This window comes from Diceros bicornis, chromosome 15 (assembly GCF_020826845.1).
Source record: "Diceros bicornis minor isolate mBicDic1 chromosome 15, mDicBic1.mat.cur, whole genome shotgun sequence".
In the NCBI taxonomy this organism is placed as follows: domain Eukaryota; kingdom Metazoa; phylum Chordata; class Mammalia; order Perissodactyla; family Rhinocerotidae; genus Diceros; species Diceros bicornis.
The window spans coordinates 31,800,894-32,954,326 of record NC_080754.1 but is presented as its reverse complement, the minus strand read 5'-3'; the positions used below and the strand labels follow the sequence as shown (position 1 = coordinate 32,954,326).

The window sequence follows — 1,153,433 nt, the reverse complement described above, 5'->3', positions numbered from 1 at the left end:
GGGAGGAGGGTGAAAGGGATAATTCGGCACATGTGTGTGGTGATGGGTTATAATTAGTATTTGGGTGGTGAACATGATGTAATCTATGCAGAAATAGAAGTATAATGATGTAAAACTGAAATTTATACAATGTTATAAACCAATGTTACTGCAATAAACAAAAAATTTAAAAAAAAAAGAAATGTCAGACAGACAAAGACAAATACCACATGATCTCCCTTATATATGTGGAATTTAAAACTAGCTAACTAAATAAAAACAAGACAGAAAAAAAAAACCAAAGATTATGGCCAATTAAATTTTTAAGGCTCTCAGATGGAGTCAACCAAGATGGCAACATAGGAGTCTCTTGAATTTCTCTCCTCCCAAGGATGCGCTGAATATACAGCTACACATGGAGCAATTCCCTCTGAAAGAAATCGAGAAACTAACTGAGCAACTCTTACACATAGCAAGAATGAGAAAATGTCCATATCAAAACAGGTAGGCAAGAGTGAATCACAAAGTAATAGAAAATCTGAATGGACCAATTACTAGTAAGGAGATTGAATCACTAGTCAAAAACTCCCAACAAACAAAAATCCAGGACCAGATGGCTTCACTGGTAAATTCTACCACACATTCCAAGAAGAATTAACATGAATCCTCTCAAACTCTTACAAAAAATGGAAGGAACACCTTGAAACTCATTTTCTGAGACCAGCATTACCTTGATACCAAAACCAGACAAGGACACTGCAAGAAAAGATAATTACAGGTCAATATCTCTGATGAACATAGATGCAAAAATTCTCAACAAAATATTAGCAAACCAAATTCAACAAGACATTTAAAGGATTATACACCACAATGCAGTGGGATTTATGTCAGGAATGCAAGGATGGTTCAACATTCACAAATCAATCAATGTGATACACCACATTAACAAAATGAAGGATAAAAATCATCTGATTATCTCAACAGATGCAGAAATAATATCTGACAAAATTCAATATCCACTCATGATAAAAAACTCTCAATAAACTAGGTGTAGAGGGAATGTACTTCAACATAATAAAGGCCATATATGACAAGCCCACAGCCAACATCATCAATGGTGAAAAGCTTAAAGTGTTTCCTCTAAGATCAGGAACAAGACAAGGATGCCACTCTTGCCACTTTCATTCCACACAGTACTGGAAGTCCTAGCTAGAGCAGTTGGGCAAGAAAAAGAAATAAAAGGCATCCAAATCAGAAAGGAATAAGTAAAATTGTCTCTGCTGCAGATTACATATTATATATAATATTATATATAGAAAATCCTAAAATTTCCACCAAAAAATTGTTAGAAACAATAAATGAACTCAGTAAAGTTGCAGGATACAAAATCTAGACACAAAAATTAGTTATATTTCTGTACACTAATAATGAACTATCAGAAAGAGAAATTAAGAAAACAATCCCATTTACCATTTATAATTGCATCAAAAAGAATAAAATACTTAGGAATAAATTTAACCAAGGAAGTGAAAGATCTGTACACTCAAAATTATAAAACAATGATGGAAGAAATTGAAGAAGACACAAATATATGGAAAGATATTCCATACTCATGGACTAAAAGAATTATATTGTTAAAATGCCCATGCTACCCAAAGAAATCTACAGATTCAATGCAATCCTTATCAAAATTCCAGTGGCATTTTTTAACAGAAAAAACAATCCTAAAATTTATATGGAAACACAAAAGACCCTGAATAGGCAAAGCAATCTTGAGAAAGAAGAACAAAGCTGGAGGCATCACTCTCCTTAATTTAAAACTATACTACAAAGCTATGGTAATCAAAACACTATGGTATTGGCATAAAAACAGACACATAGATCAGTGGAACAGAAGAGAGAGCCCAGAAATAAACCAACACATATATGGTCAATTAATTTATGACAAAGGAGTCAAGAATATAAAATGGGGAAAACAGTCTCTAATAAATGGTGTTGGGAACACTGGACAGCCACATGCAAAAGAATAAAACTGTATCCCTATCTTGTACCATACACAAAAATCAATTTAAAATGGATTAAAGACTTGAACATAAGATCTGAAACTGTAAAACTCCTAGAAGAAAACATAGGGGATAAGTTCCCTGACATTGGTCTTGGCAATGATTTTTTGGATTTGACACCAACAGCAGAGGTAATAAAAGCAAAAATAAACAAATGGGAGCTACATCAAACTAAAAAGCTTCTGCACAGGAAAGAAAATCATCAAAAAAAGAAAAAAACCTATGGAATGAGAGAAAATGTGTGCAAAATCACATATCTAGTAAGGGGTTAATATCTAAAATATATAAGAAATTCATAGAACTCAATGGCAAAATGCCAAATAACCCAATTAAAAAATGGGCAAAGGACCTAAATAGATACTTTTCTAAAAAAGACACACAGATGGCCAACAGGTACATGAAAAGTGCTCAACATCACTAATCATCAGGAAAACGCAAATCAAAACCACAGTGAGATTTTACCTCACTCCTGTTAGGACGTCTATTTTCAAAAAGACAAGAGATAACAAATGTTGGAAAGGATGTGAATAAAAGACAACCCTTGTGCACTGTCAGTGGGAATGTAAATTGGTGCAACCACTGTGGAAAACAGTACAGAGTATCCACAAAAAATTAAAACTAGAACTACCATATTATCCAGCAATCCTACTTCTAGGTATACATCCAAAGGAAATTAAACCGTTATCTCGAGGAGATATCTGTACTTTTATGTTCATTGTAGTATTATCTACAATAGCCAAAACATGGAAACAACATAAGTGTCTGTGGATGGCTGAATGGATAAAAAATGTGATATATATGTATATATATATACATATATAGGCAACCCCTTTGACAAGGGTGTCCAGACTCTGACATTGTAGAAAATTTGAAATATTTCCAACAGAAATACCTTTTACTTACCTATACTTTAAAAACTATTCTACCTTCACATTGGCACCTGAGTTTTCTTCCTGAAATACAAATCTGATCATTGTGGAATAAGTGCAGAACAGATCAAATCCAGAGAAGATTATCAGCTGTATTGTTTTTTCAGTTCTTACCTCTTATGTAGCTACACTAAGAGCCCTGGGCTCCTAGAAACCAGGCTCCCTCTCTTCTGAAGTGCTTCTCTTCCTCCTTTGTATCCATCCAGGCTTGATGCTAACTCCCCGGTCTGAGAAGCCCAGAGGTGAGCTCTGTTGGCCAGCTCAGTGCTAAGCTGTGGACACGGGGGCTTCCTTTAGACGCTCTGTAGTTGTCTGCTTCTGTTCCTAGAGGAAAAGCAGCGGTGGCTTCTTGTTGCACTGAAGTGGTAAATTCTAACATTCAGGTTTGAACTTATTGGGAAGAAAACTGTTTCAGCCTCTAGGCAAGATAAAGAAACCACTGTGAGTGATAAAGGAGAGCTTAGCTGAGCTAACAAGGAAGTATGTATTTACTGGGCCTCTGTTTCCTTTGTGTATTTCTTTCCTTCAGGGACCTTAAGAGAAAAAGAGTATTTATGGATAAGGGCAGTCCTAGCATCCTAGCACTCCTTCTCTAATAGTATTTAAATACTTATGATTGTCACAATAGTATATCCTGATTGCACTCAGCCTCTAACACATGCCCTTTATAAATGCTGTGTTGGAATGTTCTTTCTCCCCTTTATCCAATTGGAAAACTCCTCTTCCTTCTTCAAGCATTAAATTACGTGTAACCTTCTCTGGAAAGTCACCTAGGAAAAAATAATAGTTTCTCATCAGCCTATAACAAACTGCATTTTAGCTTTTGTGAAGTTGTATTTTAGCTATGTACTTGCTTACGCAGCTGTCCATCTCACTTAACTGCAGTTTCCTTGAAGAAAGGAACCATCTCCTATACATCTCTCAATTTTCATAACCTAACCTAATGCATTTCATGAAATACTTATCAAATGACTGGATAATAAACAGTTTTGAATATGAAGTGAAAATTTAAAGAAAGAGCAGATTAATTGGTTAAATATTAAGTGAGATTTATTGAGCCCAATTTCTAAGGATAACATTGCAAATGGAAATACAGAGCGATGCAAGAGATGGACTTTATCAAATCCAAACTTGACTGTCTACTTGTCTATATCTATCTTCTGTTTCACTCTAAAGCCTCTCTCTCAGTACCCCTTTATACACAAACCATATGAACATATTTGTTTTTTCGGTACATGCCCCAAAGTTTGGCTTCTGTGGTTTTGCTCATGCTTTCCCTTAAAATGCTTTCCCAAAATCTGATGCACATCTAGGGCATCTCAAAAGCCTTCTCTCCGTGATTTCCTTGTTCCCCTCACCTCCACACCCAGCAAATGAATATCATTTATGTTTCATCCAAATAACACATTGTTTGTAACTTTTTGTAAGACGAATGTCATTTGTGTATGTGCCTTAACTTGCCTACTGCAGAGTAAGTCTTAGAGTAAAGACTATTCTCTTCATATTTGCATCTCTTACTGGTCTGGGAACATAGAAAGTATTAAGTAATTTTTTGTAAAATTTAATTCATGTGGCAGGCTGTGATATGAGTCCCAAATAAAAATCAAATTGGCTATGTGATCTTGGGTGAGTTATTTTTTTCCTTTGTAAGCTTTTATTATTCTCATTTGTAAATTAATAGTATTGAATTAAAATACCTTGAATGCCTCTTCAGTCTCTAATCTTTTAAGTTTTAAATATTTTCTTTCGACAATAAAAAAACATTACCTATCTCTCCTTTTGAATTGCAAGATTGAAGCATAAGTACAGAAGGTTTACCATCTCTGTACTATCTGAAAGAATCATCGTTTTTTCTGTGAATGGCTTTGCCTTATAAATATGAATTATTATTTTTAAAATTCAGCCATGAGTGCCATAAAAATTTGTGCAGCAGGAATAAATCAGAGCATAGAGGCAAAACTAAAACAGGCAAAATCAGATTACTTTTATGAATAACAATAATGTTAGAGCAATAACAAAAAAAGTGGACCATTTCAAATGCTGCTTTATTTTCATTAGCATAATTGATTAATGAATCTTTTGGCAATAATATTTTAAATTATCTTCATTTTTCGCTCAAGGAGAAAGATGACATTTTACTCGGCATATGAGTTTAGGAATGGCAGAAAGTCACAAATCAATTATTTTAGGCCCATCTCTCTTCCTGAGTTGTTCTGTGACCTTGAGAACATTTTTTCAATGACCTGATTTATCCATTTGTAGGATGTGTAACATTTGCTACTCTTATAGTCCCTGCATATTAGATTTACGTATGTTATGCCAAAACATCATGATTAAACATTAAAACATCATGACAAACAAAGATTAAAACATCATGATGGAAAATATTCTTTTTAAAAGACACTGTTAATTCAGAGGGGAGTTGGCCCCTAACTAAAAGGGTTTTGCTGCTGTTGTGTTGTTGTTATCCCGAGCAACATTAATAACAAGATGTGAGCTGAGTCCTATCACTGCCATTTCCATGCTCTTCAATCTGCATTTCTACACCCCTTTTTGAAAATGATTATGCTGAACAGCTCATCCTCTGCCATCCCCCAAATGAGCCTCAAGAAATGAATAATTCTTTCTTCGCACTGTATTTTCAATAGTTTATGGTAGTCAGTGTCTGCTACTTTAGGAATTCACCAATAAATATAAATTTTAGTAGAGTCCTTTTCTTAACCTTCCTCTTTTCCCAAGAACATTTAGCTGAAGATCTGAGAGTGGGAACCCAATACTTGTTTGCTGAATTGAATCACATTTAGATTGATGGATTTATATACTGGAAGCTTTTAATTAATATGAAGGCAGATTCTTTCTCTTAAATTTGCTCAGTTAGCTGATGAGGCAAACAAGCTTATTTGGTATCCACAAAGGCTTGAAATCAGCCGATTGTAAATCACCCCAAGTCAGCTGAAGTACAAAATCCCTTCAGATTTATTGATGTCTGTGAACGGAATATGGAGCAAGTAGAACAGGGTGAGAAAAATCATTTACCTTCAAAATTGAAAGTAATGAGAATAAAGAGAAAGGAATCCTGGGGCCTCCTACAACAGAAACCAACTATTATAGTTATTAGCGATTCACTTTTTGGATTTCTTAAATCAATATTTCTCAGTGTGGTACCTGGTCCAGCAGCATAAGATCCACCTCGAACCTACTGAATCAGACACTGGGACTGGAGCCCACCGATCCGTGTTTTAACAAGCCTATTAGATGACTACGATGCACCTTAAAAGTTTGAGAACCGTTGTCCTAAATCAAAGAGCAACTAGTGACAGGTAGGACTTGAACCTAGTCACCCGAGGCCAGGAAATTTAAATAGATAGAGCAAAAGACGTACTGTGTAATGTTGTATGCCATGTGAGCTTGTGCTCTTTACGTGGTACCTCTCCATGTGGCATTCCAGGAGACATGCATTGTAAATAGACCATTTAGGAAAGATAATACTCTAGTATCTTTGATCTGTGTGCTATCGAGAAAGTGACATTTTCAGTTTTCTGAAATAAATTATCGGCTCCATTTCTCATGGCCCCCTGCATCCGCACCCATGCCATGGCCTCACTGAGAACAGAGAGTGCTTCTCTGCCCCTTGACTGTTGTGTTGGCCACACTACTTGCTGTAGCTGAGAAAATACGGGTAAAAGTACGCTATTTATGAGCATAGGTCTTAAGAGACTTTGCTTTGGCTTGCTCTCGTCTGCTTCCGCTGTCGTTGTGAGAACATGACTGGTTAGCCGGCTGGTCAAACTAGACGTGTGGAGCAATGCTGCTCTGCTGACCTACTGGCAGTGGATAAGCTGAGCCAGGCTACCTGCCACAGTGTGAAGCAGAACTGGGTCAGCCAAGCTTCAACCAACCCAGAGATTTGAATGCTATATCCTACTGGAATTTCGTGATTATTACACAGAAAAGGCTATCCAATGTGCCCAGTTAGAGAAATTAGGGGGACAGACAAAATAATGATTTTCAAAATACCTCTCAGCTCCAACTTTGTTAACTATGAAATGGTCCTTAGATGGTAAATGTAGACATTCTAACAGAAGATAAATGCAATGACCAGCCTGTAAGAAAGATATTTCAGAGCACATCAAACCCCACAGTTACTGTCAAAACATGCTATAAAGTTGGCTATGCTTCTAAGAGTAAAAATAAAGTCTAACTTCAAATACTATTAATATAGATTCTGCTCTCTAATTCAGGTACATCAGCATATCTGAAAGGGAATAGTGGCTTTTTTTTTTTTTTTTTTTTTTTGGTGAGGAAGATCAGCCCTGAGCTAACATTTGTTGCCAATCCTCCTCTTTTTGCTGAGGAAGATTGGCCCTGGGCTAACATCTGTGCCCATCTTCTTCTACTGTATACGTGGGATGCCTGCCACAGCATGGCTTGACAAGCAGTGCGTAGGTCTGCACCTAGGATCCGAAACTGTGAACCCCGGGCTGCCGAAGCCAAGCGCACGAACTTAACCAATACACTACCAGGCAGGCCCTGGGAATACCAGGATCTTTCAAGATGAAAAAAATACATATTTACTAACTACAGTAGCAGAAAATGTTAGCAGTGACCTCTATAATCCTTTAATTCTTCATTATAATAATAGATCCAGAATTTCATGGTGTGTGCCCAAGGCAATCAACAAATGACTGTATCAGGGGAAAATATCATTATGTTAACAACTTCTCCAGTTTAGCTCCTGTCGGTTTTCCCTGAACATGATATCTGTTATTTGCTTCTTGTATTTAAATCAATTTCTTGAACTTTCATAGAGAAGGATGGGTAAGCATAGTTTTTCTAGCTTTGTGGCTCTAGAGCTCTTAGTCAATCATGAAAATATAGAAAATAAGGTAAGGCCTACTATTTTTTGAGATTTGACTACTCTGCTTCTCTTTCCTACTTTTGTCTTCGTCTGTTGAGGTTATTATACAATTTTTCTTTTTTGGTCAGTTACTATGTTGAATTGCATTGCTTGATTACCTAGTATTATAACAATTTTGCATTCTTGGGATAAATTACATGTGGTCACAATGTATTATACTTTTTAATTATTTGATGGATTCAGTTTTCCAATATTTTACTAAGGATTTTAATGTCTACATTCCTGGGTGATATAGGCATTGAATGTTCTTTCCTTGAAATACCTGAGTTACATCAGATTGCATTAAAACACTGAAATTCTTGAGTTTATTTTTTACTTTAGCATAATTTAGTCTCAATAATCCAGTATTTAATGTGGAAAAAAAGATACACTGGTATACTTTTACATGTAATAGTTTTTCTGTGAATAAAACAATGTTATTACTTGAAAATAAATATTTTCAAAATGAACTCTGGATATAACATTGCAGTTGAATCATTAGTTTGCAAGTTATGCAGACCTTCCATTATATTCTATTTGTTTCAAATTGTTGAGTTACATCTTTGATTTTTTTATCCCTAGTAGGTTGAGGTTTGTCTGTTGATTTGTTGGTTGGTTGGTCAGCTGGCTGGAATTCCTTGGCAGAGAAAATAATATTTCAAGCATCACTCTGAAGGTATTCTAAACAGTTGGCTTTGTTTTAACTAGCACCATTAGTAATACCTGTAATTTATCTCATTGTTTTTAAATTATTTTTATTACTAAAAAAAGAGAAATCTAATAAATATATACATTAATTCAATGTGTGAACCATATTTGGATTCAGTCTTAAAAACCAACTATATGAAGGTATTTGTTTAACAACCAGGGAAATTTGACTCCCCAAAATTATTGTTAATTGTATTACATTAAAGAGTTAATATCGTGATGTCATATAAAAATGTCATTTTTTTTCAGAAATGCAGCTAGAGTATTTAGGGACAAAATATCATTTGGCTTGGATTTCATTAAAACATACACACACATAATAGACAAATCAAATATGGAAAGTTAATAATCATTCTTCAATCTAAATATTAGGTATATGCTGCTTTACTACACTGTCCTCTCTGTTTTTGATATGTTTGAAGATATTTTTCATTATAAAATGTTTTAAAATGTTGACATAACATTTTGTAAAAGGAAAAATTATTCTCTGGTATTGTAACTTTTTGTTAAAATTCTGCAAAGGATCTTAGTTTATATGAGGATCAGTGGAAACATCATGGAAGATATTATAGCTATATTTTTTTTTGGGGGGGGGAAGAAGATTCGCCCTGAGCTAACATCCATGCCAATATTCCTCTGTTTTGTATGTGGGATGCCGCCACAGCATCCCACATGATGAGCAATGTGTAGGTCCGCACCCGGGATTGGAACCTGTGAACCCTGGGCCGCTGAAGCACAGCGTGTGAACTTAACCACTGTGCCACTGGGCCAGCCCCTATTATAGTGATTTTTACTGACCTGATTACTGTAAATATTTATTTAAGTTGTATTAAGAGGAAACATTATAAGTCCAAGTGAAACATTAGAGACAATTACATTTAAATAATAAAATTTTTAAATGCTCAGTACAACAATTACTAGTCATTTGTTATTTTAGTATGCATAATACTTGGGAAATCCTAGCCAATGCAATAACACATAAAATTGAGATGCTGCTATTAAAAAGTAGTAGATGCACCCCTGTGTTCATTGCAGCATTATTCACAATAGCCAAGACTTGGAAGCAACCTAAGTGCCCATCAAGGGACAAATGGATAAAGAAGATGTGGTATATATACACAATGGAATACTACTCAGCCATAAGAAACGATGAAATCCAGCCATTTGTGACAACATGGATGAACATTGAGGGTATTATGCAAAGTGAAATAAGTCAGAGGGAGAAGGTCAAATACCGTATGATTTCCTTCATTAAGTAGTAGATAATAACAACAATAAACAAACACATAGGGACAGAGATTGGATTGGTGGTTACCAGAGGGGAAGGGGGGAGGGAGGAGGGCGAAAGGGATAATTCGGCACATGTGTGTGGTGATGGGTTGTAATTAGTATTTGGGTTGTGCGCATGATGTAATCTATGCAGAAATAGAAGTATAATGATGTACACCTGAAATTTATACAATGTTATAAACCAATGTTACTGCAATAAACAAAAAATTAAAAAAAAAAAAAAGTAGATAAAACTGGGGCGGGCCCAGTGGCACAAGCGGTTAAGTGCATGCACTCCGCTGCGGCAGCCTGGGGTTCACCGATTCGGATCCCAGGCACACACTGACGTACTTCTTAGCAAGCCATGCTGTGGCGGCGTCCCATATACAGTGGAGGAAGATGGGCACGGATGTTAGCCCAGGGGCAGTCTTCCTCAGCAAAAAAAGAGGAGGATTGGTAGATGTTAGCACAGGACTGATCTTCTCACACACACACAAAAAACGTAGATAAAACTGTATCTGTTTGCATGTGAATTACCTAAAGAATCCACTAAAAACAATCTTACAATTTAACAAGTGAAGTTTTTTGTGTCCCAGAAAAATACACAAAAATTAATAGCTTTCTAGCATATCAGCAATAACAGTCAAAAAGACTTGTTATACAACATAAATGACGCATTATCTTAGAATATCTTTAAAATGAAATTTTCAAGACCAATGTCAAGAAACTATGAAATTTCATATAGTTTATTGTCACACAGAGAGATAAACAATATTACTGGAATTAATGAGGAAATATTTCATTTTCTCATATTCCTTATGAGAACTATAATGAGAGACTATTAATTATATTTTGATTTTACTCAAATTATTTTGTAGAAGTAATAAGATTTTTGTCAAAAATTCAATAAAATAATTTTGTAATTTGTCCATTTCTCTAAAGAGAAATAAACAGAAAATAATACCCAAAATTTTTTGATAAAAAATCAAACATAGCAAAATTATCTTAAAAAGGAAAAATCAGTGTAAAACTGTTGCAAAAGTAGAGAAACATCAATGCAGCAAAAAAGATAATTCAGATATATACTTTTCTATAGAAATCCTTTGAAGGTGAGAGAGGAAGATAAAGAAATTGCTTTTTTAGGAAAATATGACTGAATCTGAGCATTCTGCACAAGATGGTTCCTCAATTACATTGACTTGCTATGGAATCTATTCCTTTCTAACCAGTGCCCAGGGATCATAAGGAGATAAATTTTAACTCCAGAATGCAATATCAATTTACAAGCAAGTTTAAACTTTGGTATGAATATGGTCGGCACTTTCTCTCTACATAGTCAAGCTGTATGGAAAGATGAATCTCAGTGAGAAACCATGTTATTTATATGAAGAATTCACTGTAACAGAGAATGAGAGTAGTCAAAATGCTTCTAGTCAATGAATTTTCTCTGAAGATAGACATATAAGGGGGCATATTCTATTCAGAATTTATGCAGGGAATCACAGTAATATTAGTTTGATAACCTGAATTTGAAATATCACATTATCAGTTTCTTCTTGCAAGAGATTAGAAATATTTGACAGTTTGCGCCTCAATCCTGCTGGCCACGGCCCAGTATGTGTCTCCCACCAGAGACAGCCTCACCTTTGGGAGCAGAAGTGTGTTTAGTCTAGTGACCAAAGTTTCCTCATCTTTAAACAGTATTTAGATACATACTGCCTATATTTGCTTCAATGGCTACGCTTTCTAGATTCTGTGACTAAGAAAGCCTCCCTCTGAATCACAATTTTTATTTATATATCCTTAATACTTGAAGAAGATTGCACACATTCTTCTGGTCTAAGAAAAATCTTGTTTCTTCCAAATGGCTTTAGGTTTTCATGGACCTCGAGTCAGAACCATTAGACGATAGTTTCTGTTTAATTCTCAGAGATGAAACTTATTTTCCACCTCTTCAAATTCACAGGAGTATACATCATTGTAGATCCCAAATTCTAAGCATAGTTATCAGTAGTATATTCCTCTAAAATTCTTTATAAAGTTGAGGCATAGAGAATAAATATTTAATAAGTAGTGCTGAGAAAATTGGTTAGTTACTTGAAAAATATGAATCTAGAACCTTGATTCACAGAATTCACTAAAGATATTCCAAGTGGATTAAAGAGATAAATACAAACAAAACAGAAATAAACCAATAAAATGTATGAATAGGCTTTTGTGTTTCAAGTAACTAAATCAACCCTGAATGACATAAAAATGTTTATCAGATATTGTCAAATTTGGAGGAAAAATAGATCTCGAAGGTCTTGGGTAAGGATGGAACTGGAAGTGTTGCAAAGATTTTGGTTAGGAACTCTCCAATGGTCTCACTGGAACACGGCAGCAAAATCAGTCAACTCCCCTCTCTTTCTGTCCCTGTGTCATTCTGCTCAAAGTTCATATTCCATCGAGAAGTAATTGAGCATGTTTGGCTTTCTTCTGGATCCTCTTTTTGAGGAAACAGCACGTTAACTGAATAAATGCATTCTCTGCTCCTCCCTGTTCTAAGTTGAGCAACTCTGAGGCAAACTCAAGTTCTCCAATGGAAAGGATTACAGAGTTAGGCAGTATGTTTAATCCTGGAGAGTTTTATTCACAGATTTAATGCCACATCTTCCAGACTGTTTTTTATCAGTAGTAAGTCTGGCCATTTCATTTACATCTGCTTAATTGCTGTGCCTTCCTGCTCAATTGATTCTGAACTCAGGAAGGAAAGAAGAATATCATTTAACTGCTTCCTAAAACTCTAAACCAAAAATCTGTGTGCAAACATTAAGAATGTGGGAAATGGGACCAGCTTTTGTGGCCAACCTAACAGTGCTTAAGAATCCTGGGATGACACTGGTGCATGTACTGAGCCTTAAGACTTAGTAAGGGGACCCATGTACTTACCTTTGACAAATTGTGTGGTTGGTAGTGTCTATAGTTTGCTGATGCTCTTTACAATTTAATGGTGGCCTTTTAGCTATTGAATGTCACATGAAGACGCAACAAAAATTCACTGTAGACTTGTGTGTGAGCCTCCTCATCTTACCTGACCCAGACAAGACTAGCTTTTGCCTAAGCCAACTTGGTTTAAATTGACTAAAATTACTTTTTCATAGGGCTTACCTCAAAACAGGCATGGCATATACAATCTTTAAGATACTGATGAGTGAGATAATTTGGCTGGTTTTAATGTTTCTCAGCCACACCTAAAAGTCGTAGATTTAAATTTCAGGCACAGCAGAGTTCTCTGCTGCTACAGAGCACCAGTGGGTTAACTGGGTACCAAGCATCAATAGGTAGTGTTTGATCAGTGGCCCTAAATTGTATTTCTCTCTATGCTGTTTTTATTTGCATTCATGGCCAAGGGCTAAGGAAGAAAGAGTGGATAGAACAGTCATTTAGGCACAATAATTACACCCCATCTCCCAATATGGCTTCAAGTTGGTTCTGGCTTTTTAGTTACAAAAGATTTATCTAAGTGGCCTTGGCTTTAGATTTTGGAGACCATTGTGTAGCATCCCCTTCAGAAGGTAGCTTTTAAAAAATTAATCAGTTTTCAAAAACATCACCTCTCTTTCAGTTCCAATTCTAGTGACAATGACATCAGCCACAGTAGTATCAAGCAAGAATATGTGATCACGAGAGAGTAGAGGTTCCATTATCAGACAGGCCAAAACTCAATACAGAACCAGAGTGCTTGAAATCTATAGCTACACAACCACTCTCAGAGAAAGGGAAAATGCACACAGTGGATTTCCTCCCAGATATAGTACACACATAATGCCAAGAGGAAACAGTTGTTGAGAAATTTCTCCCACAGATTGCGGATGCCTGGTATGATTGGCAAAGATTGGTGAGGTTGAAACCAAGATTTGCTTGGTCAACTATTCTTTCCACAATTGCTACTGAGTCTCTGCTCTGTTAGTTGGCAAAAATAGCAAGGACCTAAACCGCACCATGCATTGGCTTCTGGGAACACTTTGCTTTGGAATATCACTCTCAGGGCTAGACATTGGTTTGTTTCTGAAATTCTGTGGGTTTGGGTCTGATAGTGGTAAAGTTTCCCCATCACTTGAAAGTTTACCTGACCCAAGCCTATTGTTTTTGTTTGTTTTTTTGTGAGGAAGAGTGGCCCTGAGCTAACGTCTGTGCCAGTCTTCCTCTATTTTTTATGTGGAATGCCGCCACAGCGTGGCTTAGTAAGCGGTGTGCAGGTCCACGTCCTGGATCGGAAGCCACGAACCCCAGGCCACCGAAGTGGAGAGCGCAAACTTAACTACCACGCCACCGGGCCAGCCCCTCAAGTCTATTGTTTTGGAACTAAGAACTCAACTTCGTTATTTTTATAAGCTGAAACAAGAAGCTATTTAAGAATGCCCCATCCTTGAGAACAAAACTGACCCAGTAAGAACTCAGGGAACATATATTACTGTTTACAAAAATCGCTATTTATGGAGAATAAGGAAATATATAAGTGAAAAGTATGATGAGATCTTTCGGAAATTTTCTAAAATCTAATAATTTCTCTATTCACCTAAGGCACTTATTACACAAACATCTATCAAGGGTCTACTGCAAACCAATCATGAAGATGCATGCAAAGGTGATTTAGCCTAGTCCATGCCACCAGGGAGTTTTTAGTTAGTGGGAGTGGGGTGAGGGACAATGTATAGCATCAAACCTATTATAGGTCCATTATTTAGTACACCATACGTAAATGAGTTATAATAATAATTATAACACAATTTTAATAGGGAAAGATGGCTAATATTAATAAATATATGAGAAAGTTACAGGCACTGTGCTAAACGTTTTACATTTCTTATTTAATTCTCACAATAGCCCTTTGAGATAGTTATTAATATTAGCACCTCAACTTGATGTAAGACGAAATGAGGTTGAGGGAGGTTAAATCACTTGCCAAAAATTACACAAGCTCAGAAGATGTGGCAAGAATGCACCCTTGGCAGTCAGCTTCCAGAATCCCCATTCTTCTCCAAGGCCAGTCTTCTCCATTATTGTTCTTCAGCGTATGGCTCTCTCATTCATGCTGGATATCTTCCTCAGTGTTTCAGCCATTTCCCACACCTCTCCCTTTATCCCATCTAGGCAGCCCATCCTACGTACTGGTATGAGCATAGACTTAGAAGGTAAATACACTTGGGTCCAAATTCCTTGCTGTCTCTCCCAAGGCATATCATTTGACCATTTTTTGAATGATGGAGATAAATAATCTTTACTTTGCATGTTGAGTGATGGAGATAAATAATCTTTACTTTGCATGTTGAGGCTTAAATGAGATAATACTCAAAATGAACTTTTAAGCAAAAGGACCATGTTAGCTCTGTTTCCTGAATACATCAGGACTTCTCCAGTTTTAGGTCTTTTCTTATTCTCTTTTTCTGCCTGGAAGATCTTTCAAATTAAATCGCTTCTCAAAATATTCCTTATGTAGAAAAATTTTAATCTATCAAAATCCTAACCATCCTTGAAATTTCAACTTACGTTTCACTCCCTCTGGGACTCCATAACCTATCTCTGCCCTGCCGCTGAGGAATAAAGCTCCCTCCTGAATCCACTGGTACCCATTCTTAGCACTTATCATAGTCTGCCTTGTATATAATGTATGAGTTCACGGAGGGTTGAGACCATAGCTTTTGTCATTTTGTCCTCCTTGCCCTCTCCACCAGAGCCTTGCATGGCAATTGGTTTAGAATAGATGCTCCATAGAGGTTTATTGAAGTGAGTTGTTTAGTCTTAAACCATTGGAAGCTTGATGTTCTAGGCAGATACATACAAATTAGGAGGTTCTTATCCCCTACAGAGACGACAGCTGACAGAGTCAATTGTTGGAAGACAGCTCTTTACTCTGCTGTCTCTCTTACTTTGTGGACTTTAATAGTACATAGGGACATTGACTACGTCACTTTATTATCCATCTTTGCTGCTGTTTATAGTTGGTGTTTATAGACAGAAAAGGGCAAATCAAAAATAAAACGGTTTACACAAAATAAGGCCTTGTCTTGACCTACTCCCTCAGTCATTATTCAGAATATTCAACAGAGTTGTCCTGCCCTTCACAAAATGTGGTTATGCAGCCTACTGTCTTCATAATATCATTTTCATTTGCAATATTTGCTAAACAATACTGCTAAATGTTTGCTTTGTAATATGCTTGTGTGTGCCTGGAGGATGTTAATGTGATAATTTCTGAGGGTTTGGATATAAGACCCATAATATTTAGTGGAGTTTTCAGTTTACTTAATATTGTAAAGCTTATGCGACTGGAAATCATATAGCAACCTGCTTAAAAATCTGTAGAGAAAATAATATCTAAGAGACAGCCACTACTAAGTGGTCTTTGAGACAGATTGGCAGATAAGGTCTTCCACACTCTGATCTTTATGTTTTCAGCCCCATTTCTCAGTACTTCCTCACACGAACCCCATACTCCAAGTAAACCGCAATCTTTATGCCAGTTCTCCTGCCTCCAAGCCTTTAAACATACTGCCTAGAATGACCATCTGCACCTGTCAAAAATGAAAAATCCTATGGCCCAGTTCAATCGCTGCCTCTTAAATCTTTCAACATTTAATAATAATTTTGTTTTTTTTCCCTGTAGCACTTTAAATCACCCTTATTATGTCTCTCATAATAATAATAGTAAAGTGCTAAGTACTTGAAACAGATTTTTCTCATTTAATATTTGCATTAATCCTAAAAAGAAGGTACTAATATTCTGTTTATTTACAATGAGAAAACTGAGGATTAGAAAGATCAAATAATTTGCCCAATGGCACCCAACTTGAAATTGGCAGAGGTGGGATCCAAGCCTGGACCATCTGCCTCTAGAGACCAAACTGTCAACACTATGTTCTACCAACATCCTTATAGTGAATATTATTGTGATCAGTATATTTTATCCCTGCTACTAGACTCTGTATTGCTTTGCAGCAAAACGTGTATTTTATTTATTCTTCTTTATATTGTAAATAATTTGTATTCTTAATTCATATATAAATACTCTATGTTCTCTGTTCCATATTGTAACTCTTGTTAGAATTTCCTCTTGCCTTGCAAAGGCTGCAAGGGCAAATAGGGACAAACAGAAGGAAATGTTCATTAATTAAACCATTAGATCATAGACAGAACTCCCAGTCTCCTACAATTGTTAAAGGGAAGCCTAGGTATTGCTATTCATTTCTTATATTAAATGTGTATTATCATAATTAGAAATTTAATTTTCCGAAATGATTAAAAAGAGCAGAAAATAACTTTAAAAACGGATTCAGAACATGCTAGCTAAAACTTGTTGAAATGAAACTTTACTCAAATGGGCACAGATATTAAACATTCAAATATGTATATTTACTATATCCTATAAATATTCATATAATGTGGTGATATTATGTACAGCATTTTAATTTGAAGAATTATGAAAAATAAACATTTTTTAAATTGGGAAATCAGAGTTATAAAAATAATAGAAGCATATCACATATTACTAAGATGTTGATTTTTTTTACACCACACATATTGGCATAAATGATTTGGAGAAAGTTTTATTCAAGGACAAAAGCAATAAAAATGGGAAGAGAGAGCCTGCCCAGTGGCGCAAGCAGTTAAGTACGCTCGCTCTGCTGCGGCAGCCGGGGTTCGCGGGTTCGGATCCCGGGCGCGCACCAAAGCACCACTTGTCGAGCCATGCTGTGGCGGCGTCCCATATAAAGTGGAGGAGGATGGGCATGGATGTTAGCCCAGGGCCAGTCTTCCTCAGTAAAAAGAGGAGGATTGGCATATGTTGCTCAGGGCCAAACTTCCTCACACACACACAAAAGAAATGTGAATAGAGAAATAGAAAATAAGAGCCAATGCTAACAGAAAGAGATCGATATCCTAATTTACAGAGCGTCATCTAAATATCCTGGTGTTTTGTGCAAAAATAAGAACATGTTAAACTCGATAGATTTTTATCACAAAAGAGGTAACATCATTGCTTTAAGAAAAATAAAGAATTTACTAGAACTAAGTACTTAAAATACATTTTATTTGGTATGTTATACAACTGATTTTTGTGTGTGTGTGTGTGAGGAAGATTAGCCCTGAGCTAACATCCGTCGCCAATCCTCCTCTTTTTGCTGAGGAAGACTGGCCCTGGGCTAACATCCATGCCCATCTTCCTCCACTTTATAGGGGAGGCAGCCACAGCAGGGCTTGACAAGTGGTGCATGGGTGTGCGCACAGGATCCCCACGTGCGAACCTCGGGCTGCCTAAGCGGTGTGCTCACCCTTAACCACCCTGCCACCCGGCTGGCCCCTATAACTGATTTATGAGAGTAAAAATTCTTAACTACAAATTTACAACAAATACAAAATCTTATTTATATAAAAAATTTTAATGATTTCTAGAAAGCTGAAGAATATAGTCAAAATATCTTAGTGGAGGCTTCTACAAGAAATATGAGCTGAGGGGAAGAAACTAACGTGTTCCAAATATGTAAACATACAGGGTTCAATCATATAATTTGAATCAAATTAAAACGTAGAATGTGTAGAGGCTGGCCCGGTGGCGTAGCAGATAAGTGCACGCGCTCCGCTTTGGCGGCCCGAGGGTCCTTATCTTATACTCCAACCGTCATGTTATATTCCACCTATACACAAATAATTGCGACTCTCTAAATATACTCATTATTCATGACTTTATGCTCTTTTACATGCTTGTTTTTTATGAAAGAAACGTCCATTCTCCACTACTACTCTGTGGAATATTAATCACAGTCTCTGAAAATGTCTCTGCTCCACAGATAAAAATCAGTTTGTTTCTCCTCTCTGTTTTTATATCTTAATGATAATTGTTAAGGTAATTACTTTCATGTTGGTTTCCTTGACATGATCTGTAAACTCAAGGGCATGCAATATATTTTATTCACTTTAAAAGAGTGCTTTATCTATAGAAGCTATTCATAATTGCATGTTAAATAAATGAGTCAATTTCAATCCATCAGTAATTGAACAAGTAACAGAACACATTATTAAAGAAGACTGGACGTAATGTTACTCTGAAGTAGATGTTAGGTGAAACCAAACGGTTCAGAAAAATGGGTATAGTGTAGACATTTGATAATAAAACTGAAAAGACTAACTCATTTCTTGCGATATTCCATTCAACATATGTCTATTAACTCCCTACTATGTATTAGGTCCTCTACTTGCAGGAATCCCTCAGGCCACACCAGGACATAGTATGGGTGAAGGATAATTTTATAATCTACCAGATATAGGGAAAATGGTCAATACGAATCATCTAGTCTAATCATCAATCTGATAAAGAAATCTTTTTTTTTTACACTTTCTAAGTAGCTAAAAATAATTAGAAGGTCAGCATTATACTCTAAAGTTGTTAAAGGACGATCTGTGTGGAATCTCCATATGCCCCCCAAGAGGAAAACACAATTGAGAAATCCAAAGACTTATATAAGACAGACTTTTAGAACCAAGCAGCAACTCCTGTCCCCCCAAGATCTTCCCTGTAAACACTGCAAGGAAGGCAAAACAAAAGAAATGAGAGGACGGATGGAGAGAAGTTTCTTCATGTTGCTTGAAAACAATTAGTTCATTTGTTTAGTTATTCCCTTTGCTTTGCTGACTTTATCTTCAGAGGCGTTTCTCTAAGTCAGTCTCTGAAATAACCATTTTATTCATAGGTTGCTATCCTCCTTCCCAAGGGTCTGTATTTATGCAAGTTGGGAGAGATTAACAAGTTTTACCTCTCATCTTCTCCATCGAGTATCCCAATGATTAGGGATTGCTGGTTAGCTACTTTGAGTTAAAGCACTTTTTAGAGATTAGTGCCATTCACACACAGCAGACGCTCCATAAATGTTTTGATACATGAGGAGCTTGAGGGAGAAGACTTAGAAACATATTATTTCCCCAGATTATTCTGAAGGTCATGTCTAAAAAGGTAGAATTTAAATAAAATGGTTGGATCTGACATTTTAAGATTAATTTTGGAAATGAAAGTTAATAATAAAATGAATTGTCTTAATATTATCCTTTTTTTTACAATCGTTGCAAATGGTTAAAATTTTACAGAGAAATTTTCCAACTTCTCATTAGTTGTCTTTTAATTATATTTAAAGTATAAATAGTATAGCTAATAAACTGCTAACAGTTCATACGAGATGTCAACATAGTGTCAGATTCCAAATGAACATAAAATCTGTGTATGTGCATATTGTTATAACTATATGTAAACATATCTCAGATAACAGTGTTTACATGTATATAATATAAATAAATAGGCCTTCAGATAAAGAAGCCAGGAAAGAAAGGATGTAATAGAGAAGCCACTTAGTACAGACAAATTTTCTTTAATTTATACTTTTCATAGAACCCTAGAATGTTATGGTGGAAGGGACTTGTGGCTCTCTTTCCAGGCATTTAATAGACGAAATAGATAATGTGAGACCCTAAATGGCAAAGACTGAATTGTCAGGCCCAGCTCAAATAAAATCAATGCTTTCCATAGTTTTTAAATCTTGCCGCTATCTACCTTCCAAATACCTCTCTCCATACAAATAATTTAGTATGCTTTTATTTTATTTTTTTGTGAAACTTCTTTCATTTATTCCCAGAACAGATTTTAAAAATAGTTCTTGTTATCAGCACATAGGAAATGGCAGTATTACTTTCCACAGACTTATTCACTAATTTCATAAAGTATTCAAAGCATAACCTAACTCATCTAATTTATATAATTTAAAGGTATCTTAATTTATGAGTGTGTTCTAATCACCAGATGCTTATGAATATAATTCAGGGTAATGAATAGCTTCATTAGTCTTAATCTTATTGTGAAAATGCCTTAAAAAGAGTCTTTTTTCCTTTCCTTTCCTTTGTCTTTTCCAAATGTGATCTAAAAACACTTGATAGACTAAACTTTCCTTTTCCACACCCTTGTCTAACTTCCGTATCCTATCAAATGTCAGAGGAGATGGTGAAAGCGTTTCGTCTGTTACCTTAAGTCAAGCTGTTAACAGTTCTGTGTGCCTCTTCCCTCAGCTGTGAGCCATCCCGAGGCAGTCTGAGAAACAGAAGTCACAAATAAACAGGGAGTTATGTACCATCATTAGAATTTTCGCATATGTTTCAGTCCTACAGTGACAATGTTCTGAAAAGCAAGACGGTTCCAAAAGTAGCAGCAGGCTGCAGAACGTTCATTCACTTCCCCAAAATGTATTGACTAAAATTTTATGGGAACTTGTTTGATATGTGGGGGAGGGCTTTCCAGCCAATAACAAATGACTGTAACTGAGGATCAAATCTGGAGCTTGAGGATCCACACAAAATGTTTTACTCCAAATAAAAATTCCCTTTGCTGGAACGAATAAGCTGTATTTATTTATACCTTGGCCATGAACATTTTGAAAGCTGCAAATTCAGCAGTGACATATGGCACATCCACAAGGCCTAAAAAATCTTTTTTTTTTTGTTTTAACAGAGATGTTCTTTGGCTTTTTCTCACTGCTCACATTACTAGAGGCTGCTGTGATATTATTTTCATAGAATCTTAAAATAAAAATCTGATAAAATACTATACTGTGTAGGCGTTCCCATAATACTATCATCTGTCTGCTACTTCTAAAAGTGTGATTCAAATGAAAAGGTACATGGTTTAATATATACCTACATCCCTCAAGAGTAAATAAATTTAAATTCCAGACTTCTTTGCTAGAGTTTGAAACTTCACTCACTGCCCTCATTTCTCTCTGTAGATACATCTTAGGAAAAGTAATTTTGAGTTAGCTATTCCACTGAGATCTCAGATTATCAGAGGGTCAAATCTGGACTATTACCACTATTAATCTTCTTCTCTTGGTGACAGCATTCCTTCTGGCAGTCTCTGAGTCTTATAGACACACTGTAGTTCAGTCACCCAAAGGGAATTTCAACATTAAAAATATATCTTTTTAGTGCAATAGAAGACTGTACTGTATTTAGGGTGAAGGAGTGCAAGCCATTTTCTATAAGGTCATTTCAAATGGAAGTCACCATGAAAATGTGAAGTCTTTTTTTCAGCTCAAAGAAATATCTTTATTTCTTATGGCTACAGTATTAAAACATGCTGATTACTTTTTTATCCATTTGAGAAGTTTTAGTGTAATTATGAAAAGCAGCAAATCATCCCGAAATTACGGAAAATATACTACGTTGAATAAGGACACTACTCTGCCTCAAAGCGTAGTCATCTTTTGTCTCCCCTATTTTTTGCTATTTAGTTGCTAATTTTATTTTAAAGTGATTTTTATAGAATTATAGCGTCTTAGACTGGAAAGGCATATTGAAAGCATCATGCTACCAGTAAGGAAACTAAAGCATAGAGACTTGGAGTGATTTAGCCAAGGGCCAACAGAGAAGTAGTGGCAGAGCTTCATTTTCTCCTGGATGTTGCTGTTTTCTATCACTGAGTGATATAACATGTATGTCTGTGATCCAAATAACTTTGAAACTTTAAAAAACAATAAAACTGCTATTATGTGACTAAGACAGGTACTCAAACATCCTCAAACCATTTGATTTCCTCAATGTTATACAATTTTCCTAAATTATATACCTAATCCTATATCCTTAGTAGTTTTTAAACATCTCAGCATTCTCTGCTCTGTCATTCTTGAATTTCAAAAAGCTGGTACTTTTTTGGATTTTGGTATCAAGAACAAATGAATCAATGTTTTTCTTTCTCTCTCTTTTACTAGGGAAAGAACAGAGACATTTGGTGATGGGATAATATGTTAGGAATCATAATATGTGTTTTGATACTAGTTCAGCCACTTCCTAACAGTTTCCAAATAGGACACAGCACACTATAAGAAACAATAACTTGGGAAGAATTTTATTATTATTGTTATTATTATTTATTATTCAAATTCTTGATCAGTAAATAAATATGTGGAACTCTCGTTGTCCGTTATTCACATTATTTTTAAAATGAGAACAATGATACCACTTTACCAAATTTTTGAAGATTAAAGAAGTTAGTAAATTTAAAAACCCCTGGAAATTATAAATACATCTATATTCCTAAAGCCAATATTCTGAAGTTTGAATTAAGAATTCCACATAATTTCTCATTTTTTTCTATTATTTTCTTTTTAAAACATTTTATTTTGATACCTATTTCATATGGCAGGCACAATAATAATGAGTTGGAAAATGCTAAATTGAATATAACATCATTTCTACTCTCAAAAAAGGTATAATCTATGCTTCTAAATGTGAGACATTTATACAAACAAGAGCACAGAGTTAAATAAATGATGATACCAGCAGAACACTACAAAAAGAACGTGTTATAATCCTGTGAGTAAAACAATGTAACTGTAGTGTTGGCTACATAGAGAAAGTTTTGTAGATGGAATACTCCAACAATATTCCCAATAGCTAATATTTATTCAGCACTTTCTATATGCCAGATACAATGCTAAATATTTAGCAAATAATATTTCCTGATAACAATAATAATTCCCATTTTGCAAAAGGGAAGGCTAAAGACTGTATAATTAGGCTCATCCCAAGAGGTTATAGAACTTATCCAAGATCATACAACATGTATATGGCAGAGGTAAGACTGAAATGACCATAGCCTTATTCAGAAGCCTGCATACACAACTACGTTCAGTGAAAAAGACTGGATGGAGCTAGTTTGTAGAAGGTGTTCATTGAATCTTATATTAGTAAATTTGAAATTTATTCCCTAGTCAAAGAAAAATATACAATATCATTTACTTGTTATGTGATCAAGTTAATGTTCAGATTTTAGAGATCTGAGATTGCCTTGTAAAATACTCTCTATTTCCACTCAGAATTTAAAAGCAAGAAATATTGTCAAAGGTAATGAAGCTATAAAGAAAATGTAAATTCAATTATAGAATTTTTTGTAATGAATACAGATTCATTTTGTAATGATGTTTTCCTATCATGTCTTTCTTTTAAGAAAATAAGGTAACGTCACTCCAATATTTAGTTTTTGCACATTTTAATCAAAGTAATTAAAAAAATCAAATATTATAAAGGGGCTTATAGAAGAGCAATAATTCACTGCCCTACCATGTTTTTCCACTAGTTGCCTCGTAATGAGCACTTGGTTGCCTCTGAGGAGCCAATAAGTCTAAATGAAAGTTTTTTTCTACTACTTCTTGATTCATGACTTTAGGCCTTATCTCTTCATTTTGCAACGAGAGAGAAGAATTTGCCTTATTTGTATTACCATCCTATCTCTCTAAAGTCAGTAGTTAGGTCACTATTCTAAATATCCAGTCACTTCAACGTTTAGATAACATACCTAAAACCTAATTTTTTCATTTCATCATGCATAGACTCTCCATTTGTCTCCCCACCATAGACACCCAAATGGCTCTCCGTTTAGTAAGCAACTCCACTGACACTTTCCAAGGCCTGTCTCATGCATTTACTTTCACATTTTTATCGTGATTAACGTTGGCATTCTATTTTGAAACCAAAACTGTCTTTTAAGATTTGACTATAGATTGATTCTAAAAATTGGCAACCAAATCACATCATTCACATTTTATGGTCATGTAAATACTCTTCACTAAGAAGTCAAAATTTGTGCTAGAATTATCTTTCTTCTCTTCGGATCCAAAGTTACAGTTCCTATACTTCTCAGTTCTTCAAATTTCATAAGATTATTCTAATTTGTACAAGAATTAGATTCTTCTAATTTTCTTCTCAAATTTCATAAGATTCTTCTAATTTGTACTGTGCTAGTTGCCTCGAACTCATTTGTAAGTTTCCCCAAGCTAGCTCTAAGGTGTTCTAAGCGATAATATAGAAAGAAGAAAAATAGCTTACTTTTTAAAGACTTTCAATTAAACCACCTGTTTTCATTACCACATGTTGCCACCATTATCTGGCTCATTGGTCATCGGAGTCCAGAGCCTCACTAATGTTCAACGGACCAGACTGATTCTTTCTCAGCCTTCAGTTCACCCTGGGCATAGTCCATCTTTCACCTTTCCCTGCTACTTATCAATCAACATTCTTCCATCTTTACTATGTCTCCTAAAATAAATAAAGAAATCTTTTGTTTACCATTTCTCTCACTATTGTCATTTATTTACTTAATTATTTTTCTTTTATTTTAAGTTAAGGGGAATAATATGCACATTCAATTCACCATAATGAATCAGAACTAGTTTTAAATTTTTTAATAGTTGAGGATACCTCTCCAGTTCCTGCCCCTTTCATCTATAGCTTCCCCACTTTTTGCTTATTCTAGAGTTGAAATTTCATGAAATAACTAATACATGGAATGTCAGGATTAATTCAAAAAGTATTACAATAAAAAAAGAAGAAAAACAAGAAGTGCTTATAGTTTTCCAATGCCTCTCAGCGAGAAACAGCACTCTCCTTTCCCCATCTTTCTTTCTCTCCTTTCTTCACAGCCTAGCAGAGGAAGAGTCATATGAGTCAAAAAGGCTGGCAATTTGTTCCCCTTTTAAATATACTTTATTTTTTAGTGCAGTTGTAGGTCTACAGCAAAAATGAGCAAAAAGTACAGACAGTATCCGTATTTCCCCTACCCCCACACATGGACAGCCTCTATGACTATCTAGAGTGGTATATTTGTTACAATGAACCTAAAATGACACATCATAATCACTCAAAGTCCATGGTTTACATTATTGTTCACTGTTGATGTTGTACATTCTACGGGTTTTGACAAACATATAATGACACTTACGCGTCATTATGATATCATACAGAGTATTTTCACTGCCCTAAAAATAATCTGTGCTCCCCTTATTCCATCCCTCACTCACCCCCCAACTCTTGGCAACCACCGATCTTTTTACTGTCTTCATTTTGCCTTCTCCAGAATGTTATATTGTTGGAACCATACAGTATGTAGCCTTTTTAGATTGTCTTCTTTTACTTAGTAATATGCATTTAAGGTTCCTCCATGTCTTTTCATGGCTTAATAGATCATTTCTTTTTAGCACTGAATAATATTCCGTTGTCTGGAAGTACCACAGTTTTTTATCCATTTCCCTAGTGAAGGACATCTTGATTGCTTCCAAGTGTTGGCAATTATGAATAAAGCTGCTGTAAACATTCATGTGAAGGTTTGCAATTTTTGTAACTTTTTCTTTGACATAAATCATTCAATATACGAACATTTATTTATGATGGAAAATGCATCCAGACTCTGAAAACACAAACCAATAATGCTGAGATATATTTGTTTGAAAAAGCACGGGTTTGGAATGTCCTGCATATGCAAATATAGACATTTTCAACCTCTAGATGTTCTCATGGCCTTCTTCACCCATGAAGTAAAGTTCTGACAATTCTGTCAAAGAATATCTGGCAAGAGACCTCAAAGTGGTATGTATAAACCCCACTGGTGCCAATGGAAAATAGTCAAAGTCTTCTTGTTCAAAGGCCAGACTCATCCAAATTGGATAATAAGTTTAAATTTTTTAATTTACAGATTAGAATAATTGCATGGAAAAACTCAAGGCTAGGTTATCTCTCTTTCAAGGTCCCCTTGGGTACACTCTGTTAGATACTCAGCCGTTTGATCAATGCTTCAGCTACAGACTGACAATTCCATTTCACAGTTTCATCTATTATCCTTGGTCCATTTCCTCTGGGTTTTGAGATCCTCACATACAATTACCTAAGCAAGTGGGGCATTGCACTCCCCCAATTGTGTGTCTGAAAAAATGATTCACTTTTATTATGCTGCCACTACGTACGTAGAATTTGTATAACTTTTCACAGCTGCTTCTATAGGATAGACCTAGAAGATAATTGAGTCTAAAATCTAGCATCTGTCTTGTATCCTTAAATTCCTCAAAATAATGGCATAGTGTTCTTCCCTTGTCCTGTGGGAATGTTTGTTACTCTGGTTACGTCAGTTCACCTCACTCCCTATAGGTCTCCCAGTATAATTTTGTCTTGGAAACATCTCTTAAGATCTCTTCCAGCTTTAATATCCAAGACTCACCACAAATATCAATTCCTTTCCAATGAGAGGCACCACAGTATTTTACCCCTGTGAATTTTTAGGATACAACCAGCTATTTCTCTTTATATTGTCTAAAAAAGTTCGTAAAATAAAATAATAGTCTCCATATCTCTTTTAAACAAGGAATACTTAGATCCATAATCTTATATCTAATCCTACTTCTTTGTCGACCAATAATTAGCCAGTGTTACTTAGAGCTCTACCCATAAAATCTAGCTTCTTTTCATGGCTGAGCTAAAAGTGCTGTCTTGATATTGTGAAAACGAAAAGAAAAAGGTAACCTCAGCCCTCGGTTTCTTTTGATCACACTTACCCTCCCTCAAAATATTATTGATTCAGGCTGGGAGTCCTTGTGATTATAGAGGTTCCTCTCAGCTCAAGAAAAATTTGTGTTTCAGTTGAGACAGTGAGTTTCTGGACCAAATCAAACCATGCTTCCCCAAATGGAATTCTACTCTCCCTTGGTACTTTTGAGAAAGTCTTCTAAATCTCTCACAGATGAGTGCACATAGTTTTACAAAACCAGCAGATTGAAGTATTGATATCTGCTCAAGAAAGAATTATGAAAAGTCTCCCAAACAGGATATTTCTACTCAGGAACACTGGAGACCTAAACTGATTAGTCTTATAAAGCTGAATGACACATTTTTTATGAGCATAAACAGGACTTTTAAGGGTGACTGTGATGAATATCTCTTTGCTCTAGTCTTACCATCTTCCTACTCTATAACAAAAGTTATTCCTCCTTTGAGACTGTCTTAAGACACACTTGTGGGAGCTGGCCCCGTGGCATAGTGGTTAAGTTTGGCGTGTTCCATTTCCGTGGCCCAGATTCCAGGGTTCGAATCCCTGGCACAGACCTACACCACTTGTCAGCCATGCTGTGGTGACAACCCACATATAAAATAGAGGAAAATTGGCACAGATGTTAGCTCAAGGCTAATGTTTCTCAAGCAAAAAAAAGAGGAAGATTGGCAACAGATGTTAACTCAGAGCGAATCTTCCTCAGGAAAAAAAAAAAAAAACCCCACACTTGTGTATAGGAGTAACTATTATCTGGAGAGGCAATTTTTACCTTTGATGTTTTGATATCATTCTTGTCTTCTTTGGTTTTGAAGTCCATTGCTAATAATTTGTTGCTAATGATAAAGTACATATTTTTAAAGTAATTTTAAAAGGTTCCATTATTCCTATAATAATTTATTCTATTTGCTTTCCAATCTGCTTTACTTGGTGAGAGACAAAGAGCTGAAGTACTAATAACTTCACACAACCTATGGAATTGGTTGGAATTGAGTACATCCTACAACCTGTTATAGCCACTCAGTAGTGAGTGACTACAATCCATGTACTTTATTTTCCTTCAAAACCCTGCATTTGTTTCATTAAGCTGTGGGAATGGGCTTCCCATGTGCATGCCAACTCTCCTATTTTCTCCTCACATCCCTTTGATTCAGAATACCACTTCCTTGTGCTCTCTCAGGAAACTCACTCTATTACCTCTTTACCCTCTCCATTGGATACTTCTCACAGGTATTGAAACACTGTCAGGTCTCTCCTATTAAAAGAAAAAACAAAGTCCCAGCAACAACAAGAGGATGTTCCCTTGAATCCATATCTTCTCTCTCCCTCCTCTTCCTTATCTACCTCGTCAAAGCCATTTTTGAAAGATCTTAGTTTATACTACACTGGTCATTTCCACACCTCCTTCTATTACTGCTCAAAACATTCCAGCTTGGCTTTCATTACTCTTGAAACAGAGCTCCCCAAAGTCACCAAGGAGCTCCAAGTCACCAGACAAAATGGACACTGTTCAGTCCATATGTAATGTGAATTTTGGCAGCATTTGGTACAGTTTACCACTCCTTTATTCTAGAAACTCTTGTTTCCCTTGGCTTCCATGACCCAGCACACTCCTGAGTTAACCCCTGGAGTTTTGGTTATGTGCTTGAGTTGTCCATTAAATATTTGGAGTTCTTTAAATCTTATTCAAAGATTCTTTTTTCTTCTCATAGTAAATATTTTGCCTAGGGAATTTTATTTGGCTACTACATATGTGCAGATGACTTTCAAATTGATGTCTCCATCTTAGACCTCTTCACATACTTGTCATCTCCACTTGAATATCTCCAAAACCAACATTATACTCTTGCCTCCACTCTACTCCTACCTGGTCATATCCTATTCTCTACCCCATCATCCACCCAATCATGAAGCTGAATATCTTGGCATCTCTTTTTCCTCAACTATTACACCCTACTTCCAATTCATTCTTTACATCTACCTGTTCTACCTTATAAGTTCTTAAATCCATCCTTTATTCTCTATCTGCAAGGCCATCATTCTAGCCTAAGTAAGATACCCAAATCTGTGCAAATAACTTCTGACTGGTTTCTCTGTCATCCATTCTGGTTCTTATCTACCAAATTCTCCTCACTACAGTATTGATTTTGAATCACAAATCTTATTATCTTACCTATATTCTTAAAAGAACTCAATATCTCTCTATCGTGTTCAGGATAAAGAACAAAGCTTGATGTGCTCTGAAGGGTGCTGCGTTTTCTGGGCCTTGCCTACATTTTTAGCCTCAGCCTATATCTTTTTGCCCCTCTTCCAGCCACACTCATAGAGCACGCACACCTTTCTCTATTCTGGGAATGAGTACTCATAGAATCCTCTGTGTTTTCCCATGCAGACTATGCAATCAACCCTCAATTTATTGCAATGATCAGCACTGTGTTGTGCATAAATTGCATAAATACTTTTGTCTTCACCTGTTGAGACTGATCACCTGGTAATTTAGCTACTTCTTTTAGATCGCTACACAGCATTCAATGTAGTTAGTTGGCCTTTTGCCATCATGCATTAATTTTTAAACCCATTCGTTTAACAGGCACTTATTAAGTACTACTCAGTCAGAATTTTTTTTGAGGTTCTGACATCAGAGGGAGGAAGTCAGAGGGCAAGGCCAGGCTCAGAAACTGATCCTGCTAATGGGGTGGTGATGGAGAAGGCCCATAATAAATAAATTCTGGTGTTCTATGTGTTTCATAGTGCTACCACTCATGCTTCAACCACGTACAAAACAGAAAGACTCTCACTTTCATATTGCTTCCTCTATTATCTTTTCATCAGACTTCACCCTTGTAAATCAACGTAATATCTTTAACATGCTTGAAAAGTATCACTTTTGGAGAATGTGATTTAAGGGAGCATTTGCTTCTTCCATACTAGCCCCAATGTCAACACTAGAGCCAGCTTAAAGCATAAATAAAATAGAATCTCAGCCCTAAAGCAATCACTGAATACCAGAATCATTTATAAAATCTTGTCAATTATACTTAAGAAATATTTTTTAAAATGTTCTGCTCTTCTGTTAATTTAGTGACACTACCCCATTCCAAGCCCTCATTGTATTTCACTTGCATTTATCTCTGATCTGTTCTCTTGGCCTATAGCCTCTCATTCTTTCAATATATTCTGCACACTGATGCTGTCAGCATTATCCACTCTTTTGGTAGTAAAAAAAATCTCTTTCACTGTTCTTCCAATATACCAGGTCTTTTCACAAACTGGTATCTCTAAAACGACGTTTCCTCTGTCTGAATACTCTTTCCATCTTCTTCTCTTGTCAAACTCCTACTCACTCTTCTAAATCGAGCATAAATGTCACAACCTGTGTGATGCCTTCTCTCTATGCCCCAGGCAGTGTTAATCATTCCTTCATGATTTTGCCCAGAGCATACTGTTATTTCTTGGGCATAGCACTGTTGTTTAGCTTTTAGAGCTTTTTCACCAGGCTGTAAGTTCTTTAAGGACAAAAACTGTGTCTTACTCATCTTCACGCACAAAGCACATTACCTTGCACATAGTAGGTACTCTCTATATATTCATTGACTAAATGCAAGAAAGAGTATAATAAAATGATTTAAAATGTGATATACTAAAAATCTTATCTAACTTTCCCAAAGGAGGAAATGATTCCTTCTAAAACAGAAAATTAAGTAACAACAAAAAACTCAGATTAAAAAAATGCAAAATGTCCATCTACTGAGAGCTGGCACCAGTGTTCATTATTGGGAAATTCCTGAAGAGGAAGGATCATACATAGACACTCCCCGGAGAAATGTTTGGAGAGATGATAGCCAAAATACCTTGGCCAGTTTTCCTTTGGGAAAATGAAAAGTAAATTTCATCTGGCCTGTTTTCAGACACTCATCTGAACCCTGAATAACAGAGCTCACCAGTTCCCCAATGTTTCTGCCTATTTTCTTACTAGAAAATTCAGAGTTTCCTTTTCAAAGATGACCAACCAATTTAATCTGAAAGTGTTAGATCTTTTCAACTATGGAAGAACAGGAGATACAGCAACAAATATGACATAGTTCTCAGTAAGTGGAACCACGTTCACGCTACAATAAGTTGAGTTGAGTAAAAGTTGAGTATAAATGTATAAAATGGTATAGCATTCTTTACATTGATTTCATTTTATGAGTCCCCTTTATGGATGAGAAAAGGGGGTAAAGTGGTTTGTTGAAGACCTCCCCATTAGTCAGAATAATAACCTAGATTTCTGAATTTTAACTCCAACACTTCTCCTGTAGATGTTTATTGTTATCCCTCAAAACTTAGAACGCTGATATTGCAATGACTAGAGTTAAAATATTTCTAACTAATGGTTTTCAAAATATAGAAACAGATAAAATATAAATACCATATTTCTTATAAGCTAAGAGTTTTAATTTCTCATAAACTATTTAAGAGTTTTAATTTGTGGTTATTATTTATAACTTTACAAAACACATTTTTAAAAAGTAGGAGATGTAATTTAATAAGAACTTTACAGCAATGTTTCAAAAATTATTTTCCGAATAAAGTATATAGCCTATTTTTGTTGCAGTATACATAAAATTTGTCCTTGATACTAAATACCTCATTATCTTAAGCTCAATATAATATACAAAGGAGCATTATTCCATTCATTATATTTCTGAAGGTCATTCCATTGAGAGGAATGGGCAGCTTAAATTAAGTCCTTGATTGAAGAGTACTTGTTTGAGACAATACATAGGCCTTGGCTCCAAGACAAACATTAGTACTATTCTGGGAAAAATTAGAATAACAATTCTGAACTTGGGAACAAATATGAAGGCAGCACAGGTAGTAGCTGCTAACTTTTTAACTTTACTGCGTTCATTTGATGTTTATACCTTGAAAGCTATCCCCTCTCTTTTTATCCTTCTTGGGTTGTGTGATAGGAAACCATTGGTCCAATAACACCGTTTGTCCCCAAAATCATCTTGAATGCATACATTTTTTACTTTACTTAGTTTTTACTTGCTAAGGTAGTATGAACAAATATGAGCATCAACTATTTCTACAAATTTGTCTAGAGCCCAAAAGAGAGATGTATCTACCTTTGGACCTGTTCATGGACCTTTGATATGTTTCAGAGTGTTAGACCATTTTTTGATCCTGTTCTCTGTTCAAGACAAAGTGAACTGGTTCACCAGGAACCTATTCTGTGTCTCTTCCTTTTAGGTTGACCCCATGCATTCTCAGCTGATTCAAGAGTATCTTATTTTGATGGTTTCTGTCTTCTTATAAACCAAATGTTTCTCTTTAATGCCAGTTACTGTGAGTTGTCTCTTTTCTCTATAATAGAATGGTAACATGAGATTTTTCCTCAATGTTTCGTGGAGATAATTTTTATTTATTCAAGCTAGACTATGTTCTATTACCATCAAAAAGTACAAACTAGCTAAACAAACATAGATAATGTAATAGCCTTCTCACTGATTTGTTTTCCTTCTAATTTCTTCTGTAGCTAATACATCCTAGATTTTCTAAGATATAACTTTTCCCAGGTTAATACCCTGCTGTGAAAACTTAACGTGCTGCTCAGTATATATAAAACCAAGCTCAAAATTATAATCTTGACTTGGCACGCTTCCTACACTGTATATGGTCTCTTGCATATTGCCCCATTCTTATCTAAATTTGTCAAAGACAGAAATGACAAATTTAAAACCCGGTCATTATTATTCATGCAGACATGCCTAACTCAAGGGTGTGGGCTACAGACACCAATGATCTTCATTTACTATTTGCTGATAAATAAAACCAGTAAACCTCTTCAAGCAATGATAATGCCTTATGGATTAGACATGATGCTCGTTATGAAGTAATTTAAGACAGGAATCCTCTAGCCTAGGAACTTAGATTAACTATTCTTCCAAATCAATTGGATGACAAGTAAATAGTGAAGGGTATGGTCTGGTTCTATATATTTTCAATGTGCGCTTAAAAAGAGTGTAGTGGTTCTGTGTGATGTCATGTGTTTTGTTTATTGCATAATAACAGGGAGCACTGTTTATATTTATTCCACAAATGTGGCCTCCTTTAGAGAGGTGTGAATGAATTATCTACACAACTGTTTGTGATGATCCTTGTATTCTGAAGATATTGTGTGCGGTGTCTAAGATACATCCATCATCTTCTTTTTATTGATCTTGCTGTTAACAATTTTGGTATCCTTACTGAAATTTTTGTTGCTTATTTTATCAATTACTGAGAAAGATGTGTTAAAACTCTCCACTGTGATTTGTCTATTTCCTCTTTGAATCATGTCAATTTTGGCTTATTTATTTTGAGGCCATGTTATTGAGAGCTTATAATTTAAACTTGTTATATCTTTCTGGTGAAAGAAGTATTTATCATTATTAAGTGATTCTCTTTATATTTAAATAATACATTTTTCCTTTAGATCCATTTCATTCAATATAAACATAGTCTATCAACTTTCTCCTAGTTATTATTTGCATGGGAATATTTTCCCCATGTTTTGCTTTCAGTCCTTCAGTGATCTTATATTACACATCACCTTTTTATAAATAGCACTTAGAGTTTGAATTTGTTTTCAGTCCAATCCAATAAATTTTTTATTATAAATAAAATATTTTCATTTCCTATTACTGTAATGACTTATATATATGGGTTTATACCTATTAGCTTATTCTGTGTTTCTTTTGTATACTGCCTTTCATTTCCTTTCTTGCCTTTTTGTCTTTCTTATGTTTTCTGGATTGATCTTTTTTTTTTTTTTATGAGGAAGACAGCCCTGAGCTAAGATCCAATGCCAATCCTCCTCTTTTTGTTGAGGAAGATTTGCCCTGGGCTAACATCTGTGCCCATCTTCCTCTACCTTACATGGGACTCTGCCACAGCATGGCTTGACAAGCAGTGCATCGGTCCACGTCCAGGATCCGAAGTGGCGAACCCCGGGCCGCCAAAGTGAAGCATGTGAACGTAACCACTATGCCATTGGGCCAGCCCCTGGATTAATCATTTTTTATTTTTGTCCCTTTGTTTCCTATACTAGTTCAGAGCTTACACATTTGTTATGCACTAATCACTCAATGATACTCTAGAAATTATAACACGTATAATTACCAATGTATAAAATTAATTTTCCCAACAACGTGGGAACTTAGGACACTTTTATTCCATTTACCCTCACTCCAGACCTACTGCTGCAGTTTTTCATTCTGTAATTTTTAACACATAAACCACATTGTTTTATGTGGTCAATCCACATTTAGTTTTATCTGCATACTTACTATTTTTTTGAGCTTCATTTCTTCTTACATCTCAGATCATATGTCTAAGTGTGTTGTTTTATATTTCATGTATGGTATTGGCTAGAATTCTTGAATCTGTGGATTAGATTTTGCATCAGTTCCTGAAAATTCTTAGCTACTCTCTCTTGATTCTGTTTCAATCTCTGTCTTATTTCCTTCTGAAACTCCAATAAAATATTTTAAATAATAATAATAATAATAAAGATAATAAATATCTTTCATTTTATTGCTGTCTATGCTAAACCAATTCACTAACTCTTTCTTTAACTGTGTCTGATCTCCTATTTAAATCCTTCTATTGAGTTTTATTTGGGGTTCTTGAAGTTTTTTACTTCTGGAAAGTCTAGTGGTTTGGTGATCGTTAAATAATTTTCTATAAACTTATCACTGCTTCAATATTTGTAAACTTAGACACAGTTATGTCATTATCTGGGCCTAACTATATGAAGCATTTTGGGGTCTGTTTCTGCTGATTTTATTTATGGTATATGCTTTCCCTTGTGCTTAGTTATATTTTACTCTGAGCTGTTTATTTTGCTTAGATATATGTATGAGACTACTTGGAAACCTAGTAAGCTTCAGAGATGAATTACGTTTTCTTTTTCAAGTGGCCTAGAACTGCTAGCAGTCCCTCCATCACCTTAAACAGGTTCACTTTTTTTTCTGACCATTCAGGTCATGTGAATTTGAGTTGCAATTCAGTTTGATGGCTGACTTGTAAGTGCAACATCCCAGAGATAGGTATGTTGGTTTTGTTCTTTTTCTATTGGGTGCCACAGCAATTTTCATTGTATTCTGTTACGACTGGGCTGGAGAAGTGTGATAGTTGACTTATATTGTACCCTTTGAATTCCCAGCTTTATACAACAGTGTCCTAAGGGGCTCCTCATCATGGGCTAGCCTCCCAAAGGGGATTAAGTTTGCACTCTTCAGCAAAAGTGTTGAATTCAAAAGCTTATTGAGTACTCTGTCTACCTCTAGCTTTACATTTTCACTTACATTTGTTCCTAATAGTTTCTATACTAACTTGGAGCAACTTTCCATTTGAAAAGTCTGTTATTCTGTAAGTAACCATGAACTCTATTGTGACCCTCTGCCTTTCAAAAGTATGGAAACTTGTACTCTAAGAGCTGACGAGGACTTTACGGTTCTTTGGTAGCAAGGTGCTTTTACATTTTTACATTTATTTAATGTTCCAGGCAGGCATGTTTTAATTTTCCACAAATGTCGTAAAGCACCTGAAAAGTAGATAGGTTTTCTCTTTCATCTCTATTCTCATCAGTAGTGTGCTTGGTGCCTAGCATGTACATATTTTTATTTATTTAAATTTGATAGTCTGAGTTTCCTAAAGATATATTTCCATTCCTTGAGAAGGTGAAAACATAAGAGTAAATTTCAAAGGGCTTGAATATGTCACAATTAGCTTGTAAGAAGTTTGCTTTAATTAGCAAAATACAAAGGTAATTTGACCTTTACTTTAATCAGAGAAAATGGTACTCTTTTAAAGTTGATTTTGTGTTTTTCTCTAACACTTAGAAAGAACTCGTCCAAGTATTTCTAAACTTCCATCCTGTGGTACGGTCTATGCTTGTATTTGTGTGTCCCTTTCTTATATTCTCCCCTATATACTGCACTACAACCCCAAACACATCCACACACACATACACACAAACACAAACAGACCATTTTCAAGAAAAGAATCCTATCTGGGTCAAAATGGATATTTCAGAGAAAATGAAAATTTTCTGAGCGTGAAAATGTAAGCAAGAGACAGCATAGACAGGCAGACTGGAGTTTAGAGACTGAAAATTTTACTGCCAGTTATTTGTGTCTCCTAAGATAAATGACTAATTTGCCTCGATAAACAAGGAATTGGATTACCATGGGGTATTTTAGGAATAATGAATAAAATTAGATAATAATTTATGTTTGCAAAGTATTATATAAATGCTGACATATGCTAATCTTTTGAAGAGAATACTTTAATAACATGCCCTAAACATTTTTTTTGACCAAGTCATGAGTTTTGCCTCCTAGTCAAATACAATATGATAAAAATTTCTGCCAGATGTATGGCCCACTTGATAAAAAGTCTTACCAGAGAGAACACCTGTGGAAATTCCCAGTTTGAATTGTGTTGACTTTCAGAAGTTGGAAGAAAAGTCTGACCTTTGAGAACTTATCCAAATGAAATGTTTAGAGGGATGCTCCATGGAGTTCAGTGAAACTCAATACCAAACTCCATTTCAGTTCTTTTACTACTCAATGGCAACCTATTTCTAAATACAATAGGAAGATATAATAATGTTTAGCCCCTCAGTGATTGCACTAATTTGAATTCTCAGGATATGCTTCAAATCTTCTTTTACTTTGCTTTAGAGATTTTTAATCCACCATGAGCAGTAATGATCCTTAACACTTTATAGCAGTAAGAGGGTGAATCATCTTGGCTTACATCTTGGCAACTGAAAGTTGCTAGTAAATTTAGTCTGTATTTTGTGAAAAGTAAAAAAAAAAAAAAAAAAGGCAGTTCAACCCACTTAAAATAAGCTTTGATTAGATTTAAACTAATTTATTCTCTATCACTTTTTAGTTAAAAGTTTTATTTTCTGGGTCCAAAAAAGCAAGAATAAAAAAACAAGTCTTAAAATCCTGTAGACTTAATAGCCAGCTGGTCTTTAGATAATGGATTAATGATGACAATATGAGTGAAGTAATATTGTAAATGAAAATCTAGAACTTAGATTTTTGTATGTGTGTTGGGTTTTTTTCTTTCTTCTTTTTTGTCTTTTACTTATCTTTTTTTTTTTTTTTTCATTTTTAATCCATAGTAGTCCAATAATCCAAAGAACCTGGGTCAGTTAGATGTTTGACTTCATTTCCCACTTGGAATCAATAAATTAAATGTGGTCTTGTACAAATCCTGGCAGGGATACCTAGCTAAATACAGTCTTTGAGGAGCTCCAAGTCTAAGAAAGAAAGAAGGCATATGCATAATGCCTATGACTCAAGTTTGAAAGTGATAACAACCACAAAGAAGGTTCTGCAAATGTTTGGAGAGTTCAGAGATGATGGCTTGCTTGTAGGGGTGCCTTAAAGGTGGTTTCAAACATTTAAAAGGGGAAAGAATAGACAGTGCTTTTAAGGTGGACTAAGAAGCATGACAAGTCCACAGAACTAACAAAATGCAATTTGTAAAGGCAACGCATGTCCTCAGGTTTTGGGCGGAGAGTGGTGCCTAGGAAAAGTCGTGGAAAATTGGACCAGAAAGGGAAATTTCTCTACGCTACTCTAATAAGTTGAGGAATATTGTTTCTATTCTGTACTTAAAATTCTGGTTCTCAATTTTTTAAGAAAGACTGTGAACTCTGACTCTTTAGAAGGTAAAAAGGCAATTATAATAGATTTTCCCTATTTTCCCCCTAAGGATAGCCTCGATGAAGAATACAATTCATTATTTTTCATTTGAAGTTTTCAAGACTTTCCTCAGCAAAAGTAGGGCAGAGATTGTTTTAGTATCAATCAAAACATTAAATACAAATGGTTGGCACTGTAGAGCTCGGGAATCTCCCATGAGGCTATTGGGAAGTGGAGCCCATGAATGTCTGCTGTAGGTTTAAGGTAAAGCCTTGGCATCAAAGGAGAAGATTTGAAACTGACTTGCACAAGGCAGATTGTTCAAGGAAATCCAGTATCTGGGGCATGATGATGTCAAAGTTGGCCTGCTTTTGGTTTGCAATAGACAACCTGAGACAGCCTGAGGAATCTGTGTCTATTATTTCCTCCATGTGAAAGGGTAACATTATGTGGGGTGGGCCTGTATTGCAAAGCACAAGGAGGTAGTGGGATGCTGACAGGTAGATAATTGTCTGGAACAAACTTCACGCTGTTGTTGTGAGTACAGTGGAAAAAATGATGGACTTGGAATGAAAAAAAAAAAAGATTTGAATGACAACCTCAGCTTAAGTTTGAACGACAGATCTATCACTCGCTGTGGGACCTTGAGCACACTCTGTGAATCTTCTGGGCTTCAGTTTCCTCATCTTTCAAACAGAGATAATAATTCCTGGCCTATTTATCTAAAAGGGTATTATGAGGGTCAAAGAAGATAATGGGTATAAAGTGGTTTGAAAATTTTCGGCTGCTAGAATGAATAATTATGTTACAGTTATTTCAATGGAGTCTTCTCTGTAAATTTGAAGGCCTCTTTTAAAATATACCTGATTTGTGTGATTGTGATGTGGGCAAGTTTCTTAAATTATTGTGCTTAGTTTCATCAACTAAAAAATGGGAATAATAATATTAGCTACCTCTAGAGTGGTTATGGTTAAAAGTTGTACAGTGCTTAGAACGCTACCAGGTCCGTAATAAGCTCCATTTAAGTATCTGTTAAATATATACTTAAATATATAATCAAATAGATAGATGACTGATAAGTAGATAGATAGAAAAGGAAATGATCTCAGGTGTTTCCAGCAGGGTGTAGAAGAGAGAAGCTTCTGTTATCATTGAAGTACTGACCAGATAAGACAGGCAGGAAGCATAGGATTCGCCTCTGTTCTCTCCGTGCTTCATCCTCAGCTTTATTTTCCCTCTTTACCTTTTAGAACCCTCATTCCTTTCATTTCTTCTTCTCATTTATTACTTTTCTAGGCTTCTGGGCTTTTCTTTTTCCATTCCACAGAGGTGACCCCATTGAGATAGATGGCTACAAGAGCCTATTTTAACTCCAGGTGTGAGGGGGGCATTCAACTGGTCTTTAATAACCAGAGTGATTTAGTTAACTTTTCATTTGATGAAGTTCACGGTAAATTTCTTCCAGGTACAACAACCGGTATTCACTGAGCAAGATTTCCCTTAAATCATCATTTCTGGGCTGCTATATGATGCTGTTCTCACGCACACTGAAATGCAAGAGTCACCTTTCTGGCTAGTTCACGCAAAATAGTCCACATAGAGTTTTCACTAAATTCCCATCACATCCCCAAAACTAAGTACTGGATACAAGGCAGCACTCTCAAAACTAGTCAAATTTCTCAGTAGGAATACAAAACATGTTACTCTTTTTTTTTTTTTTTTGGTGAGGAAGATTAACCCTGAGCTAACATCAGATGCCAATCCTCCTCTTTTTGCTGAGGATGAATGGCCCTGGGCTAACAACTGGGCCCATCTTCCTCTACTTTATACGGGACGCCACCACAGCATGGCTTGATGAGCGGTGCATCTGTGTGCACCCGGGATCCGAACCTGCGAACCCCAGGCCGCTGCAGCGGAGTGCGCGCACTTAACCACTACGCCATAGGGCCGGCCCTACTCTTTATTTTCCGTGTCTGCAATGACTTGTTAGTATAAGTCCCTCATGGATCCAATAGCTGAAACATTGAATGAAATGCATATGTTGTCTGATGTTTCAGCACTGAAGGAAGAGTCTCATTTGCTCCTCTCCTTCCTCACCCTGCCCTTGATAACAAAAGTGTCTGTGCTAAACTCAATACTTTGGTATTCGGCAGGCTAATCCCCAATTAGAAAGTTTTTCATTTTAAATCTGGCAAAAACGTGGAAAACAGGAGAAAATGCAAAGAATCTTTGATTCTAAAATCTGCCATTTTTAAGCATCAACAAAGCAGTAAATTTTAAATCAGTGTTCTGGGCAAATTCTCTTCACGCTTTTATAACAAATATTTTGCACAAGCCTTTGGAAATTTCCAGCCCATCTGTTTCTACTCAGTTGTTATCAGCCATGATTTTCTATCAGATTTCTCACAAGTCTGACTGTCTATCTGAAAGGATCACGTTTGATGTAAATACCACATAATATAGAAATTAATGACTTCAATTGTCTTTATAGTTAATTAAAATGACATGTCTCATTTATGGATACAAGAAATGTCTTGATTTGTTTGTCTTTGTTTTTTAGGATTTTTTATTAGAAAAACCTGTGCTCTTGAGAAAGAATATTTCAGAAAATAAGCCCATATTTTGGTATCATTAGATGAGAAATATTGATTCTTCCAGCTCAAAACCTGAATTCTTGTTTTCTTGGTCAGAAACCACAGTTTATATAACAACTAGGGCTGAACACCACTTCAAGATTTGATAAAAAATTTGAAATGATGATATCAAAGTAAAAATTATCACAATCTTCTTCTAATTAATCTGGGTCTCCTTCCCTCTGTTTTTACTACCAGTGCTCTGGTTTGAGTTTCAATTGCTCCTCACGCCAACGATAGAGACTGTTTTCTAAGTAGATTCCCAGCGTCCACATTCTCTGCCCCTTTAGCCCACACGGCCCTTACTCCCGCTAAGATAACAATCCTAAAACATAGCCTCTGTGCGTATTCCCCCAGGTACAAATGACCTCAAACTTATGCTATTTTAAATTTATTTTATAACTGGTTATTTTTCTTGTGTAGAAATAAAATAATCTTTGCAGTGATTCTATTGGAAAAAATTTTCTGATTCAGTTTTTTTGTTTTGTATATATTTTTTAATTAATAAATTTTATTTTTTAAATGATTTTAGATTTACAGAAAAACTGAGCAGAAAGTACAGAGAGTTCCATATCGACCTCCCTCCACCCCCCGGACCCCCCCGACACACACTTTCCCCTATTATTAACATCTTTCATTAGTGTGGTGGATTTGTTACAAGTAATGAATCAATACAACCAATGAACAAATACATTATTAACTAAATCCATAGTTTATATTAATGTTCGTTCTATGTTGAACAGTTCAGTGGGTTTTGACAAATATATATCATCATGGATCCACCATTATAGTATCATACATAATAGTTTCACCACTCTAAAAATCTTCTGTGCTTCACCTATTCATTCCTCCTCTCTTCCCCCCTGAACCTTTGACAACCACAAATCTTTCATTGTCTCTATAATTTTGCTGTTTTCCAGAATACCACATAGTTAGAATCATACAATACTAGTTTAAGCCAGAATTTATTTCTATTTTAAAATGTTCAAGAGACTTTAAAAAGGCCCAAAGTCCCAAAGATGTCTGGGTTTAATATAAGATCTTACTGAAGTGGTGTCTGTTTGTTCCCCCGTCGCTAGAACCTCAATTTGAACCTGGTTCAATATATGCCCTGATAATCCCTCTAGTTGGGGAGTGGTTATTTCCTCTGACTGGCTTCTTTCACAAAGCAATATGTGTTTAAGTTTCCTCCATGTCTTTTGGGGGCTTATTTCTTTTTATCACTTAGTAATATCCTGTTAGTATGAATGTACCACAGATCATTTATCCACTAACCTTTGAAGGATATTTTGGTTGCTTCCAAATTTGGGTGATTATAAATAAAGCTGCTATAAACATTTGTGTGCAGGTTTTTGTGTGGATGTAAGTTTTCAACTCAATTGGGTAAATATCTATGAGTTTGATTGCTGGATCGTATGGTTACACAACGTTTATCTTTGTGGAAAACTGCCAAACCTTCTTCTAAAGTGGTCATACAATTTTGTTTTCCCACCAGCAATGAATGAGAGTTCCTGTTGCTCCACATCCTCACCAGCATTTGGCATCATCAGGGTTTTTTTTTTTTTTTTTTCCAATTTTAGTCATTCTAATAGGTATGTAGTGGTATTTCATTCTTATTTTAATTTACAATTTCCTAATGCCGGACAATACGGGACATGTTTTCATATGCTTATTTGCCATCTGCCTAGTTTCTTTGATGAGGTGTGTGTTTACCAAATCTGCCCATTTTTACAATGGTTGTTTTCTTGTTATCGAGTTTAACTGTTGTTTGTAAATTTTAGATACAAGTCATTTATCTGGTCACATGTTCTGCAAATATTTTCTCCCAGTCTGTGTCCAGTCTTTTCAGTTTCTTAACAGTGTCTTTTGGAGAGCAGAATTCTTTAATTTAAGTTGCATTTAGGTCTCTGATCTATTTTGAGTCAATTTTTGTGAAAGATCTAAAATCTATCCCTTGATCCTTTTTTTTTCTTTGTTGCCTATGTATGTCCAATTGTTCCAGCACCATTTGTTGAAAAGACTATCATTTATCCCTTGACTGTCTAGCTATTTTAAATTTCTTTTCTGAGAATTGCAACATCTCTGTCATATCTGTGTCTGGTATTTTTCCTTGCTTTGTCTCTTCAAATTGTCTTTTTTCTTGACTTTTGGTTTGTCTTGTAATTTTTTGGAGAAAACTGGAATTCATGTAACGAGTAATAGAAATTGAGATAATTAAGCTTTTAGTATGAGAATTTATATTAATCTGGCTAAAAGCTGGGCTGTGGTTAATCTTTTCTATAGCAGTAGGTATGAGAGGTTTCAGTTTACTCTGTCTTCCTTGTTTTTCTTTTATCTCTTCTGCTGTTTTTGGGTTTCCCTAAGAACTTCTTCTTAAATAGGAATTATGTATCTTGCAGTTCTTTGCATTGTAATCCACTGTTTTTATCCCAGAGCTCTGTTGATGTTGTGGTGATGTCTTGGGGAGGGGAAGTATTCTATAATATTATGATTAAATCTCAGACTTCAGTGGGCCTGAGTCCCTGAGATGTAACTTTCAGAAATGTTTCTTAGCCTTGTTTTTCCTCCTGTTACATAAGACAAGTAGACACAATCTCTTGTAATGGAGAATGCTCTGCGTGTATTTCAACATGGTTACTTTCCACTTATCCCTGCCTGAAACAGAGAGGATTTTCCTCTGATCTTCACCATGAGAACTTGGTGAGAAAATCCATCGTAGTGTGGGATTTTCCCTGTGACCTCAATCTTGGCTGGATCTAAGAAAAGTTGTGGATTTTCTATTTGTTCTGCTCTTTTCTTGTTGGGAAAATGGGAGTGATTACTTCCAAGCTATTTATATGTCAGAGCTGAAACCAGAAGTCCTTCTGATTTGTTTTTAATTCACTGAAAATATCACATTAAAATTTTACCTTTTTATCTTGTAATCAGTCATGAGACATTGAGCAAATCTACATATCATTTCACTTATTTATATCATGTATGCCCTGCAGACATGTGACCTTGCACTCATTCATTCAGACATTCTAACACAGTCTTAATTGTTTGAGGGACATGAAGATGAAATGAGTTATTACTTACAATAACATACGACAATAGGTGAATTACATATATTAGCATAAAATTTGTCATCTTAAACCTTCCAAATAAATGGATTTTATCTCATTTTGGAAACAATAGAGATAGTAGCTATTTAGCTGCACAAATGGACGCAAATAATTTTTTATTCAGGAGAAAAATATGTCTGTCTTTTACAGCCTGTTTCCTCTAATGAAGGGTAAATTGCATTTTATAGTTATAGAAATAACACCACTTGAACTATTAGAGAATTTTAGCATTTATTTATTTTCAGATTATTGCCTACCATGACAGAAGCTCTTAAAATTTAATATGAACAGAAATCACTTAAGAAATAGGCAAAAATATATATTTCTGCTAATACACGGAAACATTTTGTTATAAAATCCTTCAATGTGAAATTGAAAAAGCAAGTATTTACAAGGATTTTTGAAGTAAAATGAATTCAGAATCCAAATATCTATAATCCAACCTTGGAATCTAGAAGTAGATGTAGGAATCTCTAAATCTCAGTTCTCTAAAATATGAAAAGAGCAATAAAAAAAATACTAGCACCCTAGAGATCCCAGGGTTGCCAGAAGAATGAAATGTGATAATATGCAAGAAAGTTTATTGTTACAATAAATACTACATAGTAAGTGAAATGTTATTATACTCAATTCCCAAAGCTATTATATCCATAAGAAGGAGATAGAAAAGAAAGAGAGTTGGTAGGGGTAGGGGAGAAGAGTGGGTTTAGATATTTCACCTGTTTTCTAATGACTATCATGATTCTAACTGAATTCCTCATCACACAAACAAATCCCCGTAATGTCATGTAGTGGCTCCCAGTTGATTTCATTTCAAAACCCAGAGATACATCTTTTCTAGGATGAAGAATTTGCTTTGGTTTAGGAGGAAGAAACACTGGAATCAGATTGTCAGGATTACAGGTTTAATATTTGGTTGCTCAGATAGAGGATGCACAATTATTCTTTTCTTTTAATCTGCTTTATTCTTTCATAATCATGGCAAAGAACAATTGACTGAAGTCTCTTCTGAGGAAAACAGCTCCCAGAAGAGAAAATGGCACACCTGGGCAAAGCTAGACAGGAAAACAGGAGAAATCCTTACTTACATCTCTCTTTTAAAAAACAAAACAAACACTTTTTTCATAATTTCAATGCCATATTCACATCAAAAAGATTTTAAAAATTCCCAAACACCCTCTAACCTCCAGTATTAAAATTATCTAGTTATTACCAAAGATCATTTATAGCTGTCTTGTTCAAACCAGGATCCAATAGTCATACATGGCATTCGGTTGGTGTATCTCATTAGTCCTTTTAATTCTAAAACACTCTTCCGACTGTCACACTTTGTTTCTTAATGATATGGACTTGTTGAAGGAAGTGGGCCAATTGTCTCAAGAGTATTTGATTGCTGATTCACTTATTTTGTTTCTTTATCACCTAGATTTCCCATAAAAGTTAGTTCAAAATTTCTGAGTATATTCAAGTTAAGAATGTGGGAAAGTACACATGGTTGCTGATGGTATATAATTCATATAGTATCACGGGAAAACCCACCTGAGAACACTTTGTTTTGCTGTGTGGTGTTTAATGTTTTCAGACATTTTGACATGTTGAGTTTAAGGTGCTTACGGACACTTAGGTGGGCATGTACAACATATAGTTGGATATTTAGATCAGGAACTATGGAAATTTATGTGAATCAGAAAAAGGTGTGGTGGATTGACGACATCAAGATATAACACAATCGTGCAGGGAGAGCATAGAGGACAAGGAGATAAAGGGACCAAGGAAAGAAGAACCCTAGGAGGGACCAATATTTTAAGGAAAAGCAGAAGATAAGGCAGCAAGAAAATAGGAAAGCTTGAAAACAGAAAGCAGGGTATCCCCAATACATTCTTGTTCCTAGAATAAGATCATAAGATCTGACAGGTATTGCTTTATTTGGGGGGATAGGAGATGGTTAAACAGTTTTATTAAGGTATAATTGACATACAATAAACTGCACGTATTTAAAGTGGGCCATTTGATGTATGTATATACCTGTGAAAATATCACCACAGGCAAGATAGTGAACATATTTATCATTCCAAAGGTTTCCTCATGTCCCTTTCCAACTTCTCCCTCCCATCTCTCCTGACCTCCGACTCCCCAGGTGTTCACTGATCTGCTTTCTGTCATTATAGATTGGTTTGCATTTTCTAGATTTTACATAAATTGAATCATATAGCATGTACTCTTTACTATTTGGCTTCTTTTGCTCAGCATAATTATTTTCAGATTTATCCATGTTGTTGCATGGATCATTCCTTTTGGTGTGGAGCAATATTTCATGGTATTGATATGCCACAATTTGTTTATCCATTTACTTGTTGATGAGACAAAGTCCATAGTAAATCATTTTATTTTAGTCAACCAATGTCTGAACTCCTACTGTGGCCAGTGATAGCACTAGGCACTAAGTTGGGATAGAGAACAAGGGGTTTATAGTTTTACCCCATGCAAAGACTGATGTACAAATGGTCATAACAGCTCTGTTGGTATGAAGCTCTATTCTACACTTTTGTCTACCAATAAGGAGTGGAATGGTTGAATTGTATGGTAGGTATATATTTAAATATTTAAGAATTGCCAAACTGTTTTCCAAATTGTACCATTTTACATCCCCACCAGCAGTATATGAGAATTCCAGTTCTAACGCGTCATCACTAACATCTCGTAAGGTCAGTAAACTTAATTTTAGTTATTCTAATTGGTGTGTAGTGGTATCTTATCATGGTTTGCATTTATATTTCCCTAATGACTAATGACATCGAGCATCTTTTCATGTGTTTTTTTTACCATCTGTATGTATTCTTTGGTAGAGAGTCGATTAATCTTTTTTACTGCTAATTCTAATATCTGTGGCAGGTCTGGGTCAATTTTTGTTTGGTATGTTTCCTTTGGATGGATTATGTTTCCCTACTTCTTTGTATGCCTGGTAATTTTTAATGGATATCAGACACTGTGAATTTTACTTTGTTAGCTGTTAGGTATTTTTGTATTCCTATAAATATTCTTGAGCTTTGCTCTGAGGTGCAGTTAAGATACTTGGGAACAGTAAATCCTTTAGAGTCTTGCTTTTATGATTTGTTTGTTAGATCTTGAGCAGTATTCAGTCTAGGCTAATGATTCCTGCTACTGAAGCAAGACTTTTCTGAGTAGTCTACCTAAGTACTCTCGATCATGAGTTTTCCAATCTGACTAGTGATAACAGTCTCTAGTCTAGGGCCTGTTTGATCTAGGGCACTGTTGCCTCTAATGCTTTCAGTCAGATTTTTCTCCAGCCTCCTAGAGTTTTCTCATTCACATGTGGTGATCATTACCTAGTTCTTGAAGAGGATACTGTGCAGATCTCAAAGCTCTCTCTGGATCTCAAGGATTGCTCCTCTCTGTTACTTTAGTAATTGCTCCTCTCTGAACACTCTAGTGCCCTGAGCTCTCAGCTGTTTCCCCAACTCAGATATTCTGCAGACTTTACCTTGGTTCCCCCTCCCTGTGCCACAGCCTGGAAACTTCCTCAGTGTGTAAGCTGGGAGAAATCATATGCTTTCAAGGATTACCATCCTCAATTGTCTGATGTCCAGTATCTTGAAAATTGTCACTTTATACATTTGTCTGTTTTTTAGATTGATTCTGGTGGAAAGATAAGGCAGCTTCTGATACTTTCTCTTGGCTGGAAGTAAAAGATGATTTGCCTAGGTTTTTAAATTGCTACTCCCATTCTTCTCCATTAAAAAAAAAATCTGACTCTTTATTTATACCTCTTTTTATACCTTAGAGGAAGGATTGATCAGGTCCATTTTTTCATATCTGTGAATATTTCAACTGAGCGTCACTTGCAGGTCACCTAAGTTCAATCATTTGAGGTATGTTAACATTTCCATGACCATCAATCAAGTAGTTAATCTCTTATTTCAATTTGCAAGTAAAAATTGAGGTGTCTTATGGACTCACCTAAAACCAGCAGCCCTAAAATTATTCCAGGCAAAAAAAAAGTTAATCTTTAATCATCTCTTATTTTTGGACGTTGTACTGGAAGGATATTTGTCTTATTTTTTAATTTGCTCACAAAATTATCATATCTATTCAAATAATCCTAGATGTAAGACTTAGCTAATCCAGTATTACTCTAGAGTCATATAGTAAACCAGACTTATAAAGATTTCTAGGTTATGTGACCAGGGAATTTGGTAGAGCTCTGCCCGTGATTTTGTCAAAATGCATATCAAGAGAAACAAAAGAGGGAAATTAGCAACAGAACTATAAACTAAATATGGAAAAAATATATGCCGAAATCCAGAGGGACTTTACCCTAATTACATTAATTATGAGGAAAACTTCAGAAACACTATCATAAACTAGTAATCTTATGCTCCATCTTCTGAGAGAAAATTGTATAGACAGCATCAAAGAAGTTAGAAAAAGACATTCATTAAACTCTGTTGTTCCCATAATTCTGACACAGAAAGGTTTAACTAACCTGAAAAATAAACTACAGTTCTCCAATGCACAGGAATTCTCTACTGAGCTAATAATAACCAGAGAATCTCATTTTCCTATCTATGTCCCCTTATACCTATCATCCTTCTCCTTCAAAGTCCCAGTAGATGTTTTGAACCCTCCAAACAATGCTGAACATTGAAATATATGGAAGGTAGTACACTGGGTCTCAGGACAAGGAACTCAGAAAAAACAAAATTTCGTGAACTGGGTCATTTACAGGAAGAATCGTAGAAGTGAGACATATCAAGAAATAAAGTCTTGAGTCCAAGTTTCAAATGTCTGCTTTTACTCTCCACTCCATTTACCAGCTACATTTTTTTTGATATTTCTTACCTTCTCTATGTCACTGTTTCTTCATTTAATAAGAAGATTCAATGAAATAAAGTATGTGGAAAGTTTAGCACAGGGGCTTGTACATAGTAAACATTCAGTAAGTGTTAATTTATAGTCATTGTCATCCTTATCATAATTGTTGTCAACATCACTATCATTTCCTTTATATTGTTGAATGAAAAAAATTAATAAGAAGAATTAAGCTTAGCAAGAGAAAGAAAGTGATGCAAGCCAAAACATAGAGCATAGGTTCAAAGCCCTGGTTAATAATATAGAATGTGTAATTATCTGGACTGTTTGTTTCCCATATCTTCCTCAGAGACTCATCATAATAGTACAGAGTCCCAGATATCTCCTTCAAGAAGATATAGCTAACAATGCCATAGAGAAATTTGATAATGTTTAATAACTATTCTTCATTAAAATGCTAAGTGAATTGAAAATAGAAGGATATTTTCTTCATATGAGAGTATCTATCATTCTGAAATTCAGTAGCCAATACTGCGTTTAACAGAGAAACACTGATAGCACACTCTTAAGTCTGGAATAAACAGCAATAAGACAAATAAATAAGAACTCTGTTGGAAAGAGAGACACTATCATCATTTTTCAATAACAATTTCTTTTACTTCAAAACCCTACAATTTTTTCAAAGAAGCCCTTGGAATTAATGAGGGACATAAATAATATGCTAACTTAGACCAAACTAAATCCCTAGTGTATTTAGTTTTGTAAATAAAACTGCTTAACTGAAAGAAAACGTAGAGTAATTTTTCCTAAGATGATGAAACACATTCTAAGCATAAAATCAATGGGAGAAGTCAACAAGGATAGGATTCAAATATTTTTATAATATTAAAAGTTAAATCTGTATCATAAAATAAAAAACAAAATGAAAATCTATAAATTGAGAGAAAAGTTGCAAAACGTTACATAAAAGGGCTAAATTTCTTGGTAATTAAAGAGTTAATATAAATTCATAGGAGTAAAATATCCCCTTATATCAATGGGAAAGGCATGGATTTCTGGTTTATAATGAAAGTACTATTAATATATATGTAAAGATAAATATTAATCAAAGTAATAAAAATTGAAATAAGAAGGAACTTTTATTTAGGATATTAGCAAATATTTTATAAAATATATAAATTAATGTTCACAAGGGTATGCTATTAGTGCAGCACTCTCATAAGTTGTTACTGATATTTATCAAGCAGTTATTGTATCAAACCTTTTGCATATAGCATATTTATGTGTTATAGTACTCCATTAAATATACACAACATATTTATGCAGTAGGTATTTATTAGTGTCACTTTACAAAATATAAATAAATAAATAAGAGGCACAGAGTGATTAAGAACTTGTCCAAGCATACGGTTAACCAAAAGTAAATTGAGACTTTAACTCAAGTGTTCTGATTAAAGATTCCATCTAGTTAATCACAGTGCTATGCTGAAAATCAATACAAACTTTTCTACAAAGTGATTTAAGCACATTGTATCAAAAAATCTTAAAAAAACACATTTTTTAATGTCTTACTTTAATTTCTAGATTTATAACCCAAGTATTCAAAAGTATAAACAAAGGTTTACACATAGAGATGAATAATACAGCATTATTTATTTAAAAGTGAAAAGAAAATAAATGTATAATATTAAAATAGTTAACAATATATTCAATCATCAATGTGTGTTAATAAAAGTTTTCATATCACAAAAATGTTTGTGGTAAATATATGACAAAATGAAAAATAAAAATGATGCAAAAAAGCAAGAGTAAAATGAACATAAACTTCAGAATAATTGTTATCTTGGATTAAAGAAGGAATGTATAATATTATTTAAATTGAAAATTGGGTACAGGTTCTTCATCTCACTGTTATTATTTACAGCTCTCACCTATGCTATATACATTCATTTATATTTATTAAATGTTTTATAAAACAGTTTAAAGACAAAATGCAATATAAAGTGATACATTGAATATGATAAAAATATGAACATTTTTAAATGCCCTGTTAAAGACAGAAGGAAGTAGAGCCAGCCCTGATGGGCTAGTGGTTAAAGTTCAGCGCACTCCGCTCCGGCGGCCGGAGTTTGGTTCCCGGGCGTGGAACTACACCACTCATCTGTCAGTCACCATGTTGTGGCGGTGGCTCACATACAAGAACCGGAAGAACTTACAACTATACACAACTATGTACTGGGGCTTTGGGGTGGGGAGAGAGGAAGAAAAAGGGAGGAAGATTGACAACAGATGTTAGCTTACGGTGAATCTTTCTCTGCAGAAAAAAAAAAACAAAGCAGAAGGAAGTAGTCCAAAACTTTCATTAGCTTGTTCTTGGTAGTTACATTAAAGTGCTTCTTACTGTTCTATGACTCAATTTATTTTCCCAATTATTCATACTGAATGAATCAGATTTCTAGTTTCTGATAATGGCAACTAGCCTGTCATTGATAACAATAAAAAAGTTCTCAAAAAGCTACAAAGAGCTGAAAACACTGAAAAAAATTTACCAAGCTAGAATCAAAGAGAAAGAGAGAAACTAAAGAAAGCTGTAGATTGAGGCTGGAAGCTGCTTTTGCACTGAGGGCATTTACTTAACCTGACAGGAAACTGACTTTTGTAATAAGAAGAACAGAGGCCAAAGGCCCAGATCTCCCCAAACTGGAGAATCTGAAAAGAGATCCCCTGAGTGACAAAGACTTATGCCTTAGGACAAACATGAATGAGCACAAAAAAGTTCTAACCCGTCTAACCAACTACCCAGCATGGTGCAGGGTCACTTTGGCTCCCATGTATCACCTTAGTCCTAAAAATATGACTTTTTCAAGGAAAAGAGACAAGTCAGGAGCAAAAGAAAGTCTTAACCCAAGTCTTGCTATTTTAATCCGAATGCTGCTTGCACTAACCCAATTGCAGAAAATTGTAGAGTATTTTATGGCTTTTTATTTTTTTGTTTCATATCTCCTACAATGGCATTCTCCCCTGTTCCAGATGGATATAAGTATAGCCCAGTGCTGAAATAATATCTTCAGAGAACACATAATTGGATGCATGTGAGAGAATGGCAATAATGACAAGAGTGTTATTAATCATAGTGGCACCTAGATGCTTTTTTCCTACCTACTTCCTTGTATAATAAGTATAGTCTTCTACCTCTGACAAAGAGGATTTACAAAACATTTTACAAACCAAAGAATACCCTTTCAAACTAGGAAAGAATTATATCTAATGAATTCTAACTAGCACTCACCCAGCTATCAATATCTTTTCCAAAATTTCAGGTCTAATGTAAATTATATTTCCCTCATAATGAGAGACTGGTTTTTTGAACCTAAAAAAATAGTAAGGTAGTACACTTGCAGACACTTATGCAGAATTAATTTAGAGAGATTAAAATTTAGATTCCTGAGACGACCAAAAAGCCACAGTTCATAGCCTTCTCCATTTAGGCCAATGATTCTCAATGGGAGGGAAGGGAAGATTTTGTCCTCCAGAGGTGTTTGTGCAATGTGAGGAGACATTTGTGGGTGTCAAAACTGGAGACACGATATTGGCAGAGGCCAAGGATGTTGTTCAACATCCTACAATGCGCAAAATAGCCCCTTACTTAAAATTATCTGGTCAAACATGTCGTTTGTGCTGAGGTTTAAACTCTACTTTAGGCTGAGTTTATCACTGATTATTTCTCACAGACTCAAGCTAAATAGAGACTGTTCAAGGATGATTTTGTTATGATATTTCACTTATTGCCAAGTCTTTGTGTTTTGCTGTGGAGGAACTTTGCTAGCATCATCTTTTGATCAAACTTTGATTTCTTGCCTTATCCTTATTCTCCATTCCTCACAAGAAGAGAGGTGATTTTCTGATTAGAAAGTTTGGAAGAAGGAACTAAGCATGCTTCTTTCAGCTCTACTTTTCCTCCTTTTTCAGAAACAGATTGCTCACAACTACGTACATTCTAGGCATTCCCCAATTCTCCATGCCTGGTTACCAAGGCAGCCCACAGCAGGGAAGACTAAAGTTATCCAGTCATGCCAGTGACTCAACGTGTAAGATCATTTAATTCAAATACAGCAAGCTGATTGGCTATAGTCTGGCTAAATGTGAACCCCACGCATTAAGCAGACTTATCTGTCTACATCTTTTAGACACCTGTGTTCTATTTCACAATTGGTTCAGAACTCAAGTAAAGGAGAAGAGTTTAATCATTGTATCCCCTCAGATCTCTACAATCCCTATTTTCCAGTCTTTTGACAACTAGCCCTCTCTACATTCACACTGCTTTCTTAATGGTTTTGTTCATCATTGCCTCATTTTTTGGACTATTCCCATCACCCAGTTAGTCTCTGCCTGTATTCCTGTTCATTTCCAGTCTATCCTCATGCTCCACCATGTTAATCTTCTCGTAGCACAGTTCTGATAAGGAAGGTCTTTTGTTTAAGACGCTTAAATTTTCCTCCAATTCTATCATAAAAATACCCAAATTTCTTAGTATTGATTTCAAGTACAGTTTCAACCCATTCCAACCTACACCTCAAATATACACTCCAATCAAATTGGAACGATCATGATTCCACTTACATGCCCACCAGTAAAGTGAATGTAATGTGAACTTAGACTCTCTAATGTGATGATAGACCAATGACTTAAACTCTCTATGCCTCTCTTTTCTCATTTATAATAAAGGACTAATTATTCCTGGCTTTTCTTTTCACAAGATAATCATGAGAATTAAAAAATATACATGAATGCTGTCAAGTTAATGCAAATGTAAGATGCTAGTATAATAAGAAGAAAATGTACATAGCTCAAATGTGTATAGACAGGACTTGAACTGTAATTGTCAATGATTGGCAAGATCCCTTATTAAAATTTCCTACATTTAATTTGCAAGAGATTAATACTAACTTAAAGATTGAATTCTAGCATTTTGTAATCATGTCATAAGTTTTACATTAACTTTTTGGCTTTGCTTTTACTTTTAGCTGAAAAGTGAAAAACTATAAATTGTCAATGTTTATTAAGTGTGCATTTATAGGGTTCATATAGATTTTGAAGTTAATACTTCCTTTAAGATGAACGTGTCTGGGAGCCTTGAGCATTCACACATCAGTGCAGTGAATAATAATGTCCTCTATTTCCATAATCCTTTTTCTCGAGAACTCAAGGAACTTTACAAATTAGAAAATGGTGCAAATTAATACCCATGTATAAACTCAGAAACTAAATACAATCAAGAAAAAACGTTGACTTGAAGAAGAAAGTGAGTCTCACAAAAATATTGTAAATTTTTCAGTGGTAACGACAGCTAACTATAAAGTAACTACTGTAAGTCATGAATTATCTTTTTTGGAGTGGGGGTCCCTGAATTGTCCCAATACCCATGCAAGTTAGTTATTATTATCCCCATTATCTCCATTCACAGTATTTAGTGAATAAGCTGAAGAATCTGAGAGGTTGTGTGACATGTTCATGGCCTTCTGGCTACTAAATAGTAACCCTAGAACTCATATCCATGGCTCACTCCATATCTCTCACACACATCCACGTGCGTACACATGGAATTCTCCAAAGTTACCCCTAGAATGTACCTATAGTGTCATTCAGCTTTGTCAGTTCTATAATGAAAGTTGCAACAATATTTCAGCAAATGTCTCCATATACCAGAGGGAAGAGTTGAAATCCAGAAAAGTGAAGTGCTTAGCCAGTGTCAAGTGTCAAGTCTGCAGTAGGAATAGTACTAGAACCAAAGTATTCTGAGTCTCGGGCTAGTGATTTTGGCTTTCTGGTAGAAAAAAAAAATTATGTCTACCTAGATACAAATATAACTCGTATGTAGTGAGCACAAAACAACTGATAGTGAAACTCCACTGAGGTTGGAAGGTGTAGAGTAGAATGCAGCATTTCCAAATGTGGGCAACTTGCAAAGGACAGACTCTCAAGTAAGGCAAGGCTCTGCAGTTGAGGAAGGAAGGAAGGAAGGGAAAAAAAATGTCATATTTGAAAAGGGTTTGGCCTCGTGGGAGATGACCTTTTTGGGAACCCTCAACCCAAACCATATTGTTTCCTGTCTCAAACTACCCCCACCCCCCAAAAAATCTTCATTTTCTTGGAAGTCTGTGTCACCCCTTTGTAAGTCATTCATAAAAGGAGTGTTGCTGAAACTTTTTGGCAAGCTAAACATATTCACGTTGAGAATATCTCTTGAATTTGCAGCATTTGTACAGATCTGAACAATAGTTACTAAGAAGAAGAGATTGTTGAGTTAATAGAAATGCAGCTGATGAAGTCTGGCATTTGTGGCAGAAGGACTTTATTTATTAAGGAATTTTGAGGAAATTCTGGCCAAAGCCTTGGGAACTCTACAACTAATAAATCATATAAGGATGTAACTAGTCTGATATAGGATCTTATAATAAATAGAGGGAGCAAAAAAGAAAGATAAACAAGAAAAAAAGGGAATGTGAACCATAACCATGAGAAATCAGCAGTCTGACAAAGTTAAGCACAGTGCTTTAATTATACCCAGAGTTGGACTGATCATCAACAATAAAACCACGTTGTAGTTATGGTTGGGTATTATTTATAATTTGATCCATTATAACTGTATGGGCGTGCAGTCATTGCTTAAAACTTGTCTATAGTCCATTCCTGTTCTCTTGACGCCTTTATATATAATAATCTTTTTAAATTTTTAAGAGGAGAAACTGGAACAAGCAAATTCAAAATTTTTTAAATTTATTTTATTTTTTAATTGAGATATAAATGACGTACAACATCGTATTAGTTTTACATGTACAACACAATGATTTGATATATGTATGTCTTGCTAACTGATTACCACAGTAAATTAACATCCATCACCACATATAGTTACAAATTATTTTTATTGTGATGAGAACTTTAAGACCTACTCTCTTAGTATCTTTTAAATATATAATACAGTATTGTTAACTATAATTGCCATCCTGCGCATTACATCCCCAGGACTTATTTGTCTTACTTATCAAATTTTTATTCAAAACCATGGTACTAGATGAGGCAGGCATTAGGAATGCACCCCAGTCATAGGTTGGATTCTCAGGAAGCAGACGCTAAGTCAGAGAGTGAGGTCTACGGTATTCTAAGAACTAACACTTTTAAAGGAAGGTGAAAGAAGCAAGACTGGGCAGAGGAAGAGGTCAAACTGAGATGCACAGGAGTTAAAGCCTGGAAATCCAGCAGGGAGTTCTGAAGAGAGCGGTGCCCAAAATGGCTAGGCCTTTCTACCTCTGTCTCACTCAGCTATGCATGCAGGTGGCCCAGGAAGAGCGAGACCTCAGGTAAGGCAGGGATCTGCAGTTGAGGCAGACACTGAAGTGACAGCGGACCTCCTGCATCTGGGCAACAAGTCTTTCCCTGAAGGACTCTCTTTATCCATGTGCCGTGCAGCAATTAGACCCTGAGGCAGAAGGAAAACTTCACTTATCCCAACTTTGTTTAGGTGTTGGTACATCATGCATTTTTGCATTAACTTTGATTTTTAAAAACATTGCATTAAAATATTTATCTTATTTACCAAGTTTTTTGGGACCTCCTTACATTTTGCAACCCTGCCCCCAGCTCTATCTCTTTGTCTACCAATTCCTTACAGAAAGAGATGACAATGATCCATGTATTATTCTGTGTGCTTTCTCTTCCAAGAGGCACATTGTCTTCCAGAAATTTTCAGTCCAATAGGGAGATACTCGACAGTTTTTTATAATGGAAAACAGTGTTAAACAGAAACTCAGAAAAATTTAGTTTATGTCCCATTTCTACTAGTTATGTAGAATAAATTATCCTACTTCCTGTGCAGATTTCCTATGCTACCAATATCCCCACTAGTCATAGCACTTGCAGTAATTTCAAAGAGATAGATGCCATACGGCTTAAATAATATTAGGGAATTTTATTGGCCACATAACATCTATCATATCAATGGATGTCAGGCAAGGTGCTGATATAAGCTTGACTGAGAAAAAAAATGTTCACAAAGATTTTAGAAGCGCCAATGTCAGAATATTCTCTAGACGCTTTCAAATCCATTCAATCCATCATTAAGCCAACTCACATAGTGAAAGTAGCAAGAGAAGAATTTTCTAGTGCCATCTTTCCAAGAACGTTTTCTCCTTTAATACAACGTGATTTTCAAAACCACAATACATTTAACATTATATTTTAAAGCATATGAGAGATAGTAGTTCCTATGAGGAAGAATGGGTATTTGAGATAAAGTGATTTTGAAACTCCTCACAATCCCATTTCCCGTATCAAGAGAGCTACCTTTATCTCTTGTACCCTAGTCTCTCTTAAGGCTTAGCTGTGAGACTAGGGTCATGCCATGGTAGAACAGAGCTTAGCACAGTGCTTAGGAGGTTAGGGGGTGAAGTTAAACTGTCTCTGTTCGAATCCTAACACTATTATGTTTTAGCCAGATATTAAGCTAGTCATTTAACTGTAATCTCATCTGCAGTGTGGTTATACTAATAGCATAGACCTCAGACATTTGTGGTAAGAATTAAACTAAGTTATATCTGTGCATAGCTTAGAACAGGGTCTAACACTTCGTAGGGCTTTAAACAGTTTCCAAAAATAGAATTAGTGGTTGGAATGGACCATGACATAGCAATCTACTCTCCTAATTTTGTATCTTTATGCGGTTTTTAATTATTTTAAAAATTCTCTCATAATAAAAACCCTTGTAAATTAGAATTGCATGCTCAACTCACATTTTTAAGCCTGATAAACAGATTATATCAACTTGCATATCAGATGGCAGTTTATAACAACGTGAGTTTCAAAAGAAATTTGTCAACTGAGAATTACTATTTATTTAATGTTTGCCGAATTGATCGACAAACATTTTATTGCTTAAATTTTAATTTCCCAAATTCACAGAGACTTGTATGTATTGGAAAGCTAATTTAGTGTTTATGTAATTCAAAACCCTTATTATAAATAAGACACTAAGGCCCAGACAGGTGAAGTTGCTTGTGAAATATCACACAGTTGTTTAATGTCCCATCCAGAAAGGAGAACTCAGGTCTCCCTCCTCCAATCTCATCTGGAGTTCTTTCCACATCACGGTGCTGTTGTCAATTATATCTGTGTTTAATCACATTTATAGCCCCTACTTTATGCTGAGCATTTTCAGAGAAGAAAGAGACTATATTTCCTCCTAGTGCCTCCCACAGTGCTTTGTACAGAGCACCTTTCAAGTAAATAAATATTGAACGATTAAATAAGAATATGAATCACATGCCAAATCAACAGTGCCAAAATAAATTATTAAGAAAGATTAAGTCAATTTTTTTTAACATTCTTACCATGTTTATTACTGTGAAGTCACAACATGAGTTTGAAGATATGTAGGACAGTTTGCAAGAGAAAAACAAAACAGGCAGAAATAGAATTTTAAAGATTAACCTGAGGTGGGGAGGGAATCAAGAAATTAAGAACCTTACTCCAAGAAACGTAGCAAATGTGTGCACGAGTATAAGTCAAACATCATAAAATGGGGGAGTGTGTTTTGGGATTTGGGAGGATTCTTTGTCCCAATTTAGACTATCATCACATCCTGCTATGACATAATTGTTTTACTGGAAAAGTGAATTTAGAACCAAGGTCAAATGCCCCAATTTTTCCTTTCTCTAATGCAGATGAGTCATGCAGAAGCAGAACGTACCCTTGAATCTGTTTGCTGTATGGGCGAACTTACTTCATTCATTCAACCCCTATTTATGGAATAGCCATTATGTAACAGAAACTGCGCAAAATTCCAAGGATAAAACAATGACCAAGATAGACAATTTCCTTGCCTCAAGGAGCAAGATTCTGATGGGAGAGACTAACATCACACAAGGAAACAAACAAGAAGGCAATGGCAGGGTGATGTGATAAAGAAGAACTAGGGTACAAGTGGGAGCAGGTAGCATGATCAAGAAGACCTTTCTGAAGAGGAAATATTTAAGCTGAAATCATATGCAAAGGTGGTTAACCCCCTACAGAGTAGGGAAGGAAGCACAGGAGTGAAGGCCAAGGCCCAGCCCGGGAGGAAATAATCTACCAATTTTAAAAACCTCAACCAGTTCAGTAAAGCTGGAGTCAAACAAGTTTCTAGACGAGTGAGGAGAGATAATTCTACTAGTGAGCTAGACAGAGGCCAGATCAGGAGAGAGCAGGCTAAACCAAGGAGCTTGGAATTCGTTTGCTGACACTGGGAATTTGTATTAAAGAATTTGTAGGCAAGGGACTAAATGTTCAGATTTTCTTTCACTGCAATCACCTATCACTCAAGTGGAGGATATATTGGAGGTGAGATACACTAGAACCTGAGAGAGAACTCAGGGGTCAACTATGCTAATTCATTTAAGAAGTGGTAAAAATAAACCTGAGATCCTGACTGGAGATCTGGAAAAGTCAAGGGAAGAGATTGAGACACTTAGAAACACCCCATTCATGTCTCTTTTATAGCAATTATTAAATTGTTCTGAGGTCATTTGTTTTCTTGCCTGTCTTCTCCATCAGAACATAAGCTCTTGGAGAGTCTTATACAGTTATGTGACACATAAGGACGTTTCGGTCAACGACGAACCACATATAAGACAGTGACCTCATAAGATTAGTATCATATAGCCTAGGTGTGTAGTAGGCTATACCATCTGGGTTTGTGTTAAGTGCACTCTATGATGCTCAAACAATGACGCAATCACCTAACGACACATTTTTCAGAACATATTCCTATTGTTAAGCGACTGCATAACCGTACTTATCTTATGGCACGTGTATTTGTGGTGTTTCTCAAAGTGTTTGCACATAGCAATCACTTTTAATATCTGTTGGATAAATGAATAAGTGAATGAAACAATCTCATGTGGAAACATATTTTTGCTCTGTGCTTTTATACACAGTGCCTCCTGCTATATGTAGAACAGCTCCGTTTTTCAGATGGGGAAAGTGAGACTGATATGAAGAGGAGATAGTCTTCTTACTCTCTCTTCATGTTCCATTTTTCTCTCCACATAACCAAAATAATTTGTCAGGAAGGGAAAGAATATCCAAGCAGTGACGGCCATTCACAATTCATAGCTATTTCCTGCTTCTTCCCACTCTCATTAAGATAACTTTTAAAGATAAGATTATCATATATGTTTAACTTTTCAAAGCATGATTTTTTGTCATTTTCACAAAATTAAAAAAGTAAAGCAAAATGAAAGTAGATTCAGTCTTCCAATTCAGTTTATTTTTGGCTCAAGACTTAAAGATATTTCAACAAATATTTTTTTGAACTAAAGATCACATTCAGCTGGAGACTTTCTTAAGTTATTCAGTGACATGAACTCCGGGATTGCAGAACTAGCATTTTCCACATCAACTGTCAAAATAAAATTTAATTGTTTGGAAAATATACAACTGATGTCTTCAGTGTAGTCTGTATTTATATAAATAGGATAATATACTTTTTTCTAAAATATATACCCATAATTGCAAGTGAAATGTTCATTTAAGAAAAGTGAAAGTTCACAATGACAGTATTTGAACAAGGTCATACAATATGTCTAACGTCTACTTGCGTCTATATCCTTTTCCTTGGGTATAGTGATATAGCAGCAAATGATATAGTAATATAGCATTTGGGTGTTGTTGTTGTTTTTTATTCTTGCACACACTGTATATTGAACCGAAAGTCATTTACAACTCTTTTCTCCCTTTCCTTCTTTTCCTACAGAAATAGTAAAGTATGCATTAGAATCACCTAGAGGGCTTGTTAAGTCCCAGATTCCTGATTCAGTGAGTCTGGGGTGAAGATGAGGATTCCTGTTCCTAACAAGATCTTAAGTGATGATGATACTGCTGGTCTAGGGACCACAAATTGAGAACCACTACCTTACAACAGAGACTGAAAAACCATGTTTACCTTCCTCAGTGTCTGTGTGACCTTATATCTCTCAAGAGGGGCTAAGTTATGTTGTAATAACAGACAACTGTCAAATATAAGTGGCTTAAAAGAACAAACACACATCTCTCAACTCAAGTTTCATGTACAAGGAAAATCATTGTGAACTCTGTTCCATGAGTCCACGGGTCCTCACTCTGGGATCCAGGCATATACAATTGTTTTCTGGAATGTTCCTGTAGACAGTGACAGAGGAGAAAAGATGTGACAACTTGTACATTGGGGTCTTAAAGGTACAGCTTGGAAATAACATATATCATTTTCACTTAAATTTTATTGACTGATGCAAGTGACTTGCCACACTTAATTTCTGAGCGGGGGAGGAGTGGTGAAGGTGCTTGGAAAGAGATGAACCTGCATACTAGTGAACAGCTATAAGGGACACCACAGATGCATTTCTGACCAATACAATATAATAGAAAGTCATTGGGTGAGGCCTTCCAGGAGGGGAATAGACTTGGTGGGCCTGCATCTTCTGCATTCCACCCTCTTCGATGTACACTTTCTTTTTACCCGGAATGTAGAGGCGATTTCGGGAGGTGCAGCAGTCATATTGAGGTCAGAGGCATCAATAAACTGGAGCCTTCCAGCCAAACCTTGCCCATCTCTTGTCTTTGTAAATAAAGCTTTATTGGAACACAGTCACACTCATTCATTTGCATATTGTTTGTGGCTGCTTTCACGCTGCAAGGGCAAAGTTAAGCAGTGGCAACAGAGAAATTATGGCTCACAAGGAATAAAATATTTATTCTCTGGTCCTTTACAGAAAAGTTTCTCAAACCCTATACTAAGGATTCCAGAGCAGGAAGACAGAGGGAACTTGGATCCTTGATGATGTCCTTGATCACCCAGACTACTGTGGATTGCCTTTTTTAGAGGTTTTTTTTTTTTTCAACAATAGAAACATTAAGCCCTATTTATTCAAGTCAGGCTAGCAGGATCTATTACTCACAGATGAAAGCATTCTTACTGGATATATCTCCCTACAAACATGCTGAGATGCTGGAACACTAGGCATTACCCAAATTTCTGGATAGTAAACAGACACAGAAGTAAAATGACTTGTCCAAGGTCACGCATCCACCTGTGTGGCAGAGTAGGTTCTACAGCCAGGAACACAGGTCCCCAAGTTAGAATACCATGCAGATAGATTGCAATATTATTTTTTTATTTTGTTTAGCAAAATCTTGGGAATATACGTCATCATGCTGAAGAAGTTATAAATAAAGACAAAGAAAATTATCACAGTGATGACAAGTTTGGAAGAGATACTTGGACATAAACACACTAGAATACTCTGATTTTTAATTCTGGCTGAAGATATAAGATCATGGTATAAATAATAATGAAGATTGTGGATATGGGAAAGTGCAAGGTCGGGGGAATTTATATAATGGAAACAGGGCAACATATTTTTTGAGAGTTTAATTTGTGCCAGGGTTTTCCACAGAGGAACATTTATTTTAATTCTTATAACAACTCACGAGTGAGACATAATTTTTATGTCCCTTTACGCATCAACAATCTGAGGCTCAAAGAGTTGTAAAGACTTCTCTAAGATCACTTAACTAAGCTCAAAAAGAGATGATAGCATGGGAAGAGCAGGAACATGTGGCACCATAGACTCCAAGGAAACAGAGTTTTGAGAAGAAGAAAAACAGTGGCAAATATAGTCAACAGGTCAAGCAAACTACAGCTGAAAATAGCTGTGGGTTAGAGAAATACAGACTAGGGACTATTAGTTGTGGTGAGGCAAATCAAGTTAGAATTGTTTGCTGAGGGAGGGAGGGAAGGAGGGAGATAGAGAGAGAAAGACAGAAAATTAAGTAGAATACTTGTATCTTAATTTTCTTTAATCAACAGTACAAAAATTTTGACAGGATATATGTGTCCATGTTTTTATTGAGTTTTTTAAAAAAATTCTATGAGGCAGGCTTTACTTCTTAACTTAGGAGAATATTCTTTATACCCCTTTTAAGCTCAATTTTCTCCTTTGTGATATAGAGCTGATATAAAACTACTCATAGGTCCATTAAATTGTATTAAATTTAATAATCCAAATAAAATACAGAGCACATAGCTTGAATCATAGTAGGCACTTAATATACGTTAAATAGCTGTAACTATTTCTTATTATTACTATTATTTGATAGCATTCTTCTTCCCTTGTTTCTATCTCTCCCTCAGAACCATCAATTATCTGTAAGTAGTTGGTTTATTTACCGGCCGTATCAATCATATCCTTCATCTTTTATAGAAATTTGCCTTTTTTTCTCCTCATTCTGAGAGTTTCAAGCTTGTGAGTGATGTCACTGGTTTGAGACTTTCAGTGAAGATTCATATTCTGCCGTTTTATTTTCAGTTTCTTTTCCATCTTTGCTCATCTTTTCTATCTCCATTTTGGTCATCTATTTTCCTCTTATGACTTGCAGATCGATTTTTGCAGAAGCCATGTCTTCTTTGATTCTAATGAAGATCATAAAACAGATTCCTGCAGTTTTCTTTTGGATCCTGCAGTAGCACATTTTCAGAAGTTATGTTATTCCTTTGAGTCTCCTGGATGCTGTGTTTGCCCTCTTATTCCTTAAAATTTTCTGTTAAAATACATGTTGATTTTTTTAACCTTTTTTTCTTAACTCGTCTTGGGAAAAAGATCAGGACTTTGTCACTGGGCAACCCTTCATGTTTCTGTCAGACCACTTAGGAAGTGGTGTAACCCTCCTCAGATCCTTAGCTGAGGAGCAGATAGATGTGCACAGCTCTGCATCCCAAGCTGGGTTGTTTTTCACCCAATGTACCACTGCACTGCTGAGGTAGCATCTTCCTCCGCCCCTTCTGGCTGGTTCTTCATTAATAAATTGATGTAACGCATGAAAAGCACAATTGCTAGCAAACATCACTGCTTGTAGCCTGCCCATTTCTGTTGATTTCTACGGTACTTTTCTCGTGAGAATTATTCCTCCTGATTGCCACATGACTGCCAGATTCCAATACTTAGAAGAGACTGAATATACAAATGCACCATGGCCAGTCTGTATATAAATGTAGAACTCTGACCCACAACCTGCAGCAACCAGCCCAAGAAGACAACTTGCTAACTATAGTAATCAATCCAGGAAAGCAGACTACTATCTGTAGCAACCAATCTAGGAAGTCGAGCAATAACCCCTGCAGCAATCAGCCCAAAGTGCCCAAGATTTGATTAATAATGGACAACTTCCCTAATATTTGCTCCTGCTTCCAACTTAGGACCAACCACAGAAAGCCAAACGTGTACCCCAAGCCAATCACATAGGATGCCCTGCTTCTAGTTAGCCTGCCTCCAGCCTTCCTATGCCAACAGCCTCCCAATCAGGGTACATCTGAGCCTTCCTTTTTTCTGCTATCAAGCTTTTGTGCTCCTCTGCCTGCCTTTGAGTCTCTGCCAAACACAAATGATGGTGGCTGACTCCCTTGCTGTAGCAAGCTCTGAATAAATAGCCTTTGCTTGCTCTCATTAGAGTGGCCTTCATTTATTTTCACACTAACTGCCCAGGTGAATTCTGGGCTATATAGCTTCTACCTAGATAAATAAATGTGAATCAACTAATATTTTGGGGAACAATGTATTTTAAGAGGAAAATCAAGGTATATCATAAGCTAAAATTTAGATAGTTTACTATTTATTTGCATCTGCCTCATTATTATAAGTTTTTTATCGATTTTATTTTTCAATTTTATTTTCGTTTTCATGGATATTTTAGTGAGAAGTTGTGAGAAGGCGCTTAATTCTGGCATTTTATACCAGGAGTAGCCAGGCTACTTTTTAGAGGTATATTTTATTATGGCACAAGTTCTAACACACTGAATTCAAGGTTAATAATGTGTCTCTCAGGCTGACAACTTTATTCTCTCTCCATACACACCTACAAACACACACACACAGTCCCAGTGATTAATGAATCCCATTACCCAGATCATTTTGTTTGCTTTTTTAAAAGTTTGCCCTCAAATGTATCCATATTTTAGACGACGGTATTATTTTCCTTGAATTAACCATAAACTGATTCACTGAACCACCTGGCTGTCTAATAAATCTTCTAATTAATGGGATGCCTCCTAATTAAAAAAAATAATATTTGTTTCCCGTGTTAGGCTGCTAATAGCTTTGTGGCTTTTATATATAAGTGAGGACCTAGCACTCTCACATATCTTTAAAAGAAGAAAGGCAGCAGGCTATTTAAAAGCAATGAATAGGGGCCAGCCCCGTGGCTTAGCGGTTAAGTGCTCACGCTCCGCTGCTGGCGGCCCAGGTTCGGATCCTGGGCGCGCACCGATGCACCGCTTCTCCGGCCATGCTGAGGCCGCGTCCTACATACAGCAACTAGAAGGATGTGCAACTATGACATACAACTATCTACTGGGGGGATTTGGGGGAAAAAAAGGAGGAGGATTAGGCAATGAATGTTAGCTCAGAGCTGGTCTTCCTCAGCAAAAAAAGGAGGATTAGCACCGATGTTAGCTCAGGGCTGATCTCCCTCACAAAAACAAATAAATAAATAAATAAAAATAAATAAATAAAAGCAATGAATAGGTCTTTTTAGCTCTTTCTATCAACTGAGAGAAGTTAAATTTCACAACTTGTGTTTGCAGTGTGAGTAGTCTGTTTTTCCTTTATCTGCTTTTCACCTCTAAACACAGACTTGTGTCCTTGAAGCACAAAGTAATTTAGAGTGGCTCTTTGCTATTCCTGGTGATTCAGCCTTGTTTTTCTATGGCACGCTCCAAAGCTCAGGGTGAGACATTTATCCTACTTCCTCATGACAATGTAGATGCCAGAAGGAATTGAGTAGAGCAGCAGTGCAGCGAGGATCCGGCCTTAGTGAGGAAGAATCCTGGCTCCTTTGCTTTCCCTTGTATCTTCTATTGCACATGCCCTTTCAGTAGCTTAATATTTTCTTCACGTATATTTCTGCCTCGAATTATCAATTTGCATTCTGCTTCGGTCTAAAATTATTTTACTTTTCAGCGAAATCTCAAAAATTTATCACATCTACTGGTGAAGTTAATAAGATGATTTCTACACCTCCAATATCCTAGACGAATTCTATGTGGTTTATTTAAATCAGTTTGATGATGTTAACGTGTTCTATGAGGCGTTTGACTTTAAGGATTTCATAGAGACATACCTTCCTATTTGAGCTGACACTCACGGTGACTCAGAGAATTGCCTTCTCTAAAGTACATAGCTAGTTTGGAGTCAGCTAGTTGAACATCATGTTAAGTCCTCTATCATTTGATTCCTTCCTCAATATTCTTTCTTTTACCAAACAAGGATACAAAACAGAAGTATGTGTTTTATTAAGCAATAACAGTTGAGTCATTTGGTTGTTATTAATAATAATAATTACTGACAATGCAGACTCTAATAATAATTATCGTCAGTGCTTGCTATGTACCAGGCACTGTGCTAAAGAGTTTATAGCTCACAGCAACTTCATGAAGCACAGACTATTATTATCTCCATCTAACAGAAGAAAAAGCTGACTCATCAAATCGTTAAGGAATTTGCTCAAGGCCACCTAACTTTCAGTGCAAGTTCTTATTTTGAATGGGGTGTTATTTCTTTGATAAGTCTTTTAAAAATGTCCTTAATTGACAAAAGTCTCATGTTAAGTTAGATTCCTTAAACTTTATTTCTTAGATACAAGTATTAAAAAATAAAGTGGAAAAAGATATGAGAGGGAGAGATATCATTGCAATCACGTATTAGCTATTTTTAAAGCAATCTTTTTAATTTCAAATCTGATGTTTCTCTGTAGAAAAGATTGAAAGGTAAATCGTAAAACACCTCACAATTCAGATCAAGCCAGTATAGGAACCAAAATTGGCTGCTTCCAGAATCTGTTTTCTTAAGACTCTATATTACCTTGCCAACACTCAAGCTCTGTGACATTATCTTTTCTTCCTGAGGCAAGTTACTTAGATTCCATGAGCCCGGTTTCTTCATCTGTTAAATGGAGATATTTAAAGGGTTGTGAGGATTAAATAAGATCGTGGCTGTGAAGTGCTTAGCAAAGTGCCCAGCATCTAAGCCTTCCATAAACAGTAGCTACTGGTTGCTATCAGAGGGCATCATAACATGGGATTTGCCCACATTGACAGCCCATTCTTTTGCTTGCTGTGATTTCTTCTCTACCACAATTCTATTGTGGAGATGAAGATGAGAACATGAGTTGATACCTAGCATGGTATAACGTAAAGAACACTGGGATGGGGGAAATGAGATCTGACTCTCATCCCAGGTTAGTGTGACACCGGGAATATTACTAAGCCTCTCTGAGCTCAAATTCACCCTTATGGAAAAATAAGGTAGGTATGATGACTTCTGACACCAACTACCTGGAGTTGGGCCAAACTTCACAGGTTAAGGGCAGAGTCCCCCATAAGACTGCCTTCACTTCAAACACCAGCCACAAGCTTGGAGGTCACCAGGCCACCCTTTCTTCTGAGCAGCTGGCCACTTCCTCAGCTCTCACTACTCCTTCAGGTTCAATAATATGCTAGGAAGGCTCACAGAATTCAGAAAAACACTATACTTAAGATCACAGTTTTATTATAGCAACGAAGGATACGCATCAGAACAAAGGGAGGGATGCATAGGGCAAGGTCTGGGAGAGTCTTAAATGTAAAGCTTTCATTGTCCCCAGGGTCTCCTTACCCTTCTAGCACATTAATGTGTGACGATACTCATGGTATTGCCAAACAGAGATGCCCACCTGAGCTTTGGTGTCCAAAGTTTTTATTGGGGATTTGTTATGTAAGTATGATTGACTCAGTCATTGACTACACAGCTGAACTCAATCTCCAGTCCCCCCCTCCTTCCCAGAGGTTGGGCTGATATCACATGGCTCAAAGCCTCAACTCTCTGATCACATGGTTGGTCTTTCTGGCATGACCAGCTCCCATCCTGAGTCATCTTCTTAATGTAAACTACCTAGGGGCCCATTGTGAGTCACTTTGTTGGTACAAACTAGCAGATGTGGCCCAAAAGGTTTGCCATGAATAACAAAGATACTCTGGGAAATTCCAAGGATTTAGAGGTTACGGCTCCTCAAGTGGAGACAAAGGTCAACCAAATTCTTTATTAAAATAAGTGATATAAAATATACTCCCTCATTCTACTTCCTAACTCACACACATGATCTTAAAATAAGGAGCCTAAGAATTTTTTTTAATGGAATAATCAGAAAAAAGTAAACCAAAGGAAGTGTATATGAAGAAAAGGCTCTCTCCTCTGTGATTGTCTTTCACAAAGCAGACACAGAGAGAAGAGATGACTCTGGCATCAGAAACACACTCTGATTGGAAAAAGAAAGTAGCTTGAAAAAAGTGGCAGTGAATTAATGTGTCCAATGGGAATAGTTTACTGGTCCCTTATCTGAAGCTTCTGGTACATTCCATTATTAACTCTTGAGTCAGACATATTCATAGTCCTCTAACTTGGGGACCTTTTAATTGTGTACCAAAGGCCTTAGAATTAGAGTAGATTGTGAGACTTGTTTTCCTCTCCAAGCTTTCATTACTAAATTTTATGGTCTGTCCCCTTTCCCATGCAAAAGTTATTGAGCATTAATGGAATTCTCCACATAATCAATGAAAAAGAGTGTCAAACCAACACACAAAACTTAAACACATTACTTTGTTTGTGAGCCATTCCTGAAAGAATAAGCAACTTGTTGCAGGAAAGTAAATATTTTAAGTATATCACAGTAATTTATTTCTTACTCCATACAGTCACATAATAAGTCATTTCAAACGTGCTGCTCTTTACTAACAAAAGATGTTTTTGTCTCTGTTTTTCTTCCCAAGCAGGTAGGTAGACTATCATCGTGCTGTAAGCGTGTGTGTATGTGTGTATATGTGTGGAAGGATACACTCTTTGTGATAAGAAGTGATTAATGCTGCAATGGAAATGAACAACATCCTTCATTGAGATGATTAATTAAAATGGAATGCTTTCACATATGTATGATTGTATGTGGTACAGAGGTGCAATAGATTAAAGAAATGTTCTCTCTGCTTTTTCTCGTGACAGAATCATCTTTTGATATTATATACTCAGAAGATTTTTAAATACCAGTTTTCAGTTTAATAGACTCTTTGTGAGGAGAAAATATTCCTAAGATATAATATAGAACCAAATAAGAACGAATCCTCAAACTCCCTTTTTCAATCACTTATTTAGTCAATATGTAGCCAGGCTAAACCAGGCTAGATCCTAGCCACTGAGAAATATGAAATGCCTTGTTCTCCTTAGACTCATCAGGTGTTGATGAAGTAGACGTGTTCTATGATTTATTTAAATCAATTTGGTGATGTTAACATGTTTCCTTATAACAGCCTTCATAATAATTTGATTTTTTTGTACCCTTAAGACAGCCTTTTATAATATATATTAAGATTTATTCTAGACTTTTACCCAAAATAGAAAGCGTGCTACCGGTTAATTGAGGAGAAAATCTCCAGGCACAGGCTTATCTTTCTTGGCACTTCAGGGAGGCATTTGATCTCAAGATCCCACTCAGATACACCTTCTTCTTTGAGCTGGCGCAAATGCACATGTTATTGGGGTATGTGATGCAGAATGTTCTAAGAGTTTTGAGTGGACTGAGAGAGTTATTCTACCTATGTGCTGTTGGAAAGTTCTTCACAAAAGAGTGTCATTTGAGGTGAATCTTGAAGGATGAGGTAGTTGTCTAAGCCAAGCATGTGATATTTCAGTGAGCGATAATTGTGAACAGTATGAACGTAAGACATCAAGGAATGAACTACCAGGTAAATATAGGGAATGGAGATAAGTAGGACATAACCAGAAACTAGGATAGATTGAGTTTAGATAACTGCTGCCTAAAGGAAGGTAGAGGAATGGAAAGCAGGACTCCAGGGACATAAAGAAGTCTCTGCTCTTAATTAGCTACAAGAGTAAAGTGCGGGATTGCTCAATGCTTCCACCTCTGGTCTGGAGGCTCAGGCCCCCTCAATGAGCTGTCTCAGAGTTTCCCCACGTGCCGTCTCCTACAACTGCCAGCCAATGAATTCATTGGGTTGACAGTGATGGGAAATGAAACACCACACAGAAGCCTCTCATTGTTCTGTGTCTTTCCATTTTTCCCTGTTCTGCAGCCCCATCCAATTACTTTCTCTGTCTCCAAGTTTACTCTGAACTTTCCTGTTTCTGGACACAATTTCTTCTCCTCCCTAGGATGCTCTGTTCACCTTCTGCCTCAGAGTCGACCTTTGCCACAACTCCCTTTAACGCCTTTCCAAACTACCCGTGCTGAGATCGATCTTTCTCTGTCCTTTGCTAGTACCACTTATGCATCTATTTCAACAAAGCATTGTCAACCTTATGTCACAATTAGCATGTGTTTTCCCTGTAGATGATAAACCTTTCAGGGGCAGTCACCATGTTTGGTTTCCCGATAGTTCCTATGACTATGTTTGGCACATAATGAATGCACAGTATACATTTGGTCAATAGAATTGCAACGCAAGACTATTTTTAATAAATATGTCTAGGCAGAAATCAGGCCTCTATAACAACTTTATTTTTTTGTACATGTAAGACAGCTTTTTATAACATATCTTAAGCTTTATTCTAGACTTTTACCCAAAATAGGAAACCTGCTATCAGTTGATTGAGGACAAAATATTCAAGTACAAACTTATCTTTTTTGGCACTTCAAACTATAAATTCATTTTCCATTTTCAAAGCCATAAACTATGTTCTTTGATAGCCAGTCCAACCAGAAGGTTTTACTATACAATTTTATACTCCCTTTGTTGATGTACCCAGATAAGTTATTGCTTTATGAGCTATAGCCTATTAACAGGCATTCATATTGAGCAACTTCTTTTGCATAAAATATGCCTGGGGAAATACAATTACTGCAACGTTATTATTAAAGCAGCAAGGAAATATGTGATCGGAGAAAAGAAAAATCCTATACTAGCTACATTCCTTTTGCTCTTAGTGTCAAATGCCTTTTAACCAATTAATAGCTCTTCTCTAGCAGACTGATTTTCCCTTCTGTTTTTTCCCTTAATAGGTGGTTTAAAAACATCTACAACCCTAATTGCTATTTCTTACTTTGTATTATAACATTCATAAGTAAACCTGATCTTTCTGTCTCCAGTTCCTTTTATTTAGTATGGTGATGAGTTGTCCTTATGATTTGGTTTAGCAATTATATGGGAGATGTACTTTTTAGGGACAGATATAGATTATTTGCTGTTTAAGTCAAAATTAGAAGCATCAATGAGATGGTAATTCTTAAATCTACCAAATTAAATTCTCTTCAGAATGATGAGTTGCCCCACTGTAGCATCGATATGATTAGCTATGGTTTCAGGAGCTAGTGTATTTTACCTTTCAATATCATATTTGAGATTATCTCCTAAGACTAGGAATGTGACAAGGAGAAAAAAGAATTAAGCAAAGTCAAAAGAATTTGATACATCATTTTAGGATTCACTTGTGCCAAATTAACTTCCGTCTCTTTGGTTTAGTTTTCCCATTTCTAAAAGGAGCTGAGATCTGATATATACGGTCCTTCTGTACTTGAGTACTAGATGATTCCTAGGAGATGGCTCTTCTTTAGTGCATCTTGCCACAGCCATTCTAGATACACCTGGTTTTCAAACATCCACCTGATTCTCTATACTCCCTTGATAAGTTATTTGATAATTTTATACAAGTGAGAACCTAAATTCGTGGGCCGGCCTGGTGGCTTAGCGATTAAGTGCATGCACTGCGCTGCTGGGGGCCGGGGTTCGGATCCCGGGCGCGCACCAAAGCACCGCTTCTCCAGCCACGCTGAGGCTGCGTCCCACATACAGCAACTAGAAGGATGTGCAGCTGTGGCATACAACTATCTACTGGGGCTTTGGGGGGAAAAATAAATAAATAAATAAAATTTGAAAAGGAGAACCTAAATTCTTTAGAAATAGCTGGCTCCTATTGTTTTACATATCTTGGGCAAAATTCCTCTTTCAGATTGTTTGTTCTATTTGGTCCAGCCTAAAGACCAATCTTCCAGCCAGAGAAATAAACCGACAGATATTCAGTAAATAAGTAGTGTGGTCTTCTCCCATTTCGTCTGGAATCTTCCTCACATAGGAAATCTAAGATACTTGGCTCATTTTTTTAACCTCTAACTGTTTAAAAATTCTCTCCATTCTAATATAGTAGAAAAGTTCCACAATATCCTACTGACCCATCTGTGCCTAATAGAAATCTACATTTTAAGTGTTGAACAATACCGCCAGTCTTCTCCAGACTGTAGATATTAATGAAGTCCCATATTTATCAATAAATCAAAATTCCAATTCTTTTCACATATACACCGCTCCTTCCTGTTTTGACTCCTGCTTCCCCCATTTTCTACACAGTGTGCTCATGTTTGACCTTAGTCCCTTAAATAAATCTCCTTCCTTTGTCTTTCAGGGAGTCCTGAATGGGTGTCTCACAAATGCACGTCAGCTACAATCAGCGTAAGATGGCCTCTATGTTATTATTCTCTTTCTTCATATAATCCATTTTCATATCAATCACTGTCTCCAAGAAGCCACCGTGAAGATAAGTTTTCTAAGAGAACACTTCTAGTATTCTCAATGCCGCAATTTTGTTTGACCCCATGTAAAAGCAGAGAGAATGCCCTCTTCCAAATGAGGAATCATATTTTGTCTTCTGGATTATGTCTCTATGCTCAGAAAGTTATAAAATACTTTATGAAGGCATATTCTTCAGTGTCAAAACTAATCTTTTTCTTTATAGAGCATTAAATCCATTCTGAGTGGGGAGGCAGAACCTACATCAACTCTCCTATTATCCTCATCTCTCCCTTCCTTGGCTCTGCCACAGGGTCAGAGGAAGGTGGAAAAGGTGGAAGCCTGCTCTCTCCTCAGTTTTTAGTCTTCAAAACCAAAATCCCTGCTACGTATCAACTCAGTTTGGGCTCAGCTAGGAATCTCAGGTCCTGCAATTTCTTATTGTTTTCAGCAATTGTTTATCAAAAAGAATGTCTTCAAGTCCCCAAGAGCATAACACTGGTGGGCTCTCTCTAAGTCCTTTAAGCATCCATATCCCATATCTTCTAGGAATTGACTATATCTGATCGTCAAGATGTCCAGAATTATATTTTACAACTTGTAGAGCTAAATTGTAACTTTTACTAGACAAAAATAGCACAGTAACCACCCATCTAGTCAGTGTCCTTACTTCTGGAAACTTTACTCCTCTTCAAAACAGCTTTGAACCTAAGTTAAAAAAAATAAGGCCGTTGAGGTTCAGAAATTATTTTTACAAAGTCTTGCCTACTACTTCTTAAGCTCTTACTCAGAGCCTTATCAAAATACTGGTAGCTCTACTACAATGCAAACTATATCATACATGGAGTCAAAAGGTTTGGGTTCAAATTCTATAGTTAAAACTCGCTGGCTATATGGATTTAGTAAATATGATCTACTTATCTGACCTCCCATTGACTTATTTGTAAAGTGTGGATAATATCTACCACTCAGATTTACTCTGATGGTTAAATAAAATCATATATATTAAAGTGTTTTGTGAGTTGTCAACTGCCATATAAAATTATTTTGCCCTTCTCATATAATATGCAATTCTCGATTACTTGGACACCTGTTTTTCTGCTCACAAAAGATAAACACAGGAAACAAGAAGGAAATGATAGAAAAGAGAAATATTCTTGGTGAAAAGCAAAATTTATAATGAAAGAAATGCCAGGTGACCCTCAACATTAGAGAAGACATTAAAGCCACCAAGGATAGATTATATTGCTTTAGAGTAACATAATAGATATTTATAATGATAACCCCCCAAGATCAACAAAAAAGTAGACTGATGCCCTGTGCTATAGAAAACAACAAAATGAGTTATCCATTTTCAAAAGCTTTTTTAAAAAGAAAATTTTAGAGTGTAAATTTGAACTATCTGAAAAATTCAATTATGTGGAATACCAAATTCTCGAAGCTTTTGAATAAATGAAGTCTCCTTGAATCTAGTTCCTAGAGATGAGTTGCCTTTTAAAACTTCTCAAGAGAAGACAGTTTGAATCCTATTAAAATTAGAATCATTTATGGAATATATGCTCATTGATATTGTCTTTCTTGTTAGAGAGAAATTCTTTCCTTGAGCCACATAAAAGTGAATTCATTCGATAGATTCAAAAACCTAGGTGAGTGGAAAAGCAGAGGAAAATAGAGAAATGAACCCACTCTGCCTGTTTCACTTTAGTTCATGTGGGCTTCTTCACTTTTATCTGATGTATTTAATAGAATCATGATGGTTACTCCCACAGTCAGAAGTACCATAGCTTAAAGGAGACTTACCTTGGAAAAAAATTAGAAGTTGGTTCATCATACCAGAGAGAAATTAACACATCAGCATAGAGTTTGTTTTATTCTAACATCAATAAATACTTGCCAGAACTGAAATACTCTCCCTTAGTGCTCGATAGTCAGTAGGTGTTGTGTGTGTGTGTGTGTGTGGTGTGTGTAAAAAAATGGATAAAGTCATTTTAAAAAGACCTCACGCCCGTCAGAATGGCTATAATTAACAAGACAGGAAACAACATGTGTTGGAGAGGATGTGGAGAGAAGGGAACTCTCATACACTGCTGGGGGGAGTGCAAACTGGTGCAGCCACTATGGAAAACAGTATGGAGATTCCTCAAAAAATCAACGATAGAACTACCATATGATCCAGCTATTCCACTGTTGGGTATTTATCCAAAGAACTTGAAAACACCAATTTGCAAAGGTACATGCACCCCTGTGTTCATTGCAGCCTTATTCACAATAGCCAAGACTTGGAAGCAACCTAAGTGCCCATCAAGGGACGAATGGATAAAGAAGCTGTGGTATATATACACAATGGAATACTACTCAGCCATAAGAAACGACGAAATCCAGCCATTTGTGACAACATGGATGGACATTGAGGGTATAATGCAAAGTGAAATAAGTCAGAGGGAGAAGGCCAAATACCGTATGATTTCCTTCATTAAGTAGTAGATAATAACAACAATAAACAAACACATAGGGACAGAGATTGGATTGGGGGTTACCAGAGGGGAAGCGGGGAGGGAGGAGGGTGAAAGGGATAATTCGGTACATGTGTGTGGTGATGGGTTGTAATTAGTATTTTGGTGGTGAATGTGATGTAGTCCATGCAGAAATAGAAGTACAATGATGTACACCTGAAATTTTTGCAATGTTATAAACCAATGTTACTGCAATAAACAAAAAATTAAAAAAAATAAATAAATAAAAAGAGCTTTAGTATTTAAACATGTTTTTCAAGGTTGTTTTCAAAGTGAGGTTAAAAGCCCTGTGATAGAAGACTGCACTAAAGAATGGTACATACTGTGAAAATTGTAGAGACGTAGGAGAGTTGACTATAAAGTATATTCAGGGAATGATGAGGGAGAAAGGTTTGGAAAAACAGAAGGGCTTAGAGCCAGGTCATGTGGCAACTGGACTATTAGACCAAAGCACTGGGTCAATATTGTCAAAGTAAAACAGAATATATATTGTCAAATAGAATAGAAAATAAAATCATCAGGAGATTTTGAGCAAAGCCAAAGCAGCGTCTTGTCGGTATTTTTGAAAACTTAACCAGATGGCATAAATGGATTAGATTAAGAAGAGCTGGGAGAAATGGGAAACTGGATGGAGCTCTTGCAATTGCTCAAGGAAGCAATTATGGTGCCTCGGTTAAAGTAATAGCTGAGGAAATAGAGCACAAGTGATAAATCCTTTTCTCCCCATTTCTGCCAAATCAACAAGATTTGGCAACTGATTAGATATCAGACTCTGGGGAGATAATGAAGTCAAAGATTATGTCAATATTTCAAGAAGGGGTGACTGAAAATTGTAAATCTATTGCAGTTTATGGCTACCTCCATTAAAAACCTTATGACTGATATGGAATGTATGATTTCTAAGGAGCTGCGAAGTAAATGACGTCTCTGTGGTATGACCATATTTATTATTTCCAAGGTATTTATATGCATTCATTGCAATACAAATTTGTTTGAGCCTGTCAGCCTCTAGTGATTATAAACTTAGGGTATAGAATGATATTTGAAGTACGTGTGTTAATTGCAGCTAGAAAGCTCTGTGATATCCTAGTTAACAAAAATAGTGCAGTCTGAGTTGTGCAAATTCATTTTGAGAGAGACTTAGTCCCACTATTATTGTTTATACATCGCTTATAAATGTTAATATGAAATACAATAGATTTCACAGCATCACTTAAAATAGCATCTACCAGGTTATTTGAAATATCATATTCCTATATGATCTTTTTTTCTGAAATCAAGTGTTTATTTCATACTACAATCACAAGATTCTGCTTTCTTCTTTGGTACAATGCTTTTTTGTGATGTCTTGCTCTGCTTTTATCTTCTTTTCCTTTGCAACTGAGTAGATTAAAACATCAGACTTGAGAGCAAAGGAAAAATAAGAATGCTTTTGGGGAGACATGAATTGTCAATTCCCATAAAAGCAAAGTTACCCTAAGGAGTCTGTTCCACAGTTTTTTCAGGTCAGGATAAAGAGCCTCAGACTTATGGAAGCTTTTGGAACTATTAGGTCACTTATGGAAAAATAATTAGAACTTTCCAAAAAATTAAATAGCCTACATTTTGAGGAAATAAATTGTAGAAGAGTGTGATTAAAAAAACCACTTAGTGGATGTGCTTAATTACTATTTAGAGGCTACTGTTAATGGGAAGCACGTAGAAATATCAGCAGAATCAATCAGCAGATTGACATCTGCTCCAATACCAACTGGTGTGAGATCTTGGGGAAGTCACTATCCCTCTAAGAACCTCAGTTTCTGCAAAATGTAAACTTAAAAACTATCAAATAAAAATTACATTGTTAAATCACTAATGGGTATAAAAGTACAGAGTGTTAAAAGGGTACTATTCTAAACAAGAAAGGCATTGAGTTAATTTCTCTAAAGAGGATAAAGATGAACAATACAGATGGGGAAATGAAACACGTACACACACACCCCATACACATTTGTACATATACACAAACACTTATTATTAAAAGCCAAAAATAATGTTATTTCATCAAAAGTCATCTTGAGGTGACTGAAAAGGCAAATTATACACTGGAAAAGACATTTGAAGTATGAATATTTGAAAAGTACTTATTCCAATTATGTACAAAGAGCTTCTTCAAATTGTTAAGTATAAAGCAACAATCCAATTTATAAAGTGAAAAAAGATCTGAATAACTATGTAACAAAAGAGGATATTCAAGTAGCCAACAAGTTTATTAAAAAGTACTTAATATTATTATTTATTATGGAAATCCAAATTTAAATCACAATGAGATACCAATACATACCCAACTGAGTAACTAATTTTTTTTAAACTAACAATACTAACTGTTGGTGAGGATGTAGTACAACTAGATCTCGCATACATCGCTGGTGGGAGTGTATATTGATATAAACATATTGGAAAATTATCTGGCAATATCTACTAAGGCTAATTATATGCCAACCTCATGACCCAGCATTTCTACTTGGATGTACATTTCCCAGAGAAGAAAGCATATATGTTCATCCAAAGATACAAAAGGGATGGATGTTACTGAAGTTTTATTCATAATTGTCCCCAAGTGGAAACAATCCACATATCCTTCTAAAAAGAACAGATTGGATATAATCACACAACGAAACGTTAGGCAATAAAAAAAGAATGAACTACTGCAACAAATAAATTAATCTCACAGACTGATAATGAGAAAATGAAGCTGAACACAAAACGCTATATTCTTTATTATTCCAATTATTTGAAGTTCAAGGATAGACAAAATTGAGAATTTCCACTATGATTACAAGTACAAAGTAGTAAGAGACAATTGCCCCCAGCCTAACAATAAGAACAAGCCAGATAAGCAAGAAAATTATAGTTTTTTTTTTAAATGCACCAAGTAATCCACCAGACTCAGCATACAGGTGTGCTCATGGCTATGATTTATTTTAGCAAAAGGATACAAAGCAAGATTAACAAAGGAAAAATGCAAGGCTGAAGTCAGGAGAAAACCAGAAGTAAGCTTCCAAGAGTCCACTCCCGGTGCAGCTGCATAAGACACGCTTACTGTCCCCAGCAATGAGTTGTGGCAGCGTGCATGAAATGCCTGCCAGGGAGGCTCATTAGAGACTTGGTTTCCATAGTTTTTGTTGGGGGCTGGTCACATAGGCACTCTCTGCCTTTCATGTACCACTTCAGAGTTGCAGAAGGAAATCAGGTGTTTAGCATAAACCATATTGTTTTCATGATGAGTTTAAGCCTAGTGAGCTATTCTTATTAGGGAAGGATGGGAACCTTCTTAAAATCCAAATTCTCAGATGGCAGCTGAGGACCAACTTTGAAGACAGATCTTTCTAATGATAGCAAGACTGCCATGTTAACTCCTTCCAGAACACCCAGAACCTGGAAAATAGCGAGGATATTGCAGAGAGGGAGGACCTTTGGATAACAGCCCAATAAAGTTGTTGATGAACTCGTGGGCTTACTTTAGACCTGTGCATATGTGAATCTAATCTTAATGAGCCTACCAGAGACTTAGAGAACTGAGCCAATCTACCCAGACTGACCTCTGGGAGGTGAGCACACAGGACAGATCTGAACAGCATTGAAAAAGCTTTGAAACCCGAACTGAAATCAGAACCACAAACAAGAGAAGGCAGGTTGGAATATATGACATGAAGCTAACCAGGTCAAATGCCTGCTAAAACAAAAATAAAAACATTCTCCATAGGATTTAAACAATACCCAGAGTCATATAACTTAATATTCAAAAAGTCCAGGGTATAATAAGAAAAAGTACTCAGCATATAAATAATTACAAAATCTTAACTGGAATGGGAAAATACAATCAACAGACACCAATATTGAGATGACATTGACTTTGGATTTTCCAACAAAGACTTTAAAAAACAGTTGCTAAAAAAATGTTTGAATGAGCAATTGCAAATCGTCTTGAAACAAAAATTATACTAGAATGTCTCAGCAAATAAATAGAAGATATAAAGAACCAAATAGAAATTTCAGAATGGAAAAATGCAATAACCAAATATAAAAATTGCCCAGAAGGACTAAATAGTAAAATGGAAATGAGAGAAACAAGAGTCAGTATAATGGTTAACTTTATGTATCAACTTGGCCAGGCTGTAGTGCCCAGATATTTGGTCAAAGATTACTCTGGATGTTTCTCTGAGGGTGTGTTTTTTGTGTGTGTGTGAGGAAGAGCAGCCCTGAGCTAACATCCGATGCCAATCCTCCTCTTTTTGCTGAGGAAGATTGGCCCTGGACTAACATCCATGCCCATTTTCCTCTACTTTATATGGGATGCCGCCACAGCATGGCTTGACAAGCAGTGCATCAGTGCATGCCCGGGATCCAAACCTGCAAACCCTGGGCCACTGAAGCAGAAGGCACGCACTTAACTGCTACACCACCAGGCTGGCTCGCTGAGGGTGTTTTTGAATGAGATTTACATTTAAATTGGTGGACTTTGAGTAAAGTAGATTTTCTTCTATAATGTGGGTGGGCCTCATCCAATCACTTGAAAGGCTGACTAGAACAAAAGGCTGACTTCCTCCAAGGAAGAGGGAAGTCACAGCAGACTGCCTTCAGGCTTCAACTAAAACACTGGCTACTCCTGGTGTCTAGCCTGACTACCTTTGGATTCAAACTGCTATTCTTTCTTGGGTCTCCAGCCTGCCAGTTAACCTTATCAGATTTTGGACTTGCCAAGCTTCCACCATCACATGAGCCAATTCCTTAAAATACCTAAATCAGTAAACTTGAAGATAGATCAACGGAAATTATCCAATCGGAGCAACACATGGAAAAAAAAAAGATTGAAAAAGAAATGAACAGCACCTCAAAGGACAAGTGAACAACAAAGTAAAACTTTGTTTCACTTCTCAACAAAGTGAAAGGGATCCCACGGAATGGGAGAAAATATTTGCGATTGTATGTCTGACAAGGTATTACTATCCAGAATATACAAAGAGTTCTTACAACTCAACAACAAAAACATCAAACAAACCAATTAAAAAATGGGCAAGGGGCCAGCCCTGGGCCTAGTGGCTGAGTTCACGCACTCCGCTTCGGTGGCCCCAGTTCACAGGTTCTGATCCTGGGTGGGGACCTTCACCACTCATCAACCCTGCTGTGGTGGCGACTTACATATAAAGTGGACGAAGATTGGCAACAGACGTTAGCTCAGAGTTAATCTTCCTCAGGGGGAAAAAATAAATGGGCAAAAGACTTGAACAGACACTTCTCCAAAGAAGTATACAAATGATCAATCAACACCTGGAAAGATACTCAACATCACTAATCACTGGAGAAGTGCAAATCAAAACCACAATGAGATACCGCTTCACACCCATTAGGAGGGCTATTATCAAAAAAACAAAAACAAAAACCCAGAAAATAACAAGTGCTGGTGAGGATGTGGAGAAATTAGAATACTTGTATATTACTGGTGGGAATGTAAAATGGTGCACCTGCTTTGGAGGACAGTACAGTACTTAAAAAAATTAAAAATAGAATTATCATATGATCCAGCAATTCCACTGCTGAGTATATATCAAAAGAACTAAAAGCAGAGACTCAAACAGATATCTGCACACCCGTGTTCATATCAGCATTATTCATAATAGCCAAAAGGTGGAAGCAACTCAAGCGTCCATCAACACATGAATGGACAAATAAAACGTAGTGTATACATACAATAAAATATTATTCAACCTTATTATTATTATTGTTTTGAATTGATGGCAAAAGTCTTTAGCAGATTTGGCAGTCTGGAGGACTGTGCCCTGAACCTTGAGTTTGGCTAAAACTGTAAAATAATTATATAATATTAAAAATTACATTTTTATTATTTTAGCACCCTCTTTCACTCTCAAATATCTCTATTTGAATAAATGATTGTCATTCTATTATTAGGCAACTAGACTTTTTAAGTTCCTATGTACTCTTTTTACATATCATGTCAATTATCACATCCTTTACTTTTACAGTTTTCAAAATTTGGGGTATTTCTGTCTGTATCTCTCTGTCTCTGTGTCTCTCTGTCTCTCTCTCTCTCTCAGACACACACATACACACACACATAATCTTATTTTAATGATTATTCTTTAGTTAGGAACAATGCATGTTGTCTAGCTTAAGTGATGGATTTTGGGTCTCTTGCTTTACCTCTGGGCCTAACGCCAAAGAGAAAAACAACCCACAGCGTCTGGAGGGAAGGTAATACTTATCTCAAATTTCAGCATCTGGACAATGAACTGCTTCTGTCAACAGGACTAGAAGAGGGCCTGTAAATTAGGCTGTGCTAAATAAATATTTGTTAAATGATGAGTTTGCATGCAAACATACATGTTTTCAGAGTCAGATCTCTGGTGTAGTGGCTTCAGACTAGGGACATACCCCTTCATGCCTTCCTTTTTTCTCCATTTTATATACTTCATTTAAATTAAAAAATATAGCCAAGAAGGGGCCAGCCTGGTGGCTTAGTGGTTAAGTTCTCGAGCTCCGCTTCAGCGGCCCAGGGTTCGTGAGTTCAGATCCCGGGCGCAGACATATGCACTGTTTATCAAGCCATGCTGTGGCAGGCGTCCCACATATAAAGTAGAGGAAGATGGGCACAGATGTTAGCCCAGGACCAATCTTCCTCAACAGAAAGAAGAGGATTGGCAGTGAATATTAGCTCAGGGCTAATCTTCCTCACACAAAAAAAATATACATATACAGCTAAGAAAAGGAGTGCAGAAGCTGGTGCTCTGGCAGTGAGATGACATCTGTATTCCTCACTATAATGATTTTAAGTGTTTTTTTTCCCCTAAATTAATAGTTTCTTCAAAATTGGAAGGTTATCACTCAGACTAACCCTAACCATTTATTCATTTACCAGCCCAATTTTTTCTGATTGTTTCTTCAATTTTTAATAAGCAATTGAGAGAGCAATGGTGAAATTCGTTGTAGGCTGGTTTGCATAGAGCAAAGATTGGCAGTTACCATTTGCAACACTGATTGGCATCAGAAGTAGGCATAGAAGTCAAGGAGATTTTTTTTTCCTCAGCACTTTTAATGCGGTTGTCTAAGAGCTCATGTGCTGATGAGAAGTCTGATGTCATTTGCTTTGCTAATTTATAGGTATACTATTTGAGTGTTGTTCCTTTGCTTTTCTCTATAGAAATTTTTAAATCTTCTCTTTAGTTAAGATCATGAAATTTCACTATATTGTATCTTTTTGTTTTTTAATCTTTCTCAACACTGGGTATGTTTCTTCTGTGGTTTCTTCAACGCCCCCCATTTTGGCTCTCTCTGTCTCTCATCTTTTCTGTCAAATTTTTCATCTTTGAATAATATTCTGGGAAATTTACTTGAACTTTCCTCCAATTCTGCTGTTGATTTTTTTTTTAATTTGATCACCATGAACTCTTTCTTTTTTCTGGTTGTTCCTTTCTAAAAGGAGAATATTTGGATTATTGTTTGTTTTATGAATGAAATATATATTTTAATTACTCCAAGAGTTTTAACAAAATGGATTTTTAGTTATTCTTTTCCATGAATTATACTGATTTCTCCAGAACCAGCCTTTTTTTTTTTCATTTTAGTAATTTTTATTTGTGCTGCTGGCTTTTCTTAAAGACCTATCCAATGATCCATGTTTGTTCATTTATGTATTTTGAATAAAAGATTGATTTAATTTGCTTAAGTAGCTGTCGTGGAATTCCACTTCTTTCTTTATAATTTACCCTGTGTGAGAATCTTGACCTTAAGAACTGTGAGTGTTGGTGGAGCAAATGGAATGACATACTTTGCTTTATAGAGGTGTGACGCACAGAAACAAGCTAGGCCCCTTCCCCTCTCACCCCAGTGCAAACATGAAAGGCTTTTCTTAGTTCATCCTAAGCAGATCTCTTCATCTCTTTGCAGATTATTTCTCCAGCTTCAGCAAGTAGGCAAACGGCCAAATAAAAAAAACAGTGCACCGAATTGCATTCATATTTCAGTGATGCTTCTATTTCAACACAGTGAGTTTACTTCAGTGAAATGGATAAATTAAAAAATTAAATGGATATCACATATTCCTAAGGACTTAAAAGAAACTCATGATAACAAAATTCTGACTTCTTTTACAAACAAGTTTGAGCACTAGAATAAATATTTCCTTTATTCATATAGATAAATTAGAAGTATATGGCTGTTTGTGGCAGGAATGAAGGAAAGATGGAAGGGGAAAAAGTATTATAATACTGTTCTGAAGTTGGCTCCTGAGAGAGGGCCTTCTGGCAGATGGTGGAAGTTTGTAAGTGTATGGCACATCCTTTTGACACATTGCACTCAACCCAAAAGGTAAACAAGGTAGAACACCTGAAATCTGAACGCTCTGTTGGTGAAATCTCATGCCACCAGAGAGTCTTAGGCCAGATTACTGTCCTACTCTCAGATTCTCAATTTTGTGAGTGTGCCTATTGAAAGCTGCAATCTTATTAAACAAAAATATAGTAGCACAATGCAATTATATGAATGTAAAAAATACCAAAGATTTGCTGGACTCATTTTCTATGATGCAATGCCAATAATTCTTTACATTTCTTTAGTGCTTTATGACACATCAAGGCTTTCATCATCCATTATCTTACTTGATCCTCACAATAGTTCTGTGAGGTATAAAAAATTGATATTGTCAAATTTGTTCTATTGAAAAGGAAAAGAGGTAACTAGAGAAACTAAGTGATTTGGCCAAAGTTACAAAAGTAGAGAGTATTGAAGCCATAATTGAAACCCAATTCTGTGAATCCTGGTTCCACATTCTTCTCTTGACATCACAATGAAGAATAGCTCAACAAGCCCCCAAATATATATGACAACAAGAGTGGCAATAATCCAACAAAAGTCATAAGACTTTGAACTGCCCTATCAAACCTCTCTGTGGCCACAATAATCCTCAAGACTTTTTAATTTTTTTCTCTTGTCCCACTTGTATGCTCTGAAAGCATACAGCTGCATTTTTCTCTGCCAGCATAGAACTAAGACATTCCCAAGATTTAACTGTGGTGTATTCAACCCAGGGCTTGTGCCTGTGCACCAGGAACCATGGCTGTCTTTCAGGACCATCTTTCATCTCACTCTACTTAGCCAAAAGCCTAGAAATTGGAGGTAAAGATTAAAGACCTGACAAAATGTAATCTCTCCTCCTATTTTTCCTCACCCTCAGCTACAGTTTGCTGGTTCATTTCAACCTCTGTGAGGTACATTAAAGCATAGAAACTTCAACAAGACACACAGCAGTAGCAGGGGAGAAGCAGGCACTTTTAAGCTTTATGATTTGTGCCAGTTTGGCATTTCCCAAAGGCATTCCTTTGGGGATCAAAGTACTTACCACAAAGTCCATGTGCTCCACAGGGAAATCAGATGACTGAGCAGAGTAAAGCCATTTCAAAGGCTCATACATCACTTTGGGAAAATCAAAGTTTCTCGTGAAACTCTAAAACTGGAGCTTAGCACATTTGACAAGTCACTTCAAACCCTACATCATAATTCCTAACCCCTTTGGAATTGCAGTTGGTTTGAACATTTCTGGATAAATAAAATGTTGTTTTACAACATGGAAACAGAATATTGCCATTTCAAAAACCAGTCTTTGGTGGTCACATTGGAACTTCATGAAGATTGTTTTCTTTTTCATGGTTGTTTTGTGACAAACTTAATCACTTAGCCACAAAGCCATTGTGTGACCAACTTAATCACAAAGTTCTCAGTGGCAGAAAGGGCAGACTAGGTGTATATTCAACCACAGACACCTTTTTGAACTCTAATTTACTGATGACAGCCTTGGGCCATTTCATCTTTCGAGGAAGCCTATAAGGAAAAGACAAAATTAAGTGAGAGCAATAAAGAGAGTCTGTGAAAACTAAATTATATTTACAAGTGTAGTTCGATTGTTAAATTATATTGCTTTGTAAAATGAAAGATGTTATATGGGGACACATGGTATTGAGAGAAAAAAACAAAACCTCTGTTTTAAGATCAATTACTTGAGTTCAGATTCTCTGTTGATTATTTTTGTGAGCTTTAGTGGGTCAAAACACATCTCTGATTTCTATTTTCCTCTCTTGAAAAATTATATTTTAAACTAATTTGAGTATAACCTAAAATCCTGAAAATGTTCTTGTTAAGAATCAAATAAGATAATAGATGTGAAAGGCTCTTCAATATTGTAAAGGGCTGTCTCAATGTACGGAATATCTAGTCATTAGTTTAAGACGCAAGGCCACGAAGAATTAGAACTTGAGCACCAGGAGAGGCAGAAGGGAGGAGTAATAGAGCTTCAGGCTGATGGTATAAGCCAGGATGCGCCAAGTTAGTAAAAGTACAGTAGTGGGTGGGAAACAGTAAATGGTCCATGTGGTGTGAATGTAAGTAGAACAAAGTGGCAGACAAAATGACAAGGGGCAAACGAAACCATAAGATAGTGTCAGATTCCAGAGGGCCTCAGATATCGTGGTACTCTTAGCCAACCCCAAACTTTTATATTGTTAAGCCTAGAGTCATTTTCCAGGATGTGAGGTGCTGCTTCTTTGCAACAGGCCCAGGAAATCAGACTGCTCTCAGGATAGCTGTTAACATACAGCTTATTCTATTCCATTCTAGGCTGACTATGTTTGGGTCCCCTACCCCTTCCTGTAACAAAGAAGCCTACATGTAAAAGTCTTAATATACTCTCAAGTAGGCACAAAGATTATGCTTTTTTTTTTTTTTAAGTAAAGAAGGTTGCAAAAATGTTACCTACTGAATTAAAATTTGTATTTGACCACACTGGAAATAGTGTAAATTATAATCATTAACACTATTAAAACTTACCTATCTAAATAGTTGCTAAATTATTAAAAAATAGTATGAACATCGATTTTTGCATACCGCACTAGGATAGCTCTCCAGAAGGGTAAAATGTTATAGCTAGAAGTTAAATCAATTTTGATATTTAAGAAATATTAGTGTATTTGAAAAAAAAGAGAAAATATTCCTTGCAAAGATTAAGATTGAAATATATTATTCTGGATTAGCATATTTGGCAAGGACAGTTCGACTTATCACTTTTTCACTTTATGATGGTGCGAAAGCAATATGCACTCAGTAGAAACCATACTCAGAATTTTGAATTTTCATCTTTACCCAGGCTAGTGATAGATGGTACAATCCTCCCTTGCGATGCTGGGCAGCGGCTGCGAACTACAGCTCCCAGTCAGCCACACCATCATGCGAGTCAACAACCGAATCACTTATAACCATCCTGTACCCACACAACCATTTCGTTTCTCACTTTCAGTACAGTATTCAATAAATTACATGAGATATTCAACACTTTATTATAAAATAGGCTTTGTGTTTGATGATTTTGCCCAATGGTAGGCTAAGGTAAGTGTACTGAGTTTGTTTAAAGTAGGCTGGGCTGAGCTATGATATTTGGTAAGTTGGGTGTATTAAATGTATTTACAACTTATGATATTTTCAACTTATGATGGGTTTATCAAGATGTAACCCCATCGTAAGTCAAGAAAGATCTGTAATTCACATGGCAGAGTTAATACCAATAAGCAAGAGCCCTGTGAAACATTTTAAATTATGAAGACAAACTATTAGCTTTTCTGACAGAAACAATTATTTGGTAGAATGTGGCAATAGAAAAAATCTTGACATATTTCTTTAATATCATATTATAGTACCAAAATGGTTGTCCTTTTATTACAGAGCAATTTGTACTATTGTAAGAACAAACATCGCCCATTCTTGGGTATAGAAAAATAGGATTAGATAAGAAAATAATTTCCGTCAGATACCTATGTTCTTTGTCAGGCACCTCTCTTGTTCGGTAGCTTTCTTCCAACCAGAGACCCAAGACTCCAAGCTGCCTCCATCTTGAGGCTCTACCATTTAGTGACTTCAAAGTCCTGCCATCCTTATCTAACTGGCAGATGGGTAAACAGCATGAGAAATTGGAAGATTGTCCACTTCACACTTAAATAATTCAACCTTAATGGATAGTCACACGTGAGCACGTCAGATCCGATGAGAAGTGTGGAGGCAGAGGCGTCTCTTTCTTCTTAGGTGGCTTTCCTAGGGATCTGAGCTTGATCAGCTGCAAACATCAAGTGATCGAAATGGTGTTTTGCTGCAACATTCCCTTGGTATTCTTGAATATGTGTTTCTTGGGCACCTTGCTCCTAGGTAGTTAGCATTTCAGCCTGGTCCTTGCACCACATGGATTTTCTTGCACTACCTAATAGGTTTCAAAATAAATCTCTTCCTGCTAACACTAGTGGAATAAGTTCTATTGTTTACAGCTAAGAACCTGGAATGATACACGTCTCAGGTGGTGAACTATCATATGTAGTGGTGATTTAGGGAGGGAAGTCTTTTCAAGCAGTGGAATTTTCTTATAATTTTTTTAATCAAATTCAAATTTGTTGGAACTTTAATCCCAGTTATTAGAGTTAATAAAAAGAGAGTCAAAAGACCACTCTCTTCTCAAGCAGACATCATTTGAGAGAAGCAGTATCCACTTTCCTCATGAATGCCAGATGTGTTCATTTCAGAGCTCATTTATTAATAACTTCTGACAATCACTCCCTCCATTTATCTTCTAGCTTTCAAATTGTTTCTTCCCTGCTCACAGATGGCTATAAAATCAAATTTCTTTTTGTCTCAGCTAGATTTTATCATAAATAAATTTTTTGGAATACCACTTGTGCTATGAGTCAAGGTTTCTATTTTGTTTTAATTATATAGTGATATAGCTGGAAAGAGCTTTAGCAATCACTAATTCAATTTCCTCAAATTATAGAAACACTGAGACCTAGAGAGAGAATGTTAATTGTCTATGATTAGTACAGTTCGGTAAAGCTTAGCTCAAAACCCCAATCTCTTGGCATCTAACTCAATGACTTTTCAATGTCCCTTTTAAGTCAGAAGTCCCTATCACATTAGTCATTACTCTGTAATTCCCCAATCATGTATCTCACATTATAATCCATGTTTTCTCAAAACACAGAACCTAAGATTAATAATTAATACCAACATAAACACTTTCGTGTTAAAGGTGTTATATCAAATAGGTGCTAAAATATAGCTTACTCAAAAGCTTTACCTTATTTGGGCTCACGTTGTGATTATTCTGGATTCTAAACTTCCCTCATCCCATTAACTACCCTCTTCAAATACCATTTTCTTTGCATTCTCATTGTTATAATTAAATGTATTGTGTCAGTATGAAGAATCAAGATTTCGCACTAAATTAATTAGTCTCCATAATATGTTTTTTAAACATAGTTAATGTATTCCTAGGAGCAACTTTGGTTACACTTTGCTGACAGACATCAGAGTCTACCATGCATAGCTAATTCCAGAGATATGTTAATTATCCCACTTAAGTAGCATGCCCAGATACCTCAATATTCCTTTCCTCAGAAAATTGCTGTTTTCGTGGAAGCTATTTATTAATATGCTTTTTCTCAGAAGATGAATTCCTGCCCTGGTCTCAAGCATTGGTAATTGAGTGATACAACAAACTGTATATAAATAAGAGTCAAGTAATAGAGGTAATAGAGCTAATCACATTTAAATGGTTAGAGGCCATTGGGCTATAACAAAATATAATATAATATAATAACAAAAATCAACGTGAAAGATAGATTAATGACTAACAAAAACCAGTCCTTTATCTGGAGATTCACTGGCATGTACCCAGTCTCATTGTGTCCTCTTTGTCCCCAAAATGCTTTGCTTTAATACACAAAACGCTTTTTCAACTCAAGATATACTGCAAACCCCAGTATGTAAAAGAGGTAAAAGTAGAGTTGCTCTGGTTGAAGTGCCTGCCTGACCAGAACCCTCCTTTCAATTCCCTTGCTGGATCTTGATGGTGCTCCTAGGAACACCGAGGATTTCAAAGAGCACAGTTTGAAGGCACAAGAAACTTGAGACTGAAAGGTGTCTTAGAGACAATTTTGTCTAGACTTAGGAAAAAAAGAACCCATTCTGCTTGAATTAGAGTAAATGAAGGCCCCCAAAGACATATAAATCCACTATCACCAGTGAAGGTAGCGCCCCCTTCTGGTACCCTCTCTGATGTTAAAGATATTCCTGACAACATGTTCCAGACTAACTCAGTTTTATTAATGACACTGCATAAAAAATTTGGATATGTGCCCTAGTATATTTGGTATTTACATTAAACATTAGTAATATGAGTTTTCACCTCATCATTCCTCTATTAAGTATTTACTGACAAATAGAGTGAGATTTTAATTAGGGAAACATCAGACACTCACAAGGTGAGATTTAATGAGCTTTAGATTCCAACCACATTGCTGCTAAAAAAGTGCTTGTTGCTCATTGGATGGTAAATGCTAAACAACAGAAAGGATTGCTTAAACTTCTAAAAACAAATCTTTTCATAGTCCTTGGTCATACACATCACCATTCATTGTATCATGTTTAAAAAGTTTTTACCAATTGATAATCGTGACTGAGGTTTATGGTCACTTTAGTCAACCAAGTCCTTATAACTGCACAGGTAACCATCAATCTGAACGTCTTGGTGAACTGACTGGTTGTTTGCGTTCCTGTTGCCCCAGCTACATAGAAACACAAGTGTCCTTCTCTGCTTCTTCATAGTTCATTTGCCTTTCCCCTCATGTGGTACGTCTTCACTCTCCACTTTAGGATTAGTTGTGTCCAGACTTGTTAACAATCCAGACTTTAGTCGAAAGCAGTGTAAGGGGCTTTGGCTCAGTACTAAAGAAACTCATGCTCAAACCACCATGACCACTGGTTCATATAACCCAACTCTAGTAAAAGAGCCTGTTAAGAATAAGACAACAGGCCCAAAATGGAGTTGCTTGTGCTAAGTCCCATGTCACCAAACTAAGACTTAACTTAGTTATAGTTTTGGCTCTCCCAGAAATGGAATTTTAAGCCAGTCGGTCAGGAATCACCTGATCATCATTAGTCAGATAATCTGCCTGATAGAACCCTACCATCCTCTATAAGGAAAGTAGCCTTACAATAACCAATCTGCTTTTTTGCCTACTACAACTTCCTTGTTCCAGCTCCTTTCTGCCTATAAAATCTCTTGCCTTGTATAGCTCTTTGGAACTCCTTTCTATCTGGTAGCTTGGATGCTGTCTGATTCATGAATCACTGAATAAAGCCAGTAAGCTCTTTAAAATTTGCTCAGTTGAATTTTGTTTTTTTGTCAAGTCCCTTCTTAGTTCAAAATCACCAACTCAGATAACTAGACTCTTAATTTGTTTCCCTGTGTCCAGGTATGCAAGATAAGTTGTGTCTTTCCCAAACACCATCTTATATGTTTGGACCCCATGTCCAGCTGTAAAGGGATGCCCAGTACTGGGACTGTTCCCTATGAAAAAAGGGCTAGATAACTCTGTGAAGGAAAATCCTTATAAGGAAATAATGAAAATGATGTTTTGGCAGAGAACTTAAACAAAAGTCCAGCCTTTCATTCAATATAGTAAATTCAACAAGTATTTATGGAACACCTATTATATGTCAGGCATTGTTTTAGACACTGAACATACAGTAATAGCAAAACAAATTAAGTCTCTATCCTCATAAAACTTACATTCAAATGGTTAGACAAACGATAAATAGATATAAAGAATAGATATAGAGAATAATCTCCGATAACAATATGAGCTATAAAGAAAAATAAAGGGGCAGGGAGTGACAGCTCTTTTGATGGGGAAAGATATTTATGAGGAAATAGCATTTGAACAGAAATTTGATTTATCCAAATCTCTGTTTTTTAACTAAGCTCTAGAAACATAGGGCTCAATAATGGGGACAAACATAGACAAGCTATGCCCCAGCAATTCAAGATGGGTCCAGATGGTCTGCTCCCCTGAGGTGAAAAAAAAAATCTATTCAGAAGAGAATTTAAGGCCCTTTGGATTCATCAAGATAGGAATCCCTGGATCTAGGACACCCTCCTTGTTAGGCCACCGATTGTCTTCTAGACAGTGTCCATACTCTTTCCCAAGAGTTGAGGATTAGGTCAGATGTATCTGAGGCTAGGGAACCTGGGTTGTTGTTCACACGAAGGCCAGGACAAATAGAAGAAACTCCCCAGACTCAGACACAATTAAAGGTCTCCTCTAGCTGTAATCACCTGGACCCCTAGCAGCCTCACCACCCTTATCTGCTGGCTCTCCAGAGTTTTAGATCCCAATTGCAGTGTCTCTGAGGCTTTTAATGAACCCAGAGTTAGGATGCTCTCCATATCTCTTAGGAGGAACTGCAGCTTGATGCCTAATATTATTATCTATCCCTTGTCTTTTGGACTATCTACGTGTCTATTTGCCCTCCCTCTATTCTCTTTCCCCCATGCAGCCATAAGGATTATTCCCAAGGGAAAATTTGATCCCCTCTCAAAAGGATATTGAATGAGATTGTTCCTTGTTGGCTTGTATGTTGGCTGGGAATGAATAAACACAATCACATTCTAAAGAAAAGTTCTGGATGCATTCATGCAGGAATTGCTAAAACACAACAAAGACAATAAAATGACCATGAGCCTCAACAGTCTGTTTGAACAGGAGACTAGGTTTCATTAGGAGAGAAATAATATGTTTTGTAACATATTTACTCCTCCCTCAAGGGAAGAGTAAGGGAGAGGGAACATTAACCTCCTGGAGCCAAGCAAGGGAGATGCAAAGGGAAACAAAACACCTGGGAGACTGGGTTGCTTGCCAGAATGTGGCACAGGCATTTTACTCTATTCCTGAAGGTTTACTAAACTGCAGAGACATACAGGCATCATCAGACTAGAGAAAGATGAGGACATTTGAGGAGAGCTTGAAATATGTCCCCTTAGGGATGGGAGGGAGTTGTATAAATTTGGAAACTGGTGCCTGTATTTCAGCTGGAGAATTCTGGAGGGTGGAGGCTGGTTAGAGCAGCTCTTGAGACCAGGGCAAGGAAAGAAGCAATAGAATGGCAAACCTGTGGGCCCACTGTATGGTGTGGTAAGAATGGTGAGTTTTCTATTGGTCAAATGGATGCCATGGAAAATAGCTCTTTTGAAGGGAAGTCACTCCATTGGGGAAGCTGACCCAAGAGTACAGGACCTCAGAGAGTAACTGTAGTGAAGCCTCCAAGTAGCGGCTGCAGGAGGAAACATTTGCGAAAGTCCTAACAGAAAGTGCATTTCCCAGATGTATGAAAACTGTCATTTGGAGATTTCTGTGGGGTCTTCAAAGAACCCCAAAATGCAACCTAGGGAGGAATCTCTGCAAATTCTGTGGGCATCAGGAATTAAGAGCACGAACCAATCAGTACAAATCACATAAGGTTTTCCCCTTTCTCCTAGTTCCCATCCCTCCACCCCGACCTCAGAAAAGTCAACAAGCTTAAGGGGTCAGGAGAATTGAAAAAGCCATACGAAGAGTAGAAGAATGGACTGCGACTTCTGTCCCACTGCAGATCCCTGAGCCATGAACTAGGCCTCAGCTAGGAAGAGGACAGAGGCATAGAAATAGACGGGAGAGTGATGATTTGTTATCGGGTTGCACTATATTTTTAATATATTAAAATAAGTCATAGTTATGAAAAGCAGACTTTTATAACTGAATGCTACTGAAAGAAACTTTCACTTTCAGCCAAGGTAGAGAAACAGAGGCCAGATTTTACACTTTCAACTGAAACAATTAAAAAAAAAGAAAAAAATATATGAAACACAGTTTGTAGACATTGGACATCAGGCAGCACAGGACAGTAATTCCTGACTGAGGACAAAACAAATAAGACAGCTGTACAATTACCAGCAGCTTACAGTCTGGAGAAAGTGCCCAGGGCACAGTGCAGGCAGAAGAACCTTGGCAAAGCCCAGTGGTCCCCCTAAATTAAGACAGACCTGAGGGTCCCAGGATGTTAGGCATCTAGATTTTTAAGGCAGAGTATGGAGAGGAAAGTGCTAAAGAAAGGAAGAAAGAACACTGGATATCTGCGGAGAATCCTCTCAGGTCTTCAGCTGAGTACTGATAACACGTGTGTCTGAGGAAATTATCGAAAATTAAGGAAAAGACAGGCTGAACGAAGCAAATATTCATTAGCAGGTGAATGAATAAACAATGGAATATTGCCTAGCAATAAAAAGGAATGAACTATTGATACATGCTACAACATAGGTGAATCTAAAAATAACTACACTGAGTGAAAGAAAACAGAGAAAAAGAACACATACTGTATGATTCCATTTATGTATATTTCTGGAATATACAAACTAATTTATAGTGACAGAAAGCAGATCAGTGGGGGAGGAAGAGAGCATTCCAAAGGAAATGAGGAAACTTTAAAGAGTGATGGTTATGTTCACTGCCTTGATTGTGATGATGGTTTCACAGGCATGTAAATATGTCAAAATGTGTTAAATTGCACACTTTAAATCTGTACATATTTTTAAAATTGAGTTATAACCCAGTAAAGCATTTTTAAAAGTTGGGGAGTGGGAGGAGGGACTGAAAAGCTATGAGATGTGCCTGGAATATTGTTTAAGAAGAGGGAAAGAAAATTACACATTTCTTAGTTAGAGCTAGTCATGGGAGAAAATAGAGGCATAGTCTATTGACACCCTCTTTAAGTTCAATTTATTCCATAAATTAGTTATAGCTATAAGTGGCTTCATGGCATGCTTAGGATAAAGTTCTGGCTTGATCTCATAATTTATAGAGTTTCTCATTGTGCAATTCCTCCAGTTTCCCTAGCCTTTCTCCTTTCAGACATACTACACTGCATCTCCACTGTGTTTTTTTTTTTTTTTATAATTTTATTTATTTATTTTTCCCCCAAAGCCCCAGTAGATAGTTGTATATTATAGTTGCACATCCTTCTAGTTGCTGTATGTGGGATGCGGCCTCAGCACGGCTGGAGAAGCGGTGCGCCGGTGCGCACCCGGGATCCGAACCCGGGCAGCCAGCAGCGAAGCGCACGCGCCCAACCGCTAAGCCACGAGGCCGGCCCTCCACTGTGTTTTTATACTGTGCTTTATAAACTCCTGAACTTGGCATACCGTTGAGTTCCCATGACAAGCGTTCCCCCAGCACACTAACCCATTGTCCTGTCCTAAGACTCACCAAATTTATATTAGTTATTTGTTTTACTCTCTGCTTCCTCTTCCAGACTGTAAGTTCTGTTATTTTTTTGTTGCTACATCCCCAAGAATACAGCCAAACAACAGGTTTACGAATGACACTCAAGAAATATTTGTTGAATGATTGAATAAGAAAGGACACCAACTTCTGAGTTTCATTTTTTTTTTAAACACTTGAACATACCTGTTCTATGTTTTGCTTCTACCAATTTACAGCAGTAAATATGTAAGCTTCACAATAGTTGGGGCCTTATCTATGTCCTCACCAATGTATCTTTGCACATAGTACGTGTTCAATAAATTTTATTAGGTGAATGGCCCTTTCCCAGGCCTTTCTCTTCTTCCTCTCTCAGGAAATGCAGCCCTTTATTTGCTTGCAATTTCAAACTCTAAGATATAAATCTATAATTGTAACAATGCTTATTCTCCTTTTGCCAATTCTCTCAAAACAGTTTCCTAATTAAATAAAACACTTCAGTTAAGCATTCTCCCAACAAACAAAACTGAGCATGTTGACAAATGGAGTTCACAATCTTCCTCTTCCATCATTCACTTCAAATTTCTATATTACATAAAAGTCCCCATCGTTCCTAGGCTCGCAACCATGAGTCATCTTTGGTTTCTTTGTCTCCTTCACCCTTATACCAAACTGAACATAAAGTCCTGCCAAATCTTCTTCTGCAAATATATTATGCAACAAGTATTTATTGTGTGCCTGTGACCTGCAAGACACTGTAAGAGGCACAGATACAAAAATGACCTCTAATACCAAAGGACTTACAGTCTTACAAGAAGAATGTTATAAACAGACGATTGACTAATATGCTATAGAATAAAGAGATTTCCATACAAACATGCATGCACAGAGTGCTCACACAGAATACACCATCCTGTTGTAGAAGCTCAAAGGAGGCTATGCCTATTTTTAATTATACAAAAATATGTAATGGAGAAAGACTTTAGCAGCTGTAGGTGGGGAAGATGTAATAAGATGTTTCTTAAATAATATGTGAACACAATGTGGGCAGTGTAGACTGAGGTTTCTGAACAATAGTCAGGCAAGAGAGTGATACATTCCAAGCAATACTATGTAAGATTGATCCATAAAATCCATCAATGTTTGAAATACACATTGGAGAAAAAAGAAATTAAAGTCAGGGATTAAAGTCCACTGGAAAATGTTTACCTAATATTTACATAAACTAAGATGGTTATAAGAGTAAACGGAAAATAGATTTAAGAGATGTTGCAGAAATTCTCAGTGTCATACTTAGAAACTATCTGGATTTGGAAAGAAAACTAATGATTTGGTGACACACCAAGTGCTTTCATGATTTTATCTCATTTTGGTCCTCACAAAAACTTTATAAGATAAAAAGGACATTATTTCATTTTATTAGAGAGTAAACTGAGTTTAAGAGATTTGCTCAGGGTCATAACAGATAACCTAGTTGCAAAGTAAGAACTCTGACCCACGTGTCCTGATTTTCAGTGTAGTTCTCTTTCTTTAAAAGCATAGTAAGACAGTAATTATAATTTCGTCAGAATTGAGCTTTTCCATTTCCACAATCCAAGAAGAAAGGAAGAGGTGTTGGCTCTAAGTGGCTCACCCTAAATAGACGTACTGCCTGCAATGATCCATTTATTCAATTCATAATGACAAATTCATGTCAGAACATACGAGCTGTGCCACTTAAGATATTTTTCAGCTCTAAACCTGCAGTACTCTGGGCAGGTGGGCCTGAGACTGCAGACTTCTGCTCTGGAGGCTTTTCCCTGCAGGCTCTGTCAGTAGAGGGCATGAGAGGGAGGCGGCAAGGTTGGAAGAGGAAAGACACGACTTGCTCCTGGCTTGTTGTCCTGAGGAATCTCGGTCAGCTTGTGGTTCCTGTGAGTAGCACCTCAGCAAAGCTTTGATCCCATGATGCAGAAGTCGTTCCTATAGCAGCAGCATCTCCTTCTGAGGTCTGAGTCCCAGACGCATGAGGCCACTACTCTGAGCTCAGAGACACCAGTGGAGGAGCAGAGAAGTCTGAGTTTCAGACCTACAGGACTCCTCCTCCCTTGTTGTCTCAGCTATAGGGATGACAGCAGCTTCCAGCAGTTGCCACCTCTCTTACACCTTAGAATTCTTCTTTTACTCTTTTAATAGTTGGCAATTTTATACCTAATTAAATTTTTTTATTGCAGTAACGTTGGTTTATAACATTATATAAATTTCAGGTGTACACCATTATACTTCTATTTCTGTATAGATTCCATTATGTTCACCTATATTAAATCTTCTCTGTCAAATTACGGATGGGGTTTCTGTCTCCTGTCTATACCCTAGTATAGTTTCCTAAGACTCCTCGACTAATCAAATATCTAAAGAGGACTTCAATTACCTCTTGCTAACATCTCTAAATATTAAATATGTGCCAAAAAATTTACCCATCGCTAACACTTCTTCCTCTTGCTTTACAAAAAATGCCTCTCACCCTCCAAGAAAGTATATTCCATCTGGTTTCTGTATATATTGCTTTAGAATGCCTTCTTTATGTTTCCTTGCTTAAACCACAATTTTCTTTCCTTCTTTCTTTCTTTTTCTTTCTTCCCTCCTTCCTTCACTCTGTCTCTCTCTCTCTTTCTCCCTCTCCCTCCCTCCCTCCCTCTCTCTTTCTCTCTTCCTTCCCCCCTCCCACTCCCTCCCTCCCCCTCTCTCTTTCTTTCTTTCATTTATCTTGGTTTATCACTTAATCAAAGCATCTTCAGGATAGCTCTGTAATTTCTACTCACTCTAAACATTTCTCTTTATATAAGTCATATAAATAATATATTATATATTGATATAAATACATATAAATCATAATTTATTTATATAACATAACAATAAAAATATAGGGAATGGTATTCTACTTTCGAAAGAAGAAGAAAAATTTCATCCTAGTGTTATCTAAAAGAGTGACAAATTGAAAACAACCTAAATGTCTAACATTAGGAAAGTGTTGAAGTGAAATTGTTTATCCATTAAGTGGACTATTACACATGTAATAAAAATGTTACTTACAAAGAATTCTAATGACATGGAAAAATGATTATGACAATATTATGTGAGCAGATAAAGATATAATAATATGTAACTATAACATGATCTCAACTATGTAAAAATGCATAGAATAAAAGCTGGAAAAAAAAGCCAAAATTTCAATAAGGATTGCCTCTGGATAATTTCTTTCTGACTTTCACATACTTTTATAATCAGAAAAAGAAAAAGAAACAAAAATTTATTAAATGAAAAAGGAAATCGGGATTAGTACATTTGGTTCCCTTATCATTTTCCTCATAGGCCATTATCATTTTTCCACTTTTTCCTATAAGCTCACATGGTCCTTAGAAAAGGAAACTTTTGTCCACAATATTCAAAATGTATTCAAAGTATCTCATGTGGTCCTCTGAATGCAGAAGTGGTGGCAAACATGTTGTCAGATGGAGTCAGTTCTCTAACCATAATCTATCGACTTGGCGTATAATTTCCAAGATGAGATCCTCATTCACATAGAGTGATGAAGATCACAAACACTGGAGCCAGAGGGCTTGGACTTTAGTTCTGAGTCTGACACTTTCTAACAATGTACCTTTAGGTGGATCACTCCAGATTTCCGAGCCTTATTTCCTCATCTATAAATACATCTTTTTCAAGACCTCACAGGATTGTTTTGAGGATTAGTGAGAGCGATTACATTTACTGTTAAAGTGCTATATAAACTGGAAAAGTCATATAAAATAAAGTATTTTCTCTTCAAATTATTTTCCTTCTAGGACTACTTTACCCAAAACTCTTAAAACAGTATCAATCCCCAAGCCTTTAAATTTTGGTCCAAATCCTCCCTTTTTGTAAACATCCATCATAATATTACATTTTGAGCAAAAAAAATTACAAATAAATGGAATTTTCCTGCAAGGAGTAGTTGCCTTTTTAGGATTCTCTTTCCATCTCTCTCTCTCTCTCTCTCTCTCCTTTTCCTTGCTGTGGAATTTGGGTGTATCCTCTAAACCTACAAGATGATATCCATAAACACAGACAAAATGTTTATTTAAGATGAAGAGCTATGTCCTACAAGTAGACTTCCCAATGAAGCAGGTTCCCAGAAGGTCTATATTGCTATAATATATCTTAATTGATCACCGTCAGCATAAGTCATTTTAATGGCCTCATTATTCCAACCTTCCCCTGTTTGGGATTCTGAATTTTAAGAAGAACATATTTCACCAAGCAGCTTTCATAAACATAATCAATGTTAGGGGAACACTTGGCTGCTTTTGTTGCCAATCCTATTTTCATACAGGCATTACATTATTTGGAGAAAATGTTTTCAATATTAATAATAAGACATGATAATTAGATAATCAATATTCAATCATTTTTATAATTCCTACTTGTCATTCAAATTGTCACCATGATTTTGATGGTATGGAGATAGCTCATAAGCAGATTATCTCCTGAGTTCTTCATAAAGAACTATATTTGTTATGGCTGAGATGGCAAGAAAGTGAAGAATGCATTTCCATTTCCCTATTTTAGACATAGGCCCATAAACCTTAAAGCTGTGAGAGCTCTTAGTGGTTATTCATCTATTTCAAAATTCTTCCCAATACTGAAATGACTTCAACTGCATCTCAGACTGGACCATGCCTTGAATATTTTTTTAATATTCCCTGAAATAGAATGCACATGTACATCAAGGAAGTCCATTCTCTTTGATGGATGAATCTAATTCCTTCATTCAAATATTGAGCATCCTCTAACACAAAGCTGTGAAGGGAGACAGATTAGATGAGGCATTTACTGTCCACAAAGTGCCAAAGGATGACTTGGTACTTATCTTTATTACAGCAGTAAGCATACTCTACTACACATGTGATAGTGTACCTTTCCTCTGGATGGAGTATAAATTTCATGGGAGTAGAGTCCGTATTTTATTAATTTTCATACCCAGCACTGAATAAATGTTAGTTAACAAATAAATAATAAATGAATGGAAGGCATAATAACACAATTTTTTTAGATAACTCTTTTATATTGAACTGAAATAAATTACCCTTTAACTTGCACATAGCTGGACTAATTTTATCTTTTGAAACTACCCAGCATAAGCATTCCCCATCTTTCCAAGGCTGACATGGTGATCATAGATACCTTATAATACATTCTCTTCTTCTACAAACTAGATATTCTCTGTACCTTTATCTGTTCTTTATATATGATCATTTACCTGCCCTTCACCATATTGATTATCCTTCTCTGGACACACTTTAGTTTGTCAACATCCTGACTTATCAAGGAATGAAATAGAAATAAGGGAGCATATTAAGGTGTTTTCCTCCATACAAAAAGAATGCTTTATTTGAGAACTTAAAAATGCATTTTGTAGCTGGGAAAGTAGCCTGGAAATGGGAAATAAAAGAAGTCTCAAGTGCAGGTAAAAATGCGAGTTGGAGGACCTACATCTTTTCTTCTGACCTTGACATAGGTAATTTATCCTCCACTTTCGATTTGTTGGTTTATATAGTCTACATCCTTAAATTGTACTTCTATGCATTTCCCCTCATTTAGACAAGAGAAGAGTACTTATAATGAGTGAGTTTCTGTCAATATAGTGGTTTGAGATTCTTGGCCTTAGACTCCATTAATTTACAGAAACAAGTTTAGTTCTCACTAATATTTGGTTTCTAGGAGTCAGAAGAGTTTTGTGGGATTTCAGTTACACAACGCATGTGTAACTGTTAACTATCGTTGTTTACAAATGCATTTCAAGCTAAGTCTGGCAGAACTATAAAAGTGCAATCATTGAACCTAATATCATAAATCAAATAAACAACAGATAAGATCATTTCATTCTCTTATCTCATAGCTCCACATTTTTCTATACTGAACCATCCTTTCAGTCTATTAAATAGCCCTTCTCCATAAAGTCTCTTCTTACCTCTACTCAAAGGTAATGATTTTTCCTTTTGCATATGGTCTCTCCATAAGATAAATTCTCAAACTTATAGATTAACAAATACTAAAAAAGAAAAACTCACAACTTATTTGAGATTTGTTTTTTTTTTCACTTTGCAATGAGATAGGAAAAATTAATTGACTATCTTTATTATATCTCTGTAGAGAAAAAGATTATGCAGGTAGCCAAATAGTATTTATATTTTTGAGAAAGATTGATGATATCAATCAGGGTTGTGGAGTTTTTGTTTTTGTTTTTATTTTGTAAGTTTTGCTATGGAGTCCACAGTTTCTTTTCTTTTTTTTTTTTGTGAGAAAGACTGGCCCTGAGCTAACATCTGTTGCCAATCCTCCTCTTTTTGCTGAGGAAGCAAATTTGTGCCCATCTCCCTCTATTTTGTATATGGGACACGGCCACAGCATGGCTTGACGAGCAGTGTGTTGGTCCGCTCCTGGGATTCGAACCTGCAAATCCTGGGCTGCTGAAGTAGAGTGCATGAACTTAACCACTACACCACTGGGCCAGCCCACAAAATTTCTTATTCTATCACTGTTGTTGAGGAGAAACTAGGAGGACAGGTTGACTAGAATATTTCCTTCACATTACAGCATTGTGAGCTGATAAAGAGTCATTATATTTACAATATTCATTTATGGATGTATAAAAACACTATTTTATAAATATGTTCTACACAATCCTTCTACTTTTCTTTCCTATATGTCATAGTAGGCAATCAATTTCAAAAAAAAATATCAAACATTCAGGGAATCACAAGTGTTTTATTTTTCACTAAGGTAGAAATGTGGCTTAATAGATCCTGGCCTGCCACGTTTAAAAATGAGTGTGACTTGCAGACAAATGGGAAATGGAAATAAGAAAGATGATAAACTTTATGATAACCTTCCAAATAAGGAAAATAGATCAATCAAAGTTTTTCAAATGAGACATTTAAATGCAAAAAGGATCAGTACAGTGAATCCCATCCTTTATACATGAAAACAAAAAACCAAGGTATGTTAAGAAATAAAATTCAAACTTCATAGGCACACGTTTCTCTAGAGAATGAGTCAATAGATGTGACAGAAGATCTGAGCTGTTTTGTCTGATTCTCTATCAGATGATTTTGATCCTCTGTTAAAGTTAATTTACATAAGTTTATTTAAAAAACCTGGTTGATAAAATGCATGTTAATATTTGTATTACAAAGGTTCTAGAACACGATTAGTTCCCATTGAGATCCAGCTTTAATTGAGACAAGGAAACCTATCATCTTCCATAGTTAGTCCCAGTCAAAAATACGAAATTTATTGACTAATATTTCTGCTTTCTGCATAATGTATCCTTTTAATCCTCTCCATTTATCAATAGTTAGAGAATGTTGAAGAATCAAAGTACTGCTAAGTTAACCTGTGTTGATCCAACTTCCACCCCTTACTAGATAAGCAATTTACAGCAAGTCTTTCTATGTCTCAATTACCTTATCTGTACCTCCTTAGTACAGTTGTAAAGACAAAATGTGAGCAAGTAAATTTATGCATACAAATCACTTAAGCTCTAAAAAAAGAAATGTTAATATTTTATTATTTTTATTTTGATATGTTTGCTAGACTGTATTAGAAGAAGAGCAGTTGATAAGTTTCTGGTAATCAATTGGCCTCCAGCCTCCTCTCTACCACTCTCTACCCTTAAGACAAGTTTGCTCTTCAGACCACCATCAGATTAATTTTCCTTCAAGCTATTTTATTTAAATTATTATCCTATTTTCAAAACTTTTAATGGTAACCCATTACCTACCAAGTAGAATTAACTGGCAGCAAAAGCGCAATCTGAAACACTCTTGACCATTCCATTAATAAAGTCTTATTTGATGCTATTCAGTGATAGTAGTTGGTATAGAGAGACTATATCTCTGTAGGAGATATACTTATCCCATGCGAGTGGGGACTACATCTCTCTTTTTCAAAGTTCAAAGCCTTGCACACAATATGACAAAAATTGGCATTCACATATTTCTTGAATGAGTGTTCTGCTAACGAGATTAATGTCAAACCCTTCTCACAGAAATTAAGAATTGCAGTTATAGATTTGGGTAGTGGGCATGCGTTGTTTTTCACTGCCAGCATCTTTCCCTCTTTCTTTCAACAAAAGCACCTGGATTTTCATTTGGGGAACTACCTCTACCTCGTTGCATGTGACCTTGGAGGCAAAGTCAACAAACGTACCCCCTCCATCATGGGAAGAGGGTTGCCCGACAAAGCTGGGTTGATTAATTATTCCAAAGGAGTACTCGGTTTTATTTTTCTTTTTGAGTATTGGTTATTCAATCTTTCCTTTGAGTCTTTAAATGCTGCCCACCATATTACTAATAAATTATTTTTTAATCTAAGTTAACTACAGCAGGTTTCTCTTTCTTACAATCAAACAATCCAGTAGATATACTACCAGTTATAACTAATATATAACTGATTTAGTTAGGAAAGTAGTCATATGGGTACAACACAAATTAACTATTAGAATATTAATACTAGTCTGTTGAAAGGATGCTGTTTATATCAGCAATACTGATAGGAAATGATAAGGTCATAATTACTGTTAAAAATTCCTCTGGCTCAACCCAATTTAAATAACATCTTCCTTCAAGTCTGAAAGTACATGAAGGATGAAAACACTGAACACTGAACCACAATGCTCCCTAACAGATGTAACAGATGCCTGTCACTCAACGTATTGCACCACTCCCATTCCTAGCTAAGAGGTCCTGAGTTCTTGGCTGTTGATACACAAAGCATGAATCTGTCTGGAAATTAATGAATCAGCTTCTGGCAGTGAAGCTTCCTCCCTCTGCAATTACCTTGACACATCCTTCCATATAGATCCCCCAAACACTACTCTGCAGGCTGAAGTGTGTTCTATAGAGGACAAAATAATTTATATCCAAATAGTGTCATAGAAAAGGCTATTTAGGAAAAAAAAGTAACCTTATCAGGAAAATTCCACCATAAACTGTCTCAAACCATTGGTGCAAATTTTTCACTTCAAAGGTGGAGATGAACTGTTTGATAAAATTTATAAGCATATCAAAGATATTCAAAGTTAAATTCCATAGTTCCTCAATTCTCATTTTTCTCAATTTTTTTTTAGAATCCCTTAAGTTCAAGCTCTATCAATATAAGACTTAGACATCTTGTAGTACTCACAGATTTTCCATCTAAGATGAGTCAGCTGGAAAAAAAGCAAAGAATTTAGAGATACCCCTGAATCCATTCCCGTTTCTGATCTTTCTTGCCAAGAGTCCATGTGGTTTTCTGTCAGATATGCCTGTTTTTGTTCTTTTTGCCTTGATTGGCATTTATTAATTATGGGAAGTATAGGAAGACTTTACAATTTCCCTTATTATCAGTGCTAGAAGAATCCTACGTATAACACCAAAAGGCTCACGAATATCTCTGTTATGCCACCAAAAGTTTGTTCTGCAATTGTCACACTACTTAAATTTTTTTTCTATGAAAATTCAGCTGATGATAATTTGGTTATTTTGTGACAGAACACAGGACAAGGGAAGCATTTCAACCATCCAAATGGAACACAAGTAAAAGCAAAGTGGAAGTATAATCGATGAATATTGTCCTGATCCTAAAAAAGGTTTTTAAAACTTGGCTTGCTGCAAGTATGAAGACATATTATATTTATTTTATCAACCATTCACTCAGATCTGTAGGAAAATCAAAATCGTTCCAAAATCCAGGATGTGAAATCTCTGCACACATCTGTTGATGAATAGGCTAAATATGAGATCCAGTCTGGATGATAAAGGCTGGAGGATGAAGGGTTTTGTAAGCCTTCAAGAATCTTTACAGTGTATAAATTTTAGTGCTATGTAAACCTAGGAATATGATTTGTAATCATTCAGCAGTGAGAAATAAAAGTACATATCACAATAGTATCCAGTTAGAATCTATACAATTTTCATTTGGCTGGTATCAAAGGAAGTACAAATGGTCATCGGATCCTAGGCCCCAACAGCCTCTTCAGATGGAAGAAGAAAATGAACAAGGGAAGAACTGGATCAATAGTGCATTCCTATCAAGTTACATACATCATTGTGGATTCTTGTGGGAATTTCATGAGCCGTTTTTAACAAGGATGGGGAAAGACTGCTGTCACAAAGTACATTTCTATCATGGCTAATTACCAAACAATGCTTCCCTGGAGATCAACGGACTCTCACACTAACTCAAGTGTGTTCCACAAATGACTGCTATTCTGACCTACAGTTTCATGATACACATTAGTAATTAGAAGTAAAGAAGGAGTTTGGGGCTCCAGGGTACGTGTGGATTAAAACTTTTGCTTTACAGACAGGGTAATCTCTTAAAGGTATGGATGGCAGGGCTCCTTTCCTGCTCTCTCAGGTCTTTGAAGGTGGTGGGAGACCTAAACTAGAGATCAATACACTTCCTATATTGAACCTCCACAAGGGCATCCATGGGCAAATATAAGTGATTCTGGAATCAGTTTTAACCCCTTGAATACCTGTACCTTTGCTAAATGTAGGACACTCTTTGATATTAGTGTCCTTGAGGGTTAGTAATTGAATATGCATCATCTTTTTTTCCATAGCCATCTTTCTTCTTAAAATTTCTCCCTTTTGTCTGCTATTTTCCTTCTTTGGGAGTATTTAAGCTCTTGGTTCCAAAGGATGACCTAAAATGACACTGCTGCGTATTTGAGTAAGCACAAAGGTTGTCCTAAGGAATTCCCTGAGAAGACTCTCCACGCTCTCTCATCTTCCTAAAGGTAAGATCAGATGAGACCCTGGGCAGACTCTTGAATCCAACTGGAGATTTAATTAAATAAACCTTAAGGCAATTTGCCATTCAGAGATTCTATGCCTTTATAAACTTACTCTTAATCATTCCTTACAAGGTCTAACTCCATCTTTTTCCATATTTTCCAGCTAGCAACACTATGTGTCACCTTGACCACAATAGACCTGACTGAGTAATAAAGAGTTTAGTATTTCCAGGACTGGAAAAATAATTGACAATGCATAGTCTATTGAAGCTGAAGGAGCAGTGTCATTTCTGTCTGTGAGGGCAGGCACGTTAAAACATAAAGGCTAATCCATGAGCTCACAGAGCCCCACTAATCCTTGCAAACCATAAGCTGCTTTGCAAATTTTATCATGAACTTGCAAAGCTTGTTTGCAACTCTCTAAAAATCACAGAATCACTGAAATGTTTGGTTGGAGGACCTGGTAAGGTCATTCACTAACAGTGTTCATTAACCTATTTCTAGTCAACTTTCCTTAAAGCATTTCTGACAGAAGAGAAAATTCTCTTAGTCTCAAGTTTCTCAGGGGAAAGACAGTCCATAACCTCTTTCGTAGTTCCTTCCTGCTCGAAAACACCTCAAAGCATAACATTTTTTTTCTTACTGTTAACTTATACCTTTGTTACAAAATAAACTTCTTAAAAATTAAATAAGGAGAGGAGGATTGGCAGGTGTTAGCTGAGGGCCGATCTTGTTCACACACACAAAAAAAATTTAAATAAGGCAACAGCCCACTAGGGTTAGAAGAAGAAATAAATCCCATAAAGAAATCAAATCCAAAGAGATATATTAAACCATATCTGCCATTTTTTCCTCAATTCTTCCTTTAAACGTTTGATGATGCTTTGATGTGATAGAATTTGATCCACATACCATATAAAGCTCTTTATTATTTGCTCCCTGACTATCTTTCCAGCCTTACTTCCCACTACTCTACTTTTCTTTCAATTATTAAATTTCAAATCAGCCAATACCAGTTGTATTGATGGTACCTGAAGTTACCATCTTATACTGCTCAATCTAGAAAATTAACATTGTTCCTTAAGACACATTTTCTCCTTTGTGGGGCTTTCCTCATCTCATTTCAATCCTCTTTGCCTAAATCATCTCCAAATACAGTTCTCTATCTATGTCTGGAATAGAACATATCACGAATGGATAATTAATTTATACATATTTCTCCTATATTAAGTCTACTCTCCTTCAAATTAGGAATCAGATCTTCTTTTCTTTTGTATCATTAATGGCTGGCAAATCATTTGTCCTCAATAACATTGGCTAAATTCAGTATGAATTGTATACCTTTTAATTATGGAGTTAAAAATTATTTAGTTTGATATGTTATAAATCTTCTTCCAAGAGTTTTCAATATCGTCCGTTTCCCTAAAGCATTTAAAATCAGTGCTGATGCCGTGATAAGAAATATTTAAAAAGTAGAGAACAGAGCACTAGTAAATAAATTTTTAGTTTTCTCCTTCTCTTTAATAGACAGACAAAAACCCAAATGGGTAGGTAGATAGAAAAGAGCAATTAAAATTAAGTGATTAAAAGTATTCCATAGTTAAAATTACAATAATTAACTTCGATGTAACATATAATACCTAGAGAAAACTTTCTTACTATACGTGTATTAATTATTAATATAAAAGATATTGGAAGGAGAAATTAATTACACTTTTAATCCTCCATAATATTTTTATCTGCATAATATACGAAATATTAAGAATTAGAAGACGTGCGAGTGAATGTCTCATGCAGGCATCAATTTAAAAATGTCATTCAGGGGTCAGCCCTATGGTGTAGTGGTTAAGTTTGGCGCATTCCATTTAGGCAGCCCAGAGTTCGCAGGTTTGGATCCTGGGCATGGACTTACACTGCTTGTCAGCCATGCTGTGGCAGCAACCCACATATAAAGTAGAGGAAGTTGGGCACAGATGTTAGCTCAGGGCTAATCTTCCTCAAGCAAAAAAATGAAGAAGATTGGCAACAGACATTATCTCAGGACTAATCCTCCTCAGCAAAAAAAAATAAAAATGTCATTTATATCATGCTCTTCTTATTGGATGGCTAGGACTCCAGAACCCAGTATTCATTGATATATAAAAAACCAAGAATGACTTCTTTAAATGTCTAGAGATTAAAATTGTCACAGAACTTCAACTTCTATATCGAATAAATAAATATTTGATGATATTATTTTATACATTTCTAGAGGTTTTTTTAAACCAAAGTGAGTTGATCTTCTCCTAATATTTATCTAAGTCAACCACTAATCTGGGCAAAAATGAGTGACTTTGTAGACTAAAAACCTGAAGCTTTGAGAGAGGTTATGTGACTTATTCACAGATCACACTGGTAGTGCATAGATCTGCATTTTCAGAATTAGGTCTCCTAACTCTGAGTCTTTGGCACATAACACCATAAATTATAGTTACCACTACTGCTAGGGTCTAAAATTAGAGTTTGATTTCAACAATAGAGAAAGTAGTCTGGACTCCTAGTTTCATCTCTGACGTATGAAGAATTTGGAAGTTGTTTCCCCTACCCTTACAACAAGAAAAAGCTAGACAAATGAAAAATCAATTACTATTCCTGGACATATCAGAGAATTGAGGTCAGGAGCATCACCTCAAAATCTAGAATGAGAGGCACATCCAGAGAGACACAGCCAAGATTTGTTTACTTTGAACAAAAGCTACTGGAGCCAAGAACTGGTAGGAACACTTAAATGGTAATTTTGATGAGTGGCTGGAGACTGAGTGTGAACTAACTCAGGTGTAAGAAACTCTTGGGGGCCACAATCTTAGTGGGGCCCTCATACTTTCATGTGTTTTACCTGAGGGAACCCCACTAGATTCTCAAATGAAAAGCCAAGAAGAAATCCCTTACTGTTCTAGGAGAAAAAGTAACCATTTTGAATTACACATAAAGTATTCTCCACACCAAAAGCCTACTCTCCAATGGTAAATATAATCCAACTACATCAATAATGACTTTAAATGTGAATGGTCTACATATACCAATTAAAAGACAAAGATTATCAGAATGGATAAAAAAAAAGAAACAAGACCTAACTAATGTTGTCTATAAGAAATCTATTTTATTTATAAAAACACAATTAGGTAAAAAGTAAAGGGATTACGAAAAATATACTATCCTAACACTAATCAAAAGAAAGCTGGAATAGCTATATTTACTTAAAACGAAGTTCACTTCAGAGCAAAGAAAATTATCAGGGGTAAGAAGGAGCATTGTATAATGATAAAGGTGTCAATTTTTGAAGAAGACACAACAGCTCAACATACATGCACCTAACAACAGGGCATCAAAATATTTGACACAAAAACTGATAGAAATGCAAGGAAAAATAAGCAAATCCACTATTATAGTTGGAGACTTCAACACACCTCTGTGACTTCAATTCACACCAGTGATTGATAGATCTGTCAGGCAGAAAATCAACAAAGATATAGTTGAACTGAATAGCACTATCAGTCAGCATGATCTAATTGACATTTATAGAGAAAGAAGTCTCAGCATTCCCAATGGAGGTATGAGGTTGGAGCACCTCATATTCACCTCACCTTGCTGGTATGAAAACATATTAAGAGCGTGTGTGTGTGTGTGTGTGTGTGTGTGTGTGTGTATGCAAACCTACTCCTGGCATAACACCAAAACAAAGTATGACTTGAGTGAATATTTATTTAATCTGAATATTTAAAATATTCTGATGCCTATCTATATTTATTGTTGAAAAGTTCCTCTTTTTGCTCTGTATACCACTAGAGAGCTGATCCTGAGTCTTGGTCTATTTTGTGGTACCATGTAGTCCTATCCTACTGACAGGATTCCTTGCTATTTACATGTTTGGAATAAATACTCTTTGCTTAATTCAAAGGATGCTGATAAACCCCCCCACTTATACCTACAGGAACTAGCCACTGTTGCCTACACCTGTTGCATAGGTCCTGCACACTGAAGACTGCTCAGCCGCTCTCTGGTTTTAGATTGGCTTCTCCATTTATTCTACCATGGGCTTCATCATTGCCCAGTAGATGTATCCAGTTCTAAGCTCTCTCCTGCTCTTATCCTTCTAAGCTTTCCATACTCTATTCTTTCATTCAAAATACTTACTGAGTGTTTTACCATACTTAAAAACTTTAAAATTAGAAAAATTAAAAATTTTATTGAGAGTCACTTCATGCAGAAACTCTGTGGCCCAATAACTAGTGACCACATTGGTCACATTGGATTGACAACTATATAGACCACTGGAAATCAGGACTAATCAATCACTCCTATAAAGTTTTCAATATCTTCATAGAATTCATTCTCTCTGAAGGTATGTGAGCAAGTTTCTCAATTTTGTGCCATTTCCAACAGCAAGAGAAAATCCAGGCAGTGCAATTTTTAGTCCAATATCAACTACTCAGGACGTTGTCAAATTTCATTAGAACCTAGGGAACAGCATTTAAAATCTGTGCTATGAAGGGAGATTTGGCATATATTGTCATATACTTGTGACCTATAATTTACCTCATTGTTAGTGGCAAAGAGATGGGTTGAATAAACTGAACATCCACTGGCCTGAAAAGGAGAAAACTGTTTCCTTTATTTTATGTTTCCTTAACCAGCACGTAAAGAATGATAGTTATGTTTATGGGCTTTGGAATAAGATGAGTTTGGAATTTCAAGTTTCTTATCCCCTCTGAACCTATTTTCTCATCTGTAAAAGAAGAATAATAAAATTACTGATATTACAGGTTTCTTGTGATAAATAAGTAAAATAGCTCATGCAAAATACTTAACTGACTACTTTGCACAGAATAAGCTCTCAACAGATGTTCACTGTCTGATCATTTTACACTCAGGAACCCAATACTAAACATTAGAGCCCGTGTGTTATATAAACTCTGGGTGCAGATTAGATTGTCATCTGCTACCCACAGGCATATCTGGCTTAGTAAGGGCTATTCATGTTGTTATATTTACATTGTTGGTCTACAGCTTTTCTCCTTCAGCTTCACTCTCCTGGCCCTATGTCTTCTCTCTGATACAAACTCTACCTCAGTGGCAGCTAAGACACTCCCAGTATCCCAGCAGGAACAGGAACAGGAACCTGCTCCACCACCGGATCTTGTGTCTGTCTAGATTCCAGGCTTGAGACCAGCACAGATATCTTAAGCCACTTGGCTGCCCAACCTTGATTCTCATCATGGGATATTTAACACTCTTCAGATGTGAATAAGCATTTTCTCACAAATTTGGTCTTATTTGGTATCCAAGCTTTAAGATTTTCCTCTTGTAAACCAGACGAAAACATAGCATACTACTTCTGTTAGTCAAAACAGAAAAAAAAATCAATTCTTCCCTTGCAGCAAGGAGTATGTTATTAGACATCCATACAACTGCGGGGGACTCTGGAAAAGAGAAAATCCTTACTACAATTGCCAAACCTCAAGTTAACCATAACTCCTGGTGGAGCTTCTTCCCATAGTCTGGAACCCTTTTAAACCTGAAGCTGTGTATTTCAAAATTTAGTGTGCATAAAAAATCACCTGACTCTGTGTGTTTAAATGTATTCAACAAAAAGTTAGTTATTGGCACAGGGCAGGTTCAGTTCTTAACAAATACTTCCTAATTAATCAGACTGCATAACTACTGGCACACTTGAGTATCTTCTTATTTGGTTCCTATGCCACGCAAGACTGTGCTAGGTGCTTTAAGGGATATGAGAAAAATTAAGTGTCTGCTCTCATAACCCAGGCAAATCCAGATTCAAACCTCAGCTCTACCACTAAGCAGCTGTGTTAGTTTCATTTTCCTATTGGGGCTTGCTTTAAAATCCACATGGCATCTTTTTTTACATAGATATCTCTTGTACTACTTGGGGAGCTTATACTGTAGCTTGGACCTGCTACAGCGCGCTTTCCTGCTCCAGACTCCACTCAAAATTGACAGCCTTCCATGTTACCAGGTAAATGGGCCAGAGCAGTAATCCTAAGTAGGAAATATGCCCTCCCCAAAACCCAAAGAAGCCGATAAAAGATGGTGCTTGCTTTCTAGTGGTAAAAGTTGCAAGATTCATTCATTTGTCCTTTACTTATTATTTATGGGATGTCCCATGATGCCCTCAACCAGGGATTGAAGAACTACAGGCCATAGGCAAAATCCAGCCTGCTACCTGTTTCCCTAAGCAAAGTTTCGTTTTCACACAGCCATGCCCATTCATTTATGGATTGCCTGTGGCTATTTTCATGCTACAATGGCAAAGTTGAGTAGTTGTGATAGACACTGGCCTGCAGATCTTAAAATATTTACTATGCGACTCTTTCAGAAAAAGTTTGCCAATAGCTGCCCTAAACCTCTGAAAACTTAGTAACTTCTCTAATGTGGCAGAAATCAGAATCTTTATAGAGTTTATGTACCATCATTCATAGACCATGTATTTTCTCAAACCTCTAACATACATGTCAAATTCCTCTCATCCACTCTGATTAAATAAGTGTATAAGCTGGCTAGGATACCCTCCAACTTTCAATTTCACCTTAAATTAATAATGAATCACATTTAGCCTTCCACTGTCTTTTTCCAGGGCATCAGTAAGACCTAGCAATGGCCATCCCATTCCATAGTCCTTTATTGTACTTTCCTTTCCCTGTACCTCTCAGTCACCTGATGCATTGTACCAGGAGAGCATTCTCACTCATTGGTGTACTTCCCCAGTTCTCCATCGGTGAAACTTTGCACAATTGCACTGCTGTAGCGTGCCAAGGCTACCAGTCTTCCACCTGCCACCAGGCAGATGATGCAACTTCCACTTTAGTGTCTGCCTCCTTGTACCACCCTGGTACCAAGTGGATTGTGTTTGGTTCCTTAGAAAAGGAGAGAGTTTTACATGCAGGAGATTTTTTTTATGGGTGTGCACTAGAGATCAACTCCCAGAAGTGAGGGAAGCAAGATTGGGCAGAGGGAGAAGTTGAACTGTGATGCAGTCACAACAGAGGCCTCAGCCAGCATCATGGGGAGCTCTGGAGCTGGAGTTGGATAGTCCTGTCAGAAATGTCCCCGATTAAGGCTAGAGGGCCAGTTTTTGGACCTCCACATTGACCAGTTTTGGACATGGTCTGCCTCAAGGGCTGGGGTGTAATTTGGATGAGCCAGCTTTCTTCAGTCTAGAGCAATTCTGGGAGAGGCTTGTACTTGTGAGCTGTTAGCAGGCAACAGTTTCAGCAGCTGGTGGAATGAAAACCTTGGTCTTGAAGGGAGGATCTCCACAATGAGGCACCCAACGAACTATCCACTACATGGGGGTAATGAAAGAAAAATTCTAAACGTATAGCGTAATTTCAGTTCTGAGATTGTTGGAAATTCAGGCCAATAGTAACAAAAGCTAATAGGTAAATGCCCTTGTATTGGGTTCCTTGGAAATAGAGACAGTTTTGCTTGCAGGGTCATATATATATTGCTTGTGGAAAACTCTGGAAAACAGTTTGGCAGTTTCTTAAAAAACTAAACTTATGATATGACCCAGTCATTAAACTCTTGGTCATTATCCCAAAGAAATGAAAATATATGTTCACACAAAAACCTGTACAAAAATGTGCATAACAGCTTTATTCATAATAGCCAAAAAATAAACAACTCAGATATGCTTCAATGGATGAGTGGTTAAACAAACTGATACATCCATACTATGGAATACTACTTATCAATAAAAGAGGAACAAATTATTGTTATACACGACAACTTGGGTGGATCTTTACGCTGAATGAAAAAAGCCATTCTCAAAAGATGACATACTCCATGGTTCCATTCATATAGCATTCTTGAAATGACAAAAGAGAACAGAGTAATAGCAGTCACAGTTAGGGATGAGGGAAGAAGGGAGTTGGCTATAGCTATAAAAAAGTAGCATGAGGGATCCTTGTAATAGAACTGTTCTCTATCTTGACTCTGGTAGCACACACAAACACACAAACGAATGCATGTAAAACTGGTGATATCTGAATAATATGAATGTATTGCATCAGTGTTAATTTTCTGGTTGTGATATGGTACCATAGTAACACAAGATATTACCACTGAGGGAACTGGGTGAAGAGTGTGCAGGATCTCTCTGTATTATTCTTACAACTACTTGTCCATCTACAGTGATCTCAAAACAGAAAGTTAAAAAAAACTTTTTGTGGGGCCAGCCGGGTGGTGTAGTGGTTAAGCTTGCATGCTCTGCTTCAGTGGCCCAGGGTGCGCAGGTTCAGATCCCAGGTGGGGACCTGTGCCCCACTTATCAAGCCATGCTGTGGCAGGAGTCCCACATATAAAATGGAGGAAGATGGGCACGGACATTAGCTCAGGGTTAATCTTCCTCAGCAAAAAGAGGAATATTAATATTCCTCTTTTTGGCAATAATAATATTCCCCACAAAAAAAAAAATTTTGTGATATTTTTTACATGTTAGAAAATGCTCAGATACAAATTTTAACAACATCCTCACTTGGAAACATTTTACAAGTTGTTTTTATTTTTGTTGCCGTTGGTGGTGTTTGCTCGTATGAGCTTGAGTGCCGTTAGGCCAGGCATGCACTCACCAGAGCTGGTGTAGGGTTACACATGGGACAGAGCACTCACATACTGTCAGGTTAGGGGAGTGAAGACCAAGAAGATCTATAAGTTCTCTCCATGTAGAGGCCAAACAGAGAAGCATAGGGCAGCTGGAAGGATTAGAGTCTTGCATCCTATGAGTTGGCTTAGTCATTAGCTTTTTAGTGTTTGTATCAAAGTAAGGCAAAACTCTTTCAAAACCCATGTAATTGGGCATAAGTTTAATTCTCAAATTATAAACATTACTTTACAAACATAGATAGATACTGTAGCATCTTCAAGAGGAGGGTAGATGATTTCAGCCAAAATTTGAATGTGAATATCAGAAGGAGCTAATCATATATATATATATTTATCCTGCAAAAGTAAAGTCTTCATAAGAAGGGGGATTAGATTGTTTTTGTATGTTCTCAAGATTCAGAATTATAATTCCAGGAGCAAATGACAAGGAGGAGTATTTCAGTTCAGTATAAGAAAGTTACTGCCCAATGATAGAATAAACTGCCTCAGAACTTAGTGGGTTCTCTCATCCCCAGACGGATTCAAGCAGGAAATGGATGGCTATTAGAGAAGTGGAACGAATGTTATATTTAATAACCTCCTAAATTCCCCTTAAAATTTGGGAGTTTACAAGTAGTGATACACTATTTCCATTGTTTCTAATGTATTTAGGATAATTGAAGGAATCATTTTTAATGAAAAGGATCTACTTAAAATTCTTAAAATAGCCAGAAAATAATTTTGGCACAAGTTTCAGTTGCTATCATTACACCTGATGCCCAAGAAGACAGATGACCTCCTCCGATATGATGAAACGTTTTTCTTCCCCAATTAAAGTAAAACAATCTGTTTCCACAGCTTTTTATGTGCTAGATGAATTTTTTTCCTCTAAAACAAGAATGTAAAGAATAATTTGTATTTTATCATCGCTTGGATTTAGAATACTAGCTACGTACATTCATTTTCTTATTTTCCATTCTTTTTCTTCAAAATTTAACAGCAACACCTCCATTTAATACATTAGTATATAATCTAACCATTATCCTTAAAATTGTCATTTTTTTTTCCATCTGTCTCCTCTTTAAGAAGAACGACTATTTACCCTCTAATATTCTGGAGTAAGTGATTCTTTTTTTTCTTTTCTTTTTTTTTTTTTTGTGAGGAAGATTAGCCCTGAGCTAATATCTGTTGCCAACCCTCCTCTTTTTGCTGAGGATGATTGGACCCTGAGCTAATATCCGTGCCCATCTTCCTCCATTTTATATGTGGGACTCCTGCCACAGCTTGGCTTGATAAGTGGTGCACAGCTCCATGATCGAGATCCTAACCCGCGAACCCCAGCTGCCAAAGCGGAGTGTGCAAACTTAACTGCTACACCACCAGGCCAGCCCCGTAAGTGACTCTTTTGAAAGGTAGAGTAAATTTAGATTTGCTAGATGAAAATAGTATTTCCAATAATTATAAGTCCCTAATGAAAATATAAGAGAAAATTTTACAGGAAAATGTTACTGCATTTATTTTTATAATTGGAGAAACATGATGTCTTTCACACAATATGCAATTTCTTTTCCTTTGTGATATATATAAAAACATATTGAGAGGAAATGCAGGTATGTCCGAGAGTAATCAGAATAAGTCTTGCCCCATGATCTGTATAGATCAAAATGCACACTAATTTTAGATTCACAAAACACTATGTCTTTTGAAAAATCTATTTAGCAATTACTCACGGTATTTTTTTTAAAAAGTGCATAGGAGCCCTGTGTACTAAATATTCAGGTTAAGAAATAAAATATTACTAACCTAGTTGAAGGCCACTCACAACCATGTCATTCCACATAACTATGTCATTTTCCTTCTCAATCAGAAGAATCATTACCATGAGTTTGGTCTTTATAACACCCATGCAGTTCATACAATTTCTTTCCAAGAACTTTCAGGAACTTTTAGGTACATTTAAGAAATGCACATTGAACCAAATATAGTTACACGATTTATTTATTATTTACCAGCAAGAGATACCAGTTGTACTTTGCAGCAGAAAACCCCCAGACTGAAATTCAAGAGTCTTAGCTCTGGTCCTAGCTCTGTTAGTAACCAACATGTCACTCATCAGTAGACATCACTCTCCTAATGTCCAAAATAAAGGGCTTGCTTTTATTCTTAAGGCAAAAAATTAAAATTTTTCCACGTGACCAAATCCTCAGGATAATTACTGGTCCTTCCTAAAGTGCAGACATTTTTCACCATCTACTTTATGGTCAATGTAAAAATTTTAGGCATTTATGAGAAAACTGTTATCATAATTGAAGTGTTGAACTATGTGTAATATTATGAATAAATGTTACAGAAGTATAAATAAATAAATAAAATATAAAATTAAATAAAATACAAGGCTTGTAACTAAATTAGTGATTCCTAGCTTTTTACCAAAACAAAATGCTTTTTTTGTTGTTTGTTTTTCAATTTGAGTTCTGTGATCTGTGACATTAGTAAAAGTAACTGGCTTACCTTTCTAGTTCCTAAATTCTCATGAAGTCATCAATAAATTTTCTGATCTGTGTAAGGTACTCAATATTGTCCCACTAAGTAACTTTAATTCTAATCAAGATGAAAATACATGTCATTTTAATATTTCTGTACATTCTTATTCTGAGTACATATTCTGTGTGTTTGTGTATGTATGTGTGTGTGTTTCATATACATTGTTTTATTTATTTTGTTTTGTTTTTTTGATAGGGATTTTTCAAATATTGAAACTACCTTCTGATTCAAGAAAGTCTCTATAACCCAGGCTGGAAACCACTGACTTGAATAATCCCATTCACAAGAAGTCAGATTGGAGAAGAAAATAGGTCTAGAAAGGAGACATAACTTGCCTATGGTCACTGACTCACAAGTTTAGCTGGTGCTAGAATGCCGGTCTCCTCATTCTTGCTCTCAAAGGCCCCATTCAGCTCAAAAATTCTATTTATGTTTTCCTAGTGATTCATCTACTCAAAACCTTCACCCACTTTGGAATCTCTAGAAAAGGACATTTTTAATCACATTTTTCTTATATATTTTTTAAATTGCCCTGTAAATAACTATTTGAAGGTATGCTTAGTTAACACAAACTTTTATAATTAATTTTAGGAATTCAGTTTGATTATTGCCTGTTTTTCTTTCTACAGAATTCCATTTCATCAAAGAACTTTGAACTTGTATTGATATAGCATGTTAATCCTTAAGTGTTCTACAGTCTAAAAATATATATACTGTGTTCAGAAACCATTTCACTCATCCTAGGAATTTTAAGTAGGCAAAATATATATGCTCAGATTGAAATATCTGTTTTTGTTTTGCCCTTATTAAATTAAAAAACAATAGCAAAGCTTCTAGAGGAATTTAAGAGGTAGCAAATGCTAAAATGAAAGTTACATCACTTCTAGAAAGTGTGAAGAAATCCTTAACAAGCTTGAGTGATTAAAATGTATGATTTGAAATACCTTTCATGTTCAATAGGGAGCAATCCTGTGTGTGTTTGTGTGTGTGTTTCAGCAACATGTAGAGCACGGTCTTTAAGTACCTAGAGTAAATTGGGTCAAAAATCTGTTATAGATTCAAGTGATAACTTGGATTTCAAAAAAAAAATTCTTTAAATGTCCCTCAGTCATTTGCCACCAATAAGTCACCTTAGTGCCCAGTTCAGGCTTCATTCTCATCTTTGGAGAGAATGATAGGTATGTATTCAGCTACAATCTAAACACAGACTTGTAGCAAATTTACATTTGAAGTTTGACTATGAATAGCAGTAGTCTACATAAATAAGTATTTTTGCTACTCTAAACAGACATATTTTCAGATGTTGATTTTTATATTAAATGATTCAAGAGCAAAGATATTTTAGAGTAATGCAATCATTATCAAAGTATGCACACCTGCATCATTCTAATGCACACCTACATCAGAATCACATAGAATGCTTGTTAAAATTTGAGTTTTGATGAATGGGACTTCGTCAGCCTAAAGACCTTCTGCAAGGCAAAGGAAACCATGAACAAAGCGAAAAGACAACACACCAACTGGGAGAAAATATTTGCAAATCATATATCTGACAAGGGGTTAATCTCCAAAATATATAAAGAACCCATACAACTCAACAACAAAGAAACAAACAACCTGATGAAAAAATGGACAGAGAATATGAACAGACATTTTTCCAAAGGAGATATATATGGCCAATAGGCATGTGAAAAGATGTTTAACATCACTGATCATCAGGGAAATGCAAATCTAAACTACAATGAGATATCACCTTATACCTGTTAGAATGGCTATAATTACCAAGACAAAAAACAACAAATGTTGGATGTGGAGAAAAGGGAACCCTCATACACTGCTGGTGGAAACGCAAACTGCTGTAGCCACTATGGAAAACAGTATGGAGATTTTGCAAAAAATTAAAAATTGAAATACCATATGACCCAACTATTCCACTGCTGGGTATTTATCCAAAGACCTTGAAATCAACAATTCAAAGAGACTTATGCACCCCTGTGTTCATTGCAGCATTATTCACAATAGCCAAGATGTGGAAGCAACCCAAGTGCCCACTGACTGATGAATGGGTAAAGAATATGTGGTATATATGTACAATGGAATACTACTCAGCCATGAAAAAGACAAAATCATCCCATTTGCAACAACATGGATGGAACTTGAGGGTATTATGTTAAGTGAGATAAGTCAGTCAGAGAAAGACAAACACCATATGATCTCACTCATATGTGGAAGATGAACTAACAGACAGACAAAGAGAACAGTTTGGTGGTTACCAGGGGAAGGGGGTTAGGGGGTGGGCATAGGGGTAAAAGGGCACATATATATGGTGATTGACAAATAATAAAATACAACTGAAATTTCACAATGTTATAAACTATTATGACTTCAATAAAATAAGAAAATAAATTAATTTTTTAAAAATTGAGTTTTAAAGATCCTACTCAGACCAATGAATCAGAATGCCAGAGATGAGGGGCTTGAGATGGAAGAAAACAACAGAGAAGTACATTTCAGATAAGTTCCCTAGCTGATTCTTTTGCTTCAGACCCTCCCTCTAGCAGAAGAGTCCAATTCTCCTCTCCAACTCCATCAGAGTCTCTGGGATCTGTCCGACCCTAAGAACAACACAATAACAGCAATAATAATAATAAAATAATTCTAGCACCTGAATTGGTACAAGCCCTCAGTTCTTCATTAGGAAGAGAATCTAATTTGTGAACTCAATGACTTAGTAGATCCCTGCTAACAAGAGTTTGAGCCTAAGAAGTACTTATACAGTTAGAATCACTGAGAGAATTACAAGCAAGTTTTGGTAATGTTAGTTGTTAGTGTTCAGAAACGATTTATCATGGGGAATAGAGCATAATTATCAAACTGCAAAGGTAAAAACTCCTCCCAGAAGCAATACGTTAATTGACTCGGCGACATGTTGCCTTTGCATTTGACTGATCACCTCCGAGGCAGGGAAGTGTGTGTGCACGTATGTGCGAGTTTTAGTGGGGAGGGGTTGGTTAATAAAACCCCTTCCAGCTCTTTGGCTTCAAGGCAGGGACCAACTGTCCAAATTAACATGAGATTCATAGGTCCAGGACCTGGCATAAATGAGACTGAGAGGAAGGAGAAAGTTTAATGGAAATGGAAAGTAAATCCCATAGCACCTGTACTGGGCTTTTTCATACAGCGACTGTTCCCAGCCCCATCATTGTCACGACTTTCTAAAGAGTGAATCTGGCACCTTGGGGTTCTTTTGTGGGGAGAGGGAAGAGGCAAGTTGAGGCAGTGCACCATATTTTTACTCTATTTGACAGGAGACCAAACAATCAAAAAACAATCAACTTGACTGTTTTTTAGCAAAGTTAAAAAAAATCACTATATTATATTAAAATTTATTATAATTAAGTCTATTTAATTCTGAGTGCAAATAAAATATTCAGATGATTAGCTGAAATTATTCTAAATTTACTTGGTTTGATTTGATGTTAGCTGGGAGCAAAAAAACACTTACACTTAATCCTTAAAATAAAACATTGGGTCATCAAAAGTGTGTCTGTATGTTTGAGAGAGACTGCATATGTGATTGTCTCTCATAGTTGTAACCTCCACAGGTACTTAGATCTTTGCTAATTAAAGTGTGGTGCTCAGACTTGTAGCATCAGCATCAGCATCTCCTGGAAGAAAGAAATGCAGCATCTCAGGCCCCACTCCAGACTTGCTGAATCAGAATCTTCATTTTAATAAAATCCTCAGATGATTCAAATGGACATTAATGTTTTAAAAGCACTGATTTAGGTCAGAAAATAAGCTGCCTTTCTTAACTGGTTTGAAAAAATACTTTAAAATTAAGATTTTATTTTGCTAGAGCCCTAGACAAATGAACAAGGAATTATGTCACCATCTGAAATGATTTTAGAACTGGAGGAGGTCTTTGAAACCATCTCATCCAGTCCTCCGTGTTCATAGATTAGGAATCGAAGGGCTCAAAAGAGGAAATGACAAGCCCAAGGTCACGCAGCTATGGAGTTACAGAGCTAAAATGCAAACTCAGATATCTTTGCTTCCGATTCAAATGTGGAAGAAAAGCAAGACTCGTGTGAAAATAGTAAGTGAAATTTGAATGCATTTTTCAGATATTTCATACCAGAAGGAAAAAAATACAACTTTCCCTCACTTTTGCCTCACAAAAATCTATACATTTGTTTGTTTGGTTGGTTGGTTTATACAATAATTGGAGCAAGTTGTCATCTGTACCTAGAAGCAGACTTTAAAATTAAATTACTCTTCACTCTAGAACCTCTAGAGTGAATCCGCTAGAGCAGAACTGCTCATCTTGAGCACTTGTCTTTTACCACCAGCCATTTTCAAGGCGAGCTGCTCATCTGACGACAGACGAGCTCGCTAAATACAAACACTACTGTGGAGACCATAGTTGCCAGGAATCCAGGGAGGAGAGCCCTTTTCAAGGCAGGAGAGCACAGAGAGTATGGCCATGGATTTCCTTTTTCAATGGTTGGCAACTAGTAGTTTAGCCTTGCTGAGACAGAGGAAAACTGGGTAAGCCCGAAACGCTGACTGCTGTCAAAGCTGCGCGCTAGTAAGAAAGAGTGAATCTCCAACACTAAGAAGTCACAGAGTTAGTGTGCTACTGAGGCGCTGTACGGTCACGTCACACACGCTGCCTTATAGGCTGATCTTTACAAAATGTTGATCAAGCTATACATGTAGCAGAAATTTCAAGATGAAGAAAGAGTCGCAGAGGAGTAGCTACAGAAGCATTTAAGGGAATATTTTTAAAATTTATTTAAAATATTTACCAACATAAAAAATATATAAAATTCTTAAAATGTATTATACTAGAATTTTAAATTCTCTTTAGCATCTAAATTATACTTTAAGAGTCAGATATTGACAAAGATGGTTAAGTAACACCCTAATATCTGAATGAGCTATGCCTCACCTCCTCTAGAGTTTTACCACGGGTCAACTTAACCATCTTACCTTTGAAGAGATTAAGGTATTGAGGCAGTGGGAGGAGAGGAAGAGGGAGAAAGAGAGAAAAGGAGACTTTTTCTGAGCTGAAAATATTAAGGCTATATACTCCAGGCTCAGGCATCAGACTTCTCTTCCCTTTCCTACCTACCCTCACTTCCTTGGTGATCTCATCCAGTCCCAAGGTTTTCCACGTCATCTTCAGAGTGAAGACTCCCCAGTTTACATCCCAGCTTACATCTCATCCCTGAACAACACGTTTCAATGCTCTAGTCTACGTCTTCACTTGGCTCATTGCTGTCTCAAACTTAATAAGGCCTAAATCGACTTCAGATTTTCTCCCCACCTCCCTTACCTGCATCTCCAAACGTGCTCCGCATTCTCAGTGCAGCCAACCTCGGCCAGTTATTTGTTTAAGCCAAAAATACTTGTTGTTTTTGATGTCTCACTTTCTCTCAATACTATATCCTCTCTCTTACCAAATGCTGTCAGCTCTACCTTCAAGAAATAGCCATAATCTGCCTATTCACCATCCCAGGCCAGGCTACCATCATCTCTTAACCCCAGGATGAGAAAACGAATGACAAAGAGAAAGAAAAGAAGATAGAGTAGAGGAAAGGGGAGGGAAGGAGAAGTGAGAATGAAAGTCAGAACATATAACCTGATTTTTAAATTTAAATAAATATACAGCTAAATTATACATATATTTTTTGTGGTGTCCTTCTAAAATTGAATTTGTTTAACTCATACGTCATACACTATGCATTTTTAAAATGATTTCTGAATATGATATTCCTCTTTCCCAGCATGCCAGTGAATACCCAAAATAAATGATGTGTGTGATTGCTACAAAAGTACGTAAGGGGCTCAGTATTATATAACACATTTGTTAGTAAATGTATCTACCGCAAGTAAATAGTAGTGAAAATTCCTAGGCAACCTCAATGTGCAACATGCGTATAACACACCACAAACTGTTTTTCAGATAGGGACACAGAAGGTCCAAGCATGTCAGTGTCCTAAATGTTCTTGGGTTCCTCTGTATATACCAAATCTTAGAAACTGGCATGAATTCCCCTTCCATCCTACCTCAGTTAAAATAGTATCTTTTCTCTCCTCCTCACATTCTGGTCCTGGGAGGCTACCAGCCTAGGAGTGGCAGCTTCTTGTTGAACAACTCTACAGCTAAAATACGAAATGCATTGTAATGGTGGTGACATAGAAGCTCTCTTAGATATACCTAGAAGGAGGAAATACAAAATCTTTCCATGGACATTATTTTGTTACTTTTCTTCTCTCTTTGTTGTTTAGTTGTTTTATATCCATAGACTCATTTACATCCTCCAGATTATAGACGACTAAGTGTGGTTTTTAGAATTAAGCCTTATAATGTAAATAAAAATACATGAGTACAGAGGACTTCTGGTTCTAAGAATAAGGAAGATAAAAACAGAAATCTTCCACAAACTGTCTAGATGAGTGCTATAAAATACAGCAAACATCTTTTTATATGCATAGCTGAATTTGCAGGAAAGAAAGAGAAATCCCAGATGATGGGAGATACAGGGACATCTAAGGACCAAAGCAGTGAACTAATGAGCTGGAGCTGCGCTGCCCGAGGGACACTGTGGGTTTGACGGTGCTGGGGCTTATGTTCGGATGTGTGGGGAGCAGAGGAGGCCTTGGGACCCATAGAAAATGAAGAATTGGAATTGAGATCCCTACATAATGTCTGGATTCATATCTGGCTGACCATTTTGTAGAATAGTAATTTAGGAAAAGTTGTCTATCTCTATCTGGGCTTAGAGTGATGAAAATATCTCTTAAGATTTGTAACCAGAAACCTGTACCTCGTGCTTTTTTAACACACACATAACACACACACACACACACACACACGTGCACATGAATGATAAATTCAGGCTAATGATTACCTCAACAACAGAAAGAAAGGGAAAGACAAGGAAGTGAGAAATTTAGTTGGATCTACACTTTTAAACATTTCTTAAAAATAGTATTAATTAAGGGCTGGCCCCATGGCCTAGTGGTTAAGTTCGGCGTGCTCTACTTTGGCGGCCTGGGTTCAGTTCCCTGGCACAGACCTACACCACTCATTGGCGGCCATGCTGTGGCAGTGACCCACATACAAAATAGAGGAAGATTGGCACAGATGTTAGCACAGGGTGAATCTTCCTCAAGCATAAAGAGGAAGGTTGGCAACAGATGTTAGCTCAGGGTGAACCATGCTCAGCAAAGGAAAAAAAAAAAGGTATTAATTAAAGACGGAGGTAAAGAAAGAAAGCATATGCAAAGGCTCTGTGGTAGGAGGAAGCAGAGCATATTTAGTGAACCACATGAGGTCCAGTGGAGACGAAGGTGAGGAAGCAACAGAGAGACTAGAATTGGAGAAACTCGAGGTAGACAAAGTGTGAGATCATGCACACAAACAGCTACAAATAAGCAGTGTTGCACAGAGTGAGCAAAATTTGAGAATTAAGACATTTGTCCATTGCTAATTACTAAAGGCCTTTTAATGGGTTACTGTATTTTGCAAAGTGAAAAATCATTTTACTATTATTTTAGACACATCCATGGCAAAGGACTACATTCATATTGGAGTCATGATTTGAACTCAAACACTAGGTTTTTGAGCTAGGGCTAATACTATGTATAGTATGGGAGAATCTTCTAGACTTAATCTTGCCTTGAACAGATTGAATACTGTGGTAGGTAGAATGCCTCCCCTAAATATATCCATTCCTTAAAACCCAAAACCTGTGAATTTGTTACTTTATATGGCAAAAGAGATTTTGCAGATGTGATTGAGTTGGGTATCTTGAAATGGGGAGAGTATATTGGATTATCCAGATGGGTCCAATGTAATCACAATGGTCTTTGTAAGAGGGAGGCATGAAGGTCAGAGTCAGAGAAGGAGATACGACCACGGAGGTAGAGGTTGGAGTGATGTTGTCACAGAGCAAAGAATGCAGACAGACTCGAAGCTGAGAAAGGCAAGGAACTAATTCTTCCCTAGGGGCTCCAGAAAGAACACAGCCCTGCTGACCCATTCCAGAATTCTGACCTCAAGAACTACAAGATAATACAATTGTGCTGTTTTAAGTCACTAAATTTGTGAAAATTTGTTACAACAGCGATTGGAAACTAGTACAGGTACCGACCACAAACTGAATGAAGGGATAAGAGTAAAGTAACTGCAAAGATTTTTTAATGGATAATATTGTTAAAGACATCCAACCCCACAATTTGCACAATTCAACAATACAGAGTTGTGTTGTCCGATACAGTAATCACTGGCCACACATGGCTATTGAGCTCTCGAAATGTGACTAGCCATGATTGAGATGGGCTAAACGTGTAATATACATAGTGGATTTAGGAAACTTAGCGTGAAAACAGAATGTAAACTATCTCATTAATAATTTTATATTGATTATATGTTGAAATGGTAATATTTTTGATAGATTGAGTTAAATAAAATATGTTGTTAAAGTGAGTTTCACCAGTTTCTTTTTACTTTTTTAATGTGGCTACTAGAACATTTAAATTACATACATGACTATCATTAGTTTTCTATTGGATAGTGCTAATATAGACATTTCCACAATATCTCCACAAGTTAGACATCTCCACAGATTTAGAAATTCTGTAAAGTCAGAGCCAAATTTAAAATTAGATATTGCAGATACTTAACAATTGTTGTTAAACAAATGAGCTCATGTCTAATATATAAATATGTGCTAGTGCAGGGTGTATCTAAGTATTTTTCACATATATTAAAATCACCAAAATAACCTTGAAGTGTTTTCTATGATATTCCTGTCAGTATCAATTTTGAAGTCTAATATTTGAAATTTTGTATAAAACATGGCTTTTCAATCTCATCTTTTATTTTGCTTCTCTGGATATCACATTATTTTTCCCTTTCCCAAGCTAAATAAACCTCCATGGGATTAGAATAATGTATCTGAAAGAATAAAGAATGGTTTTGTCCATCTTGGCAAATACCTTGCATTGATTTTAATACTACTCTCTGTTGCATATATGGCAAAAGAATAATTGGACACTAGCACAAATCAATGAAATAAATCTGTTAATTGAATAGTAGAAATATTAATGGATATGAATTTTAACAAGTCCCCTAAAATTCCAAGCTTTTAAAACTCCACAGTTGGAATATTTCTAAAGATATATTTCATACTTACTTAAAAGCTCTTTATAATCAGCCTAAGTTATTCTTACTGCTTAGTAAATTCTGTTTTTCACTTAATTAGGTAAAGTATAAATGTCCCTCCCCAAAAAAACCCATCATATTTTTGTAATGTTGTATAACTACACAATTTTTGAAAGTTAATCATACAGAATAAATGAAATAGTATCAAAGGTGAAGCAAGAAATTATGATTTCTAATAAATCATAGCTATAGCCTTGAATAAATGAGAGGTGGATTTGAAAATCATTTCCCTGGTAGCCCATTTGTTGATTAAATTTATCTCATCTGAGAAAGTGTGGAGTCACAATTATCATTATTCAAGTAATGTACAAGGATTTATTCTAAGTGCCACGTCTGTCTCCTCTGCATTTATTCCAAATGCATTTAAAGGGCAACCATTTTTAAGGATAACTTAAAAATTAGCTTTCAAGTTCTGTTTTCATTTGGAAAATCAGATTAGAATCCAAATATCTTTTGTTCACAAAATAAGTTCAGCAAAGATGATTGTACCACATTTAAAATGTCTAAGTCTTAATTGAAATTTTTATAAAAGCTGGTCCTGTTGAAGTATAAAAAATACTTCATTTCTTCTTCTTTATTCCTCAAGTATTCTGGCTTGCCTCTATCATAACCACCAGTAATCTGCTATAGAACAAGTTAGGTCTACAGACCAAAAGAAAATTTTTGAAATGCTCAGATAGTTTTCCTTCTGTTTATTTGTTTTCATGGTGTTGGCAAGTAATAAATTTTAACTGTCTTATACCAGGTCTAGTGAATGCTAACAAATTAAAGTGTTTGATAAAGTGACGGGGACTCATATACTAAAAAAGACAGAGAGCCAATGGATAAATTTGGGAGCATCATGGCCTTAAAGGGGTGGCAGGAAAGAGGGGCACATAAAGGAAATTAAGAAAAAGCAGCCAAGGGATAGAAAGAAGCCCAGAGAAGGAGAGTTGTGTCACAGAAGACAAAGAAGTATTATAGCGTAACTTCTTACACACATGGGCCTGGTCAAATGTCGCAAAGACATCAAGTAAGAGCAGGATTTAAAAGGGTCTATGAGAGGGCCAGCCCCAGTGGCCTGGTGGGCGTGCTCCACATCAGAGTCCTGGGTTGAGATCCTGGGCGTGTACCTACACCACTCATCTGTTAGTGGCCACGCTGTAGCAGTGGCTCACATACAAAAAAAAGAGGAAGATTGGCAGCTGATGTTAGCTTAGACGAATCTTCCTCAGCAATAAAAAAATAAAAGGGTCTATTAGATACAAAAATTTGAAGGTCTCTAGTGGCCTTACTGAGAGCAATTTTTGTTGGAAGTGAAAAGGAAGGAAACCAGATTGTGATTAAGAAATACAGAATCTTGAAAAGTTTCAAAAGAATGTTTATCTATAATACATGTTTATTTATGTAAGGTTTATTATGCTAATTTCCAAAATTACAGCAGCCCAAAAAGTAAAGAATCATTACTCCTCTTTCATTCTCTGCTTCTATCCCATTTCCTTGCAGAAACTCATTCTGAAAAAATGTCATTGAGCTAACAATACCTCAATATATTTCAATCTGTTTCAGACTCTTCTGCTCCCCTTTCCCTCCATCAACCTCCTCCAGACTAAAGGAGCAATGGAAAATTTGGCATGAGAGAATTGAGATAGCTCTGTATTGGAATTGGTACAAGGCTCTATTTTCTAAGAGAATTGTAGGTTGTAAGCAGCTTTATGAAAACTCAACAACAGTTAAGGGAGTCCTGTAATATTCAACTGGAATTGCAAATATCAATTTCGAACTTATTCTTTATTTATTTATTTTTTTTGGTAAGGAAGTTTGGCCTTGAGCTAACATCTGTGCCCATCTTCTGCTATTTTGTATACGGGATGCCGCCACAGCATGGCTTGATGAGCAGTATGTAGGTCTGCGCCTGGGATCCAAACCCGCGAACCCAGGGCTGCCAAAGAGAAGCGTGCAAACTTAACCACTATGCCACCGGGCTGGCCCCAAAACTCATTAGTTTTTAATATATATTTTTAGTTTTATTCACTGAAAGAACCTAGAAACAAAGACTTCGGTAGCAATGAGCATACTAAGAGGCAGATCTTGGTTTCTAAATATTGTTCTCTATATAAAGGAACTAAGGATTCTCGAAGAAAAGATGTCTTTTTAGACAGCATTCAAGTGGTACTGGGACATCTTCTTTTTCCAGAAAGAAAGCAAGTGCCCAAGACTAATTGGGATATATCAAAGGGATACAGAAGCCGACTTGGAGTTGCTCCTTTTGAGGAAATTTTGGAAAAGTTAAATATCAAAATATTACTAACCATAATAATTGTAAAATATTGAATTAATAAACACATAAGAATGAATAGAAGTTCATTAAAAGAGGGGGCAAAAAGAGAAGAGGAAAAGGAACTAAAAAGAGAAATGAACTTAAAAAAAAAAGAACAAAAAGAAAAGGAACTTAAAAAGAGAAGAGGAAAAGGAGCTAGTTTTCTGTCATTGGAGTAGACTATTTAACCAGCACTTTACTCTGAAAAGCTGGTAATTAAAGTAAAAGAATTTGTCTTATCTTTATACAAAGAAATGAGTTCTTTCTCATTTGATTGCAAAAGGCTCTTTACAGAAGAAAGCTAGCAAATATATATTATATATAATGTTACAATTTGAAAATCACAATTTTGCAGTCCATCGTGGAATAATTGATTCATGCAAAAATTATCAAGTGCTACAGCTGTTAGGGAAAAAAGTTGGAGAAAAGACATTTACACAGTGCAAAAAAATCATCCCTCCTTCTCTACACACACACACACATACACACAAACACACACACACAAGTGTATCTTTACAATGTAAATATCTGTTCATCACCCGCTTAGAGGAATGATTAAAATTTGCATCTCTAGTAGGGGTAAGAATTGAAACTATGTGCTTTCTAATTATGACACAATATAAAGTTCATGACCTCGTGAATGAAGTTATCTTGTCAAATGTGTTTAATCCAAAAACAATTAACACATTAGACCTAACTTACAGTTTACTGAAAATACAGGGGCTATAAAAGAAGTTAATGATATAATGAAAAAACTGTTAGGCAAATATGATATATAAGGTACCGTATAAGAAAACTGGTCTGCTCATTTAGAAGACTCAATGTCGTGACAAAAATGCAAAGGAACTTTTCTTAATTAAAAGGCACATAATAACCAAAGGCAGCGTTTGAACCTTGGCTATATTCTAATTTAGAGAAATAAAAGGTAAAAGACATATTTAGGATAAATGGGAAATTTTGGATATGGTCTCTATAATAAAATAATGTTGAGGAAATATCAATTTTCTTAGGTGTGACATTGATATTGTGGTTTTTATAGTAGATTGTCTTTTTATTTAGGAAATTCAAGTTTTGAAGTACTTAGAGATGAATTGTCTTAATGTCTGCAACAGCTTTTCAGTATATTGGAAACATTTTATAATAAAATGTTGGGAAAATGAATTTAAAATAATTTCTGCCAATTCCTAAATGTATATCCCCAGTCCAGATTGTTCGCTGAGCTTCACAGACATATTGTCAACCGCCTTTTCAAAATTGCAGTTTAATTACCTAATAGACATCTCCAACTTTCCATGACCAAACATGAACTTCTGATCTTTCCTTCTAAAATGCATCTATCTGTGGTCTCCCACATCTCAGATGATGGAAATTCTATCCTTCCAATTGCTTACGCCAAAATCTTAGAAAATGTCCTGAACACCACTTCTTCTCTCCAACTCCATATACAATATGTCAGGAAATCCTGTTGGCTCTAAAATGAAAGTATATTCAGAGTATCAGCACTTCTAATCACCTCCACTGCTACCACACTTGTTCAAGCCACTATCTTAACCTCTTCCTCAAATTCCTGGAATAACCTCCTAACTGCCTTGTTTCCATCCTTGCCAATTTGCAGTCTGTTCTTAACCCAGCATTAAGAGTGACCCATGTCAAAGTTCAGTGTTCCAGGGCTGGCAGGGAAGTTCTGCCATCTTAAACATCACATCTTCACACTAGTTACACTTTTTGCTATTTAATAGCTAATGAAGATGGAGAAGTCCAGCCAAAGCATCTTTAAGGAGATGACCTGAGAGTGGTATACATCAATTCTTCTCACGTGCCATTGGTCAAAATTTGGTTATATGATCACAATTAGCTGTAAGAGGGACTAGGAAACATAGTCTGTTATTGGATGATAATGACTCTAGCTAAAAATCAGAGTATCTGTTTCTAAAAGAAAGCATGGAAAAATGCATACTAGGGAGATTCAGTATTTACCCCAATTAACTAGTCTGGCTACCTGAGTATTTATGAATTTACTGCATCCAGCCCAAAATCCAGGATTTCATAATGTACATTCCTCTTCATCATATCTGGATTTGGTTCTTCAAAATCAAGCCATCTGTTAACTAAATGGAAAGATAGATGCTTCCCTCTCTCCTAATATATATTGATAGAATAGGAACAGTATAACCATAACAAAAGGAACATTCATAAAAAGGAAAGAAAGGGGAACACAGAGTAGTCAGTATTCCAGAGCAGCTATAAAAGTCTGATGGACAGAAATCACCAAGACTCGCTCCCCAGGCTGTGGGGAGGTTACTTGGTTCATCTATCTGGCTGCCCCTGGTTTCCGCCTTCTGAGTATACCTCCTTTATCCATTGCTCTCCATGATCCTTGCTTCCGGGACATCTTTGTCCCTTATCTTGTGTGACCAACTCTGAAGTAGGATGAGTGGGAGAGTGTCCCTTCCTTGGGGACTGGCCAGTTTTCATAGCCCACTTTCTGCTGGTGAAGGTTTGGGGGCTCAAGTTTGCTCTGGGGATCAATATAAGCCATGTGGTAGAAGAGGCTGTGGTTTCATTGGCAAAACAATTCCCTCAGGGGTTTAGTAGACTTCTAGCTGTTTGCTTCCAGTCAGTACTTGTGAAAGGTAGCACACCCAAATATCTCAACAGGTCATTATTGCTAAAACTGCAATCTTTCTCCTCTATTTGCTGGCTTTTGTGTTACCCTACCTCCTTTAGGCCAAAAAATAAAAATGGCTCCCATGAGGGCAACTGAAATAACAGAAACAATGGACATCTCTGATCTGATCTTTACATCTGGATAACTCTGTGCATTGTCTTATCTCTTGCTGTTTGAGGCACAGATATAGTTAGAGTTTTTAACTTTGAAAGACCTCAAGTGTCTGGACTTTCCAGCACTTTAACTTTTTAGCCACAAAGAGATTCTCTTTTAAAAAAAGTGCTCTTCTGAAGTCCATCTCCACGTGAGACCTGGAAATTCTTGTTTGTGTCCATTTCCTTCTTGTAGTCACTTGTTAAAAGTGTAAGTAGCAGCCAACACACAGAAACATTCTAAATTTTGCCAGCTAACTTCCTCAGATCGACAGTCTCAGGAGCACATGGTCTGCCTTCCAAGTTATGGCAACAATAGTTTTACCGAACAATTTGCCACAGCATAATGACATTCTCCAGTTTCCAACTCACAATATTTGTGAATTTTCTATCTGCCACATTATGCATGTCACATATAATCATAGTTTTTATAATGGCATCCCACTTCCAGGTACCTTTTTATTTCAGGGAATGTTTAACAATTTGAGATCTAGAACGATATTCCAAAATACAACGGCTTTTTATTAAAAAAATGTTTTTGTCTCTAATATAATGGTTTAGAAACAAGCAATCCAAGACTGGGAACTTACAAGTATGCTCTTAATCATTACCATTATCTAGCTTCCACAGAAGAGAAAGCATATAGTCTACGATAAGCATCTTAAAGGAGATCTTCAGGAAGTTGTACACGTTACTTCTACTCATGTAGCACAGGTATAAATTTAGGCACATGGATACACGTAATTATAACAACAACAACAAAAAATCAGTAATAGAGTGCTCACATACTCACCAACAACTTTAGTTTTCCACTGTTATTGATCTTTATCACAATCACCTGAGTGCTAGTTGCTCTGCTGGACATTAGAGATACAATAGACAAAAATTGAGCAAGATATTATCTCTAGTATTACAGAGTGATTCAACTTCGGGGGAATCACCACTAGATTCTGTTCAAAATTGCATGAAACATTAACTCTCATGTAAAGTCATTGCCAACCTTGAGAAATTGAGAAGAATAAAGACATTCCTGGGGAAAAACGGAGATGTCAGCATAGGGCAAAAAATGGAGAAAAACAAAAGAATGCCAGAAAAGAGGCATAAATCGATAGAAAAGAGGAGGCATTTGCTTGAGGATAAAATGATAAGTGAAAAAATATATCTCAATACCTAGGAGAATGAGGTAAAAATCAGAAGGGATAATTATTATGACTGTACAAACGTGCCATGGACACGGGTCATGTATGTCCAAGGAAGGGTGAATTCACATAGCAGTGCTAGTGAAGATTTCATTGTTTAGACCTGATTAGCTTGGTCTTTTTCAGTAGATGGTATGTTGCCCCATCCAGGTCTTCCTCTCAGGGTCCAGGCACACACTACAGCTGGTATGACTTGTGTTGATTGCTAGTGGCTCACAGCTATGCCCTTCTCCAGACTGTCCTCACTCTAAGGGAGCTGCCAAAATGAAATTCACAAGCCCTCCCTAAGGGAAGCCCACTTTGAATAACTAGTGGATGCCAGAGTACAAAAGCCAGACAACTTGCCTAAATTTGGGACAACACTTAAGAGCTACCCCAGCTCTGGAGACCACCCATCCATCCCAGGAGTGGACTGGGAACTCCATTTTAATTATGTCACAGTTTAAATTCTGCCATTGACCAATTAATATTGCTTCTTTCGTTCCCGTACAGTTGTTGTTCCTGGTCTGATTATCACAGTTTGGAAACTAGAATTTCTCTCACACATTACATAGCCCTGAAAATGCGTAAGCTTTACAGGTGGCGATCCAGTAATACTTTCCCTTAAGGCTCTAACACTATTCTATGACTTAATCTATTTTCAAGGCCATAGCTCATCAACAAATTAGGGTCTGGCAATAACTGCATTAGTCTTCATCAGTCTACAACATACCACGGCAATCATATAAATTTTACAATTTACAGATAAAGAATCTTAGCTCACTTATGTGATATTCACATCACTTACTTGCTTAGATGTGTCTCTTTGCTGTCTTCTTAGAGGGCAGCGTCATGTCTAAATCACTGTCGTGTTCCCAATTTCTATTTAGTACTTTGAATAAAATAGTTGTTTAGAAGGTATTTGTTCATAATGTTCTTAGAAAAGATGAGGGGAGGAAGGACTATGAATGAAAATTGGGAGCCAATCTTTATTCCTCCTTTTAAGTTACTTTCAATATCCAGTTAGTTGTTAGCCTTTTAAATTCTAAGGCCTACAGGTCCTTACGATTTATACTCTCCTCTTCCTTTACATTGTTACTGCTTTGCTGAAGCCCTCATTATTTGACGCCAAAAATATTAAACTAGCCTCCTAATCCTTTACTTAATTTATCCTTCACAACGTATCTAAATAGATCATTCTAAAAGAAACATCAAAGACATAAATAAGACGATGTAATGTCCCTGCTTTATATGCTTTCTCTGAAGACAAAATTCCTTGCCCAAATGTCCAGCCCCTTAATATTGTGAGCTTTGCCTACATCCCCACGCAATCTTCTGGCACGTCCTCTGGTGCACCTGCACTGGAGTAACACCAACAACCTTCATCCCAAATGTGTCTTCTACTGCGATACTATGTCCTTTGCTAGGAATCTCCCTCCTTTCATTGTTTGCTTACTTAATTCCTAATGATCCTTAAATTAAACTACCACCTATTTTAAGGAACATTCTCTGATTTTTTTCTTTACCTAACAGAGTTTTAAAATGTCTTACATAATACTCTAGCTTCCTGAAAGATTAAATAACGTGTTTCATAGTTGAATAAGGAATAATACTGCCAATTGGAGAATAGAACAATAAAGAAAGGAGAAAACCTTTCAGTTTTAGGTAAAGACACTTTCATTTATTGGGAGCTGGTTAAGAAGGTAGGAAATAAATGTTGAATTCACTCACAGAAGGAACTCAGAAATTTTAGAACAAAATGTAAACACAACAGGAAAAACTATCTGGTGTAGTACAGATATTATGGGCTTCAAATTAGTTTCCTGACCTCTCTCTCTCTTTATGTATATACAGTCAGTTCTAATTATTCACAGTAGTTATGTTCTATAAAGTGGCAGAGAACGCTGAATTAGCAAATACAGAACCACTGCTCCTAGGGGAAATGTAGCAATGGGTTCCTGCCAGCCCCTGGTCAAGACATTTTTGTCAACCAATCAATACACAACCTTGTTTTATATGTGTTCATATTTAAAGAAACCTTATTTAATATATATTGTTGATTTAATAATGTTTAACTCATGGCCAATAGCACTATATCCCATACACGAATGAAGCTTCTCTAACACACTATGTACTTCTTAAGGCACATCACAGCCTTCTTGCACTTAAGAACACTAGACAGCACTTTAGCACTACACGGGGGACTATTTTAAACAGTGAAAGCACCAACAAAAAGCACAAAATTTGAAATACATGGCACTAAGTAGATCAAACAAAGGACACGTTTACTGAATGACACTCGAAACAAGAAGACAGTGTCACCTTGTTCAACCTCAGTTGGGAACATGTACGCTGGGTGACAAATTTTTTCTGCTCTGCACATGTCTGAGAATGACCATGTAAAGGCTGTGAGTATTGATTTGGAGTTACAAATAAATTTTAATGAGTAGGCAAATTTACAAATACAGAATCCATGAACAATGAAGATCGACTGTGTTCAGCTCTAGTTTTGGAATATTCAGGAGAGAAATGGAGAATTGTCCTACCTTCTCTTGGCAAGCAGTACTTTTGCAAACTATAAAAGACATTATTTCACCTATTTGTTTGTTTGTTTTTTTCTGGAAAGGTCAAGTGTTTTAAGTGGAGATTATCCAAATTAGGACAGAGAGGATCAAGAGAGGCATAAAAATTCACGAAGATGAACTTGATTAGTCCTCTTTCTACCTCCACATAGAGGACGGTGAATCACTTGCTGCACTGATACTTGTAATTAAAATGGCTGCTGCTGCTGTTTGAATTTTTTCACATAAAAAAATCTTCCTTTTTTTTTTAATGCACCAACAATTCTTCTCTCAATTGCCTTAATCCCCTTTGAGAAATACCCTTTGCTTCTATAGCTAAGGTTTTTTTTAATTAAAGTGAGCCTTAAGAAATACTCTTTATTTCCCCTATAAACAAGTAGCATGAAGTTCAAAAAATCACACTAGGATTTTTATTTGCAAGAAAACATTTCCTTTCTCTTTATGAGTTCCACACAGGGACAGTAGGTGGTGGTTACTCACTAGGTGACTCTTGCTCTTTTTGTCCTTCAGTTCAGGAGGAAATGACCTCCTTCAGACTGATCACTTGTCCTCAGTGTGTTGGAAAAGGACCTTTCTCTCTCTCTTTGCTGTGTTTTCCTGTTCAGTGTTTAGCCTAGCAAAACCAAAGTCCACATGCTATTAACCAGATGCTCTGCAGAGAATTAGAAACCCTGAAATAATGGACAGCCAGGATCCCTTAGAAGGAAGCATTCATACAGACTGATTTGCTGTCTGCTTTAAACCCTAGTAGTGGGGGGTAATTTACAACCTGTCATTTCCTCAGTGAGTGGGAGGAATTCTTCACATGTTATCAATGAAGGCACAATATAATTTGAAGTGTTCTATTCTCCAGCCTTTTGGTTTCAGTTTCCTACATCCTCTGAAGGGATGGGCAATGCCTAACTAAAATGATGGCATAAAATTGATGCTTAGTAAATATTGGTCATAGCAAAGATAGTAGAGAAGGAAGGGAAGGAGAGGGAAGAGAAGGAGGGAGGAAGAAGAGAAAACACATGCGCAGGAGGGTCAGTAGTGTCAAATACTGCTGGAAAAAATAAGGGCAGAAAGGACTAGAGAAGAAGACTTTTGGTTTGACCACTAGGTTATTCATAAAGAAGGAACAATAGCAGAGTTGAGAGCCAGTAGCCAGATTACAATTTAGAAAGTGAATGGGGTGATTTCAGTAAAGATGGTGGGTTGAACACATGTATCTGATTCATCCTCTCTTGAAACGTCACTAAGACCCAAATCCCACTGAAATTTTTGAGGCATATACAAAGATGGGGAGAATAAGAGCAGAGACATCAATAACAAAACTGCAGATGCTAGAAAGCAGATGGAATGGAGACAACTGACTTAGCAGCACTGAGAAAGCCAAATGCTGAGACTGCAGTGGAAAGAGTCAGGAATCATCTTGAGGAATCAAAAGCACTAGATAACTCAGGGAGTGGTGGTGAAGGGAAGTACGATGTGTGTGTTTGGGGGTGTGGTGGTAACCCCTTCTCAAGTCACAGGAGTTCCGTCTAGGAATCCACTGTTTCTAAAACAGCTTGCAACTATCTCTTCTATTTTAGCACATCTCTGAGCAGAAGACGGCGGGTCTATCCACTGAAAGGATAAAGCTGAAGGTCTGTCAGTCAAGGTTCAGACAGGAGGCAGAGTGACTATGAGCGTTATGTGATTAAGTGTGTGTTATAAAAACTAGACTTTACACAACTGTGGGAGGAGCTGGAGAATCAGAGAAATCACCACCCAGTCAATCTGAGTAGCTAAGCATATCCAAGAGTGGAGTGGGACAGCAAAGAGGAAGCTCGTGGAAAGGTCTATGGGACGCTATTGCTCCTATGTAGCTATTACCCCTGAGAATATTCAGCAAAGCCTCTGGAAGTGGCGCCCCCTGTGGTCAGCATCGTGAACACTCAGGAATTAAAACCAGATGTGGAGCTCAGAAGAGTGAGGGCAAGTGGCAACCTGCCAACTCCTCAACGTCTATCTGACCTGTCGACCATGAAAGAGCTTCAGAATGTATTCAGCGATGCTTCACTTCTTCCTTTTAAAATCTTACTCAAGTTTCTTTTTTGGTCAAGTCTAACTTGGAACAATACAGGGAAGGAGATTCTGGTAAATGCATTTCCTGGCTTAGCCAAGTTGACCACTGAGGGTGTCTGTACTGAGGCACTCTAAGGACAGGTGAAAGCTAGTGTAGTTTATGTAAACAAGGGAATCAAATAAATCGATGCATATAAAGTGCTGATCTCTCAGCCGTCTTCTCTCACTCCTCAAATACTGGCAACTAGGCTTTTACTTTCCAGATGAGAGATGGGAAGGGAACTCTCATGGAGTCTGATTCCCAATTAAAAAAAATGCCTAAGTATTTGGACATCAGAGGTTTCCTAACAAATGACTTAGCCCAATCATGTTACAGTGAAACCACCAAGCTCAGAGTTGCTCATCAGTCTTTTAGTTCAAAACTCTCTTGAATATGAAGAGACAACCAGGATAACTAGATATCCAAGAAAGCCTCTAACACAGAAGAGGGAGTTCAAAACAATAGATTAATCAAAACGACTTGGAGAAAGCTGAGACCGCACAGAGAAAAGAAAAATTTTAGAAAGTATCATTGATATTTTCAAACAAAGAAGATGTCATATTGCATTCACCAAGCAACTCCAGGATACTATGAAAAAGAACTATTCAAAAAACAAAGATATCCCACAAAAACTAAATATGAGAAGAAAAATGTAAAATTCTATAGAATCTTTATTAGCTAAAGTTGAAGAGATCTCAAAAAGGTAGTCCAAAATGATGGAAGAAGTGGAGCAAAAAATCATTCAAAAAAAATTTCCAAGACCAAATGTTTATTTAACCAAAATTTTAATAAATCTCTACTTGGAGAACAAGATGGAAGTTGGCATATATCTTTGGAGATATGGAACGGGGAAAAAGCTAAATTCTCATCTTTCATAGTGAGGAGTCAATAAACAATGCCCAAAGCTTAAAAAAAAAAATATCAAGAAATAGTAATACAACCATGGTCTTTATTAAGATATTCAGGGAATGAAAGTACATATAAAAGGAGTTAATTGAAGATGATTGTCTCTGGAAAAGGGGAAGAAGGGAAGAAGGATCTGGAGAACACTATTTGTCTTAACAAGTCTGGTAGAATCAGTGACTCTTTGAACTGAGTAAATGCTTAACTTATAGAATTTACACTTAAAAAAATGAGTAGGTAGAGAGGAAGTAGATGCAGTCAGTTAGATTAATGTGATGTAAGCAGGGAAAATACACAAAAGGCAATATATTGACATAGGAGATGTGGCAAGGAAGAGTGTGTGGGATACTGTGGGAGGAATAGGGAAGATGTGTGAACATCAGTAGTTCTGTGGGACAGCAAGCAATAAGATGAAGAGAATGACTATACAGGAGAAGGGACAGTTGATTGATATACTCAAGAATTCTCGGCAAAATCAAAGAACACAAAAACAGTTTATCTTTTTGAAAGATGAGAGACACAATCTCCTGAGAACAAAGTAAAAGAAGAACAGAGAAGTCAGATAAAAATCTGACATAAAGAAGTGGATCTTGGGGCCGGCCCCGTGGCTTAGCAGTTGAGTGCGTGCGCTCTGCTGCTGGCGGCCCTGGTTCAGATCCCGGGCGTGCACTGACGCACCGCTTCTCCGGCCATGCTGAGGTCGCCTCCCACATACAGCAACCAGAAGGATGTGCAACTATAACATACAACTATTTACTGGGGCTTTAGGGAAAAAAAAAGGAGGAGGATTGGCAATAGATGTTAGCTCAGGGCCAGTCTACCTCAGCAAAAAGAGGAGGATTGGCATGGATGTTAGCTCAGAGCTGATTTTCCTCAAAAAAAAAAAAAAAAAAAAAAAAAGTAGAAATGGATCTTGCTCTAGGAAGAACTTGAAGCAGCCATGCCAAAGGGTAAAGGAGCACACTGTTGGCGATGGAGGCAAACCCATCGTCTGAGCACTCAAATCACAGGACTCACATTGCTGCACCTTGTGCTTCAATATATTGAAGTAGACATATCATTTCAAAAGAACAATTTCTCATGAAAAATATCCTTAAAAATTAATATAAGAATGTGTATGATTCATCTTCCTTCCATCTCTCTGATTTTTTTTAATGCCCTTCGGCTTTGAATCTCGGTCTCGATCGAAAGTATTCACTATTTAAATAATAAATGGAATAAAATTATTCGGAAAAAGTCAGATAAGAATTAATTGACCATATGGGAAGCTTTTGTTTTCTAATTAGGTAATTACATTTATTTCTATTAATTTTCAATGTTCATCAGACTGAGGGAATCAGCTTGATCAAGAGGCAAACAACAGAGAGGAAAATCTTCAAATATATAATAAAACAATTTATATTCTATACCTTAACAGAATTGTATAGAAATGGACGTTGAAGATGCTATTATTTAAAATGTTATTTTTCTTTTTAAATCTGCCTTAACTCACTTTTACTCAAAAAAATGTAAGTCTATTTATTCAGAAAAGCAAAACTTGTCTCACTCTTTGGAGTAAATGATTATGAAATGTTTATGAAATATGTATGTGAATTACGCTAGCTGTGTACCCAAATGCAAAGGGAACATGAATAATCTTACAAATGTGGCAGTATTCCCACACACCCGAGAAACCATATTAGCCAAACAGCTAGAGCTCAGTAGGCTTTCCAACAGGACAGTTTGTTTCAAGGAAGGTCAGCGTGACCTTGCCAATTGCTGAGTCTGTAAATAAGTAATTACTGAATTACAAAGCAAACGGACTCCACGGTCTGCCTAGGCGGAAAACAGTATTAGCACAGAAGAAAATCTGTTCCTTGCCCACGCATCCTTTCTCTTCTGAAAATATCCCCTAAGCTCCCAATACCTTCAGTGGAGACAAGAGGAAAAGTACCATCATTTGCTGAGTACCTACCATGTGTCTGGTACTTTACAGATATAATTACAGAGCTCTGTGTCTCATCAATAACAAATAGAATGGTGATTTCTGCCAAGAAGAAATTACTCACAACTATTATAATTAACATGGATGGCTGTAATGAGGACTAAATGCATGCTGGGCTCAGAACTATGCAGGGAAAGGGGCAGGAATACTGAGAAGGCGACACATCCAAGATCCAGGGACACAGTATCTGGCTAAGGATGAGGCTTAATCATGACGGAGAGCACCCTCCACCCCCTAACCCCCCAGACTTGCACATATCAAGTAACAAGTAACTTTCTACAGATGGAATCTCTGTGAGGCACAACAAACAGAGAATGGGAACACCAAACACACACACACACACTCACACACACACTCACACACACACTCACACACACACACACTCACCCCTAGCATATTGTGTTTGAATGGCTGAAAACAAAAAACAGAAATCTGGAAAGTAGCCAGAGAAAAGAAACATTACACAAAGAGGAATAGAGATTAGAATAATAGCAGACTTCTTTCTTTTCAGAAATCATGCAGAAAACAATGGAGTGACATCTTTAAAGTGCTAAAGACAAAAAATCTGTCAAACTAGAATTCTGTACCAAGCAAAATTATTTTACAAGAATGAAGGAGAAATACGTTCTTTACGAAAAAGAAAAACTCTGGGAATTTATGGCTAGTAGACACAATCTACAAGATATGATAAAGGAATTTATTCAGGCAGAAAGAATATGATGCCAGACAGAAACTTGGATCTATACAAAGAGATAAAAAGAACTAAAAATTAAATAAGTGAAAGTAATATAAAATTTTATGTTTTTAATTACATTAAAATATAACTGAGTGTTGAAAGCAAAAACTGTAGCAATCTAATTTATGTTTATAGCATATGTAAAAGTAAAAGACATAAAAACAATAGCACATAGAATAGGAGAGAGGCAATGAGATTATATATGTACAAAACATTTGAAGCAGTATAATATTTGAAGAGATTCTGATTAATTAAATACATATGGTAAACCTTAGGACAACCACTAATAAAACTTCATAAAAAAGAGATATAGGAGCCGGCCCAGTAGCATAGTGGTTAAGTTTGGCGCACTCCACTTTGGCAGCTGGGGTTCATGGGTTCAGATCCCAGGTGCAGACCTACATCACTCATCAAGCCATGCTGTGGTGGTGACCCACATAAAAAAAGTAGGGAAAGATTGGCATAGATGTGAGCTCAGGGCCAATCTTCCTCAAGCAAAAAGAGGAGATTGGTAACAGGTGTTAGCTCAGGTCTGATCTTCTTCACCAAAAAAAAAACAAAAAGAGAGAGAGAGATAAATTAGAAAGTCAATATAGGAAATAAAATGGAATCAAAAATATACACAACTAATCCAAGAGGTGTAAAAATAGAAAAAAAGAAAGAACAGATGAAATAAATAGAAAATACCTAACAAGAGAGTAGATTTTAATTCAATCATATTAATAATCATATTAAGTAGGAATCACCTAAAAACTCCAGTTAAAAGACAGTGATTATCAGATTGAATAAAAAAGCAACACCAGGGGTTGGCCCGGTGGTGCAAGCGGTTAAGTGTGCGTGCTCTAGTGCAGCGGCCCGGGGTTTGCCCATTTGGATCCTGGGCGCGCACAGACGCACTGCTTGTCAAGCCATGCTGTGGGGGCGATCCCATATAAAGTGGAGGAAGATGGGCATGGATGTTAGCCCAGGGCCAGTCTTCCTCAACAACAAAAAAAAAAAATAGGAGAATTGGCAGATGTTAGCTCAGGGCCGATCTTCCTCACAAAAAAAAAAAAAAGCAACACCAAACTATTTACTGTATAAAACAAAATCGCTTTCATATGAAGATATGCTAAGAGTAAAGGGATGGAGAAATATCTCCCATGTTAACACTAATCAAAAGAAAGCTAGGGTTGCTATATTAATAAGACAAAACTTAGACTTCCAAATAAAGAACACTGCCAGTGTTAAACAGGACATTACCTAACAAGATGGGGTCAATTCTCTAAGGAGATAGATATAATAATACCAAATGTGAAAGTGTCTAACAGCAGAGTTTCAAAATACCTGAAGTAAAAGCTGATAGAACTAAAAGCAGACGGCCATATACCAAAAAAAAAAAAAAAAAAAAAATCTTGATACATACTTCACAACTTTTACAAAAATTAACTTAAAGTGGATCATAAACACAAATGTAAAATGTAAGACCATAAAACTTCTAACTTTGGGGCCGGCCCAGTGGCGTAGTGGTTAAGATCGTGCACTCTGCTTAGGCATCATGGGATTGGATTCCGGGCGTGGACCTACGCACTGCTTATCAAACCATGCTGTGGCAGGCATCCCACATGTAAAGTAGAGAAAGATGGGCATGGATGTTAGCCCAGGGCCAATCTTCCTCAGCAAAAAGAGGAGGATTGGCAACGGATGTTATCTCAGGGCTAATCTTCCTCACAAAAAAAAAAAAACAAAAAAACAAAAAACTTCTAGCTTCTAGAATACAACACAGGTGAAAAATCTCCATGACCTTGGTTTGGGAATTTTTTTCCTTTTGGACACAATGTCAAAACATAATCCATAAATAATAATAATAATAAATGAAACTATCAAAATCAAAAACAATTTTACTGCAAAGACACTATTAAGAGAATGAAAAGATAGCCATAGACAAAAAGAAATGTTTACAAAGCACATATCTGATAAAGGATCTTTATCCAGAATATATAAAGAACTCTAAGAAGACCAACAATCTAAAACAAATGGGGAAAAGGTCTGAACAAAAACAACTATACACAAACACTGTACTCTAGCTGATAAGTTCCTTTCCAATAAGGGTACCAATTATCAGTTCTGAAACTGCTTTTTATTTATTCTGAGGTTGAACAGATAAGTAAATAAATGACAGATAGTGAGAGCCAGTTTTCTCACCCTCAGAGGAAGAAGCTAAAATAAAGGGGGGATAAGAGGAGAAGAATAGAGGGAGAATGCTAGAATTAATCCTGTGGTGCTAGTTGGAATTGGAGCTATCTGTATGAATTCATGCTTTGCTTTTTGGTGCTTTAAATATGTATATGCATATTGATACACACAGAAATACATATACCTATACATATACATGGGTTAATATATTTATCTATATTTTTTAGCTCTGTCCTCTGAGGGGGCCTAGAAGTGGTGACATCCATTAGCAATAACACCTAGCATACATATCTTGACTTCTTAATATCATTCTCCTACAAAAGGAACTAGAGTTCCTTGGAGAAGTGCTTGACTCCAGGGCTGGGGCATTAAAAATGCAAGATGAACTTGAAAAATCTTGTGATGCCAGAATAAATAAATAAATGAATGGAATGATGGAGGCTTGTTGAAAAGTATGCCAGAGTCAACCTGAAAGAGTTGACAATGGTCAAATTTGGAACAATTTGAGCAACACAATAAACAACTATTGGATTGTATAGGATTGTAACACAAAAAATAAAATAAATATTCATGATTTCATGCTGATATAAACAAATGGTTAAATGAATACAAGAGGGAGAAGGAGTATTGCATTTCTTCCTTACAAAACAATTCCCATTAATATATATATATAATAAAAGAGGGAAATAGAAAATCGCAATAAGAATATCACAGCAACAATTGCTGCAGGCAAGATCCATGGAATACGAAAATTAGTAGGTTAAAGTTTTAAGGGGAAACACGGTATTTGTTTAGCCTTAATGTACCTTGTCATAAATATTTATTAAGTGTAAAGAGAAGAAATAGCAATTTACAGTGCACAAATCAGCAGATACCACCTTAACCAAGTTATCACTGATACTATAACCAGTAATACATCATATTGATACACTAAGAAGGGCACATTATCTCTGTGGTATTTTTGCCCACTCACTCTAATCTTGAGAAAATATCAGATAATCCCAAACTGAGGAACATTCTCCAAAATACCTGACCAGAACTCTTCAAATGTGTTAAGATCAGGAAAGACTGAGGAGGCGTCACAGATTGGGGAAGACTAATGTAAGACATAACTACTAAATGTGATGTGGGATTCTAGATTAGATTTTGGAACAGAAGAAGGCACATTGGTGAAAAAATTGGTGAGGTTCAAATAAAGTCTGTAATTTAAATAGTATTGAACCAATGTTGATTTCTTAGTTTTGATAACTGTACTATGATTATGTAAGATGTTAACATTAGACCAAGTTGGATGAAGAGTAAGAGGAACTCCCTATGCTGTTTTTGTAACTTTTCTATAAAACTAAAATAATTTAAAATAAGAAGATTTTTTTAATGCCACATTCTTTTCCCAGATCCTGTTATATCTGACTTGGATCTTAGGCCTGGGCATCAGTATTTTTTCTAAAGCTCCCTGGTTGATTCTAACGGCATTCAGGGTTAACAACACTGTTAAAGGGGTAAAAGAATCAAGAGAAAGTGAGAATAATCATACAAAAGAGTCAAAAATTAATGAGCAGAATAAACAGCAATTTACTTAAATTTGCCAGAAATTTCATTTATACAAAATATGTTTACATAACCCCATTTATGTTTGTTTCAGCAGGATTACTGACGCTGCTCTTGGAGGAGAAGGTGACAAAATAATTGCGATGTCTGGGTAATTGCATACAAAGTATTTCTCTCTTCCTTTATATTTTTTGTTTCTCTCAAAAACAGATTTATAATTGCTAATTATATAATCAGGAGAAATAAATTTAAAAGACACAAAGAAAAATATGCCTTCTAAGTGATTCTTATGCACTTGGAACTTCAAGCACTTTTGTTCTGGCGCCGTTACTTCACAGGTCATCTGGATGGCGGGGGTATATTGCTGGACAGCACGTGGAGACTTGGATGGTAGAAGTGAAATAATCCTAACCTCTGTCTGAGTTCTGGAATACCAAGAGCCAAAAATCAACATATGCACAACCAGCAACTCTTTCAACCCTCCCTGGGAGTCGGTGTCTAGACAACTCGCTTCACTTTTAGACTGCATGAGTTATTAGAAAACTGTCAATACCATGACTCCTTTCTATTCCAATCTACTTGACCCTTGAATCCAGGCCTTTAAACATCATTTAAGTTACTATCACTTGGAGAATGGAGGACAAGAGTGGATGAGAAGAAAAGTTCAGGGTCAGTCCTTGGCTCTTATATTGACTCAATCACCCAAGGACCTCAAGTACAATTGTATAGAAGTGTAAGTTAGAAGCTTACATAAAATAAATTCAAAATCTTCCCACCTACCTTCCCAAGTCCCAAATCAGAACAATAAACACTTAGTAGGCTTGCTGAGTTCACCCCATAGAGGTGTTTTGGTTTAAAGAAAATGAACTAACATTGAAAAATGGGTAATTTTTAATGAGAATACAGATCTCCACCCTCTTTGAATCCACTAGATCCAATGGTAGAATTCAGCCAGATAAAACAAGTAGTTAGCCGCAGTCTAAATTACTCCATATTACCTTGCACTAGGGACATTTTACTAATTTACACTACTTGCCTGTATAGCTATATGAGTTTGTAACACCTGATTAGATCTTCAGAAATGGATATTCCTTGCTGATGAAAATGGTTTATTATCTTAAAAAAAGAAAAAAAACCTAGAGTAATTAACATGGTGAAAGATCTCAAGATGTATTAAGTCAGAGGAATGAGTGAGAAGCAAGCTAACAATCTTTGAGCACCAAAATGTGCTAGAAATTGTGCTAAGCACATTTGCTATTTAACTCCACTTACTATTTGCAATGATATTATACACAGGTATTATAAATCTCACTTTATAGATGAGTCCTAGAGAGAAGAGAGCACATGTCCACTGCAGCAGATGTAGAGATCGCAATTCTTCATTCTGTACTTCATCACCCACAGACTTGGCCAAAGGGAACGATGAAAGCAGGAAAATGGGGACTCAAACTGAATGCCCCTGTCGGGGAGGGGGACATTCCCCCTTCCACCCTTCTTGTGGTTGGACTAATAATAAAACTGACACAAGACCAGATTAACAGGAGAAAAACCTGATTTAATTACGTGCACACGGGAGAATCGTGAAAATGATGCTCAAAAAGTGAACAAAGCAGGCAGTATATATATCTTTTACACAAAGAAACAATAAATTTGTGAGGAATGACAGGACAAAGAAACTTAGGTTTGAGGTACATAATAAGAGAGGAATTTAAACAGAGTTTAGGCTTGAAGTAATAAATTAGTAAAAAGTAACAAGGTTTGTTTATATAGCCTCCTCAGCCTTGACTTCTCTAGCTCTGATCATAAGGATGTCTCTCTCAGCCTTCAGGCACAGGGAGGGCATCCCTCACATGGGAGATTTATTTCCTGCTTTCGAGGAGACAGAGGACGGTCAGAGTGTTCTTTTTGCCCTGGCTGTTTCTTAAATGACTTTAATTCAAAATAATCAATATGCCCTTGGAGATATTTTGGGGTAGGCTGCCCTGGGCTCCAATACCCTTCAGCTGCCACATGCTTGGACCTCTCCCTATTCAAGAGTTAGGATGTTTTGTTCTCTAACGTATCGTATTTTATCAGAGTACTGAGCAGGACACTTGCATTCTGAAAGAGTTGGCGTATTGCAACCAAAATCTAGAATATTGAGAGGAACCATGTCATCATAGGATAGCAAAGCCAGAAGGAATGTAGAAACCATCTGGTCTAGTCGTTTCCAAATCTTTTATGTTTGGAATGGGAATACCCCAAGCAAAATTTTACCCAGAAGACCCGCATGTTAATCAGATAAATATACGGCCACGCTAACTGCAATGAAATGGGTCTAAAACAATATGGCTCATGTCCCTTCTGCTAAGGAGGCTGCTGGTGTGCCTCTGCAGAAACATGGGGAAGGGGAAGGCAGATAAGGAAAAGAGAAATTTCCTAAACCTTTCATTTTCTGGAGAGGGAATCTAAAGTCTAAGATCATACAAACGGAAATGAGAAATTCAATTGGAAAATGAAGGAACTCAGGCTGAAGCTGAGATGTTACATCAGCATAGAAGACAGGAAAAACAATGACCTGGGCCCCATCAAAACCTCAAACAACTTCAGCCCACATCTTGCTGACAGTTCTTTAGAAAATGCCACAGCTGAAAAATAATTCTTCCCTTCTATATCCAATTTTATTTAAAAGATGATCTGCAGGCCTGGGTGGTAAGGTAGAAAGAGGAATGAATGGACTGGTGGTCAGAGAACAATCGCAGTTGCGCAGTTTCTCATGATCCCGGGTCCTTAATCTGCATAAAAAGGTTAATAATCCCTGCCCTGCCAACCTCACAGGGCTGTGGTGAGACATGACAGAGTTTTTTAATCTGGAAAATTTAAGAAATGGAAAATTCACCTTATTTTTTACTGACAAAAGTTCTGCAGTTTGGCAATGCATTGTTTGCATCACGCTGCAGTGTGCTGAGCATGACTAAGAGCTATTATTTCATCATCTCTGGCTATGATTATTTTAATTGTCAGCTCATACGCTTGGTGGTTCCATTTTCAAAAGGCAATAATAAAATTAAGGAATCAGAATCCCTGACATGCCGTGTTATTCTTTCAGAGGCCCCAGTTTCTGCCACCTTGAAAATTGCCTTGAAGGTTCTGAAAAACCTGGCCACTCCTTCCCTTACTGCCCTCGCGACACTGCGGGGCGCTCCATAGGCTGTTTGATGGGCCCAGCTGCAGGCTGGCTCTTCGCAACAGAGAGGTGCCTGTCAGCCTCTCACTCCCCTTGGCTGGGCTCCAGTGAGTCAGCCCTTTCCACCACCCCCTCCACTTCCAGGCAGCTGGAACAGAAGGCTGGAAGCTAGTGGCAAATTGTGGCACCCGGCTGTTTGGTCTGCCACTAATGACAGCCCCCGCTGAATCATGACTCAATAGCGCTAACTTTCCTTCATAAAGGTCCAAGTGAGAGAAAAGGGAAGGCCATTCTGACCTCTGACCTATATTCCCGCCTGCGTGTAGTATGCTCCTTTTGACTGTTCTCTATGTTTAGTAGGTGGTAGCAGACTGAAAAGTATAGGACGTTAGTGAATTTCGCCAGGCCTGTTAATCTGACCCTTGAATTTAGAAAAGAACTGTGCTACTCTCAGGAAGACAAGGAGAAAGGGAAGAAAAAGCTTTGCTTGGTTGCTGCTAAATTGCAGTAATAATATAAAAACATCATGCATACCATTTGAACTTCTTAAGGAAAAAAAGGAAGGGAATGCCCAGCAACATTACCCTGCCAGGATCTGCATGCGTGATTGGAGGTTGCCCAGTGATGACCTGATCTCTCTTCTTCCCTCCTGTCCCTCCCTCCGCCTGTCCCTCCTCCAGCGACTTGTTTCTCCATGGCAACTGCTTGAAAACCACTTATATCATGAAACTGGTTAGTGTGGATGTCGATGTCGAGACCAGTACACAGAGTATGACTGGCTGTACTAAGACAGCCTGGTCTAACCGTTAAAAAAGTGATTAAAGAAGACAATTTAGGTGGTACAAACAAACTTTATTTAACACTTCATGAAATGGATGGTATCTTTGCAGAGAAGTGCAAAATGGAGTAAAAGCAAGAAGCTTTAATAGGATAAAAAACAAATGACACAGAAGAGACAAATAGAAAATACCTGATTGGCTGGGGCTGCAGAGTCAACCTGGTTGGGATGAGAAGGCCCAGAGCTGACTTGGCGTTTCGGGATTGGCTGGCTAGATATACTGCATTTTTGGTCAATGGGAGCATTTACAGGGACACAAGACTTATCTAAATTTTGGTTTGCTGACATGACACCCTAGGCAGGAGTGACTCCATTTGGGCCTAGAAAGTTATGGTCCCCTTGCTAGAAACACATGGCACTTGGGGAAGCAGAAAGGCTCCAACGACTAAGCTAATGGCAGCTGGGGGCGGGTGAGGAGAGGCACAACCAGTTCTCCTTGCTCTTCAGGCTCTGCGGGGTCGCCCCTACCTTTGGGTTCCCTTCCTTTTGAGGGTGTTAACAACTGCTAGATAACTGGTTCTTTTCTTTCCACTTTTCAGTGCCACTTGTATTGTTTGTTCTCCTTTTTTTCCTTTACAATAATTTTTCTCCGAACACTTTCTTAATTTACCTCCACTCTTCCATTTGTTTGCATTTATTTTTCATTCCTTTCTTTTTCTTTTTGTTTGCCAAAATAATTTATTATTTCTTCCCAAGTATACCTTCCTCCACTCAATCCTCCCCCATCCACTATATTTTTTTGGATATCTTAGTTCTTCACTACTTTTTCCTTGGAATTTGTTTAAAGAAGTTTTTCTTTCTTTGAAAGTATGTTTGCTTTTTATAGCTCCCGTTTTTTCTTTTGTCCCCAAAGTGAATGTTCACAAATGCAAGGTCGATTGAGAAAAATAAAGCACATTACCAATTGTTTCGCAATAGCGAAAGAATGGATTGTGGGAGCAGGTTGATGAAAGCTTCAGAGATAGCAGTCCTGCTGGTAGCATTAACTCTGAATTTGGAATCTTTTCTGATAAACATGCCTTAGAGGGAGATAAGAGAAATCAAAGGCTGCTTTTTCAGCCGTGTAGTTTTGAAGTCGGCTAGTGCAGTTCCTGGTAGATGCCATTTTAACTCCCTTCCAGATAAAAATGTCTGAGTCTCAAAATCAAATATTTCCTTGCTATTCCCTCAGGCAACCTTGTCAAACCCTCTGTCTGACTGAAAACACCAAGTTTCACATCATAAAACATCTTTTATCCATAGAAGGATCAATGAACATTTTACGTGGAGAACAGGTGTGGTTTTGTGGATATGAGGAGTGCAGCCAGTGTGGCTTGACTTCGCTTTATGCATTAAATGTGCTCCCGAAAAAGATTAATGAACATGAATATTTATGGAGTGAAGCATATTTTGTCATAGGATTGCACTGTGACTCTGGAAGCCTAATACAAAGGTGGGAGAGGATGATAGGCCAAATTTAAATATCATAGTATGCAGTTTTAAAAAGGCTAGCTTTGATAATTTGCAATCAATGCATGTTTATTTCTCTCGTGTGAAAGCCCACAAAAAGCAATCATAGACAATCTACATTATCTTTAGGAATTTATTAAAAGATACATAGTGAAATAAATCATTCTATTACTAGCTACTCATCTAGAATTCATTCTAGCTCCAAGAAATAAGAACAACTTAAATAACTTAAGTATTAATTCCCGAGAGTTCAATAGACTGTCATATATACAATATGATGTTCTACATTACTTATTTGTCAGTGCATAGAACACCAAGGCCATAAATAGGTAAGGCCAATCACCTAAATGCCCTAACTTCAAAGCAAGTTCTAAGAAGACACTGTAAGACAATTGCGTAAATTAAATTTTGGCAAAGAACTTGGAGAAATAATATTTTTAGGAAAACACGAGGAAGATAAGCAGAATAAGTGTAGCAACAACACTAAAGCAGGAAGCATGTAGCTTAATTAATCTTTTCTTCTTAATCACCACAGCTTTTCTTTTTTTTCCAAGTGATCTCAGGACCACCAAACCTATTAAATCAATAGCCTTCGCTTTAAAAAAGTTGTTAATATCTTTTATGTCCCATTCTTTTCTAATCCATTAATTCATTTATCTTAATTTGAGACAGGTGAAAATGACACTATTTAGGAGACTTTTTAAATAGACCAGGAAAACATGATGAGATGATGAGAGTTGAAGCAAACGTGACAGATGGAGAGAAAAAGTAAATTAAAAAGAAATTGAACAGAATTAGAACTTGCTGATACATGTGTCATTGAAAAAAATAGGAAAAGGGAGAATGACTCCTCAATTTCTGGTTAGATGCTTGGATGGATGATGTTTTGCAACAGCTATAGGTTTATTTTATTTAAAATGAACTCTTTATCTTAGAACAGTTTCAGACTTACAGAAAAATTGCGAAGATAGTATAGAAAGTTCCTGTATACCCACACCCAGTTTCCCTTATTACATAGTATCTTACATTAGTATGGCTTATTGGCTAGAATTATTGAAAAAATATTGACACATTATTAGTAAGTAAAATCTATACTTTCTTCAGATTTCCATGGTTTTTACCCTAATGTCCTTTTTCTGTTCTAGGATTCCATCTGGCACACAAGCTTACAATTAGTTGTCAAGTCTCCTCAGGCTCCTCTTGGCTGTGGCAATTTCTCAGTCTTCCATTGTTTTTGATGATCTGACAGTTCTGAGGAGTACTCTTCAGGCTTCAGGATGGAGGTTTGCCCTAGAATTTCAGTTTTCTAATGGGTTCTAGAAAAGTCATTGGTTTTACTTTTCATCTTCTTGTTATTGTAACCATGGGAGTGATGACTTCCAAGTTCTTTACAGGTCAGAGCTGAAACTTCAAGTCAGCAAGTTTAATTTTTAATGTACTAAATTTGAGGTTCCTCAGGTATATCTAAATGGATTTTTTGCTAGAAGAAGAGAAGTTCCTTTCCTTGTCTTTTGCATTTCTTTGGCTTCTGCCTGGAATTATGGAATCCTTAAAAGAGACTAGGCCATGTGATCTTGTATTTGCATATTGGAAGAGAACACACTGTTAACGTTGTAAAGGATTAGATCACTCTACTGGTTCTGTTTTAACTATGCATACAAGTTGACACGGTTAGTCTTGACCAATGGTTGTGAAATTCTATGGAATGAATCACAGCAGTGAGCCCTTATGCCCACTTCCCTCAATTTTTAATGCTTTGGAAAGGGACCCACCAGCATGAGACTGTAATAAACATTTTGCTGGCTTGATCAATAAATATATGAGATGCTCTTAAGAAGCAGAGTTGAAACTTATGGCTTCTTAGAATATGTGAGTTGCCCTCCAGTTTCAGATAAATAAGGTTCTGCTTCTATATGTACCTTCTACTCTACCTCAAACTCCTTTCATATCTTCACGCCTCAATGTAGTTTTCCCTAAGCAACTATCACCCTTCTTCTCCTTTACTGATCTATTACCCTCTGTCACAAAATCTACAAAAATTTCCCCCTCTTAAAGATAAATAGGGCTTGCACACACACACGCGCGTGCACACACACACATCACTTGATCCAGCTACCAATCTAAGTTCCATTTGTTTCTTTCATAATAAATTTTTCAAATGACTGACCTCTACTAGCTTCTTCCACATCTTTACCATTCTTTCTCCTTAATCACTATGAGATATTGCCTTAGTTCATGCTGCTACTACCAAAGTACCATAGACTGGGAGGTTTAAACAACAAACGTTTATTTCTTACAGTTCTGGAGGCTGAAAGTCCAAAATCGGAGTGCCAGTAAGTTCAGGTTTTGGTAAAGGCCCTCTTCCTGCTTTCTAGTTGTATCCTCATATGACAGAGAGAGTGAGCTCTCGTGTCTTTTTCTTCTTATAAGGACACTAATCCCTTCATGATTTCTCCACCCTCATGATCTCATCTAAACTTCATTACCTCCCAAAGGCCCCACTTCCTAATACCTTCCATTGGAAGTTAGGGTTTCAACATATGAATTTTGGGGGGAACATAAACATGCAGTCCATAACAGATGTATTCTCCCAAAACTACTCTACTAAAACATTGCTCTTAATAATCTCCAGTGAAAAACAGCATGATATGAAGGAGAGAATACTAGGATAAATGTTAGACCTGAATTCTAGCTGGGATTTGAACACTTAGTCTGTATAATCTTAGGCAAGTTTCTTCCCATGGAACTTAATGCTCTTTATGTAAAAAAATGACTTATTTATAAGATTCTGAGTACTATATCAGTATAAAAAAGGGTATTAGAGAGTAAATGAGGTTGTAGGATATCATAGAGAGCAAGAGTAAGTTTATAATTAAATAAAAATCTCTGCATAATGAACATTAAATATATGAGAAGAGAAGGGATTATTTTGAAACACAGAAAAATAAATATACTTTTCTCATTTTTTTTCAGTTGTTTCCTTTGTTTTTCCGATTTTTATTTCACTAGAATAATATATTCCTCTTTTAGATTCTGTTGAAACTTGTCTGGTTAATTACTGAAAAATACAATTCCGAGAATAGTGAATTGGATATGTATGATATTGAATGTGATTTAAAAGCAACAAAAGAATACCTGAATAAAATAATTTGTATTATATATATTTTCAAGGTTTCTAGGTTTATATCATCCTGATTTCAGGAGATTACAATCACGATAGTTTTTTTCCTTCGCTTGGCCGTGGGCACCTGGCAACAAAAGTGAATTAAAATATTTGATGATTTACTCCAAGCCCAGGACTAAAAGATAGAAAATGGCCAGGAGGCCAAATATTCCTCACTGAATATTTAAAGAAATATCTACAATGGCAGGTACACAGGAATCCATCTTAGTGGTTTTGTAGGTAGTTTTGCCATATCTCCTTCAGAACCCTTTCCTTTTATAAAGAAAATAATACAAAATGGACGTTAAGGTATTGCATCTCTATCTCTTCTCCCTCCCTTTTTCACCCACGTACCAATTTATATGAAGTTTTGTTTATCATTCTCAAATATGTTTTAGATTCTTGTTTCGTATGCATGTAGCCATAAATAATATATAGTAGAGATTTGTAGGTTTAACATTTTGTATAAAGAACATTTATTTGTTCTTTAACTGAAGACATCCTTTTCACAACTTGATTTCTTACTCAAAATTTTGTTCTTGAAGTTTTGGATACGTATAAACCTAGTTTAATTTAACCTAAGCATAGTACTCTATTATATGAATAAATCAAAGCCTGCTTACCCAAATCCGTATTGAGACTGAGAGGCAGTCTAGTCGTTTTTATTTTTTTGTCATTCAAACAGTGTTGCAATGAATGTCTTTGCACATTTCTCTTTAAGTATCTGTGGAATATTTAGCTAGAAGAAAAATAGAACTCCATCATCAATTTTTTAAAGTATTGTCAAATTACTCTCCATAATGAATGCACTAATTTACACTATGAGCAAGTTATTTTTAATCTACTTAATGCCATGACACGTATATATTGTCAGTAGTTTTGTAAATTGGTAATAACAATAATAATAACAACAACAACAACTTAGGCATGCCATATGCATAAGGAAAGGAGAAAAATGAACATTTATTGAACACTTAATATAAGACCATTTAGTCCTTGCAAACACCCTTTGAAGTAAATGATATTAACATATTTATGGATAGGAAATTAAGCTTCAGAAAGGTTACGTATTTTTCTAAGGTCATAGGCAAGGGTAGAAAGTAAGATTCAAAGACAAATCTTTCTGACGCCAAAGACACATAATGCCTCTAGAACCGTAATAAATATCACTATAATTTAAAATAATCTTTTAAAATATTTTTCTTAGTTGAAGGGAACATTGAGTCAGTTTGAATTATTTCTTTCTTTCTTTTTTTTTTTTTGTGAGGAAGATCAGCCCTGAGCTAACATCCAATGCCAATCCTCCTCTTTTTGCTGAGGAAGATTGGCCCTGAGCTAACATCGGTGCCCATCTTCCTGTACTTTATATGGGACACCGCCACAGCATGGCTTGACAAGTGGTGCATCGGTGTGCGCCCAGGATCTGAACCTGCAAACCCCAGGCCATCGAATCCGAACCTGCGAAGCCCGGGCTGTGGAATTGGAGCGTGAGCACTTAACCGCTATGCCACTGGGCCAGCCTTGAATTTTTCCTTTTTCTATTCCATGGTAGCGAACCTCATGGAAAAGATCGTGTCATAACCACAGTAGGATTTCTGAGAACATTCCAATCTTATTATTGATGATAGGTCAAAAAAGACTTGTTATACAATTTCTGGGATGGTATTCACCCTGAGGGAAGGTGAGAGATTTAACAGAAAGTTAGACTTTTTTTGAAATTGGACAAAGCATGGAGAACAACTATTTTCAAACGTTGAAAAACAGGCAGCATTGGGCTGTGACCCCTAATTAAAAAAGAAACAAATAAGGTGAGTCCTGCGATTAGCTAAATTTTGTGCCTGAAGCTAATTCCTAGAATGCAATACAAGGAGAACAAACCATGATCAGAATCCAGGGAGGTCAAAACAGTTAAAATATTCAAGGTAGACTGAGAGGAGAGAGCTACACAGAGACAGAGACCCAGAAATTTGCATAAGGAATCCCTCGAGTCTTTGGCTGAATACCAATCCATGTCTGCACAGGGCAAAAGCCAATGTGTTTGGATAAAAATAACTTTTGAAGAAAGAGCAATGACTGAAGAGCTATAAGATGAACAATTCTGTGTGCTCACACACACAACAGAGAATCTTCAAGTTCCCTCCAGCCAGGGTGAGGCTACCTATGGAATGCAAGAAGCATTCAGTAATGGCCTTAATGTCATGCCTTAAAAGTGGAGCTAAAGTGGGCTTAGGTTAAAGGTTACTCTAGACCCAATGTAAAACACTTAGAAGAAAACCTCAAAATGACCAAACTAATACACAAGTAACTTAATTAACTGTCAGAAAGTCTAACAATTTTTAAATAAATATATCAAAATCCAGAGAGCCGTAATTTCAAATTAATAATGTACATAATCAAATCAAAAATTAGTAAGCATATGACAAAGTAGAAAAATGTGACCCATTAGTAGAAGAAAAATCAATCATTAGAAATAGACCCAAAAATGACCTAGAAGACATGAAGGAATTAGCAGAAATGTACTTTAAAGTGCTGTTATAAAAATCCTCCATGTGCTCAACAATGTAAAGGAAAACATGAAGATGATGAGAGAAATGTAAGGTATAAAAAACTAAAGAAAACTCATAGAAATGAAAAATACAAGAACTGAGATTAACAGCAGATTCAACACTGCAGGATACATAAAAACTATTCCAGAAAGAGAAAATATTTAGAAATATAATGGCCAAAAGTTTTCCAAATTTGATGAAAATGATAAACTCAAAATTCCAAAAAGGGCAAACTCTCTGCCCCAAGAAAATAAGCATAAAGAAACTCCAACTAGGGAAGCTTTTTTTAAACTGGTAAACATCAGTGCTAAAAAGATAACAGTTAAGGTGGCCAGAGAAAAATGATCCAAGTCCAGAAGGACAAGGAAAAGATCATAGCAGACTTGGGGCCGACCTGATGGCGTAGCTGTTAAGTGCACGCACTCCACCGCGTCGGCCCGGGGTTAGCCGGTTCAGATCCCAGGCACGCACCGACGCACCACTTGTCAGGCCATGCTGTGGCAGCGTCCCATATAAAGTGGAGGAAGATGGGCATGGATGTTAGCCCAGGGCCGGTCTTCCTCAGCAAAAAGAGGAGGATTGGCAACAGATGTTAGCTCAGGACTGGTCTTCCTCACCAAAAAAAAAAAAAAAAAAAAAACAGTTATAGCAGACTTCTCATAAAAAACTATGCAAGTAGAGATATTGGAGAGGTATCTTTAAAGTACTGGGGAAAAAATACTGTCAACTTAAAAGTCTATACACAGCAAAAATAACTTTCAAAATTAAAGTTGAAGTAAAGATGTCTTCAGACAAAGAGAAGCTGAGGTTCTTCATTTCCAGCAGTCTTGCTCTAAAAGAAATAGTAAAGGAAGTTCTCAGACGGAGGAAAGATTATAACAGATGGAAATTTTGATCTACATAAAGTAATTCAGAGAATGATATGTGGGTAAATATAAAAGGCAGTTTATTCATATTTAGTCTCCTTTTAATACTGATAATTATATTAAGTATAAAATGTGTTAAAATGCCAATTAATAGTTATAAATTCTTGGAATGGATAGAAAAGCAAGACTCAACTATATGTTTCTGTAAGAAAAAACACATTTAAAAACACACCTTTTAAGAAAAAATATTTGATACATCTGTACTTGGCAATAAAAAGGAACCAACTACTGATGCATGCGAAAACATGGATAAATCTCAAAAGCATTATGCTAAGCTGATTTTAAAATTTTCAGGGGATAATTTCAAATTTCTTATCTCACTCTTTGGCAAAAATACACAGTGTGATAGAAAGAACAAGGAGCTCACAACTGAGGGAGAAAGAAGAGAATATGGTAAAAAGTAGAAAGGCAGTGTATATTAAGCCTCTACTCTATACAAGACATTCGTGAGATTTTTCTCATTAATTTCTCACAAAATCTCTTTTACAAATGAAGAAAGAATTTACAGCTTTTGAATTAATTTACATAAAGCCAGGAATTTGAACTCAAGGTTAATGTGTTTCTAAAGCTTGTATTCTGGTCTGTTCTCCATGTTGTTTCTCTTATCCTAGAGGACAGACTTCCAGACCCAGCTCTAACACTTACTCTCTGTGAAAATATTCACATGTCAAGTATTCATAATCTCCCTGAGCATATTTTATTGTCTGTAAACTGAGATCAAAATTTATTAAACTTACAAGGTTGTTGCAAAGAACAAATTTGTGTGGTAGCACTTTATAACTGGAAGGTATTAAATACATACAATTCTATCGTTGCCATTTTTCATTTTCTTACTATTATGAATTATTAGAATTTAAATTCTGGCCCTCATTATTTACTAAATCAATGAGCATCCAGGTCATTGGCTATATCAGATAATACTGTAAAGATTCAACATTTTACGTGTTCAGAGAACTGCCCTGCCATAGTCAACAAGTGCTCTTTAGCCACTCTGCATTCAACCATGTAATCAAAATGCAAGGCCATTGAGAAAAGAATTGGGAAGGTCAAATACCACCTCCCATAGAACCACAGAACAAGGACCCAGGAAAAATTAAGCCAGTCAGAGACACGTGACTGCATAGATAATAGTCCATTCCTGGCAGCAGTATCTGGAGGAATTTGTCAACACTGTACTTCTCTTACTTTATTTACCTGAATCAAAGGATAAAGCCTGCGTATATTTATTACCACATAAGTTCATCTGGAGACAAATGTCAATAAATCTTAGAAAAAACAACTCACTGCAAAAGTTCTTGTCATTTTGTTATTTTATTAAGTGTTTGCCTGTCATTGATTTTGCATTTACAACTCCAACACTAAAACATAAATTTCAGTATATAATAGCGATGATGGCTGGATATAGTTCAGCCATGAACAGAAACAAGGAACAAAAGGTAGATCTGTGACTGCCGATTGAGCTATTTGTTTTTGCCCATGGAATTGTACAATCTTGTCACACGTTGACCAAGGTGTCCTTAAAGTTCCTCTCAGCTTGACTCCACCTGACCTCCCTTTTCTTAGAGCATTTACTTTAGAAAACTTGCCATTGTAAATTCTTTACCTGCCTCTTTGAGATGTAAATCTCCTCCCAGTCTCTTCCCTTTTAAATATAATCTTCAAGAAAGATAGGGCCTCTGTTTCCCAGTCTCGGTGGGGAAGACAGGAGTCTAACCTGAATAAGTGCCAATTAGCAAACACAGATGGCCTAATCACACTGGCCAATCTCCCCGCTAAAATCCTCCAATACTTTTCCATTAGTGCACCCTAGCATTTAAAAATCCTCCCACCTTTTGTTTCAGGGGAATTGAGTTCAATCTCTCACTCCTATTGCAATAACCTTGACCCCTATTGCAATAGTCGCGAATAAAGTCTTCCTTGCCATTTTAGCAAGTATCTGGGGCAATTTTTCTTTATCCACATACACACGTGAACTATTTTTGTGCTATAATAATGTGCAAGCATGCAAAGCATTTCAGTTTGGAAATTGATTTTGATCTAGTGTATTATTAGAGCACTGTAAGACAAAATTAATATCCCTGTGTTCAAGAAAATGAGCCTAATATTTTCAGAAATAATTCTCAGCTAACGTTGCAATTATTAACTAAGGGATCTAAAACCTGAACCCAGAGCGTTTATGTCCAAGTCCAGGGCTCTTCCATCTGTATCTCACTAATAGTTTTACTCTAAGAATTGTCTCAACACTGTTAAGTTCTGGAAAAAATTCTGATATTTAACAACATTTACTGTGTTATCAAGACATCCTGGGGCAGGAGGGCATTGATTTTGAAATCTGAGAGCAAATTCATTTAGTGGTCTAACATCATGGCTGAATAGACAAGTAGATGATGTTGTGTTCTTCCCACAACAATGTTAAAACTGAGTTTAACATCCATGATTATTACTAGGATCCTACTTATTTTGTTATATTAGCATTGTACACATTGAACACATTAGTAAATGTGTTCCATTACATTACATTGTACACAACATTTTGTAGTCTCATGGAGACTCTAGGGAGAAAAAGCCATTGCCCTTGTGTTTAATCATGGGTAGAGCTAAGATTTAATTATGTATGTTTCCATTAAAAATGTTTAAACAGTATATTTCTTTCTTATGTAATACCTTCTTCACTGTTACGTGAATAATGAGAAGCACAAGAGTTAAAAAATATAACTTGCCTTGTTCTATCTCTTCCTCCCCTCCCTACTGAATCCTCAAAGTAGAATTAGTTAAAACATGAGTTTCTTGGGGATCTGTAATCTTGATAATAAATGAGTGTGGAACTACTGAAGCATGATGCACTAGTCTTTATCCTGCTGTATGTGCAGTACAAGAAGTGCTTAAACAATTATGAGAGTGTCTGCCAGTTTGTGACGAGGACTAGGAGACAGACAGAAAAAGTAGGCTATATCATCAGCATCTGTAATTAAGCAAAGTGACTGTTGCATCTCTCCTCTCTGGCTTGAACGCTGAAATTTTAGATGCTGGAATAATGGAAAGTAAAACTAAGGTCTTCATTTTGGTAATTTAAACAGAATCCATGCTGAGAAAAGTACCACAAATAGACTATTTGGGGAAAAACCCAAATATATACACATATATAGGTACACAAAAACATTAAACTGCCTTCAGGCATATCCCAAGAATTGAATATTCAGTCTAATAAAATATTCTGATTACTTGAGAGTAACTGTATATGCCAGGCCTGGGTTACCTATTTTTCAAATAGAAATACTTTCCTTAAGATTTTGAACTTACTTTGCACAGTCTTTTCCATTAGAAGCTACTCTAAGATTTCTCAGTACCATACGGTCGACATCAAAATCATTAGCGATTACCCTGTAAATGTGCAAAATTAATATGCAGAAATATATTTATACATAAAAGATTGCTCATGGCATATTTAACTCATGCTTTTTGGTATCCAGTTATAATAACTGGTAATTTCAATTATTTCAAAGATCATTGTGAAAGTCTAGAAAAAAATGTCACAACAAATTACATTTAAACCTCGGAAGTCACATCACAGAGTTTTCAGAAGTCCTGGGAGACAGGGTGCTTTGGCAAAGAGGCTGCCAATTCAAACAGATAATAGTTTCTTGAGAGCATGACTCTTGTCTTATTTATCTCTTTATTTCCCCAAATGCTTAGCATGAGACCTCACGCAAAGTAATTGGCCAGTAAGTGTTAAGTTGACAGTGTTAGACTTTTAAAGACTTAGGAATTTTTCACCTAAATATGAGTTGTTGAAGTGTTGAGTAAGTCTAGTATTAGCAGGAATTTAGTTGTTAAAGAATAAAAGCCTCGTTGACTTCATATAAAAATTAACGTCCACTTTATTGAATTCCTTCCCAAAAAGTTTCCTTCCCATATACTGAAATCCCCACAGCAGAAGGGCCTCCACGATGTGTCAGTTAGTAGATTTAGAACTTGATCTATGGTAATTACAACAGGTATTTAGTACTTTGCTTCAATCTCTCAAGCGACAAAAGCAAAGCTGAACTCCTGAGTGACGTTACCAAGAGACTAACACAGAGAAAGTTGATTATAATCTGCTATGCTTCAGTCACTCTCCCTGACCAAAGCAGGTGCCTCTTCTATGCACCTTTAGCAAGAACTACTTGTAGCTCCATCTCAGTTAAAGTCTTCAGGAGCCAAGAAACTGAGGATCTCCAAGTACCTTTGTAATATGGAGAATTTTAGGGGCTCAAGAGGACAAATTCCACAGTAAATTCCTGCAGAGTAGGGAGAAAACACGATATAATCCCTCCAGCAGAAAACAATATGTTCATAGAACTAGATGAGAGAAAGCCTGACCATGATTTACAAGGCCTTGAGGACAAATCTCATTTTCTCAGACACTTTTCGTAAGAATACCAAACGTCCCTCAATCAGTGATTCCACTAGAATCGGCATTAGTGGACCTCTTTGGCATTTCCTTTCTGCCGAGGACTTTAGAGCACAAAAGCTTTTGAAAAGGATGGGAATGGGAAAAGAATCAAATTCCAAGCTGAGGTAGAAGGAGTGGGAATAAAAGAAATAATTGTCTCATTTTTATTTATAAATTTCTCTCTTGCATGAACATGATATTAAAAATTTTGAAAAAAAATCTATTTTTTGACAAGGTGGAGATACCCTTATTTTAATTAGTGAATGAATCAACAGATGCTGATGTTCTCTGACTGCAGCTTTAAGGTACTATTTTGAAGATCAGTGGGAGAAATCTTAGCTCAGTGATGTCCTAGATGATTACTGACACTTAGGCATACCAGCTGTGCTAAGTAAATTTTTCTTTTGCTGGTACAATTTATTCCCCTCGTGCCACCATCTCCTGCTGTTCAAGAAGAATGTATATTTTATTTTCAAGGAGGACATAGAGGAAAAAGGTCTAAAGATATATATAAACTTCCAAATGATCACTTCTTTGGGGCAATAACAAAATGTTACCTAGAAAATGTCAAGTTTATTAATATATTTACATTTGAATCATAATAGGAAGTAAATAGAGTAAATATGTTATCATATTGTATCTGTTTTATCATTTGGCTTAGAAGAAACAATGCAATTGGAAAATACAATAAAATATGTACAAGCACTAAGTAAATAGTAAAAGATCTTGGCAAAACACTGGTAATATCATATCATATTTATTTATTTATGAATTTAGAGTTTGATCTACATACGTCTTTGTGACATTGTCAGGACAGATAACATAAGGTCCTTCTTACTGATGATGGTATTCATAAGGCATAAAGATAGAGATTCTCTTTCCCAATCAGAAATATTCTACATGTGGTAATTTGAGTAACTCGTCATGCATCAATGATTGATTCTTATTTTCTCTTCTTTAGTTTATACAGTGTAATTTAAGAGTATGTACACCAAAAACAAATCATTCAACCTGGCAGTCTGGGAGCACTGGCAGTGACCCTGACATGATTCTGCCAGATATAATAGGAAGGAGTTTACATTGCAGTAAAGGATGATGTCATGTCAAGATGGCAAGAGCTACATCTGTGTGGATTTTATGAATCAAGTGTGGAGGAAGACTCACAGAGCAGACAGGGAGATGCCATTTACAGTTACTGGAGAAAAGGGGTAGAGGTTAAGAGGAAACAGATCAGAAACAGTCTCATTTACCCTGTGCTTCTTGCAGATGACACTGTATATATGTGAAGATGGATATTTGGCTTGAAAAAAATAGATGTCAGAGAAAGTAAGTACATGGGTTTTTGGTATTCAGCATACACAACATCCAGCTCTTAGAAGCAGAAGAGAACAGTGGTTCAGTGCACACGCTTTGGAGCAAGATTGTTAGGGGAAGTTGATTCAGCTTCTTCTAAAGTGTGTGAGTCTGGGCAAGTTACTTTACTACCCTAAATTTGCTTCATCTGCAGAGCCTCAGAAGACAGTTGTTAAAATTTAATTCATGTAAAGCACTTAGTTACCAGCACATGGAAAACATACAATGCATGTGAGTTCTTATTATTATCTAAAAAGGATCAAGATGATAACATTATAATATTTCCCAGAAAACAATTGTAAAAGTGGTATCTTATCATTAAAGGTTTGGTAATACACAAACCTCTGGCTTTGTCATAACTCTGACAGATTTTCTCCTTGATAAACTCCGTGACTAATCCCCAATTAACTTCAATTGAGTTACCAAGAAGAAAGAGTAGGAGGTGAGCCTCAGGTACACAGAGCGTTATGACTTATGCTCGCTACTGTCAGGAGTTGTCCACAATCCGTTATAAATCCAGAGATTCATGTGATCACAGAGTTGTACATCCCCAATATAATTATTGGTTTCCCTGTTTCTCCCACCTACTCTCCAATGTTCTTAAGATCTAATGAGGTGGGAAAAACAAGATTTTTATTGCTATAAGTGACCTGAATTGTATGATTTTAATTTTCCTCTTTAGAAATAGTGGTAATAAAACATGGGCACATCCTACCTCTCTACCTAGGACTATGGAGTTGAATAAAATAATTGGAAGCAAGCTGCCCACTTGTTTTCAACGTTAGTGTTTGTTTTTTGAAAGAGTTGTACTTATTTTTGACAATGCCCTGCTCATGTTACATGGTTCCCATTGAGAATAGTGCCAAAACCAACCAGACTCCAAGTTATATCCATGTGGGCCTTCATCCCTGCCCTTGCCATCTTCCTCATTCCAGTTCCTTTTTCTGGAATGCCCTATCACAATCTTTGGAAACCTGAGCTCAAATTAGAGCAGGCCTTGAATGATTTAAAATTTGATAATTATGAAAAAGAGCATATTAGTTTCCTAGGGCTGCCATACCAAAGTACCATAATCTGGGTGGCTTAAAGCAACAGGAATTTATTCTCTCACAGTTCTGGGGGCTAGAGGTCTAAAATCAAGGCGTCAGCAGGGCCATGCTCCCTCTGAGACTCTGGGTAGAATCCTTCCTTGCTTTTTCCTAGCTTCTGGCGGTCGCCATAGATTCTTGGCATTCTTTGGCTTGTAGCTGCATCACTCCAATCTCTGCTGTTGTCACCTGTGTTCTCCCTGTGTCCATGTCTTCACATGGCATTTTCCTCTTCTTATAAGAGCACCCATCGTATTGGATTAGGGCCCAGCCTAATTAATCATCTTAACCAGATTACATCTGCGAAGACCTTATTTCCAAATAAGGGCACATTCACAAGTACTAGGGGTTAGGACTTTAACACTTCAATACATCTTTGGGGGTGATAGACTTCAACCCATAACAAGGAATTTTATAAAGTATAATATTTATGCTTATATTATATATTATTTTTATATTTATATTTCCAAAAGTTCGTAGAATAATACTTTAAACATAGTAGGATACTAGAATACACATTGATTTGAATTTGACTTTTATCCCCATGGTGACATAAACTACATTATATTTCCTTGACACAATGTAGAATAAAGTTCTAACTTAAAAGAGATATCTGGCCCTGATGATGGCTATAATTATCTAGTAGGATAAAAGAGATTTTCTTGGAAATCATGGTTAATTTCCTGTTAAATTGAGTGTAAATTGTTAGAGACAGGAAATTCTAGACTGTATTTCTCTGCGTTTTTCTTTAATTTCCCAAATCACTGTTTCACCTTTAGAGGCTCTATTGATTTTCTTCACCGTGTCACAGCTTTGGAAACAAGACTTTGCCAATTACTTTGTAAAAGTCACCTAATCAGCCAACTGGGAAGCCAATTACATGGGTTTTGAAACCAGCTTGGCCAACTATCTAGATGTCTGATTTTGGAGAACTATCTTCATGGAGGATTTTCTTGCCCTTTCTGACCCTCTCTTTCACCATTTGTTAACTAAAGTATTTATAAATACACCATATACAAAAATTTCTTTCCCACTCAAAGTGATGTTTGCTTTTCATGACGCATCCATGCCATCACACAGTATTACATATGTGATCTTAGCAAACACATATTAAGAAAATATATTTTATCACTAGCACCAGATATTCTTAAATATTAAATTATACAAATACAGTTATAATTATGTAAGGATTAAGCTCCAGATCTTATTTTGTGTACTTACTAATATGTGCAAATATGAAGGCTTGTTTTTCAGGATCGTGTGATAATAAAGATATTCGTGATTATGGCCTTGCCAAATAAATAAGAAATTTAATTATATTTTATAATTTTAGGCCCAGAATCTGGGAATTCAGATTCTCAGGCCAGGATCTCAGGCCAGTACCGTACTGAGGCTTAGTTTTCAGCTTGGGGGCTAGGGGCCATAGTTATTGTGTCTCAGTTATTTTAAAAATATAGTTGTGTTTACAGATTCTACTTAGTTATCTGGAGTAGTCATCTAACTTGTACAGCCATTTGCCAACCCTTCTGCAATAGCAAGTGTTCATCACATTTTATCACATGCAAAACCATACCTCACTGATGCCAAAAAGTTTTTCAAACTAAGGCTCTTGGCTTTTGTAAATTTTACTTAATAAACCAATTAAGCTGTATTCATTATAATCCCTGGAGGGTTATCTGCCAAGATGACGCTCTTACAACTAAATTGTCTAATTGAAATATGTTCAATCTCTCTGAAATTGCCATTGAAGCATTTTACTGTTGCAGACCAGCAAAACTTGGATGGGATTGGGATTCATCTAACAACTTGGGAGACAGATGGTGTTAAAAAGATGCAGATGTAGCAGCTTCCACGGATTCTTAATATGCCCCTTTTTTGTTGTCTTAAGCATTTTCATCAGCAAATGAAATACTTGTTTTGCTGAAGTCAATGATTTGCATATTAAGTTGGGAGAAAAAACATAAGACAATAACTAAAACTTGGGCCACTACTGCTATAGTGAGGAAATTTTCCAAAAGAAATCCTTAATTTTAGAAAGCGTGATTATATCATTACTCATTAATTCATTTATACATTTATTTATCCAATAAATAATTTTGAGCACCTGTCGTGGTAGGCACCATGATAGCCACTTGGGGATTTGTGTAAACATAATTAAGCTATGATTCCTCCTCTTAAAGAACCTCTTAAGTGGAAAATGAATAATAAATGGGAAAACTCCAAACAGGTTAAAAAGTAAGAAATGCCATAAAAGATAAAGTGCTGCCAACATTCAGACTTGGAAGAGACTATTTGTGACCAAATTGATAGAGAAAATTACATTTAAAATAGAACTTGAATACTAGGTTGGTTTCAACAAATGGAGATGAAAATCTAGACAGATGCAGCAGTAGTAGGAAACCTAGAAAGACTAGAAATAACTCAAAAAAAATGGAAGGAAAAGTAACTATCTAAGCAAATATAAAATTGGAAAGATAGGTAGTTTTGAACAGTGATTAAAAGATTTGAACTTTACTCACTAAGCAGTAAGAAACCATTACAATTTTCTGAGTACAGGAAGGTTATGTTTAATGAGGTTTATTTGGGATGATATATAGGATAATTTGAAGGAGCAAGGAGCCTGAGGCTGAGAGATTTTAGTTCCTTAAATTGTCCAGGACTGAAGAGTAAGAATAGAAATGAAAATAAAGGTGGAGTTAAGATAAGTTTAAAGAAAAAGTATAAGGCTCATTGATTGATTAAATGGGGACAAGGTTGGAATGAAAGTGTATGTATAGTAGAGAAGGGTTGTGAGACAGAAATCTCAAAGAAGACCCAAGACTAAAGCCAAGGGGACAAGAAAAGAGCTGCTGTTCCATCCAAAATCAAAAATCAGGTGGAGGCACTAGTTTGAGACAGAACACGGGATATTTTGAACAACACTGTCCAATCAAAATATAATGTGATCCCATATTAATTTTAAATATTCTGATAGTCACATTTAAAAAGTAGAAAGAAGCAGATAAAATTAATTTTCATAACATATTTTGTGTAAACCAATGTATCCAAAATATTATTATTTCAATATATAATCAATACAAAAATTATTAGATATTTTACATTAGACTTTGTATGATGTCTTTAAAACCAATGTGTGTATACTCTGGTTTCTCTTCAGATCGTATAAATCTTTCGCCTTTTAAAACCAATGTGTATCTGACAATGATTGCAAATCTCAATTCAGATTAGGCACATTTCAAATGCTCAACAGCCACATGTGACTAGTGGCTACCATTTTGGACAAAGCAGTTTCAGAAAATTCAAATGAAAATATGCAAGAACTTGAATGGAAAGTTGTCATTATCAGATGGAAAAATTTATGTATAGGGTGGTGATTGATAAGATAGAAATAGATAAGATCATTAAGAGAATGAGGAGAAATATAAGAAGGAGACCATAGGCATATTCTTGGTAAATATCCATATCTTCTTGCGTAGGAGGGGTAAGAGGAGTGAAGTGAAGAAGAAATAAACTGTTGATTGAGTAGGAGAAGAAACAATACAAGGAAGTTTCATGAAAGCCAAAGAAAATGGAATATTTAAGAATTGAAAAGTGCAGAACAGTCTATTGACAAACATTGCAGGATTGAAAAACAAACAAAAAAAACCTTGATAATTTAACTGTACACTAGTGTGCTTGGAAAGAGTAAATTTAGAAGTAATCTCCAATCACCTGATAGAATTGTTTTGGAGGAATATAGACAGAGTGAAGCAAATCATACCACCTGACTTCCAAAATCTATTCTAGGAATCTACAGTAACAAATGAGGAAGGCAGGATGCACAAGGAGAACGCCTGAGTAGGAGCTGAGGGCTTGGAGGCAAGAAGTCTTTAAGTCCTTTCAAGTTGTTTAGTAGTGAAAATAGAGATGCCACAATAGTGTGAGCATCTATAAGGGATGAGACTGTGTTGTGCATTTGTTTGTTTAAGACTGTCAGAGATGTGAACATTTCAATAGGCTAAAGGTTCAGGAAAGAATACAGACACAAGGAAAATAAAAGAATGATAGGGAGAAAAAAATCCTAAAGTGGAGATGTGTTTCTCTTCTCAATTTAGGAAAAAAAAACTTAGTGGATGTAAGAAAATAATATAAAACATAATAAGAAGGAGAAGTAACTAAAATGTTCCAATTGCCTTGATCTTTCCCTGATATAAGAGAGACAATCATTTGCAGAAAAATGTAGGGATAGCAATAATACTCCTTTTTTCTTTTTCTTTTTTTTTTTTTTTTGGTGATGAAGATTGGCTGTGAGCTAACATCTGTGGCAATCTTCCTCTATTTTGTATGTGGGACACTGCCACAGAATGGCTTGATGAGTAGTGTGTAGGTCCGTGCCCAGGATCGAACCCTGGGCTGCCAAAGCCGAGTGTACAAACTTAACCACTATGCCACCAGGCCAGCCCTGATAATACTCTTATAAAAGTGGAAAAACTTTCCCATGGGCTAGAGAGTCAATTGAAAAAAAAAGAAAAATCAGGGAAGTAGCTGTAAAATTATAGCATGAGTTGGCGGTAAACCTAATTAGCAGTTTTATGAATTTCTTCATTATGAATTGGGACATATCTGAGTTTGGGAATTGGCATGGCAGAAATTCATCAGGACAAGGGATTGAGTAATTCGTTCATTTTTTATTTTTTAAATTTCACACAAATATTCTGTGCACATGCTATGTCCAGGGCACAATGCTGGATACTTGCAACACAGCAGTAAACAAAATACAGTTCCTATCCTCATGGATCTTACTATCTGAGGAAGCAGAAACACAAATATATAAGCAAAAACAACGTATTGTGGTGAGTGTTACAAGAGAGCACATACGCAGGGTTGTTGGGCTGCATAAGAGTCCTCAAATACTGACATAAAAGATTTCCTAGGGATAACTAAACTGTGATTAACAAAGAATGAAAATATGTGTGGGAAGAGCTCAAAAAATAAAAAAGTGAGACCCAAGTATTAGATATGTCATCAATTTGTGAGGGGGGCTCAAGTGTTTATTGAGGTTCTACTTTTGGCCCAGCTCTTTACTCTATATTATGGCCGATAAAGTCTATTTCTCTTGAGTTTGGAATATCAACATTTATGCTTTCCAAAACGAGACACCTATCAAGTAACAAAGTTACATATAACTTATGTGATTTAAGCTGCACCTACTATAACCCACAGACAGTGCTTCATAATTTTCAGATGGAAATATGTATCTTGACTTCTCTCTCTCATACACCTGCTTCCAATTTGTCAGCAAATTCTATTGGATCTACTTTCAAAATGTATCCTGAATCCAACCACTTATCACCTCCATTTTTACCACACTGGCCCAAGTCACCATCATTTCTCACCTTAACATGCAATAAATTTTTAGTTGATGCCAATATTCCAAGATTTGCCCTCCCCTTAACTTGTCAACCAGAGTGATCCTTTGAAAATGAGTCAAGTTTGTCACTTCTCTGCTTAAAATGCTTTACGGGTGACCCATTTTACTCATAATAAAAGTGAACTCTTACAAAGACTTTCAATACTGAATAGATCCTACTCTTAACGCATCTGACGTCATCTCCTGCTAACACTCCTCCCTCCCTCTCTAACCTCTCCTCAGCCATAAGAGCCTTCTTGCTGTTCTATATATTTTCCGGACACACTCTGGCTGTTCCCTCAATGATGCCTACACCAACTACTCTTATTTAAAATAACACACTACCTGCAAAACCTTCTTCTGCTCATATACCAGATCCTATTCCCTCTACTCTATTTTTCCGACTTAGCACCTTCCAACATACTGTACAATTGACCTCTTCATTATTTTTATTATTTATTTTCTCTCTCCCCTCATTGGAAAATAAGCTTCACAAAGATAGGTATGTATCTGTGTGCCAAATAAAACAACTGCTCATGGCACATGCTCCATAAATAGTTATTGAATAAAATAATACTTATTCTCAGTTGAATACAAATCCTTTTTCCATAAATGTGTGTACAACTCCATGTTCACGAGGATGCCCCATTTGTATAGAATTATGTACTACGCTGTCCCTGGACACACCAATGATCTTACGGACTCTGACTAACATGTGGTACAGCTTTAAAATTATTATGTTGAGAGTATAGGCAGAAGGTTATGGTTTTATTTTAACGAAGAGGGAAATCTGTCTATATACAAATTATCACAATCAACTATATCGGGAACAACTGTACAAAGGTGTGTACAACATTCAGGTTAGGAATTTCATCAGAATTTGCATATTGTGACTCACTCAAATAACTCACTAAGCACCTCTTCTGTGCCAGGAGCCAGATTTGGAAATAAGAGGATGAAGAGACCAAAAAAGTTCCTCTAACCTCAAAGGAATTTATATTCCAAAGGGTTGGGAAGGAGTTGTCTGAGGAAAAGATCCAACTGAAACAGCAATAGAAAGAGATTAAGCTAAAAGAAAAAAAAATAAAAATAAAAACAGCAATTTTGAAAACTACCTAAGGCTCCACAGGCTAAGCATCTTAGAAAATCCCCTTAACTCATTGGTCGTATACTTAGTTTTATTATCCATCACAAGAAGAGAAGGCAACTAAAGGTCAATCACCCTGTAAATTAGATTTCTGGGTTAGGTACAACTGGGAAGCCTAGAATGGGTACATTATTAATCCCTTGGCAATTAAAATGCGTGTTCTAGCAGAAGCAGCCTTACTTTTTCTTCCTGGGGCCTTCCACTTCTCCACACTGAAGCCATTCTGTGTTCATCCCTACCCCTGCTACCTAAATACTACTACTACTAATAATAATAATAACCAACAGTAATACTAGTAACAGCAATGATAATAATAAAAATGTGGTTCAGAAACACCTCCAGTTTCTTTTATCTAGAAAGAAAGTTATATTTTCAATGTTAGCAAACCTGACATCTTTATCCTATCCTTTGTGGTCATTTCTGTGACATTCTATCTCTGCCATTTCCATTATGACTTGATTTGACTTTTCTTTTTGACTAAGTATATATCCTTTTTTTAACCAACATGCATACCCATTTTATCATCTATTAATTTAATATATATACAATATATGTATATATATAAAGTTTTTTGTGTTTAACTACTGGCTATTTTATCTATTTAATCTATTTGTCTATATCTTTCTAGACATTACAAACCAAATCATCTTGCTAAATGTTTAATTCATCTCTATTTTAGCTGTTCATACATAAAGACTCAGAAGTCTAAATATCATCTGGTCTAATTCTTTCAGTTTCCAAGTGAGGAAACAAAGATGCACAATGTTAAGTAATTTACTAAAATCACTCAACTTATTTATGAAAAAATTATGTATAGAAAACAATAAAAAAATATTAATATACTATTTCTGGTGTACCATTATTCTTTTTATAACAGAATTTACCTTAAACAGAGCAGAGAAAATTGGATATAAATTTAACAGCATGGAAAATATTTCATTCAAGTGACCTAAACTACTTAGGATTTAGACTTTTATTTATTTTATTTTGCAAGAATTTTTTTCGTTTTTCAACAATCCTTTTTCTGCACATTGCAACCTATCACAAAACTATACTAGAATTTTGCAAGAATAACTGATTGTAGTATTTCTCAGAGATATCCATTATTCTTATGGTAAGAACAGTGCCTTTCAGAACAACTTAATATGCAAAATACTCATCTGTTTATCATAGCTTCTTCACCCTTTTCTTTGCACTTGAATGGATTTCAAGAGCCCCTTGATAATGTTTTCCTCAATGACAATTCTTCAAACACATCTTAAAAGAGCAATCGATATTCATTGCCCAAAATCAGAATTATTTAACCTTTCATGATGAATCCAATCCCCCTTCCACCTTGCTCTTTATCATTTATAAAATGCTGGAATGGTATCACACTTTGTCAAAATAAATTTGAAGTGGAAGTATCTTGCAAAATGTATGAATATGAAGCAGATAAATACACATTGTTGCATCATAAAATGAAAATACATGAACAGCCCCTATGTACTACATAGATCAGTAAACACACAAGGCCAAAAAGCTGTGATTGCAAGCTCAAGTGCATGGTAAAACCTGTGTTATAACTTGATCCTTAGCCAGAGACCACACATTTAACTTTAGGCAAACACCTCAAAAATTAATGCTTTTTCCATTGGTCCCACGGTGGTCAAAAAAGAAAATTTAATGAATTAGACAATTTTGGGACAATGGAAATAAGTGGCCTTGGGATCAAGAGACTCATCTTCCAGCCTTGACTTTGCCAACCAATCAGCCAGGAGGTTGACTCTTTCATTGACTTACTCATTGTATCATGCATCCATACATTCAATAGACACTTATTAGCATGAAGTATGTGCTAGGCACTGCACTAGGGCTAGAAATACAGTGGTAAACAAACAGGGGCCACATTGTGTGCAAGGGCTCTGCCTACAGTCATAGTAAGTTGTTTGGATTTTAACCTAAGTGAAATAGGAAATTATTGAAACTTTTCAACAGGAGAATAATATAATTTGGTTTATGTTTTCTAAGGATCACACTTTGTTCTATACGTGATGGACTATTGTGGATACAAGAGTGGAAGCAATTCCAAAACCATTTTTACAACCATTGCCTCATTAGATCACGCAAAGAAAGTAGAGAGATGATTATCAGACCCATCATCTTATAGAAGGAATTGAAATTCCCTGAGATAGAGTGTTCAGTTGATGGATACATTCTGATTAGTGACAGAGCCAAAACTAGAGAACAGCTTATTGGTTCTTCCACTGTAACACACTTGCATTTCAGTTGGCAACTAAGCATTGGGACAATGTCCCAACTAATACATTCATTCAGTTGGTCACCATGTGCATTAAGCCCTGTGCACACAATTGACCTCACAAGCATATTAAAATGTTTTTGTTTTATCTTGGAGGAGTTAAGCTATGCAGTGTTATTGGCTCAGAGACCACCATTTCCCAGTCAATGAATTTGTACTTGAAATATTTTTACTCCTATTATGATCTTCAACTAGATTGAAATTTCAGAACCATCTATCATGTCGCCAGTCACCTAATCATAAGACCTTCTGGAATTCATTCCCTCCTATTTTAGATCCCTATTAGTTAATTTTTGAATTATTAAATGGCTTTTATTTAGTCTCCCTATCATCCTACTTCTATCAGTTTACAAAATTTTAGCCCTCTAGCTTTCATACACTCTGGGCTCTAGAGATTCAGTTATGAAGAAGACAAATCTTCAAGAAATTCACAGAGGAGCAGGAGATATGTGTAAAGAAGTGGATTTAACACAGCATAGGTAAATAAACTTAGAATGATTAATGAGTAAGTATCACATACAATTCACTGAGCTCCTGAATGAATCAGGGTAAATTTCATAAAAAGGTAACATTTGAGTTGGCTCTTAAAGAATGATGCTGGAATGAATTTAAGTCTTTGTTTTATCTAATCTCTCTTTTTTACACCTCTTAACATCAGAGCTTCTAGAATTAAGTTCCCCAAATTCAGTTCTGATCATTGCAAAAATTTTTACCCTTTAGTAACTAAACAAAAATTTCAGTCCATACTATGAATCCAAAGTCCTTGATATGATGCTGCCCTCCTCCTGTTCCTGTAACCACAGGAGCAGGAACAGAATTTGCCACCCCAAAATATACCTCTTTGGCATAAGGATTATTTTGAGCTGATGATTATTAAGAAACAGTAGACACAGGAAAAGGAAAAGCTCTGAAAACCTAGTAGAGGTTACTCTTTTGCAAAGGAAACTTATATTTATAAGAGAAATCTCCATTTGTAACAGTCTCCCTCTCTGTGCCAGGAAGAGAAGGATGGCTCTAAATCTCTGGAAACTCTTATCAGTGGAGAAGGCAATGACTTAAATCTGCGTAACAACTTTACCCTTGTTTACTGTGCTTCTCCTCTTATCCCATAACCTCCTACAACTGACTCCACCTTAACAGTAGAATGTTAAAGCTGTTTTCCAGGGACAGTGAGCCAGCCAAGAGCATGCGCAAAAGAGAAAATTTTGACCTGCCAATCAAAACTCATCCTGCCAGTGCTTTGGTATACCAGCCGACCCTCTCTAATCCCTGAAACTTTACCCCAAACCTTTGTACAGGTGAGACTGATTTGAGAGCCTTGCCTCCTGTGTCCTTGCTGATGGACCTTGCAGTAAAGTTTTTTCTTTTCTCAAAAGCTGGTATAACATGGTGTCGGCTTCTGTGTGCGTTGGGTGGTGAGCCCTTGCTCGGTAACATTGCTACCTCATCTTCAATCATGGATTTGCTTAATATGCAGTAACGTACCAGTGTCGAGGCTCAAGATTATTTTAGATGAATAGACATTTTTAATATTAATAGTTTTAGATAAATTTAATGTTCACTAGGAAAGAAATGTCATTACTATATCAAGCTCAAATGCTTAGAACAACTTCAACTGAAAAATAAAAATCAGTGTAGAGTTAAATAAAAAGTAAATAATTGTATGTTAGTATATTTGGCAAAATGTTTGGATAGGGCAAAAATGTGAATGTCATTAACTCCCTGAAGTTTGGAAAAAGTCATTGTAATAGACAGTCCTAGGATATTCACCATCCAGAAACACTTGATAACACTTTAAGTAACCTTGAACGTATCTCGCATTTCATAACATTGTGTGTTTGCTCAGGCCATTTCTTCCATCTGGAATGCTGGTTTCCTCCACTCAGTTATCACCTCCTTTTCTAACATCTAGTTTATATCATTATTATAGGACTTTGCATATACTCTATCATGTATTAAAATAGTTTTTGGTATAGTTGTCATCTCTGCAGTGCTGGAAACTCCATGAGAGGAAGGCTTATGTGGAATATATCTCTGATTGTAAATTCTAAGTAGAGGGCTTGGCTCATGCTTCCCAATGAGTGAATGGATGCAAAAGTACAATGTAGGTGATTAGTTACTATTTGCTGAATTGAATTGATTAGGCCACTGAAAGATCTAGCTCCTTCAAGGTCTCCATTGTTAAATGTCAATTCAGATTTAGACAGCAGTGATGAATCAGGGCTTCTGAAAGACCATATTTAAAATAAGCATCTGTTGCCTGGGAACAGAGCAATTCCCACCGGCAGTTTTATAGATTATTTTATCAAATTATCTCATATTAGCAAGAAACCCCAATGAGTACGGATAGAAAAAGAGAGAAAAAAGAAAAGGGGAAATCATCATAATTATGATGGTCATTTGTGCAGAATTTTACCATTTCCATATATTTTCTTCACCTCTAGATCATTTTATCCATGTGATAGATACGATTATGATTGGTGGTGGTATTATTATAATTACTATTCCCATATTCCACTGAATGATATAAATGAAAGTGATAATGCAGTACCAACCTTCTTGCTTTCCTGCCTTTTTTGTGTGTGTGTGTGTGTGGATTTTCACTTTTTATCCTATTCTCACACCTCACAAACCATAACTCTGCTTTAGGTCAAATTTTATATCAAGATGAAGACCAGTCTTACACATGGGTGAGATACTCCCTCTTTTCATAGAGACATCCCATCAACTCTTCCATTTGACTAAATATTCATGTAATTCACTAGATGAAATTAACTTTTATAATTATTTTAAAGCTAGTTTTCAAATTATCCTCTTTAGATACATATTTAAATTACACACATATTGTCTACACATATCCCCTTTAATAAACAGATTTGGATATGAGCTGAAAATTATTTTGAGGACTAAAGACTAATTCTAAGCACTTGATATATGTGAGTACCTACTTTTTTTCCCAAAGCTAATTAGTGAAGAAAATTTCCAGGACTTTTCATAGGGTATGTGTGTAATATTCTTTTTTTTTTTTTTTTGTCCCCCCTACACTGCATAGGTCAAGTAAGTTTTCACGGAACTGAATAAGTTTCTTCTAAACCAAAACTGTCATGGGGATCATGAGTCAATGAGAGACTCCGTTAGTTAAAAGGAAAGTGCTCAGAAGAAAAACTATTGCCTTTTTTTTACTAAAAGCTGGAATGAAATTACTCTTAAGTACTGTATCAGTCAGAGTTCAATCAAGGAAGTAGAAACACTAAGAGTGTTATGGAATAAAGGCTTTATTATAGGAACTGGATGTTACACAACTGTGGGAGAAGCTAGAAATTAAGGTTTAGAATGGAGGAGCTAGACTGCTACCAAGCAATGGGCTCACTCTGTTCCCCGTGATCTAAGCCAATTAATCACAATGAGTTAGGGATCAAGAAAGGAAGTTTTAATTTGATTAGCCAGCATAATTGGGAAGATGGCAGACTAATGTCTCAAAAACACCATCTTCAAGGATTACAGAATCTTGAGGCAGTTATATAGGGAAAATGGGCAGTAAGGTGGGGGTTTAGAAATATCAGCCTTCAGGCATGAAGAACTCCAGGGTCTTTCCTTGTTCTTTTCTTCTTTTAGTGATGATGAATATCTTGTAGGTGTGTTTCCCACCTGTTGTCAGCCTGTTCCTGGAGAGAAACTCATAGAACAAAACTTAATTTATCAAGCTGTAGGGGACTTTGAATGTAAGCAGAGGCCATAAATCAGGAAAGCATGTGAATTTTTTAGAGTATGTGCAGAGCAGTTAGTAAAGTCACAGAGGAGCGGTCATTTAGTGCAACAAGATGGCCTTACTTATGTTCACTTACAGGAGGATCAGAGTAAAGTTAGTAAGCAGCCCTTCAAAGCACTAGCAATGATGGACAAGTTAGGGCCTGCAGAGGAATCTGGGAAGACAGGCATGCCCATGGAATGGTGTGTGACCACGACAGGGAGCTGATGGGAAAGTCTATGGAATGCTGTTGCCTCTGCATCTTGTGGTGAGCCTAGAGTTGCAGCTGATCAGCAGAACTAGCAGTCAGAAAGAACTGGACACAAAACCTGGGTAAGTGAGGACGCACTGCAACCCACCAGCACTTCAAGGTCTATCTCTTAAAGTGCACCTAACCACTATGACCTTCAGAGAGGAGTGACTCCTGTTTCACTTTGACCTTCCACATCTCATGCAAATTTTGATTTTGGTCAACTCTGACTGGGAAGCATACAGGAAACGAATCCTAGAAAATGTATCTAGCTTTGTCAAATTGACTCAGAAAAAAAAAAATCACAGACTTTTTGAGTTCAAGTTTCTTTGAAGCATTAGTGTATCAAAGTTATCAAGTGAATAAAACATATGTTCTAGAGAGATTCTGATTCTAAAATATTTTTAGTAGAATCTAATTTCTAAGGCCAGGAGAAATTTTAAGTAAATATTGATTATAATTGATATTATTTTGTAATCAGAGAGGAAGATTGATACCAAGATCTCGCATTTATATCAATATAACAAGAATTTATGGTAAGTAAGACACCATGGTTATAGAAAAGCAATTGTTTGAATCATATGGTATGTTGACTTTCTCAATTTGTCACATTTGGACTAATCCTACCTTATAGTCCAATTTATCCACAACCAAGAACCAGCTTTCACCAGTGAGAGGATTTCTGAATTTTCACCATGGAAACTGGAAATGAATGGCCCCTAACATAGCCAGAATTGCAAGATGAAACTTATCCAAGAGCCGTAAGTGGCAATGTCAATTCATTTGGATTAATACTACATACTTAGCCACTTTTATTCTCTAATGTCTTAACTTAGACAAATTAAAATGCTCTTTAAGCCAATCCTCAGGGTACTGAGTATAAAAACACTAAATGGACAGTTTGATTCGAGAAAATGATGAAGGAATCTCAAAAATAGTGAAGACAGGTTGAGGGTTACAAAAGAGGAGCTTCAGTCAGCTTGACTGAATGACAAAAGAAGGATGCTAACCATTCTTTCTTCCCATGAAAAGGGAATCAAGAGTGTGGCAATAAACTTCAACTATATAGTGTTACCTAGAGGAGACTTTGGTCAGTATCAAAATGCTGTATAATATAATGATTAAGCATAGTTTACACAGTTATGATTTCCAGGGTCCCTTTTTTACCAATGCTATGATGAGGTGTGTCAATCAGTTATAAATGAAGCAGCATTCCCATATCCCTGTTACTGTTATTAAAATTATCATAACCTGTTTCAAATATAACATGGATCTCTGTTATCCATTCTGTCATTAATGGCCTCGCAAGATCTGTCTCTAGCTTCTCTCTGCAGGCTTGATACTGTGCTTCACGCATCTCCTCTGAGTCACAGTAAAGTCTCTCTCTACTACTTTTCATACATGCCGTATACTTTCTGGCTTCTGGGCTATTATGTGTTTTGTCCTGGTGTCTTCCTACCAATTCTGCTTTTCTGATTCAAATGCCACTCCTGCGTGAAGCAGTCCCTAATCCTCTGAGCAAAACAAAATGTCTGTCTTTTTTGGATCAACACATCAGATTATTTGTGTCACAGCTAGTTACCTTTTTTTTTTATCTCTGTCTTATATTTTTATTATTTTTAGATATGTTCTTAACTTCTACTAGATATTTTTCTCAATCAAGTTGAGAGAGTGTCTTAATTTTTCCCCCTCCATCTTGAAAACATAGTATATAAATGGCACTCTTTTTAAGAATCAGTGCTGTTGGTGGTCTGTTCTTAACTCCTTGGCATTTGATCCCTGGCTATGAATTGGGCTTCAGTATATGAAAAATTAAATTTGTGGTCAAAATGGTTTATGTCAAAAGAACCGTATCAGAATATCATGTAACCAAGCCTATAAATTTTAGTTTATGATGAAATCAATTGTTATATGCTTGCCACTACCATGGGATCTTCCAGAACTCTGGAACTATATCATATCAATCTTTATATGTCTATCTTCTAGGATGATGACGATTTTGGTTTGTTCATTGCATGATTTTGCCCAGAGCATCTAACAAAGTAGGATTAAATCAACACTTGAAAAAAATAAATTGATAACGTGGTACTGGGAGTGGAGTTAAGAAGGAGGAACAGGTAGGGGAGGCGTAGGCATTGGTTTTTTTTATTATTATTTATGTATTTTTTTGTGAGGAGATCAGCCCTGTGCTAACTTTTGCCAACCCTCTTCTTTTTTTTACCGAGGAAGACTGGCCCTGGGCTAACATCCATGCCCATCTTCCTCCACTTTATATGGGATGCCACCACAGCATGGCTTGCCAAGCGGAGCGTTGGTGCGCGCCTGGGATCTGAATCTGCAAAATCCGGGCCGCCGCAGCAGTGCACCCACACTTAAGCGCTTGCACCACCGGGCCGGCCCTGGCAGTGTTTTTGCTAGAGGATAGTTGGGCCAAGTTATTTACACAGACACCATGGTCACTGTGTCCATTTAACAAGCTTTTTTATTAACTAGGTGATTGGCAGCATGATATAGAGCGGTCTTGAGCATCTCAAACAGCTGTTTATCTCTAAAATGACCAAATTAGCTAAAGATGAAACAAGAAAAGGAAGAGAGATAGGCAGACAGATAAAATGTTGGTGGAGGGCAAGCGAGGGGATGGGGAGAGGAGGAGAGAAAAAGGAAGGGAAGGGAAAGGAAAAATGGGAGGGAAGGGAAAGGAAAAATGGGAGGGGAGGAGAAGAGGAAAGAAAGGAGAGAAAGAAGAGAGAATTTTTTGTGTGTGTGTGAGGAAGATCAGCCCTGAGCTAACATCCATGCCAATTCTCCTCTTTTTTCTGAGGAAGACCGGCCCTGGACTAACATCCTTGCCCATCTTCCTCCACTTTATACGGGACGCCACCACAGCGTGGCCTGAGAAGTGGTGCATCAGTGAGCGCCTGGGATCAGAACCCAGGCCGCCAGCAGCGGAGCGTGCGCACTTAATCGCTACGCCACGGGGCCGGCCCAGAGAGAAATATTGTAAAAGAAGTACATCTCAAAAAGAGTGAGTGAGTTAGACAAGGTAAATATTTTAAATATATATATAATATTTTATAGTTTCTATTTTCTTTTTAATTTTGCTTCTAATTTTTGGATCTCAGTTTCTGAGGGTCAAATTCATTACATTACTCATTTATGACACATTGTCAATGACCTTATAAGGCAATTGCTTTATTTTCTTTGTCCCTATTTCCCATTACCATTATACCCTCCCTCTATAGATAACAATTTTGATCATTTGATATGTTTAATGTGTATACTTATATATTTTTTTAAATATGTTTCTTTGTTTTGTGTATACTTGTGTATTATTAAATTATATGAATGGTGCCTTACATAAACATCTCATTCTGTCCCTTGCTTTTTCGTTAGTACTGTTTTTAAAACCCAGTATTGTCACTGGGTGTACGTCTAGTCTGTTGCTTCTAACTTTTGTGTAGTATACTCTGGTGAGTGTCCACTATATTTTATCCACCTCCCCTACCACCTCTCCCAGCGAAGGAAAGCTAGATTGTCTACAATTCTGGCAAACATAAATAACACTGCAATGGACCTCCTCATCCCTTTCTCCTTATGAATCTGTATTAGAATTTGAGATATATACCCAAACACAGCTTGACTATACTGTAGGTATGGTCTAGGTGCTGACACATTGCTTTCCAGAATACCTGCACCAGTCTATAACCATCAGCAGTTCATATTTCATGCTATCTTCAGAAATAGGAAACTTATTATGACCAAAAATTCCAGAATGCATGGATATCTGTAACTCTGCTGTCCATACTGTAATGACTGCATCTCCTTTTATTTGCAATCTCTTTAAATGTTTGAACCGTGTGAGCTCAGTTGGACTAGGGCCCAGGATCTACCCCTTACTGACTATGAGACCTTTAGCAAGACACTTTCTCTTTTTGATCTTTCCATTCTGTCCTTCTTTTAGACAGTCATGCATTCATTCAAGTAAGACTAATTGAACACCTACTATGTACTTAGTTATGACTTATCACCTGATATACATGTTTCTTCACTAAAAGGCGAACCTCTTTAGTAAGTGCTATGAAGATGATAGTCAATATGTTAGGCCATCTTTGTTCTTGGAGAGCTCTTAGAGATTCAGAGAAGTCTTCCTTGAGAAAGATAAATTTAATTTGAGACCTAAGAGGAATTGGTTAGCCAAAAAAGTAAAGAAGAGAGATAATTGTTGGGTTGAGGATGGCAAGAATGAAGCATATCCTGCATAGAGGAAACAATGAGTGCAATATACATGGGGAAACATCCCCCCAACCCGGGATCCAAAGACGGAAAGAGGCGCTACAGAGCAAAGAGACAGACAGTGGCATTCGCAGAAGGCTCAGAGAAGCAAGAAGGTTGTACTAGACCATGTAGGGAATTGCAGGAATTGGAAAACATTTTTGGATTACAGAAAAATTTCTGTGGATAGTATGGGAATATTCAAATTCTAGATAAGAGTCAGAGTGAGAATTTCAATGATCTCTTCCAGCCCTTTCATTCTGTTTCTTCTAAATCTATTGTTTTAATAAGGTAACTACTAACCACATGTAGCTACTGAGCAGTTGTAATGTGGCTAGTCTGAATTGCAATGTGCTCTTAGTATGAAATACACATCAGAATTCAAACCCTTAAAATAAAAAAAAGTAAAATGTCTTATTAATAGTTCTTTTTTCTTTTTTTGCTGACAGAAGATTCGCTCTGAGCTAACATCTGTGGCCAATCTTCCTCGATTTTGTATGTAGGCCGCCACCACATGGACACTGATGAGTGGCGTAGGTCTGCATGCAAGAACCAAACCGGTTGATGGAAGCAGAGTGTGCAGAACTTAACCACTAATATCTTATTAACAGCTCTTATGTTGATACATGTTGAGATTACATATTTTAGATATATCGAGTTATATCTATTATATTATAAAAATTAATTTCATCTGTTTCTTTTTACCTTTTTAATGTAGCTACTAGAAAATTTAAAATTGCATATGTGGCTCTTGTTATTTATCTATTTGACAACGCTGTTCTAAATCATTTGCTTTCTGGGTAACCATAGAATGCTGAAGATTCATCTGGAGTGAAGATTTTGCTGACCAAAAGGGGGAATTTTCTTTCTATTAAATCTGAACCCTACAGAAGTTTACATTTAGCTCTGAGATGATTTCAACTAGAATCCCAGGCAGAAATGATCTAACGAGATTATATGCTGCACAAACTTCAGGAGAGCAGTTTAGAAGATTATGTCGGAGTTAAATATATGTACATATCCCATTATATATCAACAAGATATGTGCTCAGAGAAAACTCCCACACACAAGTTAGAATACTGGCTTAAATTTTTCCACCAGTAAAGTAACTTTGAATAAAGGAGAAAAAAAAAACAACAACCTAGCAGTAGTACAGTGAATGCCACATACTGTAGTTAAATGGCAAGGACTATTTTGCAGAAAATGAATTTTTCATGAGTGTTCTTTAAAAAACATCTTTCCAGGACTTTTTTCTTTGATATGGCCAGCTAAAAAGTCCATTACTTCTCATTGAAATTTTATGATTGATCTTTTGCGCATTTGCAACAATTTGAAGAACATTTATTAAATTCTTTTTTTGCCAACGTAGCTGAACAAACTTCATTACTGACCTTCAAAGATCTGACATTTCGATAGAAGAGATTGGTCCACAAAGAAATAAAATAGTGTGAAAATTTGAAGAATAAATTACATCTAAAGATACAAATGTAACATGAGTCTGTCTGAGAGGAACTTGTTAGTTTACTTACCTATACTGTGTATGGATTTTTTAAAAACAAAATGACTTCATATAGTCCAGAAAATCTTTAGCTACTTTTTTTTTTTGGTGAGAAAGATTGGCCCTGACCTAACATCTGTTGCCAATCTTTCTCTCTTTTGCTGAGGAAGATTGGCTCTGAGCTAACATCTGTGCCCATCTTCCTCTATTTTGTATGTGGAATGCTGCCACAGCATGGCTTGATGAGCGATGAGTCTGTCCACATCTGGGATTCGAACCTGTGAACCCTGAGCAGCTGAAGCTGAGTGCGTGAACTTAACCACTACGCCACTGGGCTGGCCCCAAATCTTTAGCTACTTTTAAAAACTGTCTTACATGCACTCTATATGGGAACAGACCTTTAATTTGAATAAATTAATATTTTCTTTGGAGGATTTGTCAAGAATGATACAGTGCATATATGCTTTTACTGGCATTTTGTATTTCATAATTATTATGTAGGTGTCAGAGAAGTAATATTTTTCCAATCTTTTTGAGTCTTCTGTAAGAGGATTTTACAGACTGCTCTAATCAGTGTGGCTCTGACATGATCATGTAAAAAGTGTTATTGACTTGTGGAAGAAATACACCAGGAATGGCAGTCACTGCAGACATGCCCCTCAGTGTCCCACTTTCTCTAAGCCACTCTGTGGATTTTGCTAGGGAAAAGGAGGCTAGGTGTTTTTACTCTCTGCATTTTCTACAGTGGCCAGCTTTCATATTTCTTCTGAAGCACTAAGCTATAAACATGGCTTGTAGGATGGCTCTGTGACAATCTTCAAAAACGTCCAAATAAGGTCTATGTTTTTCCAAATTTCTAAATCTGAATCAGTGAACTGAACAGAAAGGTTGAAATGAGCTATTTATGTCTTCTTACTTTTTAAAATATGATTTCAAAAACCATATTTTGAAAGTCATACAATATCACATTTTATATTCACGCTGCAACTGGGTTGGATGGGGACATTTAACTTTTCTTCAAATCATACAGAATTGGTAGAGTATTGGAATATTTGATATTTTATTTCCATTTCTCCTGGGTTTTACATTTTTATTTGATACCTGAACTTTGAGACAAAAAAGAGGAAGACTTTCATTTGGTAAACTGCTTAGGCAGGATAATTAAAATATAAATAAGCATCATTAAATTTTTGGAGTCTAAAAAGTATCGAGGGTCCAGTCTGGATAAGATGGAGTAAGTACCAGTCACTCTGTGTTTGCACTGAATAAAATCTGGATAGAATACATAGAGCAGCTCTTTGAGGACTCTGAAAAATAGCAGGCAAATTGGGGAAGAGGTCCAGAATTCGATTATAGATGAATGAGTGGTGACTTTACCATTTTTTTCCTCTAGTATCCCCCAACTAATACTGCATTGGGTACAGAGAAGTAGACAGAGAGACCTCAGGAAAAGCCCTCTAGAACCGGCTCAAGGAGCAGGAAAGGGAACTCACAGTGTTCAGAGTGAGTGTGGAAATCTCTTGTATTCCTCTCTCCTTTTTCTGTTCTACCATGGGCCACCTCCCAAGCAATCCTGTGGTGTAATGAAAGCCCACAGGAGCTAAAGCTCTGAGCAGGAGAAACCTTCCTCTACCTTCAGCAAAGGAGTTGTAGTTCCAAGAGAGTGGGACCAACCATTGTCTTGCTTGTCCTTCCATTGTTTGTCTGGGGATGTGGGCACACTTCAGAAGTGCACTGCAGAGCAGGATAACTAAAATCTCAGCTTTCTACTGAAAGATGTAATAGAGGAGCCCCAAGGAACCAGAAAGTATGGGAGGTCATGGAGAAGAAGGAACTCAGGATATCAACCTCAAATAATTGTTCATAAGCTTTGAACTCATTCCTAAGCTGTGTACATGTGCGTCTAATACTATTTAGCATACAAAAGACTTTGAGAACTGAACAGAGATACACCACTGCCCATGCCCAATGCTGATCACTAGGTGGTACACGCACTGGAGAGATCCAAATAGCGCTGTAAATGCTTTGAAAAGCATACTGGCATTGGAACCATAGACACAGGAGGCTAGTTGGAACTTAAGGTCTGAATCTAACTAGATTGACTGCCTACACAATAAAAATGTCAACATTCTCCACAGGTTTAATGAGACCTAGAATCTCATAATATAATATAACATTTAAAATGTCCAAGGTATAATTAAAATATTACTTGGCATGTGAGCTACAAGGAAAATCTCAACTTGCATGGGAAAACATAATCAATAGACACCAGTGGTGAGACGACAAAGATGATAAAATTATCTGACTCTTGAAACTAAAGGATAAATAGAAAGGGTACCAAATAAACAGAAGATATAAAGAAGAACCAAATGAAAATTTTAGAACTATAAATACAATAACCAAAAACAAAAACAAAAACCTCCCTTGACAAGCTCAGTAGCAGAATAAAGACGACAGAGGAAAGAATTAGTGAACTTAAAGAGAAATCAATAAAAATGATTCAATCTCAACAACAGAGAGGAAAAAAAAGACTGAAAAAGTAAAAAGAGCTTCAGAGATCTGTGGGAAAATAACAACAATAACAAAATATAGCATTCATGTCATTGGGGCACCAGAAGAAGAAGAAAAAAGGTGCAGTGCAGAAAAAATTTTTAAAGAAATAATGGCTGAAAATGTCCCAAATTTGGAAAAAGAACTAGGCCTACAGATTCAAGAAACTCAGTGAATGCCAAACAGGCTAAACACAAACAAATTCACATCCAGACATATCATAATCAAAATGCTGAAAATTAAAGGGAAAGAAAAGAAACCCAAAAGCACCCAGAGAAAAGTGATTCATTACCAATAGGTGAATAACCATGAAGGCCAGAAAGAAGAGGCACAACAGTGTTAAAGTGCTGAAAGAAAAGAACTGTCAACCCAGAATTCTATACCCAATGAACATACACTTCAGAAATAAAGGTGAAACAAAACACTTTTAGATGAAGGAAAACTAAAGGAATTCATTGCTGGCAGACCTGCTCTAAATAAATTGCTAAAGAAGTTCTTTAGACTGATGGGAAATAATATCAGAAGGAAACTTGGGACATTAGGAATGAACAAAGAGCAGCAAAAATGGCAAACATCTGAGTAAATATAATTGATTATTCTGCTCTTGAGTTCTTTAAAATATGTTTGTGAGTTGAAAGCAGGGATTTCAACGTATGTAGATGACCATAATATAAAGGGAGAGGCTAAAGGGACCTCTATGGTGGTAAGATTTCTACATTCCATCCAAAGTGGTAAAATAGTAATTCTAAAGGGACTGTAAAAATTTAAACATGCATACTGTAGCCCCTACAGAAACCACCAAACAATCCAAAAGAGGTCAGGAAAAAGGAAACAAACAAATGTAAAACAGAGGGTTAACAGGGAGCAAACAGAAAGCAAATAATAAAACAGTAAAACCCAAATCCAAACATATCAATAATTACATTAAATGAAAATGGTCAAAACATACCTATTAAAAGACGTAGACTTTCAGGATGAATAAGGTATATTAGATGGTAAAATTAATCCCTATTTTGCAAACTACGTCCATTTTATGATGAGAAAACAGAGATTTAGAGGGGAAGTAACTTGCTCAAGATCCTACAGCAACTGGATTTAGACTTAACTTTTTCTAACTTCCTAGGTATCATCACCTACTACTTTCGCATATACTCTAGTATATTGCTGAGTATAGGGTATTGCTGAGTCTAGGGTATTGCTGAGATTAAAAAAAAAAAAAAAAAAAAGAGAGTGAGGGAGAGAATGGAGACACCTAGGCTGCATCCTGTCAAGAATGAGTTCAGAGTTCACTGGAATGGAAGTCCTGAGCCTGTGCCAGGGGAGTGTATAGCTAGGAGATTCATTGGAAAAACCAATAACCATACAAGGAGAGAGTCAAAGATGAATGAGATGGCATCAAGCCCTATAGTGATCATACTAGGTCTGACCCAGTTTCCAGTCTCCTCCTGTTGGAAAATAAAGGACCAAATTTCCCTAGGCTTGTCCTGAGAAGAGTTGGCTGGCATTCTGACAGAGGCAGAGAAAGTGAGCCAGTTTCCAAATACAGTCTTTTGTTGCACACTCCTTTCATTTAGCAGGTTCTAAGCACTGGAACTCAGGACAACCTGAAATAAATTTCTAACTCTCCATTTCTCATCATTGGGGCAAGTCAAGGAGGCTTAGGAGCCATGACAAGCTGTGCTTCTAATGGAAAAGATAAGAGCAAGGCCTGGGGAAACATACTGCAGATGGGCTTAAATGATAAAATACAGAAACAATCACCACTGAGTTACTCAGCTTTCCAGAACAGACACAGAGTACTCTTTTCTTGCTTGTGACAGTGTCAGCCAGTGGACGTGTAATAGAAGAAGAGTCATATTTTGCCTCTTTAGTTTCTAGAGTATAGTGCTAGGCAGAGAAGAAACTATCAGAGGTGACAGTTTTGCTTGCGAGGGACAGTGTGCTCTGAGTGAAAGTATGGGAAAAGCTACTGTAACTTAATTCTGTCCTGAGAATTGATGGTCTAATTTAAGAGAATAAATAAGATAGACCATGGCACTAAGAAATATCTCATAGCCAGGACCGCACTGTCAGGGAAAATGAACTTCTTTCCAAACAACAGAGAAGGCTGTCTTAGCATGTTCCCCCTAAACAAAATGGCATTGTGAACCATGATAGTAGAGGCAAGAAATAAAGCCAGTTTTCTATAAAGGTCCAGATACTTCATGGATGCCCTTGATGTCTTTGGGGACTACTATTTCAAGACAGCAGCCGCACTTATTGGCCTCATCCAGAGCCAAATATCTTGTTCAGAAAGTAAGCACCCATTTAATGGGGCTGTTTAAACAAACATCTCTCTGGACTCAGACAGAAGTAACTGTCCTTGAATCAACTCCAAATACATAGACAAGAGTTTAATATAAGGCCAGGTTCTTTATCAAGAAATCTCTAAATATACCACTACGATATGAAGGAGATTAGGCAAGATGCCAGAATATGGCAGGAACATAGATTGGCTTAGCATCTAATATCACCTGCTGTTCAAATTGTCTAAGCCTGGTCAGAAAGGGAGGCTTATCATAACCCTTATGGATATTCATAACTTACAAGTAGTCTGGAAATTCAGTTTCATCCAGATAAATAATAGCTTGCTTTTTTAGAAGTACATTTAGTAAAGTGGTTCTCAACTCCTACAGATGAGAATCACCTTTCTTCATTCCAAAGCAATTATATCAAGATTTCTAGGAGTTGAGTTTGAGCCCAAGTAATTTTAACAAGCAATCAGGATTAGGAAGCACTGACTAGGTCCTATAATAGGAACCAAATAAGTGCCTTTGTTTCCTTAAATAAATGGAAAAGGCCTGAAGATTAAATCACCTTATGCATTCTGATTGATGGTTTAATTGTTGGAGTCCTTCACCTGGAAGACAGATACATACACTTGACCAGGAGCTAGGTCTAGTTGTAGAGGGAATGCATGGGGGAAGCAGAAGGGCAGAGAACTAACCCCTCCAATTTTTGCTTTTAGAACCAAATTCCAAATAACTACATAGCCCACATCAGAGAAGTGGACAGCCACCTACAAATCCACAGACAACTATGTTGGCTGTATTCTAATAGGTCACATTCGTTTATTTTGAGCCAAGTCAGAAAGAGTGCTAGCATTTAAGATAAAGAGTAAATTAGTCAAGGGGGCTGATATCACCGTTGTCTGTTATTCCATGCTTAGTTTGCATGTGGGCTGAGATATGCCAGTCCAAGCTATCTGATAACGGTGTGGTTGGGGTTGTACCTTAGTGATACTATTAAATAAAGGTATTGTGATGTACGTTCTCCTATTTAACCAGAGATGCTGAGCCAATAGAATCTGTACTAGTTCATTCCAGGGTTATTTGGCCAAGAAAAATAACTACTCAAAAAGTTAAGGGAAAAATTTAAACTAGTTCAGAGCTAAGTCAGTCAACCAAATGGTGTGACAAACTGGAAATGCATAGAAGAAGCAAAAAGACAAAGCAAGGAATGAAAATAGGGTTGACAGAAACAAGCCAAAGCATAGATTGGCTAAGGTGTAATTCATATATTAAAGACCAACTTTTATTGTGTTCTCCTTGTGTCTGTCTTTGTGTGCTTCTCTTGGTCAGGGATATATTTTTAAAGATAAATTGCAATGGTGAGGCAGAGCTAATACATGAGTATGTATACAAGAGACATACCACAGTAATTAAGATATATTGTCTTTTAGATAAGCTTGTCAAAAAGAGTTAGAAAAATAAAGACAGTACTGATAATACTGATAATATTTTAATTTCCTAAGAAAAATAATTGTGAAAGCTTGTGCGTAAAGAATGAATATTACTTTCAAATAAAGTATATAATCTCCTCTGCAAAACACAAAGGTGGAAGTGAGTGGAAAATCAAGGGTATTTTATGGAAGAAAGTAATCCAAGGATTTGATGCCTACACAGTTGTCACTCCTAGGAAAGGTGAGCAAAAAGCATTCTCAGGTCCTCAAAGTCTCAGAAATGTTAACAGCTTAGGAACTTTAGCGAGTGTGCACCAGAAGACTGCAAATTGAGCCAGAGAAGAAAATTTTGAAAAGGAATTTGAAGAGATCTGGAAATGATTATTAAAACAAGTAAAAAATTTTAAATTACAGAATAGAATAATGAATCAGTAAGAGACTAAGTAATGATTCTGATAAGTTTAATTAATGTAATTAATTGCTAATTACAATTAGCAGTTGCTCATTGAATTAATGGAGACTAATTAAATTAATGGAAGGGGAATTTCTAATTGAATTGATGAAGACTAAAGAGAGGAGAGAATTTAAAATGGAGCAAAACCATGTATCCTCTATAAGAGCATATATTTCCCAAAGACAAAGACCTTCCATCAGAATGATCACCTCTGAAAAGATCTTCACATCAGAATGATCACCTCGCCCCAGGTAAGTGAGGTGAGAAGATGAAGTGCATTGCAGTTAATCCCTAAAAACAGATTGATCTGATCACACAAAATTAAGTAGAAGATTCATGATTAATCATTGAATGGGAATTTTGCAGTATATCTGGAAAATTTTGAACATGGTTCTGTTGGAGTTTATGCTTCTCAAAGACTTAATCAGAATAGAATTATAATTATTAGTCTATTAACAAACTTCCACCTTAGTCTGTCATAGAGATGAAAAGGTGAAAAAAATGTGTTTTACTAGAAATGAACTTGAATGTTAAAATTTTTTTTTGATGAAGTTGTCAAAAAAGCAAATGCAGTCTTAATATAATATTGTTACAATATCAAGAATGAGAGAGTGTCTCTGAACCAGATTATATCAGGAATATCATGTTGGATTATGCACTCCAAGTTATCAGAGTTTGTTCTGAGTAAAAGAAACAGAATGGTAAAGAAACAAAATATTTAAAATATCTGAAAATATTTCACATGAGTAGAGAATACTTAAAGAGTGAGAAATAAATGACAATGATCTTCAAATATCTGTATGACTTTCCTGTACGTGGAGGATTAAATTGACATTGAATAACCCTAGGGAGTGAAATTTGAAACAATGGGTAGAAGCTACAGAGGAATGAGTTACTTCATATAAGGAAGAACATTATAAAACCAATACTGCCCATAAATAGACTAGGTTGTTCTGGGAGATTAATATATTTACCATCATCCAAATTGTTCAAACATATGCTATAATCTGTAGAAAAGATTCATGAATAGCATGTACTGCTGTCCCAGGTGATTTTGAGGTCCCAAATAGCCCTGAGTTTAAGACCTGGAATGGGACTGCTTGGGTGACATTTTGAGAAGCATTTTCTAATGGCCTAATCCTAGCACTGTTGTCATGGGTGTGAAATGGTAGATATGATATAAACCTCTGATCTAGAATAGCCAAGCTGTATTTTCTAGTTATCTCTGTGATGGTTATCCAAAAGCATTGACATGGCAGATATATTGAGTTATTGTCAAATGCACCACTTTTCTTTAAAATTGCAACTGTTTATGTCTTCCTCAGTGACCCACACAGTGCCTTTTGCATTTAGTTTAATAATTTAATAATGCGTGGGGAATTGAATCTTTAGTGCCTTTGTTTGTCTCCCGTGGTTTATGGTGGTAGCCATAATTCATCAATTTTTGCATTTCTCTGTCAGTTTTTAGACTATCCAATGAGCTGTGATAGGAAATATATTCATTAACAGATAATGGAGATTTGCCATTTTTTTGCCACTGAGCATTCATTTCCACTTCCTCTTGATAAATGGACTCTAAATTTCATTCAAATATTCATCCCTCATCTAGGCAGACCTGTACCATTGGGAAAGTACATCCAACCTACAAGTCCAGGAAAAGGCCCTGGTTGACTTAAACTAGTCAACACATCTCAAATTCCCGGCCACAGTGGCTCATTGAAGTATAGACACAAGACCCACATTGGTCCAATGAGATTTGAGGAGATGTTTTCTGGGGGATTATAAAAGAGAATAGGTGATATAAATACATGGTGTCTGCAATTTGTTAAAGAATTCCTGACTCGGAGAGGGAAGTTATACCCGGAGGTGGGCAAAGCTGAGAGAACTACACACAAATTAAGCTTCAATGGTGACGGTGTGAACTACTAGATGGTGTGCCAGTTTGGCTTGGGGATTGTTATGAGGAACCAGAAGCAACCTAACAGATACAGAGGCTCTAACAAATCCAAAGAGCACAGTGACAAAACTTTGAATAACTTTTTATTTTTATTAATATCAACTCAGTTTTTTTTCCCATTTCCTCCTCTGAACATTCTTTCCTTGTTTCATTCACAAGTATTTCCCAAGTAAGTCATATTTTCCATGCCTTCGTAACTTTTATTCAAACTATTTCCTCTACTTGGGGGGGGCCTCTTGTCATCTCCCTTTTATTACTCAGTAAATATCTACTTTCTTTTTAATCCCTGTCTTCCCTCTAGGCTTCATTGTCACATCATCAGTTGTATATAAAATCTTAGTAACATACCTATTGCAACAGATACTTTTGGGTATTATTATTTATTTATGGGTCTGCTTATCTTGGATTTTTTGAGACTATATTTTAGTTTATGATCTCTAAACTCAACCAAGTCTCCAGTTAGTAAATTATGAATAAGTGAATAAATGAATGTGCTCTAGTACTTAATCCTCAAAAAAGAAAATATTAAGTTTACCATAAGTAGCTTCATATTTAGAAAGTAATTTTTACTTTTGACTATAGTGTTCAATAAAATTTTCGACTTATTCCCCACCCACAAATCCATTTTCGATCTTTTTTGTAAGACACAGCACTTTTTCAGTGACACATTATAGGATAAACACATTTAAAAAAAGGCTAGAGACTTCCCAAAGAAGTTTAATATTAAAAAAAAAAAGTGCAAGTGTTTAGTCTACATGCATGAGCATCTCAAGATTTTAATTGCTTTTTACTTCAGGAAGGTTGTGATGTATAAACATTTTACAAATCTGATCTCAAAAAACAATGATTTGAATAATCTGTGCTTTAATGCAAAAACAAAACATTAATTTGTTTAGTTTCTCATACAACATATTTATTAGACATTTTGGTGTCAATAATTTCTCAAGTTGTAACATTTAGCCTTGTAATGGAGCTAATACCAATTCTATTCATGGGAGTATATTTTTGCACTTTTGCACAACTTTAAGTAAAATGAATGCCACTGTCTTTAAGCTGTGCTTGAAGCAAAGACAAAGAAAACAACAACTTATTCTTTCCAACTAATAAACATTTAATGACGCAATTTTTAGTATGACATTATTTTAATGCTATTATCATAATGTTAAATATATTTTTGCTTCTGTTACTGAAGCTCAATATGTCATCTCTGAACATTAGCAATTTTCAATTAATTTAGATTTTGAATATTGAATTTTTAACTTGGGCTTCAGGAAAATTCTGAAAAATAAATTTCTGAATTTAGCATCTTTTTCCTGTCCTCGACCATAAATTTTCAGGCTGATATGACTTACCATGAATCTGCATCTGTAAGTATAGCTTTTCAAGATAACTTTTTAGAAATAAAAAACAGTTACCGCTGCATCAAAGAGGGGATTCAAAATCACTAAAGTTCCGAAGGAGTATGTGCTTTGATTATTGTTCCCACCTGTTTCTTTTTTTATTATAAAGTGGCAATTTATACTATCATTAGAAATATACATTTATATATAAAGTTTTGCATTCAAATCTCTTTATTGTTTGATTACCTATGACTAAAGACCACAAATCAAATAAAAACTCTATATAATATATCCCTATTTCAGAAGCTTATGTATATATACACATATATATTTGTAGAACAATCCACTGTTTTAAATGTGATTCTGATTTTAAAAAATGCTATTTACAATTTTATGACAGAGAAATAATCTCAGCCTTTTATGATATTAAAATGAACAGGGAATTTTTATGTTTGAATGTGTTTCACCTTGTGCAGATGAAATTAAGCAACATCATGGAAAAAACCTTCTCAGAGCAAGGCCTTGTAGACTAAGCCATGAAAGGTGGAAGCGTAGGTTTACTATTTCCGGGTCCAAGTTTAAAAAAGTACTGTTGATGTAGTCACGCTTCTTCACCAAGAAACAGTGGCCCTAACTAGGACCTTCAAACAATACACAATAAACCATTCTTCATGCTTTCCTTTTGTCTAAATTCCCTCATTTCTTGCTAGTAGGACCACAGGACCACCAATCTACAAATAATATCTACCTACAGCACTGTCATTTTCTTAAATAGAAGAATTCTTCTAAAAAGCTATCTGGATCAGAAAGAGGCCCATAAGGCATCACAATGTGCAACAAATTGATGTCTCTTTATTGTGCCAATTCATAGTGGCTAAAAATGTGCTATGAAAATTCATATGAAAAATTCAAAACCCAAACTATTACTGTGATCAAGAATAGGTTGGCTTGCTGTCCTCCAGTTTCCTGAAGCACAAACTTCTCTGAATTAGCAAATGGAACTTCAGCACCATTATGTTTCTATACCTCAAACTTCTAGCTCAAAAATCAAATAAGGTATATTGACCAGGACACTATTTTATGAGATTGTCAAAAACTTTGTTTTCATCCTTAAGCCCATTGATTTCAAAACACATTACAATACAGACTCATAGAACAAACATGTCTTAACTTATATGTACATAGCCAGTTACAAAGCTTTACTAAAAATCATATTTTTCCTGAGAATATTCCAATGCATTTCAAAAAAAGAAAAAATGCTTATTTCACTTATAGGAGAATAAGTGATGGATGAATTGAGACCCAGAAATTAGAATGATGAAAAAGTAAAGAATACTTTTACTTGGAATAACCTGGAAAACAAACTATTTAAAAACTGGGTCATATTTTTGGGAGTAAATAGGACAATTGTATGTTTATATTTGATAATTTTTTTAAAACCTAGACAGTGAATACTGACTTTTCCTATTAAAGGTTTTACATACGTAAAAAGTAAGCAGCAATTAAGCAAACATTCACCCTGTGCTCTAAACCACAGTTTTTGTCAGGTTAATATGTAAAAGAAACACGAGGTTTCCAATTTAGTCTCTGAAATTAGCTGTAAATAAGACAAAATAAAAGCTAATTTCCAAAAACATTTTACTGCGGTGAACATTTGCTTAAATGATATGGAGAAAAACAATATACACATTGAGTAGTTAGAAATCTGCTTCTTAATTGCAATCAGGAAGAAGACAAATGTGAGTCTAGATGATAAACAATGGATGGTCATGGACACAGAGGGAAGAATTTTGTTGGAGATTCAAATCTCTATCATATTTTTCATAGTATTTAACTGGACTAAATATATTCTGTCATGAAATCATCAGTGTAATTGGTAACACTTTGTGAAACTATCAATTGTATTACTGATAAGTTTGTGGGGTGTGTGTATGCGTGTGTGTGTGTGTTACCACAAAAGCTCAAGTCATTTCATGCTAGATGAGCCTGTGACCCATTTTGTAGAAGCCTCTTTTTTATTTTTTCAAAGAAAATAAGGCTTTGTGCTTGGGATCTGTTGGGTCCTGGAAGTGACAGATGCATTTATAATCAAGTTGAATCAAGAGTGAGGAGAAATACAACCAGATTTGTATTTTTCACAAGGGTATTCTTTTCCTAGAAGAGTAACATTCCTTTTTTAAAAAAATTTAAATGTCTTTATTTGTTACTTTCCAAATATTTTGGTTAAACAAATATCTCTTGCAAATGTGGTTCAAAATCCTTGCCTAGATGCATAACTTTTATTCTTTGCAACTGTTTAGGCAAATTCCTCCATTTCCTTTTCTGCTAACTTCCTAATAACACAGACCGGATACTTAGTGAAGGACACAAACCACTATGGAAGAATAATGATTGTCTAGATTGAGGGAAAGTACATTGACTTTGAAAGAATACAGCAACCAATTGCAAGGTCATTGAAGTGAGGGCCTAGAGCTTCTGCAAAGTGTATATATTTTAGGGAGTCATATTTGGAACAATACATGCTGGACAGTAGAGCTATAGGAGAAGTAACATGCTAAATCTTCTCATTGATAATATCCATAAATCTGCATACATTTTTTAACATTCTGTTTTGTTTTGTTTTAATTTGGGTGTCTCTACACCATTCTTGATTTGTAGGACTAAGTAGATCTATTTTTTCCAAGGCAATTGTATAACGTTCATTTCTTCCCCAACATTTTTCTAGTACTTTAGTATTCCTAACTATGCATTTGCCTAGTCTTACACTGAATTTTTTTTTTTCCTTTTGACTACTTTAAGCCACTCACCCGACCAGAGTCTGTCGGAACCATAGCTGTTAATTCCATATTGTTTCCCTATGCCCCTTGTAAATTCAATGTATCACAAGTTCCCTTCTATGTTCTAGGAGACAGACTTATTGTCAACTAGACTTATAAATGAAGATACATAGCAACAAACAAGGCACTGGCTTCCCAAGATAGTAAGTTTGGAATTTTACAGCCATCCCTCCCAATCTCTTGGCGGACTTTGGAAAATGCTACATACATAAAACTCTGGTAAGGTACAAAGGCAAATACAATTTGCTCTGACCAACTTCCTAGGACTTAATTCCTTATGTAAAACTCCTCTTCCTTCTTTCCTGCTGAAAGAGATGGTATAAAACTCTCAGCCAGGCATACATCTATACCCTCAAAGGTGTCCACACAGTACAAAATCAGACCAAATGGTAAGACCGTGTAACTTATTCATCACTGCTCAGGCATGGCAATGACAAATAATTCCCAAAAGTTACTTCAGCCTTAGAACAAGAATTTTTTTTTTTCTAAATGACAAAAAGAATGAGATCCTGGAATAATACCTTTGATAAAAATATGATATTCTCCTAGGAGAATCTGAAACTCTTTTTATGAAGGAATGAAATCAGCTCATTCCATCAGATTCAACAGAAGACTATCGTTTGCATAAAATAATCTTAAATAACAACTTCGAGAATAAAATTTTAAACTTTTCTTAATGTTAAATGATTCCTGGCTCAATACCTTACAGGCATCAGAAGAATCTATAATTCATACATGTTCAATGTCATGGTAAAAAAAAAAAAATCCTGGAAACAGGATGTAATTATGTGTCAGTTCCAAATGCCCAAAGAAAACACAGATTCAAAACAAAGCACACATCACAGCATTATCCAGAGTTTAAGCTATTGAGGGTATTACATTGATTTGTAAGTTCAATTTCCAAAACCCTTTTCTTTAAGGTAATAACTTTATTTCATCTTTATTATAGTCATGTCTTCATTACAATTAGCCCTCTATTAATAACAACACAGTTATTTTAATGTTTGTGAGTCTCGATTTATTTTTTCCCTTGCTTTTATGTGTGCTAATCTTGGTGCATGTGCATTTTCTACCACATTGCAACAGGCAAGCTTTGGTTCAATTTTCTTGTCCTACACAAAGGAAGATTTTGAGTGCAGAATCTTAGCCACTAGGTCCTGGGTTGCCATTTTATTTTCCTCTCCTTGGGTGGATTTATTGGAAGGAAATGGGTAAAGGGGAGGGGGAGAAAGGGAAAGGATGAAAGGGACAAAGGGAAGAGTTCTCAGCTATGTTGAATCTTGATTCACGACTTTGCCTCCGTTCATGGTGGGTGTTCCAGAACTTTTCCTCGAACGTCCTTGTTTTTCTCCAATTTCATGTAGTGATGGCTCTCTGTACATACACACTGGAAAGGAAAATCACAACAATTACTTATTATAATAGTGGACATCAATTTGGCCTCAATAAACATTTCAAATTTGATTTTATAATATTGTCCACTCTCATCACTAGCTCTTCTCCCAATTGTAAAAACGAGTTTTAACTTGACAATATATTTAGTGCATAGACATGGCTCTCTTCCAGTTCTATCGGTCACAGCCTTTTAAGTCTTCTTGAACTGCAGACACATGAGTGGTTTCTGTGCTCTTATAGATAGGGCTTGAGTCTTTACGGTCTGCTAACCTATATAACAGGATTTTCATCTAGACTTAGAGGAGACATTGGGCATATAATATTTAAAGGATAGAAATAGATATTTTGGTTTTTAGTCCTTAGTCTGCAAACTAGTTTGGGTAGGAAAAAAAATCCTTATTTACATGTTCCCAATCTTTACCCTACTATAGAAGATATGACATTGTTGCATCACATTGAAATATTTATTGCCAATTTTCAGGGTATCCTACACAAGAAGTGATAATGGGAGTGAGGGCAGGGAAGAGAAAAAAAAAGTTGCAATTTTCCTGATTGCCTCAGATTTCCTTTTCCCAGATTTCCATTCATTACTAAGGTAATGAACACACTCCGTGGCTTTTTAGTTATTCTTCAACAGGAAATGTGATTATGCAACTGTGAGATTTTAGTTCACATCTATATAAACAGTTCCTTTTCTCCTCTATTGTTTTGTCTGGCTCGAAAGCTCAGTCATCTGTGAGTTACCATGGCTGTTGCTAGATTACTGCATAGAAAGAACAATGTTTCTCAATTCATAGTTATTCTTGTAAGAGAGACTCTATCAGCCTATTGAATACATTAAAACAGATTCATTATAGTGTTGTGAGATGGGCAAATGTGACTGTATACAAGCATGTGAAATATTTCACTTAAATATCAGGAGTTATTTTCATCCTTGACTTAGGAAAAAACAGTTAAGTACCTCCATCTATTGAACCATCACTACAATGCCTTGGTAATCTGAAAGTTATTTCCAAATAGCTTTCTCCTTTGAGCTTTACCCTGGTACTGGAGACCTGAGCATAGCTATGATCGAATAGATGTCATGTAGTGGTTACGAGCACTAATTTGGGAGCCACACTGCCTGGGTCCCCATCCTTACACAGCCTCTCTCTAGCTCTGTCAACTTGGACACCTTTTCCTAACTGAAAAATACCATTTTTATGAGGATTACATGCCTGACACATAGTAAGCATCCAAAGATGTTTAAGAAAATGAAGGAGCTGGGCCGGCCCCGTGGCTTAGCGGTTAAGTGCGCACGCTCCACTGCTGGCAGCCTGGGTTCGGATCCCGGGTGCGCACCGACGCACGGCTTCTCCGGCCATGCTGAGGTCGCATCCCACATACAGCAACTAGAAGGATGCGCAGCTATGACATACAACTATCTACTGGGGCTTTGGGGGGAAAAAATAAATAAATAAAATCTTAAAAAAAAAATGAAATTGAAGGAGCTGATCTCTTAATGAGAATTTTGAATAACAGATTTCAGGGAACACAGTTATAAATTGTTTTGGCTGAAGGTATTCTAAATCCAAAACTAGATTAAGAAAGTTAAGATACAAGTAAGGTTCTCCTCAGACTAGTTCAGCAATGAAGACAGGTTTCTTCCGAAATCTCAGTAGCAGAGCTTCTTAAATGTTACTGTGCATTTGAATCACCTAAGGACACTGTGAAAATGCCAATTCTGATTCAGAAGGTCCATAGGGGTCTTGAGATTCTGCATTTTTAATAAGCTCCCAGGTGATGTTGATGCTGGCGAAACCCAACCACACTTCGGCTAACACAAAATACATACACAAAATATGTTTGTAAGTATATCATGCAAAATTATTATACATATATATATATTTTTTTTGGTGAGGAAGATTGGCCCTGAGCTAACATCTGTGCCCATCTTCCTCTATTTTTTTTTTTTGTATGTGGGACGCTACCTTAGCATGGCTTGATGAGCGGTGTGTAGGTCCAAGGCCAGGATCCAAATCTGCGAACCCCGGGCCGCTGAAGCGGAGCACGCAAACTTAACCATTACGTAACCAGGCCAGCCTCCGTATATATTTTTTTAAATGATATTTTTAAATATTTCAATTATTGCACTAAATGCTCCTCCAGTATCCCCAAAGGACTAACAAAGGACTTACACTTGGGCTTAAGCAGCAAAGTGCAGAAAGGAAACTAGTTCCAAAAGAATTGACCCTGTAATTTTCAGATGGTGCTAGTAGGTAATTCCAAGTTTCTGCTTTTCTTTTACAAAAGGCAGATCCTTGTTGAAGATTCTACTGAAATCTTGATGTTTCTCAAGTCTATCTAATGTTTCTTACCTATATTTCTGTTATGAGCAAAGTGTCAAAATCTCCAAAATTAAAGCATACATTTATACGTGCAAAATACAGCCGTTTATTTATAACTGGTTAGCACACAAGGTGAACTCAGAAGTAATGAAGTGATTCAGTTGAAAAGCTATTCATATGATGCCATAAAGCAGTTTTTGCCTACTCTGTTGCCTAATCACCGGTGACAACCCATTCATCCCCAGGCCAGATTACAGATTGCTAAATCAGTCTCAAAGAATGAAAAAAATAGTCTTTAAAAAAAATACACAACAGATTTTGACCTGCAAATTTCTTGAGCTTCCAGTTAGAGGTACTTGAAGAATGTTATTTTCTAATTTCCGTTAAAGAATATAGTTTTATAACTTTTGTAGCTGAATTTTTTAGTGTTGCAATTTCTTTTATAGTTTCCTTATGTCATAGATTCTACTCGAGACATTTGTTTTTAACTTTTACCTTTTCTTTGCTCTTTCTCACTTACACATAGACTGTTTCGGTTGTAACAACATGAAATGTTACCATTATAATCACCACTGTGGATAACTTTTCCAATAACTTAACCCTGCTGGCCATTCTGGTATCAAGTCCCCAGAGAGTTTACCCGGAGAGTAGGCCATAGAGAAAAGTGACTATTAAAGCCAGAGATGTCCTATTTGCGTGGGAAGAGCTAACAATTCCCCAATAGTGAAAAACATTAGCCTTAGGACTATACTAAGAAAGAGAGAATTGAGATATAATTGAGGGGGTATAGGGTTAGTAAAAGGATAGGAGAATCTGATGAGAACATCCTAGGACTGTGTTGCCTAATATAGCATCCATTTTGACATATGGGGTCATTGAACAAAAATGTGGCTAGTCCTATTCAGATATGCTATTAGTATAAAATAAACACTGAATTTTAAAGACCACACCAAAAGAATAAACTGTCTCAGTAATAATATTTACTTATTGAAATGATAATATTTTGGATATATTGGGTTGGATATGTTATTAAAACTTACGTCACATGTTTGTTTTCATTTTTTAAATGTGATTACCAGAAAATTGTAAATTACATATGTAGCTCATATTATATTTCTATTAGACAGTGCTGTCTTAGAAGAGTCCGCTGTTCTCTGGAAGAGAAGTGTCTTGATTAGAGCAAAAGCTGTGCCACTGTATGATGGGGAGGACAGCTGGGAAAATTTCTGACCTGACTGGACCTGACCTCCACATGCAGACTTAGGAGAGGCAGAGTATCTTGGATTCCTGTGATAGGATGAACTGGTTCACAAAACATTTATTGACCCTTTTAATTCGGTTTAACTAATACTATATCACTTTAATCCTATTATTGACTTTTCATTTTCTTTTCTCTCCTCAAATTTCAATTACCCCTTTGCAAACTAATACCCAAAGATGAATTTGTTCAAGCATTAATTTGTTCATTTATTCTACAATCAGATACATATTTACTTTGTGCCAGGCATTCTGCTAGATTCTGTAGCAACTGCAAGGAACGACCTCGTGATTCTTGCCTTCAAGGAGCTTAAGGCTAAGAGAGCAGAAGTATGCAGGCACACCAATCACAGGGTAGAAAGGGCCACGGGAGAGAGCTGAATGGAAATGAGTAAATGAAAATAGCGATTTGATTTTGACTTAGGCTTGAAGGAGGCAGAAGATTTAGAGAGATGGATGGGCTAACAAATAAGGAGATGAAACGCAGGTTATATAAGAAAAACAGTGACTGGTTGAAGAATGGGGTAAAATAGAGAGGTGGCGAGGCATAAGCCTGACAGGGCCAACTTGTGTCAGGCCTCCTGAATTCCATGCCAGAAGACTGAAACCGTGATTATGATATATATTAATCTCAATCTGATAGTGAATGAAGAATTAATAATATGTCCATCAAGTATATAAGTGTATAGAGAAAAATCTATTTATTCAATCTCTTTATCTAGAAAAATGTCTAACTATGTTTACATGATATGAATACAGCCAGTCAAGTTAGTCAAGAAGAATAAGTCAAATGGAATCTTACTGCACAGATTCTGCAAGAAATGGTTGGCAGCATTTGAAACTTTTATGAGTTTTCTGATGCCTTGCAAACACAATTTCTTAGGAACAAACCTAGCTGAGGCACTATTACGTACGAGACCGGCTACTTATCTAATATATACCATACCTAATATTCTCCAAGTACCATAATTTTGACTGCAATTGAAAGCTGGAGTTCACTTGGTCAAGCTAAGTAACATGTTAAGAAGGGTTATCCTTTTGTTTTGTGGGGAGTTTAATTTAGCACTTAAGAAGAGTAAGAAAACAACAAATGATATACCAAGAATTACTAATCCCACATATGAAAATCACATACACTTTACCATACAGTAAAAATTAATCACAATTTTATACAGCTACTAGTATAGAATTTGGAGTTCTGGTGTTAGTTTCCAATCATATACTACTAAGGAATTTGGGGAAACCCCTAAGAAGCATGTCTAGGGAACTGTCTGGGTTCTGATCTTCAACAGTTATATAAATTCCACAGCTCCTAAATTGTGCTTCTCAAATCATTTCTATCCCATGCAAGATTAAGTTTTTCTCTTCCTAATAATCATATCCTTATTAGTAATTGCAAAGAACCACAGTCTCTTGGTTTGCAGTAGTTCAAAATACAATGATATTTAAGAAGGGGGCTTTTCCATCACTTTCTGTTGCAATAAGCTATTATTTCATTAGGAATAGATTAATTTTGCTTTAGGAGGCTCTGAATTTTTTAAAAAATCTCTTTGTTCTTGAATATTTTCTTCCCATGCCCTCTGTTTTTTATGCATTCTGGCCCACCACAGCTATGAGAGCAAAGTCTGATATTCTAGTTCTTTTGATGAGGAGTAATTTCCAGACTGGGCATAAAGTGAAAAAAGAAACAAAACAAATCCAACTCCCTATCTTTCCTGTCCTCCCAGCTCCCCAATCCCGTCTCACAGGAACTCAGATTCCGTGCCACTGCCCATTTAACAATTGGAAACAAATCCTCTGATTTAGGCAACTTGGGATGTTACTATCTAACCATGTCTCATTTAGGACTTTGTGGGCTACACTTGTGATACAGACTTCATTTTCAGTGGGCATGATTTAACGGTTAGCTCTTGGTGTGGAACTGATTTGTAACTGTTTCTTTCTGATTTCAGTTTACACTATTTTTCCAACAAAATTTCAATATCCAAATTTCAGGAATGTTCAGTGTCCTGAAAATGCAATACCTGAATGATTAACAACATTACTTAACGTTACTTAACAACGTTACTTTTCTTTCACCTGGCTTGTCTGGGTTGTCCTTGATCACGTTTCTTGCCCTCTTTCCTCTTTAAAGTAGGAAAAAAAAATACTTGCCCTTTTTTCACCCCACAGGATATTTTTGAAATAAACACCATCGTTTCTCTAACACATGAGGTATCATAACAGTTTTGGATAAACGGTAAAAGGAGATAATGCTCTGAAAATGGAAGTATTTCTGTTTGGTTCTTTAGAACCCTTTCTTCAAATCAGTTTTCTTCCTATTTTGCCTCTGTTCTGATGAATGTTTTAATTTCTCCGTCTTCTTCCCCTTCCTTCTCCTTCCCCTCCTCTCCTCTTCTTCTTCTGGACGTTTTCTTTCATTCATGTCTTGACTTTTCTTTATCTATAGTACATTTAAGCAGAGGAATTCACCCCAACTTTCAAAGTAAAAAGGAGGTAGAGACATTTGATGAGAGAAAACTGCTCCTCATTTGCAGACACAAGAACAAGCACAGGTTTCTAATAACACAGCCCACATCATGCATTACTTTATAACACAGCATTCACTAGAAATCCCCAGTTCAACCCTTTAATGTGAGCAGCACACGCCTGTACGGTGGACACTAGTCACCTCGTGACTTGGCATAGTGACGGTTGTCATTTTCACAGCTGCCTGAGATGCACTGGCCATATTTCTGTAGAAAGCCCTGCAGTTCTGGTATCACAAATAAAATGCTACACTTGGCCATAACAAGACCATAAGCTACCAACTTTGCAATAATATACACTATTTGCTCTATTTTTTTACTTTATTTTTAAGTGCAAGATTGTCCCATTAGAAAAGAGTAAGATCAAATATATGTCACTGGGCTTTGAAGTTTTAAGAATAAAATCCATCCTCTCTTTGTAAGATTAGGTATGGGTCTTTCCAGGGAAGCCTTTCCATTTAATATTTTTCTATTATAGTCTTTTCACTGGTACCTCTGTGGCAAATGCCGTTATCAGAATATGCAGGTGTTCCTTGCATTACAATAGCTCAGATTCCCTGTGTGCAACTTTTAACATTCAACAATCACTTTTATTTTAGTTATCATAAATTTCTTTTGGAAAATTTAAACAAAAATAATGCCTTTCTTAAAAGTATGAAAAATGTGGAATCTCAGGAGTTGCTGTTATTTATAAATCAGTCAACTATAATAAACCAGATGCCAAGTACCATCCCATGGGTACTCTCCTCCTAGGTAATCGCTGTCCTCATTATCATAGCTAATATTAATTGAACACTTACTATACATCTGCACTTTATATACGCTAAGATTATTTTAAATGACCCTAAAAGGTAGACACTTTTCTTGGCCCCTTTTGCAGCTGAGGAAACTGAAGAGCAAAGAGTGTAGTTTGTTCAAAGCAGTGCACTGATACCCGGCAGAATCTGCATTCAGAGTCGTGTGGTTCACTTCTCGTGTGGTTAACCTCTCTTGTGGTTAACCACTCGTGTGGTTCCTGCTCTAAGCTGATAGTTGAACATGTCTGGAGAAAAACATAAAACTTCCGTTGACTGGTCTCAGTCAAAAACTTGACCCCAAACCTCATGGGGGTGCCCAGCACTTTCTGGAATCCTACTACATTTCTCTAGCCAATTTGCTCTCCCATTCTTCCCAAGTGACTATTCCACACCTTTTTTCTCCTCCTCAAACTTCCAACACTGCCTCAAACCCTCCTTAGACTCAGGTAATAAACCTGCCTTCTTTCTTTCTTTCTTTTGTTTTCCTTTTTGTTTCTTTCTCTTCGTCTCCCCCTCTCTCTCTCCTTGCTTCCTCACTCCTGCCCGCCCTCCCTTCCTTCTTTCCTTTTTATCAATAATCTACCTTACTTTGTATTTCACGTAGAAAAGAGAAGAAGAGAAAGTTTTCATATTTCCACCACAAAAATTACCAACCTGCACACATCTGCTCACACATGTTCTGGCTCTCTGCTTGCTCCAATGCTTGAACTCTTCCTGCCCCTCTCTCAGAGGAGCCTCCACTTGCCACCTGGGTCCTTGATCCCAGCCCCTCTAGTCAGTGTCACTCAGTGACTCTCTCTCCTCTAATGCCAATTTTTACTTCCCCCCATTGTTCCCGTGAGCCTATAAATATGCTGTAGTAGCTTTAAACAAACAAACCCCACTAAACCACCATGGTAACCACCATGTTTCTCTCTAGCTCTCCTCATTTCTCTAGTTCCTTTATATAACAGAACTCCTCAAAAGTGTCATTTCATATTACTTTCTTCTTTTCTTTACCTCCTGTTATAACTTGAATCTGCTCCAATTAGACTTATTCCCCACTACTTCACAGAAATCACTCTTCTCAAGTCACTATTGACCATGTGTTAGAAACCTATGGTCAATCCTCATTCAGCAGCTGACAGATGCTCTGGCAGCGTTTGATAAAGATAATGGCTCTGGTCATAGTTTTGCCTCTTTCTAGATGTATGGACCTGGTTGAGTTATTTAACCTCTCTTAAACTCAGTTTCCTCATGTTTAAAGTTGGGATGACAATCTTGACCTGAATACTCCCAAAGTGTTAGTGACTATCAAATGATGCTCTGGTTAGAGAAGCACGTTGAAAATAACAGTGAGTGATGCAAATGGAATATAAAGTCATACAACTGCTACTAATTATTACTTTTATGTTACTGCTGGATTCTCGCAAATCATTTAAAAGTTGAGAGTTCTGGTAGTTATGGGGAGAACGAGGTGTAAATCTCTGAGCGTCGGTATTGCTTTGTAATGGAGAAATGGAAATCCTGCGTGGAGGACAATTGTAGTTGTTGCTGACAAATTCTGTTTTCCAAATGAAGGCAGCATAACTCCAGTTTCTGATAAAGCTCATCAATGGCACTCTGTACAGAACCCCGATCCTAGATCAGCCTCTATCAAAGAAGAATGAAATATGACTACACGATCTTTTTATTACTGCCAACTTCATCAAATTTTCCTTGGCCCTCCGTAAATGCTAAGAAGTGGAAAGGTTAGATTGTTCTGTCAGTTAATGTACCATTAAAGACATTTAATTGTTTTAATAGCACATCATGGAAGGGTGTGGGCAATTAACATAAAGCAATTTCACACCTTAATTAATGTCATGTGGAATCCCTCTGGAACTGTAAGAGAATTTTAAGTGCTGGTTCAGAAGCAATGTATTGCCAGAGGAACGCACGCAGCACGCCGTAAATATTTATTATAGAGAGTTAAGAGACATTGTGAACAAAAAGATCTATATCTTTATTTAGAAAGAGAACAGAAGCAATATTTGTGTGTGAGAGAGAGATAGATATGGAAGAAGAATGTACAGGGGAGAGGTAGGAGGATTTTATTGAAGACTAAATTCCAAGCCAGAAAAAAAAGCCGCTTTGAATGAGTTACAATGGTGTGGGGGAGGCTGTCATAGGCCGGCAAAGATCCAAAACTCAAAAGATGGGGAAAGAAAAAGAGAGAGAAAGAGAGACGCAGCTATTATCTGTTCTGTAATTCAAACCATCAGGGGCATCAGAGGTACCTTTTTGCTCTCTTCTGTTTTCGTCTTTTAGTACGGTGGAGTCCAGAAGAGGATTTTGGAAAACAAATCATTTAATTCTATAGCAGTTAATTGAAATAAAAACATCAAAATAAATTGGCCATTTTAGGTATATTCTCAATTGGGGCTTTACAACTTCAGGACTCCTGAATTGCTGTGTTCTTTGGTGTCTCATCATATAGTTTTTGAAGAGATTATTTTCCCTCAAATTCAATTTTCATTGTCTCTAATCCCTTATTCAATGCCACACCTCACAGCGTTTCTCCAGCACACACACAATGTCCAATTTTCCAGGGAAAATGAAAACGGCACTTTGCATTGATTTGACAGATTTGAGAAATCCAACTTTCTCACAAAGTCTAATCTTCATATTATTCCTATGAAACAGATGGAATTTATAATCAACTTCATCTTCAGAGATTACTGAGGTTTAAGAAGGTAAATTATTTTCTCAAAATTACTTAGCAAATTGTTGGCAAAATTTTTATCAGAAGAATTAGATATGTATTTATCCTTGATTAATTGATTTCTACTAGGTTATTCTTTCTCAGTGATCAATTTAGTACAATAATTGGTATTACCTCTACTAACTCCATATAGTAATTTAACTCAGTACTAAAATACACCCATGTTAATAGCAGTAGGAAATATAAAAATGTAACATGTTTAATATATTTAATTCCATGGTGTCATAGTGACAATTTTCTCCATACTAGATTAGGCTTAGTCCAATATACTGATCACAGTAATTTCAATAAATTTAAATAATTTCCTATGACAAGATTTGATCAAAATGAGCCTAGAAATACCAAATTCAGCTTAGAACACTGAGTCTCAAATCTGGTTGCCATCAGATACACTTGGATAATAAATCAGAACACTTTGGAGATTTGGTCTGAGAATTTGTAGCTTTTGAAAGCACTCCAGATAGTTCTGATACTGATGTTGAGAAACACTGATCTACATTATACTGCTGGGCCTTAACTCAGGTTCTATTAGCTTAAAGCAGCAGTTCTAACAGGGAAATGGATAATTTGTAACTGCCCTATAGGGGTGTGTGTGTGTGTGTGTGTGCGCGTGTGAGACCTGTCTCCTCACTAGAAAATAAATTGGTGGAAATTGGTAAATGTTCCCTTATTCCAAGTTTAACATTGCTGGCAGCAATGACTCTAAATTGATATTTACTAATTTTAACCTTCGAAACATATTTCCCTCTCCAGGATTAAGTTCTTGAAGCTTACATCTTTGGAAAGCGCACACACTCTTTTCAGGGGAAAGGAACTAGATTCTGAATACTCAACCACCTGCAGGAGCTGAATAATGAGCTTCCTGAAGGAGGAAGGAGGAGAAAAGGAGGAGATTGTATCCTGCTCTTTGTTAAAGAGTATTTGGCTGCTGTATCTGAAGCTAAAAGGGGAGGTCACCACCAAGACAATTTAAATCTGGGAGCGTTACTTCTCTGTGGTGTGAACAATGCTCTGAAAGGGCAAAATTGGGAATCATGAAGCCTGTGCTGTTGTCTTAAATTCCAGAGGAGGGGACCCATGTAAGTAAAGGTTGATGTGCATTGTACATAGTAATGGGTTTAAATATCAAGTCCATCCATCTGTCTGAATAGATGCCCTTGCAACCCCTCATTACCACCTCCTATGTTCTAAACACAGGATGGAGGGTGAAGCTGTGAAGGGAAAGGGGCTGGTGGATAATTATCATCATGTACTCAGTGCAGGACTTTAAGATCCTCAAACTGGCAGAGCTTAATTTTGGGAATCCTGACATTCAAAGTGATATCACCATCACGAGTGGGGAAAAGGCAGAGCTATTTGAAAACCAAAAACCAAAAAACCTTCTCTGACTTTTCCTCCCTAAGGGGCCGATTCCCTTCACAAAAGAGGGGGGCATTTACTGTCTGCCTTACTGGACTCTGTCAATAACGGTAATAGTGGTAGGCTTACAGGTTTACAAAAATACCTTTAAAAAGTAAAAGCAGTTGACAATCTTTTTTTTTTAACCAACAATATGGCTAACCTCTTACAAAGCTATTATTTTCTTTCTTTTCTAAAAGTGTCTTTTGGTTATGTGCTTTCTATTTGGCCTATGGAAAAAATATTATCAAAAACATTTTTTGCAGATATGAGTTATGCCTAGAAAGCCTTGCATCTTACCCCCTCCAAAAAAAATCACAAATCACCTATTTATGGCAATAGCTCATAAAACTATACTTTATTCATTCAATAGTTCAATAAAAGAAATGTGTTTAGAATTATTTTATATGTAAATCCTATGCCAGGTTCCATGAAGGGAATATGGTTTTACAGCAAAGTGCTTATAAAGACTGCCACAGGATATCATTGTCAAAGAACTTTAGGAATCATCTGGCCCAAAATCTTCTCTACAGAATAGGAAATAAAGCCTGTTAAACTTCATCAGAAATGAAGTGACGTATTCTTAATTCTTTCTTGCCTAGTTTTAACTTGGCATTCCCATAGCAATCCTATCTGATCATCTACCAATACGAATTTATCTCATCATATTACATTTATCTGTCTCAACTTTGCATGGTTTAGAATTAGGTTACTATTCAAGTTGTAGCACGGTATCACATTTCTGCTTTGCTGTCATTGACTTTTCTTGGTATGTGCATATCCAAGGCTTACTTCAGATTGAAAGGCAATATAGTGTAGGGGTAAGTGCATAGGCATTGGCACTAGGCTTCCTAGATTGTAACCCCGGTTTTGTATTTATCTAGCCCTGTGATCTTAGACAGGTTACTTAATTACTTTAAATATTAGTTTCCTCGTCTTTAAAATAAGGATCATAACATAGGGCTGTTGAGAGGTTTAATGGAGATAACATACACAACCTGCCTAGCAAATGGTAAACTGATAAATTGTATATAGAAGTAGTAAGACTAGTAATAGCAGTAATAATAGTGGTAGTGAGAGTAGTTTTGGGATCCAGCAGGGAGAAAGAAGGTCTCACTGCACAGCAGAATAATGCCTAACCAAACCTCAAGTATACATGTCTTTGATAATAAAGGTAACCTGTAAAAACCAGTTAATCATAATAAATATAATTGCATGGAGAATCATTGGGTAATTCTTCATTATTTTTTGTATTATAATAATTAGATCAAAGTACAGATGAGGCATAAGAGAATTGACCAATTTCACACATATCAGGTAAGTTACAATATAAGAACATGAAGGTCTCATGAATCTGAAAGGGCTTTTATTTCTAAGGAGCAGGTATATTCTAGATTTAAAACAAAGAGAAGTAATGAGGAGACATTTATTCAAGAGGACTAGGGTCTTATTATGCTATATTGAGGTTACATCTCAGACCTCGGACTGTAGTCAATCTCACCAGCCTTCATGGAGATTAAGCACTTGATCCCTCAAGTCAGAATGTCTTGGTTTGAATGCTGGCTCTGCCACTTACAAGCTGCTTGATTTGGGACAAATTACTTAATATCTCTGTGCTTCGTTTTCCACACTTGTAAAATGGGGATAATTCTAGAATCTACTTCACAGAAATGGAATGAAAAATAAGAGTCAATAATTGAGACATGCTTAGCGTAACACCTGTGCAAAGTAAGCATTTATAAAACTGTTAGCTAATATTATTCAAAAAGGTGTACCTTGTTCTCTAAGACAAAAGGCAAAGACATTTCTAGGGAGTTAAAAGGTCTCTGGTCTGAAACAGATTAAGTTCTTGTTTTCATGTTTGGAAGTGATTCTCATTATATTCTATATACTTCACACTTAAGTTTTCGTTTCCACAATCTAAAGGGACAAAGAGCCTTGCAAGTAAATCCAAGAATTAGTGAATCTGATTTACAATGGACTTTATTTTTTTCCCAGAATAAAAGGAAAGCTACTCTAAAGCATCAATAAATAAGAAAAATAAAAACAAAACAATCAACCAAAAGCTGTCAATAAGAAAATTAGGAAATCAGAGCTATTCTCAAGTTAGGATGTTGGCAGGCTGAAGCAGAGGCTCTTAGTTGTCCCAGTCCCATTCTGCCACTTTCTCAAAATAACTGAACATGTTTTTGGTATGTAGCCATCCAGAAAAAAGACTACATTCTTAGTCTCCCCTACACCTAAGTGTGACTACCTGACTGGGTCATGTCAGTGGGATGTAAACATCATACGGCAGCTAATGGGGACAGTCTTGAAGAGAACATTGGCACAGACTTTTGCCTCCATCTTTTTCATCCCTCCCTCTGCCCTCTGACTGGAATGAGGATGCCGGTTGGATGATGGGGATAAGGGCAGATCCATGGCCATTGTGTGTGGTTGTGCTGATAGTGCAATGCACAGTTGTACAACACACTAGGGAGAGGGGCACTCAAAACTGGACACAGATGATGTCCCTTCCAATTGGGAAGCCACAGAACGAGCCCTGGATAGCAGGTTTCTGGATTTGGCTTGTGAGAGAATAAAACTTTGTATGATTAAGCTGCTCTTAACATGGGTTTTGGGTTGTATGCAGCCAAACCTAATTCTAATGTATACAACCAGGAATGTCTAGTTGTTTCTTCCCACATTTGCACTGAAATGCAGCGATAAATGTAGAATTAAGGCAGCTCTGGAACTAAGAACATGGTCATTGTATATATTTCTCTTGGAAATGTGTACCTGGTCATTCAGACCCAAGAGGAAGCTGGACCAGCCAAAGCACAGACAGCAGTCATGATTAGAAGAGTAGGTTATAGGTATTTCGTTTTGGGGAGAGGGGTTCAGTACAGAAGGCATTATCCATAAAAGGAATAAATAAAACACACACTTTTTTTCCCTTATTCTTTATACTTACTTGGATTTTCCCAAAATTGTTACTGAGCATGTACTATTTGCATTACAACAAAAAAATAAAATAAAATGCACAAATAAAAATGATGCAATAGTTTCAATAGTTTACTCACACTGCACCTGGAGTGTTTTTGTTTACTTAATCCCCACCTCTCATCTCAAATGGTCTGAACCCGGCCTAGTCCTGAAGGTACGTTTAAATATTAGCTTTTCAATATCTTCCTTTTGGTGGAAGAAATAGCTCTTTCCTTAAATCACAACATCATTTCCAGCAACGTGTAATACATCACTTTTTGCATTATACTATTGCCATTAGTAAACATATTTCATATCTCCCAGAATGTTATAAAGTTGTCTGGAGCATATAGTTCTCCCTTGTCTTTATCCTTACCTATTCATTCATTTGTTCATTCATGTCTTCACTTACTCAGTTGACAACTGATTATTGAATATCTCTCTATGAGATGCCAGATATTGTATAAGATGCAAAGAGATATGAGGAAAAATAGAACATATTCTGTTCATTCAAAAAGTGATCTTGGGCCATGCCTGGTGGCCTAATGGTTAAGTTCAGCATGGTCCACTTCGGCTACCTGAGTTTGGTTCCCAGGCATGGACCTACACTGCTCTGTTAGCAGCCATGCTATGCTGGTGCCCCACATACTAAAAAAAAAATAGAGCAGGAGTGGCATGGATGTTAGCTCAGGGTGAATCTTCCTCAGCAAAAAAAATCCAAAAAAACAACAAGTGATCTAACCATGGATAAGAGGAGACAGAATAGCAAATAGGTAAATTTAATACAATGTGATAATTTCTAGGGGAGAGAAATGTAAACAATAAGATGACAGAATGTTTAATCCTACTTGAAGAAAGTCAGAGGGGGCCCTCACAGAAGTATTGGCTCTTGAATTAATTCTTTACAAGAACTAATAGGCATTTTCCAGGCCCATGAGTGGATGGAAATTATGGGGAGACAAGGGCAAAAAAACTACTTGGGGCCAAAAATAGTGGAAATATACCGCAAGAAGGAAAGTTCAGCTTTGTGGTTAAGAGTACAGAGTGTGAGGGGAGGCTTGAGAGGGACTAGCAGACTTGAATGTCACATTTCCCCCAGTGCTTTGACATGGTATTGATTCGACAAATGTTTGTTGACTGATACAGTCATACGTACTCCGCAACAGGCATTGCGTCCCTATACTGGTTGACCTGACCACATCTTATAGATATTTAGGGGACAGACAAGTCTGGCTAAGTCACAGAATTGCAATGCACTGCCTCAATTTTCTAATTTCCTCAGACAAGGAGTCCAAACTAATGTTTTAAGTGATTATGATATGACTTTTAGAGACAAACGTTATGTTGGTGAAGGTCCAGACCTTCAGACCTTCAGCTGCTTTCTTACCCTGTATTAAAGACCTTGACTGAATACAGTAAATGTGGTCACCCAAATGGTATATTCTCATCCTACTTAGGGAACAAGTTGCCAAAAATGGGTTTCCTCAGCATCAAATTATTTATTCCACTGATCAATTTGAAATAAGTGAATACTATATTAAATGATCAAGGGAGGGGAGGTTATAGGCTCAAATGAGAAGGATAAATTTAATATCATAAATATTTATTGATCACAGTAAATAGCATACTATTTTCTTCCCTTAAAAAATACAAAGAACAATTACTACATTATATTTTTAGATTTGTTCACAAAGATGTAGAGATCAGAATATAAACATATTTCTGAAAGCCTTTTGCAAACTTTAAAGTACTATCTCTAATAATATTATTGGTTTTTCATGAGTGTATCCTGAGAAATTAAATTATTGTATTCAACAAAGAGGGAAATTACATTCCAAATGGTAACCACCACTGTTTTTCTACTTTCAGGAATTTTCTAGAGTCTATATTCAAGCAGCTTTTCCTAAGTGCCAAATATTTGTAAGTTATTTTTTTTTTGATAGAAAGACACACTATTGTGTTTTCTGAAACTTTTTTCTGATATGTTGCATTCCAAGTAAACTCTAATGTGCGAAAGGACAAGGAGCAGAATTGGCATCAACACACAGATCAGGGTCTAAAGAAGAAAAGAAGTTCGTTTCATACCTTCAATAGGTTTTGGTACAAAATGTGATGAGGGCTTGGTTTTCTTCACTCTGTTCCCTTTCATAATTTGGCCTTCTTTATTGAGTCCCAGAAACCACGCTCGGCCTGATTCTTGCTGACGGTACAGTGTGGAAGAATAGATCACGTAGTAGTTTTCAAACACAGATTCTTTAAATTTGCATTCTGGAGTGAAAACATCCTGCAGACAAAAAGAAGACACAAAAGAGAGAAAAGATGTAAGAATGAATCAGCAAATGCTTAAATCCAATGAGCCTGAAATATAGGTCTTCTGTTAAGAACAAATGAGAGGCAATGTCTAATTCTATTAGCACTAGGTTCTAAAGATTCATCATACAGAATCAAGACACAAGATTTCCTTTCTAAACAACCTTTACTCCACAGAAGACAACTGTTCAGGTTTGAATCACTCATTAGGCTTATATCACTCAAGACTGTGCCCAGGTCCAAACTGTGATCCCAGTATAATGTTTTGTAAATTGAAGAGATTGGCCATTGTGCATTTTCATGGCCCTTAGCATGTAAAATGTATTCCTGGGAATCAAAATCAAACACAACCACAGCACACACAAGCTCACCAGATGTTTTTGAAGGGAATACCCTATATGTACACAAACCTGTTATACAGCCAATGCCTGTTCCATAAAATCATCAGTATATTACCTCTTTGCTTAATCTCAGTAACTTTCCTTTGAATTTCTTTGAAACTTTTTTTTACTTGGTAATCAAAATCTCAGGTAAAAATACTTAAGAATAAGTAGTAGGAAAAAAATATTACTATTGCACTGTATGACCTTCAATGAAACATAGAATAAGAGTTTTATTTCAAGAAGGAATCTTAAAAATCCTCCACTTCAACCTCATCATTTGATAAGTAAGACAACTAAGAGGTTATATGATTAATTCAAATTTACACCAAAAAAAAATTACTGCATCAATGCCAGAACTCACATTTATTGCTTTGCAATCACTGCTCCTCAAGCTTACCTTTACTGCCTGAGTCTTGTTTAGTGACTTACAATGAGATTGTATAATCAATACAGTAAAATCAAATCCTAACATGTCAAATGAACAAAATGTTTTTCATGGGAAGAAGAAATTCCTCCCCTTCTGTGATAAGCAGAAGAAAAACAAATGCGATAGCATCTTCTTTGGCTACAAGTAAATAAAAATCCTACAGGTCAAATATATTCACAATAGTCACTACTGTCTTTACCATGTACTAGAAGAACCTTTTCCTTGCAACCCTTTCGATGCAAGGCCCCAAGGATATAATGTAGTTACACCAGGAGTGAAGTTACTGAGGAATACGTGAGACTAAAGCTGGCTGAAATCATATCCTTTACACATGGGATGAATGTGCAATGAATGCATGAACACTCATTGTGCTGCAGCCACTGGTGTCCTTGCTGTTTCTCAAAAACAACAAGCATAGCCCACATCAAGTCCTTCACAATTGATATCCTTTGCTCTTGAAAATCTCTTCAATAACATTAACACAGCTTGATCTCTCATTTCATTCAGGTCACTGCTCAAATCTCAGAGACCTCCCCTGACTACCTTACATATTTAGGATCTCCTCTAGTCACTTTCTAATCCTTTAACTTGCTTTTCTCTTCATAAATTAACACTACCTGACATTATATGACATATGAGTCTGTATAAGCTCCATAAAGATAAGCACCATGATTGTTATATTCTCCCTGTATTCTCAACAGTTCTTAGAATTAAAAAAAAAATCTATTCCAACAAAATAATTTGGTGAAAAGATATCATGAGACATGGATTTTTATTCTTGTATATGTCTAACTTGTGTTCAAATCAGAAAGATCACTTTCCTTCTTAGGTTCCCTGTCCCCCTAAATACGAAAGAGAAGTGTTTGTTGAACTAGGCCATCTCAAATGTCCCTTTTGACTTAAGTCTTCTACAGCTTTATCATTCATATTAAATAGTTAAATAATTTCTTGAAATTGAGTCAATATAAAATTTGTCATTTCAAAAATAGTGCTTACCTACCAAAAAATGGTAGTAATACATTATTATTAAGAAAACAAAATGTAAAATGTAAAAGAAAATGTAATCAGAGAAAATAAACTTTGCTATTACGTAAATAGTTATGACTAATGATTCTCCCTATGATATGTAAAGATTATTGATTTTTCAAACATATGCTAGATACAAATGGCCCTCTCATTTTGACTTTTTTCCTTTCCGATTAGAAACCAAAATGTAAACCCTTTTTAATGCACAAAACCATCGTCTCTGTTTGCTGTGCAATCTTGTTTATTGGGTTGTATATAACAAAGAAAGGAATCAAAAACTCAACGATTCTTGCAACACAATTTGCGTCCAACAATGCCAGAGATAGATAGCTCCTTTCGTTATAAACTTTGAAAATTTGGCTGTGAAGCTTCTGCTTTGCTAACTTCATTAATGGCTTCTAGATGCACAGAACTTGAAAATACTTGGTATATTAGCCGTTGCTCTGTCAATTGCGTTGTCAGACATAACGATATTAAATCACGCATGAGAACTGTTGTTTTCCATCCTGACAATAGGCAAAGAAAATGCTAAAACACATTATCTCAAATGAAGTATTTTTTTTAAACTGTGTTTCTTTGACTAGAACAAGTCTAATTTTATAACTTAGAAAAAGAAACTCTGCAGATACAGGAATCTTTATCTATAAACTTTTGAGATCATTTTTACTGGAAAATTACTGAGCTAATTTCTCTAAAAATAAATGTTCTTTGTTAACACATTCTGCACAATATCTTACACAGCGACAAGGTAAATTTATACCATCACAAAATAATGAAAGCTATAGGGTATTGTAAACATAATTTTGGAGGCAGATAGATGCAAAGATTCATATTCCTGATTTTTGAACTTGGACAAGTTACTTAATTTCTCTGAGGCTCAACTTCATCATCTGTAAGTTAAGACTAACTATACCATCACTATACGGTTGTGACTATTTAACAAAGACAACAAAAGTGTGCCTAACGTAGTATCCGACACATTCCTCACATTCCTTACTTCTAGTTACAATGTTCAGGTGACACCTGATATCACAAATGAGAATCTGTTGAGAAAAGTCACTTTACTGGTGGAATCCAAATAATGTGTCCTAAGTTTCTCTTCTCTGTAGCAGGGTAATTGCTACATTTGCTTAAGGCTCAATTGGCCACCTATTTATAGAGGACACAGAGAAATCTAACCATTTCTCTTTTTCTGGTAAAGGATGTTTTTGACATCAATCTGACATGAGTGATAGTTAATTTTCAGATTCTTCACACCTCCTGATAAGACATAATACCACCCGGCCATTTGACTTAGCCTTTAGCCAGAGCCTGCAAATACAGAAGTGAGGTGGGAGTGGGTAGTGGAAGAAGGGCAGTGCGTGAGAGGATACATCATATTACAATTCACTGTTATCATCCAAATTTCTTCAAAAAGTCTCAATGTTCCAGAGACAGAGAGCAGATATTGGGGGAACAGTACAATTCTCCATTCAAAACACCATTGATTATTACGAAGTGAGCATGTACACGGTATGTAACCAAATGCCCCACTCTGAGTGAGTCTGAAAATCTAGGCAAGAATGTTGAATACTCCAACACATTCATGAAAGAGGATGTGCGCCTCTGGTGCCTCAGCTTTTGTCTTCTTTTCTGGGGATAAGGATGCAAGTAAGGATGTTGTCAAATTCCCATATTTCAACTTAAACATTGTTATATCTTTCGGAAAGTCATTTTGAATTCTCTAAAGGGCCACAGAAATTATCAATGCAGGCTGAAAAATATATTTTTTACATGACATTTACCAATTTTTAAAACTCCATGTGACAACTTCCATGAAGTCAGAATAACTAGTATCAAACTTAACTTCCTGATGTAAACAATTATAAAACTGAACAAAATATATGAGGCAATAGTTTCCAGGCACTTATCAGCTGGAATTGCAGGGTTCTGATCTTTGAGAGAAAGAAAATACATGAGGTAAGCACCACATTAACTCTGGCTTTCTGCAAGAGGCACTTTTCAACCTGGGAATGGAAAGGTGATGTTGAAGTATAGCACTGTGGGTTTTTTGAGCTGAGGAGGCAGAATTTAGAGTTTGAGACTGCTAAAGTGACTTGAATTTGTGGAGCAAGGTGCCAGAGAAAAGGAACCTGGTGTAATGAGGGGGAAAGAGACTGTATGGAAATTTCTTGAGGATCCAGGGCTTATGGATAGACTGCACATGCTCAGGATGAGATTCCTCAAGGCCTACCATACAACAGCTATTGCAGGATTGAGAGCTGAATGGAGATACCAGAGATTGCGCAGGGCTGGGATATGTTGAACTTCCAGACAAGCCAGAAAGAAGAGACGTTAATAAGTACATCGGACATTCATTGGAGACCTCAGAGAGGCCACAGTTTATGATTAATGACTACACCTTAAGTAAGGTCCCCCCACCCCCTGGACTAACGACAGAAGCAAAATAGTCAAGACCTAAATGCACAGACACACAGACATACACACACACAGCCTGACAAGACCAAGAGGATCTGCTAGTTATTCCTCTAAATGCCAGAAAGACATGCCCACATTTTTTATCAGAGAATAATGTAAATGTGCTCTATAACATATTATACAAATGTCTAACACACAGTAAAAAATTAAAAAACATGAATACAAGCAAAACAATGTAACCCACTATCAGCCAGCTAAACAGTCAACAGAAAAGATCACAAGATGACTCAGATGTTAGAAGTAATAGACAAGACTTTAAAATAGCTCCTATAAATGTGTTATAGGACTTAAAGAAAAAAGGACATAATGAGTAAACAAAGAAGAAATTTGAGCAGAAAAAATGAAAATGATGAAATAAAAAAACAAATGGAAATTTTAGAACCGAAAAGGACAATATGTGAGGGAAAAAAATCCCTAGATGTACTTATTGACAGAATGGAGACTGGTGGATGAAAGCATCAATGAGCCTGAAGGCAGCTTAATTGAAATTATCCAGGTTAAAAGAGTCAGATAAATAAAGAGTAAAAAAAAAAACACACACACACAAAGAGACTTAGTAACCTGTCAACAATATTCAACAGTCTAACCTATATGCAAGAAAAAGAAATAGAATAAAGCAGAAAAAAATGAATCAACAATAGTTCAAATTTATCAAATATGGTAAAAATAAAAATTCCTACAGATCTAGATTGAAGAAGCGTAGCAAATTCCAAGCAGGATAAATACACCAAAACTATACTCGGGTACATTATAACCAAACTTCTGAAAAACAAAGATAAAGAAAAAAACAAAAAAAATGAGCAGAGAAGGGAAAAAGACACATCAAACACAGGTAAACAATGGAGGCCAGAAGACAATGGAATGAAGTCATGAAAGAGCTAAAATAAAAAATCAAATTAAACCCATAATTCTGTATCCAGTGAATATATCCTTCAAAATTGGTAAGATACAGTAAAAATATTTTCAGATAAACAAAATGAGTAAATTCATTTCTAGTAGACTTGCATTGTAATAAATGCTGAAAGATGTTATTCAGGCTGAAGAGAAATTACACCATATGGAAACTAACGTTATTTAGGAAGGGATGAATAGCACTGGGAATCATAAATATGTTGATAAATATAAAAGAATGTACTTTTTCTTCTTTTAATTTTTTTTTTCCTGAGGAAGACCGGCTCTGAGCTAACATCTATTGCCAATCCTCCTCCTTGTTTTTTTCCCCCCCAAAGCCCCAGTAGATAGTTGTATGTCATAGTTGCACATCATTCTAGTTGCTGTATGTGGGACATGGCCTCAGCATGGCCGGAGAAGCGGTGCATCCGTGCATGCCCGGGATCCAAACCCAGGCCACCAGTAGTGGAGCGCACGCACTTAACCGCTAAGCCACACGGCTGGCCCCTCTTCTTTTAACTTTTAAAGCAAAAATTATAACATTGCACTGAGAGGGTTATAATGTAAAAACATATATAGGACATTGCAGAAAGAACAAGGGTTAATTGAAATATATTATTTTAAGGTTCTTATATTTTATGTGAAGAGTTTTAATATTTATTCTAAGTGTGCTGTCATAAAGATGCCTTTTGTACTCTCTAGAACAAAAACTATAAATCTAATACAAAGGGGTAGAACTAAGCAGCCGATGTAGGTTTTAAAATGGAACATAAAAAGTATTAATTAAACAAAAAGAAATAAGAGAAATAGAAAAATAAAAATCAGATGAAATAAATAGAAAACAAATAGCAAGATGGTAGATTTAAATCCAACCATATCAATAATCACATTCATTGTAAATAAACACTCCAATGAAAAGGCAGAGTCTGTCAGACTGAATAAAAATGCAAAACTCTACAATATTCTGTCTATCAGTGACACTCTTAAATCTCACAGAGGTTGAAAGTAAAAGTATGGAAAGGATATACCCAAGTCAACAGTAAGCATAAGCAAGTAGATATGACTATATTAATATCAGACAAAGGATACTTCAAGACAAGGAATATTACCAGAATTAAAAAGGAACATCTCATAACAATCAACGGTCACTGCATCAGGACCTAGACATAATAATCCTACATACGTATGTGCCTAATAATAGTACTTCAAAATACAGAAAGCAAAAAATGATAGAGCTAAAGGGAGCAAAGAAATCCACAATCATAATTAGAGATTTTAATACTCTTCTTTCAGTAATGGATAGAAAACATCAAAAGTCAGTAAAGATATAGAAAATCGGAGCACTATCAAACAACTTGACCTAATTAAAATTGTAGAACACTATACCAAACAAGAGCAGAATGAATATTTTTTTGAGTGCATATGGAACAGTCACTAAGATAAATGCTGGCCCATATAGAAAGTCAAAATACTGATATTTTACAGAGTATGTTCACTGACAACAAAATTAAATACAAAATAAATAAAAATTAAATACCTTAAAAATACTTCATATTTAGAATTAAACAGACTTATATAGAACCCGTGAGTCGAGGAAGAAATCACAAAGGATATTAAAACTAGTTCTAGGGATTGGCCCAGTGGCGTAGTGGTTAAGTTCACGTGCTCTGCTGCGGCAGCCTGGGATTCACAGGTTCGGATCCTGGGCACGGACATACACACTGCTTGTCAAGCCATGCTGTGGTGGCATCCCATATATAAAATAGAGGAAGATGGGCACAGATGTTAGTTTAGGGCTAATTTCCTCAGCAAATAGAGAAAGATTGGCAACGGATGTTAGCTCAGGGTTGATCTTCCTCACCAAAAAAAAAAGTACTCCTAACTGAATAATGAAACATGAAATACCAAAATCTGTGGGATGCAGCCAAAGGAGTGCTATTAGGAAATGGGAATAAATTCTCATATTACAATGCACATACCCATTGACCCATTTCTGGAAATTTGACCCACAGATGTAGTAACACACGTGCAAAATGGAGTATGTTCAAGATTATATTCATGGTAAAGATGTTTGCAGTATGAAAATACTGAAAACAATCTAAATGTCCTTCAATAGTGGATTGGTTAAATCAATTCTAGCATATCCACACAATGGAATATTATACAGCTGCTGACGACAATAAAGCAGCTCATTGTGCATTGCTATAGAAAGATCTCCAACATGCATTCTTAAATAAAAGAAGCAATCTCTAAGTGTGTGTGTATTTATACATACCACCATTTGCATTAAATACCCCGACATCCATAATGCAAGCACATATGTATTTTTACATACTACAATTTGTGTTAAATACATACATATGTGCACATACACACAAATAGGTATTTGCTTGAATTATGTTTAGAAAGTTTCTTGAAGAATACACAAGAAGCCACTAACAATGTTTGCCTCATGGGCAGGGATTTGGATGGTTGGAAAATAGAGCTGTAAGAAATAGACTTATTTTTCTCTATGCATATATTACTGCTTCAAACAATACATTCAATCAAGGGGAAAAACCTGTGGGTCGAGTAAAATTAACCTACTAGCTAAATATGGCCTCCAGACCCCTAATACAAAGTACAACTGCTAAAATAGTTCTTTTTTAAATCTGATAAAACTTAGACTCTGCAATGGGAATTTACTTACCCAGACTCACACAACAAGCAAAAGTCTCACGACTACAAGGATATACCATAAAAATGCCTGATCCTATATAAAAGAATGATACTTTCTACGAAAAATTACTAAAAGAAGAAGATCAATGAAGGCCCCATTAAATAAACAACCCAAAATGGACTAGTTGAGTGAAGGAGGGAATGAGAATAAACCTGATTACTTATCCCATCTTTCATGTCCTGGTGGTTAGATCACTAGAATAACCTTGGGCCTCAGTACAAAGGATATTCATTTTAAAAAAGTCCTCATCCTTATTTGGACCCTACTTGTTTCATTTTTCAGCCTTTCCATGATTTGGATCAATCCCAACATCAGAGGACCAAAACTTTCTCCTCCAATACTACCTAAATTTCATACCAAAGCTGGCATGAACATTGTGGGCTTTCTAGATGACAATGATATTTCACCCGTGAATATGCAGTAAAGGGCTTTTATTGGGAGTGATGTCACTGTAGGCATGCTATATAATGATCCCTGCTGTCAGAGGAGAAACAACCCCAGAATTTGCTTGTGTTGCTTGCTCATTGGGTTTAAATTACACTTTCATTTAAAGATATTCCTGGAAGTGATTACAATGCTCAGTGACTGAAACATTTCTCAGTGAGAAATGACTATAATAGTCAATGAATTAGAAATGCAGGCTGGGATGCATGAGGACTACAGAGCACCTGTGATGCAGGGTTGCTGTGATGATGCTTTGAGGTACAGCAGACACCACAAATCCTTTTATTAATCTAGAAGGAATGTAAGATTAAAAAAAAAGCAAAGCAAGAGAATCCTGGTATCATGTAGGTACCCAGCAGGTGTGAGTAGACCGAGACCTGACATTATATCCTTAGCAGTGCTATAAAATCACATCTCATAGATGTGTTCTGCTCTGTCTCAATCAAGCCTGTGTGTACCATCACACCAGTCACTTTCATTTCAACAGCTTAAAGAGTAATCTGCTAGACAAACATCCTGATAGAACTGAAAAGCAAGAGTTGTGTTTTTTTTAAAAAAAACATCTTTGCTGCAATGCTTCTTGTTGCAATGATGAGCCTTCAGAAGGATAATTCAAAGTAAACACGTTCGCCAGTAAAGAGGAATGAAGAGAGAGGGGCCTAGTTCACTTTATGCTTTTTTCTAAAGTCCTATGTTATCGAATATAATTTATCTCTATTATGTTTTGAATATACCATCACTCAGACAAAGGGATGACAAGCACATCTGTTTGATTTCATAAGAGGTACTAGAAACAAAGCAAGTTCATAAGTTCTTTTGTTCTGATGAGCATATAATCCTTGAAATTTAGAGCTGCAAATATATAGTCTGACTCTCCATTTTACAGATGAAGAAATCAAGGTCTACAATCAAAATTATGTAGCTAGATAATAGCAGAGTCAGGATTAGAACCCAGTCTCTAGTTGTGGATCCTCCCTCACTATGCCACATTGCTTTGGTTATGATTTACGCCCTTTCATAGATTAAGAACAGCCAAGTAAAATAGGCTTTTACTTATAATTCTGCAAGTGACTTTGACCAATGTGCTTCAATTACTATAATAATTATTGTCACTTGGCAGACGTGTTAAGGGAATATAATTTGTTTTTAGCCATTTTGGTTGCAGGTAGAGAGTGTTTTGCTCTTATGATTCCACAAAGCAGGCAATGGTAATATAACAGGAGGAAAAAGGCAAAAAGGGGTAACTATTTTTATATAAATAGGGAAAAAATAAAACAGAGTAAATTTGACTGATGGTTTCAACTAGGAATGTTGAATGGAGAAGAGTCTGTATTCTTCAAAGTGGAATTGGCATTTGTGGACAAAGAGCATTGGGTGAAAGGGTAGGGGCAGCCCATCCAACTCTGAAGCTTAATAGCCACCTACCACCTAATAGTCCTATTAATGCACATTTTGAGTTTGATTCATTTGTGATTAAGGACTCATGACTTAATCCTAGAGTAATTTTCTTTTGCAAACTAAAATTTGGCAAGTCACTTACTCAAAGCATCTTCTCAGACCCTACAAAAATGGTAGACCAATGACATGGTTCTGTAAGCACAAACGTTTATCTACCTATCTTCCCATTTGTAATAGTCTTTGATTACAAATCTATAAAAATAAAAGATTTAGACATATGTGGATAACTCATGTTCTTTATCTTTACCATCAGGCTGCTAAATCACTTCATACATATGCATTTATCTTAGGTTATTTGTTATATACCTTTTCATCTCCCACATATTCTGTCACAATTTACATACACAGTTCATCTATTATTTCTACCATGCTTTCACACATGGTAAGTTCTCCCAACTCTTATTTGCAAATCCAAATTTCACTTAGTCTTAATGACCTACTTCAAATTCAACTCCCTTCACAAAATCTTCTCATCTTGTCATCTGAAAATCACCTCTTCCTCTTCTGATCCCCATTACAGCAATTTATCTGTGGCTCTCAACATAATGATCACTTTTTATTTTGTATTATACGTATTTGCAAATATGACCTTCCTAAGTACAACTTATTTGAGATCAGGGTCTCTCTCTTATTTCTCCTTGAATCTTGCATAGTATCTGGCACCTGGTAGCTTCTCTATAAACGTTTGTGAACGAGTGAATGAATACAGCCTGTTCCAAATGTCTGGAATAGTCTGATGAAATAGCCTTTGTAATGGTTCATCAAGCCTAGTACAGATAGCTTCCAAAGCTAAGCTTCCTTTGAATCAACATGCAAACAAAATTCAGAATCCAACTATTTACATTTTCTTATTTCCTTAAGTGTTTTATAATTGAAACTTAAAACTTAAGCTAACAATCAACAGATCAATAGCCTAAAAGGAAATAACCAGTTATTTTTTCAGAAAACATCTGAAAGAGAGAGAAACATTTTTTAATTTAAAAATTAAAATATGTAAAAAAATAAAAAGAAATACATTCTCAAGGAGTCTACAATATGATAGAATAAACACAGATATGAATCAACATCCTTTTTACATTCTATGTTAGCTTATAAAAGATAAAGATTTCATTCAGGGAGTCTATAAGAGATACGATTCCTTTCTTTAATTGAGAACCAATTATGTAGAAATTCAAATATATTTTAACTTAATAAAAGCCATTAACATGAATTAATCAAAGCAAAGAAATGGTATTCTGGACCTTGAAGAATATAAGTAGAATACTAATGCTTTATTTCCGATGTTAACACTCTCAGAATTACAAGTGAATCATTCAAGGGTAAGTCCATTCTTTTGATATGCTCCAAAATGTCATGGTTCCTGTTCAGTTTATGTCTACATACCCCTACCAGTTTAGATAAAGTCTTACATAACATGCTGTTTAATACATAGTAAAATGTACATAATTTATTCATCTATGGTTCTGTACATATGAAGCTGACTTGTAAGAAGGCTATACACTTCCCTTTTTTATAAATTCATTCTAGTAAAGCCATTTTTAGGAAATATCAAATGAATAAACAATTTCATTTCCAGATCACTCACTACAAAACCATCAGTTCAATTTCTGTTAAATTTTTTTACCTGAAAGGGAAATTATGGACTCATTTCCTGTTTTGACTTTCATGCCCTTATGTAAAAAAAAAAAATGGGTTAGCAGTTTAAAAAACAATTGAAAAGCCATTGTCTATTATGAGTCACATCTCCTTTTCTGTTAATTTCAAATTCTTTTACCTGCCTACGATTTTAGTTTCAAAGTTTGGGGTTCAATTATTGATAAGCAGTTAGTATTTGACTCAAACGTGCCCAAAATGCTCAGACCCTTTGCTCTTTTTAGATATTTTGCAGCTTGGCATTTTAAATTTCTCTTCTCCTTCACAGAAGTCTGGATTATTAGAGATGAACCTGAAAGGAAACTTGGAATTTTTCTAAACCAAACCCCACCATTTTATAAAAGGGAAAGACCCAGCATTGGAAGCCAACCTCAACACTGATGCTGTTCTCTTAACTTGAAGTCAAGTGACAAAGTGTCACAGCATCTCACCAATTTAGCTTGTGTTCAGTCTGAATAGAATCTGACCATTTTCCCTAATAGAATCAGCATGCAAATTTCTAGCATTCAACTTTTGAAAAGCTGTATTTAAAACTACTGTGTGGGAGAGCAGAACAATATGTGAAGGAGATATTATGCTAGACTCAACCAGTTTTAGTTTCTGACACATATAGTCTTTATTTGAGCAAAGGCAAAAATTTATATAGTATATCTTTTTTATAATTTCTCATAAACAGGTCAATAAAACTGTAAGCATATGTTTGCTTGTATTCTCAAGTTCAATATATATTTATGGTAAATCAGCTACAGATGGACCAGCCAAGGTAGGTAGAGAAAGGGAAGGTTAATGTGAAGTCGACCAAAACAGCATATTTGTTATTTAATTCCTGGGCAGCCATTGAAATAACTATGTAATTCAAGTATTCTTTCAGCTAACATAAATTCTGTCTGTGTTCCAATCAGTTAACAAAATAGAGATTAATAGGCAGTCCTCGTAGTCAGAGTTTACAATATTGTGAGGCATAAGATTGAGTAATAAAATCTCCTCCTTGAGCCAGGATGAGGGTCAAGAAAAGCTTCCTGGAAGAGGTTGTATTCGACCCTTGAAGAATGCATAGGAACTTAGTAGGTGGAGAGTGAGGGAAGGGAAAGGAAGGGGAGGGGAGAGAAGGGAGCAGAGGGGAGAGAAGGGAAGGAAAGAAAATATTAATCCAATTATTAATCCAATAATCAACTCATAATAATAATTAATTATTAATCCAATAATCAACTTATAATACTCTAATATTCCAATAATCATGTGATTCTGTATATGAAATCTAGAGTCCAAAGAATCACTAGTGAGATAGCCTGACCTAAGAGATGGCCAAAATGGCATGAATTCTAAGCATAGGACTTCCATGCTCTGTGCTCCATACAATCTAATGCATTTAGGAAAAGACTATTCTGACCTTTCCAAAGGTTAGTGTGGGATTGCAGACTGAAACTATGTACATGTTTTTCTTTCAATTTTAAGCTGTTTTCCAGAGGTGATACTTAACCTCCAATTAGAGAATACTGCCACTAGGTGGAGCGGTGGTGACTTGATTCAAAGAGGCTTCAGTTGGTGTGACCGAGAAAGAGTGGGTTATGGGTCTCATGATTCCTATTTCCATTTCTTTTCATTTTTCTTTCAAAAACTATATCAGAAAGTTAAGAAATATGCTTCAAAAATAAGTTTTTAGAAATAATTAATTGTGTAATATGATACCTGGATTAAAACACATTTTCTGAGAGGTACAAAGAAACAAAGGAAAACTCAGAGCTTTGATATTAGACACAGGGTTTTAATGCCGCCTTTACCATTTATTAGTGGGGTAAAAGTCACCAAGTTCTTTAATTTCTATGAGGCTCAGTTTTCTCATAGGTAAAACTTGAATATATACTTATTTTACAAGTTTTGTTATAATATAAATAAAGCCATATGGTTCTATGTGCTTTGGGAATAACATGGGTAATCACCCAGATACGACCCATGGATATGCTTGATTTAACCCCAACAGTTTTTTAAAATTCATAAAATTTCTTATAGAAATATGATATCTAACTTCTTAAGGAAAGTCTGACTTTCAGGCTACATTGGGTCTTCCTTCCCCTATCTAAGAATTATTGGAATTATTCTACCTAGGCTCCCCTCCCTCCACCATGGGCACTCAGCGCTTGGGTTTGCTAACATGATTTAGAGTAGACTTGCCTGGGACTCTGGTGCATTAATGTCAAAAAACCACTTCAGCATTTTCACATGAGCCAAGAGCTTGCAGCTTTTCTGAGCCTCAGCCTCACTTTCATGAAATAGCCTGTCCTGTGGGAGCTATCTACAAAGGGCTTTTTAATTCCCCTTGATTTCCCTGTTCTGCTTTCCCATTTCACTTCCCACACTTGGAGAAGTCTGACAGAGAAAGACAACATTAATTAGATAATCTCTTTAGGAATAACACTCTCTTCTGTGACAAATTCATATTTTTCAGTTCCAAAATGAGAGAGAAACTTGACCTATCCAAGCAGGAATTAGTTGGTCATCAAATTCATTCATTTGTTTGAATGAATTCATTCATTAATGAGTTGGATTTAAATGTGTAAATCTGAGGAGTCTCTCTCCTCCCTTTGCCCTCTATTACAGGCTGAATTGTGTCCCCCAAAATTCACATGTTGAAGCCCTAACCCCCAGTATCTCAGAATGTGACTATATTTGGAGATGTGGCCTTTAAAGAGGTAATTAAGTTAAAATGAGCCTGTTAGTGTGGGGCCTAATCTAACCTGGCTGATGTCCTTATAAGAAGAGAAGATTAGGACACACAGGGAGACGCCGGAGGCCCGCATGAGCAGAGGAACAACCAAGTGAAGAAACAGCGAGAAGGCAGCCACCTACAAGCCAAGCAGAGAGGTCTCAGAGGAAACCAACCCTGCTGGCACCTTGATCTTGGACTTCCAGCATCCCAAACTGTGAGAAAATAAACTTCTGTTGTTTAAAGCACCCAGTCTGTGATATTTTGTTATGGCAGCCCTAGTAAACTAATACACTCTCCAAAGAGTATTCTGGTTTGGCTACCCAGTCTCTGCCATTCCTCTTTCCTTTGAGCAGGATGTGTTAAAGCCTTTTGGGTTTGAAAGTCAGGAGCAAGGAGGGAGGAGAGGGAGACTATGTGCAGCATAGAAAAGGACTATGTCCATTTCGTGGGGCTAAGGGCAGGTTGATGGAAAGCATGGGAACACCAAGCATGGGGTACATAGTTTATGTGAGTTAAGGAAAAGGGTTTGTTTTATGAAGAATAATCTTGAGAAAAATAAGGAATTTAAGTTATTTTGAGATTATGCTGCATAGTCTTTGCTTTTTTATCCATGTCACTCATCCAGCATTAAACACAGTGGTCAAAGCTTCATAATTATACAAATAATACATTTCTCAGTAACAAGCAAACAAACAAAAACACCATTTACAAGTTGCAGCTGGCATGAAGTTTTATGTTTCAAAAATTCCCAAATATATAAAAACCTATTTTAAAGGACAAGTGATTCATTCATTGAAAATATTTTTAAAGCAACCACATTTTAGAAGAAAAATTTAACTAATTCTTTATCAGAGCTATAACATGCTTTTCACATAAGCCAAGTTTATACTGATAATTGGATTCTGACAAATTCAATCCCAATTCTCTTTGAAATACTCTTCCTAAATCCCAGTAGGTCAATATCTCCCCCATGAAAAGCATCAGAATACAAATGTGATAACGTTAGTGAAAAGGTCTTGTAAATTATAAAGTACCATATATGTGCAAGGGATTATCATTTATGCCAATTATTCTGAAGAATGATGACCTCTTCAAAAACATATTCATTATTTCTTCTCATGTCTTTAGGCTTTCATTACAGTGTGCTCAAGAGAAAGCAAAAATAGATCTTGTAAAATTAGACAAGCTTGTTGTAGCGACACCCCAGCAATTTTTTCTGGAGGTACATCTTCTTCATCAGGACTTCTAGCATTCGTGACTACCCTGACATAATATGGAGAAGTATACTAATATTTGCATAAGTAAAATGATGAAGCGCTAAACAAATAACAGGGATACAGAGAAATGCACAGAGTAGGAGTCAGTTTCTCCAGAAAATAAGAAAATTATATTGAAAATCTTTCTAGGCTCTTTTTATTCTGTGTTTGTCACATGGACATGGGATAACATTGAGTACATTTAAATACAGTGAGTACACAATAGTGATAATCTCTGGTGTTCTCGCACTAATTTTCAGGACAAACTCTGGTAAAATCATGCTTCAATCTCATTTAACACAAAAACTTTACATGCTAAAGACAGATCTATCCTGGTTACAGCTTGAAGTCTTGGTCTCCAAACTTACACTTAGTGGAGAGAGAATCAGATGATTACTGGTTTTGTGATTTTCTTACAAACTGACCAGAATGGAACTACTCATTATGAACTTCTCAGTAGGAAGAGAAATTCTCTTCTCTCTCACTCTCATTGTCTCTTACTCTTATACACACACTTTTCTCAGAACAAAATTGAAATATATATTTAAAAAGATAGGCAGGCAACAAGAAAGGTCTTCTCACTCAAAAGAGTGTTAACAATGATTTATCCCCTCCTCCGCACTTATGTTATGCATTTTGTTCATGGACTCATAGAATTATAGTGTTTCAAAACTTAAAAGGGAGACCACTTGATTTTAGAAAGCAATAAGACCCAGAGTGGAGAAATTATTTCTTCAAGGTTCATTTTCAACATGAAAGAAGCATCTTTAGTTTTATACTGCTGTAATAAGTGTAAGTTCAACAGGTATTTATGAACACCTGCAGCTATTTCTTAGCTACAAAATACATCCATATAAACATAATATTTTTGTTGTTAGTGCTATCGAGTTGATTCTGACTCTTAGCGACGCTGTGTGCAGCAGAGCATTGCACCCTGCTCAGTCTTTCTTTGCAATACTCTTCGTAGGGTTTTCATGGCCAATTTTCTGGAAGTGGGTGGCAGGTCCTAGTCCGTCTAGTCTGGAAGCTCTGCATAAATCTTTTGTCCACCCCGGGTGACCCTGCTGGTATTTGAAATCCCAGTAGCATAGCTTTCAGCATCACAGCAACATGCAGCCACCATAGTGTGACAGCTGACAGAAGGGTGATGTGGTTCACCCTGCGCTGGTGAGGGAGGAAAATCTTAACCGCTAGACCACCAGGGCTGGCTATATATAATATATCATTGTGTAAATACAGCATTGAGATGTTCGTCATTTTAAACAGGAAGCATTTGTATCATGGACCTGCCAATAAAACAGTGGAATTAATGACAATACAGTAACCTTTTAAATAGCAATGTCAAGAACACTTTTAGCACCTACACACTGAGCAGCATTTTATTAGATTTGGTTGTTATTATTGTCCCTTTGGGTGGTAGGGATACATAAAGCAGAACATGACTTGCTCTAGGTGAATAAGAAATTTGGTCTTAATGATCTGGGTTCCCATGGCTGACATTCTTCAGAGACCAAGTGCCATATGTATTCTTAAATATTCTCACTATTTCAACAATTCTACATGATATGGTTTGACCTACCACATGGTCTTGCTTGCCTTCCACCAGGTATGTTCTGGATCGCCAATGTGCCTATTAAAATATGGCTCCAAAAAGTGAATGTCTACTTTAGATATAATCTGATCTGAGGGGAGAAAAGAATGATTTCAACTTTTAAACTTTGGATCCTCTACTGCCACTGTCCCTCTGCCACCTCTTGGACACTAACCCTGGACTGCTGGCACACTCAGTAAGGGCACTCATTTTCTTTTTGAAGCCATCAGGGACCCACTCCTCCGCAGTGATTCAAGTTTCTTTTTCTTTTAAGTAGGTCACCATAGTCACTTTTCTCTCTCAAGAGTCTTAGTATTATAATTCTTTTATTTGACTCTCTCTTACCAAACACATCTCTTCCCTTGAAGACTGGTGATGAGAATTATCTTGGTTAAGATTGGGTAGCAAGGCTATATACTTCATGGTCTCATCCTATGTCATCTGTCATTTTCAATACAAGTGAGTCTCATATCATGACTCTACCTATTCTGGGATGAGGTCCCAATCCATATTGAAATACTTTCAAATGTTGGGAAGTGGCCTTTGTTCTCTCTCCTTTTGAAAGGCATTTTGATTCCAAATATTATAATTTGTATATGTACTATCACTATGTCTTCCAAGAGTACTATCAGCCTCCCAGGCAAAGTAATTGCTATTGGCTCACTCTCGTGTACCCACGTTTGGCTGTGAGTAAACGGTGTTGGTCTTTCTCAAGTTCCCATTCTACCAAATGGTACACACTGGGCCAGTAGGTGTGTGCAGTATGCGGAAAAAAGAAAAGCAGCATATTTCTAGCTAGAACAACATCTTCTCTCTTCATATAGCACTGGATTTGTGCTTCTTTCTCCTGACATAGCTGTTGAAAATAAACTTGAGAATTTTAAAACGGAGGCATACTTTTTATAAAATGCATAGTTTTCTATTACTTCAAGAAGTTGATTTATATGAAGCAGAAATTCATCCAAATAGGTCAGAAATTCGTAAAACGGATAAGAAGAAATTTAGCTCATTATGCTTATTTTGTGATCTGCCTAAATTGCCAAAGCACGTGCTTAAGAGTGCGCTGAGCCTTTTCAGCACACTGGCCCAGAGATTAGTACATTCTCATCTAGTGCAGGAATAGTAAACTCACATGCCTAGAGGCAGCAGGTGGTAACCTAAATTAGTGAATCAGGCTGGGTGGGAGGTATGGAACCCTGGAGATACTCATTTCTCCACTTGTAAAATGAAAGCGTGGTCTAGAGTCTAGTTGAGTGACAATACCATAGAGTTACCCATTGATACTACTCCTTTTATGACAAGGATAAAATTTTCCTTCTCAGCTGTAAACATCAGGGCATTTCCATATGGGCTTATTTTCCTACATTTAGATGTCTTGGCACCCTAAAAATAAAATACTGGATAATTTGTGGAATTTTTCTCTTTCTATGAATGAATATGATATAGATGTTTCTGGAGTTGTGTGCCGGTTTCTTCCTGAGGAGATAATCATAGAAATGCACCTTTCTTAACAGTCTAAATATCAATACTACACTTGAAACCTCAATTCTCTATTCACTTCACATTGAACTGTAGTCTGAGGCATTCTAAAAAACAATATGTATGCTTTTTAGTAAGGAACTCAATCATTTTTATATAATATATTTTTTTCAGATTTCTCACCAATAAAAACTTAAAATATTCATGGAGCAACCGATATTAGATTTTAAGGTTATTTAATTCATATACCAAGGATTTATAGGATTCCTGCTTTGCGTCAGATATTATGCCAAGCGTTAGGGTAAATGAGTAACAATGACTGACTCTTGTCCTTGTACAGCTAAGAGTTTAATGGAGAGAAACATCCCTACCAGGTATACTCTCTACCATTGTGGTTGTCTTGCAACCAGAACTAGGATGGATGCTGGCAGTCCCATAAATGGCCAGCAGGGTCCACTAATTGCTTATCTATTTCAAAAAAGGCATCTTAAACCCTCATTCTGAAGCAGGAACAAGACAAATTCTCCTTTTACATTTAATTTATGATGGGCCTTAAGTTTAACTTTTAATAAAGGGCTTATTTAAACCAAAGTAGATACTATTTAAATGATCAAAGAGAAAAATCAGAGTCAATTAATTTTAAAAGATAGCAAAAGGCTATTTCAAAGATCATACCTAAAAAATTGAGATTTTTTTTTAAAGGCCTGAATGAATACCACATTTTATAATGTCTCGGGGCCAGATTTTAAATGAGAGTGTTAGACAAGAGTGTTAGAACAGAACGAGATGTAGAACCCTGACAGTGAGAGATCATTATGAATAATAGAGAGATGAAATTCCACCTTTCTTTTTTAGCCAATATTTAGAGCTTATTCAGTAAGAATACTCAATGGTGCAGTAAAATTTTTGAATTGGCCAGGAGACGAAAAATCCCCATCTATATAGGAAGGTGGGTAGCAACACGTTTGGCTGTTAAGAATGTCAAATATAGATGGAATTAATAACTAAAATATTCTAGGCTGCACATTTCTTACTTTCCTTCAAGAATAACACTCTAAATGTGAACCATCAAAGTAGACTTGACAGCATTTTATAGTGTTCTTTTCCTCCTTTTGAGTCTATTTAGTTTTCTGTGACAATTTGACAGTATTAAACACTCTTTTTTTTTTAACACAAAGTAAGATACAGAATAAAATTATAGACTAATATTTCAGAGGGCATATTAGCAAAGACAAGTGTCCACTTTTGTAATAAATAAAGTAAGCACTAGTCATAGGAAATAATAACTTACTATGACAGTGGGCTGAGCCTTAGGGAAAAAATCAGTATTGACTGAATGGACTCTGCCTTAAGAATAGAGATCAGATATGGGATCCTTGGGGTTTCTGTTTTTGTTTGATAAGAGGTACAATTACTAGAAATCTAAGGAAATGTAACTTTCTAACAAAAACTAGTTCCAATGGAACTAATTATCTAAAAATAGTAATAAGTGAATTATTCTTCTTATTTATTGCTTTGAATTGGCCAAGCACAGTCTCTACTTTGATAATACACATGCAATTCTCTATAAATCTTTCTGGAAAGTCCTAGTATGAAAGAAAAATGCATTTTTAGTTATATTTTTGTTTTTAATTCTGTATTCTCAGTACCTATACAAAACACTACGGACAGTTACTATTAACCGCAGGATCAGACAAGCAAGTTTAAATATTTATCATGTGTCTTCCTTTACTAATTTTTAAAAATGTTTTACCTTCTGAATAAATATATAAAACCTGAAAAAAATAATTAAAAAATGTTTAATATTCAGCTAGAGTTTTTTATATTGGGGATGAAATTAGTCTGAATTGTATGACATTTAATTTTGAATGTAACATCATTTGAAGAGCTGTGTTTCTTTGTTATATTTTCCTTCTTGCCAAGCTTTTATAAAACACTCTCAGGTAAGCACCACTGAGATTATAACATACTTGCTAGCCATTGCATTTGAAAACAATGGATGGAAATCTATAGGTTTCTCTACTGTCCAAGGAACCCCCATAGCGCCCAAATGACCAATCAGGACAGCATGGTAAAGGTGCTCATGGGAGGAAGGAAGATTATGTCCTTGACAAATTACTTCAGGGGCTTTTGAATGTCAGTCTAGAAAGCCACATTTTTTCTTTATAATTTTAGCTCTCATAATATCTACATATTTGCTGTCAACAGATTTCTTAATCCCATAGCTTTGTTATAAATTTTGAATAAAAGGAAGAATCCAAAGATAATTCAGAAAAATGCATTAATCCCAAAGACAAAGAGCTGAGCATTTTGCATTATGAGAAGAAGATACGCTAAGTGAATTAATCACATAAATAAGATTATGAGAGAATGTTCAACTTTTTTAAGACCAAAATGTTTTCAAGCACCTAATTAGAAGTGAAATGTTCACTGATGGCCAGTAGGGAATTAATTGCCTTTAAAATTGATGATATATTTTTTTCATTACTTTATTTACTTACTATTTATTCTCTAACCTGTAGCCTAAGTAAAAATGAACCTGCACATTAGAGTGAGAGTGAAAACCACTGAGCAAATGGGGAGAAAAACTAAAATCAGTAATAATGCCCACTAAATTTGTAAATGTTGAGATGTTACCTTACCTCTCATGACTTCAGCTGCACTATCTGTAAAGGGGGGTGAGACAAGAGATTGAACAAGATAATCTCTAAGAGCTGTTCTAGGTACAAGAGCCTATGAGTCTAAAATGGAGAGCTAAGGATATTGGAAAGGAGCACTGAGTAGAAATTGAGATACTGAGGATATAATAAAAGTTCAAAAAAATCAGCTTTTTAAGTCTGATTTAACTCTCCAAATTCCTGAAGATTATAATAACCAATATCTTCACTCAACTAGCCAGACATATGCAAACAACTGAGGAATGTTTTTGGGAAATCCTAATCATTTATGAAGAGGTACATATGATCAACATGCTAGTGTCTATTCTCAAAGAGAAATTTCATGTTGTTTTATTCAACTCCTCTTTGGGTGCTTTCAGTGGCAGAAATCTTATTACTTTTTAAGGTAATTTCTTCATTACCAGCAATAGTTCATTAAAAGACTGTTTCCAACTTATGTAAGCTGTCCATTCTGGAAAATTTTAGGCATGTGCTTTTTAGATAAATTAGAATCAACTTATCTAGTAAGCTAATTAAGCTTGTCCCAGCACAAGATCAAGGAAAATATGTGCAATATATGTGAACAAATGGGAAACAGCTGAAGTCAGGAACAAGGCTAACTAAAATTGTAAATGTTGAGATGTTACATCACCTCTCTTGGCCTCACTTACTTTATCTGTAAAACAGGGCAGGAGAAGAAAAGGAACAAGATAATCTCGAAGATCTGTTCTAGGTGTAGAAGCTTATGCCTAAAATGGAACGTTTGCAAGGCTGGAAAGAAAGCTGAGTAGTGAGTGCACCCAGTTGTGCTCCTGCTCAGTCTTGTTCTATTCATTTGTCTTAACAGTTTATCCAAGGCTAATATTTCATATACGACATAGATCAGATCAGATCAGATGTCTTCCCTATTTGAAATTTCATACTTTTTTTTGGCAGATGGGGTGGGGGAGGGGGAATTAAGATAAAAAAATAGCACTGTCAAAAAATGCCAAGTAGCTTTCTGAAGCCAGCAGACAGACGGAGGTCAGATGTATCTGTTGCCTTTCTTTGGAAGCATGCCACTGAATACAGAAAGCCCCCCTAAACCAGTGATTGCTTTAAGAGTCAATACATAAAGTTTAGAAATAAAGGAGAATTATTTGGCCATCTGAGAAAAGCTAAATCTTGTAAGCGGCCATTAAAGGCACAATAAACAATATTCCTTGTCAATTTGGAAAGGTGAAGAAAAAAGATAGTCTAGCTATTTGTGAGATCTGACTGCTCCCTTTTCCTCCCTTTCTGAAAACAGTGCAGATGCAAGTAATTGTATCATGTACTCTTAGGCCAGGAAAGCTCAGGAATAAAACCACCACAATCCAGATGGAATGAAAGGTATTTTCTTGGTTGATGACCAGAATGATTCATATGTTGAAGGCCAATCGTATACATGTACCGGCTGAGGGATTATCAAGTCAATTTCCTAGAGATGAAAGGTTTGTTTCCTGACTCTGGGAAATAGCAGTGCTAAAGAGATCAATCAAGAAAGCAATGGAAATTACTCATGTTTTGAAACATAGAGATATTAAAGTCATAATGAAAATGAGAATGCTAATCAAGCAGGAATGAAAACACTTGCTATGTACTATTTTTTCTTCTTCAGTTGAATCCAAAAGAATACCAGACTCAAGAGATATACATATTAGACATTAAGAAAGAAATGGAAACATAGGAGGCAAAATAAATTCCCAAATTACTTTCCCCTTATGTGTACACTAATTCCTGTAGCATGTTCACATGCCAGCAATTAGCAAAGCCTCATGAATGTAGCACAGTGTCAACGAGTGCCTGGTGAGGTGCTTACTCTACCTGTAATATGCCATGTGACCCTGAACAAAACATATCCCCCCTCTCTTGGCCATTAAAATCGGATAGGGAATTGGGGGTAACAAGATAATATCTAGACTCTACAGCTCCATGAATTTAGTTATCTCTTGATAGGCCTGTGTTCCTTAAGTTTCTTGACGTCAAAGAGAAGCTCTAGGGGCCGGCCCTGTGGCTTAGCGGTTAAGCGCAGGCACTCCGCTACTGGCGGCCCGGGTTAGGATCCTGGGCGCACACCGACGCACCGCTTCTCCGGCCATGCTGAGGCCGCATCCCACATACAGCAACTAGAAAGATGTGCAACTATGACATACAACTATCTACTGGGGCTTTGGGGAAGGAAAATAAAGGAAGAGGATTGGCAATAGATGTTAGCTCAGAGCTGTCTTCCTCAGCAAAAAGAGGAGGATTAGTATGGATGTTAGCTCAGGGCTGATCTTCCTCACAAAAAAAAAAAAAAAAAGAGAGAGAGACACTCTATGTTTTATATTATTGATCAAAAGATCAGTAATAGACTCCTACTAGAACCAGAAGCACCAGACTTTTATGTAGATAAAATGAGTGGGTAGGATACCTGAATATTCTAACAGATGGTGAAAATATCTTATTTTTGACAACTAGGTAAAAAGCTAATAAAAGCAAGCAAAGTTTTCATAAAAAGTGCCACAGTTCCAGAATGTCCCACCACTTTGTCTGTTATTGTGAAATGTCATCTAGAGAAGGTCATTGGTATTTATTTGTTTACCAAGATAGCTAGTTAACAATGTCAATACAATGTCAATATCTGTTATTTCACTTGATTCTCACTCCAACTCCATAGGATAAGCACAGACACTAAGACTTAGAGAGCTGAGATAGCTCAACTCGGGCCACAGATCTGGTAAACCGCAGAGCCGGACCTGGAACCTAGTTTAATATTCATCCCTCTATGTATATACCAACAGTGGCCATAAATACGGAAACTGTATTAGCACAGAAACTCATTAAAATCATGTTTACACTTTTATTAACTTAAAATCATATTTATTTAACTAGATGTCTCATTAGCTCATTGAAGTCATTACTGCCTGTCAGTCAGAGAGAGCAAATGAATGAATATCCTTCACAACAGAGGAACAAGCAGGACTGTAATTAATGACTTTTTTAATAACAGCTTCGTGTTTATGCAGATTGATTTTCAGATATGGAATATATATATACTTACAACTTCTGGGGAACAACAGTCTTCTATTTACCAAGAATAAATCTACTAATAGTTGTTAAAAATACAACTTTTTAAAAATTTTATTCCTAATAACCTCTTACATATGGACATTCCTTCAATGTCAATAACTTAATTGGCTTGGAATAATTTATGCTGCCAAATTTTTGCATTTATTTCTTTCAAATGACACAAGTAGATATATCAACGGTACTTCCTACGCATAATGAGCTTTATAGCTAAGGTTTCTCTATAGTCAGCCCTTGGGTTTTTAATACATAGTGGTAAAATTAGAGGATATTTAAATATATAACCTCACAAAACCTGTTCCCATTATAAGAATTTTATAATTAACAAATTCAAATGAATTTTGAAAGTCTGAAATGTCTACACTTTAATGTGATATAACATGATTCTCTATAACCCTTTATACAACAAATGGTGTGAAAATTGGATTGAACATTCAATTCTCCTTTATTTTACACCTCAATGAAATAAATTCTAAAAAATAAACCCACAAAAAACAAACAAAAAAACCCCACACAATTTTAAGCATATACAATATATTTTAGACATACTATCAGCCATGACAGCAAAGGCCATGTTTTAATTAGCTCTGCATCCCCTAAAATGAATAAAATAAGGTCTAGTAAACTGTAGACACTAATAAAATGATAAAAACGTAGCAACTTAGGAGAGATGAATTCATTGCTATTTGCGGATATAGAAGAATTTCTCAAATGGAAGTGGCATGAGAGTTGGGCTCTTGAAAGAAAAGTAAGATACACAACAAGAAGATCAGACGTAGAGGGGATGCAAGATGGAGGAAACAGCAAAAGAAAACACACAGAGATTGAGAAGATGGCATAGTTCCCAAGAACAGAGATTGGCCCCGTGGTTCTAACGAAAGTATTAGAGAAAAGACCTAAACAGAGTTTTGATGTCAGGCTTTGGAAAGTTATGGGTGCTTTGTCTACATGATAGCAAATATTCAAGTATTTGAAGGTATACACAATTGTTCAAATTAAAATTTCTGTGTTTGGATAAAGAATATCTGTAAAAACCCTGCAGCTACCATCATGCTTAACAGTGAGAAACTCAAAGCTTTACCATTAAGATCAGAAAGAGGGCAAGGATGCCCCCTCTCACCAATCTTGTTGAACATCCTACTAGAAGTACTAGCTAACGCAGAAAAAGGAAGATAAGAAAAGGAAATAAAAGTTATACAGATCGAGAAGGAAGCAATAAAACTGTCCTTGTTCTCAAAAGATGTGATCTGAGAAAATCCAGAAGAATAGAAAAAAACTCCTAGAACTAATAAGTGATTATAGCAAGGTTGCAGGATACAAGGTTAATATACAAAAGTCCATCACTTTCCTATATACCAACAATGAACAGTGGAATTTCAAATTAAAAACACAATATCATTTACATTAGCACTCTAAAAAACAAAATACTTAGGAATAAATCTAACAAAACATGCACAAGGAAAACTACAAACTCTGATGAACCAAATCAAAGATGAACTAAATAAATGGAGAAATATTCCATGTTTATGGAGAGGAATACTCAATATTGTCAAGATGCTATTTCTTCCCAACTTGATCTATAGATTCAATGCAATCCCAATCAAAATCCCAGAAAGATATTTTGTGGATATAATCAAACTCATTCTAAAGTTTAGATGAAGAGGCAAAAGACCCAGAATAGCCAAAACAATATTGAAGGAGAAGCAAAAAGTTGGAGGACTGATACGACCTAATGTCAAGAATTACTGTAAAGCTACAGTAATCAAGGTAGTGTGGTATTGGTGAAAGAATAGACAAATGGATCAGTGGAACAGAATAGGGAGCCCCGAAATTGACCCCCAAAATACAGTCAACTGATCTTTCATGTAGGAGCAAAGGCAACACAATGGAGCAAAGATAGTCTCTTCAACAAATGATGCTGGAACAACTGGACATCCACATGCAAAAAATTGAGTCTAGACACAGACTGTACACCCTTCACAAAAATTAACTCAACATGGATCACAGACCTAAATATAAAATGCAAAATTATAAAACTGTAGAAGATAACACAGAAGAAAATCAAATGACCTTGGTTGTGGCAATGACTTTTCAGATACCACAACAAAGGCATGATCCATGAAAGCAATAATGGATAAGCTGGACTTCATTAAAATTAAAAACTTCCACTCTGTGAAAGACAACGTCAAGAAGATGAGAAGACAAACTACAGACTGGGAAAACATATTTGCAAAAGACACATCTGATAAAGGACTGTTATCCAAAATGTACAAAGAACTCTTAAAACTCAACAACTGATTAAAAAATGGGCCAAAGGCCATAAAGACTCCTCACCAAAGAAGATATACAGATAGCAAATAAGCGTATAAAAGTGCTTCACGTCAAAACATCAGAGAAATGCAAATTAAAACAACAATGAGATATCATCACATACCTATTAGAATGGCCAACATCTGGAACGCCAACAACACCAAATGATGGCAAGGATGTGTGGCAACAGGAATTCTTATACATTGCTGGTGGGAATGCAAAATGGTACAGCCACTGTGGAAGACAGCTTGATGGTTTCTCACAAGATTAAACATACGCTTACTGTATAATCCAGCAATTGAGCTCCTTAGTGTTTATCCAAAGGAGATGAAAACCTACATCCACACAAAAATCTGCACACTATGTTTATAGCAGCTATATTCATAACTGTCAAAACTTGGGAGCAACCAAGATGTCTTTCAGTGGGTGACTGGATAAACTGTGGTATGTCCAGACAATGGAATATTATTTAGCACTAAAAAGCACCGAAAAGGTTTCAGGGCATACAAAGGTATGGAGAAGGTTTAAATGCATATTATAAAGTGAAAGAAGCCAATCTGAAAAGGCTACATACTATATGGTTCCAAGTATATGACCTTCTGGAAAAGGCAAAACTATGGAGACAGTATAAAGATCAGTGGTTGCCAGGGACTGAGGATAGGTGGTGGGATGAAAAGGGAAAGCACATAGGATTTTTAGGGCAGTGAAAATACTCTGTATAATACCATAATGATGGATGATACATGTCATTATACATTTGTCCAAACCCGTAGAATGTACAATACCAACAGTGAAACACAGCGTAAACCATATGCTTGGGTAATTATGATGTGTCAGTGTAGGTTCATCAGTTGTAACAAATGTACCACTCAGGTGGAGGATATTGATAACAGAGAAGGCTATGCATATGTGGTGTCAGAGCATACATGGGACACCTCTGCACTTTCCTCTTAATTTTTCTATAAACCTTAATCTGCTCTAAAAAATAAAGTCTTTAAAGTTGAAAAAAATTTTCTGTTTAGTCTTAGGCATAGATTGACTATGTACCTGCTGTCACAAATTAATGTGGACAAAGATGCTATCTTTATTGAGGCCCTTAATATCTTGCTGTTTTCATACAATCCTGAAGAAAATGGTAAAATGAAGGATGGTATTTTATTTTTGTTGTTGACAACTTGTTTCTTCAACTGAAAGAAAAAAAAAATCAAGAAAATATTTAATTTTATCTCATATCCAAAGAGTAGCAGAAAGATCACATTAATTGGAATGGAGCAATGCAAACTACATCACTCTGCCTACATGAGTTTGGAAGTTACTAAGCACCAGAACGTGATGAGCAGCTGTCTATGTGGAGCTGATAAAGACTAAAAAAAATAAGGTTAAGAATTTATGATTATTCTATCTTTACTTTCTATATTTCTAACATTTCCTCCATCAATGAAGGAAAGTGAGAGTGATTGCCTGCTAAATGGTGCTTGATGGTGACAATATAATGCTAAAATATTTTATTGATTCAGCTATTTTTTTAATGGGTCCATGTATCAGAGGGAAAAAGACTAGTCAAGATAGTGTTTGGATCTTTAAAAAAATGTTTTAAAAAACTTTACCTATGCGTATCTGTTTGTGCATATGTGTATGTGTGCACTAGGCAAAAATAATGCTTTTCTCTAGTCTAGACGACTAGTAGGACTCATTGGGTATTTTCTTTCCTAATAAGTTGTAACTTTAAATGCATTTGCCCTATAACCTGTTTCTCATCTTGACCTAGCTTATCTTTCTAAACAAGATCTTCTCTAGTGAAAAGTAATTAGAATTATGTGAAATTAACTGATGAGGTACAACGTCATTTTCATTCATTTGCACACAGCTTTATTGAAAAGTATCAACAAAATTAAGACTTGGAAGACCAAGCTGAACTTTTCTGTAAATATCAAATGTCTTATGTCTAAGGACATGGATACACGTTGCATTTGAAATAGCTTAAGTATTTCTAATAAATGAATCAGCTTGTTCTTAACTATGGTTTCAGTCTTAGAGTTCTGAGGTCTCTCTGAATAACTGATTGTACTTCTAGTAAATAAAGGTCATGACTTTATGAAGCCAAAAAGAATTAGTCATATCAGTCAACTGATTTGAACAATTCATCAAACAGTAAATAAAGGAAATCTGACAAATTGTTTATAATTGTTTGATCCAAATTACTAACCATTCATAGATGGGAATTTTCACTTTTCAATAAGTTGAAGCATCAGACAAAGGCCACCCAAAAACTGAGTTGGAAAAAAAACTTGAAAAAGCATCCATCTAGTCCATGTCAACCCTTGTTCATCACCCTGGCAGATCCGAGTACCCAGACGGAGGAAAATTCTATTTTCCTTCACACAAAGAAGGTAAGAATCTCAACATGCAATGCTCTCTAATAGAATTTTCTGTAATGATGGAAATGTTCTATTTCTGCACTGTTGTGTATTAGTTTAATATGATTTCAAATCCACTTGTTTATGACCTAAGCGAAGGTTTTTTTTCTCCCCCCACTTATGGCTTAAATGAAGTTGTTTTATTCTAAGAGTGAAGTTAGCTGTATCAGGATGTTGTCACTTGGCTTCTGTGATCCTTGATAAGCACTCAGTAGCTCAGCTGATGTCGGACACTGCTGGGGGCTTATGATAAGAATATGTGGGGAAGCAACTACGGCTAGGGGACATTTAGCCTTTAAATATCAGGAGTTTGTGAGGACTTACCGAGAGTTTGGTCTGGGCAAGGCGACTCTTTGCTGACCTAAATAACTCTACCAAAACCCTTGGGGCACTAGCCCCTGCCGTGGCCAGGCACTCCTAGTCAGCAGTGGTGAAAACTGTGCAGTGGCCTCACAGAGGAGATCAGCCTGCCATCAACACCAGTGCTGCTGTTCCTTAGCAACACGCTCTAGCAACAAGGGACTTTTATTTTACACTGGCAGCTAGACACCAGCTCTCAGTTAGTGAAAATTGTCTCTCCTGAGGACCAGTTTAGGAGACAAGGTACTCCTCAACTGAATTTGGGCTTTATTTCTGTCAACCCCCCTTGCCTGGAACAATAGTGTGATTAATCTATCATTGGTATGGAGTATGTTATTTCTTTACTGACTTATTAAGAGACATTATCCTGTGTGCTATTGGCTTGTGAAATTATCATAATTCCCACAGCGAACCTGTGTTAAATAAACTGCTGGCAAAGACAAACTCAGTTTCTGAGCATTAATTTGCCACCCTCCGAAACAAAATAACTGTCCAACACGGTAGCCACAAACCACTTGTGACCACTGAGCACTTGAAATGTGGTTATTATGATTGAGGAACTAAGTTTTTTATTTTATTTAGTATTATTTAATTAATATTTAAATTTAAATAGTCATATGTGTCTAATGTCTACTATACTGGGCAGTTCAGCTTTAAAGTCTTAGAAATGAATCACACTTTCCTGGAGCTGGAATTATGAAGTGCCAGGCTCAAATCAGATAAATATACTGCCTTTTAATAACCAGTGAAGTCAGGCTGTTGCCTTTTATCCAGGTCCCATAATATCAGGGGTTCACCTTTCTTCAGATTTGTACTGGGACTGCCCATAACCCTTCAGAAGTACACACAACTTTGTTTCATTACCCTCTGCATTTCTCTTGGTTAGAGATGGTTACTGTTGGCTTTCTACTCTAAGCTTGGGCTGCTCCTTGCTCCTAATACAGATGCAGCGTAAGAGTGGATTCTGGTAGGAGTATTCTATACTATCTTTTGGAAGGACTAATTGTGACAGTCATTAGAAAAATATTTAATTTAATCTAGTTTAGTAAACCTAAATGTAACAGGCTGTTGAATGGATTTCTGTGTGGTCCCAGAATTGTAGCTAAATCCAACATTAAAATATTCAGCATTAAGCACCCCATATTCTAAATAAGATTCCTAGAATTAGAGCCATACACCCTTTATAGCACTTACTAAGAGACTGAAGAATTACTACCAAATACTACCACCAACCACCATCTCTCTCCTTCTTCCCAAGTTAATATAAGAAAAGGACTAGAGATAGGAGAGGGTTTTCTTGCAGCTAGGCCTTTTGAGGAATGCAGTGTTCATGAAAACAATCAATTCCTTTCCCTCCTTGTGGTTTAGGGGAAGGGAGAATATCTCCCCTCCCTGAAGCCAAAAGAGGGAGGCTCCAAGAGTATCACTCACAAAGCTTGAGTTCCTGCCAAGGAGAGACTGGCATCTTACTCTCTGACTGGATGCTTGCTAAACTGAGTGAATGAGTATCCCTGTCTTGACAGTGTAGCCTAAGTAGAGAGTGATTAACAGTTCTTGGTAGACTATGACTTGTGTCATTTGAAGTTTAGGGCTTATGAGAATACAGAAAATGGTGCTCACTTCTGATGTAGAGACTTAGAAATCATGTTGTCTACTGAACAGATCATGAAGGAGGCCTTGCAGTGGTGTGGTGTGAAAGGAAAGAAGATGCAGGTGGCACCCACTTCATCTCAGTCTCTACATCCCTTGGAGGACAAAGAGGAAGACTCTTGGATTTCCCCTGGCTCTATATGTGGAAGTCCCAATTGGCTGTAGGCAAGGAATGTGATGCTCTATCCAGAAAAGTTGTCATTATTGTGCACCATCGATGGGGTCAATCGATACATAGTTGCCATTCTGAGAGGGTCCTCAGCAGTAGAGGGTCCCAGGAAATTGAACATTTCTCCAAGACAACCATGCATATTGCTTATAAGGAGACCACTGCACCAGCTGAAGCCCTAGCAGCAGACAGAACCAGGCTAATCCAGAGCAATGCCATGGATACCGCTCCACTATCTTCATGTGTCTTCTCATAAGGAGATCTCTGCCTTCCCTAGCCTTTTCCTCTTCCCTGAACAACCAAAGGATCTAGATAGGTATGGGAGAATAGGTAATAGGTAATAGGAGTTACCATAGATAACTCTCTTTTCCTCCACTGCACAAAGCTAAGGATCTTAGTTTTAGTTTCCAAAGGAGAAGAGTGATCGGCTAAAATCAGACACGAGATTACAGCTTTATGCGCAAGTAGACTAAGTGGTTGGAGAATCATAGACTCTATCCAGCATGTCATTAAGAAGCAGGAAAGGGGATTTGACACAGTAAACTTAAAAGTTATGACAGGAAGAACAAAGCACAACAAAACATAAATATGTTTCATGTTTATATCCACCAAGTTGAGACTACTCAATTATATAAGAAATATGGCTGCATTCTTTTGTCTTTTGGTCCATTTTTATTATTATTATTATTATTATTATTTTTGTGTGTGTGTGTGAGGAAGATCAGCCCTGAGCTAACATCTGTGCTAATCCTCCTCTTTTTGCTGAGGAAGACCGGCTCTGAGCTAACATCTATTGCCAATCCTCCTCCTTTTTTTTCCCCCCAAAGCCCCAGTAGATAGTTGTATGTCATAGTTGCACATCCTTCTAGTTGCTGTATGTGGGACGTGGCCTCAGCATGGCCGGAGAAGCGGTGCGTCGGTGCATGCCCAGGATCCAAACCCGGGCCGCCAGTAGCGGAGCGCGCGCACTTAACCGCTAAGCCACGGGGCTGGCCCTTTTGGTCCATTTTTAACAGCACTTAATCTTGAACTACATTAGTAAGTAAATGTTCCCAAACCATATCTTTGTAACAATCTTTATCACATATCATACATCACTAATATTTTACTGTACACTTTACCAAAAAGAAAAACAAACTTTTCAATAAGGCAGGGTGGACGATGGGGAGCCCATCTGTAAGTTTTATTTCTTCATCTGGAAAAATCTGCTTCATTGTTGTTGAAACAAACACTTGGTGGGGAAAATGAAGTAACAGTTTAATGTTTAATGGAAAGGGTATCTGCATCTAATTTTAAAGCATGGCCCTGGCTCTCAACACTCCTGGTAGCCCTTTTGGAAACTGCTTCTGGAGCTTCCTTCAAACTAACCTCACTGGTGGGAAATCTTACCTCTGATAGTGAATACGATGTTTTGGAGACAGCTTAAACCAATTTCCTACATTTTTCATGTATCAAATATCAATCACAGTGCTAAGTTCCAAGGATAGAGCATGTTATATGAAAAAGAAAAATATCTAGGCTTTGGCATTAAACATGGGTGTAAAGGTAGACTTTATTGGCAGTATGGCCATGAAAAAGCTCCTTAGCACCTTTGAACATTCGTTTATTCATCAGTGAAATGAAAATAATACTTTATAATTGCATTGGGAGGACTTAATGATATATTATTTGTAAACTATATAGTATCTGGAATTTAGTAAACATCCAAATGTTACTGACCCCCAACATAGAAAGATTTATGTCATGGCCCCTGAACTTAAATTCTAGTTGTGGAGACAGGCATCCAATGATAATTACAATAAAATGTAACTAGTACTCTCAGATACGAGCAGATTGCTATGGGAATAGACAGAAGATTGACTTTCTTTGGGAGCTGGAATGGAGATATTTGAGCTGAGGCTTGCAGGGAGAAATTCTTCAGGTAGAAAAGGCGATGGACACAAGCAATCCAGGCATAGCCAAAGGCAAATGCAGAGAAGTATGAAATGTTCGGTGTATTTGGAGAGTGGGGAGAAGTGAAGTGTGGCTGGAGCATATGGCATGTAAGGGGGATGGCAGGAAATACTGCTGGAGAAGCAACTGGGGCCAAAATGTGAAGGGCCATCAATGCTCTGCTAAAGGTCTTGGCATTTGTCCAGTAAGCAGTGGGGATCCAGCAGAGGTTTTTAGCAAGACAGTGAAATGAGTGGATTTGTTTTTTAGGAAATATTTCTCTGGCTTCAGAGTGGCTGAAGAATTGGAGTGGAGAGAAACTGGCGTCAAGCTTTACAGCAATAGCCTCCTAACTGGGCTCCTTGCCACCATTTTAGACACGCGGAAGTTGAGGTGCCTGCAGGACACCCAGTGCAAACCACGCTCACGGAGCTAAACATAGGAAAATCCCACGTAAGGTCAGATAAATTACAGAGAAATTGTTTCCACTGCAAAACATTCCTTGCTTTACAAAAGGATTCATTTCAGGATCCCAGAGTTTCTTTAAATAGGAAATTTCTTAGTGCATTTAGGCATCCCTTTACAGCTCATTAGCTGCTAGATAGAGGTGGAGAAAGTTAAGAAATCTTAAAGATATAGTTTCATGAGTTCTGATTAAAAATCATCATGGAATGAAAATAAAACTTTTGAAGTTATCGCTTATCAGCAGGAAAAGGAATTTGATTTACAAAAGTGTTTAGATGTAATTAGAAACAGCTATTTCCTAAGATGAGGACAATGTATGTTATACTATTCCATAGAGTGTGTCCCACGAATTTCAATCACAAAAGCTCAAAACATTGTTGGTTTTGGAAATTTCTTTGAGGACTGCCTTCAGAACATTCTTTGAACTATCCTAACTTAGCTATTTGTCTATGAATGTCTCACTATGTATATATAAAATATAAGTATACAGTCTGCCTTATAAAGTATCTTATATTGAACTACTTCAGAGAATTCCTTGTTGCTGAAGAAGTTATGTGGCAGAAACTGAATGTCTTTCAACATTCATTCTTATTTTCTTCTCTGATAACAAAATATGTATTTTTAAGTGGGAAAATTATAGAAAAAAATAAAAGCCACCTTTTATCAGCCTTCCTTGTAGCTATATGTAGCCATCTGTCTAAATTAGAGTGTAAACAAAAATTAATAATAGGATGTAAACAAAAGTATGTTGGGGGCCCTCAGAAAAGCTGATTAAAATTAGCTCATTTGGCTTGGAAGAAAATATTTTGTTATCCTCTGCTTTTTCCTGCTGCCATCATGGAATGCAGATATAATGACTAGAATTTCAGCAGCCACCTTGAATCAAGAGGTGATGAAAGCAATTACCGAGGACGGAAAAGCAGAAAAATAGAAACATGGGTCCCCAGTGTCCTTTTAAAATCCTATGCCAGCTATGACTGTATACTTTCAGACCTCTTTTATATAATAGAAATAAACTCCTATCTTGTTTAAACCACTAATATTATAAATTTTTTTGTTACATTAAAGTGAAAATTAATCCTAACCAACACGTGTTCTATCAAAACAGAATGTATCCTTGTTTATGTAAGTTATCAGGAGAAGCACGCACAAAATGAATTAGGGAGACATGTTCCATCATTCTGAATTTTCTAGTTTGACAGATAATGATGATGAGAATAAGAATATCCCCTCATATGAGTACAGGATTTTAGAGATAGGAAGTTTTATATCCATGACCACATTTAATCCTTGATGGAACTCTGTGATAAAGCAGCAGGACTTCTACTCCCCATGTAAACAGATGATAAAATTAAAACTCAGAGTGACCTACCCAAGGTCAAACAACTGCATGGGATGGAGTCAGAAGTCAACCCTCTGACTTATAATTTGTTGCTTTTCTGTGGGTAACTTGCAGGTTCTATATGTGAAAATTAGTCATATTGTCACACGCCATTCATTACTTGATTCACTTATATGCTCCTTTGCTTAATGAAAAAAAAAAAAAAAAAAGATTTGTCTTCAGTAGTTTTCCACCAGGCTTTTGTTTTGGCCATGTTGGAGTAAGAGTGACTAAATTTATCTTCCCACCTTAAACAACCAAAAACCAGACAATGGTTTTCAGACACTAGAAAACACGCAGTGAACAGTAGTCATCCTCAAGAGAAGGGAAATAAATATGGTGACATTGCCATCGCTCCGGGAGGAACTTTCTAGGCAGCAGCACAAAAAGGAAGAATACAGACAGCGCACAAACTCAGTGGATTGAGGAAACAGAAATTGGAGTTTGGGGATCCCAAGTGGCTGTAAACTACAGGGCAGAGTACCAGAGAGGAGGAGGAAAACTCTAGATTTCTGCACAGCTCCCTAACTATCTGGATGAGTACTCACCTGCACATGTGTGAGAGGAAACTAGGCAAGGCTAGGGAAAGAACCACTAGAAAATAGAAAGTCAAATAATTCTTGGAGCTCACACAGAGCTGAGAGTAGTTCATGTCCCCACGTATCAGAATGGAAAGACCTGATACTACAAGAGGCTTTGGAGACAGCTCTAAAGAGAATTACCTTGTATATTTTCATGTTAATAAAATTCTGGCAAAGTCAACACTATAGTCTCAGGAAACAGAAGGAAGAATGGACAGTTGCATAGCTACCTAGGACTTGATGAAGTTGAACATAAGTGACAAATGCAGTACTTCTACTTGACCCTGGTACCTATCATAGAATTAACCAAATAATTAGTAGCCATTATTTCTGAGCCAAGCACTATTCTACCGATTGGGTATAGCAAGGGAGAGAGATAAAAATCTCTGTCCTATGGAGTTTATATTCTGGCAGAGAGTGGAAGGGAGACAAGAAACATAATAAACACTATATTGGAGGAAATAAGTGCTATTAAAAACATAAGGTGCTGGGATATGTTGGGGGGGGGGGCGTGCTACAATTTTAACAGGTTCATAGATTCATCAAGGTAGATGAGATTCAAGACCAGAGATGAGGCCCAAGGTGGCCCAAGGCCCAAGGAGAGTAATAAGCAAAGAGGAGCGCAATGAAGAGATGAGGTCAGAAAAATAGCGAGCGGTCAGATCCCATAAGGCCATTGCAAAGATTTTGCCTTTTAGTACAGAGGAGACATAGGATTTAAAGCAGAGGAACACCATGATGTCTCACATCTTTTGAAAGGATACTCTGGCTGCTGTTTGATTAAGGTCCAAGGGGGCAATGGCAGAAGCCAGAAGACCAGTTACTGGGCTACTGAAATCCTCCAGAGGAGAAATGCTGATGGTTTGGATTAGAGTAGAAACTGTAGACAAAGAGAGAATGCTCAGATTAGGCTTATATTTGAAAAAATAGAGTCAGGAGAATTTCCTAGCATATTCTATGTGGGGTACGGAAGAAGAGAGGAGTTAAGGATGATTTCAAGACTCTTATTGTGGTTTGTTTGCTTGTTTTTTAACCAACTGGAAGGGTAGAGTAACATTAACTGAAAAGGAGAAGACAGTGAATTGAGTGTATTTGGAACAAAAGATAATTCTAGACATGCAAAATCAATGACAGCTGAGTTAGCGATGCCACAGAATCTATTTCAAAGAGAAATTCTAAAGAAAGTATAAGATCTGCTGCATGGTAATTTCTAAATGCTTAAAAAAAGTCACAACACAAAATCTTTTCTCCTTCCAAAGAACATAATAAACCCTACATAATTGCATATTTTAAAAGAAATAGGGAAACACAAAAGTTTAGACTCGTGCTGCAAAGTGAAGTCTCCCAACTTATACACAGGAACATTAAACAGCCTACACTGGTCCCCCAAATAGCCCACTGTGCCACTTGAGCAACACGTATTTGCAATTTAACTTCTGTTTTGCCTAACTTCTTTTGTAAATGCATCGTCTTCATGTTGCAACACTGTCATTTATATACACTTGCACAGCAGGGCCTACCTTTAAGTACTGAGATCTCAGACAAGTTGATGCTCTTTGCATCACTTATTGGGTTGCAAGCTGCTGGGCTGTCATGATTAACAGCTATTCTTTCATAGACAATAAAAACAGGAAGGTTATATAGTCATAAGATTTGGAATTGCAAACAAAGACACTGAGCAGGTAGATTGACACGGTCATTTTACAGATGTGGAAACCGAGGACGGAGCAGGGAAGGGATTTGCCATAAATGTCAAGGTCTGATTTAGCTCAGCCAGTTGCTTGCAGGAAAAACTGTATTTAAATATGTTATGTAAAAATGATGTGGGGAGAAGAATGGTTATGTTCAAACAACTTGTTATTTTGAAGACTGTAGGTGACAAGAAATAGTTTTTGCTGCGTCTGCCCACCCCCTCTCCCTCACTGCTTGAAAATGCAGTGAACTAGGCCAATAATTTACAGTATAATTTGTACAGCTAAAACGAAGGTTTCTGCTCGAGACCCATTAAAATCAAAAGTCGCGTTTAATACCAACCTTTTAAGTTGCCAGGACTCCAAGCAGTTTCAGAATTTATCATTTAAAAGTCACAAATAATGTGCCTCCTTTTGTGGCATCCTGGAGACTGATAATCTCTCTTTTCGCATTTTCTTCAACACAAAAATTCACAGAAATGGAAAGTTTAAGAAAAAAAGAAGGAAAGTAAAAGAACAAAGATAATTTGGCAATTTCCACTAATGATTTCAAAAGCTGGCATTTGAGCTTTGGTGGGGATAAGCTGGTTAGCATCAATGACGTGTAACATAAAGAGAAATACAGAAACAAATGATCTGTCTGCTGTGCCAACTGCTCTTGTCAGAGCTGTGTGCTCTGAGCCAGTCCCAGAAGCACTATGACATCAACAGTCTTGGTCCCATGTTCTTCCTACAGCATAACTCGTCAGGATATGATGTGCCAATCCTTAGTCAATGTTGAAAGTTCTATAGAAGAGGGTTCCATACAGAACGTTCTTATCCTTCTAGCAAGGAAATGCTGCATGCTCTCACTCTCCCTTCTTCCTTCAAAGCATAGCTCTCCCAGTAAGCCAGAGCCAGAGCAGACAGTGTGACTCCCACTCTTTTTTGGAAGCTGCATTTGTAGTCAGTGGGGAGCTCTGCATAAATCAGTAGAGGAATCACCTTTTGAAAAGGGAATACCCTCTTGGTGTTCGGAATTCCACATTCAATAAGAATATCCTCCAGTGAGAATTATTAAGCTCTTGTATTTTACAAATGCTCATCTCATTTTGTTTCCTCATGTATATATAAATAATTATCTCATTTCATTAGCAAAGCCATATTTTTTTTTTTTTTGAGGAAGATCAGCCCTGAGCTAACATCCATGCCAATCCGCCTCTTCTGTTTTTGCTGAGGAAGACCGGCCCTGAGCTAACATCTATTGCCAATCCTCCTCCTTTTTTTCCCTTTTTCTCCCCCAGGCCCTAGTAGATAGTTGTATGTCATAGTTGCACATCCTTCTAGTTGCTGTATGTGGGACACCACCTCAGCATGGCAGGACAAGCGGTGCCTCAGTGCGCACCCAGGATCCGAACCCGGGCCGCCAGTAGCAGAGCGCGCACACGTAACCGCTAAGCCACAGGGCTGGCCCCAGCAAAGCCATATTTTTAAGGTAAGTATTATTATGCCACTGTCATGATAACAAAAAAGTTTTCAATAAGTCAGGTGACTTATCCAAGATCACTTGGAAGGGGCAAGATCAGATCATACTTCCAGTCTAGCTCTCGTTTGACTACATTTTAACATCTTCATCTAAGGAACTTACAGTATCTATTATTACACGATTTTACATTCCTAAGAATTGATTTATCAAATATGACAAGAACTGTGTCTCCCTGTGGTCCAACAGATAGAACATAGCTCAGACTACACAGAGAACTTGTGATGCAATTAAACTGTCCCCCATTAATGTGACTGGGGTGCCTCTCAGTAAATTGGATGTCCCTGGTCCATTTATTCCAATGGGGCTTCCAGTTCCACTGATTATTGTGGAGGCTGTGGCCATGTGACTGAGAGTGAGTTCAGCCTGGTCTCCAAGAAGTGAGTCCGTGATTGGGGAACTTCCTGGAGTGCCAGGGCAAGACAAACCCAAGTAAAGAAAAGGGAGTGTCATATTTCCTTAAGCAGCTACATTCCTCCCTAAGTGTCTAGGTAATTTACAAATATTATGATGCATATTAACTAGACTGTCAAACTCTTAATTAGGCCATTTCTCAATCCACAGGATGCACTTTCTTCAAAAGAGACAGGGGCTGCAATATTAATCAAGCACCTAAACGACTGTGCATCACGCTTCACAAGCATTTACTAATTCACTTTCATTTATTCTTCACAATAACCATGTGAGATCAATATTATATTCATTTTACTAATGAGGAAATTAAAGGTCAAAAAAGGCAAAACATTTACCCAATATTTCCTGTTTAATAAGTGAGAGAAACAAGAATCAAAGCTAAAATTGATAATTAAATGTAATGGTGAATCTTCGAGCAAGCACAAGAACTTTTCTTCCACAAGTCTTAGTGTGTTTTACTTCTTTTATTTGCAAATGCTCTTTTTGGGACAGGTGATGGTGTGACAAATATGTTTTGCTAAAGGAAGATCTGGAATGAAGGGAAGTGACTGCATAAAGCCAGCATCATCATATACTACACGTGTTTGTAATTACAGTAGAAAAGGAGCTCACACTACAGACTGGCTTCCAGTTCAGCCACATTTTCCTGTGTTCCAAATAGTTGTTATGATTAAGCAAATTCCACAAGCGTGAAAACCAACATAGAGAAAGGAAGTTGGTAATAAACTTGTTAAAACGTGTTAAAATGTCAAATTATAAGCATCATTAGATTATCCAGCTTGAAGTTGGGTCAAATGGCCAAACAGTTGTCTTAAATATCAACATTGGGATAAAGCTAAATAGCATGGATAGCCATGACCATGTAAGAACGACGGGAAAGAAACGACTTTAGGACTTTTCATTCTGCTAAGGATATTTGCCAATTTGAATTTAGTTATATGAAAACAATTGCTCTAGACACTGTTATGTGCAACCCAGATCCTCCTCAGGAAGGAAGAACTTATTCTTTTTTGTGTGTGTGAGGAAGACCAGCCCTGAGCTAACATCCGATGCCAATCAATCCTCCTCTTTTTGCTGAGGAAGACTGGCCCTGGGCTAACATCCATGCTCATCTTCCTCTACTTTATATGGGACACCGTCACAGCATGGCTTGATAAGTGGTGCGTATGTGCGCGCCCGGGATTCGAACCTGCGAACCCTGGGCCGCCGAAGCGGAGCATGCAAACTTAACTGCTATGCCACCAGGCGAGCCACTGAAAAACTTATTCTTCAGCTGCTGGGAGCTCTGCTGGCAGAAAGAAATTCCTCATGTTCTCGGTTCCCCAAAAGTCCTCGGAAAGGGGTTGTGCCACAGGTCACAACCCACTAATCTCCGTTTCAGAGTCTGTTTTCCCGAGCCAATCACGCAGGGAAAGGGGAGTAAGTCTTAATGCTCATCCTCCAGCAATCTGAGAAGCCTTTCTCACCCTCACCCAAATACTGCAAGGTGATAGCCCTCAGCCTTATAATTGATGGACTTCACATGGCAATATTTCACCAAAATGGTTACGTTTCTTCAATTAAGATTTTACAGTTCATTACCCCTAGTATTGGGCCCTAAACTTAAGGGCCTGACTCATAGTCATATGGGCCTTAAAGGCCAAAAAAACCCCAATAAATTCAAGACTATTTAATGCTTGAACCCCCTTCACAACACTCTTGTTGATTTGTGTCTGTTCTCTCTTAGTAGATCCCAATTGTGAAGTTCTCACAGCCTCACCAAATATCCAAGGGCCATCTTTGGACAGCTTAGATTGCTCTCCCTTATTTCCTCCAAAATATTTTTCCCTGATAGAGGAGATTCTGCCAATTTTTTCTTGTTCTATCCCTCAAAATCATTTAAGCAAATCCAACTCTTTGATGTATTATAATTCTTTGGCTACACAAAAACAGCTTTCTAGTTTTCCTGAAAACTTCATCCAACACTCAATTTTTAAACCTTTTCTCACAGGACTTAATTTAAGACTCCTTCCCATCCTGCTGTCCTCCTCTGATGCACCCCACTTTCTTATTATCAGTATCAAAACATTAAATATAGTCATGATTCATTCATTGTACAAGTATTTGACTTTCTACTATGTACAAGGCACCATTCTAGACCCTAGGAATAGAGTCTGCAAGGAGCTCAGAGCCCATAGTAAGTTTAGGAAAATTTACTTTCCTCCCTGAAACCAATTTCCAGGCCATTGTTACAAAGACAGTGCAGTGTATTGTTATACTCTGTGACAGAATAACCCTAATTTTTTCCTACGTAAAATCGGTAATTTATCTCCTCCCATTTACATTCCTCTAAGTGACTGTTTCTTTGGTTTCCAAGCACAAAGAACTACAGTCATGCGTTGCTTAACAAGGAGGATACATTCTGAGAAATACATCATTCGGTGATTTCTTCTTTGTGCAAACATCATAGAGTATACTTACACAAACCTAGATGGTATAGCCTACTTCACACTTAGGGCTATATGGTACTAATATTATGGGACTATTGTCATATATACGGTCCGTCATTGACCAAAATGTCTTTATGCGGTGCATGACTGTATTCCCAAATTACTGTTAACCTAAGCATCTTAGAAACTGGACAGTGTCACATTAAGCCATTTGCTATCTATGCACTCAGGTAATGGAGGTTATTCCTCGTTAACTCTCACCCTCCCTGTTTTATGTCCATCGTCTTTAACAATAAGAGGGAAATTATTTTCCTGGCTCTTAGTCTGAAATGCAAAACAGGATCCCTCCTGCATGGAAAGTAAATGAATTTACACATTGTTCTATAAAATGCAAAATGTATTATAATTTACATATATTAAAACAAGTTGCTCTTCCTTAAAATACAAATGTCTTCATACCCTATAATAAATAATACCTTTAAAACACCTGATAATCAGAAACTTTTCCTGTGAAAACTTTCATATTAAAGAAAATTATCAACAACTTTTTCTAGGAAATTGCAGTCAGGGTTCCCAGATAATGCATTTGTCTTTTTTTTTCATTTTACCTTAGAAATAATGTTTACTTCATAAGATTCTGGAGCTTAAAAGAATCTTTAAGACCAACATTTTAAGGAGAGAAAAATGAGGCCCAGAGAAATGCAGTATTTGTTTAATCTACAACAGACAGTGTACAGTAGACCTGGACATAAACTCTGGTTTCCAACCCATCACTTCATTTCACAATGTTTTCTTTGACTGCACTGGGTGATAAGTGTTTTAATAATTGAATATTAAGGGTGAGTCAAGATGAATTCATTGAAGCAGATAATTTGATGTTTCTACTGTGTTTGTTTTATTTTATAATCTATGTCTCAAAGAAAACATCTTTACTTAGTACTTGCTATACATTAAGAATACAGTAGGATAACGGTTAGGAACATTTGCTTTGAATCACATAGACTTGGGTTCAAATTCCCACCCTGCCACTTACTAGCTTCCTGACACAGGGCAAGTCACCACTCTTGGCCTCAGTTTCCTCATCCATTATAGGTTTGTGTTGAGGATCAAAAGAGTTAATATGTGTAATGCACATAAAACTGCCTGACACAGTAAGTGCTACGTGAGTGTCTGCTGTTGTTTTTGTCATTGTTATCGTCATTATTTCTAGACTCAAGAATTAACTTTTTCAACACCTTTTCAAGTTCAGTTTTCACTGTCACCCTTTTCTCTTGGTACCAGCTGGCCATCAACATCAAGCCAAAGCAAAGGAGCCTAATCCAGGGCAAGAAGTGGGCACAGGAGTTTGTTATTATAAACAAATGCTCTCTACTAGTGAAAAAACATAGAAATCAAAGAAAACAGATGGAACTGTACAACATCTGTGGGCATGTCTCAATGATTACCAAATCTTTTTACCATCATTTTTAAAGTGCTTTTATGAATAGCATATAATTAAGCCTCAGTACTTTATTAAGAAAAAGCAGCAAAGTCAAATTTGAAGATATTTTTCTACATGGCTTTGCTATAAACAGTTTTGTAAACATACACATTGTGTCTAGTTCTTTCTCCAAACTTATTTTAAATGGATCAGGATCTGTTTATTTCTATCAGTAATCCATGACTTGTGACATATTAATGAGTTCTGGCCAATATTCTATGTCAGGAAGCCGAATCCTATTAATGGACCCAAAAAGTGAAATTTTTACAGATAAATGGAAAACACTAAATTTGAACTCATCTTGTGACATGTGGGGAGTACACGGAAAGGAGATAATGACATCATTTAGGCCAGTTAATCTGGATGATATAATTTATGGTTGGGTATGTAACAAGGTCTTTTGACAAAAAATAGGCAAAGGCAGAAAAGAAGAGTTTTTTTAAATAATCATTTTATTTGGACAATATAAAACTTTCTGGTTTTCATTTGGTTGCTGGATTTGTTCCACATTTATAAAGTTACATATATATACCAAATCTAAGGCCACAATCCAAACTTATCTTCCTATAGGTCCTGGCCCTACATTTCAGCTGCCTATTGTGTGCCTAAGCTGGATGTCACACCTAGTCTTGTAGCTGGATTGGCAAGCTTGGAAACCACACATTTGTTTTATTTGGATGATGCAATGTTATAAAAATTAGAAAAATTTACATAAAATCCAAAATTTTAACTTCTTAAATAGCAGAAGATCTGGCTAACGGTTTTCAGTCTGGTTGCCCAATGGGATCACCTGAGGAAAGTAAGAAAAAAAGGAGCCACCCTGCATTGTTTAGTAGATGTGGTATGAGCCCAGGTATTGGTACACTTTTAAGGCTACTCAGGTGATCCTTGGATGCCTCATGGTATATTGAGCTGGGGCAGAGTACTAGAGCTTCTCAAAGTTGTTGACCAGCAACATTAACATCACCTTGGAATATGTTAGAAATGCAAATTATCAGGCCACACCTTGACCTACAAAATCTTTTTCCTTTCACAAGAAACTCTGGGAGTAGGGTTCAGGAATCTGTGTTTTAACAAGCCTTCCAGGTGATTCTAGTGTATTCTCAATTTTAGAACCATTGTACTATATCACAGACTCCCTGCATCTCTGTTGGTTATTGTAGCCTGTTTTCACCCAATTAAGTGACCTACCTAGTACATTAGTTTGCATTTGAAGACCCTTAATTGAGCTCATTCTCATTTTCCCACACCTAATCATGCTCTGTCTGTTTATGACAGATAAATTTAAATTCCATGTTTCTGATTACGACAATAAGACACCAACCACGCTTCAAGCATCATTTTCCTTTTCTGTGCTGATGCTACCTTCTCAGTATTACTCACAATCATTCTTTTTTTACAGTCCTACTGCCACTGTTCCAGTTCAGACTCTCATTACTCCTTATCTTGACTATTGAAATTGCTTTCTAACTAGCTTCCCTGACTCTAATACCTACTCACTCCAATCCATCATACACATACTGTTGACAATTTAATCTTCGTAAAGTGCAAGCTGGGTCATAAACTCCCTCAGCTCAGAATTCTTCGGTGACTCACCATTGAACAAGTTCACTCTACTCCGTCCAGCATCAAAGACCCTCCATGACCTGGTTCCTATCAACCTTCCTACACTTCTCTCTCACCATTCCACTTCTTTTTTAACCTTAAACTTGAAATGATTTACTATCCCTGAAACTTTCCTACTCTGTATTTGTTTTTAACTTTATGTTTTAGCTTATGCTTTTTTTCCCCTGGGATTGTCCAAATTTTGTTTTCTGTTACCCCTTCTCCAAATTCTTCTCACACTACAAGTGTATCAAACATCATTTCCCCCTGAAGTCCTTCCTGATCCACCAAATCTAAAGTAGTTTTTACCTACTGTATACTACCTTAGGTTTTTATCCCACCTCTCATATATCACTTGACATTCTGGGATACACACACACACAGACACACAGACACACACACAACATATTTATAGTCCATGAGGAATTGTCATTCATCCATTCAATTAGCAAAAAATTTATAATTGCCTTCTATGAGCAAAGAGCTGTGCTAAGCTCTACATGATTGGTGAATATTGATTCATGGAATAAACAATGTCCTAAAAGTCTATGGACAGAAATATGTTTTCAAAAATTTCTTTAAAGGATTAAAAAACAGTTGGAAACATGATATTAAATATTTCAATAGTTTACTGAAGAGGATAACTTGGGAAACCTCTCCTTTCCATCTTCAAGGTGATTCCTCTATTATCACTCTCTTTATCGGGTAAAATGAGCACGATGAAGTCCTCTGCACATGTGTCAACCACAAGTGCCTTAAAGGATCTTGCCCCAAACATGTGAAAGACAAAGGAGCAAATTAACATGCTTATGTGATTCTATGAAAAGCTGGTTTGAAGGGAAGTGTACTAGTAACAAGATAAGACTGGGTCTTAGCCCAATCTGGCGGTTTGTCTACCTTTAATGCTGCTCGGATTCTATCAAGAACAAGCGGTTCTCCAGATTCCCTCTTTATGTGAGTACGGTGAATTTTTCTCTTTGACAAAGCTCCACTCCCAACACTAACTCCCTATTCATACGTAATTAGTGTTTCTTTTTCTTCTAAACATTTTCCTTGTTCTGGAGATCAGCCAATGGGAAAATGGTAACTAGGTTTAAATGTTATGCTTACGTAATAGCAATTAGAGTTTAACAAGGCTTGTTTAATGAGCCATAGGTCCTACTCAAATGAGAGATTCTAGTGTGTCCATGGGCATGATGACAGCTCAGGGAGCTTTTCAGTATCTTTAGACTATGACACATCTACAAACACCAGTGGTGCTGGAAGGTGGGAGAGATACCAGGAACAGTGCAGGAACCAACTGTGTGGGCCTTTAGAACATCATAAGTAGTCCTTCAAATCACTAAATTTTAGATGAAATGATTCAGGACAACTTAAAGATGGAGAAAATTGGGGGAACAATGTGCATGGATAATATAAAGAAAGAAATATAGTCCAAGTCTTAGAAATATAAAAGTAAAATGTAATTCAGGTCGACAAACATTCACTGATCCATAACATATAGAAAAAAAATTACAAAGATATTTGAGATGCAATCCTTGTTTCTAGTGATATCTAGCAGTAAAAAGGTAGAATATAGCAATTATAAACAACAATTGTAATTTAAATACCATAAAGGCTAAATGGTGTGAGGATTTGAAGAAGTAAAATAAACAAGGAAACCAAAAACAAAAGAAAAAAGCTTTTGATAAAAGAGAAAGCTGGGCATTTGAGATGCCTTATAATTCAAACTCAATTTTGACCAGTAAGAAAAGGAAACCACAGGAGCAAAGAGAGAGAGAGAAGTGCCAAGAGTGATGCATATTCAGGTACTAGCTATAAGTTCAGAGAGAATATAAGTAAATTGAGACAGGAAGTGAGAGACAGGACTGGAACACTCTGTGGGGCCACACTGAATAGGATGTGAATGTGGGAACAACTTAGTACTAACTGCGTAGGTGAAGGAAAACCAATGAAAGCCACATTTCTTGTTCTCTTATGCTCAACAAAGACTCCTGAGACACAATATTCACGATAACCAACTCCACTGGAGAGACTCAGATAAGGTTCTTTGGCTGAGCACAGCTCAACAGACTGTCCAGAGGAGATTCAGCTTCCATTTCAGATACTTTTATGTCTATTCTGAAGAATTTTATAAACTCCTTGGACATGATTATGCTTGGATTCCAGATTTGTTTTTTCAATTCTAAAATGTCAGCATCTGGAAACCCAAAGGGAAATAACAATAATTAGTATTTGTTCTTGCACATCAGATTTCACCTGGCCTTAGTGTAGTGTTCCTTGGGAGGCAGAATTGAAAGATACCAACTGAACTGTGAAAATGTTTTTTCTTTTCTCTATACTCAAGAGATAAAAAGGCTATGTCAATGCACGACACTTTTATGGTGTATGACACAGGCAAAAATTCAAATGTATTTTTTATGATTATATTGGTTGGTACCTATCCAGTTATCCCAATACAATAGGTTGAAAAATGGAAAATCTATTCAATCAACCGGTTTGGCTACTACTTTCACCAAATTGACTGCTTATTCTGGCTCTTTTCATTACTTTTCCTGCAAAAAGCAGTAGGCATTAGAATTCAGAAAAATGAATGTTGAATTAAAACTCACTATCTCCATTACGATGCAGTGGAGAATCTCCTCCAGACATTCTCCTTCTTCCCTTTTCAGCTGAATAGACCATCTTTACCTCCTCCCTAGATATTCTGCACTGCACCTCTAATGACACTTTCCCCTAGACTAAAGGTAGGTAGCTTAGTAGAGTGAATCTGAAATCATGAATATTTTCAGATCAAATAAAATCACATTAAAGGAATCTTAGAATCGTCTAAGATAAAACCAGTTTCTTACAGCTATGTACCTTCAACACATTATACTTATCAAAGGCGCCCGAACACTGAATATTACAGGTTACCTAGGAAACTTAACAGTGACTACACTTAAAAACAACACAGAGCCCTGTTACTGAAGCAGAATGCCATTTTTAAACATTCTATTTTGGGAACGGTAAGAGAAATGGTTAACAAGTAAATATTAGCATGTAGATACTGTTCTATCTGGGTTTTTCTTTCTCACATTATTCTTCAGTTGCCTTCTATTTCTGCCACTGAGTTGCTCTTAAAATAAAGAACTAAAAAATATAATAATGAATCATGAGCAATGGTTTCTAATATCAGCTATGAAGCAGTTCATGAAATCCAACTCGGTGGTTCCTCAGATAATAAACTGTGATAAATAACTTTTATGCCTTTTTAGCATTTATTAATGTAGGGTGACCATACACACAGTTTGCTTGGTACAATCTTAGTTTTTGCCTGTAGTGTTGGAAAAATTCTTAATGGTGCCCATTTTACTTGAAGATTATCCAAGTTTGGATGATAAATTATATGGTTGCTTTAAGTATCTATTATATGCAAAATATATCAAGGAATATAAAATTGAATCAGAATAATCAGTGTCCTGGAGAAGCTAAAAATGTATAATGTAATTGCAAACATAAAAAAAGTAGCATATTATATTAATTATTTACATTTACTACTAAAATAATATGATGTTATATTATTCACTATTACCAAAGTGACAAAAATAACTTTTTCCAAATCTTTTTGTCTAATGTAATAAATTGTGTCAAGAGGACACTTCCCCATAGCCCATAAAATGAAGAAAGATACAGTGTATACAGAGTAAGTTGTTATGATTCTGCAAGCCCACAGCAGCTTGGTTAGCAATAACATCAAGGTCACCTTGGCTACTGCCCAATCCTAAATCTACTACTGAGAGACTGCCTCAGGGTTGGGATTTTGTAAGATGCCCTGAGAGTTGTTGCAGTGTTTTCTGAAATCCAATTACCAAGTCCATTATTACTACCAGGCAAACTGATACAGCATTTCTATACTTGCAAGGTGCAGTGCGCACACAGCTCAGCAAAAAGGAGCTTGCAAAGCGCTTCTGGATGATGATGGTGGTGATGATGAGGATAATGATGTAGAATTCCATTTCTTTTAAATCTACATTTCTACTTTAGGCAGTTAAAAACAGACGTGAAGGAACCCTACCCACAACTGGAAGAAGGTATTTTTCTTTCCTTTTCTCAGCAACCCTTGTTATATATAGTAAATAAAAATTGTACTAATATGAGTTGGTAAAGTAAAAAGACATTTTAGGGTTTAAATCTCAATTCAGCCATCTTTTAGTTCCGTGTGCTTAACCCCACATGGCTAAGTTTCTCATTGTTACAATGAAGATTATAATAGTCCTACCTCAAAAAAACGTGCGAGAATGAAATGAAAGAAAAAGTGTGGAGCGTCTGGCATGATGTTGGTCAAACTTGAATCTGAATGGCAGTTCTCAACTGTACAGAATCCCCAGAGTAGTCAGGGTTAATACTGTCAATGAGGTTCTTGTAATGACTCCTTCTTATGCTAGTAAGATAGAGTGCAAGTTTTAAACTCGAGTATATAAACAAATCAGCTGAAGTACTTACTAAAATACAAATTCCTAATCCCACATGCAGAATTCTGACTTTCTATGTCTGGAAGATGGCCCAGGACTTTTCATTTCTTACTAGCACCTGCCCTCCCATTACCACAGACCACACTTGCACAAAGACAAGTTAGAGAAAATTAAGCCTTGCCGCAATCTCAGGGCTGAAATTTCACAGTAAAGAAATATAGTTAACCATTTAGCGTCTCTCTCTGGATATCCTGCCAGCAAGTCAGTATGTCCTTAACTTAATTTATCTTAATTCTTAAGACTGTTGATGCTTCTGGGGCCGGTCCCGTGGCTTAGCGGTTGAGTGCGCGCGCTCCGCTGCTGGCAGCCCGGGTTTGGATCCCGGGCATGCACCACCGTGCCACTTCTCTGGCCATGCTGAGGCCGCGTCCCACATACAGCAACTGGAGGGATGTGCAGCTATGACATACAACTATCTACTGGGGCTTTGGGGGAAAAAAAAAAAAAAAAAAGACTGTTGATGCTTCTGGAGATGACCCTTCTACTCAAAACCTCAATGTGCTCCAACAGTGATGTAAAAAAAATTGAAACCTTCATATATTGCTGGTGGGAAAGTAAAATGGTGTAGCTCCTTTGGAAACTAGTTTGGCAATTTTTAAAGTTAAAAATGTAGTGACCATATGACTAGAAATTTCACTTCTAGATCTATACCTAAGAGAATTGAAAACACGTGTTCATGCAAAAACTTGTGCACAAATGTTCATAACAGCATTATTAGTAACAGCAGAAAAGTGGAAACAGATGAAATGTCCAACTGATGAATGGATAAATAAAATGTGGTATATCCACACAGTGGAATACTAGTCATAAAAAGGAATGAAATACTGATCCACGTTACAACATGGATGAACCTTGAAAACATTACACTAAGCGAAAGATGCCAGACATAAAAGGTCACATATTGTATGATTCATTTATATGAAATATCCAGAATAGGCAAATCCATAGAGACAAAAGTAAATTAGTGGTTGCCAGGGGCTAGGAGGGGATGAGATGGAGAGTGATCGTTAATAGGCATGAGTCTTTTGGGGTGAGAGAGAAAAATGTTCTGCAATTAGATAGTGGTGATGGTTGCACTAGCTCGTGAATATACTAAAATCCATTGCATTGTACACTTTAAGAGAGTGATTTTTTTGTTATATGAATTATAACTCAGTAAAAGAAAAAGGCTCCAATGGCTCCTCACTGCAATGGAAAATCTCAACTTCCTAACTTGGCATGTGAGACTCATTCTTCCACAGCCTCCCTTCAAGTGTCCTATCTCCTAGGCTAAGTAAACCATCGCTCTTCCCAAGTACTAGCATGTGTTTTCCCCTGCCTTAAAGCACATTTTGTATATCTTTGTCTCAGGTACCATTACCATCACATAGTGTCAGTAGTCCATACTTAAATGCCGAGTAAAAGAGCAAGCTATTTGTTTTCCCAAAGCACAGTGTGCCTTAATTTTTACACGCAGCAATCTTCATTTGAAACATGAGCACGCTGCAATTTTTAAAACAAGAGTAAAGCCGGGTTCTGTCGTTTCCAAAAATAACACAAAATGCCATTACTGCAGCCATAAATAAATAAATACACACCTATGCATCCTGCACACGCAAATCACACGCATAGGCACACATATAGACAATGTGTGGATTATCCAAAAGAATGGATAAGTGGATCTTATAAAGTCTTATAACCACTCTGTTTCCTCATGCTGCATTCAGGAAAAAATATTTTAGCAGCAATTTAGAAAGAGAAGCAAAACCCAGGAAGCGTAACTCTTGTGCTTATTCACATTTAGAACTTTAATCCCATATCCTGTGACTCTGTGCTTAGCTTATGCAACATCTTCTCCTCTGTTCTTTTAAGGATGCCAGTTCAATCTTCTCTGTCTCCAGAAGTAGACTATTAAGGAAGGTCAATATCTTAAATGTATATTGATTGCTTCTTGTATTCTCCCTTATCTGATTACTAGAATATTAGAAGCTATGTCTAACTAGGGAGAAAATGTTCCCTTCTACCTGGTAAAGCTAAAATTCCATTTTGTTTTTGTTAAAAAACCATCATACCAAAGTAAGTGAACAGGAGGTAACTAATAAGCATATGAAATTGAAGGAAGAATGGACTGAAAATCAATGCAAAGTCTAAGAAAGGAGACTCATTCCCAACTACGCATCATCGACAAATACAGGTCAATTACTACTTATTGAAGTCCATGATACATAGTCATTATTTTCAATTGGCCCTTAAAATGAATTCAAATTCAGCAAAATGAGAATTGAGAAGCAATGAAAGAGAATTGTAAATAGTCAGAGCAAGGGGGAACATTTTTATTTAATGAACAAACTTTTTACTTTTCTGTACTTTCTACAAGAGAATATATTACTTTAAAATGTCTTTTTGTTTCCAGGAAATTAAAAATAAATGATTACAGATATCAAGCATATATCACTCACTACTGGGGTAAAAATCTACTCTCTCTGAGTCCTGACATCACCATTCTGCTAAACATATGCACTTAGTCATGCCAACTGCATTACAGACAATAACAATATGTAGAAACTGAAATAGGTTAAATGTAACTAACTCTGCTCTCACCACAACTGTATTCCATCTATTCAGCAAGGCTGCCAAGTCAACCTGTCAAGGCTCATCACCTTTGCACCGCACCCACAGGCGAGATCCTTAAAAATAATGCAAACTTTATTACAATCATGATGTCCTCGGGTATTTCTTGGGTATTTCTTCCTCCCAACAAGAAATGATACACTCTTGTGGTATTAAAGGTAAAAACAGAATCACCGCCACTATTTTAGGACAGAAATGATACTAAGAAACGAATGTCATAGTCTAAGGGAATCTACAATCCATGTTTGCTTAGGGCACTGTGAGCATCAAGACTGATACAAAAGAATATCACCTGCTCCACTGATTTACATTCCAGCATTGGTTACAGGATTCGAGTAATTATTTAGTATAACTGTCTAGTACTGTGTCTGAGAGAAAGGAAAGGAGAGAAACCAGGCATTATGAGAACTTGTAAGTTTCTAGTAATGGAGCACAATCACGTTTCTTAGGTAAAACTATTCAATTCTCACAATAATTTTGTGAGTTACATAGGTTACATAATCCTTATTTTATAGTGGATCACATAATTTCAGGAGATACAAAGCTTATGATATTATGAGATTCCCCACCCCACAACTGCGAGCTCTTTGAGAGTAAGGATGTCCCTATACCGAGCATTAATGGTGGAGCATCTGGCACATGGTTGAGGTACAATAAAGTTTATGGATCTACATGAATGAAATTACATAAAACTGAGCATCGGAGGGATAAGCTCACAGAATTAATTGACAGAAGAACTGAGATTCGAACCCTCCAATGTCTTCCTACCTTACCAAGCCATATTGGTGTAATGTTTATTTACTGTGTAAGATAAGAATTGGTGAGAAAAGGAAAGAAAAACGGTACCTTCTTCCAATTGTGGGTAGGGAATCCTTCACATTTGTTTTCTAACTGACTGCCTTCATTCACATAGGATGTGGAAGGGCTAAAATTTGTACACAGATATTTTGGCCCCAGTATTTTCCTACTGCCTCATAACTGCTCATTAGATAATCCTGTATGTCCTGATAATTATAGATTTTGATTTCTTGGAAACTCTAAAATTGTTTTTAGAATAGCGTTACCAGGTTAGAGGCCAAACAACACTTACTACTAAATAACACAATGCAACAGTTCGAAAATTAGTAAGAGATTCTGTAAACTGAGAAAATAAATTTTTTATAGCATAAAATGAGGTAAAAATAAATTCCTATAAAAAACACGAAAACAGCTATTTTAACAATTTGAATGGTCAAGGAATATAAACTAACCAAGGCATATTATTCTCACACAGCTTTGGAACATTGTAGAAATTAAGGAGATCTGTGGATGGAGTTGAAAGAACAGAGTTCTTGTACTATATTTACTAACTAGTAGTTCACATGCTTGAAAAACTTGAAAAAGTCACATTCACTTTAGTTTTCTCATCTGTAAAATAAATACGTCACCTTTTACATGCGCTACATAACTGTTGTAAAAATTAGATGATTCATTATGTGAGAAAGAATGTTGCAAACTTTAAAGTGCGGTGCACACATGGTGGAGGTTATTATCTAATATCTTGCTACATAAACTGTGGTCACAGTGCAGCAGCACCAACATCCCTAGGAACTGAACCGAACTGAAGAATCCCAGACCCCATTCCAGACCTACTTAATCAGAATATACATTTTAACAATCTCATTGTCCAATTTTATAAATGTGTGGATATCCCAACTGCGTGATGTGAAACTTCAGTGAATCTACGGCCACTTATTTACACAGATACATATATGGTGTTACTCTTTCATATTTGAATTAGTCATTCTTCTATAAATAAAGAGTATGTTGATTTATGTTTTTTGCATCACTGTGGCATATTTTAAACTTCATATCATTGGAGGGCAGAGATTGCCTTCAATATTTATTAGTTCATTGCATAACAAACAAATATGTAAAACATACCTTGAGAAATCATGATGATAATATTATAATCTGGCAAGAATTAGAGAAAAAATGCTTTTGATGCAGAGCTAATAGTAAGAAACTCTCAGTAACAGTAATTCCAACGCACCTAGAGATAAAGATTTTCAGAATAGAAAAAAGAAAATGTTGTTATTCAATATTCTTGAGTACCTGCAATTAATTTTGATGAGATCCTATGTCAAACTAACCCGGAATTTCAGGTGGAAAAAAAATATCTCTTTATTTTTTACTGTCATTAAGGTAAAAGCCACAATGTATAATTTTAAAAGGACAAGAGAAAGTCCCGAAACGCAAAGAATGACAAATCAGGTTAATTTAGTATATCAGGAAAGATGACCTCTCAGGTTGTGGAAACAGAGTAGAAAAATAAAGATAGTAGATATGGTCTTAGAATTTCCAAAACGAGAAATGAAAGCTTTAATAAAACTAAACACTTTAAGCTAAGGATGACCTACTTAAGAAAATCATTTACCTTTGTAATCTTTAAGCACCTGAATTAAATAGTTTAGATTTATAGTCTCTAGACATTGCTAAATTTGATTAAATGTGAAAAACTGAAAGTTCACCTGGAATAATATCCTCGATTAACTTTATCTGTGAAGGGAAAACCTACCCCATTCTCTCTGGCCTTGGTAATTATCTCTGACAGAATTCTGAATTTTTCTCTTTATTTTAAATGTTGGTGATATATTATTGATGCAGCTCTCCGTCATGCTGAACAAACTTTGAAATGCACAGAAAATCTGAGAATGGCTATTTGGACAGGTGGCAGGCCCCCTTTTTACTAAGTTAATATTTAAAAATCAAGAGTGGCAACGCATCAATAGCAATCAGAGAAGATAAGAACTTGAGTTATGAGGTGCTCTGTGGAACTCCAAATAAAAGTTTTAAATTTGTATTTTCATGTATTTAATTTAAATTAGGGCTGTTATAATGAAAAGAAGTGTATATAAACTAGAAAACAACCATGCAGCAAGAGTAGATTAATCAGCTCATACAATGTATGAATTATTGACCAGCAGAAAACAGAAACCAAACTCACTACTGCCTACTACTTATGATATTCAGAGCTCATTCCTTGGATGAACTTCTAGATTCATTTCATTGCTCAATGCTTCAGACATAATTAATTCTTAACAAATACTCATTTGAAATAAATTCTGACAAGTGCTCCATAATATCTCTAGAATTCAGGAGAAAATCAAATTACATCTTTTTTTTCTCCTGTGACTTCTCATTCACAAGGGCATATCTTTGAAACCCAGACTTTAAGATGCATGGCTGTTCTTTCCCACTACATTGAAGGCAATGGATGGGGAATGAGTTTATCTATTAATCCATTAGCCTGGTTGTTTATCTTAATGATCTGTATTTCCCAGGGTGGGTGATTTTCTTTCTTTAGGCCTCAGTTTTGTTACCTGGAGAATAAGATGGCTAGACTTAAAAAAAAAAAAAAAAAGAAATTTTATAAATGGAAAGACTTTAACTATCTTATTTGATGGGCATAACAACCCTGCCACTAGACAGCACTATAAATGGAGGCTAGGGGAACAAAGTGAGTTATCTCTAGAAGGGAGCAGAGCTGGGAATGGATCCGAGGTCTTTGTGTTACAAATATATTGCTTGTACTCCCAATTCAGCAAATTCCTTTGGTCATCCTACATCTAATCCTTCTGAAAAACATTATCAATGGCAATCTTTGGACAGCGCTGGGATGGCTGGTGCTCATGCCCGGTCAAGCCTATGCTAATCTACTTCTCCCAAATCTGACGGGAAGTAAATTGCCTATAAACATGCTCAGTTGGGAAGGTAGCCCAGCATCTTGGAAAGAGTAGAGGTTTTAGAGTCATACAGATCAAAGTTCCAATCTAAAAGAATGAGCTAGCTCAGTGCGGAACTTTTCCCAGTCTTTGTACTTGCAAAATGACATCACATCCATGTATACAGCATCTGGAAGAGTCCATGACTCAAAATGTCAATTGAACCCAATAAATATCTGTGAGATTAATAAAATGCTAGTTCCTTTCCATTCTTTATTTGGCTTGTATACAAATGATAGCACTCATGCATTATAACACTATTCAAGATTAATGGTAAAGAACAAATGATAAATTTGTTCTTCTATCTAATGAACTAAGAACAAATCCCTATACTCCTGCCTTGAATTTTAGTGAAGAGATTGATGATGGAAGAACTTACTACAACTCAGCCTGCTCTTTTAATACTAATTTGGGACAAAACCATTAATTATGTGAAGCTTATTGTAGCAAACGCTCTTCAAGTGTGTGATTGACCATGTAACTCAAGTCACAAGCAAGCTTCAGGTTGGAAAGCCCCAGTGAATATCTGAGGGCTTAGTGGGAGTGGGTAAAATGAAAAGCAGGGGAATTATATTTGACAGCAATTGTGCCGGGGTGCAGATCTCAGAAATAATCAAGTCTTTTCATGGAAGTTCAAGATCTGGCCTTGCTGGTAGAATAGAACTCAATGAGGAAATCTGTCATAAATTTTTCATAAACCTTGTGCAAGTTAAATCCCTACTCTTATGGAAATCCATTAACATGCTGAGGGCTCAGAGGAAACGGGGAAAAACAGATGCATTCATGTTTGATTTTTCCATATGTTTGTTATTCAATAAAAGCACAATGAGTGATGAATCCTATACCTAATTACCATATATTGAAGAGCTTTTTGGATTTTTCTAGCTCAGTAGTGAAAATAATTGTTATTCAAAAAAGATAAGTGAAATCAATGTTAGGATAAGGCTACGATGACTTGCCTGATTTTCCCTAATATCCTACATCCACTTAGGAACACCAACTTTTCACTGAATTGAGGTGATTTTCTGATGATAAAATCATTTCTTACTCTAAATCAACTTAAACATGTTTACGTGCTACAAATAAGGATGATAATATGCAACAATAAATGTTAACTTAGCTCCTATTATATGCAAAAGATTGTGCTAAGTGTTGCAAAGGACAGAAAGACATATCAGAAGTTTTTGCTGACTTCAAGGTTCTTGAAATTTAGTAAAACAGACAACCTAGTACAGAATGATTATATCACCAAGTTTCCCATTTCCATCCACCTGAATCTTGTTCTCTCCCAGTTTCCCATGTCCTAATCCTTCAAGGCTCAGCTTAAATCCTATGAAAAACTTAGCCTGGTATTGTCAGAAAAAAAAAATTCTGCATCCAATTTCTCAGAGCTCCTTATCTCTACTTTTTTATATTACTTATAATTTCTCATTTATGATATTATCATTATGCTCTTGGTCACAAAAAGGACATGTCTTTTATTTTTTGAGACATATCATTTTAAAGCAACTAACCTCAAGGATAAAGAGAGGATCCTTTGGAGATGTCAGGAAATAAGAACAAGTCAATTATAAAAAGGAAAAAATAAAGCTGACTTTAGTTATCTCCACAGCAACATTCAATTCTGGAAGGTAGTGGAGCAATGCCCACAAAATATTCGTGGGAAGAAAAGAATAACCCAAATATCTGATATCCAGTTACAGTGTTGTTCAAGTACAGGCACTAACAAAAAACAATTTTTAACTTGTAAACATTCAGGGAATATTGTTCCCATGAATACTTCTTGAGGTAGAATTTCACCAAACAAAGAGATATTTTTAGAAAGACTATGTAAAAAGATCAGTACAGAAAGTTGAATGTACTTATTTGTGGAACAAAGATTTAAACCTATACAAAGATTAAGATGACAGAGAGAATGTAAATGTTACATACCCTGACCATGGGTGGGAGAGTAGATAAGTGTGATTTTCTCACCTCTAATATCAAGGTTAAAGGATATTTTTAAGGGGAGAAGTCAAGATGGCAGCGTAGGCAGACACTGAACTCACCTCCTCCCGCAGACACAACCAATTTACATCTACTCGTGGAAAAACTAGCCCTGAGACAGAACTGAAAACTGGATAAGAGAACTCCTGCAACAAAGGACAATCCTAATTGAGGTGGAAGAGGCAGAAACTCCCTTCTGGAGAGAAAAAACACCACCTTCACAAGCCGCCAGCTTCACAGCCGCCCGGGAGCAGCCCAAAGGTCCGCAGCCTCCCTGGAGGAGCGGGGCCCTGAGCCAGGAGCGCCCCCACTGTGGGCCTTTTGTGGACCCAGCACAATCGAGATGAGTGGCATAATACCTGACTTTGCCTGCTACTAAAACATTGGGGAGTACCCCCATAAAAGCTGGCTCACAAAGAAATTAAAACCGGCTCTTAAAGGGCCCACGTGCAAACTCACCTGGTTCAGAAAGCAACATAAAATCAACAGAAAGAAAGGTGCACAGTGCTTTGGTGAAAAGAGACTCACCGGATAGGCCCTGAGTGCATCTCAGTGAGAGGTGAGACCTCTCCAGGGACTGGGACATTGGCCGCAGCCATTGTTGTGGCCTGGTGTGGGTGTGCTGACACAGACACCATTGGAGTTCTCACTGGGGCCTGCTAGCCCAGGTCTGCCCCACCCACTAGAGCACCGATTTAATCCAGCTCAGCCAGGGCAGGCAGCCCACCCTAGAGACTGGCCCCACCCAACAACAAGTCCTCAGGCAACTTGTGGGCCTGCATAGATTGGTGACTGGATTCTCTGCAGCCTGCCAACTGAGCCGACTTCAGTGGGGCAGGGTGTGCACAAGGAGCAGGTGGAGAGTGTGGGGCGGTGGTGGAGTGTGTGGGGCTCCTGCCATGGAGAGACTGGGTCCACTTCAGGAGGTCGGGGCGCGCACACGGGGCAGGACTGTTTTGACTGTGTGTGTGGACCTGTGGGCGGCAGAGCTTGTCAGCTGCAGAAGACTTGTGCTTCTCAAAGACCCACATAGGGGTTTTGCCCCACCTTCCAAAGCCTGAAACATTTGGGTGCTCCCATGCCTGAGGCCAGCCCCACCAAGCTGCAATCCTCAGAGAGCTGACAAGAGACCTAAAGGCTGGAGGCTTATAGCAATTGTAAGCTCCTGAGCCTAACAACGTGCAACGCCAGGGGCCTACTCACTTAAAAGAAATACTGTAACACAAATGTGGTATTAGAACTTGCAGCCAACTGTGCTGGGGCTCCACACACCTGACAAAGAGACTGAAGGGCCCAGAACAACTACAAACAGCTGAGCATTACAACAACTGACCAGGAGCATAACTCGGCCAACCTGGGTGCATACAGGGAGAGCAAATAGGCCACAACAGAAGGACACACATAGCCCACATAGGGGTCACCCCTGGAACATTGAGAACTGAGGGAAGCACACTGCAGGCCTCCTAAGGCATCACTTACATAAGGTCACCTATCCAAGAGCAAGAGACATAGCTGACCTATCTAATACATAGACACAAGCACAGGGAAAGAGGCAAAATGAGGAGGCAAAGGAATACATTCCAAGTAAGGGAACAGGACAAAACCCCAGAAAAGGAACTAAGTGAAACAGAAATGAGCAACCTACCTGACAGAGAGTTCAAACTAAGAGGGTTAAGGATGCTCACTGATGTGGGGAGAAGAATAGATGAACTCAGTGAGAATGTCAACAAAGAAATGGAAGATATAAAAAAGAATCAATCAGAAATGAAGAATACAATACTGGAAATGAAAAATTCACTAGAAGGACTCAAAAGCAGAGTAGAGGATACAGAAGAACGGATCTGCAAGCTGGACGAAAGACTAGAAGAAATTACCCAAGCTGAACAGGTAAAAGAGAAAAGAATTAAAAAGAATGAGGACAGTCTAAGGGACCTCTGGGACAACATCAAGCACACTAACACCCATGTTATAGGTGTCCCAGAAGGAGAAGAGCGAGACAAAGGGGCAGAGAATCTATTTCAGGAAATAATAGATGAATACTTTCCTAACCTAAGGAAGGAAACAGACATCCAGGTACAGGAAGCACAGAGAGCCCCAAACAAGATAAACCCAAAGAGGCCCACACCAAGACACATCATAATCAAAATGTCCAGAATTAAAGATAAAGAGAGAATCATAAAGGCTGCAAGAGAAAGACAAGTTACATACAAAGGAAACCCCATAAGGCTATCAGCTGACTTCTCAGCAGAAATCTTACAGGCTAGAAGAGAGTGGCATGATATATTTAAAGTGCTAAAAGGAAAAAACTTACAGCCAAGAATACTCTACCCAGCAAGGTTATCATTCAAAATAGAAGGAGAGATCAAAAATTTTCCAGACAAGCAAAAATTAAAGGAATTTGTCACCAAGAAACCAGTGCTACAAGAAATGTTAAAGGGGATTAATGATTTAAGGGGAAAAGAGAAGACCACAAATAGGAAAAATTATCTATTTCCATGATAAGAGGGTAATGGATACAAATGCACAAAAAAGAGGTTAGATATGATATCAAAAACATAAAATGAGGGAGGAGGGGAGTTAAAGAGCAGAGCTTTCAGACAGGTCAAACTAAAGAGACCATCGATTCTGTATAGAAGGAGAAAGGAACAGAGAAGGACTACTAAAACACTGAGGGAAAAAAAGTTAAAAAATGGAAGTAAGTACATACTTATCAATAGCTACTTTAAACATCAATGGACTAAATGCTCCAATTAAAAGGCATAGGGTGGCTGACTGGATAAAAAACCAAGACCCATACATATGCTGCATACAAGAGACACACTTCAGACCTAAAGACCCTCACAAACTGAAAGTGAAGGGATGGAAAAAGATACTCCATGCAAATGGCAATGAAAAGAAAGCTGGGGTAGCAGTATTCATATCAGACAAAATAGACTTTAAAACAAAAACTGTAACAAGAGACAAAGAAAGGCATTACATAATGATCAAGGGAACAGTCCAACAAGAGGATATAACACTTATAAATATCTACGTACCCAATGTAGGTGCACCTAAATATATAAAGCAATTATTAACAGACATAAAAACAGAAATAGACAGTAACACAATAATAGTAGGGGACTTTAACACTCCACTTACACCAATGGATAGATCATCCAAACAGAAGATGAATAAGGAAACACTGGCCTTAAATGACACACTAGAACAGATGGACCTAGTAGATATATACAGAGCATTCCATCCAAAAACCGAAGAATACACGTTCTTTTCAAATGCACATGGAACATTCTCCAGGATTGATCACATATTAGGCCACAAAACGAGTCTCCATAAATTTAAGAAAATTGAAATAATACCAAGCATCTTTTCTGAACACAACAGTATGAAACTGGAAATCAACTATAGGAAGAAAATCAGAAAAGCCACAAATACTTGGAGATTAAACAAAACGCTACTGAACAACAACTGGGTCAATGAAGAAATCAAAGAAGAAATCAAGAAATACCTGGAGACAAATGAAAATGAAAATACGACATGCCAGAATTTATGGGATACAGCAAAAGCAGTTCTAAGAGGGAAGTTTATAGCAATACAAGTCTATCTCAACAAACAAGAAAAATCTCAAATAACCAATTTAACAATACACCTAAAGGAACTGGAAAAAGAAGAACAAACCAAGCCCAAAATCAGTAGAAGGGAAACAATAAAAATCAGAGCAGAAATAAACGAAATAGAAACTTAATAAAAATAGAAAAAATTAATAAAACCAAGAGCTGGTTCTTTGAAAAGATCAACAAAATTGACAAACCTTTAGCTAGACTCACCAAGGAAAAAAGAGAGAAGGCACAAATAAGTAAAATCAGAAATGAAAGAGGAGAAATTACAACAGACACCTCAGAAATACAAAAGATTATAAGAGAATACTATGAAAAGCTATATGCCAACCAATTCAACAATCTGGAAGAAATGGATAAATTCTTAGAATAATACAACCTTCCAAAACTGGATCAAGAAGAAGTAGAGAATTTGAATAGACCAATCACCAGTAAGGAGATCAAAACAGTAATCAAAAACCTCCCCAAAAATAAAAGTCCAGGACCAGATGGCTTCCCTGGTGAATTCTACCAAACATTCAAAGAAGACTTAATACCTATCCTTCTCAAACTCTTCCAAAAAATTGAGGAGGGGGGGAAGCTCCCTAACTCATTCTATGAAGCCGACATTACCCTGATACCAAAATCAGACAAGGACGACACGAAAAAAGAAAATTACAGGCCAATATCACTGATGAACATCGAGGCAAAAATCCTCAACAAAATACTAGCAAATCGCATACAACAATACGTTAAAGAGATTATACACCATGATCAAGTGGGATTTATTCCAGGTATGCAGGGATGGTTCAACATTTGCAAATCAGTCAACGTAATACACCACATTAATAAAATGAAGAGTAAAAATCACATGATCATCTCAATAGATGCAGAGAAAGCATTTGACAAGATAGAGCATCCATTTATGATAAAAAATCTGAATAAAATGGGTATAGAAGGAAAGTACCTCAACATAATAAAGGCCATATATGACAAACCCATCGCTAATATCATCCTCAATGGTGAAAAACTGAAACCTATCCCTCTAAGAACAGGAACCAGACAAGGATGCCCACTATCACCACTCCTATTTAACATAGTACTGGAAGTCCTAGCCAGAGTAATCAGGCAAGTAAAAGAAATAAAAGGGATCCAAATTGGAAAGGAAGAAGTGAAACTGTCACTATTTGCAGATGACATGATTTTATATATAGAAAACCCTAAAGAATCCACCAGAAAACTGTTAGAAGTAATAAACGAATATGGTAAAGTTGCAGGATACAAAATCAACATACAAAAATCAGTTGCATTTCTATACACTAACAACGAAGTAGCAGAAAGAGAAATTAAGAAGACAATTGCATTTACAATTGCAACAAAAAGAATAAAATATCTAGGAATAAACTTAACCAAAGAGGTGAAAGATCTGTACACCGAAAACTATAAAACATTGCTGAGGGCCGGCTCCGTGGCGTAGCAGTTAAGTGCGCGAGCTCCGCTGCTGGCGGCCCGAGTTAGGATCCAGGGCGCGCACCGACGCACCGCTTCTCTGGCCATGCTGAGGCTGCGTCCCACATGCAGCAACTAGAAGGATGTGCAGCTATGACATACAACTGTCTACTGGGGCTTTGGGGGGAAAAATAAATAAATAAATAAATCTTAAAAAATAAAAAAAACACTGCTGAAAGAAATTGAAGAAGACACAAAGAAATGGAAAGATATTCCATGCTCTTGGATTGGAAGAATTAACATAGTTAAGATGTCCATACTTCCTAAAGCAATCTATAGATTCAATGCAATCCTTGTCAAAGTTCCAGCAACACTTTTCACAGAAATAGAACAAAGAATCCTAAAATTTATATGGAACAACAAAAGACCCCGAATAGCTAAAGGAATCCTGAAAAAAAAGAACAAAGCTGGAGGTATCACACTCCCTGATTTCCAAACATACTACAAAGCTATAGTAACCAAAACAGCATGGTACTGGCACAAAAACAGATACACAGATCAATGGAATAGAATCGCAAGCCCAGAAATAAACCCACACATCTATGGACAGCTAATCTTTGACAAAGGAGCGAAGAACATACAATGGAGAAAAGAAAGTCTCTTCAACAAATGGTGTTGGGAAAACTGGACAGCCACATGCAAAAGAATGAAAGTAGACCCTTACCTTACACCATACACAAAAATTAACTCAAAATGGGTTAAAGACTTGAATGTAAGACCTGAAACCATGAAACTTCTAGAAGAAAACATAGGCAATACGCTCTTCGACATCGGTCTTAGCAACCTATTTTCAAGCACCATGTCTGACCGGGCAAGAGAAACAATAGAAAAAATAAACAAATGGGACTACATCAAATTAAAAAGCTTCTCCACAGCAAAGGAAACCATCAACAAAACGAAAAGACAACCTAACAATTGGGAGAAGATATTTGCAAACCATACATCTGATAAGGGGTTAATCTCCAAAATACATAAAGATCTCATGTGTCTCAACAACAAAAAAACTAACAACCCAATTTAAAAATGGGCAAAAGACCTGAACAGACATTTCTTCAAAGAAGATATACAGATGGCCAACAGACACGTGAAAAGATGTTCAAAATCATTAACTGTCAGGGAAATGCAAATCAAAACTACAATGAGATATCACCTCACACCCGTCAGAATGGCTATAATTAACAAGAAAGGAAACAACACGTGTTGGAGAGGATGTGGAGAGAAGGGAACTCTCATACACTGCTGGTGGGAGTGCAAACTGGTGCAGCCGCTATGGAAAACAGTAAGAGATTACTCAAAATATCAAGGATAGAACTACCATATGATCCAGCTATTCCACTGCTGGGTATTTATCCAAAGAACTTGAAAACACCAATGCATCAAGATACATGCACCCCTGTGTTCATTGCAGTGTTATTCACAATAGCCAAGACTTGGAAGCAACCTAAGTGCCCATCAAGGGACGAATGGATAAAGAAGCTGTGGTATATATACACAATGGAATACTACTCAGCCATAAGAAACGATGAAGTACAGCCATTTGTGACAACATGGATGGACATTGAGGGTATAATGCAAAGTGAAATAAGTCAGAGGGAGAAGGTCATATACCGTATGATTTCCTTCACTAAGTAGTAGATAATAACAACAATAAACAAACACATAGAGACAGAGATTGGATTGGTGGTTACCAGAGGGGAAGGGAGGAGGGAGGAGGGTGAAAGGAATAATTCGGCACATGTGTGTGGTGATGGGTTGTAATTAGTATTTGGGTGGTGAACATGATGTAATCTATGCAGAAATAGAAGTATAATGATGTACAACTGAAATTTATACAATGTTATAAAACAATGTTACTGCAATAAACAAAAAAATTAAAAAAAAAGGATATTTTTAATACTTCAAAATAAATAATGAGGTGTAAGTATATATAATAGCTCAAAGTGAAACGCTAAGAAAGATTAGGTAATTAACTGAAATCAGATGGAGGAGTAGAGGAAGGCGAGATATAAAGAAGAGGAAAGACCCTGATGCCATCATCAGTTAGTGTGGAGAATCAAAATACTCTAAAGAAACAGAAGATTGAGAGTATTTAGAGCATAAAAGTTATACTAGGTCAAAAATACCAACTTTCCAATTACCAGAAGCAACACACACACACACACACACACACACACACACACATACAGTAGGCAAAAACAGAGTACAAAAAGGTTTAAAGACAGAAAAGCATAACATGAAATAATATGATACAATTAAAATTAAAACATGTCTTATCTATTCTTAGCCCAGGAGGGCAGGCTGGTCTGTTTTGCTCACTGCTGTGTCCCCAGCACCTGGAACACTGTCCAGCTCATGATTAGCAACTATGTTCAACTATATGGCCAAGTTTATCCAGAAATTTGGAACAGTGTTCACATAGTAGGGGTTGGGTTTTTTTTGTTTATTTGTTAAATGATTGGATTTTGACAACTTTCTCTGTTTCTCCTTTGGTAATCCATATGTTAGATTTTCTATGTTTGTTAATTTCATTTTGCTAAAATATTTATCAATTTTATCCAGGTTTCATATTAATTTGCAGAGTTTATTAAAATGCTCTCTTCATTTTTTTTTATTTTCCCTGACCGATCATTCCTTCCTTATTATTTCTTATATTAGGCTTTTGTGCTTTTTCCCTTTATTTTTCATTGGGCTACTTCAGTGGTTTCAATTGGGGTAATTTTGACACCCCCACTCCCCAGGGGACAATTGGTAATGTTCACAGACATTTTTAGTTGTTACAAGGCGGGGAAGGGAGTGGCTGCTGGTATCTAGTAGGTAGAGGTCAAGGATGTTGCTCAACATAATGCACAGCACAGCCCCTGCAACAAAGAATTATCTTCCCTGAGTGTCAAGGTTAAGAAATTCTCACAGCTAAAAATGTAATTATGTATTCATATTATTTTCTTTTTCAAAGAATCTGCTTTTGTATTTATTTACTAATCCTATCATTTTCTTTCTAATTCATTAATTTCTGTTTTAATCATTCTAATAGTCTTCCTTCTGCTTTCTTTAGATTTCATTAATCTTTTAACTAATTTCTAAATATGGATGCTTAATTAATTTATTTTCCTTACTTGTTTTCTTATATACATGTTTAATGCAATGACAGTTCTTTGAGCAACGTCTCAGCTATGTCCCATAGGCTCTGATACAGTATATTTTCATAATTGGTTTCTAGGTATCATGTAATTTTGTATTGATCTCTTTTTTGACTACAGAGATACTTAAGAATATTTTAAAATATCAGATTTTGTTTCCTAGTTTCAATATTAATTTCTAGTTCTATCAAGATGTGCTCCGAGAATGTGGTCTTTACTCTTTCTCCTGTTTTGATTTTATCTATGTTTTGTGTGTAACCATAAATAAGTCAGTTTATATGAATGTTCTATGGCCACTAGTAAAGAAGATCCAATTTCAGTTTTTATTTTGGTCTGCCTTATTTATTATGTGTTTAAATTTATGAACGTTGCTACTATATTTTTTGGTGCCCATGTAATCATAGCCTTTTAATCTACATAGTTTCATTAAATATTTATTTTATCACTTTAAATGACAGTTCTTTGCCTTTTTTAAAAAGTTTTTTTTTGCCTTGAATTCAACTTTTTCTATTATTAGTTTGTTCTTTTGTTTGCATTTGCTTGCTTTATTTTGCTCATTCTTTTATTTCAAATTTTCTGGAGCACTTTGTTTTAGGTGCTTTTCTTCTATATAGTACAGGTATACTTTAAAATGTGCACAAATACTTACATTTAATGATGCTATTATTGTTTATAATCGCAAAAAAAAGAAGCAAACTTTCACCAATTTGGGACTGATAAAATCATGTATGGCAAAGTCTATGATGCAATACCACATGGCTTAAAAAGTACAGAAACTTCCTGTGTACTGATATGGAATAATCTCCAAGAAATATAGTTAAGTGAAAAGACCAAAGTGGAGCTATAGTGTGAAACGCAGCTCCCTTTTGTAATAAAGTGGGGTAAATAGACGTATCTGCTTATTTATGAAAAAAAAGAAACACCCTCTAGCCTACACATAAGAAAATTACAACATTGGTAGCCCATAGGAAAGAGTGGCTGGAAACAAGTGGAACGAAAATTTTTCAGTGAATATTGTTTTATATCTTAGGGTTTTGAGTTAAGTGAATATACTACCTCTCTGAAAGGAAATCATTTTAAAGTAGTTGACAAAAGTTTAGTTTGATAAACATGAAAGAAGACATGCACAATAAAATCAAATGAAGCCAAAACAAATGCTGATTTTGAAATCTAGAATCCAAGCTTACATGATTCATAATTTTTTTAAATTCAAAATTCATGTTGACAGATAAATCCAACAGATAGAGCTATCAATATAGCTTTACTCTATTGGTCCAGAGCACTGCAAGTCTGAGTTTTCTCTGATCCAACTGGTTATTTTCTCCACTTGGACAGGATTCTATCTCCCAAACAAATTCTAATTCCAAGACTCCTATTGTAACTGTGATGCTCCTTTCCTCTAAGTGTGAATTTCAGAAATATTTAAACAGGAAGTAATGATGAATTTACTTGAGCACAACTTACTACTCAGCAGACATTTCCTGGGTATCAATTACATGCCAGGTAGAATGGAAGGCACTGGAAACAGAAAGATGCAAAGACATAGTCCCTGCTCTTAAGGAATTCACATGGTAATCATACAGGGGTACAAGGAAATGGTAGAATTTAATGCAATTTGATCTGTGTTAGAATAGTAGTTATAAACAATAAGTGTAGTGGGAGGCTGGGAGAGGGAGGCAATAACAATTCCTGGAGATTCACAGAGGGCTTCACAAACCAGAGGACATTCTACTTCTGCCAGACCTTCTAAAGTGAAGAGTGACAACCAAGCCCTTGTTTCATGGTACCTGAATACTCCTTCTAAAGTGAAGAGTGACAACCAAGCCCTTGCTTCATGGTACTTGAATACTAAAAGATTAATAAACATAACAGTAAAAAATATGTGATTAGTGGGATGAATGAAGTTTTGACTTCAGTTGGAAATTTCCATTTCATATCCATTTTGCTCATCAACTTCCAATAAATTTGCTTGGGAAAGTATTGTGATTGTGTCACTAGCTATAAAAGCAAAACATTAGGTACTTTGGGAGAATTCATATCCAAGTGTCTAAGAATTCCTAGTTCCTTGGAAATTTCATCTCGTTAGAAAATTCCATTTTAATACCTTCAGAACATAAACATGGCTTCAAAACATCTACCAGAAATTACAGCTTTAGTTTTAAAAATGATTCTTCTAAAAGCATCCTCCAATCCAAGGTAAATACGCGTGAATTAAAAATATAAATATTATCATTTATCTTCTTAGAATAATACTTGCTAGTATGAGTTTAAAAATATTAAATGGAAAACAAAATAATCACTGTGACTATAGTGACATCAATGACCACTAAAAACTACAAGGAACAGAGTTAATCTTTAACAGAAATGGAGTAAGTATAACTATATAATATGGGGCGAACAAATAAATGAAGCAAATCCTTTTCTATAGTGGATCTTCAGGGACTCACCACCAGGCATAATCATTGTAAATACAAATTATACCGAAGCGTGTAGTGCTGCTCATGGAGTTCTGAGGTCTTAATATTTTGTAGATGGAGACGTATTCTCCTTGACTGAAGATTTTAAGAACTGATTTTTCCGATATTATGACAGGCTTTTCCATGTAGGGTCTGGTTCTAGTTGATATAAATGTTAAAGTGATAAGAAAACCTAAAGCAACTTTCAAGAAACGAAACAGAATGTTGAGGATAGAAGCTTGGTGATGCGAGAGGATGCTGAGACAGGCTGACAAGAGCTGCTTGCCCAATCCTGTAGGCACGTTTCCAGTCTAATCCCAAATACTCAGCAAGCAGATTTACTAATTTGGCATCCCAAAAAGACTTCAGCACTGAAGAATTGTTTCTTCATTGTGAAGTATTAAATTGGTAAGTAATTTGTCTTTCTACCTGGTTACAAAAACATTCATTCAGAATCTATTAGCTTAAAGGTCACTGTATTTTGCAGTTACCCATGCATGCAATCAGAGTTGGCTCAATCGACTCTGCTCACCTCACAAGCATGCATACAATACTATTTAAAGGTCAGCCAACTTTCACTCCATCAAAACAGTATAAGGAGAGAATACTAGCAATGTGGGTCTGTATGATGGTGCATGTTTTGCTGACAGCTTTCTGAAATCCACACCTAGAGATCAGTGGCAGGCGCGCGACAATTCAGAGTCAAGAATTTAATTAATGCTTTCATCGTACATTTATTGATTCTACCATATTTACTGAGGAATGTATGAAAAACTCAAGACACCAAACCTGGGGAGGATTTAAAGAAGAGACAGTCAACAACTTTTGTGTGGCTTAGTGGAGAGATTAAGACCAAATGAGTGAGGTGGATTTTGGCTCCAAATAAGACCTCACCAATAAAAAGGGATGTTGAAAATGGAAAACATTTATCTTCTGAAAGTAGAGTTCCTGTCATATGGGTGAAGTAGATGACAGATTAATACTTAAAGACATTCTTTATTAGGTCCCATACACTGCTTCATAAATTGAACTACTGACCCTTCAAGACTCTCCTTCTCCTTTTATATTTCTATGATCCATCATGAGAATTTTCAAGGAGGGATAAATGGTTCAGTGATATGTTTTTTGTTGTTTTTGCGTACTACTATCTGGTATCAATGGAGCCAAATTATCAACAACTACTTCCCAGAGGACAAATTTCATCCGACCATTAGGTACGACATATACGTTGAAAAGGGGTTGAGATAAAAATCACAAATAGGAAATTAACAAACATTAAAGAACCTGGAAATGTTTGACATACATTGAACTTGAAACATGATCATGGGGGACAACCTTGATAATTCTCAAATATGTTCCTTGGACCCATTTTAAGGTGTATAGATGTGGCTCAATATGGAATTTTTTCATGTTCTGCGTACAACTGCTTTCACCTATCCTGACATCTTGAAGTTATCTGAATATAGAAAGTATCGCTGTTCATGTTGCACAAGTATTAACACTGAATGTACTTAGCACGTTCTCTGGAATGTGGCTGTAAGCTATCCTGAGTATTTCAGATAGTTAAGGGTTTTTTTTACGATCCAGAATTTCCCTTTAATTTTCTTTAATAGTCTTCTGGACTAGTAGTAATTATAAAACCTTCAGAAGGTAAATTTTTAGAGGGCACTATATTATTGCCTAACATAATTAAATTGGTCTATCATCAAATCCTACCTGGTTGATGAACCATACTTACTACTGCCACCTTTAATCTACCATTACAATCAATGATTATTCATTGGTTGGCCAAGAATTTTCAATACTTTAGTTTTAGCAGCCATTTTGTACTCAACATGAGACTTGGTTATCAAATGCACAAGTCATGATAAATCAGTGAACCACAACTAAAACGGCACTGTTCTAATTATTAAAAAATGAAGGTGATGGCACTTTTTTATTGTAAAGTCTATATACATGCAACACACTGTATTATTGTAAGTATAATCATAAGCTCTTTGAGACAGGGTATGTGAGATAAGCCTCACAGCCCTTAGTAGAGTCTTTCACAAAGCAGACGTTCATTAAATGCCTGTTGAATTAATAAAATACTATTATAGAAAACTCTGGTGTGAATCAGTATTCTGTTTTAAAAACCTGCCTGTAATTATGCTTATATACAACACTGCATGCCGAAGGTACTCAATATATATATGTGAGTAAAATATTAAGCTTGATAAATAATTGCTGTGAGTCAAATTTGTGGTACAATTTCCTGACTCAGCCTTTCCAGAATAATTAAAATATAGTAATGCTCTAAAAGAATTTCTCTATCCTTCATGAACTTTGGGTAGGGTCTGGAATACTATCTTTAAATATGCAATACAGAGACCTTAGGAATAGAGATTTTTTTCAACACATAGAGTCTGTTTCTTATAAACGACTTTGTGAAAACTCCAGCTTTCATTGCTAGGAAACATATTATTTTGTGTGGTGCTCAAAAAGATTATTTGCTCTGATTCATTTGATGAGTTGAGACTGTTCACACAGTATCTTCAGAATAAAAAGAACAAACCCCTCTCTTCTTCTGGTGGCACTGTGATTACAAAAAAGAGAGAAGTATGTGAGGTGACCTTCTCAATGCTATCTGAACAATGAGGCAATCATTATAACTCACATTCGATCCATTTTTACGTGACACTGACCAAAGGCAATTTTGGGCTCCTTTCAAGCAGCTTGCATCAAAAGACATTGAATGGCATCATCACCTTTGCTATAATAAAAAAAAATCCAACAAACAAGACAGGCTGAAGTCTAGCCAGAACACGAGAATGTTTTAGACATGGATGTCATTGCTCTGATATTTGAAAATACATTTTAAAAACAACATTATTATTGATTTATACATACACTAAATTCTCCATTCATCTTACTACTTGAAGTGTGCACTCTTGTGGATAACCCAAAACACTGAGAATTCAAAGGACATTTACATTAAATCTGGACTTATACTAAATCTGACATATAACCTAACTTTTTAGGGGATGCCAAAATGTGCCTTTCTATTTCTGTTTATTCTGATGACCTTTTAAATTTGGTTCTCTGGCCCTGAATATACCACATTTAGCCAAGGAAAAACATTTCCAGAAACATGCTTTTAATTGTGGGATGTATTCTAGCATTAAACATTAGCTAATTAAGTAGGCACACAGAAAAAATGAGTCATAATTTTGATGGATTTGATGTAAGTTACAGTCAGGACAAGAAAACAAGGCACATTCATACTTGATCATCAGAGAACATCCACTTAATATCACACACCTCAAGAGAAAATAATGCCACAATTAGCAGCATAAGTGATTTTTGACAAGTAAATAATATTCAAGTATTACAGAAATTAAATTATAAAGTCTATATCTGCCTTAAAATTCTGATCATTTATATACATAACTAATGAGAATAATTTTTATTTCCTGCTAACACTAATTCAAGGATAATTATAATATATTTAGAAAATTGCCTCCTAGAAAATGTATCAAAACGTAATAAGGGTGCATATCTACAATCTTCTTTTTCTGAGACTCTGAACACAATGTAAAATGCATGCTTTCTTCACCCTGTAAACAATTCAATAAATTATGGGACAAACAAATACATTTTGAAGGTTTTTAAATTTATGGTGGGCTACAAAGGAAGGATACAATTTGGATGCTTGTTTATTTAAAATAAAACATAGAAGATTAAATCCATAAGAGCCAAAGGCCATAGCTCCCTCTGGAGAGAAAGATTTCTCTTAGATGTAGAAGTTAAGTGGACCGCACTTAATTACTGGTGTCTAGATACTGGTATCCAGAAAGAGCAGAAGCAGGAGATGCTATTTCTTCTGGGAAAATCATGTCATTGCTTTTGATAGTGGGCTTTCATAAAGAAAATTAAAGGTCCTAAGCTGAATATAAGTTAACAACATAAAGCTATTGGGACAAAAATTAATATATTTTGCCGCTCTCTCAGGATACTCTTTTGTCTCAACACAGCACACATCGGCTGCTGGTCAAATATTCCAGGTCCATCCCAACTCATACTGCTTAGCCCAAGTTTCTCCTAGAAAGAGCTACTCAACTTAAAAAAAAAAAATTAAAATTGTATTTACTATTTAAGGTGTACAACATGATGAGTTGACATAAATACGCATAGTAAAATGATTACTACAGTCAAGCTAATTAACATATCTTCTCCTCACATAGTTTTCTGTGTGATGAGAGCACCTGAAATCTACTCTCTCACCTTTTTTCTTTCTCTTTCTTACAGCGGTGAGTGCTCCATGCAAATACTGTCATTGATGACAACCCATCGTCAATCTGCCAGACAGTAAGTTGTGCTTTTTTGCCATAGTCATGCCCTTAAATCTATTGCACTATTACATTCCTAAGTTTGGCTGTAACTTAGCAGTACTAATTGATTCAACAATTTTAGAAATATATTTGACAATATCTACTAAAGCTAAACATATACCAGCCTATGACCCCGAAATTCTATTCATATGCAAATTCAAAAGACAAATGACTATAACAAAAAATGATAAGAATGTGCCTAGCAGCTTTATTTATTATATCCCCACACTAGAAATAACCCCAATGTCAATCATCAGAAAAATAGATAAACAAATTGTGATATAGTCATACAAAGGAATACTACATAGCAATAAAAATGAATTAACAAGAGATACAGAAAACAAATTGATTTATATGGGAAATCTCCATATCTTCCCCTCAATTTTGCTGTGTACCTAAAATTGCTCTAAAAAATAAAGTATTACAACAAATAAAAAATAAAACAAAAACAAAAACCATGATGAATCTCAGAAACATTACATTGAATGAAAAAAAAGACAGATACAAATGAGCACATATAGTATGATCCCATTTATATGAAGTTCAAGAACAGACAAAAGTATTTTATGTGATAAAAATCAGACTGGTAGTTATTTTTTGGTGGGGGATTTGGATTAATGCTTTCATTAAAGTTTAGTTTTTTTTAAAAAAATAGTTACTGCTATAGTCAGTAAGTATGTCTTGGACTTATCTCCCCTTGGTATATTTTGTTAAATAAAATTACCTGGTTTTTTTCACCACCACAAATAAAAGCCTCTCATATTTCTACTATCTTCTAAATGGAAAAAATAAAGAGGATTTAACAGCATCACATTGCCTCTATGAAGTGATGCTTAAAAGAAATAAAGTTGAATCTATAGAGGAAACAGTTAAAAAGATAAGTATACCTTCAAAATAATGAAATTGTTTTATAATGGGAATTATGACCAGATATTCCCTATGCCCAAAACTAAGCAAATCAGAGACATTTTTAATGGAGCCAAGGAAGAAATTCTTCATCGATAGGATGATAAAACACCCAGACTCTTGAAAAGGATACAGTATTTCCAACCCTAGAATGACAGAGGGAATAAAAACTAGTGTACTTAGGTTGTTGCTTCTAACCAGAATCAATGGCTCTGCCAAGGTGCTTTTTACTGCCAATTATTTCAGAAATAAGCACTTGTCTTCAGGTAATACAATGATCATCTTGATTTTGATCAATGTCAGCCATGGTAAACAACTGTGACTGAATAATCAGAAAAAATATTGTGAAAACTACTACTTAATTCACATGAGACACATATTTCAATAAAACTGAAAAGAAAAGAACCCAAGAAAGATTAAAGATAATCAAAAGCATTATATCAAGTGTGATTTTCATGTTATTGCCTTTCTAACATTGCTCTCATTATACCCTGAGGGAACTGATTTGGTCTTAATACCAAGGAAAGCAACAAGAAGGAAATAAATCCTATCGACAAGTTAGTTGTTTAGTAAATATTTTAGTAGTATGAAATGCATTCCCTTGAAAATGTATTTATGAACTGATCAATGAACTCAGAGATCATTTCTGACCAATGGCATATAAAATATATCAAAAAGTCATCTGATCTCCCCACTTCTGCACTGAAGGAGAAATACACTCTGACTCTGGATGAAGAGGGTCTGATTTCCCAAAACCCTGGAACCTGAAATCTCCCTTCAATTGCATACTTTACAAAAGTTCTCAGTCACCTACTCTTCACCTCCAAAAGACAATATTTCCGAGAGCAGATAGACCATTTTATTGATCCTGGATTTTGCTTCTAGACATGGAACTAATCCCATTGAAGAAAAAGAAAAGGGAAAGAGGAAATAAGCCAATATTGACAAATCATGAACCCTGGCAAGAGCCACATACATTACACAAGTTTAATAAAAATGTGGCAACAGGGAGGGAGGGAGGAAAGTGAGATTAAAAAAAGGAAGCAAGAAGGATGGAAAGGTCAGGGGAGAAAAGGAATTAGTTAATTTAGCATTAGCCAAAGCATTAGTTAATTTAGCATTATCAAGACATTGAGGAAATTAGAATGTTCTACTGATTTTCTGTAAGATGTGTCGAGAAATACAAATTAAAGTCAATACAGAAATTAATAAAAAGGATCAAAAAAAAAAAAAAAAGGCTAAAGCCCGAGGTTTGGAAGGGAAGATGGTGTTACTTGAATTATGTATTGAGCGCTGCCCTCTCATGTTAATCCAGAGAAAGTTTAATGTTTTCCTGATGCTCCCAGCATAAAAAATGCAGGAAATTTTCCCCAAAGAATGACTTTGGCTATGAAAATTATTCATCTTATAAAGGGAATGAATCATGTATTATTGTTAGCATAATATTTGCTATTCATTTATAACTGTTTAAAAAAGGTATATGTAAAATCACCTCAGTATTATGACCCATTTTTGTAAAAGAAATAATAGGTATTCAGTTGCAGGTGTGTGTTGCAGCTATTTTTAGCACAGTGACAGACAGTATAGGATATCTGAAATTTATCACTTAAGATAATAACAGAGGCTATAAGCACTCATGTACAGAGGACAACTGATACTGGCCTTATAATAGTCTGTAATTTACCTTTAAATTCAAAATATCTTATTCTACAAACAGGCAAAAGCCAAGATTCTCGAGCTAGTATGTAAACATTAAAAGATCAAGTTAGAAGATATTAAATGTTTACATTGAAATATTGAGTTAAACTTTGTTGGCACTATGAAAAGTTTAACAATTCAATCAAAAGAAGTCATGACAAGTAAACAAGTAAATAATTTCTTATGATTTGGTTTATATGGAACACACACAAAACCCCTCTAAATTATTTGGTCTATTAGGTAACCGCACAATTTTGCTAAGGTTGTCCTGCAATGTATATCATGCCATAGGCTAGGACCGAGGAGAGGAATTGAGGTGAAGTGGTCAGAAGAGCTTGAACTCAGGAGGCACACGGATCAGGGTATGAATTGTGATTCCACTGTTTACCATCTGTGAGACCGTGGAAAAAGTACTGTATCTGCAGAAGCCTCGGTTTCTTCATCTGAAAAATGGACGTTAATAACACATCCCTCACATAAAAGGCTATGGTAAGGATTTAAGAGAAATACTGCAGACAGAGCATTTATCAAACTGCTGGCATATTGTATGTAAGACCTCAATAAAGGGTTGGTGTTATCATTAAAGTAATAGAAAAATTAAAATTATTAATATTATAAATACTGTGACCTATTCCCACTTGCAATCTTTCCAGCAAAGACCAATAAATAGGTCTCAGGGTGAAGTATACATACTAAAATTAGGATCTGAGGAGAGAAAACATTTCTGTGTTTTACTATATTAGGTGCATTGTGAGTAGGTGGATTTATAGTAGGAAAAGTGTTTATGGTACCCAGGAAAGTTTGAATTATCAATGCACTGTAGGCATAACGCTGATATGCATATATTAGCATAAATTTTTACAATGAATTGAATTCACACTTAGTGTGACACAATTTGGATTCAAGTCAGATTCTGTTTTACATATCAAAAATAGGCACAATTTGCTCTCCTACTATTATTTCTATTTTTTATTGCAACCTCTGATGAATCATCAAAGATAAACCTAATTTAGTTGTTGAAAAGCAATCAATAAAAATTACACTTGCCAAGGATTAAACTTATATATTTCTCATGTCTGATTCCTAGACAGTTTTTAACATAAAAGGGAGAAATCTGTTACATTTAATATAAACATAGCCAGGCACATACATTTTTCCTAGAGAGGTGTGTATTAAGCCCATGGAATATGTCCAGTGGCCATTAATGTCCCTCCTGGGGTTATACAGCATCTAATGAGTGCACCCACCTGGCAGGACTCTGGTTGGTATTCTACAAGGAGGTAAAACGGCCCATTAAAGGAGATTTATAGAACTTTCTGACACGAGTTGGGTAGGGAAACTGCATGTCACTTCTGTTATGGCCTGTCTGGTTGTACTACTCCAGATGATGAATTCACTGTCATAAATATTCAGGTTCAGCCAGAGGATAGTGAACCCAGCTAGTTGGTCCCAGTCCTGTCCTCATCTTCTATCAGAATCGTATTCAACTAGCCACAATGAGGCAGAGTCTCACTTCTCATGTAACTGAGGCATTTCTTTGATTTCCAGTTTTATATAATTTTATAATAGATAAATAATTGAAACTTTCAATAATCTGACCAAATACGCACTGTTCTTTTTTCTTTTTAAAGGGAGATTCTATGTGAGGAGGAGAAATCCTTTGATATTTTTGCAATAATTTATCCACTGATTGATTTGTATCCTCTATTTGAATCTAGTGCTGCATTTACGCATACATACACACATACACACACATCTATAGCTGATGGACTTGTTAATATATAGGTATTTTTACATTTTATATTTACCTATAAATATAAATTTATTTATATATTTTTTGTAAAATAAAAAAACTAAGACAGGCATACATATCCATGTTTCTTTACTTTAAAAATGATGTATCCTAATTTGCAGGTCATTTAGTATGGCATATGCTATATATTTAATGAATTTAATGTAGAAATATTTTTTTAAAACTTCTTAATTTTTTTGCTTCCATCAATACGCTCTATCTCTAAACCAATTTAATTGGATCAAAATGAAATACATTCCTGTGTAATAATAGCATAAAAACAGTAAAGCAAGTTCTAAAGCTCTTATTTGAGAATAATTTCCTTTATGGTTTCATTTGATATCATTATCTTTGGATAGATGCACAGATGGATAGATGGTGATATATACAGATAATGAGCATTCCTGAACTCAGGCAATTTGAACTGAGGTACTTGGAGCTTTTGGATGTTCATTTTATTAACTTTGACCTGGTTAATGACTATATGGAAGTTAATATTAGTTTTCACCAACTCTAATTTTCAAGTGTGGATTTCAAGTATTATTGCCTCTCAGAAAATCGTACACTTCAATAACTGCTTTCCATAAACTCATAAACTGCAATTATGCTCCAGTAGATTAAAATATAAGATCCCACTAGTGCTTGGGCCACTATGCAAAGGTAATATAATGTAACTCAGTTACTGTTCAAAATATTAAGTCCAGTACCATTATCGCTATATGCCTTTTCTAATTTTCCAGGATTTTATTGGATTCATTAAGTACTATCTCATCTCCTTTTGGGGGAATCTTATTGGTATTAAAAACCCTGTCATAGTCGCAGCATTAGAATTTGGATTTTTCATAGAACCAGGATTTTTCATTTATGCTTCAGTTTTGCAACTATGTTAGACTCAACTTTCCTATTCAACAGCAATCATAACATAGCTTGTCCATCACCTATATGATCTCTACATCAATACCAGAGGGCTAGATAATGGCCTAATCCCTGTATCAGTTGCACACATATTTCCTGTCATCATGTGCATCCCGGACTTTGAGTAATTTCTCTTAAGTCTTTATCTGACATTGTCCTAGGGTTTTGACTTTTAAAATTTTCTTCCTCAGTAAATGGTTTTCTCCATATTCTCTGTATCAGAGTCACTTTGGCTTCTATCTCTGGTGCAATGACGATTATGTATAGTTTATCTATATCATGAAGGAATTTTTGCTGATTTTGCTGGTAGGTTGGATTAGCCAAATGTTCTAGTCACTTGACTAGGGAATTTTTTCACGATTAAGCAAGAAAATACTACCTTGCCAGCAGGCTCCCTTAAAACAGTGTCCCAGTGGTCACGGAAACACTAGCTTTCTCTCTATTTCATAACAAGAACTACAAAGTTACACTTTACACAAAATATGGTGAGCAAATTCTAAACCAGAGTAAATGTTCTATTTTAAATCTTCGGCTTGACTTTTTTTTTTTTTTTTTTTTTTTTCCCCCCAAAGCCCCTGTAGATAGTTGTATGTCATAGCTGCACATCCTTCTAGTTGCTGCATGTGGGACGTGGCCTCAGCATGGCCGGAGAAGTGGTCTGTCGGTGCGCGCCCGGGGTTCTGAACCCGAGCCGCCAGCAGCGGAGTGCGCGCACTTAACCGCTAAGCCACCGGGCCGGCCCTGGCTTGACTTCTGAGAGCGCTTGACACTGTAGCAAATGTTTAGGAATCGAACTCCTGAATTCTACTCCTTAAGTTATCTGTGATTCAGGACCACTGAAGCGTCCATATTTGTGAGGCAGCAGTGAAATAACAGCAAAAGGAACAGAGACATTACAAATTAACTGTGTGGAAAGGTATTTTTTTGGAACCAGGAAAATTTTACATGAGGAAAAATACGATACATGCTCATAAATATAATGAAAAAAGTAAATAATGGCACTTAGCACTAGGGATTTAATCAATAAAGTTTGTTTATAATAAAAATGTATTTAAACCATAAGTAGTTTGGAGTTGATTCATTTTTTTAAGAAGGTCTAGAAAATATAAATATTGACTACCTTAGTCTTTTTCTCTAATTCTTAGTCTTTTGCTCTAATTCTTTTGTTGTAATCCATGTGAAGATTCAACGTATTTTGAAGTATTTTAGTCATATACCTTTAAAGAAAGTGTAAAAACGTTTATGTTGCTCAAGAGCAGAACAGCAAAAACTGGCAGATTGTTGCCTGGAGTTACTCTAACAATGATATATGAAAAAAATCTTTGTTCCACATAAAAAGAAGGAAAGCAGTGAACAAGAAAACTTAAGAAAAACTCTTGTGTCTCTAAATTTATTGAATATTGTATGCTGTTATCAATGTTTAGCAACTCAAGAAACATATGTGTCACTAGTGAATCAGATTTTATCACGTGTGTGCATGATGTGTGTGTGTTTGCATGTATGTTTATCCCCCTCATCTGAAATACCGTCAGTATTACTTAGGTAACTGTAATTATTCAGCTGAATACATTCTAATAGAGGATATAAAATCATTCTCTCGAAATTCCAAGCAAATTACTTTGTTGCATTTAAGATCCAACCAGAGTGGCTTTTCTTGTGTCAATTCATTACACCCAAGGGCAATTCTGCTATTTAGTCCCTTTTTCAAGGTCATGGAGTTGAGCTTGATTAATACAGCTGCGAATTGGAATCAGAAGGGAAAAATATTGGTCTAGTACCAGAGAAGGCTTTGCTAAGAAATTGAAAAGAGGAAATCTTTATAATGAAAATATTGCATAATAAGCTAACAATTGCATTGTAATTTTTTATTTTTTACTATTTTTGGGTGATAAGTAAGAACTATAATAAAAACAGATGTTGAGGCGATGGTTGAATGGGCTTAAAGCAACTTTGTATATGTAAAATGCAGCTACCAATAAAATAGAGGAAAAAAAGAATTGAGTGAGGTGAACACAATCATGTTATTACAAAACCCCCAAAGCATTAGATTGAAATAAGGAAATTCTAAGTGCATGGGTAAAATGCAATAAGTCCCTGACATGCCATGAATTAACACACACATTCTACAGTCGAGAGAAAAACAAAGATTTCAAGGAAATGTTTATAAGTGGAGTAGGGGGATAGTTTATGCTTTCTTCTCTAAGGAAATGTGTAAATTGAGAGTAGTTTAAAAATATTTGCTCAAAGGAAACACAATCAAATACTCCTTGTCTCCATATAAGATATAAGAATAATATGAATCTTTCTTTGTCATAGAGCAGTGGAAATGGTTTAACTTTAAGTAACAGTTAAAGGAAAAGTTTGCCTAAGCATGGGCTACAGCAGTGAAAATAAGCCAGATGTTGCATTTCATGATCAAGCCAAGGATTCAAACCTGGGACTTTGGGTCTAATGCCAGAATTCTTAATCATTAGCCCATCTTATAGGAGAGATTTTATGTGATACTCCCTTAGATATATCTCTATGCTTAACTGCCTTCATTGTGGATGCTTTTTGCAGACAGAAATTGCAGCAAAATATGTTTATTTTGCTTAGCATAAGTTTATTATACAACTAGTAACCTATTCCAGGTTAATTTACTGTTAGATTTTTTCCTTCCCCGCCTCAATCTTCCATTTCTTGAAGCATCTCTATGATAACGATCAGTAACTATGATAATGATCAGTAACTCCACCAATTACCAAACCAAAATCACCGTGTCAAAATGTCCCCATGCCTAGCAAACTAGCCTTTCTCTTTGCCAAATACCAAACCATCTGGATCGCCAAACTACAGGATGCCATCTCAGTGTAGTTTGATCAACTATATCGTAGGCATATTCATCTATATTGAGCTATTTACAGCGTATCTGGCTTTCTCAGTTAGGTTGTGTACCCATGAAGACAACTGTTATATTTTATATATCTTTCACGTCCCACAAAATTCTTTTTTTTTTTTTTGTGAGGAAGATCAGCCATGAGCTAACATCTGATGCCAATCCTCCTCTTTTTGCTGAGGAAGACTGGCCCTGAGCTAACATCCATGCCCATCTTTCTCTACTTTATATGGGATGCCGCCACAGCATGGCTTGACAAGCAGTGCGTCAGTGCGCGCCCGGGATCTGAACCTGCGAACCCCGGGCTGCCGCAGCAGAGCGCACGCACTTAACCGCTTGCACCACCGGGTGGCCCCCCCACAAAATTCTTATTGTGCCTAATTGACAGTGCCTGATCAATGGTTATGAAAACAGATTGAATGGAATTCTCTCTGTCCTCAACTTGTTCAAACGTAACGTATTTAACTAGGATTCTTCCTGCCACAGATTTAATTGAGGAACCAACATAGTGGCTATCAGAATGCATTCTGTGTATTACACAAATCTCCATGGGCAGAATTTACATAGATAATGAAAAGGAACATATTCTATTACTCTTGGACCCCTTAGCTACTATAAGATATAAATAGAGGTCCAAGGGTCAGAAATAGGATTTTGGAGAAAAATGGTCATCAGGCTTCTCCAGAGAAAGCTGTTGCTGTGCTTTAAGTCCTCTTTTCCTCACTAGTATGGAGGAAAGGTTGAGGGGTGCTACCTCGCTGCAGTGGAAAGACACAGAGGACTGGGGCCTGACTCACATCTAAGAAAGTTAAATTTTACTAAGATCTGAGCTGTGCCAGAGAAAGAGAACGAGAGAGCGAGAAAGAGAGAGAGAAGACTCGCTCGCCTGGGATAGGCTAAATTGGGGTGAAGGGGTAGAGGGTCCTCACCACAGAGATTGGATGTACACCACAGGGTATGCAGGTGCTGAGAAAGGATCTGCAAAGGAACCATGTGCAATAGAGATAACAGTTAAGGAAAATGCAGGTGAGAGAATCAGGAAGGAATCCTTAAGGAGTCCATGAAAGCACTCATGAGAGAAAAAGACAGCTTTTATATTGGCCTGGTCCACCTGAAGACCTCGACTTTAAATATCTGCCAAGGCCCAGAGTTTACGAAGCCATCTAGACAAACAAGACTTGTACTATGTCTACACCCCCCTTCCTCCACAAAACACCTTGGCCCTGGTGGAGCTAATACAGTAGCTAGATGGTAAGGAAGGATTTAACTGTTGGTAAATCAAGTTCAGAAGTTTTGATTAATACTTTGGACTCTATACTACTGAACTGACACTGCGTTTGTGACTTAATGGGCCTAAAGGGCTATAGAGATGCCATGGGCCTGCCAGAGGTTACATCCAGGAATAGATAAAAATTATTTCCCACTGAATAAAGTGTAAGGGATGCAGTGGGAGAAAAAAAATTCTGTTTTGTTTACATCATAAGACATGTTTTTAACACACTGGTTACAAATAGATTAGGCTTTAAATTAGTAAAATGAATTCTCCGTACCTACAGTAATTTTATGTAGAATTAGACTATAGAAAACTCAATAAGTCATTTCTCAGCAGCCTGTGGAATAATCTGAATTGCTTGTCCTTTACAGGGAAAGGGGTGTGTAAAGAAGAAAACAGTAGCAGTGGCCTCATGGCCTGTTCTCCTGAGAAGGTGACAGGCTGATTTTGTTAGGGAAGGGGTCGAATGCCAAAGACGACAGAGGCTGCCACTTTAATACTTGAAGAATTAGAAAATGTATTCAGGAAATAGCTTGAAACCTGAGGCGTGCAAAGAATGGAAAGAACAGCCTTCCACAGAGGCTCTTAAACAGTGTTGTTAACATTCACACTCATTTGCTTAACATTAAAACCCAGCAATTAGCTAACAAACCTTGGTGACAGACTGCTATTCATTTTGTGCTGACTCCATACATGTAAATTAAACCATTACAAGTTCGCCATGTGCTGCCTCTGACATTTGTCTTGTACAAGTAAGCTGGCGGTGGGGAGGCATAAACTTTGCTTTTAATACCCTTGGCAAATGAGCTGCTGATCACTTTGTTAATTTCTTGAAAGATATTAAAGGAACTAATTTTTTAGGACAAAAAAATGTGATTTAACACAATTCCTTTCAACTGAACATGTCTTAAGCACTAAAAAATATACTATGATAAGAAGATTTCACAACAGTTTTTAGATCCGGCTGGAGACACTTAGATAATAAAATAACTAAAACAAATTCTATTTATTTTCCCATGAAGTAATCAAAATCTTGTATATTATAATTTATTATTATCCTCACTAAATCCTAAAAGTACATTAGAAAGTACTACTATGTGCTTTTGATCACTTAAAAAACTGAAACAGAGAAATAGCTAGTTATTAAAAAATAAGGTAATAAATTGGAAGAAAAGATCTTATATTTAGAAAATTTTCTCATCAATGACCAATGGAAATTTATAAATTCATCATAAAAATCCCATGATCTTCTGTTCATCTGTAGGTTCAAAGTTTCCAATAGAAGACTAAGTGTTCCAAACACAGTGCCTGGAACTGCTTAAACAAATTGTCCTCTTAATCACGGTTTCCAGTGAATTTTAGGGATTCGATTTCCTGAAACATAAAATGGGCAGAGTGAGATCTATTCCTCTGTATGGTTTTGAAATGCCTAATCTATAGTAGTTGCTCTGTAAAAATCCTTCTTCCCTTCCTTCTCTGCTTTTCCCATAATGAAATTGTCCTAGGTGTGACATGACAGGTTTCTTTACCTTTGCTATCTGCTTCCTGTCACATTGCCTGTTTCAAAATTCACGGTTCCTAAATACTAGGTGGCAGGTATTTGTTACCAATCATTCATTCCACCCACATTCTTCAAAGTTTTTTAGGCAAGCACTGTTCTAGGTACTTTAGATACACCCATCAACAAAACAGATGGAAATCCCTAAGAACCACCCCCCATAAACACACACATCCTTCAGAGAAAAGAAAACAAAGGACTTCAGACTTGAAGAACTTCCACAACCTGAAACGTGTCTCTAACAAAAAGGGATAACATCTCAAAATTAAGGGAAAAAGCAGAACTTTTACTTCTCTTATAATGCCCTTTGAATTTTGGTCATTAGCATTAGCCCTTTACTCCTCTTTGAGCTACTAAAGCACAGGATTTGTATTTTTCTACTCTGTACATTCCTTGCAAACCTGGGAAAATAGTGAGCTGGCAATAGGTGTCCAACAAATGTAGGACTGAATTAAGCAATGTGACAGTAAGAATGGTCATTTTTTATAGGTAGAGTATGAGATCATTTTGAGCAACGAATTAAGCCAAGTTAATTATTTCAAAGACAGTAGTTTAGTCAAGGCATTCATGGATAAAAAGTTTCCTAACAAAATCAGGCCTTAATTTAGACTTTTTTCTACTGCAAATGTGATCCTTAGAGAAGCAGCATTGTCCTCATCAAGGTCCCACCCCAGACCCACAGAAGAATCAGACTCTGCATTTTAACAAAATTCCCACGTGGCTTATATGCACATTAAAATTTGGGAAGTGCTAACTTATATCACTTATTTTTAACCAAAACTACATGTTAAAGTCATCTTGGTCATTTAAAAATTTAAAAATTTTTTTAAAATTTAAAAAAATTTTTTAAAAGGGGAAAAAAAGAAAAAAGAAAAATCTATGTCTGGGCCACACTTCAAGCCAATTAAATATGCATGTGAGTCCAGGGATGAGCTTTCTCATTTCTTTTAACTCTCCATGTAGTTGTCAGGTACAGTCAAGTCGGGAACCACTGATTTAAACAAACAATAATATGTAATGCTGGCTCTGCTATGGAATTCTCTGAATTGAAGTAAAATAAATTGAGTTTTAAAATTCAAATCAGAGGAAATAAACTTCTAATACATAAAAACTCAAATAAGACCCTACTGATTTTCAGGTCAAACGAAGAAACATGTTAGTCTAAAGATGTGCTCTGATGCTCTGATGCCATTCAACAAAGCATCCTACTCCTATTCCTCCTTGATACAAAATTATCTTAAGCTTTTGATACAAAACATCTTAATCATCAGTATGCACAGTGGAAATGAGCTTTAGAGCAAAGTTCTGTAGAATTAAAGCAAACTCTCCTTGCTGAGGTTAAGAGGCGCTAACGTCGTGTAATATTTCATTGTTTTCCCTTGGGGAAAATCAAATCAATCGATTCTCCCATCATGTAAACTTATATCTCATTTTGAGTTAGGCTCTTGCTAAGAATTTGGCATAAGACATTCAGAATTGTTTGCATAAATTACCATAACTATATAGCATATTCAGAAATCTGGAGAATGAATAAATGTTCTCCTAGCATGCAGTAACTAAACTGATCTAATATTTTGTGTTAATTCACCCCATCAACAAAATGACTTTCAAGAAAGAAGCCTTTCCTTAAAAGCCAAAGAGTACAATTGGCTGGGTACATCACACTTTTTTGACAAGTGTTTGACAAGAGTAAAGATAGGAAATGATTTCTTCACATTCAATGTAGAAACAAAAAGGGTCTAAGAAGGAAAATTTAGGTTCACAATAAACATAGCAGGCAACTGGAATACTTGAATTCTATTTTTAATTCTGGCATGGATAAAAAGAAAAACAAAAATTCTAAAAATAGAGTAATTAAAATAATTAAAATTATTCATTATCTCATTTAATCCTTGCATCAACCCAAAGAAGTGGCTACTGTTACTCCCCTTTCCAGAGGAGGCAAATGACACAAAGAGAGGAGGGACAAGTTGCCAAGGCCACTCTTTATACTTTATTAAGTGGAATCCTCATAATTATTAGACTCTTAGAGCCTTTGAAGTCAGACAGACCTGTACGAAAAGCTTTAATATTCTGGTGGTTATCAAGATTCTACTTTTAGATCAACAATGATGGAATTCCAGAAGTCTAACTCTAGGAACTTACAGCAAAATGTCTAATGAACTTTAAAATGTCCCTGGGATCCACTTTCTGATGCGAACAGCTTTGTCTTTTTCTCTGTAAGACCACTAGTCTGCTTCAAGGATATTCAAGTGTACTAGACCTTGGTAGGTATATTCAAGTATATTGAATTTCATCAATGCTTTCTAAGGATGTCACCAAACTTCCATCAGGTATACTTTATAAATAAATCAAGTTTCAGGGCTTTTTTCAAATTTTTTTTTAATCAAAAGGAGACTGAAGATAACTAAATAGTTCTCAAAGGAGATAACACGAAAAGCTCCTGCTTTATAAAGTTGGACAAACAAGATGACTTAGGGTATGACATATTTTTGCTCATTTCAAGAGCAAGCCTGGAAATATTTCTTGGTTCAGGAACAGAATGAAAGCTTTCTCTCAGCTGATTTCCTGACCTACCATTTTTCAGCAGATGCATCTATATAAAGCATAGTAGTGCCCAAAATTGTATGTCTCAGTGATGGAGTGCAGGGCCACTGCCCGCTGAAGCTGCAGAGTCCACAATGCAGGCAGTACCATTCACATAGACTAGAAGTCACATGGAGGACCCAGGAGTTGTGTGTTGCAGTGGCCTTGGGCAAGGGGTAGGGTGCTTCTTCTTCTCTTAATAATTTATTTTTTATTTTTTTTTTTTGGTGAGGAAGATTGGCCCTGAGCTAACATCTGTTGCCAATCTCCCTCTTTTTTGCTTGAGGAAGATTGTCTTTGGGCCAACATCTGTGCCAATCTTCCTCTACTTTGTATGTGGGATGCCACCACAGCATGGTTTGATGAGCGGTGTGTAGGTCTGCACCCAGAATGCAAACCCGCAAACCCGGGCAGCCAAAGCGGAGCATGCAAACCCAACCACTACGCTACCAGGCTGGCCCCTCGTTAATTATCTTTCCCAATAAATATTTAGTAAGCATCTGTTATGTGCCATCACATCAAACTATGTCCCACAGGACAAACACAGCCCATCACCTGATTCAGTAGAGCCATGAGCAAAGAATGGTTTTAACATTTTTAAATGGTTGAAAAAAATCACAAAAAGAATAATATTTCGTGAAATGTGAAAACTTATGTATAATTCAATTTTCAGTATCCATAGATAGTTTTATAGGAACATAGCCATGCCTTTTCATTTACATATGGTCTATGGTTGCTTTCGAGCTACAACGGCAGAGGTGAATAATTGTGACAGAGATTATTAAGTGTGAAAAGCCTAAAATACTTATTATCTGACCTTTTAAGAAAAAGTTTGCCAACCACTATGCCAGATGAACAAAAGAAATATGATCTTTCAGCTTAGCAAATATTGCAGCGATTCTGCTACTTACACTCTCTTTTGGCCTGAAAACAAAGTAGATCTCCATAGGCTTCCATTTCTTTCCCTGTATTGTGAGGATAAGAAAAGAACTTGGCTCATAGGAAAGGATTTACTTAGCACAGTGTCTTGCACATAGACAGCACTCAATAAATCAATGTTTTCCTCAAGTTGGAAGTCCCAGCACCCTTTCTTTTTCTCTACCTATCAAAATCCTACCTGTCCTTCAAAGTCATGATGAAATGCTACCTTTGCATGTAACCTTCTAGGACCTCTCAATTTAAATTGTTCCCTCTGTATTCCCACAGCACTCTGTTTACCAATCTGTTAGACTATGACCCTCAATCTGCTCTGTACTTTGGTTATTTATAAATCCCTCCTTAAAAGCAGAGATCATTTCTTACTAATTTTGTAACCCCCACAATATCAAGCATAGATTGGTCATTATATGTAGGAGATAGTCAATTAATGTTTCCTGAACAAATGAAAAACTGAATGAATGCATAAATGGACAACAATGTGGGGGTGCTTAAATAGGTTTACTGCCCTCCTGAATAATAGACAACATAGTCTCAGTCCAAAGAACCTCAGGGAAAGGCTGTCACCAGCCAACATGAAATACTAGACTGTGTCAAGTATATCATCTCACTATATGTTCCTTATAAAGACATATATTCCACTCTAGGCCTTATTGTCTAAATGATAAAATGTCAAGGCAACAGCAATTGTCAGAGTCAGTGGAGGCATTCAGGAGAAAAAAAGATTAACCAATAAAACTAATACGTTAATTAGAAACTTTAAATCCATTCCATTTTCTTTTCTGCTACATACAATCAATCTTACTTTATCCTACATTACAAACCCAAGTGGTTCTATTAACCACGTTCTTCTCAAAAGTCATTTTGGTCTATCTTTAAATACCATACACGCACATATACAATTTTTCAAAGAGAAAAGAAACTTAGGGAAAAAGCAATAAATGTGAATTATATCTCAGTAAAGCTGTTATAAAGTAAAAAGCAATAAAACCTGAATTATAAAAGAGCACTAAATCTCTTCTCATTGGTTATTTGCTTCAAGAGACCAATGCTTTGAGGAATCAGATGATGTCTCATGCTTATTTAAATTTTTGGTACTTGTGGGTTTTGATTACGTGAAACCTGAAAAATAGCTTTCTAAACAATGACAATAGATTTCATGACAATGCAAAGAACAGATGTCACCAAAGTATGCAAGGCAGGTTTTAATTGAGACTTAGTCCTTGGGGAGGTTACATCATCTGAGAGGGCATCACAGGTTACACTGCTGATTAATGCACCTCAGATAGCTAAGCCTGACCAGCTGGCAGCATGGTATCCACCATGTAAGGTGGAAAAACCCCAGGACATCATCCCAAAGCCCTGAGCCATTTTCATGCCCAACACAAGGTGCAAAGTAGAGCTCTGCCTCAGTGTAAAATTCCTATGGGTTATACTCTTCAATGACCATAGATTAAAGGCTTTTAAATATTTGTTATCTATTTTTGTTTTGCCTGAGAGTTTCCAACAATGTATTTAGGAGATGCACAGCATTAAGAGGAATTAACAACACTCTCCAACTATATGCAATAGACTCTCTCACTCACTCTATCTATCTACCTACCTACCTACCTACCTATCTATATTACCATCCATCCTTCTCTTTTCCTGTAACATATCAGTGGAGATGCAATAGTAGTAAATCTGGCATTACAGACATTCAAGAATATTTGATAAAAACCATAGATGTTTCCCCCTGACAATGCTCATATGCACATATGTAAACTTGCTGTAAAATTTTTGGGGGTTGATGTATAAATCTAAACTCATTCACGGACTCCAAATTAAAAGAGCCTTACAAGACTATTTTTAATTGTAAAATATAATTTTTATTCTATTCAAACTTTTTAAAAAACATTGCAGACAATTTTGCAGCAAAAATCACAAATTTCCCACAATGCATCTTGAATAAGTTTAACACAAATCACACATCTCTCCTTCTCAATCATATCCTCTATATTCCACAAGGTACTTCACCACCCGCCTTCATCTGTAAATATTCTTTCCTTCTCTATATGAGCATTCCTGCTCCTCCAAGGGATAGGTAGCTATAGGTTTTCAAGATAAAGTCTTTATTTTAAAACATGAATATACAGCACAATACTATTAAAGCTCAGAAGTTCTTCCTAAGGTTTGACTTAAAATTTCCTATGCCAGTCACACCTATTATCCTTGTCACTTTTGCATTATACGCTAGAAGATTATGAACAGATTACCCAGGCTACAATTCTTTTATCTACATATTAGCAAATCCTGCTGCTTCTGATTTTCCAGAAAAGCCTCCTTCTTCAATCATCTACTCTTCCACTATTTGGACTCTCTGGTGACTTTTACCTAACACTAGACATGACACTAGACCGCTGGGAGTGGGTTTTCAAACGGACTAAGTGGCTCTGTAGAATAGAGATCTCCTCTCTTGTGTAATATGTGAATGGAGTATTTTAATAAAGTTTGAACTTTGTACTCAAGTGTTGCATATTACTGAGTCATATTTTAAAATAATAAAAACTTTATGTTATAACATTAAAGGAAATAAAAAAGTTTGTCTCTTGCAAATTTCAACAGTATATTGTTTTATCGTTAACAGTATATTGTTTCAACAGTATATAATTTTATTTCTGTATATTATCTTCTAGCTTCTTACATGCACTCAGCGTGTTACCAGATATAATTAATGTGAATATACCCATTTGTTTGCTGATCTTGTATACAGCAATGATTAAGTGTGACTTCTGCAGACAGACTCTCTGGGTTTGAATCTCAGACAAAGCAGTTACTAGCCTGCAACTTTGCTCTGTTTCTTCATGTGTAAATTGGGAATAATAATAGCATCTACCTCATACAATTATTGTGAGAATGAATAAGTGTAAAGTGCCTAAATAGTGCTTGTCACATGAAAAGGGCCTAATAAATGTTAACTATACTTATGACTAGTGATTAATTTCCCCTATATAACATTAGATGAGAACCAATTTTCTACAGTTACACAGTCTACCTAATAACTTTTAATGGCTACAGAATATTTCTTTACATTTGTATATCTGCATTTATTTAATAATTTCTATACCATTGGGTATTTAAATTATTTCCACCTTTCACTATTATAGCTAATACTACAAAGATTATCTCCAGGTATATAGTTTTATTTTTCTTGTGTAAAATTATTTTATTAAGATAAATTTCTATGAGTTGAATAAATGGGTCAAAGAGTTTAAACATTGTTACTGAGTCCTATTTGATGAAGTGAAACAGCATTCGTTCAAGTTAGTGGCTGGGTGTTTTATTCATTTAGATAGAACATGAAATATTTGTAGCACTGCAGTATTACTAAAAGAGAATAATTTTTGTAGGGTTACAATCCCAATTCTGTGCTCTGTACACTCCCACCTCCCAAGGTCAATGGAGACAAGACGCAGTGGTTTATTCAGTCGAAACCTTTCACAATGTAAAATCCAAGGCCATTCTGCTCTGATGACCACGGAGCTCTTTTTCACAGAAATAAAGCTTTTCCTGATGGTCTTGGAACAGTTTCCCACAGCTCATTGAAAAGTGAAAGCATTTTTCTTCCCTCCAAGGAGCCTCAGGCTGCATGTAATATAGCACTTAATTTCCTACACCTTAGTCGGCAACTGTTAAATCAATTCATGAGCAAAAAACTGGACTTTCTTGAAATTCTCTGCTCATGCTATCCAATTTTATCAACATTTCATAAAATTCCCTTTTTTCTCCTTCTATCATCTTGCAAAGTGATATAAAGAAACAAAAGAGGGGAAGGGAAACTCAATCTAAATTGTTATGAACCATAGCAGGACTCATGAAAGGTACTGGGAAAGAAATAGTGAGTGCATTACAAGAGGTAATGAACTAATTGTGGATGAGCCAAATCCAAAAAGCTCATGAGAAGTAATATGTCTTACACTTTACATATCCTTCACACTTGCAGCAAAGATAAACTAAAATGAAAAATATATTTCCGTATGTATATAATATGTGTATTTTTTCAGATTATAGAAAGGACAATACTAGGGTGAAAATTAAAAAAACAAGGAAAGTACCCATTAATTCAGTGGAAAGAATAACAGGGAGATGCAACTGGTGTTGACAGGATGGTGGAATTTCACCTCAAATTCAGTGCAAACTGAATTGACAATTGGTTTTCTTGCCATTCTGAGTTTCTCAGCTGGGTTATTGACAGGCTACCTCATTCCATGCCAAGGAGATCGTTCTTTAGAAAACTGGACCATAATCAATCAATTAGATATTGCCACAAATCTCTCTCCAAGTGTCATCTAAAAGTCATTAACTTTGGGCACAAAACATGATGGCCATTTTATAAGTAAGAAATCCATGCATCGTTCTGGAATACCAAGGAAGAATGGACCTCATGTTCGAAACTACAGGGTCTTCTTTGTGTCAATGTATTTGCTGACATCCAAAAGATCTACTGGCTTTATATGAATTCAGAGGTTCAAATTCTCTTCCATTATTTTACCCTGTATTGTGTATCATTTACTCATCAAACATTTCCTGAGCCCACATCAATATCTGCATTGTTGTATCCTATAATCCCTTTATCAACTGATGTATCGTGACTGATTCTCAATCCATTTGCTAGAAGTTACAATAGCCTGGCTGAAAAATCCCGATTTGGCCCCAAGGTCCCGAATTACCATTTACATCAGGGCCTCCTACCCATATTTGAAATTCAACCTACAAAGCCTAACTTACCATTTCCCATCTACCTCCCTGATCGTCGCTTTCCCCATCACCTTCTCTGTCTTCCTTCTCTCTGCTAATGTCACCTTCCAACCTTTATCTCCTTTACTCTTCATTTTTCTTTCAGGTATCGACTCAAACATTGCTACTCGGGGGTAGTCTTTCCCAACCCCCATGCTTAAATTAGATCAATGTATCAGGTTTGGAATGTTCTAGAAACAAACACAAAAGCCATTTAATGCAGGAGTCTGAAAGACTTTTAGTGTGTCCCAAGAAAGAGGAACAGAAGCTGGGGGCATCAGTTTTGAGAGACTGTGGGAAGAATTACCCCGAGGTATCAGTTTCCCAGGCTATGAACTGACTACTTAGTTTACAGACTCCTTAAAATAAATTTTAAAAATTGCTCTTCTGAGAATGATTCTGGCCCAGAATCTGACTTGGCCCTACTCATTTCTCTTCTCCAGGTCTAGGGTTTTCCGAGTGGACAGAAGAGGAAAGAATATTGACTTTCCTCCCAGTGATGTTACTAAGAATGACTAATAAAAATGATGGCAAGTCCTGGAAAATTCAGCGTGCTGCATAAAAACATTAATGGCCCAAACTCCTTGGAGCCATCTGAAAATGAAATAATCACTCAGGGACAAATCCAAAATGAAAAAAAAAAAATATTTCATATAAATACAATTGAATCCAGGAATTTTCAATAACTGTTATTGCTTTTTTGTGGCAGCTAAGATTCACGGAGGGCTCATTTCCTTTTAAGCCTTCCTTTGTACCCCTGCAGACAGGGAAAGGGCAGGGGAGAGGTTATGTGTACGCATAATCTGATTCTATGAAATTGCTACGGCAAAAGGTAATCTATAAAATATTGCTGCATGATTATAGACATAGAAACTTGAACCTAATTATCAGAAAGTTACAAACTACTCCACTAAATGGATATAAATCCTCAACAATGGAAAAGGGAGCTGTATGTGTATTTGATATGCTTGCTACTGGTTTAAACGATCTTTCTCTATTTGAGGAAAATAAAGAAGAAATTACATATAGATGAGGCAAGATATCTATGGCTTATTTGTCACAAAGTTCTAAGTTGCTTGATTTTTCCCTCTGTGCTAGAGAATCCGCACACTGAAAGAGAGCTTTCCATTACTCGGAGTGCCCAAGAATAGCGTGACTGACCACAGACATTGTAAACACATTCATGGGTGAGACTGGAGGGTCCTTTCCTAGTCTGATGTCCTCTGACTTGTGATTCGCTAAACTCGACAAGCCATCACTTCATCTCCTGTTTTACAGACAAACTCCTGGCAAGTTTTAGAAGAAAAATATCATCTATCTTAATTTCCATCTCTTTTTTGAGAACCCTCACTGATGAGTGCAAACGAGTGATGAATAAATTTTAAGGACCTGTTTCTCTAGATTGGACTCAGGACAGGAAAAGTGTGGATGAAATTTACAGGGCCATGCTTCCCACAGGTTAAAGAGCAAGTTAATTTTATCACTTTTGCGCAGAGCAAAGAAGAATTCTCTATGAAGTGATTTTCTCCCTTCGTAAGAATATCAATCTCCTCTTCTAACAAAACTACTGAACCACTTACACTGTTACATAAATGAGTTAACGGGGGAATCCACTCAAACATTTACTCTAGGCACTTGAAGTTTACAGACTCGGACAAGGTTGAAAGACACTGTCATACCTGACACTAAAGAGCTTCCAGTGGAAAAGGGCAAATACATACAACATACTATGATGAAAAGGGAAAGAAAAAAATTTCACAAAATATCAACTATTTAAAAAAAATAAAAAGACCAGGCTTCCCTTAGGCTTAAGGTGGATTCCCAATACAGACAAATTTGCAATCTCTCAAATCGTCTGGCATGCCAGGCTTTATTTAGAGTCATACCTTACCTATAGCTCAGGATGCACTCAGATTTAAGCTCCCAGAGTTAAGTGGCATATCCTCACATTATTGCTTGTTTGCGGTCCATGTCTGTGGCTTGACAGCAAACCATTCTCAAGGCGGTAAGAATTCTTTCCCAGGACTTTGTACATGGCCAGCTCTCAGTAAATGTTAAAAGAATGAAAGTATTTCTGACAATCAGGGTCTTAAGACTTTGAAAAATTTACCTCCACTTCTATGAAACATTTTCTTTAAAAAATGCTGGCAAAAATCATAGATGAAGGGATTCAGTCTCTGAGTACAACCATGAGACAGCAAGCTGGGAGCTGGGAGATTGGTTTGCCTGCTTGCTGTCTGTGCCCTTCCTGCCTGGTTGATTCAAGGATTTGAGTCTTCAGGATGTCAAATAAGTGATTAAAAAAAGTAGAACTGGAAACAATGAAAAATGCCTATCATCAGCATCATAATGATTGATCACCATTAGCCAGACAATTATACAGGCCAAGGAAGATAGTTACAAACATAAAACCTAAAATAGAAGCCTCAAGGTCAACATACCCTAATTATCTTTTTTGACATCCTATAAACACTTTTATACCCTATTTTTGAAGGCAAGTCTGAAAAAATAGGAGGAAATGGAGTTAATAAGAATTATTTCCTATATCCAGAGAGATATTGAAACTATAAGATAAATCTTCCCCATACATTCTTACCTAGCTAGATAGAACAGGTTAAAAACTCCCCAATACAACAACCTCTGTAAAATAAATTATCAATTCAGTAAGCACACTTATCAAAATATTACCGTGAGGAATTCAGTGACAAATATATATGTATATAAAATGTGTACAGTAAACCATACCAAAAATAAATGACATAGCAAAAGGCATAAAATACTTCATATTTGCCAACTGTTTATGCACTTCATGATTTTTCAAAATATATCTATTAACTCACTTGAGAGAAGCTATTTGTAATAAAAGTTGGACAGCGCTTACACTGTTGGCAAACCATAAAAAAACATTTGTTGGTAGCTAAGATAGTCAGGGTTTAAGAGCTTGGCTCTGATGAGAGAGAGAGAGGGAGAGAATGAATGTGGTGGAGAATGGAAAAGAGGAAGAATAACAAAGAGCTGGTTTCTGCTTACAGCTAGTATCTAATTGTCCGGCTTTTCTGAAGTCAAGGCCAGCAATAACGAAGACTTTAAGCAGATATAAGCATTTGCACAAATTGACTGATTTCCAGGTGGGGACATAGAGACATATCACGACCCTAAAGAAATGAGGTTGCTTAAAACATAAACCATTTCCAAATAAACTTTGCTCCCTTCATACTAGTCACCATGGAAGGCTTCACATTCTTTTTTCCAACGAAGCCATCAATACTAAGTACACAGTTGAGATGTTTCTTTAAAAGATGCTTGAATGACCTAGGGCACGATTCTTTGATTGTTCTTAACCGGAAAAGAGATCCTTAAAAAGTGAAAACAGATCTGTTGAATAACATGATGATGAAGCTGGGTGTTAATATTTTAGATTAAAGATGATTAATATCTATTACTTCCTTTGTTCATTATCTGTTACCAGAGCTTTCATAAGGATGCAGACATTATTTTATACATATATAAGAGAAAGTTGAATTATATCTACCTGTGAAAACTGAAAAAGGCTTCTGAAGGTGGTGTTTTCTGAGTGGGATCTTGAAAGATTGACAGAAACAATACAGGGAAATATAACAGAAAAAGAATGGAGAGATTATCCATGATCAGATATCCTTAAGTAAAATTTAAATAAAGCTTAGACTGAGAAAACAACTAGAAATGTACTCTGGGGACAAAATGTGGAGAGAGATGAATATCAGGCCAAGGAATTTGGACTTTATTTCTTATTCTTTGGGAGATCACTAAAAGTTAAAGATCATGAGATTGGCCTGATCATATTCTCTAGATAATTCCACATCAAACCTCCTAGCTAAAGGCGTCTCTTGTAGTGACTGTAGTCACCCTATTGGGCTGGATTGGAATCCATGTTTCCCTGGAATCTGAAACTAATAGAAATTATATTACCCAGAGCATCTTGTATACAAACAAACCAATCAATATAAACCCAGCACATACTGATGAGAGATGCAACAATAATTGTTTACTTTTCTAGATTATCAATGACAAAAGTCAGCAATTCATTAAAAATTATTAAAACTTGGAGTTAAAAGAGGCCCATATATGCAATGTTCAAAAGCAAAACCTCAAAACCACCCAAATGCCCACTGACAGGAGAACTGATTCGCCAGTTGTGGTGTATTCACTCCAGGGAACGTAGTCCACATGTAAGCACTGAAAGTCTCCCTTGCCTTACAACAGCACATCCCTCAGAGGAAAGGTGTGGGGAAAATGAATGGATCCTACCCAACAACATAAAAGAATTCTAGAATTCTAGTGCTGAGGCAAATGAACAAGCCTATTTAAACTGTCATCTGGAACAAATCACAACACTCTGAATATAGTCTGACAGGTTTTTAGGGTGTGGATTCACCAATTTTTTTTTTTTGATTTTTTTTTTTTGATTATTATTATTATTTTTTTTTTATTGATGTTTTAATGGTTTCTAACATTGTGAAATTTTGGGTTGTACATTTTTGTTTGTCCATCACCCCATATATGACTCCCTTCACCCCTTGTGCCCACCCCCCACCCCTACTGCCCGGGTAACCACAGTCCAGTTTTCTCTGTCCATGTGTTGGTTTATATTCCACATATGAGTGAGATCATACAGTGTTTGTCTTTCTCTTTCTGGCTTATTTCACTTAACATAATACGCTCCAGGCCCATCCATGTTGTTGCAAATGGGACGATTTTGTCTTTTTTTATGGCTGAGTAGTATTCCATTGTATATATATACCACATTTTCTTAATCCAATCGTCAGTCGAGGGACACTTAGGTTGCTTCCACTTCTTGGCTATGGTGAATAATGCTGCAATGAACATAGGGGTGCATAAGCCTCTTTGGATTGTTGATTTCAGGTGCGTTGGATAGATTCCCAGTAGTGGGATGGCTGGATCATAGGGCATCTCTATTTTTAATTCTTTGAGGAATCTCCATACCGTTTTCCATAGGGGCTACACCAATTTGCATTCCCACCAGCTGTGTATGAGGGTTCCTGTTTCTCCACATCCTCTCCAACATTTGTTGTTTTTTGTCTTGGTGATTATAGCCATTCTAACGGGCGTGAGGTGGTATCTTAGTGTTGTTTTGATTTGCATTTCCCTGATGATTAGTGATGTTGAGCATCTTTTCATGTGCCTATTGGCCATCTGTATATCTTCCTTGGAGAAGTGTCTGTTCATTTCCTCTGCCCATTTTTTGATCGGGTTGTTTGTTTTTTTGTTGTTCAGTTGTGTGAGTTCTTTATATATTATGGAGATCAACCCCTTGTCAGATGCATGTTTTGCAAATATTCTCTCCCAGCTGGTTGGTTGTTTGTTCATCTTGATTCTGGTTTCATTTGTCTTATTTGTTTTAGTTTATTTTTAGATTTATGTTTTCTCATAAACTCACAGAAAATCAAAGTGCCTTATGGGAAAGTGATTCTTATTTTAATGTTCTAGATCCATCAATAAAATGGTTTACTGCTGTTCCTATCAGAGAATAGACTGTTTCTACGTGAAAATGTTGCCTCAAGTTTATTTGGATGTAACAGATAAGTCTGCGTCAGAAGGAAAAAGCCATAAGCACGCAGGGAAAGCCAAATTTGAGGGGTAGTCATAAACCATCTATTACTTTTCTCTGGCTCAATGAGAAAGCACTCTGTAGATATCCCATCCATATGCATAACTGTGACTGCAAAACCAACCTAAGACAAAGATGGTTTCCAAAAGTGAACAACGAATGACAGAATGATGCTTGGTCTGCAGTGGGGCCCCTATATGGCAAATGCCCTTTGGGGCCTTCACTTGAAGCTTTTTTAATAATTAAAATTGTATATATTTAAGGTATACACCATGATAATTTGATATACATATACCTTAGTGAGATTATTACTATGAACAGTCAAACTAATTAACATATCATCTCCTTACATAGTTACCTTTTGTGTGTATGTGTGTGACGGGAGCACCTGAAATCTACACTCATTTTTCAAGAGAGGAAAATCTTTTACTGATTGTAATTGGGTGACTAAGAGTGTCACTTCCAGAAGCTATGACTGTGCTGCAGTACTCACTACTGTGTCCACGGGTCTTTAAACATTCTTCCCTCCTTGCATGTGTTCAGAACAGTGGAGCTTGCTGCTCATCCTTTGTATGGGGATCCGGCTGTCACAATTCTCCACCCCTCCGCACAAACACACATTTCCCCCTTAGCGGTCTGATGTGATAAACGCTTCAGCTTATCCATGAATTGTATTCCAGACATTTACCTTAACCACTTCTTAGAAAATGGAAAGTCATCAATTTGTTAAGGAATATTGATTGAATAAACCTTGTGTATATAACAGGATTTTTAAAAACTGCAAATTTTGATTAAGGCCTCAGGATATGATAGACATGAATTCCAAAGTATGATGCCAAAAAATACGGAAATTTAAAAATAGGTAATGTGAAAATTGGTTATACTGTTCTAAATTCCATAAGGAAGATATAGAAACTTCGAGGGTGGGGTAGGGCTTGATAATTTCTTCATCTTACATCTAGAGAAAGGTTTTCAGTAGGACCATTCAGAGACCTGATCTTCTTCTTGCCATATTGAGCAGCACAGAAGTCAAAATACATCCCCTCCTGGGAAAGTTAGAGAGCAGGGCATAGGAGCTGATTGAGCAGCTATATTTTGGCTGACCTGAATTCCCGAAGTTGGTCAAGGCAAAGGAGACTGAGGGTTCCTCGCAGACCAGGGATGCACCACATGGTAGAAAGAGTCCACCTAGAGTTATTTTCATTCCAGTCCAAGAGGACAGGATGGGAGGGTGATGGGTCTTCAGCATGGAAAGTCTATACAGATTAGAAACTGGAAAACTAGCAGCTGACAAGGGTGTGGTGCTTTGAAGATTGGAAACCACCACTGACCCGACAGAATTGCAGTTGGAGAGTCCAGTAGCAGAAGTCTCTGAAGAACCCATAAAAAAACCACAGGAGAGTAAGAATCACCCTCAAATATCTTCTTATGTCAGCACCAATCAAGTAAGAAGTCTACCACCCTATCTGCTCCTCTCTCTCCACTCTCTATACTAGCTCCAAAGGGATCAATCATAGTGGTTAGAGTCTGAGCAGAGGAGGTGAGTGCAAAGTGGGGTGGCCTCCCTGCAAGCATGGCCCAGCTAGGCCCTCATTCAGAGTAGGAGTTGGGGATGAATAACCTTTGAACAAGGAAGTGTTTACATTATATTGGACTGGGTGATTTAAAGTTATTCAATGAATAAATGTTATACAACTTTAAGAGAAGTGATGGGTTTCATCCAGGCACAGGGGAAAAATTCCCATCAGCATATAAATTTTTAAAGAACAGTGAAAAAAAATTAAGTTGTATTTTGATTTCATCTTATAAATTACACTTGTTTAATGTATGAGTTCACATATTTTTCGATATATGCATCACGCACATTCCCAGAGAGAATTTTATTTAATCCTGCCAGAAGCTCTGTGACATAAATGTGTCTCTTAGTTTATAGCTGAGGAAATTGAATCTAAGAGAGATCCTGTAAGACTATTAATATCTCATTTTAATTGAACGACTACATATCGGACACTCTTCTAAGCATTTTCTGTATTTAACTCACTTAGTTCTCAAAGCGACACTATGAGATAGCCACTATTATATTCTCCATTTTATAGATGAGAAAACTGAGGTCCAGAAATATTAAAGTCCACAGCCAGCAAGTGATATGCTGGTAATCAAACCCAGCCAGCCTGGCTCCAGAGCTCACAGTTCTAAGTACTAGGCACGTGACCTACACAGGAAGCAGCAAAGTCATAATATGAACCAGCAATCCTGAATGGGCTTTCCCCTATATCAGTTAGAAAGGGTTCAGCTGTATCACAAAGAATAACCCAAAAGATAAGAAGGAAGGAAGGGAGCACAGCAGGCCTGTCATCACCTTGCTGTGTGGTATGTGGTAAATAACTTGCCTTCTTGGGCTTGAGTTTCTACATCTATTAAATTAGGGAAGTGGACTGGGGAGTCTCCAAGGGTTCCTTCCAGTTGTGGATGTGATTTCCTGCTCTCAGTGAATATGTGAGGTGGGAAGGTAATGCATATTAAATTATGAAAACAATTTAGCTTAGCATCTGACTGATATGGCTGACGAGACGCTTAAAATTTTCATTTACCTAAGAGATCCTCTTTTGAAAAATAACACACAATCTTAACAATCTCTTAACATAACATACAATCAAAAAATATTTTTTATAACATGTCAACTGGATGAAAATATAAAACAATTCCAAAGATGGAAGAAGCCTAAATGTAATTTTTAAAGAGTGTGTGATGGGGTTATACTTAGATTCATGATTATTATTTTTAGAACTGCACAGCTGTTTTGGCAGCTTGTTTTGTGACTCCTGCTTTGCAAATGTAATGACTCTTTTTCCAAACAAATTTTAGTTAATGGAGCAGATAACACATGTATTTCCTTGTCACAGCTTTGCATTAAATAAGAAATGCAACAAGAATTCAGAGTTTAAAATTTGAAACATGGTATTTGGCCTTTTTACTTGCTAGTTATAAGATTAGAAAATAACTTAGTATTTTTAATTTCTTTCCATATATTTTAATGATACTATCCATGATTAGACAATATTGTTGTTCAGGATTTCATTTCCTGTCACGCAAGTCTTTCCTTCAAGTCAATAGTTATGACGATTTAAAGTCAATAGTTAAGATCTGCCTCTCCAAAACAGATCTTAGGTAGCGGAGCAGAAACTTATTATATAGAACATGTTTTAGGAACTTCCTATATGCCAAATACTGCTATGAGTGCTTTGTGTTTATTGATTTATTTAATCCTCACAACAACCCTATAAATAGGAACTATTATCAACCCATTTGACGAATCAGGAAACTGAGGCAGAAAGAGTAACTTTCTCAAAGTTAATAAGTTAGTGAGTAGGTAAGCTGGGATCTGACCCACACCATTGATAGGTGCAGAATAAAACCAACAACAAAATGATAAAAATAATAATAATAATATATCATGAAATATTCCCGTTTTTAGTCAAAATGTTTTATGCTTAGAAGTGACACATCAGATGAATTTCACTTGAGGCTTGTCTTAAAAGTATAAAAATGTATGCCTTCTGCGAAGTTGTATTTATTTTTTCGATTCTGTTTCATTACTAAAAGGATTTGGGAAAACCCTGCCTTTAAGAGAAGTTTTGTTTTCAACTTTTTATTTACTACACTGAATGATGAGGCCTCAGAATTTGGTTGTGTGTTTTCCTTGTATTTTCTACAGTTTCTCACATTGAGTACGTGTGGGTGTATTAGGGCTGCCGTAACAAATTACCACAAACTGGGTGACTTAACAGAAATGTTTTCTCTCACGGTGCTGGAGGTTGGAAGTTGGAAATCAATGTAACAGAAGGGCCATGCTCCTTCTGAGGGCTCTAGGAAAGAACTCTTTCCTGCCTTTTCCTAATTTTGAGGGATTCCCAACAATCCTTGGCATTCCTTGGCTCATAGCTGCACACTCCAATCTCTGTCCTCTCTCTTCATGTGGCCTAATTCACTGGGTGCCTCTGCATCCTCTCCTTTTCTTATAAGAACACCAGTCATTGGATTTAGTGCCCCCTCTAAAGCAAGTATGACAGCATCTCAAGATTCTCAACTAATTAGCTCTGCAAAGAGCCTATTGCCAAATAAGGTCACATTCTGAGGTTCCAGGTGGACATGAATTTTGGAGGACACTACGCAACCCACTACACGCCATGTGAAGACATTGTGGCCTGGCAATAAGTTGTCATTTTGTAAAACCTCTGAGATTCACTTGATCAAACATGGTATCCGTGCAACAACTTCACAGAGGTCCCCATGCCTGCTACAGGTAGCACTGTGATCTCAGCCTGGGCAATTAGCAACACATGGGGAGAACAGGTTTCAGAGATCTCACAAGACTGGAGTGGAGGGATTAGGGGTAGTCCTCTGGGTGAAATATACCCAGGGCTCACCTAAAACGTAACCAATATGTGGCTTCAACCCTTACAAATCTATTCCCTACAGTCCTTACGCAATCCTGGGGTGGAAAGGCTTCAATGTTTCCAGTCTGCATACTTTCTGAATGGCCTCCTGACTACACATACAGCAGATGCTGGTATGGGAATGACTGTTTACTAGGAGATTTCATACAGAGTTGTTCCCATAAATCTCCAATAATAGTATATAATAGAGATGAGAGCAACCTAAACTCATCTGAATGACATGACAGAGTAAACTTCTACTTATTCATTTGCTGTAAACCTCTTCTTTATTCACTTTAAGACCATGAATAAGTAATATATGGTAATTTTAACAAAGGATTAGTGAATAGAATGTGTATTTTAAATTATTATGGAATTATATTATTGTTACCAAATTGACCTCACTCTGGTGGGACTCCAATCCACATTTGCAGGAGCTCCCAGGAGGGACCCACAGGTGGGCCTTGTATCCACAATCCATCCCCTCCCTGGAGGGTTCTTTTTTGTTCAGAGTTGTGGATTTGAAACAAAACCGAAGCTGAGTGGTCAACGGCACAAGCTTTTATTCAATGGCCAAAGAACGGAGAAGTGGGAACTAGGTTCACAAAACAACTTAGCTCATGGGGCACGTAAGCAGCTGTTATAAGGGGTCCAGCTAATGAAAGGGAGGCAAATTCATAGTTTTCAGAGAAATGGGTAGGCTTTCCTGGGGATCAAGGGTGCCACCTATTTTCTTTCCTTATTTGGTCATATCCTGCCGTTGCCATGGCAATTGTAAACTGCCATGGTGCTGGTGGGTGTGTTATGTAGCATGGTAATGCATTACAATGAGCGTATAATGAGCTGTGGGGTCTATGTGAGGTCAAGTCAGAGTGCCATGTTGCTTTCACCCGGTGTTAACTGGATTCGACTACATGTCTCAGCCATTTCCTCCTCCCTTTCCTTGTGGTTTCCTGTAAACTAAAGAGAACATATCAGGCTTGTCCTGAGCAGGGCTGCGGTTACTGGCTTAAGGGCGGGTGGGCCAGGTAACATTATCAACACTTATTCCTGAACCCATCACTGTTAAATATATCTGAACAATTGTCCAAATAATTCACTAAAGAGTAAGCTCCATTTGTTCTCAGATTTATCTCTCATATCTAGATACATATCTGGGACATCGTAGTTGTTCAACACATATTTTTTGAATGAATGAATGATCTGAATCTAGAGGAAAAAGAGGAAAGTATACAAAATTACTAAACTCTTAAATATAAAACATGTCTCCATTCATTGTTATAAAGAGTAAAAAATAATTTATACTAGTAGAGTTATCTTTGTGTTATGGATTCTTTCCTGTTGTGTGCCATCCCTCAGTACTCCCCCTCTGAGATGCCATTTGAAAATTTTCTTTAGGGAGTAGCTACATTTGCTATGCCCTAAAATTGAATGATAAGAACTACATAAATGACTATATCTCTGTTGTTACTGTGGCTTCCAAGTAGCTCTGTGTCAATTTGTTGTGTCAAATATAGAAGCTCTATAGGCCTTTATGCCTAGGGGCTTTGCATATCTGATTGGTTTTTGTATATATGTGTTAACCTCCTATTTTAATCTTTATTTTTTATGGTTTGATGTTTTCATTTATTGTTGACATGCTACTTTTGTATTGTCAATCTCCATGAGCCATCTCAAATCTATTGTGAACTAAGGCAAAGCATTTTTTAAAAGACTGAACTTTCATATAGTCCTTCAGAAATGACCTCAAATTAATTTTTCACGTTTATTTTCCACACTGAGCAGTTAAGTTTACTCTTTAGAATAGTTTTAGGTTTATAGGAAAATTCTGCAGAAAGAACAGACTTCCCATATACCTACACCCACACACACGTTTTCTCTTAATATCTTGCATTAATGTAGTACAGCTGTTACAAATGATAAATCAATACTGATGCATTATTATTAAATAAAGTCCATAGTTTATGTTATGACTTACTCTTTGTGCCGTACAGTTCTACAGGTTTTGAAAAATGCATTGTGTCATGTATCCACCATTACAGTTTCATATATTATATATTACTATTTCTTCTTATGACTGAATAATATTCTATTGTATTGTATGGATGTACCACAATTTGTTTATCTATCCAAGCATGGAAGAATATCTTTACTGCTTCCAAGTATTGGCAACTATGAATAAAGTGGGTATAAACATTGATGTGCAGGTTATTGTGTGGAGATAAGTTTTCACCTCATTTGGGTAAACACCTATGAACTTGATTACTGGATTATATGTTAAGCCTATGTTTAGCCTTGTGAAAGACTGTCTTCTAAAATGGCTGTGCCATTCTGCATTCTCACCAGCAATGAAAAAGAGTTCCTATTACTCCGTATCTTTCCTCACCAGTATTTGATTTGTCAGTGTTTTGGATTTTAGTTATTCTAATAGGTGCATAGTAGTGTCTCCTTATTCTCTAACGTCATTTGATGTTGAGTATTTTTACAAAAGCTTATTTCCCATCTGTTTATATTTTTCGGTGAGACGTGTGTTTAGAAATTTTGCCCACTTTTAAATTGAATTGTTTTTCTTACTGTTGAATTTTAAGAGTTTTTCTCATATTTTGGATACAAATCCTTTATTAGATATGTGATTTGCAAATATTTTCTCTAATTGGCTTGTCTTCATTCTCTTAATAGTGACTTTCACAGAGCAGAGTTTTAACTTTAATGATGTCTAACATCAATTTTCTCTTTCACGGATCTAGCTTTTGATGCTGTATGTAAAGTCATCATCAAACCCAAACCTAGATCTTCTAGGAGTTTTATAGTTTTGCACTTTACATTTAGGTCTATGATCCATTTTTAGTTAATTTTTGTAAAAGGTTTAAGGTCTGTGTCCGTATTCTTTTTTTTTTTTTTTTTTTTGCATGTGGATGTCCAGATGTTACAGCACCATTTGTTGATAAGACTATTTTTGTACCATTGAATTGCCTTTGCTCCTTTGTCAAAGATCAGTTGACTATTTGGTGTGGATCTATTTCCCGGCTCTCCATTCTGTTCCATTGAACTATTTGTCCATTCTTTCACCAATACCGTGCTGTCTTGATGACTGTAGCTTTATAGTAAGTCTTGACGTTGGGGTAGGGTCAGACCTCTGATTTTGTTGTTCTTCAGTATTATGTGGGCTACTCTGGGTCTTTTTTCAGTTTATCTATATCCACAAAATAATTTGCTGAGATTTTGTCTGAGATTACATTGAATGTGTAGATGAGTTGGGAAGAACTGATATTTTAACAATATCAAATCTTCCTATCCATAAACATATAGTATCTCTCCGTTTATTTAGAACTTCTTTGATTTCTTTCATTCTGGTTTTGCAGTTTTCCTCATATAGATCTTGTACGTGTTTTCTTTAATTATACATAAGTATTTCATTTTGTTTTGGTGCTAATTTACATGGTGTTGTATTTTTAATTTCAATTTCCAATTATTCATTGTGGTATAAAGGAAAGCAACTGACTTTTGTATATTAATCTTGTATACTGCAACCTTGCTTTAATTGCTTATTGGCTCTAGTTTTTTTGTTGATTCTTTTGGATCTTCTACATAGATAATCATGTCATCTGTGAGCAAAGAGAGTTTTCTTTCTTTCTTCCCAATCTGTATATATTTTATTTCTTTTTCTTGTCTTATTGAATTAGCTAGGACTTCAAGTATGGTGTTGAATAGGAATGATGAGAGGGGATATCCTTGCTTTGGTCCTGATATCAGACTGCATCTACTCTCCTACCATTAAGTATGATGTTAACTGCAGGTTTTTTGTAGATGATCTTTACCAAGTTGAGAAAGTTTCCCTCTATTGTTGGATTGCTGAGAATTTTTATCACGAATGGGTGTTGGATTTTGTCAAATTCTTTTCATGCATTTATTGACATAATCATATGATATTCCTTCTTTAGCTTGTTGATGTGATGGATTACACTAATTTATTTTGAAATGTTCAATCAGACTTACATATCTGGAATAAGTCCCATTTGGTCATGGTGTATAATTTTTTAAATAAAACATTGGATTCAATTTGCTAAAATTTGGCTGAGGATTTTTGCATCTATATTCATGAGATAATGGTCTGGAATTTTCCATTCTTGTAACATCTTTGTCTGCTCTGGGCATGTTAGTGTAATGCTAACCTTAAGGAATAAGTTAGGGAGTATTCTTCTGCTTCTATTTTCTGGAAGAGATTGTAGAGATCTGGTAAAATTTCTTCCTTAAATGTCTGATAGAATGCACCAGTGAAATGATCAAAGCCAGATGTTTTCTATTTTGGAAGGTTATTCATTTCATTTATTTAATAGATATAGACCTATTCAAATTATCTCTTTCCCCTTGTGTGAGTTTGGCAGTTTGTGCTTTCAAAGAATTTGTCTATTTCATCCAAGTTATCAAATTTGTGGGCATAGAGTTGTTCATAATATTCCTTTCTTATTCTTTTAATGTCCATGCAATCAATAGTGATGGTCCCATGTTTATTTCTGATAATAGTAATTTGTGTATTTTCTCTTTTTTACTTGGTTAAAAAAGTAAAAGTACTGGCTAGAGATTCATCAATTGCATTGATTTTTTTCAAAGAATCTGCTTTTGGTTTTTTTGATTTTCTATATTGATTCTGTTTTCAATTTCATCGATTTCTGCTCTTATTTATTTTTATTATTTTGTTTCCTCTGCTTACTTTGGATTTAATTTTTTCTTATTTTGCTAGTTCCCCAAGATGAAAGTTTAGATTACTGATTTTTTACTAATATATGCATTCAATGCTATAAATTTCCCTCTAAGCACTGCTTTCACTGCATCTCATGAATTTTGATAAGTCATATATCCATTTTAATAGTTCAAAATATTTTTTAATTTCTCTGGAGACTTCTTCTTTGACCAATGTGTTGATTAATCTCCAAGGATGTTGGGTGTTTTTTCAGTTATCTTTCTGTTATTTATTTCTAGTTTAATTCCATTGTAGTCTGAGAGTACATTTTTCTATAATTTCTATTATTTTAAATTTGTTAAGTGTGCTTTATGGCCCCCAATGTGATCTATCTTGGTGACTGTTTCATGTAAGCCTGAGAAAAATGTGTATGCTGCTGCTGTTGGATGAAGTATTCTATAAATGACAACTAGATCCAGTTGATCTGTGGTACTGTTTAGTTCAAATAGATCCCTACTGATTTTCTGCCTGCTGGATCTGTCTATTACTGGTAGAGGGGTATTGAAGTCTTCAACTATAATAGCAGATTCATTTATTTCTCCTTGCAGTTCTGTAAGTTTTTGCCTCACATATTTTGATGTTCTGTTGCTTTTGACACATTCACATTGAGTATTGTTATGTCTTCTTGAAGAATTGTCTCCTTTATTGTTATGGAATGCTGTTCTTTATCCCCGATAATTTTCTTTGCTCTGAAGTCTGCTTTGTCTGAAAGGAAAATAGCTACTCCAGCTTTCTTTTGATTAGTGTTAGCATAGTATTTCCTTTTCCATCTCTTTACCTTTAATCTATATATGTCTTTATATTTCAAATGGGTTTCCTGTTGATGGTGTATGGTTGGGTCTTCTTTTTGTTGTTGTTGTTTTATTCACTCTGATAATCTCTATCTTTTAATTAACGTATTTAGATCATTCACATTTAAGGTGGTTATTGACATAGTTGGATTAATATCAACCATAATTGTAACTGTTTTCTTTGTGTTGCCTTTGTTCCTTTTTTTTTGTCTTCCACTCTTTTTTTGCCTTCATTGGTTTTAATCGATCATTTTATATGATTGCATTTTCTCTCTTTTCTTAATCCTATATCCTAATTTAAATAATTATATTTCTTCTGTAAAAATTTTAGAAGTTGCCCTAGAGGTTGCATTTACAACTATCCAAGTCTGCTTTCAAACAATACTACACTGCTTCACAGTTGTGCATGTATGTTATAACAGAGTATTCCCAATTCCTTCCTTCCATCCCTTCTAACATCACTGTCATTTTTCACTAATCCATAAGTTATAGTCACAAAAAAGATTGTTGCTATTATTCATTTGAACAAACAGATAAATTAAGAATAAGAAAAATATAAGATTTTATTTTACCTTCATTTATTCCTTTTCTAACACTATTCCTTTATCTATGTAGATCCAAGTTTCTGACTTTTACCATTTTTCTTCTCTCCAAAGAATTTATTTTAACATTTTTTGCAAGGTAGGTCTACTGGCAACAAATTTCCTCAATTTTTGTTTGTCTGAGAAAGTCTCTATTTCTCCTTCAATTTTGAAAGATAATTTTGCTGGATATTGAATTCTAGATTGGTAGTTTTTTTTTTTCTTTAAACACTTTAAATATCTTATCCATTCTCTTCTTGCTTATATGTTTTCTAAAGATAACTCTAATGTAATACTTTTGCTTGTTCCTCTATAGATAAGTTGTTCCCCCTTCCCCTTCTGAATTCTTTCAAGATAGTTTCTTTTTCTTTGATTTTCTGCAGTTTGAATATGATATGTCTCGGTGTCAATTTTTTTGGTATTTTCTTGTTTGGTATTCTCTGAGTTTCTGGATCAGCAGTTTGGTGTCTGTCTTTAATTTGGGGAAATTCTCAGACATTATTACTTTAAATATGCCTTATATTCCTTTCTTTCTATCTTCTCACTTATCACATTCTATTATGTTTATCTTATATTATCTACAACATTATCTATGTTATAGGTGCATATTGTGGGCAGTGACCATAAGCTATGGTGTACTTAGAATTAAACATAAATAATTTACTTGTTTATTGATTCCAGAGTTGTTCTCTCAGGTCTGGCTTTGATTCACCTGATACTTCCTTTCAGCGTGAGCTAGGTCAGATAGTCTCTGAGATGATATTTTCTGAGCTTACAATGGAACCCTGTGGTTCAGTCTTAAGCCTTATGTAAAAGCCGCAGCAAGTTAGCAAGCAAGATGGTTCCAGAGAATAATGCAAATTAGTAGCATATACTCATAAAATTCTGAAAATTGATTATTGCTGCCCAGTGTTCATTAAATTCCCTGATAAGGTTAAAAGGAGTTTGCAGATGATCCCAAACTCTGCTGCCACATGAATGTAGGTTAACATCACTCATCTTGCCATTTTTACTGGTTCCTCCCTTAGAAGGCTGGAATCATTTTCTATTTTAGCAAATCAGTAAGAATCTAGATTGAGAGCTCTGAACCAAAGTTTTCTTAGCTTGGGCATGAAGCAGAAAACCCCTATCTGGGTACTGGCTTCCTTGCTGGTGGTGACAGGAAGATACTTGCCCCTATAGTACCAAGATATACATGTAACTAAGCTGTTAATACCTTGGAAAAGTACAATGTTTCCTATTTTTCAATCATAACTTCTAACTTAACTGTCACAACCATTATCTTCTCATTTTATCAAGTGGGGAGTTTCTTTTTGATAGTGAAATATACTGAAGCCCCAAAAGGGAAACTAGAATTTATGCTCCATAAAAACAGAAATATCTGGGGGCCGGCCCGGTGGCGCAAGCGGTTAAGTGCATGCGCTCCGCTGTGGCAGCCCGGGGTTCGCTGGTTCGGATCCCGGGCGCGCACCGACGCACTGCTTGGTAAGCCATGCTGTGGTGGCGTCCCATATAAAGTGGAGGAAGATGGGCACCGATGTTAGCCCAGGGCCGTCTTCCTCAGCAAAAAAAAAAAAAGAGGAGGATTGGCGGATGTTAGCTCAGGGCTGATCTCCTCACAAAAAAACAAAACAAAACAAAACAAAAAACAGAAATATCTGTACATTTTGCTCACTACAATATTTCCAGAGTCAAGAAGAATGATTGATATACAGTAAATATTCCATAAGTATTTGTTGAAGAAGAATGAAAGGAATTCCCAAAGTCCCAGTATGAATTAGAAGCTAAATTGGGACTAGAGAAAGGTTCCTTATTCCCAAACAAGTGACTTTTCAATCACATGATGCTTTTTCCCAGCAAATTCTATCTTTTAATAATTATTCTACATATCTTGAAAGATTGAGATACTGGAGAACAAAACTGCCAAAATAGGAATTAATGTTTCTCAATTTAGGATTAGGCCATGTAGAAAAGTTTATTTATCATGAATTGTATAATATCTAGTATGGAAGGTCTAAAATATTAAATTATTGTCAGAAATGTTATTTTGCTGTGCATGAGAATGAAATATATTTACTTTTCAGACAATTATGTTAATTATATGAATTAATGATATATTTAAACAAACAAAAATTCAAATTATAATAATTAAATCCTCCTAATTTCTAACTCAGAGAAGGTATCATCAAAAGTTGATTACTCAAGATTTATTGTATGTAAGGTACTAAGTGAGATAGGATTGTGGGGAGAAAGTACAGAGACATATAGAGCTTGATTTCTGCCCATGGGGTAAGTGAGACTTAAGACATAAACACATAAACAGATAAAATGGATGCCTTGTGCTGTTGAATGAGTACTAACTATGTTTTACAGGGAGTACTACAGGATTTCCAAGAACTGAGAAATAACGTAGGTGAGAGAAAATTATGGAAGACTTCTTAGAAGAGGTAACTCATGAACTGGCCCTTGAAAAATAGTTTAAAGCTACACCAGAAGTATTAGAGAATTTTTCATAAGGTGAATGGCATAAAACGTACCCTTGAAGGTTATTTTAAAAATTTGAATAACCGTAATCACCACGAAACATTTAGTACAGACCTGGCACATATGGGGCCTCTGTACATAACAACTATGATTATGATTTATATTATTTGTAATATTAATAAAAGTATGAAATGTTCTCTTTCAATTGTGATTCTCTCTGAATACAACCTTGTGATTCACTTTGATTTCTTCACAAACAAAATGTTATTATTTTGTGGACCTCAGAGAGGCACTGAACTCTTCATTAAAAGATGTGTATGAGTATTTATTTGATTATTTATATCCAGCTCGTTCAAGAGAGAATTGAAGATAATTTCCACAAACACATATGGTTATAATATTTAAATTTTTAGGGGACTTTAGTTATAGTAATTACCTATATACATATTTTGTCAGTCCTCATTAAGGGAAAATCCCATTTTCTCTTGGAAGAGTTAGATTTTACCACCACTCTCCTTTACCTCAACAGAGAAATGAACTTTCAGTTGCTATGTCTACCTCTTTATTCCACATGGGGAGTGGATAACTTATTGGTCAAAATTTCATGTTCATTGGGCCATATAAAAAACGTATAGGGCTATTTAGGTTCAAAGTTGGGGTAAAAGCACAATTGTGTCTATTTCACTTCCTGCTCCATGGAGACTAAGACTCCTCCTTCTCCCCCTATCCCCTTGTGGTCAGCATGTCTGAAACAGAGTCCAGGTTTTCTTGTCTGAGGAACAAGTAGAGACCTGCCATTCTTTCCTTCATCCCTGCTCTGCCAGAGAACCTCCTTATAGCTGAGTGGGTAAGATGACTTGGGACCACTTTACTGACAAAGCTCTCCTCACAGGTAGGCTCTAGCTCTAATGTCTACGTTCAGAGACCCAGAAGTAACCCTACACTTTTGTCTCAGATCAACACTGAATTCTGCACTGCAGCCTTCCCAGCTACTAGGCACTTGCCACTTATAATTAAACTAATAATTTGGTCCTCATTTGCATTCTTGTCCCTATTTTCTACTGGCCAGAATCTGGAAAAGAGGCATCAATAATCAATACTCCAAACTTCAACATCTTTTCTAAATTGGAAAGTTCTTCATGGCAAGAGGCATGGAGTACTTACCTTTCGCATGGCACCTTGCCCATCGTGGATGATCAATCAATATTGCTAAGTGGACATCTGGTTATTCAAACAATCTGAGATCTTTGCTGAAATATTTTCCAATTACAGTTGCCCCCTGCCCTTCAAATAATCTTTTCATCAGAAGTTTCCAACATAATTGCAAGAAAATAGTATTAGCTTTGGAGTTTGGCTTCCCAATGATATGAGTCTCTAGCTAGCTGCAGGGGATGGGAACAGAGGGGAGAAAGAGGTACAAAATGGAAGAACAAATGTATTGATCTATTTGAATTTTTGAGAATCAGGTCACACTGCAGAACTGCCTTTTATCTACTATTCCACAGAGAGCGAGGAATGTTTGTCATGACTCTGATGGCAGATCGATACAGTTAGGGAGTAAAAAGAACAAAATTTCAAACCTCAAGTTTCTAATACCTCAAAAAACATTCTACTCTGGACAGACTCTGTTGCAATATATTGGCTTTCACTGAGGCATAGAATCATTGGGCTGGACATCTTAAAATTAGTTCCTGAAGCCACTTAGAAAACTACTGGGGAAGCTGGACCTTTGGCTCATTGGCCCTCGTATTATGCAGAGATCTCTGATCTCCAACCCAGATTGGTGGTGACACTGAAATTATATATGTTACTGGGATTTACACTCAAAAAGCTGAATAGACTGCCTGGAAGCTACTCCAATTAGGCTCCACCAATATATGAGCAGAGAAAAGGAACCTATATTCAAAGATACATTACAGTTTAAACATATAACAAGCTGTTCCAGTATACTACTTACTATGCGAGATTTAATATGACCTGGCAAATGAAACAGCTGTTCAAGTCTTGAATTATATACTGGTTCACTATGATGTAAAATATGTCACCCCATTTAATCTCGACGGCCCTTAGTGGTAGGTAAGCAAGTAATTCCTATGAGACTGGAATCATATCAATTTTACAGATGAAATATCTGAGCCTCAAAGATACACAGGGATTGGCCATAACCATATAATTCTTAGTGGGTCAGGCCAGTACTAAAATTCAAGCTTCCTGACTCCTAACCTAGTGCTCTTTTCACTACAATCCCAAACAAATATCTTTATGTCAAGAACTTATTTTCTAGATCAATGAGCTATGGAGAATATCAACTCATTATAGAGAATAAACAAAATGAGTAAATGAAATATTATTAGATGTAATTTGCTCCTGTTTATTTTAAATGGCCTATGTAAATAAATAAGCTTTTCTCTAGGAATCCATCACGTGAGTACAGTTTTGTTACTGTTATTTTCTCATTATAGCCTGAAATTCTTTTAAATTCTGAAGCTCTTGTTTCATTTCCTAACCCTTTCTAATAAAGCTGAAATGTACTAGAACCTAATTGTACTTTTATTTTTGGTGTTCATGCTGTGAACCACCTTTTGGGTCAGATCAGCATAATTATCTTCATGGATACCCTTAGTAATTAAAACTTCTTGATGAAGTAAATGAAATACTACCTCTTTGCAAATACATCCTGTTGTGAGAGTATTTAAGTAAGATTCTAGACTATTTCAAGGTTATATTGTTTTTAGTGGAAATAACCAGAGACAATCAAGCCACCTAATAACTAAATGTGCTCATTCACTATGACAACAAATGTTTGAGTGTCTGGTATGTGCTAAAAATATAAAAATGAGCAAAATCTGCTTCCTGTCCCCGAAGAGATCACAGCTTAGGAGAGAGAGATATATATTCAATTAAACAAAAGTGTATCCTGGTTACTGACAGAAGCACAGCATGGCTGACTTAGAGAGGGAAGCCATTAATTCTGCTAACATAAGTGAAGATTTCCAAAAGTAGGTGATAACTTAACCAAATATTGAAGTGAGACACTTTTGTTATGAACTAAAAGAAGCTGAGGAGGAAAAGGATTAATCCCAGTGCTCCAAATGGTATGTAATCAGATGTCTGGCTGGATTTTGCATCACACGTGTTGCTGGCACCCATCAGAGAGAAGTGAATTTTATGATGGAACAATCAGAATTCTTTTTTTTTTCTCTCCAGTATGTTAGCCTCCCTAAGGTTCCTGCCAAATCATAAAACAGTCCAAGTCAAATATGCATCAGTGGTAGACTCTGGTTGGAAGAGTTTCCATTCAGTTTCTAGTGCTGAGCACTGTGGTGTTAAACTGGGTTATGGAGAATTTAAAACACCTAGAAATCTGTTCTTCTTTTTGCAGTTACTCAGAGTGATCTAGAGTCTGACTGAAGTGGTTGATTTCTGGAATCATGACCAGAGTTTTGGTTGTTTTAGGTATGCATACTAATGGAGGATACAAAGGTTTCCATCAAGGAATGTTTAAATAGTCTTCAAAAAGGCACACATGAGAGGATGGGACAGACATATTCATAAAGCCAAATTAAGAAATATTTTATTAATTAATTTTATTAATTGAAATAATTTATATTTTAAAAATACTTAGAATAATTTTTATCGTTATTTTGAGTATCGTCCTACGATTGATTTGTTATCAAACTGCCTTCATTTTATCAGCAAATGATCAAATAATACAATTGTTCCATAAGAGCAGAAGAGGGTTTTGGCTACTTACAAGGAACTTTAAGGCATTACACACCTGTAATGTATGTAAGTGTTACTGCTTATTGCAGAGATGTAAACCTTATGATCTGTGAGTCAGTTCTGCTGCGTAAAACATTATTATCCATTCTAAACTTTCAAAATATTTTCTTTAGAATTTACCTTCTATCCAACTCTAAATGATGAGGCAATCTGCAAATAAAAATAATGCTGAAATAGAAAATTAATGGTCAAACATAAACAGAATTCCCTGAGTGACCCAGAAGAAATTAGAGGCTCCTAGGTCTAAAATAAGAAAAATCTAGTAGTTGACTATACTAGACTTTTTCCTCCAAATAACTTCAATACTGTCAATCACCCCATCTATTTCTCTTTGCTTAACTTTCAAGGTTCAGATCTAATCATATGGCCTGCCAAGATAATTTAAACCTTCCTTGATTTCCTAATTCCCTTAGTCTTACTTCCTTTACCCTCATCTGCACTGCACAACTCAGTACTGAATACATATTATCTCATTCTCCAGTTGTGCTCTCTTTTTACATATTGCCTCTCCAAATAAATCGAGGGGGAACTGTGTCTTGTATTTTCTTTGTACCACCATGATGCTTAACACAATGCTAAGCATATAGCTTTGTTCAGAAGTTAACAGTCTGTAAAATTCAGCTTATTGTTTTAATGTACTTAGTTATCTGGTCCGTTGCATCAAAGAAGATTAGAAGTAGCAACCACAAGAAAGGTTCTGAAAGCTAACACAAGTGAGAAAAGATTACATGGGAAAAGCTAGCCAAAGCAGTAAAACCACTAACCCCATGTTTCTACTGAGATCATCAAGTGGAGGAGGAAATAGATGCAAAACCTTAAATGCTTCTGAGAATGTAACTGAAAAGAGCCAAGTATTCATCAGATCTCAAGTTCATCAATTATTTATTTAATGCTTACTCTGTGCCAAGAACTATGCTGGAACCTGAGTTTACAAAAGTTGACCCGGCATCTGGGTCACCTGCCTTTGAGAAACTTACTATCTATTAGCGGAAAGAGACATATTATATTATTTTCAAAACAAAGTGGTAAACAGTATCATAGATATAAGCACCTATAGGAGAATGGATAAATAACACTTCCTTATCTCAGCCTGAGCCAAAGGGTTTCCCAGCAGAGTAGCTTTCCTTGATGACCCCAGTTATCAAGAAAATGTAGAGCTGTCAGTCACTGTTTAATAAGGCATTATCTCTAGAAATAAGTTAAAGAAAGGAGTTTAGAATAAAATTTTTACCTAAACAGCTTCAGGATTTGGGGTGTTTATTATAGGAATAACTTGAGGCAGAAGTGACAAGTTTTCAAGCAAAATGTGGGTACTGAAAAATAAGTTCATGAATTGCCATACTACTCTGTGTGACAATGATCCGTTATTCACAAAATACGAACAATTACCTAACAGAAGAAAAATATTTCACAGCAAGGAACCGGGCAATTTATAGCAATTAATGCAGATTATACCTAGCTATCAAGAAATATTATCAAAGACGAAGCACTGTTACATAAACCATCTGGGTGCCATTGAAGAGAAATACAAAACAGAAAATCTATTCTCCCAAGGGATTCATAAATCTCCCTTTAAAAATTGTATTTATGCCTATGATGAAATTTTTTTAAAAAATAATCTCCTCTAAATTATAATATGATCTTTTGTTATAGATGATATCCAGATTGAATTTATGTTCAAAACCGAAATGATATTTATCTTAATTGATGATTCTGCATTTTCAACTAAAAGCCTGAAAGTTCATCCATACCCATCCTATTTCTTGAATTATCAACTATTAAGTTTTCATAATTAAGATTCTAGCTATGATGGATGCACTCAAGCAAGTGGAGCTCAAATCAACCCTTTTAGTAGTGAATTTTCAGCAACAAAGCAGACAAAGTCTTCAGTTAGTGAGTCTATCCTAAAACTAGCTTGTGTTTGTTACCAAGGCACATGGATCATTTTTATAAATTCACTTTTCTATTTGGAACTGCACTTTAAAGTTTGGCTGCAAACTGTATACTCAAGATATAAGCACTGTCTGCATTTTAAATGTCTTTAAAACTTCCTCCTGAGTTTTCACGTGTATCATGTCTTATATGCTTGGCTTTATATCATGATCAAGAATCACCAATCACGACGCCAAAAGAGACCCTATGTGATAGTGCCCTTCCTGTCCCAGGACAGATTCAAATTATTCACCAATACTCAAGCCTATTAGCACCAAGCCATCTTTGCAAAAAATTAGGTGACATTTAGGGAAAACGCTAAAAATCATCAGAAAACTGAAGGTTACATTTTAAATTATTTGATAGCCTCAGCCTACATAGAAAATAGATTTTAAGAGACAGTTGAACATCATTCATTCAACAATTACTGATGGTACACCTATTGTGCCAAGCCCACTCTAAGTGCTGAGATGCAGGAGCAAACAAGATAGACAAGGTCCCTGGTCTCACTGAGTTTATATTCTACTAGAGGAGCCGATCAATCCCTAGGTAAATATATGAATGATTTCAGACAGTGACAAGTGCCACAAAGAAAACAAAATTGGCAATGTGACTGGTGATTAGGAGAGGTAGGACAGCACCTCTCAGCTTTTGCACCAAAAGAAAGAAAAAAAGAATAACAAGGAGCAGACATTGAAAGATATAGAGAAAAAAAAAACCCAGGTAGAGAATTCAAATGGGCAAATACAATGGCCATTCAAAACCGACATGTGTGAGGAACAGACTGCGATCTTGCTGGGCACTGCAGAGACCTGGCTCCAGCCTGCAGAAGAAGAGTCCAGAGTGGGATTGTTGCCTCTACTCCTTATTATTTGCATTATGTGAGAGAGTTAACCAGTTTAAAACCTCTGTTTATTCCTTATAAAACTGGGGTACTAACACCTAACTTCTAAGTTTGTAGTTAATACTAACTAGTGTAAATAAAGCACGTGGCATATATTAGATGTTCAGTAAATATCTGTTCCCTTTTCACTAGGGGAATAAATAGAATTTACCCAGTAGGGATTAAAAAGAGATATTAGGTCCACTTATAGTAACTTATTTTATAACACAGCTGACAGTGTCTCATTCAATCTTCCAATAATCCCACAGAATAGGTTTTACCATCCTCCCATTATGGATGAGAAAACTGAAGCTCAAAGAGATCAACTAACATTTGCAAGATGACTCTGTGTGTATGAGAACTTGGACTTGGACCCAGGTCTTCTAACATCCGATTTCAAGACTTTTGGCTACACTACACTGCCCATTAATTGTAACTCCATGTTCAATCAATACATCAATAAACTTTAGATAAAGGGGTAAGAGCTTTCCATACAACAGTGAATGAATGGGAAGTTGTGGTAGTGACATATGTCTATAGAGGACAGCTCTTAGGTTCAAGGTGATTAAGGGCAAGTCTTTTGAAGCCAGATAAGCCCAGCTCTGCAGCCTACCATTTATTAGTTATGCAACCCTAGATAAATTTCTTTTCTCTTCAGAAATTGTGCTTCTCATCTATTAATACTCATCTGGAGTTAATAATAGTATCTATAGCACCAAAATGTGCTGATGATTAAATAAGATAATGCATGTAGAACACCTACCACATTATGTGGCATATATCAAGTGTTCAATAATTGGTAGCTATAGCTATTAGAATGCCACTTCTCATTTGCTAAAAGATTTCACCAATTTATAATTGGTAATTTAAAAAGAATGTCTTTCAGAATTTCACTAAATCATGATTTCCCATTTTTGCACAGTAATACTACCTTCATGGAAGGAAGTATACACATTCAAGCTAAATAATGTGCCCTGATGCTTTTTTTAAAATTTGCATTGAGATTTCTAGTCTACACAGCACACAGAAGGAGTCAAAAGTCAAAAGGTTTGCAGATGATGGCTTGGACCCAGGAGAGAAATCCATGACTTACTATGTAGATGACTGACCTGTAAAACTTACCACTGCATCTGCTGATGATGCCCAGCATCTGGTATCACAAGGTTAATGTGATACACTGGGGTCTATACTACATTAATCATGGGGTCTTTTAGAAGAGTTACAAATCTTATAACAGGGTTTTTCTTGATAATGTGCAAGATTTTGGGGCAGAACAGGCATTTTGTGGCTGAGGGTTCTGATTGCAGGCTTCTGAGAAGCCTGCAAAAGTTATAAGGACTCTTTATTTTTTAATGCACCCTATAACTTATCGAGCACTAGAGCATTCAACAACTACATCATCATTTACCTATGGTACCATTTTAGGGCTTCCAGAGCCCTTTTACAGTCATTACTTCAGTTGATCCTCACAACATCCCAATGAGGTGGCACAGCGAAGGTTAGAATGCCTATTTTATAGAATAGGAAGCAGAGATTCACAGAGGAGAACTGATGTGTCCAAGCTGCACTGCTACTAAGGAACAAGGTCAGGACTTGACCTCTCGAATCACCAGCACATCATGACATCATGGTATTTACTTCTTTGGGTGATAAGCTGGAAAATTCCACTTGCTATACAGAACAGACAGGTTCTTATACTATATTTTATTAAAGTGACTCTTTGTTAAAAAATAAAAATGCACCCACCTAGTTATGTACAGATTGTGTCCTTAATAATTTGAGGGGCTTAGAATTAGTTCTGCTCTGGTAAACTATAAAGTTATTTACTTCAAAAAAATATATATATACACACATACAAAAATACATATGTGTATATAGATGCACACACATGTATACACACATACACATACATCTATATACAAATATAACATATATGTATATACATGTCTGTCTATCTATCTACATATATATTATCACTAGCCCTTGCTTATTAAATAGCATTGAATTACCATTTCCCCAGTTCATGGACTATACATTATCTGTATATGAATAAACGGCTTTTTCTATGGTCATCTCCATTGATTAGGAGAGCTTTTTAGATATTAAAAATATCTGAATATATGAAACACTCTTAATTTATTAACTTCTATGAATAAAAGAGTTTGAGAATCTTGTGGGTGTTACTTTTTTTGAAATTAGCACTGTAGCCAGAAGAGTGTTCCAGGATATTTCTCCACAAATCTGACTTTTTCTTCAAATAAATACTCTGGGAAGTATTGGTTTATTAATACAAATCAAAAGGTATACATTAAGAGGTATAAATGTGAGAAACCTATGAAAATAAGTAAGGAAAAATAAATATACGGAAATAAATTAGCCATAGAAGTACATTCTTTCCAAGTTTTAGACAAAATACTAAAATTATATAACCTTTAACAATAAACTCCTGGAGGAACAGATTGTGAATCTTAATTAAAAAGAAATAAGAAAGTATTTTCCCAAAGTCCTCATAAAAGCAAAGTGCGCTCTTGTTGACAATATTTGTATCAAATTAGCATTGGAACCATGTGTCTAACCCAATTCAAAACACCATTTAAGTGGAAATAGGAAGGCAACAGATAATGATTTCACAGTCAAAGCTCAAAACATGTGCAGTGACATCCAATCACAACGTGAAAATAGCTAAAATTCACACCAAATTTTAGTTATACTCATACTAAGTTTAAAACCACTTACTATCCTTGCTCAGCACCAGAAGTTTGTTCAGCATGATATAAATGACTTTCTATGGGTTGAGTTTGTTCACGTATTGACCCAACTAGCTATTGCCAAGCCAAGTGTTTTCTTTTCAAATATGTAGTAGCTTTGTGTTGGGCATAGAACCAAGAATACCAACCAATTTTTTTTCAGTGTTCACAGACCTGTCTGGCATCGTACAGTCACAGACGTAAAACAATATGTTCCACCAAGTCAGCATCCTTCTTTCTTAACTTTTGTAAAGGCAATTATTAACAGGAATATTAAAGGAAAAAATTCATTTATTCAAATATTTATACAATTTCCTTAATGTCTAAGGAACTGAGATAATTATGGGGGAAAATATTTTAAAGATCTATATAGTTTTCTGATTTGTGAAGTCAATCTTGTTCTCTGACTGGCTGTCTCCATCTATCTAAAAACATATATATGTATATGTATTTGTGTATATATATGTATATACACATACACACATACTAATTGAACAAATGACTTTTTAAGGGGTGGTTTTGATCAAATTTTCTCTCAGAATTTTATTTAAATTTCTTCCACAGACAGATGAAAGTGGGAGAGAGAGATTTCACTTAAGTCAATTAAAGTTTTCTCTAGTCAATCTAGTTCTGTGCCCTTGTGATATTTTCTGAAGGAAAAATAAAGGCAGGGTCTAGAAGAAGAAAAACCTTTTCTCTAGGGAAATAAAAGAAAATTATATGAAAAATTACTTGTTACAATTTTTGAACAGAAGAGAAAATGAAGTGTAAGTGTCTGGGGATTGCCAGTCCGCTCTCCACTGCTAAATTCTAACCTAATTTAAAAGGGTTTTGTATAATAAAGTTTAACATATCTTTCCATCGCTGCATCCCCACGTCCTCAAGGCCATTTTGATTTAGGGGTTATTCTACTGTTATGATTGCTACCAGTTTGAGATCTTCTGTATCAAAACGAAGTGCCAAATTCTGTGAGATTGTTCTGAGAGAACAATTCAGTTAAGTAAAAGCTCAGTAAACCGGACTTCTCAGGAGTGTAATATGCTGGATCGCTATTTATGATTAATCAAAGACTTGAAGATTTTTGCACCTTTCAACTCTCCTCTTTTTTCTGTGGACATTCTTCTAATATGTACTTAACATTCCCTTGCCTTTTCTTGTCATTTAGGCTTGCTTTTCCTAGCTCTCACTCCCTTTTATTGCTGTCCTTCTTTCCTCTTTCTCCTTTTTAAGTGTAGCTTCCTATTTCCTTAGATAAAGAAACAAAACAACTTAGGTTGGTAGAACTATCAATATCAGATTATGTGTAAGCAGAATAATTTCTTCACTTATAAGTAAGGTACAAAAGATTTTGTATCAAGACATTGTAATTTCTCTTTTGAATGTTTAGAGGGGGTTGTTTGGTTTTTTGTTTTGCTTTCTTCCTGGTTTTCCAACATATTTTAGTTAGAAGAGAGCAACAGCTGAATAGGTAAAAATTTTGCAACTATTAAATAAAAGAATAAAATAAGAAACAGTAATCTTCCAAATAGATAAGGGCAAAGAAACCTTAATAAGATTGGGTAACTACCGCGACATAAAATACATTATCTCTCCGTAAATACATTCTATTTACCACTAAAAAGATTCCTTTGAGCATAGAATAAGGAAATCATCAAAAGCCTTGGTTTCTTGGGACATAGACCCTCAAACTATTGGCCATAGGACTCTATCTTCAAATAACACCAATAGAATCTAGCAAGTTAAATATCCTACAGAGACTAGGGGGTCTATACAGATGTAGGTGTATTGTTTCTAGTGATACAAAATGATAGGCCTTTGAGGCTCAGAGCTCCCTTGCTGTCTTGCCAGCTCTCACCCACTCTCTCTGGCTTACAAATGCAGACCTATCCAAGAGAACCCTGCCTGGAGCCTTCTGGCAATGCATGGCACTCTTTGGCTTGGATCAGCGGTAGGGCTAGAGAGAAATCAGATTTCCTCACTCCTAGTTCACCTACCTATCCACTACAAAATGTGATAATTTTGTCAACATTGATAGTACTAGGCCATCACCTTTGAATAATCATCGGCACCAGTTGTATGCTAGGCATCTCCCCAGGCCTCATCTAACTCATAATCACTGCCTTATGACTGTACAGACTTTAGATGCCATCTCTCTTATAGAACTCATCAACAGATGTAAGACCTCAGAAAAAGAAAATGTGTTAAACTTAAAAAGAATTCAAAGACAAAATATCCAAATGTGGATGGATCAGATTAAGGTGTACATTTCTCCCCTAATTTTCTGTCCAAGTAAGAGCAGTCGAATATAATTATAGGAGGAACACTATTGATTAGACGCTAAAGAAGTGTTTTAACAGGAAACTACAGCAAAATATACCTACCTGGAATGGTTATTTTGATGGAATATTTTTGAAGGTAAATCTAGATATGCTCTTTAAATAATAGTCAATTTCATACAAAATCATATCATTTCTTCCCTGAAATATGTGTCAAAATCAAGAGTTTGTACAGAGACTATTTTTATCACAAACATTCCCATATTTGACAGCCATGCCAATACGAGTCTGGTTTATAAAAACACTGCAATACAGATATTTCATTCTACTTTTAAACCAAATCTCCAAAAATTGTCATGATTTAATAAGGAAACAAAATCTCAAAACATAAGAGGTTAATGTCTATCTTTTTTAGTTTCATAGATTCTTTAGTTCTTTATAAAGAACATTATCATGGCTTCATAGTGAATTAACTAATGGCTCTTTACAAATCTAGCATCTGCAAGTAATCTATAATTTTGTGTGAAACTTTTATAATACCTTAAGAAAATTTATGCAAATTTGATACATTCAAATTTGAAGACAAAAGAGAAAATCTTTAAAGTCCAAACCTTACATTTCAGAAGAGAAATATGATGGCAGTATTGGAGTGGTACAGTCTAATCCTCTTATCTCATTGGCACTGATATTATTATTCCTAAACACCTTTTAGCCCAAAGCCAGAGAACACAGGCTTACATTCAGGTTTACAAATAGAATGAAATCCAGGTAGTCAGCAGAATGCCCCTAAATGAGATAGCCTAACTTCTTTCAAACGCTTTGTGAAAGTTTAATTATCTAGGCTTCTTTTTGGCGCAGCAAGGATATTACTAATCTTTTACTTCCCTTTTACCAGTACATGTTATCAAGCACAATTAAAATACTAAACTCAATGTACAGGTATGCCTGCTTCCAAAAACAAAGAAAGAAACCTATTTGGCTAGAATTCTCTTGCAATCTGAGTTATAGTCTACAAACAGGAATGTTTCATTCACTTTTCTGAAAATATCTTATAAAGTAAAAATTTAAAAAGGAAAAAAAGTACTATTTTTGATCACTAGACTGGTTCAGATTCAACACTTTGTTTCAAGAGTGGAAAGAAAAGTGTACTCTTTGGTAATTGAAACTCAAAGACCACCTCCCATGTTGTTCAATGCAGATTTCTTGACTGGCACCACAAGAAGTACTGCAATATAATTATTTTTAATTGCCAATTCATGAATCTAAATAAAAGAATGTGTAAGGCTCCCCAGAGGTACTGTTCTACAGCAGGAGTTAATATCTCAGTGCAGGTTTTAGCAAATGGGGGCTTTTATCAATATTTCACGGGCACATCACCCACAATATAACAACACCACTTAGAATTTATATAGGCCTTTCATTTGCAAAGTGCTTTACAATAATTAACCCTCAGAAAACTCATTTGTGGGGAGAAGGAGAAATAGATTATAAAACAGAGGATTTCAAGCAAGAAATGGTTTGGATAAGACCATAAAGGCATCATTATTTTGAGACTGAAATAGAATCTCTAGCATCCCCCAAATCAGAAGTGCTGTTTTGATATGATTCATCTGTCTAATATTTTTTAGAAACTAATAGCAGAAGCACACTGTTTTCTCTATGCCCACTATATTTCTCAAAAGTTCATTTCTATACTTTGAGTGTTAAATTTTTAAAAGCCACAGACTTTTCCATACATTCTCAAAAATGGCAGAATACCTACGGTTCTGGATATATATTCTTTAACATGGAGAGGATATTTATGTTATTATAACTTAGAGCATCAGTGCTGTGGCAGCAGGTACAAGATCACCATAGTATGCATACTCAAGATGGAACACGGAGCATGGCACATGGTAGCCTGGTAGTCATTCCAAAAATCTTCACTGAATAAAGAACTAATATTCTTTCAGCTTCGTTCACTCATTCATTACTCAACGATTATTTATTGAGCACTGCTATTTGCAAGGTACTGCATTAGATGATTTAGCAAAAAGAAGGGAAAAATAAATCCGTCACTTGATCTCATGGAGTATATAATTAACCAGAGACAAACAGGTAAATGAAAAATGAAGATGATTAAGAATCACAATAGAGGGGTAGGACCACAAAAGGAGGAATAAATATTTCTATTTGGTGAGGATTCAAAACAATGCTTCACAAAAGAGGTAGATTCTACTTGTGTTTTAGATGAGCATGGTTTTGATAGGCAGAAGAAATTGGGGAAAATTATTGCAGACTAAGGGAAGGCCAAGATGTAGGAACAGCTTTCCTGCTCCCACCAATCTGGGGATATCTGTAGCTAAACTAATATTACTTTTGACTACACCCTGTAAATTCAAGCCGGATTCATGTTGCTGAGAAATTCTGGATGAGAATGGCTTGTCATTATCATACAAATTGGTTGTATGTAAATGTTTGCTTCTATAGTGCTTGAGGATACACTTATTATTTCATATATTTTAAATATTCCTAAAATTGTTTCCCTCTAGTATATTGTATAAAAAATGGAGGAATTTAATCCTCTTTTGAATATAAGGCTGAGAGAATAGTTGTGGGACACCATCATTACTTATATGGCAACATGCAATAAGCCTACAGGAATTCCTCAAATACATATTGTAAGCTTAATTTTGCTCTAGGCATTATGCAGAATATGGCGTAGTTCCCAAAATGAGGTGTAAAAGTGCTGACACACTGTAAATGCTCAAAAAATGCTCATTAAATTAAACATTCCCTGATGAGTTAACAATCTGAGGAGAGTAGCGATGACACCAGACAATGAGAATGACTGGAACGTCCTGTGAAGTTTTAAACAGTGCCCTTTGCACAATGTGCAAGGCGCAAAGCACTGAGTCAGTATTCGAACTCAACTCTTCCAGCTCCAAGACTAAGGTTGGTTCCAATGTGCCACAGACACATTGACTCTCTCGGATATTTCCTTAGTGGGAGGACACAATTTCAGTATCGGAATCACGAAGCTGCCTTAGACGTTTATCCTCTTTGTTTTTCTTCCACGCACTCACTGCTCCACTTGTCCTACTGGAGCCCATTTTCTCTACGGTTTTCATCTCTCACAAAAGCCAATGGAAACTCCTGCAAAGCCCAGGGGAACACAGGCAATCCTCTCTGTCACCCAGGACTGGCTCAGGAAGACACCAGTACCACTGCTGCTAGCATCGGTAGATTGAGCATCCTGGCTTGGAAAATCTTACAGACTCTATCACATGGCAGCTCTCCTCCCAGCCCTTGACATCAATGGCACTTACATAATTACAATGATCACTGTTAATGTCAATAAATGCAGCAGTAACCAACTTTAAACCCAAATTGGGTATTTGCTGGAACATATCTCTCATGAGAATCATTATTAAAGGCTATTTAAAGTTTAACAAAATAATTGTTTGGAAGGGACCTTAGAGTTTACATCAATTTTCAGCTTAAATACAGAAGCCCAAATAGGTTTGCCCAACATCACAATTCCTGGACAACCAACCTACACACCTTCCAACTGCGCCTGGCGCCAGAACCTGGGAATGGGGTGGGAAGAGTCAATTTTGGTCAAACCAGGTCTTATCTAGGGGTAGTCACGAGAAGTGAGATTCATAGATAATTGTATTTCAGTATAATTGGTTTTCTTTTTAATCTTACGTATTTTCTATTTTATGCCTTAAAAATTATCATTCTGAAAAGAGAATCCATAGGCTTCACGACACGGCCAATTCGATCCATAGCATAAGAAGATTAAGAATCCCTAAAGGTTGTCCAGAAATCAGTTACCATGAGAACATGCCAAGTGCATCAGGCCAGAAAGAGGAGAGAAGTCACTATCCATAAGGAAAATAGGGTGACATTATGAAAGTTCAAAGAAACAGGGATCTAAAATTTTACTGTGGAAAAAAAAAAAAAAACTAAAGGCAATAGAAAGGAGTTTGTGATATCAGGAAAGAGTCAGATTAGAACTTGACAAAGATAAGGTCATCCCCTGGAAGGGAGTAGAATCATGCCAGGACAGGCCTCAGGGAAGTGAGTGCTCCCTTAATCTTGCAGGTAAGGTCTTAAATGAACAGGGTCATACTAAAAAGTCACTAGGCAAAGACAGACAAGAGCTAAGAATAAATGCTTAATTCATTAAATCATTAAATAAATGTTTATTGAGCGCCTGTTATGTATCAGGTACCATGCACTTGGTGATGGATATCCAACCGTGTAGAACACCACAAATGATCTCTGATTTGTGGAACTTGCAATCTAGCTGGTGAGACAGACATTAAGTGAATACACAAAAAATTAAAAATTCTGATATGTACTATGGAAGAAAAGAGTATTGTAGCAAAAAGACAAACCCTGTTTCATTTCAATATTTACTAAGAATCCAAAATAGACAACTCTGAAAGTGCTACGGAAAATGCAAAAGTAAGTAAGATGCAACACTTGCTTTGCAGAACAATTGTGTGAGACAGAGAAACAATCTAATGGAACACTCACTAGGGGCTAAAGCACAGCTCAGCCACCAGCCCTCTGGGTGGTGGCCTTGGGCAGGTCCCGTTGCCTCTGCAGGGTTTCTTTTCTACATCTGTCAAAGAACATGTGGGCCAACTGAGTCTCTGACATTCCTTCCAGTTTAAACAGACAGAGCTCCATTTTTGAGACTCTGTAATTAGAGAAAGCTCAAATTCCTCCAAGTATGGGTATCATTGGAGGCAGTTAATATATTTCAGGGGTCAAAGATATAATTTTTTTTTTTTCCTTTTAAGCCTGGCTTTTGAGACTCGAACTTGAATTGAGCTGTTTGAAGATTTAGGAGAATGACACATCATAATGTGCACTTGCTAATTCACTAAACACTTCGGAGCTGGTGTTGAGGGTTGAGCAGGGGTGTCTACTAGGTTCAGGCACTGTCCTAGGTGCTAAAAATTTTAAAGTGGATAAAATATGGTCCTTGAACCTTTAGACAATCAAAAACTTAGTAATGGAAATGGCCATGCAGAAAATAGTGACAATAAAGAGAGTTTATTATTGGAAGTCTCAAAATAAGAGTATAAATGAAGCATTTTGAGGACACAAAGAAAGGAGTGAATAAGTGGTGGTGATAGAGGTGCATGTGGAAAGTTGTCCACAGTCTTGCATTTGAGTCTGTTGTTAATGAGTGAAGAAGAATTAACTAAGCAGCTTGAAGAACATTCCAGGCAGACAGATCACGATACATATAGGCAAGAAGGGGAAGAACGAACATAATGCTTTTCCTTCCCCAGTATCTATTTCAGGCACGTTGCAGATAAACAGGATTTTAAACATGGGAAGCCATCCAAATCGAACAATTCTCATTCTTTCATCAAAATCCTAAAGGGAACCATTTAAACTCCCTTTTGTAATTGCCAGGAAAATGATGTGTACCCTTATTTAGAAGAAATAGCTCTTACTTCTTTTAATCAAACAATATATCACTCTCCCACTAGAACTGGAACCAAATTCTTCTGCATTTCAGATGTTAATTGGAATTTACTTATTCTTTTGTAAGGTGCATGAATATGGTCTGTCAGCAACTAAACAAATTTAAGCAAAGAAAGGAAGGGAGAAGGACAAAAATAGCCTTCATGAAAAGCAATGAAATGCATCAAAATCAGGGATTCTGTCAGCCTCGTTGACAAAAACATCGACTTGAAGGATGTCCTTGCCAGGTTAGGACACGTTCCTTTTCTAGCTACTGTCAACCTGGGCTCAGTCAGCTCCACTCAGAAACGCCTGCCTGGCTGGCAGCTGCTGAAAGACGGCAACGCCTCCTAGCAACAGATGAAACCAATCGAAAGCCAGCAGCAGTGATCCTTGCTGTGAAGTGTGGTGACATCTCATTCACCTGGCAACTCCAGCGAAGATTGTATAATACTTAAGATAATTGCTAAGAGACTGAAATCGACATTCCCAGGCACGAGAAACTATTAGATTTTAGCCAATTTGATTGGAAATTTGTCTAAAATTAGACATGTCTATGTGGGTTTAAATTATGAGCAGATAAACAGACATCAGAGCGCCCCGGACTGTACTTAGATTTTGGAGTAAATAGACCTGAAGTTGAATGTTAGTTTTATCACTTACCACCCATGTGTTCTTAGGCATGATAGTTTCCCTGGGCCTTAATTTTTTCATCTCTTAAAAAGGGATAAATAACCTGACCTAACATACCTCAGGGGGGTGTTGTGTGAATCAGAAATAATAGTGAATGTCAAAGCTCTTTGAAACTACCAAGCACCAAGTAAATAAATATTAACTGGCATTTTCTTATTATCAGACAAACAGTATTTAATATAGTTAATAGCTTCATCTCCCATATGAGTAATCTTGGGCAAGTTACTTCATCTTTTTTTCCTCATCTGTCCAAGGAAGATAATGCTAGGAGATAATTTAGGGAGTCACTGTGAAGATTGAGGGAATAAGTTTATAGAGTCCAAACATGTAGTAAGCATTCAAAAAATATTATCATTTTTATTATTATTACTAACATAATTATTATCATCACTTTCATTCCATCATTTAACACTGTGCGAACTTGAGGGGTTGTTAAATTGGATAGAGCTATTCTTTCTGCTAAATGGCCCCAAAGCAATGGGCTGTAGAACTCAAAACGCACATACCCAAGGGATCTTGCATAGTAATCTCTTAACCCTCCACAGCTTTTTGACACATTTGTGCATGTGAGAGGTTGATCCCCAAACTTTCTACATTCCCTGTTGGGCATTAACACTGACTTTACTTTTACTTGTCTCCTCCTCATGTAACTCCTCCATTTTTTTCCTGAAATTACATCCTTCCTCTCCACACGTAAATACAAATATGGGCTAATCCTTATATGTTTGATTAAGCAGGCCTGTCAAGCAGATAGTTCCTCATAGGTCTTTCTAAACAGAGCATTTGCTTTTTATCTTACTACCAATTTACTCTCTTGCACAGGAAGGAGGGGGCAGGAGATTTTTATTAAGGGACCTAAAGTAGTCAGTTTCTCATGTCACACTTACCTCCATTTGTACATGGTAATTTTTAATACTAAAAAGATCTGCTACATATTATCATATACCATATTTTGCGTAGTACAATAATATAATCTTTTACACAGTTTAGAACAGGTTTTAATGGCCAGTATTTTCCTGGACCCAAATCAGTAGGACTTATTGATATGAACTACATTTCCAGGCCAAGCCTTTAAAATATCTTCTCCATTCCATAACCTCAGCATTCCACTTTGAGCACCTCAGATATTGCTTATTCCATCCTCTGAACCTTGGCAGAGTCCACCCTGGATGTCATGACTTCTTTTTTTTTTTTTTTATAATTTTATTTTATTTTTCTCCCAAAGCCCCAGTAGATAGTTGTATGTCATAGTTGCACATCCTTCTAGTTGCTGTATGTGGGACGTGGCCCCAGCATGCCCGGAGAAGCGGTGCGTCGGTGCGCGCCCAGGATCCGAACCCGGGCCGCCAGCAGCGGAGCAGCGCACACTCAACCGCTAAGCCACGGGGCCAGCCCTGTCATGACTTTTGTACTGTCTACCTACCCTACTGAACTAGAAGCTCCTTTGAGAGCATAAGTTTTATATCCCTCCTTACATTACATGTATCGAAAGCATCTAGCTCACTTTGTACATAGCACATGCTCAATGAAAGTCTATTAAATAAATAATTACCAGGAAAAAAAAGAAAGAAGGAAGGGTTGGAGGGATGAAGGAAAAACAGAGATAAACAGAAACAGAAAAGAAGAAAGGGGGAAGGAAGTATGGAAATGGAAGAAAGAAAACAAGAAGAATATAGGTACATGGGCAGAGATCTCAAAAACACTTAACTACATTAAATAAAATACCTAGATCACTTTTCATACAGAGTAAAACACCATTTCCTATTGCCCATCTTGTATACCATCTCTTGTTGCTTAAGATAATAGGGACTACTATAGGGTACCAAAGAAATATGGAAATTTAACAGTCTTAATTCTCGTACAAACTTAAAAAGTTAGATATAAAAAACGAATTTTTAAGCAGAGATATGATTTTTTTTTGTTTTTTTTTTTCCTTTCCTTCCCAGAAATACAGATTGAGTTGCCCTTTTTGTGTCTCCCTCCCACTCCACCTCCCAGCCAGACTCTCTATTCCTGGCTCTTACATCTTCAAAGCACAATATTCACCCTTCCAGACACACACCCCAGCCAATATTCTAGCCTCAAGGAAAAAATAAACAAATAAATAAAATTCTTAAATAGAAATCCTAAACTACTGCAAGCAATGGAACATTCTTTTTTCAAATAAGGAAGAAAAGGAGGCTTAGGTACGAAACATGAAAACCTCAGATCGGACACTGGTATTAGTGACCCCTATCACCTTTTAGTAACTTACCATATTTTTAATATAGTGATAATTACATTGGTCTGATCAACCTCTCTGGGGTTTTTATGTGGATCCAATGATATTACAAACATGCAAGTTCCTTGAACATAAATAAAAACACTGCAAACGAAAACATACAGTCAGAAACATTTTCTGGATGCATATTTTTGTTTATATGATCTCTATCATATGTTAGAAGAAAAAAATAAGTTGGAAACTCCTGCACAAATTCATCCATTGCAGAAGCTCTAATCTACTGATTCCCACCACCTCCATCAGGTATATATAAAAACATGCTTCAACACCCAGCTGATTCTCTAATGATGGAGAAAGGGCATCATTTTTCTGAGAGGCATTATGTAGAACACCAAATATTTGGCCAAAGAAATATCCTCTGTATAAGCAGAGAATAAGGCATTTTAGAAAAGGGCTTTTGGCGGATATATGAAGGAAGAATTAGATATAGATTGAGGCTATCTGAAGGCTTTGATGTTAAGTGGAGCAAGTGAGAATACAAAGTGGGGATTTGTTTGAAACATAATAGAAAGCAAAGATGGGGAGAAGTCTATTGAAAAAAGATTGAGGCCAGCAATGGGAAAAGAATTAGTTGAGGCAAAATGCACATCTAAGAAAGGCCTAAAGAGTCAATATCAGTGAGGGAAAACCTCTTATAACAGTATGAAATTCCCTTCGGACTTAGAGAAATGACTACCAAATGGAAGTAAAAGCACATAACATGGGAACTCTGCCAGGAACACCATCTTGGTTCCTCTATATTGCAGCTGTGTTTAGCATGGAGTCAGCTTATCATGGATCTAGTTCAAGCCACTGATTGAAACATGATAAAGACCAAGACTACTATTGGGCAAGTATAAAGTCAATGAAAAAATACATCTCTGTAGGTTTAGTATATATCACAAAATCAGGTAAGCTGTCATTGGAAACTGCCAGAATGGTAATAAAACTGTTACCCTCAGGGGGAAAATAAATCAATGCTTTAACCCAAAGCAATATCAGAGAATTTCTTAAACATGTTGACCAATACATACTGATGATGAATGGTTTTTTGATGCCCCCAGAGAGTCAACTAGTATTCAATAAGGGCTAATCCCGGGCAGAAACTAATAAAACATCACTTGTACAGATTATAATGTCACATTTTAGGAGAGATATGTATAAATAAAAAAATGAGCTCTGAATGATGAAGGGATGAAAAAAATCTAGGTTCTAGATTTCCATTTTCTAATCTGAAAAAAACAAGGGGTTAAACCAAATGATTTGTAGGTTTCTTTCAATTTATAAAATTTAATGATTCTATAGGTTACTTCTTCATTTATTTATTAAATAATATTCATTAACTTTTTTGTGAAAGAACTGGAACTAGTTAATATTCCCATGGAAACCATGATCAGTTCCTACAGTGTTTAAATATGTTCACAAATAATTGAAAATGTGTTGTGTGAGAAAAAAATAATTTTCACAAACACTTTTAAACCCATTACTAGGTGTCAGGCATCATTCTATGTGATAGAAAGATAGATAGATAGATAGATAGATAGATAGATAGATAGATAGATAGATAGATATGGATATTGATTGAGATAGAGATAGAATGGACATAGAAATAGAAAAACTAATTTGATCTTCACAGCAGTCAACAGCTTTAAAACACCAACTATGTGCCAAGCACTGCTAAGCAATTAACATATTGTGACTTCAGATTGCAGATCTAGGACCAAAAAAGGCACAATAAAGGGAAGATGACTCTGACAATCATCTCCAGTGTACAATTCAGGTAACAAAGCCCTCAATCTTAGAGATGTTTCAGCAAAGACTGAATTTTAATTTTGGTGAATATTAGAAAAAGAGCCACTAATTTAGTCTAGTTGACCTCTACGGTTACTTTTATTAACCGAGAGTCCATAAAAATGAAGCCTGAGTGGGCACAGTGCTAGATAGCAGAGACAAAACTAGTAGATTTGGAAGATCTCTCAACACAACAAGGAGAATTGAAAAAACAACAAAGAGCTGATTGTCAGAGGAAGCAGTTGGGCTTGGCTTTAAGAGTTTTTGAGAGGCTGATTTGCAGAGATAGGTGCACTTGGACTCCAGTGAAGTAGTCAAATAAATAACAGTGTTCAAAAAGTTATATTTACTGCCAACAAGATGAATCATGCCTCTTTGGGGAAGTTTTTTTTGAAACTTCATTTTCCATTTTGGACTCCTGGATCAGTCTCTCAAAAGAGTTCGGAATGTGGCCAATTACTTCCCTCTACATTTTTCATCTGAGACTTAAGGGCCGTACAACTCCATTTTCCATTCGCACATAATGCATCCTACATAGTCGGGACTTTGCCTGTGTCTCTATTTTTTAAAGAATAAGACACCAAAAGCATAGTCTGTTTGTAAATACAGATTTGAAAATGAAGACCAAGAAATACAATTAAGAAGTCTTAAGAAAGGCATTATAATAATCTACTACTCTATACTCGTTACCTATATTTTAGGTTACAATAATAATGAATATGATAATTTATTGGGATGACGAATTAGCACATACCACTAAAGGTTTCCAGAACAAAAACCATACCCTGGCAATATCTCTATTAAGACATTAAAAAGGCATACAAGCAAACTCTGAGAAAAAAATTCAGAAACCAATTTACAACTGTCACAATCACATATTACCTCACATATCACCCAAAACTAATGTGATGTTAAACCAACTTGGAGGGTAAGTGACATTGGTAGATCTAATGGCAAAACAGACATCCTAAAATATCAAAGAAAAGTTCAAACCAAATAACGTCCTTTAAAATACTAAACCTACAGCAACCCATTTTACTTTATGAAGCACTATGGAGAAACTGCAGGTAAATCATTTTAAGAAATCAAATTATGTGAATTTTAAATATCCCAGCATTATACAATGGAAAGTGTCTTAGAATGAGCACGGGAAAATTAGTTCAAGGTCTGGCATGAGCTTGTGACATTAGGTAAATCCCTTAAATCCCCACAGCCTCCACTTCCTAATCCATAAAATAAGCACAAGATTCCTTAGGGTCTTTGCCTACTTCACTGGGGTAGGAATCAAATGAAATAATAGATTCAAACATGCTTTGTAATCCATAAAATACAAAGTAAATATTGTATTTCATTTATAGAAATATTGCCTGCTTTTTGTAAATTGAAGAATCATCCTCAATGTGTCACGCAGGAAATAACTCTATTTCTGAGTATCACATCATTTGAAAGCAAAAGTGGAAAGCATAAGTATATCAAATAGATTATAAAAAATAATATGCAAAGGGCAAAGGAAGGGAATAAAATAAAGAGGCCAATATAGCTGCTAATGGAAAAAGAGCCTGCGTTATAGACCACAAAGGGAAAAACCAAAGCAGAAGCCATAGTTTGTGTCTTTCTCATTAAGATTAAAATCCCAAGTATTCAATCTGATGTGGTTTCAAGAGGCCAAGACTTTCTATGTGTTTGAAGAGCACTGGAAGCAACAGCAACTGTGGAAACAGTCAACTCCATCACCTCTACGGAGGTACTGTTGGGTAGGTGATGGGCTGGGAGAGTGCAGGAAACAGGTAGTGGAAAATCAAGGATGAATCAGATACACGCTTTGCCTACAAGATGCTGATAATTTAGTTCTGGAGAGAAAAGTACAAACTGAACCTAAGGCAGAATGAAGAACTGTAAGAGAGGTACAAGCAAAATGCTATGGAAGGATAAAGAAAGGTAGAACTGATTTCTTGAGTTTCAATAGGGAAGATTTCACGGTGGAGGTATACTGGATCTTCAAGGAATGGGATATTGTTAAGTAAAGATGACAGAAAAAGGCATTAGGACTGAGTGCGTGGAAGGTGAGATTTATGAAATGACTCAAAAAGAAAAGGGAAAAAAAAAAAGGAAAGGAATGGAAAACGTGTCATAAAGGGAAATAAAAATGGAAATGAAACCAGAGAGTTACGTTGGGGTCAAATTGTTAATGGAAAGCCTGTCAAAGAATTTTGGCTTTTATAGTAGAATTACTAGAATTCATTGAAGGTTTTAGAGGCAGTAAGTGGTAGTTAGCTTACCTTTAAGGTGGTGAAATATAAAATAGCAGAAGCAACATAAGGTATCCTTTCAGAGTGTTCAGGGGTGGAGATTTGGGGGAAAGGAGAGAGCAGAGAACAGAGGTAACAGAGGAAGTTATGAGGGAGGATGAACATAAGTAAATGCATCACTATATTTCCATTATAATCAAAACAGATAAATAATAAATTTTTCACATGCAAAATATACATAGTATTCTTAGAGATCTTGTATTTTGCCAAATGCTTTGACATTTATAGGGGGTAGGAAGAAAATACTACACTTACTGTGTGTTCACTATTGAGCTGAGTGTATACCTATTATTTTATCTTTTTAAATTCCTCTAACAAACTTATAAAGTAGACATAATGCATTCGATGTAAAAAACAGTAAGAGGAACTCAGAGACATTAAATAAGGCACCTAAACTCAACCAGCGACGAGAACAAAATTACAATCCAAGTATGACTAACTCCACACACCAGACTGCTCGACCACAGCACGAGAAGACTTTGGGGGCGGGGGCCCCCTCTAGAAAGTGAGGTGTTCCAGCAGAGACTGAATGGCTACACAGCAATCAATCACCAAATGTTATTTTAGGCTAAACTATGTTGAACGTTTCCAACTCTCTTAAAACTCTATGCATCTCAGTATCTGTTTTAGAGAATTTCTACTGTTTTCTCTTTTTTTTTGGAGATGGCCTAAATTAAATTGTACAAGGCTCACTAGATATGGAATATTTAAAATGGTAAATCTTTTGAGAACAAAGCCTCATCCAATTCACCAAGTGAAAGTAATGTTGATTGACCCAGCCACTGGCCTTGAAAACAGACATAATGGATGCTGTAATGAACACAAAAGAGTGATGGTAAAATAATTGTGACAATGCCAGGAGATAAAAGCTGGATTAATAGCCACACTGCACAAAATAGGCTTCTATTATGACTTGAGATGTGCTTATTATGTCTAATGATGAAGAAGGTGAAACAACCTAGGCTGAGAACAGAAGATCCATGTTGCCCCCAGCTGTATGCTATTTCAGTTTCTTAGAGATGATCTTCAAGTAATTCTATCATAATATGCATAAAACAAAAATAAATATTTAATTGTAAAAAGTATATCTTTATGTATCTTTCTTTGAATATTCCAATGGGCTGCAAACTTCAGTTAAAGCCTGTTTAAAACATTCATATTTAAAACTGCACCAGGGGCCGGCCCGGTGGCGCAAGCGGTTAAGTGCGCGCGCTCCGCTGGGGCGGCCCGGGGTTCGCTGGTTCGGATCCCGGGCGCGCACCGACGCACTGCTTGGCAAGCCATGCTGTGGCGGTGTCCCATATAAAGTGGAGGAAGATGGGCACAGATGTTAGCCCAGGGCCGTCTTCCTCAGCAAAAAAAGAGGAGGATTGGCGGATGTTAGCACAGGGCTGATCTCCTCACAAAAAAAAAAAAAAAAAAAAAAAACTGCACCATAATTTGAAATTTCCAAATGTATATAAAGAAGTAATACGCTCGGCTGCAAGGCTCTAAAATGTGCATTGCTAAATAGATACATATATTTCTATACGTTTTTTCATTAACTAGCCCCAAGATGCAATTTTAAGGTTCAAAATATTCAAGAATATCTCACACAAAAAAACTAAACCAAAGAGAGGAAGAAAAAATATACTCTATGGTTTAAACATACACCTATCCAATGTACCACTCTCGTTAACAGATATGTATAAATCTTTAAAGCATTGAAAATAATAATTTAAAAGTCCAAGCTCGGGCCGGCCCCGTGGCTGAGCGGTTAAGTGCGCGCTCCGCTGCTGGCGGCCCGGGTTCAGATCCCGGGCCCGCACCGACGCACCGCTTCTCCGGCCATGCTGAGGCCACGTCCCACGTACAGCAACTAGAAGGATGTGCAACTATGACATACAACTATCTACTGGGGCTTTGGGGAAAAAAGAAAGAAATAAATAAAATTAAAAGTCCAAGCTCAAGTACGTAAATTCAAATACCATCAGTCCTACCAAATATTAATGTTTTTATAAAAACTTTTCTCTCATAGCTGGTATTTTGTGGTCAAAATCAATGGTGTTTGCAGTTGTAGGACACAGTTCACAATGAAAACAGGAATTCTACTCTGTTTTCACTCCTTTTGCCACTTTTTGCTCCCACACCAGAGTGTTAAAAATTTTGTCACACCTCCCCAATAGTGAGGAAATTCACTTCTTTGTGTTACTTTAAACAAACAAAAAATACAATTCAATTAATGTTCTGAATCCATTTGAGAAAAATGATATTATTTTTTAATCTCTATTAAATCATGATTAAATTGATACTTTAAATAGAATTAGCTTTTTAAATAACAGTACTATTGAGATAAAATTCACATATTATACAGTTCACCCATTCAAAGTGCACAATTCAATGGTTTTTAGTATATTCACAGAGTTGTGCAACCATCACCACACTCAACTTTAGAACATTTTCATTACCTCAAAAAGCAACCCCATATCCTTCAGCAGTGACCCATTCCCATTCAACACTACACAATCATTAATCAACTTTCTGTCTCTATAGAGTTGTCTATTCTGGACATTTAATATAAATGGAGACAAAAGACAATATGTTGTTTTTTGTGACTGGCTTCTTTCATTTAACATAATGTTTTTATGTTTTATCTGTGTTGCAGCATGTATCAGTACTTCTCTCCTTTTCATTGCCAAATAATATTCCATTGTATAAATATACCACACTTTATTTATCCATTCATTAGTTGATGGATATTTGGATTGTTTCCACTTTGGGGCTATTATAAATAATGCTGCTATGAATATTAGTGTGCAAAGGTTTTTGTGTGGACATGTTTTCATTTCTCTTGGGTATATACCTTGGCTATATTAACTCTATGTTTAACATTTTGAGGAACTACCAGACTCTTCTGGCATTCTAATGGCTGCATCATTTTACATTCCCACTAGCAGTGTCTGAGAGTTCCCATTTCCCCATATCTTCATCTACACTTGTTATGATCTGTCTTTTTTAATACAGCCGTTCTAGTGGGTGTGAGGCAATATCTCCTTGTGGTTTTGATTTGCATTTTCTTGACGGCTAATGGTGTTGAACATCTTTTCACACGGCTATTGACTATTTGTATATCTTTTCTGGAAATATATCTATTCAGATCCTTTGCACACTTTTATTTGGGTTATCTGTCTCTTTATTTTTAGTTGTAAGAGTTCTTTATGTATTCCATATACACGTTCTTTACCAGATTTATGACTTGCAAACTTTTCTCCTCTCCTCTAGGTTGTCTTTTCACTTTCTTGATTGTGCCATTTGAAGCAGAGTTTTTAATTAGGATGAAAGCAAACGTGTCTATTTTTCTTTTGTTGCTTGTGCTTTTGGTTTCATATCTATGAAACCACTGCTTAATCTAAGGTCATGAAAATTTACCCCTATGGTTTCTTCTAAGAGTTTTATAGTTCTAGCTCTTACACTTAAGTCTATGCTCCATTTTGCGTTACTTCTTTATATGTAATGTGGAGCTTTTAAATTAATTTTTTTGGCAACATGCTACTAATTAGGCTTCAAGGTCTTAAGACAATGCCAGTGAAGTATTTTTATTGAAATAACTAAGAAAGTTCCTGGAAATTCCTTGGGAATATTAATAATGCAGAAAGTATTTCATTAAATAGCATACAAATTTTTTAAAAACATAAAATTATCCCTGGATTTTACGTAAAACGAGTCAAAATACCACAATAACACAAATTACAGAAAGAAATTCATGACGAGAGTTAATGCAAATTTAAAAATTTTAAAACCTCTGATCTCTTTAAACTACCATTATGGGTGTCGCTCTTACAGCTGAGCTCAATTCCTGGTTGATACAGGAAAGTGAACTTAAAAAAAACTGTCATTAAGAATTGGTCTTGGGAAGTAAAATCAGAGGAGGGAATTTTTAAACTAGTCAGTGAGATTTTGTGCATATACTGACACCTCAGATCACCCTCTGAGTCATATGTAGGATCATGTGTAAGGTGACTGCATAATTTTTGCCTAAATCCTAATCCAAGACTCATCTGAGTGTCAAACAGGTACTCTCAATAATGACACTAAGACATCAGGCATAAACTGGAACTCTCTTGGATGAACTATGACATATAACTACCCCACAGGGGACTGATATTTTCAGTGGCCTCAAAATCAAGTTCTTCTTTTTCAATTGAAGATAGCTGAAATTATATGTCACTTTTGACATATACATTTCTATGTATCTAATCCATTTCCCCCATTTAATACTAGATTTTAAAATTTTGTGGTGCAGAAACAAACTTTAGGTGCACCATAAATGCAGTAGGCTGTAGGCTTGAAGTCTCCTCAAAATATAGCACTATACAATCTGTCCCTGTGTGCCTTGAGTCTCATTTGGCCACCTATCACAGTGTTTTATTGTTTTGTTTTGTCCTTATATGTGCTGTCTGTTCAAAGAGACAACTTCTCTGTAGACTTGGTCATAAGAATGACTTGCTTCTGTTTCTCTGCTTCACCACATCTTTTTTTTTTTTTTTTGTGAGGAAGATCAGCCCTGAGCTAACATCCATGCTAATCCTCCTCAATTGCTGAGGAAGACCGGCTCTGAGTTAACATCTATTGCCAATTCTCCTCTTTTTTGTTTTTTTTTTGTTTTTTCCCCAAAGCCCCAGTAGATAGTTGTATGTCATAGTTGCACATCCTTCTAGTTGCTGTATGTGGGATGCAGCCTCAGCATGGCCGGAGAAGCAGTGTGTCGCTGTGCGGCAGGGATCCGAACCTGGGCCGCCAGTAGCAGAGCGCACACACTTAACTGCGAAGCCACGGGGCCGGCCCTCACCACATCTTTATTCCATTCAAATCTCAATTGAAAACGCTCTGATTCTCCTGTTGCATTTAGCACTTATAATTTCTTTCTTTCCCACTCCCTGAAGTCTATGAAAGTCATGGCCTATACATGTATTTTATGTAGTATATTTCCCCCCAAGTGAATTATCTAAGGAGATATTTTAAAGAAGGCAAGTCCCCAAAAGTTTAAAAGCTTTTGCCAGGGGTGGTGGAGAGAAAAAATTCATCCATATCTTTTGATGATTTTTTTGTTACAAATCCAAGAAACACTTACAATACGAAAATTACTAATTCTTGCACTGGTTTTGGAGGACAGGCAAGAGAAGGCAGAATTAATAAGGACAGAGAATCTCTTTTGGGAATCAGGCTGGACCAGAAAGCTATAGTCAAGTCATAACTCTTCAGAAGGAGGCCATCAGGAGGAACAACAAGGAGAACATGGAGCAAATGGAGTTTTAACCTTCTCAGAAAGTCTGATGACTCTGAAAACTGGTTCATCTCTTTATCAGTTTATCAAGTAAAAAACAAAAACAAAAACAAAACTAAAACTAAAACTGGTTCACATAAGAAGGGAAATTATTGGCTCAAGACAGTGAAAACTTCAGAGGTAGGGCTGGCTTTAGGTACTACTTCATGAACAGCTTCAAAGGATGTAAACGAGACCCGGGATCTCCATCTTTTCATTTAGACCTCCTAACCTCTGCATGTTGGAATCATTCTGAGACAGGATTTCTCCCTGTGCTCTTAAGATGGCTGTGGTTCTTTTCTCCTCTCGGGTCTAAATTCAGTTAAAAAAAAAAAAGGCAACTCTCCTTCAACAGACAAAGTCAAATCTTGGGCTTGAGGCTAATTGGATCTGATTAGATGAGAAATAGATATTGGATTAGGCAAACCAGGAATCACCACTGAAACTACGGGTGGAATTAACCTACATCAACTTCATGGAATGATGGTACGGAACTGACTGAGGATACACTGAGCGTCTTCTTTACTATATCTGTTACTGCTACTATTATTACTACTGCTTACGGCTAACACAGAGCATTGACTGTGTACTAGGCACAGTGTTAGGGCTTTACATGCATGTTTTCATTTAATCCTTACTATAATCCTATAAAGCAGGAATTTTCATTATTATCCCCATTTTACATTTCAGGAAACTGTGTCTAGAAGGTTAAGAAATTTCTCCAATGTCACAAAGGAAGTAAGTTACAGAACTATGATTCAAAAGCAATTCTATTTCTAAAGCTCACATTTTTAAATACTGCTTAATTCTGTCTGATTCACTAATGACTAAAGGAACACAATCTAGAAATTTTGTGTATATGACTACATGTTGGCCTAATGGGCCTAGAGCCAAGGTAGAAAGGAAAAATATAAAATTTAGTATCATTTTCAAATGATTCAACTAAAGGTCCTCATTAGTGCTGCTCTTAGAAGCTTAATACTATTTTTTTCAACAAAAAATGTTATTGTAAACATATATGCTAATTTTTACAATTAAGGCTAGCCCTGGAACTAAAGTATTAATATTTTCCAGAAGTTATAAACTCTTGGAATGAAACCAACACCACTTACTACTGAAAATATCATAATAAGGTAAAAATGGATGCTTACCATTATTCAGTCTTTACTGAAAGTATAACTAATAACTTGTTGATTCTTCTTAAAGAAAGGCAACCTGATTCCAACAAAAATATTCATGTCACATGTTTGCAATCAACAACTGCCAGGTTCTTGGGCTGCCAGGATTCCATACTTTCTTTTTTTTTTTTTTTTTTTCATTTAGTTGAAAAGAATATCCCAGTTTAGTTAATTAACATATATGAGGGTAAAAAGAAATAGGCAAAGTAAATAATTCTTTTCTAGGTGCTATGGCCACAAATGAACTTAAGATGAAAAAGAAATGTTATAAAATTCAAGGAAATCACAGGTATATGAAAAAAAATTATGTAAATAACCTAAACCGAATATTTAACAATAAATTGCTGAACAAGAATCTGTGATTTGGTCTTTGACTTCTCTCTATTCAGAGACCATTAACTTCAAAATTCTATGATTCATTTGACATTAGTTGCTAAGATGTTTTCTCTCTCTCTTTTGTGCTCTCCTTCAATGAGAGGGACTTTTCAGAGATACCACTTGCCCCAAGAAATAGTTCTATATATGCCTCAGATTTCAGAATATTCCAGTTGAGGAAGTCAGTTGATCAGGAAACTCAAATTTCAAAGTGGATAACTACTTTGTACCTCTATCCTAGATATAAAAAGTCTGTTTAGAAAAATCTTATTTAAAAAAATCAGTTTTATTTTTGTTTAAAATATCTGTCATTTTGAGCCAGCCCTGAAGGCCTAGTGGTTAAAGTTTGGTGCTCACCACTTCAGCAGCCCAGATTCACTTCCTGGTCTCTGAATGACACCACCCATCTGTCAGCTGCCATGCTGTGGCAGCAGCTCATACAGAAGAACTAGAATGACTTACAACTACGATATACAACTATGACTGGGGCTTTGTGGAGGAAAAAAAAAAAAGAGAAAGATTGGCAACAGATGTTAGCTGGGGGAGAATCTTCCCTTGCAAGAAAAAAAAAAAAAAAGAAAGAAAGAAAATATGCCATTTCTTTTCAACATGGAATGGAAATCTTTCACTAAGAGATGAACTATGATGACGAGGTGGCTTCCCAAGAAGATGTGCTGGCCAAACCTTCACCCCCTCCTTTTATAAGTAGTATTTAGTACAGAAAGGAAAGCATGAGAACATCAGCTCCTAAAACTATGGCACAATATCAGCCTCAATGTAGAGAAGCATGAACAATAAGTTTCCTCTAGCAAACTTTCCATATTTCAGCAGAACAGTTGTAGCCTATTTAAAGTTGAACCAGTTAACTGAACAAGAAACACAATCTACACAAGAAATTGTGTAGATTCACAATCAGGAAAATTATCACAAAAACCACTAAGACCAGATGGCCAACAAATTATTGCCAGAATTAAAATGCATGAAATGCATCCATCAACTGATTCAACAAGATTTTATCAGATACCTTTATTTGAGAATTGCAGTTTTCAGTGATATGGGAGCTATTAATCTATTTTAGATATACCCCTAACTTCAAAGAGCTTGCATCTGATAAGATAGAACGGGCATGAAAACAAATAATTCTAACAAAAGGAAGAAAGGAAATATACAAATAAATGTCTTACAGAGTGCAAAATGTGGAAGTTATTTTTGGCTGTAGAAATTGAGAACATTTTTATTGGGTCCTCAGTGATGGGAAATTTTGGACATCTATGATAGTGGGGAAGCAAAAGAAATTAGAGGAGTAAAATTAACAAGTACTTTCTCCTAATGTCCACTTTGTGGACATAAAATAGTTTTCTCTTTATAGCTTTCAATATTGGCCTTTTCTTCTCTTCTTCCTCAGAGACCCCTTCCATGTTTCTCAATAACTCTTGATTCAGATTTTCAATATAAAGTCAGTATCTTCTTGCAATCTTGACATTGTCTGCTTTCACCGAAAAAACAGATTTAGGTATGGAATTCTAAATGGCACGAAAGGACATGAATCAGTCGAGCAATCTCTCTTTTGTTCTTGTTGTTGTTGTTGCTCTTGATACCTTTATAGTCATCACAAAGGACCTTGGGCTAGTCAGAGGATAACAATGTGACTTAAGGTAAGGACTATGGGTCATGCAGTATTCACTGACCTGGACCCTGAAATCAACCACATGGGCAATCAATCTGATTTTATTTTATTGGAGCCCCAATAAAACTCTTGACACCAAGGCTCAAGTGACTTTCTTGATTGGCAATTCTCCATGTGTAGTCACGTATTAATAGCGGAAGAGTCATACATCCTGACTCCATGGGAAGAGGATAACAGAAACTCTGCATTTGGTCCTTTTGGTATTTCCTGGACTCTGCCCTATGAGCTTCCTCCTTTGGCTGATTTTAATCTATATCCTTTTCCTGTAATAAACCATAACCATGAATATTATAATAATAATAATAGTTTTTCAGTAAGTTCTGTAAGTCCTTCTAGCAAATCATTGAACCAGAGGGTGGTTTTGGGACTCTTCCTTCAAACTTGCATTTGGTGTCAGAAGTGAAGATGGTCTAGGGGACTGTGCTGTCTAACTTTGTAGTTGGCCCAAACTCCCTGCAACAGGTAATTTTGATGATAAGTGAAAACTCCAGGAAGATAAGTATCTTTTCTATTTTACCCATCTTTGAATGCTCACTATATAGTATAGTGCCTGGTATGTGGTAGAGCTCCAATAAGTATATGTTGAAGGAATTTAGGTTTACTGAGATTGACTTTGAGGGCAAAGCAGCATTTGTGCTGTGGTTTGTAAGATCATCAGTAATCATATTTAATTACCCACCTATTGTACGGAATTTGCTACATCTATATTTGGAATAGGCAGTTCTTTAAAATTCGACAAGTCTTTATTAAGAACCTTCCTTTACCAGAGAATGTACTCAATGCTGTGATTGGGGGAAATATGTGGCCCAGGTAGCAAAGATGAATATGATATCATTCCTGCCCATCAGAAAAATAGAAGCCAGGTGCTGTGATATTAAAGTAGAAGCAGCATCTAATTGTCACTGATATGAGTAATGGAGAGAGGTGACATATGAGTTAACATTTGAGCTGAGCTACAAGGAATGTTAAGAATTACACAAGTACAGAACAGAAAAAGGCAAGTATAACAGCATCAGCAATGCAACTACAGTAGTATAATTTTTAATCCTTTATATATTTTAATATACATATGACTCTCTATAATAATTACGTAAAATATTTTATCACCAATCTTTTAACCACAGTTTGACAATAATCTGGCCTTATAATTTTATACCAAACAAAGCTTATCTGCAATTGTTTTATATTCAAGGTTCAGTTCAAACTACTTGAATATAAAAAGATACCAATCTTATAGCAAATACCAATCTTACAGTAAATTTATAGAGGATGGTAGAAAGAGGAGATTCATTCAGTCTTTACCCTCTCTGTATAGGATGAAAAGATGTACCCTCCCAACTCCAACCCAAGTGTCTTTAAACATCGAGATAATTTGAGAAAATTTAGGTAGTTTTACAAACTTTCTCAAAAACTTGTAAACTCAAAGAGAATGAAACATCAAAGGATATTAAATTTCAAGTCAGTTAGTACTGGTTAAATAGCAAAAATAAAAAGATTAAGGGCACTATCTGAATAAAGTAAATTTTGTAGAAAAATCTGTCTCAACAGATTGTAACACAAAGAAGTATTTCCTGAACTATTGAAGAAGGAGTTTCAGGGACAGAAGTTTCTAGTTTTCATGAAGTTCTTCTGTTTGCAAAAGTGATGGCTTCTAGAACTTCAATTTACTTTTTTAAAAAAGGTATTATTTAATGCCATCAAAAATTATTTTGGATTATCTTTCAAAAAGGCAAAATGAGTATACACTTAACAAAGGAGGCAAAAGACTTCTTATACATTGAAAACTTCAAAACACTGCTGGATGAAATTAAAGAAGAAACAAATAAATGGAAAGACATCCTGTGGTCCTGGATTGGAAGACTTAATATTGGTGAAAATGTCCATACTGCCCTAAACAACCTATAGACTCAGTGAAATCCCTATAAAAATCCCAATGGCATTTTTTGCAGAAATAGGAAAAAACATCCTAAAATTCACATGGAATCTCACCGGATCCTGAATAGCCAAAACAATCTTGATAAAGAAAAACAAAGCTGGAGGCCTCACATTTCCTGATTTCAAAACATGTTACTGCTGGGTATTTATCCAAAGAACTTGGAAACACCAATGCATCAAGATACATGCACCCCTGTGTTCACTGCAGCGTTATTCACAATAGCCAAGACTTGGAAGCAACCTAAGTGCCCATCAAGGGACGAATGGATAAAGAAGATGTGGTATATATACACAATGGAATACTACTCAGCCATAAGAAACGATGAAATCCAACCATTTGTGACAACATGGATGAACATTGAGGGTATTATGCAAAGTGAAATAAGTCAGAGGGAGAAGGTCAAATACCGTATGATTTCCTTCATTAAGTAGTAGATAATAACAACAATAAACAAACACACAGAGACAGAGATTGGATTGGTGGTTACCAGAGGGGAAGGGGGGAGGGAGGAGGGCGAAAGGGATAATTCGGCACATGTGTGTGGTGATGGGTTGTAATTAGTATTTGGTTGGTGAACATGATGTAATCTATGCAGAAATAGAAGTATAATGATGTACACCTGAAATTTATACAATGTTATAAACCAATGTTACTGCAATAAACAAAAAATAAAAGAAATAAAAAAATAAAAATTTAAAAAAAAACATGTTACAAACCTACAGTAATCAAAACATGTGGTACTAGCATAAAGACAGACATATAGACCAATAACAGAATAGAAAGCCCAGAAATAAACTCTTATGTATATGGTCAAATGATATTCAACAAGGTTGCTAAGACTACACAGTGTGGTAAAGCACAGTCTCTTCAACATATGGTTCTGGGAAAACTGGATATCTACATGCAAAAAAATAAAGTGGGACCCTTACCTTATGTCATATACAAAACTTAACTAAAAATGGATTAAAAACCCAAAGGTAAGACCTAAAACTATAAAACTCCTAGAAGAAAACATAGGAGAAATGCTTCAAGACTGAATTTGGCAGTGATTCTTGGATATGACACCAAAAGCACAGGCAACAAAAGCAAAAACAGACAAGTGGGACTAGTTTAAACAAAAAAGCCTCTGCACCGCAGAAGAAACAATCAACAGAGTGAAAGGCAACCTAAAGAATAGGAGAAAATATTTGCAAACCATGTATCTGATAAGGAGTTAATATTCAGAATATATAAAGAAATCCTACCACTCAACAACCAAAAAACAAATTAAAAAACGGGCAAAGGACTTGAGTAGACATTTCTCCAAAGAAGACACACAAATGGCCAACATATATATGAAAAAGTGTTCAACATAACTAATCCTCCAGGAAATGCAAATCAAAACCACAATGAAGTATCACCTCATGCCTGTTAAGATGACTACTATCAAAAAAAAAAAAAAAAACCAGAAATAACAAGTATTGGCAAGGATATGGAGAAACTGGAACCTTTGTATGCTGTTGATGGGAACACAAAATGGTACAGCTGCTATGGAAAACAGTATGGAAGTTCCTCAAAAAATTAAAAATAGAACTACCATATGATCCAGCAATCCCACTTCTGATTATATATCCAAAAGAATTGAAAACTGGATCTGGAAGAAATATTTCTACACCCATATTCATTGCAGTATTATCTACAATAGACAAGATACAGAAATAACCTAAATATCCATCAATGGAGGAATGGATAAAGAAAATGTGGTATATGCACACATACGTTACTCAGCCTTAAAAAAGATGGAAATTCTGTCATATGCGGAAACACAGAATCCTGAAGACACTATGCTAAGTGAAATAAACCAATCACAAAAAGATAAATACTGTATGATTCCACTTATATGAGGTGTCTGAAGTAGTCAAACTCAGAAACGGAAAGTAGCATAGTGTTTGCCAGAGGTTGAGGGGAGGGAGGTAAGGGAATTGCTATTCAATGAGTATAGAGTTTCAGTTTTACAAGATGAAAAAGTTCTAGAGATCTTTTGCACAACAATATGCATATAGTAAACACAGCTGTAATGTACACTTAAAAATGGCTAAAATTGGGGGCCGGCCCAGCAGCATAGTGGTTAAGTTTGCGCACTCTGCTTCGACCATCCAGGGTTCGCGGTTTCTGATCCCGGGCATAGACCTATACCACTCATCAAGCCATGCTGTGGTGGCAACCCAGATACAAAATAGGGGAAGAATGGCACAGATGTTAGCTCAGGGACAATCTTCCTCACCAAGAAAAAAAAAAAAGGTTAAGATGGTAAATTTTATGTTATGCAGTTTTTATCATAATGAAAAATAAAAAGAGGGGAAAAAGCCATGAGTTCAGACAATGACGTACCCACTCGACTCCAAACAGATAGCTATGATGAATAAAATATACAAATGCAAGGCCTAAATGACACAGCCAGGAACAAAGCAAGCCAAACACCCCATGAGATGGAAACACAAAGCACTGAGCAGGTCACAGCTGCAGCCTTACCGGGCTTCAGGTTCTGGAGGTGGTGTGACCCAGAGTTCCGCTCTGCTCAGGTCAATGGGAATAAAAGCCCTCTATGTAGGATAGAAGGCCAGAGCCAGGCTACCTGCTCATACCAGAGGCTGCAATAGATTTCCTGCTCCAACTCTAAAAACGCTGAAATAAAAAGTGCCACTGCTACTGTAAGCAAGATGCAATGACAGACATAGCCTCACAATGAGAGGAACTAGACCAAGCCACCCCCTACCTCAGGTCCCCTTCCCTAAGCTCAATGTCACCCTAGGATGGGAATCTTGAAATGACTCAAAATCTTATTCTAACCTAGAGCCACTAAGACTGGATAGAGGTCACCACAAAATTGCTAGAAAGTGAGGGCAGACCTCAGAGGAAGAAATAGATTGGGGAGAGGGAGAGAGGGAGAGAAATGTGCCTGCAGACTAAAATTCCAAACACATAAAGAACTAATTCTAATACAATCTAAATTTAATTCTAAAAATGACAGCCAACAAAATCAATGATTGAAATGTGAATTCATTACAAAAGAAATTAACTTTATGGAACAGTCTGACAAAGTATTATAAGAATGCTTAGAGAGGTAAATCAGTTAATGACTTTCTGCAAAAAGAGCCAGATAGTAAAAACAGGAAGAAATAAATCAAGAAGAGGTAGATATTAAACGGAAGCCATTAGACATCCAAAAATGAAAAACATAGTGATTGAAATCACAAAATAGATGGCATAAATTCTACGGTAGATGAATTTGAAAGTTTCTAATGTCAGTCGTTTAAGTGTTGTCAGCACACGAGATTAGCAAACATCATAGAGAAATAAAATGTATACGGGTTAAGAGTTAAAATTTTCCAGAATTGAAGAAATATGATTCTTTGGATTAAAAGGATATTCTGAATTCCTAACAAGATAAATTAAGATAGATTCACAGCTAGGCATTATAGTGAATTTGCAGAACATGAAGTACAAAGGGGAAAAAAATCCTTTAAATTTTCCATATAGATCATCTACAAAAGAAAGAATCTTAAATTCTCAGCAAACTTCTCACAGTCAGCAACAGATGCCAGAAGCCAATAGAATATAATGTTCAAAGTGCTGGGGAACATATTAATCTACTTATAACTGTATAACTATCTGAACTGTAATTCAAGAAGGAAAGTGGAAGGAAGGCATTTTCATGGATACCAGGATGAAGTGAATTCACCATCTACACACTCTCACACACAAAACAATGAAAGATTTCATTGAGAAGAAAAGCAAACTCACAGGGACCAAATTTGATACACAAAAAAACAAAAAACTGTATGCATAGAAATCATTTTAAAGACTGGTAAATTTAATTATTAGCTATAGAATAATAACTAATCATGCATATGATTTTATTTTAGTGTAACTAATCAAATTGGCGAGAAGGGTGGCGGTGTTTACTAGAGAAGAGAACATCCTAAGATCCATTTGGAAGGAGGACATAAACACAAAAAATACTTAGCAAACTGTATATTATGTACGTATGTTAAAAAAAATAAAGGTAAATCACTAAAGGAATAGAAATATAACCTAAGGAAACTAGCAGAAGAATAAATATAGAATAAAAAGAAAGTTTCAATAATGCAAAGAAATTTAAAAAAGAAGAAAACAGAAGCAAAAAAAAAGACATAAACTACAAACTACAATGGTAAAAACAAATCGCAATACATCAACAATCTCATTAAATACATATGGATTAAACTCACCTATTAAAACACAAGATTTTCAGAATGGATCTTAACATCTCAGCTCTATGTTACCTAACAGTCACTCCGTACTTACCACTCTCGTTTTGTCTCCTGGTGAGAGCGGAAAATAAGTAACAAGGGAATTAATTCCTAGCTTCAATTTGAATACAAACCAGGTAAATGACACTAGACAAATTAAACCATTTGTGAATTTCTCTTGGATTTTTCCATTTGCCCCCAGCCACACACCACTACCCCTGCCCTGCCATATACTCCAGTTAGGCTCATTACTGGTGGGCCCAACTACGCTATTTCACATGAAGTAGGAAATTGCTTTTCAAATGACTTCAAGCCTTAATATACACCAAAAGCACCTCAGGAAAGCCTATGTTAACAGCCTGTTTTTAACTCCCTATGAGGCTCCTGGCTGCACTAGTACTCTCCTGCTGAGGCATGCCATACAGTCAAGCAGCAGTACAAGGTGTGAGGAAGCCTTGATACCCAATTCTCTTTCAGGTCTGCCTCCCCCAGCATTGGCCCCCTTTGATCCTATAACAAAATCATCAGGCCTACCTCCACTGTTTCAAATTAAAAGCCAGCACTAACTCCTATTAGTCTTACACAGAAAGAGGGTGATTTTGAAAGTAGGGATCCCGATGGTCTATGTCAGTGATGCCATGCTTATAATTAAAGGAAAATTGTTCCCAGTAGTCTCATAGTCCCACAAGCAGGGAAAAGCATAGTGATTCTTGGTATAGGCAAGTTTGATTTAAGTGAAGAGGAAAAGTGAAAATCTAGCTTCCCAACATAGGCAACTCAACAGGTGAGTATTGGCTTTACTAAGGTGTTAGCTCCTTCACAAAAAAGCACCTATGTTAAAATTCTCTAATCAAGGATTCTTAAACCCTCCTCCCTATGGGCTCAAGCCCCCTGAGTCTTAACACTGGTTCTGAGCAAGAAGGGTAGAAAGAATACATCTCTGAAAAAGTATGAAGTTCAGTTATCTCACTCTGAATACCCAGGCTTCTCTCCCAGGAACTTTGGGATTGCATCCAACAACAGGGACTCCTCCCCAGCCCCGCCCCACCCCTTACCCCCCCCCACACACACACGCTCCTACACAAGTGCCTCCAGCCTACAATACTGTTGTCAGACTTTATGTTTTTCTTCTTCCTGGACCTTTGGATATCAACTCTGGTCCAAGGACCTGAACTCTACAGTTCTTGTGGATTTACAACCTGAATTATGACCTTTTAAATAAATATAAAAATGAATAATGACCTTCTAAATAGAAACATAAATGTAATCTGATCTGCCTTTAGCTGTTTTCTTGATGACTGATTAAATCTTTAAATTAATATTACCTTAAGATCATCTCCATGTTTTAGTTTGTAGTACATTCAAAACTTTTTTAAAAGATTAATTGGAATTATTCAAAACAACAACCTGTTATCTTTCTTTTTCTTACTTTAATTCTTACATTTAAAATATATACTCACAATATTTGGATATTAAGAACTGTTAGAACTATGACACACCAAGAATGAAAGCCCATCGTTTTGACTGAAATTGTATTTATCTTTAAGTATTATTTTGAGTAGAAAATGTCGAAAAACAATGTGTATGTACATGTCTAGTATATAAATGCATATTCATATCTGAACATGTTCAGGAGTAAAATAGCAATTCTAAGAATTCTAATATGAATGACAGATGTATTACTAATAAGCAAGCATAGTGTACTCAGAGATTCATTTAATTGAATATTTAAAAAGCTTAATGAAAGTTATTCAATAACTAATTTAGACTGTAGTAGGCATAAATGAATTTCCCGAGTAATAACCTTTTGTTATTTATAGAGATCATAGAAAGTAAGGGTGGAAATCTGTAATCATGATTTTCTTTTTTTTTTTTTTATTATTTTATTTATTTATTTATTTTATGTGAGGAGATCAGCCCTGTGCTAACATCTGCCATTCCTCCTCTTTTTTTGCTGAGGAAGACTGGCCCTGGGCTAACACCTGTGCCCATGTTCCTCTACTTCCTATGGGACGCCACCACAGCATCGCTTGCCAAGCAGTGCGTTGGTGGGCGCCCGGGATCCGAACTGGCGAACTCGGGCCGCTGCAGCGGAGCGCACGCACTTAACCGCTTGCGCCACTGGGCCAGCCCCTGTAATCATGATTTTCAATGATATTTCTTCATGAACTACAAATAGGTAACTCCCTTATGAGAGAACAGAAATTATGATACAAAAACACAAGATTCAGTGAAACCAGTCTCTCAATGTATAAATTATCATCTCGAGTGAGATAGCCATCAGAACAGCGTTAACTACTTTAACATACATCAGTGCTGATAATGCAGCCACTGATGCTACCTAATTTTGTCAGTTTTAGATTTAAAAGAGATATTAGACAACATGGTCTCCAACACTCCCATTTTAAAGGTCCAGAAATTAAACCAAAGAGGGGAGGTGACTTGCCTAAACTGAAATGCAAATAAAACTCAAATATCCCAGTCCTTAATCCAGAGCTCATTCCATAAATTCGCATTGCCTTTGAATGACATGTTACCACAGGAATCTGATGCATTAGATACCACACAGATTTATAAATACAAACAAAAGCACAATCTATTTGGAAAGTTCTTTCTCCACAATAAGACAAAGTTGACTCCCAGACAAACTGAGGAATTTAGCTTCCTAAACCATCTTCTGTGCCTGAAGCAGAGGTAACAGGAGAAAAGAAAAATGTCTTACCTCTTGAATTAAACAGAAAGGGAAAATTCAAAAGATTGATAATTCTCTAGAAGTGGGAGCTAGATGAAGAGAATTTATATCGCGTGGAGAGTAACTAGCTCTTTCTCAATACTACATGATCTTTAACATTCTAAATTATGAAATCTTCTTAACAATCTTGACATGCTGGGTCAGAAAATATAAAATGACTTCAACTTCCAATTTTCTTCCCTAAAGTAATGGTTACACCATTACCTCTCAATGCCAATTTACACACACACACTACAAGGTACTTACTGAGCTGTAGAGATAGCCTTCACCATTCATGGCTACATAGAGGCTGGCCTTCACCCCTTGGATGGCCACCACACGCAGGCCCACGGGAATTAGATTGAAGAGGGCTAGAGGGGAAAAAAGAAGACAGAGAGGAACGGATCAGTGACCTTTAGAATAAATAAATTATCTTGTTTCTTAGGATAACTCTTTTAAGAATAAAACCCATGAAGTGAAATTGGTAGGGGGAGAGAGAGAAAGAGGGAGAGAGAGAGTCAAAGAGTGAGGAGAACTGGCTTCTTATCTCTGCACCACCACTAATTACCTATGTGATCTCAGGCAAATCACATAAACTCATCTGTAATAAAGGAGTTAGATTAGAAGGTTTCTAGGGCCACCTGGATCTGAGAGTCCAGGATCTCTGCTCCACAAAATGAACACATACTCAAACAGTGTAATATGAGATGATTTTTTCCTAAAAACCAAATAATTTGAATGAAAAAATTCTCAACAGTAGAAAACACATTTGTAGTCGTGAGTAATATAAAATATAATCTTTATAACTTATGCTAGAACTTCTTTTTTTTTTTCAGTGTTCAGTCTTTTCCTTGTGGTCCTTAACATTGTCTTGAACACAAAAGGTGAACACAAGAATTATTGACTCATTGTTAGCTACACTGGTGGCAGGAAAACATTTCTCTTTATATTTCAATTTTTTACATGTAAATGTATATAGATAAATAGATGGATAGATAATTGATAGCTTCATCTATAAGGGACATATTTTATATCTTAGGATATATACATATATATTTAAACATATACCACATATATATTTATATATATATTCATAAAGCCATTCAAACCATTAAAATTAACTTGGGAAATTTAATTCAATATCCTAAGATGAAATGGAAATATGCTTGTAGTCTTTAAATATTTGAGTTCCCCATCACTGAAAATATTCAATAGTCTATACATCCACTTGGAGAAGGTATTCATATACCAGAAAAAGGATAAATAAGAAGTTAATCTATTTTTCTTCTAACAATGTATTTCTATGAATTATATATCACCAGCACTATTCTACTTACTGTTGGGATTACAAAACGAGCATAAGCATAAAACATTGCCCCTACCCTGAAAGAATTTATATTACGTAAGGGAGGAAAACAATCACATTGTTAGGCTCTGTAGATAGCAACATGGACATGAACTAAATATTTCATGACTACATGCATAAGAGAGTGTCTTTGTAGTTCACTTTAACATCTTAACTTACTTAGAAGTTCTTATCTGTCTTTTCTGATGATAAAATTCCCATCAGTTCTGGTCATCTTTCTCAGTTTTGAATAAAACATATATACAAATTAACCCAAATACTACCGTTAATCATGAATGCTCCCATTTTGGCGGGGGCGGGGAGGCTTTTCTCAACCTGGGATAGTAAGCTAACACACACACACACACACACACACACACAGAGCACAGTATTTGGCTTATAGTTATATGTTCAATTGATAGTTATAAAGGATCAAGCCTTAGATAACAAGATTAGTATAGCAGGAGTCACTTCCTAGATGTTTGACATTGGACCAGTCTCTTTGAACCTGCTTCTTCATTTGTTATGAATGTTGAGACTAGGTCTTAGTAGACACTTAAGAATTAACAGCTGGCTCAATTTGAATCTGTACTAGTTTTTCTTCTTCCTATGTTTTTACCACTGTCCTTGTGCTATTGAAATAACTTAAGAAGTACAAGACCTTAAAGTCTAGTTGGGGAGAGAAAACTAAGACATATGGAATAATCTGATATAGTGTATAATTTATTTCTATAATTAAATGTAATATATGCATTCTATATATGTTCTCTATGTTACAGAAGTTCAGGAAAATAGAAGATCTGGGTGGCCTGAAGCACTCAGGAAATGTCTCACACAGAAGATAGGACTTGAGTTGACACTTAAAGAAAGGGCAGAATCTGGGTAAGGCAAGAACAGAAGGACATTTTAGTGGGGGAGGACATTAGGTGGTTCTGCAGGGTAAGGTGTGTGGACAGGAAGAGATTGGCAGATTGGAGGATTTGATTCATATTGGGGAGGAATGGGAAAGAACACCAGGTAGATAAAGTAGAGATAAATAACTGAGAATCTGTCACTCTCATCTTAGAGATCTAGACTTTATTAAATGGGCAACAAAAAGCTGACATACAAAGATTCAAGCAACAAGATTACCAAAAAATGTGAGAGATTTGCAGACAACATAGCTTCTAAACCCACCATTCAGAAGCTACAGGGCTTTGAGCCATTCATTTAACCACTCTGCTATAGTTTTTCTGTCTGTAAAATGAGCATAATAATCCTTACTGCACAGAGCTTATAGAAGAAGCAAATGCATTACCATTGTCTTGAAAACATTTCATAAAGAGAGATGTGTTCTCTCTATATAAGCGTTGTCATTAATATTTGACTCTTCTGCTTGTCAAATAAGGTTACCATAGGGTCTGATGTAAAAACTGGCATATAATCCCAATAATATTTATGGAGTTTATATTCAGAAGCTTACTTAATACTTTAAAAAATAATATTTTATATTTGTGCAACATTTAATATTCAAAGAGCTGATAAATCCATCATCGTACTTGACCTTCAACCACAAACGCTATGAAGAATTTAGGACAGAATGATTATCCTAATTTTCAGAAGGGCAAACAGGTTCAGATAGGTAACCCAGGTGAAACCACCTCAATGAAAGTTTTCTAGCTCTCCAATGTGGTTATCTGCCCCAAATGTCATGTTTCCTCCTTCTTCCATTTTAAGTTTAATTTCCTCTAACATCCATTCTCACCTCCTCGCAAAGTAATAGATGATTTAGCTACATTTCCCGACATGCCCTGCAGCTAGCTGCGGCTATGGGCTCAGTACTGGCGAATGAGATGTAGGCAGAAGGGTCTTTGTACACTTGAAGACTCCTTCCCTAAAGGCAGCTTAGAAGTATCCTTTGCCTTTTTCTCAATCCTTTGCCTTACTGCTGTTTTTACAGGGATGAAGATGTGGTGGTTGGATTACCTCAGACCATGAAAACAAGGGCCACCCCTGAGGGAGTGGTGGCAGGCAAGCTGGAAGGAGTTGGGTCCCCGAGGACTTTGTGGAGCAATGGCACCAGTCCAGCATTCAATTACTTAGGTCTGGCTTTCATATGAGAAAAATAAGTCCTTGTTATTTTAGTCTGTGCAACGCAGAGCCAACCCTGATGCTAACTGATAGAGATTGCTAATGAGAGTAGAGTTAACACGTAAGGTATGAACTAAATGTAAGGTACTTATACATTGTAAATAAAGGCAACTACTAGAAAATTTCAAGTTCAGTAACAGTTCTTATGAGAAAGAGTAATGAAATCCAAAATTGTGCATGTCTTTCTAAAATAAAGATTTCAAGGACAAATGCTAAGAATATTGGTTCATTTAGCTGAAATGGAAGTATAAAAGCAACTATAAAGCTTTTCCTTTCTGAGGAGAGGGAGAAAATCACTAAAACTAGGCAAGGACAAAAGCAAAAATCTTGTGTGACAGTTTCATATGAACCATAAGGTGATAATGCTTTTTAGATGGTATGCTTTGGGAGATTTAGCAATTCCATTAAAAAAAAAAACCAGTAAACACTTAGGGATGAGATTTTTAGTGGTAAAAGCTAAAAATTCTTCTCTTTGGGAGAGTCTGCATCTGCCTCCTAAAATCTTTAAAAGTGGCAAATGACTTACCTTTATCTATTATTTATCTTCAGTGTAGCACACTGACTGTAGGTCACAGGAACCCTTCGCTACTCAGCGAGAATTCCTCCTGTCTCCAGTCTTCTTCTCCATCCTCAAAGTCACTGTCCTAACTCATAGTAACAGGGCCACACCATTCTTCAAGGCCCTTGCATCTACTCATGCATCCCTGCTTACATCCTCCAGTGAATATTCATGTCTACAAGAAGCAGAGTCTTGAAAAAGAGACCATGTATTCCTGTTTGTGCATTTCCCCTCTTGCCACTACATTGAGAAGAACATGCACAGACTAACCCAGTGGTCCTAGGAAGAGAATGTAAGACACCTAGAATGTATCAAAGTGGCATCAGGAATCCAGCCAAGGTCATTCTAGATTAACTGATAGGTGGCTGACACCCAGATATGTAACTAGACAAGATCAGTAGAGCTGTCTAGCCAACCACCCCAGACACATGAAACATAAACACTTGCTGTTGCATGCAACTGAGTCCGTGTGATTGTTGGATACATAGCATTCTTGCAGTAATGCACAAATGAGTAGCAAAAGTTATTTACTGGAGGAAGTGGGTAGTGGATTTGAAGTGTTCTGAAATCTTACAACAAAAAAATTATCAATTTTGCTAACAATTCTCAATATGTACATGAAATTACCAATTATGAATTACGAAGCTAAAATAAACTTTATAAATTAAAAAAATACGGTCATGTGCTGCATAATAATGTTTCATCAAAGACGGACTGCATATATGACGGTGGTCCTATAAGATTAGTACTCGTAGCCTAGGTGTGTAGCAGGCTATACCATCTAGGTTTGTGTAAGTACATTCTAGGATGTTCACACAACAACGAAATCACCTAACGATGCATTTCTCAGAATGTATCCCCATCGTTAAGTGACATATGACTGTAATAAAGGATCAATTTTGATCAATCATGCTATAGGAAAGACTGAATTATTCTTTCTACAGAAATGTATTATAAAATTGTTGTCATATGGGCCGGCCCCGTGACTTAGCGGTTAAGTGCTCGCGCTCCGCTGCTGGCAGCCTGGGTTCGGATCCCAGGTGCATACCGACACACCGCTTCTCTGGCCATACTGAGGCCGCGTCCCACATACAGCAACTAGAAGGATGTGCAGCTATGACATACAACTATCTACTGGGACTTTGGGGGAAAAAAATAAATAAATAAAATTAAAAAAAAAATTGTCATATGAAAAGATGTTCAAAGATTATACATACAAAATAATGGAAAAGAAACGTATAGATTTGCATCCATCAAGTAATTAACTAAAATATTTTATTTCCCTGGATTTTATAATCTTTGTGATAGCTTTCAGCTTTTTAAAATATAATCTTTTGTGATTTACTTTCTTACCCTACACGCTTTTGTATACATAATTTTCATTTCATTTTGTTATATTTATTTTTTCAAAGATGGTGCCCAAATTGTATAAGTATTAGGACTTATAAAACTTAAGTCAGTTTCAGGTTGAAATTTAATTGGAAGGAGAGAATGAAAGAAAAGTATCAAACGAGAAAGGAAAAGCTAAAAAGATTATATTCATTGAATGCTACTTTTTGTTCAGGCATCATGCTAGGATTTTGACATGTAAAATGTCATTTTTTAAATAAACTAAATATCCGAATTCTTGGCTTTATTTCAGGGTATAAAAAGTCCTAACTTGTTTTTTAGATACAAAGTAAATAAATGAAGGGAATGAAATGTCATCCTAAACTTTGGGGTAAGATTCCATAGCCTTAATTAGTTGAACTCTCATATGGCACCTTGTAAACATCTCTATAATGTCTCTGATTCACATGTCATTTATTCTTTCCATAAATATTTATTAAGCACTTAATGTACACTACATGGCATGCTTAGGCTAGGAAAATGGTGATGTATCCAGCACATGTGGTCCCTGCGGAATACACCTTCATCTGTAAATCTTTCTGAACCTCCCACTATTCTGTGGGCAAGTAGAAACTTATATTATTATCCTTGTTGCCTAGCATAGTATCTTGGTCTTGGAAGCCACTATTCAATATTTGCCGAACAAATAAATGAATCAGCAGTAGTTTCTCTTTAACCTTGCCTATTCATACTTTTCTAGGTCATGTTTCCATAATTAAGCAAGTAAGAAACAGTTAAAGATAATATTTACCACACATAGAATATATTCAAATATGGAATCTATAGGGAAAGCCAGAAAACCTACATGATACAAAGTTTGAGAGGGCAAAAGCATAGGATGCATTGGGCTTGTGTGTGTGTGTGTGTGTGTGTGTGTGTGTGTGTGTGTGTGTGTGTATGTAGGGTGAGGCAAGTTTTGGAGGGAATAAAGAGGAAGGGAAGAATTTGGGGAATTTGGTACAAGCAAGATATTAAACATCTTGTAATATACTGGACCAGAAAAAAAGTACTTTGTAAAAGTGCTATGTTCTTATTCAACTTAATTTCTACCTAGTATCCACACAAGCTATTCCAGTGACAAATTGGTGACAATCAATCCAAAACACATCAGAAAGCACTTAATCTGACAACCAATGAAGACACAAAGAAGAAAGAGAAGAGGAAGAGGAAGAGAGAGAGGAAAGGAGGGAAGGAGGGAGAAAGAAGATCATTACAAATTCTTCTTTACAGCAGATAAATCCAATACTTTCCCAAGTAACTTCTAAGGACAGACTCCTCACTATTTGTAATAATAAACAGGTATAAAAAAGTACAACTGTATTTTGAAATTCTGGGTTAAATTAGCAGAATGAGCAATGAAAAAAATGCATTTTAGGACCCATGAAAAACCCAAGTAAATTTATAGTGAAAGATACTGAGAGAGAATGGAGATATTTGGGTTTATAATTTATACCCTTTCAATATCAGATTGCCTTGAAAATTCAGTATTATTTCTCACACTTCAAAATGTTCTCAACAAAGATATTTTGTTAGAGTGTGAATAATATCATATCCTACAAAATCTTAACCTAAAATTAAGTTGATAACAGGTTATTTTCCCCTATAATCCTATAGTCTAGTGCAATAACATTTGTAATTGTAATAGTATGATAATATTTGCAGGTCACTCACTTGGTTTTCCATTAGTCATGAAATTAATATTTATTTCTGGCATTTATTTATCACTTACAGAGGTCAATTCTTCCCCTTGCCCATTTTCAATAGGAAAATGCTCTTATGGAATAGTCAACAAACCAGGAGATGGTCTGAGCTCTTAAATCCTCCAATCAAAAGTGTTTATTTAAATTATGGTACAATGAAGTAGTCACTCAGGGAAATTAATTGTTCCCTCATCCTAATTCCACAGCATTTCATACGTAGTACTTATCACCTTGCTTTTCATATTTATATGTCTGCCTGGGTCTCCCTGTAAACTACGAATTCTTCAAGAGTATGAAATATGTTTGTTTTCATCCAGAGTACATTGCACTGTAGAAGCCTAAACAATTGTGACCATTAAATTTAACTCTCTAAAACAGCATTTCTTACAGAGACTAAGGGAAAGACATGACTGTCCCCACTTTTTAGCTTTTAAGTCAAGGAAACAAGACTCGGATGACGACTGAACTTTAGCCCAGAGGACACAGGTCTTGGTCATGAGCCCTAGTTCAACATTTAACAACTTTGTGACCTTGGTGACTCGAAGTAATGTAACCTCCCTGACCCTTAGTGTGTTCTTTGAATGCCTCTCTGACTCGCTAAGAAGATCAATTAAGAAAATAATTTTTTAAAAAAACACAATTTTCTTAAATTATAAAAGTAAAATACAAGGCATCGTTATTAGTGGTGGTGGTGATGTTTTCGCTAAACTTCCAAATCTAGACCTTTCATAATAGGGGCAGTGGTGGGGAACATACTGGTCATCATTATCTCATATTTTAACTTAAATTTCTTAAAATGTCATGGAAGAAAAACAAGCAATGTATTTCATCTTATATATTGAAGATCCAGTAAGGAAAAACAACAATTTGTATTTAAAATAAAACAATAAAAAGAATGTAAAAATCAACATAGTGTAGGCAATGTTGATTCAGTGCTTTCAGCCTGATGCCCTATTTTATGAACAATTGGTCAAATAATCCAACTGTCAGACTTATTTTCCCCACTGAATTTACTGGCTTATGGAACTGATTGGTTGTTTCGGGCTCAGAGACTTAAAATTTTTCTTCTAAGCATTGGCCAATAACAAACATTGTGAATTTTCAAAATGAGCAACATGATGACCCCTTTCTTTGACAAAGCTAGTAAAATGTTTACCTTAGCTCTGGTAGAAATCCTGCCATTGGCTTTTAATCCTGATATTATCATATAACCTTTTCTGTGTTACTTCAGAGATGTTCAAAAACTTGCATAATTAAAAAGTCAATTCAAAGTGATTTTTTTCTCCTTAAGATGAAAAATGAAGCCTATCACTATCGATAATAAAAGCAAATGCCTGTCATCACTCATCCTCCATAGCTAATTTGTCTTACACAGGAGACTTGTCTCACAGTGCATTTGAAGAATTCAGTGAACAGCACAGGTGTCAGTCCATAAGATCAACAGGCAAAAACATCCTCCAAGAAATCTCTGCATGTTTTGAAGCTTTTAGATTCCTATCTTCCATCAATCACTATGTTGCCAAAATGGACACTATGGTCTATTAGGTTTATTCATTAATTCATCACACATATTCCAGATATTGTGCTAGCCACTTGTAATACAGCGGTGTAAATGACAGACATACCTGCCATCATGGTGGTGAAAGTCTGAAATAAAAAAATAACTACAGGGGCCGGCCCGGTGGCGCAAGCGGTTAAGTGCGCGCGCTCCGCCGCGGCGGCCCGGGGTTCGCTGGTTCGGATCCCGGGCGCGCACCGACGCACTGCTTGGTAAGCCATGCTGTGGCGGCGTCCCATATAAAGTGGAGGAAGATGGGCACCGATGTTAGCCCAGGGCCGTCTTCCTCAGCGAAAAAAGAGGAGGATTGGCGGATGTTAGCTCAGGGCTGATCTCCTCACAAAAAAAAAAAAAAAAAATAACTACACGTGTGTACTCTGCATCCATCTCTACATAGATGAGGGCACTGAAGCTCAAAGACATAAGGTTTTCCCAGGGTCATTAAATCAGCCAAGGAAGAGCTTGGCTGTAGACCTAGGTTCTGGAGGCTGTAAGGCTAGAGAATATTGTTGCTTTTAAGAAACAGAAGAGAAATTCTAGTAACCACAATCCAAGAAGTTGTAAAGAAGGTGAGGAAAAAAATGGAACTATAATAAATAAATTTGGAAGACTTAAAAGGAATTTTTCAGCCAAGCAGAAATGTCCCAGCCAGGAAGAACAAAACCTTTAGTAAATTACACACAGACAACACAAGCAGACTTGCTTGAGGTGGTTTAGATATGCTCAACCAAAGCTTTGTACTTCATTATCATTAATTACCAAAACAAGAAAGCACTTTTGAAAATTTATGCACACAATACTGATGAGCAATTATAATTAAATAGTGGAAAGTCAGTGAAAAAGTCACAAAGGAAACATTCATGATTCCACTCAAGTTATGTTGACATTGATACTCAAATGTTATATTTACTGCTCATAATTAAAAAATATATATAATCTGCCTCATTCCAAAAATATTAAGTGGATCTACGGAAATAAATGTGATAAGGTTTTTTTTTAGAAATGGAGGAGAAAAAAAGAATTTGAAAAATAAGGTGATGATTTTGTCATTACTATTCTCTACCTTAAAATCTCTCCTTCAGCCCATCTCTACTCTAATCCCTAGCTGCAAATTTTCAAAGCACCACATTTCACCTATCACTCAATTGCAATTGCTCAATAACTTTCACTGGTTCTCCATGTCCTAAAATATAAAGTTTAAACTCCCCTATGCGTCAGTTAAAGCACTCTAAAATACGGTCCTGTGACATTTCCACATAATCTCTTTGCTTCATCCAAACTAATCAGCTCATTTTTCCCCAACATGGCAGGAGCTGTCTCCACTAGGTGATTTTGTGCCTCCTCATCTGAAATGCAATTCTCCTAATCTTAGCTTACATATTTTGTTCCTAGTCTTCAAAATTCAGGGTAAAATCCACTTTCGCTGAGCACCATGGCTTTTGAGGATCTCTCTCATCTCTGAAATCTGGTGATTTTTCTAATCACGTGGCCATACCAGTGTTAATTTGCATTATCAAGTTTTGTTTTACATAAATGTTCAACTTTCTCTACTGCTCTCGGAGCAGTGAGAAGGCAGGAAATGTATGAGTCACCTTTGTAACTTTTGTTAACTGGGTAACTAGAACACAGTTGGCTTTCAATATACTGGTGTTAATGAATATGAAGCATGAATATGGCAGACATATATGAAACTCCAATCATGTTATGGTAGCTGTCTGTTGTGAGAATTTAGTGATGTCCGCCACAGACACAGGAGGAGCACTTGGGCCATTTATTTGTCATCTCCATCTTGAGGGCCTCCTTCTACAGTAAAATATCACAGAACATTCCATAAAAGAAGAGCAATGATTTGCACTGTACTTTAAAACAAGTCTTATTGCATGACTCTGTCTCAAAGGTTTTGGCTGCATATTACAACCTCCTGGGGAGGTTTTTTTGTTTTATTGAGGTAACATTGATTTATGACATTACATAAATTTCAGGCTGGGGCGTTGGTTATTTTTTTTTTTTTAATTCTGATGCCCTGGCCACACCCATACCAATTAAATAAAAATCTTCAGGATTGAACTTAGGCATCAATATTTTTTTAAACTCTTCAGATGATTCCAACATGCACTATTGTTAAAAAGCAATTTCATATTCAATAGTCCTGGGGTGGTTCTAGCATGTTCCCATGTGACACTGATGTTTACCAAATCCAGTGCAGTCAGCAGACCAAAGCTTGGGGTGGGCAGCATAGGCATCTCCTGCAGCTAATTGGAAAGGCAGAATCTCAGGTCCCATCTACTGAATCAAAATTTGCAGTTGGGCAAGATTCTCAGATTATTATTCTGCACTTAAAGTTTGAGAAGCACTATTCTAGAGCAGTGGTTCTCAAAGCATGGTCTTCTGAACTTGTTACAAATACAAACTCCCCAGCACCCACTTCAGACCTAAACAGAAAACTCTAGGAGTAAGCCTCCAAAATCAGTAGGTTAACAAGCCCTCCAGGTGATTCTGATGCACACTAAAATCTGAGAAGCAATGTTCTAGAATCACTGTTCTTACTCTTGACTGCACTTTGGAATCATCTGTGTTATTTTAAAAGAATACTGATCCCTGGATTCCATCCTCAGAGATTCTGATTTTAATGATTTGGAGTAAGACTTGGGCATCAGGTTTTTAAAAGTTACTCAGGTGATTCTAATGTGCAAAAATTTTGTAGCCATTTTTCCAGAGAACTTAGACATAGGTGGGAGGTGGATTGTTTTCCTTTGCATCTTGGTAGGACTTTTCCTGCTCAGATTATCAAGAGAATCAAAGGAATGAGTATAGACTATGTGTAAGTGTATAATTCTAACCCCCTCAGAGGGAAATTCCAAGTGTAGTGGGATTTAATCCTGCTAAATTAGACATATCAAATTCCCCAAAAGATGAGAAGCCTGGGTCTAGGGCCTAGAAGAGTGTTGAAACTACAGATGAGTTTCTAAAAAGTCTTGTTACACAATTCTTCAAAGCTCTGCTCAAGTCCTACATTGTCCCTGAAATTATTCTTGATCATCCTTCAGGTAGCATAGATTTCTCCTCTTTAGAGTTTCCAAAGCACTTCCTTCCATGAGAGTAAATTTGATTATATACTTTAATTCTCTTCATATAATTTCCATTTTGCCGATGAGGAACTACGGTTTCAACGTGCTAAGCAAATTGCCCAAGTTTATACATCTGGTAAGTGGAGAAATGCATATTAATATCCATCACTGTCTGTCTTTAAAATCCTATGGGCTATTCACACACCACACTGCTTCCCCAAGTATCAGGACTGATCCCTGGTACAAGCTAAAGGAACAATAAAAATGATGTTTCTGCCAATACCTAAGTAAGAGGAAACGAGGAGAAGCTTTCTTTAGGATATTTTTTAACATTCAATTATAATACTATGGAGGGGGCTTAGCAATGCTGTACAGGCATATTTTGACATGGCATGTGTTCCGCATTCTGTCTCAGTGTCAGGGACAGCAGATGTGCTAGTGCAACAGCTGGATGCCTGCTCAGTACCACTCTATCTAGGCTACTGAATAATATATGGAAATACATGTACACACACAAGCACACACATCCTACACACCTCAAATTTCCCGTCAGATATATGAAATAGGCAAGCACATATTTAAGATCTTCAAAATTATTGTATAATGGTTTACTATTTCCAAAAAAAGTCTTAAGTTACAGTTTAAATGCATCAAATATATGAGCAAAATCCTCTCAAGTTCGATGTTGAGCCTGTCCATAGTAAACCACCATAATATTTTATAAGTAAATCCTATTCCCTTGTTAACAGTTTTTAAAAGTGTTGTCAGAAGAATGCAGTAGTATGATTTAACTTGATGTTTATTATGCACTAGGAAATATTAACCAGGAAAGGGAAATGGGAGGATTCAGTGTAGAGTGGGCAAAGGCATTATCTCTGAACTAAACTCACTGAGTTCAAATCCTGGGTCTATCATTTAATGCCTGTGTGACCATGGGCGAATTATTTAAACTTCCTATGCCTCATTTACCCATCTTCAAAGTAGGAATGATTACAGTACCTGCTTTATAGGATTGTCATGATACTTAAATGAATAAAATTTATAAAATTTTCATATCTGTACTAGACCCTTAGAAAGCACTCAGTAAACATTGGCTATTGTTATCTAATGTGCCCCAAACTCATAGGTTAAGAAATAATGCTTGGCGCATAGAAGACCATTTTATCTTCAAAATCCCTCATTGAAAATATATGGTTCTTCCTTTCTACTTCATGGTAGTATGTCCTGCAAAACACCAGGCCACATGAGAGAAAAGTTATGCTTTATCTATTTAGTTGGTGGCTACAGACGGAATGCCTACTCTAACCAGCCACATATAACAAATCCCACAGCCGTTAATTACGATCTGCTTTAAGTGTGAGGATGCAGTCAAATCTGCATAACCTCTCAAGCAATAACTTACATAGAGGAAGGAACACAGGACATGGATATAACAGAACTGAATTTTCCTTACTCTACCTTGAGCAAATCAACTCACACCTCAGAGCCTCAGAATCAGGTAATTTCAGGGGGATTTTAATAATCTCTAACTCATCACAACTCTAATACCCTTTTCCACTACTTCAGGACCCTTCACCCCTCTTTTTTTTCTGACTCTTAAAGTACTTGAGTGTATATTTTCTTTCTCCTGCTACATAAGTTTAAATTTAGCTGTTGGTCTTAGTTGAATAATAAAAGCAATGGCTCCATCTCTTACGGGTTAACGTACCATTTACACACTTTCAGAAAATGATGCCTCTGTAATTATCACCATGAATATATATTCACATAATGTTTTGAAGATATATTTAAAACTGTGCAAGAGTGTCTTCTTTTACTATTATTGTTATAGAGTTCACTTTTCCAGACTAAGCATTCTCAATTTTCTTCCTACTTTCATAATGGAAAATTACTTCCTTATCCATCCTTTGAAGTCTCTCAAATTGTCTGTCATTCTCAAAACAAAATGCAAACATGATCCAATTTGCATTAATCCTTCAAGCTGGGTGTTGTTCTACCAAATCCTTTTCAGTTTTGATGGTGTTGGTCTGTGAATTCACTTTCACTCATTTATTCCAACAAATATTGAAAACCTAGTATGTGTCAGGCACTATTCTAGGTGCTGGAGATACAACATGCAAAATGCAGACAAAGCCCCCTGCCTCTCTGGAGCTTATATTTGAATTAAGCCTTTCAATTTAAATGGTAGTCATGAGTTAACCTATCTCTATCCATTATTAAAACCTTATTACAGGCCAACACAGAGATAAATCAGACACAGTCAAAGCCCTTAAGGAACATATAACCTAAAGGAAGTAAACAGATCACATACATAATAAATACCTACAGATGAAATTGCATAAATATCTCAAGAGATACACAGTGTATGCAGAGGAAAAAGCAAGCCTCCATGAGAAAATGCCTCAATTTTGAGTAAGGAAATGAAGAAGATGAAGGAGTAGGCTATTGAGATATTCAGAGGAAGAGCATTCTAGGAAGACAGGATAGCATGTACCAACGCATTGAAGATGGACATGGTTGGTGTGTTAGAAGAACAGCGAGACAAGGCAAAAGAAAGAGGAGACAGCATAGTTAGGAGGTAATGGAAGGGATTACATAAAACCTTATTGGTCATAGGATGAAATTTGGCTTTTACCCTTAACAGCGTATGATGAAAGAGATTGAGCAGAGAAGTGGGTTTATCTGACCTATGTTTTAACTGGGTCACTCCGGTTGCTGTGTGGATAATAGACTGAAGGGGGAAAGCCTTAAGTAACCCAATTGGTTAGGAAGTTATTGCAAAAGTCCAAAGATACTAGTAGCCTGGACTAGATAGTGGCAATAGGGGTATTGAGAAGTGGTCAAATTCTGTATATATATTGAAGGTAGATTGAATTTACTACTCTTCCAAATTCAATGCAAAAATTATTGTATTATCTGCTTTTATAATTTTGCCCTTTTTTGTAATGTGTTTAAAAGGGAAAGTTTCAAGTTTTTCAAAGGTAAAAACCAAAATCGTTGCCAATTTATAGGCTTTCAAAGTTTCAGATCTGTCTGGGATATTGGAGATGATCTTTTCCAAACACCTCACTTTACAAAGTGGAAAACCAAGGAACAGAAGGCTTATGTGACTTAAACAAGATCACACAGCTAATTAGGAACCAGACCTGGCCTGAAAACCAGTTTATATGACTCACAGTCCAAGCTACTTTGCCTTGCAATTGGTGATATTTAAGTGGTTTATACTCTTCCTTTGAAGTTGTATCCAGTTATTTTGATTTCACAAACATTGAATGAGAGCCGCAGGTATCCCAAACTCAAAAGTCTTCACGGCCTACACAGATAGGAGAAAATATGGGAGAAAGTAGGTACACCCATTGCTTGAATACACTCATTTTTTCCCCTGAAGTGTGCCAGGTAAATGAAACATATCTGCGTAGCCCTCCAGTTTGGGATCTTGGAAAGTGTCCATTGCTGTGCTAGGCAGAAGGGCAAATAAGGATGTTACACGCTAATAGGGGAAACACAAATGCAGATCAAGAGTCGCAGTATAATGTGCTTTGTGCAGCTGTAAATGTACACACGAGGTTCAAACACAGTAGAGTGAAGCAAGTGATTAATGTGGGGTTTTGCGTGGGGGTGGCAGTTAGGGGGACAGCTGGAGAAGGCCTCACACAGACAAAGGAGATACGAGGTGAGAAGTATTCTGAAGGGTAAGAGTGGCTTACCAGGTGGATAAGATTGGTGAAGTCATTCCAAGCAAAAGGAATTAGCATGTGTAAAAGCTCTAAGACATAAAATTATATGGTATAAGCTCACTTATATCATTAGATATTTTTTGTAATTCCCTAAACCTATGTTTGACCGCATATCTGTCTAGAATTGAGCACTCTCTCCAGAAAATAAATCAAAATGCAACAGATTCCACACATATTTGAGATACTAGGAAGTCTGAATTTCACTATGCTTTTCATCAGTATGCCTGCAGACCTATGCTTTCCCTATTAAATTAGGAATCAGGTACCCCTAGAACTAGGTATGACAGTCCCAAGAACAGAGATTGCCTTCATTAGCAAATATTAACACTCTAAATCCTGGGTGCAGAGGAGAGCTACTAGTGATACCTCCTGCAGGGCATCAGAACCATCTGGACGGCTTGTCAAAACAGATTGCTAAGCCTCAGCGCAGAGTTTCTGATTTAGCACACCTAGGGTAAGGCTCAAGAATGTGTATTTCTAACAAGTTCCCAGAGGATACTGATGCTGGTGGTCTGGGGACTACACACTTTATGAACCACTGACTTAGAGTACTCTTCAATACCCACCAGCTTCAACACCATTAAATTCTTTCATGTAACAATAATCACCACCACTAAGAATTCTACTTCTGTTAAAATGGCCACTGCCAAGGCTCCTTGCAAACCAGGACTCTCACCCCTCCTGATGAGAATAACAAAACTGATGGCATTTAACTGTGTTTTAGGCACTATTTTAAGCGCTTTTCATGAATCAACCCATTTAATTTACGCAACAACCCTATAATCTAGGTACTATTATTATTCCCACTTAACAAATGAGGGATTGTGATATGAAGAGATTAAATAACTAACTCAAAGAGGTCTCAAGTCAGATAGCCTGGATTCAAATTCTGACTCTATCATTTACATGTGTGACTCTCCAGATGTTTATACACACCTTGAGAATATTTCATAGGAATTTGTAAACTGAAGATTTCCTGCTGGAAACACACCTTTCAGAACGAATGGTATGGAAGCTGTCAATCAGTGTTTCTGAGCATACATTCACTTCTATATGAGAATTAAAGGAGAGGCTATCAAAATCTTAGAGATTCTCTGTTCCTCTCATTTTGTACAGAGATTGTATAAATCTGAGGAAGTTGATGTGACTTGCCCAAGGCCAAAGCACTGGTCACCTCACAGAGCCAAGAAGAGACTAAAGACAAGCTCAGTCCTCAGCTCTTTCTAGGAACACACTTGGTTAAGTAGCCCCCATAAGATTCTTAACCACCACATATACTCCCTATTAATACGCCCATAGACAGCCATAGAGCAATTAGGAAGAAGGGCAACTTCAAACGGCTCGTGTTTTGCTTTACTGACCAGAGGGACACATGAGGCGAGAAGTCTAAGAATCAAAAAGAAATATAAGACCCATAAGAAGGTAAGAGGCCGAGGTTAAAAAACGTTTGAGGAGTTATTCCCTTATGAGTTTATGGGAATGGGTAAACTATTCAAGGACATGGTTGGTTCCTTTTCAATCTTTCCACAAATATTATTTGGAGGCACAGTCTTTAAAATTAAGACACAGTCAGCAAAAACATAAATTTCTAGCAAGTGTCTATTACTTTTCTTCTAGCTATTAAATCAAAAGGTAACATTTTTCCACTATTAAAAAAAAACTCAAGTGAAGCATTTGTAAGCTAAGGCCGAATATTAATTTTGCTCTTGGTAAGACATGCCACTATAAGAGTTACAGCATTACATGTACCAAAGCGTTGCACAAGATTATGGAAATAACCTTGCCTAAGGAAAATCAGCAGGATAACACATGCATTTCTTTTTCTTTTCATCCAACTTGTAGGTGTGATTTCACACATATAAATTGATGACATATTCTTAAACTACAGATGACCCTGGAAGGAAATAATATCCCTATAATTGGATATGGCATAGCCCTCACTCTCCCATGAATACTATAATGTGCGTGCTTCAACAGGTAAAAGAGATGAACTCCTTGTCCAGAAAGGCCCCTTATGTTCTTGATAATTTTCCTCAACTAACCATTTGGATCATGTTTCTGTTCATAGTTTAGCAATATAGAGCTTCTGTTGGCTTTGGCTGTGTCTACATACTTGTGGCTGGTGGTATCAAAACATCATATGTTTGGTATTGTATAGAAAACATAACTGGATGACTAAATTTTTAAATTTCCAATTGGATTTCTGAAACTCAGATACAGACCATTTTGAAATTTGTTTCTTTATGCCAAACTCATGAAGAATTTAATATCCTCATAAAATCTGAAGAAACTGTATTTGTATTTGTAATCAGTGGTTAATAACACAAAATATTAGAAGTATAGAATCAAAAGATCTCAAGAAATAAATTCCAGATTGATTAAACATTAAGTATAAAAATGAAACAATACTTCATTAAAACAAAACATGGGAGGGGCTGGCCTTGCAGCAGAGTGGTTAAGTTCATGCACTCCGCTTCAGCAGCCTGGGGTTCACGGGTTCAGATCCCGGGCATGGACCTACACACCACTCATCAAGCCATGCTGTGGCAGCATCCCCCATACAAAATAGAGGAAGACTGGCACAGATATTAGCTCGGTGACAATCTTCCTTAAGCAAAAAGAGGAAGATTGGCAATGATGTTGGCTCAGGGCCAATCTTCCTCACCAAAAAATAAATAAATAAATAAATAAATAACATGAGAGTTTTCTTTTTCTTATAATCCTGGAACGAGTAAAGCTTTTCTAAATAGGAAAGAAAAATTGAGGGCATAAAAGCATACTTAAAATAAAATAAAACAAAAGCATGGCAAAAAAAATTCACAGACAACAAAATGAGTAAAAGTGTTTGTAACTCATACAACAAAGAGCTGATTTTTAAAATATAAACAGATTTCCTACAAATTTAAAAAACAGACATTTCATAAAAACATATATAGACAAATCTTTCATAGAAAAAGAAGTACAGATGGCTCTTAAAATATATGAACAAGTGTTCAACCTAACTCATAACAAGAAAAATTAAAGTTTATGTTTTTAGATAACAGAGAACCGAAAGTTTGATAATACATTGTGTTGACTAGAAGATAAGGAAACAGACACTCTCAGTGTAAATTTTTGTGACGGAGAACAAATAGATATATTTCAAATTGTAAAAAATGCTTACCCTTGACTCAGCAATTCCACTTCTAAGTATCCAACCTATAAATACACTTGTATGTATGCAAAATGACTTATGTGAAAGGATATTCTTTATAGCTTTGTTTATGGTAGCAAATACTGGAAAGAACTGAAATTTCCATCAATTGGAAATTAGGTTAACTAAATTATCCCATTTAAATAAGCACTAACGTGGAAAAAACCTTGCAAGTATAACATTTTAAGTAAAAACAAAAAGGTTCTCAACAAGATACAAATATAAACATAAATGATATAGATGGTATAGATATAGATACACAGTATTGTATATGGTGACAAATGCATAGTCTATATCAAGAAGAATACCAAGCAATGTGGCCAGGTGACAGAGAGAGGAAGGACGGAAAATTGCTTAGATTATGTCAACGGCTTCCAGGCAAAGAAACACACCCCTGGTTGTCAAAGTTGAGTTTAATGACTCAAGCAAGAAGGAAAACTACACACTATGGCAGAACTGGGTGTCTTAGTAAGAAGGTGTAAGAAAGGACTTATAGGACTTGGGCTTGTGTTAAACGATTTTAGGGAGGGCTCAAAGAAATGTAGATTTACTCTGGATTGGATGCTCTAAGGAAGTAGGTATAATTCTATGATTGGGATCTTAATAATTCTTACCTACAAGGTGAGAAGACCAGAGCATAGTTAAAGCTGTGTTTGGTCAACAAGCAGCAGCCACTCACATAAGCCATTATGATAAATGATAGACAAATGATAGGGACAGAGAAACATTTGACCACTCTGTAGCTTGGGCAACCTTCTTGTTTTTGTCTATGTTCAGACGTGATTACAGAGCGGTCTTGTTTTTGTCCTGATCCATCATGGTCACAGTGGCCTCATCTAATTTGGTGTTCTGTGAAATTGTTTCTATTCAACGGAAGCACAGCAAGGCCGGCTGGGAGTGCCAAGCCAACTCCTGGCTGTCAGGGACCGTTTTGCTCTTTCTCAACTGTATACCCTTTTGTGCCTTTACAATTTTGTACCATACACTCATCTTAGCTATTCAAAACAATTTTTAAAAGAACCTCAGAAATGAAAGAGACCTTAAAAGTCACTGAGTTCTGCGACTACTCCAAACACCACCACCTTCTTCCCCCTTCCACACCAAAGGGGTTTTCTTGTAAAACCCCCTTCGAGCACCAGTACAGCATCTGCTTAGATATCTCCAGCTTCACCATTGTACTGATTTATTAGGCAGCTCATTCCACAGTCAAATGGCTCTTAATTTTTTTTTTTTTTTTTTTTTGTTCAGAAGAAAAGAGAACAATGAATTTGGTTATAACATCTTAATTGTTTTCACCCCAGCATGTTTGACCTCTTCAAATGCATCTTCTCCTATGGTAACTAGTGGAGCAGAATAACTACCTTTCTAATTTTATGTAAAATATTCCTATTAATACTTTCCAAACCCACAATTGTCTTTTTTTGTGTCAGTTCCAACACAGTTTTGCATCTTTTGTTATCATTATATTTGCGGAGATTCTTATCTATTGCTGCTGACAAACCCATTTGTTTTTGTACTCAATTACAGGCAATTAGTCTTTTCTTCATGAACAAAAGAACAGGTGTCTTTATCAATTCTATCCAAGCTACTATGGTAAGGTTGATCAGATCTAATGATGTTTAGTGAACCAAACAACACATTTCTGACAGATGCTCATAGTAACGATTTTTTTTCAAACAATCAAATACTTTTACTCCTGCCCACACAAAGTAGACAAAGAAAAGGCATTTTAACATCTTAGAGGCTTATAATTTTCTACTAAAAACACGAGTGGAATTTAAACCCTTCCCTGATGTTTTTACCCCTAATCTCTAATCGAAAAAAGTATAAATAAAAATTGTTTCTTTTCATAGGAAAATTTTCAACTAAAATATATGGGGGTGGGGCAACAGAAGAAAGTACATTAGTGGAAAAAACTGGTAAAATCTGAATAAAGTCCATAGCTCAGTTAACAGTATCGTACCAGTGTTAATTTCTGGGTTTTGCTAATAGTACTGTTGTTACATAAAATGTTACCATTCATTAGGGGAAGCTGGGTGAAGAGTATACAGAAATTCCCTATATTACTTTGAAATTTTTCTGAAGTCTAAAATTATTTCAAAATAAAAAGTTAAAAAATATTTGGGTAGCCAGAGTATTTAGCCAATGGCCTAGAGAAACTTTTGCACATGTGCACAAGGAGACATTCATTCATTCAGTCTACTTTTCTTGAGTGCTTACTATGTATTTAGAGATCATTCTAGGTTCTAAAGACACATCAAAAATCAAAACAAAATCTCTTTACTCACGGAACTTACATTCTCCTGGGAAGAAGATCAAAAATAAACAAACAGTAACAATACATATGTCAGGTGGTCATAGGAGCTATGAATAGAAAAATAGTGGAGTATCAGAACAGAGAGGGCCAAGGTGAGATGTGCAATTTTATAAAGGATGGTCCGGGAAGGTCTCTTTAATGTCTCTAAGAAATATTCTAGAGCACTGTTTGTAATTGCCTTAAAATAGAAATGATAATTATCCACCAAAAAGACAGTGGATAAATGTACTTGGGTAGATTCATGCAATGGGATACTTTACAAAAATGAAAATGAATGATATAAAGCACATGTATCACCATATATGCATCTCACAATCATAATATTGGGGAGGAAAAGTACATACAAGTTATATACAGTAACGTTCTCACTTATAAAAAGTTTACAAATATGCAAAACAGGTGCCGTCCTGGTGGCATAGTGGTTAAATTTGCATGCTCTGCTTCAGTGGTCTGGGGTTCACAGCTTCGGATCCTGGGCACAGACCTATGCACTGCTTATCCAGCCATGCTGTGGCAGGTGTCCCACATTTAAAGTAGAGGAAGATGGGCATAGATGTTAGCCCAGGGCCAATCTTCCTCCACAAAAAAAGGAGGATTGGCAATGGATGTTAGCTCAGGGCTAATCTTCCTCACCAAAAAAAAAAAAAATATATATATATATATATATATGCAAAAAACTACTATGAATGACTTAAGTATACATATATGAAAAAATGTATTTTTAAAACTGCATGGAAATTAAAAAATGCCAAATTCAAGATAGTTACTATGTCTGGTACTGAAGGAAAGCAGGACTCCATCAGAGAGAGCACACAGGGAATTCAAACGTACTGATATTTTTAACTAAATTTTAAGCCAGGGGGTGGGTATCCAGATGAAGTTATCTTAGTCTTATTATTTTATATATCTAAACTACTTTTAATACCAATATATTGAAAAGTGTGTGCAGTAGTTTATCTTAATAAAAAATATTTTAAATTTATGAATTAAAAGTTTCTGAAAGTATTTGAATAAATGTATCACCCTCAGTGTGTGTGTGTGTTATGCATAATGCCATTATGCCTAAATATATTTTTTTACTATGCATATACACATATTTGTGTATAAATGTACATACGTATATGTGGGTGTGGATTTACACCAGCCATTGACTTAGCATCAGCAGAGAAAGCACTTTCAATTATTTTGCCAGAAACAGTGAAGGAAGGATTTGTGTTAGTTGACCCCACACTTTCACCACTGCCCCATCATAAGTGTCACACATCTGCAGGGTAGCTGTCTGGGTTACAGTTGCATTGTGTGGAACCGAGTATGACTATTTAGCTTACTTGGGGATAGAATTTATCTTCATCAACTTATTATTTTTCAATCTTTTTTTTTAAGTTGGGTGAATGATGCTGATGGAGGATATTAGTATTATCATCTCCAGCCACCTCATTTTATAGAAAAAGAAACTGAGATCAAGGGATACCCCCGAGACAGCACAGCTAAGCAATCTCCCTGATTCTTTCCATCTACACTTGTAGCTTCAGTAAATCTACATTCAAGTACAGACGCAACAGATGAAAATCCTACATGGAGAGAAAAGCATCCTTACTCTTCTGTACCCAGTTGAAAACGTGAATCATTTAAAAAATGCATTCGCACAAACACAAACCAGCAATGCAAACCACAATAAGCTAATCAACCACTTTGCAAAAAAACTGGGATGAAATTCTTTATAATAAGATCTTTTCTTTATCATAATTCATATTTTGCAATGTGTAATATTAAGTGAACAAAGAATAATTTAGAAAGGGTAGACAAGAGCATTTTCACACTTCAGGGATTGTAGATCTTTCCTCAAATCTTTATTTTTTATTTAAAATGTATTTCACTATAAAATATTAGGCTTCTTAGATTACCTTCCGCAATTTGGTAGATTGTCAGTCTGACCACAAAATCACATCCATCAGAAGACAATTCAATTGGATGTTTATTTAATGAGCACATACTATGTGCTCAACTCTAAAGATCTAGAACTGAATCAAGACAAACTTTAGGAAACAATAGGGCACCCTGCATAATTTTAGAATAGCACAAATATTCCCCCAGGTATCTGTATATTATTATGCAGAAACTGAAAGATATGATAAGAGTGATCATTCTTGGCTCTGAGGCTTGTGTTCAACATTTTTCTGAAATGCAAATATTCTCTATCATACCTTGATGATTTTTTTTAGTTGCTAAACTTGTCAATTCTATAATTAAATTAGTTAAAAACTATTTCCAGGGATATTATTAACAATCTTTTAATATTTGGCATTTTATTTCAAAAAATTATAAAAAATTTTAGGTCTAGCCATCTTTATTATCCTGTTAGCATATATACTTAAAACATCATCCTACTATTTTAATACACTTTTCTTCTAAAATCAATAATTTTGTCCTCAATGAAAATAAAATAATATGTAATATACATATGTACATATTCAATGTTTACCATAAGAAGTAGTTTTTGTCTGCCAAAAATGATGTTCTGAGAATTATTGTAACATGCTTACTATTTGGTTCTAGGATTAAAATACCATCTTGTGCTAGAAGATCTGCCTTGTTACTAGGAATACTTATCATCGTCAAACAATGGGATGGGAAGATATTCTTGCCCATTGACCATTTGGAACCCCTCTAAGCCTCCTACCTTCTCACTTAGTACATAATCTCTCCCCTTTACTGTCTCTTTGCTATAGGGAATCATAGAAAGAAGGATAAAGGAAAAGACACCAGCTTACTAGTAGTTAAATAGTTCAAAAGGCAGCCTGGCCATGCTTTAAGTCTAAGATACACTGGGCCATACATTTGATTGTAATTGGAGTTCAAGAAGCTAATGTTCCTTACTGTAGTCACTGTTTTCGTCCTTGGTCCCATCAATGGTACCATCTGGGTGCATCTGCAGGAAATATCCCTGCTGGCTGAATAACCTTGTCACAATTCCTTTCAGCTGGGGTTCTGCAAAACAAAACGAAATGATTATTCAAGTTTTTATTTTGTTTATAAAAATGCACACTTGCAAATTGTCAAAAACGTTCTCTAAGGTAAACACATAAATGCCAATGGCTTAAATATTGAAATAAGTATTTGGAAAGGGGGCATTTCAGAAACATATCTTTACTTTTTTTCCCCCCTTAAAGGCAGAGCCATAATACTTGCAGCAGTAAACCAAATACAAATAAATAAAAGTTAATTATGATTAGAGAAATACATAGGCATGCTAAAAATTATTTCTCTCCCTAGTGCACCTAGTGTCTGATTACAAGACACCACCAATTTTTTGGACCCATTCCAGAATCACTGTTTAGACCAAACTGGCGCTGTAATTCCTAAGGTTCCAGCAGTCATAATCAGGCCCTGGAAGACTTTTATTTCTGCTGAATGTCAACTATCCATCAGAAACTCCTGGATTTTGAAATTCTGTTCAAGTTCAACCAGAAATAATGACTTGGACGAGAACCGCAGGAAAAAGCAAAACCCTCATGGTCATGAGATGTCGTTGGCAAGTACGTGGAAACAGATTTCACCTTCAGTAAATACTTCACCCGAGAGGAGCCCCAGTACTACAAAATTCATTTTTCCAGTAAAAAAGAAAAATATCAAGTCATGCATATTTCTCTATTTCAAACTAGAAGTGGTCCTCAGCTTTTAAAAACTCCCTACACACTAATACCATCAAACCGACCTTTGTATACTGCATTTGGATTTTTGTAGCTCAGCTAACATAAATATTTAAAGCTTTCTCGTGGTGCTGGCTGTCAGCAGCAATCCATTTTCTACAGCATCACTACCATCTTGGCCTCTACTTCAGTGTTGGGCAAAAATTAGATTATTGTAGTGCATTTATAGCTCTAATTATTTCATAAAAAACTGTTAGAAAAAGAAAAATGCTGCTTCTGGTGATAAAAATTGAGGCAAAGATGGAAATCACATGATCGCTGAAGTAGCAACATGTTATCCTCAAAAGGACAATCACTGAATTTCAACTGCCTGTCAATTTCATTCCTTCATCCATTTATTCAACCAACATTTACTCAGAATCTCTTTTTTTGTCAGGCAATATGCTGGGTATTGTGTGTTAAACTAAACACATTTATTGATGTTTAGGTCTAAATTAGAATTCTAGTAAAGGATTCAATGCATTTAACTCTTTGGGAATGGACCTGCTCTCTATAACACACGTCTAGGGTTAGCCTTTTGCACGCATGACTTAGTCACACATATTCAGGAATATGAGGCAATGCCTATATAAACAAGTCTTCTGCCAAGCAGTCCTAAGAAGCAGAAAATATGCCAAGAAAATTAGTAATGAGGAAGAAGGACAGGGAAAAAAGAACTGAACTGCAAATTAGGCATTCTGATTGATAACTATGTATTATCTTTGTGAGTTCAATAAATTCAATGTATTTATTCCGTAGGCCTTAATTTCCTTATCAATAAAATCTGGAAGTTAAACTAAGTGATCTTTAGGTTTCTTCTATTAGTCTCTACTGGCTTTGAGCACCTTTGACTTGAAATGTCTTTGAGCTTAGAATCCTCTGCTCTAAGTGGTGGCACAAATGAAGGACTGGATTCATCTTCACTGTGTTTCCTCCACAGGTCCACCCAATCTGACATACTAGCGACATGCTGGAGGAGCACATAGCTGGCTAACCTCACTGCAAAAAAATATCCTGTACTCCTATTACCATCTACCGAACTCTACCAACCTTTCCAGGCTCAGCTCAAGATCACCTCCTCCGCGAAGGCTTGGCTATTATAAGTGAGGATCACTTTTATAATCAGGAGAAATAAAAACAACATGTGAGCCTCTGCCATGAGGCTAACTGGTTGACAGGCAGGTGCTGATGTGGCACATTCAGCTCTAGATGTGCAATCTGAAGACACAGTTTTGAACCACAATTGCCATCTGGTCCTGAGCAGGTCATTTAACTTCTGAGGCTCAGTTTTCATATCTATATAATGGGAAACGTAATGCCTACACTAACTATAATCATTGAGAATTTCAAATGAATAAATATATGTGACAGTATGAACTGAAAAACCCCATAAGAATATAAATCCTAATTACAGTCTAATTTTTCAACCATGAAAATCGAGGAAACAGTGTAAGTGAGATAAAGGCAGCATTCTGTGAACAGACTCTGTCTCCTGATTTCTGTTTTAGTAAAATATTAGTTGAGGTTGTAAAGTCACTAAAGTAAACAGCAGGCTAAGAGTAGAGGATAGAAAAGGATAGAAGGAAAGAGACAATTGTCTTATATTCATATTTTATTACTAATAAGCTTGCTAAGGTCACTTTAAGAAGTCATGTTTTGGTTGGTAATGAGATGCATGGCAGCTGAGTCATTAATGCCTGCAAACGATTGTTTGTTTTTTCATGCTTCTCTTTCTGTAGCTGTAATTAAACACTTCTTTTGCTATGGTGAAGCTATCCCCCTGTTGGCACCCTGGGAATTCAGGTTGGTAACTCCTGTTCAGGATAATGAGCATCAGGCTTTTATACCATCCCCCACTGCCCAAGAGCAGTGCCAGAACAAGTCTGGAGTCTGACTTTTAATTATGTGATGATCTATGAAAGCGAATGTCTTGCACTATAGATGTTTCAAAGGACACCTGACCATCTATTGAAGGAAAGCTCTGGCTGTAAGACGTGTCATAGAAAGCAATATAGCCTGCCTGACAGACTTGTACCCTTATTACTATCCCTCAAACCCTACCAACCTTTCCAGGCTCAGCTCAAGAGCACCTTCTCCATGAAGGCACACTATCATAAGTGAGGATCACCTTTATGATGGGGGGGGTGGGGGGCTTGGGGCAGGCGGGAGAATATATTTTGTTGTATTTTAAAGAAAGAGGTGACAAAAATGAGACCACGTTTTGGAACATCTAGCATTCTGGGTGCATTCAACAAACTTGCTTATCTGTCAGACTATGCTTAGGGATCTAAGAGGTTAATAAAAACCTGTGCTGTCCTCAGGGAGCACCTAGCTTAATACATGAAATATATTTATATATAATACTAGTGTAGGATAGCTGTTAAATGATGGATAGCAGAGTAACATGATGGCACCAAAGAGCAAGGGACTAATTCTGTCTCAAGGTTGGATGAAGGCACCTCATCTATCACTTGAAGAGTGAGTAGAATTTTCCTTGACAAAGAAATCAGAGGAAGGGCATTCCAGAGAGACAATGGATGGAGGCAAAAAAACAGAGGCAGACTTGGTATAAGCATAATATATGGCAGAGGTTCTCAAATGCTGACACCCAGGTAAGTGCCTGTTCTCAACACATGTTCACAGGTCAACAGTGAAATAAGAAAAATAGGGTCAATGGAATAAGTTTTTTATTAAGCTAATTTTTTTCAACTTGTATGACTCTTCTTGATTCTAAGATTATGTTTTTCCATTATTTTTTTCTTTTTTCATGAATTGATGGCTATATTATTAGATGGTGAGGGGCATGGGTTTGGTTTGTTACCTTTTGTACTCTAAAGCGGTGTAGCAAATATTGCTAGCTTTTCTCCCAAATCCATTTCCTCTTTTTCCTGGGCACCCAGCTAGACCATATGTCCTAGCCTCCCTTGCAGTTAGGTTTGGCAGATGAATGAGTGTCATATGGAACGTAAGTGAAAGTGATGTGTGCCATTTTCAGGCTGAGGCTTTTAAAAGCAAACATTGTCCTCCACATTCTCTTTTCCTTAACACTGGCTGGATTTATATGACAAAGCCCTAGGGGATGTCAACAAAATAGAAGAATTCTGGGCCCCTGAATAACCGGCAGAGAAAAGACAATAGCCATCAGAAATACCTACCATGGACAGTTAGTTGAATAAGAAATAAACTTCCATTGGTTGTGCATAGTGGCTTCCTTCTTAAGAGTACAATGTAAAATGAGGGTGGAAGGGTAGGGAGTAATTTTACAGTAGAGAAAGCTGACAAACAAGACACTACCTCAGCCCGGTGATCAAAGTCAACATCAACAGTCATAGATCATGCTGACAGTATGTACCCTTGATATGATGTGATGAGAAGGGCACTTTACCTCTGTGATCTTCCTCCCAAAAACCCATAATCCCAGTCCAATCATGAGAGAAACATCAAACAAATCCCAACTGAAGAACATTCTACAAAATAGGTGACCAATACCTCTCAAAACTGTCAAGGTTATCAAAAATAAGGAAAGTCTGAGAAAATGTCACAGCCAAGAGGAGTCTAAGGAGACATGACAACTAAATGTAATGTGGTATTCTGGATGGGATCCCAGAACTGAAAAAGAACACTAGGTAAAAACTAAGGAAATCTGAATAAAGTATGGACTTCAGTTAATCATAATGTATTGATACTGATTCATTGATAGTCATACATATACCAAACTAATGTAAGATGTTAATATGGGAAACTGGGTGCAGTGTACATGGGAGCTCTTTATACTATCTTAAGTTCTTTACAAATTTAAATCCTTTCCAAAATAAAAAGTTTATTAAAAATACTAATTATAGCCACAAAAGTAAGAAATTGTATCCTCAAAGAGACTGGGTGAGAAAGAAGGCAAAGGATAAGAACTCATGTTCAGCATTGCTTCCCTTCAGGATGACAAGGCAATTTCAACAGAAGGTTTGAATTCAAAGCCACTCAGAAAAGCTGAGACCTCAAGGAGCTATCCAGACATTCCTGCTAGCTTCAAGTGTAGTGCCATGGAGTAGTTATCTAGGTACACAATGGAAACTCAAAACAGAGTTGGAACTGTGAGGGCCTGATCACACATCTCAGGATGAATACTAGAATGCAGAAAATAAAATGAATTTTAGAATTGGAAAGGACCTTGGAATCCAATACATTCCTTCATCAAATATCTTCCTTCATCAATGTCAAAGATTTAAAAACAAAACAAAAAACTGAGGCTCTCAGGGAAACTGTCTTGTCCAAGAGCACCCAACTAGCAGATGAGTTAGCACAAGAACTCCTTTCCTATATACTGAATGAACATCATCCTTTCTATTCCAAAGAACAGCCAAGACATAATCCATATCTCGTGCAAGCTAGGGAGTTGGGGGGAAAAGAGGTAGAAAAGAGAGGAGAAGGGCGGGGAAAAGCACCTAGTTGTGTATCAGTTATTAGAGTGTAGGGGTGATAAAGAAAAGTGGTTATAGGAAACTGTGCAAGAAATATGTTTACAGTCTGTATCCTTGGGTTCCGCATTTGCGAGTTCAGCCAACCGCAAATCGAAAGACCTATGATGGCTGTGTCTGTATTGAACATGTACAGACTTTCTTTCTTGTCATTATTCCCTAAACAATAAAGTATAATAACTATTTACATTGTATTAGGTATTATAAGTAATCTAGAGATGATTCAAAACATATGGGAGAATGTGCGTAGGTTATATTGCAAATATTACACCATTTTATACAAGAGACTTGAGCACCCTCGGATTTTGGTATGGGGGGTGTCCTGGAACCAATCCCCTGTGGCTACCAAGGAACAATGACTGTGTATATACATATGTATATATATATATTTGATACTAAAATTAGATTGTGTTTACCTAGGGCCAGCCTATTCAACATTTGCACCCAAACTTAAAGAAAGTGTCAAAATATTCCCCCGTGTACACTTCAATCTAAAATTAAAAATATAACGGTGATCCAAATTCTGTTATGGAAGCCATATCCAGAGAATTAATAGTACCTATGACAAAAATGGCCATATTTTGAACCCATCTACTTTGTACAAGACACTCCCCTGATGATTTTTACTACAGTTTTATTTAGTGCTTACGACAACTGAATGTGCAACATACTTTTTCTCATTTTTCAGATGGGATTATTGAGATTCAGAGAAGCTACCTTACTTACCCAAGGTGACAGAACTAGTAAATGAAGATGCAGGTCCAGCTTAAGAGGCTATGGTCCTAGCCACTCTCCAGCACTGTTCAGTCACTTGAAGAAGGACACTGGCAAAGCTGGAACATGTCCAGAGAAAAGAGAGCCAAATGAAGAGGGTACAAAGGACTGTCACATACAAAATGGCTGAATGAATGGCTGGTCGATATGCAGTCAGGAGAAGGGACGACTCGGGATGTGAGAGCTGTCCCCACTTTCTCAAACAGAAGTACGAAGAAGCCAATTTGTTCTGAGTGGCTCCATAAAGATAGAACTGGGGCCAATGAGTGAAAGTTCCAGAGAAGCAGAGAAAAAAGAACTTTCAGTAAATTGTATCCAAAGAAAGAACAGGCTGCCTAAGGAAAGAGTGAGTTTTCTATCACTGGCTGGAAGCAAACATGGAGAAGCAGAAAAGGTCAGAAGAACTGAGAAGGACATGGATGTCTCCAAAAGGTAAGGCATTCTGTTCTACAATACAACGTCCTCTCCAACCCTGAGGTCCTGGAAAGCTTTGGGATAAGCCAGATGGCCTGCTAAATATGAGATCATTTTTCTGTTTCTTAGTTTGTGCTTAGGACAGAGAATTGAAACAACTGTTTACCAGGCATCCTAAAAATGCAAAGTTCTTTGGAAATGTTAAACATGGATTGTGGAGTAATTTGACGATGTGGATTTTTTAATTAGTCTCTGTGGGTTTACAAATGGGCCCTCAGTATTAAGGTTTAATGTTGCCCACTTAAAGCAACTGAGATTGAAGAGGCTGTTAAATGTGATTCTTGTCAAGTGCTTCTGGGGCCTCATACTGCTGCAGATTTCGAAATTAGACCATTAAGCTTGGAAATTGTTCACAAACAGACACATTTCTAACCAATCACAGCTAAAGGGTATAGACTAGGGCACATTTACATACCATAAATCAAAGCCCCAGACAAATCAGAAATGGGATACAGTAAGTCACTTGAAAGAGGATAGAACTTATCTGGGCTTTAGAACATACTGAAAAAATTACAACCACATTGAGCACGGGAATTCATTAAAAATACAAGTTGTTTAGAAAAAGAGACGTAGGTCCTCATTCGCTCACTAGACTGCAGTGGACACACCGAAAGGAGCACCTTGAGGAACAGAATGCATAAGGCCCGAGATGTGTCACTATGGCCTAGCAGAATCTGCTCTGTGGGGTAAAGAGAGTCACATGCTCTCTGAGGCCACAGTCTCTCCATCGATCAAATGAAGGTGACAAGTGCCATCAGCTGTTACCTACCTCAGGGCCGTGGAAATCTCTGTGAAGAGCTACTAATTGCAAGAGGACTCTGTATCTGTAACTGCATATCTATTTTCTCAATCAACAGATACTAATGGTACATTTCATTCAAAAAACAAGTCTTTATTGAGTACTGGGCCCTGTGGAGGTTATTCCTCCAGCACAAGTGTGCTTGTACACCAACTCTCAAAACAATAAAAAAAAAGCTCCAAATCTGATTTCCATGGGACTGATTCCCACCATGGCCAATCTAAAACCACCACTTCACATCACTGAAAGCAGAGTTGGAGCTGGGAAGAGACGAGCATAAGTGGTTCCAGCACGCCACTGATTATAACAGAGAATAAGACATGAGGCTTACATTCTAGTAGGAAAGACAGAAAGTGAACAGATAATTAATATGTAATAGAGTTTTAGTGTAAGTGCTATGATGAAAACCAAAGCAATGAACAAAGATGGAGCGTACGAGGGATGCATGTGCTATTGTGGACAGCGTGGTTAGATGACATCCAGGAGACCTGAATGAAGAGAAAGAGCAAGCCATTGGGGATATCCCAAAGAAGAGCATTAAGAAGAGCATTCCAGGCTGGCACAGGAGGCAGCAAATGCAAAGTAATCCTAATACTTGAAAAGATTAGGACATATCAGATTAGAGGCTCTCTAAAGATCCTTCCTCTAGACCAGGAGTTGGCAAACTACAGCCCTGTCACCGCCAATTTTGTAAATAAAGCTTTATTGGAACACATCCATGCCCATTCATTCATATACTGCCCGTGGCTACTTTCATGCTACAACAACAGAGATGAGTAGTTGCAACAGAGATCCTACAGCCTGCAAAGCCTGAAGTATTCACTCACGGGCCCTTTACATAGTTTGCCAACCCTTGCTCTAGACCCTTGCTGATGCAGTTCCCTCTGCCTGAAATGCACAACCTCCATCTTCCTCTTCTGCCTAAAACTCCTCTTCAGTCTTCTAAGCTTAGCATTCTTCCACAGGGCCTTCCCTGACACCCTGAGGCAAAATTAATCACCCCCTCTGTAGAGCTCCCTTCTGCACTGGTTAGGAGAGGACTCCTCACGCTGTTACAGCTGCTTGCTTATGTGCCTGTCTCTGCTGCTGAACTACGAGCTCCTCAAGGGCAGAGATCTTGAATTATTCATCACTCTGTCCCAGCACCTAACACAGTGCCAGGCACAGGGTAGGTGAGAAGTGTTCATATGTTGAAAGAAAGGAGATAAGTTATCTCTGGGATTTTCCATTGTCACTTGTGACTTTCTGAGGAGCTCTAATTTGTAAGAAAGCTCTTTACAGCCTTTTAATATAATGCCTCTGGCCTTCATGCATTTCTTTCCATTTTCAGTCTCAGCCCCTCCACACTGAACACAGTCTGACAAGCACAGCATCGTCCTCCATAAACTGCTCAGCCTCCAAAGCCCTGAGTTGCCTCACACTTCAACGGGAATCAAGTGACCTTGAGACGGGCAAACCTTACCCTTCACGCTGCCTCAAAGCTAAATGGAAAGAAAGGACATGCTTTTCCAGAGTATCCTCTTCACTGAAGCATCTGAGCTGGGGAAGACAGGAGAGAAGCAGGGCGGGGAAATTGAGCTAGGACACGAAATGCCGATAGGGATGGGATTTTTGTACTGAGTCAATTTTATTCTTCATACCATTAGCCCCCTGCCTCCCAGATTCTTCTCTATAAGATGCTCATGAAAATTTAAAATCACTCCAACACCATTTATTGACTTCCGACATGCACTAGGTGCTGGGTACAAAGATGAGTAAGATGCAATTCCTGCCTTGAAGGCACCCACGGCCTCGTCAGGGAGACACACACACAACGGATCATTATAGCAGTGAACATGAAAAGCGCTGTCATAGAGGAACAACCAAGATGCCACGGAATCACAGAGCGAGGATGCTAATTTTACCTGGGGTGGTGGGTTTTGGGACAAGAGGCAGTTAAGAAAGGCGTCAAAGATGAAGCAACATTTTAGACTTAGCTTTGAACAGGCAGGGGGATTTTGCTTTGAGCAGCATCAGCAGAAGCAATAGTCCAGTGGGACGCTCATGCTGAGCATATTCAGGGACTGGGCAAGCAGATAGGTGTGGTCAGAGTGTGGAGAATTAAGAGGATACACGCAGTGAACGGAGATGACAGCAGAATGGAAATATGGGTACAGAACACTTGAGGTTCCTTAAGCAAAGCTAATAAGTTTTACTTGATCCTTTAATAATGACCTCCAAACTCTTTTGATTACACATCCTTATCTGTAAAAAATTTTAAACCTATAGCCTTCATATATGTATATTTATTATTTATAAATTACATGCATGTATTACTCCAAATATTATGTGCATACTGTAAAGCAAAGTTGAGATGTTTAAATGAGACCAATACTAAACACAAACAGAAATAAAGATCATTTCTTTCCACATGACAAAAGATTGTCTTGCCCCACCCACTTCAGACAGGAGACGCATTAGGCACCAGTGCAGTGGGCGATGGGGAAATATTAAAGGATTTTAAGTCAAGTATTTTAGCAAGCCAAATTGGGGAAAAATAGAGAAAGATGAATTTGAGTGGGTGGTACTGTGGTCACGGAAGCCACTCAGGGAGCTGTCACATATAATAAGATGCTTAGGTTGGCAGTGGCAATGAGAGTGGAAAGAAGACGTCAGCCTGAGGACTGACTGTGCTTGGTGGTGCTTAGTGGATGACAGGATGTGTAGACTCTCTTCAGTTCTAGAAAAATGCGTGACCTCTATCATTAGGCTTCTAAGGAAGCCCTGTCTAAGTGTAGAATATCACGGAAGGTGTGAGTGAAGAAAGCTTAATGTGAGCATTTCCAGGAAGGCAAATTATGTCTTTGACTTTCTAAGGATTTCCATTCATGAAGAGGAGTTTGATTCTGGTCAATTTCACTGAGTCACAACTCCTTGGTCTTTCTCAGAGTATTACGCGGGGAAGTAGACCTGGAACGAACATTGTCTTCAAGACAACTCAAGAATGAGCTCTGGAGAATGCAGACCACAAGATATATAAAACATAAAGACAAATCTTAGAATCTCAAGGTTTTTTTAGAACCAGAAAAGCCATTCAGGATGATCTAAGTCTACCTCATTTACAAAGAAGCAGAACACCAGAGGGTGGGGAAACCCTGTGGCACTGTATCTTCCAATCAAATATACCACGATCCCTCTGTTCTGTGTCCCTTAAAATGAAAACCATTTTTCATACCTCCCAGAGGTATCCTGGCCTTGTCCCAAACTAGCTGTGTGGTATCCAGAAAGCTATTTTATTTTTTATGCATAGGCATACTCTGCTTCTTGTGAAATTGTTTGAATGACAAGGACCTGCTTCTCAAGGCTGTTCTAAGGAATTAAGAATACACATTATAGTGTGCGTTGTACGACCAGGAAGCAGCCAAGCTTGTATGATGGATTTAACTTTCAGACAGAATTAAAGTGGAGAGGAAGACCCATAGTTAGGAACAATAGCATTGGCAAATTCTCCTGAGTGTCATTCACAGATGACAATTGCCAAACATTTACCACATACCAGGAACTCTATGTGGATTATCTCTCTGAATTCTCACAGAAATAATTTAAAGCAGGTACTATCATTGGGCCTTTTTAATAGATTAGGAAATTGAGGCTTACAGGGGTTAAGTCACTTGCTCGAAATCACAGAGCTAATAAACGCCAGAGCCAAGTGTTGAAGCCAGATCTCTCTGTTCTTTATACTTCTCACTGCTAATCATCAGTTGTCTCTTAAAGAAGTCTAACATACTGATACTTCTCTTTTCTTCCTTAATTGTGATCAGCCCACAAAAACAGTAGAAATCTATGAAGCAAAGGACTAGGAATAAACAGTAAACACTAAACTGGAGTTGAAGACATGGTCTTTGGCCTCCTGGTATAAAAAAAAAAAGGGCAGGAGAGAAGGTATAAACACTTCTATGCATACAAAAGTCATCTGTAATGAAAGCATCCTCACCTGGCAGAGAAAAATGTTCTCAGTCTTAAGGCCTCTTTTTCACAGATACATCTTTTGGCACCAGAAATAAATGAACAGGACACATTATTTGGGAGTGTACAGGCATGACAGTTCCCTGACATCAGAGGAGCGGCACAACGTTGAACCTGTCCTAAAACCGTCCTTTGTCTCAGAGGAGATCTGTTCATCCACGTTGGCGAGCCTGGGGAATTCTCTCATACACCACAAACCTAAATTACTTGCAGGTAAAATGCAATTGTTGTAAAATGTGATCTTTGTCTATCGTCTTTGTTTATAGCATCCACCAAGAAAAATTTGCAGAGTCAACCAGGGTGAGTTGAAGAGGGAATAATACTTTCTGCAAAAGAGCAGTTTAGAGCTCCGAGAGCATATCGATCAGCCTCGACCCAGTGGCAAGTTCAGGCCAAGCAGTGTGGTGCCGCGGGAAGCCCTGGGCAGGGGAATCCAGACATCTGGGGTCTGATCCAACTGTTTGCTCCTCTCCGTCCCCACTGCCACCACCTTCGTGCAAGCCGTCAACAGCTCCTGGCTAGATTCCTCCACCAGCCTCCTCACTACCACTCTTACCCTTTTTCCCTTCCAAACCACACCACAGTGGAGGTTATATTTTACAATATAAATTGGACCATGTCACTCTCCTGCTTAAACCCTTTAATAGCTTCCCATTTCATTTACAATAAAACGCCAAACCCTTAGCATGGCCTGGAGAGCTTTGCACCATCTGGCTCCTGTCTACCATTCCATCATTATCTCAGTTTACTCTCTCCCTGGCTCACTGAGCTCTAGGCACGTGCACCTTCCTTCTCTTCAGATCTAAAGATCTTTGCACACACGTTTCTCTCTGTCTGGATTGATTTCTTCCTAAGACAAATTCAAGTCTCAGCTTAAATATCACTTCATAGAGGTCTTGCCTAAGCCCCCAATCTAAATCTGCTTTCATATTCATGTTCACATTCTCTGTTAGCACACTATGTTTTTCCCCTTCATCACACTTATCCCAATTTGAAATTAGAATCTATTTTTCTTTATTTGTTGAATATTTATTTCCTCATCTAGACTGTAGCATCCATGAAGGTGAGGTCATGTTCGTTTTATCCACCACGATATATCCAGTACTTAGCATAGTGCCTACTAACACAACGTACTAACACTACTAACACGTATATTTGTTCAATGAACTGGTTTTCTCTTTCTGGGCTTCAGGTTTCATCTATAGAATGACAGTATTGGAACAGTTCACTGGCTGCAAATCTAGGATTCTAGAAACCTAAGAGATTCATAAGCAGAAATAGATACTTGCAAGCGATTTTCAATAAGTTAGAATTAAAAATGGAGAAAGTATATTTAATAGACTACATCTCTCACCATTGTACATTAATAAGATTGTTAAAATTTAATTTAAAAATATAATCTACACAAACTATAATAATGCAATTAGCTTATTACCTGATATTACAATATACAAAAGAGAAGCGGAAATATTTATCAAATGTGGATGGTGCACTTGTGATATAGATAATGTAGTATATATATAACATATAAATGTGATATTTATATGGATACAATCCAGAGATTGTATGCTATACCCCAAATTCACTTTGGGAGGCTCTCAGGGACACCTTGAGAGCAACTGACAAAGAAGTACAAGGAACTACCACTGTGACTGATAATGAGGGACCATTATATAGATATATAGTTGAAAAATTCCATGGACAAAGAAATGAACCAGTGGTTTCAGACAAGAGTGCCAAAACAATACTCTCAAGCATGGCCACTCTAATTCCAGACATCAATGTACCAAAAGCCTGCTTCTCTCATGGCCATGTCAGGAAACATACATCAGGGTTCAACGCAGGAGGGAGTGATCTATCCTCAGCTAATGATTCTCCCAAACCTTGCAGAGGATGCCAGCTTGAACTTAACATCCACAACTTATTTACAACTCCATCAACAGTTTCCCATTTATATCTGACATGTCCTATTAAGAAAAGGCATGATTTGTCAACAAATGAAATTTTAAATTGTCATGTTTGTTTGGGAAAACAATTAAACATTAAAACGTGCATTAAATTTTACCTATGTGTTACAGATACAAAAATAGAAAAAAAATTTAATTTTTTATTTGGTTTCAAAATCTTGTACTCTGTTCTATAAAAAACTGTTATAATTTTAGAATCTTTGTTTTGTTTCTAAATGACAAGAGAATAAATGTGTAGCTCTTTGCAAGTATGTATCTACACATAACCCATTCTGCATGTAGATCATCTTTATTGTCATAAATGGGAAACCAAATTAGATACAACGTTTACGCGATTTTCTCTTTTAACTTTGATATTGAGGCTCTAAAAACTTTTTGATGTGCCATATAAGAATTTTGATCAGTGATTTTATTTTATTATTATCTTTTTTTGTGAGGAAGATCGGCCCTGAGCTAACATCTGCCAATCCTCCCCTTTTGGCTGAGGAAGACTGGCTCTGGGCTAACATCCGTGCTCATCTTCCTCTACTTTATATGGGATGCCGCCACAGCATGGCTCGACAAGCAGTGCGTCGGGGCGCACCCAGGATCCCAAGCAGCGAACCCCGGGCCACCACAGCGGAGCGCGCGCACTTAACCGCTTGTGCCACCAGGCTGGCCCGTTGATCAGTGATTTTAATTTAAGTTTTGGTGAAGATTATCTTGATTACAATTTGCAGATTTATTATAATTTTACCTACTCATTAACTCCTTCATTTCTTTAAATTCTCTTTTTAACATGAAATATTCCAAACCTGTGAAAAATATAGAGATAACAATAGCCTTCAATAAGTGCTTACCATGAACCAGGGACTATTAAATGATTTCTATGCATAGTATTTACTCATTCAATTTTTACAACAGCTCTATGAGGTTAATTTTTGGTGGTGGTTGTTTTTTTCTCATTTTACAGATGAGGAGATTGAGGTACAAAGAACTTAAATAATCGCCCAAGGTCCCACACTTCATAAGTGGAAGGGTTTTGAGGATTTGAGCCCAGGAAGTCTGGTTCCAGAATCCACAGTGCAGGCTACTGTTCTCTACTGCCTCTCAAATATCCATGAACTCAGCATACACATTTAACAAATACTAACATTTTCCATAATTGCCTCAAATCTTTTTACATAATTAAAACACTATAGATGTCTCCTTAATTCCATTCCATTACTTTCCTAACCAGGCCCAACCATACTTCTGAATTTGGTATGTAGTCTTCTTGTTTATATTTTTGTTCCTTTACTCCCTTGCTATTTTGTGTACTGTACATTTTTACATAAAAAGTATCATGCTATACATACCATTCACTAATCTGATCATCTCATTCAACATTATATTAATATTATATAAATATTTGGATTTTGAACTTTCATCTGATTGAAAGTCCCATAATAGACGACTATAATCATTATGCATTCATCGTAATTTTTGATTTAGTTGCTTTCATTTCTATCATCTTAGCTTGTGTTTTCTATTTATGTTGCATTTCTTTGCTTCTCTACTTATCCTTATGTTCTTTTAATTGGATTGATTTCATTTTCTTTATTCTCCCTCCAATTTTTTCCCTTATCTTGATTTGAAAATTACAGTTCTATTTCTATTATTTTAGTAGTTACTCTTAAATATTTAACATAAATTTATAATTCAGCAAAGTCCAAGTGTAACTGTTATCATTAAGCTCCTACTAAAAAACACAGGCACCCTAAAACTCAGAAATCCTTCCACTCCTATCACTGTCTAGGAGTTCAGCTTCTTTTTAAGCCCATGAAAGACTTGTTATAGGATCTTTTTCAATCATTATGTATCAGATATACCAACACGTTTGCCATCTTTTTTGCTCACCATTGCATTTTCAACCCCTCCTTCCCTCTAGATTCAACCTCCTCTTTGTGAACCAATAAGGAGGGTCTGTAAATGGTTAAATTTCTCAATCTTTCCCACGATGATTATTTTTCTCTCTCTTGAATTGTAGTTAAATGCACATACTGTATCAAATGATGCTTATTTTCTCTCAGCATGCTGAAAATATTATCTCATTGTCTTTCAGCAACCATTATTGCTGATGACAAGTCCACAATGAATCTATCTACCTTTCACTGGTAGTTACTCTGTCTTTTCTCTCAGGCTACTTTTAAGCTATTTTGTCTTCCTTGTCATGTGGTTTTACTACAAGTCCAGGTGGGAATTTTTTTTAAGAACTTGATGGGATAAGGTCATATGAATTTTTTGGTTCTACAAATTCTCTGTTTTAGCCTCTTTTGATTATAGATGATCTGGCATTTCTCTCTCCTTTTTCAGAACTCCTAGGAAATGCATGTTGGAGCTTCTCCTTCTATACTTTGTATCTCTCAAATTCTCATTCGATGTTTTCCATCTTTCAATCTCTCAGAGAAGCATTCTAAGTGATTTCTGATTTCAATTCCAATTCAATCATTTTCTATTTGTGCATAGACTACTTTTGAACACATGCATAGATTTTCTTTCCTAATATTGCAATTACTATATAATTATTCTTAGATTCTCTTAATCTACTGCTTTTTTCCATACTGCCCTGTTCCTGGTCTATGGTTTCTGCTTCCTTTAATTATTAAACATTGAAAATATTCTTATTTTAAAATTTATTTCAGATTAATCTAGTGTCTAGAATTTTTGAATTCTAGGTACGAATTCTTCAAATTTTCCTGTTTTATCCTTGTGTGGTTTCTATTATTGGACTATGAGATTTTCTTCAGAGGGAGTTGTTCTGTGCTGCCTTGGACTGTGAAGCCATCAGGAAGGGTTTACATTGGCTCTCACGATTCTTTGTGGATTTCTCCAACTGCAGAGAAGTTTCACATTAACTTCTCAGACTGGAATTGCTGCTTAACAAGGAAATATTGTTAATATTTTATAATTTGATATTGGCCTTCACCCAGGCAGTGGTCCAGGTTTAGGTTTCTAATTCCTCACAGGTCATGCTTTCCACCTGTTACCTTAGGTGGGCATCAAGCTCCTTTCAGTTTTCACTGGCAGGTAGAAAGTTTTTCTAACTCACCCTTTCTCAGAAGGAGCAGTGCCTCTGTTACAGGTCCCTGCTTGCCCAATACAGTCCTGAGGACTCATCTCCTGTGCCTACATGAGGGTTAAACCCAAGGCCTATCTACCGATGCCCATGTCTGGTTCTGATAATCCCCCTTTAAGCACATGAAATCAGCTCCTACTCATGTCTATGGATATAAATTCCCTCTTCGTTTCTGCTACCAGAGGAGTTCCCCTCTTTGGTTTTGAGCCCAACTATGCATTTTAATTTTTGCTGTTGTTATATTCTCTCCTGCAGATCCATCTACTTTAAGTGAGAGGCAGAGTGCTTTTGTAACAGTTCAGATTATAACAGTCAAAGTCTTATCATTTCAAAATCAATGCTTCTTATGCCTCCTGTCTTTAACAAACGGTACATTATGGGGGTAACATTAAAACCATATAATATTCAAAACAGCATTGTGGTTAGAACTGTGTAATCAAATTGGACAAAAAGAAAAAAAAATCTTGAAGGACTGAGTCATGGGCACACCTCTCTGACCCCTTCTAAGTGTCAAGCAGCCCTTCATTCACTAAGTGAGTGCCTACCAGGGTCAGGCACGTGCAAAGAGAGTGGAGTACAGTAGGGAGCTCATTAGTTCCAAACTTTAAATCTTAAAGGGAAAACAAATTTCAAAATAATGCACTCAATTGGTTTAAAGAGAAAAATACACATAAACAGATATTATTTTCCCTAGAGGACTGCAAACCCCCAGTTGGGAAAGCTATTCTTATTCTCTCTCTTTATTTTACAAGTGAGGGAATGGAGCCGCAGCGCAGGAAAAATGACTTTTCTGATATTACACATTCATCAAAATTCAATCCGAACTCTTTCTCCTAACTATTAAAAGGTTTTCTAAAAATGCAAAGATATGGGCTTAACTACTTTTGCAGTTGGAAACTAAATAGGTAAATCCCGGATTATTGATAAACATAATTTTAGTAAATTTAAATTCAAGATTTCTAAAAGTAACAGAGCAGGGATTCATTAACTGCATTTTAGGAGGATAACTGTCTAAGACCATTCTCTGACTGGCATAAGTTTACAGTCTGATTTAAGAAAGTAACATTTATTTGTTCTATCTTGTTTTATTTTTGATTCTTTCCCCTAAATCCACAGAGTCAGAGACACATCCTATCTAGCTTCACTAATTCATACCTACCTTTCCCATATGACTACGTAATAAATACATGTATGTATGACTATTTATTAAATATATTAATAAACACAAATATATAACATACATTTTACATATAACCTAGGCAAAATGTCCCTTTGTACTTTGATATCTGCAATAATAAAAGCAAGAAATATAAGGACATGAGGGACACTAGAAAAGCTTTAATTCTTTTGGAAATATTCAACAAAGCAATGAAATTTACAAAGTGCCTACTTCCCAGAATGTCACATTTCACACACATTCACACACACATGCATACATGTACACACTCACAACTAAATAATTTGTAGCTTTTTAAAATTTTTCACATACCTAAGGATACTGCGTTATTTACCGAGTTAACAATTTATTTCTAATCACTACAGTTTGGCATTAATATACCCTCAGTGAAGTTAGCAGAAAGAACACTGCAAGAAGGCTTAAATTTTAGTCTTTGTTCTGCCACTTTGGCAATTTATTTCATTCCTCAGTTTTCTCAAAAAGAGTTGGATTGTCAAGAGCTTTCGTAGGTTTTTTTATCCCAGGGTTTTAAAACAACGATGACAGTAATTACAAGGCTTTGACTTATGATTTTTTTTATGTTTTAGTTATCAGGTTCCAAGAAATACCAAGATTTGAACAGATTCAAACACCACGGTGGTATATAACAGAGACCTTCTACAGTTCAGTGCTTGGGGAAAAAAATAGCCAGAAATTAATAACAAGATTTAAATTAAATGCTGTGCCAGAAATCTGTAAGAACACTAAATCAGTTCCAACTTTAAGCAAGAATAATTAATATCCACTAATAATTAAGTGGGTGATGTGTAGTTTCATTTCCAGGTACCCAAGCGTCCCTTTCGTGTCTCATTATTAAGAATTACAATTGACTGGGCTGCAGAGAAACCTTTTGGCAAAGCATATGTCATCTGTTTGCCTAATGGACTGGCATCTTCTTGGAATTCAGAGTTCTAGAACTTAATATTGGTTGTGAGATAATTTATGGTTGACTTCAACATCCTCTTTCACATCGGGAAAACTCTCAGGCTATTTCAAAGCCTGAAACTTTATTAACTTTCATTTGCTTAACTGAAAATATGCCAAACCACATTCTAGAATCTAGCAGAGGAAATAGAGATGGTGGCCATCAGAGTAGAAATTCACAAGAGAAAATAAATAATCTAAACTATAAAACACTATGAGAAGGCGACAATGATGTTCTTTCCAGAAATTCTATTTACGATAATAAAATAACCTGGGGAAATCAGCCCCTAATTGTCCATTAAGGAGCAAAGTAGAACTTCTTAGACTTCTTAGCACAACATCGTTGAAGGCAGTGACCTCATTTCACCGGAATGGCTTCCCTCTCCCTCAGGATCTAGTAGCAAAGGACAGAATGTTGTTTTCTATACCTAGGTCAATGCTATCCTCCCAAGACAATATAAATACATGTAATCAATATAAAAATTATTAATGAGATACTTTACATTCTTTTTCTTCATGCTAAGTCTTCAGAATCCACTGTGTATTTTACAATTACAATATATCTCAATTCGAACTAGGCACTTTCAGGTGCTCAAAAGCCATGTTAGCTAATGACTACCATATTGGACAGCACAGCTCTAGATGGTTGCATATCTTGATGGACGTATTTCTTCAAAAAGCAACTAAGTGCCTGCTGCATAAAGCAATAATTATCTCATTGACTCATGATGTGAATCCTCTGAATAACACGATAGAAATAACCAAAGATCACACATGTTCTGAAAAATACATATCAAAGGAAGATGAAAGACAAAAATGATACCCTAAGCCTGCTGCCTGATTGCCTTCTTTCCTTCCATTCTTACACTGGTCCTTCCTTCCTCCAATACTCTGGCCTTGCTACTAAGTCAAGAAATACAAGTGTGAACAAGACAGTTATGGTCAGTGTCCTTGTGAAACTGACCTTGTAGTGGAATAGAGAGAACTTAATTAAAAGATCCTATAATTAATTAATTACAAATATGAGAAGTACCTGAAGGAGTCCTGGCTGCTGTGGAGGATGAACTTTACCTAGTCTCAAGGGAGTTGCTGTGGACTGAATGCTTGTGTCCTCTCAAAATTTATATGTTGAAATCCTAACCTCCAAGGTGATGGTATGAGGAGGTGGGGCTTTCAGAGGTGATTAGGACATGAGGGCAGAGCCCTCATGAATGGGATTTGTACCCTTATAAAAGAGGCCCCAGAGAGATCCCTGGCCCCTTCAATCACGTGAAGACACAGTAAGAAGACAGCCGTCAGTGAGAAAGCATGCCCTCACCAGACACTGAATCTATGGGTGCCATGATCTTGGACTTCCTAGCCTCCAGAACTGTGAGAAATAAATCTTTATCATTTACAAGCCAACCAGTTTATGATATTTCTGTTATAGCAGCCCAAACGGACTAAGACAGAATTCAGAAATGGCTTCCATCAGGACATAACATTGAAGATGAGTCCTAAAGAATAAAGAGGAATTAGCTTGATGGAGCAGGGAGGTGGGAGAAAATCTGGGAAGTGGAAAGTAACAACATTCCACACAAGGGCAGCAGTATAAGAGAAGAGGGTCAAGGACAGAAAAGATTGGTGAGTTTAAACAATTGAAAGTGTGGCTGGAGTTTAGAGACTAAGAGTTTGGAAGGTGGCCCAAGATGAGTCCATATCATTCAAAATATTATAGATCAAGTTGGAAGAAGCAGTGTGAAAGCAAGAGCCATCTGGGAAGCTCTGGACTGAAACAGCAGGAGATATATGGAATACATAGAAAGGGCAGTTTAGGGTACACTTTTTACTGCACTTGCCCATCAATTAGCCACTAATACAGTGGTCCATCTACATACAGCTGACCATCTCTTCTCTATCCACGCCAATGGTGTAGACCTTCAAACACATAGCTGTAAAAACCTAAACCTCATTATATAAACCCAGCCTTTGATTTTATGTACCTTTTGTCAAAGAATAATCGCCTTTATTTTCTTACCAATTATTGTTATGGTCTTTTTCTCTATTGCCTATAGCAATAACAAAATGCATTGCTATAAAAAACAAAGTACAAAGTCACTCAAAGAAAGCAGCCGGTTTACCCAAGCAATAGAATTAGTTTTTCCTCCATTGTTATTACTAACCTATAGCAAGTAATAAACCCGGATAAATTATACTTGTGTAATATTTATAATTCATAATTATATAATTTATATGGATTATTTCCCAACTGTATTAATCCAATATATATAATTATAAAATTTGGATTATAAAAACTACCTTATCTGTAGAAGGAATGCCTATATTTTAAACTTTTAACTTTTGCAAGGAGTAATGGAAAGACATTGAAAAGTTTTAAGCATAATCTAACCTATACACAATCTAACCTATACTTTAAAAGCCCGGTAGAGACTGCAAGAGAAAGAATAGATACAAAGATAGGAAGGGGGATAAATTAGAAAGTAACAACAGTAGACCAATCAAGAGATAGTAGACTTGGATTAGACTGTTCTGGAGACAGAAAGGAGTTTAGGACGTAGAATTGTCTTTATTTAGTTATTAATTGCATGTGGGTAGAGAAGGAGATTTGTGGGAGGTCGGTAAAAATAGAAAGTGGAAGTTTGGACCTATGAAACAGTCAGAATTTTCTTATAAGTAAATAGAGTAGAGCCTTAACTGATATGTTCCCCCGACGCCCCAGAATAACATACACTTCCCAGCATGGCATGAAAGACAAAACCCAGAGTTTATATTTCTCTGACTTAATGAAGATCCCTCTCTCCTCGTGAGCTATATTGACCACTGAGCTCAGAGTGCCTCTGTGAGAAATTAGGGAGGCACTGGCAGCTGCACATGTTAACTTGTGTCCTTGCTCTTTGCACTGTTCATATGCTGGTGTGAAAGTAAACCAAAGGGTGAAAAGCCAACTTAAAAGTGGTCATTCTCACCAGTCTTTGAACCCAGATAAACCTTTGTGGTCAGACCCAGCTTAACATGCCAAGGATGAGTCCAAGGTTTCTGACTTAAACAAGATGGATATTGGTGCCACTACTTGAGAAGAGAAACAGGAAAAGAGGAACAGATTTGGGGGTAAATCTTCAAATTCACTTTGGGATATTTTCAGTTTGAGGCACTAAGTGGAAGTTGGATATCCAGGTTTTAAGGTCAGAAGAGAGGTCTTACTGAGGATATAAATGAGGCTGAGTGGACTTCTGAGAAGTGAAGACATGAGAGTACATTGTGAGTGTCTAGGACCCGGGATTGAGCCTTGAGAATCTCTAAAAATGGAATAAAAGAGGATAAGCTAATTGAGAAGACTAAGGACAAACCAGAAAGATGGGAGTTAACAATATTTCAAAATGAGTGATTGACCGGCAGTGTTGAGTGCTACCAAGAGGTCATGTAAATGAGGATTGGAAAATATCCCCTAGATTTAGTAAACTGGAGATCATTAGCAACCATGGCAAGAGCAGTTTTGTTAGTGTTGAGAATAGAATCCAGATTAGAAAGATAGGAGGTGCGGAGAAAAGTTGACAGTAAATATAGAGGATTTTAAGCTTGAACATGAACAAGAAGAAAATTAAGCACCTGACAAAAGATTGGGAATTGTGGTAAGGTTATTTGATTGTTCTACAAAGACTTAATCCTATTGAATTGAAAACAACAAGAATCCAAGAGAGAGGAGTGAAAGGTAAAGTATCCTTCCTATGAAGGTGGAAGGGGATGAAATTTAGAACCCGGGAGATTGGTCTCAGCTAGAAGAAAAAATAACTTCATTATAACAGAAGGAAAGAAGGCTAGAACAGATGTCAATTTGCTTATTCAGATGCAAAAGTGTTGAGGAGCTCCCAAATATGGTGGCTCCTCTTTATAGCAGGTAAATCTCACTCAAGATTTCTAGTACATATGTGAGGATTATGGAAATATACATATATATATATATATATATAGTTTTTTCTCTAAACTACATTGAATATCTACTGAGTAGTGGCTTTATCACTTAGTCACCATAGGTTTTCCACTGCCAAACTCCAGAGGTGCCATTCAGAGCACCATATGCACAGATAGACTGGAAGGCCAGTTACCTGTGTATTCCTAAATCAGTCTAGAAGAGTGAAAAGGAACTGTCTTATGTGTCAGGAGAACTTGACTCTATTCCTAACTCTGTCACTCTCATTTTGGGTAAGTCATTTACTTTCTCTGTTTTATAATGTCCTCATCTGTATACAGTAGCAACAGATGATAGATGATAGATAGACGATGATGAAGATAGATTGATTGATTGATTGATTGATTGATTCAGGTAAGAAGGAAGAAGACATGATTTTTCAGAAAGCATGTGCAAAGACCCAGATATGAAAGGGCTTGTCATGTTTAATGAATTTTACTGTGGCTGTGGCAGTGAGTTCCTACAATGTCCTGAGCACTATTATTGGGGTTCTATGTAAAGTATCATGTATCTCTTTACCACTGGGTTCCTTCTGTTACTATTTATTTTTATATTATGACATAGTAATAACATATTCTAAATTTGTGTACATTTTTTCTAATTTAAATAATATTTTAACATATATATATCTTATTTGTTCCAAAAAATACACTTTTAAGGTAGGTGTCATTCAAACCCATCCCTAATATTTGTAGGGCCCAGGGCAAAAGAACAAATGGAGACTCACATACTGTATGTATAATATTTAAACTTATAAATCAAGATAACTAACTGTTAAATAAAATGTTTGGTTTTGCTACTTGAAAATTATACCTTCCTAATGACCCAGAAGCCCAGAGTCAAACTTAAGTTTCTTGGGCTCCTCAGAATCTTCTGCCAAACAGGGCAGCACTGAGATAACTTAGCCCCCAGCTCATAGCTCAGACCTCTTCTCTTCCCATCCCTGGCTCCAGCCAACCAGCACTGCCAGGGGCCTCATATGGATTCATGTGGACACAGAAGCCTACATGTCCAAGCGCCATCCACACTGCCACACCTCCTGCTAACAGCCTTGGTGACCTTTCAGGCCTAGGAGTATACCCCTTGCAGTGCTATCTGACCCTGCGAAAAGGCCCACACAGCCTGGCAGGGGGTTCAGTGCTGTTGGGTAGGGAATTCTAGGGTTCCAGATACCCAGATGTGGTAGAGACTGAGGAAGCACAGGCTCCAGGTGGAAATGAACCCTCAGCCCCTTGGACTCTTTGCTCCATGGAGAAAGACTAGCCTGGAGGAAGGCCAGAGTAGAGTCTAGGACAAAGGCCTCCTGTCTAAGAATTAGAAGACTCTTTAGTATTCTTATTAGATTATTTTAACATCAAGGTAACTGGGGCTCATGAAGGTGAAGTAACTAACTGTTACTTAGCCCAATTATTAATACATGGTGAACTTTCAATATGGGCTGAATATATGAAGAATAAAGGACACACACTTAGTGACACTGTCTGAATATGATCACAGTTCCCCTCTCTCCAGAGCTAATTCCGTGGTTCCAAACTTACATACACACTGCTATGTGGGTTTTTCATGATTTTGGATACTGTTCTTGATAGTTCACTTACACATTACGTCTGTTAGTGTGTAAGTATACATGCGCATATGCACACACATACACAGACACACACAATAGACTAGCTGCAGTGTCTCTTGGGAACATATCTTAAACATGGCTTGTGGCAATTACTGTTTGAGTCCTATTTCTTAATTGATTTTTCCCTACACAAATTTCATCTGTCATAAGCTCTGACTGATTTATGATTCAGGGATGCAATGCTTATACATCTCATCCTCCAAAACAACATTCAAATCTCATCAAAAATTACTTCTCTCATTTTCTTAAATTTATCATAGATATAAAGTCCTATCATCCACTGAAATCTAGAAAAATAAAAGTGAATGTGAAAGTTAAAGGAAGGCTCTGATATAATCATTATTAGAGTGATTTACGTAATTTCTCTTTTTTTCCTTCCACATACAGAGCAATGCATGAACAGAAGCAAAGAAGTAATACAGAAGACAAATTGAAAATGACCAATTGGGTAAGTGCAGAAATAAAACTATTTCTGATCTACCTAATAAAGAGGGTACTAGGAGAGACAATCTTGTGTAACAGAAAGAACATTGGAATTAGAGTCAAAAGCTGGGGGGCAAAACAAAAACTAAAAGGTATAGAGCACTTACGATGTTCTAGGCACAGAGCTGGAACCTTAAATGCTTTATTGTCTTCCATAAGGTTGACACTAACCTGTCTGGTGCTCCCTTATCTCTAAACACTGCAGATGGCAGTAGTAGCTACTTACATGGCATCAGAATTCTGTAACAATAGTATGAATAACAATTATATGAATATGAAAAAGGGCAACTGCTAATAGGGATCTGCAATGTCTTTGAGAAAGAATACAGGGAAATATCCCTAGTGTTTCTGTCTCAGACATGGGATAACTGCACTGGAAGTCCAAGGATCATAATCAGATCCCATTATTATCAGTGAATCAGAATGTGCCCTGGCATGCCTGCCTGCAGGAAAGCCCTACAGAGAAGATGGTTAATATTTTATGATAATATCTCCAAGGAAGAACTCAAATGACACCTCAGACTTGGCCCTTTTGTGATTTCACAGAACAGATGTGACAAGTATAAGACCAGTTAGGAGTTTCTCAGAAGCTTAGAATTTTAAGACTCAAATGAACTGAAAGTATATCTAACCATTTTGTTGGATGACTAGACATCCAAGGATGTCTTTTTTTTTTTTTTAGGTTTAGAGAAGGAAAATGGCTTATGAAGAAAATAATTCAGAAAGCCAAGTTCTGCTTGAGTAATCTTTTTGATAAATTTTTACAAAATAGATTTTTCTTTATGTCTTACTTCATTCTTTCAATAAATCAGGACAGTGATTTTCAATAAGTAGAGTAACAAAACAGAAATGGCATAACTTTAAAATTTGACTGTAGCTACTCTTAATTATTTTATATAATTGAAAGTACATAAAACATAACTGTTTATGAAAATGAGCAAAGAAAAAGACAATTCAAATCAGTGTAATGGATTCTCAATTACAGAAAATGAATTATTATATTGGAGGGCATTGAGATTTATATTGCATTTTATTTAAAATATGTGAAGTTATGGAAATTAATATATATTAGATTCTTTATTTTTTGGCTAGTGAAATATAATGAAATGCAAGATATTGTACTAGATGTTGTGGGGGCTACAATTAGAAATCATGCACTAAAAAGAATCCTATCTATTAAGGGAGATATAGGACTTACAAATACATAATTTTAATATAGTAATAAATGGAATAAGAGTTGAAGATAAAAGGAGCACAGAAGAAAAAATAAAAATTTAAAAATTAATACCATTTGTTTTTTAATTAAAGCCATCATAAATGTATTTGTATTTTTCAGATATTTTACTTTTTTTTTTTTTTTTTGCGCTGAGGCAGATTCACACTAAGCTAACATCTGTTGCCAATCTTCCTCTATTTTGTATGTGAGCGGCCACCACAGCATGGCCACTGAGACAAGTGGTGTAGGTCTGTGCCCAGGAACCAAACCCGGGCCGCTGAAGTGGAGCACGCCAAACTTAACCACCAGGCCACTGAGGCTGGCCCCAGATATTTTACATTTTTGAAAGCAACTTGCTATATGTTGTCAGACTGTGAAGTACTGTGAAATAGGTACTCAAGTTTGGAAAATACATTAAAAAAATTTAACTTTTTTAAAAAATTAAGCATATGAAAAAGAAGAAAACAAAATGAGCAAAAACTTTTACCTGTATCTTAGGGAATATAAAACAGTGTCAAAACTTTGTCACTTATTTCCTGATATTGATGTATGTGATACCCAATTATTGAGAAAAGAAGTCAAAAAATAAGAAGGAAACAAAGACAACCAAGAAAAAAATCAGAGAAGATCATCTTATAATGAAACAGAACTGAATGGCTAACAAATGTGAAAAGACTTAATTTAATAATATCTACTCCACACTTCTCCCCTGAGGTCTGGGACCACCAGACTGAGCACATCCTCAAGAGGAAGGTTGGGAACTGCTCACACATAATTTAATGCTATCCCTTCAGCATGAGCACTTCCTCTTTCTTAATCCCAGATTTTAAAAAGGAAACTAAGCATTCCTAGTGCTTAGTGTTCAATTGACTTCATAAAGTAAAAAAAAAAGCAAAAACAAAACATTGATCAATTCCACTTTATTTTGATTCTACTTAAAATCAATTTTAAATCCTTACTTGATACAAAAGGTTAATATACAGGCATTCTCTTATAAGTATATTAAGTATAAGACCCACCTTACAAAATGCATTATTTCTATGAGAGATTATAAATCAAAGGCGTCAGGTACAAGGTAAAATTAGACTAGATGATGGCAGCAAATTCAACCCAAGGAACAAATGATGAAATAAATATTACGTGTCTGTTTAAAATCATTATCCATAATATCTGGGTAACAAAAAGAGCCACCTATACTTAAATATCATATTCCAAGGTTCTCATTTCGATTTTGAAATATTTAATCTAATCCAAGAAAGGCGTTATGGTAACCCAGGTGTATAAAGAAAGAGCTCCCTCATAGGCTGACTCATAATCACCAACTTAGTTCTCTTAGTTTATAAAAAACATTCAAACGTCCATGAGTTTCCTTCCATAGGACACATCCAAAATAGCTACTTAGATTGCGAACTGCATGGGAAATATCAAAATGATGAATGGGTTTTTTGTGCCATGTATTTTTGAGTATAAGTAACTGCTGGGACACACAGGCATCGAGTTTCCCATCCCTATTCAATTGTTCATTGCTTACTGCCCACATTTACTCCTATTGAAATCCTCATCTGCCCTAGCCTGACTCAAATGCCACACTCAGAGTGTGGGGGCTGTGGATAAATGCACCCTAGTGCATTCAAAGTAGGATAAAGAGATTGATGGAACAAGATCTCAGGAAATCATAGTCACTTTTAGGCCATTTAAATGTGCTTTTGTAGTCAACTGGGAAACTTTACAAAGGTTTTCATGGGAAAGTAACATGATATTAAGTACGTTTTTAAAAAAAATTCTGTGTAAAGAATGATCAAGGATTCGAGAAAAGGGAGGTTGAGACACCAGGTGGGAGACTTTACAACATTCCAGGTTGTAACAATAAGCCCCTAAATCTTGGCAGTGACAGGAGGGACAGAAAAAAGATAATATGGTACAAAGATCATCAGTTTATATGATGTTAGTGACTGCATCTGATTCATCTTACTACTCTTTATAGTTCCCAGAAAGTCCTCAGGTAGTGCCTGATGAATAAATGAAGGAATAAGATTTGCAGAGATCAAATCAATGAGGTATGTGACTGGATATGAGGATAAAGAAGAGATGAGTCAAAGACAAGTTGGGGTCCCAACTTGGCAGACAAAAAGATTGGTGTCAGAAAACTACCAATATTTGCTAAGTGCCTACTAGGAATCATAAGTAGTGCCATTCACTGAGATGCGAAACTCAAGATGCAAAGCAGATTGAGATCTAAAGGAATGTAAAAATAAATTCAAGATGAGGCAAGTTGCACCTGAGTCACAGTGGAACCCCAAGAGGTATCTAGCATGCAGTGGGAAATTTGGATGAGGAGCTCAGGTGTCAATCTGTGAGTCAGAAATATAGAGGAAACAGGTGAAGTCAATAAGCATGAGCTCATCCAAGGAGAAACTGTAACAGAGATAGGAGAAAAAATAAACAAAGAGCAACAACAAAAAAACCCACTAATACCTCTATTAAAGATATGGTTCAGCAAAGACTAATGCTCACAAAGACGACCCAGCTCTCATGGACCCAGCTGCCAACAAGTTTAGAATCTAGCAGAAAAACAAAAACTATAAGAAACAATTTCAATAACGTGTTATGAGTATTATGCTAAAAGTATCCACAGAGTAAGTGGGTGCATAAAGGAGACGGTGGAGAATTTTACTTGGGAAATATGTCTGAATGATGAATGGGGCTTGCACGAGCCCAGGGAGGACAAAAAGAACTACTGTCTTGGGACTAGTAAAATGTATATCTCTTCATTACAATAGTGCACAGACTGTGAGGGTGAAATTGTGAACAAAGATATACTCAGAACTCTTAAAATTAAACACAATAAGGCCTCTGAACATAGAGCTTACATGCTGTGAAATCTACCTGTGCAAGTGCCTGAAACTATTCAGATGAGGTCTAGACCAACTGGAGACTTAATTTAGAATACAGGCAAAAACCTCTTATGAAAATCCTAAGAGTTTAGTTAACATTAAAAAATAATAAATCCCTACTGTGAAATTATAAAGTTCTTTTCTCAAAGCACATTATAAACAGCAGTTGCAAAAACAGTTAACCAAATATTACTGTGCAGAGGGATAAGTGACCTCTTATAGGCCTCAGAGAAATTCTAATCTAGACTGAGGGTATTCTACTCTGGGTTTATTACTCTGGGTTTATCAGACCAAAGCTGGATTATTATGTTTGATTCCAAGCAACATCCTCCACAATGATATTGATAAACTGGAGCTTGTACAGAGGCAGGTAATCAGGATCATCAACACATCTACTATATGCCTTGCAATGTTAGGTGCTATAAAACCTAAAAGTGACTTTGTCTTAGACTTCAAATTAGGAGAACAAGCCTAGCTTATTTTTGGTGAAATAACATGGTCAATGGTTCAAAAGATAAAACTGAATTTCCCTATGTATACTGTAACCACACTGCATAGATAAAGAAATGGAAAAAACTAAATAATTAAAGAACTCTTAAGCTGTTCAAGTAAAAACCTGGACTATGCGTGAAATTCTTGGTGTTCCATACCTCCCACTAACCCACAACCTCCTTAAGAGAAAGATCTGTGTCTTTCTCTCTGTTGCCCCATACCACAGTGATAGATTGTAAGTAGACAATGGATGTGTGTCAAATAATTGTATGAAAATGTAAATAAATAAACAATGGTGATAGGGTCACAGTATTCAAATATCAGGTAAGTTAGATGATCTTTCAAGTCTTCTATAACCCTCAGACTCTATGATTACAATATTAATGAGTACAATTTTGCTTTTAATTCTACCTATGTCCCTTTTCATCTAAGATGTGGGATAGAGCTGAATCAGAAAATTTCAAGTGACAAACTCAGATTTCCCAAAGGATCAGCAGCATATATATGAAGATGACTCTACTTATGAAAGCTCATAGAACATCACTGAGTGACCCTCAACTCTCTCTCTCCACCAGGAGGTATAATTCGTATTTATCTTTGTAACTACCAGTAAATTAACTGTCTTTACTTGTTTTGTTAGGCCTATGTCATTGGTAAGATTATTCATTCAACAAATAAATTTATGAGACATCTATGTGCCAAGTACTACACTAGGCTTTGTGTTTTAACATGAAATATGTTAATAACCATGTTCTACATAAGAACTAACCTCAAGAAATAACTTTATTAGCCCATGCTCTAATCAAACAGGAAACCAGCCAGTGATTCAATAGAATCCTACTTTCACTCTCAATTCACATCTATATACAGAGAAATAATCCCATACGCGCCCTCCAAATTGTTTCTCTAAAGATTCTTCATACTTGGGAAACACTGTGAGGTAGCCTCTACTGATTGTTAATGACATTCTCTTCAAAAAACAAAAATAGCTCTTCTCATGGAAGGGTTAAAATTGACTCTGTGTGAGACTTCAGTTTCAGGGAACAGGCCAAGCTAATTTTGGTGAAATAACAAGATCAACGATTCAAAAGATAAAACTGAGTTTCCCCTATGTATATTGTAACCATGCTGCACAGATAAGGAACTGGAAAAAACTAAAGAAGAAAAAGGTCAAATACCAATAATACCTATGAGAACAGATGATATGGGTGATATACATAAACGAAACTCATAGAAACTCTAAAATCTCATTTTAGGCAATATTTTAATTATACTCTTCTTTTCTGAATCTTAAAGTTTTACCACCTAATGAACAGAATTAAATTTCACCAACTGTCCATAATATAAATAAATGTGATGACTGCTAACAGTATGTCAAACCTCGTAGTCAGTAAATATTGATTGATTTCTTTCTTCCTTTATTGATGAAGTCTTGGTGGCAAACGTATCAAAAAAGTGTATCCCAAGGTCTAGGGCATCTAAAAACTTTATAATTAAGGCACGACTTTCCTCTCTACGACTATTCAAATTTCTATGCTACTCTATACTACATTTCCATTGCTTAATTTAAAACTGTCATGAAATATGATGTTCCACATTAGCTTATTCAGAAATAAGTCTTCAGCTTTCACTCAATATCACATAGTTCCCTTTCCTGTCTGTTTTGTATTGTTATCTTCTCTTTGAGGCTGCACTAGTAAATAAATAAATGTATTTTCCATTAGAACAAAACCTGGTTCCATCATCTTATTAAATTCCTTCAGTGCTTTTATGTCTATCTTGAATGCTCAATGAAATGCTAAAAACTTTTATGTCTATCTTGAATGCCCAATGAAATGCTAAAAACTAACATAATACAAGGAAAATTTAGAAATATAGTCAGTTTAAGTTCAATTAAATTAATGGATCTAAGAACAAAGAGTATAGAAAAGAGCAGTTAAACAAAAATATATTTGTTCATTTTTTTGCTATTCCATTCAATATATATTTCAAATCTTCTAAAATTTCATAACCAACATATAAAGAAGCTATTTTCTTACATCTGACATACACATATCTTGGAATCTAACTACTTATCCTCTATAAGTATTAACACCAGAAATATACATCAAGAATGGTAAAGCTGAAAGAGATCTCAGAAACCATCCGATATAACCCCTTCATACTAAAAATCAGGAACTAAGCTGAAGAGAAGAAAAAAGACGTCCTCAAGGTCAAAAAGACTCTGACTCCCAGTTCAATGTTATTTCTATGACATTATGTTACCTTAGACTGAATCAAAGGGCTCTTTTATTCATATCTTCTTAAGAAAAAGACTAGGTTTCAAACCAAGCAAAAGAATAAATACAGAGGATTGTACCATACACAGAAGACTGACTTAATGCTGCTATCCATAGTTTTAAAAGTAAGAGAAGAGGAAAGGAGAAAAGCCAATGAGGTAATAAAGAGTTGACAGAAAGAAGCTTTTTCATTAGACCCAATCAATATTGTATTCCTCCATCACTTAGAGCTTCACCAGGGAAAGTGAAACCACAGTGAATATGTTCCCTCAAGGGTATTCAACACTAAAATGACTGTTGGTCTCAACTGTAAATGTAAGGACCAGGCATGATGGAATTTGAAATCAATGGCAAAGGTTATTGCTCATTAATCCAGTGTTAAGAAATCAAAGCCGGTCAAAATAGAAACGGGCCCCTTTCCAAAATGGCTACACCATCCACTTCCCCTCAGTTTCTGGGGCAAAGACATAAATTAATATAAAGATGTTCCCTCTTTTAGCATTCCCACAGAAGCTGCCCCCTTTATAAGCAGTTACTCTGCTGAGAAAGAGGAAAGTTTATACTGAGTGAAACAGGGTTGGCAATTGGGATTTGGATTGGGGAGGAAGGGAAGACATGAGATTCTAAGTATTTATCTAATAGCTTTATATCAAATGAAAATGGATTAACGATATTTTTGTATTTTAATATCAAACCAAAGGAAATTAATATTATCCTAAAATACTAATTCTTTTTCTTCCTCAGCATTTTCACATTTGTGCAGAAATTCCCTTGGAGCCTGACTAGTACTGATGCCATGAGCACATTAATCACCAAAAGAACTCTCTTCCTTTTGATGAGTTATTTCTGACCACCTACTATGGAGACAGCATTGAAATGACAGGGTCCTTTTCCTGTAGGAACTCATCCTCCAAACGCAGAGATAGGTACTTATACAGTAATTAAAAGACAAGACAGACTGAATTGCAGACAACAATACAGTATAAAGCCAAAAGAAGCCTGGGCAGGCAGTGATTCATTCTACCCAGGAGGATCTGAGAAGGTCTGGCAGAAGAGATGGGAGTTGAGCTGGGCTTCAAATAGCGGGCAGGACCGCAGCAGGGTGGAAAAATGAGGGGCTGTGTCTGGGTGAGTAAAAGAGAGGTGTGGAGGTTAATGGCATCCCTGGTGGAAACAACTATAAACCAAAGGAACTGAAATGGATAGATGTGGTAAATGTTCTATGAAGGTCAACAAGGTTGGGGTTGGCTAGAGCACTGTGTGAGGAGAGGTGGAGAAAGAACTTTGATTGTGCAGCCTATTCATGCTGATATATATATAATAAAACAGCTTGCTCTCAGCCAGGCCTTGAACCCACATGTGCATTTTAAAGACAGATTTTGGCTAATTTTTTTAAGTTAAGGAATTATTGTTATTTTTCTTGAAATACAGCCATTAAAGGAGAAACTGTCCAAAAGAACACAGCACAACTACAACTTGGAACATAGAAATGCAAATCTGGCCCAAGTTAACAAATCCTAATTATATATTGCCCTACAGGAAAAGAACAGGGACTTCTTCATTATTGGTGTATCCCATTCCCAAGTACATGCCAAAAAGATATTTGATAGATGTATGGCAATATTATTTGACTATAAATATTTAAAAGCAACTACCCACATTTAAATTGCTCAGGACAAAGAACAGATGAATAGATTTTGCTACCAGCATCGGGCAATGTCCCACAGGAGACAGCTATGGTGTAGCAGTAAGGCATAGGCTTATGCTTAGTTTCAGTGTTTGTTCTGCCTTTCATAGTTGTGTGACCTGTTACCCCTTCGGAGTCTCAGTTCCGTCCTCCATAAGGTAGGTGACCGTAATGAGCTCTGATGTCTTCCAATTCAAACCCACCAACACTTTAAGTCATATATCCCACTAGGTGGACCTCCCAAGGCTGAAGTCACAGATACGCATTCTCAAGCAGATATGTAACGGCATGAGACTAAGTCTTATACAAAGTACCAATTCTAACAAGAGTTTTTAATCCAAATTTCAGACATCGACTATATTCAAAAAATGAACCAAGGTACATGAAGCTTGCTGCTCTCCAGTCTTCACTCAACAGCTCCATGGAAACAAGCTTCAGACTGAATGTGGTTGCTCAGCATGAGAAAGAATTGGCAGGACTGTGGTTTAGGTGAAGGTAACAAGAGGGCCATAGAATCTCCATCTTCAGGTTTCCAACCAAGATGGTGGTCCCCTTAGCAGAGCCATAATGAATGGAACTCTAACTCAAGAAGCCACGTAGTAATCCGGAAATGCAGCTCAGGACTACCTCAGAGAAAGGAATCTTGCGGAAACACTAGGAAAAGCATTATTTCAAAGTTTCTCCTTGGTGCTGTTTTTCACATGACCTGTAGGTGGAGAGGGAAGAGTAGGCAGACCTCTTGGGATACCAGAGCTGCAGAATGTGGAGGCAGCCCAGCCAGGATGCTACGAACTACTCTGCCTCAGCAAAAGCTGCAAAGGATAATGGCTCTGGGGTCTATCGGGGAAAGACAGGCTCAGCAAGGAGGCAAACAGGAACCTTCTCTACTGTTCTGAAGGGAAAGTAAATCTTCTCCAATCTCTCAGAGGGATATCCCACAAGAAGCAGACTACAGAGGAAGCCTGGGTTTCTATCACCGTGACTTCCTTTCCTAGAATTCTGAGCTTCTGGACCATCACATCGTATGCCACTTACCCTTCAGCTCATGGCTACCCGCTGGTTGCGAAAATCCACGGCAGTCCTCCTCTGAAGCAATAAAGCATGACAACACCACAGTTTTAACTCTCTCCATAGTGAGAAACTTGGGTTTCCTTGAATTTGAGATCCTCCTTATTTTCCATCATTTTTTATTAATTATTCAGACATTGACCAACCTTTTCTGTTCCAGCCTCTGTAGCTGATTTTTGAGTAGCTGTCCTTTCTTAAAGTCTTCTCCTCAACATAATATTGACATGGGATGGATATTATGTGGACAGCTCAGCTAGAGCTATTTGTCTAAAAACAGAATCTAACACTTATTCTAACCAGGCTTTTGAATATGGCTCCCTACTGTTGGTACTTATTTAAATTTTGTCCCTGGTTCTTAATTATTTGAGGAGTATTATCCGATTCTAGGACACTGTGAAGGTGATCTGGGTCATCTTTCGAATTCCCAAAATTAAAATAAAACATTTAAGTCACCAGGAGCAATAAAAAACATATCTTCTGGAAATTTTTATTTTTTCTTTTACAATAACTTATACAAGCTCACAGTTTTTCTCTCCTGAGTCTCTTTCACACTTCGTTTCAATCCCCTTTTTGACCTTAGGTTTACAAAAGTCTAAAAAACTGCAGCACACTGGATTTAATTCCTAATCCTGAAGTGACAGAATAGGCCTAACTGGGGGTCAAAAGAAATAAAGACTGATATTTTAGACAAAGATGTGTTTAAAAGCACATTACAGGTTACTTAATTAATTAAACCATGGGACGCAGTTAGGAACATCCTAAACAGCACACTAGGAAAATAGTTTTTATGCTTCTTGTGTAAGTAAGGAGCAGGGAGCAGATGAGTAATGCAGTCTCCCATCATGAGTGTTTCTCCTTGGGGGAGGGGAGCTATTTAATGACTTTTCAGGCTAAAAAGGCCCTTAGACATCCTTTAATATAGTTTCCTTGTTTTTCAAAGAAAGAAACTAAGGTCCATTTCTAGTGCTGGCAGAGCAGAAAGAAAAGTAGACTAGGAAAAATAAATCTGAGTTCAAACTCAGAATCTATTTTGAATTTGTCTTATGTACTTGAGAAGCCCCAGGCTTGCTAGACCTCAGCATCCTTATGTGAGAGCTGGAGACACTAACTGAAGAATCCCTCTTTCTCTGAGGCTTGCTGTAAAGGTAAGACTCAGTGAGTCAGTATGTCATGTACTCATTGATTTAACAGCAATTGAGGAACTCAGTGACACAGGCAGGATGCCGGGTGCTGAGAATCTAGTGAGGAACAGGGCACGGGTCCTGTCCTCAGGAACTCACATGCTAGTCAGGAAGATGAGGCACACAAGCACATCACATAATGCAGCTCAGGTTTTGGACTCCATTAAATACTTGAAAAATTCAACAGTAAGCCAACGGAAAGGATAATCATTATAATTAAAATTGGTGTGCACAGTCTCTAGACATCATGAATGTGCTCCTAAAGACATTAATGAATAAAATAATTATTTTTTTAAGGGTCACGAGGTATGAAATGATGGGACTCGAGCAGGTGGGTGATTCTCAACGCTGCCTGCACATTAGAATCACCTAGGATGTTAAAAACAAACAAAACTGGTGACTGATGCCTGAGCCCCAGAGTGGACACGTAAAACCAGATTCTCTGGGTGTGTGACATGAGCACATTTTAAAAACTCCCAGTTGATTTCATTTTGCAGCTAGGGCTGAGAGCCACTGGCCTATATAATCTCTAAGCTCTAACATTTTGTGATTCAGTGTGCACATCCTATTTGTCCTATGTCATCCGTCTCCTCTAGGGAATCAAGTTTGGTCTTAGGCCTTAGAGCCCTCTCTATTGAGCCCTGAAAAGTCATTAAGAAAAGGCTGTAGACATTTAAACTCCAATTAAGAAACATTAACCCAAAGTATGGTTAGAAGCAGGGAGCCAGGTAATATATAAATACCATAAACTAATCAAATGACTAACAAAAGGCAGACAAATAAAGAGGACTTGACAAAGTTTGTCTTTTCAAAGTCACTTGAGTACACAAAGACCAATCAATGAACTTGGCCCATACTCACGTATGAAATCCACCTACGTGCCAAACATACGAAAGCCATATTCAAGATATATTCAGGACTGAAGCAGGTCAAATGTCTTTGAAAGCCTGTTTGATACCAAATATTTTGTTTCAATTTTAAAAGATTAGAAAAACTATTAAGCTTTTCCACTTTCCTTGATAATTTTCTCTCCCTCATAGAACTGCCCTTGCAAAGTAGTAACTCTAGATCAATAGTGGAGGGTGAATATTCTAAAATGTTTCCTTGAGAGTTCAAGAATAAAGTAGATAGCCTTATACAGATGGGTAATCGGGATCTTCATCACATTGTAAAACTATTAAATAATAAATAACACCATTACCCAGTTTTTTCACCTTAGCCTTCTATAGTGCTTTGTAGTTTGGAATGATATTATTTGAACCATATCAATCCTGCTTCTCCCCTAGCTTTCCTCCATCTCAGCAAAGGTGCCACTCACATTTAAATTGTTCAGCCAGGAATCATCCAGGCACCTCACTCTCTCTCGACTCATATCTACCTGTTATCAGGTTATGCTCATTCTACCACCACCTACTCTTTTCATATCCATGGCCACTGCCGTAATGTGTTGTGTCAACATTATCTATAGTCTAGACCAGTGGTGTTCAAAACTTTTAGTCTCAGGACCCTTCTACACTCCTAAAATTATTGAATACCCCAAAGAGCTTTTGTTTATGTGGTTCATATTTTTCAATGTTTACTGTGTTTAGAAATTACAACAAAATTTTTCAAATATTTATTAAAAATAACAATAACCTTGCTAAATATTAATATAAATAGCATGTTTTAATGAAACATAACTATATTTTCCAAAACAAAAAAAAAATGAGTGAAAAAGCAGTTTATATGTTTGCAAATCTCTTTAATGTCTGGCTTAATAGAAATCAGCTGGATTCTCACATTTCCTTCTGCATTCAATCTCTTGCGATACGTTGTTGTGGTTGAAGTAAACGAAGAAAACCTGGCCTCACACCGATGTGTGGTTGAAAAGGGAGGAAATTTTTCATAGCCTTTTCAGACGATTGTGGATAGATCAAATAATATCTAGAAAACTCCATTGGGCACTGTGACAGAATGAGTGAACAAGGTAAATAATTATTATTATTAGGAAATATTATTATGAAAATAGTTTTGACCTTGTGGACGCACTGAAAGGTTTTCAAGGAGCTCCCAGGGCCTCTGCACCACACTCTGAGAAATGCTGGCCCAGATTGACGCCCTAGCCGCCTGATGACTCCTTAGCTGCCACCCTGGCTCCCCTGCAACCCATTCTCCTCTCCAAACCCAGAATGTCCGTTTAAATATGCAAGTCACATTATATCACCCCCTACTTCTGACTCTTCTTTGGATCCTAAATTAAAATACGCAATCCCTTGGAGGGTTTTCAAGGCCCTGCACAACTCAGCCCTGTACCCCTTCCTCTCATTGCTCCAGCCACACTTCAACTTCTTCAAATCACAGAACTCCCTCTCACCTCAGTCTTCACGCAAGGTGTTCTCTTCTGCCTTGAACAGCCTTCCAATCCCTCTTTGTCTGCCACATCCTTCAGAATTCAGCTTAAATGACTCTTCCTCAGAGAGACATTTCCTGACGAAATGCTAGAGATAATACCTTCATTTTACCAATCAGCAAACCGAGGTTCAAAGATATTCAGAAACTTGCTTAACGTTCTTACAAATAACATATTCAGAATTCGAATTCAAAGACTAAATCCTACAGGGCTCTCCTGGCCTTGGTATTAACCTCTTTACCTTCGAAAACACCTGAAGCAATTGTTTATGTTTACAGTCAAGAAAGTCGGCCCCTCTGGACCCAAGTCTCCCAGCGGGTCCTTACGTGCCTCAAGTGGCACCCTTGATATCTCTGAGGCTCCTAGCACGCAGAGAGGGACACCCCAGCCAGGAGCCAGGGACCAGTACATAACAAGAGAGCCACAGGACCGCTTCTTCAGCCCTGGCCTGCAGACCTCCACCAGCCTTTCCACTTCCCTCCTCCTCACTAGAGAGTGCTCTAGATCACACAAATAGCACAAAAAGCAAACATGTCATCACACTCCACATTTCCTTGAACTCTTCATCAGATTCCCCTCAACAAGAGTTTCCCAGCTTCAAATCAAACTGAGTTAGTCAGATTCAGCCTTCTTAGCTCAACGTGGTGGAAGATCAAGACAGATGATCTGCAGTGCGGGGGCTGGGGGATTCCGGATTCCATGAACCTGAACAAGTCTCTCTGCCATTTTGAAGCTTAGTTTTTTTATTTCAAAGAAGGGGTTAACTACGTCAGTGGATTGCTATAAAGAATACAAGGGGCAAAAGTTGTAAAGAAACTATAAATCCTGAAGCCACATAGTCAAGTTAGCTGTTATTATTATATATGATTAATTTATAGACTTTTTGTATCTAAGGTTCCTCCCTCTCAAAGATACTTAGAAGGTGGCCTGGGAATCAAAGCCCTTTAGGTTGGGTGCATCTTTCTTTGGACAACAAGTAAAGCTCTGTAATTCCAAGAGTAGGCCATTAGATAGAACCTAAAATGTAGTACTATATTAATGGAGTCCTTTATATCCAAGGAGGCTGTTTTTGAGAGTTCTTATAAAATCTATAACAGTTGTAGAAGTAAAAGTCATAGCAAATATACATTATGATGAAGTACCCAAGGAAGAGACAATAAAAAATTAATCATTATTAACAAATTTCCCAAACCAAACCAACGCAGATGCATAAAATGCTCTCACCAAGAATAAAAGCAATGTGGCGCTATACTGGTAAGCCCAGGATTTTTTTTAAATATAATTTTATGGGACAAAGCTTTCGTTTCTAAAGATCTTCCAAAATAATCCTATTGCTTCCTCAAATGCAGACTGCCTCATTTCCTGCAAATTGTTTTTCTAATTCTGTTCAAGAACATCAACTTCATTAAAACTTTAAAGACTTAATCCTGAATTATGACTTGATGAGATCTCTGTGGGATGAAAGAAATCAAGAGATCACAGTACCTGCTATTTTAAAACGTTCTTACAATGGAAACATAATTTGTTGATGAGAATGCACTGCTGTAGAGAAAATAGGATTAAAAAAAACACATACAAAATATCAGTTTAAACTCTAGGGTGGGTTTCTGAAGAGAAAAGCTTGTTTTTTTAACAGACACCAAGCCAAATATCATTTAATTAGGCTTATTTTGTAGTTCAGACATGAGTCATACTTTTAAAAGAGAAAATACAATAAAAGTACTTGCTATAAATATAAAATATCACCTGTCATATGAATCTGTTCTCGATCTATATATTGACCAAAATTAGTTCAATTTATAAAAATCTAATTTATATTACATAGGTCACATGATTAAGGATTATTTTCCCTTTTTTGTCAGTTTTCTTCTTGAAGTTTCTATTTTCTGTGATGTTTCCTTCATCTATGTAAAAGGATGTTTGATAGTAAAATGTTGAATGAGTGTGCAATTAAATACTATGCACCTAACGAAACAATTTGGAAGAATACTAAAATATTTTGAATAACCACAATTTTTATAACAGTAGAAAAGAGGACTCAGAAAAATAAGACAAAGAAAATCAACAAAACTTAGTAAAATTATAATCCTTCTTTGATGTATTTTATTCATTAAGTGTAAATATACTACACCATTTTTAAAAAGGGAGGGACATATAAAACCAAATACTTAAGTTATGAAAAATATCTAATGTTTTTTAGGTAAGGATCTTTTCCTGATTGCTGATGTTTTCTTAATGCTCTGGTTTGAGGGAACGAATTAAATTATATAGAAAAATAATAAAAACACAAAATCACTTAAAGTACATAGATTTAGGCTCATTTGGTTACTCTGCACTTTCCAGAGAGGCTCTCATGTGAAAAATGAAAGAGTGATGGTAGATGACCTCCAAGGTTCATGGCCACTCCAACATTCAAAGATTCTATAAACACCTTTCCTTTCTCGATTGTGAATGCTATCCATTATCTGCAGTAACTTCTGAGTCAAAAGATAAATAATTTGAGTTTAAATCATTTGTACAGTGTTTCTACTCAAAAGTAAACAAATGTTGGAAATGAATAAGTCACATAATTCACATGGATGCACTAATGGCTTAGATATAGCAAATTAAGTGACATCAACATTTAAGCAAATATTCTAACAGGCCTGGCTAATACAGGTGTTTCACACATAAATAATGACTCAGTAATGACCATAAGACTGCTCCTTTCTTTATGAAAAAGTGCATAGACAGAAATGTTCTGAAGGCTTTTTTATGGTTCAATGACCTCAGTCAACTTGCCAGTTCAAGGTCTCCAACATTTCATTTCCAAAGAGATACAGTCCACAAAGTGCTTAAGGGGCCAACTATTCCTATGCTGTCTGTATGTCTTAACTATTGGATTTACTTCTATAGTGCATGCTAGCTATAGGATGGTATGTTAGAACGCCAATTGCCTGACTTAGCCTAAGCCTCCTTCTACCAGTCACCTCCCCTATTCTACCCTATTCCTGATCTAATCACAAAATAATAATAAGAAAAACCATCCCTAATGGTAAAAATAAATAGATAATCCACAAAATTATTTCCATCCTTTGACAGAGGACACTCAATTCTTCATACTACTTTTTTCAGTGTTGTGCTGTGAAGAGAAGAGGCAAAAAAAAATCAACTGGATCTAGTTCTAGTCCCAATTTTACCACAATCCAGCCGTGTGACCTTGTGTAAACCACCAACTTGCTCTGGTTCTAGGATTTCTCATCTAAGTAAGGATTTTGCTGCACAATCCCAGGGTAAGCCATCACACTGGGCTCCAGGGACGGCATTCACAAAGCATCTGAGGTGTACTGTGGCCGGGGAACTGCATGATGTGAGGTCTTGCCCTGCCACTTCTCACGTTTTCGTTCTGCAATATCATGATTTGAAATCTGAGACCTTTACCATGTAATTTCAGTATTCCCACTGTGTTTATAAAGTTTCAACATTATACATATCAGAACTTGGTGAGCTAAGACAAGAGACTGAGAGACCTCAAGGTGTCGGCCCTGAAATCAGAAATACAACCGCGGCCTTTCCCATCCAATACTTGGCTTAGCTTCACTGTCTCAGCCTCACTCCCCTGGAAAGTCAGGTCAATGAAACATGTGTCTCAGTGACAGAAATTCAGAGTGGAAATTCTTTATCGGGACAAGCTCTTCCATTTCACCACTTTACCATCTGTGACTCAGTTTGTAGTTCACAAGGACATGGCTTAGAAGGGCTAGTGAATTCAAGAATAACTCAACCATTAAGTGAACATAACATCCAAGTGCTTATAAAACAGATTCCCTGAAATAGTTTTTCTTTTTGGTGTTTAGCAACTTCCTCCCAATCAAGCTAAAGAATTCTCTCTGGAATTGAGATGTGGAAGGTGCTATCTCTCTATAAATAGGCTTATCCTATGCTATGTGAATCATGGTCGCTGACAGCAAAGCAACAGATTAATTATTTGGCTTTGTTAGTAATGATAATAGCACACTATGATCTTCCCAAAAAGCTTTTCTCCACCCTACACTCCCATTTTTATACACTAAGTTTCAGAACAGACTGAAGTCCATGGTGTACAGACACATGCATGTTGCCTGTGCACTGGGCATGTCTTAAGAGATTGTGTCATCTCTCTGCCAGATTATTATTTTAGCTAAAGGAAGTCACCAGTCAGGATTCTCTCTGCCAAGATGTACACTAAGCAGATGAAAAAGAGGAGCAGATTAAATGAAAACAATAAACTCAGCAATTCCCTCAAATTCTCTATTTTGTAGTGAGATGCTCAGGAAAGGGCCACAGGAAGTGATTTTCCCATGCAAAATTAAGCCATGCAAATTGCTCGTCTCCAAACCAACTTCAACAAAGATCAAGTGAGTTTATCTTATCCATTCACAAGTATAATCCACTTATCATTTTATTACCTTGTTTTTAACTGAGAAGGCTGAGTAAGATCTAGTCACAGACATCATATAATTATCCCAAGTAGAGTGCAAGAACATACTTCAGAGATTGAGACATGAGTCACATTGAATACAGAGCCTTGAAGTTCCTTATAGACCACATAAGCCCTAAGAGAAGATGGCCCCCACATGATCCTGCACAATACAAGGGATTTTATTTCCCCTAAGATGAATTATTTACGGCGCGGAGATAATTCTAGTTTTTGCAGAAATCTTCACTTTATGAAATAAACAGCCTACATTAATTGAATGCAAAATAACAGAGACTGGAGTAGCTCCTGCTTTGGGATCACAGTTATTTTTGTTTAATCCTGAAATTTACTATTTTATCAACATCTCAGAATAGGAAAATGAGCCCACTATGGCGTGAATAACATCATGAAAACCCAACAGAAAGATGAGATGAGATGACTTCTTCACAAGACTTAATCCCAAATTTCTAAACTAATTTTGAGCCCCGCTCATTCAGACTTTCCAAGTGTTTTCCTCCCCCCAATGACACTAGCCCATATGCCTCATTCCTGGAACCCAGGAGAACACCACAGAGTTGCAAAGAGGATAAGCTAGACCGGTCAACTGATCACAGAGCAAGCTTTCTTTCTAAACAGTATTTCCTTTCAGTTGTACACAGTAAGCACAGAATATCTACAGATTGCAAAGGACTCTGTGGGCCACACCCAGAGGATCAACAAAGTCTGGTGGAAGCATAGACCTAGGCAATTCTGCTTTCATTCTCTTAAGCTGGCCCGGCCTAAGCTGGGAATTACTCACTCTGAAACTCAAGATGTCCAATTTCCCTTTGTCAATAGAGACACATCAAAGACCAACCATTTGAGTTTGGGGCGAAAGAAGAGAATCAGCTGCAGAAAGCCCATGCCAAGAAAAATCTCTGATAAGTCTAAAGTTTTCTTTGCACTTTTTGAGGCCAAACTGCAGACACTACGTTGTTCCCTTAATGTCCCAAAAGTAAATGTGTGTGCAAATGCTGGGAGTAATAGGACAGAAAAGTTAATGAGCAGAGCCCTTGGAATCACGAGAGTACTTGAAGGAAGAGAAAGGAAAAGGTTTATGTAAAGGATATGTGGGAAAATAGGGAGGTGAGAAATTACAATGTCTGAAAGATGCAATATCATATGTTCCTGGCAGAAGAGTTAGAAAAAGAAAATAAATTTAAGTTCATCTGGTATCTACTAGGTGTCTATAATGTGTCAAGAACTATGCTAAATGTTGTGAAAGATAAAGGGAGGAAGGTTTATTTATATTTAGGTCCTCAGTAGGCAGTATAAGGACTGGATGGATGGATGGATGGATGGATGGATGGATGGATGGATGAGAGAGGGAGAGAATGAGGTGGTCACAGCCAGGATTCTACAGGCTATACCAGACCAGGAACATCTATACATGTAACTCTCATCCTAGTCAAACCGTGGTTTCATCAATGTATAAAGTGTTTTCCTGAATATGGGACAAGAAGCTATTAACTGAAAGAGAGTGACTGAAAGAGATATCTGGAAATTAAGGGAGAAGGGGGTGCCAGAATGGAAGAGGAGGATCCTAGTTCCCATCCATGGATGCCCCCAGGTTCTTTGTGGAAGGGGAGGGGGTTGTCAGCCTCTGGGGAGCCCACTGTCTGGGCTTCTACTGACCTGGTCTCCGCCTCACTGGCCTCTTGCGGCCGCTGCAGAAGCGCACTTTGCTGAATACCCCGAGGACGTGCCTCTCGCACAGGGAGCGCCCGTCTTTGCTGGGGCTGGAGCGGCGCTTGGAGGCCGATACCCGGTCGCTGTTGGACTCCCTCGCCTGTCGCTTCTGCCGGATCAAGGAGCTGGCTATCGCCGCAGCCATAGCTGCTCAGCGCGGGCCCCAGGCCCCGGGTTCCACTGCGCCCTCGGGATCGCGCTCCGCCGGGGCGAGGGCAGGACCTCGGCGGCCGGGAGGGACAGGGCAGATGCGGGGAGGCAGTGCTAATATTTGAGGAGGCTGCAGTACCGAAAACCTGGCGCCCAGAAGGTTAGTCAGAGTCTGGGCAGTGGCGACAAAATGTGTGAAATTCCAGATGTAAACTTCCCAACCGCTGGCGGCGGGGGCGGGGCGGTCCCAGGCCTTCCTGTTAACTAGTCTCTTGCACCCCAAACTTGCATTCCAAGGCGATCCGCGTCCAAGAGGCAGTGGGGTGTTTGGTCACACTGCGATCGGAGTACCAAGTGGAAGGGGAAGAAGGATGTCCAAAACAACAAGCCGTGCCCCGGTTGGAGAGGCGCAAGCGTTGCAAGGTGTCCAAAGTATATCTACACATACATACATATAAAACCCGTTTACAAAGCAGAGTCTGGACCGAGGCGGGTAGCGTGACCCCGGTAGAAAATACTAAAAAGTGAATAAAACGTTCCTTTAGAAAACAAGCCACCAACCGCAAGAGAGAAGGAGAGGAAGGCAGCAATTTAACTCCCTGCGGCCCGCAGTTCTGGAGATTAGGAGGTTAGTCCCGGCTGGGTAAGGTCTACGGAATGCATCGCACCGGCTGCGGGTCTCCAGGGGCTGGCCGCCCGAGTTCTGGAATTCCGAGAGGCGCGAAGTGGGAGCGGTTAGCCGGAGTCGGGGTAGGGGCGCGGGGCGGGGGCAGCTGTTTCCAGCTGCGGTGCGCGCGACTCCCCGCCGGCAGCGCTGCGAAGAGAGCGGGAGGCGAGGGAGGGGGGAGGGAAGGAGGGACGGGCAAGGAAGGAGGGAGGGAGGGAGGGAGATCCTCGAGGGCCAAGCACCCCTCGGGGAGAAACCCGTGAGAGGCGAGCGCCGGGGATACGTGGGGTCCCAAGAGCGGGCGCTCTTTCTCTTTCCGCTTGCTTTCTGGCACAAGACGGCACAGTTGGTGATTATTTAGGGAATCCTAAATCTGGAATGACTCAGTAGTTTAAATAAGCCCCCTCAAAAGGCAGCGATGCCGAAGGTGTCCTCTCCAGCTCGGCGCCCACACGCCCTTAACTGGAGCTCCCGGCCATGGTCCGCCCGGGCCGCCACACAGAGCCAGTCTCCGCACAGGCTCAGAGGGAGCGAGGAAAGGAGGGAAGGAGGGGGTGCCCTGGCGGGCTCGGGATCAGGTCATCGCCGCGCTGCCCGGGCTCCCCAGGCTCGCGCGGCCCGGCAGTCGGCAGCTCACAGGCAGCAGATCAGATGAGGATCACCGGCCGGACGCGAGGCCGATCACTCGGTCCCGCGCGGCCCATCCCGGCGGAGGAAGGAAGTGACCGGCGCGCTGCGAACCCCCGCGGGTCGGCTCGGGTGGGGCGGGGGCTGGTTGCGGGCGACGTCGGCTCGAGGCGGCTGCGGCTCCGGGCAGAGGCTGCCCACCATGGTCTGGCGCCGGGGGAACAGGCGGGGCCCCTAGGCCCCCGGCGGCGACGGCAGGAGGCAGCCGAACGCACAACCGGGGCCCTCGGGGCCGGACGCAGGCTCTGGGGCCGGAGCCAGGAAGCAGGTGCGGGCTGCCGCCAACTCGCCCAACTTGCTGCGCGGGTGGCCGCTCAGAGCCGCGGACTAGCCGGGCGCCCCCAGCCGCCCCGGAGGGAGCGCTCAGGGCAGAGTCCCATTCATAAGCTGAGGCTCTGGGCGCGCCGAGCTGCCGCCGCCTGGCCGGCTCGCTCGGCTGGAGCGCTAGCTCCGCAGGAAACTCCTGGCAGGGAAGACCGCCACCGAGGCGGCGGGTGGGACGAAGAGCCGGCGGCCGCGGAGTACCTCCCGCACTGCTCGCCCACCCGCCCGGGAGCTCCAGAGCGCCCAGGTGCGGCCAGGCGGGGGGCCGGGCTCCCGGAGCGCAGAGAAGCGCAGCGCGCGCGGGTCTTCCTCCCCTCCCTCACGCCCTCTGCTCCCAGACTCTTCTCCTCCCTCCCTCCCTCCCGTCACCCCTCTCCCCCTTCTCTGTCTTCTGTCTCTCCCCTTTTCTCCTCTCTACGCAATCCTACGTGATTGAGGTTTGGATGAGAAATTCTCAGAGGCAGAGCAAGGGAACTGCAGCTCGGGTCCGCTCCGTCCCGTCCCTCCCCCAAGAGAAAACCACCAGCCAGGCGGTTAAAGGACCCTGGGTGCACAGAGAAGGCGGGGCGCAAAGAAAGGGTTAGCGGTGGGGGACCTGCGAGAAAGCGGTCCACCCTCCCGCCGGCAAGCTGGGGCACACAGAATTCTCTGTTTAGGAAGGCGGGCAGTGGACCCTGGAGAAAGTAACAATGCCCTCATGTTGGGCCCCATTGTCAGCTCATTTTGGAACCGGAAAAGGTGTTTCTGCATCCTTGGAACTCAGATTTCTTGGTTCTATCCAGAAAGCTGCAAAGCAGACTCAATCACTAAAATGAGGGACCAAGTGAGCACCCTGCACAGAGAGGAGAATGGAGGTGGGGTAAGAGGGTGACTGTGGGCAAGGGCAGTCAACAACCAGCTTTGGAGTGCAATCAGGTCTCCAGGAGTGCTTGTGATGACAGCTGGATGTTACAGAGAACTCAGCAGAGGAGATAATGTCACCCAAGTTAAAATGCAGCATGAAAGATTCTGGAAACCTAAAAGGAGTAATCACTTTCCAGTCATGCTAAGGTCTGGAAGTGGCTATTAGTTATACTCACCATCTCTCTTCAACTTGTCTGCAAATCCGTTCCCTTCACAGACACCTGGCTAAGCATCAAGGGTAGTGCCAAAAGATTAAATGCTTCATTTCCAAGCAGAGACAGGTGTATGCTGGAAACACCCTAATAAAGATCATGGAACATGCAGGCCCTGGAAGCTGCTGAAAATGGATGTGGGACCTGGAGAAGCCCCAGGAATTCTCTAGACGTGGGCACAAACCTGTGGGCCTAGCAGAAATTCACTTAGGCAATGAGAAGGATGAAGACCTGTGAGGTTGTTTAGATCAAGCAGTGTCAAACAACCCTACTGTGTCTGGGGGCCTGGACCTTTCCTGCTCCTCCTGGCATAACACAGGCAGACAGGGGCTTATGGGGCAGACAGATGGGAGGAGGATTAAACAGGCAAGGTGCCCTGACAGGGGAGAGCACACATCTCCTGCACCAGTTCAGTGTAGCTGAATGACAGTGAACTTGGGATTCTAACAATACAGAACAAGACAGGTGAAAAAGATACACATACACACATACATACACACTCCTCCAAAAGTGAAGCCAGCTGCATACATTTTCAAAAGTGCATCTGGATGGGGCAAGGAGAATTACTTCAAATCAATTGGTAACACTGTCAATTAGGGAAATGTTCACATTCCACAGATAAAATTATTTTCCTTGCTTGGCTACCAGAAGACTTGTCTCATTCTTGAGGAAGGCGGGCACAGACAGTACTGGCTGGCTTTTGGGGCTCCTTCCCTTTTTCAGTCCAACACTCAAAAAGACAAAGGTCAGCTAAGGTGAGGAACCCAGAGAAATGGGCAGGAGGGAGGGTGTATAGTGAGGCCCTGAGGAAATCATTGCTAAATTTGAGCCTCTTATCCTCAAAATGGGGATAATCAGTCCCATCTACCTCACAGAACTGAATATGTATGTGCAAGCATTTGGAGAACTGGAAAATGCCAAATGAGTAAAAGAGATGATGACAGTGTTTACTTTCTTTTTAAGAAAATGCATGATATTCTTCTGAAATGCTTTTTGAAAAGGCAGATTCCTGATGGTTTCTCAGAACGTGAAGCAGAAATCTCTATGAGTAGAGTGCAGGAATTTGAGTTTTTAACAAGTTCTTCAGGTGTCAAAGTTTGAATGTTTTATATATATATAAACATTTATATAAACAAATATAAAATTTTTATAGATATATAAACATTACCTACATTATATGTGTAGATATATAATGTAGATAACACTAGAAGGGAGAAATAAATTCAAAACTCTCAAAATCTAGCACATTTCTCCAACATTACAGTCTTGTGCCCAAAAAAAAGGCCTGGAAAGAGAATGTGTGTTCTCTGATCTTTGAGTGTGTTGACTTTTTTCTGTGGGTTTATGAGAAATGAAGATGTTTTGATGCAGAAGGTAACTAACCAATGTAGCAGCATAGGATAGAAGGTGACGGAGAACACAAGAAAAAGAAGATAGCAGTTACTGTTTGAAGTACTCTTCTCTGTCTTGGCATGACAGCATCAAGTTAGGCATTTAAGGAACAAAACGAAAACAATAAATGTCAGCTTTCTGAGAGTAATGTTATTCCTGTCTTTAGATCTCTATTAAAAGAATGTGGTGTATTCAATTCAATTAGACAATAAAGACCTTATTTTTTCCCTTGCACTCCTGCAGCTTTTGTCAGAGTGCATTTTAGCTGTTTATCCCTTTAAGTCATCATCAGCATCATTTACTCCATTTCAACAATGAGAAGAAGAGGTAAGTATAGGAAAATTTGAGAAATTATGTAGGACCTATGGACATGGCTGTTGAGATCAGAAGCAATACTAAATTTTTTGATATCCAGAAATTCATAACTTTCCTACCTCGCCACTAAATCTCATAAGTCTTCCTCCATGTTTACTAGGACACTTCCAGTATCTTTGCATTTTGCAGTCAGGAATGAGATTAAATCAACCTACTGATGATTTAGGTAAAACAATCAGGTTATTTTAAACAGCAACATCTCATGGATAACGATACCTTGATTTTTAGGCTATTGACAACTTGAGAATTTCCCTTTATAATTCTGAAGACATTATGAGTGGAAGCAGTTTTAATTACTTTGGATGAAGTTGCCAGATACACACTGAAAAGATAATTATATAGTTATATTTATATTTCTGACCTCCAGTCAAACAAACAAAACATGGACAGTCTTAATAATCTTCATATTTTAGAAAGAAAAAATACAGAACATTTAATAGTCTTTCCTTATTCATAGGCCAAGTCTCCCAACTCCCAAATCAAACTATTAGAACTCTCGCAGCCATTCATCTGACAGCTTGAATTGAGCACAGATTGCATCCAAGGCTCTCTTTCGGTTACCAAGGGGAACTCTATACACCTTTACATTCTCCCTGCCCTCAACAAGCTTACAGTTCATGCCATCATGGTCTTATTTGGCTCTTGTCTTAATCACTCACCAGCCGTATGCTACTGGACAAGTTATTTAATCTCTCTAAACCACATCTGCAAAATGGATCAATGGTAATGATTAGCAGTCCTAATCCACCTGGGCTGCTGCGGGGCTCAAAGAAGATGTGATAATAATGTAAAGTATTAGAATGAGCATGCTGTCATTAAAATATCCATTTAAATCAAGTCCCTGCTATAAAATTCAGACTTTCCAAAACAGGAAAACATACCTTGTGATTCATACACATCATCATTCACTCCTGGACATAATGTATTTAACGAAGGCTGGAAGTCTACTTGAAATGAATGATTAACCTTGACATTGTAATGGCAAACAAAATTTTCATTAGTTGAATGTTGTCAATGTCCTTGTCTGTTGGGAACACAAAGGAGCCTGGCTCTGCTCATACATCATCCTGCTCTGAGATCAGGCCCCTGACTCAAAGCTTGGTGTATATGAGCTCATGGGCTCTGACACAGCAAGATTGACAGGCAGAAGAAGACCTTTCCTCCACGGATTTTATCCCATATAGTAGCTGTGCTTCCATTTGCTTTTCTCTGCCAGATTGTCAGTTAAAATAGGTTGGCAGAAGCAATATAAACAATTACTTTCTAATAATTTGTGAATTCCTTTATACAGAAAATTCATTTACGGTGCTTTATGCAACAGTTCAACAATTGAATTACTGCCTGTTATATGTATGTCTGGTTTTGGTTATCTCTCAAAATAGGAAAGACAATAGATTTAATTTTTCTTTATGACACAGATTAAAGGTGGTATCCTTATTGCCCAAGTAGAGAAATTATCAATGTTTTGGAGAATGTCTGTTTTGACAAGAAACATGAGACATAACTAATGTGAGCCAATGCTAAGCTCCCTGCAAAGTTCTAAGTGCATTGCAATTATTGACACACTGAATCCTTGTAACAACTCTATGAAGTAAGTTCTGTCATTATCCTCATTTTATAAACGAAGAAAACTGGGACACAGGGAGGTTAAGTTGCTTAATCAAGGTCACCCAATCGGTAGAGTTCAAATGTAACTCATGTAATTTATTTCCAGGGCTTCTCTTTTATCCTCTGTGTTACACTGTATGCCAATAAAAACATGATACCATGAATATTATAATCACGTAATAAAATAAGAATGTAATTATCATTCACATTTATATAGTATTTTACTGTTTAGGAATCATCTTCCCATGTATTATCTCACTGAAACTCTCAACAATCTTGTGAGAAAAGTTAAGGAGATAATAATAACCCAAGTTTACAAACAAACTGAGACTCTAATAAGTGTTGTAATCTCTCAAGGTCACACAACAGATGAATGACGATCTATGAGTTTAATCCAGGCCTTCTGACCTCTATGTCTCCCATGTCCTAACTAAGGTCACATAGAGAAAAAAATGGGAATGTTAATGTCCTTTCATTCACTAACCTCTAGTGCTTCCCTCGCAGGGTTTCACATCTTGTAAATAACCTTGAAGAGATCATTTGATGTCGGGAGGGAGAGGGACACAAGTGTCTCAAATCTTTTCCCTTTCTGGGCCAGGGAGCTAAGGTGGTGGTTTTCCCACTCTTGGCCATGAGAGAGCACCTTTTGGTTCTGAGAGTGTGGCCTCCCAACACTCTCTTCCTTAGTTCAGTAATTCAAGTTGAGCTTCATAGGGAAACAGTCAAAACAGGAATCAGAGAAACTTATAAGAAGATAAATTTACATTTCTTCCATTCCCATTCCTAAAAAATGTACATTGATTTGGCTTAGACCACAAGGTTGGCACTTGGTTATTTTCCTTCCCAGCTGGATTGAGGATGTTAGACACCTGCCCCAACTGACTCCCCATCATTTTAGCCCTTCTCTAATTTCCACTGCCACTGATCCAGTGATACCCCTTCCTTCTAGAAGAGAAATGTATCTGGACGATCCCCATTACAATGTAAAACCACTAAGGACAGGGAGATTGTCTATTTGTTTACTTTCCTATCTCCAGTGTCTAAAATAGCATTTAGTATATAGCAGATGCTCAATAAATACTTGAATGAATTAGTTAATGAATTAATTAATCCATTCATCCATCTTTTTAAGTCAAAAGTGGAACATTTATCCTTATATCAAGAAACAGACTCAGCTGACTCAAGGCTAGCATCCACATTTCCAAGTTGATCATTTTGCTTTATCAATACCCTCTAAAATTATCTGCCGAAATTCAATCCACCTATTAAAATCTGACAGCATGAGAGGGTACATTGTACCTAGATTTCTGCTCTGACCAACCCCCACCCCCCATATTTAGCCCTATAGTTTCAGTTCTGATCTCTCTCTCTCTCTTTTACACACACACACACACACACACACACACACACACACTCACAGAAGAAAAGGAATATAACAACAAGGAAAAAAGAGACCATAAACAGATAAAATGAGTAGTCAATTTTCAAAGCCTCAGAATATGATCAAAATGGCCTTAGAATGGTTTGATAATCCTAACATTCATGCTGTCACCCACCTTTACTGAGCTGCTTTCTTCATGGACCAGTCCTAGTTGCTCTCATTTCTAATTTTAGATTCCAAATTTTCAGGGAATGGATCTTGTTGAAATAGCAGTCTCCTACAGCGCCCAGCACATGACTGACACTCAAACTATATTGTTAAAATTGTAATAAATTCATTTTTGTCCTCTGCATGCACATAGCACTGGGCGCTGTGAAAACAACAATTAGTGAAAGGCCCCACTGATCCTGTGCTCATAGGTATTTGATATTGAATAAGATTTTATCGGAAATAACTGAAATATGAAAACTGGTTAGGGAAAACTGTCAAGGGATCAAATGGGAGGTTAGGACAAGGTGACCACTAAGGTCATTTCTAGTCTTAAGTTATTAGAATTCTCTAAAAATAAAATGTAAAGTAGAAAGAGTATGCAATTTAGAGTAAACGATTTGTCCTTTCATAAAGTTACTTAGTCTGTCTGAGCCTAAGTTTATTTGCCTGCAGAATGACTACTATATAAGGCCTGGATTAGTTAAAATAATATATATACCACTTGTTTTTGAAACAAGGAAAAGTATGAATGAGTGAATGAATAAATGCATGAATAAATAGATGAGTGGATGAGTAGATGGATGGATGGATGAAATATAGCATCTTTCATCTAAAAATCTCTAAATTCCCATTGTTAGGCTAAGCAAAATAGCTCAAAACAAAAATAAAAAATATTTGGTGAGTTTCCTTTCATAATACTGGGAGGCAAACAAGAAAATGTTCAAGAATTCCAGGGTAGTAAATGAAAGCACTTAAAGTTCTCAGTTATTCACTTAACAATTATTTTCACATAAAACTATATTCCCTTGTACCTAATTTTTCCCACTAACCCAGCATATGCAACATGAAATCAAGGGGACGTCAGTGTAGATGGCTGTGTGTTTAGGAAATCTAAGCCAGAATAGATAGATACATAGACGGATAGAGGAAAGAAAGAAAGGAGGGAGGGAGGGAGGAAGGAAGGAAGGAAGGAGGCAGAGAGGGAGGGAGGGAGGAAGGAAGAGAGGGAGGGAGGGAGGGAGGAAGGAAGGAAGGAAGGAAGGAAAGAAGGAAGCAAGGAAGGAAGGAAGGAAGGAATATAGATGTAAATACGCATTTCAGTGCTCAGATATCCAGAAAGGGATAAGATGATTGTAAAAGGATAATTCTTTAAATAGTATTTGGAGCAAGAAGCAGCAATAATATTTTTGTAATGTTTGGACAGGATATTAGTGTTTAAACTTGTGTTGTTCACAAGAAGGGATCTCATAAGGTCATCAGCCCATTCTAGACAATGTATACATACGTAATCATCTAGAGAGTATAAGAAAAGGCATCTTTAAAGTAAGCTAGAAAACTGTCTCTGGTTGGTTGATTATGCTAAGAGCACAGCAATGGAGAAGAGGCACATTCCTTTCTCTTTGTTTTGACAGTTTGTTCTTCCACTCATGCCTAAAAAGAACAAGACAAGGAAACAGCCATAGCTAGCCTTTAAAAGATAAGTAACCAGAAGCATTTATTATTTGCTGAGGACAAAAGTTAGGGAAAGAATGTTGACTTCATGCTAAAATAAGTGGATTACATTACTAAAAAATATTATAAATATGATCTGTGTATAAGATTAGAAATAGAATTTGGGAGTGAGAATCATGACTTACATTTTTTGTACCTGTAAGGATCTAGTACTGTACTTTGATTATAGTAGATTCTGTGTAAATGTCTGTTGATTTAATTTTGACTTGAAAGTAATAAATGTTTAGGATGAAAAAGAACAATCTCAAATTTTACCTTAAGCAAAACCTTAGGCATGCTTTTATTAATAGTAGTACCACTTTTAGTTTCTGACAGTATCATTTAAGCAGTGACTATAATTTAAAAAAGGAGCAAATATCTGATAAATATGGTGGAAAACACATGGTCTTAATCTGGGAATGTGCTTCCCTTATCCTCTTTGTATCTCTAGCACAGATGTTGAACTCCTATTTTCTGATGATGCTATCCTGATAAAATCCTAGGGTAAACCCACAGCTTCCTGGGGCGGCGGGGGGGGGGGGTGAAGGGTTATTCCCTAAAGTGAGGAGAAGGTCATAGTTACAGGCATCAGATAAAAAAGAGACCTGGACCTGGTTAGGTGCATTTAAAACTCGAGGACGAGGGTATGCCTTTCTCTCTTGTATCTGGATTTTGAGTAATCCATCCATGCTTAAGGTTGTTCTGACTGTCAAAGGAAGAGATCTTCTACCAAACAGAATCAGGCCAGAAACTATACAGAAAAACAATCTCATAGGGGCTCCAAAGATATCGGTCTGGAGCTGGACTCCAGAGAGTGAACCATATCAAGTTGTTTTGATGTCGGTTGCAAATTACTCTCCACATTGTAATTTCCTTTGTTACACACTGGCTTTTAGTGAAGTCTTAAATTAACCCCAATTTTTATTTCAGGCACATCTTATGCTTTTAGTTCAAATTATGTAAAAATGTCAACCGAAAATTTTGTGTTCAAAGTATTTGTTGTTGTTAACACCCTCGACTCAACTCCAACTCCTAATGACCCTGTGTACAGGGGAGCAGAACCCTGCCTGGTCTTTTGCACCATCCTCTCAACTTCGGTGCTATATGAGACAATACTCCGCTGCTATTCATAGGGTTTTCATGGCCAGTTTTTTCAGAAGTGGGTGGCCAGGTCCTTCTTCCTAGTCTGCCTTGTCTGGAAGCTCTGCTGAAACCCGTCCACCATGGGTGACCCTGCTGGTATTTGAAATACCAGTGGCATAGCTTTCAGCATCACAGCAACACACAGCAACCACAATATGACAACCAACAGAGAGATGGTGTGGTTCCCTGACCCAAAACGACTGCAGGCCACAGCAGTGAAAGCACAGAATCTTAACCACTAGACCACCTATAGGTTAAAAGTATTTGAGGAAAAAGAGAGATAGGGTAGGAAAGAGAAGAGAAACTAAGACTTAGTAGGCACCTGCGATGCACCAGCCACAGTACTGGGCTCTATGCAGGTTATTTTACTTAATCCTCACCATAACTCCATAAGGCCAACATTGTTATCCACATGTGCAATGAGAAAACTAAAGGTCAGAAAGATTAATTAACTGTCTGAACTATGGGTTTGGTCAAGAATTCACATCTAGGTTAGCTGACTCCCAATCCAAAGCTGTCTTCATGACTATTTTCTGATGATGAATCCACAACATGAATTTATAAGGGGACATGTTAAAAAAGTTAAGATAATCCATGAATTAAGGACACTCAGAATCTAAGTCAGAGGCACCCACGCTATTTGCGCCCCAATGATCATGGCCTCATTTGAAATACTAGTTTAATAACTAGACCCAGGGAAAGAAAAATTGAGGAAAGTGATGTCTACCTTCAAGCATTTGATAAGTTTTTATTGAAAAAAGAAAGAGGTATTCTGCGTGCCTAGAGGCAAACTTGGATTTAGTTAAGCAGTTATGTGAAAGGAAGTGAGGACCAACCATGAAATAGACTGCTTCACAAAAAGGGGAAGTGAGTTTCCCATCATCAGAGACATTCAAGTCAAAATCAGGAGCAACACCACAGAAAGGTTCCCAGAGCTGAGACAGCTATTCTATAAAATGGTTACAGTTAGCATTACTGGGGTGGAGAATGGGTCAAAATCACTATAGGCTGCATCCACGGCAATACTTGGCAAAATATTTTTTTTTTAAGTAAAAAGGTAAGGATGAATGAATGGTGAAACTGATAGCTAGTGGGAAAAAAATGACAGTAGAATGGGGCAAGATTCAAGATTCAAGGAGACAATCAAAGAAAGCATATCAAAGCATAGCCCTGTGAAGAAAGCACAGGGCTAACCCTTCCTTTATATGGTATTAATGTGTGTTGCAAAGGCTGGCATAGCTGATTAAAGGGGTTGCTTCTTAATGAATGGTTGAAAGTTAAATGATAATGTTCCTCTGAGTTGTGGCATTCTAGAGCAAGGAATAGAAAACAAATGAGCCTATTAAAATGTAAGCAAGGAAAGCTCCCCAGGGAAGGCCAGCATAAAAAGCCCCTAGGGTGTTGGTCAAAACCACAGTGGATCCTGCTGAGGGTGGTCATTGACCCTTCTGGATTCCTGTGCAGGAAAGATCCCATATTTAGATAAGACACTGTAAAGTAACCAAAAACTAATGAGATTATAGGTGAACAGAGAACCAAAGGAAAATGATTAGGAGGGCAAAGAACAGTATTAGGAGCTCTATGATAGTTCCCTGCTCAGAAGTCTTCTGTAGGTAGACTGTTAGGCTCACAATGGAGAGTGTGAAAAGCAAATACTTACTTTGGCCTGAAGTTGCAGTTGTCTGCTACAACATCTACCATTTCTCCTACCAGTAATCTAGAGAAATCTGGAGACTCCATTAATGCAGGACAGAAGGAAATATTTAAATCTATGTACACATTTACAGCTTTTAACATAATATCTTTGATTTCATTTTTTAGAAACAAAAAAGAGAATCACAACTCTGAAAAACTCAAAACCCATTGGACAAAACTTACTACAAACTGAGAAAAATTCTTACACAATGATTACTCAACAAAATGTTCCAAACAACAATGAGGAAGATGGAGAGCTATTTGACGGTGGATCGACAGTTGTCACATTCATGAAGTTAGGAATATCAAACGGCAATCTTCCCATTTCCTGGTTGACAATTTTTAACTTACTGTATATGCAGTATTATCTTCAAAATTAGAGAGTAAGCTTGTGTCCCACTAAGAAGCATTTTTGAAAAGAAAGTTGTTTGACCACAGAAAGGTCATTTAACTTCTGTGTATTAGTTTACTAATCTATAAAATGAGAAAATTTTAAAAGAATAACTGATGATCTTTATGTTTTAAGTCCTCAAATGGAAGGTTACTTTTGGAAGGGTCCTGGAACCAAGAGTGACATCCAGTTTTAGGGATTTTAAACAGCAAGAAAAAAAGAGTATATAATCTAACATACCCAAATATTTTCAATGTGACCACTTACTCGAAAAAGAAAGGCCATAGTAGCTGTAGCCAAGACTGTCAGGAGAATAAACAACTCCAATCCCAATGATACTCTCTGAAGCTGCTAATTTCTCCCAATTTTGGTTCAAACTGGGTCTCTCTCTCTCTGAGTGAATGGTGGTGGAGGAGGAATGATGAAGTGGGCTGTTAATCATGAAGATGGCACAAAACAAAATAAAGCTTTCTCATCATAGTTGGACTCGAGAGGTTTTTTTTTTTTTTTTCCTGTCTACAATATGTATACAGATCAGGAAATCTCAGATGACTGTTAATAAGGAGTTTTGTAATAATTGAGATAAAAGAAAGAGATAATTCTGCAGTGAGGACTCAACAGAAACAATATGTTCTAATAGGCCTACTGCTAGCCGAAGCTGAAATCTCGTTCTCATGCTATTTACTCAGTATGGAGGAAATTGGACAAATCATTCCTTCTCTCTAGGTCTCCTCTTCTCATCTTAAAATGAGACTAACTATATGTTTGCTAGAGTCTCTTCCCTCCCTAAAACTCTAACTATAATGCTCACCACATCGTATTACTTATATAAAACAAACTAAGATACTCCTTTCATCTTCCAAAGTAACTTCAGAGAAGCTAACTAAAATAAAAAGAGTGATTGGTTATCTTTCATCCCCTGGCCCATGGCTAGATGCCTTTAGTCCCCAGAAGAACTAAACTTGACTGCTTATCTTTTCCCACAAAGCACTTCTCTCTCACTCTGGATAAAGGCAATAATAATTAAAGCAAATGTTTTTTGAGTGCTAATCATGTACCAGGAACTGGTCTAAGCACTTTATATGTATCAATTATTTAATTCTTATAACAACCCTATGAAGCTGGTATTATTATTATCAACAAGGAAACGGAGGAACAAAAAAGTTAAGCAACTTGGCTGAGGTTATCCAGCTAGTAAAGGGAATGACCAGGATTTGAACACAGGAAGTCTGGATCCAGCCTTTTACTAACAGGTCAGTCACCTCCCAGTTATGTGGTTCTGGTGGCCGTGGGGGACAAGGACATGGCGTGCTGGTGATGGTGATGGTTGTTGTAGCTCTTTTTTATTGTCCTATGTAGAAAGAAAAGATGCAGCTGGGCAGGGTGGGAAAACCTGATAGGAAGAACGCTCTCCGCTAAGAGAGGTTGGGAGCAGGCCCATGATTTTTCTCCTTGTAAACGGCTGAGGATGTGCATGAACTGGGAGATTAGATTGAGAAAAAAATCATATCACATCTTATGATTTAAGTGTTTCCAAGCATTTAATCCTCACAATAATCCTGTGGGATAAGCATGATAGATATTACTATTATTATTATTACACTATTACAGAACAAAACATTGAAAGAGGAGTAAATTCAAATCGTCAGGATCATAACTAATAAGTGATGAAACTAGGACTTAAATCTATTCACTTCTAAAGAGATGTTTGTTCTCTCCACTCGACCGCATTGGTTTTACTGATCCTTTCCAGGTCTGACGGTTTCCTCTGATCCATTGCAAATCTTCCTCTCTCCGTCCTTCCTTGTTGTTCAACCCAGAAATTCACCAAGGAGAGGATGCGGGCAGGTCTGACCTTGCTCAGGATTTGTGCTATGGCTCCCTTTGTTGGACAGAACACTAACCATCCAATATCACATTGTTGTCCTACAATCATCATAAAGTAATTCTCAATACTGACATCCCCCTGAGTTTATAATCCTAACTGAGCCCTGTAATAATAGCACAGCATCTCACTTCTACTTCCTTGAAAATTGCAAGCAAGACTTATTCTGCTTCTGAAACAGAATCAGACCTAAATGTGTGTCTCACTAATTTTCTTCTTTGTTAGAGAGCCCCCTGTTGCATAATCTGTGTAATTAAAGTGTGTATGGCTTTGCTAACCAATTCGCCCAGAGCCAGTAAAATGTGTGTAAGATTTTAAAAGAATTACACAGGCAGTATCCACAAAATGCCAACCTCTGATTTTCTTTTCAGAGTACTCAGTCTTAGGGAACCACGTGGTAGGACGTATCTAGAAGAGCAACTTAGCGCAGCACTAAGTCACGAAGTTCTAGGGTTTTGCATTTTAATGCATAACTGCTGTTAGCTTATTGAGAGAGCCTGGGCAAACAGCTCACCATTTTTATTCCTTAGGATTATTTGGAAAATGAAAATAGTAGACTTTCATTACAAACATTTAGATATAGAATCACTGAACATAAGAACTGGAATGGAAGGAACCCTAAGAATCATCGAGGCCACTGCTCTTATTTTAAAGATTATGAAATTGAAGACTGAAAAAGATGTAGCATACCTTAGGTCCCATAATTATTGGTGGCTTAAGCCAAAATATAGCTCAAGCTTCCAGATTCTAAGATCAGTGTTCTCTCTGATATAAGATTTAATTTTTCGATTAAAGATCATATTTGAGGCTTTGCTTTAAAAGAAGACAAATAAAAACGAATATGTATAGCATGCTTCTCATTCAATTCTCACAACCACTCAATAAATTATGTATTTATTATTATTAATATTATTATATGCCCTATCTACACATGCATAAATAGAAGCTCAGACTTGGCCCTTGAGTGGGCCAAGGTCACATTCCTGATCAACGAAGACGGCATTTGCACTCTAGCTCTGATCTTCTTAACTTGAAATTCTTCATTCCCTTTTGTGGACCTCCCTCCCCTCCCTCCTTTAAACTTACCTGTTTAGGTAAGATCAAATGATTTATAAAATCTTCGTTAAAGAATATCAATGCTTTCCCCCAAATGCCCCCAATTAGCATATGAGGAAGGCATTTCTTCTGTCTGGCCTCACTGCCCCCTTCCCCTCATCCTGCATCCAACACTTATTTTCAAATAAAACAGGATTCTTTAGAATCATAGGAGTTTCGCCTGCTGGTTCATTGCATAGGATAAAAGCCTCATGATTCTCTTTGTAACCACAGAAGTATCATCAAAACACAGAATTCTTTGTGATGCTAATGAGAGTCTTCTTCACCAGGTAGTGCTGCTTGCAAAACATCTGGTGCAGCCTGCCAAGAATACATGTGAGCTGAAAGGCAGGACACTGAACTTGCCTCAGGATCTTCTCCGCCAGGTAATATCATGGCAGGCGTTGCCTTTAATATATGCATTAGATGCCGCAGCACCTGATAGTCACATAAATAATTTATTTAATTAGTTCACCCCTTGTGCTTCTTTGGCTTCAAAGATTAAATTAAACCCAAAACTTGCAACTCATTACTGGAGAATTCATTAGCCTGCAAGTCACCTTTATAAAGATTTTATTTATTTATTTTTTCTCCCCAAAGCCCCAGTAGATAGTTGTATGTCATAGTTGCACATCCTTCTAGTTGCTGTATGTGGGACGCGGCCTCAGCATGGCTGGAGAAGCGGTGTGCGCCCGGGATCCGAACCTGGGCCGCCAGCAGCAGAGCGCGCGCACTTAACCGCTAAGCCACAGGCCCGGCCCTGCAAGTCATCTTTAAAAACAACCATAGCTTAGGGAAAATTCGGTGAAGAAATGAATTTGCCTATGTCTTGAACATGTGTAATTTGAATCACATGCCAGGGGAGGAAAGTCCGTAAATGGCCATGTTTGTTCTCTGTAGCAACTCACCTCCAGTATATTCATAATTTTGTGTATACATATACATACATACATCTATATAATTTTTAAATACTACAGTAAGGAGACTGGTAAAGAGATGAAATGTGATCTATTACAAAATTTTCTACCAAAGTATTTATTTTCCTTACTTTCTACATCTTTATATACCTCTATTTTTATCTATCCATACATTTTATCTATCCCTCCATTCCTCATTTCTCGTTCCTCCATTCCTTTGGTAACACATCGGTAGGGAATAGAATGTATTGCTATGGAATTTGTGCCTCATCTTGAAGGCAACAGAGAGCTGTTGAAAGTTTTTAAAAATGACTGTGATACAATTTAATCAATAAAGTTCTGTACTATTGCATCTTCTAACACAAGTGATTGAGATAAATGTGGTACAACAGAGTTAGTAATCAGATTCAATTCATTACGTTAAACTAAAATTCTATATATTAAAGTTACATGGGGTTGGAATTACCTTACTACAGCTTTCTTAAATGGATACAAATAGCACATTAGACAAAGCTCCAAGAGATCAAGTTCTAAGGTGTTACACTTAACTCACACCAACTCAACAGTTCTCTACAAATGTATTGAAAATCCCGGGTAGCCACACTTTGTGTTTTTGCAAGTTGAAAAACAGGTATAGATATCCACAAACTTTCCCAATATGTTTCCAATACATGGAAAACAGCTCACAACCAGTAGTATCAGACCTGGATTTAGTCCTGCTTCTACCCTTAACTTCTACCATCAACTTGCCCTAAGACGCTGGGCCTTTCTTCCCCTTTCTGTGGCCCAGTCACATCATCTATAAAAGGTGGAGCCAGATTGGTAGCCTCCACAGTCTGCTTGAGATCTGATGGTCTGTGATTCCAATGAGGTAGCTGGGATGGGACCTCAGACATCACCCCATCAGTTTCCACACTCAGCACAGCAGGAGCTGGAGTTACTTTGTTCAGTGTTAGTATCTTCTTAAGAAAAAACGAGCAAACAAAGGTGTAAAATAAAAGATGAGGCAGGAAGTTACATAGATGCTATGGTTGAATGTTTGTGTCCCTCAAAATTCATATGTTGAAACCTAATGCCCAATGTGATGGTATCTGGAGATGGGGCCTCCTGGAGGCGGTTATAAAAGACACCCCAGACAGCTTCCTAGGCCCTTCCTTCCACCATGCAACGTTATAGCTAGAAAACACCATCTAGGAACTAGAAAACGTGCCTCACCAGAAACAAAATCTGCCAGTGCGTTAATCTTGAACTTCCCAGCCTCCAGAACTGTGAGATGAAAATTTCTGTTGTTCATAAGCTACCCAGTTATAAGCTATGGTATTTTTGTTATAGCAACCCAAATAAACTAAGACAATAGGAATACTGCATTGTGCTTAATGCTACTTTTGAAAATACATTAGACTTCAAATTTAGAAATCTGTGTAGCTATTCAAACAAATGTTTCATTTTACCCTAGAGATGACCGCATTTCAGAGGATGGCAATCCAGTATGTATAGCAATACTCCTCATTAACTTCCTAAATTATTTCAGAATTGTAGGAGAAAAAAAGCACAATACAAAAGAAAGATGGTAACACCCAGTAACTCTATTAAGAGCTGGAGAGACAGTGCACACACTTACTTTTCTCTTCAGCTGTGTTAGAAAGAGAGATATGTAAGAACTATCAAGATTCCAAAGAACCAAATGTCTCAAGAGTAGAAGAGTGTCTGACTTGTAATTGGAATCCTGACTTTAAATTTTCATTCTTTAACTAAATAAGAGCCTTAGATTAATTACTTAGATTAATTACTAATTTATTGTCCTTTAGTTTGCTAGTCACCTTGGAAATGGGAATAAAAATACTAATATGATTATTCTGAGGAATAAATGAGAAAATACATTAATTATTCAGCATGGTTCATGCCACACAGTAGGTGCTGAATAAACAGTAGCTCTTTTTATTATGATGAGATCACCTGGGATTTTTCAATAACATTTGTAGAGAGCTACAAGGGTAGGTGAGAGTAAGTGTAACATTTTTGCATGATGTATGTGGTAGTGTCTAACATAGTCCAGGTACTCAATAAACATAAAAACACAAATAATATTTTAAACCAGCATGGGATTTTCAATCTATAATTTGTGTTATCTGGATGGAAAAAGAAACAAAGTATAGGGCAATCCGAAGTGAATTCCAATCAATATGGTGGACATTTCCTTTATTTGGGAAAGAAACATGAATAATAGTATAGTGGTTCTCACATTGCTTCATTTAGTGCCCCAACAGTATGTGTTTGTGAGAGGAAGTATAAGCACCACATTGAGAAAAAAATATTTTTCAAGAGGAGATACTGAGCAGCACTTAAAGTGCATTTGCTGGTACAGTCTTGACAGAGCATCATTGTAATTAAGACTCAGCAGCAGGGAACAGAACCCTTCTATGTTATTTCCAAGAAACAGAGAGATGGCCCACTTACTGCAGCCACTCGCAGAGTAGCACGTATGGGAAACATGGCCTCTTATGCTTGATGCCATCTGAAAAAATATCCCTGTTAATTTCATATTTGTTTAGACCAGAATGCAGATCCAAGGCATTCAGGTAACCAGCCACAGAGAATGTCTTAGAATCTCAACTGTGCTTTTCCAACCGAAAACAAAGGGATGTTAATATTATAGAAAGTTGGGTCAGGTGGAAAATGCTTTCCTTACTCAAGCCCCTAAAGATCCTTCCCAATTGCAACTTCTTTTGTGAACTAACAGGACTTCCCCACTCCCTTCTGAAGGTCAAAGGCACTTTATGCCTTTCTCATAGCAAAGACAGCTTCCTGCCTTGCATTTTATTGATACATGTCTTAGTCGTGTCTTACCTCCTCTGCTAGACTATGATTTCTTAGAAGGCAGGGAATCTAGCTTACTCACTTAGAAGCAGGCGTTCTAATTCATTGTGTGTTGGAAGGAAGGAAGCATAGGTGGAAGGAGGGAAGGGTAAAAAAAAAAAGTTCATGTGTATGAAAATAAGAGGAACAAATGACTACGACTGAAAACAACCACTCTGATAGTGATGTTGATTTTTACACTTCTGAGTTGCCAAACAAATAATTCAGAGAAAGTTCCCTTTCGAAATTACAAAATATTCAGAGTATCAGGAATAAAAAAAGAAAAAGAGAAAACACTACTTGAGATGTTATCAACGTACAAAGGACCTAAAACCTGTCAGTGAATTTTCTGTTTTGTTCCCATAACTGTGCAGTGCTTTGGGACATGGTAGAAGGAACTCCAAATCTGGGCTTAATCTCTCACTTTCCCAACCTGGTGACTATGTCAGAGTTTGAAATAGTGAAATGTGAGAGAAAAAACTATTAGCCAATATCTTTCGACCTCCCAGGAAAAATAAGAAGGGACCTTTCTTAACTTTAGATGGAGAATCTGAGGCTGTTCCTTTAAATATTTCATATGCCTTGAAATCTCCAAGACTCTGCACATGGTAATCCTTCTGCCTGGAATTACCTCTCCTGTGTGTCTCAACTCAGATGTCACCTCCTCCTTAACATCTTCCCTGATTCTTTCCGTCCGTTTATTAATCCTCTTTCAAATTCCCTGCATCACTTTCATACACTTTCATTTATACACTGACGTACGCTTTTATATACTTTTCCCAACTAGACCATAAGTTCCTTTGGAGCAGGAACTATATTTATCTTACCCACCCCCAAACACCTAGCACAATGCCTAAAAGAAAAAAAAAAGACTTCAAGAATCGATATTAAATTGAAATATCCAAGTTCACCAGAAGAGATGGGGAAGAGGCTGGCATCAGGCCTACCTCTTCAGGAAGCCTAAGACACCGGACTCTTATCTGTAACAGTCCTCACATACTAATCATTTTACATCATGAAATACAGTTACACCTTCCTAAAGACAGGCCTGTAAGGGATAACAACAAAAGAACAGATCATATTGTGATGGGAGGGAGGAAGGCGCTGGTCGTCTATAGCACAGTATTTTGGAAAGAGAAATGGATTGAATGAAACAATGCTTTCTTCTCTTAACTCCTTCTTTTCCCCTCTCCTTCCTCCTTCTCTTTGTTCATGTGCTCCTTCTCCTTTGGATAAAGATGAGGTATTAATAGCTGTATCTTAATAAGCTATAAAATCTCCCCCTTTCTACATCCATTACTCCTTTTCTAGAACCATGCGCCTACACTTTACCCCAAAGGTCAGGTGTTCTTCCTCGAAGGATACCACGAAAATAAGAAAAAAGAAAAGCTGGTCACATGTGGATGCTTGCTGGTTTAAAACACAATCCATATTACTTTTGATGTGGGTTGGCCTACACTTTGGTGTTTGTTAATCTTAACAAAGGAATTAAGGTAGATAAGAATATTTATAGATTTGAGAGGATATCTGTTAATGTCACTCCGAAAAAAAAAATACTGCTGGTGTGTTGTGCCAGAAAATACCATCAAGAAAAAAAAATGAGGCAAAAGGCATTTAAGATATTCTTTGCAACAAGTAAACAACAAACAAATATACCTAGGTACAGATATTTCAGATGCTTCCTTCAAAGCCACACACAGTAGGTTTTCAATGCTAAGAAAATTATTCTCTCAGCTGCCACTATGCCATTTTTGTTAAATAGCACTAACAATTTCAAGATAAGCTCATTTTTGGAGGTTTTATGATTACTTTAAGAATCGGGCCTTCCTTTGCACATCCGTGTTCGTAGCATCATTATTAACAATAGACAAAAGATGGAACCAAATGTCCATCAGTGGATGAATGGATAAATAAAATGTGGTATATACATACAATGAAATAGTATTTAGCCTTAAAAAGGAAAATCTGTCACATGCTACAACGTGGACAAACCTTAAGGATATTATACAAAATGAAATAAGCCAGTCACAAAAAGACAAAAACTGTATGATGCCTCTCATATGAGGTACCTAGAGTAGTCAAATTCGTAAAAACAGAAAGTAGAATGGTGGTTTCCAGGGGCTGGGAGAAGGAGAAATGGGGAGTTCAGGAGTACAGAGTTTCAATTTTGCAAGCTGGAAAAGTTCTGGAGTTCTGTTGCACAACAATGTCCAAGTACTTAACACTACTGAATTGAATACTAAAAATGGTAAAGATGAGAAATTTCTTCTTATTTTTTTTTTGCTACAATTAAAAAATTAAAAAAAAAAGGAATTGGACCTTCCTTGAAACAAAATGCCTGAAACAATTTTGACCCCACTCCTGCCATTTAGTTTTTCACTGTCATTCTCTGAATAGTTACTTTATAATGTACAAATATTTCTCAAAATAATGCACAAGTTGACTAAAAACTATTCAATTCATTTATTTAGTTCTTATTCTGTGTAAGGTAACATATCGGTCTTTGGATGAAAGGGGGAAAGAGGAAAGCACTTCACTAACTACTATTTTTAATAGAAAACATTATTAGGAGGGCAGTGCTGGATTTGGGTCTTAATGAGTACAGGCAAAGAAAGACAAGATTCATATCGGTACAGAATCAAGAAACCTGCTTCTATACTGTAACCAGTATATTGCGACATATTTGTTACCTGAATTTCTGAAAGCTTGAGTTTTTCAGACAGTTGTGACTATGCCCAATATCAACAATTTCTAAATTCCACTGAACTTCATGTCAAGAGATACCTGAGGTTGCCTGTCAACCCCAAGTTACAATGGAGTCAAACGACTTTTCCCGAGCACCATTATTTTGAAGAAACCTTGTAAACCAAAGGAATGAAGGAACATGAATTATCCTGAGAACTCCAACACAAATGGGATCTGAATGGAGAATACTTGGATCATTCTAACAAAGGCAAATGCTGCCTTTACCCCCTACAATGAACCTCAGAGATAAGCTCTCTACTTACATAGCACCTGGGATCTGAATAGAGAAACTTTGGGGGCACCTGTAAGCAGTAAGTAGAAGTGAAACCTTTCAATTTAAAGTTTGTTATTAGGTTGATTTTCTTGGAAGTCAAATAGAAAGGAGCTGATTAGATCTGAGCTAAAGGGGAGAAGCAAAATAGCTTGATTCCCTGATGGTAAAGCTGTATTAAAAAGAAAAACTGTGAAGGAGAATTTTAAAAGTATATACCACTTTATTCCTATTGTGAATGTGTCTAGAAAACTAATAAAACCAAGAGCCTGTTTTTACACCATTATTTTACTTCCTATAATAAAAAAATGACAGGGAAAATTGACAAATGAGTTCAAATACAAACCTGATGAACAGAAAGCAATTCTGAGAATCACAGAATCCTGGGGTTGGAAGGCCAAGTTGTCCAACTCCTCATCAAGTGACAAGTGTTTCTTGAAAATCTCTACTGATGGACTGTTACAACCTCCTGAGACTTCTCCTTCATCTTTGGTCAGCTAAGACTGTAAAAATGTCCTTCTAATATTAAGAGACAATGCATCTCCCCTGGCCCTAGTTCCACCATTTGGGTACACTCAGAACTATTCTCGTACCTCTTCCACAGGGCAGTCTTTCAGATTTTTGCAGAGAGCAATGTTATTTTTCTGTTTCTTCTTGTCACTGTTAACAAAACATCCTTATTTCCTTTCGCCATTCCTCAGAGAATCAGTCTGGCCTCTCCCACCTGAATGCACCCTGGCTTTCAATACCTTTCTTAATTTTAACAACTCTGTCACCTCTAAATAAGTTAGCCCTGAGTCCTAGTGAATTTCAACTCTACCATTAAAAAATGACTTTAAAAATTTTTGACTCTATAAAGGCTGTAAATTACTTACATATGTGTATTTCAATATATTATTATTATAAAGTGTAACAGACTAATCTTGTTATTATCTAGAAAGGTTGGTGAAACATTAAATTCAGTATGTTCAGCCAGCCTAACTTGTCCCATCAGCTAATAGGTAACAGCGTTAACCTCCACCAGGTCATTAATCAGGAACGTTGGGCATTCTCTTTGACTATAACTTCTCCTTCACACACCCCAAGCACAGCACACACACACATCTGCATACACGGATACTTTGCTCAATGTTATCCCCCTAGAATGTCTGTCTTGCCTCTTTTCTATTCCCACTGCTGCGTCCTCACCCAGGCTTCCATCAACACTCACCTGGGCAGCACCATTTAGATCAGGTCTGCCTGCCTGTGGTCTCTCACCCTTAGCTCCCATTCTTCAAGGGACTTATTTCAACAATCAACATTCAATGTTTACTGACACCAGTGATGCTCTAGGCCCTCCCCTAAGCACTAACAGAGACTCAGAAAAGGAATGATGATCTTTGTCTTCAAGTAGTTAAGAGTCTAATGGAGATAACAGAACTTAATAAATAATTGTTCTACGGGGCAGAATAAACAAACAATCTTGTTCAAAGTGCTGTTGGAATCTTGATTCAGATGGAGGAAGGGATGACAGTAAAGCCAGGCCTTAAGGGATACGACAGTTCTAAAAATTACAACTTAAAATAGCTCTTCTCAGGTTATCTTTTCAAAAGGCAAGACTAGAATTGGCTAGGCTCAGTGAGGCATGCATGGTAGCTAAGAGGTAAGACAGGTTCAATCATTTTAGAACACAATTTGGAATGTGTAAGAGATGTTGTGAAAAGGTAACCACCTAAACATCTCAAAAAAAAAGTAGAAGAATTAAAAAGTATGCTATATATACAAAGAAACATGGAGGAATCTTTAAAAATCACATTACCAAATCAAATAAAATAAGGAACTGGAATATAGTATTAAGAGAAAACACAGAATGCAAAACTTTACAATATATACAATCTCAATTTTACTTAAATTGCATATTGCACATATATATCTATGTATGAGAATTTATATGTGACTTTACATATAGGAAATATGTTTCTCTGTTATTATTTAGACATGTATATAGGAAATATAAACTTATATAAATACATGGAGAATAGATGTGCAAACAATAAATATCCCCAATGCTTATCTCTATTTGGTAAATTTATAAAAGATTTAAATTTTCTTCTTTATATTGTTCTATATTTTCTACGTTTTCTATAATGAATAAGTTTTAAAATTATAACCAGAAACTCCTTTCCCCACTATATATTATTTTTAAAGAAGAAATAACACTTGGGTGAACAGATAATAATGTGGAAGCGGAGATAAGGATACTATCCAAAGAGAACCCTATAGACAAATGAGCATGAAAGTGCATGGTATATGAGGGAGATGTCGTGTGGTCCATAGTGATGGAAACCTTGAGTAAATCACTCAATGGTAATTGTTTAAATTTTAATTTGAACACTGGTATCTCTTTCATGGATTTTTTTCATGGAATTTTAAGAATGTCCATTCTAATCAAAAGATGACAAACAACAGTATTAATGAGTAGAGAGTCAAGATTTCCATCTTCATGGAATATCACAGAGAAAAGGCACATCGTGAGAGGTAAAAATTGCCAGGAGAAAACTTTAACCCTTGGGAGTTCACAATAGGATACCGCAAAGATCAGTGTCACCACCAGAAAATAAATACATTTTCATTATAGATTCCTACATTTTCATTATAGATTATAGATTTCATACAATAGATTTCTCATTGACCTCCTTAACTCCATTTCTTATACTTTACTCACTCATTCATTCAACAAATATTTTCTGACCACCTTGGGACAAGCACCACACTAGGCACTGGTCATAAAGCTGTGACCATGACTGAGAAGCCCTGCTCTCATGGCATTTATCTTCTTTTTACAGATTCTGTACAGATTACTGATTCTCTATCAATCAGACAATATTCCTAAAATCCTGTTTCTGTCACTCCACTTTTGCACTCAAAGAAACATAATTTCCTCCTGGATAATACTGAGCCTTCCACAATCAGAACAATGAGATGAGAAAAAGGCAAGGAAACAGAATGTCTACAAGACATCTAACCCTTTTTCATGTGGCAAGTTACCATCACCGAGCCTCCGTTGCCTTACCTGTAAAAGGAGGATAAGCACATGTTCCCTGCTTTCCTGCTAGGGTTGTTATGAGACGATGGATGAAATGCTTTAACCTAGAAAGAAGCACTGAACCATCTTTTGCCCACAATAATCTCTTCAGGTAAACCCTATTAATTTTTTCTCCTTGCCAGACACCATCCTTCTTCCAATGCACAACCTCACTTGCGTTAGTCCCCTCCAACTAGAAGCTTCTCCTTCCTTTCTGCCCATTCAGATCCCACTATCCACTTCTTCCAAAAGCCACTTCCTCCAAGAAGCTTTCTTCATACCTCCAGGGAGGAAAACAAATATATAAAACCTCTAGTGGTGTGCTGTAACACTATCCTCTGAACCAAAGTCTTCCTGCTTAAACAACACAAAGCCAATTCTGGGTTTTGTTTGTTAGCTCATTTCTTTTATTTTGCTCATATGTTAACACATTCTCTAACTTACAGAGATATAAGTCCTACCATCATTTGTGTCATTCAAAGGGAAAGAAGTTTTGTTTGTTCATTTTACTAGGCAAGATATTGAGAAGGAAATGATTTTAAACACTACTTCTTTGAAAAACACTTTGAGCTTGGAAATTTGAAAAACTGTTCTTGGAAATGTTGTTAGGGGGCCAAATTGAAAGTCATTTAATTGATCATCACTGTAATTATAGCACCAGTGAATTTTAAGTAATTAAATGGATCAGGGCTGCTTATGAAACACAGATTTTCAGTACGTGGAAATGACTCAATGTCTAGAGATATTTCCATAAATATTGTCAAATTAAATGGCAAGCATTTCCCTCATTTTATATAAGCTCCACTTTCTTTAAAAGTCCAGCCTAAATTCAACCTCATTCAAGAAACCTCCCAAATCCCCCATTCAAGGAGAATCATTACTTCCCTCATGCTTCTGCAGCATCTAAAATAGCTTATATGTGATAGCCTATAAAACTGGAGTTGTAGTAATTTACAGTTTATAATATGTTGTCTTGTAAATCATTTCATTTGATCCTCACAACTATCCTTCTGAGACAAGTTTTACAGAGGAGAGAAACTGAAGGTTAGAAAGTTAAAGCGATTGGTGAATGAAAGCACTGAGCCCAGGTCTCCAGACTACATTCAGTGCTCTGTGCACTCCACCATAATTATTTTTATAAAAACTATTGTTTAGAACATATCCCTGATTAATTTTTATTTCTCCCACTGCTTTTCTCATGGAAAGCTCAAGAAATATTTGCTAAATTAAATTGAAAATCAAAGTTGGACAACTTGAAACTTTGGGGAGATGGGGGGTGCTTAACATTTAGACCGTGCCCATGTACTGCATCAATTAATTAATAGACACATCTTGTATTTATGAAGCCCTGGCCCCTAAGAGAGGCAGGGCATATCACAAGATGATTGTACATTCCATGTTAGCTGATGTGCTCAGACAGGCCATAAAATGCCCTTGTGTGCAGACAGGCAATCAATCCCTGAGGCCATGGGATATGTTGCAAAGACCTCACTCAGACTTTCAAGTCAGATAGACCTGGATTCAAATGCAGACTCTGCTTCTTTGAGTCTGCGCAAATTACTTGATTTCTCAAGTCTTAGTATCTTGATCATGAAAAATAGGATAATCATATCTGTCTCAAAGAATTATTCTGAAAAATAAAAGAACATAAATAAAGTAGTGCATGCTTGGTACTCAAAAAATATTGCCCTTTCCCTTCTGTAGTAGGCAGAATTCTAAGATGGCCCCATCCATCCCCCTGACATATAATCCACTCCCCTTGAGCATGAGTGGGACTGTGAATATGGTGGATAGTCACTCCCTGGATTAGGTTACATTATATAAGATTCCTCCTTAGCAGGAGAAAGAAAATCTCCTGCTGGTCTTGAAGAAGCAAACTGCCATACTGTGAACTGCCTATGGAGATGGCTATGTGGTACGGTCCTGAGGGCAGCCTACAGGACCTAAGAGTGGTCATGGCTGACAGCCAGAAAAAAAATGGGGGCCTCAGTCCTACAACCTCAAGGAACTGAATTCTGTGAACAACATGAATGACTTTTGGAAGAGAACTCCAAGCTCCAAATGAGACACAGTGACTGAAACCTTATGAGACCCTGAGCAGAGGACCCAGCTAAGCTCTGCCAAGATTCCTGACCCACAGAAACATCATAAGCATATGTTGTTTTAAGCCACTAAATTTCTGATAATTTGTTACGCAACACTTGAAAACTAATATACCTTCCCTAAATGAAATGAGCCACAGTGGTATACAGGATTTGTAAGCTTCCTGAGGATGTCAAATCATTTTAGCAATACTCTGATCATCCACACAGTTCCTGGGAATGGTACCCTTCAGATCACCAAACACTCGAGAATCCAGCTGTCATCAATCCCCCCAAATGTTCCACTCAAGGAATTCCTAGAAAGGGCATTGATTCATCATTCTTAGATTAGTTATTTTCCAGGGCAATCTGGGGACCCTAGCACACCAGTTATTGTGGAGAGAAGACAGAATCACAAAACTTTAGAGCTGTAAGCATCCTTAGAGATACTTAGGAGTAATCTTGTCCTATCTTCATTTTATAGACTGAAACAATGAGGCCAAGAAAGTATCTCCTTCAACCTCTCACAAGTAGTCAATTGCAGGAACACAGCCAAGTTTTATGTGGCTTGAAGCTTATGCAATTTGAGGGACTCTCTCAAGAAAACACAAAATTACTTATCAAGTAAATATTTACTTAAAATAAGAAAGCAGACCAAATTACACATTTAAAAGAAATTACAAATAACATAAACATCAAAACATCCAGACACAGCTTTAATACTTATTCCTTATAATTTTCGTCTAAATATGCTTTCATTGTTTTTTCATATAACAATTTTGCAGTATTTTGTATAGAGAAAATAGATGATTCAATCTGGCCTTTAACTTGATTAGTTTATTTGTTTTTAATTGTTAAAAGTTAAAAAATGTTTAATTCAGCTCTACCACTCATTATTGTTAATGTCATGTAAATGTTTAGGATTATTGCCAAATTTGATTTAAAGACAAACTCAATTTCTACTACATATGAGCTACAAAATCTGGAAGGATTTTCCACAGACTAATTTCTGTACACGTCTCCTCCACATGGGCTAAGGTCCTACCACAACACAGGCTCTGTCCCTGCTCTTTGCGTCATGCCCCCCGCTGAGTCAGCACAGTGGGCCCCTGGAGTATTCCTGACAATGATTTACTCGGAAGTGACTGTAAACATAAATGATAATAAATCCCACTGAACCCAAATTAAATGTGTCCCCAACTCAACTTCCTCTTAGCCAGATCCCAACAAAGGCAGTGACCACTCCACTGTCCTTCAACAGAAGAGCAATAAAGAAGATGGCTAAGAGGAAAAGCTAGGAAGTTAAACCAATTACAGTAAAAAAAATCTTACTTTTGCAAATTTACAAAACATGTGACCAAGTGAACACATTCCTAGGGCCCCTCCCAACCATGGAAGGGTCTGTGCAAGTGAAGAACCCATGAGGCTGAAGCTTGATTCGCCTCTGATCAGCGGAGGCACAGGACTCAGTTTTAACCTGAAAACTGTAAAACAAATCAACCTTTTTGTAATGAGGAAAATAAGGCATGGAAAGATTAAGCACCTTTCCGAAGTCTCATAGCTAGTAAAGAGTAGAGGTGGATTTGAACTCAGACAGCCTGAATTCAGCTTTCATATGCTTTATCAGTATGCTACACATACTACCATAGGAGCAAGCTTGTGATCATGCAGGTGTGTGTGCATGCACGTGTGTGTGTGCACCTGTGTTTGTGCGTACATGTGCATGTAAACATGGACGTGTGCATGTGTGTGTGTTTGGCAGAGAGGAAAGGAAGCAAGTGTTCTGTGATTCGATCTTAATGTGGAGTTGACTTTTTTTGAGTTCTTATTTCTTCTACTTGATTACAGTTATAGCCTGTAGGAATAAAGAATGGGTTGTGGAGTCGATTTTAGGGACCATAAACAGCTGTCACTGCTACTCAAAAACTAGTTTGACTCAGCAGTGATTGGAAAGCCTATCTCAAGGCTTCTCCCCCCAGACCACAGTATGCTAGTTAAAACGCCCATGATCAGGACGTCAAAAGTAGGAGGATAGAGCAACTCATGGCGGTTTCTCTCTCCATTTAGTGAGGGCAGCAGTACTCTTTCATCCAACTGCTTTTGAATCTATGAGTAAGTCTCTCAAGGGTGACATCTTAGCCATTGAAGGGTTCAGAGAACACTGCAGAAAGACTTAGGAGAAATGGCTCTATGTCTCATTCTCACAATTACTCCATCTATAACACTTTGGGTAACTCCTATCCTGCTCTTGGTCTCAGCTGCCTCATTATATGGCTGCTCCAGTGTTCTAGGGTGTATGTTTTTATCTTTAAATCACAAATTGAAAGCTTCAGAAGAGAAAACATTCAAGGCTGTGAGGTAGGGAGAATATCCTGTATTTATCTCAGATGTCTTTCTTATTTAGAGCGATACTAGTTAAAAAAACAAAACAAAACAAAAACAAAAACAACAACTAATTTGATTTCTTTGAATGCTAAATGACAAATTAATTTTTAATTATTTTTAAAGGAAAAATAGTGAGAATTTCAATTCTGAAATTGAAAGTCACTTGCAAGAGACAGGAAATCTTAAGAAAAGTCTTTGAAAGAGCCCTGATTTTCTGACTCCCTACTCCTAGGGCTTCTCACTGTAATAATCCCTAGGCTCACTGGTCTCCTCCACTTGCAAGTTTTAGGAAATCAGTGCACATTTTGGTATGACAGATGGAGTACTGGAAGGCAAGTTCTGGTCCTGGAACAGCATTGCTCAGCCAGGGGACTGTGGATGAGTCTCCTGCGCCTTACTTTCCTCATCTATAAGAGAAAGAAGCTTACCCATTTACTTCTTTAGGTCTTTCCACATCAGAAATTTTGTTTTTTACAAGGCAAGTTACTCTGAAAAGTGAAATAAGTTATCGCTTTTGCTGCTGAAGTATACCAAGGCTTAATCAAAATAAACATTCCTTCTCCTTGTTCTGTTTGGTCTCTGCTGATATGATCTGCTTCGACTGTTTTCCCTGTGCAGAGTAATTGTCAATCTGTTACTATGCTAAGCCTCCTAATCACGTTTTCAGAAGCACAAATGATAAATAACATTTGCTTAGCTAAGTTATATAATTCCCTAGCATTTTTAAAAAGAATATTTATTTTAAAGAGTATTTTGTGTGTGTGTGTGTGTGAGGAAGATCAGCCCTGAGCTAACATCTATTGCCAATCCTCATTTTTTTTTTCCCTTTTTCTTCCCAAAGCCCCAGTAGACAGTTGTATGTCATAGTTGCACATTCTGCTAGTTGCTATATGTGGCACGCCGCCTCAGCATGGCCGGATAAGCGGTGCATCGGTGCGCGCCCGGGATCCCAACCCAGGCCGCCAGTAGCAGAGCGCGCGCACTTAACCGCTAAGCCACGGGACCAGCCCCCTAAAGAGTATTTTTAAAACAACACAACTAACGCATCTACTTCTTTCAGTTAGCCCGAGTCATCCTCAAGGTTTTCTTCTTGCCCTTACTGAACACCTGCTTCATGCCAGGCCCTGTGCTAAGTGCTGGGGTTCTCAGGGAAAGAGAAGAACATGACCGCAGGAGGATATAGTCATAGTCCTCATCTTCAGGAAGCTCATTCTCATTCTAGATCGTGATCCAACGTAAACTGATAAGGAGTAGAAGCTCCCTGGGCCCAAAATGATATATTTTGTTGTAGTGAGGTACCAGAGAGAACTACTCACCTTCTTTTGCTTCTAGCTTTGCCCCCTGGGATACAGTGGGAGATAGTCAGAGTTTAGATGCTGAAAATCAGTGGTTCTCAAATGTTCATACACATCAGAATCACCTGGAGGGTTTGTTAAAACAGTTTGCTATGGGGGCCAGCCCCGTGGCATAGTGGTTAAGTTCAGCGTGCTCTGCTTGGGCGGCCCCAGTTCATGGGTTTGGATCCTGGACACAGACCTACACCACTCCTCAGCCATGCTGAGGTGGTGACCCATGTATAAAACAGAGGAAGACTGGCACAGATGTTAGCTCAGGGCGAATCTTCTCCAGCAAACAAACAAACAAACAAAAAAACCAGTTTGCTGGGCCTCACTCCCAGCTATCTGATTCAGAAGGTGTGGGGGCTGCTGAGAGTCTGTAGTTCTAACAAGTTCCCAGCTGATGCTGATGTTGCTGATGTGGGGCCCACACTCGGAGAGGAGAACCTCTGTTGAAAGGAATGATCATGAACTGAGCTAATTAATCTGGGATGAGGCTCTGACACTGGTAGGTTTAAAAAGCTCCTCAGGCTAGAAGAGCCACTAGATTAGATTAGATGACGTTCCTTTCCCAAAATAATTGTACTTACAAGACACTTTTAAGTTTACGTCTATTTCTGAGTAGCTTGCCTGATTAATGATTTCTTTCCCCATAGATTCAAACATCTAGGTAAAGTTATGCTTAGGATGACATTTCCCAGAAAAGACTAGAATGCAGCCCATATTTTTGATCGCTGACTACATACAAGGTGCTTTGTCTCCCAACACCGCATTGGGTGTTAGAGAACACAAAGATGGAAACTGGGTAGGTGCTGAAGGACACAAAGATTAATTTATTAACTTATTCATTCAAAAAACATTCCTTGTGTGCTCACTCTATGGTGTGTGAAGGAGCTTAGGCTTCTCTTTTTCAAAATGGGAGGCTACAGAGGTTTTTAAGGATGAGAGTGATATAATCTGAGTTGCATCTTTGTAGCGTGCATTTTAGCTTCATTAGAAGATGCTTGGAGCAAAAGATTTTTGGAGAAAAGATTATAGCTAAGTAAGCAGAGAGGAGGAGGAAAACTCTCTGGGAAAAGGAGGAGGAAATAGAAGTTATTAAGGAGGCTAGTAACTGGAGGAAGAGACTGATGGAGCTGCAAAGATTACAATAAAACACTGACAATCCCAGTCTCAAGAGCATTAGGAAAAGAGAAATACTATTGTTGTTATTAAAAGGCATCCATGAAATACAGGATGATAAGAGAGAAATATGCTGCTTGTATAAAGAACAAGTTGGGTAGCAGCTCTGTCCATTAGCCAGAAGTTTTAAAGAAAAGCCAGTGGAATTTACAAGAGTGGGAATATATTTGCTAGTAATCCTCATTCCAGATATGCTTATTTCTTCAGCCTCCCGTAATCTGGAAACATTATTGAATAACCCTCTACTTGAAGTCTCCAGCTTCCCTGAGCTTCAGGCATTGCCTCCTGCTCTTTTCCACTCCCCTCTTCACCTCCATCGCCTGTCTCTCCTTTCTTTTGTCCCTGAGTAAAGGAAGTCTCTGAATTCTAGTCTTCTTTGGCAGTCATATCATCTCAGTTGACTAAAAAAATCTTTTCTGTAGTGATGAATCCAAGCTTTTTCTCAAACACCTACTACTACCCTGAGTTTGACTCTCTCATTTCCAATTGCCTTCTGGATGTATCTTCCAAGGTATCCCTTAGGCACCTCAAACTGGAGGATAGTATTTTATTCATTTTCACCCATTGATGAGATCCTACCATTCCTTAAAAAATCTCAAATGTACTATGAAAGTATCTCTGATTCTAGCTGGATATGATTCTCAACTTTGTACTTGCTTCTTTCTGTTAGCATTATAATGATGGTTCATGACCTTCTAATTTTACCTCTCTTCCAGATGCTAAAATCATTGAGGACAATGACTATGCCTTGTTCATCTGCATATCTGCAACCTGAGGCTTGAACTTATCATTTGTTAAAGTGATTTGGGAAGGTAAAAACTACTACAGCGTTCTTATTTTATGCCTTCCTAAAAACTTACAGCCAATCTAGAAGAAGCCATCCTCAGGAAAACAGGAGAATAGAGTTGGCTATCCTTATCAGTCAAAAGGCAGAACGAGGAATTCCCAGTCTTTTTATTTCCTGATGCCACTGCAGTCAGATCAGTAGTTAATAAGCCTCCTTCTGCTCCAGCCGCAGAAGGGTAAAAGCCACAGCAGAGTACCCAGAGAAGAGACAGTTTTGCTGCTATAATCAGGCAGATATCACTAAAGAGGGAAGCATACAAGTCAAAGATAGACAATTTATCAGAATTCCAGCAAAAAGAGCTCATGCTTGACCAGCACAGCATCACAGTGGCGTTTGCAGTGTGACTAAGGAAGTCAGTCTGCATGCACCGCAACATTTCCGAGTCCCTTGGGCCTGCAGGCCTCTCTGGCTTTATAAAGCCCTCTGGTTTCAGAGGAATGGAGGTTGGCCTGAGAGAAGCACCTCCACAGGACTGAATCTAAAACAAGAGCGTTTTGGCCTGAGAGTCACAAAGTGTGGTCAACCCTCTGGGGCCACTTTGTCCTGAACTACAACAACAAGTATGTGGATCTAGTCACAAGTGTGATTGTTCTTCGCAGTGGGTCTTCAAGAATCATCCAAGACACAGTATAACCAAGATGGGATTGTCTGCCTCTATCACATTCATATGGATAATTGTAAAGGGCAATCAGACTCAGACTTTAGATCTAAGACGAACATAAATGTAAAATTGCCTGAAGATTTTTATTAAAATAATAACTTCGTTTACTATAATAGCCCCTTCAGGGGTCCACTGATCCTGCCTTCATGCTCTCCTGTTAACACACATTCTGCCACTATCAATATTCTTTACATAGATTTTAGAGCATCCACTGGTAATTTATCCCAATATTTCTTTATGTCCCACACAACGTAGAGCTCTTCTACCCATTCTCAGCAGAGCTGAAAAGAACTTCAAACTTTTCTCAGTGTAATGCAGCTTCCTATGATGATCTCTTTTAAGCCACACTTTAATCTTCTCTTCCTGGAATCAGAATATTCCCATTTTCCTTGGATCATTCACTCAACAAATATCTGGTTATTTCCTTCTATGTGTTGGGCATTGTGTTGTTCATGAGGATATCATGGCAAACAAAATCAGATCTGGTTCTTGCCTGAACTGAGCTCAGAGTCTAGTGGTGAGAGAGAGAGATGAGAATCAAATAATCAGACAAGTTAAATGTGAAATTGCATCTGTGAGGAGGGAGAGGTACGTGGTTGTGTGGGAGTATAATACAAGGAGAGGGCAATCAGGGAAGTCTTTATTGAAGAAGTAAATGTGGAGCTGAAGACCAAGGGCTAAGAATGGAGGTACCTAAGTGAACACTTTTTCAGGTAGGGGGAACAGTATGTAGTAAGGCTCTGTGGTGTGAGAGTATAAAGAATAAGAGGATTTTTTTTTTTAAAAAGACTGGAAAAAAGTTGTCTTTGTAGATCATTGGAAAAAAATCGCCATTGTTATAAGAGCAATAATCAATTTATTAAAAGGTTTTAAAGAGTTGACGGGATGAAAAAATTCACATTTTGAAAAGTCACTCTGACTGCAGTCTGGGAAAATATCAAATGAGGGGGCATTTAGTCCCAGGGTGGACTGGTTGGGAGTATTTTGCAATAGTCTATGTGAAAGAAATAAGATTAAAGCGATGGCAGCGGAGTAATTCATAATTAGTCAGATGAAGTATGGGATAGGAGCAACAGAACGAGTTAAGAGTGATCTCTAGGTTTCTAGAATAACAGGATAGTCTGAGTACCATTCCCAGAACATGGCAATACTACCAACAGACACACTGTGAGGTATAAGATCATAAGTTTGAATTTTGGTGTGTTGAGCTTCAAGATTTTCCTTGAGTAACCCTCTTCTTTTTCCTATTTTTTAAGCATCTTTTAAAGTTTAGCTTCTGGAATCTCTATAAATTAAAAAAATAAGAGGGCACAAAGATATAGGGCAGAATCTCTTTAAATCTTCTGTTTTGCAGATGGTAAGAGAATTTCAAACATCTGCTACATTTGAAAATTCAACTCTGTTTGCTCTGCTAATAAATGTTAATCACTCAACAAATTGAAAATAAAACAAATGATACCTTACTCACCAGCCACACAATCTAACTCATCGGTCCCTATGAGCATCCATCGTGAGGCTGATAACATCTCTCCATCCCATAAAATATTATATACTAATTTGAAAATGACATTTGACTTACAGTTTAACTTAAATTTTAATGTATATAGCATCTCTCTCCAAATTAAGTGCAAGCTCACTGGTGGTAGGAACCATATCTTACATTTCTAAGGAAAATGCTCTAGGATAAAGAGCCTTAATCCAGATACAATAAATAACAATACATTTCCCAATCCCTGGCACTGTTTTGAGCATTGGTAAGGGTATAATGGTATACGGTATAATAAAAAGAGAATTACGGTAGTCCTTGCTTATTCGTGCTTTCACTTTCTGTAGTTTCAGTTACTTGCAGTCAACGGCAGACCTCGCCTGCTCCTCACATCCAACCATCGACATCATCACGGCTTGATAATTCTCTCTCTCACATATCGTCAGAAGATCAACAGTAGCCTAATGCGATGTCACAATGCCTACGTCATTCACTTCACTTCATCTCATCACATAGGCAGTGTATCCACTCACATCATCACAAGAATGGTGAGTACAGTACAATAAGATATTTTGAGAGAGAAAGAGACCACATTCACACAACTTTTATTACAGTATAGTGATATAATTGTTCTATTTTATTATTAGTTATTGTTTTGAATCTCTCACTGTGGCTAACTTACAAGTTAAACTTTAGCACAGGTATCTATGTATAAGAAAAACATAGTATATACGGGGTTCGGCACTCTCCGCGGTTCCAGGCATCCAGCGGGGGTCTTGGAATGTATCCCTCTGCAGATAAAGGGAGACTGCTGTATATTTGGAGACTTGGATTCTAATGCCAGTATTGCCACTTAATTAGCTCTGCAAAAGTGGGCAAATTATTTCACTTTCCTGGGCTTCAGTTGCCTCAATTATTAATCTCTGAAGATTCAGTTCAATGGGATCCTGTACCTTAAAGCATAGCATTTATCACAGAAGCCATAACAGCTTTCCTTATCTTTCTTGAGTAATTGTTGAATAAATAAAGGTGTGAATGAATAGACATTTAAATGAGTGAAGATGAGGGAGGATATAATGAGTAGAAAGGGTACTCATTAGGTAGGATCCCAGGAAATGGGGACCCTAACCCCAGTTCAGCCAAGACTCACTCTTTGATCCCAGGATAGCCTCTTCTCCTCTCTGCCTTGGTTTCTTCCCCTATGAAACTTCTCCCAGTGATGCTGCACATTTTTTCTGACACCCTATTGTCACAGCCCCAAAGCCAGGGAGCCACAGAAAGAAGCTCTTTACTCAATTATATCCCTCTGAGAATAAAGAGATGGACCATAAACTGAGAGCATTGTTCATTTCCAGTATGAAAAGACCTCTTCAAATGGGAAATGACAGCACTTCATCCCTTAGATCCAGTCTGTATTATTTTCTTCTCTTTGTACAAAGGATAGCAAGAGAAATTCTACTTTAGGAGACACGATTGTTTAACAAATAAGTCCTCTGCGATTCCAAAGCCAGAACCTTGTGGGGTAGGGATGGGCAGGTACCAATTACCTCACAAAGATTGGCCTGGGCTTCCAGGTGAACAACTCCAACCGTTACAGTATTTTCCTATTCGTAGTTCAAAGGTTTACAGTTGTACCAGAATTGTACGCTTGAGGTCCAATTAACTCAACACAACTTACTTTCCCCTAAGAAAGACAAGAAAGACAATAAAAAAACTGCCTTCGCTCCTGACTCGCCTTAATCCCACTAATTGTATACACATTTTAGAAGCCTAATTTTGATCTACTATATACCACAAAGATCAAAATTAGAGTGTTATTGAATGATGCCTAAAAATGCTGCCAGGTAATTGAGATGAGCCCTATCTAAAGAACTCATTATTATTATCAGATAGAACAACAGAAACCACATGACCTCCATCACTAATGGGGACTATCATTAAGCTGAAAGGATGAGTTTTATTTGGGAAGACTGGATTTTAGCTAAACTTATTAGAGAGGAATTCAGACATTTGCAGTGATATCCATCCTCTTTGTCACAGGTATAAACATCATAGTCACTCAGGAGACACCTCAAGTGAGGTATTTATTGCTCTGTGTGGTTCTATCACAGTGGCTCCTAAATCCAGATCTGAGTCAATACTGGAATGTGATAGAATGGAATATTCCTTGTTTCTCTTATACAAAAATCTTCAAAGAATATAGATATACTGTATAAGACATATATTTTATAAAAACATAAATAACTTGAAATATTATAGGACAGTAGTAAGAAATAGGGCTGGAAAGATGGATGGAGAACTTTGAATACTTAGCTTAGCATCTAACTTTATCTTTCAGGTTATTGAAGATTTTGAAAACCAGGTGTGACATAATCAGCATTCTGCTTCAGGAAGCACAGCTAATAATTTTATTTTGGCTTAATATTTCAAATAGCATTTTGTTTAGGACCTGAGTTCAAAATGTATCTCAGTATTTTTATAAGCTTAGAAAACAAAACTTATTTTGAAGATCATTTCTAGCTCAGAAAAATTTGCATTTTTGGTGTGGACTTTGCTCTCCCCTTCATTCTGATATTTAAGACATTCGCTTCAAACAAAATGAGTCTTGATGAAAACGCCCCCTCACAGTCAAGTGCTGGTCCACGATGTACGTGCAAGGCTCTGCAGCTTATGGGAATCAGGAGAGCAGCAAGTGAAGCAGGTGGCAATGACAGTGTTCAAACACAATAGCTGAGAAGCACTGGTACTGAGGGCACAGTACTGGCACAATGCCAGGTATCAAGTTCATCCGGGAACTCAGAGATCTATCCTCAAATTCAGGGACCATGGATTCCCCGTGTTTCAGAAATCCCTGTAGCATCTTATAAAGTAATAAAGTTTTACTGGATCATAGACATTTGCATGATCTTAACGAGTTGATTGTGAGGAAGAAATAGAAAAATGACCATCAATCTGGTAGCCCTGGGTTCTTTAGCCAAGCGCCAAGCCCTAGAACTTGGACCAGCATGCCACGGCCAACGTTCACTCCTGTGCTGTCCAATCTGACCTTGAAATCTGACCTTGGGAAAAGGGCGAGTAAGATTTGAGTTCAATTTCTTTGAACCTGAATTCACCATCTGCCACACTTCCCTTCTCTCCTCTCACCTCCCAATATTTCCCATTCAGTGAGTTTATTAGAAGAATTACATATTTTTCACTCCCAGACCTCATTTCATTTCCTTTTTTTTTTTGGTCTTTTCTTTTTCTTGTCTTTTCTCGCCTTGCCTTTGTGTGAGGTTGTTTTTGTGTTTGCTATATAGCCAATTGATCCTAACATTGTTTCTGGAACAGGGTAATGTGACCTTCAGCATTTAGACAAGACTGGAACAAGTAAGAAAAGAGCAGAGTATGTTGTCATTTCTAATGTTCTAAGAATAATTCCAACAAGCCTGTTCCATAATGCTGACAGGATCTCCCAGATTCTGTCTGCTTTTAGACACACCATCAACAGGCCCCCTGGCCAGGCATGGGAGGCCTGGAACGGTAGGACAGTGCCACCTCGTGGACTCAATGGAAAATGCTTCACTCTGAGAACTAGACTGAGTTTCAGTTTAGTTCTCAAAACACGTTTAAGAGAATTGTATTTTGAAATGCCTTGAACACCTTCCAGTCACTGAAGTGAAGCCTGAATTTATGAATTCCCCATCCTAGGTATTCTCTGAGTAGCAGCAGAAATATCTGTACAATGAATCTGTCCTCGGGTAAAATCTAAGGTGAAGGACAACCCTAACTTCCCTTCTTCAAATAAAGGATTTGGAGCAGTCAGAAATTCAAAGAAAAAGAAGCACTTATTATGCAGATTACACTCAAATTAAAATTTACATAGTATCTGAGCAGTAAATTCCACCCATGCTTTAAAGTGGAGCACTAATTACTACTATTCCATTAACTCTCCCCCGAGGAAATCTCTTCTTTCCTGAAACTACCATTCATTTTACAAAAACAGGTTACCTTTTCATATTTAACACCAGTGATCCTCAAAGGAATGGTTTATGGACCATTTACATTGAAATCACCTATAATGTTTTTTAAAGTGCAGTTTCTTGGGTCCTACCCTACATTAATTAAATCAGAATTTCTGAGGCTGAAACCTAGGAATGAAATCTAGGAATGCTTCCTCCTCTGAGTCTTTCAGCCCAGTCACATCCTATACATGTTATAAGTAGTCATTTTATTCCACCTTTCTACTTGAGATCATCAGAGATCTGTCTCTTTGCTAAGACATCCTGGAAGGTGGGGGCTCTCACTCATCTTTTTGGGGGGCCCCACAGCACAACACGCAGCGGCACATTGCACATGGCAAGGTTTAAAGAGTTCATCCCAAACTCTGTTTGAAATTGCACTTGGAATCTTCCAGCTCCAAGTAATTAGCCAAGCAAGAAGACTTGCAGCATAGCTGCTAGAAAACAGCCCCGCTCCCACCCTAAAAGCAGCAGTCTCAATGCTCCCAGTGGCACAGAGCTGTTCTCCTCATCCCCACTCAGGCACCGAGACTGCAGTTACCCAGACACACCAATCATGTACCAACTGCTTGGTTCTCTGCAGCGCTCCAGGAATTGTGAGTGACAAAGGAGACAGTCATCTGTTCCACAGCCTAGCAATTGTGTCATTACACAAATTGCTCCATAACATCAGAAGAGGCATTCTTTGTGACAGCCAAGTGATATAATTTGTCTCGATTCCAGACACTGGAGGCATCTGTTTGGAATCCGTACATCTCATTTGATGTTGCAGGTTTACCTACAGAAAAGTGAGACTGTAGCCAGACATTAAACAGAAGTACAAACATTAAGTGGCTACTTAAAAAGCCATAGTTTTATCTCTTTAGCACAAATGCATGGAAACTTTTTTCCAAACTATGTTGCTGTGTACAAAATGAAAATCACGGATTGTTATTCTCTAGACAAGACCGCTTTCAGAATAGGTGAATCCCTTTGCCTGACTACTGGAACATAACAATAGTTCCAGGTTAAACACAGTTCATTTGGCTCAGCATGTCCATTCCTAATAGTGATGTCTCCCGGAAGTATTAAATTAAACTCCCCAAATGTTTATTGAGCACCAATTTATGTAACGAGTTATTAGATGCTCGGAATCTATTAGATGTTATAGATGCTATGAATCAAAGGAAGGCAGGCATGTATCAAATGGGGTAATTCAGGGATGGTCTGACAGAATAAGTCATGTTTTATGAAGGCTTTAAAGGAACCACAGTCTAGGGAGTCAAGGCAGAGGAAATAGCATGAATAACAGCCAACAGCAGAAATGTTCCTTCCCTTCTACCTCTCCCCTCACCTCCCAGTGAGGTCAACATCCACATGTATAACCGACCCAACACTGGCTCTGAGGTCACTGACATCCATACCTTGAATGATCTTTTTCTCCAACCCACCCACCAACCCACATCACACATTGACTTATCCCTCCTCTGAAATCTTCACCTCAAGCTTCCAACTCTGACTCATTTCCTCTCATCCTTCTAGTACTTGCCTCCACCACTCCCCAACGATTCCTCAGTCTTCTTGAGATCCATAATCGATTGTTGTCACCACTATCCGCCATCACATGTCCTATCCTTTCACAACTGGCAAACTTCTACTCCTCTTTGCAGTCTTTGCTTATACAAAACTGTTCTTCCAGCGAGAACCCTGTCCCTTTAGACCAGATGTGGTCTTCCTGCTGCTTAGACTTCCGAAGTACCCTGGATTTCTCCCATGTTCATCCTAATCAGTCTTTAGGACAACTACTTATGTTTTGTCTGCTCCAGTAGAAGGAACAGAAACCAAGAGAACAGAAATCATTGTTGTTCTTATCTGTTGTATAATACCTAGAGTGCTTGGCAAATAACTGATGCTTAAAAATCATTTGTTAAATCAATAAATAAAATTGATTTTTATTTTATTTAAATGAAGTCCAGTGTGGCCAAGGCATAGAGAAAGCTTGGGGCAGCACGGACAATTTAAGCCAGAAAGTCAGGTTGGAGCCATTTTCCAGAGTTCTCGAGTTTTCAGAAAAGTAGGTTTTGTTTACTGTCTACAAAATAAGAAAACAGTGGGGTCTTTAAAGAGGAAGAGGTTCCCCAAATATTCATTTTTCTCAATAACTATTACAGCTGATTATTAAAAGAACTTAAACATTTATTGCAGAAAATTTGAAAAATTTAGTGAAGTAGAGAGAAGAAAAATCACCCATTTCTACACTACTGCTATTTGATGGTTTTTTTTTCTAGTAATTTTCTAGACATTTGTTTTACACAGTGGGGATAATATAATGCAGTCAAGCTTGGACTCTTTTCTTTCCTCCCAATATTGTAAACTAAACACCTTTTTCTTATCTTTCAAAAATCTTTAGTAAGCTTTGTTCAATGGCTATCTAACATTCAATCATGTTAGTATATTATTTTTTACTTACTATCTTCCTAGTTTTAAAAACTTAGGTTTTAACCATTTTTATATTTTTATTGACATATTATATAGTCAAGCACATAAATCTTAACTGTTCCACTCGATGAAATTTACAAACTACTCTCATATAACTACTACTCAGATCAAGTACTTAATATTAACAGCACCCAAGAGCCTACCATATGTCCTTTCCCAGGCAATACCCTCCAAAGGTATTGTTCTGACTTACAGCACCATAAATTAGTTTTGCCTGTTTTTGAACTTCATAGTCTACTGTGCCTGACTTCTTTTGCTCAATATTATGTCTGTGAGATTCATCCATGTGCTGTTATGTGTAGCAGCACTTCATTCATTTTTACTTCTTTAAAGTATTTCATTATATAAATATACCACACTTTTTATTTATCCATTCCATTGTTGATGGGCACATGGATTATTTCCAGGTTGGGACTATAACATATAAATTCCTATGACTAACCATATTTTAATCTAGTCATATTTTTAGCCTAAAACACATTTTAGTGAAAAGGTTGCAGAAATCTACCAATGTTGTAGAAGACTGTTTTTTCCTGAATGTGCCTCATTCAGTTAGTCTGCACTCTGTAAATAAGTCATTTTCTGACGTTAGAGCTAGACAACCAACTCTAAGTCAATTTCTGTTTATCTGTTCTTTACCTCTAGCGCCAAATTCATGAGATACTGAGGCAGATACAAATGGAAACATTCACCTTTAAAAAGGAGGGGAAACACCATACCAAAATGGTAAGTGGCACACAGACATCAAAATTCCAAAGCATTTTACCCAAGTTACAGCATTTTGACACTATCCTGGCATTGGGAGATACTATGCTTTGGTTCTAAGTTAGATGCATAGGTTCTGGAATAAGAAAAAATCTAGATTTGAATCCTGATTCAACTCCTTCTATCTGTATGGCCTTGATAAGTTACTTTACCTCAGCTCCTCATTTTTAAAATAGGGCTAATAATATTAATATTAGCAAGAGTAAATGCATTTGTAATGCCTGCCATATAATTAGATTTCAATAAATATTATTTTTCATACTGAATAATGGTCACCAACACGCAGTGTATTTTAGCTTAGGAGGCCCAAGTAAGTATAATTTCAGGTGCAACATTGCTCAAATATAATCTTGAAATAAATTCCCTAAAAAGAAAGCCAGATTTACTGCAGTACAATCTATCCAATCCAACTCTGGCACTGTAAATTTATGTCAGCATCATGTTTAATTACAGCAAATTATAATTGTAGCAACAGTGAATTTTTGATTTCTGTTTGCGAGTTCACAAAGGACTTTTAAACTAAAGTTTAATTTCATCTTCCTGATACCTTTGGGGATATGTCTTCCTCTATGCAAGTTATCAATTTATTGTATGTCAGACCAAATCCATTCTTCATTATCTGCTCTGTGATAATGCACTTAAACCCTTTAAGCTTCTCTCCTTTACATCAAGAATGATGTTAAGCTTTGTCGATAGAGGGTGCTGGAGGAGAAGGTCTTTCTTCCTGGTTCCAGTGTGCTATTAGATTGATTTTCTTCTTATTCTTACTGCCTGGCAGCCAGGCACTAGTACGTGAGGGAATCCAGGGGTGCTCTGCCTGAGTCATATGCCCAGAACGTGCAGTGAGCTTGTGGCCCTGGCCCCCCAGCCCAGTGACCACCTTGGCATGAGCTGCCAAAGTGGATACCACGCACCCCAGGCCTCACACCACCCTGCAGGTGAGCAAGCTTCTGACACCCCAGCTCTTTCTCTGCACCCACCAGTCTCAGCTCCTGCAGTAACTACGCTTTCTCCAGCATTTGACTTCTGCAGAGTGCAGTTACTCCAATGCCCCATTCCTACAGAAGAGGGCTTCCCTAGCTCCTAGTTCGTGCAGCATCTGGTGGCTAGCAGTGCCCAGAAGCAAAGCACTGACTCCAGCAACTTTGCAGCAAGTCTTGAGGTTCAGCACTTCCCCATGGATTGCACTCCCAGTATCCCGGGAGGCAGGCTTCTAGCACATCCCAATGGTAAGATACTTCAGTGACTTTTCCATCATCCAATGAGCTATGGCCATGCCTTCTCCAAAGGGGTCTGGATCTCAGCCTGGGGTGGGGGTGGGGGGCTCTTTCTTAGTACTCTTCCCTGGACCTATGGATAGCAGCTGCTCCTTATATATGCTATTTCTACATTCTATAGAACTCTCTTTACTTCTTACTAGCCAATTCTCTGTTACATCAATCCACATTATAGCTAATAATTCTTATATTAAACTTTCCCTTTTCAAATTACTGTGTGGTTTCTGTCTCTGGATTGGACCCTAACCAACACACCATCTTACAAGATGAAGGAATTCAAGTGCAGCCCAGACAAAACCAAGACCAAAACCCAGATCTTCTCATTCCAAAATCCAATGATTTTTTCACTACACCAAAATACTCTTTTCATGAATAAAAGCATATCAAGTAAGAAAGGAAGAAATACTTAATTATATAGAACTATTAACCTCAGCGTCACTTTATAGCCATCCCCTTCCAACTCATTCTCTTAGACACTCAAAGGCAAAAGCATCACATCATAGTATATGCTATATTGAGACAACCCACTACACACAGATGAGCTTACAGGATCCCATTAAGGAGCAAAAAGTGAAGACTTATACTATATCCAATTTTAATTACAAAGTGAATGCTGGAAGCCACAGGCAATATTCAACACAGGACACTAGTACAGATCACAGGTTAAACTCAACACAGGATACCAGGTAGATTAACCTCCTAACTTTTGATGAAATGACTACACAATTGTAATAAACACTATGTAATGAGGTATCCATTTCATGGCTCACCCAAATAAACCAAACTGAATAGAAAAGATGCTTGATTCTTCATAGTAGTCAAGGTTCATTTACTTAGCATATAAAGAAAAATTGGCCCTAAAATCAGAATCTAAAGAAAACTCAATAGAATGCAGTTCAGTGGATTAAACCTTCATAGTTATCGTGCTGGCCATGGTCCCATCTCAATTTCTGATAGTGAACAGATCATTCAACCTCTATATCCAATGGTCTTAATTTCAAATAGAGTGAAAATACCAAACTCTATGTCAATCCTGTATTTCCTTCAGTCTCCAGATCCCTTATCTAAAGCATTCTCCTTGGTTACAGTTTGTCATGTGTGTTCAGCACAACTCTGTACCTTCGTGCATGACCTTTCCTCTACCTGCAGTACATTTCCAACAATGTTCAACTCCTACTCTCCTACTCCCACTTCAAATACCACCTCCATCACGAAGCTTTTCCTAGTCTACACTAACAATATTAAATGTGATTGCTCCATCATTGGAAGCCCCATAAAATGATCTGTGCTTCTCTTATAATGCGTACAGTGCTCTGCTTTGTATTGTCACCATGGATGTATCTCCCTTCGTCTCTCTGGGAGCTGTACATTACTCAGGGACAGGAAATCTTCTATGGTTATGTTTTATTGCCAAAATTTCAAACACAATTGTTTCCACACTGACAGTGCTTAATGATAAATATTTAGATAATTTCCTATGGTCACATAGAAAATGACGAGTAATAGAATCCAAGTTTCTTGACTTCCTAAAAACGTTCTTTGTACTATGCCATTGTAAGTGTCAAGAGATAAGATTTAAAGATAATAACATCAAGCTTTGTGGGGAAGAGAGGAAAGAATGGAAGGACAATGGGAATTACCAGTTGAACAGCACAGTATGTATTATGCTTGGCAACAGGAAGAATTTAAAAGGCTGGTGTGGAAACCATGAGAACTGAAACCAGCCTCCAGCGCGTGGAATTTATTTGGCGTCATTATTACTATTGAGCAAGGGACATCATATAAAATCTATGTTTGTGATGATTATTAGGCTCTTAGGTATATAACGGACTGGAGATAAGTAACGTTGAGGACTTAAGAGATTACTAAAGTTAGGAGGTTACTAAAAAGCCCACACACAAAGAATGTGTCAAGATCAAGTATGGCATCACATGTATTTAGTACATTGCATTTAATCTTCCACAATTTGCTTTTTTACTCAAAAATCTGTTTACAAGATTCATTCATGTAGTAACATATAGCCTTAGTTTATTCATTTCATGGTTCTATAGTATTCCATTGTGTTAAAATACTAAAATTTATTTATCTATTACATTGTTGATGAAAATTGGGTGGTCTACAGACTTTTGCTAGTCTAAACATTCTTGTTTGTGTCTCTTGGTGATATGCAAGAGTTTTATCCACAGCATTTGCCTCAAAGTAGAATAGGTAATTATAGAATATGCATATTTTCAGCATTATAGATTATTTTTTCACTTCCTTGTCTTTTTATTTTGGCAAGGATCTCCGTACGGTATTGAATAGAACTAGTGAAATTGGACGTCCTTGCCTTATTCTCGGTTTTAGTAGGAAAGCATTCAATATTTAATCATTCATTTTGAGGTAAAGGTTTTTTTGTAGATGACTTTTACCAAATTGAAAAAGTTCTTTATATTTTTAGTGTGATGAGAGGTTTTTTGTTTTGTTTTGTCATGAATGGGTGTTCAATTTTGTCAAATGTTTTCTCTGTTGAGATGATCATGTGGTTTTTAAACCTTTATTCTGTTAATATGGTGAATTACATTGATTGATCAGTTTCAAATGATAAATCAACCATGTTTCCCACGGATAAGTTCCACCAAGCTGTGGTTTATTTTCCTTTTTATATATTACTAGATTTGATTTGTCAATGTCTTGTTAAGGATTTTTTGTGGCTATGTGTTACATCTGTATTAATTTTCTTGTAAATTTTTGTCAGGTTTTAATAACAGGGTTATGTTGGCCTCATGAACTGAGTTTGAAATTGCTTCTTCCTTTCTTTACTTCCTGAAAGATTTGAGGTCATTCTTGAAAGATAGTTTTGTTGGATCCTAAATTCTATTTTCTGAGCATTGGCCAACTCCACAGAGTACTATGCAAACTAAAGTCTGTGTGAGTGCTACCCCCCTGGAGTTGTTCAGTGGGCAACTTTTGTGACTATATACAGTAACCTTGCTGTGATTTTCTCAGAACTTTTATGGTATTGGTCCACTGTCTCCTAGCTTCCATTTTTGAGAAATCTTCTCTTTACCTAATTATTGTTCATTTGCAGCTGATCAATCTTTTCTCTCTGGCTGCTCCTAAGATCTCTTTTTCTTTGATGTTCTTTAATTTCACTATAATTTCTTTGGTAATTTATTATTTCATTATGCATAGGTATGTATTTCTTTTTATTAACCTAACTAGTTGCTATAGACGAATGTTTACGTCCCCCACCAAATTCACATGTTGAAAACTAATCCCCATTGTGTTGGTATTTGGAGATGGGGTCTTTGAGAGGTGATTAGGTCATGAGGGTGGAGCCCTCATAAATGAGATTAGTGCCCTTATAAAAGTGACCCCAGAGAGCTCCCTTGCCTTTCCATCATTTGAGGACACAGCAAGAAGACAGCCATCCATGAATCAGAAAGTAGGCCCCCATCAGACACCGAATGTGCCAGTGCCTTGATCTTTGACTTCCCAGCCCCCTGAACTGTGAGAAATAACATTTCCATTGTTTATAAGCCACCCAGTCTGTGATATTTTGTTATAGCAGCCCAAACGAACTAAGACACTAGTATACATGTTCTATTGTGTATCTATGATATATGTCTTTCATCAGTTACAGACAATTTTCAGTCAATCGTTTTCTCAGTTACCTCTATTCTTTCCTTATGGGACTCTGATTGGATGTATCTAGATATTTATTATGTCCTCCATATCATTTAACTTTTCATATTTCTTGTCTTCTTGTCTCTCTGCATTACGATAATCTGGGTAATCCCTTCATATATGGCCTCTATTTCACAAATTCTCTTGTTAGCTGTGTCTGATATGCTTGTAAACCATCCATTGAGTTTTTAATTTCAAATAAATTTTTCACGTTTAAAAGTTGTATTTGGTTCTTTTTGGAAACTAATTTGGTCGCATTTGAAAATCCCTTGTTCCTTCGTCATGTAAAGTTTTTAAAATCTTATTTCTGAAATACATTATACAGAGCTCTTGAATATTCTGAAACTGACAATTCTAATATATGAAGTTCTTGGTTCTTGAGGGTCTAAATCTATTATTTGTTGTACCTGCTGACTCTCATTAAGAATGGCTTTCTTTTGGAGTTTGATAATATTTAATTGACAGTTCAAATTTGATTGAATATAATCTCTTTAAATTATGAGGCTCTATCTGTCTCTTAAGGAGTCGAATTCAATAATGGAAGTAAAAGCCCCCTAATTCTTTAAAGTATTGTTCAAAAATTATCATTGTGGTTGCTTTCCTTCAGAGAAGATTTGCATCTTTTTTTGTTTTTGGTCAAGAGTCAGAGGATCCTGCTGATCTGTGACCACTTCTGCCTATTTGGGGTCAAGGGAATGTCTGCTTAAAGCAAGAATCTTGGGCTCAGTTCTCCCACCACAATCGCCCCCAGGATTAGTCTCCCACTCTCACGCTCACATTGACCTTTGCCTTGATTAGTCAGTTAACTCAAGTCCATTTTTTTAGATGAAATTTAACTAATTTAGGTCTAAATTCCATTTCTTTATCAGCTCAAAGTATGTTTTTAAAATAGTACGACATCTGTGCAAATAATACATCTTTAGGACAAAGGAGATTTTGTTCGCTCTGTGCAATATTCTTGGTCTATGATCTCTTTTCTAATCAAGATTTAGCAAAAAGACAAACGTCCATAGTTCTCACACAAAAATACAGAGATTTTTCTGTTTCATCAGCAGAATAAACTGAACATGGAATGCCTGGTACAAATGTAGTCTAGGAATATTACACACTCCAAAAGAGAGATATGCATAAAAGAAGAAAAATAATTAAGTGTCTGGTGGAAGGAAAAGAAAATGCAAAAGTTCATGAATAAATAGTCTACTTCAGAAGCTTAAAAAGAAATGAGGCTCACTGGTAATGAGAAGATATAAGGGGATGTTGCATTTCAGAAATTCGGCACAAAAAGTGAGAAAATTCCCTTGAGAGGCAGTAAGGATAAAAACTTAGCAAAGCATGAAAGGCACAGTCACCAGACTACATGGTTCAACCCTTTTTCATGTGGTGAAGGAAGGTTCTAGAAAACAAGGGGTATCAAACCATTAGCCAGGACTTCACCAAAGTTAAGAAATGGTGCTGGTGGTTGATTACTGCAGATCGGAGAAGAGGAAGATGTCACAGTTGGGAAAGGGTCAGGTGACATAACCAGAAAAACAATTTTGAACACAATGATAAGACACACTGTAGGCTCGCAACTCAATTACAGCTATTCTGGATGTCTAGGGGCTTGGACACCTCAGTTCCAGAGAGTTTTTCTAGTATTGATTTCCCTGGAACATATACTAATATGTATTTTCATTTAAATTACTACTAATTTGAAACGAGGAGGATATTTTTTAAATAATCCCCCCACCAAATGTATTTTCTCTTACTGGTAAAAAATTTACTTTTATTGAACTTCTAACATCCAGGCTAAGCCATGAGACTTATTGCTTGGAAAACAGTGAGCAAGAACTTCCTAGATTAAGTCTATAGAGTAGGAAAGAAGGATATGATGTACAGAAGGTTTCTACTAGATGGAAAGTGGACATAGAAACCTTTTGATGAAGAAATACTGAGTTTTTTACAGGGGACCAGAAGAGGGTCAGAAGCTCTCTGAGACGCTCAGATTTCCAGTGCCTCCATCAATCTGGTTCTCAGCTCAGGGAGGGGTGAAGGCAAGAAGACCAAAACTCTTGTCGAAGAAGAAACCAGAAGTATACATGGCTTTGGCCCTGATTTTTGTTTGGAACTCTGGGAAGAGAAGTGATTGCAGGGAACATCTGCATGAATGTGGTGTACCTCCAGCAGAATAGAAATGATGACAATATATTTAGACAGAGAGAAGGTCAGGGTTAGCCCCCTCCCCTCGCATGATCTCTACTTAAGAAGGATGCACAGTCTCGTATTTATGACATTGCCATCATTTTATAACTTTCTTATTTAATATTATATCATAAACATATGTTTTGTTGTTACAAAGTTTTTATAACATTATCAATAACTGAATAATATTCCCATGAGTTTTCTCCTAGTGTACTTAGTCTTTACCCTACTGTTGCATATTTAGATTGTTTGTAGTTTCTACTGTCATAAATAACTCTGGGATTTTCTTTTTTGAATGAATAAATAGAATTGAGAATACACTCTGAATAACTACATGCCTCCATAATACTCAATGTCAACAGTCCATTGGCTCTCCAACACAATTCAACACACATGCATTAGAAACCACAAAAATGAAAACACACTTCACACAGCTCATGGGATGCTCAAGATAGAAGCCAAATGACTGACAAGGTGGGGCCTTGCAGAGTGGCCACAAAAAGCCAGGAACTCAGTCTTTCAGATCCATAATATGTTATCACTTCAGCCTGACTCACTTCACCTAAACTCTGAAATAGATGGATTGATACATTAGATGGCCATGTCTTCTCATACACTGAGACAAAATATGATACACATGGTCTGACCAAAGCTTTTCCAGTTACTCCTGGGTATATGACAAAATCCAGGAGGTGCCAAAAACATGGTAATATCTATGACATTTTCCTTGTTCATGAGGAAAATAAGATAGAATATTTGAAATTTAATTGGGCTCTAAGATTAGAGATGCATTATCATCATGCTGTAGATCTATTCACATCTCAGAAATTCATTTCTGCTTTCCAGGGCTATGTATAAAAAAAATCTGGGAAACTAAATTTGTTACACCACCGAGCAAACTTGGAATTAGGAGGCAGAAGGCTGGCTGAGACTTAGGGGAATCTTAACCAGAAGCCTGGTCCCAAGCAGAGCTAGCGGGTAGAATCTCATTACAATTAGATCTGAATAATGCATGAAAAAATATTTTCAGAAGAGAAATCTTTCTAGTTGTAAATGCGATACATGCTTATTATAAAACGTTTTAATAGATATATTTAAAGAATAAATGAAATCACTTAATTCCACCACCTAGCGATAACTAGCATTAACATTTAACATTTTATGTATATCCTTCTAGTTTACCCACTTGACTTCTGTCGCTCTCTCTCCCTTTCCCTCTTCCTGTCTCCCTTCTGACCTTGTTCCATCTCTCTCTCTCTCTCTTCCTCTCCTTTCTCCTCTCTCCCTTCCTCTCTCTCTCTCAGCAATAGGTATTTTCATCAGCACTAGGCATTTTCTTTTTTTAAAAAAATGGCTAATTACATATAATAAAGGTGATATCTTATTTTTATTTTTATATTTTTGATTAATAAAAACATTGAAAATTTTATTAAAAATTATTATTAAACAATTCGTTCATAGAACAAAATACTTACTGAGCACTTACTCTATGCCAGGCACCAATCTAATTATCCCAGTTAGAAAGAGTCCCTCCTCCTTGTAATCCAATTGTGTACTCTTCCTAACTCCATGCTGGCAGGGACTAGAGTCTGGTTTGTATTATAAATCCGTTTACATTCCTGTCTCCCACACTAGTCTATGAATTCCGCAGGCAAAGACTGCAAAGCAAGTACTGCACCCTGCAGCATTTAGCTCTAAGTCTTGGCCACTATAGATGCTTAGTAAATATCAGGGAGTCAGCTGAACCACTCTCCATTGATAGAGAAATCGCTGTGGGAATGTATGGTCCTTATACCTGCAGACTCTAGTCTCTCTCCTCTAGACTCTAAGATATAAAATCCATGCATGTAGGGATGTCATCTTACTGATTTTTGTAGCATAAGTCTTTGCATCCCAGAGGCATTCAGAAATAAATTCTCAAATACTGTGGCTTCCTGGTTTCACTAACTCAATTAAGTTAATGAACTTCCCATCAGATCTAAAGGTTAAGCCTGAGGCTTACTGCAAATGGTAAATGGCAAGGCCACAGAATTTGGCATTTTCTGTGTCTGATTCTCTTCCATTTCAAAGGAATTGCCTGGCACATAGGAGACAAAAGTTGGTCAACTAAAGTTGTTTCACACCTGCTGATTGTGAATGCCACGTTCGAAATAAAAGGATTTGGAAAATGCTAAGCAGTGGCAACAAAAACAAAACTATGAATGTTATTTCATCTCTTCTGTCTGTGGCTTGGTTCCCATGGGAACCAGACACATTTTAAACCTGTTTATTTTTAAAAAGAAGGAAAAAAAGCACCATTCTGCATGAGCCTTGCACTTAGGCACACCATGTGCATTCACTCAAATGTGGAAATGGATTAATAATAGAACCAATTTTAGAATGGTTGCATGGTTTCCAAAAAGAAAAATAAATTAATTTTGAAGATGTGTGTGCTTTAATCTTACTGGTTAAAACATGGTGATGCTTACATGTGTACCGTATATTTAAAAAATTACATTCTTACTAATACCAAAGATAATCTTCCCTGTGAATAAAGACATTCAAAAAGTCTTTATTTAGTGCCTTCTGTGGAAGAAGGCTTGTGTTAGACATTTAAACTACAGAGATGAACTAGATCAAATTCCACCTTCAAGTCCTGTGGGGTAAGGAGACACAAACGCATTTACGATATGGCGATAATGGAAGTGCAAGGAATAGTTGTGGGGGTGAGAGGGAAAGTGAATTCAACTCTACCTTGTGTGTCAGAGAGAGTTAGGAACACCTCCATGACTATTGGAGACTTAATGAGAAAAGAAAACATTCGTTCTTTGGTCATATAGGCAAAGAAAATATAAAGCATGCTCTAATCTGTTCTCCCTTGCTTGAATTTCTTCCTTTCCCAAAAGAACTAGCCGCACTAGCCACTTGGATCACACAAATTCATTCCTATTCATCTTTAAGTTTGATAGGAAGACGGAGTTCTTTCTAAACTCAGAAACCTGCCTGGATTACAGCCTCAGAACTGAGCTAGATGAAAGACAACGAAGCTCAGAGTGTCCACTGGAAAACATGCCAGCCTCCTGGGCCACCTGGCTGGTAACACAATGTGGGACCTTCTCCAGAGCAGAGAAGGACTTCATCTCCTGACACAGAAGTAAAATATTCTGTATGTGAAAAGGATGCCTACAGAGAATGCAAGAGCTGCCTGGAGTCATATGTGCGGTCTTCTGGGTGATGTTTGCCTATAGCACAGGCTAAAACTCCAGGATACTGGTCAGATCTAACCACATGCTTGACCACAGAAGACTGTTTAAGGAGTGGGATTTCTTCAAGCTCCTAGGAGAATTTAGCCCTTGCTTTTAACTGTCAATCACTCATGTAATTGGAAAGACAGTAGCACAAAGTTACCCAAACCAGACATGGCTGACATCTACCTCATACTTGTTTAGGCTAACAAATGCATTCAATTTCTTGAGAAAGCACAACCCAGGGATGGGTGGTTCTGAAAATGCAAAATTCTGGGAGGAAAAACAGTTGGGGAATAAATACGTGCAGACAGTGAAGCCATGATTGAAATAAACTCCGCATTTCCTGTTATGCTAACCATCCTCACCTCTCCCAGGTTCCTGAAGGCCCCTCCCTCCCTGCTGCTGCTCTGGCATCACTGTTAGGATCCCCTTCCCAAGAGGCAAGTTCCACGTGGTTACCATGAAAGCCCTTGCTGAATGGAACCACTCTCAGGAGCAAGAACACGTTCTCTTTCCTTTCCACCACTGTAGTCTGTTTACAGCGTTTTCTATTTCCCGCTCTGGGACATGAGGTTTTCAGCAAAGTTGATTGGGACAAGCTTCAGCAGGAAACTGCAGATTCCCCAGTGAATTCCTGAGAGATCCACAGAGTATACATTTTCCTACAGTTTTGCTTTGGAGCGAGCACCAAAAGTAGGAAGAAAGGATTTTAAACCCATAAAAAGTAGCCAATGATGTAAGAGCCCCATGCCAACCAAGTAGCATCTGTAAAAGCTGCACTGGGGGAAGAGGTGCTTGTAAGCAGATGATATGATTATCAACTGGAAGAAACTGAAGCTTTCTGGATTAAAACTGTTCCACTGTTTTTGCTCAATAACAAATGGCATGCATACATACAGCATGACCTGTATGACCACTTAAAACTCAATGTGGGGAAAATAGGGAAATATAAGACTTGGGTAGTAGGTTTTTGGGGATCCACTCTCAAACAAATGTCACATAAACCTACTGTTCCTAGACCCAAAGTAGAGTATATGCTCTGCAACCAGCAAGCACAGGGCCTCAGAGGCTGTCGTATCTCCCCTCCAAGTCTCCACGGTCATCCTTTACCACGCTCCTCGGACCCTGTGTTTGTAGCCATACCACGAATCTTGCTGCGCATCTGAGTCCTCTCTCACTGGATTCTGGGCTCCTTGAATTCAGGGACTGTGCCTTTCAAGGTCTGTATCATCTTTCTCCCACCATCAATAACTAGTGCAATGCTCAGTAAATGCTTGTTGAATATAATATTAAAAGGCAGAGGGAACTGGGAAGGAATTTCTTTTTGTCTCTCCTGAACATTTGAATAGTACCATTTTTTCTTACGCTAAAAAATATCCACCTTGCATTTAGACAGTGCTTTACAGTTGGCGACTTAATTCCCATCTGTTATTTAACCTGCTTCTTATAAGAGTGCTTTGAGGTGGTGAGGGCAAGGATTATGGGGCTCAGAGAGATGAAATGAATTTCCCAGAGTCACTTGAATTGGAACAAGAAGCCAAGCATTTTAATTCCTATGTACTTTCCACCATACAGTGCTGTTACTAATCTTTCCTTTTCAAGCAAAGTACATTTATTAAACACTTGTTATGTTTCAGAGTTTGTGCTAAATGACATGGTGGGGGAGGGCAGTTTAAAAATTAAGAAGCCATGATCCCTGATTCAGGAGTTTAATGTTTATTCAGTATGATAAAATATACACCATTAAGGACACATGTTTTTCACAGGCTGAAGCTTACCTGGAAAATGCAATCATATAACCAATGGTATTTTTGTGAATGTTGTAAAACATTTGGTATATTTTCTAATAACAAATGCAGCTTGAATTACATTGGCAGGGATGCTTTAAAAATTGAAAACATGGCAAAAGCATGACCCACATACATTTTTCCAATTCCCCAAATACAGACTTGAGATCATACAAAAACATAAACAGAATTTTCCTAGAACACATTTGCCAAATTTATAATGACAATTGAAAATACTGGCACTGTGATATCAAAAATGATCAGCACTCTAGAACATTCCCAAATTCTGTTAAATATCCTAAAGAAAAAAACAAGAATTCCTTTGAAGGATTAATAATGATAGGAATTGTATTTTATTTATAGAAGAAATTACAAATTGGTATCTACCAAATCGTAACCAGTACTTTTATACCATATGTTTTCTCATTTCTTAATTTAAAGAAATTTTATGTTTTCATCCCTATCAGGTATACAACTGGGATTATACTGAATTCACTTTCCAACTCTCTGACCCTAAATAGAAGTGTGTGTCGGAGACATGTTTAAAACAAACAACTACTATTGAAAGGTTACTGGATGAAAGGGAATGAATTAAATACACATGGCTTTGTTTCATTTTGAAATTGAAAAGGTATATTTTTAAAACTCACTAGTGACTACAAGAATGTACGTTAAAAAAGGATGTAATTTAAAAATATTGAAATTAATATGAATTCCTAATGTCCATAAAATGATGGGAATATAGATTGCTCTTGACAGAGGTCTTGCCAGGGATCTGCCAGGTCAAGAAGGCATTACCCAGGGTCTCTAATGTGAAAGTCCATTGAAAGGGCACTAAGTACAGAGATCCCTAACTTTTGATCTAGGAGTCCATAGGGGAAATTGCCTTAAGTAAAGGAAAAAAAAAAAGAATTTTATGTATAAAGTTGAACATAATAATGATATGTACTAATTATACATATAATTGATTGTTTTAAAAATGTAAACAATTCAAATGCCCAACCATACAAGAGAAGTACTTTATAGAACCCACACAATTATAATGGCTTACGAAAAGCTTGCAGGGGCATGAAAAATAAAGCATATGGCGAGTTTGTGAAGACATGAAATCATGCTCATGCTATTGTGTTAAATGAAAAGTGGCAAGCCGCAAACCTGCACTGTAAAAAAGTCCCAGGCGTACAGGGGGAAAACAACATCAAAAAGACTAGAAAAGAATAGCCTAACTGTTCCAAGTTGTTACCTTTGGACAATAGAAGGTTTTGTTGTTGTTGCTGTTGTCTTCCTTTTGGAATTATCAATATTCTCTATATGGGAAAAGTAAACCTTTTTTCCAATAACTGAAAAGGTTGGCTATTGTCTTACGTTTGGGGAATGAACTCTTCAAGTTGACCTAGTCACTCAAGAAGGTTAACATCACACATCCCAAGAGCTGCACTCACCAGTTGTACATTTGATTTCCAATGAACATTAGACATCATCTCAGGCCAACAAAATGGGTGCTAGTGGAACTTTGCTTCTAGAAGCTCTACCCACGATAAGGAATCACTTGAAAGGACAATGGAAGAGGGAGAAGAGCCTTGGGGTAGAACTTTAGCTCCTAACTCACTTCAACCAGAGCAGCTACTATTCATCTGTTTTATTCTTTGGTTTCCTTTGGCAGAAATGGTCTCTGCTTTCCATCACACCTCTTCCCAGTGGATTGGGGAGAGAGTGGAGCAAGTCTGTTGGACTGTGTTCAAGAAAGAGTGACAGGTGTGGAAGTGGAGACTGGGTGCTGGAAACACCTCTGAAAGGTCTAGCTGTGAAGAAGAGAAATGTCCTGTGGTTGAAAGAGTAAAACTTAAGCATAAAATGGAAAAATAAAGTTTCTAGCTCATTTTCATAGTTCTGAAGTTAATTAAAAAAGGCCAGGTCTCCACGATGAAGCCTACTCAGAAAATGATAAGCCATAATGTACACCCGAATTTTCACAATATTATAAACCATTATTATCTCAATAAAGTTACTGGGGGGGGGGAAGAAAGTGCTGGGTCTCTAATGATTTTTAATTGTGGGTTTCCTTATTAGAGATCACATATATTATAATTCATATAGCATATTACAACTTCTATTTAACATAATGTGATGACATTTCTGTAGGTGTATATTAATGTAAATTCCCTTTTGGCATCTACATTCCAACAGATTAAGTCTCAGTTCAAGAGTACAAATTTCCAGTTATAAGATGAATAAGTTCTGGGGATCTAATGTACAACACAATGATTATAGTTAATAATAGTGTATTATAAATAATAGTATATTGAAAGTTGCTAAGAGAGAAGATCTTAAATGTTCTCATCACAAAAAAGAAATGGTAATTATGTGACATGATGGCGGTGTTAGTGAACTCAATGGGGCTAACCATTTTGCAACATATGTGTATCAAATCAACACGTTGTACGCCTTAAACTTACAAAACGTTATGTCAATTCTATCTCAATAAAGCCTGGGGAAGTCCCAATTATTCACTAACGGCTATGGGAGAATTTTTACATTGCAGAACTTTCTGTTAAGGTAAATACAAATTAACGGGTCAAGAAGGCATTACAAAAGTTCTCTGACGTATGAGTCCACTGAAAAACTTCTCAAAGAAGTACTCAGCATGAGCCGGCCCATGGCTTAGCGGTTAAATGCGCGCGCTCCGGTACTGGCGACCCGGGTTCGGATCCCGGGCGCGCACTGACGCACTGCTTCTCCGGCCATGCTGAGGCCGCGTCCCACACACAGCAACTAGAAGGATGTGCAACTATGACATACAACTATCTACTGGGGCTTTGGGGGAAAAAAAAAGGAGGAGGATTAGCAATAGATGTTAGCTCAGAGCCAGTCTTCCTCAGCAAAAAGAGGAGGATTAGCATGGATGTTAGCTCAGGGCTGATCTTCCTCACAAAAAAAGAAAGGAAAAAAAAAAAAAAGAAGTACTCAGCATGATGACAGTGAAAGACTTAAATATCTTCCAAAAATCCCCCAATTTAAAACATATTATACAAATACACAAACAATACAGGTAGAAGCTGAGAATTAACATACATACATTATGTGAATACATGAAGGTCTACGACAATATTGATAAAATAAACCGGAAACGTCCTCTGCACTCGGAATCTGTGGAAACAGTCTCGACTAGACTGTTTCAGTTTTGTGTACTGTGCAGAAAAAATGTTTAATAAAGCAGGCCTGAGGCTGCTATCTCTAGACAGGCTGGCTTGCAGGGTTGACCCTTGGCTGGCATCATGGATGTTGGCTTTTGGAGCGTTCCATGCATTCTCTAACTGATTAAGATGGTTCCTTGTTCATAGACTGTTTATACAAATGATGTGATTTATGTTGAAAACCTACTTCCTTCTAGGAGTCTAGAAATTCGGTGGCTGCAGGCAGAGGGAGCCAGTGTGACCAATCCCACAATAAAATCCTTGGGTGCTGAGTCCCTGATGGACTCCCCTGGGCAGAAACATGGCAATGTATTATTGCATTTTTCTTTGCTGGAGAAAGGAGCGCACTGGGTGTGTTTCCTCGCAAGAGAGAGAATGCGTTAGAAGTCTGTATGTGGATTTCTACAGACTCTGCCCGTCTTTTTCCCCCTTTGATGTATTCTTTCCCTGCAATTAACTTTAGTGGTGACTACAACTATATGCTGAGTGATGTGAGTCTTCATGGCGAATCATGGAATGTGTGGCTTAGTCTTGAATGTCCCCAAAACAGGCACTTAAACACACATATGTGCACTCAGACAAAATTAGGCACGTAATAAATTCTCTCATGTAGAGTGGCCCCGCACCCGGGTACAACAGGCCACATATCTCCATAGAGTGTGAAACCAAATGTACTTACATTTACCAGAGGGCCCTTCCTCAGCAGGAGAGGAATGGCAGTCTCTGAAGACTTTCATACCATTGATGAATTTCTTTGTCTCATCTCAATCCAGTCCATGATTAAAATAAAACTATATGCATGTTTACCGTGCTTTACAGTTTACAACCAATTTTACCTTAATTTTCTTAATTTTCACAAAAGTCCTGTGAGGAAGGTATTCACCATTATAGATGAGGAAATGCAGGACCAGAAGAAGGAAGTCAGTGCTTTGATCAGAGTTACATTACTTAAATTCACAGAATGTGAAGGAGTTGAAATCACACCCAGTTCCTCAAATCCCTGGCCCCCTGTCATCTCCTTTTTTCCAGTAGTTCCCTCAATTGTGGTGTGTGGATGGGCCTTCATAACAGCAAAGAAGTTGCCTTAGCCCCCAGGGAAGTGAGAAAAAAACAAAGACGTAACATAAAAGAATCTCCATGTATTCTTAGCCATGTTCTGCCTTTTCAGGGTTAAAATAGCTATTCTGTTAGAAGCTTGTACAAATAGTAAATAATGGCTGTATTTATTTATAATTTTTAGTTTTTTGCCTAATTGTTGTAACATCTTCATAAAGCAAAATAAAAGAAAGACAAATATCTATCTGCTCCAAAAAGGTTTTAGAATTTTTCCAGCTAGACAAATTTCAAAGTCTCGGAATCTTTTTCCTTTTGTCATACGTCTGACGAAATAATTTCAACTGCACTGGGCTAGCTTCTGTTCTAGTTCTACCACTGATCACGAAGGAGCACAGTGCGGGTCACTGTCCCTCTCTGGGCATCGATTAACAAATGGATCCACTGAGGTGAATTCTGAGGGATCTGCCACCTCTAAAAGTCTATGATTCTGTAATTTCTGAATCGGTTTTCTCTTTGCAAGTTTCCAGGCTCTACAGTTCCTGTAATTGGCCACGGGGTGGCAGCAGAGTTTTACTTTCGCCAGACTGAGCGGAGTGGGTGAGCAGGTCGCCCAGAGTGCTGTACCGAAGGGAAAAACAGGGAAGGTTATGAGGCGCTTGCCTTCATTAAGCGGGAAGCTTTCACATGATAGCCGCCTCCCACAAGCTGTGTCGGGAAACACAGCTACAGCCACAAAGAAGGTCTCTGTTTGTTTATTTTTTAATTTGAAAGAGAACTACACTATTGTAAATTCGTAGAAGTAGAAGCTGAAAAGGCCTTTGATGATTATGTACTTTTCCAAAAGAGAGGCATGTGATACATACAAAGAACTACCGCGTGCCCAGTGCCTCATTGCTAGGGAACGGCAGAGCTCAAACTAGAAAACAGCTCTTTTGATTCCCATGACTCTGGGCTTAACGCATGGCAAAGCTTTCTCAGAAAATGCATGTGAACTGAAAATTCAAAGAGGTTCACAGGGAAATTCTTTGCCTTCAGCCTCCTGGACATTAGGGTTCACAGCGAGAGCGAGTGGCTCACTTTGGAGAGTGAGCAGATCCTGACGTAGAGATTCAAACGGCCCCTTTGATGTGAGTATCCAGGAGTCATGGAGGCCTGCGACTACAGTCCTGTGACTAAAGAGGTCAAGGTTTCCTGTCTGCTGGGTTCCAGGACAATCTTTCTTTTATTTTTAACTTTTTATTTAAGCTAATTTTAGACTCATAGAAAAGTTTAAAAGTTAGTAGAGTTCCTGTATGCATCCAGGTTCCTCTAATGTTAACAACTTATACACACAGTAAAATTGCCAAAACCAGCAAATTAATATTGGTACCGTATTATTCACTAAACTACAGACATTATTCACATGTTACAAGATTTCCCATTAATTGTCCTTTTGCTATTTCAGAATCCTATTTAGGACCCCAAATTGCACTTAGTTGTTATTTCTCCTGAATCTCCTCCAGTCTGTAACAATCTTTTAATCTTTCCTTGTCTTTCATGATCCTTACACTTTTGAGAAATATTAATGAGTAACTGTAGACTGTCCACTATTTAGGCTTATCTGCTATTTGCACATGATTAGATTGAGATTATGCATTTTTTTGGAAAGAAAGCCACAGAAATAATGTGTCCTTGTCAGTGTATCGTATTAAGGAGTTAATGATGTCAATATGTCCATCCAGTGATGTTAACTTGGATCCCTTGGTTAAGGTGACACCTTCTGGGTTTCTCTACCATAAAGTTTAATCTTTCCATTTGTAGTTAATAAATATCTTGAGGAAGATACTTTGAAGCTACACACATGTCCTGTTTCTCCTCAAACATTCACCCACTGAGGTTAGCATCCATCTGGAGTTGTTATTCTGCAGTTGTTATTACTGTGGAGTTTGCTCAATAGTGATTTTTCTGTCTCCTTCTTTCCCTCCGCACTTATTAATTGGAATTCTTCTATAAGGAAGAGCTTTCTCTTCTCTCCATTTATTTATTTATTTGATCATTTATTTATATCAGTATGGACTCTTGGATATTTATTTTATCCTATGGATTAAAATCTAATACTATTATTATTATTTTCTTGCCCACGTGTTGGCCATTAAGAGCCCCTTCAGGTTTGCTCCTGTGTTCTTTTGACAAGCCCTCATCCCTTTTTGAGAACTTCCATATATTTTTGTAATCACAAGATGTTCCAGGCTCATCTTGTATTTTTCCTTCCCCAGCCCTGGAATCAAACACTTCTCCCAGGTGCCTTGGCTCCTTTTACTGGAGAATGTTGTTTAGAAACTAAGATCTGGGTGCTAAGTGTGCTCATTGCCACTGTTGTAACTTTGTTTCTAGAACCTCTTAGTCAATAGATCTAGGAAATATGTGCACATATATTAACACATGCATATTTACGTGTCTACATTTCTTTATCTTTCTATCCGTATGTATATTAAATACTATGAGCTATGAGTTCCTACTGATCCCTCTAAATCCAATCGAACACCACAGGGTGCATGGCAGCCTTACTTCTTTGTAACTTTCTTCTCCAGTGATGAGAGACCTGGCCTCTCAGATCGTGTCAGAGGACAATCAACTGCAGAGCCTGGCCTCCACAATCATCTGCTCAGCCAAGACGAAGGTATGTGTGTGTGTTTAGCAAACTGTATAGAATTGTGTAAGATGGAAACTAGGCTAAGTGGAATTAAGTAGCTATGTGTCTTATGACTCAAAAAATCCATTCTGTGCTCTATACCCAGGTCTATAAATGAGTGTATGTAATAATAGTCCCTGCAGTGTTGTCTGTAGTTGCCAGAACTGAAGACAACCTAGGTGTCCATCATTGGGAGAATGGAAAAATAAACTGTAACGGATACAAAGAGTGGGCCACTGTGCAATAAACCAGGCAGGCATACAACAGCCTTGACAGACCTCAAACACAGCACTGAATGAACAATCAGGAGGAAATAAACACCAATACCATTTATGTAAATTAAAAATACATACCTACATAAAGCATGATATATGTTAAAAAGATATATCTTTTCTAAGATCCTTCATATCATGGTGGGAAGGAAATGGGAGTGGGAATTGGATATAAAGGAAAAAAGTATTTTAGGATAAAATAAAATTAGAGATACATTTTCATTAAACCAAGATAATAACATGTGATGAACTGAAGAGTATAATTCAAATTTCCTCACTTGAGGTAAAATAAAAATAGGCAATGTATAAGAAGTCAGTGAAATAACCAAAAGGCCAATAACAAAATAAATTATTTAATTTGAAAATAAAAATTTTAGTTGCATTACATTTGTCATTCGAAGCCTCAGGAAGCTAAAGAGTAAGAAAGATTTTTTAAAATTTACCACTGAAGACATTTTAACTCAAAATGGCAGGTGATAATTGTATAAATGCATTACAGTGCTTTGAAAATCCAACATTAGATCTATGAAATATATCATTAGAATGGTGGAGTTTGGTAACGATCATGAACATTTCGTCATTATCAGAGTGCATGTGTTAATCCTCTAGGCTCTAAAAAGTCAGTTTCCTTCCACAAGATAAAATGAGACTCCTTTTCCCCGTGTTCATTTTACTCCAGCCACTGTGGCCTTTTCTCTATCTTTCGGACAAAGGAAACCTATTATCTTTGCTCCTTTGCTGCATGCAGCCAACACTTCTCTCTGGTGCTCGCTGATCCCTCTGCCTGCCCTGTTCTTCCTCCATATGGTCACATCACTGGCTCCTTATCAGCTGGCACTTCTCCCCAAACCTTGCCTGACCCTCTATCTACATTACCGCTCCTCCATCACTCATTACCCCCATGCTGCTTTATTTGGTTTGTGTTCTAATTTAAAGTATTCTATTTTACATGATTATTTTCACTCTCTCCCTACTAGAATGTATGGTCCTTCAGACTTGCTCACTGTCATAGTCAGTTCCAGGAACATATTGCGAGTTCTAGCAAGGACCGGATGCCCCATAAATGCCCTGCTCAAATTGCAGAGATGTACTCCATGGGGAAGGCTTCACTCAAGGCACAGTCTCCATCCCTCGGACAGAGCTTGCCCTGAGTCCCTGCCTCTATTCCTAGCTTCAGGAGCCAGGTAGTGATATAACTAGTACATCTGACACTCAGAGGAGATTACTTTTTAAAATTCCCCTCCTATGTGCCACAGAATTATTTTCAGTAATAATAATAATAACAGAAGAGATTGCAAATGACAAAACATTTATTTTACTGATTCCCATGTATAACCAAGCTAGTAACAATATAAAAATAATACAACCATAAAAATAAAATAATTACATTAATGTATCTGTTAAAAAAGGGGGAAAGTGTATACTATGGTTAGTATTCTATTTCAGTATTTTAAATTTTAGACACAAAAACTCTCCAAGTGGTCACAGAATTAAGTATCTCCAGTTGTTTCTTCATCTTTATAAACCCCATGTTACTCATAGACCAGTTACTTTCTAGACCAGTTGAAATTACTGGAAATCCTTTATCAGGAGTAGATGATTATTGTAGGATAGCCAAATTATAGTAGTCATCAAAGCCTGCATACATGGTGGTGAATCCAAGAAACTAAATACAGAAGTGACATAAGTAGGCTGACTACACTCTATCGAATCTCCATCTACACTAAAGAAAAGTAATCGTAATTATTAGTTATTCACCAATATTTCATTTTTTCAAACACATCCCAAATGAATAAGAGTGAAACCAATATTTCTTTATAAAGTGGAGTAGTTTAAGTTATTGTCCTCTATCATTTGTTCCCTCTCTATAACAGGCTTATACATCTCTACTCATTGTCATGTGACTTGTCATATGTTCTGTGGGAAAAGACCACATTCCTACTTCATTGATTTTGGGCTTGGCCACGTGACATGTGCTGGCCAAATTAATTGTGAGCAGATATTTGCCAAGATTAAGCAGAAGCTTTCAATGTAAAGCGTGATTTGTCTCAAGCTTTCCTCCTCTTGCCCTCCACCAGGAGAATATCATGTCTCAGATAGGGGTTACTCTTTCTGCATGGGCTCCAGAATGAAAAGAAACATGGAGCAGAGCCATGCTGACTCCAGGACTCATGACCTGTAGCACTCATGGAATGCAAGTATGAATCAAATATTTATTGTTGTAAGTCACTGAGGTTCATGGTTGTTTGTTACATAGCACGTGAAAGAAAACCTGGCTAATACATAGGGTAAATTACTGAAAATTTATTTTCTTTATTTAAGGGTAGGGAACATATCCTATTTGTCTTTTTATGATCTGGCACATAACAAGTACTAAATAAATATTTTTGAATAAATATAACTCTGCAATAAGGTAAAACAGGTTTTGTTTAAATATGTAGAAATTAAAACTTAAAAAATTAGTTTCCCTTTGTGCATTGGACATCTGTTGTTTTTGTCAGTTTAGAATCTCTTCCTCTGCCTCCAGTAGCTACATCCATCCTTTTTTTAGGGGCAAGTGATTCTTATAAAGTTTCCAGTCATAGGACACTGGCCTCCCAGGCCACAGTAGTAGGCACATAGCCCAGATTTGGCCAATCATAGAACGCTATTTTCTCTGTCACAGTGATTGGTGCATGGACAGGAATATGAGCCAAGATAATAGCCCTCTCTTGCATTTTCATATAATGAAGTGGCTGGAGAAAACTCTCCTCTTTTTTTATTCTTGACTCACAGCTACAGTGGTCTTCAGCCATGCCCAACCATCATGTAAAAAAAGAAAAAGAGAGAGAGAAAGAACAAAGCCAATAGAGAGAGAGAATAGTAGAAGTGACAGAATGTTCTGAGGGCTCTTGAGTCCTTTGCCCAGTCCCTGAAATCCCATATCGAACCTTATTCATACAGCTCTTTCTTTCTATTAGCAATCCTAGTATCCTTCTGTAAATTCCCTCTTTACTTAAGTAAATTCAAATTGAGGTTCTGCATCTGTAACTATAAAGAAATGGTATTGAATACCACTCAAATTAAAGTAGCTTTCAACCACTGGTTTTATAAACAAAAAATTAAATTCATCTAGTCCAAGAACTTGGGTTGTAAAACATGATGCTCTTGTGAGCATGCCAGAGAAACCTAAATCAATGGTCTGTTCTAGCTCAAAGTTAGTGAGGATTGAGGATGGATTGTTCCTGAGCACCCCCAGAGCTTCCACCCACACCTAGAGAAGACTCTTTCCCTTTAATCTATAAATTGAATGATTGGGACACAGAAAGCTGATAAGTTAAATGATGCACTTATAAACACGCAACTTGTGTAAATGTCAATAAAATTTATAAGGAAGTACGAAGAACATGGTTGCAAACCTTAGAGGACCTACAATAACAGCTTAGTCTCATATTTTGTTTCCAGAAGTACTTAAATAAATGCAGAAAATATGAGGAAAGCACAAATTCAAAGATATTTTTACCCATTGATGGGAGATTGTAAAGCTAAAATAATAGAAAAAGCCAGAGTCCCTAAAGTGATTATGGATTACAGTATCATTAGGACAGGCCTGGTTCTTCTAGACCCAATATTCTCAGTTCATGATTTTTTAATGATAAAGAAATGGAAGGATTACAAATTATTGCTGAAGCTGTTCTTATGACAGAAAAGTCTGGAGGGACAGAACACAGCTCCTATGTGTCTGAAATATGATCCTGATTAAACAGCCATAAAACATCCTTCTAGAATTTCACTACTTGCAAGCCTAAAATCATTAAAGTAAATAGCTAGCTAGATAGATAGCCAGATGATAGATAGATAGACAGACAGATAGATAGATAGATCGATAGATAGATAGATAGATACATAGATAGATAGATAGATAGATAGATAGATAGATAGATAGACAGACAGACAGATATAAAATCCTGCTGAAAAATTTGCAATTCAGCAAATAATGTTACAATATATGAATTCCCCAAACTATCATCAAACAGCAGAGAAACAGAATTATTTAATCCCCATGAGAGCCTGAAGCTCAAGGGGTGGTGACATCTGATATTGAACATTGAGAGAGACACAAGGTCACTCAGCTTAATATAGACTTTCCATGCATGGCCTAAACATCGGCTTCAGGGCTCACATGTGAGGTTCTATACTTTAAAAGATAGGAAAATATAAAAATTAATAATGATAGCTACAATTTTGATGCTTTTTTCTATATCCATTTATCTAAAAGGCTTGGCACAGTGCCGATCTCATTTATTCTTCATAGCAACCTGTGAGTAAAATATTCTGTCTGCTTAGAGACAAGAAAATGGAGCTCAGAGGTCCTCAACTAATAAGTGGTAGAATTCAGATACGAGCCTCAATTGTTTGACTCAAAGCCTTACTCTCCCCACCACTTTCCATGACCCCAATGAATTACTCATTTTATCACAACATACAGGCAGCACTTGATAAATATTTGATGAATGAATGAATCAATGGCATTAAGCCTGAAGTCCTCAAAGCCACCTGTAATACGCTCCCTATTTTGGTGGTATTAATTCCCACGGTGCCTTTTCACGGAATTATCACCACAAGTACCACGATCATGTGAAAGCACTGGAAAGAAGCTTAAAGTTTAGGATCTGAGAACAGAGGGGTAAAGCAACTTTCCCAAAGTGATTCACTGGGGATTGGAGAAGTACTAGGCCGCTTGGTTTTGTTAGAATAGAGGCTACCGGAGGAAGTTGCTGAGAGTAAAGAAGGAAAGACTGATTATAGCCAAGTTGTAAACGGGCTTGGATGATCTGTATTCTGAAAGCAATAGAGAGACACTGAATAGCTCCTGAACGAAGGGATAACACAATTGGAGCCATATACAAGCAAGTGTCCAATAAGTGCTTTTGAATGATTGAGGTTGGTATCAGGAAACATATGGCACTCCTAAATTAGAATAATTTGGAGAGGGTTTACTTACAAAAAGACTAATTACAGAAGAGAGAGCAAGGTGTAGGAAAACTATAAGGAGGGAGTACCAACAGAGCTAGTACCAACAGAGCTCTACTAGCTTGAAAAGAAAAGAGGGAAGGGTTACTCAAACCCAGAAGAGGAGAAAGTTGTGCAACCCACACTACCAGGAAATAAGTAGTGACATTTTGTCATGGCTAGCTAGAGGTAGCTTTATAGGAAAGGAACCAGAGGAATAAATACACTGATCTCAGTCTCTCTCCCTTCCATCTCCTGCCAAGGCTCCCCATTGGCCAAACCCAACAGAGAAGCCAGAGTATATAGGAACCCCTCAAAGAATTCACACAGGTCAGCCTCTCAGGTCAAAAGCAGAGGTAGGAGAGTGGAGAGGGGATCTGGAAGCACAAACAGAAGCCGTCTGGCTCAAAGTTTTGCAAATAATGAGGAAAATTCTACTGCAGTATGGTTTAGAGACAATTTTTAGTTATCTATATTAACAGAAATGAAGAGTGAACAGAAACAGTGATAGAATAGCTGGAATTATTACCAGTATGCAAGACACTTTATTCCCAGTGATTATGTAACATAATTATGTTTATTTTTAAACATTAGACTCATTTATATTGTATTTCAAGTCTCTATAACTATACCAGCTATTCAGATGGGAGGTAAGAGTGGGAGAACAAGAGTCAAGACGGGCTCAGAAGTATACACAAGATAATTTGATCTAGGGTGAAAAATTAGCCAAGAATTATTCATAGTAGACAGTCGAGCATGGATAATTAAGAATTAACGTCATTTGAAGCCACTCATTGATATTAATAGTTTAATATGCTGTTTGATCAATTATATCTTTCAAGTTCATGACAGAAAAGAAAGCGCCTGTAGACAGAAATTTTGGTGCTTCCTAATCAGGAGCTAAGTGATTGTACTTTATATCATTTAGTTAGATACTGGATTCAACTCCTGAGACATTACTTTTGCACATGGGCATCCATAGGTTACACCTTCATGCCACCGATAACAAACTAGCTTGTGAAAAACGTAGGCTAAAGTTCTATATTTAGCTCTGCGAAGAATTGATAAAATTAAAATATCCTTGGCAAGCAGTAGGCCTAAGACCAAGTCTCATTTCAGCTCTCTGATCTTGGGCAAGTCTTTTGTCCTTTTCAAGCTAATATCTTTGCCCTCTCTAACCTCTCACAGAAAATATATATTAAGCACCTACTATTTTCCAAGTGACATACTTAGCTCCCTTACTTATCACAACAACCTAAGAAATAGGTACTGCTGTTATCTCCATTCTACCAATGAGAAAACTGAATCTTGTTAACTTAGGTTAAGTAATTTTCCTACAGTCTTATAGCTAGTAAGTGATAAAGTCAGGATTTGATCCCAGACGCAGGCCTGACTCCAAGCTATACACTATAACACTATGTCCCCCTCCCTTATAATAATCTTTTGGGGTTTGAATGAAAGGGCATATGTTAAAGTATTGTGTAAAGGTAAAGTATTATATAAATGTACATATTTTTATTATATACCGACAACCATCAGTACTCCCTAAGTATAACTTTCCAAAGAGATTATTCTGTTCACTCTTCACACAAATATCTTTATTGTATATTAAGGGCTTTCAGTCTTCCTGTGATTGAGGCAAAGTTTTCAAATACTAGATTGTGTGACAGCATACTTGAAGTAATTGAAAAGGTGAATACTGGCTGAAAGAAAAAGGAAGTTTAGAAAACTAAAAAAAATACCCTTTCCACTAAAATCATAGCTTATTTAGCTGCTCTTCAGAATTAAGTCACTGTTTCAGTATAACTGTTGACTTGCATGAACTCAAAAGAAACATTTTCTCACATTCCAGCAAGCATGCAACATTCCAGTGGCATTATCTTGATGTACTATGTGTCTGTACTACAAATTTTCTCTGCTCAGAACCTGCTCAGCCCACTTTTCTGTAGAACAGACATTATAAAACAGGATAAATCCCTAGTTGTACACATTGATCAATATATGGCAGTCTAAAAAAGGCATGCTGTGTGAAAGTACTGTCAAACATCATGCAGGTATGTATTCTCATCTAAAGTTCAGTTCTGTTCTCCTCCAGTTCCCCTTTTGCTGGATACAGGAAATGCATTCCCTTCTGAGCAGGCAATGTGCCTGGGCCTCCCATTTTCTCCTGCTAATAAAGGGAATCATTCTACTTCCAAGTCTTTCAAGGCCACAGGAGACTACATCAGTGCAGTCTATGTTTAGCGTCTCGCACATTCATCCTTCCAGCGGGCAGCAGCAGCTGTCTCAAGAGACAGAGCAGGAGGATGGGTCCTCGAGCAAAGCAGATGCTCACCTGCCCAAAGTCCCAGTCTCCATCTGGGTCAGATGTTATTACAACATGTGACCCAGTAAAGTCACATGGAGTCTTAGTAACACAGATTTAGTCAATTTCATTATTTCAGTTGTCCAACTCAAAAAAACCTGGGAGACTTTAAGCATTACCTAGTTTCTTTTTCACCAAACAAAATGATAAATGAAAAAAAAAAAAAAAAACAAAAGTCAACAAACTCTCCTGCTTCCTACTAATAAACCAAAACAAATAAAGATATATTTGTTGCTCCTGAATGGTGGGTGTAAGATGGAGAGAAAAACAGAATAAATCTAATAACCTAGTCTGGTTAAACAAAATTATGTTTTATATTTTCATAATAATGCTGCCTGGTTCATTCAGTCCATTTTAATTGAGTGCCTTCCTGTGTATCCAGTTCTGGGGATTGCAAAATTTAAATTCCATACCTCATCCTCCAGAATATTAAGGTGCATAATGTGTATAAAAAGAGCAAGATGGGCTATGCTAAACAGTAAAAATTATGGGTGATGAAGACTCTAAAGACTATAGCATGTGAGTTCAGGAATTTATTATGGCCTAGAGTATTGGTGAAGAGTTGGTGGCACAGGTACGAATTAGGTTTAAAGACAGATAGAATTTGGATTGAGAAAGAGAAGAGAGAAGGATTTTCTGGGTTGTCATGCAGATGGTGGAGAGATAATAGCAGCAAGGACATCAGTACGCTGGGAATATTCAGCTGGCACCAGCCTGTAGAATTATTTTCTGTGGAGGTGGAGATAAAGAAAGGGAATAAAAGAATCTAATGATGATCCAACTGAAATAATCTCAGGACTAAATGTTGATGGTGACAGAAACAGAATAAAGAGGAAAGAAATAATCATGAGATTTTGCAAAGGAACTTCACCATTTTTCTCACCCTTGCCCAAAAAATCCATTCTTCTTCCCACAAAACCAGGACTATGGGACCCTAACTTTCCACTTGGTATAAGTGGAAACTTATTTCCATTTGGTATAAGTGGAAACACACTTTAGATCTTCAACATTAAATTCCTACCGTTCTCCTCTGGATACAGTTAACATATTGAAGGTCAGTATGAGGGCCCATGACTAATTCTAGGAAGTCACTCAGTGTAGATGGATTTCTGTGCTTGCCAATTGGAAAAGGATATGCTGATTAACAGAGAGGATTCTGAGGCAAACCGTGCTGCTACGTATAGAAACAATAACAGAGGAAAGTATTTTACGAACAAAGTGGCCAGTTGGGTGGAATAACTGCTAAATGCAGAAAGCAGATATCTCACAATGAGGAAACATTAAGAGATCTCTTTCAACTCTCCTTAAACTGAATAAACATAAGTCCCCGCCCAAGTCTCAATCACTAGCAATATGGGACACAGAAAAAGTCATCTAGAGTCTTATGCCATATTGGATGTACTCTACACTAAAAAAACAAAAAGGATTTCAGTACATTTTGAAACTTAGAAGGGAATTCAAATCAGCTTAACTGAATTATCTTTGACATTTATCGATTGCTATGGATTGATCAAAGTGTTTTTTCATTTACATGTTGAACTAACACAGATTAATTACTCCAATATCCACTTAAAATTCAATCAAGGGAGATTGCGTTATAATTGGTTAGCTCTAATCATGGAAGCAGGGAAGAGGGTAGCACTGGTTAATGCTCCATATGCTTAATTTATTTTTCTAAAAGAACATGCTCAATTTAACCTCCCCTGCAAAATGAAGTAACAATAATGCTGACAGATGAAATTTTTCACTCACTGCCTGTCTTGCTCAGAATACTTCATATAACAGAAATTTCACTTCAAAGGCCTCTAGGGTTTGCTGAGTAATGACTTCATCAGCAGTCTCCAAAACAAATTTCATATAAAGGTATGTTGACATAAATTCTTAAAAGAACTCTTTGAAATTGGAAAAAGCATAAATGGCTTGAATGCTTTAAAAAATATCATTTATCCTGATGTATAGGAGACACCGGTTTTTCATTCCAGTATCCCTTGGGCAGCCGCCATTTTGTTTCGACTGGATTTACCAATAACCCCCAGCTCTAGGGGGAAGGTCCTAATTAATCCACTTCAGTCAGGGTAATCCTACCCACGCTGTTTGTTTAAGTAAACTACATCTACACTAATGAATGAATGACAATTCTCTGGTCACAGAGACTTTTTAAACTTCTGTTCAGTGGCACCTAAACTGTCCCACAGGGTGTTCTCCCAGTTTGCTTCAGGAAGCATCCTATCTACAACCACAAGTGAAACCAGCCTGAGAATGAAGCCAACAACACTGTAGATAGTTGAGCAAAAGATGAAGACAAACCAAGTTCTTGATGAGAGAGTTGTGCCACTTGACCAACCAACTCTGAAGTCTGGTCTACCTCTGGATTTTCCAGTAAAATGAGCCAGATAATCACCTTGGTGTTTAAGCCATGTTGCGTCATATTTTCTAGTCATAAATTCTACTCAAAAGGATTACTACACCTTATTACTACACCATGTGTGTTGCTCAATTCTTCTCAGTCTATACTTAGTCAGAGACCAAGAAAATGAATCTTACAGCCATGTCTCAATGCCCAGTTCAAATGTCGCCTCCTTTGTGGGGATTCACACACCAACACTACTTGTAGTCTCTCATTCTCTAAATTCCTACAGCCCTTTATATGTAACTTGCTTGCCCTTAAAAGAAAAACAAAACAACAACAACAAAAATCTTTATATAGGGGTTGCATGTGAAAATATCTTATTTTTCTTCCTGGATTGTGAACTCCTTATGGGCAGAATTATGTCTGTTATGGTTCTATCTCCTTAAGATGCTACAATGAGACAATTCACAAATAAGTATTTAGTAAATAGCAGCTCAATTAAAATACACAAACAATAGAAGGAGAAAATTACTCTTAAAATACAGGGATGAATTAGTGTTATAAGCTATGTATGTAAATGATGAGAAGAATTCACATCAAGGAATCATCATCCCAATGTCACTAGCCAACAAGTAGAAGTGTGGTGAGGCATAGATTGAGAAAAGGATAGTATCTGGATTAATTGAGAGGAAGTTGAAAAGCATTTCAGGTAGAAATATATATATATACACAGTACAGTAGCCTGGAGGAAAAGTAAGTTTTGTATGTGGCAAAGGCGGAGAAGTAACCCATGTACAATCACATGGGCTATGCTGGACAGCAGTAGGAAATAAGAATTGTTGTAAGGCCAAACTATGAATAAGTCCAAAGCTTAAGGCTTTCGCCTATTTACTATAGATATGAGGGAGCCGTTACATTATTGAGAAGTCACTTGTGCATAATAAACATTGTAAGGAAAAAAGTGTTAGTGATATGTGATTTATAGATAGCAAAGAAGAATAAAATGAAGTATTAGAATTAAATCCAAGAACTTGAGACTAGAAGATTGAAGAACTGATTATATCCTTGATAGAAATGAAGAATACCCACAGATGGCCCTGTTAAGTAGATGAGATGGCAATTTTGGTCTCGTTGAATTGAAGAGGAAGGGCATCTTGGGGAGAATTGATACTGTGCGAGCAAGTATGTCCCTGAGAGAGGACTCTGTTATCACCACTGAGGTGCAAAGATTCTGATCTCCAAAAAGGACAAAATCTCCAAAAAGGCAAAAAGACACTCAATCATTGGATGCTCTTTTAATCCAAAGGAGATCATTCCATCCCCCTAAAAAAAAAGACATCTGTTTTTATTGATCTAGAACTTGCTCTAGAACCTGATATAAATATAGAATCTCAAACACCACACAGACCCTTCAATCCAGGCTTCCATATGATAAAAACATAAATGATGCTGAGCACCTCTTACATCTCCCCATAGAAGGAAAAGTACAACCTGTTGCTCTACCTTCATTACTCGAGGATGTGAAATAGTCATCATATACAGGAGTTAACTTTTAGAATGTGAATACCTCTGAGAGGAAATTCCCATTTAAACTAATACCAAAGTGGATGGTTGGCTGTGAGAGCTAGAATAGGAAAAGTGCAGGTTTCCCTAGGTGGAAGGAGAGGACAGTTGCCAGAGAAATGGATGGTTATACACTCTCCCACTGCTGAATGGACAGGTCCACAGTGCACGGCTTCAGGGAACACTATTCACATTGTATTTATGTGAATGGCATCTCTTGAAGCACAACTCCAGAAAATTGTATGAATGGTATCCTCTGAACTGTTGGCCCTTCCCCAGACCAGAGCTTGCTTCAAAGACAACAGATCACTTACTCAAGTGGGTTTCATCTTCTTATTTGTATTTTCATTTTAAGCCTGCACGTTTCAAGCCTAGTCTAAAACCTCACCTTCCATAGTCAATACCTAGGCTTCTGGGAGTTGAAACATAGTTGGATCTTCTAATATACTGTTTCTGAAATTAGGTAAGGGGTGGAGAAGGGAGTGTCCATAGGAATTTAAAATTTAAATTTAAAATTTTAGGGCTGGCCCCATGGCTTAGCGGTTAAGCACTCACGCTCTGCTACTGGCGGCCGGGGTTCGGATCCCAGGCACGCACCAACGCACCGCTTCTCCAGCCATGCTGAGGCCACGTCTCACATACAGCAACTAGAAGGATGTGCAACTATGACATACAACTATCTACTGGGGCTTTGGGGGAAATAAAAAAGGAGGAGGATTGGCAATAGATGTTAGCTCAGAGCCAGTCTGCCTGAGCAAAAATGAGGAGGATTAGCAAGGATGTTAGCTCAGGGCTGAACTTCCTCACAAAAAACAAAAAAAATTTTTATATGTATACACACACAAACATAGATACATCCCTATATATATTATATCTAAAAATATGTATGTATTTTTATGTATGTATGTATATCTATATATTTGCAAGTAGACATATTCTGAGGCATCTGGATGATTACTTCATAACTGATTATTGACACAAAATTTTGGAACCAGCATTTCTGTTTTTGATTATGATCTGTTTCACTCAAAGTAAAGGTCAGATGAAATCACCATGCATTGAATAAACAATTGTTTATGCGGTTCAAATAGAGAAAAATGGAGTAATCATCTGACTTTTGAAAACTCAAAAGTGCTTGTGTCTCTGTGGTAAGAAGAGATTTTATTTTGCTGGCAGATCTATTACAGAAATCCCAGCTTCTCAGCATACTATTGTTGCAACAATGCATTCACAGTAAGAATAAATAGCAAATGTGCAATGAGAAATTTCTCTGTTCCGAATTCCAGCAACTAGTTCACACAACATTTTAATGTAGTTCCAGTAATATTGACTTATTAACTTTATCTTCAAGTGAAAAAAAAAAACAATTTCAGAATGACATGTAGTTAAATTTAACATTTTAGTTTTCTGGCAGGCAGAGATTCAGTTAAGTATGAGGTCAAAAATTTCAATTAACAAATAAAACCAAGAAATTATTAATTCTGTTCAATATACTTATGTGAATAGGTATTCTCTGCATACGTATTACTGAAATAAAAGCACGGAAACATTAAATATAGAACTGCATCTGAAATGAGACAATTTTATGTCATCTAAACATCACCTATAACGTTAAAGGAATATTATTAATTTGAATTGAACTGCTTCTGCATAGACTTGTTTATAACTTAATTTTTAAATTTTCTAGTTTTCTAATTTTATAAGAGCTATAAACAAGTTTATGCCTAGATTTATATGTAATACATATATTATATGTAATAAAAATAATTTAAATTGCACTGGATGACCATTGATGCAGTTTTTCATCAAAAGAGTTAAGTACCTTACCTAAATTTGAGAAACACTGCTCTACAAGATCTAGGTCCAGAGAGTTCAGCACCAAATCAACATATAAAAGACACAGATCTTTCAAGTCCTCTTATGCAGTGATCCATTCATTCATATTTATTAACTATCTACTGTGTGTTAGACACTGAAGTTACATCAGTGATCAAGATAGACATGTTCTCTATCCTCAGGGAGCTTACAATCAAATGAGTGTGAGATAGATAATTAACATGTGAACAAAAATGTTTTTAGTAAATTCAAATTGCATTCAGTGTATGGTATGAGGGAAATAAAGAGGGTCCACTGATGAGTAGAGTGACTTAGACGACCAGTGGAGATTAGATGATCAGTGGGAGCCTCTTGGAGACATACTGTTTAAGATGATCCTTAGATGAAAGAATGAGCCATCTAAACCGAACAAAGAGTAGACAGCAAGGGGAATTATTCCAGAAGAGGGAATAAAAAGTTATAAATCTCTAATGTAGGAAAAGTTTGGCATGTCCTAGGAGTTAAACGAAGAATAACGTGTCTGGGAAATAGTGAGCGTGGGGAAGAATGGGATGAGATGAGGTTACAGAGGAAGGCAAGGAGCTTCATTAGGGGACTTGAAAGCCATATTCGGAGTTTTTATTTTATTCTGAGTGGACTAGGAAGCTGCTGAGGAGTACAAGCAGTGGAAAAACATGTTATAATTTATATTTTAAGAATATCAGGCTGAAGTGGGTAAAACAGCCAGATACGCCGTTGACAAAACGCAGTTAGACGAGGATGCAGCCTCCTTCACTCAGGACCAAAATCGTCTTAAAAGGAACCGCATCCAAGGCAATGTTTGCACGTCTGTTTTATGTTTTAATTTGAGTTGCCAAAATTATTAATATTATGAGATTTCACCTAAAATATCTGGATTTCCTACATCTCCGAATTTTTTTTTAAATTTCTGGAAAATCGAGTAACACTGAGCCTGCAATTCCTGCTTATAAGCAATTGGCTGGAGCTGAGCAGCTTCTGCTCAATTTCCCCATTTGAAAAGTGTTGTAATTTCCTGTTTGTCAGAGGTCTTTAAACACTGCCCACCCCTCATCCCCCCATTGCCTAAGAACTAGCCTACTTCATTCACTTGTCTCACCTGTTGGATGTATCTAGATGCATTTATTTTGTCACCTCCTCTTAGGGACTACAGCAATTAACAGTCATAGCCCTTGGGAACTGTCCCTAGTGCTGACTCAAAACTGGTCTAGGTCATGCCTAACTTGATCTTTTCCCAAAGCCTGACCTTTGTTCATTTAACAACCCCAGGTTCTTTGTCCAATTGTTCCTTCAAGACCACACCTAAACATGAAACACCAACTTATCCTGTCTTTGTGCTCATCCATAGCCCAGTCCTTAACTTCAGTTCTGCAAGCCATTACCCTAGGGCTCAAGCTCACCTGTTGGATCATGCTTCTCCTGAAGACATTCACACTTGGACTCTGCACTGTTTACATCTTCTGCTTAAGACATTGCTGGGTCCTTTGAGGGGTGCTGCACTGTATGTATATTCAAGTGTTGAGGGCAAAATATATGCTGCTTAAATTTCTTTATTTATAATTTAATTGTAAATTTAAAAGTAAAGAATGTATAGTCCTTATTGTATATCATGTGCAACTTCTTGGGTTGAGATTAGCTGAATCCTGTTTCTAATTTTCTTTCATCACTTTTTCTTTCATCTGCTTAGAAAGCATGGCAATTTGGTTAGGTCATAAAAAACACCATGAAAAAATATGTTTCTATAAGAATGTAGGAGCATTAGGTCAGGCATTTTAAGTTGTTCATGGCTCTACCTCCAGTACCTAGAACAGTGGCATGTGCTAAGTTTATCAGTAAATAACCTGTTGAATGAATGTCAGGCTATTGGACACTCAGCCCAGTACTGTGCTTTGGACATATGAGGCTACAAAATGGAAAAACATGGTTGTACTTTGTGACAAAATCTCCAAAATAATAGGAGTATAACTTATATCACTTAATTCCCCAAACACTTCCAATTACTTAACTATGAGCTATGTCTTTTAGCTCACATGTTTTCCTAAGCTTATGTATATTCTGGATCTATAACATCCCTCAGAATAATGAAATTTTTCCATTAATTACCTCCTGATAAAAGCTACACTTCTATTGTTCTACACATAGTCTTGAAACAGACCAATGGACACCATAATTATGAAACAATCTAGGGAATGTTTCCTAATATGGAAACATTTCCATATTAGGAAATGTTTGGAAACATTTCCATATTAGGAAACATTCCATTCATCACTAATAATCACATATGAAAACAGAGTCATCCAAATATTGCTGAACTCAGGTCTGAATTGTACTTTCCAATCACACTCACATTCCTTCCCTCTTCTTCCTCTCCCTGAGCACAACTTCTTGGACAGAGAAGACATTTATCCCACTCAGTGTAAAATAAAAGTTTCTCCATCCATTAGCTTTACCTCCATCAATACCACATTGGATACGACACAGTTATGATTCTGTCCTTTTTCTTTAGTTTCACCCAATACAGAAAACTTCAACCTTGCTAAATTAATAATGCCACCATATCACCAAACAAAATAATAAACACCCACTAGACACAGAAGTATGTTTTGTGAACCGTAATTGAATAAGCACCTTATTTTGCTGCTAGTACGGAATAAATTGTCAGGAAACCAAATTTATAGAATGACCTGATTTCTAAGACTTGCTTAAACCAAAAGAATCTCATGTGACCATTTCTCTCCCTTTAGGGCAATACATATGAGTTTTTGAAACACACCTGAGTCAATGTTCTGTCCTTCTGTGCAGTAACTCAATTGATTTCATGACAAATTAATTTGTCAGAAATCAACAACTGCAGGTTAGAGATAGAAATAAAGTCACATGAAAGACCAAATTAGGGCTATTTTGGATCTGTTAGCCTTATGATGGGATGTTTTAATTTATGCATCATAGAAATTTCTTTACACCACTCTGCGTGTAATTGCAGCAGCTCGCAAGGTTTGCCTCCTCTTTAGTTTCACTTTATTCTAGAAAAGCTGGTAAAAAGTCACTTTATGTAACTGCTAATTTGCTAAAGCAAGCTCACTTTGAGAGATATTATCTGATTATTTTTTACCTCATCATCTCACTACGAACAATAATAACAATAATGATAACAATAGTAAGAATAAAAAGCCATGATGAGTTTTAAATCATCAAATGGAATGATGATTTAAATCATCGTATCATTAATTTTCTCTATAAAAATTTCCAATTTTCCTACGTAAATTTAAAATTGTGTATTACATAAAACCCCTTCCCCTAACCCATTCTTTGCTTCGAGGTCATCATTGCTATGGAAGACCCATTTAATTGCCTATCTAATATCCATTTCCTTTTCTTCTTTGCTAAGAAAGTTCCAGTGTCCCTCATGGCAACAATATGCTTCAACCCAGGAAATGAATGGTAATTGATACAAGCCAATCTTTTTTTTTTTTTTTTTTTTTAAAGATTTTATTTATTTATTTTTCCCCCAAAGCCCCAGTAGATAGTTGTCTGTCATAGTTGCACATCCTTCTAGTTGCTGTATGTGGGACGCGGCCTCAGCATGGCCGGAGAAGCGGTGCGTCGGTGCGTGCCCGGGACCCGAACCCGGGCCGCCAGCAGCGGAGCGCGCGCACTTAACCCCTAAGCCATGGGGCCGGCCCTGATACAAGCCAATCTTAATAATATTTTTCCCCAATTTCCCATTTTCACTTTCAGCTGGGGGTCACCCACTTTTGCTAAAGAGACTTGGGAGAAAGTCTTTGGGGACGATGTTTAGGAAAATTTTACTCCCTTGCTGAAAGAGAACTGATGTGGCTGGCATCACTCTGTCACCCTTTGCTGAATTTAGACTTGCTCTCTGGAGCTACAGCAACTATCTTGAGACTATAAAGCAGAAAGTAAAAACATGATTGGCAACACGCTAAGAATGCCACAGTGCAAAGACAGCTTCTAGATCCTGGATGGCATTGTTGAGTTTTGAGTGAAAGCCAGAAAAATGCCTACTTCCAGACTTCTTCGTATCTGAGAAAAATCAATCCATCTGATTAAGACACTTACTGAAGTCTTCTGTTACTTGCAGCTGAATGTCTTTCTTCACTTTTTTTTTTTTGAGAAAGATTGGCCCTGCACTAACATCTGTTGCCAATCTTCCTCTTTTTTTTCCTCCCCAAAGCCCCAGTACATAGTTGTGTATCATAGTTGTAGAGTTGTAGCTCTTCTAAATGGGACGTTGCCTCGGCACAGCCTCGTGAGCAGTGAGTAGGTCTGCACCCAGGATCCGAACCGGCCACCCTGGGCCGCCAGAGCGGAGCACGCGAACTTAACTGCTACGCCACCAGGCTGGCCCCTGAATGCCTTTCTAACTGATACAATTATCTTTCTGTAAAATAGCTCAGGGGTTCTCAAAAATCTTCCCTTTTTCTTTCTCTCTGTCTCCAAATCTACATTCCACTATAGCTCTCAAACACAGTGTATTCCTGCCACCTAAATTGCTCATCACTCTCTGGATTCTCTCTGCAGTCCATCACAGGTCTTTGTAAATGGTTCCTCCTCCATCAGTGAAGCCCTTTGCCATTCTTATTTTTCCTCCTCAAAAGCTATGTTAGTATAGGCATATTCCATGACTCAGAAAATCCACTCCTAGGACTATTCCCAGCATAAATGCATGCATACATTCACAAAAAGACAGGTATAAGATTGTTCAGAGCAGCACTATTCATAATGACCACAAATTGGAAACAACCCAAATGACCATCAACGGTAGAATGGATAATAAATGTGTGGTATATTTACAGCAACAAAAATGAACAAACTACAACTACAGCTACAGGCAACAATATGGACACATCTCACAAACATTGAACAAAGCATCCAGACATAAAAGAACATACATTGTATTCCTTCATTTAAAGCTTTAAAACAGGCAAACTAATCTCTAGTGTCAGAGCAAGATAATTGCTGCCCTTGGGGAAGGTAGTGACTGCAAGGAGGCACAAGAAGGGCTACCAGGATGCTGGTAATGTTCTGTTTCTAATACGTGCTGGTTACCTGGGTGTGCTCGCTTCATGAAATTACACCAAGCTGTAAATGTGTGATTTATGCTCTTCTCTATATGTAATATTTAAATTAAAAGTTTTCAAAAAACAAACAAAAAACACTTTAGCCACACCAAAAAGAATCATGAACATAATCACATTTCTCCCATAATTTTTTCTCTGGTTACTTCTTCCTTTCAATTTCACCTCTTTCTCTCTTATTCCTCTATAGAATTTTGCCTATACCTACCACATAACACATATCCCAGGCTGCTTTGTATTGAGGTGTTTGTATATGTAACACTACCCTTCAAAAGACTGTGATGTCCCTGAAGGCAAGGATCACATCTGTGCCATCGCATACCTCAATGCACATATTAGGTCAGGAAACATCTCTGAATGGAGTTTTAATTCAAAATAGCTTCCTATGAAATATATGTACCAAAGAGATCAGTTGTTCATATGAGTGTATGAGGTCTTGAGTTTTCGTAATCTAATAGGATGAACATTTGAAATTGTGAAGGCAGCTGTAGCGTAATAAAAGATTCATTGGATTAAAAATGTAGGAACTTCACTTGCAAGTCTTCACTTGCTAATCATTTAAGCCATGGAAATTTACGCAGGTAACTTCACTTCTAGGATCTGCAGTTTCCTCGCCTGAAATACGTGGAAAATAACGTTTATCTCACAGAAACACTATGTATCTCAAGACAGTTGATGCACATAAGTATTTTGAAAACTCCAAAGCACTATACAAACTAGAAGCATTGCCCTTCATCGTCTTACAGTAGTATTCCCTAGCCTTTTTCACATCATGGCACACCTAGAAAATTACAATTATTGTACCACATTAGAGTAAAATAACAAGGCTCCTTAGGGCTAGAGGACAGTAAATATGCACACTGCTTAGAAAGCCCTGTTATAGAAAACTACGAATTCATTAGAATTAAGGATTCTGGTTCAGATGGGATCAGGGCTTTTTGTCTCTCCTCCAAGCAATGTAATTGTCTCCATTAGTAAACTGAGCTCAAACACAAAAAGTATGTCTATGAGATAGATTGTCCCAAGCATCATCTAAAACCAAACAGGAGTGTCATCCATCATATAAAAGCACATACCAAAGACTCAAATTCCCAAAATTGAATTTACAATGCTGTGTTTATTCATGTTTATGTGAACCTTTCGGTGGCATTACAGGAAGAAAAACTCTTTAAGTAGGCTTTATTTATATCTTTCATCTCTAATGAGAATTTTTAAACAACTGATCAATATTTATGCAGGAAGGAAATACTTATTTCACACATGTTCTTAATCACTTTTTCTAGTAAAGGGATCTATATCATTAGTTAACGTATGAATGTAACCTAATTCATTCATTTTCTAACAAATTATTTCTTTATTCTTTCTTCCCTACTTCCTCCATTCCCATGGAGAGAAAAAGAAAAATATATATAATTTTTATTACTGAGATATCAATAATGGGATGGGGAGAGTGGAGAGGAAGAAATGACTATGATTCATTACATTAGCAGAGAGTTTGTTGAAATAGTCTCATTTTGTCAGTATTTCCCAAAGCATGGTATGCAAAATGATTTTAGGTGACATACAGATGAAATCTTTAAGAAATTATGGTTATATTAAAATAACTATTTTTATATTAGAAAAAAACTCCAGTATGTTAAACTTGTGATTTTACAGTTATAATTACTAGGATAAGGCTAAATTGATATTTTTGTGTGTTGATTTAAAGAAAAATACTACAGAGAGCACACAGATGTATCAAAATTACACAGGAGGTGCGTAAATGTCTAGAGTTTAGGGTTACTGTGTTAGTTGATATTTGCTCCTTTTGTTGTTAATGCCAGTATAGTCAATTCCGACTTCCACTGACCCTGTGTACAGCAGAGCAGAGCCCTGCCCGGTCTTTTTGCACCATCCTCTCACCTTCTGGTGCTATATAAGACAATGCTCCACTGCTATTTATAGGGTTTTCATGGCCAATTTCTTGAAAGTGGATGTCCAGGTCCTTCCTTCTATCTGTCTTAATCTGGAAGCTCCACTGAAACCTGTCCACCATGGCTGACTCCGTTGGTACTTGAAATATTGGTGGCATAACTTTCAGCATCACAGCAACATGCAGCTGCCACAATATGACAACCGACAGATGAGTGGTGTGGTTCCCCAATAAGGAAACGAACCCAGGCCATGGCAGTGAGAGCATCGAATCTTAACCACTAGACCACCAGGGCTGGCTATTTGCTCCTTACACATCGTTAAGTGTGGGGAAAGTCTCCTTAAGGACGCTTTCCTCTGAGTCAGTGCTGAAAGACTGCTCTAATTCATATACAGAATGGTAGAGATTAAAAATGATGCTGTAAGATAAAATTATTTCCAGGAAAATTGAAAAATAATCATCTCAATATGTGATCATGGGAATTACAAATGTAGGAGACAAATGGAAGTGTGGAGAGTTCGAGCATGCCTCAGACAATGGGTGGCAGGGGTCCAAGGTCTTAGTCTCAGTTCTGAGATCGTGTGCCTTTTAGCAGACTCCTTCCTTGAATCTCAGCTTGCTCATTTATAAAAGGACTAAATTATCTCTAAGGTTCCTTCCAGCAACATCAATCTATGAGTCAAAGTATAATACATTAAGTCTGCATTAGGAACACAGTTAGCTGTTAAGTACATCAAATGAACTTATTGTTAACTAAGTGGCACATAAATTAAGCTGTTGCTTCTTCCACTCGATTCATCCACTGATTCAGGGCTATGCGTTAAAGGGCTTTTTATTTTTCAGTGAATTCTACCTCTTGAAGAAGGACATAAAGAGGACTCAGAGGCTGACATTTTTTCTGTCATTTGGAAGAGACCAAGCTACACACTAGTGACACTGTTCTGACTTCCTGGATCCGAATAGAATGACAGAATAACCTGTATCCAGAGATTTAACTGAAGACTTGAGAATTTAAATGGCAAGTTTTGTATTCCTGGGCACCTTCTGAACTAAACTCAAAATTCCTTCTACTGCTTAGCATAACCAACAATTCCTTGTGTCCATCTTCTTCTGTATCTTTCCCCCACCCTCCATTAGAGCTCAGAAAATTCACTAGCTCTTCCTTACCTAGTCTTAGATTTGACACAGAGTGTTGGAGCTAGAAAAGATTTCATAGGCCATCTATTTCTGCTTCATCTAAGATGTTTAAATCCCTCTGGAATATCCCTATAGTCATAGAGCATATGTTTGTACAATAACAGTAACTGGAAAGTCATAAGCAGCCAAAACATTCACTGTGTGTTCCCTACGATTGTAGTCATTGTACCTCCTGTTCAGCTCAGTGCTGCCTTTCAAACTCAATCCATCAAACTTATTTCTACTTCCTTGAAAATCACCAGAATATCATATTCTACTTCAATCTTCTCTTCTCTTCTCTAGGCTAAATATCTTTATGGCCTTTACCTGCTCCTTATGAGTCATGATTTTAAATCCTATTAATATCCTGGTCATCATCTCCTAGGTGCACTATAGTGTAATAACATTCCTTGGGAAGCACGCCACCCAAGACCAGATACAATCTCCTTCCCACGTCCAAGCGTCTTGTGACCAGCATGGAGTACAACGGTACAACCTGCTGTATCCTTCTATTCACTCTCTCATTTCTGATTTCTTTTCCAAATTTGTTGGACACAGATTGAAACACAGCTGTAGTGCAGAGAAAGGCACAGTGAAGCTCTAGGGCTTATCTCCATATTTGAAACCACTGTGGGAAAAATTTGGGGATTTAGGCTAACATATAATTTCTATAGTCTCCTTAATCATAACCCAAAGATCATCCTAATCTCTGAGTAAACCTAACAAAACATAATACTAAACAAAACTAGACACCTACATATGCGTTTATATATGTGCGTGTATATATATATGTATACATATACATTTTAATCAGCCTTACTTTGCATCACAAATGATGGTGGGGTGTGAATGATCACTTTTCCAAGATATTTATGTCATGCAGTGTAAAACTGTGTTTACAAAAGCTGTTTTTCACAATTCACATCAACAACTATATATATATACACATGCATACACACACACACACATGCACATGCATATCTGTAAGTCTTTATGTTTTCCCCTCATTTGATCTTCACAACTCTAGGAAGAAAGTAGGGAAAGATTAAAATGCTCATTTTCATATGAATACAAATAACTTGCCAAAATTCACATAATTTGTAAATTACAGAGCCAAAACTATAACCCAGGCCTTTGGATTCCAGATCCAATCTCCCTTCATGGTGTTATTCTCCCTAAATAATGAAGCATCTGAGCACCTATTTTGGTTCTAAGACTCAATATATCAGGTATAAATCTTAATGGTCCCCTTTGACCCAATTTCTTGAACACATTTGAGCTAGATTTTGCAGTCTCATGGCTATATCTGTGTATTCCTACAAGAGAGGAAAACTTATGATCCTCACTTTTTCAATGGGTAACTATTAGCTTAAAATCTTAATCAAAATGTTTCCAATCACAGACAGTGAGAGCCAGATATTTCCATTAATATCCCCCAGAGAAACGACATGGGCTCCAAAAACCATTAGCAGCCTCCAGTCACCAATGCTAATATCATTCTTAGGAGGGGAAAGCCAAGATCAGGAAAAGGCAAAGAAAGCTAGGAGATTAAAGATTTACAAAAAGTCAAGACTTACAGCCCCATCTTCTGCCACCCCAAGTCAATGGACCTTTCCCACCACTGCAATACGTTGTATTGCCTAAAACAAAAGTTTCTAATCTAGCTCTACACTATAATCATGGGGGGAGTTTTTCAAAATATGAGTACATTGGACCTTTTGACACATAGAAGGTTTAGCGTAGAACAAGGCAATCTGTTTTTTTAACAAGGGTCTGAGGAGACTATGGTGCAGCTGGTCCAAGCCTGGAATTTGTTAACCATGGAAAGCCACTTACTCTTGCAATATCCCCCATCTCTCTCCTGCAACAAAAGCTTTCCTTTTTCTAGTCAAGCATTCTCATTAGCATAGAAATATGCCGTAATATTTCTCATAAAAACAATGCTCTCGTGATCCCACATTCCCTCATTTCTCCACACAACTTCACTGCGAAACTCCTAGAAAGATTTTTCTATAGTCATTATCACCACTCTCTCACCTTGTAGTCTCTTGAACCCATTCCAATCAGACCTTCACATCCACCTCTCCACTGAACCTGCTCGTCAAGGTTGCCAATGACCTTCACCTTTTCCAATCTAAGCATCTGTTCTCCGTCTGCATATTACTGACCTCTCATCAGCATGTGACGCAGTTGGTCACTCCTTCTTGCCACTTTCTTCACTTGACTTCTATCATCACACTCTCCTGAATTTCCTCCACTTCGCAAGCTACTCCTTCTGAATCTCTTTAGTAGCATTTAGCTCCTAATGGCTAAATATAGGAGTACCGCAGGGTTAGTCCTTACATCTCTTCCATATCAACACTAACTCCTTATGTGACTGAATACAGTCCTGGGGTTCTAAATACCCTCTGTATGCTCAGGAATAACACGTTCATATCTCCAGCCCTGGCCTCCCCTATATTCCAGACTTTTATCTTTCTATTCAATGTCTCTACTCTATTCTATGTCAAATTTAACATTGTCAAAACAGAACACTTGAGCTTATCCCCCAAAGCAACTCTACCCTTCTTTGTTTCCCAGTTCAATAAAAGTTCTTTACCTAGTTGCTCAGGCGTAATTACTGGAGTCATCTTTGACTTCTCTCTTTCTCTCAGTGATTAGGAAATCCTGCCAGCTCTACCTCAAAATATATCCCAAATCAGACCATGTCTCACCACATAATACATTATGACTCTATTCCAAACCTCTCACCAGAAATACTGTACTAGCCTCCTAAATACTCTCCCTGATACAGTCTATTTTCATACTAAAGCTAGAGTTATCCATTTAAAATGTAAATGACTTATCACACCCTTGTTCAAAACCCTTTCACGACCTCCCATAATCCTCAAAATAAATTTCAAAGTATTTGCCATGGACTGCAAGACTATAAACCATCTCATTTCCTACCATTTTTCTTCACTTCACTCCTGCCATACTGCCCTTCTTGCTTCTCTTTGAATACATCAAGCCTATTTCTGCTTCAGGACCTTTGCACGTGTTGGTCCTTCCAACTAGAGCAAATTTTCCCTCAGTATTTTCAGGCTTGCTCCCCCACTTCCTTTGGTCGCTACTAACAAGCCATTCCCTCAGAGAAGACTGCTGTATCTAAAGAGCACTTCCTTTCCCTCTCTATCCCCTTAATGCGTGTATTTCTCTTTACAGCACTTACCACCACCACCTGACATTATATTATATGCGTGCTAGTTGTTTATTTATTTATTGTTTTACTTCTGCACTAGAAAGTAGACTCCTAAAATAGACAATGTTGTGCTCACCACTGAATCCCCAGAAATTAGAAAAGTACCGGCAAAGAGTAGGCCATCAATTAAGGAATGACAGAATGAAAGAAAGAAGGAGCAAATTTAGCCTGCAGGACATGCTCTTTCTTGGCTCTATGCATGTTTTCTCCTTTACCCAAAATGCCCTTCTCATCATTTTCTATGCAAAGTGGATACCTATGTATTCTTTAAAATGCACCTGTGTGGCATCTTCCCCTGAAGCCTTTCCAGATAAGCCTCCCTGACTACACACACACACGCACACACATGCACACATGCACACATCACCAAGCAGAGGGAGCTGCTCTCATCTCTCCCTGCTTCCAAGATAAATGTTCCTATCTTTAGTCTAGCACCTACCCTTGAAGATGTGGCTTTTGCTCATATCTTTCTTCTCTTGCCATACAGGAGTTGCGAGTTGCCATAAGGAGTGCCATATTCCCTTGCCAACTCCTTGTAGTAGGAGTTCATTTGTCTTTATGTGCCCAATGCCAAGCACATACTAGGAACCCGACTATGTAGAATATGTCTGATCATTAGTGCTCACATGAGATTTTACTATTTCCATCTATCTGTGCTAAGTTATTTTTATTAGAAGCTGCTGCTCATTAATGTGGTGACTACACCTAAAAGCAGCTCTTTGGTTCTCTCTGCCTCACAGACAAAAGTGCCTGTAGATTTCAGGAATTAAACTCTGATATGGTGTATATTTGCTCACCATTGATTGAGAACTCAGCAATGCAAGCCCTCAATAAATAGAAGTTAGTCTGGATATTAAAGTATATTATCACGTCCTTTGCAAGACTCTAGTTACTAGTCATCAGTGAGAGTTTAAAGCAAGCTTAAATCAACAAAATGCCCTAATCTCTATCACGTTGTCCCACTTCACAATACAGACTGAAAAGGTTCTGTATTGTTGATGGGAATAGCACCCTTTGCAAGCAGCATCATAATAGGGTAGACCAGAAAACTTTGTGTGCAACAAGATGTGAAAGCTATTGGAAGGTATAATTCTTATTCCAAAGAAACTATAAATTTTCATGTTTATAAAATTGGCTTCTGCCATTAACTCCTTCTCCAAGATAATATAAAATGGAGCTTTATTTTATCTCCAATATAGCCTTGTGTCATAAATGCATCAAATGTGATAGTAGTAGTGATAATAAATGTTATATCTGCATTATGCTTTTTAGATTTTGCTGCTTTGCACCCACACTATTTCATTTAGACTTCAAACAATGCTTTGATGGAGGCAAGGATGACTATGCCCACCTTATAGATAAGGATTTTGGGGCTCACAGAGGTTAAGAAACTTGCCTAAAGTCTTCAAATGAGTGAATGAAAGAAACAGATTTCAAATTAGTGTCCAGATCTGAAGTACACCAACCATTAAGTCCTAGATTCAAAGATCCATCCACTTTACACAGACATGGGGTTTTGAACAACTCTCTCAAGTTTGCTGGGCCTATGTCTTCATCTGCTAAATAAAAGTGTGTATTCAATTCCTACAATTGTTGCTAGGACCCAAATATTATGATTCTACATTTTGAATCACTTATGCTTTATGCATAATAAGATAATTGGTCCCTCCTCATTGGAAGATTACAATATAATCTTTGTGTTACGTTTGCTTCCTAATCTCTGTGTTGTGATAATGACAGCAAGGTTCATTAGAATCATTGAAATTCGGTCATGCCAAAAAGCTTCACAGGGTGGAGAGATCAATCAGAACAAAGCCTTAGCTCAGTTTTAATGTCTGCCTTAGAAATGCACTTCCATCTTTTTGAGAAAGCTGGCTATTTTCAGCTATAAGGAACCTTCTAAGGAGGCCCAAGTGCCTTAGAAAGTAGAGCTGACACAAATCTGAAGGCACTGGACAGTCTCAGCTCCACCTATTCTTTCATTTATTTTTTCTCTTAAACCTCTAGAAGGATTTGCTTCAGTCTCAAGCACTCACTCTAGTTCCAGCTCAGCCAAGAACCACTCCCTCTCAGTTCAAAAGGCAAGATAACAGGACACCTATTTACAATTCCTGAGAGAAGGGAGGGGAAGGTGTAGCATATAATCTAAGGGAAATGGAATTGGACTTCAGACATTCTCAGCTGTCTGTGTAGCCCCACTGATGCAATAAAACCAAGCCCCAAGTAGTAAGGCAATTCTTCAGGAGATGCTGCAAATTCCTTTACACCAGTTCTCTGTGCAACAGCCTTGGTCAGAAGACAATTGCTTCTTATTGACTCACTAACCTCTCCAGCTTAGGTGACTTCCCATTCTGCCCCACTCAATGCCCAATTGCCTCTGATGGGAATCCAACCCTCGACACAGAGTTTTTTTCTAGTTATCGTGGTGCTGAATGTAAAAAAAAAAACAGGGAATATCAGCCAAGCAAGGCTGCCCCTCCTATGGGTCAATACACATTCCCAATGAACATACAGATAATAAATACTTATACTGCACTTAGTAAGTGTCAGACTTACTTAAGTGCAGCTCCGTATTCTAAGAGCTTCATATATATCAACTCATTTTACTCCTCATCACATCCCTATAAGGTGGGTGCTATTATTATTACCATTTTACAAATGAGGAAACAGAGGCCCTGAGAGGTTAAGGAACTTGTCCAAGGTCATATAACTGGGAAGTCTCAGACTCAGGTCAAATGCAGGCAACCTGACTCCACAGTCCATGTTTTCAGCCACTATGGCAGACTCTCCCACACCAAGCCACATGTTTCTGAAGTCGATAAATTTGTATTAACAGGGATGAATTTCAAAAACACAAAATTGAGTGAAAAAATAAGATGCAGAGAGATAAGTACACTTCAAGACCATTTATATAAATTTTAGAAACACTCAAAATAATATTATATAGGACATATATTAAGAATATGAACACATGGACTAGAGGGACCCACACCAAAGTCATTATAGCTGTTACACTTGAGGACAAAGGGACTCTGGGATGGAGCTGGGGACAGTTCTAAGTGATTTTAATCTTATCAGTAATGTTTGACTTCTTTATTTTTTTAAAAAATCCTGAAATACATATGGCATAATGTTAACAATCTGTTCATTCTGAGTCTTAGGTATATTAGTGTTTGTTATATTAATCTCTGGCCATTTCTGCATTTTAACCTTAAAAACAAACTACATATATTTTAGCTCCTATTCCTTCTTGTACCCTCCTGATTCCAGTGGCATGAACACCAATTCCAGTTGAGGTAATGGAATGCATAGTATTGCATTTTGGAAAACAAAATCATAATGATGATCCATCCAGGGCTAGTTAGCCTAATGTTAACTACAGCTGGAATATTTCTAGATTAGTGTGATGAAAACTAACTAACAACCAATCTACTCAACTAGAACTTGACCTGGGCACATGCAAAAAATCACAGTGGCAAACAGAGAAGATGATCTAAAAACAAAAATTTGGGGGAGAATTTATGTCTACTACAAACATAGCAGTCCCTTCTAGAATAATGACAATGCTAACTAAGAATGACATACTATAGACACCATTAATACCTTAATTGGGATTAGTTGTGCTCAAGTATTACCTCCCTAGTCAAATTTTGAGTTGTTTTAGAATGGGGTTCATGCAAGCCCATTGTTTGGCATGTGGTGTAGGTCTCAGTAAATGTTGGTTGAATAAGCATACAAATAAAGTGATGTTCCATAATGTCTTTTCTTTGACAAACCTAAAATATTCAACTCTTCAAGCAATAGGGTACCAAATGAGGCTGAACTTTAAAATTCTTATACCTAGATAGATACCATTTGGGGGGAAGCATTGGTAATTTTTGTTCCCTAGGAATTAAAATTTCCCCTTGTCATAGAAACTCCTTTGTTTTCAGGATGACTGAGAGTGGAGCAGATGCTTCCATGTGAGATGTTAAGTATTTTGTTTAGTCATTTAAATTGGATATATTTTGAGCAGAATCAAGTTCATGTAGAGTTAAAGAATTTTCCCCTACATATTTAGGCCTGCCCTATTTGAAAATTCTTGTTTAGTCTTAGAAGATCTGTCTTATTTGTCCCAAGAGTTTGTGAGAAGAGGTTATGCCAAGAAGAGCATGCCAGACTAATCCCCTTCACAATCTACCTTAAAAGAAAGACGGTGGAAAGGCACAACGCTACCTGGGCTGTACACTTAGCTTTCCTCATCTGGTATTACTTAAAATGGAAGGACCCAAACATTTAGAAATGTACTGATAACTACCATGATTGCTTTTTCTGGACCAGGAATAGCCAGACCATACCCTGTGCGGAGAGTGAGTGTTTCTCCTAAAGGACATGGATGTTCCACTCTCAGTCTTCCTGCAATAAAAAAAGCAATGACCCTTGGAATGGGAATGGGAATAACTTAACTGTCTCTCTGGAAACTTGAAGAGTAGTTCCTAATTGGTAGGGGGAACAAAGATTATCCATTATGCAGAGATAGGCTAGGGCTTAAAGAGAGATGACCAGTAGGCTCTCCTAGAGAAGGACATAGCCTATGGATTCTAGGACCAATGATAGCTAATATCTGTCTTCAGATTTCCATTCTCTCCACTGTTATACACCTCTGCTTTCCTCAAGTATTCAGTAAATTATTCTGAAGACCTACAGTCTGGTTGTCCTTAAGATTGAAAGAAAAGAGTGGCAAAGCTCTTGCATCTCCACAATTCAGAGTGAAGACAATTGGTAGAGATGTCAAACACCAGGACAGATTTGTCGAATGTGTAAATACTCTTCAGTATTTCCTGGAAATTACTTAGTGAGGGAAACAGCAAAGGAATGGAAAATCAGCAATTGACTAAATGAGCCTAGCTGTCAGGACTTGAAAACAAAAGTGAATTTACTTCCTAGTCCTGGGGAGGTCAGGAAGTTTTTCGGTTACACTGATTTCTACAATGTTAAAATTTAACATTGACTTTTACGGGCCTCCTGTCTTCATCTTCTAAATAATCTACCAACACAAGAGAGAGTTGAAACTGGAGCACCATGAACTATTAAGAATAAAGTTAGCGCTACTATGCTTAATTCCAAAAATTCAGTTATCAAAAGTTACTTCAAAGGGTATCATCCAAATGACCTGTTACAGCCAAATTACTCCCGAATACCATTTTACATTTGTTTCTCCCAATGAAATAAAATCCAGAATTTTTCTTAATGCTGTGGATAGTACGGTGATTATTGGTTTTCAGGAAATAAATAGGAATTTTTACAAATGAAATTAGCTGGACACGACTCCTATTGCTTTTCACCAGAATAAAAGCCCATCTTAAACAAGGAAAAGCTAAACATACAGATCAAAATTTTAAATATATCCTAAGATTTAGTATGGTGCACATTTTTTTTTTTACCTTAAGAGAAAGAATAAGATGGGATAAATCACACACTAATAGCATGCATTTGGTATTTTATGACACTAGGAAGAATGAAACGCAAGAAAAAGAGCAGAAAACATTAAGTACTGACTATGTGCTCAGGATTTTACAGGGTAAGAACCTTACAGACATTTAATGTACAAGGCATTTAATCTTCAGAACAGCCCTATAAACTAGGCAACATCATTAAGCCCCATTACCTATGAGGCACGAGGAGACCAAGGAATTAGCCCATAGTCATGCAAGGCCAGGAAGATATTACATGGCTGTGGAAGTGGAAATTACTGGAGGACATATCAACACCTTTCAAAACAGTTACGCCTTTGAAAGTTACATGCTGTAAGGGTAAATCTTCACTCTCACTTTCCACACTTACTTCTCGGTCCACAAAAGAGGCGCTTCTGCCTTTTCCAGCATATGGGAAGAGAGTCTCTGACCTTCCATCCACCCTTCTCACTTCTTTCCAAAGAAGAGGAAAAACTGATCCAATTAGTGAGATTAGGAGAAAAAAATGGGACAGGTGAGGCTTAGCCTGTTATGGGTTCCCCCTCTCTTTCAGTCTCTCTCTCTGTGGATCTGCCTTCCACAGGCTAGACACATTCTGAGCCACTGGGTAGGCACAAATAGGTCAGGACCCAGACCTTTCTTTAGATGTAGATATGGAGTCCAAATCTGTCTGACTCTATTACTCTATTACTGGGCTTCAAAAGGGGTAAGGGTGAAATTCTTATCAGGTGAGCCTGCTCTATCCACCCAAACCTTCCCTCTAGCGAGTTGCATATGTCAAGATTTAGTTTTGGGAGAAAGGTGTTAAATTCAATTTTGACCATTCTCTAATCCAGCAGTCCAGCAATCCAGTAAGAAAGCAGATACATTTAAGCTATCTGTTTGACAACATTGTCTATTTTCTCAATTGTTTTGAACTTAAGATTAAGGAAGGAGGTAGAGGGAAGGAAGAGAAAGACAAGTTAACATTGATTACCATCCCCCAAGCCCACCACATATCTATGCAAGGATATTCATCAAAAAATTTAAAAAACAATATTTAAAGGCATAGAGAAATGGATGTGATCTACATATCCAACAACAGTAGGCAGATGATAATTATCGCATAGACATGTGATGTCATTCTATAAAGTAATTCAAAATCATCTTTGGAAGAATCTTCTGTAAAGTGACATATCAGTATTTTTTAATACAGACAAGTAAAAAAAAGGAAAATACAAATGGTCCACACTTTCCCACCCAGCTATATCCTGATTTATATAGAGAGAGATAAATAAAGTCAATATATGTACAAATCATTAGAAACAAGACAGAAATGTGCAAAGCTAAAAAGAGGAAGCCTCCTTTTTCACTGTCCCTAATAGCTAACCCCTATTCACAGATTCTTATAAATCCTTCTGGAAAAAAGTATTTTCCAAATATTTCAGCATGAGTATCTATATTCATAATTAGAATAATTATTTAAGCTCACAGAAAAAAAAGCAAACAGCATATAACTTCCATGTGACAACTTTTGTTTTAAAAATTCACACACAAAGAATGGAAAGGATTATACTGGGCTTATGGCTTTATAAGCAATTTTCTCATTCTACAGAGATTTCACATTTTCAAAGTTTGCTGCTATGAGCAGAAAACTGTATAATCTGAAATATACATCGCTAGTTTTTTTATTATAAAAGGAATACATTTTCATAAAAATTCAAATAATATAAAAATATGTAAAGCAAAAAGCAAGTCTCTGCCATTAAACTCCCTAAAGGTAACTGCCATGAACAATTTTGAATGCATTTAACCAAAGATACACACACATACACACACACTCACATAAATAAACAGACATTGTAGATAGATATAGATACATTTATAAATTTAAAGTTTTCAGGATAAAATAAACGTACATAGACATATAAATCTTCACTTGGATAAGCCTTATTTCCTAATCTGTGTTACATAACTATACAGAGAAATGCTCTCCTGCCTAACTCACAGTGAAGTTTGGAAGCCAAAAGGCCAAAACTAATGATTGACATACTCCATTCTCCATACTATGGCAGTTTTAGAAAAGGCAACACCAACCCTTCACTCTGTTTATCACCATTTCCAGGTCATCCCCATGCTGCCTGTGAACACAGGACTGTCACCAGGCTGGCACAGAATATTACTGCCTGGAATTCCTGATCTCAATTAATCTCTGGCTTTAGCCTTTGGGTAGCTGGAGCACAGACACATCCACTATCTCCAGTCAATGAGTTCTTTGTAGAGTGCCTAAATGGGTTGGGGGTAAGGGGTTCATCACTATCAATTTGAGAATGGCTTCATAAAGACTTTAACTGTGCCATCTACCCACGAGTTCTTTAGTGCCAAGGTCAGACACTGAGCCAACATGGCAATTCACTGATTCTCAAGGTCCTCCAAGTTAAGCAAATAATTAATGCCTTAGAGAGTGATCCAGCTAGCAACAACCCCCCTCCCCTCAAAAAAGAGATTCATTTTGTGCCACTAAGTTTTATTTAAAGACCATGCAATCGAAGCCCAGCTGGCTTCATTGAAGCAACAACGTGGGCAATCAGTGACTCCAACTGCAATGCTATCGTTTCTATAAACAGTAATGAGTGGAGGGGGTAGGATGGTACTAGAAGCTTATGTATAAACAAGAAAGATCATTTCAGCAAGAGAGATTGCCTTGGAAGATTCACAGTATCTTTCTGATTGGCACCCTTGGAAATGAAAATACCCTGCAACATTTAATGGCATTAGAAGAAAATATTCGGACATGGCATTCATAATATTGTGCAGTGAAAAGAACATGGCATAAAGACAGTAATTTTACACTAAGTTGTGCAAAGCAAAGCTTCGTCCTTTCAAAGATATTCCATGGAAATTGAGAGGACAGGTCAATAAGTACTCCCTAGATGTCCCTTTCTAACTCTAACTCTTCTTAGAAGCTGATATATTATATCTGGCTGTGAATGAGTGGATCTATGTTGAAGTAGGAGCAGAGGAGAGAAATACTATAGATAACTAAGCAAGATACCTAAATTGAGCAATGCTAGGTAGGCTTGAATTGAGTTGTAGGGTAAGTACCTTTGTAAAGAATTGCTTTTTTTATCTACATCTTATTTTTATTCAAACACATTCTTCCAATAAAATATCCAGAGATACTATTTCTTTCCATTAGAGCCCCCCATCTGCCCCACCATTGTACTACCTTTTGAACTCCTAAATGTTTTTCAAGCTCAGGGAGATTCACATGAATCCTAGGCAGAATTAATTATTCCTTCCTTGCAGTGATTCTTACCATAGAACATTATCCTAGGTAAGAGGTTGTTAAACTGAAACAAACTGAGGCGTCCAAGTACTATACTTTTGCAATGTATCATATCCTGCCTAGTATTATAACCTCTTTCTTGTACACATATATCTCTCTGCTGAGTCTCCAGTGCTTAACACAGAACCTAGCATGCAATCACTCTTCAAAGAATGTTTGCTGAATTAAAAAATGGCAACCCCTGAAGTCAGAGACATGTTTCTTTAACTTTCTATCCTCAGATGGAGAAGGGCAGAGAGAATGGAGGGTTGCTAACTGTGGAGGGCTAGTTGGCATGATACAAGTATCCTACGTTTCAGAAAAAGTCTAGCTTTCCTCCTCTCTTTTGTTGTACTTAACTCAAAGCCAGGCAAATGGATGGATTGCTGGTCCATGACCCAGATGAGAGCATTCAGCCCAACCCCTTCATCATAATGTACTGCCCTGGTTTTCTTCCCATGTACACAGCTCTTAGTTTATAAGCTGGGAGAAGAAAAACAATTTTATTTGCCCTTTCCTTTGTCTGGAAAAACTACACTAACGATGAGACCTGTCACATTGTCACTGCTTTTCAGGTAACGTAGCTAATTCTTCCCTTCTAGGATATGCTTAGGGGCGTCAAAAGGTAGCTTCCACAGTTCAGAGTAAGTGGACATGGGAGCAACTGAAGGGCCTTGCAATTAAATTATAGCTTTGAAAAAATAATCTCAAACATCTGTGGAGCCTCATTACATATTTGGGGAAAGATAAGTATCATTTAAGAAACAATGTACTCTCTAAACTCAGGACACACACTAACTAGAAGGGTGATGACAAAATCTCACACTTTGGTGTGCTAAATTGATTATTCAAAGATTATGAAAGGAAACCAATGTATCTATCCCTTATATACTACAGATGATATCGTAGGGAAATTGGAGTGTTTGATTGGAAAGAACCTTAAACATAGCCCAACAACTTTCCATTAAATGTTATTATTTTAAACTATACTGCATTACTGCATCAATCAGGATAGGCCAGATAACAAATGACCTTAAAAGTCTAACTTACTTACAAAAAGAAGTATTCACTTCTCAGTTGTGCTAAATATCCACCATGGGTCACACAGTAGGGCTCCGTTTATTACAGACACTCAGGGACACAGCCTGATAGAGAAACCATTACCTTGAACATCATCAGAAGGAAAGAGCCTGAGGTGAATTGTGCTCTGGCTATTAAAGCCTCCACATGGAAGTGAGGTGTGTCACTTCTGCTCACATTTCATTTGCTAATGCAAGTCATACGGCCAAATCTAACTTCAAGGAAATAGAGCAAGGCCATCTTACAACGTGCCCAAGAGGAGACCCCAAAATACTAGACAAAAAGTAGTAATGACTACCACATTTGCACACAGTAGGCACTTAGGAAATTGTCTTTTTAAAGTACTATAAGACAAATGAACTAATAATAAGCACTAACTGCTTGAATTTTCTGACATTAACACTGAAAATTTCATTTAAAACAAAAAAAGTTCTGTTGAAAATGAAAGCCATAAGAAAATATTAGACATTTTGTATATTGTATAATTCACATTCATTTTAGCCATCAGAGCATAATTGAAATAGTGAAGAATTTTAAGCTCAGGACATAAAAATCAACTCAAAGAATGATTCTACAATAAAGATAATTGCTATAAATAAATCACCAGTTATCTTTTAATAAAGTTTTCCAAGATTGGATAATTGAAGGGAGTTACACACTGAAGTCACCCGTATTTCAAAATTAAAACCATGTGAACACCTGCGTACATGGCTTCAGAAGGTGGATCTTGTTGTTTATTTTTTTATTTGGTGGATTTCTGAATATTGAATTTGAATCTAAAATATAGTCAGTTTATGAATACATTATTGTCATTTGTCCCGATTTTGGAGGGCACCTGCTACCTACATCTTTGAAGAAAAAGTAAAGAGATTAAAGGACTATGTGGATACTTAGAAGTAAAGGTAGAGCGGAGCTGAAAATCACTGTAGAATGCCATCTTTGTGGAGGATCCCTTTCTGGGAAATAAGCTTAAAGCAATAACCCCTTTGCAACCAAACATTCTTTCTTGGATCATTTGACTGCCCCTTAGAGTAGTTAAAGCCTATGTCCCTTAGGTATACAACCAGCTAATGTAACCTGACTCTAAGTGGGCAGTTTGAATTTAGATGACAGTACTATACTTGAAAGTAAGGGTGTGGCTGGGTTTTAGATATGCATTTTTAATAGGTTGGATGAGTTATTTTTGCCTGGAGTGTTTCAATCCCACACCAAAGCCATTTGTTGTGATTGTATAGCCAATCTCTGGACATTTGATAATCCTCCAGGCTGAGTAGCCCTTAACTGACTGAGTATCACAGAAGAGTTATGACTGTACACAGGAGAAGGAGAGTCTGATGGCTGATTCTCTGGAATAGCTTAAGGTGATAAGAGGAGCAGAGTGCTCCCCCGCTCCAGTTGTGCATGCACGTACACACACATGCAACACACTCACATTACTGCTACTATAGGGACTTACTACCAAAAGTGCTGTCCTGCTCTGACCTGACTCAGGAGCCTGATTGTTAGGACAGGAACCCTCTTCAACAACACTAGAATGGTCTTTCCTACTATAGTGATGAGAAACCTGCAACCTTAACACCCTTCTTTGACAGAACGCTTCTGCTTTCCTCCCAATCAGATCTTGAGAGGAATGGCAGCAGGTGTTAAAGCTATTGTTTTAATCCCCACTCTTCCATGAGTGTATGTTTCCTTGCAAAAGTCCCATTTGTAGAAAAAAATGAACCTGCTTTACTCTCCCTTTGAACTAAGAACTTAGTATTTTATCAGGTTAATAGAAAACTCTTAGCAGAATTGTTTAGAATTTTAAACAGGCTAATCTGTCTTTTAATAGATAGGATCCTCATGCTAAAAAAAAAAAAATCATTTCATTTTGAGAAATGGAAAAAAAGGATCATAAGACACCAGGAAATAGCCTTAAACAATCCACATAACATTGTCTAAGATTGTTTCTATTTGATAGTTCATGCTATTTCCATCCTACTGAAGTACAAAGGATTTACAAACTAATACGATCGATAAATTAGACAAGATATTAATATTTGATAATGCATAGAAAAGACAGGGGCAACAAAATATTTTCATTATACTAAGAAGCTCAAAAGTCAGAATGATTATTTTTATATTCTTAACTCCATTTATTTAACAAAACCTGAATAAAATATTGAAATATTTAGTATTTCAAAAATTCAGCAATTCATTAGGAGAATCTCCTAATCTTTTATAACAAATTATGTTCTTCCCTCCTGTGGCGCTCACTTTCCTCGACCGTAAAATAATGGGAAAGAAGTAGCTGGAACAAAACTTTTTAATTCATGCTGACGCAGTTCAAAAAAATATTGTTGTACTTCTCCTTAGGGTAAGTTTAAAAAATTAAAATAGTGCATTCTAGCTCTATTTTTATAAGTCTGCTCCATGAAAATGCATATGCTGTCTTCAATTTTCACACTGGGCATAACAACATTTCATGCAGAATTGCTGTGATGTCATGCTAATGGTACAAGTCACATGAAAGAAATCATTTTAAAAAGGAAAACAATAATAGTAATATCTAAAATATCATGAACATGTTGTTTATGGTCGGCTCAAAGTTCTTAGGACAATGTCTGGTATATAGTGAGAGCTCAATAAATCTTCAGGTATTATTAATTCATTTAATCTTTACAACAACCTATGAGGAAAGTACTATTACCATAGTAACTTACATTTATGATTAAATTGAGGAGCAGCAAGGTCATGTAAGTTATCTAAGGTCATAAGTTAAGACAAGACACAATTCAAACAAAGGCAATGTGGTTCCCAGAAACAATCTCTTAGTAACTCTGTGTATTACCTCTGTCTGTGGAAAGGCTGTGAGGGAACCTTCATCTTCATTACTTGTGACTACACCATTTTACAAGTATCCCTCTAGAGTGATGGTTCCCCAAAATAACCAACTACCCCACTAAGTAAAAATGCTTGGATAAATAAAGTGCAACAGTTTTCATGGGATCACATGTTAATTCTAGGAATACATAAGATATAGGAACTGGGCTAGAGCTATCATTATTTCCACTTTTTTTTTCAGATTAAAATACTGAGTAAAAAGATTCTTAGTGATTTTATTGAAACTGCTTTATAACTAGGTCTTCTGACTCTCAGTCTCATGAGCTTGCAACAACACATGCTGCCTGATAACATATGTTATCACTTCTATTTGGATCTCTTACTATCTGGGAAATTGACTTTACATGTAAATTGAACATGTTACTTCTTTTCACACGAGAAAGTGCCCTGTCTTGATTGCAAGCCATACATACACAAAATTTTTCACATCTAGGAAACACATATTCAAGATACAACCTATTCATGTTTTATTTAATGTAGACAAAAAAATGAAATAATATTAAGAGACATCTCTATTGGCCTCCTGAAATATGTATTTTCAAAACATAAAACTTCAACATCAAGCATATTAGTTTAGAATGTAGTGGTTTGATATCTTTTAGCACTTATGAATACGGTTGCAAAAAAAGAACGTCTAAATAATCTTCTAAGTTGAACAAAAGTAAAAACATGAGATCTCATTGCTGATTTCATTTCAAAAGTGTATATTCTTATATTTCACATATAGTTAAATTATCTAATTATTTCTTTTTAAATAGTTTTATTTTTCACTTAGAGTGATGAGTAACCAGAAAGTCAAAGTTTTAGAAAGGATGAATGAAACCTACATATATTCTAATCTTTCCAAATATAATCTTCATAGCTCCAGAACAGAGTGAAAATAGATACGTAACCAAATGAATCAGATCCCCCAGAATAACATATGAGGTTTTAAACATGAAACCTATTATAATATTGTTAAATTTTTGAACATTAAAGTTATCTGAAATTCATGGACAAAAAAAAAATTCTTCTACAAAGAGACACTTTGTTTAGACATAATAGGGGCACCTTTTCTCTCTCCTCACTCCCCACCCCCATTTTGTAAAGGGAAAACCAAAAGACACAAAAACTGGATTCGCGCTTGCAAGATTACTAGACATAATCACTTTAAAGGGAATTTACACCTTGAAAAAAGAGAGATGGACAACGGCAAGTATGGTAAAATACACCATTTGCAAGGCTTTAGCAGAAAAGAATTATACTTATTTGATTTTAGTTTGGTATTTTTTCCTTTAAATTTTTAATCATTTTTCTCAATACTGCAGGTAATTAAAAGGGTCTGATTTTCTTTCTTTTCCTCCCTGAGCCTTTCTTGAGGGACCCGGTTGGTTAAGCCCAGGGCTAACTCTCCTGTTTCAGCACCAAGGACAGAAAGCCCTCGATCTCCAGGGCAAAATGCTCTCTCTGGCAGAAAATGCACTCTCTGAGGACTGCCGGGTGTCTACTTTTCAGACAAAGGAAGAAAAATAAAAGATACCTGCCTCGCCAGCTACCTGTTTAAAAGTCCCCTCTCCTGTCGAACGCACCAGCAACTTCTCAAGAGGAGATACTGAACAACTCCAAGTCGCACGCCGCCCTCACAAGTCACAAGGAGAGAGCCGCGAGGAAGTGCGAAAGCAGGTCACTTTAAGCACCCCTGGAAAAGAGACCCGTCGGTTCCAGGTCGGGCGCTCGGCGAGAGCTAACGCGTGCTATAAAGCGCTGATGAATTCAGGGATTTAAAAAAAAAGAAAGAAACTAACAACAACAATAACAAAACACCCAAAGACAGAACTGGGGCTATTATCTCGCCCCAGTAAGGAAACGCCTTCCTTCCACCACTTATACCGCTGAATAGAGGAGGGAAGGGAGGCGGAGAGCGGGCCAGGAGGAAAGCAGCGGGGGTGGGAGCGGTGGGCATTTGCAGTGTTTTAGGGCTGGGGATAGAACATTTTCTCACCACTTAGGCTGTTGCTGGACCTCAGGCTCCTTCCACAGAGACACTGCAGCATATGCACTCCTTTCTTCAGAGAAAGCTCAAGAATCTTCATGGAGAAGCGCGTGTGTGGGGTTCGTCAACTCCCCGCCCACCTCTGCTAATTGTCCAACCAAAAGGCAGCCTGTTTTCGGAAGCCGGGTCCCGAGTCCATGATGCGCGCGTCCCGGGTGAAGAGCAGTTTGCACATCGACCGTGCAGGAGCCGGGGCGCGGGGCAGGACCGCGGCGGGCGCGCGGCCAGGGCGCGCGGGGGGGGGAGGACGAAGTGCCGCTCGGCAGGCGGCGGCCCCGGGGGAGCCAGAGGAGCGGCCACACCCCAGTGGGCTCGAATGTGACACTTTGGGACTTCTCGAAGCAGGCGGCTGATCTGCAGACGGGACGGTGAGTGGGCTGGCTGAGCGGAGGACGTCACCGCGGGTTGGTGCCCCCTGCTAGGTGCCGGCGTCCAGAGGGACGAGGGCGGGGTCCCTCGCCGGCCCTGGCCTTCTGGCCTGGGGACTCGGGACACCCCCTCAGCTCCTGCTCTCCGCGTCCGGCGGTGAACCCTGGGCACCTGCCCGCCTCAGTGCCCCCGCCCTGCAGGGCTGCGGGCGGGGAGAGGGGCTCCGCGGGCCCCGGGCGGCGCGGCCGAGCTGGCCGGGAAGGCAGCGCTCCCGCGGGCTGCGCGCGGGCCGAGGGCGACTCCGGCGTGGGAATCCGGCGGAAGGGAAGCGCCCGCAGGAAGGGCTGGACCCTGGAGGCTGCCAAGCGTCAGAAACGACTCCGGGGAACCAGGGCGGGGGGCGGGGAGCGGAGATGTGGAATAAAGAAAGCTTTTGGGTGCTGGCGAGGAGAGCGAAGGTGTGCTTAGGCGTGGGCGGAGCGCTGATGGGGGAGTTTGGACACCTGGATTTTCTGATCCGGGCTCTGTGACCTTGGGTAAGTCACATACCACCCTGGGCGTCACTTTCCCCCTCCGTAAATCAGGGCGGGTAAGAGGGTGTGGAACAGAGAATTGGCAGCTTCGTGATTGTTTGTCCCCGTGCCTTCCAGGCAACTGGAAAAGCTTAGCACAGATGCAGTGGGAAGGCAGGTGCAGGGGGAAAGGGAGGAGGCCAAATGGGAAGGCCAGAGGGAGAGAGGATGGGGCAGATGAGGCAGGAAACCTGAAAACAACGGTGCTTCACTTTAGCACATTATTCTGGTAGGCTCTGCCTCTGCCAACCTGCCCGGAAGATGACCAGTGAGCTTCCCAGTGGGTCTACAGGTTTCCATTTTTTTCATCAGCAACCCCTTTGGCTTTATTTATTTGTTTGTTTGTTTCCAGAGGCCATCAATGCCCTTTTGGAAGTCGTATGAGTGAAGCATACAAGGACTGCTGGCGATGGGACAGTACTCCACCCTATCTGGAACCTCAGGGCAAGAAAGGACCTTAGAGGATGCAGCAATACAGCAAGTGGGTAAAAGCACTGACAACTGAAGACAAGCAGCCTAAGTTCAAATGCCTACTTGCTGTGTGACCTTGAACAAACCACTTAACCTCTCTCAAAAAGAAAGTGAATAATAGCATCTACCTTATATACCCCTTGTTGAGTGTTGGAAAAACATTTGATATAAAGCAAATGCTATACTAGTGTTAGTAATTATTATTACTTAGCCCCCTATCTGTAGGGTTTTTGATCATTTTCACTTTCCAATAAATGCCAGTGTCCATACCAATGTCTGCATTTCTGCTTGAACAGTTCAGGTGATAGAGAACGCAACAGCTCCCCAGGTAGTTCATTGCACAAAACCTGTTAGAAGCTTTACTCCGACATTGAGCCAAAAACTTTCTTCATTTTCTTTCCACCCATTGTCCCAAGGCCACCTAGCACTAGCTGGTTAGCTCTTCCCTGCATAGGAGTAAAAATGGTTTTCATCATCTCTTTCCTCTTTGTCTTCTCTGGGCTAAGACTTCACAGTTCCTGTGATGTTCCCTAACGGTTGCCTGGAAAAATATTCTTTCAGAAGTCTCTTCCTTTTTCCTCTCAAAAGTGGTGGAAGAAAGCCAGAACATCTAGAGGGCCTCTTGAGCCCACAGCCACCACTGGCTCCACATTCTCTCAACTCCTTTCAGAGCTGAGCTCCAGGCAAGGTCATTTGGGGTGGTTCTAAGAGATATGTCCAGGCGTTCCTTTCAGTTGCCTCCTAATCTCTTTGTTCGATGAGATCACCAAAGCTCTGTGGGCTCCAAGGTCCTTGAAGATCTTGCTAAAGCTACCACACTATCATCACTGGGGAGGTTCTTAGGCCCCACAGCAAGCTGGGCCATGGCCTTGGTCTTTCCGGTCTCTGTGGGAATTAGTGAGGAACTTGGCTCATCTGGGGATGCTACCCATAGAAATTCCCCAGGGAGGGAGAGACAATTAGCAAAAGGAAAACATCTAAAAATAGTGCTTGGGGCTGCAGCAGAGGCAGAGCTTTCCGGTAGAGCTCTCCTGCTCTGGCACCCAATGCATAGAGCTGTTTCTTTACTTTGAGAGAAATGCTGTTCTTTGAAATGTAGCAAAGGAATAGGATAAGCCTCTGGTTCACCTCAAGGAACTTGAGCAGAGTGAGCAGGTCTCTGTGTGATTTTAAAACACACTTGACCTCGGGAGTATCAACTTCCATATCTATGATGAGGGTCTCTACCTACCTGGCAAGGTTGTTGCAAGGATTCAGTGAGGTGAAACATGTGAAAGTGCCTTGAAAATTCGAATCATCTTGGCAAGAGAAGGTGCTATTACCAACTTCCCTGGGCTCTAGGTGCTCCTCAATGATCTAACATAGGGGCTCTTTTATTTGATTATGTGAATTTTCTGTCTCCTCAACAGGACTGTAAACTCTTAGAAGGCAGTGCAAGAAAGCCAACTCTGTCACAATTAATATTCAGTTGGCCTGCTGTCTTGTTTAAATGGCGGTCACAGTGATTCCTATGGTCAAGTGTATTCACTTCAAAGAAATGGATCATCACAGTACTTGAAAAAACAAACTGAGGGATCACATTTACAGATTTTTGTTGTTACTGAACTCTCGGATGAGTTCAAATTAAACTGAAGAGAGCACATAACGTTTTAATGCAAAAGATTTTCTTACTATATATTATGCATATTTGATCAAAGTAGGTATAAAAGGGAATTGATCACCAGAATTCTATTACTTAGATTTAGTTTAAAAAAAATAAATGTTCTTACCCTTATCAGGACTTCCATGTATAGGCTTGTTAAAGCAATTCTAAGGTGATTGTCATCCAGTTCCATAATTAGGCATATAGATTAGTCTTTCTAAAGTATCTTGGGCAGTATTTAAGTAGAATGCATTTTTACATGTACCATAACATCCAAAAACAAGACAAAACAAAACTAGTAGCATCCCAGAGCACAATGGATGGTAGGAAAGTCGCACATTTTAGATTAAGCAAAATCTTAAAATTTTCTTCCTTCTGTGTATTATTCCATAAGCCGAAATAAAATTTTACCAGCAATCGTATTTTTAAATTTTAAATTCAAAACATATTATTTTATAATGACCAAATTTAAAATTATATTATGTGTCTCTGAGATTTTTAAAGTTAGGCATTCTTTCTATTTTCTGATTGACCTTGGACCAGTCCTAGCAAGTGACTCACCAGTGTGGTTTCAAAATGAAATAATTTATCACTTTCTGAGAGAGACTGGGAAATCTGGTACATAGTGATAGGTGAACTTGTTTAAATGCCAAGTATCTAAATTTTTCCTTTTTTTAAAGAGTTATTCACTCACAGTTTTTGGGAATTAATAATTGTACGAGGGAGTTCTGAGATTTTTAAGTGGTGACTTATCTAAGATACTTTCTGTTCATATTAAACATAGGAATCTGTTGACACTTGGCATCAGCTGTGCAATTAATCAGAGTATTTATCAGCTGGGAAGCCTACATTGAATCAGTAATAATATATTCAGAATTTTGCCAGGCCCAAAAGTTTTTAATGAGTATATTAATGGCAAAATATCTATCAAGCAACTTTATTTTCACAAAGAAATCAAACCAACCACATAAACTAAAAGATCGAAATCAGTATGATAGCTAACATAGTATCTTCGTTCTATACTATATGTATAGTTCACTGATTGCTAGGCTAAAAACCAGGCCTGTATCTCATGGCTTAGAAATACCTTCAAGTTCCATTTTGAGAGGCAACTTCCAGAGACTGAATGTTTGTATCCACCCCCAAATTCATATGTTGAAATCCTAACCCCCAAGGTATTGGGAAATGGGGCCTTTGGGAGACTTCACCCTCATGAATGGGATCAGTGCCCTTATGAAAGAGAGCCTGGAGAGCTCCCTCTTCCCTTCCACCACGTGAAGACAGAGCAAGAAGACAGGCATCTATGAGCCAGGAAGGGGACCCTCACCACACATTGGATCTGCCAGCGCCTTGATCTTGGACTTCCCAGCCTCCAGAAATGTGAGAAATAAATGTTTGTTGTTTAAGCCACCCAGTCGGTGGTATTTTTATTATAGCAGCCTGAAGGACAAAGACAGCAACAAAACCAATCTCATCAGATAATGTGACAAGAACAGTCACTAGCAGCTAATTTACTTTATTAATCACACGGTCCAAATAACTATTTTCAAAAAAGCAAACACATGCTTTTTGTTTGTTTATCTTCTCCCTCTTATTGTTTTTATTTGTTGTTCTTCTTCTACTTCTTCTTCTCCAAACTTTTTATTTTGAAATAAATTTAGACTTATAGAAAAGCTGCAAAATAATATAGAGTTCATATATATACTCTTCACCCAACTTCTTCTAAGTTAACAACTTATGTAACCGGTATACAATTATCAAAATCAGAAAATTTACACTGGTGCCATGCTATTAAATAAACAACAAACTTTATTGAACTTTCACCAGTCTTTTCTCCTAATGTCCTTTTTCTGTTCCAGGGTCCAACTAGGATCCACATTGCATTTAGTCGTGTCTCCTGAATCTCTTTCAATTTATGACAATCCCCCAGTCTCTCCTTGTCTTTTAGGACCTTGACACTTCTAGTAAATATTGGTCAAATATTTTGTGGAATGTCTTTCAATTTGGGTCTGTCTGATGTTTTCTAATGATTATTCTAAGGTTATCCATTTTGGCAAGAATGTCACAAAAGTGATGTTGTATCCTCCTCAGTACATTATTGTCACGGGTCTACATGATGTCAATGAGTGATACTAACATTGATCACTTGGCTAAGGTAGTGTCTGCTAGGTTTCTATATGTAAAGTTACTTTTTTATCATTTGCAGTTGATAAATATCTTGAGGAAGAAGCTTTGAGGCTTTACCAATATGCTGTTTCTCCTCAAACTTTCCTCCACTGATTTTAGCATCCATTGGTGAATCTTGCATGCAGCAATTATTATTATGCTGTTTCCTGATAGTGATTTTCTATTTCCTTCATTCCTTCTACAGTAATGGGAATTCTTCTGTGAAAGCTGTTCCTTCTCCCCCACTAATTTATTTATTCAATTGTTTATTTATATGAGTATGGTCTCATAGATATTTATTCTTTGGGTTATAATCCAATGCTATCATTATTTATTTTGTGGCTCAAATTGTTCCAGCTTTAGCCATTGGGAGGTCCTTCTGGCTAGCTCTCAGGTCCTTTCTTTGAGCAGTTCCTTAATTTTCTGGCATCACAAGGTGCTCCAGGTTTATCTTTTATTTTCCCTGTCCAGCTTTGGAACCAACCAATTCTCCAATGAGTTCTAGTTCTTTTTATTGGAGCAAATCTGGGCGCTAAGTGTGCTCATTGTTACTGAGGTGTCATTGCTCCTAGGCTCTCTCAGTGAAGAGAGCTAAGAAATATATGTATACAAACCCACACTTACACATACATCATATTTATTTCTATATCTATTTCTCTTTATAGATAGAGACATATGTACGTATATTAAGATATATCTATATGTAGATGTATCTATGTGTAGGTATGTAATAGATAAATAAAGCACAATAACCCACAAAGAATTTAAAGGCAGGATATGAGCTATGCAGGAGATATAACTCACTTTTAAACACATGAAAAGTCATCAGATTCACTCATAACACGAGAACTACAAAATATATTCACAATAAGATATAATTTCTCAATTATTCAGACTTCAGGGATGAAAATGTTTGATAACCCAGTGTATTAGAGAGAATGTAAAGGAAATGGGAACTCTTCTATCCTTGGTAACAATACTCATTGAATGCCTTTGTGGAAGGCAATTTGTCTCTATCTTTTAAAACTTAAAAAGTCACTTTCTCCCTTCGTCAATGCCTTTTCTAGATATAACGTCCAGATATAGTTGCACAGGGTACAACTGGGAACAATAGCACAAGGTTATCAATACAACATTGTTAATAATGCTATTTGATGCTAAAGATACTCATCCATCAATAGGAAACTAGTTCAATTTTGGCACATCCCTACAAAGGAATGTTTTGCAATTTTTTAAAAATGAAGCAACTCTACACATATTGATATGAATAGGGCTCTGAAATTTATTACTAAATTTAACAAGCATATAAAAGAATATTAGAGTATGCTACAATTTGTGTGAAAGAGAAAAAAGAATGTGCATACATTTATGTTTATAAATTCATGGACTCTTTCTGAAAGGGTAAACAAGAAACTGAACATCAGGTGTAGTCTTAGGGAGGCGGATTAGGATGCTGAAGACAAGGGAGAGAGGGAGACTTACATTTGACTGCATTCCATTTTGTATTTTTAAAGCTTGGTAGTATGTGTATATATTAATTCTTCAAAATAAATAATATATCAAAATGAAGTTAAAATATATAAATTTTGCTTTGGTTAAAAAATTATTTATTACTAAGCCTGATTAAAATACAAAAATACAGAAAGTGAAGGAGATACACTAGAACTAGAAATGTCATTTCCAAGTCTCTAACAGGGTATAGTCCGGATGCCCTGAGAGTCTGAAGACCAAGTCAGAATCATACCTTCTCAGTGTCTACCAACAGAATATTGGTACCAAAAAGAGTTAGGTATTGATGAGCCTTATCCTCTAAGATAAAGCAGGTACATGAAATAAAAGATTAAAAAAGCCCAAAGTGCCATAAATCTGAGATATTACTCTTATATTAATTTTAAATTATGTACTCATTTTTTAAAATGAGCTCTTATATTTAGGTGACATTTGGAAAAATAGTTATTATTACCATATGATTGAAATAAGCTACATTTGACTCCCCCATGCCCTCATGGAATTCCAACAATCTTAAGAATTAAAGACACCAAAACAATAATAAAGACCCCGTCAATTCCACTAATAAAGACTCAACCAATCCCTTTTAGCTTTCACATTATCTATCCTCTCTAAATAAAAATCTCACTACATTTTATAGTACAGTAGTCCCCCCCTTATCTGAGGTTTTGCTTTCTATGGTTTCAGTTACCTGCGGTCAACTGTAGTCTGAAAATATTAAACGGAAAATTCCGGAAAAAAACAATTCATAAGTTTTAAACTGTGCAACATTCTGAGCAGCATGATGAAATCTCAAGCCATCCGGCTCCATCCCACCCAGGATGTGAATCATCCTTTTGTCCAGAGTATCCATGCTGTGTAGGCTACCCGCCCATTAGTCACTTAGAAGCTGTCTGGATTACCAGATCTAGTCACTTAGCAGCCGTCCTGGTTGTCAGTGATATATTGTCGAGGTATAGCAGTGCTTGTGTTCAAGTAACCCTTATTTTACTTAATAGTGCCCTGAAGTGCAACAATAGGGACGCTAGCAATTCGGATATGCCAAAGAGATGCCATAAAGTGCTTCCTTTAACTGAAAAGGTGAAAGTTCTTGACCTAATAAGGAAAGAACAAAAATTGTGTGCTGAGGTTACTAAGATCTACAACAACTTTTATTACAGTATATTAATTGTTCTATTTTACTATTAATTATTGTTAATCTCTTACTGTGCCTGTTTATAAATTAAACTTCATCATAGTTGAGTATGTACAGGAAAAAGCATAATATATATAGGGTTCAATACTATCTGAGGTTTCAGGCATCCACGGAGGGTCTTGAAACGTATCCCCCATGGATAAGGGAGGACTATTGTATATACTAGGTCTACCTGTTAAAAGAGTTTAATTAAAAAATTAATCATTTCTATTCAATACACATTTATTGAGTTTATTGAGCATGTATTTCAAATTGTAAAGTTAACCACTGCCCTCAATGACCTCTCTATCTAGTGGGCATGGGGAAGAACAGATAGCTAAACAAATAATGTTGATAAGGATAGAGATGTGTGAAAACTATTGTGAGAGCATGAGAGAAGCAATTCTGTTTGCCTAGGAGGGAGGTAAACGATGGAAAAACACACTCCAATATAGTGACATTTGTCAAGAACGGAGTTCTTCCAAAAGACAGATAGGAAAAGGAAATTTATTTGTGAATTGACTTCATTAACAGTTTCAGGGAATAAAATTTCAACATAAGTCAAACCAAGATAGGCAAAATCTAGCCCCACCCTTTAGGAGAAAAGAAGACAGAAAGGAGACACTGAATTCCCCTAAAGTCACACGGTTCCTAGTGGCAGAGCTGTGACTCTAAGTCAGGATACCGCCTCCCAGTGCAATATTCTTTACAAGACACTATGCTGCTGCTTCTGGTTTTGATAGTGTAAGAATCAAATTTATTTTATAAAATGCATAGAAATGATTTCAGGGCATTTTTCCCTTTCCTGGAGATTGAATTTTCTCTCTGCAAATTGTTTGCTTTCCAGAAGCAGAGGGCAGCCATTTACTTAAAGACCTGACAACAATAAAAATAAGTATTGCCTCTATAGTAAACTATAAGATTTTTATTAATTTCAGAATAAGGCATGAGAGACAGTCTTAGCTTATGGCTTGGGCTAACTCTCACAATGGTGAGCTTTAACTGTGGTTTAACAAGTGGTCCTGGATCTATGGTCAGGACAGGGGGAGGAGGAGAGAAAATGCTAACTGGAGCCATTGATGAGGGTCATATTGAAGGTTTCATGAAGGTGTGGTAATTGGAGATGGATTATCTTAGCCCCCTTTAAAGTGATTTTATACACACAATATATTCACATATACACATACATGCATGTCTGTGTGCCTGTGCAAGCACAGTTTAAGGCCAAGAATGCTATCTCCGTGTACCAAGCAGGAGCCTCATGTAGAATTTCCAAAACCCCTCCTTGACTGTGCACTTTCTTTCTATGCTTTCTTTCCTCCCATAAACATACAAACACGTTAAAGAGGAGTCCACGTGTACTATCTCCACTTTAGCACTTTTTATTCTCTCCTAATCCGGTTGAATGCTGCCTTTTGCCCACACAACCCCACTAACACTCTTCTTATAAAATCATCATAAAGTAGGCTATTCTGGATTCAATGGGCACTTTTTGTCCTAGTTATACATAAACCATAAATATAAAAATCATTGATCACTCTCTATTTCATGAAAGTCTTCCTCCTTGTCTTCAGAGACACCAGTTTCCTCTTGGTTTTTCTTCTTACTTCTTCATTTAACTTTACGGTTTTCTTTCTGCCCATTTCCCTGGTATTACTGTTTTCCAGGGTTACAGCCTCTAATCTTTTTGCTCTCTTTATTTGGGGGGGTGGAGTGCATCCTCTTACATATTAAATTTCTTAGACTGTTGATGACTCCTGGATTTTTGCCTGATGACCAGATCTCTCCATAGGTTTAATTACATATTTCCAAGCTTTCCTGGAAGGTTCCACTTAAATGTTCCACAAGTACTTCCAAAACAACAAATCTATAACTGGACATGGACATATCTCTTTTCCCCAAAACCTGAGCTCCACATTTTAGTAAAAGACTGCATTATCTATACTATTTCCAAATTCAAAAACCTGTGAGCCATCATAGACTCCTCTTGCTAACTCACCTCCAAGCAGAGGCTATTAGAGATGCTATTGCCTGGACATCTCTCATGTCCATCCCTTCGGTTCCTGCCTTCTTTCAGGCCCTTGTCACTTCCTGCCAGATTATTATAACATGCCTATGAAAGACAGTCCAACTGTCTTCAATTCAGCTTCCACAATGCCAAAATAATCACCCCCAAACTCAAATCTCTGAAGAATTTTGCTCTTCAGAAACTTTTCATAGCATTAAAGATAAAATCAACAATTTAAGCTTGGTCCAAAACCCTTGATGATTTGCCTCATCTTCTCCCATCTCTCTACATGAGCTTAACTCCACTCATATCCTTGAGGCATGTTTCCTGTTTGTATATCTTTGCATATGCTATTCCCCTTGCCTGGATATCCTACCTTCTTTCTTCTCCCAGTAAATACATATCAATCCTTCAAAAATTGGGCCCAGTGTCACCTCCACTAAGAACCTTTCTCTAACTAGACTAGATGCTCCCCTTTGGGGCTCACATATGTGTATTTCTTATCATGAAACATTCACACAGTTATCTCTGGTTCATATTATTTATAGCCTCTATGTCTGATAGATTTACAAGGGAACAAGCATACTATTGAAAATCTAACCAAATAATTATATAAACAATTACAACTGTGATAAGTGCAAAAAAGAATAGAAGTACATGGTGCTGTAGTGTCTAAAGTAGGGGGTGAGGGTTAATCTAATTGGAGGAATTAGGAAAACCTATGGCACTTATCACATCAAGCCTACTATCACAATTAGTTGGGCATATGTTTTATACACATTTCCTCACCTCAAACACACATACAAACACACACACACGCACACACTCTTCATTCCCTTTCATAGCAATTCTGAGGTTTATTCATCATGAAATACACCACAAGCACTTTCCTCCACAACAGACTCTGCTCAAAACATAGGAAATGGTAAATAGCTGTTGAATGAAATTGAGTTTCACCAAGAGTTGCAGAATAGTTATATAATTCTGTTTCTTTCAAGACTGAGTTAACCATATAGTTCATCTGCAGATAAGGCTTTGATCAAACTTATTATGATCTTATGTGGCAGTTATATACAAAAGCAACATGTATCATGCCTTCTGTCTTTCCTGAAAATCAATGACACACCCGCCAGATGGTTTCAGTTATGAGGAAAATAAAGGCGGTCTTGAAAAGATCCAAAAGAAACTCAAGCCAGAAGAAAACCAGGATTGTGATACCTTTTATTTCTTTTTCTTGCCTAATTGCTCTGGCCAAAACCTCCAGTACTATGTTGAATAGGAGTGGTGAGAGTGGGCACCCTTGTCTTGTTCCTGTTCTCAGAGGGATGCCTTTCAGTTTTTCCCCATTGAGTATGATGTTGGCTGTGGGTTTGTTATATATGGCCTTTATTATGTTGAGGTACTTTCCTTCTATACCCACTTTATTGAGAATTTTTATCATAAATGGGTGTTGGATCTTCTCAAATGCTTTCTTTGCATCTAATGCAACGATCAGGTGACTTTTATTCCTCATTTTGTTAACGTGGTGCATCACATTGATTGATTTGCAGATGTTGAACCATCCCTGCATCTCTGGTATAAATTCTACTTAATCATGGTGTATGATCCTTTTAATGTGTTGCTGTACTCAGTTTGCCAATATTTTGATGAGGATCTTTGCCTCGATGTTCATCAGCAATATTGGCCTGTAACTTTCCTTCTTTATGTTGTTCTTGTCTGATTTTCGTATCAGGGTGATGTTGACCTCATCGAATTAGTTAGGAAGTGTTCTGTCTTCTTCAATTTTTTGGAATAGTTTGAGAAGGATAGGTCTTAAATCTTCTTTGAATGTTTGGTAGAACTCTCCAGAGAAGCCATCTAGTCCTGAACTTTTGTTTTTTCGGAGTTTTTTGATTACTGTTTCAATCTCTTTACTTGATTGGTCTATTTAGATTCTGTATTTCTTCTTGATTCAGTTTTGGAAGGTTGTATGAGTCTAAGAATTTATCCATTTCTTCTAGGTTATCCAATTTGTTGGCATATAGTTTTTCATAGTGTTTTCTTAGAATCCTTTGTATTTCTGTGGTATCTATTGTAATTTCTCCTCTTTAATTTCTAATTTTATTTATTTGATCCTTCTCTCTTTTTTTCTTAGTGAGTCTGGCTAAGGGTTTGTCAATTTTGTTTATCTTCTCAAAGAACCAGCTCTTAGTTTCACCGATCCTTTCTACTGTTTTTCTTTTTTTTGGTCTCTATTTCATTTATTTCTGTTCTAATTTTTATTATTTCCCTCCTTCTGCTGATTTTGTGCTTTGTTTGTTCTTCTTTTTCTAGTTCTATTAGGTGTCCAAATTGGAAGGGAAGAAGTGAAACTCTCACTGTTTGTGGATGACATGATCCTATATATAGAAAACCCTAAAGAACCCACCAGAAAACTATTAGAAATAATCAACAACTACAGCAAAGTTGCAGAGTACAAAATCAACTTACAAAAGCCAGCTGCATTTCTATACATTAATAACGAACTAGCAGAAAGAGAAGTCAAGAATACTATCCCATTTACAATTACAACAAAAAGGATAAAATGGGGCAGGCCCCATGGCTTAGTCGTTAGGTTTGCACACTCTACTTTGATAGCCCTGGGTTCCCTGGTTCGGATCTCTCAGGCGCGAACCTATGCACCACTCATCAAGCCATGTTGTGGTGGTGTCCCATATACAAAATGGAGGAAGATTGGCACAGATGTTAGCTCACTGACAATCTTCCTCCCAATAAAAAAGAAAAGAATAAAATATCTAGGAATAAATTTAACCAAGGAGGTGAAAGACCTAAAGTAATCTACAGATTCAATGCAATCCCTATCAGAATCTCAATGACAATCTTCACGGAAATAGAACAAAGAATCCTAAAATTTATGTGGAACAAAGACATCCCCAAATAGCTAAAGCAACCCTGAGAAAAAAGAACAAAGCTGGAGGCATCACAATCCCTGACCTCACAATATACTACAAAGCTATAGTAATCAAAACAGCATGGTACTGGCACAAAAACAGACACACAGATCAAGGGAACAGAATTGAAAGCCCAGAAATAAAACCACACATCTATGGACAGCTAACCTTCAACAAAGGAGCCAAGAACATACAATGGAGAAAGGAAAGTCTCTTCAATAAATGGTATTGGGAAAACCAGAAAGCCACACGCAAAAGAATGCAAGTAGACCATTATCTTATACCATATGCAAAAATTAACTCAAAATGGATTAAAGACTTGAATGTAAGACCTGAAACCATAAAACTCCTAGAAGAAAATATAGGCAGTACACTCTTTGACATCGGTCTTAGCAGCATCTTTTTGAATACCATGTCTACTCACACATGGGAAACAAAAGAAAAAATGAACAAATGGGACTTCATCAGACTAAAGAGCTTCTGCAAGGCAAAGGAAACCACGAACAAAATGAAAAGGCAACCCACCAACTGGGAGACAATATTTGCAAATCATATATCCAACAAGGGGTTAATTTCCAAAATATATAAAAAACTCATACAACTCCACAACAACAAAAAACAAACAACCCAATCAAAAAAATGGGCAGAGGTTATGAACAGAAATTTTTCCAAAGAAGATATACAGATGGCCAACGGGCACCTGAAAAGATGTTCAACATCACTAATTATTAGGGAAATGCAAATCAAAACTACAATGAGATATCACCTTACAGCTGTTAGAATGGCTACAATTACCAAGACAAAAAATAACAAATGATATTAATAACAAATATAATAACAAATGTTATAGAAAAGAGTATGGAGATTTCCCAAAAAATTAAAAATAGAAATACCACATGACCCAGCTTGCCCACTACTGGGTATTTAGCCAAAGAACTTGAAATCAACACTTCAAAGAGACTTATGCACCCCTATGTTTATTGCAGCATAATTCACAATAGCCAAGACGTGGAAGCAATTTAAGTGCCCATCAAGTGATGAATGGATAAAGAAGTTGTAGTATATATATACAATGGAATACTACTCAGCCATAAAAAAGACAAAATCATCCCATTTGCAACAACATGGATGGACCTTGAGGGTATTATGTTAAGTGAAATAAGCCAGACAAAGACAAACACCTTATGACTTCACTCATATATGGAAGATAAACAAACACATGGATAAAGAGAACAGATTAGAGATTACCAGAGGGGAAGGGGGTTGGGGGGTGGGTGAAAGGGGTAAAGGGGCACATATATATGGTGATGGATAAAAATTAGACTATTGGTGGTAAGCACGATGTAGTATATACAGAAACTGATAAATAATAATGTACAACTGAAATTACACAATGATATAAACCATTATGACCTCAGTAAAATAATTGAAAAAAAGAAGGAAAGAAAAGCAGGACTATGAACCCTTTCATTGACTAATCTAGCATAATGATCCTGGAAGACCAACAGACAAAGACCTGGGAGAAGAGTTTTCTATAGTACCAATCAGAAAGATCTCATACTTCCTGACTTTGCAGTTGATTCCATTTCTGGTTTGATACGTTAATTATTAAATAATGAAAAATGGAAAGACCAGAAAGATCTGGTTTGTATAGCTTTATGCAAGTGTACACTCTAAGTATCCAATCATATGCATATGTAAATCACTGGGATAATGCTTCCAGAAGCTAGAACTAGATAACCTTCAACATCCTGGGCTTGTGTAAATTTTCCATTTGGACTCAAATGTTATTTTCATTTTAGACTTATGTTCTCTTTCAATCCATTTCCTCTCACTTGGTGGAGAGCTCAGTGGTTAAGACTTGTACTTTCAAATCAAACTGGACCTGAGTTTACTTCTCAACCCTGACACTTAATAGGTGACTTCATTTCCCCAAAGTTCTTTTTTTTTTTATTTGCACAATGGAGTAGGTATTAATAACTATTTAACAGGATTGTTGTCAGAATTAAATGAAATAGAATATCTCAATATAGTGTCTGCCAGAGAGTAAGTGCTGAATAAATGGTGGTAATGATGATAGTGGTGGTGGGTGGTTTATTGACATTGATAACTTTTGGGAGCTCTTCCATTAATAATCCTTTCCATACTCAAAGATATATTCAACAACATCAATCATCTGTTATATGAAATTATTTTTATAACTTCTCTCCTACATCTATATAAATAACTGAGAACCATTTTTGTTTGAGAGAAAAATCTAAGAAAATTGGAATTAAAAAAAAAGATTTTGAAGATTTTTTTGCTTCATCAAAACTCTGGAAGAAGTGACTGCTAATGGGTATGGAGTTTCTTTTGGGGCTGATGAAAATGTTCTAGAATTAGATAGTGACGATGGTTGCACAGTCTTGTGAATATACAAAAATCACTCAACTGTACCCTTTAAAAAGGTGAATTTTATGATATCTGAATTATATCTCAATTTTAAAAAAATTTTATAAGAAAAACAATTGGCCTCAGCAAGATGGTGCACAAAATTGATTTAAGTGGTGACTTCTTTTCCATTTTCTCTTTCCGTTTTAGTCGTCTTTCCTGTATTTGGATGGAAGTCCACTCCAGGTCCTAAAGACTATGATTGTCACACTCATAGGTGACATCATAGGAAACATTTGAGACTTCAGAGCTGTACATTCCTGAGTTCAAATCCCAGTGCTGCCGGTTGCCAGCTGTGTGTGCTCATGGACAAAGTTCTCAACTGCTTTGAGCTTCATTTTCCTCATTTGCAACAGGAGGCTAATGACCTCCCTCACAGAGTTGTTATGGTAACAAAACATGGGGAAAAAAAAAGGAAAAGCAAATGCTTAATGCAGAGTTTAGCACTTATGGATTCCCCACACATGAGTTTCTTGTCTCCTTTTTCCCAAGATCTGTGATCTGCTTAACAAGGACTAGTACATTTTTAAAAGAGAGCTTATTTCTTTCTTTTTTTTTTAAATCAGGACATGGTTATAAATCACCCACTGATCATTCCTGTATTTAAAAATTATAATCTGTAAGTGCAGATGGAAATACCTTTCTTAAAGGTGGATTCTAAAACTTTAAAGTTATTAACAATGTTTTGGATTCTTATATTTGGAAAGGAAAGAATATAAAGATAAAATTTGGAAAATCAGTCCCCTTCCACTTGCTGCCACATGCCTGATGCCGTCACCAACACCTCGAGCTGAGGAATATAAGTAGCTTTTGCTTAGGAGGAGGTGTTAGCATGATGCCCACTTCTTCAGAGAGTGTTTTTGTTTGTAATTCAAGGTACCACCTAGACCCTCAGCATCAGGGCTACATTCTGGACCAGCAAGTGCCAAAGATCATGCTTTTGCGTTGTATCGGTGAATAGGTTCAACTATCAAAAAGACCAACATTGAAGGTAAAAAAAAAAAAATAGCCTGCACTAGGATTTCAATTATGTTTTAAAAATATATACACATGAGGAAAAAGACTGAAAGCATATACACAAAAATATAACAGTGGCTATTTCTCGGTGATTATTTTGGCGGTTACTGGAGATTGAGGGGAGGCAGTAGATTACAGCTGTTGAGAGCATGAATTCTGGAACTGGACTTCCTGGGCTTCGCTTCTGTTCTACTGCTTACTGGCAAGATGACTTAACTCTCTAGCCATCAGTTTCTATGTATATAAAGCGGGAACAATAATGCATCCCAGGGTAAGGTTTAACTGAGATAATGGATGTAAAGCATGAGGTACAGTGCCTGTGGAATATTAAAACACTCAATAGCTATTATCATCAATATGGATTCCTGCATTTTTATATTTTTAAACTTTCTACAATTAATGTTGACTACTTTTAAAATCAGAAATAAATATTACCCATTTTTAAAAATAGCTGCATCTTTTTTATTTTTTATAAGTGATTTTTTTAAAAACTTAGAATGTCAAATATTCAGACTAAAACTCTTGAGGTCACGACATCAAAAAATACTTCCTCCCTGCCCTAATATATATGCTTCATCCTTGGACTCTACTGAGAGCCATAAAATGTTTGTAAACATGCTATTATTATTCACAGTTCTTCTGAAGTCAAATGTAGAAATTTTCTGGAAAAGCATAAGTTATGAAGTAAATGGAATTTTCTGACTCCCTGCACAGACTTCGAGGGATTGAAATACCACTTCTAGGAAGTGGATTTAGTAATAATCATAAGGCAGTTACCAAATACTCTTTTTGAAAAGTGTACCGATTCACAGTTTTATTACATATGCCTCCCTCTGCTTCCAGCCTCTAAATGACATTTTTCAAAATGAAAATACAATGCACTTTTATTCCTGGGGTCCCAGGATCAATTACTACAAGCTCGGGAAAAATGAGAGACCAACTAACTATCCAGATATTCTAAGAAAGAAAAACTGAGATGGGTACACCCTAGATTCAATTTTGTAATTCCCAAACTTTTCCTGCTTGTTTCCAACAGCAGAGTTTAAAGATTTACTACGAGTCTCACACACACACACACACACACAACAACATCTTTAATTTTTCAATAAATTTTCTTAATCTAATTAAAACCAAATTATTTTGAAGAGAATTAGAACAAAAATGAAATAAATTACTATTTCTTGTTGGTTTTGCTTGTTCATTTTTTATTCCAGGAGGCAATTTATGCATTTTCAAAGCAGTCATTTGGGGACAGCAAACCCTGGCCATATTTATATGGTATGACACTTAGCAAGCTGCAAACACAATCTGAAATGGCTTTCTCTAACCCTGTTCCTCCCACACAACTTCACAAGAAACAAATGATGGATGTACTGGCTGTACATATCTATTTTCAACAGGCATTTCATCTGACATCATCATCTCACTCACAGGAAAATATCCCAAGTTTCACAATTGTTTGGAGAATGAAATTTAAAACACTGTGTTTTCAGGAATACAAACTAACTTTGATAAAACATTGTTGAATATTTCACTCCCTTCTTCAAAAGCCTGTAATGGTTTCTTTACAGCCTAAAGTAGAATTTCCGACATCTTTAACTTGACAGTCAGGAACCAATGCAGGGCCAGCCCCGTGGCTTAGCGGTTAAGTGCGCGCGCTCCGCTGCTGGAGGCCCGGGTTTGGATCCCCGGCGCACACCGACGCATCGCTTCTCAGGCCATGCTGAGGCCGCGTCCCAAGTACAGCAACTAGAAGGATGTGCATCTATGACATACAACTATCTACTGGGGCTTTGAGGGAAAAAAAAAAAAAGAACCAATGCAATCTTTATCTAGTTTTCTGACCACAGTTTCTACAATATCTCATCACCCATTATTACTTCAGGTCCACAATCCCATATCTGAAACACCTGGGACTAGGTGTGTATTGTAATGCAGGTTTGGGGGGCACAAGGTGGTATTTTTTTAAAGTACTACAGTTAATGTATAAAATATTAGCAAAATCTCTGTGTCTTGGGGCAGCCCCTTAAAACATCGATAGTTCTGCAGCAAAATCTACAAATATTCTCATAAATGAAATAAATGAAGAGTAGAAACAGCCTTATGTCAAGTTTGTCAGGTCAGGTTGTGCCACCAAATAAGTATGCTGCAAACTTAAGAAAAAAACAATGGTTTTCAGGGCTTCTTGGATTTAGAAACTGTAGATAATGAATTGTGAGCCTGTACTTGCTTTACTTGGACACAGATTTGTGAACTTTTGAGCCTTTGTTCATTTTCTTTCCTCAACCAAGATGTCCTTTGCACCCTTTCTAGTTTATTAAACACTATCATGGGCCAGTGCAAAGGTCAACTCTTCCATAAAGCCTGAAGTCGGAAGCGCCCATCCTTCCTCAGTTGTCCACATGCTTATTTCTCCCTCTAGACTAGAAACTCCTCAAGGAACAGCCCTGTGTCTGGTTTGCCTTAGTATACTGTGATGCCTGGCAGTGTATGTTCCTCAGCAGAACTGAATGAAGCAAGCCCACCAAAAATAAAAGTATCAACAAAACAAACCAAAGCATTCAGTATCATATCTCCACTCTTCTTTATAAATGTGGATTTTTACAAGATGACAAATTTTGGGTTTTTTTAAACTAGTTTTACTCGTATCTATCTTTTCTGGTCAAATACTTCCTAGTGATACTGAGAAAAAGTACATATACACGATATAGCTACTAGCTTTCCACTCCAGTTTTATACTCAGAGCAGACTTCGAAGAGATCAATTTTAGGTTAGTGTAGTGCTCAGGAAATGTGAGTTAAAAATTAACTTTCTTATATGTTACTCTCTTTATTCTTTTCTAATTATTTCACCATATTTGTATTGTTTCCAGGAGCAGGTTTTAAGCCCTTTCGTGAATTAGAAATATATTTTCTTATTTTATATTCTTTGCAATGCTTTCTGCAGACAACCTAAAGCTGCTGAATGAATTAATATATGACTGAATAATAATAATTATGGGTAAGGATAAATCATTTTTATATTAAACATTTAGGTGAATGGAAGAACTGCTTTTCTAGTATTGGAGATTAGAGGAAATAGCTCCAAATAGAAATACCATTCTATTATTTTAAGTTTGAGGGAATACAATGTAGTTCCTTTGAGTCCAAGCCTAACTTTTATCATATGCTGTTTATGATCTTATATTCTATTTCTATAATTTAGTTGACTGTCATATGAAATGATATTTTGACTCCTTTCATTAAAAAAATCATTATTAGGATATTTAAAAAGCAAACAAGAAATAAATAAAATACTTATAATGCGAATAATAATAGAAATAGCATATTGGGCGTATTTTGGCTATGAGAGTTGAAGAACAACACTAAATAATTCCTATATCACAAAATTAACTCTAATAAACCAAATATGGGTTTTCCATGTTTGATATTATTCTTCACATGGAATATTAGTTTAAATTTATAGTACTGAATAACACCTATCTAGCCATCCATCCATCCATCTAGCCATCCACCTAATCATTCATCTAAATATCAATAAGGGAGAATATTCCACATAAAATTTTAACTCCCTTATTAGGAGGATGGTTCAACTAAAGGAGAAGAGGTCCCTTTTGTTCGGCAGAGCATCTTGATGTATTAGAAAATGTACAGAGAAGTCAGAGAGCAGTTTGGGAGTAAGGCTGGAGAAAATGGAATTAATCTGCATAATGAAGTGAGAAGAATTTGGAGTTCCTGGGGCCATCTGGAAGGGACTGTAGAAAGCTGAGAAACATGGTAGGAGGCCGGAAGTCTGAGGTTTAGAAATGGGCAAGAATTTTTTTAGAACAGGAATAGCTGAACAATCTCTACACTGAATACTGACTTAATTTGACAGAAGTAGAAATCAGAGCCAGAGGTGACCGTAAAAATGTAACCCCCCCCTTAAAATTTGCATAAAATTCATGGTGTGGGTGAGGAATATTGAACTCTCCAAAATTTATAATATAGGGATCAAACCAATCTTACCTAGTTCTTAATTGGTACAGTGACTTTAGCTCTATACCTGAGATACAGTAACACACTTATGCACACATTCATAAGAAGCAAGTGTATCTGGAGTTCATTTATCTAATAACCTCAAACGTCTGCAATGTAGACACAACCTTGAAAAAAGATAGAGTTCATTTATCTAATAACCTCAAACGTCTGGAATATAGACACAAACTTGAAAAAAGATAAAAGAAGGGAGAAAGGAAAGGAAAAACATCTAAGCACCCAAAAATGCTATCATAAAATTGTTGCACAAAATGTTGTATATTTCATTTATAGGGGCACGTTAAGTCCTTATACAGCATTTACTTACTTTTTAAAAAATTCTATTTACTCTTTACATATTATTCTACATAGCTATTTCACCACACTCAACAGTCTAGAACAGAGGTTAGTAAACTACAGCCCACAGACCAAATTGGGCTCACTGCCTATTTTTGAAAAGAAAGTTTCACTAGAACACGGCCATGTCCATTCATTTGTGTGTTGTCTATGGCTGTTGCATGCTACAACTAGAGTTAAGTGACTCTGAAAGAGACTGTATGGTCCACAAAGCCTAAAGTATTTACTATCTGGCTGTTTACAGAAAAAGTTTGCTGATCTCTGGTCTGAAAGAGGAAAAAAAAGGATATTGAAAAAGAGACATTTTCAAAAGGTGAGAAATAACAATTTTAAGGAGAAAAAGTAAACAAACAACCAAACCAATAAATATCAGGCCTCTGCAAAAGTCACAATAATAAAGGCCATTTGGTGTGGGGACAAATAGCGTCAGACATTTTAACAAGTCTCTGAGAGGGACTGTGTATTTTTTTGGAGCGACACAATTATTAATATTAATAATGACAATGCTGAGAAATCAAAGTTGTAAAATATGTTCGGAATCTTCTAAGAAATAAGAGACTTGAAAAATATATTTTAAAAATGATAAGAAATAAAGTTTTTGCTTTTTTATTTTATTTTTTTAGCAGAGGCTTTATACTAAAAGAAATAAGCTTTGCTATCTGGAAAATTCACTCATGTAAATTACCTCATTCTTCTGAGAATTTTACTACAAATTTAAATTACCTCAGTACTAAATATCTCTAAAAGAGCAATTGAACACATATCAAAACATGCAAATTTCTCTCCTAATAATTTTAAATTTTACAAGTGTCTTTTTCTTTTTCCATGGAAGCATGATGTGGATCTTACATTTCTTTTATTATTTTAAAGTCTTATGAGTGAAGCAATATAGTGTTGAGTTGAAGAAACTCAGTTGAAGAAAACTGGTTCTGGAGCCAGACTGCTTGGACTCACATCCCCAGTCAATCACTTACTAGTCGTGTGATCTAGGGCACAAAATTGAGGGGCGTTTTTGAGTATTAAACTAACTGACCTCTGTGGTCCATTTCAGTCGACGAGTTGGTATGTCTAGGTAAGAGCTGGGCATCTATTTCAGGGGTATCACCACAACAATCTTGCCTAGACTTGGACTTTTCCTGCTCCTGGGGGCTGCAGGGGAAGCCAGATGAGGTAGCTTGAGGAGAACTTGAATCCTCAGTGAGCAGATACAGAGATTCACGGGAGATCAATTGAGACGTGACCGAAGGAAATTCCACCCTCCATCCCTGCCCAGTGGAGGTGGCCTCATGCCAATCAGGAACACTTGTGACAAGAGGCAGTCTACAGTGTAACATTATACAGGATTCCTGTGCTAACCATAGCTGTCTGAGGAATCAAATACTACAGGATGCTCCTTCACGTAGGTACCAACCTAACACTTGCACCTGTCCCCACAACTGCTTACCTATAAGGTCTAATTATCAAGACAAGTATACCGATTCATTGTGACAAACACATTTTCCCAGGCACTAAACTCCAGGAGGCATTTATCATGTGCATCCACAGAAAAAGGGCAGTGAGAGTCAGAAAGGACACAGTCTTCAACAGCAATGTTTGGAGTAATATTCCAATAATCTCTGAAAATCTTTCCTACATAACCATTGATCTTTCTTTCCCACAGAAAACCTTTCACAAATATGTGCATAGCTTTTATGAAATGTTTACCTTCCAGCTAAGCTGTGGATTCCGTCCCGTAGCTATCCTTGGTTCCAACTGGCCCCCATCCAGGAAAGAGTGACCAGATGATACATGATGAAGAAACTGGAAGTGTAGAAGCTAGAGAAAGTAACTCCCAGGAGAAAATAAATATCCATAAAATAAAATCCATAAATATCCAATAAAATAAAATAAAAATCCATGAAATATCCAGAGAGGTCTTTTATGGACAAAATATTGTAATTGTTCAGTGTGGTAGTACCCCAACAAACTCAGGGCAAGATGCTGGTACTTTAAGGAGAGAATTCTCAGCTCAATGTAAGAAAATCTTCCTATCCCTCAAATCCATCCACCATTGGAGTTACCCAACTCTGCTTTTAGTGGGCTTCCTGCCACCTTTAGGGGATATTCAAGCCTTGGGCAAAGGAAGTTGAACCACATGGCTACACTTTCTGAGACAAATTAGGTCTCAGAGATTTTGACAAGGAAAGTGATCTGCTCAGATTGCCTAAAGGTCTAGAGATCTCTGGGTCCTGAAGAGATTCTACTCAAAGAAACTAAGGAAAAACTCATAACTTCTCTAACTTGGGGCTGGATAAAATTAGCTAGCTGTAGCTCTTGCCTACTAACTGATAACAGAGTATTTTAGTGGAAAAGAACCTGACTTTTGAGCCTAACTGACTTGGATTCAAAGCCTGGTTCTGTCACTTAGATAGCTGTGCAACCTTACACAACTTTCATAACCTCTCTGAGTCTCAGTTGCTTTACCTAAATATAGGTAAAAATGCTTTTTTACAGAGTATTGTAAGAAGCCTATGAGATATTATATATAAAGTGCCTAGCACAGTGCTAGGCTCAGAACAGGAACTAAATAAATTGAAGTTATCACCATTAATATTCTAAGTATACACCACAGCAATCTCAGCCATTTAAGATCATCTGTGGAAAGATCAATTTCAGGTACATTCATAAATAAAAGAGAAATTTAAGATACGTTGTGATTTTAGAATTTGTAACATGATTGTCATGGGAAACCGCTATTTTCAAAATAAAGATATTATGACAGATAAAGAATATAACAAAACCTCAATTGGAGACTAAGGATTTGACAGCAGTTATCTGGTTCAATTCTTATCTCCTTCCACCTAGAATATAAGCTTTACAAGGGCAGGAACTTTGTTTATCTCATTCATCAATATATTTCCAGAGACCAGAACCATATCTGTCATATAGATTATACTCAATAAATATCTGTTCATAAGTGAATGAATAAATGAGTGGTCTTGTCCACTCTATGCCTGATGACCATGAGGATTTTCAGACCCTGGAGCAAGGTAAAGGCAACTATCCAGATTCTAGCTCAGCCTCTCCAAATATTCCTTAGAAATACCTACCTCTCTGTAATAATTACACATGTTCCAAGAAACCATGTGATTACTATTTTGGTTTTCCATGAACTATACATGAAACCCATTGTAGAAAATACACTGGCAATTTCCAATGGCAGTGGAGCAAAAGAATTCTCTCTCCCAGTGCAAATGCACCCAAACATTATTATCTAAATGTTGTTTCTTGTGTGTTTGTCACCATGAGTCAGTCTTCCTGAGACTAGTCACACTAGAGAAATATTCACAATACATCTGCTGCTCCAGCAAACACTCAGTCTCTCTCTTTTCATCTCCTTGACTGTACCAACTCATTTAGGAGAAAGTTGTGTCCAATTAATTATGGATGTACTTTATAATAGGCTAAAGTATTTGCAAAGGTATATTGTAGCTGACGGACGTTAGTATTTATACAAATTATAGCTTATACTGCAATAAAATTGGCCACATGAAAATGATATTAGATTCTAGATAGCTTGCTGAATACAAAACTGGATCCAAAACCAACAAGAAACATTCTCCAACCAAAACTTCTTCAAAATATTTGGTCTATGTTCACAAGACCAGCACGCATCGACTGAACCAGTGTTCTGACTATGGCACTGGCCAGGGTTAGAACTTGGTCACTGCAGTTCCCATCATCATTTTTTTCTCTACTGCCTCTTTCTTCAGTACATGCTAGGAGAGGATGCTGTATTCCTTTGAAAATACTTCCCAAGTACTAGCTAGGAAATTTATCGGAGGCCTCTTAGGTTCAGACGGTAGATGACTAGAACCACAAGTGAAGTCAAAAAATGAACTAAGATCAGAAACTTTCAACTTATTACAGCGCTTGGGCATGACTTCCTTAGCTATATTTCTCTGTGAATAATTTTGAATAATATCCAAAAACACACACATTTCCAGTTTTGTGTTAGGATATGCTGAGGGAAAGAAGGGGGAGGGTTGGTCCCTAACGCCTAGAGAGGGGCTTTAGAGCTCTTGTCAGTTGGACTGTCACAATAGATAACAAAAAGCAATTTAAAGGTCTTAATTCCCAAAGGATTGATACACATTTAAAATATAAAACATGACATGGAAATATTTTTTTAATTTCAAATAAAAATATTAGAATTGATAGAGATTTTAGATATGACACAGTCCAACGCCTTCATTGTACAAATGAAAAAATGGAGGCCCAGAGAAGGGAAACGAATCACTCAAGTTAATTAAAAACTAGTAACGTAGTGACCCAACTTGGAGTAGACTTCAGGCCTTTCATTTCTAAATCCCTTTCCAAAGGATTTCGCTTCATTTCTTCCTGTCTGTTTACCAGCTGTGTGGCTGTGTGGTATTTTCTTTGGTAGTATCATGACTCATCTATCACACTTAGGATAGGGTCAATTAATTCATCAAAGTATGCATTAGCCAGATTCTGAGCATTATTATTAACTCCAATGGTTAATATTCTATTCTTTAATACTGTCACCATTCTGTGCAGAAGCAGACAGATTGAAAGATAGGTGTGTATTTACTGAGCTGTAGTGTTACATCCCTCCAGACATGTGTACTGATATTCTTACTCATCAATAACAACAAACAGTATTTTTTAAAAACTGGCAGTATTAACCTAAAAATCAGAAAGGAAAATTAATTCCCATAACTGATTTACATTATGTTCCTATGGCAATAACTCAGTAAAATACAACTATCTTTCTTGAAGCTCGAAAAAATTTCAGTTGGTTTGTTTCCATCAAAAAAGCCTTTCCTAAGTCTTTATGTTACTTTCCTACCTCAAACCACTGCAGCTTTTCTTAATAGTCGTTAAAGTGGATGTTTTAGGTTATGCATCCCTAAACTATACCAGGCAAGCTAACTATACTAATAGCTGGCCAGGCTAAGAAACCTGGACTTTTTATCATGACAGAGCCATTGAAAGATTTTAATTCAGGGTTTGCTGTAATCAAATATGTGTTTCAAAAGGATTACTCTGGTACCAGTATGGAGATGGAGAAAATCAAGCTGTTCTGACAAGAAATTGTCAGGCCTAAGCTATGGTAAATGCAGTGAGAATAAAGATGAGAGAACAGATTCGGAGGCTTAGGACATGTAGCTGACAGAACTTCATAACTGATTGCATATGAGCAGTGAAAGAGAGAAAGAAATGATGCTGTCCAAGCTCCTGGCATTACGCTAAGTAGAAAAGGAACTCAAAATCAAAAAGGAGACTTGTGTAGACATTTTTTTATTCATGAGAGAATAATGGCTATTCTCAGTAGAATGTGTGAAGTATCATTTACGGAAAACAGAAGGAGAGTAAAATCACATTTGAGAATAGAGATAAGCAAATGAATCAAAATGAACATATAACGTCATGTTTGCTAGACCTTAAAGAAAGGGAGATGGTTTGTTTTGGACAAAACAAATAGTCCAAACATAGGGGTAGAAACATAGGTTGGAGCTATGTGACTGAGGATGTCCAATACATGGCTAAAGAGTTTAGAGTTAATTCAAGAAAAAATGGAGTCAATGAAGGTTTTGTAATAGATTTAACAAAAAGAAAATTTGAAAATGTACATTAAGACATTTCAAATATTTTAAAGAACACAAACATTTTTTTTCTCTTTCTTTAAGAAAAAGCAAAATTTTCTCCACTGATTTTAGCTTCCTCTCCCTGGAGTGCATGTAACTGTGAGATTTACAGACTCATCCAGGTCAGGAGTCTTGGCAGACAAGAATGGATGTTTATGTATGCCATATTAAATAAAAACATAATGGATAAAGTTCTCAAACTTCCGCTTCTAGCCATGGCAAAATAACTGGTATCAGACTTACCTTCCTGACATAAACAACAATAAGACTGGACAAAACCTATCAGGAAACTATTTCTAGGCAGTGGATAACAGACAGCACAGCACTGAGATCCCTGAGAGAAAGGGAAACTATGAGGTGAGCGCCACATTAATTCCAGCTTTCCACCTGGGGCCATTTTCCAGAGGCAGCACGGAAGCCAGAGCCCAAACAGAGAATGTCAATCTCACTGAGATAAGGAGGCATAAATCAGACTGTGGGGCTGCTGAGGTGGCTGGAATTTGTGGGACAGAGTACTGGAGACAGGTAGCTGCAGGGAGCAGAGGAAGCAAGAAATCTTCATAGGGGCTGCCATCAGGTCCTTGGGCAAAATACGGACAACTCATATGCAGGTAAAGACTCTGCGAGGCCCTCCAGAGAGCAGCTACTATAGTGCTAAGTCCTGTGTTCCTCCAAATGGAGGTACAAGACATTAACCAGTGCGCAGGGATGTTCAAATTCTAACCCTTGTAGAGTGGAAAAGCTCTGCTGAGCACCTCAGACACTGGATTGAGATGCCAGAAAAATCATGCCTAGGAGTAAAGATCATGCCGTATAGTAAGAGTCATGCCAAAGACTAAGGACAACATTGAAATAAAACATAAAACCAATTCTAACTAAAATCAAGAGAAACCACCAATAGTTGAACCACTTGCCAGAACAAAACTAAATACTCTTTGAAGAAAAACAACATACTCTATGTTCCCTACAATAGACCACCCATAATATCTAGTATACAACCAAATACTACTAGACATGCAAAGAGGTAGGAAAAATGTAACCCACAGCCAGAAGCAAAAGAAGTTAATTTAAATAGATCCCAAGATGACACAGATGTTGGAATTAGGAGACAAGGACTTTAAAACAGCTATTATATATATGATCATGAATTTAAAGAAATATACAGACATAATGTACACACAATGCTGAGATGGAAAATCCCAGAAGAGAAATGGAAGCTACAAAAAAGAACTAAATGGGAATTCTCGACTGAAAAATACTGTACTTGAGGGCTGGCCCAGTGGCAAAGTGGTTAAGTTTGCATGCTCCACTTTGGTGGCCTGGGGTTCACAGGTTCGGATCCTGGGCGCAGACCTACACATCACTCATCAAGCTGTGCTGTGGTGGTGTCCCACATACAAAATGGAGGAAGTCAGGCACAGATGTTAGCTCAGGGCCAATCTTCCTCAGCAAAAAGAGGAAGATTGGCAACGGATGTTAGCTCAAGGCCAATCACCCTCACCAAAAAAAAATAAATAAATAATACTATACTTGAATAAATTCACTGGATAGGCTGTACAGTAGATTCAACACTGCAAAAGAAAGGGTCAATCAACTTAGAAGCCATATGAATAGAAATTAACCAATCTGAATACAGAGAAAAAAAGAACAGAACCCTACAGGGCCAGCCCCATGGCTTAGCGGTTGAGTGCTCACGCTCCACTGCTGGTGGCCTGGGTTCGGATCCCAGGCGAGCACCGACGCACCGCTTGTCGGGCCGTGCTGAGGCAGCATCCCACACAGAGCAACTAGAAGGATGTGCAACTATGACATACAACTATCTACTGGGACTATGGGGAGAAAAAGGGGGAAAAAAAAAGGAGGAAGATTGGCAATAGATGTTAGCTCAGGACCAGTCTTCCTCAGCAAAAAAAAAAAAGAAGAAGAAGAAGAAGAAGAAGAGCAGAACATTAGTACTTCAGGTAATCCCACTTAGTGTAATTTAAGATCCTAAGGGAGAGGAGATGTGTGTGTGTGCGTGTGTGTGTGTGTGAGAGAGAAAGAGAAAGAAAGAAAGAGACAGAAAAAAAGCTGAAAATTTCAAATTTGTTTTAAAAATCATCCTACATATCCATATCTATATACCCAGCCCTAAGCCATATAAATAGAAAACTCCAACACTATAATCAAACTGCTGAAAACAATGATAAAAAGAAAACCTTAAAAGCAGCCATAAAATAAAGAAATATTACATTCAGGAAAACAATAAGATGATTGACTTCTCACCAAAAAAAAATAGAGGCCAGAAGATCTTGGAACAATTGCTTTAAAGCGCTTAAATTAAACAAAAAATAACCCAGAATTCTCTATCTATTATAAATAATACTTCAAAAATCACGATGAAATAAAGAAATTTTTTGATAAATGCAGGCTGAGAGGATTTATCACCAAAAATTGTCACAGGAAAAGGTAAACATCTGTGTGCAGGTTTTTGTGGACTTCAGTTTTCAATTCATTTGGGTAAATATCAAGGAGCATGATTGCTGGTTGTATGGTAGGAGTATGTTTAGTTTTGTAAGAAACTGACAAACTGTCTCCTAAAATGACTGTACCATTTTGCATCCCCACCAGCAATGAATGAGATGTTTCTAGCAGCTTTATTCATAATTGACAAAACTTAGAAGCAACCAAGATGTCCTTCAGTAAGTGGGTGGATAAATAAACTTTGGTACATCTAGACAATGGAATATTATTTAGTAATAAAAAGAGATGAGCAATAACGCCACGAAAAGACATGAAAGAAACTTAAATGTGTCTTACTAAGTGAAAGAAGCCAATTTGAAAAGGCTACATACTGTATAATTCCAATTATATGACATTCTGGAAAAGGCAAAACCATGGAGACAGTGAAAAGATGAGTGTTTGCCAGGATTTGGGAGGGAAAGGATAAATAGGCAGAGCACAGAGGATTTTTAGAGCTGTGACAATTCTCTGTATGATCCTATAATGGTAGATAAATGGAGTTATACATTTGTCCAAACTCACAGAACGTACAACTCCAAGAGTGGAACCTAATGTCAACTATGGACCTTGGGTGATAATGATGTGTCAATTACGTTCATTGATTATTACAAATATACTACTGTGGTGAGGCATGTTGTTAATGGGGGATGCTACACACATATGCGGGCAGGGGGTATATGGAATGTCTCTGTACCTTCCTCTCAATTTTGCTGTAAACCTAAAACTGTTCTAAAAAATAAATTTATTAGTTATTTTAAAAGTCAGTAAGTAAATGGAAGATTTGAGCACCATCTCAACCAATTTGACCTAATTGATATTTATAGGACACTACTGCAAGAATTGCAGAATAAACATTCTTTTTAAATGCTTAGAATGTTCAAGAAGATAGATTTTTGACAGGCCATAAAATTAAACTCAATAATTTAAAAAAATCTTACCGAGAATGTTCTCTAACCACAATAGTATTAATTAGAATTCAATAACAATAAGATGAAGAAAATCTCCAATCTTTGTAAATTTAATAGCTCACTTGTAAATAACGCAAGCAAAGGAAGAAATCACAAGGGAAATTAGAAAATATTTGAAAAGATAGATTGATGAAAACAAAGCATTATACATTTGTGTGAACCAGCTTAAGCAAGTCTTAGAAATAAATAATATAAGCTTTAAATTCTCATATTAGAAAAGAAGAACATTTTTAAATAAATAATCAAAGGTTTAACTTTAAAAAGTAGAGTAAATTAAATCCCAATAAATCAAAGAATGGAAATAATAAAAGGCAGAAATCAATGAAATATAAAACAAATAATACAGAAAATTAATAAAGCCAAAAAAAATTTTGTAAAAATGTAGTAAAATTGGTAAATGCTACTAACAGCTAAGAAGGTAAAATACTAATACTAGGAATACAATATGGTATACTACCATAAATCCTATAGGCACATAACATGGGTAAAAAGAGAATATTATGAACACCCTCATACTGGTATATTCAAAGTAGGTGAAATAGATGAATTTCTTGAAAAGCATGAATTCAAAATTGAAAGAAAAAGAAAAAAAATGTATATAATCCTAGGTCTGATAAAGAATTTTAATTTGTAAACAAAAACTTTCCCACAGAAAAAGCTGCAGGCCCAGTCGGTTTCACTGGTGAACAATATCAAACATTAAGGAGGGAAGAATAATAATCTTAAATAAACACTATCATAAATTAGATAAGGAAATAAAATTTCTCCCAAAACTGACAAAGCTATTAATGAAAAGACAGTACAAATCAATATCCTCATAAACATAGGTGCAAAAAAAATCATTAATAAAATTCTAGCAAATTAAATGTAAAAAAATGAATAGATAAACAAAATGTAGACTATCCATAGAACGGAATATTCAACCATAAAAAGGAATGAAGTATCGATTCATCTACAACTTGGCAAACCTTGAAAACATTATGCTAAGTGAAAGAAGCCAGTCATAAAAAGCCAGAAATTATATGATTCCATTAATATGACACAACCAGAATAAGCAAATCTATAGAGACAGAAAGATTAGTGGTTGCCAGGGATGAGGGCGTGAGGAGGATGGGGAATGACTGCTAATATACAATGACCAACTTGTGTACAAATTTGAGGACAAAAGATACATTTTTGGGTAATGATGTCAATCCTACCTCTAATCAATCCTCTCTCTCTCTCTCTATATATATATATATAATATTATATTATATAATTATATTATACAATATATTATATAATTATATTATACTATAAATAACTATAATTATTATATAATTATACTATATAATAGATATACATATATCTATTATATATATATTAAAAGGCTGGAACCACTATATATTGGTGATGATGTGGACCAACTGGAACTCTCATAAATGGGGAGTGTAATATGTTATAGAGGATTGGAAAAAAAGAACACTTCTCAAAATCACTTACAAAGCATCAGACCGTTTGGAATGTTCGTTGTTTGGTAGTTTGTTATAAAGTTAAACATATACTTACACTATGACCCAACACTTTCACTCCTAGGTTTTTACACAGAGAAGTGAAAACCTAGCACAAAAATACTTGTACATGAGTGTTTCTATCAGCTTTATCCAAAATAATCAAAAACTGGAAATAATGAAATGTTTAATAAAATAAAAATAGATAAATAAATTGTAGAATATTTGTATAATATAATAATACTCAATTAAAAAAGAATAAACTACTGATACACAATAACATGGATAAATCTCAAAAATACTATGTTGGGTGACAGAAGTTGGATACAAAATAGTAAAACTGTATGACTCCATTTATATGAAATTCAAGATCAGGCCAAATTAATCTATGGTGATAAAAACTGGAAGATTGGTTGTATATTGGGGGTGGGTAACTGGCTGAAAGGGGGCATGAGGAAATTTTCTCAAGTGATGGAAATGTTATGTCTTGATCAATACATTGGTTACATAGGTTACATTTGTCAAATCTCAATGAATTATGTATTTAAGATTTCTGTGTTTTATGGAATTTAAATTTTACCTTAATTAAACAATAATAAACACAAAGAATGCATGCATTTTTACTTTATGAAAATCTACCAAAATAAAAGCCCACAATGAACTAGAATTGTACCAGACATAGCTCTTATTAATCAGCAAACAAAATTTATATAGGCCATCTTGTCACCACGGGATAACTAATTGCTTTGAATTATACATATTATTTTCAATAAAACATGTTTGTTATCAGCAAATAGGTGTACCATTTGTTATGTCAACTAACATACAAATCTGGGGAAAGAAAATATATTTTGGGTGATATCAATCCTACCTCTAAGAGGCTTACTATGTTCTATCTACTAATCTTTTCTTGCAAACAACTGTCTCTCTTGTTTACTCAGTTCTCATTTTAAACACGCTCCATCAAACATTGACACAAAGCTTCCACATTGAAACCGATATTGTTTGGCTGACATACTCATAGAAATGTTCTCCACCTGAGGAAGTTCAAGCAAAATGACCAGGGTAATGGAAACATTCACAGTCCTGTCACAAAAACAGTCGAAGGATCTTGAGAACTGAAGACCCATGCTGGACATTTACGTGGCCTTTACAGGCCATATAAAAGAAGATCAGACTGATTTATATGATCCCAGGAGTTTTAGAACCAGGACCTACGGTTGAAGTTGAAAGTAAAGAGAATTCACGTCAAAATAACAAAGTTAGATCTATCCAAGGTTAATGGAATACGTCAAGAGGGGGTATAAACTGAAAATGATCAAACAGACAAAATTCAAGCATCTGATGAACGGCTAGACAAGCAAGACTTTAAGGTTGCTCTCACCTCAAGATTATATGATTCTAGAATCCGGGGCTTCACTATGCTCTGTATCCCCCCAAGCTCACAACTCACACATTCAGCACTTGCTCACACCATTATGACTTTGCATACACAATCCCATCTTCCTCCTAGCTTGCTTCCTGCTGCTGTCGATGGTCTGATATTGGAGATTGAGGACAGCAGGTCAATTTCAATTTTTATTACTCCCTAAAGAGGAAAAATCAAGCTAAACCCAAAGACGAAGAATGGTAATGTTTGAAGGTGGCATCTTGATTAGGACTTGGCAATTTACATGTGTGAACAAAATTAATTCAAAGAGAGGGCATGGGTGATGCTTTTTTAGCAAGTATATATCATTAGTGTCTTGAAACAAAGAGAGAGACCACCTAATTGTGCAATATTTAACTCTGCAATGTTTAAATATAGTGATGGGTAGTATACCTTAATAGTTAAAGCATGGACTTTGAAGCCAGACTGTCTGGTTTGGAATCCTAACCATAGCAGGGAGAAATATCAGTTAGTTTAATAGGAAGAAAAGTTTCCTTAAAAAGACAACTATTTTGATTAAGATTACACCTCTAAAGGCAACTGAGGATATAGTCCTGAAAGAGGGAAGAGAAGTGAAAAGAAAGAATGGAGTCTGTCTTAGTCAGCTCGGACTGCCATAAACAAAATACCACAGACTGGGTAGCTTATAAAAAACAGAAATTTATTTTTCAGAGTTCTCTGGAGGCTGGAAAGTCCAAGATCAAGGTACCAGCATGGTAGAGTTCTGGTGAAGGCCCACCTCCGGTTTCATGGGCGGCTGTCTTCTCACTGTACTCTCACCTGGTGGAATGGGCAAGGTTGCTCTCTGGGGTCTGTTTCATAAGGGCACTAATCTCATTCATGAGAGATCTGCCCTCGTTACTCAATCACTTCCCAGAGGCCCCACCTCCTAATACTAGCACCTTGGGCATTAGGTTTTCAACATAGCAATTTTGGGGAGGACACAGACATTCAAACCACAGCAGAGCCCTTACATCATGTGGTGTTTAACTGAAGCCTGAAGAGAAAAGAACTCAATGAGAAATTCCATGTGGTGGGCTGGTCAAAGTAATTTGTGAATTAAACCTCCTGTGCCCCCAAATCTTCAATAAAATTTGACTACGTTCTTATTCTCACGTCAATGATTCTTGGGTAAAGAGAAGGAATGAGGCAGTGACCAATGAGTAGCAACAATGAGTGGAAAAGAATGATATATAAATTGAACTAAATCTGCAGAAGCAGTGACTTAGAGTTTGAAGTGTCTAGGAGAAACACAGCTTCCCCAGAAAAATCACCAGAAAGAAGACGAGGAATGAGGGATAAACATTTCATCCATTTTTATTTCCATTTCAAAAGATAAAATGATACCCAGGTTATTTTTACATATACCTTTTAAATATTTAACATTCCTGATGACACCTGGCACCATTTTCTATATGGTAGGTGATCACACCTAGTTTTGAATAAACTTTGAATGAATGAATAAATGAGAGAACTATTATGTGCAGTAAGATGTATCAGAGAGATGAGATTCCCCTTAAGGAACACTTGGGGAAGACACAATCTCTATGTCACCTTAATGCTTCTTGAATTCAAAGGATGCTTAATAATTGTTTATAGGATGGATGAATGAGCATACCATAAAAATAAATACCTGTGGGTAAAAAGTCAGGACAATGGGACCAAGTCTGCAAACTAGACCATGTATAGTGTTTTTGGAACATCCAGAAGCTCAGACTGCTCCTCTTACCTCAGGGAACCCATTTTTCCAGGTCCACTCTGTGCTTCAGGGTCCCAGTATCCTCAGGAAGACTTCCCAACACAAGCGAGCAGGTGGAGCGGCCGGTGGTTGTGGTATGTCAGACAATACGTTATTGGACTGGAATCATTGTTCTACCTGCTGTAACATGCTTAAAAATGCTTGGCCCTTGTGTCCTCCAGACCATCTCCACGCCTACAACAATCCAAGTACAACAGACACCAGGGACCACAGCTCATTATCACATAGAACACTGCTCACAGAATAAGCTGTTTCCAATGGAGGCCTGGTGCAACACGAACACAGTGGTGAGCCTGGCACTCTGCATTCCACTGGGTTTGGAATTTTTAAAATGTGTTCTGTGTTTTGCTGTTCAGAAACAAGATCTCAGAATTGAAACCAGGCATTAGAGAAGAATGTATTTAGAGCACAGAAGTCACGTAACAATGTGAGTGCTTGAGACAAATGGCACTGGTTCTAATCTAGTCTCTTCTTAGCTGCTGGGGGACTCCTCGTGCCTTTGTTCCCTCTATATAAAATGGGAGTGCTGATAACAGCACTGATCTCAAAGCTTTGTGAGTATTAAATATGATTTTCCATATAAAGCATTTTGAACAGAGCTTATCGCATAGTAAATGCTCAATAAATGTTAATCACTGGTTATTAACTGCAAATATGGCAAGTTTAAAAAATTTATGTAAATTTTATTTAAAAAAATCATAGTAAGTCCTTTTAGATGGTATAATGAGAGCTCCAAGAAGTGAACTGAATGCGCCATCAAAAGCTTAGTGCGTCTTCACTTAAATAACCCAAAATGTTATCAAATGACTACGATGTAAAAGTGATAGGTGAATTTGAAGATGCAAAGACAAATTAAAGACAGTCTTGAACTCAAGGAATTCACACTGCAGTAGGGAGGACTAATAATAGCAAATATTAATTGAACACTAACTAAATACCAGGCACTTGGATGTGGATTAGCTCATCTGCTCTTCATCACAAACATGTAAAGTAGGCACCAGTAGTCTCGTCAAGATACGGATAAGGAAATTGAAATACAAGGTGCTTAAGTAATTTGCCCCAGGTTATTATCCAGTTAGAACCAAACTGATGGATCTAGAATTCAAACTCTAGCAGTCTGGCTCTGGTTCTTACTCTTCATCACTATTCTGATTGCTTCTCTAGTGCTTCATGAAAATTAGTCTATCATTGTGTGCAGGATGAAAGGAAAAGGAGAGATTATGGAGATAGGAATACCAGGTATTGAAATGGTCCAGACAAGAATTAACAAGGACCAGAAATACACAATAGTCATGAAGGTGGAGGTTACAAAATAAATGAAAGAGATACTGGAGAAAAGGAGCTAACGAGACTTGGTGACTATGGGGAGCCCAGGAGTATTTGATCTACTACTTTATACGCAGGAAATGTTGGAATTCCAACAACAGTATTTGGTGCATGCCCCTTGGATAGGACAAGTGCTCTCATCTCTCTAAAGTCCCCCGTACTGTCCTCTGTCTCTCTGACCAGCCGGAGTCTTTTAATCTCTAGATTTATCTGCCAGCATTTTTCAAATAATAGTTCCAAGCTTAGTCTCCTAACTTATGTCAAATAAGAACATAGAAAGACATTGGAAAGTTTCAGAACTGTATTCTCCATCTTTCCTCTAAAATAAAAATCGCCATTTTTAAGAAAAATCTCTTCAAGTTTAAAATGAGAAAAATCATCACTACAACTATTGAACGTAAAAAACAAGACCACTGACAACTACCAGAAAGACCACGAGATGGCAGCAAAGTACAGCGTAAAAGCAGCCTGAGCAGGCGTCCTAGAGGGCGCCTTGTATTAAATACTTTCAGATTTCATATATTTTGTATGCATTTCATACATAGTACTCAACAGCTATAACATTAATTACATCGGCTCCACATAGAACCTCACAGTTTATAGAACTCTCACAAACACTTTCCCTTATCTGGACCTCACTGCCACTCTGTGAAGCCCACAGCACCAGGACCGTGACTTTTGTGGAGAATAAGGAGCAGTTTTACCTCAGGTACCAGAAGTTTCGCTCAAAAGCGAGACAAAGCTCAAAACTTTGTCATTGTTTCCTTTAAGATGTGCTTCAGGGGAAAAGAATATGAATGGGCATACTGTACATTCAACTTCAGAGGGGAAAAAATCTAGGGTTTTTGATACAACTGAGACTATTTTAAGGGATTGAGGCTGTCAGAAATGTCTCACCATAATTTGAGGTAAAAAAACAAAGAAGAAAAGAGAAAGGGCCTTCATTTTTTTAAAATAAGAAAGACTAAGAAATGTCTCAAAGACTGTTACAGAAAACATAACTGGAAAGAAATACAGCCAAGGGAAAAACACATATTTATCCTCCAAATGATACTTGTTAGTTTCCTAGGGCTGCTCTAACAAACTACACAACCTCGGTGGCTTAAACAACAGTTCTAGAGGCCAAAAGTCCAAAGGTGTCCGCAGGGCTGTGCACCCCACCCAAAGGCTCTAGGGGAGAATCCTCCCTTGCCTCTTCAGCTTCTGGGGTTCCAGGTCTCCAATCTCTGCCGCCATATTTACGTGGTCACCTACCTCCTCTATGTCTCTCCTCTCTGCCTTTCTTATAAAGACACTTGTTATTAGATTGAGGGTCCATCCAGATAATACAGGATGATCTCATCTCAAGAATGACAACTGCAAAGATCCTTTATTCAAATAAACTCACATTCTCTTAGGACTTAGGCATATCTTTTTTGGGGCCACCATTTAACCCACTACAATACTCTCATGACTTTACTTCCATCCATGCATGGGGGGCTCAATCTACATATTATGGGCTCCCTGACCCTGTCACTTGTTTAGTTGCTACAGAGCAATAACATCTGATTTCTGCTCCAAAGTCTGACACTATCTGGCTCTGCCACCTGTGTCCTCTCTTTGGGCTCAGTCTCCTCATCTGCAGAATAAGAAAGTTAGACCAGCCAACGGTCACAAAGTCAAAAGCTTGCTGAGTCTGAGAGGAAATGGAGAATGGAGGGGTTGGGGGGGACTTCAGAAAAACAAGAGCATTTATATCTTATGCCAATCACTTGTCATATTATAGTGGAATTGTTTGGCTTATTTCCTTCATTAGTTTTGGAAGTGCATTTGTTTATTTTTACATTTTATTCAATATTTACTTTGTAGCAGATGCTGTTCTAGGTTCTGAGACCGTAGAGATGAACAAGGTGGAATCCTTCTCTAGGGGACCTCACAATCGGAAGGAGAGACAGACACGTAGTAAAATCACTGCAGTCTAGTGTGAAAGTGCTAAGGAGAGCTCCTCTGTACACGAGAGCATAGAAGCCCAAGTGACCAATGCTGGGGTGTGGGCGCACACAAGTATGAGGGAAGCCTCCATAGGGGACACCCTGAAGTTGGTTCTTAAGTATTGAATAAATTTCATCAGCTGAGCAAAATCATAGAAAATAGTGCACAGAGGAATTACAATGTCTAAAGATGCCAAGATGCGAAACAGCAAGTGGGTAGGTGTCTTTGGGAAAAAGTATGCCAAAGGAAAAAAGAAAAGGATATTATCTGGAAAGATAACCACGGTCACTGCTGCCATTACCTGAACACTTGCTTTGTGCCAAACACAGTGCCAAATGCCTTTGTGCATTATACGAGTTCCATAACAACAGGTAGAATGGCAGGTTAGGCTTAGCTTGGTGAGATAACAGACTCCCAAATCTCAGCTGCTTCATCTAATGAATGTTTATTTCTCACCCACACATAATCTGTTGGGATCTGGGTCATTCTCCAAGACAGCTGTCTTCTACATGTTGGCTCGGCATTCAGTCTACTTAATTCTTATAGCACCTTCACATCAACACGTGTTTGCACATTCATCAAAGGAAAAGTGGGCAGGAGAGTCCGGTACCAGAAACTGAATGCCTCCACACAGAAGTGACACCTACCACTTCCGCTTACGTTTCTTTGGCTAAGCAGGTCCCTTGGACACACCTACCTTGAAGGGAGAGAGAAACGTAATGTCCAGAATTAGAGGAGAGCAGGTATGGGGAACAGAAGTAGCTTACCACAGGTAGCTCCCATCATATTCTCATTTCACAGATGGGGAAAGTGAGACACAGAGAAGTTACTCAAGGTCACACAGCTGGTAAGTGGCAGAACCAGGCTTTGAACTCAGATCTGCCTGACTCCAGACCTCACACTTTTCTTTGCGATAGGCATATGCCATGCAAATGAGTTTGGACTTTATCCCACAGGTAATAGGGAGGTCATTGGAAGATTGTAATAGAGAGAATACAAATTTTATTCGTATATTAGAAAGATGTGTGTGAAAACAATGACTGGGGAGGGATAAGACTGAGGATGTGAGCCCAGCAGATCTGCTATGACAGTTTCAGAGGGAAATAAGGCCGTAAACTGAGCAGTACCTAGTCTGCTCTGGAGGCAGCAGATCTAAAGGCAGCTAAGAATCAGAGTATATAGGTTTTAATAAATAAAACCTATATAAATAAAAGCTATAAAGGATGATGAAAAAGGAAGGAGGGACAGAATATGATGAGCAGGGTCCTGGCTTGGGCAACTAGGAGGACAGAGGCACCATTTACCAAGACAGGGATGGAAGACAAGAATCAGGTTGGCTGTGTTTATTTCTTTTTGTTTTCAGTGGGGAGAGGGGCATAGCAGGTTCAAATCTGAACATGTTGAATTCAAGTTGCCTGTGGAAATTCAAGTAGAGAGCTTCAGCAGACGTTTAGGTATATGTATCTTAAATTTATCAAAAAGATAAAGGTAATAGGTTAATATTTGGTAAAAAAAAAAAAAATGCAAAAGTGATAATTCAAATCATATAATTGAGGAAATTGCCAGGGGATAGAGAAGGGGAAAGAAGGGAGTGAAGGATGGAGAAAGCTCGTGGAATACAGAGGTTTAAAATGCCCCTGAAGGTAGGGACTTCATAACAGTCACCTTTGATCTTTCCAACGAACTCAGGACCCAGGCCAGACTTTCCCCAGTATGGCTGGCTAAATCCATGAAACAGAAGACACACCAGAGGGCACACCATCTGGAAATAAGATTAAGGTCCACTGTATTCATAGCACTATATTATTTACATCCAGTAGGATGCTGGTCCCCAAACTTCACAATCCTGGAAGTCAAGACACATACATATATCATTTTTATCTTTTCATAAAATATTTTTACTGGTTTTGGCTTATTACCAAAATAATATATGTTTACTGTAAGGAATAGTAATAATACGTTTCAGAAAAAGAAAGTAAAACTAGTTGTAATCCTCGCGCATCTCTTCTTAATAACTATTCTAAACTGGAAGCTCGCTTTTTGGCATGCTTCCCAGGAAGGCTAGGAAAGCAAATGACGTAGTAATGGGAAGGGGAGGCGGAACAGACGGGGAGTTCTATTCATTTAGGGTTCCATGATTTCATTAACCTTCTGATGCTTCGGAGCCTCTCCACACCTTCCAAATTAGGTTCCGCTTTCATTTCCACCATTGAAAAAAAGTAAAAGAACGTAGTTTATTAACCGCATATAAACATCTTCCATTAAACTGCTCTGAAGCTAATACTGCTGTTAACACAATGAATGGACTGTCGATGTCAAATGTGAAGCCCTTTCCTCCTGAGAGGCAACAATGACTTCGTGAAATTGTTTGCTGTGCTCTAGCAGAAAGGCATTCTGGAAAGTCACTCTTTCTGCAAACATCGCGGCCTGTGAAATCTGCCCAAAAAAGAGCTGATCATATGCCTGTTATCCCAAAATAGCACCTTCCTCCATTACGCCGAGGTTCAGCGCAAAACTGACTCATGCAGCTCCGGGATCGCTGCCAGAGCAGAGCGGCGGAGCACGCGAGCCAGCGGCGCAGCATCAACAGGCAGAAGACTCGGCGCGAGGGCACGGGGTCCCCGGCCCGCCCCGGACTTCCCAGCCAAGAGAGCGAAAGCTTTCAGTATCCACCTTATTAGAGGATAGACAACTTAGGGTTCTCAGGGCGTTAGTCAAAAATATCTGTCACATGCAGATTCTACCCCTGAACCTGCTCCCTGTTCTGAGGTTGCTCCCCGAAGGCAGTAATCCAGTTTCTGCAAATTCCTGCATTTGTTCTCAACACCAAAGCAAGGCAGATAGCTTCTTCTTCCACACAAGGCCAGATTACCACCCTCCTCAACAGCAGCCCCACCCAGTAGCAATCTGGATGCTCAATCTATCCCCATCTCACAATGCCCACGTCTGGCAGAGGTCTTCCCTGAGCGCCTCCAGCCAGGCATCATCTGCCCTCCTGAGTACCCTCCTAAGGAGCCCAGCGGTCCTTAGCACTGTTCTCTTTATATTCTTTTGTAATATACTAGTCTTAGCAGCCTTCCTTGTACATCTCTGAGTTACCCACAGTACTTAGTATATGATGGACAATTTACTGAACAAATGAACAAACAAGAATGTGAGGATGAGTTAGGAAACTGAGATTCATCATAAGCCCTCACATACAGGAATCCAGATGCTAGATGGAAGTTATTAATAAACACAACTCCTATTTTCCTTCTTCCTTGATTTTCCTTCTTGAAAGAGATGTTTTTAATTGCACAAAATGAGCTCTTTTCCTTCTTCCATCCTCCGGGATCATAAAACCAACAACCTTCTCTAAATGGTTCTTGGTCTTCAACACTTGTGTAGATTTCCTTCCCTGAGTACCCACTTAATCTTCCTTAGGCTCATTTGAGAAACTCTTGTAACAAAGGGAAAATCTACCGTGATCATACAGAGATTCAAGCTCTGTGTACCCTTTGTTGTTTAACGATGCTGATGAGCTTGCACATGATTTAGGAGAGAACAATGGCCCTGAAACTCATCAAAAAGATATAATAAATGAAAATGTGCCGTTTAAGAGCAACAAGTTTTATAATGACCAGCAAAACCCAAAGAAATGCAAAGTTAGCATGCATAGCATTTTAATCTCTTTATTTAAAGCTAGGGATTCTTTGCTAAAATTATGCAGCAATGAATACCACTCATTGGGCCCAAATACACAGTAACATAATGCTACAAATTGGCTTCTTAGATTATTTTAGAAATTCTCTACTAGACTACCTTAACAAGAGTAATAAAAGTGCACAGTGGTCCATTCACAACAATCCACACTAACAATTCCAGTTTTTTATGTAAAATTAAAAATGCAGAAGGACTCACTGTCATCACAGTGCCACTTGATAGAATGTTTAAAAGGCCTACAAAGAATAAATAGGGACCATTTCATGGTCATCCTTATAGTTTTTTTCCAACCCTTGGGGTTAATTTACATAGAATAGATACTTAATAAATGTTAGAATGAGGAAGAGAGACAGGGAAGAATGATGAGGATATAGCTCTAGGAACAAAGGAATAGCAATTAGAAAAGGTGTGTTTGATACTTGGACCAGCCAAGGTCTGAAGTGATGAACAAAAGTCTATACTAAGGAGGCCCATTCTATATTTCACAGTCAGATAATCAATAAAGGTAATTTTGGGAAAATGCCCCCTTCTTTTCAAGGATAGGTGTTCTCGTTCTCAAATTCTTGTGGAAAATACCCCTGTATGGGCCTTAAACAGAATCTTGGGAAAAGGGAGATGGTGATACCTTGTGTAGCTTAAAAGAAAAAACCAAAGTCAAGATACCTGTGATGGTTAATTTTATGTATCAACATGACTGGACCACAGCATGCCCAGATATTTGATCAAACATTATTCTGAGTGTTTCTGGGAGAATGTTTCTGGATGAAATTAACATTTAAATCAGTAGACTGAGTAAAGCAGATTGCCCTCCATACTGTGGGTGGGCCTCATCCGATCAGTTGAAGGCCTGAAAAGAATAAAAGGCTCACTATCCCCCAAGTAAGAGAGAATTATACTACCAGACTGCCTTCAAACTGAAAAATCAGCTCTTCTTGAACTACAGCAGCTTCTAGACTTTGGACTCAAACTGGGACGTCCACTCTGCAGATTTTGGACTATCAGCCTCCATAATCATGTAAGCCAATTCCTTATAATAAGTCTCTCTCTCTCTCCTTCGAAAATTTATCAACTTGAATATATACATGTATACATATATATATATATACACACACATATATATATTCAATTGGTTCTGTTTCTCTGGAGAACTCTGATTAATACAATACCTATTACCTTTATAATACCCACTAGAGAAAATAAAACTCAACAAAATTTTGATTTGCAAAGATAAACAAAATAAACAGGGCAAGAAGATATTTTAAAGGGTCTGAGTTTTAAAAAAAACAACAGTGCTGCTGTGTCAGCAACATTTAATTGCCATCATACCATGTCCCTCGTCTTACATAGACAGTAAAAGTCACTTAGCCTTCATTTGAGTCAGAAGCAAAAGTACAATGATAAGTTTAACCCACTTCTCTCCTTTCCCAGCCTCTCCAGCCCAAAGGTCACCTGAAGCAAAGGCCCTGCCCAACCACACCCTAATGGAGGATCATAGGAGTGAGGAATAATGTCTGTCCAGATAGATCAAACATTACCATTGAGCCATAAAGCTAGTGGCTCCATTATTCTGTTTGGGGAAGGGGTCGCGTATAGGAGTCAAATATATGAGATTCTTGTACTTTGGTGTCTCCTCTGCAATTCATAATTCTACCTGTTTCTCCTAATACATAATCCTAAAACTCAAAGGGAGTGCAGAAGTTAGCTAGTCAATATTGTTTATTTTGGACAAGGGGAAACCAAGGCTCAAACAGGAAAAATGACCTGTCTGGACCACACAGCAATCATTAGCAGAACTGTAAAGCCTAATGATAATGAAGCCTGCACTCTTAGCATGTCTTTAAGATTCAAGAATAAAAAAGGAACACGGTTGGATGTCTCATGAAAATCTACTGGGTCTGCTCTGCAGGAGAGGATCTGACTCTGATCCTTTTCCATAGAAACTTTTGCTTAAAGGGTAAGACCAAGAAAAGAAAATCCTGAACCTCTCTGACCAGCACTGCCCATTTTGATGATGCTTGTTCCAGTAAAAAGTGTGCCACCTCCAGTCACTGAAACCAGACTCCTATGACATAGGTTATCACAGTATTCCCCATTCAAACACCTGCACCCATTCTCTATAGCTTAATGTGGGGGAAGAGGGAGGAAAGGGGAAAATGTTCAAATTGCTTAGCCTGAAATTTCATGATGTCCATAATCAGAACTCAACCTACAGCAACACACATTTCATGGATCCATAGTTGTCCAAAGCACAGTACTTGGGGCGGTAGATGAAAAAACATTTTGGCAGTGAATCCTCCAGCCCTAGTAAAGCCTTCAGATGACTGCATTCCTGGCCAACTTAATAGCAATCTCATGAGAGACTCAACTAAGTTACTCCCAAATCTCTGGCCCACAGAGACTGTGAAATAATAAATGCTTCTTTTTAAGCCACAAAGTTGTAGGATAATCCATTATGCAACAGTGGATAACTTATACATCCATCAACAGAGGAATGGATAAACAAACTGTGGTAAATCCATATAGTGGAATACTACTGAGCAATAAAAAAGGGTGAACTATTGATACACATAACGTGCTTAACATCTCAAAATAATTGTACTGAGTGAAACAAGCTAGACAAAAAAACGAGTACTTACTGTATGATTCCATTTACATGAAATTCTAGAAAAGGCATACTAATCAATAATGACAGAAAGCAGAGAGTGATTGCCTAGGAATGGGGAGGAGACAAAGAGGGGAAGGAAGAGTTCAAAAGGGCAAATGGATGTGATTGTTATATTCATTAATTTTATAGTGGTGATGGTTTCATGTCAAAACTTATCGAACTGTACATTTTAATTGTGCACCGTTTATAATATGTCAATTACACCTTAGTAGAGCTGTGGGGGGAAAAAAAAACTAATAAAAAAAAGTGTTCACGGCATTGGCCCGTCCTGGTGCACTCAAGTTTGGAATGGAGGATATTCACTGAGCCAATACCCACAGCGCAATGGGAAAAGAAGTGACACGATGACATGGAGAAGGGGCCGGAAGTCTCTTGCTCTCTGCCTCTCACTAGAGGGCATCCATGCTGGAGTCTTTTCTTTGTTAGTTCCACTTAGCCATTAGGTTTGCCTTTCATATCTCCTCTTAAGCCTAGTTTCTTTCTAATTAAGACTGACATATTTAAGAGCTACTCTGAATCTCTTTTCTAAATGATTTGGCCTAATAATAGACTTTTCACCCCAACACATAACTTGTAGGGTTGTTAAGAAATTTTAAACTGATAGATGAAGCACCTAGCTGTCACTTTGTAGGTACGTAATACGATGTAATTATTATGTTAATATTATTGCTACTACTGTAAGGTTATATTCTATGATAAGGATAAGAAAGAAAATTAAAAAGAAATAACTAAGGTTTTCTTCTTCAATAGATTTGCTCTTCATAATGGACATTTGAGAATTGTACTTTCACCATCTAGTAACCTTATTTTTAAATAGTCAGATAAATGAGGTCACTGTGGGAAAGGGGTGAGTTGAGGTTAAACATTAACAAATCTTTTGGGAGGTCAGGAGGTTGAATAATGCTCTTTTTCAGCATCTTAATGCAGCCTTTCTCTGCTAAAAAAAAAAAAAAAGAAAAAGAATCAACGTTGCCTTTCGGAGAGAAAAGGCACGCACAGGAAGAGAAGAATCTCTCATTTTATAATTTGTAGAATAACTTCACATTCAGCATCTCATTTCATCTGCACAGCAACTGTGTTGTAACAAAGGAAGGGAATGTAACCCCGTCTTACAGATGCGAGAGCTGGAGGTAAGTTGGAGGAAGTGATTTGCTGACTACCACACAATCTGGTATTAGAACAGTTGACCCTAAATCTTGAACATTTTCTATGACACTCAAACGTTTAAGAAGAAAAATTGATCGGAAAAGAGCATGAGATAAGGAAGTACTGTGTGACTCAAAGTAAAGAGTAAAGTTTTGTAAAGGTACGAAGGCGAAACCAGGTCAATGTATTATTTGAATACTATGGTCTTGGCTTATAAAAAGAGAGAGATTAGGTAAATCATAAATAAATCATAATTAAATCTATCAGGTGGATCCTTTAAGAATACTTTCCTTTAAGAATACTTAATGATGCGGCAAGGTACCCACATTTTAACAATATCAAGTTTGAAAAAGCAGAAAAGAACAACAGTTTAGTCCCAAATCTGCTAGGTGACAGGGGAGGAGAGAGAAATATATCAAAATAGAAATGGAAGTTATGTTCTTTCTGGTGTTGAGAGTATAAATGGTTTTTTGTTTCTTTATTCTATTTTATACTTTCTTACTTTTGAACTATGGACTATACTGTTGTCCTTAGCACAAGAAAGATAATTTTTTTTTTTTTTTTGGTGAGGAACATTAGCCCTGAGCTAACATCCATTGCCAATCCTCCTCTTGTTGCTGAGGAAGATTGGCCCTGAGCTAACATCTGTGCCCATCTTCCTCTACTTTATATGTAGGATGCTTGCCACAGCATGGCTTGATGAACAGTGCGTAAGGTCCGCGCCCGGGATCTGAACCTGTGTATCCTGGGCTGCTGCAGCAGAGTGCATGAACTTAATCACTACACCACCAGGCCAGCCCAGAGAATTATTTTTTTAAATGAACAAATAGTTCTGAGAGTCATTGTGCATGATTTCCTAAAGATTTGGCCCACTGTATTGTTGTATTCAATTCCAGCAGCAAAATCCTCACAAGGGGTGTTTGTAACAAAGTGGAAACCTGATCCTGCCAGGTTTACCTGGAATATTGTGTGCATGTTGGCAATGTCAGAGAGATGAAGCTGGAACGGACTTAGAAAAAAGCTGGGACAGAGAACAAAGGAAGAGGAAATTTTGCCATATGGCATACAGGAACTCATTTAAAAATTAAGAATCTTAAATGGAGATAGATTAAGACTAAGGGGATATGACTGAAGTGATTGAAATTAATAAAATAATAGATCATATATGTGAATGTCTGAATCCCACTCGATCTGAATCTCTCTAATAACAACTGTTTTATTCGTCTTTCTAACCTCACAGTGACATGCAGAGTACTGGTAAATAATAGGTGCCTGCATTGAATTGTAGTTTACAGTTGAATAAATACGAATTTATCCAATAAATCTTAAAATACTAATGTGGGGTTGGTTAGGTGAAGCCCTAACATTAGTTTCAATTTGAAAAAAGGACATTTAAATTTAACAACAATAAAAAAAAAGGTTATTCTTTTTTCTTTCATTATGAGCAGTAAATGTGAGTAAATATCTGACTCAAAGAAAGGTGCAGGCAGATAGAAGGTCTGGTAAGAGCAGGTATTTGGGGCGAGGGAAGAGGGATATTTGAAAATAGCAACATTGTACAGTCACCTCATGAAGGATGACCAAGTTCTCTATGGCAACAAAAATATCTTTGTGGTACATTTGTCTGAAAAGAAATTCAGACTCCAGTTACCTGTATTATATCAGAATAATAACAAGTAAGTAATAACAAAGGCAATCACTATGTTTATATAGCAATTACAATGTGGCAGGCACTGCTCCAAACACTTTATGTATATTAACTAATTTAATCCCCCAGCATCCCTGTCAATAGGTACCATTATTCTCTTTCCCATCCCCTCGATTTTAGTAGTGAGGGAACTGAAGCACAGGAAGGTTAAGTGATTTGTCCAAGGTCACACAGCTGGGAAGTAGCAGAGCCAGGATCTGAACTCAAGCCTTAGGGCTCCAGTCTGCTTTCTTAACTCTCTTCTGTCTTTCAAGGAAAAACAACACAACAATGTGTACACCTACGCACATATGAGAAACATATTTATTAATCGCTCTTATTTCTTAATGCCATAGTAGTTTTGCCTCCCAAAGTAGATCTGTAGCAAGAAGATTGTCTTTGCTTTTTGCCCCCTTAACTCTCATGACATCCAGCATTGTTAAAGCCACACAATAGATATTGTTCTGCTATGACATGTCTAATCATTCCATGCTTGACGTTCCAATTTCTTTTGAAAATACTACCTTTTTCGTTCAAATTGTCAAATGTAAAGAAAGAACAACTCTCCAGACGATTAATAAGAAAATACGAAGAACTGGGTCACCATATGTGAAACACTTTGGGGATGGATTTTAGCTCTCCTGCCACCACAAAGTGAGTAAGCTCATATTATTCCCACCTGCAAAGGAACAGCCTCCATGAACTACATTTTCATCACATAGACACACACATCCACTTTCTATAAGAATGCTCAGCCCATCTGCTCACGTTTAAAAATATAAATTGAAGACCTCCCACGCTGCCTTGGTTTGTAAGATGTCTATCACCAAATCTTTATTCTAAGACTCCTTGAAGTCTATGATTTCTTTTCCTTTCACTTTCTTTTAATGGCTTTCACTACTTCTCTTTCGTGTACCTGCTGTTCATCATCAAGGTTTTCTTTAACAGACAATGTCTTTACAGTGCAGGGTTTCAATGTTACGTCTAGCTATGTGTCTTCCTTTGGAGGATAATTTTTACTATTCGGGAAAAAGCTACTTTGCAGCCTGGTCCTAAGCCTGTTTCCAGGAAGGAAAATTAGGATGCTCTATCTCTTTTCAAAGTACAAGACTTGGTTGCAATAACACTATGAAAAACACCCTGAAAAACACACAAAAAAAAGAAAAGACAAAATTGTGCAGAATATCCTTGTATCTATTCAGAGCTTATTCCCTCAAGATATGTTTACGAGATTAAAACTCTTAAAAACTAAATTGCGCATACATGTCCTCAAACAAAAGCGTGGAGGTATTTGTTGGGGTGTGCACCCCCTCTGTCCCCATGGAAATATACCCTCTTAGGTTGGCAGGCTCAGGACACATAAGAACTGTGTCCATATTGCTCTAAACCACATTTTATTCTTCTAAGAGCATCAGGCCTAACATTCATTCATTCGTTCGTTCTTTCATCCATTCACTCATTCATTCATTCAATTCGATTGTACCGAGTGCCATTTGGTGGACACTCTCATGCAATAGAGGGACATGGCGATGACAGATCATGCTTCCTGACCTCAAAGCATTTACTTTCTGGGGAGGGAGGAAGACCAGCTCTGGGTCTTCTGACTTTCAATTCAGTGCTTGCTCTTTTCTTTTTCTTTTTTAAAAATCAGAGACAGGCAATGTTGTCGCCACTTCTTTATTTGCTTATTTACTTACTTACTTTGTGAAGGCACTTTACCCAAGATCTTATGCAATGAACCATTTCAAGTTGCAGCGTGCCATGTCCCTGGCTGCTGAGGTGACTGCCTTTGCACGGTGTTAGAGCAAACTACTAGAATTTGTCGTGGAGTCAAGATTTCTGCATTTTGCAGATGTTACTGAAATCCTTTTTGTTAAAAAAAAAAAATGTGATCACAGACTAATACTGCTTCAAGATTTCCCTGAAGTCCAACTCAAGGATTTTTCAGGAAGCAGCTAGAGATCTCTGAATTATGGAGTAGGTTTGCTAAGGGAATATGCCATAATATTCAAATACTAGGGCCTTAGAGTACGGCTCCAAATTGGTTTATGCCTTCTGAGGGCGATTGGTCTATGTCCCACGTGTGAGGCTTTTCAAAAAATGCTTCTCAATAAAGAGCTTTAAAGGACACTAACTCATGTTGGTGAGTGTTTAACTGGGGGTGGGGTTGTTTATTTGAAATACACAGTACATTTGATACTTGGAAAATAATCAGAGATATGTATAAAATGTCTATTAAAACGTTTTCTTTTTATAATAGAGAAAAATTGGACACGATATAGTCAACGAGAGGGGACTGGTAATTATGAGATTATAATTACATAGATAATCGTGCTGCCATTAAACATTATATAGAATTTTAATGACATGGGCCAGTGAATACAATTTGTTGTGAATAAAGTAGGTAGAAAACTATATGATCCAAAGTGTGTTAAAATGTATTTCCATACATCTTTTAAAAGAGGAATAATATGTGCAAAAACGTCAAGAATGTCAACTCTGGACAATTGGATGTCCTAAAATTCCTCGACTTTGTCATGTCCTCTCTAATCAAAGTCTTCAAATGTTCTGTGCCCTCTAGTTGAAACACTCAACTCCCACCACTCTTTCACATAGAGAATTCGTACTCATGCTTCAGATGTCTGCTTAGATCTCACTACCGCCCCACTAGGCTCCACTTTATCATTGCTCCCTATTACATCTCACCATGGCACCCTGCACTTTGCCCACTGTACCACTATTGCACACTCTATTTCAACTGTTAGTTCACTTATCCAAGAGATAATTAGAACCTTGAAGACCTCCACTACGTCTGTCTTGCCTGGATCTGTGGTACCCACGTCTAACACACATGGTTCATATTTTAAAACAAATTTATATAAAGGGTAAAGAAATGTTTTATTTTCCGCTCATCACTTTTCTGGATTACACATATTTTCTTCAATAAACATCTATTTCTTTTGCAAGTAGAAAAAAGATAAATGTTGCATATGTTGTTATTGCCTTTAAAGATCTTTCTTAAAATATAAATGTAAACATTTTAGAAGAGTTCAGAATTTTCTATCCTTCAGAACTCAATGGCTCGATGACTTCTTAATCCATCTGAGGAAACTATAATTCAAAATTTCCCCACACCTTTCAGAATCTAAATGGCATGGGGAATTTATAATCCATCAACGTGATGAGCACATTTACCTCTAAAATACCATCAGGTTGAATTAGCTAAGATTATGAGCAGATATGAAAATGCCTAAAACTATGAATGCCTTATTATCTTTGGGGTATTCAAATGTTCTGATGGACTCAATGTTTTACCCATTGACAACACGTCTGCTACATTTGTACTTGTTCAGGATTTGTGGGAAAATAAAGTAATGCTAGGTCCAGTAAAATAGAGTCCTTCTGAACTCTTGACTATTAAGGAGAATATATAACAACTATGTAAGTGCTGAACTGAGTTCAACATAATTCACCTCTGCATTAAGCTTTGCTGTTTTATTTCAGAATTACTCAAATTATGACAGCTTTAAAAATAGCTTTAAGCTTTTAAAAATAATTATGGCTGTGTACTTAGAATCTCTATAAAGTTATTTTTAGGTTTCTAGCAGGTCAGTCTTAGACTATGAATATAAAAAACAATTTTATGTTTTATTTTTTATCTCCTTCCAAAGCACATTCCATAAATACAAATGGGAGTAATTGGCCTATAAAATGGAGGAAAAAATGTGATTCACCTTCTGAAAGTTAAGGTTTGTATCAATATCATGGTCACTTATTCCTATTCCTAGATTACTATTGCCCAGTTTAATACATAGCTAAGGCAAGCTCTGAAGAGGATCAGCTGTCTCCTAGCAAGGATGAAGCTTTCCAGCTACTAAGCACTGTAAGGCCTGGTCCAGCACAAAGAGAAACGAAAAGACTTCAAAGGCCCTATTAGAAGTGAGGGTGGTCCTAAAGGTCTGGAGCGAAGATGGTTTGAAAAGCTTTAAAGCAAAGCAGAATTCAGACCTGATGGTTGGTAATTAGAAGACGGGCCGGAAATGCTTCCCCAGCCGGGACAATAAAACTCTTGTCTTATTGTCCTTGTGAGCATAATTAGAGAGGTTTGGGAGTGGACCAGACTCAAAGAGAAGGTGAATGCAGTCAGTTCAAAGGCCTCTGCCTGCCTTCTAGAAGCTTCATTTGACCGCACCCTGCCTGAGCTTCCAGAGGGGCCCCCCCAGGCCAACTCCTCACTCTCTTTCCTTTCTTCCCACCCCAACACAAACACACACATTCTACACTCTTCATTCCTGACTCTATAATTTTCTCATTTTCTTCCTCCTTCCTTCCCCTCTCAGCACATAGAGGCTGATCTAAATGAGGTTTTATCTCTTCTTCAATTGTGAACTAACAATTGAAATCTCCAAACACGCTCCTTCCTTCAAGGCCTAGCTCACCTCACCACCTCCATGAAGTGATCCTTGACTACTTTGGTTCACATTAATTTACCCCATTTCTAAATCTTTATTTTACACACTGTTAAATGATACTTGGTTTGCAATCTGACTTTAATTTCTCTCCGAGTCACTGGTGAACATTAGTTTTATCTTCTATTATATTCTCCACAGGGCCTAGTAGAAGGTACACAAGATATAAGGTGACACATGTTGATTGTTTAATGATATTATTGTTTACATTGAAGTCAGTTTGGTTTGCTTTAGTGGGAGTTTTCAGCCCTTCCGAAATGGTAAGAACAGTTTAAAAAATTCAAGACTTGGATATTAAGTCACAGATAAAGCAGGAACAGATCAAAGCAGTTTTGGGTTTGCAAAGGCCAAGTCCGACTCTTTCTAAAATGGATCAGGAAAAATAAATCCCTTCACTTTCAGACCCTCTGACTTCATCTTACTTACAACTGCAGAGCCAGCCTTGTCACAGCCTAGACCACCTGAACCATGCCCCAGGGTGTACCCTGACTCGGACAAGTGTCCAGGAGAAGCATCATACCAGGATTCCTATCTCTGTAGACATCTTTTACAAAGATATTTTCTCCTAATCCTGAATTTCAATTTAGCTTGTTTTATAGGCCTTAAAAAATCTGTTTGTGAAATAATCGTTTTGTCTTTTTCTCTGGTAATTTAAGTCCTGGGGAAAATTCAGTCTGGCTAGCTTCAGCAAGCCTTCTGAGCTGCTCTGAAGAATAAGGTTCTGCTGACCTTAAAAAAAAAAAAAAAAAATTGAGCTCATAATCTTCTTTAGAAATACATAGGAACATCAAACTGACGTACCATGGAATCATGGAGCTGAATGATTAAGGTGTTTCTGAATTCAATAAGAAACCATTTAAGGGACCTGGGACCAGCTTTATCCCACGCCTTTACCTCCTCTGACATTTCCTATGTTCTTTTTTAGAAATGAAAAGTTACTGGAAGATTAGCCATAGTAATTATTATTTCTCTGATACCTTTGTTAACTCTTCACCTCACTGGTCATTTCCTGAGAACAGGGCTCCAGATTCTCTCATTTGCATATATGGAAAAGCTCTATCCTTTTTCTTTGTTGCATGTCTATTTTCTTCTAATTCATGTGAAATTGCACCAATTCCTACATAAGGAATGTTATTTGCACTCATTTTTTTCCACTGATAAAGACACAGTTGGAAAAGATTTTACCTAGAAGTTACCTTAGAGATCCCTGTGGGAAACAGAGGCCCAGGGAGATCTAGAGATCCCCCCGGGCCTCAACCCAAGTCAGAGGTACCTCTGGGCCCAGAAGCAGACTCCAATCTGAGGGTTCAGAGCTTGAGGCTCTTTACATTAAATAGGCCACCATACTGTTGATCTCACATAGGGGCTTTGGCTTCATTTAGTAGCATACTAGAATTTCAGACACATTTCCTATATTTGTTCATCCTCCACCCTGACTTTATCACCCAAATTTGTAGACAAAATCTGACACTCCTGCCTTCCCATGTAGATTGTGCCAGCCTGTCCTGTATTGTCTGCTCCTCAGCTGTCTTGTTCAACTTCTAAGATTCTTCCCTTTCTCTGCTCCCTCTGCTTGGCTAAGGCACCTCCTCAGGTCTTGAATTTCTCTTGAGCTGATACTCAACGTTGCTTTTCCTCTGGTGATGAATTCTCATAAAGCTGCCAGCCAAACTCTGATCTTCCACAGAGCATGTCACTCCCATCTCCAGGCATCTCTGGAATAAGACAACCGCTTTTCAACAGTTTATGCCAGGCCCAAACTGGGTGTCTTGTTGAAATCAATGGATCAGTTAAACAAAATGTGGTTCAGTTATTTATAGATAATCCACATTCTGGAAAAAGGCTTATTCTGTTAGATTCGACATCAAGTAAGAAAAGGTCACTCTGCTTTCAATAAAGTAAAAGTGGCAATAGCAAAAGTTAATTCAGTATTTAAGGAACAACTTGCAGGTCAAGTCAGTTCTTTCTAGGTCAGTACCAAATAACATGTACGGAGTGCCTAACAATGCTGGGCTTTGTCACAAAGCTTCCTGCATATTTACGTTGGCTTGACTACATCATTTTAAACTTCACCATAACCTCGGGAGTAAGAGGATACACCCAGGTCTGTCCAACTCCAAATCTCTGTATTTTCCACAATATATAAGGAAAATTTGCCTCTTTCCAGCTGGGGGTGGAGGATAGAGGTAGGGGCAGTTTCAGGTATACAATCAAATCCAACTCTAAGTTGTGGTTTGGCACCACCTGGTGGCAATTTTCCTGCTCCACATCTGCCCAGCGATTGGTTGGGACTTCCAGACAGCAACAGTGATTCTGGTACCTGTCTCACCAGCTTGACCCAAGGAGATTGGGCCTGTAGAATTCTGGATACTCCAGGATCTGCTCTTCAGCTTCCCACTTCCTGGGGAGAGATCACCTGCCATTTCCTCCATGAACTCCTTGCACATCCCCCCAACCACCAACAACCAGCAAAATAGTAACTGTAGAAGGAAGACGGGAGCCAATAGTCAATTGCCTTCTCTGGAGGTAGGGAGGGGGATCAACTGTCCTTACAGAAACGGAATAGTATGTCTAAGAGTTCAGCTTCACTGATGAAACTCCATGATTACTTATATTTAGTTGAATATATTTATATATATTTAGTTGAAATCTAGCAACATTTCCAAGAGCTAGTGAAAAGAGTATATAGTAGTAGCTATAATGATATATGAAGACAAGGTATTGTATTGGGCCTAAATTATCAAAAGACAAGAGCTTAATATTAGAAAGTGAGGAGTAGCCCATAAAAGAAAAAAAAAATAATCATTATCATCATGGCTACTGTACGTGAAAATTTGCCAAATGCACATGTGAAAAGGCCCGTACAAAAATCGAATGAGGAGGCAGGTAGTCATCACTTACTACGCACTTGTGATTTTTTTTTGAGTAGGGGGGATTAATTATTATTAATTCATTCAGAAATGATGCTTGAAAAATTGAGTTTAATATCACCAGGAAGAGTTTGATTGCATCTTAACATATTCTCTGTTGCAATATAACTTCACCTGAACTGGATAGGGAACAGGAGCAGGAAGCCAGCAAGTAGGGCTCTATTTTCCACCAGATATAGATATCAGAGTGCATTTTGTCATCTCATTTTAGTAGAGAAACTTCAGTAAATATACCTGCAAGTCTGCGTAACTCCTTAGATATCCATTTGTTTCTGCTGGAACATGCATATGTCCAGCTGCAGACCAGACCAAACTCATTTTCACTTCTCTTTAAATCATTCAAATGTTGTTAAATGTCTTTCCATTAAAATGTTGACAACTGTACTTCTCGTTAGTATGGTTTCCATTTGTACACATTTCCCTCTGTGTCTCTCCTCTATAAATCTAATAATTTACCATTTCAGAAAGAGTCTAACACAATGATTCTTAAACTTTTTGGAGTCACTGACCTCTAGGGGTCTCCTCAGAATAATATGTATATATATATATATATACACACACACATGTGTATATACACTATACATACAATGTATTGTGCATATTATAGGTATAGTATATGTATATATCATATATATATATTATACATACACACAAACATGCACACACACACTCAAAATACAAAATATCTCGTCTAAATTCTGGAGACTGAAATCCTAATTTAAAAACTCCAGGTCTTCTATACAATGAGAACTACAAGACATTATTGAAAGAAATCGATGATGACATAAAGAAATGGAAAGATATCCCATGCACGTGGATTGGAAGAATAAACATAGTTAAAATGTCTATATTACCTAAAGCAATCTACAGATTCAATGCAATCCCAATCAGAATCCCAATGACATTCTTCACAGAAATAGAAAAAAGAATACTAAAATTTATACGGCGCAACAAAAGACCCTGAATAGCTAAAGCAATCCTAAGAAAAAAGAACAAAGCAGGAGGCATCACAATCCCTGACTTCGAAACATGCTACAAAGCAATAGTAATCAAAACAGCATGGTACTGGTACAAAAACAGACACACAGATCAGTGGAACAGAATTGAAAGCCCAGAGATAAAACCACACATATACGGACAGCTAATTTTCGACAAAGGAGCTAAGAATATACAATGAAAAAAGGAAAGTCTCTTCAATAAATGGTGTTGGGAAAACTGGACAGCCACATGCAAAAGAATGAAAGTGGACCATCTGCTATCGCCATTCACAAAAATTAACTCAAAATGGATCAAAGACTTGAAGGTGAGACCTGAAACTATAAAACTCATAGAAGAAAATCTAGGTAACACACTATTTGACATTGGTCATAAAGGAATCTTTTTGGATGACATGCCTACCCAGACTAGGGAAACTAAAGAAAAAATAAACAACTGGGACTTTATCAGATTAAAGAGTTTCTATAAGACAAACAAAACCAGAATCAAGATGAACAGACAACCCACCAGCTGGGAGAGAATATTTGCAAAACATACATCTGACAAGGGGTTGATCTCCATAATATATAAAGAACTCACACAACTGAACAACAAAAAAACAAACAACCCGATCAAAAAATGGGCAGAGGAAATGAACAGACACTTCTCCAAAGAAGATATACGGATGGCCAATAGGCACATGAAAAGATGTTCAACATCATTAATCATCAGGGAAATGAAAATCAAAACAACATTAAGATATCACCTCACACCGGATAGAATGGCTATAATCACCAAGACAAAAAACAACAAATGTTGGAGAGGATGTGGAGAAACAGGAACCCTCATACACAGCTGGTGGGAATGCAAACTGGTGCAGCCTCTATGGAAAACGGTATGGCGATTCCTCAAAGAATTAAAAATAGAGATGCCCTATGATCCAGTCATCCCACTACTGGGAATCTATCCAACGAACCTGAAATCAACAATCCAAAGAGGCTTATGCACCCCTATGTTCATTGCAGCATTATTCACCATACCCAAGAAGTGGAAGCAACCTAAGTGTCCCTCGACTGACGATTGGATCAAGAAAATGTGGTCTATATATACAATGGAATACTACTCAGCCATAAAAAAAGACAAAATCGTCCCATTTGCAACAACGTGGATGGGCCTGGAGGGTATTATGTTAAGTGAAGTAAGCCAGAAGGAGAAAGATAAACACTGTATGATCTCACTCATATGTGGAATATAAACCAACACATGGACAGAGAAAACTGTATTGTGGTTACCAGGGGCAATGGGGGTAGGGGGTGGGCACAAGGGGTGAAGGGAGACATATATATGGTGATGGACAAACAAAAATGTACAACCAAAAATTTCACAATGTTAAAAACTATTAAAACATCAATTAAAAAAAAAGATTAAATAAAAACTCCAGGTCTTAAATCAATTTTAGAGTCACATTAAACCTTTAAGATTAATGCCAGAAAAGCACGCACAGGGAAAGTGCTGCTCATATTCTCTCCATCTAGCACTTCTCTCAATGACAAGATATTACCTTCTGGTAGTAATGGAACCACTCAACCTTCACTGTAGAACTTAGGTAAGAGCAATATTCAAAATGGTCGGTCACCAATCAGTCCTGCAGGGGCATCAGCCAACCAGAATGGATGCCTTTAGTGCTCTTCTGATTTGAGTTCAGGACTCTTTACACTACATTAAAGCATTCGGAAATTCTTGGGATTTTTCCCTATGTGGAAAGTCAATAAGTAATTCATAGTGCTCTAGAGATTAAAAGGATGAAACATATTATCATTTTACCGTATTAGCAGTTGTATGTATTTGTGATCACTTCTTGAGATCTACCCCAAGACTCCTTCATACCAAAGTTCTGAACTAAAAGAGGTGTGAAGAGTCCCTGGAAATCTGTGTCAACTTGGTGCCAGGGTCAAGAAGTTCACATTTTATTCGCTTATTTTCGAAGCCTAGCCATACAGTTGTCGTATTTAAAACATACAGAGCAGCTATATGGACCCAGGAGTTTACTATTAGCAACTAATTACTGCAGGAGTGGGTCACAAACCATTTACATAAGCAGATTGTGCTAAATTGTCAGAAGATATAAAATTCTCAGTGACTTGCAAATCATAATGTTCTCAAACGAAAAAGAAAGTTAGCAAGAGGAAACCACTGCTCTCCATGGGTAGCTCTCAGCAAATTCTATCCGCCTGTTTCCAAGCTTAAGTCCTCTCAGCAGGCCCAGTGTGTCTGACCCCGAGCCGCGACTATGTAAGCCACACTGGAATGTACTAGGATTCATGGGTGGAGGGAGGGAATGGCCAGCCGAGGAAAAGCTGAGCCAGGAAGTAAGTGAGGTGCCCCAAACTCACTGAATGACAGCGCTAGAAGTAACGTCCCTCAGCAATCGAATCTGTTCCCCTCACTTTAACCCAGGAGTGACTGAAGCCCAGAGGATGGAAACTACATCTTCAAGGTCACACAGTAGGTGGTGGTTTTCAGTGAAAATGGAAGTTTTTAGGAAAAGGACTGAGTAAGCAAGTAGTATATTTTATGGGAGAGGAGAGGGACGAGGAAGGAAGAAGAGGGAAGAGGAGGCATTGCTCAGCCCACCACATGCCACGTACACTGAGAGAAATTTGCATATCTCTTCTCTACAAGCTGGAGGTTGGCATCGTTTGTATTACCATACAAATGAGAAAAATAATCTTGGGAGAGTTCTTAAAAATCGCCCAAGGGGCTGGTCCGGTGGAATAGTGGTTAAGTTTGCACGCTCCGCTTTGGCAGCCTGGGGTTTGCAGGTTTGGATCCCGGGCACGGACATATGCACCGCTTATCAAGTCATGCTGTGGCAGGCATCCCACATATAAAGTAGAGCAAAGTGGGCAGATGTTAGCTCAGGGCCAATTGTCCTTAGGAAAAAGAGGAGGATTGGCAACAGAGGTTAGCTCAGGGCTAATCTTCCTTACCAAAAAAAAAAAAAAATTGCCCAAGGCCACTAGACTATTAAGGGGTAAAACGGAGATTCTGACCCTGTTTCTTCCATCTCCAAGGTTGCTTTTTCCCTCCTACCATTATACTCACTCTTAAACTCCAGCTACAGATATCCAATTCATGTAAAAATTGTAGACTGAGTGTTCAAGTCTAGATACCCTAGTGATTTATTCTGGAACTAGTATGCGTATAGAATCAGAGAGGTATACCAAATCAGAATACACAGAGTACATAAAGAGAAAAGTCTGAAACCATGAAAAAAAATTTTAAGCCTAAACTGCCTTGCACATTGTTAGTACTTTATAGATGAGCTAATTCATTCAGAAAATACATACAGTACTCAGGAAATTAAATGTTTACAATTCTAATTCATTTATCCTTAACCAAAATCTGTGTTAATATTTCAATGGGAACTCCAGAGAATTCAGAAAAGTTTATAAAAATTTGAAGGCTTTTCTCTTCTGCCACAAAACATTTTTATCCAGCAGTACAAAGAAACTGCATAATATAGACACATGTTCATGCCAAATCAACAGCTCACAGAAGTCAAGTGCTGCTTGAAATTTGTCAAAAATAATTTACACATCCATCTTTAAAACAAATCACTTTCTTTTGCTTGAAAGCCATAGATGGAGGTTTGGGTCACAATTACTCATGTTCCACCACTTTCTATACCACACATCTAGCGGATAATCACATGGTCCTCGCCACATTTTCTTGAAATACTGACTTTGTGAAATACAGACTTCTTGGCCTCAGATTTTAAACCTTTCTGAAAATAGTACCATCAATTTTTGGTTCTAGCTTGACAAGGACTGCAGACCCCACACAAATCAATGCTGTAACTACTTGCTATTTCCTATGTATCCCTATTCTTTCTCCTTCCCCTTCCACACATTTGCTTGACAGTTCTCACCACCTCACACTCCCTCCTAACAAAACACCAGCCCATCTATCCATCTCTTCAAGAGGCCTTGCCTTCCTTCATCCAATGGGATCTCCTCTCTCCATTTTCTATTCATATCCTTTCCTACCTAGTGTTAGAAAACACTCAGTACAATCCTGAGTATTCCACTTCATTTGGGGAGATAAAATCAGTGAGAAAAGTGGCGTCTACAGAGACCAGGCAGAGCCCGGTTCCTTCACAAGCACAATCAGACCAAGGCAACAGCTTTTCTCTAAGAAGAGTATTATCTGTCCCCTCTGTGAGTGATCCTGGGTACTGGTAGTTTCTAGCCAGCTCTTTGGATGACTGGTTAGAGCCTTTTCGTATACAGTAAATAAATAAATAAATAAATAAATAAATAAATAAATAAATAAATAAATAAATAAATAAACAAAATAGGATCCAGCCTCGTGCTATAGTGGTTAAGTTCGGCACCCTTCACTTCAGCAGCCCGGATTCGGTTCCCGGGCACGGCCCTACACCACTTGTTGGCGGCCACGCTTTGGTGGTGACCCACATACAAAATAGAGGAAGATTGGCACAGATGTTAGCTCAGGGCCAATCTTCCTCAGCAAAAAACAAACAAAAAAATAGAGATTAAATTTGCTACCACAGGGGTCTTTAGCTTCAGAACATGTTCAACTCCTAGATTTAATGCCTTAGAATAGCTAAGAATGAAGGAAAAGAGAAGGGATGAGTAGAGTTCAAATGTGCGTATTGTATTTTCTAAGGGACTAAACCAGAAAGTATCGAGGTGGTAGCATTGAGGGGAAAAGGTTATGAAATTAGCTGGCCATGGCTCCCAGCTTAGCCTTATTCCCACCACCCAGTGGGCTGCAGGCCAGGGCCAAGCAGGCCTATTACCTGGAGCAAGGCCCTGCAGTGGGCTCAGTGTGCAGTCACCCTCCTCATCCATTATTCACTCATAAGTTAAAAAGTCATTTAGAACCTAATATGAGCACGGCACTGTGCCAGATGCCGGGACGAGTTATAGGAAAGGGGATAGTGTGCCTGAAAAATGTTTAAGTTGCCGCAGCCAGAAAGTCCAATGACTTTCGAGTTAAAGGGATTATAAAGATTTTCTGCACAAGCCCTTTTACAAGTGGAGAATTTAAGACCTTGGGGAAGGATGGGTGTATGGGTGCGGGTAGAAGGGAAACTGAGACTAGACTTCCTACCACAAATGAAATCGGAAGCTATTAGCGTTTTTTTGCCACAGAACCTAATCTCAATGGTTTAGCCAGAAAAATGTATGACTATCTAAGTGACTACTCTTCTCACTCCATTTTGCCACAGTCTCTGTAGACGATAAAAATAGATTAGGCAGGGGGAAAAGTCTCTATTAGGGCAAAAAATCCTGGATACTCATATACCCTTCCCTGATTCAAAACTCTAGAATTATACCCTCTTCTTAGACTCAACCCTGATAGAGTAAACAGGAATTTTGTCTGAAGTTGTGGTTTTATCAGTGTTGTCTCGGTGTTGTTAGAGACTGCATACTTTTCACAAAGCTCTTGTAGGATCAGTTCTCTTCTTTGGAAGAAGAGATTCTGTCCTGGTGAACTGCCCCTGTCATTGCTGGCATCCCCTAGGGAATAGTTCAAACTACCTGGTCTTAGGTGTTTGAATCCAATCCTTCTTCCTCTGCTGCTAACAGCATCTCTGACCCTGCCATGGACCCTGATAAACAAATATTTACATACTGTGTTCTCCTGGTCCTGGCCACGGATCCTTTTGGTCTACTGGCTTTCTTTCCTCCTGCCACTGTGTCATTCCCAGGGTTGTGGGAAATTTTTGCTCACCATGCAGGGTGCATAAGAGTCTGAGAAGTGGCCCTCTTGTCCATCTTCCCTGGCTCCTCACCCAGCTGATGCTCCTCTACCATCCTAACATCAAGCAGGATTCAGCACTTCTCCACGGGGGTTAGAGTTGCCCCTGCAGGACAAAACCCCTCTGTTCCGGAATCCCTTCAAACTTATTCAAGGGTCCTCATCTTCCCTTGATCTCCAGAGCTTGGTCCCAGGCAAAGGGGACAGGGTATTTCTTGGAGACTCAGTGTCTGTCAGCTCAACTCATAGCTCCTCCAATTGTTCCTGCCCTTTTGTCATTAGCTTGTCTCCTTTGGTGTTTGACGGTTCTGACTCACTACTCAAAATCCATCCAGAAGCTGATAATTCCTCCCCCCTCCACCACTATCATGATGGTCTGAGCCACCATCATCCTTCACTTGTATTATTGCAATTGTCTCCTCACTGGTCCCTCTGTTTCCTCTCCTGGTTCTCTAGAGCCTATATTCAGAACAACAGCCCCAGTGATTCCTTTAAAAATACGAGTTACATAACATCATTCCTCTGCTCTACAAAGCCCTCCATTGGCTTCCCCTTCACTCAGAGTAAAACCCAAGGTTCTGATGTTGACCTGTGAAACACTATGTGATTTGCCCTTCCTTCCTCCTCTCTGACACTCTGTTCTAGCCACCTTTTGACTCGGGCCTTTGCACAGGCTGTTCCCTTTGTTCAGACCCCCGATATCTGCGGGCTTTTCCCTCACTGCCTTCAGGTCTGATCCACTATCACACATCAGAGAGACCTTCCTTCCCTCACAACCATATGTAAAATAGCAACCGTACCCCCTCTGTGACACTCCTTGTCTCTTCTGCCCTTTTCTCCCCACGGCACTTATTACCACCTGACTTATTATTTGTTTATTTGTCATGTACTTATTGCCTAACTCTACCCATCAGAATGTAACCTCCATCAGAATGCTTTGTTTTGTTTACTACTGTATATCCAGTGCCTGGTATATTTTAGATGTTCAATGAATAATTGTAGGATGAATGAAAAAATAAATGAGTGAATGAATTCCAAACTAGGATTCTACCACACCTTGGCTCAATATACGCAAAGTCAACGTTTTAGGATTGGGAAAAAAAAAAATCTCCCAAGAAGCCTGCACTGGGTTTCAAGACTGTTTCCCCTTGTGCACTTTTAACAGCCTATTTTGAAACTCAAAGCTGAGCACTGATGTTTTTGTTCTTGGTTGCATCTGCCCTCCCTCTGAGGCTTGAAAGATACTGGCTCAATGGGTAGAAGGCTCTGGAAAAACAAGGGAAAAAGCAGGAAGAAAAATCCTCCTGACGAAAATCCTCAAATCGCATCCCTCTACCTAAGAATGTTGTAATAAGGATTTAAATGGTTTTGGTCTTACTTTGCCTAGACATTTCTTTCATTCTCAATTTCGCCTTGAATCCCTTAAATATTGATAGGGTAAGCAGCTTGTCTCTCAGGTTGAAGTTATGAAAGAAAGCAGACCACAAGAATGCAAAGCTGCAGAAATTTTCTGAAGAACTCCAGGGGAGCTGAGGCTTGAAATACCTAGTAAGGACGTTTGAACAAGAGACTGCCCTGTTAGCTCTGCTTTCAAAAGTTAGATAATAGGCTTTAATAATGAAACACAGAGGGCTTAACTGGACACAGTGGAGAAAATGAATAGAATGGGTGGCCTCAAATGATGAATACAATATTTTTGGAGTTTAAAAATTCAGTGATGGTTTATACCTGGGTTGCAAGGTGGCAACCCACAGAACCTGTCCTCAAGCGTGTTTTTAGTCTATATGTGTTAATGGAAGAATTTCACATGTAAGTCCTGATTCGCAGTCTCCTTTTGAAAATGGAAGGCCTATCATAGTTATTTGTTAAGAAAAAGTTATCCAAACGTTGGAAATAAGTCAAAAAGATTCCTACATGCTCTTTCGGTCTTAATAGAGCATTGTCTAATAAGCCTTCCTAAGATTTATACAATTGTCTTGGCCCTAGACCATCTGGGCCCTAGACTCGAGAGATGCAATATTGTTTGATTTACTGTTTACTATTGATTATGACCAAGACTCTTTAAAGTTAGATGTTAACTCATAGAAGATTGATTGGTTGCAAATTATTTTTGTCCAGGAGAAAAAAAATAACCCAATAGGTAACAGTTTTATTGCTCTATAGGGTATTAACCACTTTTGTAACTAACAATCTTATTTCAGCATTCTTTCTTCTATTGACTATATACATATGCCAGCCTCTCATTTTCTCCTTTGAACCGGCTTTATCATCTTGCTAATTTCTTATTAATGAGTTAAATTCATCTTTGACATGTGTTCACTATGTGTTTGTAAGACATCATGTTTTCATCTTTTGGGAAATTAGATCTGGACCAGCTTCACTTTCTTAAATGGCAACCAATGGCTGAAATCGTCAGTAGCTGCTCCCATTAGGAAGGGGCAGCTCTCAAGTTCAATAGTCTCCTCCTCCCACTCTTTGTAATTTTATTCCCAGCCCCCTCCCTCATTCATGTGTCCTCCCTGGCCACTGTTAGCCCATTTGTTCATCACTTCTGACTTGTAACTTGAGGTTTTAGTAAAGCAGTGGTTTTTACACTTGAACATGCATCGGAATCTCCAGGAGGGTTTGTTCAAACAGAGTACTGAGCCCCACCCGCAGAGTCTTGGACTCAGAAGGCCGGGGGTGGGGCTCAAGAATTTGCATTTCCAACAAGTTCTTAGGTGATGCTGAAGGTGCAGGGACCACACTTGGAAAATCATTGCTGTACTGAGTGGTGGGACTTGAACTTGGTCTTGATGGGTGAGAAGATATTTTCCACTGTAACAATTTGGAAAGTTGAATGCAAGACACAGTAAAGTAAGTTTCATTAAAAGAAACTCTTAGAATGTGAATTATAAAATATCAGATAATTGACAGCTTTTTGCATAATGCTGACTCCTCTTGAGAATCAACTGTTGATGGTACTGAAGGAACAGATAGAGCAATTATCGTAAACTTATTATAAAGTCAAGGCCCACTTCAATGACTCCATTTTTTTGTTTGTGTTCATTTTAAGTTCTTTGGGGGCAAGAAAGTCTTAGTAGCCTCCCTAGTGCAGTTCCTAACATCAACTCATAGTATGGGCCTGGCGAATACCTAATGACCTATAATTGATATATTTCTATGTATTCTTACAGTTTCCAAAGCTTTTCATAGCCCCTACCTCATTCAATACTCACAACGATCCTTTGACATAAATAAGGCATGTGTATTACACTATTTTATAGATAAATAAGTTGAGTCTCAGAGGGATCACGTGGCTTCCCCTAGGATACACAACAGACACGTGGCAACGCCAGGGCTAGCACTTGATCTTTTGTCTTGCTCAGCAGGATTATTTGCTGACACACAATGATGACCAGATTGATAATACCACAATGGCTTATGGTAAGCTAAAAGATTCTTAACATACAATTGGGCCCACAATATACTGCTTACAAATAGCAGAAAATATCTATTTTACCAAAAAAATTACAATAGTTTGGCAGTGGCTATTTAGACTAAGATGAAAAGTAGATTCCATGCAACCAATTAATCAGCTTCATATAGCCAAGAAGTGTGCTGAACTTTCTGGAATTTAAAATTTTGCAAAGAGAGAAGATAGCATGCAGAAAGGAGATGGATGCTAGAGTCGAACAAATCTCCACTCTGTCATTGACCACCTGTGAGATCTTGAAAAATCCTCTCACTTCTATGGATTTTAATTCTCTTGTCTATAAAATAAATCATATGTATGTATTAAAACCTAAATTTCTTGTAAGGATTAAACAAAGATACATATAAAAATAAGAATGGACATATAAAGTACCTAGTCCAAGGCTTTGAGCACAGAGAGTGTCCAATAAGGGCTAGTTCCTACCTCCTCTCCAGTTCCTTGGAGGGAAGAAGACTGTACTGGGACTGCTAGGATTTAAACATTAAAAAAGATATTGGGTGAATATCTATTGCTCATTCCCACTGAATCCTCAGAATTTTGTTGAATTGTTCAAGCATCAAATCACAGCATATTCCAGAAAAAGCAAATACAGGCATATTACTGCAATGCTGATTCAATTCTCCATTGACTGCTATACCAAGAAGTCGTCAGTATCTGTTAGCACCACGGCAGATGATCTCAATGGATAAGCCAGGTGCAACATATTGTATTTTCATGTGATTGTGTTGTGGTGCAGGAATCAATGAGAAAGAACAAGGCAACAGCTTGAGTTACAAAGGAGAAAAAGGGATAGAATTGTATGAATTGCATTCATTCTGGATGCAGAAATGTTATACAATTATAAGTAGCATGAAAGGAAATATACATAATTATAGTCTGCATAGAACTGGGAACAAATGGAAAGGGTGGCTGCGGTGAGGGAGAAAGAGAAGAGAAATCTGAGAAACTGGCCGCTCTGCATTCCAGACACAGGAAGATTTCCTCTGCAAACACCGCCCTGGCTAGACTTGCCAGTTATGCGTATGACAAAGCAGAAAACAAATGCGCTGATTAAAGTGCTGAATTCATACTGGGACTCAAATACAACTTACAAGGAAATGGGGGAACCTCAGTTGGATGGCAACCTGGCATTTTGATGCAAACAATGCTGGGATAGATGGCATACCTGGAGTAGCTAAATTTATTTCCCTGGTGCATATGCTCATTAACGGTAAGTGGGTAGCAAAGGTTGAGTTTGATTGGAACAGAGAAATTAGAAAACGCACAACACTTTGTTCCCTATTGTACGAACACAGCAGCCTCCTGTTGTGCTAAAACTGACCACCCACAACATCCCTGGTGGAAATGCAGTAGCACTTCTGTGATTTGTAGTAAAACATCAGCCCTCGCTGCCAATGCTATTACTGCATGATTGCAGGTGTGCTACAGTCTAAATTGTGTTACAGAGATCTAACCAACCACACTTAGAAAGGTCTGACATTACACTGACCCCCAGATACCAACACCACCACTGAATCGTGGCAAGAGAAAAACAAGTGCATTTCCTGTGCATTATTGGAAGAGAATATTTTATACTATTTGGGACCTAGAGGCTGGCTTCTTCACACTCGGCTACATTTAGCCCTTCTATCTGGCTGATATTTCATTCCTTGTGTAATTTATAATTCCAAGTATTTATTAAGCGCCTGAGTGCTAAGGAATAGGATAAGCATTTTATATGGATGGCTTTTTCCTCCTCGAAAGTACAAGGTGTTCTGAAAGCTGAAATCCTGGTTGATTCATGAGTTAGGAGCATGGGAGTTTTTGGTCTTGATATCCTTATAGAGTAGTGTTTCTCAAACAAACATCTCATGCATACAAATCCCTGGGGATTCTGTGTCAGCAGGTCTGGAGTGGGGCCGTAGACTCTGCAATGCTGAGAATACCCAGGTGACGCTCTAGAGCACATGGCACAACAGACGCTTCATCAATGTTACATGGCCCAGGGTGAAGGTCAAGGGGCTCAGATTAGCTAACCATGTTCCAAATTCAAGGAGTGGAACGGCCCAACCAGATTTCCTCCAGCTCTAAATTGTAACATGCTGTTTAAGAACATCAGCTTTGGAATTCTACAAACCTGAGTTTGGGCCTTAACTGTGCCATTGACTAACTCTGTGACCTTGGATAAGTTAACCTCTCTGGACCTCATTTTCTTACCTGTAAAATGGTGAGACTACCTATATACTACCTATATTACCTGTTAAATTGTACCTACCTGAGAAGGTAATTATGAGGATTAAATCAAATAATACTCTTAAATACATAGCACAGTGCCTGGCTTCTAGGAGATAATTAAAATGACAACCAATATTATTATTGCTGTTTGTGTAAGTATCTCCAATTACCAGGTTCTAACCTTAGCAGAAGGATGAAAGTAATTTTGATGGGAGAATGATTTACTCATTTACTAAACTAATACACATTTATTGAGGGCTATTCTGAGCCAGGCATAGTCTAGCACTAAGGATACCTCATTTATAAAGTTAAAAAATGACCCTGCCTCTGTGTAGCTGACATTCTAGTGGGAGGGAAAAACAACACTTAAACATATAAATAAATATAAATAGATCTCTGTAACACAGTTTAGACTGTAGCTTTTTAAAAATGAAGCATCCCAATATATGACATTCTGGAAAAATCAAAACTATGGAGACGGGCTGGCCCCGTGGCTTACCGGTTAAGTGCGCATGCTCCGCTACTGGCGGCCCGGGTTCAGATCCTGGGCGCGCACCGACGCACCGCTTCTCCAGCCATGCTGAGGCCGCGTCCCACGTACAGCAACTAGAAGGACGCGCAGCTATGACATACAACTATCTACTGGGGCTTTGGGGAAAAAAAGGAGGAGGACTTGCAATAGATGTTAGCTCAGGGCCAGTCTTCCTCAGCAAAAAGCGGAAGATTAGCATGGATGTTAGCTCAGGGCTGATCTTCCTCACACACACAAAAAAAAGAACTATTGAGACAATAAAAAATTGGTGGCTGCCAGTTGTTAAGGGGAGGGCAGAATGAACAGGTAGAGCACAGAGGATTTTTAGGGCAGGGAAACTATTCGGTATGATACTACAATGGTGGATACATGTCATTATATATTTGTCAAAACCCACAGAATGTACAACACCAAGAGTGAACCCTAATGTAAACTATAGACTTTGGTGTCAATGATGTGTGATGTGTCAATGATGTGTCAATGTAGGTTCATCAGTTGTAAAAAATGTACCATTCTTGTGTGGGATGTCAATAGTGGGGTCTGGGGTGGGATGGAGATAATGGGGCGGGTGCTATGCATGCGTGGGGATAGGGGGTACATGGGGACCTCTCTGCACTTTCTGCCCAATTTTGCTGAACTTAAAACTTCTCTAAAAAATAAAATCTATTTCAATAAATAAATAAAGCAGAGTCAAGGCGACAGAGAGCAGCTCCCAGGAGTTGGGTAGGGTGAGGGGCATTTGAGATATTGTGGTCAGAGAAGTTCCCTCTGAGGCGGTAACATTTGTGCAAAATTGAATGATGAGAAGGAGCCAACTATACAAACTCATCCCTCAACTCCTCCCTCAAATTTTCAGTTCATATTGTGTCCGTGGACATGTGGAAAGTTATACGTATTCTCAGAGGTGTGACGTGGAGTTGAATTAGACTGACGAGACGTGTGTGCTCTGAGGGGTGCACAGTTGCTACCATACTGTGCATGCAACTCAGTTTCTAAAAGGCAAAATGTCAATAGGTACTTGCTGAGGAGAGGATCGAAGTTACCACTAAGTGTATAATCCAAGCAAAACATTGCTGCTTACAAAGAGCTGGCTTTTCCAATAAAATCAGTGCACATTAATGATAACTGCTGTTTGTTTGGCACTATCTAATCCATATGCCATGCATTTGACTCTCATTACCTCAATGATCATCACAGGGAACCCTGTAGCAAAAATATGGTTATTCTTTTACATAGGAAGAAGTGAGGCTTAGGAAGTTATATAAACCGTCCCAGGTCATACGTTATTAAAAACTAGAGCAAAGATTCGAACCCAGGTCTGTGCTCCTCCCAGGCTGCCAAACACCTTCCAAGCAGGAAGCAAACTTCAGTCCTCCCTCTGACTCAGAAGTGTATATCTTCTTCTTCCAAACAGTGTGCTATATCTTAGAGCGATCGCAGTAGCAGGCTGAGCAAACCGTGAATACAAATGTTTATTACTGGAACATGAGAAGCATGCAAACACACAGCTTCGAGGACAACACACACACACACACACACACACACCACACACACACACATTTGGCTACAATTTTACCTTTCATCTTCTGATTGCTCCGCCATAACTTTTGAAATGTTTTTATTGTGGGACCACAAGGTGAGTTGTTAGTCAGCCATTAACCGTTGGACCTAAGAAGCCTGTCATTTGGCTAAGGTTGGGAAAAAAAAAAAACATACCAAGCTGCCACACCTCATAGCAGTTCCCACGAAATCCACCTGTGTCCAAGGAGACCATATTAGGGTACTTAGGGGCAGTGTCAGGAACACCCAGAGAGGGTGCCTCAAGACCACGGGAAGGAAATCGAGGTTTGAAACAAGGAGGGGAGGGAGGAGGAATGTGGTGATATTTGGGGTTAGTGGAAGAGGAAGGGTTTTAGAGATTTCAGAGGAGTTTTCATCCTGCTGCTCACTAAAGCTTCAGTTTCTTTATAAACGCAGAGAGCAACACCAGGGCGAGGGGAGGCTAAAAGTGATGGGATTGCTATTGCGTATGCCTGACACATAGCACGCTCCCCAAATAGACTAGTTTCTTTGTTGGAGTAAAATATTTTCTTCATTTTCAATCCACTGTTTTAAAAATGTGTTGATTATTACTCTTGTTACCCCAGTGCATGCTTCATTAATTTTATTTAAGCTCTCCATCTATTTCAATAGAACTTTGACGATTTAAAAAAAAGACAGAAACCTTTTGTTGGTGGAAATTTTCTCATCAGCCCTCACCATTCTAAAACTAGCAAGCAAGAATAGTTAACATTCCCTGAGTACTTACTCTGAGCCCAGGGAGACTGAATTCAGCCTCACAACAACCTTGCTGGGAGGTGCCATTATCATCCTCATTTTACAGATGAAGAAATCATAGCGTCAAGGAATAAGTACTTTGCCCAAGTCACATTTCTAACAAGCGGTAGAAGCAGGATTCAGAACATGACTCCATAGCTCCATAGCTATGTGGAAGAATATTTACCAGAAGGAGAGGAATATGTATCAAATTTAATGCTTCATCCTCTTATAAGAAGCCATTGGCAACATGCAGAGACTGCCTTTTAGATTTGTCCAGAACCTACTCTTCTATGACAGAATCTTCTCACATTTCCAGTCTGATAAACAGTTCATGATGGGCAAGGCCCAGACCACACAGCAAATAGAAAAGGCAGCGAATTCCTTTTGAGGAATTCTGGGAAGATGCTTGTACATCTAGAAACAGATAATTCCATTATTTCTACTTTACTGTGAACCTCAAAATTGCTGATGATTAAGCAATTCAGCCCTCCGGGAAAATCCGGGTCCCAGTTTTAAGTCTCTAACCCTTATGCCAATTTGATAAGCTGGCAGACATGCCATGGCTCTTTAGGTTGTCTAAATTCACCAACTCTGAAAGATTCAATGCAGGGGAAGTCCATTGTGACATGGTCAATTCCACATATTCTAGCACTTAATCAAGTCAGCAAGGCAGGCTTCAAGAGGAAGATACTAAAAAGGTGTTTGGCTGAGCGATAATGGGTGACCGGCTTAAGGGACAGAATCTGTAGTTAGTTTACTTTGGAAATTTTATGTTCCTTCTGGATAGAGCTTTTGTTACTCTCTTCTGCCCCTAGGCTTCTTTTAATGACTGGGGTCTAAATAGGTCAAATAAACTAAAATTCTGTAAATTCTCTATATTTGTTACATAGGCCTGATGTGTTGATTCAGGACAGTAGAAACAACCTTGATCCAGATAACTTCTCCAAGAGCTGAATGGATGATGTTTGTCCAGACCTTGAACATACTTGATCAGACCCCGTACAACAAAGATTTTCCTAAAGTTAATCATGAATTGGGGATGAAGCATGTGTAAAGGCTGCATTTGCAGGACTGCCTCTTCCAACTCTCCAAATGTCCTTTGTCTTATGATTGTTGGTTCTTATAGCGCTGGAGAGGGCCCAAACCAGGAGGGATCAGGAATGTGGAGAAGGGATCTTACTCTGTATGAGTCCTGTCTCAGCGTGATGAACGCTGGCTTCAGACATTGCATTTCTGCCTCCCATGATGCTGGCAAGCATCAAGGTCAACAATATTTCCTAAAATCTTACAAGACAGCTTGGTTTCTTCTTTAATTACACTACTCTGAAGCCTCAGCAAGAGCATAGCTACTAAGATTGGGGCAAGGCATTGGGAGGCCATGAACCTATAAAATAGTTGCTGTTGCATCATATGTTTCATGATTCTCAATTTGTTCTGAACGCAAGTTGAAGTCTTCTAAGATGGATTAAAAGCACTCAGAAGGTCACAACCATATCTTATGCTCCTTTTATCTTCCTCTCAAAGTGTCAGATGCAAACCTAGACACAGAGTCTGTGTTTGCTATACTTGCTCAATTGAATTGGCTTAAACTGACACGGACCTTTGTCAAACCGTGTCTGCTAAAGTACCACTTGATTCACACCCGCACATAAGCAGAACTGATATTCAGCCAGAGGCGTGGCTGTACCTGTTGTTTTCAGCTGGCACCTGTTCTGATTGGTCAGTGTCTGTGCTCAGCCACTGGTAAAATATTTTGAATATCATCCATGATTGTCAGTATCCTTTTTCAACTTATTGTGACAATTGGTGCCACTATCATATATAATATGGTAAGTTTTCAGTCCTTGCACAGCCAGATGATTTCCTGAGTTCCTAAGGATCACAGAATCATAGACTCTCAGTATTGGAAGGAATGTTCAAAATCGTCTCTTCCCACTCTTTGCTGGGTGCAGAAATCCTCTTTTCAGCTTCTCCACAAGAGAAGCATCCAAGAAAAAGAAGCTGAAGTCTTGCTGAAAATGAATCACATTTTTCTTCTTTTATTTTGCATTGTTTGCAATTGTAAAAAGAGAATCACTAGAAGTTCACACAGGGCTCCAGGAAAATCTGAAGATGAGAGTTGTTATAACATATGCCCAGGGAAGAAATTGTGTGTCCTCTCCAGTCTTGTTTCATTGGTCCATAGATCAAAGAAAAAATTCACATAAAACCTGACCACTGCTTCTCTGTTATTGTTAACACCCTGGTGCAACCACCATCATCTCATCTGGATTATTGCAATTGTTTCCTAACTGGTCCCTTGCTTCCATTCATTATTCCCTTCAGTCTATTCAGCATGGCAACCAGAGCGATCCTGCTAAAATGTCAGCTCAGTTCACTCCTCGGTTCAAAACCCTCAATGACTTTCCATCTCTTTAAGAATTAAAGCCGATGTCCATATTGCACCCCTCAAGGTCCTACGAGACCGGGCCTCCCCATTTCTCCTTTGACTTCATCTCCTACTCCAAATCACCTGGCTATTCCTTGACTACACCAAGTATGCGCTCATGTCTCAGAGCCTCTGCTCTTGCTGTTCCTTTGGCCTGGAAAACTTATCCCCCAGATATTCCTCCACCTCCTTCCATTGTTGACTCAAATATCACCTTCTCAGAGAGGCCTGGGCTAGCCCACCCATCTAAAAATTGCAGCCTCACTCCAACTCCCTACACCTTGTGTAGGGAGCTTGTCTACATTGTTTCCTCTACCAAAAAAGCCATTAATTTAAAAACGCTCATAAACAAAATGAGAAAGAGCTTGGGGGCAATCAATAAGGCACAAACTGCATAATAAAGTCACTAATCTCTTTTTTGAGAAAATTTTCAGCACGGAAATTGTGCAAAGGAAGTCTTTAAGGAATAATTGACTTCAACAAGCTTTTTACTGGTCAGCAAAAACTTTTTTACTTTGAAGTAAAAAAACAAAAGAAAAGAAAACAAAAAAGATCAGCAAAAGAGCAGTAAACAAGGAGAAATACATCTTCCCAGCAAGAAAACCGAGCAAGGAAAGGTCACCATCTTGTGTTTTCAGTATTATTTCTCTCTCTCACAGTTTGTGGTTCCAAAGTATTTTTATCAGAATTAATTAGTTTTTTTCTTAAAAATTCTGGAAACCTTCAACTCAGAGTAGTTATGCCAATTTAAATCTCAAAGTAAAGTTTGGGCATCAAGTAGCATGTTTCTTGGAGGAAGGGTGTAAAGAAAACTGATTTCTATTTATTTGGTTTCCATTCAAAGCATCACAAATTATTGCCTTGAAGTGTTTTACTGTTCTCTGTTTTGAAATTAATATATGTTCACCTTAGAAGAGCTAAGAAATAGAAAATAAGTAAAAGAAGAAAATAAATAGCACTCATAATCTTATCCCATAGATACAACTTTTATGTCTGATTTTGTGTCATATTATAAATAGTTTTGTATCCTCCACCCCAAATTTTTTATTATATGGTGCACATTTTTTTCCCATGGATCATGTTTGGGTTCCAAATCCATGCGACAGAGAAACAGTCCAATAAATGACCCTTCTGTGGAAAAATGCTCTTTGACCTGTAGGCCTTCAACACAATTTTCCAAAGATTTACAAACATTTGCCAAGAGTTATGACATGTTCAAAGAAAAATCAGGTGTGGAACAATTTCCCCACTCATCCTGCCAATTAAGAGAGATGGAGGATGAATGATCACAAGTGCACTGGATAAACAAACCCCAGAGACACATTCCCACTGATATTCATATTACTGAGAGCATTCAAATTGAAATCTTTGATGAGTAAAATTCCAACACTGCGTGCAGGCTGAAAAATGCAAACTTTTTCTCAGTAATTATGCATAAGAGCCCAAAACATCACTTATAAATTTACAATTGTAATAAGGTCATTAAATGAAGGAATGTAAATTAATTCATTTAGCAGTAGGAAGAATGATCAAACTTGGAATGATGGATGGGTTACTTATTGGATCAAAGTCACAGTGCCATGTGGTCCCCTGGCATCCCAGCATTCTTCATCCATCCCTTCTGCTCTCCACTAAAGACAATCTCATTCATCTCTCCCACACATGCAGGCTTGCTCTCAGGAGTATGGGGATAAGAAAGAGTGTTCAGTGTGGCACTCTCTGTGTACCCCTACTACAGATCACTGTATTTCTAAATTGTCATTTCCCCCATGCTTTGTTTTTATTTATTTAATTGCATTTTAAGGATTTTTTTCCTCTAAAGGTCAAGGTTCACTGTGGTTAAGCTAAAATTGTTTTCTCTAAACCCTCCTTTTTGAACAGATCTACTCTGCAAATCCTTTGTTCACTCGCCCTTATACTTCTAAATCTAGACTAAAAGAAAGATAATAGAATGAAGGTCTTAGTATTCAGAATGCTTTTAACTGGTGACAAGAAGGAAGAAGCCTAGAGGTCTCAAGCATTTTTTAACCTGTAAAAAACTTCTGTGGTGGTTGGAAAAGGATCCTGAGCCAGTTCAGGAATGACACTATTTAGTTCAAGTTAAATCGCCTGTCTTTTTCTGTACTATTCCTTAAAATTGCTCATTACCTTAACCACATTGACAGAGAAAAATGTGTTTTCCTCATGTTGCTATATAGGTGTTAGTTTCTTTTTTTTTTTTAACAAAAATTCATTTTTTCTCAGTACTACAAGATTAAATTTAAAAGAAAACACTTTTAAAAGTTATTGATGGGGGGGCCAGCCCGGTGGCGCAAGCAGTTAAGTGCGCGCGCTCCGCTGCGGCGGCCCGGGGTTTGCCGGTTCGGATCCCGGGCGCGCACCGACGCACTGCTTGGCAAGCCACGCTGTGGCGGCGTCCCATATAAAGTGGAGGAAGATGGGCACAGATGTTAGCCCAGGGCCGTCTTCCTCAGCAAAAAAAGAGGAGGATTGGCGGATGTTAGCACAGGGCTGATCTCCTCACAAAAAAAAAAAAAAAAAAAGTTATTGATGGGGACAGCCTGGTGGCTTAGTGGTTGAGTTTGCATACTCCACTTTGGCGGCCCGGGGTTGGCAGGTTCGAATCCTGGGCATGGAACTCCGCACTGCTTGTCAAGCCATGCTGTGGCAGTGTCCCACATATAAAGTAGAGGAAGATGGGCATGGATGTTAGCCCAGGGCCAATCTTCCTCAGCAAAAAGAAGATCGGCAATAGATGTTAGCTCAGGGCTAATCTTCCTCACACAAACACAAAAAAAGTTATTGAGTATTCTCTATGCTGTAATAAGGCAAGGGAAGAACAGTTCTGCCAAAGGAAAGCTCTGCCAATAGGGTTTCAGATAACTTGCCTTTGAAAAGTGAGAGAGAGAAAGGGCTTCTGTAAGTTCCTGGATGTTCATTGTTCCTGGATTCCATTTACCCCAAACTCTAGATAGAGGAACACTCCCTGCCTTGGAGAGACCTGATTGGTCTTTTGGATCTTTTTTTTTTTTTTTAGTTTATTTGTTTACAGACAATTTTTGCTTCCATTATATCACTCTCTACATAGAATTTTTGTGAAAAAAAATTATCTTGACCAGATCTATTTTGCACTCAAATAGTCACAAGAAGGAGATTCTCTACACTGCTCAAATATCTAATGCGCACCCTCCGTGTGTCAAGAGCTCTACTGGGGGGTGAGAAGCAGACTCGCTAAGTCAGCAGCCACCTCTGCCCTCGTGGAGTCTAGAGTCTAGTTTTTCTGTGTTTTTGCTTTTATGACATGAGGAAAATATTATAAACCTTCTTTAAGGAATTTAAAAGATATTATTCAATCTATAAATACTTGCAGTGTTGTGCAAAAATAAACTGCTAATTATACACTTAAATGTGTGTGTGTGGATTTGTGTGTGTTTTCTATTAGAAAACAAAAAAGTTGGAAATTCTTCCTTTTCTATAATTACAGAACTAAGGTTTCCCATTATAAAAATCACATTTTTGGAGTGTTTTGGGTTAATTAACTGGTAGAGTCTTGAATCATTTACTAACAAATGATTTTCTTTTTCTTTCCTTGAAAATATGTAACTCAAATTGTCTATCTCCCCCTTACACATACACACACACACACACACACAACACACACATGCACACACATATTATCCACTTTACTCAAGTGGCATGTGTTAAATGCCATTTTAATTAACTGACCAACTATACACCATACACATTTAAAAGATATGCAAAATGTGTCTATAATTTTTAATTTATCAATCCTAATTCACAGAATCCATCATGAGGAAATAATCACAGAAGTGGACAAAATTTACACACAAAGATATTCACTGCAGTGAAAACAGTGAAATAAAAAGTGAAAAAAAAAATCTAAATGTCCAACAATAAGGGAATAGTAAAATAAATTATAGTATATCCATGTGCTGGAACATTATGCAATAATTAAAACCAAAGAATATATAATAACATGGTAATATATGATAGGTGATAAAAACAGAACACAAAATTAAATATAATCAATAATCATACCTATGTATATGTTCATATATTTCATTGGTTAAAAAAGAGAATCAGAAAATAGTACACCTAAATATGAAGTGTTTATCTAAGAGCAGTGGGATTATGGATGGTTTTAATTTCTTTTGATTATCATAAGTTATAATTTTAAAACTTCTGTAATAAGTAGTTATTAATTTTATACTTAGAAAAATACTTTATATTTTAAAAATATAACACATATAACCTTAAATGTACTCTATTGTAACTACTATATTGTACAGTTGTCCATATGTAATCTCCTCCCATGGAGCCAATTTTACTAAAAGGGTAAACTTAGGTTGCATTTGATTATTTGAACCATTGGCAAACAAAAGAAAGTGTGCCACATTGTCTCAGCCTCAGGGAAGTTTCAAAATCACTGATGATTTACGTAGTTTAGTTTTTTGTTTGTTGTTGTTACTTCTAAAACATTATGATATACAATTTGAGAAGCAAAAGACTATCATAAGTGATTCTTGCCTATGATTCTAAGATAGTTCACTGTTTACTTAGACACACACCTTATCAACTCATAAAAGCTTCAGCCGTCACAATTCTCACATCAGATTTACTAGGATCCCCCTTGGTTTAGTGTTTCTAATAATCAATAACTTGAATAGCCCTGGATACACAGAGTCTTTGAAGAATAGACCCCTAGAATTTTATTGCTTGAAGAGTTCCTAGAATGAACTCTGAGAAACTAAAATCTAGAGTATAAATAAACTGGAAAACAAGGTGATATGGACAGCGATATTTTGAGAAGAGACTATCAGTAGCTCTTCTGCTTGATACATGAGAGGCAGTAAAGTAACAGAATTCTTTTCCAGCTTGGCTGCTAGTAGAAGTCTTCTGCTACATTATATGCAGCCTCATTTATTATGAGGCCTCTGTCATTACTCTCTGCCTTCCACTGTCTCCTGCTTATGGTCATCAGTTTATTTTGTGATCAGTCTGTACCATCCATTCTTAGGCTGTTAAGCTAAATTCTGGGGAAATAACTGAAAATTAAACATTTTCAAAGGTGAAAGAAATGGGAATGTTCAGGTTACAAATGAGAAGGTTTGGGGCGTGGGGGTATGAAAATGTTCTTCAAATACCTAAAGGACAGTCATATGAAAGAAGGATTTAAAGCATATTTTTCATGGTTCCAGAAGGCAATAATTAGAAAATAGAGAAGTTTTTGGAAGGTATATGTCAGTTCAATATAAGTGAATATGGGATGGTCCAGTTAAATCAAAAGGGAATTCAGACTTGTTTGTGTGTGTCTGATGTATTATTGGGAATTGGTGAATCCATAAGGGTCTACTGGCATGAACTGATTTCTGGGCGGCTTTTTGATTTCAAGCTGAAGGAGAAGGGGCAAGGGATATATTAGGAGCGTGGACACAGGTTTGAAAAAAATCATTGGAATGGACATGATGGTATCTGCCCAAAAGTGTACTTTTCTGGTCTGCCTCCAGAGAAAGGACCCCAGGGGAGAGAGGGACGCTGAAGGGGGAGTTTTTATAAAAAGCTCCATTGGGGAGAAGGAGCTCAAGACATGGCTGCATGGGCCCCTGCTTGGGTGACAAAGGGAGTCATAAAGTTAGAGAGGTCATCTCCCACTTACTGTGCGGAACTTATGTCAACTGGGTCATTCTGATTTGGGAATCATCCGGCAGCACCTCTTTTAGTTCTGACATCAGTGTTATCAGAACGGGCAAGGCCACACGCATCATAAGGCGCCATCTAGACGGAGCAATGCTTCTCAAACTTCAATGTACACACAACTCACCTGAGGATCTTGTGAAAATGTTGATCTGATTCAATGGGTCTGAGGTGGGACCCAAGATTCCACATTTCAAATAAGCTCTCAGGTGATGCTGATGGTGCTGGTCCAGCAACCAGTAGGTAGGACTTTGGTAGAGACTTTGTGATGAGAAGAAACTGACCAGAATAAGCCAGAGTGGGAGAAGAAGAATGGGTAGATGCTGAAAAACAGGATCTGAAGCTGCCATGGTGATTTATGAATACTCTGGAACTCCCTTCCACCCACAACCCAGACACTCCCAGAAACACTGGGAGTACTGCAGTCAGACTAGGAATTTTAGGAACATAGAGATGGGAAAGAACAATAAATCTGGGGGGTTGATATAAATATGACTCCGTCTGTATATCCAGGAGAGCAAAGAAGAATCAAAGTTGGCTAACAAAGGACTGTGCTAGCTTGGAAGATAATAAATTGCTCTCAGCGGAGGTGTTCAAATGGAACCTAAGCAAATTCTTATCATAGGAATTGTAGAAGGCTTGTTGAGATGATTGCCAAGATTCTTTCTCATTCTACTCTTCTGATTCTACAGTGGAATCAGTAAGGCTGTAAAGGACACTTACAGTTGCTTCAGTTTTTTTTTTGAAGAGAGCTCATATGGAGGAACTCAAAGAAAAATGCTCAAGTGAACTAAGTTAAGCAGAGAGTGCTGCCAGCAGAACTGGATTCTAAATCCATAGGCATCTCTAAATTCAATGTGAGTCCCACGACCTTAGATTAGACTCCACCCAGTTGTGGCAGATAAGTGCCATTAGATGCAAGGGAAGATAATAGATGAATTTTGAAAATTAATTACCATTGCTAAGAAGGAAGGAAGGGAGGGAGGGAGGGAGAGAGAGAGAGAGGATTCCACATTCCAAACAAACAAGAGAGGGAGAAAAAGGAAGGGAAAAGGAGAGAGGGAGGGGAGAGGGAGAGGGAGAGAGAGAGAGAAGGAAGGAAGGAAGGAAGGAAGGAAGGAAGGGAGGGAGGGAGGGAGGGAGGAAGGAAGGAAGGAAGGAAGGAAGGAAGGAAGGAAGGGAGGAAGGGAGGAAGGAAGCAAAGAAAAGAAACTTAAAGAAGATGATATACAGTAAGATGAGAACAGTTAGGCAATGTATAAGAAAGGCAGCATGTTAATGATAAATTTGAATATTCTCCTCCCCAGAAGTGGAGCCAAAAATATTCTTTCTCACCCTCTGGACCAGAAGTTGAAGGCTCCCAAATCTCAGTTTCAGTCTCATTCGAAGCTGCCAAGCCTTTTAGATCAGATTCACAGATGGAAAAGAGGAAAGTCACAACCCCGTTTGATTGCAAATGTTGCTTCTGCCTGCATAGATAAAAGCTTGATGGTCTCACAAACACTTAAAAAAAAAAAAGGAAGAGTATCTGCTGTTTGGCTGAAAACTGTCAAAAATTGACCTCAAATTAACAAAAGGAACTGAGTCCCTATGAGGTATGAAGTACTTACTAGGGGCTGGGGATGCACAGATAAGATGGGGTTTACAGTCTGATGGAGGTTACACACAGATATCCAATAAAAACTAATGTAACATGTAACTACTAAAAATAGAGCTGCAAATATAATCTTGCATCACAGATGAGGGAGAAATTTAATCCTCCTTCCTCCCTGCAGGCCTGGGGACCTGGTGGAGACTTTATAGAATAGCAGACATTTGAGCTGGGCCTCAAAAGAGGAACAGACATTTCCAGGCAGAAGAAAGAAGATATACAAAGAAGAGAGGAGTGAAGGCACAAGGCAGGAGCTGGGACAGGTGGACTTGACCAGTGTGTACGCCGGGGCTGCAGGCAAAGGCTGGAGATAAATGTTTGGGCCGTACCTGGCACCCCTCCCCCCGGGTCACTCCTGCTCAGTTTCCTCTGAGCACTTCCTGCTGTCAAGGTCATGGCCCTTCTCTATCTCAGAGGTTTTGCTGACAACCTTGAGCATGGTATAATTTGATGACTACCCCACCCTCCTACCCAGGCACGAGATGTTAGAATCCAAGTATTAAGGCCAATTCTGACACTTGCTTATGGCAAGTCCTTTAATTCTGCTTGTTTAATTTTCCTATCATGTGAGAAATTTGAGGTAAGTTGCTCTATGCCAAACTTATTTTGGAGTAAACTCATCATTTTGAAGAAGAAATTGGGACTAACTCTTAGAGCTATTCCTTTTGTCATATCCTAAGTCAGAAAACCATCTCTAGCAGGAGAATGGAGTTTAGCAGCAGGGATAATCGGTTCCCAATCCAACTAGACAGGGATTCTCCGTAACTCTTGGGGGACGTGGTTGAGATGTGTTGGGAGGGCAAAAAAAAAAATCTATTGACAAACCTATGGATTGTTTCAGACCTGGATATTCTGTGGTCATTTATGGTCAATGGGTGAGAAGATCTTAATGGAGCTCTTCCTCTGATGGCCCATATCCACACAAGAACTCTCTTTGGCATCTGCTTCCTGTTACCACTCCATTTTTGCCCATCTGCTCGCCAGACCCCTAGTTGAGGGAGACATGAAAATCTATTCTGGCTTTGCATTTAGAAAAAAACTCAGGTTCAGTTCAACAAGATTAAATCAACAGTCACACACACACACACACAAGCACTCAAAGCCGTAAAATATTTCAAGGTTTCAAAAGACTAAAAAGGAGCCCAGATTCTTCTTCCTTATAAGCACTCCTTGTGGTAAGTGAAGAGTTTGCCAAAAAGGCTTCCAGGATGCATATTTCATCCACCCCAATGGATGTAATACACAGGAAGCAATCTGCATCCTTCCCTGCTGAGAATCATTTGCTTGGTGCGTGCACTGCATAAAAACTATACAGTAGGAAAAATGCCACCCTGCCTAAGCCAACCAGCATGCTTCCAACCTGCTGCCCAAGCTCCTCGTCTAACAAGCTGCTGATGGGAGAGGCCACATTGTCACTCAAAACCTAATGGGCTCCGTTCTCCCTGGTGTGTCATTCACCGGGAAATTTAGTCTATGAGCCCCACGCTCATATTTTATTTATGAGGGCCATTTAATCTCAGAATTTTTCCCAGATATATTCTTAGGCTCAAAATGTCTAAATTTCCATGCATTCAGCTCTGAACTCCGTATCAATGTGATGGGCTCTGGATTCACCTTTGAGACAAGTCAAAAATCTGGAGTGTCTGTTTCCTTAGACTTTAGGGGTGAACAAAGCATACCATGGCAGCCCACAAAAGAGAACTGGGCTCCAGATAAGGTGACTCAGGTTCTAGGTCTGCACATCCCAATACGGGCTCTGGGAACATCTCCCACTCAGCCCCCACCTTTAGAATTGGGGGATGGACTCCCAGCACCATCTACATATTAATTTCATATTTTATATTTTATTTATATATTTATATTTCTGGTCAGGTAAACTAAGGGAATATGATTATACATGAACTGAAAATTGCAAACATTCCCTCTCTTGAACCTCACATTCTTTTTAAACAATCCATTGCTGACTTTAAATCCAACCACTGCTCTTGTTTGTACCCGCTCCCAACATGATACATGCACTTTCCACTCACATTTCCTGCCTGCATTTAGCTAGTTCATTCTTATAGAGAAATTTTTTTCTTAAATGATGAGAGTTTTCCCCAATAGATAGGAGGTTGAGTAAGAAATACTGTTAAGAAATTGTTGCTTTTTTTAAAACTAAGTTTCTGTTTTGTTTGGCTATGCAGTATTGCATACTACAAAAAGGATGGGCTCTGAAACCTGACCAGAAGGGGGTTGGAATTCAAGTTCTGCCACTGTGGTCTTAGAGAATACAGTATAGAGTTCCTCACTTTCTCCACTGGGTATTGCTAGACCTCACGTTGTGGGGCTATTTTAAGAATTAGAGATAAGGCAGATAACTCATGAAGCATAGTGCCTGTCACAAACGAGATATTCTTATTGGTAGGAAAATTGTGTCTTCAGTTTAGGGAACTAGCAAAATTAAGTTAAATAAGTACAGAATATCTTAGGCAAAAACCAAATACAAACAAAGAAGAAAGCAACACACACACACATACACACACACACACACACACACACACACACAACTTCCTGCCTCTAGCCCTAAAAATCCGTAGATCTCGGAACTAGAACGGACCTCAAAAAGTCTGGAAAGATTGGCAAGATGCTTAACACTACATTCTACTGCCAATAATGGAAATTCTCTTTGTGGCAATAAGGGAAATGGGTACACGTCTTCCATCCCAAATATTTACTTTGTGCATAGAAGTCAAATATTGCCAGACTTACATGAAGAAAATTGTAGCTGACTAGGATTGAAAATTCAGATCTTTACAGTTGGGGTGAGTAGCCCACTGAGAAAAATGCCTCCTTCCCAATCCCTTTACAAATGAAAGCCAAATTCTAAATCTTACCATTGTCAAGTGGCTTGGGCACAAATAAATATGCACAGCATGTCTTCCCTGTGCCAACTGGCATGTAGATGTAATCATTTCTCACAGCACGCCCTCCTTCAGCCCAAGGGCACCAAGCAAAATGCAGCAACCAAGGGACAGGAAGGCTATGGAGCAGTGCAAAGGGAAGCAAAGGGACAGACTGGAACCCAGTAACCTAGCCAAGGGCTCCTTTCAACCTCACCTTGAGCCATTCTTTATAATTATTGCCTAAGGGATGAGACAAGAGGTAAGTCATTTGGTAGAAAATGCCCTGAGCAGAAAGCACTCAAGTGGGAGTCCAATCATTAGGTCAGAGCTTTTCACTCCTCATTCTACCCTAAGACACCCCAGGGATGCAACATTGTCTCATGGAAACGGTGATGAGGGAAAGGAGGGAGCAGGAATCACCACTAAGAGAGGATATACGTGAAGTTTGAAGGTCTCCAGGTAATTCTGAAATGCCATTCTTCCCCTTTCTTTGGAATAACAGATCCAGGGCTCAGTCTTGGTTCCGTCTCTTACTAACTAGGAGAACCCGGGCAAGTCACGGAATTGCTCTGAAGTTCAACTTATGTAATTATAAACTAGAGAAAGTATTCTCATATTGTTTTGAAAATCAAATATCATAACGAACAGTATAGATGCACTTCGTAAACTGTGAAACACCCCATACCTCTTAATAAACAGAGTTGTCACTCTTCTTTACCAAGTGAGGATGCAAACACAAACACACATACACACACACACACACACACACACACACACGCACTCGTGGTTGAAGAAGTCAGGGCTTTGTTATTTTCTTCGGGTGGCTTGCCTAGTCAAACTAAGAGGCTGGCAGGCAGGCCAGCAAGCATCAGTAGCATCTCTTCTTACAGACACCGAGGGCTGACCAAACATCCTTCTGGATTGTGACACTTGCAGCTGGAGCTTAATATAATAGAAATACAACCAATGTATATTTCATACCTAGCTTACCCCTTCCCATCTTTCCCCTCTAGCTGTTTATATTTGCATAATCAAAGTGTCACTCATAATTCGATTTAATCAAATGGACATTAACTGTGTAACAACTATGTGCCAGGTCCCCTACTAGAAGCTATGGGAGATAAAGAGAGAAATAACACAGTCTTTGCCCTCAGCTTGTTCACATTCTAGTGGGGAGGGGAGACGTGAGAACACCTGTTAACAGCTCTGGATCAAATTTCTGATCAGGGATTAAAACGTTTGCTCAAGTTACATTTTGATACTTAGGAGCTGAATTCAACTGTGAGGTGCTACTAATACCAATTTCAGTGTGATGCCACAGGGTCAACTTAATTCCTTCAAAGTTCCTCTAAACATTATACCCTAAAAATTGTTGTCCTTTTCTTTTGTGCAAAAGGGCCTGGTGTTTACTTTGTTTTGTATTCTGTTTTTGTGTTGTTTTGTTTTTTTCTTACTGACGAAGATTTGCCCTGAGCAAATCTGTTGCCAACCTTCCTCTATTTTGTACGTGAGCTGCTGTCACAGTGTCACCACCACTGACGAGTGGTGTAGGTCCACACCGGGGAACCAAACCTGGCTGCTGAAGTGGAGCACACCAAACCCAATCACTAGGCCACCGGGGCTGGCCCTGTTTTCTGGTTTGTATCCAGATGTGTTGGTCTTTCACAGAGCCTGACTCATTATGAATGTGGGAAGCCAGACTTCCATTACATTCTTTCCTGTGTTTGCCCAGAATAGAATGCTGGCCTCTTGAGGTATAAAGAACATAAATGGGTCACTCCTGCTGCAGACTCAGCACGAGGATGGGAGGCTGCAAAAAAAGTAGAGAAGTGAAGTCTGATAACTTCACCTCCCTCCCCGACGTCATTCCTTCTTGAGGGTTTTCATGGCACATCTGATCTGAACTCATCTTAGACAGTCACTTGTGGGAGGTTGAGAAGCAATCACGACTAGCCACCAAAACTGCGTGTTTGAAAATGTAATTTTCTTGTGGAGCCTCCAAAAGCATGTTCCAGAGTGTACAATCAATTTTAAGGCTGGGTTATCACAGTATTAGACAAAAGGTTAATTAAATATGAAAACACACTGTATCTTGAGCTGGATCAGGATGGCATTATGAGGCTAAGTGGTTTAAGCTCCTTTTTTCCATATCTTCTCTAGAACTGATAGCAAAAATGAGCAGAATGCACTGACGATCTTTATAGAAATATATACAGGGCATACATCCTCCTTGGCAAATGTAGAATACTCTCTATTTTCAAAAAAAAAAAAAAATGTTCCCAAATGAAACTAAATCAAGAACTAATAAAATCCCAACTAAAATGAAGGCAATATGGGCAGAGAGGCAGTTTAGTCCTGTTTCTATTTATATGAGCATGGAAGCACTTAACTTAAATGAATATATAAGTGTTAATTCACAAATATTAATTCACATGCGCCCTCTGTGTACCCATATTTTGGTGAATATATTTTGAAAACTCTCCCGACTTCAACCAATTCTACAGAAAAGCTAAATAAGAACAAGAATGAGAATAAAAAAAAGAGGAGGAGGAAAAGAAAGAGTCTGAGGAGAAGGGGAGGAGGAAGGCTTCATTTACTTAGGTGTTTATTTATATTTTTTCACATATGAATTTAAACAATAAACTGATTTCAATATTGTGAAGCTCAATTCTTCTATTTAAACTTTTAAAAGTAATTTCCCATTACAAAATAATTATATAGCATCTTTCTTTTTTAGGGAGGATATCAGAAAAACTTAACTCTATAACAAGGAGAAAGTTGGTTTTAAGCAGTTCCATTGATTATAAATCATATATGTGTAAATTTATTATTATATAAAGTTAATTTATTTTCTAATTGGGTGATATATTCACATGGTTTACAATTCAAAAGGTACAAAAGACCTTTTAAAAAGTTTCTATCCCCTATCCTCCAGCCAACAGCACCCTCTCATAGATCAAGTGTTTTGTCATGTTTTAACGTATTCCTCCAGGGGAATGAATGAATGTATTAATAAAGAGCAAATAGGTTACAGACTGCTTTCATAGTCCTGTAACTTTGCTTTGTCTACTTAACAAGAGAGCTTGGAGGTTATTCCATACGGCACACAAAAATCTCTCTTGTGTTTCAGATACATAGAATTCCATTTTATGGATCTACTATCATTTGTCTAACTAGTCACCATTTAAGTTTCATACAATCTTTTGCCATTATAGATGATGTTGTGATGAATTAGTTTATATATTCATCTTTCACATATCCAAGTATATCTGAGATAAATTCCTAGAAATAGAATTGCTGGATCGAGATATGTGTATTTGTAATTTTGACAGATATTGTCAAATTGCCCTCAATAAAGATTATTCCAATTTATTCTCACACCAGTATTATATGATGGCCTGTTTCCTCTGCAGCCCAGTCAATAGAGTGTATTACACAACTTTCTCATCTTTGCAAATCTGAGAATTTAAAAATCGTATATCAGTGTTTAATTTTTAATTTATGACTTGCCTTTTTCTTATTGTGAGTGAGATCAAGTGTGTTTCCAAACGTTTATGAGCTATTTGAATTTTCTCTTTGAAGTTACAAATTTCCTGTATTAGAAATAAAAATGAGAAGCTAATAAATTCAGGTTCTTTTAACATCTTCTTAAAAGTTTATAAGAAACATTTTTTCTTGGATCCTGGGTAAATATAGAAAGAAAACAATCTCTAAATTCTCAGAAAACATATTTCTTTAAAAAGTCATATTTTTACAAGCACTTTGTCATCATGTATGGGTGTCTAGATTATCCCAAGAAGTATTCAAGTTATAAAATATTGGGAAAAGAAAAACTCAAAACATTAAATGGAAGAAGGAGAATGAACAAAAAAAATGAGACAAAATAATGGGCAAAACAATTACTAAATATTATATGTTTCTAAACTTTAGAAACTAATGTCATGAATGGCAGTTTTTCACCAGATCTTAAGTTTGAGAGTAAAAGCTTAAAGATAGATTGATAGACTGATGAATAGCTTGGTGGATAGGATTAGACAGATTAGATTAGATACATGAGCTGGTCTTCTGTTTTACTTGTATTCTGTAGGTCTTGTTTCCCAAAATCACTCTTTTCTTTGACATGGGTGTAATGTGTCAGGTCTACACAATTTTCTGATGGCTGCTATAATGGCTGCCATTTTCTTAGGCAAATTAAAGTTCACCAAGAATAAGTAACTGATTAAATTCTTCAGAACTTGACCCAGTAAATGGTTGGAGTTCTCAGTTCTAATCACCAATATATCATATCAGTCTTTTCAAAATAACCAGCATATGTTATTTATTTCATGGTTGCACTAGTGATTAATTTCCCAAGAAGTTAATTAATTATCTACTGCCGGAATGAACAGTAAATATTTCTCCACACTTTATTTCTGTTCTTCAAGATCAAATCATATTCCTTAACTATAATGCCTAAAATTGGTTAAATAGTTAAAATGAAAAAATTAAATACCCAGTTCAAAGGCTCTCTCACACTCCAAGAGAATCTGTAAGGAAAGTTTCAGTTGGATAGAAGCTTGCAAAGTCCTTCTCTCTCAGAAATGGATTAGATGTAGGCATTCTGGATATGAATTAAGCATCGATAGAAATTATTCATGATTGGAGTAAACCTAAGCAAAACAGTTTTTAAATATATATATGTAACATTTTTTTTTAAATACAACATACCACATGATCATTGTGAAAGAGTTTTAAAATACAGAAGAGTGTAAGGATGGGTAGTATTACTACAGATAAAACCACCATTTAAGAGGCCAGCCGGTGGCTTAGCGGTTAAGTGCGCGCGCTCCACTACTGGCGGCCCTGGTTCCGATCCGGGCGCACACCCACGCACCGCTTGTCCGGCCATCCTGAAGCCGCGGCCTACATACAGCAACTAGAAGGATGTGCAACTATGACATACAATCATCTACTGGGGCTTTGGGGAAAAAAATAAAAAGGAGGATTGGCAATAGATGTTAGCTCAGAGCCGGTCTTCCTCAGCAAAAAGAGGAAGATTAGCACGGATGTTAGCTCAGGGCCGATCTTCCTCAACAAAAAAAAAACACAACACTATTTAAGATCCACTAGGGCCGGGCTGGTGGTGCAAGCGGTTAAGTGCGCGCGCTCCGCTGCGGAGGCCCCGGGTTCGCCATGCGGATCCCTGGCGCGCACCGACGCACCACTTGTCAAGCCATGCTGTGGCAGCATCCCACATAAAGTGGAGGAAGATGGGCATGGATGTTAGCCCAGGGCCAGTCTTCCTCAGCAAAAAGAGGAGGATTGGCAGATGTTAGCCCAGGGCTGATCTTCCTCACAAAAAAAGAAAAAAAACATCCACTAAAATCTATGTGCTAGGATGCTCTTAGAAGAGCTTTAGTCATTTAATTTTCTTTAAAAAAAGGATGAGTTGGCACTATTATATCCCTACTGTACAGATAAGAGGTCCACAGAGAGGATTAGTAATTTGCCTAAGATCACACAGCTAGTGAGTATAGAAGTGCAGTAAATATGTAGCTATGGAGTTTGTGCTATAAAAAAAATAACATATTATCTTATATTTTTAACTTAATATTATGTAATGGGCATTTTTTCCAGTTAAAAATATTTGGGGAAAATATGATTTTAATGAAGCATGTAAAAAGTCTATCTTTTATACGTGGGTTATTTTTAGTTTCGTTACTGGCATAATACTACACTATACTAAATACCATAGCGAAAATGTGTATACATAAATTTTATGCATATTTCTGATTATTTTCCTATGACAATTTCATAGATGTTAAACTATAGGATTAAAACATTTTAATAAGTAAAATTATTTTCAAAAGTATAGCATTCACACTCCCAGAAGGACAGTATAGAAAAATATCTACTTAAATCCACCCTCACCAACGTTGGAGTAGCATAAAAACCTCTTTTTGTCCATTTGACAAAAGAAAAATACTAACAGTTTTTTTTAAGGTTGCTTGTTAGTTGGAGTATATTTTATTTAATTGAAATTTGTGTGAGACAATTGTAAGTTCACATGCAACTGTAAGAAATATTAGAGAGGTCCTATGTACACTTTGCCCAATTTCCCCCAATGGTAACATTTTTCAAAACTATTATAATATCAAAAGCAGAATATTCATATTTATATAATCCACTGATTTCTCCCATTTGACTTGCACTCGTGTGTGTATTTAGTTCCATACAATTTTATCACACGTAAAGGTTCATGTATCCACCACCACAATCAAAATGCTCAATAGTTTTATCACTACAAGAATCTCTCTTTTTAATAATAGCCATCCTGATGGGCATGAGGTGATATCTCATTGTAGTTTTGATTTACATTTCCCTAATAATTAGTGATGTTGAGCATCTTTTCATGTGCCTTTTGGCCATCTGTATATTTTCTTTGGAAAAATGTCTGTTCATATCCTCTGCCAATTTTTTCATCAGGTTGTTTATTTTTTTGTTGTTGAGTTGTATGAGTTATCTACATATTTTGGAAATTAACCCTTTATCAGATATATGATTTGAAAATATTTTCTCCCAGTTGGTAGGTTGTCTTTTCGTTCTGTTGATGGTTTCCATTGCCGTGCAGAACATTTTCAGTTTGATGTAGCTCCATTTGTGTATTTTTCCTTTTGTTTCCCTTGCCTGAGTAGACACGGTATTCAAAAAGATACTGCTAAGTCCGATGTCAAAGAGTTTGGTGGTGAACACGACACAGTCTATCCAGAAGCTGAAATACAATGATGTACACCTGAAGTTTACACAATGTTATAAACCACTGTGGCCTCAATAAAAAAATTTTTTAAAAATTTTTAAATAAAAGAAGAATCTCTCATGTTGCCCTTTTATAACCACCTCCTTTTATAACTACCTCCTTTCTGCCCACCCCACCACTCCATCCCTAGCACCTGGAAATCACTAATCTATTCTCCACTTCTAAAATATTGTCATTAAAAAAAAATGTTATGTAAACCAAATCATACTGTATGCAACCTTTTAGAACTGGCTTTTTTTCACTCAGTGTAATTCCTAGAGATTCATCCAGATTGTTACACATATCAGTAGTTTGTTCCTTTTTATCGCTGAGTAGTATTTCATGGTATAGATGTACCACAGTTTGTTAAACCATTCACCTGTTAAGAGACATCTGGTTTGTTTTCAGTTTGGGGCTATTACAGATAAAGCTACTATGAACAATCATGTACAAGTTTTTGTGAACATAGTTTTAATTTCTCTAAAATAAAACTCAAGAGTACAATGATGGGGTTTACGGTAATTCAATGTTTAGTTTTATAAGAAACTGCCAAACTGTTTTCCAGAGTGGCTGTACAATTTTTTATTTCCGCCAGCAATATATGAATGATTTGGTTTTTCCACATCCTTGCCAGCATTTGGTGTTGTCATTACATTTCTTTGGCCATCCTGGTAGGTGTGAAGGATATTTTTATTGGCCACTGAATACAGAGCTAAGACAGAAAGCGAGATTGTCTTGCCATTAATTTGCTGTGTGATCTTGAGCAAGTCATTTCCTCTCTGGGACATAGTTTCCCTGTATATAAATTAGAAAATTCCTAACGGTCCTTTCAATTTTAACTTTATATGAATCTGATAAAAGAACAGTCTTCTGTGGCTGATTATAAAGGTTAAGAACCTAGGAATAGTTTATAAATTATTTCTCTTCCAACAGAAAAAGAATTAATGTGTTCACTGAGTAGGAAATTGTCTTCCTGGAGACAGGTAACATGTGAGCCCTAGGATATATTATTCCCCCCAAAATAACCCACTACACATAGCAAGTTGATTTACTTCATCTAAGATGAGCGTCAAGGAAGTCTCCCCTCTGTCATACATGGCAATAGAAATCGCCTAATCTCCACGATGACTTCATCGTATATTGATTTATGAAGACTCTTTGTCTCTAAAGAATTTGAAATGCTAGGAAGTTGTTACTAATTAGGTTTCAGAAAAACCTTATGGCATAGAAAAGGGACACCAGAGATTTCAAGAAAGTCCAACTCTGCCTCTGCAAAAACGGGCTCAGGAGTCAGATGAGAGCAGAATCTCTCATCAAACCTGCCATGGTTTGTGCTGCTGTTGAGGCTGAGAAGATAATAAAAATGAGCTTTCCTGAATCACTTGGCTCCTAGACTTCAAGTGTCAGTTGGAAATAATGTGCCAATAAATTTCTTTATTGAATCTTTGAGCATCATCCCAGTCTATGAACACAAAGAGGTGCAAAGGCAAATGATGGAAAGAGAAAATAATAAAAACAGAATGTTGAAGAAACCCCGGTGGCTAATCTTATGTAGTCTTATGTAGGGTCCTTCCTTAGAATCGCATGGGGTACCTGTTACGGGCACAGATTTCTTGGATCCACTGCTGACAATTTCAAGCACAATCTTGGAGGGTGGAATCTAGGAGCATGTATTTTTAACAAGCTCCCAGGTGATTCTTACTAGCAACCCAGTGCCAGCCCATGGCCTAGCATTTGGGAACTACTGATATAGAGCACCGCTGCCATTTTATAGATAGAGAAATCAGGGCTAGAAAGAATTTTTCTCCAATAAGTCAAGGTCCCACATCCAGTAACTAACAAAGGCTGAACTAGAACTTTTGCTATCCTTCATGTACCCTTAGCCCTCTGGAGTTCTGGTTAACCCAGCCTGGTTCCTTCATCCTTCATGCACCCCACAGCTGAGGCTAGGGCTATGTTTCACACCTGCAGTTTCATTTCCAATCTTGTTTTCCCCCAAAATGCTGTCTCGTGACACAATTTACCCAACTGGCTCCAGTCCCCATTCTGGAGTTCATGAATATCAACTCCTTCTTGCTAGCAGCCCATTCTTTATCTCGCTCCCCCCTCCCAAGCCATGGCCACAATTTTTGCCTTTGTTCTCATCACAGGGATGTTTTCCTGCTAACCTGCTTCATACTCCAACATCCTCTGTCCATCCGCTGGCCCTAATTTGCTTTTCAGCCCCCTTTCATAGAGAAAAGTCCTATTCCTAAACCTCAGGCCTGTGGGTAGGTCCTATTACTCTGATGAAAACTGTCCAGATGTTTGAGACTGGCCCATCCCAGATCATCCATCACTACATTTAGCCCAACTTTGGGGATATAATGCTACTTCATCCAATGTATCACTTCTAGCTTCCCACAGAAACTGCTTAACTATAACTGAAAATCTTGCTAACATCATTTGTTCAGCAGATTGAACCCCTATTTGCACCCAAAGCTGGATAATTTTCCCAGCCCTTTGTAGCATACCAGTTGACAAGTCTAGCACTAAGATGATTCAGTCTACTCATTTCTGCCACATCTTGCTAAAAGTAAGTGGCCTTGTCTAGCTAATCTTGAACTCCAACAAATGTCATGCCACTTCCTATACTGTGCTGTAATTGTCTCTGTGCCTTACTAGACATAGCATGAAGACAGGGGGCAGAGTCCATTATATTTACTATTGTATTTTTAGATATAAGGCAACGGATTAGAAACTAGGAGACCCAAGAGAGAACAAAAGATTTTGCAATAAACGATAGAATGCAAGTCTAGAAAAATTCTTTGAACATTTGCAACATGGTCAGGGGCAGGTGCCTGGGGTCTTCTCATGTCAGTGGAGGTTGGAGGGCAGGAGCCCATCAGCAAGTAAAATCCTAAAATCCAGGAGTCCAGCTTCAGCAGCAACACCTATTCCTTTTAATCATTTGGTAAATCACCAAACTGCTCTATTTCAGCTTCTGTGTTACAAAAGAACACAACTCATAGTTCTCTCAGGAGAGCAACGAGAACAAATTAGCCAGCATTTACCAAATCATTTGAAAACGAACTGAGATAAATAGCCTTACACATACATTTTCTCCTGGGGCTCCAGATTACACTTACTACACGGTACATGGAGTTCCTTTACCCCCATCTCATCCAGATCAGGCAGGAACGAGAAGGTGTGCTTTTACTAGGAAGGAGTGAGTAGTAATTGAAAAGCCGAGCATGGAATGCAAACGCCCACTTAGATTTCTGTTTTAACCTGATGTACGTATTTTACTTATTAAACCATAGCGTAGCAATTTTGCTTATCTGTGGGGAAAAAGAAACGACTCTGACTAAATGAAAAACACTCCCAGAGAGTACAAATGCATTAACCATTTCATTTTGGCCAAAGCACTCACTTTTTCCGCCTAGTAAGTTAATATCTGCAAAATTTTGTTGCTATTTTTGAATGCCAAAGGCAAAGTGACATGAGATTAGACAACTAGCTATTGCTAATCCTACCGTGAGACAGCAGGCATAAGGTCCCTAACTCTCTGCTTGATATAACGTTAATGCTCAGTAAGTGTTAAATATATTTCGCAATCCTAGCAAATTGATATTTAAATTCGCAAATATTTGTAGATACTTTACAATTGACAAATTGTAATTTCTTAATTTCTTCTTAATTAGATTCTGGCTGATTTAATTCTCACCAAAACTCTTGGAGGTAAGGATCATCATCCCCATTTTATAATGAAGGAAACTAAGATTTAAAGGTGCATTTTCCTAGAGCTGCCACAACAAAGTACTACAAACTGGGTCGCTTAAAAAACAGAAATTTATTCCCTTACAGTTCTGGAGGCTGGAAGTCTGAAATCAAGGCGTCGGCATGGTTGGTTTCTTCTGGAGGCTCTGAGGAAGAATCTGCCCAGTGCCTTTCTCCAAGCTTCGGGTGGTTGTGGCAATCTTTGGTGCTCCTTGGCTTGTAGACTTATCACTCCAATCTCTGCCTTTGTCTTCACATGGCATTTTCCTCTGTATTTCCTCTTCTCTTCTCATAAGGACACCAGTCACTGGATTTAGGGCTCACTCTAATCTAGTAGGACCTCATTTTAACTTAATTATTTCTACAAAGACCCTATTTCCAAGTAAAGTCACATTCTGAGGTTCTGGATGAACATGAATTTTATAGGAACACTATTCAACCCACTAGAGAGGGGTTAAATGATTCCCAAAAATCACACAGCTAATAGGTTGTAGATCTGAGACCCACACAAAGGTCTGTAGAGCCCACATCCGAATCACATACTTTTCCCGTTACATTATACGGCCCGGGTCAGGCAAATCCGGAGCTGCAGCTGTAGCGCTGGAGTCATTCTGTATCACCTTGCAAAAGAGACCCTGCCTCATTCAACTTGTTCTAAATGACAGTAATCAACACAGAATGAAATATCTGTACCGTCCCCGACAGAGCCTAAAACAGCTCCTTCAGCCAACGGCAGAAAGCTCAGGGTCTTCATGCTCGTGATACTCCCAACTGACACCTCCCCATCACTTCCAGTAATCTCTCTCACAGCTCAGCATCCTTTCATGTACCTCCATGTTCCAACAGAATGAGTTAACTAAGCACCCCCATCCTCTTCTGCCTCTGTAACTTTAGATCCTTGCTTATTCTCCTGGATGGTCCGTCTCCTCAGTCCAAATCTGCATGCTCAAAATCTGTGCAAGTTCAAATTCATCCCTAAAGGCCCAGGGAAGATATAAATTTCTCTATCCCCTCAATTCCCAAGCACTGCCTCTTTTATTTAAGATGGTATTAACCAAAATCTAATTTGAATAATAATTTATTCTTTCTTCCTTTTTTCTTTCTTCTTTCTTTCTTTCTATATATACATGCATGCACATACACATGCACACATACACAAACATGAAAATACACACATGTACATATACACGTGTGTGTATACATGCATGCATGTGTGTGCACGCACACACACACACACACACCCCTAGCTCCAAAAGTAGAAGCTGAACTCTTAGATAGGAAGGATCATATCTAACTATCTCTCAGAGTATGTATAGCACTATCCTTTGTACCAGGAAGGTGTTCAATAAATCATTGATAAATAAGTGAATGACTTTATATATTTAAGAATGAAAGAACTATGAGAGTTTAAAAAGAATAACTGATTTCAATTATAAGCTCATAATAAATAAGAAATGATAATCATTTAAAAAAGACCATGAACTATTACTACAATCGCAAAATAATTGGAAATATTTTTACGATTTAAAAAATCGGAGCTATAACATGGTTTTAGGAGCTATCCAAATCACTCAGCCTCTGTTTCAGTGTTTAGAATGTTTGAAATTTTTTCAAGTACCTCCAGACTCATAACTCTTCTTGCTTTAGGCCACGCTTAGTTGTGTTTAAGAACATCACTGTCAAACCATTAAAATTCCCACAGATTTTAATGCTAAAATTGATTTTATATATATGTATATACATATACATCATATATATACATATATATCAGATATATATATCATATATATATACAACATAAATATCGTATATATACATATATATATGATATACATATGTATATATATCATACCGCATTACTTCTTTACTTAAGTACAACCTACTAAAGCCCTGTCAATTTTGCAATGTCACCTTACAAACTTTAATAACGTGACATTGAATCCCCTAGGTATACCAGGACCTAGGAATGCCTGACCTTAATAAGTTTCTATAATGGTCATGACTTGGCCTGAGACTGTGTATACACTAAACAGAACAATCAGTTATTTGATATCATTTAAGCCAACAAATTGATGCTTTAAAATCTTTGCTGTACATTTTTTCTTTCTGTTCTTTCTGTATGTGGAGGGAGGGGATTTATTGGAAGCAGGAGGCCATAATCTTATAGATACAGAGATGGTTTCTCTGCTGAACTTCTGTAAAGAAGTGTGGATAAAATATAGAACTGATTCCCTTTTAATTGATGGAATCATACAATCTCAGGATGAGACCTTAAAGATCAACCAGTCATCAACTCTTAATTGAAGATATCTGTTTCAAAGTACACTGTACATTTTGTCCCTACCTCAGAGATGGCAAACAGGTTTCTCTCCCTTTACAAATTCAACCATTTGATACCAGCTACCTGGAGCAATGCATTGAAAAAGAGTCTGAGACTTAGCCTGGGATCTGGAGGGTAAATGGCACATATGCACTTCCAATAAATATTTATAAAATCTAAATCCATGGAGCACTCAGGACCTTTCTTCTCAAACACAATTATGTACAGGAAACCACTTTATAAAATATGTTATATGACTAGGAAAACATCATACTAACATTAGCACAAATAGACTAGATCCTCCTAGATTATCAGTTCTGAATATTTGGATATTTTGACTCATAGCTGCCCTACCCTATATGGTAACCACTAGCCACCTGTGGCTACTTAAATTTAAATTGTTGAAATTGAACAAAATTTGAAATTCATTTCCTCGGTCTCACTTCAAGTTCTACATTTCAAGTGTTCGATAGCCACATGTGACCAGTGGCTACTGTGTTGGACAGAGTAGATATAAAACATTTCCATCATTGTAGAAAGTTCTACTGGACAGCACTACAAATTTTCAACAACCAATATAAAACATCATCATTTCATGATGTTGAAATCTGCACAAGTCAACCCTTAAGGAAGGGGCTTATAAATCTCTTCCAAGGTGACATTTCTTCTCTCCTTCATGGGTCAGGGATGTGGTAGTGGCTGGTCTCCTGCAAGTGAGTGTGGGTGCATGTGGTTGTGTCAGAGTTGGTGTGGGGAGGGGTGAGGAGTCATAGCTATTGGCTGCTCTGCCTGCTGAGTCCTTCTCTGCCATGAGGTGACTTAGCCATGCTGGTCAGCAGAGGTGATTTCAGGGGACTTCTCCCCAGTGACTCAGGCATCCAAGAGAAGAACAAAGATGTTATCAGTGAGGACCGTTCTAAAATTCTGCAGTTGTATAATCCTAAACTGAAAGCACAAATGGAAAGTAGGATACATTCAGGATGGCCAGGGTGTTAGGAAAGGCAGGGAGAGGAGAAGGGCAATGGCAGTAAGAGAGCACTACTGATGAGGGAGGGGGGAGAAAGCCAAAGACCAACTGGGCTGCACAGAGTGCCCTGGCAAACCACCTTCGGCCTGATTATCACAGGCTGTCAGCTCAGCCCCGCAGTGGACGACTGAGAACACAGCTGATAAATAGATATTTCCTTTTTCTTCTTTTTATAACATCTCTCTCCTCCTCCTATTCCTTTGGATAAGGCAATGGAAATCTTGCTAATTGCTGACAATGCTTTTGGCTGCTTTTGTAATGACACTTCAGTGGTGCCAAGTTCCCACTGCCCTCTTCTCAGGACTCCCATGATAGCCATGTGCTGCACCTCTCCTTTGGCCCCCAGTGCACAGGCTACCCTCTGAACACTTTCATCATATTTCCTTTCAGCTTAAATACAACTGTAAGCTCTGGAGGAGAGAAACTGTGTCACATCAGTCTTTGTGGCCCCTGGCCGGTCTTAGCATGTTGCCCCAAACAACTGGAGGCGATATGGCGCTGACACCGCATGTGGGCTCTGGAGTCTGATTGCCTAGGTTTAAATTTCACCTCTGCCACTTGCTAACTATGCCTTTCAGAGGGAGACATCCCCACTCCAAGCCTCATTTTCCTCCTCTGTTAAATGGGGATAATAGTATCCTCAGGAAGTTATGGTCAAGTTTAACAGGGATAATGAAAGTGAAGCTCTTCAGCTCTTAACACAATGTCCAACACAAGGTGAATACTCAAAATGATCAGTGTTGGGCATTAAATAAACACTGATTAAATCCAACTGCTTAAATTTGCCCTGTGCCTGATAGTAGAGATTTTAGAGCTAAGAGAGTCCTTAAACACAATGTACAACCTCCACATTCTACATATGAGGAAACTGGGATGTACACAGGAACAACACTTGCCCAAGTTCACAAACTGTCAGTGGCACAACAGGGGCTCCTCAGGGGCAGATTTTCCATTTCATCCACGGCCTCTCTCAGATCCTTTGGATATACAGAGAACACTATACACGTCACATGGTAGAAAACATCAGGCAAAGGATTCTGTTTATTGTAAACTCCAAATTTAAGGCCTACAAATAGTAGCAGATATGGTCATGCCCCTGTCACAGTGTCAGTGAATTCATCTTTCCAAATGACCAACAATGACGACAACACCCTGAGAAGCCTGCTTTCATATAGGTAACTTCAAGTATCACTCTTTTGACATTCTCTTAAGGGTGGAGTCATTTTTCAAGCTAGAGGATTCAAGATTGAGTGCTATCACATTGACATAATTCGACATACGTTCCTGAGAACTTACTTTCAGAAGGAAATATTTTGTTTACCAAATGACAACGTTTGCACTGACAATTAGTATTTCTGCTTATTACATATATATGAGCATGTGTGTGTTTGTATAAATATACATATATATGAGTGAGCATAAATACACACAGACACTGTATATATGCCTACTATTTCATTCTATGTAGCAACTGAAAGATGCAAGCCCAGCTTTTAACAGTTGCTTCTGAAATTATTTTTGCGGGTCAGACCTATGAGGTTTCCATAGGGGAAAAAGAAATAGACTTTGGAACTAGCATTTTAAAAGCCTCTAACTTGTGAAAGGGAAAGTGCTAATATAGCACAAATTATTGACTTCCATTCTCCTCTGTGCCTTAACTCACTCCCCAGGACAAGAGGCACTTAAGCAGGCACATTACAGCTCTTTCCTGCTTGAGCCACACCTACGTGACTTTAAATGAGTCCAGAGACTGTGGAAGCAAAAATTTGGCTACAATTAATACTTAGGAGGGGATAAGATATTGAGAAAAATTAAGGCAGGTAATTTGCCAAGCACTCCAGTAGCAGTTCACAGAGTGTGTGCCTTTCAAATGCTATTTATTTATTTATTGAATATTTTATTTATTTAACAGAGCTTCTATAATGCATAAGCCTCAAGAATTAAACTTCTCTTTGATCCCAGAGCTGATGATTGAAATCTTCAAAGGCTGTTTTTAATAGCTCTGTGCGTGTGTGTGGTTCAGCTTCCTTTGAGATGCAGGATCCTATCTGCTAGGATAGGATGCCAGAGCCAGAGGGGATCGTTTGGACCACAGAGTGTCTTTGAAATTTTTTCCTAAGCAATGAAAATTTTCAGATGCAAATCTAAAAGGAATCTTAATATACATATAAGAAGAAAAAGATAGGAATGGGGGTCCTTGGGCATGTGAATCTTCATAGTTTGTTGGAAAATACTTAAGTGTTGGTAGAAATCCTGCAGCATATGTTCTGAGTCTCAAATGCCAAGGGGCACAGTTTGAAAACCAACGGTATCACCCAATTTGATAAGGACCCTGAGACCCAGAAAGAGAAGACACTTGCTAAGAGAGGGAAGAGCTGAGTCTCTAAAGGGGTGGTTTGCCTCCAGCCCAGTGTTCTTTCTGTTATAACACACTGGTTGTTTTTCACATTTTTGCAAGTGGGCATTAAATGGCACAACATCTAAAAATCATAAGCCCTTCCTAGCTCATGTGTACATTATGGAAGAGTGACTTAGGGTATGTCTCCAATGACTCTTACCAAAATATAATGTTGACCAACATAAAAGGTCAATTACAACTATTAGTAAATTATTGGATATAACTTTTTTTTCTCTCTTTAGACATAGACTTAGCATTAAGAAAACTCTTAGCATAGATATATTACTAAATGACTTGATCTAATTGGAAAAAATTTTTTTCTACTGATTCTTTCTTACACTGATGGCAATGTCACTATTAAATACTAATAAACTGTATGAACATCTAAGAGACAGGGAGAGTAACTGTGCACCTAATGATTCTTGGGAGAAGGGGGAGAAGATTTCATTATAATGTGACCTGTAGTTTCATGCACTCTGCAAACAAACTCAAATGTCAATTTGTTTCAAAATTACTGCCATCATAACCTAATAGCAAAGCACCTACTGGGAAATACCAAGAGGAAATAATAAATAATAATAGCTCTTAGCAATTGAATAATACATTTTATCCACGAATTTGAAAGTTCTTTAGAAGCATTAACTAATTAAGTTTCACTACATGCCCACAAGGTAGGTATTAGTTCCCTGGTTTGTAAATGTGCTCATTTAGTGTGAGTTACAGCCCACATTTGTGGGAGTATTGGACAGGAAAAATCCCACCGAAATAAAATGTTTTCAGATTCACTGGGCAATGCAGTGATAATACGGCAGTGTCCCAAGTGATACCCAGGAGGTGTTGAAGAATTAATGCACATCCAATACATCTCATTTAATACACAGAAACTTGAGAACTGAGGAAAACTGAAACCATCAAGATGCAGAAATCAACCTCTAGTTATAAATGCACTTGAAATATTAGAAGCCAAAAGCTTGCCGGGAGAAGGGCTTTCGCGGGTGCATTTTATATATCACATATGAGAAAAGATGGACCCCAAGAGAGGGAGGTTATCCAGAGCCATTAAATCATAAGATGTGAGAAAAGGAAAGCTCCTAGGAGATTGTCAAATGTATCTTCCCTGTTTTACAGGAAAAAAAATGAAGTTCAGAGGATAATGTGGCCTGCCTGCCTTCATACAGTCAGGTCAATCTTGCACAGAAGTTAAAAACTTGAGTAAGGAAATCCAAATTTTGGTTGGTAAACGTTCATTTTTCTTTATACTAATTTGTTCTAAATCAGTGGTTGGCAAACTATGGCCTACAGGCCAAATCTGGCCTGTAGTCTATATTCGTATGGGCTGAGATTTAAAAATGGTTTTTAAATTTTTAAATAGTTGAAAAATAATAAAGAGAATGATATTCTTTGATAAATGAAAATTATATGATATTCAAATTCCAGTGCTGATAAACAAAATTTTATTGGAACACAGCTATGCTCCTGTGTTTGCTCATTGTCTACGGTACGTTTCAAGCGACGATGACAGAGTTGAGTAGAGGCAACAGAGAGCATGTAGTTCACTAAGCCACAAATATTCACTCTCCAGTTCTTTACAGAAGAAGTTCGCTGACTCCCTCTCTAAATGACATATCTCAGAGATATGTTATATATTTATGTGTGTCTGCAAATAGATTATCTTTGTTTATAAACTAGAGAAATTCAGAATTTGATTTATAGCCTTCTGTATTTTATTTACACATCCAGGAGTTTACCAAACTGTTTCATCAAAGATATAAAATGTCTGAGAATTTTTTGTGATTTCTCAAAAATCACCGCATCCATTTTCACATCCATTATTCCAGTCATCTCTCACAAAACCTATCTGAGGTGCCGATAGAAAGAACTACTATTTCTGCCTTACAGAGGGGGAAACTGAGGCTCAGAAAATTCAAGTGACTTTCCTAAGAGCATGGAGCACTAAGCAAAAGATTCCTGCCCTGAGCCAGGCACTCCTGGGAAAGCAGAACCCCATCTGAAGGAGCAAACACAGTCACAGCTGAGATTGGAAAAGCCAAAAACTTAATAATTCTTTCCTATGCATGGTGTCTCTGGAAGGCAACCTAAGAAGGATTTTGTATCTGGTTGGCTGAAGAAGGAGTTAATGGATACTTACTACTTTTTTGTTTGAAATTTGTATCATGTAAGTATATTACTTATTCAAAAAATAAAGTTTTTATATCTCCAAACCACTATAGGATAACCAAGTAGCAGCATCTCCTGCCAGGAAGAACTGCCTGTTTCTGTATGAGGAAATATTTCACATCGTTCGAATTGCCCCAAGGAAAAGAGAATTTCAAATTAAATGTTAATCTAAGGTCAGCGTAGCGCACTTGCCATGAAGTCCATTTGCATAGGCCACTTACTTGTAGCTTAAAGAAAATGATGGAGAACATCACTGCTCTCTGTCACCATGCCCACACTGGCAGGAAACTGATGAGGGGCTTGAAGGAGTGTCCTGACCAATCCATCTGGAGTGCTAGTCTGTTTTTCTTTCCTTTTTATTCCTTTTTACTAATAAATGCTATGACTTATGGTAAGACCAGTTGTCAATTACATACCAGTTAGAAATTGCCTTGCAATATATTCACAATCAATACACATTTCTTGAAGGAATGATGTTGCACAACAGAGTCTTCTGCAAGAGTTGGCAATCGTAATTTTTAAAAATAATTCAGAATTAGAGTTAACATTATTAGGGTAATTCTTTACTCTTCCAATCTTCTGAAAACAGTTGGGAATTCTCTAGAATGGATGGATGCATAGATAGGTAGATAGATAGATACATAGATAGATACGTAGATACATACATACATACATAACATATATACGTACATACATACAAACATATATACATACATATCTAGATACCTCTCTATATCTATCTATCTATTTATCTATCTGTTTCTAGCTAGGTGTAATATATACCATTTATTGATCATGGCATACTGGAGACTTATAAAATTAAAAAACATTATGACTGGATGAGTTATTACAGATCATCTAGTCCAATTATCTTAATCAGTGAGAAAACTTCCACCAAAGGGGATTTTGTCCAATGTGAATCTTAAAAGTCAAGATTGTATATACATTCAATTTGCCTGCAATCTGGCCTCGACCTACATTTTTTTGTGTGTGTATGGGAGGAAGATCATCCCTGAGCTAACATCCATCACCAATCCTCCTCTTTTTGCTGAGGAAGATTGGCCCTGGGCTAACATCTGTGCCCATCTTCCTCCACTTTACATGGGACATCGCCACAGCATGGCTTGACAAGCAGTGCGTCGGTGCGCACCCGGGATCCCAATCTGTGAACCCCAGGCCTCCGAAGGGCAGCGCACGAATTTAATCACCACACCACTGAGCCGCTCCCCTCGACCTACATTTTCCATCTTACCATCTATCAGCTCCGCTTCATGCAAATTATCCTCACTGCCCCTCAACCCACTCCCCAAACAGTCATGTTATGCTTCTTCCTCTTGTTCTTTCTCAAAGATGTGAACATCTTTTCCTCTTACTTTTCACGTTCATATCCCGCCCACTCTTCAAGTCTCTACTCCTCTCAATTCCTAATGCATTTTATTGGTGGCCATTTCCAATGGCACTAATTTTTATTCATCCATCCTTCTGGCTTTCACTGTTTTATATGAGTGATAGGATTATGAATAATTTACATTTTTTTAAATTGCCAAATTTTTTTTTGCCCTGAGCTAACATCTGTTGCCAGCCTGCCTCTTTTGTTTGCTTGAGGAAAATTAGCCCTGAGCTAACATCTGTGCCAATCTTCCTTTATTTTGTACATGGGGCACCGCCACAGCATGACCAACAAGTGGTGTAGGTCCACGCCCGGGACCCGAACCCGTGAGCCCCAGGCCACCAAAGTGGAATGCACCAAACTTAACCACTAGGCCATGGGGCTGGCCCCCAGTCCATATTTTTAAAACAACAGAAAAGACTATTATATGATAGAGGGTTTTTGGTACCTGAATTTTGGTGAAACAATAGAAGATGAAAAAACAGTTGAATTCCTATACTGTAATAAATAGCATCAATTAGTTCTCACAAAATAAATGGGTCTTGATTGCTTGGGAGTTTTCTTATTCAAAGAAATCATTGACACTCAAGTAACCTTACAACTTTTAAGTTTAAAAGAACCTAAGGGATCTGCCAGGCCAAACTTCTAGTCTTACACATCAAATATTGAGATCTAAAGAGGTAAAGCGACTTACAGAGCTAAAACCTGGGTTTTCTGGCACTTTATGCCCATATATTCCCCATTGATCATATTGCCTCCCTAACAACCACTTTTAGTTGGAGATGTCTATTGCCAAATTGTAAACATGTGTTTGGGTGCTTTGTTCCTGTTAACATCATGTACATATATTTTTAGAAGATTCCTCAAGAAACCATAACTTCATTAAATAGGTTATCACGGCATACCTTAGGGATCATGAAGTCTTGTATGAATTCTCTAAAGTCTTCAGATCTGGCCTTCAGCAGAGCTAGGGTGAAGGACAGCCCAATTCACCCAGCCCTCTCATCACTGTAGACGAAAACCCTTGCTATCATATCTCTTCCATTTGTATTGTATACTTGTCTTTACAGACCCAGCTCATAACTTTATGTTTACTCCTATTTTACTTCATTGAAGTTTGATTGTGATTCACCAAAAATAAGGTAAAATTTTACTTAGTCATTGATTCAACAAATGTTATTGCCATATGTCAGTTCCTGTCCTACTCCTGTGACAGAACAGTTACTTCTACTACTGTTGAAAATAATATGATCAATAATTACTGTTAATGGTAAATGCTTACTGTATCTCAGGTACTGTACCAGGAGCTTGACACACATCTTCTCACTTAAAACATTAAATGGCTCACCCAAGCCCCAGGACTGCAAGTAGGGATCAGGATTTGAACCCATGTCTGTTATCATCCAAAGCCTGAGCCCTCAAGAGAACACAGTTTTTGCTCTTGGCTCATGGCTAGTGTCAGGGAGAGATATCCACCACAATGACCAAAGCAATGTGATGCAAGCTGTTATGCAGGTAAATACACGGTGTCATTGAGCACAGAGGAAGGAACTCTAACCCTTCTGAGGGTGGTTAGCCAAATCTTTGAGGAATACATGGCATTTGGGCAGAATCTTAAAGAATGACTAGAAGTTTGTTAAGCAGAGAAGAGAAAGGGGGCTATGTGGATAGAGGGTACCCTGTGGGAAAGGATGCATTCTTTTAAAAAATAGCATGTTTGGGGGACTGAAGGTAGTCTGGTATGATTGGAGTAAGGGAGAGATTGGCTCCTGCTGAAGTCAAGAGGCAGGAGGGGTCTTGCAGGCCAAGTAATGGAGCTGGGACCTCACCTCTTGGGAATGGATAATAACTAAAGGCTTTGAAGCAAAGAGACACAGTCAAATTTTAGATTTAGACAGATCACAGTGGTATGTAGTATGGATTAAATAAGACGAGGGAGAGAGAGAGAAGAGTTAGGAAGATATTCACAACTGCACAGCTGAGAGAAAATGAGAACTTGAACTAAGCCAGTGGTGGTGGAAATAAAAAAACTATTAAAAAGAAATGTTCAGGCGACCGAATCAACTGGATCTTATGAGCCATAGATATGAAGGGCTAAAGAGAAGAAAAAGGATCTAAGGCGATGCTCAGGTTTCTGGCTTAGATAACAAGAAGCCATTAAACAGGGCAGGTAGAAGCAAAGTTGGAGAGGAAAGATAATGAGCCCAGTTTTAGAAATGCTGACTTTGGTATCCATGAGGAACATTCAGATAGAGAGGTCAAGACGGCAGCCCGCACTAGAATGGAGCGTCAGGTAGCTCTGGGAGAGAGACGCCAAGTAGGGAGTCATCAGGGCACAGGTGGTAATTAAAGCCAATTGTTTGCTCAACAAATATTTATTGAACGCCTATGGTGTGCCAGAAACTATTTTAGATGCTGGGGATATGTCAGTTAACAAAACAGGTTAAAAAAAAAAATCCAGCCCTCTTGCATCCAACATTCTAGTGGAGGTTATATTTTAGAGCACACAAATAAATCCACAATTACAAACGGTATTAAGTGCCAGAGAAGAAAATTATAGAGTGCTATAAAAAATAAATAACAGAGGATTTGTAATCTATACTGGCTTGGCAGGTGAGGGATGGTCAGGGAAGGATTCTCTGAGATATGGGGCCTTTAAACCGAGGCCTAAAGCCTGATCAAAGGTTAGCTAAGTGAAGAACACTCCAAGCGGGAACAGCATATTTGAAGATCTGAGGTTAGAGCTAGTTGTACTCAAGATACTGAAAGGTCAATGTGGTTTGAACATAGTGCATGAGCCCAGGATGGAGAGTTAGGAAGAGGTAAATTTAAGCAGATCTATTCATCCAGGGAAGATGTGTATCTTGAGACACAATATCAATCAATCAATCAATCATTCAATCAGAGCATGTGATACAGGAAATCAACATTTAATTAGGGAGGCAGGGGAAGAAAAACCTACAAAAGAAATCTAGATTTTTATAATTTCCAGCACAGTATGGTATCTACTAAAAAGTTCCTTCCTCTCAATTAACATAAAAAAAGGAGCCGTTATTCATGGCTAATTTCTCCACCGGAAATGTTCTACTCTGGGAGGTTGAGAAGGGATCCATGAAGTACTTTGATAAGACTAAAGATCTCATGGAATGGATAAACAAAATTTGTTATAACCATACAACGAAATACTATTCTGACATTAAAAAGGAATAAAATATCAATACATATTATAGCATAAATGAACTTAAATACACTATGATAAGTGAAATAAGCCAGACACAAAAGGCCACATATTGCATGATTCCATCAATATGAAATATTTATAATAGGAAAATCCTTAGAGACAAAAAGTAGATGAATGGTTGCCAGGGGCTAGGGTAAAGGGACAATAGGGAGTGACTGCTTAATAGATATGAGGTTTTCTTCTGCAGTGATGAAAATGTTCTAGGGTTTGTTAGTGGTGACTGATGTACAACTCTATGAATACACTAAAAACCACTGAATTGTACACTTTAAAAAGGTGAATTTTATGGTATGTGAATTATATATCAATAAAGCTGTTACTAAAAAACAAAAATCACATGGGACACATCCCTGCATTCTATTAGTCTCAATCGATGGTAGACAGACATAAAGATAGAGAGATCTAGATAGCTTGCTTACATAGGATTTTACCAGAATTAATTTTTCTAAAGCTGATGTTATCTTTGAGGAGCTGTGGCTGAATGAGATAGGTCTATATTTAATAATACCTTTGAAAGTTCAGTTCCATAAGATTAATTTTTTTGCCTGGAAACACGCTGAAAAAGCTTTCAGTAATCATCATACAAATAACAATGCTAGATAAATAACAAGAAGTCACAGTCCATGTATCTTACAAAACATTGCCCCTCACTACCCTGTAAAAGTATTATCAAGGAGTCTCATCCCTTGTGCTGAATGATAAGGATGATAGATAAAAAATGAGGCAGAGCCATAATACATTGGGGCTTTAATGAGGCTTTGGATTCTATCCCACATGACATATTTATCAATGAACAGGAAGATACATTTCACACACAATTTATCCTTCCAGTACTAACCTACTAGTTTATTTCAGTCAAGAAAATGAAGAGGGATTTAAATTCATCTAACATCTTGAAAACAGCCAAGGTAAGATTTAAAATTTTAATATATTTCCAATTCAAGAAACCCAGTGACTTACTAAGATGTCGAATCCTTATAATGTCCAAGAACTCAGGAAATATCAAGAAACAAGTAATCTTATCAATTTTTCAGTTTTCCCTTGATAATGAATAATCAAAGAACGGTTACCTGGACTTTTTATATCAACCTGGGGAACATGGCTTGACACTCTCATTATGGACGTTTAGAGAAAAATAGATACATGAATATATATGATGGAGATCGCATCAAATTAGCAAATTCCTTTGAAAATAAATGAATAAATAAATAAACAGACAAGCAAATTAAGTATAAGAGCTGCTCAAGAAGAAGCAGATTGAAACTATTTACAAATAAAAACAGTTTAGTGTGTTACAGGTCTCAAAGTATTTTCATATCTATTAACAAATTTGATTTTCACATCCACTCTATGAAATAAGTAGTGCAGAGAGACAGCCCCATTTCACAGAGGGGCAAAATAAGGTTTAATAGGGTAAGGCCATTTTGTGCAAACTCACACTTTTGGTAAGTGGCATATCCAGTTTTACACCAACTCATGTCTTCCGACATCAAGTCCAGCGCATTTCTGATATGACACAGTATTCTATCATTATTTTTATTATCACTGAATAAAAAGATATACACAACTATCAGATAGAAAGTGAGCAATGGTTTATGACATAACAAAAATGGTCTATGATATAAAAACTGACTAGGGGCCTAGAAAATAATGTATTTTTGAAAAATATTTGAATTTGGTGGTTTTGTTGACTGTGTTATTGCTTTTGGTCACTTTATAAAGAGAATCAAGGCACTAAGTTACCTATATACACACAAAAATGAGTGTCTCCTCCCGCTATTCTGTCAAGTCTCAACTATCCATGGCCTTATAGGGATAAAGAATATTTAGAATCTTTAAAATCTCTCTGAATTTCAAATTCTCACAGCAGCAGGTATTTCCTCTTTTGCCATAAACAAATTATTTTTAAAAACCCACCAAATTGCCAGCTTCTGTTGGTTTTCCCTTCTCCAACTAGATAAGCATATCCTAAATAAATGATAACTCTTTTGACTGAGGTCATTTACTCGTGATTCTGCTCTATGCTTCAAAATTTAGGATAAATATGAAAAATAAGAAATGGCATCAGAAAGAAGCAATAGAGAGAAAAAATATTGGGGAAAAATAATGCTTGCAGAAAATAAAGTAATTTTTCTTAGAGATAAGGCTTTCAATTGAGTAACAATCCAATATGAACTAAATTTACAGTATGGGGTTAGAAGGCAGTTAGGAATTTCCTCAAACATAGGGTTGATTAATCTCCAAAATGGATTCTCAAGTAGATCAATGGACTCGCTCCTGGAATTATTGTAAGTCATTATGATCTCTGGGTGACAGAATAGATGTTGTGGAGTACAGAGGAAGGGGAATTTCGATCTTGAAGGGTGACTGCATCATCTCAAAAATCAGTACAACCAGAGCGTCAAAGTCAAATGCTTATGAATCCTCCTGCCCAATCACAGTGATCTCAGCTCTTGGATCAATACACCTACAAGTGACCACCGTCTGATTTAACTGAGAGTCCTGACAGTGGAAAATTCATTACTGTGACCTAGCAAGCAATCTCATCTACCCCTCACCTGTCAGCAGAGGATTAATCCCCAAAGCCAAAACCTTACCACTCTGCACAATAGTAAGCTGTAATAAACAGGATGACCCAAATGATAATGCATACTCAATGGGCAGGGAGAGATCAGCCCTCCCAAAGTACAGTAGATCTCAGCATTGATTAACTTCCCCGTAAGAGTTCTGCTGCTTAATTAATAACAGTTTTAATTCTTAATTCATAGATTACCTTGACAATCTAGTTTTCTCCTTCTTATTTTAACTTTGGGTTGTATTTAATATCCTGAGCTTTGTGTGTTATTAAGTTTTTACTGAAATCTCATTTTAATGTCTTCACTTATGAATTCTTGTCACATAAGATGATAGTCTTTTGTTTTTTAATGCAGCTTAAGGTTATTCTGTGGTATATTCTACTGATATTTTTCTTACTAGCAGTTTTAGGGAGAAAATTGTTGGTTTTGAAGGAAATGCTTTTTCTTTGATAACTTGGCAACATGCAAACCTGTTCCCTCCCTCTCTTGCATACTTCATGCAGGAAACCATCTTTTACTCTGTTATAGACTACAAGAAAGAGGGAGCAAAGAGAGTTATGGAGAAAGCAGCAAAGAGAGCAAAGTATCTTCTTTAAGTATAAATCTGACCACGTCACATGTCCCCAAAATTACACACACTCAAAACTCCTCTTTGCTTGCATTAAGGTGTGCCAACTCTTTAATAGTCTTTATAAGGCTTTCCAGAAACTCACCCCACCTCTGTTTTCTTCTTCAGTTTCTACCACCTAACTACACAAAGTGTACATTCTAGAAATATCAACTGATTTATATCCACCTGAAAATGCTGTACTGTTCCATATCTCAATGCCTTTGCACCTGCTATTTCCACTACTGGCACTGTCATCCTTTCTCCTAGGTCCCGCTTCTAATGAACTCCTGCTCATTCTGAAAGAGAGTTCTCGTCTGCAGTCCTTCCGGGAGCCACTCAAACAACTGCCCACTCCCTTTTGCACGTGCCAATCCTCTACCTATTATTTACCCCATTATTGCATTTATTATACTTCACCATAATAATTTGTTTTAAGTACATTTATCTCACTGGTCTGTAAGTTTCGTCCGAACAAGACCTGTGTATTGTTCAACTTTTATTATTAGCAATTTGCACAGTCCCTGGCATACAGAAAATGTTCCATAAAAGTTTCTGAATGATGCTGAAGTAATTATGACCTAAGGAATGAAATATTATAAAGTGTAATGATTTTTTAAAATCTAAAATAAAATAATACGTGGCATATTAATACATGTCTGATGGGACAATCCTGGTTTTAAATATTCTGTGCTATTATCAGACCATATATCTCGACTTTTCATTGAGAAAATATGAATAACCTAGATATAAAATGCAAATAACAGGTTTCATGGATCAATGTTTAACCCTAAAACAATGAATAAGATACCAAGTTAAACTTATTTCTGTCCTAATATCTCAAGTTGCCAAGAAGATGTTGGCAACCTAAACACCAAAAAATAGAGTTTTCAGCTGATAGCTGTACATCTCTGTCCTTTATGTTCATAGACACAGACATCTCCCAGGAGCTAAAAGGGTACATTCAGTAAAATCCCACAACACAAAAAACATCCAAATTACTTGGGTCAATGGACTGGTAGAACCACAATCTCAGGGCTAAGGAGTGTCAGAACACTGAGTTTCTTAGACTAACAGACACTTGTTGCAGGCTTTGGGTGGGTGGGATTTTCAGGTGGGATGGATTGGGTACCAAGCAGCTGTGTGAACCTGGGTAGGTGACTTCTCTCTGAACTGCAGTTCATCCTCTATAGGATGAGGGGCCTACACAATATCATGGAGGGCCTTCCAGCTCTCACATCCTATCAGTCCTGGGACTGTTTCACCTTATAGAAAATGATTAGGGAGGATGAGTGATAGTTACTGGTAAATGACAAATAATAGACATCCTTCTCAATTTAACCCTCCCATCCTTTTTCCTCATTTTTGAAGACAAACAAACAAAAAACAAAAACTAGATGCTTTTCTTCTAGGCAACACATTTAATGTGAGCCAATAAAACATTGAGTTTAGTGCATTATTATTGTACAAAATGTGTTGAAACCACTGTTTCTTTTGGTCCTTCTGGAAGATGTACATCCTTTTGTGATACATAGAACCTTTAAGCAACTAACATCATATTTACATTTATATAGGATTTACAGTTTGCTAAAGCATTCAGGTATAATATCTCATTTAATCCTCAAGAAATCTCTGATAGGATTCTTTGCACCAGACAAGGAATGGAAGTGAAGTGCAGAAAGGTTCAGTGTACTGCCTGAGGTCAGGCAACTAATAACTGTGGAGCTAAGATTCAATTTTCAGTCTCTAGATTTCAAATTCACTTTCATTCTGTATCAATGCTCCCCCTCCCTCCAGTCACACTATTCATGCAGAGGATGCTGCTAAGTGAGATCAAAATGGATTAAAAGATTTATTTATTCATTCAAGAAATATTTTCCAGGCACCTACTCTATGCCAGACAGTCTGCTGGATGCCAAGAAAACCAAACCCCACTCAAACCCTGCCCTCCTGGACTTCCAGCCCTCACACTTACAGGAGAGATGAAAACAAATACAACTAACTGTGTGACGTGGGCAGATGTTATATGTGCCACATAAAGATATAAGCAAGGAGCTATGGGAGCACACTGTTTGAACAATTCATTCTGTCTATGAAAATCAGAGAGAGCCTCTGGCATTTAGTTGGACCTTGAAGAGTGAGAAGTATCTCAATAGGTGGACACAGAAAGGGAAGGCATGCCAGTGTGAAAAGAACAGCATGAGTGACAGCTCAGATGGCTGAGGGTGCAAGGCTCATGGAGGGAGGCAGTTCTTTTGGCCAGTGAGGCAGGATGAAGACAGAGTGGGCACCAGCTTTGTTCAGAGAAAATCAGACCAGGTCTGAGCCTGCAAAGGAAAAACTCCTCCCTACCCTATGCTTTCATTCTCTGAGCTTTCCCCAAGAGAATGCCTTCTTGCTCTTGGCCTCAAAATATCCCTAAAAAAATGGTTCTCAATGTGTGTTGTCCACATCAGTAGCATTGGCATCACCCAGCAACTTTGAGAAATGCAGATTCTCAGCCCCTGGTGACAAACCTACCAAATCAAAAACTCTGGGAGTGGGGCCCAGCACTTCATGTTTTAACAGTCCTGTAGGTGATTCTGGTGCCTGATCAAGTTTGAGAACCACCACCTTAAAAGATTTCTTTTGCCATTTTGGATGTCTACCTCTTCCTGTAAGGCATCAGTTCTAGTCAAAATTACCCAAACCACTCCCTAATTCTTTGTGTGTGTTTGTGAGGGTGAGTAAGTCTGCTGACCAAAGGTAAAATGGACTATTTTGGAATGGACTAGGAATTGATGCTGAGGTGCAGAGTCACGACTCTTGAGAACTGTTGAGAGGGAGATATAAGCATCTGTTGTTGATTCAAGTAGATGCCTTCTACGGCCCTATTCTCCCTTGAATAAACTTCTCTTGTGACACAGGACTTACTGTTAGCCATTCTATAACACCATATTTCAAATGGCTCACAATTGGGAATTAGGAATACTCTTTATGGAATACCCATGTCACATTCAAGCATAACAATTACAGAAGAGAGGGTGGGCACACCCATTTTTCTGCAATCTTTTGGTTTACCTTAGAACTGTTTACAATCCAATTTTTAACCAATCACCAAACTCTCTCTATGTTATCAGCATGACTAGGCTGGATGTGGTGATGGGTAATAGTCACAGTTCTTATTCTCAAGAAGTTTACAGTCTATTTTTTTGGAATGCTCAAAAAGTCCTCTCACTTTTTCCTAATCACCCACAGGAGTTTCCCTGGTCCCTACCTTGGGAGTTTCTTAGTGGAATGTTCACCCAGACTCACTTTCTCTGCCCATCAAAACCTGTCAAAGCTCGACTGAAATGCCACCGTTCTTCCCTCAACCAGACATGATCTCCTCTTAGACAATGCAGAGAAAGAATTATTTCTCTCTTACAGAGCTCTGTGGCCTTCTGTGAACACAGTACGGATCTGTATTATTAAAAATATTCTAATTAGTTCCTGTATGCCCTGTAAGAAAACTTTGATGCAAATCATTTCTAATTAAGAAAAAGACAATGGATCAAATTTTCATTAAACCAGAACAAATAAATAAAATTCTTTCATTTCAATGTCTATTCCTCATTTTGGACTTCTTAAGGTGATGGTGCCACCCAGACTTTATAAATACTGAATACTGCATAACAAATATATGAAGGACCTCAGGATTTCACCATTGTGTAAAGAGATAAAGAATAAATTATGTTACTTATGAATTTTAGACTTGGAAGTGGGCACAAAGGAATCTAGTGTTTTGTGGAAGTTTACTGGGCAAGGCAGAGGGCTAGGAGTAAACTGTAGGTTATCTGGTTGTGCTTCCTACATCCTCCATAGTTAGTATTAATGGGTAACACATAATTGCAATATCACACAGAAGAGAAGAATTCTTTCTGAGATAACTGATTGCTACGATGATATTTTTGGAGAAATAGAGTTTATTTGTTGCCAAGAATGGCTAAAATTTCATGGATATAAATAATAAAATCAACACCTGCAATACAATAGCATTTCAAATTTACATATGCTTTTATGTATGATATTTCATTTAAGGCTCACAATAGTTCTGTCCTACAATAGTGTCTTGCCTTAGGCGGGCATTCAATACATCTATAATAAAGAACAAAACAAATAATAGGAAGGTTAAAGATTATTAACCCTGTTTTAGAGTTGGAAAATGGAGACTTAGAGGGATTGAGCCTTAGAGTAACAGAGCCAGGAGATGGTCAAGTCGGAGTAGAGAAGAGGCTTCTTGAACATAGTACATTCTTTCTTCTACACCATCCTGACTCACAGTTTGAGAGACCGGAGTACTACTCCTCTCTTTACATGTCAAAACTTTTCACAGTTTTCATATACACAAGAGAAAGAGTGCCCTTATGATGCTTCCCTGATAAATTCTAGCTGTGTATAAAAACTCATAGCTAATCAGCCATTTCTGACCAATCGGGGAGGAAGAAAATAGTCAACTAGATTGATTGATCACAGCTTTCACTTTTCAGAGGAATTTTATAATAGGTTTCCACCTCATTCCCTGGGGCAGTGATAAAGAATCCTTCCAACTCTGTACTGAAGCACAAGGACCCCATGTTAGGAATAATAACTCAGTACTAATATAAAAAGAAATTTTTGCTGTATGGAATAGGAAACATCTTATTGAAGTCCTACTTCATACCTGGTGTTTATAGCATCAGTGATATGCATGCCTCTCAAAATTCTCAATGTGGCAGAGATGTCTGCTGCCTGACCAATATCTATTCTCACTTCCTCCTTATTAACACAATCTCTATATTGTTGGCAACAGCAATGTGCCCAGCTATATATCCCAGCCGCCCCCTTGTAGACAGGTTTTAAAATTCAATCAAAATAATTTTAAGAGGGACTTAGGGGCAAAAGAAAGTATTCCATTGGCAGGCCCTCCTTTCACCCTTCTCTTTTTCTCCATCTCTCCGCCTGAAACTCAGATGTGATGGTCAGAGCTGCAACAGATGGACATCTTTTGACCATGAAGTGACCTTGAGGATGGAAGCTACACAATAGGAATGGCAGAGCAGAAGGACAGAGGAAATTGAGAAACTGATGAAGTCACAACACCATCTTACCAGCCTTGGGCTGCCTACCTCTTGACTTCTAAGTCACAAGAAAATTAGTTTTATTCAGTTTAAGTCACTATAATTTCAGATCTTTGTTACTATTTGACCAATTTAATCATAACTGATGAATCCCCCAAATATGGACAGGATAAAGAGCCAGAAAAATTTGATGATGACCGAGTTTCAGAATTAAAGACCAACTGAGTAATAGATGGACAACGTTCCACACTAATGTGAGCTAAAAGAAGCAGATGATTTTCCCTAAATGAAAGGACTAGAAATGGAACTTTATCTGAAGTCTGAGTCATGCCAGAAAGAAGATGACGGTGTTTGGACTCCTGCATAATGATGCAATAGAGGTGGGGGTGGAGGGTGGAGAGGTGAATTAAGGCATGAGTCCTTTAGAGCAAAAGATTAATGGAGCTACAGGCAGAGGCAAGCTGTCTGGAACTGGAGGGGCTATCATCACCAGCCCCCAGAGACATGAAGCCAGAAAAGAAATTCCCTTATCCAGGTGGTTCAAAAAAATTCTTCCTGGGGCCGGCTCCGTGGCATAGCAGTTAAGTGTGTGTGCTCCGCTGCTGGCCGCCCAGGTTCAGATCCCAGGCGCACACCGATGCACCGCTTGTCAGGCCATGCTGTGGCGGCGTCCCACATAAGGTGGAGGAAGATCTGCAAGGATATTAGCTCAGGGCCAGTCTTCCTCAGCAAAAAGAGGAGGACTGGCATGGATGTTAGCTCAGGGCTGATCTTCCTCGCAAAAAAAAAAAAATATCCTCCTTCCCTTGCAATATCTGGCACAGGACTTAAAAAATGGGTACATGTTCAATAAATCTATGTTGATTAATTTAAAACCATCCAGAAATCAGTGATTGAAGGTCACCTGGGAAGCCTCATTCTCAAAAAACTGCATGAAACACACTATTCCTCACTCTTATTTAAGTATCACTAAAGAACATCTAAATTATAAGGGGAAAAGATACACATAGAGATAATTGCAATTAAGCAAATACATGTCATCAAAGCCTCATAGCACAAAGGGAACAAGAATTTAAAAGCACTTGGGGGCTGGCCCGGTGGCACAAGCCGTTAAGTGCACGCTCTCCGCTGTGGCTGCCCGGGGTTGGCCGGTTCAGATCCCGGGCGTGCACTGACGCACCGCTTGGCAAGACATACTCAGCATCAACTTGTAACTACTGTTTAAAACTCGATATTTACACACTTGTTTCTCTAGTACAATGGTTTTAAACCAACATGATTTTGCCCCACAGGAACATTGGCAATGTCTCTTGAGCCTTTTTGGTTGTTACAAGCAGGGTGGGCAGAGGTGCTACTGGCATCTAGTGGGTAGACCCTGGGGATACTGCTAACCAACCATCCTACAATGCACAGGACAGCCCCGCCCCAACAAAGAATTATCCCACCCAAAATACAATAACAGTGCCAGCTACTTCAAGGTTATGGCAAAATCTCCCCAGTGTTCAGTTCATGTAATATTTTTTAGAGTATTCAACAGGAAAACACCTAACAGCGTAGGATCATAAAAATGTGATGTGTAGTCTGTAATTCTTGGTACTACTCAGCTTTCAATGTATTTCCTTGTTCACAGAAGGCTGGAAATAAACAATAGCCACAACTATTAAATATACATTATTTGGCAGGCACAATGCAAAAGAACTTTACAAAGAAATCTTATTGAATCTACAGAACACTCCCGAGGAGTAGATGTTATTGTAATCATTTTACAGAAGAGAAGTCTAAGGCTATGAGAGATAAAATCTCATGCCTAAGGTCAAGAACTTACAAATAACAAAGGATCCCGGTGCATACCAAGCGCAGGGAGCTTAACATGTAATTGCTGCTATTCTGGATACCTATGTTTTCTAGGGAGTTAGGAGGGGTTCCCTCCCCCTCACCTTAAGTTCATAAAAGCAACAACTTTCTTGCACAGAATGCTTCCTGAAATGTCCTATACATTTCTGCTCTTTATTAAGCATACCATATTGGACATAATTCAACCTTCTGAACATGTCGGGATGGTTATGATGAGTACCCACATTGTCCTGTCCTGCAGGGTCCTCTGGATCCACTGAAATGCATAGGGCTGCCTGTCTCTTCACGAGATGGTCCCAATGCCTTCAGAGGTTTTCTGCCTGATCTTTATCATTTTTCTTTCTTTGCCTCTTTCAGCAGAGTCATAACTGCCTCTTTTAACTATAGCCACTGTGCCTGCCTTCAGATAATTCTAGTCTTCGTGGGATGAAAAAAGATCACCAGGTCTCTTAGAAGTGTACCTAACATTAGTTCCTAAAAGTATCTCCCACAGTGTGTGTGGTGGGGCAGGGAAGAGGGAAGAGGGACTAAGAACATATAAGCTTCAAGGTATCAATTTTATCTCTTCCAAATTTCTTCTGGCTTTATTTCCTGCTTTGCAGCTGGGTTCCAGCCAGCTGAATTTGTTGGAGCTGTGAGCTTCAGACTCATGAGGTATTACAGCAATGGACATTTTCATCATCATAATTTAGAAAATCCTACATTTGGCTGCACTGTAATGGATGTTGTGCTATGCTTCCATCATGTTATGTCTACCAACTCTTAAATGCAAACTTATCAATAGAAACACATTTCCTATATATATCCAAACAATGCCTTTAGTTTTTAAAAATGCAGCTCCCCATTTTTAAATTGAATAAGGATCAAAACACTAATAAAATTCTCAAAACTAATAAATGTGGCAAGATAATATGAAGTTTCAAAGGCTCTTTTACTCTGGAGGAAACTATGTTTTTCCAATGAGGTCACGAGACCATTTGGGGTTTTTTTTTCCACTCCATCATTGCTGCTTTGGAGAATGGAAGGGACCTTTGTCAGCATTTTGCAATTGCAGACGCAAAATGATGCTCTCACAGAGATGCTATGAGGTTTAACTAGGACAAAATATAATCAGACACATCAGTGATTCTTGAAAATGGCAAAAAACGATGATAAATCTGCTAAGTAATCAATCAGTCCACTGGTTTAAAAAAAAGTCACATTTAAATAGATTTCCTGTATAGTTTTATGTCAACAATGTAGGTGGTACCCTGGGTCCATGCTATGGCAGGCTGAAAGCTGGTATTAAAACTGCCAGTTGTCAGCTGCCCAGAGCTTGGCATATCAGTGCTGCATTGCTTCTGTGGCTCACTGCTTGCCTCTTTCAACTCAAGATCAGCTGCTGGTTTGCAAGAATGTTCCCTTGGATGCCCAAATCCTGATACCAGCAGTTTTATTACATTCTGCCCTGACTTTGTGAAGCTAAGCCAGCTTCAGCCTTTACACTAAGATCGTCATGGAGAGCAGAGCAAAGCAGAGTCTGGAGCATGCTAACTAGCAAATGAAATTTTAGAGTGCACTAGCTTTACCCCAGAAAGCAGGGCATTTGGTTTATTTTGAAAATAAAGGATTAGCTTCAGAAGAGATAAAAATTCTGTTTTTCTCTTAAATCATGGTTTGATGTAACTTAGCTTTTCAATGAAAATAAATAATTTATTTTTCCAATGGAAGATTTAGTATGAAACTACCACTGAAGTTAAGATGATCAAAAAACTCATTGGCTACAAACCAAAATAGTTATCAAATTAGGGGCCGAAGATATTGTGACTGAAAAGGGGCTGTGTGTTCCCTTGAAATCTTTACAGGCCTCTGCACTTGCTCTATAGTAACCATAATTTGGTACATTCTAGAAACCCAGGTGCTAGGTCCTTTGCAAAGTACTTAGGATGCAAAGAGAAGTCATACATGTTCCCTGTCTTCCAGGGATTGGTGGTCTAGCCAGGATGCTGAGCTGTTTCCCCGTGTGCCTTGAGTGGACCACAGGACAGGACAAATCAGATTTGAAAATCACCAAAGATTGTTAGATTCAGCTGTTGATTCTAGCTTTTCTGCTGATAGAAAAACATGAGCTAAAGAATGGATATCTTCTCTTCTAAAAGGACTCCAGCAAATTATAGCTACTGAAGATAAGTCTGTGGTGATCCATTAGTGTGACACTGTAAGGAATGAAGTGTTGATACATCTTATAGCACTTCATTTTTCTCTCTCCATGTCCCATTAAAATACACAAAAAACACAAATATAACCTGACATCACAATATCAATAGAAACTAATAATACTAGCAACAATTTTTCAGCATCTGGGAGAAATCGATACTCATCTGAACACACGAGCATGTGGCCTCATCCCCAGCTGATGTGTCTACTAGAAAGGCAGCAGAAGCCATCACTGCCTCCTACAGTGTGCCTCCATCTCAGAGAGGCAGAAATCAGAAACCTGACATCCACCTCCCCACATATACAAGGAGATGGTTTCCTATGCCTTCCAGGATGATTTTCTGTCTCCCCTGACATTTACTCCTTTCCTAATACAGCAATAGTAGGCTCCCTTATATGAAAATTTGAAGACTGTAATGCCCAGTGGTGCAGAAAGGCCGAGTATGAAAGGAATGTAAAGTTGGTGGTGGGCACTGGAGAAGATAGAAGAGTCTCAACAGTTGTATGCTCTGTTTCTGGAAAAATAAAAACTAAAAATTGCTTAGATCACTTGGAGGAAAAAAAAAACTTTTTCACAGCCAAAGGACCAGACTGTACGGTTAATTTCATGTTTCAAGTTGACTGGGCTAAGGGATGCCCAGATAGCTGGTAAAATATTATTTCTGGGTGTGTCTGCGAGGGTGTTTCCAGAAGAGATTAGCATTGAATTGGTAGACTAAGCAATGCAGATGGGCATCACGTAATCCTTAGAAGGCCTGAATAGAACAAAAATGCGGAAGAAGAGCAAATTTGTTCTTTGCTTGAGCTGAGAAATTCATCTCCTCCTGCCCTCAGACATCGAAGACTGGCACTCCTGGTGCTCAGGCCTTTGGACTCACACTGATTCACACCACTGGCTTTGATCACAGGATTTCTTGGCCTCCGTAATTGTGTGAGCCAATCTATATCCCCTTAGTTCTGTTTCTCTGGTGAACCCTGACCAACACACGGGCATTGGAAACCGAAGATGCTTTCTTATTTAGCCAGAGCCTTACTAATCGATCTCCTAAAAATTAGTGAACAGCTTTGCACATCATCAAACAAGCCTCCAGCTTAACACCTGAGAGATGGAATCTATCACATTCACACAGAAATTATTAGGAAATAAGGGAGAACACAGAAGCCTAGCTTTTGGAAAACTCCAGGCTTAGATCCAGGATCAAGGGAAAAAAACAAAAACAGCACAGGTAGGACCCACACTACAAAATAGGAATGAGGGAGAATTGCTCTGAAGGTGCAGAATAAAACCATAGTTTAAAAAAAAAAAGATTTAACATTAAAAAAAAAGAGAAAAACCCGGGAATATTTGCTCTGTGCTTTCAAGTAAATAACTAACATGAAATAGTCAACTTGTTAGGGTAAGGGAAGATTGATGAGATCAAAAGATAATTTATAGACATTCAGTATGAATTATTAAGGAACCTGGCTGAGAATAGCAAGGCATCAAAATCCAAATTAATTCCACATTGGAAATGGAAAAGAACAAAATGGCACTATTAAAAAATTTAAATCATTGATAAGAAGAAATTTCCCCCCAAATCAGAAAATATGAAAAGTTATGAAGTGGAAGATCATAAATACAGCAAAGACTATAGATTTACCTTTACAAATAATTTTTATTCCTAAAGAACAAATCTTACCCTAATGGAATAGAGGTAACAAATAAAGGAAATAGTCCCTGAGTTGAAGACCAACCAGAGTCTGAGATTACCATGTTCCAGACAAAGTGTAATCAATCTGGCAAATAAAATAATGACCGACATTTGAAAGGTCAGCCTCCTGCTGTCCAAAAGCAATGAGAACCAGACCTCGCAATTCCTTGGGTCTTCTGCATTCAAGCCAGACAGACCCAGTTGAAATCATGGCTCTACCATTTACAAGCTGTATAAATATGGGCAAGTAACAAACATCGAGCTTGCGATAAAAATGCTACTTCAGGAAGTTTTCTCACCCCAACACATCCCCCTCCCTAGTGAAAGATCCTTTTCACTGATCTCCTGCTGCGTCCGACTTGGTCTGAGGAGGCTTACTCGCTCCTCATTCCATATTCCACAGCCCTCCTTCACCAGGGTGCGTCCAGAAGGAATGGTGGAAGGGAAGGAAAGGAGAGATCAGAGAAAGAAGGAAGTAGCCTCAAGGTCATCCTCCCTGGAGTAGCAGCAACTAAACTCAAAAGAGAATCACAACTAACTTTTAATAAAATATCCCCAAAGACCTGTTACCTTTATCCTCCCAGAGGTAAAATCCTTGTCTTATTGTAAAGGCAGGTCTGCCTGGGCAGGCTAAGCATTCCTCTTGTTAGCTTATTTCTGCCATTCATTTTCAAAAGTCTGAATCACTGAAAAATCCAAATTAATGGCCTCCAATAACTTCAATGACTACACTAGCCATCACATCAATGAACACTCTAAAACGATCTTCCCCATAAACTAACTTACTTACTTACTCTAGGTTAGAGTCAGCCTCCAGCACATTCCTTTTCTGAGACAGGCTGACATTTCTCTAGGCTTTCACTTCCTAGAGCAGGATGATCTGGGTCCTCCAAAAAGATGGGCACTTGGCGTGTTCACATTCCCTTAAAGATAGCCCAAACTCTGTCCCTCTTTCATACAGATTCAATGCCTAAAGGTGGGATTTTACAAATAATTCAAACTTTAAGTGGCTTCTTCTCCTTTGTCCCCAAGTATTGAAGGATGTAAATTATGTTAAAAATTTAATATGTTAACACCTTAAGGGGCAGTTGGGGCGAGTCTTCTATGAATAGAGTCTATCGATCCCAACTGACTCTGTTCGCGGAAGACTCACCCTAAACTGTTCAGAGAAAATTGAGAACAAGGGAGTGCTACAGAGGGATAAGTTTGGGAGGGTCGGGGTGGAGGGGGCCAGATGGGGACATGTGTGTGCACCTTGATAGCTGTTTCGCGCCGTAGCAATTCGCGCCATAAAATGTAACTGTCTGAATGTTTTGAATTAACCAATCATGTAAAACCGCGCCAACCTTTTCCCGCTTTATGCTCCCAAATCCTATAAAAGAACTTGCCCCCTAAGGCTCGGGGTCGACCCCTCTGTCTCCTGCGAGAGACACGAGTCGACCCGGAGCTCCGCTCAATAAACCTCTTGCGTTTGCATCAAGTTCGGTCTTCTGTGTCTGTGGGCCCGCGTCATCCCGAGACCTGGTGAGTTGGGATTTCCCTCCCCTTCCCCTTGGGAATCCAACATTTGGGGGCTCGTCCGGGATCCACGCGGTAACCCCAGACTCCGAAGACCCCTTGGAGGTAGGCCTGAGTGACTGAGTGTGTGAGTGTGTGCGGCGCCGCAAAGTATTGTTTTATTGTTTTGGTTTCAGTATCGGGCAGCCGCCGCTTCGGGCCGTGAGGACCGAACGGCTGCAGTGGCAGACGTGCTAGGGACTGCAGGCTGCAACCCTGGGGGACGCCCCAAGGGATAAGGGGAGTCAGGAAAGCCTGACCAACCCCCCTTCCAGGTGGGAAAAGGAGCGATACCTTTTCCCGGGGAGGACTCGGAAACCCCTCCCGTCTGAAGCCGCCTTCGGCTGGCTTGTAGAGACGCCTTCCGGGCAGGGTTGTCTGTGTTTTAGTGTGTCTTTAGTGTTTATTGTTCTGTTTTTGTTCGTTACGTGGACCTCATTTGACGGGATGGGACAGACTATGACGACCCCCCTCTCTTTGACCTTAGACCACTGGACTGAAGTGAGAGCGAGAGCGCACGAATTGGCGGTAGAAATAAAAAAAGGGCGTTGGCAGACTTTTTGCACCTCTGAGTGGCCCTCCCTCAATGTGGGTTGGCCCCCTGAGGGGACGTTTAATCTAACTATTATCCTCGCGGTGAGGGCTATTGTTTTCCAGGAGAGACCGGGGTCCCATCCTGACCAACGACCATATATTACAGTGTGGCAGGATCTGGTGCAGAACCCACTCCCGTGGGTTAAGCCATGGGTAAAAGCAGAAAAACTAAGCCCCCGAGTCCTGGCGCTGCAGGATGCGGAGACACGGCAAAAATCGAAATCAACTCGAACGGCGGAGTCGGAGACCCCTTCGCCCCCCCCCCCCGGGGTCTACCCTGAGGTTGACCCTCCTCCCGAATGGCCCCCTTTCTCGCCTCCCCCTTACCCCTCCCCCGCTCCAGGATCGCAATCAGGACGGAGGGCGACTGGCTCGGGTCCCTCCGCTGGAACCCGAAGCCGCCGCGGAGCCACTCCGGACGGGCCTGATACCACGGTGGCGCTCCCGCTAAGAGAGTATGGAGCTCCTGCGGGGCCCAACCAGCTGTCACCCCTCCAGTACTGGCCTTTCTCTTCCTCAGACCTGTATAACTGGAAAAATAACCATTCCCCCTTTTCAGAAAACCCCGCCGGATTAACCGCCCTGATAGAGTCCCTAATGTTTTCCCATCAGCCCACTTGGGATGATTGTCAACAGCTCTTACAGGCACTCTTTACCACAGAGGAGAGAGAAAGAATCACACAGGAAGCAAGAAAGAATATCCGAGGCACCAACGGGCAGCCGGCAACGATAGCTGAGGCGGAAGAAGGGTTTCCGCACAACCGGCCCAATTGGGACTATAACACGGCTGAAGGTAGGGAGGCGCTGTCCGTTTATCGCCGGGCTCTAGTGGCGGGTCTCCGAGGGGCCGCAAGGCGGCCCACCAATTTGGCTAAGGTAAGAGAGATCCAGCAGGGGCCCACTGAACCTCCCTCCGTTTTCCTAGAACGATTGATGGAGGCTTACCGCAGGTATACGCCCTTCGACCCATCCTCGGAAGGGCAAAAGGCCTCTGTCATTATGGCCTTTATTGGACAGTCTGCCCCAGATATAAAAAGGAGATTACAAAGGCTAGAAGGGCTGCAGGACTACGACTTGCGGGATGTGGTAAAGGAGGCTGAAAAGGTGTATCATAAAAGAGAGAGTGAGGAGGAAAAGCGAGAGAGAGAGAGAAGGGAGGCTGAAGAGAGGGAAGATAAGAGAGATAGGAGACAAGAGAAGAAACTGACCAAAATACTGGCCGCAGTGATAAAGGCGACAGGGCCAGATCATAGGCAGTCAGGGAACCTGGGCAACGCCCCACGACCAGGCTCGCGCAGACGACAGCCCTAAGACAAGGACCAATGTGCCTATTGTAAGGAGAGAGGACACTGGGCAAGAGAATGCCTGGTTCCTTGCCGGTCTCCTTGGAACACCCCTCTCCTGCCTGTAAAAAAAGCCTGGAACTGCTGATTATAGGCCGGTCCAGGATTTGAGGGAAATGAACAAGAGAGTGCAGGACTTACACCCTACTGTGCCAAACCCATATAGCCTACTCAGCTCCCTCCCCCCATCACGGAAATGGTATACTGTCCTGGACCTGAAAGATGCATTCTTCTGTCTGCGGCTGCACCCAAAGAGCCAATTACTTTTTGCTTTTGAGTGGCGCGACCCTGATATGGGGATCGCTGGACAACTGACTTGGACAAGACTGCCTCAAGGGTTTAAAAACTCCCCCACCCTGTTCGATGAGGCCCTCCACAGGGATTTGACTGACAATAGGGTTAAAAACCCTCAAGTGACTCTTTTACAGTATGTAGATGATCTACTGTTGGCGGCGGAAACCCCGGGAGACTGTGAGGAAGGAACCAAGCGCCTCCTGGCCGAGTTGGGTGAGTTGGGGTACCGGGCGTCAAAGAAGAAGGCACAATTGTGCCAGGAGAAAGTAGTAACCGACGCCCGGAAAAAGACTGTGACTCAGATCCCGGCCCCAACCTCCGCTCGCCAGGTAAGGGAATTCCTGGGGACGGCCGGCTTCTGCCGATTGTGGATCCCAGGGTTTGCTACCCTGGCTGCTCCACTGTACCCATTGACTAAGGAAAGTGGGAACTTTGTCTGGACTCTAGAGCACCAGAAGGCTTTTGAGACTCTAAAACGGGCATTATTAGAGGCACCCGCGTTGGCCCTACCAGATTTGACCAAGCCCTTCACCTTGTATGTAGATGAAAGAAAGGGAATCGCCCGGGGAGTCCTAACTCAAGCCCTTGGGCCCTGGAAGCGCCCAGTCGCATATCTATCAAAAAAACTGGATCCGGTAGCCAGTGGATGGCCTTCCTGCTTAAGGGCGATTGCCGCCACTGCCCAGCTGGTAAAAGATGCAGATAAGCTAACTCTGGGCCAACAGATAACCATAGTAGCCCCCCATGCCTTGGAGAGCATTATCAGACAGCCTCCAGATCGATGGATGACTAACGCCCGGATGACTCACTACCAAAGTCTGCTCCTAACTGAGAGAATTACCTTCGCCCCACCGGCCATCTTAAACCCGGCCACACTACTGCCCGAAGCAGATGATGAAGTACCTGTTCACAAATGCGGCGACATCTTAGCATCAGAAACGGGGACCCGACCCGATCTGCCAGATGAGCCATGGGCTGGAGCCCCTAATTGGTACACCGACGGCAGCAGCTTCATGGCAGAAGGTAAGAGGATGGCTAGGGCGGCTGTGATAGACGGGAAAAAGACTCTGTGGGCAAGCCGCTTGCCGGAAGGGACTTCTGCACAAAAGGCTGAGCTTATCGCCCTGACACAGGCGTTAAGGTTAGCTGAAAATAAGACTGTGGCCCAGGTCATCAGAAAGGCACCGACCCCATAGCTCAAGGGAACCGCCTAGCCAAGCGGGCGGCACTAAGACCTATGGTCCTGGCTCTCCAGGGAGCTAAGGTCAGCAAAGCTGCCTCCGGTGGGGAACTAACTAAAGAAGAGAAAGTCCTTTCCGTTGCAGAAGGGCGAGAATATCTATCACATCTACACCGGCTAACCCACTTGAGCCCTCAGAAACTAATTAAAATTATTGAGGCCTCCCCGTACCAGGTACCAGATTTGAAAAAAACGGCTGAAGAAGTTTATAAAAATTGTAGAGCCTGCGCTCTCACAAACGCTGCAGTTTCCAAATGCAGCACGGGACACAGACTCCGGGGAAATAGGCCAGGAGCCTTTTGGGAGATAGACTTTACTGAAATCAGACCGGCCCGGTATGGAAATAAATATCTTCTAGTATTTGTAGATACCTTCTCGGGATGGGTAGAGGCTTTCCCCACCCGAAAAGAGACTGCCTCTGTAGTAGCCAAGAAGATATTGGAAGAAATCCTCCCGAGATTCGGGATCCCAAAGGTAATTGGATCTGACAACGGTCCTGCATTCGTTGCCCAGGTAAGTCAGGGACTGGCCAGTCAACTGGGGATCAATTGGAAATTACATTGTGCTTATAGACCCCAGAGTTCAGGCCAGGTAGAGAGGATGAATAGAACAATTAAAGAGACCCTAACTAAATTGTCTATGGAGACCGGCGATAGTGACTGGACAGCCCTCCTGCCCTTTGCCCTGTTCCGCGTCCGGAACACCCCACAGGGACCCTTAAAACTTACACCCTTTGAGATCCTCTATGGAACCCCTCCCCCTTTGGCACAAATAGGGATACATGACCCTGACATTGTACCTTCTATACCTTTGTCAGCCCGCTTGAAAGCACTCGAGGCTGTCAGGCGCGACATCTGGAACCAGCTAAAAGAGGCTTACCAGCCTGGTGATCTGCTCATACCGCACCAGTTCCAGGTTGGGGACTCTGTCCTTGTGAGACGACATCGGACGGGGTCGCTAGAACCACGTTGGAAGGGGCCCTACGTGGTGCTCCTCACTACACCCACAGCAGTCAAGGTGGACGGTATAACTTCCTGGGTTCACGCTACACACGTAAAGAAGGCACCCCAGAATGCAGCAGATCTCCGGAAGGTGGAAAAGACTGATAACCCTCTTAAGCTGCGTTTGCATCATGGGAACGGCAAGCAGGTCGTCCAATCCTAATCCCCACGCTCCTCAACTGCTCACGTGGCAAGTCGTCTCCCAGGTAGGAGATATAACCTGGTCAATCCAAAAAACTGCTTCCCCTTGGACATGGTGGCCGGACTTACACCCTGACCTTTGTAAACTGGCTATAGGAACCCCCGACTGGGATTTCATGGGTCGACGAGGGGGGGGGCAAAACAAGCCGGAGGATGCCACTCCCCCCATCGCAAGGGTAAACTAAAGGCATACCCCTATTTTTGCGTGCTTGTGCAGTTAGTGCCTAGAATTTACTATCATACTGCCAATAGTTTCGAAGCAGAAATCTATACTAAGGAAAAGAGAACCAATATCCCTCACCCTAGCTGTGCTCCTGGGACTGGGAGTTGCCGCGGGCGTAGGAACCGGCACTGCAGCCTTAGTTGCAGGGGAGAGAGGATTAACTGCCCTGAGCAATGCTATAGATGAAGACCTCAGGACTTTAGAGCAGTCCATCTCTAAGCTAGAAGAGTCCCTCACCTCCCTGTCTGAAGTAGTGCTCCAGAATAGAAGGGGATTAGATCTGTTGTTTTTAAGGGAGGGAGGGCTCTGTGCAGCTCTTAAAGAAGACTGCTGTTTCTATGTAGATCACACAGGAGTAGTCCGAGATTCAATGCAAAAATTAAAGAAGAGATTGGACATGAGGCAGCGAAGCAGGGAGGCCCAACAAAGCTGGTTTGAATCCTGGTTCACTAAGTCCCCCTGGGTGACGTCCTTACTATCCTCCCTAGCAGGGCCTTTGTTAATTCTTTTTCTACTTTTGGTTTTTGGACCGTGTGTTTTCAATAGAATCACTACTTTCATAAGAAAAAGAGTCAATGCAGTGCATGCTATGATGCTCCAACGCCATTACCAAGCTCTCCCACGCCATGAGCCACTAATAGTAGACACCGAAAACTAAGTTCTAAGATTAGAACTAGGGACAAAAGAAGAAGTGGGGAATGAAGGATGTAAATTATGTTAAAAATTTAATATGTTAACACCTTAAGGGGCAGTTGGGGCGAGTCTTCTATGAATAGAGTCTATCGATCCCAACTGACTCTGTTCGCGGAAGACTCACCCTAAACTGTTCAGAGAAAATTGAGAACAAGGGAGTGCTACAGAGGGATAAGTTTGGGAGGGTCGGGGTGGAGGGGGCCAGATGGGGACATGTGTGTGCACCTTGATAGCTGTTTCGCGCCGTAGCAATTCGCGCCATAAAATGTAACTGTCTGAATGTTTTGAATTAACCAATCATGTAAAACCGCGCCAACCTTTTCCCGCTTTATGCTCCCAAATCCTATAAAAGAACTTGCCCCCTAAGGCTCGGGGTCGACCCCTCTGTCTCCTGCGAGAGACACGAGTCGACCCGGAGCTCCGCTCAATAAACCTCTTGCGTTTGCATCAAGTTCGGTCTTCTGTGTCTGTGGGCCCGCGTCATCCCGAGACCTGGTGAGTTGGGATTTCCCTCCCCTTCCCCTTGGGAATCCAACAGTATCATGTTCATTCTAGATTAGGATCAAATCTTTACAGTAAATCTTTTTCTACTAATGTTTTCCATTATTCCATTTTATAGTCAAAGTCTTATCTACTACCTGAAGGAACAAATCATAATTACAGCTTTTGATTAAATAATGACCTCAACAAATACCCAAATAGTTATCTGTTTAGTACGTTTTATCTCCCAAGATCCTTGGGAGACCTGGTTCTCAGGAAACCTGAGTTCTGTTCTGGATTCTTCTACCAATTAACTATACTAGACGCGGCCCTCCTCTCTTTCAGAGCTTGTGGTAATAAAGTTAACTGGTGAAGGCGGCAAGGCCAGAATTCTGGTTCTCATGCAGGGCTCTTTCCAGGCATGCCACCAAAACTCAGACAGAACGAAACAACACACAAGCATGCCTTGGAAAAGTTGGGAACAGACAACAAATCAATCAAGTAACGTAATTTGTGTGGAAGTACTTTGTAAATGCAGTTATTAATACAGGTACATGTAGTGGGGAGTGGAGGTAGGGTCTGTAAAATGAAGAGAGTACTGGATTTAGAATTAGAAGACCTGAGCATAATTGTAGTTTAGAGAATGTCACATCACCACTTTGAGATCAGTTTTTCTTCATGCATTAATGCTCTAACAGTGCTCTTCTAAAAGAGCTGTTCTGAAGGTCAAATGTAATACTTTGGTCAAAGCACCTACCACAGAGTTGGTACATAGTAGGGCCTCAGTAAATGATGTCCAAAGCTAGCAGGTAGCTAGTTCTCTGGTCTTTCACACGCCATAACTGGCCTGCTTTGAAGTCTATAAAGCCTTAGGCAGCCACGTCCCCTCAGCGAAACACACTGATCCAATTTCATCTGCTCCTTCCTGGTCATCAACCTGAGGGTAGCTTTTCAGCAATTTATAGCTTTCCTGATTTAGTGGGCTCTCGTGTCAGAAAAGTCACTTAGGAGCTAAATTATTATTGTGAAACATAAAGAAACATGTTCAAGCTGTCAGAATATTAAACAGGCTCTAACTCCTATTCGGCATCATTTTACCTCTTGAAATGGTTTCCTTCCAGCTGCAATCAATATGCATTCTTGGCAGAAGGGATGCTAAAGAAAAAAAAAAATCTTCCAGCTTGTTTCCAAGGATTTCACTTTCACCCATATATATAGATCTTACAATAATGGTAACAACATCTATTTGTTCTGCGCTTTGCAATTAACTTAGCATTTTTCCTTGCAATATATAACCCTATTGGATAGACTGGTAGGTAATAATACCAAGTTAGACGGGAAGCTCCTGAGGGTCAGAGGAGCCACATGAGCTGCTCCAGTTTCTACCAGTAATGAGTAATACAGCAGATCCTTGGTCTGCGGACATGAAGACTAACATGCTTTTCAACACACTATCTGCCTCCACTTTTCTCAAGGTATGTGGAAAAGTGGCTGGAATTTTGAAGTTAATCCAATGTCCTCCTCATTGTAACATACCTTAACATTTATTTTGTGCCAACCAAATAAATCCATCATGAGATATTAAAAAATACATCTTTATAATAAGATGAAGAGAACTTACAACCCAATAAATTTAGCACTGTTTAAATTAAACAAGTAGTAGCCACAGAGTATGAACACTTTGTGTTTCAAACGACCAACAGACATGCCAAGTGGTTAAAACCACTCCCCACAGTTGTCTCAGGACCCCAGAGCTTCTTATTTTAAGTCTTAGACCACAGCAGTAAAACTATCACCAGCATTACTTCCTTAATTTATACAAAAAAGATTCCAGAAATCAACAAAAGCCAGCCCCACATCAATTTGATTGTCCATTGTTATTTCTTCTGCAGGGAATACAGAATCCGTACAACTCTAAGTGATGTCTACTTTCGAAAATTTTAGCAACATTTAATTTTTGTACAACTAAGTAATACCTACCTAGTATAGAAGAACTAGAAAACACAGAAAAGCACAAAGAAGCGAAACAAATAATCCAGAAACCCCACCCAGAGTTCGGTGAGATATTTAGTGCATTAATCCCGAAAACTCAGCAAAATCGGGACCATACATGATTTAAGGGTAATCATAAATATGATTCTTGTATTAGAGAGCTTGAAGCTTTTACTGAAATCCAGGCAGTTCCAAAATATTTCCTGAATGCATGCTTCGTTTTAGTACTAGGATGGTGGGGGGCAGGGAAGAGTGAAAAAATGAATTAGGTACAGTTCCTCTTTACAGGATCTCAAAGTTCATTAAGCATGAAAAAATCATCAACCAAATCATGGTTCATGGAACAATCATGGGAAAATGGAAGGAAATGAGGACTGAACCAGAGATAAGCCCAAAAGAGAAGAATAATTGGCTATGCCATCACGTAGATGATAAATCTGAAATTAAGAAATTTGTATGGTTTGTTTATGGTCTCAAATTGGTGGGACCAGCAGCTAGAACACAATTTCTGCCTCAGGGTATTTGATTCAATTAATCACGGAAGAAGGCCTTTAGTACAGAAAACACAATCAGTAATGGTGAAATTGAATTAATTATCAAATGGTCTGGTTTGTTGTTGTTTTGGCTGAGTTCATACGTCAAATTTTAACACCACTAAGAAATAATCTTCGGTTCCCATGCAATTAGAACAAAACCAATATAGGCGAGCGGTGAAATGGAAGAGATGAAAAATTTTGGAAATAAAGGAACCCAAAACAATAGCACTCAATTTGATAACAATAAAATAAATACAAAGAAAAAGAATGCCGTGTCATTTTATAATACCTTCCCATTCCATAATCAAGTAAGGAGCTATCTTGGATTTTATATCTGTTTTCTACAGAGTTTTATTCTGCTTTGCTTAAAAATTTATTTTCAGTCTATGAACTTATTCTAGAAAGCAGCAAAGAGTTTATCATTTTTGCTATCATTTTCAAATTCACCAGAAACATAGGTGTGTGCTCAACTGCAGTCAGAATATTTCAAGAAGGTTTTACAACCCAGAACTTGCATAAGTCATTTCTCCAGATGTAAGTTGAAACATAAATACAAGTGTTATGACTCCTCTTTTAGCACTCTAAAAATAGACTACAAACAAGAGCTATTATGAAACGTGGGCTCACTCATTTTTCATAGAACAGGAGCCACAGTCTGAGTTTGGACATAGGATTATAATTGTGAATAAGAAGACAGGCTACTAGAGCTGGAAGCTGCCTTGGAGGTCTTCAAGTCCAAAGCCTTTGTTTAATCTGACAAAACTAAGAAGGGGAAAGAGGCTCGTCCAAGGTAGTACTGAGGGCCAACGTCCTGATGGTCTAGCACATAACGACCTGCAACAGAACTTCACAATAAATCCTTTTCAACCTCATATTGTAATTTTGCCTAATAGTCAATCAAACCATAAATATTTAGAGGATGCCAAGAATATGATTCACAATGCATTAGTAGATTGGAGATAAAAAGACACGATAGAGGATAGATAGATAGATAGATAGATAGATAGATAGATATAGATAGGTAGAATATTATGATACAGTTCTCACCCAAAAAACTTACTATGTAGTTAGAAAAACAAAAAAGTATGTGATTCAACATGATATTACTCACAAAATTATATAATATCTTTCACTCATCAATTATACATTGAGCCAGTACCTTCTATGTATCATGCACTGTGATAAGTGCTGGAGTTCGGACAACAGTTTTTGAGGATTTCCCAACCTATGGTGGAGATAAGCATGTAAACAACTGTAGTAAATGCTATAAGAGAGGAACTGTAATAGCATAGAAGAGAGAAGCACTTTCTGGAAAGGTCACAGAAGACTTCACAGCAGAGGGCCCACCTGAGCAGTGTTTTAAGGGATGAGTAGATCACTGTGCAAAGAGATGGGGAGAAAGTGTCCCTGATAGAAGGAGCAACACAGGTAAAGACAAAAAGAATGAGAGAGACTAGTATACCTGCAGAATTGCAAGTGTGGTGAGTGGGGGAGAGCAGTAGATTATGAGGCTAAAGATCTCAGTAGGAATTAGATATTGACACATTTTTAACACCACATCATGTTGTTAGGGCTTTATCCTGAAGGCAACGAAAAGCCAAAGAAAATCTGGACGAAGGACATGGTCAGACATGTATAATTAAAAGGTAAAAATTACCAGTAGTTTTATTTCTGAAAATGTAATCTAAGGGTACAATAATGGATACATGCAAATATTTAGCTATAAAAATGTTCATCATTGTAATGTTTGCAATAACAAGAAATCAAAAACAACCTAAATATCCAAGAATAAGGAATTGGTTTGCTAAATGTTGGTAGATTCTTATAATGGATGACCGAGTCAAGATGGCAGATTAAGCACACAAAAATTCCTTCTTCCACTCTGAACTCAGAAATAACTGATAAAATAAATATCAAAAAGAAATGACAACATAAATTATGTATAAATGAAAACAGAATACTCTCAACAAAGAATGGAAAAATTCTGCATGGCACAAAATGAGAGTCATTCCATAGTAATAAACAGGTATGAAGCTCTTAGGGGATTGGGAACAGATATAAACATTGGGTTAGAATTCTTAATAGGATCACGCAATGGGGAACTAATATGACTAGTGCATGGTAGGAAGAACAGAGATGGGCTCCCAAAATGAATCCAGGAGCTGGGACTGTACTGCCCACCTGCAAAAAGATAATGGAAAAGGTCTTCCCACTCTCCCAGGGCCACTCTGAGGGCAGAAGCAGAAATATCCATGTAAAAATGGGATCTGGGTCTGTGTGGCATCTGGTGCAAGACCTGGGATTGTACTATTCCCAAAGAGAAAAACTCAAACTAAGCTGCTATCACAAGACCTGATTTGGAGCTATGTATTCTGTGGAACCCAGATCCAAGAAAATGCAAAACTTCCCTGCAGAACTGGAGAGAAATTTCTAGAAATTAGAGAGAAATCCCCAGATATAAAATAATCAGACCCAACAAACAGGATAATTCATACTCAGGAAATAGAAAAAATAGATAAATCTGAATAAGAGTTTTAAATAGTAGGATTAAGACTCTCAGAGATAAGAAAATGATTAGTAATTATGATATAAGAACTGAAGTTTATGAAATAAGAGCAGGCAATTAGGAAAGAATAGGAAAATAAGAAGAAAGATGAAATCTCAAAAATGAAATAAAGTTATTAGAATAAAAATCTCCATAGATGAGCTTAAATAGTATACAAGTTAGAGTGGAATTTAGCATTGGTGAAATGGAAGTTAGAATTATTATGATAGAAAATGCAAAACGGATAAATACGCTCTAGTATATCTAATAGGTATTCCCAGAATTGATAGTAGAAGAGAAGCACTGTTACAATGGCTGAGAATTCTCCAGAATTGAACATTGACATGAGTCTGATTGACAGATTGCAGAAACTCTAAGAGATTAGTCCAGAGAATCCTAGAGGTCCCTGGAATATTTCCAGGGCTTCCACAAGGTCAAAACTATTTCTGCAATAATATTAAGGTGTTATTTGCCTTTTCGTTATTAATCTCTCATGATAGAAATGTGTTCTCTAGAGGCTCCATGGCACGTGACGACATTGTATAATGAATTGTGTCAACATTTGGAAGATCTTCCTAACTCAGTGAACCAATATTTTCCAAATGATCAATATATGTTACTAAAATATAATGCATGGGTAAAAATCCATTCCAAGCAGAAGGCAGACCAATGTGAAAGAGTATAAAAACTTCCAATTCCCTATTGCAACTAACGTTTAAGAAATCATCACTTTGTGAGTTCTGATACAGTGTTAAAGAAGAATATCCAAAATTATTTGAAAGATCTATTGAAATATTCCTCCATTTTCCAACTATATAACTGTATGAGGCTGGATTTTTTAAATATACTTTGACCAAAACAGTATTTGCCACTGATTGAATGCAGAAGCAGATATGAGAACCCAGTTGTCATCCATTAAGCCAGACATTAAAAGAGATTTACAAAAATGTAAAACAGGGCCAGCCCTGTGGCTTAGCAGTTAAGTGCGCACGCTCCACTACTGGCGGCCTGGGTTTGGATCCCGGGCGCACACCGACACACTGCTTGTCCAGACATGCTGAGGTGGCGTGCCACATACAGTAATTAGAAGGATGTGCAACTATGACATACAACTATCTACTGGGGCTTTGGGGAGAAAAAGGGAAGGAAAAAAAAAAAAGGAAGAGGATTGGCAATAGATGTTAGCTCAGGGCCGGTCTTCCTCAGTAAAAAGAGTAGGATTGGCATGGATGTTAGCTCAGGGCTGATCTTCTTCTTCAAAAAAAAAATTCTTAAAAAAAAAAAGTAAGTGGGGTGGGGTTAATTAGGAAGGCATTTAAAGGAGGTGACTTTGGGCCTGTGTCTGGAGAGTAACAGAACATGTTCTCTCTCAACTGAATCCACAAGGTTTACGTAGGGATTAAATCCATAGTAAAACACCAATTAGAAGTGCAGGAATCCATAGCATGGATTTCAATATCAAACAGCGATCATAACTCCATTCGCTATCAAGTTTCCTATTGTGCTTTGGAAAATGGAAGGTAAATAGGTTTGTATAGATTCATTGAATAATATGCACTAACAACAATCGTTTAGAATGAATCCTGGTCAGAATTAAATTTTCAGTTTTTTCTACTGGCATTTTCATCCTCTCCTCTTGATTTAGGTATACTATTTTTTTAAAAAAATCAGTAATTTTCAAAATCTAAAAATAAACCTTGCATTCCTAATGAAACTGGAATTGTATGTAAACGTTCACTTTTTTTAAAAATAACATAATAGTAGATGATCTAAAATAACCTAATTTGGGCACAAAGCTTGGCCTCTACCTAGCTATTTCCTCATTTTTATGTCTGCAATAGGAAGGTTTATGTACAGTGTTAACAGCTGTAGCATACATAAGGTTCTGGATCACCTATCCATTAGCTGCCACCTTCTGTGGTTCTCTGAAGGTTAACTCAAGCCAACAGGATCAGTCAAGAGTCTCAGCATACTTTGCCGAAATGGCAAATGATCTAGTATATGATCTGACACAAAGGATAATACATTGGGATATATATCCACAGGCAGATCAACATTTCTAAAAATAATATGAGCACAGTAAATGGCCTTGTGTTCCTGGGCAGAGGTTTATTGATTGTGCAGTCCTTTGACTCACAAACTGTTTAAGCACTAAATAAATATTTATTGAATTTCCTACCTTCAAGACGTCTGCAGTCTAGTGCACCAATGAATATGGTTAAAGTGTCATTGGTTCTATCATGGAGATATATACAAAGTACAATTGGAGGCAAAAGGATAGTTTAGTTCAATTCTCCTTGAGACTCAAGGAAAGGCTTCATAGAGGTGATAGAGGTTGAGTTCTGAAGATGAGTAGATGTTTGTCAAGTGGAAGGAGAATGGATGAAATGGGAGGGTAATCTGGGCTGAGCGGTGTCAAATGCAAGACATTTGGTTCAGCCAGATTATAGATGCTTATCTCAGACAGGGCATCACGTAGACCTCATTTATCAACTTGCATCTCCATCCTAGCATGAAAACTGGAATATCATGAGTATGAAAGTCAGCTTTGAACAAACAAATTGAGGGCATGGAAATGGGGGTGCTGCTGAGGAAGGCAAAGACCAGATTATGAATGATTTTATACATCAAGTAAAGGCATTTAGATCACCCTACAGAGCTTCCAAGAAGACAATAGGAAAACATTAAAGGAGAGCGATGTGATTATTTTTGTGCTTTAGAAAAAAGTCTCTCTGGCTGTAGAGTAGAAGATGTATTGAAGGAGACAGGAGTGGCGGTCAGGAGACTAGGTGAATGGTTAAGAGACTCTACTCCTTAGAGATCATATGCCCCCCTCGTTATTTCTTCTGGATTAGGAAAACAGGATCCCTAGAAGTCAATTATTAAAGACAAAATGTTCATACGCTTTTGATGGAAATTCCACGAATTACTTACATTCTCTAACCACCAGCTGCTTACTAGTCTAAAGTTAGCACAATGGGCAACAGAAGCACTGGATGAATAGGTGGATGTACCCATCATCGCTTACCAGCTGTGTGACTTTGGGCCAGTTGGGTGGTTTTAACCCTTTCCCCTACTGTAAAATGGACATGAAATGCCCTCCTTGATACCTCACACTTTCTATAAAGGTCACAGGAGGTGAGGAGTGGGACAGTCCTATACAGACTTGAAGTACTCCTCCAGTTAGGTGAGAAGCTGAAGGCTATTGTGAAGTAGAGGCATTCAGCAAAGCATCCTGACCAACAAAAAAAAACAAAATTCTAAGATCATGTAAGAAATCTGAAGCTAACCAAGTGCATACCCAGTGCTAAAGTCATGTGATTTTAAGATAATTTTAAAGAAAGAAATAACTTTCATTCTAAATTAGACTAAAATAAAACTATCAACACTTAGGTGGCCATACCAGGGAGCTCATATAGACAAATTCCTTTATTTCTCCTATGAAGAAACTGAAACTCAAGGAGAGAGTTGGACTTAGTTAATGTAATAGCAAGTTAATGACCAAGCCAGGACCAGAACCGATCTTTCCTGACTTCCAGTCCAACAGTCTTCTATAATAAACTGCGTGAGTGTGATAATGATAGGAAATAATGCAGAGGTTTTCTGTGTTCCATAGAGCCCTACAGTTGTGAGAAGGGCCTGGGATGGGGTGGGAGGAGATGATAAATAGAGGCAACCCCTCCAACACACACCTCCCAGCCCAACTGCTTTGAGGACAACTCTAGACTTTTTATGAAAATATTTAAAAATAAGGTTTTCCTGCTGCCAAAAAGAAAATAAAAAATAAAATCACTACAGTGTCAGAATGTTCTTTTTTTTTTAAAGTTTGGTATGAACAAATCTGAAAATTCCAAGTTGATGAACACATACGAAAATTGTCATTGTAAACTGATACCCATACACTCATCTCTATTTACCTCAAATTCCTGCATACATATTCCCAAGTAGCTTGGAAAGATTCATACAGCTTTTCTCCATGACTAATCATCACATTTTACCACTGCAAGTACAAGAGGACAGATCAGTGAGAAGGCACAGTTATTTACCAAACTATTGAAGTGATAATATAAACACGCTTCTTTAAAAGAAATAGAGCGCTAGAGAAGGCTGTGTGGGCTTCTTTTTGTCCCTTTTATTAATCAATTTGTTTAAATGTCCAGAAATATTTCTGAGCTTCTCTGCTGCCAAGAGGCTGCCAAGGAATCCATCAAGGCCATAGAAATTTGCAGCCCAGGTACAAAAATGAAGTTTAGAACCCTTGGCACCAATGAGACGGGTTGGAAGAGTTCCACAAGGAGTAAAGGGCTGGCCCTGATCCATTGAGTTCCCTCAGCCTATCTCCCCTGCTCAACTCAATTTCAGTGCACATTTCATGAGCTCCTACCATGTGTCGCATTCTGCACAAGGCATGCTGGAGGATACAAAAAAAAATAAGGCATAGTCTAGAGTGCAATATAAAAGGCAATAAGAGGCATGCACGCACACAGAGGTGCAGCAGCTGCTGTGGTTTAGAGGAATGATCACCTCAAGTTGAAGATGTCTGAACCAGGCCTTGGTAGGAAATTGAGGATTAGAAGGATAGTTTTTGTCCATAAAATGAGTAAATCCAGGTGATTCACCTCCCTGGGCCTCCTGAGCATGAGGAGGTGTTCTCATCACTGATTTACTCTCTGCAGGTAACATGCTCATGTCAGCAGGTTGCCTTGAAGAGCCCCAGAAAGGGGGCAACCAGAAATTGGTAATAAACACAAAGGTGTTAGTGAGAAAAATGCAAAGAATGCTATTACATAGAATTCCAGTAGACCTCCTATATTCATGAAGACTGCATTCAGTACCTTTCCAAATCACTCAATCCTTGAATCCAACTCATTCAAATGTCAATGCTGGGTGTTTTATGACTAGCCTCTCTCACTAAGTAATCACTCCTACACCCAGATTTGCAGCCCAAGGAATTCACATTCACGCTCAGGATTCTTCTTGCCTTATCTCATTTAATCCCTAGAACAATCCAAGTGGTAGTTGTTGTCCTCGTGACGAATTATTACATGCCATAATTATTACATGATAATTACATAATAATTGCATGACAAATTATTACACGCCATAGTCTATGGTCAGCTGCTTTGTAAATGATCAAAACACTGTGAATGTTAAAAGTGCTGATGCCAAAGTTTAGCCACTGTAACCTATGGAAGGAAGAGGCTCAGCATTTGTGATACACATTTAGAAACTATACAATCCATCTAGGATTTCATTATTCATTGGCAAACACTTATTATATCCAATACATCATGTAAAAACAAAATGATAAGTAAATGACTGTGAATAGTATGTTAGGAAGAAATCTTGAGCCTGGAGACCTAGCATGAGGCCCACTCTGATGAAAGCACAATTACTCATCTCTGAGCATCATTTTCTTCAACTGTAAAAAGGGAGAGTGGGGTGCAGTAGATTTTGTGATCCCTAAGTTGCTTTCTACTGCTAAAAATTTTAATGATAATAGTAATAAAAAATATACAGTTAGGTGAATAAAAGTCCCTGCTAAATGAGTATTCTCCAGTCTTTAAATCCTCAGAAATGCAAATGCTTATTCAAGGAAAGGCTATAACCTATTTTTCAGCATTAGTTGAGGGACAAGATGTTGATGGAGGCATGCTTTTTCCCAAAGGAGAAAATGGAGTCTAAGGAAAAGGAGAAGTGTGTTGTGTTCCAACCTTAGGCATAAATGCAGAGGATAGAAGCCCACTGGCGTTTGCAGTTACTGTCAGAGCAGGGGGGTAGAGAAATATAGACCGAGGACTTTGTAAGAACATCGTATCCCTTCTGAAGCTTTACAGCTTCCTCATGTTTGTCTTCTTTTTACCACCATCTGTCTACCAATGTGATCAGTGGTTTTATCTTCAAAATGGACAGGGCCTGAGTACTTGTCTTTAGGATCAGAAAGGAAAGAGTGAGCTAAGGAATCCAGTACCATCCTATAGCCAGTGCTAGGGATAGAAAAAGTGGTAGGGAAAAATCACTGAATGACTGAAGCCTGTGGACAGCCCGGGCACTGGCAGGGCCTGGGAGAGTCCTGGGCAAGGTAGCAGCAGGGCCCACCTGGGGTGCACCATGGCCCATAACATCAATTACACGAATGGGTGTGGGTGTAGAGAGCTCATACTAAGTTGGCTACTCTGTCCCGCAAAGTGAGCAAAAGGAAAAGTATTTTAAAAAAACTTTTACGTGAGACTATTTAAGAACCCAGAATTTAAGACCATCTATATAGTGACACAAATGATAAAAGCAAAAATCCTCACATTCATTATTTTACAAGATGATCATATAATTTATTATGCAAACAGACATTTTTGAGAGTACAAGGAGATGCTATTAATTATCACCCCAAGACAACAGGTATTAACAAGGGACCTATGGTCTCTCTATCAATAAAGTCCTTTGCTCGTTACGCACCATTTAAGCTGATCCATTTTCACAATCGTAAGAAAGGAACATAATGGAGGTTTTTACACCTGTTTTATAGATGAGGAATCTGATGCTCAGAGAGGCAAAGCACCTTGTACAAGACACAGCTAGGGAACTTACAATACCTGAAAATTTATACTCTTAATAAAGTATACATATACATACAAAACATTAAAAAACAAATAAAGAATCAAAAGGTCATATGTGCATATAAAAATAGGTTACTAAAATGTATGAAATTCAACCTTCCCCAGGTGTGCTTCAAAAGGCACCCAACAATGGCTAAGCAGATCAATGAAAACAACTTAGGTCTGTGAAGTGTTGCTCACCATTTGCACTGGTTGTGAAGACGGTGACACCCAGCGGTGTCCATAGTCCAATAGGGTCCTAAACCCAAGACACCACCTCAGGTGTTCAGGCTCATTCAGGGTGACATATCCTAGGTAATGTTAGACTGAAAAGGTTACGCTTTTGACAAAGCATGTTCATATGGAGAACACAGAGGATAATGAAGGCACAGCTGGGAACCCATCAAACATCCACAAAACCAAAAGGGTGCACAAGTATTCTTGACAGTTCAAATAAAAGCATAAATCAGTTCTTCCTCCCCCATTGCGATAAGTACTTGGAATTCTCTGTTGGGGCAGTCCCTCGCCCAGCTCACATCACTATAAGCCAAAGAGTAAGTATTACGCTATTAACCAACATAAGACTTCCTAGACAGGACAGGAGAACTTCAGAGAGAAATGTGCAGAGTCCCAGAAGACCAGAGATGAAAGAAATCTAAGAGCACAACACCAATCCCTCGCTTTACAGAATAGGAAGAGGTCTCAGAGTCTATGTGTCTGAGTCACGTTGCAAATTAGAGGTAGAGCTGGCATCACCCCTCAGGCTTCTTGTTTCTGGTCCATGGCTCTCTCCACATAACAGTGTAAGGGACTGAATTAGAGTGGATTCATTATATGTGAGTGTGGGTGTGCATTGTGTTTCCCAAAAATTCATACGCTGAAGTCTTAACCCTCAGTACCTTAAAATGTAACCATATTTGGAGATAGGGTCTTTACAAAGGTAGTCAAATTAAAATGAGGTCATGAGGATGGGCCTTAATCCAATATGATTGGTATCTTTATGAAAAGGGGAAATTTGGAGACAGACATGTATGCAGGGAGGTTGCCATGTGAAGATGAAGGCAGAGACAGGTGAGGCTTCTACCTGCCAAGGAATGGCAAATACTGCCAACAGGCCACCAGAAGCTAAGGGAGAGGCATGGAACAGATTCTCTTTCACAGCCCTCAGATGAAACCAACCCTGTCGACACCTTGATCTTGGACTTCTAGCCTCCAGAACTGTGAAACAGTAAATTTCTGTTGATAAAGCCACTCAGATTATGGTATTTTGTTAGAGCAGCCCTAGCAAACCAACACAATGAATTTGGGATAGAGACACAGTGTTTCCCCAGTGTCTAATACGCCCCTGGTCTGCAGTCTGGATTTGCTCCTTCATAGTGACAATCTGTCTTCCTGACTCCAGCCCAAACCCGTGCCACACAGACTGTTTCACTCTGTGTAGTATGAAAAGTCCATAACCCCAACACACGCACTAAAGATGGCGTTCCAAGTAGTGGCCTCACTCCTTCCTCACGTTTCGAACTATAAGCTTCCAGACGATGAGCACACAACTCCCTCAACTCCCACAATGAGAACTGATGGAGCCTAGCTCTGTAGGTAAACCTGAGCCCAGTATTTCTAACTTGTGAACTTCAGGGTGGAGATGACTTCACCCCTCCTCTCCATTCCTTTTACCACCTCTGCAGAAAGCGAGGCCAGAGAGACACTCTGGAGGTTGTGTCAGGCAAACTTCAGGACGTTCAGTGATGCTCTCATAGAGAGAATTCCCTTCTCTTCCAGCTGTATTTCCAATTGCTTCAATGAACAATATGTTCTAATCATTTTACTAGTGAGTTCAATATATTGTCTTTTCTAACAGGAACATGCAAATAACTCCAAAGAACAGGAAACTGTAAATTTGGAAATTTTTAAAAAGCCACTTGGTCTATGGCTGCCCAGAATGCCTTGGCACCAATGGGGATGTGATGTGACTTCATTCTTTCTTTATATTTTTCGCTGCAAGCTGCCCCACCCAGCTGCCCCACCAGTGGATGATGCTTCTGGCATGTTTTTCATTTTACACAGAAGTTGACCCAAAGTGGACTACCTGGCATTGGAAGTTCTGAATTAGCATGTTATGCAAGTTGCCATCATGATATTTAATGACAATAACTAACATCTACTGAGCCAGGTTAAATGCTCCAAATGCTTCTCATCTATTGTGTGCTAATCTTCACAACGACTCTGTGAGGTGAGTACTCTTATTATTCCCACTTTACAGATGAGGGAACCGAGGCAGACACAGAATGGTTAAGTAAATTGCTCAAATTCATGTAGCTAGTAAATGACAGATGCAGAATGTGAAGCCAAGCTGGTTGCGGAGCTCACATTTTTTTGTGTGTGTGTGAGGAAGATCAGCCCTCTGCCAATCCTCCTCTTTTTGCTGAGGAAGACTGGCCCTGGGCTAACATCCGTGCCCATCTTCCTCCACTTTATATGGGATGCCGCCACAGCATGGCTTGCCAAGCGGTGCATCAGTGCGGGACCGGGATCCGAACCGGGGAACCCTAGTTGCCACAGCGGAGCACGCGCACTTAACCGGCCGGCCCCCCAGAGCTCACGTTTTGAACCACCACCCTAGACGCCTTCTCACACTGGTAGCCAGGATCGTTGTAGCATCTTTCTCCCCCTACCGTGAGCTTTTTGAGGTCGAGGACTAGGCCTCTCTCAGCCTTGTCCTCTCACCACCTGCGGTTAACAATTGTTGTTAACTGACTCAAACTCATCTGTGTCCCTACGCCGTAACCAAGAAACATTCTCTCTCTGCACTCAAATTTCTCAGCTCTTCTTAGATCATTTAACAATTTCTGCCTTGTAGTTTGTTTGCAAATCTTAAACCTCCCTCCTTTCTCCATAGTTTATATATGTGTAAAATTCATGCCTGAGTCATGCCTGAAATTTCTCCAAATCCCATTACATTCCCTTGCATTTAGTAAGCTTTTCTCCATAAACATTTATGGACTAAACGAAAACAGGGTCGATTCCATGGCATGATATAGAATCCAGGGCCTTCCTGAAAGCCAGCCCAGGGCCACCTTCTCACATCCACTATAATGGGACCTTTGACAGTGCTCCCTGGGGAATGAGGAGGACTTGGAATTCCCTCTAGAACAGTGGTTCTCAAACTTGAGTATGCTTCAGAATCCCTCGAGGGCTTACTAAAACACAGATTGCTGGGCCTCACTCCAGAGTTTCTCATTCAGGTGGTCTGGGATGGGGTATGAGATTGGCAGTCTTAATAAGTTCCGGAGTGAGGCTAATGATGCAGGATTGGAGACCACACTTTTGAGAAGCACTGCTCTAGATCCCAGCTTTGGAGAATAGAAAGTATTGTAAGTCAAAAAATACATAGATAAGTAAGCAGCTCCCCGGTAGAGTAAAGGTGTAGAGGAAATAAAGGAGGCATGGAAGGTCAGACTTTATGGGTATATGAGCAGCTGGGTAAGACTGGGGGATGAGATGTGCAAAGCGGGGCATGGAAAGATAAGAAGAAAATTTGGACTTGACCCAGAAGATAAGCAGTTCAGCTTCTTCTTCAGATCATAAAGAGATTTGGGTTCACTTTCTCACGCAAGGAGGTCCCAGCTCCTACCCACCCCCTCCCCCACACCCAGGCCTTAGAACTATGGTCAAACATCTTATTGTTCTAAAGCTTCTAAACAATTATGGCTGCTTTGTGTGGTTTCTCCATATAGCCGCGCAAGGTTGTGGGGCCCAGCTGAACAGGCAATGGGGCTTTGAGCTTAGTGACTGAGGAGTTACATTTCAGAGTGGTGGGGCAGGAGACATTAATTCTTCCTGAGCTAGAGGTGCATAAAATTCTCTCTCCCATTCCCTTTGCCACCAGGTGCATGTGTGCTAGTAAAACACCACATTTTAAACGATGGAAATAACAAAAACAAACCTTTTCTTTGGCTCTTGTGTTGGCAAAAGATTTCTATACGGTAGGTTTCTTCCATCAATAGAAAAAATAGCTTACCCCATGTGTCCCACTCTCTCAATGCTAAGAAAGCAGTTTTTAAAATGCAGAAACAGAGAGAGAGCGGGGGAGGGATTTTGCTGGACCCTCAGCAAAATCTGGAAGTAAGCAACACTGCTCCAAATCTTTTGAACAAAGAATTAGAGGGAGTGGGGAGTGATTAGACAACTTACGGCATACCCAGGTGCAAAACAAGATGGAAAGAGTGATGACTGCTGCAGAAGGAGATGGTGCAAAGGGGATAAGAGATTCTGCCCGGGGCCCAGGCTGATGAGGTAAAAGGAGCTGAAGGGGATATAAACCCAGATGGACTCAGGCGGGAAAGCAGGAGGTGCTGGCCTTTGGTTGGGAGGCGGTGGCAGGAAAGGAAAATGAAGAAAAGGGTTATTGCAGGGGTTATTAAGGTCATTACACGGTGAAAGCCAAAGAGGTTAGACTGTGAGGTGAGCTCTGTGCAGAAGGAAGAAAACTCAGCTACAGAAAAGACCAGTGATTGCACAGCAGGAAACCCAACGGGGGACGTGAGAGGCATCAGAACAGCCCGGCCAGACAAGCTCGTGTTTACAATGTGACTTGCTTCCTCTCCTTTAACCATAGCTTCTACATTCATAAATGGATGGAATCTTTCAAATTTTCTCTGAGGGCCTCCTAGCTCTCAAGAACATGAGGAAGTATATTCTTGCATTCATTCAATCCATGAAAAACATAAGCACCTAATATTTGCCAGGTAGGTGGATGCTAGACCCATAAGGATAAATCAAAGTGACCCTAAGGATCAGGTGCAAGAGGTGCCAGGACCAGAGAATGGGAAGATTTGGAGCCTGCCTTAGATTAGGCTAAATAATTGCTTTACACAAAGATAGTTAATAAGGGCCTGGTGCTAGACTCAGCTGAGCAAGCCCTCGAGTTGTCCTGCTGTTCAATAATACAGTCAGCACAGGAATGAACTTGTAAACATTTCATTAATTCAATACTGCAAGCCACCTGGCTCCATATAATACAGAGCACAGAATTTGTGTTTTATTGTAAACGGTAGAGGGGAGAAGCGGCGCTGTTGGAAGGGAGGCCAGTGAGGTGTCCATCGCAGGAGACAAGGTAAGAGGTGATGAGTGTCTGAACTGAGAAAAGAGAACTAGAGGGACATCATAATTGAAACTAGAGGTGATAACGGGGTACATGGAGTCAGACTGGGCGAGGAAAAGGGGGCCCTAAGGATGACCCTAAGTTTCTGATAGATTTTGGTGCCATATGGCAAGTTAATATAACAGGGAAAAGGAGTCATTGGGAAGAAAATAAAGAGCTTAGTCTGAGCCAGTAGAGTTTGAGGTGCTCTGGGTCCAAAGCTCAGGAGAAAGTTCTGGACTGGAGCCATACAAGTCATAGGAGTACAGGAGGCAGTTGAAGACAAGGAGATGCTATCTTCAAGAGAGGGGCTAAACCGAGGCCTCTTCTGCTGTCCCTTTTCTAAAAACACAAAACTTAGCAGCAGAGGACACCTACTTTTAAAAGTTGCTTCTTAACCAAAGAGATTTAGAAAGGAAAAAGAAAGTTCATGAAGAAGGAAAAATGTCAGCTAGCTGGAAGACATTTTTTGTTGTTTCATTTTCCCCCAAGCATTACACAAACCCTCCTTTTATATTAAGCAAGTATCTGTGCAGAGACACAGGGAGCAGTGACGACTATCCACATACTCACTATAAAAGCTGGTTAGGGGGCCGGCCCTGTGGTGTAGCAGTTGGGCTCGGCGTGCTCTGCTTCAGCGGCCCGGGTTTGTGGGTTCGGATCCCGGGTGTGGACCTGCATCCCTCCTCAGCCATGCTGCGGTGGTGACCCACATAAAAATAGAGGAGGACTGGCACAGATGTTAGCTCAGGGCTAATCTTCCTCAAGCAAAAAAAAGAGGAAGATTGGTGATAGATGTTAGCTCAGGGCGAGTCTTCCTCAGCAAAAGAAAAAAAAAAAAAGCTAGTTGGGGTCATAAATATCATCTAGTCAACCCAATCCCTGAATCTAGAAGAGGAGGAAAAGGGACGTGCCCAAGGTTACAATATGATGATCGTACTTGTTTTCTTTACATTTCCTTTTATTGGTACATCAAAAAAAAAAATCTTAGAATGTTTCATAGACATTCTAAAGTGCCAGAATGTGATGCTATTCCTCTCCCCACTCTTTTTATAAAAATGGAGAAGTTAAGACAGTGGGAGACAGAGTGTTTCCCCATCATTCTCCCACGAGTTGACTGAGAGGCAGAGCAAAGCCAGACCGAGGCTCTTGATTTCTCTTTTATAACAAGGGTTCCCTGGGCCAGGAAAAACGATAACACATACCCCCTCAAATTTTATGTTTCAGTAATTCCCCCTGCAGTGGTCTAAAGAGCCCTTCACTAACCAGATGGTAGCCCTGGTACTGTACAAGCAAGGTAAACAGCAGATGCCCAATATTCTCAACTACAAGCCCCTTAACACACACACACATTTGTGCTCACATATGCTCATCTCTCTCTCTCCTTCCTCCAATTCCCATTGTTTCCCATATGGATATATAGATCTAAGACATTTTCCATCCTGGTCTCAAATCTCTGGCCCTGAGATAAAAATAAATAAATAAATAAAAAAGAAAAACTAAACCTGGCCTGATTCCAGCTCCCCCTCCACTGTTTACTAGTTACTGAATTAGGGAATTCCCTTCACCACTGGACCTCAGTTTCCTCATCTGTCAATGGGGAGGTTTGGACTAAATCATTTCTAAGATTTATTCCTCCTCTCACAATGTATGAGGTTCTAATGGCTAAGACTTATTTCGTTGGAATATAATTTTCTGGAAACTAAGGTGTTGTATAATAAAGAATGTGTCTGATCTTTGTCCTGGGTTCCTGGGACGAAGTTTCTAAATCCTCAGAATTTCCCAAATAGTGAGAGTGTCTTTGTTATTCATGGTGAGCCCTTGAACTGCACCTGGGTTTAGGCTAAGGCGATAACTCATGATGGGGGCTAGCTGTGCCAGCAAGGCCAACTATGCAATTAGCAGGTGGGAGCTTTGAATCACGGTTCAAGAGGGGAGGGAAGCTAGAGAATGAGTTCACATGGCCAATGATTCAATCAATCATGCCTGTGTAATGAAACCCGAATTAAAACTGGACACTGAGACTCAGGGGAGCCTCTTCATTGGGGAACACATCAATGTGCCAGGAGGGCAACATGTCCTGATTCCACAGAGAGAGGGCAAGGAAGCTCCATGTTTGGGACCCTCCAAAATCTCACTCTATGTGTCTCTTCATTGTACTGGTCCTGATTTGTATGTTTTATAATAAAACTGTAACCCTAAGTGTAGTGTTTTTCTGAGTTCTGTGGGTTATTCTAGCAAATTATCTAATTTGAAGGGTCTATGGGAAACCCCTCTCCAAATCTGTGGCCAAGTGGTCAGAAGTGAAGGTGCCCTGGGGACCCCCAAATTTGTGGCTGGCATCTGAAGTGAGGGCAGTCTTGTTGGGGACTGTGCCCTTAACCTGTGAAAGTGGTGCTAACTCCAGGTGGTTAATATCAGAATTAAATTGCAGTTTGCTATGATATACCCATTGGACAATAATTGTAATTTACATATGTCCTTAGACAAATGAATGGATCCCAAACACCTTCTACAAGTGCATTCGGGCTTCAAGTTGGTGGTGTGCTCTGGTAGCAGCATGAGTGTTACGTGATTACAAGAGATCAGCTGCTGCCATCATTTTAAAATCTTGGTTACACTGGTGTTATGGATGACACAAGAAACTCTTCAGATGTCAAAGAGGACACACTCATCTGCACCAGCACCTCCTACCAGAGCTTAAAAAAGAAACGTTTTCCTGCTGCATAAAGCAGCCATTACCAAGTTTGAAAAAAATTTCTGGGGGGCAGCTGCCATCATTCAGGTGTTGACTAATGCCCTGCCTAATTTTTCTTCTCTTTAACCACTACTCTGTGGGGCTTATTTTTATCATTCTCAAGCAATTCAAATGTTGGTCATCCAGAAAATTCATTCCTTTTTTTCCTTCCTACAGGCACAGGGAACAGAATTGAAATCACTGACACAACGGAGCCAAAACAGATTTAAGAATATCTTTTTGCTCTAATGTAAACTCAATCTCCAAGCTCTTGTGCAGTTATAAGCATCAACTAATTGATCACAACCAGCACAAAAAAGAGAATCTGGCGTTCTTTTGGCAAAAGTCAAACTAAGTTCTCGAGCCATTCCCATCCTCCATGACACTGTAAAAGACCACTGTCCCACCTCAGTGGTTGTAATGGGCTAAATGTTTGTGTCCCTCCAAAAACTCATATGTTGAAGCCCTAACCCCCATTGTGATGGTATTTGGAGGTGAGGCCTTTGGAGATAAGTAAGTGTAGATGAGGTCATGAGGATGGGGCCCTCATGATGGGATTAGTGCCCTAATAACAAGAAGAAGACAGATTCTCTCTCTCTCTCTCTCTTTTAATGCTCTTGCACTGAGGAAAGGCCAAGTATGTGAGGACATAGTGAGAAGGTGGTGGCTGTCTACAAGCCAGGAGGCAGGCCCTCACAGGAGCCAAATCTTGCCAGCACCTTTACCTTGGGCTTCCCAGCCTCCAGAACTGTGAGAAACAAATATTTATTGTTTAAGCCACCCTGTCTACGGTATTTTGTTAAAGCAGCCAGAGCTAAGACAGAGGTAGTCAAATCTGTGCTCTACAAGTCTCCTTGGGGGTGCTTGTTCTTGATGCAACATCTTGGCATCCTCCCCCAGAGATTCTGAATCAGTAGGTCCAAGTTGGGTCCCATACAGCTGCGTGATGCAACCCTTCCAGGTAATCCTAACACAGGTGATCTTAAAACACTCTCTAGTGCTTCTTCTCAAAGGTCACCCTGGCACAGCACCAGCATGTGCCGTCCACAGCTGACTGTGTTTATGGAGCTAAAATGGAAACACACATCAGCCCCACCAGAAGATCTGCGGTATAATGTTAGCGAGCAGTAATGATGAGTAATCATCACGGGTGATTTGTTACGAAAACTGATCAAAGACTCCTCGACTCTGCACATGCCAATCAAGACCAACTGATCAGGGTTTGTTTTTTCATTTGGAAGAAGGTCAAGCAGCTGCCCGTTTGCTTTTTTCTCTCCAGGGCCATTTTAGGAAGTTCATCTGCTCTAAACAGCTGCTCACAAGTAGAATTGATCCTTGCAGAAAAATGACTGTGGGACCACACTCCAGAGGTGATATATGCTAAACTATTTTCCATTTTTTGCTTTCCTTTGATGGAGAAGAAAATATGAATAGCAGTTTCTTCTTTCATAATTTAAAATCAGGCTAAAAAAAGTATTTTGATGATAATCATCAAATTTCTATAAAGTGTTATGCTTATAATGCTCTCTTTTTCATATTGTCATGACATATATTTATATAGCACTTTTAACAGGAATCAAAGAACTCACCTCCCTTATTCATTCAACATTTTGCAGTTTACAAAGCTTACTTGTATCTTTCATAGCCTTCATGAGAATCCTTCCAACAGACAAGGCATATAATAGTACCCCAGGGCAGATAGCATTAACCAGACATGAACAAAGAGTACAGCCCACTTTCAAATCTCAGCTCCTCTACCTACTTACTATGTGGCCTTGGGCAACTAAACCTCTCTGTGCCTCAGTTTCCTCATCTGTAGAATGAAGATAATAGGGTCCACCTCATAGTGTTGTTCTGAAGATTAACAAATTAATATTTCTAAAGTGCCTGGCACAAAATAATTACTATTAAAAAGTTTGTGAAATAAAATTAAATTCAACAAGCATTCGAGTGTTCACAACATGTCGGGTCCTGAAAAAGGATGTGGAAATGGGAGATTTATACCACAGTCACCGTCCCCAAGGAGCTCCCGGAGTAGTGTTGAGAGGGAGGCAGAAGATTCAACAAACATAAGACAATTTCTTAGGCACCACAAGAGAATAGTGGGAATATATTGGACTACGTGGGAGGGACGGAAAGGAGATGGGAACAGGTACCAGCACAGGGCAGTGTATTAAAGGATGATCAGAAATTCACCAGGTAAACTGGAGGAATGTGAGAAGGAGAGAGCAGGTTTTCAGGCCAAGTGTACAGTATGTGTGAATAATAATAATACTGCCATATCTCTAGTGTCTATTATATACAAGGACTGTGCTAAGTAATTTACCTACATTTTATTGAATTCTGACAATAGTACTTCAAAGTTGGCCTCACTGTTATCATTTTAGAAATTAAGAACTTGAGAAAGGCTTAAAGCATATTTTTCAAGAATATACAGTAAATGGCAGAACCCATCTGTCTCCAAGACTGCAGCTGCATAGCCTGTTTCTCCAGCACACCTCAGTCCTGGAGGCAAAAGTCTACAGCACAATCAGGGATTTTGTGAAGAAAGGAGAGAGTTAAGGAAGGAGCTAGAAAGAGAAGAAGGTAAAGAGAAGGACTTTTCATGTGCCGATTTGTTTATAAGTAGGATAGACGTGAGCATGTTGATAAGCTGAGAAGTCGGTAGAGAGAGAAGATGAAAATACCAGAAACTTAGGAGTAAGTGCTGATACAGTGCCCCACAGGACACAGAAGGTGACAGGATCCGGGGTAAAAGTTGACCAGCTTAGAATGAAGGGAGAGCCAACTCTTGTTCTGAACAAGGAAAAGGGAAAGATAGACACAGATAGAGGCACGTTGGTATATAATGAAAGGGGCTGGAAGGTTGGGATTCAGATCAAAATGTAAGCTCTTATGATCTTAGGAAAGTCATAGGGGTCAGTGGAAGATGCCCTCCTCCACTCCCTCTTCCCCACCCCAGCAAAGTATCCGGGGTGAGCGCCCACCATTCTCCTTCGCGCACCTCATGCCCCAGGCACTCTGAATGTGGTGCAGCTGTTTATTAGAATATAAACAAGAACAAACAAACTTACGTTTGTTCTTCTTTTCCTGTGCTATTTGAAGGAGGTCACTTAAGGCACTATTTCCTTGAGTCAGGGATTTTTCCAGTAAGGAAAACAGAAGCTATCTAAAGATCATAGCTCTTGGAAAAGAATGAAATCATTGAGGAGACTATGAAAGGGGTCTCTTAAGAACATCTAGTTGGGGGAAAACATTTGCCTTGGGACTAGAAACACATGGAGGAGAGTGCTGAGGGGAAGCGGGGTGGAGGTGAGCCGCAACGCTCGGGGGAGTGATGGCTGCATGGCTCTCCTGGGGAGCTGAACCCCTGGAAAGGAAGAGTTCTTGGTAGCAATACACCTTCTCATGCCCCAGGCATGGCACACACTCCGAGACAGTGGCCCATGATGGCAAATGCTCTGAGGCTCAGAAGAGCCAGGCAGGACCTTGACTCTACCTGGTAGGGGGGGTAAAGACCAACAACGAATTTACCACCAGCGATAGAGAATGAAAGTCAGATTCAGGTTGATTTAATTGAAAGAAAATAATGGCATATTTCTTTTGCCTCTGAGTTAATAGGTTACAAGTAACATTCAACACATTGTTCATTTGCTGCTCCAAATATAAATCTGGACTTTCCTTCTTGTGTCTTTGCTCGCATTGCACCCCCTATCCCATGACTTTCCCTACTCTGGGGACTCTGAATGTCCAAAGCCTACCTTCTGTCCAGAAAGAACTCAAATGTCACCTCCTAGGTTGAGCCTTCATTCTCTGGGTGGGTGGAGGAGTGTCCCTTTGTCCCCCATTATAGTTTGTCCTACACATGTATGTACATCCCATTAATCTGCAGGCTCTTAGAGAGGATCTCTTTCATTACTGAACCCTTCCCACCACCTACTATGATGAACTTCATGCACATAGTAGGTTCATAGTAAATGTCTTATATCATTTTTCACTGAACAAATCGACCAATATAATACAAAGATTCAATCTGAGATTAGTGAGCTTTAGTTACTTAAAGAATTATAGCTCAGGATCTATGAGTCATATCTTTAAAATTCTGTTAGAACTTTTCCTCACCCAAAGCATGATTCCTGTAGACGGAGCATTGGTTACCCAGTAGACCCAGCTTTGCCTATCTGTCAGGTCAGTTAGTCAGCAAAGGATGAAGCATTCACTTTCTGAGTGACATCTAGGCATAGTTTTACATCCTTAAAATGTGAATACTAATATTTTCAGGATTGCAGTAAGCCATGGTGAATGGTGGGCTGGGAAGCCCTCTGCAGACATGAGAGCTTTATACACATTTTTTCTGTGGTACTAAGCTACACGTCATGTCATCCGATAACCAGGAGCAAGAGTGGAAAAACCCATTTGCACCCCCAGAACGTCTCAGCTGCTTGCCCTCAGGTGTCTTGTTCTGAATTTGTTCCCCTTTCTTTCAGTGAAGCCCAGCGCAAGTGACTGATGCCAGCCATTCTTATCAGATTCATTCATTATTGGGTCCATGTGGGCAATGTTGCAGAGCTTTTCAGGGTGTTTGCATTTCTAGAACCAGCAAGTAGATGAGGGAGGGACCCAGGGCAGCTAGTGGAGAGAATAAAAGAAGGTGATTGTGTTCACAGAGGCAGGGTTGTTTTCTTTCAAAAGCTCGTACATCACAGGTAAGCCACAAAGGGATCGTGGAGTTAGAAAGAAGTGACTGCTGCTGAGAGACTGCTGGACCAGAAGGCACAAAGCCTGGGTATGCGGCCCAACATCACCATCACTGAAGAGGGTGACCTTGCCTCAGTCCCCTAACCATGCTGGTCCTCCATTTCTTTACCACAATGAAGAGAAATGATTGTCCATAGGACCTCACAGCAACGCTTCTTAAAATTCAAGGGGCTGAGGGTCTTAGTAAATGCAAATTCTAGCTCAGTCTGAGTGGGACATTTCTAACAAGTTCCTGAGTGAGGCAGAGCTGCTGGCTTGTAGACCTCATTTTGATAACAAGTGCCTACAGGATTGCAGAGGAGACTGAATGAGTAATGGATAGGGAAATGCTTCATAAACTGTAATGTATTAAAGAAAGCTATTATGATTAGCAATAATAGAAAGAGGTGCTTTCTCTGGGTCTATTTCAGTACAGCATTTCCCAGGGGTGCTCGCACCCCACCCTACCCTGAAGATCTGAACGTGTTTTTAAGGGCTTCCCTGCCCTCCCCCACCTCTCAGTTTGTTCTCAATGCAGTTGGTTCCAGCCCAGGGCTGATTTCTCCTGCTGATAGAAGCAGTGGGATTAGCTTTTCCTCGAAGGCAGCAGGCTCATGCAGTGATTTAGCAATGCAATGAATCCCCAAAGGTTACTCAGGGGGCTCTGAGGAAACTTGTGGAAAAACACACAGCTCCCTCAAAAATCAAACAAGATCTGGAGCTCCAACAGTTCTTCAGAGGGATCTGCTGGACTCGAATTGCTTTTGGAAACAGGATAGAGAGAAGTTCACCTCTTGCAAACTCGTTTGCATTTCAGTGTCTCCCACCAGCAACGTTAGGCTCTTACAACTTCAGAAGAGAGGTTCACATTTTCTAAGGGGAAATTATTGGTACTGTCCCACATTTCTGGTATACAAGGGAATTCATAGCAAGTCAACCTCCAGCCCCAGCTCAGAATTCCAGAACACTCCTTGTTAACCCATCAGACTTAGGTGTTACTTGTCTGAAAGAGCTGGTTATGGTGGAAAGCACCCTACATTAGGAAGAGGGTGGACTGACCAGTCCCAGTGGTGTTCTCTTGCACATCTGAGATTTGACTGTGATGGAAGCTACCAGTCAGGAGAAATGGGGCATGCAGCCTCACCAAACCTTATCTCCAACACTCTCTCCTGACCGACTTCATAAGCCTCCTTGCTGCTCGGCACACCTGCCAGGCACACTCCACCTCAGAGTATTTGCATTTGCTTTTCCCTCCAGCTGGAATGCTATTCCCCCAGTTGTGCCCTTGCTTGCTCATTGCTTGATCCCTTAACCTAATTCATGTCCTTATCCAAATGGCATCTCTTCAGTGAGGCCTTCCCTGACCTACCGAATTAAAATTCCAAATTAACCCATCAATATCCCCTAGCATTCCCCACCCGCATTTCCTGCTCATTTTTTTTTCATAGTACTTTTCACTATCTGACATAAAATGTTTTACTCATTTGGTAGTCTTTCCCCCATGACAGAAGACAAACCCCATGAAACAAACCAGGAAATTTTGTTGGTTTTCTTCACTTTTCTATGTAGACCAATGCTTATCACACAATAGGTCTCAAGAAGTTTGGTGAATAAATAAATAAATCTTTTAATTAACTAACTAATTAATTAATAATAGGGTTACTAAAGTCTTGAATGTCAGATAATGTGGCTGCTCGTCACAACTATATGTATGAGTTTTTATAACAAAATTGTTTTCTTACAAATGTAGTGTTCTGCGGGCCAGCCCTGTGGCATAGTGGTTAAGTTCAGCGTGCTCCAATTTGGCAGCCTGGGTTCATGGGTTTGGATCCCGGGTGCAGACCTACACTACTCATCAGCCATGCTATGGTGGTGACCCACATACAAAATAGAGGAAGACTGGCACAGATTTTAGCTCAGGGCTAATTTTCCTCAAGAGAAAAAAAGAGGAAGATTGGCAACAGATGTTAGCTCAGGGCAAATCTTCCTCAGCAAAAAAAAAAAAAAAGTAGTGTTCTGGATTGCGAGATAAACAAAGCTGGTATATCTAAGTTCTGTTTATGGTCTACAGCTATGTAGCTATATTGCTATGTAGCTATATAAATTTATATAGGCCCCTCTGCTTGCCTCATTCGCCACTACAAAATAGGAATTATGCCAGATGCTTAAGTCTCTTCCAAACGCCAACATGATGTAATACTAAAAGTAGGAAAAGCAGTGGTTTCATACACAGCAATAACAATAAAAGCATATACAGAGTATTAACTGTGTGTTGAACACTATTCTAGGGACTTGAAGGCCATAAAGGTGACTATACATAGACTTTGGCTCCAACAGAGCTGATTTACTACCAAGAGCAAGAATAGAAAAGACAAAAATGTAACAAAAAGTTAAATATTAATCCAAAAGATAGATTAGATTCCTACATTGAGCATGAATGATGAATTCTAATATTCCTGCTAGCTCTATAATTTACCTTTAGTTCTCTGGAGACTTGAAAGGCTTAGATACTTGCCAAAGATGATCAAATAGCAACAGAGATCTTACCATTTTTTTCCTCTCCTCCCAAAAGGTGATGATCACTCCCATTTTTCAAAAAGAATCCAGAAAACACCAGTGAGAAGACCTGCGTTGTCAACAGCTCCTCAACCTTTCAGCGTGCTCATCATATTATTTTCTTCCTTTTTAAATATTAGTCTCTTTGTCCCTTTCAGAAAACTCTCTTATGTTAATGTAATAAAGAGAATTATGTGTCATGAGAGAGATGTTTTCCCTCATCCTGTCTAAAGATATGTATGATAACTCTGTCTTAGTCCTTAAAAAACTGCCACCACTCTTTCCTGATGAAGTCCCATAACACATTTGTAACATTCAAATGTGGTTTTTTCTTCTCATTTCTGGTTTCTAATCCTCACATACCCCCAAATACCAGCCACATCTTTTTTTCTGGATTCAGGTTTTACATCTGTCAGATGAAGGATTGGGCAAAATTACATTCATGCCATTTGCACCTCTACCATTTTGTTTATACCTTAGCGTTTTCCACAATAAGGAAAGCATTAGATCTCTCTGTTCTTCCCTTTCCTACACAGTGGTGATCATGGCTCTCAGAAAGCTACACCTGATAGGATGTCAACACCACTGCTAGGTGTGAAGAATTCCAAGGAATAACTGTTCAATTACAGTGGGATGCAACATACCTGCTCCTACACACTTATTTCTAGCTCCTGAGAGAAGAGCACAATGATCTAGGACACATAACAAAAATTCCATAATTTTTGACTGCTCATCTCCACAATCAACAAATCTAATCTATTCTTCCTTAGCCACGCTGGCAAAAAGCCACTGATCTGACACAATAAGCCATTACCTGCAATACTTGGAAATAGATGCATTTCTCAATTTATGCTGAACTTGACCTTCCATCTCAATCATTCCTTTAATTTTGTGTAATGACCAATAAAATCCATTGCACAGTAGATCATGAAGTCAAGTATTCAGAAGTAGTGCAGAGGGATGGAAAAGCCCTGATGGAAGAATCAAGAGACCTGCATTAAGTTCTCTCGCCACCAATCTCTCTGGGCTCCCAGTTCGTCCTCTGGAGGATGAGGGGTTGGCAGAACAATTCCCACGTCTTCTGAGTCAGTTATTTCATTGTACCTAATCATTTTCATTGCCAAAGAAATCACTTGAATCTCTCTGCCCCAAAGGTAACAACAGAACTTAAAGATCACATGAGAGATCATTTGATTCAGAAACAGGAAAAGATAACTTAGAAACCCAATGGTCATCAATTCTTGTCTTAAGAGATGAATTAAGATTCAGCAAGAGTTTCCTTGCTGAATCCCTGCTATGCCCCATCACCACTAACACAGAACCAAAATCTCTCCTTTCTGGGTGGAAGGGGAAACTACAGTGCTCCTCATACAATCACATAGAAGCCTGAGGGCGGTAATTAGCACATTTCCTGAGCTCTGTCTTTTTCAGCTTAAGCAACTTCAATTCCTTAACCTGTTATTAAAGTGCTCATTTCATATGCCTCCTCTCTTTATTTTTACTAAGTTCTTCTAAACTGCAGAGTCCGAAAGTGGACACAAGGCTTTAAAAATATCCAAATAATATAGAATATAACCAAGAATCACATTCATGAACCCAGAAAATTATACTTCTTTAAATAAAAGATTCACTATATTTAAGATGCTAAGATAAAATAAAATTAGAATTTTACTTTGCAATACAACAAACCTAAATAAAGTCTTGTAGCATCATAATAAAAAGATATACTTTGTTTTTTTAAAGATTTGCCACTGAAAATGAGGCAGAGAAGAAGCAATGACTTCTCAGCACAATATTTCCTCATTTTATGAGTGGAAGTCACTTAACATCTTTGAGCAGATACATTATTAAAAGGCATTTGGTGCCACAAAAGGGTCACCTTCCTCGAAATATTAGCATTGCTCAGTATTGGTAACTTTGGATACAGCATTAATTATTTTAAAAGGCATCCATGGAAAAATACTGTGTGAACAGCAAAACAGAGGCTGAGAACAGTTTAGGAATCTCCCACATCAAATGAAGCTCTACTTCCTGCAGTCGTTAAACGGACTCTGGGCTGTGGTATGAAGGCAAAGAAACTGGTCCAGGAGACCATGATTATAGTCCTGATTTTGTACTTGAGCAAGACACTTCTTCTATGAAAATAATTTTTTTTTTTGAAAAAAGAGTATATTTTATTCATTATCTGTAAAATTAGGTAATTGAACTAAGGTTTCTTCTAGCTTTGTGCTATAAATATTAGATAAAATATTAGATATAAATATTAGATAAAATATAAAATCAATGTGCTATAAATATTAGAGAAAAATCACTTAAAAAATATAAATGGAATTAAATACCTACATTACATAACTTGGGGAGTTTTTTATAGCTTCTCATTTAAAAAGGGCATGGTTAATAGGATGACATTCATGCTCAAATATAAAAAATAGTCCAAGTCACTTGGCGCAAAACTTTCAGAAATTTGAGAGTTGATTATAGGTAACCATTTTAATTTTTAAAATAACAATATGTTTTACTGATATTTTCTCTACATTGCACAGACTTCAGGAGTTTCAGGGGATTTCAAATTGATTCCAGAAGATGGTTTCTTGTTCTATGCCTGTCAGAGTCTTTGTAATATTTCAACAAGATACTATATGGAAAACACTTATAATCTATAAAGAATTTCAAAGATGCTACATATTTTACCTCCCTCCGTCTCCTCAACAAAATTAATCTCTTCTTATTCTGTACTCTTGGAACTGTTTCACCTCTCTCATAATTTATAACATGCTCTTTTCTACACTAGATCAACCATCCCTTCTAATAGGAATTGTCTTACTCTCTTGTGCATCTACAGTGTTTAGCATAGTGCCAGATTTTTAACAAATACTCAATGATTTTTTGGTTGAATGAAGGGAAAAAAACAAATGTAAAGTTACTAGAGAATATATCACAACAAAATGTGCTTTAGGTGTTGTAGACATAATTGATTTCTTATACAGAGTTTCATCTGTTAATAATTAGCTTCCTCTTTAAATATACACATTCCTCCCAGAGACAACAGAAAAATTCAATGGATAGTAGATCCCGTTGGTTCCTTTTCAGTGCTTAAAAGATTAAGCTTTGGCATTTTCTTTAAAACAATTCCTTAAAATCACATACTCAAAATATATTATTTGGGATCATAATTGCTAAGACTTCTGATTAAATAATCTAAACTTAATACACCTTTAAATAAATAATAGTCTCTTATAACCTATACTCAAAAATACTCTAGAATTTTTAGAGCTAGAAGAGAATCTCTAGATCATCATTTCTTTAGCCCACCTCATATTACCGATGACGCAACAGAAGCGCATGAGAAGTGACTATGCCAAGGTCACATCAAGTCAGTGACTGAGTGCTGAACAACACAGGGATGGACTCCCAGCCCAGTGCTGTTTCTTTCCTTCCTGTCCTCTCCAATTTATTCATCCAGAACTAACTGACCAAGCAGAAACAATTGGGAATAATCAGACCTCTATTAATAACAACTTGCTTTTATATAGTACTATATAGTTTACAAAGCACTTGCGGTATGCTCTCTCTCCTAAAATCCTTCCCCAAGCCCCAGACACAGGACATTTACTTCCTTTTACAATAAACTAAGGCCTAGAAAGCCCTGGTGATCTAGTGGTTAAGATTCGGTGCTCTCACTGCCATGGCCCAGCCTGGGTTCATTTCCTAGTCAGGGAACCACACCACCCCTCTGTCAGTTGTCATACTGTGGTGGCAGAAAGGCCTTCATTACCTACTTATTTCAGCTCCCACTTTTGAGCTGAGGGAACTGAGACATCTCCATCTCCAACCCCCAGAAAGTAGAAACCCCAGAGTATCTTAAAGAACAAAAGTTATAACAATCACGGGTCCAGAAATGCCACCCCTTTGAACTGATACAGAAGTCTCTTTGTTGGCACCCACAAAAGGTCCTGAGAAGTACAGTCTGTACCCTGGAGTCACTATGGTCAAGGATGTAACTAAAGAGAAGGCTGCACGCAGAATGTAAGGAGGTGTTCAGGGCAGGCTTCATGGGAGCTGACAGGGAACGGCATTTTTGCTCTGACGGGAGGGAGGAGAACCAGAAGACTGGTGACAAAGGTGACAAGACACATGCACAGATAATAGTGTAAACTCATGCCACACTCTGTTGTACAAGGATGACAACAATAGAGAAGAGACTGTTTTGTTTCTCATTTTTAGAAACAGTAGAGAAATTGCCTCTAACAAGGTGGAGGAAGTAGTTTTTATGCCTAACCAGATTTCTCAGGGATGAAGATTTATAGTTCTCTTCCATGGGCACCAGGAAGTTAAGTCACAGTAAATATGATCCGTTTTTTAGAGAGCTATATCTCAGCTCAGGGTGAGATCTCAGTGAGGTTTCAAAAAAGAAGGAAGGTCTGGCCCAGTGGCGTAGTGGTTAAGTTTACGTGCTCTACTTCAGCAGCTCAGGGTTTGCAGGTTCAGATCCCCGGTGTGGACCTACATACCACTCATCAAGCCATGCTGTGGCAGGCATCTGACATACAAAATAGAGGAAGACTGGCACAGATGTTAGCTCAGCAACAATCTTCCTCACCAAAAAAATAAAGAAGGAAGGAAGTGGAGACTGTGTGCTACATGTGTGTCAACTCTGAATCTTTAGCTACTTCGTACCCAGGATTTAATGAAACGTGCAAAAAAAGTCAAGCAAATAGGTATTATTGCATATCAAAGGCTTTATATTTTAACTCACTCAATTAACTTTCTATTGTATACTGAATATGTGCCAAGTCACTGGGATCACCAAGAAGACATAGTCTTTGCCTTCATGATGCTCACAGCCTAGAAGAGAAGCTCTGACATGTACCCAAGGAACTACACAATAGTGTGGAAAGGAATCAACACTGCAGAAGGGTTCAGAGGACCAGAGGAAGGAAAGACTTTTCTCAGTAGAGAAGGACCAAGAATAATTTTATTGGGAGAATTACAATCTAATTATTTGTGAATATAAAAAGTTAATGTTCTTTGGGAAGATATTACAAGATTCTTTCAAGTTGTTGACTTTTTTTTAATGAGTAATCTAATTATTGTTAGTATTATATTACTGATAAAGAACTGACTATTGAACAATGTTTTTTATAGTTCTTAGCTTACCCATAATATACCATTTGCTAATAGTTAAGTCATGAAACCACAAATTTAACAAAATACATTACATTCTTAAGTGATCACTAAAGACACATTCTCCGCCTCTCCAAAATGTTTAAATTCTAAGTTTGTACATCTGTTGTGTGCTTTAAAGACAATGTAAATACATAAAAATCTCAAAAATATATTGCAAAATGGCATAACCAAAGCTTCATTTGGGAAGCTGTCCCCTAAATTTGCTGGGTGAGTTTAAATTCAATCAATATTAACCTGTGCAAATAAAAAGAGCTCTGTTTTTCCAGTTTAAGAACTGTGGCTCTGCTTTCAAAAGAATAATGAGAACTCTGAGCCATTGTATCTTTATGACATTACATGAAAGAGTTTGGAGTCCTGTACCTATGTCCAAGACACAGCACTTTCGTTTGAACTGTTGTTTTTAAAGAAATCCTCAGAGGGTTTCAAAACTGATACTTCCAGATCTCAAGACTCAGAGCCATTGATTAAAAATTTTAATCATATTTATAGATAACTGGGCTTTAAGATAGGGGCACAATATGATTTAGTGGATAGAAAATTAGTATGGGAATCAAGAAACCTGAGTTTCAGTCCTGACTTTACCAGGATTGAGCCACTTTTTCCCCAAGCCTCAGTTTTTCCCGGTAACACAAAGAAGCTGAAAATGACTTCCAAAGTCCCTTCTGACCATTTTTGGTGCTGGCAAGTTAGTAACTTTGCCAATTGTGAATTGGCAGAAGAATTTTTTCTGAGAAATTATTGTTTGAACTGTCAGAGCTGAGGCACATTTCCAACACGAATTTGAAGGCTGACTTAATCACTCCCACCCCTTAGAGGCTCTAGCACTTGTTAACATCTCTATTACGGCATTTACCGTAGTGCGTCTTGAACAGTGGTGCCTTTCTTCCATGCTAGTGTAAAAAGTTCACAAGGTCAGAAACTGTCCCGTATTCAATGTTTTGCCGTGTCCAGCAATGCATGACTCAGGGTGAGTGTCCAATGGATGGCAGGGTAGTGGAAGAATAAATGAATTAGTATGTCAAGGCAACTTTCAAAAATTGTCTAAACACGATCTTGATGGTTCTCTTAACCTTGCAACTCTTTTAAGGTATTTACATGCTGTTTTCTCATGGGAAGACTATTTTAATGACCTTGATGTCTGACAATCTAAGTATACTGAATAAACAGAGGAAGCCAGCCAGGGCACTGCTGAGAATTCCACAAGATGCTATCTCTAGGACCTCTGAGCTGAGATTATCTTTCTGCAAGATTATTTAGTCTCTTTTAAAAGTAAAGGGACTTCTAAGTAAAGATGGGGAGATTGAACACAGGCTTTTACTTTCATTTCTACCTGAAACACCGTTAAAAGTAAAATAAATGTGTGTATGTGTGAGAGAGAGAGAGAAATCCATAAAGATGGATCAAAAGGAAGAGAAGACAACAACAACCAGATTTTAGAAAGGGGAAACCAGCTGGTGAAGATATAAAGGATTTAGCAGACCTGAGACAGCTGAATTCTAAGTTAGCAGTGGTGAAAGACAATAAGCAACCTAACTTCCACTGCAAAATCTTCCAAAGTTTAGACAGTGGTAGCACCAGATTTGCCTAGAAGCAGAGTGAAGGAGAAAGGGATAAAATATGTGAGATTGGTGGAAAGTTTGTTTTTAAGAAGGTATTATAACCTCAAACCCTCTCCTTAACATTGAGTATCTAGACAACTGCCCTCCTCGATCTCAATAGAAGACTGGAGATTTATTCGTTGTAGAGGATAGAACAGAAGCTATCTCTATAGTGGGCAGAGTGAGTACTTCATTGGAAACCGGGAGATTAAACGAATATTTATACACTGATTTCTGAGACACACAGAATCCTGGCAGCCAGGTCTTTACCATCCAGGCAGGAGAAAGAGTCTTCTCTGAGCAATCTTGCAAACAATAAGAGGTAAGACCTAAAGATACTGATATCAGGAATTTCACAGTGAAAATCATACCAAGATCACCCAATAATTAAGATCACTATCAATAAGCCCTACCCATGTGTGTACGCAGAGCTTCCAGTCACCTTTTTAGCCCTCCCACCTCCACTGAAACATGAACAGGCAAACAATTATAAAAAATATGCAGAGGGGCCAGCCCATGGCTTAGCGGTTAAAGTGCGCGTGCTCTGCTACTGGCAGCCAGGGTTCGCATCCCGGGCGCGCACTGACGCACCACTTGTCCGGCCATGCTGAGGTGGCGTCCCACATACAGCAACTAGAAGGATGTGAAACTACGACATACAACTATCTACTGGGGCTTTGGGGGGCAGAGGGAGGAGGAGGATTGGCAATAGATGTTAGCTCAGGGCCGGTCTTCCTTAGCAAAAAGAGGAGGATTGGCATGGATGTTAGCTCAGGGCTGATCTTCCTCACACACACACACAAAAAAATATGCAGAAAGTCTCTAACATGAAAGATAGAAATCAAAACAAACAATCTGAGGAAAAAGCTTACTGGAAACAAAGGCTGTGGAATGAGATGAAAACTTCTAAAATATATATCATTAATATTCTCAGCAAAGCATTAGAAAACATTGTCTCAGTGAAACAAGACAGCATAAGATAAAATCAAACATTCAAAGAAAACCAACAAATAAGGATCTTGGAAACAAAAAGTCTGATATCAGAAATTAAAAACAAAACCTAACAGGAGCCGGCCCGGTGGCGCAAGCGGTTGAGTGCGCGCTCCGCTGCGGCCGCCCCGGGTTCGCTGATTTGGATCCCGGGCGCGCGCTGACACATCGCTTGTCAAGCCATGCTGTGGCGGCGTCCCATATAAAGTGGAGGAAGATGGGCACGGATGTTAGCCCAGGGCCAGTCTTCCTCAGCAAAAAGAGGAGGATTGGCAAATCAGCCCAGGGCTGATCTTCCTCACAAAAAAAAAAAAAAAAACCCTAACAGAAAGACTAGAGGACAACGTTGAGCCTATCACCTAGAAAATAGGGGAAAAGGGCAACAGAGATGGAAAATAGAAAATAAATCATATAAAAACAAAAACATAAAGAAATAAATTCAAGATATCAATAACTAAGCAACAAGATTTCCAAAAAACTATAACCAAATAGCAACAAGGAAAGAAGAAACTGAGACTAGGAAATCATTAAGAAAAAAATTCAGGAAAATTTTCTAGAGGTAAAGAATATGAGTTTCCACCTTAAAGAAGCCCACGAAGTACCCAGCATAATGGGTGAAAATGAAACCAGGACAATGCAAATCTTTATAAATTTTCAGAATTCTGGGAAAAAGAATAGATCCTACCAATTTCCAAAGAGAAAAACATCAGGCATGTTCAGAAAATAAGGACTCAAAATGGCTTCAGATAGAACAACAAAACTGGGAGGGAGAAGGCATTATAGTGGTGCCATTTAAATTCTGAAGGAAAATTATTTTCAACCTAGAATTCTATACCTAGTCAAATTATTGTTCAAATATGAGGAAAGAATGGAGATATTTTCAGATATGCAAAGGCCCAGAAAATTTAACTACTACACATGCTTTTTTCAGGAAGCTACTGGAAAATGTATTCCACCAAAATAAGGGAATGAACTAAGAAAGAATGCAGAAGATGCAGAAAAACAAGCAATACGAGCAAAGAGCAGAGATTTTCCAGGGTGATGGAAAGGGAGATGCCAGGATCAAACCAACGCACAGGGCATAGAAGGAAAAGAGTGTACATAGAACCAAGTCAGAAGGTTCTGAGAGAGACTATTTCAAGAAGATGAACTTGACAAAATATCTGTGCATCTGACTGTCTTGAGATGAGATTCAGAACACTGGCAGAGACTTGGAGTTAAACAGTGAAAAGTATGTAGAAAGCTAAGCAAACCTAAAACAAGAGAACTATCAAACACAGAAAAAACAAAATCTTAAGAGGAAAGGAAGAGTAATCACGGTTTAACTTGGCTTAGTCCTGAAAAGTATTGACATAGTCATATTAATGTAACTACTAAATACTGATCTAACCAAGAACAACGTAACAGCCCTGGCAAGATGGTGGGATGGGAAGGATGCCTGTAGTGGTGAGAATGTGATGATGAGAGAGAGAGGAAAACTTCGTTTGCACAGTGGGACATCAAAAATAGAGCTGAGAAATTGAGAGGCAGTAAGAAGAGATTATTACTGAGAGCGTGAAGGTAAATATCAAAAAGAGTTGAAAGGGAAAGGGAGAAAGAAAATTGAGGGAGGGGACAAGGAACTGCTATCTGTGATAATATACTTTCTATAACTGTGACAAAAATAACAAGTAAGAAAAGAAAAGGAAAGGAAGAAATCACCTCAAATTTTATTCATGAGGGATTGTCTTTATAACTCTCTTGCTCTAGAACTATTTCTGAAGGTATGAGCAGCACCGGAAGCTGCAGTGTGTTCCCCGACACTCTCACATCTTTACTAAGACATGATTCAGTGGTCAGTTGAGATCAAAAGAGGTTACTCAGAGAAAAGACGAGGCTGTCTGCCATCTGTCTAACTGCTCCTTATGGTTATTAGATGAAAATTGTCTGCTGACCTTCATTTTCAAAATCTTGTTCATAAATCTTTCACCGGCCAGGCTGAGACTGTCTCTGTACAAGGCAGTATTCTAGATTTCAATCATTCATTATAGCTGTCCAGTTGGGCTCAAAGTATCTTCCTGGAACAGTTTTAAGACTTTGATCCAAAAGCAATATCTTTGTGGGGTTACCATATTTTACAGCTCTATGTTGAATTACAACTAAAGAAAGGCTCAGACTGGCAGTGTGATGCTTGGAATTCATTTAACCAATTAAGCAAACCTGAATCCATTGGTCTCAGCAAAAGCTATGGCTATGATTTTGTACCAGAGGTAAGAATGAGGCAGTTTTGAGATACTTAATGATAGCTACATTTTATTGAGTGCTTACTATATGCCAGACAGTATGGTACACACTTTCATAAATCTCATCTAATCCTCAAAATAACTCTGTGAATATATACCCTTATCATCTCCATTATATAGGTGAGAAAATCTACAGTTAGGGAGGTTAGGAACCTTGCCCAATATCTTCAGCTAGGAAGTGGACAAAAATCAAAACCAGAAATGGGTTCAGAAACTGCTCTTTTTAGTTTCTCTATCTTATCTAAAGAAAGTTAACCAGAATGTCAAAATATACCGTTGACAGAGTGATGGTAAGGTTGAAGACAAACATATTTCTTACATGAGTCTTCATACACTTAAGAATAAGAGCATTTGAGGAACTTCATATAACCTGGTTGCAAAATGCATGTATCTTAGAACTTGCATAGGTTTTACCCTGCCATTCTAATTCTGAGACTTGATAATAATTTATAGATCTCCAGGGAGCAATTTTTGACCCTGACACATTTCAAAAAGATTTTTTGGACTTTTCTCCTAAAAAACCAATCTGTAAGTTTCAATGCAAAAATTTCAGGGGGTTGAGAGCCAAAAGTGAACAGAAATGAAACTCACTGTTCCATTAAGCCAGGAAGTGTGTCAGCAGCAGAGGTTGGCAGAAGTCATGGAATGAAATACTGGATCACAGCATTTCCTGTGCCCATGGTAGTGTGCTTGTAGGTATGCCTTGCTTTGTACAGTAGATGTTTTCTTGAAAACTAGGGAATAATTGAAGCTTTGCAAGTATAATTGTACTCTAAAAGCCTAGGAATCTAATTCTTTTAAAGACAATTATATTAATTAATATTTTTGAAATGTAAGTTACCATCACCTACATTACGTAATTTGTAACAGGCCTTCACAATTTCCCCCCAATCTTTCTTTCGTGATGCATCATTCATTGTGTCCTTCCCCCAACCCTACCTGCTTCATAAGGGCAGGGACTTTGTCTTGTCACTAGTATATTCAGCACCTAGAACAGTGTCCAGCATAACAAATATTTGCTAAGTGAATGAATTAACCAATCACTTAACCTTTTCCTAGTTGCTACTTCTATATTAATGACTCTCTATCTTTGCACATACTATTCCATCAGCCTGGAATATTTTCCCATGTTTCAGTTCCATTCCTTCTGCAAGACCAAGCTCAAATGCCAGTTCCTTTCTCTGTATTCCCACAGATTATATTTCCATATCTGGTGTAATAACAGAAAGTATAAACCTTGACTTATTCATTGATTCCTGGCCTATAACACCTAGCCAGAGCAATCACACAGAAGATATGATATTAAAAGTAAATTTATGAGTTAATCTAAATTTTCACATGCATTGCCAGCTGCCAGCTCTTCCTAGGATTCTGTTTGTGTCTGTCTTCAGAAGCTAGTCTCTAAGGTCAGAAACTGTGTCTTTTTATCATTTTCAATCCCAATGACAAGCAATGTGCATGACACAGATAAATGGATACATCTAAACATGTATTATTTGTATGCATGTATCATGTGTATACATTATTAATAATATCTTTGTATTAATTAACCAACCAGTGTGGTTGTGGGTAACACTGGTGTGATCTTCTAGATGTGATTTTGTTTACTCTTTTACTCTATGGAGTTCCCTCATGAGAGTGTTACCCCCTGATCCCTTATTCTGACATTCCTCAGTAATTGGAAAACTGTACATTTATTTTGAGATACAATACCCAAGTACGGGAGAATCTTAGACTACGTTGTCTACACCAGTGGTTCTCAAAGTGTGATCCCTAGGCTAGCACCATCAGCATCCCCTAGGAAGTTGTTAGAAACGCAAACTCTCAGGCCCACCCCAGACCCACTGAATCAGAAACTATGGAACTGAGACCCCATAAATCTATGTTTTAACAAGCCTACAAGTTATTATGATGCATACTTAAGTTTGAAAACCCCTGGCCGGGTACAACTGGGCAGAAAGTTTTTCTCACTATTCTGACGTGTACAGCGAATGTTTCCTAGACCTAACCAACAATGTCAACATTCCTATCACAACAGTCAAGTTCTCTCTCCTGAGGGAACTGGATTTCATTTTAGGCCAGACAATGCGAACAACTTAGAAAATTTCTGATCAAAAAGATCAGTGGATTAACCAATTGATGTCACTACTCTAATTTTTATAGTGTGACTTAAACCAGTATGTCTTAAAAAACACTGTTTTAAACCATATACCATAGCCGCATGGCATTCTGGTGGTTCCACCCAGAGAAAAATGAGTGAACTAGAACTAGGCAAGATGAAGGAGAAAACTAATGACAGCAGCAAGGGTCAGTAGTCTAAAGAAAACTATGAAGAAATGGCAACAGTCTAGGCCAATCACAGCTGGTGTCAAAGTGGGAGGAGGGGCAAGGACAGGGGAAGGAAGGAATATGGTGCTAAGAGTAAGAAAGGCAGCAGCTTCCAGCATCAAGCTGGAATCTTGTCCTGCATCAGGAATGTTCACATATGGTGGTGTGAAGGATAACAAAACTTGCATCTAGAGCTATGCAAAGGGACTAACATGATAGTGGGGAGTTTAAGGCAAGAAGTCAGCCCCATACAAGAACAGAGGAAGCAGTAAACCTAAGGGTCAGATAACAACCACAAGAGCAGCAGCTGTTATTAAGTACTGATTTTATGCTTGGTTCTTTATATATTTTTCTTTATTTGTCCTATTAATCTTGAAAGAGCCATTGTACAAATGTGGAGGCAAAGACACAGAGATATATCTTGCCCAAGCCACAGGGATTAACAAATTGCTAGTTGCATGTCTGACTTCAAGTCTTGTAATCTATCATTCACTGAGCTTCGCAGATCAGCAGGACAGCTAGTCCAAGTGAGATGGGAAAAGGCAGTTGCAACCCCACGCTTACGTAAGCCCCTGCAGTTGGAAGCCAACCTAAGGCAAAAGAGAGCAATGGGCTCTTTCTCACGCTCACCTGACAGCAGGCAGGAGCTCCTAAGGATTCCCCAAATCTGGCTCTCAGTGACCCAGGCCTTGGGTGAGCCTGGAGAGATCAGGCATCCAGAAAGTTAATAAAATGTGCACATTTCATGTGTGTGTACACAGCTGGACTAGTTTTTCAATAACAAAGGTAGGTTGATTGAGTGACCAGCCTAGAGCAAATTTTGCCTTAGATGTTCAGTCATGGTTAAGCCCACAGATTCTGAAGCCAGTCTGCGACTTACTCGTGTGATCTAGACAAGTTACTTAATGTCTCTAGGCCCGGGTTTTCCACTCCCTAAAATAGGGATAACAATAGTGCCTGCCTTAATGGATTGTTATGAAGATTAAAAGGGTCCACACATGAAAACACAGGGCTTGGTCTGTAGTAAAAGCTACATAAGCATTATTTAAAAAGACTCAGTTATCTCCTCAAATATCCTTTCAAAATCTCGTATGAATAAAGCATGAAACCATGAAGCATGAAGAGATTTGCTTGGGTTCACTTTAAATAGATCTGTTTAAAAGTATGTGTGCCCACTACCTAGTGTATGTATGCTTTATTAAAAAGACTTAAATATTGATGGAAGACTTGAAAAAGGAAAACAATCCATTCATAATCCAATCATATTACCCAAATAGTGCCACTTTTTGCCTATTACCATCTGTTCTTTGTCCGTGGACATACAAATTTTACATTAGTGTAATCAGTACATATACTCACATCATTTTTTATAAGTATCATCATATTACAAGTATTTCTGATTATAACTCATGTTCATAAACATGTTAATGGCTGTTAAATATTCCACTCCATCACTGTATTTTATTCTTTGCACAATCAAGAAATTCAGCTTATTAACCACACAAGTCTTAGATTTTGGATAACTTTCATCTGGAAGCAAAAAATGCTTCTTCTATCTAAAATGATCAGTAGCCAATCAAACATCCGAAGAGGTACTTATTGGTTTTTAAATTGTTTGACGACAATGAAGGACTGAGTGCAATTATTTTTGAATAATATATTACTAGTGATTGAGAACAAAAAGAAAATTAAATATCCTTTCTATAATGTCAGGAAAACACTCAGCACTGGGATTCCTTGGCATTATTCTGTTTGTTTTTCCTTTTTAGCGGGGAGATGCTGGTTAGGGTTGGGAGAGAGGACAAGACCATATCCACCAAATCAACATCACAAATGACTGATGTATGAATAAACTAATCTTAATTGTAAGGAAGACACACGTAAGGGTGAATAAATGTTATAAAAACATAATGTACAATCTGCTGAGCAAAAATGCCACTGAATCGGCCAAAGAAATAGGAGAGACCAAGGCACCAACTATAAATCCTTAAATAGAACATATCCACTGTAGTCCCTACATAAACACCTCACAAATGCTGGTTCTTACAATCCCAGAGATGAAAAGAATCCTGCCTCTAATCCACCTTTGTTTCACAGATGAAGAAATAAGGACACAGACAGGAAGTGACCAGCTCAAACTCACACGATGAGTTGGGGTAGGAATTAGGATTCAAATCCGAGCTGGGGTCTTTTCCACAAGGTCACTGCAGCCACACATCAGTTCAGATGTACCTGGGCCTATATGTGGTCACAATCATGCAATCTACAAACTCCACCCACGTAGCAATTTTCCCCAGTCTTAGTGCTTTCTCACCTTAAACCAAATTAATTGCTCAACTCAGTTATAGACCCAACAACTTCAGTCACACAACTCACGGCATTAAAAAGCTAGCTCAAACCTACAATGGGTTCTTAAAAATTAATGTGGCAATTATGACACCCTGAATAGAGGAACTAGAACTTGAACCTGGTTTTCTAGCATCTAGTCTACTAATAGTTTTATTTCATCAGAACATGCACCATGTTTTCTATACCTCAGTGAATTACCCCAATATACAATTTCATCATCCCACCGGGATGCATACCCCAGTTGGAAAAGTTCACCCTTAGGGAATCTAACACATGGTAGGTACTCAATAAATACTGCTTATTAAATAAATCAACCAATCATCCTGTTTTAAAATTGCTTTGGTTGTCTCCCTCGCCTCAGTATTATCGAGGGTTCTGCTATATTTGCATTATCGGCTTGCTTTTTATGCTGATGCTGATGCAAAGTCCATAGCTGAAAAGTACCCCTGTCATCTCATTTTGGATTATTGGTAGGCTTGCAAATAAAGCGTGGTTTACATGGCAACCTTCTCTTGACACATAGCAGATATTTCTCCTTTAAATATCAGAAGAGAGAAAGAAGTAAACCAAATTCTAGATTAAATAGTGCTGGCCATGTTAAAAATATTTTGAAATGAAAGAAGTACCTTTGGAGAAAACTGCTTAAATAATCTAATTTTAAACTGTCCAGATCTTCACAATTGGAATGATCATGTAATAAATCTTGTGAAATTCTCTTATTTGTAGAGCATCTAAACTCAACGTAGTATGTGAATGAGAATAAGGGCAAAAATATCTCAACGTTTTTTTGAAGTCAGAAACACACTTAGATTTTTGGTTTCCAAAAAGTTGAAAATAAATTTCTGAATTTGCCTTGTTGAGGCTGAGGTTTGCTCAGCCTGTTTGAATGTTATCAGTATTTCAGGATTTGAGAAAAACCTGACTGTTTCACCTGGATGATAACTGTAGGAATGAATGGAGGTGGGGAGAGATGGACACATTATTGGCAGATTGGCATTGCTGCTTCCTCCTGCCTCCTAGTTAGGGGAATCTTTGATGTGTTTAGCTATCTTCTTAATGGCCTCTGAAGGCTTCTGGATATTTTTTCTGCTCTCTAGTCCCTTTGGCTGCTTCTCAGTCTAATGGCCAGTCCACAAACAGGAGAGAAACAAAAACCTAACCACAGAATAGCAGTTTCCCTTCCCTTCTTTTACAGAGTTTAAAGCCCACTTTCAATTATTTATGCTCTCTGAATCACTGCTGGTGGGGTTTTGTTTTGGGTAAAAAGCCAGGCAGAAGGGCCAGCCCTGTGGCATTAGTGGTTAAGTTCGTGTGCTCCACTGAGGTGGCCCAGGATCTGTGGGTTTGGATCCCGGGCAAGGACCTACACACCGCTCATCAAGCCATGCTGTGACAATGTCCCACATACAAAATAGAGGAAGATTGGCAATAGATGTTAGCTCAAGGGCCAATCATCCTTACCAAAAAAAAAAATAAAAGGAAAAAGAAAAAAAAGCCAGGCAGAGTATACACTTAAAAAAAAAAAAAGAAAGAAAAGATCTGTGGAGGGACAACAGGTGTCCTGTGGGACTTCTGCCAAGGTACCATCAGCTGCATCACAGCAGCAAAATACCATGACCTCCCTGGGTGGGAGTTCCACATTCCCAAAGACAAGGAGATACAAACTGTTTCAAAAATTAACTGGAGAGAAGAAGAAATTAAAATTAGAACTATAGACATAGATCCTGGAGAAAAAATCCACTGTGTTCTGCATGCAAGGATGCTAATGAGGAGATGAGGATGAAGACATTGGAGGAAACGATGTGTCGTCTTAGCCTCAGACACTTGCCATCTATTTATATGTCTATTTTCTATCCCAAGCCTGTAGTACAGGAAGTAGGTCTCTCTTCTACATGTACACTCTCTTTGCACTAAACAGGGTGATAATAAAAGTCAGGGCCCAGGCAGTAAGGGCTCTGTAGTTTTCCTGATAAGGGACATAGGTACATGTTATCATTTCGTATTAACTACCCTGTAGCTTATCTACGGATTTATAATTAAGAATGCACATCATAATCACTTAAGATGCTTCTTAACTATCTGAGTCACATGTACCACAGGGTGCCTGGTGATTCTGATGTGCACCCTGATTAAGAATCTTGTTAGTGGCCAGATTTTACACAGTCTGTTTTATACCCATCCAAGGTGCAAGACTTGACCCAATGTATCTCCACCCCCACACCCACAAGATGTTATATGACTGCCTCAAAACTGAGTCCAAGCAAAATAGAGACAAATTTAGGTATTCGAGGAGTTACTCTAAAAAATATAGAATGAGCATAAAAGAAATCCCCTTTGGCAAATTGAAGCCTTTGCAGAAGTCAATGGAGAAGATTTGTTGACTGTCTATGCAGTATTCTTGCTGCTAAAACTATAAAGATGGCAAAGGACTAATTTCTCCCCTCCAGGATCTCACAGTCTAGTAAAAAGACAAACACAGCTACTAATGATGAAAAACCATGATTCTTTGTTAGTGCGCTGGAGTCGATTCCAACTCCCAGCGACCCTGTGTCCAGCAGAGCAGAACCCTGCCTGGTCTTTTTGCACCATCCTCTCACCTTCCGGCGCTCTATCAGACAATGCTGCACTGCTATTTACAGGGTTTCCACGGCCAATTTTTTCGGAAGTGTGTAGCCAGGTCCTTCTCTCTAGTCTGTCTTAGTCTGGAAGCTCCGCTGAAACCTGTCCACCATGGGGGACCCTGCTGGTATTTGAAACACCAGTGGCAGAGCTTTCAGTATCACAGCAACACGCAGCCGCCACAGTGTGACAACCCACAGACAGGGGTGTGGTTCCCTGACCTGAAACAAGCCTGGGCTGCGGCGGTGAGAGCACTCAATCTTAACCACTAGACCACCAATATGATTCTAAAGAATGCTACATGCTTTATCGGTATACGTTTAATTTCATAATCATGATATTATGGTATGGGGCTTGGGTTGGGTACAATAGTTCTTATTTTACAGAGAAACAAAAGTAAGACGAGTTGCCTGTGTCACTTAGTCTTTCTGAGTCTCTGTTTCATTATCTATAAAATGCCTAATTGCAGGGTTTTAAGGAAAATTATATACATTAAAAGCCCTTTGAAAAAAATACAAAGTATCTCATGAATGTTCTTTATGGCTGTTAATATGTGACAAATCAGAAAACCCAATATTAACAAATCCAATATACCATTATTGGTCACGTAGTAGACACAGAACACCATACCTAAGAGGATCAGTACTTCAGAAGCTTGAAGATATAAAAGGAAAGGGATAAGGGACGACAGGAGAAAACTAGCTGGCCACCTCCAGACTCATTACTAATGCTAACAAGCCTCATAATAAGTCAGACAATAGATTACTAGCTGGGTGGCTAGTCAGTGGGAACAGCGTTTATAGAGTAGATCCTTAGCTTGAGTTCAAATGTTCTCCCACACAAACATTTTGTTTAAAGAAACCAAAGAGGGAACAAAAGGCAGGCACCATTGCTGTGGAATGTTAAGTGTCTCTATTGAGGTCATTAATCACTGCAGGACTTTGTATGTAGAATCACTAGAACTCTGAAAGGTGAATGGAGAAGAGACACAATGTTAGAAATCGACAGCTCTTGAGGGCTGTTCATGGCTCCCTAGACTGTAAGCTCCTGCAGGGCAAGCCAATGCACTATTTATATCTCCATCCCCGGCATTTAACGTGCCTAGAACAATGTGGCAACTCAGAAAATATTTTGAATTAAATGAAACGAACTCTCTAATATTTAAGAATCTTGAGATTCAGAGAGGGAAAGTGAATCGTCCAAGGTCACACCATTAGAGCTGGAATAAGAACAGAGATCTCCTATGCCCAATGCCTATCCTATTATGTTATGTGTTTTACTGCATTATATTTTACTTATCCCACCACAATGGTCTCAGAGTTTTAGTTGTTGTGTTTTCTTTAACCACAAAGTAGCTTTTCTTAAAATCACTTCCCAGCTCTGCTAAACTAGTTACTACATAGGCATTTCTTTTCTCTCCTGCAGGGCGAATCATCCTGTTTCAGAGAAATGACTCTTCTATACCTTAAATATCTTGGTTCATGTCCCTGACTCAACTCTAATGGCTGGTGCGAAACCCAGAACAGAGTTGAATTGTCATTGGGTACACATCTACAGCTCTCTGTAGAGAAAGCAGGCCAGGTTACTGCCGTCTGTGTTCTGGAATCAAACTGATGTTTCTGATAGCCAAACTTCTTTCACCTCTCCCAATTTACAATCTCCGGGATGCACGAACGTGGCATGATAAACTAATTAAGGCTATTCAATTCAACATATATAATCTGAATCCCTACTATGTAAATGAAACTGTTTTATCTGAGGCAGGCACCGGGGTAGCTGCAGGAACGTTAGAGGTGCAGATTATGCCCACAAGAAGGTGAATCTATTAGTGGAGATAGGAGAATGAGATCTTTAAGATCAATAATTGCATCTTCGTTTTCTTTTAGACTCTCATAACTAAGCACATCGGGACCATAGCAGGTACTCAATAAATATTTGTTTAAAGAAAGAACAGAAAAATTACAATGCTGATTGCAAGAAATGCAGTATGTGAGAGACAAACAGGTACTTAGTTCATATAAAGTATGCCAATAAAATATTAATTAGATTGTCAGGAGGGACAAGGAAGATTTTATGGAGCAAGGGGCATGTCAAATGAATCTCAAAAGAGCTGAGCAGAGACATACGACAACGGGAAGAAGGTAATGCTATATTCACTCTGTTAAGATGTGCCTGGATTTAAGCAGCCTAATATCACATACCATGGGTTAATACCAGGACTTTGACAGGAGCTCAAACGGAACCTACGGAATAAGCATTTAAAGATAATCAGGGGTTGAAAGTAAAGGGCTTGAGGAAAAGCAGAAAGAATAACTAAAAGTGAGTCCATTTTCTGACCTGTGAGACAAGCAATTTCTTTTGCATTTTCTTTCCATCTTTCCAAAAGCAACTAAAGACCTATACTATGATCACATATCCAGGAGCTTCCGAATTGATTAGTTAGATGATATCAAATCTACACTGAGGTGCCTGGAGTGGTGTCATTCTTAGATACAATCAGTTCCCTAAGATCTAGACCAGTGTTTCTTAAACTTTAATGTGCATACAAATGACCAACAGATTTTTGTTGAAATTCAAATTTTATTCCGTAAGGCAAGGGTAGGGCCTGAGATTCTGCATTTCTAACAAGTTCCCAGATGATGCTACTGGGGCTTGTCTACGGACCACACCTTGAGTAGCAAGGGCCTAGACCAGTGATTAACACTGGCTATCTATTAGCATCACTTGGGGAGCTTTCTAAAAACACCTATGCCCAGGTCCCACACCAGAACCAATTAAACCAGAATGTCCAGTCGTGTGGCCTAAGCATCTTTATGTTTTAAAAGCTCTACAGGTGTTTCTAATATGCCAGCCTGAGGTTGAGAACCTAGCTAGACAAAGAAAACAGGTGATATAGGCAGGAGAGAGAAAAAAAGAGAAGAGAGAAAGAGGGAACCTCTTTCCTCACTCTAAATCAATGCTTCTCAAATGTTAATATGCATACATATTACCTGGGGATTTTGTTAAAAATGGGATTCTGATTCAATAAACCTGGAGTAAAGATCAAGATTCTGCAGTTCTAAAAACTAGTCTTCAAACCACGCTTTGATAATCAATAGTCTAAATGAGTGGTTCCTAAACATTGCTGCACCTGGGATCTTTAAAAAATGCCTATGCCTCTCAGCCACCCCAACATCCTGATATAATTGGTATGAGGTTTGATTAGGCATGAGGACGTTTAGAAAACATGCCAGATGATTCTAATGTGCAGTAAAGTTTGTGAGCCACTGCAAGTCACAAGTTTCTGTCAAAGCTGTTCAGACTGTGCACCAACCCAAATCTTTGAGGTAATATTAATTACCGTGGTGCATAAAGATCACTGTAATTAGATCATGAATTGATTTCTAAGACAACTGATTTATTTTCCTCTCCTCTTTACCCTGGATGACAGGAAGTGATGTAAAGCAATAAGTAAGAAATTTTTTTAAAATGATCCTATTTGTAAATAACTGATGTTCAACTTGCTGGAGACTCTGGACAAGTGCTCTAAGAAAGGTTTTCAAATGCTGGAGGTAACAGGAAGGTTGTCAAATGCTGGCGACAAGATTCAAGATTAATTGGGCCATTAGATTTTCTTTTCTGGGATGGAGAACTCTTGAACTCTTAACTGAATCATGCAATAATACTCTGAATCTATCTTAAAAGAGTTTCCAGTAGAAAAAAATAACTATATGTACTTACATTTGAGAATATCTTCCTAGAATTAGGTTTGAATCTGTAGGGGGAAGAAGTTTGTACACGGCAGCATAAAGCATGAAAGATGCACCAAGTAGAATAGGATACACTCCTCTTAATACACTTTTTTGCTTTTATAATAAAAATTTCAAGTTAGCTACCATTTTTAGCTGTGCCATTTGCATCGACTTAGAAAGTGAGGCCACTGTATATATAGTTACGCATTCTTAATATGATCACTATCTGGCTAATTCAATTTTGTAAAGGAAGTCCAAGAACTAACATGCATAAGGACTTTCATCATGTCCTTTGCCTGAGGTAATTATGGTACCTCTGCAGAACAACCACAACATTGGCTTGGGGCAAAATTCTCCATTGCCTTTGGGTCAGTGCTGTGATTCATGCCTGTATCCCTGCTATCCGGATTGGCATAGAACTTCTGGCCTGATTCTTCTCAGATATATTTCTGAGATTCTTTCTCCTTTCTGAGCTCCCAAGACTGGCAGAATAGATAGAATGCTACTGTTAGCAGTCTGAGATATAAACCACCTGGAACTTTGAGTGCCGTGTAGCATACTTTATAGGTAAAGAAGGGAAATAAAAAATTATTGCTAAGAGATACATCTTTTTATGAGGGACCAGGAATTACTGAATAAATTGGAGGCAAAAATGTTACCAAGAACTCTTGCCAAATAACCAAGTTTAATAACCAAATAGCAGGTGTCATCTAAGTACAAAAAAACTGCTTCATAGTAAAATGATACTCTGTCTGTTGTTAAGCTTATGTTCCAGAAATACTTAATTAACTAGAATATTACAGACCCCAGGAGTTAAGACTGGCTTCTCATTTTAAAATGGATTCTACAATAGACTTAATAAATATATGCCTCAGTGCATTTATAGACATGGATTCTCTCATATATGTACATCATTGTTAGTCATGGAAATGCCCATCAGCGAATCATAAGAATCATTTGTCTAAATTGAAAATTGCCAGCTAGTCTGAATCCATGTCGATTCAGTTCTTTTCATACTGTAAATGCTCACCTAGGTTCCAATACTTAACTCTTCTAATTAGATACTTAAAATACTTCATTGAACATAAATCTGCTATCCTTAGACACTCTAGTTTTATTAATCAGCTCAGAAATAGGTAACCCACCACCACTCTCTGATCTGAGCACATTACCACGATGACTGACATTCCTGGTTTAAAAATAAAACCTTGTTTCAAATATAGCTTCTCGAGTTCTGGGTAATGAATATAGTTTCATAAAAGTTGACATCATTTCTTCTGATTTCACCAGAATTAAACACATCCAATATTCCTACTGGATATCTGACCACATCACTCAAGGCTCTTGCAACCTGGTAGGCGTTCTAAGGAGGAGGAGAAGGAGGAGGAAGAAGAGACCTGCATAGATGGAGTGAAACCCAAAGGATATCCAATCTTACAATTTTAATAATCATTTTGTTTATATGTGTTAAATATGCCATCAGAAGTTGATTTTTACAGTTCATTTACCAGTTAGTATGTGTACATTATGCAGATTTGCTTATGAGGAGAATATTAATATATACATGTCCAGAACTAGTAAATGCATCATGCTTGGGGGCCAGGCAGTACTCTGATACACTGTTCTTCTTAGAGGTCAGTTCTACTGCACACTGTTTCAAATAGACCCAATTTCTCTGCTGATATATATTCAAAATGCAGTAGGATGTGGTCATACACACCCAGAAATACCATTTTCATGGGGTGGGGGTGGAGAAATCCAAACATTTTTTTGATAGCAATGCATTATTGGATATCAGATACAAACGTGCCTGTCAGCAATCCTAAAGCAAATGAAATATATTTATTTGAGCCCATCCATTCTACAGAAAAGAAATTGCTTTACCAACAAATCTCTCCTCCCCCACCATCTAAAGACTCTCCCCTCCACCCAAAAAGAAAAAAGAAAAACTCATCACACTTCACTACGCAGCTGATGGAGTATTAAACACTGTCTTCCAAGCTGTGGGAGTTAAAAAGAAGTCGCCTTCCTGCCACACTTCCCTGGTGCTGCAATGGACATAGCATCTCCTCCTATCGACCTAGTATGATGCTCGCTCCCCAAGCACTGCAGTCCCCTCGCTGAGGACTGCCCTGGCCACACGCACATGCAGAGAGAAGTCCCCCGATGGGGACAGCAACATACCTTTGCTCTCCATTTCGGTCCCTTTCAAGTGGTGGGAAGTTCAATGGAAGTTGGCCGGAAGATGTGGGCCCGCTTCAGATTCCCAAATCTGGGAAGCCAATCTGATGATTTCGCCGGTACTTCCTTCCTTCCCCTCAGGCTTCCTGAAAGATGGGATTTCTTAAACCTTGAAGCTGCATTCTGCCACCAAAAACACTTAGCAGCAGCAGCAGATTGCCTCTACAGGGGATAGGTTGCGACGCGCATCTGCTATTGAAAGGCATGCATTCGGTGCCCGCTCAGAATTTTTTTGTTTTTTTACCTGAGTCCGGAAGCGGCAAGCAGGAGCTGTCCTCCGAGTGTGGTGCTGCAGGTGTAGTGACAGATCATCCCACTTTGCTCTCTGGATGTACAGCAGATTTGCACGGGCCCTGGGACGCATGCGCAAGACGTCCCTCCTCCCCTTTTCACCGCCTCCCTCTCCCCCGCCCCCTTCGCTTCTCAGCCCAATACAGTCCTCAGTTATCCCCGCTGAAGAGCTGTAGCATTCGGTCACAGGGAAACGCTGCTAAAAATAAACGCCGGACCGGATTTTCCTTTGCAAACTAGAAAATGGATTGGATTGGGATTGTTCATCAGTTCCATACTTTCCGGGATGGATTACGGAAACCATAGAGGAGACTGGGGTCTCGGAGCTGGGTGTGGTTTTATTCAGAAGGCAGAAGGGAGGGGAGAGGAGGAGATTAACAAATCCTATTGAATGGTCACGGTTTGGGGTTCTCTGCCTCCCTGCTGCAGTAACTTTCCAGGTGTATGCTTCCGCCTCCTCTACCTATTTTCCCCACTGAGTTTATATTTCTCTTTGCATTCTAGTATTTGTCTTGTTTTGTTTTTTCAGGGAGGGGTGGGAGTAGTCCCGGAACTACCAAAGGTTAATATTCTCCCGCTTCTCTGCCGCGCAAACTCGGAGTTTTCCTGCCTCCCTGGGATTCCTTTGGCCTGCGCCTCAAAACTGTTCCATGAACAGGCTCCAAGTCTTCTAAAGTTCTCCAAACAAAGCCAGTGGAGACCTTTTGAGGTGCTCTTTTTAGCTTCTTTTCAACAGTCTACCAAGAAGCAGAGTCCCCAAAGGTGGGGAGGCACTTTATTGATAATACATACCTTAAAACTGTATACATAATCATTTTTATGAAGGGGCAGAGAAAGATTATTTTTCCAATATAAAGCTGGAGGGAAGGTCACAAAGCCAAAAATCCCTTGAAGTACTACATCCACATCAGAATATTTTAAAAGTCCACACTAGAACCCTTGTGCACTGTTGGTGGGAGTGTACATTGGTGCAGTCACTGTGAAAAACAGCATGGAGGTTCCTCAAAAAATTAAAAATAGAACTACCATCTGATCCAGCAATTCCATTTTTGGGTATTAACCCGAAGAAAACAAAAGCACTAATTCAAAAAGATATCTGCACTCATGTTCTTTGCAGCCAATTTACAATAGCCAAGATATGGAAGCAACCTAAGTATCCATCAACAGATGAATTGATAAAGCAAATGTGGTATATATATTTACAACGGAATATTACTCAGTCATAAAAAAGGTTCCACAAATGGAACCCTGCCATTTGTGACAACATGGATGGACCTAGAGGGTATTATGCTAAGTGAAATAAATCAGACAAGAGAAAGACAAATACCATCTGATTTCACTTATATGTGGAATCTAAAAAACAAAACAAATGAACAAACAAAACAAAACAGAAACAGACATAAATACAGAGAACAAACTAGTGGGCACCAGAGAGGAGGAAGGGTTGGGGGATGGGTGAAATAGGTGAAGGGGATCAAGAGGTACAAATTACCAGTTATAAAGTAAATGTCACAGGGAGGTAATGTACAGCATGGGGAATATAATCAATAATATTGTAATAACTTTGTAGGGTGACAGATGGTTACTAATCTTATCATGGTGGTCATTTTGTAATGTATATAAATGTTCAATCACTATGTTGTACACCTGAAACTAACATAATATTGTATGTTAACTATACTTTAATAAAAAATAAAGAAAAAAGAAAAAAAACCTGCACTGTATTCAGTTTATCTACAAAATTTTTAATAGGAAAAAAGTGCGTATATATTACCTTTTTTTTTTTTAATAGTCCAAATTCTCCTGAGGAAATATTCTCTCCTTGAGAATAATAGTCTCATTCTCAGGCATAAAAAGAAATCTAGAAAACGCTGTTATCTGGAATGGCTAAGGAGAGAGAGGTGCAGATTAATCACACATTCCAGGTTACACAAAGATCCCTCCACAGTAGACTTCGAATCCCAATTTTCAAAACATTGAAATACAATAAAATGTACTCCCAACAAGAAACCTGAGGCAGACTATAATTCAATCTTCTGATTCAGAAAGCATCCTGAATAAGGGATTTTCCAATGCCTTAGGGCCATGATTACAAATATTAATCAGGATGATTCAGCCAGAGATGGACATTTATTAGTGGAGGACTCCCCTTGATGGACTGCCACTGCTCAGCAAAGCCCATCTCCCTTCAGTACTGGGGAATTAAAACACTCAAGTACGGAATTACAGAGGCCGCAACCTCCTTGGGTCTACTAACCTTTAGGCTCTCCTATTGCATGCCCAAGTAAATATTTTGAAAAATCACAAAACTCAGAATTTCTTTAAAATTTTACAGGGTTAGGATGTTGGCTAAGGGTAAGAGTAGAGTTGTTCCTTAAGAACAATAGCCTATTGTATTGGGATAAATAATTTCTGCTCCTAACACTGCACCCCATTACATGCTCTTTTTCTCTTGAACGTTTTAGAAAAGAAGATACCTTTAGAGTCCATCTATATACACTTTTAATATTTATTATTTTACAAGTGGAGAGGCAGGGAGGGTACTTGACTTGACGAGAGTCACACAGTGGAGCGGAACCAGGCTCAGAACTAAGGGTCCTGCCTCACAGGCAGAGGGGATCCATCTACACCAGGATGATTTCTGATATAACTGCCTTCCCATTATCTACAGTGAACGGGAACAAGGAGAACTTACTAGTTCATGAATTTTCATTATTTTTATTAATAATTTTAAAAACCCAGATGCTTTATTAAATAGAAAATAAATCAAACTTAATGCAAAATCTGTGGTCTGAAATTCAAGATCTTTCTTTTAGTATCTGGATCCAAACTATCCTTCAAGTCTTCTCCAAGCTTAACTCCTAGACAATACTTGCCGTTATCCTAAGCAAACTTCAAGATTGTCCTTCTCCATATCTTTACTTACATAGTCATCCTTGGAATATCTTCACCTTGTTACACCACCAACACAAATGGCTGCATATTCAAATCTTATATTTTCCTCGAGATTCAACTAAAATTCCATCTCACTCCTACAGTCTTCTCTGATCTTTTCAATCTAAAAATATTCTCTATTAGAAACAGCAAAGTTGCTATATCTTTACCTCCTTTATATCACTTATTACCTTCTATATTGTATTAGAATTATTTATGTGCATATCTCATTCCTGTTCCTCATCCTTGCTAAAAAATGGGCTCCTGATTCATCTTTGTAGTGTATAGAGTGTTTTGAATATAGGAAACACTAATAAATGTTTGATGAATTAATAATGTTCAGTATACACATTTTTGTATGACATTGTCTACACAATATGACATTGACTATGGGCACTATGATAACAAATAATGATGATAATATTAACACTAGTAGCTAACACCACTAAGAGCTTATTATGTGCCAGCCTATTTATAAGAATTATAAATGTTGTCATCAATTTACAAATGTTTTAATCTAATCTTCATAAAACTCTATGAGATTAGTACCATTCCTATCTGTATTTTAAAGATGAGCAATCAGACACAAAGAGAGGTTAAAATGTGAATAAAACATGATCTCTGGCCTACAGAAGCATAAAGCTTATTAAAGGTGATAGACACCATAAATAATTTTTAAAAATATGGTAAGGTATAAGATAGAGATCATCACAGGTGGAGTGGGAGCACAGAAGAGATTGGGCAATTAGTCAGGCTGTAGGTTTTAGAATTAGAGGCTGGAAGCCTTCAAGTTTCTCCCTCGTTTTTTAAAAAAGACAAGGTTCTAAACCATACCCCGCCCCCTTCACCCTGGCGAAGTAGGAGAGGATTTAAGGGCCGAATTCCTTCATGAAAGTGTTAATAAGAAATCATTTGACCTAGTTATGATGATCTTTCCTGATGATGAACTTGGAAAAGGGGAAATAGACGAGTAGCCTGGTAATTTACTATTTCAAAATGCCAATAATTAGGTAGGACTAGGTCCTTCTTATTTGGGGTGCCCCCTTTCACCATCAAAAACTATCCTAGTTTGGACAATACATTATATGGCTATATTACTTATACTACACAGTTGAATGAGAGTAGCAGCACCAACAAGGGCACTCCAGCCTAACTCTGGTTCATCCATGTAAATGATTGGCTGCATGTGCATATTCAGATTATCTAGCTTTGGTTCCTACTAGAATGGACAGAAACAATATAAATGATTGGGATTAATTAACAGCAGTGTATTATATTATAATGAACAATTTAAAGAGCCTTGCTAATATGTCAAATCAATTACCAGCCCACATAGATTTTTTTCCATATACTCATTCTGTTCTTCCAGAAATGCTGAATATAAATTGAGGGGAATTTGTGATCTTTTCTTTGTGCCCAATTATTTTCTTACTCTTTTTCTTTTATAGCTGGATGATCTGTTATAAAAAGTAACAACTGACCATTTAGAACTCTTTTTGGTGATGATACTGAGGTCAACTCACCACTACAAATGAGTTTACACTGTAAGATGGAACAGGTGTTGAACTCACAGTCTCTGTGGAGGGTGTCAATTCCAAAATATCACCAGAATGTTAAGCTCCACAAAGACAAAGACCATGTCTATTTGTTCACCATCGTATCTCCAGCAGCTGGAATAGTGTGTGGAACTTAGAAGGTTGTATTTAATACCTGATAAGTAAATGAATGACTTGAATGAAATAAAGCTTTTCCCATGGCCACAAATGCACTTCACTTGGCAAATGAGAGGCGTCAATCAGCTATCTTGATGGCTCTTTATGATGTTAAACAGGATTACAAGTGACCTGTAAGAGGTAGCAAGATCATCACTCATGAAGCAGTTAACAAATGCTCAGTGGATACTCTTGGGCAAAGATAATAATAATAATAGATAATAATAATCAGATAATAAAAAGATAATAATCAGATAATATAGAGATAATAACAATCAGACCTAGGTTCAAATATCTCTTAGGCAAGCTAAGAGGTGGGCCATGTCTTCACAAAGAGTCTAGGAGGCTGGAAGAAATTAGTTGTAGAAGAAGGAAAAATAAAGTAGATGACAAAAACGTCAAAGAACAAAAAGATGATGAGTCAATGTGGCAAAGCCACGTAATAATGACAGTGTTCTAGGCATTAGGTAGTGTCCCTCAGAGAGCAAAGATATCTTGATTACCTAGTATGGGCTAGGTTTTCATTCTTATCCTTGGGTGAAGGTAAAATAACAGACTTTCTAAGAAGAAAATGGCAAGTGATAAAGTTTCAATAGAAACGATGCAGGTTGCAGGTCTGCAACGGAGGTAAAGAACAGTTTGTGAAAGAGAGGAAATGGGAGAAGAGGATGCAGGTCATCTGCGTGTATTTGGCCAAGGACTCATCTGTCCACATGGTTTAACAGTGATTTCTCTGGAGGATATTATAAGTCTGAAGAGATTTGCAGAGTGGCGAGGCAGAGTAATGAGGCATGGGTAAGGCATCTGGAGGCCAACTGACAAACATTTTTGACATTTCTTGTTAAGGACTTGGTCCACTTGACAATATTAGAGATTTATACACAAGCTATCAACTGACAATTTCAAGGCCCATCTGTTACACTGGCATAATGCCCACTTAAAATGGGGTAGGCCAATCTCATTAATGTTTAGGTCCCAAGTAGACACAGATTGAAATAATCAGTCCAAACAATACTGAGAAATAACACTTTTCAACTGATTGCCACTTTTCACCCTGGGGATAAGAAATAACATGGCAAAACGACATGCAAAAGTAATTTCTTGAATCTAGTTAGGATTATTATGAAGACCAATCCAATTATTGAGTTTTGGTGATAAGAGTAGACCAAATGTACGTCAATTTTTAGTCTAAAGATGCACCATAAAAATGTTGCCTCAAAAGAATGTAGACATTTGCAGTAAACTCATTTCCTCACCCTGTACTCCAATCCCCCAAAATTCCAAATACATGGATGCTTGATATTTTTTTCTGGTAAAAATAGTACAGGAATAAGTAGTCCTAAAAAGTCAACAGATATAACCAAAGTCTGTCATTAATTCATTGAATAAATGTTTGTTGAGAATTGCCAGGTACTATTTTAGATGTTGAGGTATACACATCGTAGTTTCAAGCTGGAAGAAGAAACTTCATAAATCCTATAGTCCAAACATTTATTATATGAAAGTGAAAAGTGAATTGAGGTCCAAAGTGGGGAAAAAACAACTTTTCCCAAGTCAAGTGGCAAGTTACAGACAAGATTAGAAGTTAAGTTTACTGATGCCCCATTTCACTACAGCTTTCTCCATAACGGTATGCACATTTGTGTGCATTCTTTGGTTGGAGGACTTGTCCTATTTGTACTACACTGCAGACTGTTATTTCAGAACCCTATTCATTTCACTTGGTAAACACAACCAGAAGTTCTTGTTGAAGGGCTAGAAAGTGGTAACTATACTAAATGTGTTGCCAGCAATAAACAATCTCCATGATGTGTTCTACATGATACCTGATCGATGTGGCACAAGTGTATCATTTGTGGGACCAATAACAACAAGGATTTCTTTCATTACCAGTGCTCTTACTTGGTGAAAATCTTTCTGGTTTATGTTTATATTCAAATCCCAATTCACTTAGCTGCTGTGGCTACCTAGGCAAAGTAAAATACAGAAAGGAAGCGATTAGCCACATTTAGTGCCAAAAACCCTGCTATTAAAAAGGGAGGAAAAGATTAATGAGTAATTTCAGCCAACTAAAATTAAATAAGAGCAAAAGAATACAAGAGCATAATGGATCCCACGGGTGTATTAACCCAAGGGCATTATTAACAGAGACTTAGAGATTCATAACCAATTCCTATAATACTGACACTCTACAATTTACCAAAAAAAAAAAAAAAAAAAAGTCAAATGGATTTGTATATTTGCTATCTTTAAAAAAGTATTTTCCGGGGCCGGCCTCGTGGCTTAGCGGTTAAGTGCGCCCGCTCCGCTACTGGCAGCCCAGGTTCGGATCCCGGGCACGCACCGACGTACGGCTTCTCCGGCCCTGCTGAGGCCGTGTCCCACATATAGCAACTAGAAGGATGTGCAGCTATGACATACAACTATCTACTGGGGCTTTGGGGGGAAAAAAAGTATTTTCCAGAATATTTTACATTGTCTTTTTTTCCTCTTTAATCATTTTACTCTACTGAGATGACTCTACTGGACTAGCTGTTAAGGAAGCAAAGCCAGGGTTTTGTCAGAGGTGGAAACAAGACTGCTGCTCTGCACAGAGGTTCTCTTGTATGCTGATTTCTAGGCCCTGAGGTTGTAAGACCCGTGATGCTGCCGATGCTCCCAGGCCCTCTCTCAGTCACCTAAAGCCTGTCTCAATTTAAAATATCTATTGCTTTTCAGCTGATTTTAAATTTATGTCTATGTATTATGACTGGCAAACCTCTCATTCAGCCTACCTAATCCCTTCCAAATTCATTTAATAAACATTTTTTCCTTCTCTCTGGAGAATTGCAAGGCATTAACAATTCATAATTAATAGCTGTTATAAGAAGGATATTAGGAAGAGTTGAGACTTAATCCTCGTTTCTTCCTCTACAAAGGAAAGGATTTGGACAAAACAGTCTGTAAGGTCCCTTCTAGTCCTAATGCTGGAAGTTTCTGTGTGCAGACCACAGCATCACTCCTTGTTAGACAGCATGCTAGCCCTTGGCTATCACACAAGGTGTCACATTCCTTTTGGTATCAATGTCAGAGCTCAAAGGGCCACTAGGGCTCCTCTAGCCCAACTCCCTCAGTTTATATATATGAGAAACCTGAGGCCTATGGAGGGGGAGGATCTTGGATCTGAACTTGGAATTGCTTGAATCCAAAGTCAGTCCTTTTTAATAATGTGTATTTATTTTTTTTTATAATTTTATTTATTTATTTTTCGCCCAAAGCCCCAGTAGATAGTTGTATGTCATAGTTGCACATCCTTCTAGTTGCTGTATGTGGGACACGGCCTCAGCATGGCCAGAGAAGCGATGCGTCGGTGCGCGCGGGGGATCCAAACCCGGGCGGCCAGCAGCGGAGCGTGCGCACTTAACCGCTAAGCCACAGGGCCAGCCCCAAAGTCAGTCCTTTTAACCGTTATCTTTCTGTCTCTTTATCACCTGTCCATTCCCAATGTTGATGAAGTACATAGTACTTGAGTACAAAACAGAGAATAGGTTGAAGTGAAGAAAGAGTAGTCAGCTAAGCCCCATTAATGCCATTCAGCCACTGAATGAAGAGTTACAAATCCCATCAAAATGATATCCCTCTATCTGCCTCATTGCCCCTTTCTCTCCTACATCTTTTCCCTTTTTTTCTTTTTCACCCCCTACATCATACTAACAATCCAAGTTGGCAGATGAATCCAGGCTATAATAAATAAAGGAGGGAAATTCCATTTCATAGAGCTACAGGATTGGATGGAACCTTTGGGCTCACTCTTTCTCAGCCTAGGAAACTTACTTATTCTTCAAAATCCAGTTAAAACTTTCCCTGAGAAAACTTCTCTGAATCTTCAAAGTATTTTCAGTACTTTTTTTTTTTTTTTTTTTGCTGAGGAAGATTTGCCCTGAGCCAACATCTGTGCCAATCATCCTCTATTTTCTGGTATGTGGGACACCACCACACCATGGCTGGTGAGTGGAGTAGGTCTGCACCTGGGATTTGAACCCGCAAACCTGGCTGCCGAAGTGGAGCATGTGGAATTGTAACCACTTGGCCATGGGGCTGGGCCCATGTTTTCAGTATTTTTAATTCATGTCTATCATTTATTTATATGTCTGTCTGTCTATAAAGGTGGGGTATTCCTATCAGATAACATAGTGCCCAGCACATAGTAGGCATAGAGTAATTATATTCTGAATTCATTAATAAGTCAATCATAAATCAATTCAGTTGACTCATTCATTCATTATATCCCAGGAGCAAATAAAAGCGAGCTTTGAATAGCAGGGCTTGTTCTAAACTGTGTCTACTACTGCTTCCCTCAATATAGCCCATCAACCTGCTTTATTCTTGCTCTTTTCTTTCTGAATCTCCAGGTTGGAGAAACAAAGTTCTCCACTTAGTCATTCTTAGACTTGAGCTTTCTTCACTCTTTATTTCTTTTCCCTCTGGCCTTGGGATTTCCCATCTCCCTAACTGCCCACCTTCTCCCCACTACCACCGACAGACAGACAGACAGACAGACAGACAGACACACACACACACACACACACACACACACAGAGTGCTCATCAACAATCTCCCTGCTTGGCTTCATAGACTTCCATGAGCTGAACCAGCATCCTGACTCAGTCCAGGAAAGAAGGAATGCTTTGAACAAAGTAAAGCACAAAAGACAAACATTTCATAGATTTTGATTTTCCAGTTCCAAGTCCCGAATGTAACTGAATGTTACTGTTTGATCCTGTTACCCACTTCCTTTAGTTTTGTCCCAATTATTATTTCTCCTTTTAAGCAGAGAAATTAAAATACCTTGATTCTTGGTTTTCTCCCTGAATAGAAGGTTTTTCTTTTCCCCCTTAAGTGAGATGTTAGCTCCCATGGCTAAATATAGCAATCATCTATCAAGAATCCTCCCAGAATACAAACAGCCATTCTACCTTTCTAATAATGTATGTGGTGTTTTCTCGACTACACAGAAGTATGTTCGAGAAGCACATTTAAAAAGATGATGTAGGGCCGGCCCCGTGGCTTAGCGGTTAAGTGCGCGCTCCGCTGCTGGCGGCCCGGGTTCGGATCCCGGGCACGCACCGACGCATTGCTTCTCTGGCCATGCTGAGGCCGCGTCCCACATACAGCAACTAGAAGGACATGCAACTATGACATACAACTATCTACTGGGACTTTGGGGGAAAAAAACGGAGGAGGATTGGCAATAGATGTTAGCACAGAGCCAGTCTTCCTCAGCAAAAAAAAAAAAAGAGGAGGATTAGCATGGATGTTAGCTCAGGGCTGATCTTCCTCACCAAAAAAAAAAAAAAAAGATGATGTATTCTTGTAGGATACATTACTATGCATTTGTAAATCCTATTTCCACACTGATGCACATGCCAAATCATTTGCTATTATTACATTCAGCATTATTTGCTCCAGATAATAATGCCAAAAGACTAATGTCTTGTAAGTACAGAAAGCAGATTTTTGGGGGCTGCACAGATGGAGATGGGAGAATCGCCAACAGACGGTGCCTTCGTATACTTGAGTTTTGTTTTTTAATTATTTTAAAGGGTGGAGATCATGTAACAGGTATCCCCTAGGCCCTGAATGGAGGATGATGGGAGTCTGAATGCAACCAAGCTGAAAGGAAATGGAAAAAGAAGGAGAAATGGAATAGTTCATCCATTTTAATGACAAACTGAAAATCAGAATTCAGAAGAGAAATCAACAACGAGAAAATCAAATGAATTTGTGAAATAAAATTAAGCATCTTTCTTTGTGGGTTATATATCAAATAAGATTAAAATGTCATCAGTTTATCACTGGAGTAAAACTGCTAAGAGAGGAGAATGACTTGTTCTTGTGTGGCATCAGAGAATTTATCAAAAGGACAGTGTGATAATGTAGGAAATCAAACTTCTTTCTTGAGCTGAAGGCAGCCCCTAAAACCCAGCATAAGGTACTTGACTAACTTATATTTATATTAATTTATATTATGAATTCCATACATTGAATTTAACAAACATCTTAATTTTTATCTAACATCATGCTTTATATGATGGGTGCTTTATATCCACTATCTTATTAAGTGCCCATAATGACACTGATCAGGAATTGAGGCTCCAAGAAGGTATATTATCTGCTCAAAATACAAAGCAAGTGAATTGTAGAGGTAGAAACCCAACCAATCACTTTCAGAATTCAAATGTTTGACCTTTCCACCTGGCTTGGGGACATATACTTGATGGTTAAGGCATCTTCCACCACTGGTGTTTGGATAAACTAGTGCTACAAGAGTCCAAGAGAGGGAGTGCATTTTTTCACCAGGCAGAGAAGGAGCAGGGAACCCTGAAGGATGAACAAATCTTCCCAGTGAAGAGGAGAAAAAAGCCATAACTAGCAGAAGTTTTAGCATTAAACCTAAGTGGAGAGAGAGCAGGGGGTGGATTTGAGGTGAAGCAAACAGTCTGGTGTTGCTGGAATGGAGAGAAGATGAGGAGAAAAGGGTGCTGAATTAAGGATGGGGCCTTAACACTCTCAGGATTTCCATTAGAACTCAGCTATTATCATTTCTGAGGGGCCAGTATTAATTTCTGTCCCAACAGCCTTGACCATTTCAGGCAGCTGTTACAAGCGTTGGAGAGAGGAGTTGTCTGGATGGAAGGGCCTTCAGTGTAACTCATTTACCTCTATCAAAGCCCTTGGCATGCTCTCCCTTGGACTTAGCATTGACTGTTTTCATGTTTACTTGTCCTGTCAGACCTACCTCTTGGACTAAAGACTGAATCGTGCACATATGTTCTCCCCCAGACCTACCCTTTCCAGTGCAGCTCCTTTGAGGGTCCAACCTTGACTTTCCAAGCTGTTGAGATTGCACAAAAGAAATCTGGCCACAAGCAAATTTAGATCTTCGTCCTTTGACCTCACCCACTCAATAGTTTGATATTGGATTCTTTCTTTCCACTTGGCTTTGCATCTGACTTGCATATACGTCCTCACCTCCCCAATCAGCATGATGCAAGATCCAACTTCTGACCTTCCAGCTGTGCTGTTATCTCTCTTCCTTAACTCCATGTGTTCTAGAACAACCTTCAGCATAGCAGCCCTTCCAGCTCTACCTCTCCCAGCGCTTCTGCTCCCACAGAAGTCTCACTGGTTCACCTCTCCCATCTGCCCTACCCTGGAGGCAAGGTAAAGAGAGCACTTGGCGCAGAGCCTGAAAAGAGATAGTACAATTTATTAACCCCTTACTCTATATACTATGCACTTTTTATATATTATTTCTAATCCTTACAACTCTTACAATTTGTGAATGGTTAGTCTTAAGGTTCACAAGATTACAAGTAAATAAAGCTAACAAAAGTGGTTGAACTTCACATGTGGTTGAAATCGGTAATCATTAGTGAACTGAATTTCAACACTTCTCTCTCATTGCAATTTCTAACTTCAATATTTTTACCAAGGGAGAGCATGCCAAGGGCTTTGATAGAGGTAAATAAGTCAATTGTTCAGTTTTTAATATTTTATTGCTACAATAAACATGAAAAATAGTTTTAATTTGAATGCTCATAAAATTGTGCCAAGAAATTAAAAATATCTTGAATGTCTACACTCAGGAGAACGAAAGTAGGATAAATAGTACCGAATAGTTGAACTCCTATTATTTCCAAGAATATGCTAATGTTTGAACTAGTTTATCAAAGCACTTAGGAGAATATTTAAATGAACAGTTGGAAAATTTTATATCATGGAAGGACATCATCCTTTCCAGACTTCTTCACCTCCTGACATTGTCAACAGGTCTCAGTGAAGCCAGCAGATCTTTTTAATACTTGTTTGCGTTTGAGAAATGGTATGACACCTATTCAAAATGACTATTTGGGAAAAAGCAGGGCACTCTGCAACGCTAAATTTGCCAATCTTTAAAATCTACAAGTATGCTTAACTTGTATTTTCAATTGAGTCAACAAAAGATAGTTATTATTAGCAGCAGCGGTATTCCCAGCTTAGCCTAAAAGGGCCTTTACCACTACATTTCCAGCCCCATGTTCCACTTTTCCCAGAGCTTATCCTTCTCTCCAACCAGGAGCCTCCTGCTCTTCCCCCAAGTACATCACACTGTGTCAACCCTCTGTGATGCTGTCCCCGCCTGTGAAGACTTCATGTCCCCTTTTCTTTCTAGCTCACTCAAAATTCAACACAAGTGTCAGCCCCTGCAGGAGGCTTTCTCATATCCTCTGTGTGATTTGATGCTCCTCACCCTGGACTCTCATAGAACCCTGGACACTCCTCCTCCATGACGTAAACTGCTGGCTGACCTTAGGTCTCCCCCTTCAGACTTTAAACTTTGAGAGGAAAAGCACCACGGAATGTATGTACAATATCTAGCACAGTGCACAACACCTAACAGACATCAATAAACACTAGTTGAGGGGGCTGGCCCTGTGGCCCAGTGGTTAAGTCCAGCGTGGTCTGCTTCAGTGGCCCAGGTTCAGCTCCTGGGCGCAGACCTACACTACTCACCGGTGGCCATGCTGTGGCAGCAACCCACGTACAAAATAGAAGAAGATTGGCACAGATGTTAGCTCAGTGTGAATCTTCCTCAGCAAAAATAAATAAACAAATAAATGAATACATACATACATACATACTAGTTGAAGGCAGGAAAGGGGAGGATTTTCCTGAAGGAAAATCATGACCCACAGCCGGTATGAGACTTGCTCAACATCACTAAGCTGATACGTGGCAGAGTCCCTGTAGAATCTATTCCTCCTGCATCCTGGGGCCAGGTCCAATCCACTATTCTATACAGCTCTGACTGTCACTAGTTTAGGGCTCTGCATATTTTAGAAAGAGTGGAGCTGTATATATAGACACATATATATTAATTTGATGAAATTCTTAAGAAATTTGAAACAGAAATACTTAACCTTAAAAGTAAATATATGACTTTGATGAAAACAAATAGATAAATATACATTCCTAAATCACTGAGAATATTATAATAATCAAGTGAAGAACAAGAGGAAACTACTTCTAAAAATATACCTATATATTTACCTATATTTAAACCAAGGAGAAAAGTGATCCTGTGATTCAAAGGAATATAGTCAAAAGGAAAAGACAAGAGTTTTCTTTTTTTTTTCCATCTCATCTAAGCTAAAATATTATTTATCAAAATAAACTAATGATTCATTATGGTTATTGAGTTTCTAGGGCCATTTTGCCCAAAGCAAGAAAATTATTCATAGTATTCACACCAAGTCGCAACTAAAGTGGTGGTTGGGAAATCCATTGTGGTAGATATTTCCGAGCCTCCATTCATCAGGAATTATAATGTCATTTATTATTGGAAAAGATGCTAGATTTCCAGTTGCTCAGAGCAATCTATGACATACAAGAGACTGGGTGAATTATGAAACAGTAACTATAGACCAGGATTTAGGTTGTGCTTGTGCAATCCTTAAATGCTTCCAAATAGCACTTTCAAAGTTTTACAGTATTGCCTATCCAATTTAACAGAAGTTAAGCTGGCTGTCAGGGTGCCCCACAGGAACCTTTTCTCACAGCACTTCCTGTTGTACCCTCCAATCTGTCCTAAGGGGACCACTCTGGGTGCCCAGAACACTTCCACTTCCCTGACTCTAAGAATTTGATGAGTTTGGATGTAGGCATACGCCCGTGAGATCATCACCACAATCAAAGTAGTAAACATATCCATTACCTCCAAAAGTTTCTTTGTGTCCCTTTGTTGTTGTTATTGTTATTGTTTGTTTGGTTTGGTTTTTTGCGGTAAGAACACTTAACATGAGATCTACCCTCAACAAGTGTTTAGGTGCACAACACAACATTGTTAACTCTAGGCACTATGTTGCACAGCAATTCTCTAGAACTTATTCATTTGCATGACTGAAGCTTTATATCAGTTGAGCAATTTTTCTTCTCAAAAATTCTTCTCAATTGCTTACAAAACTATCCCAATAGCATATTTTAGAAATAGAACACAACAAAAAACCTTTCCTGGTTCCATCAAATCCTTTTTAATCTTTAACGAATATGATTTGGGTAAACAAATTCTGTCAAGAGTATTTGTTGAATCAGTGTCCCTTTCTAATTATTTTTGGATGCTCTTAATCACCCTGTAGTGAGCTTTTGGAGGGAGAAGATCCTGTCACCTCTGTGTCTTTCTCTAGGTCCATAATCCTTCAGCAAATGTGTCAAATTGACTATTAACAATCATATCATTGAAAATGGTACAAATGATTTCCATTTTCCTGTTCTGGCTAAAACTGCTGCTATATTCCAAAGCTGTGGAAGCTCACTCAAGAGCCCTGGGGAGGAAACGTCTTTGAGAGGCCACAAGGCTGAAAATGGGAAACATATCTCGTGCTCCTTTGTAGCACCTTGGACTGGCTTCACCCCATCCTTGCTGACTCCCTGCTCTCTGAGTCACCTGCACATGAAAGGGGAGCTTTTATGCAAGCATCTTAAAAACCCTCCACTTGGAAGAAAGAGCCTGTTCTCTCCGGAGGATAAAAGTGAAATTGCAACTCTGTGAAATGTGTCTGCAGCCAGGTGCAGGACTCTGCAGGAGTCAGCTCTGGGACTGACTCAAATCTCTCTCAATCAATGGCTACATTTAAACTTTTCTTTCCAAAGCATCTGAAACAGAGCTGACCAAATCAGTTCAGAAACCTAACCCATGTAACTTGGGCTCCACAATGTGCCTTTCAGCTACTGACATCATTTCTCATTAGGAACAAAGCTCCAGTTTGCTGTAGATGAAGACTCAAACCAAAGATGCCCAGCTTCAGATCATGAAACACAATTATTCTTAGCACAATGTAGGCCACTACCACCCTAAGCTCCAAGCTGCACTCCCACCCCTACCCCATCTATGCATGCAGCTTTGTAAAAGTTCCTTTTCTTCTATGGATTTGCAGTTTCCCACAATGTAACAGGACATTAACAATACCAGCTACCCACTCACTGTCTAAAATACTGTCTGACACATAGTAGGCATACAGTAAACATTTGTTGAACAAATGACTGAATGGAAATTGGTTGAAGAATGATGCATCCAGCTTTTAACAGCTCTTGAGCTCAAAGGAAAGGCACTCTGTAAATAAGGACCTAGGGCTATTAGCATTGACTGGCTGTTGTTCAACCCCATATTGGGTAATATACAAACTTCTAAATACAATCTGTACACTTAGAGGCTCAGAGAAGCTCTAGAGACTGCATTTATGTTCCATGGAAATGACTTATAAAATAATAATGATGATTATGATAATAATAACCCCTTTTATATGTGGAATTCTTGTCAGTTTGCAAAGCACTTTAACATCCATTATGATATTAACTCCTCCCAACAACCCTGTGCAACAGATCTCATTATCTTCAGGTTGAAGAAATTAGATTCAGAAAAGTGACGTTGACTTGTCTAAAGCCACACAGCTAGTAAGAAACAAAACAGGATCTCAAAATTAACTCTCCCCAGACTTCATCAGACTAAAGAGCTTCTGCAAGGCAAAGAAAATTATGAATAAAATGAAAAGACAACCCATCAACTGGGAGAAAATATTTGCAAATCATATGTCCGACAAGGGGTTAATCTCCAAAATATATAAAGAACTCATACAACTCAACAACGAAAAACCAAACAACCTGATCAAACAATGGGCAAAGGATGTGAACAGACACTTTTCCAAAGAAGATATACAGATGGCCAACAGGCACGTGAAAAGATGTTCAACATCACTAATCATCAGGGAAACGCAAATCAAAACTACAATGAGATATCACCTTACACCTATTAGAATGGCTATAATTACCAGGACAAAAAACAACAAATGTTGGAGAGGATGTGGAGAAAAAGGAACCCTCATACACTGTTGGTGGAAATGCAAACTAGTACAGCCACTACGGAAAACAGTATAGAGATTTCTCAAAAAACTAAAAATCAAAATACCATATGACCCAGTCATACCACTACTGGGTACTTATCCAAAGAACTTGAAATCAACAATTCAAAGAGACTTATGCACCCCTATATTCATTGCAGCATTATTCACAGTAGTGAAGACGTGGAAGCAACCCAAGTGCCCATGGACTGATGAATGGATAAAGAAGATGTGGTATATAATGGAATACTACTCAGCCATAAAAAAAAAATCATCCCATTCGCAACAACGTGGGTGGAACTTGAGGGTATTATGTTAAGTGAGATAAGCCAGGCAGAGAAAGACAAACACCATACGATCTCACTCATATGTGGAAGATAAACAAATTCATGGAAAAAGAGAATAGGTTAGTGTTGTTACTGAGTTTTTGCTGTTGTTACTGTGTGCCTTACTACTCAGCATCATCTATAAGGCAAACAAATGACTGGTAGGTCATTTCAGATTGGGGAGTTCAGGGAAAGCTTCATGGCATTTGCGCTGGCTTTAAAAAAGGAGAGAATTAGAATAGTGAGGAGAAAAAATCAAGGAGAGAGGGGCTTAGAGAAGCAAAAGCAGAATCAGGTTGCCTCATGGGCAAGAGAGAGAAAGTTGAGTTTTCTGGAGTGGAGCATACAGAGGAGTGGTGTTACAGAAGGTCAGAGCTAAATGCACCTTGAAATCAGGTGCATTTACAGATGTGGAAACTGAGGCCCAGAAACATACAATTCTCCTTTTTTTGTCCTTCTCTCTTATATATTCCTGATTGCATCTGCCAATGTCTTGTCAGCTAACCAAGAAAACCAGTTCTTGACTTACAAAAGCTAAAACATTTTCTGGCCATGATCTCCCCAAGTACCATACTGTCAAAATGTAGAAAATGCTATTCAACCTAGTCCCACACCAGGCTTTGGAAAATTTTTGGACATGAGTCAGGTCACAAGTGCGTTTTCTCTGGGAATGCTCCAGCTGTCTCCACTTGACCGTGGCACTTCTTCCTACACTGAGTTTCACCTCCATCACCTCCTTCTACCTCCTCCAGTGTGCTCTGGTTGAGCATTTCATTGGCGCTATCACACCCGGTCCCCCTTCACATCTCCTGTAACTACCCCAGCCCCTTCTCTGAGCCTGGCACCAACAAAACCAAAGTCTTGGAAGTCCAAAACAAGGTATGAGTAATTGTTCTGCTTACAACCGGTCATAAGTGATGCTCTTTTCTATTGTGAACACACAAGTGCGCGTGAATTGTCGTGATGCTGTTGGGTAGCCATCACTGAAACTAGTGAAGTAGTGAGGCAGAGTGGAGAGAACACAGGCTGGGCGGGCAGGCATCAGAAGAGCTGGGCTGGCCCTTTCTTTATTAGACACTAGTTTGCTCTGTGATCTTGCTCAAGTAACTTCCCTTCTCTCTGAACTTCTTTAGAAGAGAATAACAATATCTAGTTGCCCAGCATATGCTAACAGGTTTGTTGTAAGTATCCAATGACTTAATAGATATGAAAATTGTTTACAAGCTATAAATTGCTAAACAAACTGGGGTCCTGTTATGATTGTCATTATTTATCTTGTTATTTATAGGTTCAATATTAACCATAAAAGAGACCTCAAGATCGTTAGTTCCAAGGCTTTCATTTTCTAAAACAAGTCTAGAGACTTGTAGGAAACAAGTCTAGAGAGAGAAAGTGACATGTTTAAGGTCACACTGGAAATTAATATCAAGGTTGAAACGAAAGTCATGACTCCCGACTCCCAGCCCAGAAGTCGCTCCACTAGAATCGAAGACTGTGCTATCAAGTAGCCTTCCAAACAAGGCCTGTGTGAGACTTAAAGTCTTTTTTAAATGATATTTTATGTATTGATCCAGGACATGGTAAGGAAAGCAATCCACACCATCCACACTTAAATGAAAAAAGGGGCACATAGATCAAGTGATTTGGGCAAGTTCCAACAAGAAGAGATGAATAAGAAAGAAACAGTGGAAAGTCGGCTGCTCCCTGGAGGTCAGCCTGCTAGATGAGGCAGCATCGCCAAATTCCTGAAATGACTGCACTCTATTGCTGTTTCAAATCACCTCAGAAGCCTGTGCAATACAGATCCATACATTTTGACCTAAAATTTTCATTTGAAGAATTTCATGACCCCACTTGCAGTAATTGGAGTCAGGCAGATGTAGGATTGCCAGTTCTGCACAACTCAGTAACCTTTTCACCCATACCCATTCTGATGGCTCTAGCAACAGCTCATTTCCTGGAAACTTTGGGAAAACAATCGCTTCTGCTTACTCTTGCTTATTTTCCCCTACCATGTTACATGTAATTTCAGTCCTTAGAACAGAAGATTCACTCTAGGACAAACTCTAATTTCCCTATTTAAAACCTTTGGGGCCACATGTGTTTCAAGAATTCACGCTCATTTGGATTTTAGAAAGATAGTTCAGTACCTTTCTTAATATACTACAAATACCGCAGCAGGATCTGGGGCAGAACCCCATAATCAAATGATTTAATATTTCTTCAGCAAAATATATAAATGGGATAAGTAAAAACTATAAACAGCCTCAGATAAGGACAGGTCAGGTTTTTTCACCAAGTGAGTTTGCTGCACATTTACAGAAAAACAATCAGATATCAGAGCTTTTTGGATTTTGGAATTATGGATAAGGGATTGTGAATCTGTACAACATCTTAGTTTGTACAATTACTCAGATCAAGTCAACTAACACTGAGGTTTCTGTTTGTCTCTTTAAGAGAGTCATCAATGTAGTTGACATGTACTGAGTTGGTTTTTTCTGTGGACTTTTTCTGTCTCCATAAAGAAACACCACAGAAAATAAAATAGATGTAAGGCGCCATTATCGATAGATACCTTTGCTTCCTCGTTCATTTTGAAAGCAGCATCTTTGTTGTTGGCAGTGACAGCAACTACCTGCCTCCATTTAAATCATCAGTGTGACCATGGGAACTTGCCAAAAGACGAAAGGATGAGGGCTAGTCTGAAGATGATTGTTGCTATGGACTGAACTGTGTCCTTCCAAAATTCATAAGTTGAAGCCCTAATGCCCAATGTGACTGTATTTGGAGATCTGGCCTATACGGAGGTAGTTAATGTTAGATGAGGTTGTAAGAGTCGAGCCATGACCCAATGGGATTAGTGTCCTATACAAAGAGACACCAGAGAGCTCTCTCTCTCTCTCTCTTTCTTCCCCTCTCCTGGCCATGCAAGGACACAGCAAGAAGATGGCTGTCTGCCTACAAGCCAGGAGCAGAGCCCTCACCAGGCACCAAATTGACCGGCACCTTGATCTTGAACTTCCCAGCCTCCAGACCTGTGAGGAATAAATTTCTCTCGTTTAAGCCACCCAGTCTGTGGTATTGTGGACCCAGCCTGCGGTACAAGCCACCCAGTCTGTGGGTTATGGCAGCCCAGGCTGACTAACACAATCATTGTTATAATTCTGCTTCTCATACTGGCTATCTTCTCAGGCCTTACACACAGTCGTGAGTTTTACTCATAGCAATTTTATTTGGGGTACAGAGTATAATGCCTTGCTATTTGTAGAGCATTTATCGAACACTGAGATTGGTGTTGGGAAACCTAAACTCTAGGCTTGGCTCTGCCACCAGCTAGATGTGTGAACCTAGGCAGATCACTTCCTTTCTCTGGTGCTCAAAGAGTTATGGACTGGATAATCTCTAAGTTTCCTTTCTGCAATGACATTCTAAGATACTGAGAATTTAACCACACTGTTTCCATTTCCCAGCAATGCTTTTTGGCAAAACCAGGAAACAACTCAAGAGTCATTAGGCCATCCCTTCTCCCCACTCCACAACTGAGACCATGTTTATTGTTCTAACACTTACCTCTAGGGTGTTAGTAAGATCGATGGAGCTGCTTGTGTTTCTCAGATGGAAAACTTCTCACAAGTGTCACTGCAGCCTGATTGTGGTTAGAGCTGCTCCATGAATTGCTGATAACCTGCACTTCTGAAAGATGCTGAGGTAAATGTAAATTACAGCAGGGGCAATTTGGGGGTAGGAAGTAATTCTTCCCACGATGCCCATCTGGCAATAGTCCATGAGATAAGGAGACAAAGATCAGGGAAATAGCTTCTACATCTATGAACTACCTTCCCAGCAGAGGCCAGGAAGGAGACAAGGAAGAAGACACAAAGACATGGAAATGACTTCCTCTATCAAAAGAGCTTTTGTTCTGCTTTTGCTCTTTCCCTTGCTTCTGGCCAGGAGTGCCTCATGCTGGATTGCGCCTATGAGTGAGGCAGAGGAGTGACTCCACTTCCTTGGCTCACCCACCACTCCTTACTCCTTTCCTACATGACATCTTCCATGTGATCTTCAGTTCTTTGCCATTCTTCCACCAAACGCTTTACCCCCGTGTCCCCATCCTAACACATGAAAGGATAGTAACTCTATAAGAGGAAATGTTTAATTTTGCCATGTAATCGTACTCAACCTGCAATATAGCTGATGTATGGTAACTGGCATGACCCGCGCCATCTTTAAGTTACATTGCTAACTCCTCAAAACATTTACAAAAGTATTTCTCCCAGAGGTTTCCAATTCTGGCTGTGAATCAGAATCATTTGAAACTTTTGTTAAAAATACAGATTTCCAGGCCAAATTACAGACATCCTGAACCAGAACCTGGGGGCGTTGTGCCCTAGCATCTGCATTTTAACAAGCTTCCTAGTACTTCTTAGGCAATTAGCCTAATATTAGTCATTTGGGAAGCACAAATGTTAGTTTCTTATTCATAGAAGCAGAGACCTCGTGTCTTTAACCTTGATGTTGGTATTAATTCTGAATTTTTGCTGCATATACCAAAAAATGTAATTCTAACTAGTTTAACCAAAAAGGGAGATTTGTTGTAAGGACACTGGAGCGGATCATGAAACACCAAGAAAGAACGCAGTTGGGCCCGGGAATAACTAGAAAGTCATCCCTAGGACTCTTGCTCTCTCACATCTGGACTGGCTTCTGAATATCTACTGGGTTTTTCTTTCTCATCTCCGAGAGGCTTCCTCTTCTCAGTGGCAGAATGTGACTGCCATCATTCCTCAAGTGCTACATGTTTTAGTTCAGATAACTTTCTCTTCTACAAGTCCAAATTCTCAGGAAGAGGATTTGAATTCGCTTGGGCAGCATCAGGTGTCCACTCTCTCCAAAGTAAACACACACACACATACTCATTCCCTCTCTCTCTTCCAGGAACTATGGCACAAAGTCTATTAAAGGATTTCTTAATCTCCCATTTATGTATCAGGTGGTTCCTTTGGCTGGTGACTATGGCTAGCGTGAGGTTAACATGGAAGCTCTCTCAGTCACCTTACGCTTAGAGTTTGGGGGGTAGCAGCGGTTCTCAGAAAACTCTGGGAAGTTCCCATAGAGGACACTCGGAGGGAGAAGTACTGGGTGAGCAAAACAATAGGTGTGCTCTACAATATATCTGAGTGCCCATCATGGTGCTTTGTTCCTAATAAATGTTCAACAAACATCCGCTAAACAGAGGTCTGGGCCAGAAGAAGTCAGAAGATCTGATTTCATGTGCCAGCATCAATACCGACTAGCTGTGTAAACATCAAATCTCTAAATCGGTTTCTTCATCTAAAGAGTGGAAATAATAATATGGCTATTTGGTGATGAAAAAAATTCAAAATTACACACACACACACCTTTTATTTATATATGAAAGTATTGTAAAGCATAAACAACTTTATAAATATTAAGTAACTATTTTCAATGATATAAAATATATGTTGGGATTGAACCATTCCATTCATCGTTAAAGACTCATGTGCCTGATTTAATAAGGTTATTTATTTATAGGAATGCAAACAGAAACCTGGATGGAAGATTCGATTGAAGATTTTCCCTTTTACCAAAGTTATCTACGGTTTAAATGTCATCCTTCAATAAAGCCTACTACTGGGAGCAGCCACTGGACAGTTACTACATGCCAAGCACCAAGCTAAGCTCTTTACACACATTATCTCAGTTAATACACACAACATCCCTTGAAATATGTATAAATAGTATCTCCATTTTACATAAAAGGAAGTGGAGTCTTAGAGAGCTTGGGTAAATTACCCGAGGACACACAGATAATAAGTAGAATCTAGATTCAAACCAAAGTCTCTCAATAAAACTAGTGTGTTTGAATTTGTCTTTCTTAAAATGTCACAGAAATTTCTACATTATCCAGAAACATATTACTGTTAATAGTTTCCCTACAACTTGCTCTAAGATATGACTAATTCAATGGTATATGATAGCTAAGCCTTTTAAAATATAACACATTTCATCCTCAAGGCTGAAGCTGTAATTGTTCTTCATTGAATTATTCCCTGAACCTGATTCTGATGTATTTTTAATTGAAAAACATTATGCTTAAACTAAGTGCAAAAAAGTAAATAGCAAAATCTGTTTGTAAGCCAGATGTAAATAGCAAGATGACTCCTAAACAGCCTATAAAGATTCAACTTGTAAATTGCCAACAAATAAAGCAATTAAATTTTGGTCTTAATTTATGTCACTTCTGGGGTTTTTGTCCTTCTGGCCTAGCTCTTCTCCTCTCCTACAGTTTTTTCTTTCTCTTTTCTAAGTAGAATTTTTGTTCAGATTTTCAAGCAAAATCAAAGTCCACTGGCATTATATAAACATCATATAATGATTTTATGCACCATAAAATTATTGAATCATAGAATATTAGAGCCAGAATGAATCTTAGTGATTATCTGGTATAACCCACTCAGCTTGTAGAGGACAAACTGAGACCCAGAGAGAAAAGATCATACAGCAAGTTAGTATTCTTCTATCCGTAGATAATTCCGTAGAGAACACTGATCTAAAAGTCAAGAAACCATAGTCACACAGCTAATTACTAAAAACCAATGCCGCATTCTTGCCTCAATATATCCATCTGAAAAAAATGAGAATGAATTAGATGACCTCTAAGAGAACTTCCACCTTAATGTAATTTTTCTTAATTTTTCTCACCCCTAAAGAGATAAGCAGTTATGTCACACGTAGACTCACATCCCTATCTATATTTCTTCTTATGTTTGAATATTCAGATCCACTATTCCAAGTTAACTCAATATTCAAAAATTCTAAATAGAGAATTATTGGTAGACTAGTTTTCATATAATCCTCAACTTCAATCTCAAGCCCACTCTGAAGAGACCATGATATTACATGATATCCCTTTCTAGTAACACAGAATTTCAGTCCAGTTCCATTAGACACTGTTGATAGCCAGACACAAGGTAATAAAAGGAAGCTGTGTTAGATTCTATTTGGTGTAAGAGATAAAAATCCTAGCAGGCTTAAGTATAATGAGAGTATATTGGAAGAATACATAAGTCTCTTATAAAATAATTGAACAGTGAAACCACAACCAGCTTCAGGAATAGCTAGAATCAGGGACTGGAGAGTCTTTAGGATCCCTTCCACCTCTCTGCACTGCTTCTACCTAAAAATGGCTTCATTATTCTCTTACAATAGACCATCTTTCTCCACACTTTGGAAAACCTGGCTGCCAATGTCAATGATAATCTTTCAGTCCACAGAGAGACACTTATCCTATCCTTAACTCAAAGATCAAAAATCTCAGAGAGAAGTGACTGTGACCTGGCTTGCATTATAGATGCCCACTCCTAAACCAAATAATTGAGGTCAATGGTTAGAGTCATGATGCACTAGTGTAATGACTCTCTTAATAAGGATGTTGAGAAAAACGGCAGTTACAGAAAAGGAGTCTTTAGCAGATCATCTCTAGGTTTCCACTCCATCATTGAAGTTCTGAGTTTCATGAGTTGCTATTTGAAATCAAGGGGAAAATTATTTTCTGGGGTGTCTGGAATAATTGAAAGGTAACAGTGAGACTGAGATAATGTTGCAAGGGGAATATTAATGACCTGCCTGGAAGCTCAACTCCAAGCACATTTCCACTCATTTTACAAGCCAGTATGCTATGGAAATTGTAATCAATTTAGCCTTTTCTAAACAATAAAATATTAATTCAGTGTATTGGAATCACTGCTTCACATGACAATACATTTTTAATTTATAATGATTGACAATGGTGGAAAAATAGAATTTGTTTTATATAAATTCATCTTCAACAACTTCAGCTTCAGATGAAGTGGCAAATATTTATATTTATTCTCAAAAATATAATTACTAACCATACATTTCATATACTCCCTGACAGTTTACCTAAAGGTTCTCTTACCTTTTTCAGCTTCTTTCCTCTACCCATTTGGAGGTAAGATACCAGCCATGACAACAGGAGGGCATGTGCTGTTATTGGAACCAAAGCATCCAGGCTTTCCAGTAATCCCTAATCCTTTTCCTGAGTTGTGTGGGTTGGAATAGCTACCAACCAGCTGTTGGGATAGTGTGAAGAGGAGCTGAGGAGACCAACACTGTTTCCCTTGTGCCAAGAGTCACAACAATATCATTCTCCTGGGAGTTGACTGATGAGGAAGGAGGTTCATACCACGAATATTTACCAGTTGTTTTGAATTATCATGAACCAAATGTAAGATTTGTTTTACTTTTCTGGAAATGCAAAAAATTCATTAAGATATTCTGTGTGTGAGACTTTGTTTTAAGACTTTTTTCTTAAAGCAGCTTTAGGTTCACAGCAAAATTAAGAGGAAGGTACAGAGATATCTTATATATTCTCTGCCCCCACATATACATAGTCTCCCCCACTATCAACTTCCCCCACCATGGGTGGTACATTTGTTACAATTATTGAATCTACTTTGACACACCATCATCACCCAAAGTCCATAGTTTACATTAGGATTCACTCTTGGTGTTGTACATTCTATGGGTTTGGACAAATGTGTAATGTCATGTATCTACCATTATAGTATCAAATAGAGTAGTTTCGTTGCCCTAAAAATCCTCTGTGTTCTGCCTAGTCATTCCTGCTTCCCCAGTAACCCTTGGCAATCATTGTCTCCATGGTTTTGCCTTTTCAAGAATTTCACATAGTTGGAATCACATAGTATGTAGCCTTTTCAGATTGTCCTCTTTCACTTAGTAATATGCATTTAAGTTTCCTCTATGCTTTTTCATGGCTTGGTAGTTCATTTATTTTCAGCACTGAAGAATATCCCATTGTCTGGATGTACCACAGTTTATTTACCCATTCACCTACTGAAAGACGTCTTTGTTGCTTCCAAGTTTTGGCAATTATGAATAAATATACTATAAACATCCATGTGCAGGTTTTTGCGTGGACATGTTTTCAGCTCCTTTGGGTAAATACCAAGAGTGCAATTGTTGGATTGTATGGTAAGAGTATGTTTAGTTTTGTAAGAAACCACCAAACTATCTTCCAAAATAGCCGTATCATTTTGCATTTTCACCAGCAATGAATGAAAATTACTGTTGCTCCACATCCTTGCTAGCATTTGGTGTTGTCAGTGTTCTGGATTTTGACGTTTCTAATAGGTGTGTAGTGGTATCTCATTGTTTTAACTTGCATTAGACAAATACATCGATGGCACAGAACAGAGAGCCCAGAAACAGAACCACAAAAATATGGTCAACTGTTCTTTGACAAAGGAGGAAAAGCAATACAGTGGAGAAAAGATAGGCTTTCAACAAATGGTGTTAGAACAACTAGACATCACAAGCAAAAAAAAGAATCTGGACATAGACCTCACACCCTTCACAAAAAGTAACTCTAAATGGATCACAGACCTAAATGTTAAATGCAAAGCTATAAAAATTCCAGAAGATAACATAGGAGAAAATTCAGATGGCCTTGGGTTTGGTGATGACTTTTTAGATACAACACCAAAAGCATGATCCATGAAAGAAAGGATTGAAAAGCTGGAATTCATTAACACTACAAATTTCTGCTCTGTGAAAGGCAGTGTCAAGAGAATGAAAAGACAAGCCACAAACTGGGAGAAAAAAGATGTATCAGATCAGATATGTCTGATCTGAAAAGAACTGTTACCCAAAATATACAAAGAACTCTTAAAACTCAACAATAAGAAAACAAACCAACTGAAAAATGGGCCAAAGACCTTAACAGACACCTCATCAAAGAAGATAAACAGATGGCAAATAAGTTTATGAAAAGATGCTCCATGTCATACATCATCATATGTGAGATGTTTTATTAAAAAAAAAAAAGACAGAGAGCATTAGGTTGCTCAACTTTTAACAACAGATTGAGATGACTATTAGATTTCTTAGTAAAAATTGTGACAAATTAATATTCTGTTTTATGTTTTAAAGTTAATCTGTTAGAGACATTTATCTTACCTGTAAGATGACTATTTATTAGGAATAGCACCTCAGATGTGTTCTCATTCAAATAGTATATATACAGGTTTGGTACTGGTTGAATTAATTAAAGGAAAATTGGTGAGGTTATAGTAGGTTAATTATTACAGTTTTTGAGCATACACAATCTGCCATGATAAACAGTTTACAATTTTAAATAAATATACACAGTTTTATACAAATATTTTTATCAAATAATTATAATAAATGTAATCTCAAGTATATAAGCTGATCGCCTTTGGAACTATTAAAATTAAAATTTTAATATTATAGGAAGGTTTACCTCTCCCTTTTAGTAAACTAACTGAGATATAGATTTCATTTTTTAAATGAGTAGACACAGGTAAGTACAGATTTACTTAAATTTTGTGCTCAATGATAATGTAAACATTTACTAACCTTTTCCTTTGTCTAATTAAATATAAGCTAGTAATTACTCCATCTTCATTCTCAAAAGCACTTGTGTCAACAGCTTATCTGGCCCTCAAGTTTCCTGGTTAAAGAAATAAGTAACTTGTAGCCTCAGGCTTCAATTTTCATTTCTAACAGAGCTAACTCAAAGATATTTTAAGGTTTATAATAATTTATTTCTGCAAAACTATAGAATTTCATCAGAACTATAGAATGACAAAAATTTTAGAGAACATCTGGCTAAAATCCCTTAATTTCACAAAGAGAAAAATATTGGAAAATGAAAAAATCTGCCAAAAATCATAGAGCAAATTAGCATCAGAGTTAGACTTGGGAATTCCAGGCTCTCCTGATTCCCAGACCTGTGAGACCTGCCCTGCCCAGACTTCTTTCAAAGTCATGTTTCCTTAGGCAGAATGGAGCTGAGTGGGAAAGGCAGCTATTGTTTTCATCAGAATATACTAGACTCACTGTTGCTAGATTTTTTTAAGAGATATAAGCTCTGTCTTCAAAGCAAATGTAATCTGACAGAAGAGCCCAGGCAGACACATGGGAAAGATAAAATAAAATGCAATTTATTTCTAATTATTGAGAATAATAGAAGGAAATAGTGGTGCTCTTATCTAAAATAAATATAATCCTAAGAAAGATACCTATGTGTCACCGCCAATTTCTATCCCTCCTCAAAAATTAACTCTTTTAATAAATACCGCACAGAGAAGAGGACAGATATATTAGACACAATTTAGAAGAAAGGGAAAGACACAAGGAACCAGTGGTTCTGAGAACAATCTAGAAAAGACAAAGCTAGGTCATATTTGGAAAATATGGAAATTTGGAAAATATTGTTATGGTCCTATAATGAGGGACACTGTGGAAGAAACAATGTGACAAAGTGGGATACCTTTAGCATGGCTCAGATACCCACATTTGACCCACACTTATAAAAATCATTTAAAAATTCTTTCCTAAGTACAGCAGGAGAGAAGACTTTTGACGTCTTTACTTCCCAGGACTTAATCTTATTTCTTTCTATAGTAAGTAACAATGCTAAGAGAGATTCCAGTATTTCAGACCATTTCAGCCTTCATAGGGTATAATCAGCTGCTTGGTTTGTACAGACCTTAAGTTGCCTGACTTTTATATACATGGAAGGTAGAGGAGTGGTATGTATTCCTATCAAGAATTGTATCAGGCAAGAATGATGTGTAGGCATCAGCAAAGATATTATTTAAAAACGTGGGAGAAAAACAGAGGAAAGAAAATTAAAATCTGAATATGTAGATCAATCTGGTGATTCAGCTTTTTATCTTCAGATAACATCAAGTTCTTTGCCATGAAAGGGGATTATAACTCTTGCCCATTTGTCTGCATAATTTATTCTATTTTAATATCCAACTTCAATAGTCTTACTATGTGTTAACAATAACTGTTACTGCAGTTGAGAATTACTGTCATGGAAGCCAATGCAAAAAGGAAATCCAATACGTTGCTCATGGATAATAAAACAAATTCGTATCAGATCACATCAGTCGTTTAGGAGAATAAGACATTCAAAAAGGTTCCTATCACGTGGAATCTAGACAATTTAATAAACAATATCTAAAACACTGAAAATGTAGCGACTTTCTGATCTTTGACATAAGCCAAGTATAAACAATTAAATCATAAGACCTAAAGACAGTTCTCAAGGGGGGCAAAAAGACTCAAGATAAGAGTCCTAACTAGTCTCAGAGACTTAGAGCATGCTTTTCTCTTTTTTTGTGTGTATGGAGGAGTGGTAGTTCACATCTTGCTACTCATAGCAAGTGATAATATTTGTATGACATACTAAAGAAAATTGAAAGTTATGTTGGAGATTCTCTAGAGGGTTTGGTAAAAAAATTTTAGATTTTCTTTTTAATATATAATTACAAGATAAATAAAATATTAGGAAATATAATAAATACTAAATTTAATAAAATTTATGCATAAAATCTTTTCCAAAATTTGAAGAACAAGTTGAAATTTTGTCAATGAAAATAAAACTTTTAGTTTAGGTTTTATGCTTGAAATGGCTGTCAGCTGATTCCTGACAAGATTTCTTAATGATGAGCTCTTCAAATTCTTGATAGTCGTAGCTGATAAGAAACCATTTGCAAAAGTAGATGGTAAAAAATTTAAAGCCATTTTTTTTTGCAATCATCTAAATATTTAAAACAGTTGAAATTATATTTAAAGAGTCTAACAACTTTTCCTTAACTTCTATTAACAAATGTAATAGTGAATTTTTTTGTGACTTGTAAGCAGGATTTGAATGCAATGAAATTTTTTTCGTATCAAGTATTTCAAAATAGCAATGGTGCTTTAACTTGCAGACAGTACTTGCGCTGTTAGAGCCGTTACATGGGAGCTAGCTCGGACTCCACTAAAAGGATACATGGGCCACAAAAGTGACAGAAGTATCAGACAGTAGTGAAGACATTTGAAAACTGTATCACCAGGAACCCACAGTCAGCCCTCAACAAACCCTTACTGGCTGCGCCTTGGGCTACATCTGCCATGCTTTTGGGTCACTTGGAACATGAACTCCTGCATCATTGCACGCCTCTTGCCAGAATGGTCAGCCGCATTCTGCAGTTGGCAGCTGAGATAGAAATCTAGGTGGAGGGGCACCTCCTTGGACACTCAGGGTTTCCTATAGGAGTAGAGAATGCCAGCTTTCATTCTTCGAGTTTCTGGGTACCATGGGGCATACTCTCAAATTCTTCTCCAATCACGCTGCCCTCTAAGGAGGCTCAGATGATTCTGTTTATGTCCTAAAGGAACCAGCTTGGGAGCCTCAGCTGCTGCAGAACCCGATCAGTTTCTTTTCATACGCGCATTAAACTGTTCACAGTACGCTGGTTGGGAAGCTCTGCTTTAGAGAATAATTAGCATGTCTCTATGACTTTCTTTCACAAGTTATCAGTGTTCTCAAATTTTTTTAGGGAAGGGCTAGGGAGCAGCAAATTTGGAGCTAAGAACTCTCACAAATGTCTTTGTTTTCATGTAGTCCAACTGATTGATTGATGAGCTCATTCATCTATTTATTTGACAACTATTAGCCAACTGCTTATTCTGTGCCAGGCACTAATGTTAATCTAAATATTTTTGTAAACGAAATTGAGGAGAGGTTCGGGGATCCTTCACTTAGGCACTGGGAGTCTGGAATCTTAACTCTAGAACAAAGCAATATTACCACACCTATCCCACATCACATCAAATATCAAACAAGCTAACCAATGATGACCTGCACTCACTTTTTCATAGAATGTGTGTCACCTCTTCCCTAGTTGATTTGAAAGACCTATGTTTTTCTGGATATTTGTCTGATATACTGATACTAAGTGAGGGGAAAGGACCCAAGTGTCAAGACATCTAAAAATCCTGGATCCTTTAATACTTAAGCCCCAGAATTTCAAGACACCACAAGCTCACAAAGAGAAGCTGCAAGGAGAACAATGAACAATATTTGTATGATGAGTTGACAAGTTCCATCTTTTCTGGTAAAGTCCCTCCTCCCGACCCCCAGGTCATTGCCCTGCAATGCTGTAGCAGAGTGAGGGCTCATATTGCTTATTTCCCTTGGGGCTTTCTGGCTTCCACCAGGTAACAAAACCTCCCAATTTTCTTTAAATCAAGTTCGTTTTCATTCTATTAATAACCCCAAAGAGCCAGGAAAACCACTAATATTGATGAAGGGGGTTCATGGATCTTATCCTCAGGGTCTATTAACAGAGATATTATGCTTTAGAGAGGAGATGCACAGATGGCAAAGTTGGCCATCTTGTCTTCCCCACTTGGACATTATGTTACAGCTCAACCAGACAGCTCACCACTGCCCAGATGTACAGTACACGCTTTAACCTCTCCCGGTTCTTTCTCTTACTACTCATTATCTAAGACCACGTATCAATGTCATGCACATATGAAGCCCTCCTCACCACTACCTCCCTACCCCTATAATCACTCTTCTTGAATTCCTACAGCACTTGATGCATTTCTTCAAGGCACCTAACACATTGTACTTAATTACTTGTTTATATTTCTTAACACCACGTTGAACAGAGAACATATTACACCCCTCAAGGGCCTGCCACAGATCAGACACTCAGGAAACATCGGATAAAAAAGCAAATATTACTGTCTTTATTTAACTGCCAAAAACCCAGCTCTCACTTCTAGCTTAGTTACAGTTCTGCCCCTAGAGCATGCTTGTATATATTTTCTTGATCCTAACATCCTGATACTTTTCTATTCCTGTCTTCTGGTCTTCTGCTCAGGCTGAAGCTTCCCCACAATCCCAGGACTCCTTCAGATGCCTCCAGTAACTGCCAAGTAGATGGCAACTGTTACTCTGCTGCCCCCTAGGGGGCCTCGGCCAACACAGACAGGACTTTTTCTACTGGTGATGTAATGAACTCCATTAAGGGAAGCATCCAAGAGATCAATGGATCCATGAGAACAGAATGATGTTTGTCTCTGTGAACAACTGCAAGCAGTAGGAATATAATAGTAAGTTAAGCCCCAGGGTTTAAACTGTCTTCCATAATACGGAGCTAATCTCTAACAATCTCAGACTCTGTAGATGGTATTGCAATAAATTAGCATTGGTTGGGCTTCCTCACTGTCTGGACATTTTCTTTCTGGTGAATCTTCAACATTTTCAAATAATTTCTCCAAAATGCTAAAGCTTATAAAAAGCATAAATGACAAAACACTAGATTAGTCTTTCAGGATTCCTAAGACTTTTAGTTTCTTCTTCTTTTCTTGTTAGCCAAAAAAAGCACAATGCAGTTACGTGGAAAGAATCTTCAGTGTCGAGGATCCTTTCTAATAACATTCTCCAACAGACAATGCCTATAAAGTGCTCTGAAAGTCTCTAATGAAAGTAACCACTGTACATGAATGCAAAATATTTCCTATATTACTGTTATGGGGACTAGAAGCTGTAAATAAATGCATTCCAATAACTGTCACAGAAAGAACAGAAACCAAGGAATTGGATATAGAGTGGAGATATTTATATGTCACCAAGATTCACAATAATGCCTGCAGAAAAATAAGTTGAATAGATTTTTGTAATGTATAAAGCTCCAGACCTGAGAAAATTTTTTAGTCCTAAATTTGATGTGATCTAATTTTTTTTTTTTTTTTTTTTTTTGGTCAAGAGGATTGGCCCTGAGCTAACATCTGTTGCCAATCTTCCTCTTTTTGCTTGAGGAAGAGTGGCCCTGAGCTAACATCTGTACCAGTCTTCCTCCATCTTGTTTATGGGATGCCGCCACACCATGGCTTGATGAGCAGCGCATAGATTCACACCTGGGACCTGAACCCATGAACCCCAAGCCACAGAAGCGCAGCATTGAACTTAACCACTGTGCCATCAGGCCAGTCCCAAGATGTGATCTAAATTGTGATTTAGTGTAGGTTGCAGTCACTGAAGAAAATGTATACAGGAAAAGTGTATTCTAAAATCATTACTCAAATCCAAGATTATGTTTATTTCTACTAAAATGAAATTATCACAAAATCATAAGTCATGATAACCCATCTCTTTCCCCAAAGGACACCATCTATTAACAAAACTATATGTCACTGAACTGACAGACAAGAGCCTACTTGAAAGAAACATACCTAAGAAACATGACAAGAACCTAAGCATCTCACATACTTCCTTCGTAGAAACTTTTGTCATGGCTGGGAGAGGAAAATCTAAGACATTTAAAAATAAACAGAATTTGGCAGGCCACATTAACACAAAGCTATTAGAATAATAAAACAGAAAATAAGAATCAAAATATTTAGCTAATGAAAATTGTCCACCAAAACAATCACAAAACTGTAGCAAAATGCTCCATTATGAATTCAAAACAATTAAACAAGAATTTGCAGATATGAAAGAGCATTTCAATTCAGAAATTGAAAAACCCAGAATAGAAGTAAACAAAGAAACAGGAAGATTGTGAAACAAAAGTGGATTGAAGCTAGGAAAGTTTAGAAAAGACAAAATCTTCTCAAATTAACATCATATTACAAGGTGCCCAAAGGAATAGATTTAACCGAAAACATAATAATAAAATCATAACTGGATAATTAGATCTAAAAAATAATACCATTTACAATAGCATCAAAAAGTCTAATTCCCAGGAATAAATCTAATAGAATATGTGCAAGATCTCTAACTTAAAACTGTAAAAGATGGCTGAGAGAAATTAAAGAAGACCTTATTAATGCAATGTTATGCCATATTTATAGATTGGAAAGTGCAATATTTTTAATTGCATCTTCTCCCCAAATTATCAAATGTCCTTCTCTCCAAATTAATCTATAGATTCAACACCATCCCAATCAATCCTAGCAAGCTGCGTGTGTGGAAATTGATAACAACTAATTCTAAAATTTATAGGGAAATGTATAAAACCAAGAATAGGTTTTGAAGAAGAACAAATTTAAAGGACTTGCGTTCCAGATTTCAGGACTTACTTTAAAGCCACAGTAATTAAGACACCATGGCATTGGGCATAAGGATAGAGAAATCAACCATAAAACAAAATAAAGTACCCATAAATGTGTGTGTGTGTGTGTGTGTGTGTGTGTGTAGTCACTTGGTTTTCAACAAAGATATCTTTACAATTCAGAGGAGATAAGATAATCTTTTAATAAATGGTACTGGGTCAATTGGATAGTCATTTGGAAAAAAAATAAAACTTAACCCCCTACCCCACAGAAAAATTTTAATTTGAGATAGATTATAAATCTAAATGGCAAAAGATGAAACAATAAAGCTTCTAGAAGAAACAAAAGGGAATATCTTCATGACATTTTAGGTAGGTGAAGATTTTTTAACAGAATACAAGTAACAATAATCATAAAAGAAAAGAACTTGAGAAATTGGACTTTGTTACAATTGAGCTTCTGTTCATCAAAGATATCACTGGGAGAATGAAAAGACAAGACTTAACTGAGAAAAATGTTTACATTTATATGATAAAAAACTTGTTTCTGGAATATATAGAGAACTTCTACATACTAATAAGGAAAAACCAAACAACTCAATTTCAAAAATGGGAAAATATCTTGAATAGGCAATTTACCAAAAAAGATACACAAATATCCAATCAGCATATAAAAAATTATTCAATATCATTAGTTATTAGAAAATGCAAACTAAAATGGCAATGAGATACCAGTATACACCCACCAAAATGACCACAGATCAAACGGATAGCAATATTATGTGCTGGCAAGGATGTGGAAAAACTGGAAATTTCATGCATTGCTGGTGGAAGTATCAACTGGCAGAACACTTTAGATAACTCTTTGGAATTATCTACTATCATCTGAACCAGAAATTCTATTCCTAGATATATACCCAAGAGGAACAAATGCGTATGTCCAATAAAAAGACATATATAAAATGTACATAGGAGCTTTATTCCTAACCATCAAAAACTGTCAAAATCAGTCCAAATTTGGAAACAACCCTAATAGCTCCAGTTGGATTGCAGACATAAACTTGAAGCTATAAACATTTTAGAAGATAGTGTGGGAGAATGGCTTCAACCATCAGGTCAGGAAGAAATTTCTAAACGGGATGAAAAGATTGATAAATTTTATATTAAGATAAAATTAAGAACTTCTGCTTATCAAAAAGATATCATTAAAAGAATGAAAAGGCAAGTCACAGAGTGGGAGAGGATATTTGAAACATTTATAATTAACAATTCTACTCCTGGATTTATGTCCAAAAGAAATGTGTGCTTTTGACTAGTAGGAGGCATGGAAAAGAATGTGCATAGCAGTATTATTTATAATAACTAAAAACTGGAAACAAGCCAAATATCCACCAGCAGAAGACAGTTAAATAGTGGTGTATTGATGCAATAGAATATCAAACAGCATTGGAAATTAACAAACTACAGCTTCCTGAAACAACATGGATGAATCTCACAAACATAAAGTTGAGTGGAAGAAATTAGACACAAAAGAATGATTCCATTTATGCAAAATTCAAAGACACAGTCAAACTAAACGATACTATCTAAAGGTGTAGTGGCACACAGAAAAGCTATGGGAAAAAAAAAAACGAAGAAAAGATTATCATAAAATTTAGCAAAGTCACATTCGTTAGGGCAAAAGGGGGTTGCCCTATTTCTTGACCTAAGTGGTAGTTAAAAGGGTGTTCTATTTCTTGATCTGGGTGCTAGTGAAATGAGTGCATACTTTTATAAAAATTTGTTAAAGTTAAGTTGTATATTTACATTTTATGCATTTTTCTGAATGGTATTACATTTCACAATAAAGACAGTGTGAAAATGAACTCTTTTTTCATTATCTGTCCATAATTACATGCTTACTCTTGGAAGTATTATCTCACTCACTTAAAGACTATAATCCCAAAGGTAGGAAATAATTTTAAAGGTCTCCTTTCATTATAAAATACAAAATAGAACAGAAAATTATACCTTAATAATAATTATATCTCCATAATATAAAATTATATCTCCCTACTGTTCTCATTACACTGCCTATTTTTCTCTCTTCCTCAGGAAAAAAAATTACAAATAACAAATTGGTATAAAATTGGACAAAGCTAGAAGGTTAGCAAGGTAAAACAAGATGTCTTCATGAAGAAGCAACTCCTATAATTTCTGTCAGGACCCAAATGCTGATACAATGGGTCCTTTCCAGCTACAGTTGGAAGGCTCATACAATGGCTCTTTCCAGCTCATCTTTAAAAAGGAAGAATAGGAGCCATTGCCAGGCATAGAGGAAGAACTATTCAGTCACAAGACAATTCAAAAGGAAATTTAATCACTATAGAATTTAGGCCCAAACAATCAGATCATCCCTTCCTGTGGTAGAAACTACATAAATTAAAAACTACTATCTTCACAGACATTTGGAGTGAGGAGACTGGATCCATGCCTTTTGGTTCAAAAGCTGGCCCTCAAACATCGACAGCAAGGAGAGATGGAAGAAAGAGGCAGACCTCTACAGATTGGTAAGTGGCAGGTTTAGTAAGCAAGGGAATTTACATGGGAGGCTTGTTTTGGGTGGGCACAAGACAAGCGGATCTCCACACCCACCCGCCAGAATCTTGAAAGTTTGTATAGAGGTCTTCATTGGCTTCAGTCCCATATACTGTCCAGATGGTCTCAGCAACATATTGCTCTCTCAAGGTTGTGTCCTTGAAATCAGATCCTAGGGTGAGGGCGGTGGGCAGAATGCACATTCCAAAGATAGAGCAGGGATTGAGGAGCCACTAATTGGCTGGGTAAGCTGCAAGGTCCACCAGCGGTCACATCCTCTTGATGACCTCCTCCAATGCCTTTTAGCCACGACTCACTAGCTGTGTGGCCTGGGAAAAGTCATTCTGTTTAAGCCTCAGTTTTGTCAATGGTAAAATGAAGGAAAAAATCTTTGCCCTAACTATCCCATAAGATGTTCTGAAAAGCAAATGAAAAAATAATCGTGAGTTCGTCTTATACATAACAAAAGGACAAACATATGTAAGGGATTTGTGTGAGTTTTATAAGCTCTAAAAAGGTGATTTCACTTGTGTGGAGTGGATGGTGGGGAATTAACATGAGGTTTCTCCAAACAATTCAAACACTAACCCAATGAATCACTGGCATTAATAGTTGCATAATATCCCTTGGGTATGCTGGGTTGGGATAGATAAAAGTGACAAATGCTGTTCTAGAAGTTATAGTGGGGACTCAGATAGAAAGCTAATCAATGACTCATTTTAAGATTATAGCAGTCAACCTTCTAGAACGGGTTTAAGTAATGATAACATCAAAAAAAAGACTTGTCAAAAGAACTTAAACTCAGATTATTTTGCCAATTTAATCGTTATTTAATATCAGAATATTTGCTGGTTTATTATATTAAAATAAATTCCCAGAAACTAGGAGGCAAAAGATATGTCTTATCTCAGTATCCCCAACACTGTGCAGTGCCTAGCATATGATGTTTATTAAATGACTGAATTATGTAGACGGTTTTGTCTCTCTTATGTCCTATAAAATCTATTAAAAACTTTAAAAGATGCAAATGTAGCCCTCCCACAACATGGCATCAGTCCTAGTTGGTTTTAATGGAATTTCTTTAAATATTCAAGGAATAGATAATTCTTAATATTTAAACCCTTTAAATGAATTTTTAATGTCAATCTTTCCTATTAATTTCACAAGGCCAGTCTTATCTTGATATTAAATTTTTCTTTATAGCTGTAGTAACTATTAAGAAACTATATCACGGAATAGGAGTGGAAATCACATTTTCAGTAACAGGAACTGTGAAGAAAATCAGAAAACTTTACCAATATACTGACATAATGGAAATGAATTCCGTGTTTCTGAAAGGGACCTCAAGGATGTAAAATATCAATTAATCAATTTGATGAAATGCCTCAAAAATAGCTGGAATAGCTAAACCAAATTTTGCAAAAATTGAGATAAACATTTTTTAATATAATAAAACATACATCCAAGATACAATAATTAAAACACTGTGAATCTGAAATAGAAACAGAATGACAGATGATTGGAATAGAATAGTACATTGAGCTCCAGAAAGTCTACATCAGAATTTAATACATTTTTGTGGCACTACTTAATAATGGGGAAAGGACAGATATCCACAAATGGTAGAGGGAAAACAGACCAACTATTTATAAAAGTAAGTAAATTAGATTTTTAAGGTAACCCTTACATAAAAGTAAACTCCAGTAGGATTAGGGAATGAAACGTTTAAAATGTACAAAATAAAACATGAAAAGGAAATATGTGTGAACTTTCTTACAATCAAAGGCTTCTCTAAAAATAACTTTAAAATCAGTAATTATAAATGAAAAGATTGGTAGGTTTTAGGAAAAAAAATTCTATATTTCTGTATATGAAAAAACAATAAACACCTGAAGAGTTGTAAAAAGGTGAAATAAAGATATCTTTCCTCATATTTTTTTAGGAATCAATTGAAAGCAACAATTGAAGTGGAAAAAAACCAAAACTCTGGGGCCAGCTCGGAGGCGTAGCAGTTTAGTTCATGCTCCACTTTGGTGGCCCAGGGTTTGCAGGTTCGGATCCCGGGCGCGGACCAACGCACCACTTATCAAGCCATGCTGTGGTGGCGTCCCATATAAAGCAGAGGAAGATGGGCACAGATGTTAGTCCAGGGCCAATCGTCCTTAGCAAAAAAAAATAGAAGAGGATTGGCAACAGATGTTAGCTCAGGGCTAATCTTCCTCGCGCGCGTGCGTGCGCGCGCGCGCGCGCACACACACACACACACACACAAATCCTTTCTGAGACAAAACTAGGAAACACCCATGCCCCAAGTCATACATATTTGAGGAAGAACTGCCAAAGGTGGTGTAAATGGGACCAGGGAAGGGAGGATGTGGAGGGAACATGCTCATTACAGAGCTCAAGTGGAAGCAACTGACCAGTTGTCTCTAAAATATGAGGCACGTGAAGGGGAGCAATATCAATGCTCTTTTGTTTGGAGATGAGGAAGCAGCATCTGGGAGCCTCAATGAATCCCTTTTAACACCACAGAGAGGCAAAGGAATTAAGAATACATGAGAAAAGGAATAAAAGAAAAGAAGCTTCAAACATGCCACGTCGGATACCACGTGGCAGGGTGGGAGAGAATCTGTGATGGGGGAGAAGCTCTGCAATTGCTAATCTTTCCCATCCAAACAGGAACAGAACTTAACCCCTCACAGCCACAAGCCCTCTTTCACGTGGGACTTTATTCTGAACTGCAGAGAATTCCTGGCCCTTCCACACTATCCTATTGAAAATAACTGGCCTAAGAAAAACTCACTTGATTCAAAATCCAAGGCATTTGCTGCAGATTGGCACTGCCTGATGTAGTTTTTAATTTTACCAAGACTTCCTGAAAAAGAAACACATCCACCAATACAGAGGGGAAAAAAGACATGGACAACATCTTTAACAATATACCCCATAAGCCATTTGTGCCAAATCATCAATAGTAGCAGGACCTGCATGAAATCACTGTGGTGTTTCTGTGGTGGAAGTCCACTACTATATCCTAAAAGCTATCGAAACTAAGAAATTACCACCAATTACTCATCCACAAGAAGAGAAAACACTATCCTGATGGGAAACCAGTATGGATTGTTCTGAGAAATACCAACAGGGAAAGACTTTCACAAAGTCAGAGTTTTGATGAATACAAAAAAAAAAAAAAAAGTCATATAGATCAAAAAGTGCTAAAGCCACTGAACCCTTGAAAATATCAGAAATAACCACCAAGCAGTCTTTTCCAGAAGGATAAAGCCCTACCTTGAAGGAAAAATGTTGGAAACAAGAACCACGTTGAGCAGAACAGTGACAGTGACAATAAAAAAGAGGAAGGGCTTTGAGGAAGCAGATCCCAGGAAACAGCATAACGGCAAAGCACAGTCTAAAGCAGAGAACACCACACTGGAAGCAAGATCCCTAGAGGTGGAGGTGGGAGCACATACGGCTAGAGGCAGAAAACGTTATTGAATCCAACTTGGCTCTTGAATCCAACGTTACTGAATCCAACTAGGCTACACAGAGAAGCCATATTGTAAGTTTTCATGGTAATATCAGAGAAGAGAGTCATTGAGCTCTGAAGCTGGGAAAGATAGCCTACTCCATCCTTAGCACCCAATGGGAAACTCCTTCTAATAGCCCAGAAAAAGTCATCTTATTTAAATAGGGGGAACAAAAAAAGGAACACAATTTAACCCTATAAAATAAAAATTATAAGAAAAAATAGTAAAATGAACCTCATAATATTCTGACTATGAGAACACGGAAAAATGTGCCCACAGATCAGATGAAAACAAAGATTACAAAATGAGCTAAAACACATTAAGAAAATTATTGCACCTTTGAAAGAACAGCACAAATCAGAAACAGAGAAGCTCAGAAGGCAAGTAGTTAGAAATTATAGGAAGAACATGAAATAAGAAGTGAGCAATCTCTGAAAATAATTAAGAAAGACAAGTTTCCCTCTCCTCAAACAATTCAGTCCCAAACTATTAGAGGATGCCAAGCACAATAGGCATCAATTTAAAGTATGTGTGTTTGTGTGTGAGATGTATAATAGCCTGGAGAAGGTGCACTACCAGATGAGGCGGGGAGGGCAGCAGCCCGGGGAGGCATCAGAGCTCAAGTGGGATGAGGACGGCATCTACATTGGGAAGCGGGAGTGACAAAGAAGTGGCAGGAGGAACAGAAAATTAGTTATGTGTAGAGAGACTGATCCAATATATAAACATATTAAGGCCAGGTTTCCCAGAGAATAACAATCCAATATGAAAAGATGAAAAGAGAGGAAAGTAAAATGAACTCTATGGAGGTGGATTAGAATTGGAGGTGTTGGAATGACCTCATGGTTTTTAAAATACAGATGGATATAGAAATAAATGTAGATGTGTGTGTTTGTGTGTGTATGTATACGTGTATGTGTGCGTGTACCCTAGTTTTCTCCACTGAGAGGGCCTGGGAGAGGTGACGTACCAGTAGTAATTAGCATACCCAGCACTTAGATCTTGGTTTCTAAATACCATTTTCTACTAAATGGAACTAGAATTCCTTGGGAAAATGAATGATCCAGATCTGGGGCAGGGAAAGTACAAGATAAGCCTGGAACATCTTATTGTGTATGAAAATAGAGAGTGCTCAAAGAGTGATGGGATCAATTCAAGAGGACACAGAAGCCATCTTTAAGGGACTCCTACTGGCTAAATCCCGAACAATTTGAACATCAACATAAACAATGATAATGGATTATAAGCCCTTAAATTTAAAAAAATCCGCAAGTCCACCCTAATTTAAATAAATGAATTAAGTAATAATACATTGAGGAATAGGATAGTTACCTAGTTTGAAAATAACTTCTTACAAAATACTTTGAGAAAAAAATTAACTTTACAATGGAGAAATCTGGAGGACAACATTTTAATCAAATGGCCAAGTTAACATTACCAGTAATAGGAAAATGTAAATAATGTGCCATGGAAAGCAATACATTAAGAACTCAGCATAGATTTTGTATTTTTACTACCAATGATGCAAAAATTAATTCTAAACATTCAGGAAAAACTGACAAGTCTAAACTGAGGGGCATCCTATAAATTACCTAGCTAGTAATCTTCAAAAGTGTCAAGGCCCTAAAAGCTAAGGGAAGACTGAGAAATGGTTCTAGATAGCAGGAGACTAAAGAAATGTGACAATTAAATGCAATGTGAGAATCTAGACTAGATCATTTTGTTGTAAAGGACATTAGTACGGAGAATGGCCAAACTTGAATGGAATCTGAGCATTAGATAGTAACAACGTTATCAACATCAATTCTCTAATTTTGACCGTTGTATTGCGGTTATGTAGGAAAATTTCCTTGTTGGTAGGAAATACATGTAAGTATTTGGTGGTAATGGGGCATCCATCTACAACTTATTCTCAAAAGATTCAGGGAAAAAGTGTCTTTGTATTGTACTTTCAAATTTTCTGTAAGTTTGACATTGTTTCAAAAAGAGAAGAGAGTAAATTAGAAGGAACATAAGAATAGACAGACACACAGAAAGCAAAGAAAATGCAAAATGGTAAGAAATAAAAATAAAATAAATAAAACAGAAAATAAGAAAAAAAAAGATTTTAAGACAATGACATACATGGAAGACCAGCAAAGGAAATGGAATATGGGTATTAATAGAATCCCAGGAGAAAAAAAATTCAAAACAAAAATTTAAAACTATGTCTTAAGAAAGCTTTCTAAAATTAAAAAATAAAAAAAGTCTTGGATATATATGCTGAGGTGAAACTCCAGGGAATTGGTAAATATTTCCCAGGATGGTCAAACCAAAACCCATCCTAATGTGGAATTTCAATGTTAGAGAAAATAAAAAACATGGGATGGGGTAATCCAAACAAGACAAAAAGACATCGAGAGCAAAATCAACAGTCAATTTAAAAACAAGACAAATGAGGGCCTGCCTGGTGGCGCAAGCAGTTAAGTGTGTGCTCCGCTGCAGTGGCCCGGGGTTCGCTGGTTCAGATCCTGGGCCTGCACAGACGCAGCGCTTGTCAAGCCATGCTGTGGCGGCATCCCATATAAAATAGAGGAAGATGGGCATGGATGTTAGCCCAGGGCCAGTCTTCCTTGGCAAAAAGAGGAGGATTGGCAGATGTTAGCTCAGGGCTGATCTTCCTCACAAGAAAAAAAAAAAAACAACAACAAGACAAATGATTTTGAGTGGTTTTCCCTGGCTCTTGATGAGTTCATAGGTGTTATCAATACTGCTCAGTTGTTGTTTGAAGAATCAGAGTTTAACGTGACTGAAGAATTAGCCTCTATTAGTCTGTATGGGAAAACTACAGGTGAGAACATTTTCAAAGTTTAGAAAAACACTAATTCTCTACAATCAAATGGAATCTGCCAAGATGTTACAACTGATGGTGGTAAAAATATGTGTGGAGGAGAACAAAAGCTTAGATGGACAAATTTACAAAATTTGTGAAAATGTAACGTTTAAACCTATTATTATTCATTGTACTATTCATCAGCAGGTACTTGGAGGACAATATTTTAATTGATCATGTGTTATGAACACAGTGGCATCAACAGTGACCTTCACGTGCTCTTGTAGACTAAACATTGGTAATTCTGAGAATTTTTGTTCAGAAATAGAAATTGAATAGTCTTAATTGCCCAACCACACAAAAAGTTAATAACTGAGCACTGGTAAACTTTTTTTGTAACTTTTTGGGCACAGGGTTGAGATTGAAATTTTTCTGAGTGACAAGAACTGCCCTCAATGGCTATTGTTAACCCTTGAATGGCTTTGGAAATTAGCTGTTGATAATTTTTCTTCACAAATTCAGCCAAAAATAACAGAGCAAAATAGCGCTTATATGTGAAACTTCTTCAGCAGTAAGTCAAGTCATTTCAGTGACAACCAATGTTTGAATCTTAAGTAACTTCAAACTGCTTTATACACTTCCCATGCTATCAAAAGGTAAAACAAGAAGTGAGATTTCATTTCCACACAAATTTGCAGCAGATATATTTTCCAAGTTCAAACTACAATTCCAGCAGCATTTTTCAGACCTCAGTGTATGAAAGAATGGAACTACCTGTATTTCTTATCCTTCATTCCCATAGGTGGCCCCTCCATACTTCCCTCCTGAGATTGTCCCTCATGCTACGACACTTTTTCAACCATCGCCATAATTTTATAAATCCTCTTATTCTTCAAAGCCTTCCCTAAACATCCCAGCCTAAGATTTCTCCCTAAGCTCAACTCCTGTGATAATTATTATCTGGTCTTTCATTTGACACTCTCTGTATACTCCTTTTGCTTCTTATTATATATCCACTTATACAATTAATATCTCCCCATATACACTGTAAGTTCCTTGAGGGACATTTTAAAGAGCTACATTTTAAAGAGATAACCCACGTCCCCTGTCGGCAATATCTGAAACACTGGAAAATGTTGGTTGATTAACTGCTTGACCAAGTTTTTTTTTTTTTTTCCCTGAGGAAGATTGGCCCTGAGCTAACATCCGTGCCCATCCTCCTGTTTTGTATGTGGGACGCAGCCACAGCATGGCTTGATGAGTGGTGTGTAGGTCTGTGCGTGGGATCCTGACCTGCGAACCCCAGGCCGCCAAAGCGGAGTGCACAAACTTAACCTCTACGCCACCGGGCCAGTCCCTTGAGAAAGTATTTTGATAGTCACAAACATAAAAGTGATTAATGAAGGACTATGGAAAGACTCATCAACACTCTGTTATTACAAATTTAATTCAGCCAACATTTCCTACATATTTACTTACTTTCGGCTAGTCATAAAAATGAATCTGAAATTGTCTCTACTCCCAGGAAATAAAAGGTAAAGTAGAGGGGCCGGCCCGGTGGCGCAAGCGGTTAAGTGCGCGCGCTCCGCTGCGGCGGCCCGGGGTTCGCTGGTTCGGATCCCGGGCGCGCACCGACGCACTGCTTGGTAAGCCATGCTGTGGCGGCGTCCCATATAAAGTGGAGGAAGATAGGCACAGATGTTAGCCCAGGGCCGTCTTCCTCAGCAGAAAAAGAGGAGGATTGGCGGATGTTAGCTCAGGGCTGATCTCCTCACAAAAAAAAAAAGGTAAAGTAGAATTATTTACTGCAGTGGTTCTCAACTTGAGGCAAATTTTGCTTCCCAGGGGACATTTGGCAATGTCTGAAGATATTTTTGTTTGTCACAACTGGGGGGGTCAGGATGCTACTGGCATATAGCGAGTAGGGCCAAGGGATGCTGCTAAGCACCCTACAACACACAGGGCAGCCGCCTGCAGCAAAGAATTACCTGGCTCCAAATGCCAATAGGATCAAGGTTGAGAAACCTAATTTACTGTGCCAATGTGGGCTGAGATATGTGAAAATAGTTCTCAATATTTGTTTTCATCTTCTAAATTATGAAATTTACATATAAGTTATTTTTTATATCTGAGAACCTAAGGCTGATGTCTTCCTCCACTGACCCCCGTGTCACTAGACTAAAAACTTCACAAGGCTGGAAACGGGTCCTCCTCTTTCTCTGAAGAGCTGTGTAAATGTGTGTTGAGCCTCAGTGCTCAATAAATATTTGTTGAATGTATAATTAAGTATTGAAATGTTATCCACTCTTCCTTCACTCCCCAATGCATTGGTCTAACATTGCCTTCTAGAAGTACTGACCCTTCAGAAATCTAGAAGGACCTTTAGAGAGAATCTCATCACATGTTTTTTAATATTTGTTGAGCCAGTGACACCTTTTCTTCAAATAGCTTCTCATGGGAAATTCTAACATAGAAGGCAGATAAAAATAGAGATGTTCCCAAGGTGAGGGATCTGGAGCCCAACCACCAGCACACTGTGGCATCCCCTGAGATGGACGTTGAAAAGCCAATGCACTCAAATTACACTCAAATAACAATCAGCAAAACTGAAGTAGAGAAAAATAGTAACCAAAATAAAGTCAGACAGCTATGTCGTGGTGGTCACTAACTGAAGCTGCATTCATTCATTAAATACTCTGAAAGAGAGGTGCAGACCAAAGGTTCCTATTTTGTTGACTAACCTAATATCGCACTATGCTAATGTGTGTATGTATGGTTAGAACCCCTAATTTTTATATCTGAGTATCTAGGGCTAGTGTTTTCCTCCCACATTCACCTCATTTTTGTTAGATTAAAAACTCCACGAGGCCCTTCCCAACATGGGAATTCAAGACATAAACAAAATCTGTGTATTAACTAGCTATAGAGACATATCTTTGTGAATTATTCTTTCCAGAGTCAGGTTCTTCTATGAGATCAATTTAGGCAGAAGAAATTTAGAAAACTTCTTTAACATCCACTTGTCCTTGCACGTAGATAAACGATTCTTCACGGGGAGAGAGTTGTTGCATAATGGTATTTTGGAATTAGGAGAATATGTAGTTTGAAAAAGCAGTCTGTAAATTTATTTTTAAAACTCCCTAATACCTATAATTTTCATAATACAAATCTCAGAAAGCTTGTCAAAATATTTGTGGCTGGCTGGTGGGAATACTTAGAAGATAGTGATTCTCTAACAAATAATAGGAAAATGAAAAAGGGATGTCTAAGAGGATCTTACAAGAAGAGCTTGAAGCATGAGGTCTTTATGTTTATTAAAAGATTGCAGGAAATTTCAAGGTGGAAGGTAGAAAACAGGGAATTCCACTTAATGACCTGGGGCCATTCAATGTCCTATATAGCTGTTAAAAACAGTGTAAAGAGGCTTGAGTCTGGGCATAGAAGGTATGGAAAATAAACAGGCAGCCAGTGCCAAAGTTCAGAGATCTTCTAGGCTGGGACCTTCATTGCGAAGATGAAGAAACCATTTTTAGACTATGTTGCTTTGTTCTATTCTCTGTTATACTTTGTTGTGATTCTGCTCCACACTATCAGCATAAAAAAGCACAAGATGACTGGAAGGTCAACATGATAGCAAGGAAGGATCTCCATGGCTGGGGTCATGCTGTGATGTTGTCAGTCACAGGATTATGATGGGAGACATTGTCCCAAAAGTTTCTACCAGAAAGTGAATACATGGTAGGTAGAAATCAAATTTAAGTGGATTGTATAACCAATCTAGTCTTACCTTCTTGTCACGAAAACCCCCAAATGGTTTCCTTTCTCTCAGAATTTTCGTATAAAAAAGCTGAACAAAACTGATGTGTGTTACCTAAGGTCAATGCTCGAGCTATAGTTAGCAACCCGAGAGCCAAAAAAGGTTTCAATTTTCAAGCAAAATCCTTTTGTAAGCAGTAGTTTTATAAAATGCCACAAACACAGCTGTGCAGAGGGCACAGAGAGATCTGTACCTCTGACCACGAGACTGGCCTTGGGAGCTCTCAGAACAATGATGCCGCCTTGGAGTGAAAAAAGAAAAAAGAACGGGATAAGCAAAAGCAGTGTCCTCTCATTAATCTGGACTATCTGAACACTCCACACACCATTTCCATACACCTCAGTGCGTCTGGAGCCCCTGCCTGGGTCTGCAAATCCCATTTAATAGTCATAAATTGTCATTGATTTATCTTCTCTTGTGTCCAGCTTCTGTTTTTGTGCTTTTTTCCTCTTTATAGCCAACAGCTCTTCATGGAAGGAGGGGTCCTTAGAGGTCACAAATCTCACTCTTCAATTTACAAATGAGAAGAGAGAACAAGACCCAGAGAAGCGAAGGTGTTTGCCCAGAATCGCATAGCTACTGTCAGAACTGAGTGAACCCAGGTGGTTCAGCTCCGACTGGGCTCTACTGGTGCCAGTTGTCTCAGCCTGATCTTTCCCACCCTCTCAAGACTGTTCTTCCTTCACTGGAGTCCTCTTCAGAGGACAGTCATTTGGTGAATTTCAATAATCTCTATAGAAAGCACTTGCCAATCACCACAAAAGAAGAGATGTGTTTGATTTCATTTTTAGTCATTCTCATTATCATGTGAAATGGAAAGCTTCTTTGCATTTATTTATTTCCATAAATAAGGAAGAGTGGCTCATGATGGCAGATCCTTTCTTCAGTCCTCCCAGCACAGCCTGCATCGAGGCTGGAAGAAACAAGGGTCAGAAACAAATCTCTGTTTATTTCAAGACTGTCATAAACAAGGAAGGTCATCTTGTCCCTTGGGTCTATGACTTAAGTCATCATTAAAATCACTTCACAGTCTTTAATTTGGTAATAGCCTATGAAAGCTGGTTTAGGAGTCCAATTTCTATGAAAAGATTTATAAATGTAAATGGTAAATGTATAGATTTATAAAACATTAAGTGGCAAGATTTTGTGGTGGGTTTTGTCAACCAAAGTTTTAACAAATGCCCAGAAATTTTAAAAAATATCACATTACAAAAATACCTAAATTACAGAAATACTCTTTTAAAAATACAAGGTAGGTCTATTTACATATATTTCATTTTTACCTCAATGCCAGCTGAAAGATCCATTAAATTTGTCAGTTACTTATCATTTGTAGCTAATTTTTAAATGGAACTAAGTTTCCAACTACACGTTTTTTTCTTTCAAAGACAATACCTCTCTCCCTACATCTTGAAAAAAGAGTAGTGTTTTGCTAATAGTAACAGTTCTACTGCCCACTCCTCTGAGCCCAGGAACTGAAACGATGGTGGAGTCATTTGTCCATTCCCTACCCCAACCAGAAACTTTCCCACAAGTGGTTATCTCCTACCAGGATCTGTCAGTAACAGAAAATTAACTTTCTCTAAATGATCCATCTATTCTGCTGATGAAAAGCTCTATAGGAAAGTTTGTTCCTGGTTCTGTTATTTATGGCTTACCTTTTATCTAAATGCAAGTCCTCCATAAATGCACAACATAGAATTTATCCTAAATAATACGAATAGTTTCTAATCCTAGAGGCAAGGTGACAGAGTAGAAAGTTCTTAATTTCGGAAACAGACAGATGGGTTCAAATCCTGACTCTGCCCTACCACTTAAATAGGTATGGAACTTGGAACAAGTTATCTGAGTCTTGGTTTCCTTAAATATTTAGAGTTATCGTGAGACTTAAACAGGTTCAGGAGTATAAAGCATCTAGCAAGAACATCTGTACTTACTAGAAAGTATTCAATAAATATTTGCTATGTATGCTGGTGCAATTAATAAGATTTTTAAAAATAATATTCTGCCAAAATGAATATTCCAGGTGTGTAGATGGACTAATTGAGATTATTTGGAAACAGAGGCAATCTTAGACTGGGAAAACCAGAAAGGATTGGAACAGCTACCCCAATTCTGCATTTTACAGATTAAAGATGCAAAGTCAAAGAAACAAGTTTTTGCCTCTACCCACATTTAGCCCCCTTTAGCTTCTGGGGTTAATTGGTGGAGCAGAAAATGGCAGATGAAAAATATATCAATGTGCCCGCCCTCACCAAAGTCACATTGAGTCTATTCATCCTGAAAAGTGAGGGAAAGTGGTCTAGAAATGCAAAACATTCTCATCTCAGCTGCCCTACCAAATTAAGGTTAAATATGTCTTTAACGATCTTTGAACAACAGTGCTTTTACATGGGGGATTAATATTTGACTTCTGAAATTTCTTCATTATTCTTAAACACACAGACCCAGGCATATGGTCTCTCTGATGTTTGATGAATGTTGGGACCTAGTTGTGAATTGAAAACTGTCAACACAAACTTAGAAAACCAGGGTCACACTACATGAGTATAAATATTCAGCACCATATAGCAAACAGTGCAGTTTATGAAACATGCTGCTTTTGAATGTACTGCTAATAGGATATTACTATAAAATGGGCATAGAGAAAGAAACACAATTATTGTAGTTAAATTATTACAGCTTGATTTATACTGTGTATAATGTAGTTTTCATAAAAATAAAAAAGATATTTTTCCAGCTAATTAACAGAAGGTAGAATTGTAGCCATATTGCAAATAATTCTCCATTGGTAAATATTTATTCTGAATGATGTTTAGATCATATACTCTGTTTATCTATTGAGGAAATTACAACTATTTTTAAAATTGGCTATTTTCCTCAGAGAGGAGCATTAACTACATTGTCCAATCAGTGAAAAAATGCATATGTATTTACCTGATATTAATAAAGTAACAGTAACAGGAAGTGATGCCCATCCTTCCTTCAGTGTAAGTAGTAGTGTTCCATTAAAGGGCAAACAGTTTTACCCTCCAGGTTAGAATATGGGCAGTGTGTGAAGTTAAGTCTTTCCCTGGCCCTTAATAATAACCACATGGGAAGTGAAACAGACATACAAGCAGCTCCTTGAGCGACTCAAGGGAAGATATTCTTGGAGAAAGCTTATCAGGATGGAAGTTCAGGTACCTTCCCTAAAGACCACACAGAGCTTTGCAGCAGCAGGCAGCCACCTGACCCCAAGAGCCCAGCCGCCGCTGATAAGCACAAGCTTCCTTTTCCTTCCCAGCAATCCCATGCAAGGCTGAACTCCAAGTGAGGAAATGTTTCCCAGCAAGGTAATGATCTGATCCAAAGTAATCAACACTTAGCTGCAATCAGCCAATGGGCTTAATCCTCCCAGAACGTGTTACAAAACACTCACCCTAAAGAAACTTCCGACTGGTGATGTGAAAGCAAGCGGCTATGTGGAAGGGAGTGGTGCAGAAGCCACTACAGGCTCTTCAACTACCCCCAGAAGGCTCCTCCCTGCTTCCTCATGTCTCCAGCTGAAAGGAAACTTAGCCACATATGCTTGCCTCTCATTTTCTATGAAATAATACCATATGGACAGTAATTTCAGGGATATTCTTTTTTTTTTTTTTTGAGGAAGATTTGCTCTGAGCTAACATCTGTTGCCAATCCTCCTCTTTTTGGCTGAGGAAGATTGGCCCTAAGCTGACATCCGTGCCCATCTTCCTCTACTTTATATGTGGGAGGCTGCCACAGCATGGCTTGATAAGTGGTGTGTAGGCCCATGCCTGGGATCCGAACCTGCGAACCCCGGGCCACTGAAGTGGAGTGTGCGAACTCAACCACTATGCCACCGGGCTGGCCCCAGGGATATTCTTATTTTTAAAATGTCTGGTCCTGATTGACTCCATCAACTCTGAAACCAAGCTTTACTTGCATCTTTGGATCTTCCACTTCAGATGAGAAAGGCAGAAGGTAGAGAATAATCTACTCTTGAAATATGTGAAACCAGGTCCCATCAGAGAATTGAAACTACAGCTAGTAAATTCCCACAACCAAAAAGCAGCTCTCAGTCACGTTGAAATGATGACTTCAGCCTTAAAGCTGTACTTGAAATAGAATTAATTTTAACTAATCTTCTGGGTTTCAGGACAGAAGTTTAGTAATTCAATGATTTGCTTAAGTTTCAGATAAGAAAAGGTATCAAACTATTTCTATAAAACATAAATATAAAAGGTATCATCCTATTTCTACCCACCTTCAGCAGTGTCTGATCTAAGAGTCCTAGGATTATGGTACTGATAGCAAATACTAGGAATTTAAAAAAGGAAGTTTTAAAATTACCATTTAAAGTTTTAAAATTAAAAAAAAAAGGTTTTAAAAGTCCAGGGGCATCCGGACTTTTTTAATGAAGTTTAACCAAAAATTTATAGGGTTTCTTCACTAGGACTAGAGGTGACAAAAGGAAAACATGTGCCAAGAGGATCACTGAAACTAGGCTCTTATCACACCTGTAATGAAATTTTGTCTGCACAGTATTCAAATATTGTAAATGTTACTAACTGTATTTGAGATGCCAATTCAAAGCACAGTAGCGGCAGTTTATAGTTGACTTTAAAGCAACAGTTGTCTGAATTCGCTTGCTGCTTCAGTGGCTGACACAAGTTCTTCTAACCTACGAAGTTCAACATAATGGTCAAAGTATAATTAATTTTAAAAGACTTTACCAGGTGCATATTTATTAGTCATAAGACTATGATATTCTTGGGAATTAATCAAATTAGATAGCATTAACCAACTCTTAGATAAACAATAAGGATATTCCTGATACTATCTCCCAGAAGGAAAAGAGACAGACAACAACTGAAATAGTTTACATACACTGAAATAGTGTCGTATACTAGTTTAAATATTTTGATGAATTGAACCAAAGCCAAATTGGCTAAAAGAACTAAGTGTTGCCTCATTTAACTAGAAAGTCCAGTGGGAGGAGAGGCCTCAGACTTGGGAGGGGGAGCGGGTGGAGTCGGATAGCTTGTGTTTTTCTTTTCCATCTCTCCATAGTGCCACCCAGTGTTAGTTTCATCCTAAAGCTGGTTCTGCTCAGGATTATGTGATAACTGTCAGTAGCGATAGAGGCCAAGTGCTTTCTCTTCCATATCCAGAGTGCATGCTTCCGCCCCAGCACTCCAAGCTAGAATCCTGAGCGTGTCCTTCACTGGAGCAGCTTACACCGTATGCCCAATCCCTAATTAATGATCGTGGCCAGGGAAATGGTTATGTCGATTGGCTTACCCCAATCAGGATGCATGTCTGGAGCCGAGGATGAAGTCATTTCCCAAGGACACAGATTATGTGGAGGATAGGTAGAGACTAGTAGGAAAACTGGGTAAAGGAAAGAATGAATACTGGATGATCACTACATGGAGATCTGGCCTAAAAGACCACAGCAAGCCCAGGGCTGTATTTACTGAAAATTACCGTTGGCATTACTAATAAGAAAATAGTTTCCAGATTACAAACTAACAACAGCAACAACAAGATTCCAAGGCCAGTATGTTTCTTTTATTATGATTTTTGTGTTTGACTTAAGATGGTTGAATGATTTCATTTTCAATTATAAGCATTACATTAATTCCCATGCAAAACCCAAGATTGCGTATGCCTGATTTCAATTGGCCAAAATCCAACCTGGGAGTTTGGACATTCAAGATGAAAACCAAAATGTTGCTTGACCTTTCCAACAGTAGACAACATGGTCATCCTTTGAGATATCGGCAGGCCCCCGATCTTTCAAACACCATCATTTGCCATGCGTCTGTACCAAAACAGGGAGCTGACGCCTTGCGGCACCTAAGCCTGGCAAGTAATTTCATTCATCAAGACAGGACACCTCTACACCAAGGCCCACCCACAGATATGTCCTGGTTCCTGCTCTATAACAAAACCTGCTTTTCAACAGGGATGGAATCTTCTATTTGGGGATTATAAGTTCTTCCTGCCACTTTTCCTCAAAACTCTCAGTAGAAGCAAAGAGACTTTACAATAAAGCTTACCTCTATAATCCCAAAAGAAATACATACAAAGACACCTACTCTAAGAAGTATATATTTTCCCCAGCTTCAGATAAAGTCACTTGGCAGGTATAAAGCTTTAAAAACTTCTCTCAGTATGACAGGAACCAAGAATATCAAAGAGGGCAAAACAGGACCCCACAATTAAAGGAGAACTAAACAAATGCAAAGAACCGTTCTATTGATTGAGAGAAATGGGCTAAATGAAAATAAATGACAGCATTTCAACAATGGATATCAATTTATATTGAAACACATACACTGGAACTCTGACAATGGCAAAGATTTCATTAGTGCAAATAACAATTATAATGGTATGTTCTTTAATAGGATTTAAATAAGGCTTCAAATAATTACACACGCTAAAACTACCATTTGGAAACCTTAATTCTGTTTGGAAAGTTGTCAAACGCACTGTCCAAACCATCCAAAGTTCTGATTTGTGGACAATTACATTCAATGAAGTTGCTTCAAAACACAATTTGTAGCATTAGGACTTTCAAAGTCATGTTGTTTGGTGGAAAGGGGGAAAATACTCTGGGCACTGGTCAAAAGAAAGAAATCCAGCTAACATACCAGGTAGTTCCCAGGTTCAGATGATTCTCAAATTTCTGTAGTGATGAAAGCTCATCACAAAAATAAAGACAGAAAAACAAAACAAAAAATAGTAGAATTCTGAAGTGTCAGAAAGGGATTAGTTTCCCCACCCCCATTAACAAATTTGCACAAAGTATGAAAGAGAAAAAAAGAAGAGAATTCATGGGCATTTTCATCTATGGCTCAAGTTCTCCTTAAAAACAAAAACAAACTATGTGACGATAACTACAAAAAGTAAATGACAAAACCAGAGGCAGAATGTGAAATAGTAATATACTGTTTTCAGAGCCTGCAGAACCAGGAAACTTAAAAGGTATTCTTAACAGATCCAATCCAGGCTGGATACGTAAAAAACAGAAAGACAGCATCACAACCCACGCGACACTTGATGAGAGTTTTAGAACCAGAAAAAAAAGGCAGCAAAACGCTCAGAAAAATTTATCATCAATTCTGAAATGGGGCCTCGTGACATCATCAGGGTTAATAAAGACAGAGATAGACTTCCCCGGGTTTTCAGTCACTAGCTGCTGCAGTTTTTTGGCCAAACGGTCATCAGGCTGGTTGGGGTCCCCTCCATCCGACTGCGGGGAGGGGATGCTGGTGGTGCTCCCTCGCCTCTGGAGCTCCAGCGTCAGCCGGTTGGCTGCCTTGACATGCTCGATGGCGGTGCGCAGGTGCTCTGCCGGGTCTGAGCGGACGGAGGAGAGCTTCCGCGCATGGAGCATGACCGTCTCCTCCGACAGGTGTTCCAGCATGTTGCACTGAGGGATGAAATAATTGGGGCACATCTTGTTGACCAGACAGTGTTGCAGGTCATCGATGAGGCCCAGCAAAAAGTGGGCTGCACAGTCTTCTTGAGCCAAGTAGTTGGCAGGAAGTCTGTCACAGGCCCAGAGCATCATGCTGCGCAGGTGATAGGGGCTAATAGCCTTGGGCCGTGACAGGAGTTTAATGATGATGGCTTTGCAGGCCTGGTAGGCCTGCATGAGGCTGCTAGAGATGCACTTCTTCAACTGCACCTCGCTCCTGGCAAAGGACAGCCGCCATTCATTGTCCTTCTTACCCTTGTAGGAGCAAGCAGGCACCAAGTAAAACCCACTGATGACCTCTTCCTCGGTGATCTTCCCATCCCAAAAGTGGTTCTCCATGAGCCAGCTCTGGGCCACCGCAGGCCAACCTTTGAAAGATACCACAGGGACAATATCGTACAACATGCGACTGCTCCCCACACCCAGAATGATGGAGATGATGGTCCCATTCTTTTCTACCTTTTCCACTTTTGGCATCCCTCGCTGGGGTTTTTTCTGTATCTCTGACAGCACAATGCTGATGGAGTCATAGAACCAGTCAGCCACTTTGGTTGGGGAGAAGAAGTAGTTGGTGGCACCATTGATGTGATCTACGATCGTGCAGCAGTCTTTCCATTTACTGATCGTCCCCTCATCAAAGAGCCGAAGACTCAGCCAAGAGTGGCACAAGGCTGAGTGGCGCATATCAAGTGTCACAGGCTGATTACGGTCATGCAGCTTAAGGGCTGGCACCAGAAGGGTAAAGTCCATATCATAGTCAGTCCCTCGAGCATAAACATTAAGTTCATCTAAGTCCAGGTCCACCACGCCTTCCCGGACTCCTCCAGAAAGCAACAGGTACTCATTGGCCACTGGAAGTTTTTGGTCCAGCTTTTGCACCATTCCTAGAAAAAAAAAAAAGAAAACACTATTATAGGAAGCACAGACATAAGAGTCTTAAGCATCAATATAGAATGTGCGGAGCTTCCAAGAGCCACTATCCATTACCAGTAGAAAACCATATCATAGGCTGCTGCACAGACCCAGCTAAGGGTTCTTTGTTCGTTCTCATCAGCTCCAGAACTCACCCTTTGCCAAGTGGGAGAATTACAATAGATTTTTCTCTCACAGGGCAAGCAGTATCATCTTCAATGATAAACCAGGGCTCCTCTTCCCCCAGTCATCACCTCGGTTAATGCTATTGCCATCCACTCAGTCACCCAGGCTAAAAACTTCAGCAAGCTTCAACTCTCCCTTGCCTTTCTACTGCCAAACCTTATCTAATAACCTCTGCAACATTTCTCACTCCTTCCCTGTTCTCCATCTCTGCTGCCGTCATATAACGCCAGGCTCTTTTCATCTCTTGCTAAAGCAGTCTCCCTCCCCGGGCTCTCCCTGCTTAAAACTTCGACACCAGTGATTATCAATGTGGGCTGTGGACACTGAAAGTAGGACACTTTCAGGGGGCTGTGAGGTCATAACTCTTTTCATAATACTACTAATGCATTATTTTCCTTTTTCACCGTGTTGACAATTGACCTGACACTTGATGGTACAAAAGCAATGGAGGGGAAAACTATTGGTGCCTTTGCTTTAGTCAAGACAGTGGCACCAGACTGTACTAGCAGGCATTGGATTCTTTACTACTGACATGCACTAGCATTAAAAAAAAAAAAAAAAAATCAAGTTTCACTTAAGAAAATCCTTAATGGAAAAGAAAAAATGGATTAATTTTATTAAATCCCAACTCTTGAACCACTTTTCTAAGATTCTGTGTGACGAAATGGGAAGTAACCATAAAGCACTTCTGTTTCATATGAAATACAAAAGCTGTCTGCAAGAAAATCATTTTGTGTGAACGTTTGAGTTGTGGGCTAAATTCACTGCTTTTTTCATGGAACATCATTTTTATTTTATTGAACAACTGATAAACTATGGCTATTCAGACTTGAGTATCTGACAGACATTTTCTTTAAAAAATGAACAAAATGAGCCTGTCTTCGAGAAAATAACTGACAATATTTATTGCCAATGATAAAACTGGAGCTTTCAAGAAAAAATTAAATTTGAGAAAACTCATCTCCTGTACCACCAGCTTTAACATCTACCCAAACCTAATAGTTTTCTGACGTGACTGGTAGTGATGTTATGAATGTGATTTTTTTTAAAATGAGACTGTGAGCTCTTTGAGAGTGAAAACTCTCAAATTGGTATTAAGTAGGCATAGGAGTCCGCACCCAGTAGGCACACTATTGAAGCTATGTCTGAATAATAAAGGAATGAGTAGATAGAATCAATAGGGCTTGAACATAAAATATTTAAATAAAGCCTTGACATAAATGTTCCACGAACAACATACAAATTTAGTCTCCCTGCCTCTTGCCTTTTTATTATATATTTACTTGTGTTTCATTATCTGACAAACTACCAGCATCACTCTGTGACTTATTAACAATTTCCCCCCAAAGATGGCAAAGAACTGTGATTCCATTATTCATTACAATTACTTTGAATAAACAGTTTGTTATTCATATGACAATCCCAATGCAAATAAATAAACCACGTGGTGTAAGTGTCTGTACTACCATTATCTTTCAGAATTTAACACTCATTTATAAAACGTATTCTTTTTCATTCTTTAAAATTCTATTTTCCAAACCATACTAACCACGAAAAAGTCTTTTATTTAGTACCATTTCCTTCCATACAGGTAGGAATATAGCAAGCTATCACTGTTGTTTTAAAGCAATCAATAAGTTATCCAACATTAAAGGGTCAACAATTCGTCAGAAAAGAGAATCCAGTGTACCTGACATTTGGGGGCTGTTTCTCACACTACCTCTGCTGTGATGTGCCACCTAGATCCTTCTTCAATAAAGGTCTTCTTGTCGCAGCTGCTGGGAGTGCTGTCAGCATAGTCTCTAAGGATTGTCTTGGCTGCAAGGAGCCACCTCAACCAAGGTCATGTCTTGTGGTTGGGGTGCTATGGCGGTGGGGGGGTGGGTTACGTATCCAAGAACTGATCAGCGTGAGGGTGCCCTAGTTCAGGATACTCTGAAGATCCCGAAGGGGTCAGCTGAGGCTGACACTGGGCCTGGGAGGAAATCTGACTATCCCCTCTGCCTGATCCTTCCTCCGCTCCCTCCCTTCCACAGGTGCTAATCCCAAGGGTAATTAATAAATATCCTAACTCCATTTCAGGAGCTGCCTCCTGGGGAGCCCAATCTAAGACATCACACACTACAAGCAAAAACAGTCTTCACTACAAATTCAGCATGCAAAGTTTATTTTCCTTTTTAAAGTGGTTTTTTATTTATTTATTTAGTTTTATTTACTTATTTATAATTTTATTTATTTATTTCCCCAAAGCCCCAGTAGATAGTTGTATGTCATAGTTGCACATCCTTCTAGTTGCTGCATGTGGGACGCGGCCTCAGCATGGCCAGAGAAGCCGTGTGTCAATGCGCACCCAGGATCCGAACCCGGGCCACCAGCAGTGGAGTGTGCGCACTTAACCGCTAAGCCACGGGGCCGGCCCATAAAGTGGTTTTTTAAAAGCCAAATTTAGCAACCAGGATTGAAAGTTGTCATAAACACCAAGACAAAGATTCATTTCTCAGTTGCCATTATGTTTCAGTATTAACCTCATTAACAAATACTACCACCCCAAGCTTTAGCTGTAGTTATAAAAGGATAAGATTGACTTCCCAGAATCCAGAGTAGGTTGTGAAAATCATTTTCACTATTTTATAGACTCACATGTAGGTACAGTGACTTTTAAAGAGAAACATTTGATAATGACATAATTTACTCATCATTATTTCAAATATTCTTTCATTCTAGCATTTGGAGTGCCATAAATATACGTGGGAAAAATCGTGAAATGCTGCATTGTGAGGAGTAAATAAGATCTGAATCGAGTAGAAGTGGTATTGTTATCCGGATAACACATTGTCGTCCTCTCTTAGGCATAAATAATTCAAAACTCTATATGTGCTTTTGCCCTAGACAGGATCAAACTGGCTCTGAGCACACTAGCTAGGTCTTGTCTACACAACAAGAAGAACTTGTACATTAATGGCCTAGGAATAATTTGTTTACAAATGTACCACCGAATTTTGCCTTGGATCGTCACAATTTTGTGTGGGTAGTTACAGGAGAGAAAAAATTAAAACTCCCTTTTGCCCTCTGCTGGCTTAAAGAAGTTTTAATGTATTTTCACTTGTTAGTATACACACTAGAACATTCCTCTTTCCTTCCAATTGCTGCTTATGCACCTAGTTAAAATGCTGGCCCTTCTCTCAAAGGAGCCGTATAAAGTATTTGGCTAAGTTCTAATATTCAGGAGTTAGGGTAATTGTGGACACTTCTTATTCCTTTAAAGTGCAGAGAGAACTTCAGCAGCAGAGAGAATATTGCTGAGGCTCATCTGCTAAGCTCCTAGAAGTTAGAAACAAAGTCCCTAAGGCCGCATTGTTCCGCAAACTAATCCCCAGTGACATCCACATTTGCATTTAGCCTGCCTGAGCCCATTAGTCTGCAGTTTTACAAATGATTTGGTAACACAAACTGGAGACTTCCCCAGCATCATACAAACTCAAATGCCCTCCTTGAAAACTTTCCTGGGTTAAGTTTAAGTGAAAATGAGCTGACTTCAGCTATCATGGCAGATGAGTTGCCATGCAACTAAAACACAGCCAGGGCCTGAGAAGGCAAAAGACAGAGGAGGGGGAAAAAAAATTCAACTGTACACTTTGACTGTAGGCATCAGTTCCAATAGGTGTCATCTCTGAATTAATCCAAGGATTTTTGTGTAATTACAGGAGGGTAAGATCAAGTGACTTTGGCTGTTTAGCAATTTTAAATTATCCAAAGCCAGAATGGGAACAAAAGGAAGATGCACACACATCACTTAAGTTATTAGTAGCAAAAAAATGAGGGATGAAGAAACAGCTTATTCCCCTGGGTGGGTCTCTTCTTTTAATGGAAGCATTGGAATATGTCTGCTCTTTAAAACACAAAGTAAAATTATCTTCCTTCCTGTAATTGATTCCTTGATTTTGGTTTATTTCATAGTTTCTACTTTAGAAGACCTTAACATTAATCTTTTATATAGGTATGGGGGCCTGGAGTTTAAGGAATTAGTTCCATGTCATCCACTTAGTTCTTTGCTGATTATCTTTAGAATATCAAGTAAAAAGTGGAACTCTGTTCTGACTCCCTTATATTCTAGTGAATAAAACTTCATCAGATTCCACTGAATTCAAATAACCAACCTCTATCACTCAGGCATATAACACCAGACTGTTAACAACCAGAGCACAAGAACTAAGTATCTTTTTTTTTTTTTTGCTGAGGAAGATTTGCCCTGAGCTAACATCTGTTGCCAATCTTCCTCTATTTTGTAGGTGGGTTGCCGCCACCGCATGGCCACTGACGAGTGCTGTAGACCCATGCCCGGGAACCAAACCCAAGCCGCTGAAGCAGGGCATGCTGAACTTAACCACTTAGGCCACTGGGCGGGCCCCTAAGTATCGTTTTCTGTCTTCTCTCATCCTCACAGTTCTACTCCAGTAGATATGTAAGAACTCAAGTAGGCAGTTTAACAAATAATAAGCAAATTAGTGAAATTAGTACTTACACAGATTCTTAAAAAACACATACCCACACAACGCTTACCTATGTTGAAGGAAGAAAGATCTATAAAGAGGTAAAACTTTTATGTCTTGTAATTAATGCTACAGAATTAAAATTTTCTCTGTATATCTTTGACTATGCATATAAAAAAGATTTCCATGTAGATAAAAAAGACCTGAATATCTCAATAATATTCATTGTTTCATAAAAAAGAGGTATCTTTTTCACCCCAACTCATGTGGCACACCGATAACAGTGCCTTATTATGGCAATGATTGTTAATGGTAGGAAGGGTACAGAATGGAACTATGTTGACAAAGTTCCTCTGTGATTCTGATAGATCCCCTCAGGGAGTAGTCTCCTTGGTTGTTAATAAAGAATATAAAACCTTTCTATAAATATAGTATGATTTATGCTTTTATATATTTTTGTCACGCTTACTTGACATTCTGAGAAACATTCTGAGAAGTAAGCATGGCTACCACCTGCTAAGAAAGTCACCAATCTATAAAATTTTTAATTATCTCAATTTGGGGAAGGTTTTAGCAATTTCCTCTTTCACTCACGGCCAGAAACCATGAAGTCTCTCACTTTATAGGTGAAAAAACACATTCAGGAGGGAGAAATAACTCATTCAAGATCATGCAGCCCTAGTGACAGATTAACAGCATTGTCTTATTCCCACATTTGTTGCGAAGGTCAGAATGGCACCTACATACTGTTCTCCCTATGACAATGACCCGGCTTGACATGGATGCAGAATGGCTCAGAAGGAAAGTAGCAGAGGTCTCAAGACAAAGTGCCAACCTTTGTGCTTTCATTGGTCAAAGCTTTAGTGTGACCTTAGACAAGCAGCAGAATGTGTCTGACTAACCACATTTATCATAAGGAAGAATGGACTAGATCTGTCTTGCAAGAAGCTATTAGTATTCCTAAATAAATGGCCTACAAGACACAGGAAAGACAGAAGTAAGACACCAATAGAGCTTCCCAGCTTTTTCATAATCTGCTGAGTGATCATTCAGATTGACAATTATAGCAATATGTTTTATAAGTCAAAGAGTCTATTTTATTAGGGATCATTTCTGAGACAACTGCATATAATTTTATTTAAATCTTTTAGAAAACTGATTAATTCATGTATGGTAATGACCTATTGACCAAATATATATACTAATAGGACTGATTCAAAAGATGTCTCCTCAAAGAAGTCTTCCTTGATCTTTTCCCATTTTGACACTAACATGTGTGCAAGAGCATTGGAGTCAGAGTAAGACAGGCTTGGGTTTGAATCCTGGGTTTGTCATTTACGACTTCAGTAAGCCTGACAAATTATTTAACCTCTCTGAGCTTCCAATTCCTAATCTTTTTAAAACAAACAAAAACTCCCATCCTTATAGGATTGATCTGAAATGCCTACACACATAGATATGTAGTTATTTTCTGGGTGCGGCTCAGCAATTTTCATTTTCCTTATACGTTCTTCCCTTTTCTATCACTTATAAAACTGGATTAGCCGAATCACACTTCTTCCACAGAGTTGTTGTGAAGATTTAACTAAACAAGGTAACCTATCTAAAGCCTCTAGGGCATGTCAGGCATACAAAACACATTAGATGAAGGGAAAGGAATGGAGCATTCTTTCCCCTGGCCACACCCAGACTGGTGCTAGCCCCAGGATGCCTCCTCTGGGGGATGCCATCGTGTGGTAAGGCACACAGCTTGGCAAGAAGAGGGCAGGATGGATTCCAGCCTTTTCTTGTTCCCTTTGAATAAGTGCCCTGTGGAATGAACAACCTGTACACTCCTGTGGAGGACCTTGATCTGAATTCTTACGGTAGCACTTTCTATACCTATTACCGTGTGGGCTACACTCAGGGCTTATTTTCCTTCCTAAATGAGATAACAACATAAAGCATTTGGCACAATAATTGGCAAAGAGGCTCAGCAAATGAAAGATACTATCACAGTCAATAATCTATAAGCTCCGGTAGTCAAGCTTTCATCACTGCAGTGGCTAATACAGACCTGGGGATCAGAAGGCAACTGCTTGTTGAGTGGACTGTTTCACTCAATCCCAATACCTCATTAACCATAACCTGAGCCTCATGGAATTTGCTACACAATATAGTATGAAATACTGCCAGCATATGCCTACAAAATCATTTACTAATAATCCAAAAGTCAGGTTAAAAAAAAGCGTCTCTAATCTACCATTGTTTTCCTTCTTAAAAATTAAAACCAAAGTTCTAAAAATTAATGAGCTTGGTCGAAGTCTACTAAGCTGTTTTGCACAGAAGGAACATGAGTTAGGCCTGGATTCAAGTCCCGCTCACCCGTGACCAACATAATTAACCACTCTGGGCCTTAGTTTCTCAGAAATTGGGGAATAACAACTAAGTTTGTTGGGTGGTCACAGGGATAAAACAAGAAAATGCACACCAAATTACTTAGTGTGCAGTCTGGCCTTACTTGTCAGTCAATCAACAGAGGGTTCTGGGCACGTGTATGCACATACGTTATCAGTATATTTTTCTCATTGAATAAGTCTTGCCCTTTTCTTTCTTTTCAGTCCTTCGGATAGTTTAAAAACTCATGGTTTCTGCCAACCAGAACTTACTGGTAAGACTCAAAAGAGAGTCTTATTAGCCCCACCTAGCAGCTTCCCACAGCCATAACAGGGCACGAAAGCTATAGACTGTCAATTTACAAGAGGAGTGTTCTCTTTAGAAAGCTCATTCTTGAAAAATAAAAACAATAGCAAGTGGAAAGCAAGAGTAATGCCAATATGGTATCAAATGGCTACATAAGGACATAGAAATGTATCAATGATGACCAGATTACCCCTCTCCTGATCTTCAGCAGAAGCAGTAAGTTTGTGATGGAGATGTTCAGAATTAAGTCAACTGTACCCCATTCTCCTCTGCCTGTGACCCAGCTGAGGGTGAGTTGCATTCCTTTCTCACTTGGGGATATTTATGCTAACTACTTAATTACTCTAAAACTGGAAAGCTGGGTTCAATGGAGGGGGGTGGGTGACTACATTTTAGAAGAAATATAATGAAGTAAGCCAAGTCCAGGAAATTGAAAGGATGGAGATGGGATTCAAAACCCAGGTTTGATTTCTTCATGCATGCAACACATAAGTATTAATGCCTCCTCTGAGCCAGTACTATGCAAGATACAGAAGATACAAAGGTGAAGAGAAACACACAGTCCCCGCTGCATAATACCTGTCATTGAGTGAGAAAGCCAGATATAATTGTATCAATCAGGATAGATGCGGTTATGCTGAGTAACAAACCTGAAACCTCAGTGACTCAAAACAACAGTCTTATTTTTCATTCAGGCTATGTGACCATCAGGGATTAGCTGGGGGGTTCTTCTTTCCTTAATCCAGGACCCCGGTGGATAGAGCAGCCCTCATCTAGAACTTTACAGTCACTCTTTTGGAGAAGAAAGCCCTGGAGGATCTTTTTTCAGCAGTTAAATCTCTGGCCTGTAAAGGACATACATCATTTTTATTCATAAATCATTGGCCAAAACTAGTCACATGGTCCCACCCAATCCCAGGGCAAAAAAGTGCAATTCTACCTCATGCTGGGAAGGTAGAGAGCCAGAAATATTTGATAAGCAGCATGAACGGCTCCCACACTAATCAAATAATCACATGCTAATGAACATATAAGTATAAGCTGGGATAACACTGAAGGAAATGAATAAAAGTCCCAGCCAAAACACAGAAGAGGAAGAAGAATTGTTTAGCCAGGAGAACAGAAAATTCAAGGCCATGAGATACACCTTCAAATATTTGATGAGTGGTCCTGGTAAAGAAGAAATGGACTTTACCCATATGATTCCAACAAGTAGAAGGTATGTAGAGAAAAATTCAGTCTAATCTGTAAATGAAAGAATCGTCTCTCAGGTAGAATTTTCTAACAATGCCGCCTGTAGAGGGAAAATATTTCCTGTCCCTAGAGATGAGCAATCAGAATCTTCATTAGAGGTGAAGGCTAAAACTACAAACAAGTAATGGAGTCTGAGTATCGATGTCTTCCAAGGCGGCTGCCCATCACAAAAGCCTACTACTGAAGATAGACGACTGCAATGTAGACTCCTATGGCCATCCAATGTGGGCCCCAGTAACAGTGGCAGTAAGAGATCCAAGGGAGCATCAGGCTCCAATGCTTGATGCTGCTCTTCTCTCTCATCTGGTTTACTCTGTGTCATTTCTAATCTGCAGCCCAGCTGCTGTCACATTCTCCAACCAACCAACTCCGCTGATTTAAAAGAAGACAGCACAGTACTAGCAATAACACACACAATAGCAAAAGAAAGGTTGACTTTATAGAGCACATTTTCAAAGTACGTACATCTCATGTCAAGGGCTCTCTGAGAAGGGCACACACATTTATTGGCTCTACTATGCACTAAGGAGCAGGCTGAATGATTCACCTGTGTCATCTCATTCAATCCTCTTGGCAGTTTCAAATAGGTGATATTGTCCTCATTTTACAGGTGAGGAAATCAAGATAAATAACAGTCCAATAAATTGTTCATGGTCATAATACCTGGGATCAAAATTCAAGTTGATTCTATACTCTTTTCACTATCCCACACTGCTTTCCACCATTAAATGGGCTCTCCTAAGAGAATAAACAATTTAATATCTTCAGGCCTTTAAAAGTGCCATGTAAAAGACTATAAAAAAGCTAGTGAAAGCTCATTTCTCAATCCAAAAATGAAACGAATTCTATTTTGGAGTAAAATGATTTCTAAAGCAGATTAAAAGCTGATTTTAGTCATCCTTGGGGAATGAAGTATATGAGCAAAATGGGTAAAGGATCATAAAAAAGACTTGATTATAAATGACCTTAAAAAAATGAATATCTAGTGCTGTGACACACAGTTATGTGTGCACGCACGTGTGTCTGTGTGTGGTGTGTGTGTTGTGCTGCATACTTAACTCCCAGACAATTCTCAAAGAGCATTCCACAAGTGTTTTAATCACAACATCCTTGGAGTTCTTTCACGCCCCAAAACAAACTCTGAGAATGTTCCCATATATTGAGAGGCATAGTCTAACTTGCTTATTTTAACCCAACAGCAAAACCTTAATTTTAAAGTCATATCCCCTAAATTTCTACTACGAGATTGAGGAGACAGAACATAATTATAAAAAAAAAAAAAAATACTAACCACAAAGCCAGAAGCTCTTACTGAGTTCTGAAGCAGAAAGCCTTTTTCCTCTGTGGACACAGCAGTATTTACCAGTCACATTTCTTCTCTGTACAAAAGTCAGCTTAGGCACACTGAGCCATGGGGAAAGAAACATGAAGAATTCTGTGCCTTCTCTAAAAAAACCCAACCCCCCTCCCAAATCAAAAAACCAACTGGTATCCACGAGCCTGTAATAAGATATCCTCCTTGTGATGCAGCAGGCTAAGAAAATATGTCACTGTTGACTAAAAAGGGACTCTATAGCTGTGGTCTATACTACATACTCAGAGTTGCTACATTAGCTCAAAAATGATCCCAATTTATATAAAGAAGCCACCTCTAAAGGATTTTAAAACTATCATTGGCTAGCAAAGACCTTGTCTTAAAATGAGTTTACTTTGGAAATTTTCAACATGTATAACAGTAGAGATAATAGTATAATGAATCACCATGTACCCATCACCCAGCTTCAACAATTGTTTGCCATTCTTGTTTCATTTATCACCATATATTTTGTTGTAATATTTTAAAGTAAATCCCAGATATCATATAATTTCATCCATAAATACTTCAAGATATTTATCTGACAAAGACCTTTTTAAAACTGTAACCACCATTCTCATATCTAAACAAAATTAATAATAATTCTTTATTATTATTGATTTCACTTGATTTTATCTTTTTCTTAATCCCTGTGAATACATGAGTATGTTGTGTGTGTGTAGGAAAGGCTGTAGACGCCCTACCCTGCACTTGCAGCTATGGTAGGCAGCTTCTGCAAGCTGGCAGCTTCCCTCTTCAAGGTCAGCCATTCTGCTCCTCTGCCTGAGGGCCATCTCTGCTCTGGCACTACCAGGAAGTGCAGGGGAGTTAATGTGGAGAACTGACACCACTGGGGACAACCCTCAACCACTGGAGGACTGGAATCGGTGGACAAATGCCCCAGCTTCCCCAGACTCTGGTGGGACAATTCTAAGATGGGTTCTACACAACTTCCCAGAGGGTCCCACAAGATTAATCTGCTCATTAGCTCATTAACAGACCCTTTATTGGCTTTTCTCTCTTCTCTGTTTCAGTCATTCTACTCCCTGACTAGTGCTTCTTAGTATCACCTCCCAGATGAATCACCACACCAAGGTAGTTCTTATTTCTGGAAGTGTGTGTGTGTGTGTGTGTGTGTGTGTAGCAGTGCTAAACAAGTTCATCCTGCTAATAATTCTAGATGAAATCACAACACCTCAGATGTATAACTGGCCATGACAACAGAAGCATAAGCTGATGACAATAAATTACTTGTTCTTTCCCACAATCAAGTTTCAGATCTAGTATATGTGTTTTACAAAACGAGATCTGAGCACAATTCTCAAAAAGAGTTCATCAGCTTTCTCCGATCAGCGAGCTTGTTTCCAGTGCATTTATAGTGAGCACCTTGCTTATTCATTTATTGTTTTGTTGATATTCCAATTTTCCTCATTTCCCAAAGGACATTCTAAGCCTCTTTCAATTCTGGAGAACTTTGGAGAGATGAAATTCATACATTACTTAGACATAGGCGTTTCTTCCTCAGTCTTCAAAGAAAACAATGGGGAGTAAGGCTTGAAGAGAAAAAGTACAAAAGTAGGTTAGTCTAGTTTCTCAGTTTACTGCAGGAACTAATCTTCAGAGCAGAGCCTTGTTCAAAAGTGGATCTGCCTTACTCATATGTAAAAGTCTCAAGCTAAATTCAAAGACCAAAAGAACATTTCTCTTTCAGCCTCCATTTGGGATTATTCTGCCTCTATTCTTCTAAATTGTACAGAAAAAATCCCAAATGACATATTTAATCTCTCCATTCAATGACCTTTGCCCATATTTTCTTTAGTGTAGTGCTTAGACCAATTATCAATTATTTGTTGACCTGTTGGTGTCCCTTTGTCTGATAACCTATGTATCTCCTAACCTAACACAACAGAAGTTCAACAGATGTCAACTGAGTGAATAAATAGATGGTATAGCCTAACGATAGAGTTTACGGGAATCTTCCAGGATGAAAATTCTCAGGGTGATATATTTAGATTGACAGTGTCAACCTGACACTGTCACTTCCAGACATGGTGAGAGACTCCACAGCCACTATATCTGCAAGCCAGGGAATCATATTACGTACTCAGAAGAGAGGAAAGGGAGAAGCTAGGAGCCTGTTAATGAGCTGACCATAAGCTATATGGTTACTACACAAAAGCATCTCTTCTTCTTGTCCAAGAATAATTTAACTCGAGGACATTTTCCAAAGCATCAATTTTTAGCCAACAATCATAGGCAGAGATTAGGAGATAAAGCTACTATATACCTACAGTGTGATCTAAGATCAAAGTCTAATACCTGATTTTTAAAAAAGATGTTAACAGTGCATTTTTCCTTTGATGAACAGACTCTAAATAAACGGATTCCGTCTTAGTAAGCAAGTCCCAATAACTGCCAGGAGATGGCACCCACATTCCACTCATTTACTATGAGCTTCTAGCTGGGATCCAAAATCAAAAAATCCTAGAATGAAAGCTCTGGGGAAACAGAGGCTTAGCAACGGGCTAAGACTTGATAAGACCAAGACCGTATTAAAAGCATCACTCCGGGGCCTATTTGCCCCCAGGTACCACCCAGTGTCTTTGCCTTTTGATCTCCCAGAGGAAATCTGGAAACTCAGGAGATGACAGGCTCCTAGGTTGAGCCAAGACTGAAAGATGCTTTGTCTGGGCAGGCAACATGGTTGACAATTGATGCTCAAAGTATATTGAAGACCTTGTCGCAAGGCACAGAGTTCCAGCTCTCATTTGCTGTAGCTGAGACGAAAAAAAGACCCATGAATAAAGCTTCAGGTGTCAGGAATAGGGGGAGAGAAGGCAGAGGAAATAGTCTTTGATGTTATGAGGTTAAGGCACCATCCTTTCTGCAAAACTGTTTCATTCTGACTACAAATAAATACATACACTAAAAGATTTAGGAGCCAAAATGATTACTAAACAGGAAATTGATTTTTTAACCTGGCTCCAATCAATAGATAATCCAAATAAACTTTGCTTTATATTGTGTGATGCTTTGCAGTCCCAGAGAATGGCCACAATCATTTTCTCATTTGTCCCAGTAATAATTCTGTGAAGACTATTACAGCTCTCATTGCACAGGTGTGGAAACTGAGGCTCTTGGTGGCTAAGTGACCAGCCAAGATAAGTGCACAACATATCCACACAGTTCTTTGGCCTCAACTAGATTAAAAACTAGTTTGACCACACACAATCATTTTGAAGGAAGGAAGGGCGTGTCATTTGAGTTCTTGACCAAGTTATTGTTTGTTGCAGGGGGAGCAGAAAGGGACAGAAAGGGATCAAAATAGAAATCATGCTCTGCTGCGGACATCTATCGAGGGTAAACCTACAGGTCTCCATTACGCCTAGACTGACTGGGTTATTGATAAGATGCCCCTCTTCCCTTTTCCACACCATCTAAATAAACACACATCATTCCTAGGAAATAACTTAAGTTTCAAATAATTGGGTAGGTAATAATTGCTAATTAATTTTCCATATAGCTCATTGTTGTAATACCTAATATATTAATAATGACCCCCCCTGCCTATATTATCTTTATCTTCATTTAAATAAATACATGTTATTTCAAATACTAATGTCCTCAATCAAGTTTCCATACAACAAAGTAGTAACACCCTAAAAATCTGCTATTTCAAAAAAACTAACTCGGTTAACGCGTCTTCAAAGTTTCTCCATTGTATAAAGCTGGAATGTTCCACACAAAAGTTCGGATTAGTACAACTACACACGTACCTATAATTTAAGGAAGGACTAAGGGATCAAATAAATGTTTCCATGGAAAACAGACACGGAAAAAAAGTACTGACAGCCTGACAGGCTAATAAAGAGCAGAGAGAGCTTCTGAGCCACAATTGCCTACCTGATAATTACTTTCTGGGTAAAAACATACTTGAGTGTTTGAGCTTGAAAATGTTCACATCAAAAGAAGTTAAACTTAAAAAACAACCAGTCTAGGCCCTGTGCGGAGGTTGAAATTTGCAGCTTAAAAGCATTAGTAGATCATTTAAAAGCGAGTCACGTTGTGGCAGTGTTTTTAAACCCACGCCTGCACAACAGAGAAGGAAAGTCAGAGAGAAAGTCAAAAAGTGAGTCTCTTCATGCTGAAGTGAGAAAGTGGTATTTTGAGAGATGGCTTTCTTCTACTTTTCCTCCAACCATCAAAAAATGGAGCAAGAGACAGTGGTGTCTGATGAAAAGGGGAATTCAATATTCTAGCCAGAAATTGTGAACTAAAATGGTGGCTGTTGAGGGAGATAGAAGAGTTTTTTTTTTTTTTTTTTTTTTTAACTTTATGGTGTTGAAGGATGTTTGAATCAGTTGCCAATTCTGTAACTCTGGGACTCCAGGGGATGAAATTTAAGTTTCATGTGTGCTCCCCACACAAAGAATGAATGAATCAGAGATTATTGGAGACAGAACTGACTTTCAAGGTTACGTCCTTCAACTGTCATGGTACAGATCAGGTTGCTGAGGCCCAAAGGTGACACAGCACAGCACCTGACACGGGTGCTAGGAATAGAATCCAAAGTCCTGATCCTCAGTCCAAGGCTCTTTCCACTCCACATGTGGGTCTCTAACCAAGAGTTTAAATAGGGGTCCCCATGTCCCACCCTAGAAGGAATGAAGCATATCTCCAAGGAGATGTGTGTTTTAAACTAGCAATGTTGAAATGCTTTTAAAAATTGAGACTGTCTGCTCTCTCCCTCAATTTCAAAGCAGAAAGTCTAATTGCATGGACTCAAGACAGGCAAAGCTGTCAAGTTAGAGGAAGAGGTTCATTGTATCAGTAATTCTCTAAAATCTTAAAGAGGTGAAATTAACCATTCTTCAAATCAGGAAAGACACAACTTTGGTGAGACTTTTGGAAACATGACAGGAATTGAGATTCAGGAAAGATATGACATCTCTCCTTTCTCACAACTCCGGGATTCATTTACATCTCCAACCTCCCAGTTATTCATTTTGCTTTGAATGAAAAGAAATATTCTTGCTAGATTTCTGCCAGTTATTTTTTCACACCCTCTATCTCCCTCCATCCATCAGACAGTAGCTGATTTTTGTCCTCTCTTCACTCTTAAGTATGGACAAAGCAATTGTGTAATCAATCAAGAATCCTTAAGGGCACTTGGCGCACACCCCACCCCTCACTGGGGAGCACATATCTGGGTCAGTGAGAATCAGCGGTGGGGCTGATTTGGCAGCCAAGCAATAAACCTGTGGTGATGGGCACAATTACAGCTCAGTTTTTGAAACCAAAGATCACACAGTTTGAAGAGAAGTGTACACTTTCCAAAGCTATCAACTGTCCTGGACGTGAATTCAGACACAATGGATTAAATACAGGCACCCATATTCACACAGTGCCCCTTCCAAAAATCCAGGCAGGTTAGGTTTTTTATAGTGAAGCAGGAAAAAGACTAAATAACAAGCATTCTTTTAAAAGATGGTGCCTGCTTGAGAAAGGTCATTAAAGGACTCAAACCCAAGGGTAGTGTAATGGTGAGATGCAGAAGTCTTTTTTTCAAGATAGTGATAAAAATGATATTTTGCAGGGACTCAAGTCTTGTCATGAGAGCAACTTTCAGCCGAAAAATTCCATAATTCCATTTCAAAAGGGAAGTGGGGGCAGTGGTTCGCAGAGAAACCCTCCAGCAAAACCATACGAAGTTCGCAGTGTTTCCACTAGAGGTCGTTTCTTCCTAATTTTTCTTGACAGTGTTGGACAGGCTGCAATGAAAAAAGTAAGACGAAAAAGGCCTGAAGGGTGGATATAAAATTTTAAAATTCATACCTGATTTTACTGATACGCTTGCAAAGTGAGTCAGAAATGGATTTGGGTTTCAGAAACAGTGCTTCTCACTGGGGAATCCCAAATGGCCACATGCTGTTTGCAGCAATCCTACTGAAACGGTGGGATGCCATACATCCATGGATACAATTCCACAGCTTTGGGATGAAAAAGGCATGTGGGAAAGAAAGATATAAGAGAGAATGTGGATGACGTGATGAAGAGATGATGAATTTAGGGTACAGAAAAGCTTGACGTGAACCCTCGCTTCATGATTTATTAGCTGTATGAGATTTAGACTTCTGAAACTTTAGTCTCCTCGTTTTTCAAAAATGAGGATAATACCACCTCTTTCACAAGGCTATTATGAGACTTCACTGAAACAGTTACATAAAGCTCCCAATACAGTTTCTGGAACTTGGCAGATGTTGAAAAAATGTAATTTTCTTTTTAAAACAGTGTTCTGTTCACACTTCTCTAGGTCAGTTATTAACACTGGTTTTTATCTTGTTATTTGGGCATGTGCCTTTTTTAAAGAAAGGTTTTAGTATTTGTCTATTCAACCATCTACCTTCCTCTCTTTTTGTCTTTTTTTTCCTTTTCATTTTAGTTTCCTCAGGCTTTGTCAGTGTCAAGTAATGTGGGCGGAATGAAGGAAAGCTCATGACAACTTTGCCAGCTTTGTAAGAGACCGAAAATACTTGTAATGAAAAGTTACCACAAAGTACGTGGTTGGTAAGAGTGACGGAGGGAGGGAAAAAGAGAGGAAGAGAAAAAGACAGATGTACTGACATTTCTGATCAGTTTTAGCTGCATATCATCTTTTCTGTTCTCTGATGAATTTGATATATGAGGAAAATGTAGTGAAATCCTGGATACTGAATGGATTCTCTCTGGTTGCCACAGTGGTTCTCTAACCAGTGTGCAGAATCATCTGGAGAAATTATTAAAACACAGATTGCTGAGCCTCGACCCCCCAGAGTTTCTGATTCAGTAGATCTGGTGTAGGGCCTGAGAATCTGCATTTCTAACAAGTTCCCAGGTGATGCCGATGCTGCTGGTCCACAGACTACACTTTGAGAAGCACCAGTTTAGCACAGCCACAGAATTTACAATCCAACTGTGGGAAAGAAAATGGAACCAAAATAAGAAATCCGGGCTCTGGTCCTGATCTTCCATTAATTCACTACGTAATGGGGAAGACATTACCCGTCATGCCTCTATTTGCTTACCTGCAAAGAGGAACAATGTCTGTCTACCAGTGAGGTCAAATGAGGGTCAAAAGAGGTAATGGGTAAATTAAAACTTTGAAAAATTAGAAAATGCTCTGTAAGAACTAAGTATCACAATCAACAATCCCCAACAGCCTATGATGGTTAATTCGTCAACATGACTGCATCAGGGCGTGCCCAGCTTTCTGGTTAAGTATTTCTGGGTGTCTGTGGGGTGTTTCCATCTGAGATGAGCATTTGAATTGGTGGACTGAATAAAGTAGATTGCCCTCCCCCATATGGGTGGGCATCACCCAATCCATGGAGGGCCTGAAGAACAAAAAGGCGGAGGAAGGAGCAATTTGCCCCTTTTTTCTGCCTCATTGCTCAGGCTGGAGCATTTCATCTCATCCTCTCCCACCCTTGAACTGGGATTTACATCATCAGCTCCCCTGGTTCTCAGGCCTTTGGACTTGGACCAAATTACACCAACAGCTTTCCTGGGTCTCCAGCTTGCAGATGGCAGATAGTGGGACTTCCCAGCCTCCATAACTGCATGAGCGAATTCCTCATAATAAATCTCCTTTTATACCCTATTAGTTCTGTTTCTCTAACACACAGCCATTACTTAAAAGATTTTCTGGAGACTGCTAAGTGATAGTCCTAGTTCTAGTCTAGGTTCTGCCTCTCACTTACCCTGGACCCACACTTGACCTTTCTACGCCATAGTTTTCCATCTAGCAAAGCGTTTAGAGACAAGATGATCTCTAAGGTTTTTCAAATTTAAAAATGCTATGGTCTTATGATCAGAACATGAGCAGGGACTGGGGCTCAGGGCAGGCGGGCAGGTCTCAGTATAGGGAACATCATCTCCTCTCCCAGAGCTAAGGGCAACTCTTATTCTCTCTGCATGGATCACCCAGCAGTAACCTGTGAGTCACAAGCTTTGCCACGCTTCAGTATAGACCAGTCGCAGAATCCAGCTGTGCCATAGCCCCTGCCAGCCCTCCATACGAGGTCTCAAACATTCCAAAACTAAGCTCCAAATTGGCTACCATTACCAAAAACAGTAAATTTGTCATCATTAGACAGGTACCACCAGAGCCCTATACCATCCATTCAGCTGACAAATCCCTGAGATTCTGTCTCTAAAATGTCTATTGTGTCATGCTGTCCCTGCACACCCCACTGCCACTGTGTGTCACTGTCACAGTCGAGCTCAGGCCCTCATCTCTCACAGGGACAACTGCAACATCTCTTAATTGGACTCTACTCCCCACCACCATTACCCAACATAAGCTCAAAAGGACCTTCTTAAAGGATGGCTCTAACCACATCACTCGCCTGCTCAAATCCTTTGATGCTGCCCCCAACCCTGCAGTCAAGGCCTCCCACACTCTGAGGCCAACCTCCATTTCAACCCTTGTCTTACTGCCCCCTTATGTTCCTCATGGCCTCCAGCCCCAAAGTGGAGCCCCCAAACCACGCTGGTACCCCCAAACAGCCCTGTGCTTTCCAGCTGCCATGCCTTTGCACATTCTCGTTTTGCTCTCCATCTTTGCCTGTTGAAATCCTGCTAATTCTACTCCTTCTAAAAGCTTTTGCCTCCTAACCCCTCACAATCAGGCATATTATTTCCTAACTAACCAGACATGTTATGAGATTTATGTGTGAGCTGTATTGCAGCTGTTTGAGTTCCTTCCCATGTCTCACACAAGACCACGAGTTTTTTGAGGACGGGAATGAAGCCTTACTCACCTGTGTCCACCTGAGTTCTCTGTCTGGGGGTTAGGCTCTTGAGATCTAGAAACAGACTGTCCTGATACAGAATGTGTTATTGTAATAGGAACTAGCTTGTCTAGGATTGGCAAACAGTAGAATTATGTCAGCACAATAAACAGTAGTGTTAGTTCATATGCATTTTTCCCAGAATGTTAATATTTTGTACAACCAAGGAATAGCAACTAAACAAAACGTACTCAATCACAGCAGAATGCAGCAACCCGTGGAGAGAATTAACACTCACATTCTTCCTGGCTCAGATTGGCATGTGGTCTGTCATGGAAATGCTTTTTTTAGATTGTTTTCTATGATTTTAGTGCATTTCATTCTTGTCTCCAAAATCCAACAACTTGATCCCTTCCTTACAACACATTTTAATCAAGCCACCTTCAATTTTTTTTTAAAGGTAAAGTCCTATATTAGAGTGATATTTATTTTTCAGTATTGCTATTGATTTTGTTAACATCCTGGTTACAAAGTCAAATAGTTTTTGAACGATCTGCTCATAACCCTAATTTTCCCATAAGCCTTGTTGTTTTTAGAGCACTATTTTGCAGAACACAAGGATTTTAAGAAATGTGTACACGGTATTGTCACATAAATGCCTAGATTAGTACTTAACCAGGGACAGAAAAGTCAGACTGCTGGTCGGAAGAAAGGAATGATTACGAAGTCCCTCAATACAATTCCCTTGAATGTCAATTGTTCAAGCCAGCTCTCAGCTAACTGAAAATCAGAGGGGCAGGGATGGAGTTCTTCTGCTAGAATCTGGAGGTGCCATGGAAATGCTCCTCGGGAGGACAGAGCTGACCTAAGCTGACACTAGACTATAAGTGACTCATAATTTTCTTGGAGAGCTAAGCCCGTCTGGCACGTGCTGGAACAAGAGGTCTCTGGGTTTCTGAAGGAGGAGAGGACATCTATGGGAAAAGGCATCAGGGGGAAGGGGAAAAAAAACAAGATAAAAAAAGAGGTGGGAATCAACGTTTACCAAGTATCTGCTATGAACCAAGTATATTATATGTTATCTCACAATATTTACATGCAAAAATCTTTCAGTTTGACACTTTATTCTCAATTTACAAGAAAAGAAAGTCAGGCTCAGTGGTTAAGGGATTTGCCTACGGTGACTAACACAGAGTTGCCCGAGTCCCACGTTGGCTTTCCACTGCAACGGTGGCTTCCAAACGGAGCTCGAAGAGCGCCAAGGGGCGCCAAGGGCCAAGCTTCCCGCTGAGGCCGCTAATGAGTGGAGGAAAGACTGAGCACACCACATGGGCAGAACCCGGGCCTCCCACCCCCACGTCAGCCACTTTTGTCTGTTTTACATGTTGGGCTCCTCTGATGCCTCTACTACTTGAAGTAAGAGCCCTACAGTTTTAAAAGGGAGGAAAAAAAAAGGTTTGAAAAATCACTGCATCATTTCAAGCTGGCTATTTCCCAATTCTGCCCGAGGCTGGCCTTCAGCAGAAAAATAAATCAGTGCTTACAAAAGAGCTACTCTACACAGAATGCTGTTGGGGGGGTCCCCAATTCCCTGCTCTAATCATTCCAAAGCTGTCTAAAAGGGCTTCGCTTTTTGCCAACTTGACTCGCTCCACTACCGCTATCCATTCCCGGACATTCCAAGGCAGGTCAGGAGCTTGTGGAAGTGCAGGCAGCTTGGAGAGCAGACCCTCCAGCCCTGCAGCTGGTGTAGGGGAGAAGCTGTGGATCTGAGCTCTGAACCCAAAGCAGGACACCCAGGGTCCGGTCCTGGTGCTCCCTAAGAGAGGATGTCACTTTCCCTGTCCAGGCTGTTTGCTCCCTACCAAGTGAGCTGGTTGGACAAGATAGTCTTTCATGTTCTTTCTGACTTTCAGGAGTCCATACAGAAAAAGGGTATGTGTGTTTCTGAGCGGAGGGGAAGTTGTACTAAGAGTGAGTTTGCAGCTAACACTTGTAAAGCATGTGTCCCCCAGGCACACACAGAGGCAAATACAGACTCTTCAGACAGATTATTTCTCTAAAATTCTCTAGTACTAAGGAACAGATGGAATAAAAGAAAACAAAGACATTATGAATGCTGATATAACATAAGCACAGTGGAACAGAATACATCTTTAATTCCCCTGAAATAACAACTCCTGACAACACAAAAGGTAATTGCAGATCTTTCTGAAGACCATTAGAAGTCCAGAGGTGAGGCACTGTGTTTCGGGGAAAGGACGTGCGTGGAAGTTTCTTTAAAGTGGTTAGAAAGAAAATAATGGGCAATGGATTTACAGCCAGTCTTTGGGCAATGAATGATTTGTCGCCTTCTCCTTCTGGTATTGATTCTCGCCTCAGAGAGACGACAAATGACTGCTGATGAAAGTGCACGTGTCTCAGGGACTGCTCAGGCTGGGTTTGAAATGCTCCTCTAGCAACCTGTCCCAGGCTCTCTCTGCAAAGGTCTCACCCTCCTCAGAACAACTCAGCTGGCCTCATTTGCACACATCTGGAGGTACTACCCCTGGGGTACTTCCATCGCAGCTTCATCACCTGTTTTCCATTCCCAGAAACCTATTTTAAACAAATAGAATGGTCTCTGACATTATGCACCCTTCAAATAACAGTGTACCTATCACTTGTTTGAAAATTCTTTTTGATGCTGCTGCCTTCCAGATATTGCTAATGCCACTATCCAACCACTCCTGGCCTCTTAAAAACATAACCCATATACTGAGCATCTATTTTGGCCAAGGGTTTTTTATGTATTATCATTAATCTTAAGATGCCCCTGCGTAGTGTGAAGAATTGGAGACACTGAGGTTAAATGACTGCCCAAAGTTACACAGTCTGTGGATATGACCTTTGAACCCAGGTATCTGGATTCAACCCAAAAGACGGAGTTGTCCAGGCTTTGTAAACAATAAAGTCCAATATCAGGTAGGTGTTACCAGGGTGACTATGAGGGAGCATCAGGTCCAAAGGCATGGAGAGACCAAAAAATCTGAAAGAGCCTGACCTATTCCTACTGAGCTGGTGACCCTCCCTGTGGCCACAAGCAGGTCACTGTATCTGTCATGGCTTTTGCTTCCCTGTGTACAAAATGGAAGGAAACATTCCATCACTCGCATTCATCTATCTCAAAAGTGCTAACCACCTCACTTTACAGATGAGAACACTGAATGCCAAAAAGGCATGAGTAGCTAAAACCCACAAAGCTAGTGAGTGTCAGAGGCATGACTAGATCAAGGTCTCCCAATTCTTAAACCAGTGCTCTGATACCCTGGTATAAGAGTCAGATATGACCACACAGAGGCGGTGAGATGGGCTGTAAACGTACAGATATAAATCCTTTACATGACAGCTTGACCATTTTACTATCGCCAGCAACCAGTTGGCATTCAATCTCTACGGTTTCTACTAAACAGATATGATAGAATATGATAATGTATGATAGAAGTCTTTTTTGACACATTTATAAGTTGGTATAGTATTCCTTCAAAGTTAAATTTGCATTTTTATACATAGTATTTTCACACTGAATATCTTGGGTTCTAGTCTATTTATAGGTAGCTTTAACACATTTAAAATAAAGAAATTCAAGATGCTGTTTAGAACAAGTTTAATTTTAATGAATGCCATACCAAAATGGATCCAATTTGCTTTAAAAACATTGAGTAAATAAATGTCTGATAGTCTCTAAAATGACTGGAGAATTCCTAACTGTCTATTCATGGCTTAACAAAATGCATTTACCCAAGATAAGTCTACTCTTCTGACTGTGAACTGAACAGACAGGAAAAAGATCATTCATGGCTGGCTTGGACTTCAAGATACACAATCATATATGTAACAGGCGAATTTTAAAAGTCCAGTACTCATGCCAACCTGTTTTATTCAAATCAATTTGTTTTTGAATAAAATTAACAGATTAAAAGGATGAGAAAATATAAAAGTCATAGAAATAATAATTGGTCCCTAAGCCAAAACATAACAGAAATACTTCTACTAGAGGGCTATCCCACAGATAGCCTAATGACCTTTGGGGCAAAAAGACAAAAATCATTGCATTTCCTCTCTATGTTGATATGTGTTTAGAAGGAATTTGTTTCTGGGAGAATTCTGTGAGTGAAAGTAGCAATCTCTTGTGCTAGCAATATATCCAGCTTTACCAAAAGAATCCTCAACAGTATGAGTAGGGTCAGATCAAGGAGGGACGTAAATTCTAAAGGAAGAACATAACATTTCATCCTTTAAGACCAGGTTATCCATCTCCCCTCTCAGCCCGCAAGCTCTCTGAGAACAAGAACAATGGCCCCCAGTGCCTAAGGCCCTCATTGCAAAAGTTCAACGCACATTAGTTGGATGAAAGAAGAAAAAAATAAATTACTACAGAATGTTGGGAATGTAATACGACCTCAAATAATTTAGCAAAAAATTCAAGTTATTTTTTTTAAACGAGGATAAGTTTAAAGTTGGGGTTTGTTAGAAAATAAGTGGGCAAGACTAGAGTATGGGAGAAAGCTTCCTAGAGGAGGTAGTATCTTTAGTCAACCCTTGACAGAAGAAGGTCGTTTGGGGATATGGAGAGGGTTCTAGAGCTGGCTCTGCCATTAAATTCATTTCTGAAAAAAATAACTTTTCTTGGCATCAACTGCCTCATGTGTGAAATGATGAGTACAGACAACTTTTAAAATATTTTTCAACTCGAACAATTAGATTACAATAGCTGATGTTGACAAAGATGTGCTTGAGTTCAATTGTGGCCCATAGACTATATTTAAGGAGGAAATTATAAAATATATATTTTTAAGACTCATTTAAAATTTTTAACCTTTTTATAATGAGAACACTTTGAGTGTTAACCTTCTGTCATTTCTTCTCCAAAATCATTCCTTTTTCTCTCCACACTGTTCCCTCACCAACCAAAGCCAGTGTTTTATGACATTCTCATAATCCCCTTCTATGCTACATACAGAAGAAGTGCTCAAAATGTCCTGGGAGATACACAGAGGAAAGTCCATCCAACACTTATTCCTCCTAATCTTCACCTTCTTATTTCAAGGGGCAACTTAAAATACTACATCCTGGCACTGGCCCAGTGGCGTAGCGGTTAAGTTCGCTTGGGGTTCGCAGGTTCGGACCCCAAGCGCGGACCTACTCACCATTCATCAAACCATGCTGAGGTGGCTCCCCACATAGAAAAACTAAAAGGACCTACAACTAGGATATACAACTATGTACTAGGGCTTTGGGGGAAAAAAGAAAAAGAGGAAGATTGGCAACATATGTTAGCTCAGGGCCAAACTTCCTCAAAAAGAAAAAATACTGCATCCTCGGAACAGTTTTCCTTTATTATGTCTAGTGTAGGGGTCCTCCTATGTGTTTTCATACTGTCGTGTCCTCCCCCCAGCATATCCCTGATACACTTTACTTACTTACCTGTCTCCCTGTCAGAATGAAAACTCTTGAGAGTAGGGGCCTGGTGGCGTTCTGGACGATTCCCTACTTCATTTCTAGTTCCTGGCTCAGTAACTGGCATATAGTAAGGATCCAAAATGCTTACTGAATGAATGAGAAAATGAATGGGGAAAACGGAGGCCTGGATAAATGTCTGTGTAGGGGAATGCAATTCATTTCAGGCAAATTCTCTTGCCAAGTCAGTCAAAAAACGGACCATGGAAGAGATATTAGAGTCATCTGATCCAACCCCCTCATTTTCCAGAAGCCAAGGAATCTTGGCATAATGCCCCATGAAATATAAAAGAATATTTCAGGAAACATACAAAAGAATATTAGGAAAAGCAAACATTCTAATAAATAAAGATATCAGCCCACACGATCTGCAAGTGGAACTTAAATAATTAAAATATTCACAGAGCTAATTTTATTTGGCCTTTAGTAGTGCCTTTGAATGTGTCCACCTATTATCCAGCAGTGTCAAGTCCACATCATCCAGGCCCAATTACTTAGTATGTAGATCAGGCAAGATTCTCCCCTCCTCTCCCTCCTGGGTTTCTCCAGCCTTTCAATGCTCATTAGCACCTCCAACAGAAGGCTGAGGAAATGAAACTCCAATTTATCAATGTCAACTGTTGAACCAGCAAATTGCATCAGTCCCGCCCCCACATGGAAGTGTTTGGACAATTCTGAATCAACAAGATGTTGGCAGCTGTGTTCCTATGGTTCAGTAATTGCATTGTTTCCTACTGTGCTCTAAGGGTTGTGAAATGAATTTATTAAACAACCTACACAAAGGGAACGTGCTGTGGGCTAGTGGGAACAGCTCTGGGCGGGTATTGGGAGACTGTTGTATAGCCTCACTTTGACCACTAGCCTTGACTCTAGTTTTTCTAATCCTCAGGCTCCTAACTATTTAAGAGGATAATAATTCTGCCCTGGGCAGTAGAGAAATCTCTGGCACCTAAACCACTGTGCGCTTTCCCCTCCATACACAGCTTTAACATTTATCAAATTCTCTCTATTCTGGAACATAGCATGCTTCCTTTCAGCACAAATCATGCTCTTTGAGTACAACATCCATGACACACACTGGTACACAGTGCTTGACAGGATGCACTAGAATCTATAAGTCTAACTGACCACTGGATACTAGAAGACAATGATTAGGACAGGAAAATTGAGTCCAGGCACATGAATCATGTAATGGAAGGATTTAAACATCCATTGTATAGAAACCAATTCTATTGTCAGTAAGACTGCCAGCTGATATTTTGCCAGTTATCTTAGGCTGTTAAAACTAGTTGGTGTTTTGTAAATTTAGGCTTACACTGGCTGTGTGACAGAATGAGAAATATTTTCAACTGAAGATGGAAAACTTACTTGGTATATTATTGCAATTGTAAAAGAAGAAAAATAAGTTTAATAAAATTGACCCTATTTCAGTTAGTGTTAAACCGGCCTGTGAATCTCAGAAGGTCAACAGGGTTTGAGGTTATAGACAATGTCCCCAGAGAGTCACTCTGCTGAGGGTAGATGGAAAGTCTCGCTGGCTCTCTGGTTTTAGCTGCTCCTACATAGCACAAAGTCTCTTGGGTTGTTGGGGTATTTTTTCAGGACAAAGACAGAGGAGGCTGAGTGAGGATGAGACTGGAGAGGACCCCTTCCCTTCAACTGGGAGTCTGGCGCTCAGTCAGGGCCGTAATTTTGGCCTCAATTGTTTTCCCATTCTTTCTTAAAAAGAAAAAAAATTAAAATAAGGCTTTCTCTCAAATTCAGAAGCAGAATTTCACTCCTTTCCAAACTCCCAACCAATTATTTTATAACTAGGGCTTGATCCAGATCCATAATCATTTACTGAACCCTACACATAGCCCAATGGTTATCTGCCAGGCGTATAACTGCTCACAGATTACATACCCTGGGCTTGGTCGTCTCTACAATTGGGATGATGATTGGTAAGGTTTAAGATAATGCATGTAAAGCGCAGAGCCCCACGCTGAACATACTGGAGAAGTCTATCACCGCGAGGCTAGGTACTCTATTTCCCAACCTCTCATTTAAACCTCACAAAAACCCTTTGAGGTAGGAATTATGGTCACTATCTTGCAGACAGAGAAGTGGATACTCAAGGACACGAAGTTCAGAAGTAAAAGATTTAGGAACTAAAACCAGGTCTCGTGCACTCCAAATCTCACCTGCTTTCTGTGACAAGATGGCGTGAGTCTCTAAGATATTTTGTTCTTTCTAGACTAACTGGGTGGCAATGCTCTAATAAGGCAGACTTCTGAATAAATTAATGGTACTGTTTTGCCTTTCTTTCCCTTCTCTCTCAAAACAGTAGAATGGAAGGGGCAGGCCCGGTGGCGCAAGCGGTTAAGTGCTCACGCTCCACTGTGGAGGCCCAGGGTTCGTGGGTTCAGATCCCAGGCACGCACCGACGTGCTGCTTGGCAAGCCATGCTGTGGCAGAGTCCCATATAAAATGGAGGAAGATGGGCACAGATGTTAGCCCAGGGCCAGTCTTCCTCAGCAAAAAAAGAGGATTGGCAGATGTTAGCACAGGCCTGATCTCCTCACACACACACACAAACCAGTAGAATGGAATATGTACATAGAAGTGCACTATTGGAGTTTTATGTTCTTTGGATTCCAGCTGAATGCAAATTTGCTTTATTTTCTAATTAGGAACCCTCTAGTCAAATTGCAGGTCAACAGCCTGATGAGCAGCACAGTGGAATGTGAGTTTTAAAAAGCCACCCACAGTGCTGAATTCAGAGCTGAGGATCGGCACTCCAGTCCTATCTGGCACATGCTCTGGACTAAGCCTGGACGCCAAGGTTTCAGCTCACTTCTGCCTCTGGTCTGGGGCTGAGAAACCTGTATTCCTTACTCACAACTGCTGTAGCAAGTCATTTCCTCAACTGGGCCTGTTTCCCTACCTGGAAAATGGTAGGTTTGAACTGGGTGACATTTTTTTTTTTAAGTCATGTTTATTGAGGTATAACATATAAATTTACCCCCTTTAAAGATATAGAAGGTTCCCATTATCCCCCAAATTTCCCTTATACCCCTTTGAATTCAATCCCCTTCCAGGCCCCAGGCAATCTTTGATCTGATTTCTGTCCCTATAGTTTTGCCATTTCCTGAATGGAACATAAATGAAAGGGTATGTAGCTTTTCATGGCTGGCTTCTTTCACTTAGCATGATACTTTTAAGATTCATCCATGTTGCTGAATTCATCAAATCAATAGCTTGTTCCTTATTGCTGAGCGGTATTCCATTGTATGGATGTGATATACTATTTATCCACTCACCAGCTGATGCCCAGTTGGGTTGTTTCTAGTTTCTTGCTAATATGAATAAAATTGTCGTAAACATTTGTGTACAGGCCTTTGTGTGGACATAAATTCCATTTCTCTCAGGTAAAGACTTAGAAGTGTGATAGCTGTGCCATTTGTTAAGTGTGTGGTGTGTATCTAACTTACTTATAAAGTGCCACACTGTTTTTCCAAAGTGGTGGGAAGATGTTGCATTCCCACCAGCCATGTATGGACTGGCTGATATTTAATGGGTAGCCTCAGATAATGATTGTGATTCTTATCAATGTCTCATTAAAGTGTAGATTCTTCTGGAGCAGAGATCCCATGAAACGCATCTCAGTACCCCCCACAGCATCAAGGATCTCTTTTTCCTTCTCTGGATATCTTGTTCTGCTACGATGGACACGAAGTACCAGCTTTAGGCTGAAACCTGTCTGGGACAGACCGCAAAACTACCACCTACTAGCGGTGGAAGGTAAATGTTTTCACCTCTCACGGGCTTGATTTCCTCCCCTGAAAACTGGGGGTGGTGATTATCTCCCTCTCAGGTTGTTGGAAGATTAAATGATGTAATGTATGTGCATGGCACACAGGGAGTGCTCAGTAAATAGCAAATGCTGGCTTCTTCAGTTATAGACTTGCATGGCTGATAAAGAAGCGGTAGGTGATAAACTTGATCGCCTTCCAAAGGTCCCCAACAACCACTAGAATGTGAAAATGGAGTTCCCTGTGTTCCACTGCGGAGACCTCACCATGTTTTCCTGCTAGATTCACAAGGCTCAAGAGTTCCCTCTCACCGTGTATTATGTTGGTTTATTCAATCCTCTATTTATTTATAATATATACGTGTGTTACACAGAGAGGATAGAGATGAACAAAACAGACAAAACTATGTACCTCTTAACTGCTGTGTAGGAAGACAAAGGACAGAAGTTTTGCCAGGGACAAGAAGAAAGGCAGAGTGCCAGGGCCAGCATTCTAGATCTCAGCCATGCAGCTTAAAGTGTGGCAGCATTTATGAGGCAGTTTCAGCTCTGATTTTCCTTTTATTCAGGGAACTATACTGTGAGTCTAGAGTTTTCCTGAGTGCTCATGTGTGTGTGTATAAGAGGGGTGTGTGTGTGTGCATGTGTGTGTTGGAGGAGGAAAGAGGAGAAAGGAGAAAGGAGGATGGGGAATCCACTGATGGGCATCTGAGCTCTGAATAATGCATTGGCACGTTTCATTTTAAGCACTGTTTGTGTTCCATCCTACCCCCTACACCCTGCAAGCTAATTACCTCGCCATTTTGAGCACCCAGCTGTTGCTGTCTGAAACCTGACCTTCACCGTGAAGATGGGCTCACAGCTGCAGCAGGCTGGCTCCCTAATAATGCATGGGCTCTTATCTGCTTCATACCTCTCTTAACCAACTTAGAGCAGCAGGCTGGTTTCCCTAGCTCCTTCTCCCCAAACCATCTGTCTCTCTGCCAAAATAAAAGGAGGCGGCAAGTACCCTTGAGGGGAGGGAGTTTTGGTTGCAGTGTAGCCCTGCAGAGTGCTACTGGAGGCCTGCCTGGCTCTGTGCATTTTGCTATTCAGTGTCATTCATTGACCAGAAGCAAGGGCACTACATGGGAGCTCGTTAGAATGCAGAATCTCAGGCTGCATTCTAGACCTACTGAATCAGAGTCAGTGTTTTAACAGGAGACCCAGGGAATCTGTAGGCACATTAAAGTCTCAGAAGTGCTAAAATGGGTTAGAAATCCCAGAGAGTTTTCATTCATTCAATGTAAGAATCTGACCTAACGGTACGAGATGGCCAAGGTGATCAAGACAAAACTATACTGGAAAAGCAGTGTTGTGTGACAGAAACAGCCAGTCCCCAGTGAGCCTCACTTTCTGATATCCATGCCCTATGCAGTTCCCTCCATCACTGAGTCAGACTTAGTCTGTGTGGCAAGTCAAATGCGTAGAAATGATAGTGTATGGCTTCTGAAGCAAGGTCATAAAAGGCACTGCAACTTGTTTCTGCTTTGGTCCCTTGGACCACTTGCTTGGAGAAGCCAGTCACTATGCTGTGGGCACTGTCAAGAATTTGTAGAGAGGCCCACATGGGGATGAACTGAGGCCTCGCACTGACACCAGCACCAACTTGCCAGCCATGTGAGCAAGCCAGCTTGTAAATGGAACCCCCAACCCCAGTCAAGCTTTTAGATGACTGTAGCCCTGGCCAATGCCTCACCTGCAACTTCATGAGAAACTCCAAGCCAGAACCCCCCAGCTAAGCCACTCTCAAATGCCTGAACTCAAGAAACTATGTGAACTAATAAATGTGTAATGTTGTTTGAAGCCACTAAGTTTGGGGGTAATTGGATCCTCAGCTATAAATAACTAGTACGTACAAGGGCGGAAAGCTGGGTTTCACACTGGGGTCTCCCAACTAGTAGTGATTTTCCACAGTCACATCACCTGTCTCAGATGCCTCATCTGTAAAAGGATCAAGCACAGTCATCAAATCTTCAACACCTTTGAATACACAGAGGCACCATAATTTTACATATCACTAAGACAGAAAAAAGGTGTCAACAAATTCATACATCATCAATTCTAAAATGCATACTAATTTTAGAGATGTGAAATTGTGGGGAAATGTGCATCTTAAAATCAAGGAAATACGGTATTAAACTTGTTCTGCCCACCACACGGAAATGTTACAAGGATCAGTGGCCTAACAGATGAGAAGGCACCTGGAGGGACCGCTTGGCAGCATCCTGAAGCACTACCACTTGAGAAAAGGAAATGACATTAGGGTTCCAGACCAGATAATTAAACTGGCTCTGCTGGACTTCATCATCTCACTTTTAATGCTATTGCCTCAGGCACCCATCACAATTTATGCTCAAAATGACTGCTACAAAGTCCAACTGAGAGGAAAAAGTAGTCAAGGAAAATCATCTACAGCATTGCTCCCTAAACTTCCTCGAGCATAAGAAATAACTTTGCGCATTTGTTAAATATACACTCAGGCCCCCTGCTAGAGACTTTGATTCAGTAAATCTGGGGCAGGCCTTGGAATCTATATTTTAACAAGCGCCCCAGGCACTTCACAACTTGTGAACACAGAAGCTTTAAAACACTGATCCTAAACAAGACAATATCCATCCACTTACTAATATCTTTCCTTGCATCAAATCATAATGGAAAACTACAAACCTGGATTGCCTTAGCTATGTCGCCATAAAAAAAAATGCCTTCAACCCAGTATAAGATTTTACTGAAGGTCAATGTAAAAAAACTACCTGACCAAGAAGAGTTTGCCACCAGCTGGAAAACTTACTGAAGTTATGGAAAACTATCTAATGTTGATAGTATAAAAATCTGCATAACAAATATATTAAAGAATATATCTCCTGACAGGCTGACCTGTTTCCTTTTTTATCAGTCAATAGAAGTTGCTAGGCAACCATATTTTCCTTTTTTGCTTAGACTGCCAGGAATTTTTCACCTAAAATTCATGTCCCAACACAATAACAATATTAATAGTTATAGACCTTGGTCAAAAAAAACACAGTTGCTACTGTACAAATCTCCTTGTGAGGTTTTGGCTTTGTCCTATATATATTTTTGAGTGTGTGTGTGGAAGATTAGCCCCGAGCTAACATCCGTTGCCAATCCTCCTCTTCTTGCTGAGGAAGATTGGCCCTGGGCTAACATCTGTGCCCATCTTCCTCTACTTTATATGGGACGCCATCACAGCATGGCTTGATAAGCAGTGTGTAGGTCCGCACCCGGGATTTGAACCTGTGAACCCCGGGCCGCAGAAGCTGAGCTCACGCACTTAACCATTACACCACTGGGCCGGCTCCTGTCCTATATTTTAACGATCATGGTAGAGTCATGATTTTTTTCTTAAGACTTTCAAGTCCTTTTGGAAGTAGGCAGGGAACACATTTTAAAATCAATACTGTTAGTTTTGTTTCATTCTGTTTCTAATCACATTTAGACTAAACAGCCAAGACCCGATTTCTAGCAACTCTTCCCCAAGTGTCATGGGTTCTCTCCTCTCACGACAGTCCCTTGGCCAGCTTTTAAAACACCGCAGGAATGCTAACCCTATCTTGGCAAGGAAACTCTATTTCCTATTCAAGCTGAATACTTAAGAAAATAAACAGAAAATAATTTTAGTAGCTCCTCAAAAGGCTCTTCTTGTCTCTCTCTGGTGTATAACATAATTTTCTGACAATCTGACCCAACTGTGGCAACACAGCCAAGCCATTAAAATCCTTCCCTGCAAACAAAACAAAACAAAAACCAAAAAAAGCCTTCCACTTCATTTTTAAACATCTTACTTGTGTGCCCTCTGTTTTGCAACAGAAATTTATCCTTGACCTGAACTTCTAAATATCCCACAAACAATAATTAAGTCACTAGAACCCTGCTGTGAAAAGGGCATTTTCTGACAGATGGATACCAAGCCAGAGCACAGAAACTGTTCCCACTCTTCCCCAGCCTTATGGAGCAAGGAGACTCAGGGCAAGGATTTCCGTAATCAACCTTGGAGATTCAGAGGCACACAGAGCCTCCAAAGGACATGACTAAGTTGTCAATACTTTAGAGTATGGCATAGCGTTACTCATTGTCGCCCCAAGGAATATTTCCAATCTTCATGGATTTTTTCATACCATCCTGGCTGCCCAGGCTGACTTCACCCTGTTCTTCTGGTCAAAGACACTTTACCCCATGAAGTCCTTCTGACCACCCCTCTCCTCCAATCAGGGTTAATCCCATTCTCATCTATCTTCCCATGACACTCACAACATGGCACCGCAACTGGTTGTCTCATCTGTTTGTCTCTGCTGCCAGACCAAGCTGCTTGAGGTCAACAATCCCAGTCAGTTCATCTTTGAATTGCAAGACCAATCAGATCACCTAGTAGACGGGGTGCTCAGTCTTTGTGTGAATTAAAGAATTTAGTTCAGGGGCTCCGAGATCCCTCGGATTCTCTGATTCAAATTCAGTCATTATGTAAATAAGGACACAAGGTTCAAAGAAGGGAAGTGAATTTTCCCAAAGTTCCACCAAAAAAGGAAACAAGACAGACAAAAATCCAAATTCATTCCCAAGCCAGTGTTTTTCCATTGTGTCACCTCTTTGCAAATGCTGTCCCTCTGTCTGACCCTTGTCTTCTGCCACCGCCACTTGGACCTTCCAACTTAGCCTCTCTCTCATCCATCATTTCTCAATCTAGAATCAGGTTCTCAGCCCGGGGCAGGCTCCTTCATTATCTGCTCCCACGTCTCCTTGCATCATGTTCCTTTCCTTTGGAGAATTTATCCCAGCTTCCAGTTATACTTTCAAAAGTAAAATTATTTCAGGAAGGCCTATCTTTCTCACTAATGTATAAACTCCCTGAGAGTAGGAACATGTCTTAGTTGCTATTGTTCACTACATCCCTAGTGCCTAGCACGGGAAGCCTCACTAAATATTTGTTGAATGAATAAATCATTTAGGAACTCTCCAAAAATAGAGAGTGGGTTTATGGCACAAATATTTTGTCTCATGAACAGCAGAGAAACAATAAAAGTGGCAAATCATTCTTGTACAATATTAAAAGATATCTCTATTTTTGCATTCAGATAATTCACTTTATAAATAACATGCAGCCAATGCTTAAACTTAGATGTCCCTGTTTCAGCCTCTGGGAAAAATCTAGGCGGCCTTTGTCTTTCAGTGAGTTCACCACAAGGAAATGCTAGTTATTTTATCACGAGATTAAGACAAACTGGGATCACCAATGCGATGCTCACAGAATTCTTTCCCAGGATAGACTGAAATGTCTGTTGGATTACGTAGACAATTACTTTCTACCATAGGTACAGATATTTGACAGAATTATTCTTATTTGATTTGCCCATGGATCTTTTAAAAAGTTTCTTAAAAGCATATAACAATGTTTGCAAATTTTATTCAATTTAGCCCAGAGAAAGGGCCAGGTCACATCTCTGATTCCCAAGTCACTTATGGATTCCAGAAAGAAATGATGACAATTTGATGTAATTTCTTAAAACATTGTAACACTCTGTTGGGTCTAAACTATTTCATTAGATATCAAAAATCATTTCCAGTCCTAACTCTGGAACTAAACTAAAGTAAATGGTTCACTTCTACTATTGTTTCTTTCTGTTCTTTCCCTGTTTAAATATAACAAAACTCTGCCAATTTGCAGATTTCCTGGTCTTGATCCTACAACTCATGGTGAGAAACCTGCCCTCCTCTGGAAGAGCAAGAAGAAAGTGTTGAAAAAAGCCCTCTCTTGGATAAAAAGCTTTTGATTGCAGGATGTCACTATTTTTGGAACGTTCTTAGCACATTCTCAGTGAAGTACCATTATATCCTCCCCTTCTTGGAGCTTTAAAAAATGTCATACCTCTGCTAAGTTGGAGTGTCTCATGCGCTGGAGTGAGGCAATGGTGAGGTCACAAAGTCTGGTTATTTACTCTGATTTGTCTTTGAGTGGATGGAATTGGGTATAAATCAAGAGACCTAATTATAAACCTAGGACAGTCCCTCCCTGGACCTCAGCTTTCTCTATTATTAAATAAGGGGCATTACACGAAGGCCCCCTTTATCACTCACATTTTGTGACTCTAACTTTGACTCTACTAACACACAGAGATAATCTTAGAGCTTGTTTCTGGAAAAGCAGGGAAAGGATCAGTTGTCTTCAGGGAGTTTACTCTGTCTGCCCTACCTTAAACACCCAAGGATGCCCTGCATCCACCCCCAGTCATTGCTTCACAATGGACTTCCAACACCCAAAGGTAATCTGGATGCTTGCTATGGGCTGAACTGTGTTCCCCTCAAATCTGTATTTTGAAGCTCTAATCCCTAGTATCCCTGAATGTGACTGTATTTGAAGATAATCACTTCTTTACACGCCCTAAATTAAAATGAGGCCATTAGGGTGAGCCCTAATCCAATCTGACTGGTGTCCTTATAAGAAGAAGAAATTGGACACACAAAGAGACACCACGAATATGAGTGCACAAAGGAAAGGCCATGTGAGGACACAGCGAGAAGGTGGCCATCTGCGAGCCAAGGAGAGAGGTCTCAGGAGAAACCAAACCTGCTGACACCTTCATCTTGGATTTTCAGCCTCCAAAACTGTGAGAAAATAAACGTCTGCTCTTTAAGCCACCCAATCTGTGGTATTTGTTATAACAGCTCTAGCAAACCAATACAATGCTGAATCGATTCACCTGTCTAGATTAGAATTTGGATCATCTTGTCTACATCTCTCCTTTCTCCAATGAAAAGACTTTAGTCCCAAAGCAGGAAAGTAACTTTCCCAAAGTCACACGGGTACTTAGTGCCAGAAGAGACAGAGCTCCTGGGCGGAAATAGGTACCCTCAACCACCTGGGCTTTTTCCTTTTAGAAAATGCAGATCATCCAATAAAACACTGAAACTTGGCACAGACATGCAAATGGTATGCGTCACAGAAACCACACCCAGTGTACAGTCATAATGCTTGAAAAACCACTTTTAAATTAAGATTATGGTATTTCATTGAAGAACTAAAAACATGTGTTTAAAATATGCCCTGTTTGTGCCCAAAACTCTGTCAGCATCCAGAGTAGGTATTAGGACTTCTTCCTTCACTCCAGAAGGCCAACAAGTTTCCTCCTGAGAGTGCTCGCCATAGCTACTGACTCTCCTCTGTGCTGCTGTCTTTCCCAAAGGGGCCTTCTGAAGTCTGTATACATGGAGAGACACTCAAATACAAACATGCTTGTTTCTGAGAATAATACCAGGTATTCGACTCAATATTCCATTCTCTGCTCCTGGTCACACACAACGCCTGAACAGGCAGTCCCCCACCCATGGTCTGGCCTGGGCTCCATGCCAAGCACGAGATGGGGCTCGAGAGGGGATCTAGCTGCAGGCCTAACAATGGTTCATCATTCCAAGGCCTGCTCCCCTACCACAGACGACGTTAAGATGAGGCTCTGAAAGAATTAAAATGGAATTATCCATAGCAAACCTTAATTATCTGAACTAAATTAAGTAACAGGTCCTAGTTCCATTACAGTGGTTCCCAAATGATATTCCTTGCAGATGTTCAGACTGTTTGCATCTGAATCATCTCAAAAGGGTTTTTAAAATATAAATTCCAAAACTCCATCCTTAGGATGTTCTATTTCATGGGTCTAGGGTGGGGCTTCGGATTTTATGTTTTTAAATGACTCCCTGGTGCTTATACAATTTGGGAAACACTCAAAACCACTGTGCATTTTCAGAGTCAAAAGAAAACAACTGAGAAGTAGCCAGTGTCTACAAATCACAGTTCATATCATTGAGTCATTATCATTACCTCTCAGAGACATCATAAGCCTGAAACTCTTTGAGTACCATCCATCGACTTCTGTATTAGTCTACCCATTATTACATAACAGAACATCTCAAAACTTAGTGACTGATAACAACAAGTACTTCTTATCTTTCAGCTTCTGTAAATTAGGAATTCAGGCATGGTGGGGCTGGGTATTTCTAGCTCAGGGTCTTTCACGAGGCTGCAGTTAAGTCACTGGCTGGGGCTGCAGTCATCTGAAGGCTTGACTGGGGCTGAATAATCCATTCCCAAATTGTTGACCAGCGGCTTCAGTTTCTCACTGGCTGCTGGCAGAAGGCCTTAGTTCCTCACCACAAGAGCCTCTACATAGGACATCCTAAGTGTCCTCACGACATGGCAGCTAACTCCTCCCAGAGTAAGTGATCCAATAGAGAGAACAAGGAGGAAGCCACAATGCCTTTTATGATCTAGTCTCTAACGTTGCAATTGTTCTTTTCATTTTTTTCTATTCATTAGAAATGAGTCACTAAGTCCAACCAACATTCAAGGAGAATAGGCTCCATCCTTTGAAGAGAGTGTCAAAGAATTTGTGGACATATTTTAAACCACCACGGTTTCCAATGTCTGTCATATTCTGAGAATGGAATAGAAACTAGAAATACAAAAATATCTATGGTCTTGACCCTGCCCTCATGGAATCTGGGAGCAGAGGTAGAAGAAAAGAACCAGGGTACCTAATACATTATTTTCCTTTTATGAAGTCAAGCTGGTGAATGCTCAGTTAGGTTAAGAGCAGAGGCATGTAAGTGTACTAAGTTAGAAGTCAAAAGGCTTGGGTTTGAGACCCTCCTTTCCCAGTTTTAGCTATGTACATCACTGAGCCACTGAGCTACCACCCTCTCTCTTTACAAAATGAAAATTATTTATTACTTCATGGTGGTGAGGGGTGGACTTGGGGGCAAGGATTCTGTGAGAGCCAAAGAAAATAACACCCATGACAGTGCTGGACAAACAGCTAAGTGCTACACATATTAATAATTATGATCACTAGCATGTTTATGATAAGCAAGGGTATACATACCAGAAGGTGATGAGGACAATATACCAGGTCAACCTTAATTCCTTTTGCACACCCCCTCTCTGGATCTGTGTACCTCCATTTAGGGGCAAAGCAGCCCCTTGGTTCTTTCTAAGGAAATCCTACTAACAGGGGCACTCATCTCCCTGCTCCAAACTGTGTTTTCTTTCTGGTGGACATGTACTACTGTGGCGTTCCTGGCAATTATGTCTGGACGGGCCCTGTAAAATGTACCCAAACTGCCCAAAGCTACCTGACCAGGTAACACCTTGCAAGGACTTACAATTGCTGCCCTGAATTTTTAAATGCCCATTTATACTGAAGGTGAGAGTGAGAAGGAACTACAAATAAATATGGACATTTCTGGAAATATTTTGTGCTTGCGGGTATGTCTCCACACATATATTTAAGTATTATTACTTAGATATATGCAAAAATAAAAACAAAATGGTGAGGCAGAATTCTGCTGTCGTCAGAAAGAGAACTTCCTCAGAGCACCAGAGAAAAGAATTTGACTCTGAGTACAGCTGCTCGAGAAAATGTCAATCTACACAGCAAAGAACCTTATAACCACCTAGGACCATGAAAGTATCTGAGAGAGCTCATTCCCAATTCTTTTTCAAATCCCCTCTCATCGTCTCCTCCTCCCCAGTGTTTTCAGACTCTTGACAGAGATCCAAGCAATTCCACAGGTTTAGGGAAACTCATTGTGGTGGGGCATGTAATATTAAACCACACCATAGCCATTACAGGAAAAAAACAAAAAATGAAAAGCACACCCATGGAGAAATAAGAAAAGAGCTTGAAAAACAATACTCAAAACTTTTCCAAGTATTGAGGACATAACTAAATCAAAAAAAATTTTTTCTTTTAAATGTGTCTTAGCCAATAAGTCAAAAATGCAAGGAGTATTACAAGAATAAGTCTAAATGTCCCCTGCAGACATAAAAGACGATCATGAAAGGGAACACAAAAACTCGAGGTGTTCAAGTTTTAGAAAGCCACCTGCAGGGTTCCCCTTTTTGCAGAGAATAAAGGGAGAATGACTGAAATTAGAAACACTTATACTCATTTCACATTCTGAAAGCCAACTAAGGGGGCCAGAGTTCTGTTCAAAATGAAAGAGAAAACTAACCTCCTTTAATTCAACCATCATAACTTCGTGCTTGAGGGGACAGAAGGACTTTCCTTTTCCACTCTTTTTCTTTTCTTTCCTTCTTCCCACCCCCACTCCCCTCACGCCATCCCGCACCACCCCAACCTCCCTGTGAGCTGAGCCACAGTATCTGGGACAATTTATCAGGAGATATTCCAATTTAAATTATGGCCCAATCCCACCAAACCTAGAAAATCCAAAGTCTGTTTCTAAACTCTTTCCCTGTTTGAAACAGATAAGCAAGGTTTTGTGGCAGGAAGTGGTAGGAGGTGACAGGCTGGATCTCCCCAGATGACCAAGTATGGGAAATACTGCTGAAACATGGCGGTCTTGTGGGCCTCTTAGGCTGCCTTGTTCAGTAGAACAGTCGGATAAATCAGAGGCTTTGATTAGGCAACTTCTGAACAAATGAAGGCCACAAAGATGAGGTTTCAGATAATTTAGACAACTTCTCAGAAACTTTTCCTATCTTGGAATTGTTATATACAAATATTTCCCTGCATCATTGGGTGCTATCAAGTCATTCTTCTTAATTATCACCAAAGCTAAGAACAGAAATCAAGTTGTAGAAAATATTTTACAGAAATCAAAATCAGCAAACCATTTGTATAATGGAAAGAACATAGGTTTTAGATCAGAAAGATCTAGTAGCATATTCACAAGCTCTGTCATATAGGAGCTGACTGACTTAGATAACTAACCCCTATGGGCCTGAACTTCCTGCATCAGTTTAAAAAAAAAAAGAATCCCCATAGGTTATGGTAAAGACAAAATAAGCATCTCCATGAAGGCACTCTGAATGAAGTATGGGATCCACAGCAGTGCATGAGACCAGCCTCTGATCTCAAATAGTGCCCAGGCTAGCTGGAAAAACAGAATATATGCATGAAAAAGACAAGGCAGGTGCAGTAACCAGTCTCCAAGGTGGCCCCAACGACCTCACCTGCTGTTAGTCACATCTTTGAGTAGCCATCTCCCACAATGTGGCAGGGTTGATCAGCGTCACCAACAGAAGTGATGGTTTTTACTTCTAACATTAGGTTACAAGAGCCTGCAGCTTCCATCTTAGTCTGTCTGTTTCTCTCTCTCTCTTTCATCACTCACTTTGGAAAAGCCAGTTGCCATGTCATTGAGCAGCCCTACTGAGAGGATCAAGTGGAGAAGAACTGAGGTCTGTTGCCAAGAGTCTCTTGAGTGAGCTTAGAAGTGGATCATCCACCCACAGTCAAGCCTTCAGACGACTGTAGCCCTGGTTGACAGCTTGACGGCAAGCTCATGAGAAACCCTGAACCAGAACCACCCACCTAAGCCAATCCCAGATTCTTGACCCTCAGAAACCATGGGAGAGATGTTTGTTGTTTTAAATTGTGGAGTAATCTGTTACTGAGCAATAAATAACTAACACATTAGGCTACACTAAGAGTTGCAAGGTTTGGAAGAGAAAGAATTCCTGAAGGCTGGGAGTTCTTTGTCAAAGAAGTAGGTTTTGAAAGAAGGATGAATTGTGAGAGGTGAAGGAGTGGTAATATGTCGGAGTCCTGAGTGAACCAGGCAGAGAGGCAGGAAAGTATCAGACAAGTTCAACGGGCAGTGTGGAGAGGGACATGGATGCCAGGCCAGTGTCTACCACTTCTAATTCAGGCAATGGGGAGCAAGTAGGGGTCCTTGAGCAAGGAGACAACTAGGCAGTAACTAGGACCGACAGACCCCACTGGTGGGCACGTAGAAGATGGATTAGCTACATAAAACCAGAGGTGGGGAAGTCAAACAGGAACCTTTTGTAACAACCCAGGGAAGGAAATAAGGAATTGAATCAGAGTGCAGCTGAAGTGGGAATGGAGAGAAGAGATGAATGAGAGGTACATCATGTGCAGGGTCCACCATGTCATACACCCGCCTGCCACGGCCGCCTGTCAGAGCCTGTGGTCTCTGATCACTCACTTGGTCATTTAATCTGTGTGTATATTTAGCTACATGCCTGAGGACAAAGCTACCATGGGACACATCCTTCAATCAAAGCACCACTATTCATGCATATAACACACTATTCTGGTATATAACACATTGCACTACAAAATTAATGCCATAAATAGTGTAGATGTTATAGATACAAAATTAGACTAATGTGTAAGCTTTGTTTCCTCTTAAATCATCTCGACCGCAAGAACTGACTCCAAATTACACTGTTATCTGTAATAAAATAAAGTCAAATACTAATAAAAGAGGACACACCGTGGAAGTGATACACAGAAAATTCAAAACCAATCCTTCACAGCAGTGACGGGTCTGAGGAGGAAGGCACTGAGAAACAATATTAGTATTATCAATCTCGTCCAGTCATCCTATGTAACAGGAGAAAAATCATCCAAATGCCAATGGAGATTCAAACAACACTTAGATTGTGGGAGCTTTGGAGTTCTCTGGGAAGTGGACACTGTCCAGTTACTCAGAGGCTGTCAAAGCCACCACTCATATTAGGTGCAATTAGGGCCATTCTGGTGAAACGTTAGCAGGAAAACTGACAAAAGAGCCCTGCCCTTTGCCAGACTATCTTTCACTAAAAGAGTCTTAAGGGACTGGAGGAAAGGAAGTAACATGCCATTGGGGTGGAAAGACCACATGGGGCCTTTCCTTCCCAGATATACAAGGCTGGCACCTATCTGTCTTAGTAAACATAGAAGGTCATCTGGCCCACGCTGCTCATTTTACAGTTAGGGAAACTGAGGCTGAAAGATCTAAAGCTACTGGCCCAGGTCACACAGGCTAGAGAGTCCATCAGGACTGGCATCCTGGCCCAGCACTCTTCCTGTTTCATTCAACCCCATGGGGGAGAGGAGGAGGAAGATGAAGGAAGATTCTTCCAAAGAGCATCCCATGAAGGCACTGTGCTCTGAGATTTACTGATCTCATCCAGAAACAAAACTTGAACCCTACAATTCAGCAAACTTGGAGCATCTCCTATAAACACAGCAGTGTGCTAGGTCCTGTGAGGTAGAGAAGAGTACGTGAGCTTATGGAAGCAGAGACTGGGTCAGTTGAGTAGAGACAGAAAGTGGTCACAGCTGACTAACCAAAGGCTGACTATCAAGGGTGAAGGGGGAGCAGACTTAGTGGAGATGGTGACATTCAAAGGGAGGTTAGTGTCCTGGCAGGGGGAGGTGGTGGCAAAGACCATTCAGAAAGGCTGGGAAGGCCAGGGCATATGCTGGAAGCCTGGCTCTAGGGAGGCTCTAGGGAGGGAGATTACTGAGAGACCAGGTGCAAAGGGAGGCCTTAGCCAAATTGCAGAGGCTTGGAATTCCAAAAGAAGTTGGAACTTTACTTCATAGACAAGGGGGAGACATGGATGCTTTTACTAAGAATAACATGATTCAAGCCTGGACAAGGAGAGCCTCAGTCAGCCACATCTGTAGCTTGCTAAAGGACTGTCTGTCATTAAACTAGTCCTATCAGTGGAACTACAAAAGACAAGCACTGAAAGCAAGCTCCTTCCTGTCTCTGACATGTCGTAGCAGAATGCCGATCAGCTTGCCTATGAAGGACGGTGCTAAGAACCCGGCTTTAGGAACCTGGGATTCTCCACCGGCTATGATGAAACAGGACTGTCATACAGCTTAAGGGCCAGCTCCAGTTACACCATACTGTGTTGGGACTACAGACATGCTGAGCATCCTTCTAGGTTCAAAAGCAGTAGAGGGAGGGACAGTTGCTCATGAAAACTGGACTTGATAAATTCACAAAAATATAAACATATCTCTACTTGGGAAACAGTGAAATTCGTCAAAGAAGTGTGTATACTATGTACATATAAACAACCAGAGCTGGGACAGGGAAGAAAGAGCACCAGACATTGAAACAGAAAACCTGTATTTGCATCCTGGCTCTGCCACTTACCAATCACATAACCTGCAGGTTATTTCACTTCCCTGAGCCTTGGTTTCCCCATCAGTAAAATAAAAATGAACACCTACCTGTCAAGAAGACTACGGGAGAGAAGTGCTCACACAGTCCCTAGCCCAGGCGCCTAAGCAGCCATGGCCACCCTCTGAGCAGGATCAGGCAAGGAGCCTCCTGGAACTTACTCCCCGTTTGCACACTGAGTCCAAACCACCAGACTTGGGCCAGAGCTCCTGCCCTCCCAGCTCCGGAACTACCACTCCTCCTTTCCTATCACGTTTCATCTGCTGATTATGAAGCATGCTGGTATCCTCCAGGTTGGGATTTCTGATCAATTTTGTTGCTTCTACTTCTGCCTCCCTTAGCCAGAAACCTACACTGAAACTACCCGAATGGGGCCCTCCCCACCCACCATTTGAAGGGAATAAGTTTAGACCACTTTTGTGACCCCTGAAAGCTAGTTAGTGCTCACGTGAATTAAGTTTCCCTATCTTCACTGCCCTGGAGTGAGCTGGATGCCCATACTCATGTGGTTATTTCAGAGGCATAGGCACCTTCTCCCTAAAACCTTTGGCAATCTCCAGTCATTTCCTCCCCTCTAGTGCTCCTCACTTTCCCCTTCCCTTCTCTCTCACAGGCTGATGGGTCAATTAGCAGATCCGACACAGAGCTATCATGATGCCAAAGCTTCACATGCAACCCAAAAACACAGGGGACGGAGGTCAACAGAATGGCACCACCCACTTCTGTCTACAAGCAGATCTGCCCTGTCATCTCTCTTCTCTGGCAAATGGAGCCAGCAAAACCCACTGAGAGAGATTTGGTGGAAGCTTAAGACACCTCTATAACAGAGCTCCCAAATTCCAACAGGCTGGGGACTCCAGGGGGAGATGAAATGCTTCAACATCCTTCCCCCCAACATGACCACTTCCCCACATTAACTCCCAGGGCCTGATTCCAGCCTGTTCCCTCACAAGGACACCATTCATGCACAGCCATGTTTCCCCTGAAAAAGAGAAACCCGAATAAGCAAAGGGCCCCCCTTTGATAGGCAGCAGAAAGTCTGCTTCTAAGCCTCCCATCTCTCAGCCGGGCAGTTGGCAGCCTGTTTCCTTCTTTTCCTCCAAAGGAAGGCCAAGAAGATTAAAGCTCTGGCCCTTTAGTTCCCACTTGGAACGTTCACAATTAGTGATTAACAGCCTCTTAAACAAGAGTCATCCCCAACTCACTCTAGATTTGGCTGCTAAGTAAATTTGATTCAAAATTAAAAGAAACACACGTCTTCATTGTCCCATTTCCTTGGGAAGCTCGGAAGCTGTGAACCAAGTGATGAAGAAACCTAAAGAATTGTAAGAGAAGGATTATAGGGTGACCACCATGTATTCTTCAAATGACATGATTTACTGAGTAAGGCTTTTTTCCTTTGGTAATTAAGACCCAGGGAAAAGGTCACTCCAACAACTTGCATCAGTTACGAGTCACAGGAAAAACAATGCACCATCCCCAACTCAGGCAAGTGGCCTTGGCATACAAAAAGGCTCTCTTGTCACAGTACAGAATCCCTGGTGATCTTCGTCGTGGAGACCACCTTGCATCTATAATCACAACTGTCATTTAGAGAATGTTTCTTCTTCATCCCCTGACTCACTGAGCATCCTCATCTATGCGCCAATCATAAATTCCTACCGCAAGACAGAAGGCTCACAAAGGTGAGGAAATTCTTGGCTTCCTTAACCCATAATTCGGATCTCGGCTGTTAACGTTTCCACCCTGACAAGCTGATAATCTCTGCCTTCCCCACCAGAGCCCTCTGAAGGCCCTCAGGGGAAGACAGCGCAGAGACTGAAATGTCAAATTTCACTCTAGCCCATTCCCTTTTCCCTCCACTAGAGGCTTGGAACAAGTGGCACACGAGAGTCCACATTCACTTACTGTCTTAAACAATGCCTTTAGCCAAATTATTATAAAACTCTAAATGGATACCTAACCTTCTCACCTGTCTCGTTTAGACCCTAATCACAGTCATCACTAATTCTGTCAGTTACAAATGTTATAAAACTTACACAGCATATCTTATTAATTCATAAGCCTTTCTCCCATGCATATTTGATAGACATATAATAACAGTAATAGAAGTAATAGTAACAACATAAAAAAGCAATATTTACTGAGTACTTACTATATGCCGGGCTTAGAGCACTTCATATGTATTATTTCAGTAAATCTTCATAGCAATCCTATGGTGTAGGCTGTTTTTGTATTTTATTTGTTTTATTTTTAGATCTAATTCTATTGGAAGCATACCAAAAACACCCTGAACGAGAAAGCCATGCGGTTTCACTTAAAATCAGAGAAACAGCCATCATTTGACCAAGCCGCATTCAGAACATGCACAGCTGGAAAGAGCTCCCTAGAATAATAAAGCCGGGGACCACCTATCAGTCCTGCTCCGCATATCATAAGCTTTTAGTCTTTGGTCTTCTTGGAAAGAAGACCAAGAAGGTCTACTTATCATCTACTTATTTTCTCTTTTCTATCATACCTGTCATACCATTCTATTATATCATATCATATCAAGATGCACAGGCAACTGTGTGCATGGGCACCTGATTCCTGCAAACATTTTTATTAAATGCCAATTAATTTAAGATCTCCCAGGTGATCTGGTTTCAGGGTTCCCTGAACCCCCATTTTTGGAGGGAGCAGTTAAAGCCCAGTTGGGGAAGACTAACCACCACATGGAGGCAGAGGCTCTGGAAATACCCTGGAAGGAGCCATTCCTGAGTCTCCATGGTCTCAGGGTCACAGAGCTGGAAGGAACCTAAGGCTTAATTAGTCCCCAAGATAATCACACAATTATTTGTCAAAACATACCCAGATGACTGGGTCTCAGAGACCCAACATTACTTTGCTGATTAAGCGTTGAAAAGAAATTCATAATCAAGTAAAAGCAGAGGTTCTCCATTTAATTATCCAGAGGTTAAGAAACATTAGATCCATCAGACCCAATCATTTGGGACATGTTGACAAACATCACCTTGCTCCCTCCCTAGAATCAACCAAAGATAGTAAAAAGAACCTGGGCTTTTGAGTAGGTTAAACTGGGCCCAAAGCTTGGCTCTGTCACTACTAGCAGTTAGGGATCTTGGGAATGGTGTCTCCCAGAGGCTAATTTTCCTCATTATAAAATAGAAATAAGATCAATTTACATGAAGAGTTAGGATTAAACGAAAGAGCGTGGGGCAGGATGGTTCTTGATACATCATAGGTACTTGATCTACCTTCATTTCTAGGTTATAACAATGGAACACCATTCCCCATAATACTCCAAAATCAAAATGCTGCCAGGACAAACAACAACTCCCAATTCAACACAGCAGCAGATCAGTTACTCAGACTCTTTCCAAACTCAGTAACCTGTCAACCTAGCCAACCATTTACTTCAACCACAATATCCTAAAGCTGTTTTGCAAAGCACTTTCCCCCCAGGAAACTAGAGATGGAAATGATTATTTGGGCGCTATCTGAAAAATGTAAACAGTCACATCCATTTTACACGGGGATAAAATATTCTAGCCAAAACGGGCAGGTAAAATCGATACACAAATGAAAGCTCCAGTGACAACATTCATATAGAAACCTGATTTGGGCTCAGCTTCAAAGTACTGTACACTCTCAAAAATAAAATAGAACCAACCAAAATAAATTTATGTCTACAGCTGTAACATGAACATTAGTGGCAGCTTGTTTACATTTACCGGCCAAGAAATTCTCCTCCATCTGGTCACATAGCTGGCATTACACACATTTTTAAAGTTATTCAACTATTTCCTTTGTGAAAACAGAGAGGTTATTTCATGGAGACAAATTTGGAAGAAGTCAAGTGCTAAATATGTTGCAAAGATCCTGCTTAACCCATGGAAACTGACATTTTCCTTTCAGCCCGCCAGTGAAATGCCTACTCTGCTTTTTAATTCATTCGCCCACCTCTACAAACGTTTGCATTGACATTTTGCCAAACAGCAATCCCACAAATCTCTAATGGGGAGGGGAGCAGGGAATACAACAATTGTAACATGAATTTCAAACACTGGAGGCATCTTCAAAAAATTCTGGCCCAGAGAAGGCCTCACTTGAAGCCAGATAAAATAAGGGACATCAGTAATCTTATACAATACTATTATACATTTATGCACAAGAGGCTGTTCATTCATATAGTAGATAATATGCCACTGTCTGACCCATTTCCTACTCCCAGTGGAGTAAGCTGGGATTGTGCAATAGACCCAGTATTTTACAGATTAAAAGTGCACTTCTGAGATCATATTTCTAACCTGAAGACAACCTTGTGAAATGAAATAAACCAACCTAAGACAGCTTAATACACTAGCACCCAGGAGCTACTGCTATATACATATGTCTCTATTTGCTAAAGTATACACTTAAGGTATGCAAATGACTCAGTACCAACTGCTAAATCTTCCTAGAAGAAACAAAACTCAAAGCCTGGTCATGTACAGCCAGCAACAGGAAAACGCCCCCAGCCTGACTGTGGCATTGGATCAGCTTCCGCTATAGGTGTTCACTTCCCCTTGAGGCTCTGATTGACCACAGACAAGAACAGCAGCCAACGTATTCAGAGGGCCCCTGAGAGCCGAACAGAGGACTCCAGAACTCCTCAGGTTCTGGACCCATCACAGGCAAGATTTTTTATTTCTTGAATAGTTAATCTATCTACTCAAAGAAGTCCACTTAACATGTTACAGATTCAATACCACTCTAAGATTCTCAATGCTGCAGCCAGAGAGGTCATTTTCAAGCACATGTGCAAACATGTCCCTCCTCTGTTCAGTCCTGAAAGGCTGCCATTCCACGCAGAGGAAAAGCCGGAGTCCTCTCCATGGCTGGAGTGACAAGCCTTGCCCCGCCACTTTCCCTAGGCTCACACTAGCTACACTTGCCTCCTTGCTGCTCCCTGAACATCTTCAGAATTCTGCCCTGGCTTGAAGACTCTTCCCTGATGTTCTCATCGCTCATCTTGCACCATCTGCAAGTTTTTGCTTCAACATGACTTTCTTACTCTATCTAAAATTTCATCCCCCTCCCACCCCCTTTTACCCTGTTCTACTTTTCCTTTTTCCTAACACTTACTGTATTAAATAAAAAACAAAATGATGAGGCCAGCCCGGTGGCTCAAGTGGTTAACAGCACGCGCTCTGCTTTGGTGGCCCGGGGTTCACGAGTTTGGATTCCGGGTGCGCACCGACGCACCGCTTGTCATGTCATGCTGTGGCAGCATCCCATATAAAGTGGAGGAAGATGGGCATGGATGTTAGCCCAGGGCCAGTCTTCCTCGGCAAAAAAGAGGAGGATCAGCATCAGATGTTAGCTCAGGGCTGATCTTCCTCACAAAAAAAAAATAAAGCAAAAGAAATGATCATTTATTATCATGTCAATTGTTTATCGTCTGTTTCCCCCGACAGAACATCAAAGTTCCAGGAGAGTGGGAGTCCTTCTCCATTTTGTTCAATGATGTGTGTCTCAAGTGCCTAGAACACTTCTTGGCACATAGTAGGGCCTCAAATATTTGTTGAATGAATAACTGAAGTACCAGAGACAGAAGTGTCCTATCACAAAACTCCCTGGGGTTCTAGTAAGACAAAGACGAGGCCTGGAGAGTCCCATCTCCCAGGACATTCACTATAATGCCATAGGAAAGGACCTGGACAGTGTCCACAGGCAGATGCTAGACAGAAGCCCAGGCAGAGTAACAAAAATAGACTGCCCAAATCATAAGGATTTGGGCAGCACAAACCGCACAAAAAGCAAGTATCACATCACTGCCGGGTTCAACACCTTCCAAGGCACCCCACTACACGGATCCTTCAATCTGAGGTTCAAGGCTTTCAAGTCCGGCACCCACCAATGGTATTTCTCATTCATTCTGTCATTCAGCACATGTGCGGTGAGCTGGGTACCACACTAGCCCTACATGTACTCCTCTACATGTCAGCAGAAAGGAGGTGCTTGCTATCACGTCCCTGCCTGCCCCAGCCGCACCCAGGAGCATATACCCTTTGAAAAGCTTTAGCCTCAGGCTCAGCCCCGCCCTCTGCCTGAGTTACCCATGACCACACCTAGCAGAGGTTGGGAGCTCCAGCCCACCACCACGTGGCCTACATCACTTTTGCTGGCTGAAATCCACTGTGCACCATAATCCAAAGGGCGTGGAAGAATGGTTCAGAGCACAAGACACCCCAAATCACAGGTCACCCCAACTCTGAGCTACTGACCCCCACAGTAGTTTAAGACCTTTGTATCTTTCTCCCATGTTTATAATTGTTTAAAAATGTCTTATATCCTCTGACTTGAAAGGGGGGTGGCGGTTGTGTGGTAGTTATAAGCACAGACTCTATAATTAAACCAAGCTTGCTCTGCCACTTACTAGCTATGTGACCTATCTCTGCCTACTTCCTTATGTGTAAAATGGTAATTATAATTGTGCCTACCAAGTAGCTTAAATGAGAGGACAAATGAATTTAAAAGGTAAAGCTCATGGAGCAATGAATATAGAAAACATCCAGAGCAAACATTCAAGACACTATTCCTATAAACAAAATGTGGTACATCCACACAATGGAATATTATTTGGCTATAAAAAAGAACAAAGTACTTTTACAGGCTACAACATGACGAACCCTGAAAACATTATGCTAAGTGCAAGAAGCCAGACACAAAAGGCCACGTATTATATTATTCCATTTATATGGAATGTCTAGAATGTCTAAATAGACAAATCCCTAGATTCAGAAAGTAGATGAGTGAATGCCAGGGGCGTTGGCAAGGGGGGAATGGGATGTGACTGCTAATGGGTATGGGTTTTCTTTTTGCAATGATGAAAACGTTCTGGAATTAGATAGTGGTGATCGTTGCACAAGTTTGTAAATATACTAAAAACCACGAAATTGTACACTTTAAGAGAAGGTATCATTTCTCCTCTTCCTTCTCTGTGAGCTACTCCAGGACTGTGCCTGAGTCTTGTCACTGTATCCCCAACAAAAAGCAAGACAAGCTAAATGTCAAATAAACTAAGTAACCAATGTCAATTGTGGAGCCAAAATTTTCTAGGAAATATCAACAAAGACTAGAACAACTGAGCAGCTGCAGGAATGATTGGCCAACTTGGGCAAAGTTTTATCCCCTGGGCATTTGGAGGAGTGCCTGCATACACTCATTCACTGCAACTGAGGGTCAAAGTCAGGTTCTGCCAACAGGGGAAATGATCAGACAGAAGAAATTGGACAAACCAGTTCAGGAAGAGAAAAGAGAGGAGGGGGAGCCTATCTCATCCTTTCTGTTGGGTTCAGAATCAGAGATGGCAAATCAGCATGCACAGCATCAATTTCCAACATGCAGACCTATTTATACAGTCTCTCTTTAATCGATGTAATGGCTACAAAAATAAATGAACAGGAAAGGAGGGCTGTAGGGAGAGAGAATGCCATAGGAAACAAATAGGCCCATATTTCAAAGCAATGATTTCTTTGATTGAACTGGCAGTCAGTAAAGAATTCTTAAATATATTCTAGCTCTCAGCTGAACCATCCTTGCAACCTGTCCCATATACATGTTCTAAAGGTTGTCTTCTGTGCAGAAATTTTTAAAGGAGGGAAAAACAGAAGAAGGGGAAATGAGGTATAGCCTCAAATAAGAAAAACTAAACAGTCTTTTCATTTTGTGGTGGAGAGAAAAAATAAATGTTCTTTCTTGCATTTCTTATCCAAAGTCTATAAATATAGGAAATTTAAAACAATGAGAACAAAATTCAAGGTACCAGTACAGCTGACATAATTACGAGATGAATAAAGGAGGAGGTGAGGCCCAGTCGTCCAGTAAATCTTCAAACTGTGCCTTAGAATGCTCAGAACTAACTCTCCACCATGGGCCCTCTGGACAGTCTTTGCAGGTCACTTTAATCAGCATGCCCATTATCTATTATGACATTTCCAAATTACTCTGGCTATGCCTATTTCTACCTTCACGACCACCTGGAAATCCAGATTCTTAAAAGTGCTTTTAAACCATCTCATCATCTTCGATTTCTCTCAGCTATTTTTCTTTCCCACTATCACTGTCCCGAATCCAGCCCTCATCATCTCTCTCCCTTCTAAGGCTATTTTAATCACCAATGACCTGGTTTGTCTTTAGTATATTGACTCTTTGGTCCATCTTCCATACACCTCAGGATTATAATGAATGAATGAATGAATGAATGAATGAGTGAATGAAGCCTAAACTCCTCAGCCTGGCCTTTGAGACCAGTCATACTGGGCCGACCCCGTGGCTTAGCGGTTAAGTGCGCACGCTCCGGTACTGGCAGCCCGGGTTCGGATCCCGGGCGCACACCAACGCCCCGCTTCTCCGGCCATGCTGAGGCCGTGTCCCACATACAGCAACTAGAAGGATGTGCAACTATGACATACAACTATCTACTGGGGCTTTAGGGGAAGAAAAAAAGGAGGAGGATTGGCAATAGATGTTAGCTCAGAGCCAGTCTTCCTCAGCAAAAAGAGGAGGATTAGCACGGATGCTAGCTCAGGGCTGATCTTCCTCACAAAAAACTAAAATAAAATAAAAATAATACAAAAAAAAAAAGACTGATCATACTCATCAACCACATCCGCCTTCCAGGCTCTACTCCCACTTTAGGACTCTTCAGGCCACATCCCTACACCATCCAGCAGTCATTCTATTCCATGATGACCCTGTCAGAATTCAATGCCCCTTTCTTTACAGGGCGCTTCTGTGACACATGGTTTTTCACACTGAGGTAGCATTTAATATAATGTGACTTGTATCGTTTGACACTCACCAAGTTTCAGTTCACCACAAATGTAACCACATCTTGTCAACATCGCCTTATTGAGTACCTATGACTGTCCAAAATAGGGATTAACAATAATAGTGTCAAGGTTACAACCTGAGTGTCGCTCAATAAATATACACTGAATGTGTAAATGAATAAATGACCCCAACAGAAAAATACCACCTGCCAATATTTATTTTGCACTATGCTAAATGCCAGGTGCTGTGCCAAATGCTTCACATACATTTCTGGTTGCCTTTTTCATTAAATTAAATCCTCAAATGACCTTTCAGTTAGGTACCATCATCTCCACTTTACAAATAAGGAAACTGAAGGTCAAGTGTCTAAGATCACAGAGCTAAAATGTAGCAGTGCTAGGATTCTGAACTAGGTCTCTTGACTCCAGAACACATTCTCTTGAACACTGACCTCCTCTCCTTCTCTCCCTCCTCCTTCTCCACCTCTTGCATTAAATGGATAGATAGACAGTGAAACTCCAGAGAAGTTATAAAGCAAGACAAAGGCAGCACCAAAGATCCACATGCACCAAAGATCTACACACCGTAATGTTTCCAACACTCAGGATAAAGGAACTCAGAAGAGCTTCCCATTGCACTCAGGAGGGCTGCCTCCACTGCCTCTTGTTAGAGGTTGGGTTTGAGTCGGGGGTAAGACGTGGGATCTCTTCCTTTAGCACACAGCCTCTAACACTAGCCCGGAAGCCTCCACACTGAGTTTAAAAGTCAGCTCCAATACTTTTTAACTGTGCAAGCTCGTGCAGATCACTTCAGCACTTTGAGTCTGCTCCTTGTGCGTTAAATGAGATGCACAATGCCTAACTCATAGGAAAAATGAGCAAACATGAAGGAATCCAGACTCTAAGCACTGTGAGCAAAGAGAACCAGTTTATCCTTTTCACGGCTCTACCAGCACCTGGCATTGCACCTGGCACGTTTCCTGAAGTCTCGATCATGGTTCCCTGAGTGTTTCTCTTGTCCACTAATAACCCTCTGCCTACTTGATATCTAGGTGTAGGAATCGATTTAAGAGAAAAAAAACTTAATAATGATGTTATCATCATCATCATCACTATCATCATTATTAACACCACCCTAAAACAAAAAGAAAAAATTAAGCAAAAGAAAAAAATAAAGCATATACTACAGCAGGCAAACAAGAAAAAGAAGTACTTGCGTTTCCTTACAGCTACCACAACTGCATGCTTTTCCACAGTGGAAGAGATTTAAAGGGAGAAGAGAGAAAGGCAAAAAGAAATATGAATGAATAGATTAAGAAACCCAACTGATATCCTAAACGTGTAATCAAAAAGAACAGGCCTTGGAATGTATATTGAAAGATCTGCTCAGAGAGAACCAATTGGAGGCCCAAATTGAACAGCCTCCGCAATTTGCAGGAGAAGAGATATTTTGAAATGGCATAATGTAGGAACAAAGAACAAAGCATTTTTATCTGGCTCTCAAACAATTAAATGAACCTGCCAATTCCATGTAGAAGATGAGCTTTAAAGAACTGCAGTCGAGTCGGGGGAGCATTCAAAGTCAGTCAGAATTCATTAGAGGCCAGAGGAGAAGCAGCTACAGATTTCCGAACAGGCGTCTCCAACCCAGGCCAGAAGGAGCCCAAGGCAGCCCAGAGCTGGCTGAAGACTCAAAGGGAAACCACTCTTGGATTAAGCCATCCAGCGGGCACATCTTGCCCAGCTTCTGGGCTCATTTCTTCCCACAGGCCAGACCAGTCCACACGTACACAGTCCCCGTGGAATTACACAAATGAGGCTAAAGAGGAGAAAGCCCTGGTTGCAGGTTAGAAAGGCATGTGATCAATTCTCACTCTGCCTCTCATGCAGAGAGAGAAGGAAAACTCCTCCCTCTGAGACAGTTTCCTCCTCTGACACAGGGAAAAGGCGGGAATGCATCACATCAGGAAATCGGTTCCTGAGTCAATGGGTAAGGCAAAAATCACATATGTTAAAAGCAGCCTTGGAAATCCCTAAAATCCTCCAAAAGGTAGAGTCAACATGTTTTAGTGCATATACCATGAGAGGCATATGGGACCTGAGGCCAAAAGAGAGAACAAACTTGTGTTTCCATGAGTCATCTCCTGTCCCTAGGGACACTGCCTCATGGTGGGACTCCAGGCTCCATGTCACCAGCACCACAAATGGCTCACTCGCTCTCAATTTCTTCCAAATTATATTACTACTCTTCTGTAATTTAAAGGGCACAAAATGTAACTTCATATTACAAGTCCTACCTCAATCAAAGGGATGTCTAAAGATCAACAGGGTAAAATAGATGTGAAGGCACCGTGAAAACAAGAGTGCTTTGCAATAATATTATTCATCTGACCTGTGAACTTCCCGAGGCCTCATGGAAAAGTATTTCCAGTATCTAACACAGGGCCTACCGGACTTGCCAGGTACTCGATAAATAACGGACAGATGAATGGATGGAGTTATGAATCAACTAATCCTGAATAAAGAGTCTTCTACTGCAGGTTATAAAGGGGACAAGACACATTCCCAGGCCTGTCATGTAGTGCTCATAATCTAGTTGGAGACACTCTCCCAGGACACCCAGGGTAAAGACCACAGCACAAGCAGTGGAGCAATCTGTGAGCTGGACTCATCAGCAAAGGATCCTGCACAAGACGAGACTTGAACTAGGATTTCACGATACAAAATGGAGGAACTTTGGAGCCGAGAGGGCTCTTAGGAGTCAGTTATTCAACTCTCTTATTTTAAAGTTGAGAAAACTATGCCTTTCAAAGGGGCTCTTGGGTGCTGGGCTCGCACAGCAATGGCAGCACCATCACCAAAGACCACAGACCCAGAGTGGGGCCCGCTCCCTCCTTGAACAATACTGCACAATACAGAATAAACTTTGCTTCACCCCACTGGGGACAGCAGTAAAACAAGCCTGGTCAATGATACTTACTCCAGTCCTTTATTAAGCACCATGACACAAAACGCCAGACAGCCTGGGAAGTGCACGCATGCACAGGCATAGATACACACTCTCTCATAACTAGCCCCCCAACACGGTTCCTGCCCACAACAGAGCTGAGAGAATGTAGAAGAAGGTCATTCAGAGGAAGAAGACGGTACTTTCATCTTCAGATCCTAACTCAAATATCACCTTCCCAGTAAGCCTCCCTCCTGGACCATTCCATCAAATAACAACCTCTTCCCTGCTCCACCACCCGACATCCTATCCATACATTTTTTTCCCTCTCTCTCCTGAGTGGAATGTAAGGGCCATGGGCAAAGATCTTTCTCTATTTTCTTCAGTGCTTCCTCCACAGCACCAAGCACAGAGCTCAGCACACATTAGGTACACAATAAACTGTTCATTGAAAACAATGAGTAAATGAATAAAAATAGAAATTAGAGGCTTCATGAAGAAGACATTTGATCTCATCCTTAAATGATAGACGGTATTCAGAAAAAAAAGAGACATTGACATGAAGTAAGGACCAGAATAGATATCACAGATGGTGGGAACAGTGTGACACCAGGAGGGGGTTCCTTTGTTCGAAATGTAAGGTGTATAAAGAAAACGAAAGCAGAGAGAATGCAGAATGGAGTCCCAAATGTCTAGTAAAGTGCATACACATAACACTGTATAAATAGGGGTGGAAGACCACCAGCCAATCTCAGGAGGCCACTTTGGTGTCCCCAAACTCACATGGGCCCTGTCAGAAAGCAAGTAAGCTGGCGGGGGGGGGGGGGGGCAGGGAATGATTCCTGAAAGCCAATGAATGTAGCACAGGCTTTCAAGCTGTTGCCCACATGCCCAAGTGGCTCTCTGAGCCAAAACCCCGCCTCCCTCTTCACTCTGCTTTGGCCAGCCCAGAAAGCCAGTCAGGGTCTCTCCAGCACCACACAGCAGTGTTTCCCACCCCCATTCAGAATCATGCCACAAAACTCCGGGCAGAAACTCACGGTGACATAGAGGACTTTTTTTTTTTTCTTTTCTTTTTTCGTTGTTTTATTTGTTAATGTTGCAAAGACTGAACCGGGAAACAAGTACATTTCAAAAGGAGAAAAGTCATTAGCATGCATAAAAAATAAAGGCAGTCGAATATTGATTGTGGCAATTTAGGAAAGCTGGCACAACGCACCTCTCCAATTCACAGGAAATTGAGAGAAAATATAGTCTGCATCGCATATTAAAGGGAGATAACACGGCCCCAGGACGCAGGCAGTTGCTGAATGTGCACAGAGGGCCTCTGCACTGTGCCTACCTGCCCCAGGGCCACCACCGCCAGGGCCACCCGTAGAAGTGGGCGACATTACCACGGTCTGAGGCATCTTCCCCACTTATGTCCCCGTCTCAGAGGGCAACCATTTCCCACACGTAATCTGGACACATCTGAAATAAATCCATAGACACTACACAGGAAGTCAATCGATGTCCTGGTGAGGAAGGTTTTAAATACCAATTGTATTCCTTTTCCTTTCTTTATTTTGTAAACAAAAGTAGATTGGTAAATAAATAACATTAAACTGATGATTTCTGATGCGCTGGAGTGGTTTAGAGGAAAGAATTTTAAACTAGAAACCAAAAGGCTGAAATTCACTTCGTTCTTAGTTTGGGGCGGCACATACCAAGTGACCTTGGCTGAATCGTTTGACTTCTCTGGGCCTTAGCTTCCCTTCCCGACCGCATCTTAGCGAAAATTAAACGGCTACTCTCATCTCCTTTAATTTTAACAACTCTCTGAGTTGATACTATTATTAACTCCTTTTTACAAAGCAATTTTTCCAAAGTCACAAATAAGAGGTGAAGCCAGGAATGCAAACCCGCCCGATTTCCGGGCTCAGGTTCTGAACGCAGAGCCTACACTGCCTTAGGTTATCATCTCCCAGTCCCTTTTGGTTCTGACCACCCATGGCATCATTTATTCATCTGCATAAATTCATTCAAAGAGAAAGGGGTGGGACTACCCGAGCCCACTTGCATCCAACTAGCACCCAAGTGTCAGAGGAGACCCACCATCTAATGGGATGAAGGAGTTGTCCCCCACCTCAGTACCAAGGCAGAGCAACAGTAAAAAATCCTAAACCCTTTTCCACAGCTAGCCCCAAATCATATCTGGATTCTGTTCTGACCAGCCGTCTGGGGTCAGAGAAGCAGCACAGCAGCCTCTAAGACAGACCCATTTCTAGCGACGGCCCCTCCCTCTACCCTCCCTCATCGTGATCCATTACCAGCCAACGCGCAATGACAACTCTGTGATGCAGAGTTTCAACAGGCTGGGGCCACAGGGCAGTGTGACAGAGGAAAGCATAATCACACAAGGGCCAGGCCCTGCTCCTGGGGGTCAAAATGCTAAATGAGAAGAACAGAGCTTAGCAGCATCACATGCAACCAAGAGTGAATCCATATGTTTCAAGGGTGTGCGTTGGTCTCCAAGACAGTATGACTGAAGCTGCATGAACAGAAGCGAAAGCAGATGTGTCTGCTTTGATTTGCGTTCATACTACACCTGGAAGATTCTCCTTTAGTTTCACCAACACACTGACAAACAAAAGTTCTATCAGCATGGAAGAAGCATGGTAATGAAACTATACCCTGGATGAAGATTTAAAGAAACCTGGAAGATTTAGAGGGGAGAAGCCTTGGAGGCCAGAAGCACCATCTTCAAAACCTGAAAGCTCCTCCTCCTCCCCAAAAGAGGAAGCTTCTTATTCCATATTCACCCTGATTATAGCATGACAGGAGGGAGGGGGAGTTGAGTCCAATAACAGGAAAAATTCCCCAAAAGCTGCCACCAAAATATAGAAAATTTGCCTCTGAAGGAAGTACCTCCCCCGTGCTAGAGATGGCGAAGCAGAGACTGGACAGCCACTGGGAGCGGAGGCTGAGGAGTTACAGAGTCGGGGTGTCATGATAAGAGGTCAAAGTGCCATTGTGGGTTGAACTGTACCCTGCAAAAAAGATATGGTCAAGGCCTAGCACCCCCTACCCGCTTACCTGTGAATGGGACCTTATTTGGAAATAGGGTCTTTGCAGATGTAATCAAGTTAAGATGAGGTCATACTGAATTAGGGCGATCCAATGGTGATGTCCTCTAAAGAAGAGGGAAATCTGGACACAGATACACACAGAGGGAAGACTGCCATGTTAAGATGGAGGCAGAGACCGAGGGGATGCAGCTACAAGACAAGGAAGGCCAAGAGTTGCCAGCAAACACCAGAAGCTAGGACAAGATTCTTCCTTAGAGCCTTCAAAGCGAACACGGCCCTGCTAGTGCCCTGATTTCGGACTTCTAGCCTCCAGAACCGTAAGAGAATAAATTTGTTTTAAGCCACCCAATTTGTGATAATGTGTTACTGCAGCCCTAGGAAATTAATCCATGTACCAATGCCTGAACCTGGAGACATTCTATGTCTTAGGAACTGACAGTTGCTTTCCAAATGAAAATTTTGATGGGGCACTAACATTAACTCTTGAATCAGAAGGAATGTTAGGAAACCGGTATAATTTCGTTTTTTTCTTTTTAACTCATTCATGCACTTATTAAACATTCACTGAGTACTTAACATGTGACAAAAATTCTGCTAAGCCCTGAGGACACAAGATGAAGGAGACGTGATTCCTGCCTTCCAAGAGCTCACTGTCCATCTTCCACCATAACCTGACGGATGTCTTTACGTCAGTGATGGGTGCTGGGACTAAGGCGTTCACAAACACAGAGGTGAGGCAAAGACGAGAATGATCATCCGTGACAGTGAGCATCAGGGGAGACTTTTTGCAAAGGTTACATCTGCACTAGATTTTTAAAAAGTAGGTGTTCTCCTAGTGAAAAAAGTAAGGAAGTGCATTTTAGACATGACAGCCCCATGTTCAAAGGCCTTGACCTAACTCCTCCGGATAAGGGTAGATGTAGGTATAAGGAGGGAAGAGAAGTGAACCTTAGGAGCTATGTAGAAGGCTCTCAACATGTACACGAACTGGTCCAGGAAACCTCACGGGTGCTCAGACAACCCCCACACCAGTTTTTTAAGAGTCCTATTCATCTCCCTTGACACCCAGAGCACTACATCATTTCCATTGTTTCATTTTAGAATAACTAGACCTCTATATTCCTTCCCCTATGCTGGTTATACACCCACCTCGCAGTTTCAATGGGGATCTCAAAACTCAAAATGTTCACTGGTGAAAAGCTAGACAAAAGACACATCAGATGGTTTCCCCCATCCCCAACAGATTTTTAATCCATTCATTTCTCTTCAACCTGGCATATGGAGAAAGGAGAGGCAGAAATGAAACTAACAGCTGCTTCCCAACGGTGGAGAGGCATCAGAGGGTGTCAGTGTGTCACACTTGACAGCTGTGAGCATTCTCAGAACATAATTACATAACCTCTTGCATACAGAGCTTTCCCCCTTCCACAGCACTCTCACGTGTCACTGGGTTTTATTCTTACAGCAACCAAGGGAGCCGAGCACTGTCGATGAGGCTAGAAGGAGACCCAGGGGTTATATGAACTGCAAGTTAGAGGCTGACCCAAGTTGAGACCTCAGTCTCCTGACCCCAGGATGCTGTTGCCTTCATAGTTTTGTATTTTTCCTTTGAAGCACGTAAAAGTGCTTCTGGGATTGTATATTGGGAAATTGGATGGGCGGGAATGAGTAGAAACTACTCAAATTACATGGATGAAGATTCCACCGGAAGGGCAAAAAGAACAAGTCTTGCTTTCCTTCATCTTACATGTAAGAGACATTTGGTGCGTATGATCAAGATAACCCCACCTCTGCACTCTGAATTTGGGGGTCTTAAGAAATGAGTTGAGGGTAAAGTACAAATTGAAATTGTGGGATGCATGAAGCTGGGATGGAGCTCAGAGAGCAGACCCGGTCTACCAGGACCCTCTAACTCCTCCCAGACCCCCCATCCCCATCATTCTTCTATGGCCAATAAATGACCATATCTGCCTCCTTGAAAAAGCAAGGCCCTAGACACTACTGATACCAAGAGTATCAACGAAATCAACTCATCAGAAACTGAGAACAAAGCCATTGACCCTTGAGCCCCATACACTTTTCCTTAAATATCATTATATTAAGCTAATTGTTCATCTCTAAGGCTCAGAATTTCTCCCAAATGCTCTGGTTAAGAAAGCAACTGTGAACTTTAAATACAGACTAAAACTACAATGTACGAGTGTAAACAAGAATCACACTCTTCCCGGAAGAACTGAAAACACTACTGGCATTGTCCCTTTACTTTGGAAGGATTAAAAAACAAAAAGAGCATCAATGACATCTCATCTTCTGGTTACAAGATGTCTCTCTGATTAAGATAACAATTAACGCAAGGAAATAAATGCAGGTTACATTTAATTAATCTCCTCACCTCATCCCATCCCCTAGCCCAATACATGTGTTTTAAGGATTTCTTTTTGCCTGATCTGAAATGTTAAAGACACAGCATGCATGTGTGCACACACATACACACACACACACAAGCACAAATGATTCTGAATTGTAATTTATTCTTTCCCGGGTGCCCCAGGTTGTGAGTTAATTCTAAACTAATTTAATTATCTTGCATTTCCACGAAGACAGTACCTGCGTTTGAGGCATTTGGGTGATCCCATGAAACAAAAGGATATAAAAAACAATCTGTCCTCACACTAGGTATAAGATAACTCAGAAGAAGAGAAGAAAGTTCCCATCTTTAAAAGATGAGAGCTCCTTGGTTTCCTGAGAAATTGCTGAAATACCCTGCACAACTGTGTTCTCTGAGCATCTCTCTCCTCCTGCCTCGCATACCTAGAAATAGACGTCAAGTTCTGTGTGAGGAAAGGTTGCAAATTTTCCCTCCTCCCAAAGAGAGAGGGAACATAGAGGGAATGGAGACAACCATTTTTGTTCCTCCTCATCTCCCTCCTTTGAGTGCACAAATGCACACCAGATGGTGTGAAGCCGCAGGTTGGAGGGAGGCAATAAACCGAGAAAACAATGAAAGATTAAGTTATGAAATGACTGACTTTCAAATAGGAGTATGTCAGCGGCCCACTAATGAGTGGGAGGAGCTCTGGGATGAAGGGAAGCGGAAGCAGCTCAGAATCCTCAGTCCCTTCCACCCCAACCTCCACGCCCCTTCCAGGGAGGAGAAACGTAACAAGCAAAGGGATGCTCTACAACACAATCCAAGCAGGCTCACTCTCTCTGCTCTTGGCTGAGGAAGGAGTTCCAGCAGAGCTGAGCAGCCTGGGGCTGATGCCAAGCAGCTCCCTAAAAACTGACACGCAGCATTTTGTCAGCATCCTATTTGCAAAGAGGAAACCTGTTATAGGCCTCCATGGCTCACTGACACGGAGCAAAAGGAGAAGGTAGCAAAAGGTGGTGAGTGCAGGTATTCTGGCTGGATAGAGTATGGACTCTTATCCTGGTTGTTGTTTGCTTTCACTTTATTTCTGAAAAGAGAGCTCTGAGAAATTAGATCAATCACTGCTGCTTTCAGGGCCTCTGGTATTTCATCTGGCAATAGAAGAGGTCCTCTGCCATTGAATCTCGGTGGGCTCTGTGACTACTTGATCAACAGAATATCATGGAAGTGACGCTTTGCAGGTTTTCAGGCTCAGGCCTTAAGACGCTAGCAGCTTCCACTTCCTGTGTCTTAGAGCATTCTCTCTGGGAGCCTTGATTTTCCATGTAAGAAGTCTGACTTACACTGAGGCTGTCATGCTATGAGAAAGGCCAAGCTAGTCACACAGAAAGACTGGAGGTGGGGGAGAGACTGGAAGGAGGGAGAGGGAGAGAAATGTGTGGCCAGCTCCCAGCTGAGGTATAGAAACCATAGAGCAATTATAAGCCATCCCCTCTGTACTCGGTCTGAATTCCTGGCTCACAGAATCATCAAATATAATAAATTGTAATTTTAAGGTACTAGGTTTTGGGGTAGTTTTTATGTAGCAATCAGTAACAGAAACAGGGGCCTATAAAAGCCCCTCTGGCTCTAACAACTCTGATCTGTGACCTTTATGCATCTTGGTGGCCCTCCACTTCTTACCCTGTCCTCCCTAGGGCAGCCAAATCCAGAAGTCAGCAGGGCTGGGTGCATGTGTATGTTGGACCTTCATTATCTGAGTCTTCTGCATCCATCCTCCCCATAGCCCAGTAACAAGATTTTCATTTGAGGAACTGCCCCTTTCCCACTCTCAGTCCACATAAAAGGAGGGGACTCACCTCCCATTGCTCCTCGGATAACTCCACTCCCTATACCCGTTGGCCCGATCATCCCTCTGATCACAGTGATTGCTTTGGGGGTGGGTAACTGATTTACTCAGAGCCAATGAGACATAATGAGGCCTTTGCCAGGAATGCTGAAAGAGAGGCAGAGCTTCCCCCACTGGACTTGAAACAGAGAAGCAACAGGTGAGGCAAGAGAGGAGACTTGCTCTGAAAATGGAGTCAACACAATGGAAGACACAGCCAGAAAAAGGAAAGAAAGAAGGACTGATGATATCATTGGACTCTTCATCAAGCCAGCCCTACCCCTGGACTTGTCAGCGACATAGGTCAATAAATTCATATTTTGCTTAAGTAAGTTTGTCTTGAGTTTTCTGACACCTTGCTGCTGATGAAATTCCTAACTGCCAGTTAATGGGGAAAGTAGTACCCTCACCCCTGCTTTCTGCCACTCCTAGCCAGTCATCAGTGGCAAAGAAAGAAATCATCTTGGTTGGGCTGGGGGTGGGGGGGAGTGGTAGACACACAGACAAAATTTTTAAACACATCAGGACTCCATTTCTGGTCTTTAAAATGAAAAGATTGGACCGAGCTATGTCCAGGGAAGGAAGGATTCTAACATCCCTAGGATTCTGTGAGTGTAACTCTGCCATGCTGTTCACGGCTACATATAACTGTGAAAAACTGGAGGTAACCCAGTGGATTGGTATTAGTGGCTAGCTAAGCAAACTATCATAGAAAGCACAGTGGGAAGTGACGGAGGCAATAAAATGGCAAGTTTGGGGCCTATGCTACTAACTGAAAATGTGTCCATGAAATAAAACACTAAGTGATTAAGTAGGCCACAGGCTAGTTGTTAAAATAAATGTACTGTATTTAATAATGAAGTAAGAAGAGGAAGAATAACATGACAAGATTGGGTGGTAGAGGAGACGGACAGTAAATGAAACAATCCAGAATCTGAAAGCTGGCTCCAGCTGAGGTCTGATGCTCTAACCATCCTGTCTCATCCTCTCACAAGAACAAACCCCAAGCACAACTATCCAGAGTGACATAGTATGTGGCTGCCCTACCCAGGCTCTAATCACAGTTGGGTTTCCTGGCTGTACCAGAGGAGAGCGAAGGCTGCCAATTACCCAGACTAGACACTTTGCTCTGCAGACCACACCTCTCACCAGCCCTTGACCTCAGCTTGCACTTGGGGCTATGGTCAGTTCCACAGACAGCAAGAGCAGCTGCACCTGACTCCATCAGTAAGCCTGTTCCAGCCTGCACAGGCCAAAGCAACCGACCTGCCACTACCGTCATGAATAAGAGAAAAGACCACTGCTCTCTGGGCAGCCACCAGCACTGCCTACAGTCCGCTGAACAGAGCTAAGAAAGTGAAAGGAACAGCAGGAAGCAGGGCAGCTGCAGCATTCACATTATATTAGAGGCACGCGCAGCAATTCCCAGGGGAAAATAAATTGTAGAGCAATAGTACTTGGATGGATGATGCTTGAGTGGAGCAAGGGCCTGAGATTTATCAGAATGGCTTGCTGAAGAAAGCAGCCAATAATAATCATCATGAAATAAATGACACAACCAAATACTGATGATCTTGGTATTTGATCTGAACTGCATAGACACTGCACATCCAGAACTGCCCAGACACACAATGATCCCAAAACCACACCATCAGGGCTGCCCCTCACTCTCCATGCACAGAGGGGACCTCCCCAACATGAATCAGGAGACCTGGATGTGAAGATCAACTCCATTCCCCCGCTGAGTCACCCTGGTAAATGACATCCTCTGACTCTCTGCTTCTCATCTATAAAATGGGTAAATAAGCTAGAACATTTAAAGTATAGTGAGCACCCTGGATTAGATAGGAATTTTGGTCGTGTTACCCCTATATTTAAAAACACAAAACCCACGTTGAAACAGGCAGGTCCAAAGATAGCTTCTTGTCATATGCCTTGTTAAGGCCAAAATATATTACTTCCAAACTGAGAATGGTCTCCCATGGCTGTTGTAACTCGGCACCATTCTCCTTCCAATCAGTGTGGCCTGACTGGTCACCCATCCTCAGAGCAAATATTCTATGCAACTTCTCGACCAGACACTATTCGGTTATCATCAGGGACATCCGGGGATAAAGACCTTTGTTCTGTCAGGTTTAGAGGTTATTATGAGCCATCAATAGAGATTATGCAAGCGAAAATTTCCAATTAGAAAGCTTTAATTCACATGGAAGGTGAGCATGTTCATGAAGGCAGGGCTCAGTCAGTCACTTCTACATAAAATCCACCTTCCACCCACCCTATCCCTGCTGACAATCCTCCAGTATGAAAAGTTACAAATATTTGTGGATTGAAGTTACTCAGGTTCTTTGGAAGAAGAAGGATACTAACTTGTTAAAAATTATGGTTATCTAGGAGTTGATGTGACCTACTAAATATGGATTACTAAAGTCAAAAAAACTTGACTACTATAAAGCACACATTTCATTTTTCTAAAACCTTCCAGAGCCTTCACTGCTTGCCAGGCACTGAGCAGGATACTAGGGATACGATGGTAAACAAGAACCACCCAGAATATGTCCTCATGGGGAGTATCTTCTATGGAGAAGGTCTGACATTTCATAAGTACTAACAAGTATAGGTATAGACGAGGGAGTATAAGAGAAAAAACTGGCCTCGTCTATGGGGTCAGGAAAAGACCTGAAGCATAAGGAGAGGGAGAGGGCAGAGAGAGCATATTCCAAGGTCTGAAATCAAGAGTCGGTGAGTCAGGTTAAAGGACCTCAAAGGAACCCAGAGTGAAGAGAGCCAAGAGAGTAGAGGCAGAAGATGAGGTTGCAAAGGTGCGCAGAGGCCAGGTGGTCCCCACAGACAGGTTAACAGGGATGATTTTTAATTTAATGATAATGGGAGCCATGGAAGATTTCAAGCAGAAGAGTGAAATGATGGGGACAAAACTTTGTAGGGAGAACAATTACTTAGACTCCATTGGATGGTTCAAAAGGCATTTCGGTAACTAGAAATACCTTTGGGTACTAAATAGAGACACCATGTGGTGCTGAGATATAAAGAAAAACAATCAACCATTGTGATAGACTAAGGTAGAGCTGACCTAATCTTGTGACATATTCTAGATATTTCATTCATTTTTTTAATAATCATGATCCAAGTTTGTTTCTCATAATACTGAGGTGTGGAAATAATTCTTGCCCAGCTTTCTAGCTTTTTAGTTTTGGATAATGGAAAGTTTACTCATTTATTACTCAAACCCCACCTGCTTCCAAAAAGGATTTGAGGCAGTTCACAATAAAAAAGGTAAAGAGAGACCAATAAACCAAAATGTATCTCAAGTTCAAGTGAGCTCAGTGTTGGCCTTCTGCACTGCTCCTGGAGGCCTCAGCATCAAAAGGGGCAGAGCTCGGACTTTAGGGTCGAACATTTCAATACAGAGAAAAGAGTCATAGGTAACAGGATGGTGGAAATTAAGGCACAGGATCAGTTTCCAGGTTTTCTCTAGGCTCATCTCTGGACAAGCCCCTCTCCCTCCATCAGAAGAACAAAATAGAACAAAACAATGGAAAAATCAATAACTTGATAGCAGCAAGACCCCCATACTATGTCTTTGAAAACAGAGACCATAGCCAAGGTTTCGCTCATTCAAAGAGAGACAGACAGAGGATGGACGTCAGCATCATGGCAGAGTGAGCTTCCCCCATTGAACTCTCCTCCTCTAAGACACAACAAAAAGGACATTCATATTCCACCAGAAGCTATTCACACAACACAGGGGACCTCTGAGACACCCAGACAGCCATACACTCGAGGATGGAGATGCTGGAATCCCCAGAGGAAGTGGAGGGAGGTAAGAAGAGCTCCTTTCCTTTCCCAAGGACTGTGACCCAGAGACTGAGACCATGCGGCTCTCAGAGGAGGGGGAGGGGTGGCTCGCAGCATGAAAACCGGCCTCTCCAAGACCCCTCACAGCCTGAGGGGATCCCCCTATGGAGGCAGCGGAACTGTTGTGAGGGTAGTTTCAACAAGCTAGTGCCTCAGGAGAGCAGAGAGCCACAGTGAAGGGAGAACCTCTGAGATTTAGCGCTCCTCCCCCACCCGGCCCACCTGACTGGTGCTTCAGCTCTGCCCCATCCCCAGAGGCAGCGACCCCCAGGCGCCCAGGCCCCACCAGCAGGGGCAGTGTGACGGCCCCACCCCCACAGGCAGTGGCCCCCAGGTGCCCGGGCCCGACCACCAGTGGGGCGAGCCTGTGCCCCTGCACCAGAGGCAGTGGCACCTCAGGCCCCATCACGCCACAGCCTCAGCTGCTCTGGCTGGACCAAGCCACGACCCCAGCTTCCCCGGCTTCCCCGCGCCACAGCCCCAGCAACTTTGGCTGGACCGTGCCCCGCCCCCAGCTCCTTCGGCTTGACCGCCCCCCCCCTCCAACCCTGGCTCCCACAGCTTTGGCTTGGCCTGTGCTCAGGCTCCAGCTGACTTGGTGCCAGCAACTTTGGCCCAGTGCATTCCAGTTCCAGCTTCTTTGGCCCAGCGGTGCCCCAACTCCTTCTTTGGCCCAGCACACTCCAGTTCCAGCTTCTTTGGCCCAGAGGCGCCCCAGCTCCTCCTTCTTTGGCCCAGTGCACTCCAGCTCCTCCTCCTTTGGCACAGCACACTCCAGTTCCAGCTTCTGGGGCCCAGAGCACTCCAGTTCCAGCTTCTTTGGCCCAGCTGCGCTCCAGTTCCACCTTCTTTGGCTCAGTGCACTCCAGTTCCAGCTTCTTCGGCCCAGCGCACTCCAGTTCCAGCTTCTTTGGCCCAGCACACTCCAGTTCCAGCTTCTTTGGCCCAGCTGAGCTCCAGCTCCTCCTTCTTCGGCCCAGCGCACTCCAGTTCCAGCTTCTTTGGCCCAGCACACTCTAGTTCCAGCTTCTTTGGCCCAGCTGCACTCCAGCTCCTCCTTCTTCTGCTCAGTGCACTCCAGTTCCAGCTTCTTTGGCCCAGCGCGCTCCAGTTCCAGCTTCTTCGGCCCAGCGGCACTCCAGCCCCTGCTTCTTTGGCCCAGTGGCACTTCAGCTGCAGCTGCTTCAACCCACCCGCACCCGAGCCCCAGCTGCTTCAGCCTAGCTATGCTCCAGTCTCAGCTGTGCCCATGCTCCAGCTTCAGCTGTTCCCACGCTTCCTCCCCAGCAGCCTCCACTCAGCCACGCCTCAGATAAGCCAAGGGCCAGAATACACAGCCCTTGGGTTGAGGCAGGCCAGAATACACAGCCCTTGACCCCCACCCAGGGGCAGCAAGAGGAAACTGCGACCATATGTTTTCACTATGAGAAAAAGTAAGCCAACACTGACAGGCACCATGCAAAAATATGTTAAATCTCCAGACCAAAAGGAAAATGACAAGCATCCAGAAGTCAACCTGGAAAGCACAGAAATGTATAACCTTAATGACAGAGAATTCAAAATAGCCATCATAAAAAAGCTTAATGAAATACAAGAAAACACAGACAATTCAATGAAATCAGGAGTTTCTTCACAAAAGAGATTGAAACTGTAAAAAAAGAACCAATCAGGAATATTAGAGATGAAAAAAACAATAGAGAAGATAAAGACAAATCTGGAAGCCTTAAGCATCAGAGCTGACAATATGGAGGAAAGAATTAGCAATATTGAGGACAGCAGTGCAGAAATGCTCCAGATGGAGGAGGAAAGAGAACTGAGCCTAAAAAGAAATGAAGAAACTCTCTGAGAAAATATCCCACTCAATCAGGAAATCCAACATAAGGATTACAGGTACGCCGGGGGAGAAGAGAGGGGAAAAGGAGCAGAGAACTTGTTCAATGAAATAATATCTGAGAACTTCTCAAACCTGGAGAAGGAGCTGGAAATACCAGTGAATGAAATAAATAGATCTCCTAAATATATCAACATGAAAAGAACCTCTCCAAGGCATATAGTAGTAAAGCTGGCAAAAGTCAACAAGAACCAAAAAATATTAAGGGTAGCTAGACAAAAAAAAATAACATACAAAGGATTTCCTATCAGGCTGTCAGCCAATTTCTCAACAGAAACTTTATAGGCTGGGAGAGAATGGAATGATATATTCAAAATTCTAAAGGACAAAAACTTTCAGCTAAGAATACTCTATCCAGTAAAAATATCCTTCAGATATGATGGAGAAACAATAACTATCCCAGATAAAAGCTAAGGGAGTTCATTGCCACAAGACCCTCACTACAAGAAGTGCTCAAGAAGGCCCTCATCCCTAAGGGAAAAAAGAGAAAGGGGATTCAAAGTTTTGAACAAGGAGGAAAATAGGTCGACAAAACCAGAAACATTGCAGTCCTCTATCAAAATAGATTAGCAAACACTTAAATATAAAACCAAAGATCAAGGGAAGGTAAGCACAAAGTATAAATATAAACTCATCATGTTAAACACGAACTCATAACACAAGAAGGAATAAGATGTGACAATAACTTAGAAGAGGAAGAGGAAAGGGATCAAATCGACTTAGTCTAAGGGAATAAGAGGCCATCAAAAAATGGACTATCACATCCATGAGATTTTTTATACAAACATCATGGTAACCACTAACCAAATAATAAATAATCAGAAGAGAATCACACATGATAAAGAAAGAGAAAACTAAGAGAACCCCCATACAGAACTACTAAAATAAATTGGTAGTCCAAAACACATAGGACGAGAAACAGAAATGCAAAAGAACCAGGAAAAGAGCGATAAAATAACAAGCCTCCATATATCAATAATTACCCTAAAGGTAAATGGACTGAACTCTCCAATCAAAGGACACAGAACAGTGGGATGGATTAAAAAACAAGACCCAACAATATGCGGCCTCCAGGAAACACATCTCAGCTCTAAAGACAAACACAGGCTCCGAGTGAAAGGATGGAAGACAATACTCCAAGCTAACGGCAAACAAAAGAAAGCAAGTGTTGCCATACATAAGTATGGCAATAAGTATCAGAGAAAGTTGACTTCAAGATAAAACAGGTAATGAGAGACAAAGAAGGGCAGTATATAATGATAAAAGGGACACTCCACCAAGAAGACATATCACTTTTAAATATATATGCACCCAATACGGGAGTACCAAGGTACATAAAGCAACTATTAACAAACCTAAAAGGAGACATTAACAACAACACAACAGTAGTAGGGGATCTTAACACCCCACTCTCATCAATGGAAAGATCATCCAGACAGAAAATAAATAAGGAAATAATGGACCTAAACGAAAAACTAGATGAGATGGACTTAATGGACACATACAGAGCACTCCATCCAAACACAGCAGATTACACATTCTTTTCAAGCACACATGGAACATTCTCAAGAACAGACCATATGTTGGGAAACAAGGTATACTTATATAAATTCAACAAGATTGAAATCATAACAAGCATCTTTTCCAACCATAATGCCATGAAGTTAGAAATCAACTACAAGGAAAAAACCAGGAAAGTGACAAAGCTGTGGAGACTCAACAACATGCTACTAAACAACCAATGGATCATTGATGAAATTAAAGGAGAAATCAAAGAATATCTGGAGACAAATGAAAATGAAAATACACTGTACCAACTCATATGGGATGCAGCAAAAGCAGTCCTGAGAGGGAAACTCAGCGATACAAGCCCACCTTAACAAACAAGAAAAAGCCCAAATAAGCAACCTCAAACTATGCCTAACAGAATTAGAAAAAGAAGAACAAACAGAGCCTAAAGTCAGCAGAAGGAAGGAAATAATAAAAATCAGAGCAGAAATAAATGAAATTGAAATTAAAAAAACAGTAGAAAGGATCAATGAAACAAAGAGCTGGTTCTTTGAGAAGATAAACAAAATTGACAAACCCTTAGCAAGACTCACCAAGAAAAAAAGAGAGAAGGCTCAAATAAATAAAATTAGAAATGAAAAAGGAGAAATTACAACAGATACCACAGAAATACAAAAGATTATAAGAGAATACTATGAAAAACTATATGCCAACAAATTGGACAATATAGAAGAAATGGATAAATTCTTAGACTCATACAACGTCCCAAAACTGAATCAAGAAGAAACAGAGAACCTGAATAGACCAATCACAAGTAAAGAGATTGAAACAGTAATCAAAGACCTCCCAAAACATAAAAGTCCAGGACCAGATGGCTTCTTTGGAGAATTTTACCAACCATTCAAAGAAGACTTAATATCTATCCTTCTCAAACTATTCCAAAAAATAGAGGAAGATGGAACACTTCCCAACACATTCTACAAGGCCAACGTCACCCTGATACCAAAGCCAGGCAAAGATAATACTAAGAAGGAAAACTACAGACCAACATCCTTGATGAACATAGATGCAAAAATCCTCAACAAAATATTGGCAAACCAAATACAGCAATACATTAAAAAGATCATACACCATGATCAAGTGGGATTTATACCAGGGACACAGGGACGGTTCAACATCCACAAATGAATCAACGTGATACACCACATTAACAAAAAGAGGAATAAAAACCATATGATCATCTCAGTAGATGCAGAGAAGGCTTTTGACAAGATCCAACATCCATTTACGATAAAAACTCACAACAAAATGGGTACAGAAGGAAAGTACCTTAACGTAATAGGCGCCATATATGACAAACACACAGCCAACATCATACTCAATGGGGAAAAACTGAAAGCCATCCCTCTGAAATCAGGGATACGACAAGGGTGTCCACTCTCGCCACTCTTATTCAACACAGTACTGGAGGTTCCGGCCAGAGCAATTAGGCAAGAAAAAGGAATAAAAGGAATCCAAATAGGCAACGAAGAAATGAAACTCTCACTGTTTGCAGATGACATGATCTTATATATAGAAAACCCTAAAGAATCCATTGGAAAACTATTAGAAATAATCAACAACTACAGCCAAGTGGCAGAGTACAAAATCAACTTAAAGAAGTCAGTTGCATTTCTACATACCAACAACGAACTAACAGAAAGAGAACTCAAGAAGACAATCCCATTTATAATTGCAACAAAAAGAATAAAATATCTAGGAGTAAATTTAACCAAGGAAGTGAAAGACCTATACAATGAAAACCATAAGACATTATTGAGTGAAATCAATGATGACATAAAGAAATGGAAAAATATTCCATGCACTTGGATTGGAAGAATAAACATTATTAAAATGTCCATACTACCTAAAGCAATCAATCTACAGATTCAATGCAATCCCAATCAGAATCCCAAGGACATTCTTCACAGAAATAGAACAAAGAATACTAGCATTCATATGGGTCAACAAAAGACCCCGTATAGCTAAAGCAATCCTGAAAAAGAAGAACGAGGCTGGAGGCATCACAATTCCTGACTTCAAAACATACTACAAAGCAATAGTAATGAAAACAGCATGGTACCAGTACAAAAACAGACACACAGATCAATGGAACAGAATTGAAAGTCCAGAAATAAAACCTCATATCTACGAGCAGCTAATCTTTGACAAAGGAGCTAAGGACATATAGTGGAGAAAGGAAAGTTTCTTCAATAAATGGTGCTGGGAAAACTGGACAGCCACTTGCAAAAGAATGAAAGTAGACCACCTTCTTTCACCATACACAAAAATTAACTCAAAATGGATCAAAGACCTGAAGGTGAGAACTGAAACTACAAAACTCCTGGAGGAAAATATAGGTAGTACACTACTCATCATCAGCCATAAAGGGATCTTTTTGAATTCCATGTCTACTCAGACAATGGAAACAAAAGAAAAAATAAACAAGTGGGACTTCATCAGATTAAAGAGCTTCTACAAGGCAAATGAAACCAGTATCAAAATGAATAGGGAGGGGCCGCCCCGTGGCTTAGCAGTTAAATGCGCGCGCTCCGCTACTGGCAGCCCGGGTTCGGATCCCAGGCACGCATCAATGCACCCCTTGTCCGTCCATGCTGAGGCGGCATCCCATATACAGCAACTAGAAGGATGTGCAGCTATGACATACAACTATCTACTAGGGCTTTGGGGAGAAAAAGTGGAAAAAAGGAGGAGGATTGGCAATAGATGTTAGCTCAGGGCCGGTCTTCCTCAGCAAAAAGAGGAGGATTGGCGTGGCTGTTAGCTCAGGGCTGATCTTCCTCACAAAAAAAAAAAAAAAAAATTAAGAAAAAAAAATGAATAGGGAACCCACCAGCTGGGAAAAAATATTTGCAAACCATATATCTGACAAGGGATTAATCTCCATAATATATAAAGAACTCACACAACTGAATAACAAAAAAAACAAACAACCCAATCAAAAAATGGGCAGAGGAAGTGAACAGACACTTCTCCAAAGAAGATATACAGATGGCCAATAGGCACAGGAAAAGATGCTCAACATCACTAATCATCAGGGAAATGCAAATCAAAACCACACTAAGATATCACCTCACGCCCGTTAGAATGGCTATAATCACCAAGACAAAAAGCAACAAATGCTGGAGAGGCTGTGGAGAAATGGGAACCCTAATCCACTGCTGCTGGGAATGCAAACTGGTGCGGCCTCTATGGAAAACAGTACGGAGATTCCTCAAAAAATTAAAAATAGAAATACCTTATGATCCAGCTATCCCACTACTGGGTATCTACCCAACGAACCTGAAATCAACAATCCAAAGAGGCTTATGCACCCCTATGTTCATTGCAGCATTATTCACTATAGCCAAGACATGGAAGCAACCCGTGTCCCTCGACTGATGATTGGATAAAGAAGATGTGGTATATATATACCATGGAATACTACTCAGCCATAAAAAAAGATAAATCGTCCCATTTGCAACAACATGGATAGACCGGAGGGTATTATGTTAAGTGAAATAAGCCAGAAAGAGAAAGACAGACAGTGCATGATTTCACTCATATGTGGAAGATAAACCAACACACGGACAGATAGAACTGTTTGGTGGTTACCAGAGACTAGGGGGGTGGGGGTGGGGCACAAGGGGTGGAGGGATGCACTTATATGGTGACTGATATACAATAATGCACAACAAAAATTTCACAATAAAAAAAATTTCACTTAAAAAAAAAAGACACACACACACACGCAGGTACACCCATTCAAGATGCCATTGGATTCTGACCTCTATTCCCTTTTCCCCTATGAGGCTCAGCATAAGTGATTCATTAGCTCTCCAAACCCAACAGATCCCCAAACTGGCAATGCTCAGCAAACATGAAATTCACAAGTTTCTTAGACACACACACCAGGTAAGCCCCTACCCTTGTCCTGTACACCAATCGGCAAGGGAAGTGTTTGTGTGCTTCGCTCCCCACTCTCCCCAAAATGAAACCCTACTCCTGGCCCCACTGGCGTCCTCCCATTTTGACAATGGAAAGACCCCTGTACACACAGTTACTATGGATATGATTACATTAGAATTGAGTAATGGTTGCCAGTACTCAAGTGTGTAGCTTCAGATACTACAGGGAGAATTCTAGAATGACAGTACTGGATGACTGGAAGAGCCCCTGGACACTTCCCAACTTCACCATGTCATAGCACACAAAAGAGAGTGGTAATATTTGTATGATATGGGGGTGAAGAGGAAGAGGGACGGAAGTAACCAGTCTCAGGAGGTCTCCCTGTGTATTGCCCTTCTCCATCTATAACCCATTCATTGCCCCAAACTGAAAAGCTCTGCCACAAGCAGCAACTAAGTTCATCCCAGTTTTCCCTCCCTTCCCTTCCTTCCACCCCCACCACTCAGCCAGTTTCAAAGCTGGAGAAGCGAAGTGGGCTCCTCTGTGGCCCTCCCGTCATCCCTCTTCCACCACTCTTTGCCCTGCTGCCCTGGTCCGTGAGCTTCACTCTTTGGATGCAGAAGAGTCCCCTAGTTCATTCCCTGCCTTCTCTTCAGCACTGAGCACAATGCCTGCCTAACACACTGAAGATGCTTTTAAAACGTTTACTTTTAAAATGTCTCCTCCTCTGGCCCCTTTAGAAGAACAGGTGCTTTACAGTCACTGGCACTGGAGAACTGCACCATCCTGGTGGTTTCCTTACACCCTGACCAGACCTTTGTAAACTGTCCCTACACAAAACCCTCCTCCATGTACCTTAATTTGGATGTGCCACCCGTTTCCTCCTGAGATCCTGGCTGATTCAGTATTTAACAAGCAAGTCGTTAAGTTACATCTCCAACATGAAAACAATATGCTACACCATGTTTATTGACCCAATTGCAGTGTTTTTCTATTGGGCTTTATTTGTTAACTGTTTAATATGTTACCCACCCAAACATCCCCTTATTCTCCAAATGTCACCTTCATGAGGATTGACACTACTATACCCTCTAATTCCCTGCAGAGTACCTGGCATCTAGAAGACACTCAGATGTTTGCAAATGGACGAATATATGAATGAATGAATGAGTGCACAAACATGGCAAAATATGTGATGAAAGAAAAACTAGAAAAGTGAATGTAAATTAGGATTACCATATGGATGTGGCGAGAAAGGGAGTAAAAAAAACATAAAGCTTGAATTTTGCTGTTGTTTTTAACGGAAAGACCGTGGGTGGATTTTTAAATTTTTATTAAATTTCCTGTGTTTATACAGCAATAATAATTCTAAAAGAAAATATTTTTGTGTCACTGAAATCTGGAATGAAGATGGAAACATAACAAATATGCATTTATATATTTTATGGGTACGCAAATGGAATACTAAAGCAAACTTTTTCAAGAGACAACCAAATGATTAAACATTAAAGTTGACTTTCCCTCTGTACATAACTATTAAAGAGTAATTAAGACTTTCCACTGTGTTAAGCAACCACTTGCCTAACAAAGTTGCCATAACCATGTTCAGACAGGGCAGATGGAATCAAATGAGATGCAAATGGGGCACAGTCCCAAGGTGGATTTATGGCCCACATTTTTACTGTTGGCGGTTCTTTGCAAGGAAAGGACAACACGGCTACATTAAATTTATTTCTACATGTTTTTCAGAGGGTACTAAACCAACAACAGGAGGGGAAACATTCCTAGACAGATACTAGAAACTTAGGTACTTGATCCAGACCAACCAGTAAGTAGCTGTGTGACTCTCAGCAAGCTGTTCCACCTCTCTGGACTCTACTTTCCTCGTCCGGAAAATTAGAGGTTCCTTGCCAAACCTCAAGTCCCCACAGTTCTGACATTCTATGCTCACTACCTTTAGTCATAAGACACCCGAGGGCAAGGGTGGAATGTCAATATCATTTCTTGGATGTTCCCCAGGCACTGTCAAGGCAACAGGACCAATGCCACGCTCTCTATCTCACCTTGAAACTTGCTCCCCTTTGCTCTCCATACTCCTTTTCTGTGAATGGCTCCACCACACGTTCTTGTGCCCAAGACAGCAACCTGGCCGTCACCTTGGATTTCTGCCTCTCCTTCACCACCCACATCAAACCACGTAACTGATCAATTTTACCTTCCAATTATCTCTTGAACTTGTCCAGTTTTCTCCATAATTCTTGCTCCTACCACAGTCCAGGCTCCCATCATCTCTCTCCTGGACTATTGCAACACACTCCTAACTGGTCTGCCTTTAGTTAGTCTATTCAATAGTTAGACTATTTAGTTAGCCTATTCGCAACATTGTGCCACAGAGGTCTTCCTAAAGCGCATTTCACTCCCCTGCTTACACCTTTCAACCGTGATTGTTCTCTATCCCGAGGATAACGCCCTACATTTTGAGGTTGGTGCACAAGGCTCTTCACTATGTAGCCTCTGTTTACTCTTCAGCCTTACTTCTGGCCACTTCCTCCACTCACTCCACTGTCAGTCACACTAAGCTACTTGTGGCTCCCCCAGGAGCCCTGTTTTCTTTGGGCTCACGACCTTTGAACATAATATGCCCTCTGGTAAGAATGCTCTTCCTTTCCCTCTCTTTCCTCCTTCTTGGTCTGGCCACTTCCTTAGGGATCCAAAACTGGGTCAGGAGCTCCTCCTGGGTGCTCTCGTAGGACCTGATACGTATTGCTCAGAATTGTAATAGTCTGTTTTCTGAGTGAGACTTAAGGGCAGAGCCTTGCTCATCATTTATTTCCAGGATCTAGAACAATGTCTACCCACAGTAATTAATATATGTTTACAGATAAATGCGTGAAAGAGGGAGAGAGAAGAAGGGAGGGAGAGATGAAAAGCCACCAATTTTTAAGCAAGCCCAAGACCGTGTACTACACAGGATGTTTGCCAGCACCCCAAGAATTCCATGAAGGCCTTGGCTACACACTTGTATTTTCCTGGTTTTCTAACTTAGGAGATGGAATGAATTCCCAGAGATTACCATATCTATTATTTTGTATTCAAAGCTATATTACCCTTAAATCATTCCAGATGCCTCTAAGCTCATCTTTAAAAGAACATCCATAACCATCTAGGCCTAATTCAAAAAAAAAAAATTGAAGTATGAAGTAATGAAATCTGACAATCATTCTGAGTGCTCAGAACTATTTCAGACTAGTTACCCTTCACTAAACAGGTCATGCATGTACTTTCACAACATCTGAAACTGTCTTCACAACATTCCCACTTCTCTACTTTGAGTTCTGCCCATCCCAAACATCAGCTCATCCATTAAGGCTTCCCTGGCCATCCGTGTCAGCGACACTAAAGGTAGAGTTATCTCCCTGTCCTCCCAAATGGCTTCATACAGATCTACACTGTTCATCTGTAATTACTCAAATCTACATTGTCTATCTGTAGTTACATATTGTACGTACATATTGTACAACATTTATCTATAGTTACTCAAATGGTTGATAAGGAATCCAGCTCAAACTCCTATCCAACGCATCTTTATTAACAAGAATAAGTGACAACTGAGTGACATCAAACTACTTAGATTGGGGGCTGAGGGTTTGGTAAACGCACATGCAAGTATTCCAGCTTTATGCATACGTTTTGCACGTCTTTCTCTCTGTAAGTTTCCATGTCTAAATTCTGATGGGCATTTTTTTGCTGTCAAAACTTGGAAGGGTCAAAGAGATCCGTTGTTGGAATTGGGGGTTCTCAAGAAAATCATAACCTACTGTTAAAAATCTTCCACACAAACCTACTGTTAAAAAAGAAAAAGACCACTGAGAGGCAGCATGATGGTGGGGAGAAGAATGGGTAGGGACGGCCCAACCAAACGTTCATCTTCAAACAACCCCTCCCCTTCTCACCTCCCAACACCCAACATAAAGAGAGTGAGCTAAATGACTTCAAAAGGCTTTTTGACTCTGTCATGTATTATCTACTCGTGAGTTCTCTTCCGCCAGGAAAATTCAGGGCAGGACTAAGTTATTAAAAAGGTGGACACAGATGAGTACCTTTGCAGACCTTTCTCCCCCTACAGAGAAAACTGACAAGAAATAAAAAGTTTAACAACTTTTTTGATATCAGGTTTGCCTATTACCTTCTATAGAATAAAAACTTATTCAACAGCATCTTCTGGTCTAGTCTGCCCTTTTATAAAAAACTATTTTTATAGCTTTAAGAAACATCCATTAAGCAAGTGAGGCTTTTGAATGTCCGTGTTTATATGAACTATGTCTTGCAGACCTTATTGCAAATCCCAATTCCGCTCTTCAGTCCTAGCTAACGTGCACGCTGATCACATGGTGGGCACCGTGCTGAAGAGCAGAGTCACTGTGTTAGCAAAATTCTAAAGGAGCACCCACACACACAAAAAAAAGACAGAAAGAGGCACTAAAGAAGCAATGGCTAAACCTTCTGCAGGCTTTCCTTATCTCCCTAAAATTCACACAGATTCTACAATGCACACAGCAGTTGCTGGCTAAGGCTGAAGGTTAAAGGCACCAAAATAAACTGCGTCTTAGAGGTTAGGGGAAGAGATCCAGAATAACTCTCTCTGCCCCCAATGGTACTTAATAAAGAGAGAGGAGAGGTTCCAAGGGACCACAGAGCACATGTGGCTCTCTTTAAGCCAATGCCACCAACAACTCAAGAGCTGGCAGCACAAACAGCCTTGAAATGAAAGTCTCCAAGGGGACCTTGAAAAGATGGAGGGGCAGAGTTCACGGATGCTCCCAGCATTAACCAAGACGACGAAGCATTTGAGCAAGTGCAGTGACTGGAACAGACCCCCATTAGGCCTCAAAAAGGCATTCACTGCTTCCTTCACCTTCTATCTCCACATCCCTTTCTAGCCGATTAGTGAGATTATAATTTCTTCTGGAAATTAAAGAGTGATTGGAGAGGTTATGCAAATAGGGAACCCCAAGAGAGGAAACCATGCATCTTTTGGCAGGTTGCAAGTAGGGAAGGCCAAAGAAGGGGGTACTTGTTGGAGGCAAAAAAAAATCCTTCTTAATCAACTCTTAGGCAGGAGCTTTCAAGTGTTCTAGAGAAATTTCTCCCAGAGCAGATGAATCTTTAACTGATTAATGTCATAAACAATTAAAATAGATCTTTAATTTAGAGAATAGCAATAGCAAGAAAGTCTTTTAAGCTTTCCCTTAAGACCACAGAGCAGTCCGTTCCAGAGCCTGCCTGAGGTCAAATTCTTCAAACGCCAAACCTCTGAGGAGGGGTGGAGAAGGAGAGCGTGCGCTCACTCTCACTCTGAGAAGAGGCACGGATTAGGAGATCCTGAGCTCCCTCTATTCCGCTGGCTCCCAGAACTACATCAGCAGGAGGGACTACAACAGAAGGTTCCTGCTGCGCCAATAGCTAATGAACCACTTCACAAACAACAACAGAATCCACTGTTGCAGGCTGGGTTCTCCAGAAGCAGAAGCTGAGGTGGAGTTTGGAGTTCAACACGTTTACTAGGGATCAACCCTCGTAAAGGGAGGAGGAGGAAAGAGATTGGGCAGAGGAAGAGGTGGAACACCAAAGCAACCAGAGAGAGCCTCAGCCCATTAGTTAGGCATTCTGGTGTCTAGGGAGCCTTCATACTCCATATCGCCAGATGTCACAGAATGCAGGTGGCCCAGGAAGGCCATGGCCTAGGCAAGCAGCTCTCTGCCCAGCAGCCACAGCCAAGGGCGATCCTCATGGAGCTGACAGCTAGCACAAGGCTGTCGGCAGACTGCCTTCCCCCAACCGTGAGCAAGCCCTTCCCTTAAAGGGAACTCAACTGGCACATTTCTGTAGCTGGCACACCCACTTCTTCCAAAGACATAACTGGTCTTTATATTGATGATTAAGTTTAAGAATATTAGAAGTTTAAGTGATATTACTGGAGCTATACTAATACGAGTAAAATACAAACCAATAGGAAAACATTTCCATTTGTACTTAAAATAAGTTGACTATCATTTTTCAGATTAAAGAAAAATCAATTGTAAGAAAAATGTTGCTTTTCCCATTTACTGAAAATTATAGAGATATATACATCTGTATCTGTATACACATACAGATATAGATGTTTACATTTATATAAAGGATTGTCTGGAAGGATGTTTCCAAAAATGTTCAATAAAATTATCTCAGGAGGCCATGATTTCCGAGGATTTTTGCTTTCCTCTTAATATCTTTCAGTGTTGAATTTCCTGTAACATGCATTTATCTTTGTAAATAGATACAAAGATGCAAACTCAAAACAAAATCATCCTGTTCAGAGGACTTCTATATCCCACCCATGAATGCAGGTGAGAACCACCATCATAGAAGGAGGAACTCAGGACTAGACAAAAGTCTCAAATCCAGTAGTGACTCATCATGAGAACAAAGGTTAATCTCTGGCCACTGTGTACCTCAGTTTCCCCACATGTTAGCTGGGGGAGGAAGAAGCTAGAAGATTATGGCACCTTGCAGCTCCGTTGTCCTAAGAAAAATGTCAGCCACACTCCCCCCACCTATTTTTTGAAATGAGAAATTAAACTTAACTGACAACGCCAAAATACCCTAAATAAACGTTTATATTTGCTGTATGAAAATTGTACTGACAGCCATGAAGTTTGAGCTACCAGTTACCAAAACCCTTCTGGGGAAATGCAGCCTCTCTGGTGGGTCTTTGTTGCTGCAGAAGTTGCTGAAGATTATGTCACAAACTGGTCTAACCAGAAATAAGTACATCTGCAGCTGTGGAGGCAGACAGAGAGAGGCCTCTGGAGAAAGCTGACAGGACGGGCCAGTGGGACCTCCCTGTCAGATGGCAAAATCTTGATCCTGTGAAATTTTGTAACTGGAAAGGTATAAATGCCATGAGAACAAAAAGAAGTGGCACCATTGTTTGTCTGCTCTTGTCCCCAAAAGTCCTGGGCTCTGGTTCTCATTCTCTGTGATATCTGCATTTTATCATAGCCTTACCAGCACTGAGACCCAAAAGGACTGTGAGTTGAAAAAGATGATTCCCATTGCTTCTCCCACCATAAAACTGATTCCTGCCTCCCTTTTCGGATGTTAATGGAGTAGCCTCTGAGCTCCATGAGAGCAAGGATCATCTATCTGGAGTTACACATCTCTAATGCCTACACTACTACTTGGCACAAAACTGACATTCAATAATCATTAAACAAAATGAACAAATGAATGAATGCATACACTCCTTGGCTAAGTGCAATGACACTAAGGATATTAGAAAACACTATGCAATGCTTGGAAATAAGGCAAAAGGAAGGCAGGCAGTATGTACGGTCACTGCCATACTGGAATATTATCTAACAGGCACACTCAAGGATTATTTGATTCTCTACGAGATGTATCTGTGTTTGATTGACTAATTACCATTGATTTGGGTTCAGACTTTGCAAAGTTACATGTTAACTTGTAGATTTTTATCCACTCTAGATGCATATGATTTCTGATTAGCAGAAATAAGAGCCCCAAATGTTACTGGTTTATTGTCCTGAGGACATTAACCAGTTTTGTATCTAACCTAGCAATCTTATTCCAATATTCCTCAGTGCCTATAACTACACAGTTCCTCAAATGCTCTTTGAATCAGCTTTATCTTCCCATTGGTTCCCTCATTTATAAGATAAGTACTATTTGACATGTGCTTATTTTATATTTGTATGAGAGTCATGTTTACAACTTCAAAAAAATTATACATTGACAAGAAAAATGCAAGAAAAAAGATCTAGTTTCTAGCCTAGCATGGGAGTAAAACATAAACACTTATATTTCAGGTTAGAAAGGGTAGTATGAGAGATAGATATAAAGAGATGCCAAAGTACAGGGAATTAAACAGATTGCCTCTAGCTTAGTTCACAGATAGGTTTAGTATTTATTGTCATGGATACAAATACTTAACCATTCCCTAAAAGAAGGGGGGAAAGGAAGCAATCCGTTAGAAGGTACCTAGAAACACTACACAGTAGTTCTACCTCTGCTAGATTTTGGTGGGTAAGTTTGGTAGACTGAAATTTCAGTCTCAGGGCTACCGTTGTAATTCTAGGAGAGTCACTTCTCCCTGAATGCCAGTTCCCAGCTACAAAGTTATATGATTATCAAATAGTTCCCTGACTTGAAAGAGTTAATTCACCTCTGTTCCAGCTACCTTCACTCCCCTTTAGAGGCATCTCACTGTGGGAGCCTGAGACAGGAGGGTCTTTCATTTGTCTAAAAAAAAAAAAAAATCAGTTCTATTAATGGTGGTGCTGCTGCTGCCAGAAGGCAACAGGGAAACCTGGATGAAATCTCACAACCGTCTCAGGCTCGGTCTGTCTGTATGGTTGTCTCTGGGCATGAAACTCCTCGTCACAGCAAAGGAGCTGGACATGAGTCAAAACAGCTTAGATTCACAAGGACACAGGTTCACACACATGAAAAAACGGGTCCAAAGCCCCTGGCCTGGGAATAGATCAGATACATCAGATGAGACACCCCCTTCCCTTTTTAGGGTCCAGTGTCTATGCAGTGATGTTAACTCGGACTTGTACTGCGTTTCCTCAGTTGGTACCGTTTCTATCCTAAAGCAGCCATTCCTTAACTTCTCCACCATTCAAACACGGTAAATCATTGTGTGACTTTGCACTAACTCTCCCTTCCTTTCAACTATCTGCAATTGAAAATTAAAGTGAACCACAGCAATGCTAGGGAGTTAAGGTAAATAGAGGTACATGGGTTTGTTTCAGAACCAGCAATTGTTCTGCCCTGATCAAAGTTAAACAAAAATTCTGAGGGCGCGCTGAGAATCTCTTTCTCTCGGCATGAGTGTGTCTTCCCAAGACTGCCTCCCCCAAAGTATCCCCCATGGCGCCCTACGCAGAAGAGGAGCTCAATAAATATCTGATGAATACCTGAATGAGAGGAAAAACCCATGAATCAATGAGAGAGAGAAAAGGACAGAGTCTCATTCTTACTCACTCTCAAGAGGTAAAACCTGATACAGAAAGATTTAGTGTCATCCAGAGCCAGGAAGCAATTCTTCTGCTACATCTGGCGCGATTCAGACCCTTAAAAGATAATTATATATGTTTCTGGAAGATTAGAGATATTTGAGAGTTGAGATAAGAGCAATAAATATGATTAAGCAGACAAAAATCGGTTCTGTGAGGGAAATAAAATCATAGTAGCAAGGGTTACTTACATTAGACTAGAGGCACACCTTCAGGCTGTCTTCAGGTACTGGATGTGACTACAGCTGTAAGCTCAACTGAGTTACTAACAATGAAACATCCACAACTAAGGGATCACGACACTAGACAACCTGCAGACATAGCACATTATTTAAACTCTTGGCAAGACATTTTCTATCATTTTTGTCAAGACATATTCTATCATTTTTGTCAATGTGGCTTAATTAACGATATTTCTGCTCCCTGCCCCCAGCACACGTACTTTGGTTTAAAAGCCCAAATCTTCCCCATTGCCAGAAAGAACATCCACAGTGCTTGGTTTCAGTTCTATATTCATGAATAAATAAAACATGTGTGACCTTTATCACAGCCTATAGGCAAGGATTATTACAACGAGACCACTGATCAGTCGTCTCCACCTGCACAGCAGGAAAACCGGGATGTGAGGAAGGTCATTCTGAAGGGAGAGGTGATTAAACACACAACCGTCCTCCAAGAAGCCCTGAGAAGCCGCTTCTCACTGATCTTTAAAACCACTATCTGTCTCAGATGACTCAGAAGCAGTGCAGTCTATAGACGCGACAGCAACTGATGACACTGGGAGCAATGTGCAGGCTCTGTGAGTGTAAGCGGCTTTCAGGGCCACAAGGCCACAGCGGAGCTGGTCCTCTGCCACCTCAAATCTTCCTTGGAAGCAGCAAAGCCATAAATTCCCATAAAAACAAAAATGGCTTTGGCCCACTAGTATAACTCTTTGAAACTTCACCAGAATCTACAGAGATAAGTCAGGCAGGCCACAAGAAGAAGAGTTCAAAGTTTGTACAATCCCACACACTTCACAAGTAGCTCTTTTTAATTTTTCTTTTAAGTCTTTAACCCCACCAGGAACCCAATCAGTTAAATTAGTTTCATAATTTTTGTATACACAGCATCACATTCTTTGTGACAAGCCAGGGGTATAAATAAATCATACTAACATTTTTGAGTACTGGAATTTACAAAATATTTGCACATAAACTGACTGGTTTTCGAAAAATATTTCCTTTGCAGTATTTTCAAACATACATAACAAATAATACCATGAATACTCATGTATTCATCAAGCAGCTTTAGCAAACCTTGACACTTTGCTACACTTCCTTCAGTTTTTTTGTTTTTTGTTTTGCTGAGGAAGACTCGCCCTGAGCTAACATCTGTGCCCATCTTCCTCTATTTGTATGTGGGTTGCTGCCACAGCATGGCTGACGAGTGGTGTAGGTCCATGCCCAGGAACAGAACCCGAGAACCCAAGCTGCCAAAGCGGAGCAGGACGAACTTCACCACTACGCCACCGGGCCGGCCCCCCTTCAGATTTTTGAATAATAAGAAACTATAGATACAGTTATTCCATTCTACTCTGTCATTTAGTGGTGATTATCAACCTAAAATGTGCAGTGTCATTCTCAGGCATGTTTCCATACTTTTACTTCATGCATGTAGTCATAAAAAATTTATAACGTTAAATAAGTGGTGTCAGGTTGTACAAATCACTCTGCAACTTGCTTTGCTAAACTTTGTTTTTGAGATTTACCCATGTTGGAAACATAACTCTAGTTCATTCATTCTCATTGCTGTATGGTATTCCAATTTAACTCAATTTTCACAGTAAACTTGTGCCTGAAATGATGAAACAGCAAATATTTATACAATTCTAAGAAGCAAGGACTGACTCAGACTTAGTTCTTCTTACTCAGAAGTCCATGCTTTTTACTGCAAAACTCTGATTTCTGGAAATAGAAGAAGACTGGAAATTACAAAGTCTTCATACAAAATCCTGCCAGGCTGCAGGTTAGGGAAAAGAGAAAAAACTCCCCTCACCACTCATCTCTTGACTCTTCACTAAACAAACAAGGCCACTAACTTCACGTAGACAAGATGCCGAACTAAATGCCTTGATTTTTTTAAGCTGAACTACAGTCTGGGAAATTTGAACACTGGCTGGGTGTTTGAGGCTGTTAAGGAATTAATGTTAACTTTTTTTGAGGTGTGGTGGTACTGTGGTTATGTTCAAAAAAAGATGCTGTTTGATGTTTATAGAGTTTCAGTCTTGCAAGATAAAAAAAGTTCTGGAGATTGGCTGCACAAAAATGTGAATGAACTTAACACCATTGAACTGTACACTTAAAAATGGTTAAGATGGTAAATTTCACACTACGTGTATTTTACTACAACTTTTAAGAAAGGAAAAGATATATTTAGAGGTAAATTATATGTCTAGGAATTGCTTTAAAATAATCCAGGGTGGGGTTGGGGTTATAGATGAAACAAAATTAGTTGAGTTGATAACTGTGAAGCTGGGTGATAGGGAAATGGGGTTCATTCTACGAGTCTCTCTACTTTTATATGTTTGAAATTCTCCAAAATAAAGGTTTAACCCAGTCAGGAAAAATTCATCTCATTAACAAGTTGTTTTGCTTTTAAGTAGAAATAAAAAGCAGCAAATGTTTTAAATGCTAACTGTTCTGGGACCTGCTTCACCTGTTGTTCACCTGTTGTGGTTCTAGAATGGACAGTGCTTCTCAAACTTAACATGGTTCACCTTGGGAGCCTGTTTAAATTTGGTTTCTGTTCAGCAGGACTGGGCTATGGCCTGAAATGCTGCATTTCTAACAAGCTCGCCAGCGATGCTGCCGGTCCGTGGCTCCCACACTGAGTAGCAAGATAATGGGGGACTTACAGGCAGCAAGCAAGCGTTTGCAAGGGGACCAACCAGCAAAACTTTACTAGATTGTTTCTCTGGGGACTAGAAAGGTCTTCCCACCCCTTTGCACCCCAGCACCAGGAATCACTATTCACTTGGTGGTATCCACCCTAACAGAGGGCAGTATAACAACAGAAGAATCCCAGCAATCAGATTTGTTTTTCCAGGGCCAGCCTTGCACATCTAAACTCATTAAATAACAATGAAAAATTACTGCCCTGATAGATTTCTGCTCCCAAATCTATTAAGTAATGACTAAACCAAAGAAACATGTCTAAAAGTTCAGAGGCCAAGGCAAGACTTGGGAATCATTAACAAAGCAGAAGAAGGTTAAGAGAGCAAAATATCTTGGAAACTCTGGCAAATTCCACCTGATAAAAAAATAACATCCATTTAAGCATGCATTTTTTTAAACAACCAAGAAATCTCTGAAGAACCAAAAAAAGAATTTCTACCCATAAAAAATCCTGTCCACAAAATACAATTAGTTGCTCTAATGTTTTATGGTCATCAGGTGGACCTGACCAAAGTCTTCTGTCCTCAGACTGCTCTATTATCAGTTAGACTGGGCAGGCCCAGAGGGCAGGGGTTATGACTGAAGATTCCCTCCTGCAGCCAGTATGACATGTGATTAAGCCACTACCTTATGACCACACAGTCCCATTTGTTGAGAGCTTGCTAAGTGCTAAGCAAGCGCTAAGCAGTTGATATGAATTATTTCACTTAAAATGCTTTGTCTTCACTCATTGTCTTTTAAAATCTAATTATAAGCTTCTAAATCCCTCCCCTCTTCACAAATATTTTTCCTAAAATGTTAATTCTTGCCTCTCAGCAGGGAATGATGTAAAGGAGAAGGCACTCCGCCCTCTGCCCTGTGAACTCCAGGTCCGAGCTACCATAAGTCTAGAGGAAGGGCCCAGACTGCACCCCTCCCTCACCATTCACACAGGCATGACAGGGACCAGCCACAGGGAGGGGTATGGAAGAAACCCACACAGTCCCTGCCTTCAACAAACATACAGTCCAGTGGAAACGTCACCAGCAGAAAAATTAAAATGTATTTACTCAACAGACATATACACACACACACCCTGTAATTCTGTTCAGAGCAGGCAGAGGGAATCCTTCTAACAAAAGGATTAAGAAGGTCTGCGTTAGGATGGTTTTCAGGCTGGGCCTTGAAAAACAGCTACTTATAATACATGAAGAAGGGAAAATATGAGCTAAGGCACTGAAGCACGTGAGAACCGAAACCAGTGAGCAGCTCGGAATGGCTGATGTGCAGAGACCCAGACTGCTGGAGAAGGGAATTCAACGAAATGAAATGGCTATTCCAAGAGGTTCCTTACCTCTGATTCTCTAAATCTGCACTTAATACTTAATTTTTACCTAATATGTGTCATACTTTTTAAAAGTCTCATTGTGCCTTGTCCCAGAAACATTTCCTTGAGACTGTAGCCTGCAGAGAAAGTACAAGACACCTGCCCCGGCCCTGGAGTGTATCCCAGGATGATAAAGCAACATGTCCAAAAACAGCTTCCAGAAGCTTGTTCCAGGGTGGCTCAAGCCCAGGCCAAAACTGTCACCCAAATAATTAATAGAGAATCAAAAAACCATGCATCCAGAGTACAAAGACTTGAAAAGTGTTTTGGGGATTATATTTGCAAAATGTGCAACACAACAGTAAAACATTACAGTAAAGTTTTCATCCACTATGAGAAATAACTTTACCATTCCTAAGTTTAAATCTAGTCCAAAAACCTCTGATACAAAGACTTTGGGTCCTGAACACCCACATCCAAAGAGTCGACATTCAGTTTAACAAAATAAAATAATAAAAATGGAGCTTAGTCAGGGAGACACCCAAAAGAATCCAAAGTTCAGATTTCAGAAGTGTCTTCTCTGTGAAGGATGGAGTTCAAGAAATAAGAAATGTCTAATGCTATTTCTGATACTACAGCTAGTCTGAAAAACCAGTCTGTTTACTTTTCTTTATTCTCAGAACACACAGAAACAAGAGCAATCTTTTCTCGATATCCTTCGGTGTTTCTGGAAAAACACAACTGAAGAAATGTTCCTGCCTCCATCACAGGAGAGGTATGAGGATCAAATATATAAAAGTAGTTTGTTAATGGTAATGTTCAAACAAACAAAAAGTCCCACTGTTGTGTAGTCTACTTTCACAGATCACAGCTGCCAGGGAAATTCCCATCAGAAATAAAAGGACTAAGAAGATTTTTTCTTAGTGTTTTCAACTCTCTAGACTTAGAGAAATCATGATTGGAGTGAATCTTGAAAATTCAAGACACCAGATAAACAAAGAGCTGGTATTTGTCCTTTAAAGAAAGCCTGGGTTGTAGAGGGTGGCAGGCTTAGCTTTTGTGACAAAGGGTAAACCTGATCTTCCTGCATGCTAATTTTCCAGGTATTGAAAAAGTCTGATGCAATCTGTTTTGTAAGCAATGATTAAAGAAAAAGCCTTATCTATAAAGTTAACAGTTGGCATACCATGCCTCTGACTGCACAGGTACAAACTCATAAATGCTGAAAGTCATGAAGCCATGTGATTATGCCATCTCGTAAAAACTTTTGAAACAAGTGAATTTCAGCAAAAATGATATATGGTGTAAGAATATGGCCTGAAGTCATAATGGCCACCCTCACATCCCCCACGGCAGGTGGTTACTGATGTAGGGTGTATGTGCCTCTCACAAGTCCCTAAATATCAGGTCCAGGCAGAGCAATGGGGAGAGAGAGAAAGAATGGCGAGTTTAAAATATTAATAATAAAAATCCAAAGATTGTCTTGAGTGGGGGAAAAATGATGGTGACATGCTCAAAGTTGTATTTTTAGAGGTCATTTTCATCATTTCGTAACAGTTTATCTCAAAGAAAAAGAACACCGCTCAGGGGAAGATGAAGCCAAAGATTTATTTAGAATACAAAACACACATCATCTTCTGACTTGTACAAAGTTCCTCTGGAAGCTTCCTGCTCAAATTAGTTGAGTGAGTCATTTTATCTCAAGGGCCTGCCTTGATACTCCTCAACTTGCTGTCTTAGCTCCCCAAAAGAGGCAGTACAATCTTGGCCATACAAAGTACACATCCCCTGCTCCTCCCCTCCGCCCTCTCCTCCCCACCACACATCCACATCGGGAGGTGTCAGCACCAGCTCCACACCCCATAGCTGGTACCTTTGACCAACGATTCCTCTCTCTCTGGGCTTCTATTTCCTTTCTATAACAATGATGGTCACCATTTTTCTTAGGTACCAACTACATGTCAGGCATTGTGCTAAGAATGTTTTATCCTTAAGTTTCACAAACATCCAATGAATTGCCATGAGGGTCAAGGAAGTTAAGACTCATGCCAAAAATTAGACTGGAAAAGGCAAAGCCGGGATTCAGACCAAGGACTATCCAAATCCAAAGTTCTCGCTCTTTGTTCTCTACACAGCAATAGTGCAAGAAGGGTTGAGCCTGATGACTGCTAAGGGCCCTTCCAGATCTGACATTTTATTTCCAATAGTTTTAATCTGCAGGTCCAGAATTCCATCTGTCTAAACTCACCTTGCCCTGCCTAATTATTTGCCTATGGCATGCTCTGGATAGGGAAGGACTTGGGTCCCGGCATCAGGGCAGTTCTGGCACATATATGACTTTGCTTCTATCATTCGTGTCTCACACATGGCTGGAGCTCTGGGGCCTCCTGTCACCTGCCTGCCTGCACACCTGCCAGCCCTCAGGTCCCTTCATCCAACAGCATAGACCATCCATCCCCCAGCCCGCGTCCAGGAGAAAGTTTCAGGCAATAGCCTAAACTAAAAACTGCAAGCTGCCTAATATATCCTGACACTCTGCTTGATGTTTTATGTGCATTAGCTCAGGAAGGTCTCAAAAATCCCCATACTTATTTATTTATTCATTTATCTAGCATCAAGATGGAGCATCTTCTCTATGCCAGGCGCTGTCTTGGGTGCTGGGCAATAACACTGGCCACATTTATATATATATGGAAAAGGCTCAGAGAGGCTAAGGGGCTTATGGAGCCAGGTACAAGGAGGCAAAGAGCAAAGATTTAAAAAGTCTATCGTAGGCTTGAAATGATGATAAGGTGATAATGCTCTCAAAACATCTCCAAAAACTTATTGGCTCAATATCCAATAATAGACAAAGTGCTTTCACATACATTCTCATTTAACTCATCAAATCTACAATTTGTTTTGAAGAAAATATTGTTTCTGCATATTACCAAATGCTGGGTGGTACAATAAAAGCGATTTTATCAACAGTAGGCCTACGTATGTCACCTTTTCACTTTTGATGAGTCACAGACCTTCAAGTAGAGGGAGAGAGCTCTTCTCTCTTTGCATAAGAGATTAAGACTAATATATTCATCTGTGCAAAAAGTACCATGAGAACAAGTTACTTCACAAATAGCAAATATTCTGTCACCAAACTAAGCCTATTTCTTAAGCCACCAACTTTAATTCAACATACACTTACTAAATTTCTTCTTTATGCCAAAATTTATTTATTTTTCTATCTTACAGAAAGTACTAGCCACTCCTGGGGACCTCAGTCTGGTAGTTAGGTGGGGGATGGAGAAAGGAGAGAGGGAGGAAAAATGAAGATCATTCTCAGTCTAAAAGGAGTAGTTTGACGCTGGTATGTGGATAAGCAGATCCCGTATCGCCACAGTTTTTTAATGAGAAAACATAAATCTAGATTTTTTTTTGAGTCACCTGAATTTTTAGATGTCGTCATCTAATTCAATTGTGTGTTTGTTTTTAATACAATCAAGGCCAAACATGATAGATCTGCAAGCCAAATTCAGGCTGCAGACAGCCGATACATAATGCCTGGATTAGGATAATGAATGTACTAGGAGGAAAGTAGGAAAATCATCCTCAGAGGCACCGACTTTTGCTGTTTCCAAATAGGTGAGAGAAAAGCAAAAGGGGGATATTTGCAAATTGAGAAAGAATATTTTCAAGAGCTTCCTTCGTGGGGCTAGTGTGCCACCAAATGAGGTTCTGAATGGGCGGTATTAATGTTAATGCTTTTAGTAGTACTAGGAGGAGAAGGAGGAGTATAGGAAAAGCTCAAGGGGGCCGGCCTGATGGCATAGTGGTTAAGTTCACACGCTCTGCTTTGGAGGCCCAGGGTTTGAGGGTTCGGATTCTAAGTGCGGACCTACACACCACTCATCAAGCCATGCTGTGGAGGCATCCCACATACAAAATAGAGGAAGACTGGTACAGATGTTAGCTCAGAGACAATCTTCCTCAAGCAAAAAGGGGAGGATTGGCAGCAGATGTTAGCTCAGGGCCAATCTTCCTCACCAAAAAAAAAAAAAAACACACACACACTCGAATGGGTCTGCCACACGAGCTGTGTAACCTTTGGCAAGCTACTTAACACCTCTGTGCCTCACATTCCTCATCTGTAAAATGTGCCAGCACAGACCAAGCTTCAATAAATGTCAGTTATGGTTAATGTTACAGAGGTGATGGGAAGCCCTTCCCAAAGCAAAATGTGACAAATGAGAAAATAACAGCTCCAAAAGCTGTGAACACAAGCCAAAAGTTTTAGCAAATTATTTTCAATGGTTTAATCTGATTTTAGGCATATTACTTAACCCATCTGTACCTAAACTGCTTGGTTGGCAGGAGGGAAAAAACAAAACCACTTATCTCACAGGGTTTGGGGGTGAAAATGCTTTGTACACTGTAATGTGTCAAATAGGAGGATTATTAGCCTAAATATTAAGTATAGATTTCTATTCCACGAAACTCACGCATAAGACCACGTAGGAGCACATGAGAAGTGTCAACTCCTTGTCGCTCACACTTCAGAATTGTACTAAACAGCAACCCCGCTGCCTATCAGTTGTTGGGTCCCTCATCAGCTTCCAAAGTGCTTTCACACACAACAGGCTGGTCCTCACATCCACCAGTGACTGGGAGTTCAGTCTGCCCCCATTTTACAGACGGAGATTTAGAAACTGGGTCTCTGAACTCTTAACCCAAAGCACATCCCCATGTCTCAACCTGCCTGCCTGCAGTAACACATGAAAGCTAGGGAGAAATGCCCAGAAAGATCTTAATTTAGGAGTGTGTTGAATTCTTTTTAAATTTCAGTCATTGCTTATTAATATGACCAGTACGGGCAGACTCAGGGCTAATATTAGAGCAAGTGAAAAGCAGCAAGTAGCTCTGTAATTACCCTAATGTTTCTAATAGAGTTACACAATGGGTACAGAATTATGTATGGGGGGCGGATCGTATTAGACACCTCTGAACGTTTGAAATTGTATGACTTAGAACCTTGGCAAATGAGCAGTAAGTATTTAAAGAAGATTAAGAGGAATTTCCCATTTGGTGTCCTACTTAATTTGCATGAAAATATCTGGCTGTCACCTTCAGCGTAAACTGCCTTCTTGGTGCCTTCCACCGTGAAGTCACAGTCCGCTGAGCGGGCAGCCATGAGCTTTTGCACCACCAACAGCAGCAAGGACCAGGTTCCCGACTCCTAACAGGGCCAAACTCCCCCGAAGTTCAATGAGTCACCCCTCTGAAAACCACAGTCACGCTTCTGAGAGCCACAGGAGGGGATCTGGGCTTCCCCATGTGTCGTGTGACGTGACACCATGATTTCCTCAAATGAGAACAGAAACTGCTCTCCAGAGATTCCCTTGAAAAATAAGTAACTGTCCACAAACCAACCACCGCAGCAAACCTCCACATCTATCCAAGGAATTTCAAAAGTACAGCTATTGGACATAAGTTTTGGTATCAGTAAGACAAAGATGATTCTACTTATGGAATCCTAAAATCACAGACTACAAGGACAGCCCAATTTCCTCATTTCAAAGATGGGGAAAGTAAGGGCTGGAGAGGGGAAGTGACATGCTGAAGACTGAAGATGACACAATCAGTGACAGAGCAAGGTCTCAAACGTTGTGATATTCCAGGAAAATACTGCACTTCCTGAGACCCTGGGAAACGTCCTAAACAGTTCTTAGCCTGCTGAGGCAGGCTTTGCTGACCCTTTCTCAGGGCCCAGCCCAGGCATTTCCAGGCCCAGGCTCTTCTCTCCACAACTGGTCTTTGAGTAGAGCATGGTCTGCCTCAGCTTTTTGCTCAACCTTCTACCTGGTTCCGCCTGAAGACAACCACAGGGCCTTTTGCTTCTTGGAAATCTCCACCTCTCATCACAACAGAGGCAACAGATAATTGAAGCAACAAACCCAAGAACATCTAGAAGCTGCCAGAATCTTACAAACTTTTTGCCCATGGTCCATAATGTATAGTCTCATTTTTTTTTTCTGAGGAAGTTATTACAGCTTCTGCATCTATTCCTGAAACTGGAGATGAAGCTCCACCTTTCCATTCTTTAAGAAGCCCTCTTCTCCTTACCCAACACCCCACCTTCCATCTCCCCCTGAGTAACAGGAACAAGCATCCTGACTGTGGTGCACTCATTTCACAGGGCAGCTATCCCTCAAGGGAAAGACTCCCTTCCAGCTTTTTCTCACCCAATCACAACACAAAAAGGTTAGATTGATAAGAAAGATAAGCACTGGTAAGAAACGTCCTCTTTGTCTGACATCTCAGAGCACATTCCCAAGCTCTTATCAATCTCTCCAAGATTCTTTTTGGTAACCAACTCATCAAGGTCACCAACCCGCTCCACACAACCAGCCAGTCACCGAGTCCTACAGAGGCAGGAGACGAAGGGAACCGGGTGGTGGGTGGGTGAGTGGGGGACCTGCTAGGGAATCTCTCCATGGCCCCCACTTCTCAAGGGACCTGGAGAAGTCTCTTACAACCTTTACCTCTGGTCTAGGGCCCACCTTCTCATTCCACCAGCATCCTAAATTCTCAAAAGGATTAGTGTTATCTTAAACTCCATCTGCAGACTTCTGAGTGGGAGTTCCACACTCTCCCACACCCAAACACATATCCCAATCATCTCCAAGTCAGGTCTCCCCTAAATTATCTCCCTTTCTTCTAGGTGAAAATTAGTATAAGCATCAGATTTAAAACCTCAGCTTTATTTCAATTTCTTTAACCCAGCCAGGCAAGACATTTTTAATCCATGCAGCCCATCACTGTGGAGTGGGGGGATTCTGTTTCCCTCCTGAAGGCCCCTCGGGCTGGGTTTACAGAGTGGCTGGAACAAACATGTCGCTTGGTCAGTCCTACACTTTTTGAAGTGTCTGGGAAACTATTAACGGCAGAAGAAATTTAATTTACTGAAAAATCTAGCTTTTGTTTATTTACTAAACTCAACAAAAGAAAAAATCACTAGGAGCTCCATTCTATCTACTCAAGAAAATGTTGAGCCAAAATATTTGTACAAAGAATCACACTAGACTTTTATTCAGACAACTTTATGCTACTTCTCTATTCACAGGCTGACCCACTAATCCTATTCAGAGGAGAGGAAAAAAGGATTTTCAGCAAAAACATGGAAGAGAAGGGCAGTTTCATGTAATGTGTTGCTATATAACATACTATTATGTTGCACTGATTTAATCCTTCAAACAACCCCCGGAAGCCGGCATTCTCTTCAGTCTTTAAAAATTAAAACAGAGTATGACATTAAAAGATGAAACATGTTCTTTCATCCCTTTTTTATTCAGGAAGAAACAGGCTCAGAGAGGATAGTTTGGCCAAGGTCACACAGCCATCCTGTAACACTCAGGTCTGCCTGATCCCAGAGTCCACATTCTCTCTTTCCATGTAATCTCAGAGACTGACGCTCCTGTTTATTTCCTCTTTTGTAGCATTGATGCCTACCCTCCCTTCCAGATCCAGAAGGACAAAAGCACTGGTATTTTTCCTTTCAAACATGAAATTTAACACAGAACCACAAATTTTGCCTACAAGGACAATGCCACTGAAAACTAAATCCTCCGTGCTAGCCTGGTACCCTGTTAGCATTTCATAGACATTAGCAACGCCACAGCTGACTAGTTACTGAGTATCTCAACAGGCAGTAATGCAACTACGATTCTTTGATATTTGGAGTTCAACTTTGAGATGTCTTGGGTGTCACTGCAGGAGCTCACATATGGCTGTGGGACCCCCAACAGGAGCAGAGGACGTGGGATAAAAGGAGTAGAGCTGCCTCCAGACAAGATGGAGGTTAAGAAATGGTGGGGGAGAGAAAGCGAGGGAGAGCCAATAGCTCCCTTCTCGTATTTCTAAAATGAACCTCAAGGCGCAATGATAAACAATAAATCCCTCCATGAGAGAGAGAGAGAGAGAGACAGAAGACACAAGCAAAGAGAAGATGGGGGAATTAATAACAAACGTGTTCCATTACAGTAAATAATTTTCCCTCAATAGGTCAAACAACTCTGTGGGGTCCAGGAGGTATTTATTATAAGTTGGGGGCAGATGACAAAACTGAGGCTCAGAGAGATTACATAGCCTGTTGAAGGCACCAAGCTAGTCAGTAATAGTGAGAAGACAAGGATCCAGGTTTCCTGATTCCAAGCCCAGGGCTCTTTCTGCTCACAGCCTCTGCAGAGACAAGAGGCCTCACTCACTCAGGGGTAAAGTCACTAGTTCCCATTCTACTAGCAACTTGCTATATAGCAATAGAGATAAGTGGTCAGTACCGGGTGATATGGCCATACTGGGAGTAAGGCCTCATTCTAATTTTCCAAGTTGGAAATCCGGTTTTGTGAAAAATCTCCAACTTTTAAATGTTTGCTCTAAATTTTTAAAAACATCATGCTGGTCCAATCAAACACACAGACAGAGGGAAACTGAGCCCACAGGTAACCAATTCTAAACCTGATGTAAATGTAAAATAAAGAGCCAGACCAAATGGCTGCTTCCTGACTGAGAGATCACAGGGGTATGGAGTTGTTGGTGCTATAAATCCACATGCCCACCAAGCTTTATTTCTCATGCATATATACTACTATTTTTCAAATACATGTAGATGCTATTATGAAAAAATTCAAAGTAATTTATATGATTAAATTCATAGTAGCTTTTTATAACTACTCATTTTTCCCCAAAAATATAATCATTACCGTTTGAACTCTCATAATTTTTTTCCTTGGGAAAAAAAAAGACCCCCCTAGTTAGAAAAGGTTGGAAACAATTGGACTAGATAATTTCTAAAGTCCACATTTTCATAATCCCATGATTATATGCTGCAGAGAGGTGGGGGGCAGGGAAAGCAATAGAAGCCCTCTAAATACACCAGGGTATATACTTAAAACTCAGTACCCATGGCCATCACCATGAACTCATCATGAACTGTACACCAGCTAACTGCTAAGTTCAAGAATGAAAGCAAAATAGCCAACAATACCAGCAATATTTATTGAGCCATCTCAAACGTTTAGTGAACAATCATGTTTCAGGCAAGTGAAAAAAGACAAACAAAAACAGACACACAATAGACTTTCATTGAGCTTTTATGGCAGTGGAAAGGCCAGATATCAACCACAAATAACTGCAAATTCATAACTGATCAGTGCAACTAAGAAACCCGTGAAGCTAGAATGCCAATTTAGGAGAATCTGACCCGTTCTGGGCTAGCCTGAAAGGCCTTCTTAAGAAATGTTGATTTGATTGAGCTGAGACCTTCTAAGTAGAAGTTAATGAACTGTGTGGGCGTGTGGTAAGAGGGATGGGGCATTCCAGCAAAGGGCCTCAGTGGGAGGGGATGTGGTATTTCCAAAGAACTGAAAGGCCAGTGTGGCTGAAACCAAGCGAGTGAGGACATCTGAGGTTTGAGACGGGCCGAAGAGGACATAGGAGACAGAGCATTGAGGCCTACTAATCATGTCCAGAATGTTTGGGTTTTTACTTTAAGAGAGATTACCATGTCGGTACATCACACAGTGCCCATCTCATAGCTGGTGCGCAAGAAATATACGGTAAAACTGAAGTGGTGGCAGGAGGTGAAGCCAGAGACATGGGCAGGAGCTGGGTCTCCAAAGGCCTTATAAAATACACTAAGGAGTTTGAATTTCATGTAAAGAATGATGGGCTGCCCCTAAAGGTTTAGGCATATTTAAAAAACGACTCAGCATAAAGAATGGATTGAAAAGACACAAGATTGGAAGCAGAAAACCCAGTGACAAGATTATTGTAGTAATGCAGGAAACAGATGGTAGTGGCCCAGACTAGGGTGGTGACAGTGGAAATGGAGAGAAGAAAACAGAGTCTAAAGAAGGAGACAGAATTGAGAGGCCCCAGTTTCTTTTCAGCTTTGGGATAGGAGGATGAGAGGGGAGCTCAGCATGACCGCCAAGCTCCTGTCTTGGGCGCTTTGGTGAATGGTGGTGTGGCTGACTCATGAAAAATGCAAACTCTCGGGGCTGGATCCCGGACCGACTGAAGCAGAAACTCTAGGGGTGGGGCCGGCAATCTGTTTTAACAAGCAGGACACTGATGCACAGTAAAGTCGGAGAAGCACTGTGGTGGAGGAACAACGGGCAGGGGCTGAGGAGCAGTGACTCCCTTTAGACAAGAGAAGTAAGAGGTGATCTCATTCTCTAGTGCACCCCTCACTTCCCAGCATCCCAGACTCTGACACCAAGGACCAGCTGGCATTTACTGAGCTGTCCACCGCACTCATTTCCCTTACTGCCCAGTCCCTGGTGGGCCTTTCGCTCGCCGGCTCTGGTCTAGATGGACCACCTCTTCCACAACAGGGCTATGAGCCCCTGGGACGCAGTATGCGAGTAGGACTGTGCGGTTCCAAATCAGAAACACAGACTTCACGAAAGCAAGCTGTGCGCACCAAGGGCACAGCTGAAAGAACAAACTGTTGAGTTTCCTTTATTAATCACAACACAATCCACACAAGCAGCTGCTATTAAGAACAGCTGCGGCTGCTAAAAGGGTGATCTTGAAGCAGCCCAGAAAAGTGCTTACAAGTTGAATACCGGTAACAGGCACGTGCAGACTCGCAGTCTGTTGGCTTAGTTCTTCCTACTGATCCTCAGTGCCCCTCTCCGGGCTAGAAATCCTCCTTCCAACCCTGGGACGGGGTGGGGTGGGAGAAGGGGGAAGGTTTTTAGAATTAGAGAATACAAAGAATTTGGGATGAGCTTCAGAGGACTTGAGTTTGATCCCACTGCAACCATCTGGTGACCTTGAGTGAGTTACTTAACTTCTCTTGACCACGGGCTGCTTTCTTCGTTAAAATAAGAGACAATAATAACACCTACTTCATAGGGTTGTTGTCAGGAATAAATCAAAGTGAGACTATACACGTGAAAGTATTTTGTAAACTGTGGAGGACTAGATATAAAGGCTTATTATCATCCCATGAAAACTGTGCTTTGACCCATAAATCATCTAACACAGGACTCACTGTTTCTAGCCTATGGCTATCAGAGGTGAAATCAGAGAATCACGTGGCTACAAAGGGCCTTTTGAGGACCTGTAATCCAACCTTTCTACACTGTCCCCTGCCGCCAATCCCTGAATGCTACAGACAAGATCCTACCTGGAAACGGTGGCCCATCTGGAAAACATCCACTGCAGGAAGCTCACTCCGCTCCAAGGCAGGCAGCCCATTCCTTTCACCTTAGGCCTAATCTGAACACAGACCATTCTTCCTCGCAGAGGCTAAATTAGACGTGCTATAATTTAAGAAGGCTTGAAAGCTGCTTTCAAATTTACCCCCACCTCAGGGCATTTGTACTTGCTGTTCTGTCTACCTGGAATACTCTTCCATCCAGTCTTGAGATGGCCAGCTCCTTCTTATCCTTCCATTTCAAATGTCTGTTTCAGAGAGGCCTTCTCTACCACTCTTCACTCCATCCTACCCAGTTACCCTCCCATCTTAAGATTCTGTGCTTCTTTTTTTTTTTTTTATAGCACACATCCCTATCTATTTGCATGCTTAAATCTTGCTGAATCCCCCAGAGAACAGAAGTCCTATGGAGGTCGTGACCTTGCTTCTCTTATCCACCACTCTGTGCACTTATATAGTAATTGCACCAGTACATGGTAGGCACTCCAACATATATTCATTGACTTTATGAATGAAAACGTAACATCATTCTAGGCACATTGTGGATACCCAAATACTAGTTAGAAGACACAAAAACGTAAACAAGATTTATACCAACTCCCTCTACTGACTTGACTCAACTCACAAAGAGTAATCATGTCTTCTTGTGTGGAGGAAAAAACTGAACAACAGGTCCCCACGCCAGCTTTATTCATAGCAGCACTGTCCCTAGTTATCTGTCTCTTCATCTTGTGCAGAGGGAATTCATGAAAAGGCACTTAAGTGAAGGAAAAACAGATAGCTGTTTCCTGGAGACAGGGCCTCACATAATGGCATAATTATGAACCGTCTTTAAAGGGATCACTCAGCTGGCAAGTACTTACCCAGGTCCATTGTGGACACTGTCACAGACCCTAACAACCAGTTGGGCAAGGCCTAACTACCAGAGGTGGAGAATGCATATCTACAGGGCATGTACTTCCGCATCTACTCTCAGCCAGCATCACTCACCAGACACCCTCATCTCAGGAGGAGAGCAGAAAAGCCCAGAGAGGAATGAAGGCTGCTACCCTTGCCCTGTCTGGGAATATAGACTCACCCCAGCGACCCAGGAAAGATGTCTGAGGGTGGAAAAGCCCACAAGCTCTTTGCAGGCAGTGTGCTGTAGCAGAAGACACTCGACATCTGGGTTGAGTCCTGTTCTAGAACTTACTCTATGCCTTCCAACTAAGTCACATCACCTCCCAGAGTTTCAGTACCCCCATCTGTAAATGGGGGTTAATAGTTGCTACATGACCTTTGTCAAAGGCCTGTTCTAGGAATAATACATACCATACCAGATGTGATCATGTATTATAATCTATCAAGCACTGTACAAAGGTAAGTTATTATTATTGATGGCAAACAATAGTAGTTTATAATAATAAAGAATTGCTACAATTTGGATTCCAGAGTAGGCATCCAAACACTTACAGGTTGACTGACAAGCATATCAGAAACCGTCATGGGAAAGATGTCTTATGCCTTCTCTGCATTCTGTAAAGCCCCAAGTGTGGGCATCCAGAAAGTCCACGAGTACCCTAGATGCCAGTGGAGTAAAAGTCAGGGTCTTCGAGAAAGGAGACATTCCCACAAGTCCCCATTTGCTGCCCTCGGTCAACAAGCTACAGCAATCACTTGGGACATTTCTTAAATTTCCCTACGATAAGTCTTAAAGATGTTATTCTTGGAATCTAGAAAAACTCCCCTACACCTCTCTGCCACATAAGGAGATCAGATCAAGATATTCTTGACTCCAGAAAAGATGACACAGCACGGCTTAATGGAAGGAGAAAATAATAGAGAGACAATATCAGAAGGTGCTCACCCTTAAATAGAGCCTGAAAGCAGGAGCTTCACACAGAAAAGCTCTTTCAAAGTAAATCAAGTCACTTAACACTCTATGAGCACCTACTGTGTATATGATCCCACTGGGTGCTGCAAAGATAAATAAGCCAGGAATTCTTTAACCTACAGTGTGGGGAAGAATGTACTAAGGGCTATAAAAGCAACCAGATGTTAGGGGAGCACAGGGAAAAGGTAAATTTTTTCCTCCTTGGAGAGATACAGGAAAACTTTATGAGTCAAGTGACATTCGAGCTGGGAGAGGAAAACAAAGCAGAGATAAGGTGTCACTTCTGTCTTTAGAAGGAGAGACTCTTAACTGCCTCTGGGACATGGATCCATGGATCGTCTTGACAAGCTGGAGAAGCCTATGGACCCCTGCAAAAAATAGTACATTTAAATGAATATGATAAAATCACAGGACTTTAAAGAAAATCAGTATTAAAATACAAAATGCACTCAAAAAGTAAATTTGTGATAGAGTACCATATGATTCTTTAAGACACTAAATGAAATCTAGCAGCGAAGCTAATAGCCATCACAATTTCAAAGCAGCAATAAATGATTTTTTGAGATCTCTATAACAACTGTAATGTGAAATGAAAAAACCTGTGATTTCTGTTGGCAACAAAAGCAAAAAACATAGGTACCGCTAATACTACGATGGTTTCTTACCTACTTTTATGATGGAAGAAAATGCTATATTTCAGTTAGACGTTAATAAAAATAAAGATGGAATTTTTTCCCATTCAAGTTCACAGACTCCATATTACTATTTCCATGGCCCCAGGTTAAGAAATCCCGATGGAGAAAACAGCCTAAGCAAGGGACGAAAGTGAGAAACACGGGTAGTGTTATGTGACCATGTAGGAGATGATACTGAAAGGCAGGGAAAACCCCCAGAAATCACCAATATGAAAGTTCATCACCTCCAATTATTAAATCACAGAATGTGCTCTAAGTTCCAGAACAGTACCTTCGTTTGGAATGAAAGAAGGTAGAAGAATATCTTTCCATAGGTTTCAGGTTACAGCTCCTTTTTAAAAGTGTGGTAGATGACAGCATGTTGATAAGTTTACCAAAAAAACACATATCCAATGATTACTGTTACATAAAGCTATATGCATGTAAATATGAGTGACTGTAAGCATGTGTATAAACACAGATGTCTAGAAAAAATGTACATCAAATATTAATAGTAATTAGAATTTGGGGGTGAGTTTACTTTCTTCTTTGTATTTTCTATACAGTCATGTGTCACTTAACAATGGGGATACGTTCTGAGAAATGTTTCGTTAGGCGATTTCATAGTTATGCAGACACCATAGAGTGTACTAAAGGGGAACCAAATTTGCCACCCCAAAACATGTCTCTTTAACATAACATAAGGCTGATTATTTTTAAGAAATAAAAGACTCAGTTTTTGTTACCGCCCCCTTAACTGCCTAAAAGAATTTTGATTAAAAAAACCTGTCTCAGGAAGCAAGCTATCACCTTAGCATAACATGGACTAGGAGGCAGACAGGGAGGAACCTAGACAAGCCTGTTTGTGGGGCTCCCCTCTGTGTTCTTCTGTTTCTGTGCAGCCAAACACTTGTTTTCCAAACATTTGCTCCTTTTCACCTCCCTGTGAATTGCCTTCCTTCCTTTTGAAGTCCCTGACTCTCCCCACCCCCAATATCTTCTTTTATCTTTAGCTGAGAATGGCATTTAAAGTTAGGACTTTGGCCATTTTGGTGAGTTACTGGGTTTTTCTGGGTTTCTTTCATGTATACATGTTATTAAACCTTTGTTTGTTTTTCTCCTGTTAATCTGTCTTATGTCAACCTAATTCTTAGACCAGCCAGAAGAACCTAGAAGAGTAGAGGAAAATTTCTTCCTCCCCTACAGTACTTACACAAACCTATATGGTACAGCCTACTATACACCTAGGCTATATGGTACTAATCTTATAGGACAAGCATCGTATATGCAGTCTGTCATTGACCGAAACGTCGTTATGCGGTGCATGACTGTACTTGGAAAATGGGCAAAAAGAGGCCCAAAAGAGGTTAGGAGACTTATTCAGGATAACACACATTCCACACAGTACAAAACAGAGCTGGTAATAGAACTCAGAAAAGTCCTTCTTTTGTACTGCACAAAAATTTTCAGATTCAGAATTAAATGGACCTGAACACACGAAGTAGGTATAACTAATAGCCCCAACTTACATATTCAGCAATTGAGGCTCAGGGTCTGTTAAGTGACTTGCCCAAAGTCACACAGCAAGTAACTGGAAGAGTCTGGGCTAGAATCCCGGTCTCCAGCCACTCCTCAGAGCAGAATAATGTCATTGTTAAAAAGCAAGGGTTTTGCATCAGCCTGACCCCAGTTAAGCCCCAGCTATGCCACTTACTTGCTGGTAAACTTAGGAAATTCCTGGATTTTTCCAATCCTACGGTTCCACATAGTACTTTACTTCAAAGGGTTATGGTGATGATTAAATCACACAATGATGTAAAGCCCCATTACAACCTCCGCTACAGAGTAAACCCTCTAATCATCTCACTCACTATGCCTCCCTGCCTGTCTCAGTGGAAGGACTCCAGTTCCAGGAGCCAGCGGACATAGCTGCTCATTTGGCTCAGCAGCCTGGTTCTAGTCTCAAAAGTCAACTGCGATCATGCTCATTGTGTATAGGAGCAGCTCTATTGGACGGGGAATGCACCACATCAGGCCTAACACAGGATGCTGGAGTGCTGAGCAGCCAGTTTGCGGATCTCAAGGGATTCTGATTCAATAGGTCTAAAATGGGACCAGAGATTCCAAATTGTTAAAAAGCTCCAGGAGAGTCTAAAGAGCTAACATTCAATGACAAGTTCTCAGTTTGACAAGACAGAATCTAATATTTCTGTGACTACAAAAGGTCCCAGGCTAATCTAGAGCAACGCATTATCCAATGGGGGCCACAGCAAGGACATCCTGGGAAGGACCAAGGGTCATCACCAGTTCTAAGGCTCTTCTGTTAATGACGAAGGGTAGCAACTGTTCAGAACCCTGGAGGGAGAATTGAAACCAACCCCAAAAATAGCAGCAAAAATAAAGGCTCAGAGGGACCTCCCTACCCTAGATGCGTAACATTTTCAGAGCTGTAATAGACTTCAGAGATGATCTTGCCCATTATACAGATGCATCACAGTAGCGACTAGAACTCTAAAGTACTTACCAAGACTTGGAAGCCCATAAAGCAATGATTCACAATAAATTCCCTCAATAAATATTGCTGGATGAATTCATTAAGAGAAAAGTGGCATTTAAACACTGGAAAGACAGGGCTTCAAAATGGCCTATTCTGGGCCAGCCCTGTGGCTTAGCGGTTAAGTGCACGCGCTCTGCTACCGGCAGCCCGGGTTGGGATCCCGGGCGCGCACTGATGCACCGCTTCTCTAGTCATGCTGAGGCCGCGGCCCACATACAGCAACTAGAAGGATATGCAACTATGACATACAACTATCTACTGGGGCTTTGGGGCAAAAAAAAAAAGGAGGAGAATTGGCAATAGACGTTAGCTCAGAGCTGGTCTTCCTCAGCAAAAAAAGAGGACGATTAGCATGGATGTTAGCTCAGGGCTGATCTTCCTCACAAAAAAAACAAAAAACAAAAAAACATGAATCTTAAAAAATCACAGGTCTGGGGGCCGGTCCTGGCCTAGCGTTTAAGTGTGCACGTTCCGCTGCTGGCAGCCAGGTTTGACTCCCAGGTGCGCACCAATGCACCACTTGTCAGGCCATGCTGTGGCGGCATCCCATATAAAGTAGAGGAAGATGGGTACAGATGTTAGCCCAGGGCCAGTCTTCCTCAGCAAAAAGAGGAGGATTGGCATGGATGTTAGCTCAGGGCCAATCTTCCTCACAAAAAAAAAAAAAAAAATGGCCTATTCTGAAGATACAGAAAGGGCCTAAAGTCACGGCAGGTCCAGCCACACTTTGAAGCACCACACCAGAAGTTTAGAACTTTGAAGTGGCCACATGGGATTTATGGGCCTGAAAGGAGACAAGAGCCAGCAAACTATTCTCCTAGAGTTGGTGGGCAAAGAAGAGGGTGGGGTCTCCAAAGGCCCATACGAATTTCTCAGTTTTTGCTCACTATTTTATCCTTAGGACCCCACGTACGGCATTCAGCAAATATTTGTTGAATGCATGAAAGTGAGAGAGGGAGAGAAAGACAGATAAAGGTAGTCAGACAAAGAGAAACCATCCCTGGTCCTACAGGCTAAGCAGGGCTACTGAGTACAGCATGCCCCAGGGAGTGGGCCTTTGGGTTGTCTGACCCAACAGCGATGGAAATGAATTGCTAGTACAGCGGCAGGAACATAACTTTTGAGTCAGACATAACTGGGTTCAAACTCAAACTGTTTATGATCTTGGCATAAGTACTTGACCTTTCTGAGCCTCAGTGTTTCATTTTTAAAAAGGGATAATACCACCTACTTCACCTCCAATATAGGCGTGATGATATTTATCTTTCCAAAGCTGTTGGAAGAAAATTACATGAACTAATGGATTTATGGAAAGTAGCTAACACACTGCCCAGCACACAGTATGAGCTTAACAAATGGCAACGCATGTTGTAATTAATCATGCCCTCTCTAGCCAGAGCTTATATTCTCCTAGGCTGCTTCTAATCGTACTCCATAGTTCTTTCTGATACCAAGCTGCAGAAATAATTCCAGTTTAAGTTCACTAGGTTTTCCAATAATGCCCATTTCTTTAAATAAATAATAAAATCATGTACACATTCCTTTTCAGTTTACAAAGTAACTTCACACTCACACGTAACTCTAAAAGGATGCATTGCTGTTATCCACGTTCAATAGATGAAAACACTAAGAGGCAGACTGGGATTAGAACTACATATTTTAACATTTTATTATAACGACCATCATTTTCTAAACCAGAAATTCAAACCAGTGATTTTATTACGGAATAAAATAGTTGAACTCAGGCTGCTCCAGAAATCACCTCAGATGCTGCTTGATTCGCCCTAATACTTTGCTGAAATCAGAAACAAAATCCTGAAAGAAGAGGCAATAATTTTTTTAAACAAAGCCCCTCCTCTGGAGTTAATGCAATTATTTTTAATAGTCTCAAATAGAAGAGGAACATGCCGTAGAGTCAGGCTGATGTGTGTTTCAGCAACATCTCTACCGTTTATTAGCCATGGGACCCTGAATGATTCTTAACCCCAAGAAATTTCAGTATCCTCATCTGTGTAATGGGAAAGCATTACTCCTAAGGTTGTGTATAGTTACTGGCATTGAGAAGGCAATCAGTAAATTATAGCTACTCTAATAACCACGCCCTGGTACCAACCATGTGGACTGTAGGGTAAGCGATGGCTTGTCCCCTTCCTGGCTTCTCTAGCTTCTGCATACCCCTGTTCTGCATCTGTTCAATGGGGACAGGACCAGTCTCCATCCGACCTCGCCAGGGAATGAAGATAACAAAAGAGCTGGCAGAGACATTATGCAAATACCAAATATTATTAAAACATTAATGAACTCTGGCAATTTTCCTGAATTTTGATAAATAGTGTTTATTATGCACTGCCAGCCTCTCACACAATCTGGGCTCTCAAATATTAACTAGATAATAACAGCAATCATTCTCCTAAAAGACTAAGGTGTAGAGAAATAAGGAGCGAATCTAGATTCCAGCTAACACCTGCCTCCAAAGGAATCAGAATCTCTGCACAAGCAGAGAACGTCAGGACAGACCACGGGGAGACCACAGTGACGACCACAGCGACCACCAGCCAGCTCTCATCAACCCCACGGCCTATGCAGAACCCTACTTTGACAGGACAGCGGAGTTTCTTGGTACTGACATGCCACTGATTATGACAACTGTCTACCACCACTTTGTTCTTCTGGGTAAAGCTGCATCCAAACCAGACAAAACAAAAAGGGTCTGGGAAGCTGGGGGAGCTTTAGTTCCAGGCTAACAATCATAAAGAAACAAAGTGGCTGCACCCCACCACCTCCTGAAAACAGGGGTAGTGTTATCCACAGCTCCATTAAAGAGGCTTGCACCAAGTTCCACTGCCATCTCATTGTGGGTGAGGGGATCATGTTTTTAAGCTGCTGACAATCCTTAGGTACAGCTCAGACACAGGCAGAACAAAGCCAAGAGGACTCGCCCCCCCCCCCACCATTCCCAGAAATAAGGGCCTGGTGCCACCCCAGTGACACCTTAACAAGCTGAGGGTCATTAAGACACCTCATTAGCATATTCATGAAAGACTCAAGGCTGTGGCAAGTGAAACAAAGTGCACAAAAAGAGATTTTGTTTTCTAAACCAAGCGAAAATCCGCTTTAGAAAAAGTAAATCCACATGGGGACCCTTGCTGTCACCAAACCTTCACTTGTCTAGAGCAGCCAGCACCTCATTAAAGGAAAGGAAGGGACTCACGAATGAATGCAGCACCACACACAGGCAAGCTCATCTCGCCATCTGCCTTCTAGTGTCCAGAGGGGCAAGAGGCTTAAATGACACTCTCCTGAATTTTCTCTCCTGCAGGTGGAAATATCAAATTCCCAGCGGGCAAGAAAGACTTCTCTTGCAAGGTCAACTGGGTAAAAAGGAATGGAAGAGAATTTAGTTACCTGTCAACACAAAGCCACTCATGACATTAAACACACAGGTAAATTTAGCAGCCTGGAATAATGCACCCTTCATATTTGGGTAACAGCTTTGCTAAATCAGTGTATCAGCAGTAGGGGTGTCACAGAAGTTCCTAATGAGCTGGGTATTTAAACTTACCCCTCCCCATATCCTCCCACTTTCTGTTCCCTGACTATCCTGACTGATGGTGACCTAGTACCTTTTTCTAGTGAAAGATCAGGGCAGGAGACATTGGAACTGATGTGGGGGCTATAACACCACAATGGCAGACTTCCATTATTTATGTCAAGGAGAAAGGCCATGATTAAGCAACTTAAATAACTACCCTGAGCCTTCTGTGTGTCCCCACTCTCATGACAATCACTGAGCTGGAAGCTCACTCCCACCAGGTTAAGGAGTTGTTTAAAAAACACACACATTTAATTCATCTAAGTAGTCGAATGGTCGAATACCTCAACAGAAAGCTAGCTTTGCAACCCTATGCACAATCTAGGATCCACTTGGAGAGCATGGAGCAAAAGGTAAAATCCAGTCCCAAGTTTTAACACGCCTCATCCAACTTCCCAAAGCGTTACTATACCGGCGGCCACACGTTCAATTTGTATTATCCCCACTTGGGCTGTGGAGAGGAAGAAAACCGAGAGGGAAAAAGGTACCCTCCGATAGACCCAGCAACAATAGACAGCCGGCTGAAATCCAAGTAGATGGCAGGAGGAAGGCAAAAGCTCAAAGCCCTTTTTCAATCAAATTTTCCATTATCTGGAAAATGGGCTGAGGATGTATTTGTAGAGCGCACAGGGACACGCGTGAGGGCAGCGCTACGCTCGAGTCCCAGTTCTGCGGAATGTTAACCGCCAGGCCACGTACTGCATGCCGGCCAGGGTCGCGCTGTTGCAGCCGCAAGCCACGCGGGAGACTCCCAGCAGCGGACACTCCTGCTACATCTCAGGAGCAATAATCCGAACGACAGGACACCTGAGGAGGGGTTCAGTCTCCCAGGTACTGCTAGCCTCTTTTATTTTAGGCTCAATTATTTTCCTTTACACACCATTCAACAATCCGTTTAAGGACCTGTAGGTGCTGGGCTGGGGGAGAGAGTGGGCGGCATATTTTCTGTCCCACGACGTCTCCCAGGTTCGAAACTCAGGGCACCTCTCTCGGCCAGCGCATGGACAACACACAAAGAGCAGGGGGCCAGCGCTCCTCGGGATTAGAGCTCTGAGCTGGGGCATTTTCGAGCTGGGAATTAAGAATTCCGAGCTCAGCAAGAACCCTGGAGAAGCACCGGAAATGCTTCCGAACGCTTCAGAGGGAAGTCGATTTGCAAATCAAAGTTGCAGGCACACCGGGCGCCCAGCCTACTTCAGCGGGTTACTAGGGAACACCCAACAAGTTTGGCCACCGGGGGCTCGGCATGACAGCGCCGCGCCGCAAGACTAGAGAAGCAACTTGTCGCTCGGGCGCCGAGCCGGAGCCCCAAGCTGTCTCCGCGCCCCGAGCTCAGGAGAGGACCCCAGGCTCGGCGCTGGGAAGGCGCAGGTCCGTGCCTCCCGAGCCAAATCCCTGAATTGAAAGGCGCCGCCGGGTCTCACCTGGACCGCGCTGCTTCCAGGGGCTTCCCCCAACAGTGAGACTTTTCACTACCGAACGCTTCACCTGCCTCCCAGCCCCCGGCCGATGAGAAATTAACAAAAGAGCCAGGCAACGAGGGAAAAAAGAGACCCGGCGCAAAGTATAGTAAGGAGAGGAGGGAAGGCAGCTCAGCTTGCGGCGGGGAAAGAAGGGAAGAGGCGGAATAGAGATGAGTTATACCCCAGGCACCCGGCTCCGGGAAGAAAACCAAGAAGAGAACGAGAAGGGGGAATGGGTTCGTACCCGCTTCCCATCACACGCACACCTCCCCCCTTTTCCTCCTTACCCAGCATGGAAAAGATGAAATCCTTGGCTGTGTGAATCTCCAGCGCTCTCTGGTCGTCGTATTCCCGCTGGTCGTGCTTCGTGAATTCTTGGATGAGTTTGTTCAATTCTTCCACCCGAGCTCCCGACCTGAAATCCAGCTCCGGGAACGTAGGCTTGTTGTTACAGCCCAGGGAGGCTGCCTTGCTGGCGGTGGGAGCCGCCATCTTCATGCAAAACGCGCCGAGTAGCAGCTCCGCGGCGGCGGCAGCACCCACCCCCGCCCCCCACCCCGCCCCCTGGGCCTCCTCCCCTCGCCGGCTCCCTGGCTGTGGCCCTGGCCCGTGGGCGGGCTGGCCGGCTGGCGTCTAGGCGGGCGGTCCCGGCTCCGTGCGCTCCGGGCGTCCGGGCTTCGGGAGGAGCTGGACTGCAGCGAGGGTGCGTGTGTGGCCCCGACACCCTTTCCTGCGGCCCCACGCCGGTCCCGATGCTGCAGGTCCTCGCCCTCCCCTGGCCGTAGCTGGCAGCGGCGACAGCGGTCGTAGCACCAACCGGAGCCTCCCCCTGGGCGAGGAAAGTGAAGTGGAAACAATGTGAAATTCACCAGCTCTGAAATCAACAAGCTGCCGGCTCCCGTGTTACGGAGCCAGCACCAGCGTCCCCATTTAAAGGGACAGCGCACCCAGTGGAAAGAAAAATAAATAAATGACAGAGGTCTGCGCGCTTATGCCACTTGCCAATCTGTACTCGGGCAGACCTGCGAGGTGTGGACGTATTCCTTCTCTACCACCACTCTCCTTTGGGGGGAGGGCTTGCCAAGCACGTTCAAGGAGAAGGGAGTCTTCCTCTGTCTAATTTTAAGGGCGGTGTCCTGGACGAGGACATCTCTATGGGAGCGTTTCCATCTCAAGAACTCCAGTGCTTTTAGATGGTGAAGGAACCTGCCTTAAGGAATATGCAACCAGTCTTCTGCCTTTTTCTGCCTAGATTGCCAAACGATAGGATTAAGCGTATCAAAAAAAAGAGTGCCCACACCGGGCCGGTAGAGACACTCCCATTAGCCACTAACGTATCCCTATCTTTGCCCTAGGTGATTTTTCTGGGTAACAGCATATTCAACTTAAATAATGAGTTAATGAGATGCAGCTTGCTCTAATATAAAGAGAGGGAAACTGAAGTGTGGGTGTGGGTGTGGGGGAGGGGAAACAGAATGCATTGCCCCAGGTTCCAACGAATGTTGGAATGACGACGTGAAATTTTTCTCATTCAACAAATACAATTTGAGCACTCACTGCCGGGCAGAGTGCCAGAATGTGGGTAGACAGTGATAAGCCAAAGGATGCGGTTCCCGCAATGGAGTTGTACTTACTTGACAAGGTAGGTTCCATCTAAGTCGTGGTCCTTTAGACAGAAGAGGATCTCAGAGGTGTTTTTAGTGTTTATGAAGTTTTTAACTCAAACGCTCAGGAGGCCTATTGGTTCTTAGAAACAAAGGTTGTCTTCCTCCCTAATTCTCCAAAATCCATCTCTTCTCTATCCCACAGGCCCTGATGGAGATAGGACCTTTTTCATTTTCTTACCTGGGTTCTCATGGCCAAGAATACAAACTCTTTTGTTAGTCCAGACTCTGCCATGCTTTTCCCTATAAAATGGAGATGATAATAATTCCTGTCTCCTGGGGTGCTTTAAGGATTACATGAGATAAAGTGGGTCAAGCACTTAGTGCGATGCCTGATATAATAAGTACTTAATTAAATGTTAGCTGCTACTATTGCTGTTGTTATAAATGTAATTCTTTCCCTTTTGCAACCTGTTCTCCACATTGGTGTCACAGTGATCTACACAAAACACAGATCTGGCCACTGACATCCCCCTGGAATTTCTCTCCTCCTTACTCCCTTCCCAACTTTACACCAAAGCCAATTCCATACCTGCCTTTTCCTGAAAGCCTTCCCTTAAGACCCTCTCCCAAGCTGGTGACAACATGTCCCTCTTTAGAACCTACACTGCATGCTTTCAGAAAGTTTCATATGACATTGATGAATTTTGACCTTGCTTTATCACCGTTAATGCAAGTTTCAAACTATGAGATTCTTTAGGATAAAGGCTACATCTTATTCATGTTTGTATTTCCCACGGCATTTAGCCCTGCAGGAGGGTCCTCAATGTTTATTGAATCAAGTAATGAGTGAAGACCTTTGGCATATCCAGTTAATTTCTTTTGCTTTTGGTTTCCTTCTCTTGGAAACAAGCTTTCTACATGCCCAGATAAATGCTGGTGGACTGATGAGGTAGCCGCTTAAAACCTCTGGCTTTTGCAGGTCTGCTCTGCTGCCCTGACTTCTCGTCTGAGAGAGTATTACCGTTACTTGGACAGTAGTATAAGCTATGCAGGTCGTTGGAACTCCAACACAAATTGATCCACTCCCATCTGTCAATGCTTCTCTCCTGATCAATGGTAGGATTTGTGAAAGCTGACTGAGGCAGTCATTCCATGGATCGGAATGGTCCTAGTTCACCCATGCAAGCAACAACCTCCAATCTATGTAATACAGTTTGAAATAATTGAGGCCAAAAAGTCAAGACGACCTGAAGGAGGCACTGCTCCTCCCTTGTTTCTACCTTTTCCTGTGATGCTTATATTCATAGAGAGAAAACAGATAGCGAGCAGGAGTTGCTCTGATTGTGCCTTAGCCCTGGGCCTTGGATGTTTTGAATGAGTGAGTCAATGAATAGTCTCTCTGTTACTCTACATTGTCTGTTCTACTCTCCATCAGCCACATCAGAATTCTATGAATCATTGACCTTCAATATTTAGAGAATGTCCTGAATAGAAAACTAAATACCTTTTATAAGCTCTTATAGAATTCTGATAAGATGGCATAAATATCTCTTGACAAACTGGGAAAATAGGGAAAAAGGATCAGGAACCGTATTTCCTGAATTGGGTCTCTTGGGAGACTTGTTAAGTTCTGGGCCCTAGTAGACAATGAGCTCCTCAAGGGCAAGTGCTGTGTCTCTTCACCTTTGTAAACCCTGCATTTAATACAGTTGCTGGCCCATCTTATGACCTTAAATAATATGTTTGAATGAATGAATGAATGAATGAATGAACAAATTAATACCATCTCTCAAAGTCAAGGAAGTCAGCATTTAGGTGATTTTTGCTACAATTAAATATCTCAATGTAAGCTATCTGTGGTTTCCCAACAATCACTTGAGTTGTTCTACATGTAGGTATTTCAGCTTGAGTTTAATTAAATGCTTCTATTTTCATGACTTTTTTCTCCCCTGTGTATGTTATATGGCCTAAGAGAAGGAAGGGATATGGACAGGAAAATGAAGAGAAAGAGAGAAAATAATTATTAGAAGATATTAAAGAATGTCTCAGTCTTATAATAAAAGAGCGTATTTCTAGAGTTTTGACAAATGACTCAGGAAAGGTGAATGGAGTGTACCATCTAAGTAAGTGCTAAGGTAGGTCGTTTCTTCACTTGCTCCCACAGCATCAAACAGACCAACGAAACTCGCTGCCTTTCCAAACTGTCGTCTCACAGAGGTAGAACTTGCCCCTCCACTTTCTCACTGCCAAATTTTATTAGCTTGTGAAGCCACCTTCTTGCTTCTCTGGAGCTGTTTTGTTTTTTGTGTGTGTGTGAGAAAGATCAGCCCTGAGCTAACATCTATGCCAATCCTCCTCTTTTTTGCTGAGGAAAACTGGCCCTGAGCTAACATCCATGCCTATCTTCCTCCACTTTATGTGGGACGCTGCCACAGCATGGCCTGACAAGCGGTGCATCTGTGCGCGCCTGGGATCCGAACCCAGGCCACCAGCAGCGGAGTGCGCGCACTTAACCACTATACCACGGGGCCGGCCCTGGAGCTGTTTGTTTTTAAATACAGCTCTAAAGTTCTGTGGTAAACTCTCAGTCATGAATAACTGGGCTGTGCAGAGCATGTATTAAAAATAGCAAGCTCCATATCCACAGGATGGATTAACAAAATATAATTTTAAACTAAGATTCTCTGGTCTGACAGAGATTCAAATAGCAGCCCAGGCTACAAGATGTGGCCTTCTTGGGCAGTTGGATTTTCAATAAAAGACTAACAAATGGAAGTGGCCCGAGCTTCTTATAATTTGAAAATACAGGCAGATAAAAAGAGAAACAAACATCATAGACATGTGGAATGTTGACGGTAGAAGAGACCTTGGATAAATCCCATCCACCATCTTCATTTTGCAAATAGGAGAATGGAGATACAGAAAGAGAAAGGGAACTTGCATAAATAGTAGAGATTGTGCTGTTTCTATTTTTCATACTAACTTCAGATATAGTAAATATTTATTGTGTTTCCACACCACCAGAGGGGGCATAGAAAATGCCGTGAAATTTGTCCAGAATAGTAATAAAACACAAAGAGGAGAGTAGCCCTTGGGCAAAATGCGCCTGTTGCACTTGAAAGTTAAATCGCAATAAACCGAGAATTGCTGACATTAGGAATTACGCGTCTACTGCTTCCCCCCCAACCCCCACCCCACCCCACCCCACCCCCACCATCAAGACTAGAGCTGAATCTCTTTGGTATCTCACAAGTTGTTTAGGGGCACACAACCCTGCTTGGGGCACGCTGGGCAATTTCATCTCTGGTGAGATTAGGCCATTGAAATGTTAGTGAGGTCCCCAGAACAGTGTGGATGACCCTCTTGACTCAGTCTATGCAGTTCTAACAAGGTGAACCCCACGTGAAGCCCACCCCTCTGACACATTCGCACAGTTCAGAGGGCCTTGTTCCATCCTCTCCTTCAACATTGTGCCGTAATAACCCTGAGGGCCTGGGTGCTCTAGCTGTGAAGAAACTGTAGCAATAGAAATCTCTCCACCCAAATCTGTCCTTTTATTCTCTTCCCCTGCTGTACTTAGGGGAGCCAAATCTGTACGTGTGGAAAGAAGAAAATGGACTCTAGGAATGGTGATAACAATATCTGATAACAATTATTAACAATTGTCGTTCCTTACAATGATAGAGCGCTTGACAGTTCCACAAAGCACTTACCGTAGCAATCTGTTTATGGATACTCACAGCCTCCTACTAAAGCAGGTTAGTTAGGACTGTTGTTATGACTCCAATTTAGGAGATAAGAAACTGGGGCTGAGCGAGATGGTGATTTTTGTGAGCTCACCAGCTAGTCATTGTCATCCTTCAGCTCTCTATTTAGATGTCATTTCCTGCAAATGGCTTCTCCTGAACCTCCTTCACTTGCACGCACACCCAAGCCTAGGTCGTGTAGGTTCCTGATAGACTTTCCTCGCCTTTGGACGCCATCATTGCTCTTCTTATACTTCATTGTAGCTGCCTGATAACTTGTCTGCCTCCCTCCTAAAAATGTATGCACCACGTGGGCAAAGACTGTGTCTGATCACAGATGTATTCCCAGTGCCTATTGCTAGGTCTGGCACATGGTAGGTGTTCAAGAAATGTTTGATACATGAAAGAGTAAAGGAATGAACCAGGTTCAGGCCCCAGACTCCCGTCTTTTGATTTAAGACCCAGGTTCTTTCCATCAAACCTCATTGACTGTATCGTTAGCAACCGTTGAGAATCCAGAAAAACACCAACAATCTCTTACATTTCAGAGAGCTTTACACTTTACCCGGCATTTCACATGTACCATCTGATCCCAAAACTTAATTCAAGTTCCATCATGGCAAACAAAGCCTTTTGTTCCTCTTCTCTCTGCCTTAAAATCTGAGCTCAGGCCATTTGCTCAATAAGCTTAACGATAAAATAATTTTTAAAAAATTAAGTCCAAATTTCCAATTCTCCTTCTTTTAGGGAAACCCAGTCTACTTGACCTGTACACATCAGGCAAGAAAAAAGCAAACTGATTGATTGCCTTAGAAATCCTTTTTCTATATAAATACCATAACCTCATCAACTGTTCTGGGGAAATTGTGGGGCTCCCCTTACCAATCCCTTGACGTTGCTGCATCCCCTTCTAGCCCTTGAATTTGCCAAAACTCCAGGTCTACATCAATTCATATCTTGTCTTATATATATCTTGGGTGCTGGGTTACAAGCCGAGGGTAGAACGCAATACCTTGTCAATGAAGACTGGAGATGTTTGGTTTGTTTTGCTATGAGCACTTAAATAAAGGGCTGTCACAGGGGTAATTCATTTATATTTTTTTCTGGGAGGCTATAGAGAGTGGAACCAAGAGAGGTGGGTGGCTGTTACAGAAATACAGGCTTCAGCTCATGATACAGAAGCATTTTCTGACAGAGAGCCACCCTGTGCAGAATAGGCCGCCTTATGAATTAATAAACTCCTCATCACGGGAGGTGTTCAGAGCCATGTTACCCATCTGTCAGGGTTATGCTAGAGGAGGTTCCTGAGTTTGTAAGGGGCTTAGACTGTGACCCCTGGAGTGCCTTTCAGCTCTGAGAAGCTACGACTTGATGATTCTTTGTCAGTGAATGTAATAACTGAGAACTAGTTTCTACAAGGATCCAGCTCACAACAGAACTGTGTTCTGTGCTCTAAACACAAGGTAGTTTGTATTCATTTTCACATAAGGACTCAAGATCAAGGGTTGTGTCTTTCTTTTCCTAGGCTTACAATATATACATATTTCACTGTTTCTGGCTTTCCTACTGTCCAATTCTAGTAGACTATTTCATTCCACCCCATACAAAGAACTTCCGTGGTATAGACACATGCCCCAAACATAACACATATCTCACACCCAAATTCACATTCAGAGAAGCTTTAATACATTTATTTACACACTCATTTTATAATGAGAGAAGCTGGCTTTCTGGGCAGGCCTATAAAATTGACCAGAGAGTTGGAGTGATGCCCATTTTACTTTCCAAAGCTCATCAAAATATGATTCTCGAAACCCTGCACTGTAACAAGTTTGTCTGAAAAAATGGGCTATTTTTCCCCCAGCTATGCCCAGCGCAGTGCATGAATAGAAGCAGTTGTTTCCCTTGATCCGAGACCCGGTGTGTTGAGTCGTGGTCCAAAGCTCATTTTAAATTCCAAGTTACAAAACCTAGAGAGAGGGCATTTGAGGAAAATGCTGACATTTCTTCAGCTCTGACAACATTATCACACACAACTATAAATATACTTCCTGGACCACGCCTTCTAATTCTGCTCTCTCTGTTAGTAGTTTCTAAGCAGGAAAAAAAATCCTCAAACCCTTTAAATTCCCCAATGCTTCTACATAGTCTAGTGGGAAAACAAAAGAAAAAAAAAGTGAAAAGGAAAGAAATATAGAAAAGAAAGGGGGAAAGAAAGAAAAGAAAAAAACCCACAGCCCCCTTACTCTAATTTCTGATGATTCATGTCTATTTAAACTCCCCTGAGGATATGAGTATGTGCACTTTATCGTGATTTGCCTCAGAATTCTTCGGTGGTGGGGACGAGGGGGTATATAGATATACATTATGGATAAATAAATTCAGATAAAAGCAGTGGGCTGGAAGTCAGGGGATTGATTCTAGTCTGGCTTTTGCCTTTAGTTAGTTCCCTGATCAGAGGAAAATTCTCTCCTCTTCTCCGAAACTCCTTTCCCTCAAGTATAAATGAATGAAGTGTAAGGTGTTATCCAGGCATGACATTCTGAGACTGTGACTCTGACATGAAAAGACAAAGCAATCTTTGCTCAGTACAGTTTCTTAACACATTTTGTTTACTTGTTTATTTTTCTCCAGTCCATCCTTGCACAGCTTGACGTTCCATAGTAGGACATTCTAAGAATTTTTTTTTTAGAATCTCAGCTCTAAAAGAATTAGCCTGAAATCAAGAGAGGAGAATCTGTAAGTGCACTAAGACCCGCTCCGTGGCAGATCTTGGCTAATAGCCTCTTATTCTCTGCCAGTGGGGGATGAAGCAAGGCCTGCTGCTGAAATTCACTCAGTAACTTGGCCCTGGGGCGTGGATATATGGCCTCTGGGTTCTTAGGGCCCAGCCAGGGCCCAGCAGGTGTGTTCAGACTCCAGAAATCCTCCTCCCCACAGGATGAGAGGAAACAAAGGGGACCCAGGAAGCATTTAGAAGAGGCTGCAAAACAGTTATAAAATAATTTCCTGGCCCTAAAATTGGAAGCAAACGTTTGATGTTCTGAAGCCCTGGTGCAAGACGAATGTATGTATGGGCCTCTATAGGCGGCGTATAAAGCACTTGGGGACAAGGAATCGTGGTTCTGGCAAAAAGACTTAAAGAGTCTTTTTATGTCTTTACAACCAAGATATGGAAGAAGTCTGGTCCTAGAAATCTAGGCGGAAGTTTTCTTTAAGTACTTTGGAAAAGAGCAACTTTATAAATCTCAGATAGTAATTGATGATAGCAGGATTAGTAAGGAAAGAAATTACAATCGTCATGCAATAAATAATATTCAAGTGTGTATGATGACAAAAAATAGATGCAAGATTAAAGATATTAAAGCCATGTGTGCAAACCATAGCTATCAAAGAAGGGTAGTTCAGGGAGGGAGCTCAGAATTCTACCAGATCAAAATCTTAATCACACAGATGAAGAAGATGAGGTGCAGAGAAAGGAAATGACTTGCCTACGGTAACACACAGAACACACACGTGGGCGGGACTGGGATTTTTTCTGCCATACATGGCAACACAAGAGCCAAAACACATGAGTGCATGTTCAAACCTGGTCATAGCCAAAAGAGGTATTTTCCATAAAGCTGTCTTTTTGATTTCTTCGTTTATTCAGCAAATATTTATTGAACTTCTGTTATGTGTCAGGCACTGTTCTAGGCACTGGGGATACAGCAGTGAACAACGCAAAAATCTATGTCATCCTGGAGCTTATAGTTCAAGTACATCACTTAATTTAAATGACAAACTGGGCATATTGTGCCACAATTAACCTCTCCATCTGTATCAGTCAGGGTTCTCTAGAAAAACAGAAACAATAGCATATACATATATAAAGAGATTTATTTCAAGGAGTTAGCTTATGCTATTGTGAGGGCTGACAAGCCCCAAATCTGTAAAGCAGGCAAGTCCAAAATCTATAGGGCTGACTGGCAGACTGGAAACTCAAACAGGAGTTGATGCTGCAGTCTTGAGGTAGAATTTCTTCTAGAAAATTCCATTTTTGTTCTTAAGACCTTTCAATTGATTGGATTGTTGAAGGTAATCTCCTTTATTTAAAGTGAACTGATTATAGATGTTAACTACATCTACAAAATACTTTCTCAGCAGCACCTAGATTAGTGTTTGATTAAGTAACTAGGTACTATAGCCTAGCCAGGTTGACACATAAAGCTAACCGTCACACAGCCTACCAAATAAACATTTATTAAGTGTTTACCACGTGCCAAGTTCTGAGATAAATCATGCATAGTCCCTGCCCTCTAAAGGGAGAGCATAAGTCATTTACTTAAATAAATACATAAAAATATGAAACTCTACAAATCCATAAGAGAGGTAGAGAACAAGAGCTATCTTTGACAGTTTGGAAGAAAAAACAGTGCTTCTAGGTAGAGAGATCAGGAAAAGCTGAAAACGCAAAAGACAGCTGACCTTGTCTTTGGAGAATGGGTAAAATTAGAACAAGGAAAACAGGAGGGTGGCATTCTTCGTGGAAGAAATGGCATAAGCAAAAGTGTGGAGTCAGGAGAATGTGTGATGTATATAGAAGCATTGAGTGGTTCAGTTGGGCTGAAAATGTAGAGCATTCATCAAAACTTCTTTTGTTAGCCAGTGATTACTCAGTGCTTGTTCAAGTACTCATTCCAAAGATATTAAAACTTTTGCAGATGAAACAGAGAGGTCAAGAGACTCCTCCAAAGGCACACAGGAAACCTTCATACACAAGTCAATGTCATTTTCTTTCAGACGCTAGATCCTATTGACTCTTCAAAACTGAGTTTGATCGTCCCTGAGAAAGGAGACTATGCTTTTATCATTGTTTCTTCAGTTTAACTATCTTGGAAAAAGTCCTGTTATTCTTTTTTTTTTTTTTTTTTTGTGAGGAGGGCCAGCCCTGAGCTAACATTCAATGCCCATCCTCCTCTTTTTTTTTTTTGCTGAAGAAGACTGGTCCTGGGCTAACATCTGTGCCCATCTTCCTCTGTTTTATATGGGACACTGCCACAGCATGGCTTAACAAGCGGTGCTTCAGTGTGCGCCTGGGATCCGAACCAGCGAACCCCAGGCCGCCGCAGCGGAGCGTGTGCACTTAACCGCTTGTGCCACCAGGCTGGCCCCCTGTTATTCTTTGATAAATGGAAGAAACGCATTAGGATCTAACTTTCTTTTTTTTTAATTTTTTATTTATTTATATATTTTTCCCCTAAAGCCCCAGTAGATAGTTGTATGTCATAGCTGTACATTCTTCTAGTTGCTGTATGTGGGATGCGGTCTCAGCATGGCCGGACAAGCGGTGCATCGGTGCGCGCCCGGGATCCGAACCCTGGCTGCCAGCAGCGGAGCGCGCGCACTTAATCGCTAAGCCACGGGGCCGGCCCATAGGCTCTAACTTTCAATGAATATATAGGTATCAAACAAGATGCTCAGGGATTTATAGATCATAAAATTAAAACCTATTGCTTTTACAACTCAGTCGAGGGTATTTCTTAGTTTTGTACTCTCGTTAAATTGCTGTGGTCACGGAAATGGTATGCAGAAAGAAAATATATATCGGAGCCACAGGGTTCAAGGAAAGTAAAATTCACCCAGGACTCTTGTGATTTCACAGTTGTGTGCTTTGTATGTTCCGTTCATTTCAATTCCTCTCAGCCACTTTGTTTCTGTGCCCCAATCCCCTCCTTCATTTCAAGGAATAGCTGCTGGTTTAGCAAGCCACTATTAAATAGATGTGGCTCGTGCCTTACTCCACTACCAGTCTCCCTCATCCTTGCTTTAAACTCATCCTTTTGCCTTCATGGGAATTCATGTTTTCTATTAATGAAATAACGAGCCATGGGTTTGTTGCCAAAACTGATGGTTTTATAGCACTCCAAACAATGTGCCTGGCTTTGAGGCTAATGTAACATTAAAAAAAAATTAAGATAATTATAGGAATTAGAGGATTCTAGACACTTTCCAAACAAGTCTTTATTCAGCTTCAAATCATTGTGAATTGAGCAGAAGCAAATTGTCCCTCCTACTTTCCACTTTATGAAACGGAAGCTGGAATCCAAACCAGGAAGTGACATCATCCAGTGCCTGGTTACACATCCCCATAAAGGGCATTACTTTAATTAAATCTATCAAACAGGCTAGTAAAAGGGAGACTGGGGAGAAATGAAGTTATTGATCAGAGGTATTAAATAAATGGACGTCACTGACACACAGATGTGTGGAATGCTCAAGGAGGATCAGAGTTCAACTTCCTCAGTGGACAGCTGAATATTTATCTTGTGATGATGTTCTTTTATTATTTCCAAGGGGAGAGAGAATCTAGAAAGTGTCTAAGGCTTAGAATCTAATATAACTTCACATTTACCTAATGCTTTAGATTTATTGCATGTTATCTCATTTTAATGCTAATCCTCACAACAATCCAGTAGGACAGGCAAACCATAGATTCACAGACTATTGGATCACAATCTGGAGGGTAGGGTTCAACCCTCCACAGCACATGAGTAACCTGAGTAGATATGTGTCTAGGAGGTTGTCTTTGTTTATTTCGGAAGGGCAGGTGTGGAGAGAGACGTGGAGCATCTTGGGGAAGATAAATGGTAATTGCACCAGCTAACTAATGGTCTTCATTAAATAACCGCCCCCCCCACGACAAGAGTGGATGTTAATGTATTGTAACAAGGTTTAGTTTATTGTGTTTCACTCTATCCTCAGGATAATGCCATATCTGTTTGGATGGAGAGCAGAGTCTCTCCTAAAAAGAGTGGACATTCTTAGAGACAATCATCAGGGCAGAGGCAGGGCCTCCGTAAAGTCCCTAAGGCAGATCCCAGGCAGGTAGAAAAGAAGCCTTACTCGCTTGGGATTGGAACTTGAAAAGTATAAAAAGTCAAAAGCCACTTCCAGATGGGTCAGGCTCCATTTGGCCAGCTGTGGGGTTGGGTGGGGGTGTGTCATCAGGGTGAGTCATCTGTGTCTTCCAGGGCTTGACCACACCAGAAAGCGGGGTGGGTAAAGATGCAGGAGTGCCCCGATCATTACAGGAGAAAGTGCTGTCATGTGGGGAGACTGCAAGTGCAACAAGCGCTCTAGCAAGAAATTTCTTTGGGACTAGAAAATCTCAGGAGGAATGGGATTAGCAGAGACCAGCCCCTCCACTCCAGAATTCTACTCCTGCCATTGCTATCCTTGGGAAATCAAGTCAGAGTTTACTCAGGTGAGTTCCTTTGCATATTCACCCAGGGATAATATTTCAATGATCAACTCAGGCTGCTGGGGGAGCAATGCCAGCAATCTCTTCTTGATGTTCTCCAAAGAGGGAGCATGTCCCACAGTGGCGGGCCTTCACAGTACATTAAATAGACGAAGTAACCAGTCTATTTAGATGGAGATTGAAGTCCAGTTTTCAGACCCGTGGGAACCATTCCTTGCACCTGGCTAGCTCCTCATTTCCTTGACAATTGTCCTTAATAGCTAGTATTTTCTGAGCACTTATCAAGTCTCAGATACTGTGTCATTCAATCCTCACAATCTTCTTAGGAGGTTGTAGGATTATTCCCATTTTCAGAGTAGGAAACTGAGGCCTGAATTGATCATGTAACTTGTCCAAGGCCACTTGGTAGTAAGCAACACACCTGGACGTTCACCTGTGTCAGCCTCAATCCATGTCTATGGTCTTGCCCACCACCTTGGGCTGCCTCCCTGGTTGCCTCCCAGAGTATCTGATGACAGTAAGTAGGGTCCTGGGTGGGAAGTGATATGGCTGTGTTAGGAGGCCTGACACCTTGGGTCTGTTGTTTGTCAGCTGTATGACTTTTAGGTCCCCTGGCCTCTCTGAGCCTCAGTTTCTTCCTCTGCAAAATGGATATAATTCTTCCCTCTTAGCTTCAAAGTTTTTATGGACGGCATGTGAAAAGATGGAATATGAATAAAAACTGTAAAAATACTTGAAGATATAAGGAATTGTTACACCTTAATTTTACGTTTTCCTAATGTTGCTCAAGAGTTAATGAGGTCTGGGGTCAGGGAAAGAACCCAAGGGAAGGAGAAAATCGTTTATTCATTCAGCAAATACCATACACCATGGGGCACTAGGAATAATGAAGAAATGGTAGTTAACAGCTTCAGGATAGCTGATCTGTGAAAAACTTGATTTCTTTTTTCACATTTAAAAGAGAATACCTTTTAGATCAGTTACTGGGAAACTCTCTCTGAACTGCTGCCTGAGCTATAACCGTGTTGAAAATGAAGTAAAGAAAAAGGTGACCTTAATGCTGGCCTCCAAGAGGGCTTTGGTCAATTCAGCACATTTTTCAAGCTGTAAATTCACTGCCCAAATTGTCTGCTTAGACAGTTTTCTCCTCTCAGAAAGAAAAAAATGTAGACTGTTCAAAATTAAAAGTCTGCTTCTCAAAGAAATATCACTGTGGAAATGTAATTCAACAAGTTTGGCTGAGTGTTTTCCGGGTTCTGTACCATACAAGGGATTGGGATGTGGATGGTCATATTGACTCCCATTGTCTGCAAGACCTGGTCCCTCCCCTCAAAGCAGTAATAATTTCCATGGGAACTGTGCTAAAATATGTGAAATTTTAGAGGTTGAGACAGGTTACGACAGAAATGGACTAAAACCAGATGTCAATATAAGAAATAAGTGCTTGGGCATTCTGAGGTTTATGTTCTTAGATTAGAAAGGTGAACCCTTTTTGTGAAAGGTTCTGAAAGTGAAGTAGAAGAGCTTTAATTTGGCTTTGTGCGCAATTAATGAGCCCTTAAAGGTTTTAGAACAGAACAGTAACATGATAAAAAGATATGAAAAATCCAAACCCCGTGTCATAGTTAGGACCTTTTTAATTTTGAAGGTTTTATTATCAGAAATAACTCAAATCAAATTAAGCAAAGAAAAAAGTACAAATGGAGAAATGTATTGGTTCATGTAACTAGAAAGTTCAAGTAGTGGACTTCGTCATGATTCTCCAGACAATCAAATCATGTCATCAACTCTCAAATTGGCTTCATTCTTAGTCTATCTATGTGTAGTGTTAGAATGGGTTCAACAGCTCCAGGCTTACCTGGGTTTTAGAGATCATTGCCCCAGACAAAGAGCCTCTGGAGAAAGGCACCATGGTGAGCTCTCATTGGCCCAGTTTAGGTCACATGCTTATCCCTGAAAACTCACTGTGGCCAGGGGGTGAAGCTTGACTGGCCAGGACTGGGTCATATGCAATCCTTGAGGTAGGAAGGTGACTCTGGCCTGTCCTTCCCCCACTTCCTTTAACTGCAAGAATTGAGTAAGATATTTACAGAATGAGGGTGGAGTAGTTTCTCAAAGGAAGAGATACTGGGCACGCACACACACACGCACACACACACACACACAGTCACACATACACAAGCGCATTACCCAAGCTAGATTTTAACACATTTACATCTAAAACAGAACACCTCTCTTTTCTTTAGACTGTAGTTTATTCTTTTAAAAATTGCTTTTATTCATTCATTTTATAGTCATTCCATTCTGTAAGTCATAGCTCCTATTTTTGAGTACCTAGCACAGAAGTGTCTCTATTTGTCTATATGCAAATAAATTCAGTTCTAAAAAGTTAGTTGTAAATCCTTTTGTTCATAACTGAATCAGAAGGTATAGCAGAGCCAAATAACTGACCCCTAAATTCTCTTTCACAGTGTAGAGTTGTTGCTAGGAAGTGATGCCAGGCCTGGGATTATATCTCCTGCTCCTGCTCCCATGCATCTGGAATGGGAGGCGTCTGGCTAGTTCTTGCCAATGAGAAGTATGAGGAAGTGATGTGCATCCCTCCTGATTGGGATGGTTAAGTGGTAGGTGTGCCTTCCCCAGAGCCGCTATCTCTGTTAGGTGAATGGAGAGGCTCCTAGGACCTGAAAGAGAGCTGAGCCATGACAAACAGAGTTCCTGGCTCCCTGCACATGAAATATCACCCCACAAGCATCACCCACATTGAATTCTTACATGAGTGAGAAATATACCTTTATTGTGTTAAGCCAATGAGAATTAGAATCCCACCTTAACGAACACAGAGGGGTTTAATCTTATTGTCCACATGCTCATTTCCACCACATAGAGTTGTGAGTGTGATCTTCAAAGCTTTAAAACCAAGTATTCACTTCTTCTCCTCACAGATGTGACTTTCTTCCAACATCTGCTCCAAAAATAACCAGTTTATTTCATATGCTGGAAATCTGTTGGCTCAGGTCACCTGCCTCCTTGATAATTCCTGTAAGTATTATGTGGAACCCGTTAGTAGTTACCGTGCCTATACTCATTCCATCTTCACTGAGATCCTTAAACCCACAAACTATTAGTAGCTTGTGACAGGTCTCATCAGCAGGGTTACCATGCTTTGCTTTTAAATTCTTTAACAAACTCGTGGCCTTCTCTGTCCTGAATGAACACATTGCTGCCAATCCTAGCGTCACACACTCAAATGGTATTCCGACTCATCAATCACTTTTATTTTGCTCTTAATGATTATTGCTGATTGTAAAGATATAGACAGACCCTTGCACCTGCTTCATGAATAGCTCTTTGTCTTCAGAAATTTTCCTGCAGTCTAGTGAATCATACACTTACAATTTTTAAATATACCCTACCTTATTTACATAATTATCACGTGTTTCTTCTTCTTAGCACTTTCAATACTTTCCTTGCTTTCACATTTATTGGCTGTTAGGGATTAATAATGTTTGTAAAACAGCTTGAAACCTAGACACATAAAGCAAATATGCAGCAGAATACGAAAAAAGTGTGTTGGCCCCACGACCAAAGAACAAATGATGTACCCTCTTGATGGTGAGCTCAAGTGATGTATTTTTACGCTGTTCTTAGCTTTATTAACGTGTATCAGTGCTCTTAAGTTGTAGAATTTTAGAGTGCCAAACCTAGAAAGTTATCTCATCCAGTTAAATGTCTACATTTTATGCATGGGAAAAAAAAAAAAAGAGAGAGTGTTTGAGAGAGGGGAGTAACAGATTCCTGATCACATGACTAAAATTTTCATGCAAAGGTGAATGAGGCAGAATTTAACAATATGTGAGGGTTTTCTAGATTTCCTCCAGTCTGCCCATCAACTTTTAATAAAGACGTTTCATTTTCACCAGCCTAACTTCTCCCCTCAGTCCTCTAAGAAAATACATATTATCTTTGCCTCACTCACAGGAGAAAGTAGAGAGAGATCCACCTGGAGACACATAGGACATAACGTAGGTTTGCATATGTTTCTTTAATTCTTAGGCTTTGGGTAACAGGGAAAAAAATGAGAGAAGCTGAATAGATCTATATGATCAAGATCTGTGAAAGAGAAAAGCAGAAAATTTATGGTATGGGATGAGAGATCGAAGGACTTCACAGTTGCTGATGCTTTTGAAAGAATTCAAAAAGTGAAACCTATCGTTTCCCCTTTGCTCTCAGAATTCAGGGCTAATTATTTTGAAAGATAGCCATTTCTGAGTTACAGCCAATTATGTCCAGTACCTTTGAATATTTAAAATATCATTGAATAAATTAAACTCTGCAAAGTGCTGCTTTTCAAGCTTTTATTTGAAATATCCCTAATGTCGATGGGAAGAGAAGTTTTATTCCTGGGCCTGGGGATGAAGCTCAAAGAAAAACATTTCTGTTATCTTTAAAATGTATTAGGTTAAACCATATGCATTTGCCATTTTTATAGGCTCAAAATGGTGGAATACCGGCAGTTGCATATGGTTCAACCTAATATAAGAACTTGAATTTCTGTTCACAACATGCGTGTGTTTATTTTAATTTAAGATAGGATTTTAAATTCCTTAACTTTGAGTAGAATTTATGGACCAGGAAGATATGTCATGTTCGGCCTGTGGCTTTGAGTGCCCCCTGGCAGTTTGAAGGTGGGAGAAAAGCAACAAACCTCTCAGAGACACCAAGCTGGGCAGCTTAAGAACCACCAGGAAGGAGTCAGCTTGACTCAAAATCAAACTTGATGGTGGGGTTTGCAGGATGGCAAGAGATTGGAGTATAAGAATGAGTAGAATGGAGTTCCTCCAAATAATCTGATCCCCTAGTTATTTAGTCTTGTCTCCTCCACAACACTGAGTGTGCTCTGTGTCACCCGCTCCTATGAAAAGTTCGGAGATGCCCAGTCTGGACCTTTCAGAGACAAAGGTATACTCATAGGAGCCAGGAACGTCTATTTTGTCTTGATTGCTTCTTCATGTGTGTGTGTGAGAGTGTGTGTGTGTGTGTGTGTGTGTGTGAGTGTTGTGAGGGTATGTGAGAATTGTGCGTGAGTGTGAGAGAATGTGAGTGTGTGTGTATGAGAGTGTATGTGTAAGAGAGTGTGTGAGTGTTTGAGAGAGAGTGTGTGTGTGAGTGTAGGTATGGTAGGGATTTCCCTCTGTGGAAACTGGATAATGCTTTGCCGGAATAACGAAAGCACAGAATAGAATCAAAGGGTTTAGAACTCAACAATAGCTCTGGACACTGGCTCTACTTACTCTGTAAGATGCTAGAAATTTTCCATTTTCCCATATAGTTTCTGTTAGCTAATATTTGTTCTCTATTCCAATTGGAATTAAAACTAAAAATGAGAGCCCTAGTGGCTTATCCAAGGGATAGAGCAGGAAGTGGTGGTAACATTTAGAAGGGGAGGAACAGTAGGTTAAGTTCTTTGAGGTCTAAGGCAATGAGGATAAAAAGATCCTAGGTCTGAGAAATGGCCCCAGAACTCACTGTTAGAAAGATGCACGTGGGGGGAGCCGGGTTCCTGAAAAGCCCTATAAGGGCATGAATACTTCTCCACACACTCTGGTCACGAAAGTGAAAGTACACCCACAGGCACGTGGATGTCTCCCGCGGTGTGGGTGAGAGCTTCTAGGACTAATGAGTCAAACCTAGAAGGAGCCCTTTAGAGAAAGTGCAGGGCATCACTTACACAGCCCTCTTGGCTCCTATAGCCACGCATACCGATGCCCATAAAAGAAGAGAGAGGGAGAGCCTCAGGAAGGAGAAGAAGATGATTTGAAACCCGACTAGTCAGAGAAGAAATCAGTCACTGGTTTCCTTTGAAGATCCAAATTAATTCAGGAAGTGGGTTTTTCTATTTTTCAGAGTCATCTTCCAATTTTTTTTTACCCAAATCTTAAAGGAGGGGGACTACAGTCAATAAAATATTTTATCTACTCCAAAGTCATACGAAACACTATGTATTTAAGTACTTATTTTATTTCCAAATGAATTTTTCATGATTTTTTGGGTAAAATCTGATGCTTTTCCTTTAACACATTTTCTTGGTCACTCCCAGACTTTGGAAAGAGCTCTCATCTGATTTTCAAAAGATAATTAGCAGACTGGATATCTATACAAAAGTAATTTTGTACCTCCGTAAAAGAGTGTAGTCAGCAGATAATTCACTCTTGTGGCTTTTCATTAGCTAACTCTCCCTGGGGGCAATTTAGAGGTTAGGGCCCTCCTCATCCACTTTCTCAGCTGCTGTTAGAATTACTGCTGCAATTCACCAGGCGAGTCAAAAAAACACTACCACTCTCACCAGAACTAACCCTTGTAATTGAGGTAGATGTGATTTATGAAGTGTCTCCTATGTTGCTCATTTTAGCTGTATTATTCAATCCTCTCAACAATCCTATGAGTTAGAACTAATCTCAATTTTAATAGGAAAGAAGCAGGTTTTGAGAATTTAAGTAATTTCCCCCAAATCTCGCAGTTAATAAATGGCAGAGTTGTCACAGTCTTTGTGACTTCAAAATCCATTACCTTTCTGCTGTACTTCTTGGCCTTACAGCATCCCTCTCCTTTAATCTCACGTGTAGGGTATAAAATCTAAAGCATCATCATGGCTCCTGGAATTAGAGAGCTCAAGAGGACAGGCATATACTTCATCTACCAAGGGCGACACATGACCCCATTGCTATAGTGGTTTTCATACTTTTCTTAATGCAATAAAATCTTATCCAGAACCTACTTATAAGACAGAAATACATTTTATTAATGTACGTATATTTGGTAAATTCAAATGTATGGCATTTGCTTAGTGTAAAGAAGCAAGCTATTTTTACAAATATGAGAATTTGAAATTAGGAGTAAAGATGGCATTTTTATTTTTTATCAGTTTGACTATTAATGAAATACAAAATATTTGCACCCCCCCAAAGCACCTTCTGAAAATTATTACTTTAGAATTCTCCCTTCCTTCTTTCCTTCTTTCTTTCCTTCTTTCCTCCCTTCCTCCCTCCCTTCATTCCTCCCTCCCTTCCTCCCTCTCTCCCTTCCTTCCTCCCTCTCTTCAAATTGTATCAATCATCCCCTCCTAAGAGGAGGGGAATGAGAAAGGGACCTTGCTCTTAAGAGCTCATGCTTTAGTCAAAAGAGACGTAGCATTATCATAAATAATCTAAGAATGAAAAGTGTCAAATGAAGTATAAAATATTATGGGAGTTTGAAGCAGGAGTGACTGTTTGGGCTGGGCATGGGGTGAGGATCTTGGGAGACCTTGGAAAAGAGGTAGCTTTTCAAGAGTGGTGGGAATAACACATGCGGCAATAAAGAGAATGGCTTTCAGATGGAGGGAAAGACATGCTGGTGGAGGAGGAAAAGGGCAGATGATAGAGCTAAAGGACAATTCAACTTGTGCATGGAGGCGAGTTGTGACAGCGGGACTGGAAAGGTGTGTTGGAGTCAGATGGTAAAGTTTGTGAATGTCTTTCTGAGGAAGTGTGGCCCTTATGCTATAGGTAATAGGAAAAATCAGAAGGTTTTTGAGCAGGAAAGTGAAGATAACCAAGGTGTCCTCTTTATGAGACCAGCCTGACAGCAGATTCCTGTGGAACATGGATCAAAGAAGGGGGAGATTACTGTCAAGGAGAACAATAAAGATGATCATCATGACTCCTGAGAGAGGGAGTCATTCTGGGGGAAAGATTCTTCATGATGAGGGCAGGAGACAAGGTCCAAAGCTGTGGGATGGAAGGAGTAGGATATAGAGATGTCCTGGTGTGCTGGGTTGAATAACATTCCTCCGAAATTCACATCTACATGGAACCCATGAATGTGACCTTATTTGAAAATAAGGTCTTTACAGATGTAATCAAGTTAAGATGAGGTCATATTGGATTAAGTTGGGCCCTAAATCCAATGACTGGTGCTTTTATAAGGATAAGAGAGATTTGGAGACATGGAAAGACATAACACAAAGAGATGAAGGCCATGTGACGATGGTGGCAGAGATGGGCATGATGCAGTTGTGTGCCAAGGAACCCCAAGGATTGTCAGCAATGATCAGGAACTAGGAAGAGGCAAGGAACGACCCTTCCCTAGAGCTTTCAGAGAGCATGGCTCTGTGGACAACTTGAGTTCAGACTTCTAGCTCCCAAACCACGCAAGAATAAATTTCTGCTGTTTTAAGCCAGTAATTTTGTGTTAATTTGTTACAGGAACTCTAGGAAAAGAATGCACCTGGGCAACCTTAGAAAGACAGGATGGTAGGGGTCACCTTCCAGAGACAAGGAGAGATTCATAAAAATTTAGTATACTAACCAGGACAGAGCACCTTTTTATGACAAACTCCATAGTGGGCCTTTGTGGGGGGCACAGAGATAAACAAGGCATTGCTCCTAACTCAAGAATCTTACATACTAATTAGTGGAAACTATGAATAATCAATGAAAGGGACTGTGATCAAGGGAATAGATGAGGACACTGAGATTCAATAAAGAGAAGTGACTTACTAAAACGCACAGGGGAGTAAAGTGGCAGAACTGGGCTTGAACCCATCTCTCCTGCCTCCTAGTCCAGTCTGGAGACAGCTTTTCACAGGAGAGTAAAAACAAAGAGGAAGAGCCTTGTGAAATGGAGAAAGAAGCTTAGAAAAAGGAGGCTGGAGCTCTTTAAGGATCAGCCCCTGCTTTTTTTTAACTCTGTCCCAAGACGGAAACATGGTATGTGGTTGCAGGTTCCCAATTCCCTAGATCCCTACCTCCTGAGAGTGCTGTCCTATTTCTTTTAAATCTCCAAAGAATGGCAATGATGACTTCATTGCTTTGGCCATTTTAATCTCAGCTGCTAAAAGATTGAAACTTAGAATAAGTAGGTCACCACAAGTTCAGAACAAATGTGTCAAATGTTTCAGAAGCTCTAGCCTGAGAGCAAAACTAGAAGTGTTAGCCAATCGAGATTACCGCTGCCTTGGGAGAGGCATTTGATATGTGCTTCTCATCATATAATTATATTACAAACTGTTTGGATTGGGATAAAAAAAAAACCCCATGCAGTTCACTTAAGTTCATCTCTTCTTCTTTTAGGAAGAACTGAAACATGAACCGTCTAGAAAGAACAGAATCTGGTTGAACAGGATATTTCTTAGAGTCTCTGGTCAAGGGACATGCTTGCTGGTTTCTAGACTCAAGAAATGCTGAGGATGCATTTCACTTATTTATTTAGAGAATTGAGGTAGTACTTCGGGAGGTAGTACCTCCTGATGATCTCACTAACTCTCAAAGTAGCCTTAGAGATCTCAGTCTTCCTTTTTATTTTACAGATGGTAAAGCTGATCCCCCACAGAGGGAAATAACTTGCCAAAAATAAATTAACACAGGAGGAAATCATGTGAAGAACACTTGGAGAGATGTTTGGTTTATTTAGTCACTAAAGAAATAGAAAACAAAACAATTTTGTGATACTGCTTCACATCTATCAAATCACCCAAAATTAAATATTTTAGACATCATTTTGTTTCATCCCAACAATGATCAGGCAAGGAAAGAGGCACATTCATACTCGGGAGATATAGTAAATGCGTTAAATTGGTATGATTATCTTCAAAGGCAATCTACTAATTTAAACCATGAGACATAAAAATGGTGCTATCCTATGACCCAGTGGTCCTATTTCTGGATTTACATCCTAAGGATTTATTAATTTTAAAAATGAATATTATTTGTTTAAAGATTTTTAGAATAGTGTTATTCAGAGTTTGAGACCGCTAAGATCATGTCATCTGAGCTCCTTCAAAAACATACGAGCAAACTGAGACCCAGGGAGAAATGATTTTGTAAGGTTCTGAGCCAGAATCAGAATCTAAGATTCCTGTCCAATCATCTTTCTGTTATGCTCTAAAGCATTTCAGTGAGAAGTTGAGAACAACCCAGATCTCCCCAAATCCCAGAGATAGGTTAGCATAACTATTAAGGGTCTGGCTTTCTGGGTTCAAATTGTGGCTCCACCAGTTACCAGCTGAGTGGTTTAGGCAGGTACTTAATTTCTTTGTGTTCTGTCTGTGAAACCAGTGCAATGATGATATCTTTGGTACATTGCAGCCATTACTGCTGCACCAGGTTTCTGTGGGCTCTGATCAACTTTGTGACCTTGTGCAGGCAAACTACGGAGCACCCAGCCTCAAACCCCTCTGCTGCCTCTTGTCGCCTACCCTGAGGCTTCCCTGCTGATGCTGAGGTACGGCATGTGCCAACCCAGGAGTGTGTGTGTGTGTTTATCGGGGTGGTGGGGGGCTGGATATAAAGTCTCATGGGGCAGATGGGAACTGGTAGATAAACAATTCCTCCTTCCTTCCCCAGTACGACCGCCTGAGATGTAGTTTATGCAGCTTTTTGTAGGATGGTCTCAGAGGAGGACGGTCTTGTGAGACGGAGCAATCCATCACACTTGGTGGTAACCAGCTCAATAACACACCCTCAAATTGACTCTTCTACTTTCCTTGCCTCATTTCAATTTTCCCTCACCCCTGCTTCCTTGGGATTACGCCCTGATTAAAGTAGTGCACGGAATCCTTTGCTTCAGGGTCTGCTTTCTTTCGAAGCCAGACTAAGACAAATGGTACCTACCCTGAGGGTTGTAATGAGGAAATATTAAATGAGTAAAAATTGGTCAAGTGCTTAGAACAGTGCCTGACATATAGTAATTACTATGTAAGTGTGAGCTATTCTTATTATACTGTATCCCCATGTAGCTCTGCATAGTGGTAAATATTTAGATCATGCTGCTACATGGAAAAATGTGTGTGAAATAATGTTAAGTAAAAACCAGAACACTAGGAAGCAAGCATCCCATGGATTTTAACTCCATAAAGTTTATACACACACTCTGATGCTAGAAAGGATGACAGAGCTGGAAATTGTTACTCTGTAATGAGGAAAGGGTGCTATACTTACATTTCCCCAGAGGTGGTTTTTTATCCAAAGTGGAGTTTAAATAGTCAGAATGAATACAATCTCTTGGAGACTCTGTACACACCTCTGCTCAGAGCTATGATCCAGTGCTTATAACTCCTCACAGTTGAAAAATCCTTCCATGCAGAACTTTTATTTTTTTTTTACTGCAGTTTTGAGCCAATTTCCTTTCATCCACTGTTTATGAAAATTGGAAACCATATTGCAGTAGGTGTGATGAAACAACTCTACCTGAAAACAGAGATCTCTGCTTCTACTTTTCATGGGGCCGTGAGTTGGCAGCCTCCCATCCCACACTCAGTCCCCGACCTCCTCTGCAGTGGGTCCTCAGCACATCACCATCTCAGGGAGAGGCTGAGAGTGACCTCTCCCCTCTCCTCTCAGTCCCCTGAGAGTCTAGGCTAGGAAGAAGTGATATACAAATTATGAGGCTTGAAGCTCTGAACTTGGCTTCTTCAGACTAGCATGCACGTTGCCCTTCTGCAGAGAATAGCTTCATCTGGGCAGGGCACATTTTCCGGTGGAGATAGGGATTGGGGAGACTCCTGCTACTCTCTATCCCCATTTACTTGTCTGGGAGCCCAGTCATGTCTGTCATATGATCCATCTTGGTTTATACTCTCTAATGGTTTCCCATGGTACTTAGAGTTAAATCCAACTTCTCGTCCTGGTTGCAAAGCCCTTCTTCACCCTGCCCCTACCGACCTTTCAGACCTTACTCATATCTCTTCCCCTGGCTGGCTCCTTTCTAGCTACACCAGTCACTTTTTTTGTTCTCAAACATGTCAAGCTTGTTTTCGTCTAAGTCTCTTCAGACTAACAGCCCAGAATACTCTTTCCCTCGAGGGTCACCCATCTGGTTTCTTTTTGTCATTCAGATCTCAGTGTAAATGTCACCTCTTCAGCGAAGCATTTCCTGGCCGTGCATTCTAAGACACTTGAGTCACTCTTTTACACGTTATCCAATGTTGGTTCTCTGGAGAATAGCCAGCTGGTTTTGTCCTTGCGTTTAGGTGTCATCTCTCTACCATTTGGCATAAGCTTCACGGGAGGAAGAATCTCGTGTGTCCTCTTCTCTTGTTCTTTCTCAGAGCCTACCATGGTACCCAGCACAGAGACACGCTCAATAAATATATTGCATGAACATATATTATGTAGTAAGTGTGTTTAGCAAAGGCTTGCAGGTGGTTCAAGCAAAGGAAAAGCTGCAAATGACAGCCTTTCTTCTCTCTCTTGAGCTGGAAAGTAGGCCAGACACGTTGCTTTGTACGCCAAAAAATATACTATTAACACCTTCCAGGTGGCAAAGGAAAAGAGGGCACTGAGGCTGATCCACCTGTGCCATGTGGTTTGTTGGTTCAGAATAGGAACTGGTTGAAGAATCACACACAATTCCAGATTTACAGACTCACTACAAACCTGCAGTAATCAAGACAGTGTGGTATTGGTGACAGGATGGACGCATTGATCAATGCAACAGAATGAAGAGCCCGGAAACACCCACGCAAATATGGCCAATTGATTTTGACAAAGTTCCAAAGGAAATTCAGTGAAGAAAGGATGGTCTTTTCAACAAATATTGTTGGGACAATTGGTCATCCATATGCAAAACCGTGAACTTTGACCCAAACCTCATACCTTATACAAAAGAAAACTCAAAATGAATCATAGAGCTAAACATAAAACATAAAACTATAAAAATTTTAGAAGAAATCATAGGATAAAATTTTTTTGACCAGGAGTTAGGCAGAGTCCCCCCTTTTTTTAGCAGCTTAAAACAACACAAATTTATTATCTGACATTTCTGGAGGTCAGAAGTCCTAAATGGGTTTCACTGGGCTGAAGTGAAAATGTCAGAAGGGCTGCAACCTATCTTGAAGCTTTAGGAGAGAAACAGTTTCCATGTCTTTTCCAGCTTCTAGAGGCTTCCTGCATTCCTTGGCTCATGACCCCTTTCTCTATCTTCAAAGCCAACACCATAGTATCTTCCAATCTCTCTCTCTGACCCTGACCCTCCAGTCAGAGAGTTCTTAAACATGACACCAAAAGCATGATCCATAAGAAAATGTTGCTATATTGGACAAAGTGGACTTCATCAAAAGTAGAAACTTACACTCTGTGAAAGATACTAGTAAGATACTGAAAGTCAAGCTAGTGACTAGATGAAAATGTGAATTATATTTCTGACAAACGGCTTGTATTGACAATATATAAAGAACTCTTAAAACTCTAGTTTAAGAAAATAGACCACTCAGTTTATAAAATGGGCAAAATATTGAACAGACACTTTGCTAAAGAGGAAGTATAGATGGCAAATAAGCACACAAAGGGATGCAATAGGAAAACGAAAACTAAACTGTCACAAGATACCATTACATACTTATTAGAATGGCTAAAATTTAGAAAATTTTAAAAAACAGCTAACAATACCAAGTGCTGACGAGGATGTGGAGCAACTGGAACTCTGTTGCATTGCTGGAGAGAAGGCAAAAGGAGACAGCTGTTCTGGAAAATTATTTGGCAGTTTCTTTTAAGGTTAAACAAATAGCATATGACTTGACAACTCCACCCCTAGGCATTTGCCCTAAAGACATGAAAACTTATGTTCACACAAAAACCTGTACATAAATGTTTATAGCAACTCCGTTCATAATCACCAAAAACTGAAGACAATCCAAATTTCTTTCAATAGATGAATGGATAAACAAATGCGGTTCATCCATATAATGGAAAACTACTCAGCAAAGAAAGGAACAGATAAGGAAGCCACAACATGGATGAAGCTTAAAGGCATAATACTGAGTGAAAGAAGCCAGTTTGAAAAGGTTATAGGCTGCATGATTCCATTTATATAATATTCTCAAAAGGACAAAACTACAGCGACAGAGACTAGATCAGTGAGTGCAGAGGTTGGTGTGGAAGGAGGGTATGACAGCAAAGGAGTAACATGAGGGAGGTTTTTAGGGTGATGGAACTCTTCTGTATACTGATCATGGTGGTGGTTATATGCATCTACACATGTGTTAAAATTCATGAAACATTGGGGCTGGCCTGGTGGTGTAGCAGTTAAGTTTGTGTGCTCCACTTCGGTGGCCCGGGGTTCACAAGCTCAGATCCCAGTTGCGAACCAATGCGCAGCTTGTCAAGCCATGCTGTGGCGGCGTTCCATATAAAGTAGAGGAAGATGGGCACGAATGTTAGCCCAGGGCCCATCTTCCTCAGCAAAAAGAGGAGGATTGGCAATGGATGTTATCTCAGGGCTAATCTTCCTCAAAAAAATAAATAAATAAAAATAAAAAATATTCATGGAAGGTCAATGTCATTATCTGTAAATTTAAAAAGTAAAATTAAAGGGGCCGGCCCGGTGGCGCAAGCGGTTAAGTGCGCGCGCTCCGCTGCGGCGGCCCGGGGTTCGCTGGTTCGGATCCCGGGCGCGCACCGACGCACTGCTTGGTAAGCCATGCTGTGGCGGCGTCCCATATAAAGTGGAGGAAGATAGGCACCGATGTTAGCCCAGGGCCGTCTTCCTCAGCAAAAAAAAGGAGGAGGATTGGCGGATGTTAGCTCAGGGCTGATCTCCTCACAAAAAAAAAAAAAAAAAAAAAAAGTAAAATTAAAAAAAATATGAAATGATACCAAGACCTTGATTCCAGACTTCATTGCTTTCTAGCTATGCTATATCGGACCAGGCACTACCTTTATTAAACTCCACTTTTCTCATTACTTCAAATGCATATAATAAGAGTATCCACGTTTCGTAAGGATGTTTTGTGAATTAAACGAGGCAATGCATATAAACTTACACGCGCAGTGGCATATAATGAGCACACAATAAATGTAAGCTGTTAATATGAGGTCACTATTTTCAGAAGAAAAGTCATTAAAGGAGGTAAAAAGAACATGAGCTCTGTAGATGGTCATACTTAGCTTTGAATTACCTATCATCTTGGACAAGTTAATTACCCACTCTAAACTTCAGTTTCCTAATCCAAAAAACAGATATAATAATATTTACTTTATAATATCGTGGTGAGTATAGCAATTAATATATGTATAATACCTGGTACTTAGTCAGTGCTCAATAAATGATAGCTGCAATTATGATTTAGAGTGTTTCAATAAGTAAAACATAATTTCTTCTGACACTGAAAAATTATGCTTACAAATGGATAATCGCAAATGATTAATTATGCAACCAAAAAGAGAGCTGATGTTATGCAAATATTTTAGTTTATACTGGACTGGCCATTCATACATATTTTTCTATTTATAGTCAAAATAGTAATTGGTTGAAATGAGCACTATTGCATTTTAATGAGCTCTTAAAAGGGCAAAAGGATACCTCCATACAATGCAGAACAGATTTTCTGATACTGAGTATTTTTTCATTTTGTTATTTTAATTTGCAAATGGAGTCCACAGTTCTATAGAGTGGCTTTCTTCATTTTATAATTCCTTCTTTCTCTCATCTCAAGGACGTGTTTCAAAGTAAATTAAAGTAGGATCCAAAGGAACCTAGAGCCAGCTAGAAGAGCATAGTGGCCTCTCTGGGCTAGGTGTCCGAAGACAAGCTGAACTCTTCTAGATTTATGTTTTTCTAGTTATCATTGTCATTATCGTCGTCATCATCATCATCAACCAGGCTCTGGTTATCCAAGAAGGGCTCTTGGGTTCTATAATACCTCCAGTCTTCCTGAATATTATTTAAACCATTTTCATTTTTTTTTTTTACTTTCTTTCTTTGTTCATTGCTCCATAAAAAGGGAAACTGTTGCTTTAAGATGATAAAGCTTGCACATTTTGAGAAATGATGTCCCTCTGTCAGCCAGGTGTATAAAAACACACCTTCAGCAAAAGACATTTTCATAACTTATTTTTCAATGTGATTAAAAATGTTCTCAAATGGGTGATATAGTTTTATTGTTGCTTATGACATTATGGAGGTTATCGATGGGAGAGGAAGTGCATAGTATACTAAGCAGAAAGCTGGAAAAGATCTCAGAAATTCTAGCCTAATATCTTCATCATATCAAAGGGGAGATGGAAACCTGGGGAAGAACCCCCTGGGCACATGTTACCAGCAAGTGAGAGGGCGAGTCAGGAGGGAACCAGGTCTCCTGCCCGCAGGATGGGTTAATTTGTTCTGCATCATATCACCTCTCCAACAGTCACCCTCCCTGTTTTCTTTTCCTTTCTATTCTTTAACCCCAGATTTGCAGAGTTTATTTAATCACCCTCATTGGTTCATAGAATACTAACATCATTAGTCCATGCAAAGACTCTCTCTTGTTTTATTATTACATATTTTCTCCTTCATTCACAATTGTCATTCCCAGCCCTTTCTCTTTCTTAGACACTCACTCTACTGTATCTGATATGTCCTTAACTATGCAAATACTCTTTTATGTATGTGTTTTAATTTACTTACTTGATTGTGCAAAAATCTTCATTCAACATTATGCTTTCAGGTCTATTCATGTAGCTATATGTTTATTTAGTTAAACAACTGTGACTGTGGCCTAGCATTCCAGAGATTTAATGTGCCACATTTCACTTATCTATTCTCCCCTGGTGGATAGTAGGTAACTTCTATATTTGATACCACAAACAATGCCACAATTAACATTCTTGTATGTGTCCTTTCGTGAACTCACGGGAGAAATTCTCTGGATATACCCATTAGTGAAATTAGTGGGTCATAGGCTGCATCCATTCTTAATGTCACTAAGTATTGCCGGATTTCTTTCCACAAGGCTGTGTGTTATACACTCAGACAAGCAGTGCCTGATTGTTCCCGTCTCCTCTTATTCTTGTCAATGTTCGGCATTGTCTTCTTTTCTTACTTTGCCATTCTAATGGATGTAAAGTGGTATTACATTGGTATTTGCATTCTTCTCGTTCTTAGCATCTCTTCACTTCTTAAATCACCGATTTAAGGTCTTTCCTTTTACAAATTACCTTTTCATATCCTCTGAGTGCTTTTCTATTTGTTTTCCTGTCTCTTTTTTGTTAATTTGCAGGAGTTCCTTACATATTCTAGATAGTCATATCTTGGCTGTTATAGATGTTGCAAACATATTCTTCCAGTCTGTCCTCTGTCTGTTGACTCTGTCTCTTGTGTCTTTCAGTGAGAAGAAATTCTTTATGCTGATGGAGTCAAATCTATGTACTTTTAACCTTATGGTTTGTGTTTTGGGATGTTCCTTTAGAAGACGTTCTGTATCTTTCATAAAGATAACCTACATTTTCTTTTGACGGCTTTACAGTTTTATCTTTAACATTTAGATCCTTAATCTACCTGGAGCCCATGTTTGAATATGGTATAAGGTAGAGCTACAGCTTTGTATTTCTTCATATAATATTAATATTTCAGCTTTGCCAATGCCATCTAAGTAATCCACTCTTTCACCTCTATTCTACTCCAGTCCCATTTGAAATGCTTCAGGATCTAAACATTTTCCACTAGATCCAGGAAGATATTCTGAACCATAGTTACATTCTCCGAATCCCAAGAGGAATAATGCCCATCCTAATTAGATATTTTATTGGCAACTGAGGCCAAGAACCCAGGAGTCAGGGTGCAGGATTTAAAGCCTACAGACTCTATTCACAACATTGTAAGACTCATCTACTGCAATAAGGGAGCCTGCAATTTGACAGCAGAGCACAATCTTTCATGGCTGCGGGTAAGAGGACTAGACCTGACTGTATCCCATGAGCTGGTTTTGAGGTGCTGGCAAATTTTGAATCCTCTCTGGACTCCAGCTGCCTCAATTAGAAAATGGCTTTCATCTGATGTAGTAGGCTCCCAATTAAAGTTTTATGTGAAGAGTTTTTGAAGCTAAAGAAAATTTTAGAAAACCACTGGTATAGATGGTTTCAGGAGTTTTTCTAAATTTTCCTGTTAGGGTACCACCTCTCCATTGACTATTAGTTGTAATCCATTATTAATATGAATTCATTTTTAGTTCTGTCTCTAAGTTGGCTATTAAGAACAATGATAAGAACCACTCTAGCGTGCTGTGCTCTACACACTGAAGGTCAATAAATATTTGATGAGCAAAAGAAGTTTTATGATACCAGGTGAAAAGAAAGGGTCATTTTCATTTTTTACTGTCAGTAAACCGTGGAGGAGAAGGGCAAATTTAGAAAAAAAAGTGAATTGGTTAATTTTCTTTTTTCTTCACAAATTAAATAACACTGACATACTTTCTGAGATTAAACTAACTCAATTTTGTGAAAGTTGATGATAGAAATGCTTTATATAGTTACCCAAAGATGCATATTGGCCAGGCTTCTTCACTTTACTTAAAAGTATATGAAAATCATTTGAGTGAGCCCTGGATGCAGCTGTTTTTGGAACAGATGATAGTATGAGTGAGTATGTGTGTGTTTGTGTGTGTTGTTTGGAGGAAGGGAGTTCTGTTTAATGGTCATATGGTTAATAAAGGTAGTTGGAAAAAAATGAAACCTCAACCTGGGTGGGGATGGCAAGATTTCCCAGATGGAAATGAGAGAGGTTGTTGAGAAAATGTAGTTTCAGTCCACGGAAAGCCTGCCGTAACACCCAGATTCCTGGCTACAAACCAAGCTCTAGTCTTCAGGGAAATACATTGGAATCTTTAATACTCATTCAATTCTTAATGAAATATTTAGCCAACAGGGTAGCCCAATAGAAGAGTCAAGTTCTGCCCTTAGACATGTGTGGAGAGAACCCACCAAAGGCAGAAGCAGCTCAATCCTCGGGAAAAAGTGTTACAAAAGGAAGACCTGTGCAAGAAGGGCTTCTTTTGAGAGACTGTTGCAAGCACAATTTTTGGACATACTGGATCTCTTGTCCCTGAGGACTGCTTCCTCTGGAGGAGTTTTGCGGACTTTCAGAGTCTCAGTTACCATGGCAGATGGAGAAATTGAACCACGCCAGGAGGCACTGAATGGGCCAAGGGACTGCTCAGAGCCTGCAGTGAAAGCTCCTTATGGAAGTGTGAAACCAGTGCAGGGAAAGGCAAATTCAGTAATTCCCATTCGATGATTTGTTTGAAACATTTTGCTGAGGAGTAGGGAGAGCGGGGCTCTAGTTTCACCATCTCAGAGCCATTGGATCTGGAACAGTTGAGGCTCCTTCTGAAGGGATCTCGACCAGTTACAGGAGCCTGAGGCAGACATAATTCCTCTGCTTCTTGTCCCTTCACTCAAATCCAACAAAATATCTTCTGCCTAAAGCCCTCCCTCAATGTGTTTAATCATTCATTCTTTTCCTCAATGTGTGTTAAACACCTACTGTGTGCCAGCTACCACAACAGGAGCTGGGGAATCGGTGAGGATGTGGCACATGCCCTCAAGAGGCTCACAATTTGGTTGGAGAGGCAGATAAGGAAACCTGCCATTGAAAGAGTTCTACACAACAGGGGAACAAGTGACATGAAATCAGTCGGGGAGGCAGTCTCTGGACTGTTCACGTGCATGAACTTTGGCAGCACGTGACCTCAGTTTGCATTCCACCTCTACGATTTAGCAGCTGTGCGATTTGGGGCAAGTTACTTCCATTCGCTGTGTTGCAGTCTCCTCACCTGTAAAAATGGGGGTCACGACACCAACCTCGTAGATTTGTGTTTGGATTAAATGAGTTAATCATGTGAAGTGTTTAGTACAGCACCCAATGTGCAGTGTGAGCTCGACCAAGGTTAGTAATTGCTGTGATTTAGGTATTAAGGGAGCACAGGAGCATTAACTCATCTTGGGAGCAGGCGACAAGCTACAATTGTTAACAAAATCAGAATGTGTAGTATAGCATCGCCTGTGCGGGACATCTTTTTTGTGGAAATCCCAAAGCTCTTTACTTAGGGCGTTGTGTTTTCTTCCATGAGGATGATCAGAAGCAGCCCTCAGGGAACTGAAAGCCCACGGCTTTTTTTTTCCAGCTGAATGTCTGACCATTGCTCTCTGTCTTCAGTTCTCAGCTGAGTCCAGCAGTTTCTGGGCAAGATGAGGAAGAAACAGTTACCGTCATTTCCCCACCAAGCCAGAGGGAAATGAGTGACTCACTCCAGCATCACAGAATGTCTGAAAGGGGATTTCTCTTTTTATCTGAAGGAAATTTGGGCAGGAAAAATAGGCTACCACTATTCCCCAATCTTGTGAAATAATTTATTCGCTTAATATTTCTATGAGCTTTCTTAAATACTGCATGCTAGAAACTGTGAGCTACAGAATAAGAGCCTGTACTTATTGATCATCCCCTGTGTGCCAAGCTCTGTAGGAAGTCCCTTCTATACCTAGTCTAATGCTCACAACACATCCTTATGAGATGGGTTCATTAATATTCACATGAAGAAACTAAAACATAGAGAGGTTAAGAAATAACTTGTCCAAGGTTACACAGCAAGATAGGAAATGGTGGAGCAGGGGTTTGAACTTGGGGAGAATTAGCTGAGAGCCTAAATGCCTCACCACTATGTTTGCCTGTCTCAACAAGATATAATCACATTCCATGGGGAGCTCTCACTCTAGCGAAGGAGCCAGAAAAGTGAACAGATAATTAATATACAGTGTAATCTGTGCTCCATAAAGGTGCGAACAGAACACTGGGGGAATACAGAGGAGGGAGTGAATTACTCTGCCTAGGAGAATCAGTTTTAGCTGTCATCAGCAAAGTACTCAAGAGTGTACAAAATTTCCAAAATATGTATGAACCTGGAATGATGAAAATCTGTTGCAGTGAAAGAGAAGCTTAAACTCTAAGATGACTAAAGACTATAAACAGACTAGGTAATCAGCCTCTAAATGAGCAAGAGCCAAACTTAAATTTTTAAGAGTCTATTCCGCTGGGTATTGTATGCCTACCACTGCTTTGGTGTGACAGAACCATGCTTCACATCACCGACTGTCCAAATCATGTACTTCAAGTCCCAGCTCAAATCCTACCTCTTGGAGGGTAGTGACCATGATTTATTTATCTTTATTCATTTTGGCATCCCCTGTCCCACCCATTCCAGGTGACTAGCTCGCTGCCTAGCTCAAGATAGGAGCTCAAAAATGTTCAATCTGAGTCTTTCAGAAGTTGATTATTCTATTTGTGGTTAGTCCAAGACCTATTTTTTTTCCTCTCAGCTTTCTCTTTTTTCATTTCACACCTCATTTATATTTCTCACAAATGTTGCAAGGAGGCAAACTCTAAAATCCATCCCTTTCAACATTTGGGAATGAGTTCATCCAAATGAGAGCCCAAGATAAATTCTGGTGGTAACTTCTGGATTTTCTTTATCAGTTATCATAGATTGCCAAAAGTCACCTTAAACTGAGTGGAACAAAACTGGTTCCGCATTGTTTAAGATCTGGCCTGACTTCCTACTCAGGTCTGATTTGTGAACGGTGGGTACCAACTAGTACATATCCTCCAGCAACCTGTGGCATCAAAACCATCTGTTGAACAAGAGGGAGGGGAAGGTGAAAGGAGAGAAAGCAAATGGAAAGGGATGAAGGAGAAAAAGATTCTGTTGGTCTAAGCTCAAAAATAAATGGAGGAGGCAAGGATGTCCTGCAAGATGCTGTGGATAATGTTATAATATATCACCACTTTTTATGAAGCCAACCAAATTGTAGGCCCACAGAGACTCAGTGAGGATTTGAGGGAAAAATATCAATCTTCAGTAAACTTCATCGTTTTGAGTTCAAATCAGTGGGTATCATTACGTCTGATCAATCACCAGTCCAAGTGTGGCTGAGAACTAGCTGTCGGCTACAACCCTGTAGGCATCACATTTGTCAGTTACACTGCTCAGGGGCCCAGACATTGCAAAGCTGCTCCCAGTAGCACAGACTTTGACTCTGATGCCCTTCAGACACACTTCCAGGACATCCAAGACGCCTCCGTTAATTTAGATCTCTCATTGTGCTTTTACTAGACCTCTGCTACCCTAACTGACCCTGCACTATCTGTGGTCATAAATATTTCTTAGTTATCCATAGTTTTCTAGTAATTTAGGTCAAAATGATAAGATAGGATCTCAGCATATCTCAGTATCTCATAAGGTGCCAGTTTATTTTTTAAACATTTTACAGTATTGACTAAGAAGAAAGGAAATGTTTTGAACTTGTGATTTTTTAATCCAAATTTATTAGTGTACTTTTATTTATTTTTGTTTGAAAATATTTCTTACACCTTTTTAGTGCCAGAATCTTTATTGACAATAGCCCAGATCATAGCACCAGCTAACAAGCAATTTTGTTAAGCATTTGTGGGGTTTTTTTAGAATGTTATTTTAAAAAAAGTTTAATTAGGGACTCTTAAAAATGTAGTTGAGATTTTAGAATGAGAGCCTCAGTTACTTTTTTTAATTGAGGTGAAATTCATGTAACATAAAATTAACCATTTGAAAGGGAACAGTTCATTGGCATTTCGTACATTCACGCTGCTGTGCCACCACCACCTCTATCTAGCTTTAAAATATTTTCATCACCCCAAAAGGAAACTGAACATGTTAAACACTTAGTCCCCATTCTTCCCTCCTCCCAGCTCCTGGAACCACCACTATACTTCTTGTGTCTATGGATTTGCGTACTCTGGATATTTCATGTAAGTAGATATTTCATACTAATATGTAACCTTTATTGTCTTTCGTCTTTCACTTAGCATAATGTTTTTGAGGTTTACTCACATTGTAGGACGTATTTATTCCTTTTTATGGCCGAATAATATTTCACTATATGTATATACCATGATTAGCTTATTCATTTATCTGTTGATGGGCATTTGGGTTGTTTCCACCTGACTGTTATAAATAGTGCTTCTGTGAATATGCATGTACATGTACTTGTTTGAGCATCTGTTTTCAGTTCTTTTCAATCGTGTCTGACAGTTTTGGTGCAAATATCTTTGGGCAGACATCTTTGCTGCAAGCCTTTTCACTGAAAACATTTTCCCCACAGAACTAATTGGACATAAGGCAATTTTGCCAGAAAAGGTAAAAATCACCCCCCAAAAAGAGGCACATTAATTAAAAAGGACAGAATGACACAGGAAAAAATGAATAACAAAATTAAAAGTACTTGAATACATTTAAAGTGTGTGTATGTGAATTCATGGCAATACTGCACAAATAACTGATTTGATTTCATTTTTTGTGGATTGTACTTAACTAAGCATGTCTTCCTTCTATGGGAAATGTGCGTTCAATTCTGCACCCTCAAAGAAGAGGCCCTTGGCCCTCTTTTTCTCCTCCAATGTAGCGTGTTTCAAAATAAGAAACCAATTCTTGGGGTAAATCGTTGTCATCTGTCAGCTGGATAAAGCTATCGATAAAATGTCGCTAACTGGAAGAAATGCTAACTATCTTACGACCACCACCACGTCTACTCATCGTAGTATAGAGCATTATGAGGACTAGTTAAGATTTACATCATAAAAATGGGAGTAACTGCAAGAACTTCATCAATGGAGAAATGAAACCAAACTGAAAACAAACTCAAAAACTAAACTGTCAACCAATTATTATTATTTTTTTAAATCTTTTAGGGTGGTTAATTTGTCAGTGGAGAAATGAAACAAACCATAAAACCAAACTGTCTGTCAGTTTTTTTTTTCTTTTATGGCAAAATCGCCTTACAGTGCAGCAAAAATGTTTGCAGTGAAAATGCTTAATGCAAAGATGTGGACTGCAAATGCGCTTGCAGCGAAACTACCCAGAACCCTTTTGGATACATACCTAGCAATGGAATTGCTGGTTCATAAGTTAGTTCTGTGTTTAACTTTTTGAGGAACCGTCCAGCTGTCTTCCATAGTAGCTGCATCATTTTACATTCCTACCAGTAATGTATGAGGGTTCCCATTTCTTCACATCCTCATCAACACTTGTTATTTTCTGTTTTTTTTTTTTTATTATAGTCATCCTAGTGGATAAGAAATGGTATTTCATTATGTTTTGATTAGAAATTCTCTAATGACTAATGATGTCGAGCATCTTTTTTATGTGCTGGTTGGCTATTTGTACATCTTCTTTTGAGAAATGCCTATTCAAGTCCTTTGCCCATTTTTTTGGTTGAGTTGTCTTTCTGTTGTTGAGTTGTAAGAGTTCTTTATATATTCTGCATACTAGACCCTTATCAGATATATGATTTGTAAATGTTTTCTCTCATTTTGTAAGTGCTTCTTTGTTGTCTTGATAATGTCTTTTGATGCAAAAAGTTTTTAATTTTGAAGAAGTACAATTTATTTTTTCTTTTGTTGCTTTTGGTCTCATATCTAAGAATCCATTGCCAAATGCAAAGTCATGAAGATTAACCCTTATGTTTTCTTCTAAGAGTTTTATGGTTTTAGCTCTTGTATTTAGGTTGTTGATCCATTCTGAGTTAATCTTTATAGATGGTATGATGTAGGGGTCCCACGGTATTCTTTGGCATGTGGCTCTCCAGTTTTCCCAGCACAGGGCTTCGGTTTTGTATACATGTATATGCTATGGGAAAACTTTAAATGAGGAATTAATGAGATTTATGGGGAAGACAGAGACTGAGCAGGCCAGAGTCAAAGTCTGGTCCTCACCAATAACTAACAGGCCTCCCTTTGCACTCCTCCCCAACTCTGCCAGCTGCTGACAGAACACCTGAGAGGGAAAAAGCCTGGTCTGAGAGGAGAGAGAACAGGTACACTAGCTTGATAGGAAGAAAATGGTTAAAAGTAAGAAGGACAGCTTCCTTTCTGATCCACCATCTGCAGTGGAACTGGAGCCAAGATGCAGATTTTTGTGAAAATCCTTACGGGAAAGACCATCACTCTCGAGGTTGAACCCTCGGATATAATAGAAAGTGCAAAGGCCAAGATCCAGAATAAGGAAGGAATTCCTCTTGATCAGCAAAGACTGATCTTTGCTGGCAAGCAACTGGAAGATGGACGTACTTTGTCTGACTACAACATTCAAAAGGAGTCCACTCTTCATCTTGTGTTGAGACTTTGTGGTGGTGCTAAGAAAAGAAAAAAGTCTTACACCACTCCCGAGAAGAATATGCATAAGAGAAAGAAGGTTCATCTGGCTGTCCTGAAGTACTTTCAGGTGGATGAGAATGGCAAAATCAGTCACTTTTATCATGAGTGCCCTTCAGATGAATGTAGTGCTGGGGTTTTTATGGCTAGCCACTTCGACAGACATTATTGTAGCAAATGTTGTCTGACCTATTGTTTCAACAAATCAGAAAACAAGTAATTGTATATGGGTTAATAAAAGACAGGAACTGAAAAAAAGAAGTAAAAAGGACAGGTCATTGAGATTATCTTTCAACCTCGTGTCTTGGGCACGTATGTCAGAACTTTGGTAATTACTATACAAAACAATAAACAAAAATTCAAAACAAGAAACCTAAACATCAAATGCGCCTCTGTTTGGTGGCCTATGATTGGAGTTTTAGATGAGAAGAGAGAAGAGGAAGGAGATCTGTGTCCTGCTTGTTGCCCCGCCTTGACCAGCATGAGTCATTTTCTTCCTCCACCAGGGTGGAGGAAACCAGTGGAGGCTCAGAGGAGCCCACTCTTCATGCCATGAAGGTAGTTATGATAATACAATAAGGGAGCGGCTATGGCAAATCCAGGTTGCCTGATGACAAGAAGTGCATCAGGAACAGAAGCTGTAGCCAAGACAGAGTGTGACATGGAGCAAATACCACCAAATGGGTGAAACCACCAACATGGGCTCTTTCTAGCACATGTGAGCCACCCCACAGGAACCGGAATGAGAGACTTAGAGCCTGCATCTCACAGAGTTTGCTGAGGCAGGGAGTTCCTGACGTGCCCTTCAAAAATTCTAGTTATATAAAAATAAGTTTCAAAAGTGACATTTTCATGTTATAATGGTGGCAGTGAGGGCCAACTGTCCATCAGAAATTTGTACGCTCCTCCATGGTATAGAGTTGTTGCTGAGAAGCAGCTGTCCTAGAGAGGACTACATTTCCCAACCTCAGTACATCTAAATGGGGCCACATGACTTGTTGTGGCCAGCAGAATGTGAGTGGAAGTTTAGTGTCACCTCCAGGCCATGGTGCTCAAGAAGCTGGTGTCCCGTCTCCATGCTCTCTATTTTCCTGCCTCCACTGGAAATCAAAGGCCAGGGCCACCCTGGAAGCCCTGTGTTGAAGCTGGCAGAGCTTCTGTCAGCCTAGGTCCCTGAATGACTTTGTGGAGCACCATGTTGTACTGTTACACGAGCAAGAAATAAACTTTTAGAAGGGTTAAGCCATTTGATACTTGGATTTGTTGGTTACCGAAGCTGGTAGCTGGTGGTATCCTAGAGCAGTGGTTCTCAAACTCCTGTGTACCTCAGAATCACCTGAGTGTTTGTCAAAACACAGATTGTTGGTCCCCATCTCCAGAATTTCTGATTCAGTAGATCTGGGGTGGAGCCCAAGAGTGTGATTTCTGATGCGTTACCGGGTATTGTTGATGCCGCTGAACCAGGGACCATACTTCGACAATCACTATCTGAGATCATGCAATAATACATAAAGGAGTCAAGTGCAAAATCTTTACCAATCTGATCTGAGGAGTAAGAAAATTAGAACAAGCATTAATTTAGCAAGTATTTTTTCAACTGCCGTTTGTGCCAGGCAATACGCTAAGTCCTGGAGATAAGAGTTATCAGCTCCTTGGGGAATTTACCATCTAGTGGAGTGGAGATACATCCATTGGGGGAGATGTATAATAGTGGACTGTAAAGTACAATGAAGGGAAAGGGTAGGAAAATCTGAGACCAAATAATAGGGAAGTTCCTCTAGTTTGGGGTGAGGCGTTACTATGCTCAGAAAAGACTTCTCCAAGGAAGTGTCATTTAAGGTCAGATTCGAATGTCTGTAAAATATAAGGATTTTGTCTTACTTTTACTTTTTAAGGAGGAGGTTGTGTTCCAAGGGGGGAGAATGCATGAGGAAATCTAGAAACTGGGAGAAGGCCAATATATCTGGAACAGGGAAGCGAGGGGAAAAAAGGCAAGGAATGAAATTAGAGAGGTGGAGGGGAGCCAGATCATACACAGGATGCTAAACCACATAAGGATTTTGATTTTGATTCCAAGAACAGTGCGAAATTATTTGAGAGTTAAAGGAGTAGAAAAAGAGTTTTCACTTAGAAATATTTTTATTCCTTCCCCTCATTTTTCTATTTAGTCTTTCTTAATGACTTATACAAAAGTTTTATAAATTAATACAATTAGTCTTTTGTATTATGTATGTTTTGCTAATATTTTTCCCTTGTCATTTGTCTTTGACCTTATGTTATTTTTCCACATCTAGAAATTTTAATGTTTATGTACTCAAATTTGTCACTCTTTTACAATTCTGGGTTTTATGTCATGCTTAAAAAGGCCTTCCCTAGCTCAAAATTATCTTTTGTATGAAGTGCGCCAAGTTTTTTTCCTAGTACTTATATAAAAGATATGTAATTTGAAAGCACAAAGAAATATAAATTTTTACCGATGAGAAAGGAAAAATCAAGATGTTTGATAATACGCTGTATTAGTGGGGAGTGGAGAGGAGTAGACATTCCTATATTTTGGTGGGTACATAAATCGAAATGTTAGAATTTGGTAAATTGACTGTGGTGGTGAGGACAGTGCACAGGGCAGCTTTATTGTGTCCTGATCAGCCTCCCATTGGCCTGCATCTGACCTTCAGCTCCGCTGGTGGATAATTTCTTGCTCAATCCATTTACACAAGGGCGATTTGGCTCAGGGGGGCTGACTCTTGTTGATCAAATGCACAAGAAACCCCATTCAGATCCTTCTTTTGCTAATGATTCCAGATGATGGTTTAATTTATTGATGAACTCAGAGGTTCTATTAATTTATTAATGAAGTCAGAGGTTCTATCCATTATTTTGGATACCCAAAGGCAGTGGCAAGGAGCCGAAAAGAAGAAAAACCCTCCTTCCTGACCTCATTTCTTCCTAATGAGGCCTGGTCGACCCACCAGGGCCATATCTCTCCCTGTTGACCTGCACCTCACAACTCGAGCTCAGCACAATGCTCTTCTGGAAGGTCGCCAGCCTTGGTAGCCCTTCCTGCATACTTTGTGGCCCTGTGATGTATGTCAAGCACCATAGAAGATGTTTCCATGAATTTTCCCAGGACGAACACCTCACCCTCTCAGTTTGCTTTCTCCAAATGGGAGAGTATATGTGACTTGCCATCCCTCCTCAGTATTTTTGATTTCGGGGTATGGAACAGGACGAGGAGCTGCACCATCTTGTGCTTTTCTGTGCCAGAAACTTGCTTCTCTCCTTGGTTGTCATTTCCTGAGTGAATGGCATGGAGTTAGTTTCCCTCCCTTGTTTCATTGCTAATCATGAACATATTTATGATTAAAAGAATTCTATTAAAAAAGTGATTGGGTAAGAGAGCATCTGTTAGCTGGCTTCATTCAACTACCTATACAGGCAAGTTAGTTCCTCATTTGTAAAATAAAGATGCATCACATCCATCAGAGACTAAATAAATATTGTTTTCTCCCCTCTCTTTCTTTCCTTTCTGCCTTCCTGTATTTCATATATTAGATATAATTTGGGATAAATTTAACTATTTTAAACATTAAAAACACAATATATCCTTTTATTTAAAATATTACATATATTTTATATATTAATCTATTTTATATATGAAGGATGATTTTTAGTCCCATTAATAAATTGATTTATTTATTGGATCGGGAGACATAATTTATCAAATTTTATAATGAAGTTTTAACGTGATGTTTGAAAAATATACATTGACACTATCTGGGGTTTTATAAATCAAGAGAACAGAGAATCCAAGAAAAATAAAAAGAAATGCCATCTGATGATAATTGAAGCTTGAAATGAAATAAAGTCGGAAAGAAAAATAGGAAAAGACAGAGACACCCCATTATTGAATGTGTCCCACTTTCCACCCTGATGCAAAGGCAAGACAAGCTCTTCCAGCACTAGTTAGAGACCTCTCTGGGGAATCCGGGTCCCCAGACTTGGATCCATCTGAAGCAGTTAGCCCTGCTCTTCATTTTCCATCATGTGCTGCTGAGATGCACTTTTAAAGACCTTCAGATGTATGGGAATGAAAGCCCTATAAGCACATTAAAATCTTGGTATTGCTTTCACCAATTCCCATCCCTGTCCCTTCTCTGCTTTCTTCTACACCAGTCCTGCCTCTGGTCTAGCCCCGGACCATTGGATGAGGGAATGAGACAGAGTAACTCTGGATGGAGTGACAATCACTTTGCCTGAACCAACATTCCAATGGGATCTATTTGTATTTCACTCCTCACATGGATGATATGATAAGGACATAAGAATCAAATTGTAGCTATCAAACTTACAAGTCTCTTCCAATCCTAAGATTCAACTATCCCAACATTTGAGGAATTTTCTTTCTTTCTTCCCTTTTTTTTTTCTTTTTTGGTGAGAAAGATAGGCCCTGAGCTAACATCTGTTGTCAATCTTCCTCTTTTTTGCTTGAGGAAGCTTGTCCCTGAACTAACATCTGTGCCAATCTTCCTCTATTTTGTATGTGCGATACTGCCACAGTATGGCTTGATGAGCAGTGTGTAGGTCCATGCCCAGAATCTGAACCCAAGAACCCCGGGCCGCCAAAGCAGAGCGTGCTAACTTGATCACTACACCACTGGGCTGCCCCCAGGAATTTTCTCTTTTGAAGCTAAGTATTGTGTGAGGATTTGATTCAGTTTGCAATCTAAAGAACATGTATGTTTTCTCAACTTCAATTCAATTAACTTTTTTGAGGACTTATGTGTGCAAATGACAAGAGTAGAAATTGAAGGGGATACAGTCCTGGTGAGGAGCTTATGGTTCAATGGGAGAGGCAGGAGCAGATCTCAACAACTTTTCTCTAAAGCAGAAATGTGAGGAATGTAATAAGGTGACCAGGAAAGAACGTTGGAAATAATGGAGAGAAGGTAACAGTTTACTTTTCTTGGCTGCTTACAACAGAAATTTTAATCAGTAAAATGGGAAATTTACTGAGAGAAATTCTTCCTCAGAATTGGAGGAAGAGTTGATAAGGACAAGGTCTTGGAAAGACAGGAACGGAAAGGCAACTCTTGTGAGCTTAGTGACCTGAGGTCACAGAGGGTGTCTTTAGGATCCTGCTGCTGAAAATAGTCAAGACAAGAGCTCACAACAGTGTGGTCCTCTGCCCTATGACTCCACTCCATGTTCTCAGCAGACAGCCTTTTTGCTTGGCTTGGATCACGTGCCCAAATTTGATGTTTGTGTGTCGTGGTGGTGTAGAGCTTGGAAGGCAAAACCTGGGCACAGCATTTGATAATCCCACTAAGATCCTTTGGAAAAGGTTCATTGATACCATAAGAAGAAAGAAAAGATACTAGACAGGCAAAAACTACAGATGTCTTCTACAGACATCTGCTAAAGGGACCTGGGGAGGCTCTTGGAAGGGAAAGAATTCAAGTTAGGCCTTGATAAATAGATAGGACTGTAAAAAGTAGATTTGGGGGACTAGGAGAAAGAGGGCATTCCAATCAGAGGGAACAGCTTGAGCAAGGATATGGAAAAAGGAAGAGTACAAGTACAAATCAGGATCTGGGCATGGTGAGAAGGCTAATGTTTGGGCTGTAAGGACACATAGTGAGTAAAATGGGAAGGATGATGGAGAAGGCAGAAAATCTGAGTTCTAACTCACTGTACAGAGTTACAAAGATGATTTGATGGAATCATCTCATGAATCATCTCTTTTGGGTGAGATGATGGAAGTATTTTGTAAACTATAAAGTGCTTTGAAAACTATAAGGATTTTCACATCTACAAATTGTTTTAATTAAAAAAATAATATTCTTCAGTTAATTGATTTTTTTACACTAGCATTCTCTGCAATGTGTCATCATTTTCAAAATGAGAAATGTTTAAGCAGAAAATCTGGCCATGAAATCCTGTCATTCTTAAATACGCAAGACTTAATGTAATATAGGTCATTACACAATCATGGAGGGACTCAGATATGCTGATTTATAACTCATCTTTCTGAAAGACAACGTTTCAATAAATTAATTTATTTTCCAGAGGTAATAGGTGCCTTTATTTTTTTCTGAGCATCTATGATTATAGAGGTAATTTACAAGCATTATACCCTCAGCAACTCTCACTGACTCTGTGAAGTAGGCATTATTATCCCCATTCTTCATAGGAGGAAACTGGGGCTCAGAAAGGGAGATCACTTTCCAAGGTCACATAGCTAGAAAGTGGCAGAGCCAACGCTCAACACTGGATCTACGTGTTTCCAAAACCAGTGCTTCCTCCCTGGTCCCACACTATCACTATTGCCTCTTCCTGGTATGCCACCAAGCCCCATCATTACTACCTAAAGCCACAGGAAGCCAATGCTTCTATCAGGAAGATGTACAGCACCTGATGTGGTTTGAATCCATAAAGAAGTAAGATGACTGAGAGATGGGTGTTTGTGATTTCAAACATTTAGAGCAAGAGAACCAGTAATCAATAAGCGCCACCTTGGAGTCCAGTACTGTGCAAGTTACTTTCTCATATTACTTCATTTGATCTTCGTAACATCCTATTAGCTGGGACTTATTCTGCTCATTTTGCAGATGAGAAACCAAGGCTTAAACATTTGCTTACTGTTCACAGTAAGTGGTAGATCTAGTTGTTACTTAGTTGCTCATTCAAAATATTTATTGAGCATCCGGGTCCTTGGGAAACGTATGTAAACCGAGCAGACCAAGATCCTTGGTGGAGCTTACATTCTCGTGTGGGAGTCAGGTAACATGCAAAAAGTTTAATAAAAAATCACACGGTGAGTTAGAAAGTCCTAAGTACTATAGGGGAAAAAACTAGAGCAAGGTAAAAGGAGGATGGAGAGCAAGAGGGGATAGGTTGAAAATTGGATCTTAAAAAGGGTGGTTTTATCACAATACCCAGAGGTCTAGAAGTTGATTTCTCAAGGAATACTGTAACTTTTGCTTACAGGATCACCAAAGTTAAGGTCGTCTTCTCTTTGTAGTTACAGCTAGTGAACTGGCAGGACTGGAGAGTCTTTTTCACAAACAGAACCCTACAAGCATGGGAATTTCAAGGAACTGGAGACCCCATTCCCACCCCCACCTTCATCATTGCTGTCTACCACACTGATCTTGAAGTTTGCCTGGAATTCCTTCTTTGATTCAACAAGCAATAATGTGAGAGGCCATTTGATGAACTGGGAAAAGCCATTGTCTGGGAGCTGGGAAACCTGGGGTCTAGTCCCAGATCTGTCATTAATTAAACTTTGACCTTGAAGAATTTCCTTCTCCACTCTGTGCTGATTTCTCCATCTGACAAATGAAAGCATTGACATCTAAGGACAATTCCAGCTCTAACACTTTGTGGTTAAAAAATTCTGCTGAAAATTTTCTAGGATGTCCCAGTTCAAGTTGTTTTAGCAGAGATACGGGGGCTCAATGAGAGAAATTTATTTTTTTTATATTTCCTGATGAGATTTCAGCATCAAACTTCTCTTTTAAAATCACCCAGAAATGTCCACCTGGCCCAGAGCATAGCTCTGCCTTCTTTTGAGTGAACAGTAGGAGCTAGTGCTCTGCCATGGATTGGGTGGCCTACAGGGCTGCCTGTTCATCTCCAAGGGTAGCTCAAGGTGTTGGAATGACTCTGCAAAGCCCCATATGGCTTGGGACCTGGTTACCCTAGCAATCATTTCCCTCCCCATGCAGTGTCAATTAATAGGCAATTAAAACTCTCGACTGCTCCAGCTAACGGTTCCCAGACCGGAGTACCAGAAAATGGGAGGCAGGAGGTTTTCGTTCTTTTTTTTCCCTTTCTTTATTTCATTATATTTTTAAACTTCAAACATGCCCTTGGCTCTGGAACCTGTCACATTTAAGACTTCCAGGATAGTGTGGTGATGGATTATAATTAGTATTTGGGTGGTGAACATGATATAATCTACACAGAAATAAAAGTATAATGATGTACACCTGAAACTTACACAATGTTATAAACCAATGTTACTGCAATAAAAAAATAAATTAAAAAAAAAGACTTCCAGGATAAATACGTTTCTGATCTTTTTTATTTGTCATTTGGTTTGTACATTTATTACATTACTTATCTGCTCAAAAAATGTTTAATAGCTTCCAATCATTCATGGAAACAAATTTGAAATTTTCTACCTAGCTTTCTCTAAACCTTCCTTAATATGGTCCCACTTTTACCATCCAATCACATTTTCCACACATCCTTTCAAACACTCATTATTTGCTTTTTCTTCTAACCAAAAGTCTTTTCCACCAATCAAAATCTGCCCATTCTGTAAAGCCCAGCTTGGAGCCAATATCATGATTGCTCCTGTTCTCAGTTATGATTTTGAATATCAGGTGTAACTAGAGTTAGAATTATTTCATTTCCCACCTGTTCACGCTAGTTATCCCTGTCAATTTTTCTCTCCATGAATAGAGATTAAGACTCCTAGTGGGCAGAAACCATATTTTATATTTTTCTTTATGTCCTCAGACCCTACCTAGTACAGTGGCACTCATCACTGAGGGCCACTTAGTAGAGAGTTTAGAAATTGCTGCTGTTATAACCACTTAACAAAATTGGACATTGGATAATTTGGGCAGTAAACTTAGAATCATGCAATCTTAGAACTTTAAAGTATTAGGTACCTTAGGAATTAATATGCCAAATTCTTCATTTTACAGATGAGAAAACCAAAATTTAAATGGAGGCTGTAACTTGCTCAAAGTTAAACTGTAAGTAAATAAAGAGCTTGGATCTAATCCCAAGTCTTTTGATCAAAGTCAATGCTCTTTCCCCTTCCCTAGTAGTTTGAAATCTTTTCCCCACTATGACACGTTTGATAGTTGAAGTTCAACTGAATGAGGCTCTCCCATCGGCATAGCCAATGTTGTATACAATGTTGGAGAGAGCAATGCAGCATCATCTCTATCTCTACCACTCAAAAATGATGTCATAATGCAAGTGAGAGTCACATTAATATAGGTATCACCTTGCCTCTTCTCTGGTTTTTGAAAAGTTGCAAATGTCAGAACTTTAAATATTATTAGTATCAAGTGACTTGTAGAAAACTGTTGCTCTGCACATGCTGCCGTGTCTAAAACTGGTGTCTTTTGACCACCATTCAATAATCCATCAATAAACTGACATTGTTCAAATTCCACTTTGTGTTGTCAAATAGATGAGGTGTTGAGAAGGTTTAGAGCAGGTCGAGCCTGGTGCTTACAGAGCCCTTTGATGTAGAAATTTCAAAGCACAGGGCAATACAGAAGGATAGAATTGCCGGGACTTGGGTGGGGAGGAGGAAGCTTGTGGTAGCAGAAAAGGGGAACCCTGGAGATCAGATTACAGGCTGTGGTGGAAGTTCCAGTGGCCGGGTGATCACAGCAGTGGTGGATAAATGGACTCTGAAGTAGGTGGGAGGGGACGTTAAGAGGAGTTTTAGCACCATGTGTAGAGATACATGGACAGTTTGGGGGTGGAAATCAGTAATCACTTTTGGGTAGAAAATGGTTAGGAAGGCAGAAAAGAACATCACTATAAAAGTGATGGGATTGACAGGCTGAATGTGAGAGAGGAAGGGAAGATGGAGGGAGAGAAGGAGAATGGAAAGGAAGAAGGAAGGGGATTTTTTAGATTGTAAAATGAGTCAATTTCTACGTTAGGCACTTTCACATACTTTCTCTCATTAAAGAGAAGGAAAGAGATAGTGCTGGGTTGGGGGACAGAAAGGACATGAAGGGTCTCCCCAGTGGTTGCTCAAGTGTGTGTTGTTCTACCCAAATAGGAAACAGATTCTGCACAACTGATAACGTAACTGTCCCTGTAATGAAATTTCAAATGCTGCTTACAAATCACTCAGCAAAGCAAAAGTAAACAAATTATGTGTCTTAAGAATAAAATATATCAAGTATTTCAAATGACTCTGTGCCTCAGTTTCATCATCTGTAAAAGGGGCTAATAATAGTTTTATTATAGGGTTAATATAGGATGTAGGTACTACTATTATTATTAGAGATAATCTAATAAATCTAATAAAATCTCTAATAATAATAGTAGTACCTACATAATAGAATTGTTATGAGGCATATGTAGGTTAATATTCGTAAAGTGTCCAGCACATAGTGCTATATACATTTTTGTTGAATAAATAAAAATAAAATAGCAGTGGACTCACAGATTGTTAGTACTGGAAGAGAATGTAGGGACCATGGACCAAACCATCCCTTTGATGGATTCCAAAGCAGGGAAATGACTCACCTGCAGTCTTCATAGTTGATTAAGTTGGTGGCATAGGGAGCAGGAATAAAGTCTCCTGATTTCCAATTAAGTGTTCTTTTTACTAAGAAACACATAACAGGCACGCAAAATAGTACAGATTTGACAAATCCTAACTTTACTATTTAACTAGATTATTAGCTCCTGAGGGGGCTGTGATTTGTCCGTCTCTGCATTCACAGTGATATTCTGGATGCCCTGTATACAGTAGCGTTCTGTAAATGTTCCTTAACAAACTCTGGGTAATCTGATGAAGTAATTCACATCTGAGGCACTAAAAGCTAATTGAGGCTTGGAACTGATTAAGTAGGATTGTTTTGAATAAAGGAGCAACTTTTTAGGTATGGCAATTTTTTCTAACCCTTTCAAATCTTGCATGTAAAATTTGTAGCCCAGTGTCTAACACGGTACCTCTCAATAAATGCTAGCTATTATTTTTAGGCGCTTGTCTGTTAGGCCAAGATATGGTGGTAAAACTTGGCCACTAGGGCAGAGGGTCTACTAGTGCTGCCAGGTCTGATCCTCTTTCCTTTACTGGTGTTGGCAGATAGCAGTTTGGGGAAATGTCTAACATGGCAGAAAGGGCTTGCAAGTAGGTGATAAGCTCTTGCGGAGATGTTGGTCACTATTCCATTAACAGTAATTGATTGCTTCCATATCAATTAAAAGCAATCGGTCCTGCAGGATTTCTCAATCCACATCATCCCCTGGCTCCCAGTAAAGTTTTAAGATGTTTGTTTCCTGTCAGCACTATTTTTATTCAATTGGATCCTGTTGGGGATTTTCATGATTTTTTCCTGTTTATTTTTCTTCCTGTTTCTTAAAACAGGAATTAAAAGATAAAGATGAACAATTGTGAAGCACTTTTTAATGACCTTTACAAAATTATTATTAGATCTTTCAAGGTTTCCACCCTTGCCAACTCCTCATTGCACAACGTCCTAATTAGGGGGCAAATGAGAGGAAACGGAAAGAGGCTCTGAGGCTTTGGGGCCACCATAAAAACTTGCTCTTGCCTGGTCTGAATCTGTCACCGCTGTCATTTCCTCCACAGCAAGCTTTTTCTTCTTGATTCTGGCATCCAACCCTTTGGCAAGTTTCTCATTCTACCTCTTGGATAGCAAACAGTTCCACTCTCCAGCCGTGTGGTCGTAGGCAATGTTTCTTCCCCTCTCTGAGTCTCAGCTTCCCGTTGTGCACATAGGAAAGGTTCTATGGTGAGGAACTCAGGAGGAAAGGGGGATGGGAGGAGTAATGAAGGCAGAGAAGGTATCAACAGCGGTGGTTACACGGGGGGAATATTGATGACGGCCAAGTCATTGCAATCAGAGTGGAGTGGAAGCTGGCTCCTCCACTCACCAGATCTCAGGTCAATGATTTGACTTATGCCTGTTCCTCATCATAACTCTTGATTTCAGTATCTCATATGCATTGCATTCTCTGATTCAACCTTATAGATTTGCAGCTCACTCCTCCTTATACCCCAACTCTAACAAATTTTCAACCCCCCTGAGATTGACAATTGATCCCTCCACCTTTTTGCACCCCTTCATGTCCTCTTCTCCCACTTTACTCAGCTTAATTTCCATAGTTTATTGTCATAATCATCCCTTCGCTAACATCTTTGATTCCCTTCTCCTATCTCCCTTCATCAAGTTTGCCTGGCTAAATTAAACACTCACCTACTCTGTGACCACACCCATGCTACTAAATGTGGCTGGAAAATAACAATTAACCCTGACATCTGGTCTCACTTTAAATTCACGATCACATATTTCAAAAGGGCCTGTAGCAAAGCCTAGAAATACTATTAAATTTCGCTAGTCTATCTAATCTCCTTTTGGTTTATGTCTTATTCTCTCCTAACTCCTCAAAATTCCAAGACCTCTTTCTCCATCCTCACTCGCAGCGGATGACCTTGCTTCTTACTTCACTTGGAAAAGAAAACTTGGAAAAAGAAAGGAATGTCCATATGTGTCTACTATGACGTCTACCACTTCACCGGCATCCTTACCCATATGGTTCACTTCCCTCCAGTTACTAGGGCTAAACCTTCTCTTGTTATCTAAGGCCATACAATCAGTTTTTCCCTCTTTATGTCATTCACATAAGCATACAAAGATGCTTCAATACTCTCATCTTGGAAACAAACACATAAGTAGACAAATAAAACAAAATTCTGACCTCCACCAACCATTCCACTTCTCAGTTCACTTTTACAGCAGAATTTTTAAAGAATTTTTTATGCTAGCTTCCTTTGATTTCTCTCTCCCCATTTTCTTCTTTGCACTTACTATGCTTGAATTTTGTTCCTACCATTTTACTGAAGAAAAAAAAAATTAGAAAGGTATCTGTGACCTCCATGTTGTTAAATCTAGTGGTCTTATTTGGATAGAAGTATCAGGAACTATTGACCCACTAAATCATCCCCTCCTTCTTCAAACAGCTCTTTCACTTGGCTTCTGGAATACCACTCTCTCTTGGTTCTCTTCCTACCCTACCGGACACCCCTGTTTAATATCCTTTGTGATTGGGTTCACTCTTCTGCCCTCATCTCTTCTCTATTGATATTCACTTCCAAGGTGATATCATTCAGTTTGAAGGCTTTAAGTACCATCTCTGTATTGACAATTCCAAAACAGATATCTCCAGCAGAGCCTCCTACATGAACTCAATATTCATGCAGCCAGCTGCCCACCCAACATCCACTTGGATGTCTAAAAAGCATCTCAGGCTTAACATCTCCCAAACTGAACTCTAATTCCCTTTGCCCCACTGACCTGTTCCTCCTCTAGTCTTCCCCATCATAGTACACGGTAACTCTATCTTTCTAGTTGCTCAGGTCAAAACCCATCATTAAATCTTTTCATATCCAATCAATTAGCATATCCTGTCAGTTACACCCTCAAAATAAATCCAAAATTTGACTGCCTTCTCACTACCACCCTCTCAACACAGTAGACATGTGTGAGATTATTTCTAGTCTTAAAACCGTCAAATGGCTTTCCATTTCACTCAGAGTAAAAGTTGAAGTCCTTAGAGTGGTTTACAAAGCCCAAGGCCCTACTTGAGCTGACTCCTCTCAACTCTCGGTCATCATCTCCTGGCACTTTCTCTCACTCTCTGATAGAGCCATTTCAACCGCTTTGCTATTTCTTGAACACACAAAGCACACTCCAGCCTCAGGGTCTTTGCACTTGCTGTTTTTCTGCCAGAATGCTTTTACCCCATAGCCTTATGGCTCACTCCCTCACTTCCTTGAAATTTCAACTCAAATATTATCCTCCAAATGATGCCTTCTCTGTCCACACTACGTAAAACAATGCATGTGTGCACATACATCCACCCCTACCCTTACTCCTTACCCTGCTTTATATTTTCCACGGCACTTACCACTATTTAACACACAGTATATTTCCTTGTTTATTTATCTCTTTTTCTATCTTCTTTGCTTATTTTACTCACTGCTACATCCCTATTACCCAAAATAGGGCCTAGAAAGCAGCAACAATCAACAAATATTTAATGAATAAATGAACAAAGGGGCTAATGTGAGTGTTAAATTAATTCATATGTGTATACTGGAATCAATGTTTTGTCTGAGCCTTTCCTAACATTTCCTGGAACTGCCCTCCCCATCCCTTTCGTAACTCTGGGAGCAGTGATGTTGCGCAATGCGATTCTGATCCCCTGGCTACAGTTGGCGGGTCAGGGATGGGCACCCCGGGGCAATTGTTTTTCCCTCCAGATTTTGGTCCTGGGACTAAGGGAGCTGGGCCATTTAGTGACACTGTAACATATCTTTCCACAGCTGTTGCAGATCTTGTTTTCAGCCAAGAGGACCAGATGCAGAGGTATCTATCAAAAAGGGAGACTAGAATGCCGACCAGAGAGAAGCAGAGGTGACAGATGGCGGGAGAAGCTCTGCAGTGCTCTGGTCCCATTACCAGTTGTTCCTCGGGTCCAAACAGATCCCTGCCCTTCCTACGACATTAAGGAAAACACCAGCCCAACGTCTGCCATTATAATAGGTGGTTAATAAATACTAATTGAATCTGAATCTTGAGGGAGAGAGGATCATATCTACATCTGTTTAATCTCAAAATCTTCACAATAAGTCAAACCAAGCTAAGTTGGAAAAAGGAATACGTTTTATGAATATTTGGCATCTCACCTAATTTGTCAAAGAAGGGACTCTGTCCTTCGTCTTGGAAGGCAGCGTGATGTCATGGAAAGACAATTGGCCCCCGAACAGGACCTGAGTTCTGGTCCAGCTGTGACCCTGGGTTGGTTATCATCCTTCTCTAAACCCCTGCTTTCTCATCTGTAAAACAAAGGGGCAGGATGAGGTGGCCTGTGGCTGTCTTCCAGGTCTAGATTTTAGAATTTAGAGTCCTTAATGATATGGGGCACTATATGGAGGTGTGTTCTTTTTCTATCGTTAACTACTTCAGGTGTTTTAAACATTTGCCTTTTTTGTGACTGCAACGTATCTGAACCCTGTCATCTGTGGGGGAATTTCCACCTCATAAATCTTGGTGGGAGATAGAACTTGTCTTCCACTATAGACATTGAAAACACAAATGTTCTCTTTCCCTCTTCTCCTGTGCCTGGAACTAGGTTACACGATGGAAGCTAGGGCCATTAGAGCCAGCCACCAAGACTGAATGGGGAGCTCATGACTAGCTGGGGTTCAGGTGCAACCAAGAATTCAGTCCAGAGGCAGGTGGTGGCAGAGCTGCTGGCGCTTCCAATGTTGACCATTATAATTTCCCGTGTCAAGGCTGATGGATACGGTGGTGCCAGCATGGCATGCAGTGTTCGTGGAGGGAGTGTGGGGTCCTCAGGGTACCTGGCTGGTCCCCAGGCTCCACTTCCCCTCCTGCTTCCTCGGGCTTCTTGTGATTCTGTGAGGCACTCATTATCCTTTCAATGAGTCCTTTTTTCCTAAATCTGTCACAGGCGGTGCCCCCCTTCTGCGAATAAGAACCCTGATTGAAAAACCAGATTAAACAAGGGCAGGAGAGTCCTACAGCCACTTCCTCAATGCAGTGAAGGTGAGTAAACAAATGTAGTCAAAGGCTCCCTATGACTCCTCACTCTGTCACTTTCACAGGAAAAATATATGAGTTTCACAGGAATGACAGAACCAGAGAGGAACTGAGAGATCATTTCATCCACGTTTCTCATTTCTTCAGAAGACGAAACCCAGTTATAAAGGGAGATAACTTGTATGCAATCATACAGTGAGGTCCAGAGTTGGGACTCATGTCTCCCTGACACCATTTTCAGGATTTTTCTTACTCTCCAAACTACCTTGAGTTGGTTTGCACGTTATTTTGTTTACATTTTTTTTTTTTTCAATTTGAGTCTCATTTTTGCATCTACAAATCCAGAGTTCTTACCTCCTATGCTACCCCCAATATCCCCATCCCTGTAAGTGGCATTTGCCCAGGTAAGGCTTTTGCATTCAGGTTTCAACAGAAAGCCAGTTTCCTCCTGCAAGCCTCAAGGAGGCAAGGAAATGAGTGAGGTCCCGTACTCTCAGCAACACCGAGGGCTCCTCTGTCTGCAGGGTTGATTGCTAGCTTGGCCTCAATCCCATTGCTTTTTAAATGCAGAGGAGAAGATCTGAAGTCTGTGAGCCCATCAAGGAAAAACACAAAGTCATCAGAATTCTTTAAATGTGCCTAGAGTTATGTTCCTTGGCTGCTCTCTCAGAAACGCCAACCCCGCCGAGTCTTCGACCTCTGAGGGACAAAGAAAGAACTCCTTAATAAAAGAGAGAGTGAAATTATTACCTGTGAAGCCAAGAGGGGAAAGACCTCAACGTTAGATCTAGGCGTGTCCAGGCAGGCAAGGTATGACTCCTTTCAGCTATGTAGACCCTACTGCTCCTCCGGGAAGCTGTCTCTGATGGGTCCAGCCCAATAGAAACTGTGTTCATTACCCAGTCAGCGCTTAACTACGTAATCAGCACTGGACTTGGAGCTTCATCACGTTAAAAATAATGAAAACATCAATACTTTTATATTTTTGAATGTGTAGTGTTTCAGAGTTTTGTTTTTTCTTTTTCTCTTATAAGAGTTCAGTGAAGTAGGCGGGGGTGGAATTACTCTTTTTTAAATGTTTACATTCATGAATTCAACAAATCGATTTTGAGTGCTTAGTACCTGCCACATACTCTTCTTGGCACTGGGGTACAGAAAAAACTGATAAGGTTCTTTCCCTTAAAAAGCTTACTTGCTGCTAAAATGGTAATTTTTATGTTATGTATGTTTTATCACCATTAAAAAGAATGTTTGATCTAATATTCGCATACCCGTTAAAAAGTTTATATGCTGTGAGGAGACAGACAGTAAGCAAGTAAACAAATAAAAAGTGATAAGTACGGATTGTGATGAACTTTGGGAAAGAAAACATCATGATGTATGATATGAAGTGGGGAGTAACCTTACCTACAAGGGTCTAGGAAGTCTTCTCTGAGGAGGTGACTTGAAAGAGAAGAAGGGATAAATAAATTGTTCCAGACAGAGGAAACTGCATGTTCAAGGGCACTGAGGCAAGAAAGAGCTTGGTGCATGGTAGAAAGAAGAAGCCAGTGTGGCTAGAGCATAGAGAGTGAGGGGCACTAAGGAAACTGAGGCACAAAGAGGTCAGAGGACTTGCCCAGGTTCACATGTCTCAGGATATGGTCTTTCTATTTAGTTTATTATTTGCAGGGTGATGTTGGCCCGATTGCCTATCTAGATGGGAAATTCCTGAAAGCAGGCACCATGACTGCCTTCTCCTTTCTTTCCCTACACTCGTGATTCTTGTAGGCTCTGACTGATACAGCCCAGTGATTTGGCTGATTAACTGGGGATATGAATTTGGAACTCATTGAACTTAAGATGACTTCAGGGAAGTTAAATGATTTCTATGGACTCCTTTATTCCCAGGCTTCAAAATCAACTAATAAATTCCTCATCCATTTACTTCTGAGCACTGCGTATTATCCAGGGTACTTCTTAATCTTGTGCAGCCTTTATAGCTGTCCTGGGTGACTGGTTCAGCAGCTTCACATCTTTTCTCAGGTGAGTGTTGGGTCAGTATATGCATAAAGGCAATTGGAAAACAACATTAGAATTTATTTCAACCCTGTTGGGAAAATTTCCAAGAAACATTTTCCCATTATTACAGTCTGTCACTACGATAACTAAACTGGGAAAACTATTTAGAATTATATTTTCTTAGTAATGAGTAACATTAACTTAAATGTTACAGATCCAAACAGGTGACTTGAGGACAACAGAAACAAGTTTCTGAGTTGGGAAAGCAAAAGTGAAGCACTGTGAGTTCTATTACATGTCAGTACTTTCTTACACCATCCTTGATATTTGATGGATGAATTCCATGAATTTTCAACTGTCTCCAATATTTATATATTTATGTGTACATATGTATGTATTATAACAGCTTTATTAAGGTAAAAATGATACACAGTAAACTGCACAGATTTAACGTGGATAATTTGATAAGTTTGGACCTATGTATACACCTGTGAAACTATCACCACAATCAAGAAAATGAACATTCATCACCTCCCAAATTTTCCTCAAGCCCCTTTGTAATCCATCCCTCTTGCCCTTCTCTGTCTCCCACCCACATCCATAGGCAACTAGTGATCTGCTTTCTGTCTATAGATTAGGTTACATTTTCTAGAATTTTATATAAGTGGAATCATACAGTAGGTACTATTTTTGCTTTGACTTATTTCCCTGAGCAGATTTTGAGATTCATCTTAGTCGTTGTATGTATCAATGGGTCATTCTTTTTTATTGCTGAGTAATAACCCTGATATGGATAACCCAGCTTTGGTCTAATACAAATAAAGTTGCTGTGAACAGTTGCATACAAATCTTTGTGAGGATATATGCTTTCATTTCTTTTGAGTAAATACCTTGGAATGAAATGGCTGGGTCATAAAGTAAGGGTGTGTTTAACGTACATTTGTTTCCAAAGTCGTTATACCGTTTTGCATTCTTATAGCAGTGTATGAAAGTTCAGGTTATTCTGTATCCTTGCCAATATTTGGTTTGTTCAGTTTTTTTTTTAAAATATTAGCCCTTTTAATAAGTGCATAATGCTATAATTGTATCTTTAATTTGCATTTCCTTAAAGACTAATGATGTTGAACTTTTTTTGTGTGCTCATTTGCCATCCATATATCGTCTTTGGTGAAATATCTGTTTAAATAATTTGCCCATTTGAAAAAGTTGGGTTGTTTGCTTTTTTGTTTTCAAGTTTTGAGAGTTCTTAATATATTCCAGTTACAAATCAGCAATCAGAAATGTGATTTGTAATTATTTTTATCCTAGTCTGTCATTTGTCTCTTCATTTCTTAGTATCCTTTAAACAGTACAATTTCTTAATTTTTTTCTTTTTGTGAGGAAGATTAGCTCTGAGCTAACATCCATAGCCAATTCTCCTCTTTTTGCTGAGGAAGATTGGCCCATGGCTAACATCCGTGCCCATCTTCCTCCACTTTACATGGGACGCCGCCACAGCATGGCTTGATAAGCGGTGCATACGTCCGCGCCTGGGATCCGAAACTGCAAACCCCATGCCGCCAATGCAGAGTGAGCAAACTTAATCACTACGCCACTGGGCCAGCCCCAACAATGTCTTAATTTTGATGAGGTAACTTTATAATTTTTTTTATGCATATGGTATTGTACCTAAGAAATCTTTGCCTACTTCAAGGCCACAGAGATTTTTTTCCTGTGATTTTTTCTGGAATTTTTGTAGATTTAGGTTTCACAATTAGGTCTATGATCCATTTTGGGTGCATCTTTTTATATGTTGTGAGGTATGGATCAAAGTTCACTTTTTTTTTTTGCCTATGGATATTCAATTTTTCTGTACCACTCGTTGAAGAGACTGTCCTTTCTCCTCTGAATTACCTTTTCCCATCTGTCAGAAATCAATTACCATATATGTGTGGGTCTATTTCTGGACTCTCCATTCTGTTATATTGTTCTATTTATCTGTCTTTCTGGTACTACTCCACTGTCTTGATTACTGTAACTTTATGATAAATTTGGAAGTCAGGTAGTGTAAGTTCTCCAATTTTGTTCTTCTTCAAAGTTGTTTTGGCTATTCAGGCCTTTGCATTTCATATGAGTCTGCATGTCAATTTCTTTTAAAAAAATCCTGCTGGAGTATTAATTGAAAATGCTTGTAATTTAAATATCAGTTTGGGGAGAATTAACATCTTAACAATACTGAGACTTCTAATCCATGAACATAGTATATAGCTCCATTTATTTGTGTCTCCTTTCATTTCTCTCAGCAATACTTCGTATGTTTCAGGGTATAAATCTTGGACATCTTTATCAAATTTATCCCTAAGTATTTCATAAATATTGATGCTATTGCACATGGCATTTTTTTCTAAAATTTCAATTTCCTATTGTTTATATCTAGCATATTGAGATGCAATTTATTTTTATATTATGGTCTTGTAGCTTGAAACGTTACAAAGCTATGAATTTTCTGTGGATGCCATTTACCAGGTTGAGGAAGATCGCTTCTATATGTTTGCTCAGAATTTTTATCAGGAATGGATGTTGAATCTTATCAAATATGTTTTGGTGTATTTATTGAGATGATCATATGTCTTTTAAAAATCTGTTAGTATGGTGATTTACATTGATTTGATTTTTAAATGTTAAGCCACTTTTCATTCCTGGAATCAACCCCAGATAATCATAATTTATTATCGTTTTTATATGTTGCATTCAGTTGGCTAAAGTTATATTTAGAATTTTTGCATCTGTGTTAAAGGATATAGGTTTACATTTTTCTTTAGTTAAAGTGGCTTCACCTGGTTTTGGTATCAGACCAGCAAATACTGGCCTTATAGAATGGATTGGGAAGTATTCCTTCCCCTTCAGTTTTCTGGAAGATTTTGTATAAAACTGGGATTCTTTCTTAAATCTCTGATAGAATTCACCAGTGAAGCCAGCTGGGCCTGGAGTTTTCTGTGGCTATGGGTTTTAACTACAAATGTGATTTCTTTAATGGATATAGAGCTATTCAGTTATTTTTCTTGTTGTTGTTCTTGTTCATATCATCTTTTTTTAAAATTTTTTTTATTGCAGTAACATTGGTTTATAACATTGTATAAATTTCAGATGTACATCATTATACTTCTATTTCTGCATAGATTACATCATGTTCACCACCTAAATACTAATTACAACCCATCACCACACACATGTGCCGAATTATCCCTTTCACCCTCCTCCCTCCCCCCTTTCCCTCTGGTAACCACCAATCCAATCTCTGTCTCTATGTGTTTGTTTATTTTTGTTATTACCTACTACTTAATGAAGGAAATCATACGGTATTTGACCTTCTCCCTCTGACTTATTTCACTTTGCATTATACTCTCAATGTCCATCCATGTTGTCACAAACTGCTGGATTTCATCGTTTCTTATGGCTGAGTAGTATTCCATTGTGTATATATATCACATCTTCTTTATCCATTCGTCCCTTGATGGGCACTTAGGTTGCTTCCAAGTCTTGGCTATTGTGAATAATGCTGCAATGAACACAGGGGTGCATGTATCTTTACGCATTGGTGTTTTCAAGTTCTTTGGATAAATACCCAGCAGTGGAATAGCTGGATCATATGGTAGTTCTATCCTTGATTTTTTGACGAATCTCCATACTGTTTTCCATAGTGGCTGCACAAGTTTGCACTCCCACCAGCAGTGTATGAGAGTTCCCTTCTCCCCACAATCTCTCCAACACATGTTGTTTCCTGTCTTGTTAATTATAGCCATTCTGACGGGTGTGAGGTGATATCTCATTGTAGTTTGGATTTGCATTTCCCTGATAGTTAATGATTTTGAACATCTTTTCATGTGTCTGTTGGCCATCTGTATATCTTCTTTGGAGAAATGTCTGTTCAGGTCTTTTGCCCATTTTTTAATTGGGTTGGTAGTTTTTTTGTTGTTGAGATGCATGAGTTCCTTACATATTTTAGAGATTAAGCCCTTATCAGATGTATGGTTTGCAAATATCTTCTCCCAATTGTTAGGTTGTCTTTTTGTTTTGTTGATGGTTTCCTTTGCTGTGCAGAATCTTTTTAGTTTGATGTAGTCCCATTTGTTTATTTTTTCTATTGCTTCTCTTGCCTGGTCAGACATGGTGCTTGAAAAGATGTTGCTAAGACCGATGTCAAAGAGCATATTGCCTATGTTTTCTTCTAGAAGTTTCATATTTTCAGGTCTTACATTCAAGTCTTTAATCCATTTGGAGTTAATTTTTGTGTATGGTGTAAGGTAAGGGTCTACTTTCATTTTCTTGCATGTGGCTATCCAGTTTTCCCAACACCATTTGTTGAAGAGACTTTCTTTTCTTCATTGTATGTTCTTGGCTCCTTTGTCAAAGATTAGCTGTCCATAGATGTGTGGGTTTATTTCTGGGCTTTCGATTCTGTTCCACTGATCTGTGTGTCTGTTTTTGTGCCAGTACCATGCTGTTTTGGTTACTATAGCTTTGTAGTATATTTTGAAATCAGGGAGTATAATATCTCCAGCTTTGTTCTTTTTTCTCAGGATTCCTTTAGCTATTCGGGGTATTTTGTTGTTCCATATAAATTTTAGGATTCTTTGTTCTATTTCTGTGAAAAATGTTGCTGGAACTTTGATAGGGATTGCATTGAATCTATAGATGGCTTTAGGAAGTATGGACATCTTAACTATGTTAATTCTTCCAATCTAAGAGCATGGAATATCTTTCCATTTCTTTGTGTCTTCTTCAATTTCTTTCAGCAATGTTTTATAGTTTTCTGTGTATAGCTCTTTCAACTCTTTGGTTAAGTTTCTTCCTAGGTATTTTATTCTTTTTGTTGCAGTTGTAAATGGGATGGTATTCTTAATTTCTCTTTCTGCTACTTCGTTGTTACTGTATAGAAATGCAACTGATTTTTGTATGTTTATTTTGTATCCTGCAACTTTACCATATTCGTTTATTACTTCTAAAAGTTTTCTGGTGGATTCTTTAGGGTTTTCTATATATAAATCATGTCATCTGCAAATAGTGACAGTTTCACTTCTTCCTTTCCAATTTGGATCCCTTTTATTTCATTTACTTGCCTGATTGCTCTGGCTAGTACTTCCAGTACTATGTTAAATAGGAGTGGTGACAGTGGGCATCCTTGTCTGGTTCCTGTTCTTAGAGGGATAGCTTTCAGTTTTTCACCATTGAGCATGATATTAGCTGTGGGTTTGTCATATATGGTCTTTATTATGTTGAGGTACTTTTCTTCTATCCCCATTTTATTCAGAGTTTTTATCATAAATGGATGCTGTATCTTGTCAAATGCTTTCTCAGCATCTATTGAGATAATCATGTGATTTTTAGTCTTCATTTTATTAATGGGGTGTATTACGTTGATTGATTTGTGAATGTTGAATCATCCCTGCATACCTGGAATAAATCCCACTTGATCGTGGTGTATAATCTTTTTAATGTATTGTTGTATATGATTTGCTAGTATTTTGTTGAGGATTTTTGCATTGATGTTCATCAGTGATATTGGCCTGTACTTTTCTTTTTTTGTGTTGTCCTTGTCTGGTTTTGGTATCAGGGTAATGTCAGCTTCGTAGAATGAGTTAGGGACGCCCCCCTCTCAATTTTTTGGAAGAGTTTGAGAAGGATAGGTATTAAGTCTTCTTTGAATGTTTGGTAGAATTCACCAGGGAAGTCGTCTGGTCCTGGACTTTTATTTTTGGGGAGGTTTTTGATTACTGTTTTGATCTCCTTACTGATGATTGGTCTATTCAAATTCTCTACTTCTTGATCCAATTTTGGAAGGTTGTATGATTCTAAGAATTTATCCTTTTCTTCCAGATTGTCAAATTGGTTGGCATATAGCTTTTCATGGTATTCTCCTATAATCTTTTGTATTTCTGAGGTGTCTGTTGTAATTTCTCCTCTTTCATTTCTGATTTTACTTATTTGTGCCTTCTCTCTTTTTTTCTTGGTGAGTCTTGCTAAAGGTTTGTCAATTTTGTTGCTGTTTTCAAAGATCCAGCTCTTGGTTTTATTAATTTTTTCTATTGTTTTTTTGGTCTCTATTTCATTTATTTCTGCTCTGATTTTTATTATTTCCCTTCTTCTACTGATTTTGGGCTTTGTTTGTTCTTCTTTTTCCAGTTCCTTGAAGTGCACTGTTAGATTGTTTATTTGAGATTTTTCTTGTTTGTTGAGATAGGCTTGTATTGCTATAAACTTCCCTCTTAGAACAGCTTTTGCTGTATCCCATAAATTCTGGCATGTCGTATTTTCATTTTCATTTGTCTCCAGGTATTTTTTGATTTCTTCTTCGATTTCTTCATTGACCCAGTCGTTGTTCAGTAGCATTTTGTTTAATCTCCATGTATTTGTGGCTTTTCTGATTTTCTTCCTATAGTTGATTTCTAGTTTCATACCGTTGTGGTCACAAAAGATGCTTGGTGTTATTTCAATCTTCTTAAATTTATGGAGACTCGTTTTGTGGCCTAATATGTGATCAATCCTGGAGAATGTTCCATGTGCATTTGAAAAGAACATGTATTCTTCAGTTTTTGGATGGAATGCTCTGTATATATCTACTAGGTCCATCTGTTCTAGTGTGTCATGTAAGGCCAATGTTTCCTTATTGATCTTCTGCTTGAATGATCTATCCATTGGTGTAAGTGGAGTGTTAAAGTCCCCTACTATTATTGTGTTACTGTCTATTTCTCTTTTTATGTCTGTTAATAATTGCTTTATATATATAGGTGCACCTACATTGGGTGCGTAGATATTTACAAGTGTTATATCCTCTTGTTGGATTGTTCCCTTGATCATTATGTAATGCCCTTCTTTGTCTCTTTTTACAATTTTTGTTTTAAAGTCTATTTTGTCTGATATGAGTACTGCTACCCCAGCTTTCTTTTCGTTGCCATTTGCATGGAGTATCTTTTTCCGTCCCTTCACTTTCAGTTTGTGAGTGTCTTTAGGTCTGAAGTGTGTCTCTTGTATGCACCATATATATGGGTCTTGGAGTTTTACCCAATCAGCCACCCTATGCCTTTTAATTGGGGCATTTAGTCCATTGACGTTTAAAGTAGCTATTGATGAGTATGTACTTACTGCCATTTTTTAACTTTTTTCCTCAGTGTTTTAGTAGTCCTTCTCTGTTCCTTTATCCTTCTATACAGAATTGATGATCTCTTTAGTTTGACCTCTGTCTGAAAGCTCTACTCTTTAACTCCCCTCCTCCCTCATTTTATGTTTTTGATGTCATATCTAACCTCTTTTTTGTGCATTTGTATCCATTGCCCTCTCATCATGGAAATAGATAATTTTTCCTATTTGTGGTCTTCTCTTTTCCCCTTAAATCAGTTCCTTTAACATTTCTTGTAGCACTGATTTCTTGGTGACAAACTCCTTTAATTTTTGCTTGTCTGGGAAATTTTTGATCTCTCCTTCCATTTTGAATGACAATCTTGCTGGGTAGAGTATTCTTGGCTGTAAGTTTTTTCCTTTTAGCACTTGAAATATATCGTGCCACTCTCTTCTAGCCTGTAAGGTTTCTGCTGAGAAGTCAGCTGATAGCCTTATGGGATTTCCTTTGTATGTAACTTGTCTTTCTCTTGCGGCTTTTAGGATTCTCTCTTTATCTTTAATTCTAGACATTTTGATTATGATGTGTTTTGGTGTGGGCCTCTTTGGGTTTATCTTGTTTGGGGCTCTCTGTGCTTCCTGTACCTGGATGTTTGCTTCCTTCCTTAGGCTAGGGAAGTTCTCATCTATTATTTCTTGAAATAGATTCTCTTCCCCTTTGTCTCGCTCTTCTCCTTCCGGGACACCTATAACACGGATGTTAGTGTGCTTGATGTTGTCCCAGAGGTCCCTTAGACTGTCCTCACTCTTTTTAATTCTTTTCTCTTTTATCTGTTCAGCTTGGGTAATTTCTTCTAGTCTTTCTTCCAGCTCACAGATCCGTTCTTCTGTATCCTCTACTGTGCTTTTGAGTCCCTCTAGCGAATTTTTCATTTCCAGTATTGTATTCTTCATTTCTGATTGGTTCTTTTTTATATCTTCCATTTCTTTGTTGACATTCTCACTGAGTTCATCTATTCTTCTCCCCACATCAGTGAGCATCCTTAACACTTTTAGTTTGAACTCTCTGTCGGGTAGGTTGCTCATCTCTGTTTCACTTAGTTCCTTTTCTGGGGTTTTGTCCTGTTCCCTTACTTGGAATGTATTCCTTTGTCTCCTCATTTTGCCTCTTTCCCTGTGCTTGTGTCTGTGTATTAGGTAAGTCAGCTACGTCTCCTCCTCTTGGATAGGTGACTTTATACAAGTGATGCCTTAGGAGTCCTGCGGTGTGCTTCCCTCAGTTCTCAATGTTCCAGGGGTGACCCCTATGTGGGCTACGTGTGTCCTTCTGTTGTGGCCTGTTTGCTCTCCCTGTATGCACCCAGGTAGGCCGAGTTATGCTCCTGGTCAGCTGTTGTAATGCTCAGCTGTTTGTAGTTGTTGTGAGCCCTTCAGTCTCTTTATCAGGTGTGGGGAGCCCCAGCACAGTTGGCTGCAAGTTCTAATACCACATTTGTATTGCAGTATTTCTTTTAAGTGAGTAGGCCCCCAGCATTGCAGGTTGTTAGGCTCAGGGGCTTACAATTGCTATAAGCCTCCAGACTTTAGGTCTCTTGTCAGTTCTCTGAGGATTGCAGCTGGGTGGGGCTGGCCTCAGGCACAGGAGCACCCAATTGTTTCAGGCTTTGGAAGGTGGGGCAAACCCCCTATGTGGGTCTTTGAGAAGCACAAGTCTTCTGTAGCTGACAAGCCCTGTTGCCCACAGGTCCACACACACAGTCAACACAGTCCTGCCCCGTGTGTGCGCCCCGACCTCCCAAAGCAGACCCAGTCTTCCCAGGGCGGGAGCCCCACACACTCCACCACTGCCCTACACTCTCCACCTGCTCCTTGTGCACGCCCTGCCCCACTGAAGTCAGCTCAGTTGCCAGGCAGCAGGGAATCCAGTCACCAATCTATGTAGGCCCACAAGTTGCCTGAGGGCTTGTTGTTGAGTGGGGCCAGTCTCTAGGGTGGGCTGCCCGCCCTGGCTGAGCTGGATTAAATTGGTGCTCTAGTGGGTGGGGCAGACCTGGGCTAGCAGGCCCCAGGGAGAACTCCAATGGCATCTGTGTCAGCACGCCCACACCAGGCCACAGCAATGGCCACCGCCAATGTCCTAGTCCCTGGAGAGGTCTCACCTCTCACCGAGATACACTCAGGGCCTATCAGGTGAGTCTCTTTTCACCAAAACACTATGCACCTTTCTTTCTGGTGATTTTAGGATGCTTTCTGAAATGGGTGAGTTTGTGCACGGGCCCTTTAAGAGCCGGTTTTAATTTCTTTGTGAACCAGCTTTTCTGGGGGTACTTCCCACTGTTTTAGTAGCAGGCAAAGTCAGATATTATGCCACTCATCTTGATTGTGCTGGGTCCACAAAATGCCCACAGCATTTTGAGCGGGGGCGCTCCCCAGCTCAGGGCCCCGCGCCTCCATGGAGGCTGCGTACCTTTGGGCTGCTCCCAGGCGGCCGTGAAGCTGGCGGCTTGTGAAGGCGGCGTTTTTCCTCTCCAGAAGGGAGTTTTTGCCTCTTCCACCTCAATTAGGATTGTCCTTTGTTGCAGGAGTTCCTCTTATCCAGTTTTCAGTACTGTCTCAGGGGTAATTTTTCCACGAGTAGTTGTAAATTGGCTGTGTCTGCGGGAGGAGGTGAGTTCAGAGTCTGCCTATGCCGCCATCTTGACTTCTCTCCTCTGTTCATATCATCTAAGTGGTTGAATTTACTGGCATAAAGTTGTCCATAATATTCCCTTATCAACATTTAATATCTCTAGAATCTGTAGTTAGTGTCACCTCTCTGATCTCTGATATTTATATCTGTCCTTTTTCCTGATTAGACTTGCTAGAGATTTATCAATTTTATTAGTTATTTTAAAGAACCATCTTTTGGTTTCCTTGAATTTATTGTGTCTCTGTTTTCTATTTTATTGATTTCTGTTCTGATCTTCATTTATTCTGCTTACTTTATGTTTTATTTACTTTCTCTTTTTTGTTTGTTTGTTTTTTGTTGTGAGGAAGATTTGCCCTGGGCTAACATCCGTGCCCACCTGCCTCTACTTTATATGGGATGCAGCCACAGCAGGGCTTGATAAGTGGTGTGTCAGTCCACGCCCAGGATCTGAACCCACAAACCCTGGGCCGCCAAAGTGGAGTGTACAAACTTAACCACTACGCCACTGGGCTGGTCCCTATTTGCTCTTTTTTTTTTTCTAATTTCTCAAGATTGGAGCTGAGGTCATTGATTTGAGACTTTTTTTCTATTATAGGCGTTCAGTGCTATAAATTTCCCTCTAAGTACTGTTTTACTTTCATCTCACTCATTTTGATATGTTGTGTTTTTATTTTCTTAGTTCAAAACAATAGCTCACTTCCAGTTTGGTTTCTTCTTTGACTCATGAGTTATTTGTAAATGTGCTATTTAGTTTCCAAATATTTGGAGATTTTCTGGAGTTTTATGTTACTGATTCCTAATTTCATTACAGTGTAGTCAGAGAACACATTTTCTATGACTTGAATCATTTAAAATTTTTTTTACCAGACATACTTTATTTTTTTATTTTTACTATTTTCACTTTAATCCTTTTAAGTTTATTGAGACTTTTTTAATAGCCAAGGATGTGGTCTATTTTGGTAAATGTTCCCTTTGTATATGAGAAGAATGTGTATTCTGCCATTTTTGGGTGAGGTGTTCTATAAATGTTGATTAAGTCAAGTTGAACAATTGTGTTTTTCAAGTCTTCTATATCTTTACTGATTTTTTGTCTACTTCTAGTAATTATTGAGAGAAGAGTGTTGAAATCGTAAACTATAATTGTGGATTTGTCTATTTCTTCTTACAGTTCTATCAGGTTTTCAGCTCTGCTATAGGTGCATAAACATTTAGGATTGTTATCTCCACTTGATAAATTGGTCCATTTATCATTGTGAAATGATCCTCCTTAACCCTAGTAATATTCTTTGCCCTAAAATGTTCGTGATCTGCTATTAATAAAGCCACTCCAGCTGTTATGTTTTTCATTTAACGTCAGCATGGTATATCTTTTTCCATACTTTTGCTTTTAACTTGTTTATATTTTTATATTTAAACTGGTTTCTTGGGGAAGGGGTGAGGGAGGAGGGCGAAAGGGATAATTTGGCACATGCGTGTGGTGATGGGTTGTAATTAGTATTTGGGTGGTGAACATGATGTAATCTATGCAGAAATAGAAGTATAATGATGTACACCTGAAATTTATACAATGTTATAAACCAATGTTACTGCAATAAACAAAAAATTAAAAAAAAAACTGGCTTCTTGTAGGCAACATATGGTTCGGTCTTGCTTTTTAAATCTAATTTGACAATTTCTGCCTTTTAATGGAGATGTTTAGACCTTTTACACTTCATGATTATTGACATGATTGGGTTTAAATCTGCTATCTTGCTATTTCAGTTCTATTTTTACCCATCTGTTCTTTGTTCTCCTTCTCTTCTGTTTCTGCATTCTTTTGGGTTACATGAGTATTTTTTTTAAGATTCTATTTTATTATGTCCTTTGTTGGCAAATTAGGCATAATTCTTTGTTGTTTTATTTTAATGGCTCTTTAGGGTTTATTGTATTTATCTTAAACTTCTGCCAGTCTATCTTCAAGTGATGTTATGCTACTTAACATTAAGTATTCAAACCTTAGAAGAATATACTTCCACTTCTCCTCTCTTGGCCTTTGTGCTATTGTTGTCGTACATTTAACTTCTACATATGTTATGAACTCCACAGTTTGTCATTATTTTTGTTGTAAAACATTGATTATCTTTGCAGAGTTTTAAATAATAATAAAAACGTTTTTATATTTATCCCTGTTGCTACATTTCTCCTGTTCAGAGCCCTCCCTGCTCGCCACCTCCTTCAAAGCAGTCTTAGAAAGAGAATAATTTAAAAACTATGGCTAGAACTTTCTCTTCTTGCTGTAGCCAAAGTTGGCTTTTCTTTCCTTGTTGTCAATGGAACTGGGGAGCAGCTGGCTATAAAAAAGCACATTGAATATCATTAATAACTCAGTATTGTGGAAGTAATAAAAGGATATCATCCCTCCGGAAAATTATTGAGCTCTTCACAATTTGCTGAATCATTTTGTATTTCCTCTGCTTGCTGAAATACATGATGTTTGTGAAATACAATGCACCTGGAAAACCTTTCAGCTTTCCTTCAGCACTAGGGTATTGGAACCTCCAAGAGGAGGTGACGAGATAATTTGGACACTCATCTCCCCCTCAGTTCTTGGCATTGCTATTGTACTGAGGGAATGCCAGGATCTTGGCAACCTCTGGACCTGGTTGTTTGAGCTGCAGGTGCTGTGGACAGACAGCCCAACAGATGACCACTATGAACCTGGCACCCACAGACCAGCTTTTGGAGAGGAGAGAAGATAGTCAGTCCCTACTGTCAATGTAGGCCTTGATGCAAAATGTGAAGCTGGCACAGAAAACCGATCTAAGTGGGCCAGGTGCCTGGTACCATCTTTTCCACATTTGCCAGCTGTTTTTTCTTGGCTGGCATCACCAGAAAAGCTTGTCCCAATCCCATCAGACACACGGAGGTGTGCAGACATGGTCAGGCTCTGGCACAAGTAACACACCTCTGGCATAGGAGCATGGGCACAGGTCAGGGTGCCCTTTCCCAGGCCTGCCTGCACAATGAAAGTCACCAGGTTTCTGGCTGAAATTCCAATACCATAGTTTCCAAAGAGGACACCTATAGCTATACAGACACTGACTAATGAGGAATATAGTTTAGGCTGAAGTTGGAGAAGAAGCTACACCAAACCCAGTTAACATTTACTGATTGGCACAAGGCATAGTACCAGGGACTAAGAGTAGTTCAAAGATGTATGATCTTCAGCCTCAAGGTATTCAATCTGGTTGGCAAGACAAGACATAAATAGCAAAAGATGATCAAGATATAATCGACAATAACAAAAGTAATGACTTAATGAGGCAACACATTCATTGCCAGACGAGAATTGTAGATGATGAATTTATGGAGATTAAAGCAAATACAGACTAGCTATACCGTGGTGGTTTTCACAAGGCAGAGACAGGCTGATTTTTTAAATGGGATAAAGTCTTCAGAAATGGTCAGTTAGTACAGAAACTGTGAACCAATTTGAAGGAGATAAAATCATGTACTTAGGACCAGAAACCAAGTTTTTGGGGCGAAGGGAGGCCAAGAAGGAAGCTTAGCATCACCATATTGGTTTTGATAACTGAGATATTGCTGGGCTACCACACATGTGACAAACATGGATTCTGAGCTCTGTCACTTACTGGCTGATGTAACCTTGGCCAAGTTATTTCACTCTTTAAATCTCAGTTTCTTCATCTGTAAAATAGGAAGAATAATGTTACTAAATTCCTTCAAAGAGTTGTTATAAGAATTAAATGAATTTCTGCATAATAGTTAATCACATAACAGTGTCTGACATAGAGTAAATATTTTATAAATGTTAGCTAATAGTGGTGGTTGTGTCGGTGGTAGTGAAGTTTGTTGAGTCCATACCTTGAAATAAAATCTGTAGACTGCAAGGTGTTAGCAGTATCTTCTTTTCATATAAGGCACTCGAGGCTGAAAGATTATACAACTAGCTAGTGGCAGGGCCTGTGGCAAACTCAGGCATTCTGATCTTCTGTCTTACGCCTTCCCACCTACCACGCTGCATCATAGCCTATACTTAAAAAGCCAGGGATGGTGGATGTGGCCAATTAGGGCAGATTTGAACTCAATTTCACCTTAATTTATCACTCTTCTGATTCTGGGTAAACTGTGATATTTTGTTCAGGATTCTGTATGCAGATCCCACCACCATCTGATAACCAGCTGGAGGGGCAGCAGCGAAAGTCTGGTAGTTGACAGTGAAAACTGCCTAGTACATTCCACAAGGTTCTGGCAGTCAGCCCACAGCTTGGCCTGGGCCGAGCATTCACTGGTCAGGCTTCAGGTCAGCAGAAAGTGATTCATTTTTGTTAAGCATTTGAAGAAAGCAGGAGAGTCACAGGGCTCTAATGAGCTTATTTAATTGGGGCTTTTTCTCAGGAGAAGAGAACGTGGCCTCTTGATGTCTGTCATATGAAGAGGAAAGATGAGAATCCTAATGACCCGAGCACAGCAAGGCTCCATTTCAACCACAGAAGACAGAGCTGTGGAGAAGTGCCAGGCTGTCAGGAAGAGACGTTGCTCAGGAGGAAGGCTGCCTGAGCGAGAGGGGCGCTATCCTTACAGGAAGCTGGAGAAGGAAGCACGGTCAGGATAGCTTGGAGCCAGCACTTGGAGCCAGGATGTATTACTTATCTATGAGCCAGGATGTATTACCTGTGTATTTGTGTATGATGTGTTTTTTCCAAGTGACCAAAAACGTTGCCGAGGCCTCTTTTCTGTTAGTTGGATACCAGAGCATTCTCAGCTTCGTTTGGTATGCCTGGATCAACAGAAACTGCAGATCTAATACATTCAAATCTACAAATGTTCACTGGATGCTTACTACACACAAGGCAAGGAAGGTGTTTGAAGATACCGTATAAAGGTGAAATTGACAGAGTCCCTGACTTCTGGAAATTCACAATCTGCTTGGGAAGACACATGGTGAAATATAGCACATGCCTCTAGGGGCAGCTGCTCTGCTCACACTGTTTCTCTATATAGAGCCCCTTATGCCCAGGGGAGGGAGGTCTCTAGTGGAGCTATACAATGTGGGTAACCTTCCAACTCTCATAATAGCAAATTGGTCCAATGGTAGAAGCCGGACCTAAGCTGGCCCATCTATTCCCTCTCTGTCTGTCTCCCTGGCTTTCTCTTTCTCTCTCATTTAAAACTAAGAACAAAAGAGACAGAGACTGGGTATCATTGGAATCACATTGCATTAATGGCAGTGCTCTGGGCAGAAGTTCCATGAACCCCAGAAGTTTCTCTGCTTTCCAAAGTCAATACTTCCTTCAGTTCTGGAAGACACTTACCAATCTTTCCATAATTTCCCTTTGCCTTAACTAGTTTGAATTGGTTTTACGTCACTTGCATTCAAAGAGGCCTGATTCATATAAGTGATATGATTTTAGAGAGTAACCTGTAGAAAATCTGCAGAAGTAACTAGGGTGGGAGAGGAGAGAAATGATAGCCAATATCTCTCTAAATGCTTCTAGCAAAAATAGAGGGAGACTGCACATCTGGTAACCTTAACAGAACAGAGCACAGAAATGTCAAAGATGTTGCACATTTATGAATTTCTTGGTATCTACTAACAGTATGGTAGAGTAAAAGGAATTGTAACTTGGGAGTCAGAAGTTATTTTTTGGTTTTAGTTCTTCTACTAAAAACCTGGGTGACCTTGGGCACATTGCTCCCTCTCTCTAGGTCTTAGTTTCAATGTATGTAAAATACAGAGGATGAACTTAATCTCCAGGGCCCCTTCAACTCTATAACCGTTGACTGGTAGAAATGGTAGACTGTGATATCCATCTACATAAGCAGTAGTAAAACAGGTCCAGTATCTCAAAGGATGTGGGAAAGTACTAAGTACTGCGTTATGCACAAGAAATTAGGAGCTGGACTAAGACAGAATTCCTGCCATCAGTTGGAGGTGTTCTATTGTTAACTCTCAACAGAGATTTTGTCTATATTCTTTCAGTGTATATGCCTGACAGTTTTTCAATTGAAGAGAGCATTGCCAGAAATAATTATTGATGGTAATATTAATAGTAACTAAATATTTTGAGGGCTGACTGTCAGCTACTGTACTAAGTGCATGGCTTGTATGATCTCCTTTAATCTTCTCAACACTGTAAGGTAGGAGCTATTATTCTCCACATTTCACGGATGAGGAAATCGAGGCTTAGAGTGTAATTTGCCCAAGGTTACGCTTCACCTCAGGCCTGCCTGTCTTCAACATCCATGATCTTAATATACTGCGGTGAACTACTTCAGTATCATACCCATGTCATGCTTACCATTTATCAAGTATTTACTGTGTGTGAGGAGGGGGGCTAAGAGTTTATAAGTTAAGGTAACATTTTGGAACCTGGGTAGAAAGACAGATTTTGGCTTCATGATTCTTAAGAACTTTCTCACCATTGGAGCTATCCAAAAAATGAAAAAGGTTGCCTCAAGAGGTCATGAGGTCCCTGTCACTTAGATGTGTTCCCCTAAGTTGGATGATACTTAGAGAAGAAGTTTTAAGAAAGTGTAAGTCATTGTGCTGGGGAAAAAGAGTTAACATGGGCAACAAGTGAGATCTCTTGCATTCCTGAGCTCCTATGAAAATGCTGAGGTTGGCTGTTTAAGATATGGCGTGGGGAAAAAAATTACTCTCAGACCTATCAGAAAACCTGTCAAGGACCAGGGAGTATTACCAGGGTTAGCCATGCAATCACATGACTTTTATCTTGCACACACTGTAAATCAATACAATTAATGCAATGAATTTGAGCTGAGATTTTCACTGAGAGAAGAAGGGTTGCAATTTATCACATAAGTGAACTGTGCATTGGATAGGCCTCCTGTAGCTCAAGTCAAGGATTGATTTTTGCTACTTTGCAATGCAAACCCCAATTCTATAATTCCTTTCGCAACACAATTTTCCCCATGTGTAGGATAAAACCCAGTACCTCAGTGTATTTCCTTAGCCAAGGAAAAGATCATGGCTTAAAACAGAAATAGTTCCTTGGCTATTGAATTTCTACTATGGGTTTGGATGTTCCACCAGGAACAATAAATGTTGCCCATACTTAGTTCATTCTCAGCCCCTGGCTTTGTCTTAGTGTAGTAGGTGAGACTGCAGCAAGCCAGTTTCTTATCTTAAAACGATGTGAACAGGACTTCTGACATTAGTATTCTTGGGTCTGTATAACTTTAAATGGGCTCAAGTTTTGAATGCATGAATGAGCATGGGATTATATGGGTCCTGTCTGAATGATCAAATGAGAGTGAACTAGGATCAAAAAAATTAATATCTAGTGTTTCTATTAGATAAGCTGTCATTTATTCTTAGTATATTAACGTGGTCATGAGGTCCAACCACCTTATGTACAGATGGAAAAACTGAGGAACAAGTGGAAGGAGTTAGTTTTCCAAGGTCACCTGAATATAGCAGCAGAACTGGGACTAGAGTGAGGGAGCATGAGTTCACATTCACTCAGGGCTCTTTTCAGTACTCTCATGCTCCTTCATCAAGTCTCACTCCACTGTGGCTGAGTCTGAACTATGGAGCTGGGCAATGACTTGCCCACGTGAATGCTGAGATGAGACTGCAAGTGGCAAGTTGGGTTTTTGAGACTCTGCACTTCTCCTTTAGCCAACCAGTGTGGGATAAGGCAGGACCTGAAGCAATGAATCGCTGACGTAGGAAGGGGTCTTGTTTAGGTACTTTGAGGCACAGCTGAGGTGACAGCAAGTTCTCCAAACATGGATTTTCATGAGGGATTTTTCTTTCTTCTGAAAGAGAATGAGGAAGAAGTTTTCACATGCATCTAGCAGAAGAAGAGACAAGGAGAAAAGATGGGGCTCTAGGCAGATGCTGAGGGAATTGTTTTCCTGAAGTTCTCCGGAAGACAATGAACATAAGCATCTCTTCTTTAAACCCAAGTGATGTGGTGTGGGGAAATGAGGCAGTTTGCTCAGAGTGTTGGAGGACCCATTGTCCCCTTAGCCATCTGGCAGCTTGAGAATGCAGCATTGGGATCCCCGAGAGAAAGGGCTGAGGGGTCTTGGTCAAGGACCGAGGCAGCTGTGGCAGAGAGAGGTACCACATGACCCTCAAGGAGCTTTGTGGGCAGCAGACTACATTGACAAGAATGTTTATAAGTTCACCTGGGATATCCATTTGGGAATGGTGATGGGGGGTGAAGAAGCATTTTGTAGGGGGGTGGTTTCCTGCCTCATGCTGGTGGAATGCAAGAGCCTGAGAAATATGGGTTAAGTTTAAGAAATAATGAAAAACATACAATAACATAGGACAAGAGGTACTGCCCCTCCTTCTGTCTACCTTTCTGAGCTGCCCAAGGCTGTTTTTTGGGAATTTCTCCTTTCAAGCCTGTTCTAATGTCCATTGATTTTTAAATATGTAATTAAATGGTATGGAGAAGAAAAGTACATGATATGATTTGCCATCAACTCTAAGCCTTTTGGTTTACAATCTGCTTGCTTTTAAACATTTTAAAGTTGCATTTCCTTGCTATCTACAAATTGCAAGTCTCTGTAATAGATGCTGCAAGGCACACGGTCATGAATAAGATAAGGTCCCTGGGCTGCAGGAGCTAACAACACTAGAAATTGGAGAGCAGACATATTCACAGCTGCTGCTGTAGAAGGCTGTTGGTGGTGAGTGGCTTGAGTGATACAAAGGAAGCATCTTACGAATTGGGGCAGGAGGAAGCACATCTTGCAGGTGACAGCAAGGCAGACTCGATGGAAGAGCTATTTTTCTTAGACTTAAAGCCATCCAGGCAGTGATTTATTTTCACTGCAATAAAAATATTTTAATTACATTAAGTGCACACAAATCTCTAATAAGAATAGAATATTTATTCCTATAGTGACATTTGTTCAATAAACCCTAAAAAATGTGCTGATTGTCTTCTGACTTGAAGACTTCCTGGTAGACTAGTGTCAGGCAGTATGCCCCTACAAGGTCCCAAGTCACCAGCACTAGATCCAGTTTGACCAGGGGACTATTCCCTACCATTCCATGTATAGTTGTTCAGGTTTGAGCAAGCCCAATAAATAGCCCCCTCTTGTCCATTTGGGTTCTGAACGAAGGGGAGTATAGGACTATATAAGAGTATAAGTGTATAAGAATAGAGCAGATTGGAGGCCAACATACTATTTTTATTATCAATGAAGCTGATGTCAGATAATGTAGTTTCCATTTACGGGCTGGTTTACTAAATACAGTTTACTAAAACTGAATTCCAGAAGTGGAATGACTCACTACACAGACCGTGCCCTATTAAGAACATATGGCTTTGTAAAACTCAGGGCATGGAGAAGTAGTGCAAAATGCATGCTCTCTGAGGAAAGTTCAGATCTCAAAGTGGAAAAGGGGAGATGAAGGGCCAAGCTTATGTAGATTTCTTAGTCCTAACCAATCAGACGCCTCCCCTCTCCTCCACAGGGTGGAGTAAGACAGAAGCAGAGAGAGGACAGGGATGCTATGGCAGTGAAGGTCCCTCCATACAGAAGGGATAGTAAGGAAGAAGCATTTCCCACTCCCTAGTCCCCACGATAGTACCCATGAGAAACAAGTTGAAGTCTGCATAGCAGGGATAATACTTACGTTATTCTCACTTGAAGGAACCAGCTCTGCAGACTGGATGAAATGCAATGAGGAAAAAAGTCAAAACCACAGAGATGCGCTTCTTTGTTCTCTTCTCTGCTTCCTGTCCTGTCCTCTCTCCTAGGACACCCTTTTCCATTCCCCTGTCCAACCAATCTTGGCCACAGAAAGTTCTGCCTCAGTTTACTATTTATTTCATTATACCTTAAAATCATCATTTAACGAGTAACATCATGCTGAAGCATCATCTCTCAGGACATGATGGGGAGAAAAGTGGGTCTTTGAAGCCAGTTATTTCCTTAGGATATGTGGCTAGTCCATCATTTTGCCCCATACTGTTTAAATCCTCTTTCTACCTGGTGTGTGTGAGTGTCATCCCAGTCCAATAAGTCCTTCCTGTTCTTCATGGAGTTCCTATTTATGCAACAAGTCTCTGGCTTACTTTCAATTCCTTGGATCTGTCCTTTCTTACTCCCACAGCTAGAGAGAAATATACATCCATTTTTTATATATAGAATAGCTGCATACATCTTATCCTCAAAATCTGCACATTACTCCCAGATATAGACTTAATAAATGAAACTAAACCTGCACACATGCTAACAAAAGATACTAACATGTTGTTATGGATGAATGTTTGTGTGCCCCCCAAACTTATATGTTGAAATCCTAAGCCACAATGTAATAGTATTAGGAGATGGGGTGTTTGGGGGATCATTAGGTCATGAGGGTAGAACTCTCATGAATGGGATCACTGCCCTTAAAACAGAGACACCAGAGAGCTCTCAAGCCCTCTTTCCACCGTGTGAAGAAAAAAACAATTGGCAGTCTGCACCCAGGAAGATGGCTCTCACTAGAAACTGACTGCACTGGCACCCTGATCTTGGACTTCCCAGTCTCCAGAACCGTGAGAAATAAATGTCTGTTGTTTATAAGCCACCCAGTCTATGGTATTCTGTTACAGCAGCTCAAACTGACTAAGACACAAGTCAACATCTCTAAAAGTCAAGTAGCCTGGCCTATCAGGAAACCTGGGTTCAGACTCAACCAGCTGTGTAATTTTGATAAGGTGCTTCAACTTCTCTGATCTTTGCTTCTCTCTTCTGTAAAAAAAAGTAGGATTCCGTTATTTTTAAAGTCAATGGGTAGGATTTACTGGTTTAATTGTTACTTAAAATGTTAAAATTAAGTATCATATGTTTTTATTGTAAAAATTCAAACAACATTTGAGTAGAAAAGCCCAAGTCCTACTCTACACCACTCCCTCTTCTCCTCCCCAGATGTAATTTTATGGAGTCACATTTTTATGGATTTACTTACATATGTATTTATCTTTGTAAAATACCACTATTTCCCGTAAATGAGATTATATTATACATAATTCTATAACTCGACATTTTTTACTTGAAAATACAGCTGTGTGATCTTCTCATTTCACAGCACTAGAACTCTCCATCAACTACTGTCAGAGATTTCACGTTATGGTTGTACTGTAGTTTATGAAACATTGTTTTTTGTGAATACTTAGGTTGATCTCAATTTTTGTTATCACAAACAATGCGACAATAAATCTCTTAGTACATGCCTCTTTGTATACATATGTCAGTATTTCCTGGGAGAGAGACACCTAGAAGTGGAATTTTTACTCCAAGGGTATAAATATTTAAATGTCGATAGAAAACCAAATGGGTGGGATTTCAGTTTCAGCAGTGGTGATTGGAACTCACTCGTTGCCTTACGCTTCATTTTCATCAAGTCTGTTCCTTGACATCTCCACTTGGATGTTCCACAAGTATTTCAACGTCCAAAATATAACTCCCATTTCCCTCCCCAAATCTTTTTCTTCTCCAATATTCCCGCTTCAGTGAATGGTGCTACCATCATCTCAATTTTCAAGTCTCTAAACCACAAGTCATCCTGTATTTCTCTCTCTCTCTTATCCTTCAAGACCAATCCTTCTACAAGAATTGTTGGTTCTACCTTCAAAATATATCAGAATCCATTCATTTCTTTAATCTCCACTGTCACCATCTTAGTCCAAGCCAGCATTCTCTCTTACCTGGTCTATGGCAATAACTTCCTAACAGATCCTCCTGCTTCTATTTTTTCCTCCCAATTAAAATGTTTTCTCTATATTGCAGCCAGAGTAATATTTTTAAAATATAAATTTGATCATATTATTCCTATGCTTTAAATTCTTCAATGACTTCTCATCTCACTAAAAATAAACCTTTTTCTCATGGCCTTGTAGATCCTACGTGACCCTATGTAATCGGACCTCTCCGACCTCACTTGGGATCACTATTAGATTCTGGCCATTCTTGTTTCAATTCAAATGCTTGAGTTTAATAATTCCGTTCTCACCGCCGAAGCTTCACATTTTCTCTCCCTGTGCCAGGGAAAGCTCCTTTCCTGTTCTTTGCATGGCAGGCTCCTTTGTATTCTTCAATTCCCTCCTCAGAGATGCCCTCCCTGCCGCCCTGTGTACAGTAGTCCTACCTCTCTGCCCCAGCTACTCTTTCTCACATTGCCCTATTGATTTCCTTCAGAGATCTTATCAGAATTCAAAATTATCTTGTTTAATGGTTTGTTTACTTGTTTACTATCTGTTTCTTTTACTTACAGTTAAACTCTATCAAGGCAGGGACCCTGTCTATGTTTTTCTCTGTCTCAGGCAGATAGCTGATGCTCAACAAAGAGTGCTGACTGAGTGAGAAAGCCTTTCCAGCAGAGGTAATAACTGCTATGGGAAAGGCACTGAGAATCGAGAGCACTGGGTGAGATCAGGACCAGAGAGAACTGAGGGTAATTGAGTGAGGGGAGCTGGACAGGAGATAAGAGAAAGGCTGGAAGGAAAGTCCCTGGTTGCAGAGGGTGTCCAATGACAGAGCTGATTCTCTGGGTCCTCTGAGCTCTCTAGCTTGGCTCCCCATCACATCACATTATAATGCTACCAGCAAAAGAGTCATGCATGAAGGGCTGCTCCATGCATCCCAGGATTTGAAATTTGGTCCAGGGTTTCATTTTTTCCAAGTAGCTCTTGGCACACCTGCTTTATATTGCACTCTCAAGAAGGCATGGTATCTCTTTAAATTCACAACTTGTTTTTCTAGATTTGTCATAATTTGACTTGATTTGATCACTTGGAGTTGGAAGAACTTAATAAAGTGGTTTTCCAATAACCTAGTGAGCCATTATCCATTTTCTCTAAGTCAGCAGAGGTGCAGATTTCCCTAACGATTAAAAAAAAAGTCCACAGTGACTCTAGAACCATTAAGGTATGTGATAATCTCATTAAATTTCTTAGTATAATTAGCTATTTCTTTTTCCTTAAGGGATGTTCATAGTCTCTTCAATTAAAAGATATTTTTAGGTGTTCTGATGTACGCAATTTCCTTTGTAGAAGAAAAATCTCTTTTTCTTTCTCTTGTTTGACAAAACCCACTTATTCCTTTGAATAATGTTAGATGCATATTACTTATTTACTTGGAAACATAAATTATGACATTTAAAGATCAAGGAATGATTTATTTACAGCAGTGGTATCTCATAGAAAAAGGGCTGAGGTCTCTGAGTTTCAGCATCTGTCTACTTTCAAGAACATCAGTCATCGAGTGGGAATAGCAGGGAATCCTTACATTGGGCCTTGGCCCCCAGACTGAGGTTTGAGCCTGCTGCCAATCCTCAGGGGGAGTCTAATCTCCCCACTTCTCACTGACAAGAACCAACACAACAAACTTATTTTTGTAGTTAACATGGAAATCAAAAGAAAAATGTGATTTGCCTTGCAGATAATTCCTTAAGAGCACTTAGCTACAACAGAGATGCCCATCTTTATTAGATGTTTCGTGAGGTTAGTAGAGAAATTCACTCCATAAAGGACCATTTTATTTTTGTTATATGAACACGTTTTAGGCAAAACATAGTTTAAAACATCAGTCTGTAATCAACTTTATAAATATGTAAATGTTAAAATTTAAGCTGCATTTTTTATTCTCATCCTAAAACTTTGTTCTTTGTTGTTAATACATCACCATTAGATTAAAAGAGCTGAAGTGGTTGTAATTGAGCCGTTATTTAGTTCTTATTTTAGTCCAAAGTTAGCACATTCATAAAACGGCATATGAGTGTCCTGCTGTGTAAATTATCAACCAAGTTTTCAGAATGGGCTTGTAGCCTAGTAACTATTGAGACTTATTGGAACACCACTAACTTTTGTCTATCATTTAGGCCCTTTATTATTATTTTTCTTCTTTATGTTGTTTGGAATAATCTTAAAATGTATCCTTCAAGCTGTAATTTTGGAAAAGAGATTAGAATGGAAGGGAAAAAGAAGAAAAAGTAAGAGAAAGAAAGGAAGAAAAAAAGGAAGACAGGAGAAAAAGAGAGATAAGAAGAGAATAAAGGAATAAAAGGAACACCAAGACATTTTTTGTTTCTCTTTTCAAGGTCCTAAACTGCCTTTCGAATCAGAGGAATATTAGAATTGTGGGGTTTCTTTTATAACAATCTATTTTATTTTATTAGTTCATTAAAATAAAAACATTTTTACTTTGAAATAATTATAGATTCACTGGAAGTTGCAAAGATAGTACAGAGAGGTCCGGTGTATTCTACACGCATTGCTTACATCTTACTGAATAGTACAATAGCCGCACCAGGAAATTGACATTGGTATGCTGTGAGTGTATAGATCTGTTGGTTACATCTTAGTTAACTATAGTACAATAGCCACACCAAGAAATTGACATCGGTACAATGTAAGTGTGCAGTTCTGTTGGTTACATCTTACTTAATTATAGTACAACAGCCAAACTTGGAAAATTACATTGGTACAATGTAAGTGCACAGTTCTACGCCACTTTATCACAAGTGGAGATTGATATAACCTCTGTAATCAAGATTCAGAACTAATTCATCGCCCCAGTAATCTCCCTCTTTCTACCCCTTTGTATTCACACATTTCCTTTCTCTCCATCCTGGCCCCCATCCTTAACCCGTGGAGACCTCTAATCTATTCTCTATCTCTATAATTCTGTCATTTCAAGAATGTTATAGACATGATATCATATAGCATATAGTGTTTTGAGATTGGCCATGTTCACTCAGCATAATTCCCTGGAGATCCATTCTTCTTGTCTGTTTATCAGTAGGTGGGTTCTTTCATTGATGAGTAGTATTTCAAGAACTGTGTTTGAATAATTTGCTGAATGCTAAAATGCTCTCTATTCAATAAGACATTGTTAAGATAATCCTATACTGACTTTGAGAAAATTAGTAATCTTGTATGATATGGTCAATTACTTTCATTTAGACTTGTTATGCTCTGCACACACTGCATCATCTCCTAAGTGTCCTTCTCACCACAGCCCCAGTTCAGATCTCAACTTTGCAAAATTCCTTGCTGAACCTTCTAGTGGTCTATTTTGTTTCTCTTCCCCATGCCCTGTCAAAGGAGAAATGGCATGCTTGCCTTCTTCTATGCTCTCACTGCATCTTGTTCTGACCTTTATTAACTATATGTTGCCGTGATTTTCTCCTTCCCTAGACTGGGTGCCTCTTGAGGATAGCGAGCAACTTCTCTGCAGTTCCTGACAATCCATGGCCTGTTATTAACAAATGCTGGTCATATTGATTTTGAATTTAAGTGAATTAGGTTAGAGGTTCTGACTTTGTTGCCACATGGAAGTCATCTAAGCAAACTAAAAAAAACCAAATCTGTTGCCTGGGTCTCACCCCCAGAGATTCTAACTTAACTGATCTGAAGTGCAGGCAGGGCATTAGAGTTTTAAAAGCTCCTCAGTTGGTTTTAATGTACCACTGGGATCTAGAACCACTGCCTTGGCCAAGATCAAGAACTACTGTATTAGATAGGATTTAAATGATAAAGGACACACTGTGTTAGGGTGTTCGTTTTTTACTTATCCACAATACATTGTTTTTTTGCCAAAAATAAGCATTGCCTTGCATTTTGATCTTTAGATGCCTCCTATATGTTAACAAAAAGGTTTTGTGTATGAATAAGGATATGATTTTGTGAATTTTGCCTGTCATGTTGATTCTAAGGAATACATTCTACAAACAGGAAAAGTGTATTCTCTACCCTCCATAAAATTTAAATCAATTCAAAACACATTTCTAAGTCTTCTAAACTAGTCATTAACCAGTGGTTCTCAACCTTGGCTGCACATTAGAGTCAGCTGGGGAGTATTAAAAATCCCAGTGCCTGGGCTGCACCCCACACCAATTAAATGAGATTCTCTGGGGATGAGACCCAGGCATCAGCACGTTGTAAAGCCCCCTGGGTGATTCCATTGTGCAGCCAAGGTTGAAGAACCATTGCCATAAAGGAATACTGTTCCTTTCGGATATTCCTGATTTATCTTTGGAAACATATACATTAATACTTTTTGTTTATATGTATTAACTTTTATATTGGGTGAATAATAGGAAGTATCATTTATTCTACTCTCAAGTGTTAAAAGAATCTTAGCCGTCATAAATTTATGCACAGCATTTTACTGTTGACAAAGTGCTTTCTTGTCCACTAGCTCGTTTATTTCTTAGGAAACAAAGCAAAACAAAAAAGATACAACAGAGTAATGATTATCAACGTCATACTCCAATTCTCCAGATGAAAAAACCAAGGTGTGGAAAGATAAAGTGATGTGGGGCCTAGGATGAGGCAAGCAAGGCACCTAGAACTTGAAATGTAAGGAGGCCCTCACTCCCAGGGTTGTGCGAGCAGGTTGGCACCTGAGTGTGAATGTCACCTTACCGTGTGCTCCCTAGGGGCTTCATATCTCCCTACTCCCAGCTCTGAATGTGAGTTACCGTCAATCACACAGTCAGGCAGTAGGGGGAGAGGTGTGAAGATCCGAGTCTGGGGCACCTGAGCTTCCTTCACTCTACCATCTCCATAGGTCAGGAAACAAACACTGATCCTAGAAAATGCAGATTGCCTCTGCTTTAACTTAGTGTCATAGGCTAAATAGTGCCCCTCCCTACAAAAGAAGTCCACATCCTAATCCTCAAAACCTTCGAATATGTTACAGGGCAAAAGGGATTTAGCAGATGTGATTAAGTTAAGAATTTGAGATAAGGAGATTAGCCTGGATTATCAGGTGGGCCTAAAGTAATCACAAGAGTCCTTATAAGAGGGAGGCAGGAGAGACAGTCAGAGAAGATGTGATGATGGAAGCAGACGTTGAAGTGATGCCATTGTTGAAAGGAGGCCATGAGCCAAGAAATGCAGACAGCCTCTAGAAGCTGGAAAAAACAAGGGATGATTCTCCCCTGGAGCCTCCAGAATGAATGCAGTCCTGCTGACACATTGCTTTTAGTCTGTAAGACCCGTATTCAGACTTCCAACCCTCCAGAACTATAAGATAATAAATTGGTGAGGTTTTAAGTCACTTAAGTTTGTGGTAATTTGTTATAGCAGCAATACTATATATTTATTTTAAAATTTGTTATAGCTGCAAAACTAATACACTTATTTTAAAATTAATATTCGTTTATCAAATATTAGTAGTTTTTCCAAATGAGGTAGTTGGCTTGTGTTTGGGTGCTGTGTTATACTGAAAAAAAAGAAAATCATCTTACATCCTTAAAGCACGCTCAGTGTGGTAAGCTGCCTATACTGTGGGAAACACCTGGCACTGAGCCAGCAGAGGAAATCAATTCTCGTCTTACCCTGGGGAGCACACCCACTCGGGTAAATGGGCAGAATCACCAGCTTTATTTAGGATGTTGTTGCTCTTTCTGTTGCTTGCTGTCCTGGTTTTCTCTCTCTCTCTTTCTCTGATAAGCACATGCAATTGAATTTGAAAAAATTAAAAATTTGATGTGAGTTTGAGGCTGTTCCTTCATAAAATTAAATTTCCCGTGGGGATCACTATAGCATTAAAGATATTAGATATTAGAACCATTGTTGGTGGAAGGTAGACTCTAGGGAGGTGGAGGGCTGGGAAGATGATGAGATAGACTTATTCTGTGAGCCATTAAGACTTAGAACAGGGCCAGTGGGTGGGAATTGGAGATAGAGACTCGTTTTGTGTAAGAACTTTCTGACAGTCCAAGTTTTTCAGAAATAAAAAATATTTTTGGAGATAAAGATCTCCCCAATGCCCCAAGTATTCAAGAAGAGATTAGGCAGCTACAACGTGGGGAAGAGATTAAAGCGTTGAACAGAAGATATGAGGGCTTTTAGATCCCTTTAAAACAGAAATTCTCCATTGTGAGATTTATACTGTTCCATTTCTCTTCAAGATTTTGTTCTCTCTTTCCAAGGAGATAAAGTGGCCACAAGTAAAAGAATATCTGTAATTCTCTTACGTCTTAGTCTCTTGGTAAGATTATTTGCCCTCCATAGAACTTCCAAAATGCTACAGCACAGTACTTCTTCTCATGTAAGACAATGCTTTGTTAAATAACAGTTTTTCTGTAGAATGGAATTTAATACCAGAGTAAATTTCTTTGCTAGCCCATTCAGTCGGGTCATGTGTGAATTCCACCCAAGTTCCCTTATAATGAAGTCTAAATTCTAATACATGAAAAGCTACAGAAAGTGTTACAGTGAGACTGTTGTGATCTTCTCTGTTTCTTTTCATTAAAGTGGGTGCCACAATATTTTCCAGCCAGTGGGTATTGTGTGTAGGAGACCGTGAAGGAGAAACCTTCTTCACAGCCCTTCTGGGTCTGGCTGTGGTCCATGTCTATCAGGGTCCTGCCATGTGTAAATCATGCACCCAAATACGTCCAGATAGAGCCCATCCATCACCTGCTGGCAGTGACGTGGGCCGTACTGTCTGTAAATCTGGTGAAAATAATGTATTTGTGCTGTGAGATGACATCCCATAATGAGATTGTGATATTCCATAGCATGTGATTTGCTATTTGTGACAAAGATGAATTTCACAGTGTGCACAGCAGCTGAGAGGCTGCTGGGCCTGGCGAACATGTGCAAGGGAAAGGCCCCTCTCAGGCCATCCAGGCCTTGCTCTTCTCTACTGGAAATAATTTCCCAGGACTGCCAAGAAGTAGGTGCCAAATGTATTTTTTCTAAAGGGTATCTGAGTATTTTAGGCAAAGCAAAATCTCCAATGGAAAAAAATGTATAGAATACATTTATCAATGTTCCTTAATTGCAGTTATGGTTTATGATAATGGACCCCACAGTCCACAACCGAGGTTCTGTGACAGACTCCCCGTGCCCTCGGTGCATGCAATCAGTGCAAAGTAAAAACTACTTTTATGTTTAAAATAGAATAATTAACCTAAGATGTTCAGATTCTTACTCCCAGAGTCATATATGGAAGCATTTTAGACACTCATCACTTTTAAGGGTCCTAACATGTCCTGAGTCCTTGCTACATAACGTATGGCGCCCAGACTAGCAGTATTGTCATCATCTGGGGCCTTATTAGAACTACAGACTCTTCGGTCCCATCCCAGACCTAGTGAATTAGAATCCACATTTTAACAAGATCACCAGGTGGTTCTTACACACATTAAAATTTTAAAAAGCATGGTACTAAGCGATGTTTGAGATCTTTCAGTATGCTCATCAGTACCAACAAGAATAATGATGACGATATAACACAAGTAATTCCAAATATATGTATATGTGTGTATATATTTTTTGCATTTTACAAAGCATTTTCATAATCATTACCAAACTTGAGCTTTCCAATAACTTGTCAAGTAGGTATGTGCCATTATCTTCATCGTACAGTTGAAGCAATTGAAGTTCAGAATTGTGATTAACATTTTTACCCAAGATGTATGCAGTGATTAGGGAGCCTAACTCAAACTTGAGCCTTTTCTCCCCAAACCCAGTGCTCCTTTCTCATCATTGTGAGTTTGCTTGCTTCTGTCCCCAGAAATGATGGGAGACTCTATGAAGCCACTCATACACTCCCAGTTATCCCCATCATAAACAAGAATAGGCATCTGTAAATGGCCAGCTGGAACTAGGGTTACTGTGTGTGGCTGAGTCTGTCCAGAACTTGTCTGATTTTAATGGCATCAAAACTGGCCTCTATCCTGGTAGTTCTGGATTCTGACAGGTCCAGCATCAGCCACTCCACGTTATTATGGCTTGATTTAGGATTGATCATACGGGTCAACTTGGTGATACCCAGACCTGTGACAAACTCTTAACTCTGCAATTCCTTTAAGGACCCTACTGCTCCAGGAAAAGTTTCCCAGGCCAGCCATTGAAGCACAGACCAGTGCAGCAAACACTCTGTATTATAAACTGCCTCTGGCAAGACGCGCTCAAAAATGCTTTTGATGATGATGGGATGATTTATCAGCCACTAAGTGTGATCTATAATGTAACCATTGCTCTGGGGACTTTCATGTATTGGCCCTGTTCACAAAGGGCCTTGTGACAGGAAGAAACCAGGAATCAGGGATGCTAATAAGACACAGGCTGAAAGAGTTCTCCAGCCTCGCTTGGAACCTGGTGCTTTGAGGAGCCTGAGGCTGTGCAAGAACCTCCTGGGCTTGTGAATGCAGGGGCAGTGAGATGAAGAGGAAATGTCTCAGGGCAGAGGTGCAAGGACAGGCTAAGTGTATTAGACACAGATCTTTTGTTGCTCTAGTGCATAATATGCTATTTTTTTTCCTAAGAGCTTGATATAAAATTTTTAATCAAGAAGTTTTTGTGTCAAAGAGAACAAACTGGTGTACATATCTGGGGGATTCTGAGAAGAGAAGTAAACTCATTGAGATTCTCATTTAATATTTTCAATTAACATCTTTGAAAATTCATCAACTTATCTGTACAATGAGCTAGATAGGCCCTTAAGGAAATTTTAAAGTTACGAAGGAATTATGGACAACAGTGAATTTTTTCCTGAGCTGAGGAGTGGATGTTGCAGAATATATGAGAACAGTATTGGGATGCTAACTCAGAACTTAACCCGTGTCCTTATAGATCAGTGAATCTCCCATTTAGACTTTGGAAGATTCAATTCCAACATGCATAATTCATGTGAAGTACTTTCTTAATTGTATACAATCTGTATGGGTTTTTCTAAACATAAAGAACTCCCTTGGGATACTGAATACTAACTCTTATGCTCTGCTGGCTCACCATTTCTTTCCTGTAATTCTGAGATGATAAAAATCAAATTCTGACTGCATTTCTATTGCCTTCCTTCCTCACTCTCCAAAAGCCTAATCATGCAAAAACTCACAGGCACAACCTCTCTGGTTTACGGAATCCCATTTTGTAATGATGTTATTTACGCCCGCATCCTCATTAAAACATTAAACACCGTTACTGACTTCCGTCTCACCTGCAGCCACGCTGGGGGAAGGTCCGCCTTCTTATCTGGGAATGATTTTCTCTTTGGAAACTGACTTGCCTTTCGAATTCTCGTTTATCCGTTTTCCCATTTCTTTCACTGAGGATAGAAAGGGCCCTATCTCTAGCAAATCAGAAAGAAAAGAAATGCTGTGGAAGCTTCTTTATAGTGATCTTCCTTGACCAGTGCCCTGTGCGTTAGAGAGACGTCTCTGCTCAAAGCAATGTGTGTGTTTGTCTAGTGCAGATTCTAAAACACACTTGCTCCATTTACATTTCATCACATGGCCTCTCAGGGAAAGAGGTTAGTAAAGATATTATTCATATAAAAATAGTAATGGTTTCCATGATAGAAAATTAGAAAATATGGTGTTTTCATATGAAAGAAGAAATTATCAAAAATTTCAGAGTAGACTAGAAAAGGTGAGAATGGGAGGGGCGGAGTCAAGATGGCGGCATAGGCAGACTCTGAACTCACCTCCTCCCGTGGACACAGCCAATTTACAACTACTCGTGGAAAAATTACCCCTGAGACAGAACTGAAAACTGGATAAGAGGAACTCCTGCAACAACGGACAATCCTAACTGAGGTGGAAGAGGCAGAGACTCCCTTCTGGAGAGGAAAAACGCCGCCTTCACAAGCTGCCAGCTTCACGGCCACCGGGAGCAGCCCAAAGGTACGCAGCCTCCCTGGAGGCACGGGGCCCTGAGCCGGGGAGCGCCCCCGCTGTGGGCATTTTGTGGACCCAGCACAATCAAGATGAGTGGCAGAATATCTGACTTTGCCTGCTACTAAAACATTGGGGAGCACCCCCAGAAAAGCCGCTTCACAAAGAAACTAAAACTGGCTCTTAAAGGGCCCGCGCACAAACTCACCCGTTCCAGAAAGCATCCTAAAATCACCAGAAAGAAAGGTGCACAGTGCTTTGGTGACAAGAGACTCACCTAATAGGCCCTGAGTGCATCTCGGTGAGGGGTGAGACCTCTCCAGGGACTGGGACATTGGCGGCGGCCATTGTTGTGGCCTGGTGTGAGCGTGCTGACACAGACGCCATTGGAGTTCTCCCTGAGGCCTGCTAGCCCAGGGTCTGCTGCACGCCCTAGAGCACCGATTTAATCCAGCTCAGCCAGGGCAGGCAGCCCACCCTAGAGACTGGCCCCACCCAACAACAAGCCCTCAGGCAACTTGTGGGCCTGCATAGATTGGTGACTGGATTCTCTGCAGCCTGGCAACTGAGCTGACTTGAGCGGGGCAGGGTGTGCACAAGGAGCGGGTGGAGAGTGTGGGGCAGTGGCGGAGTGTGTGGGGCTCCCGCCGTGGAGAGACTGGGTCCACTTGGGGAGGTCGGGGCGCTCACACGGGGCAGGACTGTGTTGACTGTGTGTGTGGACCTGTGGGCAACAGGGCTTGTCAGCTGCAGAAGACTTGTGCTTCTCAAAGACCCACATAGGAGGTTTGCTCCACCTTCCAAAGCCTGAAACAATTGGGTGCTCCTGTGCCTGAGGCCAGCCCCACCCAGCTGCAATCCTCAGAGAGCTGACAAGAGACCTAATAGGCTAGAGGCTTACAGCAATTGTAAGGCCCTGAGCCTAACAACCTGCCACGCTGGGGGCCTACTCAGTTAAAAGAAATACTGCAACATAAATGTGGTATTGTGCTGGGGCTTCCCACACCTGATAAAGAGACTGAAGGGCCCACAACAACTACAAGCAGCTGAGCATTACAACAGCTGGCCAGAAGCATAACTCAGCCTCCCTGGGTGCCTACAGGGAGAGCAAACAGGCCACAATAGAAGGACACACGTAGCCCACATAGGGGCCACCCCTGGAACATTGAGAACTGAGGGAAGCACACTGGAAGCCTCCTAAGGCATCACTTACATAAGGTCACCTATCCAAGAGCAGGAGACACAGCTGACCTACCTAATACGTAGACACAAGCACAGGGAAAGAGGCAAAACGAGGAGGCAAAAGAATACATTCCAAGTAAGGGAACAGGACAAAACCCCAGAAAAGGAACTAAGTGAAACAGAAATGAGCAACCTACCCGACAGAGAGTTCAAACTAAGAGTGTTAAGGATGCTCACTGATCTGGGGAGAAGAATAGATGAACTCAGTGAGAATGTCAACAAGGAAATGGAAGATATAAAAAAGAACCAATCAGAAATGACGAATACAATACTGGAAATGAAAAATTCATTAGAGGGACTCAAAAGCAGAGTAGAGGATACAGAAGAACGGATCTGTGAGCTGGAAGAAAGACTAGAAGAAATTACCCAAGGTGAACAGGTAAAAGAGAAAAGAATTAAAAAGAGTGAGGACAGTCTCAGGGACCTCTGGGACAACATCAAGCGCACTAACATCCGTGTTATAGGTGTCCCGGAAGGAGAAGAGCGAGACAAGGGGGCAGAGAATCTATTTCAAGAAATAATAGATGAAAACTTCCCTAACCTAAGGAAGGAAACAGACATCCAGGTACAGGAAGCACAGAGAGCCCCAAACAAGATAAACCCAAAGAGGCCCACACCAAGACACATCATAATCAAAATGTCCAGAATTAAAGATAAAGAGAGAATCCTAAAAGCTGCAAGAGAATGTCAAGTTACATACAAAGGAAACCCCATAAGGCTATCAGCTGACTTCTCAGCAGAAACCTTACAGGCTAGAAGAGAATGGCACGATATATTTAAAGTGCTAAAAGGAAAAAACTTACAGCCAAGAATACTCTACCCAGCAAGGTTATCATTCAAAATGGAAGGAGAGATCAAAATTTTCCCAGACAAGCAAAAATTAAAGGAGTTTGTCACCAAGAAACCAGTGCTACAAGAAATGTTGAAGGGACTGATTTAAGGGGAAAAGAGAAGACCAAAAATAGGAAAAATTATCTATTTCCATGATAAGAGGGAAATGGACACAAATGCACAAAAAAGAGGTTAGATATGATATCAAAAACATAAAAGGAGGGAGGAGGGGAGTTAAAGAGTACAGCTTTCAGACAGAGGTCAAACTAAAGTGACCATCAATTCTGTATAGAAGAAGTAAGGAACAGAGAAGGACTACTAAAACACTGAGAAAAAAAAAAAAGTTAAAAAATGGCAGTACGTACATACTCATCAATAGTTACTTTAAACGTCAGTGGACTAAATGCTCCAATTAAAAGGCATAGGGTGGCTGACTGGATAAAAAAACAAGACCCATATATATGCTGCATACAAGAGACACACTTCAGACTTAAAGACACTCACAAACTGAAAGTGAAGGGATGGAAAAAGATACTCCACGCAAATGGCAATGAAAAGAAAGCTGGGGTAGCAGTACTCATATCAGACAAAATAGACTTTAAAACAAAAACTGTAAAAAGAGACAAAGAAGGGTATTACATAATGATCAAGGGAACAATCCAACAAGAGGATATAACACTTGTAAATATCTACGCACCCAATGTAGGTGCACCTAAATATATAAAGCAATTATTAACAGACATAAAAAGAGAAATAGACAGTAACACAATAATAGTAGGGGACTTTAACACTCCACTTACACCAACGGATAGATCATCCAAACAGAAGATCAATAAGGAAACATTGGCCTTAAACGACACACTAGAACAGATGGACCTAGTAGATATATACAGAGCATTCCATCCAAAAACCGAAGAATACATGTTCTTTTCAAATGCACATGGAACATTCTCCAGGATTGATCACATATTAGGCCACAAAACGAGTCTCCATGAATTTAAGAAGATTGAAATAATACCAAGCATCTTTTCTGACCACAACGGTATGAAACTAGAAATCAACTATAGGAAGAAAATCAGAAAAGCCACAAATACATGGAGATTAAACAAAATGCTACTGAACAACGACTGGGTTAACGAAGAAATCAAAGAAGTAATCAAAAAATACCTGGAGACAAATGAAAATGAAAATACGACATGCCAGAATTTATGGGATATAGCAAAAGCGGTTCTAAGAGGGAAGTTTATAGCGATACAGGCCTATCGCAACAAACAAGAAAAATCTCAAATAAACAATCTAACGATGCACCTAGAGGAACTAGAAAAAGAAGAACAAACAAAGCCCAAAATCAGTAGAAGAAGGGAAATAATAAAAATCAGAGCAGAAATAAATGAAATAGAGACCAAAAAAACAATAGAAAAAATTAATAAAACCAAGAGCTGGCTCTTTGAAAAGATCAACAAAATAGACAAACCTTTAGCTAGACTCACCAAGAAAAAAAGAGAGAAGGCACAAATAAGTAAAATCAGAAATGAAAGAGGAGAAATTACAACAGACACCTCAGAAATACAAAAGATTATAAGAGAATACTATGAAAAGCTATATGCCAACCAATTCGACAATCTGGAAGAAATGGAAAAATTCTTAGAATCATACAACCTTCCAAAACTGGATCAAGAAGAAGTAGAGAATTTGAATAGACCAATCACCAGTAAGGAGATCGAAACAGTAATCAAAAAACCTCCCCAAAAATAAAAGTCCAGGACCAGACGGCTTCCCTGGTGAATTCTACCAAACATTCAAAGAAGATTTAATACCTATCCTTCTCAAACTCTTCCAAAAATTGAGGAGGGGGGGAAGCTCCCTAACTCATTCTACGAAGCTGACATTACCCTGATACCAAAACCAGACAAGGACAACACAAAAAGAGAAAATTACAGGCCAATATCACGGATGAACATCGATGCGAAAATCCTCAACAAAATACTAGCAAATCGCATACAACAATACGTTAAAAAGATTATACACCATGATCAAGTGGGATTCATTCCAGGTATGCAGGGATGGTTTAACATTCGCAAATCAATCAACGTGATACATCACATTAATAAAATGAAGAACAAAAATCACATGATCATCTCAATAGATGCAGAGAAAGCATTTGACAAGATACAGCATCCATTTATGATAAAAACTCTGAATAAAATGGGTATAGAAGGAAAGTACCTCAACATAATAAAGACCATATATGACAAACCCACAGCTAATATCATCCTCAATGGTGAAAAACTGAAAGCTATCCCTCTAAGAACAGGAACCAGACAAGGATGCCCACTGTCACCACTCCCATTTAACATAGTACTGGAAGTCCTCGCCAGAGCAATCAGGCAAGAGAAAGAAATAAAAGGGATCCAAATTGGAAAGGAAGAAGTGAAACTGTCACTATTTGCAGATGACATGATTTTATATATAGAAAACCCTAAAGAATCCACCAGAAAACTTTTAGAAGTAATAAACGAATATGGTAAAGTTGCAGGATACAAAATCAACATACAAAAATCAGTTGCATTTCTGTACACTAACAACGAAGTAGCAGAAAGAGAAATTAAGAATACCATCCCATTTACAATTGCAACAAAAAGAATAAAATACCTAGGAATAAACTTAACCAAAGAGGTGAAAGATCTGTACACCGAAAACTATAAAACATTTCTGAAAGAAATCGAAGAAGACACAAAGAAATGGAAAGATATTCCATGCTCTTAGATTGGAAGAATTAACATAGTTAAGATGTCCATACTTCCTAAAGCCATCTATAGATTCAATGCAATCCCTATCAAAGTTCCAACAACATTTTTCACAGAAATAGAACAAAGAATCCTAAAATTTATATGGAACAACAAAATACCCCGAATAGCTAAAGGAATCCTGAGAAAAAAGAACAAAGCTGGAGGTATCACACTCCCTGATTTCAAAATATACTACAAAGCTATAGTAACCAAAACAGCATGGTACTGTCACAAAAACAGACACAGAGATCAATGGAATAGAATCGAAAGCCCAGAAATAAACCCACACATCTATGGACAGCTAATCTTTGACAAAAGAGCCAAGAACATACAATGGGGAAAAGAAAGTCTCTTCAACAAATGGTGTTGGGAAAACTGGATAGCCACATGCAAAAAAATGAAAGTAGACCCTTACCTTACACCATGCACAAAAATTAACTCCAAATGGATTAAAGACTTGAATGTAAGACCTGAAACTATGAAACTTCTAGAAGAAAACATAGGCAGTTCGCTCTTCCACATCGGTCTTAGCAACATCTTTTCAAACACCACGTCTGACCGGGCAAGAGAAACAATAGAAAAAATAAACAAATGGGACTACATCAAACTAAAAAGATTCTGCACAGCAAAGGAAACCATCAACAAAACGAAAAGACAACCTAACAATTGGGAGAAGATATTTGCAAACCATACATCTGATAAGGGCTTAATCTCCAAAATATATAAAGAACTCATGCATCTCAACAACAAAAAAACTACCAACCCAATTAAAAAATGGGCAAAAGACCTGAACAGACATTTCTCCAAAGAAGATATACAGATGGCCAACAGACACATGAAAAGATGTTCAAAATCACTAACTATCAGGGAAATGCAAATCAAAACTACAATGAGATATCACCTCACGCCTGTCAGAATGGCTATAATTAACAAGACAGGAAACAATATGTGTTGGAGAGGATGTGGAGAAAAGGGAACTCTCATACACTGCTGGTGGGAGTGCAAACTGGTGCAGCCACTATGGAAAACAGTATGGAGATTCGTCAAAAAATCAAGGATAGAACTACCATATGATCCAGCTATTCCACTGCTGGGTATTTATCCAAAGAACTTGAAAACACCAATTTGCAAAGGTACATGCACCCCTGTGTTCATTGCAGCGTTATTCACAATAGCCAAGACTGGGAAGCAACCTAAGTGCCCATCAAGGGACGAATGGATAAAGAAGATGTGGTATATATACACAATGGAATACTACTCAGCCATAAGAAACGATGAAATCCAGCCATTTGTGACAACATGGATGGACATTGAGAGTATAATGCAAAGTGAAATAAGTCAGAGGGAGAAGGTCAAATACCGTATGATTTCCTTCATTAAGTAGTAGGTAATAACAAAAATAAACAAACACATAGGGACAGAGAGTGGATTGGTGGTTACCAGAGGGGAAGGGGGGAGGGAGGAGGGTGAAAGGGATAATTCGGCACATGTGTGTGGTGATGGGTTGTAATTAGTATTTTGGTGGTGAACATGATGTAGTCCGTGCAGAAATAGAAGTACAATGATGTACACCTGAAATTTTTACAATGTTATAAACCAATGTTACTGCAATAAACAAAAAATTAAAAAAAAAAAAAAAAGAAAAGAAAAGGTGAGAATGCCCTATATGGGCGCTCATACTTTAAGTTGTCCTGTCCTTTTCGGTATTCTAATTAAGACAAGACTATGAGGCCAACTTTAGAGATGAGAAAACTGAAGCTCAGAGAGGTTGGGTAACTTATCCAAGGTCACATAGCTAGCTGTTGGCAGAGCTGGAGGTCAAATCCAAAGTTGACGCTTTAAACCACTAGACTATAATGCCACTCATGCGAGGTACTGTGTAAAATGTGCTTTGTAAACTATAAACGTGCACGGTGGAAATTGGGAACTGGCAAAACTTTGGACTCCGTCATATTTATGCTCCCATACCTTTCCTTGTGGTTTTTCCTCCATTCCGGAATGCCTTTGCCACTTGTCGCCACCTGTTGAAAACCTAGTCCACATCTTCCAAAGCACTGCTCTCAGAAATTCTCCCCCATTCTTCCCCCATTTTCTTCATTGGTGTTAATACCTCTCACAAGTGATACGCAAATATAAATTGCTAAAAGAATTCTAAGAATACAGAAAAAGCTGAATCCCTTCCTGTGCCCAGTCCCAGCCTCTTTCACAGAGGTAACCACATTAATTTTTGCTAGGCATTTACTTGCATTCATGTACACAGAAATAAACAGTTTGTTTTTTTAAAAACATGGATATTTTCCTTTCAAATTATTTTGCAACGTTTTTTTTGGCATTTAAAATGTCTTGAAGACCTTTATATGTCAGCAGGCATGGAACTGCCTTGTTTTTTTTAACTGTCACTCAGAACTGCTTATTTACAACGAGTCTTCCCTTCCAGAAATACTATTTATGCCTCCATTTATTCAGGTCTTTGTTTATGCATTTTAATAAATCATATAGTCCTTGCATTTCTAGCAATTTTATAGTTGAGGTTGTTATTGTGATTGCAGTTTTTATTTTATATTTTCTAATTGGTTTTGCTAATGTTTAGGAAAGTGATTAATCTTAAATGTAGCCACCTTGCTGAACTCTTAATCTTCATAATTTTTAACATAGATTCTCATGTCTTTCCAAGATAGATGATCATATTATCTGCAAATAATGAGACTTTTCTTCGCTTCTTTTCCCATAGTTAATAGATGTATTTGTTCCTTTATTTTGTCTTATGTTATTGGATAAAATCTCCACTTTGATGCTGAATAAGAGTGGTGACCGGGATGTGCATCTTTAACTTCTTTTGTATTTAACTAAGAATGTTTCTAACGTTATTATGATGTTTATGTTAGGTTCCTGGCAAATGGCCTCTTTCTAGTGTGGGAAGTTTTTTAGGGATATTTTCTGATGGCTTTTAATCAGGAATAGCTGTTGAATTTTCTCAAATGCTTTCTTTTCTGTTTCTTACCTGTTGAGATTATTTTATGGTTTAACTTATTTTCTCTGTTAACATAGTGAATTATGTGGATGGTATCTCTGCTCATGCCATTTTATACTTTTACACACTTACTAGTTTTAACCTTCTTTTATGTTACATTTTTGCATGCCTGCCACACTCCTGTTCCCTGAAAACAACCTGAAGGATCCTTAAAAACCATATCACTTTCATATTATGGATGCTCAGTGTTGAATGACACACCTTTATAAAAATTCACATCTCGTATGTCACCTGCGGAACACTGTAGCCATGCAGTTAGATGTTATTCTTTAATCTTAAGTATGTGTAAACTGAGGCTCAGGTTCAAGGACTGAAACCAAGTTAGGGCCAGAGCTAGGTTTCAAATTTAAGCTCTACTACTCTAGAGCAAATGGTCTTGTTTGCTGACCCATAGGTGATAATTGCCCTAGCTTGGTGACATTCATCTTCAGAGGCAACACTCACATTTTCCGCACTTGTTGGAGAACCTGGGTAGCTTAGAAATGGAGTTTTCACTATCTGAATGGTGCTTCTTAACCAGAGGGGGAAGGGATTGATCTGGTAGCAAAGTTTTTATGTTATGCCCCATTATTGACCAATGGCCAGTCAACCAGCCCAATTCAGATGCTGATATAAACACACGCAGCAAAAACGATTGTATTAACAACACCCTCACTGCTCCTTGCAGGGGCCTGATACTGAATCCGGGTCAGCTGCCAGAATTTGACCTCTCTCAGAATCACAGAAGGTAAACCTGGCAGGGACCTCAGAGATAATCTGTGCCATCTCCTTTTTTACAGATGGGTAAAATGAGATTCAAGAAAGAGAAAAGACTTTCGCAAGTCAACCCGCATGTTAGCAAATGTCTCCTGCTATCTAGAACTACCTCTTCCAACATGGTTTAATTGTTTGTTTAATCTCGCAGACACAAGAAACGCCTGGCTAGATAAATCTTTGCTCCTTATTCTGTGATAACAGGCCACTTAAATTGGATCTTGGGCAAAAATCAGACAGATTTTTAAACAAATTTGGAAATGAAAATGGTGGCACTGGTAATTATAAGTTTCATGGGCTGTAGGGAAAATTTTATAGACCTAGATGCTTTCCTATCTCTTATCACTGAGGCACAATGATCACAGAGATTGAACCATGAGGGGGGTGCTGGTCTCTCTCCTAATGAAACCAAATTTGATGTGCTGTCAATGTTGGATCCATAGGCACAGACTATGTGCCTTATGCCACTCTGTAAATAATTCCTAAAATTAAAGAATCTTCTTTCATTGTCTCAACATTTGATAAAATAAAACAATAAGCATCAATTGGATTATACTTCATCGTCCACTTGGGTTTCATCACAGCACCAGCAGCATTGTACTATCACCATCGTCAAGATGGAAAGCAAAATCAATGCTTATCCAATCCAGAGAATGGGAAAGCAATTCTTAAAAAGATGATTAAGGTTGTTTCTAGGTTTGACATATATTAAATCTCTACATTACCAATGAAACTATGCGCCATAAAACTATTTAGTTTCACTAGACATACTACAAAGATGTTTAGATAGATGTGGTCCCTATTATCCAAAGCCTTAGTTTTGCAATGTATTCAGACAACTGCTTTATACCACTACAAGAAAGAATGAGAAATAATATATTTTAACAGAGTCAAAAGAAAACATTATTCTAACAGTGTACATACATATACATAAATAGAGCACTTTGCGCAATGATGGTGTGAGTGGTGTGTCGGGTCTGTTTCGGGGCTCTGTGTGGTGGGATAGGGTGTGAAACATCACAAAGAAGTTTTGAGGGCCGGCCTCGTGGCCTAGCGGTTAAGTGCGTGCGCTCTGATGCTGGCGGCCCAGGTTCAGATCCCGGGCATGCACAGACGCACTGCTTCTCCGGCCATGCTGAGGCCGAGTCCCACATACAGCAACTAGAAGGATGTGCAACTATGACATACAACTATCTACTGGGGCTTTGGGGGGAAAATAAATAAATAAATAAAATTAAAAAAAAAAAAAAGAAGTTTTGATTTGAAATAATAGGTAGGATACATCTCCCCCAGAAAGCCTTATCACCTCTCTCACTCTGACCATTTCTGCATTTGCTGGTCTCCAATATTCAGCCAGTAGCATCTTTGTTTGTTCACGTTGATATGTTATTTTGTAACTATTTTCAAGCCCTTTCATGCTTGGTCTTCCCAACAAGACTGGTTATAAGATCCTTACCATTTATAAAATTTTCTTTGGATCATCTCTGCAGCCAGAAAGCGGCAACCACAGCCAGAAAGCCAAAACCATAAACATATGTGAGGCCTTGAATGTTGCATACCCTTCAAGGGCAGGACCAGAGGACAAATGCTTTCTCCTTTATTGAACCTCTGTGAAGACTTTGCTTCTTGTAACTTTTCTATGTATTAATCGCCTTATAGTTTAAAACGAAGCAAAATAAAAAAAGAAGAATCAGAGTTTTCAAACTCATGTACCTTCCCGTGAGATTTCTATGGTTGCCTGAAGAAGTCTCAAGAAAATACCCCCTAGAGTTAAAAGAGAATATGCCTGGCAAACAACACGCTGCCACCTTCTGGTAAAATAGTACAGAATATATTCTGTCATTCCCCCTGAAAGAAAAAAGAAAGAATTATAATAATAATAATAACATTTGTATTACACTTTATAGCTAACAAACACTTTCACATGCATTATCTCATTTAATGCTTACAAGATCTTTATGAGGTAGGTATTATCACCCACATTAGACAGAGGAGAAAATCGAAGTTCAGAGAGGGCATGTAATTTTCAGAAAGTTACATGGTGATTGGTAGATGCAGGACTTAAGCCTTACAAGGGAAGATATGTTATGTATTATCACAAGTGAACAGTGAACCATTATTCCATGCCTTGACAAATATTAAACATAACTGCCAGGCACTCAGAAGGAATGTGTGGCTTCTTTGGTCTGATCACCTCATAGCACAGCCTTGTAGAATGTAACTGGCACATAATTCGCTTGCTGGCTCTCCAGAGTACAACAGCACCATCCAGAACTGAGTTTTGGTAGGTGGGATGAAGTAGGGTAGGGAGCAAATCTTTCTTCTTTGTCACTCTTGAATCAGACAAGATATATTCTTCTACTCTTTTTATCTCTTATAGTTCTCTCAGTAATCTTCAAGCAAAAAATGAATAAAAAACTTTTGGTGGCTTCCTAGTAATCACAAATCCATACTACAATATTTATGGCTCCCACATCCAGGTTCATCTCCCATCACACACTCCAGGCATCCTATCTCACCTGACCCCGGATCATCCTTTTCAGAAGTTATGTATTTTTAGCAGCTTTTCCATCTGACTCTGCTTAGCAATACCCTATTTATCCTTCAGTCCCCTCCTCTAGTAACGATGCCCTCGTCTCTTTAATGCTTATTCAGTACTTTCCCAGCCACCAGTGGGGCTATTGCCTTCAGGTTTTATGATAGCTCATTGTTTTCCTTTCTATTAGTCTGTCTCACTAGTTTGTCTACCTAGAGGGTAGGGACTCATCTTTATTAATTTCTGTAACCTCCAACAAAACTTGGCATGCATTAGCTGCTTAGTAAATATTTGACTTTAATTGAATTGTCACACTTCCAGAAAAGCCCAGGAAGCACCACCCTGATTATAAGAGCCAGAGTAAATCTTTTCATAGTAGGGAGGACATAAGGAGACAGGTGCTCATGGTCATTGCTTATAAAATCAAAGAAGAGACCACCAAAGGCCAGAATCCCTCCTCCGCTCTTACATGTGCTCTTCTCCGTGCAGGATCAATAATTTTTGGAAAGATATTTCTTGTAGAGCATCCTTTCCTTCCATCCCTACTTGTGCACCAAATTATCAAATTCCTGTGAACAAAAAGCATTTATGTTAGGGTCCCTGTTTGATTGATGGTATTTGCAATCAGAATATTGATTTCAAAGAAGGCTTGTCTGGTATTGTACCTAAATAATATTGGCTGCAGAATAATACTCATATAAATATTCTAGAGCTATTCTATCCTTGTTATGGGCTCTCTCTCTTTTTTTTAACTTTTATTTTAAAATAAGTTTTAACTCAGAAAAGTTGCAAAAATCGTACAAAGAATAGCCATAGTTTATCTCCATTAATTTATACTACAGTCTTTTTGGAGAGCATTTTGCATCTAAGAAATGATTTATCAATATACAAGGATATTAGGAGCATTATTTATTATAATAAAAATTGGGAATGACCTAAATATTCCAAAATAGAGTATTCATTACATATGTAATTATATCAAAATGATGAATCTGTAGCTATTAAAAATCTAATTGTTTAAGAATATTTAAAGGGAAATGCCCAATATATTAGTTTGCTAGGGCTGCCGTACCAAAATACCACAGATTGAGAGGCTTAAAAAACAGAAATTTATTTCTCACGGTTCTGGCCTTGGCTTGCAGACGTCCGCCTTCTCTCTGTGTTCTGTGGCCTTTTCTCGGTGTGCGTGCATCCCTGGCGTCTCTTTCTCTTCTTAAAAAAGACATCAGTCATATTGGATCAGGGCCCCGCCCTTATGACCTCATTTAACATTAATTACCTCTTTAAAGGGCCTATCTCCAAATATAGTCACATTGTGGGTTAAGGCTTCAACACATAAATTTTAGGGGAATACACTTCAGTCCATAACACTCAAGATATCTTAAGTGAAAAAAGTGCATCATAAAACCATGTGTATAGTATGACTTTATACTTTTTTAAACACATTCACACATATATACAGAGAAAAAATAGTGTGGAAGTTTGCCTGTCAAAATTTTAACATGTGATATTTCTGAATTGTGAGATTATGAGTTATACTAATTTACTTCATACTTTATTACATTTTGCAATTTTCCATAATAAACTCCCATTACTTTTATAATCAGAAAAAATGTATTATCACTAACACACAAAACTTTAATAGCTTGCAGGTTCTTTCATGTCCATTAATGTATTTGATCTCTGCAACTACGCTGTGAGGCAGGAACAGGAGTTATGTTTTTCAATTTATAGATGACAAAATTGAGGCTGAGAAGGATCAAGTCACATGGCCAAATTCTCAGCCTAATAATCAGAATGGGTCTTCTGACTATTAATCCAATGATTTCTTCATTGAACCAGAATTCTCCAAAATACTTTCCCTCAGTAAATAAAAAAAGTCTAACAATACTTACTTAACAATTTTAATGATACTTACGAAGTAGAAGAAATAATAATAACAGCAGTAGCAGCAATATCAGAGCAAGTGTTTCATAGGGACCATTTGAGCTGTCTTAGTCTCTGGAAAGATTTGGAATACAAATAAATATAAATAAATAGTAACCTGGTTTGAAAATTGTCACTGACTTGCTTTTTCCTACACCTTATTCTTAGGATTGTTGTACATTTATGAAAATAAAGCATAATTGTAGGAACAGAGACTTCACTGGGTATTTCAACAGTGTTACCGAAAAGAATTAACGCATGCTCAAATCCTCTGGGTCAGAGGCTTTGATCTGTGAGAAACTTGAAGGAGGTGGAGGGACAATTGAGGAGGTTGGGGACTATGACAAGAATTCCAGAGATCTGTAAGTATATAAATGTTTTGCCATTCTGTGAACACTAAAAGTATGACCACAGCTGTGGGTGGAGGTGTTCCTGAATATGAGGTGTCCTTTAATTGAAAAAGTTGCGATTTATTGCTCTAGGTCAATAATATGAAAATATCTCATTTATAATATATTCCTTCCCACTTAGGTCTCTATTCCTATGATAAAATCAAGGATCACATAATCACCATGTAAACTTATATTTTCTGAGGTGAATTCCATGTTGTATTTCTGAGTGAGTTAAACTCAACCAAGACATTGAAGAACTTCAACCTGCAAGATGTACTGCAACTGCGCTAGAAATCACTCTGGAAGCGGGCATGGTGGAGCATAAAGACCTCTATTGAAACGTGGCAGGGAATCTCTTCCTCAATTCGAGAACCAGGATTCAATTCACGGAACCAGGATTATATGTGAAGAAAATCATGTTTACATGGGTCTGATGGACAGAGCTTTGGTGCCAGACATCAGTACTACCTGTTTCGGTGGTCAGTGCCGCCTTGCTCTGTGCCAGTTAAACTTCACCCAGACATTGTGGATCTCTGTTCATTTGTGGAATGACAGCAAACTGGAGTAAAAGGAATGACAACATGTATTTCAAGACTTTCAAAAATGTTGCATCGCTTGGTGCCGATTGTCTTGAGACAAGCGGCTGGGCATTCCCTTCCAAGGAGGCTCCTGAACAGCTGTCAGGCCTAATCTGGGTGAGAGATGAAAGAGTGACCCAGGGGTTAAGGGCTCCACCATCTGCTGCAAATCCCCAGAGCTATCTAATCTGTCCAGCGGCACAAGCTTTGGGCGAAGGAAGCGTTAGTTTATAGCTGACCCTTTAACACAGGGGAAATAGCAACTGTTAGAAAATGCAGTAAGTAGTTGTCCTGAGATCATGCTGCCTGGATAAATCCTAGAGAGATTTTTTTTTTTTTTAACTTGAAAAGACAGATAAACATCTGGAAAGCCCACACAGACTGTGCACAAGAGGTATCGCATTGCAATGTGGAGTATTGCCTGGGTTCCTGAAGGGACACACACACATACACACACATACAAGGATATCACAAGCCTCAAGTCCTGCACATTGGCCAGCCCCCTCCGACCAAAATTCCACCTGAGAGATTTGGTGGCTCTCCAGGACTTCTGGAAACTTGGATGTCTTTCTCTGGGCTACAGTGTTCTCATCCGTGAAACAAAACAAACAGCCAAAAATAAAAGAGAGGATTTGGACTAGATAGTAAATCCTTGGCATACCATCATTTTTCATTCTTGTACCCAAACAGACATAATTCACTGGTCATGGCGTTTCCCCCAACCCTGACGCAGCCTCAGAATTCTCAATAGCAATTGGTCTGAATTAGCATATGAGATGAAACCTGTTTGACCTACTTGCAATTTAGTGATGCCTACAATCCTTTTCATTAGCAATCTCAGAAGGCTTGGTGGCTTTGGCTCATGGTGGCACCTCTGGCACAGCCTAATATAATTGCCATCAGCAGGACATAGTGAAAACAGTGGCACCAACATGGCTTTTGGAGGAATTCTTGGGTTTCAGAGATGATGCACATGTCACTCCAGGGAAGAGGAGCACACATCAGAACGAGAACCTGAGAAGAACAGAAAACCACTGGAACAGAAACGAGGTGTTTCTGAGTGTATGCCCCAGTAACTCTCCAAATACTGGGAAAGAGGGTAATACAAGTGTCTGCAGGAGCAAGAAAGGGTAGATAGAGTTGGAGAAGAATTCTTTACACTGTTAGTGATACCTTCCCTCCCCACCCCCTCTTTTAAAAGCTAGGCTGGTATATTCTGACAAAAAGGTCACATTAATATGACTATTTGTATTATCACTAACATAGGAATCATAGAACAAAATTCTTAAATCCCATTTTGAGAGCTGGAGAAGACCATAGAGGTCACCCAGTCCATTGGTTCCCAGATGCTTCTCTCTGCACCAGATCCATGCTGGCTTCATAAGATCACTCGAGAGTTTGCTAATACTATGATTCCTGAGCCCAGTTCCCAAAGATTCTGATCCAGAAGGTTTGGCATGGTTTTAACAAGTTTAGGTGATTGCAGTGACTACCCAGGTTTGAAAATGAATGACATAGTCCAGCTTAATCGTTTTTGTGTGTGTGTGTGAAGAAGATCAGCTCTGTGCTAACATCCGTTGTCAATCTTCCTCTTTTTGCTGAGGAAGATTAACCCTGAGCTAACATCTGTGCCCAACTTCCTCTATTTTGTATATGGGACGCTGCCACAGCATGGCGTGACAAGCAGTGCATAGGTCCGCACCTGGGATCCGAACCTGTGAACCCCCAGGCCGCCAAAGCGGAGCACATGAACATAGCCACTATGCCACCAGGCCAGCCCCCTAACTTTATCATTTTTAAAATGAGAAAACAGAAGTAAAATTAGAAGAAATGACTTGCCCAATTTCACCTAACAACTTAGTGACACATTTGCAAATAGAATCTAAGTTTTCTGACTGCTGGTCCCACACCAAGGGGTAGGCTGATTCTTTTGGAGTTTCTTGAAAAACATCATCAATCATGTCAGTGTGCCCTGTATTTCAATAACACCAATAATGCTGATATGGAACAGGCTGCCTTAGAAGGTAGTGAGGTCTTTGCCCACGGAGGTGTTTCCTCATAGGCTAAATGCTACCCGGAAGGACACCTGTAGGTAAATGTGTTAGATGGATAGCCGGACTTTACCTTCTGGTTTTATGTGTCTATCCTTTGCCAACTCATTTGTTGGAAAATAGTGAGGAACTGAGGCTGTATGTCCTTTAACACAAAAGTTTAATCTCTGGTTAGGCTCTGAAAAGAAAGCTGGGACAGGATAGGTGACCCACGGCAATGATTTGCGCCTCTAGCCAACTGCCGCTCTTTAGTCTAACTGCTCATCCCCCATGCCTCAGAGTTACTGCATCAGCTCTCTAATTGAGTTTCATCCTGCTGACGTATCTCCACGGCATGTCCCACACACACCTGCCACAGAGATCTCCCTATTGCATTGATTCCATCACACCGTTCTACCAGAAAACCTCCTTTGACTCCCTATGGGCAAAGGTCTAAACATCACTCCGACACTTTACACTGTGACTTACCCTTTGTGAGTCAATTTTCTCCTATTATGCTGAGCATGAACCCTGTTGGAGTGTAAACAGGTTTCTCCGTTGTTTCCACTTTCGTTCACATGGCAACATATTTTTAAATTGCCTAGTCCAATTCTACCTACCCTAAAATGTCCACATCACTTATTCATTAGGAAATACTTATTGGGCCCCTACTATGTGCTATGCACTGGAGACTCATAGATGAATAACTCAGATATGATCTGTACTTTACAATCTGGTGGAAAAGCCTGACCTTAAATAACTAATTTCCAATGATGTGAAGAGAGTTCCAGAAAGAAGAACAGTGCCATGGAGGCATCTAACAGGGAGAGATGACTTAATTCACGAGCCCTTCCCTCAAGGCAACTGTGACCTCACCATCTTCTCAAATCTTTGCTGCCCTTGTTGTCTACATATTTTTGTATATAGATACAGACTTACCTGTTATTAACTATTTCCCTTGTGTTAGTTTTGTTCCTCCAAGTAGATTAAAACCTCTTGTATGACAGTATCATGTTGCAAATGCTTCTTATAGCTTACGTAAGTACTAATGTAGTCTAAATCATGAGATTCAAAAAAGTACTCAGTAAAGACCACATTTCATTATGTTTTACAACTTGAAAGTGTTTTCACTTCCATTGTTTTATTTGATCCGCTCGGTAATCCTATGAATGAAGTATTATTATCCTTGATTCACAGTAAAAGAACTGAAGCTCGGAGAATTTGAGTGACTTGTCTAAGGCCTTCATTAGAGTTGTATTTGCATTAATAATTTGTGGAGTCTGAACAAGAACCTAGGTCCTTTCATTCTTATTTAAAATCTTTTCCAGTGTAACATGATACCAAGTGAATGACTAAATGAATGATTCTCTTATCATTTCTTACCAAACATTCTTCTTCCTCTTTCCTCTCCTTTTCTCTGTCTTGCTTCTATACCCATCCATCTGCTTCATATTCTTTCTTTGCCTCTTACTATGCCTCCAGCCTGTCCGTGACAACCCATCTCATTTCCAGGCTGTGATCAGTTGTTTTCTAAGAGGTTCAGGGCACAGAGACTGTTGGCCTTATCCTGCTGGCATTCTGTATGCAGTCATCTTAGGGCAGGTTCCTCAGAAGGAGACCCTGAGACCAGAACTGTGTGTGAGTGAGTTATTAAGAAAGTGCTCCGAGGAGAATCCAGTAAGGTAGTGAGGGGAGTAAGACGTGGAAGGGGAAGAAGCCAAGCAATTTCTGGCAAAGCTCCAACTCCAGCCAATTCCACAGGCACACTGGAGTGTAAAACTCATATCAGACTGTCCCCACTGGAGGCGAGGGAGCTGGGCTTCCATACTTTTTCACCAGTCTGTCATTGGCCAGGGCCACCTCAGGGGAGTATAAACTCCAGATACTCAGCTTCTGAAAAGCGTCACAAGTGTGAGACTGTGGAAGCAAAAGCACAATGGAATTGAGGGAGGAGTGTGCTGAAATAGAAAAAGGAATCTGAAGGAATCTGGTCAGAGCACCAAGTGTCTGCTACGGCAGGTCTAGGATCCATAACGTAAGAGGTTTTTACATTTTAGGGCATCTCAAATCCCTTTGAGGGTCTGATGCATGCATTAGACTCTCACCTCAGGAAAACACAAATGCTTACGGGGGGCTAGCATTCATAGTTCCCCAAACTTAAGGAGGCCTGTGTTACAGCAATTCTAGTGTATCTGAGAGGCTTCAGTGAGGATGTTCTACCTAAAGGTTAACTTCCTAGGCCTCCATTCCTACGATCCTGCTCTCCGAGGAAATGACATATGCTGAGCTGCAGGACCTCACATTACTTCATTACCCTCGTAGTTACAGAGCAGGAAGAGAAGGCATTTTTCCAGCTTGCCTGGTCTGAAGATGAAGTAACACTGCCATGTGACCTCAGGAAAATCTCAGTCCTGTTAGCTAGAATGATGTGAAGATAATGAATAATAACCTCCATCAGCTGAAAAGCATCCCTTGGGAGAGAAGGCACACAGACCCGAGACCCGGAGAATATGGACAGCAGGTCTCCTTGGAAGGCAGGATGTAAACTCAGAAAATCAAAATCAAGCCTGTGGGTCCACCGGCACGTCTGTGGCGCTTTTCATCAGCCATCTCTTTGCGGCTCACTTATGGACGCCCTGGACTCCACATCTATTTAATTAACAAAAGAGGCAACTTTTCCTTCCTCCCTCATTGTGGGGAAGTCCAGAGAGCCTTGTCTTGACAGGTCAGGCACAAAATGACAGATGGGGCTGAAGTCCCCCCCATCCTCCCCTACACCATCACAATTCCTCTATTGACTCCCTCCCAACATTGGAGGACACAGCTTCGTGACTAGGCTGCTGCTTACAGGAACTGTTGGGCTCCACCTGATTGGAACTTTGATGGCAATTAAGGAAAAGACTCTACCTTGTCATTTGTATTTGAACCTCTAGAATTATTTGTATCTAAATTAATTATTTGTCCTTTATCGTTTGAAGATTTTATAAGCTTATATTGTTTCCAATATCATAAAAAAACTTTTGATATTAAAAATAAAAAGTAATATAAAACAGAATGCAAAATATATTTCCATTTATGGAGAATATACATTAAAAATCTGAAAGTATTCCAGCAGTCTGCTAAAAGTGGTTACCCCCTAGGGGCTGAGATTATATATGGAATTTTACACTCTCTGCATGGTTTGAGTTGTTAACAACAATGAGAAAAAGTACAAGGATATTTTCATTAGAAAAAGAATTTATTATTAAATCAGTTTCACAAGGAATTATATCTTTATTCTTTTTGCTTAAACAACTACGTCCATCATTCCTTGGCCTATTTCAAGTCTTTCCACGTGTAACCGTTTCAGTAATTATAGAGTGCATATAATAATTTTTATTTGACTTTTCCACTTAATGTTATTTCATTTGCACTTTCCTAAACACAGTCTGCGTATTTTTATTAACGGACACTTAATTGTCCATTGATTCAATGTCTATTTTTATGGCATCATTCCCTTTGGAAATTATACAGTAACTTTTTGCCAATAAAATGTAAAAAGGGTGGCTGATGGGAGAGAAAGTCTCAGATCTCTAGCAAGGCCCCTGAATTGTTATCACCAGAAAAAGGAGTGCTAGATCATTTGGAAAACTGCCCTTGGCTTGTTTCAAGCACATCTTTCCTGATTTCCAGTAGATATTTACTGGATACCTACTATGCGCCAGTGTTGTGCTTGGTACTTTATCTATATTTCTTGAATTGTAGCATCATGGGAATTTCCCCTAGATATCTGATGGGTGGAGGTCATCTGAGTTCAGGCAGCCTACCATCAGCCCAAGAAGTAGTCTGAAACTCCTTCTACCATATAAACCATGTAAGTGAAAGGAAAGGCAAGAACACAGTTTCCCAAATGTGAGGACAAGATGGACATCAAGCATTACCCTCACATGGCTATGGACAGGTTCTTCCCAGAGCCAAGCCTTTCTTTGGGCTTATAGAGGAGCTCCATGTTCCCTCAGCTTTACCAAGTCCAAGCAACTGTAAACAGTTGCTCAGGAGTCTGTAACAGATCTCTCTTCCCTCCCCTAGATTGCTTCTTCCTTTGGCTACCGATCCAATCAGAATCTGAATATAGAGCTGTAGAATGTGGCCTGTGTTGATCCAATGGGCCATTTCCTTCAATTTACAGGTAAGGAGATGGGGTCAAAGAGAGAATATAATTTGCTCAAAGACGCACAGCATCTGCCAGCCCTGTGTGTGATGGAGGCTGGGGGAACCTCCTAAAATGTGTAGCTGTGAGGGGTAACCATGTTTGCCTGTTAGTATGTGTCTTCAGTTTTACATTTCTCTATCAGGCTATACCGGGCCTGTATTCATAAAGATTCTCTGATCTCCCCAGCTGGAAGTTAATTCTCAATCAAACAAACCCCATCTGTACTTCTTTTGTGATACTTACCGTTTTTTTGGTGAGTTATGTTTACTTTTGCTTCTGTACGATGTCTATCTCTAGATCCCAAGTTCCTTGAGGAAAGGATCCATGTCTTATAAATGCATTCCCTGGAGACCCTAATAAAATAACTTAGTTAATGTTGACTGAAGGAAAGTATATAGCTTTTCTTCTTGAAAGACTCAGAAAATTTTTTTCTGGAACAAAATAATATAAAAGCTTAGGAAACTGGTCTATCATATTACATTAGTTAAGGCTTTGGAGTCTCAAAGACCTGTATTTGGGATGAGAGTTCCATATTTAGTTGCCATAATACCTCAGACAAGCTGCTTATCTCTATGCCTAGATGACTCAACCTGAACATTGGAGGAAGTAACATCTACCTCCTAGGGGTTATAACTGTTTTGGAAGAAGTAATATATGTAAAGTAAGTGGCACAGTTGTTTGCCTATGGTATGTACTTATTAAATTATACTTACTATTATTAATTACTATTAGGGAGTGGCACTATTAGTAACATGGTTTGCTAGCAAAGAGCATTAGGCTCAAATGTTTAAAAGAGAGAAAGAAAGAAAAGATAGCAAGTGGCTCCTATTCTAATTTACCTGTTATTACCTGTTCTGGCCAATCCATTTGATTCCCATTGTATTCTAGAAATTAGCAGCTTATTGTTGACCATATATACTAAAATAATGGTAGGACCGAGAACTAGATTGGCTGTTTGACCGGAGGAATACATCTACAACAGGCAGAGATGAAATGGTCCCTCATAGGTTGGTCCAAAACGCTGGAAAACTCTTGCAAGAAGTTGAGTTGGACAGCAGAATCGTTTCTTTTCTTCTCTCTTTTTTTTTAAGTGTGAGGAAACAGACTGCCTGCTTAATGGTAAATGAGCATGCCCCTCCTCACTCTAATGCGAGAGAAGCATACATTTAACCCTAAAAATACAGGCAAAATTACCAAAGTGAAAATGTATTCCCTGGAGGAATAGAGATAAGAATGCTGATGCTTTCTAAAGTGCTGTTGCTTGTGGATTTGTGAGGTGATGGAATACTGATGTTTACATTAAGAACAGCTTGCAATTTTATTGGAAACAGATGCTTACCCTTGCATTACTGAAATGAAGACAAATGCAATAAAAATATTCTGCATAGGAACATACAGATGCATAACAATTATTATCATTGTGAGAATTTAACTGCATGATTATGAAATTCCAAGTTTCAACAGATAGTGAGAGTAGGGAACATTGTCATTATTTAAATTGCAAAAAGCAATAACATTAGATATTAAAACATAGGAGTAAAAAGATTCCAATTTAGCTAGCATAAATGCTACAAAATCTTCCATTATATAACATTTTTTCAAAACAATACTAACATTTATATACAAAACTTAAAATCACTCTAATAAATTATGATAGAGAAAAGGAAATGGCCAGCAACCCAGGATCCTCAAATCCCATCCTCTGACAGCCCTCTTCCCCATCTTTTCTACTCTTTCTGAAGAGGTTTCTCAGGGATCTGCAGGCTGAGGACAAAGTCACCGCTTTATTACCAGGAGTGTTTTATTCCTTGTGATTTTGTTTATCCAGACGTGAAGCAGATTGAAGCTGTGTCTTTTCATCTTAGCATCAGCAAGCTACTTATGGGTGTCAGTGCATACATAGCATTCTATAAACATCTTTTAAATAAGGTAAATATAATATATAATATTTAGAAGTTTCATATCAGTACAACGGACAATATAGTTTTCCATCTTTCACCAAAGTATCAGTAGATGGATACCTGGCTCTATGATGAATATGCCTTGAGCTGCCAGTCATGTTCCACATCTACTTGGTTTATTTTCTTAATTTTTTTTACAAAATGAAAAGAGAAAATCCTAATTTACTATTACAGGTGGTGAGAAATGGGAGCAAGTGTTTGATGACTCTGTCAGATACTTATGGATATTAGGATCAGTGAAGAGCCCAGCAAGATGGAGAGATATTTCATTGAGGGTTACTGTCAACATTCGGTCATGTATTAACTTGGAATACCATGTCCAAACCTGCAAGCTGGACATTTTAACATGGGAGATGGCAGGAAGTAGATTAATACCTAATCTCCAGTTGTTTTCATTCTTAGTGTATTTATAATTTTCTGTTGTGGTATTTGGATGTGTTTTTAAAGGATGTTCAAGTATATATTACCGATTTGATTTTCTGCTGGGAGGAAAAAAAATCATCAAGTTCTGGGAAAGACCCAAATTCCTAATAACGAAGCTGGCTTCACCATATTTCAGTCTTTTTAATAAATATGATATATTTTCCTAAGCATTAACAATTATATTTTATCTCTAGGATGATAAATTCAAGGTATTCAACTATTGACTATAATGTTGAAATATTCCATTTCAGTAAGTCACTTAAAATTGTAGAGATAGTCTTTGCTGATTTTAACAGTGCCGTGAAAAAAATGTTTCATTTCTTCCTGTATTCAACTACTCATTAGAAGCACCTTTTTCCTCGACAGTTGGCAAACTTATATGAAGAGAGTCTTGTACTTGTTGTCTATTTCTTTGAACAGTGGGCTGAAGAGACATCTACTCAAAGTCTACAATTGAATCAGAATCATAGGTTTGACCTCTTCTTTCAACATTGAAGCAAGATCAGGAGGTAGGTTGTTGACAGCCACCTGTTCTCTGTGAATAAAGTAGTGCGCAGCCTGGCGCTAGTTTATTCATGGTAAAGCCCTTCTTTGCTGCCCATGTAACTGGTGAACCTTCAGTTCTGACTCCCATGCACCATTTCCAGTCTACCTCATGGCTCACAAAACCACGTCTTATCTAACTAAGAAATCTCTCTTCTGTCATGGGTGTTTTTAGGGATAAGCAGAGTAAGAAGTCATTGGATACATTTGCCAAAAGCTGATCTACACTCTGCTCAAAAAATATTTCCATCTCATTGTAAAGCACAGCATCTCCTGGCATGCCGTAGGATGCTGACTGCTTGATCACATCCTACGCCATTGACAATATGTAACAACTAAAAGGTGCCATTTGATAAGTTTGCCAAGAACTTATTCTGCTTTCTCTCTGAATAAAATATTGTTAATGACTTTGTCTCTGGTTTTACATACTTCTTGGAAGTAGAGTGACTTACATCTATTTTTGCTATATGTGATGAAAATTATTTATTTTGATGCCTGAGTAGTTTAGATGCATGAGTGATATTGTCTCATATCTAACTTTAATAACAAAATTTATTAATTTTCTATTCCAAAACATTATTTTGTGCTTATTCCAGAGAATGTGATTGTTTACCAGAAGGCTGCTGTTCTGTCTTAGAGTGATGCGAAAATCTCATGGCTTCATATGCCACTAAACGACAGTTTCATAGGCAACAAAACTTGGGATAGAGAGCAAATGGGTCACTTGTCCAGTAACATCTGGTTCTCAAATATTCACTCTTTGCTTCTTATGTGGATTTTCCTTTTCCAGATGCTTGTGTAAAATCATCTCACCTTCAGTTTCATTAGAGTTGTATTTGTATTACCTCCTAAATGACTACTTTAATGCTTTAATGACCCACTTTTGAGCCATTTTCGAAGTAAGAATGTAATGCAACATAGTAGAAATAATTAAAACTGTTAATTTTATCAAAATAAACAATAACATGCCAACACTGCGAAAATATATATTTTTAAACAAACTACACACTGTTAATTGAGATGAACAACCACTTTCACCATTAGGGTATATTGTGTAGAGTTTAGGAATGTAATTTGAAGGATGTAATGTGATTTCTAGGAAAAATAATAATTTCTAATTATTTCTATTACAAATAGAAATTACAAATAATTTCTAATAATTTCTGAGTATATTGGTTCATCACTTTTCCTTTGAAACTGCTAGCTTGATAGATCTAAATAATTAGAGGCCACCAGTGGTCCAAGGACCATATTTTGTGCTGCCTTAAGTCCATGCTGCTTACCATTCCTCCATGAAGAAAAGTGAGAAAAGCAAGCCAAGGAAAGAAATTTCTAAGTTCCAGAGCAGGGCCAGCCAGAGGTGCAACAGGGGCTGGACACCAGGAACAGTCAGCCTTCCCCTGCCAGGTTGGGAGGAGTATGTGATCACAGACATTGTTTAGAATTGCTGATGCATGGTGATAATAAACAGATTTTTAGTTGTTCTTATTGTTGCTTTTAAATTCTCTGCAGATGATGTACTCCATTATTGCCTGTACCTGGGGCAGACCACGCTCACCTCCAGCCCTTAGTAAGCCACTTAGGCTGGCCTAATAGAAAGAAGCACTCCATGCTGAGTAGGACTGGGAGAACACTCAAATGGGAGTAATCCTAGGCCTGGCTCACCTTAGTAGCCTTGTCAATGGAGAGAGAGAAAGGGGGAAAACACACACACACACACACACACACACACACACACACACACACAGATAGATGACTTTAATCCTGACGCCTTCATTTCTGCACTATTTCTCCTTTTTTGGGGGATGGGTGGGCCATCAGGGACTGAGGAGAAGTGAGGGCAGAGAGGAGCCTGGAGATTTTCTGAAAGGCAGTGGGCGGAAGTCTTGTGTAGTCTGAGTTCAACATGGTTTCCCAGAAAAGTGTAGTGCTGATTCATTTTCCACATGATTTCAGAGATGCAATGGCAACTTTGCTAAAGTTTATGGTGGTGAGAATGTGCTTAGTTAGCAGAGTGTATCAAATTCTGAGCTTAGATGAAATGTGGAAGTCAGAATGCCCGCGTTGAAGTGCAGGGGCGGGCAGTGAGTCTAGGAAAGTGGCCATTTTAAACAGGGGTTCACAGAGTCCCAGATACACCTCATCTGTCTCATCATGTTATCTCTTACACCTAACACAATGGATGTGACCAGTACAATGAGTGGACTGCTCACGATGCACTAGAAACCCAACTCATAAACCTTCCACTTTTCAAAAGCCTTTTACACCCAGCTATTTCTAGATTAGGTTTTCCTAAAGTGAGGTACGGTCGTACACTCAGAGCATCTGGCTTCACCAGCAAGTGAAGCTAAAGTAACCTGCACTTTTTCTATTTTCTTGGGGAAAACTGATGACCTGGGAAATTGCTCAGTGATTAATGGGAAGATATTCTGCCTCCTCTGTGGAAGCACTCCAACCCTGTGGAGAACAGACATTAAATCAGAGCTTTTGAACACCAAGTATCATCTCCCACCGGTACTCTGTTTTTTGTTAAGGAAATTCAACTAATTCAATAAATATTCACTGAGTACTTATTATGAGCCAGACCCTGGGGCAGGAACTAGAGTTATGAAAATATATTTCACAGTGTCTGTGACAGATGTACATAATTAACTATATTCGAAGGCAAAAATCTACCAGTGCAACAAGGGATAAACAAGAGCTGCTAGACTGAGGGCTGTGTGGGAGGGGGTGCACCATTTTCTGGCTTGAGTAATTTACTTGACCTCTCTGTGAGCACCTTTATCAATACTCAGGTAAGTTTAATGACTTTTGCGAGGCTTGCTTGGAAATTACAGGTCCTTCAGGAATTACCATCCTTCCCTCCTCCTCTTTCCTTTCCCTCCCACACTACAAACATGTTGTAGGCACTGACTGAATCTTGCTTCTTACTCTGTTCTGTATAGTATCTATTCTAGTGCTTTGCCTTAATTATGCTCAAAAATATGGACTTGGATGGAATAGTTTGTTGATTGTGTTCAGGAAAGACCAAAACTGCCAAAAAAAAAAAAAAACAAAAAAAACAAGACAGAAAGGGAAGAGTTGATGTAGGTACTGTTGGCGAAAGACAAGTCATCAGGTATATAGGCCTGATGTAGGCACTTAAGCAGAAAGAAAAAGATGGATTCAACGAAAGTACAAGACAACTATAAGTTATCAACGTGAGATAATATTATCCACTTTTCTCCCGTCTGTTTTGGCCAGCTGGTACTCCTGAGATCACACTAATAAAGTGTATTCAGAAATGACATTTTGCAGCAGCTCTGCAATTTGAAGCATACATTCTACATATTCATCAGTGACTCCCTATCTCTCTTAATCCCTATCTCCTTCCCTTGAGGTACTACATGAGTCTTAGTCATTTAAAGTGAGATTTCCTAATGTCATCAGATTATCCAAAGAGGAGAATCTGCAAAAGTTGAAAAGGGAAATTTTTAGCCCAATGGTCATCGTTATTGCATATTTTTGTGTTTTTATCTATGATATCAAACAGCAAATCTGGCTGATTTTATCTCCAGAATAAACTCATTATAGAACAAGCATTTAATAGATCAATTTTTTCAGTGTTGTGTAGACCTAGTCTAAAACAATATTATCTGTCTCCTTAGCAAATATCACAACCACCACCAAACCCATGCTAGCCTGTGTTACCCACACCAATTCTTATGAAAAACAAGTCAGAGCAACTCCAAGCAGAAAGGTAGACTGTAGTTTACCTCTTTTTCATTAGACTAGCATTCTAATTTTTTTGAGGCCAACATTTAACTCTTTCAAGTTGTATTTTTACAAAGCTATATAAACTAATAAAAAAATTCTTACTGCAAGACCAGGGCCTGAAATCTACCCCCTTTTTGGCAACATTCAGCATCCATTTGGTCTGCAATTCTGTTCCAAACCTGGACAGACTCTCTAACATGCACCAGGTCACTGAGTTAGAATACTAGAGTAACACTCTCGCTTCCTCCCACTGCGTACCTTTATCCCAGTTCCGACTTTGAGACTGCTCAGTTCCACCCACCATCCTTTTAGTGCTCTCCTTGCCCAGCTGCCTTGAATTATTTATGTATTTGTATTCCTGAGCAGAATGTAAGCCGTTTGGAGGGCAGAGACCACATCTCATTCACCTCTATATTCCCTAATTGCTCTTTGCACAGAGATTTTGAAATACGATAAGCATTTGCTAAATAAATATTCAGCAAAGTAGGCCAAGTCATTTACTATAAATGAGCATCAGACTCCCAAAGATACAGCAGAGTGTTCATTGTCAACTATTTTGTCATTGAAGAATTAGTCCTAATTCAAGTTAGTATTGCAGTTTGAAAAACATTCATAATAAAAATTAATCTGAGATTATATATATACTAGATCTATATACATAGATCTAGTATTGTTGAATGGGGCTTTTCCTGGTCCATTGCCCATACTTTTGAGTTGAGCTAAAGGAAGAGGTTCTTAAAAAGAATTTGGTATATGCGATCTGTACTAACAAGATAACATTAAACTGCTGTAAGCAAATTTCATTTGATAGAAGTAAATCCATAATTAGTTTAAAACTGAAACCCGTTAAACAGATTATAATATTTATATTGTCAGATAATACCACAGTGAAGACAATTACCCACGTTACCCAGATGAAAGTACAGCAATATATTCCTCAACTTCAGGCATTCAAGGTATGTGAACAAAATACCCCTTAGCATTGAACTAGCATAGGAATCAGAAATTCAAATGCTTACAGAGGCGAGCCCAGAAACCTAAAGGCTTCTAAGAAGGTTGGTAGGTGGAATATGATGGAGAGAAGTAGAGTCTCTGTCTCTAAAGGGAGCAGCTGTTGGCAGCTCCAGGCTATGGTTGCCTCATGGAGATAAAGGCCTGGTTATCATAGAAGAAGAGAAGCTGTTAGTCTAGACATTTGTGGAAAACATCTTGAGTTTTAAATGGCTTTAAATTTTTTTTTTTTTTTTTGGTAAAAACCAAGTGTAGGTCAAAGAAAACCTATTTGTAGGTCAGATTTAATTCTATAGCTCATCAATTCCCAGATAAACCACATAATCTTTAAGGTACCTTCTGACCCTAAGATTTTGATCCTATGGCCTGGTACATAACTGAGTTAAACAAGAATTCCTCCATATTTTCTGCCAGATGTTGCCTGTCTAACTCTTACTAAAATTATCAAGCCACTAAATAAACAATACATTGTAAACTTTTATTAAAAAAAAAAAAGATATTCCCAGAGAACAACTGAAGGGCTTAACCATGTAAAAATCTTGCAAATACCGAATCTCTAGCACCTCCACCAAGTCACTCAGATATTTATCTCAACTTTTTGTGTCTTTTCTGCATTAGATCCTTTCCTTGTGAAGCTTAAACAATATTAACACGTCGTTTTTGAAAAGAAAAATAAAAACCTGAAATGGTATCCATTGTATTATTTAGGGCTCACATTTTCTTTGAGTCTTTGTCAGAGATGTCACAACTATAGGTGTGCACATGGAGAAGCCTGTGCCTTTGACACAAGAATCATTCATTTGTCAGGACTCAGACATATTCACTTCTCCACACTCATATTGACACCGCTATAGCTAAAAGCAGATGTCAATGAGCAATTACTGTCCTTAAATGCAATTATATCCTCAAGCCACACTAGCATCTTACCACTTTGATCATTGTTAATTGCTAGCCATATATGTAAAGTAATAGCAAGTGTTTTCTCTGATGTCTTGGAAAGTTCAAATGCCAGAGTCCAGAAAAGAAACTCTGCGGCTAGAGCTAATAGCATGGATTAGTTTGAGTGATATGAATGATTTGACTAGTCAAGTTAGTTTGAAAAATAGCTAGATGTCAAAAACATCATCCTTCAAATTATTCAAATCATGCTTCTTTGACATCTCTCTTACAATGCACCAGCCTCTCATAGCATACCTAACGTTTCCACACCTCTCAATTAAATCGATGTTGCTCAGTAATTAAGCAATTTGGCATTTTTTTAGTAAATAGCCTTTGGGTACCTAGTAGTGGAAGCTCTGCACTAGGCACTGAGGAGAGTGAGACAGATGTGACACTGTCCTCAAGCATCTCGGAGAGTGATGGGAGACTCCAGGAATGGAATACAAGGCCCTTGACGGCCTGCACCCTTCTTCATTCAAGATGCCTACTATGTGCTGGACAATGATGGAGAAGACAGGCACATCCTTGCCTTTACAAGACATAAAATGTCCCATAAAATTAACCAAATAATAAACTCTAAGACACATATAATTAACAAAAACAGTAGTTTTCAATCCTATAAAGGACTACAAGGAAATGTCTCATCTTTTGTCACTACCTCCTTAAATTTTATGTTCTGTCAAAATAGAACTGTCGTGGGTCTCTGAACACAACCCACTGTTTCACGCCTTGGTTTCTTTCCATATGTTAACCTCTTCACGTGGAGTCCCCCAACCTGCTACGACTTGTCTGCCCGGTAACTCCTGTTCTTTTCAAAGCTATCTGTATCAGCATCTCTTGTGCATCACTTCAGAATCTCTCAGCCTCCCTGTTTCTTATTTTAACTGCTGCAGGCGTTCCATGCAGGCTTTGACCAGCTTCACGCAGGTGCAATCTGACAGGGCCTTGCCTCAGGTCCCTACTTGTGCCTCTCACTTCCTGTGCTCAATGCCTACATATGCGGAATCCAGAAGTGCCAGGAGCTAGTGCTCTGAGGAACAAACCCTGGGCAGTCCTGAGATAGTTTGTACAGCTCCTTGGGGGATCTTCTGAGGAAAAAAGAAAGGAAATATGGAAGGGAAGAAAGAAGGGAGGAAGGGAGGAAGGAAGGGAAGAAAGGAAGGGAAGGAAGGAGGAAAGGAAGGAAGGAAGGAAAGAAGGAGACATGTACATAAGTAACTACAAGTCAAAATGCCATCAGAAAGATACCAACACAAGAATGTATACTGAGGATTTGGAAAAAAATCAAAGAGTGATAATGTGAACCGATGTGAATCAAACACCACAGGAAAATAAAAGTGATAATTAGTAATCAGTAAATGTTATTGACTGGCTAGAAATTCTAGGTCTAAGAGAAAAGCCATCATTCCCTGGTGTGAGGACATCCAATCTGGCCAAGGGGTTGAAGAATAGGGAGGGATAAGAAAGCATCAGCTCTCAGAATTTGCACAAAGTGGAGAAATTCTTAATTCCAGCTCTTTGGGGGCTGTTTCAAAGATGGCACAGTGGTGAGAGGTGCGAGCCAGTGATAGGGGCATGGCGATTGGCAGAGATTACTCAAGACTTTATCTCCAGTGATGTCACAATGCTGTAAAGTGGGGCTAAAATTTCACAATGTCCAGCAATTCAATATGAATTCAAATGATTTTACTACTGGTAAAAAATGGAATTCTCTTTGCATTTTTTCAGGTTTTGATGTTGTGTTTACATTAAAAAAGAAACTTGACTGTTTTAGCTCTGAGCATCTACAGCGAGTGAAAAAGCTGTGAATTTTTTAAGTGATAAATGTCCAACATATGGAGAAGCCTCTGGCAGATTCTAGAACATTATTGACACAATAAATGCCAAGGAGCTTGTTAAAATGCAGAGTTCTGAGCCCTAGACTAAACCTTCTGAATCAGAATTTCTGGGGGTTTGACTCAGGCATCAGTATTGTTAATATGTACTACATGTTATTGTGATACAATCTAAATCCTTGGAATTTTGAAAAATACTGGCTTAAATAAACAAGCAAAATTAGTGTTAATCAAAAATATACGTGTGTATGTGTATTAGTCTGCTAAAACTAAACGTGTTAAGACCAACAATTAATAACTTTTTCTGTTCATCATAATTAGGCAAGGAAATGAAATACCTGTAATTCCAAAGAAAGGAAACATCTCCTTTAACTCTAACATTAAAAAACAGCTATGTGTTTTCAAATATTAGTCTAATCAGGTGGACTGTATGTCTGAAAAAAAATCATCTTAATTTTAAAATAAAAATTGATCATTGTATTGCAAAAGAAAAAAGCTGAAGCAATAAAAACTCCCAAAAGCATCATGAAAAAGTAAAAAGCACGGAGTAAGTTTTTGTTTATTTTTACCCTATAGTTTGCTCTCTTTTAACTGTGAAGGCTTTTCTGTTGTGTCCCTTAAATGTCCCAGAATTCTCTAGTCTGTGAGGTTACAGATCATGCTATCAAGGGCTCCATTACACTCATATCCAAGAAGTCCAGACTTAACAAACCTGCCCTTCCCAAGGAGTTCTGGAAACCCCTGGAGAGTGCTTAGGTGTTCCCACTCCATCCAGGCTGTTGCCCACCACTCCAGTCAGCTATCCGGTTCATGCTTTGGAGCATTGCTTCTTGAAATTCTCGGAAAACTTTGCTCAGTTGTTCAGAGCAGCTTTTGCTGCTCTCCCAGCATCACTTCAGCCAGACCATTGACGGAGACCCTTCCATCAAGGAGTGAGAGCTGAGACCACGTTATAGCAGTTAGAGGACTTCACTAAAGGCTTGGGGATAATTGGAGGAAATTACAGCACAGACAACTTAAACATGGATGTGCTGCTCTTAGAAAGAGACTGTGGTCCTAAGACCATCATCACTGATCCTCCATCATGCAATTTCTTGTCCAGCTGCCGATGTTCTCGCTGTTTTAAAGGTCAGCCAGGCTATTTAATCTCTGGATTGCAGCTGTGATAGGGTGCAGTCTGCTTTCCCCAAGAGGAGTCCCCATAATCATCCTCTCTTCTCCAGAATCCTAGCCCCTTCTCCACGAATCCTAGAAAGAAAACTGTTTTCCCTCTCCTTCAGTCAAAGTCCCACCTCCCCGTCATTCTTACCTCCTCCAAGATGATGGTCATTGGGAACGTCATTTCCCTTGAAAGGGAATTCCAACTTTATACTCAGTAATAGGATGTTAATTCTTTTGACCCCAAATATATCAGACCATAATATGTCTTATAATTTTCATCAGTATACATCTCAAATATTCTTATTCAGCATCAGTATAATTCTCAAAGTCTAGGTTATTCGATCTTGAATCACACTATCCATCAGACTTTAGTCCTTCAGTCAGGTTCAGCAACAATACACTCCCATATCAAAGACTATCCTCCAGGATGATGTTCTGACCAGGCCTATTCCACCCTGGAAGTCTTTTTGAGATCTTATCCTGACCTCCTGTGAGCAACAGTTTCAATAATAGCAAAATTTCAATAAATTCACATCTACCAGGAACCAGCAATACAAATAAGCTTAAAGCAAGCTAACACAATCTGGAATAACCAGGATCTGCTAAAAAATTAATCCTATCTATATTACTAACCAGAATCTTAATTTCTCAACCTGAAGCATCAGTATTTGGGTTACTAAACTGCACATGAAAAGACTTCCCCAACAATAATGCATGGATACTTGTCCCGTCTAGTGGTGGGTTCTGCACGTACCCCCTCCCCACAGCTAAGGAGATCATCTCCCTGTAAGTTCAAGCCTCCAACCCTTAAAAAATAGAAATAGTCTGTGTCTTATTTTTCCAGTCTCTGTCAAGAGTTAAAAAAAAGATCTGCATGGCCTTATTAAAGATGAGTTATTTTGTTTATTTACTTGGTTAGTTGATTTGGTTTGATGATTTGGTTTAGTTTTGGCCTAGGAAGGGAATCCAAAAGGAGGGATGATTATCCAAGCAAATTTCTTCTTTAAGCTACTGCTGCTAATTCTTCTCTACAGAGTTAATCTTCCTTTGTCTCCATTTTCCCAATTGTTAAATGAGAACAAGATAATACTTGCCAAGTGCAGATTAATCTCTGTAAAGCACTAGTCAAGTGCTAAGTAGTTTTTCTCTTGCTACTTATCTTAAATAAGAAATTATCTTAATGCTGTGTAGGTGACAGTAATTTATTTGAAGTCGAGTGAGAAACAGCATACTAACATACGAGGCTGACGTGTAACAGTAATAAAACATCATGGTCCTTTCCTTATAGATTGCATATTTGGATTGGATATATATGTTGGAACTCTCTAATATAATGCTGAGAGTGGTTTGACATCTAATTAACGTGCTTATTAATTGGCTAATAAAGACATTATCTTGAAAGTTTTGTAAATTTCCCTTCTTGGTAGGATAATGGGTAAAAATTTGAAATATTCCTCTTTTTATGCTTCAGTTCATATCTCCCTTTACATTCTATCTATCTATCTATCTGTCTATCTATCTATCTATCTATCTATCTATCTATCTTAGCGTAGAGTCCTGGCTGTTGCAGAAACAGGGAAATACAATGTACAATAGGACCCTGAACTCCAAAATCTGTGGTCTTGCTACTCACAACTGACTTATTTCCAATTTTTCCCTTGCTTCATAATAGCTATGTGAGGTAAGTGTATCAAAGACATCTTTTGCAATTTTAGTCTAAACTTATTTTTCAACCCCCTATTTTTTATCTTCGTGACATTCAGCAAAATGGAATTAAAGAGTAAATGTAGTAGGGGCAAGTAAAATTTTACCTATCAAATAGTTCCCAGATAAAATTAATTTAAAGATTAGAAGGAGAGAAAGAGAGTGAATGAGAAAGGAATCAATACCATCTGCATTTTGAATCCTTAGAGAACAAAAGAGAAGTTCTGCTAATTATATAATATTATTCCTGGAAAGAATATCTTTCTTGCATTTGTATATTCTTTCTCACTCATGCAATTCAGAAAACAAAGAATGTATTACCGCTTATAGATAACAAGGAGTGGCTTGTACCAGACTAAACTCCGGGTGAAAACAACAATAAAATCTGAACGAAACACACAACACAGATGTTGAAAAGCACCAGGTCGCAACCAAGAAGCCATGATGTAAGGGGTCATGATAATGAAGAAAAGGAAACTTTGGAGAAGTAAGCCCAACACACGATTTTCCACTGGGGCGTTTGATGATTCGTAAGATGCACATGTGTGGGAAAAGAGGTTGAGAAACGAAGCACAAAGCAGGTGCTTAAAGGCTACAATGTTAACCAGAGCTTTTTGCAGTCTCACTGGGTGGGGGAACATTATGGACTTGATATTTGTGTCCCTTGAAAGTTCATATGTCAAAGCCTTATCCCCCAATGTGATGGTATTTGAAGATGGGGCCTCTGGGAGGTAATTGGGGTGAGATTAGGTCATCAGGGCATGGCCCTCATGATGAGATTCGTGGTTTCATAGGAAGAGGAAGAGAGAGAGATCTTTTTCTCTGTGTGATGCAGAGGAAAGGCCATGCGAGGATACAGAGGGAAGGCAGCCATCTGCAAACCGAGAAGGAAGCCCTCACCAGAACCCAACCATGCTATCATCCTACTCTCAGACTTCCAGCCTCCAGAACAGTGAGAAAATAAATTTCTGTTGTTTAAGCCACGCAGTCTACAGTATTTTTTTTTTTTTTTTATGGCAGCCCAAGCAGACTAAGACAGAAAGACAAAAAAAGGAAGTTAAGGATCTATCAAGGAGAACGGGATATGGAATACACCCAAGGTTTTTGGTTGGGATGACTGAAGGGTTATGTGCTAGATATAAGGACAAACTAAGAATGGATAAGCTATCAAAAAGCCTGAAACACAACCTCAATATATCGTAAACCCCAACTGGATCATAGTGATTTGTTTGTTTGCACTGTATCTGACAGCCAGAAGAAAATCAAACCCTCTCTAAAGAAAGACAGCACCATGCAAAGATGCAAGGATTCTGTATTTTCTTTGTACATAATATCCAGCATTCACTTAAAATAAAGAGAAAAGATATAAAGCAGGCACTCCAGGACATAAGACCATAAAACCAAAAACTCATAGTTGAGTGTGGGGGTGGGGAGCAAAACAACAGACCTATGGGTTATCTAGATGTTGGAGTTAAGAGAAAAAGACTTCATTATTCATTATTATGTAGAGTAACATAGAGAAAAAATGGATAAAGTAGATAAAGAGATGAAAAATTTCTTTGAAACACAGAGAGAAAAAAAAGAATGGAAAATAGAGAAAAGAGTGTAAGAGGAATGTGGAACACAGTCAAAAGATATGATGTATGTGTAACTGTTGTGCCAGGAAAAAAGGAGAGACAGAATGAGGCAAAATAATATTTGAAAAGATAATAGATAATACCAAGAATTTTCCCAAACTGATGGAAGACATCAATTCACTGATTAAAGACAGTCTACAGACTCTAAACGGGATTTAAAAAAAAGTCCACAAACTTCCCCACATCTACACGTGTCATACTAAAACTGCTAAAAACAAATACAAAAAAAAAAAAGATTTTAAAGGGAGGCATAGAAAAGAGAAATACCACCTTAAAGGAGCAAAAAAAAAAAAAAAAAAAAAAAGATAACTGGCATCTCAACAGAAATGATGAAATCTAGAAGACAGTGGTATGAAAGCTTTAAAGTACCTAAAGAAAATAATTGGCAACCTATAATTCTATACTCAGTAAAATTTTTCTTCAAAAGCAAAAGAAAAACATATTCTAAGGAAAAATAGAGGAAGAATTTGTCACCAGCAGTCTCCAGTGAAAGAAATAGAAATAATATACCAGTCTGGAAATAGAAAGCAAAGAAAGGAAAAGAAAGAAAGGAAAAACGAATAAAGGAAAGAGAAAATGTGTGGGTGGATTTAAATGAATATTAACTTTACAAGAAATAGCAATGTTTTGTGGGGTTTAAAAGTACATATATAGGAATAAAATTTATGAAAAAAGTAATGCAAAAGGCAAGAGGAGGAGAAATGAGGTTAACATGTGCTAAGGTTCTAGCAATACTGAAGAAGTAGTAAAAAGTAATAGATTGTATTAGACTATACTAAGTTAAGGTTGTATGGTCAGAATTAAAATAAGAACTAGATAGATTTATAATCATAAAGGGAAATTTTAACACATTTCTCTCAATGTAACGTGAAACAAGCAAGCAAAAATAAATTCGGTAAGGGTATAGAACATTTGAAAATAATTACAAGCCTGAACTAATAAACACATATAGAACACTACACACAACAATGACAGAATACTCATTCTTTTCAAGTATGCTTGTCACATTTACCAAAATTGATCATATTCCAGGTCATGAAGTAAACTTCAAGAAATTTCAAAGAATTGAAATCATTCAAAATAGTTTCTCTGACCATAAAATGAAATAAGCTATAATTCAATCATGAAAAGAGAACTAAAAATCTCCAACTTCTTGGAAATTATATAGCACACTTTTAAATAACCTGTGGGATAAAGAGAAAATAAAAATGAAATAAGAAAATATTTTTAACTGAAAGATAATGAAGACAAAACTTATGGGATACAGCTCAAGTAGTTCCAGGTTAAATGAATATGTACATGAAAGAAAGATACACTTAAAATCAATGCTCTAAGCTTCTATCTTAATAAACTTGAAGACAAAACAGCAAATTTAACCCAAAGGAAGTAAAAGGAAGAAAGTAATAAATATAAGAGTAGAAATCAATAAAGTAGAAAACATGCATATAGTAGAGACTCAAAATTTTATTCTTTGCAAAGATTAATACTATCAACAATCCCCTAATAAAATTGATCAGGAAAAAATGAGAGAATACACAAAATTATCAATGAAAGTAATGCAAAAGACAACATCACTTTAGATGCTACAGATATTTAAAAAATAATAAAAAGATATTAAAACAACTTTATGCCAATATTTACAATTTAGATAAAATACAAAAATTTCTTGATAAATACAACTCGTCAAATCTGACCAAAAAAAAAATATATATATATCTGAATACTCCCCTGTCTCTTAAAAAAACTTAATCTATTTTTAAAATCCTGCCCCAAAAGAAAACTCTCAAGTTCAAATGGCTTCACTGGTGAATTTTTCCAAACATTTAAAGAAAGAAAAACAATCTCACAAAACTCTTCCAAAGATTTAAAAACTGGTATATTCTTCTCTATTCTTTATGGGCCAGCATAACATTGACTCAAGAACCTGACAAGAATATTAACAGAAAGGAAATATACAGACCATAGACAAAAATATTGAGAACAAAAATATAGTGTATAGAGAGAAATTCTAAAGAAAATGTTAGAAAATGAAATTAAGCACTATATAAAAAAATATACATAATAATCAACTAGAATTTATTCTAGGTATTAAGAGTGATGTGACACTAAAAATCAATTAATATAATTTACCACATTAATAGAAAAAACAAAAATTACATGACTTTATGAGATGCAGAAAGCTATTTGATAAAATTTATCATCTGTTCATGATTTAAAAAAAACCTTAGCAAACTGGGAGTAGAAGGAAATTTCCTTAATTGACAAATGATATTTTATAAAATGCCTATTGCAAACATCAACTTTAGTAGTTAAATATTAAAAACTTTCCCCTTGAAATACCGAGCAAGATAAGGATGTTGCTGTCACCACTTCCACTTAACATTGTACTGGAAGTTTTACCCAGGGAAGGGCAAGAAAAAGGCAAAAATCTGTATGAACTTAATAACGTAACTTCAAAATATATAAAGGAAAATTTGATTCTACAAGAAATGAGGGAGAGGGACAGAGGGAGAAATGGAAAAACACACAATCATAGTTGGTACTTTGAATATACTTTTCTTAGTCACTAATAAAACAAGCAGATAAAAAAATAATAGTAAGAATAGAAAACATTTGAACAACATGGTTACTTAATTTGACAAAATTGACCTTTGCTGAAACCGCACCCATCAACTGAAGAATACACATTTTTTCCAGGTGCACAAGTAACTTTAACCAAAAAGGACCATATATTGTGCCAAAGGACCATATATTGTGCCATAGAGCAACTGTCAACAAATTTCAAAGGATTTAAATTAGAGTACGTTTTCAGACAACAGTAGAACTAAGCTATACATCAATAGCAAAAAAAGATTTCTCAATTATTTGGAAATTAGGTCATGTACTTTTAAATAACTCACGTTTTAAATAGAAAATGTCAATGGAACTTAGAAAATATTTTTAAATGTGTAATAATGAGAAAATATTTTTAAATGTGTAATAATGAAAATATGATATCTCAAAACGTGTGTGATTAAATTAAAATAATGTTTAGAGAGGAATTTATGGCTCTTAATGCAGATATTAGAAAAGAAAATTAAAAATCAATGTTCTAACTTAATAAGCTAGAAAAAGAATAGCAAATCACACCCAAACAAAATACAAGGACAGAAATAGTAAAGATAACAGAAGTAATCAATGAAATAGAAAGCAGGTGCACAATAGAAAAAAGTGCCAAAATTTCTTTAAAAAATTAGAGCAATTGATAAACTCCTAGCAATACTGATCAAGAAAAAGAAAGAAAACACAAGTTATTAATATTAAGAATAAAAATAAGGACACGGTTATAAATATTCAGATATTAAAAAGATAGTAAAAATGTTATGAACAACTTTATGCCAATTGAACAATTTCATTGAAATGTATAAATGCCTTGAAAAACAGAACTTATCAAAACTGACTCAAGAAGAAAGAGAACATGTGAATCCTCATATCTGTCAAGAAAACTGAATCCATTTTCAAAAACCTTCCCGTAAAGAAAACTACTGGCCTCGATGGTTTCTCTGATGAATCTTCCAAGCATTTATGAAAGAAATAGTAACTTCCAGAGAACTGAAAAAGAGAAGACATTTCCTAACCTATTTTATTGCAAGGATATTAGAATAAAGGAAATTTATAGGCTAATCTTTCTTACAAACATAGAAAGAAAAATCTTAAACAAATCATTAGCAAATTCATAGAAAGATAATCATCAGCTAGTAAGGTTGATTTCAGGGATGCAAGGGTAGTTTAACAATAGAAAAATCAGTCAATGCAATTTAGTACATTAATATAATCACAGAAGGAGATTTTAATACGTTTCTAGAAATTGATAGCTCATGCAGAAAAAAAATAACACTGTAGTAGTACGAATAATGCATTTCATTAGGTTGATCCTGCACCTGTATAGAACTTAGCATCAAACAAATAGAGAATCTAAATTATTTTCAGGCATACATAAAAAATTCTTCTCCCAAATTGACCTTCTATAATGGCACAATGGGACTCCCAACAGATTCCGAAGAACTAGTATCATACAGAGTGCATTCAATTACCAAAAACAATTAATTAAAAAATAATTGAAAACTCAATTAAAAAAATAAATTTATAAACCAGAAAGAGAAAGACAAACAGTGCATGATTTCACTCATATGTGGAAGATAAACCAACACACGGACAGATAGAACTGTTTAGTGGTTACCAGGGGCTAGTGGGGTGGGTGATAGGCACAAAGGGTAGAGGGATGCACTTATATGGTGACTGACAAACAATAAGGTACAACAAAAATTTCACAATAAAAAAAAGTTTTGAAAATCAAAAAAATAAATTTATTTGGAAGCAAGGCAGTACTTAACAACTTATAAGTTAAAGAAGTAATCATAATTGAAAATACAAAATATTCTGAACAAAACAAAGAAATTACATACAAAAATTGTGTGATGCTGCATTTATTTAAAAAGAATAATGAAAATAAATGTGATGAAGTTTCAAGTTAAGGAGTTAGCAAAGGCAAAAATCAGAGCAAACAGCAAGAATACAGAAAAAAAGGTAAAATTAGAAATTAGTGAAATAAAGAATAAAAGAGAAAGAAATTATCAAAAGTAAAACCTAGTTATTTTGAATAATAAACATATCTCACAAAATTAATTGAGAAAATGAAAGAAATAGCAAATAAATACTGAAAGAAATATGAAAGAGAAAATATTACAAATACAGGTGAATTTTTAAGATTCATCAAAAGAATACCATGAACATTTGCCAATAAATTAAAAAATTTGAATGAAGTGGAAAATATAAATTAAAAACTGACCAAAGATGTTTAAAACTAACAGATTGAAAACTTTTAAAAATTGGATGAATAGCAAAAACTCTTACCAACATAAGACAGTTTTATAGATGGATTTCTCCAAACCTAAGTGGAATAAATAATCCATTTAACATACACACTGTTTCAGAGAATAGAAAAATGAGGTAAGTTTTCTAACTCAATTTTTAAGGCTATAATTATAGTCCAATATTACTAATGAACATAAATGCGCAAATCATAAATGATATCATACAAACAGAATTTCCCATGGTACCACACACACATATATATATTTGAGCAAATAAGATTTATTCTAAGGAACAATAATTCAGCATTAAGACTTTATTAATTTAATTTATCAGATAAATCAGGCTTAATGGGACTGTGGGGAGATGTGGGTAAAAAGGGCAATTCAACTTGAAAAGTAATATTTATTTTATGTTTGAAAAAGATCTGAAGCAATTATGACAAAATCTTATTCCATCTGGCTGGTGAGTATATGTGCATTTGTTATATAATTCTCTATACTTTTCTGATTTGGGAGTTTTTCACCCAATTCTCTACTAGATTACAGCCAAGGTTTTCTGTATTAGCAACAGATAAAGCTATTTCTTACCGAAGAAAGCCCATAAAAATCAACCTCCTACTCCTTTGATTCATTCAATTACAGTGCGATTTTGCCCTGGCTTATAAAAAAATCGGAGCCATCTGTATCGCTGCGAATAAGAAAATCAGGTAAACCTCAAAGGTCATGAGTGACTTTCTCTGAGGTTTCTTTGTCCTTAACTCAGTTCAGGGATCTGAAATGATGGCTTTCTGTAAGAAGGAAGAGCCTCTTTTCCTTTGGGAAAGTGCTGCTTTCTGTGGAGTAAGGAAAGAGCAGATCATACTCCCTCAGGCAGGTCGTGAGGTAAGAGGCGACAGCTTCATGAGGTGGCAACTCCCCGGCGCCTTCTCTCTTAATGTAGGCATTGGATTCCGTCCTAGGCCACTGGCCTCGTATAAAGCTGCCTCTGACCCAGCGTCAGAGACGTTCATCTCCACACGGTCTCCTTTAGCCTGACACACCATCTGTCTCTCTCCTCAGAGAGACACAGAGGAGAAGCAAAGGTGGAATTTAATCACTGAGGTCTCCAGGCTGTTAAACTCCCAACTTCTGAGCTGCAGCTTCGTTCTCAAATCCCTTTGCTGTGGGAAGGAAGAAAAGAGTCATTTTTGCTTTGAACTACAACTCTACTTATTTTTAAAATGATTGATTCTCCTCTCCATCGTCGTCATCATCAAATTAAACTAAAATGATGCGGTTGATGATAATGCTAATTCCAACAAACACAAGAATGCTAGACTGTTACATGCTTCCATCCTCACCAGTTTGTTTGCATGACTTAGGTTTCCACTCTTGACTGGGGACGGCCTGAGAGGGTTGGATAAGATAAGGTGAGCAAAAGACTTAGCACAGGGCCTGCCTCCAAGTGAGTGTTCAATACATGTTAGTTTGGCCTTGTTCTCTACCCTCAACCCCATCCAAATCCTCTTTGATCTGAAGGAGACCTTCAAAGGTGGCATTAGAGGACCGGGTCATTCCGGGGTCATTGAGGAATTTGGGAGGAGGGAAGTAGACTTTGAATTGGCTCATGATAGCTTTAGAAGTATCTGGGTTATCCTAGGGTAGCACCTCCTTCAGATCAGAGTAAGAGGGAGCCCTGCCCTGGGCCTTAGAACAGGGGTAGGCAAAGCTTTTCTGTAAAGGGCAAGATAGTAAATATTTTGGGCTTTGCGGGCCCTTATGATCTCTGTGACATATTCTTCCTGTATTTCTTTTTACATCCCTTTAAATACGTGAAAACCATTCTTATCTTAAGGCCATAAAAAAAACAGACTGTGGACTGGATTTGGTACACAGGCCGTAGTCCACCGATCATTGCCAACCACCTGTGCGAGATTCCCTTGGCCCAGAGGGTGGCCAGGGAATGTTGCTTGAAGGGAGGGGTGTGGGCAGAGCTTGGTGTGATGGCTGGATGTCCACACACATGTGCACAAAGCCCCTTGTGGTCGAGGATGGACACGGGAAAGGAAGAGATGGGGCGGGCTGTGGGGTAGGGGCTCGTGGCTAGCTCTCTCTCTGTTATCTTGTTCTGGTCTGGAATTCCAAAGTGTCTGAGAATTTTAAAGTTAAAACTGACCTTCATGTAATGTAGATACATTAGTCAATGGAATATAGATTTTTATTTTGTTGAATAGTCTGTTAGCTTAAGTTTGGAACTTCTAAAAATTCAGGCATAGGACACCTGGGCCTTTATTTGCGTTCTTACTCCAGGCCCCACAAATGTTGACAGCAAACCTGTCCCAGGGTATCCGGTGCCCTCTCTCTGAAAAGAACCCACCAATCCCTATGTCAGTTCCAGGATATCCCTGATAAATCTGTTGCTGATATGTATTCCCAACAGCTGTCCTTTGCATAAATTATATCCAACTGGAAAGGCTTAAGGACTGAGCTAGCCTCTAAGCTCCAAGCTCTGTCCCAGATGTTCTACCTTGATGTATATAATTTAGGAGTCAGTATTCCCAAATCCCCTAACTCACTGTCACAAGCTCAAATGCCTGCAAGGGTCTGGGTAACTCAAATGAAAGAAGCAGACCAGGTGTTAGAAAAAAATACACACTGAAGAGGGAAAGCACCTTCTAAACAGGGCACCCCCCACTCACCCCCAGCGACCACTGTCATCGAAGAACGCTGGCCCAGTATTGCCAAAGTTCCCATTTTCTAAAACCAACACACACAAAGTGGGAAACCTGAACTGATACATAAAATTTCAAGATTTTAAAAGTTTGATAACCAATTTAAATTTTTAAAAAAATTCATGTTGGTCAAGTAAACTTGTCTGGGGGCTGGATTTAGTTCACTGAATGACAGTTTATCACCTCTACATAATTGTTTCTAATTGAGTATGAGGTATCCTCAGAGGCAAAGCCCCTCTCCTATTCTTATTATCCAGTGTGTAACCTTCTCGTGTATACTCTAGGAACTGTAGTTATAGTGGAAAGAGTATGTGATTGTGAGTCCTCTACGTCCTGAATTGCGTTCACTATTCTGTGAGATTTGGAGCAAGCTGCCCATCACAGTCCTTTGTTCCCTCAGCTGAGGGGATTGGCTAGATGATATTTTAGTGCCCTTCCAACTTGTATATTTTAGATTTTTAAAAAATTTGTAATCAGAGATGGGACCTAAGAAAAATTTAAACCTGCTAAACTTTGTTTCATGGCATTGTACCCCTGCAAAATTTACTATAAATCTGTAATCTGTTTATCACATTTTTTCAGATCTGTATATGGTAATAGGAATTTGTTAGAACTGTGAGTTTTCAAGTCATTTAAAATACATTATTATTTATATCAAGTGTCAATAGGAAATACCACCTTTATATTCTCATTTCATACATCCAAAATATTCTTTAATGAAAACAGTCTCTCATGTCCAGAAAGCATTGTCATTATCCTTTTTCTTCCAGGGGGGAAAATGCCTCAAGGATACACAACAGGTAAGTGGTAACAGCGCATTTTCCATTCTTTTTCTTGTATTTTGTCCTTGAGACTAAGCCAAGCACAACACCTCCTGGTTTGTCTGCTTCCAGGATGGATTGTTTAGACTCAAGCAATCCTGTGAGGGTAATGGAGTTGATTATATTTATAAAAAGGTGATAAAGTGCCGCAGGGGATGGTGCCACACTTCTGTGAACAAAGGAGGAGACACAGAGCACATTTTAAAATCCTGAACGAAATGCCAGGACATGACAGAGAACACCTGTGGAGGTAGAAGATTCTGGCCAACATATGCAAGACCAGTTTCTATCAATGATGAGAAATGTCATGAACTAGTCCCTCTTTTTTTTTTCAAGTAATTTTTTTTCTTTTTGAAAGCAATTTATTGAGACATAATTTATATAGCATTAGATGTTCCCATTTTCAGGTGTACACTTCAATGAATTTTAGTATATTTACAGAGTTGTACAACCATCACCAAAATCTAATTTTAGAACGTTCCCAGCAGCCTAAAAAGAATTCTCATGCCCGTTTACAGTTACTCCCCATTCCCACCTCCAGCCCCAGGGCAACCACTAATCTACTTTCTGTCTCTAATTTGCCTTTTCTTGACATTTTATATAAATGAAATCATATGTGTTCTTTTGTCTGACTTCTTTCACTTAACATAATGTTTTTGAGGTTCATCCATTCAGGACACTTTATTCCTTTTTATTGCTGAATGGTACTCATGGATATACCACATCTTGTTTATCCATTCCTCAGTCAATGGACATTTGGGTTGTTTCCACTTGTTGGCTATTGAGAATAATGATGCTGTGAATATACATGCACGGATCTTTGTGGGATAGTGGTCATTCTTGACTTGATAGTTAAAGAATTAAAGTTTGCAGCTAAGTTATTTATTTTTTTTGTCCTATAATAAATTTGAGGGAAATCAATACATATCCGTGTAACATCACTCTCACTCACTTGGATCCTGTTTTGCGAGAGTGAATTTCCAGAAATCACACAGGCAGTTTGAAGTAGCCTTGGGGGCAGTCACAGGAGTTCCCCAAGCATGTGAACATCATTGGTCAAGTGTGTTGCAGAAGAAAAAGGTTGAGAGTAGCTCTATTCTATTACTAACTTGGCTGCACTCAGAAATTTCTGAAGGGTTTTTCTCTGAATTGACAAGAGAATTTTTCAGTGGACTTACAAGGGGAACGCCTTGGGTTAAGTCTTCCTGGCTGCCGCTTTGTTTCATTCAAGGCCAGCTCTTTCTAAGAGCTACATTTTCTTTCAACATGCTCAAGGGGGCTAGCATTCTATTGTCTTCTTTGCACAGTTACTACCTGGAGATTTCTCTCTCAGCCTTGAACCCACCTTAATCCAGAGACGATGTTGAAGCCGTACACAGCCTCGTGAGCGTTCTTTCTTCTACTGGTGATGTAAGGGTTTTATTATTAACCTCAATGAGTAAACAGAAGGCAAAACAAGCAAAGCAACATGGGGCAGTGGCAAAGTTTCCTCAGACCTTATAGCATCTTCATGGTTATTCTCTGATCTATAAGGAAATAAGGGGAATCCATTTCCTGTCCGCTTCTGGAATATCTCTGGCGGCTCAGGCAGTCTCTCGTTCTTAGATGGTTTCTGGCCAGTGCTCTCATTCTTAACCTTTTTTCCTGGGAGTGGAGCATTCCCCTCTCCTCCTATTGTTCTTTCAACCTGTCCTTTTAATAATAATTCTTCCCCTTTAACACCCAAGACTGAAGAAGACAGAGGTAAGGCAGATGTGTGAATTAGTTTGAAGTTTCTTAGCTCAAATGGATTATTAGGACTCAGGTGAACCCCATTCCTCTGGCTTCATTGTTCTCTCTGCCCATCTCTGCTCCCTCTCTAGTAAATGTAGGAAAAATCAAAAAGGGTCATTCTCTGACTGCAATCCAAACATCTTTGCCCATCCAATTGTCAGCCTATGTTTTGAATGTTGTTAGAGCTTATAGTGACTTTTTTTTTTTACAGTATTTTCAAAAACCTAGACTTCTCCTCCCATCCTCCAAGTCCTTTATTGAGAAGGTTTTGGGCAATTACTGATTTACAGCCCTGATGGTACTCCAGGCCTGGGGTCATTGCCTGTTGTTTCTTCCCTGTGCTCCACAGTCATTCTAAACACAACAACACGCAAACCAGAGATTCATCTTTGTTTTGAAGGGCAGCAGCCTGCAAACTTTCCAGAATATTAATGGTCATCATGACATCTTTAATAGGGCCAGAGAAGCCCATTATCTAAGAATATTTGACATGGCAGATTAAACTTCTTTTAAATCTAAACGCAAACTGTAGTAAGAGATACTACAGTAATATTATCTTATTATGATACAATGACATCAGCAGAGAAATTTTATGGTCACTTCTGTTTTTTTCTTATTCACTTAACTGGAGTTCTGGTTCTTTTGTAAGTTAGATCTGAGTTTGAATCTTGGCTCTACTTAGTGCTGCATAACCTCTCTAAGATTCATTAATAAACAGAGTGGCCAACTGTCCCGGTTTGCTCAGGACTGAGGGGTTTCCTGGGACATGAGACTTTCTGTGCTAAAAGTGGGAGTCCCAGGCAAACCAGTATGAGTTGGTCACCCTATTGTTAACATGAGGATTAAATAATACCTACCTGAAGGCTGTTGTGAGGATTCTGGGCCAGCAGAAAGTCTAAGCAAAATAATTTTTAAATAAATGAAAAATATTTTTATTCAACGCATTTCAATAGTCTTCCTACTTGGTTTTATGTCCACTTGACATCTGCTTCAGTTGTTGAATCAAACCTTCCAGAAAACCAGAATCAAATCAATAGGGATTAGTACTTTTTTTTTCAAGTGAAAGTTTTAAAAAAATTTATGGTAAAACATACACAACATGAAATTTATCATCTTAACCATTTTACGTGTACAGTTCAGTATGTTAAGTACATTCACATTGTTGTGCAACCAATTTCCAGAACTCTTTTCATCTTGCAAAACTGAAACTGTATATCCATTAAACAACAACTCTCCATTCCCCCCTCCCTCTGGCCCCTGGTAGCCACCATTCTACTTTTATTCTCTATGAGTTGGACTCTAGGTACGCCGTATAAGTCATGCAATATTTATCTTTTTGTGAATGTCTTCTTTTACTTAGCATAAGGTTCTCAAATTTCATCCGTATTGTATCATGTGTCAGAATTTCCCTTATTTTTAAGACTGAATAATATTCCATTTTACGTATATACCACATTTTGTTTATCCATTCATCCATCAATGGACACTTGAGTTGTTTCCACCTTTTGGGTGTTGTAGCTAATGCTGCTATGAACATGGCTGTACAAATATATCTTTGAGACTCTACTTTCAATTCTCTTGGGTATACACCCAGAAGTGGAATTATTGGATGGATTAGTGCTTCTTAAATTTTAATGCACGTACAACTAAACTTGGAATCTGGTTGAGATACAGATTCTCATTCAGTAGGTCTGGAGTAGGGCCTGAGATTCTGTATTTCTAACAAGCTCACAGGTGGTGTCAATGCTGCTGCTGGGTAGACCACTTTGAGGTATAAGGGCATAGAAAAAAGTGAAATAGCTTAGAAGGGAAGATACGTGAGTTATATACAGTTCTGGCTCTGCCACTAACTGAATGTATGACCCTGGGTAAGTCACCTAAACTCTCTGGGCCTGTTAGGCCATTTACAAAATGAGGGGCTTGGGCTAGAAGACTTCTATGGCCATTTCCTTCTCTGATATTCTGTGTTATCCTGTCTGCCTAGGATAAGTATTATTTTCTTTTACACACTTACCATAAAATATATGGAAAACAGAACTCTGTTATAGAACTGGAAGGATTGCTGGCAGGTCTGAAGAGCCATGAAAATTAGATCGATAGATCTAATAGATCAATAGATCTATAAATTATCAGACCAATGAGAATATGAGAGTAAACATACTTGCACAGAAGTGAAGCCTTCTCCTCTACCCTGTCAGTTCATGTTTGTGAAGGTATTTATCCACTACTGTGGCAACTATTTCTACTTAAAAGAAGAGGAAGCTGAGAAAATTCACGGTGAACTATAGAAAAAAAACTTTCTTCTGAGACAATATTAAAAGGAGAGTGCTTTTAGTTACATATAATTTCTGATTCAAGGACAAGCAAGGAGAAAGGGAAATGAACTACAGACTAGAGCAGTGACGTGCTGGTGAGGGTTTCCCTCCCAGCTGTGGGGGGGGTGGGGGGTGGGGAGAACACCCTCATTTGCAATATTTGTCAATGTGTAAATGCTCCTATGTGACCACTTCCAATCTGCCAATGTGACACCAATTGGCAAGCAAAACTTCTGAAATTTTAACCATCAGCTCTCATAAGCTGGTACAACCAGCTCTAGCACACTGCTGAAGAGGAAGTTTCCTATAATTGAGTTACTGGGATTAGATAGAAGAAACTGTGCTAATATTCTCTTTCCCTCTGTCGCAGTGGTTCTCAACTATGGCTGAATATTAAAATCATCATGGCAACATTTAAAAACACTAATGATCAGGCTTCATCCCAACCCAATTAAATCAGAAATTCTTGGGGTAGAGGTACAGGCAAAAAACTCCCTCAGAGGTTTTAATGTGCAGCCTGGATGAAAGCAACAACACTCCTGCTATCAATGCCACACCATCAAGTGATCTCATTACATTCAGTATTTCAGGTTCTTCCTCTCTTGCCAAGAGCTTATTAACAGACTCAAAGAGTAAAATTTGTAGAAGTGAATGATGCTTTCCCAATCTATCAGATAAACTTTGTGTGGGCTATAGGGATTTCAAATCCACTGGGGCATACCAATGTTTTGATTAGGCCATGGCTGATGAAATATGCTTGACCAGACTGTAGGCCTTATTCTAAGGCTGAGCAACTCAAAGGAAACAACAGGTTAAAGCAAAAAGTAAAAACTGATGAGGCTAGTAGAAGTTATGCCCATTGAATGGCAGTCATACTATCCCAAATCCTACTCTTTATAACTAGGCCTGGCAGAACTTTATGGAGAGCACGGAAATTGGGATTGAAGAGTGGGATAGGTGGGAAGAAATAAGGTTGTGATTAAAGAGGTGAAATCTAGAGTTAAAACTTTTAGAAAACAATTGCATTCAGGAAATGATTCGGTACAAGTTGGAAATGAGTATGTGATCTACTAGAGAAGAAAAGGGTAAGAGATCATTGGAGTAATGAGGTCATCCAAGGCCAAATGATGTATGAGTGATGGGAAGTCACTCCTGGATGATGGCAAGGGGTGGGTGGAGGAAAGAAGAAAGCAAGAAAGAAGATAGTTATAGAACATGCAATATTTGTTGAGCATCTACCATGTGCCAGGTATATCAGCTATCAGGAGGTACTTTGTATTTTCTCATTTAATCCTCAAATCAATCCTATGAGGTAGTGACTATTATTACCATTTCTATTTTATAATTGAGAACCTGGGGCTTAGTAAGGTTAAGTATCTAACCCAAACATAAATTATGTGTCATAACTGTAACTAGCTTTCAAAATCAAGTCTCCTGACTCCAGAATCCATTCCTTTAACCTCTACACTGCTACTATTTGTTGAACATCTATACTTGCCCTTGTGCTAGGTGCATTATCTCCTTGAATTCCTACAAAAACTTTGAAATTTTGTTATCCTCATTTCACAGATTGGAAACGAAGGCAGCAGTTAAATGACTACTGTGGCTAAAGCAGGTAGAAATAGCAGAGCTGATATTCAAATTTAATCATGGCTTCAAAGTCTATATTGAATCTCAAAGTCCTGGTGACAAATTTTTTGAGGATTTGTGGGAATGTCATGAAGGTCGGTAGATGATTGTGCTAAAAATGGGAAAATATCAGGTAACTAGATAGTATGATTTTCAAGCAGAGGGCGCAGTACTTATACTTTTGGCCATGGCAGGATAACGGGTACCAGCTTTGCCGTTCTGCTGCAAACAACCATAAAACTGAAAAAAATATATAAGAGAACTGTTTTCAGGCATCTGACCCATGAAAGTAGATAACACAAGAGGAGATTCCCATATTTGCCCTGGCTCTTTACCTGGGGATGATTTCCTGATTGTGGGGCAGGGAGGTGGAACCATAGCAGAGCATAATAGTTCTACTGAGCTGAGGAGGCAGCCATCAGAGTCAGAGCTGTTAAATTGGCTAGAATATGCAGAGAAGAGAAAGTTGTGCAGCGAGGAGCTCAGGAAGGTTGTGTGGGGATTTCTGATAAATTCTTAGCTTAGAGTGGGGCTGCACATAGGAAGGGTGAGACTACCTGAGGCCTACCAGAGAGTGGCTGCAATGAAGTTGAGAACAAAATAGAAAAACTAGAAGTTGAGTAGTGCTGGGAGATGTTAGGTGTTCTGACCAGCCAGATTAGAGAGATTTCCTAATAAGCCAGGCGTTCCAGCTTAAACATTAGAAAGTCCATGTTTTAGGAGTAGAGATCACACCCTAGACTAATAGCTACCCAATGCCACCCCTAATAAGACCTAAAAATAAGGCTTGACAGATGCCAAAGGGAGACAATGATTGGAAGATACCTACAGGATGCCTCACCAGTATTCCTGAAGACTGTCAAGGCCATGGAAACAAGGAAAGACTGAGAAACTGTCAGAGACCAGAGGAGACTGGGGAGACACGATGACTAAATGTGTGTGGTATCCTGAGTGGGACCTTGGAACAGAAAGAAGACGTTAGTGGAGACACCGTAAAATCCAAATAACATCTGAAATTTAGTTAATAATGACTTACGAATGTCAGTTTCTTAGTTTTGACAAACTTAGCATGGTAATGTAAGATACTAACACTGGGGGAAACTGGATGAGGGGTATATAGGAACTCTCTTACCATCTTTGCAATTTTTCTGTAAATCTAAAATTATTTCAAAATAAAAGGAATATTTAAAAAATAATCTATGATATAGAATATCTGAACATTAGCAGTGAAATTGACCTAATTTATATTGTAGAACATTACAACTCCAGAATAGAGATTCTTTTCTACACTTCAGAGCACAGAATATTCTCCAAGATAGGCAAAATGACCACCCATAAATTAAATCTCCAAAAATTTCAAAAGCTTGAAATTTTATAGAGTATGTTTTCTGACCATAAGGAATTATATTAGAAATTAATAACAATATCTAGGAAAATCTCTAATACTAAAAAAGTAAATAACACATTTCTAAATAACCCATCGGTCAAAGAAAAAAATCACAAGGGAAATTAAAAAGTATTTCAAACTGAATGATAAGGAAAATAAAGCCTATAAAAATTTGTGAGATGTAACTAAAGCAGTGCTTAAAGGGACATTTACAGATTTAAATACATTTATTAGATAAGTAGATAAGTTTAATATTAGCGATCTGTTTTCCAGCTTAAGAAGCTGGAAGGAAAAGGAGAAAATTGAACCCAAAGTAACAGGGAGAAAATAAATATAAGAGCATACATTAATAAATTAAAAAGTAAATAAAAACAAAAGAAAAAATTAACAAATTCAAAAGTTGCTTTTGATAAAAGTCATAAAATTCTATCAAGTTTACCACTAGCAGTACCAATGAAAAACATGAATTACCAAAGTCAGGAATGAAGTGGATGCTCTCTCTATAGGATAAAAGGATAGTAAGCTAATATTATGAACATCTTTAAAGGATGTTAAAAGGAAAATAAAAGAATACTATGAACAAATTTATGCCTATAAATTTGATAACTTAGATGAAATGATCAAATTGCTTAAAAAATACAACTTACCAAAACTGAGTCAAAAGGAAAGAGAAAAATCTGAATAACCCTATATCTATGAAAGGAATTGAATTTGCAACCTAAAACCTTCCTGCACAGAAAACTCCATGAACAGATTGTTTTACTGGTAAAATCTGTTTAACATTTAAGGAAGGAAAATATCAATTTTAGGCAAACTCTTTCAGAAACTAGAGAAGGAGAAATGTTTACTAATTCATTTTATAAGCTGTAAAAGAAAGAAAAGAAGGAGAGAGAAAGAGAGAAAGGAAGGAAGAAAATAGACTATCAAAATTAAAAACTTATTGTAAAAAAAAAAACTTAAGAAAATGAAAAGACGAATCACAGGCACAAAGAAATTATTTGCAATACATAGATCTGACAAAGGACTTTTATGCAAAATATGTAAAGAACTCCCACAACTCAATATAAAAAGACAAGCAACCTAATAAAAATGAGTAAAAGGCTTGAACAAACACCTTATAAAAGAAGATATACAAATGGCCAGTAAACATATGAAAAGATGATTAACATCATTAACCATTACGGGAAAAGTAAATTAAAATCAGCGTGAGATTCTTCTTCATATTCCCTAGAACGGCTAAAATAAAATGTCTGATACATCAAGTATTGGTGAGGATCTGGCGCTATTGGAAGATTCACACATTACTGGTGGGAGTGTAAAATTGGACTTGGAAAACAACTTGCCAATTTCTTTAAAAGTTAATCATACACCTATCATATGATCCAATAATTTCTATGTCCACAAAAACACCTATAATTAGATATATAGCAACTTTTTTTCTTTTGCTAAGGAAGATTAGCCTTGAACTAACATCTGTTGCCAGTCTTCCTCTTTTTGTACGTGAGCCACCACCACAGCATGGCCACTGACAGATGAGTGGTAGAGGTCGGTGCCTGGGACCGAACCTGGGTCGCAGAAGCGGAGTGCGCCAAACTTAAACACTAGGCCACCCGGGCTGGCCCAAGCAACTTTTTTCATAACAACCGAAACATGGACCAACTCAAATGTCCATCAGCATTATTCGTTTGTGAATGAATAAACAAACTGTGGTATGTTTATGTGATAGAATAATATTCAGCAATAAAAATAAGAATAAGCTACTGATGCACGCCACAACACAGATAAATCTCAAAAATGTTATGTTGAATAAGCTCAGCACAAAAGAATATATATATCACTTATCACTCCATAAAACCAGCACTATGATCAAGATAATGAACACATGTATGACCCGCATTTATCCGTGTTGCATGTATTAATAAATTTGTTACTTTTTATTGCTGAGTAGGAGGCTGTTGTATGGATATATCATAATTTGTTCACCTTGTGCTTTCACTGTTCAGTACTCAGCTGAAGAGCCCCAGGACACTCTCTGAAAATCTCTAGAGTTCTCTTTCTCTATAATTCATTCCTTTCTAGCACCTGCTTTATGGACTCTAGCCACCGTAGCACCCCTAGACTCCCAGCCCAGGGCTCATGGGCTCCACCTAGTTCCCCCACCAATGCAAAGACTGAAAATTCTCCCCAGGCTGTAAGATGGGACCATCATAGGGCTCAGTTAATTTTTTTTCCATTCTCAAGAATCCCTGTCTTTGGTTGCCTGATGTCCAATTCCTTGAAAACCATTGCTTCACATATTTTGTCTTTTTTTTTTTCCAGGAAAGAGAATAAACTAGTCCCTCTTATTTCCTCTTAGATGACAACAAATGTCCTCTCAATATGCACTGGAAGGGAATTGGATCTTTAACTTTCCAATTGGGTCTCAGTTAAAACAACCAAATGACAGCATTCTTATCCCTCAAAATCTCACAGTTTGGTTGCAAGTCATTTTGGTATACAAGCCCCCTGTTCTGGTTTAAGTATGTGTTGTTTGTGAAGGCATCAACACCTGGAAGTTCTATGTTCTGACTCCTCACACGTTGCTTGTCAAAGATTATGCTTTCTGCTTTTTGTCCAGTACATCCCCACGTGGCAACGTGATCTACTCCACCTTGGACTGGGCTTACAGAGTCACAGGATCTAGTTCCAGTCTTGTCCTGAATAAACAGTCTGACCTTGAGCACTTTTCTTTGCCTCTCTCAGCCTCAAATTTCCTATTTGTAAATGCTTTGGGGGTGGGTGGAGTAATGAACTTTAATTTCCTTTCCAAGGCTAAGATCCTTTACTTCTAATTTGTGTCATGTCTCAATCATTTCAATGTACCTTCTGAAAAATGAGGGCTCCACTCATCTCAGTACCCTTATCTACTGTGAGCCAAGGCTGAGATTTTTTGAAGGACACAGGGTGATTCAATCCATCCTTGTTCTCTCTACTCTCTTCTGCTGCCTGCAAGGAATTGTGGTTTATGGCGGCTTTTACCTCCATGGTCCTCCGGGGACAGAAATAGGAGAGGCCTGAAGGAGGAAGGATCTCTTTTGTGACCTGCTTCATTGAGAATGACTGGCTCTCCATTTGTCTTTGTTGAAAGAACCAATCAGCAGAGTTAGGGCCCTGGGTTCTTTCACATTCTTTCTTGGCTGATCAGTGATTCATGGAGTCTATTAAAATGCCTGTCTGACCAAGAGCTCAATTTTCCCAGACGAAGCCTGCTTGGCAGTGAAGAGGCTATTTCTCCTGCTTGGCAACCACTGAAGAGTCAGCATTTACAGCCTTGGGGGAAGTACGTCTCAGCACACTATATTAACCTCTCTGGCACTGCCCGGTGGCCCTCGTCCAGCAGCTAGCCAGCTAGCGTTAGAGTTTACGATTGCTCAGGCATTGATGAGTGACCATACTGACGGTGCAGAAATGCTTAGGAAGGCGCTCATTACTTCTAGACTCTAGGAGAACATGCGAGAGTTATATATTGCTAGTCCTTTTTCCACAGGTTGGAAGTCTGGGCAATTATATGCTTCCCTTTTGTATTATATGATTAGAAATATAGTGAGGTGATTTCTAAAACATGAAGGTTACAAATTTATATATTAGTGGTGTTTTTAGGCTTTTCTACTCTCTAAACAGTGAGAGTGTAGGCTATTATATAGGCTTGGCCATGGGTCTACCTTACTGTCAACTCATGGATATGAATGTGCTTTGTAATCTGTAAAGTCCCTATGTGAGAGGTTAGTGTTATTATTGCCAAATTCCCTGATTTGCTCTATTTCCTAGTTCCTGATTTTGCTAAGGAAAAATTTTCTTTTTAATTTCTGTCTCAGTTGCCCAGTGCCACACTCAACTCCATCCTTGATGTTGATTTGATTTTCCTCCCTGCTCCTACATTTCCACCCCTGTCATCCCAGGGATTCTGTTCCAGCCTCTCCCTCTTCCTCTTCCCTGTCTCCACTTTGACAACTCCATCCACCTGTAGACAGGTGGCTTCTGAGAGCTCCACTCAAGTCTTCTCTGTTTCCCTCACCTGCCCCCAGGTACGAGAACACCAGTTTCAGATCTGTCACTGCTGACTTGTTACAGCTCAGTTCTAGCCATGTCCTAATGCAAACAACAACAACAGCAACCACAGCTACTATTACCTGAGCACCTATCATGGACCAGATCCATGTGGACATTCCTTCTAAACCTTACAACAACACTATGAGGTAGTTACTGTTAATATACTTTTCACAAACCAGGAAACAAAAGCTCAGAGAAGTTAAATGACTTTCCCCAGGACACAGAATTAGTAAGCAGCAGAGCCAGAATTCCAGCCAGAGTCCACTAGCTTACAGAGCTTACTGGATTTCTATTATACCAAACTGTTTCTGTTGGAGGGGAACATTTTGTATCTCACAAATTACTAGCAAATATTGACATTGGGGTGAATAAGAGTAGGGCAGGGAGAAGGCATTGTGACTAAGAAATATCTTCATAATGAAGGTAAACCTATTTCCTGAGCACACGTAAGCAGGCCCAAAGAGGACTTTCCCAAGGAGGATATAGTTAGTGAAGATAAACTGAGACTTCACGTATTTTCAATAGAGTTCTCACCAATTTAAACATCAAGTTAACCTTAATGGACTGTTACTCACTTCTGTGAGCTAGGCGCTGTAGTAGAAACTTTCACATATAAGACAGCATATAATAAAGACACATACATACAATTAGATTAAAAGACTGGTGTATATGGGGCACAGTATCATTCAATAAGGGATTCTATTTCAATTATGCTTCAGCAGCAGGCACAGAAAAATTTGAATTAAAATCAACAAATATAGGCATGTTTTCATCATTTAAATAAAAAGCACTAAGTGGCTTGGTCAAGACACTTAAAAACTGTGACCTTAGGACGACATGCTGTTTTCTATTCACTAATTCAAGTAGATCTTAACCTCCTGTCTAGATTTTGCATACGTGAAGTGTCTCAGAAACATGCTATTAATAGATAGAGCAAGGGCAATGATAATGAAATCTACATAACTATATTTTTATGGCACCTTTCACAAAAACATTTTTGTTTTCTTAAAGGAGTGATTATTCAGACTATTTTGGGATAGGTCAGTTCTCTTGACAAAAGAGCTTTCAGAGGTGAGCTCCTCAATGGGAAAGTTTCTGATAAAACTATGAGTTTCTTTTCGATGTCAATTTGACATTATGTTATAACCTTGATTCCTAACTCCATAGGACAAAACTTGCTGTAGACGGGAAAATGTTTAGTGGCTAATATAAGGGTGTTTACTTATTTGAAGGGGGCACAGTATCTAATACTGTAAAGTGTTTGCTTTCTTTGTCCTATTATCCAATGGGCATTTTCCAGAAGGTCGACTGTAACATTCAAAAAACATTTCTACTATTCTTTGTGTATATTAAATAAATGTTTTGGATTTTGTTACCTAATGTATTACTTCATGCTTGGATATAGAGCATAAACAAACACATTTTTGTTTAGTCCTTAACCTACTAGCCTCTTAATTAATCAAGCATAATGGTAGTATCCAAATTAGATTTTCAGACAACTTTAGTCACTCTGTAATCTCCGCTATCTTCCTCAAAGCCACTCCAAATAGGTTTATAATTCCAGTAAAAATAGTGTATTTTCTATACAAATTCAACATCAAGACTAAGACTGCAAAGCATTTTGTTATGATTTAAATTCTGGAACTGCTACCAGTGAAGTCATCTCAGATGCATTTATGCTTTTGAAAAGATTATTAGCATTAATTTAGTAGCAATGTACTCTTCACTTATAACTAATACATCTAGAGGTAGAAGCAATGAAAACAGTCTATGATTTAAAACTAAAACACCCAAAGTAATAAGGCAGAAGTTTTAAATCATCACCATACACACTTTACCCTGGCATTCAAAGCTCTCCACAACTAACCCCAATCTAGTTTTCTAGCAACGTCACGTATGTTATCAAACATTCCACACTCTGGTCATAATAGATTAATTCATCAAATAGAGCCTTTGGCTCCTGACCTCTTGGCTTTTGCCATTTCTGTTCCTTTCACCTATAATATAATTTTGTGCACATCTTCCATCAGAAACTGTAGAATTCTTATCAGTTTTAAGGCTCAGTTTCAAATCTACATTAAAAAGCACTCGACCCTCTACCTCCCTGAGTCTCATCCCCAATCTCAGTCAGTTGAAATTAAATGTTTCCTTAGATTTCCAAGGTTATTTCTATTTCTTGTTTGTAATTTATTCATTCCCTTGGGACAGAAATTAAAATAATTTATTTCAGAGCATTTCTATCTCTATCACTGTATAACAAGTTCATTGAGGGTAAGGAGACTGTCTCGAGCATCTCTTTATCCCCCCACAAGGCCTGGTATTGGCCCATTAAACTGAGTTGAATTGATATTACAACTTCTAATGTAAACAAATTCCATAAGAAGCATTCACATATAATAGTACAGAAGTATTGTATAAGAGTTTGGCAGATCACTCTTGGTGTGCTAGTCACTTTTCTTTACGTAAACCCCAAAATCTGTAAAGTCAGCTTCCTTCATTTGAAAATTCTACAGTAAATATGATAATTAGGTAATCCAAATTGGCCTGTCATTGAAAAGGTTGCTTCTGAAAAGGAAACCCTTATCATAATTAGCCTTAATGAGGCTTTATTTCTAAGGTCATTACCTTCTTCTGATTTGCTCTTTCTTTGATTTGCAATATTGTTTAACTATTAAAAATACTTACAGTTTCAGGTCTACCAGTCTTAGAAGATGGAAGCCTTGCATTGGCCACACTACTCCTTAACCTAGTTAGGAATAAAAGAGACTTTAATTTCTTATCATCCTTCATCTAGGTGAGGCTGTGGTTTGTTGGAGTCTAAGTAACCCATTGTCAGAAATGTTTATTTTCCACTATCCGTTTCATATTCTTTTTAAGATTTAATCATCAATATCAGAGATTCTTCCTTAATTCTCTTGGATCTTGCCTCTAGTTCACTGGTTCCCAACTGGGACTGATTTTGCCCGAGTTTCATCATCTCAGGGCTCCAGTCTCTCCTTTTATCCTCTTCCCTGCCTCCATTTTGACAACAGCCTCCTACCCACTAGGTGGGTGGCTTCTATGAGCTCTCCACTCTGAGTGTTCTCAGGCAATATTTGGAGACCATTTTGATGGTCACGATGAGGAAGTGTCCCTACTGACATCTCATGGGTAGAGTCCAGGGATACTGCTAAGCATCCTATAATGCACAGGACAGCCCTCCACAACAAAGAATAATCCAGTCCCAAATGTCAATAATCCTGTTCTAGATTGATCTTTAGTGATGATAGAAACCAGTCATGTTCTGTATACTTTCGTTATGATAACTAGTTTATGGTGACTGTTAGTGTCTGTTTTTCTGTCTACCTGTTTAATGTTCTCATGAGAATCTCCAATAAAGATGACAATTTCCTCTTATCATTACTACCCGGAAGTTAAGGCTTTGGTCCTATTCCTAGTATTTATACCTTTGTCTTTTCATAAGTATTGACTTTCCCTCCCCATGACTTTTTACATTCTTTGAATGTAAAAGTAACAATCCCAACCACATGTCATTTAAACAAGTAGTAGTTCCTAACTAAAGGGGACTTGTTATAGCAAGAATACCACGTGCACAGACTGATAGGTCCTTGCTGTTGTCCTTTAGACTCACTGGACTTCCAAAGCAATCCCTCTTTTGTTGCATTTGGGAACTATGGCCAGTCCTGCTGTAAGTAACCCTGATATTGCAATGGGAAATATGTAACTGTAGCAGGACGAGAATTTCCTTACGTGTTAGTAGGTATTCTCCAGTACTGGTGCTGCCCTTCCCCAGCCTGTCCTCATGCATTGTTGGACAGGCTTGAGTGCTGAGATGATTCTCCCTCGGCCCAAAGGGAGAGTGCCAGGTCTTAGAGCTCCTCTTATACAGCAGATTATATTGTGTTGCGTGCATTGAACACTGAACTTCTACGAAAACTAGGGAAGCAATGGTAAACCACATCCACTCACTCGAATTCACATTTGATCTTTATTTGTTGCTCTACTGGTTGTTGGTTCATAGTAAATTGACACAAACACAATCTCAAACCAAGCATGGGTCATCATTCTTTACATGTTAGGACCCAGGCCAGGCTTTGTGTTCTGTCCTAGATCAGCTCCTCTACATGGAGAACTGGACTCTGCATCTAATCTCCAGAGCACAGCCAAAAAAGAAATCCAGATTTATAGCACTTTTATTTAGTGACTCCAATTACTTTATTTGTATGAATCAACTTTATAAATTTTGCAGAACTAGCAGTTGACACTCCAAAGTGTCCTGGGATACCTTCTCAATGAGTTCTGTTGAATATGGGAAACAGGAATCATTTTCCTTATTATTAAGAGTCACTTAATAGGAGGAAGGGCAGGTGAAGATGCCTCTTGGGATTCATGAAGGGAAATGCCAACTTTGTCTTTGTTGCTGTGGATGCTTTTGGAGAAGGATTTGGGATAATGTGTCTTCTCTTCTTGGGATGACAATATACAACTTTAATTTTCCCCCAAATTCCCTTACTTAGATCTTCTCGTCCCACTGTGCCTCATTCATAATATTCAATTACTAGAGGACTACAATAGAACATCCAGAGTATTTTCCTTGAATTCAAATATGTTTTATTATTCTTGATGGATATGAGCTGGACTTGTATGAAGAAGTTCCAACCTCTGAGTGCTAGAGTAAACCCTGTATGATTAAAATTTGATTTCCCAATAAACTAGATACTTGTTTCAGGATCTTATCTGCTAATTTGGTTTTCATCTTAATATGTGTTTGTGATTGAATTAAAGGATTTTACTTTCATTTGAGAAAGAAGAAATGATTCATTGGCTGTTAAGAGAAGGAGGCAAATTCTATATGTTCAACCCAAGCCTTGGTTTCCTTATCACATCACCTGCTCCCCAAGTTCATAGAACCCACAGAGATACCACCCATACTTTTAATTCTATAGACTAATCTTGTTTTAAACTTTCTATAAACAGAGTCACATAGTATGTATTTATTTGTGCTTGGCTTCTCTGACTCAGAAGCCAAATGGGAGAGTTATTCATGTTGTTGCATATAGCTGTAGTTCATTTATTTTCACTGAGTATAATATTCCATGAAATAAATTTACCAGAATGAATTTATTCACTGTATTGTAAATGGACTTTTGATTTGTCTCCAGTTTTTGTTTCCAGCTCTTAGGAACAAAGCTGCTATGGCAACAAAGTGGATGGACCTGGAAGACGTTAGGCTAAGTGAAGTTAGTCAGTCACAGAATGACAAATACTGCATGATTCCTCTTGCATGGGTATCTAAAGTATTCAAAACTATAGAAGCAGACAATAGAATGGTGGTTACCAGGGAATGCGGGAGGGCGATATGGGAAGTTGTTGTTCAATGGGTATAAAATTAAAAAAGAAAAAGTGAAGTATTTATACAGTCTGAAGGAAAAAAAGTAACTTTGTGAGGTGATGGATATGTTAATTAGCTCGATTGTGATGATCGTTTCTCACTGTGTACATATATGAATACATCAAGTTGCACACCTTAAATGTATACAGTTGCTATGTGTCAATTATACCTTAATAAATCTGAAAAAATGAAAAAATTTATCTTCAAAAACAAAAGTAAAAATTACTTTTAAAAAGTTTTTTAAAAAGCTGCTATGAACATTATCATGCATGTTTTTTGAAGTACGTGTAACACTTTTCTGTTAAATATACACCTAGAGGTAGAATTTGTGGGTCAAATGATATGCTTATTTTCAACTTTAAAGAATATTGCCAAATGGTTTTTGAAAGTAGATGTACAAATTGACTCAAACTAACAGTATCTGAGGAAACTTATTTCTCCACATTTTCACCAACATTTGGGAGTGTTGGTCTTTTTAGTTTTGGTCATTCACATTGGCGTGTAGTGGTATCCCATTATGTTTTTCTTTTTATTTTGGAAACGTTTAGATTTACAGAAAAGTTTCAAAGATAGTGTAGAGTTCCTATAGGGCCTTCATTCGTTCTTCTCTGTATTTATAATATCTTTATAACCATGGTACATTTCTCAAAACTAAGAAATTAACATTGGTACATTACTATGAACTAAACTCCAGACTTTATTTGGATTTTGTGTTTTTTCCATTTATGTAGTTTATCTGTTCTAGGATCCAGTCTAGGATGCAACATGGTGTTTGATCATCATATTTCCTTAGTCCCCTCTGGTCTGTGATAGTTTTTCAATCTTTCCTTGTTTTTCATGACCTTGACAGTTTTGAAGAGTACTGGTTAGATATTTTGTAAAATGTCCTTTAATTTGGGTTTGTTTGATGTTTTTCTCATGATTACTGGGGTTATGAGTTTTTAAGAAGGACACTACAGAGGTGAAGGGTCTCTCCTCACATAGTAATGGAGTACAATAGGGGCCAGCCTGGTGGAATAGGGTTAAGTTCGGTGTGCTCCACTTCGGCAGCACAAGGTTCATGGGTTCAGATCCTGAGCATGGACCTACACTGCTCATCAAGCTATGCTGTGACAGTGACCCACATACAACAAATAGAGGCAGATTGGCACAGATGTTAGCTCAGGACCAATCTTCCTCACCAAAAAAAAAAAAATGAGAAAAGAAAACAGAAAAAAGAAATAAAAAATAATGGAGTACAATATATCAAGACTGGTGATGTTAACTTAATCACTGGATTAAGGCAGTGTTTGCATGGTGTCACCACTCTAAAGTTCCGTGTTTTCCTGGCTTCCATTATTTCTGTTGAGAAATCAGTTGACAGTCTTACTGAAGTTCCTTTGAAGGTGATGCTTCTTTTTTCCTCTGAATATTTTTAGGGTTTTCCCTTTGGTTTTTAGCTTTACTTTAATGTGTATATATATATATACATTGTGTGTATATATATATATATTTGATTTACATTATATTTATCCTGACTGGGTTTCGTAGTGCTGTTTAATCTATGACTTGATGTTTTTTATCAATTTTCAAAAATTCTCATTCCTTCTTTTCAAATAATTCCGTTGCCTCATTCTCACTCATTTTCTCCTGGGATTCCAATTTTTAAAACCATGCCCCATATATTCCTTACACTCATTTCTCTATTTTCCATCTTTTTGACTCTTGGATCTTCTGTGTGGATATTTTATTCTAATCTATTAACAATTAATTGAATCTTTAGCTGTTTCTAATCTGTTATTAAATTCATTCTGTGTGTATTAAATTGTAATTATTGTATTTTTCAGTTCCAGAATTTTTAATTATTTTAAAGATTTCCAATTCTCTGCTGAATTTTTCCACCTTTTATTATGCACTTGAACACATTATTCAAATAATTTTAAAGTTCATGCTGGATAAATCCAGTCTCTGGATCTCTGTGGCTTTGTTGCCATTGACTATTGACTCTTGGCTTTCAAATAACATTGTCTTGTTTCCTTTATGCCTGGTTATCATTGATTAAGTACCAGATGTTGCATACTTAAACTAGGAGAGATAATTTAACCTTAGAATGATGCTCTCTTCTTCTACAGTATTAAGTTTGCTTGTTGTGGATGGCTGGAGAATCTAGCAATCCTAAATCACCTTAATTGCATCAGAGATTCAGTTATTTTAAAATTGGGCTTTAGTACTTGTGGAATCTGGCCTATTTTCAATTTGCCTAGAATGTAGTCCATGAGAGTTCCAACTGAAATCCTGAGAGGTGGTTTCCAGGGTCCCAATCCTTTATAGTCCTTAAACTTTTGTTTCTGTACCCATAGCCATAAGAGTCTTTTATAATCTCCACCTAGCTACTCAAATGCCTCTTTGGGAATCAAAGATACTCTTAGAGAAAAAATAACGAACAAATGTTGTGTCTCAATCATGCTACATGTCCATTGCATGTCAACAGGTTGCCTTTGCTCATCATAGTCATTCAAGGATCTACATTAATGAAGACTTCATTTTGTTCCATGTTTCTATGGCTTTTTACAGTAGGTAATTCTGCACTGACCTTAAAGATCCTACCTAGAAATGACAACTATCACATCTGATCTCATTTCATTAGGCAAAAGCAAGTCATATAGCCACACTATCTTCAAGTAGATAGGCAAGTACAATCCTAGTATGTGCCTGGAAAGTGGAGAGCAGGAAATTATTGAACAGTATAAATGAATGCTGGAGTAAAATATGCTACAATTGATTTATCTTGTTCCCGTAGATTTAAAACTAGGTTATTGACTTTCCCCCCCACTATTTCAAACATGTTGCACAAATCTTTGTAGATATGTGCCAAAATTTCTCTAAAATATTTATTAATGTTGAATTGTCAAAAGATAATATAAATCTCTAACTGTATTGACTTACCAGATGTTTCTAAATTATTCTCTAAAATTGTTGCATCAGATTATACTCCAATCAGCCATGTTTAAAGTCTTTATTTCTCCACATCCTCATTAAAATTTCATGTTATCAAGTATGTTAACTTTCCAATCTGATAGATGTCGTATGCTATCTTATTTTTATTTTCATTTTCCTGATTGCTAGTAAGACATTCATCTCTTCTCATATTTGTTGATTGTTCAAGTTTCCTTTTTTGTGAATTCTATATCCTACAGCTAATAGCTGTCTATCATATATTTTATCTTTTAAAAAATCTAGTTGTGGTGCAATTTGGGTATTTCTTCAGATCTCTCTTCCAGTACACTAATTTACCTCTTCAGCCATGTTTTATCTGCTATTTCAACCACTCATGAATTTTAAGTATTCAATTACCTTTTCTTATTTTTAGAAGTTGTTTTATTTACAAGTCTGCCTATTTTTCTATAATAGTCTATTATATTACTATAGTTTATGTCCTTCATTTAGCTCTTAAATAATTAAAAACCTATTATTTTATAGCCTCTTTCCCATGTTTCTATTATATCCAAGTCATTCTGTCTTTCATGGTAAACAATTTTCTCTTGTATTTATTTATTTATTTGTTATTTTATTATTTTTTACTGCAGTAACATTGGTTTATAACATTATATAAATTTCAGGTGTACCTCATTATATTTCGATTTCTGTATAGATTACATTATGTTCACCACTCAAAGACTAATTACAATCCATCACCACACACATGTGCCTAATCATCCCTTTCACCCCCTTCCCTCCCTCTTTCCATCCTGGTAACCACCAATCCAATCTGTCTCTATGTGATTGTTTGTTGTTGTTTTTCTCTTGCATTTAAAAAAAAAATTTGTAAGCTCTTCTTCAGTACAGAATTTTTGTTGTTGTTTTGTTGTGGGAGGCTGTATTTGCTTCACCAGGCACTGCAGAGTTTCATTTGCCTTGGTCCAGATTTTATATTACTTTTTTAGTTTGGAAATTCCAATACCATACAGGTAGGATAGATTGAGACTCCACACGGTTACTTAACTAATGAGTTTTGATTACACATAGGAGACTTTTTCCTCTCCCAGCTCCAAACATTGACAAGCTTGCTGTTTGCTTCCTTGGATTGGTACATGGAGACTTTTTAGTCCTCATTTCACTGAGAAGGAAGCCACCTAAGGTACTATCTCAGGTGTGTCTCAATTCCAGCTTCCCATTTTATGCAAGTCTTTGCTTTCTCTAAAATGAGCATTAAAAACCTAGTCTCAAGCAATTACAGCCTAAATCAAGATCCAACTTGGAGTTAGAGTTCACAAGCTTACCTTTGACAATGTTCAATTTCACCTGCGTCTTGTGCTCCTGGAAAATAGCAATGGTAAAGAAATCCACAGCCTTTTGTTTTCTGAGAAATGGCCAATCCACAAAGGACATCCAGCTCTCCCATATTCCAAGACAAGACCCATCTCCACCTTTTCTCAATGACTCAGAAAAGACTAATCTTCATCCTATCTCATCATTCTCATTAATGACTACTGGACGATTCCTTCGTCTTCCTGACTCTTCCTAGCCCCCCTTTATTTTCTTTGAGATGATTTGTTTTCTCATTAGTGAATGTCTCCCAATTACAATAGCCTGAATAAGATCATCTCCTTAAATATCTGGTGCATTTTGTCTTTGATAGTTTGATGCTGTGACTCAGATGAGATTAGACCTTACCTTCAGATCACTGTTTACTCCATTCCTATATGGTACTAATAAATTAGATTATAAAATACCTTAAAGGAGCTCTATTCTGATTAGATTAAAGATAAATAAGTAGTTACATAAATTGAATATTCCCAAACTTCCCAGAAATTAAGGAAATTAAATTTCCAATACTTTCAATGTGCTAAAAAATTCTTACAGAAACTAACTGAAGTGTTTTAAGAAATCAAGCTCATGTAATTTGGGGAAATATCTGGCAAATAAAACTAGTTTGTTATTTTTGGTTTAATTAAAAAAAAACTATGTCTTTTCTGATTTATCATTGTTAAATATAATATACGCATAGATTTTATTCTATTTGGGTATGTTCTTCTTAAACTTACACAAGTTTACTGGTCAAATAAACTAGCATCATTCTACTTAGTGTTTAAGAATACGCAAAATGTAAATTTGTGTTTTATCCAAATTGAATCGTTATTCTGACAAACTTTATTTCAACGTAATTATGTTTTGTAATGTGTAGCTTGAAGATAATTTCCAAGATCTTTAGGTAATTTAAAATCTTGGACTGATACTAAATTGAATTAATTAATAGATATTCATTAGATGCTTCGATCATTTCTAGGTGGATGGAATACTTAGATACATTAATTCTTAGGCATAATATTAAGCTTCTACTTTCTGTCTCATTTTTATATGGTACAGAGAGGCTATAAATATTTGGGTCTCTTAATGAAAATGTTAAATTTTGCCACCCTGAGAAGTTGTTCTATAAGGAATGTGAATGGATATAGAAAGCAGTTAAAGGTTCATGGAGAGATATGAGCATCATTCTCAATTATGATATTTTAAGCAAGGCCTTGGCTGCAAAACCAATATTTCTGATTATACTTGCAAACAAGAGGGCAGATTGTTATGGAACTTGTGCAAATAACAATACCACCCTGAAAAAATGCTGAATAAGACTATCCAAATTCTGGAGGTGTCAGTCAGGGAGAAAAAGATAACATTTACAAATATGTATTTTCAGTTTACAAAAGTGTAGTCTATTAAGTTATTGTAAATTATAGACAGCTTAAGATAAAAGATAAAAGGATTCCTGCTACATCCAGAAGATAGAACTCATTAATCAGATGGATGCAGATACTTTCAGGGAAATAAAGTTGCCACTATGGAATCAATGCTTACGAAGCCATCTTGGAAAAACTGGCCTGGTGCCTGACTCACAGAGTTCCCGGACTTACGGTTGAGTGAGGAAGGCCACTTCCTCGAAGGCCCAGGAATCCTAGGATGTTTGGAGGACTTCAAGAAGAGAGGACTTTGCCCAAATTTATAGGTACCAAAGGTAAAATCTCATGGCAAGTTCTGGACTTGACTTCTTAATCTCAAAGGGCCTTTAAAATTCCTGAGATTCCTTTATGACTATTTCTGGCAAAGCCAATGTAAGAAGGGCTATATGGTAAATTACCATTCCTGCTGCACCCAAATGAAATGAGACCAGTCTTATATGTGAAGAGAATAATTTTTCTTTGACACTATTTTTGATCAAAAGAGGGGTGGCTACAGAGGGAAACTTTGTATTTAAACAGAAAGTTTTCATTTATAGCATCGTTTATAGCACAGTCTTCTTGGTTGTCAAATCGTCTGTTCATTGTCTTTGAGTATTTTTTGTCTTTTGAAATCGTAGTAACTAATGAATATGTAAACTGTCTCATCATCTTGTTTAACAAAGATTTATCCCTGCTTCCTCTTTGTGGAAAAACAAGTTTTGGTACCTATGTGCAAATTGCTCAAATTGTTAATCCTTACCAAATTTTCAATTCTTCCAGTTTCCTTTAATATCTGATTACAATCCTCTAAACTAACGTTTCCAAATTCTCTCCCTCCTGTTTGACCTGGTGTCACTGAGGACAAGGACTAAAACCTGACGCAGACCCCTCTTGAGACTCTAGGTTGTCTTGCAGCTGGTGTGTTTTCTCCAGGATCTGAAGAATCTCTGTGAACAGAACCCAGAGAACTTGATATAAACCTCACCATCACAGCAGACCATGCATGGGCTGGATGTCTCCCTGAACAGGCAACTGTCTTGGCCACAAAAGAAGGCCAGTGATATGCTTGGGGCATGCATGCCCTTGCGGGAGATCAGAAGTGGCCACCCCAAAATATGTCTCTTTGGCATGAGGATTATTTCGGGATGGTTACTTTTAAGAAACTGCAGAAGGGAAAGAAGCTCTGAAAAGAAGTTACTCTTTGTAAGACACATTTACATTTATAAGGGAAATCTCCGTTTGTAAAGGTATCTCCCTCTCTGTACCAGAAAGGAGTGGGGATGACCTCATCTCTAGAAACTCTTATCAACGTGGTAGGTGAGGCTGCATAATAACCTTACTGTGCTTTTCTGGTAATCTCCCATAGCTGACTCCCCCACCCCCAGCATTCTCCTTTGTCTTTAGCTGAAGGTAGTATTTAAGGTGAGAACCTCTGCCATCTTGTCAAGATACCCAGTTACCCAGTGAGTCTCTCCCGTTTATGCATGTTATAAAGCTTTGTGTGATTTTCTTGGCTATTCGATCTTATGTCAATTTAATTTGTAACCCAGCCAGAAAGGACCCAGAGTGGGTAGAGGATAAGTCTTCCTGCTCTTCACCCTTATGTGAGAGATAACTGTTACTGCACAAAATTGGGGTTCTCTGCCCGATGTGCATAAACAAGCCAATTAACTATGACACCAGCCTTTGAGGGGAGAAATCAGCTTTATTCTGCACAATCGATCTCCAGGGAGACAGGGGGCATGTGCCCTCAGATCTGTCTCCTCGATTCAGGATTTGGGACAAAATTTAAGAGGTTAGGGAGAACAGGTTGGCATGTGGAAACGCTGATGGGACAGGTTTAATTGGTGGGCTTCAGGTATTTACGGTAGGGTTTTAAACATTTATGATGAGGTTCTAAACATTTATGATGGAGTTGGGAGGGAATTTTAACACCAGATCTTCCTGAATGAGGGACCTTTCGCTTCTGATAAGAGTCCGGCTTTCAAGTTCCGCTCGCGTCTGGGTCCTTGGGTTCCGCAGAAGAGGATCTTTGGTTCTGAGGTCGTTTCAGGTCACAATTTCTTCTTTTGCACATGCCCTGGCTACGTGACTTTGTGGTTTTTCTGAAAGACAATCCTTAATCACTTTGTTGATAAAAGATGGGGTTTGTTCGAATTGGCTCTAGATGGGCCCTTGGTTACATAACCAACACTATGGACATTGTCGCCAAGAGCATGGCCATCCTAGCTCGAGAGATTCAAGAAACTCAGTGAGTGGTGTTGCATAACTGAAAGATTTTTCTACACTGATTTCTTGGAATTCTCTATTCCAGTTACCCTCAGGGTTGAACTCCTAGCTCTTACTTTAACACAACCATTTATATTAATATTTCTCCTTTCCATTGTAGACATCCCTCTTTTAAGATGCCTGATCACCAGGACTCTAAAACAATTGACCTTTGCCACCACCTCTAAATAGCTATTTCTACCAATTTGTAGGAGCAACACCAATAACTGGAGAGTGTTTCTTAGACCCTACTTCACCCAATCATAAGGTTTCTGATTGCCTCTGAGTTATTTGGAAAGGGAGTACAGACAATGTTGAACTTTACATCAACCCTATGCTCCTAGAAAATATTGACAGTTAAGAAATCCCCCCAACCCTTTTATGTTCTGAGAGAAAAGCTAACCCTCACCAGCTAACCGCAAAAGACTAGTAGATGATAGCATATTTCAAAATAAAACTCTCCTCCACTTTTCCTCACAGACTTGGATAAGACAAGGCTCCATTCTTCTCACAACCCCTGTAAGATTCAAGAAGAACTGTTTGCCTCTATAAATCCCCAGATCCTTGTCTGTTTTTCTGAGATGTTCCCTGCTAATGAACATTCTCTCTACCACAATAGCCTGAATAAAATCCCCTTCTTAATTGTCTTGTACATCTTGTCTTTGACACCTGTCTGATTTTAAGTTCTATCTTTGCTTCTGAATGCTGAAAAGTAACGCTTTCTTTTTTCAAGTTCAGCTAGATAGTAAAAATTTTTTAAATTTATGTAACATTTTTATATGCTTTTAGCAGCAGTGAGATCCTCAAAAACCCAGTTCTCCTCATGATAGGAAACCAATGCCCCCTTTATTCTCTTTCTGGTTTTTTGTTGGTGGATATATTTTGTGCTCAGCTCCTTTAGGGCTTTGCCTTTTGATTTACAAAAACCTCTTTTTCCCTTTAAAATATAAAGTTTCAAGCTTTGGCTTTCAGAATTACTGCCTCTGAAGTGGGCATCAAGAACCTTTCTTGGATCTCAAAATCTGAACACCAACTCTCTTTGCATTTCTATGACAGTTACATCAATCTTCATCCCAGCAACAGATGCCTCTGGATGAATAAAGGGGAGGTTTTGAATGAGGAAATGCAAAGCAAATGTACTTTGATTCATTTCAAGTTATCTCAATGCAGTTTCAATCATTCATACCTATTATCCAGCAGAATATGCTCCCTGAAGCTGTTGTATCTGCCTTCCCATTCTGTGCCTGGAACCACAGAACAGGGGCTCCCTGTCACACACACTCCTTTACAGGTCCTGAACCCCTTGATTTGACCTTCCCTTCAGGCTGTTTGTCCTAAGAGTTGGCTGACTTTGCTACCTCCATTAAGCTTTTGCCTTGTTCTTTGAATTTGACTCACTCTAAAAACTTGTTTTTCCACAGTTGCCTCCTATGTCATGATTTTGACTTCTCTCAAATATTATCCATCTTCAGACAACTCAAATAAGATCAATCTTTGTTGTCCCACCTCTAGGACAAAACTCTAAATATTCCCACCAAATTCACCTAATAAAGTCTGGATATCTGGACCAAAAAGGCAGTTTGATAGATCCTTCCCAAGGAGCAGATTTTGATTGGCAGACAAGAAGTGAGATCCAGGGACATGAGGCATCATCCGTGAGATGGTAGTGGTGGGCTACCAGCAGGAGGGAGAGAGGATCCAGTGGAAGAAGAAAAGAAGCCACAATGTGAGCACTTTTTACAGAAATTTTACTACTCAAGTAACATGTGATCACTGTAGAAAAATTAGAAAGAAAAAAGAAGAAAATAGTCTCCAGACATAACCAAAGTTAAGACGAAGATTTTATTTTCATGTACATCATCCTAAATTTTGATTTTACATCCAAGCACATGTATGCATACATAATTTATTTGAAGAAATCTTAATATTAGATTCTTTTTGGGTTCTTCCTATTTGTTCCTATTATAAACAAACAGTGATGATTATCCCTGTAGCCAATTTTGGTATGCACATTTTACTGCTTTAGTTACCTGCTTCTATATTATCTTCCATAAATATAAAGCAATTTTTGCATACATTACTTGTTATAAGAAAACAATTGATAACATTTTTTGAGAAGTTGTTAGAGGCCAAGTTCTAAATGCTTTGTACAATTATTTCCACAGATTACTTGCATAGGTAATCCTCCACACTAATTTCATAAAGGAGGTACTAATGTGATCTCTATTTTACAGATGAGGAAACTGAAACTTCAAAAGGTTAAGAAAATTGTCTAAGGTCATGCAACTAGTAAATAGCAGAACCAAATTGAAATTGTGCCCTGAGTCCAGAGGCCGTATGTGTATATGTATGTGTATGTACATGTGTATGTGTATACATACACAAATACACATACATATACAAAATTTGCCAGTTCAAGTGGCAAAAATTGGCATTTAGCTTTTTCTTTTAAAGGCCAAATTTTAATTATGCCAATATTTTGCCTAGAAGGAATGAACACTGATGAGTCATTTAGCATTTCCCATGAGTTTTTTGAATCTTATAGCAATCATGTAAAGTAAGCAAAAACATAATCAGGGCCAGTTTAAGGTCTTTAAAATCACTACTCTCTCAAAGATTAAAGTACTCATTCACTCCCCCATCCTCATGTGGGCTTCTGTCTGAAAACATTTCTAAATAGCACAATAGGTAAAAGAAAGTCTAACAAGTTCTGAATTTTCTTATAATTACTGTATTGGTGTTTCTCTATAAAATGTACTATTTAAGTTCTCATTTCTCTCTCACTCTTTGGTATTTTGGAGGATGTGAAGGCATTCTTCCATTGCTATTGTCTCAAGTACATGGGGGACTTGAGTCTGCATGTAGGTTAACCCAGCATTAGGCACAATCCCTGTCATTGTTATTTAGAGAGACTGGGAAAGATGCCTGCCTTAATTAGACTTGCTCACCTGGCAAGAGGTGAAGCTGGAAGCAGACGGAACTTCCACCTTTGTGCCCAGTGCTGCTCACAGTGTGCTCCACAGACCAATGCTAGCAGGCGAAGTATTTATTCCTGCTACCACCCAGAAAGGGGGTTCATCTGCCCGCCGCAAGACATGCCAATAGTCAAGAGGCCAGGTGGTAGGAGAAAAAGGACTTTTTTATTACAGCTTGCTAACAAGAGGGAAGATGGTTGACTAATGTCCAAAAGAACCATCTTAAAAGGGCGCAAAATCTTACAGCAGTTATATAGGCCAGTGGGTTGTAGGTGAGGGGGTTAGTAATGTTGACAGTCTAGTGTTACAGACTGGGAGTCGCCACACCAGATCTTTTGGTTTTCATTGATGATGGCTATTAGCATAGATTCTCTGTTCGGGGGTCATCACATTCCTAAGGAACTCAAATGAACAAAGTTATCATCTTATCACAGCTGGGAGGTACATGCACAAGCAGGGGTGGTAAAATCTACAGAGCAGTTAGATCTCCTGGAGGGTGCATATCTAGCTGGGTTAGTTAGTCAGAGGTCATTCAAAGTTACAGTAGGATTTCTTTTCTAAAACATGGCTTCCCTCGTGTCAACCTTGTCTTAAGCCAGTATCATTCCTAGTCCTCAGCGTGTAGGTACAGAAATTGAAAGTAAGTGTTTAGAAACTTTTAGAGCAATCTGACATTGCCCTGACACCCAAGCTTGTGACTGGTGGACTCATCTCAATAAAGAGGGTATAGACCAGTTGTCCAACTCACTGGGGAGTTACATGGGTGTGAGCTGCTTCTGGTCATGCACAGTTATTTCCTCATTTCAGATATTGTTCCATGATGAACTGGGGCTCGGAATGGGTTCAGCAAATAAAGTACAGGACAGTTAAATTTGAATTGCAGACGACAAAGGATAATAGTTTAATAGAACTATATCCCAAGTAATTTATGAGACATATTCCTACTAAACATTGTTTGAAGTTTATCTAAAATTCAAGTTTAATTGGATGTCCGGTATTTTTATTTGCTAAATCTGGAAACCGTAGATGGGGGTGTTGGACAACTGGTCCTCCGTCACAGCTAATGTGAAAAGCTCTGCTCTGGTCTCCTCAAGAGCTCTGGGCCAGAATGATTCCAACGTGGTGGGTGCAAACTGAGCCTAGATCCTTGGTGTCTTCCTCTGCTTCACTCATTTGTTCTGCCACCCGTGTGGGTTAAATCCATCCATGCTCTTTTTTGCTAATCTGCTTAGTTATTTTTCAGATTTAGCGGTTCACAGTGATACTATTTCTTTCTTTTTCTTGGCCTTCAGTGGCTTTAGGAGAATAGGTGTTTCTGAATAAGATTTCTGCACCACTTTGAGGATAAATAGGTTAATGCTTGACAATACTGTAAGAGATGCAAAAGTGCTTTCTCCACAGTTCACTAAACAATAAAATTGTTTCTAGTGTACCTCATTGTTATTGTCACCTAAGCTGTTTTGTTATGTTTTCTACCATTATTCAAATCCATCTTGAAAATTCTCTACTTAAAGATTTATGACAAAATACCTACTGTACCTTGTCCAATAATTTGTGTACAGGCAAAATGAGCATGTTCTGCTTAACAAGAACGTTTGAGAAACTCAGACGGGTGAGTGATGTCAATTTCCTCATTTATAAAACCGTGTTGTTGGGTTAGGTAGTCTCTGGGGTTCCTCCGCAGCTCGAATGTTCTATGATTTAAAAAGTTACCAGGTGAATCTCAGTGAAGGATATGTGAGTGCATTGTTTTAATTTTGCAACTTTTCTATAAGTTTGACACTTTTACAAAATAAAAAGGTGAAACAAAAACAAAAACAAACAAACAAAAAGTGGCCAGAGGAAGGCGAAGGCTGTGTAGCAAGGAAGAGTGGCAGATTGCCTACTTCCTTGCCGAGGGGAGAAGATTCACAGGCTGACAAAGGCCCACGAACACCAGCTGGCGGAGATGCTTCCTTCTCCACTTTCTCTCTAAATCCACCTCCCCAGGTAAAGCTCTCCCAGTTTATTGACTGTATCACGGTACATTAACGGGGGTGGAGAGCTACTGGGCTGGGAGTGAGGAGGACTGGATTTGAATCTTGGCTTTGCCACTTACTAGCCATATGATTCGAGAGCAATCCATAAACCAAATGACCGTAGCTTCTTCTGTCCTCTACAGGAGTGGCACAGTTCATATCAGGATGGATAAATTCTACGGAGGAAAACATCTTGAAGATCTCAATAGGCCTTTTTGGTTTTGAAAGGATGAGGTGGCTGGTGCTAGTTTAGGTGATCAATTTCTCTTTGCCTCAAAGAGAAATAAATGCTCTGCAAGACAGAAGACAGAAATGCTAAAGTTATTTGTCGGAGAAGGAAATTCAAGCCCCTGGAAAAAGAGATATGGAAGTTGTAGAGCAAAATTTACAAGCCATGCAGGGCCCGTGCTGGTGACACAGCTGGGTGAACTGATGAGGGAAAGGGTGACGCACTGCAGAGGGCGAGGTCTGGGCAAAGGGCAGCCACTGCTTTGTTCCAGCCAGTCGATGCCATGCATAGGTGGAGGTCCTGCACTATCAGATCTCCAGTCTTTAAAGAAAAGGTCAGAAATCTGAAGAAAGCTGCTCATCTAAAAATGTCAGAAACTAAAAATTTATTTAATGACTATACTGGCCAAATGAAATATGTCTATGGTCTGTATTTGGCCCATGAACTGCCTTTTTAGAATGTCTTGTCTAGAAAGAAGGGGTCCGAATGAGAAGGTAAAAAATAATTTTAGTACAGTCAAGCGTTTTATGAGTTGATCTATTTTGTGTCTGCCATAAGAATCTTAGTTTATTTCATATTTTCAGTAAGAATTTGATATACACAATAGCTTGAATTTGTGATGATTTAAGGGAATGAAGGAAGAAAGGTGTTGCCTAGACGGGACAGAGTGGTGTAAAAAGGGGAGAGCAAAGGCAGGAGTGAGATGAGATTAAGAAGGGAGAATTCAGCAGGAGAAATCTGAAGAGATGAAGAAGGGGAAGCCTCCCAGCCACACAGAGAGAAACTCCTCCCAACAACAAGAATATTGGTTTGATGTCCTGGGCTCTCAGAGCAAATGGAATGGGGTTTGAGCATTTCTAGTTTAATATAAAAAGAAAGAGTGACACCAAAAAGCTGCAGAACTTGGAGATATGCAGTGGCGGATACGTAATTCACAAAAGGCATAAAATGTTATAAAACCCCTCAAAGAGTAATGTCACACACACAAAATATCTGCTGCTGGAATGTTCTGAGAGTGTGGGAGACTGAAAACAAAAGGAAATAAGGTTTGCTTCTGAGAGGGGCTGGGACAGGTAGGAGGAGATCTGTCACCAGATCTTTCCCCCTAAATTGGCTGCCTGAGTAGAGAGAAAGGGGAGAAGCCAGAAGACCTGCCCCAGTGAGACCAAGAAGTCTGCTGAGTCATTCCAGAATTGCATGTCCACAAAAGCTCAGAGCAACTAGGAGAAAACCTGTCGTGATCAGGAGGGAGCTTTGACAAACCTGGGAGGGAGAAATGAGGAGGAGATATGGAGCCAGATGAAAAGTCAGGATGGCCACAGTTTCCAGGCAAACAGTCTTTTCAATTGAGAGGTGTGTATATGGAGTTAAGGTATGTACTCATGGCATTCTGGAGAAGTGAGGCCATACAGCGTAGGAATATAATGGGTATTTCTTTCTTGAGGATGTTTCAGGTATTCTGCAACTCAGAAGGCAGCTGGTTCCTCTCTTTGCTCTCTTTCCTTTCATGACACACATGTGGCATCACATCAACACTCCCAAAGCCAACCCAGGTTTTTTTTCCCCTCACACAGTGTGTGTTTCAGCCTCATCAAGCCAGAGAGTTTCATGGCTAACAAATTCAGGGAAATCAGCATTCTTATTCCGAATGCGAGTATCAGGGTTCTGGATGGGTTATGGAAGTAGCATGTTGCTCTGTACCATGTTTATGCAGAGGGAGAGAGATTTTGCTGCTTTTTCCATGAAAGCGTCTTACTGCCAGAGAGGAGACTGTTGTCCTCGCCATCTTGCTGGTCACCATAACAATTAGCATGTATTGAATAGAGGCTGTGTGTTCTGAGCCATTCCAGGAAGCTGGAAGAGTGCCTTGTCTGGTCAGGGCCATCTAACAGGATGAGACCCCTGGAGGAATGAGGGACTGGGATCACAGGAAGTCTAGTACTTAGTGCTAACATTTCTGGAGCACTGCATTGAATACGTGACATGAATTACCTTATTTTTAATTCTCCAAATCTCCATAAGGTAGATGTGGCTATCACCATTTCACGGTTGAGGAAACCAAGGCTTACGGAGATTAGGTAAAATGTCAGAGGCCACACAGCTAGTCAGTGGCAGAGCGAGAATCTGATTGCAGGTTTGTCTGATCTGAAGCCCAGGTACTTGAGCCCCTGGCGATGGCATGGGTGACCACTGACCTGTATGTGGCTAAGGTTATTGGACTCAAGTCTCTGATGGAGTCGACTTGACAGTGTGTAACAACAACAAATTCATGCACCCAGTTAAAACAAAAATAAAATAATACTGACATAATTTTAATGAAAAATAGCAATTCCCTACCCCATAGATCCATATTCCCGAAAGGAATTGCCTTTATCCCTTTCAGCAATTTTGTCTGGTAGTCACCTTTATTTTTGTAAATATGTTGATATTGCATATTTCTCCATTTTAAACATTAACTCTTGACTTTCTATTATTGTAGATGAGAGTTTAGTGCTCTTATATACTCCCCACTTCCTCCCAATCCCATCTTCTTAATATAGTTTTATCAGGGGTTATGGTTAAAAAAATAATCACTGTGATTATTTACATTTTGACTCTATACATTAAAAAAAATTTTTAAGCATTCCACAAGATGTGACACTATTATATTCTACTGAGTCCCCTACTCCCATTTCGTTTTTCCTGCAGACTACCCTTCCAGAATTCTGTATCCTCCCCCTCCAGTATGTTTGTGCTCCAGGCCTGCTAAAACAGCTATCATCCTAGGACTTCCCTCTGTTCTTCTCCTGATACTTCAGTCTTCCTTTTTCTTCTTTCTTGGTGTTCTCCCCTTGTTTGGTTGTAGAACATCCTGCAGTTGCTTAATGGTGTCTCAATAAGGAGAACATGTCATCAGTCCTTCAGTTTTAACCAAAACATCTCCAATGATAGGACTAACTCACTCTCTGTTATTGACATCCTGGCTATTCCGTCTAAATGCTAAAATGTTTTTCATTCATTCATAACACCAAAGCATTTTTAATGCTCTGTTACCCAGACATTTGTCCCCATGTGTCCTCAAGTCGTCTGATTGTCGTTGTCAGTTTTCCACATAATATGCAAATCGAAAGGCTGCAGCTCCGAGCCAGCATACTGTGGCAAGCTCAATACATTCCTTGGCCGCTGGTATCCTTGAAGTCAGGCTCTGCCTCAGCCTAACACCATCTCAGCTCTTGATAATGAACTTCAGCCTCTCTGCTGGCTACTCTGTTCCCTCTCCTGGGACCAACTAGGGGACAGAAGATGAGTGTGTCAATAACTTTCTTCCTTTGAATTGGTGGAGTTGGAATTAATCTCAACATGCCAGTTCAGTAGCTCTGCAAAGTAGAAATCTCCCCGCTGCTGAAAAATTCCCAGGCATCCTTCTGTTCCAGTCTCTTGGGTACTTGGGTTTTTATTTCCTCCAAAGCACTGGGACTAAAATAAAGGTCTATCCTCTACCCAGACCAGTTGTCATGGGCCTCCATTGCCACCATGCTCCTGAGCCCCAATTCCCATCATTCCCTCCCTCACACATAGATGGAGTCCTTGAATAAACCGACTCTGCTCTATATTCTTGTCATGTTCATCTTGTATCCTTATTCTCTTCCCATAGGCTAAACTCCTCTTAGTTTCTGCCCCATGCTTTGAACCAAACAGGATTCATGACCCACTTATCTTTGGAAATGATATCTGGCCTCTTTGAGATTTCTTCTGCTTCTATTTGTTCCAAGCTCCTGCCAATTCTTCCCTGCCCTCGGCCCTTGTTGGAACACTTTAAGCTCCCTCCCAAAAACCAACTGTGAACTTAATTCTCCTTTCAGAAACTCCTGAGAAAGAAATTAGACAGTTTCTCGTGGTAAATCTTACAGACTTTCAGCAAAACTTGTTTACAATACGGGCAGTGTATGTAGCAGTTCATGTGGTGTAGTTTTAGGGTACCAGGGCAAGAGCCCTGCCCAAAGAAATATTACCCACTCAGTATTCACGATGCTCCAAACCCCAGCCAGCTTTAAACCAGACAGTGGTTCTGAACCCTGGCTGAAATTCTGAATCTCCTGGGGAGGTTTTAAGCAAAGCTAATGTCCAGATCCACATCCTGAGATTCAGTTTTAATGAGTCATGATGGGGCCTGGGCATCAGTAGAAAGATTTACAGGTGATTCTAATGCACAGTGAGGGCTGTGAACCACTGCACTCAAGGATAAGAGTAAGGGTTATAATGTCAGTCTCTCTTGAAGAAAAACACCCTGCTAGTGATACTCAAGTACAAGTGACTAATGTGTCTTCTGACTGAGGGCAGTGAGGTGGGTGGAGGAAAACAGAACAGAAGCATCACCGAGAATAAACTTGACCAAGGACGGGTCCTAGTCTCCACCTAGAAATTAAACATATTTTTCTTAATTATCATAACCTGTGTGGCCTTTGCCTACCAGCTTAGGCCTTCAGTAATGGGGCCAAGGGAGAGGAGAATGAGTTGGGACTAGGAGAGGGTAAGCATAGCCCTAGGGCTGCTCCTTGTGGGGAGAGAAGACCTGTCTAGGAGCTTGAATATAACAACTTGAGTGTAACAATTTGTGTGTAATTGGGACTTGTTTTGTTAACCAAAGCATCCAATCTGCAGGTCATAAGCTGTGCTCATGATAGGAATAGAGGGACAGGTACTGATTTATGATTCCAGGGAATAGGATATTTTTGAAGCAAGATAGTGGCACTGATTGAGAAGATGGAGCAGAGGTCTTCCCTTGCCCTGCCCTGTCCCCTGGTGGATGGCAAAGGCCGAGTAGATTCTCAGGGCGCCAGCCAAGTGGACTGGGGTTTGGGGATGGAGCTATTCCCAGGATGGAAGTGAAGTGCAGATGGGGCAGAACATCTCCATTGTCATGGCCTGGGCAAACCTAGGAAGAGCAAGGATGGTTTGGGGAAAAGGAATGATGGGACTTGGGAAGGCAAGACAAACCCAAGTAATATTCATATAACCACCTCCTTATTCTAAATTTTTCGTATATATGAAATGGTTATTTTTCTCAACAGTTTATAGTGATAGTAGTTCTAGTTTCAAGTTATTTCTGCTCTATATCTCAGTTTCCTCAATATAAAATGATGACATTTTAGATAATCTCCAAGGCTCCTTCATATAGAGCATTCTGAGTCTGAGTATTAGCAAAGCATAATGACAAAAGCTTAGAAAAGGTTACAGTCACCATCAGTGCTGGCTGATCACAAGTTTCTCTCATTTGGCTATAATTCATTATTAGCCATTCTTAGAGCTTCTTGCTAGTCTTTTTTTAAACCACATAATGCAATAGAAATACTCATAGTATAAATTTTGTTGGAGAGGTGTCAAGGACTTTAGCTTTCTAATTCAGGAGAGGAAGCTAAGCAATCAAAAGAACAATGAATCATAATTAATTGCAAAAAAGAGAGGAATTCTAAGTAGCAAAGGTGATCTCGCCCTCTTCTGGACAAGAGCCACAGGAGTGCTGGGAAGCAGGTTAGGCAAGAAAGAGGAGGGAAACCAATTTCAGAGGAACGATTTTTGAAAGTGAAGGTGTGGGGACAGTTAGCTGAAAATAATGGAAGATAATAAGTACAGGCCATTCTTTAAGATACAGAAATTAGACAATTAAGGGACCATATCTGTATTCTCTCCCCAATGTCCCTGAGGATCAGAAAGTTTGAATGGCAACTAGTAATATTCTTAGGGGGATGGGGGAAAGCACACATCATATTTTTCTCCTTCACCTGCAATACTTTTGTACAGATAAAATCAGGTTAAAGGGAATAATGAAGGTAAAAGAAATCACAAGAGCTGCAAACCTCAGAGATATGAGACCTCTGGGCTGTGGGAGCCTTAAAATCCCAGGTTATGTGATATTGACATACCCAACACCTCACACAAGGCCCAGTCCATGGCACAGTAGACACTCCAAGAATGAATGAATGACTGAATGAGTAATTAATCCTATGATATTTGCTTTAGGGAGGGTGAGGAAAAGGGAAAGTTTGACTGTAATTATATTATGGGTGATGTATGAATGAGCTAGATTTTAGAATATGCTGGAAGGACTATTTCCATCTAGCCACATTCATGGGTTACCATCCATCGATTGGCAGTCTGGAGGGGAGGCTAAGGCGGAAAGAGAAGTAGAGCAAAGCTTGTGGCTTGATGATACCCTAGTCTTTGGTATTCACTGTCTACTTTCCAAAAGCAATCTGTTGAGCAAATTAACTTCAGGAGAAATTCAATAACGCTAAGTATTCAGTAGTAACTTCAATAGAGTATTTGTCTAAGCCGAGCCAAAGGCCCTCAGAGATTTAGAATCTCCTTCCAGATGGACTCAAATAGTTGTAGGACTTCCCATAATAAGTGGAGCTCCTAGTCTGCCCTGAGGAACTCATCTATTACATTCATGGGAGTGTAATAGTCACCTGTTGCTCTCCTGTTTTCCTCCTTTGTGTGTTTATTTCCAGGCCCACCGTCAGTAGATGGGGAAATAAGCCTAGAGTAGGACCGTGAAGATGGAATCCTGCTGCTTATTAGTTGTGTATTCTGAGGTAAAGCTCCAGTTTCTCCAAGTTTTCTGATTTGTGAAGCAAGGATAACATCTACTTCACAGATTACTTGGGGAAATAAAACTTGTTAAAACCCTGCAAAGTCATCCCATAGCAATTAGAATATAATCCTAGCACCTTTGATCTATCTCCTGCCTACCTCTTCAATGTCATCATCTATTTCTCTCCCTTGCTCATTCAGTCCTGTATGTGGACCTTCTCTCTATTGCTCAAACATCAATATCTCTCCCACATCAGGACTGAAATAATCTTCAACTTGACATTGCCTGCTTGTTCCTGCCATCCAGGTCTCAGCTCGTATGACACCTTTTTCAAAGAAGCCTTCACTATCCCCCCATCAAATGTTTCACACCTACAAACTCCATTCCTACCACTAACTGGTCAAGAAATCACATTATTTCTGTTTTATTTTCTTGATAGCTGTGATCACTATTTGAATTTATTTTGCTGATTTGTTTGCTTACTTGTTCATTAGTTGTCTCCCTCCAATCAATAATATCAACACTAATAGAGCAGGGACCTTATATCACTTGGACTTGGAATAATGTCTGGCAAGCACATAGTAGATGGCAATAAATATTTAAATTGAAGTAGTGAATTCAATAAATGTTTGCCTTTGGTATCAGGGTGATGTTGGCCTCATAGAATGTGTTGGGAAGTGTTTCATATTCCTCTATTTTTTGGAATAGTTTGAGAAGGATAGGCATTAAATCTTCTTTGAATGTTTGGTAAAATTCTCCAGAGAAGCCATCTGGTCCTGGACTTTTACTTTTTGGGAGGTTTTTGATTACTGTTTCAATCTCTTTACTGTTTCAATCTCTTTGAATATTGGTCTATTCAGGTTCTCTATTTCTTCTTGATTCAGTTTTGGGAGGTTGTATGAGTCTAAGAATTTATCCATTTCTTCTAGATTGTTCAATTTGTTGGCATATAGTTTTTCATAGTATTCTCTTATAATCTTTTGTATTTCTGTGATATCTGTTGTAATTTCTCCTTTTTCATTTCTAATTTTATTTATTTGAGTCTTCTCTCTTTTTTTCTTGGTGAGTCTGGCTAAGGGTTTGTCAATTTTGTTTATCTTCTCAAAGAACCAGCTCTTTGTTTCATTGATCCTTTCTACTGTTTTTTTAAATTTCAATTTCATTTATTTCTGTTCTGATTTTTATTATTTCCCTCCTTTTGCTGACTTTAGACTTTGTTTGTTCTTCTTTTTCTAATTCAGTTAGGCATAGTTTGAGGTTGCTTATTTGGGCTTTTTCTTATTTGTTAAGGTGGGCCTCTATTGCTATGAGTTTCCCTCTCAGGACTGCTTTTGCTGCATCCCATGTGAGTTGGTACAGTGTATTTTCATTTTTATTTGTCTCCAGATATGATTTGATTTCTCCTTTAATTTCATCAATGATCCATTAGTTTTTTAGTAGCATATTGTTGAGTCTCCACAGCTTTGTCACTTTCCCAGTTTTTTCTTGTAGTTGATGTCTAGCTTCACAGCGTTATGTTCAGAAAAGATGCTTGTTATGATTTCAATCTTCTTAAATTTATATAAGCATGCCTTGTTTCCAACATATGGTCTATTCTTGAGAATGTTCCATGTGTATTTGAGAAGAATGTGTAATCTGCTGTGTTTGGATAGAGTGCTCTATATATATCTATTAAGTCTATCTCATCAAGATTTTCATTTAAGTGCATGATTTCCTTATTGACTTTCTGTCTGGACGATCTATCCATTGATGAAAGTGGGATGTTAAGATCCCCTACTATTATTGTGTTGTTGTTAATATCTCCTTTTAGGTGTGTTAATAGTTGCTTTGTGTACTTTGGTGCTCCTGTGTTGGGCTCATGGCTATTTAAAAATGATATGTCTTCTTGGTGGAGTGTCCCTTTTATCATTATATATTGCCCCTCTTTGTCTCTCATTACCTGTTTTATTTTGAAGTCAACTTTGTCTGATATGAGTATGGCAACACCTGCTTTCTTTTGTTTGCCATAGCTTGGAGTATTGTCTTCCATCCTTTCACTCTGAGCCTGTGTTTGTCTTTAGAGCTGAGATGTGTTTCCTGGTGGCAGCATATTGTTGGGTCTTGCTTTTTAATCCATCCCGCCACTCTGTGTCTTTTGATTGGAGAGTTCAATCCATTTACTTTTAGGGTAATTATTGATATATGAGGGCTTAATGTTGCTGTTTTGTCACTTATTTTAAGGTTCTTTTGCATTTCTTTTGTTTCTTGTCCCATGTGTTTTGGACTACCAATTTGGTTTGGTAATTCTGTATGGAGATTCTCTTAGTTTTCTCTGTCTTTATCATGTGTGATTCTGTTCTGATTATTTGGTTAGTGGTTACCATGAGGTTTGTATAAAAAATCTCGTGGATGTGATAGCCCATTTTTTGATGGCCTCTTATTCCCTTAGACTAAGTCAATTCAATCCATTTCCTCTTCCTCTTCTAAGTTGTTGTTGTCACATCTTATTCCTTCTTGTATTGTGAGTTTCTGTTAAACATAATGAGGTTATATTTATTTTTGTTGCTTACCTTCCCTTGATCTTTGGTTTTATAATTAAGTGTTTTGCTAATTTATTCTGATAGAGAGTTGCAATTTTTCTGGTTTTATCGACCTGTTTTCCTCCTTGTTCAAAACTTTGAATCCCTTTTCTCTTTTTTTTCTCAGGCATGAGGGCCTTCTTGAGCACTTCTTGTAGCAGGGGTGTTGTGGCCATGAACTCCCTTAGCTTTTGTTTATCTGGGATAGTTATTATTTCTCCATCATATCTGAAGGATATTTTTGTTGGATAGAGTATTCTTGGCTGAAAGTTTTTGTCCTTCAGAATTTTGAATAATCGTTCCACTTTTTCCTATCTTGTAAATTTTCTGTCGAGAAATCAGCTGAGAGCCTGATAGGAAATACTTTGTACGTTATTTTTTTTTGTCTAGCTGCCCTTAATATTTTTTCTTTTTCATTGACCTTTGCCAGCTTTACTACTATATGCCTTGGAGAGGGTCTCTTTCTGTTCTTATATTTAGATTTTCCCCAGGTTTGGGAAGTTCTCAGCTATTATTTCTTTGAACAACTTCTTTGCTCCTATTTCCTTCTCTTCTTCCTCTGGAATACCTATAATCTTTCTGTTGGATTTCCTAATTGAGTCAGATATTTCTCAGAGAGTTTCTTTATTTCTTTTTAGTCTTAGTTCTCTTTCCTCCTCCATCTGGAGCATTTCTGCATTGCTGTCCTCAATATTGCTAATTCTTCCCTCCATATTGTCAGCCCTAATGCTTAAGGCTTCCAGATTTGTCTTTATCTCCTCTATTGTGTTTTCCATCTCTAAGATTTCTGATTGGTTTTTCTTTATAGTTTCAATCTCTTTTGTGAAGAAACTCCTGATTTCATTGAATTGTCTGTCTGTGTTTTCTTGTATTTCATTAAGCTTTTTTATGATGGCTATTTTGAATTCTCTGTCATTAAGGTTATACATGTCTGTGCTTTCTGGGTTGACTTCTGGGCACTTGTCATTTTCCTTTTGGCCTGGAGATTTAATATATTTTTGCATAATGCCTGCCAGTGTTGGCTTATTTTTCCTCATAGTGAAAATATATGGGTGCAGTTTCCTCTTGCCTTTGCTGGGTAGTGGTCAAGGGCTGTGTATTCTGGCCTGCCTCGATCTGTGGGTGCTCTGGTTGGCCCCTGGCTGAGCTGAGGTGTGGCTGAACTGAAGCATGGCTTATCTGAAGTGCGGCTGAGTGGAGGCTGCTGGGGGTGAAGCGTGGGAACAGCTGGAGCTGGAGCATGTGAACAGCTAGGACTGGAGCACAGCTAGGCTGAAGTAGCTGGAGCTTGGGTGTGGGTAGTTTGAAGCAGCTGCAGCTGAGTGCCACTGGGCTGAAGAAGCTGGAACTGGAGTGCTGCTGGGCTGAATTTGCTGGCACCAAGTCAGCTGGAGCCTGAGCACGGCCAAGCCGAAGCAGCTGGAGCCAGGGGGGCAGTGGAGCTGAAGGAGCTGGGAGTGGGGTGCAGTTGAGCTGATGCAGCTGGAGCCTGGGCATAGTTGAGCCAAAGGAGCTGGGGCTGTGTCACGCTGGAGCCGGGGCAGCTGGGACTGTGTCACGATCTGGCCAGAGCAGCTGGGGCTGTGGCACAGTGGGGCCTGAGCTGCCACTGTCTCTGGCACTGGGGCACGGGGCACGCCATGCTGCTGGTGGAGTCCGGGCACCTGGGGGCCGCTGCATTTGGGGGCGGGGCACAGTCGTGCTGCTGCTGCTGGTGGGGCCTGGGTACCCTGGGGCAGCTGCCTTAGGGGGTGGCCGAGCTGAAGTGCCCCTGTGCTGAAGTGCTGGGTGGTCAGGCTGGGTGAGGGAGGCGCCACTTACTTTCACCTCCCCTATCTCAGAAATCTCTCACCTCACTGTCCCTCTCTGCTCTCCTGAGGGGCTAGCTTGTCGAAAGTACCCTCACAACAGTTCTGCTCCCTCTGTAGGGGGTTTCCCCACGGGCTGTGACGGGTCTTGGAGAGTGCCAGTTTTCCCACGGAGAGCCGCCCCTACCCTCCTCTCTGAGAGCTGTGTGGTCTCAGTCTCTGGGTTGCAGTCCTTAGGGAAGGAAGGGAGCTCCACTTAACTCCTTCCACTTACTCTGGGGATTCAGCACCTTAGTCCTCAGGTGTACAGCTGCCTGGGTGCCTCAGACGTCCTCTGTGTTGTGTGAGTAGCTTCTGGTGGAATATGAATGTCCTTTTTGTTGTGTCTTAGAGGGGGAGAGTTCAATGGGCGAAGCTCACTCTGCCATGATGTTGACGTCACTCCTCTCAATAAAGGTTTGAATTGAAATATTTTAATGAAAGAAATTTATAAACTGTGAAGTGCTATACCCATGTGAGGTGGCATTTACTTCCATTGAGAGGGTACTAGAGGGGAAGGAACAGAAGGTAAGGAATGAAAGAACAAAAGATTTTCTTTTTCCTTTACTGCTTTTCCATTGTCTGGAGTAAAGCAAGTCACGGCTCTGCCTCTCTGTACCCTGGTTTTCTCATCTGTAAAAGGAGGAAAATATTGTTTTGAGACTCAGATCTAGTGTTGACAAAATCACTGTGCACATTGAAGTGCTCACGTAAGTTTTTATCATTCTCCAACACATAATCTTAAACTAGAAGAATGAGGAAGTTCTTAACATCTTTTTTATTTCAAAAAAGTGAGAGTTATTGGTGGCGTTGGTGAAAAATCATGGAGAGAGTTTATTTTACCCAGACTTTTCCCCAAAGCATCAGAATTCTGGGATCCATGGCTTCATTTGCATAAGTTTATTTGCATGTCCTAATTACAACCTTTGGCAGAAATCCTAGGAAAGAAATTTAGGCTTTTGCCCTCAAGGAAGAAGATAATTCTTTCCAAAACAGCCACCACATTTTCATGCTGCAGAGGATGGGTGGCGAAGGCATTAACATTGCTGACAGAAATTAGACTGAGCAGTAGGATTAACATCAATTTACAAACAAAGCAGCAAAAGCCACTTCAAATAAAGCACCTTATATTTTATTTAGCAACAACTCCTTGCCTCTTCTAGCTCTGTATAATAACAGCTGTTCTAATGCTTTCACAAAGAAGGCTGAAAGAAGAAAGAGGATGAATGTGCCCGTACTTGACTTGAGTATACACACTGCACTTCTCTCCCGAGGTCCAGAAGTTCTTTAGAGACAGCACAAATCCAATCCAAGCCTTCAGGTCAACCCTTTGACTCTCGGAGGAAACTTAAGACTTGATTGACTCAGAACCCTCGGGCACAGGGCTTGGAATCAGCAAGTCTGGGCTTAGGTAGTGAGTTTGCGGTTCATGATCTACATGAGACCTTGGGTTAACCATTTTACATTCTCTTAGCCTTTAATTCCTCTGCTGCAAAATGGAGATAAAATTGATATCTGCCTCATGAGGTTGTTGAAGGGATTGAAGAAGATTCTGTGTGGAGAAAACCCTTTGTAAAGGGCAAAGTGCTATATAAAGGTCCCACACTTTAAATCCTGTCCTCTTTCATCCCTGAACCTTCTGCTACAAGGAATTATTATGTTGTTCCTCTTGGTAGACAGGTGTGCAACACTCAAGGCCCTGAGTGCTCACTGGGAAGGCGCACACAGGGCACAGGTGCAGCTTTTCTCCTTCCTGTGCCCACAGCTGGCCTTGCTAATGCATCACAACACTTTCCTCCTGAGTCTGGACCCAATCTCTAAATCTCCACCATAACTTCCCAGCAGCTACCATCAGTTGTTGGAGTTGGCATGGGAGAGAGAGCTGATTGGCCATCCCCATGAAGACTCTAAAGCCTGTGGCCAAAGTGTCCCACACTCTCTTCTCTGTTGTCCAGATTGAGGACACATGGAAGGAAACACAAGTGCATAGAGGTGCATCCCACAGTGACAGACCCACTTCTCAGTCAACACACACATGCACAGAGCAGCACTGGCTCAGGCATTCATTTGTTACGTCTGAGTTACTTTTGTAGAGGGGAAAAAAACCAAATGTTCAGGGAAATGTTGGCAACAGTACAATTTATGATAAATCAAATTGCCTGAAGAGACGTGTAAAAGGGTTTTGGAGATAACAAAGGCTCTGGGACGGAGCAGCAAATGTCAGTTAGCTGCATGACTGGTGGGAGTGTGTACCCGTGTAACTGCATCAATCTCTTAATTGCTCTGTTTTCCCATCAAATAGGATAATTAGAAGACATTTTGATTCTCAGTTGAAACAATTCTTCTCTTGGGCTTTGAGAAGAGGTGTGTCTTATAAAGAACTCAGATGTTAATATTGAAATCTTTCCTTTCTTCATTCCTGAAGAAACTAAGCATTTTGTGGACATGATCTCAGGTTCTTCCTTGACAATCCAAATGTCAGATGTCAGTCCTAAATGAACAGAAGTTGACCTGCACATCTCAAGCATCCCCACTTGCAAACAGAAAACCATTTCTTTCATTCAGCCCCAGTGTGAGTTTGCTGGACATGACAATACCTTCCCGATTACTTTAGCAAGGTCAAGCAATCTCACATTTCGTGGGAACTGCACTTGCCCATTACGCAAGCTGGATGAAGGGACCAGCTCTCTGCTTTGTGTCATCAGGGATATGACCAAAAAAACACTTACGTATAAACAAGTTTTCTTAATTAAAATAAGAAAATATGTTTTGTATGCTGAAATATAACCAAAGTCTTACATCTTCATCAGCCTAATTTTCAAAGAGGCAATTTATAATTTTCATCTTAATAAATATTTCTTTAATTCCTAGAAGCTAAAAAAGCTTATAATAAATAATGCTAAGAACAAAAGGGGCAAAAAGTCTTTTTCTGAGTCTAGAGATTGTTGCTTCTCTTTGTTTTAAGGGTCTGGCATTAGGGCCCAACTCAAGAAATGTATTTTAAGAAAAATGGATCTTTATGTTGGACCAGGGAGATTATAACTTCTCTTATTACCAGCTAACCCTTTTATTAGCCATCTTTTACTTCAGTGTTGAATAGTTAACAATGCCCTTGTAGTTTATAAAGGACTTTTTCATTTTATGTATCTCACTGATCTTCACAGGATCAATATCAACACCAATTTTCAGAGGAAATACGGAGACTCACATGGGTTAAGCCACTTTGCTAAGGTCACATGCCTAAAAAGTGCAAAAAATAGGACTTGAACCCAGATAAGCTGACTCCTAGGATGGTGTTCTTTACTGCCACACGCCCATCTAAACAGTGACTTAAGACAGGGGTCACGTTTTCTGTGAAGTTAGAAGAGGGGATTTTTTTTTTACCTAATAGAAAGGCCTGGGGCCAGGAGAGTGAGCCAAAATGGAGTCAACATGAGAAATCTGAGAATTAAATATTAGAGAGAACGAATCCAAAGGAACCAAAGATGCCAAATTTGGGATTGGGTGGAGGTGACATCAAAACAAAGCAGTTGAGAATGAATAAGAAGAATGATTTGCATATCAGCTGATATTTGCAGTGTACCTAGAAACTAGAAGTTTTGTGATGCCTGAGTTAGTGGTTGGTTTAATAGATCAGAAGCAAAGAGGGCAATTTCTAGTCTTCTCATGCTGCTGGAGAGAAAGTACCTGAAGCCCTCCCAGGCTGGACTTCTACTGGTTCTCTGGCTTTGCTGTAATGGCCTGGGTGGCATTCGTGAGAAACTAAACAAGTCAAGGGCTGCCACTGAGGCAGAGTGACAGGGACAACACATTTTAGTTTGTTGTTTCCAGTAATGCAGAATGTCACAATACTTAAATTCTGTTTGACGTAGGAATGGAAACTGGCCATCCAAGACTTAACACGTTTAAGAATGAAGGGAGCATGTGTACCACTGGTGGAGGACAGAGCCAAGTAGTAAAGAGAAATCACTGCCCAAAAACGGAACAAAAGGAGTGACACATCCCTGCAGCTGACTCACGGAGGGAACCAGCCAGAGAGCAGCCCAGAAGAAGGAGCTGCAGAATAGGGCCCAAGCTTGAGCCATCGTAACAGTAATTGGTGTAATTTAGCGTACACTTTCCCTGTGTCGGGCTTGTATACAGTGACTTATAAATATTCTTTCATCAATCTTTAAAACACTATGGGCTGGTTATTTTTAAGGACATTTTTATAGATGAAAAAGCTGTGGTTCAGAGAGATTCGAGGTCAGACAGCTAGCAGGCAGCAAGCCAGGATTGAGCCAGCCTGGCTCCAAAGCCTACGCACTGGGCCAGCACGCTAAATGTTCTTTTCGTTACACGTAGTGGTTGGACGGTAAGTTGATTATGGTGAACCACCTTTAATAACTTTGGTCCAAGTCTTTTTTGTCATGTCAACAACAGCGAGTGGACTTTGCCAATCTTTTTTAATGTTTATCTTTATACATTGTTCTACTGGTTTTTAGCACCATTGGCAAATATTGGGAGCCTCCTCTCTTTTCATCCTGAGCTTTAAGGAGCTTCATTTAGTAGCTGTCAACTCCCTGGGTACCAGTGTCTAGCTAGCTTGTATAATCTTAGGAAACTTTATTGACCTCATAGTGCCCACTGAGCATCATGGGAGCAGGTGGTTCAATGTCTCAAGCATGGCTCTAAGAAGTAAGCTTTCACAAAGATTTATATAGGCCATTGTCCATATCGTCACATCTTTTATATTTCTTTCGGATTCATTCCACTCCCTTCACCACAACAATCCACATCTTATGACAAGCAGCTAAGGACACAGACAAAAGAGAAAGAGCAAGTCTGCAAATGCAACCTTAATGGACAGCCAGTTTGAAGAGGGCTGTCTTTCGGGGTCTCATTTTGTTCCGTGAGTCTTCTTGTGGACATTTGGCATCACATCCTGAAAAAATCGTAAATGAATCTACCTCCTTTCTCCACAATGGAGCCAAAGATATATTGCTTCACTAATGTCCAGGAAACCCCAGGATCACAAAAATGCCAAGGCACTTCTAACTATCCCCCCTAAATGGAGGCTGTAATATATTCTAAGACAAAGGGAATTTGGACATCATCAAAAATGAAAGATTTTAGAGGCCGGCCCAGTGGCATAGTGGTTAAGTTCGCATGCTCCACTTCGTCGGCTCGGGGTTCATGGGTTCAGATCCTGGGTGTAGACCTACGTACCGCTTATCAAGCCATGCTGTGGTAGGTGTCCCACATATAAAGTAGAGGAAGAAGGGAATGGATGTTAGCCCAGGGCCAACCTTCCTCAGCAAAAAGAGGAGCATTGGCAACAGACGTTAGCTCAGGGCTAATCATTCACACCAAAAAAAAAAAAAAAAACCAGAAAGGTTTCACATTGAAGAACAAAGGGAAGGGGACTATAGGCTAACATGTCCAATGTCCCCTAAGCTCAGTTTCTAACCTAGCTCGCTCCAATACTTTTTTATATTGAGATATAATTGACATATAACATTATATAGTTTCAGGTGTATAACATAATGATGCAATATTTCTATATATTGCAAAATAATCACCACAATAAGTGTAGTTAACATCCATCACAAACAGTTTCAAATTTTTTTTCATGTGATGAGAACTTTAGGATCTACTCTCAGCAACTTTCAAATATCAATACAGTCTTATTAACTACAGTCACCATGTTGTACATTACATCCCTAGGACTTATTTATTTTATACCTGGAAGTTTGTGCCTTTTGACCCCCTTCACCCATTTTGCTCATCCTCAACCCCCCACACTCCAATTCTTTTTGATGAACTCCAATCTTCCCCAATAGCAATGTATTTGTGATTTAAAGAGTTGTTGTTAGAGTGTAGGCAGTGTTTAATGTTAGTCAGTGGTTTCAGTTTTTAGCAAAAGAAACCGAATCTGTCTGATTTCAGCAAAAAAGTAATGTGTAAAAAAATGCTGGGGAGTTATCAGGAAGCCTGGAGAAGCAGACCTAGAACAAAAGGAGGAATTAGTCTGGTGAGGATGCTGCTGCCGTGATGGCCACAGATGACGCTGGACCCCATCTTCGCTATGGTCACTGGATCCGGGATGAAGCCTCTGGCCAGCCTGTCACTGCTGCCAGTGAAATGGATCCTCCTCAGGTCCTGCTTCTCTGCATTGATGCCTCTTGACTCAAATTCCCACATGGGTGAACATGAACAGCCAGTCTAGATTATGGGTTTATATTCTAGCTGCAAAGGTGACTGTGAAAATTTCTATATGGTCTTGTGTCTTATACAGTGGAAGGCTGGCTCTGCTTCCCTTCGAAATTCATAAGGTAGGAAATTCCCCCAATCATGACATTGGAGGTGTTAAGATGCTGGCTAGCCAAAAATGTGACACTTTTTGTCTATGCCACCTCTAAGTTTTCCTGATGGTATCATCTTTTTTCAAACTCTGACACAAGCCTTTTGTTTTATAGATCATTACTTGTTTGTTTAATTTTTTTCAGTTCTTTTAAAAAGTTTCTGAGATTCAAAATTACTATTATACCATTCTTAAAATCTATCCGAAGACTCTTTCTAGGTAATCAACGTGCTCCTAAGGCCAGGTAAGTCAAATTCCCAACCCAATAAGCTTTATTTTCATTTCTGGGTCATTTCTATGTAGCTTAATCAGTTAGAAAAATTGATGCTTGCTAAAAAAGATAACAAAAAATAAAAAAGCAAGCAAGCAGATAAAATTGACACGATACGAAGTAATTAACAAATATCTGCTACATAGATATCCCTTTGTTTTGAATTGCAGCTGTCGTGCAATAAATAGTGCAAATATAAACAAATTCAATAGAAATTCCAGACAGAAATTGCTTAGAATAGCAGATACCCTATGCTTTAAACAATCCCCAAAAGACACATTCAGAATATGCCATTCTTTGTTCAGTACCATGAAATCTATTTAGAATCAAACTGGTGATTAAACCCCTGTAGAGATTGTGATTCCTTGTGCATGACTATCTACACTTTGACATAGAAATCTGTTTCTCCTGTAAGGTTCAAATTAATATAAATGTGTGTGTGTGTACGTATGTGTGTGCAAATAATTTTTTTCACCTGAAAGAGTCATGGTCACTATGTTTAAATGTTAACTATATAGTATTTCCCATATGTAAGACCAACAAATGGCTGAGTTAAAATTCAGTTGGTGAAATTTATCCATCAAAACTTACAGTTAAGGTAATGAAGTGAACACGCTCATCTATCTCCACTCTTTCCTGAAACCTAATTTAAAATAAAAAAGAGAGAAGAGAAAAAAAAATAAACTGAAAAAGACAAACATAGGGCCAGCCCAGCGGCATAGTGGTTAAGTTCGTGAGTTCTGCTTTGGATCCCGGGTGCAAACATACACACCACTCATATCAAGCCATGCTGTGGTGGCGTCCCACATACAAAATAGAGGAAGATGGGCACAGATGTTAGCTCAGGGACCATCTTCCTCACCAAAAAAAAAAAAAAAGACAAATAGAATTGGAAAGGAAATGACCATAGATAAATTTGGGGAAACTAAAAGGCACATGGATGAGATTCTGACTTAGAAAGGCAGAAAAAGCTGAAACTTAAGTTAGCAGGGGTGAGGTAAATAAACAAGAAACTGGTCTAGTAGAATCGTAGAACTCTAAGAAGGTTTGAGAATGAGAGATACTAGGAATCTTTGAAGACAGAGGGGCAAATTTGGGTTAAAAAAAGACAATTGGTTGAAAGTCTTCATATAAAACATGTAGAACTCTAAGTATCCTTGGCAGAAGACTGGAGGCTTACCTTCTGGAGATGATGAAATATACAGAATCTGGGCTAAGTTGGGACACCAGATACAACACAAGACAAGAGTGAGGAGGCTATATGGAAAATCAGGGCATTAAGGGAAAGTGGGCACAGCAAAGGTGGACATCCATCCTCTTCTGCGTCTTGGCTCTTAGATGATGGATAGGTTGTTTACACATATGAAAAATATTTAGCAATAAGTACATCATGGTCACTGATGTTGGTAGAAGAGCTAGAGCAGGGTACTAGTGGACTTGGTGGACCCAGCTCTACCTAAGATTGCTAGGTCATGGTGAAATGGGGAGTCTGGGGATTTTGTATGAATGTCAATATTTTTTAAATTGCTATGGCCATATCATTAAATACATGCTAAATAACAACACTGCTTATATCCCCAGACCAAGAAAAAAAAAAAAAAGGAAAATTGTTTTGTGGCTTAATGGACTAGCCTAATAGTAAAGATCACAGATAGTTACATTTGGGATCTCCCCCAAAATGGCTAGACTCTCCCTGATCACCCTACAGTGCCTACTAGGCAATAAACTTCTCCCATGCTCATTGTTTTCCATCTGTATTTTAGATTCTTGTTATTATATGAACCACCAAGGATATCCAGGCATTAGATAAAAGCCTCTGTTTATCTTTAAATTATCTTTAGAAAAAGGAAACTCAGAGGAAACAGAAATAGTTGAAAGAATAGAAGAAAACATTTAAAAAGCTGACTTCATATTCTCAGATATTTATTCATTAAAAAATGTTTATGGAGCATGGTGACAAATAGCCTTCTGGGGACTAGAGTTAAAATATTCAACAAAATAGACAAAGACTGTTCCCTTGAGGAGTTTATATAATGTGTACTATACTATATTATACTATACTATAGACAATATACTAGATCATATTATATAGTGATGAGAACAACGAAGAAAATGTAAGAAAGGAAAGAAGTTGAGAGTGATGGGACAGATAGTGGTGGGCAAGGAGGGCTATTTTATATGGTGTACTATGAAAGGCTGGAGTCACCAGTGTATAAATGGTATTTAAAGCCATGGAAGTAAATAAGACCACATGAGGAGACAATGTGGCTAGAGAAGAAATGAGATATGAGGGCTGAGTCTTGTCTTAAATAGTTAAATAGTTAAAACATTTAGACAAAGTAAATAGACAAAAACATTTAAACAAATAGTTAAATGTTTTAAATAGTTAAAATGTTTAGAGGTTGAAAAGAGAAGCAAAGGAGATGGAGAAGGAGAGATCGCATCCCGGAAAAGAAAAAGAATCTCTAAGAAAAGAATATATAGAACACAAAAGTTCCATCAAAAAGGACTTTTGAAAATTAAAAATTGATAGCAGAAATAAAAAGTTCAATAGAGCATGGGTAGATAAATTTGAAGAAGTCTATCAAAAAGGAAAACAAAAAGAAGAAATGGAAAACGGGAGAGGAAAGATTAGAAATCTAGAAAATCAGATCAGTGGTTTCACTGTCCACATGATAGGGGTTTCAGGAAAAGAGAACATAAAAAGGAAGAGAGGAAATTAATAAAGAGGTGATATAGTGAAATTTCCCGGAAGTGAAGGATCTAAGTTTGCAGATTGAAGGGATCTGCTGAGTTCTCAGCACAATGAATATATATATATATGATTGGGGAAGGATCCCATCAAAGTATCAGGAATCAGAATGACATTAGATATCTCAACAACAAATTGGGAAGTAAAAGAAACGGAGCGATGCCCTCAATCTTTTGAAGGAAAAAATGTGTACACAGCTAAACCCTCCATCAAGTGTGAGGAGAAGAATAAAGATATCTTCATACATGTAAGACCTCAAAAATAGTACCTTTTTCACGACACTACTGGAAGATTTGTTCCAGCAAAATTGGAACATAAACTACGAAAGTGGAAGACACTGGACTCGGGAAACGGGGAGCCTGATATAGGAGAATCAAAGGGCAAGTTCAAAATGATGGTGAAGGGACATCCCAGAATAACAGATTCGGGAACAGAATAACAGTCTAGAGAGCAACATGTTGAGATTAGAAAGCAAGGTCAAAGGGCTCCACAGTAATGTACCTAAGGAAGAAAATCTGTCTAATAGACTACCTCATATGCTTGAACAGATAGAGATTATGATTCTGTCAGAGTTTGGGAATAAGTTAATGAAAATTAATGAAGGAATTAATTTATAAGTTAATAAGTTAGTGAAAGCAAATAAAAGTAAATTTTAAAAAGAAGAAAAAATTTACAAATTACACAAGAAAATGTAATCTAGATTAAAAATGACTTCACTATGAATACTATTTGGTCGCAAAAATATAAACACTGAATATCGATTGTATGGGACCCAGTTGATATGGCCCCAGATTTGTTCCTCATGTCCCCTCACCCCCCTATCTTGGCTGCTTGCTCAGTGGCGAGTACTGCCCACCAGGTTGTCACCTCATCTCAGCCTCTCCCAGGGGTGATAGCTGGCATCAGCACCTCCCTCACATCCCACACGGAAGGGCTGGGTAACACAACCTGGCTGTGTGGAGTAGTTAAGGCCCTATTGGGCAAACTTTGATGACTCATGAAAAACAGGAGACAGGAAGGAGCTAACAAATTCTTTACCCTTCCTTCTCTAGAACAGATAGTTCTGAGGTTAAGTGGTTTTAATCTCCATTCTGGAGGCCTTATGTATAGCCAAACAATTGGCTAGGTTCCTTGTGAGGCTACAACTGCTCAGTAATGCACCACCCCTTACATTTGCCTCCCTTCTTTTTAACCCTCGCTCCTCACTCTTACATCTTGGGATTGTAGCTCCAAGAAAGTATTAGCATATAAACTTTGCCTTGGGCACTGTTTTCTGGGGAACACAGGCTAAGACATTGTTTGAACCAAAAGCAAGTTCCTATAACTAACTGTATTGAAGCAAGAGAGGGAGGGAGGGAGAGAGGTTGTGGGAGGAGGAAGGGGAGGCCGAGGGAGAAGGACATTAAGAATAAAATTCTCATCTTGTAGGAAATCAACATGCTAAAACAGAAAAACCAAGAAATGACACTATATACAATCTTGTGATTTAGAAAAAGGGAGATATGTGCTAACAGAAATCTCTAAAAATTGAAAAAATGGTTCTCTCTGGAGACTGAGAATCAGCGCATGGGGAGATATTCAGGAAACTAGTGGTTTTCATTATAAGCTTAGCAACACTATTTGACTTTTAAAACTATAAATGTTAAAAAATTAAGCACAAGAAAAAATATTCACAGTATGAACAAAATACATTGTTCAATGTATTTTGAGTGCAATATAATGTAAATGCAGGTCAGAAAACAGCATGTATTGAAATTCAATTATATCTATATCTATATTTGTATAGAAAAATATGGAAGGTTATATAAAAAATTTTAATAGTTATTAACTCTGAATGGTGAAATTTCCAGTGCTGTTTGTTTTCTTCTTTAGAAACTTCTGAATATTTTGAACAGCACTTGGATTATACTTAGAAATAAAATGAATAATAAAGCTTTTTTAAATTTTAAGTGTCAAATGGCTCAGGTTTTCATAACAGTTCATAACTGACAAAGATATTTAGTATATTCTTTAAGATTACTTGTGAGCTAGAATGTACTCTAGAACAAAAGAACAATCTGTGACACTAACACAAAACATGCTGCTGTGTATTAGTTATTTTTTTCTACTGCACGTGTTTTGTCTCCCCAGTGACGAGTGAGTTAGCTTGGAGGAAGTGATTCTGTCTTAGCCATCTTTCTATTCTCCACAGCTCAACCATGGCACCTTGAAAATTACAGCTGTTTTTTCTCTCTCTCTCTATATATATGTATAAACACATACATACATACTATTAATTAACTATACATTATTTTTTAACTATATATGTTAATAAGTAGATATATATTAACTGAGAGAATACATGGGCAGAGACCATGTTGAAAGTTAGACATAAGCTTGTAAATTGATTGATGGATGAAAGAAGTGATGGAATCCTTCATATTCGTGATGGTTAATTTTATACGTCAACTTGATTAGGCCACAGGGTGCCCAGACATCTAATCAAACATCAATCTGGGCGTGTCAGTGAGGGTATTTCTGGATGAGATTAACATTTGAAGTGGTAGACTAAGTAAAGCAGATTGCCCTCCCAACTGTGGGTGGGCCTGACCCAATCAGTTTAATGTCTAAATAGAACAAAAACTGACCTTTCCATGAATAAGAGGGAACTCCTCCTGCCTCACTGTTTGAGCTGAGACATTGATTTTTTTCTTGCCTTTCGACTTGAACTGAAACATCAGCTTTTCTTGGGTCTCGAGCTGGCTGGCTTTCTGACTAGAATTTACACCTTTGGCTCTCCTAATTCTCAGGCCTTCAGACACAGGCTGCAACTATACCATCAACTCTCTGGGTCTCCAGCTTGCAGACTGTAGATCTTGGGGCTTCCCAGCCTCCATAATCATATAAGTCAATTCCTTGTAATAAATTTCTTTCTTTCGCTCTATACATCCTGTTGGTTCTGTTTCTCTGGAGAACTCTGACTAATTCTAAGTCTATTAAATTAAGGTCAATATTTACCATTCTCTTTGTGACCCATGGCATTCGTGTTTCCTGGGCTAAGGCATACTTGTCATTATCATTCTAACTTTACAGATTGTTCTAAATATGACAACAGACTCCGACTCCCTGTATTTTCAAGGGCAACAGTATAAAAGCAACTCTGTGTAAATAAATGTCTCTGACAAACAGATGTTACCCTTTCCTAGGTCTGCCTGGAGAGCAGCATGGACACTGGCAGGATGGGTAGTGTTAGCTTCTGGATTCCACACATAATCAGACATTTATCAGGCACCTGCTATGTGCAAAGCACGATGCTAGGTTTTGTGGGGAGTGCTGAGTTGAATAATCTCCCACGTGTGTCTGTGAACCACCAAGGCTGAGAATATAGAATCCAATATTGTGATCAGTTACACTGCACTTATTTTTTTTTTTGACGTGCTATCTTTATAATCTCTCTTTCAATGGATATAATGGAGGCATGATTCACAGATGTCTTTCTTCTCCAGAAAAGAAGTCTTTCTGTGAAAAGACAAAAATCTATGAGCATCAGTTTCAGGGTTAAAATTTAGATATCATGGTCTTGTGATTGCAGTGGACTTTTATGTGCTTGAAAACGTTGTCCTAGTTTCTTCAATGGGCCCATCATAGTTATGAGTGATCAAAGAAAAAATATTTCGCTCAACGACAGTAGTTTCTGACACACACAAAAATGAAAATCTTGATTTTACAATCTAGTGAATTAGTATCAATCACGTGAACTATCGGAAAGTTTACACTGTGTGTCCAGCCAACTAAAATCCACCCAGACATATAAGTAATGGGTTCATTTTCCATGCCATGACATATTTTGAAAACTGTTAGGTTCCTAGTCATAGTAAACAAAGTGATCATGTGGTGGCTAATGTTGACGTCACCTCATACTTTTTTAAGGAACTGAATATTTGGTTGAAATTTATAGAGACTAAAGAAATTTGAATAAGTCTAATTAAAATAAACATGCAAATGAAAATCAGGAACTATATACAAAGAAAAATATAAGGAAACAAGTAGAATTCTTACTTTTTATTTGGTTTCTGGTGATTTTCAGTTGGAGTTAAAGCCTCTCTTTAACTGGAGGGTGAATACATAACTGGTGCAGCCACAGCTCCAACTTCAGGCGGTATGGACAAACCACTCCAGTCTGGTGATAGACTAAAAGGGGAAAAACGAGTTAGGTTGGGGAATTTCCATTTCTACTTGTGACGTTATTTCTACATCTATCTTCCTTTCTCAACCAAATTGTGGACATTTACCTCCCAAATGTAGACATAGCAACAAATATTTACTCATTTTGTGAATTTTCAATTTTAATGTGCATTTTATATATAGGAAGGCAGTCAACACAATGAGACATCCCTGGTAATAGTTATCTAAGCATATTGAAAAATGGATAGCTTTTTTCCTACATTTTTAGTAAATGGAATTTTTTTTCTTTAGTAAATAATATGGGTATAACTCTTGACAGTGCATGGCTCTCCTTGAATCAATCCCATTAGCATTAATATTTCTGTAAAGCACACTCCATGCACAAAAGCACCTCAATTTGCAATAGATTTGGGCACCATTCATTTATATATAATTCTGTATGCAGGTGTTCCTTCTACCTAAAAATTAAGTTAAATCTTTACATATATATGTAATATCTGTGTATATAATGAATATATATGTAATATATATGTGTTTATATATGTACATATATATGTGTATATATATATATAAAGAGAGAGAGAGACAGAAAACAAAAACACACCTGACCTAATAGAGATTTCCAAAGGCCTAAGATTTTTATTCCTGTCCTTAAGAGGGATAAAGATTGTTAGCAACAGGAATTAATGAGAGGATTCTTTCAATCCTGTTTTGTTACTTTTGAAATAAGCTTTATGCTACAGTATTTGTCATTTCTTCCAATGCCCTCCTCTAATATTACAAATACGAAAGAATCTGTTCTTTTTTTAATTGTTCATGTCTAATTATCAGTCTACGTATAGTACAAAGTATGCTAGATTTGCTATCAAAATACTGTGTGACTCTGGAAGAGACCCTTGGCATTTCTGTTTCTCCCTTTCTTTACTTGTGAACTGGAGATAACAGCTCCTAACTCTCAGGGTTGTTATGAGTCTTGAATGAGTCCATGAGAGTGCTTTGTATAACTCAAGCAAGTTCTAATACAGCTAGAGATATTACTATTAACTTTAACAGTGTTAAGTCATCTTGATCTATTTATGGCCAATAATAGCATTTTGTAGCTTAGTTATTTTGTAGACTAGATATTACCCCAACCAGCACTGAAAACAGCGTCTTGGATACTTGCCTGTCTTTGCTGTTTGGGGCAGTAGAGAATGTAGACAAGCAGTGAAATAGTCTGATCTAAAATCATAAAATTCTAGAGTAGAAGGGACCTGAGAGACCATTCTGTCTTTAATATTTTGCTAAGTATCTTTGGGTCTAGAATGATGGGCAGATGATTTTGAGGGTGCCTACTTACAAGGCTGATCTGTGCCTAAAATTTTGACGGCAAGTTTCTGGTCGTTATTATAAAATGGTGCATAGTCATTTTAAAATAGGATCATGATTTTTTCTTCTTCTGTCTTCCTTGAAACAATGTTCTAAGCAAACAGCCTGAAGATTCTTTGGCTTCCACTCCCATACCTTCCCTGTCCATTCCCCCACCCCACCCCACGCCAACCCTCTGTGTGGGATGGGTTAATGTTTCTTTACCACCAAGAGAACACTGACTTGATTCAGATCATAAGTAGCTGGTTGCCGAATCTCATACAACTTTTCAAGATTATTCCATGATCATGTGTAATTTTTATTTGGAATGACTTGAGTGAGCAAAATTAGTTTCTAATTAATGAAAAAATGAAGTTTAAACTAAAGTTACAATTAGAAAAATATTCTTTCACATTATAGCTGTAAAATTGTACTATTGAAATATTAAAGACCATATTCTATCCATCATGAAAAATTGAAAAGTGTAGTGGATTAAAATCATGACTTTACTAATTCCCAGCTTTTAGTACCTGGATTAAAATCATGACTGTACCAATTCCCAGCTTTGTGACTGTGGCCTCAGTTTCCTAACCGGTAACAGTACTACTTACAGTTGCATAGTCTAACAATAAAAGTACCCAACTGACAAAGTTATCTTGAGGACTAAGTGGGTTAATACAAGTAAAGCACTAAGAACATTAACATAATGAATGTTAGCTATTTTCATCATCCCGTCATCGCCTTCCTCCTCCTTTTTAGTAAAAGAAATTTTTAAATCCCCAAAATACAGATTAATCATCTTATTGGACATTTGACCAGCTTTTTTCCTCCACAAATTGAAGGTTTGATGGAAAAAGAAATAACCTTTGGTATAAATAAGAAGCAGTTTCAGGCACAGTAACACCTACTGATCGGCTGCACTATGTTCCAGCACACTGAGAAAGCAGAGTAATGGTCCTGACTCATTAATCTAGGCAATGTTTAAAAACTTCAAAGCAATCACTGACACGTCTTCAACTAACAAAAGTGTTTATCTAAAGGACTCAGGCAAAGAAGAGGGCCTAGCAAACGAAAACTGGAGTGAGTACCAGGCAGGTTAAGAAGTAGACACCTAAGCAGATCCCTTGTCCTGTAGGAAAGTCAACAATAGGAATCATAAGGAGAGTAGTGAGTGTTGAAAGTGGGGAAATTTATGGACGCCAGGGCTCATTCCTGGGGCCCCAGATTTGGGATCAGTCCATGAGGTGCTGGGAGTTGGGTACACCACATCAAGAGTGATAGTCACTAAACAGCCCTCCACTTTCCCTCCAGACCTGGTCTTTCTGGGCTCCTAGCTTCTCCTTCCTATGCTGGAGAAGTGGTCATCATGGTACTAGATGATGCGTTACCAAGCATTGCAAGATTTTAGTGGCAGAAGGACACCAAAGACAGATTTTTGGCTAAAGGTTAAAGCCAATATAAAGCCAAATGCTGGTCACCCTAATCTTTACAGAATGGATAACTGAGAATAATGAAATCTGAAATGTTATAAAAACTTTAATTGTTCAAATTTTCAGGAGTCAAAATTTAAGAATTTGACCTAGTGTGGGAACAGTAATTTCTCAGCACTGTCAGCTTCTAGATTGCATGTATGGTCACTAAATGGCACATTTGGGTTATGAACAGATTTACTTTCAACTGAAGTGAGCGGAGGAACAAGATCTTTTTCGCTAACTCTGCCAGTACAGGCAACTGCTCAAGGTGGCACGGCAATCAAGATGTCGAACTTTCTATATTTTCTTATAGTGATGACTGAGGTGAAGACTTCGTTCCTTTTCAAACCCTGTGCTTGATAATTGAGCCAATGATGATGATGCAATTTCACTGAGGCAATTCCATGAACTAAATATTTTTCCATCTATTTAACTATTTGAAAAAATTTTAATTATTTTTATGCACGAAATGAATGTGTAGTTCACTATCAACATTAATTATTGCAGCATTTTACTCTGAATTCATAAATATATACTTATACTTCAACTGACGGAATCTCAAAAACTAAAGCATACAAGGAAATTTTAATCCCACTTACATCTAAAATGCTTATCCATATTCAAAAGTGTATATTCTGACAATATATCTAAAGGCATGCCCTGTTTATGTTACTGATGTTAATACATGGATTAGACATGAAGGTAATTTATGCAATCTCATGATCATTGATCACATATAATTTCAGAGATGCCGGTAATGACACTACAGTTAGGTATTCAGCTATTTGGCCTTCCAAAGGCTGAGACTGAAGCCAAAGCTAGAGAGCAGATATTGGCTAAATTCGACGGCCAAAGTCCTGTGTTGCTGCACGGCTGTCTGGAGACCACTGAACACAAGCTTAAGGAGGCTTTGAAGCCGAATCCTGTGAGCTTCCGTCAGCGCTGGCGGCTCTTGATTGTGTCTGGTGCTGCTTCTCCTATTGACTTGCCCACTCACCACTCATATCACACCTGAGGGCATTCGATAGGTGATCCCCCAGGACAAGGCTAAATGAGCCAAGGACATACCAAGTGCAAATTCCCATGGCTAAACAGATTATAGGATTACACAAGCAGCCAGGAGCAGCACACATGTCACGTCCGTGTGTGTGGTAAGCACGTTAGCAGACATTTGAACAGATCAGACGGAGTTCTCTAATCAATACAACAACTTTAGATTATTTGAAGAACTCATTCACCTATTGCTGGCCTTTGAGCCAATATTTATGAGGATTGAACCCTGCTAACTTTCCTTTACCTCTTCTTTACCCCTCAACTACATTCAATAATAGCCTCCATCTGTACTCTCAGGGATGATCCTTTCCCTTAGGAGACAGGGTGGATGTTAACATCTCTGTCACTCACTCCTCCCCCATCCACCCGCCCCAACTCACTTTTTTTTTCCTTTTTTTTATTGTGTTAAAATTTACATAACATAAAATTTACCATTTTAACCATTTTTAAGTGTATAGTTTAGTGGCATTCAGTATAATCACAATGCTGCACATCTACCACCACCATCCATCTCCAGGACTTTTTCGTCTTCCCCAACTGAAACTCTAAACCCATTAATCAATAACTTTCTTTTCTTTTTTTTTTTTAATTTTTTGTTTATTGCAGTAACATTGGTTTATAATATTGTATAAATTTCAGGTGTACATCATTATACTTCTATTTCTGCATAGATTACATCATGTTCACCACCCAAATACTAATTACAACCCATCACCACACACATGTGCCGAATTATCCCTTTCACCCTCCTCTTTCCCCTCTTCCCCTCTGGTAACCACCAATCCAATCTCTGTCTCTATGTGTTTGTTTATTGTTGTTATTATCTACTACTTAATGAAGGAAATCATACAGTATTTGACCTTCTCCCTCTGATTTATTTCACTTTGCATAATACCCTCAACGTCCATCCATGTTGTCACAAATGGCTGGATTTCATCGTTTCTTATGGCTGAGTAGTATTGCATTGTGTATATATACCACATCTTCTTTATCCATTCGTCCCTTGATGGGCACTTAGGTTGCTTCCAAGTCTTGGCTATTGTGAATAACGCTGCAATGAACACAGGGGAGCATGTATCTTTACGCACTGGTGTTTTCAAGTTCTTTGGATAAATACCCAGCAGTGGAATAGCTGGATCATATAACTTTCTATTTTCCTCTCCTTCCAGGCCCTGGAAGCCACCATTCTAATTTCTGTCTTTACGAATTTGACTACTCTAGGTACCTCCTATAAGTGGAATCATACAGTATTTGTCCTTTTGTGACTGGTTTATCTCACGTAGAATAATATCTTCAAAGTTCATCCATATTATATCACGTCAGAATTTCCTTCCTTTTCAAGACTGAAATAATATTCCATTGTATGTATATACTACCCTTTGTTTATCCATTCATTTGTTGACGGACACTGGGTTGCTTCCACTTTTTGGCCTATTGTGAATAATGCTGCTATGAGCGTGGGTCTAGAAATATCTGAGTCCCTGCTTTCAATTCTTTGGGGTATATACCCAGAAGTGGAACTGCTGGATCATATGGTCTAACTTGCTTTTGATGAAACTCGGAATTGTTAGGTTCTTCTAACCTAGGATGTAGGATTCCAAATAGGATTAGTAGGCTCCTACTTTGCTCTGTCTCTTTTATGGCACAATCTGCCATTCCCAGAAACAACTCAAGGGTGTACTTATGAACCCCAATTTCAACTCCTTTTATCTTCTCTGTGATCTCCCAGCACTGATCCCATCCACAGGAACAGGCTTCTTTCGAAGATCAAGTTTTCACACCACAGACTTACCTTTCTCTCTAGTTTCCCCCTCACAAGTCAAGCCCCATCTTACCTAGCTTGGACTGGTTCCTTCCTTGATTCTCCTGGTGAGTTAGCAGGAATGATGGACCTAAGGGCCTGCACCTGTGTGTAGAGTCTTTGGGACTGTGTTGAACTGGTTGAAGTATTTACCTAAATTGGCAAATGCAAATTGCAGTCAAGGAAAGAATCCAGAAGGCAGAACAAGAGAAGCAGAAACAAGCGTCAGGACTAAGGCCTGAGGCAAAACCAGGTATAAGAAATTATTTAAGAAAAAAAAGAAATTATTCAAAATTTCAGAAACTGAGATCATTGGAAGGAGGTAAGTGAGTTGAATTAGTGATGAGTTGAAACAAATAGTTCAAAGGTATAAAAAAGTAAAATTTTTAGGGGTCTGTTTTTATTGGGTGCTGCCCCAGGCTCAGCCCAGATTAGCCATCTGAGTGCAGGAATTTGCTTCTGCATCCATATCTGTTGTTGAGGGTGAGGGAATTTTACTACAGTCATGCGTCACTTAACTACAGGGATACATTCTGAGAAATGCATCGTTAGGCTATTTCGTCATTGTGCAAATATCATGGAGTGTACTTACACAAACCTAGATGGTATAGCCTGCTACACACCTAGGCTGTATGGTACTAATAGTGTGGGACCACTGTCATATATGTGGTCTGTCATTGACCAAAACATCACTATGCAGTGCATGACTGTACTGTGAATGCAGGGAACTCCAGAATGACAACTGCTCTCTGCTTGGTTCCAAAACTTCAACCACTGCCTGACACTACTGTTTCCTTAGTCGAAGAGTGGACTAGAGTAAGGTACCTATTAACACAACTCAATGACTAGTAATGGCTGTCTTAGGCTTTGTTCTGAGTGGGAATGTTTGCCCTAAGCATTTTTAACCAAGGACTTGAACTTTATCTGGTTCTAATTTATGCTACCTCTATAGTCTGGACACTGTCAAACCAAAAAAATAGATTGAAAATTAGTCCAGGCTTATAATACCCTGTAGATCTTGCAAACGTGGCCAAACACAAAACCCCAACCTGGGCTACTCAGGATTCCCACGGCCAGCAGCAGATGTTCAGTGAGGTAATGGCTTGAGAGATTTTAGGAACTGATGGAAGCATTTCAGATTCACAAAGAACAATGACCTTTTCCACTATATTGCTAAATGTTCCACATGAGAGTCGCACAAACAAATAGAATCACCAGGGGAAAATCACCACAGATAAGTTTATATCCCTTTTGTATCCCCCTAACAATGATGGTTGTATTATCCTTTTTGTTTTAGCTACCAAAAAATTAAGCCAAACTCCTTGCTCAGTTACAGTTATTAGTTCGTATCGGGTAACAGTAATGTCTGTTAATGCTACTCTCTTCTTCTTCTCTCATATATATTGCACTATTTTTCATGCTGTAAATGCTTTTGGAAAGAGGCAGGGAAGGGATCATGAAGGAAGGGGAATGTCTGGGCAAGGCTGGAGTTCTTGACATTCCTATCCCCTCTCATGTTTAAGGCCCTGAAGACTCTGTGACCAGGATCTGGGACTGCAGTCTGGGCCTCAGGGACCCTGTCAAGATGTAGGCCCTACCAAGTATCCTAAATGTTGCTCATCCATTATCATCTCTTACCTCAATTCTACCTCTTCATTTAGATTCTTCAAATCTTTTGTTCAGTTGGACTCTCTGTATGGCTTTTTATATCATAAAGATGTTCTTTTTCATATACCTCTGGGATCTATGATTCAGCACCTCCTGCCTCAGCTCAAAATGCTAATTTTTAGGTGTTTATCAAGGAGGAGAGTTAAAATTATGAAAAAGAAATGACAAAACAAATGCTAGAAGGTTGATTGTCTCCTTGTTACAACCTTAAACATATTTAACACATTTGAAGAGTCACACTTGTGATTATCATGCTCAGTGGCAGTTAAAATGGCATCACGAACTCACAACTTTATTGCTGGAGCTATAGATGGACAAGACAGATCACCCCATTGTACAAGAAACAGCACCCAGCTCAACCGCGGTTGAAATCTTCCTCAAGATAGGAGCACTCACTACAGGGAAATACCATTAACGCTCACCCAAGTGAGAAGAATCTATATCATGGGGAGGGAAAGAGCTATAGAACACCAGATGTCTGCTAATTATTTTCAAATGAATTTGACTAGACTGAGTTTTAAACAAAGATAATCTGGGAGGGTAAAATAATGTTGATTCTTCCCTTGACTTTTATAAGTAGGGGTAATAAACCCATCTAGAGAACACATCACTGCCTCTACATCCAATCCTACCTCCCGTTATTAAGCCCTCGCTCTACACCTGGGCACTGGTGGGCTCAGGAATTCTGCAGGCTTCACTTTCCTATCTCCCCTTCTGCTCTCCCTATGTGTTAGCCGTTCTTCATCTTAGCTCCTTCTTCTTGGCCTGCTCTGTTTGAATTTGGTGTGAAATCGCTTAGGACTTCCCACCTCAAGGCTGACTGATAGTCATATCAGACAATGCCTCCAGGAATCGCAGAATTATTTGAACTTGGAAGCCCCTTAAAAGTTTGGGCAAGAACCCACTGAGTTCGACAGAACACACTCTCTACTCTTCCTGGGATATAAACTAATTCAGCAAAAGCATAGACCTTCTTTATGGAGGAACAATCAGTAAAAGCACAGAATCTGAGAAAAATTACAGCTGCATTTCAAAGGAAATGGACCATATGGAGGAATGAGAGTTGCTTTCCACCTAAAACACACGGACTGGAAGAAATAGACACATTTATAAACTATTTCATTCACGTTCTCAACACAATTCAAAAGGGTACTCTATCTCTAAAATTAAAACAAACAGCCCTAAAGAGGGAACCATCTGATATTAGGAAGAATTGTATGGAGGCATAAATATGATTTCCAAGTTAAAAACTATGATGGAAGCAGTAATATGAAATGGATACTGTTAAACATTGCATTTCTAAAGTATTAAGGCAATACAGGAATGTTTTCTCTTGACCTCAAATATAGTTTGATGTGGCTTAGGGTTCAAGGGATATAATTATTTTCCCTTACCAACTCTGTTGGCATCATCCCAAGAGGTTAATATCCTTGATATATAAAACATTCATGGAAAACAATAAAAAAAATAACAAAACCAAAAAGGTATAGCCAAAGAAAAATCTACAGATGCCTTAGCCTCTGAAAGCAGAGGTTGGAATAGCACTTTCATGCCAGTAATTTATTTGGGGCAGGGGAGTGAACCCAGGGGACAGAAGTGAGGAACTGAGCAGATTGAAATAGGGGAGGAGGAAGGGCCAATACAATGGTGTGCAGTTGAGTTGGCCACCACCATGGGAAACTGAGGCTCAATCCCACTGGATTGTGCTCAGGAGTACAGAGAATGTTCAAAATCATCCCCCCAAGGATTGTCAGGGAGAAGTATCTGCTCACTGTCTTCCATATCCATATTTGAAAGTTGTCCCAGGGCTGCTAACTTCCCAGCACTTTCAAGCTGGGCAGGCCTGTTTGCTGATTAGAGTCCCACCAGCACCCCACTCGACAATGGGAGAAGTCTGGGGGCAGGAGCACATTAGGCATTGAGTGCGAAGTGAGCCACCTGCTTGGAACTGCCACATCTGGAATCAGGGTGAGGCTGAGAGGCATCTGGTACAATAAAAGATGAAATTCCATGGGAGAAATACAGCTGAAAAGCGTTCACCTTCACCACTAATCAAAGAAATGCAAATCATCACGACACTGAATATCTTTTCCTCTGATAAATTTAAACTGATTTTTAAAATGACAATTCTTAATGTTTTAAACATATAGTGAGAGAGGAAAATTTTTTCCCCCACTGCTAATAGAAATAATTTTATAAACTTTCTAGGACCAAATTAATGTTATAGATTGTTATGGGCTGAATTGTGTACCCCCAAAATTCATATGTTGAAGTCCTAATCCCCAGCACCTCAAAATGTGACTATATTTGGAGATAGGCCTTTAAAGAGATGATTAAGTTAAAATGAGGCCATTAGGGTGGGCCTTAATCCAATCTGACTGGTGTCCTTATAAGAGGAGAAAATTTGGACACACAAAGAAACACTAGGATGTACACCAGAAGAACCATGTGAGGACACAGTGAGAGGCAGCCATCTTCAAACCAAGGAGGAGACCTCAGAAGAAACCAAACCTACTGACACCTTGATCTTGGACTTCCAGCCTCCAGAACTGTGAGAAAATAAATTTCTGTTGTTTAAGCCACCCAGACTGTGGTATTTTATTTTGGCAGCCTTGGAAAACTAATGCATAGATCATGGGTTTTAAAAATATCCTCACACACTGTGGCCACTACAGTTAGTTCCTTTCAATATCCATTTCCTTCTCCTTCCCTACTGATAGAACTCAGGTTTTTTGTTTGTCTTTGTTTGTTTTTTGGAGAGTACAGCAATCTGCCCAGCACTTGGACAACGACTGGTCTAAGCCAATTCTGAAAATCCTATTCCTTGCTTTCCCAGCATCCCTTGTAGGTAGGGTGGAACACAGGACCAGGTTTTGGCCAGTGAGACCAAAAGAAAGTCTGTAGCGGGGCTTCTGAGAAAGGTTTTGCTTTCCTGATAAAAGAAGACAGATGAAGGCGGTACGTGTATGTCCGCATCCTTTCTCCCGCTTTCTGCCTCAGACACAGATGTGATGTAGTACCTATCTTTGCCAAGCCCCAGCCTTACATTCTACTAGCTTGGCAATTCCAGTGCATCAGAGGGCCTGTCATCCAATGGTTTTCAACATCTGCCCTTGGAATCAGTCTCATCGGCCTCGCTTATGTAACATGCAAGTAACCAAAGCAATCATGAGGACCGAAGGATGAAAGACTCTGATGGACCAAATCTAAACTACGCTTTGGCCCTTGGAGTGTGCGGTTGGTGTGAACCTTGCCCAAAACACATCAATTGAAAGTGGGAGAGAGGTAGTTGCCCAAAGGGAAATCAGGGTGCTATACCCAAAGATGGAGGAATGAATGCTGATCAGATGAAAACAACAACTGATGTCCCCTACACCTGACGACTCTCGCTTGTCCTCCAGGTGTGAGCTTGGCTATTACTTCCACTCTGAAGTTTTCATGGCCATTCCCATGCTATCAATTCTAGACTAGCTACCCTTATTCTTTTTGACCATACCATCATGTACTTTCTCTATCACAGCACTTTTATATTGTATTGTAATTGCTTGTTTGCTTCTCTTTCTTCCTCATTAGACTACAAATGCCATTAAGGCGGGGAGCTTGATTCCTATGCACCATCGTGTCTCCAGTGTCTACCAGAGTGCCTAGAACATAAACACACTTGATAAATATTCACTGAATGAATGAATGAAAATGCACATCATGGAAGACAAATATAATTGAAAATGCTTTCAAGCACATGAATGTGATAGGTACTGTAGAAGGAATAGGTACCTTAGTCTCCTCCTACCACACTCATACCCTTGTTAACTTTGCTCCCTTGAGGGACTAAGAGTTGATACATCGGTCAAGAAGAATCTAGATTTTTCATTGGGCTACATCTATCAATATTTCTTAAAGATTCGCAACTCTGACTGTTGTGTTCTCTTTCTTTTCCTTTTGCTGATGTAAACAGGCTCTGTGTCTTTGATACAGGCATAACGAGATTTCTGTCTTCTTTTCCATCACCTTGAAATCTGCAACTGAATGGTAAATTATGTTGGGGCATGCCTTGCAGATCTCTCTCCCTGCAAGTATAGACTGATCTCAGAATTTAGAGCGAAGGTGGAGAATTAGATGCCCCATTCTTATCTCAAAGTTGAGACCACATACTCTAGCACAGCATACGAGAAGGCTCTGAACTGGGAGTTATTGAGCTCTTGCCTATCTGTTAGGACAGCAATATTTTGTTTTTTAGCTGCGAATGTTCTTTGTATCTACTTTCCTCTTTGGGGAATCCTTTAGGTAGAGTGGTCATGACAGAATAGGATTTGGACAGTTTTTCATTTGGGGCTATAATAAGCATCACAAATACCACCTAACCTCACGCTGATTCCTAAGAGGTACCAGCTCACACAGCACTTCCCATTTCCTCACATAATCCCTTAACCAGCACGATTGAGAGTCTTCAGTGGACAGAAAAGTCTAGATGAGATGGATCTGGCCTGGAAAAGAGATTGTCCAATTCATACAGGGCACTGGTTAGTCTCAATTTTACACTGTTGGTTCCCAGCATGGTGTTTTCCTAAGAACTGTGACTCTACTCCCATGAAAATACAGAGAACAATGGGAGAATTACTTAGCCCTCACAGAGATAACAGATATGATTTTTTTTGGCATTTTTAATATTTTTAAAATGATTTTTGGTACAACCTTGGTGAAAACTTCATTAAGCAACTCCTGTGTACAGATTTAGTGGCATTAAAAATTTTAGGAGCCATATAATTCAGCACATGTGTGTGGTGATGGGTTGCAATTAGTATTTGGGTGGTGAACATGATGTAATCTATGCAGAAATAGAAGTATAATGATGTACACCTGAAATTTATACAATGTTATAAACCAATGTTACTGCAATAAACAAACAAACAAAAAAATTTTAGGAGCCTAATAGCCATCAATTGATTAATTCAACAAATATTTACTGAGAATGTACAAGGTAACAGCCTTTGCTAAAACACTAATAAGATATAAAATGTTGCTGTAATGTTGCAAAATGGGTAAGCCATGATCCCTATCCTGGAGGAGCTAATATTCAGATGGAGGAGAAAGACTCTTAAACAATTAACAATATAATGTGATACTGGAGAATACACTCACATTTGCCTCTGCCAGGATTGTTTTGCTTTATAAAATCCTGCAAATCCTTAAAGGCCAACTTAAATCCTGCTTCCTCCAAGAATCCGTAAGTGCTCTGTTCGGCCAAAATAAATCTCCCTTTCTTGTCTCTCCTCCTCCAGTTTATGTAATAACCAATATTTATGTTTGTATCTCTTTCCTCCATTGGTTTTATATTCTTGAAGGACAGAAGCTATATCTTAGCTATCTCTGTATTCTCCAATTTGGCCAGTGCAGTCATTTTCATGTAGTAAACACTGTATGTTTGCTGAATTGAAATAAACTTTGTTACATTAATCAGATTAGTCCTCCTGGAGGTTCCAAATACATAGTTCCTCTGTAATATAACAGAAAGGGCAACAGATGCAACATATGTCTAGTCAATAGTCTTAATTTGGGTGAGAAATTATTTGCCAGGATTCTAAGAAATGAGTATATAAGGATTTTAATTGTAATATTGTAGTAAGTGTATGTTGTTTCCACTGAAAATAAGAGAAATATAAAGATTTTTAGACATTATTTGTATCACTTGAAATTTAGAAAGAGAATGGATTATTCTGCACTGCATAGAAGTTGAATTCAAGTTATCCTATAATGTTAATAAACAGAATATTTCTACCAATTATTTATCATTGATTGTATTTGGGAAAGTTTAGATGGGAGTCACAGTTAGGAAAGCAGGAATGTTAGAGATAGGAGTTGAGATCATGGAAAATGAAGCTTGAGATATGGGAGTGGGCGAGACCATGCACAGAAACTTGAAGGAGAGGTAGAATTTAGCACTAGATATAATATATAACAGAGGCCATTGCAACTTTTCAGTGAAAGGACTAGCTGACTGCAATTATGGCCCTTTAATCTCACCTCTCTGGGCCTTAGTTCAATGTGAAGTTTAGCTTGAGACAGTTCCATGAAGGATTCTAAAAGTTTTTTTAAAAATCTAAATTAATAGTTTTTTAAAAATAAAATGGTAAAAGTATGTTTTGGGAAAACAAATAAGCTATAAAATGGGTTACAAGAAAGAGATCTTGGAGATAGGAAGTCTGATATTGAACCTGTTAATCTCAGCCCCTGTGCCTGATGCACAGCAAGCCTGAGACACCAGTGCTTGGAGTTAGAAAAAGTTTTATTCTAAGTGGCCAACATGAGAACGTGGGAGAATAGTTTCTCTGAGGTCTGCCTTAACAGAAGAAGGAAGCTGGGGAAGTTCAGAGGGCTGAGGGGCTTGGGAGGAGGAGTTTTGTTGAAACAAAGGGTAAGTCTGTATTTCTTTCACTCCAGATAAGACCTTGGGCAACCAGACTTCTTGCTGTCAGCAGCAAGATTATCTGGTGGTTGTAACTTTCTTAAAGGCATTTTTCTCTAGAAAACAAGCTCATTAATCCTTGTGACCCTTGAGTCACCCCTTTTGGTTAGACAAGAAAACAACAAGTTAGCAAGCTATAATTGTGCATGGGCGTGAAGCAAGCATTTGGACTCAACAAATACATATAACAGGGACTAAGGTTATTTATTAACCTCTTTTTATCTGTGTCTGTGTTGGGAACAAGGTCAGAGGGTAACCATGTTCTTATGGAATATTTACAGTAGCTCTCAGGTACCTGGCTTCCAGTCCAGTTAGGAGCAGCTGTTTTCCTTCCACTAAGAGGAGGTGAATGCGGAGATGAGGATGGAAGGAAGGAGAAGGGGCAGGAAGCAAGAATCACATGCAACTGAATCTGCTCCATTTGCCAAGATGTCAGGTTACCTCTGAGAGCCTTTTCATTTACCAATGACTCATTCTGTTTTGACTTCTCTTTGGACTTCATTTTCCCTTTGTTATTACTGATTACGGTAATAAAACAGTGATTTAGCATCCTTACCATATGCAAAGGCCTTGAAAACAAACATAAATGACAAAGATGGTCCTTCTCTGAAAAATTCTTTGTGATTTTAATTTTTCAAACACTCATGAAATATATCTGAAAGAGTTGGTGATTAAGATAATTTAGTATTATTGTTTTTCTCCATGTTTCCTTGGATTTTGAGCATATTTTGATGTGGAGTGTGCTATTCAGAGTACTAAGGTGTGAAAGATTTCTTGAGTATTTTCCAATAGTTTCCACACTAAGACTGGAAAACATGTTCATTTGCGCTCAAGTCAAAGCTTTTAATCATTTGCCCAGAAAAGGAAACTCGTGATATAAAATAGTACCAGAAGAAGTAGCTCTTACCATCTGATGAAAGAGAGGCTATTGGGACTGAAATTTTCTTATGGTATTTTGTAAATTTCACTTTTTACTACCAGATGGAGTTAATTTGCTCGAAATGTCTGAACTAAAGTTCATTTAAAGTAAAGCTTTTCGGTTTATTTCATTTTAGTCCATTCCTTAGTTTTCAGTATTCCTTAATATTCAATAAAACACGACCCTGAGAACTATCTAAACAGCTGATATTTGCTTTGCCATTGAGAGTTCACTATCTTGCACCAACAATTTTCCCCCAGCAAATATCCTTCGCCTGGGTTCATGGAATATCCTTCTGCCCTTTTCCTTGAGTTACTAGTGAGTCAACTGAAGTACACAAAGTGCATTGTAACACAATTGTGTTACTTAAACAAGGTATAAATTAGGCAAATTTGTCAACTTGGGCATTTCAAGATTCCACAGTCCTTTGCTAGTTCATCCTTATTTCTTCTCTATTCCAAAGTCAGTACTTTCTTTTCTTCTACTGAGATTGGGCTTAATTTGGATTCACATTGCCCTGGAATTAACGAAAATTTGCTTTTCTGCAACCTGCTCTTCTAAAAGAGCCTGTCTAAGAGCAGGAAAGCTATCCAGCCCACTCTTGTAATTTCCCAAGTGAGTATAGGTTAAAATATTGTCAATTCAAAGTTCTATTCTCCTCTCCTCCTCCTTCAGGGATGGCATGTGGACTTGAGGATAGTTACATTGTAGGAATAGGCAGAAGTAGTGAAGGCGAGCTTGTGGCCTCTGACATCTCCATGGTGGCTGCTACTAATATAACGTATGGTCTGTCGTCTACCCCTGGGTCTTCATGGTGACTGTTCTGGCAAGGAGACAAGGTGGCCTCCTTCCTTGGCTCTGCACTAGGAATGATATTGAAAAGGTTTCAGCTCCACATTTCCCAGCTGTAACTGAAATATCACACCCTTTTCAGTGTAAGTTTCCTCACTTCTTTTAAGGAACTTTTTGGCAGGTAATGGCTCTCACCTTCAGCAAATTTCCATATTCTATTTATGGGCATGAAATTTTGGATTTCTTTCTCACCATTTGTGACTTAACAGGAAAATTTGGGAATGGGCTGTCCTCAGGTACCTCCCATCTATATTCATTATTCTGTCACCTAACTGCTCTCTCCAGGGCCAGGTGGTACAGGGACTATTGCCGGAAAGGAAATTATTCTCAAAAACCTTCAGCTGGAAGCTGCTTCTGGGATTCCTCAAATTTCAAAAGAGAGTTTGTCCCTGTGTCACTTGCCCACTATTTTTTTTTATTGATGTCTTAATAGTTTATAACATTGTGAAATTTGGGGTTGTACATTTTTGTTTGTCGATCACCATATACATGTCTCCCTTCACCCCTTGTGCCCACCACCCACTCCCATTGCCCCTGGTAACCACAATACAGTTCTCTCTTACCAGTGTTGGTTTATATTCCACATATGAGTGAAATCATGCAGAGTTTGTCTTTCTCTTTCTGGCTTATTTCACTTAACATAATACCCTCCAGGTCCATCCATGTGGTTGCAAATGAGACAATTTTGTCTTTTTTTATGGCTGAGTAGTATTCCATTATATATATATATATATATACCACATTTTCTTGATCCAATCATCAGGCGAGGGACACTTGGTTGCTTCCACTTCTTGGCTATAGTGAATAATGCTGCAATGAACATAGGAGTGCATAAGCCTCTTTGGATTGTTGATTTCAGGATCGTTGGATAGATTCCCAGTAATGGGATAGCCTGATCATAGGGTATTTCTATTTTTAATTCTTTGAGGAATCTCCATACTGTTTTCCATAGAGGCTGCACCAGTTTGCATTCCCACCAGCTGTGTATGAGGGTTCCCATTTCCCCACATCCTCTCCAACATTTGTTGTTTTTTGTCTTGGTGATTATAGCCATTCTAACGGGTGTGAGGTGATATCTTAGTATTGTTTTGATTTGCGTTTCCCTGATGATCAGTGATGTTGAACATCTTTTCATATGCCTAATGGCCATCTGTATATCTTCTTTGGAGAATTGTCTGTTCATTTCCTCTGCCCATTTTTTGATTGGGTTGTTTGTTTTTCTGTTGTTCAGTTGTGTGAGTTCTTTATGTATTATGGAGATTAACCCCTTGTCACATATATGTTTTGCAAATATTTTCTCCTAGCTGGTGGGTTGTCTATTCATTTTGATCCTGGTTTTGTTTGTCTTGTAGAAGCTCTTTAATCTGATGAAGTCCCACTTGTTTATTTTTTCTTTAGTTTCCCTAGTCTGGGTAGGTATGTCATCTGAAAAGATTCCTTTATGACCAATGTCAAATAGTGTGTTGCCTATATTTTCTTCTATGAGTTTTATAGTTTCAGGTCTCACCTTCAGGTCTTTGATCCATTTTGAGTTAATTTTTTGTGAATGGCGATAGCAGATGGTCCGCTTTCATTCTTTTCCACGTGGCTGTCCAGTTTTCCCAACACCATTTATTGAAGAGATTTTCCTTCCTCCATTGTATGTTCTTAGCTCCTTTGTCAAAAATTAGCTGTCCATATATGTGTGGTTTTATTTCTGGGCTTTCAATTCTGTTCCATTGATCTGTGTGTCTGTTTTTGTACCAGTACCGTGCTGTTTTGATTACTATTGCTTTGTAGTATGTTTTGAAGTCAGGGATTGTGATGCTTCCAGCTTTGTTCTTTTTTCTTAGGATTGCTTAAGCTATTCAGGGTCTTTTGTTGCCCCATATGAATTTTAGTATTCTTAGTTCTATTTCTGTGAAGAATGTCATTGGGATTCTGATTGGGATTGCATTGAATCTGTAGATTGCTTTAGGTAGTATAGACATTTTAACTGTGTTTATTCTTCCAATCCATGTGCATGGGATGTCTTTCCATTTCTTTGTGTCATTATTGATTTCTTTCAATAATGTCTTGTAGTTTTCATTGTATATATAGGTCTTTCACTTCCTTGGTAAGATTTATTCCTAGCTATTTTATTCTTTTTGATGCAATTGTAAATGGTATTATCATTTTGAGCTCTCCTTCTGTTAGTTTGTTATTAGCATACAGAAATGCAACTGATTTTAGCAGGTTAATTTTGTACCCTGCGACTTTGCTGTAGTTGTTGATTATTTCTAATAGTTTCTTAATGGATTCTCTAGGGTTTTCTATATATAAAATCATGCCGTCTGCAAATAGTGAGAGTTTCACTTCTTCGTTGGCTATTTGGATTCCTTCCTTTTATTTCTTTTTCTTGCCTAATTGCTCTGGCCAAAACCTCCAGAGCTATGTTGAATAAGAGTGGTGAGAGCGGGCAGCCTTGTCTTGTTCCTATTCTCAGAGGAATGGCTTTCAGCCTTTCCCTGTTGAGTATGATGTTGGCTGTGGGTTTGTCATAGATAGCCTTCATTATGTTGAGGAACTTTCCTTCTATACCCATTTTGTTGAGAGTTTTTATCATAAATGGATGTTGGATCTTGTCAAATGCCTTCTCGGCATCTATTGAGATGACCATGTGGTTTTTATTCCTCATTTTGTTGATACGGTATATCAGGTTGATTGATTTGCAGATGTTGAACCATCCCTGTGTCCCTGGCATAAATCCCACATGATCACGGTGTATGATCTTTTTAATGTATTGCTGTATTCGGTTTGCCAATATTTTGTTGAGGGTTTTTGCATCTATGTTCATCAACAATATTGGCCTGTAATTTTCCTTTTTTGTATTGTCTTTGTCTAGCTTTGGTATTGGGGTAATGTTGGCCTCATAGAATGAGTTAGGAAGTCTTCCATCTTCCTCTATTTTTTGGAATAGTTTGAGAAGGATGGGTGTTAGATCTTCTTTGAATGTTTGGTAAAATTCACCAGAGAAGCCATCTGGCCCTGAACTTTTATTTTTTGGGAGGTTTTTGATTACTATTTCAATCTCTTTACTTGTTATTGGTCTATTCAGGTTCTCTATTTCTTCTTGGTTCAGTTTTGGGAGGTTGTATGAGTCTAAGAATTTATCCATTTCTTCTAGATTGTCAAATTTGTTGACATATAGTTTCTCATAGTATTCTCTTATAATCCTTTGTATTACCATGGTATCTGTTGTAATTTCTCCTCTTTCATTTCTAATTTAATTGTTTGAGCCTTTTCTCTTTTTTTCTTAGTAAGTCTGGCTAAGGGTTTGTCAATTTGGTTTATCTTCTCAAAGAACCAACTCTTTGTTTCATTAATCCTTTCTACTGTTTTCTTTGTCTCAATTTCATTTATTTCTGCTCCAATTTTTATTATTTCTCTCCTTCTGCTGACTTTGGGCTTTTTTTGTTCTTCTTTTTCTAGTTCTGTTAGGTGTAATTTAAGGTTGCTTAATTGGGCTTTTTCTTGTTTGTTAAGGTGGGCCTCTATTGCTATGAATTTCCCTCTCAGGACTGCTTTTGCTGCATCCCATATGAGTTGGTATGGCATATTTTCATTTTCATTTGTTTCCAGATATTTTTTTATTTCTCCTTTAATTTCACCAATGATCCATTTGTTGTTCAGAAGCATGTTGTTTAATCTCCACATCTTTGTCACTTTCCCAGTTTTTTTCTTGTAGTTGATTTCCAGTTTCATAGCATTATGGTCTGAAAAAATGCTTGTTATGATTTCAATCTTCTTGAATTTATTGAGGCTTGCCTTGTTTCCCAACATATGGTCTATCCTTGAGAATGTTCCATGCATGCTTGAGAAGAATGAGTAGTCAGCTGTTTTTGGATGGAGTGCTTTGTATATGTCTACTAGGTCCATCTTGTCCAGTTTTTCATTTAAGTCCACTATTTCTTTATTGATTTTTTTGTCTGGATGATGTATCCACTGATGTAAGTGGGGTATTAAGGTCCCCTACTATTATTGTGTTGTTGTTAATATCTCCTTTTAGGTTTGTTAATAGTTGCTTTATGTACTTTGGTGCTCCTATATTGGGTGCACATATATTTATAATTGGTATGTCTTCTTGGTAGAGTGTCCCTTTTATCATTATATATTGCCCCTCTTTGTCTCTCTTAACCTGTTTATCTTGAAGTCTACTTTGTCTGATATGAGTATGGCAACACCTGCTTTCTTTTGTTTGCCACTAGCTTGGAGTATTGTCTGCCATCCTTTCATTCTGAGCCTGTGTTTGTCTTTAGAGCTGAGATGTGTTTCCTGGAGTCAGCATATTGTTGGGTCTTGCTTTTTAATCCATCCTGCCACTCTGTGTGTTTTGATTGGAGAGTTCAATCCATTTACATTTAGTGTAATTATTGATATATGAGGGCTTAATTTTGCTGTTTTGTCTCTTATTTTCCAGTTCTTTTGCATTTCCTTTGTTTCTTGTCCCTTGTGTTTCAGCCTGTCAGTTCAGTTTGGTTGTTCTGTCTTATGGCTCTTTTAGTTTTCTCTTTATTTGTCCTATGTGATTTTGTTCTGATTATTTGTTTAGTGGTTACCTTGAGGTTTGTATGAAAAATGTTGTGTATGAGATAGTCCATTATCTGATGGCCTCTTAATCCCTTTTACTAAGTCAATTCAATCTCTTTCCTCTTCCCCTTCTAAGTTATTCTTGTCATAACTTATTCTGTCTTATGTTGTGGGTGTGTGTTTAAAGTGATGAGGTTATTTTTATTTTTGGTGATTTCCTTCCTTTGATCTTTGATTTTGGTATTTAAGTGATTGCTATCCTAGTCCAGTGAATATCTATTATTTTTCTGATTTTTTCTACTTATTTTTCTCCTTGCTCAAAGTTTTGTATTCCCTTTCTCTTCTTTTTTTCAGGCCTGAGGGCCTTCTTGAGCGTTTCTTGTAGTGGGGGGTCTCGTGGCAATGAACTCCCTTAGCTTTTGTTTATCTGGGAGAGTTATTATTTCTCCCTCATGTTTGAAGGATATTTTTGCTGGATAGTGTTCTTGGCTGAAAATTTTTGTCTTTCCGTATTTTGAATATATCATTCCAGTCTCTCCTAGCCTGTAAATTTTCTGTTGAGAAATCTGCTGAGAACCTGATGGGAGTTCCTTTGTACGTTATTCTTTGTTTTTGTCTAGCTGCCTTAATATTGTTTCTTTGTCATTGACCTTAGCCACTTTTACTACTATATGCATTGGAGTGGGCCTTTGCCTGTTGACATATTTAGGCGATCTATTGGCTTCACTTACTGGTATTTCCTGCTCCTTCCCCAGATTTGGAAAGTTCTCAGCTATTATTTCCCTGAATAGGTTCTCTGTTCCTCTTTCCCTCTCTTCTCCCTCAGGAATACCTATAATTCTTATGTTACATTTCCTAATTGAGTTGGATATTTCTCGGAGACTTTCTTCATTTCTTTTTAGTCTTAGTTCTCTCTCCTCCTCCATCTGGAGCATATCTGTATTCCTATCCTCTATAATGCTAATTCTTTCCTTCATGTTGTCAGCTCTCTTCTTTAAAGATTCCATATTCTCCTTTATCTCCTCCATTATGTTCTTCATTTCCATCAACACTGATTGGTTTTTCTTTATGATTTCAATCTCTTTTGCAAAGAAACTCCTTATCTCATTGAATTGTTTATCTGTGTTTTCTTGTATTTCCTTGAGCTTTTTTTAATGATAGCTATTTTGAATTCTCTGTAGTTTAGGTTATGGATTTCTGTGCCTTCAGGGTTGATTTCTGGGTTCTTGTCATTTTCCTTCTAGTGTGTTGATTTAATGTACTTTTGCATCATGGTTGCTGTATTGGCTTTGTTTTTCCTCATCCTGGAAATATTTGGTTGCAGTTCCCACCTGCTCTCACCATGTAGAGGTCAAGGGCTGTGTAATCTGAACCCCCTGGGCTCCACTGCGGCTGTTCCACTGCCACAGGCCAACCACGCTCTGCTCTGCCCCAGCTACTCCACTGCATCCCAGGCTGCCCACGCTCCGCTCTGGCTGCTCTGCTGCTGTGGGCTGCCCACACTCTGCTGGGGTTGCTCAGACTGGTCGCTGAGCTGCAGTGTCGGGCATGCGGGGGGCAAGGGGCTGTCTCTCTTGCCCACTGGGTCTCTGGGTGGGGGAGCTTCTCACTTACCCCTCGTTATCTGCTCTTCTGGGGTGCTCAGATGTTGATGGCACCCCTGCAGCAGCTCTAAGTCCTCTGTGTGGAGTTTCTCATTGGCTGAGAGAGCCTGAAGAACTACAGTTTCCCTGCAGAGGGCTGCCCCTCCCCTCTCTCTGGAAGCCATGCGACCTGAGTCACTGGTCTGATGGGGAGGGAGAGGATTTCTCCTTACGTCTCCCCACTTCCTCCGCAGGCCCCAGCACGTCCACTCTCAGATGTGCGGCAGTGTGGGTCTTTCCAATGTCTCTCTGTGCAGTGTGAGTGTCTCTTGTTGGTCTATGCTTGACCCTTTTATTGTATCTTATTGGGGGAAGTGCTTACTGGAAAGCTCACTCCGCCATGATGCTGACGTCACTCCTCTCACTTGCCCACTATTTTGTGTGTGTGTGTGTGTGTGTGTGTGAGAGGAAGATCAGCCCTGAGCTAACATCCATGCTAATCCTCCTTTTTGCTGAGGAAGATTGGCTCTGAGCTAACATCTATTACCAATCCTCCTCCTTTTTTTCCCCCAAAGCCCCAGTAGATAGTTGTATGTCATAGTTGCACATCCTTCTAGTTGCTGTATGTGGGACATGGCCTCAGCATGGCCAGAGAAGTGGTGTGTCAGTGTGCGCCCGAGATCCGAACCCGGGCCGTCAGTAGTGGAGCGCACTCACTTAACCGCTAAGCCACAGGGCTGGCGCCCCCACTATTTTTAATTCCCAATTATTTAAGCATCTAACTCTCTTCTCATCTCTGCACTAACAAAGATTTTTTTTTTACAAAGAAGGTGAAGAAAATTGAGAGAAAAAAAATTGGTTCAGCTGGATGGTAACTATTTTCAAATTCTCCACCTCACACCTAAATCCTTGACTATTTATCAAAAACCTCTCCCATTTCAAATTTGATGTCTTTGTTCATTAGTCTTGACAACTTCTTTCTCACCCATCCAAGGGATTCACATGCTTCAGGGTTCGAATGCAAGGGGTCATGGAGGAGAAATGAATGCGATTAGTATAATCAAAATGTATACTCTGACCTCAGCTGATGTTTGTGATGGAACCAATTAAGATTAGTGGGGGAGGTGCTAGAGATAACAAAGGAGTACCACAGGATTCTGCTAAATGTCTAAGAAGGTAGCTGCTTCTCTAGGTGGATGATGAGTTTTGGCTGCACTTGGGTTTAATTAGGAGGAAATAAGTGGGTTTTTTTGGAGCTAAATTGTATCGTAGGCTTAAAAATGTTAACACAATGGAAGCTGTTGATCAGAGAGCTAGGATATCATTTTGCATAGAATGCCAGAGTAAACTACCTACAGAACGCCAGAAAGACTGCACGAGAGGACATCATAAATTCACTCGGTACTAATAGCATGCAAAAACGCCTTTCAGAAGAGAGATTTTGCACACAAAGAGCCCCAAGGGAAGAGATGGCAATGGAAACATCCATCAAGTTAAGGAAGGGTGTTTAGAAAATCGTTCTTCTGACTCCATCCATCATACTATCAAAGACTGCTGTGTTAATCCATTTACCACCACTGAGCAGGAGCCCAAAGACAAAATGCAGAAGTACTCCTCGGGGAGAGCTTTCAACAATACTTCTGTAGAGGCTACTGTGGACAATGGGGATTTTCCCCATGTCATGTCCAAGGGTTATTGAGTGCAACTTACACACCAACTTGCAGCTGCAGGTGGTTTTTCAAATGAGTCATGTCTTAATTCTTTGCTCTAGGGAGAATTTTTTTTCTTCCTTCACAGCACAAGTTCCGAGTTATGAATACGTGCTGTAGCTCCATCCTTGCCTCTTTAATGATGTACGAGCTTGCTATTATTCTCAGTGTTAAAAATAAAATAAGGTCTTACTTCTCTGAATGCCACTGTGGTTTATTAGCCCTCCGTGTATAAAGGAAAGAGTGTTAATTAGAAAGGCTGCAACGATTATAGAAAAATCTTCACAATATTACTTTCTTAGCTTTTATAATTCCCCAGAGGAAGAAAAGCAAATGCCACGTGCTTCCTGTGCTGCTAAATGGAACCAATTTCAATATTAATACCTTAATAATGAAAATAATTCCTTTTGTTTTTACAGTGCTTTTCTTTTTGTAGTACTTTCATACCTTTTATCACATTTGATTCATTTATGCAAATGTCCTGAAAGTTAAACACTTCCTTTCTCTATCACTAATAATTCTATTAAATGATTGAATAAATCTATTGTGGGGGGGAATATATGAAATTACAAGATGGAAACAATTTTTAGGCACATTATGCTCTGGTGGTTTCAATGGCGCCTTAGTCACGTGTGACATTGAGTGAGAGAGAAAGACACTCTGCCTTACGAAATGATCATGAGTTGCAACAGCTGCTTTAGAGAGGAAACTACCCAGCCCGTGTTACACTATTAAAAGAGATCATTTCCTATAGAGGATGCTACAGGCTAGTCATTCATTTAATTATGAGTGTAGATTTCCAGAAAGGAGATTCAGCTTTCAATCTCTTCAAGAAATGTGTAGACTACTAAAATTCACTTGTAATAATGGTCACAACATGCTGTGTTAATGTCAATGTTTTCAACCTTTTTTGAGTAAAACTTGTTTTGTTTTATTTGTGGGGAAGATCTTCCCTGAGCCAATATCTGCCAATCCCCCTCATTTTTTGCTGAGGAAGACTGGCCCTGGGCTAACATCCATGCCCATCTTCCTCCGCCTTACATGGGACATCGCCACAGCATGGCCCGACGAGCGGTGCGTTGGTGTGCGCCCGGGATCCGAACCAGTGAACCCCGGGCTGCCACAGCCGAGCGGCTGCACCCAACTGCTCGCGCCACTGGGCCAGCCCCTAAAACTTGTTTTTAATATAAAATATTACACTTATATGATAATACTTGTATTTTTATTTGGTGATTGGGAGAATTGTAAGGACCACAAGTTTTTATGAATTCAACAATACATACTATTATAATAATTTATCTTTAAATAATCACACCATCATCTACATGTTTTGGATAAAAGTACCTATGTCTATGGCTATGCTTGACTAACATACAGATTCTTATTATACCTCTGAAGCCCTCAGAGTTCCTCAACTCATCTGCTCAGAACCTGTATCATTTAACATTAAGTTTATATCCACAAATAGATTCCTTTATTTATTAATTAGTTCATTTAACAATTTTTAAAGCATTTCTCTAGGCATTGCATGATACTGGGTGCTATGAGGACAGAAATTGAATCAGACCTTCTCCAGAACAGCTGGGAGTCTGACATTTATATAAATATATTTATGTCCGTATTCGTGTATATATATATATATATATATATATATGGAACACTAGGTAGAAAGTAATTCCAGGACATTCACTTCCACGAAATGACAGACTAGATGCCCTGAACACCTTCTCTAACCTGACAAATCGTAAAAATAAAGTGGGCCTGCATTTGTTGTGATCCTGTACTTCTGGAAAAGAAAATAAAACATCTTTCTGTGGGAATTCATCTTTAAGATTTCCACAGATAAAATTCCAAATTTTGCAGTCAAAACTATAAAGCCCTCACAGAAAGCAAGGCAAATCCACAGCCAGCAAAAATAACAGACAATTGAATTAGAACAATGAAGATTTCAAATATTGGAATTATTAGACCTACATAGAGTAATAGTGTGTTTAATATACATAATAAAATAAATAGGAAAGGAAAATTTGGCTAAGGAAAAAGAGACAATAAAATTGGTCAGGGAGATTTAAGAATAAAAAAAAAATGAACTTTAAGGAATGAACAACAATCACTGATATTTCAATTTTATTATATAACCTATACAAAGGTATAAATCTCCATGACCTTGGATTAGACAATGGATTCTTATATATGACACCTAAAGTACAAGCAACAAAGAAAAAAGATAAATTAAGCTTTATCAAATTTAAAAATTTTGTGTCTCTTCAACAAATCGTGCTGGCACAACTGTATAGCCACATGCAAAAGAATGAAGTTGGACCCTTACCTCAGACCATATACAAAAATAAACTCAAAATAGATCAAAGAACTAAATGTAAGAGTTAATATATAAAACTCTCAGAAGAAAACTTTTGCGACCTTGGATTTGACAGTGATTTCTCAGGTATGAGATCAAACGCACAAGAAAATAAAAAATAATTATATTTCATCAAAATTAAAAACTTTTGTGCATAAAAGGACTCAATCAAGAAAATGAAAAAACAACTCACAGAATGGGAGAAAATATTTTCTCATACATGTGATAAGGGTTTAGTATCCAGAATATATAAAGGAATCTTAGAACAACAAAAAGACAAACAGCCCAGTTTAAAAAATGGGCAAAGCACTTGAATAGACATTTATCCAAAGAGGATATACACACGGTCGATAAGCACGTGAAAAGATGCTCAACATCATTTTCACTAAGGAAATGCAAATCAAAACCATAATGAGATACCACTTCATGACCAGTACCATGGCTATAGAAAAAAAGGGGAAAATAACAAGTGTTGGTAAGGATGTGGAGAAATGGGAACTCTCATGGTACTGCTAGTAGAAATGTAAAATGGTTAGCCACTGTGGAAAACAATCTGGCGGTTTATCAAAAAGCTAAACATAGAGTTACCATATGACCCAGCAATTGCATTCCTAGGTATATACCCAAGAGAATTGAAAATATATGTCCAAAAAAAAACTTGTACATGAATGTTCATAACAGCGTTATTCATAACGGCTACAAAGTAGAAACAACCCAAGGATCCATCAACTGATGAATGAATAAACAAAATGTGATAGATCCATACAGTGGAATATTATGCAGCAATAAAAAGGAATAAAATACTGATACATGTTACAATGTGGATTAATCTTGAACACATAATGTTAAGTGGAAGAAATAAGACACAAATCATACACTGTATGATTCCATTTATGTGAAATGTCCAGAACATTTGACAGAAACGTTCTGTCAAATTCACAGAGACAGAAACTAGGTTAGTGATTACCAGGGTCTCAGGGAAGGGGTAAAGGAAATGACTGTTAATGAGTATGGGGTCTCTTCTTGGGGCAATGAAAATATTCTGGAATTAGACAGTGGTGATTTTTGTAGAACTTTGGGAATCTACTAAAAACCACTGAATTGTACAGTTTAAAATGGTGAATTTTATGGTATAAGAATTATATTAAACTTTAATATATGTTACAGCAGATTTAACACAAATGGGGAAAGATTCAGTAAACTGGAAGACAGAAAAAATTATTCAAAATGTTTCTCAGAGAAAAAATAATAGAAAGTAGGAAAGTGAGAACGAGCGATACGGAAGATACAGAGAAGGCTTGGCACGCTTCTAACTGGAGTTACAAAAGAAGAGGATAGAGACAGCAGGAGAGAGACAACATGCGAGGAGTTAGCGTCCAAAAACATTTCAAATGTATTAAAAAACCAGTCTTCATTCCAGGAAACTGAACAAATTCTGAAAAGTATAAATAATAAAAAAGAAATCCACAAGTAGATGCAGTATAGCAGAACATAAAGACAAAAAGAAAAGACAGATTACCTCTATGGAGAGAAAAGACAGATTTTCTAAGAGGAGCGAATATTAAAATGGCAGCTGGCTTCTCAAGAAAAAATAAAAGCGGAAGCCAGAAAAGAGTGGAATAATATTTTCAAGGTATTGAGAGAAAATAACTATCAATTTATAATTGTATATTTCAAAAAAATATCTTCCAATAATGGGGGCAAGCTAAAATACTTTCAGAAAAAAACTGAGAGAATGTGCCAATAACCAATTCTCACTAAAAGACATTCAAAAGATAGAAGGTTTGAGGTGTAAGAAGGAATAATGAGCAAAAACATAGATAAATACATGAGTAAATTGAAACCAGAATCAACAATATAAAATAATAATTAATAGCAATAATGTCTAATTGGTGGAGTTAAAATGAAATCAAAATTCTGTACAATAATAGCATATAAATTGGGACGAGGGTGATCAGAGTTCAAGTCATCTGAGATCCTTGCATTGTTTATGAGGAAAGAAAAAATAATGATTAAATTTTGCACATTACAATTTTTAGAGTGAGCATTAAGAGAATAATAATAGAAGGTAAGAAAGGGTATAAATTCCAGTTTCTAGAGGGAAAAATAAAACGATAAAACAAAAACAAAACTCTCTTTATTAGCTAGGTAACAAACGATTCTAAAACTTAGTGCCTTAAAACAACCATCATTTATTATTGCTCAAGAGTCTGTGGACTAATGGGGCAGTTCTGCTAATCTGGGCTACTTTAGCTGTTCTTAGATGGAATCCCTTATACAATACTATCAGGTGCTCGGTCCCTGGGAGCTGGCTAGTCCGAGCTGGCCTTATCTGGGACAACTCATCTCTGCTCCATGTGGCCTCTCATCCTCCAGCAGACTAGCCTGCTCTTGTCACATGGCAACTGGACAAGTTACAATAGAATGAGAGAAAGGCCTCTTGAGGCCTTGATAAGAGGTTGGCAAAATTTTTCTTTAAAGGCCCACGCTATATTTTAGACTTTGCAGGTCATTCTACTCAAGAGTTGCAACTACTCAATTCTGCCATTTTGCCAAGAAAGCATCCATAGCCAATATGGATGAGTATGGCTGTGTTACAATAAATCTTTACTTACAAAAACAGACAGCAGGCCAGATTTGGCCAGTGGGCTGTAGTTTGCTGACTCCTTGCCTAGACTTAGAACTGGCAGTAGCTTCTCTTTCGCCTCTTGATAAAAGGAAATGCAGCCTCAGTGCCAAAGAGGTTTGCTTACAGGGAGAGACATAATTGCATCCCATTTTTCACAAAAAATCCTCCACAATTTCAATAAATCAAAAAGAAGTCAAGAAAAGAGGAGGAAAGTCTATAGAAAAAGCAAAAATTAGACAATATAAATAAAAATATAAAGCAATATAAATAAGTGTAAGCATATCATTATTCACAAATTCACATAAGTGTGAAGGGAATCTTCTCTCAATTTAAAGCTATAAAGCCAATATTGCCAGAACTGCAAAGAGGAATTTTAAAATTCATCACCACTGTGGGAGATTTTAGCTCATTTCTTTCAGTAATTGATTAAGCAAACGACATTTTGGAGTGCAGCTGAAGACGTGCTTCCCCACAACTCTGCAATTCTAGTCCCACATACATATTCTTAAATTATTCTTACGCATGGGCACCAAGATTCATGTACAAGGTGGTTCACTCAAGCATTGCATATAAAGCATTGTATAGTGTATATATTTTGGAACAACCAAAATATCAGTCAAAAGGAGAATGAACAAAGAAGATGTGCATGAGTCCTGTAGCAGAATCCTGTACACCAGGGAAAATGAATGAACTGTAGCCACATGGATGAATCTCAGGAACCGAGAGGGGAGTATACTAAGCACGCTGTAGAAGGGCACATACAATCTGATTTCATTTACCTAAGCTTCCAAACAGGCAAAACTAAACAATATACTTAGGAATAAATACATATATGGTAAGACTATTAAGATTACCTTAACCTTACCTTACCTTTGTAGGTCAGGGATGGGAATGGGATGGGGAAGGGCATAGAGGGGGCTTCAAAGATATCTCTTAGGGAGGGTGTCCATTTTATATTATCTCTTTCCATTATAAACCAAGTAGGCTTCTTTGAGTTTCCTCTCCTCTCATCCATTACTTTATTTGCATAATATATACCCTGTGAGGCTGAACTCATCTCATTAGAGGGGAGAGAGAAAGAGCTTATGTGGCCTGTGACAGATGCGGTCATGGATTCTCATACATAAAAATTTTTTTTCACCTTGCAATTACATTATCCAGAAAGTAGAAATTGTATCTCACTCTACTAAGCATAAAAACTTAAATGCCATTTTTCAAATTCTTATTATAAATGATATTTATGCTCAGTAGAATATAATTTGATTTTTATTCTTTATTGATTCTGGTCTTTGTATTTGATTTTAATAAATGTGCATTTAAAAATGTTTGTATCACTTAAAAGACTCTTCAAGCTAAAGTCTACACACCATGTGTGATTGTTTAATTTACCAAGTAAAGTGTGTTATTGCAAAATTTACTCTGATGTGGGTATTCTCCTAACCTGATGCCATTAAACCAGGTCATCCACCCATGAACCTTGAATCCTTCAGGAAATGAAATCCAGTCTTAGGCTCTCTAGCCCTCCTGCTGTTCTTTGTCTGGAAACCTCTCACTCACCCAATCACTTTTGATTGAGTGGAATGGGAAGGAGAAAGGGAACATTTTCCAATCTTAACCAAGGCCTCCCCTGCAGATGTGACCTCCAGGGCACTATGCCCCTCCTTTGAGCATCAGAGGGGCAGAGAGCCGCAGAGCTGAGAGATGACTGATCTCCTAGATGGGATGGGGCAGAAGCATGAACTTCTCTCCTTCCCTTGCTTTGTCTCTAGTGCCCACGCAGCTTTAGACCTTGTGGCCTTGACTCTTATCCTGATTCCTGCCTGCCTGTGGAACTTGATGGCAGAAGTGAATTTCCATGGCTTGCGGCTCAGCACTTCCCAGCCCAGGGCCTCCACCCGGCCTCTGGCTCCTCCTGCCACGTGATATTTCAGGGCACCTTTTACCTCACCTGGATCCGCCAGCCAGTCAGAGCTACTGTGATTCCCTGCAAGTGAGGTTTGCATAGCATTAGGGTTAATCTTCATTTATTTGTTCATACATACTAAATTATCACTGATGGTTAAGAGTGTTGTCTGTAGAGCAAGACTGCTTGGGTTCCACTCCCAGCTCTGTCACTTACTAGTTGTGTGAACTGGGACACGTTTTCATGTTTTTGTTCCTGGGTTTCCTCATTGTAAAATGAATATAATACAAGTACCCACTTCATAGGTTTGTTTGAGAGGATTAAATTAATTAAAATATTGTAAAGCATTTAGGATGTGCCTAGAATGTAGGAAATACTCAATAAATGTTAGCAATTCTTTCTATTATGTTTTAAGGAAAGTTGTGGGTGCACAAGGGGATTTTATATCTAGAGACCAAGTATGAACTTTGAGAGAGCTTGACACTAATGCTAGAGCAGCAGTTCTCATATTTTTGGTCTCAGGATCTTTTACACCCCTAAAAATTATGGAGGATCCAAATAATTTTTGTTTTTATGGGTTATATCTATTGATACTTACCATTAGAAATCAATACTGAGCAATTTTAAAAATAATAATTAAGGGGCCAGCTGGGTGGCATAGCGGTTAAGTTTGCACTTTCTGCTTTGGCGGCCCAAGGTTCACCGGTTCTGATCCTGGGCATGGACCCACTCACCACTCATCAAACCATACTGAGGCAGCATCCCACATAGAAGACCTACAACTCTACAACTGTGATATATACAACTATGTACTGGGGCTTTGGGGAGAAAAAAGAAAAAAGAGGAAGGTTGGCAATGGATGTTAGCACAGGGACAATCTTCCTCAAAAAAAAATTATTAATTGTTTAAAATAACTCCCTTTTGTGTTAACATAAATGACATGTTATGAAAAATAATTATTTTACAAAATAAAAATAATTTAGTGAGAAGAGCGTCATTGCTTTCCATTTTTCCAAATCTCTTTAATGTCTGGCTTAATGAAGACTACTGGATTCTCAAATCTCTTTTGCTTTCCATCTGTTGTTATATCACATCTTGTAGTCTTTGGAAAACACTGTATACTTGTGAAGAATTAGTATGAAAAAGAAAAATAATCGCTTAGTATTAGTATGAAAAGAGTTTTGACCTTGTGGACCCTCTGAAAGGGTCTCAGGAAACTCGAGTCCACAGATCACAGCTTGAAAATCATTGTTCTAGAGCATGTAAGAGTAGAAAAGGAAAAAAAACAGGCTTAAGACTGTATCTACACTCAACAGCCAGAATGATCTTTTTAAAACATAAGTGAAAAAAAGAAAAAGTTTTTCCTCTGCTTACAACTGCCCATGGCTTCTAATTGTACTGAGAATAAGATCTAAAATCTGAATCGTGTCCTATAAGGCCCAACATGATCAATTTCTTATTTCTTTTCTAACTTTAGCTGTAATGATCACCTTGCTGTTCTTCAAGCACATCAGCATACTTGAGTCTTTGTATTTGCTTTTCCCTCTGATGGGAATGCTGTTCCTCTAAATGACTCACTTCCTTCAAGTCTCAGTTCAAATCTCAGTCATCTTATTAGGAAGGCCTTCCACAACAGTCTCTGTAAGAAGGCAGCCTCCCGCTCCCCATCCTCAACCAAACTTATTCTCTGTACATCTTAACCTGTTTTCGTTTTCTATCTAGTGCTTATTAACATCCAATATGTTTTGTATGTGTTTGTCCATATCTTACCTCTCTCATGAAAACGTAAAAATCTCTGCACAGGAATTGTATCTTTTCTGTTGATTGCTCTGTCCTCTGTGCCAAGAACAGCGCCTGATACCAGCAGGCACTCACATGTTTTTGTTGCATGAAGGAATGAATAAAGAGGTCACTTAAATTCTATGAAACTTGATTTCTTCTTCTGGACAATGCAGGAAAATCAAAGCTATCTTGAAGTCATGTTGCAGAATCAGAATGACAGAGACGTCATTTCCTTGACCTCCAGGTCTGGGTCAGAGGCTCCTCCTAGCACTTGGAGATTATCCTTATGGTGGCATTTGTTATGAAGAGCTTGCTTGCTTGTGTCTAACTGAGGACTGTGTCGTACCCCCAGTGCCTAACCAGTGCCTTACCACATAGTGGATGCTCAGTCAGAGTTTGATAAATGAATTCATGAATGAGCAAATAAATAAATAACATGGAAACCAAGGTTTAAAAAAGTAATACATGGGTCTATGCATATTTAGGTTGCTGTATGGGGAAAGAGGGCTAGCCTCCTGTTTCAAATCAGATCCAAACTGGGGAAGTTGAGGATAAACAGAGAGCATGAATGATAGCTGCAGTCATGGTTCAGCTGATGGAGACTGGGGTAGAAAACAAAGAAAAAAATTATTAGCTCCAAACTATTTCTGGTCCCAGTTATGCAGCTGACTAAGGCATCACCACTGCACTCCGGGGAGCCACTGCCCCTTTTAGGAACAAATCCTATTTTAGTTCTGTTAGTTTTTACTTTTTGTCCATAAATTCTTAATGAAACCCCACAGCGAAATGCCTTGCTCTCAGCAATGTGTATTCTTTCCTAATGGAATGAGCTGGCGAAGTAAGACTCTCCCACTCCAACTTGTGCCAACTTGGACACACTTTGGAGAGAAAAATCTGTATGAATCTGAATAATCTATAGTGTTTTATTGAAAAGGCATAATATAATTTCCTTAGCCAACAGTTCCTAGCCTATCAAACTATAGATCCATTTCAGGAAAACATCTGTCAGATTTGCTTTTATTCCTGTAAAGAGAAAATTTTTTGTAACGGAAAACCTACTAATCCAGGAGAGAACGTTCTTGTCTGGGCTCTGCAACTTACTAGCCACATGTCCTTGGCTAAGTTATATAACCTCTCTGAGCTATGATTTCTTCATCCAGAAAATGGGGGAATTGCAAGAGATGCCCCCTGCAGATCTTCAGCTCACCTATCTCTTCCCCCAGCACCTCAAAAATTGTCTGGTACCTAGAGGGCGCCTGATAACTGTTGAAAGAATTATGATACATGGTACTGAGAAACTCTGATCTTTTCTCTTTTGCGTTTTCATAGAGTATCAACTCCTAGCACATTAGTGGAGCTCAGTACATGTTTATTAAAAAGGAAATGATTTCTTTTTAATAGTAACAAGGAGTTTAAGATAACGCAATTCAAATTGCGGGTAGAACAAATAATTTTTAAATATATTATTTATGATGAATTAATAGATATAAAAAAATCAATAATTGTGACTTGCTCTTTCCCAATCTTCCCTTGAGAGCCCAGCCATATGGTTTCTGGTGCATTGTTTTCGTAAAGGGATTTTTTCACACAGAGAAGCACCCCAGGTGAGCTTGGATCTGAAGATCTCAGGATATGGTTCTCAATGTGGAAATTGGTGAGGAAGTTAATCCTTAGGTCACTCAATGCTTTCAGAGTCAATAATACAAATGTCAATCAACAAGAATGCTCTCATACAAGCAATACAAAGAGGAGACAGCATTTCTGGTATACTAGTTTCCTCCAGAAGAGGGATTCCTGTGGCATTGGCAGACGTCATCTATAGTCCAGCCTAACCAGAAAACTTTAGAGCCCTTCAGGTAGACACAGCATAGCCTGAAGGGTCGTGTGCAGAATCACTAACTGACAGTGGCTTTGTGGACACATGATTTATGCCATATATCTTGATTTCTTGATATGACATATGAAAGATCTGTTGATGTCAATCTGTTGCGCAAACATAATTTCTCTAATGATGACCTGCTCACTTGCAGATATAAATCAGACGGAATTTATGAAGATCTTAGCACAAAACCATTAATCTTGCTGCAAAAACAATAGCCTGTGCATGCTCTATAGATGGAGCATGTTATCCTCATGTAAGGATAGCACAATTTTGGAATAAACTCTATTTCTGTGTGTCCAACTACTGCTCGTCATTCGAGGCCCAGGTCTCCAGTCAACCCCCTCCATGAAGCCTGAGCTGATCTCCCAGCTGAGAGTGAATTTTCCCCCCTCTTAGGACTCTGTTTCTCTCTTGTAGCCCTGAGAATTTCTCTTCTTTGTTACAGTCACTTGGACCTGTGTTTTTATTCTTCCATTAGACCAAGGAGCAGGCGCTGCTGTGACTGCTCGTTGCCTCCCCAGCAGAGCCCCGCGTCTGCCAAAGAGATATTTGGCTTGTAGTAAATAGTAAAAAGTGGGTGAATGAAGCATTAATCTAATATTTCAGAATTAAATATCATCTTCTCATTAGGGTAAACTCTATTTGATTCAGCTTTAGGAACTAATTTACAGAAGCCCTATAACTTAGTAAATGGAGTTAGGCCTGGAAATAGGAAGATAATTCTTGCTGCTCATTTACTAAGGACCCTTGGGGAAAATACCTTGCTTGTCATTTCTCTCCTGGAATAGTACAACTGAAAGTGTCCATAAAGGTCATTTAGCCCATTTCCTGAGACACACAGAGGAAGAGGGACCCGTGTAGATTGCCACCACACGTTAATGGTCAAGTCAGATTTGGAGCTTCCCGATCTAATCTACATGATACAAGTCAGACTGGTGGTTACCTTAGTGAGGTACTGGCTGGAAGGAAGTGGAAGGAAACTCTTTTAGGTGATAGAAATACTCTCTATCTTATTCTGGAAGGTGGTCACTGGAACGTGTACACATGTAAAGTTTCCCCAGTTCTATACTTAAGATTTCTACACTTTTACTGAGTGTAACGTTATACTTCAGAAAAAAAAAAGAGAAAAAGAAATGCAGGATTTTAATGAAACTACCTAGTTTCTCATCCGTTATTTTACTACTTCTATTTCTTACATATCTGCAATTTTTCTGATTACAAAATAATACATTTTTAGTAAAAACTTCCAACATATCAGAAATATAAAAACTTCAAAAATTAATATCTTTCAAAATGCCATTTCCCAGAGAAAATATATTGTTAAAAATTTATCACACATACGTTGTATTTTCATACGAAAAAACAGCTCCTTTGAGAGTATGAAAAGTGGTAAGTGTTGCCACCTGGCTCATGATCTCTAGGAATTAGTGGAGAAGTTGTGAAGTGCTGCTATCTGAGGCCACACTGTCTGCTGCTGATGCCTTTTTTTTTTTTTTTTGGTGAGGAAGATTGGCCCTGAGCTAACATCTGTTGCCAATCTTCCTCTTTTTTGCTGAGGAAGATTGGCTCTGAGCTAACATCTGTGCCCATATTCCTCTGTTTTGTATGTGGGACAGTGCCACAGCATGGCTTGACAGGCAGTGTGTCAGTCCGTGCCCGGGATTCTAACCTAAGAACCCTGGGCCGCCAAAGCGGAGCATGTGAACTTAACCTCTACCACCACCAGGCCAGCCACTGTCTACTGCTTCTTAAACTTCTTAAGCCCAGGTCTCCTTTGGCTCCTGGACAGGTTCTAGTTTGCTCCATCTTTAGCTTTTCCCCAGACTCCAGAGTTTTGGACTTGTTTTACCTTTTGAGTGATGCCTCTGGTCTACCTTCCCTTTTGAGCCCATCTTCCCAACTGACATTGCAAAAGTATTAAAATGTCACCAGCTCTTCCATTATTGAAGATCCTATAACAGGTCCATGTTACTGCTCTGTTTCACAGACTTGTTGCTGAGCACTGTGGAGGAATGAACAAGAGATGTAACCAACCCGCAACTGACAAAGTCTCAGGGAGTTGTGAACACAGGTCTCCCTGGTGATATACAGGTAGTGAGGTTTTAAATTCCCTCACACTACCACTCCTATTAGCAGAGAGGACACAATTGAGTTTGTCTCCTTTTAAATCCCACACATGGGATAGGGAGGTAAGGAGGATAGAAATTAACTTGTCTGCTTGAGCTGAAAACTTTGTCAGCTCTTCCTCTTCCCTTCTCTTCCCCTCCTTAATAATTGAGTCCTGAAGCCATTTGGTGGGGCTGAGCAAGGCAGGTGTCAGAGCCTGGAGCAGCTGGTTGTGCCAGAAGGCTAAGGAAGTGCTCAAAGAAGGATAGGGACATACCAAATGGACACAGAGCATCAAAATAAACAATAATAGTAGAGGATTACAACCCACATTTTATGCACATTGACTATGAGTCAATAAATGAATAAACTGAAAGTGTGGGGAAGAACAGGATACTTACTAGCTTCAAAGAACCTCCCCACAAAACACCTGTTAATTAAAAAGGGGAAAAGAGTAACTTTACAGTGGGGAAGTCTGGCAGATCTTAATCGAGTAGTCAAAGTGAACATCAACAGTAATGGAACAAATTGAAAATCATGCCGCTTGATTAGATGCCATGAGAAGAACACAGCATCACTTCTGTGATATTCGTGCCAGAGATGAATAACCTAGATCTAGTCGTGAGGAAACATCAGTAAGCCTAAATGGAGGGATATTCTACCACATAACTAGGCTGTTATCTTCAAAATCTTCAAGGCCATGAAAGTGTGCCAAATAGAACTAAGTAAGGAGACACTCATTGTGTGAATCTAAACTGTTTCCTTTTGCTATAAAGGATATTATTGTGACAACTGGTGAAATCTGGATGGAACCTGAGGATGAAATGGTAGCAATTTATTCATGTTAATTTCCTGATTTTAATGGTTGTGCTGTGATCATGGGGAAGAATTTTCTTGTTTTTTGGAAGTACGACACATTCAGTATTGGAAAGTATTATGTGAGCAGCGTATTCTCATATAGTTCAGAGGGTAAAAAGTTTTTGTACCATCTTTGCAACTCTTTAAGTTTGAGATTATTTCAAAATTTAAAAAAATTCTAATCCAGTGCAATGATTGAAGCAGTCCCTTCTGATAACTTTCTACTTTAGGGCAAAATACCCTCGCTGCTGCTCCCTCCCTTCTGCTCCACTAAGATTGTCTGGGAGTGTGAAGTGCTTGTGTGAGTGGAGGGAAGGAGATTACTTGACATCATGATATCGAGGAAGGCAGGAGAATCCTCAGATCCACTTGGCTTCCTTGTACCGTCTGTTGGTTCCTCTGGTCTCTGAGGCACTATCTCTTGTCACTGGATGCAGTTAATGTCTACTGTCATCTGGTCTCTCTGGGCTTGGGTAAACCTCTACCTTATCTTAGCTCCTGCTTGCATTTTAGATCCTTCTGAGTCGCTGCCATGCCCTCTATCTGGCCCCCTGGTACAAGCAGTCCAGCCCCAGCCTCTCCTGTGGAGTTTCCCCTCCCCTTGCTATCTGGCCCCTTGACAAGTCATCTGCCTTGTGAATCAGCCATTTCTGAGACTTCCATGTAGGAGGCAGTGCAGGTCTACATCTATATGAGCCTCTTTCCTCACGGACCTTTGGGCTTCTTCAGATCATCTAAAAGTGCTTAGCATTTAGGTAGAAATAATGTGGTGTATTCTAAATGAAGATTTAGAGCTGCTTAGGGAAACTGAATATCAAGGCCTCTTTCTATCTAATTGTGTTGACACATTTATTTTGACATGGTTGGTATGTGGAATTCAGCCCACCAGGAGGTCTCTTTCCAGAGTCTTCATAAACAAAAGGCAAGCAATAGGACATATTGGAGTATGTGAGGAAGCCATTTGGTGTAAAACTAATTTGGCCTTGTTTTTCCACAAGGGCCAGAGGTGGCCTTTGAACATGCATTGTATATCTGCTTTAAGCATTTACCATGTCCCAAAGACAAGAACAAATGCCCTTAAGATAAGGATGCAATTTCCCCCACATTGACATTTCCTTAAGGGTAAGCATTTATCCCTAGGCTAGGATTTGATTGCTGTACTCATCTTGTGACCAGCCCACTTGAGACAACAGACCTGCTACCTGCTGCACCCAACCGAGACAGCAGACCTGCTACCCACTGTGTCCATCAATTGCTGTGCTGGCAGGGCAATCTTGTGACTATTGTATAAGGGACATTGCAATCCTATGTGATACATGCTCTTTGACGGTATATAACCACTCTGTACACCCAACTTCTTTGGTGCCCTTCCTTCTTTGGGGAAGGAAGGCCCTGGGCTATATGGTCCTCAAATCTGGCTCATAATAAACTCACCCCAATTTTGATTTATAGATTGATTATGGATTATTTGTATTGACAGTCTTAAATGGGAACGGGACAACGTTCGCTCTGTTCTCAAGCTCCACCACAGCTTTTCTAATGCCCCTCCTCTCTGCAACCTGAAGCCCAGAACTGAGAAGTCAGGACACAGGTCTGCTCACTACCCCCAACTGTCTCTCTGCTCTGTATACCTTCCTTTCCCTACCATCACTCTGGCCTGGGAAGAGCCAACGTTCCTCCAAATCACATCTTCCTACCTTCCCATTCCTGCCACAAGGTTAGCCATTCTTGGTGGGCCAGAGTCTTTCATCCACAGAAGATAAACTCTCGGGCTTAGTTGCTAAAACTTTTTCTTGGTATAGAGCTTAACTTTCTGCTTGAGGACAATTAACTGCAGCTTGATCTAAAGATATTTAAAGCAGCAAAGGAAAGATATCAGAAGATCTACTTATCTTATACAATGTGTTTATTTTAGGACTCTTATTCTTGGTTGTAAAATTCTCTTTCACTAGGACTTATGGGAACCAATGATCCTATCGGAGCCCAGAGCCCAGGTTGGCCATGGTGCAGTGGATAAAGTACAAGGTCTTGTATTCTAGTCCCTGAGTTGTCACTGAACCATCTATTTTCAGCAAGCTGGTTAACATTCTTGAGCTTTGACTTTGCTACTGGTTGAAGGGAATATTAAAGAAAAAAATCTAAATTTACAAAATACTTCTCTTAACAGTCTCGTACTAAAAGGGGTAACTAACTTGAATAGACATATATATGATGTAGCATAATTCAATAAAAAGAAGCAGAGTTGGGCAGTAGGAAAGTGGCGTCTAGACCCCTCACTGTCCCTAACAAACCTTGTGACTTTAGACAATCACTTTCTGGGCCTTGGTTTCATCATGTGTCAAATGGAAATAATAATATCCATCTGTGTCTATAAGGATACAACAGCACTAAGAGATTTAAATGAAATGAATTTTGAAAATGATTTAGTTGTTATGTGAATATAACATTATTAAATTAATCAAATTTTTCTATAAGATCATCCTCAGAGTCTGTGCAGGAGAACATTTTCTCTGTTGAGGACAATTAAAAATAGGTCCATATAATACAGAATAAAGCCCCCACGATAAACTCAGTCCCTTAATGAAGTCTGCTGTAGCAAGAGTGTACGCGCACTATTCCAATGACTATTTAATGCCCGGTTAAATAAAGGATGGCTTATGAAACTAACAAGCAAAATATTCAGGCCTTGGTGTAAGTTGTGGGGGGTGGGGGGCAGTGGAAGTAAGGCCTATAGAGAATTTTGAAACAATCTTAAAACCAACCGGAAGTCAATCTACTTTTTATTATTACTGTGTGCTGGTGATTATAAACCATGTCAGTGCTAACATACTACCCCTCTCTGAATGGACCCCAGCTCTGCCTGCTCTCTCGCCTTGTTATGTCACTGTGTTCAGGAATAGAGATAGAACTTCATTCCTGCGAGGAGAATCCACAGGCTACAGGAACAAGTCCTCTTTACACACCCACCCCTCATTTAGCGATATCTGTTTGACCTGCCTGACCCAAGATCTAGAGGATCTTACAAGACTTCTGATAGAAGCTAGTCCTCAAAAGATGGGGCTCTGTCATGCTGATTGCAGTATAATATGGAAAGATCAAATCTATGGAGACAAATGTCTTCTAGAATTGTAAAAAACTGGCTTTAATTGAAGATGAAATTATATAACACTCCTTATATGTGGGTTACCATCTTTATCTATGACTTGCTCTTACTTCATATTTTAGTTTTAAAATATATTCTCTCATTGCTTCTCACTAAGGAAACTCTTCTTTTTGACTCCCAGTTAAACTAGCTAATGAATTATTTATAACTTGTCATGAACAGCCAAGTTCTAATTTTTACTTCTAGATATAATTTCTATGTCTTTTTCAGTCACAGCTTATAGGATTTTTTTTTTTTTTACTGCTCTGGGAGTTCTTTTAAATCCTCAGAATCTGCAAAATTCAAGTACAGAATCTAAACATAAAACTGAAAACTTTTGGGCCGGCCCAGTGGCTTAGCGGTTGAGTGAGCGTGCTCCTGGGCGCGCACCGACGCATCGCTTCTCCGGCCATGCTGAGGTCGCGTCCCACATACAGCAACTAGAAGGATGTACAGCTATGACATACAACTATCTACTGGGGCTTTGGGGAAGGAAAAAAAAAGGAGGAGGATTGGCAATAGATGTGAGCTCAGAGCCGGTCTTCCTCAGCAAAAAGAGGAGGATTAGCACGGATGTTAGCTCAGGGCTGATCTTCCTCACAAAAAACAAAAAAAACAAAAAAAACTAAAAACTTTATTCTAGGAAGTCATTAATAACTAAATGCCTTTTAAAGTATTTGTTGAGAGGAATAATACGTATTTGCAAGCTTATTGGGGTTTCTTGGTTTTATTTCAGGTATCATGTTTTTCGGTTTATTTCCGTTTGTTCATTTATCATGTCTATCTTTCTTTAAATCTATAAACTCATGCATAAGAGCTGCCTTAAGCCCTTGTTTGTTAACTCCAGCACCTCAGTCATCTCTGGGTCTATTCCCACTGACCCCTTACCACCACCCACCACACCGTGTTGTATTTGGCCAAAGATAAAAGAACCGCTATGTGGATTTCTGGAGCTCCTTCTCTGTGCAACTCCCTCCTTCTGATACCCTGGCCCATAAGTCTCAGCTACCCTGGCACCCCGACTCTGATCTCTGCTCTTCAGCTCAGTGAAACTGCTCTGCTTGGGCCCTCCTCCCTGCATCCTGCCCAGACAGAGCCCCGGGCTAAAGGCCAGCCATCGTCATGGGGCTTACTCAATGTGCTTTCCTTCTCTTAGGAGTCACATTCCTGAGCTGCCTGTTGTCCAATGTCTGAAAACAGTTACTTCATGCATTACACTCACTGTTGTATTTGTTTAAAGCGCTAGTCTAGACCTGGCCGTACCAGAAGCGAAGACTAGCTTTCTCACTCTTCGTTCACTGTTTTAAATGGATTCATAATTTTTTAAACACTTCTTATTGATCTTTTACAAGTATTATCTGTGACATTATTTCCCATAATGTGTTCCATGAAAAATTAAAATGACTCGGTGTTAAAATAGCTTTGGAAATGCATTTGTCTTGACAGCAGGACACCTCGAAGCCATAAAAAGCTGATATGGATTGTAAATTTTCAAGGGAGTATATAATTTGCATTTTCCAAAATCTTTTGACCCCAGAATCCATTTTTAACAGATTGTCTTATGGGAGTATCAGACAATGGACCACTTTTTGGATAATGTTGCTCTGTCATTGCTATTAATTTTATTAAAAATTTGTATGCCTAATTAAAAAGCAAGTATGGTTACAACTATCTTTCAAATTAATTTTTAGATGGAAAGTAAGCTTAGCTGCTCCTTCCTCTCTCTAACACCCTTCACATCCAAAAGTATTGCAGGAAGTCCTCAAGAAACGTATGGAGATATATGTGGACATATACTTAGATTCTCAAGGGTAAGTTTGCAGGTGGGCCCTTTCAATATTTTATGTTATTGTGAAAAGAGGAGAGTTTTAAAGGGAGAAGTGCAAGTTTACGTTATGAAAACGTGTATTTCATTTTGACATTTTTTTTCCAAAAGAAAAAGGCGTTTATTTAGACACTGAAGTCAGCATTCTTCATTCTGTGAAGTTATCATCTTATCATGCTGTTTGATAAATGAGGTGTCACTAAAGACGTGAGAATGATGAGACTTCAATAACAGCAGCAGCGGCTGTTGGATCTCTTCTTTACCATTAATAATTAAATTATTTTAAGCGTTTCTTATAGAACATTTCTCCTCTAACACACTCACACAAAGCTCTGGGTATAGCTGGTTAGGGAGCAACTCCGTGCTGCCACGTGTCCAAGAATTGTATGGGAACAGTAGACAGGTGACAGATGCAAGGACAATTGACTGAGAAAGACTCAAGGCTAAGGGTGCATTTGGCTCCTCTGTTAACCTCTGCCAAGCAGCTCCTCTCTCTGGACCTCGGTTTCTCCAACAGGACCATGAGTTCTTTGGACAAGGTGATTTCAGAGTTTCCATCTAGCTCTTACATATTGTTGAATAACACTACATTGACTAAAAAGTGGTAAGAGGGGGCTGGCCTGGTGGCGTAGTGGTTGGGTTCGTGTGGTCCGCTTCCGCCACCCGGAGGTTTGCAGGTTCAGATCCTGGGCGCAGGCCTACGCACCGCTTATCAAGCCATCCTGTGGTGGTGTCCCACATATAAAGTGGAGGAAGATGGGCATGGATGTTAGCCCAGGGCCAACCTTCCTCAGCTAAAAGAGGAGGATTGGCAAAAGATGTTAGCTCAGGGCTAATCTTCCTCACCAAAAAAAAAAAAAAGTGGTGAGAATGTCATTTCTGTAAAGCATTGCCTCTCTGGCTGGGAGGTGGAGAGGTGTGTTCTGAAAAACAATGGAAAATATGGCTGTCAAGCAATTTGTAGGTTCATTTTAGCTTTACGCCCGTAAACAGAAAAATCTTACCCTTCAAGTTTGGCCTTCATGACTTAAATAATTCCCCTAATCACATTCCATTTGTCATCTGTCAAAATCTCACATTTTGGTTCTTGTCAAGTGACAAAGGTGATGGCTTTTCTCCCAGAACTTTATTCCACGTTAGCTTCCTACTGATAGTAGGAGATTATAAGGCAGGAGAGAAACTTTCTCCCTAAAGAGACAACAGAATTTTGCAGAGAACCAGAGCAAAAGGCTTTTGAATCCCTAAATGAAACCAGGAGAAAAAAAATAAGTCATTCTGGTTTTAGTTGCTAACAAAGGCAGAGAAAGAAAAAAATCATTTGCTATATTACTTCTCCATAAGCCAAGCTCAGCAAAAAGTGAAAAAGGATTTCCTGATACAGCTGTACATTATCTTCAATTGCATTATTGGTTTAGATTATAGCAGAAAGGAAGAATCAAAGATCAAAGGCTTTCTCTTCCCAGGAGCCTCAAGTGCATCCAGTAGTGTATTATCTGGTAGTGTATCTATCTGTAGGAGTGTTAGATATGGACACCCATCGGATGCTCTGTGTTTTTGCCCTGCCCGAGGGCCAGGTGGACCTGGAGAGTTGTGGGATGTAGTTCCAGGGTCTGTATTCCCTTAGGCAATGCATTTACCTAGAGCTGTGGAGAGCAGTACAAGAGGGTGGTCCAGACTGGAGACTCAGCTGACAGGTGGAGATGCAGCAGGAGGGTTAGGCCTGAGGGGCAAGGCAAGTCCATGAAGGGAGAGGAGTCTTGAGGTCTAAAGCAAGGCAGGTGAGGAACAGAGTGGAAAGTGGAACATGAGGCAGGCCAGGGCAAGTGGTATGGGAAGAAAACCGAGAAGAAGATGCAAAGGCTGAATGCCTATTTTTATTTTTTCCTTTTTTAAGAAATTCATACTTTTTTTTTTGTTGAAGTCACTTTGGTTTATAACATTATATAAATTTCAGGTGTACATCATTATATTTCGGCTTCTGTATAGACTGTATCGTGTTCACCATCAAAAGTCTAGTCGCCATCCATCACCATACACATGTGCCCCTTTAACCCTTTCATCTTCCCCTACCCCTTTCCCCTTTGTTAACCAGCAATCTATTCTCTGTATCTACGTATTTATTTGTTTATCTTGCACATACGAGTGAAATCATAAAGTATTTGCCTTTCTCTGTCTGACTTATTTTGCTTATAAAAATACCCTCAAGGTCCATCCATCCTATCATAAATGGCAAGATTTCATCTTTTTTATGGCTGAGTAGTATTCCATTGTGTGTGTGTGTGTGTGTGTGTGTGTGTGTATATATATACATATATATAATACCTTCTTTATCCATTCATCCATTAGTGGACTTTTAAGTTGCTTCCAAGTCTTGGCTATTGTGAATAATGCTGCAATGAACATAAGGGTACATATATCTTTTTGAATTAGTGTTTTTGTGTTCTCTGGATAAATCCCCAGAAGTGGAATAGCTGGATCATATGGTATTTCTATTTTTAATTTTTGAGGAATCTCCATACTGTTTTCCATTGTGGATGCACCAATTTATATTCTCACCAGCAGTGTATGAGTGTTCTTTTCTCCACATCCTCTCCAACACTTGTTATTTCTTATCTTTTTAATAATAGCCATTCTGATGGTGGATGCCCATTTTTATCTATTACCCTGGCTGCCTAGTCACGGGGCTTAGGTGGGACCACCCACCATTCCTTTAGATTCTTACCTGCCTACCTCTTAGCCTTAGAAGGGGAGGCAGAGACGTGCTTTCCCCTTGCTGGGCAATTGGGTGCAGCTTTCTCATTTTGGAACTTTCATAGAATTTAGCGCCTAAGTGCACAGACTTGGGCAAAGACGGCCTCTTACTAACTATACGAACTAGGGCAAGTTGCTTAATTCCTCCGAACTTCAGTTTCCTCCTCTGGAAGATGAGGATAATAAATTTAATAAAACTAAAACAAGTGAGATAATTACCTTAACCTTACGGTGGTGATGAGTATTAAATGAATGAATACAAGGAAAGCACTTAGTACCCAGCGCATCAAAGGTAAATGTTAGCACTATTATGATTGCGTCCTATTGCCCTCTAGCTTTGCCTGCTTCCAGCTATTCTTAGTAGCTCCTGGAACATAAGCTCCAAGAGGGCACAGATCACGTCCTTCAGGCTCATGGTTGTATCTCCAGCTTAGCAGAGTGCTTGGCATATGGAAGGCACATCAGGAATATTTGTTGAATAAATAAATGAAAAAACAAATGAAAGAATTTCTGACCACTCCTAGACAGCCTGCCTCGGTCTCTGTGAGCAATGGTCACGCAGCCACCAAACACTAGGGCACCCAAAGATGAAGGGCTCTGACCCTACCTGGTTTGGCAGGGACTCTGACATATGCCTGAACATGCCTATTCTATGGCTCTGGTTATGCAGGCAAACATATCTGCCTTTTGTTACTGTTTCCCGCACATTGGTCTGAGTCTTTTTTTGTATGTGTGTGGGAGTGCAGCATGTATCCCTTTGTGGTATTTTCACATAAATGTTTTTAAACTCATGGTGCTGAGCCAGTAGAGTAGTAATATCACTTTGTCCTATGGCCCATATAATTCCCCAAAGAGAGCGATTACCGCCGGCATTTCACTGCATCTGCTCTTTTACGACAGACAGTATATGTACACAGAGAGCTCATTATCCTGACGCGAATTTTCCACACCGAGATTCAACCACTCAAAATCTGGTTTAAAGCCCTTCCCGTGGAATGACTAACACATTTTAATATATCTCTTGTGGGGTTTTATTTCATATGCAAAGAAAAGAGAGACAAGATGAGCGAAGAAAAGGAGGCATGTCAATGGTGGTGCACACAGCAGCCTCAGGAATAGAAGACTGTGTTGGAGGAAGGGGATGGAGAGGATCAGAGAGGAGTCATAGAATCGAAGGAGGCGGGAAGGAAGGCAGATAGTCACCATCAAGCTCCCACAACCTGCTGTTCGTACTTCTGATTATAGCACATTTTTGCAATTTTTCTTTTTTTAAAAGTTGTTCTTCACCACTGTATTGTGGACTCGATGACGTATTCCCAGTCTTATTCCAAGAGTCTGACATAGTCTTTGGCATGTAGTAATTCTTAAAAATTTTGAATGAGCGATTGGATAAGTAGATGGATGGGTGGATTGGTGACCAGAGTATAAGAAGGAAGGGAGAAGAGGGGACTGTATCTAATACGCCTAGCACTTCCCAGGGTTGAGAGGTGCAGAGTCTACTTGGCTGCAGCCTGAGGGAAGCTCTCCCCTGAGAAGGAGACGATGGAGAGAGGCATAACTTTGAGTCAGAAGACTGAGTTCAATATGATAGAGAGAGAAGTCCAAATATATCACCAACTAGGAAGCAGAATCAATGTCTAAATCTGGAATTGGAGGCAGTAGCTTGAAAAAAAGTAAACAACAGTTCAGGGCACTTACTGGAAACACATACTGTTATCTCATTAGATTTGATATGTCTATCTCAGGAGAGTTTATAAGAGGACTGGCTCTTTTTTACAGAGTCAGGTATGAGGGAGACACTCTTATTCCCAGAACCCTCCTTCAGATTCATTCCGGGGGTGTGGGTGCACCAATTTCCAGAGTACATATCCTATCCCATACATTCTCACCATCCAGGACTTCAAAGTCCTGAGGCCAAGCGTAGTTTTGGTAAGAATCCAGAAGGTCTTTGACGACATGTTCAGGTCTCCCATCTTAGATCCTAGGATCCAGGGGATGTGCAAAACAGAGTCTTGACTGGCCGGATGGAGGTCAGAGTGGTGAGAACAGGATGGACAAAAATCATGAAGGAGGGTGGTTGGAGTTGCAAAGAATAAAACCACAGGGTTGACTACGTATATTAACTTGAAAGACTTGAGGTCACAGTCCTCCAGTTTTTAGTAGATGCAAGCGCTTCTTGTGTGTCATCTCCCATCCTAGATTCCTTGCTGGCATATTCCCTATTCTTTGGTGCAAGGGAGAATATCCTCTGTGTCCTTTGAAATACTCTGAGGCTACTCCAGGAAACTTCTTGCTTTGAAAGAGGGTGGTCTGTGTAGAGGAGCAGGGTGTGTTATTGTAGGCAAAGCCTGCGGATCTGGATTGATTGGCCAGTCCTATTACCTGCAACATTCTAGGTCCCCCTTGACTACTCCAGGTTGTTCTTGCCCTATGAGAGGTACGTGTTGGACAGTTTAACATGACTGTGTAAGTGCATGCTTGAAAACCACTTCCTAAAACAAGAACTTAAACTAAATGGCCTGGTCAGAGATCAGATAGCTATGTAGTCTGTGAAAATAGAAGATCTTTTTGATAAAGAGAGTTGTAATGGATAACACAGATGGGTAGGGATGGGATGTTAGTATCTACAAAATATGCCACTCTGGTGAAAGTATTTAACATTTTTAGGAAATTTTCCTGGCCATCAGCAAGCAGAATACCTAAAATGTACCTTTTTTTTTTTTTGCCTAGGAAGATTTGCCCTGAGCTAACATCTGTTGCCAATTTTCCTCTTTTTTTGCTTGAGGAAGATTTTCCCTGAGCTAACATATGTGCCAGTCTTCCTCTATTTTGTATGTGGGTCACCGCCACAGCATAGCTTGATGAGAGGTGTAGGTCTGCACCCTAGATCTGAACCTGCAAACCAGGGCCACTGAAGTAGAGTGTGCTGAAGCCAAACTTAACCACTACGCCATGGGGCCGGCCCCTGAACTGTACCTTGTTTTGTGTGTGTGTGGGGAGGATTAGCCCTGAGCTAACATATGCTGCCCATCCTCCTCTTTGTGCTGAGGAATATTGGCCCTGAGCTAACATCCATGCCCATCTTCCTCTATTTTATGTGTGGGACATCTGCAAGAGCATGGCTTGATAAGTGGTGCTTCAGTCTGTGCCCAGGATCTGAACCTACAAACCCTGGTCCTCTGAAGAGGAGTGCACAAACTTAACCACTAGACTGCTGGGCCGGCCCCTGAAATGTACCTTTTTGATAGCATCCCAGGATGTCTGAGATGAGGAAAAATACAGAAAGTCTTGAGGCCTCCCGGGGCCATCTCTAATCTAAGAGTAACTATTCCAAATACATGTGTGTTTTGGAAACATGCCCATATAAGCTACCAGAAGAACTCAAGATCACGCTTAGATATTCCAACGGGCTTTGGTGGGCTGACATGTTGGTGCAGTGTCGCAGCTGTTAGGTGGGATCTCTCTTATTGCCAGTCTCACCTGCACCACATGCCCTGGAGTTGCCTCTGGTGGCTGTGCATTTCCATCAGGCATTGCTATGCATATGCATCAGTGATTGTCTAGTTTGGATTGTCTTGCTTTTTAGAACTGAGGTAGGCTAGATGGCTAGAGAGTTTTCTAGGAAGAGGATTTCTCTAGGTGTGGCAACCTCAGCCCCCACCCAGTTTGAAGGCTTTTGTAATAAGTTTTCTGTCCATCAATTTTGCTTGGAACAAAGATAATGGATAATTCGAGTCAAAGAGCTCAGACCATCTGGTACAGATTATTTCCGTTGTCATTGCTACCAGGAGCGCACCTGGAGTTGAACAAGTTGGGTTTATACTTGAAGTGAGATTGCCACCATGGGGAACTGTGGGGTGTCTCAGTAAAAGGGTGTTAGAAAAGACATAGAGGATTTGGGCTTTGGTTAGGCAGTTTTGGAGAGGATCAAAGGAAATGTGGGTTTGCTCTGGATTGGGTGCTGTCAAGAAGTGGGAACGATTGTATGATTGGGTATCTCAAGATATCCTATCTCAAAGGGAAGACTAAAGCAAAGCTAAAGCTACAATTGGTAAAGAAGCAACAGTCACTCATGTTAGCCAGGACAGGGGGACGTTGGTATTTTGTGGTTTGCATGATGACTTTGCTTTCACCTGTGCTTAGAAAAAATTATGACGTAGTCTTGTTTAGTTTCACTTAATCCTGATTACGGAGTGACCTTGTCTGGTGTTGGCGTTCTGTGAGACGGTTTGTGTCCATCGGGAGAGCACACGGCCTCGCTATGAGTAGCAGGCCAGCTTCTAACAACACTGAGGCCCAGCTGTGTTAGGCCAGGTCCGCCATGTCAGGAGCTGCTTTTCTCTTTCTCACTGGGCTCATTACACTGTTGTAGGATACAGAGGCCCTGTTGGAGTCAGGGAGCACAATTCACTGAAATATATCCAATGAAGAGAATTTAATGAGGGGACTACTTTCAGAGGTGTGGGCTGGGTTAAGGAAAAAATCAAGTAAAGATGAGGCACCCAGAGACCAGCAACAATGGCAAACCATTACCGCTGCCACCATCACTGACCCTCCCCAGAGCTGATGGACAAGGGGAGTAATTACTTTTATTGGAACCCAGTGAGAACTGAAACCCTAGAGGAGGAGCTGCTCTCCGGAAAACAGAGTTTTAGAGACATGCAGCAACTGTCAGAAATGCTTTGGTGAAGCAGGAGGAAGAAATATCCAACCTTTCTCTCTCCTGCTGGTGCCTTCCACTGCACGAGCAGAAGCCAGTCTGCAAGGGAGCTCAGGTTATGCAGTCAGAGTTTTCTAGGGCATGTGGCAGGGCAGAAAAGAGCAGAGAATCAGTGTGGGGGTGGGGACGGAAAGTGGAAAATAACCAGGAGAGCTTCCATTTCAAGATGTAGCTAGATGGATTGCGGTAGGCTAGGAATGACCAAGATGTAATTCAATTGTGTAAACCATGGATATAGATGTTGTGGAAGAACAGCAGCACGTATCCTGAGTTTTCATAGAGGGCTGAAGAGGTACAGAGAGCAGACAGCCTGAGTTAGTAAGGGTCAGTTATTCAGGTCCAAGTGTAGCAACCAAGATTGCCCTGCCAACCCATCAGTAATTAAAGACACAAGCTTTGGATTTGAGGGGGCGAGGATGAAGTCTGAATGCTACCTCCACAGAGCTCTTTCTTATAGAAAAGCTAGGCCATTGGAAGAATTAGCTGATTATATTTGAAAGGTACAAGGGATGGCGGCTTCAATATGGCTTCAAGATTGAATAGGAGTACGGTTAGGCCTCACAGGGTAATTCTTCTTGGAGAAGAAGAATCACACAGTGGTTGGTTTTGCCCTCATACTTGGGGAACCAGATACCAATATGTTGCTAGTCTGAAGATATGAGGCTCAGAGGCAAGAGCTAACGCATTAGGGTAACGCATTCACTCTTTGATAGAAATGGTGAGGATTTTTAATTCTACAATCTGAGATGTTTTTCCAGGAATAAAACTTCCACTGTGGGAAAAATACCAAGAGCATCCTATTTAGCAACGTTTTAAGAGTACCTGGGCTTTGTTTTAATCAGATATGGTAGGACACACAGATATGGAAATGACTGTCATGAAGGAGGAAGTTTGTTACATTCACAGATCCCTAGAAACAGGAGGCACAGCACGCAATGCAGGGGAGCCACATGGAGAAGCACCAGAGTCAAGCAGGAGGCAGAGGGAGTGAGGCAGACACAGACAAGAGCCTTCACTGTGGTTTCTGTGGGAAGTAATGGGTGAATCAGGGTAAACAGGCTTAGGATTGACTAGTTTGAATAATTGCAGCAGGCTCTGGGGTTTAGGGGCTATCCCTAGTTATCTGGTACCTGACTATGATAGTCAACTTTGTGTCAACTTGGCTGGGCCATGGTGCCCAGACATTTGGTCAAACATTATTATGGACGTTTCTGTGAAGATGTTTTTTGGATGAGATTAACATTTACATCAGCGGGTTTTGAATAAAGTACATTACCCTCCATAATGTAGGTGGGCATCATCTAATCCGTTGAAGGCTGATATAGAACCAAGACTGACTTCCCCTGTGCAAGAAGGAATTCTGCCCAAAGACCACTTTTAGACTCAAACCTCAACTCTTCCTTGGGTCTCCAGGTTGTCAACCTGCCCTGCAGATTTTGGATTTACCAAACCTCCACAATCACATGAGACAATTCCTTAAATAAAATCTCTCTATCTCTATCTATATCATATGCATGTATAGAGCTAGAGATAGATACACACACACATACATTCTATTGATTGTGGCCAGGAGTATGAGAGCTCTGATAAAGGAGGTGGTTGGGGATGTGGGCTCTGGACTGGTTGGTTTGCACTCAAATGGCTCACTCCCAGGTGAGGTGTTTATTATCCATAGGAATTGGCTACCCTGGGAGCAACAGTCCCTCCAGAGTCAGCAAAGCCCCAGATGTCATAGCATTAAAATATAGAAAATAAAGAGATACGATTAATACAAATGAGAAACAGGGAAGCTCTGGGAAACTGACGGATTAGATTGGGGACCATTCATATCTCCAAACAAAAATGCTTCAGTAGCTGTGACTGAGAAGCTTCTATGATGAGCCAAGACAGGCAAGGCCCCTGTTCTCAATGTTTTTACATTAGAATTGAATGATTGCCTGGAGATAAGCAATGGGCATTTTCAAGTCTAAAAAGTTTACTACAGGGCCTGGCCTGGTGGCCCAGAGGTTAAGTGTGTGCTCTGCTTTGGTGGCCCGGGGTTCGAAGGTTCAGATCCCGGGCACACACCGATGCACTGCTTGTCAAGCCATGCTTTGGTGGCATCCCATATAAAGTAGAGGAGGATGGGCATGGCTGTTAGCCCAGGACCAATCTTCCTCAGCCAAAAGAGGAGGATTGGCATCAAATGTTAGCTCAGGGCTAATCTTCCACGTGCGTGCGCGCGCTCATGCACACACACACACAAATTAAAAAACAATAAATAAATAAATAAAAAGTTTACTACAAGGCTGGCAAAAAAAAATAGGCTGAGGCTGGTAATTGAAGTAGAGTGAGGCTTGGCCAGGGGAATCTAAGCTCTCCGGAAATCAGAGCTTAGACTATAAAGAACAGACCCATTTAGAACAGGTGGGGCAAAGGCAATCTATCACCACCCTTATCCAGACCAAGACTGACTTCTTCTGTGTGAGCAGAGGAACTCAGCACCAAAGGGACTGTTGCAGTAGTGCTCCCAGAGGTGTTGCCAGGTTGTAACCCTAGGAGGAGTGAGCCAGGCGGGTTGGGAGGCTGCGTCAGTGATTGGAAAAGTAAACACTTTTTAACGGCACTGACTTTTAACTAATTTGTCTTCAGGTCCTATGCTCTGGCTTTCATATCGCTTTGTCTAATCTCTTGTGGTAGAGGTGACCAGCTGTTTACCAAATTAATTTCCTCTGGCAACGAATTTTCCTGGGCAGAGTTTGACCACATTTTCCAGACTCTTTTGCAGGTAAGTGTGCTGTATTGGTACAGAACCAAGTAGGCTCGCCTCCTGGTGAGTGAAACAAGACTCTACATCAGTGGAAGTTGTCTCACAAAGTAAAGTGTATTTGCAGCAAATAGGAGGCCACAAGGAATCATTTCCAAAGTCATGGCATCCTCGAACAAAGGGAAGCAGGAACTTTTATTTTGGATGGGGAACAAGTATTCAAAAGGAGGGTATTCGCTTGCGCAGGCTCAGTTGGAAAACATGCTTCATGGGCTGGGCGTAGCTCTTAGGGTGAGGCTTTGTCAGTTGCAGGGTGGTTGGTGATTACACCTCCTTAACATAACAAAAGGAAAAAAACAAATCAGATAAAAAGTTAAATGCTTCCAGACCCACCCTTGAGTTTCTTGGGGTACCTAGTCGGTGGCAATACGACTGAATCAATGGAATGTGAGCACAAGCAATGGGTATCACTTCTAGGTTGAGGCCTGTAAAAAACTGGAGTGCCTCTTCCTTGCTCTTTTCTCTTTATGGCTAACTAGGATGGCAACCCCCAGGGTGATCTTGTAAATCACAGGTTGAGGGGAGCAGATGCATTGTCAGCATGGGTCCCTGAATGACTCTGTGGAGGAGAGCTGACCTGCAGACTAGGAACACCTACCTTGGACTATGATGTGAACAAGAAACAAACTTCTACTGTTTGGGAGTCATTGTTTACATTAAGTCTATTTGTTTTCACGACCTTAACTAATGTAGGTATAAATGAAAATTATTTTTTCCATTTATCCAGAGCAAAGAGACCATTTTCCCCTTTCTCTCTTTTCTTAGTATTTCCTTGGAGACATAATAAATTTGAATTTTTGCTCTAACCTTTGGAATAAAGATAAATCTCGCTAAGGATTAAGCCCAGTCTCCAGGTGTTACAATCTAGCGATATCTCCAAGGGCATGAGCCAAATAACCTCTATTTATATAAAATTGTACCTCTGGAATTAGCTCAGGGGCCTCTCACAAGATTAATGGAGACTGTCAAAGCTTTAGCCCCTATGTACGTCGAGGAGATAAGAGAAGTTTTAATTGCTCTTTCTACTGCTTTACTATATATATTTGAGTGAAATCTATCCAGACTTTGTAATCACTTTTCTACTACTTTATGCACTTGTAAATCTGTCAATGCTTACTCAATAATAAATTGTATTTTCTCTCTCTCTCTTCTTTATTGACAGAGCAGGGTCTTTTTGTTGGCAGGATTGGATTATTTCAGAATACTGAAATATTTACTGAAACAATTACCTCCAGAAATTGATTCTGAAAGTGGGACTTTGCCATAAAAAAAATCCCTAAAATATTTAGTTTTGGCTTAGTGGTCAAGCATCTGTTGGGGAGGAAACAGTTATCAGAGGCTGGAAAGACAACAACCCATGTTATACAGTGGCAAAACTTTTGGTAATATTGTTACCTTTAGTGACTGGGAAGGCAGAACAAGTGTCTTCTAAATCTGTAGTCTAGGGAACTAGGTTAGAAAAAGCCAAAATGTTTGCATGTGCATTGTGTGTGATAGTGCATTTAGCAAGATATTATAAAGAAGAAATAAGTATGTACAAGGACTAGCTGATTTAAAAGTAGAAATAAAAGGTGATAGGAATCTAGAAATTTGAGTCTGAAAAGCCCACTGCTTCTGAACTCCAAACAGCAAGCTATATAAAGACTTTGAGCAAAAATTCTATAAGAACTTATCAATTTAATGAAGAAACTCAATCCTGTAGCACAGATCAGATTAAGGGTGTCCACTTCCTGCCCAAGCCTATTGTTTAGATCTGCTTCAGAATGCTGTTAAATTGAGAGAGTTCGCCCTAGGTGCAATGAAGCAAAGAAATACAGCCAACTTGGGCACTATGTCCAGGAAGGAACTTTGAGTGTGGTCATTTGCACGTGGAATTGATGGGCAGCAAGCAGATCAGAAACCTACCATGTTTTTGAGGGAATTGCGTTGCCAAAAGAAACTATAAGCCTGGCCTTAAAACCTTTTTTTTAAATATTGAAGTAACATTGGTTTATAACATTATCTAAGTTTCAGGTATACAACATTATAATTCGACATCTGTATACACTCCAGTGTGCTCGCCACCAGAAGTCTAGTTTCCATCCGTCACCATATAATTGACCCCTTTATCCATTTCACGCCCCCCTAACCCCCTTCTCCTTTGGTAACCCCCAATCTATTGTCTGTATATATCAGTTTGTTTTTGTCTTCTAAAAACTCTTGACTGTAAAAATCTGGGAGCCTCCAACTTCTCAGAGGGCAGAGCTAGTAGCCATGGAAAACAGTAGACTAGGGAGTTCTTCCCAGAAACCAGGTCCAAGGTTTATCAAGAATTTCCTCCCCTATAGAATGAGAGTTCTTTACAAGACTCACCCATCAGTATCCAGTCCTTACCGTGGACCACTGACCCCTGAGTTGGCCATACTTCCCTATCTGGAAGGGGAGCTTTTATTTGGCTACTCTGTGCAGGTCCATCCCTGTACGGTGGTCTAGGGGTGGGGTGAAAGGAACTTGTCTTTTCTATATTTTCAAACCACAAGATGCCATATCCAGAATGGATGGAAAGAACCATATATCACCAGGAGATCCTGGCCTTAGAGATGGTAAGATGGGACTTTGGATTTTCTCCTTTTGGGAGGAAAGTAAGTGAAACTGAGGAACAGATGAGAAAAGACGATTCTAGGAAGTTTTGCTCTATATCGTCTCATTCAATTCTCCTTTTTTTTTGCCTCTTCAGGTCTTCAGCAAACAATTAGAATGTTTTTCAGAACTTTCAGAGATGGATTTATTTTTTATTTTTATTTTTACCCCAGACACAGGTAGGTTTTAAAACAGGAACAGAAGGTTGAGATATAACTGGTTGGGATATAAACACATCACATTTATTTGGCTAACTAAACCCAGTGTAGGAAGGACAACACTAGTGAAGCAGTCTTTTTAAATGAACATTATACTTTAATATCTTCCCTGAGTCCTGAAAGTAACTTATTTTCCCCATTTTCTGCTTCCATGAAGGAGTTCGTTTATTCAGTATATACATAGGTTATTATTATTTATTTGTAACTCCAGGGTATTTATGTCATGAGATGCAAAGCCAAAGACAGCTACAGTATCCTCATAGAAAATGCGTGCTTTTCTTCTCACACTGTGGGGTTGGGGTGACCCACAGTGGCACTGGCTTAATCGAGCCTGCACCTGGCAATCAATCACTCTCTGGAGACTGTATCCCGTTAGGCATCCACACAGAAAGGACTCTTGCCAAGGAGAAACAGGGGCAGAAATTGCAATTCCGGTCTCTGACAGTGATTGAACATAGATTGTGCCAAACCTTGTGGCATCCCTGGATACAAAACATGTACAGAAAAGTTGCAGAATGAGTGGCTCATGCTTCCTTCAGAACAAAACCGCCGTGCTTTTTTCATTACACGATTTATCCACAGCAAGTACATGGAACATAAAACTAGAGCTATCCATTCCCTGGAAGAGGTGCCATATGTTACGAGAGGTATACGCTCCAAGTAGACAGTTCAATGACAAAGAACTGGACCCTGAATGCCCCCACCCACGTGCAAGAGTTTTGTAAGAGTAGAAATACTCTCTGAAAATTTAACCTCTCCTCCTTTTCTTAATCCCGTAACTGCCTACCTCATTTTGTCCCCTCCCCAAAAGAGTTCATTTAAACACTGGTCCACTTTAAATAGATCCTTCCTGGAATCACAAAATCACAGAATGTTGCCATAGGAGAGCTCCCTGAGCATTTGCTTCATCTCCTTGTTTTAAGGACTGGAAAACTAAACCCAAGAATTGTCAAGTGATTTCTCTAGCTTCAAAGAGCTGCTTAGTATCAGACTCAGGATTAGAACTCCAGGCTTCCATCTCCTGCTTTTCTCTTATTTATAGATACTTGACATTCAGATTCCTGAACGTTGGTAGACACTTTATCAACTGAATCCAGTAGGTATTAACTATAATTCTAAATTTTAATTCTGCTGAAAAGACACATAAGAGGCAACTTCAATGCTCTATTTGAAGAGAAACAAATAGTGCTCCTTGGATTCTTTTATGAATTGCATGCTTTGTACTCATAGATCTTCCTCAAACAAAGATTTGTTGCCTGATAATCCGGAGTGAGAAGTATTGGCTTGTCAAAAGAAGGAATTTATCCTGGAGAGAGGGAAGTAGCAATGGTAGAGGTACGCACAAATGACAGTTGTGTGGAGACTGTGAAGATTGAATTGATAACTATTCGATTAATTAGTTAATTCATTCTTCACTCATTTTGTATGCATATATTTGGTGCCTATGATGTTTGTAAGATATTGTACTAAGGTTCAAGGGGAATATAAAGATAAGTAAGACCATGTCTACTCTCAACAAGCTAGCTTCTGGCCTCCTAAGAAGTAAGTAATGGATAATAAACAGAGTATTTTGATTCAGTGAGACGGGAGAACACTCAGATGTTTCTGGAGAAAAAAGTTAGCTGGCACATTTTCCCCGTGTATCCATTTTTTTAAATAGCTTTATTGAGGTGTGATTTGGCCAATAAACCACATATATTTAAAGGAAACAATTTGATACGTTTTGACATATGCAGACATCCATGAAAACATCACCACAGTCAGGATGATGAACATATCCACAACCCTGCAAAATTTGCCAGTGACTATAGCAACCCCTCCCCCTCCCTCCTGTTTGCCCCTACTCCGCAAACCCTGGGAAAACACTGACTGATTTCAGTCACTATAGATTACGTTGCCTTTTCTATGACTTCATGTAAATGGAATTATCAAACTCTTTTTTTTGTTTGGCTTTTTTCAGTCTGGGTGGTTATTTTGAGATGCATCTCTATTGTTGTATGTATCAATAGTTCATTCCTTTTTATCACTAAGTAATATTCCACTGAATGAATATATATATATGTGTACATAAACATAAACCACAATTTGTTTATCCATTCATTTCTTGTTGGAAATTTGTGTTATTTCCAGTTTTTGGCTCTTACAAATAAAGCTGTGAATGTTCATGTGTAAGCCTTTGTTTATGTGGACATATGCTTTCATTTATCTTGAGTAAATACCAGGGAGGGGAATGGCTGGATCCTGTGGTAGGAGGATGATTAACATTTTGAGAAACTACCAAAGCTTTTCCGGAATGGCTCTACCATTTTGCATTCTAGCCAGCAATGTACGAGAGTTCCAGTTGCTCCACATCCTTGCCAACACTTGATATGGTGAGTCTTTTTAATTTCAGCCATTTCAAAAGTGTCTTCATATATCCATTTATACCCACTGATTTACAGAGACGCTAGTTGCCTCTTTGGGAAAAACTTTGAATCCCACCTACTGTTTGTGTTCAGATATATATGCCTAACACTCTGCAGAGAGAGACAAATTGCACCATTGGAAAAAATTTATCATAAAGGAATAAGGAGTCTGTCACAGGGACCAGGCTTAGCAATAGAGGAGATTGGAAGTCCTGGGGACTCTGGTGATGAGAACAGAGCTCACCTTTCTCCAATTTTGCTGGCCTTTGCACATGCACAGGAGAGAGAGCTGTTGCATTTCTGAAGCCTGAAGTACTTGAAGTGTGCAAGCAACCTTGCTAAGAGTCTCTTCTTTGCCCCAGTATCACACAGAAGGTGTGTTGTCCTTTTCACTTCATAAGGGTGATATCAAGGATCTCCATGGTTGAGTGTTCCTATTCCACCAACATTGGGTGTAGTAGCTTCCCAGCTCCACCAGGTCCCAGATGATGGCAGTGGTGTTGGTGGGTGCAGAGTTCCAATTCCAACTGACACCACTGAGGGATTGTTCGGCTCAGGCTGATTTTCTAATCAGGACTTACTTAACTATGGAATTATGAAAAAAGCCTAGAGGATAATTGAGAAAAGACTGTGATTTTCTGGTTGTGTTTGTAAAACAGTCAAGAAGAGGGTCAAAGTCATTGATATTTGATAGAATAGATGGGACTACATTTATACTCATGGGCTGCAGAAGTCTGAGACATTCAGATACACACACAAGTAGTCACGTAGAATTTAAGTAATTTAATTTAGAATTTAAGTAATTTAAGTAGCCAAGTAGAATTTAAATATGCCAGAGGAGATGGACAATGATAGTAAACATTTATCAAAAACTTAATGATGTGTCAGGTAGTATTCAGTGTGCTTTGAATGGGTGAACTCCTTTAATCTCATAATACAAGGTTTTTATGCTGTGGGTTGCAAAGCCAAAAAAAAAAAATCTAAAGTGTCCTTAAAAAAAATATATGTTTTTCTTCTTAAACTATGGGGATGTAGTAACACACAGATGTTATTTGTTTTATCATGGCTGTGCCTGTGAGTTGCTGTCAAAATTATTGTTTCCATTTTATTGGTGAGGAAACTGAGGCTCCATGAGCTTAAGTGAATTGCCCAAGGTTCCATAGCTAGGAAGTGGCAGAGCCAAGATTAGAACCAAGGCAGTCTGCCTGCAGAGGCCGTCATCATAATACCCTCCAGTGCTGACTCTAGAGAGAGATGCAGAATGCTCCTGAATTCGGAGATACGTAACATTATTTTTTACCAAGAGAATAAGAAGGGCTTCATATAAGACATAGTATTTTTTTTTTGCTGAGGAAGATTCACCCTGAGCTAACATCTGCTGTCAATCTTCCTCCTTTTTTTTTTTTTGGATGTGAGCTACCACCACAGCATGGCTACGAATAGACGAGTGATGTAGGTCCGCACCCGGGAACCAAATCCAAGCTGCTGAAGCGGAGCGTACCAAGCGAGACCACTAGGCCACCACGGCTGGCCCAAGATGTAGTATCTTAAATTACATCTTTGCAGAATTATGAAAGTAGAGAATTAGGGGTTTGTGAGGGTTAGGATAGGATGGAGAACATTCTATCTGACATTAAATTATGCCAATGATTTTGGATAGATTTTTGTTTACTCTAAATTTGACCATAATTACAATGGAGGCGGCCTATATCAAATGTAACCAAACTGACTTGCTAAGGATACATATATGTTTTATTAACTTTTACATAATATAATATATATTTGATTATTAGCCCCCTGTCTTCTGGCCACTTGGAGCCACCATTTCTTTTAATATAGCATGGTGGGGGAAAGCATGTGCTAGTGAGAACAACCACCTGGGCTGGTCTAATTCCTGGCTCCACGACTTTTTAGCTGGGAGGCCTTGGACAAATTGCTTAACCTCGTGCCAGAACTGTGAGGAGTTTGAGATGTTACCCTACTTGCAAGCTAACAAGTTAGTCTGCCACAGTTTCATGGACACAGGCAGAAGACATGACACTGGTGAGTCAGAGATGAAGGACTTTATTACTCATGGCAACAGCCGTAGCCAAAGTGTCAGCATTTGTGCCATTCCCTGAGCCCCAGTTTTTACAGTGTGACGTGAAGAGGGCAAGAAATGCTTGCTCATGCCATGGGTTGTGTCCAGGAGAGCAACCTGGAGTGTAGGGAACCCAAATCTTTTATAATGAGCAGTAAGCCTTCCTGGCCTTTGTCTGAAAGGAGATGTTGTCTTTATTATGCTGGACAATGAACAAACTTGCCCCTTGCACCTGGGGGAGATACTACCTCTATTTCCCAGCCTGTTGCTATACAAACATCCTTGAAAAGATAGTCTGGAAAAAAGAGAGCCAGTGCCTCTGCCCACAAGATGTACAGAAACATGAGAGACCCGTGGAGAATTGTCTCCCAACTCCTCAACATGCACAGTTGATTCATCTACGAAAGGGGGATAATTATAATTCTTCACAGGGTTGCTGTGAGAATTCAATGAGATCATATTTGAACAAGAACTTAGAAGGGTGTCTGTCCCATTTCAAGCAACGTTCCAGTCAATGTTAGTTGTTGTGGTTCTTGTTGTTGCTATTATTTATTATTATTATTTCCCCTCACACCTCCCCGAAAAAGGGAAAATTTGTGCACAATCTCATTTAACTACAGAAAGTCCTGATTCCTGGGGTTTGTCTATTATCTATTACTCCAAACTTCTGTGTCTCGTTCAATTCTGTTACTTCGATGTCTCCTTTCAGATTCTCCAGCCCTCTCTGGCTTCTTTTGTTCCCCAAATGTGACCACAGTCCCATCTCCTTCGCTCTTCAAGAACAACAAATGGAATATTCTTCTGCATAACCAATTTCTATTGAAGGTTTGGCTAGAATGATTCCTGCTGAAACTTGACTACTGGTCATTATTGTTCTAAAGCTCTTCAGCTGTGCCTTTCCACAGGGGATCACTTTCTCCCAATACCATCCTCACCCTACCCAACCCCAGCACCACCACTGGGAAAACCTTGCTGTCTTTTACTTTATTATGTAGAATAATTTACTGCCCATTTCTCCCAAGACTAGCCTGGGGGCTTCTTTTGTAACAAAAGTTCCATTAATGTGTTTTTCATAAATGAAAGAACAATTTTTCCCCTAAGATAAATTCTGTGGTTACCCTAGAACATAAAAGTGGTTGAGGTCAAATTAAAAAAGGAACATTATTTTTCCTTCTAGCTCCAAAAGAAGCTATTTAGAATTGCTACTAATTTTTAAAACAATCTGGAGAGATTGTTCAACATGTTTAGTCTCACTCTTTCAGATAAAAATCCAGAGTACAGAACATTTAATTGATTTGTTCAAGAAAAGCAGGAAATTCCTGGTTAAATCATACTAAAACAACACCTGCATGATCTACAGTTTAGCACTGTAACTTTTAAAGTTAAACAAAGGTACATAACTTCTAGTTCCATTTTCCAGTAAGAAATCCAAACAAGGTAGACCAATGTCTTCTCTATCTCTTCTTATAGTATAATTGAAGGTAAAACCAGTAATACTTGGGAATTAAAGAAGTAAAATTTACTACTTAAATGTAAGATATTTCTTTGCTGTTACTCTTCAAATACATCTAATAGAATAATAATTGTCAATTATTACTCATTAGTGCCCTATTTAAGTTTAGTAAAATACAACATCCATTACTCTTAACAATGGAATGCTTTCCTTTTTACTTCCCTGTAAAAGATGCTGATATTTATTAAATAGAGGTATTTATTTTGGCACATTAAGGTCTCTTGACTTTTTTCACACAGATTTTCAGACTACCTTCTCTTTTGAATATTTAGATGAATAAATTTAATTTTTCATACTGTTCTAAAGCAATCAAAGCAAGCATATTTTTTATCAGCATTTTAATGAGCTTTGCTTTAATGATTAATTCAATGTGAAGTTAGTCAACACTTAATTCAGTTATGAAAATAGAAAATAATTTTTCAGATGTCTGAGTTAGGGGTACAATAACAGTCAAGTACAACAAAATCCTGTTTAGCTAAACTTATCTAATGGGAACTTTCAATCAAGGTTTCATTTTGTTTGTTTTAGAGGATCAGAGGCGGAAAGGAGGGAACATTATCAGGTGAGTCAGAATGAAACAGTTTTAAACTTTATCCTTTGTCCTGAGAAATTCTGGGCTTTCCTTAGCTAGTGGCTTTTTTTTTAATCTTTTGATATTTTAAATAGACCATGAATAGTCTCATTGGTGCCGTATTGCAAAATGGACAATCCTAACTTACCTAAATTTCACATATCTAATAAGGAGAAAACCACTCTCACCACCTTTCTCCTTCTAATGTTGAGCTGAAAATCACTCCAAGGCCTAACAGAGACACCTAACACAGTCATTTGGGAATAAAAAGAGCAGAAAGGTGGACATTTACAGCTATTATACTTGACAGCTAGAAGGGGTGGGAACACATTTGAGCTGCTCAGCGAAGTTATTATAACTTTTGGTGGTTAATCTCAGGTCTCTGTACTATTCCTCAAAGAGATTATTTGATTATGACTTAACTACTTCTTTAAAGGATTGAGAAAGTTTTCAGTTCACACACAAACACATGCATGAAGACAAACACAGGCACACACGCATGTGAACATGCATACACATAGACACACCATGGAGCAACTAAAAATAAATTCAGATTAAAGGACCAGAACCAGGCAGAAGAGGGGCATAGATGAGATGTCAACCACCTGGGGTGGTGGTGGAGGTGATAATGATGGTGGTGCTGATGATGATGGTAGCTAGTATTTTTGGGTTGCCTACTGTGGCTAATCATGATGCTGGGAATTTTACTTGCTGAGGTGCTTTGCTACATTTGAACACTATATTCATTAAGCTCTAAGATTCTCCCTTGTCAAAGGGAGGAAATGCAATAGGCAAAAGGTGAATATAATTTAGGAATTTAAAAGCAGAATTGGAATTTGCGGCAAGAAACAATCTGCCTAAATGTGGTTCAAATACCACAAACCCTCACTTTTCTTACTGAATTTTCATAGATATTCTTGGGTATATGTTTCTTCATTTGCAGTTTGCCCTTAGGGCCATTTCCAGGAGCTTTAATTTTTTAAAAGTAATTTTCACAAGTTTCACTGGGGAGTAGGTCACTGGAGTTCCTCATGCTGCCATGCTAGAAATCGATCTCCTCAGAACACTTTTAATGGATATATTTCACAGTGTTCTGAAATGTACAAAAGTTGAAGGTGTCTCAAAAATGTACTTGGGTTTTATAAATTTCATGATTTATCCTAGACCCAGACAAATTCCGGGTGGAATTTTTGGCCCGCAGTAATCATTTTACAGAACTAGGCTCAATGTGGGTGATTTAGGTGAGTGATTACAATAGTACAGAAAATATATTTGATGTGCAGTCTAAGGAAGGGCAAACCTCCTACCATGTGCCTATCTTGGAGAATACTGAAGATGAAAAATGGTTGTCTCTTCCTCTTGTTAGATTCAAATCCAATAGCTCTTGGCTTATTTATTTTAATTAGAGCTAGGAAAAGAATTGAACCTCCAGATTTCATTTTAATCAATAAATTTTTTTCAACCTAAAATTTCTTTTTCTGAGTTAAAAACCAAGCAAAGTGAATGGAATTAATTATATGACTTCTTTTAGTTGGGGCAATAATTTAGAGTGAAATGTCTACGAAACAGAGACAAACCTAGAAAGTTTCCAGGGAATCTTCTTATCAGTTAGGGTTAATTTTGGTTGCATATAAAAAGAAAACCAAAATAACATCTACTTAACCACTATATTCTTCTAATATAAAAGAGGTAAAGTAGACTGTCCAGTGTTGATATAAATGCTCCAAAAAATAATCAGAAGCTCAGGCTCTTTCTCCCTCTCTGCCCATGGCTTTCATCCTCAAGGTCTTTCATGGTCCAACACAACTACTGGAGGTCCAGCCATGTCTGTAACTCACATAACAGAAAGGAAGATGCAGGAGGAAAGAAGCGTGAACCTCCCAGCTGTGTTAACTCCCTTTTCTGGAAATACCACAAAATTGTCTCATAGTAATGCTTCCATTATCATCTCACTGCTCAAAACACAGTTACAGAGCCACATATAGCATTAGAAGAGGTTGGGAATTAAAAGTTTTAGATAGCATACTGCCAATTCGAATAAAAGTGGGGTTCTTTGACTGAGAAAGAAGGAGAGAAAATTTTTTGGATAGGCAATTAGCCACTGTAAAACAATCTGAAAAATAAATAATCATCCAGGTGCTTTCTCCCACCTCAATTTATTGACTGTACAGAGAAACCATTCAGAATAAATGTACACCTGGCACTTTTTTAACCAATAACTCAATAATCCTCAGGGGAATTTTAGCTGCTAGTAGACCTCACATAGGCCAGACTGAGAGTTAAGCGTCCAGGCTGTAGAGTCAGGCAGAGTTGGGTTTGAATCCTCGCTTTACACTCTCTGGGTGTATAACTTAATTTTCCTCAACTGTAAAATAGGGCTATCGAGGGACTCTGCCTCAAAGGATTGTTGTGCGTTAAGAGAATGTAGGACAATCCCTGAGGATTGTGCCTAGTCCATAGTGACCATGCCGTTAAGTGTTAGCTGTTATCATTAGTCTCTTACAGCAGCTTTCCTTGCGATTTATCCCACGTGACTTTTAATGACTTTAATCAAAATAGATTTATAGGGGCCATTCCCGGTGGCCTAGTGGTTAAGTTCAGCATGCTCCACTTCGGCAGCCTGGGTTCGGTTCCCAGGCGCAGACCTACACCACTCATCTGTCATTGGCCATGCTATGGCAGCGGCTCACATACAAAAAGAGGAAGATTGGCAGTGGATGTTAGCTCAGGGTGAAGCTTCCTTAGCAACAACAACAACAAAAAAGATTTATGTTCCTATTCTACATGGAAGAAGACTATACATCCTCTTCTATGTCTAATGACATAGAGCCACCCCGTTGCTCAAGGGATATAAACAGGAATGCCCACACAGGTTAGTTAGTCCCCTCTTTGATAGGTGCACAAATGTTTCTAGGACATGGCTTTTATTTGGCCTGTAGTCGATGCCCATCAAGTCTTATGTGGCTAAACTGAGTCTGGGTATGTGGTGTCACTTATAAGTGGTACTAATGGTGACAACTAGTCAATGCACCTTGAATGGGGACTACCTAGCAAAGGTCCCAGGTTACTGGTGGTAGAGGTTGGTTTTCACCTGGATAATAGAATATATCTCAGGTATTGGATTTAGTGTGATCTTCCTGTAGAAATTCCTATAATTTAGACATTGTATTTAATTTGATCTTCCTGAAGAAAACAGTTGTGGAACACCTCAGACAGTCAGGCCTTAGGTATCAATAATACTGTATTACTACCTTCCATCCCCCTGGTGAATTTTCTATTTTGTAAAGTGATTTCAAATTCTTTACATGCTCTGAACTTCGTAATAATCCAGCAAGGTCGGCAGGGGTGGGGAAAGGATCATTTTCCTTGTTTTGCATGCGAGGAAAGAGAGACTGAGCTCTAAGTGTCCAACATGAAGTCATATGGATCTCAAGCTTCAGAGCCAAGACCAGAATTCCAGCCCTCTGACTACAAGCTGGTACCTTTTCAGCTCCGCCTGAAAGCAAATCAGTGGGGAGGCTACCTAACAGCTTCTGAGTTGTCAGAAAGCAGAAATTGCAAGCGGCTTCCAGAACAGTACTGATGACAGCAGGTGAGACAGCGCAGCTGTTTTTATCAGGTTATAATTTTGTGTTAGGAGCATCCACAGAACATCCTTCATTTACCCTCCAGGAGTCAGTGAGATGCACCTTACTTTCATCATGTCTGAGGTCTTGCTGGGGCGTGGTGTCAGAGCGGTGAGAACTGGCCCTTGTGATTAGCAAAATGACTCCCTAGTGAGAAGTGCCAAATGAAAGAAAGGGAGAGAGAAAATAAAACAAAGGCAAGCTCATTCATATTTTCATTTCTCTACGATTTATTTTATTTTTATTATTATTATTATTTTTTTGGTGAGGAAGATTGGCCCTGAGCCAACATCCATTGCCAATCTTCCTCTTTTTGCTTGAGGAAGATTGTCCCTGAACTAACATCTGTGCCCATCTTCCTCTATTTTGTACATGGGATGCCACCACAGCACGGCTTGATGAGTGGTGGGTGTGTAGGTCTGCGCCTGAGATCCGAACCCGCGAACCCCAAGCCACTGAAGCAGAGAACGCCAACTTAACCAGTATGCCAGCGGACCTGCCCCTCTACACGATTTATTTCACCACCATATACCTGCAGTCCTGAATCAAGTATTAGGGACACTAATGTGAATAATAGACCACAAAACTCTCTATAGTTTTGATACTGAGGAGTTCACAATCTACTGGGGAAGCAGGAAAAGCACACATGACAAGCATTGTTTTAGAAAGGTATGAATGAAACGTAATGAAAGAAAAGAAGAGGAAAATGCCGCTTCATTTTTAGAGTGGTAACATTTGAACTCGGCCTTGAAATACGAGAAGCTTTTACCACGGAAACAGGAGGTGTAAGGGCATAATGGACATGGAGACAAGATGACATCTGTCATGGGCAGGGAATTTTAAGTAGTTCAATGTGGCTAGAACATATGGTGTGGGGACTGGGGGTGGCAGGGCAAGAGAGGGAGGGAGAAGTGGGAGATGAGGTCCAAAATGTATAATGGGATCTGATATCAAGGCCAAAGTGAAGGGCTGAGGAATTTACGCTTTATCTGGCAGTTGGTAGAGAAGGGTTTAATCAGGGGAGTGACATGTTCAGATTGGCCCTAGAAACAATTCCGGTGGCCCTGTGGAGGTTAAGCTGCGATGGGTGGTAGAGGGCGGGCAGGAAAAAGTAACTCAGCAAAAAAAATGAATGCTTCATTGGTAGAAGAGTGCTTTTTGTATTTCTTTTCCCTTAAATTTGCTTCTACTCTTTTATATATATATATTTTTTTCAGTAGTTTCCAGGCATTCTGGAGATGCTAGTGCTATTTCCAACCAGTCCAGGAGTTACCTCCAGTGGTCAATCTGGATTTGCATGAGAGACCATGATAAAACCATTAAACAGGAGTCATTAAACAGGAGTCCAAAGACTCCTGGGGCACGCACTGCAGAGTCCCCATGCACACATGGGGGAACTGATTTGCGGCAGCCAAGCCACAGAGCCAGGGCACTTTCAAGTATGTCTGTGCCGCTGGGCCCATCGCAGGCCAATTTGCTGCAGATAACCTTGCTGTATTTTATATGCAAAATCCCAGGCTCTGGCCTCAAGATGACAGGTTAGCTGGATAAGACAGATACTGAGAATCAGTAGCCCAAGGATTCTTGACATTTCTTCCAGTAATGAGCCACAGAGAATCACTATTCAAACTTAACATTAAGAAGCTGAGCTTCAGGCGGCCCTGGGAAGAGTAAAGATTAGTTATCTGCCAAAAAAAAAAAACAAAAAAAGGATGCTGTTCCAGGCAGTCTAAAAGATACCTGTTCAACCTGTTCTGTGCTCCTAATGGAATCAATCAGACAGTTGGGCAGAGGAAAAAAAGGTCACTTGAGCTAAAAATCTAAAAACCTGGTTTCAATGATTAAGTTTCCTGGATTGAATGATTAGTTTCTAGCTAAATTTTCTAGTTACTTCAGTGAAGAATCAAGTTTTAAGTACTGTCCAAGCAGGAGAGAAATGGATATCTGTGATTCACTTTACACAAGGCAATGTCTTTTATATCTTTTGAAATAAATATCATGCTACAATTTCTTATTAATGGGTTTTGCAGTTATTTTTTACTTAGAAATAAAATATTCATCTTTCCTCTATGTCCTTAAATCTACTTAGTCAAAGATTCATTTCCACCATATTCTTCCAAGCGTCCGTTCACTGACCATATATCTACTTTGGGTAGCAACAAGAACAAGAGTAGCCGGGGCCGGCGCAGATCCCTGGCGCGCGCTGAGGCACCACTTGTCAAGCCATGCTGTGGCGGCGTCCCATATAAAGCAGAGGAAGATGGACACGGATGTTAGCCCAGGGCCAGTCTTCCTCAGCAAAAAGAGGAAGATTGGCATTGAATGTTAGCTCAGGGCTGATCTTCCTCACACACACACAAAAACAAAAAATAACAAGAGTGGCTAACATTTACCTAGCATTTACCAAGCATTATTCTAAGTATTTATTATTTATTAATTTGTTTAATCCTCATTTTAATCTAAAAAGATAGACCTTATCAGGAGGTGGGAAAATTGGGGAACAGAGAGGGTAAGTAACCTGCCACAGTCACACTGCTGTGCGTGGCAGAGCTGGGATACAAGACCAGGCAATCTGTCCTCAGAGTTCTCAGAGCACAGACATACACGACAAGCCCTGAAATTTGGTGAAAACTCAAATTATCTCAATATGCTCACCTTTAATGTTCAATCTCTTTTTTTTTTTTGTGTGAGGAAGATCAGCCCTGAGCTAACATCCGATGCCAATCCTCCTCTTTTTGCTGAGGAAGATTGGCCCTGGGCTAACATCTGTGCCCGTCTTCCTCTACTTATATGGGACGTCGCCACAGCATGGCTTGACAAGCGGTGCGTCAGTGTGCGCCCGGGATCCGAACCGGCAAACGCCGGGCCGCCACAGCGGAGCGCACACACCTAACCGCTTGCGCCACCGGGTCAGCTCCTCTTATTTTCTTTTTTGATAATTCAACAGAGAAAACTGAAAGCCATTTTCTAATAGATTGGAGAACCTGCCAATTTGATATCAAGATGAGCTATATGCGAACCAGGGACAACAGACTTGTGTCCTTATCCCAGATGTCACATTTGACAAGATTTCACAGCCCGTGGTGGTTTTCATTAATTCTATTTTACTTGTTTCTCATCCACACTTTGTTGCAAGAGCCATCTGAGATATCTGGCTAGGCATTCAAATGTCATTCATTTTTAAATGTCTGCCTCACATGTCACCCTAAATGTCATTACAAAACATGAAAACCCCTCCTTAGTCTTTAAACGGCCACAAGAACAAACAGCGGCGTCACACAATGTCTGCGTGGGGCTCACCGGCAAGTCGGCTCATGCAGACGCCTGTATCTTAAAGTCTTTGCTTTCAGACTACCTGCTGCTAAGGCTCTGGAATTCTGAGCCATTATTTTCTCTTGTGCCCGAGAATTGGAGGCATGGGACACAGAATGCTTGAGATTAAAAAGGAAAGGAGAGGCCGCCCCGTGGCTTAGTGGTTAAGTGCGCGCGCTCCGCTGCTGGCGGCCCGGGTTCAGATCCCGGGCGCGCACCCATGCACTGCTTCTCCGGCCATGCTGAGGCCGCGTCCCACATACAGCAACTAGAAGGATGTGCAACTATGACATACAACTATCTACTGGGGCTTTGGGGAGAAAAAGGGGGGAGAAAAAGAGGGGAAAAAAAGGAGGAGGATTGGCAACAGATGTTAGCTCAGAGACGGTCTTCCTCAGCAAAAAGAGGAGGATTGGCATGGATGTTAGCTCAGGGCTGATCTTCCTCACAAAAAAAAAAAAGGCAAGGAGGCTCTCCTCGGTTCCTCTCTCCCTATTTGGACTTCTGCACAGGTTGCTTTCTCATCTATTGACCCCATTTCAGACCTGAAATACACTTCTTCACTCCAGTTGATATATTAAGCCACTTGATAGCTTCCGAAAGAGGTGAAGAGGGGAGCTTATTTGAGCATCTAAAGCCTGGTGTCTCTTCCAGACTCCCTTAGAACTTGGAGGACACTGTCACGGACCACAGCATCCACCTGCCGGGAACCGAGCTTTAGTAAATTATTCAAAAGAAAAAATAAATTCCTAGGCAACATTCTGAGTGTCTGATTTACGAATGACACATAAAAACCTGGTCTGGGTTCTTTTGCAAAGCATGACTAGGATGTGAAAGCAAGTCGGAAAGTGTCACCCCTGGCTCCTGTCCTCACCCTCCAACCTCCCTGCCCGCCCCCCCAACACAGCTGCATTAATCTATCAGCCGACGCTTCCTCGGCTTTTCCCCTCTTGCCCTATTCTGGGGGATGCAGGCCTTGGGCCATTTTCCTTCATTCATCTACCCGGTTCTCCCTTTGATATACCCTTCTCTCAACCTTCTCTAATACAATTACATAAGTAATTTTTTCCACGTAATTATTTGAAAATGAGTTCATTTAATGACTCAGTAATTAAATTGGGAAGATAAGTCATATAAATGGCTACATTTTCAAGACGTGAAGGGTGGGAAAAACAGGAGCATTACAGGGTGAAAGCGCTCTATCGAGTGCTTCTGGATCTCACAGTACCACATCTCTAATCAGCCATGTGATGTAACTGGGGTGTACGAAGCATGGCATTTTATTGGCATGGTGGTTTTATTATTCATACTATTCTCCCTGCCTGTCTCCCTCTCTAAAGGCTAGAAAAGCCCAATACTTACTTTCTCAGCCTCGCACAGATAGGGGTAGCCTCTGACCCAGTTCTAGTCAATAAAATGTAAAGGGAAGTCAGCTGGAAGATTCTAGGAGAGGTATTTGTCTCCATGTTAAAAGAGAAGTGCAGGAGGAAAAAAGCTTTGTCCCTACTGCTTCCTACTTCTGAAGGTGATTGTGTGAGGGCATGATGGTGGGAGCTGCTGCAGCCATCTTGCAGCAAGGAGGAGAAGACCAAGGGACTTGAAGAGACACTGACAGAGGGACCTGATATCATTCAGTTGCTAAAGTATTCATTCAACAACTATTTACTGAATGCTTATAATGTACCAGGCACTGTACTAGTGCTGGGGATTCATATGTACAAAATAAACAATGTCCCTGCTTACAGGAAGCTTAGACAATAATAAATATATAATATGTCAGCTAGAGTTAAGGGCTATGGTAAAAAATTAAGAATAATAAGGGATCTGGAGAGTGATGGGGTGATATTTTATATAGATTGACAAAGGAAGGTCTATCTGATAAAGTGACCTTGAGAGAGCTGAAGGAAGTGAGGGAGCAAGTCATGTAGATATTTGGGGGGTGTGGGGTGGAAAAGAGTGCTCCAGGAAGAGGGAACAGCATATGCAAAGGCCCTGAAGGAAAACACGCTCAGCATATTCAACGAGCAGCAGGAAGATCAGAGAGGCCAGAACTGAGCCAGCAACAGGGAACATGAAGAGAATAAGATAAGAGAGATCACAGGCATCCAGACCAGTTAGAGACTTGAAAGCCGTGGTGAGAATTTTAGATCTCCTTCTGAAGGATGTCAGAAATCATTGGAAGATTTCGAGTAAGGAAGCAACACTGTACTTACATTTTACCTTTCTGGGACTTAAAAAAACCTTTCTGGCTATTGGATATAGAAAACATTAAAGGAGAGCAGGGGAGGAATAACAAGTTAGAGAAATACTGCAAGAGATGACGGTGGTGGGCCACGGGTGGCAGTGCTGGGGGCAGAGAGAAAGGTTAGATTCTAGATACATTTTGAAGGTCAAAACATCAGGACGTGCTGATGGGCTCAATACTGGTATCATTCTAACAGGGGCCTATCTTCAGACTTCTTAATATACGAGAAAAATTAACTCCTCTTATTTCAGCCACTATTAATGTGGTGTTCTCTTACTTGAAGCTAAATATATTCCTGATATAGCTGGAAGCAAAACTATTATTTCTTCACATGTTCTTTTCTTTCCAGTTTTATGATTTCAAACTGAATCATTAGAGTCTTGAATCCCTATAAACTCCTAGACAAGGGTTTGTCCATAAAATTTACTTAATTATTAAACTCTGTTGAAAATAGAATCAAAGAAAATTGAGGCACAGATGGCTTAAATAATTTGACAAAAGTCACTCAGCCCGTTAATGAGTATTGAGATTACAACTCAGAGTGTAATCTGAGTTTGGATTACGATAATAACACAAGATGATAATACGAAAGAGCTTTGGCTATTCTCCCATTACAGTCGGAAGTGGCTGAGCCAATTTCAACACAAGGCAGCACTCTCTTCCTCGGTGGGTGTCAGGATTTGTCTGGCATCCAGTCTGCCTTCCCTGGCAAACTGTGGGCCTTGCATGGGTGGGGCTTACTGGGTTTCACAAGGCCAGGGGCTCTGCCTCATTGCCTCTCTGGAAGCAAAGATAAAGGAGAAGATGGGGCCAGCCCGGTTGTGCAGTGGTTAAGTTCACGTGCTCTGCTTTGGCAGCCCGGGATTCACAGGTTCAGATCCTGGGCACAGACCTGCGCACTGCTCATGAATCCATACTGTGGCACTGCCCCATATACAAAACGGAGGAAGATGGGCACAGATGTTAGCTCAGGGCCAATCTTCCTCACCAAAAAAAAAAAAAAAAGATAAAGGAGAAGAGGGTTGATTTGCTTACTGGAATTTTGCCATGGAGAATTGCATGGGAGAAAAGGAGAGATAACTGGCCCAGAAAGAGAAGGGTAATTTAAAGCACTTTTTTTAGGTGACACCAATCACTGCTGCTAATCTCCTCATCCAGACGAAAAGTATGGTGGGTTGATCATAAGACCGAACGAGTCAGGGATACTTGAAAATGATCAAAAACAGACCACTCTTGAAGGTTCAAGACAGTTTCACTAGAGCAGTGCTGTCCAATAGAAATACAATGCTAGCCACACACATAATTTTAAATATTCTAGTAAGCATATTAAAAAAGTAAAAACAAACAGGTGAAATTAAAGTCACGTATTTTATTTAACCAAATAGATTCAAATATTATCATTTCAACATATGACACAGGCCACATTTCAAGGGCTCAGTAGCCACATGTTGCTAATGGCTACCACACTGAACAGCCCATCTTCAGAGAACCAAATATAAAGAAATTTTCAAAGAGAAAGCTTTTGTGAGGATAAAACACAGTATTTTTAAGAACTCAATAATTTTACCTGTTTCAATGTATTTCAACCAAAATACAGACCATTTCTAGATCATTAAAACCTAGAATGATATTTGAGAAGGAATTCAGGATTTGGCAGTGGAAGGAAAAATGGGGATAATAAAACCCATCAAGATGGATGAAAGGACTAAATGAGATGATATACATGTTTTGAAAAATAGAACACTGTGTGAATATGCCTCTATGAATGATATTACTTCTTTATTATATTAGAATATTGGTCCTTGGTTATATAAATAATTCAGATACCTGTAGCTGGTTCTTTCCCTCCAGTATATCATGCTCTTTGCTTTTAAAGCCATTAAACATTAGGAAACACTGACCAGGAACACACTTAAATTCCCAGGAATAATCACTTTAATAAAAACTTGTGGCATTCACTCCCAATGTTCAAGAAATATCTGGATCTGCGCACACAGAAAATCTAGAGAGTTTTTGAATGTAGCTACCGACTTTGGGGGAGAGGGAAAGGCTAATGGCTTCTCAAAGCTTTTCTGAATAAAAATCTAATTTAACTCACTGTATTCTGAGAGATATAAGTACATGTAAATATATAAAATGTTTTTTCTCCGTAATGTCTGAGATTTATGAATTTCTCTGAAACTACATTTTGCAGGGGAAAAACACCCATGTGTGTGCTGAGCAGCAACCACCTATCTGTCAGCTTTCCCAGCATAGTAACCCCCCCCATCGCTGCCTTGGCCCTTCCTTCAATAAATACTGTAGGCTGCGTGCGTGTGAGCTCACAGAACTTCACAGGTTTCCATGGATACGGGCATTTTAGTGCTAAGGCACATTTACTATCGCTTTCCTTGTCACCAAGAGTCCTGTAAACACTTGTGCTTAAAGATTTTGTGCAGAAATTTAGCATTTTATAGAGGACCAAGTCAGAGTTACCTTTTCTCAAATGCATTGTGTGCCTTCCCTTTAGGGCAAAGTCCCTGAAATCATTTATATTTGTGGCCTCTTTTTAGTGATGTGTTTTTTATTTATTAGCCTAATAAAAGACAACTACATTGTCAGTATCACTTTTAAGTGACAGATATTTATTCTATGCAAATGTTACAATTAATAAGTAAGACAACTTGCTCTGAATTTAAAGGAAAGAGGCAAATAGGGAAAGCAGGAATAGGAATATTCTGTACATATTTAGCCACTTCTCTTCCTGAGTGTGGTGAAATGTAAGTGTCATTTCCAAGGATACCCTTGCGTTATATCTATCAACCAATCATAGTTTGAATTTATTCTTTCTTACACATATTAAGCTTTTTGGATATTTAAAATACCTTCTCACAAATCTGTGAAGATAGCAGGCTATGTTATTACTTTTCCCATTTCACACATGTATAACTGAGGCTCAGAAGGTTTAAGGAACGTGCCCCATGTCACACAGCTAGCAAGGGGCAGAACTGAGATTAGAACCCAAGACTCCTGACTCCAGGGCTTTTCTGTTGTTTTCCTGAGCAGAATGCAGGCAATTTCTTCGACAGAAGGCATACCCATTTCCTTCCTTCCTTGCCACATGCTGATAGGTTTCTGTGCCTCTGACCTGGGCTCCATTAAATCACTCTTTTCTCCACCCATCCCCTTGACTGCTCCGGAGATGTTCCTAACTTACCAAGCTTAGTCATTTCAAATGCACATAACCACTGGGAAACAACAATCACAGAGAGATCACATAGCCTGGATGCCCACTACATGAGGAATTTGTAGGGAAATGATTTCTAGTTCCAATCATGTTGACCAAGAATGTACAAAGCAGATTCAATGAGAAGCTTGAGCAATTTGGACAAAAATCCAAGCTGAGTGGACATGTTGCCTGGATATTCAAGGCAAGAAAAAAGCTTTTACTTTAACAGCATGGATTCCTGGGGGCAGAGTTGGAACTATTTGAATGACTGTCTCAGCTCTCACTTACCATGCTCATGGAGCCAACAACCTCTGTATCATCTCGCCAAATATCTCAGTTAAGGCCGCGAGACCCTTACAAAGACCATTTTGTACTAGGTCTCATTCTCCTTGTATTTGCGCATATCTTTTGTTTTTGTGGTTTCTTCATCTAAACTTTACTTTTCCTGACTAATAAAGAAGGAGTGTGGGTAGAGGAAGAGCTCTTGACTAAGAGGGCTGATTTTGGTCCTAACTCCAGGAGACCCTGAGTGAGGAGCTCCACAGCTCAGGCCTCAGAGCAGCTGCCAACAGGTTTGTTGTCAGGATCAAAGGAGACAAAGCATAGAAGAGCACTTTGCTAATAGAAAAATATGCACAAAAACATAGGGTTGTTTTGAGGACTCTGTCTAACATCACCCAATGCCAGCTGGTTTTAGTCTCCATGTGTTAAAAGGCAATAATAACTCTTGTTACCTCGCAGAGCTTTTGCTGGTACGTGGCCTTTACTCATTTTACAGCAAACACACCTAAATCATCTCCATCATGGTCCTTTCAATATGTTTCAACTCTTTCAACCCAATGAGGCAGCAACTGAGAGTATCATCCACGTGGCGCTTCACTTAATATAATAGCCAAAATCAGGAGAACTGGTACTTTGGTTGTAATCTAGCATCTGCTCCCATCATGTACCACGTGCAGTTCTTGAGATCCCAGAGTTACAACTCTAGATTCAGACAAACTTCGGCTATTACTGCCTGAGGCTAATTCCACATTCCTTCTGAATGGAAATTTTAATTCTGTGTCGCTCATCCATAGAGCACCACCAAGTGATTAACTCTCTCTCCAATCTGTAGAAACGGAGGGAGAACTCAGAGCTTTCCTGAACTACAAAGCTTTCTCTGTTTCTCCTACAAATTCCATTCAGGCATCGACTGAATGGAATTTGGATTCACTCTTAACCGAATGCATTTTCTCTATACCTGGCAGAGATCTAGAAGTAAAATTACAAGATTTATTTCATTTTAATTCTATTATGATGCATTTAATCACAAATAGCCCTCAAAATGAAAAGATGATTTATCCTCTTGCCCTGACTGAGCAACGCTCCTCAGTTCACATTCATGAATCCATAATGTAGGGAGAAGACTGGATGATTAAGTGCCCGATTAGAGAAAACAGATTAACCTGGCAAACATAATAAATTTAGCTCATAAGCAGGATGGCTTTATAAAAGCTCACAATAACTCTCCTGCATAAAATCATGAACCACTTCCTCCAGTGATAACTCAATTGAAATAGTTGAGGAACATAAAGCAAATGCATATTTAGGGCTTTCTCTTTGAGACATTAAAAGGGTATTAAAAGGCATATCTGATTCAGTTTATAACTCTAAAAAGATATGAAATAAGGAACATGTAAGAAAAATACTAACTCATAAAAAACCAAAGCTACAACCTCTCAAGTGTTCTAGTTTCCACTTTGCCAATAATTATATCTACATTTCGCATGCTTTCAAGGTCTTTCTGCAAATCTACAATTTCCAAAGATGCCAGAGCCAGACCAGTGGTTTCAAGCCATGCAGAGTCACCCTTAACCTTCATAACAGAACCTGATACCTTTATACAGGCAGCCGCATCTTTGGGTAGTTCTTATCCTATCGTGACAAAACAGGTAAAATTAGGGAGCTCCTTCAGCCTTTGAATCAGTAGGAAAAAAATCCTTTTAGCTGAGATTCTATTTGCATCAGAGTAAAAATCCAGGTTATGACTCATTGGAAGGAAAGTCTTGTGCAGTGCTCCAAAAAGTTCACCGTCCAGTCTGCCAGGCCTTCCTTACTTAGCTGCTTAGTGTTCCTGGCCTCCCTTATTTAGCAATGAGAAAAAGGATACTCTTCATGCCCAGTTTTATTTTTAAACTCACATGGCTGTATTCCTGGAAGCCTCTGCTGGCTACCTGGCCTGAAAGAGAATCAGTTAGGCCCTGCTACTACGCATGCATCCAAGTCACGCTGAATAAGGGACTTGCTCTGCTTGTCTGTCTAGAGTCAGACGGATTTTTAGAGGCAGGGAAGGGGAGGTGGAGAGGGGAATGGGCTGCCTGAGAGAATCTTGTCTTTAATGAAGGTCCCATCTGGAACCAGGTAAATTTCCCCCAGGGGGAAACCGATACCTGGAGGTCTAGAGGCTGGCGCACCCTCCCTTTCTCCTTTTTCGCCTCTTCCCACTCTGAAGTTGACCTTAGGTGGAGGGTCATGACAGGGATGGGTCCAATGGGATCGGGGGTCCATATGCATCCTCACAGCCCTGGGCCATGGATCAGGCTCAGAAGCACATATTGTGTAGGTGTGTGTGTGGCTGGCAGCAGGGAGGTTTTTTAAGGTCACTCCTTCCTCCCGCCTTTGCTGAGACAAAGACTGAGAAGCTTTCTTGGGGTGCAGGGACCAGGTCTCCACTGCCTTAAAGGAATTTGTGTAGAGCTAGGCGGGGGCGTGCTTCTAGAGGGTGCAGCGTGTATTCTTGATGAGTGTACACGAGCATTTCTGGGCTCAACGAGACGAGTTAACTGCATAACCGCAGCGCTCGGTACCAGGAAGTTGGAGGCAGGACTGTGCCAAGGGCTGGGAGGGCTGTAACTGGTGAGCTGCCGCGCGGCTGCTGCTGGGTTTGTGTGGGTGTCCGTGCGTGCGGAGGGCTGGTGTCGTGTCGGCGCTTCTCGGGTGAGGGGGGTGCGGCGTGTGTGCGGGGGTGGGGTGGCGGTGTCCCGGCGGGCGGAGGGGTCCCCGGGCGGCGGCGCCCCGAGCGCGGGAGTCTCGGGCATGCGCGGCAGCCTCGGGGCGCCGGGGCTGTCGTTGGCGGTGGAGGCGGCCGTGAGTGGTAGTTGGCTGCTGTCGCCTTGACCTGCCCCCGGAGCAGATGGACTCGGGCCGCGGCCGTTAGCAGGAGGGCCGCAGCGGAGAGGTCAAGGCGACCTCAGGACCCCCGCAGCTGCCGCCGGTGGGGGAAGACGACCCGGGCTTAAGAGTGAGGTGTGCTGGGGATAGGGCGGGAGGACCTCCAGGCTCCCAGACAACCTGTGTGAACCACCTGTCGGACGGCAGAGCTCCAAGGACCAGGAGAGAGCATCTAATCTAACCCATACCCCTCCTTTTTACAAATGGGGGAACTGAGTTTTCAGGGAGAGACTCCTTCCCCAAGTCACACAGCTATTAAGTGGCAGAGCCGGACTAGAAAACTGTTCCTGCTTACCAAAGCTTTTTAAACCTACCGTCCTCACTGAAGTGAATATGAACAATAATACAAGTAATCATTATTATAAAATATTAGATTTTGGAAATATGGATGGTGATATTACTTTGGCCTTCAGGACTATTCATATGATTTATGTGCTGGAAAAAGTGGTCCACCCTGTCCTCCCAGGGCTTGGGCTCCTGTTGCCTTCATTCGTTAAACATTTGCCCGGCAGTTTTTTTGTGCCAGGCACTCGGCTACAAACTGAAGGTGTAGGGATAATCAAGAACCAGTCCTCCCTTCCCCAGACACCAGTAACTGACGCAAGAGTAGAAATGTGCTGGGCGTTAGATGCAACGTGCAGTGGACACTCCGAAGGAGAGGTCATTTCTGGCTGACTGGAGGAGGAGCTGGGGGGGAAGGTGGCATCTGACCTGGAGCTTTAAGAGTGCGTCGTTTAGGGGCATTTGGAACTGGGCAGCGCGTTTCAGGTGTTACTGGGTGGGCTGACTGGTTTTTCCAGGTTCTTGTTCTGGTATCGCAAAAGAATTTGTGAGCAAACACACAAAGAGGAGGTCAAAACAAGAAGGGATTTATTTGTGAAGTGAAAGTACACTCCAAGAAGGGGAGAGGGCAGGCTCGAGGGGAGCGGCTGCCCCGAGATTTGAGTAAATTTTAGGTTATATAGGTGGTGGAGGGGTATAGGAGGGGATTGAAGAGGGTCTGTCCAGTTGGCTTGCTGCCCCCTCTCTCACTTCCGGAGGGGGAGTTTTATCCCTTCTATAGTCCCTAGAGGATCTGTCGTGGCATCCGTCCCCCACAAGGGGGGTCAAAACAGCAATGTAAATTTATTATGCTCATGTCTGACTCACTACCTGCCTACAACACAGGTAGAAGGTTCAGTGTTGGCAACAAAACTCCAGGTGTGTGTTCGCCTAGAATGTAGGGATGAATAAAGAGGCCAAGATTATAGAGGAGGCAAGATGGAGAGTCAGTTGTGGGGAGCCTTGGAGGAAGTCTAGGCAGAGAATGACAGTGCAGTGGCTGAGGATGGTTCATCTGGCTGGGAGGTGGACCCCTCAGCTGTGGAGTGAGGGTCTTGGCCTGAGGATTCTTGCAGCTCTGAGGGTCTGTGAATTAGCCAGTCTGGGAGCACAGGGCTTCGTGGAGCCATCTCAGAACAGCAGGACTACGGATGAAAAATGCAGCTGGAGTGGGAAAGGGTCCAAATTGAATTGGGAGACTGTTGGACTATTGATGGGCTGTGATGGTGTTTCAGACTTCCAATAGCATTCTTGGGAGTAGTTTGTGAAAAAGTGCTCTTAGTATTCCTGTGACACAAGTGACCTCATGGACAGGAGCAGCAGTTAATCAGCCTGTCCCTCTCTGTGAGGGAGCACTTATTGCTTTTGATGCATTCCCAGGGACCAACATGGAGCTATAAACAGGACAGCCTGTTTTGGCAGTTGAAATGGGAAATTTCTTACACAGAGATTACAGACTTACCTTCATGCTACTGTTTGTTATAAACTAGTCAAACAATTCTGTGCAGATGAACTGTTAAAATAAAGTATTTTTACCTTAAAGGTGACGCGCAATAGATTGCATTAGAAAACTTTAGAAACGTATCTTTAATTGGTTCTGTTATCTCATATTTATGAAACGTATATCACATACGTGTGCCTGAAAGAAATGGGTAGATGTGGCACATGTAAATCAAATTGCCCAAGCAGAAAGTTTATAGCCATTTGCTTAAGGTCAGAATCTGGGCACCTTCTAGATGTTTCTAACCCTACCTTGACATCTCCCCTGCAGGAGAAGAACAGAAATTCCCCAGCAAGGCTCTACTTCCCATTACTCACTAGTTCTGCATATGAATGTTTAAAAACTTCCTGTGTTGTTATATGAAATATATATTCTGTGTGCTTTTGCAGCATCTCTATCTACCGGGTATTTGAAAAGAGGAAAAAGGTGAAATGTTGTTTAGGAGCAATTCCTTTGGTTAATGATGTTAATCGGTGATATAAAGAAGGAACATGGCATCTGGAGTAAGAAGACAGATCTGCAATTGATTTCTATTTCTGTCACTTACTACCCGTGTGGCTTTGTGTCTGACACTTAACTCATCTGAGTCTCAGTTTCCTCATCTCTAAAATGGTGATCATAATAGTTAGCTCACCGTTGCTAACCAGTCTAACAACATGTGAGAAGTACTGCAGAAACGTCAGCAAAAGAGGCAGAAGAGTGTGCAGGGGAGGAGCAGTTATGGTTGGAGTTGATCGTGGAGGTAGACCCATCCGAGTCCAGGTGTGGGTTCTGCCCTTTCCAGCTGTGTGACTTTGGATGAGTTCCTGAACTGTTGTGCATGTCAGGTGCCTCATTTTTAAAATGGGGGAAATAATTATGTCTGCTTTATGGTATTGATTTGAGGATTACACCAACACAGTTTTTGGGAAATAGAATGAGAGAGAACTTTAGAGTTGCAGGGACCTTAGAAGGCCCCCTTACCCTAACTTCCTCCACACCATGGAGATCTTATTTTTATCAACCCTGACTGTGTTTACACATTCCCTCTGACAGAGACTGCTGTCTGCACAAGGTGCTCCATTCCATTGTTGGATCGCCTTCAGTGAAAGGAAAATTTTCCTCATATACAGGTAAAAACTGCTTCAGTATAACTTTCACATATTGATCCTCTTCTGTAGTCTGTAGAAAAAATAGCATTGGTCTCTTTTTTTTTAATTAAATTTTTTATTCTGAGGTAATTGTAGATTCACATGCAGTTGTAAGAAATAATACGGAGAGATCCCTTGTACCCTTTACCCGGCTTCCCCCAATGGTAGCATCTTGCAAAACTACAGTACAATATCACAACCAGGAAACAGACAATGACACAGTCACGATGCAGAACACTTCCATCACCACTAGAATGCCGCATGTTGCCCTTTTATAGGGCACCTGCTTCCCTCTCACCATTTCTTTAACCCCTGGAACCACCATTTGTTCTTTATTTGTATAATTTTGTCATTTCAAGAATGTTATATAAATAGAATCATCAAGTATGTAACTTTTTGGTATTGGCTTTTTTCACTCAGCGTAGTTCTCTGGAGATTCATGCAGCTTGTAGCGTGTATCAATAGTTTGTTCCTCTCTTCCATAGTAATGTTTCATGGTATGGCTCTACCACGGTTTAATTATTCACCCATTGAAGGTCATCTGGATTGTTTCCAGTTGTGGGCTGTTGTGAATAAGCTAAGTCAAACAATCATGAGCAGGTTTTTGTGTGAATAGAAGTCTTTTTTTTTTCCAAATTCAGAAGCACTATTTTATTAAATAAAATTTCCTTTAGTAAAGTTACATTTTTATTTACATTTTTAAAATGTATATTTATAAATTAAAAATTATATCTCTTAGGATCCATTTCTTGACTATGCTAGTCAACTTTTTTTAATTAAAGTATAGTGGACATACAATATTATATTAGTTTCAGGTGTACAAGATAGTGATTTGACATTTATGTACATTATAAAACGATCACTGTGATAAGTCTAGTAACATCTGTCACCATACAAAGTTATTACAATATTATTGACTATATTTTCTATGCTACACATTACATCCCTGTGACATTTATTTTATAACTGGAAGTTTATACCTCTTAATCCCCTTCACCTATTCGCCCATCCTCTTGCTCTCTCCTCTCTGGCAACCATCAGTTTGTTCTTTGTATCTATGAGTTTGTTTCTGTTTTGTTTTGTTTGTTCATTTGTTTTGTTTTTTAGATTCCACATATAAGTGAAATCATATGATATTCGTCTTTCTCTGTCTGACTTATTTCACTTAGCATAATACCCCCTAGGTCCATCCCTGTTGAAAATGGCAAGATTTCATTCTTTTTTACAGCTGAGTAGTATTCCATGGTATATATATATACCACATCCTCTTTATCCATTCATCTATCAATGGACACTTAGATTGCTTCCATATCTTGGCTGTTGTAAATAATGCTGCAATGAACATAGGGGTGCATATACCTTTTCAAATTAGTGTTTTCGTTTTCTTTGGATAAATACTTGGAAGTGGAATTACTGGACAGTATGGTAGTTCTACTTTTTGAGGAACCTCCATATTGTTTTCTATAGTGGCTGCACCAATTTACATTCCCACCAATAGTGCACGAGGTTCTCTTTTCTCCACATCCTCGCCAACACTTGTTAGTTGTTGTCTTTTTGATAGCAACCATTCTGACAGGTGTGAAGTGATAGCTCATTGTGGTTTTGATGTGCATTTCCCTGATGGTTAGTGATATTGAGCATCTTTTCATGTGTCTGTTGGCCCTCTGTGTGTTTTCTTTGGAAAAATGTCTATTCAGATCCTCTGCCCATTTTTTTATTGGATTGTTTGGTTTTTTTTTTGATACTGAGTTGTATGAGTTCTTTATATATTTTGGATACTAACTCCTTATCAGACATACGGTTTGCAAATGTCTTCTCCCATTCAGTAGGTTGCCTTTTTGTTTTGTTGATGGTTTCCTTTGCTATGCAAAAGCTTTTTAGTTTGATGTAATCCCACTTGTTTATTTTTGCATTTGTTTCCTTTGCCTGAGGAACAGATCCAAAAGATATTTCTCAGACCAATATCAAAGAGCTTACTGCCTATGTTTTCTTCTAGGAGTTTTATGGTTTCAAGTCTCACATTTAAGTCTTTAATCAATTTTGAGTTTATTTTTGTATATTGTGTAAGAAAGTGGTCCAGCTTCATTCTTTTCTTTTTTAAAGCCATTTAAATCTTTTTTTTAAAGAAGATTGACCCTGTGTTAACATCTGTTGCCAATCTTCCTGTTTTTCTTTTTTTCCTCCCCAAAGCCCAGTACATAGTTGTGTATCATAGTTGTAGTGTTGTAGCTCTTATATGTGGGATGCTGCCTCAGCATGTCTTGATGAGCAGTGAGTAGGTCAATGCCCAGGATCTGAACTGACTAACCTCAGGCTGCCGAAGCGGAACGTGCGAACTTAACCTTTATGTCACCAGGCCGGCCCTCCCAGGTTCATTCTTTTGCATGTAGCTGTCCAGTTTTCCCAACATCATTTATTGAAGAGACTTGTCTTTTCCCCATTGTATATTATTGCTTCCTTTGTTGTAGATTAATTGACCATATAAGCGTGGGTTTATTTCTGAGCTCTCTATTCTGTTCCATTGATCTAAGTGTCTGTTTTTGTGCCAGTACCATGCTGTTTCGATTACTGTAGCTTTGTAGTATAGTTTGGAATATGGAAGCATGATACCTCCAGCTTTCTTCTTCTTTCTCCAGATTGCTTTGGCTGAATATAAGTCCTCATTGTCTTCAATCTCTGGGGAAAATGGTTAGGAGTACAATTGCTGGATCATATGGTAGTTACAAGCTAAGTTGTCAGAGAAATTGACAGACTCCTTCTGGCGTGACAGTACCATTTTATATTCTCACCCATAGTGAAAGAGTGATCCAATTACTTTGCATCCTTGCCAATGTCTTCTGTTGGTATTTTTTATTTTAGATGTAGTGGTAGGTGTGTAGTGCTGTCTCATCATGGTTTTAATCTGCATTTCCTAAATGGCTAATGATGTTTGACATGGCTCACTTGACATCTGTGTCTCTTCTTTGATGAAATATGTCTTCATGTCTGTTGCACATGTTCTAATTATATCCTTTGCTTTTTTACTGTGGAGTTTTGAGAAGTCTTTATATGTTCTTAATACTAGTCATTTCTCAGATATGTGTTTTACAAATGTTTTCTCCTGCTCTGTAGATTGTCTTTTTGTCCTTTTAACAGGATATTTTTGTAGTGCAAAAGCTTTTAATTTTTAGGGCATCAATTTGTCAGGTTTTCCTTTTATGGATAGTATTTTTAGTATCAAGTCTAAGAACTCTTTGCCTACCCTAGAGTCTGAGGATTTTCTCATCCATGTTTTTTTCCCCTATGTTTTATAGTTTTACATTTTACATTTACGTTCATGATCCATTTTGAATTATTTTTGGTATAAAGTGTGAGAGTTAGGTTGAGGTTCTTTTTGTGGCAATGAATGTCCAATTGCTCCAACAACACTTGTTGAAAATACTTAGATTAGCATATGACCTTGGGCAAGTCAAACTACCTGCCTGGTTCTGTTTGCTCTCTCTTGAGAGTGAGGGGGTTGTACTGGGACTACGTGGGTGTTATTCAGATTTCCAGGCTCCATTCCTAGATGTTCTGGGGTCCCAGGGAGCCTCAGTAGCAGCAGCAATGAGGAGCAAAAGGGGCTCTCCCGCCCCTCCCTGACTTCATCCAGGGTGAGGCTGCTTTTTGTGTTTTGTATTTTTGTGGGTCCATCTGATACTTGGTTTGATACAGGGCCCCGCTGATAAAAACAAGTTTGGAGAGCAGTGGATTAGATAACATCTGAAGTACCTGTCTTCAGTAAATTGCTGTGATTCTGAGTGTTTAGTGTCAGAACTCACTGTTCCTCTTACGTATTAGCCTTCAGTCTCCTCTCTTTGTTTCTTGAGAGGTTACTCATAGGAAATGTTCCCCTTGTTATCCTGTCATCTTTCTTTCCAAATATGATAGGCTTCATGAAATCAGTTAGCTTACACTCCATAAAGCAGTTAATGAACTATATGTCAGAATTGAAAATGTGCTAAATATATTACAATCTTGCAGTGGAATCATTCATTCCTCAGAATTGTCATGGCTGAAAGAGAGGATTAGGAACTAAAATCACATATAAGCCATAAACTGATATCTCAGCCTTTACAAACAGCCACTTCTCTCTTACAATTCACCTGGGTGGCTTTTGGCAGTTCACAAAGCACTTGTAACAGCTTTCAGTCAGTTCATAAAAGATATCTTGCAACAACTTTTTGAGAAAAACAAGTCAGCCCTATATTCTTACGCCTGCCCTCAAAATGAGGAAACTGAGACTCAGACAGTTTGAATGACTTGCCCAAAGAGACAGAACTAGCAGGTAACAAGTGGAAGACCTGAGGCAAAAGCTCACATCTTTAACACCTAGTCTAGTTCTTTTCCCCTCTATATTTTATAAGGACTTTGGTGAATATTTTCAAGAAGTTCGCATTTGCTACTATACCTTTTTATCTAAAATGAGATGATAACATAGTAAACTCAAATAGTTGTAGGTTTTTAAAAAATTAAACTGGGTTAATTGAGATAGTGCATTTGGAAAAAAAATGTTAGATGACAAAGTGGTCACTGTTCAAATGATGGTTATTATTCTAAGCTTGGCTAGGTCTCTGAATTCTGGTAGGCAGCTGTGTGTGCTTGCTGATTGCTATTCATGGAAAATGTGTTTGTTTATATCATTGTATATTGTCTATTTTTCCTTTTAGTACCCACGTGGCCAAATTGTGAACTGCTATATTAATAAGATTCGAACATATTTGAGAGGGTGGTTAGACTTAATGTTTCCATAAAGTTGTTTTTATAGTTATTTTTCAACAGATGGATAGCTTACATTTGGCCACATTTCTGTGACAGTGTGATGATTGAAGTTTTCAACAGATGGCATACTCATACTTGGGAAAACACCCTCCCAATATTAGTTGTTGTAAAAAAGACTTTTCAAGTGCCAGGAAAATGGTAGTCTGTATTCCCAAGTCCTTATCCTATGCTATTATAATTATAATTTAGATGATTTGGAACTTCCCCTTTCTGGCACTTAGATTTATTTTGTAAATGAATGTACATAGCTATATTAGAGTGAGAGATGATGAGGAACACTCTGTTGTCAATTAGAGATTCAACGTGGATATAGCATTAAATCCCCTTTTGATTATCAATGAATGTACATAACTTCCTCTTGCTGAGTCATTCTGATTCTATGCCATACACGGAAAATGTAACCTTCCATAAAAATCAACTGTCAGAGACTTACATGTTCTTTCTAAAAACTATTGATTTAAAAGGAAAAAATAACTCACCAAACTTAGAATTTTTGGACATATTTATCATTATGATGAACTCCTCAGCCTTCCAAGTTATCCCACTTCTATGATGACCACCTTGCATTGTTTCTGAAATCAATAAGTGAGGAATCGACAGTAAGTGGGCAGTAGCAGAGTGGTGGAAATCTGTGGGGGTGTGTGTGGTTGTCACAATGACAAAGGACATTTACTGATATTTTGTGGGTGGAGGCCAGAGTGCTCAGACACGCACAGCACAGTTTGGCATAAGGAAGAAATGTCTTGTATCCTGTAGTATGCCTGATATCTTGCTGGACACTCATCCAAGCCTGGACTTTATCTCTGCTTAAATTAAATGACAGAGTAAGTTTTGAAATACAAAGTATTTTTTGTACAGAATATTGGTGCCCAGCCATGTCTCTGCTCTTTGATTTTACTATGCTGCTATATGAGAGGCTGAAAGACTTCTCATCTTCTGCTTCTAGATCCTGACTTTTTCATGCTAAGTAAATGCAAGCATGTAGACACTTTATTATATCTTTTTCTGTAGTTGTGGACTGAGCATTTACATAGTAAAACAGATATTACTATAAATTTACTTCCTTTTTTATTCAAAATAGGGCATTATATTAATAGTTTTGAAATTTTATGTATAGGTAAATTATATTACCCATGAATTTCTGGATTTAGAGAGAATTATAAAATGCTTATTATAATTAAGGAGCACTGGAGTTGATCAGGATGAGAAGCATTGTTGTAGAAAATTAAACAACAGCAGACCAGTTCTTTCTCCATTTGTCCACTTGTGTACGTGTAATTCAGAGTTGGAATCATTCAAAGTAAAGGACAGTGGTGTGAGTCTAATTCTTTAATAAGGAATGCAAGCCCAATCAATTTTGTACCCCTGCGTGCCTATTGAAGTCTTAAACTGATTTTCTCTTGGCAAATTGTATCAGCTAGATCTTCTGTGTGTCTGTCATTGCAGATGGCGTTTAACGATTGCCTTAGCTTGACCTACCCTGGTAACCCCCAGCCAGGGGACTTGATTGAAGTGTTTCGTCCTGGCTATCAGCACTGGGCGCTGTACTTGGGTGATGGTTACGTTATCAACATAGCACCTCTAGGTAAAGTTTGTTTCCACTGGTTCTTGGGAGCTTTTTAGTTTTCTTGATATAAGATGGAATCATCAACAAAATCATAAAACAAAACAAAATAGAAATAAAACGTAGAAAATAGATAAATCTAGCTGATATAGGTTTAGGAAAGACATTCTAAGACCAAAGTGGCATTGAAGAAATCATAAAGATCAATTAACACTAAAATTTAAAACCTCTGGATTAAAAAAAAAATCACAATTAAAAAGTAAATCAACTGGGGAAAATATTCGCCACAAACATGACAAGATTCAATGTCTTTATATATCACACAGTTATTTCATGTCATTGAATATCTATTTATTGATTACCCAGTATGTGCCAAATGCTATTCTAGTTGCTGGGGATACATAAACCTCTCCCTGCATGGTAGAGCTTACATGCTAGTGGAGAGAGGGAGATCATGGACAAAATGTAGAAAGCAATGTTAGAATAGAGATAAGTGATATGGAAAACATAAACTGGAGAAGCAGTTTGGATGAGGATTTGCTGTTTGCTGAGGATTTGGGGGTGCTGCAATTTTAAATGAGGTGGTGAGGAAAATCTCATAAGAAAGTAACATTTGAGGAACAACTTGAAAGAGGTGAGGAAACCAGGCAGATGATATTTGGGGAAAGAGTTTTCTCAGGCCAAGGGGACAGCAAACACCCAGATCCCAACAAACAAATGGGTAAAAAATTGTGAACAGTTTGTAGAAGAAGAAAAGCAAGAGCCAATACTCATCTTTCCAAGTTTCAACTCTTGAGTCATCTAGGAATTGTAAAATAAAATGACAGATTTTATGCCTGTCACATTAGTGAAGATTAAAAAATGATAACAATCAGTGTTGATAAGGATATAATGAAATCAACATAAGTATATTGTTGATAGAAATATAAGTTGATAAAATCATTCACGAAAACAATTTAACAATCACATACATGTTAGGAGTCTTAAGGAATTCATATACTCTGACCCTGTAACTATACTTCTGTGAGTCTCTTCTTTGGAAATATTTATAGAGATATAGACTAACATTTCTGTATAAGAGTATCACTTCTATCTCATTTATAATAGTTTAAAAAATAGACAATGGCTTAATGTGCAATAGGGGAATAGTTAAATGAATTATGATTTAGCCACAAAATAGTAGGTATCTGTGTTTGACAGAATTCTTTACTTGCAGGTAACAGAAATCAAACTCAGATTAGCAGAAGTAAAAAGGCAAATTCATTGCCTTACTGAGGGAAAATGCAGAAAGGGTAGAGATGGTGCTGTCCTCAGGGATGCTTGGATCTAGGGGTTTGAACACTATCAAGACTCTCTGTCTCACATCTGCTTTTTTTTCTCTCTGTGTCTTCATTCTCTCGGGCTATGTCTCTCTGAGAAGCTAAACTGATGACCATCAGTGTCTTTAGGCTCTCACTCTTAGAGTCTTGTGACCTAACAAAAGAGAGAGCTAATCCGTGCCTGTTGCAGTTAGAAAAATCATGGAGAACAATATTAATTGGTCCAATGGGGGCCCCATGCCCACCACTGGACCATCTCTGTGCTGAGGAGAATGGGATACTATGATCGGCCTAGACAGAGTATTTGCCAGAAAGAAAGAGGCAATGGTGGGATGGAGAGAGAGATAGACAAAACCAAAAGCCACAACAACAGCCATTAAAAATCATATTTCTGGACATGTGCAATTACATGAGAGATGATCTTGAAATAATATTTATTTGAAAATAAATATAAATATTTGTTTATAGAAATTCAATATGCAATATGATACCCACTTTGCAAAGAAATAATACATACATAAATGAATGCCCACACATACATGCATCTATACACGTGTTAATAAAAGACATAATAGAAGTACATCAAAATAATAGTAGTAGTTATTTCTAGGTGGTGGGATAATAGGTGATTTATATTTACATGTTTATGCTGTATTTTTCAGTATTTTCTAAATATTTAGAAATAAGCACAAATCAGTTTATTTATTAGGAAAAAATGTATGCAAATAATAAATAGCCAGTTATTTTTTCCTCGAGATAGCTCTAAAGAGAGGTGTTTATAGGCCTAAGTCTTACTTTCTTGGGAACTTCTGAGAATTTTTAATGAAGTGGTTTTGTCAGCATTTTGAGATATTTGCCTCTTGTTCTAGAATATTGGAAATGGAAATAGCAAATAAAATGACATCTATGATACTGAGCCATTAGTTTCTGCAGAATCTAGTGATTAACGCTAAGCAATTCTCTACATTATCACTGCAGTTTTCACATCTGGAAAACAAGATTAAGTTTTGGTGCTGTTTCCTTATTTTCATGTCTTAAGCTCCATAGGAATGTGGTTAAAGCACTGAGCTTTGATCCTGTGGACAGAAACTCAATTCCTGTTTCCGTGCTTAACTACTTCTGTGATAATTTAGAAGCCAATTCACCTCTCCGAGCTTCAGTTTCCTCATCTGTAGATTGATTTCATCAGACTAGCCCAAAAAAAGTTTAGTAGTTCTAACTAGGATATATGTGCTCTTAGAACTTGTAACGTGTAAGAACTTTCAGTGTGTTAACTGGAAATGCTGCTGCAGTGAAAAGAAGCTTGGGAGATAGAAAAGAAAAGGAGTGGAAAAAAAAGTTTGCTTTTAGTTATTACTAAAGGGGAAAGTGTCTAAACACTGGTTATATAGAGACCCTTCCTCTCATGATTTACTTGAACAATGGCCAACCGTAGCAGTCTTATGCAGATGGAGAAGGACCCGGATCCTGGTGTTAGACTGAACCCTAAGGAATCATCAGTCCAGCCTCAGATACTGACAGTGGTAGGCCAGAAACAAAGGTTTCTGGCAGTCTAGGCAAATGCTTATGGATAGAGGCAGCTAAGGTGGAGTGGTGGGGCTTGGGGCATTGTAACAGGTGGGTAGGGTACAGCATGGGGCCACATCTAGCAGACAGTGTCCACTATATTAGGTTCAGGTTCAGGACTTAGTTCCTTAGCCAAAGGAACTGGCAAGACAAAAGCAGGACACCAGCCTAACCCTAGCTGACCCCTCAGAACACTGGGGTACCGTGAAGGTTTCAAATTGGACCCAAATTGAACCTGGTTGAAAGGATAAATGTAAAAAGTGGAGGTAGGGGTAAGGAGTGCAATTTAGGTGCTAGGACGAGCCTACCTATCATAATGCACTACTGCTACAGCCCAATGATATTAGCTTGGAAGGGTTCAGATGCTGAAAAAGAGCCTATTTTCTAGAAAAAGTAGACAATGGTCTTATCTATAGTATGTTAGAAACATATACCAAGATCTCTAATAATCATACCGATTGATAGAGAACTTATTCCTCAAGAATGGGTAGAGTTTTCTCACCCAATTTGTTCTATGGGGAGACATAAATTTTCAAAAATTTTTCTTATATTCTCACTCATACAGTATTGAGTAAGTGTTATTGATACATTACAGAATGAGTACTTGAGGCTGGTAGGATTAAGTGGTTGCTGGTGTGATAATAAGTTAGGAACAGAGCTGGGTTTAGTCATCCAGCACTTCCAAAGTCTTTAGATGGCATTAGAATTCCCTGGGCTGGGTCACTATATCTTGTTAACCAGAATTTTCCTTATAGAGGACTGCGTTCCTGCAGCATTTACAAGCGCCAAGTCTGTATTCAGCAGAAAGGCCCTGGTGAAGATGCAGCTGTTGAAGGATGTTGTGGGAAATGATACATATAGAATAAACAATAAATACGATGAAATATACCCACCTCTCCCCGTGGAAGAAGTCATACAACGGTCAGAGTTTATTATTGGACAGGAGGTGGAGTATGACATATTTGTCAACAACTGTGAGCATTTTGTGACTTTGCTTCGCTATGGAGAAGGACTTTCAGAGCAGGTGAGTTTTCTTTAGGAGATATGTAAGTTTCTTACATTGGGAAAATAATAACTACTGACTATTGTAAGGTTCCCAGGCCTCCAGCAAAATGAAAAGAACAATATGAGAACACTGAAGGACAAAGAAGGAATTGAGTTGTCCAAGGTCATGCAGTAAATTAATGACCAAACTGAGACTAGAACATGGATATCATGAATTTGGGGCTAGAAGGAGCTTGAAGCAGACTCAAGACTGTAGCTTATTTTTTTTATTAATTGATGTTTTAATAGTTTATAACTGCGAAATTTTGGGTTGTACATTTTTGTTTGTCCATCACCATATATATGTCTTCCTTCACCCCTTGTGCCCACCCGCTATACCCATTGCCCCTGGTAACCACAATACAGTTTTCTGTGTCCATGTGTTAATTTATAGTCCACATGTGAGTGAGATATACAGTGTTTGTCTTTCTCTTTCTGGCTTATTTCACTTAACATAATACCCTCCAGGCCCATCCATGTGGTTGCAAATGGGACAATTTTGTCTTTTTTTATGAGTGAGTAGTATTCCATTGTATATATATACCACGTCTTCTTGATCCAGTCATCAGTCGAGGGACACTTAGGTTGCTTCCACTTCTTGGCTATAGTGAATAATGCTGCAATGAACACAGGGGTGCATAAGCCTCTTTGGATTGTTGATTTCAGGTTCGTTGGATAGATTCCCAGTAGTGGGATAGCTGGATCATAGGGTATTTCTGTTTTCAATTCTTTGAGGAATCTCCATACTGTTTTCCCTAGAGGCTGCACCAGTTTGCATTCCCACCAGCTGTGTATGAGGGTTCCCGTTTCTCCATATCCTCTCCAACATTTGTTGTTTTTTGTCTTGGTGATTATAGCCATTCTAACGGGCATGAGGTGATATCTTAGTGTTGTTTTGATTTGCATTTCCCTGATGATTAGTGATGTTGAACATCATTTCATGTGCCTATTGGCCATCTGTATATCTTCTTTGGAGAAGTAAGACCATAGCTTTTTGTCAGTCTTATTGCCCTTTCATTATGTTCCGTCCATTTTTTTCCCATTATCCCACCAAACAGCAATCTCAAATCAGTAACCTCATATACTAAAAAGAATATGCTGAAGAGAATGTTGACTTTTTTGAGTGGAAGTTCATTTGCCAAAAACATAGATGGTAATTCTGAGATTCTTTTCCATTAGCTGACAGAGGCCAACTGATGACATATCTTTGTGAGTTTGTAAATATCTTCCATCTCCTTGAAATGCCAGTGTCAAGAAATTTTTGGCTTTTAAGTAGATCCTTTGATTTACTGAGCTTTTGGATGATTTTTAATGGATTAATTGACGTTATTTTTAAAGTAGCTTGCATTCTTGTCATTTACTACCACTATTTTATAGTATGGCAGATTCCTAACTAAAAGCACACTTGGTTCAATTGCTGTTCTTCTATCGTCCCGCCAATCCAATTCCATCACTGATGTTTTAACCTAAAGATTTACTAAAGTGATATAAGAGAATGAATATATAAAGCCTCCCAGTATCTTGAAATGGTGGATCAGTTATATAATCGTCTGTTCTGAGGAATGAGGTTACAATTCTTCTCACGAAAGCTTGGGAAAGTGAGAGACAGAACATAATGAAAGGAAACATTTGTTTTCATTTGGAAATAATTTCCTTGGAAATTTATTATTAGCAGATATATTAACATAATGAATGTTCTATTCACATGTAACAATAAATTGCTTCTGAGCCAGAACACAGGGGATATACGTACAAATTCCTGCTCACCTTTGCATTGAAAACTAGTGATATAACTAGGAAATAAATTCCGTCCCTCTCCTTTGTTAATGATAAAGTTGTCCACTGCACTCAATCAGCAATTTTTTTTAAATGTGGCTAAATAAAAAGGAATTAGAACCGTCTCCTTGCTGTGACTCTCACTTGCAATCCATCATCTTCTCACCTTTCCTACCCAGAATCAAAACCCGTGAAAAATTAATTATTCTTCGACAACTAGTAGAACTGTTCTCTAGAAGGTTCCGATGACGATGGTGCACAGCCTTAAGAAGTCACCTGAGCTTTGAAATTCTGCTGACCTGAGTTAGAACCCCGTCTTCACCACTGATGAGCTGTCTGACCTTGGGCACATTGTTTATCAGTTTCCTAATCTATAAACTTCATTGTTTTGAAGATTATAGGAGGTATTTGAAGTCTCTTAGCGTAATGTATTACATATTATCCATCCCCCTAAATGGCGTGCCTTAGATGGATATCATTTTTAATTGCTACGTTTTAGGATTTTTATGGATCTTTGTTGGCACTCTTTAATAAAATCTCTGTTGATCTAACAGAAACTACAACACTTGGATTATTTTTATTATTATCAATAATCAGTAGTATTAATACTAATAACAGCCAGTATTAGATGAGTTTTTTGGGTCCCCTTAAGGTTTAGGGGTCCTGAGCTTAGAGCAGTTTTCTTGGGAAGGGCTATGTACTTCCTCCAATTTAAAAACCTGTAAATGCGTAAAAGAGAAAGATGGAAGGATTGTGACCCTATCTTTCTTTTTCTTCATTGTTCTATTAAAAAAAAACTTTCTTAAAAAATGAATAGACTTTATTTTTTTAGAGCTGTTTTAGGTTTACAGCAGAACTGAGCTAAAAGTATAGAGTTCCCACGTACCCCACCCCGCTCCCCCCAACCACACACACGTACATAGCCATCAACATCCCACACCAGTGTGGTATGTTTGTTACAAAAGATGAACCAACATTGACACATCATTATCAACCAAAGTCAATAGTGAAGGAAACCAGAATATACCACCTCAAAATATGTCACCTTGGCGTAAGGGTTATTTTGAGCTGAAGGCAACTGAGAAGAAGCAGATGTAAGAAAAGCTTCCTGCCCTCCCCCTATTAGCTTAAAAGAGGACATTGATTTTCAAAGGTGTCTCTCCTCCGCTCTGTACCAGGAAGGACAAAAGTTAATCATTGGGGACAACCTGGGGTTAAGGTAAGACACTTATCAGCCTGGAGAGGGCACCAGAGGAATCTAATTTTACTTACCAGCCTCTGTCTACCCTTAGTTTCCTGTATGTTTACCTTCCCACAATTTCCACCCTTGGAAGTCTAAAACCACTTTCCATTGTCCTGTCATTTCTCTACAAATTAATTGTTCTTTGTTGAAGATGCTATATAAGCCTGAATACTAAGCCACCTCTGAGTTACTCTTCCTTGAGTTTCTCCAATGTATATGTGAGATGTACATTTTAATAAACTTCTGTTTGTTTTTCTCTTGTTAATCTGTCTTTTATTACAGAGCCTCGGCTGAGAATCTAAGATGGGTAAAGGAAAAATTTTTCCTCCCCTGAAATAGTTAACATTAGGGTTCACTCTTTGTGTTGTACATTCGAATAGGTTTTGACAAAGGTATAATGGCATGTATTTATCATCATAGTATAATACAGAATAGTTTCCCTGGCCCAAAAGTCCTTTATGCTTTGCCTATTCAGCCCTCCTTCCTCCTAAACTTCTAGCAACCACTGATCTTTTTTACTGTCTCCATAGTTTTGCCTTTTCCGGAATGTCATATAGTTGAAATTATACTAAGCAATATGCATTTAAAATTTCTCCAAGTCTTTTCATAGCTTGATAGCTCATTTCTTTTTATCACTGACTACTATTCCATTGTCTGGATGTACATTCACTTACTGAAGGACATCTTGTTTGCTTCCAAATTTTGGTAATTATGAATAAAGCTGCTAGAAACATTTGTGTGCAGGTTTTTGTGTGGATGTAAGTTTTCGACTCCTTTGGGTAAATACCAAGGAGCGTGATTGCTGGATTGTATGGTAAGAGTATGTTTAGTTTTGTAAGAAACTGCCAAACTGTCTTCCAAAGTGGCTGTACCATTTTGCATTCTCACGAACAGTGAATGAGAGTTCCTGTTGCTTCACATCCTCTTCAGCATTTGATGTTGTCAGCGTTTTGGAATTTAGCCATTCTAATAAGTACATAGTGGCATCTCGTTGTTTTAATTTGCGATTCCTTATAAACATATGATATTGGGCGTGTTTTCACATGCTTATTTGCCATCTGCGTATCATATTTGGTGATGTGTCTCCTGAGATCTTTTGCCCACTTTTTAATTGGGTTGCTTGCTCATTTTCTTATTGTTGAATTTTAAGAGTTCTTTGCATATTTTGGGTAATAGTCCTTTATCAGATTTGTCTCTTGCAAATGTTTTCTCCCAGTCCGTGGCTTCTCTTTTCTGTATGTTTAAAAATTTCAAAAATCAACATTTCTCACTGTGCTAGTCTAAACAAGTTGTTAAAATGTGTCTGTCTTTGTGGAAGGCGGCAGCGCCCTGGAACAGGCGCGGAGCAGCTGATGCACAGCCCGCCCTGCCTGTGCTTGAGCGCGTGGCGCTGCAGCCTTAGAGTCTCGTGGGGAGAGGCATTTGGATAAACCCTGCAGTCACCTGTGACCCAGCTACACTGATATCTGGACAGAGCTGCTCCAGATTCAGCTAACAGTTTCACTGGGCGTATAGATCCTCAGAGTGAGGCCGTTATTATGGCCCACAGACAGGAAACCCCGTAAAGGATGAAGTGTGCAGAGTCGGATTTGGTGATCCTATAATCCTAAGTAAGCCGTGAAGCAAAAGCTCTTGTTCATGCTGGTTCACCAAGAACACCCTGGGATGTTATAATCTTGCAGGTCAGATCCCATTATACATAACTCTAAGGGATTGTCCACATTACATGGGATTTTGCCATTTAGGATGCAGCTTGAAATAAATACGTGTTCGGGATTTGGAAAACTGCATGCTGGATGTGGCTTTATTATAATTGCATCTGGCCTGTGCGATCTCAGGGGATTTTGGTTTAGGGTCAAGTTGCCTGTCCCCTCCCTAGGCCTCTTAGATTTATGGGATTTCTCTCACATCTTGTGTTTCTAGTGGCTGAAGGATACTGAGGGAGTTGGGTCTGCATCTAGCTGGGCCACCCTACCCACGGAATCCTTCCAGTTTCCCAGGGCTATACCCTGCTGCCATTTGACACCTCTGTTTAAAGACACCAATTGCACCTTCCTATTTTTTTGTTGCCTGGCACATTTCCCTGTTTCAGACTTTCTTAGGATCTCAGCATCTGCCTCTAACCATTCTAAGCGGGTTGAGCTTGATTGATATTCCTTGATCCCTGTCTGATTATTGACTCTGCCCCTCTTTGGAATTTTGTCCTGTATCTGGTATCTCCCACCCCTCTTTCCTCCCCCTGGGCTGTGTGGGGAACTCTGTGCTGCAGTGAATTCTGACTCTCTCCTGGAAAATAACTTAGGTAGTGACTAATTAAAAATTATAAATAAAATAAAAAACCAAGCAAACAAAATTAGAATTGTAAACTAAAATAGGATTCATCAGTTCATTGCCATTCTCCCTGGCAGCTGGGGATGGTGGCAGGGCAGGGAGTTACAATTACAGGCCTTGTCCTTGTAGACCACAGGATGGTGTAATGGAAGGGACACTCCTGTCATTGTGCTTCTTTCCTGGCCATGGCCTTTGCTGTTTATTCCCAACAGGGAAGCTGCAGTTAGGGAGGTAGCGTTGTGTGGCAGTAACATAGGGGTGGCAGGCTCAGTGGTGGAGGCCTGTGGGTTAGACAGAGGGCGTGCTCAGATGTGAGCTGGGTTAGGCTTTCCAGCATTTGGGCTAGTCCCCAGAGTCATTTGGGAAAAATGTTTTGCTTTATTTGAAAGCCTGATTCTTAAATCCCAGAGAACAATGGTTGTTTCCAGAATACCTGATGGCTCTGAAGCATCAAAATGTGACCTTTGGGTCATAAAATTGCACTCAAACCCATGCAGATGGAAGGCAATATTAGTTGAGTGCCATGAAAACCATGAATATTCATTAGATCCCTCATCATGATGATGATTAATACCCATAAAGCTATAAATGTCTGAACTCCTTTATGGACAATTGAGCTTGAGAGTGGTTTATTTTGGTTGGTCCACATGAGAAATTAACTTTTGACATGATAGTTAACATCAGTATTGACTTCTCTTGAAGTTTGTTTATCAGAATAGAAATTGTATCTACCAAATAAGAGCTTACAAGTATTTAGCTCAGATCACTTCCCTAAATTATTTTGCTAACAGACATTCTTAAGTCAGGGAAAATGCAGGTGTGCGGGCACAGACACACACACACACACACACACACACACACACACACACAAGATATTCACCCTGGTATAGACCTATCCAAACTAGTGTGTGTTTAGGGGGTAGGGGTTGTGTAGAAGGGAACACATAGTTCAAAACTCCACCTATATCTAAATATCCCAGTGGTATGACCTCGGGTAAATCACTTATAACTTCTCAGATCTTGCAAAACAAGAGTAAAGCTACCTCCCAGGTGTACTATGATGATTATTAGGAATTGTGGC

General features: G+C 38.5%; 4 protein-coding genes across 7 annotated transcripts in view; 2 read left to right on the top strand and 2 right to left on the bottom strand.

Annotated features, from left to right (window-relative positions):
• Positions 1 to 191,123: 191,123 nt before the first annotated feature.
• On the bottom strand, positions 191,124 to 710,322 carry FGF12 (fibroblast growth factor 12). 2 transcript variants are annotated; one of them, XM_058556110.1, is made up of 6 exons: positions 710,289 to 710,322; positions 709,988 to 710,130; positions 387,513 to 387,623; positions 363,907 to 364,010; positions 211,229 to 211,427; positions 191,124 to 195,121 (listed from the first exon to the last, which is right to left on the bottom strand). In XM_058556110.1, exons 2-6 carry the CDS (start codon positions 709,998 to 710,000, stop codon positions 195,003 to 195,005), a joined length of 546 nt encoding a protein of 181 aa, XP_058412093.1. In that variant the 5' UTR covers positions 710,001 to 710,130; positions 710,289 to 710,322; the 3' UTR covers positions 191,124 to 195,002. The 2 variants fall into 2 exon arrangements, with proteins under 2 accessions (XP_058412093.1, XP_058412092.1); XM_058556109.1 differs by lacking the exons at positions 709,988 to 710,130; positions 710,289 to 710,322 and adding an exon at positions 431,448 to 433,126.
• A 52,089-nt stretch (positions 710,323 to 762,411) lies between these two features.
• MB21D2 (Mab-21 domain containing 2) lies at positions 762,412 to 872,816 on the bottom strand. 3 transcript variants are annotated; one of them, XM_058556107.1, is made up of 3 exons: positions 872,606 to 872,654; positions 776,749 to 776,806; positions 762,413 to 765,259 (listed from the first exon to the last, which is right to left on the bottom strand). In XM_058556107.1, the coding sequence occupies exon 3, from the start codon at positions 765,255 to 765,257 to the stop codon at positions 763,995 to 763,997; it is 1,263 nt and encodes a 420-aa protein (XP_058412090.1). In that variant the 5' UTR covers positions 765,258 to 765,259; positions 776,749 to 776,806; positions 872,606 to 872,654; the 3' UTR covers positions 762,413 to 763,994. The 3 variants fall into 3 exon arrangements, with proteins under 3 accessions (XP_058412089.1, XP_058412090.1, XP_058412091.1); XM_058556108.1 differs by having other exon boundaries at positions 776,754 to 776,806; XM_058556106.1 differs by lacking the exon at positions 776,749 to 776,806 and having other exon boundaries at positions 762,412 to 765,259; positions 872,606 to 872,816.
• Positions 872,817 to 909,615: 36,799 nt separating this feature from the next.
• On the top strand, positions 909,616 to 910,121 carry LOC131414555 (ubiquitin-ribosomal protein eS31 fusion protein-like). The gene has a single exon (XM_058555566.1). The coding sequence runs from the start codon at positions 909,639 to 909,641 to the stop codon at positions 910,104 to 910,106; it is 468 nt and encodes a 155-aa protein (XP_058411549.1). The 5' UTR covers positions 909,616 to 909,638; the 3' UTR covers positions 910,107 to 910,121.
• Positions 910,122 to 1,136,625: 226,504 nt separating this feature from the next.
• The window catches only part of PLAAT1 (phospholipase A and acyltransferase 1), a 17,200-nt gene continuing 392 nt past the window's right edge, over positions 1,136,626 to 1,153,433 (top strand). The window contains exons 1-3 of the mRNA XM_058555564.1: positions 1,136,626 to 1,136,691; positions 1,142,956 to 1,143,094; positions 1,146,714 to 1,146,982. Of these exons, the coding sequence (XP_058411547.1) occupies positions 1,142,956 to 1,143,094; positions 1,146,714 to 1,146,982 (408 nt within the window). The 5' untranslated portion in view covers positions 1,136,626 to 1,136,691. The remainder of the gene's footprint in view (positions 1,136,692 to 1,142,955; positions 1,143,095 to 1,146,713; positions 1,146,983 to 1,153,433) is intronic.

What these genes read in the sequence shown, in the direction of transcription:
- FGF12 (XM_058556109.1), bottom strand. Translation starts at nt 431,646, where the DNA reads ATGGCTGCGGCGATAGCCAGCTCCTTGATCCGGCAGAAGCGACAGGCG. An exon ending in GCCAGTGAGGCGGAGACCAG is followed by an intron (nt 387,624 to 431,447) that starts GTCAGTAGAAGC and finishes TTTGTTTTGCAG; the next exon opens with AACCCCAGCTGAAAGGAATT. An exon ending in GGACGAAAACAGTGACTACA is followed by an intron (nt 364,011 to 387,512) that starts GTAAGGAACATT and finishes TTTCCCCTCTAG; the next exon opens with CCCTCTTCAATCTAATTCCC.
- MB21D2 (XM_058556106.1), bottom strand. Translation starts at nt 872,816, where the DNA reads ATGAAGATGGCGGCTCCCACCGCCAGCAAGGCAGCCTCCCTGGGCTGT. An exon ending in TTTCATCTTTTCCATGCTGG is followed by an intron (nt 765,260 to 872,605) that starts GTAAGGAGGAAA and finishes TTTTTTTTCTAG; the next exon opens with GAATGGTGCAAAAGCTGGAC.
- LOC131414555 (XM_058555566.1), top strand. Translation starts at nt 909,639, where the DNA reads ATGCAGATTTTTGTGAAAATCCTTACGGGAAAGACCATCACTCTCGAG.